This window comes from Rhodnius prolixus, unplaced genomic scaffold (assembly GCF_049639745.1).
Source record: "Rhodnius prolixus isolate KJV_2025 unplaced genomic scaffold, Rpr scaffold_5, whole genome shotgun sequence".
In the NCBI taxonomy this organism is placed as follows: Eukaryota; Metazoa; Arthropoda; class Insecta; order Hemiptera; family Reduviidae; genus Rhodnius; species Rhodnius prolixus.
In genome coordinates this window covers 36,917,104-38,070,536 of record NW_027411624.1, presented here as the reverse complement: position 1 = coordinate 38,070,536, position 1,153,433 = coordinate 36,917,104, and the positions used below count along the sequence as shown (strand labels likewise).

The 1,153,433-nt window shown below is 33.9% G+C and overlaps 26 protein-coding genes, 9 long non-coding RNA genes and 1 other non-coding gene across 119 annotated transcripts in view; 20 read left to right on the top strand and 16 right to left on the bottom strand.

The window, feature by feature from the left end:
• Positions 1 to 762, top strand: part of LOC141458413 (uncharacterized) — a 17,103-nt gene extending 16,341 nt beyond the window's left edge. For 5 of the 6 annotated variants that reach the window (XM_074136354.1, XM_074136358.1, XM_074136355.1 and 2 more), the window contains one exon: positions 1 to 762. This exon is cut by the window's left edge and continues 3,013 nt beyond it. The gene's annotated coding sequence lies outside the window, so the exon portion shown is untranslated. The other variant, XR_012460935.1, reaches the window with a different exon arrangement.
• Positions 763 to 6,878: 6,116 nt separating this feature from the next.
• LOC141458405 (uncharacterized) lies at positions 6,879 to 20,679 on the top strand. Of its 3 annotated transcripts, none has more exons than XM_074136350.1 (5): positions 6,879 to 7,421; positions 8,016 to 8,200; positions 9,613 to 9,744; positions 10,495 to 10,743; positions 12,095 to 20,679. In XM_074136350.1, the coding sequence occupies exon 5, from the start codon at positions 17,975 to 17,977 to the stop codon at positions 18,566 to 18,568; it is 594 nt and encodes a 197-aa protein (XP_073992451.1). In that variant the 5' UTR covers positions 6,879 to 7,421; positions 8,016 to 8,200; positions 9,613 to 9,744; positions 10,495 to 10,743; positions 12,095 to 17,974; the 3' UTR covers positions 18,569 to 20,679. The 3 variants fall into 3 exon arrangements, 2 of the variants coding, with proteins under 2 accessions (XP_073992451.1, XP_073992450.1); XR_012460916.1 differs by having other exon boundaries at positions 6,883 to 8,200; positions 12,095 to 12,241; positions 18,947 to 20,679; XM_074136349.1 differs by having other exon boundaries at positions 6,879 to 8,200.
• On the bottom strand, positions 19,911 to 22,299 carry LOC141458412 (uncharacterized). Its single transcript, XR_012460934.1, has 2 exons — positions 21,621 to 22,299; positions 19,911 to 20,550 (listed from the first exon to the last, which is right to left on the bottom strand). It is a non-coding gene; the product is annotated as an uncharacterized lncRNA (long non-coding RNA).
• Positions 22,300 to 26,668: 4,369 nt separating this feature from the next.
• Positions 26,669 to 45,673, bottom strand: dsh (Segment polarity protein dishevelled). Of its 7 annotated transcripts, none has more exons than XM_074136307.1 (16): positions 45,369 to 45,673; positions 45,093 to 45,162; positions 44,911 to 45,014; positions 41,282 to 41,355; positions 41,006 to 41,059; positions 40,120 to 40,404; positions 38,793 to 39,030; positions 38,578 to 38,706; positions 37,177 to 37,310; positions 36,868 to 37,083; positions 35,616 to 35,786; positions 33,537 to 33,860; positions 31,465 to 33,148; positions 27,005 to 30,856; positions 26,853 to 26,922; positions 26,669 to 26,773 (listed from the first exon to the last, which is right to left on the bottom strand). In XM_074136307.1, exons 1-13 carry the CDS (start codon positions 45,527 to 45,529, stop codon positions 32,883 to 32,885), a joined length of 2,226 nt encoding a protein of 741 aa, XP_073992408.1. In that variant the 5' UTR covers positions 45,530 to 45,673; the 3' UTR covers positions 26,669 to 26,773; positions 26,853 to 26,922; positions 27,005 to 30,856; positions 31,465 to 32,882. The 7 variants fall into 7 exon arrangements, with proteins under 7 accessions (XP_073992408.1, XP_073992410.1, XP_073992412.1 ...); XM_074136309.1 differs by having other exon boundaries at positions 27,005 to 31,664; positions 32,909 to 33,148; XM_074136311.1 differs by having other exon boundaries at positions 32,909 to 33,148.
• Positions 45,674 to 45,760: 87 nt separating this feature from the next.
• Positions 45,761 to 50,661, top strand: LOC141458396 (chitinase-3-like protein 1). 4 transcript variants are annotated; one of them, XM_074136317.1, is made up of 8 exons: positions 45,761 to 46,054; positions 46,130 to 46,248; positions 46,534 to 46,811; positions 46,888 to 47,012; positions 47,372 to 47,471; positions 47,696 to 47,907; positions 48,492 to 48,705; positions 48,803 to 50,661. In XM_074136317.1, exons 1-8 carry the CDS (start codon positions 45,918 to 45,920, stop codon positions 48,935 to 48,937), a joined length of 1,320 nt encoding a protein of 439 aa, XP_073992418.1. In that variant the 5' UTR covers positions 45,761 to 45,917; the 3' UTR covers positions 48,938 to 50,661. The 4 variants fall into 4 exon arrangements, with proteins under 4 accessions (XP_073992418.1, XP_073992416.1, XP_073992417.1 ...); XM_074136315.1 differs by having other exon boundaries at positions 45,763 to 46,054; positions 47,372 to 47,620; positions 47,692 to 47,907; XM_074136316.1 differs by having other exon boundaries at positions 45,764 to 46,054; positions 46,130 to 46,242; positions 47,372 to 47,620; positions 47,692 to 47,907.
• A 2,611-nt stretch (positions 50,662 to 53,272) lies between these two features.
• On the top strand, positions 53,273 to 55,362 carry LOC141458411 (uncharacterized). The gene is made up of 2 exons (XR_012460933.1): positions 53,273 to 55,242; positions 55,321 to 55,362. It is a non-coding gene; the product is annotated as an uncharacterized lncRNA (long non-coding RNA).
• On the bottom strand, positions 54,873 to 61,426 carry LOC141458397 (ubiquitin carboxyl-terminal hydrolase MINDY-3 homolog). 2 transcript variants are annotated; one of them, XM_074136320.1, is made up of 9 exons: positions 61,077 to 61,426; positions 60,864 to 61,014; positions 60,585 to 60,793; positions 59,660 to 59,774; positions 59,100 to 59,253; positions 58,834 to 58,971; positions 58,031 to 58,190; positions 57,180 to 57,339; positions 54,873 to 56,387 (listed from the first exon to the last, which is right to left on the bottom strand). In XM_074136320.1, exons 1-9 carry the CDS (start codon positions 61,085 to 61,087, stop codon positions 56,241 to 56,243), a joined length of 1,245 nt encoding a protein of 414 aa, XP_073992421.1. In that variant the 5' UTR covers positions 61,088 to 61,426; the 3' UTR covers positions 54,873 to 56,240. The 2 variants fall into 2 exon arrangements, with proteins under 2 accessions (XP_073992421.1, XP_073992420.1); XM_074136319.1 differs by having other exon boundaries at positions 60,864 to 61,003; positions 61,077 to 61,397.
• A 140-nt stretch (positions 61,427 to 61,566) lies between these two features.
• ATPsynbeta (ATP synthase, beta subunit) lies at positions 61,567 to 64,828 on the top strand. Its single transcript, XM_074136314.1, has 8 exons — positions 61,567 to 61,775; positions 62,581 to 62,751; positions 62,861 to 62,995; positions 63,077 to 63,423; positions 63,505 to 63,889; positions 63,972 to 64,081; positions 64,177 to 64,356; positions 64,442 to 64,828. The coding sequence occupies exons 1-8, from the start codon at positions 61,658 to 61,660 to the stop codon at positions 64,559 to 64,561; spliced, it is 1,566 nt and encodes a 521-aa protein (XP_073992415.1). The 5' UTR covers positions 61,567 to 61,657; the 3' UTR covers positions 64,562 to 64,828.
• A 280-nt stretch (positions 64,829 to 65,108) lies between these two features.
• On the bottom strand, positions 65,109 to 70,391 carry LOC141458400 (venom acid phosphatase Acph-1). The gene is made up of 7 exons (XM_074136326.1): positions 70,232 to 70,391; positions 70,052 to 70,150; positions 68,064 to 68,303; positions 67,797 to 67,979; positions 67,506 to 67,629; positions 66,993 to 67,201; positions 65,109 to 65,475 (listed from the first exon to the last, which is right to left on the bottom strand). Exons 1-7 carry the CDS (start codon positions 70,313 to 70,315, stop codon positions 65,296 to 65,298), a joined length of 1,119 nt encoding a protein of 372 aa, XP_073992427.1. The 5' UTR covers positions 70,316 to 70,391; the 3' UTR covers positions 65,109 to 65,295.
• A 29-nt stretch (positions 70,392 to 70,420) lies between these two features.
• LOC141458404 (plasma membrane ascorbate-dependent reductase CYBRD1-like) lies at positions 70,421 to 94,064 on the bottom strand. 5 transcript variants are annotated; one of them, XM_074136346.1, is made up of 8 exons: positions 93,661 to 94,064; positions 88,455 to 88,659; positions 87,682 to 87,865; positions 85,701 to 85,891; positions 82,763 to 82,905; positions 76,525 to 76,590; positions 71,876 to 72,005; positions 70,421 to 70,566 (listed from the first exon to the last, which is right to left on the bottom strand). In XM_074136346.1, exons 2-7 carry the CDS (start codon positions 88,503 to 88,505, stop codon positions 71,984 to 71,986), a joined length of 657 nt encoding a protein of 218 aa, XP_073992447.1. In that variant the 5' UTR covers positions 88,506 to 88,659; positions 93,661 to 94,064; the 3' UTR covers positions 70,421 to 70,566; positions 71,876 to 71,983. The 5 variants fall into 5 exon arrangements, with proteins under 5 accessions (XP_073992447.1, XP_073992448.1, XP_073992445.1 ...); XM_074136344.1 differs by lacking the exons at positions 70,421 to 70,566; positions 71,876 to 72,005; positions 76,525 to 76,590 and adding an exon at positions 79,409 to 79,640; XM_074136348.1 differs by lacking the exons at positions 70,421 to 70,566; positions 71,876 to 72,005; positions 76,525 to 76,590 and adding an exon at positions 79,409 to 79,640 and having other exon boundaries at positions 87,682 to 87,813.
• Positions 72,001 to 77,410, top strand: fest (wurstfest). Of its 2 annotated transcripts, XM_074136327.1 has the most exons (8): positions 72,001 to 72,095; positions 72,262 to 72,418; positions 72,923 to 73,067; positions 73,140 to 73,310; positions 73,399 to 73,527; positions 75,303 to 75,427; positions 75,693 to 75,977; positions 76,859 to 77,410. In XM_074136327.1, exons 3-8 carry the CDS (start codon positions 72,969 to 72,971, stop codon positions 77,082 to 77,084), a joined length of 1,035 nt encoding a protein of 344 aa, XP_073992428.1. In that variant the 5' UTR covers positions 72,001 to 72,095; positions 72,262 to 72,418; positions 72,923 to 72,968; the 3' UTR covers positions 77,085 to 77,410. The 2 variants fall into 2 exon arrangements, with proteins under 2 accessions (XP_073992428.1, XP_073992429.1); XM_074136328.1 differs by lacking the exons at positions 72,001 to 72,095; positions 72,262 to 72,418 and having other exon boundaries at positions 72,684 to 73,067.
• A 146-nt stretch (positions 94,065 to 94,210) lies between the features above and the next one.
• Positions 94,211 to 101,138, bottom strand: LOC141458403 (transmembrane ascorbate-dependent reductase CYB561-like). Its single transcript, XM_074136343.1, has 4 exons — positions 100,434 to 101,138; positions 98,522 to 98,724; positions 98,191 to 98,336; positions 94,211 to 97,249 (listed from the first exon to the last, which is right to left on the bottom strand). Exons 1-4 carry the CDS (start codon positions 100,606 to 100,608, stop codon positions 97,081 to 97,083), a joined length of 693 nt encoding a protein of 230 aa, XP_073992444.1. The 5' UTR covers positions 100,609 to 101,138; the 3' UTR covers positions 94,211 to 97,080.
• Positions 101,139 to 101,744: 606 nt separating this feature from the next.
• Positions 101,745 to 149,620, bottom strand: LOC141458402 (plasma membrane ascorbate-dependent reductase CYBRD1). Of its 12 annotated transcripts, XM_074136329.1 has the most exons (9): positions 149,453 to 149,612; positions 142,812 to 142,980; positions 132,770 to 132,875; positions 131,839 to 131,952; positions 122,419 to 122,509; positions 106,721 to 106,948; positions 106,013 to 106,221; positions 104,876 to 105,033; positions 101,745 to 103,663 (listed from the first exon to the last, which is right to left on the bottom strand). In XM_074136329.1, exons 4-9 carry the CDS (start codon positions 131,875 to 131,877, stop codon positions 103,501 to 103,503), a joined length of 888 nt encoding a protein of 295 aa, XP_073992430.1. In that variant the 5' UTR covers positions 131,878 to 131,952; positions 132,770 to 132,875; positions 142,812 to 142,980; positions 149,453 to 149,612; the 3' UTR covers positions 101,745 to 103,500. The 12 variants fall into 12 exon arrangements, with proteins under 12 accessions (XP_073992430.1, XP_073992435.1, XP_073992431.1 ...); XM_074136334.1 differs by lacking the exon at positions 131,839 to 131,952 and having other exon boundaries at positions 149,453 to 149,620; XM_074136330.1 differs by lacking the exon at positions 142,812 to 142,980 and having other exon boundaries at positions 149,453 to 149,600.
• On the top strand, positions 103,563 to 125,119 carry LOC141458408 (uncharacterized). Of its 2 annotated transcripts, XR_012460921.1 has the most exons (4): positions 103,568 to 103,698; positions 105,576 to 105,637; positions 123,495 to 123,603; positions 123,722 to 125,119. It is a non-coding gene; the product is annotated as an uncharacterized lncRNA (long non-coding RNA). The 2 variants fall into 2 exon arrangements; XR_012460920.1 differs by lacking the exon at positions 105,576 to 105,637 and having other exon boundaries at positions 103,563 to 103,698; positions 123,722 to 125,118.
• Positions 111,571 to 111,644, top strand: TRNAI-AAU (transfer RNA isoleucine (anticodon AAU)). Its single transcript has one exon. It is a non-coding gene; the product is annotated as a tRNA-Ile (tRNA).
• Positions 130,139 to 145,880, top strand: LOC141458406 (pancreas transcription factor 1 subunit alpha-like). Its single transcript, XM_074136352.1, has 3 exons — positions 130,139 to 130,245; positions 138,732 to 138,974; positions 144,874 to 145,880. Exons 2-3 carry the CDS (start codon positions 138,847 to 138,849, stop codon positions 145,274 to 145,276), a joined length of 531 nt encoding a protein of 176 aa, XP_073992453.1. The 5' UTR covers positions 130,139 to 130,245; positions 138,732 to 138,846; the 3' UTR covers positions 145,277 to 145,880.
• Positions 140,378 to 142,966, bottom strand: Atac2 (Ada2a-containing complex component 2). The gene has a single exon (XM_074135640.1). It carries the CDS (start codon positions 142,964 to 142,966, stop codon positions 142,034 to 142,036), a length of 933 nt encoding a protein of 310 aa, XP_073991741.1. The 3' UTR covers positions 140,378 to 142,033.
• A 73-nt stretch (positions 149,621 to 149,693) lies between the features above and the next one.
• Positions 149,694 to 161,678, top strand: LOC141458398 (prostatic acid phosphatase-like). Of its 3 annotated transcripts, none has more exons than XM_074136322.1 (7): positions 149,694 to 150,242; positions 150,325 to 150,663; positions 150,919 to 151,104; positions 152,279 to 152,402; positions 152,601 to 152,809; positions 153,210 to 153,399; positions 157,921 to 161,678. In XM_074136322.1, the coding sequence occupies exons 1-7, from the start codon at positions 150,129 to 150,131 to the stop codon at positions 158,031 to 158,033; spliced, it is 1,275 nt and encodes a 424-aa protein (XP_073992423.1). In that variant the 5' UTR covers positions 149,694 to 150,128; the 3' UTR covers positions 158,034 to 161,678. The 3 variants fall into 3 exon arrangements, with proteins under 3 accessions (XP_073992423.1, XP_073992425.1, XP_073992422.1); XM_074136324.1 differs by having other exon boundaries at positions 149,695 to 150,242; positions 158,072 to 161,678; XM_074136321.1 differs by lacking the exon at positions 157,921 to 161,678 and adding an exon at positions 154,234 to 156,066 and having other exon boundaries at positions 149,695 to 150,242.
• Positions 161,679 to 163,930: 2,252 nt separating this feature from the next.
• LOC141458409 (uncharacterized) lies at positions 163,931 to 253,146 on the top strand. Of its 9 annotated transcripts, none has more exons than XR_012460924.1 (7): positions 163,931 to 164,302; positions 166,750 to 166,871; positions 247,796 to 247,940; positions 248,123 to 248,311; positions 248,490 to 248,747; positions 249,224 to 250,123; positions 251,389 to 253,143. It is a non-coding gene; the product is annotated as an uncharacterized lncRNA (long non-coding RNA). The 9 variants fall into 9 exon arrangements; XR_012460930.1 differs by lacking the exons at positions 163,931 to 164,302; positions 166,750 to 166,871 and adding an exon at positions 242,382 to 242,792 and having other exon boundaries at positions 249,224 to 249,462; positions 249,931 to 250,123; positions 252,734 to 253,140; XR_012460923.1 differs by lacking the exons at positions 163,931 to 164,302; positions 166,750 to 166,871 and adding an exon at positions 242,395 to 242,792 and having other exon boundaries at positions 249,224 to 249,462; positions 249,931 to 250,123; positions 251,389 to 253,137.
• LOC141458407 (uncharacterized) lies at positions 239,487 to 246,962 on the bottom strand. 3 transcript variants are annotated; one of them, XR_012460919.1, is made up of 6 exons: positions 246,859 to 246,962; positions 245,638 to 245,685; positions 245,394 to 245,499; positions 245,102 to 245,164; positions 244,839 to 244,940; positions 239,487 to 239,864 (listed from the first exon to the last, which is right to left on the bottom strand). It is a non-coding gene; the product is annotated as an uncharacterized lncRNA (long non-coding RNA). The 3 variants fall into 3 exon arrangements; XR_012460918.1 differs by lacking the exon at positions 239,487 to 239,864 and adding an exon at positions 243,915 to 244,158; XR_012460917.1 differs by lacking the exon at positions 239,487 to 239,864 and having other exon boundaries at positions 244,276 to 244,940.
• Positions 253,147 to 258,322: 5,176 nt separating the features above from the next.
• On the bottom strand, positions 258,323 to 272,100 carry Mvl (solute carrier family member malvolio). Of its 5 annotated transcripts, none has more exons than XR_012460974.1 (14): positions 271,548 to 271,693; positions 270,731 to 270,853; positions 267,303 to 267,425; positions 266,209 to 266,435; positions 265,553 to 265,691; positions 265,268 to 265,423; positions 263,806 to 263,964; positions 263,686 to 263,733; positions 263,428 to 263,592; positions 262,564 to 262,787; positions 261,793 to 262,003; positions 261,636 to 261,712; positions 260,490 to 260,576; positions 258,323 to 258,988 (listed from the first exon to the last, which is right to left on the bottom strand). XR_012460974.1 is itself a non-coding variant. In XM_074136413.1 (14 exons), the coding sequence occupies exons 2-14, from the start codon at positions 271,572 to 271,574 to the stop codon at positions 258,937 to 258,939; spliced, it is 1,731 nt and encodes a 576-aa protein (XP_073992514.1). In that variant the 5' UTR covers positions 271,575 to 271,593; positions 271,966 to 271,981; the 3' UTR covers positions 258,323 to 258,936. The 5 variants fall into 5 exon arrangements, 4 of the variants coding, with proteins under 4 accessions (XP_073992514.1, XP_073992516.1, XP_073992518.1 ...); XM_074136413.1 differs by lacking the exon at positions 260,490 to 260,576 and adding an exon at positions 271,966 to 271,981 and having other exon boundaries at positions 271,548 to 271,593; XM_074136415.1 differs by lacking the exons at positions 260,490 to 260,576; positions 271,548 to 271,693 and adding an exon at positions 271,966 to 272,100.
• Positions 270,901 to 284,031, top strand: LOC141458449 (cytochrome b5 domain-containing protein 1). 6 transcript variants are annotated; one of them, XM_074136425.1, is made up of 5 exons: positions 270,901 to 271,149; positions 271,230 to 271,369; positions 275,196 to 275,423; positions 280,740 to 280,961; positions 282,176 to 284,031. In XM_074136425.1, the coding sequence occupies exons 3-5, from the start codon at positions 275,196 to 275,198 to the stop codon at positions 282,407 to 282,409; spliced, it is 684 nt and encodes a 227-aa protein (XP_073992526.1). In that variant the 5' UTR covers positions 270,901 to 271,149; positions 271,230 to 271,369; the 3' UTR covers positions 282,410 to 284,031. The 6 variants fall into 6 exon arrangements, with proteins under 6 accessions (XP_073992526.1, XP_073992524.1, XP_073992528.1 ...); XM_074136423.1 differs by having other exon boundaries at positions 270,901 to 271,369; XM_074136427.1 differs by lacking the exons at positions 270,901 to 271,149; positions 271,230 to 271,369 and adding an exon at positions 271,617 to 271,759.
• LOC141458447 (clavesin-2-like) lies at positions 283,269 to 291,633 on the bottom strand. 2 transcript variants are annotated; one of them, XR_012460975.1, is made up of 8 exons: positions 291,395 to 291,633; positions 291,114 to 291,297; positions 290,770 to 290,974; positions 290,513 to 290,687; positions 289,242 to 289,403; positions 288,425 to 288,550; positions 286,511 to 286,603; positions 283,269 to 283,507 (listed from the first exon to the last, which is right to left on the bottom strand). XR_012460975.1 is itself a non-coding variant. In XM_074136418.1 (7 exons), exons 1-7 carry the CDS (start codon positions 291,413 to 291,415, stop codon positions 286,598 to 286,600), a joined length of 879 nt encoding a protein of 292 aa, XP_073992519.1. In that variant the 5' UTR covers positions 291,416 to 291,633; the 3' UTR covers positions 286,376 to 286,597. The 2 variants fall into 2 exon arrangements, 1 of the variants encoding a protein (XP_073992519.1); XM_074136418.1 differs by lacking the exon at positions 283,269 to 283,507 and having other exon boundaries at positions 286,376 to 286,603.
• A 215-nt stretch (positions 291,634 to 291,848) lies between these two features.
• AQP (aquaporin) lies at positions 291,849 to 327,186 on the top strand. Of its 8 annotated transcripts, XM_074136412.1 has the most exons (9): positions 291,849 to 292,069; positions 292,150 to 292,312; positions 293,130 to 293,274; positions 293,426 to 293,694; positions 295,651 to 295,836; positions 296,759 to 296,951; positions 299,712 to 299,793; positions 319,290 to 319,428; positions 326,822 to 327,186. In XM_074136412.1, the coding sequence occupies exons 5-9, from the start codon at positions 295,656 to 295,658 to the stop codon at positions 327,016 to 327,018; spliced, it is 792 nt and encodes a 263-aa protein (XP_073992513.1). In that variant the 5' UTR covers positions 291,849 to 292,069; positions 292,150 to 292,312; positions 293,130 to 293,274; positions 293,426 to 293,694; positions 295,651 to 295,655; the 3' UTR covers positions 327,019 to 327,186. The 8 variants fall into 8 exon arrangements, 2 of the variants coding, with proteins under 2 accessions (XP_073992513.1, XP_073992512.1); XM_074136411.1 differs by lacking the exons at positions 291,849 to 292,069; positions 292,150 to 292,312; positions 293,130 to 293,274; positions 293,426 to 293,694 and adding an exon at positions 294,059 to 294,202; XR_012460969.1 differs by lacking the exons at positions 291,849 to 292,069; positions 292,150 to 292,312; positions 293,130 to 293,274; ... (3 more) ...; positions 299,712 to 299,793; positions 326,822 to 327,186 and adding exons at positions 302,468 to 307,861; positions 310,435 to 310,677; positions 310,784 to 313,539 and having other exon boundaries at positions 319,290 to 319,426.
• Positions 327,187 to 330,404: 3,218 nt separating this feature from the next.
• On the top strand, positions 330,405 to 343,435 carry LOC141458448 (androgen-dependent TFPI-regulating protein-like). 4 transcript variants are annotated; one of them, XR_012460976.1, is made up of 7 exons: positions 330,406 to 330,752; positions 330,842 to 330,979; positions 331,055 to 331,272; positions 332,878 to 333,029; positions 334,350 to 334,395; positions 334,946 to 335,000; positions 338,345 to 343,435. XR_012460976.1 is itself a non-coding variant. In XM_074136419.1 (6 exons), the coding sequence occupies exons 1-5, from the start codon at positions 330,564 to 330,566 to the stop codon at positions 334,993 to 334,995; spliced, it is 747 nt and encodes a 248-aa protein (XP_073992520.1). In that variant the 5' UTR covers positions 330,405 to 330,563; the 3' UTR covers positions 334,996 to 335,000; positions 338,345 to 343,435. The 4 variants fall into 4 exon arrangements, 3 of the variants coding, with proteins under 3 accessions (XP_073992520.1, XP_073992522.1, XP_073992521.1); XM_074136419.1 differs by lacking the exon at positions 334,350 to 334,395 and having other exon boundaries at positions 330,405 to 330,752; XM_074136421.1 differs by lacking the exon at positions 334,946 to 335,000.
• Positions 343,436 to 345,491: 2,056 nt separating this feature from the next.
• LOC141458450 (uncharacterized) lies at positions 345,492 to 350,184 on the bottom strand. Of its 2 annotated transcripts, XR_012460978.1 has the most exons (3): positions 348,974 to 349,562; positions 348,551 to 348,877; positions 345,492 to 345,691 (listed from the first exon to the last, which is right to left on the bottom strand). It is a non-coding gene; the product is annotated as an uncharacterized lncRNA (long non-coding RNA). The 2 variants fall into 2 exon arrangements; XR_012460977.1 differs by having other exon boundaries at positions 348,551 to 350,184.
• A 13,655-nt stretch (positions 350,185 to 363,839) lies between these two features.
• LOC141457665 (uncharacterized) lies at positions 363,840 to 367,629 on the bottom strand. 3 transcript variants are annotated; one of them, XR_012460434.1, is made up of 2 exons: positions 365,970 to 367,629; positions 363,840 to 365,777 (listed from the first exon to the last, which is right to left on the bottom strand). It is a non-coding gene; the product is annotated as an uncharacterized lncRNA (long non-coding RNA). The 3 variants fall into 3 exon arrangements; XR_012460433.1 differs by having other exon boundaries at positions 365,142 to 365,777; positions 366,036 to 367,629; XR_012460435.1 differs by having other exon boundaries at positions 365,142 to 365,777; positions 366,728 to 367,629.
• A 26,553-nt stretch (positions 367,630 to 394,182) lies between these two features.
• LOC141457905 (uncharacterized) lies at positions 394,183 to 397,000 on the top strand. Its single transcript, XR_012460610.1, has 3 exons — positions 394,183 to 394,590; positions 396,229 to 396,294; positions 396,759 to 397,000. It is a non-coding gene; the product is annotated as an uncharacterized lncRNA (long non-coding RNA).
• Positions 397,001 to 398,797: 1,797 nt separating this feature from the next.
• Positions 398,798 to 405,944, bottom strand: LOC141457705 (uncharacterized). Its single transcript, XM_074134916.1, has 4 exons — positions 405,664 to 405,944; positions 405,042 to 405,193; positions 404,354 to 404,530; positions 398,798 to 400,923 (listed from the first exon to the last, which is right to left on the bottom strand). The coding sequence occupies exons 1-4, from the start codon at positions 405,847 to 405,849 to the stop codon at positions 400,818 to 400,820; spliced, it is 621 nt and encodes a 206-aa protein (XP_073991017.1). The 5' UTR covers positions 405,850 to 405,944; the 3' UTR covers positions 398,798 to 400,817.
• A 3,831-nt stretch (positions 405,945 to 409,775) lies between these two features.
• LOC141458410 (uncharacterized) lies at positions 409,776 to 515,123 on the bottom strand. Of its 2 annotated transcripts, XR_012460932.1 has the most exons (8): positions 514,907 to 515,123; positions 514,477 to 514,705; positions 514,201 to 514,402; positions 513,457 to 513,523; positions 513,085 to 513,312; positions 456,522 to 456,634; positions 411,320 to 411,558; positions 409,776 to 410,286 (listed from the first exon to the last, which is right to left on the bottom strand). It is a non-coding gene; the product is annotated as an uncharacterized lncRNA (long non-coding RNA). The 2 variants fall into 2 exon arrangements; XR_012460931.1 differs by having other exon boundaries at positions 514,477 to 515,123.
• Positions 412,833 to 507,117, top strand: Cdk5alpha (Cdk5 activator-like protein). Its single transcript, XM_074136325.1, has 2 exons — positions 412,833 to 413,995; positions 495,806 to 507,117. Exons 1-2 carry the CDS (start codon positions 413,210 to 413,212, stop codon positions 496,151 to 496,153), a joined length of 1,134 nt encoding a protein of 377 aa, XP_073992426.1. The 5' UTR covers positions 412,833 to 413,209; the 3' UTR covers positions 496,154 to 507,117.
• A 7,567-nt stretch (positions 515,124 to 522,690) lies between the features above and the next one.
• E23 (ABC transporter G family member E23) lies at positions 522,691 to 829,233 on the bottom strand. Of its 2 annotated transcripts, none has more exons than XM_074136302.1 (13): positions 828,031 to 829,233; positions 563,977 to 564,146; positions 556,446 to 556,615; positions 552,512 to 552,617; positions 552,318 to 552,418; positions 543,147 to 543,402; positions 540,416 to 540,577; positions 540,031 to 540,183; positions 538,785 to 538,906; positions 535,857 to 536,064; positions 532,650 to 532,864; positions 532,349 to 532,557; positions 522,691 to 531,939 (listed from the first exon to the last, which is right to left on the bottom strand). In XM_074136302.1, the coding sequence occupies exons 1-13, from the start codon at positions 828,135 to 828,137 to the stop codon at positions 531,756 to 531,758; spliced, it is 2,163 nt and encodes a 720-aa protein (XP_073992403.1). In that variant the 5' UTR covers positions 828,138 to 829,233; the 3' UTR covers positions 522,691 to 531,755. The 2 variants fall into 2 exon arrangements, with proteins under 2 accessions (XP_073992403.1, XP_073992404.1); XM_074136303.1 differs by lacking the exon at positions 828,031 to 829,233 and adding an exon at positions 636,512 to 636,556.
• Positions 536,436 to 847,638, top strand: LOC141458393 (uncharacterized). 2 transcript variants are annotated; one of them, XM_074136305.1, is made up of 18 exons: positions 536,436 to 536,562; positions 541,926 to 541,972; positions 581,643 to 581,706; positions 657,349 to 657,387; positions 704,072 to 704,113; positions 833,960 to 834,047; positions 840,839 to 841,027; positions 842,098 to 842,240; positions 843,060 to 843,167; positions 843,650 to 843,757; positions 844,481 to 844,577; positions 845,035 to 845,092; positions 845,436 to 845,542; positions 845,882 to 845,978; positions 846,318 to 846,424; positions 846,590 to 846,686; positions 847,026 to 847,132; positions 847,472 to 847,638. In XM_074136305.1, the coding sequence occupies exons 11-18, from the start codon at positions 844,530 to 844,532 to the stop codon at positions 847,526 to 847,528; spliced, it is 678 nt and encodes a 225-aa protein (XP_073992406.1). In that variant the 5' UTR covers positions 536,436 to 536,562; positions 541,926 to 541,972; positions 581,643 to 581,706; positions 657,349 to 657,387; positions 704,072 to 704,113; positions 833,960 to 834,047; positions 840,839 to 841,027; positions 842,098 to 842,240; positions 843,060 to 843,167; positions 843,650 to 843,757; positions 844,481 to 844,529; the 3' UTR covers positions 847,529 to 847,638. The 2 variants fall into 2 exon arrangements, 1 of the variants encoding a protein (XP_073992406.1); XR_012460915.1 differs by lacking the exons at positions 840,839 to 841,027; positions 842,098 to 842,240; positions 843,060 to 843,167; ... (7 more) ...; positions 847,026 to 847,132; positions 847,472 to 847,638 and adding an exon at positions 836,446 to 838,901.
• A 282-nt stretch (positions 847,639 to 847,920) lies between these two features.
• On the top strand, positions 847,921 to 853,698 carry LOC141458390 (uncharacterized). 5 transcript variants are annotated; one of them, XM_074136298.1, is made up of 8 exons: positions 847,921 to 848,028; positions 848,368 to 848,474; positions 848,814 to 848,910; positions 849,250 to 849,357; positions 849,698 to 849,795; positions 850,276 to 850,383; positions 851,066 to 851,123; positions 851,654 to 852,275. In XM_074136298.1, the coding sequence occupies exons 1-5, from the start codon at positions 847,971 to 847,973 to the stop codon at positions 849,742 to 849,744; spliced, it is 417 nt and encodes a 138-aa protein (XP_073992399.1). In that variant the 5' UTR covers positions 847,921 to 847,970; the 3' UTR covers positions 849,745 to 849,795; positions 850,276 to 850,383; positions 851,066 to 851,123; positions 851,654 to 852,275. The 5 variants fall into 5 exon arrangements, with proteins under 5 accessions (XP_073992399.1, XP_073992401.1, XP_073992402.1 ...); XM_074136300.1 differs by lacking the exons at positions 847,921 to 848,028; positions 848,368 to 848,474; positions 848,814 to 848,910 and adding exons at positions 852,283 to 852,390; positions 853,592 to 853,698 and having other exon boundaries at positions 849,231 to 849,357; positions 851,017 to 851,123; positions 851,654 to 851,701; XM_074136301.1 differs by lacking the exons at positions 847,921 to 848,028; positions 848,368 to 848,474; positions 848,814 to 848,910 and adding an exon at positions 852,283 to 853,585 and having other exon boundaries at positions 849,231 to 849,357; positions 851,017 to 851,123; positions 851,654 to 851,701.
• LOC141458389 (uncharacterized) lies at positions 853,592 to 866,924 on the top strand. The gene is made up of 9 exons (XM_074136296.1): positions 853,592 to 853,698; positions 854,180 to 854,287; positions 854,970 to 855,027; positions 855,509 to 855,616; positions 858,094 to 858,201; positions 858,835 to 858,942; positions 859,423 to 859,530; positions 865,995 to 866,102; positions 866,739 to 866,924. Exons 2-9 carry the CDS (start codon positions 854,240 to 854,242, stop codon positions 866,741 to 866,743), a joined length of 651 nt encoding a protein of 216 aa, XP_073992397.1. The 5' UTR covers positions 853,592 to 853,698; positions 854,180 to 854,239; the 3' UTR covers positions 866,744 to 866,924.
• Positions 866,925 to 898,210: 31,286 nt separating this feature from the next.
• Positions 898,211 to 1,153,128, top strand: m (zona pellucida domain-containing protein miniature). 8 transcript variants are annotated; one of them, XM_074136292.1, is made up of 10 exons: positions 898,211 to 898,828; positions 1,075,411 to 1,075,476; positions 1,091,163 to 1,091,271; positions 1,103,753 to 1,103,824; positions 1,144,156 to 1,144,431; positions 1,145,526 to 1,145,673; positions 1,146,274 to 1,146,396; positions 1,146,619 to 1,146,830; positions 1,147,347 to 1,147,724; positions 1,149,330 to 1,153,128. In XM_074136292.1, the coding sequence occupies exons 4-10, from the start codon at positions 1,103,768 to 1,103,770 to the stop codon at positions 1,149,888 to 1,149,890; spliced, it is 1,755 nt and encodes a 584-aa protein (XP_073992393.1). In that variant the 5' UTR covers positions 898,211 to 898,828; positions 1,075,411 to 1,075,476; positions 1,091,163 to 1,091,271; positions 1,103,753 to 1,103,767; the 3' UTR covers positions 1,149,891 to 1,153,128. The 8 variants fall into 8 exon arrangements, with proteins under 8 accessions (XP_073992393.1, XP_073992390.1, XP_073992392.1 ...); XM_074136289.1 differs by having other exon boundaries at positions 898,212 to 898,828; positions 1,146,616 to 1,146,830; XM_074136291.1 differs by lacking the exon at positions 1,091,163 to 1,091,271 and having other exon boundaries at positions 898,212 to 898,828; positions 1,146,616 to 1,146,830.
• The last annotated feature ends 305 nt before the right edge of the window (positions 1,153,129 to 1,153,433 follow it).

Below are 1,153,433 nucleotides of genomic sequence, written 5' to 3'. Positions count from 1 at the left end.
CAAGCTGAGCTTTCTTTTTATAGAGAACGTACTTTGAAGCTAGAAATTTAACTTAACCCAGATCTTAGATTCAGCAATGATGGCAACCATATCAAAAAAACTTTATGGTGATTTAAATTTATTGATTGGTGAGTTTGAAAAATTTTATCTATTGGTTCGTTCAGGAATTTATTCTAAATCAAAAGAGAATTTACTGTATATACTACAATCAATTCGCTTCAGAATTGATGAGCGTTATCTAAATAAATTTTTGCGAACAAGTGTTACGATCAAGTAAATTTAGTTATTCAGTTTTCAAGGGACATATTTGTTTTCGATAAATGTTTTTACGAATCGGCAACAGTAGTGTGCGATGAAAATCAATGGTTTAATGGATTTCAAATAATGGATGCATGGTACCAAATATACCTTTATTTAAGGTAGCATGGTTAAGTGACAAACGAAAAGGGTGTAACAAGTTAAATATTGATGTAACTTATTCTATAACTTGTATGTATTCTTGATTTTAGTTTTGAGTTTTTCTTTCATTTTTGCAGCAGTAAATAAAATAAGACTAAACTCAGGATTTTCTTGTCCACAATGGTACTAAATTTTTTTTTATTTTTAGGAGTCATAACAGCTCAATGTGGGTTGATGAACGGTGTTGAAATTTTTATTTCATCAGTACATGTCTGAATGTGCTTGACGATTTAAGTGTTCTCGTAACGGTTGATGAGCGTTATCTTATTTTAAGTTATAAATAAAAACTAAATTCAATTTGTATTTATTGCATTACTTGAATCATTACAGACAACTGTCCAAATAAAGTGAACTCTAAGAAGCTCCTAGGAAGAGAAAGTCTAAACTTTCATTCAGGCAGCTGAATTATCGACAGGTGGTTTTAAATGAAATTATAAAATGAATGTATGGTCCAGCAGTCTTATTGAAAGAGGATGCCATTGCTATCTAGCAGTGATGGTTAGAATGAATAAGATTTTATTTTGTGAATAAATTTCTGCGAACAAGTGTTACGATCAAGTAAATTTAGTTATTCAGTTTTCAAGGGACATATTTGTTTTCGATAAATGTTTTTACGAATCGGCAAGTGTAGTGTGCGATGAAAATCAATAATGAAAATTCATAGAAAGTTCAATTTTGTTTATTTAATAACGTACTTTCATTAGATCATTATGATCTAGAGTCTAGAGCTTCTATTGAAATGTTTTTCTGTCGCTTCTGTTCGCTTCCTTAAGCTGAACCTTGGTGATTGCCCTGGATATTACAAAGATGTCCGGACGTGAAAAGAGTAAGAAATCAGAGTTTGCGAAGTATGGATCAAGGACAACTTGAATCAATCATGATTTGCCTAATCCTATACATTCTCCGTACGAGCTGGCGTTTCTCAAGACTCAGTTCTCGGTCCGCTTTTATTTATTATTATTCCGCAATGCCCTTAGATTAGATTAGACTAGGGCGGCCTCAAGGCCTACGCCACTGCGACCCCTTTGGATCTATTGTGGCTCCCCTCACTTTAAAGCTCACCCTCAAGACCTGTCCTTTTGATCAGACTCTTCATGCTGGAGAGTGACTCCATATTCTCCCACTCATTCACATAACTGTTTCTCGACTCTTTAGTTCGAAGGAAACAAACTCGGTAGACGCTAAAAACTCTGTAATCAATAAGAGACTACTACTGAAGCTGCTGCTCGTGGAGCAATCGGTACTTATGACAGAAATCATGGGATACTACTTTTCCAATCGTCAGTGAATCCCAGTCTCCCTAATCAAAAATCTTTAGGATAATAGTTTTTCGGTTCGCATTGATCTTACCATACATAGTAACCTCCATATCCATTACCTAGCGAACTCCTTTTTTTCTCGATTTTATGGTTTCATATCATTTTATAATACTTAACATGTATTGAAGAATTACTTCACATTATATTTTAGTAATAAAAATAGTGTATTAAAGTAAATTGGGAATAGAAAAAAAAGTAGACATATTAAGATCATGGCCAGTGCTATCTAGCGGCAATAGCTTGAACTAGTAAGATGTTACATAGAAACTAGTTCCAGTGATCACCGCTAGGTAGCATGAACATGTACTTTGACACTATTAAAATAAACATTAAATAACCTCCCAAACGTTTATTTTTAATACATCAATTTTTTTTCCATTCCTAATTTTAATGTAAGAACAAGATGTATAGAATTTCTAATAAGGATGTTTAGACTGTTTATTACTTTTTTAATATGGTTAAATCCGCTATTGTTAACCCATTTCATTATTTTGAAGGATCCTTCCATATTTTCAGCAAGTACGACCTTATTTATTAGGTAATTCGCATTCTCTTTTGATTCTAAATAGATTCTCTAACTGTGGAACTGTTCTTCAAGTATTCTTTTCTATTATTTACTACGTTCAGAGTAATACTACAAAAAATAAAACTTTTTTCATATTAATTTTCATCTTTGTAGGTGAAAAAAAGTTTTAATTTTTTGAAAGAAGGTTTTAATTTGATTAAATTTCTCTTATATTTTCTAATCACAGAACTATTTCTGTTCTATATCAAAAAATAATAATAATAATAATTAAAAAATTAGAATATTAATATTAGTAGCATGTTTGTTGTTGTATTGGTCAATCAGAGTAATCTTTTTGATAAATAATAATGTTTTTTGAAAATATATTTCATTTTATTTGAAAGAAAGGGTTAGGTTCTTTTAAAAATGATTTAAACTTTCATATCAATGCTTTAGTTTTATTGCAGTTACATTTATTTAATTTTTATGAATACATAATCAATTATTGTAAATGTTTTCTTTTTTTCCTATGTTCTTAATTCAAGCTAAACTCAGTAAAAACAAATTATTTAAAGTACATAAATATTGTTGATTGCACATAATGTTTATTTTCAGATTAAATACCTCTGATACTGGAGTACTGCCTGCAAAACTGTTCATCAATAGATGCTCAAGTGAAATAAACGTAAATCATCTATCCTAGGAAATTTTTGTAAAGAATCAATTAATAAAGCAAGTATTATGTAGTTACTATATGTAATATGTACGTTAATTTCACAGTCTAATATTATAATTTTTACTTCAAATTGCATGTTCTATGTTTTTAATAAAATGTTTAATTTGTTTGCTTCATAAAAAAACAAAAAAAACACTATAAATTTAAAAAAAGAATAATGAATAATTAGTTTAAGAAATAACCAGAAGGTAGCAGCACTTACTGGACCTGTTAACTATATAAACACATTTTAGTTTACATATTTACCACCAGGTAGCACTAAAACTGTATTTACAACTGTCAAGATTTCTCTTCAGTACGACTTGAGTGTTGAAGGAGGGTATATCGCTCTGTCGCTCGTCACCATAAACATACATATCTTACTTTAGTCTCACATCATCAAATGTGAAAGGTATCATAACATATTATGTCTGTCTGGTCAAAAATAAAGAATTATAATGTAAAATATTCCAATCAAATACGAAAAAGGTATGATAACTTATGTCTGTCTAGTCTAAAAATCAGTATCATAAACATACGTGAAAGTTCTTCTATAATTATGAAAAAAATGTTCCAAACATCAAATTACAGACATATTTAGTAAAAATAATTATTATTCTGAAGTATAATTTAAGAAATAACCAGAAGGTAGCAGCACTTACTGGACTTGTTAACTATATAAACACATTTTAGTTTACATATCTACCACCAGGTAGCACTAAAACTGTATTTACAACTGTCAAGATTTCTCTTCAGTACGACTTGAGTGTTGAAGGAAGGTATATCGCTCTGTCGCTCGTCACCATAAACATACATATCTTACTTTAGTCTCACATCATCAAATGTGAAAGGTATCATAACATATTATGTCTGTCTGGTCAAAAATAAAGAATTATAATGTAAAATATTCCAATCAAATACGAAAAAGGTATGATTAACTTATGTCTGTCTAGTCTAAAAATCAGTATCATAAACATACGTGAAAGTTCTTCTATAATTATGAAAAAAATGTTCCAAACATCAAATTACAGACATATTTAGTAAAAATAATTATTATTCTGAAGTATAATTTAAGAAATAACCAGAAGGTAGCAGCACTTACTGGACTTGTTAACTATATAAACACATTTTAGTTTACATATCTACCACCAGGTAGCACTAAAACTGTATTTACAACTGTCAAGATTTTCAAATCTTCTATAATTATTAAAAAATGGTCCAAACATTAAATAGACATATTTAGCAAAAATGATTATTATTCTGAAGTATAATCGCCCCACCCTCCCACCCTGAGAAAAATCACTTACTTATATAGTCTGGCAGTACTATTGCACACTCGACAAGCAAAAAACATTTTATGCATTTCTCTCAGCATAAACCAATTTCTTTTAGCTTACTTCCGGTATCAATAATTAACTCATTCATAATGCCAACCAACTGTATATTTTGTAATTAATGAAAAAGCTTGAGCTACATAATAATTAATATAAACTATTCAGTTAATAACGAATGAACTGCAGTTTGTACTGACACTCCTAGGTAGCAGAGTAATCAATGTTTTAACGATTAGATTTCTCTTTCTTGACTTTGGAGGCCTTTTTTAACTATTTTTTTGTTTTCTTTTTTCAATTTTTTTTTAATCATTTTTAATTTCTTATTATTTAAGGGATTAAAATGAAAAATAAATACAATATTATTAATATTTTTTATTATTTAAAAATAAGTTATAAACTTTTTTACAATAAGTTTAATAAAATCTTTACAGAGTTTGGGAAAACTTCATTCGACTGGTGACTCACGAGACTTATATGGGACCTCCCTTCACTCACATTTAACCAATTAAGTGCAATAATTGTGAGTGAAAGGAAGTCCTATTTAATTAAATTGCATTGCTTTTAAATTTTACCTTGAATTAAGGAAAACACCTATAATAATTGATAAAGTACTGAAACCTTTTCATTCAATAAATGAAATAAATTTCCAAAAAATACACTTGCTGTTTATTAATAAAATTAATTTGATTGAAAATACAATACAAAAAAATAAAAATAATTTCACTGAGATGCAGCAACTTCGTATTTGATAATTAATAATAAGGTCAATGCTAAATTACAAAAGAAGGGTCGATCTATTTTAAAAAATAAAAAGCATAATTCAGTAGAAAAAGTTGAATTCATTTCTTTATTTCACATGAATCCAGCTGTTTCCGTGTTTGATAAGCCATTGCAAGATTGTGCAAATTATCTTGTTCTATTTTGAAAAACAAGAAGCAAAAGCCATTGGAAAATGTGGTAATCGTCTTCCAATTTCACAGTAATGCTGTTGTTTCTGCATTAGATAATTAATATTCAAGGCAATGCTAGATTGTACATGTTGGGTCGATCTATTTTAAAATACAATTAAAGACCATTGGAAAAAGTGGAAATCGTCTTCTAATTTCACTCGAAAACCCCTGTTTCGTGTTCGATAGTCAATATTAAAGCAGATATATGAATGTAAATGTAGGTACGATCTTTTTTTAACAGTAAGACGTAAAAATCATTGGGCAAAGTGGAAATCGTCTTCTAATTTCACTCGAACACTTCTGTTTCTATATTTGATTGTTAATAATAAGATCAATTCCAGGTGGTAAATTTTTGATTGACATGTTTTGAAAAACAAGAAATAATAACCATTGGCAAATGTGGAAATAGTCTCTTAATTTCACTGTAATGCTGCTGTTTCTGCATTCCATAGTTAATATTAAAGGTAATCCAAGATTGTATCTGTTGGATCGATCTGTTTTGAAAATCAAGAAGTAAAAAGCATTGGAAAAAGTAGAAATCGTCTTCTACTTTCACTCGAACACTCCTGTTTTGTATTTGATAGTCACTATTTAGTATCTGTAAACGATAGTTAATAATATGGCCATTGCCATAGCATTCTACAGGAGTGATGCTGCTCCTGTATTTAATACTTAATATTAAGGCTAATGCTAGATTGTGCATATTGGGTCGATAAATTTCGAAAGACAAGAAGTAAATACCATTGAATTTAGGAGAAACTGCCCCCAGCAAGACTGCTGATCCACTTTTTCCAATGGTTTTTCTTTCTTGTTTCTTAAAATTAATTGACCTAGCTTACATAATCTACCCTTGGTCTTAAAATTAACTGTCAAATACGGAAACAAGTATTCCAATGAAATTACGAGAAATCTTCCACCTTTACCTATTGTTTTTACTTCTGGCTTTTCAAAATAGATCGGCACAATATGCACATTAGCCTTAATATTAACTAATAAACACAGGAGCAGTATCATTCCTGTACAGTTGGGTGAAAAGATCTACTTATTCCAATCGTTTTTCTTTTTTGATTCTCGAAATACATAGATTGACCTAGCGTATACAATCTAGCATTGCCCTTATTAGTATCTACCTTATACGGAAACATGAGTTATTCTAGTGAAATTATGAGTAATGTTCATCTTTTCTAATCGTTTTTACATCAGGTTTTTAAAATAGATCAAACTAGCTTACACAATCTAGCCCTGGTCTTAATAATTACGATCAAATACAAAAACTGGAGCGTTGAAGTGTAATTAGGAGAAAAATGAAAGATATTACTCATTTCGCATTTTTGAAATGATTTGACTAACCTGTATCATAATTCATCCATATTTTATTTAATAATTATTATTTCGTAGTGAAAATGCCATATTTTAAATTTCGTCCCCCCTCCCCGCATAAAATACATTTCAAAATTTTCAGTTCAAAAATATTGCTAGTAAAGAGTTAAAAAAAAAGAAAAAATTAAACGTGTAGAACCTTTAAACAAGTACTAGATTTTAATTATTTTAATTCACAATTTTTACATATGTATGTTTGACAATTTGTTAATATTTTGGATAACACCATGTAACCTCTCTATTGTTTGCTCAGTCGGGAAGTGTAGTGCCGCACGAGAGCGTAAGATAATGCGAAATCCCTACCTCTTAGCTTAGAAGGTTGAAAAACCGAAACCGGTAAAGGATAAATAAATACATCCTACTGCGGACAAAATTACAAATATTATTTTATACTACGGACGTAACCTGATCCACATCAGATTAGTAAATTCTTAAGCCTTTACGAAGACCTGTAAAAAGTAAAGTTCGAGAAATGTTAGCAGTAACGAAAACCACAAGTCAAGATTCTAGACGAGGAAGATGAGTATGATAAGCTTAATTCGTGTGTAGAACGAGTTAGACCTGAACATGACATTGACTACTTATATTACATTAACAGTATAACCGAGAGGTCATTAAAACAACAGATTTGGATTTAATAAAAAGAAACCTTATTTAATAATATTAAGTAATCTACCTCAATCTTTCCAGTCAAACTAGACGAGAATTCCTAATTTATCCATTAATTCTGGTACGTAACTTCTAATTAAAGGCAACTCTGTGAGTATTTTTCACATCTGGCTATTTATTCTTAGACTTAAGCAGAAATCTCAAACTTTCCAGTTAAACTAGAAGAGAATTCCTAATTTTCCATTAATTCTGGAACGTAACTTCTAATTAAAGTCTACACTAGGTGTACGATCCAACTATGTCTTAGTTATTACTATAGTGAATCAGAAATCAAATAGGGTTGTTCAAAACTAGACAAGAATTTCATGTTTTTCAATTATTTTGTAATCGATACATTTCACGTCTAGATTAGTTATTAAAACACTAAAGCAGAAATCTCATTAAGCGCAAGAATTAAAAGAAAAATATTTTTCTTTTTAACTTGTACTAGATTTCAATTATTTTTATTCATAATTTTTACATATGTTTGACGATTTGTTAATATTTTGGATAACACCACGTAACCTCCCTTATTCAGTCTGCTCATTTGTGTGTTCGGCCCTAGGAGAGCTGTGAAGTTGAAATCCTTACCCTCATCTTGTCATTCTTCGTGTACATGAAATTGACTACTATTATTACATTAACAGTATAACTGAGTATAACGAAACTTTTGTATTTATACATGATGGTGATTTCGGAATTCAGATGAAAATTAAATGGCTTCATAGATAGGACTGATAAGAAGTTACTAGCTCTGTGTTTTGCTGGTAATGTACTATTTCGTAACAAGAATGAAGAGGGTAGTAGTGCCTAAAGCAAGAGTAGAATGAGAAGTATTTGCTGGAGCAAGTGTGTGAACAAGACCTTTCCTTCTGTATCGGCTTCATAAGGTATTTTGCTTATCTTTATCACTTGGCCCTTTAATTTTTCACCTTTATATTAATATCCACCAAGCACTCGTTACAATTCAATTACTTTTTCTTGCCTATAATAATTACATGGTGTTACGATCAAGTAGAATGTGATTCAGTTTTAATCGGATATATTTGTTTTCGATAAATGTTTTTACGAATCGTCAAGTTTCGTGAGTAATGAAAATCAATTACGGAAAATTCAAATATTTATATTTAGTTACTTTTGGCCATCTAACTACAAATTTACTGAATCTGATTTTTCGTATTTTCTCTTGAACAGCATTTACGATTTCCTGTAAACAACGTACTTTCATTATGTTATTATGATTATTATGTATTGAAACATTTCTCTCAAAAAATTGATAAAAACTAAAAACTCTCTGTAATAAATAAAAGACTGCTATAGCAGCTGGTATGGAGCAATCTGTACTTTTACAGAAATCATGGGTACTTACTACCTTTACAATTGTCATCGAATTCAGTCTCCCTAATCAAATATCTTTAGGACAATAGTAAATGCTCTTCGGTTTGCATTGATCTTGCCATTCATATTGACCTCGAAATCTTTTATCCTCCATCTAGCAAAATCCTTATCCCCGATTTTTTATTATTGTTTTGAGGAAGCTCTTACACTTCTCTTAAAATACTTATAATATTTAACATGTATAATATTGAAGAATTACTTCATTATTATGTTTAAGGAAAAGTTTTATATTTAAAGAAAATTACAATACGTATGTTGTGACGAGAATTCGTGAATGCTCTCAACAGAATTTGTTAGTGTAGCTCATTAATGCATGGAGTAAACTTCGTAATGAATGTTATTTTCGAAGTTTGATTAAGTGTTTAGATTGTGTAGGCCTTTAATCGATCTTGTAGGTTACACCGAGTATTTTTTTTTTTAGTTTTATTTCCGCTTAAAGTTGATTAAACATTTTTTACGTATGTTTTTTACATATCATTAAATAATTGGGCAACTTATTCGGTGTAGCGAACCCTTAGTGTCAAATTTCTACCTATTTTCACCATTTCAATTCTACCTATCTATTTTCAGACAGCAATGTTTTTTTAATATTTTTGAGCTGTTATTTGCAAATTTTATTTCTATAATAATTTTTTGTCAGTATTGTGGTCAAGTTCAGAGTTTGGTAAAACGTAATCGCGATTCACGACTAATTTAGTCACAAACAGATAAACGTCCAATGAAAAGATTTAGGTTTTTAAAAAAAGATCAATTCTTTAGTTTAATCGTAGCCTTTATTTAATTTTCATAATATACATTAATTGTTAAATAATCACGAGATGTTTTTCTCGTGATTCTTAATCCTAGGTAAAACTCACTACACATTTTAATTATTTTAATTACAATAAATAATGTTGATTTTCAGGATTAAATACTGGGGTTTTCAGAGTACTGCCTATAAAACTGTCCATCAATGGAAGCCCAAGTGAAAAAGACGTAAAACATCAATCCAGCGTGAATATTCCTCCAAATTTGGATAGGAATCTATTTAAAAAAGGTTTGTAGTTATTATACGTAATATGCATGATTTTATCACTATTAGCTGGTTTGCCTTTGGGCTAGCAAAAGCTAAAATTTTGTTTATTGCATGTTTAAAAAAATATAAGTTTGTTTCTGATTAAAAAAAGTCTTAAAAAATTATTTTATTTAGTTTTCAATTTAATCTGTTAATTATTATGAAAAAGTAAAAATAAAACGAAAAAATGAATAATACTTTATTAATATTTCAAAATGACAAAAAGAAAAGTTAATGTTTAATTTAAATGTATAACATTAAACGTACATGTGAATGCATGATTTTTAATCAAATGAAACTCTTATACAGCCAGATTAAACTTTTTTTCAATAATAATAATTTCTTTATTGAATTCTAACTTTTTGTTAACTTAAATTTCGTGGAAAAAGTTATTTTATTTAAAAAAAGGTATTTTTCTTAAGACAAATAAACCTAATTGACAATAAAATAAAGGAATTATGAAGATTTAAATTGATTTCATTGGTATAAAAAAAGTAAATTCTTAAAATTCTGTTTATTAAAACATGTCAACTCTAGGTTTATTTCGTCCCAGTTCATTTATTTTGTAACAGAAGTATGTGATACTTCGTTACTAAGTCGTACCATTTTCTGGAATAAACGCATTGTGAATATTATAAAATTTTATTTTAAGCAAGTGAAGAGAATATTTTCCAAATATTTTTTTGAAATTCGTATTACTCCTACTTATGTTTAATGTAATATTTTTTTCAGTTCATGCAGTGCTACCATCAATGGGCTTGTCAACTTGCAGTCCCGTTAAGCTCAGCTTTTACCTGAGATGAACTTTTAAGGGTCCTTCTGTACTTACCGTTCATTATTTTTGGTGACTGAATCATAGTTTCAACAGGATGAAAAATTAATGCCAGTTTCAGTCATGATAAACTTCCAGCAGCACCTTCCAGAGTCCTTCTGTACTTCCAGCAGCACGACCATTATTAATATGAGGTTATTCGCATCCAGGTGAGTCTTATCTTATTATTTATTATGTTGAGGGTGATACAACAAGAACCAAAACTTTTTTTCATACAAATTATTCTTTTTTTTCTTTTCTATTTGAAAGAAGTTTTAATTTTTGTTGATTGGAGGTAGCAGTAATTTAATTGAAAAATTCAACATCAAGCATGCATGTGTATTCTGCATCAATTTCCAAACATATAAAACTATTTTTATTCGAGCTTACAATTTTTTAACTCATTTTCATACAAATAATTTCATCATAATAATGGTAGTAGATTGTGTGAGTTATATTTTTCCAATCAAATTACTTTTTTTCCTAAGAAATAAATGTGTATTTTAGAAATATTTTTCATTATCATTGAATGAAAAAGTTTAGGATTAAAAAAAAAACCATTCTTGAGTTCAATTACAGTATTCTTTATTTAATCTATATAATATACATAAATTGTTATAGATGTTTTACTTTAAACCAACCCCACCTGTACGATATACTAGTAGCTTAGAAATAAATAAGGACATAAGAACATTCACTATTCTTGGCCAAAGTAAATGTAGTTTCCTATTTTAAATTTAATTTTCTTCACTGGTAGTTCCAAAACAGGCCAACCCTACCTGTACGATAAACTAGAGGCTTAGAAATAGATAAGGAGGTAAGAACATCATTATTCATGGCCAAAGTAAATGTAGTTTCCCATTTTAAATTAAATTTTCTTCACTGGTAGTTCCAAAGCAGGCCAACCCTGCTTCTGTTCTGATAATCTGTTCAAGAAATAATTTATTTTGGATCTTAATGATCCAAAATAAATCGTAAGTTCAAGATTGTAAGGCTTACAATCGTAAGTTCCACAATTATTAATGGAGCGTAGCATTTTGAGTTTGTTACTAAGAACTATTTAAATAGAAGCCTCCTCTTAGAAAGTACAAGGTTCATTAGTTCAAAGATTAGAAGTGGCATTCTAAGGTTAAACTAGGTACCTTTTAAATTAGGTACAAATAATCTATACTCCCTTTGTCTTTTAAATGACGTAGGATGGTTGCATGTACGCGCTATGGTGATATTAAAAGTAAATAGTTTAATAAAAAAAAAATGTATTGGTTGAAGAAATGATAAATCTTGTCAATGGAGCTGACTAGATCGCGTTGATAAATTATGTAGAGGCTTACCAGCTTCGAGAGAAGTTGTTAAATGTACACGTATAATGACTAATTTGTCTGCTATACATTATATTAGACTGATGTAAAACGATCAGGCAACATTTCAGAGTCTAAATTGCAAAAAACGGTTTACAATAATCAATTAAAAACCTGTTTATTTATCCGTGTGGTTTTTATAATAGAGCTCAATTTTTTCTAGATCCAGTTCTCTTCGCTGATTCGAAGATACCATGGTGACCATTTATCACAGGACGTCTCACATGAGTTGAAGTAATTCGCACTCCTTACTGCGTTATATTCAATTAAGGAAACTATTATTACGTTATCTTATGGACCTGTTCTTCAGGTAAATTTATCTATTATTTAATTTTGGCTACACTCGACACTTACATACGACTACCTTACACTCACATTTAACGATGCTGGCGACTCTCTAGACATCTATATAGGACTACTTTGCACTCGCAATTAACCATGCTGGCGACTCTCATGACTTATATAGGACGCCTTGCACTCCCGTTTAACCATGTTGGTGACTCACTAGACCTACACTGCCGCTCAAAAGTTTAAGACCACCTGTTATTTATATTAATTAATAAGTTTTAATCACTCAAAACCCTAATTACACCCACGATAGGCATACGTACAATGGCGGTGCTTCAAAAGACGTGTATAAGATTGTAACTGACGACGAATCATGGATATATGCGTACGAGCCGAAAACTAGACAGCAGTCGACTGTATGGGTGTTTCAAGATGAACCAAATCCAACAAAAGTTGTTCGCGCTCGAAGCACTTCGAAACAAACGGTCGCCTGTTTTTTCGGAAAAACTGGTCATGTGACAACAGTGCCTTAAGAGCAGCGGTTCTCAACCTGTCGGTCGCGACCCCGGCGGGGGTCGAACGACCAAAACACAGCGGTCGCCTAAAGCCATCGGAAAATACATATTTCCGATGGCTTTAGCCGCTGAGAAGCCGCGCTACCGTCTGCAGCAGCACTATTCAGCTGTAAAGCACGCCGTTATAGCCGTTAATGTTATTTATTGGAATTAGTAATCAATATTTCTCAATATATAATTTAAATATTGTTTTTTTGATTAATCTCTATGTTTAAATTATGTTTGATTTGTAGCAATGAGAATACATAATGGATATCAGGTATTTACATTCCGAATCGTAACTGTAGCAAAATTACTGTTATGAAGTAGCCACCAAAATTATTTTTTGGTTTGGGGTCTCCGCAACATAAGGAACTGTATTGCGGGGTCACGGCGTTAGAAAGGTTGAAAACCACTGCTTTAGAGGAACGTAGAACGGTCAATTCTAAATGGTACACAACCATTTGTTTGCCGGAAGTCTTCTATGAAATAAGGAAAACAAACAAGCGCCGTCGGATCATTCTTCATCAAGACAATGCCAGCTGTCTGTCACACATCTCGTCTAACAACTGACTATTTGAGCACTCAAAAAATCGAATTAATGGGTCATCCGCCGTTCAGTCCTGATTTGGCACCAAATGACTTCTTTTATTTTCCGAAAGTCAAGAATAAATTACGTGGACAACGATTTTCGTCGGCAGAAGAAGCCGTTGATGCATTCAAAAACCATGTTTTGGAGGTGTCTCAAGCGGAATGAAAGGATGCTTTGACAAGTGGTTCGAACGTATGCAGAAGTGTACGAGTATAGATCATAAAGGAGAATATTTTGAAAAACAATAAAGTCATTAAAACTGTCCGGTAGGACAGTTGTATAAGGGTTGACCATCAAAAACTGCACGAAAAAGTGTAACGTTGAAAAACACCCAACTTTGACAATTTTTTTCTATTTTTCTATAAAAGATAAAATTCCCAAATTTTCTTTAAATCTTACTCCAAATTCTCCTTTATAACTATAATTTTTTTGCAACCACCCAGATCTAATAGGTTTCGAGAAAAAAGTTGCCGAAAATGAGCAAAAACGGCTTTTTCAAAAAATGTTCTTGTTCTTGTTCTTCTTCTTCTTGTTGTTCTTGTTGTTACCTTTTTTGTAAACAACGTAGCGCCTAAACGCGTGAACCGATTTTCATGAATGAGGTGTCATTCGATTCGGAACTTTATGTAGATGTGCCTTTTGGGGGTCTCGGCCCTGTACATCGAATGGGAGAGGAGTTAGCCCCCTTTATGTAAGGCCCCCTCCAAAATTATTATTACTAATTACTCTGTAAATCTTGGCCCTATTTTGATAAAATTTGGTAGGATGATAGGGTTAGGGCTCCCCTACCTAACAATAAAGCGACGATCTGCTCTTACACTTGTTAAGGGGAAGTATAGCAATCGTTTCAAATTATCGACACGTGAACCGATTTTCATTTTCAATGACAAATTACTGTTTTTTTATTATTAGGCTCAAAATATAAATAGTGCCCCTCGTATATTGAACTGTGTACTTCTGTTAACATATATTAAAGCTTCATTGTTGAAAAACAATGTTAGTTTGTGTTATTTATTCCAAAATATATCGAATATTCTCAAAAAATTGAGGTGGTCCTAAACTTTTGACCGGCAGTGTACATACGACTACCTTACACTCACATTTAACCATGCTGGCGACTCTCCAGACATCTATATAGGACTACCTTACACTCACATTTAACGATGTTGGCGACTCTCTAGACATCTATATAGGACTACATTGCACTTACAATTAACCTTGCTGGTGACTCTCAGGACTTATATAGGACCGCCTTGCACTCACATTTAACCATGTGGTGACTCTCTAGAGCTACATAGAACTACCTTACACTCACATACTTAACCATACTGGTGACTCTCTAGACCTATATAGAGACTAACTTACACTTATCTTTTACCATGATGACGACTCACAAGACTTATTTAGGATTGCTGTACAATCACAATTAACCATGATAATGACTCTCAAGACCTAAATAGAATTACGTTTGACTTACATTTAATCATGCTGGTAAGATATATAAATCTACGTTATACCATTTAAATTATTAAATTATTTAAATTATTTTTCATCGTGTCAAATGTAACCTATTTATGTATTGGCTCACATTTTTATTAATTTATCTACTATACACCACTTTAAGTATCAATTAATAACTTATTGTCTACCTTTGCGAATTAAATATATTATAAACACAATGAAAAAAGCAAACAATATATATTCTGATGAATATATATTTATATATTTTGGAATTCAGTTCCCAGTCTCTACCAAGGTTAAGTGTTTGTAAGGCAGCCCTATAAAGGTCTCGACAGTCACCAGCATGGTAAAATGTGTGCGCGAGTTAGGAATATATGTCATGAGAGTCATCAGCATGGTAAAATGTGTGTGCGAGTTAGGAATATATGTCATGAGAGTCACCAGCATGGTAAAATGTGTGTGCGAGTTAGGAATATATGTCATGAGAGTCACCAGCATGGTGAAATATGTGTGCGAGTTAGGAATATATAAGTCATGAGAGTCACCAGCATGGGAATATATAAGTCATGAGAGTCACCAGCATGGGAATATATAAGTCATGAGAGTCATCAGCATGGTGAAATATGTGTGCGAGTTAGGAATATATGTCATGAGAGTCACCAGCATGGTAAAATATGTGTGCGAGTTAGGAATATATGTCATGAGAGTCGCAAGCATAGTTAAATGTGAAGAAGTCATGAGAGCCGTTAGCATTAGATATGAGTGCAAGGTCGTACATATGTCATGTGAGTCGCCAGCATGCTTAAATGTTTGTGCAAGTTAGGAATATATAAGTCAAGTGAGTCGCCAGTTGGTTAAATCTGAGGAAATCATGAGAGTTGTTAGCATGGTTAAATGTTTGGAAATCATGAGAGTCGTTAGCATGGTTATATATGAATGCAAGGTGGTATATATGTCATGAGAGGCGCCAGCATGGTTAAATGTTTGGAAGTCATGTGAATCGTTAGCATAGTTAGATATGAATGCAAGGTCGTGTATATGTCATGAGAGTGGTTGGCATGGTTAAATGTTTGGAAGTCATGTGAGTCGTTGGCATGGTTAGATATGAATGCAAGGTCGTGTATATGTCATGAGAGTGGTTGGCATGGTTAAATATGAAGAAGTCATGAGAGTTGTTAGCATAGTTGAATGTTTGAAAGTCATGAGAGTGGTTAGCATGGTTAAATGTTTGGAAGTCATGTGAGTCGTTAGCATGGTAAAACAGGGCATGGGAGCGATCTAGCGGCAGTTTGCTGAATGTTTCTTGGTTGCCATGGTGATGGGACGCGTTGCTATGGTGATATGTGTTCCAGAGGGTATATAAGAAAGTTCGTCGCGGGGGTGGGGTAGGGCGGGGAGAATAGTTGCTTTCTGACCGCCGAAGCGACAACATCTTCATAACCATTACACTAACCATCATGATTCTTTGGGAGAGAGGTGTCGACAAGAATATCGATGTTTTTGGAGTGACGAGCGAGAGCGATACCCCCCTTCATCACTCAAGTCGTACTGAAGAAAATTTGTTTATGTGTACGTATATATACTACAGGTAACAGCTGTGCTACCTGGTGGTCATTTTTAGAACTACTAACTGTCAAAGTTGTTTACATATGTAAACAAACTACCAAACTTACCTGTTTAGTGGCGCCTGTCCTAGCGGATTTTTTTAGAACTAATTTTTATTAACTTTTTTGATGTTTTGCGAACTCTTACGCATTTTTTTAGTACTAATTTTTAATTTTTTATCTTTTTCGATATTTAGCGTCCTCTGCCGGATTTTTCTTGAACTAATTTTTTATTTTTGTTTTTTGTTCCATTTTTCCTTGTTTTTAGTTTTTTACTTTTTTAGCACTTCTTTTTGCTTTTTTAATAATTTTTCTTTGTACAATATTAGAATATAAAATTAAGACTATGTAAAATAATATTAAGTCTATGTAAAAAATAGGTATTCAAATAAATAGATTTTTTTAAAAATTAAAGTGTTTTCTTTATTCTCAACCAAGATGTACATTATCTTTACAAAAGTACAAGTTTCATATAATTAATTATATTGTGACATAAACTTACATAGTGTAACGAAGTTGACCTGGGCATAGAAGAAAGGCCTAGATTGTTCTAGGGGTTGAGCGATCAAAGTCAGTAACAGGCCGCCACTGCATAAACAAAAGGGCGGTATCTACCTGTGGTAGAGAAGAAAGGCCTAGATTGTTCTAGGGGTTAAGCGACCAAAGTCGGTATCAGGCCACCACTGTGTAGACAAAAGGGCCGGTCTTTACCTGAACTAGAAAGGAAAGGGCTAGATTGTTCAAGGAGTTAGTGACAGGTAGGAGCGAGACAGAGAGTAGGAAGAGGGCGGCCCCAGCTGAGGTGGTGGCAGTATGTGTTTTCCAGCCAATGAGCGTCAGGAGGGCGTGGAAACCTATGCTCAGAGAGTTGGAGGAGGGCAGTCCTAGTTGGAGGGAGGCACGCAGTTAAAAGGAGGCAGACACAGCTGGAGGGTGAGTTTTTAAGAAGAGTTCTTAGTCAGCTGTAATCAAGTGCAGTTAGTTATTAGAGTTCTAGAGTTTAGAGTTTTTAGTCAAGTTGTGGAGAGACACTTTGGAAGGGATAGTTTTTGAGAGAATCAGTGTTGCGGAGTGCTTCAGTGGTAGCTAGTTGGGCAATTAGTCAGTTGATGAGTAAAGCTGTGTTAGTGCAGCTGAGACTAGTGCAATTCGGTGCAGTGCGGACCAGTGGTCAGTCGGGGAACAGTTTTGTGGCGTTACGTAGTGAGTAAGTAACAGTAAACTGTTGTGACTGTTGTAAATGGTGACTGTAATGAATAGCGTTAGTTGCTAGTAAATGTTAATGTGAGTAAAGGTAATGTGTTAATAAATCAGGTTATTACTTACAACTTTAGCAAGTTTTATTATTAATCAAACCCACATATTATTTAATAACTAGTGGCAGGCACTAGTTGTGTAAGTAAAGTTCTTTCTTAGTAAAAGGACAAGAAAAACTTTACATTGGTGTCCAGAAGTGGGATATAGTAAAACCGCTAGACGAGTAAGTGTTGATTTTATTAGATCGGGTAAATTGCTGGAAGTTCTAGAAAACCGACGAGTGTTGTATGCCCGTGAGTACTAAGGAGCCCAGCATGGAAGAGTTAATAGCAATGATGAAGGAGATAAAAGAAGATCATAGGAAGTGGAAAGACGAAATGATAGAAGATATGAGAAACTGGCGGAACGAGATGAAAACAGGCCATGACGGAATAAAAGGTGAAATAAAAAGAGAAGTAAACGACATACCTGAAGGAATGAAGGCCGGACCAAACAAGGGCCAAGAAGCAAAGAACATACAAGAGGAACATGAAGGCAGCAAGGATGATGCAGATAGCAGGTCAGACTTAGAAGGTGACCAGTTTAAAGGAGGACGTAGCCATGTAGAAGTTCAGAAAGCTGCGTGGGAAGAAGAAAGAATAGAAAACTGCAGCGAAAAGGAAGACAAAGATCAAGGTAAGAGAACCATTGTTCAAGCAGGAGTGGAATGGAGCCCTGAAGCGACCAGGGAGGGACCACTTCTGGGTGAGGACACGGGGTCTGTGCTCAAGTGTCAGGGAGAACCGGTCCGGAAAGAGCTTGCACCCAGCAGTAGGGACGTACAGAGCTACTGTGCCCAGCGGAATTCGCTCGCCATCGAAGTGGACATTTTCAGAATGTAAAATAAAGTATATGTACTATTTTCTCACCTGTCTGATAAGTGGCGCCCTCTGGCGGATTTTTTGGAACTAATTTTTATTTAATTTTTTTTTACCTTCATTCCTTTACTATTTTTAGTTTTTCTGTTACTTTTTAACGTTTTTCAGCAATTCTTTTTGTATTTTATTGATGTATATGTGATATCTTTCGCATAATAGAATGTAAACTATGAAGTCTATGTAAAAACAAAATAGGTATGCAAATAAATGATTTTATTTTTTCAAATTAAAGGTTTTTACTTATTTTCCTACTAAATAATACTTTTTTTTTCTTGTTAACATGCTTTAGAAATAATAAATAATGGTTAAGATTACCTAAAATAGAATTCCACAAATTAACAGGATAGGTTTTAATTCAAATTTGGGAGTGCTGCTGGATGTAAGGAAGGACCATGCTCAAGAATAGCCAGCAAAGGGCAGAAAGGGTCTGATCAAAGGCACTGGATGAAGAGAAATACATATTACATTTTAAAACACATAACTTTTATATTGAAACCTTTTTAATGCAATCTTGATATTGAAACATAAGATGAAGTTGAGTCATGGCCTCTAAAACAGTCCACTATATGGGACCCAAGACTTCAAAATAAACAATTACATTGCAACAGAATAACTAATTTTGTAGATATATTTATGACATAGAAGTAAAGGAGATTTAATCATCTGAGTGAGCTTCATAATCAAACACATAATTAATATTACGTTACAGGTTGGTATTACATAAGCCAGGACAAAAGTAATTTATCACACTTCTCTTGAGCATATATAAGACAAACCAAACATATTATCACTTTTATATATAATAATTTTAATAGCATTATCTGATAATTTATCAAATACCTATGGGGAAAAATTGTTTTAAAGATCTTAATTTTTCTGTGAAATAATAATTAATTAAACTTAAAGACTGCAGAGGAAGGGGAGCAAAATGAAGAGTAAAAAGTAGGAGCTAAAAGGGACTTATCATTTATAAGCGTTGAAATATGGCGTACAGAGAACCAATGAACTTTGAGGTGTCCCAGCCATGCAAATGCTATTTTATGTAAGATTAAGAACTTACTTGTCTTTTAACCAATTTTGCACTTAGTTTCCTTATTTTTGTAGAATATTAGCTTCATTATTCTGTCTCAGATAGTGTCTTTGGAAGTAAGGAATAACTGCGTATTCTTTGACCCAACGTTAGTTACTACTTATTTTACTGTGACTGCAGTTTACCTCTCTAACCTAGACAATAGTTGCTATCCGACCAACGAAGCGACCACATCTCCCTAACCATTACCCAACATCATGATTTTTTGGAAGACACGTGATGAGTGTTAGACTAGATTAGATAACATTGTTAGGAGCGACGAGCGATCTGTCCCCTTGCATTATTCAAGTCGTACTGACGAGAATTTTTTTTTTGCTGGCGTATATATAGAGGAAGGTTACAGCACTGGTGTCTGATAGCTACTTCTGGAACTATTTTTCATCTAATAAATGGCCTTCTGACGGATTTTTTTTGGAACTTATTTTTTATTTTTTTACCTTAATTTCTTAATTATTTTAAGTTTCTCGTGATATTTTTAAACGTTTTTAGCAATTCTTTTTGTATTGTATTGATTTAAATGTATATCTTTCGCATAATAGAATGTGAAGTCTATGTAAAAACAAAATAGGAATGCAAATAAATAATTATTTTTTTTCAAATTAAAGGTTGTTATTTATTCTCCTACTAAATAATACTTTTTATGTTCACTTTAAGTCAAAAAATCATCAAATAAGATTGTGATACAAACATGCAATTTACCTATACCTAAATAATACATTTTTTAAGTAATTGATTCATAAGAAAAATTGTTTGTACATACTCATTTGATCGATGTTTTCTCAGCGACTTTTTCATTTCCACTTCAGATGATGAACTGTTTTACAGTTATTGGCTCACAGTATTGGCTGTTTTCAATCTGAAAATCATTATTCAATGAAATAAACAGTTTATAGATTTATTCTTAAATTAAAAGCATTCAATTCAATGATACTACAACATAAAACGCAACCATTTGTTCAAGATAAATTTGTATCTTTCAAAAATTTAAGAAATAAATAAAATATGAATGCTGATATTTTAGTTTAAATATTTTAAACGGATCAATCTTTTGGAACGTATTCGTAGCATTGTAAAACATTAAATTATTTTAACATAAATTACGTTGCGATTTATGCACTTGTACTACTAAACTTGTTTAAGTCAAGCTGCCATAAATTTAAATCATTAGTTTATTAGATTTGTCAACCAAAATAAACGATCTTTCAAGTTCAATTTTGTTCATTTAATTCATAAAAGCTAAAGAAACACATTTAATATCTATAACTATCATGAAATATTATTCATATAATGAAATAAATGTGTATGCAAATAACAATAATTTTGCCAAGAAAGGATTTTGCTAGATGGAGGATAAAAGATTTTGAGGTCATTATGAATGTTAAGATCAAACCGAAGAGCATTTACTATTTTTCAAAAGATATTTAATTGGGGAGACTGCATTCGTTGACAATTGGAAAGGTAGTACCCCACGATTTCTGTCAAATTTCAGATTGGCAATCTCTGAAGATTGCTCCATTCTAGATGCTATAGCCGACTTATTTATTACAGAGAGTTTTTAGTTTTTATCAATTTTTCAAGAGAAATTTTTCAATACATGCGCTAGATCATAATAATATAATGACAGTATGTTGTTTACAGGAAATCGTAAATGTTATTAAAGAGAAAATACGAAAAATCAGAGTCAGTAAATTTTTAGTTAGGATGAAAGATTTTCGCCAAAAGGAGCCATTAAACTAAGTATAAAAACAAATGATTTATTATTTATTTTCATCACACACGAAACTTCGACTATTAGTAAAAACATTTATCGAAAACAAATAATCCCCTTGAAAACTGAATAACATTCTACTTGATATTCACACCTTGTAATTATTGTGGGTAAGAAAAAGTAATTAAAGGGCCAAGAGATAAAGATAAGCAAAATACCTTATGAAGCAGGTACAAAAGGAAAGGTCTTGTTCACACACACTTGCTCCAGCAAGTACTTCTCATTCTACTTCTGCTTCTAGGCACTACTACCCTCTTCATTCTTTCTGTTGAGAGCATTCACGAATTCTCGTCACAACACACGTATTGAAATTTTCTTTAAATATAAAAACTTTTCCTTAAACGTAATAATGAAGCAATTCTTTATTATTATACATACATGTTAAGTATTTTAAGATAACCCACAAAACAATAATGAAAAATCAGGGAAAAAGGATTGTGCTAGATGGAGGATAAAAGATTTATAGGTCAATATGATTTTTATCGAAGAGCATTTACTATTATCCTAAAGATATTTGATTAGGGAGACTGAATTCGATGACAATGTAATAAATACCCCATGATTTCTGTAAAAGTACAGATTGCTCCATACCAGCTGCTATAGCAGTCTTTTATTTATAACAGAGTTTTTCGTTTTTATCAATTTTTCAAGAGAAATGTTTCAATACATGCTCTAGATCATAATATAATGAAAGTACTCTGTTTACAGGAAATCGTAAATGCTGTTCAAGAGAAAATACGAAAAATCAGATTCAGTAAATTTGTAGTTAGGTGGCCAAAAGTAACTAAATATAAATATTTTAATTTTCCCTTATTGATTTTCATTACACACGAAACTTGACGATTCGTCAAAACATTTATCAAAAACAAATATATCCCTTTAAAACTGAATAACATTGCAATTAAACTGTTGTACTAAACTTGTTTAAGTCAAGCTGCCATAAATTTAAATCCTTAGTTCATTAGGTTTGTCAACCAAAATAAACGATTTATCTAGTTCAATTTTGCTAAAGAAAGACGATTACCACATTTTCCAATGGCTTTTGCTTCTTGTTTTTCAAAATAGAACAAGATAATTTGCACAATCTTGCAATGGCTTATCAAACACGGAAACAGCTGGATTCATGTGAAATAAAGAAATGAATTCAACTTTTTCTACTGAATTATGCTTTTTATTTTTTAAAATAGATCGACCCTTCTTTTGTAATTTAGCATTGACCTTATTATTAATTATCAAATACGAAGTTGCTGCATCTCAGTGAAATTATTTTTATTTTTTTGTATTGTATTTTCAATCAAATTAATTTTATTAATAAACAGCAAGTGTATTTTTTGGAAATTTATTTCATTTATTGAATGAAAAGGTTTCAGTACTTTATCAATTATTATAGGTGTTTTCCTTAATTCAAGGTAAAATTTAAAAGCAATGCAATTTAATTAAATAGGACTTCCTTTCACTCACAATTATTGCACTTAATTGGTTAAATGTGAGTGAAGGGAGGTCCCATATAAGTCTCGTGAGTCACCAGTCGAATGAAGTTTTCCCAAACTCTGTAAAGATTTTATTAAACTTATTGTAAAAAAGTTTATAACTTATTTTTAAATAATAAAAAAAATTAATAATATTGTATTTATTTTTCCTTTTAATCCCTTAAATAATAAGAAATTAAAAATGATTAAAAAAAAAAAATTGAAAAAAGAAAACAAAAAAAATAGTTAAAAAAGGCCTCCAAAGTCGAGAAAGAGAAATCTAATCGTTAAAACATTGATTACTCTGCTACCTAGGAGTGTCAGTACAAACTGCAGTTCATTCGTTATTAACTGAATAGTTTATATTAATTATTATGTAGCTCAAGCTTTTTCATTAATTACAAAATATACAGTTGGTTGGCATTATGAATGAGTTAATTATTGATACCGGAAGTAAGCTAAAAGAAATTGGTTTATGCTGAGAGAAATGCATAAAATGTTTTTTGCTTGTCGAGTGTGCAATAGTACTGCCAGACTATATAAGTAAGTGATTTTTCCAGGGTGGGAGGGTGGGGCGATTATACTTCAGAATAATAATCATTTTTGCTAAATATGTCTGTAATTTGATGTTTGGAACATTTTTTAATAATTATAGAAGATTTGAAAATCTTGACAGTTGTAAATACAGTTTTAGTGCTACCTGGTGGTAGATATGTAAACTAAAATGTGTTTATATAGTTAACAAGTCCAGTAAGTGCTGCTACCTTCTGGTTATTTCTTAAATTATACTTCAGAATAATAATTATTTTTACTAAATATGTCTGTAATTTGATGTTTGGAACATTTTTTTCATAATTATAGAAGAACTTTCACGTATGTTTATGATACTGATTTTTAGACTAGACAGACATAAGTTATCATACCTTTTTCGTATTTGATTGGAATATTTTACATTATAATTCTTTATTTTTGACCAGACAGACATAATATGTTATGATACCTTTCACATTTGATGATGTGAGACTAAAGTAAGATATGTATGTTTATGGTGACGAGCGACAGAGCGATATACCCTCCTTCAACACTCAAGTCGTACTGAAGAGAAATCTTGACAGTTGTAAATACAGTTTTAGTGCTACCTGGTGGTAAATATGTAAACTAAAATGTGTTTATATAGTTAACAGGTCCAGTAAGTGCTGCTACCTTCTGGTTATTTCTTAAACTAATTATTCATTTTTTATTTTCAACTTTTTCCAATGGTTTATACTTCTTGATTTTCAAAACAAAAATTACAGTAAAATTAAGAGACTATTTTCATTTTTCCAAATGTTTTTTTATTTAACAGTGTTATTTAAATTTTAATGTATTTAAAAGCGTTTATTTAACAATAAATCTGTACAAACATGTTAATAAAACATCTTGTCTGTTCGCTATCGAAGATTTTTAAATTTTTCTTCTTTTTTTTTTCCTGAGATGAAAAGGAGAATAAATAAGATTCTTTTTTTAAATTTATAGTGTTTTTTTTGTTTTTTTATGAAGCAAACAAATTAAACATTTTATTAAAAACATAGAACATGCAATTTGAAGTAAAAATTATAATATTAGACTGTGAAATTAACGTACATATTACATATAGTAACTACATAATACTTGCTTTATTAATTGATTCTTTACAAAAATTTCCTAGGATAGATGATTTACGTTTATTTCACTTGAGCATCTATTGATGAACAGTTTTGCAGGCAGTACTCCAGTATTAGAGGTATTTAATCTGAAAATAAACATTATGTGCAATCAACAATATTTATGTACTTTAAATAATTTGTTTTTACTGAGTTTAGCTTGAATTAAGAACATAGGAAAAAAGAAAACATTTACAATAATTGATTATGTATTCATAAAAATTAAATAAATGTAACTGCAATAAAACTAAAGCATTGATATGAAAGTTTAAATCATTTTTAAAAGAACCTAACCCTTTCTTTCAAATAAAATGAAATATATTTTCAAAAAACATAATTATTATTTATCAAAAAGATTACTCTGATTGACCAATACAACAACAAACATGCTACTAATATTAATATTCTAATTTTTTAATTATTATTATTATTATTTTTTGATATAGAACAGAAATAGTTCTGTGATTAGAAAATATAAGAGAAATTTAATCAAATTAAAACCTTCTTTTCAGCTACAAAGATGAAAATTAATATGAAAAAAGTTTTATTTTTTGTAGTATTACTCTGAACGTAGTAAATAATAGAAAAGAATACTTGAAGAACAGTTCCACAGTTAGAGAATCTATTTAGAATCAAAAGAGAATGCGAATTACCTAATAAATAAGGTCGTACTTGCTGAAAATATGGAAGGATCCTTCAAAATAATGAAATGGGTTAACAATAGCGGATTTAACCATATTAAAAAAGTAATAAACAGTCTAAACATCCTTATTAGAAATTCTATACATCTTGTTCTTACATTAAAATTAGGAATGGAAAAAAAATTGATGTATTAAAAATAAACGTTTGGGAGGTTATTTAATGTTTATTTTAAGTGTCAAAGTACATGTTCATACTACCTAGCGGTGATCACTGGAACTAGTTTCTATGTAACATCTTACTAGTTCAAGCTATTGCCGCTAGATAGCACTGGCCATGATCTTAATATGTCTACTTTCTTTTCTATTCCCAATTTACTTTAATACACTATTTTTATTACTAAAATATAATATGAAGTAATTCTTCAATACATGTTAAGTATTATAAAATGATATGAAACCATAAAATCGAGAAAAAAAGGAGTTCGCTAGGTAATGGATATGGAGGTTACTATGTATGGTAAGATCAATGCGAACCGAAAAACTATTATCCTAAAGATTTTTGATTAGGGAGACTGGGATTCACTGACGATTGGAAAAGTAGTATCCCATGATTTCTGTCATAACTACTGATTGCTCCACGAGCAGCAGCTACAGCAGTAGCAAAAGGCTTAAAAGAAGTTAAATGCAGAGTTTGTTTCCTTCGAACTAAAGAGTCGAGAAACAGTTATGTGAATGAGTGGGAGAATATGGAGTCACTCTCCAGCATGAAGAGTCTGATCAAAAGGACAGGTCTTGAGGGTGAGCTTTAAAGTGAGGGGAACCACAACAGATCCAAAGGGGTCGCAGTGGCGCAGGCCTTGAGGCCGCCCTAGTCTAATCTAATCTAAGGGCATTGCGGAATAATAATAAATAAAAGGGGACCGAGAACTGAGTCTGAGGAACGCCAGCTCGTACGGAGAATGTATAGGATTAGGCAAATCATGATTGATTCAAGTTGTCCATGATCCATACTTCGCAAACTCTGATTTCTTACTCTTTTCACGTCCGGACATCTTTGTAATATCCAGGGCAATCACCAAGGTTCAGCTTAAGGAAGCGAACAGAAGCGACAGAAAAACATTTCAATAGAAGCTCTAGATCATAATGATTTAATGAAAGTACGTTATTAAATAAACAAAATTGAACTTTCTATGAATTTTCATTATTGATTTTCATCGCACACTACACTTGTCGATTTGTAAAAACATTTATCGAAAACAAATATGTCCCTTGAAAACTGAATAACTAAATTTACTTGATCGTAACACTTTGTTATTAATATGGGTAAGAAAAGTTAATTGAATTGTAACGAGTGCTTGGTGGATATTAAAGTAAATATGAGAAAAGGGACAAGTGAGAAAGATAAGCAAAATACCTTATGAAGCCGATGAAAATGGAAAGGTCTTGTTCACATAACACTTGCTCCTGCAAGTAATTCTCATTCTACTCCTGCTCGTTGGCACTAATACCATATTCATTCCTATTATAATATAGACAATAACTATTAGCAGCGAAATACAGAACTAGTAACTTCATATCAGGCCTATGTATCTACGAACCCATCCGATCCAATATTTCAACTGAAGTGCCGAAATCACCAACATGTATAACAACTTTTTTTTTCAAGTCCTAAAATTTATAATATATACATACATTTTCTTATATTGGCAATATTATAAATTATGTATGTTACTTAGTTTAATTAACTTACTTTGCTATGAACTTTATTAAGTCCAAATTTATGCAGTTTAATTTGATTTTAGTAAACAAAATTACGCAGAAATTCATTAAAACTTAATGCAGAGTGTACGTTTATAGTAAGATTTCATAATTATTATATTGAATGTTCATCTTATTTTATTCTGTGTCCTACTACGTATTATTTCTAACAATTTTTTTTACAGGTCTTAGTACAGCCTTAAGTTTTACGACTTTCATCTATCTCAGAGGTAGGATTACCAGATTACAGTAGAGACCTCAACTTCACTGATCTCATTGCACCGCACTACACTTACTGACTGAACAGACTGAGTAAGGAAGGTTACATGTTGTTATCCAAAATATTAATGAATTAAACAGTTTTGTAAAAATTATGAAATAAAATTATTGAAACCTAGTATTTGTTTAAAACGTCTGTTCAATTTTTTGTTTTTCATTCTGTGCATGTTTTTAGAGCTGAAAAGTTAGGAATGTATTTTATAAGAGGGAGGCGCGAGAATTTAAGTTTAAAACTCGGACATTGTTGCATTGTCACTGCGAAATAATCATTGATAAGTAAAATTTGAATGAATATGCGTTTCTAATCATTTATAAAATGCGTACATTAGTAAAATCTTTAAAGGAAAACTTTTAATCAGCACAGAACATGCAATATGCTGGTATATTCAAGCTTTCTGTTTGTATATTTCTAATACTTACATTTCTATGCCTAGCAGAAACACTTCAAGTGTTATAAGACAGAAACTAAACGATTTAAATGCACAACAGCACATTGACCAAGTAATAGCTCTGAGTGAAAGTACCTGTCAAACAAAACTACTTCAGATTATACATACATACATATATTGATTTACGCGTTTAGGTGCTACGTTGTTTACAAAAAAGTTAACACATGGAGACTCACTAGACTTATAAAGGACCACCTTGCACTCACATTTAACCTTGTTGGTGACTCACTAGACTTATATAGGACTACCTAGCATTAATATTTAACTAAGGTGACCAATTTTTTTAACTATGAAGGACGAAAACATTTAAGAAAATAATACTAAAATAAATGAAACATTTGGTTTATTCGAACAAAAATGCACTAATTATGCTTACATCTCTTTTAATTAGTTAATTAAATTAGTATTTTTCGTTTGAATGAATATTTTGTGTTAAAATATCATTTTCTAACTATTCTTTATAACTAAGAAATATCCTTCATATGACGTGTAATAGTTTGATGCGGTTTCTCTGAATACAGAGATTAACAGATTAGTTTTAAAATATCGAAAAGGAGGACATTGATCAAGGAAGGACAGAACCTACAAAAGGACTGTCCTACCTAAAGGACGATTGATCACTTTAATTTAACCATGTTGGCGACTCACTAGACCTATATTAGGTAAGGGCCACCTTAATCTCAGGTTCAAGCTTTCGCTGCTATCTAGCTTTCCTGCATGAGAGCCTTCGTTTCCCCACTTTACCCGTCGGAACAGTTCAAAATGGATAATTTCATAAAATGTTTGTCCTGTAAAATATCATTTGTGATACAGTCAACAATCCCTAAAGTTTAGTATAAAAACCATCTCAGAGGTGTTCACAGCATGCACATTTGAAAATTGCTGGAATTAAAACTAAAATAAAACAAAAGGTTTTTAAAAAATTATTATTACATAATTTTATTTACAATAATACAAATTGAAATTAAAAACTGTAATCAGCAGAACATTTAAATTTTTGTTCATTTGTCTGCACAGAACAGATAAAAATAAAAAGTAAAAAATTGTTTAAATTTTGACAGAAACTACATTTACTAACCACACGTTACAAGCATTAAAGAGATTATTAGTGAGAGAAGTAATGTAGACTGCCCTATTTTTATACATAGGAATTTCATTATTTCTAATAATAAAAAAAAAGTTTGGAGACGTTTGAACATAATTTCCAAAATTAACAAAAAAAAAAGAAAAAAGTCAATATAAAAACACTTGATTGCCAACAATTAAAAAAAAAAATCACATTAACCATGAAATAGCAGGTGCAATCTTTTTTTTTTACATAGGAACAAAAACATCAACAACAACAATAATAATAATGGTAATAACATAAACATAATTGGCACAAACTTGAAATTTTTTTAAAGCATTTATTTGTTTTATATTAAATAAAAAATTAAGATGAAAAAAAACATTTATAAGCGGAATTGTGTGTTAACGCAAAAAAAGTAAACAAAAAAAATGTATTATAATGTGCCCACGTTAAAAGACAAGAATTTGCATAGTAAAGGCAAAAAGTCTAATTTTTTTAATTTTCTATAAAAATAATGGTCACTCCTTTTTTCAAGAAATGTAAGAAGCGCACTTTTTTCAGTCTTCTATTAAAAAAAAAGAAAATAAGAGTACTGATTCTGATTTCTACACATCAACCAAGAGGAGAAGGCATTGCCTTTTTAATGCAATGACCGGAGAATTTTTAATTCTTATTAACAAAAAATAGCGTCAGAAAACCATTTTGTTAGATAATAGTTGTTTCTTTACCCAGTCAGTGTTGGAGAGCAAAAGATCATTCTGAGTTACCAAAATCCAAACAAGGCTATTAAAAAAAAAAATGTAATTTCCTAAAAAATGGAAGGTGCCCAGAAGAATTGATTTTTTTTGAACTATCAGGCTGCGGGATAACGTCAGGATTACAACTAAACCGAAAAATCAAAAGTTTTTGAGGACAACACAACGGAACAAGAGTTCCTACACTGAAGAAATTCGTTAAGATTAGCGCAAATCCCACGCAGCATAAAAAAAGCATTGAAGTTACTTAGCCCTGATAAGTTGTTGGACAAAAGCTGTTAAGTACAGTACAGTGTATTAGGAGGATCTGATCCTTCATAAGGCGTACCTCCGAACAGTACATTAATAATGCTTCACACATCTCTGCTGGTCATCAACAAGAAAAAAATAAAAACCTTCCCCTCAGTTACTTCTTTTCTTTGTTTGGTTAAAAAAACCTAAAAATTTCCTTGGCAATCATTAAAACAATGTATTACGAAATGAAACACAAAAAATAAATTTAAAAAAAATATAACAGAAAAATTATAAAACATTCACAAAAAATTAAAGCCATGGTTTTTTTTGAAAAATAAACCATATTACACGACAAATATATCTTTTTTAAATATATTTCATTTTTATTATTTTCTTTACATTATTTATCTATCTTAATAAAATATAATGATACAAATTGTACAGAGGACAAATCTTATTTACAAACGTTAATTTATTACTCAAAATTTCCATTTTTTTTAATGTATTGAATGTGAAATTTTCGTTCGACGGAAATTTTTGAGGGAAAAAGACGTTATTTTTTCACTCAAATTAATTGTTAATAAAATTTGAATATTTTTTCTTGTTTTTTGCATTTATATATATATATTTATGTATATCATTCCAAAATATTTATATTATGTATATTATATTCTATCTATATATAAAAGATTTTTATAAAATATATTTACAAATAAAATGAATTTTAATTACAGTATACATGGTACCCTCCTAGCATTATAACATGGTCACTGGGGTTTATCTTTTCTTTTATTTATAAACTAATTCTATAACTTCTTTTTTTTACATATATTTATACGCCATATTTAATGTATGGTTTTACGTAAGAGAAATATTTGGGGGGGGGGGGGAGCATGGTCTATTTAATGAAGTTAAGCCGTGTCTTCCCAGATTTTTTTTTTTTTTTAAAGGAGGTTCTTGAGCGAAATTAATTTACAAAATTCAGCCTTCTCTTATAATGTTTACTCATAAATCCTTTCTTATTTTTTTTCTCTCAAAATTCCTTCATTGACAAATTCCTGGACACACAAATCCTTTGATTAGATTATTAACGAAATTTATATATTAATAGACAATTAGTAAATTATTTTTAAATACAAAAAATAAAATATTGTTTTTGTAAGGTGTGGAGAAGAATTGATAAAAATAAGAATAACAGTATTATATAGCCAGAAAAGGTAGTTATGAAACCTCAGGGAGCGGTGCTAAAATGCTTCACTCTCAAGCCTAGCAGACTTGATAGCGAAGCTTAAGCAATAAGATGTCGTATCTAACTAAACAGACTATGAAAGTAATAAATAAAAACAAAACAAACAAAAAAGAGGAAAGCGAAGACACAGCTCTAACTCCAAAATAATGAAATTATAAAAATTAAATATTATAAAAAATACAGATAAAGAAAAATAGAAAAATTAAAAATGGAATGCTTAAGAAATTAAAACAAATTATAAAAAAAAAAATGTAAAAGCAAAATTAAATAATCGTATATCATTATGGTGAATTAAATATTTGTTTAGACAATTTAAAAACATTAAATGTTTATAATAAAATTAAAATATTCAACTGAAATATTAAATTTTAAAACAAATACTTAAATTGAAAAACAGAAAAAAAAACTACGCGTTACTTAATCATGAGTGCCAGAGATGTTTGTTAGCAGCATCGACGGTAAGACGGGCCGGAATCCTTGGTGAGGGAAGAGACAGCGAAGCCCACACATCAGGCCAGAACCAGGAGCGAGTTGGATGATGCCAACAAGTGACTGAGGCTTCACAGGCTCAAGCAAAAATAGGCTGCTTGACAGGATACCCAAAACTCAGGGAGCACCTGAAAGAAGCTGGGCTTAATATCTGATGGCTGTATATCCAGAAATTTGCTAGTTTCTAGTATTCCTTAGGGGATTAATGCCTTAGTCACCGCAACAGCAGGAAGGGATCCTAATCTCTCGTGGTAGCATTCAATCTCAAGAGATATAAATTTGTTTTCAAGGCCACCCTTAAATAGGTTAACTCTTATTTCGAGGAGCTAGAGATAAGTTAGCTGCGAAGCATCATTGAGCGATTTGCTCACAATATATCGATTTTTTTTTTAAATAGTTTGGTTTTTGTTGATCAAACATTCAATAAGATTTCAATAACAAAGCAATCTAGTAGAATTCAAATTTCATGTTTAAAATGATCAATGTTGGGTGGAGACTTCTAAATTAGTCAAAATAATGTACGGAAAAGGGACCCCAAGTTATCTCGATTAATACAGCTTACAGGAAGTAACAAGAAAATGTTGAAAATTAAATTATAACCGTTTCAAACTAACATAATCACCTTAAAATCTAAATAAACTTGCAACCGATAATTAGTGGAAAACTCAAAACGCAGAGAGCAGATTCCTGAAAACTCCAAAAAAATATTCAGTACTCTCTCTAAGGAGCTTAAGAACCTAGGAAGTGCATCCTCTTCCAAAGAAGAAGGCAAAAGTTCTGGATATGGGCCCGTTTTTAGAATTCAAGTTGCATGAAGTGCTGCAGATTAGCTTTAATTTCATACAAGAGGAGGACGCTTAAAAAAAGTGAAGTAAACAGATAGATTCTTAACTTTTCCAAAAATAGAAACTTCAAAGTTAATAAAGGGACATCAGGATCTGTAGCAATTTCCATGATTAAGATTTTTTGAAGGGGAGAGGGAGCGATCTCGCTAATACTTCTTTGGGTTTTAAATTTTTAGCTTCCCGTGCAAAGATATTAAAATATTTCGATAGGTACTATAGGACTAAAGTATTCTTCTAATTAGATTACGATCTAGCTTTTTTAAAAATTCCTTTTATAGTTAGTTGATGTTATCATTCATATGTTAATTAATTTTCTAATTATATTTACGTAATGCATAAACTAAAAGAGTTAATATGCGCGTTAAACACCAAAGCTTCGAATATTCTTACTTTAAAATGAAGTATTTTTAAAATTCAATTTCATTACAAAAAAAAAAAGAAAAAAGAAAAAAAAGAGATTCATTGAAACTAAACAATGGCAGAGATTTTCAATCCAAACATCTACATAACATCAACAAACAACTCACAAGGATTTGCCATTGCTATCCTGAAGGACTGCCGGCTACCAGTAATGTCTGCGTCAGATGGTAGAGTAGCTCCTCCTCCGCTTCCACCACCGCCTCCTGGAGGTGTGGCCGTGGCCGCTGAAGAAGAGCCACTAGATCTAGAGTTAGATCTAACTTGAGTAGCCCGATCTGAACTACCAGAACTTTTCTGACCAGTTGTCTGACCTCTTGTCCGCGAACCATCACTCCCAGAACTTCCACCTGTGAAATTAAAAACACACTTTATCTAATCCCTAGACCAAATTTATGATTTAGGATATTTCTTGCTATAAGCAGTGCCGAACAAGGGAATGGCTCAGGATGGCTGTGTTGAGAACAGAGCCTTTGAAGCGTCTAGCACCTTTTCGGAATACGTAGCCTTTCATGTTGTAAGTGGTCTAACCGTAGCGTTGAGTACTTTCCTAATAAGCCTGCGCAGGTAACCACATGTTAGAGGAAAATATGTAATTCCTTGGGGAAACGGACCATTTTTATGAAAAATGAGATTTGCTCACAGTCTGATGAAAGTGCTCCGCTTAGCATTGAGAAACTATCATTTAAATAAAGATGCTGACATTTTACAAGAGCATAAAGCAAAAAGTTTACACACCTGAAACGGCACTATGAACTGTATTGTCGTCTGCAATTGTGGCTACGTTCCTGTGACCTTGTGGCAAGGGTGGTGGTGGAGGAGGAGGAGGTGGTGCTGCATATCCTCCGTACACTGAAGGTTCGTTATTTGTGTAACACTGTGAGTAGGAGAGTGGTGCGTATGGTAGGAAGGTGGTTGCGTAAGGATGTGGACCCGCCTGAGAACCTGACCAGCCCATTGGTGCTCCAGGATGGAGTAGGCCACCTGCACCGGCGATTGGAGGTGGTAACGGTCCTACTGTGTCATGGTCTATATCGCCATCCAATTTAAGACTGCATAGATCTAAAACACACAATTGTTTTTTTGTCACTTCTTGCATAATCTAACTTAAGTTTTTTTTTTTATTTATTTGTTTTTTTTAAAGCTTAATATTTACATTAGTGCACCAACCAAAAAGCTATTTCTTTATAAAATGTATAAGTTTTGAATCGATAAGATCAGAATTTAATCTCACTCAGTTTAGCAAAATCTGCACTGTAATTCGTAGCAATAGTTTCATTCGGCCAGAGAGATAAATATCGTATTGTTTGTTATAGAATAATGTATAATAACAAAATTAGATCGTTGTATAGCAGGTATGATTGCATAATGTGCAATATAAATTCATATTCACAAGTTTCGAAACATATTTCAAATAATATCCAACTTTCTATTGTTAATATATTCGCATTATGTATTCGGACTAGTAAGTGAAAGATCTCCCTAGCTCGAGCGGTCAGTAACTACGAGATGTGTTCAAAAAAATAACCGAAATTTTCGTTTTTTGGAAAGAATTTTATTTATTCGTCCACAACAATGTTATCTCCTTCAAAATAGTCACCATCATTATACACTTATGTCAGCGCTTTTTCCAATTCCTCGAAACACTTCTTAAAACTCGTTCTTTGAGATAGCTTTTAGTTCTCTCAGCGATGCGTTTTTTATCTCATCTACGCTTGCAAAATTACGTCCCTTTAAGGTTCTCTTAATATTAGGAATAGAAATGTACGGAGCCATACGGAGGCTGGGCTTCATTGCAGTGCAGCCAAAAAATTACTAATAAGCAATTCTCTTAGTGACTCCTAAACAACTTTCATTCGCCGCTGTTTTCGTTTGAAATTCAACAATTTTGCAACAAATTTTGTTGTCACACACTAGAAACCCACAAAACCCCCCCAAAAATTCATTACATGAGCGCATTGATTGCCAATATTATTAGGTTCTTCTCTGATTGTGATTTGGCGATCATTCATAATCATTTTTTCCACATTTTCATCAGTTTTTGGAGTCCAGGATACTCGACAACTTCAACTTCTACAAGGCAACGCTTATACCACTCGTAAACCCTTGTTTTACTCATAGAAGAGTCATCAAAAGGAATATTTAATATTTTTAAAATTTGTTGCACTTTATTCCATTCTTACAGCAAAATGTAATACAAATTCTCTGATCCATTTTTCAAATCGCTGATCCTACGAAAACGTTTAATTTCATCGAAATAAGCAACCTTATAGCATTAGCCCATCTTAGCGAACAAGAAAAGGTCGATTTATTCCATCACCGTAAAAAAATGACTCAAGATTTAAGGTATTCGACGAATGCCTTTTTTTGCCTGTTCTTAAGTGGTATGTACTACACAGTAACTCTGGATGAAAATTTAATAGCGACAAGTCTGGAAAGTATGCTCCAGTAAGGCAGAACTTAGATAAATTTGCATAAATATAACCTTATACATATGTATATCCTTTTAGACACCTGACAATAGACTGAATACCCAATATGGGGTAACACAGAACAGCAACTATTTAGTCAAGTTTGCCAACACAACAACGAAATCACGCCAGACAAAAACATATGTTATACTAATAAAGCGCGAAATTACAAAATTCCGGAATATCTTTTGAACACACCTCGTAATTATTATTTAATTGTTTAAGTGATAATGTAAAGTATGAGCTGCCTACTCTTGTCCACGACAACTACCTAATTTGGTAGTTGGACTTAAACGCCAACTGAAAAAGTGGGTGATTATCTTTTAATAAAGGAATAGAAAATTACCTGCTGCTAATAAATCGCCAAAAATATAATAACACTGTTCAGAGAATGTTATCTTATTCACTGTATGTTTGATATATCCAGCTTTGAGCATTTGTGAGGCATACTTCCTGGCGTCTCGCTTGTCAGAAAGTCCTTCAACATGTGCTTCCAGCCAGTCAACAACGTCAGCACCTGTAATATATAACCTTACCTTGAAGACAAAAAGTGCAATGGTTTATGAAATAATGTACGATTAAAAATCCAGTGTGAGATACATACGACTTTCTCTGAAGACAATTATTGCAATTTTAAATTTAGAAGTTTCTTAAAAGTAACGTAAAAGTGAACATCACATAATTTGGGGATTGAAGATACTGACCAGAGATATATGATAGATGCCAGATTTGGTATATTTCGAGGACCCCTGCTTCTTTCATTCCTTGATCTTATCAACTAACCTACTCTCAAATTTCCTAAAAAAACTTTAAAAAGCTTTTCAATTTTCACATCCTCACACAATCTTGTAAGAACTCATCTCATTTTTTTTTTTTTAGCGCATCAACAGCTGAGGTTATTAGCGCTCGGAGCTTTTTTCAGTGCAGTGCCGGCCTCCGGACAGTGTTCTCTCGTTACAGGCAACACTGTCCATCACCGGACAGTGAGCTGTAAGAAGCTCCTAGGAAGAGAAAATCTAAGGGTCAGCAGCTGGATTCGAACCCGGGACCTCCGCGTGGGAATCGAGTACGCTAACCACATAGCTAATCCCTTCCCCCTTTTTTTTTGTTTTGATTAGGGGGGAATGAAAAAATATTCCGTGAAAACTACTTTAATTCGAAAATTTGACACAATTGCAAAACTTCCTCTTACTGAAGCGTAAGAAAAAGGAAAACACCTTTCATGATGGCACCTACATTGGTTATCGGGCTTGTGAGTGTTACATTCAAAAGCATTTTCCAATTTGGCGAGATGCAGTTACGTCGATTTTTGTTTTGTTGATCAGCTCCCCGAAAACCGCGAAGATATAAGTGCCGAGTTATGTAAATATTCCTATCGTTAAAGTGATACCATAACGCATAGAAACAGTACTTGCTTTAGGATTGTTCTTCGAAGCCATGGGTGCTCAAATTTGTAACCGAATATATTTCCATTTATGTATTTTGACGTACTTCGGGTTTGGCGGAACTTGAAACGCCGTAAGGCTCGCGATATATACTATTGTAGTTAGTATTCATCTATATCTTGGAACCTATTTAATTTAGAATTCCTAACTTACCAATGAAAGCATTTGGAATGGTGATTTTCAACCATAAACGATCCCTAACTTCCAAGCCAGAATCTGGCCTTGCCATCGCCCTTACAATAACAGACATATCCATATTGATTGATAATCTCATTTCATCAATGCCTAAATCAGGAATGGAAGAAGTTACAGATGAACTATTTGAATCTAACGTTGAAATTGATGGTGGTCTCAATGGATAAGGTTCACCTGTAAAATAAAAAAAAAAGTATTATAAAAATTAAAAATTTCTTTTTTTAGTTATCTCGAAAATGTGAAGAATGATGGATAGATGCGTCATACCAATACCTCTAATAGCAGCAGTATGAGCCACCCAAGCTCCTGGATCTATTGGTCTCACTGGTTCTGTCCTTGGTATTGTGAAATATCCTTTAGGATTGGGGTCCCAACATTTGGCAACTACTAATTTTATAGGCCTGCAACATTTAAATTTAATCAAGCAAATGAAATTATAAATAAAAGATTAATGAAGAAATCGGAAATCCATCGCAAAATACTAAGGTGGTTTGGTTTTAGATCGAATAGGTCTGTGACAGACTATATTTTCAGTTAGGTATTTTTTGAGAAATGTCATGAGCAGAATATGGAGATGCATAATCTCTTCACAGATTTTAAAATGGCAAATGACCGAGTTAATCGAGAAGGCCTATTTAAATGTTTGATAGAACTTGGTTTCCCGGAGAAACTAATAAGACTGGTGGCTATGTGCTTGAGGGGAAGTTTTGGAAAAGCCATGGTCAAGCACAAAACTTCTAAAGAATTTGAGATCAACTCGGGCACCAGACAATGACACAATATTTAATATTGTTTTAGAGGGGATTATAAGAAGGCTATCGATCAGTCTGGGTTGCCATTTGTCACTAGGATGGTATAAATAAGTGTTAGCCTATGCTGATGACGAGACTTTATTGGCATGAACTAAGCAGAGTTAAAATTGACCTTCTTAGGAATGGAGACAGCGGCCAAATTTATGTTGAGGCTAGATAGTAAAAAGATATTTCTGAACGTAAGAGTGGGGGTTACACTATTAAAGGTGTCAAAGATTTCAAATATTTGGGCACAGTGTTAACCTACAAAAACAATGTAATAAAAGAAATCTGAGGACGGAAGGCTGCTGGAAATAGTTGCTTGTAGGCTCTTCAAACGTGATTAGGAATAAAAATGTATCGAGAGTAACGAAAATAAGACTTAATAAGATATTGCTGAAATCGTAGTCACCTACAGCTCAAAAGCGAAGGTTTTGGCACAAGCGGATGAGCAAAGGTTACGCAGGTGGGAAAGAAAACTCTAAAGGAGAATATTTCAACTAGCAAGGAGAGAAAAAAACTTGAAGATCAAGACGAACCTAGAATTGGCTGAACTGATTGAGGAATCTGTTGTTGTGTCTTCTATAAAAGACGGCGATGACTGAGACACATTCACAAGATGGAGGATGTATGGAGTCCAAAAAAAAGCATTCTGGTAGGAGAAGGACTCGAAGGCCGAGCATGGATGGGATGGCTGAGGATGAAAGATTGTAGTGGCTCATGCTCAGGCCCTTCACCGGCTGAGATGGTCAGAGAGTAATTAAGTGGTATCCCCCACTCGTAGGTTGTGCAATTTTATATCTAGGTAAACCTTTTTTACCTAATACAGTCAAGCCAAATAAATGTTACCAATTTATTGAAGTAATCGTATTCTCACCCTGGTTTCTGCACCACTTCCCTAAGCACTCGCACTGCTTCGTCGTTGGACATATCTTCAAAATTTATATCATTCACTTGTAATATCATGTCACCTGGTTCTATTCTACCATCTAATGCTACAGCACCACTGTAATTAGGGTTTTATTGTTATTCGTTCAATATGTTAGAATTACATATAAATATATCAAAATTTGAAAAATAAATAAAACCTACCCCTTCATGATGGATCCAACATAAATACCACCATCCCCACCTTTATTACTTTGACCTACAATAGAGATGCCAAGGAAATTCACTGTGTCCATGTTTAATGTAACCGTTATAATATTTAATGACATCGTTGAATCGGTTATGCTAGAATAACTGGAAGTCCTAGACATGGGAGCCCGATGTCTTCTTCTTCTTTGTGGACGGCGACGGCCTACGGGTCGTGACATTACACTTCCGCTTTCTAAATTTAAAAGAGAAATAATAATTTTAATAAAAATAAATATCAATTATAAATAATAATTTGGATTTATCCGGAAAAAATTGGTAATTATACTTTTTGTTCAGTTAGTTGGTAACTTCTTATTCATTGAAATTAATATTGCATAAATTTATTAAGTCTTTCTAATAATGAAAATTCTATTCAAACGAAATTTTATATGCATGAGATACTTTAGGCAAGCCGGCACAAATGTAAAGTCACCATATACAAATTAATTCAATAAATATTTACGACTATTAACGTTATATGCAGCATAACAATAATGCAGTTTCGAACATTCAGCACTTAATGCGTGTAGTGTAGAAATAACCTACTGTTTAATTCAAAAATGAAAGTAAATTGCCAAACAGGTAAGTCAGTAAGACGTGTTATTTGGCCACCAATCAGTCTGTGGTATCAATTCAAGATCAGTACTGAACATTAAACTTAAGTAAAGAATTCATACATATTGAAAAAATAATAATAACAATGAACGATTTCAAATTCAAAGACTTTAAATTATATGAGGGAAAGAAGGATCTTTAGCAATGGTCAGGTAGGGAAACTGCTAAGAAAAGACGCCTTGAAAGAACCTTTTGTGGGTTATATAACTAACCTTTTGGGAAGGCCCCCAAAAAAAGGAAGAAGAAGAAATTATTTTTTGGAAAACTTTTCCAGGATTAAAACACATACTTAACTTTTGCTCTATTATTATTTAAAAAAAAAAAAATTAAAAAAAGATCAAGATGAAAAAATATGAAAAGCACCCAAAACGTTGTATAACAAATAAGGATAAGAACACAAAAATCTTTTGTCCATTGTCGAAGCACCATTAGCTAACGTTAGGAAGGTTTACTTTCAATTTCCCCATAAACAGAAGGCATATGGACAACATAGTGCCCTTAACCTAAAATTAGCAAAAAAAAAAAAAGACTACATCTTGTTTGTTATATAATCGAAAAGTTAATATTCTTACCATCGTCTTCTGTAGCGTGCAAAAAAATAATTTTCTGTTAATAAAAAAAAAATGCATTTTAATAGAATTATTTTAATTTAAAATTATGAAAGTACCTAAAGTAGCTCGATCTACAGATAGGTTTGTAGCTCTACCCGTGGTTGTTGTAATCCTACTGGAGGCATCATCGTCTTCCAAATCTTCTTCTTCTTCTTCATCACTTTCTAAAAAGGAAGTAGTTTCAATTTCGGAAGATAATATAGAGGAAGACTCATAGTGGTGATGATGATGGCCGTGAGAAGGAGGTGGTCCTCGATGGTGGTGACCTGACCCAACATGACCGTGGTGGGTTACGCCTCCTAGAACGGCATGGTTTTTACCATGGCCGTTTACCTTTACGCCTGCAAATTATTTCAGAAAGTTTGTAGACAATTGTAAATAATGTTACCTCACCCTTTGCTCTTTTGTAACTAGGAAATCTAATTGATTCTACCTAGATATTTAAAAGCAGCTTTGAACTTAAAGGATTCAATGCGCGAAAATTTTATAATTTTGTAGAACAGGATCGTTTGCCGTCATGATAATATTAAATCACTGAAAATCTTAGGAGTAACTGGATTAATTGCAATATGGCGGAGTACAACTATATTACCCTCAGGTTTGGAAACACATTCAATATCCTCAGGAATTTCAAAACAAAATTACTGCCAAAACTGTAGCATGCTATAAATAATACCGAAAATAATCCTGAATGTATGCTTTTGAACTCAAAACCATATTTATTTCATGGAATAAACAGTACCAACTGTTCCAATGAAACATGTAAACATGTGGGTTGTTTTTTGGCAAAAAGTGAAATTATTAAAAATTAAAAAATAATTATACGTAAAATTTGAAAACAGATAATCTCTTTTTTGGACGAATTAATTTTTTCAAAATAACTAAAAATATAAATAAAAATAAAGTGAATAAAAAACAAAAATACAAAAAATACTAACTAACCATTAAATTTGAGATATTTGTCATGGCCCCTGGCCTCATGATGACCATGATGGGCTGAAATATAAGCACGAATAAATAATGGTCTAAATAAAACAAAAAACACAAGGCATAAATAACTAAAACAAAAAGAAGTAGAAGAAGAAAAGAAAAAACTAACAAAAAAGCGCAACTAAACGCGATTTGTTAACCTAAAGAAACGGGGAAAAAAACAGATACATTTACAAAAAGTCTCTTGACACAAAATAATCTTATTACGATTTTTTTTGTACTACTTACCGCCAGGTCTAGAACTAATAACTGATTCAGTTTCAGTGTACGCAAGATCTTCCGGATGTCCATGAACTCCGTGGCTGCAACAAAGAAATATTTATCAACAACTAAATGATTTTATACGGCCCAAATTATTTTCTAGCAAGCGATGATAACCAGCTACTCGCTATGCTTATTTCTTAGCTCTTCTGATTCATTTAACGCCATTTTAAGTTTAGTTCTTGCTATTGTCGAATAATTAACAAAAGTTTTGACTTTTTTCCCTAAACTGCCGTCAGAACATTAAAGAAATCTACCTTGTTGATTCCAGAGTCGTTCCTAATAATAAATAGATGAAGAACTGATTTTTTTTTTCTTTTTTGCCAATTACAGTACAAATTTAAAGATAACCCTTCAAATTTTCCACAATATTATCTTCAAAATATACAATTTAAGATTTATAGATTAAAGAAAATATAGATTTTCTGTGTTTATTGAGTTCTTACTTTCCAAAAAATCATTTTTATGGGTATACCATATTGATTGGAAACTTTTAATATATAATTAATTTTTCATCAATTTCATTCATAAACGATATTCACTACTTTAGTTCGTATTTACGAATACTTACATACTTAAATTAACTTCGCGGGTTTAGAACATTTGCAAGTAGCCAGTCATTAGATAGTTAGGCCTGATTCAGATATAATCACTTATTCAACCCTAAAATTTTACAGCTCTCTGATTTAAATTTTTTTGAATAAATGATCTTTAATCGCGGAAAGCAAGAAAGAAGAGGATCTATAATGCAACATTAAATTAGCGATGCTATAGTAAACAAGTAGTTCCAAAACAACCCTAAACCTTGCAAAGATAAGCCTAATATTTAAAAAGGTACTCAAAATTAATAAAATTAAAAAAAAATTGAAACCGATGTTTAACCATTTGAAGGCAAAAGAAACAAAACTTTCAAAATATGTCGCACTTAAAAGCGAAACTATCTTCCGTTAAGGGATTATAAATAAAGCTCCTTCGATCAAAAAGCTTTTGTTCGCTCAATCTATCTCCAACACAAGCATTAAATAAACAAGTTTGTTAATTATAAAATTTCCTTTTTGAGGGGGTCTTTGAGTGCATTTAGCAGTTCATGCTGCAGTGCAGTAGGTAACGGATAGTAATAACTATTCAATGTTAACGATAAAAATGACACTTTTATAATTAAGAGTGTAAATTTAATTTTATTCTAAACTGATGAAGCAAAATATTAGTCTGCAGTAAACCTTCGCGATGAGTTTTACGAGGGTCGTTTGAAAAGTGCGTGCAAAAATAAAAACTACTTAATTTTTTGGGGTGACCCTTTTTTATTTTTCAACATAGTCTTCTTTTAGGCTTATACACTTCTTCCAACGCTGCTCTAGTTTGTTGATCCCTTCCGAATAATAGGATTTGTCCAAGTCTGAAAAATAGCCATTCGATTCTGCAATCACCTCCTCGTTTGAATAAAATCTTTTTCCCGCCAGCTATTTCTTCATATTGGGGAACAAATAGTAGTCCGAGGGAGCCAAGTCTGGAGAATAGGGGGTATGTGAAACGAGTTGGAACCCTATTTCCATTAATTTAGCGACCACAACTGCTGAGGTGTGAGCTGGTGCGTTGTCGTGATGGAAAAGGACTTTTTTGTGGGCCAAACGTGGGCGTTTTTCTAGCAGCTCGGTTTTCAAACGGTCCAATAACGATGAATAATATGCACCTGTAATAGTTTTACCCTTTTCCAGATAGTCGATGAGGATTATTCCTTGCGAATCCCAAAAGACAGTCGCCATAATCTTTCCGGCCGAAGGAACGGTCTTCGCCTTTTTTGGCGCAGATTCCCCCTTGGTAACCCATTGTTTAAATTGTTCTTTGGTCTCAGGAGTGTAGTGATGTATCCATGTTTCATCCACAGTGACGAAACGACGCTTAAAGTCCTGCGTATTCTTCTGGAACAGCTGCAAACCGTCCTTGCAACGCTTCACACGATTTCGTTTTTGGTCAAGCGTGAGCAATCGCGGCACCCATCTTGCGGATAGCTTTGTCATTTCCAAATGTTGATGCAAAATATTATATACCCGTTCATTCGAGATGCCCACAGCACTAGCAATCTCATGCACCTTCACTCTTCTGTCATCCATCACCATATCATGGATTTTATCAATGATTTCTGGAGTAGTAACCTCAACAGGGCGTCCAGAACGTTCAGCGTCACTTGTGCCCATATGGCCACTCCGAAAATTTTGAAACCACTTATAAACTGTTCTAATCGAAGGTGCAGAGTCACCATAATGTTTATCAAGCTTCTCTTTAGTCTCCTGAGGCGTTTTGCCTTTCATAAAGTAGTGTTTAATCAACAGACGAAATTCTTTTTCGTCCATTTTTTGAAAATCACTAGACTTCCTCGATTCAAACGAATGCCAAATACAAAGAAATAGACCGATCTGGCTGAAACTTGTTGTGTGTTCTTCCAAGAGATGCTACTAACTAAACATAACCTCGATACGCGCCAGTAGTGCTATCTCTCTGACTTTGCACGGACTTTTCAAACGACCCTCGTAAATTAATTTGATGATATACCATGTAAATTCTAAGTAAGACCGTAAAGTTCACAAATATCTTTAGTTATATTAAATTATAAGCCAAAAACATTAAAACATTCGTGGAGAATAAACTAATTTTCGTTTCGATTACGATAATTAAAGGTACGGTTTCCTTCCTTCTTGCGTTGACTGAGGGATGTTAGTTTTTTATTGTGATCAGAAATAGAAAAATATAGTTTCCTTCTTCTCTCATGAGAGAGTTGATATTTCCTCTCTTAAGCTTCTTATATCCTATAACAATTCTTATGTCGTACGTGTTGGCGACTTGAATGTTAGATTTATTCCCGCTTTCGTTAAATATTCGTTAAAATATAAAGTCACACGTATGTATGTTTGTAACATAGATAGATGTAAAGCATTATAGGGCGAAAGTCATAGGCAAATCTTTTTACAGCAACATGCAACGCTACATATCTTATCCTAGAGTCCTGTTTTTTTCTCTTTAGAATCTATAGCAAAGCATTGCCAAATTAATTGCGGCACTCAACTCATTAGTTTTGAAGAACAGATTGAACCTTAAAATATTAGGATTTTCGTCTGTACATTAAATTTATAGGTTGCCATATAATATGATTTTCTTTCCGGAGTTCTTCACGCGATTTATCGTTCGGACACATGACCTAGGGCAAATGCCTCATTCTAGATTGTTCCCAATTTATTTTTAATTGTCCCTTATGTACATCTTGCTTCATATTCCAATAATATTTGTGGTTAATCGTCCACTTTACTATAGCACTTTTTTTTTTTACTTTATATAACAAAGTAATGAAGATAGCAATACATGCAATTTTCAAAATAACTTTCACAATCAAAACTTTACAAAAACACTGAGGAAACCACAATAAAACAAGAAAATAGTTAAGAGCTCGTTAAAACTGTCCGACACTTGTACAAGGGTTGATAGGACTTTATAGCCTTATAAGTTTTAAAGAATACATAATAATTAAAAAAAAAAAAAAATTGTATTAATTACAAAAGTTGACTTTATAGAGTTTACGAAAGGAAAAAAAGTAAGTAACTTACTGATCTTTATGCCTTTCTGATGGATTTTTTCCATCAGAGTGGCTAGCGCTTTCCGTGCACTGCGAGGTACCGTCAGAAACATTGCTACCTTCCGCAGACACCAGCTGAAATTTGAAATGATCAAATGAAACTTGTGATTGGATGTATTTATTATTACTGAATTTGAATCTTCCTAGACTCACCCAAGAAACAACTCTTCCATTGAAACAAGGCAAATGTGCATCGTCATCTACTATCTCTTCTTTAACAACCCTTAAATTAGTAAGATTAAAATTAAACATTAAATATTAATGTTTAGATTAGAAACATTAATTTCTACTTCAAAAATGATTTTTAGTGGATAAACAACAGAAGATAATTAATTGGTTTGATGAATTCCTTAATAATAGTAGCTCCTTAATTTCAAAACCTTTAGACGTGATTTCTTTTATAATATCTATAAAACACTTTTAACTTACCCAAAATCATCGTCCATCGATTTAAAGAAGTACTTGTAGTTCGGCCTATTGAGGACATTTTTAAAATCAGCTAATGTAACTTTTTCGGGGGCTATTGCTAGTTTCACTAAATATGGAGTTTCTTCATCATCTATATGATAAATTACTTTAGTTTCATCCATTATAAAATACAAGCAATTAGAAAATAAGTGAAATGAATCTTAACGCATTTCACTGTTTTCAATATGGACGTCCATCACTGTAAAATCACTTAACTTTAATAATAGTCATTGTTGCCAACCAGTTAAGTTTTACCTAAACTTGAAACTAATTTATGGGCTTGGTTAAACAGTGTAGCCATCGTTGTAATTTATAGCATTAAAGAAGGTTTCTTGTTTATTAACATAATTACTACATTAGTTTCCCACTACAAAAATTGGAATTGTGCAAGGGAAATGACATAAATTACGCCGTGTATTCTAGTTCTATCGTTCCAAGAGGAAGCAACTTTGATTATGTTTTTGCCTTTGCCAATCTTATCATGCTTAGATAACACTGTTATTAAATTGCATGTTACGGATAAACGTTTCTTTTGACGAATTAAAATTTTTAAAAACAATAATTTTTATTGATTTGTCTGTAATGGTTTTAAAATATTCTGAAACTCAAGGCAACTACAATGAACTGCTTGTCACGTCAGATGTTAAGTACGTATTCAAATTTTATTTATTACCCTAAATTTGTATCATACAATTAATATTTGCTTTTCCGCTCTTTTCTAGAAAATCAGGATTTATTTTTGTTGGTCTCTTGATTTTCGTAACTGTGTGGTTCCTGAGTAATAGTATTTTTTGGACTTATCTTAAGCTAGAACGCAGGGAGGCCTTTAAGGATGGTTCGTGTTGGTGATTATTTCTTCTATAACATAAAAATCATTTTTGACAATTTCTAATTAACATTCAAATATAAGTTATTGCATGTGATCCCTCATCTACCAAAATTATTTTACCTTTGTGATTATTTTGTTACGATTTAAATTTGCCAAACATGTTTTTACTTCACAGCATGATTAGTTTTTAGGATGTATATACTCCGTTGTTATTTGTTTGCTTGCGATTCTGTAATTTATTCTCTTGCTACAACGTTTACTACAAATAAAATTTTATAATTAATAATGTTTTATCAGTTCTGTGGCATAACAATTATGACGAACTTCAAAAAATCTACAAAGAACGTTTATCAAAAAATTTAACCTGGAGTTCAGGTCATGGAGTGAACAGTGATCAAAATGTTATGGCTAATCCATTTCGTATTGTATGCTATTATGTCACGCCATCTAATTTAACAAGATCTAGAGATTTGCCACCTAATTCTGTAGATCCTTATTTATGCACACACATAATAATTGGGTTCGCTATTATTCAAAATGCTACAATCCAAACTAGATCGCCTACTGATATTCAGGTAAAGTAAGAATGTTTTGTTTATTGTTTTGGAACAGAATTTTATTTTTTTTCTGAATAATTTTTGAATGTTTTAGATTTATAAAACTATAGTAAATTTAAAAAATGTAAATCCACAATTGAAAGTACTAATATCTGTCGAAGATTTTTCAAGTGATGGTGAATTTGCGAAAATGGTTTCTTCTGATGAATTAAGAACAAAGTAAGTCCTTAATATAAAGGAATTTTCAGGAGAACTTCTGACCAATTCTTATTTTTTGTTCTCTTTTCTCCATTCTATGGTTTTCATTTATAAGTTAAAACCATAACAAGTACCTTAAAAAAAAAAATGGTAGACCTAAAAAAAAAGTTTTTGAGACATTCTTCGAGGAAAGAAGGAGGCTAAGTGCTATCATGAATGCCTTCACTTATTTAGATTGATCCAACGTTGATAAATATTATTATATTTATTTAAAACAAAATTCAATTAGAACTGAAACTTTCAAAGGTACAAAATTACTCAATTAAGCCTTTTACCCCCCAAAACTTTTAACTAATCCACTGTATCAATTTTATGATCAGATTCGCAACTAACACCCTCATCTTTCTAAATTCTACTGGCTTTGATGGAGTGGATTTGGATTGGGAATTTCCATCATGGCCAAATGCAGATTTGATTCAAGTGAGAAATTATACACTTCTTCTAAAAAAATTTCGCCATTTAATAAACAATAGTTATATGAGTAGCAATAAAGATTTCGTATTATCCGTGGCAGTAGCAGCTCCGGAGTTAATTATGAGGCAGTCATACGAAATACAACAAATGTCGGAGTAAGAATATCTTTTAAATATTCATACATTCTTTCACTACTATTTTCAAACCTTTTTTTTTTTCTTTCTAGACAGGTTGAGTTTGTGAATTTGATGTCGTATGATTATCACCTGTACAGTCAGTATCTTCCCTTAACTGGACCAAACGCGCCTCTTTACCAACGAAATGCTGAAGAAGGATACATGGAAACACTTAATACTAACTGGTCGGCAACACATTGGGTCGAATGGGGAATGCCTTGGACTAAAATCAATGTTGGCATCCCTACATTTGGTCATTCGTTCAGGTGAGTAAATAATCATTCGTTCCTGTATTTGTGGTAATTCACGTTTATCAAATTGACCAAATAAGTCCGCTAGTGTTGCTGTGAAAATATCTGGCGATATGCCATTTATCATTTCTGATGCAGGCTAATGCTAATTTTCTAAGCTTGGACTTTACCTTCAGTTGCCTTACAGTCCTTGAAAATATAGCTTTTTGGTTAAAACACCTTTGCCATCTTAAGGAATCGCTAATGTCCTGAAGGACTCCAAATCTACTTGGCAGACAACAGTATAGAAGACTTCAAAACGAAGGAGAGCTTTTAGTATCTCATCTGTCCAATCTGATAAGGAATCTGGAAGTAAAGGTGTTAGTATCTTTAAGGAGTATTTCATTTCTTTTCTACTTGTCTCCATCCGGCTTTGATAAGCAAATAATTTTTATGTTGACTTATTCACTTATGGGGCAGGTGATGGTCCAGTGGTTATTTTATATTTGTTAGAAAAAATGTATAGAAAAGTATGTTCTGCTTCCGTTCCACAACTGATTGGTAGCTGAAATTAAGCCTCGCCTGAAAAAATAGATTACTCTACTTTACTTTACTTATAGACTTATTAACGAGGATAATAATGGTTGGAATGCACCAGCATCTGGAATTGGAAAAGAGGGCAAAGGCGATGGTTTCGTGTCCTACCCTGAAGCTTGTAAATTTATACAAAACCCAAGTACTACCCATGTATTTGATGAAGAATATGAAGTACCCTATGCTTACAATGGAAAGGAATGGATATCTTATGATAGTCCTGTTAGTGTAGAATTAAAAGTAAGTTTCTTTCCAATTTGATCTTATTTGTATCTTATCTCTATTCGTTTTTGTTTAAGTTTTCTACCATTATCTTTCATTATTACCGCCATTTCAGGCTAGATATGTTAAAAACAATAAATTTGGAGGAGCCATGATATACTCATTGAATTGTGATGATTTTGAAGGTGTATGTTCATCGATAAAATTTCCCCTTACAAGAATAGTTAGTAATATTTTGATGAAAGATTAACTTTTGCAACATAAAAGTGCTCAAGATATGATTATGAAATGAAAAACTGGAAAAAAAAATTATAGCAATTTCGGTAGGTAAAATTGTTTGATCATCTTTCGAAGAACCAAGCACTTTCAACAATAATTACGTTTTTACTTTGCGAACAATATTGTACATCAAACCTTTATTAAATTAAGAGAAAAGTTATTGATTTTGAAAGAAGAAAGAATATTGTCTATTTCAGTCCTTAGTTTTTATTTTTTACCAAACTTTCGTCTTTAGAACTAGTTAGATCTTCAGGGCTTACGCTATTAACAAATATAATATCATTTACATTGTTATATCTAAGATTGGTGTTCTTTTGTCCTGTCTGTTTATTTATGTACTGTTGCGTCGTATGGCTCTCGTCTTACATTGTAGAGTATTGTTCATCGTTTTTGGTGACTGATTTATTAATTAAATTAACAATTACATAAACAAACAGGACAGGTCAGAAGACATATCATCTTTAGATGTAACAATGTAGAATATATTATATTGTTTATAGCGTAAGCCCTGAAGTAGTCTTCGGTCGAAAGCTTTACAATAATCATAATAATAATAATAATAATAATAATAATAGCGCTAATAACCTCAGCTGTTGATACGCCAAAAAAAAAAAATAATAATAATAATGACTAAAATTGGCCATATTCTTTTTTCCTTTTGTAGGTTTATATAGTTTATTATATTTATATCGATCTCAGTATTTCTTTTTGTGGACCATACAAATTGCAACACACTAAATTACATAAGTTTAAAAACCTACGTAGGTTAAAAATCTATTATTATAAAGTAATTATTGAACACCTTTTTCTTTTCAATCAGTTCAATCAATTCACTTTAATTACCTTGTAACCCGAAAAATTTCTTCAACAATTTCCCCAAGACCAAATACGAAACTAAAAAAAAAATTGCATCATAACCATTTTAGTATTTTTTATAATAATAAATATAGAAATATTTCGATTCCTAAGTATATAGTATTCGTTAATAAAAATGCTCAACTATTTTATATTGGTTAGTTGTTATATGCCCATTCCTAGTACAATAGAAGTCAAGTAATGTTAACCATTTTAAATATTATTTTTCTAGTCATTAGAAGCAATATTTTATATACATATTATTTTAATGCCCGAGTAGAACTGGAGGTTTCTAATGTCTTTTAAGAGAATCGTTTTGCCAACGAACTTTTAAGGCGTTCAATTTGTTTGTTAAAGAACGCGCTTAAAACATGCTTCATTGAAAGAAAAAAAAAAGTCAATGATATAATTGAAATGTTTAAAAATCGGTTTACAATAGTTTAGCCAGAGCTTTTATACTGTTTCTACTTCACATTCACTTCTATCATAGGGGGCAAACATAGGTTTGTATGAGCCTTCAACTAAAACTATAGAAGCACTAGTTTTTTTTTAGCAACTCGTTTACATTGTTTAAAAAGACATATAATTACTTTAATTTATTTTATAATATATTAAACTAAATTTTTATTTATTAATTTAATTCATATAATAATTAATTTACAGTAATTAAAATGTGATTTAATTGTAACTAAAAGGTATTATACTTGTTAAAGATGTGCCAGAAGACATTTTAAATAATCCGGCACATTTATCTAATGTAGAGAATGCAAATAATGCTTCAAGATGTTTTACATTGTTAAACAAAAATAAAAAATTATATATATTATTTATTACTGAAGATTCAAAAGAGTTGCTTTTACTATCCTATCAGTTATTTATAACGCCACTGTCAACCTCTATGAAAATTATTATCAGAGTATCCAAGAATTTCAAGGTTCAACATTAGCAATTTTTAATCGTCTTAACTGTAGAAAATCATAGAATTTGATTGCGGAACTGTTGCCAAGTAAAATGAATCAACAGCATTATTTCACAAGGTCATTTTGTGAAATTTATTAAGAAGGTAATAAAGGCTATATAATATACAATAAGATACGCGATTGGTAATAAGATATTGCAAGTTTAGATCATCTGTTAACGTTCTATTGTTTTTTTATTTTTCTTGGGACTGGTATGTTCTTATTTGATTCATAAAGTTTAGAATCATTAATGACCTCCTGCCTTCCCCCAAATAAATCTTAGAACCAAAGTGATTTAGGCAGGTTAAGTGATTAAGCTAACTGTGATGTAAGAGAAAATTAAAAAGTGATCGTTAAGAGCCTTTTACAAGATTATCGCAACGTTCAGGAGGTGGGGGAATTTAGATGTCACATGCTTCAGTTGACTAATAACGATCGTAATCTCGGTTTTGAAAGCAAGGAAAAATAAGTTTCAATTTCTAGCTTTTTCAAGGTTCTTGTTCCCTCCGACAATTGCGCTAGACTTTTACGAACACTGGATTCCTTAAAACGATACTCAATGCTTCCTCTTATGGGTACTAGGCGAGAAGAAAAGCGGTATCTGGACAGCTCGCAAATTAATGTTCAAAAATGTGAATAAAGCCTAAATAATGCAAGAAGTTCTTTTTTTATGCGTCACTTTAAACCTATTTAATATTTTTTATATTTCACTTTTTAAAGTTTGTTAATATTAATGATTTAGCAGCAACATAGAAGAATCAATAATCAACGGCTTTAACTAATTATAATTGGTTTATGTTAATACTCCTTTTATAGATCAATTTAAAAACTTGCATTTGTCATTTTATCCATCATTGCTACGGTGTTTTTCTTTAACATAACGTTTAGAATTTTTCCCCATGATTACAATGACATTTGTTTTACTAAATCGTATAGTGAAGAAGTTTACTTCCACATTTATAGTAACTATCAGGTTCTCGGGACAGAACTTGAAAAGAGAACGTTCAAGTCTCCTTGTCAACTAAGATTAAGCTAACTATGATGATGGTAGAGAACCTGCATTGCAGATATAATAATTTAAATTGAATAATTTTGAGAAAGAAGTCCAAGAAGAGGACCAAATGGTTCATTTCGAGGCCGCATCTCGGCGATAAATAGTTCTCAGATCATATTTCGCAATTTGCTTATCCTGAATTTGCTTATCCTTATATGCGTAAGAATGTAATACATAAGAATGTAAAATGTTGGATCAAGGAATTTCCGTAGCAACAGATGGTTCATTTTTAAAGTTTCTACGTAAAAAAGTGCATTCACTTAAAAAGATATCCTAGATTTTAACAGATAAGTATAGCATAGCTGTCTTATTTCTAACATGTTTACTAAACCTCTAAAGATAGTACATTAGGATTCTGTCAGATACTGTAAGTGGAAGTTTGCTGCCTAATGAACAAGAACCTAAATCTGTGGCTTGGTGCAAGAAGTGCCAATGTCAAAAAAGGACTACGAGTGTACGTCCTCTTTGGTTTACCTGGAGGGAGGGAAATATTGAAGCTAAATTTTGACATTGGCACTAGTACGTTTTAGTGACTCAGTTACTACTTTGAAATTGAAGTCGGCATTCCTTGCAATAAAAATTTGGATGGTTAATATATCAAAACAGATTTTTTACTCATTTTTACCAAAATCTGACATTGGCACTTCTTGCACCAAGCCACAGAAATAATTTATGAAGATGGAGGAAAACAAGTTTTTGTTTTCATTTATTTATTTTCGTCGCGTCAACACATGAGCTCACTAGCCTTTTTTAGTGCACTGCTAGCCTCTGAATAGTGTTTTACCGTTAAGGACAATCCTATTCGTCACCGGACAATAAGCTGTAAGAGGATTGCAGGAAGGGAAAATCTAATTTTTAATTTCTTCCAGACAATAAAGCAAGAAATTAATCCTTTTTGATCCTTTAAGAATTGTACGTAAATGAAGAAATGATATTTAAATATGAATAAAAATTAAGAATCTTACCTAACTTAGTCTCAAAAAAAGAATAGGGAAATTAACTATCATGTTGCAAAAAAACAGTGATCTTCAAGGTATGAGAAAGCTCCAGAGTAGAAAGGTCTGCCGTACAGAAGGCGATAACAGATTCTGTCAAAGAATTTGCTCTAGCACAGGTCTACGTTCATACATACTTTCCAAAACTTGTTTTCTCTTTTTTAAATTTGGATAACAGTTATTTGTAGTGTTGTCTTCCAGTCGTTTCCTTCGCAATCTATAACGATTATTATTTCCGTTGATAACATAAATCTAGCATATACTTTTGCCATGTATTAAGATCACTTAAAAGCTTAAGAACTTTCAAAAATTATGACTAACCATTCATATTAAGTAGTAATATTTTATTTTCAAAAATGAATTTTAAAATTACAACAATTTCTTTTACTTCTTAAAAAAAATCCATTTTGACTTTTCTTTTTGCTATATATAGAGTACCATTTCGGTTTTATGAACAATGAATTCTGTTTTAATAAAAAATATAATTAAAAAAGCAAATAGTACAAATAAATATAACTAAATAGTATATACATACCAGAATACATGGATATATTCATTTAATTTATTTATTTTCAACTGAATAATTGTGTCACTTTTTTTTAATTGGATCAACAATATAATTGATTTCTCCCTTCTTTTATTCCTATTAATTCATTACAATCTGCCTAAATGTAAAAAGAAAAAGTAAGCAACAAAAATTATTTTGCATTTGCTGATATTGTGTTGTAATTTAACCCAAATTGGTTAAATAAAAAACAAACAAAAAACTGAACAATTAATAGCGTGCTAAAATGGAATTATAATTCAATTTTTAATTTGTATTGTAAATAAAAAATAGAACAATGTCTTTTTTTAAATAAAGAGTTTTTTTTTATAATATAAACCAAAAATTTATGTTCATGTTTAAAAGAAGATTAAATTTTATTTATTTTCTGAATAAGAAAATAAACGGTCCGCAGATGAAGGCCGGAGACGGAGTACAGTATTTCTAAAGAAAACAGTATTGGTTGGGAGAACGAGTTATAAAATAGAGTAAATAAATGTAATGCTTTTTGTGTGATGTGTGCAATTCAAAATCTGAATCTTTAAAGAAAATTGGGAAAAGATCAACATTAAATATTTTTTTAATTTCTACTCAGGTAGCCATTATACATATACCGATCACAAAACACAACTTTGTAATCCAACGTTAAAACCCAAGATAACGATCCAGAACTATCCAAATCCAAGACTGGGAATCGAAGTTAAGCTTTTACACTCATAGACCACGGCGTTTTAATATACAATTTTTCCAACAAATCATAGGAAACTATAAATTCTTTGTGAATGAACTGATGAATTTTGCTATGGGTTTAAAAACTACTTTCTCTAGTCTCTGGTTTCGTGCGAGTAAATGTTTTTCGTAGCTTTGAAATAAACATAATTTTTAAACAGAAAATAGCGTTATGAAAAAATTTCGGGGGCGCTCATCACTTTCAATACATATATTAATTTTTTAATCCATTTTGTAATCATATCTTATGCATCAATAAACTGCACTTGCGGTTGACAAGTCTCGAATGTGTTATTTTTTAGAAATCTAGCAGTACGTTTTCATGCAGCTTATAAATCAATTAATAAACTTTTACGACTTTAGAGGTTACTCACTATAAATAGTTTTCATGTAATATTCCTCTGGAACATCCTTCAAAAGTTGAGGAAGTCTCTGGTAAAGCTTGTCAATGAAGCTAATCCTAATAACTCTGCAGTTCTTAATTTAAACAGTTTTGATAAAAATGTGATTTAGTTTTTGTTATTACTAGGTTTACATTTTGGTCCCAGTATCTCCAGTAAAATGTCTTCATAAGACCTAACCCCATTTTAATGTTCGTGTCTCTGGATCATTAGCTTAATTGTACGAGTCTCGCCCAATTCAAATGCATCTGCTTAACAGTCTACAAATACTTAAAGAAACTAAATTGCAAGAATGCTATGGTTTAGCGTACCTATGAGAAAACAGAATTAACAGATGAATACCTTCAATGAAAAAACATGTCACTTAAGTAGATTTTATATTTTATTTTATTTAGTAGTAAATAGATGCCACTTAAGCCCAGGTAGATTTTTTTTGTATTGCAATCGGCTTCACAACCACTTTCTTTAACTCTCTATATCTTGTGTAATTATAGTGCAGAGCGATCGTTATGTAAGCTATTAATACATATAAAAGAGAAACAACTGTGAAAACTGTTATCTGGAAAATTTGACTTCAAACGCACAAAATTTTCTTCAAAAAGGCTGACTTCATAATTTAAGGCTTTTAAATAAAAGCCATCATCTAACCCTGCGGATCCAACAACAACAACAAATTCACCAAAGAAAACATATTTTACACATTTTTAAATTTAGAAAAGAATTTTTTTTTTTACCTAAGGCAAACAAATAGAAGAAATATGCTAAGAAACCCTATTTTAAACTTTTTTAAATTTAAAAAATAATTTCTTTTCCTAAGGCAAACAAATTACTAAAGAAATAAGCCAAAAATATTAATTACCACCATTAATTGTAAAATTCAGGAACCATTATTACATATATATGTTTTTTAAACTTTTTCAGACCTAAGTTATATGTACAGTGGAAACAGTAGAAGCGAACATTACTTCAACCTTTAAAGAGATTACTTCTCAAAAAATAAAAAATAAAATTAAAAAATAAAGATTAACTTCTGTTTACAATACAAAAAAAAAACAAAAAAAAAAAACGAGATAATTCATTGATATATTCATTATACATATTTCAAATAATCTGAAAATTATCACTTTTATATATTTTACTTTATTTTCTTAAATTTTCTATATCTTATTTGCTTGTTATTTTGTTTTTATACTTGCAAGTAAATCTATGGAATACTGGTATGCGAAAAGTACGCATGTATTAAATGCACAACTTAACGTGAGCTCTTTCTTTTTTCACCCTACGTACATTAGTTCACTTTTGATTTTTCATTTAAGGCATAGATTTGTTTTTTGATATTTATATCTTACTTTCTTTTTTTTTAACTGGTGCGTAATTGTACATTTATTTTTTTATAAAATAAAATGCAAATCAAAGTTGTGGCACTTAAAGGTAACAATTTTTGTGAAGATTCTTTTAATGCATACAAAAAATCTTGGAGAAATGCCACGTTTTGTGAAGTTATTTATAATTAGTCGCTTGAGTTTTACTTTCTAAAGCGTAACTTTTGGTTTCTTAATGTTTTATACTTCTTTTTAATGCTAGTAAAACAAATTAAGAATAATAGATTAAAAAGAATATATATACATATATAAATGTATATCGAATTGTGGCGAATGTTTCATTACAAAATACAATTAATAAAAGTGATTGTCCAAGTTTTCTCTCTCTCTCTCTCTCTCTGCGATAAGTCACAATCTAATTAAGAGAAGGTGTGTAACCGGATAACCATTGAAGTTCTATACTTGGCCATTTTGTCTGAAGGCAAGTTAACATTCCGTTGCTTTCCATCACTGACGACATGTGGGTTTCCAATAGCACAGCATTACCTTCCTGGTAGAGCACCTTTAATAGCAGGAATAAAACAAATAAAAAATAAAAAAGCTAAAATAAATTACTTAAGATGTGCCATTTTTCCTGCGACAAAAAGTATACAAAAATCTTGGAATAGTCCCTTTCATGAGTGAAGAGTGAACTTTGTTCTGAACATGTGTAAGGGAAACTAATGAGGACATTTCAACACTCTCTTCAGGAAACTATCGCAGTGAATCTACTTTGGACAGTTACTGAATCGGTGTTGCCGTAATTTCATTGTCTTGTGCTCCGTGTTAGGAGATGTTATTGTCCACCTTAACGTGGGACCTGATCTTCAAGGAAATATATGAACATTTGAGGAACCGGATGCTTATGCGAGGAAGGCGAAGTTAAACCGGGCTGAATGATCGCGCAACGCCGAAGCAACCACTGGCATAAGGGAAATAGTGTTTTCCGCATAGCCACCCAAAAATTCACTCCTTTCAGGACAAATGAGCCTCCAAGTACTTCCATTATCTTCTTTGTTGGTACTCTTCTGATCAAATGAAATGGACCTCTTAATTTTTTCAATAAATTGTTTGGCATACATATCTTATGTACATTCCTCCGCGTATAAATAAGTAATTGTACTAAAAATGAAATTCAGACTACCCACTGCCCAGCTCAAACCCTGAATTTTTTGAGCTTTCTAGGTACCAGTTATCCGATACAGGAATTCTGAAAACGAATATGTCCGGGAAAAAAGTAAAAAAAGGTCACAAAAGGTAGTACTACTGAAAGAAAAATTAAAAAATTAATACTAAATTTGAAATATTAACGTACCTTATTATTTGGACAAGATCTCATAAGACCGTTGTAATGATAAACGGTAAAAGTATCTGGAATTGTAACAGTCTCTTCTGGAAAGAATTCTTCCATGAATGAAGAAAGAAGTATAATACCTAGATTTTCAGAATCCAGCTTTTTCCTCATAATGTCTACACTGAAAAAAAGAAGTAAAAACAATTTTCACAGTAGCAGATAATCATTGAGGAATAAGAATAAAAATTAGTACACTCTCTTGAGTATCATTCATTAGTTTGAGTGTTAAAAATAAATTAGCCCAACCTCTGCGAGTATTTGAAAATTTCTTAAACTAAAAATAGCGTGAGATCACACAAGAAAGAAAATTTATAGTAATATCGGTGGATAGTTTAAATTACGACCTTTTTTTAATAAAAAAAAAAAATTTTAAACGTCAGTTTTCGAAAGCTCTGGTAATAAAAAGTAAGATTATCTTGCTCAATGTGCCTTATCTTTAAAGAAAAATGTTCTCATCTCTAAATATATACAGATTTTTCACTCTTATTTATGTATTTTTAATACATCTTGCATGATGTTACGATCGTAGCTGAAAATATTGCAACTAACTTATTTTTTATTCTATTTATTTTTTGTCACAGTAAATGCGACATATATTTCAAATCTTACATCATGGACTAATTTGCCACAAAACAAAACCTTTTTAATTATTTTGTAGCGTGGATTTACGTATGGTCAGTTTTTATAGACTGGCCAAAATCGTGCTTCATTGCATTACTTCCGAACGAATTTTTCAAACACCTATTTTGAAGGTATTTGTAGGACGTTTTAAAAGTTATTTAACAAAATAAAAATTTCAAGAGTATACTCACTACTCTGGTTCTGAAACAAGGTCCAACATTGTCATAACATCTTGCAACAGATCAGCGGCAATAAAATTGTTACCCTCTGGATCAAAACTTTTAAATATTCTTCTAGCAACCTCACTTGGTGTTTCGGCACTCACTAGCCTCTTTTCGAATGAGAATAATACTGTAATTTATTTATCAAACAAAAAAATACATTTTATCCATAAATAAATCATAGTTTTAATTGTTAATCAGCTAGCAGCCGTTGATGCTAAAAAAAATATTACAAAAAAAAAACAACATAAATTTAAAAGAAAATTTACAAAATATTTGATTGAAATTTGAACTGGATTTGTTACTCTAGATAACAGAACACCTCTGTGTTTAACAATACAAGTGTTAAACAAGTTCTTTACGTTAATTAAACAATTGTTGATTTAAAAAAGTGAGTGATTATCAAACTGAATCTACTGTGACCTAAAAAAGTGAATGAGGCTCCCTTAAAGTTAGGGTTTGAGAATGAAGGCGACATTCTAGTGTAAAAATGGGTTCTTGAGTAAGTGAATTAGAGCGAGGTATGATGGGCCTGGAGTTTGCTTTTAGTTCGCTAACCAAAAATAGTTCACACAATACCTATTTCGAAGAGTGATGTAAATTTCTTGTATCTTTTGGAAGGAGTTCAAATTGTTGAAATAATATTAAATTCTCTTTTATTATTGTCATTTATTATCAACAAATCAAGAGGCAATGAAACAATGAGAGTCTAATTATATTTAATCATAGTAATTCATAATAAAACGTAACTTTATTAATAACAAATTACTAACCTGTAAGATGGGTTTCACTACCAAGAACCCAAACTGGACTAATGGGATTCTTCAGGAATGAGCCAACTTCACAGTATCTCAAATGCTCAAGTAATGTTAAAAATCCTACTTTACTCTGTTGATTTATTCCTTTCAATTCTGTAACATTATATATTGTTCCATTGGAATATATGTATAGTTAAACATTACAAAACTTTGCTAGTATTTCAATAAAGTAAAAACCATGAAGACTAAGAATCACAGATTTTTAAACAAAATATGCTCACTAAGCCCACAGATGTCTTGATCGTAGTTCCAGACATGAGCCACGGCACGTCCAGTAATCATTAAATTTATGAGGCACTGACTGCCGTAACCATATTCGCCATCGACGAATGGCTCGGTAGGATCTGTCACTTCACAATGTAAAGCTTCAACACCCTATTAAGGAAACAAAAAAAATTCTAAATAAATTATTGTACTTATTTTAAAATCAAAAACCTAACATATAAAGCTAAAAATTAACCATCAATAATCAATAATGTTTAAAAGAAGAAAATGAACTATACCAACTCAGAAAATATTTGAGGAAATTTTAGCTATTAAAATACTATTTATGTATTGTTACTATGAATAAAATATCTAGCTAAAATTTTGTGTTGAAAACGATCACAAGTCCGAGGAAACCTAGTGTTTCACACTACATTTTTTACTTTCATTTAATTAAATAATCACTCCTCAAACATTGAACACTACAAATACCCCCCCCCGCAAAAAAAAATTCAAGAAATAGTGGCTAATGCAACACTAACATCATGTTTTCTTATACATAGATAGATCACCTTACTTTTGTACACAGCACCGAATATAGGAACAATAATACTCCAAAAGTCTCCCTCAACATATCTATCCTTTCGAGGTAATATGCTTCTACTTCTTCTGAACTCTCGAAACTGAGGGTTCTAAAAAATCATAACACTGCTCATTAATATTATCTATAGTATTGTAATATAATTACATAATTTTAAAAATATTAAATATATATCTATAATATATATAGCAAAATACATTTTATATATATATAAAAGACTACCCAAGTTTTTAACCCAAATCGCCTAACATTTTAAAAGCTTTTCTTTGTAAAAATTAGAAATTTAATAGAGGTCTACGATACTCTTGCTACCTCCAAAAATACTTTTACGGTTAGATTTACTAGAGTCTTTTAAAGAAATCTCATAAGTGCAAGCAAAGCTAATGAACAGGATTAAGCAATTAAATACTTAAACTGTAATCGTACGTCAAACTCTTAATAGACTTCAAAATAAAATGAAACCAAAGTAGTGAACAATTTCTATCAAAACAAAAAATTATTAAAGCAAATCATTTTCTTTCTTTTACAAATTTAGTCGTGTAAACTTCGTGACATACACTTAATTCCGCTTCCAATCATATTTTTCAACTATCACTTATAAGAATGTTTAAGTAAAGTAACATTTCATTTAATCTCTCGTTCCCAAATTAGAAAACTTGTTTAAAGAACGAAAAACGATTTATAGTTTCATTTTTACTCACTAATGTAAAACAAATAGTAATAAAGGGATAATGACTCGTAGTTATTAGAAACTATCCCCTAACAAATGATTTCGGAAAGATATGCTATTTCGAGACAGTAGACAATTGTACTCTAAGAATGCATTTTTAATGACCAACTTCAATTAATCTTTCAGCTTACATGACAAAGAAAACTGAAGAATATAAAAAATTATACAGACCTCAATTGTGAATGGAAATATAAATGATCACTAGAAGGCTGATTTTCAGGATGAAAATCCTGATCTCTAGTTAGGTTTGACATTGCACCTTGAGCTAACACTTCACTTTCTTTCAGTTGTACAAGTATGAATTTATTCCCAGCATATGCTTGAGACAAGATCTCACACAAGGCACGGATTAACAATTTACTTACTAATTCACTTTCCAGCTAGAAAAAAAGTTGAATAATTAACGTAAATTTTCGGTTTCCTGTTGATGTAAAAATACAAGAATAATACCTCATGCCAATTTAAAGCTTTTTTGCTAGTATCATTAATAAGTGATTTCAAAATATAGGCTTGTACAGGTGCAATAACAGCACATGGGCCTCCTTCATTCTGAATTAGGGCAGTTGGTTCGTCACTACTAAACCGAAATCCTAGAAAAAAACTAAAAACTTATTTGCATAATAATTGAATATAAATAACTAAATAAACCTGAACATCACCAACCTTGTTTCCATCTTTGAAATACATCTTCTTTTACTTCATTTCCCCACATGATTTTAATAATTTCGTCAAAATCAGTATTGGAGACTGGGCTAGCAGAAGTCGCCGCCATCTCAAAGTATACAAAATTGTTTTATTTTAACTGATACTTTCATGTCAAATTCAATGACCCATTTCTCTTTTCAAAACATAACTCTTATAGAGTCTAACCTAACTTCAAGTGTACGCCTTGTTTGTTCGATATCTATATTTTAAGAATTTCAACACTTATCTAAAAACAGCTGTTAAGAGCGACGCCTTTCTGATCAGAATGGAAGGCACCACATTTTTCCTGAAGAGCCACATGTTTTATTCCACTACAAAAGTGCCGTAGAGCTTACATTTCCAATTTTTCTCCTACACTGGCTAAATAAAAATAAATCCATTATTTTACGATAGCAATTATTATGTAATAAATAAATTTCAAAACTGGATAGGAGCCAGTATATTTTTAGACGTGGCAGTGAATTTTGTGAATATCCTATGCGCAGTCTCGATCTGGGAGTAGGTGTAGTTAATTCCTATTTTTTGTTCACTCTACCACCATGTTAACGGCGATCGGTAGAGCGGCCTCCGGGGCCTTAAAATTAGGAAAATCCGCCATAAACCCTCAACTACTTCAAAATGAGGCTCTCAGGACAGCAGGAGCACTTTCTGCTACATGTAAGCATCCATAATACCTTATTTTTATAATTGCACTTCTCCTTGAAATCAGATGCCTCCTCCATAATGGAGGCCATCATTTTTTACCTCTGAAAATTTTATTGAAATAAAACCAGCAGATTCTGGTCTTTCTTACTTATAATATAATTATAGAATTTCTCAGTATCAGAGATCGGGTATTTTATGTTTAAAATAAATCAATTGAAAAAATAGTTATCGAGATTATTTTAAATTTCTACGAATAATGATAAAGCCGTTTTTCATTTGTATTTATTCTTTTAGAACCTCAAAAAATGCCGTAAAAATGAATTAAACTAATTTTGAGAAAGCTGTTACGTTTTTATTTGCTTTAAAAATTAGGTCATTTGTCCTTAGCACTGAACTAGCAATTGAAAAATAATAGAATAAATGTGACTGAATATATGTATATATTTAGAAAGGTAAGTTTATACTCTTATATTTTATACTCTTAAGAAAGGTAAAGATTGTTATTAGGATCTTAGGTTCGTAATTTTCTCTTATGAGTAAAAGTTTCGTTTCAGAGCAATTGGGCCGGCTAAAGCAATTGTTAAGAAAAACTAATTGGGAATTTCAGTATCTTGGCCTTTTCTCTTACATTATAGCTATTTTTAAAGAGTTTTGTGTAACGCGTTTTCTTTTTTTATTAACCATGATTTTTTTATTTTCCAATAATCCCCGGCAACATCCCATTGATTCTATGGTTCTAATTTGCAAGCAGTTAGTAGTTAGACAACAGGCCTTGAATATTTATTGTGAAGTTCTAAATTCATTCTGATTTTATTAGCTTACGCAACTGCCCCTCAAACCAAAGGAAAAGGTGCCCCAGGAAAGGTAGTGGCAGTTATTGGTGCCGTAGTAGATGTTCAATTTGACGATAACCTTCCTCCAATTCTGAATGCTTTGGAAGTTCAGAACAGGAAGCCTAGACTTGTACTAGAAGTTGCCCAACATCTTGGTAATTAAATTTATTTCCTTTTATGATCTGTAGTTGTTGGATGTAAAAAATGAGTTAGTAATTAAAATTATCAATTGTCAACTTAGCAGAAACATTATTATTAATCTAGGTGAGAATACCGTCAGAACAATTGCTATGGATGGTACGGAAGGTTTAGTAAGAGGTCAGGATGTCTTCGATACAGGTTTTCCAATTAGGATTCCTGTAGGTGCTGAAACATTGGGAAGAATTATCAATGTGATTGGTTCGTACTGCTCATTCGTTAAGCTCATGTACTGTTAATAAAAAAATATTTGTTAGTAAAATGCTATCAATTGTACTTTAGGTGAACCTATCGATGAGAGAGGGCCTATTAATACCGATAAATACTCATCGATTCATGCTGATGCACCTGAATTCGTTGAAATGTCCGTCGAACAGGAGATTTTGGTAACAGGCATTAAAGTTGTAGACCTTCTAGCCCCCTATGCAAAAGGTGGTAAAATTGGCCTGTTTGGTGGAGCTGGCGTGGGCAAAACTGTATTAATTATGGAACTGATTAACAATGTGGCTAAAGCCCATGGTGGTTATTCTGTATTTGCCGGTGTAGGTGAAAGAACTAGAGAAGGCAATGATTTATATCATGAAATGATTGAATCTGGCGTAATTTCACTTAAGGATAAAACATCAAAGGTTGGTCTTGAATATTCAGTTTCTTTCATTCTTTTTATTGTTTTTTAATTTTTGTAATTTGTGGATAATAATATATTACAGGTGGCTCTGGTGTACGGACAAATGAATGAACCACCAGGAGCTCGTGCTAGAGTAGCTCTTACAGGATTGACTGTCGCTGAATATTTTAGAGATCAAGAAGGGCAGGATGTACTATTGTTTATTGACAACATTTTCAGATTTACCCAGGCCGGTTCTGAGGTATCAGCTTTGTTGGGTCGTATCCCTTCAGCTGTAGGTTACCAACCAACTTTGGCCACTGACATGGGTACCATGCAGGAGCGAATTACAACTACTAAAAAAGGATCCATCACATCAGTACAGGCTATTTATGTGCCAGCTGATGATTTAACTGACCCTGCTCCTGCAACAACTTTTGCTCATTTGGACGCTACAACTGTGTTATCCAGAGCCATTGCTGAATTGGGTAAGCATTAATAGGCCAATTTTTTAAAAATTCATTGGTCTATAATCTTTGAATTTGATCACAATCTCATGAATTTTTCCAGGTATTTATCCAGCTGTAGATCCTTTAGATTCAACATCTCGTATTATGGACCCAAATATTATTGGCGCTGAGCACTACAACGTTGCTCGTGGCGTGCAGAAAATCCTCCAGGTAAAAAAAAAGAGGCTACTATAGCTAGTATACTACAGAAGCACCTATAGCTTCAAGTTAATTATTTGCAAATGATAACCTTTTATTTGTTACAGGATTACAAATCTTTACAAGATATCATTGCCATCTTGGGTATGGATGAATTATCAGAAGAAGATAAATTAACTGTAGCTAGAGCTAGAAAGATTCAGAGGTTCCTTTCTCAACCTTTCCAAGTAGCGGAAGTATTCACGGGACATGCTGGAAAGCTCGTCCCCTTGGAAGATACAATTAAAGTAATTTGAATAATCTGATTGAAAACAAAGTAATTTTAAATAGTAATTGATGTCGAGAAATTAATTTTTTTTTCCATTTTTAAAGGGATTCTCCCAGATTCTTAAGGGAGAGTATGACCATTTGCCAGAGGTAGCATTCTACATGGTTGGTCCGATTGAAGAAGTTGTACAAAAGGCTGAAACCCTAGCTAAACAAACTTCGTAAAAGTAAAAAATCAACGCTAATTTCATTCCCATATTAGTATAACATTAAATTAACGTAGGATCAAATTTTTCCTCATCGATACTGCCAAGGACACTTACCAAAAGAAGAATTAGTTGCAGTTTTTATTTTAACACACGTCACTCTCTGTAAAGAAAGCATTTGTATTATATTCCCAGCTATGTTCATATATCTATCATAGCATCTTTTCTTAATAAAAGTTTGTTATGTGGCGAAGTAAATAAAATGTATTTGTTGATCCACATTTTATCACGTGTGTTGTGTTTATTCGTTGGATTTTTCCTTTGATAAATTTTAAAAAAATTGAATTATAATAAATAAAAAACAGTAATAATTTAATCATAACCTTGTTCGAATCCAGCTGCTTGCCCTTGTACACTTCCTCTTCATAGGAGCTCTTAATCTCTGTCCAGTGATGGACAATATAGTCTAAAACGAGATCACTATTTCCGGAGACCACAGTGCACTGATTAGAGCTTCGGGTATCAATATCAGATGCTGAGGCGCCATACATTAAAAAAAAAGAAAGTAATTTTAAAATAGTTATATTTGTAAAAAAGTATCATCGTTTATTTGATATCAGGAAATTTTTCATTTACAATTCTTGAATTAATTCCATATGACATGAAAATCAGCTTTCCAATAAACATTTACAAACATAAAAATTTATTAAGTTTATATTACACTAAACGTAGTGCTATTATAATGCTAAAATTTCATGGTGCTGAATCTGTGGGAGGCATATAATGTACATCAGTTGATTTGCATGTAGTTTCCAAATTGTCTGGAAGCACATCGGCGGACAACTTGGTGAGTTCTGTCAAGGGACATGGATAGTCATCACATCCAGGCACCCGGAGTTCATACAGTCTCTCTGTAGAGTTGCGAATAAATACCTAGGGAGGTGAAAGAAAAAAATGTCATTTTTAGAAAACCAGTATTTATTTGCAATTGTTAACACAGGTTATCAGTTAATTCACTGTCAATCCAGCTGACATTTTTTAATAAACCTTGGTTACATTCCAATTTGCTATTTGTGGAAACTTATGGTACCTGAGAAACCTACATTCTAGGGTGTTTAATCTGCCAAAGAACTTTCACTGATAAAAAGAAAAGTACAAAATCAAAAGTAGGTACAGATCCACAAAAGAAGGAGCTTATTCTCCAATAAAATTCTTAGTTTTTGAATTCTTCAAGAGTTTAGTTATCGTGCTGCTTTGTATATACTTCAACATAATGCGATTTCCGCGTAAACCTTTTTTATTAATTAATTAAAGGTATTAATAGGACTGTCCAATAAAATCGAATGAGTTGAATAAAAGAGAATTTTGTCCCAGGTAACATTTCTGTGTTGGGCTTAGGAAGTCATTTTATTTACAATAAACATGAGAATGAAAATTTCTGTCTTCAGAAAGGTTCAGCTACAATATGTTGGTATCGATAAAATACTAAGAGATAGAAATAATTCTTATTAAGTTAAAAAAGTCTGCATCAATTAATTTGCTGCAAAATGACAAGAAAATTCTTTATGCTCTGAAATCATGCTTTCATTAAATTAAAATAACTATGTGGAATACCCATTTGTACACAATGATATTAACAACCACATCCATCTGTGATTAGCTCTACATCCATAAAGTATCTGGGCTAATTCTACAATCCTATTACATCCTACCCTATCTTGCACTTCTCTCTACCACTTACCACTCACACCCTTCACTAGCTTTTCATCATGTAGTCTTTCTGGACTTATGCTTTTTCGACACTTTTCTGATTCTATCATCTCTACTTATAGTAATCATCCCAATTATCTATCTAAGTGTCTTATTAAGCCACTCTGGCTACAAAGCTCTGTTTGGTCAGCAATCTTGGGGCTAGCCGTTTATCCGAATGAACTACAGATATCTTGCATATACCTATATTATGAAAAAGGTTTCGCTTGTTTAGCAACGACCCGTCAATAATTTTTAAACGTTACTAGAAATATTATATAGTCTGGTGCGTGGACTTTGCATTTTGTAGAGAGAGTCTATTAAAAGAGAAACTTGAAAAACAAAATGTTTACTTTTTTTGCTGCTACTGCAGTAAAATTGTTCTTAGATGCTTAGGTATGATCAAAAAGTGATGGTCTACATTTCGACCTTATGTCTATCGCGACGTTCTCAGATACATTTTGTTAATGTGCTTCCACGGCTGTTTGTTTCTACTTCAAATTTAACAAGAGTGCTTGTGAGACCAGATAACAATTTATTAGCTCCTTAATGTAATAAACAATCAAGAATTTGTTCTATCTTAGGCTTTGATACTGTTTAGTCTAAAGAGAATTCTTGAAAGAGATTCTTGCGTGAAAAATCTCAGGAAGAACGAACAGATAAGTTTTTTAATAAGTAAAGCAGAAATAAAAAATGTTTACCTTTACACCAAATTTGTCTTCAACTTGGTGAAGTTCCATGATTGCCAATATATTGTAGACAGGAATCTGTTTCTCCCAAACATTTAATGCTGACAGAAGATTGACAACCGTTGAATCATGGCCTGCGTAAACGTAGAGTTTTCTTCCTTCAGGAAGTTTGCCTTCGACTAATGCATTCATGTCATTTAAGATTTTCTTTAGAAGTGGACCTATTAAATTATAAATATAATAGTTACATAGTTACATTAAAGTAAACACTCCACGGTGTAGGTTTACTGGTAAAAAATAAATTTGCAAATCAGATAGATACTCGGCCAAACTTTTTCTAAAATAGGGAAATTTGTAAGGCAATTAATAATGATGGATGATATGGAGATTTTCAGATCTGTAACAATTAATAATGATGGATGATATGAACAGAGATTTTCAGATTTGTAACATCTCTTAAATTATAAGGAAACGGCAAGTTTTCTATTTCAGCTGATGTGAAAATAATATTAGTATCTAAACCACCTCCTTTAATCTTCTTTAATTCCTTGTTCCATACATTTAACTGGAAACTCCAGGCAGTGATGTCACGCAATTTATCTGGGTATACTTCCTTAGTCCATTCTGGAAGTGTTAGATTAAATTCTTCCTGAAAATTATTTAAAAGTATACAAAATTAGTCTGAATTTCTTTTTTTTTTGTGGGAGGGGAATTTTATTTTTTAAAACGAAAAAATGTATAATTGGTCAAAGCGGAAATTAAAAAAAAAAAAAAAATAGACATCCTAAACAAGGTTAAATAAAAAAAAGATTTAACCTCCGCTTTTAAAGTGCTGTAGATATCCTCAACACCCCAAGGATCTTTCACTTCTACACCTGCATGTTCCGACAGATATTTGTATATTTCTTGTTGCTCGTCTATTTTTTTCTTCACATCCTCTTCATTCAAAACTTCATTGAGCGCCTCCGAAAAACGTGGACAACCTCTGACTAACAATAGCTTAAATAAAAAAAAAGTTTTAATAATTTCTCATTAAAATATTAAGCGAATTTTTAAGTGATTTAAAAAAGGAATAAAACATACTGTGTCCTCTGAGAGTTTTTGATGACTGGTTGGTATTGGATGCCAATGAAGGTTCTCATTCCATACTTGATCCCCTTCAGGCGGCAATAATCCGGCAAACATTAAAGCGGTGCTCATTTTTGTTCTATCGACGTCTGTAGTTAATGCCTCTAACAGATTATTTGTGTATTTGGAACCCAAAAAGTGACTGTATCTTTCTCGCAACCATTTTCCTTGTTCATATTGCTGATTTTTTCCTTCCTATTAGAATTTAAAAAGTTAGCATAAATTAGAATTAAGCAAATGGGCAATAATTTCCTAGAATAGTCTTTCTAATCTTTTTCTATAAGCAATTCCTTGCAAAGCATTCCCTGCAACTTTCCATAATAAACCACCATCAGAAATAAAAGTTCTATTCCCGTAACCGTTGGTTCTTCTTTTTCTAATACTTATACTTGGAACTAAGGCGTTTTTTCTAGATTACTACAACAGCTCACAAAATGAATTCAAAATGGCAAAAAATTTGTTGGCAAATTTCCTTTTTAAATTGTAATTTCGTCCTCAACTTTCATATCACTCACTACAAATGCTGAGCGCCAATATAAGTTGAAGCAATGGTACTTGGGGCTTTGAGATTTTAGTTTACTGTTTCCAGCTCACTTTAGAAATATAACATGATATTAGTTGTTCGTAGATAGTGCGAGCCACATCGAAAATAAATTTCTTCAGAAGTTATTTAACTGAAAAGATGCCAAAGAGTGGCTTCTAGACGAGTTGTTAATTTATATTTTTCCATCAAGAATTCTCAGAGAGCTAATCATGGCACAATTAGGTTTTGATCAAAGTTGGTAAACTAATTCACTTTAATGAATGAATATACTTTACATTTTATAGGATTTTCTCAAAAACGGGTCCCCGATTTTCCTTAAGCTTTGTGTGCGGATTGCTGTACATTAGATCGATAAATTTTATTTGAACCATTTTTTTAAGAAAATTCAATCAGAAGACAATAATTCAATTAGAGAGGAGATGGTTAGACTTCTCTTTCAACCCCACAGAACTGTTTTAAATATTGGGAAAATCTTATGAATTTTCTTTTTTCTTAAATTTAATTATTTAATTACTTTTTCTTGCAATTTAGGTATTTTTGTGCAAAAATAACGACAAAAAATTACAAAAAAATTAACTATATGAAATTAGAAGATAAATAAAGTGGCTTCTGTTGTAGTGAACAAGTTTCAAGGACAGTTTTTTTTTTTTAATCAGAATATTATATTTTATAATTTAATTTTAATGTTTGATAATCTGATTTATCTTATATTCAAAGGTTCTAAATTTATCTCAACTAGCGAAAGGTCATTTGCAATTTATAATCTCGAAAAAAAGTTTCCAAAAACTATATGGAAATTTCTTCTATTCAGTTCAAATAAATGGTATAGGTGCCCGTAACTACGATAGAGATAGACGAAGGATTCCCTCTCACAATAACTGCTAAAGTTTGGAAACATTATTTCTGGAAGTGGCAGAATAATCAGGACTACCTCATATCCTAACTTATTTAATTAATAAATATAGTGATTTATCTTTTTCAATCGAAAGTATCACTTTACACAATAGTTTCTTGTTTTTTTCGCATACTTAAAGTGCAGCTTGTAGTTGTACAGCTGTTTGTATTTGGATTTGATATAATTTTGTAGGAGACAGATTGAGACCCTCTCAACTGCTAAGTACTGTCCGATAACTTAAAAATAATATTAAGAAAGAGTAAATGAGCTCCTAAAAACAAAAACTTTTGTATTTAATTTAGAGTAAATTAATATTGTATTAGCTTTTAGTGTTTTCGACCGAATTCTCGCTATTTCAATCCTAAATATAAATAGGGTGACCACTGAATTTCACTTAAAAACCAAAATAAAGAAGAGAACTAGCTTCTCAAATATTAATAACAAAAGTTCAAAAAAATAATATTCTTTAGTATTAATTACAGTATGAGTTTTAAAGTTACTGACGTTAGTAAGCTGTCCCCATCCATAAGGGGCGAATGTATCGTTAATATGAGGATCGGTGGGGTAGGTACTAGCCGGAGTTCGTTGTCCGTGCCGGAATACCTGTACACCAAACAAAAATAAACATTAAAATAAACAACTTCTGAATACATTCAAATAACAGCTGAATATCTAAAAACTTACTAAATTCACAAGTTTTAAGGTACTATGATGTGCAAAGGCTAAATTTGCCACGATTAAAAGGGGAAGATATTTAAATAGCGTCATACTATCAAACCAGAAAATTGCACTATAGTTTACTTAAGCTAGCTACATGTTAGCTTGAGATCAGTAGAACCTTGTGTAAATTCCCCCTCTTTAATTTTTTTTTTTTGTTATTTAATGAACTGGTTTTTCAATGTCGTTTTGCGTACGCTTTTGAGGAAACTATTATTCTTTAGCAATATGCAAATGTACTTTCCTCCATTTTTATTGCAAGAAAAAAAATACGCGCTGCCACTTTTATAACTTAATTAATCCTGCTAACAAGCAAATTTATAGTAGCATTATTTTTTTAATTCACTAAATTAAAAAAATAAATAGTAAATTTACATTAATAAGTTTAGATATAGTAGAAGAGGCCTAGTACTTTTTTTTTAGAGATCTTGGCGTATCAGTGGGTGAATCACGTGAAGATTTTATGTACATTTACTAAATAAAATATATAAATAGATAGTAGACGCCACGATTGCGAGCGGATAAAGACAAGGCATGCAAAGCTAAGATGTACGTAATGTGATGTATTGTTCGACACCCCAGTGTAGGACTTGGATTTTATTTAATGGTTAACAAAGGAAATTTATAGTTGCTAGTTGGACACAAAGCCCGCCTAAAAAAGTTATTAGGCGTAAACATGCAACTATTTGAGGTTGCAAGAATCCCTGTGGTTAAAAAATAGTCAAATCTACTTCAAACCTGAAAGAAATGGATTTTAAGAGAAAAAAAAATGTACCTAATGGCACAAATAAAGTTAATTATTGAGGGTTTTAATGCAAATGGTACATAATGTGCGTATATATGTGATAAAGAGCCAAATTGGTTGGGCAACAAATTCACTTTTCCGAATGAGAAAATGGTTGTTATAATGATAATTAAAAAAAAAAACATAGTATTGTTTACTCACACATTTGTTTAGTCATGATATATTTTAATTCTTTCCATTTTAATTAAATGTTTATCTAGGTTTCAAGATTGTCTAGGTTTACTATTTATTTGAGAGAAGGTCATGTTCCAGCTATCCCGGAATCACTTTAAACCAGTAAAAATCTGTAGGTTGCTGCACATAAAAGCGAAGTTGGTGTACCCAAAAATTTTTCCGTCACCACGGATGTCATCTCCAATACGCCCATTGCAACTGGGTGCCAGGATTTCTAGGACATCTGGGCAACTACAAGACGGGCGAATTAAAAGGGAAGGCCCAATCAACTTTTCATGGGTCTGAAATGCTTCTAGTCAGGATCAACGCAGGGGAGAGGAACAACAGATTAGATCAATTTAACTGTCGCCAGAGATATTGCTTTTACAAGAACTCCTTTAGATTAGTACAATCTTTTCTTGACTGATTTCTAAACTGTAAATGTACATACCTATTAACTAGGAGCTCAAATATCAATTATGAAACCAAACAAACGACTAAGAAACAGAGAACTCATAGAAACTGAGAGCAAATAATAGGTGCTGGAGCGATGTATACTCTCCTTCGTACCGTTGCAAATTTTAAATTTTGGAAGTCATTATTAGAATATCTGGGGAGAAATGCATTGTCATCAGGAAATAGTTATCACTTACGCGGCTTCTCATTCAAGAACTTCCCAGGAAAGCATGTAAAAAAAATTGTCATTCTTTCTGAATGACAGAATCGAGAATCACCAGTCAGTACAATCAGCAATCAGAAAATCACCATTCAGACATATCTTGGCTACAAATGAAAAATAAAAATTAATCATCTGATTAATTAAAACATGTTTAAATGAAATAAATACTTTTCTCCTGGTTATCATAGGATTTTGTGAGTAGTATTTTTTGTTTTAACTTTTGCTTTTTGTACACATAATTATACATTTTTTTGTATATACACTTTTAAATAATTCGTATATATAAAAAAATTTAACAAAAGTGAATTTTTACATTATTATTTAAGAAATAATAACAATAACATATTTTTGTTTCCTTAGTTATATAAAAGTAGTGGATTCAAATAAACATGCAAAAGACTTCATCAAACGTTCCATTTTAAGATTTCGCAAATAATGAATTAAGAATTTTTTTTTTTAATTTCCATATTATTTTCATAAGATCAACAAACCAATTTAAATAATTATACTGAAGAAGGTATGTATCAAGTTGAAAATATTTTGTATTTCTTGCAATTTACATGAATATTTCTCAACAGATCTAATCATTTATTTATTGGTACTAACTTAACAAATTTCTCTAATAGGATAGATAGGATATGAGCTACGTGATTTAAGTGATAATTAGCTTTTTTTGATTATTGTTACTTTTTTTTATCTGTTAAAAATATCTTATTTCCCATATGATTTAACATCTGATACATTTTTAACTTTTTAAATATGATTTCATTAATTTTGATTCTCTTAATAATTGATTTTCCCCCTTGTAAGAAAACTATTTTTAAGGCTTGTAGATGACTGTTCCTGAAAAGTACAGGAAAATGTCTTTCACCTAGTAAAAATAAGTCTTTTAATCTCTTTTTTTTCCGAAAAAAAGATTTAATTCGATTAATTATTCATATTTTTTTTTTTTAAGTTAATGATCTAGTCTTCCGTGAGCTGAGATTTTTTATATTTATGAAAAACCCTATGTTTTTTTAAGTGATTGTCTTCAATTGAGCCCCAATACTCGCGATAAATTGTTAAATATGTCAAATTCCACTGACTCGAGGAAAGAACCAATCCTGAGGAATAGAAATTCGTTCACAAATCACAATGCACACAATCCTATGGATGAGAATGTTCAGGTAGTTTTATTAATTGTTTTCAAAGCTGTACAATTTTTTATAGGTAAAGATAATTATAAAAATTATTTACAGCCGCTGTATGATGCTCCACCTTTAGAAGGGTGGTCTACAGCTAATATGTACAACATCCCTGGTTCGTCACTTTTTACACCAAGTGCAATATTAAATGCTCCATATTTAAGATATCCAAGAATACCAAAGTATTTTCCTTATTATGCAATGGACGAATCTTGCTTATATCAGGTAATTACTGCATTATTGTTATAAAAATTTCGTAGTATTCCAGTTCTTTATACGGCTGATTATAAGTCTTTAACCTAATTAATTTTAGTATGATGATCAAGACGCAATTCCCGGGTCAGCTGTGGCTACACCTCATGGTACTATCTCACTAAGGCTAAACCATAAAATGCGAGTGGACCTGACAATAGATAAAGCTATTCGAATAATTAATTTGAAAGTAATGTAATTTATTTCATTAATAACTTTAATTCAAGTTTTAATATGATTATTGTTCCCTTCATAATTAAAAATCATAAATTTAACGATCATTGAGAGCATTTACTAACACAATAGAACTGAAAAATGCTCTGAGATGTTTATGCGCCTTAAAATAGAAGAAAAAACCAAAACCGACATTTTTGGAAATGCTAAAATAAATTTGATGAAAATAATAATTAAAACTGTCCGGTGGGACAGTATAAGGGTTTAAATTAGTGTATATATACATATGTACATTGTGTTGCTTTGAAGAAAAAGCTTGTAGGGTTTCTAAAAGAAATCACATATGTAAAACGATTTTCCATTTTAATGTTTTATGAACTGAAATCTGTCACAATTAAATGTAGATTTAATTACTCTTGAATTTACTATTAAAGTAAATACGCAATTTTTTCAAAAGCCAGAATTGGTATTCTTCAAAAAAACTTGTTTAAGACAATTATGATAAAAAAGCACTCTTTGAAAGAAAACGAGTTGACTCAATTGTTTGAATTGCATCTTTTTTTGTTTTAAGAGATCCGTAATTATTGTTGAATTAATTAATAACAAAATACTTAGTGGTCGATTCTCGCTTTTTCTTACCGCTATTAGTAATAATTAAATTCTCTTGAAACTTTACATTTCTATTAAAAATGTAGTTTATTTCAATATTTTACATCTTAATTGAATCATTTTAGAAAGGAAAAAAAACGCAATAACTAATGAATTATTTAGTAAAGCGGCATTTTCTGAGAGCACCGATTAACTTCAAATTTAAAATTGTTATCCTTATTAATTACCTATCCTAATAAATACTTATTGGAATATTGTTTAATGATTATTTCAAATTGAAATAGACATTAAAAGGAATGCTAAACAATCTCTTTTGAACCAAACAGTTACTGTGCTACCTGTGCGCCATAAGAATATCTAGATAAAGATAAAAAAGCCATAGAAGTTGTTTTAAAGGAAATCTAAAGTGCATCTATTCATCAGAATGGTGCTTTCGACTGACCTAATTCGATCAAAACCTTATTGTGGCATCCCTTACTCGTCTAACAGAAATATAAAATCCAATTTTTTTATAAAATTTTTCGTTTTTTTTGTTACAAAAACACCACGCGCACAGAACAACTAGTAAAAAACCACTCTTTCGCACTCAGGAGATCGTAAAATGGATATTTCTGTTGAAAATTAAAAATCTGCACAATGACTAGTAATTTCTTCTTAACATGGAGAATATGAAAATAAAAAGAAGATTTAAAATACTATTTTCATTTTCTGAAAAAATTCTGCAATTTCTCTTTCTACAGCTGTAGCCCAATTTTCAATGGTGTGAAATGCTAAACACGTCTTTTTTTTTTTTTTTTTTTTTGTGATTTAAGGCGCGTCAACATCTAAGGTTATTGGCGCCCGGAGCTTTTTTCAGTGCACTGCCGGCCTCCGGGCAGTGTTCTCTAGTTACAAACAACACTGTCCATCACCGGACAGTGAGCTGTAAGAAGCTCCTAGGAAGAAAAAATCTAAGGGTCAGCAGCTGGATTCGAACCCGGGACCTCTGCGTGGGAATCCAATACGCTAACCGCATAGCTAATCCCTTCCCTGCATAGTTATTATTTTTTAAACTTAGGATTTCTTGTAAAAACCCTTTTTTACCCGTCTTTTCTTGAAAATCATTTTTAGCGTTGTATCCCACTTCCTTCTAATTTCTTTTATATCTAAATCAACTAATTTTTAACTAAGCAAATGTTGCAGAATAATATCGTAATAGCAATGAGTTCCACTGGCTCGACTTGTGCTCTATTACATCCAAATGGCAGAGTACATCAGTATGGAAGTAGAGTAGAAATAATGGCCTACGACCCAAGAGGTAGTCACAAGTAAGTAAACAATATAATTGTACCAACCAATTCAATAATTGTTGAAAATAAAATGCAAAATTTTCTTAGCTATTTTGCTAAAAATAATTATTCAAATATAATAATGAAATCATAAATAAACGAAGCAAAACTTTATTATTTGAACACAATTTATTGTAGAACATAACTTTCAAAATTTTTGTTAACCATAAGCTAAACCAAACTATCTATTCTTAAGGTCCATAAATAAAAGTTGATACTAAATTTTAATTTTTTTAATATATAGGTACGCTAAAATGTGGTATAAAGGTGTTAGTTTTACTTCAGAGAATTGTGCTCTAGTATATTTGGTAGATTCTGCAGGAACACGTACAACAACTGACAATTTCTCTGATCTCACTGTGGATTTCTCGTTGTCAGTATTTTATAATGAATCGCGCCATGGGGCCACTTTTATTCCTGAAGCTGCTACATTCATTGAATCAGCACAATATTGGGTCACCGACGAAATGGTTGAAAATTGGATCATTAATAGTATCAGAATATCTCAAGCGCCCGATGGATTGGTTAGGTAAGTTTGGAATATTTTACAATAAAAAATGGTTTGTTTTCCAAGTCGAGTCATGTGTTTTTGACTTATCCTTCAAGATTAACCGTTTTATTCTGCCTAAAATGCTTCAACTAAACTACAAAAATTACTGCCTGCAATTATAAAATTTAATTGGCGATTGGAAAAAGTATTTAGCACGCCATTAATTTAACTGGCTCTAGACATGATTCATAGTTACTGCTGTTTTACAAAGTAAATATGAATTTTAAATCACATTACTTTTAACTCCCCGTCACAGTGATTAGTCATGTAATTAAGATTACTCAGAAATCAGTTAAAAGAACATAAAGAGCTCTTTTTTTTTTAGCTTTCAACACTCACAAAATAAATCTAGAGGCCACTTAAATAAGGAGATGATTGCTACTGTTTAGATACAGCTTATCCATTAGCAATCCATAACTAACTACCAAAAACATTTGCTATGTGAAGGCGGGAAGGGCATATTGGTGCTTTGCCATCGTAGAGCTTGTTCTACATATAGAATAATTATTACAATATAATAATTCACCAGTCCATCTTCTCTGTTTGGATATCCTTGAATTTCCAGTAAATCATCGCCTTAGGATGTCGCCATCTGTGACAATATTACAAAATTATAATTTACATATAGATAGATCCGATAGTTTTTTTTTTTTTTTTTTTTTAAATTAAAAACAATCTGGGGAAATAAACTAATGGAACTACAGCAAGAGAACACTATAAGAAGGCCGGCATTAAACTGAAAAAGTACTAGGCGCCAATGACCGCAGATTTTAACGCGCCTTAAATTAAAAACAATATTTTTACTTATTTTCACTGTATTTCTCAATACATATACCTCTTCCTTTTTCTTTTATTTACAGGGTGGCAAGAAACAGTAATAAGTATCATTTAAGGACTTCAGCTAGTAATGGTACAGCTTCTATTACAACTCCATTCTTACACTGTACAGCAAGCATGGGTTCAACGTCGCATTTATTTGTACGCAGAGGTGAGCGCAGGATGCACTATGATGGATCAAGTTTTATAGTGAGGAACGCAGGACACTCTGCCGGTTTTGATGAAAAAACTCAGTTAAAAGTATTTTAACAAATGCTCGGCATTAAGAGAAAGAAAAAGAAAAAAAAACATATGAAGTTGTTATTATATTATTACTTTTTTCTTTTAATTTTTAAAAAAAATGTTAGGCAATATTGAGTGTATATCGACCATTTATCAATGTCGAAAGAGATAGAGAATAATCTATATTATATTTGTGCAAACTCAGGACAAACTTCCCGTCGATCCTGTAGCTCCGGATATAACTGAATGCAACTTTTTTTTCTTTTTGTGTATTGTGATTGTGTTTTTCATCATCTCAGGCGGAGAGATCTGATCTCTATAGGATATAGGATTAAAAGCTGTCATTTGATATACGTTATGCGTTTTTTTCTATTATTTTATTTATTTATATTTAAATAAGTCTCTAAAGTGCCTATCATAAAACTGAACGCTTTTATAAAATTAAGCAATACAATTTTTAAAAATGTTAATTCATTTATTGCACTTTCTTTTTACTTATGTTTCCATAGTACATCTAAATTAAAAGTACAAAGCAATAAATAGCCTAGAATCTCTACCGAATAAAATGAAAATATGCACGTTAGAAGTAAATACAAATACAGTACATACAGGGAACACTAATATGAAAATGAGACATAAAAAGAAATTAATATTTTTACTAAACTTGTGGGAATTAGAAACTGAAATGATGTAAAAACTAAAGTCTGCAGTGTCAGAAATCTGTGACCTTGTCGCTCATAATTGAGACGAGCCAGGCAAGGTAAATGAGTAGTGAAGTAAATTAATGTAAATAATCTAGCCAAAATCCACAACGCTGGATAATGCAGGTGATTTCTGAACCGTTAAAGCCCACGTGTTTTCCATATAATCTAAACGGTTTCGGACATCCATTATCACATGTGGATTAATTGGAAGTTTTATACTTTGACGTCCCACTTACAAAGCTTCTACCACAAACTAGAGCTGAAGTTTGGGTACCGGTGAAATAATTGAAAAAAAGGGAACGTGGAACATCTCATTATAACTTACAAGAATACGAAGAACTCCAGCAACTTATCATTGCTTTTGAATGAAATGATTTTTTTAAATAGAAACATTCACTAATTTAGCATTCCGTTATCATCATTCCATGTTCTAAATTATTTTGTATAAGAGAATGGGCACTATTACAAAGATGCGCTCTTCTCTACAGTACAGGCACAAAAATTTAAATTTTCTTTTAAAGTTGAGATTACTAATTGTTTTTCCTACTTGTGTTAGATGAAACCAAACTTAGGAAATTGTTTTGTTCAAGTTTAATTTTGTTCAAGGTAAATTTTTTAATTACGAGTGGGATCTTAAATATGATAGCACTAGAAGTAAGTATGTAAAGTTGCCAACAATTTGAATTTATGCAAAGTAGAAGTATTAAATCTTGTAAATCATAACATCACGACTAAATTAATTTTATGTAAAGCTAATGAAGGAGTTGTAGAGAGCTTCATAAATGCAATGTGCCACTATATATTTTTTTCTTAGAACGCTGAATATTTTCAATCAAATATTTTAAAAAATACGAAGTCTACTTTTTTAGCATTCAATTACCATTGCTTCAGAGCAGTTACAGGTTAGATGCTTGTGGTTTCTGTTTAAACATCATAGTTGAATTTCTACTGTTGTTCATATCGTAGGTATTTCCGCAGGGACGCGCAGAGCCGTGAAGTGACTACTAGTCACTATGGATTTAGCAGGGTTGTTCTCATATCTTACAATAACCCACAAATAGATTCATAATAAGAAAACTTAAAGGCAATATAGTTCCGATTCGAGTTCATAGAATATTAAGTCCGATTTAGAAATATATTACTGTTGTTTATGAAAACTGAGAAATAAAGCAAAGCAAATACATTACAATTGACTTGAAAAGTATAAATAGACATTTGTAAAGGCAGAACATCGACTAAAATGTAGGAATCGTGCCCATAGTTGTCAAGCTGAAGCAACTGCGCTGTAATCGTGTCTCTTCAGTTGTTTTTGATTTGATGGATTTATTTCTGGTTATTTCTAATTTTCTTCTCTCGAAAGTGTGAGATATTTTGATATATCACAAAGTATTTTTACAGCATGGATGTGAATTCTTGTTTTTGCAGTTAGTAATCTTACTAGTAAATGGCGAAGAAATAAATATTTTACACACAGAACTGAGTAATCGAGTTGTAGAAATCCTAGACTTTCTTTACATCTGTTGGGGTTTTCTAAAAGAAGATTATCCGTAATTTAACGAAAAACAAGGCAAAAACTTTTAATGATAATCACACGTTCTTAAAAATGATACAAATAATGATACAAAAATAGAAGCATATATTTAAATGAATATATAACAAACAACTGGTTTTTATACTTATATATTTTCACTTCGAATGTTTAAAAATACGAAGATTCTACTTTTTTAGCATTCAATTAGCAATGCTTCAGAGTTTAATCAGAAACTGACCTCAATTGCCGCTTCCTTCTACCATAAGTACATATGTTACTATAGTTATAAATAAGAATATTACCAAGCCGGTTAAGTTAATTATTGTTATCTCATTATAATTATGAGTTCTGAAAAAATAAAAATAATCTAAGGATCTTAAAACGTTATTTAAAATATTCGTCATGTGACTATGGTTTTTGTAATATAAAATTACATATAGCTAAATAAATACGTGTAAATATCTTTTTGATTAATTGAAATTGATCTGTTACAATTATCCTTTCCTATGCTAAAGTAAAATTTCCACAAATTACATAAAAGTTATGGTACACACAGACAAAGATACCAACTTTAATGCAACTTAAAGGAAGTAGTATTAAACGAAGCGTTCTTGGACTAAATATAAACTGTCACTATTAATGATTAGTAATATACGAGGGTCGTTTGAAAAGTCCGTGCAAAGTCAGAGAGATAGCACTACTGGCGCGTATCGAGGTTATGTTTACTTAGTAGCATCTCTTGGAAGAATACACACCAAGTTTCAGCCAGATCGGTCTATTTCTTTGTGTTTGGCATTCGTTTGAATCGAGGAAGTCGAGTGATTTTCAATAAATTGACGAAAAAAAATTTCGTGTGTTGATTAAACACTACTTTATGAAAGGCAAAACGCCTCAAGAGACTAAAGAGAAGCTTGATAAACATTATGGTGACTCTGCACCTTCGATTAGAACAGTTTATAAGTGGTTTCAAAATTTTCGGAGTGGCCATATGGGCACAAGTGACGCTGAACGTTCTGGACGCCCTGTTGAGGTTACTACTCCAGAAATCATTGATAAAATCCATGATATGGTGATTGATGACAGAAGAGTGAAGGTGCGTGAGATTGCTAGTGCTGTGGGCATCTCGAATGAACGGGTACAAAATATTTTACATCAACATTTGGACATGACAAAGCTATCCGCAAGATGGGTGCCGCGATTGCTCACGCTTGACCAAAAACGAAATCGTGTGAAGTGTTGCAAGGACGGTTTGCAGCTGTTCCAGAAGAATCCGCAGGACTTTAAGCGTCGTTTCGTCACTGTGCATGAAACATGGATACATCGCTACACTCCTGACACCAAAGAACAATCTAAACAATGGGTTACCAAGGGGGAATCTGCGCCCAAAAAGGCGAAGACCGTTCCTTCGGCCGGAAAGATTATGGCGACTATCTTTTGGGATTCGCAAGGAATAATCCTCATCGACTATCTGGAAAAGGGTAAAACTATTACAGGTGCATATTATTCATCGTTATTGGACCGTTTGAAAACCGAGCTGCAAGAAAAACGCCCACGATTGGCCCACAAAAAAGTCCTTTTCCATCACGACAACGCACCAGCTCACACCTCAGCAGTTGTGGTCGCAAAATTAATGGAAATAGGGTTCCAACTCGTTTCACATCCCCCCTATTCTCCAGACTTGGCTCCCTCGGACTACTATTTGTTCCCCAATATGAAGAAATGGCTGGCGGGAAAAAGATTTTATTCAAACGAGGAGGTGATTGCAGAAACGAATGGCTATTTTTCAGACTTGGACAAATCCTATTATTCGGAAGGGACCAACAAACTAGAGCAGCGTTGGACGAAGTGTATAAGCCTAAAAGGAGACTATGTTGAAAAATAAGAAAGGTTTACCCCAAAAAATTAAGTAGTTTTTATTTTTGCACGGACTTTTCAAACGACCCTCGTACAGTACGTATTTTCTTAGTAACATAGAGTAAATCTCGTACAAGAATATTCTGGGCTCTGAAAGGTTAAAATTAATTAAACGAAATAAACACAAGAAAAATTTACTCCTGAAGCTATACATCCGAATGATTTATTAACCACGCACTCTTTCTATCCAAAAAAGATATTCATTACTTGAAAGCTAGGTACCTTTTCTTTTCCATAAACTTTTGATATTAGCTAAAAAAAAACAAACTCTCTTTCACAAAACTATAATATGGCCAGTTTTAGAGCTACTTATCATAATTCTAGAGAACCCAATACATAAATTAAACGAACACCAGTCATTCATTCAAAATAAGAATTTTACACTCGCCCTTTCAAGAAATAGTCTTTTGAAAACATACTTTACTCAATGACCTAAATATTCCATTCATAGAAACGAAATTGTAGCAACTTTGCCTAAGATGGCTCATTCTAGACACACACAACACCCCTATTTCATCAACACATTCCTGGAATCTCCGCCAGATATTTGCAACCTTTGACCAGACACCTCCTATCACAAGAAGAGTATTTCTACCTACCTAGCATTTTGGACATTGCACTTCATTCATACATGTGCCAGGCATTTTGAGCACTCTTATTTATTATGTTAATTAACAAAAGCAGTAAATCTGTGTTTAAAACAAAAACTACTAATTTATTATTTTCGTTCCAACTTGAAATTTGACAAGCTACTGTCATAAATTGTCGAAAAGTCCGCAGGGTTGAATAAAATATCATAATACTTTATTGCCAATAAATTTGCCTGTTTCGATGGATAAAATCAAAGAAGTTGTCATAAATATTATATAATTGGTACTAATTTCTAACACAGTGATTCTCAACCACTGTGCCGCGGAAAGTTTTGAAGTGTGCCGCCAAATTTTAGAAATGCATATAATAAAAATTATATATTAAATGTAGAAGACGATATGAGAGTAGCATTATCATTTATACGACCAAATATAAACGAAATTATCAAAAAACATCAAGCTCTAATTTCTCATTAAAAGTATTCTTATTATTAACTTGCAATTAATCCCTTAATAAACAATGGTTTTGTAGTCCATATTATTTTATTTTATATTGAAAATAAACATAAACTATTTTACACAGTGTATTACGGATTAGTAAAATACTTTTAAACTTATCTTATTGTTAGTGAATCGCCAAATTTTGAAATTGTTAAAAGTGTACCGCGACAAAAAAAAGGTTGAGAATCACTGAATCTAACAGAACTTAGAGTTCAAAATTCTAATCGTTCAAAAATTGTTAACTAAACATTTTGTAAAAGAACTTAATCAACTTAATGTTTTAGATATCTATTCTGAAAACAAAAACATCAAATATTAAATCTTTCTAAAATGAAGTAATACCGTGTTATTGATTAAAACATCAGCGCGGATTTTCTGCCCAATTCCTCCGATTAAGACGAATTTAAAAGCAAAACAATTATCTAAAATCAAACACAAAAACAACGAGTATATAAATTCACTTACAGTATATGACCTTGGAAACCTGTAAGGCTTACAGCAAGTGAAAGGAGTAATATTACAAAGGTACTTTTTATGTGCCATTTCATCAATTTGGATCGCGAATCCTTTGAAATATTAAATCCAAACACTATTAAGAAAACTGGCACCTGAAACAAAGTGACTATTATAAAAATCTTATATTATTCAGATAGAAGAGGATTCTTAAACATTAGTATTGTACCTTTTCCTGAACGAACAGCTGAAGGTTCAAAAAGAATTTCCCTAGAAAAATTATAAAAATAAAACCAACTGCTTAGTATATTGGTGTGTATGGATGAAGATTACATAAAATCTTAAGGGCACGATTTAAAAATAATCTCAAGCGAAAAATCTATACAAAATGGTAATTCTGAGGGAGTAATTCTCTTCCAACTTCTTTAACAACTAACTTGAACCACCTTTCTTCAAGCAAGCAGTATTATTATTTAGGCGAGTATGCACAAGTGGCATTAAACAATTCAGACCCTTCACGGCGCTGGTCAAAGGATAGACGCTGTGTAGAGGATATTCTATTGCTGCCCGATTTGCATGCCTGCAGTTTTAACAGTTCGCCTTTTTTTAGAGCGAGGGGGAGGGGGAATGAAATGTTATAAGATAACTTATTTATATAAATATTTTATGTTTATATACTTAACATGACGGCATTTTATTTGCTATTCTGCATAGCGTGTGATGCTAAAATGTAAAATTATGTTAATACTTTTATTGTTTATTTGGGATATTAACTTTTTAAATACCTCAGTTGTAGACAAATTAAAAAAATGTATATAAATTAAAACTGTCCGGTAGGACAAAAACTTAAAAAGTCCACGAAAAAGCGCACAGTTTATAACAAGTAAATTATTCAACAATACTTATTTATTTTTCTACTGTAATTTATCTAGTTCCTATAATTGAGTACTTACTCAATTATAGGAACTATTCTACAATATAGAATATTGTACTACACTACAAGTGTAGTAAAATACTTAATATTTATTGGCTGTCCTAAAAATATGCATATTTTAAACTACTTTATATTACATATATAAACATTGTGGGGACAACACCTACATTAAGGATATAGTTGAAGAAAACTAAATTATTTAATATTAAACAAGATTAATTATTACCTATTATTATTAACGCTTGACTACTACATTTATGTAGTAACAACTTTAGTAACAATCACTTTAATCGAAGAATGAACTTGATCCGAACTTTTATAAAAAATAAATGAATAAAACAAAATCATTGATGTATGTTGGTGTAAACCTTGGTATCACTTTCGATCAAAACCTCTCCTGGAAAAACCATGTTTCCCAAATCTCTCGTCGTTCCATCCATATCCTTAAACAGTTTAATAGTTCCCGTCACCTTTTTCCAATTAAGACCCGGCAACTCCTTGTTTCCTCTCTTATATTCCCCCATTTCGACTATGGTTGTTTAGTGTATGGCGGTCTTTCTGGTGATATTGAAGCTAAGCTCAAGCGCCTCATGAACTGCTTCATAAGATTTATTTTCAGCATTTCGCACTGCTACTATGAGTTGAAGTGGCTTTTTCCTGTCTATCGCCGCCAATATTTTTTAGCTTCTTTCCTTTTTCAAGTCATCCAGTCTCAAAGGTCTTCCTATATTTTTCAACTCCTTAAGTTTAAATCCTCGATACATTCCCGTAATACCAGATCTCGCTCATCTGATCTCTATATTCCTTCTCACCGTACCTCATCCTTTGACAAATCCTTCCTTATAAAAGCTACCTCTCTCTGGAACTCCTTGCCATCATCTGTCCGCCATGCTCCTACCCTATCTATCTTTAAATCCCGTCTATTCAGTTATCTCCTTTCTATTCAGCTTCCTCCGAAATTCTAATTGTTTTTATTTATTTCCTTCATTTCTGCTGTTATTTTTATTTTCATTTTTTGTAATAATAATAATAAACTGTCTTTATTTATAAATATAAATAAGGACAGATGTGACCCTTGGTATAAAACCATCAGGGGAGAGGGGTAATTTTCTAGAAAACAGAAAAATATAAACAAATTTTTTCCTTTAAAATAACTTAAAATCATTTTCTAATATAACATTAGGCTACAATAACTAACAAGAACTAAATAGAAACTTAAATAAAATTAAATTCAGCCACAAGTTGTTGCCTATACTTAAGAGCCATCCTACAATATTTCAATACTAAATCCCACTTCTTTCCGTTTAAGTATTCCTCTAATTGGGCCATTGACAAAAAATCCTCATTGAAATAAATTCTTCTGAATTCTTTCAATATAGGACACGTCGCCATAAAATGAAATACAGACTCTAATTCTTTTTTATTACACATTGAACATATTTGTAGAATCTCACTATTGTACCTTTTATAATTTAAATTTAATAACTCGGCTCTTATCACTTTTTGTAAATACTTATTTATTTATTTATTTTCTGTTTAATCACAGGCCAAACTGTCAAGGCCTCTATTTGTTCCTGTATTTATTCTTAGGGGACAATTGTCCCAGAATAATAAATTTCTTTTCTATTTCTAAATATTTTTAAGAAATTTTTTTAATTTCTAAGCCTCATAATTTTTAGATTTTTTTATAACGTTTTTCTTTTTAATCTGTGATTAATAGTTTGATTATTATGCATTAATAATTACAGTCAATCTAACTTAAATAGTTTGCTACTTGAAAAAATCTTTTGTATATGAAAATAGCCAGCATTAGGGTCTGGTCGTCTAATAAATTCTAAAAAATATTAATGAAAAGTTAATTCAGTAAAATTACTCAATTGATATTAATCAAATCTTAGGTGCTTGCTGATTTGTGTACCTTTTAGCGTTTAATCAACACTTATACATAATTTTTTAAACTGTAGGTTTTTGTTAAAGAGTATATGTATATATAAAAAAAAATGAATATTAATTTACCTCTATGATAATAATTACAGAAAAGATTAGACCCAACCATCCATGTAGAGTCGAAAAGTGGTGACCCTTCACGAAATCTACGACGATAGCGAATGCAACTACGAGGCAAACTAACACAACCACCATGAAAATGAGATGCATAATTTTTAGTGAATTTTCACTGCCCGGCCACAAACGGTGCGTGGAAAGAGCTGAAACACAAATATTCATCAAAACTAAAATATTTTAGATATAATATGTATGTTGCTTACTTTTTGACCTTTATTATATATATATATATATATATATATAAAAGTCAAATTCATATAACATATGGAGTTCATTTTAAGACGGCTCAAATGCATTTCATGCTTAAACGGTTGATCTGAGCAAAAAATGGTAGAGGAAAAATTTGTTGCCCGTCACCTCTACTAGTTTCAAAATATGTGACTTGACTTTAGATTTAAGATCGCATACGCGGGTCCAGAAGTAAGGGTTTGTAGTTGTCCACCATTTTCACATACACACTTTGATAGAGTACAGAAAGTTATGAAAGGAACCAAACCGGAAACCTCATTCGACATCTTTAAGTTAAAGGTGCTTGGCCATTTCAAAATCTGGTATTTATTAATCATATGCATTTCAATTTTTTAACTTGTTATCAAAGAGAAAGAAGAGCACGCGATAGGTCATTTTTATGTATTTTTTCATCCCCTTTCTTCTGAAAATATTGCCAAGGCAGAAAAGCTAATATTTTTCTTAATATCGGGTAATAAGTAGTTTTCCGAGTGATTTTCTAAGAAAATTTTTGCTCAGATCAACCGTTTAAGCATTTACTGCATTTGAGCCGTCTTAAAATGAACACCCTGTACATATATATATCTTTAAATTCTTGATTTGTTGAATTTAGGTCAAGAAAAAATGTTTTTTAGTGCGAAACACATCAACATGAGAAACACAGTTTTCAAGTTAAGTTTTATCTTTTTGTAATATCTAGTCTAATGTATCAAATTAAAAAAAATTAGCTGGAATTGATAAAATATTATAATAATAATGATTAATTCAAATCAAGCTACTTTCTTCATACTAGACTTGTAATCATATTGATATAGATTAATGTGTTATAAAAATATTTGCATAAGCCAGTGTAATCAAATTTGGCTTCTAGTAAAAGCAGTCAGTAGCATGTTCTTCACTATTTTTTCCAAATTGAAGACGTAAGTTTTTAATTATTTTTTTATATTAATTCTATGATGCGAGTATACTTATTGATGTTATAAGTCCATTTTCATTAATTAACATTCCTAATTTATGAACTCAAAGCGCGGCCAGTTTTGCAACTGAAAAACGGTTGAATTTTTACTCTTATCAATTTACGGTTGATTATGAAAACTTATCAAAAGAATTAAATTTAAATTCCTGTCTTTCCGCATCTTTGCTGCTTTGCAAAACATGACATAAGCTTTTATAACATACTTATTGTCCTTATAGACAGTTATGAACTTTCATATCCCGAATTCTAACACAAGAAGAAATAATCTATACTCCATAAAATTTTATGTTAGAAATTATTCTTATCAATCCTTTATTCTGAAAAGCCTAAAATTTCCAGACAATGTAAAAGGAGTTGTAGATTTATTCTAGGTCTGGTGCTGAATATAAATTTAAAATAATTTCACGGTAGCCGAGCGGTTAGAGGCGAGACCTGCGAAGCTAATATGTATTGTGGTACTGGGTTCGATTCCCGGTCTTAGGCCTTGGATTTTATTTAATGATTAATGTGAGAAATTTATATCAAAGAATATTTGCTAGTCGCCTCCGTCCACGACACCTAATTGGAAGTAGGACGTTAAGCCCCGCTTGAAAAAATAGGCGATTACTTTACTTAATGAAACTATAAAGGTAGTATGAGAAAGTACTTCCGAAATCTTTTAGTGGAATTTTAACAATTTGGTACTCAACAATACTAATTACAGAAAGTATATTATTACTCTAAACTCACCAACTCCTAATAAATATACAAGTCCAAGTACCATTAAAGGTGGATGCCAGCTGAATCTTTCTGGACCATCCCAGTGAAGGCCTGTATACTTTGCAATCCAATAGAAAGTCAATGCCGTTGCGGTTATACCCACTACATGGATGACAATGAACAATGTGATTTTTACACCAGATTTGAAAGATCTCTATAAAAAAATAAATAAAAACAAGAAACGACTTTCTTGTTACTTCTTGATTAAAAAAAAACTAGGAAAACCTGAATTTTCATCATAAACAAAACATTTATAACTGATTAAAATATTTTACTACAAAATAAACCCGAATCTTACTATGCCTAGTCGGCAAATAACCTTAATCTAATTTTGTATAAGGTATATTATTCACACTAATAGAGATAATACAAAGTACTATTATCCGTTTAGGCTTTCTTTTGTTTAATGGACCAGTTTTGGATTTGCAACCATCGTCGGAGTTATTAGTCTAGCTTTTTGTGTAGAATATGACTTATAAGTTAGTTAGAAATTTTAAGCATGTTGTTTATAATTTGAAAAATCGGTTTTCAATATTCCTTAAATAATATATTTCAAACTCAATGAAGCACATATAAATTTTTGTGAACTATATATTTTTAAAAAAATTGTTATTTTTAGTGGTTGTGTAAATGATTTCTTGACTTCTTACTCCTTTTGCGACGATTGCCTACAAAGAGGAAACTTAACTCACATTTTTACTTAACTTTCTTAAGGTTTTTGTAAGAATTAATAGGTTTCTTACTATTTTCATACAAATCCGACTGTTGCCCCTCAACAGAACTTTTCTGGTCATTTATCTTTGATTTCGAACTCAGACAAACTCAAAAACGATTTTTCCTTCGTGGCTCTCGCATAACACTCCTTACTCGGTCAGACCCTTCAGAAATGTCCATTTCTTATTTTTTTCGTCACTCTCTCCCTTCTGACTTTTCTTGTCTATAAAGCTTCTAAAACAAAAAAGATCCATCTCCACTAATTCAATGTTCTTTTGAAGCTTCGTCCGTCGCCTTTGTGCCGGTCTCAGCCGAAATAAAAACCTCTTAACTATAGACAAGATTACTACTTTATTCGTTCTAGATTAGTCGGTATACAAATTGCAAACACCCCGATGTACCAATAGAAAATATTGTTTTCCTTAATATGGCTTCTTGCAACCCTTGATCAGTACCTCTATTATAATAAAAAATGACAATAAAATGCAATTAGCGCTTAAAAAAAAGAAGGTAATTGTTTAGATTAACTGGCTGACATGACATATTAGACTACATTTTATGCTATTTGATTGGTGTCAAAAACTTGCTTTTACTAAACATTAGTACGGTTAGAGTTCTTTTGCGCATTTAGTCTCTATTTCCAATAAAACGAATGACAAATTCCTTACCTCGAGAAAAGTTCCGCCATTTAATTTATTACCTTCTAAGAACCAATATGTTAATTCCTTCTTAGAGCAGGTTATTTCCACAATAAAACTCGATTTCGGATTGGGTTGTAACTTTCGAAACATTACGTATTCATATTTCGAACAATGTCTAACTTCTGAGTTAAACTCTGGTTGGGCAAAACTTCAATCACGACGAACGACTAATCCATGACTAAATTAGTCACAGACCGATTACGACTAACGACAAAAGATTAGTTTTAGTCGTGGAATTTATCACGACTAACAATAATTCAGATTAGTCACCATATGAATGACGACTAATTGAGATTAGTCGTGACAAGAGCCACGACTAAATAACAGTCGTCCTAAAATTGGTGACTAATTTAATTAGTCGCGTCAACAGCAACGACTAAATTAGTCGTTTTTTGTTGTTGTTTAAGTTAATCGTTAGCCTTAGTCGAGAATTATTCATTTATTTATTCTTGTTGGCGACTCACTAGACTTGTGTAGGACCACCTTACACTCACATTTGACTATGTTTACCACTCACAAGTCATACATATAGGACCTCCTTACACTCAGATTTAACCATGTTGACGACTCACAAGACTTATTGTAGGACCACCTTACACTCACACTTACCGGTGCTGGCGACTCACTAGAATGAAATAGGCCATCCATATTTAACTATATTTGTGTATAATTAGACTAGTATAGAACTGCTTTACATTCAACTTCAACTTATTTTTTACTGCCTCACATGTACAATATTTTTCATTTTTTTTTTTTCAATCTATCTACACAGCTGTAAGAACACATGGACAGTGAGTTACAAGAAACTCCTTCTAATTGCCAGCAGTTCGATTCGTACCCGGGACTTCCGCATAGGAATCCAATTTGCTACTCGCAACGCTAATCCTTCCCTCACGCATGTTTATTGTATACAAAACCGGATTCGGACATTTTTCAATTATTATAGGAACATAATTCAGATTGTTGTAGCTAATAAAGAAATCTAGAATTTCCCAATTATTGATCTGAAGTTGAACTATTTACCAAAATTAGTCTAAAGGGAACAAATAAATGTAAGATTGGAAAACAATTAATATTTAAGGGTAATAGAGTCTTATGTCTCTTTTCTTCATCCTTAATGTAAAATAAATATACACACAAACAAAAACGTATTACAATACACAAAAACTCACACACCAATATATATAAATACATATTTTTATGTAAATATACAAATATGTATGTATATATATAGTTAGTTTGTGCGTATGTGCTTGGAGTATATTAATTGGTCAAATATAAAAAGTAAGCTATGGGCATAATAAATAAAGCAATGAGTAGTCGACAGATCGAGGGAAAAAAAAGGAAAAGGTACATGTGACGCGGTAAAAAATAAGATTAACGTAAATGTAAAGCAGTTCTACATATGTCTACTGAGTCACCAACATGGTTAAATATAACTCGAAGGAGGACCTACATATATAAGTCTTGTGAGTCGTAAACATGGTTAAATGTGAGTACAAAGTGGTCCTGTACTCTCTAGACTTATCTAGAGAGTTGCTGTGGTGGTTTAACTTTAAAGTGCTTGCATTCTCAAGTTCCACAAATTACAGATAAGTGTACTAAGTACATAGATATATGCTTTCAGCAAGAGTAATCATGGTGATGACTAAGACTAATGACTTGTGATTGAAAAAATTAGTCACGACTAATATTAACTATGATTATTTTATTTAGTCGCTCTTACGACTAATTTAATCATGTTTAAATGTGACCACGATTGAATTACGAGGGTCGTTTGAAAAGTCCGTGCAAAAATAAAAACTACTTAATTTTTTGGGGTAAACCTTTTTTATTCTTCAACATAGTCTCCTTTTAGGCTTATACACTTCGTCCAACGCTGCTCTAGTTTGTTGATCCCTTCCGAATAATAGGATTTGTCCAAGTCTGAAAAATAGCCATTCGTTTCTGCAATCACCTCCTCGTTTGAATAAAATCTTTTTCCCGCCAGCCATTTCTTCATATTGGGGAAGAAATAGTAGTCCGAGGGAGCCAAGTCTGGAGAATAGGGGGGATGTGAAACGAGTTGGAACCCTATTTCCATTAATTTTGCGACCACAACTGCTGAGGTGTGAGCTGGTGCGTTGGCGTGATGGAAAAGGACTTTTTTGTGGGCCAATCGTGGGCGTTTTTCTTGCAGCTCGGTTTTCAAACGGTCCAATAACGATGAATAATATGCACCTGTAATAGTTTTACCCTTTTCCAGATAGTCGATGAGGATTATTCCTTGCGAATCCCAAAAGACAGTCGCCATAATCTTTCCGGCCGAAGGAACGGTCTTCGCCTTTTTTGGCGCAGATTCCCCCTTGGTAACCCATTGTTTGGATTGTTCTTTGGTCTCAGGAGTGTAGTGATGTATCCATGTTTCATCCACAGTGACGAAATGACGCTTAAAGTCCTGCGGATTCTTCTGGAACAGCTGCAAACCGTCCTTGCAACACTTCATACGATTTCGTTTTTGGTCAAGCGTGAGCAATCGCGGCACCCATCTTGCGGATAGCTTTGTCATGTCCAAATGTTGATGCAAAATATTATGTACCCGTTCATTCGAGATGCCCACAGCACTAGCAATCTCATGCACCTTCACTCTTCTGTCATCCATCACCATATCATGGATTTTATCAATGATTTCTGGAGTAGTAACCTCAACAGGGCGTCCAGTCCAGAACGTTCAGCGTCACTTGTGCCCATATGGCCACTCCGAAAATTTTGAAACCACTTATAAACTGTTCTAATCGAAGGTGCAGAGTTACCATAATGTTTATCAAACTTCTCTTTAGTCTCCTGAGGCGTTTTGCCTTTCATAAAGTAGTGTTTAATCAACACACGAAATTCTTTTTCGTCCATTTTTTGAAAATCACTCGACTTCCTCGATTCAAACGAATGCCAAACACATAGAAATAGACCGATCTGGCTGAAACTTGGTGTGTGTTCTTCCAAGAGATGCTACTAACTAAACATAACCTCGATACGCGCCAGTAGTGCTATCTCTCTGACTTTGCACGGACTTTTCAAACGACCCTCGTAGTTCTGAATAATTAGGCGTGAATAATTTTTTAATCGCAATTTTAGTCATGACTAAAAATTTTGCCCAACTCTGGTCTATCTACATAAACCAACAAAATTCCAGGTAGTTCGAAAGTATGTGTTCCGCCAAAACGTCAGCACACAGGTAGTAGACCAGATAAACAAGGAAAAACATTTTTCACAATTTTTTTTTTAATGATTTAAGGTGCGTCAACATCTAAGGATATTGGCGCCCGGAGCTTTTTTCAGTGCACTGCCGGCCTCCTGACAGTGTTCACTCGTTACAGACAACACTGTCCATCACCGGACAGTGAGCTGTAAGAAGCTCCTAGGAAGAAAAAATCTAAGGGTCAGCAGCTGGATTCGAACCCGGGACCTCCGCGTGGGAGTCCAGTATGCTAACCTCATAGCTAATCCCTTCCCTTCACAGTTACTGTTAACTACATCAAGCACAGTTATTGTTAACTACATTTTTGAATTTTTATTTTATTTACTTATTGTTTCTCCTTATAATACAATTGTAGCAAGGGGTTGACCCCAACATTTACAGCTATAATACAAAACAAGTATAAAAAAGAGAAGAAAGACAAATAAATTCACTTCTACACATGAATAAACTATTATATCAATAAAAACAAACTTCTTATTTTTATAGAATTGAATACAAAGTGAAATGCATGCATTTCACTTTGTATACCGTGTCGAAACATAACAGTTCTCCAACAAAATTTCAGGTTGTATAGACGAAGAAGTGTTTATATTATACAGTAAATACTTGGATCTTTAAACACCTAACATCAGACAGATAATTAGGAAATGAAATAAATCTTTACTGTTCCCACTTAGCGGGCATGGGGGATCAGTTTCAGAATTAAATTTAGTGATACGTTCAGTCTAATAAATGGAACTGTACGAATTGATAAAAATAGATTAAAAAAAAATTTGCGTTTAACATTATAACCTTAAACCCTCTTTCGTCCAAAATGTTTTTTAATGAAACAAAACGGTACATTTTTAATGTTTTCCTAATTTTATACTATATTGGGGACTTAATCTCCAGATTGCCACTACTAGTCACTTCCTATCCCGGGCGCTCCGATCATTTACGAGTTGATGGCCAAATAAGAGCACTCCTTAGTGTGTCACAACAGGATGTGTCTGTTGTAACAATTTCAGTCAGATAATCTAAACAATTATACCAGTGATGTTTCGAACACGAAAACAGTTAGCCCCTTTCTAAATTTATCTATAAGAACTTTGACACTTCATGAACGGTTTTCTAGTTATTCCACCCTAATGACATTTACAGTAACTCCGCAACCCTCACTAAATTTACACACTATCTGCAAAAATTGAAGATGTGGGAATGCACTCTTTCATTCAAAGAGCAAAAACAGGCACATCAAGGGCTACAATAAGCAATTTGACTCATACGAATATAATATGTGATCTATTAACAAGTACCTACATATATTTTACAAAATATTGTTTTCAATTGCACGCTTCGCTCTCACCTGGCCACCTATTGTTTTTAACTTCAATGAAAACTTAAGAACTGCTAAACAAAAAAAAAAAGTATATTGTTTGACAATATTCTGAATTGGCACATTCCTTTTCAGCATGCTGGACATTTTACATTATACTTATAAACATGGAAATTCTTAATATATTCCAGTAAATCATCTGATTAAAAAAAAACAAAAGAAAAAACTGTGAAATTGTAAAATTCACATTAGTCACGCTAGAACAACTGATTTTAACAGTTTCATAAACTTTCCTAAAAATGGAAATATACAAATTTGGATCTTTAGTCAGGGCAACCTTTAAATTGAAAAAGATTGATTTTTAATTTAATTGTATGGAAGTATTTACAATAACTATTGCAAAATAATATTGAAAACTGCATTTAGAGAGGGTTCTACGTTTACAGAAACGTTCTTAGAATAGTGAATATTTGCAGAAAGAGAATGTAAATTTTAAATATGTAACAACCAAAAGGAAATAAATAATAAATACACCACACTTAATGAATTTATTTGGCAACCAATATAAAAAAAAAAAACAATTACTCAGTAATATCGGGTTGGCAAATAAGTTCGTTCGGTTTTTATTTTGGTACAGATTCATTATGATTTTCTTTTTTTATTCTCGGCGCAAGCGCACAACTCGACTGTTCATTTGAAAGATAATGTTAGGCTTAACCTTTCTATGGATTTCGGTTTAACAAACATTACTATTGTGCTTGCTACGTAGCTGTAAAGATGGAAGAGAAAATAAAGTGCCTTTTCGTCACATTTTGCTCTATTATTTTAAAAAGGGCAAACGAGCTGCAGAGGCTCATAAAAAGATGTGTTGTGTTTATGGTGATGATGCCTTAACGGAACGCGTGTGCCAAAAGTGATTTGCCAAATTCCGTTCTGGAGATTTTGACATTAATGATGCGCCCCGCTCCGGTCGCCCGACTGAGACTAATTCAGATGATGTCAAGAGCGTATTCGATAAAGATCCATGCGAATCAGTGAGAGAGAGATAGCAATAGCACTTAACATATCATATACGAGCTCCAAAAATCATTTGCGCCGGCTGGGATACGTTTCTCGGCTCAATGTTTGGTACTGCATGAATTAACCGAGGCCAATTTAGCCACTCGCACATCCATTTATTTACGATTCGCTGCGGAAACGTCAAGAAAACGACCCATTTTTAAAGCGGATGGTAACGAGAGATGAAAAATGGATCGTCTACGATAATGTAGTGCGTGAAAGATCATGGAAGCACTGCAGTGAGCCGCTGCAAACAAGCTCGAAGGCGGAATTGCATCTCGAAGAAGATCATGCTCTCCGTATGGTGGGATTATAAAGGTAACATCTATTACGAGCTGTTACCGTCAGGCAAAACAATTGATTCAACTGCATAATGCTAGCAGTTAACCAAATTGGACCTTGCAATCCGCGCAAAACGTCCAGAATTGGCTAATCGCAAAGGTGTCGTCTCCCACCACGACAAGGCCAGACCGCATACGTCATTGACCACTCGGAATAAACTGCTGAGATGTTTAGCCTCATCCTGATAGTTGCAGAACTCCATGAACGGAAAAACTTTTGATAATGAGAAGACTGTCAAAAAACATTTTGATTGATTTTTCGACGATAAGCCACAGACGTTCTACGAACGTGGTATAATGAAGTTGGTGGAAAGATGGCAAGAAGTTATCAATAAGAATGGTCAATATATAATAGTTTAAAATGTATTCTGTGTATCAAAAAAATTGCTATTTATTTCACTCTCAAAATTCGAACGAACTTATTTGCCAACCCATTAAATACATAATTTTAAAATAATCGTTGAATAGGTACAAAATAAATACATAAAAGATAAATGTATTCTTAGTTATAGCTTTCACTATCGAATAACAATTAAAAAGCTAATTTTGTTGTGATGTTGGATTACGGAAATCCTACCATTGGTTGTGTATAATTAAAGCCCTAACTACTTATCAGCTAATTTATGTCTTAAAGAGTTCTTAATTGCTGAAAAAAAAAAATAAATTAATGCAACAAACCAGAGTTAATATTTTATAAAATGGATACGATTAAGGGTACGTAGCACTTACAGAAGCTTTCAAAAAACAAAGGCCTCGTCCGCCTCCTGAGCAACGAAAACTGGAAAAGAACTATTCAGGATAGTATTTAGGAATTTAAGCAATACAATTTCAAGTAAACAATTATTATTTTCGCAGTAGTTTACACAATAATAATAATTATTAGTCAAGGGAAAAAATAATATTCGAAAATAAAGATTTCTGGTGCGTAAAAAGTAATAACTGCAAAAAATTCATCAAATATAATTTTTATTTTGTCCACTGTCAATAAATGGTAATTATCTATTTTAATGACAGTATTTAATTAACATACATCGACATTGGATCCATGTGCTATGGATGCTGGAATCTATTTGTGTTGTCTATTAGTTTACGTAAACCAGTAAACTTGATTTAGTTAGTTTTGTACAATTTCTTGGGAAATGTTGTGTTTTCTGGCGTTCTATTGAGAATTGAGTAACTGAAGTTATTTAAGAGTACAAGATAGTCCAACAGGTGGTATACCAGTTTGTAAGTAAGGCATCATGTAGGTGATAAATTGTCTAGATTCAAGAGTTTTAGTCCAGTATCTTGCGATTCACAAGACACAAATTCTTGCTTTCAAAAATGTTTTTTTTTTAATAGGAAATCAACGATCAGAGTGCTGTCACTTGCTTTGATGGTGTCTCCAAATGTGAATCACACACTCAATTGCTAACTTGAATGAGTGTTGGGCCTTATTCGATAGGAAATACAAGAAGTATATTGTGAACCGGTAAGACATTTTCTTCCTAGAAATCTCTTATATCTCACGGTCATTCATAACCTGAAACACACTGTGAAAAAGAAAACTATTCTGAGAGCAGAAGAACTCTGAAAAAGGCAGATGACCTCAGAGATTGTCGCACTATAATTCTTTCTTAAAAAGTACCCAATCTAATTTGTTAAATTAGTTTATCTCTTAGCTGGCAGTCTAATAACTGAAGTCTGGTGAAAGTCAGTTACTTCATAACGAACCACGAATGATAGATTTCTTAATGGAAAAAGACAGGAAATCTTGTTTAAAATTTAACACAAACTGCATTCCAGAACAAGAATAAATAGAAATCCCCAAATTAATAAATAAAAATCGATTACGATGATACATCTCATTACAATCAAAGTCCATTCTCACCTCTAATAGTCATGTAACACTCAATATCTGCAACTTCAACACGATTTTTTTTAAGCACAACCCAACTACATTTTTTTTTATTATTATTAAAAAAAGCGCTTCATTTTTAAACCTCGTGATTGTTTTCTTCTTTTTTAACCGTAGACAGCACCTTCAGATTCTTCGTCTTGATCTTCATCAAGTGGTTGCCTTCTAAAATCCTCCTTTAATACCATATAGGCTACAAGAAGAACGTTTATTATGAAAAAGAAGCCAGAGAAATTCAGCAACACTCCTTCTGTACTCAGCGGCCCAGCGACATTTCTAGAAAAAGAGAGAAAACGTTAATTATCCACTGACCATGGCTGTAGATGATATCAAGTGTATTAGAGAATTCAAATGAGATATCTTAAGTGTATGAATAGTGAAACATTCAAAATGTGTCCAGAGTTAGGAACCTTGGTTTATGAATAAGGTACCAACACAAAACAAAGCTTTTTTCTCAGTGGTGCTTCGTGACGTTTTCAAAAGGGGTTTGCTTCATTAGTAAAAAAACTGTCAAAATTCCACTCATTTAGTCAATAATAAATTCAAATGGATATTTAAATGATACTTTCAGTCTGAAAGTTTCAGATATGCAAAAACATGATTTCTCAAATAATGAATTCAAAATCAATTCTTTGATTTCAGTTTCACAAAAGTTTTGATTAACATTTTTAATAAAATTAATTAATTAAAAAAATCATGATTTTGACTTTCTTATATAGCCTTATATACACATCAATTAGTCGGTTTTCTGAATTTCTCAAATATAATTTTACTCTTTTTAAGAGTGTATGTATAAACGAAATATGTCAAAAATGAAAAATCGCTGTGGGCTCATTTGTATTTGTAAGTTTACTTCCACGGGTTCCACCAACTCCCGGAGGAGCCATTTTACATAAAATACATAATTCATCTTAACATGAATTCTTCGTATGGAAAAATCTATGGAAGGCCAGAACTAGGACGCGAAGAAGTTGGTGGTTTAAAACCTGCAGCGTTAGTTTGGGAGAGTAAACCATTATTTGGAAATGCCACGAATAATTTTTTTTTTTTTTAGTAATCAATAAACTGAGAAGAGATCTTCATTGTAAATGTAACTTTTCAAATCTCTTTCATAACTTATTAGTCACCTTAAATAAAATAATATGTGTGAGAGGGAAAATGCTGAAATAGTATGGAACAAAAAGTAATAAATAAAATATTTAAACATCAACACTTACTGGTTGTACTGATTGATTCCAGTTATAATTGTACATATTGATACCAAATACAGAACCAATCCAACAATTACATGATGTGGTGTTAACATTGCTCTTAACAATCCTGGTCCTTTGGGATAAATGAAAAGCACGAAACTGAGCACCCACTAAAATAATAAATAACACTAATATACTAATAATATAAAAGAAAAATGGAAACAAACTTAGAACTAAAGCCAAATCTTAGAAACAAAATCTCATTACTTTAAAATGTAAAAACCAACGAAAAATAAATAAGATAAATTATTGAATGAATTTTTATTACTACATAATAATAGAATTTAGAACTAACCTGCATACAAAAGAATATCATAGTAATCATGCCCATTAAACCATGCATATTTCTTAGATGTGGTAGTCCAGTGGCATAGTGCAAATCAAAAGATGTTACAAATCCTCCGATTGCAAAAGCGATTAAACAAACATGTAAAGTTGCATGAAGTCTTATTAAATGTACTTTTTTAATAAGCCTAAGCACTCTAAATATTGTAATAGCTAAAAGAAAAAAAAAAATCAAATAATTAATTATTAAACAAATACAGGGGTGTTCATTTTAAGACGGCTCAAATACATTTCATGCTTAAACGGTTAATCTGAGCAAAAAATGGTAGAGGAAAAATTTGTTGCACCTCTAGTTTCAGAATATGTGACTTGATTTTAGATTCCTGCCCGCATACGCGGCTGACGTGCGACCAAAAGTGAGGGTTCGCAGTTGACCCCCATTTTCATATACATAGTTTTCGAGTATAAAATGTTATGAAAGAAACCGGAAACCGCAGTACGATGTCTTCAAAATTAAAGGTGCTAGGCCATTTCAAAATCTGGTATTTATTATTCATATTTCAATTTTTGAACTTGTTATCAAAGAGAAAGAAGAGCACGCGATAGATAAATGCTGCAAAAGCTGCATAATTTGATAAATTAAGAGTTGCGTTTAATTACCAAAAATATTGGAATCGTCCTGCCACATATTTAAGTGATCAATATCTTTCATTTAAAGGATCAAACTTATTCCTTAATTGATCAAATTATGCAGCTTTTGCAGCATTTATCTATCGCGTGCTCTTCTTTCTCTTTGATATCAAGTTTAAAAATTGAAGTATGATTAATAAATACCAGATTTTGAAATGGCCTAGCACCTTTAATTTTGAAGATATCTAATTGTGGTTCCCGGTTTCTTTCATAACTGTTTATACTCTTTAAAACTGTGTACATGAAAATGGGGGTCAACTGCGAACCCTCACTTTTGGTTGCGCGTCAGCCGCGTATGCAGACAGGAATCTAAAATCAAGTCACATATCCTGAAACTAGAGGTGACGGGCAACAAATTTTTCCATTACCATTTTTTGCTCAGATTAACCGTTTAAGAATGAAAAATTGCATTTGAGCCGTCTTAAAATGAACACCCCGTTGTATACCTTACCATATACTTATAAAGATTTTTTCAACATTTCTTCAGTAAGTCACATTTTTACTCTCTCACTCCTTAGAAAGAGGAAATACTTTTTTGTTTTAGTAAATATTTAAAGACTCATAAATACACAGGTATCACACTTCTGCCAAGCCCTGTTTAACAACCAACTCACTTGAAAAGCAAAAACAAAATCAGGAATAAATGAGGCGGATTAAAGGAACCCTTTTCTTTGAAAATACATTTACACTTTTTTGTTTCGATTTTCATTGTGAATAGAAGAAAAATTGTATTAATTTGACATGCGCACTACCCTTAATTGTGCATCTGTTGCATTTCAATTTTGGTAGATTTTGCCTTTCTGTGGTTATTATATCCTTTAATAGTGCTCATTTTTAAAACATGGATCAATTATACTGAAAAATGTTGAAGATTTTGTTACAAAAATTCTATTGTAATAAAACGATATAAAAGAACCAATTTGCGGAGCTACTTTCATTTTTTTCCAGTTTTTCTTGATCAAAACATCTTCGGGTATCTGTGCGAACCAATTTTCTAAAAACCATTTAAAGATGGTCTAAAATGTGCAACGTTTAGGAAATCATGTTAAGTTTAACAGAAATAAAAACATATATATTGAAGTAAGAGAAAATCGAATATGAGTTGAACAATTGCTTAATTTTTATATTTATGAAAGCCATAACTCTAATGGATTAGCAACACATGATTAAATAAGCAGATAGATTAAATAAAAATACATAACACAATAAAAATATATAATGACGGTACCCACATGTACCATAAAGGTAGCCGAATGAAAGTGCCATGAGTACAGGATGCCATAAAAATTCTCTAGACAATGGTATTACAGCTTGATTTCTTCGCAGTAAAACTACCGCTAACACAAAAATCACTCCAAGAATGCCAAAAACTTGTGATGTGAAAAAACATATCAAAAACTGCTTCATGTTTATTAATATTAATTTATGATAAACATAAATTTTTTGTAATATTGACTCTAAACAGATCAAAATAAAGATTACACGGAAACTTGTGTTCTACTTCTCCCCTCCACTACTAAATAGCGTTATATCTTATCTTCCTTATACATCTGATAAAGAGAAGAGTAAATAAAAGCTAATGAGAAGATACTCCAGTTACCTTGGGTAAAGTTACACACAAAAAAAATCAATAGAAAAATTAATTGATATTTTAAACATCTAACAATAAATGGTTATCTGTAGCTCTGAAAACGAAAATGGTTTGAGTGCAAGGTGCGTAGTGAACAGATTATCACAAATACCAAAACTTGCAAATCATCCGCAAATGACTCCATTGGTTTTCTATCAGGTATATTCTCTACACTAAACTTTAATTTAAATGATTTTTGTTTTTTTTCGACCGTTGTTGATACGATGATTTTTTGGGGAATATCGAGGTGCGGTCTTGAATAAAAACAACTTTTTTGCTTTATACCAACGTTTCGGTAATTTTTACTACCTTCTTCAGGGTCTGTACAAAAGGAATATTACACTAATATAGATAAAATTGAAAAAATGAAAAATAAATAAATAAATATTATTTCTAAAACACAAAATTAAATAGATAGATAAATATAATTTGGAAAGACTTGGAAAATTATATTTATCTATCTATTTAATTTTGTGTTTTAGAAATAATATTTATTTATTTAATTTTATTTTTTCAATTTTATCTATATTAGTGTAATATTCCTTTTGTACAGACCCTGAAGAAGGTAGTAAAAATTACCGAAACGTTGGTATAAAGCAAAAAAGTTGTTTTTATTCAAGACCGCACCTCGATATTCACCAAAAATCATTTAATTTAAATAATGATTTCTTGACATCTTTTATAAGGCCGTTTTATAATGGCTTCCTTCTAGAGAGCTATTTGTGTAAGGTACGGTGCTAACGTTTATTTACTTATTAACGCATGTTCTAATTCCTTAGGGAGGCAGCTAAGCAACTAACCATTCCCAGACACAAGCCTGTTATGTAGATCTAATATAATCCATGTCTAAAAATATGACACCACTAAAGAAAGGAACGTAAAAGATCCAGAAACCAATAACTACAAAAAACAATAGTAAGTAATTAGATTTTATTATTGTAAACTGTTTACTAACAGTAGAGTATATACTTAAACTTATAGACAGATCTTTGGTCGCAAAAAGCACCAAACGTAAAAAAAGTTGCTATATACTAACTAAAAAACAATAGTAAGTACTTTCTTAGGCAATTATTTATAAAAAAAAAAAAATATATTTTCTCTCTCATAAGAGCATTTTTATATATTTTATATAAATCAGATAAAAGTCAGTCTTGCAAATTTAAACAAAAATATACATATATATTTAAAAAAGACTTCTTATTTCTGGGAAAAATAGATTCTTTTAAAATATAGTGCGAAATATTAATACAACAAATATATTATGTATTCATTTACTCTTTCATATAAGCTTTGGAAAGTTTCATTTATTTAGCACCACTTTTTTTTTTTGGTAAATAAAGCTTGAAAAGCTTACATTTGTTAGGGAGAACCCCCATATAATATACGTATAATTATCTACAACATACATTTACTAAATATTTTTTTGTTCTTCATAATAAAGATATATTTTTTGTAATTTATTTTTTTGAACAATAGTACTCGGCATTATCCTCTGCGAATAATAATGTAGAAGCGACTTAAGCATTTTTTTTCCATTACTTTCAATTGTGCTGTACAAAAACTTCATTATAAGGAAAGTTCCTTTTAAAATAAATCCTTTAAATTATGACAATAATGAAAATATTCTTTTATTTAATAATATCAGCTGCATTTTTTTGTTAGATAGACTAAAGTGTGACCCATTTTCATTTCGGAGGGCTGGGAGGTAAAATTAATGATATAAACAGAGTTATAGACATTATTAGAAAGTGAGCCACAATAAGTGGACAGAATAGCCAGATTGTTAATAAGATTATCTTAGGACAGAAGAACAATATAGGGCGCGTGTCTAAAAAAGAGGAACGTCAAGCTGAATATGAACATATCGCTGGAGTAAAGAAATCCTTTATGCCGATTTATGAACAAAAAAGTGCCGATGGGAGTTCGTGATATTTGAAAGCAGATAGAGCTTTTGTTCTTTACTATAATATTTCTTGATTTTTTTCCTGAAAGTTTCTAGATGTCACAGTAGGAAACAGTAATTCAAACAACACGAAAAAACTTGCTCAAGACATGCTTACCTTCTGGACAGTAAAAAATAGAGGAAGAACATCAACTGTCTTAGATTTTTTTTTTTTCTAAGCACTCGTTGGCCCTTCGGTAAATTTACTTAAATAAGATACATATATATATATATATATATATATATATATCTTTTTAAATTACAAGTTCACTGTATATTTTGTGTTTGGGCTGACCGTGGAGTATTGAAACTTCTCAAACCAGGGTGGATTATTGAAAAGGAACAGGGCTGGAGCGAGAGTATTTACCGGGAAGTCAAGAGGATGCAATGAAGTCTCTGATTGCTCTGGAAAACTACAAGCAATTATTGAGGTAAATGAGCATTGTTATATATTAAAAAAAAAAAAAAAACTAATATTTTAAATATTAGTTTCTAAATAAATATCCCTGCTCCCCCCTTAAATCTGTAAATTTACCAAATTTTATAAGAACAATTATACGAATAATTACTTATATATTATAAACCACATCGTAGCATACATGTTAATTGCATGCTAAAATGCTCAATTGCATTGTAAATAAAAAAGGCTTTTGAGGATTAAAGAACTATGACCCAAGTTGTTTTGGGCAATGAGTACAAATTTTTTTAAAAAAAGTTAAAAACATGGTTATTCAGTTGGTGAACTTTGCAATAAAGCTCCATCTTCAGGTCTTGGATGCCTTTTGTACTTCTGTTCCGTTACTAAATACACCACCATAAAAGCGAAGCATATAAAACATAATCCAATTACGTTTATCAGGACACCTTCTGCTGGTAGTTCACCATAATTTCTGGAAGAGAAATTTAATTATCTTTCTTAACATGCGTAGGTATAATTTTATTTCAGTTATTAATTTGTGTTTTTTCTTCTAACTAGCCCTCTTCTAAGATAATAACAGAACTTGCAATGTTTTAACAAATAGCGTGTGTGTGTGTGTGTGTGTGTGTGTGTTATTTATTAACATTTGTCCTCAAACTGTAATATGACTGAAGACAAATTTTCATCTCACTGAAAAATTAACGTGAACGTTTTTAGTGAATTGTATACATTTTTTTTGAATAATCCTTGAATTTCTTCAATAACTCTCTTTTAATGATAACGCAATAAATATTTACTTTCATAAGAAACACTAGCAAGTTAATCTTATGGTCATATGGCCCATAACCAGATTGTACAATAACCTAAGATGCTAGAATTGGCCAGAGTGAACTATATTTGATCTTCTTCAATTGTTCATCCTTATTACAAACTTTTCCCGCAAAACGATAACAAATATTAATGATATTTTGTATAAAAAATTAGTTTTACAACTATTTACGAATAATATTTAATATATTTCTATGCACTTGTATTTTTTTTCTTTCTTCTATAAAGGACGTTTAAACAAACAAAAACGTTTGCAATAAAAGAAACTAGACTTTCTTTAACTGAAGATTTAGGTAGCATCTAATGCCCGTGGAGTATGGAGGTAGGAAAGAAATTGACGCCATTGAAGCAATAATAGAAACATTCACTTCAGGCTCTTTGTTCCAACAAACATTTGTGAATTATCAGAAATCATTCTGCTAAAATTTCGGAAAACCAGGATCGTAAAATATTCTATTCTAACTTGTGTATGCATCAACACCTTTTCTTTCTTTACATACCTAAAATTGCGAACTTCTAGCGTTACTTCGTTTTCGGATAGGTTTTTGAGAGTGAATATTTAAATTAGTAGGAAGCTTCCAGGATTGAGATCCATAATATTTCTAGGCTATCGTGAATACACAGGCTAGCAGCCTGTATGTCCCAAAACCCTGGACAGCTTACTTATATATCTTAATGGTCAAAGTAATGTGGGGCTAGTAAATATGTATCTGTATAGTTGTGATTGTGGTTTACAGAGTAAGTATCCTTTTAGTTGCTATTTACGGAGAACAGGAAATAATGTTTTAACATTAAACAAAAAGATTAATATAGTGTAAAGTAATCAGCTTATACTTAATGTTAAAAATAAAATTACCTCACTGAAAATATTGCCTTTTCTAATAAACCAGAGAGGGCAGCAGCTGTGGCCAACACGAAAGCTCCAAGTCCAAAGAAGACATGCCAAGGCATGCACATAGCACGTAGAGCTAATGAACCTCCAGGGTACAGGAATATAACTAAACCAGATAACCACTGTAACAAAAAAATAATGATATGATAAACATTTTAAACTTTTTGTGCTATCTTAGACCCAGTACTGGTTTACCATAAATAGTGCTAATACATGTAATAAAATTGATTTGCTATTTGAAGAAATAAAAACAAAACAAAACAAAAGAGAGTTGGGGTAATTCTGAACATTATGTAGGAATCAAGTTTAGTTCAACCAGTCGCTTGTCATAAGCTAGCAAAGACTGCCTAGTGTGTCCATCATTCTTATTTGATGTGAAATGAATAGAAAAATGAAGGCATATATAAGGTTCTCAGCATTTCAAGTGAATCACATAAAAATTAGATTTCATTCGACTAAGAAAAATCGAAAGATAAATTAATATCACTTTCTTTGGTAGCGACAACATATTTCATAGATTTTCACCAAAAAGAAATATCCTACAAAACAAAATATGAGTGATACCTTTTTTGTAGATCTACTTACAACCTTTCTTTGTTAATTAATTTTTCTGATATTGGAAAAAAACTATAGAAATCGTCATTGATTCAGTCAAATATTTCAGGATTTTTGCTGAAATGTCAAGCACACGTTTTACTTCAATGATTCGTTAGTATTAAAATTAAGGTAATTAAAGTAAAAGCAACTTGTTTTATTTCTTTCCTTATTATATTTTAATGCTCAAAAATTTGCAAGTTTTTGAGTTTGTTGCGCACGAAAATCATCTGATGAAATAAGTTCCGCAATCCTAAAAAGATTGAGAATCACTATCGTAGATAACGAAAAATTAAAAAAAGGATTTTGTCAACAAAAAGGATTAATCATGTTAAGGTTTCAAAAATTCTTAAGTTGCCTTTCCAATAAAGATTTCATTATAGACAATGCACCTTCTATGATCAATTTAACTGTCTTACGAAAATGATTCTCTTTTTCATTTAAAACCCCAATCTCATAATATTTCCTGAACTACAAAAAAACATTTAAATTATAATCACTACGTACCTGTAAGAGAAATATAATAATAGCTGTAAGGCCGATCCAACTGTGCAGAGTATAAAGATTCGGTATTGGCGGGCTGGCGAAATTATGCGAATCAAATACAGTAACCTGAGCTATGATTATACAAATCACCACAATGCTGTGTATAGAAGCGTGTATAATTTTTAATTTCTGTTTACGCATGGTTCTTAGAGCTCGATAAATCATAATTGCTGGAAGAAAAAAAAAGAAGAAGAAAATAGGTTATAAAATTAATGTTTGAATAATATAATAACAATAATTATTATTGTTATTATATTATTAGAGTGCTTGATGGTCGGAAATTAGAAGGAACGTAAAAAACATTTAAGTAAGTGAATTTAAATGACCTGCGGTGCATTTTTGATAATAAAGAAGTTAAGAGTAAAAGAGGAAGAGGCTCCCTTAAAAGCAGATTAAAATGGCGAGGGTGGACTTAATGAGATGATGCTTTTAAAAAGGCAAGGATGGATGGTATAGAATAAAGACTATCCACTTGGTGAGACCAATTCAGGAGGATAAAAACCAAGGAATGGCCAAGGATGAATCTACTGGAGGAATTCAGCAGACAGCGAAAGGAGAGGAAAAACCTCTATTCCCTTGGTTCTGCAAGTAACTCTTGAAGGGAGAAAAACTATGCCAATCTAAATTAAAATATACGTACATTATTTAATTAAATAAGATAATACTTACAGCTTCCAAACAGATAAATAAAACCGATAGTCATAAAAAGTGGATGCCAATTAAATTCTAAAGATGGTTCCGATCGACCAGCAAATCCTCCTCTAAAATGTGATGTCCATATAGCCACCAGGATTACGGCCAATATTCCAATACCTTGTGTCACTCCGAACAGAATGTTGAAGTATTTCACATCAGCATCCATTTCTTGCGTTGATAATGCCGTAGGCTTTGGTTTCTCTGCAACAAGTTATACATTTATGAAAAATAACCAGAAGATGACTAAATAAATATACATTATCTGACATTTAAAAAATAAATAAATATATATATAAAATGAATGTCAATTAGATATGTGCTAGCTGATTCAATGGAGGCTGGAGGTTAAAGAAGATCTAGTTAATTCGCTCTTTTGGGCTAATCAATGGACTGAATCCTCTCCAATCGACTGCTCTCCAATTTAAGTTTGAGTTGTAAGCTGCTTCTTATCTTTTAACAGGGAAGGGATTAGCTATGAGGTTAGCATACTGGACTCCCACGCGGAGGTCCCGGGTTCGAATCCAGCAGCTGACCCTTAGATTTTCTCTTCCTAGGAGCTTCTTACAGCTCACTGTCCGGTGATGGACAGTGTTGTCTGTAACGAGAGAACACTGTCCGGAGGCCGGCAGTGCACTGGAAAAAGCTCCGGGCGCTAATGACCTCAGCTGTTGATGCCCCAAAAAAATAAATAAAATAATTATCTTTTAAGAAATTCTGTGAATAGTCTTGTCACTCCTAATGATTGAGCTAATCCCTTCGTTCAAAATAGCACTTCTATATTACAATAAAATAAAAAGTAAATTCATTACAACTTCAAGAACTGACAAAAAATTATCAGTACATTTTAATAAGCAAGCGTTAAAAAAGCTTGTTTTTGTAGTTAATTTTAGATTCCTTTGTTTTGACACTTATTTTAAGGAAACTTTTAATAATGTTGGTATGGCAGAGAATTACATAGAATTCAATAGTTATGAGCACCGATGAAGATGATTAATATTACCGAAACGTCTGCATAAAACTTACTATTAACTCGTGACTAATGTTTCCAAGAATACGAAGAATTGAGCCTTTAAGAAACTGCTTTTCGTAACATGGACCCCCTTCTGAATCTTCTAAATCTGGACTAGCCCAGACTTTTATGATTTTCCTTCACTTCCGATTATTACCTTGCTATTTCTTACGATATTTTTGCCACAGTCAGCTTTTTATCATATCATACGTAGTAATTTATTATTATTTGTTAAATAAACCCTTGAATGACATGGCAGAAAAGAATCGCAAATAGTAAAAAGAAGTATATTTCAATAATTGAAAAAGGAGAATATTTTCCTCTTAAGCGTTTGACCTTTTATGGGTTTTCCCCTTACCTGATCCCTAATCAAATTATTATTATTTTCTTTTTGGCAGAATATGTAATAGCGAAATTATCAGATAAATTAATAAGGAAAATAATCATTTACGATAACGATAAATTAAATAACAAGGATGTAAATTCAATTCCATTTTTACAAAATTAAAACAGAAAAAATGAAACTATTTATTATTTACACTTTCAATACTTCCATTCAAATTATTATAACAAATTAATAACTATATGAAGTCGCTGGGGAAACACTTGTTGATTCTTTCACAATAAAAAATGTGTTGAATTGTTATGCTACATGTTACAAATGAATTTAAAGCCTGTTAATAGTATTTTTTCAATTATTTTTATTGTTAATAACTGCAATAGGTAAAGCCCAACTTTCATACAGTAATAAGATAAATCTTCTTCAATGTTTTGTTTTAAATATATGAATAAAATATTCACAACTTCCAAATCATAAAACATATGGGATATGAATGGGTAACTACTGAAGCAATGAATCAATCAATTTGAATTAAAGAACTATTTTAATTTGAAAAACAACTTTGAAAAAAATACAGGAAAAATAAGGTACCTGATTGGTTAAGTGGATGAGTATCCAGGTAAAAATAAACAGTAACAATAGCAACAGCTGGCTGTAACCTGTTCACCAACCAAAGTTGCAGAGGAGCTGTGTGTGTCGTGTGTACAGAAATATCAACACAATCGATCTGCCCGACAACTCGACAGACTCTGGCCCCCACTACTTCTACTTTACAACATGATAGCTAACAGTACATAATCTCTGCTTTCCTTTCGCTCGGATTAGTTCATATATTTTTCCATTATATCAATACAAGGGTATAGAAATATTATCGGTTATGAATCCGATCTTACACATTATTTTCACTTTATAGTAAAAAGTTTACTATGTTATTGGGACGGTGGAATATGCCCTAAATTTTATTCAGATACAAATAAGTCGTATTAGGTTACTCTGATTCCAGAAGAGATGCCTCCGGCACATCCTGGAAGTGTTGTACACTTTTTATTTTTAAGAAAAATAAAAAAAAGATATTAATTTACAAGTCACTCTCCTCGTCTAAGTAGTCTCCAGCTCCTTGACAGCCTTGTATTTAATTTTTCAGAAACTCATTCATCTATTTTCCACTAAACTATCTCTCCAACCCCACAGTTCATTTATTTTTACCCAACAAAGACGTCTGCTCAGTTCATCACATGAACCAACGCTAGGTTACTATCCTGCGGTTCCTTACGTTCTCAGGGAACCATTTTTGCATCCTTTTTCCAGATTCAAATTCTGAGGGCATGATAAGAAATATATAACAAAGCCTAAATGAAAATCATCCGCAGAAATGTCAAGAATGTTACAATATCGTTAGCATTAATTCCAATGGTAGTTGTACACCAAAAAAAATATAAAGTTCTATTCATTCGGCACTCTAATGAAGATGAAGAAAGTAGCTAAAGCTCTTAATGAATCACATGCTCTATATAGAAGACAATTATTATATTGTTCTGCAGAGAAGATGTCTGCAATAGTAAATGATGAAATTACAAATTAATGATGATCTTTAATAGTTTTAATTATTATTATAATTACAAAAATGGGATAAAGACCGTTAAATGAATGTTTTCTAGGCGTTAAGGAAAAATATTTGTATTTTCGAAGCGAAGCTGTAAATAATATTTAAAAAAATTAAACTGGCCGCGGGTAAATTAATATTAAAATAATTGATTGAAAAATGAAAAATTATTTTAAAAAATACGGATAAATTTAGCATTTCTTTCGTTTTGATATTGAATAATTTTTTTAAATTTAAAAAACAAAACTAGTCTAAAAAAAGCCACAAAAGCATTTTGCTAACAGATTATTGCTCACACGTTAATGAAATTTAAATATACGATATTGGGTAAATGGAAATTTTTATATTTTCTTAAAATATAAAATCTATATGGTCGCAATACTCTCTCTAACGACAGACAATATTAGTTAAAAACTATGACAAATCTAAGCAGACATAACTTGCCCAGTGATATTTATTGAAATTAACTGAAACAAAAAAAAGAATTAAATATGACAAAAGGAGAGCGTGAATCTTCACTCCCCAAACTAATTAAATGTAAATCTGTTATTGAAAAAGGAGCAGAGAGAGAGAGAGAGGGTAAGCGTTGCACCCTACATGCGTATTTATTAAAAAGAGCAACAGAAATGAAAGCTCTAAAAGGATAGTTAAACTGAACAACAGCAAGAAGTCACGAGTTTTATAGGGGAGTGTGATAGAAACGAGCTTTAGAAAACTTATGCTTGATATAACCGCAAGGGTGCAGCAATAAGTTGGAGCAAATCTATTACTAATTCGACAGGAGGCAGGGCAAGAAGTGGATGAAGAGAGAGAAAGTGAAAACAGCAACGGATATGACAAATTGATGAAGGGCAAAAACCGTATCCAATATAGTACGTTTCAAAATTGTGTTGAACCCAATCTGTTACATAGCACTATATCATTTCAATTAGATCACTCCTTTAATTAAATAAAATTTACTATAAACACAAAATATTAACAATAACATCAAATGGATGATCCGCCCCCAATCAGCACAAATATTGAACGCTTATCAAAAATGATTATTCCATATTAAAAGACATTTATCTTCTTAACAATACACAACGTTTTGTTTTCACTAGATTTGGTAAATTTTAAATTAAAAATCTGATATGGACAATTTACAAGACTAATCCATTAGTTGTAGATGACATAAATAAGATGGATATTTATATAAATTCATTTTAATATAATCTTACAACACATTCAGAGCAACCTATTCTAAGTTTTTATCAATCAAGTTAACGCCGTGGCAACAACAGTTTACAACCAGCATCGCTTTAATGAAATGTAGTTTAGCCTATTGAAACGTGGTTAAGGAGTAAAAGCCATAAAATTATTTTGTTCTCCTTTGTAGAAAATATAATATATAATGTCTTACTTAAACTCATAAGATAATTAATAATAAATAGAAAGATTTTTGATCACTAAATTAATAATTTAATTTTACCTCATCGAATTTCCAATAAGAATCTCAAACTCTAAATGGCCATTTTAAAATATCAATTACATAATTGTCTACTTTCAATTCACTAGGAAATAAACAATTTTAATGAACTGTTTGTTAATACAAAAATAAATCCTTGGTGAATGAATAACCGAACACTAGAGCAACATGATTCAAGATTAGAAAGACAGTGCAAAAAAAACAACACAAAAGCGGCTTTAATATATGTACCTAACATAATAAAAATTATTTATAAATAAATATAATAAATAATAATGCCTAGTATAATTACAAAGGAAAAGAAATTAAAATTTAATTTTTAATGAAAAAACCAATTTAGCTAAATCAGATTAACAGTAAGAAAGTATCATACTATACACATCTCTGAGAAGCGTGTGCAACTGGCCCATTAGCTCAGTTGGTTAGAGCGTCGTGCTAATAACGCGAAGGTCGCGGGTTCGATCCCCTCATGGGCCAAGTATTTTTTTTTCTCCCCTAAATAATTTTTTTTTCTAATTAATTTTCCTTTTGGCGATTTTCTGACTATCACTAAGTGATGTAAGAGAATATAGGAGCGTTTCAGATAATAATTTTCACGCAAAATAAACAGTTAACAATCACCTCACTATATTTTTTCTGGCAAATTGTTGAGAGAGGGGGTGGACAAAAAAATGGAAACACTTGACTTTTGGCATCATAATGTTTGAACATGTTCAAATCAATCAAAACTTGACATATTTTAATGTTTTTTTTTTAAATTCTGTTATTTGATATGGTTTTTTAACCTACCTTTTTTAAAAAAAAAAACAAAAGAAATTTAAGGAAATTGTTTATAACCTTCTAGAATCGGCAGACCTCTCAGACTTTCAAAGAGGCCAAATTGTTGGTGCTCGAATGGCAGTGTAACAGAATGTGCCCGAATATTTGGCATTTCAAGAGGTAATGTCTCAAAAGTAATGACTGCTTTTGAAAGAGAAGGGAAAACGTCCTCAGCCAAGCACAGGTCTGGTCGAAAGTCGAAGCTGTCTGAGAGAGACCGTCGGACTCTAAAGCGAATTGTTAGAGCTGATCGCAAGACCACAGCTCCTAAAATCACTATTGAGCTCAATAGACATGTACAGAACTCAGTTTCCACAAAAGTATTTTGATGATTTTTCAAGGTGTTTCCATTTTTTTGTCCACCCCCGTAGAGCTACAGCTTGACTCAAAAAGTAGACATTTTTCACAAGAGAATTGCTATGAGCACAATTATACAATAATTAATATATTCCGGGTAAATTTTTTTATAACTCATCAATCGTACATAAAAATCGATTCAACTAAGAAGTATGAAGAGAGGTTTTTTTGTTTTTATTGTTGCCGATTTCTGACAAAAAAGCATATTTCTGCACGGTATTTGCTTATTATTATTTTCAGTCAATTTATTTAAAATATTTTTCAAGATACATTGATTTTAGAAGTGTTCTTTCTGTAATAGATAAAATAGATGTATATTTTGAGTTGAATCTATAATGCTCGGGTCGATGGTGGAACTGCGGAGTACCAAGATTGTATACACACTCATTTAACTGAATGTTAATTTTTGTTTTCCTGGGTGGATCTTCACTTACACACTCACTCACACTGATCAATTAGTAAAACAGTTCTCAAATATGTATATTTCAGGTGAAAACTTAAAATTCACTTGAAACATTTATTGTGAAAATTAATACTAAGAGATCCATTATTAATAATTTTAATCCATTATTAAATTCATGGGTAAAATTTCAAGTATGCAGAAAATATGAAGTGCCTTTGTCACAACCTCGTAGTAAAAGGAGTGTTTAACATTAACTTTCTCTCATTACTCAAGAGACCTTAGAAGTACAACTACATCAATTACAGCGCCTCTCAACAATTATATATTTTAAAAAAAAAATAAGATAAAAGAGAAAATAAATTACGAGATAAAAACAATATTCAAGAGAATATGAGTGAAGTCCACATGTTTATAGTGCGTATACCAATAGGGGGAATGCAATGCTGGCTCACACTGGAGAGCCATGAAGTCGGGCATATTGTGTCGCTGTTACTGCCCTTTTAGACTTCAATCAGCCCAATAATTTCCACGTCCGGCCCTATCACAACAAACCTCCCCTTTATCCTTTAATTTTAATCAAAACATATGGCACACTAAACAAAATATGTTCCGCAATTCAATCGGATCGCCTTATTATAATGAAAACTTAATAAGCTGGATCATACTTATCGCATGAACAAAACTAAATAAAATCATAAAATAAACGAAGCGTTTAAAATTCTTATAAATGCTATGCATTTCATTATATGGCTTCTTAGACAATGATTTTTTTTCCAACCAGTTTCATTAAAAATATTTTCAAATTTATGGATTGCATTTGCATTTATCTTCCATGACACATCTAATGCTAGTGTTGTTCATATCTAAACTTAGAACAGCCTTATTAGAAAAGGATGGATGTAATTTCCCGAAGAAATGTCAGGTTTACCGCCAATGAGATGTTGAACGCTCCTCTCCGAAAGCTGAGTTGTCAGTCAGGAAGATAGTTTACACTACTGATCTACAGGTCTGTTGACGATAAGGACTTTCAACTTTGCTCCTAGTACAAAACAGTTAATTGTAATAGATATCTGAAAATGTAACATTTACTTAAATCAGTACGAGACAAGTCTAGTATAAATATATTAGAATATGGCGGTAGCTACTTTTTATATGTTAAAAAAATTAATAGAGAAATATGACACAGAATTTGGCAGCTGAACGTTAAGCCCCGACCAAAATAGGTGATTCCATTTACATTTTTTACTTATTTTCAGAAAGTTAATTAATTATTATCATACATTCAAATCAATAAACACAATAATCTTCGCTCTTTATAAGAGGTACTAGAAGTACAATTAAATAGCAAAGTACGCAACAAAAAAATACTTTACTATGAAGCAAAAATTGTACGCTATGACAACACTCGAAGAAATAGCACTATAGAAATAAATAAATACAGAAATATGACGCCACAACCATAACCGCACGATAACAGTGTTTCGTTAACCAGAATTATTTCCACCACCAGTACCACAACAGTAACAATATCCTTGAGAGATTATGCTTGCAAGAGCATTAAAAACAAAAAAAACAAAAACTATGTAATTTCACGATGGCAGCTTTTTTCATTTCAACATTAAGACTTTTTTTTTAGTAAAAATATAACAAATGATAAAACAATAAGAGATAAGGATTTCTCTTTAAGAGCAAACCACTTAAACAAATATAATTTGAATTTTATAACCAGATTAATGTAAGAAAAATTACAAGAAAAGAAAAAAAGGGAAATAAGTTAAGATTACACTTGAAAAGAAAATTTTTTAAAAAAAGGGAAAATTGATGAAGATTGAAATGATGCTTTTATTTTTCTGTACCTCAATGAATATAAACACCTTGCCATCTGCTAATTACATAATTGTGATGTTTTGGTGTTTTTAGAATATAGATAATGTAAATCCTTAAGACAGGTTACGTGACTAATCTGGATCGTATTAGTGTAAGAAATTTAGCACTCAATCGCTGGCTGTTTCAATTTAAAACTCTGTATTCCGAGCGAAATACATTTTTTATATAAAAATTATCAAAATGCAACACTTAGTAAATGTGATTAGTAAAATCCTAGATACTCATTTCTGAAATTAATTATTTGAGACTACCGTCATCAGGGGATTGTTAAGAGTTCAGCAGGCATTCATTAGGCAACTATCCGAAATGTAGGGTGCCACGGTAGCCGAGCGGTTAGAAGCGAGACCTGCAAAGCTTGTATGCATTGTGGTCTTGGATTCGATTCCCCGGTCTTAGGCCTTGGATTTTATTTAATAGTAAATAAAAGAAATTTACAGTAAAGTATGTTTGCTAGTCGCCTCCGTCCATGACACCTAATAATTGGTAGTTGGACGTTAAGCCCCGCCTGAAAAAATAGGCAATTACTTCACTTGACTTGACTTGACTATCCGAAATGTTCTCTGCGAATAATAATATAGAAGCGACTTAAGCATTTTTTTTCCATTACTTTCAATTGTGCTGTACAAAAACTTCATTATAAGGAAAGTTCCTTTTAAAATAAATCCTTTAAATTACGATAATAATGAAAATATTCTTTTATTTAATAATATCAGCTGCATTTTTTTGTTAGATAGACTAAAGTGTGACCCATTTTCATTTCGGAGGGATGGGAGGTAAAATTGATGTTATAAACAGAGTTATAGACATTATTAGAAAGTGAGCCACAATAAGTGGACAGAATAGCCAGATTGTTAATAAGATTATCTTAGGACAGAAGAACAATATAGGGCGCGTGTCTAAAAAAGAGGAACGTCAAGGTGGTTCGAAATGTTCTCGCCAGTTGGTTACAAGTTGTAGTTGTAAATAAAAGCAATTCGAATTTTATTTCGAGAGGATTTCAATCTCTCAAAAGTACCCTTTTTTTTCGAATTTTTCTAGAAAATATTTCGAATAAAAGCTATCTATACGCGACTTATTCACCATGTCTAGAGAAAATCTTAATAAAACTGGAAAAATGATTCAGTAAAGCGATACTTTTGGTTCACATAAAGTTTGTTTGCATTCCTCCGGCCCCTAAGCTAAAAATTAGATTTGCAATTTTCTGTAATTGATATATAGGTTTTTAACTTCAAATTAAAGTTTTTTTATTTCAAATTAAAGTTTATGAAATATGATATGATAACGCAAAAATGATGCGCTAAATTTTTCACAAAATGCTCCACAAACACATGAGAAAATAATTTTTATTGATGAATCCGGTTTCAACTATCATCTTCGCAGAAATAAAGCTCGATCGAGGATAAATACTTCAGCCCATGTAATAGTTCCAACAAGAGGAAGAAACGTTTCATTAATTTTAGCCATGAATTTAAATGGTATTATACATTCTCAAGTAATTTCTAACTCAACAGTAAATTCAAATGTTTTTATTACATTTCTTGATGGATTATTTAATAAACTTGCTGAAAGTAACATCGTAGAAGCATGGTTGGTTCTGGACAATGCCAGAATCCATAAAACTCGGGAAGTGCGCGAAAAGATTAGTGAGACTAATCATACGTTAATTTTTCTATCACCATATTCCCCCATGTTAAATCCTATAGAAAAGGTATTTTCAAAAATAAAATTGTCTGCACGAAATTTGCTGGCCGATCCACAAAATAATCAAAATTTGGTTCAGATTATTGAAGAATCAGTGACCACTGTTACTTCTACTGAATGCAACAATTATTACGTTGACATGTCTAGGAAACTACCGCTGGCTGTAGCAGAACAACCGTTGCATTTAAATGCTTTGTCCAAATTGCTTTATTTAACTTTTCTTGATTCTTATTCTTGTTAGTATTCATTTTTTATTGTAAATATTCAATATTACATTAATAAACTTTAATTTGAAATAAAAAAACTTTAATTTGCTTTTTAAAAAGTTTAATTTGAAATAAAAAAACTTTAATTTGAATTTAAAAACATTTAATTTGAAATTAAAAAACTTTAATTTTAAGTTAAAAACCTATAAATAAATACACCCGCACAAACCCATCCTTACATGCAAAATAATTTTTAAAAATCACCTTTTCAGTCTCAGTAAACTTCATACCGGATATTTCTGGTGAGAAATTAAAAATACGAAAATCAGCACGATTAAAAAAGCTCTTATTAGACTAGAAAAAGAGAAAGTCAGTTGAGTGTGCATCAGATCATTATTTAAATATTTTATTACAATCACTTTGGATTGTTAAAACTTTCAATTTATTAATTATTGTTTTACATAAATATTTATGACTATCTTGATTGCTATCCCGACAATAAAATCTTCATAACTAAGTAATTAATTATACATAAAAGTACAATATTTAAAAGGATATTAATTGGAATAGTATTTTTATTAACAACTTATTATTTCCTCTCTTAGATTTCTAAAAATAATTAAAATACTAATGTACTTGCGATTAGAATGTACAGTACGTGACTCATTTTCTGCACACATTATGTGAAAATTGCGTCTTTAGCATTAGCATGTCTTATAAAAAAGAATAAAAACAAAAAATAGCACCACGAGAATGGTGTGTATAGAGTGCATAAGCTTTTAACTGCACTCTCCAACAATAAAGTAATTGGCAAAAAGATAAATATATACCATATTTTTTTCCTTTTTTTCCCCCCATAAAACTGATTTGATTTTCTCTTTCCTAAAAAATATCGATGAATTTCTTTGAAAAATAGCGTTTTTTTTATTAATCGTCTTAACTTAATCGTGATGAAGTGCATGTAGTTTGAGAGCAAGCGTATTATGTTACTATTTTTTTATTTTTTTTTTGTAAGACTGTTTGTTCTTTAAACAAGTAATGCAGCCCATTAATCAAAGTACTACTATGGTTTATCGTACCATCAGTCATCATCAGTAATCGCCAAATGTCTTCAAGCAGCAAGGTTAGGCGGCCCGCACAATGAACCTCTACTACGATCAGTGCATTAATTTACTTTATTACACCTGCTAAATAAGCAACACTATCTCTTCATGTAATTGACCTTTCTCTTTCTCCCATAAGTGGGCGTTTTTGTCGTAATTTTGATATAGCTGGTGTAGTTTATCTTCATACTCATTCTAATCTCATCATTCACTTATTTTACAGTTCACCGTCACTATGTCCATAAAAAAAAATAGTCCATTCGCTACATAATGTTTTGATTCAAAATAGTATAAAATGAATAAACATAAAATATTTTACTTTGTAGAATATTGCCAGTAAATTATGCTAAATTATCATTCAACTTTACAAATATTATCTTCAAGTGTTTTCAACTTGGCAGAGAGACAAAGAAACGCAATCAATCTATTACAGCATTTAAATACTTACTAAAAACGATCTTACCTTTATAGTAAAATAAAATAAACTGCTAATATTATTTACAAAGAGAATCACAAAAATAAACCAAACTCACAGAAGGACCGTTCACTAAAATTTCTACAGACAGCAGTGTTAGGCGGTCCGCACAATGAACTCTTAAGTAAAGCGCACTAACTAATTACTTTATTATACCAGTAGAGTTCGCAACACTATCTCGTCATGCTCCACATTGTACTGTTTGTTAGCCGGAAAGCGAGTTATAACCTAGAGTAAGGGAAAAAGTTTTTTTTAAAAGAAGGGGAGATATAATTTGGTCGATTAACTATTACAGAGCTTACAATAAGTCTTACAAGGAAGTATTTTAATTGATACTTAACGACGACTAGTATACAAAGTCAAAGAATCACTTTCTATAACAGCAAGTTCCCATTTATATAGTTTTTTGAAACCCGGAATTAGATCATTCTGTTTAACCATTGTTTAAAAGATTTAAAATACTGTACAATCTGAAATGGTAGAAACAACTCTAACAGAAACGCCTTTGATCGAATTCACTTGAAAAAATATTACAAATAAGAGTTGTAGATCAATATGAATACAAAGTGAAAAAAAATATTGGAATTTTAAAAAAATCACAAAAAGTAAAAAATTCATTTAGTAAAGTGATTTAAAGTAGTTTTTATTTAAGTGTTCTGTAGGTTGAGCAATTTTAATTGGTAAGATATAGTCGGAGTCGGATAGAGTTCCCTGGGCCGACGAAATCAAAATATAAAATTTCAGCTTCCAATGATTTTTCGTTTTTGAATTACTGGGGTTTCAAAAAAAATCATTTAAAAAAAAACATTTTCGGACTTGCAGGCCCTTAAAACGGACATTTCCTTACCAAAGGGTTAAAAATCTTCGTTAAAACATTCAAATCACATTCTTTTAACGTTTAAATTATAGAAGGCCAAAGTAAGATACCTTATTAAACAGGAAATGATTTAAATCAAATTTATGTCCCATTTGTAACAACAGCTCTTGAAGTTGGATAAAGCATACCAAGTCTTTCTACAGCTTCCATCGGTCTGGATCAATAAACTATACGCTGAAACGCAGTATCCCTTCGCTTCACAAAAACAATAACTGTAGAAACATGATACATTAAGATGCATACACATTTTTTTTGTCAGCATATATATTATTTTAGCTTCTAAGGATGGCCCAAATATACCAGGTAATAAGAAAAAAAATAAAATGAAAATAGACAAAAGTCATGTATCTCCTAGCCAATTGCAAAAGCTAGCAGCATTCTATGATCCTAAACTTGAAAAAGTCCAAATGAATCTGTTTATCACATTCGAAATGTGACCAATTTTGGAAGTCTCAAGCTTACGAGACTAGAACAGTGTTTTGCACAATGTGGTTGCCGTCTCCAGGTAACTAAGAAATCGCATATCTAATAAATAAAAATAATAAACTGAACAGACAAAGAATGCGCATCATATTCTAATAAGTACGTACAAGTTTGATTCAATAATTTTGAACTTCCTTCAGTACTACAAAGGCTTATTCGAATAATACTTTGAAAAGGAGAAACCTAAAACTTCTGGAGGAAAATTGGCAGATAGCAAGCTGAAATATCAAGAAAATAAACCTGGATTATCCAGTGTTAATTGTTGTCGCTGCAAGCGATCTTGATAAGTCTGCATTGATACGCCTATGTTTACTTGTTTATTTTATGTACGGTTTAATCTAATAACCTTTCAACTGTCCTAAATGAAGGTGGAGAGCAAACATCACTTGCTACAAATTTCTCTCATTACCAACTAAATAAAATACAACGCCAATTATCGGGAATGCAATCCAGGTCCACAATGCAGCAATTAGACAACAGCGCTTCTAAAACGCTTAGTTTTCAATGTCAAATAAAGTTGCATTTTATTCGTAGTAGTTTTTAAAAGCAATCTACAAATAAAAAAATCACTGATAAATGATAAACATTGGAAGGTCAATCACTGAAATGTTTTACAAACAATAATTTAATAAATTAATTTTTCTTAAAAAGCAATTAAATATATAATTACCAAAAAAAGAGAAGTTTTATATTTAGTATAAAAAGCGAAAGAATTTCAATTTCAACCTTGAAGAAATTCAGGGTCGTCATTTTTTTAGTCCCCTCTCTTTGAATTGTGATTGCAGTTTAATATTATAAAATATAAAAATTTTGTTAACTTTCACATAATGGCTCTAATATAACGAACAGTGTCGCTAAATTCTTCCAAATTAATCATTATAAAGGTGATATACTCCTCGAATAAATAAATAAATAAAATAAAAAATTATAATAATAAAAAAAAACAGATAGGGCTGATTCATACATATGATAGGATTCTTTTGAGGGATACTTATGATGACACTTCCCTAAAAAAGCAATTTTCCAAGGAAAATTTCAAATTAAAGTGACGGACCTTTACAAGTACTTAGTGAATCCACACACCAAAACAGCTGATGCGCAAAATTAATTTTTTGTGAAATTAAAAAAAAAAATAAAACCTTTAAGCAAAACTGATGTGCCTTTACTTAAATTAGGTAGCCCCAAATCAAAATATCAAATAATAACATCAAATGTTTTAGTTATGCTGGTTCAAAACCATATCTCCAATGAATGCACAAAAACAAAAATTTGTACGATCACTTAACTTCCTTTTGCGGAGATAAAGGAAAGAAAAAAATATAAATAGCAGGAAGCTATTAACTTCAATTAGTTTTTGAATTATTTTGTTGGTGTTTATTTAAAAGTTTGTCAGTTACATGTCTCATTATCGAGTAAGAGGAGTACTTACTATAATCTTTTAAAAATATTAAAAACAAATTAATGCATATCAATTGTCCCTTCTTTCTTCTTTTTGTATTTTTGATCCTAATTAGAATAATTGATAAAAATATATAGAATAGCAGTGACTTTGACAATATATCCATGATAGTGTAAATCACACCATCAGTCAGAAAAGTGCATAATGCAATAGTAAGACTTGTACAATAGTGCACCTGCTCCGTCTATATAAAAGGGACGACAGAAAATTGGGGTAGAGAATACAATATTGTACAGAATTTCATAGCATAGTCAGTCAGTCGATCTTGCAGTTACACACCCTGGATAATTCTTGATAATACCTACGGATTACTTTCATACGTCTGGACACTGAAAACAGTTGTTACTTACTGCCTCTAATTCTAATATTTCTACAACATATGTGTAAAAGTAGCTGACAATAATTGTACCATGTGTAAAGGCTGGATATAAAACTGAGCGAACCTTTTGTTTACAGATTAACGTAAAAACTTCTTCAAAATGTTTACTGGAATTGGAACGATCAACTTATCAAATCTAATGAGGGGATGACTTCCAATAGCAACAATTCTAACTTTTTTACTTCAAATCTTGAAATCAATAAGATTTTTCTTTAGTTACATTTCAACACACAATTAATTTAATCTTTGTCTATCCTAATTTTAGATGTTTGTAAAATTAACACCACCGTTTCATTGGTATTATAACAATTTACACCTTAAAGGATTCTTTCTGAAGACTCTTACAAAGTTGTAACTGAAAGAAATTAAAGATGAAAAATTATTGCCAGTTTCAGTCATTATAAACTTTATTCTGCCGAGCTTTCGACGTATAGACTAGGTCATCTTCAAGGACTGATTGTCTGCCACATATAGTCTATCACATGTGATAGACATTCAGTCCATAAACAGACAAGACAGAAGACACCCAACCCTCTAATGATGTAAAACAGTATACTGTAAATTAGCCCTGAAGATGACCTAGTCCCTAGGTCGAAAGCTCGGCAGAATAAAGTTTATAACGACTGAAACTGGCTGTTATTGTTTCATCCTATTGAAACTATGATTCAGTCACCAAAAATAATGAACAGTAATTACAAGAAAGAAATTATTACACAAATAGTTTCTTAGCACTTTCTGTACCAAATTGTACACCAACTTTCAGTACCAAGGAACTAGCCCAAGTGTACATAGATCTTCAATGGGTTTGAGAACTTTCTCAATACTTCTAAGGAATGGGAATTCATTTTGAAGAAATCCAGTAAGTCCAAAAGTGTAAAAAAATTAAGCATTTTCGATAATTACAGTAGAGTTAAACCAAAATTTTCAATGAAAAAATATAAAATTAATAATCAACGAAGTAATAAAAATCAGTATTAATAGAACACTCTTGAAATACAAAAGCTTGAAGTACCATGCTTAAATAAAATAGCTCTCATAAAGCTTAAAAATAGCCACTTGTTTCAAATTTTGTGCACATTTGACAAGAAACAAACAAAATTACCTTTAACTTCTAAACTTGATGCACCCTGGTTATCACCACTTCCGTTTTGAGGTGAGACAGAAGCCATTCTTCTGTTCAATAAATTACTATCCTGGAAATTTAATTTCAAAAATTATATCAAGCAAATAATAATAACACATTTAAAAACAGAATTAATGCATATTTAAAAAATAGTTTTCAAGATAATAGAATCAGTTGTTCAATTGAGATTTGATGTCTTTGAGAAGACCCCTGCCTAATAACATTTCATTTAATTTAAAATATTATTAACAAGATACAATGTTTCAATGCGAACAATACTGCATTACCTTTTCGATATTCATAATATTCGATTGCAGTTATGGTAGCTCATTAACAATGTCATACTCGTCATGGTTGCTTAATTAGTTTAACAGGAAAAAACAAATATGGAAATTCAGGAATGTTCCTTTATTTGAGTAGCACACGAAGTGAATGAACTGATAACACTTCTTCGATTTGATAACAAAAGGAAAAGTTCTGAAACGTTATCAACTGATAAGTTCTTGATTAAGTTCTATTCATAAGTGTAATAATGAAAAATGATTATTTCTTACAATACATGAAAGAAAGCACCATAAAATGAGAACAAAAGCTAATCTATTATCTTCAAATGTTAAAATCTATCCAAAAGAAAAAAACTTACTAGCGTTAACATCAGAATTGCAGAAAACTATTGCGTTGATTAAACAATTGTCTTGTTTCCATATAGACTGTCTGAGATGCATTTTATCAACTGTTTTTGAACTTCAAAATACATTATAAAATAAAACAACGAATAATCTAAGGAGGTTAAACTCTCTTTTAAACCGCCATCACATTTGCAACAGCTGACTGATTTAAATCTTTGAAATGGTGCTATCTACTGCCTGATTTGGAAAACGAACGAAAATAGGCAAATTATATTTTAAAGTAATAAATGAATAATTTTCTGTAATAGAATTTTTTTTGTGACTTTTTAATAGATCACCGATTTTTAACTTTTCTTGGTTAACTAGGAAGCGAAAAAGAACGTCATTTATTCATTTGTAGCTTTATATATTTTTATATACTTTCAGTTGGAATGCTAGAGGGAAATTTATTCCACAGTATTGCCTGGTTCTTAGTCTGAGTTGAAACAAGGGTATAAAAAAATAAAAAGAAAAAAAAATTACTCGAACACACAAGGTAACACATAAGTCAATATATTAATATTTGTACCCTTTATGGTGTTCCTACTCGTATTATTTCTCTTTAAAATAGTTGAAGTATGAGCCTGTGTCTAATAGTGTATTAATTGTTTTAGGTCGCTACTGTGTTAAACGCTAAACAACTGCTAAGCGTGTTCCAGTTGAAAATCGAAGGGAAGGACGTCCTTATTAGCAAACGGCCTAGACATTGCTTCCATACAATTTACGGGGTTGATGTCTATAGTGGGAAAGTCATATTTAGTGCGGCATCCACTTGACTTTAATACGGCTTTATGTAGTAATATCGAGTCAAATCAAACGCAAGCCCTGGTGCTTTTGGGGCAAAACTGGCAGCCGGCCTCCCTGTATATGAAGAAGACTGAACGGAAATTAAAGCAAATACAGTACTCAACTGACCGCCAGAAAAATTAATGCTTAACAACTTCTTTTTCAAAAAAAAATCCACTCAATAATTGTTTTTAGAGCAGGGTAGTGACATGAAGAAGTGCACTTAACTAGCAATATCCAGGAACAGGTTAAGATCAATGGTTGGATACAAGTCAACGACAATTGCGGTTGGTGCAAAATAGGAAAAAGTCCTTGCTAAGAGTTTTTTTGGAAAATTACAGCCAGAATCCCGGCATTTACTGTAGATGATATGGATCAGCTTTATTCTGCATTGGTCAATAGCAAACAGATCGGTATTAGAGATTACGTTCAGCACCTTCAAATAGACTAAAAAAAAAGAAAAGTTGAAGAAGAATGAACGAGAGACTGATTTTTCCAAATTTGGAGTTAGACCGTAAATCACACGGCCAAGGTACTTAAGATGAAAGGCCCCACTGAAAGGCCTCTACCCTGAAAACCCCTTACATGAATTTTATTCGAAGAAAGTTTTGATTTACATGTGTTTGAGATTAATGTAATTAATGTGGGTTTTGGAGAAAACCGTTGAGGTGCATTAGAGAAATATTCACGAGATACTTGAAAATCTAATTGAGTAATTTTTGTACAAAATCTTAAAGTTGGATTCAATCGTTATACGTAAGCCAAATATCAAATTTTAATTTTAAGCAGTTGTATTGTCTTTCACATTTCACTGACACATTTTGTAAAAACCATTTCTCTTAGAAGAGTAATGACACGATAGTAATGTATTGTATCTAGCTAGTTAAGACAGATAAAGTAAAAGATAAGGTGTTCTCAAATTTCAATTAAATATGTAAGATCTTGAAATAAGTTTGTAATTCAACACTGATTGTATTTACGTATTCCTTAGTTAGATAAAAATACTTCGGTAATATTTTTAATGTAACTTTATATTTTAATAATATTGTACAATGAACTATTTATTTTTGTATCTATCTGATTATTAATGAAATAATAACTTTGTAACCTTTCAATAAATAAAACGATATGAATAAACTTAACAGAAACCTGGAGTTTATCATACCTATTTCCAGTAATAAGGTGCATTAAATCTGCTGGATATGCACAAAATAGCATCGAAACATGGTCATCTACATCAATTAAAAATAATTTTTGCAGGAATAATTTACTCAATAAACATTTTGAACATTTGTGTAGGGAAGGAGCATGTAACCTATGTTTAATAAAAACTCGCTGAAACATAATCAAGTGTTCTCTTAGTAGTAGCCAAAATTGAGAGTAGGTTTTCTCTGTACATCAAAAACATAATTTTCTTTGAAAAAAGGATGAGAATTATATGAGTAACTCTTTCCAAAAGCAAAAAATAAAAGTGCAGACAAATGACTAACTAAAAAACAAATCATCACTAAAAATCTTGGGAAAAATGAACACGGAAATAGAATAAAATAACAAATGATATTAGACAGCACATACCACGAAGTTTAATCATTTCTCACGATATCAAGGTTAGTGGATGGTTACTGGTTTCTGTGTGAAGAGAATAAGTAATTTTATTTATTTATCGAGTGTAAAATATAGCAGATATCATAATAAATTGAAAGTATCAAAAGGGAGAGAAATAATAAGGATAAAAAGTAGAGGCAGTTAACATTCAAATTAAGAAACTTGGATGGAACTCAAACGACCTTTTTTTTTTTTACTGCACTTAACAAATTAATTTTTACTGAATCTTGAACTCTCTATCAAGATCTTTGAAGAACTCCGTTAGGAATAAGTAACATGCGTAAAGCTCCAAGTAAGCTGGCCCATAATTCATTTGTATATAAAATATAGCTTCTGCACCAAAAATGTTGTACGATTTAACATTATACATGTCCACGTAAAATGACTCTTTTGCAGTAGACATAGGGGTCACCAGCTTCCCCAAAATCTCACTACAGCTTTTGTCCATTGAAAAAAAGATTCAAAACTAAGTGACATGCCAAAAATATGTAATGAACAAGTTCAATTGGAAACCCTTTAGCGACAATGTACACAAATAGATGATAAAACCGTGCAATAAGTGGTTCTTTACAAGAGATTATAAACCTCTTTCCTCTCTTTTCTTTAACGGAGTATAACTCTGCGACAGCTACAGTCGCTGCAAAATGTAAATTCAATGCAAGTAAGTCTGCAAACATTGACGAATTGGAAGTAAGAGTTATTTGAATATTTTCTTTAATAATTGCAGAATACTGGTAAGAACATTTTCTCATTTTCCTAACACGAAAACTACTGGACATAATTTTCAATTAAAATAGAAAAATTTGATAGGAATCAAAGAAACATAATTTTTTTCCTAATTTAATAATAACTCACTTTAGATTTAATGAATACAACAAAAAAAAAAGGCAAAATATTTAAAAGATCAGTTCTATTTGATTTGTAATCATTGTTTGCTAAGACAAAAAACTTAAAAATAGAGGCCAAAGTCATTACTATTTTTATCACTTTCTTGTAAGTACTAGAGCATGAGGGCACAGTCAGTTACATACATAAAATTCATTTATCTGTGGTTTGTTTTGTTCTATTATTTCTCTAACACGAATCTTAAAATACTGCGAATATCGCAAAAACAAAAGATTACAAGAAACTTTATAAACCTAAAAATTGCTTTCAGTTAAACAATAAACAAAACCGAAAACACTATTCTGTAAATTGGCACTTCCAGATAACTGATTTAGTACATAAGCTTTTTTACAGATCCTATTGAGGCACCTGATACAAATATTAAAATATGAATTTTCATTTTAGATATGCTGGCTTTAGTCTAAAACTTTTTCACGTTCAGCAAACCTGAAATCTTAAAATGATTTTCTAGAACTAAAAATATAAAACCTGTATGATTTACGAATAATTATAAATGAAAAACGTTTTTGGTTTTCTGAAAAATTATGCTTGAAAGGCGAGTATTAGCAAGAAAATCGAAGATAAGTAGCTTGGCGAAATAACTAAATTAAATAGGAAATTCAGCGTCCTCATATCCAGCAATATGTATGTAAATAATTAGTATTCAAGTGAAATATTTATTAGGAAAATAGAAATCTTGAAAGTTATTCTAGTTTTCAGTGAATCTGTACAGGATATCCTACAGAAAGTTAGATTTCTTTCCTAATAAATCCATCCTCTTAAAACTTTCATTCACCTCTTTATACTGCCATTAGAGACAATAGTTTATTTTATTAGTTTATTAGTTCGGTTTTAAATTGATTTTTATTCAAATCTTTATGAAGTCATTATTTCACTGATGTTCCTTAACCGTGAATAAATTTTTTAAAATTACATTGTAAGGGCAGATTTATAAGGCACCCCTTAGGGGGAATTGAACCCAGCCACTTCCTCAGAAAACTTGGCGCCCCAATTCTGACACTACTTCAGCATTCACACAATACCAAAGAAGCTGCAGAGGTAGATGATGCTTACAACCAATTGGGTTTAGTAACTATAGCTCATCACACACCCTCATATATTTAGACACAATACATATTCCTACTCTCTGACAAACAATGACACTTAAGGAACCACAATAAAAAAAAAAAGGTTGTAGTGGATTTGGCTTTATTAAACCATTCGCTCTAAAGCTACAAATCAAAAAGGTTCACTTAGCAGTCCCGCTGTTAACTGTTCACAGTTCTTAACCCAGAATATGTAGTTAGATCACAAAGCTGCAATTTTTTTAAAAAAAGGACCCTTCAGACTCAGAAAAAATCTGCGCAGGATATCCCACGGTAGATAGGTACTACAATTACCATTATTAGAGGAAATGAATTTCGTAGATCTCGTCTCATTGCGATATGAGAGCTCTCGTACTGGCAAATTGATGGAAATACCCTACAATTTGCCAAAGTTGAAAGTTGTTCATATTAAAACTTTAAGAGAATAAGCTTCTTTTGGCTGCAGAACCTGGGTACCAGAACCTGCCCCATATCCTAATCTATGCTTCACTAATCTACACTGACAGTCTCAAAGAATTCACAATATGCCCTAAGAACTGTAACAGAGTAGTGAGATCTATAATTTCGATAGAAAAAACTGAATTAAATGGAATAAGAATTTAGTAAAGCACAGCAATATTTTTCAAAAGATCTGAATCTACAAACCTACTATCGTAAAACACTAACTTATATTTTAAAGCCCACTTTTCATTAAAATCGCAAACTCACAGTGAATAGTTTCTATTTTCTTTTAATAAGAAAATAATATATTTTTCAATGCTGGTTAAAGCCAACATGTAAAATGAAAACATTTGGGGGAAAAATAACACCATTACACCCTAAGTATTTAAATGAAATTCCAGAAATTATAAGCACAATGTATGAAGGAATGAATAATTCCAAACTTCATGAATTCCAACTTTTACAAAATAAGGTTTTAAACAATATTATACCTTAATAGATAGCGAATGGAACCTATATTCCAGAATACAACTCCAGCGAGAACACTTAACTGACTGTTGTTTAGTAAATAAAAACTCTTCTATGTTGAAAGCAAAGTGGAGGGAGATGAATAAGGTCAGTAGATTACCTTTGTTGCTGTTACTTTTTATCTTCTGTAGACCTATTGTTTTTACTTTGTCTTACATCATTATTATTATTTTTTTTATTGCTAGTACTTATTAATAGTTAAGAATACTTACAATTTTATTGCTATAATGATGTGCTAATTACAAATCAATAAAGCTGATATGAACACTTATACTCTTATCGCAGTTTACATATTCAAATTTTCTAGAAAGTCACAATTTGCTTTAAAAAGACAGTTAGTTTCAACATGTCTTCTTTAATAGAATTACACTGTTGAAGAAAGCGAGACAGCCCTCCACAGATCACCACAAAATCAATATTCTTTGAGAAAACATTTCAAATCAAAATGATAAGATTCATTCGTGGGAGTCGGGAAATGGAGGATCACAAGTCAGCAAGTTAGATAGTCGGCTTCCAGTAGATACCGAGCATTGAAGTATATAGAGAAATAAGAAAGACGAACGGTAAGCTTCCGGAAAAATGTGACCATACAACTTGTTGAAGTTTGTTAACAGCCAGGAGGTTGCTTCCAACGAAATTGGAAGAAGAAGTGACTTGAGATTGTGGAAAAAAAACTGAGATTAGGGAACTTGATAGTTTCAAACCCTCTAGCTTGTCCCGAATCGGTGGCATGCTTCAGAATAGCCAAAAGCATGAATTTCTATAGATCCTCTTGTATCGAACTGTGGCGGATGACGCATTTGAAAAGCTTAATGACGATAGTAACTAACATGACAAAAAACATGAAAAAAAGTAGTTTTTTGTTTTCTTTTTTTGGCATTGGCTTCCGCCATACAGCCAGCATCGTCTGGGTGCTTATCACTAGAATATCACTCACTCTCCATTCTTACTTATATATACATTCGCTTCACTCATTCATCCCTCTACTTTATATATACAACTATTTACATAAACTACAACTAATGGATGGATCAGTACTCTATATTCCTGCCATCCTTATAGCTTAACCGAAATTAAAATCACGTAATCCTTCTGTAAAAAAGGAGTTCGAGACTACATTTCTCATGATCAAAAAAGAAGAATAAAACTATGGATTTCAATTTATCTCAAGAGTTCTGCCACAAGATTAAAGTTACTTTTAGTGAATATAATTTTTAAGGAAGCGCTTTTCACAGATAAATAAGAATAAAGACATAGATTTGTATGTTCAACCTAATTTAGAGAATACTGCAGACAGTTCTAATTGAATATATAATGCATGGATATTATAATGTTTTCTCTCAATTCGATAAAGTTATCTTGGACTTGTCTTGGAGAGTTACTCATAAATGGACAGTAGAATTATTTTTCGCAATAACAAACTTGAAAAAACAAATAATATAAAATAAACAAAGAGAAAATAACTTTTTATTTATGGGTGTTGTTTTCTTTTTAAAATTCTTCGTCTGTAATATACTATCCAGGTTTGGGGAATGGATCGAAAATTTACACAGCGGGTGGACACCGTAACTAAGGGTGGAGTTACTGTTGCTAGTAAGTATGGCCGGCAGGTAGAGAATGTTTGCGATTGGATGTATAGGGTGTAGCACCCTCAATTTGAAGGCAGCCAATAGCGAGTACCCTATTTCGGGGGTGGTAACTTGAACAACCCCTGGTTGTGGACGCCAGAAGGCGGCAGTATGAACATGACTGGCGACTTGGCTCTCTGGGATCTACCACAGGCTAACGTAAGTTCAATTTGTTTGATTTTTTTTAAATTTTTTAAAGTTCACTTAAATATTCACTGTATCTTAAAAACTTATTAAAATAACTTGATTGCTATGAAGTTTGATTACTATGAAGGATTATAGCATAAAATTATATTAAAATTTAATTTTTAATTATTTTTTTGTCTAACTTTCTTTATAACAGAATTCAGTAAACTGAACGTTTACTTTCACGCAATTTCCTTACAAATTACTTCCACAATAACTTTTTAAAGGAGAAATTTTAATGCTCCTTAAAATTGTTTATAAATCTGGGTAACTTTTGGGCTAAATCAATAGAGAGTTAAGAAGGGAGGAGCAAGAGGGATAGGCGGGATCAGAACGGGATGATGGTGAAGGGTTTCGTTTTAACAGCAAAAATATCTTTTAGGTTTTACCATAACTGCGATGTAAACCGTTCTGTATTACACAAGCATTTTGTTGTAAAAATCAAACATGTCCAATAACAACAATCAAAAACTAATTTTTGGAGAAAACTACTTAAGAATTTTACTATCGTTTAAATATAATTAGAGAACTTTTTTAATGAAATGAGTCTGTGAAGTTTAAAGAATATTGTTAGATGCTATTTTCGAGCTAAGTAATGTCAACAAAGTGAATAATTCATTTATGGATAATGGGGCAGTAGCCCTTAAACAGACAGAAGCTAGTTAAATTTGTTTGTAAATTAACTTCATATTTTTTAAAAGAGAAAAGAGACAATAAAAGATTTTTTTCACATTCTTTCATTAAAATCTCCTAAAAGAAGACTCGAAAAAATAAGTTAGTTCTTATTTGTATTTTTCCAAAATTTTGGCTTTAAACTAACTCAGCTTTGAAAAACTAGTCTTCAATTAAAACTTATTGTTTTTAGTTATCGAGAACCACCAGTTACTAATTTCTGTTTTATGGACTCTTAAAAATTTCCAAACTTAAGAAACCTTGAATATACTAAAAATGTTCTTGACTTTTAAAATAAAATTTAAAAAAATACAAAATAATGTTTTCAAAATAAATAAAAAAAAATAACTCTAGTTACAATAAAAATAAACACTTGAACACATCAAGTAATTAGTTCTGTAATATCAAACATTGCATAGGGACAGATATGGTAGAATGTTCGAAGACTCATAAATGATACATAAAGGTGTGTCCAGCCATACTGGCTGTTTGGCTGCAGAAATCAGATTGCAGCATTCCCTTACATAAACACTGTTTAGTGTTATTGCAGCGGAATAACAATAAATAAAATAAAGCGGTAGGTGTACAGACAATAATTTTCGGCGGAGCATTTTCTGCTCTCACAACGTTCATGAAAACCACGAACTATTACTAACTTTGAATAACTTTTGAGAATATAGTTGGACGGGAGATTTTAAAAATGAACACTACGTTTTGAGGGTAACTATTTTAGCCTAGTTTCATTGCTGTCATCGTACGGTTTATCTTGGCATCATTTTCAAGCCTGATTATATATATAAAAAAAAAAAAAAAGATAAGAACAACTTGTTTTGCAAAATCTTGTCCCCGTGACTTCGATGGGAAGAGTATGTACGAGCCTTGGGAAAAACTTACCTTAAAATTAAGGCAGTGGTTCTCTCGTTGCTTCAACATTCAAAAAACTTTTTTAATCATTCAACGATCACTGCGGATGTAAAGCTTTCAGAGACTCAGAGAAGTATAATCGAACTGAAAATAGCGTTTCTATAATTGGGTTGAACAAAGTAAAAGTAGCCTAAGTATTTCTGAGTAACAACCAAGGCGAGCAGAAAAATCAGGTATCAATTCCACCACTTCAACAGAGTAATGCCATTCGTACACAAGAAGACAGGACGAGTTGTGAAAGAATAAGCTGTTGGTAGAGGGTCAGAAAGGGTCTCAAAGCAAAAAAATTTTAACGCAAGGTGAAGTGACAAGTCTGCATCTGAAATTCAAAACAAACAGAATCTAAGCGAGGAAAAGTTTAAAAGAAAATTATTTTTGGCCCAATTTTCAGTGTTGAAAACTCTAAGGCTCGGGAAATTTACCAACCATTTTACCAGCCCAGACCTTCCGTCACCAAATTTCTCCTTGTTTGGTCCAAATCAAGAATTTATTTTATTGCATTAAATTCAGTAGCGATAATAAAACGAGTAACGTTTTACTGACAGCATAAACTACCGAAAATACGGGACTAATGTTGAACTGTATTACGGGACGTGATGAAAATTAGGGTAATTTAATACTACAAAAATCTAATAGCAACCTAAATTTTTCTGTTTAGTCACTGAAGGACTCTTAAATATTTTAAATTTATGTTAAACAAAATTAACATTAAATAGTTTTTTTAAAAAACAAACTTGTTGATAAATGACAAATTTATATAAGCGACAAATTTCACAAAAACCCAATCAAAATAAGCAAATAGTTTCATTAGGTTAGTCACACCAAAGCAAACTATAACTCTATTAACAACTCACAATACAAATATTGCATACAGTGGGACTAAATTAAAATTTATTCTTACCATTTTCTTTGGATAAGAAGACACAGTTTTAAGATTTTCTTGCTAATTGAAATTAACACCCTTGGGTTAGATCTGAGTTCTATTTTAAAAGAAATTTAACGTCCAACTGAAAAATAAAAATAGAAGACTAAAATAATTTGTTTTAAAAACAAAATAAAAAATAAGGATATACAAAAAATTAAGATAAAATTGATGAGATAAAGAATGGTCTCATTTATGTTTAATCTTAAATATTTATTTATTTTTTTCTAAATATGCAATTGTTCTCTTTTAATTTTCAAATATGTAACTTAATGAATTGAAACCTTATTAATTTTACTATAGTAAGAAGTTTTTCGATCGTAATATATTTGCGCATGAAATACAAGATTTGAGATATATATTATATAGTAATTAATTCTAGAGTAAACATTTTCTCAAGTCAACTAGACGATCTTAAGTGTCCTATCACGTCCGTTGAAGTCTTTTCAAGACTTATTTGAGTTCCTGACGAGTCAAAACAAACTGCGGGTAAATCCTTTAAAAGAGCCTATGGAATCTTCCAAGAACCCGAAATTTTGGTAAAATATCTCTCAAGAACTGTCATAAACATATGGGTACACAATGAGTGGCATGGATAATGGATGTGTGGCGAGTTCGCTTCCAATAAAAGGGAAAAGGTGACCAACAGATCCATATTTTCTCTTATTTTCTAAAACATTCATATGGCTTGGTACCCAGACAAGTACAAACCCAACATTCCGACACCAATTTCAAGATGAAAAAAAAAATAATAATAATAAGAATTTAGTACTTCCATAGCAGCTTTCTGCTACCCTAAAGCTCTTTAAAATCTGAGTTTCGTACCCACTCATCCGAAATGTAACCAAAAATACCCCTAGTCCTCTGATTGGAAAACAGTTACCCACCCAACAGGCAACTCGGCCACGTGCTCTCTAGTCTGAAAATAGACCATTTTTCTAAACCTTCCGACCATTCTAAAAACCATTAGTCCAACACTTGAAGTAATTATTAGTTATCACATAAGATGGGCTCAACTTTAAAAAGTCCTTCCTAAGATTTTTGATAAAAATTGATGTCATTCTGTGAAGTGAATTTTCAGTTAGTTTCACCATCTCTACAATGATTATTGCCATTCCAGAATATTACCGTCCAATTAATTTTAATCTGTTTAAGAGTCCGGATAACCTACGACTAAATTTAAGCCAATATACAATGGCCATGAATGTATAACCAAAAATATGAAATTGTTTTGCGATTTATGGTATTTCGCACACAGGTATTTCTTATAATCAAGGAGATAACCGTGGCCAGATACGCAGTTTATTGCCACAATGATGACTTTCATGCATTTATGGGGTTTATTTAAGAATACCTTAGGTAACCAACAGAATTTATGACTGGGGGATTTAGTGCCTCTTTTCCCCAATAATGCCCATAATTCCAAAATGGAATATTATTCGTAACTGATTATACTATTAAAAAAGATCATGATTATGAAAGGAATTAAGCAGATTTGTTATCTTTTTTGACAACTGTTATAGTATTCATCTCTTCTTATATCAAGCGAATTTTTCAATTTTTAGCTTTTACTTCGACGGTTTTTGAAGAAGATAAAGAACCCACAGGGTTTAGGCGTAACTTTTACTCTGTGTCACGTTTTCTTAATAAGATTTTCTTCTCCTCACGTGGAATGCCCCAACGAAGTTTCGAGGCAGCAGTTGCAGAAGCTCTGGGCGCTCAGTTAGCTACTACGATGGAAATTCCATTTAGAAAATTTTTTACAATCGAGATACTTTCTCTTAATAATAATAATAGTAAAACAAGTAAAATCATTAATAACAAAATAAACATTTCTAGTTAAAACAAAATTGGAAAATAAAGTTCTATTGAACGGCTAATAATGATATTACCTTGGCACAGTAACCATAATGATGTGTCCGTCTAGCTAATGTACAGCCATCAGAACGAGTTAACACTTTTAAACCATAGAAATTCTCACGTCCTAGACATAATTTTGGTGTTTCTAACATTTATCTGTTAGAAAAGATAAAACCACCACCAGAACTCCCACATAGTAAATGATAACCGAACATTAGTTATTGTTCTAGGCAACCAGTTATAGATTAACTTGAAATTTTTTTTTCTCTCTCTGTATTAACGATTCATTCACCCTTTGAGGCATTTTTCTTTAACTCCGTTTTCCCACACTATTCAACTCTAATGAAAGTAATTTTGTGTGAAACCCGACTTTCCCTTACTGAAATTATTTAAATAGATAAATGTTTTAGACTCCTTAATAGTCGAGCAGTTAAGAGGCCAGGACAGCAAATCGAAAATGTATGTGGCACTGGGGGTTCGATTTTCGATCTAGGACTGTTTTTATTTAAATTGTTAATATAAGGAACCCATAGTAAACTACCACAGCAGAACTGGTCTTTATTAAATCCTCAAAAAATGAAAAGCCTTCTGAAATTTATACTAAAGGTTTCACCGCAAGTGCAATATTACAGTATAAAAGATTATAAAAGTAAATATAACATAATATCCATGTATTACGCTAATATTGTACTGTAAAAGGATTCCACCATCTTCTTTTCAAGATAGAAATGTGCTAAATTTAAGTTCTGGGTGCTTAAAGTTATAGATTATTAATCAACATGAGTACAATCGGAATAACCGTTTTTCGAGAAAATACAGGGTGACCCAGTGAAAATGATCACATTTCTTTTTTTAATAACTGTGGTGGTAACACTGCTACAGGGACGAACGCGCGCTCTATTGTTAGTAGAGACCTGGGAGATTCCTGTTATCAACATTTTAGTAATCATGGAACGTTACACTGCAAAAGAACGAGCATTTTGTGAAGAAGCGTATTTTCGAGATAAATCGGTTGTGAAAGTTCATAGAGCGTTTCGTAAACAGTTCAAAGTTAAAAGTAATGAATCTGTTCCTACGCGAAAATCGATCCTCAGGTGGGTTGAAAACTTCCGTGAAAGTGGCAAGACGACTGATAAGATTCATCCAGGAGCCAAAAGAACAGTTCGTACACCGGAAAACATCGGAAAAGTTTGCCAAGCAATAAAAATTAGTCCAACTCGTTTCGCTCGCCGTCACGCAGCTTCTTTAAAGTTATCAAGGGAATCTGTGCGTCGAATTCTAACCTCAGACTTGAACCACCATCCATATAAGTTGATGATCACTCAAGAGTTGAAAGAAACTGATTACCGACAGAGATTACTTTTCGCCGAAAACACGTTAAAGAAATTGGACGATGGTGAGATTGATTTAAATAATCTTTTAATGAGCGATGAAGCTCATTTCGAACTCTCTGGATCGGTAAATAAACAAAACTTTCGGTACTGGGCAAGTGGTAATCCCCAATTCATTCCAGAAAAACCGTTACATAGCCAACGAGTTACAGTATGGGCCGGTGTAGCGTCGTCGGGAATTATCGGACCGTATTTTTTCGACGGAACCGTCAATGGAGAGAGGTACAGGGAGATGTTAAACTTGTTCCTCATCCCCCAACTCCGCCGCAAACGTCGTTTGAATCGAACCTGGTTCCAGCAAGACGGGGCAACTTGTCACACCGCCGCTCTTACACTTGCGTTGTTGAAAGAAACGTTTGGAATTCGTTTATTGTCACGTTCTTCAGATTTCGCTTGGCCGCCTCGCTCGTCAGATTTGACGGTTCCAGATTTTTTTCTGTGGGGGTATTTGAAAAGTTGTGTTTATGAAACCAAGCCCCGTGATCTAGAGGATTTAAAATCGAGGATTAGAGCCGAATTCGTAAAAATTTCGGCTTCCATGCTGAAGAAAGTATTCAAAAACTTCGTTAAACGATTGGAAGAATGTAAAGCCCAGAACGGTCATCATTTGAAGGATGTAATATTCCACAAATAATCTCCCATGTTTCTACTTTTCTAAGATTTTTTTGTTACTTTTATATCTATAATACTTTTGTTGTTATTAAAGAAATAAATGTGGTCATTTTCACTGGGTCACCCTTTATAAAAAAAGAGCCTGTAAAGTCGATTCAGTAAGAACAAAATATATTTTTTCAAAACCCGGTAACTGGAAACTTATTTACGACGAAATAAATTTAGAAAAAATATATTAGAAACAAAAATGGTAGCTAAAAAGGAAGTTATCTCACAGCCAGAAGGTAATCTTTAACTTGAAATTATACGGCAAAAAAACTGAAATACTTAGTTTCACATTAAACTTTAACACTTCGAAGAAAGCATATCAGTCTGAAATTTAATGCCCTTACTAGTCATTTGAATAAGGTTGAATTTAAATTTTTTGAGACTAAAGGAGATTTAGTTAAAAAATGAACAATTAGTTAGAAACTTCTAGGCATTTTCACAAGGAAGAATACATTTTCGGAAGATTCATTATGTTACTTGAATTGAAGGTATTCATTAAAGCTAACACATAAGTATATCTTTAAAATTGATACTTTTGTAAGAAAATTACATTACAATTTCGTTACATTAACTGCTGAAATTTGCTGTTGAAAACAAATTCTCAAAACCCTTTCTACAGCTTTTACTTTTGAATTTTGAATTTAAGCTGCAAATTGCTACTTCAAAACATTAGTAACGGTGAATTTCTGTTTATTAAAGTGTTAGTTCAGCAGACATGAAGTTACAATTTCTTTAGAGTTCGACAGAATAAACAAATAATTTTAATGACCAGAAAGCTGAAGTGATAAAAAATTCAGTAAAAAAACTAAGATTAATGCTGACAATAAGAAAAGAGGAAAGTAAAAAAAAAAAAAATCAAAATAATTTCGAAAAATTGGAATTAATAAATTGCAAAACGATTATCACAAACCAGTAATTACATAAATTTCCGCTAGATATCGGAACTATTACCAATTGGAGGAGGTTTTTATAAAAGCTGTACCAGCCAGTTAGGTAATTAAAGCTATAATTATTTATTATTTTCATCATGATCCCACCTATTTGTTTAAAGCTAAAAAAATTAGCATACCTCCTCAAAAAAGAGTCGAAGTAGACTCTTAACCATTGCCAGTACTAATATTGGACATTTAAACATTTTATTTAGAATTTACATCAAGCAATCAGGCTGAAGTTTTAGTCGACAGAACAGTATATATTTTAGATTTCATTCCAGAGCGGAAACTGATTCCCTTTTGATGTATACGTTCAATCCAAGGGCGAGCAGTTTAGGGTGAGGCCCACAAAGCTATTATGTATTGTAATTGGTTCGATTCCCGGTCTAGGCCTTGGATTTTATTTAATAATGATTAAATATTGAATTTAAATTGAAGTAAGTTTGCTAGTCTTCGTCCAAGACAATTAACTTGGTAAAGCCCGCCTAAGAAAAAAGGCATACTTTACTTCTTCTTTTTTTTGACCATCTGATGCTGCCCAAAAAAGTACTTTCTTTAGTTTCCTCGTAGAAATGTAAGCAAAAGTGCTTTCTTTAATAAAAAAGAAAAAAAACCGCCAGCTACTGTCCAAATAAATCTGAACCATTTTTAGATATGGGTTCCTCGACTGCAGGGCAGTTAAAGAACGCTTGAACCAAGATCTTCGTTATCTATGATGATATTCATAGGAATCAGATGTTCTTGAAGGATCAACTGATGCAATTGTAATTTTCGTTAAGCTTTTATACTATACTAATTATTATACTTTTTACAACTCGTTACGGTTTACACCAAAATCTCAGGATAAAACTTTGTGTTTTTACGCATCTTTTGTTCAGCTTATAAGGTGTTAAACTGAATAATATTTTATAAATGATTAATTTAATATTTAAAAAAAATGTTTGAATTCTCTCAGTAAAAACGATATGTACTAAATAAACTTTAAATAAAATATTCTTTATTCAGTTGAGAGTTGGAAGGATTCAAACCAAAAAGTACTTAGAAAAACACATACCCCCTAAATTGAGGCTAGGATGTGTGTCTCTTTTGTTCATTTAGGGTGTGTGTGATAAGTCTGATTAGTGTGCATGCCCCTACTGGGCTGACTACCACTTCCTCAAATTACTTCACCATAACCTGAAGCCGGTGGCCGTAGGGTTGCGGAGAAAGTGATATGTACTGTGGGCCGGCCAATCAGACCACCACTGGAGGACTGTGGTCACACACTGGATATCCAGGACTTGGCTGTCCAACTGAACTCTGGCATCCACCGGCTAGTCATACAGCTCTACTGCATCATAGGTAATCATAGTCATTTAAATACTTTTTAATAATTATAAAGCGTGTCAAGAAACTGAGAACTGCGAAAGACCTTTAATTAGTTGTGAACGTGAACTTACAAAATAAAATCTGAGATGGTTGGCACTCGGTGCCCCTGCACATACCCGTCCACCAGACTGTGATCTCTCGTTGGAAAAAAGGTCCTGTAAGGTCTGACCAGAAAAAGGTGAATAGTTAGTGCATGTGGTGGCCTCTACTATTCTGAACCACTCCTTCAGGTTTAGAGATAAAAGTGTGGTAAAGGACTCTTAAGTAAATCTGGAGGGCTTGTTTTTTCGACGAACGCATAGCCCTTCAAATTTGACACAATACCTAAACAGCTGCTATCTTTACTTACCTACAAAATTGGCCCAGGCTATCCGATGTCAGGTCTTGCGATGCGAGTACTCCCTCAGCCTTCAATAGCCCGAAAATGGACTCATGATAATATAAACGGCCGCATGGCCTTGCTATACTAATTCCGTACTAAACCTAGACGAATAAATAATAATGACCTTACAGACCAACCCTGACCTAGGATTTTTTTTTTACTTTTTCTCGAAAGTTAAGGAAAGTACTGCGATAATGACACATTTTCAAAATCCAGTTTTTCCAGGATATTTAGTTTTTAAAGAACCCAGTGTCCGGAAAAAAATGGTATCTGTGTGTGTTTACAAAATATCTTAAAAACGGAAAATTGCAGGAACCTGAAACTTTACGATTCAATTTAATCCTAAAAGGGAACCTTAATATATCGTGGAGGTCCAAATCCTCTTTACCTGTTACTCCTTTACTTCATTTAATTTTTAAAGATTTATTTAAAAAATGGCTCCAAACGATGTCTTTTAAACTAAGCATATTTATTGTTCGTGCCCATGCTGGTCGAAAACTTATTGGAAACATTTTCTCAAGAAAATTGAATTGGGGGAGGGGTTAATTATCATCTAAAGTGCTATTTCAGTAAAATGTACAGTCCCTAACTCTTATATGTTGTGAAGGAAGATTAAATGGGTTTCCAGGTGATTAAAAGAAGTTCTATGAAAACCCCTTAACCAAAAGTGCCCCTTTTTTAGCTTTTTCATTTTTTAAACATTTTTCCTCAACCACAAAATTTAAGCTCTGTAACTTTCATCCAAACAATTTCTGTAATAGAATTACTTTTGGGACAGTCAAGTCGAAGATTGTCACAGACATTGGCTTAACATTGTATTTTAGTTAACATATCTACCTTACGGCACCTACTTTGGTAGTCACAAAAACTTATTAGCTTTCACTTAAGCAATTCAACATTTTTTCTTTAATAAGAATTTTATTGATTGCAAACTATAATCAAATACAAATTAAACTCTTCTAAGATAGAAATTCATCTAATCTAAACAAAAAAGTAGTTTAAACACTTTTCTCTTGCCTTTTATTAAAACTATATTTCAAGTATATTTGGACAAGATAAAAATACTAATAAAAATAAACAAATTATTAATGTAGATAAACTTTAATTTTAATTTAGGCATGACAGTTTCATTGAGCCCCTTATAAAATGAGTTACTTTACAGACAAGGCAATAAAATAATTACAAATAAATAATAATATGATGGTACTAGTATGAATTTGAATAACTGAGAAAAAGAAAATCTTTCAATGAGTTCGTTTCAAATGAAGAAATCAATATTTATATTAATATCATATTTAGAGTATTAAATAATTTTGATTGCACAGATTTCAAGAATTTTCTTAATCAGTAGACCTGAGATGGCCAAAAACATTTCTCAACATTTATCAAACATACGATACTTGAAAAATATCTTCAAACAAAAAATGTACTGAATACAATTTTCACTTCCTCCTCAGATAATAAATAAAAAATTTTGGGCCACTTTTTGTGTTACTTAAATGTAAGCTGGCAACTGAGTTTGGAGTTTGAGAAATATCTAAATTGATTTTTTATTTTATTTATTTATTTATTTTTTAATCAACCGAAGACTAAGAGACAATTTTACCAAATTAACGAATGATATCAGTTTATCAAAAGGAAAGCTCGTAACATCCTTACAACCCAAAAGGAGTAAGGTTTGAAATAGAGACCCCCGCAAAAAAAAACTCTATGCGAGCAGAAGATTAAACCGAACCCAATATTAAGCAACGCGGTGTTAATGCAAATAGATTTGTTGTACCAAGGGGAGATCTTCAGCACACCCAGATGAAGAAACAACTCGTCCAGGATTTCTAGGAAAGCTATGGGAAGAGAGTGGATCAACATACAGGAATAAACTGCACCCTCAACTTTAGGATAATAATCAATAATTGTAAATATATAGCTGTGGTATTTAAATACAATCATTATTCATTTCACTGGCAGTTCTTTTATAAGGGATAATTAGAAGTATGTGCATATTTTCAAAAACATCGTTCTACAAAACGAACAGAGCTTTTAAGACTTCTACGAATTTTAATTTTCAATTCAGCTTCCTGATTTGAAGTATTTAACTTTATGCAATTTTTAAATTTTCCTACAAAACGTTTTCAATCAGGATTAATAAGATATTTTTAATTTGAGAATGTTCGCTTACATTTTTATCAAAAATCGCGAACTGTAACATTTCATGCTTGATCTCACAAGGAACTATTACACAGTAAGAACTGTGAAAGAAGTATCTGGAACATTAATTACCTTCTTACGCAGTATCTGCTCTGCAGAGTAAATGGAAACCAGCGAAGATTAAAAAAAAAGCACCTAAAAGTGATGATTAACAGAAAAATACCACTCTTGCAAACAAATGTACAATTTAAAAAAAAACTCGCTTATCTTCCGTTCCTAAGGTTGAGAAAACACATTGCAACGAAGCTTAGGACCTCTTAGATCAATTCTGGAGTACTCGAACGACCATTACAAGAGAGGTAATCAAGATGCAAAGTGTCCCCTACTGTTGAATCAAGGCCCAAATGAGGTGTACCGATCTCTAAAATGGTACAGATTCGCCGCTAAAAGAGATCTCCCAATAGTTGATGTTTTCCAACGACATTACCATAGTTTAGCAATTCATTCAAGAATGTCGATCAAGTTTCATGTAAAGAGCATGTTTGGATTGATTTGAAAGAGCTGGAGTGTATTTATCGTAAAAATTACGCAGCAGCAAATGACTTTTAAAACCAAATTTTTGATAAAGTAAGATAGATTCATTTGTAGGTGATACATGAAGCGTTATGTTCCACGTCATACAAGTCTGAGTTAAATGGTACAAGATAAATGTAGCAATGCCACACCTGCGCCAGCCTGGCCTAACCAACAAATAACTAATGTAAGCATCGTTTAGATGTTCCCCAGGACTCATCAGGCCAAAGCCGACAATAATTTTTTTATAAGTTACTATACAAGAAAATTCGGGAAATTCCAAAGCACTGGACAGATCAATATCTGGCCAAAAATGTAGTTCAGCTAAGGCTTTCAGAGCTTCCAGATGATCGTGATGTATGTAGACAAAATTAATAGGGTGTTTTCTTTTGGAAGTCAATTTTAAATTCAAATGAGGATAATTATCTTGAACTTTTTTAAATAATTCTTCTTGCATACGTATATAAGGAGGTTTCATTTCGAAATTTTGATAAATAATCGGCTTCAGAGTTCTATCAGTAAATTTGCATTGTATAAAACTATCATATTTAATAGTTTTCACTATGCCAACACAGGCTTCACTGTTATATTTAACAGCGGTCTGCTCTTCAATTTCCTTCATACTTTTCCATAGTAATTTTCTACGTAATCTTCTCAATTTTGGCGATAATAAATCTTTTTTAGCATTTAGTAATTTTACTAATTCTAACCTTTGATGTTTATTGGCCGGCTCTAGACATTCTTCGTCAGGAAAATTGATTATGTTCCAATACGGTCTTTCCACTTGTCTACCAGTGAATTCTTCAATGAATTTCTCTCTTGGCCGTAACTTTTTTATTTGAGCCAGTTTGGTTTGTTCATTCATGATAATTTTCCTCCCTAAAATGTTAATTTATCAAAAAAAATAAAACAAATTAATAATAATAACAAACACATTAAATAAACTTCAAGTTTTAAGTGTAGAGGAGAACACCAATCAAAATCACATTAAATGAATAAATGAAGAATCTATTCACCCTAATTAGCTAAATATATAAATTTATTTAATCATCCATGATGAGCAAAATCATTGATAATTACAATTCTGTCAAATAAATTATCTTTCCAAGCGGATGACAAAAACAATGAATTTTTTAAAATAATTAATTATGCCTCTCAGAAAAAAGCAATACATCAAAAATAAAACAAAAGAGATTCACGTTTATCTACCAATAAGATACTCAATCAATTAGCAATTATTCAAATGTAAGTGATTCAGAGCTATTTTTAAAAAAACAGTAACTCTTGTTCAAATAAAATGTATGTCTGATAACAGTTTTCTTTGACCTAAAGTAATAACATTAACTTATTATTTTTTTACGCCAAATAAAAATTAAGCAATTAAGATGATTAAGGAAAGCTAATAAGCCAGAGCAAGGTGACAGAACAGTGTATTACTGTAATACCCAAAGATATAGTGGTATATATCTTACTAATTTGATTTCTCTATACATTATTTAAGAAAAGTTACTTTACTATACAGGGTGATCCATTTAAAACGCACCAATCGCTAATTACTTTTTAGCAAAGCGGAATTTCGAAAAACCCACGAAGTAAACTATATGTTTTATTTTTTTGGTCTAGTTTTCAAATTTTCCACTCCCGATGCTGTATCTTCATTTTTGGCGGAGATACGGCCAAAAACCCGATTGGGGTTTCATAAGGACCTCTGGTTTTGACAAGATTATGAAAACTAAATAAGAAACTGTGGAAAATGACGTTGATCCCGTTTCGATTTCCGAAGTATTTGTCGAGATATTTAAGATCAAAGTAACAATTTTTCCTATTCGTGAACGGTTTGCAATATTAACTTTCCACCAGAAATACACGTTTTGGGAGGTCATCTGATTGCAAAAAATGTTATTTCCGACGCAAAGTAAAAAAATAATAATAATTGAAGATTTTAAAACATGTAGTGTCATGTAATGGTTGTGGGTGAATCAGGATGAAAGGCTTTTATCATCAAATAAAAGCAATCATCACATCATTTTAATGCACCCAGTATGCAAGACTTCTTGACCTATGATTACGGTAAGAATATCTTGCTAGGAATGGGCGGGTGTTGGTCTAGTGGTCAAGAGCGTGGCTTTGTAAGTGGGAGATCCCCAATTCGAATCCCGCGTATGACTACATTTCATTTAAAAAAGTATTATGGTTTTTTAAGTAATAAGAATGACTGCAATAAGAATAATAAACGTGTATTTCTGGTGGAAAGTTAATATTACAAACCGTTCACGAATAGGAAAAATTGTAACTTTGATCTTAAATATCTCGACAAATACTTCGGAAATCGAAACGGTATCAACGTCATTTTCCACAGTTTCTTATTTAGTTTTCATAATCATTGTCAAAACCAGAAGTCCTTATGAAACCCCAATCGGGTTTTTGGCCGTAACTCTGTCAAAAATAAAGATACAGCATCAGGGGTGGAAAATTTGTAAACTAGACCAAAAAAAACATAGTTTACTTCGTGGGTTTTTTCGAAATTCCGCTTTCCTAAAAAGTGCGATTGGTGCGTTTTAAATGGATCACCCTGTATATTTGCCTTGCCTACAGTATAATTTACGCTTGTCCTAAAAAAATATGCGTGTCAAATTTGATCAAAATTGGTCATCAATAAGAGGTTGACCTGATGTTAATTAGGTACACATTCAAGCAACTGATTTATTGATTGCATTGCAAATCTCTATTACAAGAAAATAAAGTTTCATTAATAAAGTACCAAATTTATAGGATGTTACGAGGAGGCGGAGGAGGATCAGTAACTCACAATGGAAATCTCTCTGGAAGTGGAAGTATAAGCAGTGGAAGTCCAAACAGCATTGGTGGAAGTACTGGAGGCAGTTCTAGGAAGCCACGTAGACGTGTGGCCACCATAGCTCAAAGAAGAGCAGCCAATATACGTGAACGTCGGCGTATGTTTAATTTAAATGAAGCTTTTGACAAACTACGACGAAAAGTGCCAACGTTTGCTTATGAGAAACGATTATCACGCATTGAGACTTTACGTCTTGCCATAACTTACATATCATTTATGAGTGAACTGTTAAATGGCACTCATAAAGATATAGTTGGCCCTGCTTCTCCAATTTATCCTTCTCATAGAGATTATATTCCATACTCTATTATTTCTTAAACTATTCAACCAGGTAGTTATTTTGAATTATATCCATTTCTCAGGTTAAACTCAAAATAATTCTTTAGCTGTGATTGGCCATTAAGAAGACAGAATGAAATACTTTTTAAGAACTCGCCAATAATAAATAGTTTTGTTTTGTGAAACAAAACTATTTATTCGTTTTATAATTTTTGTATGAAAAGTATTTGTGATTCCTAAGTGAAATTTAAGTGTACATGATATTAGCCAAAACAGATGGCCAAATTTATTATTTATTGTAGAGTATTGTTCATTGTTTTTGGTGACTAATTTATTAATACTGAAGAAAGAAAAAGTACTGCCTATTTCAGTCATGATTTTTATTTTTGCCAAGACTAGGTCATCTTCAGGGCTATGAAACATATTTTACAGCCAAATTATAATGTACATTAATTTGATGTAAAAATTAGTTCACAAAAAATAAATACCTTATGCCGTAGACAAAAATAAAAAATTACAACTGAATTTAGCAATATTCTTTCTTCCTTCTATAAAAATTTATTGTTAGAGTAGTATGTAGATAAGATGTAATTTATTTATGTGTTCATACTGTACAGTGAAAATAAATTCCTTCCTTCCTTCTTAAAAATAATTGCAATTTCACCTCGATCCTTCAGAGCCTGACCTCGAAGGTTTCTATGGCGTAAAATCTAAATGCATCCAGAAATTTTAGATTATATAAGAACAGAGCTCGGCATCTAGATAGGTTTCCTCAGCTGCCATTATTTGAAAAAAATTATCTATGCCTTTTTTTTTACTCAAGTAAAAAGTGACTTCAAGATGAAACAAAGAACCTTTGTAAAAACGACTGTCATATGGAAGAAGTTAGGCACTGAATGATGGATAACCATCAAATGTTAGTAGGAAAATAATTTTTACTATCAGTTAAATCTCAGTGAAGTTGTAATCGTTTAAACTGTCAATTTTAATGTTTATATCGCAAATAATCTGTATTGAATTTGTCTATTTTTTTAAAATTTGGACTGTGAATGTGTCTATCAGTTCTTGAACTGCATAACTCAAAAATCGAAAAATTACAGACACTTCTAATTTGATGTTTTGTTCAGGTGATCACCAGAGACGATGTAATTAAGTTTGGGCAGGGGCGGGTGTTGCAGATTGGTTATACAAATAGATTTTAAGTAAAAAATAAAAACCAGTTCGAATCCTGTACCATGTAGGCAATTTTAATTTGTAAGAAAAGATGTTATTCGTAAAGCAAGCGTTTCTACTCCAGGCAAGACCCCTAATTGGTAGCAGTACGTTAAGCACCAATTGGAAAAAAAAGTTGGACAAGAAATTTTACCAAATATTTACGTATTTACAACATTTAGGCTTATTATAGAGAGTTGCTGTCAATTTCAAGAATAGATACATTGAAAAATAATACGTATGTCATATGAGTATAATAAAAAAGAATTATATATCAAATAATTATAATTAAGGTTATTATCTATTTTTATGTACTCGCATCGGACATAGAGAATTCAAAATAAAATAAGAAATTCCATCTTTCTATGACCTGAACTGTTTTGGGTAACACTGCGAAAATACATATGTACATACACATTGTCCGTTACAGTAGGAAACCTCAAATCATATATTTCGTTTAAATATTCATTCGCTGACATGAGAACAATATGTGATAAATAAAAAGTTAGAAATTACTTTAAAAATACATAAACGTTGCTTTTCAACTGATTTAAATGCACAGAATTGGAAATCAATTGATGAGAAACACTCACAAACCTTTAACTCATTGGGTGAATATCAGGTTTTCTGCAAACAACTACATTCATCTAAAATGACTCTTCAAAGAGAAACGTAATTCTTAGGCTATTAGATAATTTTAATAAGAACCCAGATTATCAAATTTTAAGCCGTGCAAAAAGATTAAGTTGGGGGAGCAGAATGTTCTCAAATCAGATATAAATGATTAATGTATACTTATGGTGGAAAGAATCGTTCTTTAAATAACATTCTATAGTATAAAAGCTTGTTATAAAGATCATGATTGTACACAGGGGCGGCTTAACCTATTGTGCAGGGTGTGCAATGCACACGGGCGCCGCCGTCTCAGGGGGCGCCGCGGTGCTCCCTGAGACAGCTAAGAGCATCGTCTTGGACCATCATGGTACAACAATGATATGACAGAAGCGGCCAGCCAGCGCGGTGGCGGCAGTTATCAAACGCGATAACTTAGTTAATAGTTATAGCCCGGGGGGGGGGGGTTCAGGCCTAGGGGGCGCCAGGGTTTCATTGCACACGGGCGCTACACGAGCTAGAGCCGCCCCTGATTGTACACTCACAAGACTTCTTATTACCACAATGTAAGTAATTAAATCTTCTAGAAACAATTAGAAAAAAATCGTTCCATATTCTCCACTTCATCTCATTTCTAAATCGACTTTTGTTTATCAATAATTACTGACAAATTACTACATCTAAAAATCTCTCTATGAAATAAAACGTGAATCTCGTAAATAACACTAAAAGATATTAAGAAATATTCTAGTAGATATTAGCGAAAAACAAGATACTAGTACCAAATTAGAGATAAAAGTACCAGAAAGTCTTGCCTTCAGCGCAGCTTGATTATCTGATCTGATACAAAACTCTTTTATGGCTGTGTTCCGATAAATCAAACAAAATGAACATCAATCTCTTAAAGGTATCTCAACAAAGAATAGCAGACTCCCTAGACCGACAGACTTCTAAATACACCATGAGATACAATAAATGTGTATTTGATGTTTAAAGTGATATTAGATATCAATAAGTTATAATGATAATGGGCAAAATTTAAGCAAAAACAAAAATAAAAATCAAACGGTTTTATTATCAATATTCGAAGGAACCCTAACTCCAGTACCAGTGGCTACAGATTATATTACAACTAATAAAACTAATAAAGTGTAAGTACGCGGTTCCAATTACTGTATAGATTAAGTAGAAGTATTACCAATTACTTCAATAAGCGTTGCATTTTAGTATAGAATCAGTGCAGAATAAGAACTTTAATGAAATCTATGTATATTTGCTGATGATGATTATTTGATGATGCCTTATTAGGCTGAAACGTCCATTGACAAAATTTAAATTAACAGTTTTCATTTATTAATGCATAAGCAAAGAATTCCTACAAATCTCACAAATAAATAATTTACATGGTATAATTACAACGCTATAAATGTTTAAAAAACAAATTCAGCGTAAAGCAATTAAATTAATAACAATACCGAAACAATAAATAGGTAATTAAAGTTTAGTTTACTGTTGGAATAAAGTATTGATAAATTATCACTAGTATCGGCCATCCGGTCAAATTGACTAGTATCATAATTTAGCTTTAATTATTCCTGCAATTAATTTTTTCCCGCTATTTTCTTCGATCTTATCTGAAGAAAACAAATCTATTTTACAACTAATTTTTTGTTTTCAATTATTAACAATTTGTGCAAGTAATATGTCACTTGCAAAATAATACAATACTTGCAATCTAATAGTTGTCAAAATGACTAGTTTAGGGAAAGATTTACGATGAATACATCGCAGTAAAATAAAAAAAGTGATAATATATTAGAAAAAAAATGAATGACATAAGAGCGAAGATGGAAACTAGTCTATTCGGCGATATTAACATGATAAATCAGAGTAGCCAAGTGCAATTAATGGTAGAATGTTTGCTCGGGGTGATCAGAAAGTAGTTCAAAAACATCTTTAAAATAAAGATTAACAAAATAGGTCTACAAATGTTTTAAAATAAGTTTTTAGCAAAAAATATTAACTAATAATAAAATAAAGAAATAAAAACTGCGATGCCACTTTGAAAAGTCAATTTTAATTAATTGCACTTAATAGTGGTAATTACAATTCTTACTCTTTAAAGTTTACAAAGTTAAGAGAAAGGGTTGATTAAACGACAAGAGATAGACAAAACATCAGGGACCCAACGTTTCATTCATACTTCAGCTCGTAATTTCAGCTATTTAGAAACGTTCGAAGAAGCTTATTTGTATTGCTCAAAATTTATATCAATTATATCATTTAAGTAATTTTATTGCATAAAATTTTCACTAATATTGTTTAGAATAAAGGCCACAGACCTTTATATTCTAGATTCATATTCCGCTGTAAACTAATTTATAATTTTACCTTGTCTTTGTGTTATAACAGGTTTATCCTTCTATTAGTAATTTCTAAAATTGTAACTCAACCCAAATTAACTATTCATTTAAAATACAACAGAACTGTCTGTACTGTAGTTACAACTAACTGGTACCTCACAACCTAGTAACCATAACCAAGCACCCAAACACTCCAAACAGTCAACCGAAACATTAAGCAGTAGCCTTAAATGTAACCTTTTACATCAGCTGATGCTAAAAAAATTAAATTTTCTGAAACAAAATTAAACATTTAATTAAATACATTTATTAAAAAGGAATCTTCTGTAAAAAAACAAACATCTCTTTTGTGTACTCTAGGTTACTGTGTGTAAAAGTGGCGTGAGTTTGAATAAGGTGGTAGCCGTGTTGGGGGACTCAGCACACGGCATTACGGCAATACACAATAGGCAACAGTAGTGACTGAGTGTTGTTGTTGTTTACGTGTGGCTGACGGTTATTAAAAGAGAGTGTTGGACACGAAGAATTGTTTGAGTGATTGGGTTTGGAATACGGTATCTATTGCACGTAATTTCGGATTATGCAACAACCACTTGTACCCCACTTTTCTCGTTCAGTAATGATTTTTGATCAACCATTTAAATTTTGCTACATAAGTTGCTGAAATTCATTTGTGATCTAGTTGAGCTTGTCCGTGCAGTGAAATGTTTAAGAAAATTTGTATATTTTTCTCCTTTCTCCTTACCGTGCAAATCTGTTCAGGTAGAAGCTTAATGCATTTGGATAATGAATTTGGGGAAGTGATTTTTGTTAACATAGTAAGTAACCGTATGTGTACTTTGCTGCTTTAGCTTGAACTTTCTGACTTATTTCTTACCGAGCAAATATTACCTGTTTCAGTTGTACAGACATGGAGAAAGAACTCCGCTTGATCCTTATCCAAATGATCCTTACAAAAATTTGTCGTATTGGCCCTGCGACTGGGGTCAGTTAACAAATACTGGAAAACTACACCATTATGTGTTAGGCACCTGGCTGCGCTCCAGATATGCGAATTTGTTGCCCGAAGGGAAGTATAATAACAGAGCAATATACGTACTAAGTACGAACACTGACAGAACTTTGATGAGTGCAGAATCCAATTTAGCTGGTATGTTTCCACCTGCCCCTGCCGAAAAATGGGGTGCTCTTAATTGGCAACCTATTCCAGTCCATTCTTTTTCAGAAGATGATGACAAGGTTTTTATTTTATTAATTCATATTAAAACAACAATCATAAGATTTTTTTAAGAAAAATCAGATGCTCAGTATCAATTCATAATATTTCAAAAAGATGTTGATTTTGAATAATATTACAACAATTACGATTAGAATCTTTTATAAAGCGTTTAAATAATAACAAGCCCAATATTATTATAGTATTATTTATTTTTAACTAGCTTTATAAACCCCTTTATTAAGAAATAGTTTTACAATTTATGTCAACTGTTACAGCTTCTAGCAATGAATGCACCTTGTAAAAGATACGAAGTAGAATACGAACGTGCCATGTCTTCCCCTGAAATGGTGAAGATAAATGAAAAATATAAACCACTCTATGAATATTTAACGATACATTCTGGTAAAGAAGTGGATAAGATACATGTGGTTGAATACTTTTATAGTACTCTATATATTGAGGTAATAAATTGGTTGGTATATTCATGTTGGTTAATAATTATTGTTTTCTAGTTCATTATTACAAATGAAGTTTTAAAGATTTCTAATTCTATTGATAGAAAAAATTTATAAAAGAGAGTGATTATTTAAAAATTTATTTATTACATAATGCAACCCCTAATTGTTGTTAATTTTTTTGCCTGTAAGCAATTAATAATTCATTATCTTTTCCTTAAGTAATTGACATTATATAACTCTGTCGTAAAAAAAAAATGTATGCTTATAAACCCAACTAGAAGAAAACTTATTTCACCTGCTTTTTCAGTCAGTTTTTGTATGTTTTTTTTTTCACCATTCTGCAATTAAGCTTCAGTTATTTAACAACTAACTATATTTTCTTTACTTTTCCTACATTTACCTCGCGGGCCATTTAAGCTAAACTACATTAACAATTTGTATATTATTGTTTGGTATTTTGTAACTTGCATGAAATAAATCACGTAAAGTATTAGATGAGTGCAAATTCCAAGTCCTGAACCCTACTGTTCGGTACTTTTATTATTAATTAATAATGTCTTTACAAAATCGAAAATTAAGTCTTCAATAAGTGACTTGTGTCTCAAAACTTTTTTGGGGTTTGCGAGAAGATTAAAGGCAAAATTAGTTCAGAGAGTTCAAGAAGAACAGATTGGATTCATTGGAATAGTAAACAGTATTTTTTCGCTGTTTAGCTATTCTTTACCATCCGGATAATTACTTATGGCGAAATCCAACATTCACATTTTTTTTTAACTTTCCGGACACTCTTCAATGGTTAATGTTAAAGCAAAACCTGACAAAAAATAAATAAATTCTTTAATTTCTGGTCTTATATAATTATGGTATGATATGTTCAGTATTCACATTGAATCAGCGTTTTGAATTAATTATTTAAAATTCTCTTTCAAAATTCCTTATAGTTACTTTTTAGGAGTTCGGTATTCACGAGGAATTCTCTTTTTACTTTTATGTAGGTATTACAGATCGGAAAACAACTCAAAATAGTCTTTATTTGTGCAAATACAAAATTAAGCTCTAGTTTAATAAGTAGTTATTGTATTGGGTTCAGAGCAGTATAATATTCTAGAAATATGTATGTTATTTATTCATTGCCTTTCTCTGAGAATGATTGCCATCAAATAAATTGTTTTTACAGTCACTTGCCAATCTGACATTACCGGATTGGACAAAAAAAGTATTTCCTGATCAATTGAAGGAAGTGGCTGGGTTAAGTTTCGTGACACCTACTTTTACCTCCGAGTTAAAACGTCTTAAAGGAGGTAGGTCGACTTCTGTTTTTTTTTTTTAAATTACGGACAAATTGTAAACATTGTTATTAAAATTCGGATGGCATTGTTATTTCCAAATGTCTTCTAGAATATAGAAATTCACTGATACTTTGAAAATAGATAAAAAAAAAGAAAGTCTTTGAAGATGTTTCTTTCCTTTGTTTTAATAAAATTGTTCATCTGTTTCAGGTCCTTTAGTTAAGGACATGCTAGAACATATGACCGAAAAGATAGAAGGTAAATTAGAGAGAAATATTTCAGTTTATTCTGCTCATGATACCACTGTCTCAAACCTCTTGAATACTCTTGGAGTTTTTAACAAACTTCCACCACCATTCGCTGCTACTGTTCTTGTGGAATTGAGACGCAATCTAAAAAATAATGAACATTATGTGACGGTAAGTTGTTGCTTTGTTCATCTGTTATATTGAAATCGACATAGAAAGGGTAAACGGCACAAATGTTACTATAGGAGGATAGAGAAGTCTTACGTAATTAGTGATGATCGTTATCGAATGATTTTTGAACTATTGCTTTAAGAAATCAGATATGTAATCGTTACAGATCAGGTTGTAAAAGTGAAAAGATTCCAGGATTATATCCATCTTAGATTTTTATAAGCGGTTTCTGATGCAACTGTACTGTTGCGCTTCAGAGTTCTTGTTTTTAGTGCCATTGAACCAATCCTCAAGAATTCTTTTACAAATAAAAATTAATATCTTGCCCAAAAACAGTCATAACTATTTAGTATTAAATTTTGATTATATTCATTTTTATTTAAAAAAAAAATTCATTTAGGTACTCTATAAGAATACGACTGGTGATCCGCACGTTCTTACAATACCCGGTTGCACAGAAGCTTGCCCATTGCACAAACTAAAAGCACTACTGTTCGACGTCATTCCAATCGATTGGGATACTGAATGTCATGCACATGATCTATTCGACTTATCAAGTGGACAACCATATCATTCGCTTGCCATCTTTGGTTAGTATTATTATTTATTAAAACCTCTTATGCAGATATGAAAAAGATGACAAAATATAACCGTAAAGAACGAATTTTATGGAGTAATTTTAAAATTAATGCCTAAGTTCTTTTTTTAAATGGAAAATTCTCCCTTAAAAAATAATTCTCTTTTCATTTCACTTTCTAGAATTGGTTAATATTTTTTGAGCCTGTGATCTACTTCAGTAAGATTTCAGTTTAATTAAATAAAATAAGCGTAGAACTTTTATTTTTAATTTTTTTAAAATAATTATTTTTAATTGAGAATAATAATTTAGCTTATAAATCATAACAAATACAGGCAAAAAGAGTGGCAATGTTAATAGCAACCTACCAAATCATATTTTGTAACACAAGTCTGCCTTGACCCGATCCCACTTCGGTTCTAAAACTTTTTATCTACTAATGTTATAAATAAATTAATATTCGCAAAAGGAAAGTTAAGTTGTCGTGAAAAAAAAAAATGTTTAAAATAATTAAATTTGATTTCATTTAAGTAAAATATGAAACCTTGTTTTAAAAACTATTTACTTCACTTTTAATAGTCAAAAGAATCGTTCATTCCTGATTGCAATTTTGTCTAAGTGTTTCACGTTAGAAATGTTTAGATCGGTAGCGTTAATTAGACCCAATAAGTATCTGTAAATTTAGCCTATTTGTTTTAAAAAGTAAATTAATTAGAATGAATTCTTCAAAATATTTAGAAGAAAAACAATTAAACATTTCTTTGAACTCCAATGTTTTTGATAATTGCAGTTACCAACTTGTTTCTATTATCATTAATTCACATTTGTTTTATATTAAATTTTACAGGTGATCTAAACCAAAATAAAGATAATACTCCTTTTTTGTATCAGGTAGTTTAAGAGAGCAAACTATGGAGGAATTTAAATAAATTATAAATGATGGTACAGTTTGAAAAATAAAAAAATTATTTCCTTAGGGATTTTTATTTTCTTGTTGCTTTTGTTTTCTGTCTGGAGGCATAAATAAGAAAGATACTGTATTAAAATGCTAGTTTAATTCAAAGCAACAAGATTGATAATCATATTCGTAGCGCTTGGTCCCGTTGTGTTGTCTTGAATTGTGTTATGTTGAATACGTTTTACATGATGATTCACAGAGTGTCAAGTGAACTTGAGTTGTGTTCAGTTAACCTATCAATTTTGAAGTTGAGGAAGTTATATGTGTATTTCTTTATGTTCGATATGTAATTGGCATTTTGTTGCATAATGTTTAGTGTTGTTTGTTGTTTGATATCCTGTAGATCGCCTAATTTCTCGAATAGTTGGAAGGAAAAGAAAATGATGCTGATAGTAAGTAGTGAATCGAGAAGTCATAGTTTTCACAATAATCTAAAAACATCCTTGTTCAATTGCTGGCAAAGGCTCCATAAGAATTTTACAATTTTTTGGTTATTGCCATCATTAAATTATTTTTATAAAACCATATTCGACATTAAAAATAAACAAAAAAATGTTAGAACTGCTGAAAGGCTATACATCTAAAATAGTTAAAGGAAAAATTGAAATACTTATATAACAAGAACATCATCCTAAAAAGTGAGTATGGGGAAAATGTAAAGGTTGAGTAAGAACAAGAGACGTATCCTTGAAAAGCAGAAAAGTCTTTGGAAAAGCACGGTATTGTTTTTTTTTTCAGAAAAACGCTTTCAAAATTACATATGTCAAATCCCATAAAACATTCCATACTACCAGATACAACAACCTGTAATTAGGGCTTTAATAAAAAGTTCATTATCTGATATTCGCAAAAGATTAATGAAACCATAGCTCACACCATTTTAACTATTATACTTTGAATTATGAACACCACAGATCTTAATGTCGCTGTGAATTTGACTTTTAACCAATCTTTAAACTTCAGCTCTTCTGACTTTACTTCTTTTTCTACACCGTTCTCAGAGTAGATTAGCAAATTCTGTAGATATTTTGCAACATTTTAATTCTTGAGATGAACTCCTTATCTGGTTCTTATAAAAAGTAGATTAGCAAATTCTATAAAAATTTTGCATCATTTTAATTCTTGAGATAAACTCCTTATCTGGTTTTTATAAAAAAAATTAGATTACTTAATCCAATAAATTTATTTTTCTGCTTTTATCTTCCACTCCTTTCTTTGAATATGTAATCAAGCGTTAAGTTAGCTCAAGCTAGGATGCAGAATTTGAAGGCCTTTCTAGCTAATTTTCTGGAACCTGTTCAATGATAGTTCGTCTTGTCTGATAGGAGGGATCACTGTCCTGAGGCCCGGCGGTGCATTGAGAAGGCGCCTGGGGCTAATCTCAGATGTTGCACCTCAATAATAATAATAATAAATACGCTGATATTGAGTTAGTATTATATATCCCATTCATAAGGCCACTATTGGAAGTAAGAATTGTGAAATCTGAATTACGAAAGAATGTTGACATCAACCGGACAGTTCTTATCAGATTGATGGATGGTAATCAAAAACAATAAGTGTAGATAGAGGAAGAATAAATCTCTTGAACAGTCTATAATGACAAGGAACAATTTGAAAATCTTTTACAGTTTTCTTTGATAGTTTTAGTTTGACTAATTTTACTGGATATTTAAAGATTCATTAGAATAGAATCATGGAAAATTGATTTCATTGGATGACCTGGGGACAAAAATGAAATATCGAAGAAAGGTTTACTTGAAATTAGAGTTTGCCAATTTTTTTTTGAAAAAATATATTGAGTGAAATGTCACTTTGAATGATTTTTTTCTGTTTTCTCAATTTTCTCGAAAACAACTCCAAACATTTCTTAAAATATAGTATAACTTGCAAATTTTTTGTAGGTTGTCTTTAGATTGTTTTCTTTTCAGTAGCTCATACAATTTAAAATGTTGGATTACCTAAGCAGTAGTTTTTATTTCTTTTGCTGTTCATAAAAAAACAAAACATTGTTAGGCCGTATGTATCACGTATTCAATATTCTTGTCACGTATTCAACTTATTTCTTACCATAGCTCAATGGATAAAAGAATGAAGAATATTTTTGTGAGATTGGCTGATTTGATTGGGTCTGAAGAATACCACATTTTGGTTTTCTAATATTGTTAAAGAAGTGTGTGACATTAAATATATATATATATATATATATATATTTAATGTTCAAAGTTATTAGATTTTTTACTGACTGCTCAAAAGGCTTACAAAACTTGTGGGCTAACATGAAATATAACTGTCTATAGTCAGAGGCAATGTTTGTGCTATTATTAGTTGTGGTAGGTCCAGTTATCCAGTTATTAGATAGAATGGAAAAAACTCCTTTGAATAGAGATACTCATATACAGCCTTTGGAATCTTTGTGGTCTACTCCATTTTTTTTTTTTTAATTATCGCCCAAACAGCTAAGTAGTAAACCAGAGATTTATTTTTTCAACCATTAAAGGTTAAAACTAGTGTAAATATAAGTTTTACTAGTATATCAATTAATATATCGAGTTTTTTAACTTATAATTTTGGTAAATCCTTTGCCCTAGAATAATATAGACACTAGCCAGAAACCTCTGAATCAATTAATCACTCTCAAGGTTTTTTAACCAGTTAGGATATCGCAGATCTTACAACATGATTATTCCTTCAAAAGCAGTTAGGTGCTTCTAATAGCGGATCAGTTTATATAGTGGCTTTAATAAAGTTTAATGAAGACAGCAATTCAGTTTGTTGGAGATTATTCAGCAGCAATTTATTTTCAAACTAGTTTTGAGATTAAATACTACCATCCCCCACTTTAGTACTAACAGTTAAATATTAAACACCTACTTATATATTCAAATAATTGTTGAATTTACAAATACAGCTACATTAAACTTAGTAGTAATAGGCGTTTGACTGATTACATGGTTATTACCTACTGTTCTGGGTTCCTGAATTTTATATGTATGTATTTTATATACATATACTACGTATACATACATTAAATTAAAACATTACCCCTAAATTAAGTAATCTAAAGTTATGAAAACATTATACAATAAGTCGACTCACTCCAAGGTTGAGAAGACCTGTTTTCAACCGCAAGGTGAGATATGCTCTTTTTTTGAAAATGAAAGTATTTGATACTTTTCTTTTTGGAATTGGCAATTTTTATTTGAAATTTTTATAATAATATAAAAATCAATTAATAATTGTAGTCAAATTATCTGAAAATAAATTGCTGCTGCAAATGTCCGCAAAAATGTGAAGTGGTCTTTTCAGTTATTTGTTAAAAGGTGTTTGTTGAAGAAAAGACAAAATTGTAAAACGTTGGCAACGTATCGCCTGCTATTGATAGTGCTTCCTCTATTTCACATAGAAAAACGAATCACAACGGAATAATCATGTTGCTACAACTTTGGTAATAGAATTGAAAGTCAATTTTACGAATAATTAATGCCGCCATTACATCCGATAGCAGAAGATTAAAAAAAATATAGTTAAAACGCTTTTTCTTTTAAAATTAAAATTTGTACTCTATGTATACAGCAATGGTGACATCAACTTTGGTTGTCTTCCTCGTCCTAGCTTCAGCTTCTGTATACTGGAATAAGCAAAAACCAACCCATCTATATAGAAAATTAAAAATAGAAACACTTTAAATGTTAAAATCTTTTTTTTTTTAATCCATACTTTGCAGACACTTTACTTTGGAATGCTTTGGGTCTGAAATAAAAAACTGGAAATATTTCAAAATAATATTGTCATTGTTTTCACTTATATTATTGGATTACTGGTTTCGTAAAAGAATATATAAATACAAAAAATAAATATATGGGAAAAATGACTAATGAAAAAATATTTTTGCACTATACATTATTATTCAGTATTTATATATGTAAATTATTGCATTTATAATGAAAGTGAAAGAGAAGATTACAACTAAATGAAAGACTGTATTCTAATAAAGACTCGTTTAAAAAAATAAATTCAGATTTTTAGAAATAAAAATTAATTAATTAAGGAAAAGAAAAAAGAAGATATTCCAATTGTACTTAATTTAAGACAAGTAATTTTCTTTTTTTCATGATAACTTTTTTTTTTAAATGTTTAATATAGAAGATAATGTTTACTATGATTGATCTTTTAATTTGTACTAATTTGTTTTTTAATAAGACAAGAATATTTTTAGCTTTAAACTGTGCTGTTAAAGAAAAAATTGCATTTAATTTATTACTGAGGTGTGTTTGTTTTCATTGGGAGTAGTATTTGGTCCAAATAAACGCTTTTTTATATATATATAAACATATATTATCTTTAAGGAACAAAATTGGTTTTAGGCTAGTAAAGTTTATTTGGTGAGTAAAATTGGTATTATTACAATAGTGTATGGAGTTCACTTTGGTAAAATGAAATATAGAATTACAATAACAATTTTACTCACACTTTCTAATATTTTCCGCAGCAATTTATTATATGAAAAAGTTGTGATAACAAAGTAGGGGATGTAAGGTTACAGATGTAAGGTAAGGGGATGCAAGAATTAAAGTAAAGTAATTGCCTATTTTTTCAGGCGGGGCTTAACGTCCAACTACCAATTAGGTGTAGTGGGCAAGAATGTTTTCGCCCATTTAATGAAAAAAAAGAGGAGGGTTTTGCCTAAAATCTCATACAAGTAGTAAGTCCCTATGTTAATTAAAATTATTTTCAAGAGATCAGATAGTCGATCAGTAGGTCCCAGGATTCGTATTCAGTTCTTGGTGCATTAAGTTTTCCCTCTTTGAAAAGCTCCAATGCTGAAGATTTACTATATTTGTCTGTTAACTTAAAAAGACTTCTAGTAAATGCTGTGAAAAAAATGATCAGGGTGCAACGACCAAAATGTAACGGATATCGAACAAGTTTCATATATCTTTGTTGGCCTATTCCTGTGAGCAATTACTGAGAGACACCGTGCACAAAAAAGTTCCATGCACACTGTTTCATTCCGAAAGAGAAAAGTGCGATTTTTTCCTTAAATTAATTAAATGTATATTTTATTTAATATAACACTGTTACCGAAACAAAACAAAAAAATGTATAATCGACTAATTGATCTGTTCACTAAAGTAATGATTGCAATTTTTATTAATTATGTATGACGCTTGCCATCTTTTTGATTAAGACACATACAAGATATTTTTATTATTAAGAAACTATAGGTTTCTTCATTTAACAAGTGGTTTACTTTGTAAATTTTTATTCTTTTTATATTATTTATTTTTATTAATATTTTTTTAAACAAATAAAAATAATTAGTTCAATTTTGAAGGTTTAACAGTAAAACATTTTTTTAATGAAATCATTTGTACATTTGATAAATACGTTGCTATTTTGTATTTACAAAGTAAAAATATGTATTTTTATAAACTTTCAATATGGGATAATAGTATGTTGTATCTAATGTTTTTAGATGACGTTTGCCATCTGTGCATTGGGGAACAATAGTGACATATTTTGAATTTTCTCTCATGCATTGATAGGATTTGTGATAAAAGGTCCTGTGCTACGATTATAGTTAGTATTGCATTTTTTCGTAATAATCACCAATTGAAAAATAGTGTGTTACTCCTGCTTCTAGTCCTTTGTATGTTGGAAGAGTTGGTCGCATAAACCCCGTATTACCAAATAATAAACAAAGCCAAACAAAGCTAATTTTAGACGGCCCAATTAGCAATTTGTATTCCCATGAATGCCCCGCCGAGCCATGTGAATTTGTATACATTCAAGCTTGCCTGTATTAATGCTAAAGCGAAAGCTGGTTCCTAGTAAGTTAAGTCAATAAGATCTCAAACAATACGAGTTAGTTTTTATTAGTGAAGGTCAAGTTAAATTATAGTTACCAAATGGTGTAAAGAGAAAGTAAGATTAGATATATTTAAATAATTTGCACAAAGTGATAAGTTTTTGCACTGCCTTCATGTTACAAGAGGGGAGAGCGTTCGATTAAAAAGGAAAATGCACTATTTATTTAAATGAAAATTTACCTTTTCACAAAAAAATGACAAAAAGAATACAAAAATCCTATTTCAAAATTTGTGAACTCTCATGAACAGATTTGAAATGTAGATTTTTTTCCTGGTCTGAGCACTCCTCTGGAATCTGACTAGGTACCTAAAGAAGGAAAACAGTTGTTTAATAACTTCAATAGTAACAAAAGTTATCGCTAATTATAAAATAATAACATTAAAGTAGCAACAACTTAGGAACAAAAAAAATATGATTCTGCAATATATCTAAAGGTTTGTCTGGCTAAGAAAAACGTGGATGGCCAGAATAACTACGAAAAAAAATGCTTAACCCGTTTCTAATGTATTGAAAAGTGTACATCTATTCTGGGTGCCAAGTTATCTAGTAATTTCAGGAATTGAGGAGATAATATTAGACTGATTAGCTAAATTAAAAGCATCTCTCCCCAAATTTACACTGTTAGTGTATATCAGGATTCATGATTGTCTAGCTATCAGGATAGTTTTGCTATAAGACATTCATTGTCTTGAATGAGCTCAGTGGGTTGTCGGCAATCTAAAATGCTGATGAGGGGCTTAGAAAAAAGCCCTGATGATTCTAAAATCTCTTCAGAACATGATAGGTTTTTCAAGAATATCTTGTTGGTTGAATGAGATATAATTATATAATTAGTCTCTTGTCAAATTCATTTTGTATTTTTTTTTTTGAGATAAAGGAGGAAACCTCATTCATTTCATTGTTTTAGCTTATGAGAATTTTCTTTTTGAATTTTGGTTTCAACAGATTGAATGTGGATGAGTTCAAACTGTTTCCCCTTAAGATTTCTGTCCCATTTCTTTCTCCCACAAATCACAGACAAGTAATACAAATAAAATAGACTACATATAATAAACGTTGGTTGCATTTAAGTTGTAAACAAATATAGTCGCGATTCATTTCTTGGTATCGCTTAAGTCCCACGCCAGATGAATCTTATTAATTAAATGTGAAACGCCATATCACTGCCTATAATTTTCATTCTACACTTAGTAGTGTCGGTCTAATAGTTCAAATATTATTGAACATTCCTTCATTTACCAAAAAATATAATACACCATACAAGTCTCAATTTAAAACCAAATCATGTAATTCAATTTTTATTTAATTTTTGTTGTACAAACATTAGTTTTAAGATTTTAACTGCCATTGGATTTATTTATTTTGTTTATAGCAAATTCCAAAAATTTTAAAGCAACTATAAAGATCATTTTGGTTTAAGAGAGAAAGTGACAGTTTGAGCAAAGTTGTTGTGGCTTAATCCTACAATTCCCCTACGATCTCTAATACTATTAACTTCTACTATTAAGTCATTGCACAATTCTATTGATCTAATACAATTTATTTTGATTGAAACAAAAATAATTGTAAAGTCAAACTAAAATTAACTTTGTTCCACAATCTTATTTAGGATACTTTCTAAGATTTATTTATGTAATACTGTATTTTTGTAAGTGTTTATACACAAATTTATTGTATTTAGTTTTCTTTTTTAACTAAATTTGAAATTTTGTGCTTCCTATTGTAATTGGTTAAACAAAAACTATATAATATATTCATTATGATTAAAATTTGAAAAAAAAGTCTTTATTATTTTCTCCTAGTTTTTTATTTTTATTATTATTTTTTTTTTTTTAATGTTTAAGGCGCGTCAACATCTAAGGTTATTGGCGCCCGGAGCTTTTTTTTAGTGCACTGCCGGCCTCCGGACAGTGTTCTCTCGTTACAGGCAACACTGTCCATCACCGGACAGTGAGCTGTAAGTAGCTCCTAGGAAGAGAAAATCTAAGGGTCAGCAGCTGGATTCGAATCCGGGACCTCCGCGTGGAAGTCCAGTACTCTAACCGCATAGCTAATCCCTTCCCTTATTTTTATTATTATTGTTTTAAATTTTTTCAGGAAATTCTTGTTCCCAAGAATAATTCCAATTTTGTTTTATTAACTTAATTATTTCTGAGGAATCTTAAGTTTTGGTCAGTGTATTAATAAAAATTCTTTATGCAAATGATTATTATCTTTATAATAAATCTTTTCCCCAAAACCACTGCACATAATATTATCTGTATATATTTAGCTATTGCATTGCAAAAAGAGATCTCTCTCTCTCTTTGCAAAAGCTAATACAATAAAATCCAAGAACATGCAATGCAATAAAAAATAGCACTAAAAATATCAGAAAATGCTCTTTCTCGAATTTTCTGTGGGGGAGGGGAGGAAATAAGCCCCTTAATAACAGTTCTTCATCGAAATGTGTGCAATTAGCACGGAAATGCACCCCGGTATAGTAAAATTCAGGAGATTGTGGTTAAAGCATTTTTTAAGAAAATCACAATAATCTCCCTTTATAACTATTATTGTAATCTGTCTGCCATTTTTGTATTGCACAAGCAGCACTACAAAAATGGCCGACAGATTACAATAATGGTGATAAAGGTAGATTCTATAAAACTATGGTAGATCAGTTACCTAGACAACCATGGTTTATAAGGGAACTGTCACTAATAAATGGGTGGTTACGACAGTAAGTAGGTACGATGCGGTGAGCGGATCGTATCTACACAGGATCAACAAAAGGTCCTCTCCTCTTTGCCGTAGATTGCAATGAGGAGGAGGATTTCAAACATATAATAATGATATGTCCACGTTACATGGTAGAAAGGAAACGAATGTTTGACGACATTTACAGGTATTTAGATTCACCATTTCGCTACGAAGACATTATATTCTCCACCAACATATATGTGCTTAAGTCTGTAGCAGAGCTAGCAATGAAATAGGAATGTATTTAAAAGTTATAGCTGCTTAGAATGAATGCAAGAAAATGATTAGAGAAGGATTACGGTGACTTTAATTTCTGTTAAGCTATAAGGATGGCAGAAGCACAGAGTACTGCTCCATCCATTAGCTGTAGTTTATGTAAATAGTTGTATATAATAGGGGGATGAATGTGTGAAGGGAATGTATTTATAAGTAAGAATGAAGAGTGAGTGATATTCTAGTGATTAGCTCCTAGACGATGCTGGCTGTATGGCGAAAGCCAATGCCAAAAAAAAAAAGCAAAAAGAAAAAGAAAATCATAAAATAATAAAGCCTGGTTTTTGTTGCATACTTCTGTATTTCCTCAACAACTACATCTTACTGCAACAATCAAGGAATAAAATCAATGCTATATCGCGGCGAAAGTAAAACTAATGTTCTTGTTTCGTAATTGCTTAAAAAAAATTATAACAAATTTTTATCACACACAAGACTACTCACAGTGTCTTTAAGAACTGTGAATAGGCTTGTGTGCAATTTGTAAAACGTGACACGTCTTATATCTTTATAAGTAAACTGAAAGCAATAAAAAAAAAGAAAAGAAAAATTAATATTTATTTCTTTAATAGTCAATAAAATTTTTATATCTAATGCAGGGTTTAATGTGTTTTGTTCAAGAACAATAAAATTACGGTTATAAATCTAGTTAATATTGCATTTTATCCATTAAACTGTCAATATTATTAAATAATATTTTTTTTGGTCTAATACGATGATTATATTTCATTAAAAAAAGTAAAAATTGCCATTTGTGTTTTCACAGGAAATATTCTTTGAGGTCCCCTTAGTACGAAAAAGTGATTTTTACAAATTTATCTGTTTAAATAAGATTAGTGTGAGAATCCTGCTGTTAAATTAAATTCAGAAAATCGTACAAAATTAGAATCCAAAATTCAAATTAGAAGAATATTGGTTTAACTCACAGTTACCCACTTAACATTTCCGGTATCTCTCAGGCATTCTACAAATATTTACTTGTTCTACTCATTCGCCGTTTAAACTAATTACTATTCTAGATGATTATCCTCATCATTTTGGAATTAGCTGGATTTAAAATCAAAAAGCAGAGGTAATTTTTTTTTTTGTTCATACTTTAGTTCGCTTTACTCATGACCATGTCTACGTTTAAAATAAATAACAAGGGACTTAGACTGCACCCTTGGAGAATGCCTTTGGTCATTTCAAATTCATTCGGAGAGTTGTCCGCAAATCAACATTCAATTTTTATGCAAGGGCTAGATAATAAAAAAAATAGGTCAGCTAAATTTTCGTATGAGAGAATCTGAAAAAGGGAAAAGTTCAAAAATAATTACTAGGTATACTAAACTATAGTATATTTTCAACTTACAGAATTCGATTCTAATGCCAGAGCTTGATCATAATCATTGCGTGTTAATTTTTTTTTTGGACGTGCAAGTTCAAAAAAAAGGAAAACATGGAAAATCATTTGTCGTTTTACTAAAAGTTAATTAGAATTGCACATTGTCTAGAAAGAGAATTTTAAAATATGAAAATGCGGAAATAACATCAAAACCACTGAAGATTTTCAATTTTTTCCCTTTTTTTGAACTTGCACATCTAAAAGAATGTCGACCTAATGTGTAGATGTGCCTTTTGGGGGTCTCGACGCTTTACATCGAATGGATGAGGAGTTAGCCTCATATACTGGATGTAGATATACAGGGTGTATACGGGAGGAGAGGTTGAAACTTCGGGAGGTGATTCACCAGCTCAAATGCAACAAAAAATATTCTATTCACTTTGGCCTGATTTGCAATAGTGTCCAAGATATATGCATTCTTAACTTTTCCGTCGATATTCGCGTTTTTCACCATAAAAAATGGCCATAACTTTACTATTCTTTATCATACAACAAATCTTGAAATAAGCAGGTCTGTAACGAAAGAGCATTAATTAAACCTGCTTAATCCAGAGCTTGGGGCAAAACAAATTTCTTAAAAAACAAAGAAATGTTTACGGTAAAGTAAAACATATTCGTTCTCGATGACTTCTGTTTAAATTTTCAACTATATTTTTTCATTTATTAATGAATCAAGGAGTCACATAATTTCAGAAAAAGTTGCGCATTTATTGTGCTTCAAGACCATATGGTTTTTTTTTGGTTTTCAATAAAACCCTACCCCGAACAGAGGGGAGTAAATGCAGAAAATTGCAATGTTTTGCTGACATCAAATTTTAAAAGATCTCTTCAATGGTTATTTGGCACCGTATCACATTATAATGAAAGTATTGCTTATTCCAAATGTTATGAAAATGGAGTAATGCAGGTATGTAAATATACAAACTGACAAAAAGAAAAATCTATCCAAAAGGTACAAAAATCTCTTTAACAAAAACCTACAGTTCAAAAAGTTAAGAATAAAGATTGATTAAAGCACAAAAGGTAAACAAATCAGCTAGTGCCCATCATTTCATTCATTCTTCAGCTCGTAATTTCAGCCATTTAGAAAAATTCGACAAAGCATGTGCTTAATGGAATTATTATAACAATTGATATCATTTAGGTAATTTTACTGCAATAACTTTTCATTAATATTTTTTAGAATGTATTAGATGTCACAAACCCTTATGTTGGCCAGTTTATTCATAATAATTTTTTGTTGAAATTATGATAAAATGTATATTACAACCCCGTAAATAAATAGAAACTTTATTTTGATTCTATTCCAAATTATTCTACTGATTTATCTTTATTATGCCATTTATTCTGAGTAATAGATATTACAAACAATCTAAGTTAAATGGTGAGCTAGTTAAATAAATATTTTGTATAGGAACATGGCCATAATAAAAAAAATGGCATAATAAAGATAAATCAGTAGCTGCCGACACCTTCGAGGACCCTTCTTTACATCCAGCACAAATTCAGGTCTCCCAGTTTATCTTGTGAAGCTGTTCTTCCAGATAGTTATCCTCTAATATGTAAAGCATTTAATGAATGAAATGAGAAAAGTTTCAATTTGTTGAAAGAATTCTTTAATTTGATTAAAAAATACAGTGTCAGTGATGGTTCGCGTGAATTCAGGAGCAGCTTTCAAATAAATAATAAAAAAAATATTTTTTAATCAAACTAAACTTATTTTTTATTTAATGTTGTGGAAAAAGGTTCAATTTTATTTGAAAATATAAATATTCAAAGTTTATCAAAATGATATTGCATTTTTCTTACAAATTAACCCAAATTTCATAAATTATATATGTAATTCTTGTATCTTTATTCCAATCTCATTTGCCAAAAGATTATTCTTTAAATTATCATTTAAGTTGAAATATTGCTCATAGTTTTTGGAGACTGAAATGATACAAAAGGAAGAAAAACTATTTTTTTTTAAAACTGTGTAGTGATTTATGTCTGAGACTGGTAAATAGTTTTTCTTCATATTATAATTGATGTTAATTTTTTATAATTATAATAAATAATAATTTCTATTATATCAAAGATTTGATTCTAAATAATGGCCTAATTAATGCATTTCATTATATTTTAAATTGCAGGCACATTGAAACACAGAAAATTCAAGTAAAGCAGCAAAAACAACAGTTATAAGCGCTCTACCGGCTAGGTCGTTAACTACTCAGCCATCTGTAGTTCTTAAGTCATTCACTAGATCGCATAGGTGTGTTAATGGCTTTAGTTTCATGTATGACATTTACTTCATCAAATCACATTAAAACTGTCAAGTAGGACAGTTGTATAAGGGTTGGCCGTCATGAAGTGCATAACGTTGAAAAACACCCGACTTTAACAATTTTTTTCTTATTTTCGATAAAAAGGACTGAAGATATATTTTTAATTTGGGTTTAAACTTGTAGTATCACTGAAAATACCATATTAAACTCAGTTAACTCTGTATTTTATGGAATAATATTTGTATTGCAGGTTAAAAACACTAGAGTTGTGGAGTACTACCTTTTTGTTAAATTAAAAAAAAATTCGATCATAGTGGAATTATAAAATTCATTATGATTCAATATTTTAATTTATTTTATTATGAATTAATTATTTTTAAAAAATTAATAATCAATTTCATTATTTAGTTAATTGTAAGATTTATGCTAGAAAGTTGCAAATTTCGTCAAACATTTTTCTATTAATTTACCTATATTAATTTGGTATTTTTATTAAATTCGTGAAAAAAATAGTAGGTAAGGGATTTATTTTAATTTAAAAATAAAAACTGTCGTTGAAGCTCAAAAATAGTACTTTTCAAGAACAGGTTCTGCTTTCTGGTAGACAATTACAAACTAATACTGTTTTGTGAAATTTAGTATCATCCTGCAGGTGATACACAAACATTATATCTAAACGCTTAATACTGGCAGTATAAAAGTGTTCTATCTATCCATTGGTGATACACAATAAAAATATCTAATCGCGTAACACTGGCAGTATAAAAGTGTTGTGTTTGGTGCATGGTGTGCTGAGCTGTGGTACCCGTGGGGTCGCTACTCCCCAAGCGCCAAGCGGAGTAATTTTATAGGTATTTACAAAAATAGAAGTAGCATCCAATTATAAAATAATATCACTTTCTTCCAAAATAGTATGAAGTAGGATAGACAGTACTTGAGCGAGAGAATTAACGTGTCACTCTCACATTAAGTCTTGGAATGTAACTTTAATGTCGGTTATTTAAGAGATCTAATCCTCAATGGATCAACGAATTCAATTCTGCAGACCACAAAATGATTAATTAGCATTTATCAATTCACTCAGGTACCCTAGTAAAAAAAAATTTAATAATCCAGTAGGTGATGATAATGTGTTTCACTGAGTTATAGCTGTCTTCCAGTTTTTAATATAGCATAATCCTAACAAGTTAATTTAACGTATAAGCGAATTTTGCTGAGAATATCTGACAGCCCACTAAAGATGGAACCAACTCGAATTGCTGCAATTGAAAACATCAACAACTTGAATTAACGAAAAAAAATGTAAAGACTTTACAATCCTAAAAAAGATTTTGGTTCTATTATCAGATGTGGCACAATTCGAGTAAGACCGACGCTAAGTGAGTTGAATAATGTTGAAGACGACAAAAAACGGCTACTGGGAATGTAGCATAATCCTGACGAAGTTTCTTTAACGTATAAGCGAATTTTGCTGAGAAGATTTGACTGCTCACTCGAGATGGAGCCAACTTTAATTGCTGTACCTACTGGTGATACACTAACATTATATCTAAACGCGAAATACTGACAGCAAAAGAGAGTTGCATCATTTTGCTGGCGATACACTATTATTATATCTAATCGCGAAATACTGGCAGAAGTAAAGAGCTGTATCAACCTACTGGTGATACACTAACATTATTTCTGAACGCGTATTGCTGGCAGAAGTAAAGAGCTGTATCAACCTGTTGGTGATACACTAACATTATATCTAAACGCGAAAAACTGGGAGAAACAGGTTGGAATGGTGGCTGGAGTCAAAAGGTTTACTTCCGAATAGCCAATGCGGGTTTAGGAAAGGCAGATCGGTACAGGATAGTCAGACTGAGCTCGTTACCGACATTCAGTTGGGTTTCACGACCAATAAAATAACATTAGCATTGTTTTTAGATTTTACCGCTGCTTATGACTCGGTTCAAATACCTATACTAGCAAAAAAGTTAGAAAAATTTAAATTGCCGGGTAAATTTATTAGGAATATTATCGAACTAATATCAAACAGACAGATCTTCTTAAAAATAAACAACCTTCTGGAAGGCCCCCAGCTGACCCAGATAGGCTTACCGCAAGGAAGCATTTTAAGCCCAATCCTGTACTCTATGTATGTAGCGGATATAGAGACAGTGTTGGTCGAAAATGTTAAAATGCTACAATACGCCGACGACGTGTGCATCTACACAACACAAAAAACTTCTGAGGATTGCAAAAAAGCGCTTGAAGAAGTTATGGTAAACCTAAAATCCTGGACACTTCTGAACGGGCTGTCGCTGTCAGAACCAAAATCAGTTCTCTGCCCATTTACTAGAAAGAGGAGATTGGGCCTCTCCGGTGAGATGGTACTGGCAAACTGGAAATTTCCATGCCAAATGTCCGCAAAATTCTTAGGGTTGACAATGGAAAAAGTACTTAATTGGAAAAAACACATCGAAACCGTGGAACTAAAAATAGAAAAGTACTTCAACACATTACGAGCCTTTTCCCATAGGAAGTGGGGGGCGGACCCGGAGGTGTCCCTAATGTTCTACAGGGCCACAATAAGAGCGGTACTGGATTACGGGTGTTTTCTGTACGGTCAGGCCTGCAAGTATGTTATGCGACCCCTTCACGTATTACAAAATAAATGTATCAGATTGTGTCTCGGATTCTTGAACAGCACACCTGTGGACGTAATGTACGCAGAGGCTGGCGAATTACCGCTCGCTTATAGAATAGAAGTACTGTCCGATCGATATGTCTTAAAAAAATTAGCCACGAACCGAATAATTTATAACAAAATAAGCCAATTAAATACCGAAGTCCTCACTCACAAATATTGGACAAAAAAGAAAGGCCCCATTTACACAGAAAGTTTTATTAGAATCTCTACCTTTAGAGATAAGGTATATTCGAATAATAAGTTAGATGTGTACAACTTAAAATACGAACATTTATTGAGCGAATTAAGTGTTAACACTTCCTTCGACTTGATAAAGGTACCGGAAAAGATGAGAACTGCGGCCTTCGAAGATTACATTTCTTCCCATTATCCGGGCTCATATCGTTTATTTACAGATGGGTCCAAAATCAATAATAAAGTCGGAAGTGCTGTGTATGATCCGGTTCGGAACTATTTTACGATAATTAAATTAGAAGATGAAGCGTCCATCTATACAGCGGAGCTAATTGCTATTTTAACGGCTTTAAAATATATTTATTCGTTGTCGGAGAAAAAATATACCATTATTAGTGACAGCCAGAGTGCGTTGTGTAAATTATCACATATACACAACCAGTCTGCAGGAATGAATCACATTATCGCAGAGATTGTAGAAACTATTGCCATTTTTAAAGAGAAGGGAGTCTGCATTAATTTTTTGTGGGTAAGAGGTCATTGTGGTATAAAAGAGAATGAAATTGTTGATACACTTGCAAAGGAAGCCACCAATAGTGGGGAAATGGCTAATTATAAATTACCACACACCGATATCAAGGGTATAATTGCAAAAGCAGCACTACAAAAATGGCAGACAGATTACAATAATGGTGATAAAGGTAGATTCTATAAAACTATGGCAGATCAGTTACCTAGACAACCATGGTTTAAGGGAACTGGCACTAATAAATGGGTTGTTACGACAATAAGCAGGCTGAGAGCGAACCACGCGGTGTGCGGATCGTATCTACACAGGATCAACAAAAGGTCCTCTCCTCTTTGCGTAGATTGCAATGAGGAGGAAGATTTCAAACATGTAATAATGATATGTCCACGTTATGTGGTAGAAAGGAAACGAATGTTTGACGATATATACAGGTATTTAGATGCACCATTTCGCTACGAAGACATTATATTCTCCACCAACATTTATGTGCTTAAGTCGATAGCAGAGCTAGCAATGAAATATGAATGTATTTAGAAGCTATAGCCGAATTAGAATGAATGGAACAAAATGCTTAGAGAAGGATTACGTGATTTTAATTTTGGTTAAGCGAGAAGGATGGCAGGAGCACAGAGTGCTGCTCCATCCATTAGCAGTAGTTATGTAAATAGTTGGATATAGTAGAATGATGAATGTGTGAAGCGAATGTATTTATAAGTAAGAATGGAGAGTGAGTGATATTCTAGTGATAAGCACCTAGACGATGCTGGCTGTATGGCGGAAGCCAATGCCAAAAAAAGAAAACAAAAAAAAAAAAAACTGGGAGAAGTAAAGTGGTGCATTAACCTGATTGTGATATTTTAACATTATATCTAAAAGCGAAATACAGACAGAAGTAAAGTGTTGTATCCACCTGCTGGTGATACCTTAACATTATATCTAAACGCGAAATACTGGCAGAAGAAAGTGTTGTATCGACCTTCTGGCGATACACTAACATTATATCTAAACGCGAAATACTGGCAGAAGTAAAGTGTTGTATCAACCTGCTGGTGATACTCTAACATTATATCTTAACGCGAAATACAGGCAGAAGTAAAGAGCTGTATCAACCTGCTGGTGATACACTAACATTATATCTAAACGCGAAATACTGACAGCAAAAGAGAGTTGCATCATTTTCCTGGCGATACACTAACATTATATCTAAACGCGAAATACTGACAGCAAAAGAGAGTTGCATCATTTTCCTGGTGATACACTAACATTATATCTAAACGCGAAAAACTGGGAGAAGTAAAGTGGTGCATTAACGTGATGGTGATATTTTAACATTATATCTAAAAGCGAAATACAGACAGAAGTAAAGTGTTGTATCAACCTGCTGGTGATACCTTAACATTATATCTAAACGCGAAATACTGGCAGAAGAAAGTGTTGTATCGACCTTCTGGCGATACACTAACATTATATCTAACCGCGAAATACTGGGAGAAGTAAAGAGCTGTATCAACCTACTGGTGATACACTAACATTATTTCTGAACGCGTATTGCTGGCAGAAGTAAAGAGCTGTATCAACCTGCTGGTGATACACTAACAATATATCTAAACGCGAAAAACTGGGAGAAGTAAAGTGGTGCATTAACCTGATGGTGATATTTTAACATTATATCTAAAAGCGAAATACAGACAGAAGTAAAGTGTTGTATCCACCTGCTGGTGATACCTTAACATTATATCTAAACGCGAAATACTGGGAGAAGTAAAGTGGTGCATTAACCTGATGGTGATATTTTAACATTATATCAAAAAGCGAAATACAGACAGAAGTAAAGTGTTGTATCCACCTGCTGGTGATACCTTAACATTATATCTAACCGCGAAATACTGGGAGAAGTAAAGTGGTGCATTAACCTGATGGTGATATTTTAACATCATATCTAAAAGCGAAATACAGACAGAAGTAAAGTGTTGTATCAACCTGCTGGTGATACCTTAACATTATATCTAAACGCGAAATACTGGGAGAAGTAAAGTGGTGCATTAACCTCATGGTGATACACTAACATTATTTCTGAACGCGTATTGCTGGCAGAACTAAAGAGCTGTATCAACCTGCTGGTGATACACTAACATTATATCTAAACGCGAAAAACTGTAAAGAAGTAAAGTGGTGTATCAACCTGCTGGTGATACTCTAACATTATATCTTAACTCGAAATACAGGCAGAAGTAAAGAGCTGTATCAACCTACTGGTGATACACTAACATTATTTCTGAACGCGTATTGCTGGCAGAAGTAAAGAGCTGTATCAACCTGCTGGTGATACACTAACATTATATCTAAACGCGAAAAACTGGGAGAAGTAAAGTGGTGCATTAACCTGATGGTGATATTTTAACATTATATCTAAAAGCGAAATACAGACAGAAGTAAAGTGTTGTATCCACCTGCTGGTGATACCTTAACATTATATCTAAACGCGAAATACTGGCAGAAGAAAGTGTTGTATCGACCTTCTGGCGATACACTAACATTATATCTAAACGCGAAATACTGGCAGAAGTAAAGTGGTGTATCAACCTGCTGGTGATACTCTAACATTATATCTTAACGCGAAATACAGGCAGAAGTAAAGAGCTGTATCAACCTACTGGTAATACACTAACATTATTTCTGAACGCGTATTGCTGGCAGAAGTAAAGAGCTGTATCAACCTGCTGGTGATACACTAACATTATATCTAAACGCGAAATACAGACAGAAGTAAAGTGTTGTATCCACCTGCTGGTGATACCTTAACATTATATCTAAACGCGAAATACTGGCAGAAGAAAGTGTTGTATCGACCTTCTGGCGATACACTAACATTATATCTAAACGCGAAATACTGGCAGAAGTAAAGTGTTGTATCAACCTGCTGGTGATACTCTAACATTATATCTTAACGCGAAATACTGGCAGAAGTAAAGAGCTGTATCAACCTGCTGGTGATACACTAACATTATATCTAAACGCGAAAAACTGGGAGAAGTAAAGTGGTGCATTATTCTGCTAATATGCACTAATGTTACAATAATGTGCACTAATGATCTTATAAAGAGGAAGAATGTTCCATTAAAGTGCACTGAAATTTCTTTAATATGCACTAATAGTCCACTTAATTAACGTGGTTATCATTAAAGTGCACTAAAGTTACATTAATGTGCTCTAGAATTTTACTAAGATGCACTAATGTTACAATAATGTGCACTAAAGATTTCGAAAAAAGTACCTATGATACATTAATGTGCACTAATATTTCACATATTAGCACTAGTATTATCTAATGTGCACTACTGTTGCATTAATATGCACTAATATTCCACTTAAGATCCTATCATGATTTATAACCTTAAAGCTAATCGATTCAACAAAGTCCAGCAGCAATATTAACAGAACTCTTTCAGAGGCAATCCATGAGCCAATCGTTTTCATCATGACACTGTTTCACTCCAAAACTAACCAGACACCTTATGAACCACTCAAGTACATAAAGTAGATAAAAAAATATAACATCCGTTCATTCAATCAATCTAGCAGGATATTACTAATCAACATTAAAGTAAATATTGAAAGAACTGCAAAGAAAGCACTAACATTGCACCTAAACGCGAAATACTGGCAGAACTAAAGTGATGTATTAACCTGCTGGTGATATCTTAACAATATATCTAAACGCGTAATACTGGCAGCAAACGAGAGTTGTATCAACATGCTGGGGATACACAAACTTTATATCTAACGCGAAATACTGGCATTAAATGATAGTTGTATCTTCCTGCTGCCGAAACACTAACATTATATCTAAAGGCGAAATACTGGCTGAAGTAAAGAGCTGTATCAACCTACAGGTGATACACCAGCATTATTTCTAAACGCGTAATACTGGCAGCCAAAGAGAGTTGTATCAACATGCTAGTGATACACTAACATTATATCTAAACGCGAAATACTGGCATTAAATGAGATGTCGAAAAAAGCACCTATGATCCATTAATGTGCACATATATTCCACATATTAGAACTAGTATTATCTAATGTGCACTACTGTTGCACTAATATGCACTAATATTCCACAGTAAGATGCTTTAATGATTCATAAACATTAAGCGATCGATTCAACAAAGTCCAGCAGCAATATTAACAGAACTCATTCAGAGGCAATCCATGAGCCAATCGCCATAATCACGGCACTGTTTCATTCCAAAACTAACCAGAAACCCTATATACCACTCAAGTACATAAAGTTGATAAAAAGATATAACATCCTTTCATTCAATCTATCTAGCAGGATATTACTGATCTACTTTAGGGGGCAAGTTAAAAGAAAAATACATAGAAATAATTATCATCCGGACTTAATCTAACCTCCTAGAACTTACTTAGGTAAGGACGCAATCTAAAACCACCTCAATTCTAGTATCGAATGATCCTGATAATGATACCCGTAAAAAACCAACTGTATTAACATTATGGTGACACCCTAACATGAGAAAACTGCCCTGGTGAACCTAATTACTAAACGCATCATATTTATTAAGGAACAAATGTTGCATCAACCTGATGCCTATACACTAAACTTACAAAACTAAATGCCTAAAAGCCAGTAAAAGAATAAATTTTATCAACCTGATAGAGATAACTAAACCTAAGTACTAAACGCGTCATATTTATTAGGAATAAATGTTGTATCAACCTGATGGCGATGCTCTAAAATTACAAAACTAAATGTCTAAAAGCCAGTACAAGAATAAATTGTATCAACCTGATGGTGATACCCTGTACCTAATTACTATACGCGTCATATTTATTACCGACAAAATGTTGTATCAATTTAATGGTGATATTTTAAACTTACAAAGCTAAATGCCTAAAAGGCAGTAAGAAAGATATAGTTGTATCAACCTAACTGCAATACCCTAAACTTAATTACTATACGCGTCTTATTTATTAACGAGTGAATGTTGTATCAACCTGATAGTGATATTTTAAATTTACAAAAGTAAATGCGTAAAAGCCAGTAACAGAGATAGTTGTATGAACCAGATAGTGATACCTAAACCTAAGTACTAAACGCATCATATTTATTAAGAATAAATGTTGTATCAACCTGATGGCGATGCTCTAAACTTACAAACTAAATGCCTAAAAGCCAGTAAAAGAATAAATTGTATCAACCTGATGGTGATACTTAAACCTAAGTACTAAACGCGTCATATTTATTAAGAATAAATGTTGTATCAACCTGATGGCAATGCTCAAAAATTACAAAACTAAATGTCTAAAAGCCAGTAAAAGAATAAATTGTATCAACCTGATGGTGATACTTAAACCTAAGTACTAAACGCGTCATATTTATTAAGAATAAATGTTGTATCAACCTGATGGCGATGCTGTAAACTTACAAAACTAAATGCCTATAAGCCAGTAAAAGAATATATTGTATCAACCTGATGGTGATACTTAAACCTAAGTACTAAACGCGTCATATTTATTAAGAATAAATTTTGTATCAACCTGATGGCAATGCTCTAAAATTACAAAACTAAATGCCTAAAAGCCAGTAAATGAATAAATTGTATCAACCTGATGGTGATACTTAAACCTAAGTACTAAACGCGTCATATTTATTAAGAATAAATGTTGTATCAACCTGATGGGGATGCTCTAAAATTACAAAACTAAATGCCTAATAGCCAGTAAATGAATAAATTTTATCAATTTGATAGGGATACCCTAAACTTAATTACTAAACCCGTCATATTTATTAAGGAATAAATGTTGTATCAACCTGATGGTGATACCTTAAACTTAATTACTAATCGCGTTATATTTTTTAAGGAAAAATGTTTATAACTTCATGGAGATACCGTAAACTTACAAAACTAAATGCGTAAAAGCCAGTAACAGACATAGTTGTAACAACCTCATACCTAAACCTAATTACAAAACGCGTCATATTTATTAAGGAATAAATGTTTTATCAACCTGATGGCTATACTCTAAAATTACAAAACTAAATGCCTAAAAGCCAGTAAAAGAATAAATTTTATCAATTTGATAGTGATACCCTGTACCTAATTACTATACGCGTCTTATTTATTAACGAGTGAATGTTGTATCAACCTGATAATGATATTTTAAATTTACAAATGTAAATGCGTAAAAGCCAGTAACAGACATAGTTGTATCAACCTGATAGAGATACCTAAACCTAATTACTAAACGCATCATATTTATTAATGAATAAATGTTGCATCAACATGATGGCTATACTCTAAACTTATAAAACTAAATGCCTAAAAGCCAGTAAAAGAATAAATTGTATTAACCTGATGGTGATACCATAAACTTAAATTCCAATCGCGTTATCTTTTCAAGGAAAAATTTTTTATAGTTTTTCAAGGAAAAAATTTCTACAACATCAAGGTGATACCGTAAACTTACAAAACTAAATGCGTAAAAGCGAGTAACAGACAAAGTTGTATCAACCTGATAGTGATACCTAAACCCAATTACTAAACGCGTCATATTTATTAAGGAATAAATGTTGTATCAAACTGATGGTGATACCCTAAACTTAATTACCAATCGCGTTATATTTTTTAGGAAAAAATGTTTATAACATAAAGGTGATATCGTAAACTTACAAAACTAAATGCGTAAAAGCCACTAACAGACATAGTTTTATCAATCTGATAGTGATACTTAAACCTAATTACTGAACGCGTCATTTTTTTTGGCGAATAAATGTTGTATCAACCTGATGGCTGTACTCTAAACTTACAAAAATAAATGCCTAAAGGCCAGTAAAAGAATAAATTGTATCAAACTGATAGTGATACCTAAACCTAATTACTAATCGCATCATATTTATTAAGGAACAAATGTTGCATCAACCTGATGGCGATGCTCTAAAATTACAAAACTAAATGTCTAAAAGCCAGTACAAGAATAAATTGTATCAACCTGATGGTGATACCTAAACCTAAGTACTAAACGCGTCATATTTATTAGGAATAAATGTTGTATCAACCTGATGGCGATGCTCTAAAATTACAAAACTAAATGTCTAAAAGCCAGTACAAGAATAAATTGTATCAACCTGATGGTGATACCCTGTACCTAATTACTATACGCGTCATATTTATTACCGACAAAATGTTGTATCAATTTAATGGTGATATTTTAAACTTACAAAGCTAAATGCCTAAAAGGCAGTAAGAAAGATATAGTTGTATCAACCTAACTGCAATACCCTAAACTTAATTACTATACGCGTCTTATTTATTAACGAGTGAATGTTGTATCAACCTGATAGTGATATTTTAAATTTACAAAAGTAAATGCGTAAAAGCCAGTAACAGAGATAGTTGTATGAACCAGATAGTGATACCTAAACCTAAGTACTAAACGCATCATATTTATTAAGAATAAATGTTGTATCAACCTGATGGCGATGCTCTAAACTTACAAACTAAATGCCTAAAAGCCAGTAAAAGAATAAATTGTATCAACCTGATGGTGATACTTAAACCTAAGTACTAAACGCGTCATATTTATTAAGAATAAATGTTGTATCAACCTGATGGCAATGCTCAAAAATTACAAAACTAAATGTCTAAAAGCCAGTAAAAGAATAAATTGTATCAACCTGATGGTGATACTTAAACCTAAGTACTAAACGCGTCATATTTATTAAGAATAAATGTTGTATCAACCTGATGGCGATGCTGTAAACTTACAAAACTAAATGCCTATAAGCCAGTAAAAGAATATATTGTATCAACCTGATGGTGATACTTAAACCTAAGTACTAAACGCGTCATATTTATTAAGAATAAATTTTGTATCAACCTGATGGCAATGCTCTAAAATTACAAAACTAAATGCCTAAAAGCCAGTAAATGAATAAATTGTATCAACCTGATGGTGATACTTAAACCTAAGTACTAAACGCGTCATATTTATTAAGAATAAATGTTGTATCAACCTGATGGGGATGCTCTAAAATTACAAAACTAAATGCCTAATAGCCAGTAAATGAATAAATTTTATCAATTTGATAGGGATACCCTAAACTTAATTACTAAACCCGTCATATTTATTAAGGAATAAATGTTGTATCAACCTGATGGTGATACCTTAAACTTAATTACTAATCGCGTTATATTTTTTAAGGAAAAATGTTTATAACTTCATGGAGATACCGTAAACTTACAAAACTAAATGCGCAAAAGCCAGTAACAGACATAGTTGTAACAACCTCATACCTAAACCTAATTACAAAACGCGTCATATTTATTAAGGAATAAATGTTTTATCAACCTGATGGCTATACTCTAAAATTACAAAACTAAATGCCTAAAAGCCAGTAAAAGAATAAATTTTATCAATTTGATAGTGATACCCTGTACCTAATTACTATACGCGTCTTATTTATTAACGAGTGAATGTTGTATCAACCTGATAATGATATTTTAAATTTACAAATGTAAATGCGTAAAAGCCAGTAACAGACATAGTTGTATCAACCTGATAGAGATACCTAAACCTAATTACTAAACGCATCATATTTATTAATGAATAAATGTTGCATCAACATGATGGCTATACTCTAAACTTATAAAACTAAATGCCTAAAAGCCAGTAAAAGAATAAATTGTATTAACCTGATGGTGATACCATAAACTTAAATTCCAATCGCGTTATCTTTTCAAGGAAAAATTTTTTATAGTTTTTCAAGGAAAAAATTTCTACAACATCAAGGTGATACCGTAAACTTACAAAACTAAATGCGTAAAAGCGAGTAACAGACAAAGTTGTATCAACCTGATAGTGATACCTAAACCCAATTACTAAACGCGTCATATTTATTAAGGAATAAATGTTGTATCAAACTGATGGTGATACCCTAAACTTAATTACCAATCGCGTTATATTTTTTAGGAAAAAATGTTTATAACATAAAGGTGATATCGTAAACTTACAAAACTAAATGCGTAAAAGCCACTAACAGACATAGTTTTATCAATCTGATAGTGATACTTAAACCTAATTACTGAACGCGTCATTTTTTTTGGCGAATAAATGTTGTATCAACCTGATGGCTGTACTCTAAACTTACAAAAATAAATGCCTAATGGCCAGTAAAAGAATAAATTGTATCAAACTGATAGTGATACCTAAACCTAATTACTAATCGCATCATATTTATTAAGGAACAAATGTTGCATCAACCTGATGGCGATGCTCTAAAATTACAAAACTAAATGTCTAAAAGCCAGTACAAGAATAAATTGTATCAACCTGATGGTGATACCTAAACCTAAGTACTAAACGCGTCATATTTATTAGGAATAAATGTTGTATCAACCTGATGGCGATGCTCTAAAATTACAAAACTAAATGTCTAAAAGCCAGTACAAGAATAAATTGTATCAACCTGATGGTGATACCCTGTACCTAATTACTATACGCGTCATATTTATTACCGACAAAATGTTGTATCAATTTAATGGTGATATTTTAAACTTACAAAGCTAAATGCCTAAAAGGCAGTAAGAAAGATATAGTTGTATCAACCTAACTGCAATACCCTAAACTTAATTACTATACGCGTCTTATTTATTAACGAGTGAATGTTGTATCAACCTGATAGTGATATTTTAAATTTACAAAAGTAAATGCGTAAAAGCCAGTAACAGAGATAGTTGTATGAACCAGATAGTGATACCTAAACCTAAGTACTAAACGCATCATATTTATTAAGAATAAATGTTGTATCAACCTGATGGCGATGCTCTAAACTTACAAACTAAATGCCTAAAAGCCAGTAAAAGAATAAATTGTATCAACCTGATGGTGATACTTAAACCTAAGTACTAAACGCGTCATATTTATTAAGAATAAATGTTGTATCAACCTGATGGCAATGCTCAAAAATTACAAAACTAAATGTCTAAAAGCCAGTAAAAGAATAAATTGTATCAACCTGATGGTGATACTTAAACCTAAGTACTAAACGCGTCATATTTATTAAGAATAAATGTTGTATCAACCTGATGGCGATGCTGTAAACTTACAAAACTAAATGCCTATAAGCCAGTAAAAGAATATATTGTATCAACCTGATGGTGATACTTAAACCTAAGTACTAAACGCGTCATATTTATTAAGAATAAATTTTGTATCAACCTGATGGCAATGCTCTAAAATTACAAAACTAAATGCCTAAAAGCCAGTAAATGAATAAATTGTATCAACCTGATGGTGATACTTAAACCTAAGTACTAAACGCGTCATATTTATTAAGAATAAATGTTGTATCAACCTGATGGGGATGCTCTAAAATTACAAAACTAAATGCCTAATAGCCAGTAAATGAATAAATTTTATCAATTTGATAGGGATACCCTAAACTTAATTACTAAACCCGTCATATTTATTAAGGAATAAATGTTGTATCAACCTGATGGTGATACCTTAAACTTAATTACTAATCGCGTTATATTTTTTAAGGAAAAATGTTTATAACTTCATGGAGATACCGTAAACTTACAAAACTAAATGCGTAAAAGCCAGTAACAGACATAGTTGTAACAACCTCATACCTAAACCTAATTACAAAACGCGTCATATTTATTAAGGAATAAATGTTTTATCAACCTGATGGCTATACTCTAAAATTACAAAACTAAATGCCTAAAAGCCAGTAAAAGAATAAATTTTATCAATTTGATAGTGATACCCTGTACCTAATTACTATACGCGTCTTATTTATTAACGAGTGAATGTTGTATCAACCTGATAATGATATTTTAAATTTACAAATGTAAATGCGTAAAAGCCAGTAACAGACATAGTTGTATCAACCTGATAGAGATACCTAAACCTAATTACTAAACGCATCATATTTATTAATGAATAAATGTTGCATCAACATGATGGCTATACTCTAAACTTATAAAACTAAATGCCTAAAAGCCAGTAAAAGAATAAATTGTATTAACCTGATGGTGATACCATAAACTTAAATTCCAATCGCGTTATCTTTTCAAGGAAAAATTTTTTATAGTTTTTCAAGGAAAAAATTTCTACAACATCAAGGTGATACCGTAAACTTACAAAACTAAATGCGTAAAAGCGAGTAACAGACAAAGTTGTATCAACCTGATAGTGATACCTAAACCCAATTACTAAACGCGTCATATTTATTAAGGAATAAATGTTGTATCAAACTGATGGTGATACCCTAAACTTAATTACCAATCGCGTTATATTTTTTAGGAAAAAATGTTTATAACATAAAGGTGATATCGTAAACTTACAAAACTAAATGCGTAAAAGCCACTAACAGACATAGTTTTATCAATCTGATAGTGATACTTAAACCTAATTACTGAACGCGTCATTTTTTTTGGCGAATAAATGTTGTATCAACCTGATGGCTGTACTCTAAACTTACAAAAATAAATGCCTAAAGGCCAGTAAAAGAATAAATTGTATCAAACTGATAGTGATACCTAAACCTAATTACTAATCGCATCATATTTATTAAGGAACAAATGTTGCATCAACCTGATGGCGATGCTCTAAAATTACAAAACTAAATGTCTAAAAGCCAGTACAAGAATAAATTGTATCAACCTGATGGTGATACCTAAACCTAAGTACTAAACGCGTCATATTTATTAAGGAATAAATGTTGTATCAACCTGATGGCGATACTCTAAACTTACAATACTAAATGCGTAAAAGCCAGTAACAGACATAGTTGTATCAACCTGATAGAGATACCTAAACCTAATTACTAAACGCATCATATTTATTAAGGAATAAATGTTGCATCAACATGATGGCTATACTCTAAACTTATAAAACTAAATGCCTAAAAGTCAGTAAAAGAATAAATTGTATTAACCTGATGGTGATACCATAATCTTAAATTCCAATCGCGTTATATTTTAAAGGAAAAATTTTTTATATATTTTCAAGGAAAAAATTTTTTATAACATCAAGGTGATACCGTAAACTTACAAAACTAAATGCGTAAAAGCCAGTAACAGACATAGTTGTATCGACCTGATAGTGATACCTAAACCTAATTACTAAACGCGTCATATTTATTATGGAATATATGTTGTATCAAACTGATGGTGATACCCTAAACTTAATTACCAATCACGTTATATTTTTAAGGAAAAAATGTTTATAACATGAAGGTGATATCGTAAACTTACAAAACTAAATGCGTAAAAGCCACTAACAGACATAGTTTTATCAACCTGATAGTGATACTTAAACCTAATTACTGAACGCCTCATTTTTGTTTTGGCGCATAAATGTTGTTTCAACCTGATGGCTGTACTCTAAACTTACAAAAATAAATGCCTAAAAGCCAGCAAAAGATTAAATTGTATCAAACTGATAGTGATACCTAAACCTAAGTACTAAACGCGTCATATTTATTAAGGATAAATGTTGTATCAACCTGATGGCGATGCTCTAAAATTACAAAACTAAATGCCAAAAAGCCAGTACAAGAATAACTTTTATTATCCTAATAGTGATACCCTAAACTTAATTACTAAAAGCGTCATATTTATTAACGAATGAATGTTGTGTAAATCTGATGCCTATACTCTAAACTTACAAAACTAAATGCCTAAAAGCCAGTAAAAGAATAAATTGTATCAACCTGATAGTGATACCTAAACCTAATTACTAAACGCGTCATATTTATTAAGAATAAATGTTGTATCAACCTGATGGCGATGCTCTAAAATTACAAAACTAAATGCCTAATAGCCAGTAAAAGAATAAATTTTATCAATTTGATAGTGATACCCTATAGTTAATTACTATACGCGTGTTATTTATTAGCGAGTGAATGTTGTATCAACCTGATGGTGATATTTTAAATTTACAAAAGTAAATGCGTAAAAGCCAGTAACAGACATAGTTGTGTGAACCAGATAGTGATACCTAAACCTAAGTACTAATCGCGTCATATTTATTTAGGATAAATGTTGTATCAACCTGATGGCGATGCTCTAAAATTACAAAACTAAATGCCTAAAAGCCAGTAAAAGAATAAATTTTATCAATTTGATAGTGATACCCTAAACTTAATTACTAAACGCGTCATATTTATTAAGGAATAAATGTTGTATCAACCTGATGGTGATACCCTAAACTTAATTACTAATCGCGTTATATTTTTTAAGGAAAAATGTTTATAACTTCATGGTGATACCGTAAATTTACAAAACTAAATGCGTAAAAGCCAGTAACAGACATAGTTGTATCAACCTGATACCTAAACCTAATTACAAAACGCGTCATATATATTAACAAATAAATGTATCAACCTGATGGTGATAGCTTAAACTTAATTACAATTCGAGTTATTTTTTTTAAGGAAAAAGTGTTTATAATCTCATGGTGATACCGTAAACTAAACGCGTAATAGTCTGTAACCAAAAATAGTTGTATTAACCAAATCGTAACTAAGCACTTAAAATTGAGTAAAAGAAAAGTGTTCCTCTCGGTGATTCACTAATCTACTAATAGTGTAATTCACTAAATAAAGTAAATCAGATAACCTAACTTAGGAGAAAGCGAACAAACGGAGTGGTACCTAAAGTTGCTAGTTATTTAGGGAGTTATACAAGGCTATGGTGCGAATGATTGAGGGCCCTTACTCATAAATTATCTCGGAAAATGTCCTGTATAATTTATTGTTGGTAAAGTTTAAAACCAATCTAGAAGTCGCATTTTACAGTGATATATTAAAGCATAAATGCTCCACTGATGTGCACTAAACATTAACTAGTTTGCACTAATGATCACATTAACTACCCGAAGCGTCAAAAAAGTGCACTAAAGTTCCACTAATGGGCACTAATATTCTGCTAATATGCACTAATGTTACAATAATGTGCACTAATGATCTTATAAAGAGCAAGAATGTTCCATTAATGTGCACTGAAATTTCTTTAATATGCACTAATAGTCCATTTAAATAACGTGGTTATCATTAAAGTGCACTAGAGTTCCATTAATGTGCAAAAGTACTCTACTAACATGCACTAATGTTACAACAATGTGCACTAATGATCTCTTAAACAGCAAGTATGTTCTATTAATGTGCACTGAAATTTCGTATATGCACTAATATTACATTCAACTACCCTTATTATCATTAAAGTGCACTAAAGTTCCATTAATGTGCTCTAGAATTTTACTAAGATGCACTAATGTTACAATAATGTGCACTAAAGATGTCGAAAAAAGTACCTATGATACATTAATGTGCACTAATATTTCACATATTAGCACTAGTATTATCTAATGTGCACTACTTTTGCATTAATATGCACTAATATTCCACTTAAGATCCAATCATGATTTATAAACTTAAAGCTAATCGATTCAACAAAGTCCAGCAGCAATATTAACAGAACTCTTTCAGAGGCAATCCATGAGCCAATCGTTTTCATCATGACACTGTTTCACTCCAAAACTAACCAGACACCTCATGAACCACTCAAGTACATAAAGTAGATAAAAAAATATAACATCCGTTCATTCAATCAATCTAGCAGGATATTACTAATCAACTTTAAAGTAAATATTGAAAGAACTGTAAAGAAACTCGTTTTATTATGAAGTCAATCACCTGCAACGGAAAGTCAGCCACCATATTATAAGGGGGCATGTATTAATAGAAAAATTATTACCAGACCCATAACACCCATATAAAGTTTACAAAGATAGCTACATTCACCACAACACTATTTCCACATAAATTAAGATGTTGTATAAACCTGCTGGTGATACACCAAAATTATAACTTTACGCGTAATATTGGCAGCAAAAGAGGGTTGTATCAACCGGCTGGTGTTGCACTAACATCGTACCTAAACGCGAAATACTGGCAGAACTAAAGTGATGTATTAACCTGCTGGTGATACCTTAATATTATATCTAATCTCGAAATACTGACAGAAGTAAAGTGTTGCATCAACCTTCTGGTGATACCCTAACATTTTATTAAAACGAGAAATTCGGGTAGAAGGAAAGTGGATTTTCAACCTGCTGGTGATACCCTAACATTATATGTAAACGCGAAATACTGGCAGAAGTAAAGTGGAGTATCAACCTGCTGATGTTAAAGTAAAATTATATTTAAACGCGCAATACTGGCAGAAATAGAGACCTGTATCAACCTACTGGTGATACACTAACAATATATCTAAACGCGAAATACTGGCATTAAATGAGAGTTGTATATTCCTGCTGGCGATATACTAACATTATATCTAAAGGCGAAATACTGGCTGAAGTAATGAGCTGTATCAACCTACAGGTGATACACTAGCATTATTTCTAAACGCGTAATACTGGCAGCCAAAGAGAGTTTTATCAACATGCTAGTGATACACTAACATTATATCTATACGCGAAATACTGGCAGAAGTAAAGAGCTGTATCATCCTGCTGGTGATACCTTAATATTATATCTAATCGCGAAATACTGACAGAAGTAAAGTTGAGTGTCAACCTGCTGGTGATACCCTAAAATTATATGTAAACGCGAAATACTGGCAGAAGTAAAGTGTTGTATCAACCTTCTGGTGATACACAACATTACGAGTATATCTAAACGTGAAATACTGGCTGCAAAATAGAGTTGTATTATCCTGCTGGCGGTACACTAACATTATTTCTAAACGCAGTATACTGGCAGCAGAAGAGAATTGTATCAACCTGCTAGTGATACACTAACATCATAACTATACGAGAAATACTGGCAGAAGTAAAGAGATGTATCAACCTACTGGTGAAACACTAAGATTATTTCTAAACGCGTAATACTGGCTGCAAAAGAGAGTTTTATCAATCAACTGCTGACACACTAACATATCTAAACGCGAAATACTGGCAGCATAAGCGTGTTTATCATCCTGCTGGCGGTGCACTAACATCATTTCTAAACGCGTAATGCTGGCTGCAAAAGAGAGTTGTATCATCCTGCTCGCGATACACTAACATTAATTCTAAAGGCGTAATACTGGCTGCAAAAGATAGTTGTATCAACCTCCTGGTGATACACTAACATTATATCAATACGCGAAATACTGGCAGAAGTAAAGAGCTGTATCAACCTACTGGCGGTACACTAACATTATATCTAAATGCGAAACACTGGGAGAAGTAAAGTGGTGTATCAACCTTCTGGTGATACCCTAACATTTTATTTAAACCCGAAATACGGGTAGAAGGAAAGTGGAGTTTCAACCTGCTGGTGATACCCTAACATAATATCTAAATGCGAAACACTGGCAGAAGTAAAGTGGTGTATCAACCTGTTGGTGATACCCTAACATTACATCTAAACGCGAAATACTGGCAGAAGTTAAGTGAAGTATTAACCTATGGTTATACCCTAACATTTTATCTAAACGCGAAATACAGGCAGAAGTAAAGTAATGCATCAACCTGTTGGTCATACATTAACATTATATCTAATCGCGTAATACTGGCAGAAGTAAAAAGTTGTATCAGTCTGCTGGTGATACACTAACATTATATCTGAACGCGAAATACTGGCAGAAGTAAAGATCTGTATCAACATACTGGAGATATACTAACACTATATCTAAACGCGAAATACTGGCGTCAAAAGAGAGTTGTATCATCCTGCTGGCGATACACTAACATTATTTCTAAACGCGTAATATTGGCTGCAAAAGAGAATTGTATCAACCTGCTGGTGAAACACTAACATTACATCTATACGCGAAATACTGGCAGAAGTAAAGAGCTGTATCAACCTTCTGGTGATACCTTAATATTATATCTAATCTCTAAATACTGACAGAAGTAAAGTGTTGTATCAACCTTCTGGTGATACCCTAACATTTTATTAAAACGCAAAATACGGGTAGAAGGAAAGTGGAGTTTCAACCTGCTGGTGATACCCTAACATTATATGTAAACGCGAAATACTGGCAGAAGTAAAGTGTTGTATCAACCTTCTGGTGATACACAACATTACGAGTATATCTAAACGTGAAATACTGGCTGCAAAATAGAGTTGTATTATCCTGCTGGCGGTACACTAACATTATTTCTAAACGCGGTATACTGGCAGCAAAGAGAATTGTATCAACCTGCTAGTGATACACTAACATCATAACTATACGAGAAATACTGGCAGAAGTAAAGAGCTGTATCAACCTACTGGCGATAGACTAACATTATATCTAAATGCGAAAAACTGGGAGAAGTAAAGTGGTGTATCAACCTTCTGGTGATACTCTAACATTTTATTTAAACCCGAAATACGGGTAGAAGGAAAGTGGAAATTCAACCTGCTGGTGATACCCTAACATAATATCTAAATGCGAAACACTGGCAGAAGTAAAGTGGTGTATCAACCTGTTGGTGATACCCTAACATTACATCTAAACGCGAAATACTGGCAGAAGTTAAATGAAGTATCAACCTATGGTTATACCCTAACATTATATCTAAACGCGAAATACAGGCAGAAGTAAAGTAATGCATCAACCAAATACTGGCAGAAGTACAAAGGTGTATCAACCTACTGATGATACACTAACATTATCTCTAAACGCGTAATACTGGCAGTAAGTGAGATTTTATCAACCTACTGGTAATACTCTAACTTTATATCTATACGTGTAACACCTCGCAGAAAGAGAAAGTTGTATTAACCTACTTGTGATAAACTAACATTATATCTAAACGCGAAATACTGACAGCAAAAGAGAGTTGCATCATTTTGCTGGCGATACACTATTATTATATCTAATCGCGAAATACTGGCAGAAGTAAAGAGCTGTATCAACCTACTGATGATACACTAACATTATTTCTGAACGCGTATTGTGGCAGAAGTAAAGAGCTGTATCAACCTGCTGGTGATACACTAACATTATATCTAAACGCGAAATACTGGCAAAAGAAAGTGTTGTATCGACCTGCTGGTCGATACACTAACATTATATCTATACGCGAAATACTGGCAGAAGTAAAGTGGTGTATCAACCTGCTGGTGATACTCTAACATTATATCTAAATGCTTATCATTGGCTGTATGAATGTGTTTTTTTGGGTGCATGGTGTAATGAGCTGTGGTACCCGCGGGGTCGCTACTCCCCAAGCGACTGCATGCATCAGTCACTCCGTGCGGGGTAATTTTATAAGTACATATTTTCAGAAATAGAAGTGTCATTCTATTGTGAAATAATGGAATATTCTTCCAAAATTGTATCAAACACTGTGGGCAGTACTTGAGCGTGAGAATTATGGTGTCGCTTCCACGTGAAGTCTTGGAATGTCACTTATCTGACGATTAGTTTGGAGATATTCAATTATATTGGCGACAACATGAATAAGTAGTATTTAACAATTCACTTACAAAAAATAATTTAGTATTGCAGTAGCTGATAAGGTGTTGCACTGAACTATAGATGTATTTCACTTCTGAATATAGAATAATCCAAACCAAGGTACGTATTTACGACTTGGCCTAGAACATCTGACTGCTCGCCGTGGATGGAACCAACTCCAGTTGCTGCAGAAATTGATAGCTTCAACTATTATAATTAACGAAAAAAAACGTAATGACTTTATTACAATCCTAATAAAGATTTGGGTTTGAGGACAGCCCTAATCAGATGACGAAAAATTGTATCTGGGATACCTAACTACTGCGGATTACACTTAGCTACATCAAGGCGGCTGAAGGTTTATATCGGTACTATAGTATTTCAGAAATGGTGTGCGCAGACAGACTTGCGCAAATATCAGAATACTCAACAATCTATTGGACTACTACTAATTTGAGTCTTCATTCTCAAGGAATGTCCACTCAGTATACCTATAGGAAGTGGTACTGGCTCTGTTAGCCTGCTCCAGGGAGCAGTTATCCGGGGGGCACCTCGTGGAGGTAGAGCTCAGATTTTTGCCCCCCAAAAATGCCATCCTTCCTTTATTATCGTATTCCAACTGGTTTTCATCCTCTATTAAACAGGCGAAATAGCAATTCTCATTTACAATAGAGATGCATTACCTGCGATGTACAGAAAGGGAGAGAGAAAACCAGCTTGGGACCCGTTAAGGAATACGATTATACGGAGTTTGGATAGGGTAATGGACGAATAGCAGGAATGGCAGAATACAGGATACGCTATTTGTGAGGTACAGCGCTTCGGAAAAATTGATTTAGGGGGAACTGGAGATCGTCCAAGCAATAGACAACAAACAATGGATAAATAAGAAATACTAAACTACCAACAAAGTAATACACTAAATAAAGTAATTCAGATAACCTGACTTAGGAGAAAGTGAACAAACGGAGTGGTACCTAAAGTTGCTAGTTAGTTAGGGAGTTATACAGGGCTATGACGCGAACGATTGAGGGCCCTTACTCATAAATTATCTCGGAAAATGTCCTGTATAATTTATTGTTGGTAAAGTTTAAAACCAATCTAGAAGTCGCATTTTACAGTGAAATATTAAAGCATAAATGCTCCACTGATATGCACTAAACATTAACTAGTTTGCACTAATGTTCACATTAACTACTCTAATCTTAATAAAAGTGCACTAAAGTTCCACTAATGTGCACTAACGATCTTATAAAGAGCAAGAATGTTCCATTAATGTGCACTGAAATTTCGTATATACACTAATATTACATTCAATTACCCTTATTATCATTAAAGTGCACTAAAGTTCCACTGATGTGCTCTAGAATTTTACTAAGATGCACTAATGTTACAATAATGCGCACTAAAGATGTCGAAAAAAGCACCTATGATCCATTAATGTGCACTAATATTCCATATATTAGAACTAGTATTATCTAATGTGCACTACTGTTGCACTAATATGCACTAATATTCCACAGTAAGATGCTTTAATAATTCATAAACATTAAGCGATCGATTCAACAAAGTCCAGCAGCAATATTAACAGAACTCATTCAGAGGCAATCCATGAGCCAATCGCCATAATCACGGCACTGTTTCATTCCAAAACTAACCAGAAACCCTATATACCACTCAAGTACATAAAGTTGATAAAAAGATATAACATCCTTTCATTCAATCTATCTAGCAGGATATTACTGATCTACTTTAGGGGGCAAGTTAAAAGAAAAATACATAGAAATAATTATCATCCGGACTTAATCTAACCTCCTAGAACTTACTTAGGTAAGGTCGCAATCTAAAACCACCTCAATTCTAGTATCGAATGATCCTGATAATGATACCCGTAAAAAACCAACTGTATTAACATTATGGTGACACCCTAACATGAGAAAACTGCCCTGGTGAACATAAGGCGAAGTTGTAACAACCTGTTAGTAAGAGAAAAAGCTAAAACAACCATAACCAAATTCAGAAAAATGTTGTACGAATCTAATGGTGAAACCCTAAATTAAATTTATAAACGAGTCATATTTTTTACCGACAAAATGTTGTATCAACCAGATAGCGATACTCTAAACTTACAAAACTAAATGCCTAAAAACCAGTAAAAGAATAAATTGTATCAACCGGATGGTGATACCCCAAACTTAATTACAAATCGCGTTATATTTTTTAAGAAAAAAATGTTGCATCAACCTGATGGTGATATTTCAAACTTACAAAACTAAATGCGTAAAAGCCAGTAAAAGACATAGTTGTATCAACCTAATAGTGATACCTAAACCTAATTACTACACACGTCATATTTATTAAGGAATAAATGTTGTATCAACCTGATGGTGATCCTCTAAACATAATTACTAAACGCGTCATTTTTATTGACGAATAAATGTTGTATCAACCTGCTGGTGATACCGTCAACTTATAAAACTAAACGCGTAAAAGCCAGTAACAGAAATAGTTGTATTAACCTGATGGTAATTCCGTAATCTTAATTACTATACGTGTCTTATTTATTAACGAATAAATGTTGTAACATATCAACCTGATAGTGATACCTAAACCTAATTACTAAACGCGTCATATTTATAAACGAATAAATGTATCAACCAGATGGTGATATTTTAAACTTACGTAACTAAATGCGCAAAAGCAAGTAACAGAAGTAGTTGTATCAACCTGATGGTGATCCTCTAAACATAATCACAAAACGCGTCATTTTTTTTGGCGAATAAATGTTGTATCAACCTGATAGTGATATTTTAAATTTACAAAACTAATTGCCTAAAAGCCAGCAAAAGGAACAGTTGTTTCATCCTGATGGTGATACCCGACACTAATTACTAAACGCGTCATATTTATTAAGAATAAAGGTTGTATCAACCTGATGGCGATGCAATAAAATTACAAAATTAAATGCCTAAAAGCCAGTAAAAGAATAGATTGTATCAACCTGATGGTGATACCTAAACCTAAGTACTAAACGCGTCATATTTATTAAGGAATAAATGTTCTATCAACCTGATGGCTTTACTCTAAACTTACAATACTAAATGCGTAAAAGCCAGTAAAAGAATAAATTGTATCAACCTGATGGTGATACCTAAACCTAAGTACTAAACGCGTCATATTTATTAAGGAATAAATGTTGTATCAACCTGATGGCGATACTCTAAACTTACAATACTAAATGCGTAAAAGCCAGTTAAAGAGTAAATTGTATCAACCTGATGGTGATACCTAAACCTAAGTACTAAACGCGTCATATTTATTAAGGAATAAATGTTGTATCAACCTGATGGCGATACTCTAAACTTACAATACTAAATGCGTAAAAGCCAGTAACAGACATAGTTGTATCAACCTGATAGAGATACCTAAACCTAATTACTAAACGCGTCATATTTATTAAGAATAAATGTTGTATCAACCTGAAGGCGATGCTCTAAAATTACAAAACTAAATGCCTAAAAGGCAGTAAAAGAATAAATTTTATCAACCTGATATTGATACCTAAACCGAAGTACTAAACGCGTCATATTTATTAAGGAATAAATGTTGTATCAACCTGATGGCGATACTCTAAACTTACAATACTAAATGCGTAAAAGCCAGTAACAGACATAGTTGTATCAACCTGATAGTGATACCTAAACCTAATTACTAAACGCGTCATATTTATTAAGGAATAAATGTTGTATCAAACTGATGGTGATACCCTAAACTTAATTACCAATCGCGTTATATTTTTAAGGAAAAAATGTTTATAACATAAAGGTGATATCGTAAACTTACAAAACTAAATGTGTAAAAGCCACTAACAGACATAGTTTTATCAACCTGATAATGATACTTAAACCTAATTACTGAACGCGTCATATTTATTAAGAATAAATGTTGTATCAACCTGATGGCGATGCTCTAAAATTACAAAACTAAATGCCTAAAAGCCAGTAAATGAATAAATTGTATCAACCTGATGGTGATACTTAAACCTAAGTACTAAACGCGTCATATTTATTAAGGAACAGATGTTGCATCAACCAGATGCCTATACACTAAACTTACAAAACTAAATGCCTAAAAGCCAGTAAAAGAATAAATTTTATCAACCTAATAGTGATACCTTAAACTTAATTACTAAAAGCGTCATATTTATTAAGGAATAAATGTTGTATGAACCAAATGGTGATCCTCTAAACATAATTACTAAACGCACCATTTTTATTGACGAATAAATGTTGTATCAACCTGCTGGTGATACCGTCAACTTATAAAACTAAAGGCGTAAAAGCCAGTAACAGAAATAGTTGTATCAACCTGATGGTAATTCCGTAATCTTAATTACTATACGTGTCTTATTTATTAACGAATAAATGTAGTAACATATCAACCTGATAGTGATACCTAAACCTAATTACTAAACGCGTCATATTTATAAACAAATAAATGTATCAACCAGATGGTGATATTTTAAACTTACGTAACTAAATGCGCAAAAGCAAGTAACAGAAGTAGTTGTATCATCTTGATGGTGATACTCTAAACTTACAAAACTAATTGCCTAAATGCCGGTAAAAGAAATAGTTGTATCAACCTGATGGTGATCCTCTAACCATAATCACAAAACGCGTCATTTTTTTTGGCGAATAAAGGTTGTATCAACCTGATGGCGATGCTCTAAAATTACAAAATTAAATGCCTAAAAGCCAGTAAAAGAATAAATTGTATCAACCTGATGGTGATACCTAAACCTAAGTACTAATCGCGTCATATTTATTAAGGAATAAATGTTGTATCAACCTGATGGCGATACTCTAAACATACAATACTAAATGCGTAAAAGCCAGTAACAGACATAGTTGTATCAACCTGATAGAGATACCTAAACCTAATTACTAAACGCGTCATATTTATTAAGAATAAATGTTGTATCAACCTGATGGCGATGCTCTAAAATTACAAAATTAAATGCCTAAAAGCCAGTAAAAGAATAAATTGTATCAACCTGATGGTGATACCTAAACCTAAGTACTAAACGCGTCATATTTATTAAGGAATAAATGTTGTATCAACCTGATGGCGATACTCTAAACATACAATACTAAATGCGTAAAAGCCAGTAACAGACATAGTTGTATCAACCTGATAGAGATACCTAAACCTAATTACTAAACGCGTCATATTTATTAAGAATAAATGTTGTATCAACCTGATGGCGATGCTCTAAATTTGCAAAACTAAATGCCTAAAAGCCAGTAAAAGAATAAATTGTATCAACCTGATGGTGATACCTAAACCTAAGTACTAATACCTAAACGCGTCATATTTATTAAGGAATAAATGTTGTATCAAACTGATGGTGATACCCTAAACTTAATTACCAATCGCGTTATATTTTTAAGGAAAAAATGTTTATAACATAAAGGTGATATCGTAAACTTACAAAACTAAATGTGTAAAAGCCACTAACAGACATAGTTTTATCAACCTGATAATGATAATTAAACCTAACTACTGAACGCGTCATTTTTTTTTGGCGAATAAATGTTGTATCAACCTGATTGCTGTACTCTAAACTTACAAAAATAAATGCCTAAAAACCAGTAAAAGAATAAATTGTATCAACCTGATAGTGATACCTAAACCTAATTACTTAACGCGTCATATTTATTACCGACAAAATGCTGTATCAACCTAATGGTGATATTTTAAACTTACAAAGCTAAATGCCTAAAAGCCAGTAAGAAAGATATAGTTGTATCAACCTAACTGCAATACCCTAAACTTAATTACTATACGCGTCTTATTTATTAACGAGTGAATGTTGTATCAACCTGATAGTGATATTTTAAATTTACAAAAGTAAATGCGTAAAAGCCAGTAACAGAGATAGTTGTATGAACCAGATAGTGATACCTAAACCTAATTACTAAACGCGTCATATTTATTAAGGAACAAATGTTGCATCAACCTGATGGCTATACTCTAAAATTAGAAAATTAAATGCCTAAAAGCCAGTAAAAGAATAAATTGTATCAACCTGATGGTGATACCTAAACCTAAGTACTAAACGCGTCATATTTATTATGGAATAAATGTTGTATCAACCTGATGGCGATACTCTAAACATACAATACTAAATGCGTAAAAGCCAGTAACAGACATAGTTGTATCAACCTGATAGAGATACCTAAACCTAATTACTAAACGCGTCATATTTATTAAGAATAAATGTTGTATCAACCTGATGGCGATGCTCTAAAATTACAAAATTAAATGCCTAAAAGCCAGTAAAAGAATAAATTGTATCAACCTGATGGTGATACCTAAACCTAAGTACTAAACGCGTCATATTTATTACCGACAAAATGTTGTATCAACCTAATGGTGATATTTTAAACTTACAAAGCTAAATGCCTAAAAGCCAGTAAGAAAGATATAGTTGTATCAACCTAACCGCAATACCCTAAACTTAATTACTATACGCGTCTTATTTATTAACGAGTGAATGTTGTATCAACCTGATAGTGATATTTTAAATTTACAAAAGTAAATGCGTAAAAGCCAATAACAGAGATAGTTGTATGAACCAGATAGTGATACCTAAACCTAATTACTAAACGCGTCATATTTATTAAGGAACAAATGTTGCATCAACCTGATGGCTATACTCTAAACTTACAAAACTAAATGCCTAAAAGCCAGTAAAAGAATAAATTGTATCAACCTGATGGTGATACTTAAACATAAGTACTAAACGCGTCATATTTATTAAGAATAAATGTTGTATCAACCTGATGGCGATGCTCTAAACTTACAAACTAAATGCCTAAAAGCCAGTAAAAGAATAAATTGTATCAACCAGATGGTGATACCTAAACCTAAGTACTAAACGCGTCATATTTATTAAGGAATAAATGTTGTATCAACCTGATGGCGATGCTCTAAAATTACAAAACTAAATGCCTAAAAGGCAGTAACAGACATAGTTGTAACAACCTCATACCTAAACCTAATTACAAAACGCGTCATATTTATTAAGGAATAAATGTTTTATCAACCTGATGGCTATACTCTAACATTACAAAACTAAATGCCTAAAAGCCAGTAAAAGAATAAATTTTATCAATTTGATAGTGATACCCTGTACCTAATTACTATACGCGTCTTATTTATTAACGAGTGAATGTTGTATCAACCTGATGGTGACATTTTAAATTTACAAATGTAAATGCGTAAAAGCCAGTAACAGACATAGTTGTATGAACCAGATAGTGATACCTAAACCTAATTACTAAACGCGTCATATTTATTAAGGAACAAATGTTGCATCAACCTGATGGCTATACTCTAAACTTACCAAACTAAATGCCTAAAAGCCAGTAAAAGAATAAATTGTGTCAACCTGATGGTGATACTTAATCCTAAGTACTAAACGCGTCATATTTATTAAGAATAAATGTTGTATCAACCTGATGGCGATGCTCTAAACTTACAAAACTAAATGCCTAAAAGCCAGTAAATGAATAAATTGTATTAACCTGATGGTGATACCTTAAACTTAATTACTAATCGCGTTATATTTTTTAAGGAAAAATGTTTATAACTACATGGTGATACCGTAATCTTACAAAACTAAATGCGTAAAAGCCAGTAACAGATATAGTTGTATCAACCTGATACCTAAACCTAATTACAAAACGCGTCATATTTATTAAGGAATAAATGTTTTATCAACCTGATGGCTATACTTTAAACTTACAAAACTAAATGCTTAAAAGCCAGTAAAAGAATAAATTGTATCAACCTGATGGTGATATCTAAACCTAATTACTAAACGGGTCATATTTTTTAAGGAATAAATGTTTTATCAGCCTGATGGCAATACTCTAAACTTACAAAACTAAATGCTTAAAAGCCAGTAAAACAATAAATTGTATCAACCTGATGGTGATATCTAAACCTAATTGCTAAACGCGTCATATTTTTTAAGGAATAAATGTTTTATCAGCCTGATAGCAATACTCTAAACTTACAAAACTAAATGCTTAAAAGCCAGTTAAAGAATAAATTGTATCAACCTGATGGTGATATCTAAACTTAATTACTAATCGCGTTATATTTTTTAAGGAAAAATGTTTATAACTTCATGGTGATACCGTAAACTTACAAAACTAAATGCGTAAAAGCCAGTAACAGACATAGTTGTATGAACCTGATACCTAAACCTAATTACAAAACGCGTCATATATATTAACAAATAAATGTATCAACCTGATGGTGATACCTTAAACCTAATTACAATTCGAGTTATTTTTTTAAGGAAAAAATGTTTATAATCTCATGGTGATACCGTAAATTAAACGCGTAATAGTCTGTAACCAAAAATAGTTGCATTAACCAAATCGTAACTAAGCACATAAAATTGAGTAAAAGAAAAGTGTTCCTCTCGGTGATTCACTAATCTACTAATAGTGTAATTCACTAAATAAAGTAATTCAGATAACCTGACTTAGGAGAAAGCGAACAAACGGAGTGGTACCTAAAGTTGCTAGTTATTTAGGGAGTTATACAAGGCTATGATGCGAATGATTGAGGGCCCTTACTCATAAATTATCTCGGAAAATGTCCTGTATAATTTATTGTTGGTAAAGTTTAAAACCAATCTAGAAGTCCCATTTTACAGTGATATATTAAAGCATAAATGCTCCACTGATATGCACTAAACATTAACTAGTTTGCACTAATGTTCACATTAACTACTCTAATCTTAATAAAAGTGCACTAAAGTTCCACTAATGTGCACTAACGATCTTATAAAGAGCAAGAATGTTCCATTAATGTGCACTGAAATTTCTTTAATATGCACTAATAGTCCATTTAATTAACGTGGTTATCATTCAAGTGCACTAGAGTTCCATTAATGTGCAAAAGTACTCTACTAACATGCACTATTGTTACAACAATGTGCACTAATGATCTCTTAAACAGCAAGTATGTTCTATTAATGTTCACTGAAATTTCGTATATGCACTAATATTACATTCAATTACCCTTATTATCATTAAAGTGCACTAAAGTTCCATTAATGTGCTCCAGAATTTTACTAAGATGCACTAATGTTACAATAATGTGCACTAAAGATGTCGAAAAAAGTACCTATGATACATTAATGTGCACTAATATTTCACATATTAGCACTAGTATTATCTAATGTGCACTACAGTTGCATTAATATGCACTAATATTCCACTTAAGATCCTGTCATGATTTATAACCTTAAAGCTAATCGATTCAACAAAGTCCAGCAGCAATATTAACAGAACTCTTTCAGAGGCAATCCATGAGCTAATCGTTTTCATCATGACACTGTTTCACTCCAAAACTAACCTGACACCTTATGAACCACTCAAGTACATAAAGTAGATAAAAAAATATAACATCCGTTCATTCAATCAATCTAGCAGGATATTACTAATCAACTTTAAAGTAAATATTGAAAGAATTGCAAAGAAACTCGTTATATAAACTCGCGAAAAAATTATAACTTTACGCGTAATATTGGCAGCAAAAGTGGGTTGTATCAACCGGCTGGTGTTGCACTAACATTGTACCTAAACCCTAAATACTGGCAGAACTAAAGTGATGTATTAACCTGCTGGTGACACCTTAGCACTATATATAAACGCGAAATACTGACAGAAGTAATGTGTTGTATTAACCTTCTGGCCATACACTAACATTACATCTAAACGCGAAATACTGGTAGAAATTAAATAATGTATGAAAATACTGGTGATATCTTAACAATATATCTAAACGCGTAATACTGGCAGCAAACGAGAGTTGTATCAACATGCTGGGGATACACAAACTTTATATCTAACGCGAAATACTGGCATTAAATGAGAGTTGTATCTTCCTGCTGGCGATACACTAACATTATATCTAAAGGCGAAATACTGGCTGAAGTAAAGAGATGTATCATCCTGCTGGTGATACCTTAATGTTATATCTAATCTCGAAATACTGACAGAAATAAAGTGTTGTATCAACCTTCTGGTGATACCCTAACATTTTATTAAAACGCGAAATACGAGTAGAAGGAAAGTGGAGTTTCAACCTGCTAGTGATACCCTAACATTATATGTAAACGCGAAATACTGGCAGAAATAAAGACCTGTACCAACCTATTGATGATACACAACATTACGAGTATATCTAGACGTGAAATACTGGCTGCAAAATAGAGTTGTATTATCCTGCTGGCCGTACACTATCATTATTTCTAAAGGCGTTATACTGGCAGCAAAAGAGAATTGTATCAACCTGCTAGAGATACACTAACATCATAACTATACGAGAAATACTGGTAGAAGTAAAGAGATGTATCAACCTACTGGTGAAACACTAAAATTATTTCTAAACGCGTAATACTGGTTGCAAAAGAGAGTTTTATCAATCTACTGCTGACACACTAACATATCTAAACGCGAAATACTGGAAGCATAAGCGTGTTGTATCATCCTGCTGGCGGTGCACTAACATCATTTCTAAACGCGTAATGCTGTCTGCAAAAGAGAGTTGTATCATCCTGCTGGCGATACACTAACATTTATTCTAAAGGCGTAATCCTGGCTGCAAAAGATAGTTGTATCAACCTCCTGGTGATACACTAACATTATATCAATACGCGAAAAACTGGCAGAAGTAAAGAGCTGTATCAACCTACTGGCGATACACTAACATTATATGTAAATGCGAAACACTGGGAGAAGTAAAGTGGTGTATCAACCTTCTGGTGATACCCTAACATTTTATTTAAACCCGAAATACGGGTAGAAGGAAAGTAGATTTTCAACCTGCTGGTGATACCCTAACATAATATCTAAATGCGAAACACTGGCAGAAGTAAAGTGGTGTATCAACCGATTGGTGATACCCTAACATTACATCTAAACGCGAAATACTGGCAGAAGTTAAGTGAAGTATCAACCTATGGTTATACCGTAACATTATATCTAAACGCGAAATACAGGCAGAAGTAAAGTAATGCATCAACCTGTTGGTGATACTTTTACATTATATCTAAACGCGAAATACAGGGAGAAGAAAGTGTTGTATCGACCTTCTGGTCATACATTAACATTATATCTAATCGCGTAATACTGGTAGAAGTAAAAAGTTGTATCAGTCTGCTGGTGATACACTAACATTATATCCGAACGCGAAATACTGGCAGAAGTAAAGAGCTGTATCAACCTACTGGAGATATACTAACATTATTTCTAAACGCGTAATATGGGCAACAAAAGAGAGTTGTATCATCCTGCTGGCGATACACAAACCTTATTTCTAATCGCGTAATACTGGCTGCAAAAGAGAGTTGTATCAACCAGCTGGTGATACACTAGCGTTATATCTATACGCTTAATACTGGCAGAAGTAAAGGGCTGTATCAACCTACTGGTGATACACTAACATTATATCTAAACACGAAATACTGGCGTCAAAAGAGAGTTGTGTCATCCTGCTGGCGATACACTAACATTATTTCTAAACGCGTAATATTGGCTGCAAAAGGGAATTGTATCAACCTGCTGGTGAAACACTAACATTATATCTATACGCGAAATACTGGCAGAAGTAAAGAGCTGTATCAACCTACTGGTGATACACTAACATTATATCTAAACGCGAAATACTGCCAGCAAAAGAGAGTTGTATCATCCTGCTGGTGATACACTAACATTATATCTATACCCGAAATACTGGCAGAAGTAAAGAGCTGTAACAACCTACTGGTGATAAACTAACATTATATCTAAACGCGTAATACTGGTTGCAAAAGAGAGTTTTATCAATCTATTGCTGACACTCTAACATATCTAAACGCGAAATTCTGGCAGCATAAGCGTGTTGTATCATCCTGCTGGCGATGCACTAACATCATTTCTAAACGCGTAATGCTGTCTGCAAAAGAGAGTTGTATCATCCTGCTGGCGATACACTAACATTAATTCTAAAGGCGTAATACTGGCTGCAAAAGATAGTTGTATCAACCTCCTGGTGATACACTAACATTATATCAATACGCGAAATACTGGCAGAAGTAAAGAGCTATATCAACCTACTGGCGATACACTAACATTATATCTAAATGCGAAACACTGGGAGAAGTAAAGTGGTGTATCAACCTTCTGGTGACACCCTAACATTTTATTTAAACCCGAAATACGGGTAGAAGGAAAGTGGAGTTTCAACCTGCTGGTGATACCCTAACATAATATCTAAATGCGAAACACTGGCAGAAGTAAAGTGGTGTATCAACCTGTTGGTGATACCCTAACATTATATCTAAACGCGAAATACTGGCAGAAGTTAAGTGAAGTATCAACCTATGGTTAAACCGTAAAATTATATCTAAACGCGAAATACAGGCAGAAGTAAAGTAATGCATCAACCTGTTGGTGATACCTTAACATTATATCTAAACCCGAAATACAGGTAGAAGAAAGTGTTGTATGGACCTTCTGGTCATACACTAGCATTATATCTATACGCTTAATACTGGCAGAAGTAAAGGGCTGTATCAAACTACTGGTGATACACTAACATTATATCTAAACGCGAAATACTGGCGTCAAAAGAGAAATGTATCATCCTGCTGGCGATACACTAACATTATTTCTAAACGCGTAATATTGGCTGCAAAAGAGAATTGTATCAATGTGCTGGTGAAACACTAACATTATATCTATACGCTAAATACTGGCAGAAGTAAAGAGCTGTATCATCCTGCTGGTGATACCATAATATTATATCTAATCTCGAAATACTGACAGAAGTAAAGTGTTGTATCAACCTTCTGGTGATACCCTAACATTTTATTAAAACGCGAAATACGGGTAGAAGGAAAGTGGAGTTTCAACCTGCTTGTGATACCCTAACATTATATGTAAATGCGAAATACTGGCAGATATAAAGTGTTGTATCAACCTTCTGGTGATACCCTAACATTTTATTTAAACGCGAAATACGGGTAGAAGGAAAGTGGAGAATGAACCTGCTGGTGGTAAAGTAACATTATATTTAAACGCGAAATACTGGCAGAAATAAAGACCTGTACCAACCTACTGGTGATACACAACATTACGAGTATATCTAAACGTGAAATACTGGCTGCAAAATAGAGTTGTATTATCCTGCTGGCGGTACACTATTATTATTTCTAAACGCGTTATACTGGCAGCAAAAGAGAATTGTATCAACCTGCTAGTGATACACTAACATCATAACTATACGAGAAATACTGGCAGAAGTAAAGAGATGTATGAACCTACTGGTGAAACACTAAGATTATTTCTAAACGCGTAATGCTGGCTGCAAAAGAGAGTTTTATCAATCTACTGCTGACACACTAACATATCTAAACGCGAAATACTGGCGGCATAAGCGTGTTGTATCATCCTGCTGGCGGTGCACTAATATCATTTCTAAGCGCGTAATGCTGGCTGCAAAAGAGAGTTGTATCATCCTGCTGGCGATACACTAACATTAATTCTAAAGGCGTAATACTGGCTGCAAAAGATAGTTGTATCAACCTCCTGGTGATACAATAACATTATATCAATACGTGAAATACTGGCAGAAGTAAAGAGCTGTATCAACCTACTGGCGATACACTAACATTATATCTAAATGCGAAACACTGGGAGAAGTAAAGTGGTGTATCAACCTTCTGGTGATACCCTAACATTTTATTTAAACCCGAAATACGGGTAGAAGGAAAGTGGAATTTCAACCTGCAGGTGTTAAAGTAACATTATATTTAAACGCGAAATACTGGCAGAAATAAAGACCTGTATCAACCTACTAGTGATACACTAACAATATATCTAAACGCGAAATACTAGCATTAAATAAAAGTTGTATATTCCTGCTGGCGATACACTAACATTATATCTAAAGGCGAAATACTGGCTAAAGTAAAGAGCTGTATCAACCTACTGGTGATACACCAGCATTATTACTATACGCGTAATACTGGCAGCATGAGAGAGTTGTATCAACATGCTAGTGATACACTAACATTATATCTATACGCGAAATACTGGCGGTAGTATAGAGCTGTATCATCTTGCTGGTGATTCCTTAATATTATATCTAATCGCGAAATACAGACAGAAGTAAAGTGATGTATCAACCTTCTGGTGATACCCTAACATTTTATTTAAACGCGAAATACGTTTAGAAGGAAAGTGGAGTTTCATTCTGCTGGTGATACCGTAACATTATATGTAAACGCGAAATACTGGCAAAAGTAAAGTGGAGTATCAACATGCTAGTGTTAAAGTAACATTATATTTAAACGCGAAATACTGGCAGAAATAAAGACCTGTACCAACCTACTGGTGATACACAACATTTCGAGTGTATCTAAACGCGTAATGCTGGCTGCAAAAGAGAGTTGTATCATCCTGCTGGCGATACACTAACATTAATTCTATAGGCGTAATACTGGCTGCAAAAGATAGTTGAATCAACCTCCTGGTTATACACTAACATTATATCAATACGCGAAATACTGGCAGAAGTAAAGAGCTGTATGAACCTACTGGCGATACACTAACCTTATATCTAAATGCGAAACACTGGCAGAAGTTAAGAGAAGTATCAACCTGTGGTTATACCCTAACATTATATCTAAACGCGAAATACAGGCAGAAGTAAAGTAATGCATCAACCTGTTGGTGATACCTTAACATTATATCTAAACGCGAAATACAGTGAGAAGAAAGTGTTGTATCGACTTTCTGGTCATACATTAACATTATTTCTAAACGCGTAATACTGGCAACAAAAGAGAGTTGTATCATCCTGCTGGCGATACACTATCATTATTTCTAATCGCGTAATACTGGCTGCAAAAGAGAGTTGTATCAACCAGCTAGTGATACACTAGCATTATATCTATACGCTTAATACTGGCAGAAGTAAAGAGCTGTATCAACCTACTGGTGATACAGTAACATTATATCTAAACACGAAATACTGGCGTCAAAAGAGAGTTGTACCATCCTGCTGGCGATACACTAACATTATTTCTAAACGCGTAATATTGGCTGCAAAAGGGAATTGTATCAACCTGCTGGTGAAACACTAACATTATATCTATACGCGAAATACTGGCAGAAGTAAAGAGCTATATCAACCTACTGGCGATACACTAACATTATATCTAAATGCGAAACACTGGGAGAAGTAAAGTGGTGTATCAACCTTCTGGTGACACCCTAACATTTTATTTAAACCCGAAATACGGGTAGAAGGAAAGTGGAGTTTCAACCTGCTGGTGATACCCTAACATAATATCTAAATGCGAAACACTGGCAGAAGTAAAGTGGTGTATCAACCTGTTGGTGATACCCTAACATTATATCTAAACGCGAAATACTGGCAGAAGTTAAGTGAAGTATCAACCTATGGTTAAACCGTAAAATTATATCTAAACGCGAAATACAGGCAGAAGTAAAGTAATGCATCAACCTGTTGGTGATACCTTAACATTATATCTAAACCCGAAATACAGGGAGAAGAAAGTGTTGTATGGACCTTCTGGTCATACACTAGCATTATATCTATACGCTTAATACTGGCAGAAGTAAAGGGCTGTATCAAACTACTGGTGATACACTAACATTATATCTAAACGCGAAATACTGGCGTCAAAAGAGAAATGTATCATCCTGCTGGCGATACACTAACATTATTTCTAAACGCGTAATATTGGCTGCAAAAGAGAATTGTATCAATGTGCTGGTGAAACACTAACATTATATCTATACGCTAAATACTGGCAGAAGTAAAGAGCTGTATCATCCTGCTGGTGATACCATAATATTATATCTAATCTCGAAATACTGACAGAAGTAAAGTGTTGTATCAACCTTCTGGTGATACCCTAACATTTTATTAAAACGCGAAATACGGGTAGAAGGAAAGTGGAGTTTCAACCTGCTTGTGATACCCTAACATTATATGTAAATGCGAAATACTGGCAGATATAAAGTGTTGTATCAACCTTCTGGTGATACCCTAACATTTTATTTAAACGCGAAATACGGGTAGAAGGAAAGAGGAGAATGAACCTGCTGGTGGTAAAGTAACATTATATTTAAACGCGAAATACTGGCAGAAATAAAGACCTGTACCAACCTACTGGTGATACACAACATTACGTGTATATCTAAACGTGAAATACTGGCTGCAAAATAGAGTTGTATTATCCTGCTGGCGGTACACTATTATTATTTCTAAACGCGTTATACTGGCAGCAAAAGAGAATTGTATCAACCTGCTAGTGATACACTAACATCATAACTATACGAGAAATACTGGCAGAAGTAAAGAGATGTATGAACCTACTGGTGAAACACTAAGATTATTTCTAAACGCGTAATGCTGGCTGCAAAAGAGAGTTTTATCAATCTACTGCTGACACACTAACATATCTAAACGCGAAATACTGGCGGCATAAGCGTGTTGTATCATCCTGCTGGCGGTGCACTAATATCATTTCAAAGCGCGTAATGCTGGCTGCAAAAGAGAGTTGTATCATCCTGCTGGCGATACACTAACATTAATTCTAAAGGCGTAATACTGGCTGCAAAAGATAGTTGTATCAACCTCCTGGTGATACAATAACATTATATCAATACGTGAAATACTGGCAGAAGTAAAGAGCTGTATCAACCTACTGGCGATACACTAACATTATATCTAAATGCGAAACACTGGGAGAAGTAAAGTGGTGTATCAACCTTCTGGTGATACCCTAACATTTTATTTAAACTCGAAATACGGGTAGAAGGAAAGTGGAATTTCAACCTGCAGGTGTTAAAGTAACATTATATTTAAACGCGAAATACTGGCAGAAATAAAGACCTGTATCAACCTACTAGTGATACACTAACAATATATCTAAACGCGAAACACTAGCATTAAATAAAAGTTGTATATTCCTGCTGGCGATACACTAACATTATATCTAAAGGCGAAATACTGGCTAAAGTAAAGAGCTGTATCAACCTACTGGTGATACACCAGCATTATTACTATACGCGTAATACTGGCAGCAAGAGAGAGTTGTATCAACATGCTAGTGATACACTAACATTATATCTATACGCGAAATACTGGCGGTAGTATAGAGCTGTATCATCTTGCTGGTGATTCCTTAATATTATATCTAATCGCGAAATACAGACAGAAGTAAAGTGATGTATCAACCTTCTGGTGATACCCTAACATTTTATTTAAACGCGAAATACGTTTAGAAGGAAAGTGGAGTTTCATTCTGCTGGTGATACCGTAACATTATATGTAAACGCGAAATACTGGCAAAAGTAAAGTGGAGTATCAACATGCTAGTGTTAAAGTAACATTATATTTAAACGCGAAATACTGGCAGAAATAAAGACCTGTACCAACCTACTGGTGATACACAACATTTCGAGTGTATCTAAACGCGTAATGCTGGCTGCAAAAGAGAGTTGTATCATCCTGCTGGCGATACACTAACATTAATTCTATAGGCGTAATACTGGCTTCAAAAGATAGTTGAATCAACCTCCTGGTTATACACTAACATTATATCAATACGCGAAATACTGGCAGAAGTAAAGAGCTGTATGAACCTACTGGCGATACACTAACCTTATATCTAAATGCGAAACACTGGCAGAAGTTAAGAGAAGTATCAACCTGTGGTTATACCCTAACATTATATCTAAACGCGAAATACAGGCAGAAGTAAAGTAATGCATCAACCTGTTGGTGATACCTTAACATTATATCTAAACGCGAAATACAGTGAGAAGAAAGTGTTGTATCGACTTTCTGGTCATACATTAACATTATTTCTAAACGCGTAATACTGGCAACAAAAGAGAGTTGTATCATCCTGCTGGCGATACACTATCATTATTTCTAATCGCGTAATACTGGCTGCAAAAGAGAGTTGTATCAACCAGCTAGTGATACACTAGCATTATATCTATACGCTTAATACTGGCAGAAGTAAAGAGCTGTATCAACCTACTGGTGATACAGTAACATTATATCTAAACACGAAATACTGGCGTCAAAAGAGAGTTGTACCATCCTGCTGGCGATACACTAACATTATTTCTAAACGCCTAATATTGGCTGCAAAAGGGAATTGTATCAACCTGCTGGTGAAACACTAACATTATATCTATACGCGAAATACTGGCAGAAGTAAAGAGCTGTATCAACCTACTGGTGATACACTAACATTATATCTAAACGCGAAATACTGGCAGCAAAAGAGAGTTGTATCATCCTGCTGGCAATACACTAACATTAATTCTAAACGCGTAATGCTTGCTGCAAAAGAGAGTTGTATCAACCTGCTGGTGATACACTAACATTATATCTATACGTGAAATACTGGCAGAAGTACAAAGGTGTATCAACCTACTGGTGATACACTAACATTATATCCATACGCGTAATACTAGCTGCAAATGAGAGTTGTATCATCCTGCTAGCGATAAGTATAAGCTAGTATTATATCTAAACGCGACATACTGGGAGAAGTAAAGTGGTGCATTAACCTGATATAGATAACTTAATATTATATCTAAACGCGAAATACTGGCTGCAAAAGAGAGTGGTATAAACCTGCTGGTGATACACTAGCATTATATCTATACGCGAAATACTGGCAGAAGTATGGACCTGTATCAACCTACTGGTGATACACTAACATTATATCTAAACGGGAAATACTGGCAGCAAAAGAGAGTTGTATCATCCTGCTGGCGATACAATAACATTATTTCTAAACGCGTAATACTGGCTGCAAAAGAGAATTCTATCAACCTTCTGGTGATACACTAACATTATATCTATACGCGAAATACTGACAGAAGTAAAGAGCTGTATCAACATACTGGTGATACACTAACATTATATCTAAACGCGAAATACCGGCAGCAAAAGAGAGTTGTATCACCCTGCTGGCGATACACTAACATTATTTCTAAAGGCGTAATACTGGCTGTAAAAGAGAGTTGTATAAACCTGCTGGTGATACACTAACATTATATCTATACCCGAAATACTAGCTGCAAAAGAGAGTTGTATCATCCTGCTGGCGATGAGTATAAGCTAGTATTATATCTAAACGCGAATTACTGGGAGAAGTAAAGCGGTGCATTAACCTGATAATGATACCTTAACATTATATCTAAACACGAAATACAGGCAGAAGTAAAGTGTTGTATCAACCTACTGGTGGTACGCTAACATTATATCTAAACGCGAAATACTAACAGCAAAAGAGAGTTGTATCATCCTGCTGGCGATACACTAACATTATTTCTAAACGCGTAATGCTTGCTGCAAAAGAGAGTTGTATCAACCTGCTGGTGATACACTAACATTATATCTATACGTGAAATACTGGCAGAAGTATAAAAGTGTATCAACCTACTGGTGATACACTAAAATTATATCTAAACGGGAAATACTGGTAGCAAAAGTGAGGTGTATCATTCTGCTGGCGATACACAAACAGTATTTCTGAAGGCGTAATACTGGCTGCAAAAAAGAGACAACCTGCTGGTGATACACTAACATTATATCTATACGCGTAATACTGGTAGAAGTAAAGAGCTGTATAAGCCTACTGGTGATTCACTAACATTATATCTAAACGCGAAATACTGACAGTAAAAGAGAGTTGCATCATTTTCCTGGCGATACACTATCATTATATCTAAACGCGAAATACTGGCAGAAGTAAAGAGTTGTATCAACCTACTGGTGGTACACTTACATTATTTCTGAACGCGAAATACTGACAGCAAAAGAGAGTTGCATCATTTTCCTGGCGATACACTATCATTTCATCTAAACGCGAAATACTGGCAGAAGTAAAGAGCTGTATCAACCTACTGGTGATACACTTACATTATTTCTGAACGCGTAATGTTGGCAGAAGTAAGGAGCTGTATCAACCTGCTGGTGATACACTAACATTATATCTAAACGCGAAATACTGGCAGAAGAAAGTGTTGTATCGGCCTTCTGGCGGTACACTAACATTATATCTAAACGCGAAATACTGGCAGAAGTAAAGAGCTGTATCAACCTACTGGTGATACACTAACATTATATCTAAACGCGATATACTGACAGCAAAAGGGAGTTGTATCATCCTGCTGGCAATACACTAACATTATTTCTAAACGCGTAATGCTTGCTGCAAAAGAGAGTTGTATCAACCTGCTGGTGATACACTAACATTATATCTATACGTGAAATACTGGCAGAAGTACAAAGGTGTATCAACCTACTGGTGATACACTAACATTATATCCATACGCGTAATACTTGCTGCAAATGAGAGTTGTATCATCCTGCTAGCGATAAGTATAAGCTAGTATTATATCTAAACGCGACATACTGGGAGAAGTAAAGTGGTGCATTAACCTGATATAGATATCCATACGCGTAATTCTTGCTGCAAATGAGAGTTGTATCATCCTGCTAGCGATAAGTATAAGTTAGTATTATATCTAAACGCGACATACTGGGAGAAGTAAAGTGGTGCATTAACCTGATATAGATACCTTAATATTATATCTAAACGCGAAATACTGGCTGCAAAAGAGAGTGGTGTAAACCTGCTGGTGATACACTAACATTATATCTAAACGGGAAATACTGGCAGCAAAAGAGAGTTGTATCATCCTGCTGGCGATACAATTACATTATTTCTAAACGCGTAATACTGGCTTCAAAAGAGAATTGTATCAACCTCCTGGTGATACACTAACATTATATCTATACGCGAAATACTGACAGAAGTAAAGAGCTGTATCAACATACTGCTGATTCACTAACATTATATCTAAACGCGAAATACCGGCAGCAAAAGAGAGTTGTATCATCCTGCTGGCGATACAATAACATTATTTCTAAACGCGTAATACTGGCTGCAAAAGAGAATTGTATCAACCTCCTGGTGATACACTAACATTATATCTATACCCGAAATACTGGCTGAAAAAGAGAGTTGTATCATCCGGCTGGCGATGAGTATAAGCTAGTATTATATCTAAACGCGAATTACTGGGAGAAGTAAAGCGGTGCATTATCCTGATAATGATACCTTAACATTATATCTAAACGCGAAATACAGGCAGAAGTAAAGAGTTGTATCAACCTACTGGTGGTACACTAACATTATATCTATACGCGAAATGCTGGTAGAAGTAAAGAGCTGTATCATCCTACTGGTGATACGCTAATATTATATCTAAACGCGAAATACTAACAGCAAAAGAAAGTTGTATCATCCTGCTGGCGATACACTAACATTATTTCTAAACGCGTAATGCTTGCTGCAAATGAGTTGTATCAACCTGCTGGTGATACACTAACATTATATCTATACGTGAAATACTGGCAGAAGTACAAAAGTGTATCAACCTGCTGGTGATACACTAAAATTATATCTAAACGCGAAGTACTGACAGCAAAAGTGAGCTGTATCATTCTGTTGGCGATACACTAACAGTATTTCTGAAGGCGTAATACTGGCTGCAAAAGAGAGACAACCTGCTGGTGATACACTAACATTATATCTATACGCGTAATACTGGCAGAAGTAAAGAGCTGTATCAACCTACTGGTGATACACTAACATTATATCTTAACGCGAAATACTGACAGCAAAAGAGAGTTGCATCATTTTCCTGGCGATACACTATCATTATATCTAAACGCGAAATACTGGCAGAAGTAAAGAGCTGTATCAACCTACTGGTGATACATTTACATTATTTCTGAACGCGTAATGTTGGCAGAAGTAAAGAGCTGTATCAACCTGCTGGTGATACACTAAAATTATATCTAAACGCGAAATACTGGCAGAAGAAAGTGTTGTATCGGTCTTCTGGCGGTACACTAACATTATATCTAAACGCGAAATACTGGCAGAAGTAAAGAGCTGTATCAACCTACTGGTGATACACTAACATTATATCTAAACGCGAAATACTGACAGCAAAAGAGAGTTGCATCATTTTCCTGGCGATACACTATCATTATATCTAAACGCGAAATACTGGCAGAAGTAAAGAGCTGTATCAACCTACTGGTGATATATTTACATTATTTGTGAACGCGTAATGTTGGCAGAAGTAAAGAGCTGTATCAACCTGCTGGTGATACACTAAAATTATATCTAAACGCGAAATACTGCAGAAGAAAGTGTTGTATCGGCCTTCTGGCGGTACACTAACATTATATCTAAACGCGAAATACTGGCAGAAGTAAAGAGCTGTATCAACCTACTGGTGATACACTAACATTATATCTAAACGCGAAATACTGACAGCAAAAGAGAGTTGCATCATTTTCCTGGCGATACACTATCATTATATCTAAACGCGAAATACTGGCAGAAGTAAAGAGCTGTATCAACCTACTGGTGATACATTTACATTATTTCTGAACGCGTAATGTTGGCAGAAGTAAAGAGCTGTATCAACCTGCTGGTGATACACTAAAATTATATCTAAACGCGAAATACTGGCAGAAGAAAGTGTTGTATCGGTCTTCTGGCGGTACACTAACATTATATCTAAACGCGAAATACTGGCAGAAGTAAAGAGCTGTATCAACCTACTGGTGATACACTAACATTATATCTAAACGCGAAATACTGACAGCAAAAGAGAGTTGCATCATTTTCCTGGCGATACACTATCATTATATCTAAACGCGAAATACTGGCAAAAGTAAAGAGCTGTATCAACCTACTGGTGATACACTTACATTATTACTGAACGCGTAATGTTGGCAGAAGTAAAGAGCTGTATCAACCTGCTGGTGATACACTAACATTATATCTAAACGCGTGATACTAGCTGCAAATGAGAGTTGTATCATCCTGCTGGCGATACACTAACATTAATTCTATAGGCGTAATACTGGCTGCAAAAGATAGTTGAATCAACCTCCTGGTGATACACTAACATTATATCAATACGCGAAATACTGGCAGAAGTAAAGAGCTGTATGAACCTACTGGCGATACACTAACCTTATATCTAAATGCGAAAAACTGGCAGAAGTTAAGAGAAGTATCAACCTGTGGTTATACCCTAACATTATATCTAAACGCGAAATACAGTCAGAAGTAAAGTAATGCATCAACCTGTTGGTGATACCTTAACATTATATCTAAACGCGAAATACAGTGAGAAGAAAGTGTTGTATCGACTTTCTGGTCATACATTAACATTATATCTAATCGCGTAATACTGGCAGAAGTAAAAAGTTATATCAGTCTGCTGATGATATACTAACAATATATCTGAACGCGAAATACTGGGAGAAGAAAGCGTAGTATCGACCTCTGGTCATACATTAACATTATTTCTAAACGCGTAATACTGGCAACAAAAGAGAGTTGTATCATCCTGCTGGCGATACACTATCATTATTTCTAATCGCGTAATACTGGCTGCAAAAGAGAGTTGTAACAACCAGCTAGTGATACACTAGCATTATATCTATACGCTTAATACTGGCAGAAGTAAAGAGCTGTATCAACCTACTGGTGATACAGTAACATTATATCTAAACACGAAATACTGGCGTCAAAAGAGAGTTGTACCATCCTGCTGGCGATACACTAACATTATTTCTAAACGCGTAATATTGGCTGCAAAAGGTAATTGTATCAACCTGCTGGTGAAACACTAACATTATATCTATACGCGAAATACTGGCAGAAGTAAAGAGCTGTATCAACCTACTGGTGATACACTAACATTATATCTAAACGCGAAATACTGGCAGCAAAAGAGAGTTGTATCATCCTGCTGGCAATACACTAACATTAATTCTAAACGCGTAATGCTTGCTGCAAAAGAGAGTTGTATCAACCTGCTGGTGATACACTAACATTATATCTATACGTGAAATACTGGCAGAAGTACAAAGGTGTATCAACCTACTGGTGATACACTAACATTATATCCATACGCGTAATACTAGCTGCAAATGAGAGTTGTATCATCCTGCTAGCGATAAGTATAAGCTAGTATTATATCTAAACGCGACATACTGGGAGAAGTAAAGTGGTGCATTAACCTGATATAGATACCTTAATATTATATCTAAACGCGAAATACTGGCTGCAAAAGAGAGTGGTATAAACCTGCTGGTGATACACTAGCATTATATCTATACGCGAAATACTGGCAGAAGTATGGACCTGTATCAACCTACTGGTGATACACTAACATTATATCTAAACGGGAAATACTGGCAGCAAAAGAGAGTTGTATCATCCTGCTGGCGATACAATAACATTATTTCTAAACGCGTAATACTGGCTGCAAAAGAGAATTCTATCAACCTTCTGGTGATACACTAACATTATATCTATACGCGAAATACTGACAGAAGTAAAGAGCTGTATCAACATACTGGTGATACACTAACATTATATCTAAACGCGAAATACCGGCAGCAAAAGAGAGTTGTATCACCCTGCTGGCGATACACTAACATTATTTCTAAAGGCGTAATACTGGCTGTAAAAGAGAGTTGTATAAACCTGCTGGTGATACACTAACATTATATCTATACCCGAAATACTAGCTGCAAAAGAGAGTTGTATCATCCTGCTGGCGATGAGTATAAGCTAGTATTATATCTAAACGCGAATTACTGGGAGAAGTAAAGCGGTGCATTAACCTGATAATGATACCTTAACATTATATCTAAACACGAAATACAGGCAGAAGTAAAGTGTTGTATCAACCTACTGGTGGTACGCTAACATTATATCTAAACGCGAAATACTAACAGCAAAAGAGAGTTGTATCATCCTGCTGGCGATACACTAACATTATTTCTAAACGCGTAATGCTTGCTGCAAAAGAGAGTTGTATCAACCTGCTGGTGATACACTAACATTATATCTATACGCGTAATACTGGTAGAAGTAAAGAGCTGTATAAGCCTACTGGTGATTCACTAACATTATATCTAAACGCGAAATACTGACAGTAAAAGAGAGTTGCATCATTTTCCTGGCGATACACTATCATTATATCTAAACGCGAAATACTGGCAGAAGTAAAGAGTTGTATCAACCTACTGGTGGTACACTTACATTATTTCTGAACGCGAAATACTGACAGCAAAAGAGAGTTGCATCATTTTCCTGGCGATACACTATCATTTAATCTAAACGCGAAATACTGGCAGAAGTAAAGAGCTGTATCAACCTACTGGTGATACACTTACATTATTTCTGAACGCGTAATGTTGGCAGAAGTAAAGAGCTGTATCAACCTGCTGGTGATACACTAACATTATATCTAAACGCGAAATACTGGCAGAAGAAAGTGTTGTATCGGCCTTCTGGCGGTACACTAACATTATATCTAAACGCGAAATACTGGCAGAAGTAAAGAGCTGTATCAACCTACTGGTGATACACTAACATTATATCTATACGCGATATACTGACAGCAAAAGGGAGTTGTATCATCCTGCTGGCAATACACTAACATTATTTCTAAACGCGTAATGCTTGCTGCAAAAGAGAGTTGTATCAACCTGCTGGTGATACACTAACATTATATCTATACGTGAAATACTGGCAGAAGTACAAAGGTGTATCAACCTACTGGTGATACACTAACATTATATCCATACGCGTAATACTTGCTGCAAATGAGAGTTGTATCATCCTGCTAGCGATAAGTATAAGCTAGTATTATATCTAAACGCGACATACTGGGAGAAGTAAAGTGGTGCATTAACCTGATATAGATATCCATTCGCGTAATACTTGCTGCAAATGAGAGTTGTATCATCCTGCTAGCGATAAGTATAAGTTAGTATTATATCTAAACGCGACATACTGGGAGAAGTAAAGTGGTGCATTAACCTGATATAGATACCTTAATATTATATCTAAACGCGAAATACTGGCTGCAAAAGAGAGTGGTGTAAACCTGCTGGTGATACACTAACATTACATCTAAACGGGAAATACTGGCAGCAAAAGAGAGTTGTATCATCCTGCTGGCGATACAATTACATTATTTCTAAACGCGTAATACTGGCTTCAAAAGAGAATTGTATCAACCTCCTGGTGATACACTAACATTATATCTATACGCGAAATACTGACAGAAGTAAAGAGCTGTATCAACATACTGCTGATACACTAACATTATATCTAAACGCGAAATACCGGCAGCAAAAGAGAGTTGTATCATCCTGCTGGCGATACAATAACATTATTTCTAAACGCGTAATACTGGCTGCAAAAGAGAATTGTATCAACCTCCTGGTGATACACTAACATTATATCTATACCCGAAATACTGGCTGAAAAAGAGAGTTGTATCATCCGGCTGGCGATGAGTATAAGCTAGTATTATATCTAAACGCGAATTACTGGGAGAAGTAAAGCGGTGCATTATCCTGATAATGATACTATAACATTATATCTAAACGCGAAATACAGGCAGAAGTAAAGAGCTGTATCAACATACTGCTGATACACTAACATTATATCTAAACGCGAAATACCGGCAGCAAAAGAGAGTTGTATCATCCTGCTGGCGATACACTAACATTATTTCTAAACGCGTAATGCTTGCTGCAAATGAGTTGTATCAACCTGCTGGTGATACACTAACATTATATCTATACGTGAAATACTGGCAGAAGTACAAAAGTGTATCAACCTGCTGGTGATACACTAAAATTATATCTAAACGCGAAGTACTGACAGCAAAAGTGAGCTGTATCATTCTGTTGGCGATACACTAACAGTATTTCTGAAGGCGTAATACTGGCTGCAAAAGAGAGACAACCTGCTGGTGATACACTAACATTATATCTATACGCGTAATACTGGCAGAAGTAAAGAGCTGTATCAACCTACTGGTGATACACTAACATTATATCTTAACGCGAAATACTGACAGCAAAAGAGAGTTGCATCATTTTCCTGGCGATACACTATCATTATATCTAAACGCGAAATACTGGCAGAAGTAAAGAGCTGTATCAACCTACTGGTGATACACTTACATTATTTCTGAACGCAAAATACTGACAGCAAAAGAGAGTTGCATCATTTTTCTGGCGATACACTATCATTATATCTAAACGCAAAATACTGGCAGAAGTAAAGAGCTGTATCAACCTACTGGTGATATATTTACATTATTTGTGAACGCGTAATGTTGGCAGAAGTAAAGAGCTGTATCAACCTGCTGGTGATACACTAAAATTATATCTAAACGCGAAATACTGCAGAAGAAAGTGTTGTATCGGCCTTCTGGCGGTACACTAACATTATATCTAAACGCGAAATACTGGCAGAAGTAAAGAGCTGTATCAACCTACTGGTGATACACTAACATTATATCTAAACGCGAAATACTGACAGCAAAAGAGAGTTGCATCATTTTCCTGGCGATACACTATCATTATATCTAAACGCGAAATACTGGCAGAAGTAAAGAGCTGTATCAACCTACTGGTGATACATTTACATTATTTCTGAACGCGTAATGTTGGCAGAAGTAAAGAGCTGTATCAACCTGCTGGTGATACACTAAAATTATATCTAAACGCGAAATACTGGCAGAAGAAAGTGTTGTATCGGTCTTCTGGCGGTACACTAACATTATATCTAAACGCGAAATACTGGCAGAAGTAAAGAGCTGTATCAACCTACTGGTGATACACTAACATTATATCTAAACGCGAAATACTGACAGCAAAAGAGAGTTGCATCATTTTCCTGGCGATACACTATCATTATATCTAAACGCGAAATACTGGCAAAAGTAAAGAGCTGTATCAACCTACTGGTGATACACTTACATTATTACTGAACGCGTAATGTTGGCAGAAGTAAAGAGCTGTATCAACCGGCTGGTGATACACTAACATTATATCTAAACGCGTGATACTAGCTGCAAATGAGAGTTGTATCATCCTGCTGGCGATAAGTATAAGCTAGTATTATATCTAAACATCAAATACTGGGAGAAGTAAAGTGGTGTATTAACCTGATGGTGATACCTTAACATTTTATCTAAACGCGAAATACTGGCAGAAGAAGAGAACTTTATCAACCTACTGGTGATACACTAATGTTATATCTAAACGCGTAATACTGGCAGCAAAGGAGAGTTGTATCATCCTGTTGGCTATACACTAGCATTATATCTAAATGCGAAATTCTGGCAGAAGTAAAGAGCTGTATCAACCTACTGGCGATACACTACTATTTTATCTAAACGCGAAATACTGGCAGCAAAAGAGAGTTGTATCATCCTGCTGGCGATACACTAACATTATTTCTAAACGCGTAATACGGCTGCAAAAGTGAATTGTATCAACTTGCTGGTGATATACTAACATTATTTCTATACGCGTAATACTAGCTGCAAAAGGGAGTTGTATTAACCTGCTGGTGATACACTAACATTATCTCTATACGCGTAATACTGGCAGTAAGTGAGATTTTATAAACCTGCTGGTAATACTCTAACTTTATATCTATACGCGTAACACCTCGCTGAAAGAGAAAGTTGTATCAACCTACTTGTGATACACTAACATTATATCTAAACGCGAAATACTGACAGCAAAAGAGAGTTGCATCATTTTGCTGGCGATACACTATTATTATATCTAATCGCGAAATACTGGCAGAAGTAAAGAGCTGTATCAACCTGCTGGTGATACCTTAACATTATATCTAAACGCGAAATACTGACAGCAAAAGAGAGTTGCATCATTTTCCTGGCGATACACTATCATTATATCTAAACGCGAAATACTGGCAGAAGTAAAGAGCTGTATCAACCTACTGGTGATACACTTACATCATTTCTGAACGCGTAATGTTGGCAGAAGTAAAGAGCTGTATCAACCTGCTGGTGATACACTAACATTATATCTAAACGCGAAATACTGGCAGAAGAAAGTGTTGTATCGGCCTTCTGGCGGTACACTAACATCATATCTAAACGCCAAATACAGACAGAAGTAAAGAGCTGTATCAACCTGCTGGTGATACCTTAACATTATATCTAAACGCGAAATACTGACAGCAAAAGAGAGTTGCATCATTTTGCTGGCGATACACTATTATAATATCTAATCGCGTAATACTGGCAGAAGTAAAGAGCTGTATCAACCTACTGGTGATGCACTAACATTATTTCTGAACGCGTATTGCTGGTAGAAGTAAAGAGCTGTATCAACCTGCTGGTGATACACTAACATTATATCTAACCGCGAAATAGTGGGAGAAGTAAAGTGGTGCATTAACCTGATGGTGATATTTTAACATTATATCTAAACGTGAAATTCAGACAGAAGTAAAGTGTTGTATCAACCTGCTGGTGATACCTTAACATTATATCTAAACGCGAAATACTGGCAGAAGAAAGTGTTGTATCGACCTTCTGACGATACACTAACATTATATCTAAACGCGAAATACTGGCAGAAGTAAAGTGGTTTATCAACCTGCTGGTGATACTCTAACATTATATCTTAACGCGAAATACAGGTAGAAGAAGTAAAGTGATGCATCAACCTGCTGGTGATACGCTAACATTATATCTAAATGCTTATCATTGGCTGTATGAATGTGTTTTTTTGGGTGCATGGTGTAATGAGCTGTGGTACCCGTGGGGTCGCTACTCCCCAAGCGACTGCATGCATCAGTCACTCCGTGCGGGGTAATTTTATAAGTACATATTTTCAGAAATAGAAGTATCATTCTATTGTGAAATAATGGAATATTCTTCCAAAATTGTATCAAGCACTGTGGGCAGTACTTGAGCGTGAGAATTATGGTGTCGCTTCCACGTGAAGTCTTGGAATGTCACTTATCTGACTATTAGTTTGGAGATATTCAATTATATGGGCGACAAGATGAATAAGTAGTATTTATCAATTCACTTACAAAAAATAATTTAGTATTGCAGTAGGTGATAAGGTGTTGCACTGAACCATAGATGTATTTCACTTCTGAATATAGAATAATCCTAACGAAGGTACGTATATACGACTAGAACATCTGACTGCTCGCCGTGGATGGAACCAACTCCAGTTGCTGCAGAAATTGATAGCTTCAACTATTTTAATTAACGAAAGAAAACGTAAAGACTTTGTTACAATCCTAATAAAGATTTGGGTTTGAGGACCACCCTAATCAGATGACAAAAATGGTAACTGGGATACCTAACTACTGCGGATTACACTTAGCTACATCAATGCAGCTGAAGGTTTATAGCAGTACTATAGTGTTTCAGAAATTTTGTGCGCATACAGACGCGCTGATATCAGAATACTCTAAAATCTATTGGACTACCAATAATCTGAGACTTCATTCTCAAGGAATGTCCACTCAGGATACCTATAGGAAGTGATACTGGCTCTGTTAGCCTGCTCCAGGGAGCAGTTGTCCGGGGGGCACCTCGTGGAGGTAGAGCTCAGATTTTTGCCCCCCAAAAATGCCATCCTGCCTTTATTATCGTATTCCAACTGGTTTTCATCCTCTAATAAGCAGGTGAAGTAGCAAATCTCATTCACAATGGAGATGCATTACCTGCGATGTACAGAGGGGGTGAGAGAAAACCAGCTTGGGACCCGTTAAGGAATACGAATTTACGGAGTTTGGGTAGGGTATTGGGCGAATAGCAGGAATGGCAGAATACAGGATACGATATTTGTGAAGAACCGCGCTTAGGAAAAATTGATTTAGGGGGAACTGGGGCTCGTTCAAGCAATAGGCAACAAAACAAGCGATAAATAGGAAATAGCAAAGAAAATATGAACCCTGAATAAAGAAGAAAAGTGCAACTGTCTAAAGAACCAATTTGAAGAAACAACAGCACAATGAATAACAACAACAATAGAAATAAGAAACAACGTTGAATGTGAACACGAAGTGATTGCAATTTGGTATCTTAAATACCAAAACTTGCCTTAGAACTATAAAAATAAATTTCCTGTAAACATAAAAACATACATTTTGAATTAATATAAATTATTTAAAAAGAAAAAGTAAGCATGCAGAAATTAACTGTCCTACCTTTCTACTGCTCAACTTGGACTTGAAGTTCCGAAGAAGGATATTAACAGTGGCCATATAAATGTTTTCAATAATTATAATTCCCTTTATTTTTCTAAAATGACTAGTGCCATTTTTTTTCATGCAAGCAAAATAATTGGAACTATAATTATTATAGAAGAGAGAGTTATTATTTAGAGGATAGATCTGTGGAAGGAGTGGTTAGCCATTGCAAAGAATGACACTTAAAAGAGTAGAGAGTCATAAATATGGACCACATAATTAATTCCTCGCCCTACCTGATTTAGCTGTGGGCTGGGATATGCACCAATCACTTGCAGTAACATATCCATCGATGTCTTCTGCAGCTCGTCAACACTGGACACTGGACACAGTTTAAAAGATTTCAACGAAAATGAAATTATGACTATTTACTATCTTTTGAAGGAATTTTGAAAATACTCGAATTTTTTTTTAAATTTTTTATTTTCTATTTTTAAGCGCACAGGTTAAAAATAATCACTCCAACTTAATAAAAGATAATCAAGCACTCCCGACAATAAGCACTCCCGGGGATTTTAACACTCCCGCACTCCCTGTAACAAAAAAAAAGTATTACTTTTCGGTAAATACTGCAATATATTAGTTACTTAAATTAACTGTGGTTCTGTCAATAATAATAATTTTTGTACAGATATAATTATATATTTACATTTACCTACGGTGCTGATGTGATTTCCATCATAGAAAGTTAACGTACTCATAGAGTAAGATTAACATGATAAAAGTAAACAATTTTATATAGAACTCATAAGTTATTAGTACGATTTACTTTGGAATAATTTTCTTCCATCAAAGAAAATCTAAAAAAAGGGATCTCAAAAAGGATATTACCAGGAAAAGTTTAATTTTGAAAATGCAATAAATACTTCCTGGGACGTAATAAGAGAAACTACCAGCCAATATCCGATCTTTATTTGGGCACAAGTACCAGAATGCTCAAAAAGGACAAGTTTTTAATGCTTTGTCAGTGGTTGGAACCAAACATATGATTGTACTTTAGAAATGACCAAATTTTAGTACCCGGAAAAATGTACAAAACAAATATTCTTGAGAAAAGCAATAAGAAGACAAAGATAAAGCTAAATATATGGAGAAGAAAGTCAGTGGGAACGGAACAGGGTAGGTATATTAAAAGAAAACCTAATCCAGCCTAATGAATGAACAAGTGAAAAGTAAAACCAAGATAGAAAGAGACAGACTTCATCCTCTCAATGACATAGAGTGACCTGCTTGCTCAAACATAAGAGGCGCTAAGATCATAGAGAATGCTCCAAAAGAAAACGCTTTACTACAGAAAAGGATGGAAGGAAACAAACATGTTGGTTTCAAGTCATGGTTAAGGTTATGTTCAGCAAGAAGTAACAGAGAACAGGAAAGAATTGAACACGAAAGTAATCACATTGCATTATAACATGTTACGAACTAATATTTGCGCTTAAAACTAATTATACTATACTAACAAATAGTAACTATTGGAATAGTACTATAGTGTAGCAAGTATAATATATTATTGAGCGAAAACTACATACATGGAGTAATTAACTCACCGAACACGCTATTCAAAGACGCCTCCATCACCACCTCATCATGACACTTAAGACGGCACAATTAAAAAAAGAGATTAAATGCAAAAAAAATAACTGTGACGCAATAAAGTGACGATTTTCTTTGAAACACTAAACAAAAATTCATGCTTAACACATAATTAATCAATTATATTGTTTTAAAAAACTTAAACCACTCGCGTAAAAACACTCCCGGAAGTTTAACCCTCACGGAAGTTTAACACTACCGAAAATTCAACACTCCCAGAACAGCTGAAAAAGAAATAATTGATAATTAGATTTTTCGTATATTAAAAAAATACAAAATATTGTAATGTTCGTGTGAATACCCCACCTAAAATTTGAAATGTGAGAGTGTAGTGAAAATGTGGAAGGTGCATGGTGTACACAGAGCTGAAGAACCAGCGAGGTCTCAACACATAAGACAAGTGCATCAATCGCTTATATCTTAATCTTAATAACTAAACGCGTATTAGCCCGAAGCAGAAAAATGTTATATCAACCTGATGGTCATACCCTAATCTTAGTTACTAAAAGCGTCATATTTAATATAGTTAGAGTGTTGTATCTACCTGACGGTTATACCCTAATTTTCATTAATAAATGCATAATAGCCAGCAACAGACAAATGTATTAACCTGAATGAGATACCCTAAACTTAATTACTAAACGCGTCATATTTAATATAGGTATAGGGTTGTATCTACCTGCCGGTGATACCCCAATATTAATACCAAAATGCATAATAGCCAGCAACAGACAAATGTATCAACCTGATGGTGATACCCTAATCCTAATTACTAAACGCGTCATATTTAATATAGGTAAAGTGTTGTATCTATCTGACGGTGATACCCTAGTCTTAATAACTAAATGTATAGTAGCCAGCAACAGACAAATAAATCAATCTGATGGTGATTCCCTAATCTTAATAACTAAACGCGTCATACTTAATATAGGTAAAGGGTTGTATCTACCTGACGGTGATACGATAATCTTAATAACTAAATGCATAATAGCCAGCAACAGAGAAATGTATCAACCTGATGGAGCTTCCCTAATCTTAATAAATGAACGCGTCATATTTATTAAAGGTAAAGTGTTTTATCTACCTGACGGTGATACCCTAGTCTTAATAACTAAATGCATAATAGCCAGAAACAGAGAAATGAATCAACCTGATGGTGATACCCTAATCCTAATTACTAAACGCGTCATATTTAATATAGGTAAAGTGTTGTATCTACCAGACGGTGATACCCTAGTCTAAATAACTAAATGCATAATAGCCAGCAACAGACAAAAAAATCAATCTGATGGTGATTCCCTAATCTTAATAACTAAACGCGTCATATTTAATATAGGTAAAGGGTTGTATCTAACTGACGGTGATACGATAATCTTAATAACCAAATGCATAATAGCCAGCAACATAAAAATGTATCAACCTGATGGTGATTCCCTAATCTTAATAACTGAACGCGTCATATTTAATATAGGTAAAGGGTTGTATCTACCTGACGGTGATACCATAATTTTAATAACTAAATCCATAATAGCCAGCTACAGAGAAATGTATTAAACTGACGGTCATTCCCTAATCTTAATAACTAAACGCGTCATACTTAATATAGGTAAAGGGTTGTATCTACCTGACGGTGATACGATAATCTTAATAACTAAATGCATAATAGCCAGCAACATAAAAATGTATTAAACTGCCGGTGATACCCCAATATTAATACCAAAATGCATAATAGCCAGCAACAGACAAATGTATCAACCCTAATCCTAATTACTAAACGCGTCATATTTAATATAGGTAAAGAGTTGTATCTACCTGACGGTGATACCCTAGTCTTAATAACTAAATGCATAGTAGCCAGCAACAGACAAATAAATCAATCTGATGGTGATTCCCTAATCTTAATAACTAAACGCGTCATACTTAATATAGGTAAAGGGTTGTATCTACCTGACGGTATTGCACTGAATTTAATAACTAAATGCATAGTAGCCAGCAAAAGACAAATGAATCAATCTGATTGTGATTCCCTAATCTTAATAACTATACGCGTCATATTTAATATAGGTAAAGAGTTGTATCTACCTTACGGTGATACCCTAGTCTTAATAACTAAATGCATATTAGCCAGCAACCGACAAATAAATCAATCTGATGGTGATACCCTAATCCTAATTACTAAACGCGTCATATTTAATATAAGTAAAGTGTTGTATCTACCTGACGGTGATACCCTAGTCTTAATAACTAAATGCATAATAGCCAGCAACGGACAAAAAAATCAATCTGATGGTGATTCCCTAATCTTAATAACTAAACGCGTAATATTTAATATAGGTAAAGGGTTGTATCTACCTGACGGTGATACCATAATTTTAATAACTAAATCCATAATAGCCAGCAACAGGGAAATGTATTAAACTGACGGTGATACCCTAATCTTAATAACTAAATGCGTCATATTTAATATAGGTAAAGGGTTGTATCTACCTGACGGTGATACCATAATTTTAATAACTAAATCCATAATAGCCAGCTACAGAGAAATGTATTAAACTGACGGTGATACCCTAATCATAATAACTAAATGCGTAATAGCCAGCAACAGACAAATGTATCAACCTAATGATGATACCCTAATCCTAATTACTAAACGCGCCATAGTTAATATAGGTAAAGTTATCTACCTGATGGGGATACGATAATCTTAACAACTAAATGCCTAATAGCCAGCAACATACAAATGTATCTATCTGATGGTGATTCCCTAATCTTAACAACTGAACGCGTCATATTTAATATGAGTAAAGTGTTGTATCTACCTGATGGTGATACCCTAGTCTTAATAACTAAATGCATAATAGCCAGCAACAGACAAATGAATCAATCTGATGGTGATTCTCTAATCTTAATAACTAAACGCGTCACACTTAATATAGGTAAAGTGTTGTATCTACCTGATGGGGATACCCTAATCTTAGTAACTAAATGCATAACAGACAGCAGCAGACAAATGTATCATCCTGATAGTGATTCCCTAAGCTTAATTACTTATCGCAGAGTTAATGGAATGTACCACTGTATTTATCGGGCAACACACTAATCTATAATCGAAGATAAATATTTCTTTGTGTTCGGAATTTTTAATAATCATTAATAATAAATAAATAAACGAACTTCGGAATTTCACGTGAAATAGGTGTGTTTATTTTTGGAGTTTAACAGAGCAATGACGCGAACGATGGAGGGTCCTTACTCATTAATTGCTTCGGAACATAACCTCAATAAATCGTTGCTGGAAAAATTTATAACAAATCTAGTAATTATATATCATAGTAAAATATTAGTGTAATAATGCTCTACTCATGTGCACTAAAATTCAACTAGGTTTAACTAATGTTACCATTAATTACTCTATTCTTCATTAATGTGCACTAATTCTCTACTTTTATGCACTAACGATCTGTTATAGAGGATGATTATTCCATTACTGTACAATGAAATATCTTCAATATGCAGTAATGATCTATTTAATTACCCTAAAAACCGTTAAAGTGTACTAAAGTTCAATTAATGTGCATCAGTATTCTACTAAGGTGCACTAATGTTACAATATTGTGCACTAACGATCTCTTATAGAGTAAGAATGTTCCATTAATGTGCAATGAAATTTCTATAATATGCACTAATGATCCATTTAATTATTCTAATAACCGTTAAAGTGCACTACAGTTCCATTAATGTGCATTATTGCTCTACTAAGTTGCACAAATGTTACAATAATGTGCACTAACGATTTCTTATAGAGCAAGATTGTTCCATTAATATGCAATAAACATTCATCAATATGCACTAATGATCTATCAATGTGCACTAATAACCGTTAAAGTGCACTAAAGTTCCATTAATGTGCAATAGTACACAACTAAGATGCACTAATGTTATAATAAGTGTGCACTAACGATTTCTTATAGAGCAAGATTGTTCCATTAATGTGCAATAAACATTCATCAATATGCACTAATGATCCATCCATGTGCACTAATAACCGTTAAAGTACACTAATGTTCCATTAATGTGCATCAGTGCTCTACTAAGTTGCACAAATGTTACAATAATATGCACTAACGATTTCTTATAGAGCAAGATAATTCCATTAATGTGCAATAAAAATTCATCAATATGCACTAGTGATCCATTTAATTACTCTAAAGACGGTTAAAGTGCACTAAAGTTCCATTATTGTGCAACAGTACTCTACTAAGATGCACAAATGTTATAATAATATGCACTAATGATCTCTCATAGAGGAAGAATGTTCCATTAATGTGCTGTGAAATTCCACTTATTAGAACTTATTAGAACATCAAATGTGCACTAATGTTGCACTAATATGCACTAATGTCCCACTGTAAGGTGCATTCATGATTCATTAACATAAAGCTAATCGATTCAACTAAGTCCAGCAGCAATATTAACAGAACTCATTCGGAGGCAATCCATAAGCCAATCGTCCTCATCACGACACTGTTTTACTCTAAAACTAACACGACCACTCAAGAAAATAAGGTTATTAAAAAAATAAAACATCCGTTCATTGCATTTATACACTGGCATTATATCTCAACGCGTAACGCTGGCGGTAAGAGAGAGTTGTATCAACCTGCTGCTGACACACTAATACCACATCTAAACGCGTAATACTGGGAGAAGTAATGAATTGTATCTACCTGCTGGCGATACACAAACTTTATATCTAAACGCGTAATACTGGCAGTGAAGTAGAGTTATATCAAGCTGCTGAAGATGCAGCAACATTATGTGTAAACGCGTAACGCTGGCAGAGGAAAAGAGTTGTATCAACCTGCTGTAGAAATACTAATATTATATCTAAACGCGAAATGCTGGCAGTAAAATAAGAGCTGTATCAACCTGGTGGAGATACTCTAATACTATACCTAAACGCGTAACTGTGGCACAAAATGAGAGCTCTATCAACCTGCTGGGGATACTCTAACATTATATCTATACGCGTAATACTGGCAGTAAGTGAGATTTGTATCAACCTACTGGTGATATTCTAACTTTATATCTAAACGCGTAACACCTCGCAGAAAGAGAGAGTTGTATCAACCTTCTGGTGATACTCTAACAATATATCTAAACGCATAACACTTGTAGAAAGAGAGAGAGTTGTATCAACCTGCTGGCGATACACTAACATTATATCTAAACGCGTAATACTAGCAGTGAAAAAGGGTTGTATCAACCTGCTGGTGATACACTAACATTATATCTAATCGCGTAATAGTGGCAGAAGTAATGAGTTGTATCTACCTGCTGGTGATAAACTAACATCATATTTAAACGCGTAATACTGGTAGAAGTAAATTGCTGTATCAACCTGCTGTTGATACACTAATACTACTTCTAAAGACGTAACGCTGGCAAAAATAAAATAATGTATACCTGCTGTGATTCACTAAAATTATATTAAAACGCGTTACACTCCTAAAAAAAAGAGTTGTATCTACCTGCTGGCGATATACTGGCATTATATCTAAACGCGTAACGCTGGCGGTAAGAGAGAGTTGTATCAACCTGCCGGTGATTCACTAATACAACATCTAAACGTGTAATACTGGTAGTGAAGAAAAGTTGTATCAACCTGCTGGTGATACACTAACATTATATCTAAACGCGTAATACTTGCAGGGGGAAAGTGGTGTATCAACCTGCTGGTGATACACTAACATTATATCTAAACGCGTAATACTGGCAGAAGCAAAGAGTTGTATCAACCTGCTGGTGATACACTAATACTACATCTGAACGCGTAATACTGGCAGTGAAGAAGAGTTGTATCAACCTCCTGGTGATACACTAATACTAGATCTAAACGCGTAATACTGGCAATGAGGAAGAGTTGTATCATCTTGCTGCTGATAAACTAACATTATATCTAAACGCGTAATACTGGCAGTGTAGAAGAGTTGTATCAACCTCCTGGTGATACACTAATACTACATCTATACGCGTAATACTGGCAATGAGGAAGAGTTGTATCATCCTGCTGGTGATACACTAACATTATCTCTAAACGCGTAATACTGGCAGTAAGTGAGATTTGTATCAACCTGCTGGTGATACTCTAACTTTATATCTAAACGCGTAACACCTTGCAGAAAGAGAGAGTTGTATCAACCTTCTGGAGATACTCTAACATTATATCTAAACGCGTAACACTCGTAGAAAGAGAGAGTAGTATCAACCTGCTGGCGATACACTAAAATTATATCTAAACGCGTAATACTAGCAGTTAAAAAGGGTTGTATCAACCAGCTGGTGATAAACTAATACTACATCTACACGCGTAATACTGGTAGTGAAGAAAATTTGTATCAATCTGCTGGTGATACACTATATTTATACGCGTAATACTGGCAGAAGTAAAGTTTTGTATCAACCTGCTAGCGATACACTGGTATTATATCTAAACGCGTAATACTAGTAGTGAAGAAAAGTTGTATTAACCTGCTGGCGATACACTAACATTATATCTAATCGCTTAATACTGGCAGAAGTTAAGAGTTGTATCAACCTGTTGGTGATACACTACCATTATATTCAAACGCGTAACACTCGCAGAAAAAGAGAGTTGTATCAACTTGCTGGTTCTACTACTCCAGTGACCATCATAAGTAATTCAGCTCGAGAATCCTGTATTGTTGAGGCTGTTTTTCATTTTTTCGTTCCACTTGAAGTGAAAATTAACATCCTGTGCTAGCCAATGAATGGTATGTTGTTTTTATAATTAGAATATGTATGTTGTGGTAGTATTTTACTTGTGTTGGGTGCATGGTGTACTGAGCTGTGGTACCCGTGGGGTCGCTACTCCCCAAGCGACTGCATGCATCAATCACTCCATGCGGGGTAATAAGTATTTTTAATACTGGTGCAGGCCTTCAAACATTACATCATATCGCTTCCTTTAAAAGTAGGAAGTGGGTTGGGACGGAATATATATGCTTGAACGCGAGAACTAAGGTGTCCGTCTTAACGTCAACTTAACTGACGGTTAGTTAAAAGAACTAACCTATAATGGATCTGAATATTCAATCATACTGACAGAAAAATCATTAAATAAAATTAAACACTTATGTTGGTACCGTAGATAACTAAAAATTGAATAATCCGGAAGGTGATGATAATGTGGTATACAGAGCATTATGGGATACTCTATACTTTTTTGAGTTTGTAATACTGAATTGACCAAACAGAGAAATAACTACCAATCATTTAAAACCGTCAATATGCATATAAAATAGGAAATCAAGTGAACTAACACGCCAAATCGAAATATTTTAAAATAAATTGTATCTTGACGGTGTTACTCTAGCTTAAAATAAAATTCACTAAAGCGATAGACAATGTTGAGTATGGAATATTGAATAACCCTAACGGAGATACATCAAGTACCCACCAGCTTTCACAAATCTCATAAGTCCAATATGATGCTAAAGTACCAGATGTTCGGAATACAGAACTACTTATTCCCGAGCAAGTTACATGACATATATACGACTAAGAAGTAAAACCATACCTATTCACAAAATTGTAAAAACCTGATAGTGTTTCATTAATGTACGTGCTACCGAACCGAAAATGTTTATATTCAGAGCGAATAATAGAAACCACAAATGATTAAAAAAATAACATTAAAAACACCAGTTAGAGATGCAATAATTGCGAGTCAGCAACATACAGAAGAATGTATCAACCTGATGGTGATACCCTAATCTTAATAACTAAACACGTAATATTTAATATAGGTAAAATGATCTAGCTCCCTAACCGTGATATTCTAATCTTAATAACAAAATTCGTAATAGCCTGCAACAGACACATGTATCAACCTGATGGTGATACCCTAATCTTATAATTAATAACTAAACACGTCATATTTAATATAGGTAAAATGATGTAGCTACCTGACAGTAATATTCTAATCTTAATAACTAAATCCATAATAGCCTGCAACTGACACATGTATCAACATGATGGTGATATCCTAATCTTAATAATTATACGCGCCAAATTTAATGTAGCTAAAGTGCTGTATTTACCTGACGGTGATACACTGATTTTAATAACTAAATGCGTAATAGCAATGAAAAGACTCATGTATCAACCTGATGATGATACCCTAATCTTATTAACTAGAGGCGTAATATTTAATATAAGTAAAGTGTTGTATCTACCTGACGGTGAAACCCTAATCTTAATGACTAAATGCGTAATAGTCAGCCACAGAAAAATGTATCATCCAGATGATGTACATAATTTTAATTACTAAACGCGTCATATTTTACAACAGTCAAGGGTAGTATCAACCTGACAGTAATACTCTAATCTTTATTACTAAATGCGGAATAGCCAACAAAAGACAAATGCACCAATCTGACGGTGATACCATAAACTTAATAACTACACACGTATATTTAATAACAGTAAAGTGTTAAATCTACCTAATAGTGATAACTAATATTAATAACTAAATACGTCATATTTAATATAAAGTGTTGTATCTATATGACGGTGATACCCTAATCTTAATAACTGAAAGCGTAATAGCCAGCAACAGACAAATGTATCAACCTGATGGTGATACCATAAACTTAATAACTACACAAGTATATTTAATAACAGTAAACTGTTAAATCTACCTAATAGTGATAACTAATATTAATAACTAAATACGTCATATTTAATATAGATAAAGTGTTGTATCTACATGACGGTGATACCCTAATCTTAATAACTGAAAGCGTAATAGCCAGCAACAGACAAATGTATCAACCTGATGGTGATACCCTAATCTTAATAAATAAACGCGTCATATTTAATATAGGTAAAGGGTTGTATCTACTTGACGGTGATACCCTAATCTTAGTAACTAAATGCATAATAGCCAGCAATAGAAAAATGAATCAACCCGATGGTGATTGCCTAATTTTATTAACTAAATGCGTAATAGCCAGCAACGGACAAAATATTAACCTAAATGAGATACCCTAAACTTAATTACTAAACGCGTCATATTTAATGTAGGTATAGGGTTGTATATACCTGCCGTTGATACCCTAATCTTAATACCTAAATGCGTAATAGCACGCAACAGACAAATGTATCAACCTGATGGTGATAGCTTAATATTAATAACTAAACGCGTCATACTTAATTTAGGTAAAGGTTTGTATCTACTTTACAGTGGTACCCTAGTCTTAATAACTAAACGCGTCATATTTGATATAGGTAAAAAGATGTATTTACCTGACGGTGATACCATAGTCTTCATTAATAAGTGCATAATAACCAGAAATAGACAAATGTATCAACCTGTTGGGGATACGATAATCTTAATAACTAAATGCATAATAGCCAGCAACATACAAATATATCAACCTGATGGTGATTACATAATTTTAATAACTAAACGCGTCATATTTAATATAGGTAAATTGTTGTATCTACCTGACGGTGATACCATAGTCTTCATTAATAAATGCATAATAACCAGAAATAGACAAATGTATCAACCTAATGGCGATACCTTAATCTTAATAACTAAACGCGTCATATTTGATACAGGTAAAAAGATGTATTTACCTGACGGTGATACCCTAATCTTAATAACTAAATGCGTAATAGGTAGCAACATACAAATGTATCAACCTGATGGTGATATTTTAATCTTAATAACTAAACGCGTCATACTTAATATAGGTATAGTGTTGCATCTACCTGACGGTGATACCCTAGTCTTAATAACTGAATGCATAATAGCCAGCAACATACAAATGTAGGAACCTGATGGTGATTCCCTAATCATAATAACTTAACGCGTCATACTTAATATAGGAAAAGTGTTATATCTACCTGACGGTGATACCTTAATCTTAATAACTAAATGCGTAATAGCCAACAAAAGACAAATGTATTAACCTGAATGAGATGCCCTAAACTTAATTACTAAACGCGTCATACTTAATATAGGTAAAGTGTTGTAACTACCTGATGGTGATACGATAATCCTAATAACTAAATGCATAATAACCAGCAAAATATAAATGTATCAACCTGATGGTGATTCCCTAATTTTAATAAATAACGCGTCACATTTAATATAGGTAAAGTGTTGTAGCTACCTGACGGTGATACCATAGTCTTCATTAATAAATGCATAATAACCAGTAACATACAAATGTATGAACACACTAATCTATAATCGAAGATAAATATTTCTTTGTGTTCGGAATTTTTAATAATCTATAATAATAAATAAATAAACGAACTACGGAATTTCACGTGAAATAGGTGTGTTTATTTTTGGAGTTTAACAGAGCAATGACGCGAACGATGGAGGGTCCTTACTCATTAATTGCTTCGGAACATAACCTCTATAAATCGTTGCTGGAAAAATTTAAGACAAATCTAGTAATTATATATCATAGTGAAATATTAGTGTAATAATGCTTTACTGATGTGCACTAAAATTCAACTAGGTTGCACTAATGTTACCATTAATTACTCTAATCTTCATTAATGTGTACTAAAGTTCCATTAATGTGCACTAATTCTCTACTTTTATGCGCTAATGTTACAATAATGTGCACTAACGATTTCTTATAGAGCAAGATTGTTCCATTAATGTGCAATAAACATTCATCAATATGCACTAATGATCCATCAATGTGCACTAATAACCGTTAATGTGCACTAAAGTTCCATTATTGTGCAACAGTACTCTACTAATATGCACAAATGTTATAATAATATGCACTAATGATCTCTTATAGAGGAAGAATGTTCCATTAATGTGCTGTGAAATTCCACTTATTACAACTAGTATCATCAAATGTGCACTAATGTTACACTAATATGCACTAATGTTCTACTGTAAGGTGCTTTCATGATTCATTAACATAATGCTAATCGATGCAACAGCAGCAATATTAACAGAACTCATTCGGAGGCAATTCATGAGCCAATCGTCCTCATCACGACACTGTTTTACTCCAAAACTAACACGACACCATATGGACCACTCAAGAAAATAAGGTTATTAAAAAATAAAACATCCATTTATTGCATTTATATACTAACATTATATCTGAACGCGAATCGCTGGCACAAAATGACAGCTGTATCAACCTGCTGGTGATACTCTAATACTATACCTAATCGCGTAACTGTGGCATAAAAAGAGAGCTGTATCAACCTACTGGTGATATACTAATACTATACCTAAACGCGTAACTGTGGCATAGAAAGATAATTGTATTATCCTGCTGGAGATACACTAACATCATATCTAAACGCGTAACGCTGACAGTTAAAAATAGGTGTGTCAACCTGCTGGTGATACACTAACATCATATCTAAACGCGTAACGCTGGCAGTAAAAAAGAGCTGTGACAACCCGCTGGTCACAAACCAATGCTATATTTAAACGCGAAACGCTGGCAGTAAATAAGGGTTGTATCAACCTGCTGGTGATATACTAATACTATACCTAAACGCGTAACTGTGGCAAAGAGAGAGTTGTATCAACCTACTGCTGAAACACTAACATCATATCTAAACGCATAACGCTGACAGTAAAAAAGAGGTGTGTCAACCTGCTGGTGATACACTAACATCATATCTAAACGCGAAACGCTGGCAGTAAATAAGGGTTGTATCAACCTGTTGGAGTTACAGTAACATTATATCTAAACGCGTAACACTGGCAGTAAAGTAGAGTTATATCATTCTGCAGGAGATGCACTAACATTATATTTAAACGCGAAATACTGGCATGAAGAGCGATTTGTATCAACCTCCTGGTGATACACTAACATTATATCTAACGCGTAATGCTGGCATAAAATGAGAGTTGTATCATCCTGCTGGAGATACACTAATTTTATACCTAAACGCTTAATTGTGGCAGTAAGTGAGAGTTGTATCAACCTGCTGCTGATATACTAATACTATACCTAAACGCGTAACTGTGGCAAAGAGAGAGTTGTATCAACCTGCTGGTGATACACTAACATTATATCTAAACGCGAAAGGCTGGCATAATATGAGAGCTGTATCAAGCTGCTGATGATACACTAACATCATATCTAAACGCTTAACTCTGACAGTAAAAAAGAGGTGTGTCAACCTGCTGGTGATACACTAACATCATATCTAAACGCGTAACGTTGGCAGTAAAAAAGAGCTGTGACAACCCGCTGGTGACAAACCAATGCTATATTTAAACGCGAAACGCTGGCAGTAAATAAGGGTTGTATCAACCTGTTGGAGTTACAGTAACATTATATCTAAACGCGTAACACTGGCAGTGAAGCAGAGTTATATCATTCTGCAGGAGATGCACTAACATTATATTTAAACGCGAAATACTGGCATGAAGAGCGATTTGTATCAACCTGTTGGTGATACACTAACATTATATCTAATCGCCTAACGCTGGCAGTGAAGCAAAGTTTTATCAAACTGCTGAAGATGCACTAACATTATATCTAAACGCGTAACGCTGGCAGAGAAGAAGAGTTGTATCAACCTGCTGGTGATACACTAACATTATATCTAACGCGTAATGCTGGCATAAAATGAGAGTTGTATCATCCTGCTGGAGATACACTAATATTATACCTAAACGCGTAACTGTGGCAGTAAGTGAGAGTTGTATCAACCTGCTGGTGATACATTAACATTATATCTAAACGCGTAACGCTGCCAGTGATGCAAAGTTTTATCATACTGCTGAAGATGCACTAACATTATATCTAAACGCGTAACGCTGGCAGTAAAAAAGAGGTGTGTCAACCTGCTGGTGACACACTAACATCATATCTAAACGCGTAACGCTGGCAGTAAAAAAGAGGTGTGTCAACCTACTGGTGACACACTAACATCATATCTAAACGCGTAACGCTGGCAGTAAAAAAGAGCTGTGACTAACCGCCGGTGACAAACCAATGCTATATTTAAACGCGAAACGCAGGCAGTAAATAAGGGTTGTATCAACCTGTTGGAGTTACAGTAACATTATATCTAAACGCGTAACACTGGCAGTGAAGCAGAGTTATATCATTCTGCAGGAGATACACTAATATTATACATAAACGCGTAACTGTGGCAGTAAGAGCGAGTTGTATCATCCTGCTGTTGATACACTAACATTATATCTAATCGCGTAACGCTGGCAGTGAAGCAAAGTTTTATCAAACTGCTGAAGATGCACTAACATTATATCTAAACGCGTAACGCTGGCAGTGGAGAAGAGTTGTATCAACCTGCTGGTGATACACTAACATTATATCAAAACGCGAATCGCTGGCATAAAATGAGAGCTGTATCATCCTGCTGGAGATACACTAGTATTATACCCAATCGCGTAACTGTAGCAGTAAGAGACAGTTGTATCAACCTGCTGCTGATATACTAATACTATACCTAAACGCGTAACTGTGGCAAAGAGAGAGTTGTATCATCCTGCTGGTGATACACTAACATTATATCTAAACGCGAAAGGCTGGCATAATATGAGAGCTGTATCAAGCTGCTGATTATACACTAACATTATATCTAAACGCTTAACTCTGACAGTAAAAAAGAGGTGTGTCAACCTGCTGGTGATACACTAACATCATATCTAAACGCGTAACGCTGGCAGTAAAAAAGAGCTGTGACAACCCGCTGGACACAAACCAATGCTATATTTAAACGCGAAACGCTGGCAGTAAATAAGGGTTGTATCAACCTGCTGGTGATATACTAATACTATACCTAAACGCGTAACTGTGGCAAAGAGAGAGTTGTATCAACCTACTGGTGAAACACTAACATCATATCTAAACGCGTAACGCTGACAGTAAAAAAGAGGTGTGTCAACCTGCTGGTGATACACTAACATCATATCTAAACGCGAAACGCTGGCAGTAAATAAGGGTTGTATCAACCTGTTGGAGTTACAGTAACATTATATCTAAACGCGTAACACTGGCAGTAAAGTAGAGTTATATCATTCTGCAGGAGATGCACTAACATTATATTTAAACGCGAAATACTGGCATGAAGAGCGATTTGTATCAACCTGCTGGTGATACACTAACATTATATCTAACGCGTAATGCTGGCATAAAATGAGAGTTGTATCATCCTGCTGGAGATACACTAATATTATACCTAAACGCGTAACTGTGGCAGTAAGTGAGAGTTGTATCAACCTGCTGGTGATACACTAACATTATATCTAAACGCGTAACGCTGCCAGTGATACAAAGTTTTATCATACTGCTGAAGATGCACTAACATTATATCCTAACGCGTAACGCTAGCAGTGGAGAAGAGTTGTATCAACCTGCTGGTGATACACTAACATTATATCTAAACGAGAAAGACTGGCATAATATGAGAGCTGTATCAAGCTGCTGATGATACACTAACATCATATCTAAACGCTTAACTCTGACAGTAAAAAAGAGGTGTGTGAACCTGCTGGTGATACACTAACATCATATCTAAACGCGTAACGCTGGCAGTAAAAAAGAGCTGTGTCTACCCGCTGGTGACAAACCAATGCTATATTTAAACGCGAAACGCTGGCAGTAAATAAGCGTTTTATCAACCTGTTGGAGTTACACTAACATTATATCTAACGCGTAATGCTCGCATAAAATGAGAGTTGTATCATCCAATTGGAGATACACTAATATTATACCTAAACGCGTACCTGTGGCAGTAAGAGAGAGTTGTATCAACCTGCTGGTGATACACTAACATTATGTCTAAACTCGTAACGCTGGCAGTGAAGCAAAGTTTTATCAAACTGCTGAAGATGCACTAACATTAAATCTAAACGCGTAACGCTGGCAGTGGAGAAGAGTTGTATCAACCTGCTGGTGATACACTAACATTATATCAAAACGCGAATCGCTGGCATAAAATGAGTGCTGTATCATCCTGCTGGAGATACACTAATATTATACCTAATCGCGTAACTGTGGCAGTAAGAGAGAGTTGTATCAACCTGCTGGTGATTTACTAATACTATACCTAAACACGTAAATGTGGCAGTAAGAGAGAGTTGTATCAACCTGCTGGTGATACTCTAATACTATACCTAAACGCTTAACTGTGGCATAAAAAGGGAGCTGTATTAAACTGCTGGTGATATACTCATACTATACCTATACGCGTAACTGTGGCATAAAAATTGAATTGTATCATCCTGCTGGAAATATACTAACATTATAACTAAACGCGAAAGGTTGGCATAAAATGAGAGCTGCATCAACTTGCTGGTGATACACTAACATCATATCTAAATGCGTAACGCTGACAGTAAAACAGAGCTGTGTCTACCCGCTGGTGACACACCAATGCTATATTTAAACGCGAAACGCTGGCAGTAAATAAGAGTTGTATCAACCTGTTGGTGATATTCTGATATTATATGTTTACGTGAAACGCTGGCATAAAAAGAGTGTTTTATCAACCTTCTGGTGATACACCAACATTATTTCTAAACGCGTCACGCTGGCAGAAGCAAAGAGTTGTATCATATTGTAGGAGATGCACTAACATCATATCTAAACGCGTAATTGAGGCATAAAAGGAGAGCTGTATCAACCTGCTGGTGATACACAAACATTATAACTAAACGCGAAACAATGGCAGTGAAGCAGAATTATATAAACCTGCTGAAGATGCACTAACATTATATCTAAACGCGTAACGTTGGCAGAAGCAAAGAGTTGTATCATATTGCTGGAGATACACGAACATGATATCTAATCGCGAAATACTGGCATGAAGAGTGAGTTGTATCAACCTGGTAGAGATACACTAAGATCATATCTATACGCGAAATACTGGCATGAAGAGCGAGTTGTATCAACCTGCTGGTGATACACTAACATTTTATCTATTTATTCCAGGAATATTCAGTTTATCGTAAAGAATGTATATCAATCTGACGGTTTGTCCCTTCAATATTATCATACTAATAACTTAATGCGTGAATACTAGTTCGTTGAATTTTCTTCACGGTTGTGCAACTTTGTTGAACATAATCTCGGAATAGCCGCTTACTTTAATGAATCTGTGTTAAAATTGACGGTTTTCCCAACAACATTGTTCAAATTATTTTTTATTGTGTGTAAGCTGTTACTTTGTATCACCCTTAGGGTTATTCTTTAACTAAGAAGGGTTCTTATGTACTAGTTTTCGTATTAAAAATGTTTTTCATTCCGACGTAAGTACATATATTAAACTGGTGGTGTTACATTAATTTTGAATCAAAGAAGTACAATAGTTGTCCTAACATAGTTTCATTCTAGTGTGTAATCTCGATTTAGAAGTTTCGAACATGTTTCTGTTTAAAATACATAACATGATTCAAAATTGTACAATGGCTCTTTTTACAATTGAATCTACCGATATGTTGATTGTACGGAAATTTTAAAAGAAAATTATTTGTTTACTTATTGTATTATGAACAAATTTTATTTGTCTTTCTAGTTGTAGGTTTGTGAACTGCTTGTGTTGTTATGTGGGTGTAAATCATTAAACTTGGCATTTATATAATTGTGCATACAATATTTAAAAAGCTAATAATACACATAAAATATATATATAAATAAATAAAACATTGATTATTTGTCACCGGTTTGTCCTCTGAGTTTCTTTAAGTTCATAAATAGGATATATAAATTTACTAAAATCGCCTTTTTTGTCACATCTAAATTTGTAACAATTATGGCAAAGTGGAGAGGTTAAGGTGGTTGGTGGAGGGGTCACCTTCACAAAATGAGTGTAAAGGGAATCCCTCTAAAAGTCTATGTTGGACACCCAGGAGGTGGAAGAGGTCGGCCAAGGTTACGGTTGGCTGTAGGATGTGCAGATGATGGGTGGTCAGACAGTGGTGAATCAAAGCCACGGATAGAGATGTTTGAGACTTCCTGCTACAGGAGGCCAAAGCCCTGCAAGGGCTGTAGCGCCAAAGGAAGAAAAAGAAGAAGAAGATGGCCAAGACAAACAGACCGTTAACGCACAAAAACAAAAAATCCATCGAAAGTTGGTGATTTTTTGTTTAAATTGTGTTTAACTGGTCTGCGGAGGGTGTGGCTGTAATTCCTATTCCTAGGGGAATGATGGGGCAAAACTGTGGTCCCCATTTTGGTGAAATTTCCATGCAAAGGGTAAAAAGAAAAAGAAATGGAAAAAAACAAATGCAATTTGAAGTGCAAATTATTTGTATACTTCATTCCCCTGATTCCAAATCTGATGTCATTTTTTGGGAATCGGTGACTCAGAGGACCTTTTATATTCTTTTGAATGCACTATCCTAATTTTCCTGCATATTAATAACAAAATAAATAAATTAAGTAAAGGAAAAAGTACTTATCTTTTACTTTATCTGCTTCACTCGAACTTGAAGTTCCGAAGAAGGATGTTAATAGTGGCCATATAAATGTATTAATTTAAATAATTATAATTCCAAAAAATATTATAAATAATTAATAAAAATTATCATGCACATAGAAATTATTATATTCGATTGGACTATAGATAAAAGTTATTAAACGTTTTGTTGATTTTTATCGGTAATGGTCGATTAAGAAATCTCGAAGACCGTTAAAAGTATAAACGATATTTGATTCGAAACGATGCCATTTTTCGAAAGCTCCCAAAAACAATAACCTATATTGAAAATATTAAACGACAGAAAACATTAAAGTCCTGTGGGGAAAAAATTATATTAAACAAACAAATAAATAAAGCGAATTGGAATTATAATTTTTGTAGTATTTTTACTTTATTATAATTTTTTTTTTTTTAATATCTCATTTAAGAGAACTGCCACATATATATGGAACCACTATCAACTCCTTATCACTCTTGAAGGCAGGAATGTCAGGTTACTGGATTGATGTCTTCATATCCTCATCATTGCTGGACACTTGACACAGTTTAAAAAGATATATGAACGCAAAAATACTGTAACGCTTTTCGTTTCTTTTTTTGTGACGGAATTTAGAAAAACCGGAATACATTCTTTGTTTTTACTATTATTTTTATGAACGCACTATTTAAAAAAAAAATTATTTGTTGAAACCAGAAAATATTCACGTGGCAATCACTTCCGAAAATTTAACACTACCGCACTTGCTGAAATAAAAAAAATATTTATTTATAATAAAATGCATAATTAAATTGCTTTTTCAGAAATAATAAAATATTTTAAATAAAAATTTACTAAAAAAGAAATTATTTTTGAATTTTGGGTAGAAGATTAGCCGTGGTCTTAACATGAACATTTAATTTCAACGCAAGCATTTGGGGGAGAAAAAAATGCCCTCATAAATTTGTATATTTAAAATGCCCTGTCCAACAAGTTCTCAAAAAATTTTACATTTATCATAAGATCATCCAACATGGAGGAGGAATTTGCTAAGTGATCAGCGTAGCAGAACCCATTGCCAGAATACATCTCAAGTGGGAAATAAACAGATGTATAAATAACTTGCAAACCCTTCTCTTAGGTAGGAAGACATGCTTTGCTATTTCCTGGTAGTTTGACTAGGTATTACGGACCCTTGGGTCTTATAGTTTCGTTATATGGCGCTGTTAAGGAGAGCGGAAATTGGGAGAGAGGTAATACCGGACGACGATGTAAAGACCTATTTAAACGTTTCTCGGTATATGTTGTTAGTGTGATGTATGCTCAACTTACAAAATGTACACTCTCTCTCTCTCTCTCCAGAGCGTTATTCTGGAGCTAGTCTCGCTAAAACGAAACCCAAAGCTTCTACAATGACCATGTAATCCAACAATAATGAAATCAAAGCTCCATGGAAAAGAAATTAAATTATTTTATATCGCATGCTGTCATGTTAATCAAGTTGATTTTATAGATTTTGAGATTCCATTTAAAGAAAATCTGTTTTGAGTTCTCATATATTCGAAATTAGAAAGTAAATTCAAAATTTGACATAAGTCAAATGGCACCTAAGTGCCGTCATCTTAGGTGTCAATTTAATAACCTCTTTGGCTGCAGTGCCCTGAGGAACAGAACCTGCCACCGAGTTTCAATAATAATAATAATTACCATTGCGGGAGTGACAATAAGATTTTGCTATTACAGGATTACTCTATTAAGGATTTTTTTTTAGGGCGAAGGAGATTTGTTGGGCCCCCAACCAAACTTTCAAGTAAAAAAAATGATTACCTAATAAATAATAATAAAGAAGAATGCGAACTAAAGATATACTCGAAAATTAAGTTGGAAAAATCGTGATGAAAAATAAAAAGACTATTGTCGAATCTGAAGAAGAGAAGTGAAAGGGCTAATGTGGAGAGTCACGCAGATATCTAGCGGAAGGAATTGTCTGTCAACCCAATGTTGTAATATTCTATTAATCTGGTCACATCATCTATCATTAAAGAGAGAAACCCAGAATTACTTTCTCTTACCATTAGAAAGAGAAAAAAAACAAACACTGAGAGAAAATTCACTTCTTTTTTTAGAGTGATAGGAGTCCATCAAATTCCCAGTGAAAATCGATATCCAAAATTAGACACGATTGCAATATGAAAAAAAAAATTGAGCTATATTTGCGAAATAAAACATTTGGTGTAAACACTCCTTTAACTTTTTCATACTGTGCTCCTTGAATTTCAAACTTTTGCGTTAAAACTTTAAAATATACTTATCATTATCTAGATTCTGAAAAAAATAAGAATGTACCACCAATCCTTTATAAAAATGACGTAAAGAGCAATGCGCCAAAAAATTATTCAACTAGAAGTTTCCTCATCTTCATCAGCCAATTATCATACCAACTGTAGTCAAAATACGCTACCTTGGACTGTAGCTAGACAAAATGGTTGACCTGGTATCCCCCCCCATTCAACACTGAAGAGGCAAGAAACTAACCATCATACTCAACCTAAATAACAAAAGACTTGTACCTACTTCTTTAACACCGCCCTATTTTTGGTAAAACGGCGCTGTAAGTATGGTGATCGACCAAATGTTCCAATTCTCAAAGCAACCAGTTATTGACAGTCAAAAAAATACCATTTTATGTATCTAATCACACAAAGCCATAATGACCTCAAAATCCCTTTCACTCAAAGATCTGGAGAAAACTCATTTTTTTCAAAATTACATTACTCAACAGCAGCTCATCCTAAATCTTTTACAACGAACACCTATCCATTTCCGCCTTTACCAGGTAATGCTCCAAGGAGATTGATGTGAAGATGGCATCGCGATCTACTTTTATCATGATATCAGTAAAGATATAAGTTCATGATAATGAATTGACACAACTGGGTGACGTCTCCATGAAAAATAATTCTGACATAGTGCTATCATGTGCCGAACACACTTGTAACAATTGTTGCAGTTGTAAATTTCAGTAAATGATTACAAAATAAATAAAATAAGTTATTGATCTGAATGTATGTAAATTATAACTTTACAGTTGGAGGTATTTTCCAAAATTTAACATAGAAAAGTTAGAAGGTTGAATTATACCAGCAGACAGTATGTATTTTATTTTAATTATAAAGTCTGTAGTTCCCTTATTTCTTATTACTAACAGAAAGGATGTTATTAATTTGGTTTACTAAGAAGGACTTAGGTCAAAAGATAGAGAAATAAACATGTTTTTAACCAATGACATACGACTAAACACTTTATAACTGTTTGGAGTGGGGATATTATTTTCGCAGTTGTCTGACTTTTTACTTAGCTGATTGGGTAGACCAAGTCAAAAGTTAGTTAAAGTTCTGTTAATTCTATATGTTAAGTTTTTTAAAAATTATTCGCTTCGTAGATGGTGATTTTTATTATTATTGGTGGAATTCAGTCTTTTTACTATCCTAAGTGTTGGGAGAGGTCTTTTATTCTAGTGTGATGCTGGTGAGGTTATGCAAATCTGTGTATTCAGTGAATTAGTGATTTCCAATTGCAGTTTTAGTGATTTTTACAAAATTTGAAACATTTATGGATATGGCTGTGGAATCAACAAATTCAAAATTTATTCTAATTCAAGTATTTGGAAGTAGTCACAAAGGAAAATTATTCATGTAAGTTTATTTTTTGTATTTTCAATATTTAGTTTTCACTGGAAGTACAGTATATTTTTAGGGTTTTCTGTGTCGGAAAAGTTGATTTTTAAAAAATGTGTAACTATAAAGAAATCTCGAGACTGTTAATTACGTGTCCGGTTACCTCACAATAGGACTTTTAACTGGTTTCAGCGAAATCTCATAATTGGAAGTAAACTTGGGAAAGCCCTGTAATTGTTCTTACTGCAATTTTAGTATTATCCCATATAAATTGAATTTAAAAATGTTTATAACTTATTACGTATAAAAAAGTACACTTCATCTTCAAATGCGTGTGTCATAGAAATTATAATAAAATCCCCAAAATCAAAAGTGAAAGCAATTCAGATTCTGTAGTTTACCAGTTTTGCTCTGTCATTCCATCAGCAGCTGTCTGCTCTAAGTTCTTCATTTTTCCTATTAATTTTTTGGAAAATGGCATGTTGGAGGATTTTGATTTGAGGCCACCCTTCCTTATTATCCTTAATTTCTAAACGTTCATAATCCTGGTTTTCTATATAATTTTCCTTGTTATTTGAGAATAAAAATTCCTCACTGTACTATTCGATAATGCTTTTCTGCAGTAATTTCTTTTTCTTTTGATTCTTTTTATTGTAGTTTTTAACTTGTTTTTTTAAATAAATTTCCCTTCATGGAAAAGATAATCCCACTAGTGCCCTGTATTCCAGGTTGTTTTTTCCCCCACTAGGAGTCTTGGTTGTTTAAATCCATTTTTTTTTTGGGTTCCATGCATTCCCATAGATTATTTAACTCAGACTTCGGAAGGAAAAAAATGAAAACAACTTCGAATATTGGGCACAAACGGGACGCACCTTACCATGTAGGGAATTAATACAGAATAGAAAACTCTATACATTAAAAAGTGACAAAAAAAAAGAACTGAATATTGTACCAAAGGATTTTCAAATAGAGGAGAATATTAATTTTAAAAAATAAGTTATTTTAGAAAAATATGACTAAGAAATTAACTTTGCTTGAAAACAAGCAAAAAATCTAAGCTAAGTTGTTCCAAGTAGGTGTCGAAATATTGCAAATTCAAGTATAATTAAATAATAAAAGTATAATAAATAAATAAATAAATAATGTGTACTTATATTTTTTTTTATATTTATTTATTTAAAAAAACAGTCAAAAAATAAAAACCATTATTAAAAATAAACTATAATTCCAGACTCTTAAGAAGTATTTCCAAAGGTTCCGGTCGCATCACTCTACTCCCCCCCCCCCCCCATGAAATAAATTTATTTGCCGACAGATCTTGACCATCTGGGCTACCTATGTTCAGATTGCTCTGGATAAATCAGTACGTTATTCCAGAACAATCCTGTGTGAATGAATGGCTATCATTGGGAAAAGTAGATGTTGGGAGGTCCCGAGGTAACCAACCACAAAATGTATTTAAAAAAAAATAGGTACATAGTAATAAAAGAAACCTCGAGAATCAGCCAATAAAAAAAAGTATATTTCTTTTTGTTGCCAACGTTTCAATTAGTGTTTCCTGGCTTTGTAGCAAAAGTTATGGAAAACTTTCCACTTAAAATGAGATGGTAATATATTTTGGATTTTCCAATTTGGAAATGAAAATACATCACTAACTCTATTTTTGTTTAAATGCAAGGAAATTTGTTCTTGAAACGATAGAATCAAGGAATAGAAAAATATTCTTCTTTTTACAGATCCTTGGCAAGTCAAATTTAGACTAATTGATATATATATTTTATTATTTCTATTTTTTTCTTATTTCTTTATATATCCATTTTCAAAATTAATGATTGTTTTTTAAGTTTACAAAATTCATCTTATTTTAGGCCATAACAGTTAGGAATTGAACTTAACAATCAAACCAAACATGCACAGACCTAAAATTTCAATTATTGCAACACTATCAGACAATCTAACGGTCTAGAAAGAAAAACGTTTTAATTCTGAAAATTCTATATAAACAAAATGTTTTTAAAAAAAATAGAAATAATATAAATCTATCAAATAGTTTTTTCCTCTTACTTTGATACATTTTTTTTGAGACCATTTTGTGGGATGAATCAGGATCATATTCTCCATGTTGAATCAGTTCACCAAAGTGTTGCAATAGAAAAATTCTCCCATCTGAAATTAGAATTAAATATTAATAAAAACTGCAAAATATATATACATAATTATCTTTTATTTTATTATGCTGAAATGTATTAAATATTGTTAAACATAATTTTAAAAATTTAAATTTTCTGAAAATACGTAAAAAGTACATTTTTTTTTTTTTATCTTACCTTTGGCTTTTCTTCTGAGGAAAAACTTAATTTTTGTTTTCTTCTTCTATGCTCCTACCTTTTCTGAAATTATAAAAATAATTAGAAAACACAAAAAATATTAAAAAGATTGAGTAATAACACTTTTAAATGGATTATTGAAGAATTAGTGAGACAAAATCTAAACTTAACAATTTTAATATGGACAGACCTAAGATTTCAATTATTGCAATACTAATAGACAATGTAAGGGTCTAAAAAATGAACACTAATTCTGAAAATTAATTAAAAAAAAATAGTTTTTTCTACTTACTTTGATTTATTTTTATTTTTTGGTGACCATTTTGTGGGATGAATCAGATCATATTCTCCATGTCGAATAAATTAACCAAAGTGTTGCAATAGAAAAATGCTCTCATCTGAAATTAGAATTAAATATTAATAAAACTGCATCAATTTATGTAAATATAAAAAAATTCGTAAATTTATTAAACACTGCAAAAAATTTAAATTTTTAAAAACTACATAAAAAGTGTTTTTTTTTTGTTGGGCCTTACCTTGGGCTTTTCTTCTTAGGAATTTTTTTTTTCCTGCTCCTATTTTTTCTGAAATAATTTGACATTTTTATATTAATAAAAAGAATAAATTAATATTTTCTAATTGGATTTTTAAATAATTAGGGAGAGAAAGTAAACTACAAAAAATTCTATAAATCACGGGAATTAGCGTGAGGGACCAATTTTAGATTTTGGAATAAAAACTTATTAATTCTTGCAAATTACAGTAAAATATTAATAAAAAGGTGAAATATTACCATTTTTTAGTTGGATTATTAAAAAAAAAGTTATAATAAATTAGTGACAAAAAAAATTATTTTACTGAAAATTGCGTGATAGGTCTGATTTCCTTTTTTTGAAAGAAAATTTTATTAATCCATTAGGTTATAGTAAAATATTAATAGGAGAAGAAAGTATTAACACTTTTTGGTTGGATTATTAAGGAAAAAGAAGAAATAAATTATTAAAAAAAAAAAATTATTTTACGGAAAATCGCGTGATGGGTCAGATTTTCTTTTTGTAAAGAAAATTGAATAAATTCATAAAATTATAGCAAAATATTTATAAAAGGATAAAGGATTAACATTTTTTAGTTGGATTATTAAAGAATTTGCAAAGGAAAATGGGGAAAAAAAATTAAATTTAAAAAATTATAAATCACGGACGATTGCGCAATAGGTCCGATTTTCACTTTTTTAAATAAAAGAAGAAAATTAATAAAAAAAATATTTTAAATAGTTAATATTGAATGGATTAAACATTTTGGGAAAGTTTTTGAGATTGGAAATTGTGAAAACAAGTTTAAAAATCAATTTAAAAAAAATGAAATTCAATTCCATTTGGCTGGCCATATTGGATTCTCTCTCTCAGTCAAATTGAATTTTCTTTTAACACATTTTTCCAATATGAATCAATGGTAAAATGTGCAAAATTATATATCACTTTGAAGCTTATAACACAATAAACAAGTTTTAAATAAAATTAGATGGAAATTGGGAAATTTTTTCTATTAATTAATTTATTCAATTTGGCTGGCCATATTGGATTCTCTCTCAGTCAAATTGAATTTTCTTTAAACACATTTTTCTAATATCAATCAATGGGAAAATATGGAAAATTATATATCACTTTGAAGCTTATAACACAATAAACAAGTTTTAAGTAAAATTAGATGGAAATTGGGAAATTTTTCCTATTAATTAATTTAAAAAAACGACTTACAGCAGGGCTGATCTTCACAGGTCCAGAGCAGGTAGGAGAAGGGGGCTTTGCACTTGCTGCGACAGCCTCTTGTCTTAGCTTATACTTTAAAAAAAATAGTTTTTAAACTAGAAAATTTATACACATTCTATTGTAAAAAAATGAAAAAGAATTTCTGATATGGTCTTTTTTAAAAATTATGCATTAATAAACTCAATATTCAGGGATTATTTTTTTGTATTGTCACTTGAAGTTGAAGTTTTATGTGGATGTATATTACATACATACGTGGACCAATCAGAATTGATCTTTTAATTAGAAAGAATTAAGTAAAGAAGAGGAAGCTTTTAGATTTATTTTGTGACGTAATAGATTTATAAAGGCTGTGTTTTTGTCTTAAATACAAGCAAAGGGAAAAATAAATGGCTGCCTTAAAACTTAAACCTGAATTTTAAATTATAATTTAATTATGTCCTTTCTAAAGATGAAAGAAATGATTAGCTATTATTTAAATTGGGTCAAATTTATTCATTTAAAAAGTATAAAAATATTGAACTAAATAGAACAAGGATTCTAATTATTATTTATAATCATTAAACAAAAATGAAATTATTAAATTTAATTACGTAAGTAAAATATTTTATTTCAATTTTTTTTAACAATTTATTCTTAATTTCTCATTTTATTTATATTCAAATTTTACAAAATTAAAGGGTTGGTGAGGAAAAGGTTGAATTAAAAAAAAAATTCATTAAATGAAGGCTGAGCAAATTAAAATGATTTTTTTTATTTTTTGCAAACATAAATTAACATTTTACAGTGATAAATTGAAATAAGATAATTATATCAGTATAAAATAATTATTATTAATTCAAAACCTGTGCTTGCTCGCCCATTTAATTTTTTTGTCCAACAGAGACACATTTTTTTCTCAATTTATTTTTTTGTCACCTTACAGAGGAGAAAACTTATTACATGTAATTCAAGATTAAACAATCTGAAAATTATTTTCCTGACAAAAAGTATATATATATTGGCATTGGCTTTTTATTATGCATTTATATTGAAATGAAAAATTGAACATCCAACAAAGATGAATATAGGTAACTTTTTTAATTATTATTTTCTTTATTAATTATTTCACGTTATTTTGGAGATTTTTTTTAATTAATAAAATTAATTAGTTCTAGTATAATGTAGTTCCAGTGAAAACTCTGTGAAAATTTAAATTAATAGTAAAACGTAAATTGAATGAAAATTTGAATATAATTATTACTAATTACAGCAATTGACTTTTGGAGCACAGACTCTGCTCGGTAAGACCAAAGCCTGAAAATTTTAGTTTCAAGCTGTGAAGAATGATCCTGTGTAACATTGATTCTGCTCAGATAGAAGCTACCTCTACCTTGCAATTGGTTTATCTCTTGACCTGAAGCTGAACACAAAAGAACCGGATATCTATAAACTGTTTCAGGTAGTTTCCTTTTTAGCTTCTCGGGTTTATTCCTTTTAACAGAATGAGGAGTGGGAAATTTAAAATTGTCTTGATTAAATTGAAATTAATATCTATTCATTATTATTGGTGAATTTTGATTTGAGCAATGGGAGCATTTTTGTTCCTATTAGCTTCACAAATGCAATTCTGTTGCTAGGAGTTGGCTTTTGGACCCTGCTTTGGATACAGTATCTTGGAGTGGTGAGATCCAATTCTAGAGAATGGCCCTGCGGACCAGTGAGCTGTAATAGGGGTATTTTGGAGCTAGTTCAACCCAGCCTTGTAAATTGACCCTTTGAGCTTACTGCAGGGCTTCAGGACAGTGGAGTTCTTTTTCAAGCCAGATCTATGAACTACAGAGACAGTTTCTTGTTAGTCAACGGAAGGAAGCTTAACTGATCAAAAATAAATAAATGTGAGAAGTGTAAAATTGTTACTTTTTATTTTTGAAATTGTTGATGAATTTTGATTAAAGCAATGGGACCTTTTTTGCTCCTATCAGCTCCAAAAATGGAATTCTGTTACCAGAAATTTGCTTTTGGACTATTATTACAACTTGGGATTGGTTTGCCATTCCTGAAGAAGATTGGCCTTTTGGGTTTTTCTACTGAACAGTAGACTACGACTTAACAGCCCAGCTCATTGAACCAATAACCTCATCTATTGTTTAGGAATGAGTTCTAAATTAGTTTTATGCTTGCATTTCTATGATAATCAATTATTTTTTTTTGTTCTTACTTAGTTGTACAATATTTCACATGTTACCCAGATAAGAATAATTTTTCCATTCTTGTAATTAAAATAAGTTAAGGAAGCTGTACGTATGTAGAGCAGAAAACCACACAAAAGTTCCGGTTTGCCCAGAAAAATAATACTTACACTTTTGTTTAGGATTGGGAAACAATTATTTGGCAAAGCAGTTTCCAGATGTTTGGGTTTGGACGTGTAGAGAGCGCCGTTGGAGAGGTTCACAAGAGAGCTGCTAGCTGAATAACCCGGAAGGTATCAGCAAGGTGACCGCTACTTAAAGGGAGAACTCGCGGCTTAGGAGTAAGCATGTAAAGCCGAAAAAGGAGTCGAATTTAGGAAAAACTAGGAGTCCTGCTTCTAACGACTATTGCCTCAGTTCAGTTAAGTGAAAAGAAATACAAATTCTTAAAAGTATTGTAGGATATGGGCAGAATCTTCCCTAACACTTATTAAGAATAATCCAGCAATTACAGTAACCAATGATGGGCTTAAAATTTATGATATTTATCTATATATGATAAAATTATCGTCTAATTTACAGCAAAACTATCTCATCTACGTGAAGAACTTAATCGAAAACGGAAACTGACAAAGAAGAAGTCAGCAGAAATGTTACAGAACTTTAAGTTTTTAAGTTGCATTAATTAACTACACATTAATTCTGAAAATATATAGACATTTACTTCTATAAGAACTAAAATGAATCATAAAAAATATATTAATTATGAATATTTAATATTTATTTTTTCTTTTTTAATTTTTATAAATTTTTTATTTTATTCTTGAGATTTCTGGATGCTATTTCTGAAGTCTTTTTGCCCAATTTTTATACATATTTATTAAAATAGGAATTTGGTGAGCTGAATGAGGTGAGATGGCGTGCAAAATGGATGCTGGAAAGGTTTTTTTATTGTTTCTTCACATCTTAGTGAAGCGTGGATGATCCCACATCACAGACTGCTTTTTGATATATGCTGGAATCTCGTGGTTATTTTTGGTCATAACTCTGTAGCTGGAGATTATTTCAGTTAAAATTTCAAAGTATGTAACATATATTTTTTTCTAATTATGATACAATGTTCTTAAGTTAAAAAATAAAAATAAATTAGCCTTTGTACAAATGAAAGAACCTAGGTTTAGATTATGTGTAGTGTCAAGCGTACCTATGTCACCACAAATCCTCTAGATTCTGTAGTGGTAGATTTGTAATCCAGTCTGGCACATTTAGAGTCTGAAAGAGAAAATATCTTGATAATTTAGGTAATCAGTTTAAAGATTGAAAACAAATCGTGTAAGTCCTCAACAATGAGCATATAACACGTTAAGATCATGGTGTAAATTCAATTTCACTATTGCTTCAAAAGGATCAAACGGTTTCACATATCATACTCTATGGATATAGTTGAAACTGGTATATTTCAAGTTAACATGAATTTATTCCAGAATATGGACTGGTTGATTAAATTAAAGTAAAGAATGTCGAAGGGGTGGATGTTGGTCTTGAGTTCAAGAGCATGGCTTTGTAAGTGGGAAATTCCCCCAGTTCGAATCCCGCGTATGATTACTTTTTGTTTGAAAAAATTATTTATAGTAAAATATGAGCTTCTGCCCCCGTCGACTATACCTAATTGGTAGTTGGACGTTAAGCCTCGCCTAGAAAAATAGGTGATTACTTTTAGTGTTAATTAATATAACCTTCAACAAGTTTTCTTACATAATCTAGAATACTTCGTGTTTTTGTCCTGCAGATGGCATAACAATTTTAGTGCAATTAAGAGAGAACTGATTAAATCCTTTAAAAATATTCAGAGTAGTGGCGATTCTGGTGGCTAGGTTTAATATCCACTACCGGCTTTTTAGCTCGCTTAAGTTTTGTGAAAATCGGATTAGCTGATTGACAAAATATTTCCTTTTTTTATGATATAATCTTAGTAGACACCACTTCTATACCCGATAAAGACTGAATTGTTTAGCACTTATGGTTGGATGACTCATATCACTTTCCGTTTCTCTTTTACCACTTACAATACATTTAGAGGTCATTATATATTTAAATGTGTTTCAACTATTACATCGCTTTCCCAGATAGATAAAAAAAAATTTATGTTAAAGATCAATAGTGGCAAATTAAATGATCTCATTTAATGTCTTAACTACTTCTAATTTTTCTTTTTTAAAAAGTGTTTTAAAAAAAAAAAATCTGTGCATGAAAAGACAATTTTTCGCCCCGAACAATTTGGTTGGTTAAATAAAATTACTGCATTCTTTTTAAACTGCACTATCTAACTTGTTTATTTGGTTATTAGATAATCTACAACTGCTGATTAAGAGGCTTATGTCGAGTTATCACTTAAGGTGCCCCCTCTTTAACGGAGGTGATGAGAAGTACATCTCTAAGCTGGAAGATACGTTTAAGGAAGTTCGGAGATTGTGAACAGTGACCAGGCATTTGACATCCATATTAGCCTTTCATATAACACTGGGCAAACTATTTAACCGTTAAGATTGATTTTCCTGCGGACATAAAAACAAAAAAGTGTCAAATTTGAAAATATTTGTACTTAATGCCAGCAAAGAATATAATTGCCTGTTACGAATCTAGGGATTATGTTGCCTGATCTGGCCGATTTGTTGATCTTTCAATTATTTATTCGCATATGCAAATATGCAATTGATGTTTATAAATGCTAATGATACTTCATCCATTTTTTTAAAGGATATTTTCTTCTAATTTCTTCCTTTTAGATGTAGTGGATATTTAGAAAAGCGGGAAGGGGCATTTTTTTTGTATTTTCTGGGAAGTTCTTAGGGTATTCCAACCATAAATATCCCTGATGTGCAACTATTGAAAAATACGTTTTACAACCATAAGTATACCTTAAGAGCAACTTTTTGTTTCTTCAGTTTCCATGCCCAATCATTGACAATGGTGTTAGCAGATAATTTTGTATTCCGTGGCAACTCCTCTAGATTGACGTCAATACTTATTTAACAAAAGACACTACTATTCTGACTGATAGTCTCGGCGTGATTGAAGTTCGGATTTCAAGATATTTTTAGTCTGTCTGTCACTACGATTGAAAGGATAGCTTCCCCTTCAAGTCTAATAATATCCGAAATGAAACATTGTTGTTAATTTTCTAATGAACTAAGAATAGATAATTATATTTTTTAATTTTTAATGGTTCCACCAAATACAATATTTAGCAGACACACAATATTAACGCTTGGTGGAGAACATCTTAAATTTGATTGTCTCACCTTCACCGATGATAGGGGGCGCTGGCACACGATACTCTTCTCTCTCGCTTTAATACTCATTCCTCGCTCTCTTTCACGCCAGTTCTTTAAAAACTGCTTAAATTTTTTTTTGAAAATATATTTCGACTTTTATTTCGATTAAATTCATTAATAAACTGACTTAAACTTGCTTCTTTTTCACTTTAAAGGTATTCTTCCCCCTTTTTAAAAAAAATTGCACCTTATCTATTGAATATTTAACATTTGTTTCAGTTCTGTTTAAATTCTGGAGACCTTTTCTTGTTATTAGCTTTATAAGTCGAAGATTACTTTTCTTTAGAATTGAAGGATAGGTTAAGGTGTTTTTCTTTTGTTATTTTTTAGAATTTCTCACTTTCATTTATTTTCCAGGAGATGTCCCTGGACCATGCTCAGTTATATACAAGAATATAATAGTATTTCATAATAATAATGTGTATAATATATTGTTCTTTTTCTTCATTATTATTGTTGATGTTTGACTTTGATTGTTTTTTTTGGACAGTATTCTAGTTCTCTATTTTCTCTATTTTTAAAATTGTTTTCACTTTTCTTTCTCTTTCTATAATACGAGGTTTCCTTTTTAGTTTCATTATTTATTGTAAATTTTAATTCTTTTTATACTATGAATTTAAAATATAAATTTTTGTTATTTTCTTTCTTTTACTATATTTTTAAGAAATGTATTTTTATTTTAAAGTCTAATTATTGTATTTTGTGAACTTTGTAATGTTTTGTATAAAGTTAAATACAGATAATAAAATAAATGCATGGTGATTTGATTAGTGGAATGAATAACTTCGTATTTATTCCTCTGACTTTCAGTTTTCAAATTAATATTTTGCTATCAAATATGAGGAATAATGATAGTGAGATTCCTGAAGGAACTTGGAATAATTTTCTTCACGTTCCACCAAATGAGTAATCTCCAAGAGATTTTGCCTTTTTTTAAAGTGTAGAATAATAAAGCTTCTAAAAATTAATTGAGTATCGATGGTTGTTTAAAATTAGAGGATAGTTACTCATATTTAATTCTCTTTTTATTCCTGAGGTATAGTTTTTTTCTATTATTTCCGGTAGGTTTTTACTTTCTCATTCTATGAAAGAAAAATGCTGTGTTCATTCTAAATTTTCTATTGTATGTAAAGAGAAAACACTATATGGAGGCCGGCAGTAACATCAGATGTTGGCAGGCCTTTAGTTAAACAAGAGAAGTGTAGGTTGCTAAACATGCTGATTTTAGATTTTGCGGTTTTACTGGAAAGGTCCAATTTCCAGTCTCCCTAAGTCCGAAAAATGGTTTTAACAAATTAATTTGTTTTTCCAAATACACCGACCCAAGATGCACAATCTAGCTTCGGCCTTATTATTAACTGACAAGGACTTAAACAGCATTATTCAAGTGGAATTAGGTGTAAAGTGCTTCATTTTCCAATAGTTTTTACTTCTAGTTCTTCAAAATATATTGACTCAAGATGCATAATCTAGCGTAGGTCTTATTATTAACTGTACAGAATCAGCAGTTTTCCAGTGAACTAAGGAGTAAAGTTCTGCTTTTTCCAATGGTTTTTACTTATGGTTTTTCAAAATAGATCGACCCAAGATTCACAATTAAGCGTTGGCCTTAATATTTTCAAATAAAAAAAAAAAAATAGAGGCTTTCAGTGAATTTTAGCGAAAAGTTCCCTTTTTTTCCAATGGTTGTATTTTTAAAAATAGATACACCCAACCTAGACAATATAGCATTCGTCTTATTATTAACTACCAATTACATACTATGGAATTTAGGAGACTATTTCCGCTTTTTCCATAGGCTTTTATTTCTGGTTCTTCAAAATATATCGACCAAAAATGCACAATTAAGCATTTGCCTTAATATTAACTATCAAATACAAAATCAGCAGTTTTCCAGTGGAATTAGGAGTAAAGTTCTGCTTTTTCTAATAGTTTTTTACTAATCGTTTTCAGAATTGATCGACGCAACATGTACAATCTAGCATTAGCCTTGTTATTAACTACCAAATGCAAAATCAGCAGTTTTCCAGTGGAATGAAGAGTAAAGTTCTGCTTTTTCCAACATTTTTTTACTTATCTATTCCAAAGTAGATCGACCCAAGATGCACAATTAAGCCTTAATATTAACAATCAAACTTGAAAACAGCAGCATTCCTGACAAATAATAGACTTTTTCCACATTTCTCAACGGCTTTTATTACTTGTTTTTCAAAATAGATCGACGCAACATGTACAATCTAGCATTGGCCTTAATATCAACTATGAAATACAGAAACAGCTGCATTACTGACAAAATAAGAGACTATTTCCACATTTTCCAAAGGCTTTTACTTTTTGTTTTACAAAATAGAACGACCTATCGTGAACAGTTTAGACTTGGCCTTATTGTTAATTGTGAAGAACAGAAACAGCACCTTTTTTCGAAGTTGCGCTTCCAAAAACAAATTGTATTTACCTAATGGTTACAATAAGGGCCTAGCATGAAAAGAGTATTTTCGAACGAAAGAATAGGCATATTGCAATAAAACCAGCCAAGATTCTATTTCATTCATTTTTATGAATTCGCCCCTCCAAAACAAGGCGACCGGAAATAAACGTACTAGTCAAAGCATAACATAGAAAGAGAACTTTAGAAAGAGATGATGTGGAGCTTTTAGTAAAAATGGACAAATTTTTCCGATTCCTTCCTTTTATTTACTATTTCCAAAATTGCAAAAACCCCTTTTATCTTGATAGTACAAGTTCGAAAAAAAGGAAAAAATGAAAATCTTTAGTAGTTTTGGTGTTAGTTCCGTACTTTTTCATTTTTACATTCAATTTTTATGCCAGGGCTTGATCATACACATTAGGTCAACATTCCTTTAGATGTGCAAGTTCGAAAAAAGGGAAAAATTGAAAATCTTTGGTAGTTTTTGAGTTAGTTTCGTACTTTTTCATTTTAACATTCAATTTTGATGCCAGGGCTTGATCATACACATTAGGTCGACATTCCTTTGGATGTGCAAGTTCGAAAAAAGGGAAAATTGAAAATCTTTGGTAGTTTTTGAGTTAGTTCCGTATTTTTTCATTTTAACATTCAATTTTGATGCCAGGGCTTGATCATACACATTAGGTCGACATTCCTTTAGATGTGCAAGTTCGAAAAAAGGGAGAAAATTGAAAATCTTTGGTACTTTTTGAGTTAGTTCCGTACTTTTTCATTTTTACATTCAATTTTTATGCCAGGACTTCATCATACACATTAGGTCGACTTTCATTTAGATGTGCAAGTTCGAAAAAAGGGAAAAATTGAAAATCTTTGGTAGTTTTTGAGTTAGTTTCGTACTTTTTCATTTTAACATTCAATTTTGATGCCAGGGCCTGATCATACACATTAGGTCGACATTCCTTTAGATGTGCAAGTTCGAAAAAAGGGAGAAAATTGAAAATCTTTAGTAGTTTTTGAGTTAGTTTTGTATTTTTTCATTTTAACATTCAATTTTGATGCCAGGGCTTGATCATACACATTAGGTCGACTTTCCTTTAGATGTGCAAGTTCGAAAAAAGGGAAAAATTGAAAATCTTTGGTAGTTTTGGTGTTATTTCCGCATTTTGTTGTTTTAATAATCAATTTTTATGCCAGCGCTTGATCATACACATTAGGTCGACATTCCTTTAGATGTGCAAGTTCAAAAAAAGGGAAAAAATTGAAAATCTTTGGTAGTTTTGGTGTTAGTTCCGCATTTTGTTGTTTTAACATTCAATTTTTATGCCAGGGCTTGATCATACACATTTGGTCGACATTCCTTTAGATGTGCAAGTTCGAAAAAAAGGAAAAATTGAAAATCTTTGGTAGTTTTGGTGTTATTTCCGCATATTGTTGTTTTAACATTCAATTTTGATGCCAGGGCTTGATCATACACATTAGGTCGACATTCCTTTAGATGTGCAAGTTCGAAAAAAAGGAAAAATTGAAAATCTTTGGTAGTTTTGGTGTTATTTCCGCATATTGTTGTTTTAACATTCAATTTTGTTGCCATGGCTTGATCATACACATTAGGTCGACATTCCTTTAGATGTGCAAGTTCAAAAAAAGGGAAAAATTAAAAATCTTTGGTAGTTTTGGTGTTATTTCAGCATATTGTTGTTTTAACATTCAATTTTGATGCCATGGCTTGATCATACACATTAGGTCGACATTCCTTTAGATGTGCAAGTTCGAAAAAAGGGAAAAATTGAAAATCTTTGGTAGTTTTGGTGTTATTTCCGCATTTTGTTGTTTTAACATTCAATTTTGATGCCAGGGCTGGATCATACACATTAGGTCGACATTCCTTTAGATGTGCAAGTTCGAAAAAAGGGAGAAAATTGAAAATCTTTGGTAGTTTTTGAGTTAGTTTTGTATTTTTTCATTTTAACATTCAATTTTTATGCCAGCGCATGATTCCACTTTCCTTTAGAAGTGCAAGTTCCAAAAAAAGGGAAAAAATGAAAATCTTTGGTAGTTTTTGAGTTAGTTCCGTACTTTTTCATTTTAACATTCAATTTTGATGCCAGGGCTTGATCATACACATTAGGTCGACATTCCTTTAGATGTGCAAGTTCGAAAAAAGGGAGAAAATTGAAAATCTTTGGTAGTTTTTGAGTTAGTTTTGTATTTTTTCATTTTAACATTCAATTTTTATGCCAGCGCATGATTCCACTTTCCTTTAGAAGTGCAAGTTCCAAAAAAAGGGAAAAAATGAAAATCTTTGGTAGTTTTTGAGTTAGTTCCGTACTTTTTCATTTTAACATTCAATTTTTATGCCAGGGCTTGATCATACACATTAGGTCGACTTTCCTTTAGATGTGCAAGTTCGAAAAAAAGGAAAAATTGAAAATCTTTGGTAGTTTTTGAGTTAGTTTCGTATTTTTTCATTTTAACATTCAATTTTGATGCCAGGGCTAGATCATACACATTTGGGCGACATTCCTTTAGATTTGCAAGTTCAAAAAAAGGGAAAAAATTGTAAATCTTTGGTAGTTTTGGTGTTATTTCCGCATATTGTTGTTTTAACGTTCAATTTTGATGCCAGGGCTTGATCATACACATTAGGTCGACATTCCTTTAGATGTGCAAGTTCAAAAAAAGGGAAAAATTGTAAATCTTTGGTAGTTTTGGTGTTATTTCCGCATATTGTTGTTTTAACGTTCAATTTTGATGCCAGGGCTTGATCATACACATTAGGTCGACATTCCTTTAGATGTGCAAGTTCAAAAAAAGGGAAAAAATTGTAAATCTTTGGTAGTTTTGGTGTTATTTCCGCATATTGTTGTTTTAACATTCAATTTTGATGCCAGGGCTTGATCATACACATTAGGTCGACATTCCTTTACATGTGCAAGTTCGAAAAAAGGGGAAAAATTGAAAATCTTTGGTAGTTTTGGTGGTAGTTCCGCATTTTGTTGTTTTAACATTCATTTTTTTATGCCAGGGCCCTGATCATATTACATTACGTTGACTTTACTTTTGTTGTTTTAGTAATTGTAGTGTTATTTGTCAAAATGTAATGTAATGTTGTTTAACCCTTTCCAGCTCGATGATGCCATATAGCACCACTTGTTTTTAATTGTATTATTTCATGCTTAATTTTGGTGATACAATTGGCATCGTTTTAGTTTTCTTTCATGTCTCTTGATTCAATTTTTACAGTAGAACGACGTTCTAGTACCACTGCACCGATATATATATATATAAACGGCAAAATACAGCTGTTATACTGGAGACTAAGAGACGTAAATCTAGAGCTAGAGTGATTTGTTGTCGCTTTTAATGAAAGTTTTCTCTTCACGTTTCCATCAGTTGCGCTACTTACTTCGCAAGTAGTAGAGGAACGTAGTTTCCATCCTGTTGGCAAATGGCCTTAATAAAAAGTTAAAAAAAAAAACAAAAGTTCAGGTATCATGAAATTAATAAAAATAAAGCTATCATGTTTATTGCGTATATTTATATATTCAAAGTCACTGATATCAACTTTTTTCACTGACAGGAAAATTATTTGACTTATTTATATTGTTTTAAAAGTTGTTAAAATTTTAAACTGGCCCACGTATTTTGTCATTAACATAATGTAGGAATAATTTATAAAAATACAGTATTGCACCAAATATTGGCTATTTTTAGCAAGAAAAAAAAAATCAAACAGCAATATTTTAAGGCACGATTATTGAATATACGTACATTATAAATACAATATTTATAATCACAAATGATATTTAATAAATAAATTATTTAAATGAATGAAACTAAAAAATAATCATCTAATAATAATTTAAAATATAAATATATTTATGACATCACAGATATATTTCTTTTAGAAGATTATTAGTGGAAAACATCCACAAAAATTAATTTAAAATCGTGTAGGTTACCTTTTTTTTTGGTTACCTTTTTTATGGCGATGTTATTTATTTATTTATTTCGTCAACTCTGTTTTTAAAGTTAAAATGATTAAATTATTTCTCTTTATACATAACTTACTTTAGAAAGAAAATAATTACAATATTTACAATAATAAAAAGAAACAAGGCTTTTTTTTTCTTTACATAGGTACATAGTCTTCTTCTCCTTTCAGTACGTATTTAGATGGAAACCTGAATAAAAATTAATAAATTAATGCAATTTAAGTAGATATAAATATATTAATATATGTAAATATATTCTTTTTAAAATTAAAGTAAAATAACTAAAACTCAATTACTCTTTCATTTCCAGATATAATGCTGAAATTGTTTAAACATTATCATCTTCACATTTGCAAAAAGTTAGTTATTTAAGGCTTTTTAAGGAATTAGTGCTGAACTGAGAAAGAAAGCGGGGCTTATTTTAAGACATAGATGTAACCACGAACCTTGCTAAGCGTAAGTTAATCAGATGAAAACAATGAAATTTATATATGTACTAAGATATGAACTGAGAGATTATATATATAATATATAGTTGATTTTATTTATCTATCAAAGTTTCTGATAGGTTTCGGATTATTGTCAAACATTTTAGATTGATTTTTCTGTAAATACAATTTGACTCGCATTTATGATGTCGTTTGTACCACATACTACACTCGCTGACACAAATACTCGTAATTAGCTAGTTTGCCCTATGAGCTCGCTAAACCTAGAAAGTCGAAACATCAACCATCTCTGCAGAACTAACTTTTTTTGTGGGGTATTTTTCGTGTTGAACAGAAAGCTTGTTAAGTGAAAAATCTCTGTTCTGTAAGCGTTAAAAAGTAGATTTCTTGATTACTTATTATATACGTTAACTATACACTTGGTTAAAGAAAATACACTCCTACTGGTTAATCATTTATTCGTTATTTCTCACTCAATAATTTATCTCTGCTTCTTAAACATGAACATTCGTGTTTAGCGAACCCACAGGCAAAATCTACAGCTAATTTAGTTGAGCCAGCAAGAATAGTGAATGACAGAAACATTATTAGAAGAAGATAAATTGTCTACACCGGAAACGTTCTGAAATAAATATGAAAAACAAGTGAGCTAACACAGATAAAAATTAATTAGAATAGTTAATCCTTTAAATTAATTTTACTTCAAAAAAAAAGTTTATCAAAACAAAGCAAGAAAAGAGGTGGCTGGGCTTTGGGCCCAGTATACCACAATATAAGGATTTGAGGCAACAGACAAACCTAGAGTTTGGGGATTTTAATCAACAAAATTTCTTAAGCCTTTTAACTAAAATTAATTTCAAAATAGTTATAACTTACAGCAGATATAAACAAAAAATTTGTAAATCTATTTATGAACTGTAATGAAGTGGAAACAAATCGACGAAGACGGTTAATATACCGACATTATAAAACATTTATAGATTAAACAGAAAAAGAAAGCATTTATCTCATAGTAATTCATAGATTAAAGCAAATTCACAAAAGTGTTGTAACTCATGAAATCATTAAATAAAAAGATACACAAAGAAGTGCTTGACTCAAAAATCATTAAAAAAAGAACATAAAGAAGAGCCCGCTGCTCACATGTCTCTTAAATAAAAGATATTAATTGTACAAGACAAAACAGTTTGAAAGAAAATAAAAGAATTGAACAAACAAAAATCACAATTAAATAAATATACCTTGAACTTTTGATTTGCATAAAATTTGTTATTTAAAGTTGTGAAGTTATCCTTTTTTTTTTACTCCATTATCGCTCTTCCTCATTACTTTAAGCACCCAAGTAAAAACAAAGCATAGTTGTTAGACAATATGTTACATTTAAAGAGTACTTATAAAATAGAAAACAAGTAAGTAGTGTTGAAATAAATTATTAACATGCCAAAGTATCTTTGGTCTTACACAGAGTATTTATAAAACATAAATAAGAAATAGTATTCAAATGAAATTTAAGGAGAGAAGCATTAGTGTTAAAAGTTAAATAAAATGTTAATTTAGCTTTAAGTAAGATTAAGATATTCATGCAGTCAGTGAATAAAAAAGCATTGGATAGAATATTAATTAGCCTACATAAAATTGCAGTAATATCTAATCAAGAATGAAGAGAACGAATAAATTTAACATTAACGGCTGGACTCACACGTTGAATGAGATAACAAAATTGAGATTGATTGAAATATTTAGATCAATACTCTTATAAATGGGCTAAATTTCTGATTAATGGAAAAAATAACCATTTATTCTTTAAATAAAATTTTTCATATATTCCTTTTCTTGTAAATGAACGAATGTCTGTTATCCTATCATGAAATGGGAAACTAAGAATAACGCCAAGTAAATGCTTCTTTTTTTTTCAGGCGGGGCTTAACACCAAACTACTCAAAAGGTGTTGTGGAGGGGGAGGAAGCACATACTTTACTATTAACATTTCAACAAATAAAAAAAAATAGCTGCACTTTATGAGTAATGAGGATCTCCCATTTATAAGCGCTTTCTAATCGCTGCACCAAACTTGTTCCCCACCTGGTATAATCTAAGTATTCAATAGTGAAATTGAAATATTTGCTATCGCTGATAGACTTGCCAGAGAGGTGCTGCGTTGTAAATCCAGTTACATGCATTAAACTAAAATAATATCTCTAAAGGGAAAGGGGATTAGTTCAGTGATCGATACACTGGATTCCCAAGCAGAAATTCCGGGTTCGAATTCAGCTCAGATTTTCTTTACCTAGGAGCCTCTAAGGCTCCAGAATCACTGGGAAAGGGTCCGCTTTAGAAAGTGACGCCCCTTAAATTGAATTAATGATAATAATAAACTAATATATTACCTCGACGAAGAAGTATCAAAAGTATGATCTAAATTGAATTCATTTCCAGGAGGGCTCATTATATACTTCCTTACAAGCTGTAAAATTATTAATTTTATAAAAATTGTATAATATAGATAAATTTTAAATAATTTAAAAAAACATAAATAGTAATTACCGCATGAGTATTTAAAAAGCCGTCTGGAGATGACATGCTAGCAGCAGTATGTAAAATCAGATACAGGCACATAATTATATATAATACACAATAAATTGAGAGGCCCACAATCTGCCACCATGTCTCAATTGAAACGATCTTGAACGCAACAGCTACTAAATTAATTGTAATTACGGTGATACTAAGCAGTGATGCAATAATTTTGTTACCTCTGTAAATAAAAGAAAACGAATTCTTAATTTTTATATAAAATGTTTAAGATTATCTTCAAAATTAATAAATTCACAAATTTAAATAAGGTCCAGGACACTCAACAGTTTGTACATAAAATAAAAAGAAATTTACAAATTGTCATATTTGGTTAAAAAGAAATGATTTTCAACAAAGCTACCGGTAAAAGAGGGGGTTTTTTATTCATCAGGATATGTTGGATCGCTATGTGAACTGTGAATGGTTGTGAAATGAATTTCCGTTGAAAATGTTAATGGTTCTATGTGCAGGATAATATCCTAGATTTTACCCGTCGTGGCTTTCATTTTTATGTTCCTGACGGTTTAGGTTTTTCATCTATCATCAGAGATTGAATGAATCGTCAGTTTTGTGTAGAGACTTAGACTTTCAAATATAGTCTCAACACCAAATGAAAATCTTCAACAGTTCAAGAATATAAAAACATTGATACTATTGTACAATGGATAAAATCAACTATGATAAATTTCCATTTATTTGAACCCAAAATACTAACGGACATATGTTAGATATAATACTTACATTCCATTGGCAAAATCACCCATAATGCGAGGATTACTAGTGAAAGCTATTGTAGGTAATGTTGCAAATGGTAACTGCAACGTCATCACAGCGTTGAGATCATCGTTCATATCACTGAGATCGGTGATTTCACTAAAAAATGCTACGTAAAATGTTGGAACGATCGCTACTAAACGTGTAAACATTACTCGTTTCCATCTAGCCCATTGTAGATTTAAAAATCCCTGAAAAAAAAAAAAGATTTATAAATCCTTCGAAAAGAGAAGCCTTTAACAATGAGAAAGTTCTTTACTTTCCTTGATAAATATTGCATCAAAATCTGTACCTTTTTTTTATCAAGAAAGGCCTTCTAAATACTTCAAACCGTTTCCCCGCCATCAAAAACAATAGAGTAGTATACGTACATGATTAAAAATTCTCTGTCCACATCAGATATAATAAAGTAAGGTGGAATGTAATTTGGTGGAAGAATCAGCACGAATTTATGCTTTACCCCAATACAGCTTTTAGCTAGGCCGCAATGGATTTGTCTTTATACGCAAACCCTGCCTCTTCTTTCAACTTGAGCGCATTGAATCCGAAATAAAGGAGTTTTGATAAATTGGTTTTCATGATTGGCTTTTGTCAATTAATGGAATCAAAACTAAAAAAACAAGACAAAAAACTAGGAAAACTTGTTCTGGATTATTTCTGAATCTGGTTTAAAGCTTTGATAACTTTAAATAACTTCTTTTTTTTTTAATATAAGAGGGTGTTGCTTTCTCAAGAATATCGAAACAGTCTCGGCTGCAATATATTCAAATAAACAACCAAGTTATAAAACACCGTTAAATATACGTAACTTTGTAAAAACAATAAAATTACCTCCATCGCATATTGTCCAGCATAACAACCAGTCATTGTTGAACTCTGACCTGCGGCTAAAATACCGACTGCCCATATATACATGGCGGCCAAACCAAATTCACAACCGAGGAACACGCCTCCAGAATAAATGTGAATATCTGGCCAAACTGGAGACGTTGTATTCTTTAAAAAATAAAATAGAGTATTTTTAATTAAGAAGAACTATATTATAATACAATAAAGAAAAATATCATAATGAACATTAAAAAATACTACCGAAAATATATTTGCATGTTCATTTCCATTCGCTACACAAACATCATGCTGAAAGTATGCAATGATTAATAAATGTTCCATTAAACAAAATGTATAAACATCAAATTTTGCAATACTTACCACATCTTTATTGGTTTTATTAAAAAGTCCATGAGCAAAAACGGCCACAACAAATACATTAATGACGAACGAAACAAAAAGTGCTACACAAGCTTCCACAAAGAAATAATAATTTGCATCTTTCACTTTATCTCTTTTAGTACGATCTACGTCTCTGGACTGAAACAATCATTCTGTAAAGAAGCTTTTACAATTATGTTATTAGCAACTAAAGAAGAAAGTAATTGATAAAAAATGTGTGTATCATTTTTTTAAAAAAATCACGGAATTTTAGTCTATTGTATTTCAATTACCCAGAACAACAACGCAATAACAACGATTTTTGATGAACATAAATTAATTAAGAATATGATAACGGATCCAGGTTCAGGCTAGTTGACATTATTAAGCTATCCCTTGAAGGATGATTCCAGATAGAGAGCAGAATTGTGATATTTTCAAGAGACTACTAGATGTTTATAGAAGTTCGAATCGCAGAAAGCATCGACGAACGATGGATTCTTTTTTTGACAAGATTACTTGGAGTAGACGGAAAATCGTTCCTTTTCCAACCAGGAATTTCTTTCTTCATTTTCTAGTCACGAAAAAGATAGCTGGAACTCATTTTCAGTGTACTTCTAATACAGCTACGAGAAGTCAGCACAATGACTTTTTGGTGCTATGAATGTGGAGGATCAGGATTATTTCTATGAGCGAATGATTGTAATAAATGTATCATAAATTCGGAGAGCTCAAGAAGTCCGAGAAAACTTATCTTTTCCGTGGAATAGTGCTGATAATCTTCCACTAAACTGCGCAATCAAATAAAATTAGGAAGGAGAATAGCTTTGTGGTTAGTGAATTGGATTGATTTCCACGCGGAGAATCCAATCTGCCTGCCTTTAGAAAACAATCTCTTCCTAGAAGAAGTCTCTTAAAGCTACCCTTGATGAATGAAATGTATCATAAATTCGGAGAGCTCAAGAAGTCCGAGAAAACTTATCTTTTCCGTGGAATAGTGCTGATAATCTTCCACTAAACTGCGCAATCAAATAAAATTAGGAAGGAGAATAGCTTTGTGGTTAGTGAATTGGATTTCCACGCGGAGAATCCAATCCGCCTGCCTTTAGAAAACAATCTCTTCCTAGAAGAAGTCTCTTAAAGCTACCCTTGATAAATGATCATTGTCCTGAGACCAACAGTGCACTGAAGAATTCTGCGGGCACCAATGACTTCTAGATGTTGAGATGCAGTCAATTAAAAACTGAGTTAAACACAAAAATTTGTCAAAAATCCTTAATCTTCTAGGAAGATATATATTGTTAAACATTAACATACTGCGAGACATTTGTAATCTTTATTTTTTTTCTAAGTTTTCAAAACCCCTAAACTTACCATTTTACTAATTTTTTGTTTTTTTTAAATTATGTAAAAGCAAAATCTTATTTTAAACAAAAAAATAACTTCGACAATAAATATTGACCTTGACTAATCCTGAATGTAGATAAAGATTATGTGGCATGATAACAGCACCGACAATCCCAACGGCTAAGCCAAGAATATTACGATCACAACCTTCACACCAGGGTATGGCCAAACCTTCTAGCATTTCAACAATATTTGGTTTAACTGTGAAAAACTGAAAATTATTAAATGTTTAGATCATATAATGTAGGGCTTTAAGTCGTGCTAAACGCAAAATAAACATAAACGTCAGCTTAATAAAAATTACTTGAGTAAAGTTATGAAAAAGACGCAATCAATTTACCTCATAGCCAAAAGTAAACGCCATAACTGTGATTAGAAATCCAAAGAGTAATTCAAGTTTTCGAAGACCATATTTGTCCAAAAGTAGAAAAGTAAATGTATCTATGATTGTTATTAATACTCCAGCCCAAAGTGGAATTCTATAAAACAAAGATGTCTCATATGATACAATAGCTTTCAATAGATAAGTTAACGAACATTCCATAATCTATTCAACAAACAATCTACAATTTTTTACTTTCTCTTAAACCTCGTTCAGAATTACTATTTGAATTTTTTTACCGGGATGGGAATTACTGCAACTTTTCTCTTAGAACCACTTTGCAAGACGGGTTCGTATCCGTTAACAAAATTTAAATAAGCTCTCTCAACTGTATTTTGATGTAATATCTACCTGAATTCACTTCCATACTTTTTTAGGTTGAAAGTATACACATCCCTTCCAAGAAAAAATTTTAAATAACAATTTGAAAAAATACTTTTTTTAATTTTTACTGGAAATACAATATTACAAATAGGAAATATCATCAACCAAGCCATGAATAAATAATACTGAAATCCGCTATACATTCCCAAATTTTGCATATTATTATATCCTAATTACTGAAAGAAATTACTATAAATAATACAGAATTTCAGAAGATAAATAATACTAACGCTTTATTTGACAACAAGTAAAGCGCTATAGCTGTACCAATAACTTCTTGCATATCAGATCCAATGATGGCAACTTCCATCATCAGCCATAGGAACAATCTAGGTATTGTCTTGTATTGTCTGTAGCACATTTCCGCTAGATGAAGACCAGTTACAACGCCCAACCTGGCTGAAAGTCGTTGCATTACTAAGCCCAACACTGTGGACCACATTAACACCCATAGTAACTAAATAAAATAAAAATACAAAGTAATAGCATTAATTTATGTTCAAAAATTAAAAGTAGATACATTACAAAAAAAAAATTCAATACATAATATATATTTTATTTGATTTTGAATCTATATTTCATTTTATATAATTTATATTTATTTCAGCGACTGAACATCTGCATAATTGCCAAAGTGAATCTTATATTCCTAGAGCTAAGGACATAAGTGCTATACAAAGAGAAGAGATGTGATTCTCAAGAGTTAAAGGCTGCATCAATTGAGATCATCCAAGTAGTCTTTCTACATATGTGAAGAAAATAAAATTGGATATATCATATCATAATTGTAAAATATAGGCGCCACGTTAGCCGAGCGGTTAGAGGCGAGACCTAACAAAGCTAATATATATTGTGGTACTGGGTTCGAGTTCTGATCTTGAGCCTTGGATTTTATTTAATGGTTAATAATAGAAATTTACAATAAAGTATGTTTGCTAGTCGCCTCCGTACACGACACCTAATTGGTAGTTGGACGTAAAGCCCGCCTGAAAAAATAGGCAATTACTTTACTTTACTTTAATTGTAAAATACGACAAGAATACCGGTTATGATCGATAAAAACCTGTTTTGGGGTATACGAGACATAGAATGACCATTAAAATGTTATAGATAAAGAACTGTGAAGGACATATGACCATGTTATTGAACTCCTATTGAAAAATGCTATTTTTCCAAAACTAACCATTCGCTTATACTAAATTTATTATATACATATTCCATTTAAACATTTCATAAAACCATAACTCTTTTTAATTACACTTATATGGTTAACAATTTATTTTTATTTTTTTTAAATAATATGAATAGGTTGTTTATTACTTACCCTATACTTAGCTGTTGTGCCAGACTTCAAATCAGACTCTATGTTTCCTGGATCGAGGTAGGCTATGCTCATTAAAAATCCTGGCCCCGTAAATGCCCATAATTTTCGAAAACTGAATCCTGTCTGTAGAAATAAATACAATGAATAAAAAAATATAATTAAATAAAACAAACAATCAAAATAGAAAACATTAAAATAGTATATAAAATAGATAATATTAAATTACCATGTTTAATTTAAGCAAAACAAGAATGACCTACTATTATTGGATTACTGAAAGTAGAACTGTTTTCATAATAAAAACAAACTTAAGATTGAAATTGTTAATTAATGATCATGCTTTTCATGAAATTATAACTATTAATGATCATAATTATTGTTCCTAAATAAATGTTTTCACTATTAAATAAATTACTTCACGTTACAAACAAAATTCAGAGATAATTAAAATTTGATCTATTTCAAAACCATCTGTGTGATTTAAAATGGCCAACAATGATAATCCATACTATTCGATATGTGGGCAGACCTTAGAGAAACTATGGAAACGTCGGAGTTCTAGTCGAAGAATACTTAAAATAGCTCAGGACGACCGTTTTCGTTCTCTTGCAATTGTATGAAATAGATTTCTTACAGCTACAGAGTGATAATTGCTGAGTAGAAGGGATAACTAATGAGAAAATTAAGTAAATTATATGTTCAACTATTCTCTCTTCGTCCACGACATCACTGTACGTAAAACCTTTTAAAAAAGTAGACATAACTGTGCTTTAGTTGTACTAAAAACATATAATTAAAAATATCGACTTGAAATATACACGTTAATGATTCTCTAATAGTATAAACCAGAAATCGCGATAATAAGTTTATTTCACTGATAAATATATTATTGCTATAATTAACATGTCTTAATGAGAAACGATCAAAGTCATGGGGACAGGTGAAAGATAAACAATGTCCATGAAGAAAAATAACTCTTAAGAAAAACTACAATTTATCACACAATATTTTGTTTGCAATTATTTAAATATTTAAATGTACGATTCAAGGTTGAATATTTCTTCAAAATTTAATAGACAATAAATAATTAATATAAAATAAACAAACAACAGTAAAAAAAAAAGAGCAACATTATTTGAGTCAAAAACAATTAAAAAATAAAAATAAAATGAAGTAATAAAAAAAATAAAAACAATTTCATCTGATTCAATAAAATTGAATTAATACATTCGAGAATTCTGTTGTTATCTTAAACGGAAAATTCTGGTGTGAAAACCCACAATACTTTCTCTTGATGCAACAATTCGAACTCTTATTTTAATTTCTCTTACAGATGATCAGAAAAGATAGTTTTTAGAAAATTGTCTTTATAAATTTTTCTTATAACAATTATTTTATTACTTGAACTTTTGTTTTCTTTCTGAGTTGTCAAATTAGCCATGGGAGGTATACATCAGCAAAGAATTTAAAGAAATAGTAGTTATTTAAACGCACTGTTTACAATGCACTTATCAACGAACTGGAATGTGATAGCAATGAGATTAATTGGATAAACGAAAATATGGTCCTGGACGATAACGTAATTAATATTTCGAATTATTATTATGGCATATTAACATCAGCTCTGGTGGCCAACACTATTATATCGTTACAAACTACTCATCTTTGAACTGTAAAAAGCTCATAAGGAAAAGAATCTAAGGGCAGACATCCTGATTAAAACTCAGAATCTACATAGGGGCGTCGGAGTCTAATACATTAATCTGTAAACTATTATAAACATGATAAAAGTAAATAACTATTGTTCTTTCATTAAGGCAATTATATTGCTATAAATAATAAATATAAAAAGTACCCAAACAAAGTATTTTTTATACATATTTTACAACGAAAATCTTTTTTTGTATTTGCTTTGATCGGTAAAATGTTTTTGGTGCTTGTAGTTGTGTGGATGAGCTGAAAATAATAACTAGAAAACATGGAATCGCAGGAAGCTCAATGCTGTTGTTGATTTCAATAATTTCAGAAGGAATGTGTCAACCAAAAATGATTCCTTTAAAAATAGATTTTATCAAATAATTTTTTAATATATAGTATCTTTAGTATGCAACATATTATCCTATTACTTTTATTTGAAACTTTATCAGAGAATTTTTGCTGACGAAGAAGCTCAAAGCGTATTTCAGAGACAATAACTAGCACACTATTTTGTCTGCTTGTGGGTGATATATTGTAAATCTGACGTTTAACCTTGACACAGGAATTTCCCATTATATACTTCGTGTCGCTGTGTTCATAGACAGACAAGACACACTACTCTAAATTGTGTGAGTCAAAATTTTAAAATGGTGGGGCAAAACAATAAAACTAATTAATGGATTTTTAATCATTTAAAAAAATAAATAAAGACGGATCTATTTTTCCATTGCCATTGAGTAAATGATCTAAGATATTCGTCTTATGAATCTAGACAAACGCGCAGCATTTTCTGCAGTTTTGTCAAATTAGCCATGGAAGGTATGTTATATATCAGCAAGGAATTTAAAGAAATGGTAGTTATTAAAACGCACTGTTTACAATGCACTTATCAACGAACTGGAATGTGATAGCGATGAGATTAATTTTAAATTTTTTGTTTGGATAAACGAAAATATGGTCCTGGACGATAACGTAATTAATAACAGTTTCATCAAAATTAGAAATTCTTGGGCGAAAGTTTAATTTAGAAAAGCTGAATTAGAAAAAGTTTAATTTAGGGCTCTCTAAAATAACATTATTAGAAACCGAAACTGTTCTCGATTGTAGAAAAATGTAATTTAAATTTAATGTTCGGCATTCCTGTATCATTTTAATTAAAATTAAATTTGTTTACTTAAACGGAGTTTAAAGAAAACTTAAATTCTTGAGAAGGGTAATAAAAGAGTATGAGTGTTCAAATCAAATAAATTATTTTTAAAGAATCTTCTACAATAATAACAAATTCAACCCTCGGCTTTTAGAGCTATAGCAAATATTTTGTTCACAAAAAAACAAAGTAAATAACAGAAACATATTAACTACAAAAGAAGGATAATTTATGCAAAAGCGTAACGTGCCATGAATCATTATTAGTAGTTACCCCCTCTTAACATTTTTAAGAAAAAAATAGAAAGAAAGAACGAATAGAAAATTACTCTGAAATTGAAAATTTACTTCAAAGGTACAACATTGTAGCGGAACATATGAGTTTTAACTACATATTTTATTTATTTTTCTTCAGCAAGACGAAATTGAAGCGAAACAATCATCACTGACAAATTAAACAAATTTTACAAGCCTAAATTTAATTTAGGCAATATATTTTTCAAAAATTAAATATGTAACTTTTGAAAAACTTACTGTAGGACTTTGAATATGTAACTTTGAGTGAAAAACTTAACAATACTTACTGTTGGTATATCAGGTATTGAAATTTTGGATTCCGAATTGGTATTTCGAGCCAAACTTGTTGATTCTGATGCAGAATTGTTTTGTTTGTTTCCGCCTTCTCCATCTGGGAAGTCCATCATTGGCTGTAAAATTAAAAAACATTCTTCCTTTTATTTTTTTTAAAGAATATGCAAATGCTTTGTGCCTGCACTATTTTTGAAAGGAGCGATCAACATTTAAAAAAACAAAAAAAACTATAAAATTTAAATTCCCTTCCCACATGTACAGCTAACACATGTAGATGAACGTTAAAATGATTCATGAAATCTCTTTAAGTTAATAAATAAACGTTCTAAGAATGTGTTAATATTCTCAGAGATAATCTTAATTAATTCTAATACAATTTCTATGCATCACACGAAATTAAAAGCTGTAAATGGTAAATAGGGAACAATTTACCATTTAAGGCTGATCAAATGACTTTAAATTTAAAAAAAAAAAAAGTGAATGTGTTTTCAGATGAAATACTGAAATTTAATCCCAAAAACCCAGAAAGAATTCTTTGTAAAACAGATAACTGTCATAGAATTCATCAATTGAAGTTATTTTACTGAAGATTACTGATCAAATATTTGAAATTTGATAACTAATTAGATAAGGTAAGTATTTCTAATAATTATAATGTAACAAAGCTAACTTGTTAGATTCTAAATAACTGATCTAGTTGGAAGAGAATTAGATTTCAGTGAGGTTTAAACAGAGGAATTCTAAATCTACACATGAACTAATTTTACTATCTAATCGACTTAACATCACAAAACTGAAGGATTTACTCACCAAAAGCATATATTGCACGGAAGACATTACTAATTTCACAACGCATCTGTTAAAATTTAATTGGTTAAGCAGAAAAACAACTAAATCTCTAGAAAATTAGTACAAAAAAAAAAAAATCAAATAATAATCAACACAACTAGTTGGTGAAGCTTTAGCTAGTGATTCATTACAAAGTCTGTGAAGTGCACAAACACCGGAATAGAAATAGGAATGTAAGCATAAGAAAACAATTTTTCTAATTCATCACTAAAGAATAAGTCACATGCCATTAGTAACTGAAAAACCATTCAGGTAATAATAATATAAGGACGGATTTTAATTTTAACACAATCACTCTTAAAACTGGGAATTATTTGTTAAAAACTTAAAGCAAACAATGATAAAGTGTAATGAAAAACATGGCAATATAATATAGAACCTTTTATCTATTTAACCTGCCCCTTCTGCTCAGCTGAACGAACCTCTATGAGCGAGGAACTGTTACAGGCAAGACTTTAGAGGTATCTACCGGCTGTTACTATAACTAAATAACATTACTTCTAAGAAGTGAAAGGTTTACCCAGAACAGATGAGGGATTCCCGTTTAGATGTATAAATTAATATTACACAATATAATATGTGTGCAAACTAGAGGTGAGTGTTTTACCTGAGTTCTGTACAATAGTAGTATAAATTAAACACCTATTAATTCTTCACAGGGAGTGAAAAACAATTACAAAATGCCGACTACGAACTTCTTAGCCGAATGTTAAGTTTCAAAAAGAGTTGTTCTCGGATTAATGATGGTCAAGCCAAAACCGCAACTAAAATGAATTTCTCTTCAGAAAAAGCCTTAGACCAATGTATTGGACTAACAAGAGTTATAAATGATAGCTTTTGAGTTATTTTAGAAAATTACAGTCTGTAATTCTTCCAACTCGAAATTCCTGGAAAACATCTTATAGTCATAAACACGACGGAAGTTTTAGAACTGTTCAATACTCTAGAGGAAACCTTAATTTAACTCCAAAAGAACCGCTTATATAGAATCCTCAGGAGTAAAGTATCAAACATGATAAAACCACGTATCCAACAAAAATATCTTCTGTTAATCCACTGTATCTTCCCCCTCCCACCACCCAAAAAGAACTAACGAAGCAAAGAGGATCCTTGTATTATTCAGTTCTGCAAATATCAAGTTCATGTTACTTAATCTTTTCTCCGAAATATCATGCAGTTTTGCATTATTGCACTCTTAGTCAAACAATATTTCACATTCTTTCCGAATCGATTACCAGTTCGCAGGAAAAATTTGTAATTTTGAACAAGTGGGTCGCCTACCACTGAAATAAGTTAGGGTTGCTGCCACAGATCGCCTTAAATATTAAAAGGGTAGGTTTAATATTGCTTAATGTAACTAGATCTTCTTCAAGGCGTTGGACAGGTAATGCTAACAGCCTCGATATCATGTTCTTAAATCACCCTCGTTCTCAGGGTGTTTCAAATAAAAGTAGTAGAACTTTATGTGTATAACAAATGCGCGTTTACAAACTTTAGAGAAAATCGTAAAAACTATTTACAAAAATAAATGTAAAATTCTTTCGAAAAATTATTTTTCTGGTTAAAGGACTTTGTTCCTGTCATATTTTTACATTTAAATAGAAATAGTTTAGCAGAAGTGGTCATCGAAATAAAAGTTTCAGTAGAAGACATACGAAATTAGTATTATTGGACATCATATTCTAATTGAAATTCGAGCAATAATATTTATTTAACGTTAACTTTATACAGATGGTAGTACATTTCACCAAAGTGACTGTTTTTTGGAGTTACATCTTAATCCTTTTAATAGAAATCCTTTAAATGATTTACTTAGAAAAATGTTTTAAATCAACGTTAAGTTTATCAAACTCTTAAGTTTGCAATAAATGTAGATGTTTAAAAAAAATTGTGCGGTTGGTTTTTAAAAAAGACGCCACTCAGAGAAAACAAACGCGAATAAATACGTGGTACGAAAGGGAAAACTGAACCATATTAATGGCGTAAATTTGTGAGAAACTCTTACAAATAAAAAATAGTGTAGAATTATAGCCTTTTAACAGTTTTTAATAAGCTGAATTTAGTAAATACGTCTGCATTTAATGCATCATTATTTTCCAGATGTACAGTATTCAATTGATATCTCTCTGAAAATAAAAACAGATGCAATTATATTATATACGTCATATTCAAAATATAAAGTTACTACCTAGTTTCTGTTATTTGGAAACACTCAGAAAGCGTGGTCCATATAGGATGTAGGTCTGTATAGTTATACGAGTTTTCTACAAATCTCAGCCACTGGTAGGGAACTAAATTTTGTAGGTCTTTTAGTTAGCAAGAATGAGGATATGCAGCACAGGTTCGCGGCAGGAAATATCCAATCAATTGATGTTAAGAATCAAAACCCTTTGCAATAAAACCAAAATCAGCAGCATTAATCTAATTGAATTCATCGTACTGAATCCGTACTGTGACGTCTGCTGATAAAGTGCATTAGAAGAAGTTTAGAAAGCGTATAAAGTCGTACCGATTTTGAAGATCATTACTAAAAGAATATACAAAAAAGAAAATTTGATCACGCTGGCTGGGTCAAGTCTTTTGGGTAGACAAAATTGGATTCTAATAGATAAGATAATACACTTATTGTGCTTGCAAAGGAAAATTTTTAGCTCTCTTGGTTGTTGGAAGTAAAGGTCACGTGATAAAATAGTCGTTACTTTATTTTATATAATACCGGCTCTCTGTTAACCCTATCACAGTCTTTATATTTAATCTGTAATTACGAGTATAGCAAATCGGATTTTTGACATCTTTGCAACTATACTGCAATTACAAATCCACATGTGCACTTGTTTTATTATTATGCTAAGGGTAAATCTGGAAAATAGATCAACGTCAAAAAAAAAAGGAAAATATGTTTTCACAAACAAAATTAAATATCTCATTTTAAGAAAATATTAATAATAATAATGAAAATTTGATTGGCTCCACAAATCTAAATAACACTCCTGATTGTATCCATTATAGCGCTCATATTTTTCTTATTTTCTGATCGATTTCAGATATTTCAGAAGTTGATTCATCAATTTGTTGTAGACAATGACAGCAATAGTGCTGTTGGATAAAATTTATGATACTGTTCAGATTAATTAAAAATGACTGCAACATAATAAAGAAATAAGTAGAGATAAAAAAAACAAATGATACTTTTTTTACTTTATCTATTAAGCTACTATCATAACTAAATTAGGGTAAAAGAAGTTTCATATATAAATATCTTTCGACAAAGACTCATTTCGTAAGTTACCTATTCACTGCGATCTTTTGAGAGCAATTTGTTCCGCTAGAATAACTTGTCAAAATGCAATTCTAACGTTAGCTAAATATCTTCCACTATTTTTCTTTAAACTCCGTGTACAAATATATAGGCCTCCTACTTATTTGAAACATTCTTGCAGAATTTTTTAATTGTAGGTTTTTCAATATTAAGCATCTTTTTAAAATCTTGCACAAAATCACTTTAAATGTTCGTATAATATGTTTTAAAACATCAATCAAATTTAGTTCAATGAATGACAAACTAATATTACTACAATAAAATATTTAGATAGAATAATATTTTTCTAGATGTGGAACAGAAAGTTACGTTTGGAAAAGTGGGAATGGGAGAAAAAGTATTGGAAACCTGCGGATGTGGCCCTTCACAATAGACCCGAAGATTGTTGGGTTTCATTTAATGGAATTGTAATGGATTTAACTCCATTAGTTCAAGAATATCGTAATCGACCAGAAATATTACCATTATTGGCTGAAGCTGGCAAAGATATTAGTCATTGGTTTGATATAGATGGAAAGGTAATAACTTTTTATTATTATTTTACGCTATAAATTAGCTAGTAAAAAATTATTTGCATTGTGAAAAATTAATTGTGGCAAAATGTAAATTTAAAATTAATGCTATTTATCATATTTTGCAATGAGCTTAATCGAAATGGGCTGACCATCTTTTTTGTATTGAAAGATTTAATTCTTTAATATTTTATATTAGTTTCTTTCAATTTGTAGACTAAATTTTTTTTTTAGATATTAGAATGGCACGCTGTAACAATGCAGTAGCCAAAGTGCCGTCTAAATTCCCTTTCTGTGAACTTGTAATTTAATTAATTAAAGACAAGTAATTAAATAATTTTCTTGAAAAAAGTTTAAAATAAAATGTACGAATATGTAAGCAGTAAATTATAATTCCAAGATTAAAAAGAAATCAATGCTTTCGTTTCATGTAAATTCTAAAACTCAAATTCAGGGAGAAAATACTTACATTCTCCATCTGATAAATATAGTAAAAGCATTCATAAAAAATTAATCATTTGGAAAACTATAATAGAGAGCAATTAACAGCATGAGTGACTTTATTATTGATAATAATTTAAGTTTAAGCTGCCTTCAGTAAGTACATTCGGATTATACTTGGTCATTTGGACAACTTAGAAAATCAGTTTCAAAAATATTTAAATTCAGATAACGAATCCAGATTCATTGAAACCATTCCTGATAGAAATGGATCAAGTGCAACATTTATCACTCTAAAGGTACAGGAAGAATTTGCAGAACTTTCTGCTGATGCTGGACTTAAACTTGAATTTCCCAAGAAAAGTTTAACAACTTTATGGACTTGAGTTAAAAAAGAATAACCAACAATCTCTGACGAAGCATTGAAAGTTCTTTTGCCACCGCATACTTATGTGAATCATCATTTTCAACTTTATCGTCAATAAAAACAAAGTACTGTTCCAATATTAAAAATATTGAAAATGGTATGAGACCTTCAATAACAAATATTTATCCCAGATTTAATTTATTGTGAGAAGGTAGACAAGCACATCATTCTCATTAAATATAATTAAATGATTTTAATTCGAAACAGTTTTTTATGGTTATCTAGTTTTACAATAAAAGTTTATTGATGATAATTTAAAATACAATTTATAGGTATTTATGTTTTTTATTTTTAAAAAGTGTTTTTATTGATTTGATGTTTTAATTGCTTTTATCATTATCAACATTTTTCTAAATATATAAGCCTAAAATGTATATTCGGTTTTCTTGTTTTTAAAAACTAGTTTTTTCCTGTTTTAAAAAAAAAATGTAGGATAAATTTAGCGGTGTTACAGCTTGATGTTTTCATATATAAGCTTATACGTATGTACAATCACTTCCAAATATGCCCTTAAATCGACTTATAGCCTAATCATTAGGTGTTAAGCCATAAAGAGGCCGGCAAGAAATTTTTACTTTAAAAAGGGATTACTGTCGCCAAAAGTTTAAGAAGCGCTGATTTAAGATACGAGTAAACAGTCCGTAATGATTCATATATTACTAAATTACTGATTACACTTTGCTACCGTAACTATTGTATTAACTACTGCAACTGTAACTATTATTATATATATTTATATATATATAAATTCCTTTTATTGCTCTTTTAAGACTAAACATTGAGCTAATGTTTTCTTAACTAGAGTTAAATGTTGTGAGGTCACCCAAGCATAATTTTAGCAAGTGGTCTGACTATATATGTCTACATATTACGTTGGGCTGATTAGCAAAAAACCAGATAGTAAGTAGTATACTAATATATTCAAAATATTAAAGAAATAAAATATTTTTAATTTTTGTTAGGGCTGCTGCTACATACTCTTGCCCCTCAAAGAGAAGTATTCAAAAAGTTGAGTTTTTGAATGGAAATAGCGTAAAAAAGAATAAAGAGGAAGTGTTGGAAACATCTAGTTTAGATATTTCTTCGGATATTTGTTTTGTGGATTTTTGAATACGAAAAAAGTTTTCCTTTTACTGCCAGTCTATCTATTTGTTGTCAGAATAAGTAAAGCCTAGAAAATGGTATAAGGTTGTAATTTGATTAAAATTTAATTTATAAAATAGATTAGTTGTTTTTGGAGATTTTCTCCAACACTGCTAGAAGGATTTTTTTTAAAACTTAGAACAATCACAGTAAAATTTAGACATAGTCCTACTATAATCGGGATTAATGGGAGATAATTATTTGGTTTATGCTCAACAAAAGACAAAATCCTCATAAACGAAATACAGGTTTGGTTGTTATGCTTATTTTTAGATCTTGATCTCACAAAACAGAATAAAAAGGTAGACAGAATATCACCAACTACTTGGTATGTTTAGGTCTACTATTTTGGTTTGAACTTTTTTTTTTTTTTGTATGCAGAGGACTTTGATTTTAGTGAGATTCTGGGAGAGCTGGGACATCTGTTAATCAGTAAAGTTTAATATAATGAACACTTTTTATTATACAAAAATATTAACAATATTTTGAAGCCAACTAGCCTTTTTCGTAAAACCGTTAATTTTAAGAAAATTTGACTATGTAAAATACGGTAAGGGAAAGTGGTATAGATGTTTTCACAATTATTTATAAATTAACTTTCTTAAATGAAATTACTCGCTATCAACACTATTTTGAAGCAACCTACTTTCACGTTAATCATAGATGATAATTCGCAATTCACCGAGAAACTATTTTAATGAATTAATCACGAAGTTATGTTACGTACTTCCTAGAATTTTTGAATTGAAAGTATAATATAATTTGCTATTATGGTTTTACGTCGTGTTTGTCAAATATCAATGTGTTTCCCAGGAGAGATTGTCAATTACATAATGAGTGTTTGAACATTTTCTGTACGTCTGAAGGACACAATGAACAAAAGTACCATCTAACAGTGAGGAGGGGAATAATGCATTCGCTTCAGAAGTGAACACCCGTAATGTGGGCCAGGGCTAACCCCCCTGTCTTTTTATTACTATTGGTAAAATTAAGATTAAAAAAAAAAAAAAAAGATTAATATAAATAAGTTAACAACTATTAAAAAATTATTCTGATTACAACAAAACATCATTAAAGTAATAATTTATAGGACAGAGTGAAAATATCGTTTACCATTTAAATTATGTAACTTCAGTTCTTTCTTTTTTTAAAAAAAACCTCTCAACTCATTAAGTGTCAAGTATTATAGTCTGTAAAAGCCATCTTTTCCGGTAATATCATTTTTAATGACGCATGCTATTTACAGACAGTAATTACGTGATGATAAGAATAAGTTTTTTTCATATTCCATTACAGGTTTTAATTATTAGTTGATGCTCAGTCTATATATACTTTAAGATATGACTAAAAATACTTAACAAAGTAAGATGTCCATTTAAAAGGGCGTTGTTTTAAACTTTTTTCAAGAAAAATTTATTTTATGAAAAAATTCATAAAATCGTAGACTTACATTTAATGTGCCATTTTCACTGATTAGTTTAGATTTAAAAATAGATAACTGTAAAATCTGTAATCTATGATATTTATTTTATAAACATGGCAGATAGATCGCAGAAAGGAGCATAAATGCTGACAAGTAATAAAATAATCGTTATTTCTTTCCTTATAATTGTTTTTTCTCTTCACTTTTTTATTTTATTTTATTACTTTGTCTTTTTGATTTATTAATCATTATTACAAATGGGAATTGTAATGGCCTGATAAAATGATGATAAATTTAATATAAATGATAGCGAAGAAACTGTTTCCAATAACACCAATAAATTCTATTTAAAAACACGAAGTAAAATTAAATATAATGGTCCTTTAAAAAATGTTATGGTTAAGGACTATTAAAATTTTGTCCAAAGTAAAATTTATTAAAAAATGAAATCAATTTGTGTTAAAAAATATATAGTCATAAAATTATTTTGTATTTATATTCTTAATTCCATACGGATTAGTCATTAGCATATCAATAATAGCTTACATTACAATATCAAATATTTAAATTGAATTTACACTATCGTGAATCTGTTGAAAATAATAAACTGCTAAAGGTTTTAATAATAAAACACTATTTGCTTGATAAAGATATATTTAAATCAAAAACTCTTACAGTTTTTTTTTCACATAACAGAAGTTTAATGTTTTAGATCTTCTAGTATACTCTTTTTGACATAAAGTATTTAAGACGATAACAAAAAAAGATAACATTGAAAATTTATCCATTGCATCATTTTCAGTTTGTTTTTGAGCTCAGACCCATAGTTCAATATATAGAGGCTCCTAATTGTCTAAAACCATTAATAGCATGTTCGTCAGTAATTCTAATCAAATTCCTACAGGATTGTTTTCAATCTTCCTGAATGCATTTGAGTTCTACACTTTCGTGCTGAAGTGAGGTTCTCCCACTTCAGTCCAATGTGAGTTCAAGAAAACAAAGAGAATTTGATCTGTATTAATGCAAATCAAATTATTTAATTAAAACCTTTACAAAATTGTTCAAACTTTTCTTTAAGTACTTTTTAGACATGTAGAAAATCTCACTTCAGTAACAATTAATCAAATTGAGGAATGGTTATTTCTATTTAAAGCAATAAAAACTAAGTAGATATTGTCTTACTTCCAACAATTGTTTACTTTCGTTTAACTCTCAAGAGCAGAACTGTTGTAAACGTGCAGTTCCCACTGGAAACCTTAAACACAATTTGATTTCTTCTGAGTTCGAAAAGAGGTTTTTTAAAATTGTTCTCTGCATGTGAACAGAAGAGTCTGGCCAAATGAAAAATCACCAAAAGCTTACATTCAATTGGTTTAGTTGAAGTTAAGCTCTCATCTACAGGGCTGTTTCAGTATAATGTGAATGGTTTTAACATCACATAACATTTATGAGTCCGAAACGTCAACCCCAAATGCTGTGTTGGAAGATCATCACTCTGAGGAAATACGTCAGTACAGAACGGATTTGAAGTTTTTCCGTAATTTGCTGGCAATTTCCTTTAAACTTGACACAATGTTTAAAACTTTTTCTCGAAGAATATTGATTTTAGTGTGGTTCTTAGGGAGCTGTGACGTTTACTTTCTTTACAGAATCATTTTACTGTGGTGAACGTGTTTAGAATTGTAGCCAAGTAACGGTTCAGTACTAATTCTAAGTTTAAACACAATTCAATTACTTAATATCGGTGCTGCAAGAGTAAGTCGAAGGACAGTTTTATTTAAACCAGATTTTTATTTAATTTTCGAAGTTTACATCTCGATATTACGAAAATTAAAAATCTTAATAAAGTAAATCTTCAAAATGATGGATTTTTTTAATTTATTTTCAGCTTCGCACATTCACACATCCAGTACTAGGCACTAAAGTACCTTACCTGCCACATGGTCCAATACCGCATCTGCACGATTACAATCTACCGACAACTGCATGGGAGCCAGAGCCACTCAATTCATGGTGGAGAGATCCAAAGTATGTCATTGGGAAGCTTACTAAAAGTGCTCGGCCGGTTAGAATCTACAATAATCTGACTAAAATGGAAATTACTCTGACGGTAAGTTATGTAGTAATTATAATTGTTAAAAAAAAAACAGATAATTTACTGTTTGAAAATATTTGAATTTGAAGCGGTTAAACTCTTCTATATTTCAATAAAACTTTCCATTTCATATTGTTATTTAACTAGCAAGTCCGCCTCGGTCTGGATTAATATTATTAACTTCATCTTTAAATGATTTTCACTATCCGCAATGCTTTTTCTTAACTACGCCTTAATAAGATTACTGAGGGGCAGGTCCGGATTTAGATGAAAAGAGGCCCTAGGCTATTCCACTTATGAGGCCCTTTCACCTCCCATTTTTAAGTTTATAAATTATATGAGAGATAATAAAATACATCACTACAGTGATATACAGGGTGAACCAGTAAGTATTGTCCATAGGCCTACTGTGTGTAGTACATCTGAAATGGACTTCAAAGACGTATTGGCCAACTTTTTTTTTTTTCTAAAATCATTACTTTTTTGCAATAAAAATGTTATTACTCAGAAAGTTTTAGTCCGAATTCGATTCTGATGATACGGTTAGAAAGACAGATAAATTTCCTAAAAATTGACACCATTTCGAAGCATAAGTATTCTCTAAACAGCCTCAATCTTCTTCCGAATATTGGAAAAATAAAAGTAATCGAAATTTTTAAGAAAACTCATTAGGCCCTTATGTGATCATTATCAGACCTAGGTGCTGGCACTTTTTAGTAAAAGTTCCCTTGCCTAATGTGGGCTTTCTAACGCGGTATATCATTTTCCAGGATTCCTTTTTGAGAAATTACGTTTGTTTTTGCAAGAAAACGTGTTCACGAGCACCTCAACAGTGTTAGTTTATCAAGTTGTTTAATTCATTGAAAACTCTTTTAGATGAACCAGTAGTCAATTTTTAAAGTAGATTGTCTTAAAATAAGGAAGCTAAAGGTTACAAATTGCACTTTAAAAATTTTCTACTCTGAAATATTTGAGAAAATGTTAGGAAATATTTTAAACAAGTACTGTTTTTATAATCGAAGGTATATAGGTTCACCCTGTATATCAATATGTTAAATGTTAATATAATATAATATGTTATGTTTTTAGAATAGTGTAATTTTAATTTTGCTAACCATTTGATTGCAGGCCCCTCTTGATCTTGAAGCCTAGTTAGCCTATAGGAAAATCCGGCCCTGACTGTGGGTCTTCTTTACTTCATTATATAACAACAGTGTATCATATTTTAGGTTTGTGCAGAAGAGACAATAAATCAAATTCTTGAAAGATATTTACCCTACAATCAAAAAGCACGCAGTTATTTGTGGAAATATGAAGGTAATGTACTAGACATGAATAAGACACTGGAAGAGAATGGAATTCGAGATCGTAAAGCAGAACTTCGTCGTCTAGGTATACCTGAAGATATTTACATACCAGCTATTAAGCTTTATTTCAAAGATGATTTCAATTTCACAACATAAAGGCTAAATTTTTTGATTTCTTTTTTTAAATAAAACATTTTTTTCTTAAAAGTTAAACTTTAACATCTTATTTCATGCATGCAATACTGGAATATTTATATTTCGTGCAGTTTTTGACGATTAACCGGCAGTTTTAATTCTTCCTCTATTAAGTGGAGCTTTAATAAGCGCTTTGTTTAGATTTTGATTTTGTTTCAGTCGTCTTCTATGGAACAATTGTGAACATCCATTTTTTTACTTGAATCGATTTGTTCTTGTATTTCTTTGTGACTTGTAGAAACAGTGAACCACTTTTTTGTTTCGTTTATTTTTTAAAAAAATGATGTCCAGACATAAAGTATAAACATTACCCGAATTTTGTTTAAAACTCAGAAAGAATATATATCGCTGAGTTGTAGAGCTAGATTGTTGGTCGTTGTGTGAAACACTAGATTCCCTGACTGTCGGAGCTCTACCATAACGCCAATATTAGCAGAAAAAGATAGTTTATTTTCAGTTAAGGGATTAGACTTATTGGAATTAAAAAAAGAACACACTATTTCTGAGAAAGTGTTAAAAATATTGTATATTTTTATTAACTTACACCAGAAATACTTTTAAACACAATTGGACATATACATTTAAAAATTTAAAATAATATATTACTAGACAATTTTGGAAATACTGACAAAGTTTTAATGTGCACTTTCTAAAAGTGCTGATCCCCTAAAATGCTTAAAGCTCGTTAAAAAACCCTTCTCACAAGCGCACAAAACATCAATCATAATTTTTATAAATTACAAATTTAATTATATAAGACTAAAATTATTGTAATTAATAAATAACATTGCACGCATTTTTTTTTCTTTTTTTTTTCTGGGCACATAAAATGATTAAGGATTCTAGGAAATTAAATTACGTCATAAAATTTCATGATTACTCATAATCAACTGGATTAAAATTTTGATTATTGAAGGAATTTAATTGACAGAAAATTTATAAAAATTGGTATTATATATATTTAGTAAAAATAGAAAGCTTACAATAAAAACTCTCAACAGATTTTCCAGCCAATAGTTGGCTAATTTCCCTGTCCGTCCATTAACAAATTTTCATTCTCTGAAATATTTTTGTGCATGAATTACTTTTAATAATACTTTTTTAAAGAGCATGTGGACATAGAATGTTACAATAATTTTCAGCACAATAATCTAATTTAGTTTTCTGAATTTTCAATTGAAGAAAACTTTAAATTCAAACAAAACAAAAAAATCAATTCTAACAATAACGAAAACAAATATTTGCAAACAGAAAATAATTGCGAAAATTTCAGCGATTGGACGGATTATTCAAAATTAGGTGTCATCTGTGTATTGCTTACTTCTTAACATCACGTGTAACTAAGGCATTGCTTTTGGTTAAAATTTGTCAACCCTCGAAATAATGTATTTGGCTAAATCATGGATGCAATGCCTCATGAAGATCGCCAATTAATATGTTCGTACCTTAAGCATACATAGCGCTTTCCGACCTGATTCGCGACAACAATGGCACGACTTAATTGAGATTTTTTTTTTTGTATTTCACTTAACTGCTCCCGATGGTCGAATTTTAATCGTATTAATTTAAAAAAAAAAACTAAATATTAGAAAATAAAGAACTTTACTGGAATTCATGCAGTTGCGTAATACCCAACTCGATTTGGTGTAGCAAGGTCAGTATGTTTTTGTCCATCGGTTGATTAGTCAAAGTTGTAACGCTTTAATTTCAACTTAAAGGTTCTTTAAATCGATTCAAAAGTTTTATTTGCATTCCACAGCACAAAAACAGTCCGCCATAGAGTAAACTGCTTATGAACAATTTGTATTTTGAATTTCTAATTAATAAAATAGATACACATTTATGTGAAGACATAGCCTACATATCTAAACGAGCACAGGTTACGGTTTTTAATAATTACATAGCCAGTTACTGGACTTAATCATATATACGTACGGAAGAAGTGTAAGGTGTGATCCTGAAAGCCGATTCTGTGAATTAGCTTAATAGATGGAAAGGAATTAGAAGGTCCCCAAAACGAATATGTTTTAAAGGGTGTTCGATTAGTAAGCATGAAGTGGCTGTGATAAGAAGGTTAAGGTTTGACCGTGCTGTCTGTGGACAGAATCGATCAGAGGACGTCACCTAATTGCACAAAATATAAAGTAGAGGAGAACTTCAATCAATATCTATGAACTGTTTAGTATACAATAAAGAAAGAAATATATTCTAAACATTGTGCCACTATCAAGAGACACCTTTCCGCGTTTGAAGATATTTTATATTCTAACAAAGTTAAGGTATTACTCTGTTCGAATTCATTAGGAACTGCGAGTGTGCAAAGCATGAATGGAAAGTATGGGTTATACGTTATTTAATGGTAAATAAGTTTGTTTATAGGTTACATATCCCATATAGAGTTTAGGTTTAGAATCAGTTCCTAGAGTTCCACCTCATTTAGTAGGTAAATTTAACGATTTAATGTGGGTAGAAGTTTAAATGAGAGATTTAGAAGAGTGTAGTAGAATTATTTTTAAAAATTGTTACAGGGCACTTCCTGAAGAGATGTTAGGGTAGGCTTCCCCAGTAAAGTTACATTTTAGGGTATAAAACGGTATTAAAAACTATATAATTTTGGTAATAATTAAATATTTGGAATGTGGAGACAATTTATATCTTAGGATATTCAGGAAGGAGGAGAAAGTCATGTTCTTACCAGATTTTTTTTTCTAGATGAATTCCAAACTTATGACAATTTTCATTAATATTTATGGTACGGTTTATCGACTAACTGGTTCGCGGAGGCAAGAAATTTGACTAACACTTAACTAGCTTATGTTGGAAACCATATCAATAGAGGAAGAATATTTTCAATTACTTGTGTTGAAGCATGCTGCCTTAGAAAAAGATTTTAGAGCTTATTACCTGTAACAGTAGTTGTGGCGGATGCTAAACTTAGATGAGAATTGTTTATTTACTTCAAACTCAAATTTACCAAAACAATGATTCCAGTTGTAATTCTGAAATTCCGAAATATTTGTTAGTCCGGATATTTTTTTCTGTATTCTATAAAAATTTCACAATCTGATCTTTATTTCTAATCCTTTTCCTCAGGCAGTATGCGACAAATCAAATAGTTGAAAATATTCTTCTTTTTTACACGTTAATGTGGATAAGTATGAATTGAATTAATTGTTAACTGTTGAATGATTTCACAGTTCTAAATTCAACCAATCCTTAACTTGATTACTCGTAACATGTTATGCATAAAGAATAATTCAATAATAATATATAGGCGCTAATGACCGTAGACGTCAATGCGCCGGAAAAAAAATAATAATGACCAAAATAACAATTCAGATCATCTTAATCTTAAAAGAGACAATTGTTCACCCGCCGGCAATGAAAACAGCTTCGGATGCTAATAACATTAAAGATTAAATACATTAAAATTATTATTCTAAACTTATATCATTCCTATGTCCTCATACTCTTTCAATACTTATTGGCAATAAATTAGTTTCCCAACTCTTCATAATTCATTTACTACAACAAATAGTTTTATTCAAAAAACAAATATGGGAACACATCATTTGAAGGAATGTTGCTTTATTAATATAAACCCCTCAACATATGGTAGTAAAATTATTATTATAATAAATTATTATTATTATAAATTCATCACAAAAAGAAATAAATTTAAAAAAATTATAAACTAGGGTTTTTTTTATGTTTATTCACATAAGGAAGCCCATCTTATTATAATTTATTAAAATTATTTTTTTGTTAACATTGTGCCAGCAAATTCTTTTTTAATTATTACAGCAAACTGCTTTTTAATAAATTTATTATTTTTGAGATTAGAAAAAGTCTTAGCTTTCAGTATAAATAACCTCCCTGAGGCATTATTATAAGTATTTATTTAAATAAATAAGAAAGCAACATCACTTACAATTTATTAAAGATTCTTTTATTACGTTTTCATTAAAAACTTTTTTTTTCTTTGGTAAGATCACAAAAGAATAGTTATCACAGGCGATATATAATTAATGGTATTATAAAAATTAATTAAACCATAAATACCAAATTTTATATCGAAGGAATCTTGAGGTCTAATTCTTCCAGAGCTTTTGAAGGCATTACTGGTGAATTTAACTGTTAGCGTTGTAATTAGGACTTGAAACAGAAAAATATATCATTATTGCACATTTCTGAGAAACAAAATTAATTCTAGTTCATTAAACTTCTTTGTGGCTAAACTGTAAAGCTATAAATCTTTTATAGTTCAACTGAATTGTCATTTGCTGTTTATGCTATCTAAGCATAAGGTTAAGTAGTCACAGCCAGAACCCTGAATCTATTGAAAGAGTGGCCCCGATATCTAATGTGGACTACACTGTATTTGAAACAGAATGGTAACTATCGAAAGAAGAGAAACAGTAAGAAAAACGAGGTTCTGAGAGGTCTCAACAAAATTAAAACTGAAATAGATGGCCCCTTGCCACGATGAAAAATCGTAAACTCTAGCCTGTTACCGATTACTAAATTGTTACGATTTCCTAAGATATTATACGTGGGAAATTAGAAAATAAATATATAGTTTGCAGGGAATTATGACGTGAGCGTCTTCGACCACGAATTTATTACGTTTGAGTTTTTTTATTGGTTTATTTATTTGGAGTTTTTTCGCTGATGGCTAACCCATCAACGACCTACATTGCACCCCCACGAATTTATTAATGTGCTGCAATACAACTCGATAATATTAAAATCGCCACCCAGAATTTGATTTATCACAAAATTAAACTCCAAAAATTAGCAATAATGGGATATTCAAAGTGTTAAATATTAAGCTTCCAAAAAACTGACAACCACGATGAAGATTTTCTTCTAAAAAATTGTAAAATTAATTAGAATATATCTTGCCGACGTATAGTGTGTGCTTGGTTTGACATGGTACTATTTAAGAAGGTTGATTTCTTCGCGGTTTGTACAAAGTATGGTCCAATTCTCAACAGTTTGAGAAAACTATCTTTTTTATAATTTACGATTCTCAGTGATCCATGCACCAAGCTTAATATAGTGTTCGTCGTTATAGCCAATATGGCCCATCAATGACAATTGTATGGATCAAGATGAGATCAAAGGACATCACGCTGGAGACCCCCTTAAGTATGAGAAAAACAAGAACACATCAAAATTTAGTATGTATGCATATTCCATTTTTCTAAAGAAGTCCCGATTTTAGATTAGGATAGAAGAGATTTGACAGCTTATTGTTCGCAAAGGAACTTACTTAGATAGTGGAGCTATGAATTTAGTTTCAATTTTGTGAATCGTTAATTGTTTCTCCAAAATATCATCTCTTATTAGTAATAATATATTAAGGATTCAAATTGGCGAGGAATCGGACCATATAAAAACAACAACTCGTCTTCTTGCCAACGTTACGACAAATATATATTGCCTTCTTCAGATCGTAGCTATGCGAGTTGGTTGAGTTACAGAAAACTGTTTCCGTATATTTGTCGAAACGTTGGCAAAAAGACGAGATGTAGTTTTTATTTGGACCGATTCCTCGCCAATTTGAATCCTTAATATAAGATTTTTACGGTCACTAAAGCCAATATAAATTAATATTAATAATAATGATACATAAAATAAAATTTCATCAAATTAAGGACAATGTAACTAAATTGCTTCAGATCTAATTCCCTAGAAATTAAGTCAGTTTTTACGGAAAAAAGTCATGCAGCATTAAAACGTGTTTTTTTTCGAAAATGCATTAGAACAGGATAGTTTATTTTAATATTTTTATTGCAAATCAATTGGTGTGAAACCAATTTCCTCAAGCACAGCTACCTGCGGTAGAACCTAGACGGTTCAAATAGAATTCGAAATAAATATAACTATTTATAATTCTGGGAGCTATAGGATTTTAAAAAATCAATCTTTATGCTTTGCAATGCATTTCCTCAAACTGACAATTGGCTTTACCTGGATAATAGTATGAGCCCATGGCGTAGGACTATATGAAGGACCCTCTCCACCGAGTTCTGCTGGAAGAATGTCAATACTAACATGGTCATGTAGAGTACTCATATTGTTACCATGAACATAAATCTGAAAATAATTATTATTTTTATTTATTTATTTTGTGAATATAAAGTTACAACAAAAGAAAATTTACAACAAAAATAATACAAAAAATAAAACAAATCAAACTTCTATTCACGTCTATGCACATAGACAATGGATAAAATCCGTCTGTCAAGTCTGTATTTTAAAGAAAGTGTTTTTAAATAAATAACCATGTAAAAATAATAATTAATTAATTACTTAATAACTATTAATTAATTAACTTAAATTAAATAATAAATGTGTAACACATTTTAAATAAAAAAAATAAAATCTGAAAATAATAATTCTTAACAAGCGACTGAGGATTTTATGTATATGTGTATGTGTATAAATAAATAGTACTGAGATATCAAAAGATGTTCTTGACAATTCATTTAACGCAGTCTACATTTAAAAAAAAAAATTAATTCATTAGAAAGTACTTATAGATAATTTGTAATCCACTTAAAGGCTTTCAAAATAACTTCAGTTCATTAAAAGTATTTCATGATTAAATACTCTTTTACATTGTAATATTGAAAATATTATTAATTGGAAGTGTTAAACTAGTTTTTTTAATTTATCATTTGATCTAAATACTTCAAAAAAAAAAAATACAAAAGAACCTCTTTTTCCAAATTGAACAATTAGTGACCAAACAGTCTCTAATATAATACAGAAATAGATTGTTCACCTTCTTTTTAGTCTTTTCCTTCAGGAATGCTTTAAGTATGCCTATAATTGGATCTATGTACCATGGTTGATTGATAAAATGAATCCCTTTGAAGCGAGCTGGAAAACAATCCTGTAATCCTTCAACCATCAATCGTAATGTTTTTGGAGTTAAACTAGTTACCTTCAAAGAAACATTAATTTGAGAAATACGAATGATTTAAATGGTTTTATAAAATACTATTTCATTAACTTATGTTCATAAAGCATTGAATGAAACTAGTAAGATTTAATTAAATCTGACTGCACAATTCGTTCAAACCAACAGTGCTGTCCAAAAATATTTACATTGAGCGGAACTGGGTTACATTTTAGGGTTTTAATCTAACATACACGTTAGTAACTCTGTTACTAGCTGAACAAAAAGGCAATATCTCAAAATAAAGCAGGTAATCACTTCTTTACTAGGACACTCGGCGCCGAATAACCAACTTGCCAAGGGTGGGCACTGAATAAGGTTGGCCAAATTAGACATCTTCATTAATGGAAATGGCACAACAATCCTGTTTGGGCATACGTCGCCTAGCTTTCAGATATATGAGGTTTCGCAGCATTTATTGAAAAGGCATTGGGGGTTGCAAGCAGACTTCTGGTTGCATTCCTAAAAAACCGCTGAATGTGACGAATGTGTGCTTAACTGGACACCTCTTTAGCATAATTCTTAGAGTAGGGAAAGAAACATCCACATATATACAACTGATAGATTGTGCTTGATAGAACGGAAATAAGATCCAGAATCTTCGGTTGTAATAGAACACATTATCACGTTAGAAGACGATGGACTGTTCGGTTTGTTCTAACCTAATCAATCGTAAGTTTACTTCGAATTGGTGTCTGGATTTTTATGGGTTTAAGAAGTTATTTTATTTCCTGGCTAGATATTTAGGTCCACTGGCCTTAAGAAAAGGAAAGAAGACTTAAGCAAAGATACCTCTTCTGAGGCACCTTCTTATACTTCAGAAATTTAAATTTTGCCTAGCGTGAATGCTATAATTAAATTCGTTCTTTAGAATAGATCGTAATGAAATTTATCTAGCCAACAGAGTACTTTAGAACTTAATAAGAAAAAGTGTAGTAAACGATGTTTACTTTTCATTTCATTGATTCTAATCAAGCACTATAGAAACCCGGCCAAAACAAGTTTCATTTCATTTCTAACATTTCACAATCAACTAAAATTGATTCTCACATTTAAATATTAAAAGGTAATAATAATATCTAAATAAATAATACCTGTCTAAGGGACATATCTGTCCAATCTACAATAATAACAAAACCATTCAACTGATTCTGAACATCGGCAATTAAAAGTTCAAGGGATAATAATAAAGATCTATAAATAACTTCCAATGGGTAGTTAACCTGGTCCCAATTATTACAGAAAAATACTAGGACACATCTTCCTTTCCTTAAAAACAATATATTTTTTTTAAAATATCAGATATGTATGAAAAAAATGGAGTTGTCAATTATAATTTAACTAAACGCACCTATCTTTTTGGGTAAGGACACCTGGAAATCCATCGTATAATGCCTGTTTAATGAGGGGATCATCAGTAGTCATGTTGTCAAAAAGATCCTTGTTTCGTTTTCGATAGAGGAAATAATTGCACAGCAGTTGATAACTATCAGCAACATTCATTTTTCTAGCGTGAAGGAACCTTAGAAGAAAATCATCATCCCTCGTTTTTATATCTAGTAAAAACAATTAAGAAATAAATTTAGATAAGCAATCAGAGTGGGAGTGGAGATAAGTGAGAGCATATAAATATCTCGTATGTTTATTGAAAAATCAAACAAAATGCATGTGTTAAGGACATTATGATAAACTCACCTGCATTATCTTCAGCATCAATAAGATCTTTTAGAGCTTTTAGGGCATTTTCTTTGTTTACAAGTACTTTTCGTGGAGATTGATTTGTCACGTTTTCTGTACCAAGTGTTGCTCTGTAATTACTATAAAGATCTACCCCAGAATATTCAGCCATCTCTGAATCAGCCAAGGTTAATTTTACATCCTAGTATTAAAAATTAAAATTACACTAAAAATTAATAATTTAGAAAAACATTAAGACAAGACATAATTGGAAGCAATAAAGAAGGTTACTATTTAACCTTATGACAGATGATATCCATTGGCTCAGGTGGTGAACGGTATTATAATTGGGTATTCTTGTAAATTGATTGAAGGCAAAAGATGCGTGGTTTAAAATAATCAAATATAGCCCATATGTAATATATACACAACTGGCTGTGACAACTAACAGTACGATACATGCGAGTAACAAGGTTCAATACCTAATAGGACAGACTTTTGAGTCATCCTTCCTACATATACCAAGGATAAACTCATTAATCAATGATATGTATGATCAAACACATGTGATTAAATATGTCATTTTATCTTCCATTCAACTGTGAAAATGATTTATTCATTTTCCTAAACAAATCAAATCTTTGTTCCGTATTTTTATAATAAAATTTAACTCTTAAGTATTTTAGATTCATTACGAATTTGTCAAAATAATAGATTTTGTAATTTGGTTGGTAAACCCCGCGCTGTGAGTACAACTCATACGCTGAAGACCCCCTAACACTATCAACTAAAAGTAAATTTGAAATATTACATACTTCGTTTTAATGAGTAAAGATAATAAATAGTTAATTGTATATCCTTCAACTCCTACTATCACATTTTAATAGCTGAATGTAATAAATAATGGTAATGCTCGAAAAAAAATTCAGTGTAATTCGTGCTAGGTGTCAAATTTCAACAAATATTTTCTAAAGGTAAGCGCTCATACATATCCTTTACAAGTTGTTTCTAGTTTATAAAAATAAAAATCAATTTATTTATGTGTTCATTACAGATAAATAATAATCAGAAAGTGGTCAGAGAGAAGAAAAATTAACCATGCAAGGATATTTGATGCTACTTGTTTGATATTTTTTTTTTTCTTGGATTACATCTAACAATGAAACTATGAAATTTCCGTGCAGAGTAGTTTGGCAATTAAAGAAAAATCAATAAAGGTAATTTCGTTATTTTATTTTTTATAATTGAAATTAAAACTAATGCACAAATTTTTAGACTTTTTAAAACAAAAGAGCATTTCTCTACGTATCAAATAGTACTAGGACAGCTACCTAGCGGGTAGTGAATAAACTAGAAAAACATGTAGTTCTTGACGTTGCCATTAAATTATGTAGGCATGTCAATTCTTTATAGATCTATTGTTTTAAACCTTTTTAAATTTTAAAATTATGAACTTGTTAATTTTAATAATGACTCTGTTTTAATGACAAAACATTTTTTTCAGTAAGTATTAATAATTATACATTTATAAAACAAAGAAATTCTTTTCACTGTTAATAAATGAGAGTACAGTATATGTATTATCTGTCTCCGTTAGGAATTAGGAAAAATGACAAAAGAAGTGAATATTGCTAGCCATAAATAAGGATATCCTTAAATACCTTTTCACTATTGAAGAAAGTACTGGTTCGTGCGAAAAGATCTTGAGAATGCAGTTACATTCGTTGATTTAGAGATGGTGAAATGATAGCCTCTTGAGTAAAACAAACCTTATTGGAGTTTTTGTTGTTACCAGAGATTCTATAAATTTTTAGTAAATACTTTCTATAGACTTGTTTTTTTATTGATTGCTTAATGGAATATATTTTAATTTGCTCCCTCTTTTGTAGTCACATAAACTATTACACTTTTGGGTTATTGGTCTTGAAATATAAATATTTAGATTATTTTCTCTAAATATAAGATATTGCAGAGCTGAGATTACTCATAAAATATTTTTGTTTGAAACTTAGGACTAACAAATTTTATTTTCAGGCTTTTTCAGTAACCTTCATTCTCGATAACTTTAATTATGCTAATAAGTAGCATAACAAAGTTTACTACAAGACAAAGAAACTGCTGGATGAATATTCCTGATTGTTGTAGGGGTGAAAATTCAAGATGATCTTGTGGTTGACAGGTACGATATAAATAAATATCTTTTAATATGTTTGCACTTATGAATGAAGTGCTGGTTCGTTTAAAAGAAGTGAAGCTAAGATGGTTCAGAAGGTGATTGCTTTTCTTTGCTACATTTTAAAAAACTGAAAAAAAAAAATCTTTTTTAATAGGACAGTTGCTATAAACTCAATATGCGACATGGACCGATAAATGGAGTGGTGAGTAAAATACTGGTGCCCCAAAGAGATGGAACATTGGAGGAGAGCTGAAGTATGTTCCAATGTGAATCGAATATCATTATTGAAGTGAGATAACAGATTGGACACAAAATATATTTTTCTTCTAAATAATGAAAAAAGCTGCTGTGAAATGGTCACTTGATTTCAAAGAATGAGTAATGAATCCTGAATTTAGTAACAAGGAGGCTGGAAAAGAAAATGTAAGTTATGTCCAGAATTTATTTCTTTACCTTTCAGAATCTATTAGTATCGTTCAGATTTAAAGAATAAAAGAACAAGCTGAAAAAAAAGTATTTGAATTGATTTTCTTACAATTAGACATTACTTTTTTTTAATAGAAATATTTGCTAACCAAAAATTAAGAGAAGTCGTTTTGTTATCAAGCTAAAACTTAGGGAAAATGAAAGCTCATATATTTACGATTTGCCTCCATAATTATTGTGTATTATTTCTAGATGTTATTTCATTTTTTATTTAGAACAAATCATGACAAAGAAAAAAAACGTGGTATTTATTTTGATTACAATGTTAATGATTGTCACAAGAGTTATTTTTATATTGTGAACCCTATGGTTGTATACTAATACTATTCTAATATTAGTTTGGTGGGCTCCTATCCCAATCTAACATAAAACGGCCTTGCTTTAAAACGATTGAATAGGGAAGTTATAATATGTCTACTTAACCTTTTTTTTTAAAAAAAAAAAGGTATGTACCCAATATATTTAAGTACTTTCATTATATTAACTACATATATATAGCTATACCATCGTATACCTAGCATGTATAATTAGTTATCTTGTAAAATTTCAACAAATACTTATTAGATTAAATTTTAAGTTAACATTAAGCTTTTCAATAAATATCAGCGCAAAACTTTGTCATTTTTAAACTAAATTAAATTAAATTTAAATTAAATGTTTTAATACTTTGCTTTTTGAATTGCAAGTTTACAGTTGACCTCCTAATTCTAACAAAAATTAGAGAACAATTTCTTTAAAGTCCAGTCAATACTTATATTTCCCTTATTTTGACTGAAACGGATTATTTATGAATTATTATTTGCTTTCTCTTATTACTATTATCAAGGTTTTAAATTCATTTTTTTTTTTAATTTTGAACAATTGAGACATATTAAATTAACTCATTAAACAGTTTTATTGAAAATTACACTGTACATCACACTGAAATTGTAAATTTACTGGGAAGTAAATGTATGCTTCGTAAATAAGTAGTTTGCAGACAATACAATTTTGAGAAAATCTCGATGAACAACTCATTACATAAAGACGTCCTTCCTATTGAATAATTTACTTAAAAGTCACAATAAATTTAACCGTCCTTAATACAGTAGAGTTGTACACTTATGATGCCCATTACTTTAGAGGATAGCTACTGATTCCTTTTCTCATAAGTACCCTTTAATTGAATTTTTTCTAGGCAAATTAAATAAAAGTTTATATTTTTGAAATAATATGTCTCAATAAAATAGTAGGAGTCGTTTTTTTTTTTTTTTTTTTGCAAATCTCAATCCATTAAAGATGGCATTTCGGTCAGCCAGTTGTCAATAAAATTAAAAATTTTATCTTTCACCTAATTCTTATTACCATTGTAAAGGCTGCGAGATATTTCAACAAACAGTAATGGCACTTGAAAAACTAACCACTAACCATTGCCTTAATTGCTTTAATCGAATTTTTTGAGAAAATGTTTCTGGTGAAAGTTACAGATCTTAATGTTTTTAATTAGTTAAATTAGTTTTAATTAGTTCAAGGAAATCTTGAAAAATTGATACTTGAGTTAGATTATATACTTTCAGTTGACTAAAACTGTATTGTGACGTCCTTTGTTGGCAACCAACTGAAATATCAAATTTGATACTTACGCAATTTTTAAGTATTTGAATATTTGAGTTGCGGAGGATACATACATACACAAAATGAGAACCATTTTTTTGAAAAATTACTTTTTCAGAATCAGGGAACCTCAAAAATCTGGGGAAAACTTAAACTGAAAATTTTCGCGATTACAAACCTTATCATTTTTAATAGAATAAGTTAAAGTAAAATATGTTCAATAGGTTTAATACTTGTATTTATTTTCTTCTCTTAGAAAAATTTAATAGTAAGTTACTTATATTTTTTTTTCTTATACAGGGATCATGGCCAGCATATTTGGACTTATAGTTTCCACAGCTTATATAGGACTGACCGGTTTAATTGCTTGGTGGGCTAGAAAACTTGTTGACAAAATCTGTCTAAAACTAACTGTCAGGAAAATATTATTATTAGAAGCAATTGCCACATGGGAACTTTGTGCTTCTTGTTTTGAACTTATTATAGGTATTGTATATTAATGTTTCATTTTTTAAAACTTGTAATCTTTGTAATATAATTAATAAGTACGTCTATTTAAAAATTATAAAACTAGGCTCATGACCACCTAAGATCATCAGCGCCCTCAATGTTTATTAAAATATTTTAGGATATATCTTTAATGTAAATGTAATATAATCTATAATTCAACTAATTAGTCGTTACTATTTTAATGAATAAAAATTTGAATTCATAAATTGTATCCCCAACCTTAATTTTAAGTTATGTGAATATGATATATGTATGAATTTAAATTAATATCATTAATTAATCTTAAAATCTATTTTATGTCAATGCTAATTTTGGTTCATATCAATCATCAATACTTTTTTACGGTTCCAGACGTTCTTCTAATTTTTTTATTATTACCAAAACCTCTTGAGAGTAATGAAAAATAATATCTTTTCCAAGAAGCTTTCTGCAGTTCACTGTTGTTGGCTTCTATAGTTCTCTGTAACCAGAGTAACTAGCGAACCCTGAAAACACAATGTGGAGGCCAGCAGTGCCATGAAAAAAATCAGGGCGGCAATGACCTTTGCTAGTAATGCGCCTATTATTTAATTTGATACTTTTATTTCTGGCGCAAATCACTGTGCAATGCATTAGTTTTTTTTAAACTTTTTAAGTTTTACGTACCAAAGTTTAGTGAGATGTTTTCTTTTACTTTTTGTCTTGTTCATTTCAAAATTGCTTATGTTTTTTAACAAATATTTCAAGATAGATGTTCCTCTTGTACGAAGACATTTAAAGTTTTAAAACTTATTAAGTGCAGAATAAGCCCAAGTTAACAACAATGGTACATAGCTTATTTTAATGCAAAGTTTTAACTTTTATTGCATTTATGTTATTATTGTTTGAATTAACATTTCTTGCTTTCAAATTGTTATAGTTGCGGACAATTACGGTGTAACTACCTATGCGCTTTATTTATTTCTTTTGACTATATGGTGGTCCCGAAATTGGGGCGATGCAACTGCCTGTCCTTATACTCATGTTGAAGAGCTGGTAGAAGGTAAAACTTGGATCAGCCATGCTATTGTTAAAATACTGAGTCAACTAGCAGGGGGACTTCTTACCTACAGGTAAGAGGAAAGAGAAGATTTAAGTATTTTATAAATATGTAAGAAGAAAATTTAATCCTACGATTCAGAGTATAATTATTAATAATTATGAAACACTATAGAAAATAGGGCGCCACGATAGCCGAACGGTTAGAGGCGAGACCTGCGAAGCTGATATGTATTGTGGTGCTGGGTTCGATTCCCGGTCTTAGGCCTTGGATTTTATTTAATGGTTAATAAAAGAAATTTACAGTAAAGTATGTTTGCTAGTCGCCTCCGTCCACGACACCTAATTGGTAGTTGGACGTTAAGCTCCGCCTGATTACTTTTTTTTTTACTATAGAAAATGTAATATGTTCACCCGTTCACAATGGTCAAGAAATGCTCATAATTACGTAATCAAAGAAATTACTTCATATCCACCGACTGTAAATTATAACTTAAACTTTTTTTTGATGCGTTAAATAGAAACTTTTACAAATTACAGTAAACACGTGTCGTTTTTAATAATCAGCTTTTGTAAACATTGAAGTTATTTAGATTTCTTCATAACTAGTTAAACTTTATAATTGTAGTGTTTCATATTAATGGGTGAACACAATGTAATTTGTGGAGTATATGATATATATAATTAGTCGGTTTTGTAAGAAACCATTGTAGTAACGCATTACAAGTATAGTTCCTAAATGTCAGCCATGTAGCCTATGCAATTTTAATATCCACACGCTCACTTTTTATCTGGTTGAATAAGTATAAAAATGTTCCATAGGATATATTTAAATGGAAATAAGATTAGGCTAGTGCTAACGAATAAAAATCTTTTGTTTTTCAAGGTTTAACAGTTTAACGTTTATCTCTTAACATGGTTACACTCCAGCAAAAAATCAAAATTTCTACGATATTGGAATAATCATTTCATCCATTCAGACATTGGTATTCAGAGCCCAAAAGACTGAGATGATTAGGACTTGCTGCGAATGGATCCTTCCAAGTCGACATTTTATCTGCAAGATGCCAGTTGTAGAAAAAAGTGGCGTGCAAGACCCAATTGGGAGAGGATGAGATGAAAGAAACATTTAGGAAAAGAGGACGGGCTCGCATAACCGAGCTCGCGCAAAATAAGAATAGTTGATAAAGCTCTATTGGCTAGGAACTCACATCTCTTAGAATAAAATTATTTGAATAATGTCTTGTACTTAACCGTCACCATCATTATAACTTGGCACCCCCTACTGTGGCGTTCTGGAATCACTATAACTTCTGCATGCACCCCAAGTCTTTGGTCTTTCGTTGAAGACAGCATTTTATAGGGTTAAAGAAAATACTGCTTCTTTGGGGGCGTTAATTTGAATTGCATTAGGGTAATTAGGGATCTCAAGTTATCTTTTATTGGTGCTTATATTTACCAGATCATCAGCAAGGTACGACACTTGGCAAAATATGGTGACTTCTGCAACCATGTACTTTTTAAAACAAAGTTGGCCGTTCAAAAAATTAGAAAACATTATTTATTCAAATCGCCATTTTTAATTTTATTTTGAGATTTCCATTTTCTCCGAACGTTAAACCTGTTTTTTACGTAATGATTATTTATCTAATTCAAAAAAAACTCTTGTACATTACAAAATTATTACTTACGTATATAACTTTTACCTATTTACCTATAAAATAACTTTTGCAAAGAAATTATGCAATTTTTTTTAATGAAATTGCTTTTATTCCAAATATGCTCAATTGTAACTGTAATAATAAATACGTTGGCTCACTCGAACTTAAATAAGTCTACAATTTCATTTAATTAAAGAAACGGAGTGATGTAATTGTGCGTCCATCAGTTGCACAATATATTAATATACAAATGTGACATTCATTGTACTAGGTTAGTTGCTAAATCTGTTTAAGACTGGATTACTGCCAATATATTGATTTGCAATCAATCAAGTTACACAAACAAATGATAATAACAAACTGTTACTTTTTGTATGGTACATAATATCATTTAACTTACAATAGAAAGTGAAATACAAAGAGAATATTTATTGCTGATATTAATAGAAATTTATAAAGAGTTGAAGGGTCACGATCATAGATTTACACTGTGTGAACATTTGTTGTTAGCATTCGTCTAATGTTTCGTTTATGGCAAAAGTCTTTACTAGTATTAGAGATCAATTAATTGTACCTCAGGAAAAGAGAAAGAAGTACATGTTTTAAATTTGCAAGCTTCATGCATTATCATGAAGACGAAAGAGTATGTTTCTTAGTTATATAAGTTGCTACTCTTTTAATTTAAATTGAGTTCGAATGCCTAATCTGAAAAAGAACTTGGTGAAAGTCGTAAAAATTAGTAAAACCCCAGACTGGAGGATGAAAAATAATGGAACTAGAAAGAAGTTAGCGTGAGGTATCCAGCTGTTTAATAGTCTACACATGTATCATCAAAACATGCATCATCAAGACATTAAGGTGTCCAGAAGAACTGAGTTTCGGCTTGCTTTAGGTTACTGATCAGCTACGAATATCTACAGGCTCATCTTTGGAGCAGGAATCTTGAATCACCCATTTGTGTGCTTTATCGAAAGATGGACGCCAGTCACGTCCAGCCTCAAAGACTGGCAAAATTATGAAATAAATAAATAAGAAAATGATTTCTTAAAAACAAATGTAATTAGATCTAATATAAGTATGTTTTCTTGTATTAAACTGAATGCACTTTTAAAACTGACACTTTTAATAAGTACATTCTCTGATTTTACTAACTTGAGCTTGTTTTTGATTTAGGTACATACTCTACCTATGGAGTTTAGAAGTTAGTCCAAATCACAGAGGCAGGGCTTACGAAGCATGTACAGCAGATTTACAAGTATGTCTTTTAAAACTATAAGCAAATGAATCATTTCTTATTTCAAATCTTAATTGAATTTGTTTATGAGACTTTTTTTACTTGTTAATTTGTTATTGCCATATACGAAGTTTATTCTGAAAAACATAAGCAATAAAGAAGTTTTTTTGGTCAAACGATTTCGACTAAAACTTGAGTAAGAAACGAAAATAGTGTGATTCGAACCTAAAGTTTTATTCTTTTTTCTTTTTAGATATTCTACTAATACCCAATCACACATATTCACGCGAAAAAATCATTTCTGGGGTCCTTAAAGCATTTTTATTTTAAAAATATCTAAAATTTTGTACGATTCAATACTTCCTCCAATTTATTATTTTTATATTATTGTAGCGTTTTAAGAGATTAAGCGTTTTAATATGCCAATATAGGCCCATCTAATAATAATATTGTTCGAAGTAAGTGTTAAGGTGTAAACCAAATTAAAAGATTGGTAAACTTTTTTAAAACACTGCTTGTGAAACATAGTGTTACTTAAAAAACTTCTTCACGGCAGAAAGCACTCTAAATTGCTTTAAAACTAGTTATATTCTTACTGAATGGTAACAAAAAACTAATAATTTTTTTAGTGAAAACACATATAATACGTAGTACATATTTATTACACTATCTTGATTTAATGGGTGCTTATCGTCTTTAACAGAAAACATGTTACCGACACCCTATTCTTAAACAAGTTAAGTAGAGTGTATAGTCCGTTACAATACTAAAATATAATTTATTTGTTAGTTAATAAATTAATAAGGTCTTTAAAGCACTTTTTTTTTAAAAATATTTTACACATAGATTCTTTGGTTCATTTATTTTTTATTAATTTTGGTATTGAGTGACAGAATGTTGGCGATTAATTTTTTATTATAAAAGACCCTTTTATTTTTAAGTGTGAAAAGTGTCAATCACTACTTCCTTTTGAAATTTTTATCCGGAAAATTTTATTTTAGGCTAGTAAGGGGGGGAAATAACAGATGAAAATCTAAAATTTTAAACGAATCTTACCGACTTGGGTACAGTAGCACAATGGAAAAATTGATTATAATTTACTATGCTTTAATAGTTCTTTAATTTTTTTCCTAAAAATGTAATCTCTGAAATTAAGAATTTATTAGATGTCACATACCCTTATGCTGGCCAGTTCATTCATAATAGTTATAATTGTGATAAAATGTATATTATATCTTCGTATAAATAGGTACTTTATTTTAACTCTATTCCAAATTATTCTTCTGATTTCTCTTTAATGTGCCCTTTATTCTGAAGTTGTCACATATACATGCATGTTAAATTAGAAAAAGACAAATTTTGAGTCGGCTACTGTTTAAATTTGAATCACGGAGGATTTAAAACAATATTTCAGTCTTGAATTCGTCTTACCGAAATATTCGTGAGGACAAATAACACACAGTTAATAACAAGTAGATTATTCAACATTATTTATTCTTTTCTCAATTGTAATTTAATTTAGTTCCCCTAATTTTACTTATGGTAAAATACTGGAATAATTAGCTGTCCTAAAAATATGCATATCTTATTTATTTTATATTACATATACACAACATTGTGGGAAGAACACCTAGATGGAGAATGTAATTGAAGAAAACTATATTATTTACGATAAAGCCAGATTGACTACTACATAAAATAACAATTACTTTAATCGAAGAATGAACTTAAACCGACGATTTTTATTTAAAAATAAAAATAAATAAATAAAATCATTGATGTATGTTGGTGTAAGCAATTTTTAAAAAATTTTATGAATTTTTTAGCCTCATATTTTTTTATTTTTTATAACGTTTTCTTTTTCACCTGTAATCAATAGTTTGATTATTCTAGATAAATAGATATTACAGTCAATCTAAGTTAAATGGTGTGCTACTTAAACAAATATTTTGTAGATGAAAATGGCCAGCATAAGGGTATGTGACATCTAATAAATTCTTAAAAAATATTAATGAAAATTAATGCGGTAAAATTACTTAAATAATATCAATGAAGTATTAATGAAATGTTGGGTACTTGCTGATTTGTGTACCTTTTGGCGTTTAATCAACCCTTATACTTAACTTTTTAAACTGTAAGTTTTTGTTAAGGAGATCTCTGAAAAGCTATGGTGCTTGGCTTCCACTTCTAAAATGTTTTTGTTAGAATTAGTTTGTTTCAATCATGAAGAAAAAGAAGCGACGATTCTTTTATTTCTGTCAACCAATTCTACTTATTTGTGGATACTTTAATTCTAAATGTTATTTCCAAAAATGTTTTTCATTTAGGAAATATAACATTTGACTTTTTAGGTTGCTGTTTCAATTTGTTGTCCGATTTATGTTCAGATTTAATATTAAGGAAAATAAGAAAACTGTAGCAGAATCATTTTATTTGACTAAAGTATTTTAAAACTATCAAAGCCATAGTTGCTGACTTCCTCCATAGATCGTGTTAACAACTCTTTTTCGTCTTCTATTACATAATGACCTTTTGATTTATTTTATTTGAAAAATGTATCTTCAAATAATAAAATTACATTTCTTCAAATTCAAGATAAAAAATCTCCTTATTATGATATTGGATTAAAGTAACTGATAAGTTTAATCAGTACTGGTTCACCATTACTTCATCTTCAGAATTGCAATCGGTTTTTAAAAGCAGTTGTATTATAAACATTTGGGGCGAGCTAGTGGTGGAATGCTGTGTGGTATAAAACGTTCTAAGAATAATTTTTACTACTCTACATTGGGAGGACGTACTGTGGTTTGTATCAGGCAAAAAGGTGAACTGATATTTGTAATTCCGGTATACCTAAACTGTAATGACTGGGATAATGACTTCACTAACCTTTGTGAGTCTATAGAGTTGTGTCCGTCTGGAAAATTAATCTTGTTGGGTGATTTTAACGTTAGGATTGGATTGTCCCAGATTCTCCCAGACGACTTACTTCCCAACAATCCTAAATGTTCTCCTGTCAGGTCATCTAAAGATACTGTTTTAAATAAGGTCGGTTCACGATTTCTAGTGTTTTGTGATAATAATGATCTGATAATTCTGAATGGCCGTTTTGAAGATGATAGGGAGGGTGCATTCACTTTCATTGGTTCTATGGGCTGCTCGGTGAATGATTTAGGCTGTGTATCATTCGACTGTCTACCGTTTATTGATCATTTTGCCGTTCTTAGTGAAACTTACTCGGACCACTTGCCTTTATCGCTCTCTATACGTTTAGAACAGGTAATATGCAATAATACGTTGCCACTTCTTCCTCAGCTTATCTGGAGAGAAAAAGATAGAGATATTTATAGGCAGAATTTAGATAATGAAATAAATGGCGTTTCTCATTTTCCTGATGATCCTCAACAATTTGCCGACATTTTGACGGTCTGCATCAAGCACTCATGTCCTTCTCCTGCTTCTTTATCCTCATATCTTAATTCCTACCAAAAAAATCCTTGGTTTGACTATAGTTGCCTCCAAGCAAGAAAAAGGGCCTTTAGGCTCTTGAACCTATTTCGGAAAACTAACTCTATCTTAGTGAAAAACGTTTATCGTGAAGAAAATAAAAAGTATTTTTTGCTCTGTACCAGCCTTAAAAGAAAATATTACTCCTCCTTATGCGATAAACTTAAAGCTGCTTGCGACTCTAAACAGTTTTGGTATTTAGTGAATAGTTTTCGTCGAAAGCATTTTATCTGTGGTAACAATATCTCTATGGACACTCTCGTGTCTCATTTCAAAACTTTACTCAATCCCCCTTTAGTTTCCTCAATTTCTTATGCAGATCCATTTATTGTTTCGCATGAACTGGATTCTCCTTTTTCACTTGATGAGCTTCTTCATGTTCTCTCTCTCCTTAAAAACAATAAAGCACCAGGGCCTGATGGTATAACTTATGAATTTTACAAAAATGCAACTTCTACCTTTATTGACAGTCTCTTAGCCTTTTTTAATTACATTTATGAAAGCGGCAATCCTCCTTTATCATTTAGTAAATCTATAATATTTCCTCTTTATAAACAAGGAAATATCAATGAGGTTTCCAACTACAGGGGCATTTCATGTTTAAACTCTCTAGCTAAAATATTTACATCTTTGTTGCTCCGTAGGTTGGAACATTTTGTGTTACAAAATAATTTGTTGAGCGAATGCCAGGCAGGGTTTAGGCGCGGTTATTCCGCTGTCGATAATATTTTCATTTTAACTGGTTTAATAAACCTTAAACTTTCTGAAAGAGGCAAGAAAATTTATTGTTTTTTTGTAGATTTGAAGTCGGCCTTCGATACCGTAGATCATTCTTCTCTTTTTTTAAAATTGTTCAACCTGGGTATTTCCTCTAAATTTCTGATATGTTTAAAGAAATTATATTTCTCAGCCTTATCCTCAGTCCGTGGTAGAGATGGAATCTCTGAATATTTCCGGGTGGGTTCAGGAGTTAGACAGGGATGTCTTTTAAGCCCTATTCTCTTTTCTCTGTTTGTAGACGACCTTCCGTCTATCCTAGAAGGTGGCATTATAGTAGGAGGCACTAAGATCAAAATATTGCTTTATGCGGATGATCTTGTTCTCATAACCGATAACCCAGTCAGTCTCCAAAGAAATATTAATATCTTAGCAAATTATTGTGACCAATGGAATTTACAAGTAAATCTTAAGAAGTCAAAGATAATGATTTTTCGTAAGGGAGGCAGACTTGCGGCATCTGAGAAGTGGTTTTACAAAGGCGAAAGAATTGAGATTGTAAACCGGTACAAGTACCTTGGTGTAATGTTAACTCCCCGCCTTTCCTTTATACCCCATCTTGAAGAGAGAGTCTCCTCGGCTAAACTTGGTCTAAACAGGGTCTGGTCCAAATTTATTTCAAATAACAACATCCCATTAAATGCTAAAATACAAGTTTTTAAGAGTGTCTCACGCGCAGTAGTCTGCTATGGCTCCCAAGTTTGGGGCTTTCAATCTTATGAAATCTTAGAAAAATTTCAAAGATTTTTTATAAAGAAGTTGTATGGTTTACCATTAGTTGCACCTTCATACATGTTAGCCATAGAGACTGAGTTGCCTCCTTTTGAATCCCATACCCTTCATTTGCACATAAAATATTTAATTAAAGTTCTTTCTTTACCTGATCACCGCCTATCTAAAATTGTTGCCCTCCAGATTATTAATAATAAGGTCTATTGGTTTAAACATTGGCTCACTCTCTCCAGGTGTTACCAATATGATTTTCATTTCTCTTTGGTTGACCCTTCTGATTGTCCTAAACAACTTCTGCAACTTCCAGATGCTATTAATAAGTCTCGTCTGGTGGAGTCTGTAAATCGTGCAGTAGCATCCGACCGGTTTTTATTGTATAGAGTCTTGATTTCGGACCATCGGGAAAAGGTTACGGTCTCTTTCTCCGAGAATCTAAGCCACTCTGAACTTCGCTGGCTATTTAAGCTGAGGGGAGAGCTACTATATTTAAATGGTAGACCTTGGCTTGAGAGAGATTCCGACCTTGAAATGTGTTCTCTTTGTAACTTCAATACCCGCGAAGAGATATATCATTTTCTGGGTGAGTGTCCTCTATTGGCGGAATTTCGAGTTCTTTATTTCAATAAGCGAACTCTTGCAAGGGATGAAATTATTGCTTATTTATCCGGCCAAGTAAATCCACGCCCATTGATCCGCTATGCTCGTCATGCTTGGAGAGTTCGGTATATCTGGATTGTGGATTCTTCTTAGAATTTCTTTTTATGTACATTTCATTTATTTTTTGTATTATTTATTTTGAACTTTTTTTCGTTTTTGTACTTTCTTATTTAATTTGTTATAAATGTTGGTCTCTTCTTTTTGTTCTGTAGCAGTTCACTATTATTATTTTATGTTTATACTTTTTATTTATTTACTTTATTCATTTTTATTTCATGTCTTTTTAGGTCTAGCTTTCTTTGTTTTATTGAGAAAGAGTATTTTCATTTAAACATTAGTAAACTCTGGCAGACGGCTGCATGTAGCCATGCCTATTATACTTTTGTACTAAAAATTTAATGTACTTATATACTTTTTAAAAATAAAGTATTATTATTATTATTATTATTATTATTATTATTATTATTATAAACATTTGCAAAAGTAATTTTTTAAAATCAGATTAAGATAAACCCTTAAACTTATTCACGTGAAACTATATTCTATTGGTTAAAAATCATTTATATTACCAAAAAAGATCTTGGTTTACTAGAGAAAAAAATAAATAAAATAAACGTTCAATTATAAATATTTTCGTTTTTCTATTAAGGATAATATTACTAACTTTGAAGAGTCATTAGATCTACATATCTAAAAGAGTGATAACCTTGGGTAATACTCAAGTGTTAAGGTCATTTGGGAAAGGTCATTTTTTTTTTATTTCTTGAGAAATGAATGTTGGCTCTCTTGTAATTCTTTTTTCTTTCAAATTAGTTCTCAAGAAATGGAAAGCGCTGTTTTCTTTTTTCATTTTAAATTTTCTGCTTAATTAAAAAAATAAAAGAAATGAAGTTATTTTACTTCATTTCCAGCAAATGGGTTTTGTCTTCCGATTCCAACACATCTTCCTCGCGCAAGCCATTGACCGTTCTTTTACTGCAAAGTAAGTTATCTCTGCAAATGAGTCAAGCTCGGTCTTCTTCTGCCCTCAATAAGCAGATTCCTATTCTGCTCTCTTCATATCATAGGAATTTCAGTTGACGATACTTCATCTTCTAACGCACAGTTAATTTTCAAGTTATTTTTTATTCTAGGATTATATTACATCACCAGGATTATTAATTTAATGATTCTTGTAATTTCTTCTCTTTTCCACCCTCTCCTAACCCAACCATATGAACTTCCCACGCTTATTATTATTATCATCATTGGGAAGGAAAACTTTTCGCTTTCAAAGTCACTCTGGCCTCATGCTCTTCTTATGATTAACCTTGCATCTAAGTAATTTTCTGCTCTCTGTATAATTCCAATTAATAAGGTTCTGTTTTTATTATAACATGCGAGTTCAATTAATAATAATAATAATGTCTTTACTTATTTTATAACAGAATATATTGTTATAGAATTCTAATCAAATACAATCATTATAATGTGGCCACGTAATATCTTAACAAAAACGACTGTTAACAAAGTTGTTTCAACAAAACGCTTGTATCTGCCGGAAACTGATAAAAACCGGGTTTTTTTTTTGTACGATACTAAATTTCTCAAATTCTCATGGGGGGGTTCTCCTTTCTCCAAAATTAATAATTATACGTTTAAATGTATTGACACAATTAATAAGAAATTATAATCTAAATCAGTTAAAAGTCTTTTGAGCTTAAACTCCTTCGTTTTTTTAAAAAAGAAAGTTCTTCATAAAGTTTACTGATCTGTGTGGGTACCATTGTCTGAACTCAATTGTATTGAGGTACATCCCGTTTAACAACTGTAAATTTAAATTAAGTAGTATGCAATAAATCATCTTGAGGCATTGTATGCATATTATTTGGGCACGATAATTAGTTTTTTTCATGCTTCCTCTTGAGTTGTTCTATTGTTTCATTTGGTAACAAATTGAAGTTTGCTATTTGTTAGACCACACCTAAAGAGAATGAGTAGGAAAGGAATTTAAATTGGGAGTGAAATTCCCATTTAATAGTAAAAAAACCTCAACAGGGAACTTCACCATGCGTTAAGTTATTGTCAGGTACCATGAGGTATCCTTAAAGAAGTATAAATTCTGTGTTTTCCATGATTTTACATTTTTGAGCTGTAAACGCACAAAGTCTTTTTTTTGTGAAGTCTACTTTTTTTTTGGACACAGGAGATTTCAAAACGGATTTCTTCCAGAATCCAGAATATTAGCCAAGTATTCAATTTTCATGAACACTATCTTATGGAATGCCGAACTAACAGAAAATAATTTTAATTTTTTTAGCCTAAAAAGGAAAAACATTGTGCCAGCGTAGAACCAGAACACCAAACATAAAATTAAAGGAGAGAAAGAAAATATTGGAAATAAATTTAGAATTTAGATTTGTAAAGATAAAAATAAGTGAGTGCCAAGCATACCTTAAACACTATAAAACGTTAACACTAAAAAATACAATAACTATAAATTTTTAAAACTGATTTTTTACGCTCAACTTCTCAAATTCAAATTAAACAATTTTATTCAAACTACTGTGAGTGCTCAGACGTATGCATTTTGTTCGTTCACCCATTTCTATGGTCTAGGACAATTCAATTAAAAAGAATGTTGCTATTTATAACGCACTCCAAATATTTTAATAAATAGCTTTTATTCTCTGAAACTTTTGAGAAAGTGAGATAGGTGCCAAAAAATCTGCAAGGTGCCAAAGTTTTATAATGGCACTGGAATACTAATGGTTGATTGTTAAAATTACGAGTTTGGGCAAAACTCCTTGGCCAGAACTAATTCCTTAGAAATAAATTATTTACTTTTTAAATTTATCTCGAAAATAGCTCCTTCCCTAGGGTTCTTAACATCTAATTAATAGTATTTTTATTTTATTAAATTTAACTTCATTTAGAGGGTCTATGTTTTAAATAGATGTTTTCTAAGAAAATAATTTATGCTTAGATTCTAATTAACACTAAACCTACCACGACCAGTCAATTGACTGTTTTTTAAATTTGATTTAAATTTTCTAATTACAGCGTTATCATACCGCCATTAAACTTCACGACTTTTCCTAAAATATGTATACAATTGGTTTTTTAATATTCACTTCTTTTCCTAATATTTGATTTTTGAAAAAAATTTGTAGTCTGTCTTAACTACCGCGACCGGTCATTTGACCGGCTGAATATTTTCATTTTATTTACTTATTATTTAATATTTTATTTTATTTATTTATTTATTTTTGTAACAGAATTCTCTCAAAAACTCAATTTGATAATGCATTTATCGGATTATTGTTTGCATGTGGTGCTTATGAGGCGAAAAATGTACGATATTGCCCTTTTCACTGGAACAAAAATAGGGACGAGCATTCTTCTCAAACACTGTGAGCAGAAATGTATAGACGGAAGTTTTGAGGTTTATTCGAGTGGATCAAAGAAATATTCGTTTACAGACCGGTAAATTTGCTTTTTTTTTTTTTTTTTTGGCATTGGCTTCCGCCATACAGCCAGCATCGTCTAGGTGCTTATCACTAGAATATCACTCACTCTCCATTCTTACCTACAAATACATTCGCTTCACACATTCATCATTCTACTATATACTGCTATTTACATAAACTACTGCTAATGGATGGAGCAGCACTCTGTGCTCCTGCCATCCTTATAGCTTAACCAAAATTAAAATCACGTAATCCTTCTCTAAGCATTTTCTTCCATTCATTCTAATTCGGCTATAGCTTTTAAATACATTCATATTTCATTGCTAGCTCTGCTATCGACTTAAGCACATAAATGTTGGTGGAGAATATAATGTCTTCGTAGCTTAATTTGCTTTGATTTCTAAATTTTGGAACAAATTCGTAGAGAACAGTCAAAACTGTTCTAACCAAGAGCATATACAAGGACATTTGTTCCCAACAAAGTCAAGATGCAGATTTACTCAGTACTTGCCAAATAAAACGGACAAATTTGGTATCAAATCTTGGCTAGCGTTCGATGCAATAAAAGGCTTTCCATTTTTGGGAAAACGTGAAAGCAGAGAACCTATAGTTCCGCTTGGGGAGTTTGTCGCTCTGAAATTAGCAGAAATGTATACAGCTCGTGGAAGAAATATAACCGTGGAAAATGTCGGAGATGGTCTCAACTATTGTTTTCAATATCCTAGATTTAGCCCCGGGATAAATCCATGGATTTTGTATAAAAAACTACCGGAAGTGAAATTTCAAGGCAAAATTTGTGTTACCATTGCAAAAGCATGACAAATATTAGTACACGAACAAATGGTCGGAAAATAGCCAAATAAGATACTGCAAAGGCAATAAGACTAAAAAATGCTGTCTAAATTGTAAAAAGTAAGTATGCGGGAAATTTGCAATTGAGAAGCCTGTAATTATAAAAAAATGATGCATAAAAGAGTAAAATCTACGAGATTTATTTTTAATCAATAGAAACTATGCTTTTTCGTAGTTAAATAATTATTATCTTTATTCTAAAATAAGAAATTTAAGTGATTTTAAAGTGCGGTCATTTGACCGGTCACGGTGGGAATAGTTATGCATAAATGTCGGTAGGTTTAGTGTTAATTAATGAATTAATCAGAAAGTGGCAAAAAAGGATTCGAGAACTTAACTTTCTCATTGTTTATTACCTAGGCCCATCAATAAGGTAAAAAATTGTTGTAACTGCCTGCAGTCGGCTTGTTTTCGACCATAACAACTATTATTAGAAATTTCAAATTTGGTTTAGGTAAAGCCTTGAATCCAAGTAATAAACTTTTCGAAAATTAGCAAACTGATTATTTCATTTTTCAGAATCAACGATTTTCTTTTCTTTTCTTTTTTCTTTTAGTATTTGAAGCAACCAAGTTTTCAAAACAATCACAAATGATTTTCTTTGTAATGTAATAAATTTTTTTTGCAAATATTCAGATCCATGACTTTCACTTTAAACATTTTCTCAGAAAAGTAATTTTTCTTTCAGCATTTTCTTGTGAAGTGTAATCCCTTGGACAAAATTTTGAAAATTAGAACTTCCAGAATTGCCGTAAGAGTGTATCGTGTGAATAGCAAATATACCCTGGCTTAAACAAGAAATTGAAACATTCAATCCGAGATTGCTAGATTTAAAAGAATATTATCAAATCACTCTACAGCTAGGAAGGGAATGACTTTTTACACTTTAATGTTGACTTATAATTATACAGATAAATATTCACTCTCCAAGGTGAAGGTGTTTATATAAGGAGAAGAAATACTCATTTCCTTTAATGTGTATAATTAATTTTTTATTCAACTAATAACTTTTTTAATTGAAAATGTTTTTCTTATAGATAGTTTTTATCTATCAGTTACCTCATTTATCGATGCATTGTATCCCTTACAGTACTTTGCTTTTTATTACTTTGAAGGAAGTAGTTAATACTGAATTTAAATTGCAACTTTAATTTACTCGAGGGAAACTTCAAATTTTCTGCTGCCTTTGGATCCATCCTTTCAGCTACCAAAATCTGCAAAAGGCTCCGTTTTTTTTTAAAAAGAGAGACATCGCAATAGACTTTCTAAACGCATGTGCCCTTGAAAGTTCTATTTCATTAAAAATTGTCGATGTCCATACACCAGTAGGTAATTTATCAATTATTTTTAAAAAAATTATTGCATAAAGAGTTGGTGTCATTTAAACATAATTTTCCGATGAAAAAATGAGAAACGAAGGCAGAAATAATAAAAAAATAAATAATAAAAATAATAATTACAAAATAAAATAGTGATAAATAACACAATGACAGATTAATCCAGTGTTCAGCAATCAGAGTGAGATTTATGAGCTTGTCAATCGTTTTGCAGTTTATCTTTATCTCGGCACTATTCACAAATTTATTCTCTTTGCCTTCATTTGAACTTGATCACTTTCATGGCTGGAAATCAAGTTTCAAATGATCGGAAGTGCAAAAAAGAATTAGAATAGGTAATGTCTTTTTAATAATTCATGATATTCTGTTCCTTAAGGAGCACACAAATTCGGAAAATGTTGCAGATATCTTCAATAAGTTGTATAACGAAAGATTAATTAGCTGTTCTTCTTCTGATGAGAAAATTTAATGGACGATCATAGATGAATGAACGGATTCCAGATAGTTGTGATCAGTGACATTGAGAAAGTATTCAAAGAGGAAATAAAACATTGTATTATTTATCATACAATTGCGTATAAAGTGCTCAGCGTGGATATGTTACGATATTCATGGTATGTCATGTAATTGTTTAACTAATGGGACCTCATTTATCTAAATGAGGAAAGCAATATGTTCGTTCAATAAAATTTACTTATGCGGAAATAAGTATAGGAGTTTTCTCCTATTCATTACATGTTACTCAATTTTAGGAAGCTCTCGCGCCCCATTGATGCAGTAAGAGTTAGTTTTATTAAACATAATTTACTGATATTCAGAAACCCTTCTATTTTACTTCACCCTGGTTTGAACTATCATCCGATTTTCTTAAGTTTCTTACTAAAGGAAAAGTTCTTTAAACTTCACATTTTTACCAAACATTTGTTCGCTTTAATACTGGGTTTACTACAATTACAACCTTAGAAAGAACATAACTTCTTCTTTTTTTTGGACAAAATTTAGATAACTCTAAAACAGATAATGCTTTGGATTTGATGATGACACCAATTCCCATTCAGTATAATTAATTGTAAACAAGTAATTTGCCAAAATAAGGAAACTACGTTATGGTGAGTGTGTTCCTGTTAGTATTATAATTTTTTAAAAAAATTTTGATCGCATAAATTAAAAACATTATTTTTTTTGCTCTCCTGCAAGTATTTCCAATATGATCAAAATTACGTAAAATTTGACTAACTGCCATACTTTAGGAGAAAGTGAGCAATAAAAATTACGAACAGATTATTTACAATATTTAATAGTAAAAACATGCATATCTGCCCATAAGGAGAGAGATAATCCTTTTTAGTCATTAAATAAGTATCAAAGTCAAGTACATAATTTAATATTGAACTATTTAAAGGAGATTTAAAGATAATATAGTTGAAGTATTATAGACAAACACGGAGGGTCCTTTCACACCTGAAAGGATTTCTTACCTAAAATCAATGACCTCAATTTGAGTGAATTCATCATTGCTGAAGCGTAAAATTTTATCATCAATTTAATTAATTTATTCGTTCATTCATATTCAGACTATTATGCATCTTATGAATAACATACTTGCCTTTAGAAAAAACTACGATATAGTAGAAACAAGCACGTAGACTATAAACTTGCCAATAAAAGACTGGTTGTAAACTATTTTAGTAAGTACGATAAAATTTCACATTATTTTCAAATCAAATAATTAAGATATAACCACTTCCTGCTAAATTATTTATCAAATTCCGGGCTGTTTATATTCTAAATATTGCAAAAAAATTAATTTCCAAATAATATTTAAAATAACTAGGTCATATTGTGGTGTGTATTCCTTTAAATAAAATCTGGTGCGATCACAGACGATTTTTCTCTTAATTATTTCTTATTAAATAAATAAACTTTAGGGTTCTGGCCAACACCAGCTCTTGCGACTTTTTTTCCACATGGAGTAGCCACCACCTCCATTTCTTGAAAACAGATTTCGCTGTATTACTACAAATCTCATTTGGCCGGAATCGCCTTGTCCTTCAGACACAAAATGGATAATAAATATTCCCAAGTACTTTCTTCTATCCTGTACAACGAGCAAAGCTTTTGCTACTCCAGTCTCGGCATAAAAAAAAATTGTTCGACTTATAAAAGACTGATTTTGCCGCTGGTCACAAGTTTTTAAACCTGAGTGTCTTCTGTAGCGATTTTTTTTTTTTTTTTCTATTTTAATCTAAATTTTTTTGTTTGTATCATGTTTCAAGTGAAATCACGATCTCATCTGGAATTGACAGATAAAAGAAAGTCACCCTGGAACAATGCTTTGCTATAAATTACTTACACAAATTGAATACCACAGTTAACTGCAGGTCTCCTAGTGTGCGCCAAGATGCGATTTGGAAGCTTTCCAACATCGAGTACACTAACTTAACTTAGGTGATTGGGTTAGTTCGCTATAAATTCTATGTGATTTACAGTTTTAAAATATTTTTTACGCTTATTCACATGTTATTCAACCAGAATGAATCATTGTTAACTTTTTAAAGAAAATTGCAAAAGGTGAAATCAAAATTAGGTCACAGTTTTGTTGACTTTTTTTTATAAAACCTTAGTACCAGTGCCCTACGATACGAAAACCCAGTTTGATTTGATCCATACAATGTACTCCTTATGAATTTCGTGATTAGAGAAATACAAAACATTTATTTCCGGGTTAAACCCATTTTTTAAAAAAATAATTATAACTCAAATGTAATCGTAGTACTTCCACTTTTTTACTAATAAGAGAAAGTGAAGGAATAATTTCAAGGAAATGGTTTTTTTAAGTGTGTATGAGCAGAAATAAAAAAATTTCATCCCACAATATTTATTCTATGAATTGTGTACAATGAGAAAGCGACTCACACATTATACTTGTCATATCCGTTCTTGTTACATAAGGGGAATTTACATGTGTACTACGAGTGGGCCCCACAATTGTGTGTAATCGTTTGTTTATTCACAATAGTGAGCCTAATAGAGTGGATAGGTTGTTAACAAAACATTCAAAACACACGCAGACTTGCATTGTCTATTTGACAGGACGTTGAACGAGTAGGTAATATACAAAGTTCTGGAGATACAGATGTTCGAATAATATTATCTAATCAATTATTTATCTAATCAATTATTACATATGTAAAGACATGGAATTATCAGATAACTGTATATACGACTCTTCACTTTGATTGGAGAACACTGATCTAGTCAAGAAAATGTAAAAAAATCTACAGTGCTAAGAGTTTTAACTAAATATTTATTGGCTTTAACAGGTTTACTAAAAAAATAGGGCTTTTATGGGAAGTAATCCTCCCTAGTATTTACGCTTAAAGTCGAAATTCAGTATCGAAATTAAATAAGTAACTAAACGAAATTTTGAAATGAGATTGTAATTATTTCCTCAAAATATTTATATCTATTAAAACTAAAAATGAAAAATCCGCACGCTACAATTCTTTCTGTTATGAAGCCTATTGCTTAGACTGACAGAGACTATAATAGGGATGGATTGTGTGTTTCATGCTGGCCATAAGTAATTATATCTCCAACTCTAAACCTGTCAAATAATATATTCTGTTAGAAAAATGTTTTGTGAGATGCATTGTGGGGATTAGCTTGTCGAATCTCACGCTCGATACCTAAACCGGTTCATAATTTGGGCTAAGTTAGACGAGTAAATAGATAAAATAGTTATTTAAATTAAAATTAAGTACAAGTAAATAAAATTAATTAAACGTAATTAGGTAAAAAATTAAGTTTAATTTAAATATGAGCTATTCCTATAAGATTGGCAACAATAAAATAAAATTGTGGTATGGTCCACAGTGCTAAATAATAAGTTCATTCATCGTGGCTAGCATGTTTTCCTTATTTCTGATCGAATTCGGATTTTAATCTATATTCAGAGGTTGGTTCAGTTGCTGTAGTTGACTTCTACATAGGTACAATTGCGCTATATAAGGGAATACACATCTAAAAACTTGTCTTACCTACGTGCATATTCGTAATTCATAACTAGCGAAAAAGTGTTATTTGATGATTTTAAAATAGAAAAATATTCATATGACATATTCAAGTTTATGGATATTTGAAAGGTTTATGAGAGCGATATTTCCTACAAGATACTGATTTGGTGTCAAAAATTATCTTAAAAATAGGACAGTTACAAAAAAAAAAATTTTTTTTAACAGCTCCGTAATTTTTGTTTTATAAACTATAATTTAGAGCTGACATGCTAACAGGTCAATTATGTAAACCTTAACTAAGTTGTTTGCTAGAGTAACGCCAATTTAAACAGAAACTATTCTAAAATTTTAACAGCCCATCGTATGTTTTTTTAACGTTCTCTTACCCGCAATATTGTGATTGCGTAGATTTTCTATTTTTAGTTTAGCCATATCTGTTTCCATAGCAGTACCTACCTAATAATAATTTAATCAGTCTACTGTAATAAGTCGATTTTTCAGTTTTAAGGCTTTTTCTTAAAACCCCTCCCATATTTTACTTATAATACTCGTATAATAATTGAATACGTGCTGTAATAATTGCTAATAACATTGATTTGAAGTATTTTTTCAGGGAAATTCATTAAAGGGCTTCTTTGGGGAAACTGGAGGTAGGGTCTTTTTGGTGTACCTCACCTATTATATATACCTACGAAGTATTGTACTGGGTTCGATTCCCTGACTAGATCTTGGGTTTTATTTAATGGTTAACATGAGAATTTAATAGTAAAGTATGCATTCTGGTCGACTCCATCTACAACTCCTCATTTGGTAGTTGGACGTAAAGCTCGCTTACAAAAATGGGCTTTACTTTACTTTATTTTTACATTTTTGTTTATTTTTTATACGTTTAATATGTCAGTGAACTTTTATATTTAAAGAAATCAATAGATAGAAAGATTTGGTTTATTAAATTGATTTTTTTTTAGATTTTACCGAAGTTACTACTCATAATTATTTTTACTAGAGGAAACTTTATTTGGATGGGGTTCTTAATGAGGAGAGAAAGATAGCTTCCTCTGAACTCTTTTCAGGCTGTAACATCTTTTATGTACTTTTTTTAAAAATGTTGTAACGTCTGCATAATAATCGTGAATAAAATATCGAACCAAAAATTCCGATTTGGAGAAATTTCAGTCGTTAGTTTTGACTATTCAGTAAGCATCGATATTTAGTAATTGTTTCGGCAGTAGCCATTAGCCAAAAGGTTTCATTGAATTTAGAGGTAACATTTATAGTATATGGATCATTTCTTGGGGCAGATAAAAGAATTTTTGTGGATTCTGTGGAGGCTGTGACGTCTTCCATCTTTCAGTAAATCATTTTCTTTTAGTGGACTTGAATAATATTGAATTTCTAGTACAAATTCGAAATTTCAAGAAAATTTATTCTGTAAACTGCTGTGGGAGAAGTTGGTGAACAGTGTTCTAACCACATTTTTATGAGTTAGTACTTTTTCTGTTAAATAAAAAATAAGGGTTGTTTTAACAAGGTTTCGATTTATGATATTGATTCTTATTTGCACCTTGAATTGAATGTGAGAAATAAATATGTGCTGAAAGACAAAAACGTTGGGCAGAAGGAGGTCGTAAAATATTACTTCAGAGAGTAAGAAAATAAATTATTCAAATAGAAATCAATTCTGTTATAATAAATGATTTCATTTGATTGATATATCTTCTTGAAAAAGTAACCCACCAAGTTATGCACAAAAACTCTTAAGTTCGGAAGTATAAGGCAGATAATAGTCCCTGATTATTTAGGTGTGGATTAAAAGTGCAAGGGGAGTAGTTACTCCCTCTCAAAGCATTATGGGATTTTATAATATTACTTTTAAAACCAAATGTTCTATCAACAATCCTACTCAATTGTGAGTAATATTTTGTATGACGGGATAATAGTTAATAGGTTCCGAATTGAATTGGTATTCTATGACCTCGTTATCTTTTATGGCGTTTAACTCTGTTAGCCAACCGTTTCGGCAAGGATTTCTGACTCTGAGGAGGTTTGTAAAAAGAAACGAGAAGGATCTGTTCGGAGATAATACTCTAAGGTAGTTAAATTCAGAAAAGTGCATTCGCGTTCTTTTATGTGCTATAATAATTTGGTTGGTTATTTATATCTGACACTAATTAATTGAAATAGGATCTTTGTCTGTGAAATCTTTCACATATCGTTGTATTTGTTTTTTTCTTTGTTCATAATACTAGTATTTCTTTTCTTTTATCTGTTTAACTCTTGATATCCTAATTCTGCGGTCTTTTTTGTATACTTGGTTGTGCAGACGTAGCTGTTTTTTTTATTACGTTAGTCTGTTTGCTGTTTGGGGTCCAATCTTTGATTCTCATATACTATGAAAACTATTAAAGGTCTTGGAATCGAAAAAAAGTATGCGAGGACCTCGACCAGTTAAGTGCTATTTATCCATGATGTAATAAATTCGGATTTCACTAATTTTAATTAAAATGATTTCTTATGATTACTGAAAAAAATTTAAACTACCCGCAATTGTCGTTCTTGTTTGATTAAATATTATTTATATTTTCAAGGTGGTAGTAGAACCTATGCTGTAGATAGGCCCCAATTCATGAATAATATTTTTAAAAAATGCTAATTTTCATGTAAACACTAGATTATTTGAAAATAGTTTAACCAAGTGTAAGGTAAAGATTTCAATGCGTATTCAAACAAAGCATAAATAAGTTGTGTACATAATTTTGAATACAAAATTATTTGTACAAATATTGATGAAATACTTTAACAATTTTCACTATTTGTTTTTACCAGATTCAAGTAGAAAAATCAATATTTCATCAAAAGAACTAATGAAACTAGTAAATTGTGCTACCGTTTTTTGTGGGTTTAGAAATTCTTATTAGTACATATTTCCTCAACAATCAATAATAAATTGTTTCAATAAGTAAAATCAGTTTTATTGATTCAATCAAAAGAGAAGGTTTAGGTTTTGCATTGGTATTTCGTTTAAGTACTGTAGAGAAAAAAAAAATGTTCAAAATTATTACAAACTACTCTAGCTGCAGTTTTGGCTTCAGGTCCTACTTCTACCTTCTATCTTCTTGTAGTTCTACATTCCATGTAACAGTACTATCTGCTTTTAGATGACTAACTCATTTAAAAAACTTTTTTTCTGGATTCAGGGAGCCTCCCAAAGGCGAACATAATCAAAACGTATTTGCAAAGTAAATTTATTGGTTCGTGATGTCATAGAACTTTGTCTCAGAACCGTTTGATCGCATTTCGTCTGAGTAAAAGGTTTCAGTAAAATGTATTTAAATGTAATGTTTTGATGATAAGTTATGCGAAAAGCTACAATTTGCCAGTGGTTTCGCTAAATCCTAGTAGCTCCCACGTCATGTACGTCTACAGGCAAAGTTATGTTTGAATTCTAATTATTAAGGTTGCTTTTGGTGTATGGATTGTAATGCAGTATCATTGTCAATTGGTGGACATTCTATTTTATTCCAAAGAATCGACAATCGGATTTTATCTTAAATTTTAATGATCTTAGATTTATCGGCAATAGCAGTAAAGATTTTTTTGGAAACCAATTTCCTTTATTGCATCTCTACGTTTTGGGACCACCCCAAATACCTTTCATCACTCGTTAGAATTTGTCAACTAAAACTAACTGTGTAATTGATACATATTTTAAACTTATTTCTTCTAGGATGTATATTTGTTACATATAAATTGTGAGCATATCTCTTTTACTAGTGAAGTTGATCTGATGCTGCAGCACACGCAGTGGAAGCTGCATAAAAAAAAATGAACCGTCGTGCATATTCTATCCTCTAAGTTGTGTACGTTATGTTGTCGGTAATTATTATCTTAGGTTGCTGTATTTTCGAGTACTTTATCTAGCATTCATTCTAAAATATTTCTTTTTAAATGTCATTGGTGTGTTTGATTGAAAATAATTTATTGTTCTTTCATCTAAAAAGCTGTTTCATTGTACATTGTACATTTTCATGACTTTGATAGTGTGCATTTAAAAATAGCACGAAATACTCATCAGTTAAAATTCTTGCCAAGTGAAAGTTTTTTGTAATTTTATCTACAACTTAAACATTTAATTTATTTTTATTCTATTTTTTTGCGATTGCCAAACTAAATCATTCCATTATATGTAGGTATCAGCTGTGGTGGGAGCAATCATTGAAGGATGTGCCACTTGCATTTGTCGGACGTTATCACGAGCACTAGCAGAAGTTGAAACTAAATTTGGCTCTGAATTCGAAGCATTTGTTGGCACAACCCTTGTAGTTGCTGGTAAGTACGGCACTATTAATTACTGTCCGCGCAGCACCGTTAGAAATATTTTAATGATTGACAACTATAGATTTTTTATGTTCTTATCACTCAATTTTTTCACCTTTACAAACAACAAAACAAAAATAATTTAAAAAAAAAAAAATTGAAGTTTGAGTGGAAACTTGTTTTGAAACATGACAAACGGAAATGAATGGAGCTCCCGGCTACACCAACCCATCTCTCAGTTCCAACTTTGCTGGCGATGAGGGTGAATGAACATTTCCTATCTATGACAGTATAATCTGTTTTCATTCTTGCCATCAAACCGTGAGGGGTTAGTTGAAGGAAGCGGTTTGCCTATGCAAGTGTTATTTACATTTTTTTTTATACACAGAGAAAACCTTTATTTTGCGTATATTAGATAATATAATATAAATATGCGACACTCGTTAACATGATTTCCTCAGCAAGCAAACAACATACAATGTTGCTGGCATGTCTTCTAAGTCTGAAAAGAGAAAGCAGTAAACATCGATCACTATATCTGCATGGATTAAAGAATATAAAATGCGTCACTATATTGATGTAAAAGTTAAGTCTATTATTGGTTACCATTGAATCTTTAACTTCTTCGTTTTTTTTTTTGTTTTTTTTTAAATATAAAGCAAAATTAACTAAAAATGTCTACCCTATCATTTTCTTATTTCTCAATGATGCAATTTTATTTTTGGCAAGAAGGTAATTTTTATTTATAAGACATCCATAAATAAACTAAATGAGAACAAACATCATTTGAATAGTTCATTAGTAAATGTAGTTTAACTTCTATTTCTCTCTCTCTCTCCGCTAAATGTGAGAAATAAAATTAGCCATTTCTAACAAATTAATTTATACTGCAACTGGAAATTAGAGCAGGGACGTATCGAATGAACAGTTCGTGATCAGTGTAAATAAAGTTAAAGCTATTTTGAGCTAGTGTTAAAAAGTTTAAAAAAAGCAACTGGAGAAGAATTCAGACATTTATTAACGCTTTCTATTGAAAATTACGTCGTGATATTTATAGCCAATTCGTAGCTCGCTTTTGTAAACGCCTCCGTATAAAATAGACCATTAAAGCAAGGAGGCAGCAAGCCTCCGTACTCTGTACTCTCCTTTATGTTCATTCATTTTTTTACGCTCTTCTTTTTTCTGAAGAGAGAGAGAGCTTTTAAATTATTAAAAAAATAATTACAATTATTAATTATCATATAATTATTACAATAAATAAATTCATTTTTTGAACTAAAACATTAAATGCAGGTAGTAGTGCGTATGTTTATTGTACATAAGAATGTGGCCATTTAGAGAAACAAGTTATATTTGATTTCACTTGCATAAAGATAGTGGTGTAATCAGAAAAGCGCATAAAGTTAACATTTTCTATATATATATATATAAACAAATTTATAAGCAATTACAGTTTACTAGATTGTAAAGAAGGTTGTACAATTACTTATACTTAACGTTAATTTCATCAATAATGAAACAGTAAAAAAAAGAAAAAGTAATCTTTACGATAACTTCATTAGTCATCTTTATTAAAAAAAAATTTTTTATACTCAGTGTGTCGTGACCTTTACTTGTTATCTTCTCTCTACTGAACACGTAATAATCTCGAGAACTTTCTATTTTATTTATTTATTTATCAATTTATTCTTTGAACTTGAAACTGTTTTTCATTGTTAAAAGTAGTTTCTCTTTGAGGTGGATATTTTTTTGTTTTATTTAATATCACATATCGGCTTGGTGATGATGGCAAATCTATTTCCTTTCCACATTTCAAGGCTGGAAATATTAATGATAACAAACGATAAAGGTTATCATGCTTGTATTCACTGTCCAAAATTGTTTCCCATCTTTCTTACCGCCACCATTTAGATAAATTTATTTTGTGATCCAATAGCTCTACAGATATAACCGCCAAGGATAGATCCAGATTGCGTTGAGTATGTGCACACATAAATGGTTATTCTTGAAGAATGTGTGCACTTTTGAGCAGTTTCCTGAAATGTCTTGGCTCTAGCCCTGAATAACAACGTCAAGGTTAACATATTCGTTTGGTTGGTGAAAGTTTGATGAGAACGTGGTTGTCCATTTCAAGCAGCATTTTTTTCGGAAGTTTGAAAAAAGAAAATAAGAACTAATATCTTTGAAAGTTTAGGGTAGAAGTTTTAGTGAAAGTGTGGACATTGATTTAGTTATACATCTCGCTAAAAACTGCTTAAACTTTAGAGAAAATTAAACTTAAAAGAAATTATTAAGACCTACCTGAATAAACTGTAAACTTAACCTGCGAAGTTGAACAGCTACTGAAATCTTGCCAATCAGTATTCATGAATACCCCATTCAAAAAATTTACAAATAAATACTAAATAAAACCTACATCAAATAATTGGAATTGATTTTAGTACAATGAAGAAATGAGGTTGAGGTTTATTAGGTGAGACCAGTGTTTCCTATATGTGTGTGAATCAGCAGATAGGATTAGACAACTTGCTGGGAAAAAAATTATAATAAAATAAAAGACGATGAAAAATATTTGTGAGAGGATAAAAAAATGTTAGGCAGCAAGCAAAGCGGTAGGGTTGAAACTTTAGTTTTACTCTGTGTACGAAAGAATATTAAAAACCAAGTTTAAGCTAGAAGTTGTATCAATTCACGCTGTAATCAGTCTGAAATTGAACGAGACCAACAAAAAATTCAGGAATCAGTAAGAAATTATTTGTTTTATGATAGTATGCATTTTTATAATTTTCACATGACTTGGAAAAATAATATTCGCCCCCATTTTTATCTGGAAAAATAATATTCGCCCCCATTTTTATCCAGAAATCAATTACTACTCTTAGCTTTTACAGAAATTTGAAAAATAAGTTTGCTTCACTATACAGTAAGACGGTTAGAGGACATGTTGTAGACTTAAGAAAGAGAGGAACTCTCTTATCTCTTTTTACAGAATTACTTCAACATTATTACTAAGTGACATTTTTAAAATTGAGTAACATTAATGTTAGTATTTTGTACAAAATTGACTCTTCTATTCTCTAGCAAACAATGGAAAAAGGTTATACGTCATTGCCTACACACGCAAATACTTTTATATAAGTATTGCAAATAATAAATCTATTGTTAGAAGAATAAATTAAACTCTAAGAGGTTTTCAATATTCTCTCATGGTTGTGGCATATTATATTTGTGTATGAATTTCTATATACCTTTTGCGCCCAATCGTAAGACCATTTTTCGAGGCCAAAAATAATAATTTTAGGAAATAGGTCTTTGTGTTTAAATCCAACTAAGAGAGTGCAGGAATATATTAGTTCTAATAATTAGAGAAAGAAAATTTTGAATCCAATTATAAAAGTTTTCCCAAAATAAGGAGATTTTTGTCAGTAATTATCAGAAAACAAATTGTGCAAAAAATCTTTGTTCTGTTCTGTGCACTAACCATTGGTGAGGTTTATCAGGATTTTCTTTAAAGGGATCAAGCAGAGTACGTTACCAACCTCCAAGTCAGGGAAGACGCCACCTCTAACAAGCTCTAATGCGCCTACTAAATCAGTCTAGTGCAATACCATAACGGGGTTAAACTTGCATAGCGGGTCTTCTTCCGCTCAATTCAAAAACTACGTAGTCAGTTGTTCTTTAACCCACAACTATTACGATTCCAACCTTAAATTGCGAGCAGGTTCAGTCGTAAAATTGAACTTACGCTACCTATTGGATTTTAGTCCATTACCTGAAGGAATAGTGTACCATGTTCCAGAAATACTGTCGTAATAAGAAATAACAGGGATTGGATGCAAATTCCCTAAACCTGGAGCGCCAGAGCACGGCGTACCCATTTAAAGCGATCACCTAATCTGGGCAGACATTGTATTATTTGAATAAGTAAAAAAATGTATGTGAAACAACTTGAGACGAACATGAATAATAGAGAATTAAAAACAGCCCAAGGAGTTAGCGTAACTAGCCTCCTCCCCACCAATCAATTCTAGAATTATAGGCAAAAATAATTGCTAAAAGAAAAAAACATGTCAGAGATGATGCCACAGAGGTTCCTAACTTAATTAATTCTCGAAAAAATTCAAACAATAGTCAACAAAGACATAATTTAAAATTCAATTAAGTATATAGCAACCAGTGAAGACACCTGATTAGAAAGAGAGTATAACCTTCCCACCTCTTTTTATATCTCAAAGTCAACTAACAAGGTCTAACGGTACCGAAATGTTTGGCATTTTTTGGAAAGTTCTAAATTCAACAAACAAACAGTACGAATTTCAAAAGTAGAAAAAGAGAAGGTCAGCAAATAAATAACGCGCATAATAGTAGAATTAAAAAAACACTTATTAGGATAATTTGATGTATTTGTCAGTTGCAGGGTGGAAGTGTGCAACGTTGTCTGTAAAATATGTAAATCCTAAGTTAGAGGAACTATTTTACTTGGTATGTAAAATATTGGTGTATGCAGTGCTAACAATACACCAAAGATATTGTCGTATGGGTGATTTAAATTAAACGATGGAAGAAAACCGGTCATGTAATTGAAGTGAAAGTTGACAGAGGGTATTGCAGCGTTTATTTAAATACATATATTTACTATATATAATATTGTTCAATATGAAGCTGTAATTATATAATAAGTATTGTAACATTTCCAATTAAAATGTAGAAAAACATACTCAAGATATCTTGCAATTCTCAAAGAAGAGAGGTAGACAAATGACAGATACACTTTAAAAATATTTTTTGGTAAAATAAATTGTTCCCTTAAGATTACGTCGTACTTTGCCAGGTGTAAACTTCTTAAAATAAATTAGAAGTAATTTGGTTAATAATTGGAATTTTCGCAAATTTTGTAATTCTCAATTAGTATTGATACATCAATTATGAATTGATACATGTAGTGAATTTGCAATGTACGAGAAAATTCTAAAATAAATCCTTCTAGAACCTTCCTTTTAAGCAATTGTCACGTCAAAATTTCTAAAGAAAAGTATGTATTTATTTTAGGAGTTAGCGCAAGTTAGCGAAAAGGAGCATTTTTAAAACAATTATTTGTCTGTTTTGGGTGCACCTTGGAAACATGAACCAACTTATCAACGGTCTAACACCGTATGCTGGCCATGACCTGGCGGCGTCGATACATACATAGTGAGATTGTTGGCCGACCAAAGCAGCTTTGATGAAGTTGAGTATATTGTGATGGTCTTGCTGGCCATTTATACTAGTATGGATGCTGACGAGATCCACTACAATCTACTGTGGTAGACGCCAGATTGGAAACAATGAATTAGCAGGAACATCTAGAGTTCCGTAGATCCATAATAAGAGAGATGTTGCGCCAGACAAGAAGAAGAAGTTAAGCATAACAAGTTTTCAAGATTCTAATGTCTGGTTTTCGACAAAATATCGCAAAAAATACATAATGTATTTAAAGTTAAATGGGACTATGGGAACAAAGTCGAACTTCATCCCTAACTAAAAAATGGATTTTCCTAGTAAGAAGGAATCATCTCTTTATCAGTCCATTCCCATCAATTTATTCACACATCTAACAGCCACTCATGCTCTCACATAAACAGAGACACTGTCTTGTTCTTTAATATGAAAAAGTAAAATTAGATCAATAATTTAATTAAGATTATTGATATATTAAAATTAAAAGTAACAAAGTTACATCTCCATCAGATTGATCTTCAGTAATAATAATACAATTTTCACAATTAATACATGTTACTTGATTTCGACATAGTTAAATATGTAAATATTCAACAATTTTTATATATTATAATGTTAATGAGGACTGTTCTTCATTAAAAATTACTGGCATTCAATAAAAGGATAACCAGGTAGTTAAATATCTCATGAATTCTGCCACTGACAGCGTGATAACTTGTCAGCCTAAAATATCATATCCACCCTACATTCAAAAACATGTTTTCCAATCAAGCTTATGTTAATAATACATCACTTAACACGCCCTTTCTGTACCTGCATATTAATTATTTAATGTCGAAATTATGATTTGAATTTGTTCATGTGAAAAAATAAACTAGACAATACAAATTTATAAATGTTTATTCACTTTTTTCTTTTTATTAATTTATTTTTTACCGTCCGTCAATATTTTACATGAATTACTTACTGATAACGGTCGATGAGACTACTTTGTTATTAATAACAGTATTATCACTCAATTTTACAAACTCATACCACAAAAACATCTTGCTAAAGAACAAAGGTTTCTAATATAAAAATTTGCAAGTCATATTTTGTAAAAGTATATGAGGACTCTGTTTGATAACATATTGAATTATAATCAAATTAATTCATAAAATTGCAGTAAAAGTCACTATACACTCTTTTAATCAGCTTTCTAATTAGTTGCCGTATTTTTAACCCCTTAGTTGCACCTACGTAAGTTATATGTTATATATAAATATAACAATAACATATTAAAATATGTTGAAAGAAATTTAAAGAGAATAGTATTGAAACAGAAATTGTTGAATTTATTTTTTTTTAAACTCTTAATGTTGTCTTTTTTATCACTGATTAAATAACATAATGAAATAAAGATAAAAATTTATTGAGCTTGTCTTTTAGATCTTTTCTATAAACGTCTGAAATTTTAGTGCAACCAAATATCAAATTATAAAACCAATATTTGAAGCTAATACTCAATTTATGAAGTAAATAATAGATTTATTTTAGTATCTACATTTTACAAATTGACAGGAGTAGGAAAGACAGGTGGAATTTTCTTATATAAAGCCAAATTTCCTTTCCTATGACAAAAGTTCTTGTTTGAAAAAATATTGCTAGAAAACATCTTACACTTTTTTTAAGATTTCCTTTTCTCAAGTTAATAACAATCAATCAGCTCCTTTTTTTTAAATTTTATTATTTCTTTTGATTATATCATTTTCTTTTGAGAATCGATGTTGTTGGTCGTTAAACTTACCTCTCTTTAAAATTAGTGGGCTATCGGCCGTTTTAAGTTATAAAAACATCTGTTTTCCTGATATTTTGACAATCTTTGCCGGCCATCTTCACTAAATGAAGCTGGAATCGACAATTAATTCCTAAGTAGAATTTATTCAAGTCTTCTTTTACTCAATTAAAATTTATTTTTGCTTTTTCTTACTTACACCCACTAAGAAGAAAGAGTCCTGACAAATTTTTTGAAATTGAGTCAACACCAAAAATACATATCCTCTCTGAATATCCTCTTAATACGAAAATTACAAAACCACTTAAATAAAACTCATCTTTTAAGAAAATAAAGTATTAGGCGCTAAGGACCCCATAGACGTCGATGTGCCGAAAAAAAAATAAACTAATGCTTTTATTGTTTTTTTTTCAGCATTCAATTATTCAGGCGGATATTTCAATCCAGCTTTGGCTACCTCACTGAAATACGGTTGTGCTGGACACTCAGTGCCTGAACATATATTCGTCTACTGGATTGGATCTTCAGCCGGTGCTGTAGCATCTATTTATATGTTTGAATTACCCAGCATTAAATCAATGGTGGCTAAATATAAAATTAAGCCTGAATAACAAAAATTACTGTACTATCTTCTGCAGAATCTGTAAGTTAATAAAACCAAATAACTTTTCCAAAATGAAAATGGATAACCTATTTAGAAAACTGCCATATTATTTTCCTATTTTTTTTGGACATTTACATCAATTGTAAGCTATGAAAATATAAATTTGTTGCCTGTTTTAATGTTACTTTACTTCTTTAATTTTTATTATGTAATGTTCGTGAAGAAACATTGACTTTAATTAAAACAAGAGACGGTTGTGTTCCCCTGGCACCACAGTCAAAAGAGGCTAATAAGGCTAACAACTGCTTGCAGGAAACCCAACTCATGAGCCCTAATAGAGGGAGCAGGATCTCAGCCTAGAGAAGTATTTCTAAAAAACAAATCTCTGCACTTCTTCGTAAAACCACCACAATCACGGAAATAAAAGGAGGAATTCGTGTATGGAGAGGCTCTTGCTTCCCTTCGCCTGGTATTGACCATTTCAAGTACATAAATGTTAGAATCCGAAACTTAACTTAATTAATTAGCGCTTACCAAAAATTAAATTTTCTTCTAAATAACAAAATGAAAATCGGTAAACAGTGACCTTATATTGTATTGAGAAAAAAAAAACTCCTGTATTTAGTTATATAAAATTTCTGTTTTTATTTTCATACGCAATAATTGAATTGATGTTCCAACATGTTTTAAAATCAAAGATAAATGATGCAAGGCCACGACGACAAAATATTAGTCATGTTTTCGCTATTCGTTGAGTTCACATCGTTCGACCTTGTGCCACGTTAAGCAGTCTTAATATTAAATAGAGATTGCTTATATAAAGTTGTTAATTACTGGTGGTGTTTCGTAACAAATAGCGGTACTTAATTGAACATTCTTTAAAATTAGAATTTTTTTTGATACGTTACCTCACACATAAGAATTTCTTCTATCATACTGAAGCAATCAACATTATTCTAGACCATGTACGAAGAGTACATTGATGCAAATAAATACCCTATAGATTTTCATTGTCTGTTGTACTAATAACTTTTGAAATAAATTGTCTAGAATATAGATTTTTTTTGTATTGGAGGTAATGAACAAGAATAATGCAACTTAACTTCTACCTTACTGACCTAGCATTAAATGTGGTAACTTCATAATTCAATTCGCTCTTTAATTGCAACAGATTGAGAAAAAAAAGAGCGAACATTCTTCAAAGAAAGTATAAGAATGAATTGGAAAAAGCTGATGAGTCATTATGGAGGACTGGATGCAAATTTTATTGGTATAGTTGTAGACAATTAAAAGCTAAGGTATTCACATAAATATCTAGTTTTGGTTAAATTCTGGTTTAAGAGGCCCTTATGTGTAGGTTCCATGGGCTATCAGAGTATTATTAATAATAATCTTACAGGGCACTCAGTTTATTAGTAACTTTTCAAAATTAAGTGCTTGTGCATGAAGTGAGATAAAGGGAAATAATTCTCCTTCAAAGAAATGTTTTAAATCATTCAATTTTACGAAAAAAACATTAAGAAACGAGTAAAAAATTCTTAACTTCCGTGTGATTAACCATCCGAAACTGCGTTCCCTTTTTTTATTAAGTCTGTCAGGAAATGTCACGTAATCCTCTGATGGACAACATACATGGACGATTTGTTATTATGGTTATTATTTTTTAGGTGTATCGTACGAAGTTTTTGTTATAATTATAGATACCGTAATCACTATAGTAATAAAGGAAATTATCAAATCAGTAAGTTTAGGATCATTATTCCAAATATGTAGCAATGTGCTTTAAATCATTGCGATTAAGGTAAGCTTAAAATAGCAACATTTTTGGCTAATATATCTAAATCATTTACCTAACAGCATTTTTGTTTACTTAATTTTTTCTTAAACCAAAGAAGTATTGAATATAAGCGCTCAATAAATTATTAAAGTCTACTATTTAATATTTAAGTGTTAAGCAGTTTAGTGGATCTATTTAGGGTAATTATAACAATAAATTGCCTTATATTAATGTCAATGACTTTTTTTTTTCAGTCACTTAAATAAATTACATAAATAGAAAAGTTCATAGTTCAATGTTCAATTTGTAATGTTCAATTCAGTAATTCGATTTATTCACGCACTGATTAAATCCATTTGATTGAACAATGTTAAAATGTCTGAACGTAGGAAAGAGTTTGAACGAAAGTAGCAAGCTGAATAAATTCCTGTAAAATTTTTAAATTCTCATTGCCATTTCACTTGATTAAACCTTCGTGCTGCCAAGTTGGGAACATGAAAGATCTATTTCTAGGTAGCGTATGTAATACATTTTATGTTCATGGACCTTACAAAATTTAGTATATTATCACGCAAAAGTTGTCAGGTATTTATCGATATATTGTTTTATAAAGTTTTAGACATGAAGAAAATAACTTCAAGCAATGATAAAAACTAGAAATAATTGAATAAAAAGGTAATGATTATAATTGAAAAAAAAAAATGTCTCGGGATTATAATTATTCTTGCTAATATCAATTGGTAATGGGCATACAAGATTTTTAGATTTATAATTTTTAAATTTTGTTAACGTTTTGTAGAAGATTTGTACATTGTACGAGTGCTCTTGGTCCGATGATATAGTAAACCTCCAGAAGTAGCTGAAAACTTCTATGGAGATGCTTTCTAAAATTTAAAGTTTGAAAGAAATCTCTTGACATGAAGTGTGAATTCATTAAAGATTTTTTTTTTTTTTGCTTTTGTATACCTCCTTGTCAGATAAAGATCTCTCGGTGTTTATTGAAATTATTTTATGTTCGTTTTAAACTCGATTTGGGTTATTAAGGCTGACATGCCCTTTTCAAAAGTTATTTCGTTTTAATGAATTTGTATATCGCTATATTAGAATTAGTTTTGGTCGAAGTTAAAGAAAACTTAGAAAATCATCGTGAGAAAGATGTGATAGTTTGTACCATATTTTGTATCATTGTTCTACCCTCAGCAAAACTAGAAACTGCTAAACATGTATTTAGTATCATTTTTTGTGCTTGAGTTCTTCATAAAGTTGGATAAGTCTGTAATTTTAGGTGATATATTGCGTATTTTAGATGTCAGCTTATTGCCAAGAGATTCGTAGAATAAGCATGTTCATTTTTATTATTATTATCCTTACCTAGAGCTGAAAAGTTAGTGCTGTTAAATTGTATCGTTTTTTAAAAAAAAGAAGGGGAGTTTTTAAATGCCTATTAAAAAAATCTTTTAATATTCGATATTTAAGTCCAATCTGCTATAGAAAATGACCACAGAATCATATACACATAGTAAAACCCCTCCTTATCAGTGTGTACGCATGAATGGTTATCAGTTAATTTACTAGAATGGACAGCCGTTACTACTATATCTATCAGCTGATGGTGGGAGAAAGCGCTCAGATTGCAGTAGCAAATACTACGCTAGTATTATTTTAGAACCCGGCTTGTCTGGTCGTGCCCAGTGGAAGCCCAGTGTTCGATGCAGCATACCCAATTGATTTTTAGCAAACTGTAGTACTTCTTTTACCTTACTTATTCGTTTGGTATGGAATCTTTAGAACGAAAAAATCGGAAAATTTTTAAAATATTAAGTGTTTCTGTGCATGCAGTTGGTGCAGTTCATTTTATTTTCGGATGTTATTACGATTGGGTTCATGTAAACATTCCACCAGAAGTTTCACCAATTTTCGAAGCTTTTGGCTATAAACTTAAATTCCTCACATATTGGAATGGAGTAAGTTACTATTTATTAACAGCGAGAGTTATAAAGGATATGAATTGTCGACTGTGAAGCTGGTAATTTATTTATTTTTATTGTTACAGTTATTACAAGCCCTGTATTACTCGGTTTGTTTAATTAATGATATATTAGGACCAAAAGATGCAGAGACAGGAAATACTACGACTCTTAATAGAGTAAAAGATTTTATGGAAGCTTCAATTGCATTTCCAATAGCTATGGTAAAATTTTCATTTTCTCAATATTTTGAATTAAAATAAGTCTTTCGAAGGTTATATTCTAAAAGGTTAGTACAGTTTGTAGGATCAACATTTTGGGGTCTAATGGCAATTGATCGAGAATTAGTGCTACCAAAAGCGCTTGATCCATATTTTCCAGTTTGGTTGAATCATGTGATGCACACAAATATTGTTGTTTTTCAAATATTAGAGACATTAACATCAAGTCGTGAATATCCACAAAGGAAGTACTCAATTTCGGCTTTGTTCTTATTCCAGACTTGTTATCTCTCTTGGTAAGTGCAAATTATTTTACTAGCTTTATATGTATGCTCTAAACGAATACGTTTGTTGTACATTATTTGTGACATGTCTTGGAAATATTTCTTCAGTTTATCATAGTATTGTGAATTAGTTGTGTGAATTAGCTTATTGTGCCATCTTTAAATAATTGTTCACATTATTTCTTAATTCTACTTTTATTACTTCTTACTTCTATATTAAACACTACAAATATGAATGAAAGAGATCTTTTATGAGGATCTCATAAATCATAATAAAAATGTATTCTCCCATAGAGACTCCTGAAAATGTACATATAATTATTTTAGAATCTATCTTAGTAATTTTATTTTAAATTCTTAAATATTTTATTCATATATTTATTTGTCTAATTGTACGTATAATCAGCCTTTTTTAATGTTATGAATTTAATCAGTATGGGATAAAATTATATTCACTTATTTTAACATCAAAAGAAAAAAGTAGGCTTTTAAGGAGTTCTATTATTCCAGGTGAGTTAACATTTCCAAAAAACACTTGTAGTTTACAAATATTTGGTAAGATAGTTGAAGTATTTTTTATATAAAAACGTTTAATACATATATTGGCTGATTAGAGAATAAGTGTGATTAAAAAATGTTTGAAGATAACTAATATTTGCAACAATAAGTAACAGTTATCAGGTTCTTATTTTAGATCCTTCAAGAATTCTTTAAGAATAATTAATAATTAATTGCAAATGACAATATTATTATTGGATTATTAATATATTCATAATAGTAAAGAATATTAATAATAATAAAGAATATTATTTTGCGTAAGTAATTTTATGAGTAATTATAAAACTAATTAACAATAATGATAATTACGGCCCAGAAATATTTGTTTATTCGATGTAGGAGCTTTACTTTTAAGATGTGGCTAATGTTTAGTAACTTTTTCATTTAGTAGCCGTAATTTTTATTATTAGAGAATTTTATCGTGTTAATTTCAGAAAATGTGAGTTCTTATATGAGTTTAATTTGATGGGTGTCTCTTAAAAATAAATTAGTTGAGTCTCCTCTAGTCTGTAAATTAATGTTTGTTGAAATTCGAAAGTAAAAAAATCACTTATAAAATATCCGCGGTTAAACTTTACACAGAGCTCTTTTGTATTGCATGCCAAGAAATTCTGTAATGGAAAAGCCAGATTGTCGGTTGAATGAGTAGTTTCTTTATTGCTAGCAGCAAGGATGGAGTACCGCGTACGAATCCGTCTTAATCTACCTTAAGATATTCTGTTTTTAGATGTTTTCTTTCAGCTTCTACATGATGTGACTGACAAAGAAGGCAGTGCATCTAGAGGCTGGCAGTGCACTTGTTATGATAACGTGTAAAGCTTATGCCAAATTACATTTTTTAATCTCTTATTTTTAAACGCTATAAAGAAACTGTTTTATGCAATTTTCATGACTGAAAAGAAAACATGGTCTTGTAATAATATATGCGAATTACAGAAATGGCCCTAAGAAGAAATTTACTTTGCTACCAACCAATTACAGTTTTATGAATTCTAATCTTTAAACTGTTTATGACATTATTATTTTGTAAATATGTTATATTTTTTTATTAATTTCCAGGATGCACGTTGTCTACATGAAGAGTGGTCTATGGGTATATCCAATATTCAATGTTCTCAACATACCTCAACGAATCGTGTTCTTTGCATGCAGTTATGCTACTGGATTTCTATTCTATTTTCTTGGTGAAAGAATTAACTATTACCTTTGGGGTAAGTATTACAAGTAAATATTAAATAGTATTTAATAATATTTATGTATTCGTAATTCTTGTTCATTTAGCATGATATTTGTGATTTCTTGACATCTTTTCTATTTCATTTGTCTTTGTTTTACCAATATTTTGTTTTCTTCTATGCTATACCAAAAGACGCCGATAAAAAAAAAAAAAAAATCAACCTGAATGAATGAGTGAATCAAAAGTAAAAGCTGTGCTTTTTCATTTGTTTAAGTAGTAAATTTGGTTGTAGTTCGGTAGAATTTATTCAGTAGATTTATTTTATTAAAATTGCGTACAAATTTTGCTTCAATAAGCAATTTTTGTCTAATAATTTGTAAAAAAGCAGTGAAATTATTAGCTTTAGTAGTTCTATTTATTTTGTATAATGCACACTGCTTAAGTATTTAAATTAGTATTTTAAAATTTAAAAATAAATCCATTAATTTCAAGGGCATTTGTAACTTATTTCGTATTAATAGAAATGGATATTATTTTTAATTTTAAACTTAAATCTAAATTAAAATAATATATGTATTTTGTTGTATTTCTATCGATATACTCTTTAATAATCCAGTGATATATATATATATATATATATATATATATATATATCTTTGTCAAGTTTATTTTGATTATGCAAAGCAAAGAGAAAAATAAAAACGCTGAGTATGTGTTGTTTTCAAATGGCCCAAGGTATCGACTTTGCGAAGGTAAGAGAAAACTGAGTTTTCAGCACAAGCTTTTTGTCATTTTACATTAATTTTTTACCATTGTACAAATAAACTCAGTTTCTCGGTTTTTTGATTTTTTTAAACTTAGAATCAAACGCGTTGAATTTATGACTTATTCAGTTTCATATAGCTAACTTTATGAAGTAGAAAGTTTTGACAAATTTTCGCTAGCTAGGCATGAAAATCAAGTTCCCTGAAATCAGTGTTCCTATGCTTGTCTGAAATTTGTCAGAGCTATTTTCTCTCGGCGATCAGCTGTTCTCTCTCTATATATATAAACGAAATATATTAATTTCGAACTTTGTTAACTATTTAGCCTGTACTTAGTTCGGCCAGTTAGTTTACCAGGCTTTGACCCTATGTTGGATCATCTGCTTATTTTTCGTCGTAGTTTCTTACATTGAGCTTTCTTTTAGGATGGGATTTATTTAGAGCTACAAACAAACTTATTCTGAAAGTAAAATATCTCTGATATTTCTCAAATAAGTTTAATCCTTCCTTAAATAAACAACAAAAAAAATATTGTACTTTTTGTTTTTTGTTTTCTTACTTGATCGTTGCATACAGTTATTATTTGATAGGAAAGTCCAGTTAATACCCAAGTTCATCGTAGCAGTCTCTCTATGTGTAAGTAGTGTCAAGTGAGAAAAAAAAATACATTACAAAAAGGCCGAGAATGCTAAACCTGCTTTTAGTTTTTTTTTTTTTTTTATATAAATAATAATTATATTTATTTAAAAATTTGCATGTATTTATTTATTATTAAAAATAGCATACGCACATCATAATCTCGATTTATTATGTAGAAACTAATTAGGAAGTGGACCTATAACCCATTGTTTTAATTTAATTTATTTATTTGTTTTTTCTCTTTTTTTTTTTTACAAAATTTTAGTACTTGAATTATTAATTTTATTTACGCTTCGAATTTTTATTTTATTTTTTTGAACCTTAAAATTATTTGCATAACATTTCTACTGTTTTATATTGATTTAATTATAATTTTATTTGAAAGTTTCAATTGTTAACTCTTCAGTGTGTTCTTTACAAATTGATTTTTTAATTTTGTTAGAGCTAGGCCCATTTTTTTCCTATTTCGAAGCAATTTCAAATTAGCCGTTTAATATTTTCATAGAAAACAAAAAATTAATATATTACATAATAAACATGTTTACAGAAATGAGAAAGAAGTCGATACAACATCCCAATGTAAAATATAGTAATTAAGCATGGTGAGTAATGCGTGTAAAGAAAAAAATATATTAAAAAAAAGACAATAAAATTTGCATGCATGTTGTTAAATGCATGAAATCGCCTTGTAGATACAGTGCACTTTTTCAAGAATTAAGATGCACTGTTTTGTTTTATCTTAAGTTTAGTTTTCCAACTAAACTCTGCATGTGTTGGTTTTATTGAATTATTATGTTTTTCAAGTTTTACTGTGCCTGTCTACTTAATGACAAAAAATTGTGTCATTAATTATTATTTCTTAATTTAATCGAGTTTTGTGAATAGCCAAAACGAAATTATAATATATATAAAAATATAATGGTATAATAAAAAATTATACAGGGTGACCAAAGTTATATGCTCCACCTACTTTTTTTTTAACGGCGGGAAATTTCGAAAAAATAAAAAACACGTATTTAATCATTTTTAGTCTAGTTTATTTTCAGTGATTGACCCATTTTTTTAAACCCTTATCTCGAGATACAGCATCCAACTTTTGTTTTTCAAATGGAACGTTATATTTTTTGTTGCATATTTTTGTAGTATTTGAGCTCCTAAACAACAACACGCCTTACTTAAAAATTACTTTTCTATACGTTTGCCATTATAATTTATAATGGTCATTAAAATTGTACAGCTCCCTGAAGCGAGAGGTACGCGGCTCTGTTCCTAAAGAAAGGTGTCTAAATAATCGCTTATATTCATTTAAAAAAATTAACGATTCGTAAAATGTAACCTTGCAGGAATAATAGATAATTTATAAATTGTGTAAATGCAAGAAGAAAAATCTTGTTGTTGAATCACACAAGTATTTTTAAATTTTTGTCGTCATTCTGATAGTTGAAGATTCTACCATGGTTCATCTCACAAGACATTCATTCTAAACTGATTTCATTGTGTATAGATAATTTTTCGAACTAGACTATCTACTTAAACCCATTAATTAATGATAGTGATAATTTCTTTAAAGTATCTCAACATTTCGTTATTAGTTTTTTTCTTTATTTTTTTTTGACAGCCTTAAAAACTCATTTAGTATTATCATTTATTGGATTATTAACTAACAAAGTAAGTTGTAAGTTTTTTTTTTTTATTCCTAATAATTACTACATTAATTTTGTATACTGAAATTACGTTTTAGATGAATTTCACTTCTCATTAAAATCACGGATAAAATAATCACAAAAAAAAAATGAAACGTCATCAATAGCCACAAGACTATTTCACATAGTACCATATCTACATCATTCATTAACCCTCCGGTGCTCGTAATAATTTTTCTTAGTTACGTATCAAAATATTTTCAAATTTTGTTTTAAAAGCCCTTAGTTAAAAACTTTTTCGTGTCAAAGATTTTAACTCGTGTGTATTTGTCGGTTTTTATGTGTAGTTATAGCATTATTCAAAAATGAAAAATCAGGGACATTTGTTATTTAGTTTAGTTATTTAGAATGAAACGCGACTATAAACTTTTCGATAATCCACCCAATTACCAATTAGAGCCACTTTATGAATAGATATATTAGTTTTTCTTCTAAAACGGCTCCATATTTATTTTATTTTTATTTTTATTTTGTTGACATTGTTATCTAATTGCTAGAATGTTATTTTTATTTGAAAGGGTGGTATGAGTATTATGTACATTCATTACCTACCTTATTGGTAGTAATTCAATGTTTAAATACTTAGTCCAGATTTTAGTCAGTTAACCCACACATGTGTAAGTAAAAATTCTTAATTTGGAAGAAATGGTTGAGTTTGAAGTACCATTTAGTAAAATGGTACTTCAAACTCAACCATTTCTCAAACTCAAATTTTTCTAAGTTTCATTTAATTTTCAATACATAAATTGCCGAAAGAGAAATTCAGGTGAGTTATATTTGAGGACCAAACAAATAAAAATTTTAAATTAATTAAATTTGAATAGATAATCTTTTTTTTTTTTTAAAAAAAAAAAACAGGTTTCTTTGAGCTGATTTTAGCGACCTCTAAAATTTGGAGCTCAGGGTAGCTGCCCCCTACTCGCCGTTCCCATTGCACGACTCTTAGTTGCATATTTGCCTGAGTGTTAAGTGTTTTATAGTATTTGTTTGTCTTTTAATTAATTTCTAATTAGAACAAGTAGCAGTTCTTATACCCTAGGAAGTGTAACCAAGAGAGGCATTTTAGTTGACACCTTGTTGGTATAGAGGAGAAACCTCTCCTTTTCACTATCTCAGGGTGAGCCCCCAAACTTATCTGCTTATTTTCACCTCTGGTCTCCAAAAGCCAGAAGCCTCAAATTGGGCCTTAGGTGGGAGGGCTGTCACGTCGTAGCCATTGGATAATACATAGATTACTCAACAACCGCATTGTCAGTCAGAACATAGGAAACAGGCTTTATAGAACCTATTTTTAAATATTGCCTATCCTGTCATATCGTATATCGAATAATATAAGTATTATTGAATTGTGAGTTATATAAATTGTAATTTCAAATCAATACTAATCTCATTTTGTATCTTAAATAACATCTCAATTTTATTTTTACAATGTAAACTTGACTATATATAAGAATTTATTTATTTCTTATAAACGTTGTTGTTTAGAAAATATTCTCTGCAAAAATTTGATATTCTTCACCAAAATTTCGCCACTTCAGTCTTTAGAATGAAAAATAGTTATACCAATATTTTCAATTATTAGAAAGGAATCTTCAATTGGTTAAAAGGACATCAGCCCAAGAAATGAAATGTTTGATAAATCATCAAAAACTGTTTTTTATTAATTGTTTTATTAAAAATTTTCTTACACCATAAAACACATAAAAGTAGGTAGTGATGATTTTATACAGAATACAAAATCTTATGTAAAAACTAAAAAAACTAAAAAAGTATTTCCAAATTCAAATGTATTCGTTGCCATTTTGCAAATTTCCTTCTATTAAATAAAATCGGTAATATACATAGTATAAATGTGTAGGTATTCCTTTCTTTGCATGGCATTTTAGTAATTTATTAATTAATTTATTTTAATTGTTCATGTGTAACTCGATTATAAGTTAAAAAATAAAGATATTAGTTTAAGCCTCCCAACAAATAATTTTGCTTACTTTTTGAATTTTCTTTCTTGGTGTGTGGGATCAATACAGTTATCTTTTTTTTTTAATTTCTTTTAATATTCTATATTTATTTTATTTTTTTAAATGAAAACTTTCGAAGGGCACATGATAATATTGCATTAAAAAATCATTGGAATTACAATCCTTCTTCAAGGTTAAACTATATTTATCCTTTATCAGTTTTTAACTGATACATAGATTTTTAGAATCATATTTATTTCAAAATATGTATTTATTATTTTTTAGGAATGGCTTCAAAAAGTAAGAAGAAAGAAGGATAAAAAAGAAAAGAAACATGACTGCAATAAGAAAAATATTGGCAAGAGAAAGTGGAAGTATACTAGTCCGATTTTAAAAATAGGAATAATAAAAAAAGGAAATATTTGGATTAGTTAGTGTTCTCCACAGTTAATTTCTATTTATTTTGTAAGAAAATATTTATATATATTTAAGAAACTTACTTAAAAACTGGGGTAGGTGGTCTTAATTTTATAGAACTTAGTTCAGAAAGAATTTTTATTTAAATTATAAGCGCACTACAAATTCTGTTTTACATTTTCATTAACTAGATTTACTTTTAATTTTTGTTATTTATAGAAACAAAATCTAGATGGCCTTATAGATAGTGTTAGAATCATTAGAGCTTATAAGGAAGAAAACGTGTGTATCTATACTCCTTTTTTTCTTCCTGTTGTTAATTAGTTGTTGTCTTTTGTGGCCTTCTTAGAGAAAAAAAGAGATGACTCAAAGTAATTTCGTGAGGTTCCTATACTCAGAATTTTGCCTCTTTCTCTAGCAAAACTTGAGCAAGTCTGCTGGTAAATTTTGCGAAACTCTACTGGTAAACTGTGCGTCTTTTTTCTCCCCCATCTTTTAAGGGTGATTGTAGTGGAGTGCAACCATTATAGGCCTGTTGTGCCTCTACTTGGGTCTCACGAGACCATTATCACTACGGTAATCGCTCCAAATTGAGAGAGCTCATTGTCTGAAAGGGTCCCAAGGAGAGGAACCTTCTACCCCCTGGCACTACTCAGGCATCCAAAATATCGTAGGATGAAGAATCACTGTCCGTTTCGAACGATCTTCACCATCTCCAAACAGGTTTTACATTCACATTTAAGATATAACGTTTTTCAGTAGTCCTACGAATCGAAAATGCCCCCATTTTTGCTCTTAAAAAAGGTGTATATATCCCTTCCGGTTATATTTGCGTATTCCTTCGTTAGTTTGAATAACCACAGATCTCTGTTGACTTCCTCTTCTTTCTTTCTGTCAACAGAAACCTTCATGAGTTTGCCAAGTCATTCCTAAACCATTTTTGAACTAATATGGAGTTAATACTTCATTGAGAGTCTGACCATCAATTAGGTTTAATATATTCTGTTTCCGATAAATCTTGTCGAGGTTAAATATAAGTATCAACATCGATGAGAGTGGAAACAATAGTTTTCCATTTATGAAGCCATCAAGGAGCACATCACGTTCTCGAGTTCATTCTTCTTTCAATGAGGGCCACTAACAAAGCAAGCTTGCTTTTCAAGAGGCTTGTATTTAATTTTCGCTTCTAATAGATGTGATCTCTCATCCAGGTTGTGAAAATAAAATTTAAAAAACCAAAATAAAATCTATTTTCTAGTTAACAGAATTAATCAAACTAAATTTTTAATTTGTGATTTTAATTACTTGGGTTTTTTATTATTTTATTTTCAATTAAGAGGTGAGAAAATATATTGGAATAGTATTTGAATCATTAGTCCAAATTTTTTATTGCTACGCGTAGCATTCAAGTCCAAAAATATTGGTGACCTATATTCTGTAACTGAAAAGTTACAAAATCATTTAAACATGTTAATTACCTCTATTAAAACTGAACCTAGTTTATTAGAAATTATATTATTTAAATAAGTTGCTTTCTAGTTTATCAATCTAGTAAATTTCAGATACAATAGTGTTGTTTCTACATTCACAAAGAAAACAATTGTAAAATCTTACCTCACATGCAAGATACTATGAGTATATTCGAGTACTGATTCCAATTTAAATGGAATCGTGTCCATTACAAGTGACGAGTAGCAGAATTAATGTATAATAGACGGCAACTGAATAGGATTTGCTACTGATAAGTCACTTTTAAGCGTAGTCCTTATCTTCATGTAGTTTCAATTTTAATTCCACAATATTCTAAGATCTACTTGCCAAAATTCAGAAAGAAGTAATTTTGCCTCCTTACAAAAATAACATGTGTACCTGAATGTTTTTTCCTACCGGCTATGAAAAAAGGAATGTGAAAAAAAAGATGTTAGATATTTTTTGTGGATTCCGTTGTACCACCCAAAATCCATCTTCTTTTACGTTTTAGCATAGGGTGTCTATTCAGATAGAGCTCTCGAAGTACTCTTAGGGTGCATTCTGTAAAATAGCTTTCTCTTAACGCTTGTACTTAGATATTGATGTGATCTCTAATTGACAGTCGTGCCACGTCTCACTTCAGTAGTGGGCCCCAATCGGCGTAGTCGCAACTCGCTTGTTATCTTGTGAATTTGTTGGAAGGTAAAGGCTTATTATAATTTGTATTGATGAAAACATTGGATTTTATAAATTATTTATATATTACGTGATTCTAAGTGCTTAGCATACGGAAGTGGTCGGGTGCTTTTGTGGCTAAATTCTTCGGGGGGGACTCAGAAAGGAGTTTGAAAACGAGACTTACGACGTTATCACGAAACTGAAAAAGTTTCATTAATGTTTCAGTCATTACTAAAATTTTACAGTCGTTGAAACTGCTGAAAGCTTTCCTCTGGGAACATTGTATGCCTGGAAGGCATCTAAACAAACTAAGCTTAGTACATGATGCTTCTTGTTCATGGCGAAATCGATACTTCTGATGATCTTTAAGGCAGTTATTCAAGGAGACATTTAAAAACATATTTCTCTTTGTGAAATGCGGAAACATTTTCATCATCCCAGTTCCAGGATTTAATAGAAACTATTATAGTGCCTTATTTATTAAAAATATTTCATACCAGAGTTTCTTTTTAAATTGTAGATAAAATAATAATTTCAGTCAATTCCGTCCATATAATGAAAGTACTTAATAGGAAGTTGTTAAAAAAAATGTAGATTTAGTAATTAATGTTCTATCTTAAATCATAAAATTATCCCATTTTGAAAATTAAAATTGGAGTTCGTTTTCCTAAAATAAAATTTAAGAAATATATTCTTTAAATAATGATGAAAAATATATTTCTTTTCAAAATTTTCAGACTAAAGTTAATAGTAATAACAGTTTGATTAAAAATTGTAGGAATCCTTTATTTTTGGACTTGGACAAAGTTGTTGGTTTTTATGTCATTATTAATTGTTATTATTACTATGGAGAATATGTTTTCGAATTGAAACATGTGAATTTTTTAGGCTAAACTTTACGGAAGTACTTTCTTGTTTCTAATGACATTTAAAAAAATAATAAGAAAGAAATGAGCCTTCCTTGATAATCATTTTCATCTGAAGTACTTTTTGTTACGTATAAGATTTGAATGTATCTTTTTCCTCATCACTATAGGTTTTTTCGTAGATTGACAGTTGGACATGTGAAAAAACGCTGTTTTTTTAAATTATACTTTATCAATTTTTTTTTTAATCAATAGCTTCCTTTGCTTCAGCTCAATTAATACTAATATTATTTAAATTGGAGGTTACACTCGATATCTACTAAGACGAGGAGTTCTGAAAAATAAAATAATACATCTTGTACCTTTCAAACTTTTATTGTTCCAATAGACGTAACAACATATCCACAGAATTTTCGATTAACACCTCATCAATAAAATGAAGAGGTACGTACAGTTGGTTACAGATAAAATTAAAATAAAATTACAGATTTAATTAAAGTAAATAATATTGATTAAATATTAAATAATGAAGTATTAAAAACAAATATTTAATGAAAATAGAACAAAAATTAATTAATTTTTTGAAAAAAAGTTGATATTGATGGATTGGATTTAATATTTAGCGATACAGTTTTAAATTATTCATATTTATGTTTCTTACTTGGAGTAGTTATGAAAATGTTTTTAACACAGACGTCTCCAAAACGTGTGTATTATTCTTCAAAACTTTGCGGACCTTCCTTTTGCTTAATTTTGAGTAGAAAGTAAAAAAAATCGATATTGTTTGAACTTTCTACTTAGATGTAAAAGAAATCCATCCCTAAAGTTTGGCCGTTTTTCACGCTTGGACTTTTTTTTTTTTTTATGAAAATTTCCTTCCATTTCTAAAATTTACATCAACAGGTATAAACTACTCTAGAATTCCCTTTCCATTAATTAAGCTTTACCATATTAACATATTTATTGTGATTTTAATAAAAAAAAAACACAATAAAAACTAGATAATGGCCTAATCTAATATCTAACACTCTTTGGAGTTTTAATTGTTAAAGCCCTAATTAAACATTTAGAAAACTCCTTAACATATCCGTGTTAGATGAAACTACTTACTGTATTAGATACATATCCATTGTGCGAAAATTTGCACAAAAGTGTTTCTAGTTATTAGAAAGCATGGTGTCTTAACTGGTTGATGTTTTTATATTTCTAAAGTTAAAAAAAAAATATATATTTTTTAAATAAAATAGTTTGTGACAATAAAAGAAAAAAATGATTTTTAATAGTCCAATTTATTTTAATTTTTGGTTTCTTTACTTTTAAAATAACACTTTTCACAAAGTGTAAGTAAAATCAAAAGATAACTAAAAAATTGAATTTACAAAATGCTTGAATGTTGTGATATAGAATTTAAATAGCTGCCAATCCAATAAGTGTATTTGTATTTTTGCTTGTATTAAGCTAAAGCTGAATAAAAATTTATTATTAAATGATTTTTTTTTAAATTGATTTTTTGTTGTTTTTGTTATCTCATAATTCTGTTATTGTGCTTTATGTAATTACTTATTAATAAGTGTTGTGTACTTAGGCAATCAATACCAATTTTCGTAAATAATAGTAACTGTATTATTAAAACAACACTATTCCTGAAAATTCTGATAAATAGATATTGATGATTATTAATTATTAAGGAAAAAGATAATTATGACAATCGGGAAATTTATGATTTATCACATATAATTATAATTATATAATACCTAAAATTTAATAAATGTACTATAATTTTGTTGTAGTTATAGAAATAATTAAAATAACAAAAAAGGTAATTTTCTTAGTGCTAATAGAAATTTCTTTTTTTTATTTATTTTAAGATAGCAACAGGCCTAGCTAGAAAATTGTAGTATATAAAAAGAAGACAGTTTTAATTATAACTGTTTTTATACTTTAATGATCTTATTTATTATTATTAATAATCAAAGATTTACTCTTCGTGATTAACACTTGTGAATCCTTGGATGATTCTTCTCCCTTGATGAAGAAACCGAAAACTCTCCTTGTGTTCCCTGTTTCACTTTCGGTGAATTAATTCCATTTTCTTCAGCAAAGAGTTGTGCATTTGACAAAAACTATTGGTGGTCGGACAGAGCTACGTTTGTAGAGTGTAGAGTAAATAAAAAAATACGTATATATATATATATACACTGCCGGTCAAAAGTTTAGGACCACCTCAATTTTTTGAGAATATTCGATATATTTTGGAATAAATAACACAAACTAACATTGTTTTTCAACAATGAAGCTTTAATATATGTTAACAGAAGTACACAGTTCAATATACGAGGGGCACTATTTATAATTTGAGCCTAATAATAAAAAAACAGTAATTTGTCATTGAAAATGACTTTATTGTTTTTCAAAATATTCTCCTTTATGATCTATACTCGTACACTTCTGCATGCGTTCGAAACACCTGTCAAAGCATTTTTTCATTCCGCTTGAGACACCTCCAAAACATAGTTTTTGAATGCATCAACGGCTTCTTCTACCGACGAAAATCGTTGTCCACGTAATTTATTCTTGACGTTCGGAAAATAAAAGAAGTCATTAATGCCAAATCAGGACTGAACGGCGGATGACCCATTAATTCGATTTTTTGAGTGCTCAAATAGCCGGTTGTTAGACGAGATGTGTGACAGGATGAAGAATGATCCGACGGCGCTTGTTTGTTTTCCTTATTTCATCGAAGACTTCCGGCAAACAAATGGTTGTGTACCATTCAGAATTAACCGTTCTACGTTCCTCTAAAGCAGTGGTTCTCAACCCTTCTAATGCCGTGACCCCGCAATACAGTTCCTCATGTTGCGGTGACCCCAAGCCAAAAAATAATTTTGGTGGCTACTTCATAACTGTAATTTTGCTACAGTTATGATTCGGAATGTAAATACCTGATATCCATTATGTATTCTCATTGCTACAAATCAAACATAATTTAAACATAGAGATTAATCACAAAAACAATATTTAATTTTATATTGAGAAATATTTATTACTAATTCCAATAAATAACATTAACGGCCATAACAGCGCGCGTTCCACCTGAATAGCGCTGCTGCAGACAGTAGCGCGGCTTCTCAGCGGCTAAAGCCATCGGAAATATGTATTTTCCGATGGCTTTAGACGACCCCTGTGTTTTGGTCGTTCGACCCCGCCGGGGTCGCGACCGAAAGGTTGAGAACCGCTGCTCTAAAGGCACTGTTGCCACATGACCAGTTTTTCCGAAAAAACAGGCGACCGTTTATTTCGAAGTGCTTCGAGCGCGAACAACTTTTGTTGGATTTGGTTCATCTTGAAACACCCATACTGCTGTCTATTTTTCCGGCTCATACGCATATATCTATGATTCGTCGTCACCTGTTACAATCTTATACATGTCTTTTAAAGCACCGCCATTGTACGTACGCCTACCGTAAGTGTTAGTGGGTTTTGAGTGATTAAAACTTATTAATTAATATAAATAACAGGTGGTCTTAAACTTTTGAGCGGCAGTGTATATATACATATATGTCTGTGTATGTGTGAGTGTTAGCGGGTGTGTGAGGAGGAGAGAAGACTTAAACTTGAGAGCGGAAAATCATCAAAAGCTAACACTATATATTTGGCGTGGTGACCCAACCATCTACACCTGATGTCGAAGAAAGTCCGTAACTAAAAGATTGCATTGACATAGTTCTAGAATTTACTTAAAACATATTTTCAGCAAAATTCTATTAGGGGAGGTTCTGGCCAAATGGATGGCGACTAAACTTACATTTCAACATTTTTAAGTAATAAAATTTGTGATATTGCACAAAGTATCAAACTTCGATAATAAATATTTAGTTAAAAGTATATTAAAGTACATAAAATAAAAATTATAAGTTCGATTACAATTTGTTGTTATTCAAGCTTAATAAAAGTTATATTTTGTAGACAAACAAGCTACCTGGTAAATTAATAAAACAAGGTTTAAGTTCTTAAAAACATTTATTTAAAAGTAAAGTACATGTCAACGCTGTAACATTATTTTAACTGAGTTCATTTATATTGATGAAAAGATGTATTGATGCTAGGTTCGATTTTATTTATTAGTTAATGTAAGAAATTTCTTGTAAAGTATGTTTGCTAAGTCGCCTCCGCCCTAATTTGGTTGTTATGTAAAGCCCAGCTGAAAAAAAAAGGCATTACTATACTGTACTGTATCTATCACTAAATTACATGTGATTAGTGAAGGATTTTCTAATTGTAGTTCTCTCTTTTACTTCTTTTTGGCTTTTTGAACTAATGCAAATTAGCCTTCATTCTCTAATCTTAATAAAAGTTAATCATCTTATACAAAAATTACATTTTTTTCAATAAAACAATATTCAATGGTTTATTTAGGTAGCCACGGGGACTGTGGGAGGGTCTTGATAAGTGATTTAGTTAAACAGAAAAATGCTCCGATTTTCATAATCTTACACTAGGTGTGAATTAAATAATAATTATTGATGTAATATAATTTTCCATTATCCAGTGCTTTCATCCATGGAGCTTTCCAGCGTTAGACCAGCTTGGGCACAGTAACGCTCATCTTTCATCTGAAATGATTACCTCTATTGTCCCTTCATTACATGCAGTAGCATTTCGATTCTCATCCATTCTATTACGGAATATTAAGAAGTCAAGGATTAACTACCAACCATTCTATCTGTGGAACTGTTGTTTGTTCAGGTTGTCTTACCTATTATTTCGTATCTAACTGTATTAAACATTTTTTATCAGGTAAATTAATCTTTTCCCTTTGAATTTGAAAAAAGTGTTTTATTTATTGTTGGTTGTAGGTTTAAATTTGATTGAAAAATTCAACTTCAAACGTGCATGTGAATTCTGATTATTTTTTCAGTCGAATCGCACTATTTTTTTTAACTAATCGAGCTAAACATTTTTCAATTAATTTTCATGAAAAAGTTAGAAGATAGAAGAATTAGAAATTACAATGATAATATTAGAAGATTATGAATGAGGCGCTTACTTTTCAATGAGATTAATCCTAATGATAATCGTTTCTGTATTTTTTGGAAATATATGTATATCGCATATATAATATCATTTTCATTTAATAAACAGATTTAGCTTTTTAAAAAAATTATTTTAACGTCATATCTAAGCTTTAGTTATGTAGTCACATTTATTTATTTATTTATTTTATATAAATAATACTTCATAATAGTTTCTTTACATCTCTGTAGCTTTTATAATTAAAATAAAATAATTCTGGTCAAAATTGAAACTTCTCATGGAAATTAAACGAAAAGTGGTTTATTTTGTTAGTAACTTGACTAGAAGTGTAGGTTCAAAAGTAAAATTGCATCATAGAAGTTATCAGGTTTAAATAATTTAATTGTCACAATGTTTTACAATGCGAGTTCATTCTTAAAGACTGATCCGTTTAAATGATTTAAACATTAGATTTTATTTACAATTTTTTTAAATTTATTTCTTGAATTCCTGTAGGATAAAAATGTGACTTTAAAAACGTTGAGTTTTAAATTGTACGTTTTTTTATTCAAGATAAACTCTTATAAATATTTTATTGAATAATGATGATTTTCAGGTCAAAAGCAGCTAATCCTCTTCAATGACTATTTCAGTTACAGATGCAGTGATGTTCAACTTCTCTATAAAAGTCAATGTCTTTTGTTATACTTAATACAAACATTGAACAAGCATTATATTTGCTTGAAAACATTTCCATTTTCCGCTGTTCAGCTAGTTAAAATTAATTATCATAATGTAGATTAAAAATTAAATCGTTTTGGTGGCTATGTATTGCTTTATTCAACGGATCGCAAACACTGAGATGCGACCCAATTTTGGGTCGTGAGAGTTTAAAAATGGATCGTGATTTGTGGCCAATTATGCACATGAAAAGCCATTGCATTCGTAACTAAATTTTACTGAAACAAGCTACAGATTATTAAAACCTTTATAACTACAATAAAATAAATCACTTTGAAGAGTAGGTGGAAGGCTCTGCATTGCTTTGCAAGAAGCAAGAATAGACAAATTGGTGAAGGAGAATCAAGAACAGAAGAGCCATTAGTAGTAAATACGGTAATAATTGTCATATGTTGGTAAAATTAAACACTGTCCTGCACTTGTATAATTTTTTTCCAACGCCTTATAATTTTGTTCTTATTTTTTGGGTCGATAGACCCGAAAGGTTGCGGAACGCTGTAAATTAAATGCTACCAATTGTATGGGGCTTGGAATATACTCGTAAGTGGAAATTAGGTAAACAGTAAAAACTTAGTTGAAGTTGAATTCTACACCAAACTGATTGATTTCAGGAGATGGATGAAACTGTGAATACGGTCAGGAATGCAAAAAACATGCATGCCACCGTCGTCATAAGATAAATGAATGTTTTTAGTTCTATCTCAAAAAAACGATATTTTACATAAGTTTTAGAGAGATGCATAACTAGTTCGTGAGGCACACCTTTCTTAAAATGAATAAAGCTTCCTTTAATCAACAATTAATCACATAAGTAAACTAGAACAAAATTGAAAAATCAAACTAAAGATAAATATTAGCTCGAACACTGAAAGAAAATACACAATTTTAAAGTTAACTCTTACGTCACTTATGAAGTTAAAATGATTTTTAAAAGGAAATTATTTAAAATAAAGATGTCTGTATCAAATAACTGACGAGTCTTTAACAAAATAAAAGTGAAAAACTTCTAAAATTACTAATTTTTATAATACTTGGAAAACAAAACACCAACGTATAATTAAAAAAGAAGGTCTACAGAACATAATAAACTATGTAAAACCTACTATTAAATGAACTATGTAAAAGGTGATTGCAGAAACAATGACGATTCTTGAAGTTAAAATAAAGAACTCCTAAAACTTTAATTCCTAATAAAAAGCTTCTGAAGATCAGAGGCCAAGGTCGAAACTTAAGGCAATGTAAGAAAGGAAAATAAGGAAATAAAAGAAAAGAGATCTGTATGGAAAACAAAATAAACTTAGGATACCTTATTCTAATCTGATCAAAATTTTCCATGGAGCAGAAGTTGATGTAGTTTTCAAATGCAACCACGTTCTCTCTTTATTTTAACTCTCCTGACTTAGCATCATTCCTCAATGTCAATATTCCATCCCTCAAATCGCTTTTAAACCTTTACTTTTCACTTTAGTTCACATGTTCTCATATAAACACTCCAAGGGCTGGTTTATCTAGGATGATATAGATTTCGCTCTTGATATTTTTTATTATATTGTAATAAATAGAACATAATTCTTGCTACGATATTGCAATTATAAGAAAAGCCTTGTGTGTGAATATCACCAGATTTGTTTTTCTACGCAAGAAAGAAGAGCAAAAGAAACACTTCTTTAGCTTAACGATTCTACTATTAAATAAAGAACTGAGAGAGACAAAATAAAATTATACATACATCAAAAATTCAACTTCTACCACAAGAAATTTATGGTTATGATGATACTTGCAAGATTATTAAATAGAACACTGTCTGTTTATAACCTTTATGTAGAACGCTCATTTCAATCAAAAGGTATTTTCTTCTGTAGTAATTCGTTGTATGTAATAATAAAGTATTATAATGCCTGTATAATACATGCATATTGTTAATTCAAGTGTTGGTAACTTTGAAATTAATGTAAGTTTGTATTACGTGTTAATGTCCTTCATCATGAAAGGATTTATAAAACCCTGTGCATCACTTGTGTATTTATTATTGTTGTTTTCAAAAGATAATTTGATGGAAAAGTGGAAAGCCTCTCTGAGAAAAGACATGTTAAGTTTATTAAAGGGTGCTCACTGTTAGCCCTGATAGATGTACATAAGAGCTTTGATTTTATTGTACAAAGTGGTATTTAGCAGAATGTAATATACGAAGGTCCTGTTATTGCTGGAATTTACAGATGTATAAAACAAAAAGTAACTGTAATTTATTTTATGTATTTGAATGTGATCATTTTCCAATAAAATGTTTTTGAGTTAGCAAGTGAAAAAACTTTTTAAATTTTAAGATATTCATAAACAATAAATGAGTTATTTATTTCTTGAAATTAATTTTAAAGTTTACTTTTGCTGCATTACAATTACATACTTCTGTACATATGTATATTCAACCATTCTTGAATCTTAGAACTTTTGCTAAACTTAATATAAATTATATATCCAGTCAGTCATAAACATAAATTGGTGATTTTAGGTTGCCCTATTTTCTTAAGGCTTACATATTTTATTAAATACTTTAATTCTGAAAGTTTTGGCTTTATACATAATCTATAAAAACCTAGTTTTGTAAAGTATATCGCAAAAAACGAAATAAACTTTGTCCTTACGTTATGTATTAGACTAAACGACTTTTTAGCAATAGTTTTATAGGTTTCAGCCTTATATGATAAAACGGGTACTCAAATTCGTTTTTAAAGTTATTATGAAACCTAAATGGAAATTGATTGAAGGAACTTATTTACGATATGTTTCTGGAAGGATCCTGATTATCTTATTTAAACAAAAACTCTCTTGAAACTTATATATTGTTCGTTTCGTAGGTATATAGCCTTTAAATTCATACTAAAAGTTTGATTTTGATGAACAGAATCTATTGATGCAGCAGAAGAAATTAATTAAATTGAATGAACGTACCGGACATTTATTTTTTACAGGTGAACTGTTGGAAGATCTCTATGAATTTAAAAAAAAATTCTAACTTAATTGCGTAAATTTTCTATCTAACGTATGTTTAAACGATGCACCATTAAATACCTACTAAAATTGCAACCCTGATCTCTTTTGGTTGATGGATACGAAGGTTTGTTTTATGATTTCTCGAAAACGACTTCACGAATTTGTTTGAAACTTTCTACAATTACTGAACATATCATAACCTATTGTTTTTATTGAAAACTATTTTCTGAGATATGATTTTAAAGAGGTTTTTGGAGTGCAAGTCCAACTCCAGGACCTTCACTCTTACCTGCCTCTACTAGTTAAAGATTTTCTAAACATTTTTTAGAAATGTTTTGTCTTATTGCGTAAATTTGCTATCCAAGGTACCATTTAACGATGCATCATTAAATACCTACTAAAATTTCAACCCTGATCTTGTTTGGTTGATGGATACCAAAGTTGTCTGGTTTGTTTTATGGTTTCAAAGAAAACGACTTCACCAATTTGTTTAAAACTTTGCACAATTACTGAACATATCATATTTTATTATTTTTATTGAAAACTATATTCTGAGATATGATTTCAAAGAGGTTTTTGGAGTGCAAGTCCAACTTTGCACCTTCACCCTTAGCTACTTAAGATGCAGACCTATTCTCATTAACTTATTTTATGGTTCATCCTCTGATTAAATATTAAAGATAGTTTATTACTTAACCCAAATTTCAATTTTAAAGGAAATCTATCAAGCCGATTTTCAAGATTCGTCAAAATGAAGTCGTATGTAATAGCTTTCTATTTTCGTCTTTAAAACTTGAATTACTTTTAAAAACTCAATTCCAAACATTAATTAGACAAACTACTTTAATTGAAGTAAAAAATAATACAAAAAATTGTTAATTAGTTGGAATTATTTTGTTATCAAAAGTACCGCATCGTCGCCATCCGCATGTGACGTCATAAAGTAGTTCCTAATAAATTAGTTAAAAAATATTTTAAGTTTAAAAAAACCTTTTTTATTAGACATATTTTCATGAAATTCAATATAATTGATTAAATAATTTTTAATATAACAGCTTATAAGTAGAACCTCATGTAAGTAACGGCCATTTTGCCAGTTTTACTCGTGCTCTCAGCCAGGCAACATCGTAGTTGCAAAGTAAATTCATTTTCTTAATGAAAATTGAAAATATTCCATCAAATTTTTATTATTATTAATATGATAATACAAAAGCAATAAAATTATATAAAATTTTATTATTTTACAAAATTTTATTTTATTAAAATCGAAAAAAAGAGCTGGCTGCTTAAGCGGCTTGTTTCAACAGGCACGAATTTCTATTTCTTGAAATTAATTAGAGTTTTTTCTTTAACTATCAAACTTTTAACTTCTATTTGATTATTAATATTAACATTTTAGGATAATTTAGTTTTTATAATATAAATTAGATGGAAATATATATAGGTATATTTTTTCAAATCTATAAAACAATTTTTTGCGCACTTATTTGTTATAAAGCGTGATGAAAAATCTAATGTGCATATGTAGCTTAAATTGAACCAAATTTATAACTGAAATTGACCCAAATTTATAACTGAAATTGACCCAAATTTATAACTGAAATTGACCCAAATTTATAACTGAAATTGACCCAATTTCTTTTATTTATGATAAAGGTGGTCCTAAAATTTATTTTAATTGAATACAGTTTGGAAGAAGGTTATTTGAATGTAAATGAGTAAATTTATAGATTTGACTGAATTTTTTTCTTTTTAAATTATTTAAATAAAGTCAGCTTTCGCATATTAGTTGTCTACTAAATCTGAAGTAGGTATTAATGTGAATTTAGAATGAGTCGGTATCAATAAATAAGATTAGTTTTTGTTAATTAGAAAATTAGAAAATAATATAGCATGATATATAATTGTTAAGTATCTTTAATCCTTCAAACTAATTTTCATTAATATATGAGTTATCTTATTGTTGCAGTTACCGAGTTCGGGAGTGTTAAAATCCCCGGGAGTGATTGCTCGCGATTGTTTCAACTCTTTATTAAGATGAACAGCCAGTGCGTTTTAAATATACAAAAAAAAAATTACGGTATCTTCCGAATTCCGTTACAGCCATGCATTATGAAGTGTTAGATGCGTTATACGTCATTTTGATCATGGTCAAGTAACCAAGGCTACTCCTCTACAGACAACTGACCAGACCTCCATCCCCACTCCATCTAACAACCTGGACGTCGCAGCAGACCACATCGATGGATATGTAACTGCAAAATATTGTTACATATCCCAACCTACAGCAGTATAAGGTAGACTGGGGAATTCTTAGTGGCATATTGATGACGCGTCGGGCGCGATTTGTGTGTCACTCGCCTAGAGCGAGCGAGTGGCACACTAAAATCTCCTTTTTCATAATCTTAATATTCTAAATTAAGATTCTCCGAAATGTCGTCTCCGATGTAAATAAAGTTAAGTATTGAGTATTATTTTACTGACTTTACGTCCAACTGCCGATTTAGATAACAAATAATTATAATTCCAGTTATTAGGGCATATTCGTTTTTTGTGCATGATTTTTTTACAGGTATTTACACAACGACATATTTAAAAATATTAGAAACTTCAAGAGGAAGGAAATGGACAACGTATATATTAGTTAGTTTTAAAGTAATATCAAAATTAAAGTTCAGAATTTGCTTTTCAGTTAGGGTTTTCAGGTGGACATCATATTAGTTTGTTTTAAATTAATACAAAATTTAAGTTTATAGTTTGCTTTTTAGTTAGGGTTTTCAGGTACCAATCAACCAGCTACTTTGGAAATAGACAACATATTAGTTAGTTTTAAAGTAATATCAAAATTAAAGTTCAGAATTTGCTTTTCAGTTAGGGTTTTCAGGTGGACATCATATTAGTTTGTTTTAAATTAATACAAAATTTAAGTTTATAGTTTGCTTTTTAGTTAGAGTTTTCAGGTACACCAAACCAGCTACTTTGGAAATGGACAACATATTAGTTAGTTTTTAAAGTAATATCAAAATTAAAGTTCAGAATTTGCTTTTCAGTAAGGGTTTTCAGGTGGACATCATATTAGTCAGTTTTAAATTAATACAAAATTAAAGTTTATAGTTTGCTTTTTAGTTAGAGTTTTCAGGTACACCAAACCAGCTACTTTGGAAATGGACAACATATTAGTTAGTTTTAAAGTAATATCAAAATTAAAGTTTAGAATTTGTTTTTCAGTTAGGGTTTTCAGGTGGATATCATATTAGTTAGCTTTTAAATCAATATCAAAATTAAAGTTTAAACTTTGCTTTTTAGTTAGGGTTTTCAGGTACGAATAAACCAGCAACATCATCAACATCATCATTATATTTAGTGCATGATATTATTAGTGAATGACAAAATGACACTAGTCATTTTATTAAAGTAACTGGAATTATAATTATATTGATCGTTAATATGACCACTATTAATATCCTTCTTCGGAACTTCAAGTCCAAGTAGAGCAGAGTCGGTCAGTCCATTCTGCATGTTACTAAGCATCTTCGCTTTTTCTGCATGTTTTTTTTTTTTTACAGGTATTTACACAAGGACTTATTTGAAAATATTAGTTAAATTTTTAAAGTAAAATCAAAATTAAAGTTTAGAATTTGCTTTTCAGTTAGGGTTTTCAGGTGGACATCATATTAGTTAGATTTTAAATGTATACAAAATTAAAGGTTAGAGTTTGCTTTTTATTTAGGGTTTTCAGGTACACTCAACCAGCTCCTTTGGAAATAGACAACATATTAGTTAGTTTTTAAATTAATATCAAAATTAAAGTTTAGAATTTGCTTTTCAGTTAGGGTTTTCAGGTGGACATCATATTAGTTAGATTTTAAATGTACAAAAAATTAAAGGTTAGAGTTTGCTTTTTAGTTAGGGTTTTCAGGTACACTCAACCAGCTCCTTTGGAAATAGACAACATATTAGTTAGTTAGTTTTTAAAGTAATATCAAAATTAAAGTTTAGAATTGGCTTTTTCAGTTAGGGTTTTCAGGTGGACATCATATTAGTTAGATTTTAAATGAATACAAAATTAATGGTTAGAGTTTGCTTTTTAGTTAGGGTTTTCAGGTACACTCAACCAGCTCCTTTGGAAATAGACAACATATTAGTTAGTTTTTAAATTAATATCAAAATTAAAGTTTAGAATTTGCTTTTCAGTTAGGGTTTTCAGGTGGACATCATATTAGTTAGATTTTAAATGTACAAAAAATTAAAGGTTAGAGTTTGCTTTTTAGTTAGGGTTTTCAGGTACACTCAACCAGCTCCTTTGGAAATAGACAACATATTAGTTAGTTAGTTTTTAAAGTAATATCAAAATTAAAGTTTAGAATTGGCTTTTTCAGTTAGGGTTTTCAGGTGGACATCATATTAGTTAGATTTTAAATGAATACAAAATTAATGGTTAGAGTTTGCTTTTTAGTTAGGGTTTTCAGGTACACTCAACCAGCTCCTTTGGAAATAGACAACATATTAGTTAGTTAGTTTTTAAAGTAATATCAAAATTAAAGTTTAGAATTGGCTTTTTCAGTTAGGGTTTTCAGGTGGACATCATATTAGTTAGATTTTAAATGAATACAAAATTAAAGGTTAGAGTTTGCTTTGTAGTTACGGTTTTACTGTTAATTACACAAACAACACTATTACACTGACACCATATCAGTCATCAACAATCACATAATGTAAGAACATGATACATAACTACATTCTAAGATAAAATCACTTTACACTTAAATAGTTCGATGGCATTTGATTTTTTAGTATTTGATGGCATTTGAAAAATCAAAAAGTTTTATATAATGATTCTTGAATAGTACCATTTTTTATTACTAAACTGTGGTACAGTTGGTTTGAAGCAGTTATATTTTTGATGGTATCAAGAGGAACAAGTCAACAAACAGGATGACATATTTGATGAGGTACCATACTGCCCAAGGAAATTATTCCCCAAATTTATAAAGCAAGAACCGGACCAAAGAAAATGACAATATAGATCTAATTAGAAGTGTTGGAGTGTTGAAAAAATTATATCTATTACCATTTACTACTTTGCAATTTTGGTACTCAAATCGAAATAACTAGAGTTTAGGTGTTAAGTTATTCAACTTTAAGTTTGAAATTAGAATCGAGCTACAGACTTTGGTATTAATGGAACATGCCATCACAAAGCTGCGATAAAATGGTACATTTAAAAAGTTTTTCTCTTTATTTTGTTATGGAGAAGGTTTGAATTAATTATTTACAGAACTCAGTTTCAAAAGTTTGGGTTCAACAGAAGGATAACTGATTTGAATTCTTTGGGTGGATTTAGCTTTTTGTAATTTTTAAATAGGCTTACAACTTAGTTATGACTCCTTAGAGGCTTCATCCTCAAGGAGACAGATGCATCTGAGGTGTCATAACTAAGTTGTAGAACTATACTTATGTTATTCTAATGATTTTAATCTAAGATATCTGAGCGAATTATCTAAATATTAAACAAACAATGAAAAAAAAGAGAAAAAGTGGAGTCTTACGAAGGCAGTTTGGCGGATATAGGAATTCATTTTGAAGCTCCTAATGTACCTTCTGAAGTCAATAATCAACTAATTGATATATAAGAAAACAGAACAAACGATTCGACGATTTCTTGTTCTCCAAATACCGAAAAAAAGAACGAATTGTAAATCACCAACCATCTTCAATGGTAAGCATTTCTTAGGGCTCTTATAGGAAGAAAAAAATCGACCTTTTATAAACAACTCCTATAGCTCTACAAATAGCCTCGACTAGTAAACAGCATCAGTAACATGATCTAAATCATTTTGAAGTATTCTTCTCCTATCAGGTCAGAGCTAATTTTGACTTTGATAATCTTCGCTAACAATTTCCTCTGTCGCCAAAAAAAACAAATCAATCATCGAACCTATTTTCTCCTTGTCTGGAGAGGCTCTCATCGCTGGCCAGGGATAATTCAAGTTTGATGTTTTTACATAAATCTCCATTAGTAATAAAACTTCGATTTTTCTTCAATAATTTAGGATCGTTTAACATGTTCTGTTTCTGAACCTCACCTTCAAAACAATGCTTTTAATGTGTTCTGAGATTTGTTTCAAAATTAATGCTTTACTTTAGGATCTGTAATTCAAAGTGTATTTTTAAAAAAATCAAAATTAACTATAGCAACACTCGATTGCACTGAACATTAGTCTGCTTGAACTGCAGATAAGGTGCTCTTCCCCCATTAACCCCCAATCTTAGTGCAGTTTATTATAAGTGGTAAATTGTGAAAGTATAAATGATTATTCCGATACTCATGCACATACAGGGGGGGGGGCTAGAATGGTAGATACTAGAATTTGAGCATTATCAAAGTTTCCTTTGAGCAGAACTTAAAACGAACTTTCACAAAAAACAAAATGGTTATTTAGAAATCAAAATGGTTAAGCTTGGATAAAACTAAATCTCCAAACCTTGTACTCAGTCTTATTATGTACACAATATGTTAAAAAACAAAACGTTCAACTTGTTAGTTGGGACCGTTATTAATATATAGATCAGATAGCTTGTTTTGTATGGCTTGTTCTAAGTGAATGTGTTTAAATTTCTAAGTTCTGAATAGGCTTTACAATACATGAAATGTAGGATGTGATCTTTTTCAGCATTAAACCAAACTTATAATTGCTTTTAGAGTAAAATTTCAATCTTTTCTTTTAAATATAAAACGGTACAGCATTTTTTTTCTATTTGTCATCTTAAATTGGAGGGAGAAGTCTTAAATTTCATTTATCATTTATCAATCTGATAATGGTTCATTGACTTATGGGAACTAATAGAACGGTACTTTAGCCATTTCTTACCCCGCATTCCTGAGCAGGAACCAAGGTATGTAAAAGATTTGCTCAATTTCAAACCCAGTTCTATGATATCGAGCCAGCTATAAGTCCAATTATTTTTAAACAGCTCAATTGAGTAAGTGTGATTCCATCTCTCATCATTCGACTTTAGAGCTTTGTATCCATCGCTGTCTGAACGTAACAAATTGCTCATGAGTAAATTAAGATCTATTTCTATAATATCGAAGTTAATAATTAATTACTAGCAATTTAATCCGATAACTTTCGATAGATAAAAGAAAATAATTTAAATTGTTAAGATGTTTAGTTCCTTGAAGAAGTAAAATACAATATTCCAGAATTGTTAGATAAAAAAAAAGATAACGGCGTGACTATGACTCCTTGTAGCACTCCAAGGAGTGTTGAACTCCAGTTGTAATGAAGAATTAAATCGTTTTGTAGATCACTGGCGGCAGAAAGGTGCTCAGATAATTTCAGAAATCTCATTGTTTTACACTCTCCATCAAACAAACGTTGTCAGGCTGAGGATTCAAAATCTTTTCCATTAATTCTAAAACATGATTCCATTTTTTATTTTATTTTTTGCGTGGTTAAATGAATTGCAAAAGCAAAATTGTGGTGACCTTTATATATATTACTTTTTAATAATATGTATTATGTGTTGCCTTCGTATTATTACCTAAAAAGGTTGTAAGTAAATACACTATTCTTAAACTACACTGAAACAGCAATCTTCCTCATTTCAAAGTCTAGGCTATGAAATTCCGATAGCATTTTTTAAGCTTCTAACAGAACAACAGACCTGTACTGAGGTAACTGCAGTAGTTGGACTGCAGCCAGCCTGAGTCACCTCATTACAGGGTCTTTAAGTTTGTTAGAAGTAAAAAAAAGTGGATGTTGGATTATTAGCTGAAAGACAGAATTAGTGGTTATTTGTTGTTGTTAGTAATTTAGAAAAATAATTATGTATTCGATTCAAGACCTTAAGAAATTAAATTTGGAATCGTATTTGTTGATTTAGTGGAAGATTTTGAATCCGAAGTACTAATTGATCCAGTTTGGTGGTGAGAGTAAAATATAATTGAAAATATCAGTGCTTTTTTTTTTTTGCTGTCTGCGTTCTCCGAAAATTATCTGATAATCGGATAACTTGAATCTATGAGAAGTTATAGTCACCATTCTTAACTTTTTTTTTAATCGACCTTTTTTGGAATACTGTTGGGTGTATTCATTTTTCAAGGAACTTTAAATTATTTAATTATATGCGGTTACTGTAGCTCAATCATGGGCTGATGACCAAGCAAATCTAGTTTCTTTGCAAATATTGATTTTGACTTGAAGCCTTCTTTTATCTATCCGGCAATTTAACAGAATCAATTGAAATTCCCCAAAATAGATCTATATTTATTTGTTTGCGTTTGTTACTGTGGTAGCGGGTAGGATACTAAATAAGTTTTGCAAGCTTTATTGAGAAATATGTTGAGAGATTAATCATCTTGCTTCAATGCTGTGCAAAAATGAGAAATTGGATTTATGCAGACTCTATTTGAGAAATGAAGTAAACTGGGTTTCTAAATTGAGAAATCTTTTGTTTAACTTTGGTTTTTCTCAAAGGTGGTTTAAGAATGAAGCGTTAACAGTAATGATAAGTTTACAAAAACGAAGGTTTCTGATTTACCGTTTTATAACTCCTGATAAGTTGGGTGAACCTTGTCTGTGATTGAATATAAAAGAATGAAACTAAGAAGTCTCTCTAAAACTGGGTCTTCTGGGAAAACGGCGGTTCCCTATCGTTCGAATAGTTACTGTCGGTTTCGATATCGTCGTGACGCTTCTAATAATTTAGAATACGTTTATCGTCGGTGTTTTTGTCGATCGTATATTGCAAAAAAAAGTAAACTGGTAACACCGTTCTGCGATCATCCGTTCCGTATTCCGCGTAAGTTCGTGTTCTTATAGACCCGGCGTAAGAAGGCATATAGGGAAAAATGCTGTTAACTTTTTATTTAAAAGAATTGGTACTGCTTCAGTCTGATTGTGATTATCGATTTTGGTTTTAGTAAGTAAAAAAAGATCTCTCCTAATATTTTTATGTTAGATTGGCCCTTTTATTCAGTCTAGAAATTCCAACTGAAAGCCTCCACGAGCACACACTCGCAAGACTAGCTGTTCCAGAAATTAGCAATACGTAATTGTTGTTTTCTCTTGAAGTGTATATAATTTAATAATGTGATTAGGTTTGGAATTCGAGGGTATAAAATATTTTTCTTTAATGGTTTCTGTATTGCGTGCATTTATTGTGAAAGTTCATATTTGGTTCTACTTAAAGAAAGCTTTTTTAATGCCCAAATTCAAGGCTGCAGATTTACATCCCTGTTAGCTAAATATTGCTCTCTAACTGCGTCTTATATTGGGATAATCGTTTCACAGTTTAATGATTTGTCACTTCCTTTAAGTCTCCTAATGAAGTATGCAACCATTGGGTGTTATTGGGTATTAGAGATATTTGGGAGTCATAGACAAAACTCAGTGCAATTGTAGAAGCGACATTTAGTTTTGAATTTTTTTCAATGCATATTGAATTCCACCTCAGTGAGTTAGTATGTAATATTGAAGCAGACATTTAGATACACATTACATTGCATTAATTTAAATTTGAGGTTTGAACATTAGAACATGTTAATCAGCATCGGATTATTGAATAAAAATACTCAAGAGTGATTTATTGCCGCTAATGCATATTAGCATATCTCATTATTGGATAGCTAAATTGAGATAAAGTTTAAGACAGAAAAAAGATGTAAGGGAATACATTAATTGGCATAGCGAAAAGTCATGGGATTGATAACTTGGATTAGAGGGATGGATGACCTGGATTAGAGGGATTGATGACCTGGATTAGAGGGATTGATGATTTGGATAAGAGCGATAGATAATGGGTGAATGAACTGAATTGATGAGAGATAAATGACTAGTATTAGGGGAATAGATGATCTGGATTGATAATGGATATATGATTTGGATTGATAATGCTTATATGATTTGGATTTGAGGGATAGATTGTGGATAGACGTACTGGATTTGATGACTGGTTTTTATTATAGTCTCGTAAATTAGTATAATTTAACAGTTCGCTCTTTTATCTAGTTTAATGTTATATAAACATCATATGTAGTATATTGTATGATTACAATTAGCCTAATTCTATTCCGTTATGAATTAAGTCATTTTGTCTGATATTGAGCTCAACTCTAGATGAAACTGAAGTCTAAATAGCTCATCCATACTTTCTACACTAAAATACTGAGCAACATCTTTTTATTGTTCTGTTTTACTTCATTTTGTGATAGCCTTGGTGATTTATTATCAAATTGCTCTTAATAGCCCTTCTTATTTCAAGCTAAGACTGAATAGGGGAAAATTAAACCTTTTTATGTTCGATTTGATTCCTAAATCGCTATTAAGTATATTTATTTGGCCTGGTACTGGCCGATTTTCCTGACCTGGAAGTTTACCTGGGCTGCCAAGAACACTTTAGAGGTTTCCATGCTCTTTCACTCACTATACTGTTTCGAACCAACTTTTGCCAACCATGTCGATAAAAAATAATTATACTTCATTTATCAATATTTCGTTTATACCCAAAAACCTTTTAATCCGGTAATTATTGGTCATAATTCCGGTAATATAATCTAGGACTGATGCATGCAGTCACCTGGTGAGTAGCGACCCCACGGATACCCCAGCTCAGTAGACCATGCACACTGCATAACAGTAGAACTTCACACATACAGACACAACACAAACCACTTCCTCCCCCCATTGGGGAGCATTTTGTTAACTTTTTGTGTTTTCAGGTCGGAAGTGTTAAAGTTCCGGGAGTGATTGCTCGGAAATGTTTTTAATATTTCTTTTCCTATTGGTAAGTTTTCCAAATTCCGCCATTTCATGCAATAAAAACTTTTGCGTTTATCTCCACTCTTATGTGGAGCTCAAGAAGAAGCGCTGTCCTTCTGATGCGGTGCAGAAGACTGTCAACTGACCAGACCTCCACTCCACTCCACCTATCTATCGTTCTGATGCGGTGCAGAAGAAGACTGTCTACTGACCAGACCTCCACTCCACCTATCAACCTGGACGTCGCAGGCCACATCGATGGATATGTAACTGCAAGATATTGTTACATATCCCAACCTACAGCAGTATAAGGTAGACTGGGGAATTCTTAGTGGCATATTGATGACGCGTCGGACGCGATTAGTGTGTCACTCGCCTAGAGCGAGCGGCACACTAAAATCTCCTTTTTCATAATCTTAATATTCTAAATTTTGATCAGACTACGCTTCAAAATTAATATTTTCCGAAATCTTGTCTCCGATCTAAATATAGTTAAGTATTGTATATCATTTCCGGCTAACTTTACGTCCAACTACCGATTTAAATAATAAATAATTATAATTCCAATTATTAGGGCATGTTAGGGACTTCAAGAGGGAGGAAGAGGACAACGTATATATTAGTTAGTTTTTAAGTAATATCAGAAATAAGTTTAGAATTTGCTTTTCAGTTAGGGTTTTCAGGAGGACATCATATTAGTTAGACATTAAAGTAATATCAAAATTCAAGTTTAATGTTTGCTTTTCAGTTAGGGTTTTCAGGTACCAATCAACCAGCTACATCATCTACATCGTCAAGATCAGTGCATGATATTATTAGTGCATGACAAAATGACACTAGTCATTTTATTAAAGTAACTGGAATTATAATTATATTGATCGTTAATATGACCACTATTAATATCCTTCTTCGGAACTTCAAGTCCAAGTAGAGCAGAGTCGGTCAGTCCATTCTGCATGTTACTAAGCATCTTTATTTTCCTGCATGATTATCTCAAATATCTTTTTATATTTATAGTATGTATATTTATATTATGTATATTTATATATTATGTATGTATTTTAAACTTTTCAGGTGCTGTTTTATTCTTTTGTTGTTTTTGTTTCAGTTGTTGTTGTTGTGTTTTGTTGATTTGTCTTTTCAGTAGTTTGTTGGTTGAATTCTTGGTTGTTGTTGTCCTCCCTTTCTATAAATTCCCAAACGCGACTTATTCTTATTCCGCCATTCATGCCAAAATCTAGGCAAGAATGGTTTATTTTTTGGGGGGCTGAAATCTGAGCTCTACCTCCTCGTGGTGCCCCCTGGTAAACTGCTCTTATGAGCAGGCTAACAGAGCCAGTACCGAATAACCTTATATTTTAGCGTTTTCAGCCCTTGGTTCTGGAAACAGTCCAATGGGTTCGTAATGCACTGAGAAATTAATAACTATTTAAGAACCCCTCCGTCAGTAGTGGTTTAGCTGCTTCTTGGCAGATTGTCAAAATCATCCCCAAAAATTGTTGTAACATCTATAAAACCATTTTTGTCTGTCCTTGATTCCAATTTAATTGTGTGTGCTAAATGCAATGAAAGTAATCAATAAACGCAAGAGTTTTACTTGAAAGATTTCATCAATGAAAACTAACGTACTTAAGTTCCCTAGTCCAATCTGTTGTTACATTTCCCGATCCCCAATTAAAAAAATGTTTTGTTTGCCCTTTCCGACTCTAAGTAGTAGAGTTTTGATTAGGGTCTGGTTGCTCAAGCCATAAACTAGTATTTTGAGAAGCTGATTTCTGTAGACTTGACCATTACAAGGTCAAGGGTGTTATAGACCGACAGGGAGTTTTATATCTATTAAATATATTCAGTTTAAATTATTCTTTTATTTTCTCTTACAAGGAACTTCTTCTTCTTACTTCTTTATAAGGAAAGTATTTAGATCATGCGGAAATGGGGTAAACCAGAAAAATTGGCCATGATAACAAATTATCTCAAAAATGAAAACAACGGAACAAAACGAAACTTAACATTACGATTTGATTCAGTCAGGTGAACTTAGCGATCAAAATGGATTGTAACGGAAGTATCCTTCACCAAATAGGTTTTTCTCTTTTTTTACGTTTCCTTGGACATATCTCAATGTTTCTCTTTAAAGTATCTAAGTAGCTACGGCTTCAGTTGATATACAATGTATATATGAAACGAACTCTCAACAGTGTTAGTTTATCAAGTTGTTTAGTTCATTGAAAACTCTTTTAGATGGACCAGTAGTCAATTTTTAAAGTAGGCTGTCTTAAAAATAAGGAAGGCAAAGGTTACAAATTGCACTTTAAACATTTACTTCTGATCTCTCTGAAATACTTGAAAAACTGTTAGGAAATATTTTAAACAAGTATTTTAAGTACTTAAACAAAAATTCATATTGATTATATTTACTCCAAATTACAATTTCACCCTCAACTTCACTGTTGAAAAAGATAAGAATGTGAATAAGCCTTAACAACCCTTTGAACCCACAAACAGATAATCCTTATATCGGAATTAGGTATTAATCAATACAACTAGGTGCCTTACAAATAAACTTCCCTTATCTGTTAGACTTGGTCTTTCAAAATTTTCTATTGTGCACTATTTGAAACTAAGAAAATTAACCTTCGATTATAAAAATAGCACTTGATTAAAATATTTCCTAACATTTTCCTTTGCAAATATCTCGTTTTCTATCCTAGATACCTATATTAAATTTTTGGTCAGTTAAAGAAGTCTTCAAACGGTGTGTCAAATAGAAACATTGAATGTACAATAGCGACGGAAATAGAGGATGTTAAAAATTAAGGAACAAACAAAACACCCAAATTTCGAATTGCAATATCTTGTATTTTATTGTTCAGATCAGTACGTAATTTTGCACAGTTAAATACATTTTCAAACCTTACAACTGTGTCCAATAGAAACATTGAATGAATATGAGCTTGAAAGCCAGCTACCTCAACTTTTTTTATTTATGTGTGAAAATATTGTAAGTTATAATAAAGTGTTTTTTTACTCAAACAGAAATTATTTTATAAACATTCACCCTTTCAAGATAATTTTACAATACAAGGGAGTTATTCGTTTCTTACGAACGTTATCAAATAACGATAATGGCAACAAAATAAGGTGTCCAATCGAGCAACCTTTCAGAGAAATTGAGCCTATATGTTATTGTGCAAGGGTCCTTTGATGATATTTATGGTCTCCTTGAGGTTGGAATTACAATTCAGGGTACTACGATTAAAGGTTTGGGATAAGCACACTTAGTGTTATTGCCATCGAACGGGTATTCTCTCCAAAAAATGATAAATTCCCTATCTACGATAAGTGGAACACAGTCGTCGTTAATTTTTTAAAAAAATTGAAAATTATAGTCTTCAGGAGCAGGAAAAGGCAAGCCAGAAGAGAGAAGTGGCATTATAAAAAAGAAAAATTAACCGGGTTGTCATTGAAATCATATTCTTCGAAAAGAAATTCATTTTAAATAACAATTACATGAACTTATGTATTATATGTCTTACTTCAACATTAACATACATTACATTGAACCTCCATTATTAAAGGTTCATCAGTTTGGTGTAGCGAATTCGACTTTAACTATGTTTCCGTCTCAGCCTACACTTGCTGGCTGTGAGAGGGAGGTGTGTTATTAACATTAAAATGTTAATGATCTGCGACAAGAAGATTATGAATCTTGAAAAATCAAGAATAGCAAAATTCCTCTTGGCCATCCCACTTACTCGAAAAGACAACAAATTAGAATAATGCAATGTTCAATCCAAAGAAAGCCCCCATGTTCATTAACACTATTCCTGCTTAATATAAACTAGTCACCCTCTGGCACCTGACAAACTGATTGAAAAGTATACCTCTTGCACCGACCGACTATAAGCGAGAACTGGACACCGTTTGAATAATATTCACAAATATCGATCACAATACCAACATCGTTAAAACTAAACTAAGTAAAAACTAACATTGCCAAAACTAATAAAATATCCAACGTACTCTTTACAAAGGTAGGCCTCAAAACCGCGTTTATGATCGACAAAAAACTAAGAAACAGGATACTTCCTTTAAAATATAAATCTCTGGACCCTCTGAGTGCAATAAACAACTAATAAAAAAGTTTTTAATAATTTATTTCTCTATTCACACATTTGTGGTACACAAATAGAACTTTAAGGTAACAACTCTTCAATTATGGTTATCAACATACTACCTTTCACTTTAAATGAAAATTAGAGTTTATACAATCCCATTAAGATTTCTAACATCTTCCCACCTTAACGTTTGGAGAATTGTAAACATTAATACGAACACAATCAAAATACTTGAAAACTGATCTAGCATTTAACAATGAAACATGAAATTAATAAGTAAAGTAAAACTGGACTAAGTCAAAATGAATCTACATATGGCCCAACAATGAATTTAAAAAATGTTGAGGAACTTTGATGGTTCAACTCCTTTTAGACATCTTTTTCTCCTCAGGAATCTTTTGATCTCTGGGGTGCGTTAAGGGAGCGTTTGTTTTCGCTCGTACCAAATTTATATTAACTTCATTGTTATTAGAAACGCTTCTTAAATAAACTACAGCTGCATAACCAGATTTACTTGCATCTGTGAATATACGAATACTGTCCTCAACAGATTTGTGTTTTCTAAGCCATCGAGGTATTTGAATATCTGAGATATGATGTAATCCTCAACCAGCTTTTAATTCGATTCATCCCAACTTAATTTTATTTTCCAAAGCTCCTGTAACAGCAATTTAGAAATTAGTGTAACTAGGCGAGTAAAAATTATAGGATCAAATATTTTGTAAAATATGAAATTGTTTTTTAGTTTCTATATTTATGTTATGTTCTGAAATAAATGAGTTAATAGAAAGGGTGTCGCTTCTTGTTTCTCCAAATGATTGATAAAACATTTGTAACACACTTGGTTTACCTGCACTTCTTTTTAAGATCGTGCCCAACCTCTCAATTTAAGCATTCCCTCATCCATTATACTCACATCGGGGATAAGTAGATTCCTCAGTATTAACTCTTTTGACACAGTTGACAGACGTAGAAGCTGTGAAGTAGCTCTGTTTCGTTACCGGCGACTCCACGCAACGCCAAAACCCACCTTACAATGTCTATAGCGTTTCATTTTTTATTCTTCACATTTCCACAGAAATCACAAGTAGTCTCGTTGCTTTTTTGCAATGAAATGTGTAAGAAAAAGCACGTTTTATGTCAGAAATTTTACCAATTTTATTTAATCTAAAACGCCACAAAATAGATAGGATCTGAGAAACAAAATTTAAACCCTTCCCTATGCACTTATTTAAAGATAGGTAACCCATTAGATGGGATGATGGAGAAGTAAATAATGGCTTGTTTCTTATCTATTTTCATCGAATTCTTTGTTCTTCGTGGGTAGCTTGTATTGCACCCAAAAACCAATCCACTCTTTTATATCTGCACTTTTATTCAACTCTAATTTCGATAAAAAAACGCTTCTTTTTTTTTATTCGCAGAGCTAAAACGACTTCCAGCCAATTGATCTGATTTTTAACCTGAATCCTTCTTTCTTAGCTATTCTTTTTCAAGTATATTTTTTAAACTTACAAGTCCATTCTGATAAATTTCTACAGTATCTAATTCCACTGTTATTTGTTCAGTATCAGTAATTTCACTTTCAGCAAATAAAATTTTGTTTACCTTATTATCTATTGTAAAAAACTCATTAGCTTTATTCTCTAATTTCTTCAATTCCAATTGCAAACGTTCATCGTCTTTTTTGTTATAAAATTTTTCAATTTCATTGCTGACCTTGTGAACAGCCTTCTCAATTGAGAACTTTCTTTGTTGATATTAAAAAGTGTGCCCCCATTTTCCTGTTTTCCCCTCAAGGGATTCCAAAAATGTTAAATATAGAACTTTGGAACACAATGAATGCAATAAACAACTAATAAAAATGCTTTTAATAATTTATTTCTCTATTACCCTGCATGGTACACAAAAAGAATAAACATGAAAGGAAATAACTCTTCAATAATGGTTATCAACATACAGATTGCACACTGTTCACTTTAAATGAAAATAAACGAAAATTAAAGTTTATGCAAACCAATTAAGACGTCTAACACTTGCACATACCAAAACAGAAACTCTCATGACAACAACGGTGTTTACAAAATCATCTGTCCAGGCTGTGATATCTATATACTGCCTAAACCGGGAAAAAATTTACAGATACAAAGAACATATTCGCTGGTGAAAATATTGAAATGTACAAACACAAAGGTATTCATATTAACATTAAGAACGATCAAAGTTAAATATAACTCGGACATACTATTTAAAGTCATTTTGTTTCAAACACACACTCATTTGAGCAGATTTTCCGAAACTGATATAAAAAAAATTAAACATAACGCGTGATTATATATGCAAGTTCGTTGCTTGTTCTTTAAAGTTTCTTCAGAATTTTACTATTTACGCATTATTTGTTAAGTGAATTTAATTACATGTTTATCATTGTTTTATAATAATGATTTTTATAATTATCTCCAGTACAATTGAGTTTGGTATCATTCGGTGTTTTCTGCTTGCTAAAGACGTGCCCCCTCAAGTAAAATAAATTTCAAAACATTATCTATCTAATAGAAATACAGAAGACTTAAATACATGCTAGGTTTCATTAATTTTTATTTTATTTTATTTTATTTTTTTGGCGCATCGACGATTATGGTCATTAGCGCCGGTTTCATTAATTAATTTTATTTCACTTTTCAGAAAAAAAGTATTAATTTTTTAAATATCACACACAGTGTGATATCTTGTTATACGTATGTAACCTCTCGCCCTCTTCTGTGAGTTGGGAGCATTAAGTAGATTTAACCAACCAAAATGTAAATATATATACCGAATAATCATCGTCTGGATTGTACGAAAGTCCAAAACCTGTAAGGGTTACAACAAACAGTGTACTACGATGAACAAAATCAGCTATACATTTTACATTCAGGTAATAAAAAATGTTAATGCTTAGAGATATTCAATGTAACCATGTTTTAAAATAGTATTCAAAAATAATACTTTCTTTAATTACAAATTCTTCAAAATGAAAGAGGGGTTTTAGTGAAGTTAACTTTTTTTTAAATTGGTGTAGGGATTATACCTAGATGTACACTTTTTCTAGGATTTCCATTATTTTGGTCGCAAAGATAGGTTACATGTTTTATAAATTGTGAATCTCAAAATATCTTGTATTATCTTATTGCACAAAGCATCAAACTTCGTTAATGAATATTTATTTTAGTATACTAAAATACCTTAAAGTAAGAACTACAAGTTTGATTGTATTTTGTTGTTCAATAGCCTGCTGAAATGAACATAGTCCTAAAAACTGCTGTCAGGAGGAGCGTTCTATCTATTCCTAGTGCTTTTCAACATTTGGCCTGTTTGCAGCTTAGTAATGTTCAGTATTCATCTGGAAATAATTACCTTTATGGATCCTTTACATCCAGCAGCACACCGAAAATATTAGGTGACACTTATCAAGTCTGTATTGGAGTATAAAGAAGTTAAGGAAATCTAATTACCACTCTCCCTTAGTAGGACTGTTCTTCAGGTAATCTTATCTTTTATTTTATACGTTGTAATATTACAATATAAACTAAAACCTTTTTTCTGATAATTACTTTCCCTTTGCCTAATTCATTTGCTTTCCCTTTTAATCTGAGTCAGTCATGTTTTAATTTTTGTAAAGTTTGATTGCAATATTGATGAATGCTGTATATTTTGATTTATTTTATTTTTTTAATTTTAAGTTAATTTGGTGGTTATGTAAATCCTAGCTGAAAAAAATAGGTATTACTATTCTTCTAAGTACATCGATAAGAAAATTACACTTGATTAGTGAAGGTTTTTCCATTCGTAGTTTTCCTTTTTCTTCTCCTTACTAGCTTTTTGTAGTAATGCAAATTACATTATGCATGAATGCATATGCATTCATTTTATAATCTTGAAAAAAGTTAATCATCTTAACAAAGAGTACATTATCTTCAAGAAAACTGAATATTCAGTGGTCTGGAACTGCGTGATAACTGATTTAGTTTAACAGAAAAATGCTCCGATTTCCATAATCTTACACTTGGTGTGAATTAAATAATAATTATTGATGTAATATAATTTTCCATTATCCAGTGCTTTCATCCATGGGTCTTCCAATGCTGGACCATGTTGAGCACAGTAACACTCATCTTTCATCTGAAATGATTACCTCTATTCATTTCATGCAGCAGCATTTCGATTTTCATCCATTCTATTTCGGAATATAATGAAGTCAAGGATATCTACCTACCATTCTGCCTGTGGAACTGTTCTTCGGGTTTTCCTACCTATCATTTCTTATCTAACTATATTACAAAATATTTATCAGGTAAGTAATTTTTTCACATTGAATCTGAAAAAGATATTTTAATTTTTGTTGGAAGTAGGGTTTAATTTGATTAAATCTAAACTCCACTTCTAACGTGCATGTGAATTCTGGATATTTTTCCAATCAGATCGCCCTATTTTTAACTAATGGAGCTAAACATATTTCAATTCATTTTCATGAAAAAGTTAGAAGATAATAGAATTAGAAATTAGAATGATAATACTAGAAGATTATAAATGTGGCGCTAATTTTTCAATGAAATTAATCATAATGATCATCGTTTTGCGTATTTTTTGAAAGTATTTGTATTTTATTTCCATTGAAACAACAGATTTAGGTTCTTTAAAAATTTCTTTTAATGTACTGATCAAAAGCTTTAGTTAAATACAGTCAGTCACATTTATTTATAAATAATACTTCATCAATAGTTTGTCATAAACATCTCTGCAGCTTTTATTATTAAAGTCTAAATGATTTTGGACAAAATTGAAACTTTTCTCATGGAAATGAAATTAAAAGTTGTTTATTTTGTTGGTAACTTGACTAGAAGAAGTGTAAATTGCAACATAAAAGTAATTGATGTTTAAATGATTCACTATCACAATATTTTATAATCCTAACAGTTTATTCTAAAAGTCTGATTCGTTTAAAAGATTTAAACTTATTTTTTCTTTCGATTTTTCAAATTTATTCTTTGAATTCCTGTAGGATAAAAATGTAACTTTAGAAACGTTGAGTTTAAATTGTATACCATTGAATAGATCGCTTTTCTATTCAAGATTTGCTTTTATAAACACTATTTCATTAAATAATGATGATTTACAGATTGAAAACAGCCAGTACTGGGAGAACTTCCTGCGTAACTGTCCATCAAATCAAGATAAAATGAAACTGACGTTGAGAAAACATCCAATGTGAATATACAAACAACTGATGCTATAAAACAATTACTAAAAAATGTATTATTTAGTTGTAATATGTAATGTGCATGCTGTTAATATCACAATCTAAATAATTACTCGAATTTTGTACTGCTGTAAAAATGTATTATTTAGGAGCAGAATAAAGAAAAACCATTAATTAGTTTAAAAAAGTCTTTTTATTGGCATACCTATTTATTACATACATTAACATTCTATTACAGGATACATAAATCCATATATTATTTAATAAAATGCAAAAAAATGTTTAAAACAAGGAAAAACAACAAAAATTAAAGAAATTAGGAAGAAAAACGTAAAAATAGAAAATTAGTTCCAAAAAAATCCGTCAGAGAGCGCCACTTAACAGATAAGTAAAAATCTAGTTCCAAGATTCGTCAATAGATAGCACTGCTGTCTGTATGTAAACAAATTGCAGCTTTCACTTAACAGGTAAACGAAGAATTAGTTCCAAAATTCGCCACCAGGTAGCACTGCTAGTCCTCTATATATACGTATACATAAACAAATTCTCTTCAGTACGACTTGAGTGATGTAGGGGGGTATATCGCTCGTCGCTCCAAACATATCTCATCTAGTTTTACATCTGTCACTTCGCTCCCAAAAAATCATAATGTAGTGTAATGGTTATGGAGATGTTGTCGCTTCGACGGTCGGAAGGCAAATATTCGCCCCACCCGGCCCGGCCCCCGCGGCGAACTTACTTATATACCCTCTGGAGGCAAGATGGCGGCGCGTCGTATCTCCATGACAACGACCACAGTACAATGCCACTCCCATATCACTATGACAACGGCAAATGGCACTCCCACTAGATGGCAAACGTTGCTGTTCGTGCACACTCTCATGACTCTGCCGACAATTTTTTACTTATTTTTTATCTTCTACTTGCACACTCACATGACTCTGCCGACCATTTTTACTTATTTTTAATCTTCTACTTGCACACTCTCATGACTACTCTGCCGACTATTTTTACTCATTTCTTTCACATGCACACTCTCATGACTCTGCTGACCATGTATACATATTTCACCCACTTGCACACTCTCATGACTCTGCCGACCATTTTTACTGATAATTAATCTTTTACATGCACACTCTCATGACTCTTGCAACATTTTTACTTATTTTTAATCTTTCACACGCACACTCTCATGACTCTGCTGACCATTTTTACTGAACTTTAATCTTTCATATGCACACCCTCAAGACTCTGTCGACCATTTTTACTGAATTTTAATCTTTCATATGCACACTCTCATGACTCTCGCGACCATTTTTACTGAGTTTCAATCTTTCACACGCACACTCTCAAGACTCTGCCGACCATTTTTACTCATTTCTTCTACAAGCACCCTCTCACGACTTTGCCGACCATTTTTACTTGATAGTGCAATAAATATGCATATTATATACAACAAATAAATACTTGTTTTATTAATTGATTCCTATGAAAATTGATTTGCATATTTTCACTGGATAAACGATTGAACGTCTATTTCTCTTGGGCTTGCATTGATGAACTGTTTTGTGGCCTGTATTCTAGTATCTGCGGAATTTATTCTGGAAATCAATATTTTTTAATGTAATTAAAATATAATGTTGAAGGAGAATTATCTTGAATTTAGAAAATCAAAGAAAAACATCTATAAATGTTAAATGTGACGGCAATTAAACTTAAGTATTATATTAATATGTTAATTTAAATAATTTTTTCAGAACTTAAAACTTTTTATTAACGAAAATAATATATATTTTCAATAATTACACTTATTATTTATCAGTGAGACAATAAACACTTAAATTATTAATCTCTTTTAATTACTTTTATGAAAAAGAATTAAAAAATTATTAGCTCGACTAAAAATAGTTTTATGTGATTAGAAAATTATAGAGAATTAATTTGCACGTTTGATGTTAAATTTTTAATTCAAATGAAAACCTTCATTCAGCAAAAATATAGAACTTTACTTTTTCAGATACGGAGATATAAATTGTATTTAAAAAAAATAAGTTTTTTGTTTCATTACTTTCAAAGTATTTAATAATGTATAAGAATACCTGAAGAACAGTTCCACAAACGGCGTATTGGTAGATTCCTTTGTTTAGTTTACTATCAGAATTAGAATGGATGCGTATCACCTCATATTTACGGTCGTGTTGCTGGAAGTATAGATGGACCCTTAAAAATAATCCTTCCAGGTGAAAGCTGAGCTTAACGGCACTGTAAGTTGACAATAGATCGAAAAATCTAAATTAAATCATTTAAACCTCCTTGAAAAATGAATACACCTTACAGTATTCCGAAAAGAGTTGAATAAAAATAAAATTAAGAAAAGTGACTATAACTTCTCATAGATTCCAGTTATCCGATTATCAGATAATTTTCGGAGAACGCAGACAGCAAAAAAAAGCATTGATATTTTCAATTATATTTCCCTCTCACCACCAAACTGGATCAATTAGTACATCGGATTCAAAATCTTCCACTAAATCAACAAATACGATTCCAAATTTAATTTCTTGAGGTCTTGAATCGAATACATAATCTTTTTTCTAAATTCGAAACAACCTGTAATGAGGTGATTCAGGCACCACGCAAAAAGATAAAATAAAAGTGGAATCATATTTTCGAATTAATGGTTTAAAAAGTGTACTGTCTCTGTTAGCCTACTCCCGGGAGTAGTTGCCCGGGGAGCACCTCGAGGAGGTAGAGATCAGTTTTCGCTCCCCAAAGAACGCCTTTCTACCCACATCCGCATTCTACATGGTCTATTAAGCAGACACAGGGTTATGTAGAACACCAAACAATGGAGTTTGTAAAAATGGGTTTGGGGAAAATTGGAGGATAAGGTAAAAGGGTAAATAAATAGTTTAGTGACTGAGGGAAATACAGGGAGATCTGCCTGCATAAACCAGAGACTAGAATGACGTAAACCTAGATTTCTAGGTTACGTAAAAGATAGGGCAATTAGGGAAAAAGGGGGATAATCAGAAGGGCGTTCGGAATAGAAGGGTTATTGGACTAGTGGGTAACTGGCCTTACAAAAAGGTACAGACTAGAAGAAAAATCAGTCTGCAAAACAAATAAGGAAAACGAAATTCAAGAAACAACTAGAAGTCAATTAAACTAAACAACTAAAACCTCCGCCTGAAATGAAACAAATAAACATAGAAACGACAAATTAAAAAAAACCTAATCGTGTAATGTGTTAAATCGGAGCGTGTTTTTTTGTCACGAGGTGTTGTGCAAAATGTGTATATGAAATAAATCTAATACAATATTATATTAGTCTGTATAATTGATTCACAGTTTGCCTTAAAAAGCCGAAGAAAAACATTAATAGTCACCACTAAAATGTTTTAAATAATTATAATTCCAAGTATTCATTTAAGTGTTTAGAGTACATGCAATTAGTGAAATGATTGAATTTTTTCATGCATCATGCTGTTAATTACACCATATTAATAGAATATGAAAAGGTAAAATAAGTGGAATTATAATTTTTATTGAAACGCAAGATTATGATAGAAGTTTGTAAAAGTAAGTGAATCAATTATTAATAATAAAACCCCAAAAGAGTTCCGACAGACTACGAAGCAAATTATTGCAGAAACAATCAGATTCCTGAGAACTACTTGTTGCTAGGGAAAGCTATGCTCTCTAAAGAATCAGGGCCTGAAGGATAAAAAGAAAATATCCTGTCATCAGAATGGCAGGGGCATACTGTCCAACTAAATACTTAAGGCATCCATTGAGATTCCTAAGATATGGTTTCTTCTGATATTTCATAGGCATACTGCGCTTCTAATTACTTAAGGCATCCAGTAAAATTCCTATGATGTGGTTTCTTCTGATGTAGCAAGGGCACACTGCCCAACTTATAACTAAGCTAACATATAACCTAAGTACTTATATACTAAATACTTTAACACTAAATACTTAAGCGATCCATTGAGATTCCAAAGATGTGGTTCGTCTTAATAATTATTATTGTTCTATTTACACGCAAGGTCAATGTTTACACGAAAAGAAAATATTACATTTCTTTATGCATTGTTGTCGACTAACTGTTAGTACAAGTACATGAGTTTCTAAATGTTTGATTAGTAATTGATTTGAAATTTACATAAAACATTAGAAAAAAAAAATACTTTTATCTTACTTCACACGTTTTGAATTTAAAAAAAGGATTTTATCTATTGAGAGATTAACCCCTATGGATTGTTAATCTACTGCAGCGAAAACAAATCCATGAACATTAAACTCTCAACAGAAAGAAAATATATCCCAAAATATTAAATTCAAGAACGTTGAACATAATAAATAAAAGTACAAAGTAAATTTAGAAATTATGTAAAATTTAAATTCATTTCTCATAAAGAATATAAGAACATATAACGTTTCTATTTTGCATTGGAACTTACGACATAAGAAAGCCTATCTGACCAATCATGAATAAGGAATTGTTCTTACATGGTGCAAGGTGTACTGCTCAAAAATTACCACGCTATTTCTTATTGTCAACATAAACTGTAAAATATAGGAACGAATTCGAAGCAAGACAAGCAATTTCACTAAATTAGAACTCTTTACTTGCTCTGTGCCCAGTTCTGCTTAGCAGATTAATAACAGCTAACTAATTGTTCGGTCATATGTCGTATCTAATTGTTCTAGAGATCACATACTATCGAAAAACACCGGTAACCGATTTAGTTCCGTTTGCCACACCGTTTTACTTCCCAAACTTGCACCGCGCCGAATTTTCTTTTAAGCTCTTTAAAATAAAACATTAACTGGGACGGTGGATATTTAATATCGAATTATTTTAACGTTCTCGGATTATCAAAATACACGGATATCCGTTTTTATCGTTGTCTAAAAGTCCCGCCAATACTAATATCACCAGTACACGCTCCGTTTTATTCTTCACAGACATTTCTTAAATTATCTAGTTGCCCGGATGTTAGTAGTATGGTACCATACTGTTAAAATATACCGTATTAGTGAACCCTAGAAGAATTAAGTCTCACATTTAAGCTAGCAAATATTTTTTTATTAACATGCAAAGAAGCGTAAGGCGCAGATAGTTTTAGAGCAATAAAAAAGTAAAATTGCATGTCTGGAAGTTAGCATCAAATTCACTTATCTGAGATATAAATTTGTTATAAGACTATTTTAATGTCAATCTCATGACGGAAACCAAATTTAAGGCACCCCTTCATTATTTGCATAAGAGAGCTATGCTCTCTAAACAATCAGGGCCTATCCTGAAGCTTAAAAAGAAAATATCCCGTCATTAGAATAGCAGGGGCATACTGTCCTACTAAATACTTAAGACATCCAGTAAAATTCCTATGATATGGTTTCTTCTAATGTAACAAGGGCACATAGACGAACTTAAAACTATGCTAACTTATAAACTAAATACTTAATACTAAATACTTAATACTAAATATTTAATACTAAATACTTAATACTAAATACTAAATACTTAATACTAAATACTTAATTCTAAATACTTAATACTAAATACTTAATACTAAATACTTAATACTAAATACTTAATACTAAATATTTTATACTAAATACTTATATACTCAATACATAAATACTAAATACGTAAGCGATCCATTGTGATTCCTAAAACATGGTTTCTTCTTATATCTCAGATGCATCCTGCCGAACTAACTACTTAAGGCATATATTGTGATTCCTATGATATGGTTTCCTTTGATATGACTGGTGTATATTTCTCATCTAATTACTTAATGCATCCAGTGAGATTCATAAGATAAGTTTCTTCTGATGTTGCAGGGGCATACTGCCCAACTTACAACTATGCTAATTTATAAACTAAATACTTATATACTTAATACTAAATACTTAAATACTAAATACTGAAGCGATCCATTGAGATTCCTAAGATAGGTTTCTTCTGATGTAGCAGGGGCATACTGCCCAACTTACAACTATGCTAACTTATAAACTAAATACTTATATACTTAATACTAAATACTGAAGCGATCCATTGAGATTCCTAAGATAGGTTTCTTCTGATGTAGCAGAGGCATACTGCCCAACTTACAACTATGCTACCTTATAAACTAAATATTTACACACTTAATACTAATTACTTAAATACTAAATACTGAAGCGATCCATTGAGATTCCTAAGATAGGTTTCTTCTGATGTAGAAGAGGCATACTGCCCAACTTACAACTATGCTACCTTATAAACTAAATACATACACACTTAATACTAAATACCTAAATAATAAATACTAAAGGCATCCATACTTAAATACTAAATACTAATGCGATCCATTGAGACTCCTAAGATAAGTTTCTTCTGATGTAGCAGGGGCATACTGCCCAACTTACAACTATGCTACCTTATAAACTAAATACTTACAAACTTAATACTAAATACCTAAATAATAAATACTAAAGGCATCCATACTTAAATACTAAATACTAATGCGATCCATTGAGATTCCTAAGATAAGTTTCTTCTGATGTAGCAGGGGCATACTGCCCAACTTACAACTATGCTAACTTATAAACTAAATACTTATATACTTAATACTAAATACTTAAATACTAAATACTGAAGCGATCCATTGAGATTCCTAAGATAGGTTTCTTCTGATGTAGCAGGGGCATACTGCCCAACTTACAACTATGCTACCTTATAAACCAAATACTTACACACTTAATACTAAATACCTAAATAATAAATGCTAAAGGCATCCATACTTAAATACTAAATACTGAAGCGATCCATTGTGATTCCTAAGATAGGTTTCTTCTGATGTAGCGGGGGCATACTGCCCAACTTAGAACTATGCTAACTTATTAACTAAATACTTATATACTAAATACTGAAGCGATCAATTGAGATTCCTAAGATAAGTTTCTTCTGATGTAGCGGGGGCATACTGCCCAACTTAGAACTATGCTAACTTATAAACTAAATCCTTATATACTTAATACTTAATACATAAATACTAAATACTGATGCGATCTATTGAGATTCCTAAGATAAGTTTCTTCTGATGTAGTAGGGGCATACAGCCCAACTTACAACTATGCTAACTTATAAACTAAATACTTATATACTAAATACTTAAATACTAAATGCTGAAGCGATCCATTGAGATTCCTAAGATAAGTTTCTTCTGATGTAGCAGGGGCATACTGCCCAACTTACAACTAAGCTACCTTATAAACTAATTACTTACACACTTAATACTAAATAGCTCAATAATAAATACTAAAGGCATCCATTCATAAATACTAAATACTGAAGCGATCCATTGTGATTCCAAAGATAAGTTTCTTCTGATGTAGCAGAGGCAAACTGTCCAACTTACAACTAAGCTAACTTATAAACTAAATACTTATATACTAAATACTAAAGCGTTCCATTGTGATTCCTAAGATAGTTTCTTCTGATGTAGCAGGGGCAAACTGCCCAACTTACAACTAAGCTAACTTATAAACTAATTACTTATATACTAAATACTGAAGCGTTCCATTGTGATTCCTAAGATAGTTTCTTCTGATGTAGCAGGGGCAAACTGCCCAACTTACAACTATGCTACCTTATAAACTAATTACTTAACCACTTAATACTAATAGCTCAATAATAAATACTAAAGGCACCCATACTTAAATACTAAATACTGAAGCGATCCATTGAGATTCCTAAGATAGGTTTCTTCTGATGTAGCAGGGGCAAAATGCCCAAATTAAAACTAAGCTAACTAAACTAAACACTTATGTACTAAATACCTAAATATTAAGTACTGAATCGATCTATTGAGATTCCTAAGATAAGTTTCTTCTGATGTAGCAGAGGCAAAATGCCCAACTTACAACTATGCTAACTTATAAACTAAATACTTATATACAAAATACTTAAATACTAAATACTGAAGCGATCCATTGAAATTCCTAAGATAAGTTTCTTCTGATGTAGCAGGGGCATACTGCCCAATTTACAACTATGCTAACTTATAAAGTAAATACTTATATACTTAATACTAAATACATAAATACTAAATACTGAAGCGATCCATTGAGATTCCTAAGATAGGTTTCTTTTGATGTGGCAGGGGCATACTGCCCAACTTACAACTATGCTACCTTATAAACTAAATACTTACGTACTTAATACTAAATACTTAAATGCTAAATACTTAAGGCATCTATTGAGATTCCCATGATAGGTTTCTTCTGATGTAGCAAGGGCAAACTGCCCAACTTACAATTATGCTATCTTATAAACTAAATACTTATATACCTTATACTAAATACTTAAATACTAAATACTGAAGCGATCCATTGAGATTCCTAAGATAGGTTTCTTCTGATGTAGCAGGAGCAAAATGCCCAAATTAAAACAAAGCTACCTTATAAACTAAACACTTATGTACTAAATACTTAAATATTAAGTACTGAATCGATCTATTGAGATTCCTAAGATAAGTTTCTTCTGATGTAGCAGAGGCAAAATGCCCAACTTACAACTATGCTAACTTATAAACTAAATACTTATATACTTAAATACTAAATACTGAAGCGATCCATTGAAATTCCTAAGATAAGATTCTTCTGATTTAGCAGGGGCATACTGCCCAACTTACAACTATGCTAACTTATAAACTAAATACTTATATACTTAATACTAAATACTGAAGCGATCCATTGAGATTCCTAATATAGGTTTCTTCTGATGTAGCAAGGGCATACTGCCCAACTTACAACTATACCAACTTATAAACTAAATAATTACACACTTAATACTAAATACCTAAATAATAAATACTAAAGGCATCCATACTTAAATACTAAATACTAATGCGATCCATTGAGATTCCTAAGATAAGTTTCTTCTGATGTAGTAGGGGCATACAGTCCATCTTACAACTATGCTAACTTATAAACTAAATACTTATATACTAAATACTTAAATACTAAATGCTGAAGCGATCCATTGAGATTCCTAAGATAGGTTTCTTCTGATGTAGCGGGGGCATACTGCCCAACTTAGAACTATGCTAACTTATTAACTAAATACTTATATACTAAATACTGAAGCGATCAATTGAGATTCCTAAGATAAGTTTCTTCTGATGTAGCGGGGGCATACTGCCCAACTTAGAACTATGCTAACTTATAAACTAAATCCTTATATACTTAATACTTAATACATAAATACTAAATACTGATGCGATCTATTGAGATTCCTAAGATAAGTTTCTTCTGATGTAGTAGGGGCATACAGCCCAACTTACAACTATGCTAACTTATAAACTAAATACTTATATACTAAATACTTAAATACTAAATGCTGAAGCGATCCATTGAGATTCCTAAGATAAGTTTCTTCTGATGTAGCAGGGGCATACTGCCCAACTTACAACTAAGCTACCTTATAAACTAATTACTTACACACTTAATACTAAATAGCTCAATAATAAATACTAAAGGCATCCATTCATAAATACTAAATACTGAAGCGATCCATTGTGATTCCAAAGATAAGTTTCTTCTGATGTAGCAGAGGCAAACTGTCCAACTTACAACTAAGCTAACTTATAAACTAAATACTTATATACTAAATACTAAAGCGTTCCATTGTGATTCCTAAGATAGTTTCTTCTGATGTAGCAGGGGCAAACTGCCCAACTTACAACTAAGCTAACTTATAAACTAAATACTTATATACTAAATACTGAAGCGTTCCATTGTGATTCCTAAGATAGTTTCTTCTGATGTAGCAGGGGCAAACTGCCCAACTTACAACTATGCTACCTTATAAACTAATTACTTAACCACTTAATACTAATAGCTCAATAATAAATACTAAAGGCACCCATACTTAAATACTAAATACTGAAGCGATCCATTGAGATTCCTAAGATAGGTTTCTTCTGATGTAGCAGGGGCAAAATGCCCAAATTAAAACTAAGCTAACTAAACTAAACACTTATGTACTAAATACCTAAATATTAAGTACTGAATCGATCTATTGAGATTCCTAAGATAAGTTTCTTCTGATGTAGCAGAGGCAAAATGCCCAACTTACAACTATGCTAACTTATAAACTAAATACTTATATACAAAATACTTAAATACTAAATACTGAAGCGATCCATTGTGATTTCTAAGATAGTTTCTTCTGATGTAGCAGGGGCAAACTGCCCAACTTGAAACTGAGCTAACTTATAAACTAAATACTTATATACTTAATACTAAATACTTAAATACTAAATACTGAAGCGATCTATTGAAATTCCTAAGATAAGTTTCTTCTGATGTTGCAGGGGCATACTGCCCAACTTACAACTGAGCTAACTTATAAACTAAATACTTATATACTTAATACTAAATACTTAAATAATAAATACTGAAGCGATCCATTGAGATTCCTAAGATAAGTTTCTTCTGATTTAGCAGGGGCATACTGCCCAACTTACAACTATGCTAACTTATAAACTAAATACTTATATACTTAATACTAAATACTGAAGCGATCCATTGAGATTCCTAATATAGGTTTCTTCTGATGTAGCAGGGGCATACTGTCCAACTTACAACTATGCTAACTTATAAACTAAATACTTATATACTTAATACTAAATACTTAAATAATAAATACTGAAGCGATCCATTGAGATTCCTAAGATAAGTTTCTTCTGATTTAGCAGGGGCATACTGCCCAACTTACAACTATGCTAACTTATAAACTAAATACTTATATACTTAATACTAAATACTGAAGCGATCCATTGAGATTCCTAATATAGGTTTCTTCTGATGTAGCAGGGGCATACTGCCCAACTTACAACTATGCTACCTAATAAACTAAATAATTACACACTTAATACTAAATACCTAAATAATAAATACTAAAGGCATCCATACTTAAATACTAAATACTAATGCGATCCATTGAGATTCCTAAGATAAGTTTCTTCTGATGTAGTAGGGGCATACAGTCCATCTTACAACTATGCTAACTTATAAACTAAATACTTATATACTAAATACTTAAATACTAAATGCTGATGCGATCCATTGAGATTCCTATGATAGGTTTCTTCTGACGTAGCAGGAGCAAACTGCCCAACTTATAACTAATCTAACTTATAAACTAAATACTTATATACTAAATACTAAATACTGAAGCGATCCTTTGAGATTCCTAAAATAGGTTTCTTTTGATGTAGCAGGGGCATACTGCCCAACTTACAACTATGCTAACTTATAAACTAAATTCTTATATACTTAATACTAAATACTTAAATACTAAATACTAAAGGCATCCATACTTAAATACTAAATACTGAAGCGATCCATTGTGATTCCGAAGATAGGTTTCTTCTGATGTAGCAGGGGAAAACTGCCCAACTTACAACTAAGCTAACTTATAAACTAAATACTTATGTACTTGATACTAAATACTTAAATACTAAATACTGAAGCAGTCCATTGTGATCCTTAAGACAAGTTTCTTCTTATATAGCAAGGGCTTACGGCCCAACTTACAACTAAGCTAACTTATTAACTAAATACTTAGATATTTGAAACTAAATACATAAATACTAAATACTGAAGCAGTCCGTTGTGATCCCTAAGATAAATTTCTTCTGATATTGCAGCTGCATACTGCCCAACTTACAACTAAGCTAACTTATAAACTAAATAATTATATACTTAATACTAAATACTTAATACTATATACGTAAATAGAAAATACTTATATACTAAATATTTGAATACTCGGTATTGATGCGATCCAATAAGATTCCCACGAAATGATTTCTTCTTATACGGCAGATGCATCCTGTGAATTAATTACTCGAGGGGCATATAATGTCCTTCCTATTATTTAGTTTCCTTTGAGATGACTGGTGTATATTTCCCATGTAGTTACTTAAAGCATCCATTGAGATTCCAAAGATGTGGTTCTTCTTACTAATTATTATTAGTGTTCTATTTACACTCAAAGTCAATGTATACACAAAAAGAAAATATGACAGTTATTTATGCGTTGTTGTCGACTATCTGTTGGTAGTAGTACATGTGCTTCTAAATATTTGATCAGTAATTCATTCAAAATTTACATAAACTATTAGAAAAATTATATAAAAAAATACTTTTTTCTTACTTCAGACGTTTTGCATCTTAAAAAATGGATTTCATCTATTGAGAGATTAAGCTCTATGGATAGTTGATCTCTGCAGCGATAACAAGTCCATGAACATTAAACTCTCAAAAAAAATATATTTATGTATCCCAAAACATTAAATTCAAAAACGTTGAACATAATAAATAAAAGCACATTTGGAAATTATGTAAAATGTAAATTCATTTCTCATAAAGAATATAAGAACTGAAACTCTTTACTTGCTCTTAACTTGATGGCGTTAATTGTACTTAAAACTATATCAACTTCCATATCAAATTCTTAAAACTATACCTTCTTTTATAACTAATTCTTAAAGCTACCTAGTTTTATAACTAATTCATAAAAGTATACCTACTTCTATATCTAATTCCTAAAATTATACCTACTTCTATATCGAATCCTAAAAACTATACATATTTCTACAACTAATTCTTAAAACTATACCTATTTTATAACAAACTATTAAAACTACCTATTTTTATAACTAATTCTTAAAACTATACTTATTTCTACAACTAATTCTTAAAACTATACCTATTTTATAACTAACTCTAAAAACTACCTTTTTTTATAACTAATTCTTAAAACTATACTTATTTTTATATCTAATTCTTTAAAATACCTACTTTTATAACTAGTTCTTAAAACTATACCAATTTCTACAACTAATTCTTATAACTATATTTATTTTTATAACTAATTCTTAAAACTACTTACTTCTATAACTAATTCTTAAAACTATATCTACTTCTATATCTAATTCTTAAAGGTATACTTACTTCTATATCTAATACTTAAATCTCTACTTACTTTTATAACTAGTTCATAAAACTATATCTACTTCTACATCTAATTCTTTAGCATAACTAATTATTAAAACTACCTACTTGTATAAGTAATTCTTAAAACTATACCTATTTCTACAACTAATTCTTATAACTACATTTATTTTTATAATTAATTCTTAAATCTACTTACTTCTATAACTAATTCTTAAAACTATACCTACTTCTATATCTAATTCTTAAAGCTATACCTACTTCTATATCTAATATTTAAATCTATACCCACTTTTATAATTAATTCTTAAGGATAACTAATTCATAAAAGTATTCCTACTTCTATATCTAATTCCTAAAATTATACCTACTTCTATATCTAATCCTTAAAACTATACCTATTTCTACAACTAATACTTAATACTATACCTATTTTATAACTAGTTCTTAAAACTATACCTACTTCTAAATATAATACTTAAATCTATACCTACTTTTATAACTAATTCTTAAAACTACCTACTTTTATAACTAATTCTTAAAATAATACCTACATTTATATCTAATTCTTAAAGCTACACTTATTTTTATAAGTAATTCTTAGAAATACTTACTTCTATAACTAATTCTTAAAACTATACCTATTTAAACATCTAATTCTTAAAACTACCTACTTTTATAACTAATTCTTAAAACTATACCTATTTCTACAACTAATCTAATAACTATATTTATTTTTATAACTAATTCTTAAAAGTACTTACTTCTATAATAAATTCTTAAACCTATACCTACTTCTATATCTAATTCTGAAAACCATACCAATAACTAATTCTTAAAACTACCTACTTTTATAACTAGTTCATAAAACTATATCTAATTCTTTAGTATAACTAATTCTTAAATCTACCTACTTTTATACCTAATTCTTAAAACTATTTACTTTTATATCTAATTCTTAAAACTATACCTACTATTATATCTAATTCTTAAAACTACCTAGTCTTATAAGTAATTCTAAAAACTATAACGACTTCTATATCTAATTCTTCAAACTATACCTATTTCTATATCTAATACTTAAACCTATACCTACTTTTATAACTAGTTCTTAAAACTATTTACTTTTATAACTAATTCTTTAAACTATACCCACTACTATATCTAATTCCTTAAATTATACCTATTTCTACAACTAATACTTAATTCTTTATCTACTCTAAAAGTAATGCATTACTTAAACTAAACTACAACCAATACTGTAACTAAAACTAGGGCCATCTATCAGTTTTCATTGACACTTATGATAGAGTCAATTCTTAAATCTACTTTTTTTCTTCAAGGATGAGAATTTGTTAATAAAAGAATATCGTAGTACTTATTTTGGATAGTTTTGATATAGATATCTCAAACGTTCGCGATACTGCACCAGATAACACTTTTATCTTCTGCAGCTTTCAATTAAATTTGGAAAGAAATTTAATTTATTAGATTGGAAAAGTGTACTGTCTCTGTTAGCCTACTCCCGGGAGTAGTTGCCCAGGGAGCACCTCGAGGAGGTAGAGATCAGTTTTCGCTCCCCAAAGAACGCCTTTCTACCCACATCCACATTCTACATGGTCTATTAAGCAGACACAGGGTTATGTAGAACTCCAAACAATGGAGTTTGTAATAATGGGTTTGGGGAAAATTGGAGGATAAGGTAAAAGGGTAAATAAATAGTTTAGTGACTGAGGGAAATACAGGGAGATCTGCCTGCATAAACCAGAGACTAGAATGACGTAAACCTAGATTTCTAGGTTACGTAAAAGATAGGGCAATTAGGGAAAAAGGGGGATAATCAGAAGGGCGTTCGGAATAGAAGGGTTATTGGACTAGTGGGTAACTGGCCTTACAAAAAGGTACAGACTAGAAGAAAAATCAGTCTGCAAAACAAATAAGGAAAACGAAATTCAAGAAATACCTAGAAGTCAATTAAACTAAACAACTAAAACCTCAGCCTGAAATGAAACAAATAAACATAGAAACGACAAATTAAAAAAAACCTAATCGTGTAATGTGTTAAATCGGAGCGTGTTTTTTTGTCACGAGGTGTTGTGCAAAATGTGTATATGAAATAAATCTAATACAATATTATATTAGTCTGTATAATTGATTCACAGTTTGCCTTAAAAAGCCGAAGAAAAACATTAATAGTCACCACTAAAATGTTTTAAATAATTATAATTCCAAGTATTCATTTAAGTGATTAGAGTACATGCAATTAGTGAAATGATTGAATTTTTTCATGCATCATGCTGTTAATTACACCATATTAATAGAATATGAAAAGGTAAAATAAGTGGAATTATAATTATTATTGAAACGCAAGATTATGATAGAAGTTTGTAAAAGTAAGTGAATCAATTATTAATAATAAAACCCCAAAAGAGTTCCGACAGACTACGAAGCAAATTATTGCAGAAACAATCAGATTCCTGAGAACTACTTGTTGCTAGGGAAAGCTATGCTCTCTAAAGAATCAGGGCCTGAAGGATAAAAAGAAAATATCCTGTCATCAGAATGGCAGGGGCATACTGTCCAACTAAATACTTAAGGCATCCATTGAGATTCCTAAGATAGGTTTCTTCTGATGTAGCAGGGGCAAACTGCCCAACTTATAACTAAGCTAACTTATAAACTAAATATTTATATACTAAATAATTAAATACTAAATACTGAAGAGATCCATTGAGATTCCTAAGAGATGGTTTCTTCTGATGTAGCAGGGGCATACTGCCCAACTAACAACTATGCTAATGTATAAATTAAATACTTACACACTTAATACTAAATACCTAAATAATAAATACTAAAGGCATCCATACTTAAATACTGAAGCGATCCATTGCGATTCCTAAGATAGGTTTTTTCTGTTGTAGCAGAGGCAAACTGCCCAACTTACAACTAAGCAAACTTACAAACTAAATACTTATATACTAAATACTGAAGCGATCCATTGTGATTCCTAAGATAGTTTCTTCAGATGTAGCAGGGGCATACTGCCCAACTTACAACTAAGCTACCTTATAAACTAATTACTTACACACTTAATACTAAATAGCTCAATAATAAATACTAAAGGCATCCATACTTAAATACTAAATACTGAATCGATCTATTGAGATTCCTAAGATAAGTTTCTTCTGATGTAGCAGAGGCAAAATGCCCAACTTACAACTATGCTAACTTATAAACTAAATATTTATATACAAAATACTTAAATACTAAATACTGAAGCGATCCATTGAAATTCCTAAGATAAGTTTCTTCTGATGTAGCAGGGGCATACTGCCCAACTTACAACTATGCTAACTTATAAACTAAATACTTATATACCTAATACTAAATACATAAATACTAAATACTGAAGCGACCCATTGAGATTCCTAAGATTGGTTTCTTTTGATGTAGCAGGGGCATACTGCCCAACTTACAACTATGCTACCTTATAAACTAAATACTTACATACTTAATACTAAATACCTAAATGCTAAATACTTAAGGCATCCATTGAGATTCCCAAGATAGGTTTCTTCTGATGTAGTAGGGGCAAACTGCCCAACTTACAAGTATGCTATCTTATAAACTAAATACTTATAAACCTTATACTAAATACTTAAATACTAAATACTGAAGCGATCCATTGAGATTCCTAAGATAAGTTTCTTCTGATTTAGTAGGGGCATACTGCCCAACTTACAACTATGCTAACTTATAAACTAAATACTTATATACTTAATACTAAATACTGGAGCGATCCATTGAGATTCCTAATATAGGTTTCTTCTGATGTAGCAGGGGCATACTGCCCAACTTACAACTATGCTACCTTATAAACTAAATACATACACACTTAATACTAAATACCTAAATAATAAATACTAAAGGCATCCATACTTAAATACTAAATAATAATGCGATCCATTGAGATTCCTAAGATAAGTTTCTTCTGATGTAGTAGGGGCATACAGTCCAACTTACAACTATGCTACCTTATAAACTAAATACATACACACTTAATACTAAATACCTAAATAATAAATACTAAAGGCATCCATACTTAAATACTAAATAATAATGCGATCCATTGAGATTCCTAACATAAGTTTCTTCTGATGTAGTAGGGGCATACAGTCCAACTTACAACTATGCTAACTTATAAACTAAATACTTATATACTAAATATTTAAATACTAAATACTGAAGAGATCCATTGAGATTCCTAAGAGATGGTTTCTTCTGATGTAGCGAGGGCAAACTGCCCAACTTAAAACTAAGCAAACTTACAAATTAAATACTTATATACTAAATACTGAAGCGATCTATTGTGATTTCTAAGATAGTTTCTTCTGATGTAGCAGGGGCAAACTGCCCAACTTAAAACTAAGCTAACTTATAAACTAAATACTTATATACTAAATACTAAATACTGAAGCGATCCTTTGAGATTCCTAAGATAGCTTTCTTCTGATGTAGCTGGGGCATACTGCCCAACTTACAACTATGCTAACTTATAAACTAAATACTTATATACTTAATACTAAATACTTAAATACTAAATACTGAAGCGATCCATTGTGATTCCTAAGATAGTTTCTTCTAATGTAGCCGGGGCAAACTGCCCAACTTAAAACTAAGCTAACTTATAAACTAAATGCTTATATACTAAATACAGAAGCAATCCATTGAGATTCCTAAGATAAGTTTCTTCTGATATAGCAGGGGCATACTGCCCAACTTACAACTATGCTACCTTATAAACTAATTACTTACACACTTAATACTATATAGCTCAATAATAAATACTAAAGTCATCCATACTTAATTACTAAACACTGAAGCGATCCATTGTGATTCCAAAGATAGGTTTCTTCTGATGTAGCAGGGGAAAACTGCCCAACTTACAACTAAGCTAACTTATATACTAAATACTTATGTACTTAATACTAAATACTTAAATACTAAATACTGAAGCGATCCATTGAGATTCCTGAGTTTCTTCTGATGTAGCAGGGGTATATTGCCCAACTTACAACTGTGCTAACTTATAAACTAAATACTTATGTACTTAATACTAAATATTTAAATACTAAATACTGAAGCGATCCATTAAGATTCCTAAGATAGGTTTCTTCTGATGTAGCAAGGGCTTACGGCCGAACTTACAACTAAGCTAACTTATAAACTAAGTACTTAAGTACTAAATACTGAAGCGATCCATTGAGGTTCCTAAGATATGGTCTCTTCTTATATCGCAGAGTCATACAGCCCAACTTAAAACTAAGCTAACTTATAAACTAAATACTTATGTACTTGATACTAAATACTTAAATACTAAATACTGAAGCAGTCCATTGTGATCCCTAAGACAAGTTTCTTCTGATATAGCAAGGGCTTACGGCCCAACTTACAACTAAGCTAACTTATAAACTAAGTACTTAAATACTAAACACTGAAGCGATCCATTGAGGTTCCTAAGATATGGCTTCTTCTTATATCGCAGGGACATACAGCCCAACTTACAACTAAGCTAACTTATTAACTAAATACTTAGATACTTGAAACTAAATACATAAATACTAAATACTGAAGCAGTCCGTTGTGATCCCTAAGATAAATTTCTTCTGATATTGCAGCTGCATATTGCCCAACTTACAACTAAGCTAACTTATAAACTAAATAATTATATACTTAATACTAAATACTTAATACTATATACGTAAATAGAAAATACTTGTATACTAAATATTTGAATACTCGGTATTGATGCGATCCAATAAGATTCCCAAGAAATGATTTCTTCTTATACGGCAGATGCATCCTGTGAATTAATTAGTCGAGGGGCATATAATGTCCTTCCTATTATTTAGCTTCCTTTGAGATGACTGGTGTATATTTCCCATGTAGTTACTTAAAGCATCCATTGAGATTCCAATGATGTGGTTCTTCATACTAATTATTATTAGTGTTCTATTTACACTCAAAGTCAATGTATACACAAAAAGAAAATATGACATTTCTTTATGCGTTGTTGTCGACTATCTGTTGTTAGAAGTACATGTGCTTCTAAATATTTGATCAGTAATTCATTCAAAATTTACATAAACTATTAGAAATATTATATAAAAAAATACTTTTTTCTTACTTCAGACGTTTTGCATCTTAATAAATGGTTGTCATCTATTGAGAGATTAAGCTCTATGGATAGTTGATCTCTGCAGCGATAACAAGTCCATGAACATTAAACTCTCAAAAAAAATTTATATATGTATCCCAAAACATTAAATTCAAAAACGTTGAACATAATAAATAAAAGCACATTTGGAAATTATGTAAAATGTAAATTCATTTCTCATAAAGAATATAAGAACTGAAATTATTTACTTGCTCTTAACTTGATGGCGTTAATTGTACTTAAAACTATATCAACTTCCATATCAAATTCTTAAAACTATACCTTCTTTTATAACTAATTCTTAAAACTACCTAGTTTTATAACTAATTCATAAAAGTATACCTACTTCTATATCTAATTCCTAAAATTATACCTACTTCTATATCGAATCCTAAAAACTATACATATTTCTACAACTAATTCTTAAAACTATACCTATTTTATAACTAACTCTAAAAACTACCTATTTTTATAACTAATTCTTAAAACTATACTTATTTTTATAACTAATTCTTTAAAATACCTACTTTTATAACTAGTTCTTAAAACTATACCTATTTCTACAACTAATTCTTATAACTATATTTATTTTTATAACTAATTCTTAAAACTACTTACTTCCATAACTAATTCTTAAAACTATATCTACTTCTATATCTAATTCTTAAAGGTATACCTACTTCTATATCTAATACTTAAATCTATACTTACTTTTATAACTAGTTCATAAAACTATATCTACTTCTATATCTAATTCTTTAGCATAACTAATTATTAAAACTACCTACTTGTATAAGTAATTCTTAAAACTATACCTATTTCTACAACTAATTCTTATAACTATATTTATTTTTATAATTAATTCTTAAATCTACTTACTTCTATAACTAATTCTTAAAACTATACCTACTTCTATATCTAATTCTTAAAGCTATACCTACTTCTATATCTAATATTTAAATCTATACCCACTTTTATAATTAATTCTTAAGGATAACTAATTCATAAAAGTATTCCTACTTCTATATCTAATTCCTAAAATTATACCTACTTCTATATCTAATCCTTAAAACTATACCTATTTCTACAACTAATACTTAATACTATACCTATTTTATAACTAGTTCTTAAAACTATACCTACTTCTAAATATAATACTTAAATCTATACCTACTTTTATAACTAATTCTTAAAACTACCTACTTTTATAACTAATTCTTAAAATAATACCTACATCTATATCTAATTCTTAAAACTATACTTATTTCTACAACTAATTCTTAAAACTATACTTATTTTTATAAGTAATTCTTAGAAATACTTACTTCTATAACTAATTCTTAAAACTATACCTATTTAAACAACTAATTCTTAAAACTACCTACTTTTATAACTAATTCTTAAAACTATACCTATTTCTACAACTAATCTAATAACTATATTTATTTTTATAACTAATTCTTAAAAGTACTTACTTCTATAATAAATTCTTAAAACTATACCTACTTCTATATCTAATTCTGAAAACCATACCAATAACTAATTCTTAAAACTACCTACTTTTATAACTAATTCTTAAAACTACCTACTTTTATAACTAGTTCATAAAACTATATCTAATTCTTTAGCATAACTAATTCTTAAATCTACCTACTTTTATACCTAATTCTTAAAACTATTTACTTTTATATCTAATTCTTAAAACTATACCTACTATTATATCTAATTCTTAAAACTACCTAGTCTTATAAGTAATTCTAAAAGCTATAACGACTTCTATATCTAATTCTTCAAACTATACCTATTTCTATATCTAATACTTAAACCTATACCTACTTTTATAACTAGTTCTTAAAACCATACCAATAACTAATTCTTAAAACTACCTACTTTTATAACTAGTTCATAAAACTATATCTAATTCTTTAGCATAACTAATTGTTAAATCTACCTACTTTTATACCTAATTCTTAAAACTATTTACTTTTATATCTAATTCTTAAAACTATACCTACTATTATATCTAATTCTTAAAACTACCTAGTCTTATAAGTAATTCTAAAAACTATAACGACTTCTATATCTAATTCTTCAAACTATACCTATTTCTATATCTAATACTGAAACCTATACCTACTTTTATAACTAGTACTTAAAACTATTTACTTTTATAACTAATTCTTTAAACTATACCCACTACTATATCTAATTCCTTAAATTATACCTATTTCTACAACTAATACTTAATTCTTTATCTACTCTAAAAGTAATGCATTACTTAAACTAAACTACAACCAATACTGTAACTAAAACTAGGGCCATCTATCAGTTTTCATTGCCACTTATGATAGAGTCAATTCTTAAATCTACTTTTTTTCTTCATGGATGAGAATTTGTTAATAAAAGAATATCGTAGTACTTATTTTGTATAGTTTTGATATAGATATCTCAAACGTTCGCGATACTGCACCAGATAATACTTTTATCTTCTGCAGCTTTCAATTCAATTTGGAAAAAAATTTAATTTAATAGATTGGAAAAGTGTACTGTCTCTGTTAGCCTACTCCCGGGAGTAGTTGCCCAGGGAGCACCTCGTGGAGGTAGAGATCAGATTTCGCTCCCCAAAAACCTCTATCTACCGAATTTCGTAATAACAATAAGTTATAGGAAATCTTTCCTTATTATTAATGCAATGTACTAACTGAAAATTTCGATATTGTTTTTAAACAATGACTTTAAAGATGATTGTTTTAGATCAACTTTTGGAAGTAATTAACTTACCCATTTCTCATATAAATCTTATAAATTCACTTAGTATATTTTAAATCAAAGAACTTTATATCTTTCTTTTTATTCATTACTTAACTCCAAAGTGAAGGTTGTCTTTCATATTGTGCGCCTTAAAATTATTTCAAAATCCAATGAATTGTAGATTGTAGCATGTTTCATTTGAATCCTTAATTGATTTCATTAATTCATTTTATTTTAAACTATTTGAATTTCTATTAAAAAGTTTTAATTGAAATTCTTATTGAATAAAATAATAAATATTAGCTACTTACTTGTTTTTTTCCAAAATTTACTTAATCCCTGCGTATTCAGTTCAAGGTAGGTAAAGACAATCGCCAGTTCGGGGTGACTTGCTTCACAATTTGGATTATTGATTGTTTTAGTGAAGTGGTTAAGAAATGTTCCAAGGTAAGAAGCTATTTCAAGAGTGCAGTTACAAAAAATAAAAATAAATTAATTTAAAAATATTAATTTAAATGTTCTTAAGTATCTGAAATGAATTTTAGAAATTGCCACAGATTATAAAAAAAAATTAAATAATAAAAATTAATTTAAAGTTAAAATGTAAAAATTAATAAAGTGAAATATAAAAATAATTAAAGAAATACGAATCACTGCTTGTTCAGGCATGCAAGATTCATTGGTCAACCACGTGCTAATTCAATTTTTTAATAAAAAATATCTAAAACTCCGTAAATTTAATATAGTTGTATCACTAATTTATATTTCTATTAATTTTAATAAAAATTTGATTGAATTTAATTAAAAAAATAATAAAATCTTACTTACATGAACAACATAGATGTTCACTGGTCAGGAGCCAAATAGCAACTGACTGCAAAATCCGTTAGTCGGCCATATTTGAACTTGGATTTTTTATAAAATAAAATTTAAACATAATTTCGTTTAAAATGGATTAATAACAAGTTAATTTAAATATAAAAATGATTTTCCCACCCTATTAATAGGTTTAAAGTCTTTTTTTTTAATAATTAATTTGGGACTACTTTATGACGTCACGCCTAAGCACATGGTTTTGCGGAAGAATACAAAAAGTAGTTCCAATTAAAAATTAATAATACTAATTTTTTCTTTTAAAAAATGAAAGAATATTAAATTATCAAGTTGAATTAAGTAGCTAAAAATTGATTTTCCACTAGAAATAGTTTTTTAAGGCCAAAATTAGCACCTATACTTCGGACCTTCTTTGGCTAATTCTTGAAAATCTGCTCGATATATTTTCTTCAAATTTGGAATTTTTATTAAATAATAGATAATGTTTAATAATAAATTAGTGGTAAAACTTAAAATTTTATTTAAATGCTAGTTTACGATTTTGACCTAGGGCTGAAGTTCTACTCCAAAAATGGTCTCAAGATAAGATTTCAAAAAACGGTTTTCAATATAATTTATGTAATATTGCCTTAATAAGAAGCACACAAAGTTTGAACAAAATCTTTGAAGGAGTTTTTAAGAAAATCCGTAATAACTACCTAACCTATTACCTACCTTTATACATGGCGAATTTCCATGAACCTACGAAATAATTTTATATTTTAAGTTAATATTTGTACAAAATCTTCATTGCCTATAATTCTACATTAGTGGTAAGATCTTAATCTTGCATTGAAATTGTTTCATATGTAAGCCTTAGAGTGGAAAACCTAGTTACGTCAATGTTCTTTCATAATGAAATTTAAGCTCGCAATTACTGATCGTTTACGCATTATAATTGAATTTTACATCATATTGAAGAATAATAGTTAAGTTTAGACGGAAACTTTTACCTGTGAGCCATTTTTTAAACTCAGATCAGCCTTTACCCATTCTTCCTTTTACCTGCAAGTGCACTCAATCAGTTTCTTTTCTATTGGTTAATATTAATTAAAAAAACTAAATTTAGGTTTTACTTTTGTGATGTACATGGTTTATACATGTTATATTAAGATTGAGAACAATTAAGACCCTAAATGTGATGTTCAGTTCACTAAGATAGCTCAAAAACCAATACTCAATACATATGTTCAATATTTACTTTTCTGATTGATCAATGTAGCAATTTTAGAGCAAATTAATTATAATTAATAATAATATAATATACCACCTAGAATCCTGAATATTAATATACCTATAAATTGAGAATCTGGGATCTCATTTCGTTCAAATACCTTCCAATTATGTGATCTACCATCATCTGCAAGAATAGTAAGCAGTCTAATATCTAATAAAATTTCATAATAGTTACGAATTCTAAGTAAATTTGTTATTTTTTATTTATACTTGAAAAGTTTGGTGTAAAAGAGGTAGACAGTGTTCTACCGCTCAACTCTGGTTCATCTTTTTAACCAAAATAGCCACAATTAGATGGTTCATCATCAAACTGAGCTTAAAAGCAAAGATGAATTTGTGAATTATATTTGTAACAATAGTAAAAAAAAAGGCTATTATTGTTCTAAGATTGAATCATTTCTTTTTATTCGTATTTAACGACAAATTCTAAACTTTACCAAAATCTTCTTATTGTAAGTTCTACAGGGTTAAATATGTTCTAAACATATTTAAATAAAAATCGTGAATTTTAAATAAATATCGATTTATTTAATCCTATGTGAGAGGTATGCCTAAAACGTCAATTCTCTGAACGTTTTCAATAAAAATGAATGTTCTATTTGATAGAATAGTTATATTTAATAAAATCTGGAGTTACACAGTATAGAGTCATCTCCCTAAATGTTTTATTAGATTTGAAAAAAGAATTCTTGTAGATCCAAATGTTCTGGAACGCATCTAGTTTACAATATTTTACCACCTTGTTTATTTACTGATTTTTTAAGGGCAACAAAAGCTTTAATAAAACTTCTGAGTTATCAAGAAGATTTGCCTTACCTTCTTTCTCTAATTTCTTTTAATATCTCATCCCATACTACACGACATTCTTCTCCATTCAATGTATCGTACTGCAAACATAATTACGTTTTTTACTCCCCTATCTTTCGTATGATGCGGACTGCCAATCATTTTAACTTAGATTTCTTTGGCACTGATATACAAAGTTTTCTAATTAAAGCCAGATGTCAACTATTTCTGTTATATAGATTTGTATAAAAACCTCTAAAAGGAAAATAAAATGCTAATGCCTAATTATAAACCTAAATTATAGACTGAAAACTATTTTTATTATTTATATTATTATTATTGTTTCTGTAAATTGGATTATTGATCCCTTTTTTATTTAAAATAAAATAAAAATACAACTGTAGTAGCCAGGTTCGCTTCCTGGTTTAGGGAGAAATTCACTGAACGAACAACAAAAGGCGTTTATCACGGTCTTCACAGCCAATTGAATTATAATATTAACTACCTGAGTTCAAATTTAAAATTAAAAGGTATCATTATTGTAATGAAGTGTAGGGACGAACTAGTGAATTTGAATAGTAAGAGATTATCTGGTAAATAAAGAATATAGGTGCTCTCTGTGTGATTTAAACCAGAATGAAGAAACAAACCACTTCATAGCAAGCTGCCCGCTGTTGAATGAATTTAGAAAGTCCGTTTTCAATAAGACTAACCAGACACAAGAAGTAGTAATTCAAATTGTAAATGATAAAGAATGGGAAACTTGTAAAATTGCGGAGAATTATGGGAAGTTTGTAGTGCCATTTCAAATATTAACTAATTTCTGTTTCTTTCTTTTTCATCTCCTCATAAGAGTTTTTCATTGCATTTATGTTCCTTAGAAATGATACAGCTTTTGTTTTGTTAGCTTTATGGTAGGTATAGTTATTTTTATTTGTTATTAATTTATTTCTTAGTTAATTAAAGAGATGTAATTTTACTTTTCAGCAAATTTTCCTGGCAGACCGAGGTATCCATGTGAGAAAAATGCATAATTCATAAATTATAATTATTGTGAGTACTTTCAGAAATAATGCCATTAATCAATCGTACCTATCTATCCAGAAGATTTGTCAAATTATGGTTGTAAAACTTTTAGAAGTGGGAGAAAGTGGATTTTTAGTTGTTGAATTCTAAACCTAAACACACTCAATGTCATCTGTTTGTCTACCTTCTGCATTTAAGGTTACTTCAAGGAAAATTCAAGCTTCTAATTTTTCAGAGTTTTTATAATAATTGCTGATAAATTGCAATATTTACATTTAAGCGGATGTTCTTAGTGGTCTGCAATGAATTCAGGTTGTCTTTAAATAAAATGTTGCATTAAAAGAGTACAGGAAACGCTAAAAATTACATCCTGCGATTGTTAATAATTTCTATGAAAGGATATTAAATGGAACTCCTGTTTTAGTTATTAAAAGCTTCCTCTGTTATGATAACGAAATAAAATAATTATATTTTTGGTAATCTCTTTCCAGGATTTTATTACAACATTGACAGGACAAGACACAACTAATAGATGAAATATGGTAAAATGTAACATAAACATATTATTTAGACATATTCAAATAATAAGTGGAATTTCTGTTTATTTTTCATCATCTTAATATATTTTTTGAGGGAAAAACCAATCTGATGTGAGATAACCATTTTTGTCACTAGCAAATTTAAGTCAAAAGTTATATTATTACTAAATAATTAATTAATACTAAATACAGATCCATTGAGATTCCTAAGATAAGTTTCTTCTGATGAGCAGGAGCAAACTGCCCAACTTACAACCAAGTTATGTAACTTATAAATTAAATACTTACTTACTTCATCGGTAACTGTAGTAATTTTTCATAAAAGTTAAACAAACAGCCTACCTAATGGATATTAACATATATCTTAAATACCATATGGTGCATTAGTTACCAAACTTTGATTTGCTTATTTATGTACGTAGCAATTATAGAACGAAAAAACCTATCTGTTCATTTAATTAATCCAAAAAACTTTCGTTTAATCAGAAATTTTATTGAGAAATCTTCATCTTCAAGATTTAATAAAGTTGATGGCCTGTAGCAAGAGAAAGATATATGATTTGTCACATTCCATGATTTCGCTTTTTCAAAGCTCAGCATCAATTAGTTAATAAATAACTATGAATGATTATTTGTACTGTATCCTGTATACACAGTCCCTACCCGCATATAAGAAGTATTGTAGACTACAACTTAAATTCACTTAGTTATAAAAAAATATAAGAACAAAAGGCTAAAAAATATCCTGCTATAATTTAACTCTATGTAGTAAGGTTTTTTTGCCTTTTATTAAGTTTGGACTATTTATCAAAGCAAAAATCATGGTTGTGGTGAGTATATAGACACTGCAGCCTGGAACCTCCTTTTGTATATATATTTGTACAACTGTTTTTAAATTGTAAAATTTTTTTGGCTTTAGCTTTCGCCATACAGCCAGCATCGTCTAGGTGCTTATCACTAGAATATCACTCACTCTCCATTCTTACTTATAAATACATTCGCTTCACACATTCATCCCTCTACTGTATTCAACTGTTTACATAAACCTTACAACTAATGGATGGATCAGTACTCTATATTCCTGCCATCCTTATAGCTTAACCGAAATTAAAATCACCGTAATCCTTCTCTAATCATTTTCTTCCATTCATTCAAATCGGCTAGAACTTTTTAAATACATTCATATATCATTGCTAGCTCTGCTACAGATTTAAGCACATAGATGTTGCTGGAGAATATTATGTCTTTGTAGCGAAATGGTGCATCTAAATACCTGTATAAGTCGTCAAACATTCGTTTCCTTTCTACTACATAACGTGGACATATCATTATTATATGTTTGAAATCCTCCTCCTCATTGCAATCTACGAAATTGTAAATAAACTCTTCAATTTCAAAATATAAATGAATACTTCCATCTATTACTAAGGAAGTGCAACTGTCTTTCGAATGTGTTTCAGTTCCACAAAGATAACGTCAACAGAGGGCAAAATAATACACCTAGTGAATTAAGGGTCTGAGGCCTGAGGACACCAGGCACTTTCAGCCGCTTGTAGTATCCCAAGTACAAAAAGGGCAACCTGGAATTTGGTGAAGGGGAACAAAATAACAAAATATAAATCCATTTAATCTCAACCATTCATATAATACAAAATGAAATAAATACTCATAAAGAAATATATATATATATATTTAAAAAAAAGATTCAGACTCACAAAATAATAATAAAATAATTTCTTTTGTTTAAATATATCACAGTAAGAAATAACATTTACAAATGAAAACTAGCTTAAAATAAACACTAAAAATAAATAATACAACTATTTTTGTGACTATTTATTTATTTTTTGTGAGTAAAACAAGATGTGGATATAAAATGTTAACATTTTATTAATTCTTCTTCTATTTACAATTGTAAAACACATTCAATTACTAATGTAATCATAATTTCAATAAATTTTAAGGAAAGTCTTTAAAATACATGCGTGCTATGACAGATAATAAACTAAACCTCTTTTTTTACTTTCAGCTTAAGCTTTTATCAGATAACGAAAATATCGATGCAATCTGAAAAATGGTCAAGTTGAATCTAAATCTAGGATCGACTTTGTGTCCCCTACTTTTATAAAGGAGAAACACATAATTAGTAAAAGAGGAGATTTTGTGAGAGGTCGAATATGAATGATTAAACAATGAAGATAACAAGCAATTAAGAGTTAAGAGTTCGGCACTTTTGAGAACAAAACACTTGCCTTTAAGCTCAGGAATCAGTTATGACGCCACCCAACCTTTCTCTGAAAATAAAAAGAGGATATGCCCTTTTCTTGAGGATAAATAATCTATGATTAACTATCATAGTTATTATTATGTAAATATGCATTAATCTAAAGTATAAAATACTTACTACCTGAGATTATTGGCATCTATGCGATACCTAATATAAAAGGGCAATTCAAATATTGTAAACAAGCATTATTCATAAGTCAGTATTGTTAGAATCATTAGTTGTTAGGAATCTGTAAGTAAATGGTTCTCAATCTGTATAAAATATAAATATAAGTTTTTTAGTAATTTTAAAGTAGCGTTTTCTTTACTTATCCCTTTCCAGACTCTTTGTTTAGAATAAAGGCCCGATTTAATCTTGTCATAGAATCCCACACAATAATGTATAAAATGTAGTAAAATTACATATTTATAGGATATTATGCATTTTTTTTCCATAATTGGTTCTTTTATTGTGGAGAAAAAAAAGTAACTGCATGTATATTTTATACACAAAAGAATTTTTATATAAGAAGGAGATCTCGATAAAGTCAAAACTGAAAGTACGTACATACTCGTATATGTTCCATTCCCAACACTGTTCCTTCAAAAAGTAGGAAAATAAATTATATAAGAATATATTTAAGTAGTTTACTTGAGGAACAATACCATGATACAATTAATTTTTATAAATGCAAACCAGTAAACAACGGTTGACTTCTTAAGCAAAAGAAGTTAGCCTGACAATGTAAACACTAAAAATGAAAGGTAAGGGCAAAATGGGTAAGTTTAGAAAAGGAGTCAGCTGGTGTGGCATTTTAATGAAGGATATTCATTAAGAACACATGCCAGAATCAAGCCCAATAATAAAGAACATCTTACCAGCTTTTTGCTCGCCTCTTCACTATGTGTTAGAAGAAAAGGTAGACTTCTATTTCTTCAGTGTGTTGCAATATGTTCAGTACATTGTTGATAAAGTACTAGCTCTGAATTAAAAGTATAAGAAGTTATACCCAAAACTTCTATGTCATAATATGAGCATGATTAGAAACCTATAAATGAGCAAGTATTTCCATTGCTCTGAAACAATCAGAAAACAAGAATCGAACTCAGAAGTACATGAAAAAGTTTCCGAAAATCGATACAAAGATCTGTCTTCTGATACTCAAGCCTGAGAAAATTAGCTGTTAGGCTGCAATAATTTCTTTTAGCATCTAACCAATTCCGTATTTACTTCACCTAATAAAAATTATTTAGTACATGAAAAGCATTACAGAAATTCAACTTTACTCATCGCTTTTGCATTTTAATTTAACAAGTTCTTGCTTCCCTTATTAACTAAGGAAATATCTTCTTTTAAAACTACTGATGAAGATTACATTAGTATTCAAAAATGGCATTTCAATATTTTTGTAGTAATTAAATTTGAAACGCGGAACATTTACTGAAAGTATTTCTAATTTGTTTAGACAAATATATATATCTATTATTATAGTTTATTTTTTTTTTATGAGGAATCCAAAATTCTAAACAAAAACCAAATTCAATACTCCTGAACTGTGTGTATGATAAAATAAAAAAGACCAAATCATTCATTAAGTCTATTAAATTACATTATTCAGCACTCAAATCAGGTCCTCTTAGAATTTTTTCCTTTTTTTTAAAAGGATTAAATTGTTCGTAAAAAAAGGATCAATAGTGCTAACTTTTCTTTTTGACTTTCCAAAAAAAGTTAGAAAGACTATAGTGTTACACAGGTAATGTTTTTGAAACTGAACTTGCTACTGCTGATGAAAACAATTTGGTAAAGAACAGTAGTCCAGTATGTCCTCCAGGAATATAGCTGACCAGAAACCTGTAACAATAAATATAATTATTAATTTCTGTTTATTAACAAACATCGATACTGAGCTTATTATTAATGAATGAATGAATGAATGAATAAATGCTTTTATTCGCAAATTACATAAATAAAATTGCTTTTACAAAAAAGAAGCGTATAAGACAATGGCTTTTGCCGTCTGTCGAGTTGCCTACTTTAATTTTTTTTTTTTAAATTTAATTCATTCTTACCTTCTAATTACAGAATTTATTATCATACATATATTAATTTAATTGCTATATTGGAAATGCTCAACCAGGAACTTCCGATATTTTATAACCGTGTTTAAATATTTGGCGAGTGTTACCCAGTTAGTACCATTCAATAAATTGACCACCTCCTCTTGACTTAATTTAGTTTTACCAAAATGTGCCTTTCTAAATTCCCCTAGAATTGGGCATATTCCTAGGAAGTGAACAGTATCTTCAGGGACATTTAGATTGCACAAGGAACACATAAACACCCTATTCTTATTCCATGGTTGGTAGTTCAGGTCTAACAGTTCGCCTCTAGCTTTTAATATGAGAGATTTACTATATAAATTTATTGCGTCATTGTGGATATAAAATTCTGCTTGGTGTGGATCTAATTTTGAATATAATTTGTGAAACTCACTTTTATCAGCTCTGGTTAGCATTTCCATTTTACTATTTAGTTCAAGTTTATTTATTAGGTTTTCAGGATGGAATGTTTTGAGAATTTCTTTGTTAATTTCTATTTGAAACTGATCACCTAAATCTTTAATGTGCTTATACCAGGATATTTTCTTTTCTATTATTACATTGGCTAAAAAATTAGTGAGTCTGTTTGGTGGTTGATTTAGTACTTTACGGATGTAGTCTATGTGCATTTTAAGAGTGTAGCCATACAATGGTGGGATTGAAGTTTCCAGGTATAGGACATAATCGGGTGTGTTTGGAGGCAGATAAAATAACCTCTTTAGGAAGTATTTCTGTAGCTTCTCAACTTCTTGTAAATTTAAGTAGCCCCAAACCTGTGCGCCATAGCATAATACCGCTCTTATTGCACTATTAAAGACTTTAATTTTGTTATTTAATGTGATATTTTTATTCATGATTACTTTACGCCAAACACTATTCACAGCAGATTTAGCTTTGGCTACTTTTTCTTTACTGTTTTGTTTGAAATTAAATGATGGATTAACTATAATACCCAAATATTTATAGGAATTAACACACTGTAGTCTGTCTCCCTCAAAGAACCACTTCTCATTTTGTTTCAATCTCCCCCCCGCCTTCCTGCAGACCATGATCTGGGATTTATCTAAGTTTACTTTTAAATTCCATTTCTTACAGTGGTCTTCCAAATCCCCTATCATGATCCTCAGAGAAGCAGGAGAAGAGGCAAGCAGCACAATATCATCGGCAAACATCAAAGTTTTTATTTTACACCCATCTATAATCACACCCCCAGTTAGATCATCCTCCAGGTCGTTTAGAAAAATCGAGAAGAGTATAGGGCTGAGCAAACATCCCTGTTTAACCCCCATTTGGGAAGCAAAGGCAGTTGAAAGTCCATTTTTGGTCCATATTTTTGTGTAAGAATCTTCATAATAACTTTTCAATATTTTAATTATTTTTGTCGAAATGCCGTTAACAGATAATTTATAAAATAAGGCTCTCCTATCTATGCTATCAAAGGCCGCATGAAAATCCACAAAAAATAAATACACTTTCTCTTGTTGGCTAAATTTGATATTAACTATATTATATAAATTAAAAATGTTATCTATTGTGCTATAACCTTCTCTGAATCCCGCTTGAGTTTCTTTTATGATACCACGTTGCATTACCCAATTTTTTATTCTCTGCATAATCACCCCTGCATACAATTTAGCAACCGTGTTGATGAGGGATATGCCTCTATAGTTCTTGACCTCTTTCGGGTCGCCCTTCTTATATATTGGAAAAATAATACTCTCCTTAAAGGCTCTAGGCACTTCCCCTCTTTCCCATATCTTATTAAAAATATCCTGCAGTAACGCAACAAACTCCTCCGGTAGATTTTTTAGAAATTCGAAAGGTATTCTGTCCTGACCCGGGGCCTTATTATTTTTACTTTTATTTATTACACTCCTAATTTCTCCAAAACTAATTCTACCATCCAAAGCTTCGTCCTGAACGTATGGTTCTGCATATTGCACTGGATTTGACAGGAGAGGTGGATTCAGAAGTTGTTTAAAATGGCACACCCAGTCATTAATAAGCAATTCGGGGCTACACATGTACTTTTTCTGCTTTAATATGTTAATACTTTCCCAAAAATCTTTGGTATCTTTTGCCCCCTCTATTCTGGTTATAGTACCTTCATAAAAAGCTTCCTTTTTAATTAAACACATATTTTTGTAACTTCTATTAGCTGTTATGTACCAACTTTTAATCCCTTCCTTATTATTAATATTAATTTATCTTTAAAACCTCCTTGAGTACAAAACAAATCGGGCATGAACCCTATCTTTCTTCATATTATTAGCTGAATTTTTAAACTAGCTAAATACAGCCAAAGGCTTGGTAAATACTGATGAATGAAACAATTCCTGGCATATTATTTTAAAAAATAATTTCCCGCACACCATCCTTATAACTTTTTACAGATATTTGTTTAAAATAGGAAATATAACAATTTGTTATTGCCTGCATAATAGAGAAAGAATGCTGAAATCTTAATTGATGTCATTACTGTTCATTGTTTTTGGTGACTGATTCATAGTTTCAATAGGATGAAACTATAGTTGCCAGTTTCAGTCATGATATATTTATTATGCCGAGCTTTCGACGTAGGGACTAGATTAACTTCAGGGCTAATTTACAAAGTAAGATTTTACAACATTACAGGGTTGTCAAGACAGGGCGTGTCTTCTGTCTTGTCTGTTCATGGACTGAACAGACAACCCTGTAATGTTGTAAAATCTTACTTTGTAAATTAGCCCTGAAGATGACCTAGTCCCTAGGTCGAAAGCTCGGCATAATAAATATATCATGACTGAAGCTGGCAACTATTTTTTCATCCTATTAATTGATGTCATTTCTTACTAGTAATTAGGGGCAATGAGGTAATGAGCTACCGATAGTTTACATTAGGTAATAATTTGATAATAATTCAGTTGTTACAATGAAGAAAAGAATGAAAAGGTTTATATGTAGCTGCTTTTATAGATCTAAGGGCGGCTTTTGACTCTATTATTTATAAAACTTTATATTACAATCTTCGAGTTTTGATAAATTGATAAAAATTATCGAAGCGTCACACGAACAAACATGCATTTGTACCACTGAAAGACGATATTTCAGTCTCATTTAGTACACTTCTCTGGTCTTCTCTATTATCCTTCTACTTTTTATCTTTTTTTAATACTTTCTAAAAATAAATAAATAATACGGACCACAGCAATGCTATAACTTGGGCTACTGCAGAAACCAGAGTTAGTGGAGAACTTTTCTGGTAGAGTGCAAAGTATAACGTCAACGCCAGACTGCTAAAGTACGATAAGGTAAAACATAGTCTTTCCTTGGAAAAGAGATGCCTTAGATGGTGTAGAGGTCCCCATAAAAATGAAAAACTGAAAATGAAAAAACTAAGGTTAATATGTATAAATACATGATACAATAAAAACCCGCACGAGGAATATTTTTCCAAAATCAAGCTTTATAGCTAAAACGTAGCTGAAAAGGATTCTATTTTACGATATTTGGACCCACAAATCCAGATTGATTAGTCTAGTTGTTACTTCTGTAAATTCGATGCTATAGTTCAGTTAGAAACTTTGGTATTACTAAGAAATTATCAGAAAATGGAATGATTTAAACCAGTAACATGTGAAAATGAAACAGGCGAGATATTTCACTAAAATTGTAACTCGTTATATTTACTATCAAAATATTTACATTAAAGATGTTAAATATTTTTTTACAAACCAAAAATATACTTTTATGCCAGGTCTGCAGATTATTGAAGGTTAGAAATAAATGCTTCTTATTTAAATTTATCGTTTTTTATTTTTAGCCTAGATTTTTACATATACATGCATTCTAAATACAGCATGAACAAAATAAAAGTTAAATAATACATACCTGCAAATCATAAATAGACTACCAGTAGTATAGAGTAATGCAAATTTTCTTGCTTTCAACAACAAAACTGGTATGTACATTCCAGCAAGGCAGAAACATATTATGCCCAACGAGATACAAACACAAAAGCCAATAATCCTTTGCAGTCTAGTCTAAAAATGATTTGAATTTTAGTTTGTAAAAAAGTGCCGATACGAAGTTAATGAAAAGAGCAGCAAACGTAGGCTTCAATGATCTGATTATCATGTACAAATAAGTGTAATACCCAAAATGAGCTCATTATCTCTAATATTTCACAAAGCTTTATTCACATGTACACAAAGTTTTCCTTATCTAAAAAGTCTAAGTCGTAAGTTGAACACAAAGAGTTGGGAGTCTTTGAAAACGTCTCCTCAAAATCGAGTTTGGATAAATAACTTTGAGCTCCTCAAGTATACATTTGCGAAACTAAATATAGCACCAATAAATAATTTAAGAACAAAAATAAGAAAATGTATCAAATAAATATAACCTGAATTACGATGTTTACTCTTCACGATAGCAATTAATAATTATTATCTATGAATGATTTATATATGCTTTGATTCTACAATAAACAAAGAGCAAATTAATCTGTACCTACCAAAGTTGGACAACAATCTTTCTGTGCTCCTGCAAACCAACTTTCAGCTTCATCACTTGCCTCATTTTTTTTAAACCAGGAACCTACTTTTGGTAAAGACACCGATGGAATTCCATTTAATAACGGTTTTGTATCACTATTGTTTCGCGAAAGATATTCATCTAATTCACTTTTTAAATTTGCCATAACAGATTGTATTTATGTGGCCAAGCCACCTAACAAACAAATAATAACATACACGCTTAACACTAACTCCACTTCCTCACACGAGAGTGCTCTACGATGTAATTTCATGAATCATATGTTTTTTTGGAATATCTCCCCTCTTCATAAATCTCTTTAATTTATACTATTAATCAATAATAAGGATAAGGTACAATTAATAACTGATATGATTATATATGTGACTATTTAAAATAGATAATGTTATTAGTAACTTCAGTGCGCATTTTAAAGCTTCTTACTGTATGAGGGGGGGGGGACCAGAATTGTACAAAATTCTAAAATGACTAAGTGGTGACGAAGTTCACCACTCTTCCAGAATTTCTCTGAAATAGATTTTCATAGAAAACTGTAGGACTTAATTAGTAAAGTAAAAAATTGCCTGATAATACCCGCAAGTCAAAAATCTATTAATGTTAATGAACTGTTAACATAAGCTAATTCTTCAGTTTTTAAGAGATATATTTAATTAAAAATTACAATATCTGATCATTTACTGTTCGGCATAATTCATAAACTAAAGACAGTTCAGCGAAGAGTATAGATTTCGAGAAAAAGTTAAAGTTTAAATAATAGATGATCACTAGATGTACACTGGGCCAAAAAAGTCTGTGAACACTAACCTAAATTTTATTACTTTTATTATTATCTTATTAGAAACTTCTTTTATTTTCAAATGAAATATACTATTCGATAGAGAGAAACCAGAGTTTTCATTTTATATTCAATCTTTTATTTTTGTTCAACAGGAATATCACAATTACATGTTTAACAAAACTACCCCACACACGAATGCAAAAAAAGTCTGTGAACAGCTGAATAAATGTGTAAAAACATTAAGATAACAAACAAAAAAATGATTGAATAAAGTTTCAAAGTTCTCTATTGTATTGTAGAAACCACTACAGTCAGTTTTGTGAATAAATAATCTAATTAGTATACATTTAACCACTAATATGGAAGTTCCCAGACCAATTCGTGAACTTATTGTGAGGTTGCGAAATGAAAGAAAAAGTATTCGAGAAATAGGGAAGATAGTTCAAAAAAACCCTTCAACGGTGCATAATATAATTAAAAAGTACGGAAATGTGATTAGTAGGCCACGCAGTGGACGGCCACCAAAACTTAATTCCTTTCATAAACTGCAAATTCTGAAGTCTGTTCGAGAAGAACCCAGGACAAGCGCTCAAAAAATCAGTCAAGAATTATCAAGTGATTATGGTGTAAGCGTAACACCTCAGACAATTAGAAATAAATTACATGAATACGATTATTGCGGTCGAGTCCCAAGGAAAAAACCTTTAATCAATAAAATAAATCGTAAGCGTCGATTGGATTTCGCGAAAGAATATGTTTCTAAGCCTTCTAGTTTCTGGGGAACCGTAATCTTTTCAGATGAGTCGAAATTCAATGTTTGTGGGTCTGATGGACGACAAAAAGTGTGGCGAAAACGAAATGAAGCTATGAAAATGAAAAATATAAAGCCAACTTTTAAGCATGGGGGAAGCAACATTCTGGTGTGGGGTGCATGAGTGCTAAAGGAGTGGGCAAGTTAGATCTAATTAATGGTATGATGGACCAATATGTGTATGTGGATATATTAAGACGCAATTTAAGAGAAAGTTCAAAAAAATTAGGTTTGGAGGGAAAGTTTGTCTTCCAACAAGACAATGACCCGAAACATACCGCACTAAAAACTCGGGAATGGCTTTTATATAATACACCCCGGCGCCTAAACGCCCCTCCACAATCGACCTTAACCCAATTGAACATTTATGGGATGAAATCAGCCGCCAAATAAATAAAAGAGAAATAAGAAACCGTGAACAACTAAAAAACGCTATTCTAGAAGAATGGAATAAAATTCCAACATTGACGACCACAAAATTAGTAGGATCGATGAAAGCTCGCTTGTTGGAAGTGATTAGGAACAAAGGAGGTCCTACAAGTTTTTAAAATTTATAATACACGTACAATGTGTAAGAATGATTTATTTCTGCAAAGTGTTCACAGACTTTTTTTGCATTCGTGTGTGGGGTTGTTTTGTTAAACATGTAATTGTGATATTCCTGTTGAACAAAAATAAAAGATTGAATATAAAATGAAAACTCTGGTTTCTCTCTATCGAATAGTATATTTCATTTGGAAATAAAAGAAGTTTCTACTAAGATAATAATAAAAGTAATAAAATTTAGGTTAGTGTTCACAGACTTTTTTGGCCCAGTGTATGTATGTATAAATAACACAAATTAAAGCAATGTTCAAGCAATCCATAAAGTACAGCTACATATTTTACTAACAGTAGAAACAAAGAATTTTATAAAACAAACTGATGTGTTGCAACGTTTAAATACTTAACAAGGTGTATTTAGAGATGGCACGTGGCAAATGTTCACGTGCATCCACGTAAGCCCATTTGAAGGCTTTATTATAAATTGGTGCCGCGTTTATACTCGATAATTTGCTCGAATTTATTTATGTTTTAAGCGTGGGAGTGAGAATGATTTAATCATTTTATTTTGCTAATTGAATACTTCATTAAAAAAAAGAAGTGCTTATCTAAGTTACTTAGGCTTCAGGTTTAAGTCGTAGTTACCGATGTGTTACACCTGGAGCTATCTATGTGCAGTATCAATTAATTAAATCTTACCTGAATACTTCCAAAAGTAACTTCTGAATTTAATTTGTAGAAGAAAAAACCGGGAACTCACTAATTTATGGTACACTTATTGAATTGAATCCACTTTCGATTTAGTCACTAATTCGATATATCTAATGTACCCTCTTGGATGTCCCTTGGATCGATAATCTCTTCCCTGCCATGAATAAACCTGTCAGTTTATGGAATTTTTGTTTTACTTAAGCCAAGGCACGATTAGATCTGTACGCCGATGTAGTACATTAAAAATGGAGGATTTCACAGTGCAGTTGCTGGCAGCCATATACAATCAAACTTACAAAATGGCGTATCCATTAAATTATCTTTGTCTACTTCAATAAAACATTTGAAAATTCTATTATTATCATTTCATTTAAAGAATTGGAACCAAAAAAAAAAAATTATGCAAATAAAATTTCTAATTTTGCAATTTTAATGGCAAAATGTTTTTATTGCATAATATTATAATTCGCCAAATACCTATGGAGGAAAAAGTAGTAAAAGAATTTTAAATTGAATTTTTCATAGATATAATTAGTAATAAAAAAATTGACCAATCACAGAGATTTGAAGTAGAAATGTAGGCGGTGTGTTTAGGCTAATGAAAAGACGACTACAACCACGCCTACATCAAGCAGACCACGCCTACATCAAGCAGACCACGCCTACATCAACGGACCACGCCTACAGCCACTAGACACGCCTACATCAACTAGGCCAACTCTACATTTTAATTTTACTTTAATTTAGTTTTCATTTCATACGAATATATTCAAATAAATCTCCAAGAGGGAGAAATAATATATTTATTTAATTATATTTATTTTTGTATTATCAGTTAACGAGTTAAACAGCAATTACCTGAGATTGGAGTTTAATCAGAGACTGTAAGGGACTTACCCGCAGACGAACTTTGCAAGGACATTGAAAAAGAGCTATTGATATGATTAGCCTCAAAATACATCGAAATAATTCTCCAGGAGTCTGTTACTTTTTTTTATTTATTTTAAAACTACGAAAATAGACAATGCAGTTTCGCTACCTAATCGATTCCTATAACAAAACTACTATTGTACGATAATCAAACTCATGGTAGAGTAATTCTCTTGGTGACAAACTCCATTAGTTTCCCACATCCTATACACTATTACAATATTATGGGCTGACTCATCGATTGTTAATATTTTAATTTAGGATATTTATCGATAAAACATGTCACATATTAGTTCATAAATTATAGTTTTAATCTTTGTTGTCGCTTACATGTGCGCACATGGTGTTGATGAGATAGAACAGGTGTACAAAAGTTAAATGATTTACATACATTCCAGTGCCATTGAATATATTATTTCAAGGATGATTTACTCTTGTTTTCTAATGAGAAAATAAAACAAGATGATTACATGTACTAAATTGTATTTTACTGCAAATGAAATGAAACTATTAAGCTCTTACTTATGGAATTACTTCTGCAAAATGCCCTAAAATCAGTCCTTTTAGAGATCCAATTATTTATATCTAAAATTATCTAGGATATCACGAAGTATGGAGAATATCGTAGAAATATGTTTCCAAAAAAAGACAGAAAATTTAAGAAAAATCCCGATGATGGAAGTAATATTCCACAATAGGCCAGACTGTCCAACTTCTTGTTACATCCCGGAATGACTTCTCTAATTCCCAGTCTCCTTCTGTGCCTTCATCTCTGTCTGGCTTTCCCCCAAAATGCTGATCATCTGAAACTGAACAAAGAATAACATGAAACATCAGCTTGGAAAATGAGTGATCCACTCCCCCGAAGGAGTAACACCTAGTGATCCCCCAATCACCCAGATCTTGCACCAATTCTGAGACCATCTGTGCAAACATCGCAAATATTTAGATTTATGAATTTCATTTGAAAAACTTATTCTTTTTTTTTTTTCAAATTAAAGAAGACTTGTGGGAGAGATTGGGGTACGTAGGCTTTGCTCTAGAGTCCTATTTCAGTACAATGTACAGTCCTGTGTCTTTTATGTTATGTTACAAAGGAAATGGTTAAATGTGTGCCGGAAAATTTTAGAGTTTAAAGGAAAAACTGTCTTTTTTGGAGGGAGAAGAGGGAGAACATCGGCTTTGACTAACCAATCAGCGATATTTACTAATATCTTGAACACCTAACATGAATAATGTAACCTTAATTCTATCACATCCATGAGTTAAGCACGTCTATTCGTATCTACTCATTCTAACAACTCAGAAAGTACCCATCTTTTTGCCACTGGTGGTACCACAAGATCATCTTTCCTTCATGATAGATTTAAGAACACCCGTATTTATCAGTTAACTCTACCACGGAAGTACATAATAACTATTACTGAAGAAGGTAATGTCCCTTTACAGAAAGAGTACCACTAAATACTTGTATAAAATATGGAGCATTTCCCTTCCTTCTGTTGTTCAGGTCGGCATAGTATTCATTGCACTCTGCATATACCGGTGAAGTTCTCTTACAGATTCCGTTGAGCCACTAACTGTGTGATTAGATCTCAATCTCCATATTGTCGTAACAACACTTTTACTCATAGCCTGTCCTTTGATTCATGATAGTTCGAGTAATTCGGGCATTATTGTCTTAAGAAATATACACCCTTCCCCTCGTTATTGTAGTCTTAAAAGTCAAAGCTTACTTTGTGATCTTAGCGCATACATAGCTTACCATTTTGTTGACAGGCTTCTCAAACTTTTCAGAGACTGTGCCGCCCGCGATTTCAAGTAAACATTACTTCCACTTACTTAATTACGACGTCCTCAACTCGTGGCGAGTCTTGTCCTCCCTGATGAGCATCCGCCATCCTGGTCTATCTTGTGCGGCTGCTTTCCAGCTAGGAAATTCCCAAAAGTTTTTGCGTCAGCCGCCCACTCCATTTAGCCCACCTCAGCCTCGGCCTTCCCCAGCCTTTCTTGTTCGGTGAACAGTCTCTTCAATCACTTTCCTTGTGATCTCAGATTCCTCCATTCTCTAGCTAAGTGGCCTGCCCAGATCAGAACCAAACATTACTTCCATGTACATTTATATTTCTTATTAATATATTTTTTGATATAAAATATATTTTTTTTTATAGTTTTTTTTCCCCGCAACCAACTGTATCTATGCGAAACGGTTTTTAATGAGCATTAGTGTTCAGTCGTACACTAAAATAGAAAATAAGCTATTCTTTTATCTTTCCCGCCATCGTGCTACTTATCTTCCTGTGTTTTATCTTTACTGTCACGCATCTACCCACAGGCTAACAAAGTTTGCAAAGAGAAGATATAAACGCGGGATGATACGTGGCGGGAAAGATAACACGCAGGAAGATGAGTAGCGCGATGGCGGGAAAGATAAAAGAACCGCCAGGAGAAAGTTGTATACGACTGAATAATTAGTTTGTTGAAACGGAATAAATATTTGTTTTCGATTATATGTATTATTTATTTATATAATATTTATTTTTTATACATAATTTATTTTTATTTTATCATTACTTTAAATTTCAATTGTGGTAGGGGCAGATTCATAGGCTAGTCAATCCTACAAACATAATCATGACTAGGGCGGAGTTTTATCTACTGTTCACGAACTTATTCACCCAGATTATCTACGCTGAATACGATTCTATTGTATAGATTTACAGTGATGTAGCTCTCTGAGAGACTTCTAAGTGAGTATGTATGAATGAAATCAAACGTGAATCATTTCTTATTGAAATCATTTTAGTTATGGTCAGTTTTGCAAATACAGAACGAATCTATGCTGAGCATAAGGAGTGGGGTGTGTGGCAGCAACACGTGCCGATATCACCAGAGTGTAGACAAATTATAAGGTATCGGTTTGCAATTTCTAGCAGTGGGGATAATCATGATAATGAAGGAAGGGCAGGAAATAAAAAAAAAAGTGGCGCAAAAAAAACTTCAAGCGGGAATTTCTACTACATCCTGGCGCGTGGAAGAATTGGTGGGGGAGTTTCATGATGTTGAAGGGGTGGTTATTTCAAGGTTTTTGTTTTGTACGTCTTTATTATTTTGGGATTTGCTTGTTTATTCCTAGAGAATAAATGGATTTTTTTTTTTTGACTATGGTCAGGTGAAATAGGACAACAGGGTTAAAACAAAAAAAAAAAGAAGAAAAAGCTAAAGGACAGAATATAGGGATGGAAATGAGAGGGTGAAGGGTGCGAGAAATAGAGTCTAACAGTGGAGTATCGACCCCTAACTCAACGCATCCCCACCATGAACCACTGAGAACACCCCCTGTATGTAGTCATGGCGACCTCCAGGCCAGAACCTCGCCAGTAACAGTGTCTCAGTACCGGACATCCTGCGCGGGACGGGAGTAGTACCCCCAGAGAGTAACTTTGTAGTGCGAAACTCTCTATAATCCCTCAAAAAAAAAAAAAAAAAAAAAAAAAATCAAATCTAGTTACGATTTTGGCGGTCTTTAATAGTTTCAAAGTAGTCATTTATTCTTGGATGTGTCTAAAAGAAGAGTAGTTTCGAGGAACAAATTTCTTATTTTGGCGAAGAAATTAAATTTTCAAGAAACTTTGTAAAAAAAGAAAAAAAAACAACAGCCGAATTGCGGACGGGCGAAGTGAGATGTGGTGGCAAGGTGATTTCTAGCCGTTTCTGGACGGAACACAAAAAATGGGAACCGTGCTCAGTTTCTCGCCGCGAGAAAGACGGCCAGTTTATACAACCACCACCACAACGACTACGACAACCAATTCTGGATCAACAACACCCGGCGAGTTCACACTCAACAATCTATCCTACGAACAGCTGAACAACGCAAAGAATCGAGAAGCTATGGCGGGAAGACTGACCGGAGCTCCACCTCTACAACCACAAGCGAACAACGAAAATACAAGAATCATTTCGGAGAAAAATGCATTGGAGAAATCATTGAAAAAGCATTCACTGTTCATAAACGCCCTGTCATGGAAAAGATTTTCCACTACGAATAATTCCAAGAAGAAGCTGGAGAACAAGAACAAAAATCTGACAACCGCCTATCGGCCGCCGCTTGTGGACAACATCAATCCGATAGTCGTGGATAAGAATAAGAACATCCAGAAAACCTCTCTATGCTATTATCCGGCTATGGTGAAATCCGCTACCACAACCTCCATACCGACGGCAGCAGCAAACGGTAGCGCTTTGGATGTTATCCGAGCTAACAATACCAATAACAATACTACGTGCAGTGAGAAATTGGTACCAAAATCTGTATTATTGGCCGCACCATTACAGCAAAGCCAACCGACAATTCCGGCCAAGAAAACGGTCATACAGGCTTCCACTTCTGAACTGCTCAAGTGTCTCGGGATATACTTGCACACTAAATGCTATCGTCTGAAAGAATTCCAAGCTGGCGATGCTGTCATGTGGTTGAGAACGGTAGATCGCAGTCTTCTATTACAAGGATGGCAGGTGCTTATCATTTTTCTACCATCTATACTAATATTTTAAAATTATTTGAAGATTTTGGATAACTAGCTTCTGAGACGTACCATTTCTTTAGGAAGTCCTCCGCACCAGAATGTTCCAAACAACTCTCTTCCTGTTCCGGATTCTCATATCCGGGTTCTCTTCAACTTGATCCCCATTATTGTTTTTGGTTCCTTCCAAACTGTAAGGTTCCTTCCATTTTATATCCAGTCAATAATCAACACTTGGTCTCCATTTCTGCTTCTAAACTATTCCTCCACCTCTCCTTCTTCAAGCTACATAATCCAACAGTTCTTTTGACCAAAATTTGGACTAACGCCTTAATAATAGACCCTCAATGGTTCTCTGTTCCACTTTAATTCTTCCTTATTTCCTCATTTTAAACTCTAACCAAACAAGTTTTCCTCACGTATATTCTCCATTTCTACTGCCCCTTTTCATTTGTCTTGTTTACTAGGAGGATCCTCCAGGTTTCTGCGTTGTATATGAGGTTATTTATCAACGATTGAGTTAGTAGATTTTAAGTATCTTTGGAGATTAATGAACTGCAAAATTCTTAGCCTTTCCACCAAATTCTCTTTATTTCCGTTTTGGTTATTTTCTTGGTATTTCCCATGGTTCATCATTTCTCAATCTAATAGCTTAAATTAATCAACGATTCCAGTATGGATGTCAGAGAATTCATAAAAGCAACGGAATCATACATCATTTTTTATAATCGCTGGCTCCCATTTACATAAAATATAAATTATTATAAACCTCTATAATTTTAGTTAATTAAAGAAATTTTGTATCCCTTTTCCAAAACACCATTTTGAAATTTTTAAAAAAACATCACCTCCAATCAAATCATAGTTCTACTATCAGCTGAGATATCATGAATAAAACAAAACAAAATGCAGATATCCCCCCCATTTCAGCAGATAGAGTACACATACATTCAGAGATAAAATCCGCCATTATCGACACTCTCAACATTGGCAGCTTCTATCTTTTGATACTCTATAATTTGATTGCTTTTCAATTTTTGTTATTAAAAAATTATTTAGTTTTATTATTACATATCATTAACCAAAAATCTTTTTTTAATGACTAGCTTTATAGAAGGGAATATCGTAGTTAATTTTTATGCCAAATAAGGTCCGCCATCTTTGTTTGCGCATTAGCGACAATGAGATATTGAAACCTACCAATGGTGGTCAATTCGTTTTTTTATCTACATCAAATTATACATTTTCTTTCTCTCGTTAAGTGTTCAATATTTTGCAGTAAAATGAAAAGTTCTTCAGTAGAATGATGAAGAAAGATCATAAATCAAACGACGTCATTTAAATAATGAGGAAATTTCGAGCTCTTTTTATGTGACACATCTTTGAAGACTTCAGAACTTTTAACACAAATTTAGTTGCCTTCAAAATGCAATCAAAGTTTGGTCATAAGTTAATTAACTAGCCTCAATAAAACCTAACTGATCTAGACTTCCTTTTGAAGGATAACTTTCAAATAAATACGATCTAAGTGCAGTTAGTAGCAAACTTATAGTAGATGGATAGAGATATTAATGGCCAGATTAATCGTGGTTGCTGCTAAGACAGTCTGCTAATCAGTTTAAGATGTCTAGAGTCAATCTAATAAACGCGAGAGAGTTGGCCATCCAGCTAACCGAAAATAAGACACCTACAAGTTCTCTCTCTAAGTCCAGTAGTTAGATCTCAAGGCAATATCTGAGAATATCACTGATTGAGATCTTTCCTTGATGTAAGATCCACTAATCAGTACCAAATATTCTGTAGGAACAGTACCATTTGGAGGCACTCAGCCAGATATTAACTAGTGTGCTGCACTTCTTGATTTCCACAAGAATTCCAAGAAGTCCTTGGATTTCCTCAATCCCAAATGAAGCTGAAAAAAGTAACCATTTTTATCGGCTTAGAATTTGTTTGCCACTTACAAAGAACCTATAATATCAGTGGAAGGTTACACTCATAGAACAGCTGACAAAAAGATAATTCCTTATGGAGTCGAGTCATCTTCTGTTCTAGCAGGAACAGCAACTCCTTTTCATTAAGTCTAGAGGTTTTTTTATATATATAAATATTTCCACCATTTCCTTTGTCATAATATTTTTTAAAATGCAATCATACAGGACAGAAGCCATTTCCTCAAATCTCTTGGACATGATCTTTGAATCGACTCCCCTCCCTCCATTCTAAGGAGTTAATTTTTGGGCCTTCCATGGTCATGGACTCAAAGCCAGACCGAGTCTACTCGGGCACTCAGACTCAGATCGGGGTAAAGTCTCGCAGCCAGTTACGGTAACGAGACTGGCCTTGAGGGTGCCTTTTGTCTTGTCTGACAGTGGGACTTATAAGTCACAAGATGGAGCCAAGTAACTACTTCTCCTTCTAAATCATTTCAATAAATGGGGGCCCAAAATTGAGGACAATATTAGAATTAAATACTACTAGAACATCATTGTAATTCAACAGCACTTTTCTCAAACAATGAATTTAAAGGTTAAAAGATCCGTTTTCCCGATAAAAGAATTAATAATATAAGATTTGCATATTATTGCGACCTTGAAGGTAGAACGGGAGTCGTTCGCAGCATCGATTTATTCTAACGATATCATATACAACCTTCGCATTTATTATATCTTGAAACATCAAGACGTTAATAGCCATTTTTTGTCCTTTTTTTTGGTTTTATTTCTCTCTCACACATTTCAGGTTTAGAAGAGTATTTCAGTAAAAATATACAGGCGGGAATTCATTCCTAATCAATATTTTGGCAACATATTCAACACTTCTTTCTTTATAATGTGTAAGACACAGTAGGTAAGATTCTAGTAGGGCGGCCCTTAAGGCCTACGCCACTGCAACCCCTTTGGATCTATTGTGACTCCCCCACTCTAAAGTTCGCCCTGGCCTTCCCTGGCCAATAAATCTGCCGCTTCGTTTCCCTTATGTCCTGAATGACGACCAGGCACCCACACCAGAAAGATCTTATTTTGGTCACTAATTTCCTTCAGGGCACCCAGACAGTCCCTTTACGAACCTTGGAATTGACCTGGTATGAACCGATAGCTCGCAATGCCGCCTGGCTGTTCGAGAAAATCACGACCTTAGAATTAGTTATTCCTCGGCCAACAATCTCGGCATAGTAGGTAGCGCACATTATAGTGAAATATTAGAGAGAAATCTCCCCAATCCTCGCGTAAAGATGTCCTTAATTAAAGTACCCTATATTTTTCTTTAAAAATGCAAAATGTGCGAACCAGTATAAGTGTAATATAATTACGACGTTGAAAGAAAGTAGTCGGAGCCAATTCCTAGAAATGCTAAAAAGAAAGGAAAAATCCATTCAGGAAATAATTTGGCACTTCCGCTTTCCCTAAATTAATCCCCTAGTAGACCATATCAAAATAAAAAGTTATACCTTCCGGAAATTTTTGGTTTTGAGATATTTTATAAATTACGCACGTAAAGACTGATCATTTTTTTTTAAAAAAATGCACTTTTTCGGTCTGATGGAACCTCAAAAAACGTATATTTCCGGTAAAAATTGTAATTTCCGAAAATTGGGCATGATCAAAATAAGTTTCCAGTAAAGGAAAGTCGAAATTAAAGAAAATGGAAAACTATTTTCAGCTGGATGAAAACAACTGAATCGAGGTGTTTATATATATATAGTGGCCTACAATCGAGATGAATGAAGCGAACAGCTATTAGCTATTTTAAAAAGACCACCCTCAGTGCGCTTGATCAATGCTTCTAATAACGAGATAGAAGCTATTAATAGAGCGTTTCGATCGAAGAAAGAATTTGTGAACAATAAATGAGTTATAATTACTAAAATAAATGGCGATGAGAACTGACCTCGATTCCCCCCTCACAACAGCAGCATGGAGCCTCAATTTATGGATCATTATGGATTTTCTATTCTGTTCTCTAGTGGCGGGAAGCCCAAGGAAGATGCGCTTAGAATAATCTCTAACTCACAGCTGCGGAAGTAATTGTCCCGTTTGCTAAAAAACATATTCAATTTCATTGAATCCTCGACAGAGAATAAAGCGTTGTAATTGGTTAGATTTTGGGTTCTGTCCGGAAATCCCCCTTTTTTTTTTGAATTTGAAAAACTCTTATAAAGATCAAATTTGATTCTTGATACAAAATGGTAAAAATTGGTCCCGCGGAAGTCATCTATTTAATTTAATGATTTAAAGGCACGTCAAGTGGTTATTGGTTCCCGGAGCTTTTTTTTACAGTACACTGCCAGCCTCCGGTCAGTGGTCCCTCGTTACAGACAACCATGGACCATCACTTGTCTATAAGAAGTTCCCTTGAAAGAGAAAAATCTAAGTGTCAGCAGCTGGATTCGAACTCGGGAACTCCTCGTGGGAAAACCATTAAGCTAACCGCACCAGCTAATCCCTTCCCTGTAATTCACCTAAATTATTCCTGTCCGGTATTTTGATTCCGGAAACTAAAATGCGAATTTCTGATAACCTTGGTATTCTTAATGGCAGATAAGAAGATTCTATTATCTTTATCGCTCATTTTATTCGTCGCAACAAGAATGTTTATTGGTATCATTGGTAACCCTGACCGGCTTCGTACTTTCACTCATCATTAGGGGATGATTAAAACTAGTTTAGTGTAGAGATTTCGACTACAACCATTTTCCGACTTTGACACTTCATCCGCTGACTCAGAAATTCTAAAAAAATCCAAGATAAGACGGATTAAATCAGCGGCTATGTCCAACATTGCTGACCTAATTACATTTTCTATCTACTTAAATTTGTAACATTTCCCAGGCCAAATTCGATTAAGGGAAAAATGCCCTTTTATCTGTGTGAAATTTATCGTTTTTCCGAGTGGTATTGCAGTTTTTCCCACTGAACTCTTTGTTGGGTTCCATTTATGAATATGGTGGCTCTTTGTTGGGTGGAGGATTTGCGGGGGATTATTAACATTTTATAGCGCTTATTAGATTCCTGGTCAATCCTTACTTACTATTTACAAACGGATTCAAAATCAGAGGAGTTTCTGCCATGCTGGGAACCACTAGCAGCAGTAGGTTGTTTTCATTTTACAGGATTCCCAAATACTTTGGGCATTTACTGTGTTTAAATGTAGCTAGGGTAGTTTTGGTGGAACAAATGCATAAACCACAACCGTGATTTCCAATGATTCTGGAAGAGTACTTTAAAAAAAAAAATGAAACGACTTGGTGATCTGTTGAACTCTATTTAAACGGAAACAACAACTCTTTAGGTATTCGTAGGGTGTAACCGCCAGTGAAAAATGGCCAACATAAAGTCCATCTTAACTTAGAAGATTTCAAGAGCGGTTGGAGGAAACTTTGCGTCAACGTTTGGCAAGAGTTGTATGAACAGCAAATAGGAGAATAAGAATGCGCCCAATGCTAGGATGCAGTCTCCATTCCCCGGCATAAGGAAATCTAGGGCCATATTTCCTCTTCTTAGAATAGCAAGAGACAGTGGGTGATTGGTTCAAGGCGCTAACTACAACACAAACTATACTACCTCGCATGATGGTACTGCTGCTAAGTACAAGAAAACAAGATAAGCGCAGTAAATACGTCCATTCTACTGTAGCTGACACAATTTATAGCGGGCCTACTTCATCAATTCAGATATGAAGGACAACTAAACCAAATAAAGGAAGTTACCGTCCACTTGATAATAAGAGATTGGAGTTTTCACTTCCAATATTATTTCATTATAAACTCCGCTATGAGAAAATAAAGAAAACAATATTGATTCAGTGCTGTCTATAAATAGAATGTTGAAAAACAAATTTCCTTCGCTGAGGTATTTAAGAGGAAGTTAAGGCTAAAAGTGGAACAAAGTAGGTGGTGGCCATTGTGAAGCCTTGCTGTGAAGCCTAACCTGCTATTGGCGGCCTTCTCTGGATGCTTAATAGTTTAATCCAATTGAATGAGATTATTTATGAACAAAAGCTCAGTTAAATATATTAATAACAATATATTCTAAATATCTAACAATAATAACAATATTCTCTTAGAAATATTCCATTTTAATCATTCAACACGTGGTCAAAATAATACAAGATATTAAAAAAACTGAACTATTAGTCTACTCTCTTCACTAAAGAGGAGATCACGAGGCCACTGTCTTTTAAGACGTCTTGTCCGGATTATCAGGAAGAGTTCTAGAAGAAAGATTTTGAGCTAGTCGGTTTATACGAGATTGCAGGCTGAAGTGGAGTTTCCTGTATCAGTTTTGGCAACTTGGGTGATAAAAGGAATGTTAAGATCAGTATGTATTGTAGAGATTGAATTCTTTGGAGATTGGTACGTTTGGTTGAACCATCACAGCTCTATCCCATGCGCCCAGACTGGTTTTAAAATAGTCTTTTGTTGTGTACAGAGTGAGTTTTAGATCTATCGTCTAAGAGCCTTTTAAGTTGTCAATAGTTTCTGTTTAGTTCTGTTCTTTTAAGCCTAATATATCGAAATAATGTCATGAAGCTATGAAGCATTATTGTTTTCCCTTTCCAAGTAAATACTGCTATCATGACCAAATTTTTTGATAAAGATCTTTTTTTGCACCGAAAATATCCAAACTAAGGACCACTCAGCTTCTGCAAGTGTGAACAAAATAAACCAAAAAAAGAACGGGAACTTACAGGAAGCTGGAACTAATTAGAATTTGATCCTGTTCCAGGACACAGGATTTTAACAGTTATTGATTGATTTTAAGGAGAGTTTCATCTAAACTTCTTATATTTTAATGAACTTATGATGAAGCTAAATTATTATTTAAAAAAAAAGAAGAAAAATCGAAGTTGGGAGTGAGAAATTACTAAGAAATGAATTCTTGTTTCCTATTCAGTGTTTTCTTGAAGATAAGAAAAAAGAAGATCGAAGAAAGGGCACGAAGAAGTAAAGAACGATTAACAAGCGACCCTTCGCCCTAAGCGTAAGACAGTAATGAAACGATGGCCAGTCGACCTTGCCCTTTTAGCGAAGAATAACGGCTTCAAGTAAATGTTGTTGCTGTCTGAATAGAGATTTCTCTTTCCCTGTTTCTCTAGCGCCTTCTTTTATCTTGTTTTTCCATGAATATACCACAGTATCTCTAACTTCTTGAGAATATCTCTTCTTCTTTTCTTCAAGTATTTAATGAGCTAACTTAAATTAGACTTTAGAAACTTTATTCTTGGAATCAATCTCTATTAATGTTGAGAGCTTTATTAATTCAGTCCAATTGCAGGGTTCCGAGATCCAGTAAAGTGAGCTTTAAAGTTAAGTTAACCATTGGATGCTAGAACAGCGTAGAAGATTCGTTCCTTAGTTTTTTGTTCGTGTTCCCTCACCAAACCACGGTTTGAACATTTTCAAGTAAAACGCCAAAAAACCACAAAGAAAAAGGAGAAACTGGGTATTCCCTTTTTCAACGCAAAGCATATTCTTCGTCAAAGTGGATTCATTAATGAGGATGCATGTTGCTTTATTGCTTGCATCATTGCTATACAGGATGAACCAGTAAGTATTGTCCATAGGCCTACTGAGTATAATACATCTAAAGGTGGAGTTCAATGACGTATTGGCCAACTTCATATTTTATACTGTTCTTGAGTGACGTCACTTTAATTTTTTTTTTCTCTAAAATCCTTACTTTTTTCAAAAAAAAAATGTTATTTCTCAGAAAGTTTTAGTCCGAATTCGGTTCTGATGACACGGTTAGAAAGACAGATAAATTTTCTAAAAATTGACACCATTTCGAAGCATAAGTTATTCTCCAAACGGCCTCAATCTTCCTCCTGGATGCTGGGAAAAATAAAAGTAATCGAAATTTTTAAGAAAACTCATTAGGCTCTTATGTAATCATTATCCAGACCTAGGTGCTGGCACTTTTTATAAAAGTTTCCTTGTTTAATTAGCTTTCAAACGGTATATCATTTTCCAGGATTCCTTTTATTTTCGTATGAGAAATTACGTTTGTTTTACAAGAAAACGTGTTCACGAGCACTCAACAGTGTTAGTTTATCAAGTTGTTTAATTCATTGAAATCTCTTTTAGATGGACCAATAGTCAATTTTTAAAGTAGGCTTTCTTAAAATAAGGAAGTCAAAGGTTACAAATTGCACCAGAAAAAAAAAAAATTCTAAAATCTCAGAAATATTTGAGAAAATGTTAGGAAATATTTTTCGAACAAGTGCTATTTTTATAATCGAAGGTTAATTTGCTTAGTTTCAAATATGGCACAATAGAAAATTTGTTCTGTTGAAAACTTATCTGTTAGATAAGGTTTCAAAATTTCACATTTGTGTTCCATGTGTAACCAGTCGGTTATTGAAGATACTTTTCTTTATGTAAGTCCTGTACTATCTGAATTCAGAGTAAGATGGCTTGGAAAAAAAGTGTTATCTGAATCAGAGTGTATAGAATATTTAAATGGTCGTGACTGGGATAAGCTATATACGAGGGTCGTTTGAAAAGTCCGTGCAAAAATAAAAACTACTTAATTTTTTGGGGTAAACCTTTTTTATTTTTCAACATAGTCTCCTTTTAGGCTTATACACTTCGTCCAACGCTGCTCTAGTTTGTTGATCCCTTCCGAATAATAGGATTTGTCCAAGTCTGAAAAATAGCCATTCGTTTCTGCAATCACCTCCTCGTTTGAATAAAATCTTTTTCCCGCCAGCCATTTCTTCATATTGGGGAACAAATAGTAGTCCGAGGAAGCCAAGTCTGGAGAATAGGGGGGATGTGAAACGAGTTGGAACCCTATTTCCATCAATTTTGCGACCACAACTGCTGAGGTGTGAGCTGGTGCGTTGTCGTGATGGAAAAGGACTTTTTTGTGGGCCAATCGTGGGCGTTTTTCTTGCAACTCGGTTTTCAAACGGTCCAATAACGATGAATAATATGCACCTGTAATAGTTTTACCCTTTTCCAGAAAGTCGATGAGGATTATTCCTTGCGAATCCCAAAAGAGAGTCGCCATAAGCTTTCCGGCCGAAGGAACGGTCTTCGCCTTTTTTGGCGCTGATTCCCCCTTGTTAACCCATTGTTTAGATTGTTCTTTGGTCTCAGGAGTGTAGTGATGTATCAATGTTTCATCCACAGTGACGAAACGACGCTTAAAGTCCTGCGGATTCTTCTGGAACAGCTGCAAACCGTCCTTGCAACACTTCACACGATTTCGGTTTTGGTCAAGCGTGAGCAATCGCGGCACCCATCTTGCGGATAGCTTTGTCATGTCCAAATGTTGATGCAAAATATTATGTACACGTTCATTCGAGATGCCCACAGCACTAGCAATCTCACGCACCTTCACTCTTCTGTCATCCATCACCATATCATGGATTTTATCAATGATTTCTGTAGTAGTAACCTCAACAGGGCGTCCAGAACGTTCAGCGTCACTTGTGCCCATATGGCCACACCGAAAATTTTGAAACCACTTATAAACTGTTCTAATCGAAGGTGCAGAGTCACCATAATGTTTATCAAGCTTCTCTTTAGTCCCCTGAGGCGTTTTGCCTTTCATAAAGTAGTGTTTAATCAACACACGAAATTCTTTTTCGTCCATTTTTTGAAAATCACTCGACTTCCTCGATTCAAACGAATGCCAAACACAAAGAAATAGACCGATCTGGCTGAAACTTGGTGTGTGTTCTTCCAAGAGATGCTACTAACTAAACATAACCTCGATACGCGCCAGTAGTGCTATCTCTCTGACTTTGCACGGACTTTTCTAACGACCCTCGTATTAAAGGTTTAATGGTTATATATTAATATATTAATTAAAAATAAAACAATTTATTATTATTATTGCATGCATGAGGAATAAAAACAGTGCCGTTACCCCCAGCGAAGTTCGTGTGAGAAAGAATTGATTGGTACATCCCAAGTAGTAACTTCATGAGATTTTCCATTTTTAAGTAATTACTTTAAAAAGAAAACAATTTTTTCGGACTCAAGGGATATTTTCTTTGAAAAAAAAAAAACCGTCAATTTGAAATTACTTAATATTAGTATCCTTAGTTAGTACAATAGTTAAGTGAAAGTAAAAAATAATCGATAGGTAATGAAAAGAGATACGATATTCTTTTAAAGTCCTACCCCAAAACAGATCGATATGTTGTAAAGAAAGCACTTGCCTATTGAGCCTAAAATACAAGACTACCGCCTACACACTCCACCAAACTGAAGGGGTGAATGACCGTTCCTTTTCCCCTCTAAGTAGTAGGGTATCTCGACCGAGAGGGGTGTTGCAGCACTTGAACAGGTCTGTTCGTCTGTACGTTCACGCGCCACTAACTAAAATAACAAAAGGAGAGCAAAAAAAAAAAATAAAATCAACATTAGTCATCGGACGTTTTGTTTTGTGTTTAAGGGGGGGCCGTTCTGCAGTTTGGGGGCGGCGGAGGGCAAAACGGACATTAGAATGCATTGTTTACAAAACAATGTTGTGGCTTCCTTCTTGCTCTTTCAATTCGCCTAATATTTTAATCATGCTCCACAGCTATTGATTATTTTGGCTCCGGTAGAATTGGATTTCACCTCGCTCCCCCTTTTTTTACAAACCCCTTTCATCTGGAGGCGGCGATAAGTGGATTGTGATTAATGAGCGTCCTCTGCCATTGAATACAACCTTCAAGTAGATCTTTTGGAAGATTTTTCCATTTCCTTACTTTCTCCAGATTGTATTTTCCAGCATGTCTTATCCAGTTTACTGATGGATTAGTTTTCTTCTCTTATGAACTCTGCGTTTATCAGTTTGATGAGATTTCCCTCTATATCATGTTATTGTTATTCAACTTTTAGACGAACGGACAAATGTGAGGAAGAATTGATTACATTTTAAAAATTCTCTTTTGAAAAGAAAAAAAAAACAATTTAATTTGAAACTAGGACATCTTGTGCAAAGCTTAACAGAAAAAATATTGTCTTATGATTGTCTACCAAATAGAGTAAGGTTGCTCAAGTCGTGCCCCTTTATCAAAAGTACCCAGAAATCAGAGAATATATTAGTAAATACATAATTATGGGTACCATTGGAAACCTTAGGAAACCCTGCTCTTATTTATGGCAACAAAATTAAATAGTCTGCGCAAATTTTCCTTAAAATCATAAAATTAAATAAAAATTAAATCGGTACGACTAAAACTAAACCAGTACCTTAAGTCGTACCACCTACTGCTTAAGTCGTACCTCAAGCTAATGTTAAATAAATATATGGTTTATTTTCAAATAAACTCCTTAACAAAAACTTACAGTTTAAAAAGTTAAGTATAAGGGTTGATTAAACGCCAAAAGGTACACAAATCAGCAAGTACCCAACATTTCATTAATACTTCATTGATATTATTTAAGTAATTTTACCGCATTAATTTTCATTAATATTTTTTAAGAATTTATTAGATGTCACATACCCTTATGCTGGCCATTTTCATCTACAAAATATTTGTTCAAGTAGCACACCATTTAACTTAGATTGACTGTAATATCTATTTATCTATAATAATCAAACTATTAATTACAGGTGAAAAAGAAAACGTTATAAAAATAAAAAAATATGAGGCTTAAAAATTCAAAAAAATTTTTAAAAAATGCTTACACCAACATACATCAATGATTTTGTTTATTTATTTTTATTTTTAAATAAAAATCGTCGGTTTAAGTTCATTCTTCGATTAAAGTAATTGTTATTTTATGTAGTAGTCAATCTGGCTTTATCGTAAATAATATAGTTGTCTTCAATTACATTCTCCATCTAGGTGTTCTTCCCACAATGTTGTGTATATGTAATATAAAGTAAATAAGATATGCATATTTTTAGGACAGCTAATTATTCCAGTATTTTACTATAAGTAAAATTAGGGGAACTAAATTAAATTACAATTGAGAAATGAATAAATAATTTTGAATAATCTACTTGTTATTAACTGTGTGTAATTGTGCTCACGAATATTTCGGTAAGACGAATTCAAGACTGAAATATTGTTTTAAATTCTCCGTGATTCAAATTTAAACAGTAGCCGACTCTAAATTTGTCTTTTTCTAATTTAACATGCATGTATATGTGACAACTTCAGAATAAAGGGCACATTAAAGAGAAATCAGAAGAATAATTTGGAATAGAGTTAAAATAAAGTACCTATTTATACGAAGATATAATATACATTTTATCACAATTATAACTATTATGAATGAACTGGCCAGCATAAGGGTATGTGACATCTAATAAATTCTTAAAAAATATTAATGAAAATTAATGCGGTAAAATTACTTAAATAATATCAATGAAGTATTAATGAAATGTTGGGTACTTGCTGATTTGTGTACCTTTTGGCGTTTAATCAACCCTTATACTTAACTTTTTAAACTGTAAGTTTTTGTTAAGGAGATTTTTGTACCTTTTGGATAGATTTTCCTTTTTGTCTATTAGCAAAGTTACGCCTGCTTTACAGATTTTTTTAAAATTTGGAATAAGCTATTCTATCATTATAACCTGATAAGGAGTTAAATCGGAACCGTAATTACCACTAGAGAGATCTTTTTAAAGAATGGTTATAGTTGCGGTCCCCAAACCATCCTCAATAACCATTTTTTTGAGAAAGCGTTTTGAATAAAATAGGAAGGTATTTGTACGTAAATAGCAAAATTAAACTGCGATTTCAGTACTTCCTTTTAAGAGGAGCAAGAAAAATAAACTGCGATTACAGTACTTCTCCCTAAAAGGCAAAGATTTTGAATCGAACGACAATTCATTGATGTAAATCGGTTCACTCATTGATAATTTTAACGATTGCAGTACTTCCTCTTAGTAGGTGTAAGAGCATGATGGCACTTCACAGCCACGTAGAGGAGCTTTAATCACTTCTTCGTGCTAAATTTTATCAAAATCGGACTAAGCTTTGTAGAAATATTGGTAATAATAGTTTTAGAAAGGGCCTTATTTGGGTGGGGCGAACTCCCCTCCTTATGAGGCATAGCGTCGAGACTTTTAAAGTACAAATCTGTACAAAATTTCGATTCGAATGACACTTCATTCATGAAAATCGGTTCACGTGTCGATAATTTGAAACGATTGCTATACTTCCCCTTAACAAGTGTAAGAGCAGATCGTCGCTTTATTGTTAGGTAGGGGAGCCCTAACCCTATCATCCTACCAAATTTTATCAAAATCGGGCCAAGATTTACAGAGTAATTAGTAATAATAATTTTGGAGGGGGCCTTACATAAAGGGGGCTAACTCCTCTCCCATTCGATGCACAGGGCCGAGACCCCCAAAAGGCACATCTACATAAAATTCCCAATCGAATGACACCTCATTCATGAAAATCGGTTCACGCGTTTAGGCGCTACGTTTTTTACAAAAAAGGTAACAACAAGAACAAGAACAACAAGAAGAAGAAGAAGAACAAGAACAAGAACATTTTTTGAAAAAGCGGTTTTTGCTCATTTTCGGCAACTTTTTTCTCGAAACCTATTAGATCTGGGTGGTTGCAAAAAAATTACAGTTATGAAGGAGGGTTTGGAGTAAGATTTAAAGAAAATTTGGGAATTTTATCTTTTATAGAAAAAGAGAAAAAAATTGTCAAAGTTGGGTGTTTTTCAACGTTACGCTTTTTCGTGCAGTTTTTGATGGTCAACCCTTATACAACTGTCCTACCGGACAGTTTTAATATATCAGTACCTCGGAGGTATACGAGGGTCGTTTGAAAAGTCCGTGCAAAGTCAGAGAGGTTATGTTTAGTTAGTAGCATCTCTTGGAAGAACACACACCAAGTTTCAGCCAGATCGGTCTATTTCTTTGTGTTTGGCATTCGTTTGAATCGAGGAAGTCGAGTGATTTTCAAAAAATGGACGAAAAAGAATTTCGTGTGTTGATTAAACACTACTTTATGAAAGGTAAAACGCCTCAGGAGACTAAAGAGAAGCTTGATAAACTTTATGGTGACTCTGCACCTTCGATTAGAACAGTTTATAAGTGGTTTAAAAATTTTCGGAGTGGCCATATGGGCACAAGTGACGCTGAACATTCTGGACGCCCTGTTGAGGTTACTACCCCAGAAATCATTGATAAAATCCAGGATATGGTGATGGATGACAGAAGAGTGAAGGTGCGTGGGATTGCTAGTGCTGTGGGCATCTCGAATGAACGTGTACATAATATTTTGCATCAACATTTGGACATGACAAAGCCATCTGCAAGATGGGTGCCGCGATTGCTCACGCTTGACCAAAAACGAAATCGTGTGAAGTGTTGCAAGGACGGTTTGCAGCTGTTCCAGAAGAATCCGCAGGACTTTAAGCGTCGTTTCGTCACTGTGGATGAAACATGGATACATCACTACACTCCTGAGACCAAAGAACAATCTAAACAATGGGTTACCAAGGGGGAATCTGCGCCAAAAAAGGCGAAGACCGTTCCTTCGGCCGGAAAGATTATGGCGACTGTCTTTTGGGATTCGCAAGGAATAATCCTCATCGACTATCTGGAAAAGGGTAAAACTATTACAGGTGCATATTATTCATCGTTATTGGACCGTTTGAAAACCGAGCTGCAAGAAAAACGCCCACGATTGGCCCACAAAAAAGTCCTTTTCCATCACGACAACGCACCAGCTCACACCTCAGCAGTTGTGGTCGCAAAATTAATGGAAATAGGGTTCCAACTCGTTTCACATCCCCCCTATTCTCCAGACTTGGCTCCCTCGGACTACTATTTGTTCCCCAATATGAAGAAATGGCTAGCGGGAAAAAGATTTTATTCAAACGAGGAGGTGATTGCAGAAACGAATGGCTATTTTTCAGACTTGGACAAATCCTATTATTCGGAAGGGATCAACAAACTAGAGCAGCGTTGGACGAAGTGTATAAGCCTAAAAGGAGACTATGTTGAAAAATAAAAAAGGTTTACCCCAAAAAATTAAGTAGTTTTTATTTTTGCACGGACTTTTCAAACGACCCTCGTACAGTCCTAGTCCAGTTTTTCAAAATTCCTTTTTTTAATGTTTCTAATTCAAAATTATTGTTTTTTAATTACACAACCATCTGTTAACGTGCTACTAAATATGTTACTTATTACCCACCAAAGATTTAAGTAAAATAACTCCCGTGGGCTTATAAGTAAGAAAAAACTCTGTCATTTGCTCTCTTGTAAAAAATTAAAAATGTGACATAGTGTTGTGCAACTCCGGGGTACAGATATTTGGACGTGGAGCAGGAGCCAGCAAATTGCGCAAATTCAAATTTGTCTTTTGTTTCTCTCGAAGTATGACGTGATAGGGTAGGAGACGGAATCCGAGACAGTAATATCGACAGCAAGAATTTTTTGTATTTGTCACGACTTGTGTAGGTGTTGGTCTTAGAGGTCGAAGGAAGCGGGATCGGCTGGTAGACTTTCAGTTTCTATCTTCAGCTCCAATATTCTCTCTTCTGGAGTTGGTTTGGAGAATGAGTCCTCATTATTTATCATTGAAGCAGAGATATTCTTGATTCCCCAGGAAAACGTGTCCATTACATGACCCACAATCTTGTAGATTTAAAGCCGTTTATGGCGATAATCCTTAAGGATCAGAATTTGGTTATGCTTTATACGTACCCAATAACTCCATTTAATACAGATTAGGTTTTCCGTGGTCGGTAGAAGATACTTTACCATTAAACAATTTTTTTTCTAACCAATAAAAAGTAGCTACACCCAAGATTCGAACTGAAGATCTCCCACTTCACACTTCATAACCACTACACCGAAATCCACTCTTTATTGATCGGGTAAAGTAAGTTCACTTCTTCAGGGTGGTAGAATTTCTCTGTCACACTTTTTTGTTACTCGCCTTTGAAAATTGATACCTTTGGGTACTTCACGCAATGGTAAAGTTATGATCAGGTATAACGAAAAATGAATTACTAAGTAGTATTCTAACAACAAATTAGTTTCTCTTTTGTTTATTGCAAGAACAAGACCTAAGAAAAAACTGTAAACATAAAAATTACCTTTATAAAGAAAAGTTTTTGGTATTTCCTTTTTACAGGAGCGAGTAAATGTTTTATTCTGCTAGCGTCTGGGAGCAAAAATTGGTGAACCCTGAGGGTTATTCACCCTTATTTCCTCCCTTAAAGTCAACAAGAAAAAGGAAAACTTATCCGCAGTACATTTCGTATTCTAAATGGAACTGCAAGTCTTGTCACTCGGTTATTGAGGGCCCTTTGCCGACAAAGTCTTGTACTTCACGTAGTCCCTTTACACACGCAACAATTTCCGGTAAAGGCAGTTTGCTTCCCTTTCCGCTTGGTATTGCTTGGTAAGCACGTACTAGAGTTCTTCTACGTTCGCTACTAATTCACAATTATTTTTTCCCTATATAGTAAGACAGGGAGGAGGTTTTGTGAAAGACATGGACTAATAAGATACCGTTGGGAATTCTTCTGGGTTAATCTTGTGGTAATTTTGGGTATTAAAGGGTGCGAAGGGATCACAGGAAGAGGGGCTTCTCGAGTTTGGCCTTTATTAAAGGGGCGAAGATGCTATAGAACATGTCCTTAACTTAATCTAACATTTTTCTGTGGTATTTACTCTTTTTTTAGTTTTTAAATTTGGCTAACTAGGACAGACTACACGTAGAACTAACTGTGACAGACTACACGTAGAACTAACTGTGACAAACTACACGTAGAACTAACTATGACAGACTAAACGTGGAACTAACTAACTGTGACAGACTACACGTAGTACTATGACCTACTCGTAGAACTAACTGTGACAGACTAAACGTAGAACTAACTAACTGTGACAGACTAAACGTAGAACTAACTAACTGTGACAGACTACACGTAGAACTAACTGTGACAGACTACACGTAGTACTAACTAACTGTGACAGACTACACGTACAACTAACTGTGACAGACTACACGTACAACTAACTGTGACAGACTTCACGTAGAACTAACTATGACAGACTACACGAAGTACTATGACCTACTCGTAGAACTAACTGTGACAAACTACATGTAGAACTAACTATGACAGACTAAACGTAGAACTAACTAACTGTGACAGACTACACGTACAACTAACTATGACAGATTACACGTAGTACTATGACCTACTCGTAGAACTAACTGTGACAGACTAAACGTAGAACTAACTAACTGTGACAGACTACACGTACAACTAACTGTGACAGACTACACGTACAACTAACTGTGACAGACTACACGTACAACTAACTATGACAGACTACACGTAGAATAACTGTGACAGATTACACTTAGAACTGACTGTGACAGACTACACGTACAACTAACTGTGACAGACTACACGTACAACTAACTGTGACAGACTACACGTAGAACTAACTGTGACAGACTACACGTAGAACTAACTGTGACAGATTACACGTAGAACTAAGATAAGATAAGATAGTAGATGGGACGGGACCTATACCCCAAGGCACCGCAGCCACAGAAGACTTATTGTGCCAGTCCCTTCTTAGTTCTAGTAGGCGAACCCTCCCCTCCTAAAGAGGTCAAGGACTTTCCCTACTAGTTGTTTTTGCGCTACTATCTCCTTCGGCCTCAACGTTCCAAAGGTTTCATAGCGCAAACTTTCGATTGCAACGCAATCGAACAACAGGTGAGAGGCCGTTTCCTCCTCCTCCTGACATAATCTGCACAACGGCTCCGAGCTGATAAGCCCCACCTTGCGCAGATGCTTCTTGAACCTACCGTGCCCCGTGAATAGGCCTGTAATCAGAGTAATCTGATTTCTGCCCAAACACAGGGTCTCTTTGGATCTTTGCTTACACAGCCAAGGCATCAAGGTCTTGCTGTGTTTAACCCCAGGACACATCACCCAGTTCTTTTCGTGCTCCCTCCAGATCCAATCTCTGAGAGCCGCGCGAACGTACTATGACCTACTCGTAGAACTAACTGTGACAGACTAAACGTAGAACTAACTAACTGTGACAGACTACACGTACAACTAACTGTGACAAACTACACGTACAACTAACTGTGACAGACTACACTTAGAACTAAGTGTGACAGATTAAACGTAGAACTAACTGTGACAGACTACACGTAGAATAACTGTGATAGATTACACGTAGAACTGACTGTGGCAGACTACTTGTAGCACTAACTGTGGCAGACTAGACGTACAACTAACTGTGACAGACTACACGTAGAACTAACTGTGACAGACTACACCTAGAACAATTTTTTTGTTTACTAAAAGAGAAACTTACATTTTTAAATCAGTTAAAAACACAGAATGACAAATCATCGTTTACAATAATTCCCATCAAGAACGCAATCAGGTAGTAACAAATGAAAACTGATGGTCAAGTTACAATCATTCAGACATTTCTTGAAAGTTAAAAATTAAAACTATTATTGGTCATCTGCTTTCTTTACAATATCTGTTAGGCTAATTTTGTTTTATCTGATTACAGAACGCTTAGACTAGCCAAGAGTAAATTTTATTTGATTTTCAAGATTCTAGTTAACAGAATTACAGTTAGTTATATTATATTCTAAAGGCTAATGGCGTCTAGCCTTGGTAAATGAGTTGCGCAAGTTCATACATGTCGCTGAAATACTGTTTTCAGTATAACGAAACTCCAAATATCTTTTAATGAATAATGAGTACCATATTTGCAGCAGTGTCATATTTTTATTTCAGTAATGAACTTCATCAAACACTACCATGAACTCGAATGGGAAATGAACAAATCAAATGAATAACTTATTTCGATGGCTATCGATGGCACTATCCGTTGCAACGCTTAAAAAAAAAAAAAAATCATTGTTCAACAATTGACCAGTAATTAAAAATCGATTGCAAAACTCAATTTATTTCACATTTGCTCGCAGTTAACTGTTTTGTAATATCGATTAAATATAATTTAATTCTGTAATTAATTACGTAAATATATATTAATGGAGAATTGTGATAAACGACCTTACGCAAAGTCAAACAATTAACAAAATTATAACCCACTTTCAATCTCCTAGATTTAGGGAGATATATAGGTGTGTTATCGTGTAAAACAGTGAAGGCACCCTCACACACATACACAGGCTAATAAAATGAATGTTAAATATGGCGGTATTGTGGTTTACCGCGATAAAGGTAATTTAAATACGATGAATACGCTTTGTTTTCATAGTAATTTAAATTTTCCACCTGTTTAATTTATTTCCTGTATATTAAAGGGAAAAATTAATGTTTACCATAATTTTCAAAATACTCGTAGTGAGGTGAAAAATTTGGAACTAATAATAATACATATATTTTGGTTGCAATAGGATGGAAAAATAAATGCCAGTTTCAGCAATGATAAACTTTATTCTGCCGAGCTTTCGACCTAGGGACTAGGTCATCTTCAGGGCTAATTTACAATATACTGTTTTACATCATTAAAGGGTTGGTGTGTCTTCTGTCTTGTCCATGAACCGTCCATGAAGTCCATGAACAGACAAGACAGAAGACACACCAAACCTCTTTAAAACAGTATATATTGTAAAATTTTTCCCAAAATAAAAAAAACTTTACTTTCACAACTAATGCCTGCCACTAGTTATTAAATATGTGGGTTTGATTAAATAATAAAACTCGCTAAAGTTTGTAAGTAATAACCTGATTTATTCACACATTAACATTAACTAACATTAACATTTACTAGCAACTAACGCTATTCATTACAGTCACCATTTACAACAGTCACAACAGTTTACTGTTACTTACTCACTTCGTAACGCCACAAAACTGTTCCCCGACTGACCACTGGTCCGCACTGCACCGAATTGCACTAGTCTCAGCTGCACTAAAACAGCTCTACTCATCAACTGACTAATTTCCCAACTAGCTACCACTGAAGCACTCCACAACACTGACTCTCTCTAACTATGTCTCAACACTGACTCTCCAAGACTAACTCCAAAACTAACTGATTAATAACTCGTTAAGAACTCCTTAAAACTTGATTAAAAACTTGATTGAAACTGCTTAAAAACTGACTTCTCCAGCTATGTCTGCCTCCTTTTAACTGCGTGCCTCCCTCCAACTGGGACTGCCCTCCTCCAACTCTCTGAGCATAAGTTTCCACGCCCTCCTGACGTTCATTGGCTGGAGAAAACATACTGCCACCACCTCAGCTGTGAGCCGCCTCCTCCCATTCTCCGTCTCTCTCCAACTCCGTCTGTCTCACTCTCACCTGTCAATCACTGGCTGGGAAACACATATGCCACCACCCCAACTGAGGCCTTTCTCTTAGCTGGCTTTTACACAGGTCACTAACTCCTTGAACAATCTAGCCCTTTTCTTTCTAGTTAAAGTAAAGACCGGCCCTTTTGTCTACACAGTGGTGGCCTGTTACCGGCTTTAGTCGCTTAACCCCTAGAACAATCTAGGCCTTTCTTTTCTGCCACAAGTAGATACCGCCCCTTTTGTTTATGCAGTGGCGGCCTGTTACTGACTTTGGTCGTTCAACCTCTAGAACAATCCAGGCCTTTCTTCTCCGCCCAGGTCAACTTCGTTACAATATTGTAAATTAGCCCTGAAGATGGACCTAGTCCCTAGGTCGAAAGCTCGGCATAATGAAGTTTATAATGACTGAAACTGGCATTTATTTTTTCATCCTACTGTAAACTATGAATCAGTCACCAAAAATAATGAACAGTATAATTATATTTGGTTACTTTATTTTAATGATTGAAGACGCGACAAAATCAAAGGTTATTGGCACCTACGGCTTTTTCCAGTGCACTGCCGACCTCCGGACAGTGTTCTCTCGTTGCAGACAACATCTGCCCATCACCGGACAGTGAGCTGTAAGAAGCTCCTAGGTAGAGAAAATCTAAGGGTCAGCAGCTGGATTCGAACCCCTAGACCTCCGCGTGGGAGTCCAGTAAGCTAACCGCATAACTAATCCCTTCCCTTTGTTATTATTATTTACTTTGTCAAATTTTCGAAATTTTGTGAAGCTAGAAATATCCGTTTGAGGTCCCCTGAGTTTAAAAAAAAAAAAAATTATTTCAAAACTGAAACTATGCAGTAAGAACGAACTTGGTGATCAAATCCCCTCAACAAAAATTTCCAAGATTTTCAATAAATTTTAGAATTTTATATTATACAAACACTTAGATGTGTAACTTCTATTTTTAGAACTCGTCAAGAGGTTTTAGGTCAGTACTTTGGGGGCAGGTAATCATAGCAAAATGGACAGAAAATATGAGGTTACCATCAATAACTATAGTGTAAATTACTTATTGATGGATCTCCTTAAATAGATTCAGATAATTTGGTGAATTGTACGATTCTACAATCTCTTAGTCTGCAAAAGCTTTGGTAAGATAAGATTTGAGGATTGGAAAAATGACTATAAAATTATTAAACGAACCAAATGTGTTACTGAATGCCAAATTTTGCTGACAATATCGTTCACTACAACTGTTGTTTCCCAGTTTGCCACTTAATGTCTAGTACAATTTGAACGAATCATCGCTTCATCGAAGAAATTATAAAAGAACAACAAACTCTATACTAGAGAGTTAAGCCACCAAGTTATACTCAGTTCTATGAAGTAGCTACAATTAATTTAAATTGCTATTGTTCTTGCTCAGTTCTTTACTGAGCTACTATTTTGAATTACCTTCATCATTATCAACATCCCCTTTTACAAGCATCAGATGATTTTTTTTTTTTTGTGTAGATGCAATTTAAATGTAGGAGAACATTATTAAAACTGCATCCGGAAATAGATTATAAAGTTAAAACAATCTAGGTAATTTTAGACCTCGGATGTTAAGTATTACTGCTTGATAAAGTGAAAGTTCAAATCTAATATTACACAGCTAGCCTACTTATCATCTCTCTAGAACTGCCCTTCCGCTATCCACTTAAAAGAACCTTGGCCCTTTATACCCTTTAAACAACAAATATAGGTCTTCACTTGGAATCCTCTTTAATTAAAAGTGTGATTCATACGGTTTGTTTTTTTTGTAAGACTTCATTTTGTATAAAGTACATATAAACATCCCTGGAATATTTCTTTGATCTCGTATCATAATTCAACAGGAATTCTGGCTGAAATTACTTTCAGGCCGAGAATATTAGAGAGAGAGAGAGAGAGAGAGAGAGAGAGAGAGAGAGAGAGAGAGAGAGAGAGAGAGAGAATTGGCTCTTCTCTTGCATGAACAAATCATCACCGGATATCTTGTAATTTTCTTTCTGACTGCAGTTCTTATTAATTTATTAGATTTGACAATTTTTTGTTCCCCTCTAATCTTAGTATTTTAATTAAATGTTCTCAGTATTTCAGTTCCTTACTTTTTATGCAAGCCATCTCCTTGACATGTTCGTTTACAAGTTGCGAATCTGTTCTTCGGGTTTCTTTATACAAGAATTCAACCTGCTGTAGAATAATTTTTGACTTTTTGATCTCTGACTATTGATTGTGCCAGATATCTTCAAATTTCTCTTTATGGAATTCTGGGATGTAAACATGGTATAGACATTTTGCCCAATAGTGAACAATCTTATTGTCCGATTCTGAACACACCCTCAATACCCAAAGCAATCTTTAAATATATAAATATCTGTATATTAATAAATATCTAAATAATATTTATAAATATAAATATCATTATAATATAAATATATAAAAAGAAACAATATTCAGGACATTGTTCATCGTTTTTTATTGACTGATCCATTAATCCAAAAAGAAGAAAGATTATCACCAATTTCGAGGCGCCACAGTAAAGTATGTTTGCTAGTCGCCTCCGTCCACGACACCTAATTGGTAGTCGGACGTTAAGCCCCACCTGAAAAAATAGGCGATTACTTACTTACTTATCATCATATTCAGACACCATTTTCTATTTGACCAAAAGACTAGGTCATCTTCAGGGCTGTGAGAACATATTTTACAGTAACAGAATTATAATGTACCTTAATTTGATATAAAAAACACAGTTTAAAAACATTATTTACCTTATATTCATTAACAACGATAATATTAATTACATTGGTAACATCTAAGGTACACAACACAAAAAACTTCTGAGGATTGCAAAAAAGCGTTTGAAGAAGTTATGGTAAACCTAAAATCCTGGACACTTCTGAACGGGCTGTCGCTGTCAGAACCAAAATCAGTTCTCTGCCCTTTTACAAGAAAGAGGAGAGATGGTACTGGCGAACTGGAAATTTCCATGACAAATGTCCGCAAAATTCTTAGGGTTGACAATGGACAAAGTACTTAATTGGAAAAAACACATCGAAACCGTGGAACTAAAAATAGAAAAGTACTTCAACACACTACGAGCCTTTTCCCACAGGAAGTGGGGGGCGGACCCGGAGGTGTCCCTAATGTTCTACAGGGCCACAATAAGAGCGGTACTGGATTACGGGTGTTTTCTGTATGGTCAGGCCTGCAAGTATGTTATGCTATCCCTTCACGTATTACAAAATAAATGTATCAGATTGTGTCTCGGATTCTTGAACAGCACACCTGTGGACGTAATGTACGCAGAGGCTGGCGAATTACCGCTCGCTTATAGAATAGAAGTACTGTCCGATCGATATGTCTTAAAAAAATTAGCCACGAACCGAATAATTTATAACAAAATAAGCCAATTAAATACCGAAGTCCTCACTCACAAATATTGGACAAAAAAGAAAGGCCCCATTTACACAGAAAGTTTTATTAGAATCTCTACCTTTAGAGATAAGGTATATTCTAATAATAAGTTAGATGTGTACAACTTAAAATACGAACATTTATTGAGCGAATTAAGTGTTAACACTTCCTTCGACTTGATAAAGGTACCGGAAAAGATGAGAACCGCGGCCTTCGAAGATTACATTTCTTCCCATTATCCGGGCTCATAAGGTGTTCTCGTACTGTCTCTTGTCAAGTCTGCTTCTTTACGGAGACCACTGAGTGCAGTAGGTTACAAATGTTCTGGTTATGAACAGGTCAGTGTTGCCAATAATAAAAAAAGAATATTATAATCGTCAAATAGCATAAGGTATTTAAATTTTTACAACAAATTTATGTACATACATTATAATGGTCACTAAAAAATATGTTCCACAGCCCTGTAGATGACCGAAGTCCCTAGGTCGAAAGTTTGGCAAAAAATAATGACTGAAATTGGCAATATTCTTACTTTTTATTTTTTTTTGGAGCTTCAGAATTTATCTAAATAGTTGAGGAGAAAATATAAAGGAGAATAGACTCAACCGATGGCTGAATAAAATGTTTTCATCGCCTGGAATCGCGTTTTGAACAGTTTTTTTTGGGGGGGAATTTATAACATAAATTACCCCCAACAGTACAACGTATTGTTTCATTACCTAAATTACTTGAATTCAATTGTTAGAAATCCAAATTGGGCGGAAATCCGATCAGAAGACATTATTTTAACAGAAAAGGTAACCAAATTTTTCTAATTTATTGTGGTTAAGAACCAACCAAAATGCGGGCTATAAACAAAAACAGATATAACCTGTATAGATTACATATATTTCCTGAGCCCAGCAAATTTGAGACGGAGGAGACTAAAGATACAAGTAGAAATTTGCCTTGCGAGAATAATGCGACAACTTCTACCGCAACTTGGAGAGGATATTTCGATCTAGTACTTTGGAGAAGACTTAATTAGCATAATTAATGGTTATCCGGATATCCGAAACTAAACCAACCAATAACAAAATCCCAGAAATAGACTTAAATAAATATAAACACTTTTAGACGAGAACTTGTATCTAGTAAATAAAGCCCTAGACGTTAACTTTCTTGTTCAGTCAAAGATTTCGTGTTCAGTTCATTGTATTTTCAAGTCCTCGATCTCTTTCATTCATGCTATTTTCTTGATGTGTCACGAAGCTGGCTCATTTTCTACTGAATTTACTCGTTCGTGACAAGATCCAAGATATATTTATGTACATGATTTCTACCTGACAAAAAATATGACTTTCTCAGTTCTATTTACTAAGTAGTTACGTTTATTGTAAAGTAAAAAGAAAAAAATAGAAAATATGAAATACAGAAAATGATATTGACTCCATGTTTTTGCTTGTTGATATTTGAAGATAAAGAAATCTTAAATTTACTAGTGATTATGCACAATTATTTAACATAATATAAACTCCTGACTTCTTGTTAGAACTTAGGTAGATAACTTTCTCTCAGTGAGTTGCAGAGACTTGTAAGACTCTGTGGTTAAAAAGACCACAGTCTGCAGAAGTTTAGAAATCTAATCAAGAGAGGACCTGACCTTCTTTCAGATGAACGAACTTTCAGCCAAAATGGCAGTGGTGTTAACAAAGCATTTAGACTTTCGGCTCACTGCTGTTTCCAATTCATCCCTTGACTAAGAGTATAGGAACTACTTGGTGTTCAAAAGTCACTCTTGAATGTAAGCCAGGTCAGAACTATCAGCATCGGGTAAGTTGAGTTTAGGTTACATCTCAACTCGTTTCTTTAAGGAATTATAAAGTGATGGAATAGATATACAACCAAAAACTAAGCATCATTAAACAAAAATTAGAGAGAAATTAGAGATCAATCAGAAAGAACTGGACACAATCGTAAACTTAAATACAATCAGTAACATGATTAAAAATGGCGATTTCACTATTTTTAAGCCTGTTCTGACATGTTTAATCAATTTTCTTGTACATTATGATTGAAGTGGAAAGATATTTAATAGCAGGACCTCATTTAATCAAATATTGTCGAAGAAAACAAAGAAATGGAAGCATGATGACCGAAATTCAAAAGCTGGAGTGTTTAAACTTTGGAAGAACGAGGCTTAACACTGCTGCATTGATCTTACCGGTTAAGAGGTCAAAGCTGGACCAGTCTAAAAGTTGAATATTGCAATTTTACTCACCGGTACTGCAGGAAAAGTATCTTAAGATAATTATGCAATTAAAACTTCTTTTTTTTTTAAGCATTTTTTTCTCAACCTTGAGGTTTCCTCAGACCAATTTTCCTACTTTAAAGCCTACACTTCACACATATACCAATAACGTAATGCACTGCAGCAGTTACTCTATTCAATGTATACTAGTTCTCCAGTGCACTATATCCATCGCGTCTTGCTAGCACAGCCCTCGTCCAGCCATTAGCTCTTCGATGCCATTTTGCCACCAGTTCCTAGGTCTGCTTCTTTTCCGCGTACCTGGCGGGCTCCATTGCATGAACAGTCTTCGGCATTCTACTTTCTGGCATCCTTTAACACGTGGCCGAATCATATCAGGGTTTCTTCTTTTCCATTTCTTCCGTCACTGTGCTATGCTTCTCCACTATTTTTCTTATATCCGCATTCCTCCTCCTCTCTCTGCGAGATATTCTCGCGGAACGCCTCCAGAAATCCATTTCAGTAGTCTCTATCTTTTTCTGCATTTTCTTGCTGACTGTCCATGTTTCTGATGCGTAGAGCAAGATGCTTTGAACCAACGCATCATAAATATGCCTCTTGGTGCTGATCTGGATATTGCTGCTCCATAATACAGAATTCAGCATTCTAATCGCCTTCCTTGTGCAAAGTCAGTCTCTTTTCCATATCCATTTCGGATGTTCCGTCTACTTGAAGGTAGGAGCCCAGGTAATTAAAACTGCTTGACTTTATTTAATTTTCGGCCATTAATTACACATTCATTGTGTGGAGGATGCAGTAATGTGTTCCGCTTTTTCAGTATTTATTTCTAATCCCCACTTCCTGTATTCTTCTGCCAGCTTTCTGACCCGTATAATTGATGCCCTCTTCATCATTTGCGATCAGGACTTGGTCGTCAGCGAATAGGAGACTGTGAAGTCCCCGACCTGTACGCACATCTTGCAGAATTTCCTGGTCCATTCCTTCAAAGCTTACATCCAGATAGATCTTAAATAAGACCTGCGATTTACAGCACCCTTGCAGAAGGCCTTTGCTAGTTCGGAATTCCTCGGAGAGTCTTGAGCCTATCTCTTTATCCTGCACTTATTTTCATTATACAATTAAAACTATAAAAATGTAATTCAAAATATCCATTACTTCTCCTAACGGAAGTTATAACTAGAACGTTGTTAAATAGACTAACAAGTTTTTGGAACTACGTCAGCAGTATGTAAGTTCTAGTAAGTTTATCTTCATTTTAAATGTTTCAAAGAAGCAAAATATTGTTCATTAGCTGGTTATTAAAAGTTTCATAATGAAGTACATCAGCACTTTTCCTAATTAAAATGAACACAGGGGTACAGTGTATACGTGTGATTGTACTTAGGGGATAATTTAGATCTGTAATTACTAAGGGTTTTGTTTACAAAGGATGGATGTTATTGGCAGATGTGGAGGTCCATAATTAGATCGTGACCTATATAGATTGTTTAATCAATAAGCTAGGAGCTAATATTTAGTAAATCGCAATTGCTAATCACGTCGCATTTCCAGTGAATTCAGTAGATCACAATTTAAAATTTTGAAAATTGGACTCAAATAGTGCCTCAAAGATTTCTTTGAGGTCATTTGGTTGTGGCTGATCAATGAATCTCTAAATAGAACCTACTTTACATATCAAATTTGAATATTCAATGATTTTATTCTGAGTTTTAGAGTTATTTTGACCGCCGCAACTTCAAAAAATACAAAGTCTAATTTTTCGAATTCAAGGAAGTTATAATAAATAAAAAGATTCAAGTGAGAACTCATTTTTTTTAAAAATCTGAGCGTCCATACTTAACTTACTAAATAGAATAAGAGAAAATTGAAAAAAAAAATAGACCTGAAAACTGAGACGATTTTCTTTACTATAATTTTTAAAATTCTCACATTTACGTTTTCTTTTACATACAAAGAAGAAAACATATTTGAAAACTGTTTATCATTGTATTTTTTGTTTTTACTGGAAACAGAAAAATCATTTCGATATTATATGTGCTTTTCAGCAGGCGCCACGGTAGCCGAGCGGTTAGAGGCGATAGACCTGTAAAGCTAAGATGTATTGTTGGTTAGTGGGTTCGATTCCCCCGGTCTAGGCCTTGGATTTTATTTAATGGTTTATAAAAGAAATTTACAGTAAAGTATGTTTGCTAGTCGCCTCTGTCCACGACACCTAATTTGGTAGTTGGACGTAAAGTGCGCCTGAAAAAATAGGCAATTATTTTTCTATTCACTTTTCAGAAGAAGTTTTTCCGTATACCAATTGGAGAATCATCAACCTACTCACATAAAATACCACGCTACGTAACTCTCTCTCCCCCTTTACTAAGAATTAACTTAAAACAATTTGACCCAAAATTAACCAAATATAGATAGGGCAAAAAAGGCTTATGATGCAAGCCAATTGTTTAATTGGTTGAAAGGAAATCGACTCTAAATAGGCAACTAATTTTACTCGTATAACTTGTACAAAAGCCGCCAAAAAAAGAAAGTGCAGATAAGCCTGAAGCGAGATAAACATTCTGTGTACGGAGAATGCTTGTCTCGACCAAAGCTGGTGATCCATAAATGCGGAAAGATATGATACTAAAATGTTCTTGTATACAGGAAAACAAATATAGTGCGTGATATATCTATATTTATACGTATATATAGATGGCACAAAATACTGTTTGTGGGGCGGCTGTAGCGGGGGCAGTGCGGTGATGAGTCAGCGCCGAGTGAAAGAGGAGGGGACTCGGTCGCCGTCGGGCTTGTTCAGATATCGACCGCTATACACACCGGGGAGTGCTATGACGTCACTCTTGGAGGCGGGACTCCACCACTGGCCGGTCCGGGGGCCGGAGGCGGTGGAAGCACAGGCTATATTCACGTTTTACGTTTATAGCCTGTGCCAGGTTTATTATTGTATTTTTTACTAGTCAGAGTGTGTGTACATGAGATTTCCAATTTTTTTTGTGTTTTTCTTTATTTTTTCCTTTGTCAATTGTTTTTCTTTGTTATTAAGTCGATTTTTCCACATTTTGAACAATGATGTCCCTCTTTTCATTTTCTCATACTGGTTAGAGAAAGTATTGCAATCTGATTTTCGATTTTGGATAGGAAATGAACGATAGCAGTTTAAGTAATCATGTTTACTATAATTTCGGATAAAAAAAATAAGCGAAAAACTATAGTAATCTAATTAATGATTAGATACCAGGATACTAATGATAGTCGGCTGAATGTCTTAGCAACCAGACTAGTTTTAGACAATACTACGGACGAGAATTTTTTTAAATGGGCAGCACAACTTAAGTTAGTCCATTTTGTCAGATGAGTCGAATAGTTTGACTTCTTCAATCACCAGATGAAAGTAAAAGAGCCTAGCTTACTGCGCAATGAGTGAAGAAGGCGAATTACGAGACTAATCGTAAAGATTAGGGCATTCTAATGAGCGAACTCGAGCTGAGCTTCAACGCTCAGATGAGAAGAATGAAGGCTTCTCTGAGTTCAATAGAGCTTCGTTTCACTTCTTTTTTTTTTTGGAGTTCTAGTTGATCTTACTCATAGTTGATCACAACACCTACACTAGGGAAGGGATTAGCTATGCGGTCAGCGTACTGGACTCCCACGCGGAGGTCCCAGGTTCGAATCCAGCTGCTGACCCTTAGATTTTCTCTTCCTAGGAGCTTCTTACAGCTCACTGTCTTCTTACACCTATACTAAGAAATAATTTTGAATTTTGGTCGCCCTTTTGCGAATAAGTTCTCTTCCAAATAGACTAATATTTTGTAATTCCTGTTTATTTATAAACACTGATGGCACTCAATTTAGGCCTCTTAGTTCGTAAAAGATTTCACTTCTAAGACATTTCCTTTTTACCACCACCTAGCAGCCAATTTCCCATTTCCCTAAATAACACAATTTACCAACGAGTTACGAATTGACATTAACCTAATTTTAGAAATAAAAGTTATTTTTAACCCCTATCTTATTTCCTAGAATGCCCATCAGTATTATGCCGTAAATATAATCTATGGCAGAAACCTACGCTACTAAAAGTATTATCAGTTTTATTATCAGAGACTGATTGATATAGTGGAGTGCGTAAAATTACTTTACATATTTAAAGTAAAGCGGCTTACACGCACCAAAGATTATGACGTCATAGTGCGTGACGTTAATTTGACCAGTTTTTTTTTGTTTTTACTACATATAGATCGCCTTATTTAAGATGATATTACAGTTCACCCTGATAGTATGCGGTTCCATTATTAAAGCATTATGGATTCCACTTTTTTTATGACGCGCTTCAGCGTTTAAAAATTAAATGTCTCACTAAATAGCCGGTCATGTGTTGAAGTAGAAAAGAATGAGTCATCCGGGAGCAAGGAATAAGCTGAGTGGTTAGCGTACAGGTATCCCAAGCGGAAATCTCGAGTTCGGACCCAGCTGTTGGCCCTTAGCGCTTCCTTTTCAGCACACTGCCTAATGAAGGACAATGTTGTCTCTAAAGAAAATAGACTGGAGGTTGGCCATCACTGAGTATAGCCTCGTAATCCATAATCCTGAATCCGTTCACTTGGTATATAGATTTTCAGTATAAAGAGAATATTTAAATAAAATATTTTCCAGCTAATTGTTAGAAAAAAATACAAGAAAAAAAGTGGGTAACCTATTGCGTCAAGTTGCGCTTAGGGTTTTTTTTTTAGGGGCATTTTAGGTTTTGGTCGAGTTTCCCCATTTGGGGCTTAATCAAAACTTGGAGGATGATTTTCCCAGTTTTATTGAGGTGGTGATTTGCCAAACATATGTATTTTAGACCATTTTTCTAAATAATAATTCTTTTGTTTCATTAAAAAGGATATTTCCTTTGAAGACACTAAAATAGAAAAATTTTCACGATTATTTATGAAATTTTACCCAAAATTGAGTAAAAATAAAAGAGAACAATTTAGTTTTGTACAACATCATTTCATCTTCCGTTTTCAAGACAATTTTAAAAAAATTTTAACTTAGAAAATCAATCGATTCTGTAAAATTTCAGCATCCTTTATTCAGATTTGTCTCTGAAATGTGAAAAACAAGTAATATACAGTCGACTCTCGATAAATCGAAATTTAAGGGACTACAAGAAAAATTCGAATTATCGAGACTTCGAATTATCAAGAAGTTTGAATTATCAAGAAGGGGGGAAAAAATTAGAATTATTAAGAGTTATTATTATGTATATTATTATGTATATATGTGTGTACATACGTATATTGAAAATACGTATGAGCTTACCTAAGTTTTAGACATATATAGCCTCAAGTAAAAAAGTAAAAATAATGAAAACGACAAAAAAGAACAAAAAAATTACATATGTATTAACATTTCAATAAATAATAATATACATATGTACCTAATTAAAAAAATGAAGAACAGTTTTTTGTTTCAATGTGGCTAGACTAAGTCAAGTGACTTAGAATTGTAGAAAGCGTTGATGGTGGAATATTGAAAGTTTTGGCGATATCTTCTTTTTTTCGAACCACTTTTCACGGCCGCGATACTGTTTTCTTTGTCGGACACAGTAAGGGAGACGTACTTCTCATCGTGACAAACTTAGAAAGAGAATTGGAAAGTTAAACTGGGCTGAAAGGGGGGAAACATTACGCAGGAAATGAACAATAAGCGGAAAATGAGAAGTAAACATTACTAGGGAAAATTCGAATTATAAAGAGGGGAAGCGGCCTCGTTCGAATTATAGAGCGTTCTCACCCCCTGTTGTTAAGAAAAGGATTTCGAGTTATCGAGCGTATCTAAATACACTGCATTTTTTCGATTTACCGAAGTTAGCAGCTGTAGAGTTCGAATTATCGAGAGTCGACTGTACTGTATTACTAACCAGCAATATACTATATTAGTAACCAGCAATATACTGTATTAGTAACCAGTAATATAATGTATTAGTAAACCAGTAATATACTGTATTAGTAAGCAGTAATAAACTGTATTATAAATATCACAGGAAGTTTGGAACAATTTAAATAATAACTACAAAACCCTTAACGTAGGGTTTAGTAGGTTTCTCTTTTGCGAGTTCCACTTTAGACGTTTTCTAAGCTCTGGAACTGTACTTGCAAAGAAGTGCATAAGTTTGCGTTTATAGGATTCGATATTTCTGGCTTTGAAATTTAAAAGATACGACCTACTTGGAAGTATTATAAATCCGTCTTTAGGAGAAAAGAACAAAGGACGAATCAAAGCACGGCAATATTCCGAACAGATTATCAGGCACCAGTCGGTTTTTATAATTCTAGATAATATTAAGCAGTCTAATAATTGTATATGCCCATTCAAAAAACTACAATAATACATAATTACTAAATTAAGCAAAACTTTAAATTTAAATTAAACTAACCAATTAGTTTATTCCATGAATTCTAATTAAACCTACAGCTTAACGAATTAAGCTAATTACAAATAATAATCACTACAAATAAGTACAGATAATCTTATTCATACCTGCTTAGCAACACGGTCATCAACTGTTAAGGCCACCAATGGAAGCCCTTCTAAGTCACGTGACCATCTCATTAGCTTTGCCGCGTGATCTCACAGACACACGTGCCTTCACTCCTACCGCCCCTCACCACGTTTAGCACCCCTGGAAGGAAGCGGATTACATATATCCTATCAATACAGTCTGCGCTAATTTTAGACATATGGTTTATGTTTAAATTTCTTTTTTAATATTTTCTTTAAAGCCTGCAAGGAAAAAGTAAAGTAATGCCTATTTTTTCAGGCTGGCTTTACGTCCAACTACCAAAGTAGATGTCGTGGACGGTCGCGATTAGCTAACATAGTGTACTGTACATTTCTCATATTAAACATTAAATGAACCCCAAAGCGTAGACAGGAGAATCGAACCCTCTACACCAGTGCTTCTTAAACTATGGGTCCGACCATATTTTTGACCGAATTTTTGGAAATATATTGTGAACTGATAAATTAATTCACTCAATTATATTTTAGTAACTAGTAAATAGAAAATACAAGTCCTTTTTGGTTTACTGCAGTAACTCGCGAACAGTTCATCAAGCAGTGGGGATATATGTTGTAGTGATCCTATCAAAGATACCATGCAAATGAAGTATACGAGGGTCGTTTGAAAAGTCCGTGCAAAAATTAAAACTACTTAATTTTTTGGGGTAAACCTTTTTTATTTTTCAACATAGTCTCCTTTTAGGCTTATACACTTCGTCCAACGCTGCTCTAGTTTGTTGATCCCTTCCGAATAATAGGATTTGTCCAAGCTCTGAAAAATAGCCATTCGTTTCTGCAATCACCTCCTCGTTTGAATAAAATCTTTTTTCCCGCCAGCCATTTCTTCATATTGGGGAACAAATAGTAGTCCGAGGGAGCCAAGTCTGGAGAATAGGGGGGGATGTGAAACGAGTTGGAACCCTATTTCCATTAATTTTGCGACCACAACTACTGAGGTGTGAGCTGGTGCGTTGTCGTGATGGAAAAGGACTTTTTTGTGGGCCAATCGTGGGCGTTTTTCTTGCAGCTCGGTTTTCAAACGGTCCAATAACGATGAATAATATGCACCTGTAATAGTTTTACCCTTTTCCAGATAGTCGATGAGGATTATTCCTTGCGAATCCCAAAAAAGACAGTCGCCATAATCTTTCCGGCCGAAGGAACGGTCTTCGCCTTTTTTGGCGCAGATTCCCCCCTTGGTAACCCATTGTTTAGATTGTTCTTTGGTCTCAGGAGTGTAGTGATGTATCCATGTTTCATCCACAGTGACGAAACGACGCTTAAAGTCCTGCGGATTCTTCTGGAACAGCTGCAAACCGTCCTTGCAACACTTAACACGATTTCGTTTTTGGTCAAGCGTGAGCAATCGCGGCACCCATCTTGCGGATAGCTTTGTCATGTCCAAATGTTGATGCAAAATATTATGTATTCGAGATGCCCACAGCACTAGCAATCTCACGCACCTTCACTCTTCTGTCATCCATCACCATATCATGGATGAATCAATGATTTCTGGAGTAGTAACTAGACGCAACAGGGCGTCCAGAACGTTCAGCGTCACTTGTGCCCATATGGCCACTCCGAAAATTTTGAAACCACTTATAAGCTGTTCTAATCGAAGGTGCAGAGTCACCATAATGTTTATCAAGCTTCTCTTTAGTCTCCTGAGGCGTTTTGCCTTTCATAAAGTTGTGTTTAATCAACACACGAAATTCTTTTTCGTCCATCTTTTGAAAATCACTCGACTTCCTCGATTCAAACGAATGCCAAACACAAAGAAATTGACCGATCTGGCTGAAACTTGGTGTGTGTTCTTCCAAGAGATGCTACTAACTAAACAAAACCTCGATACGCGCCAGTAGTGCTATCTCTCTGACTTTGCACGGACTTTTCAAACGACCCTCGTAAGTTCGTTGTTCTGTTTAGGTTTCGCCCAATAGCACAGTGTCTATTAATCTTTCAAATACATGGTAAATGCTAATGGCTATAAAGTTCTACGTTTCATACAATTTGAAAACAACCTTACTAATTTACGATTTATTTTAGTTGAATTTGTGCTCTAAAATGGATAAGTGGCTAAATCAAACCAAGAAATTGTGAATCCGAAAAAGAAGAAACCAAAGTGACTTCGAGTACATCGGCAAATAGGTCGAAAATACAAGAAAAGAGCCAGATTCATAACAGACAATGAATCATATCTGCAATACAGGGTTTACTTTTAATAATTATCACGATAAACAGCATCCGCTTTGTTTAATCTGCAACGAAACTTTGGGCTGATGCAAGCATGAAGTCCACAAAATTAAAAAGACATTTTGAAACGATGCATCCTTACCCATGGAAATAAAACAGTGGAATATTTTGAAAGGCTTTTGAGAGATTCAAAAAAAGAAAAACTATGTTTTGATAAATATGCTACGGTTCAGGAAAAATACTTATTAGCATCCTACTAAACATCGTTTTCAACAGCAAAAGCGAAAAGACCTTTTACAATTGGTGAGGAATTTGTATTTGCTCGTAGCAGTTAAAGCTACTGAGATGATTCATGGGAAAAAGTGTGCAGATGAACTGCATGATATTCCATTATCAAATGATACAGTTTGGTAAAAGGATTACAGAAATTGCTGAGGACTTCTATCAGCAATTAATGGAAAGAATTAAACAAAGCCCAAAATTCTATACAACTTGATGAGTCATTCAAGATTCAGCACAATTATCATGAAAATAATGTATACGAAGACTTGCTATTTTGCTGGGCATTGGAAGATCATACAACAGAGAAAGACATATTCTTAAAAGTGGATGATTTTTTTTTAAACAGGAGGGATTGGAATAGGGTAACTCCATTGGTGTTTGTACTGATGGTAGTGAAGCCATGGCAGGATGAAATGTTGGATTTGGAGAAAGACTTAAAGCAGAAACTAATAACCACATTAATTAGGTCATAAAGTATCAACTTATTTAGTAAATTTTTCACTATAAAAATTAATTAAATAATTAACTTAACGGTTTTATTCCGACAAAATTCTACAATCAAATCAAAATTAGGCCACAGCTAATTGAAATAAGCCATATTCTGCAATCATTCATGAACGCTAATTGATGGTGAACGGTAATATAAATCTCCAAAATAATTTATTTTTATTTTTGCATAATTTCATTCTTTATTAAATACCTACGGAAGAAAAAATAGTGAAAAAATTCTAAAGAACATTTTTGTGCCTCTAAATTAGTGTAAAAAGTCGTAATGGTGGAACGTAGTAGAGGTAGGTAGGCGTGTCATTGAGCGTGGAGTACCCCCACTCTACATACGGTTCTATTGGCCAGTATACACGCCCACACGGTGCTTGTTCGTTCCGCCATGAGGATTTTTAATGCTTGTTTTTTTATATTAAAACAATAGTTTAGAATTTTTTTACTATTTTTTCCTCCGTAGGTATTTCATAGAGAATCAAACTATGCAATAAAAATTTTCACTATAAAAATTAATTAAATAATTAACTTAACGGTTTTATTCCGACAAAATTCTACAATCAAATCAAAATTAGGCCACAGCTAATTGAAATAAGCCATATTCTGCAATCATTCATGAACGGTAATTGATTGTGAACCATAATATAAATCTTCAAAATAATTTATTTTTATTTTTGCATAATTTCATTCTTTATTAAATACCTACGGAGGAAAAAATAGTGAAAAAATTCTAAAGAACATTTTTGTGCCTCTAAATTAGTGTAAAAAGTCGTAATGGTGGAACGTAGTAGAGGTAGGTAGGCGTGTCATTGAGCGTGGAGTACCCCCACTCTACATACGGTTCTATTGGCCAATATACATGCCCACACGGTGCTTGTTCGATCCGCCATTAACATTTTTAATGCTTGTTTTTTATATTAAAACAATAGTTTAGAATTTTTTTACTATTTTTTCCTCCGTAGGTATTTCATAGAGAATCAAATTATGCAATAAAAATTTTCACTATAAAAATTAATTAAATAATTAACTTAACGGTTTTATTCCGACAAAATTATACGATCAAATCAAAATTAGGCCACAGCTAATTGAAATAAGCCATATTCTGCAATCATTCATGAACGGTAATTGATTGTGAACGGTAATATAAATCTTCAAAATAATTTATTTTTATTTTTGCATAATTTCATTCTTTGTTAAATACCTACGGAGGGAAAAATAGTGAAAAAATTCTAAAGAACATTTTTGTGCCTCTAAATTAATGTAAAAAGTCGTAATGGTGGAACGTAGTAGAGGTAGGTAGGCGTGTCATTGAGCGTGGAGTACCCCCACTCTACATACGGTTCTATTGGCCAATATACACGCCCACACGGTGCTTGTTCGTTCCGCCATGAGGATTTTTAATGCTTGTTTTTTTATATTAAAACAATAGTTTAGAATTTTTTTACTATTTTTTCCTCCGTAGGTATTTCATAGAGAATCAAACTATGCAATAAAAATTTTCACTATAAAAATTAATTAAATAATTAACTTAACGGTTTTATTCCGACAAAATTCTACAATCAAATCAAAATTAGGCCACAGCTAATTGAAATAAGCCATATTCTGCAATCATTCATGAACGGTAATTGATTGTGAACCATAATATAAATCTTCAAAATAATTTATTTTTATTTTTGCATAATTTCATTCTTTATTAAATACCTACGGAGGAAAAAATAGTGAAAAAATTCTAAAGAACATTTTTGTGCCTCTAAATTAGTGTAAAAAGTCGTAATGGTGGAACGTAGTAGAGGTAGGTAGGCGTGTCATTGAGCGTGGAGTACCCCCACTCTACATACGGTTCTATTGGCCAATATACATGCCCACACGGTGCTTGTTCGATCCGCCATTAACATTTTTAATGCTTGTTTTTTATATTAAAACAATAGTTTAGAATTTTTTTACTTTTTTTTCCTCCGTAGGTATTTCATAGAGAATCAAATTATGCAATAAAAATTTTCACTATAAAAATTAATTAAATAATTAACTTAACGGTTTTATTCCGACAAAATTCTACAATCAAATCAAAATTAGGCCACAGCTAATTGAAATAAGCCATATTCTGCAATCATTCATGAACGGTAATTGATTGTGAACGGTAATATAAATCTTCAAAATAATTTATTTTTATTTTTGCATAATTTCATTCTTTATTAAATACCTACGGAGGAAAAAATAGTGAAAAAATTCTAAAGAACATTTTTGTGCCTCTAAATTAGTGTAAAAAGTCGTAATGGTGGAACGTAGTAGAGGTAGGTAGGCGTGTCATTGAGCGTGGAGTACCCCCACTCTACATACGGTTCTATTGGCCAATATACATGCCCACACGGTGCTTGTTCGATCCGCCATTAACATTTTTAATGCTTGTTTTTTATATTAAAACAATAGTTTAGAATTTTTTTACTTTTTTTTCCTCCGTAGGTATTTCATAGAGAATCAAATTATGCAATAAAAATTTTCACTATAAAAATTAATTAAATAATTAACTTAACGGTTTTATTCCGACAAAATTCTACAATCAAATCAAAATTAGGCCACAGCTAATTGAAATAAGCCATATTCTGCAATCATTCATGAACGGTAATTGATTGTGAACCATAATATAAATCTTCAAAATAATTTATTTTTATTTTTGCATAATTTCATTCTTTATTAAATACCTACGGAGGAAAAAATAGTGAAAAAATTCTAAAGAACATTTTTGTGCCTCTAAATTAGTGTAAAAAGTCGTAATGGTGGAACGTAGTAGAGGTAGGTAGGCGTGTCATTGAGCGTGGAGTACCCCCACTCTACATACGGTTCTATTGGCCAATATACATGCCCACACGGTGCTTGTTCGATCCGCCATTAACATTTTTAATGCTTGTTTTTTATATTAAAACAATAGTTTAGAATTTTTTTACTTTTTTTTCCTCCGTAGGTATTTCATAGAGAATCAAATTATGCAATAAAAATTTTCACTATAAAAATTAATTAAATAATTAACTTAACGGTTTTATTCCGACAAAATTCTACAATCAAATCAAAATTAGGCCACAGCTAATTGAAATAAGCCATATTCTGCAATCATTCATGAACGGTAATTGATTGTGAACGGTAATATAAATCTTCAAAATAATTTATTTTTATTTTTGCATAATTTCATTCTTTGTTAAATACCTACGGAGGGAAAAATAGAGAAAAAATTCTAAAGAACATTTTTGTGCCTCTAAATTAGTGTAAAAAGTCGTAATGGTGGAACGTAGTAGAGGTAGGTAGGCGTGTCATTGAGTGTGGTGTACCCCCACTCTACGTACGGTTCTATTGGCCAGTATACACGCCCACAAGGTGCTTGTTCGTTCCGCCATGAGGATTTTTAATGCTTGTTTTTTATATTAAAACAATAGTTTAGAATTTTTTTACTATTTTTTCCTCCGTAGGTATTTCATAGAGAATCAAATTAAGCAATAAAAATTTTCACTATAAAAATTAATTAAATAATTAACTTAACGGTTTTATTCCGACAAAATTATACGATCAAATCAAAATTAGGCCACAGCTAATTGAAATAAACCATATTCTGCAATCATTCATGAACCGTAATTGATGCTTCCAACTTCCTTGTTTAAAAGCTCTCATTCTCTCTTTCGTTTAATTTGTTGCAAACTCTCTCTCTTTTTTGGGGATAATTGTAACTTAATTATTATTTGAACAGGGTTAATTGCACAGAATGTGGTAACATATCTGCAAATGTATTTTGAATATAAGTTGCTATGTAGTGTTAAGGACTAGAGCTAGTGCGGTTCAGCCAAACCTACAAACATACGTACAGTACAAGACATTTCGGTCTAAACTCCTCCGACAGATAGTTGACGCTCCTTTCTACGGTGACTAACCTATACTCTTCACAACGACCTCAACTTTCCCTTTATAGACTAACTTGCCAAGACGAAATATCAAAAAGTCCCATACTGCTCTCTCTACTTGCTCCAATCCTCTTTTACAGTCTCTCGTCTCCTCTGACATTCCTAACAATACTCCTTGCCGACTTAATCGCCAGTGGCCCCGCGACTTCCTGGCAGTCTGTAGACCATATACACCATTAATATCCTGTAAGAGAGTGCTACTACTTGGTAGTTCCTCTCCTCCTGCCTCTCACGCATCCATTTATCTTTCATTCTTCCTATTTACTTATTGTATATATGTATATACAGATTGTAAATAACGAAATGAATAAAAAAAAAAAAAAGTATAGTGACGTATCTATTTCTTTTTTTAAAATAAATAATTAGCGTCGAAATTTTTGTAACATTGAGTCTTCATAATTTTATTATTTATAAAATAAACTTTTTTATGGCGCTTGTTTCTCTAGTTTTATGAAGAAAAATGAAAGCGTTTAAAGCTCTGATTTTTTTTTATTAAACTACTGAAAAAGTCGTAAAAGATTTCCAGACTTTTTAGTTACACGAGACTACCCCTGGAGGCTACACAAGCTTGTCTGTGGTTAATAAAATTCTTACAAGTTTATTATTATGATTTACGACTAGCCCATCTGTGTTTGATATAAATGCATAATTTTTTTTTAACTAGTAGTTGCTAACGCAAGGCAAAAATATAATTTTTTGTGAAATAGCAACTAAATAAATATAGATTATAATCAAAATTAAAAAGCATCAGATAATCTAATATTGGTTTATATTCTCACCGTGGGTATTTCACTAAATTGCAACCGCCATTAAAATTAATACACAAATAACTGTAAGTTCAATCCATAAATGACTATTTGGTTTTTAACTGCTTCAGATGTTCAAATAGAACATATTGTTGTTATTTTTATTGATTTATTGAAGGAAAATACAAGGTTTTCATGCGCGTTTTTCATTCAAAGGAAAAGACCAATCAACGTCAGAGAACAGCTGGTTAAAGATAAAGTAAAGTTCAAAAAGTTCCATTAATATACTTTAGCTTCTCACTCTTCAGCGTGCTTTTTACCAGCTTATCTACTTAGGTCATCTTTTATCTGTGAATTGGGTCATTTGGAAAGTTACTCGGGGGTTTCTCTTTTCTAGAACAGATTCCTTACATTTGTGTTCTGTCAGCCGTTATCGTTTTGTTTTAACTAACAGATCAATCTTAACTTGTTTTTAATTTTTATTACACTTTTTAAAATATAGTAACATTTTACTAGTTACTTTCGCAAAGTAGAGATCACTTTATAAATAAAACCAAGTATAAAATTGTAATGAATGCTTCAGAATCCAAAAATTTGAGATTTTAGTTTCGAATTATTTAAAGAAATTTCTGAATACGTTTCTCAATACAAGGAGTTGGTAAACTCGAATTAAAATAGTCAAAAAAAATGGGACTGAACAAACGCAAATTGGTTATTTACATCATAATCGTGGTTAGTTCTAGATTTATAGATTTTTTTAGATTTTTACACGGCGGGACGAGACCCATGCCCCACGGCACTGCAGCCACCAAGAGGCTTATTCTTATTGTGCTTTCCCTTAAGTCTAGTAGGTGAAACCTCCCCTTCTAAGAAGGTTGAGGGCTTTCCCTACCAGTTCCTTTTGCGCTACAATCTCTTTTGGTCTCAAGGTACCAAAAAGATATCGTAGCACAGTCTCTCGATTGCTTAGCAATCGAACAGCAGGTGAGAGGCCGTTTCTTCCTCTTCCTAGCCCAATCTGCACAACGGTTCCGACCTGATAAGTCCCCCCCCCCCACCTTGGTCAGGTGCTTTCTGAACCTTCCGTGCCCTGTGAATAGGCCTGTAATCAGAGTGATCTGATTTCTGCCCAAGCACAAGAGTCTCTTTAGTTCTTTGTTTGCATAGACCCTCTTGCTGTGTTTGACCCCCAGGAAGCATCACCCAGTTATTTTCATGTTCTCTCTCCAGATCCAATCTCTGAGAGCCTCATGAACTGCACTCCTAGTGGTTGGTTCTACGAGTTTATCCAAATCAAGCAACATTAATATCTATCTACTCCTGTCTAAATCCTAGTATAATAATAAATGATTTGTTTTGACGTCTTCCGCAGTTTTGACAAAGTACTCTGTAGATATGTAACTTCGATAATTGAAAAAAAACAGAAAATCGATGGTAGCTAATGTTACGATATTTTGAAAGATAAATAAACCTCTTCCTTTGACCCTAACATATGAGGTATCCTTCAATCTTGTACATCATTCTGGCAAGGATATGTTTACCAAAAAAAAAAAATACCATTTCTCTGCACTGGAAGTGAGTATCTTTTACGAACCTTAGCGTTTGTAAAAGCCGTCAGCTAAAGACTTATTATCTTTGTTTTGTAAATGCTTTGTAAACAGCAAGGTATTCTAAAAAGATATTATGGGACGCCATTTCTTCTCAAAAGCCCTATTATTATGATTACCCTTCTTGAAGCTGCCAAAAAAACATTTAGTATGCATTCCAAATTTGAAAAGACCACTTTGAGGACTTAGGAAGAGAAATTCCATTGAGTATTTATACCAGAATTAGTAAAATTAAAACAATCTGCCGTAAAAGTCCTTTGCTGAATCCAAATTCCAAATTAAATATTTATATTTTTATTAAAAGAAAAAAAAAAACTTTATCGAATTGAAAAACCTAATTGAAATTTATTTAATACATAAAACTACTTTTATGTATGAAGAGTATAAATAGAGCTGACAGTTTGACCTGAAACTAGTATAGTCTTGAATTTTATATCGGCTATGGCCTCGGCTTATTGGAAATTCTAAGCATTCACTTGGCCTGAAATTATGTTAGCAAAGTTGCAGCGGTTCTCTCTCGTTTTGACCTGGACTTAAAGTAGCTGATATCTGCACCAGTTTACCTCTCTATGTAATATTTATTTCTTAAACTTATTCGTTTATTTATTGTAATTGAACTAGGTCAGAAATAAAAAATTGTGGGAGGGCCATTTAATTTTTTAACAGGATCTTTAATTTTTTTTTTTTTTTTTTAAGCGTGGGATGGATTTTTTGGGGTCTGTCGAAGGAAGTACTTTTTCTTAAAAAAAAATAAAAATCTTTAAAAGAAAACCATTTACCTGTAAATTATTTTCACAGCCTCCACAGTGTGGATCAATCTTCGATCAGAGATAAAAAGTAGAATTCCCAAGATGCTTTAACCCCTCTGCTACTAATTGGAAGGTCGCTTGGTCTGTACAAAAGAAAAAGCACAAATTAATCAACTTTCTTTTGCAAGGGAAAGAAGAAGTGTTCATTTTCTTGGGGGGATAACATGTAAATTATTTGAATTTCTTAAAATATGTAATATAAAGATACTATATATAGTCTGAGATTATGACTTGACGGAAGAGTTCAAAGTTGAATAAAATCTTAACAATAAGAGATCAAGTTTAATTAGGTATAATGAACCGATAAGTTTTTTTTAATGAAATATCACCTGTCAATACTTCATTAAAAGCCAAGAAAATACTAGCATAAAGTTAGGTATAATAATCCATTCAAAAACTTGAATGTTTTGTTTATATTTCATTAATAAAAATTGGGAATAACAAGGATTCTCTGGAAATATTGGAAAAAATAATAAAAGAATTTTTAAGGATATTTTTCTGTTATCCTTTTTTTTTTTAGACATCTATTTTGGTATTAATTTTTAAAAGGATGAAGGAGAAAAAAATATTTTTATTCCCGAGAAATTTCTTAACATGGAAAACAAAATTAATTAAATTTAAACAGGAAGGGAACGGGGTTAAACAGACAAAACGGAAAGGGTTTAACAAAAGAAAAAAAAAAACAAAATCAAAGCGTCTATTTTGAGTAGGTGCACCCCCACTCGAAAAATTAAATTAAAAGAATCTTGTGAGAAGATTTTTTTTTTCAATAAACATGGAGTTTTTATAATTAGTTAGTGCAGCATTAATTATTAATTCATTGTTCTTTTCTATTAATTGGGAAATTACACTTCCGTGTGGCTGCATAATTTTATTTACCTAGGCACGCAGGTGAACTCCGACAATAATGTGCACAGCGAATCTAATAGAAGAATACTGCTGGCTAACAGGACGTACTTGGGCTTCCAAGATCATTTTAAAAGTTAGTTAATCTCCAGGTCGTCTAAGATAAGACTTTACAACGCCCTTATCCGACCTGTCTTAACATTATGCCACAGAGTGCTGGGAGTCACCATCAAAAAATGACAAGCTTGTTCTTCTTCGATTCGAAAGAAAACGAAAATTCTTCGAAGGATCTGTGGAGCCATTTATGGATGGTAAAACATGGAGACGGAGAAGTAAAGCGGAAGTAAGGAGTTTGTACATGGAACGTCGACGTCACCACGTTTAATAAAGCTTGGGACGCCTTCGTTGAGCAGAACATGTAGGCAGAATGAATCCTGAGGAAATACCATATAAGGTAATTACAGAAAATATATATGGCACCGCGACGAGTGGGCAGACCGAGGTCGCGATGGAGTGATGGTGTTTCAAAGGATGCCAAAAACTCCTACTTGGTGTCCGAAGCAGGATGGTCTTGGCATTGGACCGGAACAACTGGCAAACTTTGATAGAGGAGGCCAAGATTCGCGCAAGCGAGTTGTAACGTCAATTAGAAAGGGGTTAGTTTAGCCATAATGATAACAGAAACGTGACATTCATACTTTCCGAGAACGTTTTTAACATCAATTTTAATGAAACTTTAGAAACTAAAGAACTCTCTCAAAAACCCTAAACCGTTGATACCTTACACAAACCTTCTTTTTAATTGGACCAAACATCACACTAAATTAAAAGGAAACTCAAACCAGCCTTTTTCGTTACCCCATAGCTGCTCCAAAAAGAAAAATTTGCCTCGAAAATGTTTCAAAGAAAGATTATATGTTATAAATGAACGAAAATCGAATCATTGGTTTAAATCAAGGAATTTAAAGAATCAAATCTTTCCAGTTTCACCTTCATATTATCCTTCGTCATATGGTGTACGCTCTTTAATATGGCTCTAATCTAGCCCACCAAAAAGACTTCAATATATCATCTATTACTGAACTACAACTACTCCCTGGCCATCACAGCCCATGAAGGGCCTGGGACCTCAGCCACGACAGCCGTCCACCGTTCACGGTCCCTCGCAGCCGTTCTCCAACCTTGCAGGCCGACTGCCTTAAGTCGTCCTCCACGTTCCTCAGCTATCTCAGCCTTGGTCTGCCTCGGGGGCCTTCTCCCGCTATACAATGCCTTATAAGAGCTCTTTGGAGCCCTTATATCCTCCATGTGTCCCAACCATCGCAGAGTTCTTCCTGCCTTTTATGCAAGACACAATATCAGGTCTCACCAAACAGTTCAGCCACTTCTTGGCACGTCTGAAGCCTTCCTCTGTCGCTCACAGGTCCAAATATTCTCCTTAATATTTTCCTTTCTCACCTGCGTATCATTTGCTCATCTGCTCGTGGGTCGAAACCCACGTTTCTAAGCCATAGGTGACCATCGGCCTTAGCACTGTCTTAAGAAGCCTTATTTTTGGCTGCTCTTCGCACATCTTTACCTTCTAAACACTGTTTGTAAAGTAGTAGTAAAGTAAAGTGATCGCCTATTTTTTCAGGCGGGGCTTAACGTCCAACTACCAATTAGGTGTCGTGGACGGAGGCGACTAGCAAACATACTTTACTGTAAATTTCTTTTATTAACCTTTAAATAAAATACAAGGCCTAAAGACCGGGTATCGAACCTAGTACCACAATGCATAATAGCTTTGCAGGTCTCGCCTCTAACCGCTCGTCTACCTTGGCGCCTCTAAACACCGTTTGAAGAGCCCATAAGCAAATATTTCCAGCAGCCATTCGTCCAGCAATAACTTCTGTTACATCGTTTTTAGAGGTTAACACTGAACCCAAATATTTGAACTCTCCTTACTCCTTTAAAGGTATATTCCCCCACCCGTAGGTTCCCAAATATCCTCCTCTTTCTTGTCACAAGCCGAGCTAATCCATAACAATTCACAACAAAACAATTTGTGGACATGTGTTTGGCATTCGTTTGAATCGAGGAAGTCGAGTGATTTTCAAAAAAATGGACGAAAAAGAATTTCGTGTGTTGATTAAACACTACTTTATGAAAGGCAAAACGCCTCAGGAGACTAAAGAGAAGCTTGATAAACATTATGGTGACTCTGCACCTTCGATTAGAACAGTTTATAAGTGGTTTCAAAATTTTCGGAGTGGCCATATGGGCACAAGTGACGCTGAACGTTCTGGACGCCCTGTTGAGGTTACTACTCCAGAAATCATTGATAAAATCCATGATATGGTGATGGATGGACAGAAGAGTGAAGGTGCGTGAGATTGCTAGTGCTGTGGGCGTCTCGAATGAACGGGTACATAATATTTTGCATCAACATTTGGACATGACAAAGCTATCCGCAAGATGGGTGCCGCGATTGCTCACGCTTGACCAAAAACGAAATCGTGTGAAGTGTTGCAAGGACGGTTTGCAGCTGTTCCAGAAGAATCCGCAGGACTTTAAGCGTCGTTTCGTCACTGTGCATGAAACATGGATACATCACTACACTCCTGAGACCAAAGAAAAATCTAAACAATTGGTTAACAAGGGGGAATCTGCGCCAAAAAAGGCGAACACCGTTCCTTCGGCCGGAAAGATTATGGCGACTGCCTTTTGGGATTCGCAAGGAATAATCCTCATCGACTATCTGGAAAAGGGTAAAACAGGTGCATATTATTCATCGTTATTGGACCGTTTGAAAACCGAGCTGCAAGAAAAACGCCCACGATTGGCCCACAAAAAAAGTCCTTTTCCATCACGACAACGCACCAGCTCACACCTCAGCAGTTGTGGTCGCAAAATTAATGGAAATAGGGTTCCAACTCGTTTCACAACCCCCCCTATTCTCCAGACTTGGCTCCCTCGGACTACTAATTTGTTCCCCAATATGAAGAAATGGCTGGCGGGAAAAAGATTTTATTCAAACGAGCAGGTGATTGCAGAAACGAATGGCTATTTTTCAGACTTGGACAAATCCTATTATTCGGAAGGGATCAACAAACTAGAGCAGCGTTGGACGAATTGTATAAGCCTAAAAGGAGACTATGTTGAAAAATAAAAAAGGTTTACCCCAAAAAATTAAGTAGTTTTTATTTTTGCACGGACTTTTCAAACGACCGTCGTAAGTAAAAGCAAAAAATAAAATAAATATTCTGATCATTAAGATATGTAGTTTAAAACAATAATTTAAATCTAAAAAAATAACGAATAACTAAAATTCCAATTACAGAAAACTACTTTTCATTATAATGGAAAAATGACCAATCGTTTCCAGCAACTATATTTCCAGCTAGACTGGAAATACAACTAGGTTAGCATGCCGCAGCTGGTACAAAGTTGCAATCCTAAATCTTTTATTAAAATAATAAAACTGCAACATATGTTCATTAAAGGAGACATAAATCAGACACCATTTTATGGACATGAATTAAAACGTTCGTAATATAGTTATGTACTTAACCAAAGTTTAGCCCAAAGTTTTAAATAAATAAAAGAACTTTCTAATTAAGGAAAATTTCCCAGAAAGATAAATATTTTTCCATTTTCAATTTAATTCAAAAGAAATAAACTTTCAGAAAACCTCTATGATTTTGATGAGTTCATTCTGGCATTCTGTTTCAAATTGAACTTTTTAGGCAATATACAATTTAAAAGCAACCGTGACAGTGGGCACCTAAAAAGCTTTTGATTTAAAGTGCTGTAAGTTTGAAAGTAGCATAGAAGTGCCTTTATCAAGTTCAAAGGTTTTTGGACAATGTTTAATAAAGTTACCGCGAGTTTTGGTGGACTGATGCATGTTTGCAAGGGTTGGTCACTTAGGTAAGAAGTGGAGCAATATTCCCTCCTATTTAGGACCAAAATTCGGAAGTAATAAAACAGAAATGTTCGTGAAAACGCTCACACGACTTAATGCAATAATTATAATTTTAAAATTAAAATTTTCTTTAATTAAAACAATGCAAAAGTGAACGCCATATTACAATGAACTCGCTGAGATTTATGGCGGCAAGGGATTTTTCACGGTTGGAAAAAGAAAAAATTAAAAGTAAAAATTTCTCAGATTTAAAGAAAACAGTTGCAACAATTTTTAGAGAAAACAGCTGGATCTCTTTCCCCCTTCTTTTTCACCTAGAATTGACTTAAACATAATTTCCCAGCGGAAGAATAAAAGTGATAGGCCTACGATTGTGATTACAATTGCGGGTGGGAACCTACGCTCCGCGGCACCGCAGACAAAAGAGGCTTATTGTGCCCTCCCCTTCTTTAGATCTAGAAGACGAAAACTTTCCTACTAAGGCTGGAAACATAGTGGAGCGGCGAGCAAAGCGGCGATGATAGCTGCTTCAAATCAAAGAGAGCGACGAGCAGCGAGCAAAGATTCGCATGCACATAGTGACGAATTTAGTCGCGTTCTCCTTTCGACAAAACAAGATGGAGGAACTATTTTTATATGAAAATTCTTCGTTGAAACTTTGGTATTAGCAGCAGCTTAGTAGTAGGAGCTGCAGTGTACATGACATAAATAAGTCTAGAAATGAACTTGGTGAATTTCATCACTTGTACCAACAACTTCGGGAGCATCCTGGCAGGTTTCATGCGTATTTTCGAATGTCTTTATCAACATTTGATTACATACTAGCCCAGTGTAACCCCATTAATCAAAATCAAATTTTATTGTTTTTTAGTAATACAACTCATAACAAGAGTTAGGCACAATATAGAAAAATTAACTATGTAGGTTATTAACTAAATACAAATCTGTGTAACCCCATTAATCCTAGCAGTTACTTTAAGATAAGAAAATCAAAATAAATAAAAATAAAATAGAAATATATGCAGATAAAAAGAAATTAGTCAATTAAAAAAACACAATAATTTTATTAAATCACTACACCATGATTTGTCGTAAATTAATGTTGTTCATCTGAAAAACTGGAGTAGTACGACGCTACAGAAGAAGGATTGGAGAATTCGTCCTGATCAGAAGTAGTAGGACGTGAAAATGTAATTTAATTTTGCCTAGTATTTAGATGAAAGTTAGCATTAAGGGATTGAGAGCCAAATTAAATGTAGCAAAAATTACCTGAATTCTCCATTAACTACTAATTGTTAATTAATTTAAACTATTAATTATTAAAAACTATTGTAGCTTCACAAATACTATGGCCCCATAGAGGTTTCTTTAAACAAACAACCAATAATGTATCAATATCCATAACCTTTGAAAAATAACCTTTACAAATTGAGCGCGATGAGAGCGAAGAAATCAAACATGTCATAACGCTTCGCTCTACTCTTTATAGATAGCGTTGCTCTATCTTTGCTTTGCTCGCCACTATGCGCGGTCCCATATGTTTACTTGTGTTTGATTTCGCCGCTTTGCTCTTCGCTATCATCGCCGCTTTGCTCGCCGCTCCACTATGTTTCCAGCCTAAGGAGGTCGAGGACTTCTCCTACTAGTTCTTTTTGCGCTATTATCTCCTTTGGTTTCAAAGAACCAAAGGTTTCATAGCGCAACCGCTCGATTGCAATGCAATCGAACAGCAGGTGAGAGGCCGTCTCCTCCTCTTCCTGACACAATCTGCCCAACAGTTCCGAGCTAATAAGCCCTCACCTTGTACAGATGCTTCCTGAACCTACCATGCCCTGTGAATAGGCCTGTGATCAGAGTAATCTCTTCAGTTCTTTAATTACACAGCCAAGGCATCATACTCTTACTGTGTTTAACCTCAGGACACATCACCCAGTTCTTTTCATGCTCTCTTCAGATCCAATCTCAGGAGAGTTACACGAACCTACAACCTGGGTGATTCCCAGGTCAGGTTCATTGGCCAGTTGATCGGCTCTTTCATTCCCATTGATCCCCACATGACCCGGCACCCATTCCAGCCGAACTTTATTGCCTTTTTACATTCCCAGTTTCTTCCCAGCTGCTGGTTTCTTCAGCAAGTGTGAATCGAGTCACAACCACCTATGTAGACTTATAGGGGACTATAGTTTGGACACGGTGCACAGGCACAGAAGAGTTAGGGACTCCCTGAAATAAAAGCTTTCCTTAAAGGCTGAGGGTTTTTAATTGTTTTTCCCCTCAATATTTATTTGTGCTTTTTATTTTTTATTTGATTTTGTAATAATAGATTGGAGGTTATAGTATTTACTGGAACTCCTTATGTACACATGTATATACTTAAAATGTTAATAAAGTTTATTCTATTCTATTCTATTCTACATTCCCAAACCAGGGAAGAGGTAATTCTGAAGAAAGTAAGTGCCTTCAGTGGAGCTTGGATGTCCCGAAAATATGAAAATCTCCATATTTCTAAGATCTATTTACAGGTTTTAAGAAAAATCAGAAGAAGAGTTTCGAAAATTACTTTTTAAATGAAACGTCTAGGAGGGCATTTAAAAATAATTCGACTTCAGATAGAGTATTTTCGGCGACAACTTAAAATATAAAATCTGCACGTTTGTATTGTAATTCATTGGAATTAGGGAGGGGATAATAACAATAATTTGTGGTATTAATAGAAACTAGCTGAACCAATGACTTCAAGCTTTTATATCAGCAAATTAAAATTTACATTTAAGCACTAACCAAAAAAAGATATTGTTAACAATGTAATGGAATGTTTTAAACGAAAGAAGAAATATTCTCTACGTCATACTGATGAACTACATCCCGCCCCCGCACAAAAAACTAAGATGAAACAGATTGTTGATGACAAAGCAATGACGTCATGGTTTGCGTGCAATAATAGCATGGCGTGATCACTGACTTTATCACCGAAGTCGTAGTAATAAACACCATGTCTTTAGTTTTTTTGTTAACCGCTATCTATCTATAGCTGCCTCTACGATGTACGCTTTATAGAACATATCCGATGTTAGATCCAATCTAGAAGTTTAATACCAGAGAACTTCTAATTTACCCACCAAAAATACTAAATAATAATAATAATACCTAATTTATTACTATAAATTATAGAACAGAACAACATTATGTTTATGCGTAATATCTATACTTGTTTGAAGGCAATAATGTTTTATGTGACTGCAGACAGACAGACAAATTAGAACCAAAATTGTCGACAGGATCCGGTGATTATGAATTATAATATTAATATCTAAATCGAAGGAATTGAATCAATGGAATCTTCACGCAACGTCGAAGACCATAGACGAACATTCACTTCGAATTTCTGGCATAGACAAGGGAGTAGTTAGCAATCATTCAGGCTTAACCAAGGAATCATCAAGACAGACCACTTGCTCGATGAAATCATTGCAATTGGAAGCAGTTGAAGGGTATTAAACGCTGGATAGAGAGGGATGTATTATTCCCACGTAAATCTCGTAGATTCCACCCAAAAATTTTACTTGAATCAAAAAATAAGTAAACTTGAATAAAAAAAGTTCTCATTCATTGAACAGAATCAGCATCCGATCATTGGAAGATAAATTAAAAAAATAAAATAAAATATACATATTTATGAGAACGGTTATGTACAAAAACTAATGAAATATTTATGTTTTTCTTAAATAAGTAGATGAAGTGATGGTAATATGGAACCCTTCTTTGTTTTTGACTTACCAATGCTAGACTGTCCAAAGAATTGTATTTCTTTCTCTGGTGATTATTAGCTTTATATATTAGTCTTGCACTATTGTCTTCAAATTTACTCTACTCCAACCACCAGATGAGCAACAACCTTCAATTTTATGGAAAAAGTGGAAAGTGGTGCCTCTGGCTTGAGGTGCAGGTAATCTGGAACAACACCTTAGTATTTTTATTGCAAGTCGCCGTAGAGTGGGTTTAGGTACAATGAATATTTTTGCAGCTTTTTTTTTTAGCCCCATTTTAGATTCTTCTTCATTTTTTCCCCAGAAATATAAATGATTTGCTTGAAATGCTTGCAACCCCATGAAATTTTTCTACTGCGAGTGTAGAACAGGGTTCCATTTTATACCCATGGGGTTCCATATAGCAAGCAACCGCTATCTTGGATTTGATATGTCACCAAACAAAATTGGGAGACATAAGAACTGATTCACAAATGAAAATCGCTGCAATACATCCCTTTGAACAAATATATAGTGCGGATAACTACCACTATTTTGATAACAAAACATAAAATAACAGTTCGAACTTGCCTTCTTAAAGTTTTCAAGAATCGATACAAACAAAATTGGAAATTTCAAAATGAACATACAGTAGCAACTGAACCAACCACCTGCTTTGCACACTACCGTTATCTAGCTACAGTTTGAGCCAGATACTGTTAACACAAGATCACTTGTCGCCAAAATATTATAGGGTTCCATAATACCAGCAGGGTTCCATGTTACCAACACTTCCTTCATTATTTACTCCTTACACAACTAAACAAGGATATCCTTATATTATTTGAAAAGCAAAAGATAATTCATTATTTTTTGGGTGGGAATATGATTGCTTTAGGTTGTAAGAAGTCTTTTTTCGTTTTCTAATCACGACAGGAAGTGGAACCAACAAGTTTCGAAACTTTTACCACTTTAAGTATATGCAAATAGTTTTAAGTCAGCCCATTCTATTCCAAGACAAACTATTCCATTATAAAGATCTTCCGGTAGGGCCTAATCTTAAACAATGATCTTATCTTTGTTCTGCAGAAGGATGATTTGAAACTCTGGAATCTTCACATCACTAAATCTTCCAAGTGAAATGGAAATTTTCCTGATAAAGCTGGGGGGTGGAATCATTCAATCACTGGCAGAGCAGTAGCAGTCAGCCTAGGGATATAGGGGGTCGTAGAAGTGCTTGGTGGCGAGGAGTTGGTAAGAGTGAGACTTGTACACGTGGCGGCTCTTTGCCGCCCCTAGGGGCATATGTTCCTTGTCACCAACTCTTTATAGAACATCTCCAATCCATTATTCTTTCTTGTCACTGTGTGTTTGTATGTCGAGCCAAAGACATCCTATTTACATCTACTTATCATCATGCTCTTGCATCATTGAATTTTGTCCCATCAAAATCATAACATTATCATTTCAGTTAACGCAGTGCCTAAATACCTTAAATTTGCAATCATTCATAATGCATAATACATCATAATACTCTCTTTTAATAAAATGTAATCATGCGCGGGATTCAAACTTCCACTTACAAAGCCACGCTCTTGACCACTAGACTAACACCCGCCCATCCCTGGCAAGATATCCTTACCGTAATCAAAGGTGAAGAAGTCTTGCATACTGGGTACATTAAAATGATCTGATGATTGCTTTTATTTGATGATAAAACAAATTTATCCCTGATTCACCTACAACCATTAAATTACACTACATGTTTTAAAATCTTCAATTATTATTACTTTTGTTCTTTGCGTCACTAATAACATTTTTTGCAGTCAGAGGACCTCCCAAAACGTGTATTTCTGGTGGAAAATTAATATTGAAAACCGTTCGCGAATAGATAAAATGGTAACTTTGATCTTAAATACTCGTATCTCGACAAAGTAAGTAAGTAAGTAATCGCCTATTTTTTCAGGCGGGGCTTAACGTCCAACTACCATTTACTAGGTGTCGTGGACGGAGGTGACTAGCAAACGTACTTTACTATTTCTCATATTAACCATTAAATAAAATCCAAGGCCAAGACCGGGAATCGAACCCAGTACCACAAAGCATATTAGCTTTGCAGGTCTCGCCTCTTAACCGTGGATTAACCATGATCATGAAGGTGGTTCCCTCGGAGTGAGACTTTACAATTGATCTCTGTATCTCGACAAATATTAGGAATACTGAAACGGGGTCAACGTCATTTTTCACAAAAATTTGTATGTAGTTTTCATAATCATAGTCAAAACCAGTGGTCCTTATCAAACCTCGATCAGATTTTTGGCCGTAACTCCGCCGAAAATGAAGATATACAGCATTGGGACTGGAAAATTTGAAAGCTAGACCAAAAAGAAAACATTTATAGTTTATTTAATAAGGTTTTTCCGAATTTCCGCTTTCCTAAAAAGTTATTAGCAATTATTTAAGGGTGCGTTGATCACCCTTAAAGGAACTATTTTATAAAAATTCTTATCAAAAAGGAAAAAGAGGATTCGGGATTCTGTAGGATGATTTTGCCTGAAATCTTATTCTTGAATCCCTAAAACACAAATTTGAATTTCACAAAATCACTTTTTTAAACTCAAGAGGCCTTTACCAAAAAAAAAAAGAGAAAACATTGTAGTTCAGGTTTCGAAAAACTCTATTACAGAAAATTGATCAATATCACCAAGTTTTCCTTTTTCAAGATGGCGGGAAAAAAGGCAACAATTTATAATATTTGATAAAAGAAAATGCAATCAGAAGTTTTATGAACCCTATCGGTTTTTGAAGGAAAGGGGAAAGGAGCCCTAATCAAGGGCTAGCACCCTCTCAACCCTACACTGCCTCCCTTGAGGGCATCCCTCTTCCTCTATCAGCTTCCCCCTTCAAGTTTCTGTCCTTTTTCCTCTATTTCCGGTTCCCTAAAGAATACTTTCAACCGAAAATTTAGCTTTGAAGTCATTGATTCTCTATCAAGCACTGAGAGTTTTAATTGATGTTTTTCTTTCTTTGGTCTACTGGTATTGCTGATTATGAATATGTACTCGTATTTAGTTTAGCTCAAATCTCTTTTCATCCAAGAAATTTAATTAAAGATTCTTTCAACAATATCTTCAGAAATTTCAGCACTATTAACCATCAACATTGAGAAGACTTCAAGCAAGAGAATACTCATTTCAGCACGAGTAAATCGAATTATTTCTCTTACTTTAAGAAAGTAAGTGATGCCATTCTAAGTACTCCCATTTCGAATTTTCATAAAAGTAAGCTTTAAAATTGAAAAAGTAAAAGTGTAGTTTAAAATTTAGGAGTCTTCATTAAGTACTTATTAAAAGGTTCCGGTCTAAATGGTTCAACCGGAAGTCTCCCTTGACATAAAACGAATTTTCACAATTTGAAAATGATTTCTCCAACGACTTCCTCTAAATTGCTATAACCGTGTTACAAACTTACAGAACTACAATTTTTATTTGAAACCGAAACCATTTTTCAGCAGAAAATCTACGAGGCTCGTTTGAAAAGTCCGTGCAAAAATAAAAACTACTTAATTTTGGGGGGTAAACCTTTTTTATTTTTCAACAAAGTCTCCTTTTAGGCTTATACACTTCGTCCAACGCTGCTCTAGTTTGTTGATCCCTTCCGAATAATAGGATTTGTCCAAGTCTGAAAAATAGCCATTCGTTTCTGCAATCACCTGCTCGTTTGAATAAAATCTTTTTCCCGCCAGCCATTTCTTCATATTGGGGAACAAATAGTAGTCCGAGGGAGCCAAGTCTGGAGAATAGGGAGGGGATGTGAAACGAGTTGGAACCCTATTTCCATTAATTTTGCGACCACAACTGCTGAGGTGTGAGCTGGTGCGTTGTCGAGATGGAAAAGGACTTTTTTTGTGGGCCAATCGTGGGCGTTTTTCTTGCAGCTCGGTCTTCAAACGGTCCAATAACGATGAATAATATGCACCTGTAATAGTTTTACCCTTTTCCAGATAGTCGATGAGGATTATTCCTTGCGAATCCCAAAAGACAGTCGCCATAATCTTTCCGGCCGAAGGAACGGTGTTCGCCTTTTTTGGCGCAGATTCCCCCTTTGGTAACCCATTGTTTAGATTGTTCTTTGGTCTCAGGAGTGTAGTGATGTATCCATGTTTCATCCACAGTGACGAAACGACGCTTAAAGTCCTGCGGATTCTTCTGGAACAGCTGCAAACCGTCCTTGCAACACTTCACACGATTTCGTTTTTCGTCAAGCGTAAGCAATCGCGGCACACCCATCTTGCGGATAGCTTTGTCATGGCCCAAATGTTGATGCAAAATATTATGTACCCGTTCATTCGAGATGCCCACAGCACTAGCAATCTCATGCACCTTCACTCTTCTGTCCATCCATCACCATATCATGGATTTTATCAATGATTTCTGGAGTAGTAACCTCAACAGGGCGTCCAGAACGTTCAGCGTCACTTGTGCCCATATGGCCACTCCGAAAATTTTGAAACCACTTATAAACTGTTCTAATCGAAGGTGCAGAGTCACCATAATGTTTATCAAGCTTCTCTTTAGTCTCCTGAGGCGTTTTGCCTTTCATAAAGTAGTGTTTAATCAACACACGCAATTCTTTTTCGTCCATTTTTTGAAAATCACTCGACTTCCTCGATTCAAACGAATGCCAAACACAAAGAAATAGACCGATCTGGCTGAAACTTGGTGTGTGTTCTTCCAAGAGATGCTACTAACTAAACATAACCTCGATACGCGCCAGTGGTGCTATCTCTCTGACTTTGCACGGACTTTTCAAACGACCCTCGTATTTTAAAACACTTCTAGAAATGAGGCACTAGTTTTGCTAGCCACTAAAGTGCCCGATCACTTACTTTGGACATTACATAGATTAAAGAAACCACTAAAATTACGAGTTTGTCAACAAAAAAACAAAAAAAGTCACCGTAACGGAAGTGTAAATTTCTGTGAGATTCTGTGTTTGAGGGGTTGTCAGTGTACATATTGCTCGTTAAGGCTGGGATACCCGCAACTTACCTTAAGACCAGTTGTCCCTTGGGGCTATCCGCTAGCGTACTTGTGCTTAAAAAAAAAAAAAAAAAAAAAAACGAAGTATCTACGCAAATTTTCTGTACAAAGTTTAGCTTGAAATGTTAGTTGATTACTTTTTCAAAATTGTTTATTTATTATAGCAAAAGAAAATTAGTTATTTTCTTCTAGTTTTGGAAAAACAACGGAAACATTCAACAGAAATTGGCTAAGAAAACCGACAAGTTGGAAAACATGCAATACGCTTGGTTCATATCCAAATATAAGACTTACAACTTTAACAATTTTGTACGAACAAGAAGGCAGAGACTTCTCCCCAAAGAGTTCTATTTTTAAGGATAAGAAAGATTCCCCCCCCCCCTCCGCCTTGAAAGGAACCTAGCAAGACTTAACTCTTTCTACCACCCTCTTACAAGCACAGTAACACTAAATCCTTGAAGTAAAAGGATTGGTCCTTCTTCAGGGAAAGAGGATTAGGAATTCCTCTGGACCAAAACTGTTCACATCTTTTATACACCCTGTCTGGTTCTTATGTCTTTAACTTTACTTCAATTCAATTACAACTTTCTACCCTCTTGGTGAAGCCGTTCTAATGGTTTCTACTCATAAACTTAAATGAAGAAGTTTTCTGTGACTAGGTCATCTTTCCATTTACCTCAGATTTAACCTAATTATTACAAATTATGGAGGCGCCATGGTAGCCGAGCGGTTAAAAGACTAGACCCGCAAAGCTAAGATGTATTGTTGGTATAGTGGGTTCGATTTTCGGTAAAAGTAAAGTATGTTCGCTAGACGCCTCCGTCCGCGACACCTAATTTGGTTGTTGGTCCTAAAGTCTGCCTCAAAAATTAGGCATTACTTTACTTTACTTTTTTTCCCCCTACTTTACTACAAATTATGCAAAGTTTTAGTAAAATTATTTATAAATCTTTAATATTAGATCTACGTTATTACGAAAAATTACTATTATAAAAGAGGATTTGCCCTATATTTTAAAGAAAATTTGGGAATTTTATCTTTTATAGAAAAAGAGAAAAAAAATTGTCAAAGTTGGGTGTTTTTTAAAAAGTTACGCTTTTTCGTGCAGTTTTTGACGATCAACCCTTATAATATACAACCGTCCTACCTGGACAGTTTTAATTTTTGGAGAAGTTTGAATTAATAAGTAGCTTCTAAAGGGGAATGTTTTTAACAGGTTTTCCCTACATTTGAATACTTCAGAACTTACTTCGCTTTTAAGCTTGCTTGGGGAAGTGGTTAGATCTTGTAAACTATCCTATCAGAGCGTGCTAAAAGATTTTATAAGGATACAACCACCAAGTCCACTGTCTTAGAGTAGAAGAAATAGTAGGTCCAGTATTTACGTTCATCTCTCATCTTAAGGGGAAACAGCTTGGAAGATTTTGGAAACCATCTGAGGATACTTATTTACGAATAGACTCTCACGATTGGCTAGTTCAGCACGATTCAACGATTTTTGAACTTTTGGGATTCAGTTATCCTAGCGTTCACATCTCTGGACCATTCTGTTTGGATAATATAAATAATGTAGGTAAATAATTAATTATTAGATTAGGTTCTGTAAAGGGCTCTCGATGTACATTAAAATAATGAAAGGTTTAGAAGGGAGGAAATGATGATAAGGACAAAAGGGTGGGCTTACAAAAGAAATAATTATCTACAGCTGACACCCTCTAGGGCTGAACTGGCACTTCTACTAGTTATTACTTTAGACTTATCACGTAATTCAATTTCTCATTTCTCTTATAAGTTTAATGTTCTAATTGAATTAAAATGGATTGTTTAAAACTTACAACTTACAATTTAACTCTCTACTTTATAAATTGCTTTCTGAATGGTGTATTTAAAAAAAATCAAATTCTTTAGTTAATATCTAATATTAAACATACATTAAACAGTTAAGTACTGGCGTTTATTCAAATCAAATATAAAGATGAACTTGAAAAAGCTCATGTGTATCCTCTCACATATATATATATATATATATTTTTAACCAAAGCTCGCGTGACGTGAAAACGGAATACTTGATCTGAAGCCGCTTTAATTTATTAAAAAACTAAAAAGGGCAGGTCCAATAGAATACTTAATCTGTATAAACCACAGGTGTTTGGTTAGTGACGTACTAGCTGCGTTAACCAATGGTGTGAGTGCTGTAGGAGATATCGCTATCGTAATAGATTCTAGCCGGAACATTCGTGAAAATTAGAGTACTGAAAAATGAAGCGTAACTTTTCAGTAAGCCTATCTAAAATCAATTTTCGTATCGTTTTTTTGTATCGTTTCGAAACATTCAAACTACCGATCAAGCTAGTCTCTTCAATTTCTGGTAAATACCATACAATTCCGGAAGTAGCACATAAATTTTTTATTTATTTATTTATTTATTTTCTGTTACAACCTCAAAGGTATACAGAGAGTGAGTTGACCTGAACTCCATACAGATAATACAAAATAAAGAGATTGCTTGATCACTTAAAACAAATAAAAATTAAAAAAAAAAAACAGTAAAAACGAGGAAAAAAAATTACAAACATATATATAAATGAAATAACTGTGCAAAATGACAATAAATTAAAGCTCGGCTCTTTCAAAATAATAAGATTTAAAAAAAAATTAACTTAAAATATTTCTTACTTTAAATATATTTACACAAAAAATGAAGATTTCATTTAGTTTACTGATATGGCTTGTCTCCGTGAACTTCAGTAAATTAGTTAATATCTCATCACTATTACTTGAGGGTAAGTTGTGTTTATTGAAGAATTTTGTTCTGTAGGAAGAAAAGGCAGGACAGTTAATAATACAGTGAGCGATACTATCAGGTTCATTTACAGAGCAAAGCTTGCACATTCGGTCAACATTAAATTCATACTTCCTCTTATCTATAAAAATGGTACATTTCTTTTTATAAGACAACCTTAATTGGGCTATAAGTCTTAGTTTAGAGATATGAACATTGCAAGACAGGTAAAATTCTTTTTCCATTGAAAGACTACTCATATGTCTATACAACAAGTTATAACGGCTATCCAAAATGAGCTCTATATCTCTTGAAAATAAATTATTTTTAAATGAATCCAGCAAGCCTTGGGAATTCTCTTTTACTACCTGAGTATTCTGTGAAAACCAAACTTCCTCCGCACCAATAGAGACCAAATACCCCTTAAGCGCAAGTATCCAGTTATAAGGCATGTCGTAAGAGTCACTTAATTTCATCCATCTCAGATAACACGCTTTTGGAATACGGTCCTCCGGCATCTCGAGTAAGACAGACCACCAATTCAGCATTCTTTTAAATATTTGTAGCACATAAATGAAAATCCACTCTTATAGCGGAACTACCCTAAAAGAAAATTAATTGTTCTATAAACAAAACTATAGCCTTTTTATAAGTACGGATTTTGAAGAAATCAGCTAAAACTATTTTAGATAGGTGAAAATTTAAGGAAAACTAAAAGAATCATTTGGGAAATTTGTATTTCTGGAAAAGCAATTTTCTTCAATCTTTACCATGTTCTTTTTGTAAATGCATCTAATTCTAGTAAGGATTTTTGTAAGTTATTGGTTTTTTTATGATGCACTATATCGGCACGTTAGAGTGAAACCTACATTCGTCTCTCTCTCTCTCTCTCTCTCTCTCTTCTTGTTTGTAAAAAAAAGTGTTTGGAATAAAAAGCAATAGATTTGCATGAAAAATCATGTCGAAAATTAAAAGAATTAATAAAAGAGTTCTGTAAAGACGATTATTTATTCTAACTGCGGTTATGTGTCTCTGCGGTTAAGTGTCACAGCGATCGCATTCAGTAATTAAATACTTTTCAAATTTTAAGATAGAGGCACTTCCTAGAAAGCAACATTTTTTTTCGGAGGGCGGGAGACTCAAGAAATCCCCCCCCAAAAAACGTTTTCTTTTTGTGGAAACTCATTTCCTGGATATTTGTCAGATTACAATACAATTATCTCTTAGGGTACGTTTACAACGGAGCTGTGAGTATAGATGATAGCAGAGATGATAACTGATAGAGTAAAATATAATCACTGATTAGTGTGCACAACGGAGCTGTGATACATGCAACATGCACGAGTAGTGAAGAAGAGTTTTTATGTTCAGCAGCAACAAAAAGGTATATTTTAAAGAAAAAACGCTTTAGAAAATATCATGTACATCCCATAAATAAAAAACGAAGTACTTTGGGTGAATTTCACTATTTATATAAGGAACTTAGAAATTATCCGGATCGTTTTTTTGAATATGTGAGGAAGGGTCCACCCACATTCGACTATATTTTAGAAAAAATAAGGGTCAAAATTAAGAAAACGGAAAAATTGTCATGGAAATCCTATAACCACAGAAGAAAAACTAGTGATTACTCTGGTAAGTAATGGTTTTATTGAGAAAAAAACAAATAAATACACATGAAAATAAATGTAAGCACGATTTAAAAAACAAAATATTGTTTAAAAGTAAATAATAAAATAATAACCAAAAATAATGAGTAAAGACAGCACTAATTAATTTTTCGACGTCCATTTTGAAGCTCCGATACTGGAGTTCAGCTAGCAGAAAAATGAAAAATTCAATTCTATTATCTATGCTCGTTTGTAGCAGCGCGTATGAGCCACTAGTCGAAGCTTCGTTGTGCACGCTCACATTTGAATGTATTAGGTTTTTCTTTAAGCGCTGATGCCTCACTGCTACCATCTCCGCTATCATCTTTGCTCACAGCTCCGTTGTAAACGTACCCTTATGAGGGTTCAAAAAAATGGGGGGAAAATGCTGGAAGTGTAAGACGCCGAGCGGTTAAGAGACTAGACCCACAATGCTAAGATGAATTGTTGGTTTAGTGGGTTCGATTCCAGCTCTAGGCCTATTTAATGGTTAATATGATAAATGATTTAGTATGTTAGGCGGTTATAGGCTAGACCCGCAAAGCTAAGATGTATTGCTGGTTTAGTGGGTTCGATTCCCCCGGTCTAGGCCTTGCATTTTATTTAATGTTTAATAAAAGAAATTTACAGTAAAGTATGTTTGCTAGTCGCCTTCGTCCTAATTGGTAGTTGGACGTTAAGCCCCGCCTGAAAAAATAGGCGATTACTTTATTTTTTCTTTTTTGGCTGGAAGTGATCCCGGTGAGTATTATTGGAGAAATGCCATCTGAATACGATATACTGCACTCCAGGCTGTGCTCTTACGTAATGCCACGTGAAACACGATCAGTAACGTAACACCAAAGTTCTACAGCTTGGTATTTCTCACCTCTTTACATATTTATGACTCTGAGCACAAAGAAAAGAAAAAGAAAATATTTTATTAGGAAAAACGTTTTCCAACAACAAAAAACCAGAAATCTAAAGGAATTATGGGTAAGTTAGCTGAGTATTTTGTATTCACAACAGCTGGTATAGACTATAAATTAATATTCTATAAATACTATACCCAGTTAGGGAGGCATTGGGTTAGGGAGGTACAAATAAAAGTAAAATAGCCAAAAAAACTCAATCCTAGCATCCCTCATTTCGCTGTTTCGTAAGTAGTTAATACAAAATAATATCGTGGCTTACAAAAAACATTTATTCTATTTATTTATTTATTAAGTCCTATTTGTGTGATCGTTATTTTCAAATTCAAATCGGTACATCGTATTCAGCTAAACATCATATTGAAGCGGGGTGTTCCTCAAGGAAGCATCTTAGGGCCTATCCTATACGTTATATACACAGCAAACATACCGATCCATCCTGAAACTGGTCCTCCTAACTTATGCAGATGATATCTCTATACTTTCTCCTCACATTGATCCGGTAAGACAGAAACCTTCAAACTCATCTCTTTTCTCTTGAGGAATGGTTCAAGAAAATGGAAAATGCAAGTAAAATGAAACAAAATCTCAAAATATTACTTTTACTCAGTATCTAGGGATTATAAAAAATTATGTAGAGCTAAAAGAAAGGATTTTCTTGAAAATACAATTGATAAATTTAAAAGTGTTCGAGATTCAAAAGAATTTTGGAATCTGACCCGCGTATTTAGAACCAATAGCTTTAAATTTGATAAAAATATTCTACCTTCAGAATGGTTTCAGTATTTTAAAAACCTATTAAATCCTCCCTTGAGCCCAGACAGAATAAATTATGCCGAACCATATATAATAAATGATTTTCTTGATGCAGAATTTGATTTCTCAGAATTGTTATGTGTTCTTCAAAATTCTAAAAATAATAAGGCACCCGGTTTAGATCGTATTCCATATGAATATTTTAAAAATACCCCTGAGATTTATTTAAAAAAAGTATTATCAGTTTTTAATAAGATTTTTGAAAAGGGAAGTGTACCTGAATGTTTTAAAAGCTCTATTATTTTTCCCCTTTTTAAAAAAGGTAACATGCAGGAGGTTAGTAATTACCGGGGAATATCTTTCGCAAATACGATCGGAAAAATTTTTACAGGACTTCTGTTAAATAGATTAACAGCTTGGGCGGAAGTGAATAATGTCATAGGGGAATTTCAGGCAGGTTTCCGTAGGTCGTATTCCACCATAGATAATATCATGAATTTGATGAGCATAATCAGCATCAGGTTAAACATAAAAAGAAAAAAAGTCTATGCGTTTTTCATTGACTTGTCTGCAGCTTTTGACAGTATTGATCGTCATGCATTATTCTATAAATTATTAGAAATGGGTATGTCTAGTAAAGTTATACGGGTGTTAAGAAGTTTGTATACAGATACGAAAGCAGCAGTATGGTGTCGAAATGGCCTAACTGAATGTTTTGAAACTCATATGGGTGTAAAGCAGGGTTGCCTGCTTAGTCCCCTTTTATTTTCTCTTTTTATAGCTGATTTGGAAAATTATATTGAAGGCGGCGTGCAGGTTAAGAATACTGTGGTCAAGTTGTTGGCTTACGCGGATGACCTCGTTTTACTTGCTACTGATAAAATTGCATTACAGCAAATGATTGATTCTTTTAGTAAATATTGTCAGCAATGGAATCTGAAAGTAAACTTAGGCAAATCAAAAATAATGGTATTTAGAAATGGGGGTAGACCAGCAGGGAATGAAATATGGCATTATAATAATACAAAAATTGAAATTGTGAATTCTTATAGGTATCTGGGTATCACGCTCACTCCTAGGTTATCTTTGGTTAAGCATTTTAATGACAGAATTCCGAAGGCCAAATATGCGCTTAACTCTTTTAATAATTTAATATTTAATAAAGATGTACCTTTTTCCTCAAAGTTGCAAATTTATAATTCGGTGAGTAGAGCTGTAGTTTGCTATGGGGCACAGGTGTGGGGGTCGGCTTGGTACAATGAGGTGGAAATATTGTTGAAATTTTTTATTAAAAGAACGTTTAATTTGCCAGTAAATACACCTGACTATATTCTATATCTTGAGACTAGAGTGATGCCCACATTTCTGTATACCTTGAAACTGCACATGAAATACCTACGGAGGTGTTTGTCATTACCGGAAGATAGATGGCCCAATCTATTTTTGAGAGAAGTTATTGAAAAAAAAGTGTTTATTTACAAAGATTGGGAAAAAATGTGTAATACGTTCGATATCTCTCTTTCGGATTTTATAAGCAGTAAGATAGAAACAAATGTAATTTTGGGGAAAATTAGAAATGTATTAATGAATAGGTACAAAGAGTTAGCGCAGAATAGTCAGACTCATATTTTATATAATATGTTAAATTCTGAAATTAATGTTATAAGTAATAATAAATTAAACATGAATTTTGTTGGCTGGATTATTAAACTTAGGGGCGAACTGCTTTATCTTAATAAATACAGGTATGGGAATGAAAGTAAACTTTGTTCTATGTGTAACTTAGAGGATAGAGAAGAAAGTATCTATCATTTTGTGGCCATATGCCCTATACTAGCTGAATTTAGGTTAAAGTATTTTAATAAAGCTAAATTAGTTAAAAATGAATTTATAGACCACTTAAATGGTAAATGCTGGAATAGCCTTGTGAATTTCGCTAAAGAAGCCTGGAAATATAGATTTGAGCTAATTAGCGAATTTAATTATTAATTAATTATTTTGGTTATATTTTTATTTTTATTTTATTTTATCTTATTTTTTCAAAAAAGGAAAAAATGTTTTTATTTTATTCAGACAACCCCTCTGACGGTCGTATGACCAAGAGTATGGTCTGTCAGTTGTTTATATTTTTTTGTATGTATTATTATTGTATTTTTTCTTTTATAAATAAAGGCCTATTATTATTATTATTATTATTATTATTACTTTTACTCTCCGCTGGATCACTCTTCCTCCGGAACTTCTATGACTCAATTCCAATTCCTGCTGCTGCCAATGTTGTCCGTTATCTTGGGCTTTATTTAGACAAAAGACCTGGACTTGGAACCCACCACACACGACTTAAACGAACTGAAGTTAACAGACCTTATCGACTACTTAAAGGACTACTAGACTAACGATCTAATCTTTCTCTTAATTGACAAACGACTTGCTTATGCTCCCAAACTAAAACCTACCTGGTATTGAACTGTGGGGTTCAACGAAACGCTCCAATCTTCAACGAATTCAATCTCTTCAGTCTAAAATTCTCCGCATTATCGTTAACGTTCCATTTTACGTTTCAAATCTAACTATCCACACAGAACCTGGAAATTCCGTTTGTAGGTCCAGGTTGCACGAACTCGCTATAAAAGTTTTCATCAGAACTTGCAATTCTCATTCCATTCCTCTTGTCCGCCATTTTATCATCTCATCACCTTCATCATCCTCCCAGACGATTGAAACGTCAGTGGCCTAGCGATTTTCTCTCTTCTGAAGAGAGTAGCTAATCCAGGGAGACGACTTAGGGAGTGTTATCTCTGGGGTAACTTCTCTCCTCAATTAGTGAGTTTGTAGTGGTGTCAGTTATTGTCATTGTTACTTATGGCGTATCTAGACGCTGGCGTAACTTAACTAATAAATTAAAAAAAAAAAAATATTTATTTTATTTTTTGTAAAATAATTTTAATTTGACTATTAAGAGAGATTTATATAAAGCTCAACTTTATAGCGATACGTCCAATAGTTTGACCCGACACTTGCTTGACCTATTTATGGATTTTACACTTTGTACATGAGTTCAAGGGTACCCACTGCCTGACTGATCGAACAAACTACGTTTAGATTCAATTTACAATTTAATGTTTCAACTCATTATAATGAAGTTTTAAAACTTTAAATAATAATTAACTTGCTTTTTTTTTTGTCTTGAAAAATCGAAGTTGAAATTTGATTTTCTTTTGCGAAGTTTCCAAAAAAAGGAACACCTACATAACTTTTGATTCAAAGCGCAAGTTGTGTCTAAATTGATAGCCGGCTGATTAGGGGTCCAAACAATAGGCTGAAAATACAACTAAATCAATGTTACAGCCAATCACAGACCACTCCTTGGAATTAAATCAAAAATGGCCGCCTAGAACAAACTAACTTCATACAAAACCCTACCTTGGACTATTTCCCCCAAGCATTGAACTTTAGGGCTTCACTAAAACAATGCATTCTATATCTTTCCAATTCAAGTAGTCTTAATCGGAATCATATAAATGATTTCCTTTCTACATCAACTAACTTTTACAAATAACCTTAATATACCCTGAACGTAAACTTCCCAAATCATTCTAATCAAGCACGTGACCCAACTCTCTTGACAGTCCCTTCAACGCCCATCCCTAGAGAGCGCCAGAGTTGGCAGATTCATCCTTCACAGGAGATTGGTCCACTGGCTGGCTGTGCCCATCCATGTTTCTCTTCATTGGGCCAAGTGGGTCATATTGCAGGAAACAAATGAATTGAAGTGAAAAAAAAAAAAAATTAATTCAGGCTCAAAGAAAACAGGAAATCAACAGAGTCTATCTTGAAACAGAAACCTAATCCAACTTCTCTTAAGCTGAAATTTACCAGGTTAAGTTCAAAAAGCTCATGATTTAAGGAACCCTGAAGGAAACTAAGGAAGAAGTTTTGAGCCCATAAATGTGTATGGGTCAGTTTTTTTAAGAGAATATCTTAACAATACAAAAAGTCCCAAAAGTTGAAATTTGGTACTCCTGTATTGGGTACCATGACCACCAAAAAGAAATAAGCCTTCAACTGAAATCAGCAAAAATTAGGTCAACCAGAAATGAGAATTCTCCGAAGCAATTCTTCAGTTATATTACCAATTCTCTAGAAAACGGTCAGAACGATTTTCTTTAAATTTTAAATGGCTACCACTTTTTAAGCTAAACTTTGTGCTGATAAAACGAATTTCATGTTCCGGAAGTGAGATTTACTGTATATAATTTCAAGTTTTTGTGTGATTTTAGTATGAAAGATGCTGCGCCGCTTTTTTTTTTAATCTAAATTTGAGAGAACAACTAATTGTGAATAGATTCGCAGGAATCACTTTTTCTTTTTTTTTTTAATTTATTTTGTTATTTACAATCTGTATACTGTATACAATAAGTAAATATGAAGACTGAGTATGATGAACTGGTGCGGGAGGAGAGCAGGAGGAGAGAAGCTACCCAGTGGTAGCACTCTCTATAGGAGAGAGGACAATATGGGAGGACAATGTGAGGAGGAGATACGAGGAGGAGAGAGGAGAGTAATAATTTAGGTCATCAGCCTACAAGGAAGTCGTGGGGCCACTGGCGATTCAGTCGGCGAGGAGTATTAGGCTGGAAACATAGTGGAGCGGCGAGCAAAGCGGCGATGATAGCGAAGAGCAAAGCGGCGAAATCAAACACAAGTTAACATATGGGACCGCTCATAGTGGAGAGCAAAGCGAAGATAGAGCAACGCTATCTATAGAGAGTGGAGCAACGCGTTATGACATGTTTGATTTCTTCGCTCTCATCGCGCTCAATTTATTTTCTATGAAAGGTTATTTTTCAAAGGTTATGGATATTGATACATTATTGGTTTAGTTTGTTTAAAGAAACCTCTGTGGGGCCATAGTATTTGTGAAACTACAATAGTTTTTAATAATTAATAGTTTAAATTAATTAACAAATTAGTAGTTAATGGAGAATTCAGGTAATTTTTGCTACATTTAATCTGGTTCTCAATCCCTTAATGCTAACTTTCATCTAAATACTAGGCAAAATTAAATTACATTTTCACGTCCTACTACTTCTGATCAGGACGAATTCTCCAATCCTTCTTCTGTAGCGTCCTACTACTCCAGTTTTTCAGATGAACAACATTAATTTACGACAAATCATGGTGTAGTGATTTAATAAAATTATTGTGTTTTTTTAATTGACTAATTTCTTTTTATCTGCATATATTTCTATTTTATTTTTATTTATTTTGATTTTCTTATCTTAAAGTAACTGCTAGGATTAATGGGGTTACACAGATTTGTATTTAGTTAATAACCTACATAGTTAATTTTTCTATATTGTGCCTAACTCATGTTATGAGCTGTATTACTCAAAAACAATATTTGATTTTGATTAATGGGGTTACACTGGGCTAGTATGTAATCAAATGTTGATATAGACATTCGAAAATACGCATGAAACTTGCCAGGATGCTCCCGAAGTTGTTGGTACAAGTGATGAAATTCACCAAGTTTATTTCTAAACTTATTTATGTCATGTACACAGCAGCTCCTACTACTAAGCTGCTGCAAATATCAAAGTTTCAACGAAGACTTTTCATATAAAAATAGTTCCTCCATCTTGTTTTGTCAAAAGGAGAACGCGACTAAACTCGTCACTATGTGCATGCGAATCTTTGCTCGCTGCTCGTCGCTCTCTTTGATTTGAAGCAGCTATCATCGCCGCTTTGCTCGCCGCGCCACTATGTTTCCAGCCTTAGGGATGTCAGAGGAGGCGAGAGACTGTACAAGAGGATTAGAGCTAGTCGAGAGAGCAGTATGGAATTTTTGATATTTCGTCTTGGTGAGTTGGTCTATGAAGGGAATGTTGAGGTGGTCGGTGTGAAGGGTGAGGTTAGTCACGTAGAAAGGAGCGTCAGCTATCTGTCGGAGGAGTTTTGACTGTAATGTCTGTACAGTCTGTATGTTTGTAGGTTTGGCTGAACCCCACAGCTCTAGTCCGTAAGTTCACATAGGTTTGAAAATAGTAATTAATCGTTTGAGTCTAAGGGCAATTTGGAGTGTCAACCAAGTAATCTGTAAAGAAGTTTCGCACGTTTTATCATTGCTTGCCTTTTAAGTCTAGTATGTGGGTTCCACGTGAGTCGTTTGTCTATGTAGAGCCCAAGGTAGCGCACCAGATCTGTACAAGGAAGTGGATTGCTGTTTGAAGAGGACAGGTGGACCGGAGCCCCGCCGGAGAGTAAACGTGGCATGCTGTGGCATTTCTGTGGGTTCATCTTAATCCGCCACTTCTTTGCCCAGGATTCTATTTTATGTAAGGTGTGTCTGTAACTTGTATGAAGCTGATGAAGGATGTGTACTTGTAGCTAGTACGGTTGTATCGTCCGCATATGTACAGAGTAGTGTAGAGGGTTGTCTGATGTGTATACTGTGTAGAGAACGGAGCCATGTATACTCCCCTGCGGCAATCCCTCCCCCACTGTGGAGAATTGTTCTGAATTAATTATTTTTTTGGGGCGAGTACTGGGGAATCTGAGGTGCTCCATTTTGTTTGTCTGTCGTACAAGATCAAAAAGGCGAAAAAAGCACTTGCAACTTCGAACACTTAAATTTTACCCAATAATTATTAACTAATATACCTACGTGGATTATTTCATCTCCTAAAAATAGAGATAAATTTTAACATAAAAAAAAAGCATCAATTTTTAAGCTGTTGCTTCAAAGATTACTTTGCAATTCACGAGTACACTCATTATTTTTTTGATCATTCATAGAATTGATTCAATTGAATAAGACAAAACAATAAAGAGCACGATACAAATAACAAATCATTCGTACAAATACAATATTGTCACGCTAGTGGCTAATGTAGGGCCACTAGGGTCACTGATATGATTGGAGCAAGCCAAAAGGGATGTCTCTCTTTCTCTCTCTCTGAAAACAATCATTCAATCTTCGTTCGACCTTTAACTCGACATCTGTCCTATGAGTTCTGCAAAAGTTAGACTAAAAAAAAAAAATTATGTTAAGTACCAGGGTTTGACCTTTATTTTGAATTGGCTGTGGGAGGTTCCCTTAATGATAACGGCAATTGGATTATAGGGAGATTTATTTTTAGGAGTGTGCCATTTTATAAATAAATTAAGGAAATATTTTAGGAAATGATGGAATCAGTTGTGGATAAGCATCATGCTAGGAGCTATGGTAAGTGTCATATCCAAGAGTTATTACGTTCAGTTTGCAGAATAATGGGGACACTGCGAAATATGGTCCTCTAATCCTCCCAACCAACAGAACACAAGTTGTTCTTAAGCTACTTTATGTTACGCCATTAGTAATTTCGATTTTTTACAGTTAATAAACTTATTTTTTTTTTACTCAATATTAAATTTAAGACGTGACAAAACCATCTCAGATCAATGGCAATCAATGAGCCTTCATTGTGTACTGCTGTTGCCCGGAAAGTGTTCTTGAATAGGTGCCTAGGAAGAGACAATCTAGGTGCCAGCTGATGGGCACAAATCGTGGATCTCCGCGTGGAAATCCCGTGCTCTTTGTATGTTTATTTGGCGCATCTATGTCTCAGATCATTAGCGGCCCATAATATATTTCTCGCACGAGCTAGAAGGGAATTCATTCTACGTTAGCAACATCATCTAACACTATGCATATTATAGTTTATATGAAACACTTAGCCAAAATCTTCCAAGCTCGTCCACTGGGATAAACGCTACTGCGATTTCCGTGCCTCTAAGTTGTTCATATGCTAGTTAAATTTCCAAAAAAGAAAAAGAAAATCCCATGGCTTTGGCTACAAAGGAATAATTGGAACAAAACCTTTCGACCGTGTTCTGGAAGAATTGTCGATTGAAAAAACTACAAAGTCAAAGCGGCTACAAAGTGACGAGGTACAAGTGTAGGGTTACTATGCTTTATCGTTTCTCAGATGTTTTTGTTCACAATCTCTATTCGCTAAAAATCCTTATTTTTTCTTTTCTGTTCTCATACAAAATTACTTTAGTAATATTTTCTAAAACTTGGCCCTCTGCTGTTTAAAATTTAACTGGTTCTCTTCTCTTCAAAGCTTCTCTATAAATTTCCCTTTTACAAATAATGAAGGTAGATAATTGAGAGTTCAAAACGTTACTTTACTTCAAAGAGAATCTCTCAATGATGTTGGTCACGAAGCGGAACAGCATTTCATAAAGGATGAATCTCTTTCAGCGAAATGATTTCCGCCAAATTAGTCGCATCATTTAGCTTTTTATTTACTTCTTAATCATCCTTTGATCACGAAAACATTAATTTTTGTCCAATGAAAAATTACAAAGAGACTTTTATTTGAAAAGCGAATCATTTAACAAATCCGAAATGAATCCGCCCAAAAATATCTTATTCAAATTACTGTGCTCTTTAAAAAAAGTATCGGAGAATTCTGCAGAGGATTGTGGGCTAAACGGTGCACATCTTAGTTCCGTCACTCCGTACTGCTTGGGTTAATTTCGCAAACTAGCTCGCCATTATTCTGGACAACTAATTTTGTTTCGTACGAACAAACAGAACTCAAAAAATGTCTTTCTTTCAAGACTTCTATTTACTTTCACACGATTAGATGAACTTGAACCACTTCATATCGTGGTTGTCACCAGATTTCACTTGTACGCGAGTATCCAGGAGTTTGGACTGTAGCAGTAATATTAAGTCATTCCAGAGAACTCAGTATCCATTACTAATAATTACGAGTGACTATACTATCAATTACCTCCACGAAAAGTCTTCTACAGTCTCAGTGTACTCTTTCATCCAAATCCGACTCCTATCCGCACTAATGATCCATCCTAACCAACTCTGCCGCAAAACAGCCTTCAACTTCCCATCGTATAGTTTTAACCAGTTAAGCGTGTTTGACGTGTATCCCCGTTAAACCAATTCTCTATTTCGGTGCGTTTGACGTGTATACTCGTCGTGAAAAATATAAAATTGCTATTATCTATAAAAACTCGAAATTTTAATAAAATACAATAAGAATATTATTTGGTGGGATGTTTCCTTTATCTTACCCAATAGAACTACGGTGGGAGTCAGCCAAATGATAAGTGGTTGGTACTTGTTTGGTCTCCGCATTAGAGAGATTGGGAATTAGGCACACACAAATAGAAGCACCCTTGTGCAATGCCCGTATTTTATCTCTTAGAGATTCAGGACCTCAGTACGAGCATGATTTCATTTTGCACAGAATTCAAAAAGCTCTTTTCTTCCTTGTGCAAAGCTCTTGGTGTCCCTAGTTAACTAGGAGCAATGCATACGTGAAGTGGTGCAAGATTTTTTGAATGAGCAAAGAATGCTCTGGTAATCTCAAGCCCCAGAGAGAGATTGCAGAAAAAGTCGCTTGCAGTGACTATTATGACGTTGTTAACTTTTGGCTGTTTTGCCCAGTGCGTTCGACGTGTATATACACGTCATTGTCTGATTTTAATTCCGCACACTGTGGGTTCTTTTTTTTTTTTTTAAAAAAAAAACTAAGTTCCACGCTTAACTGGGTAAAAGATTAAAACTTCTCTAACATTCCATTCAATGGCAGTTTTGAGTCCCCTTCATGAATGCAGTTTTGGATCCTATTTATCTCTAAACAATCTCGTTAAGATAGATGTATTGTATCAATACTACCTATATAATGTTTAATATTTTTAAGAATGAAATGCTTACTGTTCATGACTTACAAAGAAAGTAGAAAAAACAAGGAGAATCTCTTTGCTTTCTGTCATTGGGCTCCTTGCTGTTCCCAATTTGGACACTATTATGAATGAAACAATTAAAAAATGGGTTAAATTGGCAAACTATTTAGGCAGTAACTGTACAATTTTGTAAAAAAATGGTAGCTTTTCAAACCCAAAACATTACGAGAAACAAATGTTTAAAAAAAATCCACTTTTCGAACTGCCAGAACTCAAAATTTCAATAATTTTTTATCCAATCGCAATATACAGATAATACTAATGATGTCACGAACGATATCATACGTATTTTAGTTATGCTCTAGTTGTAATATACACCCATAACGTGACCTATATTTTGCAAGAGAGGGGGAGAAGTATACTAGTCAGGCGTCAGAACATTATAATACTAAATTATCATGAAACCATGGTTCTCCATAATCTAGAAACATGCCTCCGATCGACATCAAACTACATGCCCAAAATTATGTCGATATTGATAATAAATCTTATTTTATACAAAAAAAAATATCCAAAAGACAACAAATTGTGCTTAAAGTTTAGTATAATTTATTAAAGCATTCGTTAGACAAGTTCATTAAAAAATGAACTTCCTTTTTGGCATCGTTTGGCAGCACCGTTTCGAAATATCAAAATTCGAGATCTAAAGAAAAGAATTTCCGTATTTTCAGTTATGCTGTTCACACTCACAAAAATACACACACGCACTCATATTTCAGCCGTAGATACAGACACACCTTAAAAACCATTTTTTTTTTTCAGTCTCATGGCAGATGAAAACGGATGTTTCCATTAAAAGTAAAAATTAGGAAATTTGCATTATATTACGGAAAACCTTCGTAGAGGTATAAGGAGTAATAAATTAGATAAATTTATCACAATTTTCATAGCAATTTCAGTTTTTTTTTAAAATAAACTGCATTTAACATATTGGATATAATGTTCGACGACAGTCGAACGGTTTATAGGCTATACCCGCAAAGCTAAGATGTATTGCTGGTTTAGTGGGTTCTATTCCCTGATCTCAAGGCCTTGGATTTTATTTAATGGTTAATATGAGAAATTTATAGTAAAGTATGTCAGGCGGTTATAGGCTAGACCCGCAAGGCTAAGGTGTATTGCTGGTTTAGTGGGTTCGATTCTCTGGTCTAGGCGTGGATTTTATTTAATGGTTAATATGAGAACTTTGTAGTAATGTTAGGCAGTTATAGGCTAGACCCGCAAAGCTAAGATGTATTGCTGGTTTAGTGGGTTCGATTCTCTGGTCTAGGCGTGGATTTTATTTAATGGTTAATATGAGAACTTTGTAGTAATGTTAGGCAGTTATAGGCTAGACCCGCAAAGCTAAGATGTATTGCTGGTTTAGTGGGTTCGATTCCCTGGGTCTAGGGCCTTGGATTTTATTAATAGTTAATACGACAAATTTACAGTAAAGTATGTTAGGCAGTTTATAGGCTAGACCCGCAAAGCTAAGATGTATTGCTGGTTTAGTGGGTTCGATTTCCGGTCTCTAAGCCTTGGATATTATTTAATATTTTTACTACGAGGGATTTATAATAAAGTATATTTGCCAGTCCGCATCGTCCACGGCACCTAATTTAGTATTTGGCCTGACAGGACTTGAAGGAAGTTACTATCCGAGAAAAGTAAAACAGAAATAAGTAATTGGATTTAGTACTAGATGGAATAAATTGTTTTCTGGCCAGATAAAATAGAGGTCTGCTAGAATAAATATTTGCATTTTCTGAAAAAGTTAAGGAGCTCCTTAATATTATAATATTTATGTATTGGTGGATGTTAGAAAATATGATCCAGTAAAGATAACCCCCATTAAGGAAATTGACAAACAATAATATCATCGCACGAAGGCTCTTTGTGATCTCATAATGCTTTTAGTGTGACGTGAATGATTACTTTTACTCATCCCTCGTGAAAGGGAACTTAGCGATCGTGCTTTCTTTTATTTTTCTCAGTGCTGAATTTTTAACGGTTTGCCTGAATGTGTGACTAAAAATTTAAAAACGGTAAAATCCTGAAAAATTTCCTCTTTGGTATATTTAATTTAGGGACCAAAATACAATGTTTAAGCTCTAGGTGAACCTCTTTTACATCTGTAGCAGACTGCACTGCTTTGCGTAGAAACTTCATGATATCTCGGGCTCTACATTGACGGAGAATCTGCCCAAAAGATACAAGAGAAGAACTCAAAAGAAATCTTACCTTTATACTAGCTCAACTTCTAAACCAATGACCAAAACATTAAATAACAATGTATTTATTTACCACGTACTCCCTGAATCCGATCTGGATTTAAAGACTCGAACTGTAAGAGTCAGTCAAACATTCTAATGTCCTCTTATTCAATCTAATCAATCTTTGCAGTATTAAATTATATATCGATCAAAAGATAACCTTCATCTCAATCTGCAACTACCAAAAAAAAAAGCCTCCCCTTCTGTTCACACATATCCTCTATTCTTTATTTCCTTTTCAGCAACCTAATTCGTCGACTGAAATGACACTGGTCACGCGATCTTATTGGTGGTGGAGGTCAGTAAATAAAAAACTGTTTTTGGAGAGCCATCACCGGGTGTTCTTTCATCACTCATGGACACACTATTTACTTGTTGCGAGAGATCTTCTTTGCTGTAGTCAAAGAAAAAAAAAAGATCAAAATCTAAGTTCGGAGAAAAATGTCAGTCAACCGGAAGTAGAATTGTTTTTTTTTTTTTTTTCTGAGTTGTATGCAATTTTCTGCAAATAATTCAAAAAAAGTTTATTTTAATCTTGGTCATGAGTTGTTAGCTTTAGATGAGGTTGATGTCCATGGTTACCGCCACGAAAAGGAGATTTAAGTAGCCATTAATTTATAGGCATGAGCGGAGTACTGTGATTTGATTAGGAAGGAAGAACATTAACACTAACTTAGGAACGAGCGGAAGTTACAATAACTAACTGGGGTAAACTGAATGTAAACTATTACTAAAAGGATTGGGTTAAACTGAATGACGAGTAGAGTAAGGTCGTGAAGAGAGTGTAAGAATGAATCCTCAGTGAGTGAATGCAATGTCTGAATGCGAATGAGTGTCCCGAGCGGTGGTCTGGCGTCCTTATATACTCTGATGGCTTTGGGCAACTTCTACTGTTCTCTGAGCCTACCTGGGCATTAACCCTTCTAAAAAGAATTGGTCTAAACTGGATGACGAGTAGAGTAAGATCGTGAAGAGAGTGTAAGAATGAATCCTCAGTGAGTGAATGCAATGCCCTGAATGCGACTGAGTGTCCCGAGCGGTGGTCTGGCGTCCTTACTACTCAGATGCTTGGGCAGCTTCTTATATTGTTCTGTGTTAATTATAATTGCTACAAGCAAAAGTCGAAAGAGGTTTTACACCTGTTTCTTTTTTTCGTTAATTATTTTTTGAACTCAAAGTAAAGTGAGTTCACCAAAGTAAAGAGCTCTAGCCTGGTTTGCGGCAGCCAATGCGTCTACTAGACGGAAGTAGGGCGGCTAAGAGAGAGAGAGAGACAGAGAGATTCACGACTAGGCGTACAACTCTGTAAGAATACAGGGCCGAAGGGTTGATGGGAAATTAGGACGAGGAAAGGAGCGGGCTGGTTGAACCTTCGCAGTGTGTACAGCGCAGAGACGGCGTTTTCCAGTTCGGCTAGTCTGCCGTTAGAAGATCAATAGCGCTAGTGTTCCTCACGCTCTGTATAAGAGATATGTTGTCCTGGACGAATCCATTTTAGGGTGTATCCACCTTAAAATACACCAAATTTTGGGAGTCCCTTTTTTCCCACTCCCCCCAAAAAAACCAAAGTTTTAATTTCTCTCAAAATTAATTAAATAAATCTACAAAAGGAGATCCTGGAGTTACTCGTCTTCCACCAACCGCCCCTTTACCAATTCTCTCTTACCAACAAACATTCTCTGACCTCGACCCACTTAACATCATTCTCTCCCACTCACTTCTGCCCCCAAAAGGGAATTTGTTTGATTTTTTGATTGTTTTTTCTTTGTTGACGTCTACAACAAGAACTGTAGACTCTAAATCAACATGTGTTTACTCTAGAACTAATGAGCAATAATTAGTCAAATTACTCAACAACTATTAGTGTCAGGCGAAATTCTAGCTAAAGTTTGAATCACGAGCAAACTTTTTGCTTAATTTGAGATGAAATTGTATTGCCGTATTTTTCCACTGCACCGGAAATAAACTTATTGTTAGCCCCCTTGAACAAATGCTGAATGGAAGGTGGAAAAGAAGGGCAAAAAATAAATAAAGATTGATATTCTCGGTGAAATGAATTTCAATAATAATGTTGCATTGAAGACCCACATGGTTTTCTAAATCTTTGAGCCCATAGTTTAATAGATTCGGTCGTTCTCGATCTACCTGTGGCCTTCACCCGGGCAACTGCTTCTAAGAAGAGGCCAACAGAGTCAGTTGAGAGGATTTGCCCTACAGCAGGGATTGAGGTAAATCCTTGAATCCCCTCACACCCTCTTCTGTGTGGAAAGTGCAAGTTACGCTTTATGGAAATGGTGGCACTACCTATTGGTGTCTGGCTACTCGAAGTTTTGGAGCAGAATATCTTCTCTGTGGAGAAGGATTAGGAGCGGAAACTGGAGCTAGGAAGTAATTTACTCTAATCTACCAGCTCCTTGATCCTAAAGACTCCCTTGAAGAGCCAGGAGGCGGTTACCAGAGTAGGGAAGGGGTAAAAATCTTTCGAAGAACACTTTCCTGGTAATCTGGGGGGGGGGGCTAATTTATTATTTATTTATTTATTGTTACTTGCTTATAATACATTGTAGCAAGGGGTTGACCCGTGCCTTTACATGAATAAAATACCGAAGATACATGAAAAAAGAAAGAGAAAGAGAAAACAAAAATAGATTCACTTTACGGATAAAAAAAAAAAAAAAAAAAAAAAAAAATAATAATAATAATAAACAGGGAAGGGATTAGCTATGAGGTTAGCATACTGGACTCCCACGCGGAGGTCCCGGGTTCGAATCCAGCAGCTGACCCTTAGATTTTCTCTTCCTAGGAGCTTCTTACAGCTCACTGTCCGGTGATGGACAGTGTTGTCTGTAAAGAGAGAACACTGTCCGGAGGCCGGCAGTGCACTGGAAAAAGCTCCGTGCGCTAATAACCTCAGCTGTTGATGCGCCAAAAAAAAAAAAAAAATAATAATAATAATAAACTATAAAGAAAAAACTTATTAAATTAATGAGAAAAAATTTCTAATTTTTATTGAGTTAATTATAAAAAAGTACATATATTTAACTTTGTTTACTGAGTCGAAACATAAGAGATTCTCCAACATAATTTTAGGCTTAATACTGGAAGAAAAGTTAATGTGTTGCGCATGCAAATACTTGGCTCTTAAGACATCAAATATCGGGCAGATAATTAAGAAATGAATTAAGTCATCTTGATCTTTTCCACATAATGGGCAGGGGGAACCAGTATTAAATTTATAAACCCTACCAAGGATATACAGTTGAGGCTTCTTCTCAGACATTAATCTTAGTTGTCTGGCAACTCTGATCATATCGATGTCACATTTAAAGTGAATGTATTGTTCACCTAAACCAAAACTGCTAATATTCCTAAGGAAAGAGTTAAACCTGGCGTTTAACAGAGATTCAACATCCTTACTAATTAGATTATTGTTGAACCTTGCCATGATATCCGTCAGTTTACCCTCAGGTATATACTGTTTTTCCCAGACATCATCGGAGCCAATAATCTTAAATTGCTTTCGCAAATCAGCGGTCCAGTTAAAAGGGATGCTAGGGCTATCGATGTTGTCAAGCAACGCGGCATAACAAATACGAGGCAATCTATTTTCGGGCATGGCTAAGATTTTCTGCCATAAAAAGACTGTACGTTTAAAAATTTTTTGAAATTATGTGAGTGTGGCCAACCTCCAACCTGACAAATGCATCTGGGGTATTCCTGGATAATTTTAGCAAAATTTTAGAGGTATTCTCTCGGCAATATCGGCATATTTGAAGCCCCATAGTTCAGATGAATATAGGAGAACACTGGATACTAGAGAGTTAAATAAATAATTTTTAACTTCCCAAGAGTCACATTTCATTTTGGCTAAAATAGAGAGAACCGAAGAGACAGCCAACATACCCTTAGTTTTAAAAAATTGAGCAGCTTGTAAGAATTTACCGGAAGTAAAAATTTTTCGAAGAACACTTTCCTGGTAATCTGGGGGGGGGGGGCTAATCGTCCAAGAATAACTGGAAAAGGCTTTACGGAGAGCGATGCCTGTGATGCCAGAAGTCTTATATCGGCTTTCCATTCTTCCTAGAACGTCTCTAGAGAGATTATGGGGGCTTACTTTTCTTTGGAAGACCTTGCAACACCTGGAGGAAGACGGTGCCATGGATGGAGAACCGGAGGGCTAAATACAAGGTTTTAAAGAGGATTGTACTCTACCAAAATATTGATTTCTACCCTGGCACAGCTCTTCTAACAAACCTCTCCAGCAAAGAATCTTCCCAAGGTGGGTAGTATTGTTCCCAAAACACTCTTTATAACAACGTTTCAAGTAATTCAATGGAAAACCCCAAGGATTCGAAGAAAATTTATTTTCAATCCCTTCAAGAGCAAACCAAAAATAGGAAATGAAGATTGTACTCGACAATCTTCAATAATAAGATGCTTTAGTTTCAGACTGACGAGTTTTTTTATTCATCAATTCTTCCCGAACTTAATTCTGTATATAATTTTCAATGAAGAAGAATAAATGTCATTAAAGGAAACGTTAGTTTTGCGGAAATAAATAGATAAATAGCGGTAGGGTTGTACTATTGTGCTGCCATCTAATGGAGTAATGAACTACTGTATTTTTTTTTTTTAATTTCTTTAAGGCACCTCTAGATCTGAGGCACCCCGGAGCCTTTCCCAGTGCGCTGCCGGCCACTGGACTCGCTATACACAACGCGCTCTCCATCACTGGATAGTGAGCTGAAAGAAGCTCCTAGGAAGAGAAAAATCTATCCTGCTAGCTGTTGGATTCGAACCCGGGATCTCCGCACAGCGTGCTAACCATTGTACTAATTCTTCCCCTAATTATTGTATTGTAGAGGAAGAAAAAGGAACTTGACGATCTTTCTGGGCACAAAAAAATTAGGGAATAAAATGAAATTTCTTAAAAGAAAGTTCTGAATTCATAAAGATAAGCGACCCTGTTCTATTCTTTTTAAATTTAACATTCAAGAGATGGAATATTAAGAGATATAAATGGACGTTTAGAAATAGGGCAAGCTAAGAGAAAGCGGACTCAATGGAACGGATTAACCCCGCCAAACCACAGAAACTCCATTAGAAGTTATTCCAGAATCCAAACCACTCCAATCCATCTAACTGCACGATGATTCCTAGCTCCACTCAACCGAGGATAATCCAACCATTAATAATAAATAAGTGTGGTTTTTATTATTTAAATTGTTCTTTAATGTTTGCACCATTTTCTATGACATTAAATAATTTTTTTATTTTATCTTTGACTGTTTAAAATCAGGTTTTCTTTGATTAAAGGGAAAAGAAATTAATCAAAAAATTATTTACATAAAATTTCCATTCTTTCCACCTTTGCTGACGATACTGCAATCTTATCTCCTCATTTCGATCCTCTTATCGCTACACGAACTCTACAAACACACATCAACCACTTACAGAACTGGCTTTTCATATGGAGAATCAAAACTAACGTTACAAAAATCAAAGTTTATATTATTTACTCTCAGACGGAAAATCCTACCTCCCATCATCTTGAACCAAACTCCTGTACCAACAGTGGACAAAGTACGCTATCTTGCAGTGTACCTAGACCAAACGGTTGACATGGAATCCCCGTACTAGACTGAAAAGACAAGCAACTAACCCAACGCTACAAAACTTCTCGCCAGACTACTTGACAAACGTTCGAAACTTAACCTACATAACAAAAGACTTTTATATCTACTGTTACTGCGACCTATTTGGTCATATGGCATTGAACTATGTGGGTATCGACTAAGCGTTCCAACTCACTACGCCTCCAGACATTACAGTCCAAAAATACTTCGAAAACTTCTTAACGCTCCGTTCTATGTATCTAACCTCACTATCCATAATGACCTCAAAATTCCTTTCATTCAAGATCTTGCTAACACTCGTTTCTTCAAATTTCATTCCTCTACAGCAGCTCATCCTAACTCCTCTCATAGAACACCCATCTTCCTCCACATTACCAGAGTAATCCTCTAAGGAGATTGAAGAGAAGATGGCCTCGTGATCTTCTCTTATCGTGAGAGCAAAGCACGTTACTGGCGTGGCACCACTGGGTGCCTTCCCCCACTCATGATTTTCCAATAAAAGATTAAAAAAAAGAAAGAAAAAAAACGCATGAAATTACATTTTAGACTAAATTCTTCTTCTTCTTCTTCCTCTGGCTCTACGGTCCTCGAAGGACCTTGGCCTCCTCTAACACCTTTCCCCACTCCTCTCTTACTAAGGCAACTCTCCTCCATGTTCTCACTCCCAAACTCCGAACATCTTCCTCTACATCATCCAGCCACCTAATCCTCGGCCTTCCTCTTTTTCTCGCCCCCCCCCCTGGGTGTCCATTCATTATCTTCCTGGGAATTCGGGAATCTTCCATTCTTACCAAATTGCCTAGCCATCTCAATCTTCCCCTCTTAATGAAACCTACCAAATCCTGCTCCTGGTACAGCTTTCTTATTTCTTCGTTTTTCCTGATTCTGTACCTTTCCCCTTCTTTCACGGGGCCAAAAATTTTCCTCAGAATCTTCCTCTCCCAGGAATTAATCAATTTTCCATCCTCCTTGGTCAACACCCACGTTTCACTGGCATACATAGACTAAATTACAGAGACAAACTAGTTTTATGCCTGGGATTATCCATCTTTTAATAGCTAAATTTTTCATTTCCTAAACGAGGATTAAAATGTTTCCGTACATTTGTTTAAGTAGTTCTTTGAAACAAAACTGGTAAAACTTAAATCATTTTGGTTTTTAACGAAAAAATGGCTATTAAAAATTAATTAGTAATTAAATCTATTAAATTATTATTAAATTAACCTATCATTGCTTTAATTTAGTCAAAATTTCGCTCTTCGAAATCTGGAGTCTTCAATTTTTTCGGATCATAGCGGAATAACTACGCTGTGACGTAGGAAGAGTATCTGGCAAGGCGAGACACATCGCCAATCCTCTACCGATGGATAAAAAAAAACAGTAAGTGAGTGAGGACGAATATAGCAATCCTGGAGGAGTGGAGGTATAAGGATTCTCTAAGGAGTAATCGATGGTCCAAAAATAATTGTTTGTCGCAGGCAATGAGAGAATCCTAGAAAGAATTATCTGAAATAGCAATTTAAAAGGAGATCAGTCAATCGCCTGTACCCAGTTCCCTCCTGCAAAGGACTTACGTTGGGATAAAATTTCAAATAAAAGTAATAGAACTGATAGGGAGTATACAAAGTCTAAGAGGACCGGAATTCCAGGACTATGATGGGCACATTGGGGAAGATGTAGTACTAAAGCGAGTGCCAATACTTAATTTAGGGTATTCGGCGATGACGTATCCTCAGGAAAAAACGGGATATTTGGAGCCCAGGGATATCAGTGGCCAGACTGGAGGACTTTTTATGGGGATGGGCCCTGAAGTAAACAGCATGAAGCGATCATAGCCAATTGAGACTCTAGTCTTGTGCCACACAGAATTTAGGCAATAAAAATATTGCTAGCATAAGTTTATAAAAATGTTCACCCTTTTTTAAGTATTTAAAAAATTAAGTGTTTTTTTTGTTCTTTCTGTTTCAGGATGTAGCCTTCATAAATCCAGCAAACGTTGTCTTCGTCTACATGCTAGTAAGAGAGCTGGTCCACGGTGACGAAGTAGAGTCTGAGCCACAATTACAGGCCGTCGTATTAACCTGTTTATATCTATCATACTCATATATGGGTAATGAAATCTCATATCCGTTGAAACCATTTCTAGTCGAAGAATCGAAAGAACGTTTTTGGGATCGTTGTTTGCTCATTGTAAACTCCTTATCTAGAAGTATGTTAAGGATAAATTCAGAGCCAGCATTTTTTACTGAAATATTCACCGAATTAAAAGCTTGCGGAAGTAACGGTGCTAATCTACCGCCAACTTCGGCTGCCTGACCCCCTTATCCGCCACCGCCTCAACAACAGCACCTCCATCAACAACAGCAACAACCACAACAACAACAGCAACAGCAACAGCAGCAACAACAGCAAGCATCACTTATGGTCAGACTAACATTGGGCCAACAATCTTCGAGGCCTACCGTCCTATGAACTGTTTTCCTGTTACTCTCAAGCCGATAGCCGTGGGCCGCGGGCTTTCGATGAGTTCAAAAAAAATTTAGCAAACTTTTCTGACATAACTTAATACTACTGTACTTTTTTTTTGTCATTTTTGCAAAGAATAATGTTAAAGCGTAAATACTTGATGGTTAAATTTGCATTTTCTTCGTTGATAATTAATCACTTAGCCAATAATTTTTTTTTTCTTCGATTAGAATGATCACGAAGATAATCGATCTTTATTCAAATCAAGAAAATCGTCTTCCGTTACGTTTCAGTCTGAACATCTATTCCCTCAGTGCCTTCCTACTGTGGGCATTTATGCAGTTTCCCTTCTATCTCCTCCCTTGTTTTAAATTTATCTTTTTCCACATAAAGACGTAAAACGCTTTCATGCACAAGATAATTTATCGAACTTTTCTTGGGATAATTTGGAGGTAAATTTTTTAAAGATACCTATTTTCTTTTGTTTGACCGCTCACTACGAATTCAAAGGTCTATTGTCACTCCTTACTAGTACTTGGGCGGGTTCCTACACTCCTTCCAGGCCCAGATGTAGACAAAAATTCCAGGAACTGAGAGAGTGCGTAATTCCTATCACAGCACCGGCTAGTTTCCCAAGGAGATGCATTGTAGTTTTCAAAATCTGCCATCATGCACTAAACCCAGTCTTTTCAGACACCCTCTGAAGAAGATCTGTTCAAAGCCAGAAAGATTGGCGCGCAGAGTGGACCTCCGCATAGAACTATTCCTCCTTCTTCAACTACTTACAGAGATGGCCCGATGTATGGCCAGAAAATCGATCATCACGTTCCCCACCATGACGGCCATTCCCATGCCACCCAGAACAAGTGGGTAATTGTCTCTGTCCCGGAGTAACTTTTACCAGACAACTTCTCATGGATTCCGCAAGTCTGGTAATCGTCATACTTTGGTTCAATAAATTCATGGAGGCGCTAACTTTATACTAATCTACGAGATCTCGTAAAAAGATCACACTGAGTTACCACAAGAATCTAGTCAGTCATTGTAGGGTGTCGAGTGTAGGGATGAGATAGAATTCTGTCAGAAGGCCGCTAAGCCAATTAAATCTCGAGGCTTCTCAATAACGGAGTCTTGTAGCCAAGGAGCTTGGATTTTGGGTTAAGCCAGTGCACCAAATCTTGATCATATTTGCATATAGACCGCCGAAGTGAACACATCTCCTCTTTCAGCGTTTACCTCCAGGCTTGACACATTATCATGATTCTTAGGGAGAGAAAAGTGATGTCATACTAGACAAGATATGTTTAGAGTGTCTAGCTACAGAGGAGGATAGACTAGACCACCCAGCATCTCCTTAAGTCTTACTGAAGAGAATTTTTCAGACATTATCTTGCACATTACCTTAAGAACAATTTTAAGTCTCAATATTAATAGCTATTAAGATTTGCCAGCAATTCTAAACTCGTGAAAAAGAGAGGAGAGATGAATTTTAATAATAAAATTTTGAACATGGTACTTATACGTGATTTCATTTTTTTCTCCAAAGATCATTTATTTTAATAATCCATAATCATAACTTTCATTCTATAATAACAGTAAATATTTACGCATAACTAAAGTAAATAAAAGAGTATTTGTAGTTAAGTGTTGGTTTAACTGTGTGTATGTGTCCCATGTCTTCCCATTTTTTTGTTATGGGATACTTAGACAGGAAAATTAAGAAAATTCAATTTTAACTGAATTTAGAAATGGTGATATTAAATTTTTAAAAAAACTGTCCTGCCATACCCACACATTATAGACACACAAATATTTATAGATTCAAAATTTAACACGACAGGAAGTGAAAAAGAGAGGAAATATTTCAAGAAAATTTAAATTTTCTGATTTTTTTTTAAATGCAAATTTAACTAATCATCTATTTTACCAAATTTTTAAAAGTTTCAGGATTTTTTTACACAAAAAGAAAAATTAACAACTTTAAATTAGTTAACTAAAACGTAATATCGTGTTTTCTTCTTTTTTGCGTGGCGAAAAATTTTTAATCACGAATACGTTTTGAAAGTTAAAGTAACTTTTTTGAAAGAAAAATTTGGTTCTTTTTAAAAAAATGAAATTTTTTTTTTTGGGGGGGGGGGGAGAATTCTTACGATAGAATAATTGCAGCGAATTTTTCCTGAACACATTGACAAATAAAAATATCGATTTTTCACGATTATTACTGTGTTTTTTTTATTGCTATTAAATATTTTCATTGTATAATCTTAACACATTATAGCAGCGTTTCCCAAACTTTTTTGACCGCGGCCCGGTACGAGATTTTAAATTTTTTCGCGACCCACCTTATAAAAAAGTTATTTGTTTGTTTATTTCATACACAAAAATTGCAAAATAATTATATAACAAAAACATAAGTAATTAAAGACAATCCATTATCTTCACTTAAAACTTGAAGGTAAATTTTGTTTTACATATTTTGACCTTAGTGCGAAGGATATATTGGAAAAGTTTTATGAGCTAAATGTGGATACTCACTCGCTCTTTGTAGATTTTAAAATGGCTTATGATCGGATTAGTAGAGCTGGTTTGTTTCGATGTATGAAAGAACTGGGATACCCGAAGAAATTGATTCGGCTCGTCAGAATGTGCTTGGCCGGCAACTATGGGCAGGTAGCAATCCAAGGGAAAACCTCCAGAGAGTTTAGGATAAACTCAGGTCTGAGACAAGGGGACCCAATGTCACCGACACTGTTCAATATAGTGTTGGAAACTATTGTGAGGAGGTTGACAAATCAATTTGAGTGGCAATCTTTACAATAGAATGGTGCAAATAGTAGCTTATGCCGATGATGAGGCAATACTGGGCAAGGTCGCAGCAGGAGCTGAAATTAGCTTTTCTGGAGCTGGATGTGGCTGCGAAGGAATTCGGTTTAGAGGTTAATAGCGCAAAAACCAAGTATATGGTCAATACGAGAAGAAGAAGAATATTCCGGAACCTACGGGTGGGGGAAATATTCTTTTGAAGGGGTTAAAGAATTTAAATACTTGGGGGCAGTTTTAACCTCTAATAACAGTGTTAGAGAAGATATTTGCAAGAGAATCGCAGCCGGTAACAGATGTCTCTGGGCGCTGCAGCCAGTTTTCAAAAGGAAATGCTTGTCCCGAGCCATAAAGTTAAGAATATACCAGACTACCCTGTGTCCAATCGTTACCTCGCGGTTCGGAAGCGTGGGTATTAACCAAAGCGGACGAACAAAGGTTGTGCAGGTGGGAAAGAAAAGTGTTAAGAAGGATTTTCGGACCTGTAAGGACGCAGGATGGCTATAGATTCAGGACGAATCGAGAAGTCGTTGAACTATTCGGTAAGCCTGATATAGTAGCCACTATAAAGTCTGGTAGACTACGATGGCTGGGACATTTGCACCGAATGGAGGAGACGAGAGGTCCCAGGAAAGCTTTATATGGACACCCTGGTGGAAAAAGGCCGAGGGGTAGGCCTCGACTAGGATGGTTGACCGACGTGCAGGAAGATTTGGAAGCCCTTGGTCATCAGAGATGGAGGACGTCGGTAAGAAATAGAGAGAGGTGGAGAGCTATAGTGGCTGAGGCTCGGGTCCTTCATGGACCGTTATAGCCCTTGAGTGAGTGAGTGAGTGAGTGCGAAGGATGATGTTGTTTATCATCACATAGTAATTTCAAATTAGGACTTGATGATGTTAATTTTATTCTCAAATTAGGTTCGACATCCAATCTGTTTCGATACCTTATTTTTTAAGTACACCAAGGCTGAGAACGCAGTTTCACACGTATAAGTGGTGACAAAAGGCATTAAAAATTGTATCGCTTTTTCGCTTACGCTTGGATATTCCTTTTGACAGCGCAACCAAAAATTAATTAGTGGTACAGTTTCAAACACTTTTTTAAGATCGGTGTCGCATGAAATTTCAATTAAATTATCAACTTCTTGTTCACTAAGATTAAGCATTTCTTCCTTTTCAATATCGACAGGAAGGCACTGAATGCTGAATCGAAATCAGCCAATCAGAGCATCCGAATTTAAATGGTCCGGTAGGAAACGGTGGTAAAGGATTGTCACCTGCAGTACTTGAAAAAGTTTCGAAAAATATAAATAATTTAGAGCAAAATGTTAATAGATTATTTTGTGTTTTTACAATTTTTGCCACGACCCAGCTGAATTTTTCTGCGACCCGGTGCCATACTTTGGGAAACGCTGCATTATAGACTAAAAAGATAATAAGACCCCGGAAACTGGTTGTTTAAAACCTTAAATTGTTATAAGCTGCTTTTGTTTGTTTTTTAATTTTATATAAGTGTATTATATAATTCTTTAATCAAAATTTAATTTCTTTAATAGCTGAAGAACTTTTAAGCGATTCAGGGCAGAAAAAAGATCAGCAATTTCAGTCATTCTTTTACTGAAATTGCTAATTAAAGGTAAAATAATAAAAAAAATTAAATATTTCCAGAAATTGATATTTGTTTTGGTTTTCTACTTCTAGAAGAAAGAAAAATTGAGTATATTACAGATTTTAAAAACAAAATCTATGAATTTTATAGATTAGATTGTATAGTTATGGAGTTGAAATTGCAAAATTTTATTATTAAAATTAATTTAAACTAAAAAGAAATATAAAGTGTGAAGTTATTAAAATAAGGAATTTTGAAAAGAAAAAAGTATTTTGTGTTTTTGGTTAAAAGTCTTGGCAACAGTGAAGTGTTTTTCTTTTTTTCTTGAAAATATCGCTTTTGTAATCTATATTAATCAATCTGATCTATAAGCTTTAAGCTGTGTTCTAAATTTTTTTTATTTATTTTTTAAATTAAATTAAAGTTTGTAGTTATTAGATTTTCTTTTTTTTTTCTTTTTTCATGTAATGAAAAATCATTTTCAATTTAGAAAAGTCAAAAAGATTAATTAGCAAAACAAAAAGAAAGAAAAGGTGAACTACATGTAGCTAAAAAGACGAAATTAAAAGATTAATGAAAATCAAAATAATAAAAAAACTAAAAATCCCGATGTTCAAAAGTACTTTTGAAAAAATAAAACGAAAAGATTTTAAAGAAATAAATAAAATAGTGCCTAAATAGTAAAACCATTTTCCCCTGGAAAAATCTATTTCTCATAGATTATTCTAAAAAATATTTTGAGACAGAGAGAGAGAGAAAAAAATGCGATTAAAATGTTTTAGTTTTTTGTGATTTGTAGTTTGATTTATAGTTGTGTTTTCTTTGTTATTTACTTTTAATTATCTATTTTAATATATATATCTGTTTGTTCATCATTTTGGTTAGATTAATTCGTTTAAGGAAAAGGTGTCATTTCTGTAGGATAATGCGATCATACTAGGACTATTCTCGAAGTCCAAGGTATTTGTTCGGTCGTGACCGGCCAGTTTGGCTAGCGTCCGCCTCTCGCGAGTCAGCCTCGCGCCCGCGCGCGTACTAATGTACACATCCGCCTTAATTTCCTTCTTTCTACATATTTCTTATCGCTCATTATTATGTTATTATTTTACACCTTTTTTATCCTCTCAAACTTTCTATATTAACTTGTTGTTTCCGCTTCTATTTCCTTTATTTGTTTTTCTATATTCTAAACCCTTTGCCCCACTACTTCCTTTGAACCATGTGGTCACCTTTCTAGTCTGGGCAGTTCCCTGCTAGTCCTTGCTCAAGACGCCTCTCGGCTCACGCTTTAGCAACTCTTAACGCATCTCAGCCCGCTTCACTTCCGCTGACACCTAACAGTACGCATCATCCGCATCTAAACGCCTCTCCAGAATATCGCGTCACGCATATTCCACCGCTTATAGTGCACTTATTGCACTATTCCCCCTTTACTCTTCCGCTTACCTCATTTCCACTTCCGCTACGCCTCTCTGAGCCTGAGCCCAAATATTGCCTCCCTTTCTCAGAGCTCAACACACACACACTTACATAAACATATACACCCGCTTCCGCTCCACAGCTTCCTTTCCTCTCATCGCTTCTCAGGCAGCTTATCAACATACCTCACGCACATCGCTCCTTGCAAAGGGTAAGTACCTTCCCCTTTTTCTTTTATTTCTCTTTATTTTTTCTATTCTTCTTTGTCTACTATTATTTCGTACAGCGCCCACTTGGGCACCTTAGCATTTGGGTGTAGGCGGCCACGCGCGCCTACAGTATTCTCAAGGAATGGTAATAAAGCCCTTGAAATATCTATCTTTAAAATCAGTCCCTGACCTAATCATGAATCTCGTAGAATTTATTTTGTATGGCAACGACTAAAATAGATCCTAGAGACTCGTAGAATTCCCCTCTAACACCCTGGTACTTACCCAGACGAACAAGAGTGGACCCGCCCCCCCTCGGGAAGTGAGGAGAGCCGGCATATGGGGCTGTACTCCCTAGAGCTTTGCCTCCTCTGCCAGAGATCTATATCCTCCTTCAACACAAACAAAAATTTTTAGAAAAGAATGGAAGCCGGCCATCAGGGTTATAAATTAAGCATTTCCTAGCACCAAAACTGCGTCCCCCCCCCCTACTAAAAAAGCTCCAGGAATAATATATCACTCTCCAACTCCTGGGTAGTTTACCCAGGCTATCAAGAGAGGCCCTCGGAAAGTGAGGAGTAACAACAAGCACCTCGATAGATGGCCAATTAGCACTCCTGACGAAATCCCTTAATTCTGCTTCGAGTAAGTAGAAACTTAGGGGTGCCCATGCTGCAATATTTTTTGTTAACATTTTATCTAGGCGAGACAGTAATCATCAATGCTCTTTCTTAAATTCCTGGCAAATAAAAGTTACTTCGTGGAAGTAACCGCTGCCTATGATGCTGCTACTACCATAACTATTATCCGCTTCAATTTTAATGAATATTGAAGCTTTGGCTGAGTCCAAAAACAAAAATTGAAGGAAACGTTGCTTTGTCTAGTAAACCTTACAAACCAGGAAGGTAGGTCTGTCCTTAATTGTTCGAATATGGATAGTGTAGCGGGAAACGGGGTACCACTATTTAGATCAATGTGTCTAGGTTTAGTGCGTTCTCTCAAGAGGTGCGGAGCTCAGGGATAGGTTGGAATCAGGAAAGCTAAGTGTCCCACAAAAGCCCCACGGTCCCGCTCCAGCAATACATAATGTGTACAAAATTTGGTCCTTCCAGTCTCAATCAAGTCCAACGACTTGTTTACTCTTCTTCCCATTCATGTCCTGCACCATGACCTCCTTGTTCCCCACCGACTCTAAAGTTGTACCATCTCCCGTTATGCCACAACTCCTCTCAAACTCCTTCCTCTAGTCAACTTCTTACCGCAATTATTAATAAAATAAATCGAAACTTCCAGCCACCAATCCCACACGAACTTTCAATGACCTCTAAAGAGAAAAGAAGATCGATTGCTTTTATTCTTTGTGTACCACCAAGAGAGCCCGATGAATGTGAAATATTTTCAGGCAATTTTGCATATAGAATAATTTTTTTTGTATTTTCTTTCAAAAAAAAAGGGAACTGTGATTATTTTAGTTTGCGTATTTATTTTATTTGAATATTCATGTTTGAAAACTAAAGGAAAAGTTAAACGGAAAAACTCTAAAAAGAAATGAAACCAAAAAAAGGGTAGAACTTTAAAAAACTATGATTTACATTATAACAGATGAAAATCAAATTAAGTAGTCATACTTATAAACAAAAACGATGTTTATATGTATAAAATATATATAGTATAAAAACAAATGTGTAAATATTGTTAAAAATAAAAAAGTAAAAAAAATTAAATAATTATTAATAAATTAAAAAAGAAAAATTGTTACCATATAATAAAGTAAATAAATTTTTAGTCGAAATATTTGTAGATTTATAATAAATGAAGAAAAAAGTAGCTATTTCTTCTTTAATAAAGAAAAACTAAATTTGAAAAATAACATGTAAAGTTTTTCAAAAAAGAAAAAAGAAAATGACATTATAATAAAATATTGAAAATTGAACAAATGAAAAACTGACTTTGAACTAGATATATGAGGAAATATCTTGAATAAATATAAATATATATTCCGTAAATACCATGGTACGTACATATAATAAATTATATTTACTTTTATCATAATATATATTATATGTAAAAAAAAACAGATATGTATTTGTTTACTATTATGATTAATTTTCATCTTTTCTCATAGTTATTTTGTTCTTAATTTTAAATTAATGGAATAAGGCTGGAATTGTGCAATATTTGGGTAAAATTAAATATAAATTTCCACATAGTTTAGGTTATATGTTTAGTATACTTATATTATTACAAAAATATTCAAATGAGTGAACTATCTAGTCAGCCGAGAACTGCCCATATATCCACTAATATCGAGTGTTAAAATATAGAAGGCAGTGAAGGCCAAAGAAAATAATTTAATTTTTATGCGTTAACATATTACGTATAAATAAATTATAGTTAATAATTTTAGGGGGCTTGTTATTAAACGTTATTTAAGAGTGTTCTATACGTTTTTGTTCCCTTTGTTTTACTATACGTCTTTGATCGGAAGTTTAATGCTTTAATTTTTGTTTTAAAAAATAAAGGAATAAATAAATCTTTATTTTACAAGGTTTATGCCATCAAACGATCGCGAATTGGTTTGTGATTTGTAAGAGATTTGCATCCACAAAGTGAGGCCGATTCTAACCTTAAAACGATTTCTAACTGATAGTCTGCTAGTATTAACTGAACTCTAATCTAGTTTTATACTTACATGGAACCCGCACACTAGACTGAAAAGACAAGAACACAATAGACGATACGGACAACTACGAAGACTGCTAGGGCGGAGATCAACCATGAACGTACAGAACAAACTGACTCTATACAAGACACTACTAAGACCCATCTGGACCTACGGAGCTGAGCTGTGGGGCTCTGCGAAACCTTCCAACATTCAAAGAATCCAATCCTTTCAATCTAAAGTCCTTCGGCATAACCATACATCCTAATCCCATCGCACAAGCCTTATCCACAGCAACCCATCCCGACAGTCCTCCACGACGCCTGAAACGACGTTGGCCCCGTGACCTTTTACCTATTTCCTAAACTTCCTTCCAACCCCTAGAGAGTTCCAGTATTGGCTGGCCCCTCTCAGCATGCCTTCCCGATTGTGGCGCTGGGTCCTCGGATGCAGCCTACAATCTGTGCATAACTAAATTATGACCTCATTTACTGGATGTATATGTATACAGGTTGTAAATAAATAAATATATACAATAATAAAAAAAAAAAAAAAGTTTTATACTAGCTTGAACTATTATGAACGATCAGAGCTGGGTGAAGAACCATAATGTAATAATACAACTTAGATATGGTCACTTCAGACAGTTACAGCATTGCCCACAAATCTACTACTTTTGAGGAAGATGTCACCTACCTCCAGCCCGTGGTCTTTAGCACTGCACTAAAATCCAAACTTATGCAATAGATCATCCACTGTTAAAGGTTACCAATTGTTATAAATATTATTAATAAGAAATAATGTTTACCCAAAGCAATTTTGTAGATCCATTTTTGAATAACCATTTTTTAATATGTAAATGCGCTGATAAAGTCACCGAGAACTAAGAAATCGTACGAGAAAACTTCAAAAAAAAATAAATAAATAAAGCACCTATTCTCGAAGAAAACCTTACAGTGATTACCTAAACCAGTGATGGGCAAAGTACGGCCCGCGGGCCAACTCCGGCCCGCGAAAGTATTTAATCCGGCCCGCCGAGGGTCCATCGACATGGATCTCAATCATAAACCATTATTATTTTATCAAATCTAAACCTCACTAACCAATGCAAACCACTGCAGGCCCCAGAAAACACATGCATCGCATGGGGCCTGGCAGATGATAGCCTGTTGTAGGTTCTGTCAGGAGGAGGAAGAGGAGGAAACGGCACTGCACTGGTGTTGTGTCAGTGTGAGGGGCTTGTCTGGGCTAAGGATGTTACTTCTCGGAAAAAGAAAAACCAAGGCCTGAGGAGCTTTACCCAAGAGCCGCTCTCCAGCATTAAGAGTCTGATTAAAAGGACGGGTCTGGAGGGTGAGCTTTAGAGTGAGGGGAGCCACAATAGATCCAAAGGGGTCGCAGTGGCGTAGGCCTTAAGGGCCGCCCTATTGGAATCTCATCTTATCTTAACCAATTCAAAAATAATAAAAATATCAAATTAATTAAAGTTTCAACCATCCGATCAAATTTAATTGTCGACCCAAATAATTTAACTTAATAAAAGAATCTCTTAAATGAAATAAATGTTCATTACCGGTTTGTCCCTTCGTTATGTCACCTGATCACTTTTTTTTTAAGTATAAAAATGTAAATAATATAAATATTATAGTGTAATATTAATTAATTAAAAGTGTCATTAATTAATTTATTGTTCTTAATTAAAAAAAATTATCTTTTAATTAAAATAATGTAATTATTAATTTTAAAAAAAAACATTTGAAATTAAAAGTAAATTAATTTGTGATAATTGTAATTAATTTAAAAAATAGTTTCAGTAAGTTTGTTTGTCAAATATTTAATTAAAAAACTTTTTTAATAATTATTTATTTTTTAATTAAAAAAAAAAAAAATTGTATTCTTCCATTAACAAAAATAAATAAATATTTGTTCAAAAAAATAAAAATAAATTGCAAAAAAAATAAATACAAAAGAAAAAAGAAAATTGGGCCTTCAGATTTTCCCACTGTGGTGATTCAAAATCTGTGATGTTATTAACAGTGGTTTTTGGATTTAAGTTGTAAAATACAAATTAATATCTAACTTTAAAAATAAAAGATGGATTGATGTCAGATTTATGTTTCCTTAAGGTAACTGCAACAAAGTAAATGAGAAAGAAACTTGAAAAAAATTGATAATTAAAGCTCAAATGAACTTATTTTGGATATACTGATGATATTAATGTATGTAATATGTATGAGATATAATATGGACAAAAAGTATGTATTATTAAATAAAAAGCAAAACATATAAGATACGATGAGTTATGTGTTTAGTTGATAATATTTACTTGGTAGAGTGCAGTTAAGATAATTTTATTAAAACATATATATTATAGTAAATATATATATAAAATAAATAAATAAGACCGTGTAATATATTATAAATACATATTAGGATTATGATGTTATTAAACATGATTTTTTTGTCAAAAGAAAAATTTGGAAAAACAAAAAATTAATGGAAAACTGATTATATTAGAAAATTAAATATGGCGGCTTCCTCTTCATGTTTTTATTAAATAAAAAGAAAACCAAAAAAAAAAAAAAGAAAAAGAAAACCTGTTTTAAATAATTTTCTACTGTCTTTATTTTTCCTTGAATTTTCTTTATTTTATTTCTAGCACTTGGAACTGTCCAGGATGCTAAAAGATCCTGAAGGATGTTTTCAAGTATAGGCGCATCTAAAGACCATTTAAAGAATGAACTCCTTTTGAAAATGCTATAGAAATTGTCAATTAAAAGAGCTCGAACTCAAAAAGGAGTTATCTACATTTTTTTGCAGAAAATGTTTTTAGTGGCGCCCCCTATTGTACGGTTCAATTCTAAATCTTTTGGTGCATAAACGAGTCTTTATGCAGGCTCCTTTATTATTACTTATTCTCTAACCTAGGTTAGATTTGGAGCAAAAAAATGAGTTTTCTACTGCAGATAACTTTCTTTTGCTCCAAACAGAAAAGATGACGCAATCAAATTTTTCATTAGGTTTATTTAATATTTATATTAGGTAGATATTATTATATTTCTTTTCGACAGGCATAATAATATATCTAACATTCACTTCGACAAGACACAAAATGCCACTTAAAAGCTCAAAAACAAGAAATCCCGTTGACTAAAGTACTTAATATGTACTCGAAGTTTTACTGAAAATTATGATTTTGGTGCAAAAAAAGAGTTAGCTGCCCTAGAAAGGAAAGAGTAAAACATGCCCTAGAAAGTTCAAATTGAGCCCAAAAGGACCCCATCACAATATCCTTACTAATCCTTACAGCAGACACAACATAAGGAATACATCTTAAAGCATATTTAGTTTTTTCTCCTTACTAAAAATTTTTAAAAACTGTAGATAACTCTTTATTGCACCAAGCTCTTCAATTGTAAAGTAGAATTCAATCTCTAAGTCAAGATTTAATGGCCTTAACTCTCCAACATCTGTATAAAGCATGAATCTATCTAACAATCCAGTTAAAATTCTCTAATCTTAATTTATTCATGAACACCTTAGTATTGGCCAGCCCAACCTAAGGCTCCGCAGCCCAGAGGATCTGGTGAGGCACCCTAAAGTTGTACTATTTCTAATGTTAACTACAGAAACAAGGACATCTTTGCACGATATTTATGATATGAGTCTCCAAATACCCAACTCTCAGCCATAAACGGTCTGCGTACTAAACAATAACATTCAATCCATTGTAGAACCATTTCTCCTTTTTCCTACTAAAAAAAACAACCCTTGTGAAATATTGTCAAGAGAACTAAGATCATCCGAATGTCCAATCGGCTTTGTTGCAGTAAACTCCCGCGAATGGCTAACAAAGAACTATTTCCGTCTACCTCTAGCCTGTAGTTCCACCTTCTTTTTTTTGGGGGGGGGGATACAACTATTAGTGCCCACGTTGGATGTATTCCTGCGGCATTAAACTAGGCCGTAAATAGTTTAGATCCCATTGAGAGTACTATAGGATCCCTTCCAAACTGGGCAGATTGTCAACTCATTGCGCTTTTGTCCTAAAACTTAAATTGGTCCATTCATTCAAACATTTACTATCGTCTTGTTGCGTTAAATTGATTGTAAACATTCATTAGAAAATGGAAAGCTTTACACCATTAATTAAAGAGGAAAAGTAATAGATAGAAAATAGGGAACGGTTTCCACCGTCTGTCTATACGTGAGGCGTTGGAGGTTTATAAAAGCCAACAGGAATTCGGATTGGCTAAATGTTCTTTATCCACTCCTTATTATTCTGTACAAAAACCTAGATTGTCAAAATTTCTTCCCTAAAAACGTTTATAATCTAATTCATGAAGCTTTCAAAAGAACAATTCAATACAGGCTTACAGTTAAGCCTTTTGACAGACAATAGTATTTCTAAAACCATAATCATACATCATTTTAATTCATTATGATCATTTTACAACAATATATTGGGCTAACTTTAGTTATAAGGAATAACTTTTCAGTTTTTCATGACTTAAAGATGTCACTAGCTTTTATTTTACTTAGAATAATAATATAATTACTTTATTTTAAATATAGACTAATATGAAACACATCCGTCTGCTAGAGATCAAAAGAAAAACAAGAATTACATTGAAAAATATGTAAAACAGAAGTTGAAAAAAAGAGTCGAAGAAAATTATAATAAAGAACAGAATAGTAAAACAAGAGTTCTAAACGAATTCTCGACTAAAACAAACATAAACACATTTACCGAATAAATAACAGTTAACTTACTTCAGAAAATGGTGTTTAAGCTATTACTAATCGTCAAAAAGATCAACTAATTCTTTTCGATTAATCCCTGCATATGTTTAATTTTAAATTGATCAAAGCCGATCAAAGAAACTCAAATACCTACATCACTCAATCACGAAAGAAAATCGAGATTCGCACGATGTATTTCAGATAGTAGAATATTAAGCATTTGGCCATGAAGTGGATATTGTCCTCTCTTACCCAACAACACAGAGGGAACAGCTCAAGCTCATAAACCAAAACAAGATTATAATTCCAAGCAAATAACACAACTCTTTACCTTAATTAACGATGGCAAATTCAATTCATTCACAAACCTGAAACGTTTCTGTTCGTGGCGATTCCTAATTCAAGATGAAAAGTACTCGTACAATTCTAAAAAGATTATTCCACATGTTTAACAGCTAAGTAGAGATGTATCCATTCTTCAAAGTCGAAAGATCAGGAATGACCAGTTATTTCAACTGATTAAACCACCAATTGATTACCTCAAGAGCGACAATTCAAAGTAATCTACTTCTAAGTTGATTAAAAGAAGTACTTTTCAACAAAGTAAAGCATAAAATTTTTTAATCAATTCCTAACTTTGTATCACATGTATTGCACCATGAAATAAACTTTATAAGATGGAGGTTTTTCCAACCGTAACATCTGACGAATGTCACCTAGAGATTACAGCAATGAACTAGGGATCAGGACTAACCTGTAGCTTTAGAACCTCGAATTGGTAAAAATGTAATACCTCTTGGATAACATGAATGTTTAATCTAAAAAATTTGTATTTATTTAAGCCCGTCAACATCTAAAGTCATTGGCGCCCGAAGATTTTACCAGTGCACTGCCTGTCATTTTACAGGGTACTATTGTTGCAGATAAATACCGTCTAACACAGATCAGTGAGCTGCAAAAGGCACCTAGGAAGAAAACAAAATCAAAGGGCCAACAGCTGTTCCGACCACAATCTCCGCGTTGGGGTCCAGTATACGATAACCACTAAATAGACCACTTCTCTGTCCAATAATTCATAAACATTTCATTCAGAAACTTACAATGGTGGTTATACTGTAGTCGCTAACTACAAACGGAATAGTAAACGATAGTAAAGGAGAGAGAATTCTCAATTAGATGTCAAACAAAAGCAAAACACTTACAATAGCTATTTTCTAAACTTGTACTTCCAAAACTGGCCAATCATAATATCATTAACAACCAATGGCCTATAAAACTAATGTAGAAGAAAGAAAATCGCTATTGGTAGTCAAACTACAACAAATTACTTATTTTAAATCCTTTATTCAGAACTTCTACTTCCAAAAATAGCAAACGTTACTTGTACTAACTACCTACGGCTAAGAAATCGAATTTACTAGAGAGAAATATCACTATTCCTGCCCAAAGTAAAGAGAATTTTCTAATTCAGATGTTTCATACTGAACTTGTACTTCCAAAAGTGGCTAACTTTACTTGTATTAAGTACCTGTGGCCTAAAAATAGAATGAAAAAGAGAGAAAATTCACTATTCGTGCTGAAAGTACCGAGAATTTGTTATTATGAATGCTTTTTCCGAACGTATACTTCTAAAACTGGCCAACCTTACTCGTATGAACTAACTGCGGCTAAGAAATAGAACGCAGTGGAGAAAAAATAGCAATTCGTAGTTAAACTAACAGAAAATTCCTATTTTAAAAGTTTTCTTTTGGACTTGTACTTCCATAACTGGCGAACCTCACACGTATGAAGTACCAGTGGTTTAAAAATAGAATTTACTAGAGAGAAAGATCACTATTATTGCCCAAAGTAAAGGGAATTACCTATTTAAAACCCTTTACAATGAATTGTGTATAAACCCAATTCAATTACGTCCTAGCTATTACGTCCCTCACATGTATGAAGTACCAACAGCCTAAAAAGTAGAATATAGAAAGAGAAAATTCACTATTCGTGGTCAAAGAAAAGGGAATTTTCTATTTTAAATGCTTCTTTGTGAATTTGTACTCCCAAAAGTGGCCAACCACACTTGTACAAACTACCAGCGGCCTAGAAATAGAATTTACTAGAAAGAAAGATGATAATTCTAGCCCAAAGTAAAGGGAATTGCCTGTTTAAAATCATTTATTCCGAACAAGTATTTCCATAACTGGGCCAACCTCACTTGTATGATCTAACTGCGGCCAAGAAATAGAATGTAGTAGAGTGAAAATACCCAATTCGTGGTTAAACTCTTATTTAAAATGCTTTTATCTGGACTTGCACTTCAAACACTGGCCTACCTCACTCCTATGAACTAACAGCTGCCTCGGAATAGAACATAAAAGGAAGAGAATTAATTTTTTGAAGTCAAACTAAAGGAAATTTCTTTTTTTAAATGCTTCTTTGTGAACTTGTACTTTCTAAACTGGCCAAGCACAGTTGTACGAACTACCAGCGGCCTAGAAATAGAATTAACTAGAGAGAAAGATTCGTGCACAAAGTAAATGTAATTGTTTCTTTCGGTAATTATACTTTCAAAACTGGCCAACCTCACATCTAGTATGAACTACCTGCTACTTGCGGCGAAGAAATAGAGTGCGGAAGAGAGTAAATTCAATATTCTTGGTCAGGCTAAACAAAATTGCCTATTTAAATTCCTTTATTCCGAGACAAATACTTCCAAATCTGGCCAACCTCAACCTTGTGATCAACCTGCGTCCATAGTACAAAATGTAGTAGAGAGAAAATTCACAATTCGTGCTCAAAGTAAAAGGGATTTCCTTATTCAAATACTTCTTTTTGAACTTTTACTTCCAAAACTGGCCATCGTTACTTTTACTATTTACCAGTGGCCTAAACATAGAATGTTGAAGGGATAAAATTCATTATTTTTGGTCAAACTGAAGGAAATTTCCTAATCCAAAGGTTTTTCTTGAAATTTTGCTTCCGAGACTGGCCACTTCACTTGTATTATCTACTAGCGGACAAGAAATAGAATGCAGTGGAGAGAAAATCTACAAATTGTTATTAACTAAAGAAAATTTCCTATTTTAAATGCTTTTTTGAACTTGTACTTCCAAATCTGGCCGACTTTTCATTGACTAAGTACAAGGGGGACTTGAAATGGAATGTAGAGTATAAAAATATCACAATTCCTAAAGAAACTAAAGGAAATTTCCCATTTTAAAAGTTTTCTCATTTTCCCTAATTATTTTACACTTAAACCTGTAGTTTTTCAAACTTGTGAAACAGATTATTGAAATCAGAATTTAGTTTATAAAAAATTAAAATTGACATACCTTACAATCTTGGGCGTTCAACGATTATTTTAAATTCAAAATATGTTTTTTTCAAATAACACTGCACTAAACTCGGTTAATAAAATGATTTTATTATTATTGCATAAAAATTGTAACAATAATTAATGATAATAACTATTCCGGATGAAAAGAATACACTTTTAAATGACGGGTTTTAAAAAAATCACCAATTTCAGAATAAAGATGGCTCCTCTAAGACGGAAAGTCCTGAAATAGAGTATACAAAATATTAATTGTAATTCATTTATTTAGTTTGTTAGACATAAAATAATAAATTAAAATAAATAATAATATTAAAAAATATAATCATATACAAATAAATATTTAATTTTTACGAAAGAATAATTTTACAGTTTCTTTCCGGATTGTGTGATCATATTTGCAGTGAACCCCTGAGTTGATCGTGAACCGTGGCGAGCTGAAATTAAATTTGATTTTATGTAAGTACATTTAATCTATTATAATGCCTTAAAAGTTATGTTAACTAAAAAAAAAAGATGTAGTTATAAATGTCTTAACGTGAAATATAAATATTTAACATAGGATATGTTTATGATGTTCAATAAAATGGATTTTAAGTGAATTTAAATGGGGTTCTAAAGATTCAAGATGGCCAAACAAAAATTGCCATCAGTATTTTTTGAAATTTAAATAGAATCTCAGTTAGGGCAGTAAAAAAACATTAGTAATTCTAAATTAAAATAAAATTTGATTATTTTATCAATGATTTTCTTTAATGAATTGCCCCAAATTAATAGAATTTTTGTTCCTCAAAATTCTAAAAGTTGCGCTTTAGACCGTTCAATATGATTCTGTATCTAAATAAGAAATTTACTTTATTTAGACAAACAATAACATTAATTGACCAAAAATATTAACTTCTAAGTCATAATTGAGATGATTTATGATACCATTAACTGTAAGTATAAATTATTATTAAATTCTATTGAACATTAATTATGGAATGACGTCACTAATTGTTAGATCTCAGTTAGAGAGAAGATATCCATTTTCTTGCATACATTGGAATTAATTTGAAGCATCTAGGGCAATTAAACCCTGAGTAATTTGTGGATCATTAATTATCAAACATACCTGGTTCAGCTTGACGGGGTTAATAAATGCCAGAAATGGTTGTTAACTGGAGAAAATTCCTATTTACAGATTTGGTTTCTAGTTTTGTGGAAACGAATTGTTGTAGCTGAAAGACATTCTTGATTTAATCCAGTAAAAATTTACTTCGAATGTGTTTTATTTGATAATTTTCCATTGTCACATCATTTCAATAAAATGCCTCCTTACATAAAAATGGTATAATCAACAAATAATGATTTATTACATAAAGACGTTATTAGAATTTTTACAACTTACCTTGCTTTCTATTAATTTTACAACAAAAGCTTGACTTAAAAGAAATCTCTTACTGAGTTCATTTCTTTTTTAATGTGCTTACAACTTCTTTAATTAATAAATTATTGTTCACAGTTTGCCGCGAGTGTTGTAAGTGCAGTGTATTTTGGTGGAATTGTTGGTGAGCTGCATTCTAACCTCTTCCAGAAATATGTGGTAAGTACCTCTTTACAAGAAATAACCTAGAAGGCTAAGATAAAAAAAAAAAATCGTTTCACATTTTTAACTACACTTTACACTATCAACTATGAGAATGAATCCCCTAAGAATAGCTTTTAATCACTTCAACACTAGTTAATTTAAGCAATTTGTTCTTGAATATTTTAAATCATTATTACAAAGAGTAATTCCTAATTAACATGTGATAACACGAAATCCTCTAAAAGGTTACCTCGTCCACCATGAAAATGATCAAGTCTCACTCAAGTGAGAGGTAGATATCGCCTCCACTCTGTTAACTTCAAATAATTTAATTAAACTATTTCATACTTTTTAGGAACAAACTTTTTATAACTAAAATCTGATTGTATGATTTTTGTACAAATAATTTTGAAAATCTTTTGTATTTCTCTTTTTTTGTGTGTGTGTGTAAAGTTTGCATAATTTTAAAAATTGAGGTTGCAAAGAGTTGAAATCAGCTGAAGTTTATTAATTGTTTATGTTAGTTGGAACCGAAGTATTTGTATTGTTCTTATTAGTGATGGGCAGAACGAGTCCGTCTTTGGACTCGTTGGATTTGAATCAGTTCCAGGGTTGGAATCGATTCCAACAACTCGTTCACCGATTCCGGTCTCTGTACTTACCCTATGCATTAGTAAAAATGTCACGCAATTTATTAAAAAATATCATTAAATGTTAGCTTTCCCAGTTAATAACAAAACTACATTTCTTTAACACACATTGAGTACTATCCCTAATTTCCAATTGCACTGATAAATATAAAATTAACAACGTAACACAAAAATTAACATAAAAATAGACTAGTCAATTATAAAAATTAAAGCAATGCTGTTTAGTCATTATCTAGCTTGACCACTGGAAGACTGGAGTTAACGTGCTTCAAGAGGATCCAAGGTAGAGAAACGGAAATGGGTAGGAAATTATTCCCATAAAAAAAATTCTAACCCTTCAAGCAAAATGATAATTACTCATAAATAAAGAAATATTTATTTACTAGGACTTGTATATCAAGCTTTAAAAATATTATCTTATTATCTTACGAAAAGAAAAAGCTGTGTGCTTAATCTTTAACATAGCGCTGGACACTCTTATTCTTATCTTCATTGGGTAAGTTTAACCGTGTACATGACCGTGAGACAGTCAAAGTAACACTGAGCCAAAATTTAGTATTACCTAATTGGTTTACTTAGTGTAGTATCCCTCCCACTCTATCACCAATTTCACAAACATTCATCGATTGGAAATAATTTTTAGTTAAATATTCGTTTTATTTGAATACAAAAAACATTATAACGCTTTCTTAAGATGATTTTAATTTTTAAAATTTGTTTTTGTCCATTACTCTTATATAATACGAAGAATTTCAAATAAAATATAATATACAAACACAATGATCTAGTATGCAGGTGGAGTCAGTCCTCGTTACCATAGCAATGGAACCGTTAAACAACTCCGGTTCCAGCTCCAGCAATTTCTATTGGCTAGATTCAGTGAACGAAAAAATGGAACGAGTCCGGTTTCAAAAGGATTTAAATCACTCCGGATTCGACTCCACCAACTCCAGTGGATTTAACCAATGAAAATGCTAGAGCTGGGCCGGAGTCGTTTAACGGTTCCGTTGTCATGGTAACTACGACTGACTCCACCTGCACACTAGATCATTCTGTGTTTGTATATTATATTTTATTTGAAATTCTTCGTATTTTATAAGAGTAATGGACAAAAACAAATTTTAAAAATTCAAATCATCTTAAGAAAGCGTTATAATGTTTTTTGTATTCCAATGAAACGAATATTTAACTAAAAAATATTTTCAATCGATGAATGTTTGTGAAATAGGTGATAGAGTGGGAGGGATACTACACTAAGTAAACCAGTTAGGTAATAATAAATTTTGGCCCAGTTTTACTTTGACCGTCTAGCTGACATGTACACGTTCAAGCTTACGCCAATGAAGATGAGAGTAAGAGTGTCCAGCGCTAAGTTTAAGATTAAGCACACAGCTTTTTCTTTTTGTAAAACAATAAGATAATATTTTAAAAGCTTGATATTCAATTCTTAGTTAATAAATATTATGAGTAATTATAATTTTGAAGGGTTAGAATTTTTATGGAATAATTTCCTACCCATTTCCGTTTCTCTACCTTGAATACTCTTGAAGTAAGTTAACTCCAGTCTTCTAGTGGTCAAGCTAGATAATGACAAAACTGCATTGCTTTAATTTATATTTGACTAGCCTATTTTTGTGTTAATATTTGTATTACGTTGTTAATTTTATATTTATCAGAGCAATTGGAAATTAGGGATAGTACTCAATGTGTGTTAAAGAAATATAGTTTTGTTATTAACTGGGAAAGCTAACATTTAATGATATAATAATATAATAAATTGCGTGACATTTGTTCTTATGTTTAATCGTTCCAAACCTTCTGCTGCCTCATTTTCATTTTTATTTGCCTAAATTTTTTGGGGCGGGGCGGAATCACTTTTTTTAAAAATAGGGATTTGAATCAACTCGTTCCACCATCGGACTCGTTCCAATGGAACGAGTCCGCTCAAATAGCCCATCACTAGTTCTTATGATGAACTTTTCAATTCAATGATTCTCAATGTTTTCTTGAGTTCAGTAAAATACCCGAAAGATTTTCAAGGATTGGTCTAGAAGTAATATAAGTTATTATTTATTTTAAATTCATCTAACAGAAAATAAAATTGAAGGAGTAATTTGACTTCTTCTTTTTCTACGTCTCCTTGAATGGCCTTTAGATTGAAATAATTTTTTTTATTAATTCCAATCTGTGAATTTTCTTTTTCACCACACATTTGCTAAGACAGACAATTCAGCCTAAGTTGTCTTCTTGATCTTTGGATTTCCTCATCCATCTTTCTCGAGAGTTGTACAGGAGTTCATATCGCAAAGCTAAGTATAATCTGTTGGGATGTTGGGCTCGAAATAAGCCTTAGATTTTGTTTAATGTTTTAATTTGAGACCTTTAAAGAATGTATGCTAATCTGCTCCTGTTATGTCATCTATTTGGTAAAGCCCATCTGGTAAATAGGACTTCTTTACTTTCTTTATTATTATATTTGTTGTTTTAGAATAATAATCGCCCATTTCCGATTTTTACACTGGCGGTTCCTGTCCACCTATATTCCCCTTCGAGTCAATATTTTCCAAAGTTCTAGGACTCACCAGGTTGCTGAGATCTCGTGTCAGATAAGCTTCTTCTCAATTTCATAATCCTAAGGAGATGCCGTTGTAGGATTATCCTCTAACCTAATTTCATTCTTTTCAAAAAGCTCTACCTCACCTTTTTCTTCTTTGCTTCATGTCTCTTCATTTGGTGAAATATCTTTATTACCTTATTCTTTCTATTCTTCTTCTTCTTTTTATCAAACCTCCTTCAATAATCCATTTACACTTGCCCCTCTTATGTTAGTAGCAAGAGACTTCGTGATGACTTTAGGTTTCTTCTCCATGAGTCAGCAAGATTAGATTAGATTAGATTAAATTAGGGTGGCCTCAAGGCCTGCGCCACCGCGACCCCTATGGATTTATTGTGGCTCCCCGGCTTTAGAGCTCACCCACCAGACCCGTCCGCTTAATCAGACTCTTAATTCTGGAGAGTGGCTCCTGGGTAAAGCTCACAGGCCTTGGTTTTTCCTCCCCGAGAAGTAACATCCTTAGCCATACGAGCCCCTCACACTGACACAACACGTGCAGTGCCGTTTCCTCTTCCTCTTGACAGAACCTACTAAGGCTGTCTTCTGCCAGGCCCATGCGATGCATGTGTTTTCTGGGGCCTGCAGTGGCCAGTTATTAGGCCTACAATTATCCTTATAGCCCCACGGCCTTGACGGATTAATTCTGCGGTCAGCCTAGTCAGCAAGATACCTACCTACCTTTGTCTAAAAAATGAAATTCGTTATTTACTTTTAAAGAAATCGTTTTATGCCAGAGAACAGTATGAAATATTCACACTGCACCTCGCGCCCGGTCACATTTACTTCGAATTTATCTGGTGCATCCTCATTTCTTAACAAACAGCAACTCCTAGGTATTGCAGGAAAAAAATAATAAGTAGAAATGTAGGCAGGCTTATGGTATTTACAGCCTTGTATGCACTTCAACCATATATTGTTCAAAAAGGCTTAAGCCATAGATTTTTATTGTATGTGCTTCCATGTAAACTTTCTTTTAGTTTTTATTTTTCAATTTTTTGCTTTTCAAGAACTTAACGGGTCAGAGAGGGAAGCCTTCCACTTTACCTTCTGCACTTACCTCCCTCCTCGCTTAAATTCCTTGACTATTTATAGATACTTAGTAAAGCAAAGCCTGTAAGCCCCTCCCGCAAGTTGCGTTACAAGGAAGAATCAAATTATTTCCTTAACACTCTACGATACCAACGCATTCTTACGAAAAGTATTTTTAACAGCATAATTACAAAACTAAATTCAGATAATAAATAGTAATTTCTAACCAATATAGCTTACATTCTACTTTAAACTCATTAGAATTTTTTTTCATGACTATAATTATATCTTAACAAGTACTGATTCACAAATTTTTTTTATAAAAAGCCATGAATTCACTGTTCATTCCAGATATTTGACCTGTATGTACCTAATGCTTGCAAATAAGTGCTATTTTAAGCATTACCTACCATCTAGTGGTGATCTGAAGAACTATAAAACTAAACGTGAATCACTCTGAATTACCTTTAAAGAATTTTGATATGGAAAACGTTAAGCCAACTTAACAACTAAGTTTAGCTTACACAAAATAGTACAATATTGATTTAAACTGCAGTTTACAATTTATATTTGTGGCTCCCCTGTACTTTTCTTGTTATATAATACAAAGGTAGACAATTGCATTTTTACAAGTGCTATTTATGGAATCTTTTCTGCAACAATGGACTGTTTTAGAGTAATTTTTCCCCATATGGTCAGACCATTTCTGTGGTTAAGTAGTTATTTGTGTGGTTTGAAGGTGTCCTTTAGCAGATTATGTAAGAAACTGGTACAGGTCAACGTTTTGTACCTAACTGGATCATCTTTGACCGATCATCTTTTTTAATGTCATCTTCTGAGAGAGGGAAGCTGCTTAGCTTAGTCCCTCACTAATTACATTTTAAAAACCTTTTGAGTTCCTCCAGTTCTTCTCTATAACGCCAATTTTTAAATTCTCTCATATTAAATTGCTTGTTAACTACAACCGGTGAACTAGAATCATAGAATGATGTTTAGAATCCAAGCTTAGGAAAAATTGTCCTCACTCCATGATGTCTACACAGCTTGTCCAGGAACCCAGAAGAACTACTGATACTTTTCTGAATTTGACACCCACTTCTCATACTTTCATCAAACTAATTTCAGTATATCAACAAGTCCTAGCTGCCCTTGCCTGAAAAGATGAAAATATTGACCATCTTCAACAAGAAAAGGCATCATTCAATCAACCCAATCATCCTCAGCCTCGCAAATACCATCATTTCACCCTTAAGAGCTCCAGATTATTCCTTTTTGTTTAAACCACTATCCAATCCCCAATTGTAGATACTTACTTTCATCTTGTACGATAACGTCAGGTGGTTGTGCCAATATTCTCCTGCAATTTTGAAATTTCTATGATTTCCTGGTTTCTTTGTTTTTTTGCTAACATTGACCAAGTTTTTCTTCGTTTCATTGAACTAATCTTTATTTAATGAATTACCAAATCAATCTCAAAAATTATGATGAGTTAGTAAAAGAAAGAAACAGTATTTAGAATTCGGTTTAAAAATTGAGTGCATCAAATAATTTCTGATTTGTTTTCTTAGATAAGTAACTACTTAATTTCAAAACATAACTTTGTAACAAGTTGAAAAACTACGGTCTTTAGAGTCGAATGAAGGCTTAAATAATTAAAGTGAAACCTTTCTTACTCTATCATTCTGTCTCTCTCTTATTCTCTTGAAAGTTATTTAAATAATGAAACCAAAAAATTTCGAAATACAAACTATCCAAGACTTAAGGTTCGAGACGATCCAAATAACGTTTTTAAGATTGGTGCAAATAACTGTAGAATATGCAGAAACTGTACCTATTTACTACAATAAAAGAATTTGCGCGATTGCAGACTAAATTTTTGAAACCATAAAATGAATTCTTTCATCGTTTATTTAGCAACCCAGTTAAGCGTAAATCCCTTATTAGGCCAGTTGTCACGTAGGGCGCAGAAACATGGTATTTATCACAGAACGACTGCCGCAAGTTGACTGTATTTGAAAGAAAAGTAGTAAGAAGAATCTGTGGTGCGACGTTTGTGAATGGCCGATGGAAGTGCAAAACAAATGAAGAAGTTGATGCCCTTTTAAAAAAAGAAACAATTATTAATTTTGTAAAAACAAGTAGATTGAGATGGGCTGGTCATGTGGCACGAATGGAAAGGGAAAGAATGCAAAATAGGGTACTAGAACTGGTGTTATGCGGGAAAAGAAGAAGAGGAAGACCCAGAGGCAGATGGAAGGATGAAATTGATAGGGACGCCAGGAAGTTGGGAATAAGGAATTGGAAGCGTGAGGCTCAGGATAGAGATAGATGGAGAGAATTAATTCGGCAGGCCAAGGGTCAGACAGACCTGTAGTGCCAGGGAGTTAGTTAGTTAAGCGTAGAATTTAGTTTTAAAAACCACCCCACAATGTGTGGAATTAAAATCAAGACAATGGCGTGTATACACGTTGAATGCAGGAAAAAACAACCATAAGTTTTAAAACGTCGTTAATAGTCACTGCAAGCGTATTTTTCTGCAATCTCTCTCTCTGTGGGGCTTGAGATTACCAGAGCATTTTGTGCTCAATCAAAATCCTGCACCACTTCACGTATGCATTGCTCCTAGTTAACTAGGGGACGCAAGAGCTTTTTGAATTCTGTGCAAAATGAAATCATGCTAGTACTGTGAGGTCTGAATCTCTATCTAAAAGGTAAAAACGGGCATTGCACAAGGGTTTGAGAGCTTTTATTTGTGTGAGGTAATTCCCCAATCTCTCTAATGCGGAGACCAAACATGTACCAACCACTTATCATTTGGCTGTCTCCTACCGCAGTACTATTGGTTAAGATAAAGGAAACATCCCATCAAATAATATTCTTATTGTATTCTTATTAAAATTTCGAATTTTTTTATAGTTAATGGCAATTTTACATTTTTCACGACGAGTATACACGTCAAACGCACCGAAATAGAGAATTGGTTTGACGGGTATACAAGTCAAACACGCTTAACTGGTTAAAACTATACGATGGGAAGTTGAAGGCTGTTTTGCGGCAGAGTTGGTTAGGATGGATCATTAGTGCGGATAGGAGTCGGATTTGGATGAAAGAGTACACTGAGACTGTAGAAGACTTTCGTGGAGGTAATTGATAGTATAGTCACTCGTAATTATTAGGAATGGATACTGAGTTCTCTGGAATGACTTAATATTACTGCTAAAGTCCTAACTCCTGGATACTCGCGTGCAAGTGAAATCCGGTGACAACCACGATATGAAGGAGTCAAGTTCATCTAATCGTGTGAAAGTAAATAGAAGTCTTGAAAGAAAGACATTTTTTGAGTTTTGTTTGTTCGTACGAAACAAAATTAGTTGTGTCCAGAATAATGGCGAGCTAGTTGACGAAATTAATCCAAGCAGTACGGAGTGGCAATTTTATAGTTTTCACAACGAGTATACAAGTCGAACGCACCGTAATAGAGATTTGGTTTGACCATGTACGAGACGTCAAACCACGCTTAACTGGTTAAATATTGTCCAGAAATTATTTGTTGCTATCAAGGCATGTTTAAGAAGATGAATTCTAAATACAAATAAAATCAATCAACAAAAATTATAAATAATGGAATATGCTTTTATTTTGTATTTATTTATTTATTTTTAACGTGCACTTAGTTTTTCCACTTTTCATTTTTTTTTTCCGACACTAAATAAAGGTTAAACAAAATAATCAGTTTTCTCAATAAAATAATCTATTATATACAAATAGTAATGTCCAACAGTATCTTTTTTTTTTTATCATTTATCAAATTCATAGTACACGTACTTTACTTTTTACACGGACAAAAAGAAAAAGGGTACAAATTAGGTGATGTAACATAAACTAAAGTAAAATAAACACTTACAAAAGAAACTAAGACAAAAATAAAATAAAAAGATTTTTTTATATATAAATTAACAAGTCTTATAATACAAGAGTTTATAAAATAATATTTTTCTGACTTCCTCCATGTAACGAAATAAAAATTACTATTTTCGTTAATTTTTGCAGCGAGTAAAAAATTAAAAATAAGGTCTCTCTTTTGAGATCTAGACCATGATTTGGTTTGTATTTATTTATTTATTTTTTTAATTTTTAAATTTCTTAAACAATTTTTCCAATAGAAAACCTTATAATTAAAAACAAGAAAAGAAAATTCTTTTAGTTTCAAAATATAAAAGGACTAGGGGGGCCGGCTAACGATTTAAAAAAAAAAAAAAAAAAGTATTTTTCAAGTTATAAAACAAATCCTACAAAAAAGTATTTAGAAATAACATTACGTATACAAAATTAAAAGGAAAAAAAAATGCTGCTTTATTTTGACTTTTTCATTCAAAATATAAATGTATATTTTAATTTTTTAGTTTCTTTAAGACAGGTAATATTTATGGTTATGACCCGTTTAAGGCGTTATTATTATTTTTAAGAAAGGGGTGTACAACTTTGTCTTTAAATGTGATGTCTAAATTCGAAAATAATTTTTAAGCCTTTGCCTTTTTTTTTTTTTTTTTTTTTTTTTTTTAAAAAAATCCTGTTTGAAACTTTGGAATTAATATCTCAACTAATTTTATTTTATTTTTTTACACTAGTTTTTCTCGAAAATTATTATGGAAAATTATTATTTCTGTCTTTTCTTTTGCTAAAAAAAAAAGAAAAGTGATATTTTTTGATTCGGTAGGTTATTATTTCTTTGGATAATGATTTGCGTAATAAAAGATTAATTAAATGGGTTAGGATGGAAAAAAAAATAAATAACTGCCAGTTTCAGTCATGATTTTTCCTATTATTTAGCCGAGCTTTCGACCTAGGGGTCTTTCACAGGTCATCCTCAGGGCTGCGGAACATATGTTTACAATGTAGTTTTACAAATAATTGTATTAAATTAAAATGAATTTGTATAAAATAATGTAATAAAATTATTGTAACTACATTGTAAAATATGTTCCACAGTTCTGAAGAATACCTGTGAAGTCCCCCGTAGGCCGAAAGCTCGACACTATAATAATAATAAAAAAATAACATGACTGAAATTGGCAATACTCTTTCTAATTAATTGTATTAATGAATCAGTCACCAAAAAAAAAAACAATGAACAATAAAATGGATTAATTTAAACAGTAATCTCTAAATTAAAAGACAATATCGATAATCGTTTTTACTGATGGTTCAAACGCTGAAAATAGAAAACCTAAAAAAAGAAGGCGCATATTAAAATTTTCACTTGGGAAAAATATACATTCGAGAAAAACATTACTAAATTTATCTTTGATATTTTCATTCTCATTGATAGATATTATAAAATATTGCATTATGTTTTCTTAATAATAAAATTGCATTTTGATATGGATTCACTTTGGCCATAAGCAATAAATTTTTTACAAAAACAAAAAAAATGCTAAGAAATAACTAGATTCCATTTGTACAAAAGAACTCAAATTAATTAAAATCTTCAGTCTTCCTTTTATTTCATTGTTCTTATTTCAGTGATGTATTATTGAGAACAAGAACAAGTCGAAAGTCTGTTCTAAAATGTGTAAAAAAATCATTTTTACAAGTTATATATATATATAAAAAAAAATACATATTACATTTTCAAAAAAGATAAATAAATAAACTTAATTTAAAAAGCTCTATTTCTAGAAAATAATAATTTTTACAAACGTTTCTTTCAGTACTTAATGTTTGGGAAATTAAAAGTTTTGAAAAAAGAGCTTTCAATGAAGGGCCTAAATTTTAAATTGATTTTGTCTAGTACTCCTGGCCGAAAATAGCATTTAATCAATTATATTTTATTTAAATAATTTGACAAAAAGATTTAAAATAAACTAATAACGCAATAATCAATTGATTTATGGGTAACTATGCTGAAATATATATTACTTTTTTTTAATTTATTTTGCAATTAAAATGAGTAAATTATTGCTTTTATTATTATTGCTTAAATACTTCTATTTAAATGAAAGCAATTTGAATAATATAGGCAGTGACAGTCTAAGCTGCTTCTTGTATTAAAATTGCTAGTAATTACTTGATCTAAGTATTTCTATGACACAATTTATTTCACAACGTTTCCAAATTGATAATTAAATCGCTCTAAAATATTATTAGAATAGTGTAATAGAAATAGAAGATGGTCGTCTTGTTTATTTGAGAGAAATCTTAAGATGTTCAGTTGGAGGAGGAAAAAAACGTAAGAGCTTAGACTATTCCCGCTTGATAAGGTATTTAATTGGAGTAGACTAGCTAGATAGTCTTGTTTATTTGAGAGAAATCTTAAGATGTTCAGTTGGAGGGGGAAAAAAACGTAAGAGCTTAGATTATTCCCGTTTGATAAGGTATTTAATTGGAGTAGAATTACTGGCTAGATAGAATAACTGAGCCTCCAATCTCAGCCTCGGACAGTTCTCTCCAATGATATGAGTACCAGACAGCTAATTTTTTTTTTTTAACGAAAAAGAGCTTCGAATCTGATATCTTCTAACGTCTTGAGATTTATAAATGCAAGAACTAGAAAAGTATACAAGAACGTGGACAGAAAACAAAAAACAATGATTGATCATGAAACATGGGGTTTATTCAAAAGAGAAACGAACCTGACAGAAAACCTCCCTTTGCAGGATTGGTTGTAAAAGAAGAAGAAGAAGGATACGTTCTTCCAGATGAACAAGAGCAATTGACGGGTTTTCGATAAAGCAGTTTTTTTAAGGGAAACTTGCCTAGCTCAATGCTGGTTCTAACGCTGTCTTCTTTGTTGCAATAGATCCAATTTTGATTCAATTAGTGGCAGAATAAGTGCATTTTTAAAATAACGTCTCTTGAAGTATGCGTCAACATTTCTCTGAAGTTTTTTGCACCTTAGTAGATTTAGTTTTGATTTAGGATACCCCAAAAATGTTCAGAATTTGAGCCACTCATTTTCACTTTTAAGATTTATGATGCCCGCAGCAAATCCAATTTTTTTTAGCCTATTTTGCGCAAAGAAATTACCAAAAGCTAGACTCAAAGTAGGTGTTCTACAACTGCATCTTAGAAATCCTTAAAAATGTAGCTAACCCTCTTCCACATTGGAATATTGGGTCGATTGGTACAAAAATCTTGAGACCTCTAATCTCTCTAATTGTTTTAAATGTTTCTTTTGACTGCAAGTAACAGAAAATCTATTAAAAACGGAATTATAGTTTTAATCCTCCAAACTCAAGTTTTTAAAGTTTGAAATCTCAGTTGTAGGCCTTAAGTTGTACACCCCTATACCATTTTGAGTTTTTTTTTCTTTTATTTCATCATGATATATAAATTCATGTTTTCTTTATTAATATTATATTATCTATTATACTTAATATATTATTTTATTTATATATATATATATATTAATAATTATTTATTTCATTTCTCTTTACATGCTTATTTGGTTTATAACACAGTAACTTTAAAAAACAAACAAAGAATAAGTAAAACAGAATTAACAAATTGGTTGATATTTACGTGCAAATTTCTTTCATTTTTATCTCCTGAGGATTAACGATTGTCGGTTGATATAAAAGTTTTGAACAAATAATGTTTTCTCTTTTATTTTATTTTTTTAAATATTAATTTAATAAAAAGTAATAATTAATAATAATAAAATTACAAAAAGAAAAGAATTACTAAAAATTGATGCTCTCTCTCTCTTTTCCTGTAATAATAAGAACAAATTAATTACAAATGACTTTCTTTTTTATAATTTATTGTAATTTCTAACATACTAGAGATTACATACTGTGAATATATATATATGTGTTTAATATATATGTATATATTAAAGGTATTTAGTATATACCAGTGTTTTAATTTTCTCAATTTTTCTTTTTAATATGACTGGCACATTTACAAGCTATACAATTTTACATATTATAATACAAAGTGAATTCATTTTTCTTTTGGACCTGTTTTATATATATATTTATATATTTATAAAGGTATATATTATAATTTAATATAATATGTAAAAATTATTATTTAAAACTATAAACAAATCGTTTATTAACACAATTATTATTGATTTTTTTATTTTTTTTTTTTTTATCTTTTTACCTGAATCATATATATTTTCTCCTACGTTCATTATTTTATTCAAGTTTTATGTTGTTTACTTTTCAAATTTTACTGCTTAAAAAAACAGAAGAAAATCCCATTTCCACAATCTCAGGTATCACCACCGTACAAATAATAATATGGAAGAAAATAATAATAATAAAAAATTATACATATAGTTGATCACAATGAAGCCATTTATCATACTTAAAGATAGAGATAAAAGATAGATAAACGTTCCTAGGGTTCTAAATTAATGTAAAAAAGAAAAAAAATTAAATAAAATGAAAAATAAAAAGTGGTTCTCACATTATTATTATTATATATACATATTTAAAGATCAAAAGATTTACTAAGAAAGAAATTAAACTGGTTCAGAAAAGGGCAAACAAAAATGGCAACCTACTCTCTCTAGAAACGGCTCAGTTTTTCTGAAGGTTCGTTACTTAAGGGTTAACTGGTTAAATAATAATTTTTAGATATGTTAAATCCGACATAGATGTGAATTGGAACCACTAACCTGCCTCGGTTCGCGGCCACAATCAATTCACAAAACCGCGGCACAGTACAGGTTTTTTGTACTTATCAATTCCTTCGAGAAGTCAATTTGATTGAACAGGGCTATTTAATATGGGGACAAGTTATTTCGTTTGCTATTCTTTGAATAAATAAAAAAAAAAAACTCTTATCGTGATTTGAAGAAGCAATCAAGGAAAGCATTCGTGATGATCAATAACTGATAAACTACTTATTGATGTAAAAAAAAAAAAAATCTATACACAAAATTGTCACCTGAAATTGGTTGAAATGAGCGGGCATTGGCAGAAGGTGGTACATAAATTGGGGATTGACCAGGAAAAAATTGCTAGAATTCTTGTTGGCAAGTTTACCATATGGATGAAGGAAATGAAGGCAAAGAATCACTAGGACTTGGTGGGTGATTGATACGATTGTTGCCAGTACTAAGATGTAGTAAAATAATGGAAACCACGAAGTAACTCAAGTTATAAGTCGAATGATAAGTCTAATCTATTGCGCAACATGATCGTTAAATGACTATGATGGTGGTAGCTGCTATCCCACAGGAATAGAATAATGAAAGAGCTTTCAGGGAACCCAAATTTGGGGGGGGGGGAAATGAAGAGTAATACATTCTTCTACAAGAAAAAGAAATGGATGAACAGATATGATCTTTTTTGATGAATGATTGTGGAAAAAAAAAAACTTTAGCTGCATTCTCAATTGGAATACGAGACGAGAAAAAAAAAAAAAAGGCTAAGAGGCGTGTCTAGAATTAGAAGGATATCGGATATCGAAGTAGAGAATGGATTTCCCAGTGAGGAAAGTTGTTCTGGGCAAAGAGTCCCTTTAAAAAAGAAAAAGAACATCACACAGAAATTTTCGTCGAGGAATCCAAAAAAAAAATGTGGCGACACAAATGAGGCAACTTGGAGCTCGCTTCGTTCCTAAACAGGAATAAACTCCATAGATGTTACTCTCCTTCAGAACTACCAATTTTCCACCTCCAGTTTGAACCTTTCATATCCCTTAAGATCTATATTCTTAATTTCTTGATTTAGAGAAAAAACAAAATTACATGTTTTCACACAATTCAAATCTTCATTTTCAAATATCCGCATGATACATTATGATTTCTTTCCGGGTTTTTGTCGATATAAAGGATTATTTTTTCCTTCAATTCATTTTTGACTAACATGAGGTGGGTAAATCATTTTTTTTGAAGTACGAGGTGTGTTCAAAAAGTAACGGGAATTTTTAAATTTCGCGGGTTTGGAGAGTCTGATTGTAAAATTTTTTTTTTTATTATGTTGGTAAACATGCCCCTGAAGTACGATAAAATTTTCAGTAATATTCATTGTTTACTTCTTAAGTGGCAGCCGTTAAGGTTAGACGTGTTTTTCGAGCTTGGCGATTTTTGTTTGTTAAAAAAAATGGATCAAAGAATTTGTATTAAATTTTGCGTAAAAAATGAAATAAAGTGTGTGAAATGTTAATAAAGGCATATGGTGAGTCTGCTATGAGTAAAACAAGGATTTACGAGTGGTATAAGCGTTTCCAAGATGGCCGCGAAAACGTTGAAGATGACGAACGACCTGGACGTCCAAGCACATCAACAACCGATGAAAACGTGAAAAAAGTGAAAGAAATGGTTATGAACGATCGCCGAATCACTATCAGAGAAGTCGCTGATGATGTTGCCATATCAATTGGCTCATGCCATGAAATTTTTTTCGGATGTTTTGGGTATGAAACGTGTGGCAGCAAAATTTGTTCCAAAATTGTTGAATTTCGAACAAAAACAGCGGAGAATGGAAGTTGCTCAAGAGTCACTCAATGAAGTCGACAACGATGCGGATCTACTGAAACGTGTTATAACAGGTGACGAAACATGGGTTTACGGATATGATGTCGAAACTAAGGCTCAATCGTCCCAGTGGAGGCATTCTGGATCGCCAAGACCGAAAAAGGCTCGACAAGTGCGGTCGATTGTGAAGGTTATGCTCACTGTGTTCTTCGATTTTAATGGCATAGTGCATCATGAATTCTTGCCACAAGGTCAAACAATCAATAAGGAGTACTACCTACAAGTTCAACGCCGTTTGCGTGAAGCAATCCGAAAAAAACGCCCGGATTTGTGGCAAAACAATTCATGGATTTTGCACCACGATAATGCACCTGCTCACACTTCATTGCTTGTTCGTGAATTTTTGGCCAAAAACAAAACTTTAACGATGCCCCAGCCTCCATATTCGCCAGACATGGCTCCATGTGACTTTTTTCTATTTCCAAACATAAAGAGAACATTAAAAGGCCGTCGTTTTACAAGCATAGATGACATTAAAAGCGAATCGCTGAAAGAGCTGAAAGCTATCACAAAGATCGAGTTTCAGAAGTGTTTCGAGGATTGGAAAAAGCGCTGGCACAAGTGTATTGTATGCGAAGGGGACTACTTTGAAGGCGACAATATTAATGTAGATGAATAAATAAATATTTTTTTCTAAAAACGAAAATTCCCATTACTTTTTGAACACACCTCGTAGAAAATCTTTTTTTTTTAAGCTTTTATAAAATATACACATAATTATATATATTTATAATATAGTTACTAAACTCGAGAACACATAAGGAGTGTTTTTCATTTCACTTCTTTTTTCTTTTTTATTTTTGGAATTGGCACAGATTGATCTGTCAAAAAGGCACTCTTTAAATTTTTTTTTGAAGGCCTAATTTTTTGATGATTTCTTTTTTCCGGTTTTCAAGTGACGTAAACTTAATGGCTAATTTATTTTTTTTAAAAAATAATTATTATCGAAAGATAAATAAAATGATCGATATTGAGAGAGTAACTAACAACAATTACAGGAATAATTATATTATTTTGTTTATTAAAATTTATCTTATTCGAGACGGGGCTATTTTCTTTTTGTTTTTTTGTTAGTGAATCTAATTTTTAATTTTCTTCAATTTATGGAAATACTTTTGAGAAAATATAAAGAAAAACTGGAAAAATAGAATTCTTGGGAATTGTGAATAGAAACGCAGAGCCGTATAGTATTCTAGCATAGATTTTTACGCTAGTTTTGTTTCAAATAGTTTTTAGTACTATTAATTGAAGTACCTGTCAGATGTTCTAAATAAATGCAGCAGTCTTCTTTATTGTGTGGTTTTGGCAAACAATAAATGTGGTGTTTTTTTTTAAAGGAACAATCAAAGAAATTTGATTTATGCCAACATTCTGACCGAATTCCATGTCTTTAATAAAACTTTATTTTATTCTCTTTATTGCAAATCAAAAGTTAATAATTTTTTTAATAGTATTCAAGATTTTACTTGCTTTTTCTGTACGAATAATCTTCAAGTTATATTGCGTAACACTGAGACACCGTCATTATTCATAATTCGACCCCAGTACCAATATATGGTCTGCAGCACCCTTCGGGGACATCCCGAGGAAAAGCTATCTTATTTCAATCTCTTCCCAGTCAGTGAAAAGGCGAAGCATTATTATTTTATTTTATTTTTTAAACCGATCCTCAAAAAAAAAAAGGGGCACGTTATTTCAATTAACTTTAAAGGTTCACATTGAAATTTCAATCCAAGTTAAATGTACATTCGAAATCATATTTTAAATCTTCTGCTACAGAAAACTCTGTTAAGACTGTTTTGTCAAAAAAAATTATCAAAATCCCTTCTATTTTTCCAGTATTTCTTTTTTATGCCTTAGGACCTTTCAAATTCTGCATTATTTCTCAGAATAAATTAATTTTCGAAAATTTTAAGATAAGAATCCACAAAAATATAAACTTCTTTTTCCGCTTTAAACGCCATAGTTCTGTTAGAGTCACAAGAAAACTGCCTCTCACTCACACTAATCACACACTGGGACTTTTCTCAACTTTTCTTCTTCTACCCAACTTTTCCTAATCGTGAAGGAGTAGTTCTTTTTTTTTTTTTAATATTATTAAATAATAAGGAAACATTAGCCCAACACTGGAGAGTATATCAAATTATACAATATGTTACGCTGATAAAGTAATAAAATTAATAAAATATTATAGCATTAAGAAATGACACAGCCTAATTGGTTTATAATGCAGTGATGCAGGTAGTTTCATTTATATAAAAGATTGTTTTCTTTTTCTTCTTCTTCGACTTTTAACCATTAAAAAATTCCTTCACTTGGGTCGCCGAAAGTAACGCAAAACAATATAGCCTAATAACCTAAATATAAATAAAAATAATATCAGTACAACTGTGTTAGCCCATAAGGGCAGGCTAGCTCCTTGTGATTCAAGTATTTCCGCTACTGGGATATATTTTGAATTTTGACATCCTTCAAATTTAGATTGTGGTGAACACCTGTAAGATAAAGAAAAGATTAGAAGAGATCAGGAAGAAAAGGAAGACTGGAAAAAGCTGGAGGACCTTCTCAGCATCCCCTCGTCAAGCTTAAGAGAGACACAATCAGGGGGATGAAGGCGCCTTAGCTACAGAACGTGGAAGGATAAGGATTTCGGAAGTTATAGGGATGGCTGGCAATGTTTGTCTGTAGCTAAGATCTTTGGACCGAAGACAATGAGCAGAAGATGATGGATTGGAGATGTACATCTCTGCATTGCAAATGCATTATTATAATTTTAGAAAGATGCAAGTACTGAGAAACGATTTAGTCTCTTCATTGTCAGTCATTTTTATAAGAGCTGCAACTTAGGACGTAACTTCAATTTAAATTAAAAGTACCTATATACATAATGAATTAAATACTTACTCTATTTTAGCGCCTTCACTGAATTCTACAATCTGCATATTTTGGTACGCATAATGCACCATGCTTAGATATTGCATCCATTTTAACCATGGCGGTATATTTGTAGCTAGATATCCGCCAAAAAGTTGTGTGGCTAATGTATACAATGCACTTATCGTTATGGACACTTGCATATCCATACAACATGCACCAACAAAGAAACCAACGCTCTAGTCAAAGGAAAACAAAAAAGTAATTTACTTTTAATGAGGTGACTGCAATTATAGTGGGAATATGTAAGAAAAAAAAGTATTTCCCTTACCTGTGCTACAATTGTATTCAAAAGTAGGAAACCTAAAAGCGTTATGAAGACTGTGGGACTGTGCAGGCCCAACATTGGATATGAAATGATATGATACACGGCTGGCAGAGTGACGGTCAACGGGAGTTCACCGACCATCTTGGCAAGATAGTAGGCTGACAGTCGATACGCTCCGGACTGTCTTTCTTTGTTTATAACTTCTCGTTCCGGGGGAACTGAAACAATAAAAAATAAATACAATAAGTGATTTGAGCTATAAGCTCCAAAAATAATACTAAGCTTATAACATCATCGACAAAAGGACGGTAAGATTAAGATTCTTAGAGGGCCTACGCCAGACAGCCTTTAAGGCCTACGCCACTGCGACCCCTTTGGATCTATTGAGGCTCCTCTACTCTAGAGATCGTCCTCCAAACCGTCCGTTTAATCAGAGTCTTAATGCTGTAGAGCGACTCCTGGGTAAAGCTCACAGGCCTTGGTTTTTCCTCCCCGGAGAAGTAACAACCTTAGCCAGAGACAAGCCCCTCACACTGACAGAACACGTGCAGTGCCGTTTCCTCCTCTTCCTGACAGAGCCTACAAAGGCTATCATCTGCCAGGCCCATGCGATGCATGTGTTTTCTGAGCCTGCAGTGGCCGGTTAATAGGCCTACAATTATCCTTATAGCCCCACAGCCTTGACTGATTAATTCTCAGCCTCGGCGAATAGCCCTTTATGAACTCCTTCGCCTGTCTCTGCCCTGCGGTGGCAAGCCACCACTCCTGAGACCTATTCCGCACCCATAGTTTAATGGCCGCAGTTTTAAGACACTTGTAGACCCCAAAATAGGGCTTCGGGACAACGAAGTGTCCCGTAGAGCCTTCTCGGACCAATAAATCTGCCGCTTCGTTTCCTTTATGACCTGAATGACCAGGTACCCAAACTAGAAAGACCTTATTGTAGTCACTAATTTCCTTCAGGGAACCCAGACAGTCCCAAACCAGCCTTGAATTGACCCTGGTAGGAACTAATAGCTCGTAGAGCAGCCTGACTGTCCGAGAAAATCACGACCTTAAAATTAATAATTCCTTGTCCAACAATCTCGGCAGCACAGAACCTTATTGCAACTAGCTCAGCCTGAAAAACCGTAGCTAGTTTTCCCAGGCTAACCGAAAAGCTAAATTTCGGCTTCACCCCGTACACTCCCGCTCCCACCCGTTCCTCTGTTCTGGAGCCGTTCGTGTACCACACTGAGTCCCCCACAACTGGAGGACCGCGTCTCCAAGCCTCCCGGTCCCAAATACAGACTTTGAAAGGCTTGTCGAAGCTATATTTGGGGGTCATACAAAAGGATGGTAGCTTTCCTGGGAATGGAAATTTTGTGATTTGTCTGAAGCTATTTAATGAACAACTCTTAAATAGCTCGCTTAAAATGTTTAATTATCTTCACTGCCAATCCTACTGAAAAACCAAAATGTCGCTGAATAATCCTTCAAAAGGGCAACCAATGAAAAAAACTTCCAATAAGAACTTAGTATTAACATTCTACCATCAAACTTTGTGGTAGTGCAGCTTTTAAGTTTTGAGCTTAAATTCGAAAATACATTTTTTTGTGAATCTTAAATATGAAAAAGTTTTTTTTTGGTACAAAGTTAGCTTGTACACAGAATAGCATAATAACTCAATAAACAAAAATTTTGAACTTTGGGAATGTCCCTTTATATTGTTTAGGCCTATCATTTTTATTTTCCTTGTAATCTCCTTGTTTCAAGACAAAGTTAAACATTCCTGTAAAATGTTATTTTAATAGTACGCCGGATCTTGATAGTGTGTAACCAATATGAAGTTGTCAAATTGTTGTATAAATTCCAAATTTATAGGAAAATCTTCAAAGCAGAAGGACGATTGATTGACTTCTTTTTTTTGGGAGTTATTTTACAATTTTCTCAAAAAGAATAATAGTTTTCTTAAACTATAGTAATTTTTTGGGGGGAAAAATCATCAATTAAACTACCAATCAAAAATCTAGTTGAATCAATTAAACAAATTTCCAGATGTTACCTTTATTCATACCAAGGTACAATGATCTTCAGCAGTAAACAGTCCATCTGTTGTCCCATTCTTCGGGCCTTCTACTTCTTCAATCACTTTACATCAATTTGCCTTTTCCATAACCTCTACTCTAGGCTACACATTCCCAAAAAAGCACTACTCTTCAAACCAAAATGTAACCTTCCCCTCTTCCACTTCTTTTTTGGATTGTCACTCTCCCTTCCCACCATAATACGTCGACAGCCTTTTCGATATATTACACTATGTGCCTAAATTCATGTCTATAACAATTTTTTTTTTTCGAACGAATGGTTTTTCGAACGAATGGTTTTTCGAATGAATGGTTTTTCGAATGGTTTTGCTGATGAAAGTGCTATTCTAATACTCAGCCAACAATTAAACAAAAAGTCGGTGACAAAAAAAAGAAGAAATAGTTACACGGTCTTGTGGGGGATTTTCTCTGTGATTTTGGATCACAACTTTATTTAAAGTTAGTGGAGATTGTGATGACCCAGTACTATGTTACCGAACTGAAAGCAAGAAGTGGGAATGTTTCCATTTGATTCCCCTATCTTGGCTCATGGATTCCTCCTTTGTCTTAACAGTATACTTGCCTTTCAGCCTGTCTTCTGATTTTTAGTGTCTTCATTTTATAAAATAGTGTAAAGAAATATTGAAGCATTCCAGAAAAAAAAAAAATCAATGGCTACTGGGGTTTGTTTGTAAACAGAATGATCTACAAGAGCGTTTACGAGGTTTCAGTCATTTTAAATTTAATCGGTACCTTAATCGAAAATAATAGATGGTTCTACGGATCTATAGTGGTAATCGGAGAGCTGTTTTTAGACTTGAAATGTTAAGATCTTTAGATGAATTACCTGTTCTATCTCTTCCAAGTTAGAGGTTAGTTGTAGCGCACAAATAACTGTGGGATGTTCTATATAGTTCATTAGCACATTCATTTTATTCTATTAAAATGGTTCTTACTCGTTTTAAGAAGCATCTTAGCACAGTAATGGGGGAAGTTTGTTACCGTAGCTCAATTTGTCTTTGAGTGCATTAAACTTTTAAAGCTCTAGCCTGGGATAAACTTAGCAGCGTCCAAATTTCCATACGAATTAAAATATTTAATTTGTATTTTTTAAAAATAATAATAATTTAAAAAAAAACCATACATGAGGACAGAGCTCCAAAATGGGCGAACAACATCCAATATGTCGTGGAGAAGAACATCCATCCTTGAATGTCATGTAAAGCTTCTTCTGTTCTTTTTAAACGAAACCATAACAAACCAGCCATAATGCCTAAAGCTATTGTTTGTACCCAATTCAATGTTGATAACATTCTTGGTCTAGCTTCTTGGAAATTCCGTTGGCTTAGTACCTAAAATATTTTAGAAGTTATAGTTATCAAATAAAATTTACAAAAAAAAAAGTCAATTTACAACAAATAATGTGATTCAAAATTTCTTTTTTGATCATAGGACTTATACTCGTACAGTGGACATTTAATTACAAATTTTAAAAAGCCCAGGTGTGAAAACTTTTAGAAAATTCAGATTTTCAGTGTGGGGGCCGTTAGCAAAAGCTGTAAACACTGTTGGTCGCAATGAAATCTTATTTACAATCATTTTTTTTTACACCTAAAAACAGATATTTCTTTTCTTTTTTTGGGGGGTTTATTTATTTCACCAAAAAAAAATGAATCAGAATTGAAATAATTTTCGTGGTTAAATTGTAACAGTTATTGTCGAAGTGATCGTTTGGGTTATCAATGCAAATTTTTATGACTACCTTTTTGTCGCTTAGTTATGCAATAAAATTAACAAATGTCATTTAATGATTCTTATGGAAATATTTAGAAATATTATTTATAAAATGAGTGAGTATTGTTTAATAGTAAATCAATTTTTAATAAACGTTGAGTGAATCTATATTTTATTAGCTGCTAACCTAACCTATGAGCTGTGTTATATTTGCACTCTGCAGCATCCAATGTGTTTCACACTTAACAATGGGTACCTTGCACTAATAATTTTACTAATTAATCATAAAATAACATACTTAAAAGGAAAGAAAATATATATTTTTGCAGAACATTTAACGGAAACTAATAACATCAAATTTAAGATACTGTACACTGTGAAGAGATTTTGCTTAAAAATTTGCTTAATTAATTTTTACTAATTCTTAATTTGACTTGTATTTACTCAAATTTGTTTTACTACTTCGGTTAGTTTTCATTCAAAAAAATTTACTTCAATTAATTTACTAAAATAACGCAATTTTTAATCTTTAAAAGAATTAATATTCTATAACATTTTTAGAGCCATGAATTTGTTCAACTTTTTGATTTAATAACTCCATAGAAATCATTTATTAAAATTAGAAAAAATAGGAATTTAACTTGGAAGCTTAGAAAATCAAAGAATTTTGATTTTTTAAAGCTTTTTTAAGTGTAGCTTCTCTTCTTTGATGTTTTTTTAATTTATTTTTGATTATGGTTGTTGTCAAAGTATTTGGTTTTGCACTATTATTCTTGCAAATATATATCTTGAACTTTTTTATTGATTTTAATAGATTATTTTTTTTTTTCTGATTAATTAATTAATGTTAATTGATATGGTATGGAATCACTTCGCAAGGTTTCTTACATTGAAGAAATTCTTTGATGATTTCAATAAGGCTGGAAACATTGTGGCGCGGCGAGCAAAGCGGCGATGATAGCTGCTTCAAATCAAAGAGAGCGACGAGCAGCGAGCAAAGATTCGCATGCACATAGTGACGAGTTTAGACGCGTTTCTCCTTTCGACGAAACAAGATGGAGGAACTATTTTTATATGAAAATTCTTCGTTGAAACTTTGGTATTTGCAGCAGCTTAGTAGTAGGAGCTGCAGTGTACATGACATAAATAAGTCTAGAAATGAACTTGGTGAATTTCATCACTTGTACCAACAACTTCGGGAACATCCTGGCAAGTTTCATGCGTATTTTCGAATGTCTATATCAACATTTGATTACATACTAGCCCAGTGTAACCCCATTAATCAAAATCAAATATTGTTTTTGAGTAATACAGCTCATAACATGAGTTAGGCACAATATAGAAAAATTAACTATGTAGGTTATTAACTAAATACAAATCTGTGTAACCCCATTAATCCTAGCAGTTACTTTAAGATAAGAAAATCAAAAGAAATAAAAATAAAATAGAAATATATGCAGATAAAAAGAAATTAGTCAATTAAAAAAACACAATAATTTTAATAAATCACTACACCATGATTTGTCGTAAATTAATGTTGTTCATCTGAAAAACTGGAGTAGTACGACGCTACAGAAGAAGGATTGGAGAATTCGTCCTGATCAGAAGTAGTAGGACGTGAAAATGTAATTTAATTTTGCCTAGTATTTAGATGAAAGTTAGCATTAAGGGATTGAGAACCAAATTAAATGTAGCAAAAATTACCTGAATTCTCCATTAACTACTAATTGTTAATTAATTTAAACTATTAATTATTAAAAACTATTGTAGCTTCACAAATACTATGGCCCCACAGAGGTTTCTTTAAACAAACTAAACCAATAAATGTATCAACATCCATAACCTTTGAAAAATAACCTTTACAAATTGAGCGCGATGAGAGCGAAGAAATCAAACATGTCATAACGCTTCGCTCTACTCTCTAGAGATAGCGTTGCTCTATCTTCGCTTTGCTCGCCACTATGCGCGGTCCCATATGTTTACTTGTGTTTGATTTCGCCGCTTTGCTCTTCGCTATCATCGCCGCTCCACTATGTTTCCAGCCTAACTGCAATTTTATGAACGTTTCGAATCGCTTTTATAAATTAATTTATGGGTTCTAATAGATTGTCTTGGTAGGATATTTAATGAATTTTGTTCAGCATTTAGAGGTACAGAAAAAAGAAGTTATTCTTAGTACCTTAATCAAAGATATCATTAGAACTGCAAGTACCTAGTGAGAATGAATATCTCTGAACCTACTCTCATCTTCTTACGTTTATGTGGCGGATATAATAAATTTCATCCTACATAGAAATTTGGTCTATAACTAATAACTAGTGTAAGATATATTATTTACTTTAAATTGGGTCCAAAATGTGGTCGGCCATTGCCAACTGACGTCATCATCACTACTGCTTACCGATGATGACGCATGACTTTGGTTGTCCATCCATAGATTTTTACCTTCTTCCTCTTTTACTGAAAATAAACAAGAGTTTTAGTTAGTTTTTTTTTTTTTTTCTGATTCGAAATCCTGGAATAAATTTGTAATATTCCTGATTCGCCTCCAGAACAGAAAGGATGGGGGAATTGCAGTTATAGATTAAAGGAGGGGGGTTGCTTTTTTTAAATTTTTGGGCATTTTTGTTTACCTATTGCATTTTTTTTTTGGCGACTGCTATGTGCATAGCTAGATCACCTATCTGATTAGTTCTAGGACAAAATGGGATAAGTAGTTCTTCCCTTCCAGTAGGCGGCAGCCCTAAACAAGCTCAGCTTGTCCTGCATCCGTGACAGAGCTGGGATACTATTAGCAAGCAGTTCGTATCAAATGGAGGTTTGGTGGAATAATTCAAGGAATTTAATTGAGATCAATCAATAAGACAGAGATTTAGAGATTCATTAACTATGAGCTTTGAGGCTTTATCAAATATTTTTAATGGCCCACCAACCGGGCTTACTTGATTTAGACCATTGGGGATCTTAGCAGGTTTTGCTTGTCCAAGTTACTAATGTTCTCTCTACCTTTGTTGGCAATACACATATTAGGCTTGGATCTATCGTGGTGTATACAAAAAAAAAGAAAAAGTAAAGTAATTGCCAATTTTTTCAGGCGGGCTTTACGTTCAACTAGTGTCGTAGACGGAGGCGACTAGCAAACATAATTTACTGTAAATTTCTTGTTATTAACCAGTTAAATAAAATCCAAGGCCTTTGGACCGGGAATCGAACCCACTAAACCAACAATACATATTAGCTTTACAGGTCAAGCCTCTAACCCGCTCGGCTACCGTGGCGCCTATATATGTATATATGTGCAGTACATATATGTAGGGCATTTTGGGCAAAGACCTGTGATTGTTAACTTACTGATACGTTCTCAAAACATTATTTGGGTCGTGTTGATTGTGGGGCTTAAGGTGTGAATTCTAATTTTGAATTCAAAGACTTATTGGAGGCACAAGATGTTCTCTAATACTTCTTTTTGTTTTCCCCAAGGAGACATTATCTGGTTAGAGATTTACTTGTAACATTAGTTTTCAATTTGTTTAAAAATAAGGAGAAACAAAATGTCATTATTAAGGAGCCACCTGAAGACTCACCTGCAATCGTAGTGTAGACATGTCCTTGAGATTCAGTCGTTTCTTCCAGATTTACCGATACGCAAACAGAATCTTGATTGTTTTGTGTATTACCATTTCTAGTCCATTGTTCTTGCTGTTGGGCACAATGACATCTACCACCACCAACCTGGCCTATTTTAGGAAAACAAAAAAAAAAAGAAAAAAATGTAGCCTATTATTTCCTAGATTCATAGATTAAATGGTTCTCCAGATATCTGTTGGTGGTCAACAGGTGTTGGTGCCATATTTCCCAGGGAAGGAAAACCCAATTAATTGCCTTTGTTTGGAAAATTTTTACTGAAAATAGATTTTCTTTTCTTTTTTTTTTTTTAAACAAAACACTCAAATAAAGAAAACCATTTACCGTTAGATTGAACTTGTGGTTCATTATAATTGTTTAGATATTTATCGACGATAATATTTGTTTGGTAATCCGGAAGTAGATCCTGCGAACAGCTGAATCTCGCCTGTTTACTTGCCTTTATTATTTTTTCTTTCATTTCGTCACTTCCTTTTACTTGTTCCACTGAAAAAAAAGTAAAAAAGTAATTAATTTTTTTTAAATCTGTTACAAGAACTATCAAAAAATGTTCAGTCTCAAATGCTGAGCAGTTCATGCCCAGTAAAATTTGGATTTGTTGCCAAATTAGGCACTTCATCTCTTGTAGGTCATCTTAAAGGGTCCTTATTGTTCAAGGATCATTGACTAGACAAAATCCTGATGCTGTAATAGGCAAAAGTTCAGTTGAAAAGAAGGAGAAAACAATAGGCAAACCGATTGATGTAAAAACAAAAAATTGATGCAAATACAAAATAGATTCCTAGATAACCTTAAAACTGCATGGGTGCAATTTGAGTTAATGATGCAAATGGTTTTTACAATATAAATGGGGGTGACCACCTGATGCCTAATCAAAATGAGGCTCAAAATAGGAGGTTTCTCCTAATAGAAGGCTCAATAAGCCTGTTTTGGCTACTGTCCAGCTCTATTTTCTAAACTAATTTAGCCTAAGATCAAGTTAAGTGTATAAAAGTGAATCTTTTTTTTATTTGTCTGATTGAAACCAACCAATCAATTTATTTTTTTAATCAATTTGATAAATAATCATTAATTTAAAATAAAAAATGCCAACAGATTATATTCACCTTACGTAAACAAACTTGCCCCCCACTTCTCATACACAAAAGAGAAATACCGGCTTCCTAGGACTGTCAACTTACATGGAACCCACCACACTAGACTGAAAAGATAAGAACTCAATAAACGAAACGGACAACTACGAAGACTGTTTAGGGCGGAGATCAGCCATGAACTTATAGAATAAACTGACTCTATACAAGACACAAGTAAGACCCATCTGGACCTGCGGAGCTGAGCTGTGGGGCTCTGCGAAACCATCCAACATCCAGAGAATCCAATCCTTTCAATCTAAAGTCCTTCGGCATATCGTCAACGCTCCTTATTATTTATCCAATTTAACCCTCCATATAGACCTCAATATCCCCTTTTGTCAATGACCTAATACATTCTCGGCTTCCTTAATTTCCATAATAGCCTAACCAAACATCCTAATCCCCAAAGCACAAGCCTTATTCACAGCAACCCATCCCGACAGTCCTCCACGACGCCTAAACTAAACACCGATTTCCTAAACTTCGTTCCAACTTCTAGAGAGTTCCAGCATTGGCTGGTGGCCCCTCTCAGCATGCTTTCCCGATTGTGGCGCTGGATCCTCCAGGATTCAGCCTACAATCTGTGCATAGCTCAATTAAACACACATTTACTTGATGTATATGTATATGTACAGGTTGTAAAAAAATAAATGAAATTAAAATAAATAAACTTAAGTACAATTTTGTTTTATTTATTACAGAGAGGCCATGCTGTTGTAAGCGATCACCAATCAAACCTTAGAATTAGGTAAGATTAACTTATTGACTTTATTTATTTTATTTTTTAGTTAATTTTGATTCTCATGATTAATCGTCATGATTAATGCTAATCAGAACATAATAATAATACACTACACGTGACGTTTCACGTGTTTCTCATCTCTTTTTCATTATATTTATGATAGAAGCATTACAGGAATGTCATTGAATGCCATAGATCAGCGTTTCCCAAAGTGTAGGTCGCGACCCGGCACCGGGTCGCAGAAAAATCCAGCTGGGTCGTGGAAAAAATTGCAAAAACACAAAATATCTATAACATTTTGCTCTAAATTATTAATATTTTTCGAAACTTTTATAAGTACTGCAGGTGACAACCCTTTACTACCGTTTCCTACCGGACCATTTAAATTCGGATGCTCTGATTGGCTGATTTCGATTCAGCATTCAGTGTCTTCCTGTCGATGTTGAAAAGGAAGAAATGCTTAATCTTAGTGAACAAGAAGTTGATAATTTAATTGAAATTTCATGCGACACCGAACTTAAAAAAGTGTTTGAAACTGTACCACTAATTAATTTTTGGTTGCGCTGCCAAAAGGAATATCCAAGCGTAAGCGAAAAAGCGATTTTTAATGCCTTTTGTCACCACTTATACGTGTAAAACTGCGTTCTCAGCCTTGGTGTACTTAAAAAATAAGTATCGAAACAGATTGGATGTCGAACCTAATTTGAGAATAAAATTAACTTCATCAAGTCCTAATTTGAGATCACTATGTGATGAAAAACAACATCATCCTTCGCACTAAGGTCAAAATATGTAAAACAAAATTTACTTTCATGTTTTAAGTGAAGATAATGGATTGTCTTTAATTACTTATGTTTTTGTTATATAATTATTTTGCAATTTTTGTGTATGAAGTAAACAAACAAATGACTTTTTTTATAAGGTGGGTCGCGAAAAAATTTAAAATCTCGTACCGGGAAAAAAGTTTGGGAAACGTTGCCATATATCATTACGTATTGCTCTGAATTCAAAGAAATTTGGCAAAAATACTTTAAAAAAAAATCTGAGGAGATTGGAACATTTCTTTGAGAGGGGAGGTGATTTTCTAGATGTTCAGGCGTCTTAAATACCAAAAAAAGGGCTCAAAAACCCTTAAAAATTGATGTGCGCTTCCCCCCATCACCACCCCAAAAATACTTACGTATAAAATCAGCGGGATTATAATGAGGTACAACTTGTAGTCCAATGGCGTTGAAAAAGTCCAAAACACGATGTGTATCGCCAAAATATGCAGTCTGTCCGTTACACAATAATAATAATTTATCAAACATATGGAATATCTGGGAAGATGGTTGGTGCACAGTAACTACGACAGTTTTTCCTTCTTTTTCCGCATATTTCTTCAAACAGCACATCAAAGAATAGGCAGAATGTGAGTCTAAACCGGACGTTGGTTCCTGTAGGAACAGAAAACAAAATTATATATAATATACTAAATTAAAATTGTCCAGGAAGGACAGTTGTATAAGGGTTGATCGTCAAAAATTGCACGAAAAAGCGTAACGTTGAAAAACACCCAACTTTCAATAATTTTTTTCTCTTTTTCTATAAAAGATAAAATTCCCAAATTTTCTTTATAATGTAGGGTAAATCCTCCTTTATGACTGTAATTTTTTTTGCAACAACACACATCTCATAGATTTAGAAAAAAAAAAAGTTGCTGAAAATGAGCAAAAACGGCATTTTCCAAAAATTTTTCTTGTTCTTAATTGTTAAGATTAAATAATATATAACAGAAATTTCTGCTCTGCGACAGTGTCAGCCAAAAAAAAATGCGCAACTTCAATGTTGGGATATTGTAGAATGACTCCTGTACGTTTGAGCCTCCTCACGTGTTTGCAGACGATATCGTCGTGTTTGCAAATAATAATGATACAGACTTTACAATACAATATGAATATATTGCAGGAAGAATTAAGGAAAATTCACCTGAAGATTAACGTCCATAAATCTAAAACTATGGAGATTAGCCGTTGCAGCAGAGATGGACCGCTAAATGTTAACATCAGGAATGTTATGTTGGAGCAAATATTTGGGAGTAAATATTAATGAACAGGGCCGAATCCAGGGGGAAAACGGAAGAGTGGCTACGGCAGGTAGAATGTTCAATGCCCTTAAGAAAGGATTTATTACTAAAAGAGAAGTAACGAAGGGCACGAAAATAACGGTTTTAAAAAAATACCTATCTCTCAATTTTAAACCTAAGGCAGCAAATCGTGGGCTCTAACTTCCAAACACAGCAGTCAGGTACAGGCAGCCGAAATGCGTTTCCTCCGAAAAATAGAGGGAAAGACGAGGAGAGATAGAATAAGAAATTCTACTATAAGGTCTAATCTCGACGTCAGGCCGGTGGAAGAGCTGCTGAGAGAACACCAGGCTAAGATGGCTTGGACACATGATGAGGATGGACCCAAGCCGTATAGCAAGATGCAGGGTGAAAGAGGCAGGGGTAGACCGCGCACAACATGGATAGTGGGAGAGGATTTCAGAAAGAGGAACTTGGATTGGAGAAGAAATAGAAATTTGACCTCAGTACATCCTCAGATAGGGATAGTTGGAAAGTTTTAGTGAAGGCACCTCGACACTGAAAGGTAAACGAGGAATGATTAAGACGAAGAAAATGAAGAAATTTCTGGATCATTAAAACGCCGTTACCAACTTTCCTAGCATTTTCTAAGTTGGTACTCCTGATATTCATACATTTCCTACACATAATTACGGATATTTATAGCAAACTAATATAAATAAATATTCTTTATGAAACAGTAATTCATTGATTGCCAAGGCCATCTTAGTTTACATATGAGAAAATTATCTATCTCAATAACTATAATTATCTTTGTAGCTAAATTGTGGTCATAGAGCCATTTGTAAAAAAAAATTGTACGTCTGTCAAGTTTTGAATAATGGCGTTGTATTGTTTGTAGGGTTATTATATGTGGGAACATTTGTGATGTTTTTTTTTTTTTTTTTTTAAATAACTTTTTTTTGTTTTGTTTGTAGAGATAATTTATTGGATTTTAATTAATTTATTAAGATCATTATGGAAGCTGTGTCACAACCAATTTTGTCGGTATTCATTTTTGAAAAATAATTATTTCATTTAGGCGGTTAGTTATTTTTTTGTTTTTGTTTTTGGCACGTTAAGTGAAAGAATCGTTTTATGTTTGGGATGCAACATTTTTTGACGTGAATACGTCTTTAAATTTGCTATCATATGGAAGCAATCCAAAAAACCTAATGATAACAAAATCGGGGGATACAGTTTGGCGTTATAGTTTCGAATCTATTGTCTACATCCAAAATTAAATTTGACCACTGGATAGCTTAAGGATCAAAGAATTCATTATGATAAGCGAGGACTGTGACGCTTCGCGCTCGGTGGAGGGGAAAGCGCCGCCATTTTGCTGCGTATCGAGATTTGCAATTAGTATAACTTTTGACTCGGAGAAGCTACGATGTTCGTGTAAGTTTTAATCGTCAGCAGTCGTCACAATCTATCGATTGTATATAAAACATTAGTGTAAAATAGTGACAGGGAATATAATAAGGTGTTAGAATAAAAAAATATTATCAAAAATATATAATGTCGGCCTATACGCGTCGAAAAATGAATGCGGACGAGCGGATCAACGACGGTGTCAGTACATCTGCAGCTGGGGCGGTTGAAATTTAGCAAGTGGATGATTAATCGCATAGATTGTGTTCGATCGTCGATTATGAAGACACATTGGGCAGCAGCTAGTGCACGTTTCACTACGACGTTTGTCAACAATCCATTCGGACATAAGTGAGATGTGTGTGATCGTCTATGGGTTCTGCGCTCATTGAAGCTAACAAAAGAAATACACTTACCGCTGCTTAATAATATAAAAAATATAACCCGTTACGTAAACGTATTCACGTACAACACACGGCCGTGTCCATGACACTGCCACAGATTTTTTTTTTGTAAAATTAACTTGACTTGAAAAAATTATTTAACGTGAAACAAAAACAGAAATAATAAGTTTAACAATAAGTTTGTGAAGACGAAATAAATTCTGACTTTAACACGACTTTTTTTTATTATAAGCCCTAAGTTCTTTAAATTTAATTCAAATTGGGAATTTTAAAATTAATTCTTCTGAAAAAAGTATCCCAATAAAATTAATGATTCTATGGGAATGAAATTTGAGAGAAAAATCTCAAAAAATGTACTTCTTCCGCTTGCGATATTTTCTTGAAATTCTCGTTATTTTAGTAACTCATTTAAACCGTCTTATTATTGCGTAAAAATTAGTATCATACATTCTATTTAATCAGTACTTTAGAGATAACATAAAGAATCGAATTTCCTTTTTGAAAATATTTAAAATCAAAACGATAAAGCTATAAGCGTTTTATACAGCAAATCGTTGAGAGCTATCCTTGAATAAATAGCGGTGTGGTTATAGGCTAGACCTGCAAAGCTGAGATGTATTGCGGTACTAGTATAGCCCTTGGATTGTATATTTAAGGTTTTAAATATACAGGGTGTATGCGAAGGAGTGGTCGAAACTTCGGGAGGTGATTCAGCAGCTCTACTTTATTTTTTACTTCCGTTTTATTAAATAATAATTATTAAAAACTAAAATGGTTACTTTTCTTTTTGTTCCTTCTCCAAAAATTGACATTTGAATAAATTAGTAGTGAAAAGTCGGTTACGCAAAATACCAGTTAACTGCATTTACACCCCCTCTGTTCGGGGTAGGGTGTAATTAAAAACCGAAAAAATCCATATGATCTTGAAGCTCAATAAATGCGCAACTTTTTCTGAAATTATGTGACCTCCTAGATTCATTAATCATTGAAAAAAATACAGTTAACAATTTTAACAAAAATCAACGAGAACGAATTATTTTTAGACATTAAAGTAACAATTTCAAGAAAGTTTTGAGGCTCTGTTTCAAGCAGATTTATAGGAAATTTAATGCTCTTTCGTTTGGAATAAGTAGATTTGTTGTAGGATAAAGGATAGAAAAGTTACGGCCGATTTTATGGGCGAAAAACGCGAATATCGACGGAAAAGTTAAAAATGCAAATATCTTGGACACTATTGAGAATCGGGCCAAAGTGAAGAGAATATTTTTTGCGGCATTTGAGCTGCTGAATCACCTACCGAAGTTTCGACCACTCCTCCACACAAACACCCTGTATAGTAAAGTGTGATTGCTAATCGCTTCCGTTTGCGTCACCTAATTGTGGTAGTTGGACGTAAAGCCTGCCTGAAAAAAAATAGGCGATTACTTTACTTTTAATTTTTATTCCCGATAAAATCACAGAAAATCTTAAATTAGTAATTCTGGTTACGAACTTTAATCGCTAGCTTACGATACGATTTCTTATTTAGGAGCAAAATTAAAATGTCGGAAGTTTTGATCTTCTAGCGATTTTTTAAAAATACACAAAGACGGCGTTTTTTTTTTAAACTACTTTTTTTGGTGACTTAAGGACCTTAGTTTCTCAGTAAGAGAAAGTAAAAATATGACGTATTAATACAAAATAAATAAATAGTGGAAATATTTATGTAACAGACATACGAGGGTCGTTTGAAAAGTCCGTGCAAAAATAAAAACTACTTAACTTTTTGGGGTAAACCTTTTTTATTTTTCAACATAGTCTCCTTTTAGGCTTATACACTTCGTCCAACGCTGCTCTAGTTTGTTGATCCCTTCCGAATAATAGGATTTGTCCAAGTCTGAAAAATAGCCATTCGTTTCTGCAATCACCTCCTCGTTTGAATAAAATCTTTTTCCCGCCAGCCATTTCTTCATATTGGGGAAGAAATAGTAGTCCGAGGGAGCCAAGTCTGGAGAATAGGGGGGATGTGAAACGAGTTGAAACCCTATTTCCAATAATTTTGCGACCACAACTGCTGAGGTGTGAGCTGGTGCGTTGTCGTGATGGAAAAGGACTTTTTTGTGGGCCAATCGTGGGCGTTTTTCTTGCAGCTCGGTTTTCAAACGGTCCAATAACGATGAATAATATGCACCTGTAATAGTTTTACCCTTTTCCAAATAGTCGATGAGGATTATTCCTTGCGAAACCCAAAAGACAGTCGCCATAATCTTTCCGGCCGAAGGAACGGTCTTCACCTTTTTTGGGCTCAGATTCCCCCTTGGTAACCCATTGTTTAGATTGTTCTTTGGTCTCAGGAGTGTAGTGATGTATCCATGTTTCATCCACAGTGACGAAACGACGCTTAAAGCCCTGCGGATTCTTCTGGAACAGCTGCAAACCGTCCTTGCAACACTTCACACGATTTCGTTTTTGGTCAAGCGTGAGCAATCGCGGCACCCATCTTGCGGATAGCTTTGTCATGTCCAAATGTTGATGCAAAATATTATGTACCCGTTCATTCGAGATGCCCACCAGCACTAGCAATCTCACGCACCTTCACTCTTCTGTCATCCATCACCATATCATGGATTTTATCAATGATTTCTGGAGTAGTAACCTCAACAGGGCGTCCAGAACGTTCACCGTCACTTGTGCCCATATGGCCACGCCGAAAATTTTGAAACCACTTATAAACTGCTCTAATCGAAGGTGCAGAGTCACCATAATGTTTATCAAGCTTCTCTTTAGTCTCCTGAGGCGTTTTGCCTTTCATAAAGTAGTGTTTAATCAACACACGAAATTCTTTTTCGTCCATTTTTTGAAAATCACTCGACTTCCTCGATTCAAACGAATGCCAAACACAAAGAAATAGACCGATCTGGCTGAAACTTGGTGTGTGTTCTTCCAAGAGATGCTACTAACTAAACATAACCTCGATACGCGCCAGTGGTGCTATCTCTCTGACTTTGCACGTACTTTTCAAACGACCCTCGTATAGACCAATATTGCAATACATAAATTTATTAAATATGTATTTTTAAAAAAAAATATATATATAATATGGCTAAACTACTTTCGTATGTATTTGAATTATTACATACATTGGTGCGTTCTTGTTTTTATATTTGTGTCGTACATTATTATATTGCTGAGGCGGACCTAGAATCTATTTTGAATAATGTCCAAAGATGAAAAATCACTTTATGGAAAAATAAAAATAAACGTACGGGAAACGAAACTATAAGTTGGGAGTTTATTTTTAGCAAACAATAGACCAACCATTTGTACACATATGATTATTTTTTTTGGTTTTAATGTAAGTTAGATGAATAATGACGTGTCTTCTCCCCTTTTTGGAGGGTTGGGTGGGAGATTTTTTTTATTTTTTTAATATTTTATTGTGTGCCTATTTGGAGGCCATATGGTGGGCGAAATAAAGGTCAAGCAAGGTCAGTAGGCAGTTTCTACTTTTGGTTATGGCGCTTATTTTTTTTGGTTTTTAATTAATTATTTTTTATTTTTTACTTTATTTCGCTGGGCAAATAAGTGAACATTAATAGACATATTTTACAATTAGGCAATGAGTACGTTATACTTAATTTCTTTAAAATTCTATTTATTATCCGGTTATACAGGGAGGAAGTTAGTTATCATGACGTAGTCGACAACTTTCTTCTATATTCTTCCTTTTAAGCTAGAAAAATAAAGTTACGACATCTCCTGAGGTCAAGGTGGTGTTGCGCCCAATCATAATTAAAAATAAAATAAAATTTGATATTTTTTAAGCTATCAGACCGCGTCATACATAGGAAGATGTTCAGCCATAATCTATCCATCGGAAATCCCCCTTTTCATAGGGAAAACAAATTTTCTCCTGGATAATTTAATTAAGAAAACTCCTTTGGGAAGGGGGGAAAGGATGTAGCTTTCCTGTAAAGTTCCATTTTTCCCTTTTATCCTGTACATTATAAATGAGAGATAGATAGATAGATAGATTAGACTAGGCCTACGCCACTGCGACCTACTTTGGATCTATTGTGGCTCCCCTCACTCTAAAGCTCACCCTCCAGACCTGTCCTTTTAATCAGACTCTTAATGCTGGAGAGCGACTCTTGGGTAAAGATCTCGGACCTTGGTTTTTTCCTCCCCCGAGAAGTAACATCCCTAGCCACACGAGCTCCTCACACTGACACAACACCAGTGCAGTGCCCTTTTTCTCCTCCTCCTCCTCCTCCTGCACAGGACCTACAAAGGCTATCATCTGCCAGGCCCATGCGATGCTTGTGTTTCCTCAGCCTGCAGTGGCCAGTAAATAGGCCTACAAATAAATGTGAGATAACTCTGTGTACTATCCTGAAAATTTTGAGTTTTAATGAAAAATCCCTCAACAGAAAGTACCATTTTTCCCTCTTTATTAATTTCATTTTCCCCATTTTTTTGTTTTGAAATATTTTTTAAAATTTCGAGTATACAAAGTGCAACAATAACTTAATTGAATTTACAATTTGAAGGGGATGGACAGTTTTACAGTCAAGATAATGACAGATTATGGCCAATTTCAGTAATAATATTCTCCTTTTATTTATTATTTATTAAGAGAAATTTATTAACTAATAAATTTATAAGTAATAATTTATTCGAAGTGAAATAGTTCTTTATGAATATTAATGACCGAATATTGTAATGGCCATTCCATGGTGAAGAACCTCAAATGAAGAAGATTCCTTTGCCTACGAGTGTAATAAATCATACTAAATATGCGGAGCTAGCGGTGGTGGTGGGGGAGTAAGAAAAATCTGAAGTCTTCTGGAGTGAGAAAGATAATACTAATGATGATCTCGCTGCGGATGCTGCAAAAGTAATTACGGTGTGATAATATTTTGGCACCAATTAACTTCGTTACTGAAAATGTGGTTTAGGTCGACCAGAGCTGAGATTTAATATCTTTGATTTTATCCGTCAATTATTATTATTATTATTATTATTTTTTTTTTTTTTTTTGCATCCCTGACCGGTTTCGAACATTCATCCATTATCAGAGGTAGTTTAATCAAGTTTTGCAGTTATATTTAAATGCAATAACCGTTTCGTTCATTTTAACAATTTTCACACTAATTTCTGTTCAATTTTAAAGCTACTCGGGAATTTTTTTTTTTAAAAGTAATAATTCTTGGCTAGAGTGTAACAATATGGAGGTATTTTTAAATAGTTAGAAAAAAAATTATTAGAACCGTTTAGAAGAAATCACTAGACCAGAGTGGGGACAAAATCTGATTTCCGATTGGTCGTTTCTTTTGACTAAAAACCTTGAAACAGTTACAATTTCCTTGTGCTGTAAAGGTTTAATTCAGGTTAACCAATGGTTTGATTATTGAAACGGTGTTTAACCAGAGCGTGACCAGAGAATAACCAAGTTTAAAGTATCTGGTGAGAACTTATACGACTCTTACTAATATCTCATCAATTTATTTTTCGAACTTGGCATGTTTAAATCAAAATTTGAACCTTTATAAACATTTTTTTTAAGTTTTAAAAGCCGTACGTTACACTGGAAATGTCCTGAGTACTGACGTAATTTTTTTTTTATAGAAAAATGATGAAAACACCTGAGTCTATGTAATGGTTAAAGCTGAAAGTGGGTGGATCCTGGTAGCCCATGAAATAGAAGGGCTTCAGTGAGGTTTTTCAGGGATAAGGTGGTTCAAGAGACAGTTGAATTCATTAGGTATTTGTTTTTTTTTTTTTTTTGTTGAATAGTTTCTGTCCGCGATCAGGAGAGATCCTGATCCGAGATCAGTTGACTGAGGTAGAAATTAAATAAGAGGTAGTAAGTAAGTAAAGTAAAGTAATCGCCTATTTTTTCAGGCGGGGCTTAACGTCCAACTACCGAATTAGGTGTCGTGGACGAAGGCAACTTGCAAACATACAATACTTTACTGAAATTTCTTTTATTAACCATTAAATAAAATCCAAGGCCTAAGACCGGGAATCGAACCCAGTACCACAATATTAGCTTCGCAGGTCCCAAATAAGAGGTATCTCTCCCCAAAATTTTGATAGGCGATAGTGGGTGGGAAAGAATAGGACATAATGGAAACCAAGTGGAAGGTTAACTTCCTCAAACACTGTAAAATTGCAGAGTATTATGCACTTCTGCTGCTCTTGGAAAAAATTGCAGCTTAAATACCAACTGGTGCAGTAGCCGATATCGCTTTTTGCCTCGCATCAGGGCCAGTTCTGCACTCCTAATTCTCCCTCGTTTTGAAGGAGCTTGTAGAGATAGCCTGCACTCTTTGCCTTAAGACAACCAGAAGATCCTCCATGGTAAAATTTCAGCGCAACTGAATTCTACGCCACCAATTCCATCCACTCCAACCTTGGCTATTTCCTCAACTAGTCCATTGCTAAGACTTTCATATCATAAACACATAATGAAATTTAGGGTACTTACGTCAAGAAGCATTAGGGCAGGATTGGTTAACAGTTCGCAAGCAATATTTGCTCTCTTTTTCTCGCCTCCGGACAGTCCTCTTTTTATATAATCTCCGATTACTGTGAATAAAATCAATAAATTGAGAAATAAAAGAAAAAAAAATCATCAGTCAATATCATCAATCTATAATAATCATCATAAATTAATATTACTTGTATCTTGGCAGTTATTGAGATCAAGAACATCAATAATATGGTCCACATATTGCATTTTTTGGGAATAGGATAAACTATCTGGCAGTCTCAAAAGGGCTGAATACTGGAAAAAAAAAATCACAAATTATTGTAGAAATTAAAATTAATGTGTTGAAAACCTTATTTTAACTGATGGTCTTAAAATCTAATGTGAGTTACAAGGTTTCCGCGTCTGTAGGAATTCAGCCCAATCTTAAGATGATTTCCATTGTTGCGTGCACGCTGTATCTAGCTAAAATGTTTCCAATTTTCAAGGCTGTACTGGCCTTGAAATTAACGTTTTGTTTAACTGAGTTCACGATCTTGCAGCAGCAAAGAAAATTTTTATAGATTTTCACGTACAATGAGCTGCCATTTTGGCCATTTTCATTAGATTCTATTTATTTTCATTATTTTTTTCTTTATTAAAATAAGAACATGATGCATTAGTTTCATAATTCTGTCTTGCTGAATTCGTAAAAAAGGATAACCTTCTTTTAGTAACCTTGTCAAGTGTTATAGTGTTTTATTCTTTTCAACGAGTTTAGTCGTAGAAATAAAATTTCGTGGTAATAAAGTTTTCGTAATCTATGCCCAAAAAATAAGTTAAGGAAATTTGAAATTTGACTAAATTTTGTAAATCTGTAAAGGAAATTACTTTTCTTTCTTTTGATATGGGGAAAATGCTATCAAATACTTAAAGAGTCACTTTGCGTTCTTCATTGTGGGAACGATTGTGAGATATTCTTTTTCACCTCGCAAGCACAATATGTTAGTATAATGTACGGTCCTGAGACTAGTATGTGATACAAGAAAGGTTTAAGGTGTTGCTGTAATTACTTTGTTTGTACAGTGTGACCCAGTGAAAATGACCACATTTCTTTTTTGAATAACTCTGGTGGTAACACTGCTATAGGGACGAACGCGCGCTTTATGGTTAGTAGAGACCTGGGAGATTTCTGCTATCAACATTTTAGTAATCATGGAACGTTACACTGCAAAAGAATGAGCATTTTGTGTAGAAGCGTATTTTCGAGATAAATCAGTTGTGAAAGTTCATAGAGCGTTTCGTAAACAGTTCAAAGTTAAAAGTAATGAATCTGTTCCTACGCGAAAATCGATCCTCAGGTGGGTTGAAAACTTCCGTGAAAGTGGCAAGACGACTGATAAGATTCATCCAGGTGCCAAAAGAACAGTTCGTTCACCGGAAAACATCGGAAAAGTTTGCCAAGCAATAAAAATTAGTCCAACTCGTTCCGCTCGCCGTCACGCAGATTCTTTAAAGTTATCAAGGGAATCTGTGCGTCGAATTCTAACCTCAGACTTGAACCACCATCCATATAAGTTGATGATCACTCAAGAGTTGAAAGAAACTGATTACCGACAGAGATTACTTTTCGCCGAAAAACTTGTTAAAGAAATTGGACGATGGTGAGATTGATTTAAATAATCTTTTAATGAGCGATGAAGCTCATTTCGAACTCTCTGGATCGGTAAATAAACAAAACTTTCGGTTCTGGGCAAGTGGTAATCCCCAATTCATTCCAGAAAAAACCGTTACATAGCCAACGAGTTACAGTATGGGCCGGTGTAGCGTCGTGGGGGATTATCGGACCGTATTTTTTCGACGGAACCGTCAGTGGAGAGAGGTACAGGGAGATGTTAAACTTGTTCCTCATCCCCCAACTCCGCCGCAAACGTCGTTTGAATCGAACCTGGTTCCAGCAAGACGGGGCAACTTGTCACACCGCCGCTCTTACACTTGCGTTGTTGAAAGAAACGTTTGGAATTCGTTTATTGTCACGTTCTTCAGATTTCGCTTGGCCGCCTCGCTCGCCAGATTTGACGGTTCCAGATTTTTTTCTGTGGGGGTATTTGAAAAGTCGTGTTTGTGAAACCAAGCCCCGTGATCTAGAGGATTTAAAATCGAGGATTAGAGCCGAATTCGCAAAAATTTCGGCTTCCATGCTGAAGAAAGTATTCAAAAACTTCGTTAAACGATTGGAAGAATGTAAAGCCCAGAACGGTCATCATTTGAAGGATGTAATATTCTATAAATAATCTCCCATGTTTCTACTTTTCAAAGATTTTTTTGTTACTTTTATATCTGTAATACTTTTGTTGTTATTAAAGAAATAAATGTGGTCATTTTCACTGGGTCACCCTGTAGTTCACATTCGGAAGTTTCATTTTACTGAAAAATTTTTCTCCTTTCCTGTAATTTTTGTTTTTCAAAACGAAGGAGACAGGTCGAAACTTCGAGAGGTGATTCAGCAGCTCAAATGCAACAAAAAGTATTCTATTCACTTTGGACTGATTCTCAATAGTGTCCAAGATATTTGTATTTTTAAGTTTTCCACCATAAAAACGGCAGTAACTTTTCTGTCCTTAAATACTCGTAAATATAAGTAAGAATTTCATTGTTTATGTGAAACGTTTTGAGAGGCTCTGGGTTAAGCACATTTATAACCAAATTTAATGCTCTTTCTTGTGGAATAAGCAGATTTGTTATAGGATAAAGGATAGAAACGTTACGGCCGTTTTTATGGTGAAAAACGCGAATATCGACGGAAAAGTTAAAAAAGGCAAATATATTTATTACTTGTTACAACTAGCAGTTTTACAAGAGAGTTGGGACTTCACAAAATATAGTAAAAATATAATATACATTACGAGAAAATAGAAAATTACACCTATAAAAAACAACTAACAGTGCAGCACGATGTATAAGAAAGATATCCTCTGGACACGATCATAAAAAAGGGCAAATATCTTGGACACTATTGAGAATCAGTCCAAAGTGAATAGAACGTTTTTCTGTTGCATTTGAGCTGCTGAATCACCTCCCGAAGTTTCGCTGCTCTCCTCCGTGTATAGATCACTCTATACATCCTGTATAGATCTATTATTTTGATATGAACAATTGGACAATTATTCATTGTAAGACATTCTGAGCAGGGTAGTTTCCCGTCTAACATTTCATTTCGATGTAATGTTGCAGTTTTGAAATCTTGTTAATCTTAACATAAAATAAACTAAGGATTCAAGATTGGCGAGGAATCGATCAAATAAAAACAACAACTTGCCTTTTTGCCAACGTTTCGACAAATATATTGTCTTCAACAGGGCCATACATGTATTTGTAATATCCAGGCCCTGAAGAAGGCAATATATTTGTCGAAACGTTGGCAAAAAGGCGTGTTGTTTTATTTGACCGATTCCTCGCCAATCTTAAGTCGTTAGTTTACTAATTTACGGTCACGAAGCCTATATATTCACTTAATAAAATAATTAAATGTAGTCTCGAGTTTAGTTTCTATTTAAGGAACGCACCCAATTTAAGTGAAATAGTTATACTAATTTTTATTTCTCTATTTTAATAAAAAAGATAATGGGACAGCTCCCCCCAAAATAAATTCGAAAACGTTATCAAAAAAAATATTAATAACTATTAAAATATTAGTTTAAAAAAAAAAAATCATATAATACAATTTGATTGGCTATAAAAACCTTCCTACACAACAAAATGTCTCCCGAGTTTATTATCACTAACCTAACATAGTATGGTGTCTTGTTTACAGTGAAATAACCTTCTTATATTAATAACCTGATATTGTTTTTGTTAGCTTTTTTTTTTGTTTAAAAAATTAAATATGGGTTTATTGTTCTTAAATTTATTACTCATAAAAATATTTTTATTACAAATTATTTTATTATATAAAATAATAATTTATTATTATTTTATATACACAGCTGCACACTAAATCTTGGCTAGGTTGGTAGTTAAAAAGGATCGCAGATCGCCGAAGTATATTCCTCTAAGCATAATCTTTTTTTTTTCCAAATCCATTTCCTGTTTATCCTGATGATGGTACAAAAAACGAAAACAAAAACAAAAAAATTAATCGCTTACCTCTAATGTTTGCCTTAAGGTAAGATCTGGAAAGAAAACATCCTGTTGTAATACGTAACATATCCTTCGTTTCCATCGTTTGTTCATACGTTCTCTGTTTAGCCTTATCGTCCCGGAATCCATTTTTACTCTACCGGATAAACAATTTAATAATGTTGTCTTTCCACAACCTGCAAAGAAATTATAGTTTAAAAATATTTAGTTATTTACCTGTAAGGTTAAAATCAATTACACAGGTCTACAAAATGAAACTTTTTGAGAGCTGTTTTACTTCTGAAAAGTGATTATATACAATTGAGTACAGCCATTTTCAAAAATAACCCCCCTTTTCTCCTACCACATCAGGTTTTTTTACAAATCGAGAATGAAAAATTCAATGTTAATTGCAAAAAATGCACATTTCTTTTCAAATGTTGATGCAGTTTTGATTAAAATGCTGGTTGTATTGCTTGGAAATGCGCAATGTTGATTCACTAGAATGTTATTTAATCAATAATAACGTTTTCGTTTGCCTTCCAGTGATCTTTTCTTATGACCTGCTGCAGAGTCTTCTCTTTGTGAAGCGTCCAGCAGTAATCCGCTATCATTGATATACTCCATCGTCCTTGGTACCGTCGTTCCATCTCCCGGATGTGCTGATGGAAGCGTTCGCCTTGTCCCTCGCTCACCGTCCCCAGATTCTCAGGAAATACATCCAATTGCGAAAATAGAAAGTGCACCTTAAGACTCATGTTGCATCCGAGAATTCTGAATATCTCAAGCATTGTGGCTACTAATTTTGCGTAGTAAGGATCTTTGGTGTTTCCTAAAAAACTTCTTGGTTACATCTACGAGGGTCGTTTGAAAAGTCCGTGCAAAGTCAGAGAGATAGCACCACTGGCGCGTATCGAGGTTATGTTTAGTTAGTAGCATCTCTTGGAAGAACACACACCAAGTTTCAGCCAGATCGGTCTATTTCTTTGTGTTTGGCATTCGTTTGAATCGAGGAAGTCGAGTGATTTTCAAAAAATGGACGAAAAAGAATTTCGTGTGTTGATTAAACACTACTTTATGAAAGGCAAAACGCCTCAGGAGACTAAAGAGAAGCTTGATAAACATTATGGTGACTCTGCACCTTCGATTAGAACAGTTTATAAGTGGTTTCAAAATTTTCGGAGTGGCCATATGGGCACAAGTGACGCTGAACGTTCTGGACGGCCCTGTTGAGATTACTACTCCAGAAATCATTGATAAAATCCATGATATGGTGATGGATGACAGAAGAGTGAAGGTGCGTGAGATTGCTAGTGCTGTGGGCATCTCGAATGAACGGGTACATAATATTTTGCATCAACATTTGAACATGACAAAGCTATCCGCAAGATGGGTGCCGCGATTGCTCACGCTTGACCAAAAACGAAATCGTGTGAAGTGTTGCAAGGACGGTTTGCAGCTGTTCCAGAAGAATCCGCAGGACTTTAAGCGTCGTTTCGTCACTGTGGATGAAACATGGATACATCACTACAAACAATCTAAACAATGGGTTACCAAGGGGGAATCTGCGCCAAAAAAGGCGAAGACCGTTCCTTCGGCCGGAAAGATTATGGCGACTGTCTTTTGGGATTCGCAAGGAATAATCCTCATCGACTATCTGGAAAAGGGTAAAACTATTACAGGTGCATATTATTCATCGTTATTGGACCGTTTGAAAACCGAGCTGCAAGAAAAACGCCCACGATTGGCCCACAAAAAAGTCCTTTTCCATCACGACAACGCACCAGCTCACACCTCAGCAGTTGTGATCGCAAAATTAATGGAAATAGGGTTCCAACTCGTTTCACATCCCCCATATTCTCCAGACTTGGCTCCCTCGGACTACTATTTGTGCCCCAATATGAAGAAATGGCTGGCGGGAAAAAGATTTTATTCAAACGAGGAGGTGATTGCAAAAACGAATGGCTATTTTTCAGACTTGGACAAATCCTATTATTCGGAAGGGATCAACAAACTAGAGCAGCGTTGGACGAAGTGTATAAGCCTAAAAGGAGACTGTGTTGAAAAATAAAATAGGTTTACCCCATAAAATTAAGTAGTTTTTATTTTTGCACGGACTTTTCAAACAACCCTCGTATAAAGGCTTGTCAGGCTCCTCAGGTCAACTTCGTTACAATATTAAAAATAAAAGATAGTGTGAAGTATGCAATAACGCTACTAAGACTAACAAATTAAGACTAAGACTAAAAAAAAAATGGTATGTGATACAAGTAAACGGGTATCATGCTTGGTATCAGGACATGCATATTACTTCAAAATGACTCAAAAACTCAAAACAGCAAAATCACTGTAGACCTGTGTTATCTATTTATCCATATATGTATCTGATTTATTTCTATTACTAAATCTAATACATAAGAAATACAGAACCCTTAAAAGCTGCTAAGTCATTTTTAAACAAATCACTGTCTTTTTTTTTGGCGTTTTACGTAGATTTTTGGACGTTATTTTCTGTTTTTCTAAGCAGCATTAAAGTATGAAAAAAAAAATTGATGCATAACATTCTTATAATATTTTTCGATCGATAAAAGACTCGATAAAATTTGTGGAATAAATGGTTAAAAAAGTCCAGCTAATTATACAAAGAAAATATAAATTTTTCCGGATCCAAGATGCCGACTGCGTCCATCAAATGACCCTTAAAATTAAAATATTTCTGGCCATTACAATATTCAGTTTCTATTTATCCTGCAATGAATCGTGGGAAATTCAATAAAATAAAAATTATTTCCTCTTGAGAAGGAAATAAAATAAGTATTTCAAAAGACGGAAACATATCTCTGGAATAACCCCGATAATAAACACATTGGTGGTGTCAATAAAATTTTGGTGAAAGTGAAAAAAGTCGAAGTTAAACTTCGACAATCTGATCTCTAGCTTTACCAAGCGTTTTATTAAGTATTCTCTTTTATATTTAACTTTATTGTATTAATGTATAATAAATGTACTTAAATTATATACAGGGTGTTCATTTTAAGGCGGCTCAAATGCATTTCAAGCTTAAACGGTTGATCTGAGCCAAAAAAATGGTAGAGGAAAAATTTGTTGCCCGTCACCTCTAGTTTCAGAATATGTGACTTGATTTTAGTTTCCAGCCCGCACACGCGGGTGACGCGCGACCAAAAGTGAGGTTTTGCAGTTGACCCCTATTTTCCATATAGTTTTAAAGAGTATAAAAAGTAATGAAAGAAACCAGAAACCGCAATTCGATATCTTCAAAATTAAAGGTGCTAGGCCATTTCAAAATCTGGTATTTATTAATCATATTTCAATTTTTTAACTTGTTATCAAAGAGAAAGAAGAGCACGCGATAGGTCATTTTTATGTATTTTTTCATCCGCTTTCTACTAAAAATATTGCCAAGGCACTAAAGCTAGTATTTTCTCAATATCGGGAAATACGAGGGTCGTTTGAAAAGTCCGTGCAAAAATAAAAACTACTTAATTTTTTGGGGTAAACCTTTTTTATTTTTCAACATAGTCTCCTTTTAGGCTTATACACTTCGCCCAACGCTGCTCTAGTTTGTTGATCTCTTCCGAATAATAGGATTTGTCCAAGTCTGAAAAATAGCCATTCGTTTCTGCAATCACCTCCTCGTTTGAATAAAATCTTTTTCCCGCCAGCCATTTCTTCATATTGGGGAACAAATAGTAGTCCGAGGGAGCCAAGTCTGGAGAATAGCGGGGATGCGAAACGAGTTGGAACCCTATTTCCATTAATTTTGCGACCACAACTACTGAGGTGTGAGCTGGTGCGTTGTCGTGATGGAAAAGGACTTTTTTGTGGGCCAATCGTGGGCGTTTTTCTTGTAGCTAGGTTTTCAAACGGTCCAATAACGATGAATAATATGCACCTGTAATAGTTTTACCCTTTTCCAGATAGTCGATGAGGATTATTCCTTGCGAATCCCAAAAGACAGTCGCCATAATCTTTCCAGCCGAAGGAACGGTCTTCGCCTTTTAAGGCGCAGATTCCCCCTTGGTAACCCATTGTTTAGATTGTTCTTTGGTCTCAGGAGTGTAGTGATGTATCCATGTTTCATCCACAGTGACGAAACGACGCTTAAAGTCCTGCGGATTCTTCTGGAACAGCTGCAAACCGTCCTTGCAACACTTCACACGATTTCGTTTTTGGTCAAGCGTGAGCAATCGCGGCACCCATCTTTGCGGATAGCTTTATCATGTCCAAATGTTGATGCAAAATATTATGTACCTGTTCATTCGAGATGCCCACAGCACTAGCAATCTCACGCACCTTCACTCTTCTGTCATCCATCACCATATCATGGATTTTATCAATGATTTCTGGAGTAGTAACCTCAACAGGGCGTCCAGAACGTTCAGCGTCACTTGTGCCCATATGGCCACACCGAAAATTTTGAAACCACTTATAAACTGTTCTAATCGAAGGTGCAGAGTCACCATAATGTTTATCAAGCTTCTCTTTAGTCTCCTCAGGCGTTTTGCCTTTCGTAGTGTTTATTCAACACACGAAATTCTTTTTCGTCCATTTTTTGAAAATCACTCAATTCAAAGGAATGCCAAACACAATGAAATAGACCGATCTGGCTGAAACTTGGTGTATGTTCTTCCAAGAGATGCTACTAACTAAACATAACCTCGATACGTGCCAGTAGTGCTATCTCTCTGACTTTGCACGGACTTTTCAAACGACCCTCGTAAGTAGTTTTCCGAGTGATTTTTCTAAGAAAAATCAGATGTTAAGAGCTTTAGATGTTCACAAGTATACACAAAATGGTTAAAAATTAATTTTACATCTATTACAAACAAGAAGGATTAATAATTATTTGGTAATTTTAGGGAGAGTTGCGTTTAATTACCAAAGAAATTGGAAACCTCCTGCTACATATTTAAGTGATCAATAACGTTCATGTAAAGGATCAAACTTATTCCTTAATTAAACAAATAATGCACTTTGCTCAACTTGTGAAGCATGTACTGTACCTTCAAAGGTGCCTCCTCAGATACAGAAAGCAGTTGATAACCTCCTGGCTAACCTGGCTTGCGAGCAATTTTTCCTCTACCATTTTTTTTCGCTCAGATCAACCGTTTAAGCATGAAATACATTTGAACCGTCTTAAAATGAACACCCTGTGTATCAAGTACATTATCACTAGTGACAATTTGACTTTTCCTTTTTCTTTTTTTTCCCTGCCCCATCTTTTTTTTTTAGCAACAAACTTTGCTGCATAAAAAACTTTATATTGACTTTTTACATAATGCAAAACATGTTCAAACATGTCTAACAGTAATATTCTTATTTTATTCAACTTTTAAATTTAAGAGTTGATAGAATTGAATAAAAAATAAAATGAACAATACGTCTTTTTTTTGTAGGAGTATTCTCTCTCTCTCTCTGACTCTGTCTCTGTGTGTTGAGTGTGTGTATAGGGGGGGGGACAAAATGCAGTTGTTATGCAATAATGTTTGAAAGGTCCTTTGGTAAAATTAAGGATACAATAAAAATGTATAGGTGCAGCAAAATAAGGATATAGGACAGTTTATAAACTTTAAAAAGCCCTATTTACAACATCCGGCGACCCATATTCGTTCCTGCTTTGAAACAGGCAAAAAGAACTGCAATGATTATGCATTTCGGTATGCATTTTTTTTCTTGCAGTAAAAGTTAAAATAGGATTTTTGAAACAAGAGTGTTCTTTTTCAAAAGCTGTAAACTAAATTTAGGACATCCAGCCAATTGAAAGAAAGGAGATTAGAGAAAATGTAACTCTGTGTGTGTGTGTGTGTGTGTTTCATTTTTTATTTCAATTGACACAGTGTGTGCATTAGTGTCGTCCGTGTGACTGTGGGTGAATGTGTTAGTATTGGGTGCGCGCGCAGTGGGTTTTGTTTTATTTTATTTTCAACAGACACAGCATCAAGTTTTAGGCTGGCTAAATGTGCAGGCCGGGTCAATGAACTGTCTGCAAAGCTCCTCTGATTCTCTCCTCCGCTCAAAACTAAACAAAGTTTTAGTTGGCTTCCACTTCACTTCTTCTGCAAAGTCTGCTCATATAAACTTCCAAGACGGAAGACGGAGGAAATAACATCTATAAACGACGTAGGGGACTTTTAGTTCTATTTTGCAACGTGCTGAATTTTTTTTTTTTTTTTTTTTGTACAGACCTAAACATTTATTTTTATCTTTATTTTTTTGTATTGCCATAACTAATTACTTTCTGGTTCATTTAGTTTTTGGTTTAGGATAACTTCCTGTTTTATAGTCCAATAAGGGCAGTATTAACCAATTAGCCTTAGACTTATTGTTTTGTCTGCCAAAAAAATTTATGTTAGCGTAATAAAAATTTTATTATTAAAAGTTTATGTGAGAGCATGTTCATTAGCGTTAACATATTTTTTTTTTTAACCAATTCGGACATGTAAAGTAATCGCCCATTTTTTTTTATTGAGGCGGGGCTTAACGTCCAACTACCAATTAGGTGTCGCTGGACGGGAGCGGAAGCTTATACTTTACTACAAACAATTTTTACTAACAAATAAAAATTAGTCATACGCGGGATTCGAACTGCGTATCTCCTAATTATAAAGCCACGCTCTTGACCACTAGATCAACAACTGCCCCCCTCTTTTCGGACAGAAATAATTTTTTTTTTTTTTTTTTTTCAACTGTCCGGTAGGGCCAGTTGTATAAGGGTTGAGATCGTCAAAAACTGCACCAGAAAAAGCAGTAACGTTGAAAAACACCCCAACTTTGATAATTTTTTTTCTCTTTTTTCCTATAAAAGATAAAATTCCCAAATTTTCTTTAAAAATATAGGGCAAATTTTGCCAAAACCCAGACCTAATAGATTTCGTGAAAAAAAAGTTGCTGAAAATGAGCAAAAACGGCATTTTCAGAAAATGTTCTTGTTACCTTTTTTTTTTTTTTGTAAACAAGGTAGCGCCTAAACGCGTGAACCGATTTTCATGAATGTGGTGTCATTCGATTTGGAATTTTATGTAGATGTTCCTTTTGGGGGTCTCGATGCTGTACATGGAATGGGAGAGGAGTTAGCCCCATATATGTGAGGCCTCTTCCAAAATTAGTTTTTATGTGTGGGATAATTTGACAGAATTACACGGTATAGGATAAATTTTGGGCCTCTAATCGTAGGTAAGCTTCGTCCCCCTCCCCCCATTGGGCTACATTTTGTTATCTGAGCTCTTTTTTTCATCGTTTAACTTAAGAAAGTGATTCTCTGCTGCTGATTTCTGTGTCTTTTCCTAAAAAAAAGGTATGGCTGACGATAAATGGCGTGCATTTCACTTCTTCCTCTTTGGAAGAGCTGGTTGTTTCCATTGCAACCCCACTCCCAGAGCTTTGGGCTGAAATTTCAGCCCAAAACCTTTCTTGTCCACACACTGTGCTCAAGAAGACAATATTCCGTTTTGTTTCTTTCCTCGAATTGGAGATGAAAATCTCGAGAGAGAAAAAAAAAAAAAAACATGAATCAATAAAATACTCAGTGAAATCTTACCAGATGGTCCCATAACGGCCAACAGTTGTCCAGGTTTAACAAATCCGGAAACATCCTTTAATATTTGCCTTTTTTCTACGGATACAGTAAGACCGGTGAAGACCAGCTCCAGAGGTCGGTGCGGAGTGTGAGGCTGTGGACCGAGACATGGTGTGTGCCCTATATCACTCCTGAAATGCAAAAAAAAAAAAAAAAAAATGCAAATTATTGTACTATGCCATAATTAGTCTATATTCATAAAGATAATCAAATAAAATCAGCACTTTTGCTGAACAATATCGGTAGATTTTCAGCTCTACAGAAGAAAAATGCTTTATTTATTTATTTTTTTTTAATTTAAGGCGCATCGGCATCTGAAGTCATTGGAGCTTTTTTTCAGTGCACTGGGTGTTCTCTCGTTACAGATAGAAAGCATTGTCTATCACCTGTTAGTAGCTCCCAGAAAGAGATAAACTAAGAGCTATTAGCTGGATTTAAACCCAGAATCTCCTCGAGAGAACCCAGAATGCTGCCTAATTAGCCAATCCCTTCCTTATAGGCTTGTATCATTTGAATTTTGATTATTTCTTTTTTTTTTTATGTAAATTTAAAACTCAATATTCCCCCTAAAACTACAATAAAATCAATTATTGTGTGACAGCACTTGAAATTTGTTGCAAGAATCAACAGATTTTTAAAACCCACCCAAAACAAAAGAAAATCAGCGAAGTTCAAAGCTTTGATTCCGACTTTTGATAAGTTCATTATTTTCCAAAAACTTAATATTTTTAAAATCCAAGTTAGTTCCCATCAATATTTAATAGAACTTTCTCCCGAAATCTCCAAACATCATTTTGTTTTTGCACCCTAAAATCATTTTTATACAACTTTTGGAGGAACCTCAAAAATAGGGGAAATACTATTTATTCTTCCTCACATAGTTCCTTTGAATCCAGCGGTAAGTTAGAACGCGCTAAACATTGTTCCACAGAATAATTTTCTTTTCTCAATTAGAAGCGTAATTATAATGTAATTGTATAAAAAGAGAATCGATAATCGTGTAATTGAGAAGACAATAACGCTAAAGTTATGTAGATTTCAGAGGGAAAGTAAAGGGAGGCGTTACCCCCTGCTCTGACGAACGATAACGCACGATAACACGTTATTTACAATTTTTTTTTGGGGGGGGTTCCCTTTTCCCTCCTCTTTACAGCTGTACTTTACGATTGTCTCTTATTTTCTGATGTGTAGGTATGTCTGTGTGTATAAATGTATAATAATGGATTCCACTGTTTATACCATTTTGTTTCAGATACATCTCCAAAGATGTTTAGTGTATTATACTCGTATATGTTAGTATGTAGTCGCCACCATGGTTTGTCTGGCAGAACTTTTTGGCCATTGATTATTTTCTATGCAATAAACAATGTTGGAATGCGCTAAATTGTAAACAAATCAAATAAAATTTCTGCTCTGTCTACTCACACGACTTTCTGTAGGGTTCTCTAAGTTGTAAAACACAAATTTCCTTCAAAATCTGAACGTTTTACTCCTGAACTAAAACTTATCACTTGACAAATACACGGTGTGTTCTAAGGGGAAAAAAAGTAATAAAAGTAAAGCCTACTTTTTCAAGTGAGCCTCACGTCCAACTACCAAATTAGATGTCGTGGACGGAGGCGACTAGCAAACATACTTAAATGTTAATTTCTCATATTTACTATTAAATAAAATGCAAGGGCTAGACTAGTACCGCAATACATCTTAGCTTTGCGGGTCTAGCCTATATCCGCCTAACATACTTTACTATAAATTTCTCTTATTAACCATTAAATAAAATCCAAGGCCTAGACTGGGGGAATCGAACCCACTAAACCAACAATACATCTTAGCTTTGCGGGTCTAGCCTATAACCGCCTAACATACTTTACTATAAATTTCTCATATTAACCATTAAATAAAATACAAGGTCTAGACCAGGGAATCGAACCCACTAAACCAACAATACATCTTAGCTTTGCGGGTCTAGCCTATAAACACCTAACACTTTACTGTAAATTTCTCATATTAACCATTAAATAAAATCCATGGCCTAGACTGGGGGAATCGAACCCACTAAACCAACAATACATCTTAGCTTTGCGGGTCTAGCCTATAAACACCTAACACTTTACTGTAAATTTCTCATATTAACCATTAAATAAAAATCTAAGGCCTAGACCGGGTGAATCGAACCCAGTACCACAATACATATTAGCTTTACAGGTCTCGTCTCTAACCACTCGGCTACCGTGGCGCCTCTTACGAAAATAGTTGCACCGCAATTAGTTTTTTTTTTGTAGCCAAAACCTAGTGGCTCCAAACAGTTATGAAATAAGTCAGTGTTCTTAACTTAGATCTTGCGTTTCTTGTCCCAGCATCGTTCAGCTTCATCCTAAGCAGCTTCTTCAGCACGTTTTAAAACACTACGACCATTTTTGGTAACCAGAATCAGGGTGTTGATTACTCTTTTCAGAAGAAATCGCATCGGTAACTTCGTAATTCTCTTGTTCAAAGCTATGAAGTGTTTTTCGGAGGAGGAATTAGTGCAATGCCTTCATTATTTTCGCTGGTCAGATATCCAATCAATATTGTTCCATGTCGTGTATATGTTTTTTACGAAGTGAAGCTTGGAGTAAACAAAATTGTTGCATGTGTACTGACTTTAATTACAGCCATCTAAATATATATGAATTTATTAATTATAAATGACCAATGACTAGAGATATGTGTAGTAGATAGGAGAACAGGTTGCTAAGAGTGAGAGTTTGTTATGGAGGATCTGGCCAGAAAGGGACAGTGCACATAGCCAGCTTGTGTTGTGTTTGTATTGATCAGAGTCTGCCCCTCCTCGCGCTGGCTGTGAGTTAGGTTCTGTTCAGCTCCTGAGCCTGGAGGTTGCTGTTGTTAGTAGCCGGCCGGGTTCAATGAACTCACTACCATGTTTACTCCTCCTCCTCATTGTAAAATCGTCCGTAGTAGTTCTACTGTTATGCGCACAGTAGCAACGGCGCACATACATACACACAGATATCCTTCAACTAGTCTTTACTTGTAATATGCAGTGAACACAACTACTAAAAAACAAAATTAGGTAGTTTACCCACTTCCTTGGACCTCCATCATCTTCTGCTTCGTTCGTCCTTTGATATCAAAATTAAATAATAATAACAATATATTCCATAAAGTTGTTTGAATAAAGGTGGAATAAAATAACGTTATTCCAGATCGTGTTTATTCTCCTTTCACTTTCAAACAACTGACGTCAAATTATCTTTTAAACATTATATAAAGTAACGTACTCTGTCTTTGTTTTATCATTTCACGGAAATATTCGGATTTAACTCTTCACAGGCATTGTCCATCACCTTGGAGTGAGCCGTAAAAAGCTTCTAGGTTTCGAACCCCGGAATTGTCGCTTGGGAATCCTAACCTCTCAGCTAATCACTTTCTCAAAAAATCTCTTTTATCCAAAACTTGTTTTTGGTGCTTTTGGTAGGGTAAAATTGGTGTAGAATACGAACAAATAATGGGGAAAGGCGACTAAAATGTCCAAAAGTCTCCGCAAGACAAATGGATCTTGCAACAGATTTAAACGTTAAAAAGCATACATCTGAATTTTATTGTCACGTTCCTACGAGTTACGCGTTAGCATTACTGGGCAGATTGCTGAAACCTGGCTCATTGGTTACAGACCTAATCAGTAGTGCTTGAACACGTTTAATAAAATTTAGTATCTGTAGAAAATTTGGTTAATACCAATTACTTTGGTTCTTACCAGATATTTTGCTTTTTCCTTTTTTTAAGCCTATCCAAAAAAATGTTAACACTACATTGGAGGCGTAAAGCTTACTGACCCGAAACACAAAGTTGAAACATGGACATAAAGTTGGTGCCCCTATTTTTTAACAATCTCCAAGCGAGTCTCTAAATTTTTACTGGAATTCTGGCTTCAGAATTTCTAAATGCAGAAAAATTAAAACGTTGCCGTGAACAGTTTTTTTTTTGCAATTTTTCAAGTTCATTAATTGGCTGTTGATTTTGTGGAAAATTTTTCAGAATTTGAGATCACGGTTTTCTTTATTGCTACGCCGAGTAGCTAGAAGCTTTGAATCTGGTTTTTCCAGGGAAAAAATGTTTCTTAAATTTTCGAAAAAATCAACAATATTTTGTTTTTCTTTACTCAAAATTTGGATTCAAGGAATTTTCATGGCAGAAAGAGAAAAATCGGGGACCCTCTACACTAAATTTTTGGATTTGTTTTCTAATTATACTTCAATAAGATTATACAAACTCGTAAATAATTTATATATTTCGAATTTAGGTGGAAATATAAATAGTAATTTTGGTTCTATATTATTTTAAGGGGGTTTATAAAAAGAGCCGGATCACTGCACACAACTTGATTTAACTCCAATAAAGCCAAAAAAGTGGAGAAATGCGATGAAATAATGTACATTGTTTTTTAATAATTCTGTTTATAATATAAATTCGAATAAATTTACCGTCAACATTCAGCGGCTGCAACTGATACATTCTGAAGCTGATACATTCAACATGATACATAGTATAAATACGAGGGTCGTTTGAAAAGTCCGTGCAAAGTCAGAGAGATAGCACTACTGGCGCGTATCGAGGTTATGTTTAGTTAGTAGCATCTCTTGGAAGAACACACACCAAGTTTCAGCCAGATCGGTCTATTTCTTTGTGTTTGGCATTCGTTTGAATCGAGGAAGTCGAGTGATTTTCAAAAAATGGACGAAAAAGAATTTCGTGTGTTGATTAAACACTACTTTATGAAAGGCAAAACGCCTCAGGAGACTAAAGAGAAGCTTGATAAACATTAACACACCAAGTTTCAGCCAGATCGGTCTATTTCTTTGTGTTTGGCATTCGTTTGAATCGAGGAAGTCGAGTGATTTTCAAAAAATGGACGAAAAAGAATTTCGTGTGTTGATTAAACACTACTTTATGAAAGGCAAAACGCCTGAGGAGACTAAAGAGAAGCTTGATAAACATTATGGTGACTCTGCACCTTCGATTAGAACAGTTTATAAGTGGTTTCAAAATTTTCGGAGTGGCCATATGGGCACAAGTGACGGTGAACGTTCTGGACGTCCTGTTGAGGTTACTACTCCAGAAATCATTGATAAAATCCATGATATGGTGATGGATGACAGAAGCCCACAAAAAAGTCCTTTTCCATCACGACAACGCACCAGCTCACACCTCAGCAGTTGTGGTCGCAAAATTAATGGAAATAGGGTTCCAACTCGTTTCACATCCCCCCTATTCTCCAGACTTGGCTCCCTCGGACTACTATTTGTTCCCCAATATGAAGAAATGGCTGGCGGGAAAAAGATTTTATTCAAACGAGAAGGTGATTGCAGAAACGAATGGCTATTTTTCAGACTTGGACAAATCCTATTATGGATGGGTGTTCTATGAGAGGGTTAAGATGAGCTGCTGTAGAATGGAACGAAATTTGAGGAAACAAGTTTTAGCTAGTTAACGAAAGAGATTTTGAGATTACGAGGGTCGTTTGAAAAGTCCGTGCAAAGTCAGAGAGATAGCACTACTGGCGCGTATCGAGGTTATGTTTAGTTAGTAGCATCTCTTGGAAGAACACACACACCAAGTTTCAGCCTGATCGGTCTATTTCTTTGTGTTTGGCATTCGTTTGAATCGAGGAAGTCGAGTGATTTTCAAATCGTGTGAAGTGTTGCAAGGACGGATTGCAGCTGTTCCAGAAGAATCCGCAGGACTTTAAGCGTCGTTTCGTCACTGTGGATGAAACATGGATACATCACTACACTCCTGAGACCAAAGAACAATCTACGAGTAAACAATGGGTTACCAAGGGGGAATCTGCGCCAAAAAAGGCGAAGACCGTTCCTTCGGCCGGAAAGATTATGGCGACTGTCTTTTGGGATTCGCAAGGAATAATCCTCATCGACTATCTGGAAAAGGGTAAAACTATTACAGGTGCATATTATTCATCGTTATTGGACCGTTTGAAAACCGAGCTGCAAGAAAAACGCCCACGATTGGCCCACAAAAAAGTCCTTTTCCATCACGACAACGCACCAGCTCACACCTCAGCAGTTGTGGTCGCAAAATTAATGGAAATAGGGTTCCAACTCGTTTCACATCCCCCCCTATTCTCCAGACTTGGCTCCCTCGGACTACTATTTGTTCCCCAATATGAAGAAATGGCTGGCGGGAAAAAGATTTTATTCAAACGAGGAGGTGATTGCAGAAACTATTTTTCAGACTTGGACAAATCCTATTATTCGGAAGGGATCAACAAACTAGAGCAGCGTTGGACGAAGTGTATAAGCCTAAAAGGAGACTATGTTGAAAAATAAAAAAGGTTTGCCCCAAAAAATTAAGTAGTTTTTATTTTTGCACGGACTTTTCAAACGACCCTCGTATATGAATAGCATGAGGGAATGAATTCACCCATTGGTGAAACTCCCAAAGAGGTTCACTATTGTCGTCTGGGTTTACTTACTTCATTTAGAAGATCGCGTGGCCCCCACCTGCGCTTCAACTGTCTTAAGAGTATTTCCAGACAATGCAGTAAGTTAGGAATACTAGTGGATTAGGATGTGAGATGATTGATGTGTGGAATTTAAATGTAACAGGATCTTGTAGCTTCTGGAACATAAGGGGGACAAGGAAATCTCCGGTGCAAGATATAATTAGAAACAAAGTAAGGAGCTTTAGCGATTCGACGGAGTGTTTTTTGACTGGAAGGATTGGATTTTGTAGATATGGGAAGCTTTAGCTGAGCCCCTTGAGTTCCATTCCATAAGTCCAGGCAGGTTTTACTACTGAATTTAAGTTGAATTATTGCAACGATTTACAATTAGAGCATGGAGTTGATCAAAATGGCTTCTGAAATAAATTATTTATTATTTAATGGCTAACAAAAATTTTTGTCGTTTAATGGTGGCTAATCTTTATTATTTGGGAAATTTATTATAAATTAAAAAAGCTATGACTTTTTCTTAAATTTAAGATATTTCAAAAAAAGTGGAGTTAATCGATTTGTGCAGTGAACGGCTCTTTGTAATGAATACAAAACTAATTTTCAAAAAAAACAGATGAATTCATAAAACATAATTTATTTGGTTGAACAAATTGCATGAATAACCAATCAAATTTCCCTTTTTATTTCAAATTGAAAATATTATATCCCATACTTGTTCCAGAGTATGGATTATTCCTTTTTTGGGGGGGTTATGGGTAGGGGTAGATCCATAGTTTGAATTTACAAGTGTAGACAGGAATGCATACGGATATTGTCGTGGGTTAACTGAGAGGGTATTGCCCCCAAATAGAGGGAGAAGGAGGCAGTGAAAGATTACAACTGACAATGAGGAGGGTTGCGTAACAGCATTGCCGGTTGTCATAGTAACATATACTCGTCCTGCCTCAATCTACAATCCAGTTGAACTATACTATACGTCCCTGAAAATCAAACCCCTCTTCTCCTCCTCCTCCTCCTAATCATCATCATCAACCACTGAAACCTTCTCCCCCCCCACCTTTGCACAAAATATACCTCCCCCTCTCTACTTAAATTAAAAAAAAACCATTCATTATCCAACAACTTCACTTTTTTTTAACCTTCAACTCAACTGCAACAAAACAATTAACATGCAATAAAGTGCATTAACCTCACAGTAAATAATCTTAATCATACGATTAAAAAAAAACGAAAAACTAAAAGCGGAAACTTTATTTGTACACTCTCACGACTTCCGTTATCGCAGTCTACTAGCCTCCAAAAATTATTTCCATTTTTTTTATTTTATTTTTAAAGTTAGCAATTGAAAACAAAGAAAAGTTATGAAGGCCGTGGAAAAATTTATACAGTAAAATGGCAGTTTTTGTTACCCAATTTCCTGCAAATTAAAACGTTTTAGTACTGCTATAATTCTTATTAATATTTAATATGTAATACAGTAATTAATTTTATTGAATTGGCATTTTGTTAACATAACGGCCTTAATTAAATATTTCGTCGAACTAACTATACGAATAAGTGGTACCAAGTTATAAAAATGGATGGCTGATCGACTGACCAGGAATGGAGCCTGTACTCCTTTCATTGGCCCGCAGCCAGTCCTGGGAATCACACTAAGGGTGCAGTTTATGTGGCTTTCAGAGATTGGATCTGGAGAGAGAACATGAAAAGAACTGGGTGAAGTGTTCCTGGGGTTAAACATATTAAGAGTGTGATGCCTTGGCTGTGTAGACAAAGAGCTGAAGTGACTCTGGGCTTAGGAAGAAATCAGATTACTCTTCAGGAAGCACCTATACAAGGCACATTTAAAATACGAATAAAATTGGAAAAGCGTGAATTTTTGATATAATTATTTGTAAAAGAAAAACTTTATCCTAGAGTTTCCCTTAAATGTTTATCGAGAAAAATTGAACCAATAGAGATCAAAATTTTCTAGACGACAATTTTCCCCTTAATTATTCTCATTTTTTTTAGGTAAAGTGCACAACAAAATGATGTGAACATTCTCTTAGGATTTAGACTATTCAGGATTTCTTCAAAATGTTCTTTGCCTTCAGTGATAATAAATGGGCCCTTTTAAGAGATTTTCGAAGTCAAATAAACATTTTTTAACATTAATTTCTCCTTTAGAACTACCTCTTCCCTGGTTTGGGAATGTAAATAAGGCCTTGGAAGAACTGGCTCGGCACAGTAAAGTTCGGCTGGAATGGGCGCTGGGTCATGTGGGGATTAAAGGGAATGAAATAGCTGATTAACTGGCCAGGAACCTGGGGATCACCCAAGGATGCAGTTTGGGCGGCTCTCAGTGATTGGATCTGGAGAGAGAACATGAAAAGAACTGGTTGATGTGTCCTGTGGGGTTTAAACACAGTAAGACTATGATGCCTTGGCTGTGTAAACAAAGTGCTGAACTGACTCTGTGCTTGGGCAGAAATCAGATTACTCTGATTACAGGCCTATTCACGAGGTATGGTAGGTTCAGGAAGCGTCTGTACAAGGTGGGGGACTTATTAGTACGGAACTGTTGTGCAGTTTGTGTCAGGAAGAGGAGGAAACGACCTCTTAATTGTTGTTTGACTGCGTTGCAATCGAGTGGTATGAAACCTTTGGTTCTTTGAGACCAAAGGAGATAGTAGCGCACTAAATAACTAGGAGGGAAAGTCCTTAAACTTTTTAAAAAGGGTGGTTTCGTCTACTAGATCTAAAAAAGGGAAAGGCACAATAAACTTCTTGTGGCTGCGGTGCCGTGGGGCGTAGCCCCCGTCCTGCTTTTTATAAAACGGAAAACTTGATATTCACAGATTTGTGGCGATTACAATATTTCCTTTTACCAAGTATATAGTAAGAGAAATTGTAAAACAAAAAAAAATTGATAAAGATTTGTGGTATCTATCTTCAACTAAATATACAGAATACTGGGCACAGAAATAGAAGACAATGTGAATCACTTATTAGATAACGTGTATATATTATTCGAGTATATAGAGAGAATTACACTCAAGAGAATTAAAATGGTCATTGTGCCCGGAAATATCGAATTATCTTAGATATCAGTGACCTCTCTCTCTTTTCCATTTCTCTTTCTTCATTCTCATAATTCTCTTAGTCATTTTTATTACAAAATTTATCATTATTTATTTATTTTTTTGCCAAAATCTTTCCTCATTATTTATAATATTTGTGATTTTTTTTTGTTTTATTCGTATAAAAAATGATTTAGTGCCTAATATTGCCGTTAATACTTTCTCGACGACAATCAGGCGCCTTTATACACACATTTATCTAACATCTGTCCTGTTTTCATTCTTTATTACGCGATTCATAATATTTAAATTGACATTAATTGTTATTTATGGAGTTTTACTAGTTTTAACATTGTTTTATTTGCATAGAATAGATGTTCATTCGTTTTTAAAAGAATCTCATTAACTCTGAAATTGCCCAATCTCGATACACTCAAAACTCCACTCAAAACTCCACTCAAATCTAGACAGTCATTACAACCCTCTGATCCCACAACATGTCCACCAGAACACTTCCTTCAAATCTACAGCGCAGACTGAAGCGGCGGTAGCCACGCGATCATCTCAATATATAACGCGCCGATCTTCTATGTATTTTTTCATCCCCTTTCTACTAAAAATATTGCCAAGGCAGTAAAGCTAGTATTTTTCTTAATATCGAGAAATAAGTATTCTTGAGAAGGAAATAAAATAAGTATTTCATAAAACGGAAATATATCTCTTGAATAACCCCGATAGTAAACACATTGGTGGTGTACAAAACATTTTGGTGAAAGTGAAAAAAGTCGAAACGAAGTTAAACTTCGACAATCTGATCTCTAGCTTTACCAAGCGTTTTATTAAGTATTCTCTTTATTGTACTAATTTAGACTTTATTGTATTAATGTATAATAAATGTACTTAAATTATATACAGGGTGTTCATTTTAAGGCGGCTCAAATGCATTTCAAGCTTAAACGGTTGATCTGAGCCAAAAAAATGGTAGAGGAAAAATTTGTTGCCCGTCACATCTAGTTTCAGAATATGTGACTTGATTTTAGTTTCCTGCCCGCATACACGGCTGACGCGCGACCAAAAGTGAGGTTTTGCAGTTGACCCCTATTTTCCATATACACAGTTTTAAAGAGTATAAAAAGTAATGAAAGCAACCGGAAACCGCAATTCGATATCTTCAAAATTAAAGGTGCTAGCCCCATTTCAAAATCTGGTATTTATTAATCATATTTCAATTTTTGTAACTTGTTATCAAAGAGAAAGAAGTGCACGCGATAGGTCATTTTTATGTATTTTTTCATCCCCATTCTACTAAAAAATATTGCCAAGGCAGTAAAGCTAGTATTTTTCTTAATATCGGGAAATAAGTCGTTTTCCGAGTGATTTTTCTAAGAAAAATCAAATGTTAAGAGCTTTAGATGTTCACAAGTATACAGAAAATGGCTAAAAAATAATTTTACATCTGTTACAAACAAGAAGGTTTAATAATTATTTGGTAATTTTGGGAGAGTTGCGTTTAATTACCAAAAAAAATAAATTGGAAACCTCCTGCCACATATTTAAGTGATCAATATCTTTCATGTAAAGGATCTAACTTATTCTTTAATTTATCAAATAATGCACTTTACTCAACTTGTGAAGCATGTACTGTGCCTTCAAAGGTGCCTCCTCAGATGCAGAGAGCAGTTGATAACCTCCTGGCTAACCTGGCTTGCGAGCCAGAAGAAGCACCTTTGAAGGCACACTGTGTATATGGAAAATAGAGGGGTCAACTGCAAACCCTCACATTTGGTCGCGCGTCAGCCGCGTATGCGGGCAGGAATCTAAAATCAAGTCACATATTCTGAAACTAGAGGTGACGGGCAACAAATTTTTCCTCTACCATTTTTTGCTCAGATCAAACCGTTTAAGCATGAAATGCATTTGAGCCGTCTTAAAATGAACACCCTGTATATACAGGGTGCATGCGGAGGAGAGAGCTCGAAACTTCGGGAGGTGATTCAGCAGCTCAAATGCAAAAAAAAAATATTCTCTTCACTTTGGCCCGATTCTCAATAGTGTCCAAGATATTTGCATTTTTAACTTTTCCGTCGATATTCGCGTTTTTCACCATAAAAACGGTCGTAACTTTTCTATCCTTTATCCTACAACAAATCTGATTATTCCAAACAAAAGAGCATTAAATTTCCTATAAATCTGCTCAATACCGAGCCTCAAAACGTTTCTTATAACGTTTTATTGCTACTTTACTTTTTACTTCCGTTTTATTAAATAATAGTCGTTAAAAACTAAAATGGTTACTTCTCTTTTTGTTCCTCCTCCAAAAATTGACATTTGAGTAAATTAGTAGTGAAAAGTCAGTTCGCAAAATCCCAGTTTTCTGCATTTACACCCCCTCTGTTCGGGGTAGGGTGTTATTAAAAACCTTTCGACACTATTTAGAATCGGGCTAAAGTGAAGAGAATATTTTTTGTTGCATTTGAGCTGCTGAATCACCTCCCGAAGTTTCGACCACTCCTCCGCATACACCCTGTATACGTGCATGAGCATTTGCGCCATCCCTTATCTCTCATCTCTTTTGCTTATTGTACCAGGATACAGTTGCAAAATAAATAAACGAAATCATCAAATTAATTCGTAGCGGAATCCTAAGATATTTTTTGGCCTCTTGTATTGAGCAAATCAGCCATTTAAATGTTAACTCAATAATTTTAGTAAGAATAATACTTTTAAAAATATTCTTAATTCGAATACGGCTTTATGGGTTTCGAACCCAAGCAGAGTTGTGGTAATGAAATGAAATCATACGAGTGTGTAGGCCGGCCTAAAAGCAAGCAAATATGGTGGATTCATTTTGTCAGTTGAAAGAGGAAGAAGTGGGGTCAGAGAGAGGGGCTGGGGGGGGGAGAGATGTTAGAAATATAACAAAAAAATATTGAGCAGTAGGTCGTCAGGCCGCAACTCGACAGCTGTTGTGGTGGCCCCACTGCCAAACTTATAGACGAGTTCATTCACCTTTCTTCCCTCTCTGTCACACACACACACACTATCTTTGTCCGTTTTTTTTCTCTGATATTGTGGGGGGGGGGTCTTCCAGAGGAGAGAGGTGGGGTGGCATTGTGGGGAATTGGTAACATTGTCAATCTTCATTTTTATGTACCACAATTTGGAATTAATTTTTAATATGTGAACTAGTTGGACGATTATTATTAGATCGTTGGGAAAAATAAATAATTTTTTTGTTCTGCCTTCAGCTGTTTATAACAGTCATCTAGCGCTGGACCGTATCTTTTTATAACTTCTTAACTAGGGAAGAAGGGCGGGAGATATCATTATCTATTATTACCCAATCAACAGTAAAATAGATCCTTTTATAACTAATTATTAGCTAGCAAACAAAACGGAAAATACAATAATCATGTCTTATAACTGCCTTACAGTTTCCGGTTTCAATCATTTACTTTTTAGCTTCTTATTTTCTTGGTAACGTAGCATTTGTTTTCTGCCTCTTTTTTTGCTGTTTTTGTATGCCTAATTTTTGAAATTGGATTGCTATTCAAGAGGGAGTGCCCTAAGCGGCTAGGCTGCCCGATAGATAATCCCTTCACGTTTAATCTTCACAGTCTCACGATAAATTATTTTCTCTAACCTTAATACCTCAAGCTTTATAAAGTTATCCCTCTAAATCAGCGTTTCCCAACCTATTTTTTTTTGGCTCGTGTACCACTTGATAGCACACCACATCTTGCTAAATTGTACCACTTCGTAAAAATGATTGTATTTCGTGAAATTGTTTATTCTTTAATAAATTATTATCTTTATTTGTATAGTGATTCAATTGTATCCGTTACAAAGGAGTTTTAAGTTCATGTTCACTTTATAAACTTTGCAAAGTGTAAGATCTTAATTTTAAAACTTATTTTTAAATTAAATTTAATGTTGCTTGGCTAAACAAACGATACAAACTTCTAGCTAGACTACTCGACAAACGCTCCAAAACTCTCACTACAGAACAAACGACGACTCTATACAGCTCTTCACACCACCATTATGGACTCGAACTTTACGGAACAGCTAAAAAAATAGGTCTGCAAACATCAATAATCTCTGCAAACACTTCAATCCAAAATACTCCGCCGCATAGTAGACGCTCCTTTCTCGTATGTTAGCAACCACACAATCCATACAGATCTCCAAATTCCACTCGATCTCCGAACTTGCCCAAATTCCGATATAAAAATTTTCATCAAAAACTCTCATTTCATCCCCTAACCCTTTGGCTGCAAACTTGTCTTCAACTACGCTACTCTCCAATCCTCGAAGACGGCTGAGGCGCTGTTGGCCCCGTGACCATCACTGGATGACCCTCATTCACGTCTGCCACGCTATCTATTTATACACTTATCGCATTTACTTATTGTACCCTGTAGGTACAGGTGTAAATTTCAATAAAAGGATAAATAGAAAAATAAAAAATGTTGCTTGGATAGAGCTTACTCATTACAATCCAGTCTCTTTAAGCAGATTTTTACATAGTTATCATTTAAGTTCTGTCACATGATAATTCTATTAAATTTTCTTTATCTTTTATTGGTAAAGATGTAGCTTTTCCTAAATTTTCTTTATAGAAGGGGTTTGAAATCCAGTTATCATTTGTGTTTTCGGGTTTTGGAAAAATACTCCATGAAAGACAATTTTAATCCTCGTTAAATGTGCTATTATTATATTTTCTCGTATATCTTGAGAAAAGACTAACCTTATTAGATAGATAAGATAGATAAATGTTCTGTATTTAGTGTTTAAATATACACATTACAGGGGTTCTATGCTATAATTTTCCAATACAATGAAATAAAAATCAATATAAACTGCGTGCAATACGTAAACTTAATTAAACTAATTTATATATATGTACAAGTATATTAAACTGAAATATTAACTAAAATTTAATAACAGAAAATAATACCTATTCGTTAAGGCAAAATGATCTTATCTTTAATGCTTCTATTGTAAACAAATATATTCTATTTAGATGGTCCTTATTTTCAATACATAGAAATTTATTAAGAGCATTTCCGTTGACAAACTCTGATAGATGGTGGCGCCTAATTGGTTGATAAATGGGGCATTCTATTAGAAGGTGTTCTAGAGTTTCGTACTTATTCAAATTACATATTGTGCAGACCGATTGGGTATCTATAGAGTGGTAGCCTCCACTTTTAAACCAGACTTTTATACTTTTATCGCTTACTACTCGTAGCTGGCTCACAACTCTAATTTTATCGATCGCACAATTGAATTTAACGTACTCCTCTATCATACCTAGCCCACTAATATGCCTGTAAACCGAACTATAGCTTGAGTTAATCGCTCTTTGAATATCCATAGACCTCACATGATTTGTCCACTTCTCTATAAGATCCGGAATATTTTTCTTAATTATGTCGACTTCTGTTTCAAAAATAACATTTGGCTCTCCGATAACAGTTAGCCATCGCCGCAACTGACTGAACCAATTCCTGTCTGCTCCTCCTGTACCTACTGTTTCTAACTGTTTGAGCTTGTTAAAACACAATTTTGGCAATCTACTCTCTTCCATTGCCAGAACCCTAGTCCAATAGGACAAAATTTTCTTAAAAACGGTGACGCTTAACGGTACCCTTCCAGTTTCTAACCGAACTATATAATCGGGGGTACATTTGGGCCAACAATTTTCTTTATAGAAGGGGTTTGAAATCCAGTTATCATTTGTGTTTTCGGGTTTTGGAAAAATACTCCATGAAAGACAATTTTAATCCTCGTTAAATGTGCTATTATTATATTTTCTCGTATATCTTGAGAAAAGACTAACCTTATTACTGTACATATTAACAACTTTACTTTAAAATTACCATTATTGATTACTTTTTCGCGTACCACCAACCAGCAACTCGCGTACCACAGGTTGGGAAACGCTGGTCTAAATTAATCTCAACTCTAATTACCTTCAATCAGCATACGGCCCTTAACTTTAAAATTTTAAAAGTAGCGGTTAAATATGTTGCTAATATTGGTATTAATATGAGTAATTGGTTCTAATTTGAAGGAAATATCCTACTTTTCAGGGTCTTTTCTTAAAAAATGGCTCCTACGTATTTACAATATAAAAGTCTTTCCCAAACTTTGATTTTAAAACTTTATTTCCCGGATTTTCTTGTTTTTTTTTAAGTTCTCTAATTCAATTCGGTGTTTGAGAAAAAGTATAAGTTAGAAGCAAGCGAATGTCCTGAAATCCATCTTAGCCTTGATTTCAACGGCGCCACTGTTGCCTGGCCAGTTTGGCTATATCAATATATGGTTTTGTCTAGAACTGTACGTACATGTGTGCGTAAAAGTCGAAGCAGCAGGTGTGTTTTTGTTTTCTTTTTTAAATTCGTTTGGGTGACCTCAATTTGTTTTGGAGAAGTAAGATACCTCTTTCTTCCTACTCTATTCTTCTTCTTTTCCAGCTTCCAGGTTCATAAAATGGTTTTTCTATATACAAAAGTATAACTTCTATTAACTCCCACGCAATTCTTCTCCGGGAAGGGAACAAAGGGCAAAATACGAAAACGGACACCATACTTCCACATTAAAACTGTTCGATAGGCCAGTTGTATAAAGGATGATTGCCAAAAAGTTGAAAAACACCCAAATTTAACAATTTTTGTTCACTTTTTTCTCAAAAAGGAAAAAATTCCCAAATTTCCTTTAAAATGTAGGGCAATCCCTCCTTTATGACTTTTTTTTTTTTTTGCACCACAGATTGAGCAGTTTTTGAGGAAAACGTTGCAGAAAATGAGCAAAAACAGCATTTTTATAAATTATTGTTACTTTTTTTTTGTAAACCACGTAGCGCCTAAACGCGCGAATCGATTTTCATAAATAAAGTGTCTTTCGAATCGAAATTTTGTATAGATTTGCATTTTAGATGTCGTATATCGATGTAGGAAATTTGCGATGCTAAATAGCAATGTTTTAGTGATAATAGTTTAAAAGATATAGAAGGTTAAATTCTAGAGGCTTTGCAAATCATTCAAATTTCAATCCTCTATATGTTATCTCTCTTCATATTGTTCCGATTTTGATGAATTCTTTACCGAATTGTAGAGAAAACTGTGCTCTATAACTGATATAAATAGCAATGTTTCAGTGATACTACTTAATGAGATATAGAAGGTTAAATTTTGGAGATTTTGCAAATCGTTCAAATTTCCAACCTCTTTCTACGTATTGTTCCGATTTTAATGAATTAATTACCAAATTGTAGAGAATAATTTGCTCTATAACTGATATAAACTGCCACTGCAGGCTCAGAAAACACATGCATCGCATGGGCCTGGCAAATGATAGCCTTTCTAGGTTCTGACAAGGAAGAAGGGGGAACGGCACTGCACTAGTGTCAGTGTGAAAGGCTCGTCTGGCTAAGGATGTTACTTCTCGGGGAGGAAAAACCAAGGCCCGAGAGCTTTACCTAGGAGTCACTCTCCAGAATTAAGAGTCTGATTAAGCGGACGGGTCTGGAAGGCGAGCTCTAAAGTCGGGAAGCCACAATAGATCCAAAGGGGTCGCAGTGGTGTAGGCCTTGAGGCCGCCCTAATTTAATCTATTCTATACTAACTTATATAAACAGCAATGTTTTTGTGATAATAGTTATTGAGATATAGAAGGTTAAATTTTGGAGGTTTTGTAAATCGTTCTGATTTCAAAATTTTTTATATCTCTTTTCGTATTTTGTGTATTTAAATTAGTGGCTGTTTACAAGGAAGTACATTTTGCTGACTCCACTGTTGGTCTGCGGTCACTATTCTCTCGTTAGACTGTCCATCATGAGCTAGAGAGCTGTAGGGATGCTTTCTAGGTTGAGAAAATCGTAAGCGCCGGCCAAAAAGCGAGAGAACATTGTGGTTCTCTTTTAATCTTACTGCTTGCAAGAATTTTGATTTGACTTTTATAGATTTTTCTTTTTATTTCTGAATAATCCTTCTTTTATCTTGTTCCTAATCTTGTTCCAAAAGAAATCATTACACACTACGTTTGTTTACAATTTTTTCTATTATTGATTTTTCTGGTTCCAGGTTCCAGGTTTGGTGTAACTTACGAAAGCAGCAATGGTTTAGGTAAAGATTTGGCGTTCATAAGGTAAGTCAAATGTATTTTATTTGCTAATTATTATTTTATTAATACCAAAATTTATGTTAACAATAGTTTTATTATAATAGCACCATTTAGCCGAGCGGTTAGAGATACTGGGTTCGAATCCCGGTCTATGCTTTGCATTTTATTTAAATGGTTTATTTCAGAAATTTGAAATAAAATATTTACATGTGAAACCTTCCTGACAAAAATAGGCATTCAGTGATTTTAATTATACATTATACTTTTTATATTATACATTTTAATTTTGTTCTCTTTTTTTTAAAATTTTTCATTTTTTTGCCCTTCAACTTTTTGAAAAATACTTTTCAAGTGTTGTTTGCTTTTTTTTTGTCTATCAAACGACCACTCTCTGATGAGTGTAACAACAATTTAAAAAGCACAACTTTCGTCTCTGGTTGGAATGTCCTTATCTTGAAAAAATTCAATCAATTCAGTAACTCTGAATTCGATGCTGCATCCAGGGGATATTCCTGGGTGATCATTCTCTTCTTCTCGTCGATTTCATTTCCTTCTTCCGGCTTCGTCTTCTCGGATGTTCTGGACGATTTCTTCAGGACTAAGGCATGCAAACTGTGGAGCATCTCTTCTATCACAATCGTCTACCATTATGTTACATCGGAAGACAAAAAATTTATCCTGTCGCCACCGAAAATTAACTTTTGTTTCGGCACCGATCTTAGGTGTTCTTATGATGACTCAACATGATCCGAATCCCGGTTAACCGAGGTTGTATTGCATCAATTTTGGATAATACAATTTTGTTGTATAACTTTGGCGTCTAGCTAATCGAGCATCGTTTCTGTCACTCAGCAATCGATTCATTTAAATCTTTAGAACCATTTCATAGATTAATTATAACCCATATTCAGTTATTAATTTAAAAGAGAAATTCTAATATTTTGGTACACAGCCACAGAAAGTAGAAGATTAATTTATTCAAGAGGCTGTGTTTAGAGAAATGATGTAGGTTAGAAGAGATGTTTGCCACACCTAATGTATATACATCCGACCGAACCACCATTCAACCATTTCTTCCTCATAAATTAGTCATGAGACTATTTTGAAACTTAATTATTATCTATTTTGTATCATTAACAGGCCTCCAATATATTAGTTGGCTAAGATTTGATAGCTTTACCGGAAACACAATAGCCTCTACTTTTAACAGGAAACTAGGACATACGAGATATAAATGCGGTTTCTCCATTATATGTAAGTTATGTGCAGTATATGAGTTATAATGACGTTAAATCTATTCTAGCTTCGAAATGAAAGGTTTATTATTTGGGAGTGGATAAATTGCTGCTAACCCAATCATTGCCATCAATACTTTACTCTGATGCTTCCGCGATTCCAGCTTAAAATTAATTTTATCCGTACTTTCTCTTATTCTTAAAATTAGAAAAATAATTTTTTGATTTGCTATTTTACCCTAAAAATGAAAAATTATAAATTTGTTATTTCGAATCGGAGCCATAATGGGAATCGGTAATAAGTTTGTTTTTTTAGATAGAAATCAGCGAAAAGGAAATATCACTTTACAGAATCGATTTTACAGATTTTTTTCAATTTTCTCTTAAATGTTGATCTAAACGTTTTTATTTGAAATTTTTTTTTCCCTGAAATTAATTGATGATTGATCTAATTTATCTGTGTAATTAAAACGGTCCGATAAGACAGTTGTTTAAGGGTTGATCGTCAAAAACTGCACGAATAACCAGAACTTTAAAAGAACACTAAAGTTTGAAAATGTTTTCCTCTTTACCAATTAAAGTTAAAATGCCCAAATTTTCTTTTCTTTTTTTTTTAAATTTGTAACTTTTGCTTTCCTTATTTTTAAGACAATCTACTTTAAAAATTGACTACTGGTCCATCTAAAACAACTTGATAAACTAACACTGTTGAGTGCTCGTGAACACGTTTTCTTGCTAAAAACAAACGTAATTTCTCTTACAAAGATAAAAGGAATCCTAGAAAATGATATACCGTTTGAAAGCCCATTAGAAAAGGAATCTTTTGTAAAAAGTGCCAGCACCTAGGTCTGATAATGATCACATAAGAGCCTAATGAGTTTTCTTAAAAAGTTCGATTATTTTTATTTTTTCAGCATTCGGAGGAAGATTGAGGTGGTATGGAGAATAATTTATGCTTCAAAATGGTATAATTTTTAGAAAATTTATCTGTCTTTCTAACCGTGTCATCAGAATCGAATTCGGACTAAAACTTTCTGAGTAATAACATTTTTATTGGAAAAAAGTAATGATTTTAGAAAAAAAAATTAAAGTGACGTCACTCAAAAACAGTGGAAAATATGAAGTTGGCCAATACGTCATTGAACTCCACTTTAGATGTACTACACACGGTAGGCCTATGGACAATACTTACTGGTTCACCCTGTATATATATATTTTGCAATAACGTAGCTTAAATTAGTTTTAGAGAAAAACGATGCCAAAAATGGGCAAAAACGGCATGTTCAAAAATTGTTCTTGTTCTTGTTCTTTTTGTTACCTTTTTTTTTTTTTGTAAACAACGTAGCGCCTAAACACGCAAACCGATTTTCATGAATGAGGTGTCATTCGATTCAGGATTTTCATGTAGATGTTCGTTTTGGGGGTCCGGATGATGTATTTCCTGCGAAAGAGGAGTTAGCCCCATTAAATATACGAATATAGCCCCCTTTTTTTTTCTTTTTTTTTATATTTATCATGAATAACTCTGCAAATCTTATCCCCGGTTTTGATACAATTTATGGCAGGTTGTGTTGAAAATTGAATTAATAGAAAATATATAGTACAAAATTTATAAAATCAAAAATTTTTTTAATCAACCCCAAAGCTGTTCATCTATTTGACTGTATTATGGAAACACAAAATGATAACCAAAAATTTTGTCCAGTTAACTTTGTGGTGAATGGTTACAAAGAAAAAAGGTAACCAAAGTTACTAAGGAACAAAAATCTAGTTTAAAATGCACACAAAATCAAAACAAATTCTTAGGTAACACAAAATGTTTATATGTATAAGGGGAAGGAGATGGACTTACAAACTTGCTCTCCTCTCCTTGACCTTTACAAACTAATCGATATATTCAATGTTTTGTATGTTTATATGTCTATGTACATATACTATGTAGCGAGTAGTTATATACCATGTGATAACATCTATTCACTATATCCCTTTTTTAGCTTCTACTCAGGCCTTGCGTTCGCTCTCTAAAACTTTAGAATGGCCACATCACGCGATTTCAAAAAAAAAAATTTTTTGTTTTTTTAAATTCTATTCATACGAGGAGTGAACAAAAGAGACGATTATTCCACTATTGATATTATTACTCGCATGCATTATTTATTATTTTATTTATCTCACTTATTTACTCGTATACAGCTTTCAGTGAAAAGTTAAATCTTGTTAAATTTACAACTTAAATTTGAGGGAGATTTTTTTTTAATACCAAAAATACTTTGAAAACTTCTTAACGCTCCGATCTATGTATCTAACCTCACACCATCCATAATACGAGGGTGGTTTGAAAAGTCCGTGGAAAAATAAAAACTACTTAATTTTTGGGGGTAAACCTTTTTTATTCTTCAACATAGTCTCCTTTTAGGCTTATACACTTCGTCCAACGCTGCTCTAGTTTGTTCATCCCTTCCGAATAATAGGATTTGTCCAAGTCTGAAAAATAGCCATTCGTTTCTGCAATCACCTCCTCGTTTGAATAAAATCTTTTTCCCGCCAGCCATTTCTTCATATTGGGGAACAAATAGTAGTCCGTGGGAGCCAAGTCTGGAGAATAAGGGGGGATGTGAAACGAGTTGGAACCCTATTTCCATTAATTTTGCGACCACAACTGCTGAGGTGTGAGCTGGTGCGTTGTCGTGATGGAAAAGGACTTTTTTGTGGGCCAATCGTGGGCGTTTTTCTTGCAGCTCGGTTTTCAAACGGTCCAATAACGATGAATAATATGCACCTGTAATAGTTTTACCCTTTTCCAGATAGTCGATGAGGATTATTTCTTGCGAATCCCAAAAGACAGTCGCCGTAATCTTTCCGGCCGAAGGAACGGTCTTCGCCCTTTTTTTTGGCGCAGATTCCCCCTTGGTAACCCATTGTTTAGATTGTTCTTTGGTCTCAGGAGTGTAGTGATGTATCCATGTTTCATCCACAGAGACGAAACGACGCTTAAAGTCCTGCGGATTCTTCTGGAACAGCTGCAATCCGTCCTTGCAACACTTCACACGATTTGAAAATCACTCGACTTTCTCGATTCAAACGAATGCCAAACACAAAGAAATAGACCGATCTGGCTGAAACTTGGTGTGTGTTCTTCCAAGAGATGCTACTAACTAAACATAACCTCGATACGCGCCAGTGGTGCTATCTCTCTGACTTTGCACGGACTTTTCAAACGACCCTCGTAATCTCAAAATCTCTTTCGTTAACTAGCTAAAACTTGTTTCCTCAAATTTCGTTCCACTTTACAGCGGCTCATCCTAACCCTCTCATAGAACACCTATCTTCCTCCACATTACCAGGTGGATCCAGATTGAAGAGAAGATGGCCTCTCGTGATCTACTCTTATCGTGAGAGTAGTATAGCAAGAGCACGTTACTGGAGTGACACCACTGGGTGCCTTCTCCCACTCGTGATTTTCACCTATTTTTTTTAATCAGGTACCACATTTGCTTGTTGCAACAATCGTTGCAGTGGTAAATTCCAATAAAAGATTTTAAAAGAAATAGTTATTTGGAATTAACTTCAATTTAGAATTAAAACAATTTTTGCCGTTTCTTATTGAGATTTCTGGTAAAAAAAGATACAGTCGACTCTCGATAATTCGAACCTCGATAATTTGAATTTTTCGATAATTCAAACTCTACAGCTGCTAACTTCGGTAAATCGAAAAAATTCAGTGTATTTAAATACGCTCGATAACTCGAACTCCTTTTCTTAACAACAGGGGGTGAGAACGCTCTACAATTCGAACGAGGCCGCTTCCCCTCTTTATAATTCGAATTTTCCCTAGTAATGTTTACTTCTCATTTTCCGCTTTTTGTTCATTTCCTGCGTAATGTTTCTCTCCTTTCCTGTCCAGTTTAACTTTCCAATTCTCTTTCTTAGTTTGTCACGATGGGGAAGTACATCTCCCTTACTATGTCCGACAAAGAAAAATTATCGCTGCCGTGAAAAGTGGTTCGAAACAAAAGATGTCGCCAAAACTTTCAATATTCCACCATCAACGCTTTCTACAACTCTAAGTCACTTAACTAAGTCAAGCCACATTGAAACAAAAACTGTTCTTCATTTTTTTAATTAGGTACATATGTATATTGTTATTTATTGAAATGTATATACATAAGTAATTTTTTTGTCGTTTTCATTATTTTTACTTTTTTACTTGAGGCTATATATGTCTAAAACTTAGGTAAGCTCATACGTATTTTCAATATACGTATGTACATACATATATACATAATAAAAACTCTTAATGATTCGAATTTTTTTCCCCCTTCTTGATAATTCAAACTTCTTGATAATTCGAAGTCTCGATAATTCGAATTTTTCTTGTAGTCCCTTGGATTTCGATTTATCGAGAGTCGACTGTACTTGGTTTTATTAATTAATTCATTTTTGGTTCAAAAATGCATTTTCTTTTGTATGCAATCCTCTTCTAGAGCAATGCACTTTTCTAAAGAATAAATTTCACCCAAAAATGGCGATTTCTGATTTTTAAAATGCCCAACTATATCTTTTCACTTGAATCGAAACTTATTTTTTTTTTTTTGACACAAATTTCTTTAGATTTGGGAACTGATGGATTTTTCAGTTCAAAGTGAATTTCCATCAAAATTTAAATTAAAAAAAAAAGAAGAAAATCTATTTAAATCTTCTTTAATAAAATTTAAAATTTAGAATTGTACATTATCCGGAAAAATGACTACTCCAGTGCCTGGTTGTAAAAGGGGCCACAATCTTGGAGCGTGGTTTTAGCAGAGAAACATCTCTTTGGAGCCATTTTTAAAAAGAATCTCAAAAAACGAGAAAAAAAAGAAGAACAATCGAGTAAAGTAGTAGTACTTCCGTTTAAGAGTTTTTTTGATGGATATTTGGGTCTCTTTTTGGGGTCAAATTAAAAAATTACGGCTCGACATTTTTTGTTTTGTTTAAATATTTTGATCTCAGGCGCTCCTCCCCATTTCCCCCCCCCAAATATTTTTTTGTTTACCAACTTCAGGAGACCCCCCCCCCAAAACAAACAAACTGATATTTAGCATCATGTTTCCCGTAACTTGGTAAGACGACAACGTTTAAAGCTATGGGGAACAGTTCATAATGTTCAGACAGGTTACTTTTGTATACTATGAACGCAATACACCAGTGTTATGTGGGTTTAGTATACCTGAATTATATCTAATATTTTAATTGTTTTGAATTGATTTTTGTTCCGATTACTGTTCTATTCATCAATTTTTAGAATTAATCCACAATTACACGACTGTAATTTACAGCAAATTATAATGAAATTTTCTCAATTTATTATAATGAAATTGCATTTTTTTTGAAACAAATTTTCTTCAAAATTTAAATCTTAATATTGAATACCAATAAATATTGTACTGGTAATGAGCTCGCACAATTATGCTTTAATGATATTTAAGAAAAGACGCTTAAGCTCACTTTTTTATATACTTACTTAAAATAATTATAAAGTGGAAGTAAAAAAAAAAAGTTGGTTAATAATAAAAAAAAAAAAAATATGTTAACACTTTATTTATTGTTTTATTGGCTATAAGCGGAAGTACGTCCGGCAGTGATCGTCATGTTCCGGTCGGCCCAGTTTCGAGGTCGATGACCCTTCTTTCTAAACTTTCCTAACGGCTGCAGCACATTTTAAGAAACTAGGCCCCCCAAAAAATATCGACCATCGCTTTAAATACAGCCTCTCTCCTCTCTTCTATCTTTTAAACGACAGTTTCACGCATGCTGTTTTCTTTCTCTGAATCTCTGATACCTTCTTTTAATTTCGGTGTCTCTTTGTTAATCTTTTTATATTTTATCTTTTATTAATATCTTTTTTTTTTTACATTCTGATGACCCACAATACTTGTTTACAGTATAAATATAAAACTATATAATTATTTACTTCCTTGTTTATCACGATCAGAATCATTAAAAACTAGCTCAACTCTCAGTTCATGTCGGCTCAGATATAAGTTCTGATTCTGAGCCAGTTTACTGTTCGGTTAACAGGCTAGTTCCTTGTGCTATCTTGATTATCATCTAAAGGAATATTTGGGCAGTCTTTGTCATTCCATAATTCTGGTCAAGATTATCCAATCAATCCTCTCTTTTTTGTTCTAAATATTTTATCACTATTAAGGCGGCGTCCTGGGCCAGGAGATTCCTTAAGAAGATATAGTTTGGTAATTAAACTAGTTCTTACGAGGGCAACTTCTTCAGGTGATCTTGATGGACGAAATTCCGGTTTTCTACACTCTTTAAATCAAATTTGAACGTGTCTTCTTAATAGGATGAAAAAACAAATGCCAATTTCAGTAATGATATTTATTTATTGTTTCTAGCTTTCCACCTGGGGACTAGGTCTTCTTCAGGGCTTACTGTCTATGATATGATATTTTTATGTTAAGTTGGTGTATCTTCTGTCTTGTCTTGTTGAACTCAGAGTTCATAAACAGTAGAAAAAGTAGTTAAAATCAGAGCTTCATGCTTCGATAAATCTAAACTACAAAAACTTGGATTAATGAATATTTGATTATGGCCCCGCAATACTTGATAATATCTTTGATATTATCAGATTATCATAATTATCGACACGCAAGTTTATTGTTTCTCTAACCGTTTTCGAACTTAAATCCACCATCAGTCAGTTTTATTTGTACGTGAATTCGACTTCACTTATGTTTCCATCTCACACTACACAGTCAGCAAGTGTAGCGTTTACGACCGAAGATGCTGGTTTTCTAGAAAGTGATGGCACCTGCACAAAAAGAGATAGGTTTAGGGCCTACGAGGGACCCCATGGTAGCTTCTTAAGCCCATTAGGATATCCAAACAGATTGGGGCAGATGTTGGTCCAGAGGTGAAGAGCATGGCTTTGTAAGTGGGAGATCCCCAGTTCAAATCTCATGTATGACTACTTTTTCATCGTTAGAAAAAATGGTTTATAGTAAAGTACGAGCCTCCGCCACCATCCAGGGCACCTAATTGGTAGTTAGACGTTAAGCCCCGCCTAAAAAATTAGGCGATTACTTTACCACTTACTTTCCAAACAGTATTTGGTAAAAAAAGCTGTTCTGATCCATGGCTTTTTGATAAAAAAAAATTAAAAACACTAAAATTTGGACATGGGAAACGGGTCTTTAAATTTTTGAAAGTCCCAGATATTTTTCACAATTCCCTTGATAGATAATAAAGTTGTCTGGAACTTAGTTCTTAATTTATTATAATAAAAACTCAAAACATTATGATGGACTTTTTACAGAATAAAATTTAACTACCATATTAAACAGTAATATAGGTCAACCTTAAATTTTGTACTCCATTTTTTGGAAAGCATTTTTATGACGCCATAAATCCCCCCCACCAATCTGTTTTATTAGTTCATAAAATTTAAGAAATTTATTGTATCAGAATCACTATAACGCATCATTTACAACATAAGTTCTCTTATAACAGTTACTAGTACATAATAAATAGAAACAAATATTTCTACATAATCAATTTCATTAAATCATTGAAAAAAAGGTTTATCTTTTTTCATTTTTTCTTTTTTTAAAGTTTCCTAAGGTCAAAATAAAGAAATGGAATACAAAAGTATTTAAAATATAAAATATATATTTTTATGCATAATATCTAGTAGTAAATCTAAAACATGTCAAAACCTGAATACAAAATTGTAAAATATATCCACATGTTTGGAGATAAATTAGATTCTATGTTACGATTTAAACTGTCATGAGGCTGGGCTGATTCTTTGTGTTTTTTAAAAATCTTTTTTATTGACATTAAAAATTTATATACTTATTTTATATTTATCTTCTTTTTTTTTTATCAATAAATTGAAAGAAAGAATCCCTTTGTTTCAAAAATTAAGATTTTTTTTGGGGGGGGCGTTTATTTTTGGATAATAATTTCGAAGTTGAATACAGCAGTTTTCCAAAGATTTTTTGCCACAATTTGAGCCAAATTACTCTTTTTTTCGAATCCATCCTGAAGCTTAATGCGAGGATGGCCTCACAATTTACTCGTAGAACAGTGACCATCCTTCGTATTCACTCGGCATCCTGTGACAGCCGACTCGTGATGGCCCTCGTTCAATTCCTTCTATTTATTTATATAATCGTATTTATTTTTACCAATAGGAATAAATGAATTATTGATGCTTTATTATTTAAAAAAAATTGAAATACAATATAAAAAAATTATATAATATTTCAAACATCTATCTGACATGTTCCATAGACTGTCGGACAGAGTTTACACAAAATATATAATTATAAATTCCTACTAAATATAATCCTGATAAAATAAATATATATATTTATTTAAAAATTAAATTCTGCCACTAACATGTCTCGGCTGAACATTAATGCCGTATTTTGTAAACAATGCCAAATTCAACTAATTACCTCCATTCAACATAACAAAGAATTCTTCTTGCGACAATGAAATTTTATTTAGAAAACCAGGAACTATAGTTATTAATAGATGGGCCATTCGGCAATAAAATTAAAAGTAGTGTAAAGTAATTGCCTATTTTTTTTCAGGCGAGCTTTACGTCCAACTACCAATTAGGTGTCGGTGGACGGAGGCGACTAGCAAACATACTTTACTGTAAATTTCTCATATTAACCATTAAATAAAATCCAAGGCCTAGAGATAGGGAATCGAACCCACTAAACCAACAATACATCTTAGCTTTGCTGGTCTAGCCTATAACCGCCTGACATACTTTACTGCAAATTTCTCATATTAACCATTAAATAAAATCCAAGGCCTAGAGATAGGGAATCGAATCCACTAAACCAACAATACATCCTAGCTGTGCGGGTCTAGCCTATAACCGCCTAACATACTTTACTGCAAATTTCTCATATTAACCATTAAATAAAATCCAAGCTCTAGACCGGGGGAATCGAACCCACTAAACCAGCAATACATCTTAGCTGTGCGGGTCTAGCCTATAAACGCCTAACATACTTTACTGCAAATTTCTCATATTAACCATTAAATAAAATCCAATGCCTAGAGACCAGGAATCGAACCCAGTACCATAATACAAATTAGCTCTAACCGCTCGGCTACCGTGGCGCCTTAAAATAAAATGTATTTTTTCTATTTTATTTAAATTACACAGTTAGCATGTATAATTTGATCCAGTAAGCCGTGGCTTGTAATTTGGGATCAACATTTCTCCAATTTTAGCCAATAGCAAGTTGCAAATTAAATAAAACAAGTTAAAACAAAAAATATATATTTTTAGGGTTATTTTTTTCTTCATTCAGCATGAAAAAATGATGATGCATCTTAAATCCTTGAAGGTTTTTATCCAGAGAACTTGGTGAATGATGATTTTTTTTTTTTTTTTACCTCAAATCATCGCCAACATCTCTTCTTTATTAACCAGATGATTTCCTGTCTCAGTGTTTTGGGAGTTTCAGCTGATGATTGTGCGCATGTGAATAGAAACCCTTGTGACCCAATTTGTGACACAGGCCTTAGATAGGGTCCTCTCCCCACCACACATACGTAATACACACAGCTGTTTGTTGTATCTGTTGTATATACCGTTATTCCTGTTCCAACTATTGCGTCCTCCAATACAATGTTTTTGTTGTGGAAGTGTATTAGTGATGTGTTAGTGTCTGTGTGGGTGTTAAACACATCAGGTCATTTACCGTTCCTTTGACACACTTTTTCCCTACTATACATTAGAGGATTAGCTATACATAAATAAATGTGTATATTAATTTACCACATGTGTGTGTATAAAATTTTTCTATAGCATTATGCGCATTTAAACATCATTAGATGTTCATATCTTTAATGGTGCATCAAAATGGGATAGGATTTATAATTTAAACTTAGGATCTATCCGTCCTTTTTTTTAGCTCCCCATTCGTTTCCATCAACTCCCACTACAATCCTTCTTTGCTCCCTCCACATATTATTATCTATTCATTAATGAGTCATTGAATGAAACCTACCACACTTAATAATAACCTGTTCTGAGCTGCGCTTTCTAAGAAATCTAAACTGAACAAAATAAACACCGGCGGTGTTTGCTAACCTTGTTCTTGGTGAGCTGATTAATTGCAACCCTAATTGAATTAGAACAAAATTAAACAATGTAGAACAATAAGCCCTAATTAATTACTTGATGGAAAGTAATGAAAGTGATTTGTTTACTGTTTGTTTAAAAATAAAATACGATTTTCGAGAAAGTTTCTTTGTTTTAAATTTCAAATTTTGTGTTTCAAGATGGACTAAATTGAATTTTGAACTATTTACATTTCTCTTTTGATTTTTTGCTGCACAAGTACATACGCATACTCACAGACAAACAGACCAATTCGCTAAAAAAACTCTCTGGTTACCTTAAAACGGATGCTGACGGTCTGTACTCGGATTCGGAAATCAGCAAGATAAATTCTTCATTATTAGAGAAACTTAAAAAAAAGATGCAAACTAAAATATATTGATATCTTTAATTAAATCAAGATACATAAAATTATTTGCACTTTCTGCCTTAACAAAATATAGATAAATATAATACATAAGTGCATGCGCGTTTACTTTATGTAAACAGCATTCTACTGGATCCTAATTTAGCATTTTGACTGTTTTTTAAAGTTTATTTTATTGATGGAATTAACTCAGCAGAGGACCCATTTTGGACTACTTTTTGAAGTTAATTCTATTGAAGGAATTAACTAAACAGAGGCCCATTTTTGACTGTTTTTGAAGTTAATTCTATTGAAGGAATTAACCAAACAGAGGCCCATTTTTGACTGTTTTTGAAGTTAATTCTATTGAAGGAATTAACTAAACAGAGGCCCATTTTTGACTGTTTTTGAAGTTAATTCTATTGAAGGAATTAACTAAACAGAGGCCCATTTTTGACTGTTTTTGAAGTTAATTCTATTGAAGGAATTAACTAAGCAGAGGCCCATTTTTGACTGTTTTTGAAGTTAATTCTATTGAAGGAATTAACTAAACAGAGGCCCATTTTTGACTGTTTTTGAAGTTAATTCTATTGAAGGAATTAACTAAGCAGAGAGACAATCATATTTCATCTAGTTTTTTCCAACCCTTCCTGCTGGAATTGAGATCGAGTTAATTTTGGTTTTTCGATTCTCTCCTTTAGACTGATGGATTTCCTTAAAATAGATTTTTAATTAAGGCTAAAATTCCAATCATGTTTCTTTCAGTTTAAGATATACAGGGTGAACCAGTAAGTAATGTCCATAGTCCTGCTGTGTATAGTACATCTAAAGCGGAGTTCAATGACGTATTGGCCAACTTCATATTTTCCACTGTTCTTGAGTGACGTCACTTTAATTTTTTTTTCTAAAATCATTACTTTTTTTTTGCAATAAAAATGTTATTACTCAGAAACTTTTAGTCCGAATTTGATTCTGATGACACGGTTAGAAAGACACGATAAATTTTCTAAAAACTGATAACATTTTGAGGCTAAACAGCCTCAATCTTCCTCCTGGATACTGGAAAAATAAAAAAGTAATCGAAATTTTTAAGAAAACTCATTAGGCCCTTATGGGGGATCATTATCCAGACCTAGGTGCTGGCACTTTTTATAAAAGTTTGCTTGTCTAATATGGGCTTTCAAACGATATGTCATTTTCCAGGATTCCTTTTATCTTCGTACGAGAAATTACGTAAGAAAACGTGTTCACGAGCACGTAACAGTGTTAGTTTATCAAGTCATTGAAAACTCTTTTAGATGGACCAGTAGTCAATTTTTAAAGTAGGCTGTCTTAAAAATAAGGAAGGCAAAGGTTACAAATTTCACTTTAAACATTTACTTCTGATCTCCCTGAAATACTTGAGAAAATGTTAGGAAATATTTTAAACATGCAGGAAATTAAAATTCCCCAATAATTAATCAATATAATTTTTGAATTTATGAAAATCAAATAAAAATTGATTTGGAACGATGAAAAACGATCACTTTTTCTAGTTTTCTATTACTAAACTAGAAAATTCTATTCCAAGGACTATGAAATATTAAGACTTTTTAACGCTTGAGTGCTACGTTTCGCTCTTCTCCGAGGTCCTTCAGCCTCTTGTCATTTTATTATTATTATTATTGCAGAATCATTAAAATTATTCATGTTTATTGTAGAAATATTATCTTAGTCAGTTATTAATTTGATTATTAGCTATAATTTTCCAGACTTAGATATTTTTGGAAATTTGTAGAATACTGGACTTTGTAATTTAGGTAATTTAAATAATAGAAATAGAAAAATCTAAATATTTGATTAATAAATCTTGTCAAAATATTTAATTATATCTATATAAGAATTTAAGTTCCAATTATAATCTAGATACGTAGATTATAACAATTAAAATAGATAAAATAATAAATCAATAAAATAAATAATTAAAAATGATCTTTGTATGAAATGAATTGGTTTAGGTAGTTTATTTCCTATTATTTTTCTAATAATAGATATTTTTATTGATAATAAAACAACCTTTATTATTGTGTTTATTGTATTCTATTTTCATTTTAATGACTTTTATTATTTACATAAGATATTTTTTTAATAGGTTAGAGCAATAAATTATCAAGTGCCAACTGAATACAATTATTATTATTTATTGACAATTTTTTCTTTAAAAAAAACAGAGATCTATCGTGTACACAGGGTGTCCCAAGCTATATGGATAACGACTTTTTCTCGGAAACTAAGATAGCTAGAAAAAAACTAAAAAATACGTGTTCCCTTAGTTTTTTGATAGAAATCCAAATTTACTTTGTAAATTTTGTTCGGTGCTTCCAGAAGCGAGATACAGGCACCAACTTCATTTTTTCAAATGGGGAGGTGGGGTTTTTATTTCAGAAATAGATTCCTCTATTTTTTTAAAGAAAAATTTACTTGAACGGTTTTTTTCTGTGAGCGATATTTTAGAAGTTATGAATGAAAACATGATTCTTATAAGAAATTTCAAAATGATAATATTATAACGGTTTTTTGATAGAATAAGAGGAAAAGTACTATTTTATTATAAATTTTAATCCTCATTAATATTACAGATCATGCTCGAAATGGACCCCACCATTAGAGATACATAGACATGCTCTTTCCTGCCCTTACTGCCAAAGAATTAGATTCGGCTTTAACCGACTTACAGGTATCTATTATTCTCTGCTTTAGTTCATCTACAGATGCAATCCCGACTTGATTCTGATACACCTAGATTTAGAAATGCTTTTAGATAAGCAGAAAGAAAAAAGTTATGAATAATCACCTTGTTTTTCAGGTATCCCCAAAGGAAATAGTCCATAGGTATCAAGCCCGGTGAGAGAGGTGGCTACTGAATCGCCACCCGTGTCGATATAACACCATCAGGCGTGTAAAGAGATATCTCGATAGGCAATTTGATGGGCGTGTTATATCGACACGGGTGGCGATTCAGTAGCTATCTTAGTTTCCGAGAAAAAGTCGTTATCCATATAGCTTGGGACACTCTGTATATGGTTAATTAAGCCCTGCCGGTATCCTGGGTAAAATGTGTTCTTTTAATGGCCAATAAGTTGCAGGTGTTCCTTTAGTAAAGGAAAATCTTAGGGAAGCTAAGGAATAATTGATCCTGACTTCTCTTGCGTTTAAGGCCAAGCACTAACTTGAGCTCAAAGCCCTTATCCTGGAGTATTTTTATTTGGATTTGGATATGTTCATCCTTTATAGAATGTTGGTATTTTTGTTAGGTGGTGAAGGATTGACGGGATAAATGGGTTAATCTCTAGATGATATCTTCTTCTATGTTGGAGGAGATAGCAAGAAGTTTGTTCGTCAGCTTCCCACAAGAAATTGGCTGTCGCTTTTATTCAGCCTCCTGCGATTGCGCAGTTCTTCAACTGCTTGATCCGAAAGCTAGCCACTAGAACGGAAACAGTTCAAATGCTCTGTTATTGTCCAGACCGGACAGGAATATCCCTGCTTTCTTAATGGGTTCCGAGTACTTTTATTTTTGTCTTGTTTTTCGGTTTTTCAGTATATGGAAGATGTAGTCCAAGTGGAAAACTGAAGTTATTACTTAATAAATAATTATATGTATTTATATTTGACGGAGATTATAGCTTTAATTGAAAACTAAAACTTAAAAGATGCTTTAATAGAATCTAAGTAACCTTGATGAGAACTTCATCTCCTAAATCAGATTCCAATATTACCTGGGATTTTTTGCTTTTTTTTTTTGGCATTGGCTTTCGCCATACAGCCAGCATCGTCTAGGTGCTTATCACTAGAATATCACTCACTCTCCATTCTTACTTATAAATACATTCGCTTCACTCATTCATCCCTCTACTATATACAACTATTTACATACAAACTTACAACTAATGGATGGATCAGTACTTTATATTCCTGCCATCCTTATAGCTTAACCTGAATTAAAATCACGTAATCCTCTAATCATTTTCTTCCATTCATTCTAATCGGCTATAACTTTTAAATATATTCATATTTCTTAACTAGCTCTGCTACAGATTTAAGCATGTAGATGTTGGTGGAGAATATTATGTCTTCGTAGCGAAAGGGTGCATCTACATACCTGTATAGTCGTCAAACATTCGTTTCCTTTCTACCACATAACGTGGACATATCCATTATTATATGTTTGAAATCTTTCTCCTCATTGCAATCTACGCACAGAGGAGAGGACCTTTTGTTGATCCTGTGTAGATATGATCCGCTCACCTGGGAATTATTGTAGAACCAAATCCTGTAATTACTTTTAAGTAATTCCTATAGATTATTATTTAGAATTATATGTTGAATTAAAAATTTTAGAGCAAGTTCCATTACAGTTAGAAAATCTCTTAATACAATTAAAGATTCCCTCCGGGCTGCAGCCTTCTAGATAACTATTAACACCCTAAGCTACTGAAATTATAAGTTAATATTTACTAGTTAAAAGTAACTAAAGCTACTATCACTAGTTGATGTCATTGCCCGCGGAACAGTAACACGATCTGAAGCGCCACTTTTGGGGGTTTAATTCAGCATATTTTTGAGACAATTCCTTTTATCTCAAAACCACAACAAACAAATTTTGTTAAAAGCATTTATTTAATCATTTTTTAGCGTTTAACCAAAACTATTAAAGTATTTATCTTATTTCAAACTCATTTGGTGCTTAATATTTGACTCTAAAGGCTTTTAGTGTGAACGTACTCTTGTTAAGTATTGATATCACGTCTGAATGGGCTAAGATCCTGGGGGGGCTTGACGTTGTACTTCAGGTGTGTGAGGTGGAATGTAGCATCAGGTTAACTGATGACTTCTTTTACTTTTAAGATTAAACATTCTATCCAGTATTTGCCAATTAAATAGATTTGTTCTTAGTTATTTTTATTCACTGAATACATATCTTTAGACTATGAATGATAAATTTCAGACACAGAAAATTCAGATTGATTCATGGCTCTTAAGAAATGGGACTTTTTTTCCAACATAAATTAAGTTCTCAGTAATATGTGGAGAGATAAGAGCTAATCAGGAGCCCAAACTTTAAGGCAACCCAATAATAATGGTGCCAATAATTAAAATGATTAATTAGAATAGAACAGAAATTTATTATTTTGGGACAATTGTCCCCTAAGAATAAATACAGGAACAATTAGAGGCCTTAATAGTTTGGCCTGTGATTAAAAAGAAAATAAATAAATAAATAAGTATTTACAAAAAGTGAAAATAAAAATAACAGCAGAAATTGAGGAAATAAATTAAAACAATTAGAATTTCGGAGGAAGCTGGATAGAAAGGAGATAACTGAATAGACGGGATTTAAAGATAGATAGGGTAGGAGCATGGCGGACAGATGATGGCAAGGAGTTCCAGAGAGAGGTAGCACGTATTAGGATTTGTCAAAGGATGAGGTACGGTGAGAGGGAATATAGAGATCGGATGAGCGAGATGTGGTATTACGGGAATGTATCGAGGATTTCAACTTAAGGAGTTGGAAAATATAGGAAGGCCTTTGAGACTGGATGACTTGAAAAAGGAAAGAAGCCAAAAAATATAGCATTTATTAATAAAATAATTGAGAAAATGGATTAACTCTGTGATTTTCTGCGTTTGAATCCAGCAGCCTGCCCTTAGGATTTGTTTTTTTTTTTTTTCTTTTCAAAGCACAATGGCTGGCCGTCGGTGATGCGATAATGTTGGCTGTAAAGAGGGATCATTATCCAGAGGACCGGCAGTTTACTGGGTGAAAAGTGCGGGCGTTAAATTATTTTTGTCCCCATTTTATTTGATTTGCCTTCAAAATTGGTACTTTTTTTATAATTCCAGTGTTTATGGAATTGAATCCTTCGATTCCGTTTCCGTTTCAACACTACTCTACTCAGCGATATTTTCCAGCACTTTTGGCCTAAATACTTTTTCAAAAAGTATTATTTTTAATCATTAATTCGAAGAAAATTTGATAAATTTTATTTTGTTTATATTCTTCTTTCAAATGGCATACGAGGGTCGTTTGAAAAGTCCGTGCAAAAATAAAAACTACTTAATTTTGGGGGGTAAACCTTTTTTATTTTTCAACATAGTCTCCTTTTAGGCTTATACACTTCGTCCAACGCTGCTCTAGTTTGTTGATCCCTTCCGAATAATAGGATTTGTCCAAGTCTGAAAACTAGCCATTCGTTTCTGCAATCACCTCCTCGTTTGAATAAAATCTTTTTCCCGCCAGCCATTTCTTCATATTGGGGAACAAATAGTAGTCCGAGGGAGCCAAGTCTGGAGAATAGGGGGGATGTGAAACGAGTTGGAACCCTATTTCCATTAATTTTGCGACCACAACTGCTGAGGTGTGAGCTGGTGCGTTGTCGTGATGGAAAAGGACTTTTTTGTGGGCCAATCGTGGGCGTTTTTCTTGCAGCTCGGTTTTCAAACGGTCCAATAACGATGAATAATATGCACCTGTAATAGTTTTACCCTTTTCCAGATAGTCGATGAGGATTATTGCTTGCGAATCCCAAAAGACAGTCGCCATAATCTTTCCGGCCGAAGGAACGGTCTTCGCCTTTTTTGGCGCAGATTCCCCCTTGGTAACCAATTGTTTAGATTGTTCTTTGGTCTCAGGAGTGTAGTGATGTATCCATGTTTCATGCACAGTGACGAAACGACGCTTAAAGTCCTGCGGATTCTTCTGGAACAGCTGCAAACCGTTCTTGCAACACTTCACACGATTTGGTTTTTGGTCAAGCGTGAACAATCGCGGCACCCATCTTGCGGATAGCTTTGTCATGTCCAAATGTTGATGCAAAATATTATGTACCCGTTCATTCGAAATGCCCACAGCACTAGCAATCTCACGCACCTTCACTCTTCTGTCATCCATCACCATATCTTGGATTTTATCAATTATTTCTGGAGTAGTAACCTCAACAGGGCCGTCCAGAACGTTCAGCGTCACTTGTGCCCATATGGCCACTCCGAAAATTTTGAAACCACTTTTAAACTGTTCTAATCGAAGGTGCAGAGTCGCCATAATGTTTATCAAGCTTCTCTTTAGTCTCCTGAGGCGTTTTGCCTTTCATAAAGTAGTGTTTAATCAACACACGAAATTCTTTTTCGTCCATTTTTTGAAAATCACTCGACTTCCTCGATTCAAACGAATGCCAAACACAAAGAAATAGACCGATCTGACTGAAACTTGGTGTGTGTTCTTCCAAGAGATGCTACTAACTAAACATAACCTCGATACGCGCCAGTGGTGCTATCTCTCTGACTTTGCACGGACTTTTCAAACGACCCTCGTATTTGGTCCTACTTTCTTCCTGTTTTTATTAAGGAATTTTTACCTTTTTTTTGTGGCTTGAAAATAATAATAATTAGGCCTTGCAATAATTAAGACCCATTCTGGGTTTACTCAAGTGATGATTCTTCGATCAGAACATTATTCTGGGTAGACATTAAATTTTGAAAGAATTCACTTAGATCAAATAATTGAACAATTGAATCCAAAGGCTTCTGGAACGAACTAACGAAATCTAGAATTTCCAGGAAGTTATTTGTATCAAAATAACCAAAACCTTCTTGATCTTCTGCTATTTATTGATCCAGTAATCAATTAAAGAAATTTTATTTTAAGTATGCGTAGATTATTTGAGGAAGTGACTCTATTAAACAAATTTTATGAATAAGGTCAAATTGTCTTCTCTCTCTTAAAGTAAATTTAAGATTAACTGTTGAAATTGAGGAAGAGTCAATGCTCCTTAAAAGTTGATATTATAATTTGAATGTCTGTCGTTTCGTATGTACTGTACAGAAGGAGGAAGGGAAGCCATGTTGCCGGTCTCATTAAGCAGATAATAAACAAACCATACGAAATTACCATTCACTTGGTTGCTTTTTTAGTTCCGGGGTCGAAGATCTACCCTAATTTTCCAATCTACGCAGCCTTCTATTCTCTTTTCATCTCTTTAAATTACAAAAAAAAAATTGTTTTAGATTCATTCAATATGCTCTAATTTGGTGCTTACCCCAAATTAAATAGCTTTTGATTATTCTCTTATTCTCATTCTTGTTATTCTTACATGATCCTAGTTGTGACAGACTTCAGGATCAGGGGGTGTTAAACTCAATTAAAACCACGGGCCACTTTGGTGCAACAGCCAAGATTCACGCGGGCCACAACATATTTACAAAATTTTCTTAGTTTTCCGAAATCTGGATTAACAGAGACTGAGAACAGACTTCATTAAGGCAGATAGATGTTTATCCAGTCAATCTTGATCAGTATGCAGTTTTATTTTAATTTTATAGACGGAAATAGGTGCTCACACAAAAATGGACTCCAAAAATAATCAGCAAAATTTGTACAGCAAAATTTTTGGGTATTTCTCACCTAAATAAGAACATATTTTAGGAATTCCTACTTCGTCTTTTTAAAACCGAATCATTCTTGGATTCCACTGAGGATGGTAGACATACCGCTTCCAAACGTCTCTGAAACTAAGTCAGCGCGTTTATACATGCCAAGGGCCAAGTGTATACTCCGTCTTCAGTAGATAACGGAAACTGGGAATGGTGTGTTACGATATTGTCTCGATCCTCCCCTAAGCGCTATTTTCTTTATAAGATTTTAATAGGGCGGCCCTTAAGGCCTACGTCACTGCGACCCCTTTGGATCTATGTGGCTCCCACTACAATAGAGCTCGCCCTCCAGACCTGTCCTTTTAATCAGACTCTTAATTCTGGAGAGCGACTCTTGGGTAAAGCTCACAGATCACAGACATTGGTTTTTTCCCCCCGAGAAGTAACATCCTTAGCCACACAAGCCCCTCACATTGACACAACACGTGCAGTGCCGTTTCCTCCTCCTCCTCATAGAAGCTACAAAGGCTGTAATGGTGTTTGAGGAGATGTTGGTTGTAGATGTTGATGGATAAATAACACTTTTAGTATCGGTATAAGATTTTATATATTTATCTGACTGACTGCCAAGGACTGTATACTTTACACTACAAGAACAGAACAGACTGACTGACGTGGCTAAACGATGTGTACAACTCAAGTGTAAGACTTTGAACAGAATTCCTCCTTTGACTTTTCCCTCGTTTTTATATACATTCCCGAGCCTCCCCTCTCTGTGTGCCAAGGGGGCTGTCTCTCTCTCTCTGGCTAGAGTGGATGAGTGGTGGGGTTCACTACCCCTACGCTAGAGTGGATGAGTTGTGGGGGTTCACTACCCCTACAAAGGCTATCATCTGCCAGGCCCATGCGATGCATGTGTTTTCTGATCCTGTAGTGGCCTGTTAAGTTTTTATATTTTCATTTTATTTCAGAACATTGTGGGCCATAAGAAATTACCTCAGGGGGCGCCAGTTTGACACCCCTGCTTTAGATCTAAAATTGAGAAATTTAAGTGTCAACTTGAGAATAGTGTAGTTTAAATATAATACACTTATTTTTTTTGTACATATCATTAAAGCCTCAGTTTCGCAGCTCTGGTACAGATACTTAGCCCTCAATTTCATAGTCATCTGCAGGGTACCAATTTGGTTTTTAAGATGCAATATTTGGTCCATTGGTAGATTGAATGCAAATAAAGGAAATGGCGCCAAATTCTTTGCCTTTAGTATCCTGTACCAATCACTTCTAGAAAGTCCTCTAAATCAAAATCTATCCTATAGGTTCATAACAATAATTGATAAAATTTAGCGATATTCTTTTCCCACTCTACATTATGTAAAATATACCCCGTGCACGGCATGTTGCATACAGAAAATAATACTCTTTATCTCTAGCATTAATCTTTCTTTTTTTTTAATTTAATATTTTTAAATTAATGCTGACGACATAATTAAAATAAGAGGACAATGTCCTGTAATGGCGCGGAAAAAAAAACAGCTGTATATTTAACCCTTTCACAGGTTATGTGAGTTTACACTTCCAAATTCACATTATTTCGCGCTCTTAAAGCGCCAAATGACGATATATTCTCTTCAGTGGAAATAGGTTGCAACGTACGTATTAATTGCAACTATTTGTTCAGTAAAAGGAAACTGAACTTAGCCATTGATGATCTATACAAAATATTGTATTATACAGTTTTCTTTCTCTCTTATTTCCGGCTAAAACATTTCCCTTAATTTAGATTTAGTGTTTTTTATTTAATTTAAATCGTAAGAATTCTGTTTTATCACCATATCTTTGAGCAGCTCATTTTTACGATAATACTTGAGATAATTTGTGCCTTTTTTAATAATTGTAAACGTTGTTGAGAAAAGAGGAAGTTACATGATTTTCCCAACATTTTCCAATTTTCGGTTTATTAATAATGTTTAATACTTTGTTACAGGTGAGTTTCCCGATCAGTACTTCAAAGTGCATGGCTATTTTGATGGTATGTTCAAGGAAATTATAATTTGTTGATTTTTCTTTTATTTTTGACTTTTCAATTTTAGTTTTTATTAAGCTTAAACGTCTACTTTGTGAAAACTATCGTCTAAAGAATTTTACAATAGCTCTTAAAATTTATAAATGCAAACGTTTATTCTAAAACTTATTCGTAAAAAGTTAATCTAAAAAATAATTTAAGGAACACTACGTAACTCTATAAAAATAACTAACTATTTCCCTGCTGAAATGCTGGGTTCGAATTTAGATGCTTATCCTTAGATTTGTTTTAGCTGATTTAGCTTTTAATTACAAACAAGGACAAAAGAGTGCACCGGTGAAGCTTTTACTATAATTTTTTTTATTACATCCGAACTCTTAGTGGAGTTTTAGAATTTTAAGGAGCTTTTTGAGGCGCTAGAGTTTTAAAAGGAATGTTTAACAAAATTACGTCATTTTTCTTTACTCCCAAATTCATTGTCCAAAAAAATTGAATGAGCTGGAGGTAGAATGTCTAGCTCTTCCACAATATTCCCGACGTTTCTCGCCCACGAATTATCACCTATTGGAAGCTGTTGGCTACATTTCTTACTGATAGAAATTCACTTTTTGAGAAACAGGCTAAAGTGGTCCAATTTACACAATCATGGGTTAAATCTTTTTAATTTAATTTTTCTTGTTGGCTAAGTCGTGCTGATGTTGCTTATCTCAGTTTAAATTGTACAAGTATTGTTGTATAATGATCTTAAGTTCTTTTCCAGTCTAATTTCTAGTATTATGCTAAAAAAAATTTGACTTCCTTCCTCTTTCTGTAGTAAGTAAAAGTAACTCATTATACAGAAACTAAACAATCTGTCGGCGTTTTACTTGAACCAGTTAAGCGTGTTTGACGTTTATAAACGTCAAACCAAATCTCTATTACGGTGCGTTTGACGTGTATAACTCGTTGTGAAAACTATAAAATTACCATTATCTATAAAAACTTAAAATTCTAATAAAATACAATAAGAATATTATTTGGTGGGATGTTTCCCTTAATCTTACCAATAGAACTGCGGTGGGAGCCAGCCAAATGATAAGTGGTTGGTACATGTTTGGTCTCCGCATTAGAGATTGGGAATTAGGCACACAAATAGAAGCTCTCAAACCCTTATGCAATGCCCGTTTTTACCTTTTAGGTAGAGATTCATGACCCCAGTACGAACATGATTTAATTTTGCACAGAATTCAAAAAACTCTTTTCTTCCTTTGTAAAAGCTCTTGCGTCCCCTAGTTAACTAGAGCAATACATACGTGAAGCGGTGCAAGGTTTTTTGAATGAGCACAGAATGCTCTGGTAGTTTCAAGCCCCAGAGATTGCTTGCAATGACTCTTATTACGACTATCGTACTAAAAACTTTTGGTTGTTTTGCCCCCTGCGTTCGACGTGTATACACGTCATGATCTGATTTTAATTCCGCATTCTGTGGTTTTTTTTTTTTTTTTTTTTTAACTGGTTAAGAGTGGCATCTAAACAAACTGCAGTTAGACATTCAGTGAAAGATATATGGGATAGGTAATGTTAATTGCATAAATCCCGTGTTTAATCCAAATTTATCAATTGGATAAACAATGCACTAAGTGAAAAGTCATTGTGTGCCCTAGTTTCGCCCTGGAATGTCTCGCGTAAATTAGCAGCTTAAACGAGCCCAATTAGCTTGCAAATGTACATAGATTAGAGACATGCATACAACTGCATTTCTATCTAAGATTATCTTCTAAGTACTAATTTAAGAGAATCAATGTTGGTGAATTATTCTTTAAAAAAGAACCCCCTCTTCATACGATTGGTCGGGCAAACGCTTGTAAGTAGGAAATATTTTGTTCGTACCACCATATAAAGTCGTAGATAGTACGGTATTGTCCGGAGGCGGTGGCTGGGGGCAGGAGGATATTGTATATATATATATACGACGATAAGAAGTGCGAGAGGTCCTAAACCCCGGAAGCTAGTCGCTTTAAATTAATGTCATATCAATTCATCCACCTACCCCCCCACTTGATTCTAGGTTTTTCTTCCTTCCGCCAAATATTGATCGTTGGTGGGGGCGGGGAAATATATATACCTATACCAACTATTATAGCTTTATTTTCGGCGAGAGTGGGGGGAAATGAGGACACTATTATTTGGTTTGGTATATCTATGTATATACAATAAATACATTTTGCATGACGTATCGTATAAATACACGCAAATTTTTGTAAACAGATAGTTTTTGTTTATATATTTGGTATTTACTTTCGTTTCTATCAGTTTAACTATTCAGATTTTGGAATTTTTTATTCGGAATTACGGAAAGCCTTTGTTATTTATTTTTTTAAAGAAAATTTTCTCTTTTTTTCAAATCTTTTTATCAAATTTTAGTTTAATATTTTTTCTTTATTTTCTCTTACTCTACTAAGTCGTATTGTAATCGTGCAGTACTTAGATTTTAACTTCACACCGGAAATATGCTCCACGAAGTTCCCTTATTTAAATAAGTTTGTGAGGGATGTGTGTTGGCAGCCATGAATCACTTTGAAAACGATTTCATTCTTATCTTTCGCTATCCGATTATTCAGTTATTCGATATTATTATCCGATAAATACATATCGAATCATCTATTTGAAGCAAACTAATGTTTTAGTAAAGATCTCAGCTTGGAGACGACAACCTTTAGCGTTATAGTAACAGGACATTCGTGTGAAAGTTCATATAAGATTTATTTTTAAAAGCAATGATACCAACATAATAGAAAAGAAGTATGTTATTGAACTCCTCCTCTGCCTCAGATTTCTTATAACCTTTCAGAAAAAAGATGGTGGCTGTGAAAACAACGTTACTTGAATAATTTAAGAATAGAAATAATCTGTGTACACCATGATGGACCCAAAAAAAAAAAAAAATAATAAAAATGTTCTATCCTATTGTTTGAAGTTATAAATGGTGGGCCAAACAATGTTCGACCAAATAAAATATATGAATCGTGACCAAACTGATCTTCGAACTCTTAGTCTTTGGTAACTAACTATTCGAATTACTTAGAAGTGGTTTAGGTACTTCTTCGCCGCATGATTATAAAGTAATCATATTTAAAGCAAAAAACAAAACATTCCAGTTATTTAAGGCTTCGTTAAGTTTGCTCAACACCTGATGTAAGCTATTTATAGAACGGCCAACAACGCAAAGGTTCTATTGGCTAATCTTTTCTACTATTACTTCTTACAACTTCATCGACCATTCTTTTAAATTATTACATCCTTCATTCCATCTTTGTTTACCTTATTGTTTTTTTTTCTCACGTTATGTAGATATCATCTGGTATCCAGTAAAGAGAGGATTTAGGGCAAATTCGTTTGTCAGTGGATGACGTTTTCTTTTCTATTGTGATTTAAACGATTTTCTTGGCATTTCTGTTATTTCTATCGTATTGTTATTGGAAGCATTTAGTTTTAGTTATTTATCCAGTGGATTTGTCTTGATGTTCCCGAAGAACCTGTCTAAAAATTAAACAATTTTAAACAAGTAGGGGTAGGCTTTTGAGTGATTGAACTGTATACAAAGATAAAAGAAATCTATTGGTTTCACTTCTGGTAGACAGAATCTTTATTAATAACACACAAGGCAACAGCAAGAGAATTAGCTGAGTGTTTAGCTAATTATGTATTTTAAACGCGGAGATCATAGATTCAAATCTGGCTGAATTCAACTTCTTTTCCTAGGAGCCTCTTTCAGCTTTCTGTTGTTTGTATCGAGAGAACACACTGTCCAGAGGCCGGCCATACACTGGAGAAAGCTCATAGCTCCAATAACCTTAGATGTTGATGCGCCTTAAATAAAAATAAAAATCACTCAGGGCTACAATTGTGGGACTTATTTTAGCAACTTCTTTAAGGTAGTCCCCAGTAGATAAATACTCCCATTTTTTATTATAGATCTAGGATCTCCCCTAGCAGTAAGTTTGCAAAATGATTTCAGGCCGTAGATAGCCAAATATCTCTTACTTCGCGATGTAAATGCAATCAAAAAGGATATAAATAGCCTCTTTTTATTGGGCGCCTTCTTGCAGAGTCTACACAGAGCTTCCGAGTTAATTAACCTGTGAAAATTTTTGCCTGAACCTACCGCACCAGTCACCCAGATTAATCAGGGTCCTACTTAACTTTAGGCAGGATCTTCTCGTCCCTAATATTTACCCAAATCGGTCATAAATTTTTTGGATTTTTTTTTTGTTTTTTGCTTCCTGAAACAATCTTTTAGAATTCACCACGTGCTTCTTCCAAAAACCATTGCTCTTGAGGATATTAATTTTAGGGATAGCAGTAAAGATTTGTAATTGCCTAGATGATCAGAAAATTCACCATTCCTGATGACAGCATGCCCCTGGACATTCATTCAATGGCCTCTGTTACTCTGGGAAAACCTTCTCAGGTATATTAGCTACATTCCCAAAACAAGGGACGAGGTTGTTTTAACTGTTAACGCTTTTAATGCAGCCTGGATAAATGTCTGAAGATCTCTTCTCTGGTGGCCAGAAACTTAGTACATTAAACTATAGTAGAAACCAAAATGGGATATCTGCGAATAAAGAGCTGTAGGCTCAGACTTAACGGGCTTTTAAGCTGTATATGATTGTGAAAATAAACTATATTTCTGATATTCAGGGTTGTTTGAAGAGAATTTTCGTACTAGAAGCATGAATTTTATTAAGAACTTGAAAAGGCAATAGTTCATTTCTTTTTTTGGGGGGGGAAGTCCGATTAGCGCGCAGTTGCAGACAAAGTAGTGACGCCAATGTAAGCTTTAGATCCTTTCTTTTTAAAAATGGTTTGTGGGAGCAAGGAGGTGGGGGTGGTGGTACAACACTATTCACAGCAGCACTGGTTGACCCAATTCTTTGGCTCGAGGATTCGATGAACCCAGCCCATGTTGTTTACATACTGCCCGGTCCACGGCCTGCATACTGTCCACATTCCCTCTCTACTACGCGTGCCCGTGTGCGTGTGTATGTGTGTGGTTACCCTCTCTCTAAGAGTATATCCGCACCAATATATACTCTTTAATAATTCTTTAGCTACTGATTACTTACTTTACCTAAACTTACTGCAGTAATCAATGAAAACTGTTTTAAATCTATGCAATAAAACAAGAAGTGAAGTTCGGGAAACCGGATATTGTTAGAAGTTCCTTTGTAGTAGATAGGGTCGAAAGTTTCGGTCCAAAAAAGTGCCCAAACTGCAACGTTAAATGGATATATATATATATAAAAGGGCACATTTAGATTGAACTGGCCCATTATAAAGAAGCAAAACTGGGCCCTTCAGCATATATTCTTGAAGTTTATATTGAACATGTTCCAATTCAACAACAGTTTATTAAGAGAAAGCGGCCATTTTTATTAATTTTTCATTTTTTTCTTAGTACGTAAGGAAAGAATTGTGTTCATGTAAGAATTATTCCGATCTTTCGACCTGAAATATCCGTTTGGTGGTCACCCCAGTGTCAGGAAAAATGGGGGACTGAGGGTATGTTGAACAAGATATCCCCTCCACATAAAGCTAAAAACAGTAGGCATTTGGAAACTTTAGATTGGACCCTACAAAGGGCCTTATTTTCGGGTCTACATCTTTCCCTCTCCCTAACTAACAGTAAAGAGAAAATAGGATGGACTTATATCTTGTCCATTTTATTTTTTTTGGTTTTTCTAGAAATTCAGTTTCTCATAAATGTTTTCTCCTTGAATAAGAAAAAAACAGCATCCAATGTGTTTTAGCCTAAAAACCCTCCATCTTGGAAATGCAATTCTATTCAGATCCCCCCCCCCCCACCAAACTCATCTAGGCATAATTAAAAATATATTACAGTCAAAAGTTTATAAAACATTTGAAATTTGAACGAAATTTGGAAAACCTCCAAAATTTAACCTTCTATATCTCATTAAATGTTTTGCAACTAGAACATCAAAGTTTATACAGGCTAACTTTACTCTAAAATTTTGATAAAGAATTTATTAAAATCTAAACAATACGAAAGAGATATAAAGCTTTGAAATTCGAACGAAATTTGTAAAACCTCCAAAATTTAAACCTTCTATATCTCATTAACTGTTTTGCAATTAGAACATCACAGTTTATACAGGCTAACTTTACTCCAAAATTTGGTAAAGAATTCATTAAAATCTAAACAATACGAAGAAAGATATAAAGCTTTGAAATTTGAACGAAATTTGGAAAACCTCCAAAATTTAAACCTTCTATATTTCATTAACTGTTTGCAACTAGAACATCACAATTTATACCAGTTATACAGGCTAACTTTACTCCAAAATTTGGTAAAGAATTCATTAAAATCTAAACAATACGAAGAAAGATATAAAGCTTTGAAATTCGAATGAATTTCATTTAAAACATTTGATACTTTACTTAAACAATGAAAGTGCATTTTTGTCCACTTTAAAATTAATAATCACTTTTTTGAAACCTACGAACAAAACAACCCATTAGAAATCATTTAAAACTATTATTATGGTCAAAATAAAGTAAAAAACTATTAGTGAAAGGTAGATTTAGAATTAAGTAAGAATAGGTATTCCTTTTTAAGGGAACGGTAATTTAAATAAGAATGTGTTCTACCCAGATACCTAGCTGAGTCCCTCTGCTGCTCATTAGTTATTATTCTATTTTGTTTTATATATTCTCCAAATTATCTTGAATCTTTTTCTTGTTGACTGTTTAAAGAGCACTTTCTAAAACTCTCACTTGGGTAAATTCAGGATTAATCTTTATGGAAAGATAAATATGTTGATAATTAGTTTTTTAAGTTGTGATGAATTCTTTTTTGTCTTAAAAAAAAAGAATAGAATAATTAATAATTCAAAATAATAAGTACAGGGAAAGGGAAGAAATTAGCTGGATTACCACACGAAGATTCTGGGTTCGAGCCTTTAGATTTTCTTTACCTAGGACAGTGATGGGTGAACCTTTTGAGCTCGGCGGTGTGTCAAAATTTTGTGAAAAATCGAAACATAATTTTCCTGGCGTGTCATCACACATCACAGAAGTAAAGACTAAATTATTATCAATTACATTTAGAGATCTGTTTTATTATATTTCATTGATATTTAACATAGAAAATCAAGTAATATACAGGGTGTTCATTTTAAGACGGCTCAAATGCATTTCAAGCTTAAACGGTTGAACTGAGCGAAAAATGGTAGAGGAAAAATTTGTTGCCCATCACCTCTAGTTTCAGAATATGTGACTTGATTTTAGATTCCTGCCCGCATACGCGGCTGACGCGCGACCAAATGTGAGGGTTTGCAGTTGACCCCCGTTTTCATGTACACAGTTTTAAAGAGTATAAAAAGTTGTGAAAGAAACAGGGAACCTCAATTCGAAATCTTTAAAATTAAAGGTGCTAGGCCATTTCAAAATCTGGTATTTATTAATCATATTTCAATTTTTTAACTTGTTATCAAAGAGAAAGAAGAGCACGCGATAGGTCATTTTTATGTATTTTTTCATCCCCTTTCTACTAAAAATATTACCAAGGCAGTAAAGCTAGTATTTTTCTTAATATCGGGAAATAAGTCGTTTTCCGAGTGATTTTTCTAAGAAAAATCAAATGTTAAGAGCTTTAGATGTTCTCAAGCGTACACAAAATGGCTAAAAAATTAATTTTACATCTGTTACAAACAAGAAGGTTTAATAATTATTTGGTAATTTTGGGAGAGTTGCGTTTAATTACCAAAAAAAAATGTAGAAACCTCCTGCCACATATTTAAGTGATCAATATCTTTCATGTAAAGAATCAAACTTATTCCTTAATTTATCAAATATTTGAATTATGAATTTTTTTTATCTTTGAAGATGCGTGTCACCCAAAATTGAAGCTTGCGTGTCAGCACTGATCCGCGTGTTATAGGTTCGCCATCACTGTCCTAGAAGCTACTCACTACCAAACAATCTATGCAATCCTTCCAGTCCTTTCGCAGAATCCTTACTAAGTTCTCGAAACCGTCATGATCTTAGTAGCTCCTCTTTCGTCAAAAAAAAAAAGAAGAAAAAAGTAAAAGTAATCCCCCATAAACTCGATTCTTAAATTTCCACCTTAATCTAGAAACAGATCACGCGAACCCACTCGTTCAATATCCTTTCTCCCATATACAAGAAAGGATATTCGTACTCCCCATCTTGACAAATCTTCCATTTCCGTTACTAAACAACGTTGGGCACCACGATCTCCTTCCTCCTCGCTTCCCAGCCTAATTCTTCAACACCTAGAGAGTGCGCCAAAGTTGGCTCGTTTTACACAACATATGTTATGTCGTCGTACACCTTGTATAAACACAATAAAATCGAAATTTTGTTAGAAATTTGAAAAACAAAAAGAAAAAGGGAAATTCAATATTATTTCTTTGGCACCACAGTTATGTTCAGATATGTTTGTCATTTCCATATGTCTAAATGTTTGCACACAGGGAGAAAGGTTCTAGAAAGAGGTCGACTTGCGGCTGCGCACTAACTAGCTAATAATTTAGAAAACTATAGCTACATATACTCGTATAATTTTACACCTTTTTATATAAATCTGTTGTTGCATTTTGCTTAAATGCATGCAATAAACATAGGCTTGCACATTTATGATCTTTTAATTAAAGTAATTTTCTTTTTATTAATTTGTTATATTTGTTACTTTGTTATAATATTTATCTTAACTATATATTTTAGTATTCAGTTTCGATGATCGTAGTATTTTTTTGTAATCTAGTATTTATGGCATGTTTGTTGGTAGTTTAAATAAATAATACTTCCGGTAAAGGGAGGCTTTTTTTTACTAGGCCGCATTGCGTGCAATTTTTTGTTATTCTCTACATAACATAATATAACATAAAAAGGAATTGACCTAATAAAATGTTATTGAATAAACTGGCTGGTTTGTAGGCCGTTATAATAAGATCTATATAATCTATAATTATTGAATGTTTACTAGCTAACTAGGAAACAAGTGCATTGTCATTGTGGTAAGAACTAAAATTGTGACCCTTCTAGTATGCATCACAGTTATTGTGAAATCTGTAATCTTTGAAGTTTTAAATGTAGGAAATGAAATATAAAATGAATAAATAAGTAAATAAAAATTTTCTACTCAGAAAATGCGTGACTTCGCAGGACACTAGTTTGCTGGATAAGGATACCTCGGTCTAACTTTGGGAAGCTCAAGGGGAGTTCTTCCATCAAACTTACTGATATGATCTTCAATTCATAACTATCTTACTGTTATACTATTGAACTATATAGAAGGTTAAATTTTGGAGGTTTTCAACTTCGTTCGAATTTCAAACCTTTGTATCTCTTTTCGAATATTTTTTTTTTAGATTTTAATGAATTCTTTACCGAATTGCAGAGAAAAGTTAGCTGTATAACTGGTATAAATTACAATGTTCTAGTGATATTAGTTAATGAGATTTAGAAGGTTAAATTTTAGAGGTTTTCGCTCAGGTCCACCATCATCTAGATCAGTGATGGCGAACCTATGACACGCAAGCTTCATTTTTAGTGACACGCATCTTCAAGGATAAAAAAATTTTATAATTCAAATATTTGTCTCTCATAATGGCCAGAGTTGGTTATTAATAATAAATATTAATGTAAGTCTCTAAATGTAAAATCATTGGTTTCATAATTTTGGTTTTTTGTATTTTAAATGGCATTAAACAAATAATTAACTTTAAAAAAATTATAAATATTTCTATTTTTTTTTTTTAGTCTTTATTTTTGTGATGTGTGGACATGCCACGAATGTTTTCAAAATTTTGACACACCGAGCTCAAAAAGTTCGCCATCACTGATCTAGATCCATCTTTTATTCCCGAAATTCGCTGTCATACCCCAGGAAAGTGTCCTAGTTCTTTTTGTTTTAAACTGCAGATACTTCTACTGATCTGAGAAATGGTTCTGCCCTGGTACGCTATTAAATGTAATTCTGGGACGAATTGTCCCCATTATTCGTGGTTTTTTGTTTCTGTAGTTGCAGGTTTCAGCCTGACGAAAATTCCAAATAAATGTTTACCCTTTCTTTTAAATTGTAGGTAAAATTCAATAAAAAATGAAATTGCAATTAAATAAATTAAGATTTAATTGAAGGGGTATTTTATCTGTTAATTTCACTGACTCAATAAAGAGAGGGTTTTGCTAAAAAATAAAGTAAATAAATTAGAGACAAGGAGGGAGATAGGCATGCTTGCACATCTGCCGTGAGTATTGCTGAATATGTGCATTAGTGTGCATGTGTGGTGGTGTTGGGAAGAGCGCTAATATTCTCTTGCTCTCTCTTGTATGGGGATATGTAGATGTTTGTTTTGGCCAGATGCAGTTTGATGTTGGAAAGAGATAGTAGGATATTAGTGGAGGGGTAGAGAGATGGTTAGATTATAACGAGAGCTCTGTATATACACGGACATGATGACAGAGGTATGAAGAGCGAGAGATACCGAGAGAGACAGAGAGAGAGGCTAGAGCGGGTATGCAGATAGAAGTGTGCCGAAGGGTGACTGAACCCAAACTAGGACTGTTATATCCCCGCCTCCACATAGCCGCTCTATGCGCACCCCCTCGTGCGCATATTCACCTCCTCCTCACTTCCCCGCCAACCCCCTTTTTTGAACACAGATCCCGCCGTAAATACTTCTACAACAGGCACACACATTACACACAGCTCGGGAACACTCCTCTATTTGGTGCAGGTTGTCGACCCTGGTTCCCCTCCAAGTCCTACCTCGTCCATCCCCTCCCACCAAACACATTTGATAAAAAAAAATAAAAAATAAAAATATATACATAGTATAAGATCCTCAGGGAGCGGGACTCCACATCACGTTCTCGCAACTCAGGTATTAAAAAACTTCTTTTTTTGGGGGAAAGGAGATGATGAAAAAGAAGGAAGTATGGAAGGATCAACGAAGAGAGGACGATGCACGTGGGATAGAAGCGGCAGGGGTAGGGGGGGGAATAAAGGGGCGCTTAGGCCGCTCCAGCTGCTAGTCAACAACTTTCACCAACATGAAGCGCATGCGCCACCACACCGCTAACCTCGTTTCCTCGGGTCTGTGTCAGTCGAAAGATATCTCTTTTATAGGTTCTTTGTCTTGTTGCTTGGCACAGACTTTCCCAAAGGCTCAACATTTTTTTGTTTAGAAACATTAATACATACTTTAGCTAGACGGGGTTGGCCAAGAATCACAAAATTCTTTTTGAGATTATTGGTTCGTCGTTTCGGATGTAAATGAAGTTTTAGAAAGTATCAAGCAGATCAGTATAGTAACATTAATTGTACAAAGGCGCCGCGGTAGCCGATCGGTTAGAGGCGAGACCTGCGAAGCTAATATGTATTGTGGTACTGGGTTCGATTCTCGGTCTTAGGCCTTTGATTTTATTTAATGGTTAATATGAGAAATTTATAGTAAAGTATGTTTGCTAGTCGCCTCCGTCCACGACACCTAATTAGTAGTTGGACGTTAAGCACCGCCTGAAAAAATAGGCGCTTACTTTACTTTACTTTACATTAATTGTACAAGATATAGCCTAGGTAAGGTTGAATAGCGAACTTACCTAACAAAACATCATTCAAAACACCGAAATGGAATACAGAGCAGAATAATGAGGCTCCACCAAACCCTCGTAACATAAACCCTTATACAGCCCTTCCAAACCAGTTATTCCAATTGTTATCTATTCTGTTTCCCTAAATTGTCTTCACCAACCTCTCGACACAAGGCTATAACCCTCCTGGACCCTCTCTCCCGATTTCAACAGCCGATTTCAACGACACAGAATATCTAGTAATGAAAATACTACTTTCGGTTGATGGCTTTTGATCCTGGAGTCGGTTCGAAGACAAACTGAATACTATTTGATCTTCCTTGATCTTTAATTTCCTCTTTAATTCACATACACCCACATTATGAGAAAGCATGAGAGAAAACGAGATAATTGTTTAGAAATTAGATCATTTATTTAGACTCTAAAGATTCCAAAACTGAATCAAAGTGTTCAATGCAGATAATTTAGTGATGATTAACATTAAATAATCAAAGTAAGAGAAAATTACAATTCTTAGTGACAAATTTGGAACACCCACTCGGAACTAACAGATCCTAGAGCAAAACAAGGTGGCAAATCCAGTTGAATATCCAGAAATGCCATGGTCACAAGCACTTTCTGGCAGGTCTACTGTTTCCCTAAGACTTCTTTAATAACAACAATCCTCTTCCTTGCACTGGGTGCCCTACTTAAGGCTCTTCAAAGACAAATCAATCAATCTAAACGTGCTAAACTAACTTAAGCTACTTCTCAGAAGGTGTTCTAAAATTATTGAACTAAGGCAGACTAAATACCCTGAAGTCAATCCAATTTTGGACTTATAGACTTGAGCAGCTGCTGGATTAGGCTAGCCATTCGACCCATTCAGACATTCAGATTTGAGTGCCTCATCCTCAGAGGTCGGTGATGCTCTTGTTTAACGTGACAAATTTAACTCTTCATATCTATTCTTAAGTACAACTCGCCGAGACAAAATATTATAAGTACAGGACTCTTTTAACTACTTATTCCTTCCATTACAATCTCCTGCTTCTAGAACCATTCCTTGCAATCCAACTCGCCGACAGGACGCCAGTGGCGCCACCAGCATTTCCTACGGCACTGAACTCTCCTATTCTCCAAGTCTTACACTAAACATTTACTCATTATAAAATACTGTTTTACAAATAATATATTTCTAAAAAAAAAAAGAAAAACAACTCACAAGAGAAATTCTATTTATCCAACTGAATAAATACATTGCAACATTATAGTTGTCCTTAGAGGTGGTGATATATCCAATAAATAAAAAAACGCATATCAAAACTGAACAAACCAAAGTATATTTCTTTAAATTAAAGGATGACGCCAGCTGGGTAACAAGTTATATAAACCAAAAATAAATTAAAATAATAAAACAAAGTTTCCCTTAAAATACAAAATTTAAATAATTAAGTTAATTAAGATTTAAAATTAATGAGCTCAAAATAAAATATTTTACCAATTGGTCTTCGGGCCCTGGCGGATGGTAGGTGACTGTCCCCTCCTTACTTTTCTACAACTAACTCCCCTCTTCTTCCCTTTTGGGCGGCGGGTCCCTTAGACTCCCACCACTCAACACACTATGTTACATTATGCCCACCGACGAAAAGACATTTCTTCGTAAGGAGAAATGGATGAAGCTTCCTTAATTTGCGAATCTGCCTGTCTTCCTTCATCTAATAGTAAATCTCCCCAACTTTTTGTTAAAATACTAATATAAACATTATCTTCTATTGAATGACCATTACTTGAATATTGAATATTGTTGTCCGCAGTGTCGGTAACGTTTGAACTTCTTTCTCTATAAGAATTCTGTTCACTAATCCTTGAATTCTGCTCTTTGCTATTTTTAAGCCAGTTAGTGTTATAAAAAACTCTTTGATATTTGCCGTTATCCTTTTTAAAAAACTCAGTTTGTATCTTATTCTTATTTTGTGATTTTCTTTCAAAATTGATATTTCTATAATTATATCCTTTTAGGAATTTATTTTTTATTTTTGTTTGCTGAAAACAAAGTTGTTTCTGATTTTCCATCCAAACTTTGTAATTACTATTTGGCCTAAATTTCCTTTTCATTTGTGTCGAATACCTTTTATCGCGATTATTCTTCCGTAAGTGACAATTTTGGTGGTATTCGACAGAATTTACTCGTTTTTTGAACCTTTAGCTCCTTCGGCGTTATCTGATGGTAGCCATTGTGGGTTGTGTCTTGAATACTGTTGATTGCTGTTTTGCTGATATCTTGGATTTGATGTTCGTTCATTAAATGGTTTAAACTCTGACCTCCTGCACTCTCGATGTATAGTTTCAAGCGGAAATCCATTCAAAACTTTTAGAAAAATTTCGAAATTCTGTATACCTTGTACAACCACTGCTTGTGCGAAAGTATTTCCAAAATGTTTAGCTATTAATTGTAACATTTTAGTCTCTGAGATTGGAAATTTATCCACATTCTTGCACATTTGATAAACAATCATTGCGTATTCATCTGCTTTACGAGCATCAGAAACATCGAATCTTCCAGTTTGAAGCAATTCGACTGCCTTGCCCTGTTCAACATCGTCCCAAAAATAGTTGATAAATTTTTGCTTTAATTCGTCAAAGGTTTTTATTTTATCGACTACCAACTGAAACCAAGCCATACCTCTTCCGTCTAGATGTTGTTCGAAAATTTCAATCTTAATCTTATCACTTAGTGATTTATATTTTCGCTCAAACTCCTTCAAGAATTCTATCGGGTTTTGTTTCTGTGTATCCACAAACCTAACTCGGCATTTTATGTTACACAGGTCCATTGCTCCACCACCTTGCACACTCGGCAGTTCTCGCATTTCTATTCTGTTGATTCTCTGTTCGATGTCTTCTAACTTCCCATCACATTCTTTCGTCCATTCATTTCGGCTATCTTCAATCACGGCAATGTGGTTTTGAATTTTTGTTAAAATGTTGTTGCTTAACTCTTCAGTTTGGTTCTTGATGTAATGTTTCTGTTCTTCTACTGATGTTTTCATATTCATGTATAACATATCGAAACTTTTCTCCCTCTTCTTCCTTTCAACTGCTAACTCTTGTTCTAGATCTTCTACCACTTTTGTCACTTTTATTATCTGATCCGTATTACCCCGCACCATGTCATTATTTTCTGTAAGAGTATCTTTCATACTCAATACCTCATAATTCACCCTTTCAAAATTCTGGTTTAATAAATTCATTTGTTTTGCTTGGTCTGTTGCCATTTGTTTTATCAGAGATTCTAAACTCGAAAACTTTTCCGCTGATTCCATTTCGTTACTTCCATCCCTTTTTTCTCTTTTCTTTGACATTTTTACTATTCGGGCGCCAATCAATTTATTTTATACAAAATCGTTAATTAATAACGCAGAGGGTCTCCTGTTGGTTCGTACAAGCAATTTTCTTGAGTCCCTGGAGCGGGTGCCAAATGCAACATTATAGTTGTCCTTAGAGGTGGTGATATATCCAATAAATAAAAAAACGCATATCAAAACTGAACAAACCAAAGTATATTTCTTTAAATTAAAGGATGACGCCAGCTGGGTAACAAGTTATATAAACCAAAAATAAATTAAAATAATAAAACAAAGTTTCCCTTAAAATACAAAATTTAAATAATTAAGTTAATTAAGATTTAAAATTAATGAGCTCAAAATAAAATATTTTACCAATTGGTCTTCGGGCCCTGGCGGATGGTAGGTGACTGTCCCCTCCTTACTTTTCTACAACTAACTCCCCTCTTCTTCCCTTTTGGGCGGCGGGTCCCTTAGACTCCCACCACTCAACACACTATGTTACAACATTGCGTTATTTCAGACACTTAGCCAGCTTTTATTGCATTTCAAATTAAAATAACAATAACTAATGTTCATGCATAATATATGTAGGTTAATTGTATTCATTAATACTGTTCATTTTAAACAAAAAGACTTGCATTTAATGCAGCTATTACAAAAAAAGAGAAAAATAGGCAACTTGTCATTTACAAAAACTTAATTACAGATTTATATTTGTCAAGTATTTGTGCGTATAAAACTGTTATCTATTTGTTATCTATGTCCTGTTCTTCGTGAATTAGCTGTAATTAAGCCGAATTTTGGATTACCATAAAACATTTTGTAATATAAAATAATGAAATTAAAATTAGTGCATTCTAGTGCATTGGTTAAGGATTCTGCATGTTTAGTGTATGTGCAATGTTTTAGAATTAGTAAAGTTGGTGTTAATACTCTTTAAGTAAGAGACCGGAAACATACGCGAAGTCGAAATTCCTGCTCCAAACTGATAAATCTTCTCCTTCCTGAAAAACCAATGAGGAGTACAATAATCATGCTTCGACCAATCAAATCAAAGATATTATCCTGTACTAAGAAGCTAACCATATTTCGGTCTGTGATTCAATTTCTTAAGATTAGTTTTATAAAAGTGGAGAGCCAAATTTAATACTCGAAAAGTGCGAACAGATAACTTTTACTCTGCGTCGTAATTCTTGTCCCTCTATAAGTTTTAACTCAATTTCTTTTCCTTCTGCTAATTTAGTTCGCCACCTTGGGATGTACATCGACAAAAGACTAACGTGGAATCCGCACACTAAAACTTGAAAAGACTTGAACTCAACCGACGAAACAAATTACTACTGCGACTATTTGGCAGACAATCCAAACTACCACTGGAACATAAAAGACTAATATACAACTGCGTACTTAAACCGATCTGGACTTACGGACTTGAGCTCTGGAGTTCAACCAAACTTTTCAATTCACAAAAGATCCAGTCCTTCCAATCCAAAATAATCCGTCAGATTACGAATTCTCCATTTTATGTCTCTAACTCCACCCTCCTTAACGACCTCAAGATCTCGTATGTAACTGACGAATCTAAATCTAAATATAGAAAATTCTTTGACTCTCTTCCATTCTGTACCAATCCTCTTGTACAAAAATCTTGCCTCTAAAACGATTCCAGATCGTCCTCCACGACGATTGAAACGCTGTTGGCCTCGTGACCAGCTTCAATAGTACAAGAAACTCCAGCAAGAGTATTGCCGGTGGGCAGCTTCTCTCCTCAAGCTGATCCTGTCATGAAGTGTTCTTTTATCGTATTCACTTATTACATTTTATTCTTTTTGTGGATTGTTAATAGCAAATAAATTAATAAAGAAAAAGTTTTATAAATAAATAAAGTGTTGCCAATTTGTTGTTCTTATGGATTCAATTTAAATTTTTTTGGGACCAAAACGCGGTGAACTGAATGTCTGTTAACGGGTAAATCGGGATATTGGTAGATTTTCTCTTGCTAACAGTTAGTGAGTCAGCTATTATCTCCCTTTATTTTGTAATAAGGATAAATCTGGGATGGAATTTCTTTTTGGGGAGGGGAAAAGGGAAAGGAGGCACACACTGCTCTCTTTTATACAGACAGACTCCTCACACAACCAACATCCAAAATGTATTTGAACCATGATTGTATAAATATTTACTCCACTATGTATATAGTTTTGTTAGTTTTTGATGTGCGTTGTTAGTTTTGTATATAATACGCACCCTAAAAATAGATTTTGCAATCAATGAACTCTCCTTTTATTTGTGAAGTATTTGTGTTTGTAAATTCTGTCGGAAGTTTTTTTCTTCTTCCTTTAAGATGGTTGAGAAAGATAAAAGATTGTACAAAGGGAAAGATTTATATGATTTTCTATTTCCTTTTTACCCTAATTTATTATTTACTTCTACCTTATGATCATAAATTTGGCAGACGATCTTCTTTTATGTTCATACCCAATATTAAATTTTTAATGTCTTATACTAGATTACTACTTAGGCAATTCTAATGAGTATTTACTTATAATTCGTCATTACTTCACTGTCATCATTATACGTTCAAAGAATTTTAAATTATACCTGCTAAAATTTTAATTGCACTGCCCAGTTGGCGCATACTAAATAACTTTTTATTTTATTATATTCCCCCATTTCGACTATGGTTGCTCCAGTGTATGGCGCGGTCTTTCTGGTGATATTGAAGCTAAGCTCAAGCGCCTCATGAACTGCTTCATAAGATTTATTTTCAGCATTTCCAGAGACTCTCGCATTTCGCACTGCTACGATGAGTTTAAGTGGCTTTTTCCTGTCTATCGCCGCCAATATTTTTTGGCTTCTTTCCTTTTTCCAAGTTATCCAGTCTCAAAGGTCTTCCTATATTTTTCAACTCCTTAAGTTTAAATCCTCCATCCATTCCCGTAACAATAGATCTCGCTCATCTGATCTCTATATTCCCTCTCACCGTACCTCATCCTTTGACAAGTCCTTCCTAATACGTGCTACCTCTCTCTGGAACTCCTTGCCATCATCTGTCCGCCATGCTCCTACCCTATCTACCTTTAAATCCCGTCTATTCAGTTATCTCCTTTCTATCCAGCTTCCTCCGAAATTCTAATTGTTTTAATTTATTTCCTTAATTTCTGCTGTTATTTTTATTTTCACTTTTTGTAAATACTTATTTATTTTCTTTTAAACACAGGCCAAACTGTTAAGGCCTCTATTTGTTCCTGTATTTATTCTTAGGGGACAATTGTCCCAGAATAATAAATTTCTTTTCTATTTCTATTTCTATTTCTATTGATAAAATAATTATTTAATATGAAATATTAACCTAAGGATTCAAGATTGGCGAGGAATCGGTCAAATAAAAAACAACTCGTCTTTTTCCCAACGTTTCGACAAATATATTGTCCTCTTCAGGGCCTGGATATTACAAATACAAAAATACAAACAATTTAGAGAATCAGTAATACAGAAAATAAGTAAAAAAAAACAGTAATATAAAAATAAAGTAAATTAAAAAAATAATATACAATAATTATAAAGAATTTACTTTATTTTTATATTACTGTTTTTTTACTGATTTTATATATTACTGATTCTCTAAATTGTTTGTATTTGTGTATTTGTAATATCCAGGCCCTGAAGAGGACAATATATTTGTCGAAACGTTGGCAAAAAGACGAGTTGTTTTTTTATTTGGACCAATTCCTCGCCAATCTTGAATCCTTAGTGTAATAATTTACGGTCACGAAGCCAATATATTCTCATATTTGAAATATTAACAAAATTTTGGCGCTCGCAAAACTTCTCAGCAGCCCTGCCGGCCACAGACAATGTTCTCTCGCTAGTCTACCGTATACCCCATTAACGGACCTGTTGAGCTGTAGAGTATTAACTATTAGGTGGAGAAGATCTACAGGAACCTGAATAAGATCTTATTTAAACTTGGGAACTTCGCGCTTGGTACCAAATAAGCGAATCCTTAAAGTGTTCTATCGATACAGACAACTCTGTCGATCAGCGTACAGTGAGCTGTAAAAAAGCTCCTTACTAGAAAAAAAAATAAATCTAAGAGCCGGCTCAGGTTAGGTACCAACTAATTACCTAAAAATTTATTATTAAATATTTTCAACCGCATTAATGCGCGCATTTAAGTAAATACAATTGAAAGTATGGGTGAATGACGTGAGTTGAGTAAATGGTGAATGACGCTTTTCCCATCATTAATCAACCAGTTGTTTGCAAACGATTCATCATTAATCAACCAGTTGACTGCCTCAACCGTTTTGTACTCAAGAAATCTGGTTTGTGGATAGTTTTGTTGCTCGAGGATTCAGGCGTGAGCACATGTTTTGGTGGAATTTGGGTTTAGATTCGATATTTTTATGGAAAATGCAGATATGAATGAAATTTTAGAAGCTATATGAATGGTTAAATTGCTGTCCTAAAACTGGGAGCGTTCATAATATGACGTGGTGCTAATAATATGTTCGCTTTGCATCTCCGTCTAGATCGAAAACAACAATCGAGTATAAGACTATATCAGTGCGAAGTGCGACGAAATACATCCTCGTTTATTCTGCACATGTTGAACTATCAGTGTCAGTACATCTGAAAGAGGGTGTATTTGTGCGCCCTGCAATAACTAGGGACATCGAAGATACGGTCCATTTTGTGGGAACTTCTCTCCTGTTCTGAGAGGAGTTCCGTGTCAGATGGCTAGGAAAGGTCTCCCATTCAGTCGGAGGGAGGTTATTAACCACCTGAGAATGGGCAGTGCGGTTGGCGGAGTATTCACAGATACACTCTTGAAGCTGGGCGTTACCGAGCATTTCTAATACAACAATTTAATTATGATCCTTAATCTTTTGTAATTAGTAATCTTTATAAACAGTCTTCATAAAGAAAGCATAATTTACGTTTTATTATCTAAATTTGTAGAAGTAGAGTAATAGCAAACTCCTGGCAGACGGCTAATAGCCAGGCATTATTTTGCTTTAATTCAAACTGTAAATATTGTATTCAAAATAGTGTAATATGAATAAAGCGTTTATTATTATTATTATTATTATGTTGGTCTAAAGAGCGTTAGTCAAGTGGTGCAAAACTCTAGGGTACCTCATGTTTGTGCTTACGTTTGTGCTACTATCGATAAATAAAACACGACACATCGATTATTTTTTTTTAGTTTCGAAGCGAATCGATTTATAATGGAAATGGAAAACTGCACCCATTTAATGCACACATATTTTGTGGCTGCTTTTCCAACTTTTTGGGATGAAAACAAAGTACCCAAAGCTTTATTTTACTAACTTTTCCCTGAGTATTAAGTTGTTTTTTTTTAAACCAAAAAATTGAAGATCTAAAACGATTCTATAGCCGCAAAATCGTTTCATTTATTTATAGTCACATCGTTTCTAAGATGAAAAACGGTCTACTAAAGGAAGCAAAGACAAAAAAAATAGAATATTCTGGTTCATATTTCTAACGATATCTTTTATTTTCCAATAAGCACTCTCGTTAGGTATCCAATTGCAGTTTTCGTGGTTACCCTAGAAACGATCTTACTTCCAAAATGCCTTCAATTTTTCTGTACATTCAATTGTCACAATATTAATAACCAAATATACTCGTAAATAAGAGTGTTGACTTGGAACATCTTCTTACTTCAAAATTTCATTTTATGTCTTCAAATAAAGAAAGTAAAAAACAACAATTTGCCCAAAATTAAAAAAAACATGAGGTCAAAGACCCGGAACAAAGATTAAAAGTCAATTTACAGCGAGAAGAGGCCTGTATTTTATCAACTGTTGTTTACATAAAATTCAATAAATATTATTTGGGCTAAATATTTTCCAAATATATTTTTTCCATTAACATCCTCTCTCACTCACTCACTCCCTGATCATCACAACCCATGAAGGGCCTGGACCTCAGCCACAACAGCTTTCCACCTTTCACTGTCCCTCACAGCCGTTCTCCAACCTTGCAGGCCGACCGCCTCAATATCATCCTCCACGTCCCTCAGCCATCTCAGCCGTGGTCTGCCACGGGGCCTTCTCCCGCCAGGATGCCCATACAACGCTCTTTTTGGAGCCCTGGTATCCTCCATTCGGTGTATGTGTCCCAACCATCGCAGTCTTTCTCAGTTCAGCCACTTCTTGGTTCGTCCTGATTCTGAAGCCTTCCTCTGTCCTCGCAGGTCCAAATATTCTCCTTAATATTTTTCTTTCCCACCTGCGTTTCCTGCTCGGGTCAAAACCCACGTTTCCGAGCCATAGGTGACGATCGGCCTCAGCACTATCTTAAAAAGCCTTATTTTTGCTGCTCTTGACACATTTTTTACTTTTCAACACCGTTTGAAGAGCCCATAAGCAACTATTTCCAGCAGCCATTCTTGCAGCAATATCTTCTGTTATTTCGTTTTTAGAGGTAACATCCTCTCTATAGATTAGAAATATATGACGATCATGCCAAAAATTGGTTTCCGTTTTCCACCAAAATAATTCACCAACTCAAAAATTACGTAAACATGGAACATTATATTTCGGTTTAATACCACCAGGGGGCTAAGATAAGATTAAGATTCTAATAGGGCGGCCCTTAAGGCCTACGCCACTGCGACCCCTTTGGATCTATTGTGACTCCCCTTCTCTAGAGCTCGCCCTCCAGACCCTTCCGTTTAATCGGACTCTTAATTCTGGAGAGTGGCTCCTGGGGTAAAGCTCACATAGGCCATGGTTTTTCCTCCCCGAGAAGTAACATCCTTAGCCATACAAGCCCCTTCGCACTGACACAACACGTGCAGTGCCGTTTCCTCTTCTTCCTGGCAGAACCTACAAAGGCTGTCATCTGCCAGGCGCCCGTGCGATGCATGTGTTTTCCGAGTCTGCAGTGGCCAGTTAATAGGCCTACAATCAACGGAATAATTCTGCAGTCATCCTCGGTGAATAGTACTTTAATAAACTCCTTCGCCTGTCTCTGCCCAGTGGTGGCCAAGCCACACACTTCTGAGACCTATTCTGCACGCATAGTTTAATGGCCGCAGTCTTAAGACACTTGGAGACCCCCAAAACAGGGCTCCTGGCCAACGAAGTGTCCAGCAGAGCTTTCCCGGGCCAATAAATCTGCCACTTTGTTTCCATTTACGTCCTGAATGACCAGGTACCCAAACCAGAAAGACCTTATTCTGGTCACTAATTTCCTTCAGGGCACCCAGACAGTCTCCAAACCAGTCTTGAGTTGACCTGGTCAGGAACTAATAGCTCGTAGAGCAGCCCTGACTGTCCGAGAAAATCACGACCTTAGAATTAATAATTCCTCGCCCGCTAATCACGGCAGCACAGAACCTAATTGCAGCTAGCTCAGCCTGAAAAACTGTAGCTAGTTTTCCCTAGGCTAACCGAAAACCTCCCGCTCCCACTTCTTCCTTAGTTCTGGAGCCGTCCGTGTATCACACCAGGTGGCTATAAAACTTTATGATTTAAATTCCAAAACCGGAAGCAACCCCCTACTTTGATGAATAAATTTTCCATTTTCTTTTTATTTGTTATAGATTTTTTCTTTAAAATGAGACAAATCAATTTTCTTTTAACTTTGTAAAAACATTACGACTCGTAATGTTCAAAAAGTATTATTAAAAAAAAAAAAAAATCCTTAAGTAAAATTGGTTTAAGGGCTTTTCCTCTAATGTACCATTTTAGTAAAGTGTCTTAATTACGGTCGCTAAACTGCTGAATTTTAAGGAAATTCCCCTATCGATAGAACCCCCCTTTACAGAATGGACTTCTAAAAAAAATTTGTATAGTTAGAAGCACGTAAAACTTGTACACAAGGAGTTCAGTTCAGATTTTTATCAAATATTATTTAGTATTTAGATATTATTTAAAATTAAAGTGAATGTATAAGAGTTTTGTTTGGTATCCTTTATAAAAACATGAAAGTATCAAGAAGGCGGTTGGTCCTTTTACAAAGTGAAAATGCAGAAATCACGCGCAGCTGTAATTCTGGCTGGCCTAAATCTTCCTTATGCCCGCATTCCTGTATAGATGTCAGCACTGTTGTTTCGCTATAGTAGTCTGCTTTTATTTAATATTATCAACTGTATTCAGTTTTATTTCTTTTTATTTTATTTTATTTTTTTTTAATTCTTAAAGAAGAAATTAAACAAATATTCTGGTATGAAATGAAATATTCGCGTATTACTTACGTAATTAAATGCACTTGAAACTTTCAGCGTTAACTTAGTAATAAATGATTGGAGCTATTTTATTCAACACACCAGACTAAAAAGGCGATTAAAGACTAATAGACGATGTTATGAAGACTAACTGACAAACTTATTTTGTGTAAAAACATTGCTGAGACCCATATGGGGTCCTCCTTTTGATTAGGGGGTTTAGGGTTCTGCTAAGCATTCCAAACTTTATCAAATCCCAAAATCCTTCCAAAAAAAAAAAAAAATCAACCAATCCTCCTTTTATTACGGGTCTCTAATAAAATTCTACATACTTATCTAATTACATTTTCCCTTTATGGCCAATCTGATTAAATTCTACTATTAAATGTTATCACTACTCCTCATATCCAATCACCACAATAGCTCTTGTAGCTTTCAAAGCCTAACTTTATCCAATACATTCTTTGAAGCGCCGCCAGTGGCCTCGTTATTTTATAACTTCACTGAATTCCATGAAGTGCTACCCACTGGGTAACTTCTTCAAATCTCATTTATGTAATTTTTGCTTTCTAGTATCACAATTTGCTTGTTTTAAATTTACATTTTTGCAAATAAATAAATGGATTATTTTAAAAATAAGAAAAGAGGTCGTTTTTAAAAAAAATTGAAAAATTCAATGAGTAATTTAGTAGATAGATTAGACTAGTGCGGCCTCAAGGCCTACGCCACCGCGACCCTTTTGGATCTATTGTGGCTCCCCTCACTCTAAAGCTCATCCTCCAGACCCGTCCTTTTAATCAGACTCTCAATTCTGGAGAGCTATCCTTGGGGTAAAGCGCACAGGCCTTGGTTTTTCCTCCCCCGAAGAAGTAACATCCTTAGCCAAGACAAGCCCCATCGCACTGACACAACACGTGTAGCAGTGCCGTTTCCTCTTCTTCCTGACAGAACCTAAAGAGGCTAGCCATCTGCCAGGCGCCCATGCGATGCATGCGTTTTCTGAGCCTGCAGTGGCCAGCTAATAGGCCTACAATCAACAGATTAATTCTGCAGTCAGTCTCGGCGAATAGCCTCTAATAAACTCCTTCGCTTGTCTCTGCCCAGTCCTGGAGACCTATTCTGCACCTATAAGTTAATGGTCGCAGTCTTAACACACTTCGGAACCCCAAAACAGGGCTCCGGGCCAACGAAGTGTCCCGCTCACAGCCTTCCCGGGCCAATCAATCTGCCGCTTCGTTTCCCTTATGTCCTGAACGGCCAGGTCCAGAAAGACCTTATTTTGGTCACTAATTTCCTTCAGGGCACCCAAACAGTCCCGAATAAAGTAGTACGCCCGGTTGATTGATTTTAAGGGGGAAAAAACTTTACAGTGCTGCCCTCTGTTAGTAAAGGAAAAAAAGTAAAGTAAAGTAATGCCTATTTTTTGGAGGCGAGAGCTTGAAGTCCAACCACCTAATTAGGTGTCGTTAACGAAGGCGACTAACTTTACTGCGAAGTTCTCATATAATGTATCCATCAAATAACAACCAAGGCATAGACTATACCGCAATACATCTCAGCTTTGCAGGTCTAGCCCTATAAACCGCTCGACTACCTCTGTTAGTACTGAACTGAATATCAGGATATCATGTTTTTTGAATTACACTAGACAAATAAAACGTGTTATTTCCGCTTAAAACTAAAAAAAAAAAAAAATCGAAAAAATCTTTACGATAACAACACTTTCTCTTATAATAATGGTAGAGTAAGAGAAAGAGAAAGTAATTAATATAGAATTTATTGGAAAAATAATGTAGCTGAGCTTCTTTTATAGAAGTATGTAGATTAAGGTATTTTGAATTAAAAATTATGCTTTTTTTTTCCCCCCCTTAAAAACTTACTTTTAATGTTATTTACATTTTGGTACCTAGAAAAGGGATTGCTTAGATTATGATGGCAGAGAAATAGAAGTAAGCTAAATAGTTAAGGGACAAAAATAACTAATTAAATTAAAATCTATTTTGTTTTTCGAGTTAAAGTATTTTTTTGGGGGGCTTAATTCGATATAAAATTTTGTTTTGTGCTATGTATGTATGTATGTTCACTCTTCAGAACACAGAATAGATCGTTTTATACCTGGGTGTTCATTTTAAGACGGCTCAAATGCATTTCATGCTTAAACGGATAATCTGAGCAAAAAATGGTACAGGAAAAATGTTTTGCCCGTCACCTCTAGTTTCAGAATATGTGACTTGATTTTAGATTCCTGCCCGCATACGCGGCTGACGCGCCACTAAAAGTGAAGGTTTGCAGTTGACCCCCATTTTCATATACACAGTTTTAAAGAGTATAAAAAGTTATGAAAGAAACCGGAAACCGCAATGCGATATCATAAAAATTAAAGGTGCTAGGCCATTTCAAAATCTGGTATTTATTAATCATATTTAATTTTTTTTAACTTGTTATCAAAGAGAAAGAAGAGCACGCGATAGGCCATTTTTATGTATTTTTTCATCCCCTTTCTACTAAAAATATTACCAAGGCAGTAAAGCTAGTATTTTTCTTATTATCGAGAAATAAGTCGTTTTCCGAGTGATTTTTCTAAGAAAAATCAAATGTTAAGAGCTATAGATGTTCTCAAAGCATACACAAAATTGCTAAAAATTAAATTTTACATCTGTTACAAACAAGAAGGTTTAATAATTATTTAGTAATTTTTTAGGAGAGTTGCGTTTAATTACCAAAAAAATTGGAAACCTCCTGCCACATATTTAATAATGCATTTACTCAACTTGTGAAGCATGTACTGTGCCTCCAAAGGTGCCTCCTTAGATACAGAGAGCAGTTGATAACCTCCTGGCTAATCTAGCTTGCGAACCAAAGGAGGCACCTTTGAAGGCGCACTGTTTATGAAAATAGGGGTCAACTGCGAACCCTCACTTTTGGTCGCGCGTCTGCCACGTATGCGGGCAGGAATCTAAAATCAAGTCACATATTCTGAAAGTAGAGGTGACTGGGAACAAATTTTTCCTCTACCATTTTTCGCTCAGATTAATCGTTTAAACATGAAATGCATTTGAGCCGTCTTAAAATGAACACTCTGTATATATCAACTATGGGAATGTAAAAAAAACAAAAAAAAAACGGTAAGTTAGTTGTATTTATAGAACTAACTTTGTAAAAAACGTTACCTTTTTTGTGGGGGGGGGGGGGAATCGGTGAAGGGTTAAAAAAAAAAAGAGGTTATGTTTACTAAGAAAGCGTGTAATCTAAGGAAAAGTAGGGGGTACAACGAAGGGTGAACGACCTGAGTGGTAATAAATATGGAGGGTGGTGGTAGACTCGACGTTTCACTTGATATGAAAGTTGTAACCATACTTTGTGTGTATATATATGTATGTTTGTGTATAAATAAAACTGTCCTTGAACATCGCCAAGGAGTGCATTCTGTTTTTATATATATTAGATTGGACATTATATCTGGTATAAGTTCTAATAAATTTCTATTTGAATGGTGAATGACGTTTAGATAAAAAATGCAGGGAAAAAGAACGAATTGCGACAGTATCACATATGCTCTAAATATGCAGTTTGCAGGGAATATATAAGCTTTGAGAATGTTCTCTCATTTAAAAAAAAAAAAACAACACATTTTTTAGCTAATAGCATATTCGTACATGTACATAGTCTAGGAGGTGGGTGTTGGTCTAGTGGTCAAGATAATGGCTTTGTGAGTTGGAGGTCACCGGTTCGAATCCCGCGTATGAGACTACTTTTTATTTGTTGAAAAAAAAAAAAAATTGTTTATAGTAAACTGTGAGCTTCCGCCGTCCCCGTTCATGACAAGTAATTGGTAGTTAGACGTTAAGTCCCGCCTGAAAAAACAAAATTTGCGATTACTTTACTTTTACTTATACTTAAATATTCTGCACATAAGTTTGGGTCGACTGGTACAATCAATTACAATAAAAAATACAGGGGTCGACAACCCGCGGCTCGCGAGCCGCATGCGGCTCTTTTATCCAAATTTTGTGGCTCTTCAGACTGACCAAAACAAATTGTATATTTCAATTTTATTGAAACAAATGAAAATTTCATTTATTAAAGGTATTTTTTTAAAAAGAATTTTAAATGTGATAGGTTTGAAATTGAATAGAATTACGGGTATATTAAAGTACGTAATTATACAATACTTTCGATCAAAGACATGTTTAGTTATTATTTATTTGTTTATTTACTTTGCAATATGTAAAAATAAATATATAAAACATTTAAATATTATTGAATATCATGAAATAATAATTTGTGAATACAAACGCTCTACAGAGTTTTTTACACTATCATCCTTGCGGCTCTTGGTAAGATTTATTAAAATTATTTAAGGAGAAATGGCTCTCTACTTAAAATAGGTTGCCCGATCCCTGAGTTAGGATAATAATTTGCTGGGGAGAAATAAAACGATAGAAAAGGGGGTCATTTTGGTGACATCTGCAGTTTAGACATCTGGACGATGATAGAATAGAACAAGAGATGGGACGGGACCTATAACCCCACGGCACCGCAGCCAAAAGAGGCTTATTGTGTAGACGAACCTTCCCCCTACTAGTTCTTTTTTGCTCTACTATCTCCTTTGGTCTCAAAGAGCCAAAAGTTTTCATACCGCTCGATTGCGACACAATCGAACAACAGGCTACAGGTCGTTTCCTCTTCTACCTGACCTCAATCTGCACAACGGTTTCGTGCTAATAAGCCCCCCTACCTTGTACAGATGCTTCCTGAACCTACCATGGCCCGTGAATAGGCCTGTAATCAGAATGATCTGATTTCAACCCAAACACAGGGTTGGACGATGATAGTCATGATTAAATATGCTTTTAATGAAGTATATCTCGAGATTGGTTGTCAGAGGAAGTCTTGAGAGTTGTTAGACCAGATTTTTTTTTTTTTTGGAGGGAACAATTATTTAACCAAAAATATTTATTGTGAAAAAAGGATGGAACAAAGAGAGAGGAATGAAACAGGAATTTTTTTGGACAATAAATCAAAGAATGTACAGTTAGAAGAAGTGCTAGGAACGATTACGGTTTGAAAAGTAAACTTTTCATTTTGGAGCTTGGAGGAGGTTTAAGAAAAAAAGAGTTTGGAAAAATGGTGGACACTCCAAATATATAACCTCACCCTCCCTGGGGGTGGAGTCCTGCCCATCCCCTTCTGATTTGTGAATAAAGGAAGTAAAGGAAGGGATACAAGAAGGAACCTGCCTAATTAAATAAGGAAGAAAGAGAGGTGGTTTGAGGACCACGAGAAGGCAGTGACTTCTTATTTCCAGAAGGAGGTCAGTGAAGGCAAGCCACCAACTACGTGCTGACGGCCACGTGTTGAAGCGCGCATAACGGATCTGTCTTTCCCACCGTTAGCGAGTAAAAACTTTTATTTTATTATTTTCTTTCTTTCCACCATCATTGGACACCTCTTATTCTTCGCAGCTTCTCTGTACAATAACTTACTCTTAAGACTTTTGTCTTCCACAGAGGCACATACTCCATACTACTAAGAGAATGGTCTTTAGTATGCTGACTAGTCCCATGAATGCTAGAAAAAAATTAAGAAAAGTTTGGCGAGATGCAGCATTCCATCCATATGTAAATAACTTAGCTGAAATTTCTCTTGCAAAAAAAATTCTCTTAATCTTTCGTAATTAACTCATTTTGACCACTACTTGTCGCCCAGATTTATCAGCTCAGTCAAAACTCAACTAGCATTTTAGTGTGCCAACAATCCAATGAGCCTCTTTCTTACAAGGAAGAAATACTGTAAAGTTGAAGTTATTCCTAGAAACCAAAGACTAGCTAACATCAGGGTTTTTTGGAAGTAATTAAGAGAGGATAAACGCTTAATTTGGACAATCTGTTTTAACTACTCATATCCACTTGACTCTTCCAAAATCCTGAAACAAAGCGGCACCAATTTTGTGGTGCTATGACGCAAGAAAAGGCTTGCTGGAACTTAAAAAAAAAGTCAAGCTTCAGGACGCTGAATGATGAATCACAGAATCCAAGGCAAAAAAAAAGAGAGCTGAACACCAAGAATATACGAGTAGTTGGCTCTCAATTGCTTGACAGTATAATTTCTTCTTCTAATCAACACCATTAAGAAGTTGCAGTTACTAAAGTAATCGTAAAATATTTTAATTAAATGAAACATTATTGTTAGGAGGACATTGCAAAAATTAATTTGTTTAGAGCGAGAGAGAGAGTGAGGAGTTCTTAGGGAAGAAGTTGCTATCTGAGGGTGTAAAAGCAGGATAGAGGATAGGGGAAAAAAAGAGAAGGAGATAGGATGGTAATTGGATAGAAATGAAACAGTGGAAGTGGTGGGAGAGCCAAGTGACCTTGACATCGTCCGCGTTGAGTAGGGGGAAACCTCAGGTCGCTGACCCCCAACTCCAGTTGAAATAGAAAGTGATTCTACTTATCAGTATCGAGGCAAGATAGCGACATCTGGCTCTTCTATTCTCATGTGAATTCCGCAAATAAAAGGAAACAATAAACCTCTTCAGCCTCCAAAAATAAACATTGTGTCATTTAATTGTGAATTATTTATTGATAGTTTATAATTAGACTTCCTCAATTAAAAGCTAAAAACTTCTCACAATTTAAAGGTCATAAATTATTTGCTAATTTTAATTATTGTCACTTTAATTGTCCCAAAAAATAGAATCAAATTAGCCAATCCAAAAGAATTATAAGCTGAAGTGGGACATTGAAGCAAAGCTCGAAAGCTGGACAAAGGGGGTCCCAAAAATTTTGTGTTTTACTTGTACACGTCAGAAATAAATATCTATTTTTTCAGATTCTTTTCCATTTTTCAGATTAAGGAGGCGTGTTGATAAATTCCCAACTTGTATATTCATATTTTTGGATCCTGGCCAGCCATAAACCATATTTATTATGGCTGCTGTCATCACGAAGCCATAATTAATTATTCAAATTTTTGTCTTTTTTGAATATCTAATGCATGATTAATTCCCTGAAATAAATTCTCACATCAAATTTAGTTCTGTTTCTATGGTAATGGTGACGAATTTTCTACCATGATTTTTTTTATCTTAAACAGGGAAATACCTGTTTTTATTATGGGTTCCCGTTTGTGTGTCTGAGAAAATGGGGCTCCTATTTAAAGGTAGCTCAAAAATAAATATTCTCCAGGTGCTCAAGCTTTAAATCTCCTTTGAAACACCCCCAACTAAAAAATCATTTAAATGAAAATTACCCCCTTGAACTATTTCCATTTTTGTTTTAAATATCTGGTAATTGGTTATATAAATCTCACAAATACGAGATCTGCAACATTTATTTTGGTACAATTTTCCTGAAAATATTTTAAGAACACAAATGGAAGTAGTGAAGTGATAGGGTTTTCCTCTTGAAGGACATTGGTTAAAACCAAACACGGTAATCGAACGCTGATTTCTGAATTAAGTTTCATTACTTGCATTCGATCAGATTTTTTATAATATTATTCAATGCAATTCCTCGCACTTCGACTAGATTCGAAAAGCGCCCCTTTTTCATCGTCTAATTACATTTTAAAAGGATGTTTTTATTTCTTAATAATCCCTTAAATCACCAATAGGATGAAAAAATAAATGTCAGTTTCAGTCATGACAAACTATATTATGCCGAGCTTTCGACCTAGTGGACTAGATCATCTTCAGGGCTAATTTACAAAGTTTACAATGTTTTACATCATTGGTTGATAGGTCTTCTGTCTTGTCTGGTTTTTCCCCCTTTTTTTGGCATTGGCTTTCGCCATACAGCCAGCATCGTCTAGGTGCTTATCACTAGAATATCACTCTCCATTCTTACTTATAAATACATTCGCTTCACACATTCATCCCTCTACTGTATTCAACTGTTTACATAAACCTTACAACTAATGGATGGATCAGTACTCTATATTCCTGCCATCCTTATAGCTTAACCGAAATTAAAATCACCGTAATCCTTCTCTAATCATTTTCTTCCATTCATTCAAATCGGCTAGAACTTTTTAAATACATTCATATATCATTACTAGCTCTGCTACAGATTTAAGCACATAGATGTTGGTGGAGAATATTATGTCTTCGTAGCGAAATGGTGCATCTAAATACCTGTATATGTCGTCAAACATTCGTTTCCTTTCTACCACATAACGTGGACATATCCATTATTATATGTTTGAAATCCTCCTCCTTATTGCAATCTACGCAAAGAGGAGAGAGAGGACCTTTTTGTTGATCCTGTGAAGAAGATACGGATCCACACACAGCGTGGTTAGCTCCTCTCAGCCTGTTTATTGTCGTAACAACCCATTTATTCAGTGACATGGTTGTCTAGGTAACTGATCTGCAAGTCAAAGTCTGTTCATGAAATCTAATGATGAAAACAGTACATTGTAAATTAGTTCTGAAGATGATCTTAGTCCCTAGGTCGAAAGCTCGGCATAATAAAGTTTATCATGACTGAAACTGGCTGTTATTGTTTCATCCTGTTGAAACTATGATTCAGTCACCAAAAATAATGAACAGTAATTAAATCACCAAGTTCAGGAGCTTTTCTTATAGCTCACTGTTCAGTAAATGGACAACGTCGAACTATAACGAGAGAACACTGTACTAAGGCCGGATGTGTACTGGAAAAAAAAGCTCCAGGCGTCAATAACCTCAGATTTTGACGCGCCTTTAAAAATATATATATATATATTTATACACAATATATTGAAAACTATTCTCTCATAGTTATTAGATACAAGTAATATGCAAATCTAGAACTTACTATCAACCAAAAAATGACGTAATAAAATGGAAATAAATAAAACATCTCTCTCTCACTTCCCCTCCTCACTAACTCTCTCTCTCACTCACTATGAGGTTTTCTAGTTGTTGGGCAATATTAAAGATTATTTCTAGCGATATTTTGCCATATTTTTACACGATTATCAACATGTTGTAACTTGTTTATATATATAGCCATAATTACTATTTATAGTGAATGAATAGGAAAAAAAAGCGAAACTTGTATTTACAATAGTGTTTCGAATAAATAATAGTGTATTGTAAAGGAGGAAGATTGCATTATTTCTGTCGTTGAATTTTTAATCTTTATCTAAAAAAAAGAAATTATGAAAATGTCGTTTAGGTTGGCAGTGCTGGAGAATATCTTTAACTTTTTGTTGCCTTAGCTTGAATTTTTATTGTATACTTAACCTGTTTCGTACTTAATGTTATTGTCTCGTACAGAATAGGAAATGCAGTGCGAGATGGTAACGTAAAGTTCGAAATCGGTTAGGTAGAAAATTTGAGCTAAGGCAACAAAAAGCCAAAGATATTCTCCAGTACTGCCAACCTAATCACATTTTCACCATTTTTTTTATTTTTTAGATGAATATTAAAACATTCTTCGAGAGAAATTATGCAATCTTCCTCCATTTCAATACACTATTATTTATACGAAACACTATTGTAAATACAAATAAATAAAGTATCTTACCAACTGCGGAAATAAGCGCTGACATTACTGAGTGCTCACCTGAAACAAATAAAAAAATTTAACGCTGATTTATATAAAAACAGCTGTGATAATATCAAGATAACTCCCCCGATGAGCAGAATTAAGCAGTGAATTGGCTTTTCACGATTCAATTAAGATGCAATGGTGTATTTTGAACTGGGAATAACCGGATTCTTGGAGAAGTATTTCTAGATTAAAATGAAACTTAGTTGTTTACGTCATATTGATGACGAATGAGAAAAAGAGGGTAAAAAAAATCAAAAAATTGAATAAATGTAAAGTAAAGTAGTAAAGTAATCGCCTATTTTTTCAGGCGGGGCTTAACGTCCAACTACCAATTAGGTGTCGCGGACGGAGGCGACTAGCAAACATACTTTACTGTAAATTTCTTTTATTAACCATTAAATAAAATCCAAGGCCTAAGACCGGGGAAATCGAACCCACTAAACCAACAATACATCTCAGTTTTGCGGGTCTAGCTTATAACCTCCTAACATACTTTACTATAAATTTCTCATATTAACCATTAAATAAAATACAAGGCCAAGACCGGGAATCGAACCCACTAAACCAACAATACATCTTAGCGTTGCAGGTCTCGCCTATAACCGCTCGGCTACCGTGGCGCCTAAAATTGAATAAATGATGTACTAATCAAACCAACAGAATGCTGTTAAGTAGAAAACAATACGAAAATTCATCTGTTAGCGTTGAATAAACGCTAAATTTCGAAAAAATAATTGCTTAATTAAAAGGATAAGATGACAATACACCATAAAGACTAAATAGAAAATAAATAATCAAAACTTCTAGAAATAAGCAAATAAATAAAGTATATTTATAATATACTATATATTCAATAGAATAAATAATAAAAGATAGAATAACTAATAGAATAAAGAATACTTCATTTTACTAAATTCTATGTGTATATGTATATTTACAGAGTGTGGCGACCCGCACTAGTAGTGTATATAGCCCTGATCCTGGGGCCGAACATAAATACATAATAAATACAAATAGATTCAAGTGAACTCAGGTCAGAATATATTTACTTACAGAAATATACCTATCTATACATATATATACTTACTTGTTGACCGGCTAGCCCCAACATATATACATCTACTATGACCTATTCAAAACATTGTTCTTACTAAAATATATATTAGAGATTTCTTGTTTTATATTGCTTTTCATTTTAAATAAATAATTTAATTTAATAAATAGGAAATCAATTTGGTATTTGAATTAATACGCAATTGGTTTCAGCTAGACTTTTTTAAAGATTTTATACAACTTCTAAGTATTTGATTATTAAATTTCTAACCAAACTTCCAAGAAGAAAGAAAATCAATACACCAGAAGTACAATTTTAAAGAAAGGCTTTTCCTGTAATTTACTGTGAATTTGCCGAACAGATTCATTTGAAGCTGATCTAATGGCGTACTTAAACCTTAAATGTCAGTTTGGCTTTTAATTTTTTCTTAATTAATAGTTTGGATCAGAGGGAATGTGTCGCATCCCATCAACATTATTATTAAATTGATCTTTTTACTCTTTTTTAAATGCAATACTAAGTTACAATAACATTCAATTATATTCGTAAATTCCGGTAAGAAAAAGTCATGTGAGTGTTCATACGAGATTCTTTTCATGAAAAAGTAAAATGAAACTGCCGAATATCAGCAAAAACTATTCGAAAACCTACGAAAAATTTATTGAAAATTTAGAATCATTTTTTTCCCCCTAATATTTTGTAAGCATTATTTCTCAATATCTAAATAAGATTATTATCATTATTAAAATAAACCAAAAAAGTTAATAAAATATGAGAAACTAATAGAATATTTAGTAAAATAAGTGAAAAGTATTGAAGCGCCATTGTTAAAACAGTTGTGATCAGCCCATAACTGGTTTCTATTGGACTGGGCGTGGCTACACTAGAGGTGGGCATGACCCGCCCACCGTCTGCAACCGTACTGCCTTGTGATTGGCTACTGCTTTAAAATCAATGAAATAACTAATTTAAAATTTTTTTCTCCACATTTCTCCCATAGGTATTTGATAAACTATCGATTAAAGCAAGAAAAAAAAAATATCTGTAAAAGTACGATAAATAATATTTCTTTTGGAATAATATTTCCTCTTTTACGCAATTATCGTTAACAGAAACAAAAAACTTCAAAATTTGTTTCGTTTAATCAAGAAATAGATAATAGAGTAATAGGCATGAGAGCCGCCATTAAATAGGCTGTAAGCTAACTTTACACTCCATCCGGTGGAGAACTCTTGCGGCGATTTCTGTAAACATAAATGCAAATTCTACAACCACATTTAACCATGCTGACGACTCACTAGACTTGTATAGGACTATCTTACACTCTTGTTTAACCATGTTACTGACTCACTAGACTTGTATAGGACTATCTTATACTTATGTTAACCATGTTACTGACTCACTAGACTTATATAGGACTATCTTAATTTCATAATTAACCATGTTGATACTCACTAGACTCATACAGGTCCACAGTCATATTCAATTTATTTTTTACCGCATTATATGTAACCTATTTATTGCAAGGCACATCTCCATGTTGGTGAAGTAAGTAGTTTCAGCTACTTCTTTTTACTTTTGCTATTCCTGGAGGAACCTCGTTTTGTAGGATGTTTCTGGATTAGAAAGATTCCATATAAGGCTATATTGCTCAATTAATTTTTTGAGTACACAAGCATACATTACGGTAAATCTCATTTTAGGTTACAACTGAACCAATCTTTGGATTGACTTGCCACTTATAATACTAGGCAAATGCTACTTTGATGTAACGCTTCTTTTTCATCTTTTTGAATCGACTTGGTTATTCAATGCGGTTAGAGAGGATGTGTTTTATTCCTTATTTATGAGTGTTTTCCGTGAGCTATCAACACTTTGTAAGTAAAGGTAATTACTTTTTACTCCTTTAGTAAACTATCTATTATCGCTATTTGTTTTACTACTGATTTCAATGACAAACTTCTTATTGATCATGGTGTCCCTGTCACAAACAATAGCTCTTTAAAAATAATTTAATTTTCATCTTAATATTTTATTTATGGTTAAAAATTTTAATGGATTAAATTATTTATTTATTTTTTTAATTTGTTTATTTATTTTGCAACTGTATCCTGGTACAATAAGCAAAAGTGATGAGAGATAAGGTATGGCGCAAATACACATGCACGCGTATATATGTGTGTACATACATACACGTGCATATGGATGTGCGCCAAGAAGTGTGAGTGGAGTGAACGACGACCATCTAGTGATGGAAGCCGTTAGTTCGCCAGATTGGCACGCTTACACAGCAACCATCCTAGGAGATCGGCGTTAAATGTTGGGATGATCGTGTGGCCACCGCCGCTTCAGTCTGCGCTGCGGATTTGTAGGAAGTAGTATACATGTTATGAATCAGAGGGTTGTAATGATTGCGTAGATTTGAGTGGAGTTTTGTGTAACGAGATTGGGCTATTTCCAGAAACGAGAGGAATATTTAGATCAGAGTGTATAGTATGATTGGAGACGTAGAAGGGAGCGTTAACTATTGTTCTTAGAATTTTTGATTGTAAGGTCTGAAGTTGGTTGATGTTCGATTTTGGTTCAGAGTTGGTAGAGTCCATATTGGGGCAAGTAGAGCGGTATATACGAGGGTCGTTTGAAAAGTCCGTGCAAAAATAAAAACTACTTAATTTTTTGGGGTAAACCTTTTTTATTTTTCAACATAGTCTCCTTTTAGGCTTATACACTTCGTCCAACGCTGCTCTAGTTTGTTGATCCCTTCCGAATAATAGGATTTGTCCAAGACTGAAAAATAGCCATTCGTTTCTGCAATCACCTCCTCGTTTGAATAAAATCTTTTTCCCGCCAGCCATTTCTTCATATTGGGGAACAAATAGTAGTCCGAGGGAGCCAAGTCTGGAGAATAGGGGGGATGTGAAACGAGTTGGAACCCTATTTCCATTAATTTTGCGACCACAACTGCTGAGGTGTGAGCTGGTGCGTTGTCGTGATGGAAAAGGACTTTTTTGTGGGCCAATCGTGGGCGTTTTTCTTGCAGCTCGGTTTTCAAACGGTCCAATAACGATGAATAATATGCACCTGTAATAGTTTTACCCTTTTCCAGATAGTCGATGAGGATTATTCCTTGCGAATCCCAAAAGACAGTCGCCATAATCTTACCGGCCGAAGGAACGGTCTTCGCCTTTTTTGGCGCATATTCCCCCTTGGTAACTCATTGTTTAGATTGTTCTTTGGTCTCAGGAGTGTATTGATGTATCCATGTTTCATCCACAGTGACGAAACGACGCTTAAAGTCCTGCGGATTCTTCTGGAAAAGCTGCAAACCGTCCTTGCAACACTTCACACGATTTCGTTTTTGGTCAAGCGTGAGCAATCGCGGCACCCATCTTGCGGATAGCTTTGTCATGTCCAAATGTTGATGCAAAATATTATGTACCCGTTCATTCGAGATGCCCAAAGCACTAGCAATCTCACGCACCTTCACTCTTCTATCATCCATCACCCTATCATGGATTTTATCAATGATTTCTGGAGTAGTAACCTCAACAGGGCGTCCAGAACGTTCAGCGTCACTTGTGCTCATACGGCCACTCCGAAAATTTTGAAACCACTTATAAACTGTTCTAATCGAAGGTGCAGAGTCACCATAATGTTTATCAAGCTTCTCCTGAGGCGTTTTGCCTTTCATAAAGTAGTGTTTAATCAACACACGAAATTCTTTTTCGTCAATTTTTTGAAAATCACTCGACTTCCTCGATTCAAACGAATGCCAAACACAAAGAAATAGACCGATCTGGCTGAAACTTGGTGTGTGTTCTTCCAAGAGATGCTACTAACTAAACATAACCTCGTTACGCGCCAGTGGTGCTATCTCTCTGACTTTGCACGGACTTTTCAAACGACCCTCGTAGTGTTTGTTTGTTTGTCAGGGTCAGTTTTGATCGTTTGTCGAGTAGTCTTTTCAACATTTTGTACCTCAGATTGAGGTCAGTTCGTTTGTGTCTCGTGTGAGGGTTCCATGTTAGTCGTTTGTCAAGATGTAGTCCGAGATATCGTACTTGGTTGGTAATTGGTATAGAAGTATTGTGGAAGGAGAGAGGAGGGAGAGTTTTCTTGTTAAGAGTGAATACTATGTATTTAGATTTCAATTCATACACACTCTTGCAGCCAAGGCTAGAGAAGATTTAGGTGTGATTGGAGTTTGATGATAATCCCACAGCAGAAGTTCCACTTTACTGAATATATGTTCCGTTTAGACCAATAACTTTTGCCAGGAAATGGGTCGTCAATCAGGTGAGGGGGGAGTGATTAGGCAAAATGTTTAGATTATGGCAGAATAAGAAACAAGTTTAAACATGTTTGGACACATAACTCAGAATGTAGGCGGCGTTCAACATAAATCTGATTTATTACCATTCGGTCGATTATTTACAAAAGAATGTTTATGGAAAGAGATTGGTTCAAAGAAATTTTTGTTTTATTCTTTAGACAAAGATATCTGAAGAAGAGTTTTACAAGATATTTGGCGGCAGTTGGCTCTTTCCTGCTCCTCCTCCCGCCCATCTCGGATATCTCTTTCCCCCCTCTCTGCATAATGTATGCATACATTACTAGCAGTATGAGCATAATGTATGCAGAATAAATCAAGAGGTCAAATCCTATACAAATGTACCGTTATGTATTCACAAATATTATTCCACTCACTGCCATATCATCAGTATACCTTTGGCGACATTTGTCTTCTTCTTTTCTGGTCTATTTCCTTTTTTTTTATCCCAATAGATTATCGCTGTGACAGTTCAAAGTTCAATGTTAGTATGAATGTATTCATTTGGATAATTTATTTTTAGTTAGTTATTTATTTATTTTTTAATATTAGACTTTAAAGAGAGGGAAGGTATTAGCTGTGCGGTTATTGGATTCCCACGCAGAGCTCCTGGGTTCGAATCCAGCTGCTGACCCATAGATTTTTCTCTTCCTAGGAGCTTCTTACAGCTCACTGTCTGGTGATGGCCAGTGTTGTCTGTAACAACAGCTAACACTGTCCTGCAGCCGGCAGTGCACTGAAAAAAGCTCCGGGCACCAATAACCTCAGATGTTGATGCACCTTAAATCATCAAAAAAATAAAATTAAACTTTAAAAATGAAAAATTAATTTGATGTTCAGGTAACTATTCGAAAAAATTATTTGCGTTGCTTCGAAGGTTTAACATTTCTTTTGCTTTAAAACTAAATATTTTTTTTTCAGTAAAGTAGTAAACTAAAAGTAATCGCCTATTTTTGAAGGCAAAGCTTTACGTCCAACTACCAATTAGGTGTCGTAGACGAAGGCGATTAGCAAACATACTTTCCTGTAAATTTCTTTTATTAACCTCTAAATAAAATCCAATGCCTCTGGACCGGGGAATCGAACCCACTAAACCAACAATACATCTTAGCTTTGCGGGTCTAGCCTATAACCGCGCTCGGCTACTGTGGTACCTTATAACTAGTATTCAATTTCACTATTAAATTGTTAATAACCATTGACCCAAATTATCGCAAGATTTGACCAATCTTGGCTAGCTCTTCCCATAGTTCAGTATCATGTCCTGATCTAGGTAATGTCAGAAACCGAAAAGATGCTGCAGTTAAGTAGGAATTAGATTTAGTGCAGATTTTTTAATAAGGCACCGACAGATTCAAGAACAAAAATCTTGAGCGAATAACTAGACTCGAAACAAGAGAAACTGTGCGCGTGAACGTTGCACTTAATGTTGCACATTATGCAGCTTACAGTAAACAGTTTTAAAGAGTTACGATTATGAAAGGAGTGGTTCATAAACAAATCGAAATCTACTGCGTCCTAACAAGGTTTATTGTGGCTCCACATGGTTTTTAAATTAGTGAATGTTAAATTGTAAATCTGTAGTGAGTGGGCACTCTGTAGTGCATTTCAAATAAAGAACAAGTTAATTTAAATCAACAAACTGCCCAGAATTTCTGTGGGAATTATGGAACAGCTTTTGGCTAATGAGATGGTCAATGTCCGGTTTAGTTATAGTGCTTTGCCTTTCTTCCTACTTCTGGCTGTTATTTTACACTGTTTTCCGGAGCCATGACGCGTGCATCCCGCGTCATCGGAAGTAGTACTGTACATGAGCGACGCAGCGCTTTGCGGCACCGCCACATATAGGGCTCCTATCTCACTGACCACCAATGAAGGAGATGCCCCGTTCCGGAAGTGCGGCGGGGGCCGGATAAATGCCCTCAGAGGGCCGCATGTGGCCCGCGGGCCGGAGTTTGGGGACCCCTGAGCCAGAGTTTGCCTGTGGGTTCGCTAAACCCAAGTAGTGGCACACATCAAACTACCTCTGCAGCTTCTACGTTTATAAAGTCTCGCCTCTAACCGCTTGGCTACCGTGGCGCCTATTTTATATATGTATATATACGAGTATTTATTCGACTTTTTTTTTTTTTTACATTTGTACGTAAGTTGGGTGGATACTGCATAAGAAGTTACAGTTAGCTTTACCAATTAAAGGAAACGTCTTTATATATAAAAGATAAAAGTCTGTCATTAACAGATCGGAAGTACAGAGTATACTAAGCACGTTCAACACTCTAGTATTGCGTTATGTGTTAAGACGCTGCTGCAGTAAACGTTTGCTATATTCACAGTGACTATCAGAGTTAATATATGTAAGGAAGGGAGTTTTGATTGGTGCCAGGAGGATTGGTGACTGTCTGGTCAGTGAATGTATCGGTATACAGAGAGAGATATGATCACGGAAGTTTCCATCCAGTGCTCATTATACCGGATATATGCTTAGTATAAATACAGAACATACTATATATTATAAATATAGGACACGAAGTTCTGTGGGGACCTACTTTCTCTTGGTTTGATTTAACCTTCTTTACTAATTTAAATTCATTTAGTAAGGCAATTTATTTAAATATTATTCAGAGAACATTATATTGCTTAGTTTTTTATTTTCAATTATCTATTTGGTAATTATAGAATGTTTTTTTTATCCTTGCTTATATTAAAACTGTCCGGTAGGACAGTTGTATAAGGGTTGATCGTCAAAAAATGCACGAAAAAGCTGTAACGTTGAAAAACACCCAACTTTGACAATTTTTTTTCTCTTTTGACGTGAATACGTCTTTAAATTTGCTATCATATGGAGGCAATCCAAAAAACCTAATGATAACAAAATCGGGGGATACAGTTTGGCATTATAGTTTCGAATCTATCGTCTACATCCAAAATTAAATTAGACCACTGAATAGCTAAAGGATCAAAGAATGCATTACGATAAACAAGGACTGTGACACATGGCGCGCGGTGGAGGGGGAAGCGCCACCATTTTGAGATCATTTTGCTGCGTATCGAGATTTGCAATTAGTATAACTTTTGACTCGGAGAAGCTACGATGTTCGTTTAAGTTTTAATCGTCAGCAGTCGTCACAATCTATCGATTGTATATAAAACACTAGTGTAAAATAGTGATAGTAAATAAAATAAAGGTTAGAATAAAAAAATATTATCAAAAATATATAATGTTGGCCTTTGCGCGTCGAAAAGCCAAAACCAAATACCAAGAGATCGTATACGGTTGGAAAGGGTTTCTCAAGAACAATCGAATGGTAATAATAAAACAACATATGACCGAGTCAAGCTGTGCCCGGGAACGTAAAAGAATGAATACGGCCGAGCGGATCAACGACGGTGTCGCAGTACATCTGCAGCTGGGGCGGTTGAAATTTAGCAAGTGGATGATGAAATCGCTTCTGGCAACGACAACAGACTGTATAGGCATAGATTGTGTTCGATCGTCGATTTGTTTCCTTGATTTCATCCTAAATACATAAATAAAAATATTTTATATAAAAAATGTAACCCGTTACGTTAACGTATTCACGTACAACACACGGCCGTGTCCATAACACAGCCACACGTTTTTTCTTAAAAATTCCCAAATTTTCTTTAAAATATGGGAAAATCCTCCTTTTTAACTGTAATTTTTTTGCAACAAACTTTATTAAAAAATAAATTGAATGCAAATACTGTTATTTCTCTACTATGTAAAGCAATGCAACATTGGATTATTCTTCTTAATGTGATACAAGGAATCAAAGTCGCTCAATTCAGACCAAAGAGATATAATTTCTCTCTAATCAAATCAAATCTTGGTACAGCCTCCGGAATCTTATTATACAAAACCATTTACTCCTTTTTTTTTTCCTACATTGCACCCTCCATTTTTGGGCTTTTATGTTCTTATGGAACTTACGAGGGTCGTTTGAAAAGTCCGTCCAAAAATAAAAACTACTTAATTTTTTGGGGTAAACCTTTTTTATTTTTCAACATAGTCTCCTTTTAGGCTTATACACTTCGTCCAACGCTGCTCTAGTTTGTTGATCCCTTCCGAATAATAGGATTTGTCCAAGTCTGAAAAATAGCCATTCGTTTCTGCAATCACCTCCTCGTTTGAATAAAATCTTTTTCCCGCCAGCCATTTCTTCATATTGGGGAACAAATAGTAGTCCGAGGGAGCCAAGTCTGGAGAATAGGGGGGATGGGAAACGAGTTGGAACCCTATTTCCATTAATTTTGCGACCACAACTGCTGAGGTGTGAGCTGGTGCGTTGTCGTGACGGAAAAGGACTTTTTTGTGGGCCAATCGTGGGCGTTTTTCTTGCAGCTCGGTTTTCAAACGGTCCAATAACGATGAATAATATGCACCTGTAATAGTTTTACCCTTTTCCAGATAGTCCATGAGGATTATTCCTTGCGAATCCCAAAAGACAGTCGCCATAATCTTACCGGCCGAAGGAACGGTCTTCGCCTTTTTTGGCGCAGATTCCCCCTTGGTAACCCATTGTTTAGATTGTTCTTTGGTCTCAGGAGTGTAGTGATGTATCCATGTTCATCCACAGTGACGAAACGACGCTTAAAGTCCTGCGGATTCTTCTGGAACAGCTGCAAACCGTCCTTGCAACACTTCACACGATTTCGTTTTTGGTCAAGCGTGGGCAATCGCGGCACCCATCTTGCGGATAGCTTTGTCATGTCCAAATGTTGATGCAAAATATTATGTACCCGTTCATTCGAGATGCCCACAGCACTAGCAATCTCACGCACCTTCACTCTTCTGTCATCCATCACCATATCATGGATTCTATCAATGATTTCTGGAGTAGTAACCTCAACAGGGCGTCCAGAACAGGGGTCACTTGTGCCCATATGGCCACTCCGAAAATTTTGAAACCACTTATAAACTGTTCTAATCGAAGGTGCAGAGTCACCATAATGTTTATCAAGCTTCTCTTTAGTCTCCTCAGGCGTTTTGCCTTTCATAAAGTAGTGTTTAATCAACACACGAAATTCTTTTTCGTCCATTTTTTGAAAATCACTCGACTTCCTCGATTCAAACGAATGCCAAACACAAAGAAATAGACCGATCTGGCTGAAACTTGGTGTGTGTTCTTCCAAGAGATGCTACTAACTAAACATAACCTCGATACGCCCCAGTAATGCTATCTCTCTGACTTTGCACGGACTTTTCAAACGACCCTCGTATTTGTCGAAACGTTGGCAAAAGAGACGAGTTGTTTTATTTGACCGATTCCTCGCAAATCTTCCATCCTAAGTATATTTTACTGTTACGAACTGTTTACTGAAGTAAGAGAAGTTTGCTTGAGTTTATTATTATTTTTGTTTAATAATCGAAGTATTATCTCGAGTTTTAGCTCAAAAAAAATAAATGATAAAATAAAATAGCAATCGAACAGGTTTAGATAATAATTATTGACCGACAAGTTTTTTTTATCGACAGTATTGTAATATGACAAGTGAATCGATAATGCACATCGAATTCATTATTTTCATTTCTATTGCGACAATTTTAAATCATACTCTCCCTCTCTGTCACATAAAAAATAAATAAATAAATAAAAAGCTACCTGTAGCTCGCTTATAAATGGTGCATTTTAAGCTTATAAAGGTAAAAAATAATAAATAAAAAAATATATTATTAAAAAATTGTGGTAAGCTTCTTTTTGATTCAATAAAAATAAATTTAATAAATTATTTCTCTTTTACTTTATTTTTTTCTAGAAATTTAAATATGCACTTTATTTAATTGAATGAAAATTACTACAAGAAGTTTGGTGAATAATTCATTTCGACAACTCGGTGTGTATGCACGCGATGTTGTTGTGTTTATTTTTAATGTTATAAATGTAAAGTGCAAGGTTAACTGCAAAAGGGTTAACGATCTTTTGGCATTTTTTCTTTACTCTTTTGTATGATTATTCGTGGGATGATTATTCTTCCATTACACTTACTAGAGTAAGAGTATTAACTGTGATTATTAATAATGAATATTTGCAGATTTATGTAAATAATGAATTATCGGAGCTGATTTTTTACAGGTTAGGGCTTAAGTTAATGTTGCCTAAAATAGTAATTTATTGGAATAAATTAAGTAACTGCTTTAAGAGAGGAAAAACTAGATATTTGGAGACTAAGCCCTCCCCCCCCAAATTGGCTGAATTTTTTACACCAACTTATTACTTATTCTCAAAGGTGACGCTAACATTAAATTTGAAATTTCTGTAAATTTCCGTTTATTAAAACCATTAACCTGTTAAATGAGTTTGACGTGTATACAAGTCAAACCAAATCTCTACTACGGTGTGTTCGAAGTTACTCCGCCCACGAATTATTACATATTGGAAGCTGTTGGCTACATTTCTTACTGATAGAAATTCATTTTTTTGAGAAACAGGTAAAAATGGTCCAATTTCCACAATTATGGGTTAAATCTTTTTAATTTTTTAATTTAATTTTTCTTATTGGCTAAGTCGTGCTGATGTTGCTTATCTCAGTTAAAATTGTGCAAGTCTTGTTGTATAATGATCTTAAGTTCTTTTCCAGTCTAATTTCTAGTATTATGCTAAAAAAATTTTGACTTCCTTCCTCTTTCTGTAGTAAGTAAAAGTAACTCATTATACAGAAACTGAACAATGTGTCGGCTTTTTACTTGAACCAGTTAAGCGTGTTTGACGTTTATAAACGTCAAACCAAATCTCTATTACGATGCCGTTCGACGTGTATACCTCGTTGTGAAAACTATAAAATTGCCCTTTAACTATAAAAACTCGAAATTCTAATAAAATACAATAAGAATATTATTTGGTGGGATGTTTCCTTTATCTTACCCAATAGAACTGCGGTAGGAGTCAGCCAAATGATAAGTGGTTGGTACATGTTTGGTCTCAGCATTAGAGATTGGGGAATTAAGCACACAAATAGAAGCTCACAAACCCTTGTGCAATGCCCGTTTTTTTTTCCTCTTAGATAGAGAGATTCAGGACCTCAGTACGAGCATGATGTTCATTTTGCGCAGAATTCAAAAAGCTCTTTTCTTCCTTTGTAAAAGCTCTTTTGCGTCCCTAGTTAACTATAGAGCAATGCATACTTGAAGCGGTGCAAGATTTTTGAATGAGCACCGAAAGTGCTCTGGTAATCTCCAAGCCCCAGAGAGTGATTGCAGAAAACGTCGCTTGCAGTGACTATTATGACTATTGTAAACTTTTGGTTGTTTTTGCCCTGCTGCGTTCGACGTGTATACAAAACGTCATTGTCTGATTTTGATTTCGCACACTGCGGGGAAAGGGGAGGTTTTTAAAACTAAATTCCACGCTTAACTGGTTTACGGAACATTAAATTTGAAATTTCTGTTAATTTCCGTTTATTAAATCATTAGGGATGACGAAATAAATAAATAAAATACGTTTAGTGCAAATATTTTACGTCCTTAATTAAGTTGTGGTTTGGACCAGTATGCCTAAAAGACTACGCCAAACCAATATTTAGGTTTAAAAAAATGAGAAAGAATAGAGAGGAGATTGGAGGGGAAAGAACAAAAAAAACCTTGACCTTGAGATAAGGATCCCTCTTTAGTGGGCCTCCCCCTCTCCTCATCCCAAAAAAAGGTTTAATCGAGCGAGTTAATAGGTGATAAATTAGCAAATGGTGTGCTTGTGTGCGTGTATAAATATGGTAACTGATAATGTCACTTGTTATAATAAAAAGAAGTTAGGGCACTTTTTCGGCTAAATAAAATAAGAAAAAGAAAAAGCAGAAATTTATGGGCGGACGTATATAAAGGTTATAGATGTGAGTGGCTGGACTTTTTTTTGGGGGGGGGGCACTGACCGATAAAATGATTCAATGGTTGGGTGACCAACCATTCTCGTAGGCTCTGTAAGTACATTCTTGTTCGATAGGGGTTAGCTAGTGTAGAGGTCACGGGCGTCATACATCCTCCAAGCTCTGGATATTCCCGGCAGTCACGGCAACGTATTCCTTTTACCGCCTCCACACGCCCCTGGCACGCACCTATTTCAACGGCCTCCAAGGCCGGCCTTCGCTAACATCAAGAGGTCTTTCAACTTTCGTTTTTTTTTTTTTTTTATCTTTGTTACCAGAAAAATCCTTTTTTCTTATCTTCTTTTGCATCTTCTTTTATTGTATCCTTTATATTTCTCCTAAATATTACGTATTTCAAAAAAATAGATATTTACAATGTGATCTTTAAAAGTTTTATTGTGTTTAAACTAGCCTGGCAATTTTCAGTGAAATTAAAAAAAAAAAAAAAAAATGGTAAGATTGCCATTGTCTTTCGTTATCCCTTGCTTCGTCAAGGGTAGTGGTGAAAAGAGATAGCTGACTCTCAGGAATTCCCAGTTCAACTTAGGACTAAGACATGGGATCCCACTTTTCCTGGTTCTCAGATAATTTCCTTTTAAAACCCAAAATACACTGTAGGTTTATTAATTTCACGTAATAAACTTCTTCTTTTTTTTTTACTGGATGTCCCATTAAGCAGAGTTCTAATTTATGGATGATGCTAGACTCTCCTTTGTCCCTGTCGTACGGGAAATTACTGGATGTCCCATTAAGCAGAGTTCTAATTTAGGGATGATGCTAGACTCTTCTTTATCCCTGTCGTAGGAAAATTACTGGATGTCCCATTAAGCAGAGTTCTAATTTAGGGATGATGCTAGACTCTCCTTTGTCCCTGTCGTACGGGAAATTACTGGATGTCCCATTAAGCAGAGTTCTAATTTAGGGATGATGCTAGACTCTCCTTTGTCCCTGTCGTACGGGAAATTACTGGATGTCCCATTAAGCAGAGTTCTAATTTAGGGATGATGCTAGACTCTTCTTTATCCCTGTCGTAGGGAAATTACTGGATGTCCCATTAAGCAGAGTTCTAATTTAGGGATGATGCTAGACTCTCCTTTGTCCCTGTCGTACGGGAAATTACTGGATGTCCCATTAAGCAGAGTTCTAATTTAGGGATGATGCTAGACTCTCCTTTGTCCCTGTCGTACGGGAAATTACTGGATGTCCCATTAAGCAGAGTTCTAATTTAGGGATGATGCTAGACTCTCCTTTGTCCCTGTCGTACGGGAAATTACTGGATGTCCCATTAAGCAGAGTTCTAATTTAGGGATGATGCTAGACTCTTCTTTATCCCTGTCGTAGGGAAATTACTGGATGTCCCATTAAGCAGAGTTCTAATTTAGGGATGATGCTAGACTCTCCTTTGTTCCTGTCGTACGGGAAATTACTGGATGTCCCAAGTATGTTAGGCGGTTATAGGCTAGACCCGCAATGCGAAGATGTATTGTTGGTTTAGTGGGTTCGATTCCCTCGGTCTAGGCCTTGTATTTTATTTAATGGTTAATATTAGAAATTTATAGTAAAGTATGTTAGGCGGTTATAGGCTAGACCCGCAATGCTAAGATGTATTGTTGGTTTAGTGAGTTCGATTCCCCTGGTCTAGGCCTTGTATTTTATTTAATGGTTAATATTAGAAATTTATATCAAAGTATGTTAGGCAGTTATAGGCTAGACCCGCAATGCTAAGATGTATTGTTGGTTTAGTGGGTTCGATTCCCCCGGTCTAGGCCTTGGATTTTATTTAATGGTTAATATGAGAAATTTATAGTAAAGTATGTTAGGCAGTTATAGGCTAGACCCGCAATGCTAAGATGTATTGTTGGTTTAGTGGGTTCGATTCCCCCGGTCTGGGCCTTGTATTTTATTTAATAGTTAATATTAGAAATTTATATCAAAGTATGTTAGGCAGTTATAGGCTAGACCCGCAATGCTAAGATGTATTGTTGGTTTAGTGGGTTCGATTCCCCCGGTCTAGGCCTTGTATTTTATTTAATGGTTAATATGAGAAATTTATAGTAAAGTATGTTAGGAGGTTATAGGCTAGACCCGCAATGCTAAGATGTATTTTTGGTTTAGTGGGTTCGATTCCCCCCGTCTAGGCCTTGTATTTTATTTAATGGTTAATAAAAGAAATTTACAGTGAAGTATATTTGTTAGTCGCCCCCTTCCACGTCCCCTAATTTGGTAGTTAGACGTAAAGCCCGTCTGAGAAAATAGGCATTACATTACTTTACTAGTTATTAATAAAGAAGCTCGGTCAAGCTAGTATTAAGTTCACTTTCAGTATTACTAGGAGGAAGTAGGCCTACTAATGAACCGGAATGAACAAAAATAATAATATGAAGTTATTAAAGGCAGTAGGTGGCAGTGGGGGCCAAAATGCCCGCCCTCTCAATCACTGTCTCTCTCTTACACACTCCCAGTTAATAATCGATGAGCTATTATACGAAAATTGATGTATTCACAAGTGATCATTATATAATTATGTGCAATATAAATGAATTATCGATCAAAACTGTCTCGATTTATTTTTATAATATGCTGTTTAAATTGAATAATATATTTTCTTCTTCATTTTTTGCGAGGATTTATTGGTTATTCTAAATACATTTTATGGTGTGGCTTTAATGTGATTCAATTTTTAAATAATTAGTCTACCATTTGAGAGATTAGTTGTCTTATTACTTTCTTTTTTTAAAGGATGATTTAAAAAACTTTCTATGAGAAAACATCATCAAAATCATCACGATGTTTAGAAAAAGAAAAAGAAAGCCTGATCATAAATGATAACAAAGTAAAGAAGTTAGAAAGAAAATAATTTTTCAATTTTTACATAACATACTGTACGACCACATCCTAATTACAAATCTTCTGGTGTCTGGGATCTATTAAATGTTACGAGATTTCTCTAAATACATTTAAAGCTACATGTTACAAAGAATATATTAGACTCCGTGAGCAATGTATCTGGAAGAATATATAACTTACTAGAACATATATTATTACGTTCTAGTGAAAGAATAGTTATTACAGAGAGAAATCGTGACCTATCTGCTACAATTGACCCCTCAACTTTTGCCTACAAGTAAGTAGATATGCTGCAGCAGTGTGGGTAGTATTTATACAAAAAAAAAACCCGGTAGCGTCATTAATATACAATAGAAGGTATATTATACATACAATTTATTGTTGGTAACTACTTTTAATATTATCCACTTTCATAAGTATGAATTGATTTCGCGACTTAAAAATAATTTCTTAAAATGTTAAAGTTCACATTATACTTTGTCCTTTTTTATTTAACGACAATATTGTAACATTAATTTTTATCTCAACGTGAAAGTAGTTCTAGGTATAGTTTTTATTTAGGTATTATATTAGTTCTATTTTGTATTTAATAAATGGTGAAAAACAAAATTATTTAGTCTGAGCTTAGTATCTTTGTTCAAGATGGGGGCTTATTAGCTCTCGGAACTGTTGTGCAGATTGTGTCAGGAAGAGGAGGAGATGGCCTCTCACCTGTTATTCGGCTGCGTTGCGATAGATGAATTCTTTGGCTCTTTGAGGCAAAGGGAGATTGTAGCGCAAAAAGAACTATTAAGAAAAGTCCTCAACCTCTTTTTAGTAGGGGAAGTTTCGTCTACTATTGTAGATCTAAAGAGACTCTGGGCTTCGACAGAAATCACATTACTCTGGTCCTCAACCTCTTTAATAGGGGAAGTTTCGTCTACTAGATCCAAAGGGGATGGCACAATAAGCCTCTTGTGGCTGCGGTGCCGTGGAGCATAGGTCCCCGGTCCCGCTATTACAATCTAATTGTAATGTAGTCTGAGCATACAACTAGCTGCCAAAGCTTGTCCTACAGTGGTAGGAATCGCCAGCCGAACATGGGGATTGTTAAGGCAAAACTAGGTGTTAATAGACTTGAGTTAATCAGATTAGACAAGGGTTTTAGGAAGTAGGTTATGGACAAATGTTATAGAAATCCATAACAGGTCAATAAAGCCAAAATAAGAAAATTAGTTCAGTTATTTTTTCCAATTTTTTATTTATATTTTCATAACTGAACTACAATATCTTATAAGTCAAACTTATTGGAAGAAAAAAAGAGACATGTCACGAGAATAACCGCGACGAAGGGTGCACCCGTTGATGAAGATTCCTTAAAGAAGAGCTCTTAGATTAGATTAGACTAGGGCGGCCTCAAGGCCTATGCCACTGCGACCCCTTTGGATCTATTGTGGCTCCCCTCACTTTAAAGCTCACCCTCCAGACCTGTCCTTTTAATCTGGAGAGCGGCTCTTGGGTAAAGCTCCTCAGGCCTTGGTTTTTTCTCCCCGGAGAAGTAACATCCTTAGCCCAGACAAGTCCCTCATACTGACACAACACGTGTACGTAGTGCCGTTTCCTCCTCTTCCTGGCAGAACCTACAGAAACTATCATCTGCCAAGCCCATGCGATGCATGTGTTTTCCGAGTCTGCAGTGGCCAGTTAATAGGCCTACAATCATCCTTATAACCCCACGCGGCCCTGACGGATTAATTCTGCAGTCAGCCACGGTGAATAGTACTTTAAAAAACTCCTTCGCCTGTCTCTGCCCAGTGGTGGCAAGCTCCTGAGACCTACTACTCTGCACCCATAAGTTAACGGTCGCAGTCTTAACACACTTCGGAACCCCAAAACAAGGCTCCGGGGCCAACGAAGTGTCCCGCAGAGCCTTCCCAAGAATCGCTATTTCTTTCAACGGATAGACGTTTCTTGTAAAAGGAACGTCTAAGGGCAGCAAACTGCACTTGAAAACTCGGATGTCCATTTCCTGTATGCCGTTTACATTCTTGAGCTAATCACGTCACTTGTAGCGTGTAATTTCTGGTATTTCTAGTATAGGTTAGGATTAAGCTTCCCTTTAACTGTAAGTTATGTATAATTTTTAACACAACACTTGTGTAATACTAATTAGTAATCGATGTGTACATAAAATTGAAAATTTAAGAAAATCGATTGAACGGAAGTACCATATTAATACAGTTTTCATTTCCTAGTTTTTGCTTTTTATTTTGCAAAAACTGTAAAAAAGAAAAACAAAATTTCTTCACGTAAATTGCGATGAGAGAAAAATCACGTGAATGATGCTTTTCAGATACTGTAGCTTCTCAAGAGATTATTATTTATTATCGGAAACAGCTGTTTTTCTTTTGCAAAGATCGATGTTTTAAAAAAAGATCACGAAGGTTTGAAACGATGAAAGTGATAGTAATTTTGGTGTGATTTTAGTTTATTTTCGTTTGTTTGCTTTTAAACGTGTGAAAATTAGCATATTTGTTTTTTTTTACTACAAGGACATAGAATTTTTTTAGAAAATTAGAAAAAAAAAGATAGATAAAAAAATAAAAAATGATGGCTAGTTTGAGTCAGGGTGCTAAGAACTCTTAAGAACTATAATGGCAGAAAAGAGAGCGTGTATGTGAGAGATAGAGAGAGATTGATGAACGGAGAGAGAAGGTCATGCGCAGAACATACACCATGATTTGTATGTGAGTATGTTTGTTTGTAGTAAAATTAAAAAAAAAACAAAGGATGTCTTTGTAACTGATTTTTAAACTTGAATAAAAAATAAATAAAAGATACGTCCTTGGTGAAATTTTGCAACAGTGCATTTTGCTGCAAAAGAAAATCTAATTTTGGATATAGTTTTTTTGCAAGTTATTTGAAAGAAATAGATAAATATTCAATGGCAAAATAAAGTAACAATACGTACTTATTATCATAACAATTTTCCCCGTTTATCTGCACAAGAATAGCACTAAAATGTTTGCACAATGGTTTGGAAGAACAAAATGGCGGTAGAAGATTTCAATCTTAAACCTTTATTATAATACAAGTTCGCAATTGTGAAATTCTGATTCTTTAATTTCTTGTACTCCAGCTGAGAGAATACAGGGTGTTCATTTTAAGACGGCTCAAATGCATTTGATGCTTAAAACGGTTAATCTGAACAAAAAATGTGGTAGAGGAAAAATTTGTTGCCCGTCGCCTCTAGTTTCAGAATATGTGACTTGATTTTAGGATTCCTACCCGCACACGCGGCTGACGCGCGTCCAAAATTAAGGTTTTGCAGATGACCCCCACGTACACAGTTTTAAAGAGTATAAAAAGTTATGAAAGAAACCGGAAACCGCAATTCGATATCTTTAAAGGTGCTAGGCCGTTTCAAAATCTGGTATTTATTAATCATATTTCAATTTTTTTAACTTGTTATCAAAGAGAAAGAAAAGCACGTGATTGGTCATTTTTATGTATTTTTTCATCCCCATTCTACTAAAAAATATTGCCAAGGCAGTAAAGCTAGTATTTTTCTTAATATCGGGTAATAAGTCGTTTTCCGAGTGATTTTTCTAAGGAAAATCCAATGTTAAGAGCTTTAGATGTTCTCAAGCATACACAAAATGGCTAAAAATTAATTTTACATCTGTTACAAACAAGAAGGATTAATAATTATTTGGTAATTTTGGGGAGAGTTGCGTTTAATTACCAAAAAGAAATTGGAAACCTCCTGCCACATATTTAAGTGATCAATATCTTTCATGTAAAGGATCAAACTTATTCCTTAATTTATCAAATAATGCACTTTACACAACTTCTGAAGCATGTATTGTGCCTTCAAAGGAGCCTACTCTGGCTCGCAAGCCAGGTTAGCCTGGAGGTTATCAACTGCTCTCTGTATCTGAGGAGCCACCTTTGAAGGCACAGCTAATGCTTCACAAGTTGCGTAAAGTGCATTATTTGATAAATTAAGGAATAAGTTTGATCCTTTACATGAAAGATATTGGACAGTTAAATATGTGGCAGGAGGTTTCCAATGTTTTTGGTAATTAAACGCAACTCTCCCAAAATTACCAAATAATTATTAAACCTTCTTGTTTGTAACAGATGGTACAGATCTACCATTTTTTGCTCAGATCAACCGTTTAAGCATGAAATGCATTTGAGCCGTCTTAAAATGAACACCCTGTATAAAGAAAGAAATAGCGGTAGAAATGTCTCCAAGTTCTTAGATAAAAGAAAAATAGAAGATTTACTTTTAGTAGATCAAGAGCATCCTAGACTGAGTCCAAGCTGTTCTATCTTTTATAGTTTTTATCAGATTTCCATGAATTCTGCACCAAAATGTAGAGAACAGTTTTCTGTTTAATTGGTATAAATGGCATTTTTTCTAGCTATAATAGTAAACGAAATATAGAAGGTTAAATTTTCGATGTTTTCGATCTACGATTTAAAACTCGTTCAAAATTCAAACGAATATATCTCTTTTCGTAGTGTTCGGATTTCAATGGAATCTTTACCGAATTTTAGAGAAAAGATAAAAAGAGAAAATCTAAGGGCTGGCAGCTGGGGATTCGTACCCGGGATCTCCGCCTTAGAATTCAGCTAGTTCCATTTTTTTAAAAAAATTTAAATATTTTTTATTAATTATTAAGGGTAATTAACTTTTTGTTTTTTCCTTTTTAGGTCATCAAGCTGTCAGAGTATCACCAGTGCTTCATCCAGGTAAGTGAAATAAATTTTATTACATTATGAGCTGATGTTTACGTAAAATGTAAGTCAGAACTGATCAGGAGAATAATTTCATTTAATGTCTAATATTCATAATCCGATATTATGAATTTGAATTTCACCATTGAAGTCATGTTTTTTAAAAAAAATCAATGAGAGAATGTTGCTTGAATTGGATACCAAAAGAGAAAAGAAAAAGAGATTGGATATCTAACACCTAGGGGAGGTTAGATGATGTTCTAGAACTTGTAAAGTGTGAGTCAAAAGACAAGATTAAGCGAGAGGTAACAAAAACATCTACTGACTTTCAAAAAAACAACTAGGAGTAGGGCTGACCCTGATCTTAGCCGCCCAGAAACCGGAAGTTTTTGTTTCTTGTGCTATTTTGTGGACTTGGCGGGAGGGCGGGAGGTGATATCGTGTATGAATCAAACCGGAAATCTCCTTTCTGCAAGATTTACAATATAAAAATTATCCCGTTTTATTTTTAAGAATGGTGGGCGTCTTATAAGGGGGCACAGTTATCTTTGAACAAAACAGATATATTTATTTTTTTACCTCAAACTATTTATACAATACAAGGATGAGTGGGTACCTTGAATGGGAACAATCTAGAAGTGCAAGACTTTCATGCACCCAGAACTTCTTACTTATCTATTTATTTTTATTTATTTATTAGCACTATTTACAGTTAATATACAGAAATCGAGGACTGACATAAACATTAATACCGTTACAATTATATTAATAATATTCTTCTGGTTTTTCGGGTTATAAATTCTTGTGCCCTTTTTTAAATACCTTGTATTTATGCATTATACAAACTCTTTTTTTTTATATTATATACTTCTTTTGGTTAACTATAACCATTTTGAGTCAAAATGGCGCCGTCTTGTTCAATTAACATATCTAAAGGAGACTAACTTTTTATGGTTATTTTATTCAATTTTATAAAACTTTAGGAGATATTTTTGTTTTAAATGTATCAATTTCATCTTAAGAGCAATTAGAAATTTTATTCGTATTTATTATAAAATTATAGGTCAGAGGCGCCACGGTAGCCGGAGCGGTTATAGGCTAGACCCGCAAAGCTGGGATGTATTGTTGGTTTATTGGGTTCGATTCCCTGTCTTAGGCCTTGGTTTTTATTTAATGGTCAATAAAAGAAGTTTACAGTAAAGTATGTTAGGCGGTTATAGGCTAGACCCGCAAAGCTGGGATGTATTGTTGGTTTAGTAGGTTCGATTCTCCTGGACTAGGTCTTGGATTTTATTTAATGGTTAATATGAGAAATTTATAGTAAAGTATGTTTGGCGGTTATAGGCTAGACCCGCAATGCTGGGATGTATTGCGGTACTAGGCTATATTCCCAGACTATACCTTTAATGGTTAATAAGAGACATTTATAGTAAAGTATGTTTGGTAGTCGCCTCCGTCCACTACTCCTAATTGGTAGTTGGACGTAAAGCCTGCCTGAAAAAATAGCCATTCTTTACTTTACTTTAAAAATTAGATCAGAAATTATTTAAAGAATAGTTGAGAGTAGTTAGTCTAATTCTGATAATCCGATATCTTGATGTATTCTGAGCTAGAGGAAGGCTCATTACCCCGGATCTCAATTAATTTTTTTTATTATCAATTATTTTTCCCATTCTGGATAAAGAATTGTTCCATTCGAGTCCCAGTATTTCTTCCTGTATTTATTATTTTAAAATGTAGAATAAATAATCAATATTTTGTAGTTTAGAATCGAATCTCGTCTCTTACGGAAAACGGTGAAAGAAACAAAATTTGAAACAGTTTGCGAGTGTTGTGCATTTACACCTTCGACCACTCGATGGCCACTCGTGGGACTCGTCCCGGAAAAGCAAAAAATTTTAATAAATAATTATTATTAATTGTTAGAATTTAGTTTATCCTGATAAAAGTTTTATTTGTCAATTGAGGGCAAACATTATTTGTGAGTAGAGGGGGAAAAGGAACTTGTGCCAATTTGGCAAACAAATTGTAAACAATAGTTATTCTACTTCTGAACTATTTACTATTTCCTGCGCAACAAAAACTATAAAGTCATAACTAGCAAGAATTTAAAGAAGAATAAAACAAAAGTTAATTGAATATTATTGACTAAGTTTTGTAAAATGGTGATTAGACCATTTTAATAATAGCTTTAAAAATTAACGTCTGGCAAATATCTAATCTGAAGAGATTTCCACTAAAACGATTAAAGGTTTGAGGTGGGCTTAAGGTAGTTGAAAAGGCTTCGAAATATGTGAAGAGAAGTTCCGAGTTGGTGGATAATAATAAAGTTGATTTACGAGGATAATTTGATTGCCTTTTTGATAAGGATAATTGAAAATACGCTAAAATCTGTAAAAAAATATACCCAATTTCGTAGATTCGCCGAAATAATGAAATAAGTAATTATTAAAAGAACCAAACATTTTGTTCAAATTATCTTTTAGCTAGATAATAAAATGAAAATAAAATAATAACTCTTTGAATTTGCCATATATCTCGTCAGTTTCCTCTCTCTCCCACCCACCTTAGTGGTAACATTTGAATGGCGTTCGTATAGTTAACAACTGGGTGAAGAGGGAGGAATGTACGAATACGTGGGAGGACTCCCACAAGTCAATTCACTCACCCAAGGACTTAAGAGTATCTTGAACCGGGCACTTCTGTCAATGTGTCATTTGGCTTCCACGAGGGGTCAATTAGCAAAATCCAAGGACAGTGCGCTTTCTTGGGTCTCACTTCAGGCTTCTAAGTCGTCAAAAAAGAAAATAATAAATACAAAAAAAAAAAAAAGGAAGTGTTGTACTCAAGTTTCGTGTACAAAGAGAAAAGGAAAATAGAAATACTGGAATGAAAGAAATAGAGAACTAGCTACAAAAAGAAGTGATTGGGTGTCTAAGAAAGAGGAGAGAGGGTGGCTGCAAGAAGTCAACGACAATTGAATAAAAAAAGAATGATTGTATTGGTTTGAAAATCGATTGGCCACAACTTGGTCCAGCTTGTTAAGATACAGATTCCATTTTTTTTTTTATTGCTTGGAAAATTGAAAATGAAAATATATTACTGAGCAATCTTTTCTAAACAACTGTTTCTGACGTTACGAATTGCCTGTTACTGTTCTACAATTTAAGATAATTTGTACATTAAACAGACAAACAAACAAAATGTGTCGTAAATAGACAGTACTGTTCTCGAGTTGTTGAACAAAATATAGGAGGGTTGGCTGAAAAGTAATGCACACATGCTTGCCGAGCGCGAACGAAGAGCTTCAAAAAGCGCGCGAGGTGGCATTTGGAAGTTACATTTCCCCTTATTACGTATGCGCAGTTTGAACTCGCTGCGTTCAGCCAGTGTATTTTTAGACGTGTACTGGTGCTATGTCACAGCGTGCTGTTACCGACTTTCTTTTAGAATATTGTGACAGGGAACGAATCCATGGGTCCATCATTACGACACCCAGAAGAGAAAAGGCAGAGCAGCACTGAATATATCGATATGCGCCTTCACCTAGGCCGAAAAAGTTCAACACACAACCGTCCGCGAAAATATTCTACTGACTGTGTTTTGGGATGCTCACCAAGTTTATGTGACCTGGATTTTCCTGGATCCAGGGGGTAACGGTAAATTCTTCTTGGTACGTACAGACTCTAAGAAACGTTCGACGTCTATGTTTGTCATGTTAGAGACTGGTTGGCACCAATAATCTTGCAACACGACAACGCTCGTCCTCACATCTCGCAGAGGCTCTGGAAAAACTGAAGTTTGAACCAATTCCACACCCTCCTTATTCCCTGGATCTTGCCCCCTGCGATTTTTATTTGTTTCCTCTACTCAAGAGAGACCTCAAGGGTAATCACTACTCCTCAGACAATGAGGTGAAGGCAGCTGACAAGTCCTGGATTCAAGAAAAGTCAAAAGAATTCTTCAGTGACGGAATGGAAAAACTTGTTTCACGTTGGGAGAAATGTATTAGCGTTAATGGTGACTACATTGAAAAGTAATACATAATTGTGAAGCTTAAGAATTGCACTTTAGTATACTTTCTGTCCGAACTTGAACTTGTACTTTCCTTTCCCCCTCTCCTAGCATGTGTGCATTACTTTTCAGCCAACCCTCGTAGAAACATTTTAACAAAACCCCAAAATGATAGAACATTTTGGAAAAGAAAGATTCTAAGTAGAGTTTTTTTTGGTTGACCCAGTAAGAGAAGGAAACTCCTTGGCGACTGTGGACCAACCAGGATGTGAGGGAGCTTTATGGGAAACAGCTATGATGAAAACGTGGGATGCTTTAATTTGGCTGTTGGTGGGGAGGGGGTGATACTTACAAAAAATAGAAGAAGAACAGAATAACCAGGAAGCTTTTCACCGGCTATCCTTGGAGGACAGAAGGAAAAGAGTCGCTCCTCCCATTTATGTGGACGTGGAAGAGGAACTGAGGGTATTTTGGGTGTGAGAAGACAGAAAGTCCAGAGAAACAGAAAGAAAGGAGGTTGCGGAGGCCTAACCAACAAGAAGAACCACGGTATATGCCACTTTCTGAAAACCAACTTATTCCGACTCAAAAGAATTTCTTTCTCTCTAACCTCTGGCTGGACGGTCCTCGATGGATCTTTGGTCTCCTCTAACATCTTTCCCCACTCCTCTCTCACCAAGGCAGTTACTTCTCCATGTCCCTTACTCCCAGATCTCTAATATCCTCTTCTACATTATCCAGCCCACCTAATCCTCGGTCTTCCTTTTTTTCTCGCCCCTCCCCTGGCTGTCCATTCATTATCTTCCTAGGAAATCTGGAATCTTCTCTCCTCACTAAATGCCAGCTCTAACTTCCCCTCTTAATCCAACCTACTAAATCCTGCTCCTGGTACAGCTCCTCTTATTTCTCTAATTTTCCTCATTCTGTATCTTTCTCCTTCTTTCACTGGGCCAAAAATTTTCCTTAGAATCTTTCTCTCCCAGGCAATCTTTCAAAGAACCTCAAATCAGGTAATTTGATGTGATTGCAATACCTACAATTAAAACACCCTACAATTTAAAACTTAGTATTTGTACAAAAAAGGACAATTTGGCTTCATGAATAGAGCCATTTTTATTATAAAATAATCTCCACCTAAAAATCCAGAGAACTAAACAACCAGCTAGTCTCTTCCCTATAATTAATTTATTAATTAATGGGTTTATTATTTTTGATTAATTTATCCAAAGAGATTTTAGAATAGATTATAACAAAACAAAAAAATGTTCTCGAATTGAAGTATTTATGCGCTACTTTGTTCGAGGTTAATTTCCATACAGCAGTTCTTGGCCAACTGGTTATAGGCTTCATTTCTAAGAATTTCTCTCGCTTACGTTTCTCAGCATGGAGGTGGTTCTTGCTTGCAGTCACTCAACCTTTCAAGTTGTTCTTAGCTAGTAGTGTTTCGTTTTAGTAATTTTGAAATAAAAGGGAAAAGTAATATATAAGAAGAACACAAATTTCAAATTGTAGCGTCTTCTTCGCTTAGTATTTGATGAATTGCGATTCCTTATCGTGGAATTGCTAAGAGAAATCCAACCACTCTATTATATTGAAGAGCCTTGTATACTTGTACAGATAGAGTCGAACTGCGAGTTAAAATATCGCGCTACAAGAATCACGAGCTCTGTTCAAAAGTGCCATCATTAGTGACTAATCATCCTTGAAATAAAGATTGGAACCAGGAGGGAAAGTATTAAGAAGGATTGAGAAATTCTAGCATGGGGAAATCATCCTGCATGTTCTATATCTGGAATTGTAAGATTACCTGTAGAATAGAATAGATTCAATTATGGCGGCCTCAAGGCCTATGCCACTGCGACCCCTTTGGACATATTGTGGCTCCCCGACTTTAGAGCTCACCCACCAGACCCGTCCGTTTAATCAGACCCTTAATTCTGGAGAGTGACTCCTGGGTAAAGCTCCTCAGGCCTTGGTTTTTTTCCTCCCCTGAGAAGTAACATCCTTAGCCCTAGACAAGCCCCTCACACTGACACAACATGTGCAGTGCAGTTTCCTCTTCTTCCTGGCAGAACCTACAAAGGCTATCATCTGCCAGGCCCATGCGATGCATGTGTTTTCTGAGCCTGCAGTGGCCAGTTAATAAGCCTACAATTATCCTTATAGCCCCACGGCCTTGACGGATTAATTATGCAGTCTCTGATGAACTCTTTCGCCTGTCTCTGTCCAGTGGTGGCGAGCCACCCCACTCTTGAAGATTACCTGTAAAGCCCATTCATTCAGTATCAGGGTAGTTCGTTCCCCCTTCTCTGACCGCATTTAGAAGAGGCGGTATCGTGGATGAAAGTGATCAGATGCTTCACTCCTGACGGGAAAACATTCTGCATAGTTCGAATTATGTGTTATTTAGATTAGAAAGTAATAATAATAATAAAACCTCCCATGCGGAGGTCCCGGGTTCGAATCCAGCTGCTGACCCTTAGATTTTCTCTATCTAGGGGAGCTTCTTACAGCTCACTGTCCGGTGATGTCTGTAACAAGAGAACACTGTCTGAAGGCTGTTATTGCACTAAAAAAAGCTCCGGGCGTCAATAACCTCAGATGTTGATGCGCCTTAAAATATTAAATAATAATTATTATAATTGGGGTACTTCATGGACCTTTGCTAGCCAAAGAAACGTGACTTAGTCGGGATCTTTTTAAAAAAAAAAGATTTTAAAATATAACTCGACATTTACTCTTCATCCAAAATTTGACTTTATTCACCTTTAAACTTAAGAGAGTTTGTTGCATGGCGCCATATGTAGATCTAATATGGGTAGGCACCTCTGAGGCATTTGACTTTGCGACCTCCTGCAATCAAAAGGTTATAAAAACTGATCTTGCCTTTTCTGTTTTTGAAAAAAGAAAGTTTATTTTAAGGAATTAGCCATAGTAAGAACTATAGTGCGCAGGAACTCAAAATTTTGAGTCCAGAGGTCCATCAGAGGTCTTCGAGGTCGATGTCCGTTCATCTTCAGTATCTAAGCCAATTTTTCTTTTTCACCTTTTTTTTGTTTTTCTTTTTGGATGCCTTACAACATTCAAATTAATCATTTTCATGCTTATATATTTATGCACGCTTCTCACATACTTAACGCTTTTGAAAATGTATTTACTCATCAAAGCATAGTTGAATACACACATATTTGTCAGACTTAATGCAACTGCATAAATGAATAAATAAACACGAAGAGACAGAGAGAGAGACAAAGAAAGAAAGAAGGTGTTGTGTAAATAAAGCAAAGATGAACAAACGGTTATTTTCCCTTTCTGTTCTTGTTGTTGTTGTTGTTGTTGTTGTTGTTTTGTATGATTTTTTTTAAAAAGCGTTAAATAGAAATAAAAGTGAAATTATTAAGTGAGAGTGGCACCTCTCGGGTAGATGAACCACTCCTCTTACAAGCCTTTCTTAGATACAAGAAATAAGATGAGTAATGGTCTTGCCTTCAGGGTAAAAACCACCACGACCTAGGTGTGTCTATGTGTTTGAAAGAGTGTGCCCAAGAAGTAGAAGTAGATGTTGAGGTCGTTGTAAGTTTTTGGGGTCAGCGTACCCCCAGTTCGGAGAAATCTCTACAGCTTCAGGTATATAAGTATATCCCCCAAGCTGGTAAATATGACCTGGGTTGCGGCTTTTATAGATACGGCTTTTTTTTCTTTCTTTTTAATCCATTTCTTTCGAGAATCTTATTAAATAACAATAACCCCAAAAAACAGGACCTCTTTTTTTATATTATTCACTTTCCTTTTTATCCCAGTCGTATCCTTAATAATTATTATAATGATAGTATTTTGTTAATAGTCTATTTTGGTTTTTTACCTGAATAGAGGAGGGTCATTCACTTGGTAGGATTGTTAACAGCTGTGGGGAGTTTCCGTTCATCAAACAGCTTCCGCACAGTTTATTTTTTATTTTTGTTTTAAATTATTATAAAATATACAAAAAAAAAAAAAAAATCAGGTGCAAATCCTGACATTGACTTTTTCTTATCACAATAACAAATCAGTGAACAGGATTAGCTAACAGTGGTTACCTGGATTACCACGCAGAGATCCTGGGTTCAAATCCATGTAGATGGTGACTTAGATTTTTTTTTTTTTCCTTACAGCTCACTGTACAATAAAGTCCGATTGGAATGGGTGCCAGGCCATGTGGGAATTAAGGGGAATGAAATAGCTGATCAGTTGGCCAGGAATGGAGCTAGTACTTCCTTCATTGGCCCGGACCCAGTCCTGGGGTTCACTAAGGGTGCAGTTCGTGAGGCTCTGAGATTGGATCTGGAGAGAGAACATGAAAAAAAACTGGGTGATGCTTCCTGGGGGGATCAAACACAGCAAGAGGGTGATGCCCTTGGATGTGTAAACAAAAGAGCCAAAGAGACTCTGGGCTTGGGCAGGAATCAGATTACTCTGATTACAGGCCTATTCACAGAGCATGGAAGGTTCAGAAAGCAGTTCTGCACAAGGTGGGGGCTTATAAGCTCCGGAACCGTTGTACAGATTGTGCCAGGAAGAGGTAGAAACGGCCTCTCTCACCTGTTATTCGATTGCGTTGCAATCGAGCGGCTGCGCTACCGATATGTTTGGTACCTTGAGACCAAAGGAGATTATAGCGCAGAAGGAACTGGTAGGGAAAGCCCTCAACCTTCTTAGAAGGGGAGGTTTCATCTACTAGACTTAAAGGGGAAGGCACAATAAGCCTCTTGGTGGCTGCGGTGCCATCTCGCCGTTCAAATCTAAATCTACAGCTCACTGTCCTGCAGTACATCTTTCTTTCTTTTTTTAAATAATTTTTCAAAAATTGGAAATTATTTCTGGATAAAAAGGACGAGTAACTGATAGAATGGTTCTGATTAGAGAAAATACTTTATAATTCTAAGACTTTTATTTAAGCAAACACTACTTTACACATAAAGGCACACAATACAATACGGAACGTGTTACAACTTTTACATTTTGGTTAAGACTCCATGTTGCTGACGCTATCTTTTGGCGCCAATAACTAAAATTTCCCTCCAACATTAAAGTTTCCTTTTAACAGTAACCAAAGATTTAACGATGATTTTTTTTTGGGAGAATATTGAGGTGCGGCCAATCAATAAATTCAAAACACAAATTTTTTGTTTCATCTCACCAACGTTTCGGTAAATCTATTACTATCTTCAGGCTCTGTACAAAAGAATATTACACTAATGTGGATACAAATTGATTAACATAAAAATTATACCATTTTTATTTTGTTTTTTTAAATATTTTATGGAAATTTGCGACTGCAACGGTTGTTGCAACAAGCAAATGCGATGTAATATAGTGTCTTGAATGAAGATAGGAGAAGGCACCCAGTGGGTGACACTCCATTAACGTGAACAGATGCACTATACTGCTCTTATGAGGAGAGTAGGTCGCGAGGGCCATCTCCACTTCAATCTGGTTGAAGGATTACCTGGTAATGTGGAAGAAGATAAGTGTTCAATTATAGGATTAGGATGAGCTGCTGTAAAGGAATGAAATTTAAAGTAAGGTCGTTAATGAAAGGGAGATTTTGAGATCATTGTGAATGGTGAGGTTAGAAATGTAGAATGGAGCGTCAAGCAGTTTTCGAAGTATTTTTGGACTGTAAAGTCCTGGATGCGTAAAGAATTGGAACGTTTGGTCGATCCACATCCTTTTTTAAATTTTTAAACGATTTTTTTAATTATCTATTCCATGATCTTGAACCAAACTCCTGTACCAACTGTGGACAAAGTACGCTACCTTGCAGTGTACCTAGACAAACGGTTGACATGGAATCCCCAGACTAGACTGAAAAGACAATGCTACAAAACTTCTAGCCAGACTAGTTACTTGAAAAACGATCTAAACTTAACCTACATAACAAAAGACTCTTATACCTACTGCGACCTATTTGGTCATAAGGCATCCAAGTATGGGGGATCGACTAAGCGTTCCAACTCTCTACGCCACCCAGACATTACAGTCCAATAATACTTCAGAAAACTTCTTAACGCTCCGTTCTATGTATCTAACCTCACACTATCCATAATGACCTCAAAATCCCTTTCATTCAAAATCTTGCTAACACTTGTTTCTACAAATTTCGTTCCACTCTACAGCGGCTCATCCTAACCCTCTCATAGAACACCTATCTTCCTCCACATTACCAGGTAATCAGTCTAAGGAGATTTGAAGAGAAGATGGCCTCTCGAGATCTACTCTTATCGTGAGAGCAGTATAGCAAGAGCCCGTTACTGGAGTGACACCACTGGGTGCCTTCTCCACTCGTGATTTTCACGTATTTTTTAATCAGGTACCACATTTGCTTGTTGCAACAATCGTTGCAGTAGTAAATTCCAAAAAAAGATTTAAAAAAAAAATATCCAGAAATAAAAATAAAAAACATTTAAAATGTAGCTTCAAGTTAAACTCCACAAATTTTACACCACCCTGAAGATGGTAATAGATTTACCGAAACGTTGGTGAGATGAAACAAAAATTTGTGTTTTGAATTTGTTGATTTGACCGCACATCGATTACTCCCAAAATACGAGGGTCGTTTGAAAAGTCCGTGCAAAAATAAAAACTACTTAATTTTTTGGGGTAAACCTTTTTTATTTTTCAACATAGTCTCCTTTTAGGCTTATACACTTCGTCCAACGCTGCTCTAGTTTGTTGATCCCTTCCGAATAATAGGATTTGTCCAAGCTCTGAAAAAATAGCCATTCGTTTCTGCAATCACCACCTCGTTTGAATAAAATCTTTTTCCCGCCAGCCATTTCTTCATATTGGGGAACAAATAGTAGTCCGAGGGAGCCAAGTCTGGAGAATAGGGGGGATGTGAAACGAGTTGGAACCCTATTTCCATTAATTTTGCGACCACAACTGCTGAGGTGTGAGCTGGTGCGTTGTCGTGATGGAAAAGGACTTTTTTGTGGGCCAATCGTGGGCGTTTTTCTGGCAGCTCGGTTTTCAAACGGTCCAATAACGATGAATAATATGCACCTGTAATAGTTTTACCCTTTTCCAGATAGTCCATGAGGATTATTCCTTGCGAATCCCAAGGAACCGGCCGAAGGAACGGTCTTCGCCTTTTTTGGCGGAGATTCCCCCTTGGTAACCCATTGTTTAGATTGTTCTTTGGTCTCAGGAGTGTAGTGATGTATCCATGTTTCATCCACAGTGACGAAACGACGCTTAAAGTCCTGCGGATTATTCTGGAACAGCTGCAAACCGTCCTTGCAACACTTCACACGATTTGGTTTTTGGTCAAGCGTGAGCAATCGCGGCACCCATCTTGCGGATAGCTTTTTCATGTCCAAATGTTGATGCAAAATATTGTGTACCCGTTCATTCGAGATGCCCACAGCACTAGCAATCTCACGCACCTTCACTCTTCTGTCATCCATCACCCTATCATGGATTTTATCAATGATTTCTGGAGTAGTAACCTCAACAGGGCGTCCAGAACGTTCAGCGTCACTTGTGCCCATATGGCCACTCCGAAAATTTTGAAACCACTTATAAACAGTTCTAATCGAAGGTGCAGAGTCACCATAATGTTTAATCAAGCTTCTCTTTAGTCTCCTCAGGCGTTTTGCCTTTCATAAAGTAGTGTTTAAGCAACACACGAAATTCTTTTTCGTCCATTTTTTGAAAATCACTCCACTTCCTCGATTCAAACGAATGCCAAGCACAAAGAAATAGTCCGATCTGGCTGAAACTTGGTGTGTGTTCTTCCAAGAGATGCTACTAACTAAACATAACCTCGATATGCGCCAGTAGTGCTATCTCTCTGACTTTGCACGGACTTTTCAAACGACCCTCGTACATCAATTAACAATAGTCGAAAACCAAAACTATCATTCAAAGATTTAACTTAAAAAACAAAAAAATAATTAATTAGAAATATTAACAAAAGGAAGATCACGTCTAGAGATGTAGTCAACATTAGACCAGTCGATATTGTATCACACGCCCCTAAAAGCTGAAAAGCAGTGTAACCGGTTAGTAAATTCGACTTTCTAGAAGCCAACAGCTCAAGCTCTAAAACTCTAAAAGGTGGTGGGGATGTAAAAGAAATAGAACAAAATTATTTTAATTAAAAGAACAAAAAAATACAAAAATAAATAAATGAAGATGGATTCTGGATATTTCAAATTAAATTTTTACCAATTTAATATTGGCTTATCTTAAACCCGGGATGTTTGTATTCGTTTTGGTTTAAAACCTAGACTCTGTGGTTTTTTTAAAATGTGATTTATGTTGGTTGTTAATTATGGAGGCAGCAGGAATTAGGTTTCGAGCTTTACTATTTATAGATTTATGATACACAAGCGAGGTGAAGTGTTCCATCTTCTTCTTATTTTGGTGTCTGATTCATTGGTCCAAGGAAAAGGAAGATGATTGCCACTTTTATACTTAATTGTTTTGTTAAATTGCCAAGATTTCTTCCCTAGGGAGTAGGCCATCTTCAGGGTTTATAGTTATTAATCATATTTCAGCAGTATTTAATACAAAAAACTTATCTTTTTTTAAAATACTTTACAAGAGTATTTTGATTTGAGTGCACATAAGTGTGTATATCTGTACATATTTATTATATACACGGATGGATACTTTGTAATGATGAATTATGGCGAAGATTGGTAAAGAAACCTTCAAGGCATATGAGGCCTTAAATAACTCCTCGGCTGGTTTGAATAGAATTGACGATGAACAAGCAACTAGCTTTGTCCGTCTTCGACAAATTACTTTTTTCATCAAAGTCAACTACAGAGCGGCGGCCATCTCGATTATATATGTACTCATTATTAACAGCCTCTGTTATAGGACAATTCTAAGCGCTTTACAGACACAGTTGGCACTACTGGTAGATTTCCTTCCACCCTTTTAATCTGCTATAAATATTTTTTTTTTTTTTTTGTATATTTAAATTACTTTGCAAACAAATGGCCGGTTTAGTAATGACAGGATTATCTTAATAGAACTATGACAAATAAAACTTAGTAATAAAAGATATTAAATATAATGTAGGTCGACGCAATTAATGTAACAATACATAATGCATTGTCGATCATTTCTTTCAATTACTATTTGTTCCGTAATTAAAAATGTAATTCTGCACATTATTTCATAATTGATTTAAACAACTCTAAGAACTTACTTATTTATTATTACTTTTAATTTTTTTCGGATATTTTTTAGTACATCTCATTTTGTTGTGAAAATCTCGATTATTTTTTGATTAAAACGAAAAAAAAATCGATTCTATGAAACTGCCGCTTGAGAATTTTATTCCCCCAAAGCTTTTTATGACGTCATATATTGGGCACCGAAGGGAAATCTTCTTTTTTTGGGGGGGGGGGAGGGGCAATACAGATGATTTTTTTCTGATAGAAATTCCCAATTGAAATTTGGCAGCTCTCAAAGAATCTAGTTAAAAATTTAATTCATTAAGTCCACAGTACTGGATAATATCTTCAATTTTATTCGTCGTTTAAAGCGCGCATGTTTATACATGCAAACCTGGACCGGTTTCGTGCATTCATCCATTATCAGAGGTAGATTATTCAGTTTGGTGTAAAGATTTCAACTTCTGTACACGTTACAGTCTCGCATTTACACTTCTTGACTAAGTGAGAGTGGTTATACGATGGTGTGTGTATTTTTCCACTATTTTTGAAATATGTGACGGGCACACCAGTCGAAGAAGTCGAAAACTTTACACCAAACTGATTAATCAGTTAATCATTTCGACCTTGTTGGTGGAAAATCTATCCCCTACGTGCGCCTGTACAAAAATAAGCGATGACGAATATATTCGATCAAACCCTAGAGTATGTTTGATATCTGAATTTGGGTAGCTGCAATTATCCCGAGTAGGTCTCCGTAACATTACAGACCTGGTATTTTGTGCAAATGAATCCATGGACCAGTTGATAAAATACCAACAATAATGCAGGGAAATATCTTGGCAGGTTAGGAGCCCCGCGACTCAGCAATTTGGATGATCGCTAAATCTTGTAACCCCGAACATGAGCCAAAAGCTCCGCCTCTTGAATACACAGGTAAATAGGGAACAAAAGGATCCTCATCCCGTTTTTTTTTATTACCAGGCGCGCCACTTACTGCATAGTCTAACCCAGTGGTGAGCAAACTTTTTTAATGGGGGGGGCCACAAAGTTTAAGAAATTCTAGAGGAGGGCCAGAATGATAGAAAAAATGCATTTTGTGTTAAAGCTTTTAATCATAATATTATAAAAACATTACATCATTACACACTTGTGTAACTACGCGGCTAGTTTAGCTTCACCTATAGGTTATGCATCTATTATTCTACTAAGTAGAATCTACTTTATACTTCTCGACCGTCAAAACGTAATTATAGCGGGCCATATACTATCCATGTCGATGGACCCTCGGCGGGCCGGATTAAATACTTTCGCGGGCCGGAAGTGGCCCGCGGGCCGTACTTTGCCCATCACTGGTCTAGCCTAACACAATATATGAATTCGTTATTTGATTCAGTGATGACTAATAAAAGACAAAGATACATTTACTAAGACTAATTCACACTATATCCTATCTATTAGTTCTTTTTATCTCGAGATGGCCTCAAAATATTCCAAACTTCATGGCCGTTTACAAATATATTTTAGTTTTAACTAAAATTGTAAACTTAAACTGCCGATGGTCACTACTGAAAAATGTATGACGAATATACTCGTCATAGCACAAAATTTTACACTTTTTTCCAGGACGACTATCTTCGTCATAAATAGTTAACTGGTTAATCTACCTGGTTAATCATGAAACCGGGCTGGGATACAAACAGAATGCGATAAAATCAAACATATTAACCACTTGATGCGGTTTTAACAATAATTTAGTTAAAAAAATGCGAAATTATTAAATTAAATTCATTAATTCCTTAAACTAATCTAGCGGAAATCGTTAGTTTGCAGGATGTTGCAATATTGAACCCTTTTTTGTTCCTAAACGATTTTGTAAATAAAAAAAAAGTGAATTTCTTTTTATTCTAATGGCAGTGGAATTGTTTAGTCAGTATTTCTAATTCACCCGGAAGCAGTTCGACTGTACATCATTCGAAATACAATATAAATAATTTACAGCTTCTTTGAATATGTTAATAGAATTCCAAGTGTGTCGTCCATTTTGGTTTTCTACGGTCTAATTTTAAAATATTTTATCTTCCGTGTTTTTATTTTTTTTTATATATTTTTTACATTCTCGAATTATAAAAGTGAAATATTGGGATCAGATCAAATCACCGGATATCGTATCAATTTTGCGGTCTCTTAGTCAGAAAAAGTGGTTTAAATGTTGTACACAGATTGAACTAGGTAAATAATAATTTTTTAATAAATTGGGGCGGGTGTTGGTCTAGTGGTCAAGAGCTTGGCTTCGTAACTGGGAGATCCCCGGATCGAAACCCGCGTATGACTAGCTTTTATTTGTCAGAAAAAAGTGTTTACAGTAAAGTAAAAGCTTCCGCCTCCGTCCACGACACCTAATTGGTAGTTTGATGTTAAGCCTCGCCTGAAAAATTAGGCGATTACTTTACTTCACTAATAAATAAATTAATAAATAAGAATAGATATAGCTATATACATATTGTGCGAATTACTTAACTCTAGTCAAAGAAAAAGAAGTGATTATCCAATCATATTAAAGGAACTATAAATAATATAGTGTTAACAAATTGACTAAATGCACTTTTATCATTTGTTGCAATTGTTCAAATTGAGTTGTTCATTAAAATACGCTTTTAACAATATTATTGAGCAATACAAACATTTCAAGATAGAGTTCTGTGCGGTGCTAGTATTAACGTGGGAACTATTATTATAATAGTTATTATTTATCTATGTATTTATATTTAATAAAGCACCCGCGTGGTCTAGTGGATAGAATACTGGGCTTTGGTGCAAGAATTCTGGGGTTAGATTCTTGGGAGGTTCCTTTAGAAAGAATGTAAAACATTATTGTCTTAATTTACCTCCATTTGGAATAACTAGTTTCGAGCCCTTGTACCATGAGAGATAATGTCCGCGTGGTAGGAATTTCAGTGGAGGAATTGATATTTTAAAGAAAAATTTAAAAGTTAGAATGAGAATTGATGTAACAGAAAGACTTGAATTTGATTTTGAAATAAGAAGAATCCCTAAAATGAATTTCCGCACTGTAATGGCATCAATCAATCAAATAACAAAATCATTTGAACTTGATCATCAAATAGTTAATTTAGTGCTAAAGTTTTCCATTTAGTTAATATGAAATCTGAGAAGTTAATATGAATAAATAAACATATAAATAGAAAATGAGCACATTAATAATAAATGTACATGTCGCATATGATTAATGACGTCAGTAGAGTTGGTGGTCGATGAACGGTTGATGCGTAGATGAAGCAAGGTCAGGGAACATCCACAAGTGAGCCTCAATGAAAGTATATATTTTGCAATAATAGTTCTTATTATAGTTGGGGGATGCGCGGAGGTCCAACAGCTTCTTGTTCTAAACTGTTGGAGAAGAGAGTAACTCAGTGATAGTGGCAAGAGAAAGAGAAGGCTAGAGCTAGCAATATCATTGGCTGATGCTGACCAAAAAGGCCAAATCAACTCTCTGGCGTTTAATAGAGAGTAATTGCGTTGAGAAACGGATTCTCACTTAGTAATGGCTAGCAAATAAATGAAAGATAGTTTTATCAAATTGAAAATGCCGAACACGTGCGCCAAATTTAATGCTAACGACCCTTTTATTCCTTTCATATATAATTGTGTCCTTCCTTAAGGGCAATCCGAGGACAATGTTACAAGGACAAAACGGTGCATTAAAGGCAAATTATCCTAAATTTTCATGTTGGCGCTAGTTGACGGGGCGTTTAGTAAACGATTAGACGTTTAAGTTTTAATAAAAGAAGGAAGTGATCAATTCAAATAAATTTAATTATTTTTTTTTTTAAATCTCTCACACACTACTTCCGGTTTCCGCAATTTCTGTAATTAAAATTCCCTTCAAACTATCTGTGCATTTCCTGTAAACAAACTAACATACTTCCAACACCGGAATTTTACTAACAATACTAATATAAGCTTAAATATTATACAGGTAATGGAACCTTGCAATATTAAACTTAAACGGTACATTAGGGAGAGTTTAACTTCATCATTTCCTGATAAACCCCCTTAAAGTTCCCGCCAGAAAAATTCCCACCAAAAATGACAGATGTTTATTGTGTGCAGTGTGTATCCCAATTAATCAAAATATTGGAACGTTCTTCAGGCAGTGGCTAACTTTAGAACCAAACATAATATCTTAATATCCGGCTACCAGAGTAGGGATTTCGGTAACGTTATAGGGCAAAGTCGGGTGAGATGGCCACCATTTTATTTGGAGGGTGCCTGCAAAATTTTGGTAAGGGCTAGGCTTACTTTATTATTATTTTTGGAAACCTCATACGCTTACAAACATAAGATAAGGAAAAAATTTCAGATATTCAAATTTCAAATGCTAACTGGGTTGGGTGAGTTGGCCAGTGTAACTTGGGAGAGATGGCCACATATTGTAAATGAAATCGCACTAGTAAAACGTAAAAATAACTGGAAAAATGAATGGTTACTTAATATTTACTTATTCTTCTTCTTTTTAAATGCGCTTTTACTACAATTTTGGCAAGCGTATGCAAAAGAAGAGCAATTTTCGTGGAACCACTTCCGGCATATTATGCATTCCACCCAATCTTTTTTTCCTGGTCTTGTTGTAGCTTTTCCCATATCCTGTACATTCAGTTTCATCGATTTCTAAAATGGCATTACTTTCTTCTTCAAATTCGATTCCTGTTTCGTCCTCTTCATCGGAACTTGGGGAAGGTGAGCGTTTTCTTTTTCGGACAATCCTTTCTTTCAGAATTGTCTCTTTGGGGATGGTATTTCTTTTTGGTTTGGATTTCTTTGCAACTCTGTTTTTCACAATAGCAATGTGCTCGGGTGAAGTTAATAAAGTGGCAACAGACTTGGCTCGTTTTCTTGCAGAGACGACAGTTTGGGTGTGGGGTTAATACGATCTCAAATTTTTTGCCGTATAATTGAACCAAACTATAACAAAATAAAAAAGTAAAAATAATTGGCCATCTATCCCTGCTGTTTGATGGTCATCTGTGCTGAATGCTAGAGAGAGATGGCCATCATGATAAACATAACTCAACGCATAATTTTTGACAGTTTTAGAGGATAGGATTCATTGATGTATTTTGTATTTACCTAATAAGTATATATTTGTAATATATAGAAAACAACTCTAAATTTCGACACATACATTCCACTGCAGCACGCAGTATGTAACTATCATAAAATTTTTTGTTGAGGCGATAATGTTTTTATTCTCTGAGTTAATTAATAACGCTTTGACACAGGCCAAAATGAACTCACTGTAGTCAGTCATGAAGGTTCATCACTGGAGAGGTCACGCAGCGCCGTCGGACGACATTTCGGTTAAATTTCGGCTGTTGGCCATCTCTCCCGATTGGCCATCTCACCCGACTTTACCCTATTTAATTCCTATTAATATTTACTAGGTGGTAAGCCCCTTAACGTGCACTGAAATAACACTTTAGAAGTATGCCCAACCTCCCTTTTTCCCCTCAAAGTGACCTGAATTGAACTTTCCCTGAAAAAAAAAAGGGTTTCAAAATTGGGTTAGTTTTATAACTGGTTTTGAACAGCAAAAGCACCAAGTTAAGATGAAAATCTGTGGTCAGCATTACCAAAAAAAAAAACAAAAAAAAAACGAACTATTTTGAGGTGGTTCAAATTTAACTTGGTATATTTGATAGGGATCACTAGTTCTAAAAGTATTATTTAAGTTAAATATTCAAGCTTAATCAAAATTTTAATTGTTTACGAAGAATTAATTAAGTTATCCAGGAAAAAGTCGTGTGAGTGTGAGCACAGCAGAACCCTAATTAGGATTTCTACATGGCGACTATAAAATATTGCCAGTCCTTGTATTTTTATAGGCGATAATAAAAGAAAAGGTTAAATATGACCCCTGTGCAGAAGTTAAAAGAAATTAAGGGACTAAGCCAGTTCAAACGAAAAGTTATATTATTTGTTCGTTTGTATTATTTGTTATTATTTACACTATTACATATAATTTAATTATTCAAATTAAGTTGGTCACACTGCTTATTTAGTTACTCTTTGTACCAAGCTGGCCAGTTACCGGCGGCCATCTTTTTGCTCGTTCGTTATCTCTTTTTTATTAACGTGATTATTTTAGTGAATATTAATTAGTTTTAAAGTGATTTTATTGTTATATAAATTGTGTTTAATGTTATACTTAGTGCGTGATATACAGTTTTAATGCGAATAGTGTTGTGAATTATTTTAAATTGTGTCAAGTGTCAAGTGATACTGGACTGGTGATCTATTGGGATGCTGATAAATTTGGATATTCTTTAAACAAGGTAAGAGTTCATTATAATGCACTAATTGATTAGTAAAATTCCAATTTAATTTTCGTAATTCTTGCATGAAATTATTGATCTACGAGTATTACTTACGTTTTTATAATATAGTGCTACAATGTTCATCAGTTACTTGGCTGTTTTCAAACATAATTTGTTACATACTTTATTTAATAACATCACAAAAGATTTATAAACATTGTAAAGAATTTTATTAAATTTAATATTTTCTTTTTTAATTGTTTGAAATTCCAAAATTAGTATTTTTAGTGTACCAAAGTTGTTTTAAATTGTAATTTCAGTTAAATAACGCTTCTGTTTCTCTTGGTTACCGACAGGAGCGCTTCGTGTCTCCAAATTTCTAGTACAGTGTTGTCTTTAACTTAATAGGAACTACTCTAGTCAAGTTGCGGATTTTCTATTTTTAATCTTTAAAGGAAATATACCTTCTTTTTTTCCCCCAATTCCACAAATAGTTCCGTTCGTATGTATGTTTTTTGGTTGAGTATATTCTCAAAAATGAAAAATTGTAAGTATGTAGTTCTTTTTATATTCTGTGTAGTTTCCATCATTTTGAATTAATTATTTACTGCTTCATACTTTCCCAAAAACGATTCTAATTATACTTGGTCCATTGCTTGCAACCCATGTACGAGTATATCTACAACTTCTTTTTTTGACAGTTTCCCATTAAATTCGTTTTTTAGAGTATTTCCAGGCAAATAATTGTTACTGATCTAAAATACCATTCTAGTGGGATTATTGATCTTCTATTTATTTAATATTATTCTCTAAATTGTTGAAAACACAAGTGGTATATCCATTATGTTTTTTTTTCGTCTAGTTTTTCCAGCTCGTTTTATGGAATTATCCGATTTGGTTTTGAAACTTGTTTTGTGGTAGTCTATAACGAATTATTGGCTTCCATTTATAGTTTTGTTCCTAGGAATTCAGCAGTTTTACTATCTTGTTAATATGAATTAAATAATGTTGTTAAAAATACTGAGATAAATAGATATTATAGAGAGTATCGTTGATTATACAAAAATTATTATTTTTTTATTATTTTCACTTTAATAAAGAACAAATTTGGAATACGTTCAAATTAAGGGTACTTTCAACTGTATATCTCAAAGTAGCTTCCGTATGGTTTTAGTTGCAAATGAAGTTGGATGAAACGTAGAAAATTTTCGGTTAGGGGTTTTTAGAATCACACAATTTTTAATTGCAGATCTTATAATTGCTTGTCATTAAACTTACTATTTTTTATCCCTGTAAAACATAACACGACAAAACGGTCTAGACTCTTTAGAACTCGACAAAGATGCTCTTAGATTTATACTAGTTCCTAAATACTAACTTTGAAGTTAAGCTATTCCGCTACTCATCCATAATGTTGGTATCCCAGGATGCCACACCTGTCTGGACGGCTTACCTCTAGACAAGGAACACACCCGAACTGCATTCCTTCGGCTTACATTTATATAACTTCGCATGCATATTATAAAAATCTGATAACATACTTAAATACTTAAATATTAACTTGTTTTTTGATGCCAATAAGCATAATATCCATTGCTTAACAACTTATTTCTTACATAATCTTTATTTTGAATATACTTTAATGTTCCCTGATTAGTCTAATTCGGCACAATTTTTATTAACACAATAATTTAAAATTGATATTGAAGACAAACTTTTGACAAGTTATTAAATTTTTAAAAAATAGAATTTATACCATTTTTTGGTTTAGTTTTTTTTTTAATACAAATTTTCAAAAATTTGTTAGCACCGGAAGTAAATATTTCGACACACTTAAACTGGGTTTTTTTTTGGAGGGGGGAAGGTAATTATTTGCTCCTTCCTGCCTATAAGAGTACCAGTTTTTCAAAGAAAGCATTGATATTTCAATCCCTCCATAATGTCAACATATAACGAAACACAAAGCTGTCTTTTTCAATAATAACTTATTATTCGAAAATAACATCAATGATAAATTATTTACGAAGATTATGTAACTATCCATTAATAAATGAATGTTTTATAGCTTCTAAATTGACTGGCTTTTTTTTTAAAAAAAAACAATTTGTAGGCCATGTTATTAATGTTTTTAGTGTATGACTGTGAAAAAATTAGATTTGAATAGATAATTCATGAATTGCGGTCATTTTTCTCAGTCATTCTTAGACCAATCAATAATGAATAGAGAGTTTTTATTCATTTATTTTCTTTCTAATAAAATATTTTTGATTAAAATACAATATTTAGCTGTTATAAGATGATAAGGTTATATTGGTATCGGTAATAATCAATGAAAGGTTAATTTCTGACTGGGTCAAAGAGAGACAAGCATTTATAATTTATTTTTGGATGCTTATTGTAAGAATTTTAGCTGAAATTAAAGATCTTGATTGATTGAAGGAATGTCATACGAGGGTCGTTTGAAAAGTCCGTGCAAAGTCAGAGAGATAGCACTACTGGCGCGTATCGAGGTTATGTTTAGTTAGTAGCATCTCTTGGAAGAACACACACCAAGTTTCAGCCAGATCGGTCTATTTCTTTGTGTTTGGCATTCGTTTGAATCGAGGAAGTCGAGTGATTTTCAAAAAAATGGACGAAAAAGAATTTCGTGTGTTGATTAAACACTACTTTATGAAAGGCAAAACGCCTGAGGAGACTAAAGAGAAGCTTGATTAAACATTATGGTGACTCTGTACCTTCGATTAGAACAGTTTATAAGTGGTTTCAAAATTTTCGGAGTGGCCATATGGGCACAAGTGACGCTGAACGTTCTGGACGCCCTGTTGAGGTTACTACTCCAGAAATCATTAATAAAATCCATGATATGGTGATGGATGACAGAAGAGTGAAGGTGCGTGAGATTGCTAGTGCTGGTGGGCATCTCGAATGAACGGGTACAATAATATTTTGCATCAACATTTGGACATGACAAAGCTATCCGCAAGATACATGTCTATCGGTATTTTAAGCCATTTAAGGGCGATTTTAAGTAAGCATGGTTGATTGTATAGACCTTCTTATGGGATTTATCGCTTATTATGAGTACTGAAGCAGTTCTAATGAGCTGAACAGCAATTTAAAGATTCCGTTGTGACAAATATCAGCTTAAAAGCAAACCATAACGACTGACTTTGTCCAGACTCTAGGATTCTAGGCGCCACGGTAGCCGAGCGGTTAGAGGCGAGACCTGCGAAGCTAACATGTATTGTGGTACCGGGTTCGATTCCCCGGTCTTTAGGCCTTGGATTTTATTTAATAGTTAATAAAAGAAATTTACAGTAAAGTATGTTTGCTAGTCGCCTCCGGTCCACAACACCTAATTGGTAGTTGGACGTTAGGCCCCGTCTGAAAAAATAGGCAATTACTTTACTTTTTTTACTTGACAGACTCTAGGAGTCTTTCACATAACTTGCCTTTTTCCTCGGCTACAACTTCTAGGGCCTGGACAGTTTTTCGTTTTCCTTCTTCAAGCGACTAATGCAGGCCACCGGAAATAGTTGAAGATTTATTGCCAAAGATGAAAAATCAGATATTAGTGTCTTGCAATACCCACAATGGTTCTCCAGAACAAATCAGATCAATTTTAGGCATAAATCACCTTTTCTTATTGGTTGAAACAGTGTGAATCTGGTCTAGCGAAGGTTAAACATAGTTAAGTTGTGATTTTAGAATTAATTAAGATAAAAATTAGAAAGACTTTTCGCCGTTTCCCCTCATTTTCCATCAGTTTTCTTTCGCAAGTATCATTTTATAGGTTTCTTTTTTCTCCTCCCACTGCTAAAAGATTTTCCGGAAGTATGATTCTATGAATGAGTCTTATGAATATGCTTGAATTTCCCCCTAGTGCTATTTCAAGGTTATTGTCGTTTGAAGAGCTTGAAATCAGATGGCGGCCATCTGGTTCACGCATATGGTGAATGCAGAATGACTCTTATGATTCCTTTTTTTGCTGTTGTTGTTGCCCAAAATGACTTGTAACACATTGCAGTCATGGTTCGCCAAAGTTTGTTTTGCTTAACTCGCCTTATATTATATGTTTAGACTTGTATTTTATTCAATTTTTGATTTCTTTATTTTCGTTGAATGCGAGGTTGTTGGAATATGTGACTAGGATTGTAATTTCCCTCATTTTGTACCCTTATTTGTCAAATGTACCCCCATATTGCCTGCATAGGTGATTAAGCTGAGATACAGCGACTTTCGTATTTCTTACATGATGTCTCTTAACTAATTCAGATCACCTGATTATAATTCGTTTTCTTACATAAACATTGATTTACATCGAAATAATGAAAGAGTAGTAACGATGTTTTTAATGGGATTCTTTTACAGATGAATTTATTCAAATTAAAAATTGGTACTGCTTTTTTCAATGAAATAAGTGAACGTTATGTTTTTTTAATGAAGGCTCAGAGCGATGCCCAAATAAATGAACTAATTTGTGTTAGTCCCTTGCATAAGTTAGTATAGTTCTATCGTTTACACTCTCTACATGGAATATTAAAACTATTTCGTTTTTATGTAGCCCCTTAATCATTACAAAAGTATAACAGACAGTGCTTAGATTTGAATCTCAATAAGAAATCTGGAATTAAACCATTCGTGCTCGAGATTCGAAATCAAATCATTCGCAAATACTAATTTGTATTGAATAAAATTGAATGAATAAATAGTTATTTATTTAACAAGTGCGGAAAGTAGTACTTTTCCTAAAGCGAGGCAGGGTTTGCACGCACGAGCGAGCGAAGCGAGGCGAGTGCAAGTGCAAATTGCCGAGTGTGAGGAAAATACTGTAAAGTTTTTCTACCTTTTACTAAAAAAAACTTCACAACTACAACTAGTGCCTGCCACTAGTTATATTAAATAATATGTGGGTTTGATAAATAATAAAACTCGCTAAAGTTGTAAGTAATAACCTGATTTATTAGCACATTAACATTAACTAACATTAACATTTACTAGCAACTAACGCTATTCATTACAGTTACCATTTACAACAGTTTACTGTTACTTACTCACTACGTAACGCCACAAAACTGTTCCACGACCGACCACTGGTCCGCACTGCACCGAATTGCGCTAGACTCAACCGCACTAACAAAGCTCTACTCACGAACTGACTACCTGCCCAACTGGCTAACACTGAAGCACTCAGTAACACTGACTCTCTCAAAAACTGTCATTTCCAAAGTGTCTCTCCAAACTAACTTTCTAAGACTGACTTCCACGACTAACTCAAAACTTACTCAAAGCTTACTCAACACTTCACTAAAAACTCTGTCTAAAAACTTGATTAAAACTGACTTCTCCAGCTGTGTCTGCCTCCTTTTAACGGCGACTGCCCCACTCCGTCTGTGTCACGCCCACCGGCCGGTCACTGGCTGAGGAAAACACATGCTGCCACCACCCCAACTGGGGCCGCTCTCCTCTAACCTTCTGTCTTACTCCAACACCGTCTGTCTTGCTCCCACCTGCCGCTCATTGGCTGGAGAACACATACTGCCACCACCCCAACTGGGGCCGCCTCCTCCAATTGTTTGTCTCACTCCTATCTGTCAATCACTGGCTGGGAAAACACATATGCCTTTCTCTTAGCTGGCTTTTACACAGCGGTGGACCGTTACAGGCTACGGTCACTAAACTCATACAACAATCTAGCCCTTTTCTTTTCTGGCTCAGGTAGAGACCGGCCTTTTGTTTACCTAGTGTCGGCCTGTTACCGACTTTGGTCGCTTAACTCCTAGAACAATCTAGGCCTTTCTTTTTCGGCTCAGGTAGAGACCGGCCTTTTGTTCACACAGTGGCGGCATGTTACCGACTTTGGTCGCTCAACCCCTAGAACAATCTAGGCCTTTCTTCTCTGCCCAGGTCAACTTCGTTACAATACTTTACACTGGAGTTAAATATTATATTTTTTTCTGCAACCATTAGGGTTATTAACTAAAAAAAAAAAAATAAACAGGAATCACTAGAAACCATTTTAAATTTCTATAAGGTAACACTATAACCTTTTTAACTGTTATAATTAAAAATATCTAATTATTTATTAAAATATTATTTTTATTTCTATATTCCTTTCAATTTTTATTTTATTTTTTTAATATTCGTTTTTTAATTATTTAGATAAAATAAATTTAAATAAGCTTATTAAAGTTTTACAGAAAATATTTAATAACAAAACTTCTTATATCAAGGAAACACAATAAAGTTTTTCCACTCACTAGTGAGGAAAGTGACACTAATGGGAATTTTTCCCCACTAGTGTGGGAATTTGGGCATTACACAGCTGATTTTAATTGAGTAATGAGAACATTCCTAAATGGTTGCAGAAAAATGTATTTAGTATTTTCCTTTATCATTCTTTCTAATATTTACTCTTTCATATATTGACATTCATATTCTCTCAGCCTAACACAGCCGACGATAAAAAAAAAATGTGCAAAAAATGAACACATGACAATTCTTATTAAATTGTGAATTAATTATAATATTAACACTTGAATTGATTTATCAGTAATCAATCGAAAATGATATCGAAACAAAAAATGTTCCTAAAGAAAAAAAGAAGAATTAAATGTTAACGTTTATTGAACAAAATTGGACGGCCAACAAACATTATTTGAAGAAGGTCATTGGCGAGTTTGTTTTATTTAAAAAAAGAGATAAAAATCGTTATCATTTCCGCAAAGTAATTGTGACAAATACATTTTTATGAAACTATATTATTATTTAGGAGGCATTCTCCGTTTAAGAATAATAATAATAATAAAATTCTCATAACTGATTCACTCAAATGAGTTTCAGTCTGTTAAGTACACAAAGTTTTCAGCGTTGAATTTTACATACGAGTAAAGTAAAGAAATCGCCTATCCTTTCAGATAGGGCTTAACGTACAACTACCAAATTAGGTGTCGTGGACGGAGGCGACTAACAAACATACTATTAAGTTCTCATATTAACCATTAAAGGCCTAGAGACCAGGGAATCGAACCCACTAAACCAACAATACCTCTTAGCTTTGCGGGTCTAGCCTATAACCGCTCGGCTACCATGGCGCCTTAAATACGAGTATAAAATATTAGTATTTTGTTTGAAAAAGAGACAGATTTGAATGTTTGTTGTGTTGAGTGTTCCTGCTCCGTTTCATCATTTCCAGCCGTTTAAGTTGAATTATGAGAATTCAAGTTAAGCTTCTTGTCAAAGTACATTCCCCAATGATATCCTCACCCAATAATCTGTGGAAGTAACTGGGTAAGGGCCTCTCCTTCAGCTAGGATGGCCTCCCTTTTGCCCAAGGAAGTTGTAGTATTTCTGTAGATTAAGAGAGGAATTTGACAGCGTCTGAATAACCAAAAAAAAAAAAAGATGATAATACTGTCATCAAGAAGTAAGGATAGTGATTTGAGAATAATTGGGGGAATATACTCATATTTCTGGTAAAGGATGTGGAACACCAGTGAGAAGGCTGGACTCACTCACATTGAAATACTTGTTGTTAAAGGCGCCGCGGTAGCCGAGCGGTTAGAGGGCGAGACCTGCTAAGCTAATATGCATTTTGGTACTGGGTTCGATTCCCGGTCTTAGGCCTTGGATTTTATTTAATGTTTAATAAAAGAAATTTACAGTAAAGTATGTTTGCTAGTCGCCTCCGTCCACGGAGCTGCAAAGGGTTAGGTAGTTTTTTCAAGAGAAGATATTCTTGAGAACTGCAGCAGAGAGCTGGGTTTCAGATCTTGTGGTAAGGCTAATGCCACTTCTAGCAACGGGGTTCCGGTATAGTACAATTCGAAGACATCGTTGAATAGTTAAATGATATTGAAACAGAATTTTTACGGGATATAAGGAAATTTTAACTTATCTTCATTGTTTTTCTTCATCCTCGCGAAACCTCTCTACATCTACTTAGGATTCTGTGTTAATTACAGTTTTACAGAAATATGCTTGTAATTATTTTCAAAATACTTACTTTTTGGCGGGCACAATAATGAAAGTACAGTACTCCTTGCTTGGCACTCACCTGTAACAATAAGAGGAAGGAAATTCTTACTAGGTTTTTCCATAAAATAAAAAATAAAAACCTATAGAAAGGGTTGGAAAAGTGTTAGCTCAGCTGTTTCCCGTTGGACTTGTAAGCCGGAAGTACAGGGTTAAAATCCAGACCGTTTTACCGTAAGATTTTCTTTTTTGGGAAGTCTCTGGAATTCCCTGTTTTACTATCAAGGCTTCAATGATCTCAGATTTTTTTACTTTTTCAAGTATTTTTCCTTCTCTTGGATAGCCATTTCCATTCTCCTAATTATTATTAGGAATTAATTAAAATTTCGTTTTTTTCCTTAACAATTATGTTTTAACAAATGATTTACAATTTTTTCTTTTTGGAGATCTTGATAAATATTTTCAATTATCAGCTCTTTTGTCAAGGACTCCGCTTGAATGGCCTGTTCTTATCTACTCAGATCCATTTCCCAATTTTTACCAAGTGGTCGTTGCCTATATTCCCTTCTTTACCTACCCTCTACAAAGTAGAAAATAGGGACCTCCCTTGATTTTTTTGTTTTTTTTGTTTTTTTTTGGCATTGGCTTTCGCCATACAGCCAGCATCGTCTAGGTGCTTATCACTAGAATATCACCCACTCTCCATTCTTACTTATAAATTCGATTCGCTTCACACATTCATCCCTCTACTGTATACAACTATTTACATAAACTACAGCTAATGGATGGAGCAGTACTCTATATTCCTGCCATCCTTATAGCTTAACCGAAATTAAAATCACCGTAATCCTTATCTAATCATTTTCTTCCATTCATTCTAATTCGGCTATAGCTTTTAAATACATTCATATTTCATTGCTAGCTCTGCTATCGACTTAAGCACATAAATGTTGGTGGAGAATATAATGTCTTCGTAGCGAAATGGTGCATCTAAATACCTGTATATATCGTCAAACATTCGTTTCCTTTCTACCACATAACGTGGACATATCATTATTACATGTTTGAAATCCTCCTCCTCATTGCAATCTACGCAAAGAGGAGAGAGGACATTTTTGTTGATCCTGTGAAGATAAGATCCGCACATCGCGTGGTTCGCTCCTCTCAGCCTGCTTACCTCCCTTGATCATTAGTCTCGAATTGATTACTTGCTTCTAGCATTTATGGTGAAACCATGGTTACAGTATTATTATACTTATAATCTTTATCATTATTAATTATCCTAGATAAATTATTGATTTAAATATTGTAAACGATTTTTTTTTTTTTTTTCACACTGACGTTTCGGTAAATTTATTAACTTCTTTAAGGTATTATAAAATTAATGAAATTTAATGTTGAAAACTACATCATCACAAACCAGTAACAACGTTACCATAATCATCAGTAATATTAATGCCAAAAATAATTTTTATTGCCATTTTTTACCAACTTAGGCGCTCCAACTGGCTTTTTCTCTGTCTACCGCTGCCAATATTTTTTTGGGCTTTATTTCTTTTACCAAGTTATCTAAAATCTCAAAGTGACCATCTTATATTTTCCAACTGTTCAAGTTCAAATCCTCGATCCATTCTCGCAGTACTAGATCTCGTTCCTCTGTTCTCTATATCCCCTCACATCGTACTTCATCCTTTGACAAATATTTCTTAATTCGCGCATTTTCATCGTGTATATCTGGCTATCGAGATGTTTACAAGCAGCTGAACAAACGATTCAAGACTATCTTATGTTTTCCAACTCTTCAAGTTCAAATCCTCGATCCATTCTCGCAGTACTAGATCTCGTTCCTCTGATCTCTTTGTTCCCTCACATCGTACTTCATCCTTTGACAAATCCTTTCTAATACACGCTACCTCTCTCTGGAACTCCTTACCTTCATCTGTCCGCCATGCTCCTACCCTTTTCATCTTTAAATCCCTTCTGTTCGATTAACTACTTTCTACTCAGCTTCTTCCGGAATAATAATTGCATTCATTTATTTCTTTAATTTTAATTCTTATTTTTGTAAATATAATACTTGCCTATTTTTTGGTATATAAATATCTAGAATACAGGCCAAACCAATAGGGCCTCCAATTGTAAATGTTTTTATTCTAAGGGGACAACAATCCCAGGATAATAAATTGATTTTCTTCATCCTCTTTCTTTCTTCTCCATGCCATATTCTTGGGATGCCCCCACACTATGTGGGATGTCCCACATAAAGTGCCTGCGACTTTTTTTCCCCGTTATTCTTTACCCACATTTCTATCCCTGTGAAGTGAAAACAAAAAAAACGTGGGAAAAGTTATTTTGGCACCGATTTTTCTTGTGCAGCAGCTCTTTTTTTTTAAATTCTTAAAAAATAAAATCTACCATTTTTAAAGCGATCAAAATAGCCTATTTAACTACATTAAATTGTAGTCTTTAGACAATCATAAATCCATTCAAATTGACGATCTTTTTCCCTCGTAGAACAGAATCTTGACTAGCTTTAACAAAAAAGGAAAAATTTTAACGCACTTTTTACTTGATTAGCATTACATAAACTTCAATTTTGATCCTTGTTTCGTAATGTTGTTTGTGTTCAAAAAAAAACAAATAACGCGTACATATAGTTCAACAATTAACATAATTGTTCAATTAAGGTATGTTTAAGTATGTATTAATTTACGTTTTTTAAAGGTTCTTGATCTTTTAAGAGTGAAAAATTATAATTGGATAACACTTAAACATAATTATCTTCTGTTCTTATTTTTAATCTTTTAAGTTTTCTTCTTCTTCTTTTGGGTAAGCTCTTGTTAATTTGAAAAGAATATTGCAAAAGTAGAAATTACTTAAGTTGCATGTGGAAAAACAGTCATTAAGTTCATTTCCTTGCCACAACTGCCATCCTTGACAAGAAGCATACTACATAATTGTTTTGCATGCAATGTGCAACAATGGGGCTACATTTCCTTGATGGGGCTTCTTCACCTTTACCTTACACATGTATGTGAGGAACACCTGCTTGAATTGCCTGTCTATCCCCTATATATATTCCTCATACTCTATCATACAACTGTCTGAAATTAAGTGAGAATGAACATGACGTCACTATTCTTTGTATCATCTCCATTTTTTTTTTTTGCCACGTCACCTGTTTAATTGGAATGAATTTGGGAATTTCTATCCCAACCTATTTTTTTTTTTTAGAAAAAGAGGTCATCCACATCTATTCCAGGAAATATTTTCTTGGCTTGGGAATAAACTTTCTCATTGGTGCGTAATTTAAATAATGACAATGTTACGCAGAAATGAATCTTCAACTTATAATTTCACGGGTACTTAACTAAGTTAGTTCTTATTCTAAGTCCTAATTTATCAAGTTTTCTGAGAACTTAGAAGATATAATTTTCCTGAATTTAAGATTGTATCGGAGTTCCTTACTTTTATCAAGTCTCTTTGTTTTTTAACGTTTCGTTTTATAATTTAAGCAAGCGTGGACGGACTGCAGAGTACGTATTTTCGGCGAGAACTGTGAATCGCTTAATAGATCAAAGTTGTTGATATCTGAGCAGTTTGTAGACAAAAAATAGAATTCAACTGTTAAGGATCTCTCGACTAGCTCTAATCCTTTTGTACTGTCTCTCGCTTCCTCTGTCATCCCTAATACTTCTCGCCGACTGAATCACCAGTGGCCCCGCGACTTCCTTGTAGGCTGAAGACCTAAACGTCATTACTCTCCTATCTCTCCTCTCTCCTACTCGTATTCTCCTCCTCACATTCTCCTCTCTCCTATAGAGAGTGCTACCGTTGGGTAGCTTCTCTCCTTCTGCTCTCTCCCGCACCAGTTCATCACTCTATCCATATTTACTGATTTTATACAACTGTATGCAGTTTGTAAATTACAAAATAAATTTTTTAAAAAAAAAAAACTGTTAAGGATTCCGCGTATTGATGGATATGACGTAATAGAGTTAACCCATTACTGGAGGTTATTTGAAGGTTTGTGACCACATCTTTGGGGGGGACTGATGGCCACAAAACTAGCCGAGTACTAACCTTCAATATTCACAGGAGATCAGGCGGAGAAAGTATGGCTGTTTCGACATGTTCTTGATTTCATTTATTACGAATTTTGTTGTTGCTGTTTGAAATTTTCAATATAAATAACATTAAACCCCATATTACGCAAAAAAACAACAGCAACATTCAAGTTCCTCCCTCAACCCCTTCGCCCCTCGTTCACTAGATTCAATTAGAAAAGAGAAAAGTATAAATGTCAGAGTAACTCGTTTTTAACAAACAATTTTTTTTATTTTAAAGTTCCCTCATAAATTTTACTGCATTTGATATTATGAGGGGTGAAGCACACGGTTTATTAGGAGAGATTGGGAGAAGGAAATGATATAAACACTTCGATCTAGAATACTTACTCTAAGGAAATGAGACAAACACTACGATCTAGAATACTTACTCAAAGGAAATGAGACAAACACTACGATCTAGAATACTTACTCAAAGGAAATGAGACAAACACTTCGATCTAGAATACTTACTCAAAGGAAATGAGACAAACACTACGATCTAGAATACTTACTCAAAGGAAATGAGACAAACACTACGATCTAGAATACTTACTCAAAGGAAATGAGACAAAAACCCTTCGATCTAGAATACTTACTCAAAGGAAATGAGACAAACACTACGATCTAGAATACTTACTCAAAGGAAATGAGACAAACACTACGATCTAGAATACTTACTCAAAGGAAATGAGACAAACACTTCGACCTAAAATACTTTAATTTTTTTTTAAATCAACGCTAAGCGCTAAGTTATTCAATCTTCTACACAATAAGAGAGAAGATAATGTATGCTTCCTTAACTTGTAATTTTGGGTATTAAATTTTAATTCTTTTTTTGATATTATAATGGCATTGACACCAAGTACGAGTAGATTCATTAAGTATTGTCAATGGATAATTCCATGTTATACAAGTTGCTTGCTCAAGGAATTATTAATAAAAATATTAATAAAAAATATGATTGTGAGATAAATTATAGCAACATATCTAATACAGTTAATTTATTGGATAAAACTAAACAAGAATTGTCAAAAGCAAATGGTTCTGATTATCATAGTATACACAAAGATTTGTCATTTAATTTACAAAATCCTTATAATTCCCGATGATAATAACTTTATTTTGATGAGAAATGCATTCTAAGGTTAGAGGGACAGCTCTTAGGATTGAATTTTAGAGTTTAGGAGAAATGGGCGATCTAGAGTCAAGTAGAGGGATGTTTATCGCTAATATTGCCGTTTGTCAAGTTTTAGGAGAGTTTAGAATTACGATCTTTTGGGACAAAAAAGTTAAGTAGAACCCCAACTTTTTTGAGTATCTGAATGGTTTGGGATTGGACACAGTCAATATGTTTTTGTCTTTGCGCAGATAGATACCGGAAGTTTATGGTTGATGAGTTTATTATTAGTTTCTTTTTTTTAAATTAACTTTATTATTTGTTCTGTATCTCAAGTTGGAAATTTTTAGTTAGGTGCTACTCTGATTTATGTTCTTTCGTATTGTAATTTTTTCATTGCTGTTTATATATTCATTTGAAAAATAAAATATTACTAATACTATTATCATTAAGTAAGTAAAGTAATAGCCTATTTTTTCAGGCGGACTTTACGTCCAAATTAGGTGCCGAGGACGGAGGCGACTAACAAACGTTCTTTATTAACCTTTAAATAAAATCCTAAGACCGGGAATCGAACCCACTAAACCAACAATACATCTTAGCATTGCGGGTCTAGCCAATAACCACCTAACATACTTTACTGTAAAGTTCTCATATTAACCACATTAAATAAAATCCAAGGCCTAGACTCCGGCAATCGAACCCACTAAACCAACAATACATCTTAGCTTTGCGGGTCTAGCTTCTATAACCTTCTAACATACTTTACTATAAAGTTCTCATATTAACCACATTAAATAAAATCCAAGGCTTAAGACCGGGAATCGAACCCACTAAACCAACAATACATCTTAGCTTTGCGGGTCTAGCCTATATAACCGCCTAACATACATTACTGTAAATTTCTCATATTAACCATTAAATACAATCCAAGGCCTAAGACCGGGAATCGAACCCACTAAACCAACAATACATCTTAGCTTTGCGGGTCTAGCCTATAACCGCCTGACATACTTTACTGTAAATTTCTCATTTTAACCATTAAATAAAATCCAAGGCCTAAGACCGGGAATCGAACCCACTAAACCAACAATACATCTTAGCTTTGCGGGTCGGGTCTAGCCTATAGCCGCCTGACATACTTTACTGTAAATTTCTCATTTTAACCATTAAATAAAATCCAAAGCCTAAGACCGGGAATCGAACCCACTAAACCAACAATATATCTTAGCTTTGCTGGTCTATCCTATAACCGCCTAACATACTTTACTGTAAATTTCCTTTATTAAACCATTAAATAATATCCAAGACCTATGGGCAGGGGAATCGAACCCACTAAACCAACAATACATCTTAGCTTTGCGGGTCTAGTATCTTAACCGCTCGGCTACCGTGGCGCCTTATTATTATTATTATTATTATTATTAATGACGTCCGACACAATAGAATGCACTGAAGTTTGTAAAAAATAGCGAAAAACGAAAGTAAAAAACAAAATCATACTGATTTAACTGAATACACCAAATAGCAAAATGAACACCATGTAGAAGGCAATAAAATTTTGTGAAAAACAATGGCGACAAATTAATTTAAAATATTTGTTTTTATATCCGATTGTTTGTGGATTTCCGTTGTAAAGTTGTGGTTGGTTCCTTACCCCAGCTAGTCTCTCGACACATAGAATTTTTTTAAAAATAATCCTTTTTCATGCTCACATTAAACAAAGAAAACTTGGGAAATCAAAACATTTTGAGTAACAATCATGCACACAATGTAACCTTCCTAAATGAGCAAATATCGTGTGAGAAAGTGAGTGAAATTGCCATCTTTCTTCACCCAATTGATATCAACCATTATATTATCCACTGATAATGGATGAAAGTGTGAAATGGGACAGAGACACTATTATAACGAATAAAATCAAAGATCATATAATTTACCTTCTCTTTTCTCTTTTTTATTATTAATAATTTGATCGCTTTTAAACTTTTTTTTTTTTCTTTTTATTAATCAAGAAGAAATACTACAAGTCATAATGCCATTATGTATCAACAAAATGTGCATTTGACATTTAGTTTTAGAGGGACAGAATTTTTATAAGTGAGAAATTACAGAAATAGGGTGGCAATATGGTGTGTTGTAACCGGCTATTGACCCCCCCCCCCACCCCCACCCCTGCCTCTATAAAAACTGTCGTACGTACGAGCACATTATTGAGAATATATCTGGCGCAATACGTAAACCTCTCAAAAAATGATTAGTTTATTTTTATCTCGTTTTTTTATTTTTATTGTATTTATTATATTTGTATTTTCTTTTATATTTACTTTAGATCTTATAAGAGAAGGCAGATAGATTTATTTTTTAATTGCAATTTTCATCGGCAAATACCGATTTTTTTTAGGCTCCAAGAATTCGAAAAAAAGTGATTCATAAAAATTGATAATTTGTAAAATTCAAAATTTTTATATTTTATTATGTGCAACAGAATAAATAAAAATTATGACGAAACGTCAGGCCGAAACCAGAAGTGTCAGTATTATTGGTTATATTGTTGCATATTTTGAGAGATTCTCGTAAATGGCTTCAATTTTTAACTTTGTTTTTTAAATTTAACTTTAAAACATTCATTGCATAAAGGCGCGCCACGGTAGCCGAGCGGGTTAGATAGGCTAAACCCGCAATGCTAAGATGTATTGTTGGTTTAGTGGGTTCGATTCCCCGGTCTCTAGGTCTTGGATTTTATTTATTGGTTAATAAAAGAAATTTACAGTAATAGCCTCCGTCCACGACACCTAATTTGGTAGTTGGACGTTAAGCCCCGCCTGAAAAAAATAGGCGATTACTTTACTTTACTTTTTACATTCATTGCATATTTCTCAAGTCAAGTGTATAGTGTGGTCTTCCTAAGCTGCAGTCCAAGCTCTTGAATCTTGTACATTTACATATTTCTCAAGTCAAGTGTAATTCTATAGCGTAAAGTGTGGTCCTCCTAAGCTACAGTCCAAGCTCTTGAATCTTGTATATTTACATATTTCTCAAGTCAAGTGTAATTCTATAGCGTAAAGTGTGGTCTTCCTAAGCTACAGTCCAAGCTCTTGAATCTTGTATATTTACATATTTCTCAAGTCAAGTGTAATTCTATAGCGTAAAGTGTGGTCTTCCTAAGCTACAGCTCAAACTCTAGAATCTTGCACAATTACATATTTCTCTGTCAAGTGTAATTCTATAGCGCAAAGTGTGGTCTTCCTAAGCTACAGTCCAAACTCTAGAATCAAAGAAAAGCTGGCCAAATCGTAAAAGCTTCGTAAATCTTTGGTTAATGATTTTCCTTGGGGGGGTTTATCAGCAAGTTTTTTGTTTTATTTTTCTTTTTTGGATATACCATGGGGTGAAGTTATGTTCTTTTTCTGAGGGGGGGACTGCTAGGTTATCGATCAAACTAAAGGAAGAATATTCACAACTGGCTGTATCTTCGAATATCTCAATCGATTTGGCCTCAAAGTTGGGCCAAATTGAAAAGAATAACGCTGGCATTGATCTCGATCTTTTTTTAAAAAAAAATAAAATAAAATAAAAGACCAATAGTTCATTGGGTCTTATCTGTTCTCAGTTTCATGGTTTCACTCTAAGCTCACATCAAATAACGAAGTCACATTCAGAGACCATTGTGTTGTTCTAGGAAGGAATGTCAGTACGCAGCGCTCAAGATATCCTTATCTCATGGAAGCCACGACGCAGAATGTAGTAGAAGAGTGGCTGGCATGACGAAGAAAGAAGGGAAAGAGGCTGCGCTATTCCTCAAATTGAATATTGGAAAAGATAGGGCTGGTTTTTTTCCACCAACATATTGGTAAATTAAGGCATTCGAAGCCAACTGTAATTGTTCATACCAATATGTTGGTTTTTTCCAGCCCTCATATAAAGTAATTGGTTAATGTGCAAACAAGACCACAAATACAATAAATAAATAAATAAAAGAAGACTTCGCAAGCTAATCGTGGGTCAATTATTTCATTTTGTTAACATCCTGGGTACCTGCACTTTGTGGTAATGCTAAGTCTATTCCTTCGCACAGTCCATATTGTTCTTCACCTATAAATTCTATCTTCACGAACTCATCCTGTTTTCAAGCTTCAAGCAGGGATAATTTCCCTTATAATTTTGTTTTAATTATTACTTCCCTTTCCTCCCTCCCATTACTAGGTCCACACAGAAAGGTTGAATTTAGTTCATCATCAGCTTTATTTTCCTAGAATTATTTTGAAATTGAATTTCAAATCATTCCTGAGGAATAAATTAATGAAACTAACAGTTGCCGTAAATTTATATGATCAATAAATTATTGCTGTCCAATAATACTCTATAATTATTGTTATTCCAAAGAAAGAATGGTAATTATTGGCTGGGAATCTCAGCTTAATGCTATTGGCCGCTGTATTGGACATTATTGGCTCTATTTTTGATTTATTTTAGGAGTTTTTATAACAAAAAAAAAAAAAATATGGCGTATTGAAGGAGGTTGGAAGTAGAAAACTTATTGGAGGATCCTGTTGTTTCGTCAGTAGAGGATAGAGGAGAAGTTGGAATGAACATATGATCTGCTCCTGAAGGACATCCTGATATAGACAGTCATGTCACGTTAGCTTATCAACCTTCCCAGCATTTTGATGCGGCTCCCAAAGATGCATAAGAGGACAATGCCCCTTTTTTTTAATTTTATTATTATATTTTCTTGTTGCATTTAATTCTTATTAATAACTTGATTGATGATTGAATCATAAATAAACTTTGAATTATATTCAATCTGGCGGAGGATTGTTTGCAATGCACATCTCTACAATTTCATTTCTTCATTTTTATTTTTTTTGTAATCATGATGGAACGCCCAGTATGTCTTGGGTATTGGATGGTAAAGATATTATACAGTTTGGTGATAATTCATGCTGCGGTTTCTTTGTTATACGTGCATGAATTGGATGTAAAGCTACATCTACTGCTACGCAAAAAGATTCCCTTAAATTTTCTAAATGTTCTGTTGATCTGGAAAGGCGCCTGGTACAGTTGGTACTTGCAGTTCTTTTGAGCTTTGAGCTACAATTTATGGATTTTTATAAATCCACAAGTCTGCTTCCTTCTTGGGTATTTTTTGGGTGCTTGTAGGAAGATTTTGGTTATAGATTTAGATTTTAAAAGGCGGGATGGTACACATGCCCCACGACAACGCAGCCACCAAGAGGCTTATTGTGCCTTCCCTTGACCCTAGTAGATGAAACCTCCCCTTCTAAGAAGGTTGAGGGCTTTTCCTACCAGTTCCTTCTGCGCTATAATCTCCTTTGGCTTCAAGGTACCAAAGATATCTGTAGCGCATTCACTCGAATGCGTAACGCGATTCGAATAACAGGTGAGAGGCCGTTTCTTCCTCTTCCTGCTTCCTGGCACAATCTGCTGCACAACGGTTCCGAGCTAATAAGCCCTAACTTATGCAGGTGCTTTCTGAATTTGCTGTGCCCTGTGAATAGGCCTGTAACTCCAGAGTGATCTGATTTCTAGCCAAGCACAAGAGTCTCTTTGGTTCTTTGTTTGCAAAGCAAGGGCATAACCCTCTTCCCGTGTTTGACCCCCAGGAAGCATCACCCAGTTCTTTTCATGTTCTCTCTCCAGTTCCAATTTCTGAGAGCCTCACGCTCCCTTAGTGATCCTCAGGACAGGCTCCAGGCCAATGAAAGGAGTGTTAGCTCCATTCCTGGGCCAGTAGATCAGCTGTCTCATCCCCCTTAATCCCCTACATGACCCGGCACCTATTTTAACCATTAAGTTATAAGTAAAGTATTTCTTATCCATTAGATTCGAATACTCGTTGTGACGCCAAGATACTCCAAGAGTTCATTCCTCTCGCCCTTAGAAGTAATTGTTATTGTGGTAATCTATAGCTCAATTTCTGCCATATTTCCTCTTCATTCTTCCCCTTAAAGTATCCTGGTTCTCACACAGGAAACTACACCTTTCAGATTTCAAGCTTGAAATTAATTGATACTTTAGTTACTATCTTGGCACTACTAATAGTTATTTGGAATATCAGTCTCTGATTTTTTTTATCTGTCTTGGCAGCCATGTTTATTGTATTTCTGACTGGTTTTAGACCTTCGTCCATTATCAGAGATAGATGATTCATTTTGGAGTAGTTTTTCAGAAATGTTCTTGTTTAGAAACCAAGCTAACAACATATGATCTGAACAAATAAAATGACTTAATTTTTTATTTGAAAAATAAAGATAAAGGCTTAAATATATATTTACTTAAAGAATGATGTATTGGACTTATTTATTTTTTCCATCTAAATATTGACTCGAGAGATCAGGTTGTCATAAAACTGGGCCATGATTGAATTTAATTATTCATTTTTAATGTCTAGTTCAGTTAAAATATATTATATAGTTGAATCACTTATACTACTTTCCCTCATCGCAACTTACGTAATTAAATTTCCTGTAAATTTAAAATTAGTAGTGAAAAATAGTTTTCTTCACTACTATAGCTTTTCCTTGTTAAAGATACAATCTTAGGGGGGGGGGAACAGTGGTCAAAATTATGAAAATCTATGCAGTAATTGGTACTTTCGGTTTTACTAGATCTTCAACGCCATTGTCACTTAGTAGCACTTAATACGAGGGTCGTTTGAAAAGTCCGTGCAAAAATAAAAACTACTTAATTTTTGGGGGTAAACCTTATTTATTTTTCAACATAGTCTCCTTTTAGGCTTATACACTTCGTCCAACGCTGCTCTAGTTTGTTGATCCCTTCCGAATAATAGGATTTGTCCAAGTCTGAAAAATAGCCATTCGTTTCTGCAATCACCACCTCGTTTGAATAAAATCTTTTTCCCGCCAGCCATTTCTTCATATTGGGGAACAAATAGTAGTCCGAGGGAGCCAAGTCTGGAGAATAGGGGGGATGTGAAACGAGTTGGAACCCTATTTCCATTAATTTTGCGACCACAACTGCTGAGGTGCGAGCTGGTGCGTTGTCGTGATGGAAAAGGACTTTTTTGTGGGCCAATCGTGGGCGTTTTTCTTGCAGCTCGGTTTTCAAACGGTCCAATAACGATGAATAATATGCACCTGTAATAGTTTTACCCTTTTCCAGATAGTCCATGAGGATTATTCCTTGCGAATCCCAAGGAACCGGCCGAAGGAACGGTCTTCGCCTTTTTTGGCGGAGATTCCCCCTTGGTAACCCATTGTTTAGATTGTTCTTTGGTCTCAGGAGTGTAGTGATGTATCCATGTTTCATCCACAGTGACGAAACGACGCTTAAAGTCCTGCGGATTATTCTGGAACAGCTGCAAACCGTCCTTGCAACACTTCACACGATTTGGTTTTTGGTCAAGCGTGAGCAATCGCGGCACCCATCTTGCGGATAGCTTTTTCATGTCCAAATGTTGATGCAAAATATTGTGTACCCGTTCATTCGAGATGCCCACAGCACTAGCAATCTCACGCACCTTCACTCTTCTGTCATCCATCACCATATCATGGATTTTATCAATGATTTCTGGAGTAGTAACCTCAACAGGGCGTCCAGATCGTTCAGCGTCACTCGTGCCCATATGGCCACTCCGAAAATTTTGAAACCACTTATAAACTGTTCTAATCGAAGGTGCAGAGTCACCATAATGTTTATCCAGCTTCTCTTTAGTCTCCTGAGGCGTTTTGCCTTTCATAAAGTAGTGTTTAATCAACACACGAAATTCTTTTTCGTCCATTTTTTGAAAATCACTCGACTTCCTCGATTCAAACGAATGCCAAACACAAAGAAATAGACCGATCTGGCTGAAACTTGGTGTGTGTTCTTCCAAGAGATGCTACTAACTAAACATAACCTCGATACGCGCCAGTAGTGCTATCTCTCTGACTTTGCACGGACTTTTCAAACGACCCTCGTACAAATACCAAAATTTGAACACTCTGAGATTCTTCTCCTTTGTGTGTGTGTGTGTGTGTGTGTGTGTGTGTGTGTGTAATTTTGAATTATCCATGTAACTTGGAGATTTTACTTTGTTCATGCTCAATAGAGGAACAAAACTTGCATTTTCGGCGAATTCCTATAGGATAAGACGTGGGTAAAAATAAAAATAAAACCAAAAAATAAGATATGACATCCATTGGAGATGAAATGTTATATGCCCAGTTTAAAAAACGAACAAAAAGACAGATGCAGATGTAAATTTTTATTTGTATGCGATCAGTAAATTGTTGGTATAGTAATTATATTGGAAATATATTTAAATTTAAAATATTCAACACTTGTTTACTATGGGCATATAATCACCGAGGAGGTGGTTAAGAAAATAAAGACACAAAAACCATCGAGGTTCTTCTTTTTTGTCTTTACTTTCATTAGTCTTTTTTGTTTTTTTTTTAAGAATTATTTATTTTATTTTGCGTATTCCACTTGCAAGCAATTACATACGAGTTTAACGCCCTTCTTTTATTGACTTAATGCCAAGGTCATGTTCAAAAGAATTATATACATATACATATATACTTAGTGTGAATCATTTAACATTTATTTATAACTTTATTAGATTTTATTATATGTATTTTTTTGTGAATTATTTTTTATAGCCCTTAATTTTACTGCAAGTATTATAAAGGCTCCAAGGGGAGGGGATAAAAAAACTTTGAAATAATGTAGTTTGACCTTGATTGGGTGTGTTTCTTGATGGTGCATGTTTGGTGTTAATTTACTTTCTGATGGTGCTGAACATTGAAGAGAGGTCTTGACTGTTTGAATGTCTCTGAAAAGAATTATTTAAATAATAATATAAAAGGATAAAGTACCTTACATAGCGGTGCCACGATAGCCGAGCGGTTAGAGAGACTAGACCCGCAAAGCTCGGGTGTATTGTTGGTTTAGTAGGTTCGATTCCCGGACTCTGTAAGTCTTGGATTTTTATTTAATTTAAAAAATGAACGGGTTAAAGCCTGCCTGAATAAAAGTATGGCATTCCTCTACATCTGATACTACAGTCTTCTCCTGTTTTTAAATAATATTTGACAACTCTTTTTTCAAAGTCTTTTAAGTTGTGTATACCCAGAAGACAAGTATTTTTTTTAAAAAAAAAACCTAGCAAGGTACTAGGGTCATGAACAGCCTTTGCAGGCGCTGAGAGTTTAAGTTCACAGGACAGAATCGCGTACTTAAAAAAAAATAATCAACATGATTGTGATGTACTTAAGTCACTCACTACTAATGGTCTAAATTAAGTTTATTTTTGAGCTTAAAAAGTTAAGCGATTCTGTAAGGAAAGTACACGTCTGTTTTGAAGCTTCCGACTAGCCTCGTTTTGATATCTTCTCGCATCGTTTAAGCTAATTAGTTTTGTGGAGCTAATCTCAATAATAATTATTATTGGCTATAGTTATTTTTCTTGGGTTGCCCAAGCATTACTGCGCAAATGCGTAAACGTGAACGTTCGATTTACTCCACCTTGGGCTGTGAGCATTTTCAGCAGAGCATGAAGTGGTGGAAGATCACGAGGCTAGAGAGAATTCCTTTAGTTATTAGAGGGATGGTCAGCTGAGAACCAATTGGCCTGAGACAGACATGAAAAGCTGACTAGCCCTTGCTTGAAGAGGATCTGAATTGGGTTTTGTCAGTATGAAGTGGAAATAGCCAACGCGTTCGTACAGTTCAGCTCATCTAAGAAGAAGAAGCTGATGGACTCGAAAGCTTCACTCAAGTTTAAGCAGACCGATTTAGCTTGATAGGGTGATGTGATGACGTAAGAATGCTTATTGGCCACCCCTCGCTGAAACTATGACCTAATATTGCCTAAAATTACTTCTTGTCTCATTTTGGGCCCTTATACATTATTCTAGAAGGGATGATTGTAAAAACAATAACTCTAATCAATAAAAAGTAATCAAAAGAAATCAAAATATGGCAAGAAAAGAAATGGTTATCCAACTTCTTGCGCGCATCTGATAAAAGTCAGAACTATGTTCGTTCAAAGCGAACTGAAGGCGAACGAGCGACAAACCTGTAGGGAAAGTTGTTTTCATTTGGTTCGACCATTAAAACATAACCGCCATGTCAATTTTCTCCTTTAACGGTTTCTTTTATTATATTCTTTTTTAATTCATTAATTAAATAATAACCAATCAATTAATATTGAATTTTAGGATATAAACTCATGTGCCTCTTCTCAAAAATAATGTTCCTTCAAAATTTTTACTATCGTCCAGCCAAATCCTCTCTTTATGTCTTGCATCTACTTTCTTACGTCCTCTCTGTATCAACTTTTTGTTTTTCTCAGACTTCCTGTCTTTCTTCGTTCTTCGGGTAAGAGCCTTTTTGGCCAATCAATCATCGTTAACATTTCCAGAAATAGTGCAAAACTGAAGTTGACAGCTTCCTGTGGAGGATATTTTCTTATCTTAGAACGTAAGGTTCTAGGATATATCCAGCTCCTTAAGGGCCCCAATAAAGTAGGGTATATGGGTATGATGCAGCCTTTTTCTGATGGGATTAAGTTGTTTTTTAAAGAGCAAACTTATCCTTATTTTTCTAATTTTTTAATCTCTTCTTTTCCTTCCTGTATCTTATTTTGAGACTCTTACATTAGGCCTACTTTGCAGCTGGAAGTGTCTATGATCATGATCTCCAGAAATCCAGCTTGGAGGCTCCCAATGTGTTTTTTTTAAATATAAATTTGAACTTCACGTCTATAGATCGAGAGATTTTACCTTTAAAATTAAGAAATACCAAATTCAGTTCTTTTTTTTTCTCTTCGGTTAGCCTTATAATTAGTGAATTTGTGTTCAATTTCCATTTTGACATCCTGTGACGAGGAATATCTCTTTGCTGATATCTCTGACCCAAATAAGGAGGTTCAAAATGGGGCTTCAAAAGTTTTCTCTTGAAGGAAATATTTTTGAAATTTGAATTTAAGTTATGAAGGGCTGAATAACGGTTTCTCCGCACCCAAATTAAGACTCAAGAAAACAGATGACTCTCGGATAAGCGAGGTGATAGGAGACTTTTTTACAAGAACGTGATTGTACAGAATACAGTAATGGCGTTTAGTATATGTATAAGAAAGTGTTTCTTATTATATTTTATTTTGAGAATAAAGAGTTTATTAGATGGAGCTGGCATGACGTAGGTGTCTTTAAAATTGCATATTTGGTGCATTGGTGCACGCGCGCGCGCATGTTAGTAAGTGGGAGATCCGGGTAAGTGGGTTAGGTGCCAAGCAAAAATTATGTCTTGCACATAATTGTTGGAAGGGAGAGGTAGTATTTTTATTATTTTTTTTTTTTAAAGAGCTAGCCTGCTTTCTGAACTCGGAACGATTCTCTCTCTTCAGCGAACGACCTTAGGAGATCTCTCCCCGAGTGAAAGCTACAGCGGTTTCACCCGCCTACGCTTTTAGCACTAAAAAAAAAGAGATTAACAACAACAACAACAAGCAAAGCAGCCAAGAGATTGTTGTATGCAGTTTCACCAGTCTGTGTGTCTAACTGTACCCTCTTGTACCAACCCACCACTCTTTAAGATTACAAAAACTGCATTTACAGCCAGCCTTTAAGAGAAAGCTTAAAGAACATAAACACCACGGTGAACGTACGCACATCGGGCCAGGGTGACAACGGCCGGCCCAGTTTATAAAAACCAAGAACTGGCTTCAACCACTCCTCGTTCCAATAATAAACTCCTCCGATATTCTGTGTTACTCTCTTTTTTTTTCTCAAGAGATTCCATTTCCACCACCACCACCACCACACAGACACACACACACCTTCTTATTGACGCCCTCGTAAACAAGACGCGGAACAACATATTCCAGGGCGCCGCCACCTTCTAATTTCTCCATCTGGAATATTTCTATATGGAAACTGTAGGGCACACGGTTTTGTAGTTATTTTATTTATTTTTACCGTTTTAACGCGCACACTCTGGGGGCCGAAGTCTAGTATTGGCCATGTCACTAGTGAGTTATTGTATTTCTCCCTGATTTCGCCTACTTGCATATTTATTTACTTTGCCATTTATCTAATGCTTAAAGACAATGTTTCCGTATTGAAATGTGGTTTAGATTTAATGCTCTGTTCTTGTTATGACATTCAGCTTGAATTTAAAAAGTATCTATCCTTTTTATTCTTTCTAAAAAAAAACCATCTGGAAGTTTTTCTCTTTTTTTATGGGCGCATCAATTGCAATGATCATTAGCGTCCAGCTTCCACAACTGATTTACTGCTTTCTCATCCAATCACAGGGGTGCCTCAGGTTCAGCAGGATTCTGCCACTAATCAGCGTAATCGACGCACGGGAAGTGTGGTTGCAGTTTGTGCAACCCTTTAACCATCAAACTGGATGGCACCTCGGTCTTCTTTGACCTCGCCTCTAACCTCTTGGCTATCGTGACCCCTAAATGTACCCTTTTATATAATATATATTACTTATAAAAGTCTCTGTTAGATTTCTACAAGCTACACAAATAAGTTGGCCGTGCAATATGCAATGGAATGCACCTACTGCATGTTTACTCTACCTGTAAACATCTCTTTGATTGGAAATTTATTTTATAGTTTTACAAGACCCCCAGTGTAGTATTCGCCATTTGTTTTTGTCCCTAGACAAACATGGAGAATAAAATTTCAAATGATATTATGATGGGCATGAATATCATACGAGTATTTTTCTCCTCTCCTCCTAACTAATAAAATGAAGGTTTTGACAACAGTCTAACCTTGATGTGATTAAATAAGATGGATGCTGTATATTTAATCATGGTCACATTCTTTTAGACGCCTTCTTCGCTAATTTCTTCCATCATGCGATAAATGATGTTTCTATAATCAGTACTTAATCATAATAATATCCGGCTGGTTTTTTAGTTGAGTTTGACAACAATTATCTAAGGAGTAATTGTTTGTGCAGAATTTATTCTCAAGTATTGTTTTCAATTCTTTGTTCTTATTCATTATTTTAAATATTAATTGGGTATTATTGAAGTCCCTAAGTTATAGGTACTTATTATTCCAATGGCTCCTTCACCAAGGAAGTCGTGAAGGAGTTATAAAGTGCACCAAGTAGTGCATTCTTGGCTGCCCTCCAAGAAGTACTACAGAATTTTTGTTAATTAAACTTACTTGATTAAGTCTTTACAGATGAAATCGTAGATATTGTCGTATTAGACGGTAAAACGGAGACTTTACGTTCAAGCACATCACAGCCAAAATAGAGTTATTGTGCTGACTTTGTTGTAGTTCTAGAGTGGAAAATAGTCTAGGGTTGTCCTAAAGCAGTCGTTTTTTACTGAATCTAAGAGTTTTCCAGGGGTGAAAAGTCTCAAAATTAGAAACTAGCCAATTAGACAGGATGTGAGTGGCCATTTCTTCGGCAACTGACGTCACAGACGCTCAATAAAAAACTTTTCTTGTTTTTCCCCCGCTTTATAAAAATTTATTAAATCCTTAAATGATTCCAAGTGTCAAAGGCTCGAACAAATTAATCAGGATATAAGATAAGGGCTACTATATCTACAGCGTTTTTACCATTTTGATAGGGGTTTTGCTAGAGCCCTATCGTGCCCTATAAGATTAAGTCGTCTTGAACCCGCATACTGGTCTCCAAGTCTCCACCTGCGTTAATCACGTGACCTGTTGGAGCTGTGCTGAGTAAGCCTTGAAAAGAAAAGACTAGAATGTTGTTATCCTGGCTCTAAGTTACTACCCCTTCTTCAGTCTAGAAGCTCCGGAAATCTTCATATCAGACGCTAGTACTAGAGAGAGAGACTATCTAAAAGATCCTTTACATTTGTCATAGGCGTCCCTAACTCAAAAACTAGTCCATCAAAATGCTACCCAATTCACGAGATCTACCTTTTCCTCAGTTATCCCATGAAATGCAAACTTTAAATATATGCATGATTACATTATACATATTAATTAATTTATTTTCTTTCAGATGCTGCAGATTGCAGAAGTAATGAAATAAGAAATTTATAAGGTAAGTTTTTATTTTTTTGCAAATGAAACCATTTTAATTGATTAAATATTAAAAATTAATCATTTTTTGTCTTTATTTTAAATTTATATGCGGGTAAATAGCGCGATAAAAGCTATTAATCAGATAAAGTTAAAAAGAAAAAAAAAGTAAAAGTAAAGTAATGCCAATAATTTCAGGCGGGGCTTTACGTCCAACTACCAATTAGGTGTCGTGGACGGAGGCGACTAGCAAACATACTTTACTGTAAACTTCTTTTATTAACCATTAAATAAAATCCAAGGCCTAGACCCCGGGCATCGAACCCACTAAACCAACAATACATATTAGCTTCGCAGGTCTCGCCTCTAACCGCTCGGCTACCGTGGCGCCTAAGTTAAAAAGAAAAGCTTAATTAAAATGAAATTAAAAGAAAACTAACTGCATCCTTGACCTGATATAGTGCCCAACTTTTATAAGGGTGTAATGATATTAACATCGACCTTTTTCCCTCCCGCTGAACCGCCTATCTTATGAGTGGTGAGTAGAAGTCCAGACTCGAAGAAGCTTATTCCCTTAAAAAATTAAATTTCCTACAGGCATTGTCCAAACTAGAGCCTTTCCCACCCCAGTCTCGCCGAGACTGAAGAAACTTGAGTAAAAGAGAAATGGAAACGGTTCTGCACGTATCTTAAGTAAAGAACTAGGATGACCTAAAAGAGAAACTCAAATGTCTCCATTGTTCGCCCTTGTAGCCCTTCAACAGGACTTACTAAACAAACAGTACTGAGTGTATACCCAAAATAGACCTACAGGGATTCGCACTTCAATAGCCTTTCTGGCCAATCACCACGGATTAGCTAATTTTAAAAATAAATAAATTTTTAGGCCTCGGATCAAGCAAATATATAACACACTGATGTAAAAAGAAACTTTACAGGAAACAGGAAAACGTTTCAAGATAGAAGAGAATTAAACTTCCTGTGACGTATAGGACATGGATATGAAATAATGTCCTCAGTTTCTATCCGTTCAACTGTAAACGTAATAAGACAATAACTCAAGAAGAATAATAAAAGACTTCTTTTTAGCTAAAGACAAGAAGACTTTTGCTCGTCTCTGTCGCGAAGAGGAAAGCAAAGGAAGAAAGAGGATAGCGCTAGTTTCTTAGAAAAAAATTAATTTTATCACTATTCTCGGTCTAACTATAACTATAGTAACTACTTAGATCTCTTTTCTGTCTATAAGGCCGCCTTATATTAAAGCAAATGTAATATAAGTTTTTATAAACTATGCAAATATTTTGTTTGGATACATTGAGTGGTACTTACATGTTTTGTTTCCGTTGAGATTATTCATCTTCTCCAGGTAGTTTATTTTTATATATATAAATTGCTTTGAGGGTTTATTATTAATACTATTACCTTGCTTACAGCATGAAATAATGATGAACATTGATGCATCATGTTCTTATTTTACTGCGGAGATAATATCGGATAGAAATGATCAAATATGACTTAAATTGTACCTTTAAACGGATCCAGGAAGTGTAAAGTAAGTAAAGTGAAGTAATCGCCTATTTTTTCAGGCGGGGGCTTAACTTCCAACTACTAATTAGGGTTTCGTGGACGGAGGCGACTAACAAACATACTTTACTGTAAATTTCTTTTATTAACCATTAAATAAAAATCCAAGTCCTAGACCAGGGGAATCGAACCCAGTACATATTAGGCTTTACAGGTCTCGCCACTAACCGCTCGGCTACCGTGGCGCCTTCAGGAAGTGTATAAGACCGGAAATTGATCTGATATTGAATCAGAAATTAAAATAAAATCTCAGTCCCCTTAACATGTTCACTTCTCTACGTAACGAATTTATTTAAGATCCTCTCATTAGAGTCAGTTGTCAGTCGTCCATCTACGTTTTGCGCTGTTAATAATTTGTCAAATTTAATTGAAATTCTTAACGAAGCTTCTAAATTACTGAAAGAGACAAGAATAAACGGTGGAAACATCAACTTTTAATTTATTTTTTAACTGAAACTTGCTAATATATTTTTACGCCTAATACAAGAAAAGATAAAGGGGCGAGGAGAAACGTATGTAAAATAACAACTTTTTGTTTTTGTATAATGAATTGGCAGACAGATTGTTCTGTAAAAAAAAATAAATAACGAAGTGAAAAGAACTTCGACTCTGTAATTAGAGAATAATGGGCCCCAGGTTTTACGCTGCGTTTTCTGAAAAAGCAAGGCCGATTCATTTGGCCAACTGAGAGCAGCATATATACTTTTTACGCTCTGCCAAAACACTGACCTACCACAAAACATATGTAGTGCCATCTATGATCTTATCATCTTCCACTTAATAACGGGCCATTTACCCCTCGTAAGTATATACTTAAGTAATATCTCTAAGTACTGTCATAATGATAAACCGAATAATTATGCACTTTTTTGTTTATTTTTTTATTTTTTTTTTACATTTTTACAACACTTTACTTTTATAATACTTAATTGGAAGCTTAATCGTGCAAAAATGGGCGAATTGGTGTGTTCAATAGTAAATTTTCCCGTTTTTAGGTCCTCTGAAGTTGAAAAAAATGTTTCGTATGTTGTCTTCTGTGTTTGTGAGTATTTGCGTTAGCAGGAAGTCTAATAAAAAACATGAATCGTAATGGCAAAAGGATGGTACATGGAATTCCGTTTTAGTTCTATGGCTACTTCCAATTGGTAGGATTTAAACAGAATCAATTCTACAGGAAGTGAGATATTATTGATGTGGTCTTTTCTTTTTTTTTCAAATTTTGCGAGAGATTCTCCTTAATGACGCGTAACGATTTATTTTATTTTATTTTATTTTTTTAACTTCATGAAGTCCTTCTCATCCTGATTGCCTATCAATTTTTTTGGTGCGGCGTTTTTCTGGGTTAATTGATTTTTCCTTTAAACTGTAGGCTAGACCCGTGAAAACAATGTGTGTTGTTGGTTTAGTGGGTCCGATTCTCGGTCTCTAGGCCTTGGATTTTATTTAATGGTTAATATGGGAAATTTATAGTAAGGTATGTTAGGCGGTTATAGGCTAGACCCGCAATGCTGAGATGTATTGCGGTACTAGGCTATATTCCCAGACTATACCTTTAATGGTTAATATGAGAAATTTATAGTAAAGTAAGTTAGGCGGTTATATGCTAGACCCGCAATGCTGAGATGTATTGTTGGTTTAGTGGGTTCGATTCCCAATCTAGGCCTTTGATTTTATTTAATGGGTAATATTAGAACTTTGTAGTAAAGTATGTTAGGCGGTTATAGGCTAGACCCGCAAAGCTAAGATGTATTGTTGGTTTAGTGGGTTCGATTCCCAGTCTAGAGGCCTTGGATTTTATTTAATGGGTAATATTAGAACTTTGTAGTAAAGTATGTTTGCTAGTCGCCTCCGTCCACGACACCTAATTGGTAGTTGTACGTTAAGCCCTGTCTGAAAGGATAGGCGATTTCTTTACTTTACTTTACCTACTCACTCTAGGCTTATTACAATAGTTTTTTAAATGTAGAATTCGATATTAGAAAGTTTGGGCTATGAAAAAGAATAAAATGTATTTTTTTCCATCCTCGAAATCGATGCATCTGAAATACGTACGAGTAGCAAAGTAGATTTTATCTGCCGGAAAATTCGTCATTATTTATACTGCAATAACTTGTGATTGCTGCAGAAGACATCTCAGCCAATTTAATCCAAAAAATTCGTCCGAATTAGCTTGGATTACAGTTTTTTTTAAAAAAAACAAAATCCGAGAGAAAGCAACTACCCACAAAGTTGTTTTGTCATTTGGGTAAACTAAGAAATTTGCAGTACAAATTTTTGGGATAGTTCCACCCTAGATACCAGACACTTGGTACCTACCCACTTGGCTTCCACCTATTTCACAAATTTAGGGCATTTTCCATTATTTTGGAAAAAAATAAGAATAAATTAACATGGAAGATGGTGGAAGAATATATTAAATTTTGCACAGCTTCCTAAATCAAGCAAGCAATTCAAAGGATGGAATCAATTTAATATTGGTAAAAACCTTAAAGTGCATTGAACTTGAAAGACGAATATGCAGAAAACTAAATGCATTTTTTGTTGTTTTTTTTTTTAACTTACAAAGAAAAGACTCTTTAATCGTCTAGAAGAACGTTCCATCTATCTGAGTGTGTCAAGTTCATTCTAGAATCTTCCAGTAGTAAAACATTTTAATCTAAGTTATTATTATGGTTAGTTAGTGCAATTAAACTCTGTTCCTAGTTGTTAACAAAGATTGGCTTCTCATTCTCGTTTCCCATTCTTTATTTTTATTTGTTAATTTACCGGAATTAATAAATTAAGAAAACTAATAACATTTTAATTATACTTGATAATAAAAGCAAATTATGCAATTAATGTAATATATATATGTATAGTAAAACTAGTAATTAAATGCATGGAAAGATCCATCTTGTCGTGTGACTGCATTTTATTATAATTTTAACGAATAGACCGCTAATTTTCTACTACTTTTTTAATTTTTTTATTATCTTATTTTTTTCTCGTATATCTGGGCAATAATTATAATTTTGGTTAAAAATTTTGGAAATTTTTATCTAAGGGATCTAGACAAGTGTTGACCTTGTTAGGCTATTATCGCCTCTTTGTTCTATCTCTTTTGTGTCTGTAATCTACGTCATTGCCTTCCTCTAAGAGTGTTTGGTTTTCTTTTTTTCTTTTTTTCTTTTTAGTTTTTTAATTGAGAAAATGTTAATTTTGTCTTTGGAAGGGTGATGAATTGTAAGATGGTACTGCTTTTAGAAACAATATTGTTCATGGGTATATCTGCGCTTGGAGCAATCAATATGATTCTCATTGCTCTGTTTTTGGACGAGAAAGAATTACTTTATTAAGCTCTAAAATGTTCTCCAGAATCAAACTTCATGCTATACTTTGTTTTGTTTCGGATGTGCGAACTCGACAACTCACAGGGGTTTTCTTCCTGCTGCTTCGAAGGCACTGAGCTTTTGGGTTTGCTCTTTCGGACTGTTTTTTTTTGTTTTTGAAAGTTTCAAGAGCCTGAAGAGCTACCGGCTATTGATGATGCCATCTCTTGGTAGAGATCTCGGGTAATGAGCAGGTTTGGACAAGCTGTCCATATTGGTTGTCTTTCTTCTCGTCATCAGTCTCAAATCAGTTGTTATTGTGTCATTTCGTACGAGATGTCAGGCTTTTAGGTATGAACATCCTCGCAGCATTATCTTTTTCAAAGTAAGAAAGAAGAAAATATATTTATTACCCTGGGACTATTGTCCCCTAATCATAAAAACGTGTACAATTGGAGGCCCTATTGGTGTTGGTGTGGCCTGTATTTTAGATATTTATAAACCAAAAAATAGGCAAGTATTTACAAAAATAAGAATTAAAATTAAGGAAATAAATGAACTCATTTTGGTGGAAGCTGGCTAGTTAAGGAAATAATTGATCAGAAGGGATTTAAAGATAGAAAGGGTAGGAGCATGGCGGACAGATGATGGTAAGGAGCTCCAGAAAGAGGTAGGGCGTATTAGGAAGGATTTGTCGAAGAATGAAGTACGGTGTGAGGGAACAAATGTATAGTGATCAGAGGAACGATATCTAGTATTAAGAGAATGGATTTGGTGACTGTCCAAAATGTTGTTTCAAGATTCGTCTCTAGAGTCGTTAGAGGTGAGATGATGTGAGGTCTTTCGCGATTCTTTCTAGGCATTTGGATGATCCCCCCCTTACTCGGGTCATTGTAACTTAAGTGGACATCTCTAAATAATCTGTGGCTCCTTTTCTATAGAATTTGTGTGAGAGAAACACCCATCCATCTTATTACTGAATGTATTTAATATGCGAGGAGGACAGGTTTAAGGATCTTTGGTCGGAGTAGATGGTAGAGGAGCTTGGCCTGTTTCTTAGCTATTGATCTACCTTAGACCCTCAAACTCTGGCTGTCGCTAGTATTTAATGCTGTTAAAATTTCTCTTACCCTTTATTCGAGACTGGAATATAGGCTAAAAGTCCTAGAAAACCTGAGAAAAGATTGTAGTAGTTAGGTAATTTTCATTGTTTATATTGGCAGACTGCATTACAGGCAATTTGTCGGATTCTAAATTATCTCATCACTTGTCTGATATTGCTGAAACACCTTAAAGCGGCTTTAGATTGCGCTTAAGCTGGGGCTTCGGCATTAATTAAGTAAAAAAAATCAGTCTTAGGTTATAACCAAGGGCTTCATTAAGTTTGTGACTTAGGTGAGAGCAAAACAGTAACTTTGGTAGATAAACAATTAAAATAGGGACTAACCCCAATACTTAGTAAAACCTGGACCTGCCCAGGATCCTTGAGTTGATGATTTGTCTTCGCATAGGTACAGGAAACAGTGTTTGATCGCGTTGTAATCGCTAGATTTTTGATCTTTGTGATTTTTTTTTTTGGTCATTTTAGCAAAAACAACTATCGATTAAAAACCTGGTCATTATAAGAAGCGATGGGAGAGGTTTCGTCTTCTAAGACTTCGAAGATTCCAAAAAAAGGCACAGCATACAGCCATTATGGACACAATGCGCCAAGTTTGCAAAATCCACTAATTTTGTTTTAATCCAATCTAATCTTGCTTTCCCCCCACTTAGAATGAAAGTGATTGATCCAACGGCTCCAGGATATTTTATTTTTTAACTAATTCACGATCAGAATCCATTTATGAAAAAAGGTTTTTGGTTTTATTTCCCCCTTATTAATCTGAATATGTATGACAACTGGTTTTTTGATGACGTCATCGTATATGACTAGAAAGAAAGAAGTTTGCCTATTAGTTCGTATATATATATATATACAGCAAGTCGGTATAAATAGTTTGGCAAGGTCAGAAGAAGCCCGTCTCTAGGCTTACCGCCAAGCAATCACCGCCATCTCGAAACTATATATTAACGTTCACCATGGTTAATATTTTAATTTACACATCCTGTAATTTTCCATTTTTAATTAATTATTATTTTTTAATTAAAATAAACTATTAATTAAAATTAATAGAAATTCAGAAGTTCAAATAACTTTTAAGAAAGATCAAAATTATTACAAATTAGATTGGCATTACTGGTTGTGCCTCACGTTAAAATAACTTTCATACCACGTCAAAATAGCTACCTTTAATAATATGTATTTCCGGCGCGAGTTGGGCAAAAATTTTTTCTACCAAAATAGTTGCTGTTTATTTATTTATTTTTTCTTTTTGCTATTAATGATGTCACGAAATGTCTGTGCGTAGTAATTTTTCACTGCAATGTCTTTTTTTTTAGCAACGACTGTTCAACTTAGATGGCGTCATTTAGTGGCTGGTTTATCGTTCAATTTAATCTCTCTCTGGTTCAGAAGATTTGAACGTCATTATGGGGGGGTTGTTGAAATCTTAAAGTCGATTATTATTCTTTAAGATGTCGAATAAAATTTTTTTTTCCTACTTTGCTTGAAATTTTTTGAAAAATCTTAGATTTCTGTCGTTAAATTTTTTTTTTTTAATTGCATTTCAGAGATTAATTTGAGAGGGGATACAGGAAATTCTAGATTATCTTGAAATCATCAGCGGGGGCTAGAGAGGAGGAAAAATAAATAAATGAGCTCATCATAACATTTTTTTTGTTGTTTTTTTTCCAACACTTTCATTGGTTTTTATGTAAGTGTGTTTGTTAACTCTCTCTTTCATCATTTGCTCAAACATTTACTCACTTCCTTTATGACGTCATAATATAGTGTACAAGCGGCTGGCACATTTATCTGGAACTGTAAAACTTTATAGATCTTCTTTGAACTTGACAATGACTCATATTTGTGAGGAATTTTGTTTTTTTTTTGTTTTGATGAGTGAACTTGGAGAATAGTTCTATGGAAAATGATTTGGATCCAGACTAACAAAAATAGAGTTGACGTATCCTGTATATGGAATACATTATATAGTTGTATGCAAATTTGTATTATTATTGGTAGTTTCTCACTCAGAAATTAAGTTAAACAAGTCTTGCAAATATTCTATCCATTGAAAAACAAAATCTTCAGCAGACAAAATTACAAAAAGTTGATTTACAATCTTACTTGTCCGACAGATACTTCCGAGTGCAAATAGGATCTTCTTTCTTCCCAACTGAAACCTATCGACGCTGGAGTTCCACAGGGCAGCATTCTGGGTCCTATTCTCTACTCCATTTACACTTCAGACATACCAACTGATCCTAACACTACACTTCTCCACATACGCAGACGACACCGCCTTACTGTCCACTAATCATGATCCTGTAATAGCTCACAGAAATCTATAATCTCATCTCTCCTCCTTAGAACAATGGTTCAAGAGATGGGCTATAAAGCTTAATGAAACCAAGTCGCAAAACATCACCTTCACTCTTCGTCGCATTACTTTTCCTCCAGTCTTCTATAACCTAACACCTCTACCAGTAGTGAACGTTACCCGGCTACCTTGGGCTTTACTTAGACCGAAGACTTTCTTGCAACCCCCCACACTAGACTTAAAAGAACAGAACTAAACAGACGCTATCGACTGCTTAAAAGACTCTTAGACGATAGATCAAAACTCTCTCTGGACAACAAAAGACTGATTTATACATCTATTTTGAAACCCATCTGGGCGTGAGGAACAGAGCTGTGGGGTTCAACCAAACGCTACAATCTAAAATACTTCGAACTATCGTAAACGCTCCATTTTATGTCTCCCAACCTGGACTATACACACTGACCTTTAACCATTCCTTTTGTCACCCAAGTTGCTGAAAACACGATACAGAAAACTCCACTTCAGCCTGCAATCTCTTATTAATCCTCTAGCTCAAAATCTTTCTTCTAGAACTCTTCCTGACAATCCGGGAACAAGACGTCTTAAACGACAGTGGCCTCGTGATCTCCTCTCTAGTGAAGAGAGTACGCAAAAAAAAAAAAAAAAGTTGATTTACATTACTTTCACTCTCCGCCGCAACACTCTTCCTCCGATCTTCTATGACTCAATTCCAATTCCTCCTGCCAATGTTGTCCGTTATCTTGGGCTGTATTTGGACAAAAGACCTGGACTTGGAACAACAGGCGTTATCGACTACTTAAAAGACTACTAGACCAACGTTCAAATCTTTCCACTTAATGACAAACGAATGATTTACGATTCCATACTAAAACCCGCCTGGATTGAACTGTGGGGTTCAACAAAAATGCTCCAATCTTCAACGAATTCAAACTCTTCAGTCTAAAATTCTCCGCACTATCGTTAAACGGCTCCATTTTACGTTTCAAATCTAACCATCCACACAGAGCGTGGAAATTCCGTTTGTAGGTCCCAAGTTGGCACGAACTCGCTATAAAAGTTTTCATCCAGAACTTGTACTCTAATTCCAATTCTCTTGTCCGCCATTTATCATCTCATCACCATCCAGATCATCCTCCCAGACGATTAAAACCAGCCAGTGGCCTAGCGATTTTCTCTCTTCTGAGGAGAGTAGCTAATCCTGGGAGACGACTTAGGGAGTGGTTATCACTGGGTAACTTCTCCCCCATCAATTAGTGGAGTTTGTAGTGGTGTCAGTTATTGTCATTGTTACTTATAGCGTATCTAGCGCTGATGTAACTTAACAAGTAAATTTTAAAAAAAAGAAAAAGTCGATTACTTCATAATGTTGCAAAAAGGCAAACAAAAATTGCATATAAAGTAAAAAAATTTCTATAAACTGCCCGTGAGGTGATTGTCTCTCCATCATGAACAGCAACAGCACCTACTGGTAGACTGCATTCTGCCAATCGAACTTCAGTCTTCTTCAGTTTCAGTAAACGGGGTAAACGTTCTAGAAATTAGTAGTTCTTTTTCTATGAGTCACGCAATGCAGAAAACTTTCCATCTTTTTATAAAACGCTTCTTTTTATTTATTTTTTATCTTGAGGAACATTTTGCTTCCCACTTTATTGCCAGTCTGCTTTTTTAAATTGCATAGCCACCTGTGAGATTTTTGCCCCCCTCTCTCCACCTCAGAAACATTCTATTGAATAAATAATGTTGTATAGTTTTGTGCACTAAACAATGGGTTATTTATTTAAATAAATAAATAAATAAAGATAAATGCTTTAAAAAAGTTTATCTATTTTGGAGAATCTTGTCGACAATTACCATTTCTTCTCGATCAATGTATTTAAATTCATGAAAATTGGTTCACGCGTTTAGGCGTTTTTTGTTTGTTTTTTTTTAAACAACAATTTCTGAAAATGCTGTTTTTACTCATTATCGGCAACGTTTTTCTCCAAAAATCTATTTGATCTGCGGTTCTTTCCAAAAACTTTCTTTTGTAAACGGGGGATTTGTTGTTGACGATCAACCTTTATACAACTGTTTCCTACCGGGCTGTTTAAATCATTTTTTTTTTTTTAAATCCATTTTATGGATTTTGATTGTGATCAAATGTCATTGATATATGTCTTAAAAAAATTAGCCACGAACCGGATAATTTATAATAAAATAAGCCAATTAAATACCCAAGTCCTCACTCACAAATATTGGACAAAAAAGAAAGGCCCCATTTACACAGAAAGTCTTATTAGAATCTCTACCTTTAGAGATAAGGTATATTCTAATAATAAGTTAGATGTGTACAACTTAAAATACGAACATTTATTGAGCGAATTAAGTGTTAACACTTCCTTCGACTTGATAAAGGTACCGGAAAAGATGAGAACCGCGGCCTTCGAAGATTACATTTCTTCCCATTATCCGGGCTCATATCGTTTATTTACAGATGGGTCCAAAATCAATAATAAAGTCGGAAGTGCTGTGTATGAACCGGTTCGGAACTATTTTACGATAATTAAATTAGAAGATGAGGCGTACATCTATACAGCGGAGCTAATTGCTATTTTAACGGCTTTAAAATATATTTATTCGTTGTCGGAGAAAAAATATACCATTATTAGTGACAGCCAGAGTGCGTTGTGTAAATTATCACATATACACAACCAGTCTGCAGGAATGAATCACATTATCGCAGAGATTGTAGAAACTATTGCCATTTTTAAAGAGAAGGGAGTCTGCATTAATTTTTTGTGGGTAAGGGGTCATTGTGGTATAAAAGAGAATGAAATTGTTGATACACTTGCAAAGGAAGCCACCAATAGTGGGGAAATGGCTAATTATAAATTACCACACACCGATATCAAGGGTATAATTGCAAAAGCAGCACTACAAAAATGGCAGACAGATTACAATAATGGTGATAAAGGTAGATTCTATAAAACTATGGCAGATCAGTTACCTAGACAACCATGGTTTAAGGGAACTGTCACTAATAAATGGTAAGCAGGCTGAGAGCGAACCACGCGGTGTGCGGATCGTATCTACACAGGATCAACAGAAGGTCCTCTCTCCTCTTTGCGTAGATTACAATGAGGAGGAGGATTTCAAACATGTAATAATGATATGTCCACGTTATGTGGTAGAAAGGAAACGAATGTTTGACGATATATACAGGTATTTAGATGCACCATTTCGCTACGAAGACATTATATTCTCCACCAACATTTATGTGCTTAAGTCGATAGCAGAGCTAGCAATGAAAGATGAATGTATTTAAAAGCTATATCTTAATAACCAAGGAATTTTGGTTAAGCTATAAGGATGGCAGGAGCACAGAGTGCTGCTCCATCCATTAGCAGTAGTTTATGTAAATAGTTGTATATAGTAGAGGGATGAATGTGTGAAGCGAATGTATTTATAAGTAAGAATGGAGAGTGAGTGATATTTTAGTGATAAGCACCTAGACGATGCTGGCTGTATGGCGGAAGCCAATGCCAAAAAAAAAAAAAAAAAATGTCATTGATTTCTATTGTTATTGTTTTGTCAGTCTGTTTAAAATCAACTTATTATACAGTCAGCCATTTGATGGTTTGGGTTGGGATCCACCAATACAGACTAGGGCGGCATTCTATCCCCCTCAATCTTAATCCCATAAAACCTGATTGTCCGGCCATCTGAACGAAAAAATCTTCAGTTTTGCGTAAACAATTGTTAGCTTTAAACAACTAGCACGAACAATCATCTACAGTTCTAAGTATCCGCTGATCAAACCATGAGAAAGATTAGCAAGAAAGGATGGTTACGTACCATTATCCATCTGTATTTTTATCTAATCGTACTATCAGTTCTTTGTAGAGGACGATGTTTTGTGGTTAAAATGTTTCCCTTACAGAAGAATAGATAGGAATGCCTTTAGTATTTACGTTCTTTGCTTTATTCGTTTCTATCTACTTTAGGTTCTTAGATTTATTTAGAAAAATCCCAAATTATAGATGTCTTCAGGTAGCTGAGCGTTTTAGAGCTGTAACGATATTTTGCGGTTCTGGGTTCGTTTTCTTGTTCTTGTTCTAGGGTTTTAAGACCAATCAGAAGAGCCATTTACTGACTGACACTGCCCTTCTTCCGCCCTAATGAATTGGACATTAAAACTATTCCTCTTTTTTAAACCTGTTTCTTGTAAAACACCATCTTAACCTAGGTACTAATCTTTTGCACGTTTTAGAAACATCTGATTTTGTAAAAAAAAAAATCAGGCCACCATGATTGTACGATGATGTAATAAATCTAGTTTACAACAAAAAATGATTTAGCATCATCAAAATATAATCAAGTTTCTATTTTTAGCTTGCCGTCTTCTAATTTTATTTCTATTCTTTTCCTTTTGCTTCACTCTTCATTCATATCTTTGATTATTTCTTGATGATGATGATTTCTTGATTATTTCTTATCATTAAAAAAATGTAAAATAAACTCCATTACTTAAAAGAATAAAAAAAAAAAACGGCGTTTCTTTAAAGTTTAATGAACTCTGTTATCAAATTGTCAGAAATATTTAAGTGGACGTAGAAAACAAAGACAAAAAATAAATGTCTGACACTCATTACTTTATTATCAGTTACTAGTATTTTATAAATTTTATTGATAGAAATAATAAATATATTATAAATTATATATAAGTAATAAACACGTGAAGAAAATGAAGGGAAATACATACATATATTTCGCTAATTTAGCCATCGTTAATATTACAAAATTATGGTTTTATTATTTAATATGGTGCCCAAAAGATCTCCAGTTTGACCTCTTTCCGCCAAGGTCGCTTCGCCACCGGAAACAACCTTCTGGTTTGCCTCTAAAATCGTGTGAAATCCCTGGAATTTTCCATATCATTCTATTGAGAGTTCAATGGAAAAACTTTCAAAACGGAAGTAACGTTGCAGCAAACAAAACCATTTATATTGCATCCTTCTAAATATTAGGTACTTTAGGTCACTTTGCTTAAAAAGACCTTTGGAAGAAATAGGTTAGCCACTTCTTCAGTGATCTCTTAGCTTCCTTTTTGGCTTGTCTGGAGCATGTAGTTGCTGAGGAGTTAGATCACAGCTCTCCCTACTCAATCTTTACTATAGTTATCCCAAACTTTAGGTCTAAATCATCCCTTCCACCGTGTTTAAACTTAATGACCAGAACCTGGATGAACGAAATAATAAAACCACACACATGAAGAATCATAATTAGAGAGATTTACCCCCAGTACCTTTAGCTACAATTCCATCTTCTTGGAGAATTTACAAAAAATACTTTGGTAAAGATTTCACAGCACAGTTGGATCTTTGCCAAGTAGAGAAAAAACAAAACACATTCTTACTGTGATGGATTTGGGGGTCCAATGAGAGGTAATAGGTCAACAGGGCCTTGGGTTCAAGCCTTTGAGTCCTTCTATTTGGATATTAGTTGCAATAAATCAACTCCCTTTGGGGTAACAAGTCAGTCCCTCCTTATTCGGTTAGTAAAACTGCATTATTTGTCCCACATTTCTACTTCTACTTCTTGGAGTATGTTTAAGTCAGTCTGGTTTAGACATGTGCCAAGTGGTTACATCAAAGGAAATGTAGCCATTAAAATTTCAGACTTTTATGATCATTTTTCAATTAAATTAGTAAAATTCTTTCTAGATTAAATAGATGACGCTACTACGGAATGTCTCAAATAAAAGTTTTTTTGAAAAAGGTTCTTCAACTTCTTGTCGTAACGTCTTGTTTCGAAATACAAAGTATAAAAACAGGTTTTTCGATTAACAATGTCGTAATTTTTTTATTTTACTTGAAGTAATTAAAAATATATTTATATATAAATCCCTGGCGCATGCGTAGAAATCCAGGAAAGGGGTACTTATCAAAGGGAGATAGAAGTTCCTCCCTGGCACAGCATCCAGTGATGTGTGCAGAGTCTGCCATTAATCATCTCAGGTCAAGGTCTCTCTCTCTCTCCCTCAGCTGCACATCTTGCCCCTCCTTGACACCCCTTCTCTTCAACAGCCATGTATTCGTATATATATATATATGTATATATTTCTGAATATATATATACTAACAGGAGTAGATTATCCCACTGGATGAACCGGTTTGCTTAAAAGCTATAATTTTCAAATGAATAATATAAACAACACTAATTCTCATCGGGGTTTATATTTAAAGTTTTATTTGCTAGTAGCCTCCGTCCAAGTCCATCTAATTCGGTGGTAGTTGGACATAAATCGCGCCTAAGAAAAGTAGGCCTATTTTTTTGTTTTACTTACATAAACTAGCGATTGCAACGCAGGCAGAATATAGGAGACCGTACCCTCTTTGCCTGTTACAGCCTTCTCGCAAGTAAATTTCATACACTGTGAAAATATTTTCTGAGATTATCAAAGTCAGAAGACCCAGATAAGTGGCGCTCCTATTCCTCCAGGTTCTCCTTGTCCGGAAACCCAAGAACCCAATTTTCCTTGACCAGCAGTGGTAAGTTACCACTTTTACCTCCGTAAAACCTCGTAACAAGCTATTCCCTCTAAACTAAACTGTGCCCCCAGTGGTCTCCGCTACTGGGTGCCAGTGAATGCATCTACAAGATGCTAGTCAGTGCTGAGTTCATTTTGACGTCTATTTGAACCTCTTAGGGGTTTGAATAGCGAGGGAGCTTGGTTGCTTCACATGTTAATATGTCTTTTTAACCAGATTTCTGTTCCAAACACGATAGGCCTTCATTTCCGTTAAATTGGTGGAATAAAAGAGAGTTTACATGATATCTATTTTTTTTAAAAAATTTAAAAAGGGAGGAGCTTTAATATTGAATTAATTATAATAAAACACTTAAACCCTATAATTTTAATGCCATATAATTATTGAAAGACCAATTTTTAAGCATTCATTTACAATGACCATTATTACTGTGTTGGTAAATAATGAAAAGGAGAAGAACGAATTTCTTTGTAACTCTGTCTAGAACGTGTATCGACTTGAGATAATGTTGCAGATTGGTCATTAATTATACGTCAGACGGTTGGCGAAGGTCAGTTATGTATTCAACTTTTTTATTAACGTTCATTGTGTACTACGGGTCTTCATAAAAAAAAAAAAAAAGCTAGACACCCCAAACAATTACCTTTTTTGGTGTGTACGTACGTCTGTGATAAAATAAATTTCTCGCAAACTGCGGATATTGATTGAGATACGGTTCTACGGTTTTGGTAGTGGCTGTGGCTTTTGGCGAAGTTTGTCCGGGAAAATGCCTAGAGAATACTTCTGAACGCTTTGATGAGACATATGAATTTGAAAAGATACATTTTCTTCTTCTTCTTCTTCTTTGTATCCTAGTTTATTGGTTGGCGTTGTCAGTGACAATGTAATTTGAGGATTCAGTTGGCTTCAAAACATTAAGAGGGTGTATCATGGGATAAACGGGGGCCCTGCCACTCAGGTGGCTCACTTAATATCGGTAGATACCTCGTTTTACTTTTGATCTAAATCTCCCAGCAGCAATTGTAAAGTTTAATCCCGACTGAACGCTCTCTTTCGCCAGGATATTAAAATCTTCTGCTTCTATCATAATCCCAAAGATGGATTGAACACCGCTCTAATGGTATTCTGAAGAGAATTAGGTTAACGTAAAAACCTAAGGCCCGTACTTGGCACTGAAGGCCCTCTCTTCCTTCAGAACTAACTCTTCCCTGGTCTGGGAATGTAAAAAGGCTTAGATCAACTGGCTCGGCACAATAAAGTCCAACTTGAATGGGTGCCGGGCCATATGGGGATTAAGGGGAATGAAATAGCTGATTAGTTGGCCAGGAATGGAGCTAGTACTCCTTTCATTGGCTCGGAACCAGACCTGGCGATCACTAGGGGTGCAGTTCGTGAGGCTCTCAAAGATTGGATCTGGAGAGAACATGAAAGGTACTGGGTGATGCTTCCTGGGGTCAAACACGCCATTATACCCTTGCTGTGTGGGCAAAGAACCAAAGTGACTCTAGGTTTGGGCAGGAATCAGATCACTCTGATTACAGGCCTATTCACAAGGCACGGAAGGTTCAGAAAACACCTGCACAAGGTGGGGGCTTATTAGCTCTGGAACCGATGTGCAGATTGTGCTAGGAAGAGGAAGAAACGGCCTCTCACCTGTTATTCGATCTCGAAGCTTTGCAATCGAGAGACTGCGCTACGAAATCTTTGGTACCTTGAAACCAGAGGAGATTATAGCGCAGAAGGAACTGGTAGGGAAAGCTCTCAACCTTTTTAGAAGGGGAGGTTTCATCTAATAGACTTAAGGGAAGGCACAATAAGCCTCTTGGTGGCTGCGGAGCCGTGGGGCACCGGGTCCCGTCCCGCCTTTAAAAATCTAAAAAAAAAAAAGGCCCGTCTATGAAGACATGACCTTTTGGGTCGTAGTCACAATGGGCGATTTATAAGCATTAGAACTTAGATTAAATCTGGATAGTTCCTAGACAAACAAGCAAGGTCAAGCAAGAAGGTCAAGAAGTAGACGGAGTATGGAACAAGTTTATGTTCCAATCAAATGGTTGGAATGAGTCCTGCTCTCTTTGGAAACGAACAGAAGCTAGTCGCAGGAAATGACGTTTTCTCATAAAAAATATAAAGACAAGATTTGTACACATCCAATCAGAAACACAGAGATAATCTGGACAATGACATCTCTTGGTCAATTAATTCTTTAGAAGTACTTCCTTGGAGTTAAGGAAAAACAGAATTTAAAGGATTTCTTGGAGGACATTTCTTGATAATAACTGACAGAATCGAATCAATGAAGGCCACAAGAATCAGAGCGCTCAAGAATTGATTCTCAAAAAAAAAAAAAAAAGAAAAAGAAAAACACCCGAATTTTCCAGCTACGATTGGCTAAGGAGGATCTACTGCGTAAATATGCAAATATTTATTTTAAAAAATACTTAAGTATGCATAATTAAATGCTTGTCTACGTCATATTTTCCTTGTGGGAAAATTACTGTGTGAGAAAAGCTACTAAACTTCTCGTCAAAAAAGGAAAAGAAAAAGAAAAATTGTTCTCTAAAAATTAAATTTCATTTTGAACTAATTAATATTAATATGAATAATAAAATTTTAATTAATTATGCATTAAACACCATAAATAATGAAGTTATCTGGATATATAATTATGTTGGTGGCCTTGAAAATTTAACTCTGCCAGTTATAGGAGTTGCTCCCTTATTATTTTAGCCTCATACAAACTCGAAATTTAACTAGCATTAAAATACGGTCTGGCCGATATTCTGTTCTTTTTTTTTGATCCTCTAATTTTGGAGAATCTTTATTGATTTTTTTATTCCTGTGAAAAGATGGACTGTTTGGAAAATACTGTTAAGGTATTTAAATATTAATTAGGGCCATTAGAATATCTTCTAAACAGAAGGGGAATTTCCCCAAAGTTACTAATCACCCTCTTATCACTTCTTGCTTCTTTTTCTTGTCAATTATTGGGGGCTACCTTTTAATTTGTCTTAAATAGAGAATAAATAAATTTATTTAATAATAAAATTTTCCAATGCAATAAATGTTTAAAAAAGAAAAGTTTCAATTTTTGTTGTTAAAATTTTCTGCCGCAAAAAAAACATCTCGGAGATCGTAGGTTCAAATCTAGCTGTCAGCCCTTAGATTTTTTTTTTTTTCCTCTTTCTGACTGTCCAGAGATGGGACAGTGTTCACAGTAACGAGAGAACCGAGATAAAACTGCTACACGAAATAATAGTGTCAATCACCGTATTAGGTAAAGTCTGAGCTTTTTGACAACTAAAAACCCAATATCAGTTATATTCCAGCTGCACTGAATTATTTCATTTTCTCTGAACACTGCTAAACTGTGTTTTATTTTTAACTTTGGTCTGTTTTACTTCTGTGATTGGTACGGAATAGGATCTTTCTTGTTCATTAGCAATTTTTGCCTAAAATGATCTTTTCCAACAAGAGTTTTAAATTTCAAAAATCTTTCGATATATGTAGGTCATCCTATAATTATCACCACCCTATAATGTGTTGTCCCAATGGAAAAGGAAGGTCTCTGGGTATGGGGTATCCCTATTGATGATGCATGTTTGGCTTCCCTACATTTCGCAGACGATCAAGTAGTAATAGACCAGGATAGTGATGATATAATCTTTATGGTCAAAAATTTAGCAAAGGAATATAGGTCCTGGGAAGCTAGAAATCAATTTCGACAAGTCAGAATATATGGTAGTGAGAGGATCAGGCAACGAGAAAGATCTCCAATTACCAGATGGATCCACAATTAGGAATGTGAAAAGCATTAAATATTTGAGTAGGATGGCCTTTCAGATAAAGATATAGAATCCCGAATTCAAAGTGGACGAAAAGCCTTAAGAATGTTGAATTCCGCATTGTGGAATCCACACATATCAGTTGGGGTGAAAAAGCAAATTTATACGTCCATTGTGGAGAGTATATTGCTGTATGGAAGCGAGACCTGGACTCTCACGAAAAAACAAATGCAAAAGCTTAGAGCTGTCAGAATGGACTTCTGGAGAAGCTCACGAGCACAACGGGTGAAGTCAGAAGCAATAAGAAGGCTCATGGAAATGGAAAACGACGTAATAGTCCGGATATACCAAAGAGGTTTAGCTTGGTATGGTCACTTACAGAGAATGGGAGACGACGGATGGCCCGGGAGATGTTTAAGGTGGCAACCACCCTTTAATAGAACCAGAGGCGGGACTGGCAGCAGTGCATCCAGGAGGTTATGGCCGCGGCTGGGGACTGCGGGACAGTGATTGCCAGGATAGAATGGTTTGGAGAGATAAGATCCGTGCAGGCAACCTACGGGAGACTCCTGAGTAAATAATAAATAGGAAGTCTTGAGTTTCAGAAAAAATGAGAAAATTAATACGATGGACGCAACATACCGACTGACAAAAGATTGTCAAACATTTCGAAATTATGGTTAGCACTGAAAGCCCCCCCGTGGTTTGCTAGGAACACACGATTACACAGAGAATTGTGACTCACATGACCAAACTAAAAGACAATTTGTTCCTCAGCCCCATCATACACTGCCATCCAAATCTCATTACCACCTTGGCAAGACTACAGCCTCTGGAAAGCAAAAAAAAAAAAAAAGGCCTGTTTTAAGACTTAATGTGAAGGAGATGAACTTCTTTTAAAATACGTATATCACTGTATGTAAACCACTTAGTGAGTTGGCCCAAATTTGATTTAGATCTGGGTAACAATTTTTTGTTTAAATTTTCTGTTGCATGTGGTTTTCGAACGTTTTTCTGCAACGCTGATTCCAAATTTGAAATCAGTTTTTTTTTGGGCGGGGGCAAGCTCTAGTTTTCATTTTGATTTCTTTTTGTTTACAAGTTAATGGCATGCATTGGTTTTTATTAAATTGGTGTTAAACGGCAACCACTATTGGATTAAACATAACCACAAGGCAATTTATGTTTTTACAAACATCTCTTTTATTTATTTGGTTTTAAAATTGAATCATTATTAATTATTTTAATAATTCTACTTCGAGTCAGCGTAAATGTTAAGCCCTAGTTAGTCATGACACCTCGAATTCACCAAACTTCATCTATAAAGGTGTACACACACCTCTCTGGTATATCTATATATATATTTATGTATATACAGGATGGAACCGGATAAGTGACAAAACATTTTTTCTGTTAAACTACATTCAAAATGTAGTACAACGCCGCCTGAACGAGTGTCCTATCTCTATCAGTTAGAAAGTTATGATTTTTTCAGGTTTATTTCGACTAAACCCGACCTTACGTCATAAAAACACTATTTCTCAACTAGTGCCTCACTTATTTACATTTTTCACCTCATTTTCGGATTCAGCATTAAATTTCCTATAATAATAGATCAATTTCGTAGTTATTTAACTTTAATCAGATTCATTTATTATACAATAAGAACGTTAATTTTTTTAGGAATTTAGAATTTTCATGAATTTTCAAAAATTAGCCTCTTCGACAAAATTGGTCTTTGAGGCTGTCGAATTTCTCAAAAACTGCTCCTTTTAATACTCTTTCCAATGGTCTAATAATCAGTTTCAATAATAGCTGTTTTCTTTGGTCTATTACTGAGAAAGTGCTGAAAAACACGGCGTTAGCGAAGGAAGCAAAGGGGACTGGATGAAGCGTACTCGCATATCAAAATTATTATTTATTAACAAAATCATTTCTTTAAGCAAGTAAAATAATTAAAAAGCATAATTACTTTGTAATTATTGATGTATCATGTTCTCAAAATGCCGACCTCGATTCCTGACGCATTAGATTAGATTAGACTAGGGCGGCCTCAGGGCCTACGCCACTGCGACCCCTTTGGGTCTATTGTGGCTGTGGCTCCCCTAACTTTAAAGCTCACCCTCCAGACCTGTCCTTTTAATTAGACTCTTAATGCTGGAGAGCGACTCTTGGGTAAAGCTCTCAGGCCTTGGTTTTTCCTCCCCGAGAAGTAACATCCTTAGCCACACGAGCCCCTCACACTGACACAACACATGTAGTGCCGTTTCCTCCTCTTCCTGACAGAACCTACAGAGGCTATCATCTGCCAGGCCCATGCGATGCATGTGTTTTCTGAGTCTTCAGTGGCCAGTTAATAGGCCTACAATCATCCTGATAGCCCCACGGCCTTGACGGATTAATTCTGCAGTCAGCCTCGGCGAATAGACTTTAATAAACTCCTTCGCCTGTCTCTGCCCAGTGGTGGCAAGCCACCACTCCTGAGACCTACTCTGCACCCATAAATTAATGGTCGCAGTCTTAACACACTTCGGAACCCCAAAACAGGGCTCCGGGCCAACGAAGTATCTCGCAGAGCCTTCCCGGGCCAATAAATCTGCCGCTTCGTTACCCTTATATTCCTGACGCATAACCGAGCGCGTTTTCGCATTGCTCCCACTGTTGTTGAATCTTCCTCACAACGTTAGCAGAAATTTAATTTATCAAAAAAACGGAGCTCCACCTCATTATTCATGTCAGAACGTCAGAAGATGGTTGTCGCGACGTTTTCCTGAGTGGATAGGGCGAGATGGAACTACCGCGTGGCCACCAAGATCTTCTGACCACAACCCTATGGGGTTTTCTTAAGAGTGAGGTCCACAAGGTTGAGGTTAATAGTGAGTCAAGAGGTGAGAAGACGGGTAATTGCTGCTTCAGAAAAACTGAAAGAACGATTATCATTTTCAGCAACAGTGGGAGCAATGCGAAAAGTTATAGTTTTGGTGCAAAAAAAAAAAAAAAAAAGAATGACGATAGTGGGAACCAGTCGTGCGGGGAAATAGAAACAAGAGACCGATCTTGAAGGGTAATTGATGACGACGTAGCTTTATAAAGAAATAAGAGTGTGATGTAGGCAGTTTGGGCACAATAGGAGCAAAAAGCCAAATCGGTGGCTCCTCTACAGCTCAAGTATTGGTTGGCAGTAGTAGGGGAAGTGATCTTCCTCCCCACCACTTTTTGGCCATTGTATTGTCGAAACTCCAGTGCTAGTGTATTTCTACAGTAAAATAATAAAAAAACTATCGTGAATAGTGGAACAAGTATCATTATATGACCTTGTTACTAAAAACCAAGGTGAATTTATTTATTTTTTTTCAGTTAATTTTTTTGTTTTTATTTTTGGTATAGTAATAAAATAGTGGGGGGTAAGTGTAATTACAGGAGGGGCGCTTGGAGGGGTAGAGGAGTAAGATAGTGCAAAATAGGAGAGGGGGATATTGAATGGAGGGGATAGTTATGAGGGTTTGTGTGCTATCCTAACCTAGGCCAAACTTCATCTATAAAGGTGTACACTCACCTCTCTGGTATATCTATATATATTTATATATATATATATAATAAAGTGTCTACGAGGTGGTCCATTACCTATCCCAATATAAAGCTCCTAGTCTGAGTCCTCATATGATTGAGTACACTGTGCAAGACAACATCCTGGTCTGGAAATCACCTTGCCTTGCTTAGTCTTGGTAACGCGTAGATATCCTTCTTAATCCTTGGAACGGGATCTCCTATTGTCTGGCAACACTAGCTGAATTCCCATCTAGTAACTACAATCTTTTTTTTTATTCCTGTTTTCTTGACAACCTGTATCCCCTGTAAACTACTCTACTTTTAAGTCTTTTTTTTTTTTCTTTTATAGAACCAAACTTTCCGTAATATTGTAACAATACAATGCAGGAATGGCAGTAGTAATGGCTGTCATTATAAGGAAAATATATTTTTTAAAAAATCCTGTGCATCCATATTTTTGTGTTACTATAACCCAAGGAAAAGAGTGCTACGTCGTCATCAATTACCCTTCAAGATCGGTCTCTTGTTTCTATTTCCCCGCACGACTGGTTCCCACTATCGTCATTCTTTTTTTTTTGCACCAAAACTATAACTTTTCGCATTGCTTCCACTGTTGCTGAAAATGATAATCGTTCTTTCAGTTTTTCTGAAGCAGCAATTACCCGTTATGTGTCATTTTCGTGAAATTTTTGGCGCTGTCTCTTTTGAAGAAGGTTTCAAATATTGATCCTTTTTTACCTGTCCAAGAATTAATAGTTCGCATACATTTATGGAATTTTGTTCATTGTTTATTGGTGATTGATTCAGTAATCCAATAGGCGCAACGGTAGTAGCTGAGTGGTTATAGGCTAGACCCGCAATGCTGAGATGTATTGTTGGTTTAGTAGGTTCGATTCCCCCGGTCTAGGCCTTGGATTTTATTTAATGGTTAATAAAAGAAATTTATATTAAAGTATGTTTGCTGGTCGCCTCCGTCCACGACACCTAATTTGGTAGTTTGACGTAAAGCCTGTCTGAAAAAATAGGCGATTACTTTACTACTTTACTTCAGTAAACCAATAGGAAAACAAGAATAATGCCAATTTCAGTCATGATTTCCTGTGAAATTGACTGATTGATTTCCGAGTCATGACTGAAATTAGCATTATTCTTTTCTTTCTTTGTTCTTCAGGACTATATTTTTAATAATTATAGCAAAAATTATAGCAATTAATCTCGTCAGTTTCTTTTTCTTTTTTCTTTTTGTAAAAAATAGGGCCTTTAATCAATATAGGTTGTATTAATTGTTACTACCTCTTAGCAGGGGGGTCCTTCAACCTTTTCCACTTTTAGGAACCCTTGTAGCTCATGGTCTTTCTTGGAGGAACCTCATGTTTAAGAAGTAGATAAAATAGTTTATCGAAGCTTTTTTTCTACACAAATTTGCAAAATTATTATTGTATCTTTATTTAATATTAATATTAAACATCTTAATAAGACAATTATATAGTTATGTAGCGTATCAGGTTTTATTTTATTTATTTTTCGATAGTACATTTTATCTGTGACTTGGTGCAAGAAGTGCAAATGTCAAATAAAGGATTACGAGTAAACGTCCTCTTTGGTTTACCAGGAGAGGGGAGAAATATTGATGCTAAATATTGGCATTGGCACTAGTAAGTTTTAGTATAACTCAGTTACTACTTTGAAATTGACTTCGCACTCCTTGCAAGAAAAATTTTGATCGTTAATACTATATCAAAACAGATTTTTTACTCATTTTTACCAAAATCTGATATTAGCAGTTCTTGCACCAAGCCACAGTTATGAACTTTTAAGTTTTATAATAATTAATGCGTCTTGATTGGTGTATTTGAAGCATGTGACTTTTACCAAATTTTAAGATTTTATTTCATCATCCATAAAAAATTTATTTTTTTTACAATCAACTGCCTTTTTATATCCAATTTATATTAATATTGTTATTTTTTTACTTAAATTATATTAATTTGATATTTTAATAAGACAGTCCTCTAACCCGTTTTTACATAAAAAATTCTTTGTATAGATGATTACCAATTTTACATGCGTTTTGGCTGAACAAAATAGTGATCACTTTGCGGAACCTCTTACAACTTCCAAGGAGCTTTAGGGTTCTGCGGAACCCAGGATGAAGACCCCCCCCCCCCCCACTAGCTCTATAGTAAAGGGAACTTATTGTAATTGGGCAGATTTCTTTACTGGAGGTTTCTATGAATTGGTCTTCTGTAAAAACATCGCAGCCAATTCTCTACGTAGTTGTTTCGCTAAAGTGCCAATAATAGTTCAGTACTTCTTTATTACCGTTTATTAACTATTTCTATGAAGTTTTTGAACTGAAAGTGCCACTTTGCCGAATAAGGTTTTCAGTATATTCGAGATTTTCCCCTCAAAAAATAATTTATTGAAGTAATTTGAGAGAAAGGATTGGTTAGATTATCTCTAATGTGTCATTTTCGTGAAATTTTTGGCGCTGTCTCTTTTGAAGAAGGTTTCAAATGTGGTTCTATTAAGGAAGGTTTCAAAGCAGTTATTGGAATCCCGCAACCGGAAGTAACCTCTTTACTCAAAGAGTTGTTCATTTTTTTTAAAATTACTTTCAAGGAAAATGACCTAATTTATATACGAGTTAAACATTAATTCCCACCTGTTACTTTTCTATTCATACAAAATAAGAGTTGAAATTCAGTTTAATAATTCAGTATCATATTTATCTCTTCCCTCCTCCACTCGCAAATCTCGGAATGATGCTGCATCTTTAACTACCTCTAATAAAGAATCTTGTACTATCAAGGTCGCCACCATGAACCATAATCAGGCAGCCTCAAGTTCAACAACATTTACCTAATCGCAATTAAAAACAAACTTAACACAATAACGGTTATATTTTTGCTTGTTCTATGTTATTAAGTTGTTTCATTATTATCTAATAACTTAGTATACTTAGAAATTGTTAGCCATAGATAGACTATTATTATATAGAACTCTTTTATATACAAGAAATAATTTTAACTCGCTTCTATAAACTTGCAAGGACGTTCACTCTATAGTGGATTTTTATTACGTAAATATATATTTATACTTGTAGATATAGAACAATTTAAATGGTGTTTCTTATCTGAAAGTACAATGAACTTTGTGGTCTTAGCCAATTACTTTTTAGCTTATTTTGTCGTAAAAGTTAAATTAATGGACAATTAAACAAAATTCTGATAAGAAATATAACACATTAGATCGTCTTTAATTGACTTCTCTGATGCAGATTGGACTCCTGATCCATAACAATGTCGTAAATCGCGGAACTCAATTTCAGCCAATAGAGGTGGTCACTTCATGCCTCTCCTGATCCATAACAATGTCGTAAATCGCGGAACTCAAGTTCAGCCACTAGAGTTGGTCACTTCCTGCCAGAACAGATTCTTCACCAGATCAACTATCCACTTCTTTTATCGGTTAAGCCCTCGTTCATCTTTATTTGGACATTTTGCTTCCAGGCTGTTGTTCTAAATGGCCTTGCCAGCTAATACTTCTACATTTAACGGAGCTATAATCTTTCTAATTCTTATTCATGCAATAAACCAAAAATCTCTTTGAGTATTAGGTCGTTCAGAAACCCGTCAAATAAGTTAAGATAAGATTCAGCTAGGGCGGCCCTGAAGGCCTACGCCACTACGACCCCTTTGGATCTCGTATTGTGGCTCCCCTTCTCTAGAGATCGCCCTCCAGACCTGTCCTTTTAATCACACTCTTAATTCCGAAGAGCGACTCCTGTGTAAAGCTCTCACAGGCCTTGGTTTTTCCTCCCCTAGAAGTAACATCCTCAGCCCAGACAAGCCCCTCACACTGACACAACCATTTCCGTTTCCTCCTCTTCCTGTCAGAACCTACAGAGGCTAGCCATCTGCCAGGCCCATGCGATGCGTGTGTTTTCTGAGCCTGCAGTGGCCCAGTTAATAGGCCTACAACCATCCTTATAGCCCCCACGGCCTTGGCGGATTAATTCTGCAGTCAGCCAATTCTGCCAAATAATGAACAATTTTTCTCTCAACGATTTATAAAGTTTCTGTTTTGTTTCGTTTGGTTAGAAGATTTTCAACATTTTATGTTTATTTTAGACTCTACCCATATCCGCCATAATACTTTTCCTAAGTTTATCGCTTTTCTTTTTTTATCGCATGAAAATTAGTTAGCTACAGTGAAAAAACTAACAAAAAATTTGTATCACGAAGTCATAAAATATTTATTTAGGACAGCTTAGTTAATTGATTAGAGGTTCTGTACTTTTGGGTACAATTTGCAGTTTCACAGGATTTCTCTACTGCTCTCAAGAGATAAGGCTCTGATAAGGGGACTGTTCTGATTATTTAGAAATTTGGGACCAATAGATATCCGTGGAGAAACCACACACATACACTTTCTCGTGCTGATGATCAAAAACTTAGGTACTACTTTGCAATCGAATTGTAAGTAAGTTGCAATAAACTTTGAATCTTTTTTAATACTTAAGTAGAATATCCAAATCCCAAGTCTTTCATTATTCCTCAGCTATAGTGTAGCGCTGTTAATTTATTTGGGTAGACTCAGCCTTAAAGCTATGCCCCCCCCCCCAGTAAAATAATTGCGGTAGAGATAGTGTCGTGAACCGACCACATTTTTGTTCTAAATTTATTATTTATATTTCATTTATTCTTTAAAAGATAATTTTTTGTAAAAAAACTATATCAAACCGTTGATAATTTATATGATCAATTTGATTCGGTTTTTCGACCTAGTTGAAGCAAGTCCAGATCTACTTGAGGTATTTTTTCCGGAGAAGCTTTTTAATTATAAATTACACCTAGTTCTAATTCAAATGCAGTAGCTTCCGGGAAATTAAATGAACACCTGTTCATAAAAAAATAAATAAATAAATATTATTTTGAACGCAAAATATAAGATTCCAAAACGTTTACAAATATAATTATTAATTGCGCAAAAAGGAAAGAACTTGCAAAACAACAAGTAGAAAGCGACCAAAAATCTTGGACTAGAGTCAATTGTGCACAAGTGGTAGCATATTTAACTTCAATGCACTAAAACATATATTTGTTACTGTGTCAAATGATGCAAATGAAGAAAATTGCATCCTGGCCCCACACAACATCATCTACGAGTGTCATATTAAATAGTGTGTGGGTCTGCAAGTAAATATAGTTGCAAATAGAATAACTTTATGATCTATTTTTTGTTTACTACAAAAAAGGCGTGACGTTTATTTTGTTTAATGTGATGTAGCTAATTTATTTATTTACATAGTGAAGAAATTAACTATTAACTATGAACTTGAATCGTCATAAATCAACTTTTTGTAAGCACTATAACTCTAGAAAGTTTAGAAAAAATGACGAATTTCCCTCTTAAATGGAAGTAGGTCCATACAAAAAAATAAAATAAAATAAAAATATCCCACCTTATCAGCACTATAATTAGCAAACTCTAGCTCACTAGCTAGCTAGATTTTAGAAAAGATCAGTAGCTATATTTTTATGTTCTGGGACAGAAAAAAAAAAAAAAATTATTAAGCTTTATCAGCTATTCTGCGTAGTTAAGAATTTAATTTTATGTATAATTTGCCCCGTCTTTAAATTTCAGTATGCTTGACACGCACAGTATTGGTGTATTCATGTAGAGCATGCCCTATTCTACAGCTGTAGCTATTATATTAAGCTCCTTAGAATTCTGGTTTCCTTAACATTTATAGGAGCTTTGTATTTATTTAGGTTTTCTTAACATTTATAGGAGCTTTGAATTTAGTATTTTGTACTTTTTTTTTTTTTACTTTCTGTTACTAGGTACAGTCGACTCTCGATAATTCGAAACTCGATAATTCGAATTTTTCGATAATTCGAAACTCTACAGCTGCTAACTTCGGTAAATCGAAAAAATTCAGTGTATTTAGATACGCTCGATAACTCGAAATCCTTTTCTTAACAACAGGGAGAGAGAAGGCTCTATAATTCGAACGAGGCCGCTTCCCCTCTTTATAATTCGAATTTTCCCTAGTAATGTTTACTTCTCATTTTCCGCTTATTGTTCATTTCCTGCGTAATGTTTCCCTCCTTTCCTGTCCAGTTTAACTTTCCAAATTCTCTTTCTTAGTTTTGTCACGATGGGGAAGTACGTCTCCCTTACTGTGTCCGACAAAGAAAACAGTATCGCGGCCGTGGAAAGTGGTTCGAAACAAAAAGATATCGCCAAAACTTTCAATATTCCTCCATCAACGCTTTCTAGAATTCTAAGTCACTGACTAAGTCAAGCCACATTGTAACAAAAAACTGTTCTTCATTTTTTTAATTAGGTACATATGTATATTGTTATTTATTGAAATGTTAATACATATGTAATTTTTTTGTTCTTTTTTGTCGTTTTCATTATTTTTACTTTTTTACTTGAGGCTATATATGTCTAAAACTTAGGTAAGCTCACAAGTATTTTCAATATACGTATGTACATACATATATACATAATAAAAACTCTTAATAATTCGAATTTTTTTTCCCTTCTTGATAATTCGAAGTCTCGATAATTCGAATTTTTCTTGTAGTCCCTTGGATTTCGATTTATCGAGAGTCGACTGAGATTTTTAAAATTGATTTTTTTTCCATCGGGAATATCCAAATTACATTCCATTATATCAGAGAAGTTGTTTTTTCCAGAAAATGGGCTATACCAAAACAAATAATCGCAATGACCTGAATAATTATATTTCCATCTACCAGGAAAGTAACTATCCGAATGATTTTTCTTTTTTCACTATTCTTCAGAGACTTTCCCCAAAAATTAGTTCCATCGATTTTCTTACCTAGTTTTTATTCCTATTTATATTGAATTTTTTTCTAGGAATGTTGGAATCAAAGAGACTTCCATTTTGAAACAATATACGGTCCTGTGTCTTACATATTACAATAGTGGCTAAGTGTCTTTTGTAATTTTTTTTTTTTTTTAATTGAATAGATTAACAACTATAATTACAATAGTTAACTTTATCAAAACAAACAAAATGGACAATCTAAATTACGATTTTAAAATACTAAAAACAAACAATTGACTTTCCGTTTTTAATTAATTAATTTAGAATTGTTGAAACCTTATTTATTATTATTAGATCCTTTTAGTTAATTGTTAAAACATGCAGTGGTGCATTCTTAAGTAAACATGCACTTACAGTTTAAAACTAATCGCTTTATATTGGTACCTAATTCTATTTATACGTACACGAACTTGTATTTCAAAGAACATTTTGTTTAACCAATTAAAAATAATAATAAACAACGGGGTCTTGTTTTACAATTAACCAATGTTTACTTCTAATTTATAACCATGTTTGGAAAGGTTTTATACATTTCTAGATGCAATAATTTAAACAATTTAATTTCATTTGATTGGTTTGTTAATTTAATGTATAAAATAAGGGATAAAACTATTATTTATCTTTAATAGAAGAGTTCATTGTGGTTATTTTAGTGTGCCATCGTTCAATGTTGCATTCTGAGTGCAGTTAAAGCACGCAAGGTTTTTCCATTATGCCATACAATGCAACTTCACTTAGCAGGTTAACCGCTACCTTCATTTTCAGTGCCTTGTCTAAACCGCTAACTGATTCAACTCTATTCTAAGCGCTCCCATTGGCTGGAGCCATACTCCTTGATTATAAGTGCATTATAATGAAACAATTTTTATTGTTAGAAGTAAAATTGTTAGCTTTTTTCTTTTTTAATTAAAATTTGCGGCTATTTTTCTGAATGGAAGGTTTTTTTTTTTTAGGTGAACCAAATGGTCAAAATTTTAGATGAATTGGTTAATTTTTATTATTTTTGGCAGCATTGTTTTTAAATTGCCGTACTTCCGCCATTTTTTCCCCCTACCTTATTAGCTTTTACGATATTTCTACTGTTTAAGCTTTTTATTTTTTATTTTTATTTAAAATAGCTTATTTACAATTTTTTTTTAGGTTAAATTTATTAATATTAGGCTAGCCATTTCATTCTAGCATCCTGGCAAGGTTTTTGCCTTTTTAGGGTGTTACTTTGTTTCCGTAGTTTTCTGATCAGGAGTTGTCCAGCACTTAGGGGCTCCACCATAAGTACCCTACATCATTAGATTTCACTCCTGCTTGAGACTCGAAGCTATCTTTTAACTTTGTATCGAAGAATACTTCTTTCTTGTATTTGAGTTCTTCACAGCTTCGCCTACAATACAAGGCAATACAATATAAGCGGCACTTTCATTTCCAAGTCAAGTCCTTCAAGCTCATCTTGTTCTTGTACTCACCACCAAAAAAAAAAAAAAATACTATATCTAATCCACATCGCCTCGGTTCAGAACTGTTTATTGGATAAAACTTATTAAGCAGCGAGCTTACATATCTGCAGAGAGTTCCACTATCGTGGTCCACCTTTCCCTGGGGAGTTAATCCTTAAAAATAAATCTTCTCCATCACTTTACCATAATTTTATCCAAAAAAACTAGGAAGATATTCATTTTTTTGCCGTATTATGAGGGGAAAAATGGTATTTGATGAAATTATAATCTAAGAACATGTCCTGTAACGTTAGTTTTAGCATTCTTGCCTACAAAATCGAAGTACGTTAATACTAAAAATGACATTATACGAGGGTCGTTTGAAAAGTCCGTGCAAAAATAAAAACTACTTAATTTTTTGGGGTTAACCTTTTTTATTTTTCAACATAGTCTCCTTTTAGGCTTATACACTTCGTCCAACGCTGCTCTAGTTTGTTGATCCCTTCCGAATAATAGGATTTGTCCAAGCTCTGAAAAATAGCCATTCGTTTCTGCAATCACCTCCTCGTTTGAATAAAATCTTTTTCCCGCCAGCCATTTCTTCATATTGGGGAACAAATAGTAGTCCGAGGGAGTCAAGTCTGGAGAATAGGGGGGATGTGAAACGAGTTGGAACCCTATTTCCATTAATTTTGCGACCACAACTGCTGAGGTGTGAGCTGGTGCGTTGTCGTGATGGAAAAGGACTTTTTTGTGGGCCAATCGTGGGCGTTTTTCTTGCAGCTCGGTTTTGAAACGGTCCAATAACGATGAATAATATGCACCTGTAATAGTTTTACCCTTTTCCAGATAGTCGATGAGGATTATTCCTTGCGAATCCCAAAAGACAGTCACCATAATCTTTCCGGCCGAAGGAACGGTCTTCGCCTTTTTTGGCGCAGATTCCCCCCTTGGTAACCCATTGTTTAGATTGTTCTTTGGTCTCAGGAGTGTAGTGATGTATCCATGTTTCATCCACAGTGACGAAAAGACGCTTAAAGTCCTGCGGATTCTTCAGGAACAGCTGCAAACCGTCCTTGCAACACTTCACACGATTTCGTTTTTGGTCAAGCGTGAGCAATCGCGGCACCCATCTTGCGGATAGCTTTGTCATGTCCAAATGTTGATGCAAAATATTATGTACCCGTTCATTCGAGATGCCCACAGCACTAGCAATCTCACGCACCTTCACTCTTCTGTCATCCATCACCATATCATGGATTTTATCAATGATTTCTCCGAAAATTTTGAAACCACTTATAAACTGTTCTAATCGAAGGTGCAGAGTCACCATAATGTCTATCAAACTTCTCTTTAGTCTCCTGAGGCGTTTTGCCTTTCATAAAGTAGTGTTTAATCAACACACGAAATTCTTTTTCGTCCATTTTTTGAAAATCACTCGACTTCCTCGATTCAAACGAATGCCAAACACAAAGAAATAGACCGATCTGGCTGAAACTTGGTGTGTGTCCTTCCAAGAGATGCTACTAACTAAACATAACCTCGATACGCGCCAGTAGTGCTCTCTCTCTGACTTTGCACGGACTTTTCAAACGACCCTCGTAGATGAAAGAAAGATGACTAAACGTTGCAGGATTCAAACATTTCTTCAAAAATACTGAGTCTCGAAACCCGATCGCAAAATCTGGACTTTGGAGTATATTAATAATAAGAATTTTTTTGGTGTGACTGTTTTACAATTTTTTTTTTTATAGTGATTATAATCTTACAATTTATTTGATAAAGATTTCTTGATTTTGCTGGAATAACAAGGGGGTGGAAAAAAATAAACTACATGAAAATAAATTATAAATTGACGGCATCCAAAAATAAATCTTCGAAATTTCTTCACTATTTGAGCGTAGAAGTTCCTCGCAAGTTTTACTTTTGAATATATTTCCAAGATAAACCTTGACAATGAGCCCTCTCTTTCTACTGCCATCAACCCGCTTCACTTGAAGTTATGTATTTGATGCAGCCACACTATCTGTCTGTCTCTCTCTGTTCTACACACACATATACACTCCATCCCTCTCTTTCTACATAGTTAACCTTGTTGTTACTGACAGGTTTCATCAAGGTTACACGTCATGTATGTCTACAAAAGTTATACGTTGCCAAACTTATTTTGAATTATTTATTTTTTTTAGATATCTATATATTTTTTTGAACAATTTAAAAATTATTTGTAAAAAAATGAAGATTTAGTCTTACAAATTAGGAGATAAACTTTACCATTCCAAAAAGACCTTAAAATTCACCAAAAATATAAAAATATGAACTTCATTACTAAATTCTACAGAAAGCTTAAAAAGCAAAACGCCTCTAACCCGCCTAAAAAAAATCGCTCTAGGATAGATTGCAATGAAAAGTAATGGACTTTACCTTTATTTATTAGGATAGATTTAAATCAGGATAGTTTAGGATTTTTTGTCTTTATAAGGAGAGAAAATTGGACGAACAAAACAGGAGTGAATGATTATATCAGGGGAGATTTATTAGCAAAAATGTAATTATTACTGGATAGGGGTTGCCTTTCGATTCACAATAGGCTTTCTGTCTTCACGAATTGAGAAAAATCAATAACTCAAAAAGATCTACTTTAAAATCAAATACAATCTTCAAATTCTAGAGTAAAAGCAACATTAGAAAGATAAATAACAAAATTTATTGAACTCAGCCTATAATTATCACCATTTTTTCTTCTTTTTTTTTGTCAACTATTTCCATTATTTTAAATAATGACACTAATAATTTATTTAAATGAACCAACACTAAGTGTAATAAATGTTATTTACTCATGTTTCAAATACACATATTTATGAATAAATATATCCATGTAAGTTACCTATTTTACAATGTCCTCCTTAGATGACCTCTTAAAATAAGTGAATAGAAAAATTAGCGTCCTTCAACCCTTCAGAGCTGAACATTATCTCGTAACATTAGTTATCTTCTTAACTAATTACTCTTTACACTTTTATCAAATCATTTTTACTTTAACTGTATATAATACACGGTAATTTAATGCAAGAAAAAAATAGAGCTACTAATTGTTAATAAGAACTGGAATGTAGTTTGCATTAAGATCGGGCGGTTATATGTTAGGCTAGACTCGCAAAGCTAAGATGTATTGTTGGTTTAGTGGGTTCGATTCCCCTGGTCTAGGCCTTGGATTTTATTTAATGGTTAATATGAGAACTTTATATCAAAGTATGTTAGGCGATTATAGGCTAGACCCGCAAAGCTAAGATGTATTGTTGGTTTAGTGGGTTCGATTCCCCCGGTCTAGGCCTTGGATTTTATTTAATGGTTAATATGAGAACTTTATATCAAAGTATGTTAGGCGATTATAGGCTAGACCCGCAAAGCTAAGCTGTATTGTTGGTTACTGGGTTCGATTACCGGTGCCTAGGATTTGGATTTTATTTAATGGTTAATATTATTGTAGAAATTTATATCAAAGTACGATATGTTAGCCGGTTCTAGGTTAGACCCGCAAAGCTAAGCTGTATTGTTGGTTAGTGGGTCCGATTCCCAGGTCTAGTACAGTAAAGTATGTTTGTTAGTTGCCTCCGTCCACGACACCTAATTTAATACTTGGACATAAAGCTCTGCCTGAAAAATTAGGCATTACTTTACTTTTTCTTTTTTTGCTTTTTCTTATAGTAATTCAAAAAAATCTGCCAAGCTTTCGATTTAGGGGCTACCATTTTCAGGGCTGCCATAATAGTAATCGCCATATTTTTTTTTTTTTTTTTTTGTAAGGCGGGGCTTAAGGTTTAACTACCAATTAGGTGTCGTGGTTAGTGGCGGAAACGCCATATTTTACTGTTAACAATTTTTCTAATAAAAAGTAGCTACAAAAAGGATTCGAACTTATAAAAGCACTGGGGATCTCCTACTTATAAAAGCCATATTATAATATTCTAAGCTAATTCTGCAATATAATGAAAATAAGAATTAAATTCTGATTTCTAAGTTTAAACAAAAAAATATTTGCATCGATCTTTGCAGTAAGGGAGTCGAGTGAGTGGTGCACACCAGATAATTATGGTCGTCTTGCAATGCAGTAAAAATTTTTGAAATAAAAGCTGAATTATATATTTTTTTTTGTATATTTAAAATATTATAAAGAGAAGTAATATACATGGAATGTAAAATGGAAGTTTGAAATATTAAGACTAAAAATAACAATAGATCTGTTTTATAAGAAAGCGGTTATAAGGCGGAAAGAAGGGAGAGGATGTCACGAAACGGAAGTCTGACTGGTTCCAAATATATTCAATTCCCGCCCTTGGTGTCCTTTACTAAAATAAAACCTTCATTCAATATTTATCCATATCAATGTAGAAGTATATTTCTGTAATAATTAATTCTTCAAAGTTATAATTATAATAAAATAGAAAGTTTTTATTGGATATATTAATTTTGTAAAGCGTGGTCGAGTATTCGGAGTCGATGATGAGTCGTCGAGAGCATATGTCTCGGTTTCTAGAGACAACGTGGGGGGTCAACAGTTCAACTGAGTAGGTCTGCCGGGCATATAAATTTGAATTGCGATCTGTATTCAGTAATACTTATACTTCCGTTCGTGACACCTAATTTTGGTAGTTGGACGTAAAGGCTGCCTGCAAACAAAAATATGCATAATTTTATTTCATTTTTTTACTTTATTTAATGCATCAAGTCCAACAAAATTTTTATATTTCTAACTTTTTCTTGTCCTAAAAGTTCTCGGGTAAGAACTATTTGCTTTCCCGCTAAAAGTGCCACTTCCTGAGTATTCTACGAATATTTTTAGGGTATTTCCTGTTTACTAGGTAGGCAGCAGCCGAGCGGGTAGAGAGACCATGGGTCGCAAAGCTAAGGAGTATTTCAGTAATAGGTTTGATTCACGGTCTTAGTATTGCATTTTATTTTGAGAAATTTACAGTTAGATGTCATTAACTATATGAGCCGTTTAACAAAGTCAATTATCTCTACCTTTTTTGAAATATTATCTTAAATTTAAGTGTCTCAAAGCACTTGGTGCTGTCTCAGTTTTTTTATATTTACAAATAAATTTCCCCAAATAATGAAGATTAGCCACCATTAAACGTACCAAAATTATTTTGGCTATTAAATAATAAATAATTTATTTCAAAAGCCATTTTGATTAACTCTCTTCTCTTAACTGGCGCTACAACTCGCTTGCGCGAATCTTGGCCTCCTCTATCAAAGTTTGCCAGTTGTCCCGGTCCAATGCCGGCCACCATCCAGTTTCGGACACCAAGGAGGAGTTTTTGCATCCTTAGAAACACCATCACTCCATCGCAACCTCGGTGTACCCACTCGTCGCGTACCATATCTATTTTCTTTTATTATCTTGTATGATATTTCCTCGGGATTCATTCTGCCTACGTGTCCTGTCAAACGAAGGCGTCCAAGCTTCACCACACTCACCACGTCGACGTCCCTGTACAAACTCCTTAGTTCTGCATTACTTCTCCGTCTCCATGTTTCGCCATCCAAAATGGCTCAATAGATCCTTGGAAGATGTTTTCTTTCGAACCTAATGAGGATGGAGCTCGTCATTTTTGGTGGTGATCCATCACTCTTGAGGCGTACGTTAAGACGGGTCGGATAAGGATCTTATAAAGCCTTATCTTAGTTGACCTAGAGAGTAACTGACTTCTAAAATGATCTTGCAAACCAAAGTATGTCCTGTTAGCCAGCAGTATTCTTCTATTAATCTCACTGTGCACGTTGTTGTCGGAGCTCACCTGCGTGCCAAGATAAATAAAATTATCCACCCACTCGAAGGCGTAATTTCCGAATTGCACAGTATCCTGTTTCTGCTCCGCTCCAGAAGTGTACATATACTTTGTTTTGGCTTGATTAACCTCAAGACCTATTTTGATTAACTCCGTGCTCTAATTGGAAATCGTTGCAATAATTCAAACTCAAATTCAGTAGCAGGCGCTGAATGATTGCAGTAAATTTATTTGCATTTATATTAGTAGTAATCGCCTATTTTTTCAGGCAGGGTTTTACGTCCAACTATCACAAATTAGGTGTTGTGGACGGAGGCGACTAGCAAACATAGTTTTCTTTTATTAACCATAAATAAAATCCAAGGCCTAAGACCTGTGAATCGAACCCAGTACCACAATACATATTAGCTTTACAGGTCTCGCCTCTAACTCGCTCGGCTACCGTGGCGCCTGAATTTATATTATAAACAGGAATTTTGAAAAACAATCTACATTATTTCATTGAATTTCTCCAATTTTTTGTTTTATTGGTGTCAAATCAAGTTGTGCAGTGAACGGCTCATATGACTCGGCGACCCCGGTATCTCATTGGTGTCGAACTTAAAGCACGCTTGAAAAAATAATACTTTACTTTGACTTTAAAGAAATATTTAATTATTTACCAAGAGTTCTTTAATTAAAATGAATTCTTGAAAATCATCATAAATATTCATATTGTGTTCCCCCCAAATTTAACCACACATCTGTTCTCCCGCCATTTTTATTTCACTACTTACGTATGATTTATTAATAAGATATTTAAATGAAAAATTACGATGGAAAAGAAAATATAATGTAAATACAAAATAAATAATATCTTTTGCGCTTTATTTTTATTTGGAAATTAAATATACATAAGCATACAAATATAATTTCGTATTCAAATAGGTAACTTAAAATTCAAGGTCTTTGAAATGTGGCAAGAAGTCTAGTGGTCGAATGTTATTTAGCCAGTGGGGCGGAGCACCGTCCGTTTTTTTTTTTTTTTTGTCTTATTTCCTTTTATTTATTTATTTATATAAAGCCAAAGCTGGATGGATTTAAGAGTGGAAGTATATGGTGATAAGTCGGGAGTTATGGGCTCCCCTGAAGAGGAATTCCTTGCAGAAGCTGACCGTCAGGGGGTGTATTGGCAAACCACTGACGCTATCAGTTCACCCCTCTCTCACTGTAAACTACCCTCTCTCTTGGACATAATCCTGGTTCTACAGTATCTAATTTTACACTGATGCATATACAAGATACAGATTAATATTCGTGCTGCAGCCCAAGGAATTCAAGGTTGGTCTTACGGGTGAATTGAACGAGGTCATTGTCTCTCTCTTCCTCTGCCTTAGACTGAGAGTTTTCTTCATGGAAATAGGGGAGCCATTATAAGGTATCTCAACCAGGACATCAAAAAACTATGTCCTGTCTGACATAGAAACTGACTATATATTATTTGGGAAATACTGTAGATTCGCAGTGCTGGATAATATCTTGGATTTTATCCGAAGCAGCACGTATGCCTATTGTTTCCCAGTCCGGTTGTCAGATTTCCATCTATCATCAGAGGTATACTAGTCAATTTGGTGAAGAGACTCCGTTTTTTTTAGTGCGAGACAGATGAATGCTTGAAATTTTTTTTAGAACACTGAAAAGTCAGGAAAACACAATAAACTGAAACTTCGGAAAATATATAACCATTATAGCACACTTGAGACTGTTTGCGGATGAGTTGATACACAGATTACTGTAGAATTCGACTTTTATTTATAAAATTTTGTTAGAAAAGGTCAAGAGAGGGAATAGTTAGGATTTCTGCTAAGAAAACCTCTAATTTTGATGTTCTAAATCACTTAAATAGTAAATTTCACTGAATGACAACTGGTTAAGTCATTGTTACAGTCAATCAAGAGGCCCACAATGTTCTAAATGAATTTCAATTTACGCCTATCATGGTAATCATTTAGGCATTTCACTTTTCGGAACCCACGAGGCTAACATTTAGTTCCAAATTTTAGAAGACATTTGGGAAGGGGGGGGCCTAACGTAAATTAATAGTTTGGGCAGAGCGTCTGTGCATTCTGTGCAGATATTTTCCCTTATAAGTCTCATGAATTGCCTCTCATTAATTGTACTTGCATTACGAGTATACAGTGTAATTATCAACTAATACGTTACACCCTACCTTCATCTAATAGACTTATACCTCTTTCTTACGCATCTTTATTTCGGCTATAAGTCTTAAGACAACTTCTGTGTATTGCTGAATCCACCATACTTATACCTACCACAGTATTCAAGAAGAATATATTGTTGAAACGTTTATATTTATTTATTGACATACAAGAATAAAAATACTTTGAGAAGTTCCTACATTTAATTTTATTTTTTTCTAGCGGCTTCTTCCAACCTTAAGTATAATCAGTGCCTCCATATTGTAAAAATTTAATTTAAAGAATAATTTTACTGTCCATTTCCACGATTTATTAATTCTTGTTCTCGTTACTTTGTTTACTGTAAACAACGTTCATGAACCGATTTTTATGAATGAGATTGTCATTTGATTCGGAATTTATAAAAAAAAAAAAAAGAAGGTAAATTCAATGCTGACGTAAATTTATTATTAATAAATTATAAAACGAATAAAGAATAAATAATTTATATAAATAATAATAAATTAAACTAGAAAAAAATTAAAATAAAATTATATCATTTAATGATAAACTAGCTAGGTATTAGGCGATCTTTTACACAAAGAAAAGAAATCATAGCTAGTAAAGAATTCCGAATGGAGATGAGTATGAGTAAAATCTGTATAAATAGCAAATGGTCCGGGAGAGGAAGAGGCTGGGGTGTAGAGAGGGATATACGGTCAAAGTCCTCGAGTTGGCACACCGGCTTGCCAAAATATGCCTAATTATCTCGGTATTATATTTTGATAAAATTATATATTTTTTAATACCTACTTGAATAATCGCTTTTGTAATAATTTTAATATAGCAGGATCAAATTCAGAGGTGTGAAAATATCGTACATCTCTTCGAGGTCGTTCTCAGATTCCCAACATTATCAAATTATCTAGCTCAAAAGGGGAACTTTTGGCGCTTTAAGCGGTGTTCGAGAGATTGGGGCCGCTATAAAGGCTTGCCAGATGGTGATTTTATTTTAGTTAACATTTTATAGTCAACAGCATTTTTGCTTTTGTTTTAAAGCCTAAGCAATTATTAAGTTACAACTTAACCATCGATTTAAGAAATGGCTTTCCAGGGTTCTTCATCTAGGAAATAGAAAGAAACAGGAACAACCACACAGCTTTTGACTTTGCTTTGATTACCATGAAGAGCAAGAGTGAGAGAAAGAGGTCGATGAACTTCCACCATTTCTAGGTATTCCATTAGCAGCCCGAACTAAATGGTTTCCCCAAGACAAAGCGCGTGGCCAACATTCTTAGAAATGATGATACTTTACAAATAATCTAGGAGCAATGCATTTTGCTTAATGGAGCGCCCGCAAAAGGTCACAGTGGAAATCACTTATTTCGTTCTAAGACGAACTTTCAATCATAATTGATGTATCGTCTTCAAAATTTTGTAGAACCTTTTTGGGATGTTCATTTGTGAATCCTAAAATGGGAAGGCTGCTTAATAATTGGGACAGTTTAAGCGGTTTAAGCACTTTCTTTGCTTTATCATACTCTCCGTGATATCATCTCCAGACAGATAAAAATAAAACTTGTTTAAAAAATGCTTATCCATAATTGTCCAGACAATCCTCCCGATTGTTAGAATTGAAAAAAAAAATCATTTTTTTATTTTTTTTTGGAATTCCAAGTGGCTTATTTCACGCAATATGGATGACATAACTAGAACATATTCAAGATAAAGAATGTTTCATATCTTCTGTCAATAATAAAACGACTGCATTATATTTTAGTGTGGTAGACACACCTTCGATTCGACCCTCAAAACTTGTAGGCCTAGCAAAAAGAGAAATTTTTAATATTTTTATTAATTCAAAATACAGCTCACTATGTTCCTCCCATCTTTCATGTATTTCGTGGGATTGGCGCACAGAATTCTTTGAAAACCAGCTAAATTTTGTATTTGCTTATACAATTTTTACGATCAATACTGTTCTAGAGGACAGTATCTTTTAGCCCAATGAATGGCCTGTTCTTATCTACCCAGATCCATTTCCCAATTTTTACCAAGTGGACGTTGCCTATATTCCCTTCTTTACCTACCCTCTACAAAGTAGAAAATAGGGACCTCCCTTGATTTTTTTTTTGTTTTTTTTTGGCATTGGCTTTCGCCATACAGCCAGCATCGTCTAGGTGCTTATCACTAGAATATCACTCACTCTCCATTCTTACTTATAAATACATTCGCTTCACACATTCATCCCTCTACTGTATACAACTATTTACCTACAAACTTACAACTAATGGATGGATCAGTACTCTATATTCCTGCCATCCTTATAGCCTAACCGAAATTAAAATCACCGTAATCCTTCTCTAATCATTTTCTTCCATTCATTCTAATCAGCTATAACTTTTAAATACATTCACATTTCATTGCTAGCTCTGCTACAGATTTAAGCGCATAGATGTTGGTGGGGAATATTATGTCTTTGTAGCGAAATGGTGCTGTATATGTCGTCAAACATTCGTTTCCTTTCTACCACATAACGTGGACATATCCATTATTATATGTTTGAAATTCTCCTCTTCATTGCAATGTATGCAAAGAGGAGAGAGGACTTTTTTGTTGATCCTGTGAAGATACGATCTACACACCGCGTGGTTCGCTCTCAACCCATTTATTCAGTGACATTGAATAATAATATTATTCAATGCAATTCCTCGCACTTCGACTAGATTCGAAAAGCGCCCCTTTTTCATCGTCTAATTACATTTTAAAAGGATGTTTTTATTTCTTAATAATCCCTTAAATCACCAAAAGGATGAAAAAATAAATGTCAGTTTCAGTCATGACAAACTATATTATGCCGAGCTTTCGACCTAGTGGACTAGGTCATCTTCAGGGCTAATTTACAAAGTTTACAATGTTTTACATCATTGGTCTTCTGTCTTGTCTGTTTTTTTTCCTTTTTTTGGCATTGGCTTCCGCCATACAGCCAGCATCGTCTAGGTGCTTATCACTAGAATATCACTCACTCTCCATTCTTACTTATAAATACATACGCTTCACACATTCATCCCTCTACTATATACAACTATTTACATACAAACTTACAACTATTGGATGGATCACTACACTATATTTCTGCCATCCTTATAGCTTAACCGAAATTAAAATCACCGAAATCCTTCTCTAATCATTTTCTTGCATTCATTCTAATCGGCTATAATTTTTAAATACATTCATATTTCTTAGCTAGCTCTGCTACAGATTTAAGCACATAGATGTTGGTGGAGAATATTATGTCTTCGTAGCGAAATGGTGCTGTATATGTCGTCAAACGTTCGTTTCCTTTCTACCACATAACGTGGACATATCCATTATTATATGTTTGAAATCCTCCTCTTCATTGCAATGTACGCAAAGAAGAGAGAGAGGACTTTTTTGTTGATCCTGTGAACATACGATCCACACACCGCGTGGTGCGCTCCTCTCAGCCTACTTATTGTCGTAACAACCCATTTATTAGTGACAGTTCCCCTTAAACCATGGTTGTCTAGGTAACTGATCACGGTTTAGGACGATCACGGCCTAAAAATAGTTCTGTTAGTAATAGTGTTGATTCTCTATTTTGTGACTTGTATAAAGCAACTTCTTCAAAAAAAAAAATCCATCAACCAAATGGTGTGGAATGAAAGTTTGTACCCCCCGCACAACGGCGGTTATTCCATGACTTCCATGACTTCCAGACTTCAGCAATACCATGTTATTAAATAAAACTGTGGAAAAAAAAGACCTAACATGTCTAAAACAGTTTAGTGCCATGCAAAGCATTCAAAGAGTTCGCACACAACAGAACGCACGAATTTCCGTTCCTTGCACTTTGGACTTCCACCGACAGCGTATTATAACATCCTTTTTAACAAAAAGAAGAAGAAGAAGAAGCAGAAGCAGAAAAAAGAAAAGAAATGAAAGTAACAGAGCGAAATATATATTTGTATAAAATGAACTATGCAAGCCGGCCGTTGGTGATTATTTTCAAAAATTGCAGCGAAGGTGGAGTTGAACATGTACCTTGAGAAGAAGAACGAAACGCCGGCCGCCACTTCTAAAGAGTTGGTCGTGAATGACGGACAGAGTAAACGTTCGTTATTTAGCCAGGGAGGGCTACATGTCTCAACTATTCTGACAAGAAATTAAACAGTCTGCATGAAGATGAGTTAAAAATTGGTGTTCTTTTTGTTGCTTTTTCTTTTCTAATGTTCTTAAACGATGGAATCTTGTTGCAGCTTACAATAATTGAAGTAAAAATAATTTTAGTTTTCTTTTAACTCTCGTAAAATGAAATAGAAAGTCTGGAAAATTATTATTATTATTATTTTTAATCATTTATTTAGTTATAATCAACGCATTTTGCGTTATAAGCAACAAGGGTAACGATAAGCAACATATCAGAGTGGAGAAGTTACCCAGAGATAACACTCCAAAAAACATTCTAAATTCTACTGACTCTCTTCATCAGAGAGGAGATCGCGAGGCCACCACTGTCTTTTAATACTGTCCTAGAAGTGTTGTCTGGGAAATGTTCTGGGTTGTGATGTGTTTTCAGCAACTTGTGTTGCACGAAAGGAATGTTCAAGTCTGTGTGAATGGTTTAATTGGTGACGTAGAAAGGAGCGTCAAACTATAGAGCGAAGAGTTTTAGATTGCAAGGACTGGGATCATTTGCAGATTTGAGCGTATTGGTTGAACCTCATAGTTTGAGGCCATCAGCCCAGACTGGGCTTTAATATACTTACATATCTAAGTCTTTTGTTGTCCAGATTAGAGTTTTGTTCTGTGGTCTAATAGTCTTTTCAGTTGTCGGAAGCGTCTGTTGAGTTCTGTTCTCTTAAGTCGAGTATGAGGATTCCATTTAGTAAGTCTTCTGTCAAGGTAAAGCCCAAAGTAGCGGACTACGGGAAAATTATTAAAACGATTTTTCGAGAATTGCTCAGGTAAAGAAAATTGGGCTTAACTTTTTCAAGAAGAATTTCAATGAATTATTACTGGGGTTTTTCCTTTCAACTTAAAGTACCAAATAGAATTAGATCTACTGTTAGAGGCTATCTATTGTCCTTAAATTTCTTTGTTTTTTTTCCAATACTTTTATTCTTGTTTTGCCGTATGATGTATAAAGATGACTAGAAACAGTAGCTGGTTGACTTACAAAATAGTTTGGTGCGTTTGCGTTGGTATAAATGGTAAACTTGAGAAGGCAGTGCGTCCAAATATGGTAATGAGGAAATGGGGGTCAAGACTCCTATCTGTGAACCTGTGAACCACTTTGACTACATAATGGACCACAAACTGGACACCTGGACTTCACCAGGACTCAAGCTTAATCAAATATTTATATAAAATATATTATATTTACTTTATTGTGCGCAAACATATGCTAGTATTTTATTATGTTTACCATATCGAATAACAATATCGATATATCCAAGGAAAGTGTTTTAAAAGAGTTTAAGAAAAAGTTATGTAAAATATATTTACCATCTTCACCAAGTAATGAACTCCTTACCTGAAACAAACAACAGAACTTTTAACAAATTTCGTGTGGGTTACCATTAAAAAAAATATATTTATATCGGGTGAAGAACGGTAATCCGGGAAGTGGTTACTTGAAGTGAAATACGCGGTCAGTCGAAAGAAAGAGAGGTTTCCTTGATTGCAGGTTTCAAGATTTTGTTAGGACATAGATATCGTTCCGAAAAAATAACCCACTGATAATAAAGTTCACGGGTAAAAAACCATTCCTGCTTGAGGGACTTAAAACAAAACCCCTGGCGATCGCCTAAAACAGGACACACCAAAATGGGTGGGAAAAAGGTTACCAGATTGGAAACAGGTAATTGTCGGACGGGAATACTGTCTTGGTAAGGGAGTGTTTATGCTGGAGCATGCTGGACAGGTACCAAAGAAGCCGAATTTCCTTGGGGAAGATGTGTAGGAGATACAGAACAAGATACTTCACATTATTCACCAATGATTAACCTAATGCAGGCGATCTCTGATCAATGATCCAGTGATGAAGTTCCGAAGAATTATCCGGCTAGATACCCATGTCACGCTGACTGCAGAATTAATCCGCCAAGGCCATGGGGCCTATAAGGATAATTGTAGGCTTATTAACTAGGCCACTGCAGGCTCAGAAAACACATGCATCGCATGGGCCTGGCCTCTGTAGGTTCTGTCTGGAAGAAGAGGAGGAAACAGCACTGCTACACGTGTTGTGTCAGTGTGAGGGGCTTGTCTGGGCTAAGGATGTTACTTCTCGGGGGAGGAAAAACCAAGGCGTTGAGAGCTTTACCCAAGAGTCGCTCTCCAGCATTAAGAGTCTGATTAAAAGGACAGGTCTGGAGGGTGAGCTTTAGAGTGAGGGGAGCCACAATAGATCCAAAGGGGTCGCACTGGCGTAGGCCTTGAGGCCGTCTTAATTTAATCTACCCAAGTCACCCAACTACCTTTGGAAGATCAGAGTGATAGCCATCCACACAAATGGCACACCTTCCAAGTCCTTTTACAGGTAACTTATTCGCAGAATTCGAACCTGACCAAGCATGCCATCAAGATATGTGTCCTTTAGGATCTGAGAACCTCCTAAATAAAGATAAATCAGATTGTAACTGGTGGAAGTAGAAGAGAAAAACAGCCTCTTATATTCTCATGTTGTTGCAATCTTTGAGAACCTGGGACATAATTTTTGGACATAGCCATTTTGAAACAGCGCCGCTAGACATTACAATAATAATCATGAGCCATTTACAGTCAACAAATCAAACTCTTAACTACCTGTTTGGCACTTCTAATTGACAGGTTTCTAACATAACCCTATAGAAGACCTGGAAGTGACCAATAAGTTTCAAACACTTGTATTCACTTTCATGTTAACTAAATTTCAAAACTTGGTCACGTTTACAATAAATAAATCCTCTAAATCAGAGGATCAGATAAATTTATCCACCAAATTAGTAAAAAATTTACTTTGCAATTTCATTTTTCAAGAATAAAATTTACTACTGCAATGAAATTCAAGAACGTATTACGTAATACTAAGATTATTGCGCATAACTCGCAACTTCCCGCGTATTTCTCTGTTAAAATTTATTTACTTTAATTAAAAAAATTAATTGCCCGCATCTTTTTGCTATTTTTATTATATTTCTGGTGAAATGATATTCAATTTTTTTTAAAAAAAACCTTCACCTTATTGCTAATTTTATGAAAACAGTTTTTTCTGAAATTTATTACTCGCATTTCAAAATAATGTTGTATTTTGATTAGTAATTTACTGTTAGCCAACGAAAATAGATACGAGGGTCGTTTGAAAAGTCCGTGCAAAAATAAAAATTACTTAATTTTTTGGGGTAAACCTTTTTTATTTTTCAACATAGTCTCCTTTTAGGCTTATACACTTCGTCCAACGCTGCTCTAGTTTGTTGATCCCTTCCGAATAATAGGATTTGTCCAAGTCTGAAAAATAGCCATTCGTTTCTGCAATCACCTCCTCGTTTGAATAAAATCTTTTTCCCGCCAGCCATTTCTTCATATTGGGGAACAAATAGTAGTCCGAGGGAGCCAAGTCTGGTGAATAGGGGGGATGTGAAACGAGTTGGAACCCTATTTCCATTAATTTTGCGACCACAACTGCTGAGGTGTGAGCTGGTGCGTTGTCGTGATGGAAAAGGACTTTTTTTGTGGGCCAATCGTGGGCGTTTTTCTTGCAGCTCGGTTTTCAAACGGTCCAATAACGATGAATAATATGCACCTGTAATAGTTTTACCCTTTTCCAGATAGTCGATGAGGATTATTCCTTGCGAATACCAAAAGACAGTCGCCATAATCTTTCCGGCCGAAGGAACGGTCTTCGCCTTTTTTTGGCGCAGATTCCCCCCTTGGTAACCCATTGTTTAGATTGTTCTTTGGTTTCAGGTGTGTAGTGATGTATCCATGTTTCATCTACAGTGACGAAACGACGCTTAAAGTCCTGCGGATTCTTCTGGAACAGCTGCAAACCGTCCTTGCAACACTTCACACGATTTCGTTTTTGGTCAAGCGTGAGCAATCGCGGCACCCATCTTGCGGATAGCTTTTTCATGTCCAAATGTTGATGCAAAATATTATGTACCCGTTCATTCGAGATGCCCACAGCACTAGCAATCTCACGCACCTTCACTCTTCTGTCATCCATCACCATATCATGGATTTGATCAATGATTTCTGGAGTAGTAACCTCAACAGGGCGTCCAGAACGTTCAGCGTCACTTGTGCCCATATGGCCACTCCGAAAATTTTGAAAACCACTTATAAACTGTTCTAATCGAAGGTGCAGAGTCACCATAATGTTTATCAAACTTCTCTTTAGTCTCCTGAGGCGTTTTGCCTTTTCATAAAGTAGTGTTTAATCAACACACGAAATTCTTTTTCGTCCATTTTTTGAAAATCACTCGACTTTCTCGATTCAAACGAATGCCAAACACAAAGAAATAGACCGATCTGGCTGAAACTTGGTGTGTGTTCTTCCAAGAGATGCTACTAACTAAACATAACCTCGATACGCGCCAGTGGTGCTATCTCTCTGACTTTGCACGGACTTTTCAAACGATCCTCGTATATCTGTTTCATTTTTGTGACTTTAAAAAAATTGATGAATTAAAACAAAAAAATAGATACTAACTCGTAATTTGTCGAAAAAATTTTCTTTGCTGGCGAGCAGATTGAAAGAATGAGGATCTTATTCTCGAATAATATTAATAATAATAAAGGCAACTGTAACCCACAGCTTTATATATACGAGCAGCCAATATTGTGTTTAACCCTAAATTTCCTCAGAATAGCATTTAAGGTATTATGTACTTTGATTGGAACGCCTTTTTTTTTTTCTTTTTCTTTTTTTTTTCTAACCGTGATACAGTTCAAAGCAGCCATACAGATGTCACCTAGTGTCGTCAGTAAGCCTGTTAACTCCTCAGGTGATAGAATTAACTGAGCTCTTATTTTCTGTAAGGAAGTCTTTTTGGGTAGGTCAACAAAACTAATCACTGTCACAAAATCCATGTTCATCCATCAAATATTGTGAAGAAGATTTCTCCAAAATTGAAAGTAATTTTGTAGGAGGTTCCTGTAAAGGTTCTATTCCATTTCCCATTGTCTGCTAAATAATAAAGCTCTACAGGGAAGCCTCAGGATGGGAGGGGGGCGGGGGGAAATAAGTAAAATTTGAATTTTGTATTAGCTTTTAGGGGCCATAAAAATTTATATTAAGGAGGCCCAATTAGTGAGGAATCGGTCCAGAACAAAAGCACAAAAAACGACTCCGTCTTTTGCCAAAAATGGTGTTGTTTTTTTTTTTTTTTTTGTTCTGGACCGATTCCTCGCTAATTGAGTCCTTAAAGTAACAGTAGTAGTAATCGCCTAATTTTTCAGGCGGGGCTTAACGTCCAACTACCATTTACAGTAAAAGCTGTAATATCCGGCACCCTCGGGGTTGGCATGTTGCCGGATATCGAAAATCTCCGGATAATAGAACGCTAATTTCGGCGCACGTAAATTAGATGTAAAATATGATTCTTTAACATTTCTCAGTGAAATACAGAACTGTACATGGCTTTTATGTTCTAATAAAGTAGGCCCTACCATATTGTTAGATACAGTACTACATTAAAATTGAGTGTACAAGAAATTAATATAAATTAATTAAATATAACAGTACATTAAGAGTTATGTTTTAATGATTTTTAAAATAATCGCGGATATCTGACTGTTTGTTACGCGATGATCGTTTTTCAACAAATTTTGAATGAAGCATATGCAATTACTATATGACAAAAGCCATTTCAACACATTACGTAGCTAGTTGAAAATTTGCCGGTTAATAGAACGTTCCGGATGTTGGAATGCCGTTTTAAAAGAGCTTTTACTGTACTAGGTGTCGTGTGGACGGAGGCGACTAGCAAACATACTTTACTATTTCTCATTTTAACCATTAAATAAAATCCAAGGCCAAGACCGGGAATCGAACCCAGTACCACAATGCAAATTAGCTTTGCAGGTCTCCCTTAAAGTAATATTATATGATATATAATTCCCGCTTCCTGCGTTTATTTTGTGTTTCGAGTTAAAAAAAAAAAAAACACATGTAGATCATTTTCTAAAACAACTTTTTTCTAAGTCTTCTTGGACGGCCCTTGAAGAGCTTTGGCTTGCGCAAACAAGTTTACTTCACTGCTCTGCCTTCAACCTCTCACACACAGTACCCTGAGTTCCTCTTCCACGTCATCCACCCAATATAAATGGGTAGGTATTTTTTCTTTTTCGTTCTGTTCTCCTGGTGAAAGAAAAAAAATCTTCCTGGATATTCTGTCTTCCTCCATTCTTTTGTAAGAGACCCAGCTATCTTAGCCTCAACGCCACCATGTTCTGCTCTCTAAAGAGCTCCTTCAGGTTACAGGTTACAGCTTAGGCACCATGGACTTTCCTTCACTTAATGGGCCGAAAAACCTTTCTGAGCATCTTTCTTATCCCAATTTTTCAACAGGTTTTCTTCATCCTTTAGAATTTAGATCGATCTCAAAACCAGTTTTTTTTAAAGCAAAATTTTGAAAATTTAAAATGGTCCTAATATCTAGCAATAGGAATTCAACTCGCTGGAGAAAACTTGCCGACTCTTTCATTTTGAATAAAAAAATTAGCAACACTGAATATTGCCGGAACTCAGTACACTGTAATGGCCCGCAAGTAGGAGCAAAGGTGACATTTAATTTTATTAACTTGTCCTTCGGTGTAATTATAGACGAGTGGTGTTAAAATTTAAAAAAAATATAAAATAAAATAGCTTTTACGAAATCACTAAGCAAGAAGTTCGATGAATCTCACTAAAATTAAATATTAGATAATAAAAATAAACTAGCGCAATTAGTTACCCTGCCTGAATTAAGGCTGCAATATCTAATAATAATAAAAATAATAATAACAATAATAATAATAATAATAATAATAATGATAATAATAATACACTTTCCACTGTTATTGAAGGACACACAATACTTTACATACAAGTAATTACACACTAGGCAGTAATGTTTACTTTCGTAACTACAAACAGGGCCGCCATTATTTGCCTAATTATCTCAGAACTTCACTCAGAGTTGATATTAGTTAAACAGAACAGAAAATACCAAGAGATATTAGTATTTATTTAGTAATTAATTATTCTCAATTACCATAAAGGGAAATGTTTTTAATTACGATAAATTTTCTACAACAGAGTTTTTCTTTCACCTGTAAGACCTCAAAAAAGAAAAAGTAATTTTTAATAAATTTCCATGGAGTATTTGGTCTTCAAATTTTGATATTTATAGCTTTGGGTTTCATTGTCGAAACGGAAAATAAGTTTACTCGTATTTTATTAAATATTTTTTTAGAAATTTACGTGACTAGCTAGTATGCCCATCCGCTCAAATGATCTACGAACTGTTCAAAATACTGATCATGTTTTCTTAAAAAGACAAATTATTGCGTGACAAAAAAAATTTCTCTATTGCGTGTCATCATGGCTTTGAAAAATAAATTTAGAGATTATAATATACGTACAGGGTGTTCATTTTAAGACGGCTCAAATGCATTTCATGCTTAAACGGCTCACAAGCCAGGTTAGCCAGGAGGTTATCAAGATGCTCTCTGTATCTGAGGAGGTACCTTTGAAGGCACAGTACATGCTACACAAGTTGAGTAAAGTGTATTATTTGATGAATCAAGGAATAAGTTTGATCCTTTACATGAAAGATATTGGACAGTTAAATATGTGGCAGGAGGTTTCCAAATTTTTTTTGGTAATTAAACGCAACTCTCCCAAAATTATCAAATAATTATTAAATCTTCTTTTTTGTAACAGATGTAAAATTAATTTTTAGCCATTTTGTGTATACTTGAGAACATCTAAAGCTCTTAACATTTGATTTCTCTTAGAAAAAATCACACGGAAAACGACTTATTTCCCGATATTAAGAAAAATACTAGCTTTACCGCCTTGGCAATATTTTTAGCAGAAAGGGGATGAAAAAATACATAAAAATGACCTATCGCGTGCTCTTCTTTCTCTTTGATAATAAGTTAAAAAAAATTGAAATATGATTAAAAATACCAGATTTTGAAATGGCCTAGCACCTTTAAAGATATCGAATTGCGGTTTCCGGTTTCTTTCATAACTTTTTCTACTCTTTAAAACTGTATATATATGGAAAATAGGGGTCAACTGCAAACCCCCACACTTTTGGTCGCGCATCAGCCGCGTATGTATGCTGGAATCTAAAATCAAGTCACATATTCTGTAACTAGAGGTGACGGGCAACAAATTTTTTTGCTCAGATCAACGGTTTAAGCATGAAATGCATTTAAGCCGTCTTAAAAAATGAACACCCTGTATATAATTTTTATAAAATTGACATAAGCAAAAAGAGCGACCTGTTGGTGCCAATTTTTACAAACCGCTTAAAGCGAATTTTTAACACATCGATTTAGTGAGCACTAGTTTTTTAGTGTATATATATTGGTGGTGTGCTAAGGGAATCGTCGAAGCGTAACTTCTCTGCCTTCACTATAAAATGCTATTAATAATACGCTCAGTGTAGTAATGTGTTGTATTTGGCATCGCCAGGTGTGGGTGAATAAGTTTGTTTGTACGTTATACCAAACATTGCACATATACACACCTTTCATTATTATTATGTATACTAACGTGTTAATACATGTTCTTTTTTTGTATTAACCATAACATAACCTTCAAACTATTTAGGGTTGTTTTTCCCATTTAGGCCTCTAAATAATTTCTCTTCTTTTTTGTTTTTTGTGGAGTTCAACAGTCTCTCTTGGTACTCACCTTTAATTCTCTTGGCAATATTCTCTTTGAGGAATGCCTGGCATTACTCGCGTCTTTTTCTCTTTCGAAACTTTTTACTCAATTCTTTTTTATTTTTGCAGTTTATTTGTCGGCTCCATCAACCCCCCCCCACCGCCAAAAAACACACTTTCCCCCACTACAAAGGCCCACTCCAAAGGCCAGCTGGGAAGAAATAAAATATCCTTCTTTTTTTTCTCTTCTTCAAGAAAGGGCGGGTCTTTTTACTTCCTTTTTTTCTCGTCCTCTCTCTCACTCTCTCTCTCTCTCTCACTCTCTCTGTTCCTTCCACATTCCCCCCCAATCACCTCCTTGGCCAGCCATTTTGGGCGCTAACTTTTAAAACTTGACCTGGCAACAATGCTACTTCTACAACACTGTCTAAATCTTTCTTAAGACGTAAAATATTTGCGAATATGACGTTTTTCCATTTTAGTGATTAAATTTTCACGTAGAAAATTTTTGATGTATTTTAAAATGAAATTTTTTTGGAAACTAAAAGTGATTGACATAATAGCTAACTTTATTTGGCTAGCTGTTCATTATTTTTGGTAACTTGATTCATAGTTTACAGCAGGATGCAAAAATAAATGCCAGTTTTCAGTCCGTGATACATTTATTCTGCCGAGCTTTCGACCTATAGGGACTAGGTCATTTTCAGGGCTAGTTTACAAAGTAATATTTTTCATTACAGGGTTGGTGTGTCCATGAACAGACAAGGCAGAAGACACACCAACCCTGTAAAGTAAAATATTACTTTGTAAACTAGCCCTGAAGATAACCTAGTCCCCTAGAATAAATGTATCACGGACTGAAAACTGGCATTTATTTTATCTGGCTACATTTTACAGAAAAGGAAATCCACTAAAACAACTACCAAATCATTTAAAGCAGGAAGGGTGACAAACTGGTAGCCCCCTCAGAGATAATTTTTTTGTAGCCCACAATGTTCTGAAATAAAGAATTTGTTATGAAGAAAATATCAGGGAAGGGATCAGCTATGCGGTTAGCGTATTGGATTCCCACGCGGAGATCCCTGGTTCTCGAATCCAGCTGCTGACCCTTAGATTTTTTTTTTTCTTCCTAGGAGCTTCTTACAGCTCACTGTCCGGGTGATGTCTGTAACGAGAGAACACTGTCCGGAGGCCGTAATGTGCACTGAAAAAAGCTCCGGGCGCCAATAACCTTAGATGTTGAAGCGCCTTAAATTATTAAACAAAAAAATATCGCTTAGGGGTCATCAAGGCAATACCGTGCCGCACAATTCCCTCCCTCGTTTAACCCTTCAACTACTGAAGACGAGTATACACTTGGCCCAGGGCCTTACCTGGAGTTCTGCTGCGGGCGTGTATAAACATGCTGACTCAGTTCCTGGCGACGGTTTGGAAGCGATATGTCTTCCACTATAAATGGAATTCCGGAATGATTCATTTTTTAAAAGACAAAAAGAAGTAGGTTTTCCTCAAAATATATTCTTACTTTCTCACGTCTTTGAATCCATATATTGGAAAAATAGTACGAGGAAAGCACTGGCAAGATTCGAGAGAAAAAAGTACAATTATAATAACACTATATTACAGTATTATTACAATTATCCTATCCATATTCTTGAATCCTCACTTCAGAATATAGATTTAACAAGATTTGTAAATGTTATGTGGCCCGCGTGAATCTTGTCTGTAGCACCAAAAGTTGGCCCGTGCCTTAATTGAGTTTAAAGAAAATGCATTTCCGGTAACTTAAGGTTGCTACCAAAATCCCATCAATCAGAAAAGCGGCCCGTGATGATGTCATAAGAAGAAGTATTTTCTTTTTCTGTAATTATGTGAGACCACGTATTAATTTTTTTCCAAGGTCTCATTGTCTGTATTCAAAGCTTTTTAATAATTTATGCGCATGACTAGCTCCATACTCGTTATCTCCAATTATCCACTAAACCCTTCATCAAGTCTTTATGCTTCTTCATTTCGTAATCATCATCATCATCACCATTTAGTCTACCGCAAGCTGAAGGCGTTAAAGTATTGATTTTTTTATTTGTATTTTTTAATATTTTTTTTATATAGTATATATTTATAAGCGTGAAAAATCTTATAATTTGTATCTTCAATATTAAATGACAGATGTAGACTGCAGCAAATGAATCTGGTTTTAATCAGAGATCGATAATTTAGTTGCACCCTATATTTTGCCAGTCTCCGACTTCTTTTTATTAATAAAAATAATTTTTTGTTATTTTTACGGAGGAGGGAAATATGCATACGTGGGGCTCTTGCCCACTAAAAAAACCCACCTCCCATAAGAGCACAGAAACCCATCCTGAAACTACTTACGCATTACTTCAAGGTGGTGCCTCGTAATAGCCCAACCGGCCTTCATTCGAGTCGGAATTTTATGTAGATGTGCCTTTTGGAGGGTCTCGACGCTGTACATCAAATGGGAGAGGAGTTAGCCCCCTTTATGTAAGGCCCCCTCCAAAATATAAATTAGAAATACAAAATCTGAAACTGTAACTAAATATCTAACCTACCTAACTTTAATTTAAAAAAAAAAAAATTATACTTTTACCATATATATTCAGGGTTATATTGTCTCGGTAAATTCTATCCAAAACTTAATTATTAAGCCCCTCAGATGGGGCGCACTTAATTCGAATAAAAAAAAGTAAAGTTTTTTTTTTTTTTTTTTTTTTATTGTATATATTTATTTATTTACAACCTGTATACATATAACATACATCAAGTAAATGCGTTCATCAATTTGTTAGGCACAGGTTGTAGGCTGAACCCGAGGATCCAGCGCCACAATCGGGAAGGCATGGTGAGAGGGGCCAGCCAATGCTGGAACTCTCTAGGGGTTGGAAGGAAGTTTAGGAAATAGGTAAAAGGTCACGGGGCCAACGTCGTTTCAGGCGTCGTGGAGGACTGTCGGGATGGGTTGTTGTGGATAAGGCTTGTGCTGTGGGATTAGGATGTATGGTTAGGCTATTATGGAAATTAAGGAAGCGAGAATGGATTAGGTCATTGACAAAAGGGATATTGAGGTCTGTGTGGAGGGTTAAATTGGATACATTAAATAAAATCCAAGGGCTTGACCGGGGGAATCGAACCCACTAAACCAACAATACATCTCAGCTTTGCGGGTTTAGCCTATAACCGCCTAACATACTTTACTATAAATTTCTCATATTAACTATTGAATAAAATCCTAGACCTAGACCGGGGGAATCGAACCCACTAAACCAACAATACATCTTAGCTTTGCGGGTTTAACCGGCTACCGTGGCGCCTAAAACTTAATTCGAATATTAAACTTAAATTTTCTACGATTTTCTATTATCTGAGTTTACTTTTTCAAACTCAGGGTCCTCCAAAAATGAATATTTCGGGTCAAGACCTTAAACAATTTTTAAAAAAAATCTTTTGCAAGAAGTAAAAGATGATGATTATTTTAGATTCTGGTGTTTTTGTTAAATGATTTCAACTATTTTACCTTGAAAAGAAATACTAGGGCAATTTACTGTGCTAGCTGGTTCTGGAGTCTGGAGTGAAAGTGAATTATTTTTCGCTTTTAATAACAGCATCTGTTGTAAAAAAAATTTGTCTTAACAACGGTGACTTCTTTTCTTATTTTACGAGTTCTGAAATGTAAATGTATTTTTCTTTTCTTTTTATTCAAAAAGAAAAAAGTAAAACCGATAAAACCTGATTCTTTGAGTGGTCCTAAAAAAAAAAAATAAAGAGTTGAAAAATGTGGGATGATTTTAGGCAAAACTGCGGTTAAGATATATGTTACAGAGTTAAGGAGGATAGATGGCGTCCAAGCGGGATGTCGCCGTATGTCTGTTAGTTTGTGCGTGTGTATGTATGTATGTGTGGTTGTGGTGATCTGTATAGTTTTGTAGAGTGAGCTGGTATAGAACAACCATGGTGGGAGGGGGGCGTTCAAAATATATATATATATATACTAAGTGCAATAAACTCCGTTTGCGTTAACACAGCGCGCCATACCTATGTCTACGTGTGTCTTAGTCTTTGTAGGTAATAACGACCAGTTTCTACCCGAGTGTGAGTGTTGTGCACACCTTGCCCTGTTCAACTCCCCACCCCGTAGTTCGTACTACCATCGCACACTACAGTTCGCATGTACGCACACTGGTAAACATATGTATATATATATACACGCAACCTACAACACCAAAGTAGCCTCGCTCATCACTTGATGGGTTCCAATGGGGGGTACCTTCGGCAAGAAATTATTCATTTTTTGAGGTTTCTACAAATTTCTACCATTGATACAAGTCTCTGATGAACTTCAACCTACCAGCAGCTAACTGCTGGGCCTCCTGGAGCTTACTGGGCAAACAAAAAAGGTTGGCCTCTTTAGGTAAAGAAAGGGGGACTTCATCTTTGTGTATGATTTTTGGGGAATATCTTTGGTGCGGTCATCAATAAATACAACCTTTTTGCTTTATACCAACGTTTCCGGTAATTTTTACTATATTATAAAAATTTTATAAAAATGCAGGGTATTATAAAAATTTTTTGTGAAGTTTAATGATGAGCTATAACCATAATAACTGTTGATAATAATCATAATACTTTTTTTTAATAAAGTGTATTAATATGCGGGATTCGAACTGGGGACCTCCCACTTACAAAACCACGCTCTTGACCACTAGACCAATACCCGCTCCTCCCTGGCAATATATTTTTACCGTAATCATAGGTCAAGAAGTCTTGCATAATGGTTGCATTAAAATGATGTGCTGATTGCTTTTATTTGATGATAAAACAAATTTATCCTGACTCACCCACAACCATTATTACATTACAGTACATGTTTTAAAATCTTCAACTACCAATTTTTTTTGTTCTTAGCGTCACAAATAACATTTTTTCGCAGACCGAGGACCTCCCAAAACGTGTATTTCTGGAGGAAAATTAATATCGAAAACCGATCACGAATAGATAAAATTGTAACTTTGATCTTAAATATCTCGACTAATATTAGGGATATCGAAACGGGGTCAACGTCATTTTTCACAGTTTTTTATGTAGTTTTCATAATCATTGTCAAAACCAGTGGTCTTTATGAAACCCCAAACAGGTTTTTAGCCGAAACTCTGCCAAAAATGAAGATACAGCATCAGGGGTAAAAAATTTGAAAACTGGACTAAAAAAAACATATAGTTTACTTCGTGGGTTTTTCCGGAATTCTACTTACCTAAAAAGTTATTAGCGATTGGTGCGTTTTAAATAGATCACCCTGTATAAGAGTTGATAGTCAAAAACCGCACGAAAAAGCTGTAACGTTGAAAAGCACCCAACTTTGACAATTTTTTTCTCTTTTTCTATAAAAGATAAAATTCCCAAATTTTCTTCATAATATAGGGCAAATCCTGCTTTATAACTGTAATTTTTTTGCAACAACCCAGATCTAATAGATTTCGAGAAAATTTACCAAAAATTGGAGGGGGCCAGACTTTATTTCAGAAATGTTTTTAGTTTTCTCCTAGTTATTTTAGTTGTTAGAAATTCTAAATAAAATCTCTCTATCGAACACTCGAACACATTTTACATAGGATATTATATAAAACAAAATAAATAAATAATTAAAAACGAAATAAATAATAAAACGGGGTTGGGTCAGTGTGGAATGCAGAGCTAGGTAACCATTGGCTTGCTTTATCACCACCTCTTATAAGATTGTTTACAGAAAGTTTTAGCCTGTTAATTATGGTAACCAAAGTGAAAGTGGTAACCGATAGATTCAGCACTCTGGCGACTCTTAAACAAACATAAATACTTCTCTTTAAATATGTTTTTTGTCTTTCTATGACTTTAGAACCGGTGTTTTTTTTTAGGTTTTAAATTTGTCCAAGTTTATTTTTTTTTTATCTCAAATTTAAAAGGAGGAATGATTGCAATTAATATTTATTATTGTTTCGTATTTTTCTCCCTCAAATTAAGGCCATCTTAGAGGTTTATTATAATTATTATATTTGTCTATGATGAGAGATTGAACTGTGCTAAGAACTGTGATGTTATCTTACTCGGCTCTGGAGTTAAGTCGCCATATAAGTGTTGATATAACCAGAAGACAGCATGCTTCATCAATTCCACTAAAGCTTTTTTGGCCAATGTAGAAATAACTGACCGAAAAATGATTAAAAGAATGTCTGAGAAAAGAAATAGCTAGCTTGGCGTTGCAGCGTCGTGCCTCTTTTCACTGCCAAAAGCGCCAGAATGGATCCATTTGGCACTTTGTGCAAGGATTTACTTGTAAGAAAGCCGGGTTATGAGGTTCTTATCTATTTCGAGTTTTTAGTATAGGTTAAAGTCATTTTGACCTAAATGTCTCTAATCATACCCTCTTTTCGGATGCTAATCGTCTGAACAATGAGTAGGCTATCCTAACCAAGATCTTCAATGGTAAACCAGCAACTAGATGCACATCAGAATCACTCTGCAGACTTTCGCCTAGCTTTGTCTCTGGCCAGCCATAATTCAACATCTTCTCAAACCAAATAGATGCCCTTGGAAAATCTGAAGCTGTTTAGTACAAGAGTTGCTGGGATGGTACCGCAAGGACGATAAGTTCGCTGAGAAATGGCTGGCCTTCTATTTCCTTCTAAGAGATTCAATAGTCCATATAAATGTAGAATTATAGACGAGCAGATAGATATTTTTCCCAAAATCTATTGTGAAAACTTTCAACGACTTTTTCTTATTGCTATTTCCCAAATTTTCCACAGATTCTTTATATTTAAGACATATTTAATTTTCACTTTTCATTTTTTTTTATGGTTTTGTACACGATGATTTTAGTACACACTCTAGACAAACTCTAGATGTTAAAAAAACATCTATTTTTCTCGCCACAATTCAACTGTTGATGTCTTTTTTTTTTCTTTTTGACTCTGTTGTTCAGTAATTCGCTAGCAAAAATGATATGAAATGACGAAACATTTCCTTTTCCGGCGCCGAGTTGCACACTCTAAGTAATAGATGCTCTGCTTAAGAGTGTTGTATGTTTTTGCTCGTGACAGTGCAGAAGTACGAGTTACGATTTTTGTTTTATGTATCCTATAGCTTCATCTTATTTTTATTAATTTCACCAAAATTCAAATGAAACGCGATACAAATATATTATATATTTATTGGAGGTAATTATGTGAATTTGTGAATGAACGTAGAAAATGAAATTTAATAATTTAAATAAAATTATTAAAAAAATCCGAATATATATATATATATATATTTTAGTTTTAATTATGTAAATGTTCACATTTATGACCCTGGACAAGAACAGCATTTCATGAAGGTCATCCGGGTCCAAAAAATCTTGATTTTTAGACCAATTTTTGGTGGTGGGGGGTGTTAGGTCAACTCTTAGGAAGTGGTTTTTTTATATTTTTATTTTTGTTTTTGTCTCAAAAAATTTTCATTTTTTTTAAATATTTTTTTTTTTAAATTCGCCTAAAAATTTAGGAGGCCATGGTTATAATAATAATTTATGTCATAGAGTCAATTTAATTCTATTTAACTTAAGTATTTTTTTTTCAGAAATTTTGCAAAGTAATTCTGACTGATGTGTGGTCCATCTGATCTTTTATTTTGGGATGAGAACAGTGCCAATCTTTTGTTTTTTTTTTAATTACTTTTTACTAATTTATTGGATTTTCTAAGACGCTCGTCTATGCCAGCCATGTTTGATGGTAAAGTGGATAAGGCAATCATCGGCAATATTTAAGCATTTTGAAAAGTTTTGACGTGAATACGTCTTTAAATTTGAATCATATGGTGGCAATCCAAAAAATCTAATGATAACAAAATCGGGGGATACAGTTTGGCATTATAGTTTCGAATCTATCGTCTACATCCAAAATTAAATTAGACCACTGGATAGCTAAAGGATCAAAGAATTCATTACGATAAGCGAGGACTGTGACACATCGCGCACGGTGGAGGGGGAAGCGCCGCCATTTTGAGATCATTTTGCTGCGTATCGAGATTTGTAATGAGTATAACTTTTGACTCGAAGAAGCTACGATGTTCGTGTAAGTTTTAATCGTCAGCTATCGATTGTATATAAAAAATTAGTGTAAAATAGTGACAGTGAATAAAATAAAGGTGTTAGAATGAAAAAATATTATCAAAAATATATAATGTTGGCCTATACGCGTCGAAAAGTCAAAACCGAATGGTAATAATAAAACACCATATGACGGAGTCAAGCTGTGCCCGGGAACGTAAAAGAATGAATGCGGTCGAGCGAATCAACGACGGTGTTACAGTACATCTGCAGCTGGGGCGGTTGAAATTATGGAAGTAGATGATGAAATCGCTTCTACATCGACTTTCGGACTGTATAGGCATAGATTGTGTTCGATCGTCGATTATGAAGATACATTGTTTCATCCTAAATACACAAATAAAAATATTTTATATAAAAAATATAACCCGTTACGTAAACGTATTCACGTACAACACACGGCCGTGTCCATAACACAGCCACACGTTAATTTTTTTTCCCTATCCAAGGTTTCCGGTTGAATTCCACCTGAACTGCGACGGGGGGTCGTTCATGTTTCCGTTTTACTCTTTGTTTTTCATTCACAGCTAGTAACACAACAGTAGACCAAAATTTGACGCAATGCGTTGTGTACTCCGTTTTGTCACATAAATATCAAGAATTTGTAAAAAAAAAAAAATGGTACTTCTGCCCCCCCTCATCAAAAACAGAATTCTAATTTGTGTATTTATAAAACCACATCCAGAATGTATTTCTTTCAAATTGTGTTCCCCCATTCTGGATAAATTGATGCCAGCTAATTTTTATGATCTCAAATTTTAACGAAACTTAAATTTAGTGCTTGAAATAAAACTAAACATACGATAAATTGTTTCTGGAACTAAATCCTTAAAATTGAATCTTTTTTTGAAAAATATAGTTTTTTAAATCCTTGAATAAAATTTATTATTTATTTTTAGTTTTAATTAAAAATTTACTTTAATAACTAGAAAGACGTTGCCAAATTTTTCTTATCAGTTTTCTAAATTACCTAGGTCATTTATTTTTTAATATTTGTGTCGTATATCTCGGTTGCATTATATAAGATTATTTTAATGAATACATTATCTTAAAAATATATATATATATATATATATATATATATATATATATATAATTGGCATGATTTTGAGGGGAGAGGGGGTATTTTGTTTTGAAGAAGCTGTTGTGGAAATAGCAATGTGTAACGGTTAGTTTTCTGCAGCATTGGGCTGAAATTGTACAACTTTGGTAAAAATGAAGAGAAAAAAGTTAATTGAATTCAGCTATCTCTTTGTACAGCTTGTGGGAGCTGAAGAGATGCAGTCTTCAGCTGGATACTGCTGGATTTTGTATTTTTTTTCTCCCCAAACGTTTTCACATATAGCTGCTTTCCGGTGATAGATTCAGGAAGTGGTGGTAATATCATAAGATTTTACAATAACCAGCTATTCTGGCTCGGCAGATTTATCTTCACATTCTTGGTCCTTACAATGCTTAGAGATGGCCCTGTAAACTCTAGACAAGCTAAGTCTCGAGAGCCTTTTCCAAAACTGCAGCACACACCTGCTGCACTTCGTCCTTATTCTCTCTCTATCTCTCTTTTCCCGCCATTTTTTGGTTCCTTAATATTTTACCTGCATAAAAGATCACAGAATGTCCCGCCCAAAAAATATTTGTAAGCACATTTTTTTTTTTTTTTTTAAATTTATTATTTATAAGGCGCGTCACAACAGCTAAGGTTGTTGGCGCCCGAAGCCCATTTTTCAGTGCACTGGCCACTTCCGGACAGTGTTCTCTCGTCAAGAGACAACACTGTCCTTTACCGAGTAGTGAGCTGTAAAGAAGCTCCTAGGGTGAGATAATCTTGAAAGGTCAGCAGCTAGATTCAAACTCGGGACCCAATACGCTAACCGCACAGCTAATTCCTTCCCATTTGTAAGTAAATACAGTCAAGCCTCCCATAAAGGACACTCTCACTAGCGACCACCACCATTTACGAACAGTTTTTGGATTTCCCCGTTTTTGACCCCTATAACACTTGTCTCTATAAAAGAACCTCCGTCTAACGGACACTATATAGAGACCGCGGACATTGATTTTGGGGAACGGATTAAATGTTTCACCTCCCACCAACGACCACCTTATTATTAAAAATTCGTTTGACGAGGTGATCAAAATAATTATCCCCTCTCAAGTTTTTTTTTTTTTTTCCTGGTTTTTCCTAAAGTTTCCTATATAAGCTCCTTGTACCATTTTAATCATTTTTCAATATTACTTTGGACGAACAATATTATTTTTTCTGCAACCATGTAGGAATGTTCTCATTACTCAATTAAAATCAGCTGTGTAGTGCCCAACATTACCTCACTAATGGGGAAAAATTCCCATTAGTGTCACTTTCCTCACTAGTGAGTGGAAAAACTTTATTGTGCTTCCTTGATATAAGAAGTTTTGTTATTAAATATTTTCTGTAAAACTTTAATAAGCTTATTTAAATTTATTTTATCTAATTAATTAAAAAACGAATATTAAAAAAATAAAATAAAAATTGAAAGGAATATAGAAATAAAAATAATATTTTAATAAATAATTAGATATTTTTAATTATAACAGTTAAAAAGGTTATAGTGTTACCTTATAGAAATTTAAAATGGATTCTAGTGATTCCTGTTTAGTTTTTTTTTTTTTTAGTTAATAACCCTAATGGTTGCAGAAAAAATATAATATTTAACTCGAGTGTAAAGTATTTTCCTCACACTCGGCAATTTGCACTTGCACTAGGCTCGCTTCGCTCGCTCGTGCGTGCAAACCCTGCCTCGTGTGAGGAAAAGTACTACTTTCCACACTTGTTAAATAAATAACTATTTTCCGATATGTCTCTCAAATGAAAGTGGTTAACTCCTAGAAGAGAAAATAAATGTGTTAGAAGATTTTGCAAAAACCAAATCGAGCCATCGTTAACTTGCCGAAAGGTTTGTTCTATTTTTCTAATAATAGATGATAGTATGATGATAATTTTGCCATAAATTATTATTGTTAGGAATAAATGTGATGATTATTATAAAAATTGTTATAAAAAATTATTAATTAAGTCAATAATATGTAGTTTTTTGATAAATTTTTTGGATAATTAAGAAAAACTTGATGCATATCATATAGCTGCAATAATTATGCAATTATGTAAGTTTTTAAATCTATTAATAATAAACAATTTTTAAACAGATGTTTGGGGGGAAAAAAACCCATATTTTTTCATTATGAAACTTGCCTGCACTCCTTCTAATGACCACCTCCAAATAGCGGCCACTTTGCTTTCCCCCGCCAGTGTCCGTTATTGAAAAGGTTCGACTGTATTTCTATTTAATATTGGGAATTAAAGGGGAAGATAGTCCCAAAGTTATCCCTACGTCGAAAGCTCAGGAATAAAACAAATTTAAAAATAATTTTGACTGAAATTTTTTAATAATCTTTCCCCTTACCCTTGGATTAAATGAATTAATCACCCCCCATCCCCCCCAAAAAAACAACAAGTGAACAATACTCTATAATTAGGAATTAAATATGAAATGTCATGTTGAAGAGGGACAATACAGTGATGATTACGTAGTTACTCATCTTCTTTTTTTTTTAAATGATGTTTTATTATTTAATATTTTATTAAACTTTGATAAGGTAATCTTGGGGAATTATTATCGTTAACTCACCGACACCCACTCCTCATATATTTATTTCCCTCATATATGTTACTCTTAATAACAAATTTCAGTGTCAACGAACCCGGTTTTTGTTGACCTTATGATTTTTTTATCATTTATATTTTTCTTTTTTTTGTAATTTTTATACTTCCCTATTTGCTAATTGTAACGTGTTAAAAAAAATAAATAAATATTATAAAAACTACTTATATATTTTTTCTTTTTTTTATTTAATTTTTTTTTTTTTTCAAGAGGTAGGTGCCATTAATCATAATTTATTTGTATTTTTAGGGTTCAGTAACTTTAGTTTAACTGATATTTTTTTCCCCTTAAAATATTTGAAGGTTAAATAAATTTTTTTAATAAAATTTTGAAATTTTGTAGTTACTAGTCCTTAATAGTCTATTCAGTTATTATTATGTCCATTTCTTTATTATTTATTTTTTGTAAAATGTTTTATCTTTTTATTGGAAATTAATTTTCCATTTTTCTTTAATTGAAATACGTGTTTTCTTGTAACAGTAAAGAATTGTTCTCTACTTTATAAACGTCAAAATAAGAAGTTGTTTAACTTTTTGGCAGTGTTGTCCAAATGAAAGACCCAAATAACATATCTGCCTGCTGTAACAAGTCGATTCGTGAAATAAAAATTGCACCTCCCAACAAACTTCCCGCTCCATTAGTTATGGCTGTTGGTGAAGATAAAGAATCTGGTGATTCACCTTTTGACGACGACGAAGACTGCATCAATATTTTTGCACCATTTGCTCAAAAATCAGCAAATATCACCGAAGCATGGAAGACAGAAATAATTAATTACACCAAATTAGACCAAGCACCAGTAGACGTTGACATTTTAGAATGGTGGAAAACACTTGAGAATTCCTTCAAAAATTTGTCTAGAATGGCGAAAGATATTTTTAGTATCTGTGCAACTTCAGTGCCATCGGAAAGATTATTTTCGCAAGCTGCGATGATAATGACCAATAGAAGATCTACTCTAACTTCTGACTCAGTAAAAGCTCTTTTATGTATCAATGCTTGGGCAAAGTGTATCTTAAAAACGAAAATTTGTGGCAATATTTTTTAGGTGCATAGATAGTCTTTTTTTTCAAATTCATTAATTCACTAATTCTAAAATATAATTCAAATAATATTTAAGTTCAAAGTATTAGATTATTAATAGTGAAATTTATGAAATTGAATGAATGAATGATATGAATAGTGAAATTTAGTGAATTTATGTAAAAATTATGTAATTCGAAGGGAGCCGCCACGGTAGTTGAGCGGTGCGAGACCTGCGAAGCTAATGTGTATTGTGGTACTGCGTTTCGATTCCCGGTCTTAGGCCTTGGATTTTATTTAATGGCCCCACCTGAAAAAATATGCGATTACTCTACTTTGCTTACTTTACTTATGTAATTCGAAGTCAAATAGATGTAGTAATATTGAACATATATAATAAAATCGTATCTTTTAATAATTAATTCAATACCCGTAATGATTATTTATTAATAAAGAACACAATTTTATAATTTTGTAGCTAAAAATTAATATTTGAAAAACCGAGACGAGACCGAGATTTCTCGACGAGATATATATCATGTCTCGATCTCGGTCTCGGTCTCGGTTGCTCAAGTCTCGTCTCGGTCTCGGTCTCGGTCTCGATTTGTCTCGTTTCTCGTGCAGCACTAGGATGGGATGAGATGGGACAGCACTGTATTTCCCATGGTAGTCGATACTTGATATTGTAAAATAAATTTAGGCTGAAATTTGCATTTGCGTAAGTGCAACAAAATAGAATTCATTCATCATCTATGCAACTGCATGGTGCTATGAGAAGGATTTCGAGTCTAAAGAATAATTCAGGTTTTCCTCGATTTTTTAAAGGCTCTGTCTAGGTTTTCTCAATTTAACGAGCGAATGAGAGTGCTGAATGAGCAGAGTGACTCAGAAATAGAATAAGAGTGTCAGAATGATACTGAATTGTCATACTTAGATTATACTTTTGGGTGTTAAAGTTAATAAAGTTAATAAATTTAGTCGTTTTGCATGTCTCTTTGTACATGTAGTCCTATTTAGTAGACACTAAACGTAAACTTTCGTAAATTTAATAATTTTATTAAATTATGGAACTGTATTCCATATTAATATTATAATGGGAATCCCGTGGGATGGGACAGGCATAAATTGCTATGGGATGGGATGGGACAGAAAAATATGTCCCATGGACAAGCCTGCTTTTTGGACCAATAAACCTACAAATCAATCTAAAATTCTCTTTTGGTTTGTTACAGGTAAGATGGATGTTTTATACAGTTATGAGCCAGTTTCTTTTTGCGTAAGTAACACAATTTAATCTTAATTTCTTTGAGACTTTTTGTTTTTTAAAATATTTTTTGCGTAATTGATAAAAAGCCAGCGCGATATCCAGTTTTTTTTTTTTAAGGTTTTTCTCAATAATGGCCCCTACTTTTTTTCCTTAGTTTATCCTTCTTCACGCCTAAATACCTACACCACTTCACTCACATTGATTTTTCTTAAGTTTTCCCTAAAATAGATTTTTCTTTTGAGAGAGAGGAAGAGAGAGAGAGTGAGAGTGAGAGTGAAATAAGATTTTTAATGTCCTGGGCCATTAGTCCCTTAAGGACAACAAAAATTTAATAAAACAAATATCACTCCTCTGAGTTGCTGCTAAAATAAATGCAATATATACAGGGTGTTCATTTTAAGACGGCTCAAATGCATTTCATGCTTAAACGGTTGTTCTGAGCAAAAAAATGGTAGAGGAAAAATTTGTTGCCCGTCATCTCTAGTTTCAGAATATGTGACTTGATTTTAGATTCCTGCCCGCATACGCGGCAGACGCGCGACCAAAAGTGAGGGTTTGCAGTTGACCCCCATTTTCATGTACACACTTTTAAAGAGTATAAAAAGTAATGAAAGAAACCGGAAACCTCAATTCGATATTTTCAAAATTAAAGGTGCTAGGCCATTTCAAAATCTGGTATTTATTAATCATATTTCAATTTTTTAACTTGTTATCAAAGAGAAAGAAGAGCTCATTTTTATGTATTTTTTCATCCCCATTCTACTAAAAAATATTGCCAAGGCCGTAAAGCTAGTATTTTTCTTAATATCGGGAAATAAGTCGTTTTCCGAGTGATTTTACTAAGAAAAATCAAATGTTAAGAGCTTTAGAAGTTCTCAAGCATACACAAAATGGCTAAAAATTGATTTTACATCTGTTACAAACAAGAAGGTTTAATAATTATTTGGTAATTTTGGGAGAGTTGCGTTTAATTACCAAAAAGAAATTGGAAACCTCCTGCCACATATTTAAGTGATCAATATCTTTCATGTAAAGGATCAAACTTATTCCTTAATTTACCAAATAATGCACTTAACTTAACTTGTGAAGCATGTACTGTGCCTTCAAAGGTGCCTCCTCAGATTGAGAGAGCAGTTGATAACCTCCTGGCTAACCTGGCTTGCGAGTCTGAGGAGGCACCTTTCAAGAAACAGTTCATGCTGCAAAAGTGCATTATTTATTCGCTTTCGAGCTAAGAACTAGGTCATCTTTAGAGCTGTGGAACATGTTTCAGATTGTTAACAATGATTCTATTAAAATGAATATGTATAATATATGATATTAGAAATGATATACATATCTAAGACAGAAAACAGTTTAAATTTCAAAACAGACACGAACAATTTAAACAATATATACGGTCAACTTACTACAAAAATACTTGACAATTGGCAACATTGACTTCCACACAACCAAACACATATCACACACAGACCGATCACACTCAGTCCATGAACAGACAAGACAGAAGACACACCAACCCTGTAATGTAAAAATATTACTTTCTAAACTAGGTAAATAATTTTTGTAAATTTTGTTATATTATACATATTCATTTTAATAGAATCATTGTTAACAATCTCTGGAAACATGTTCCACAGCCCTGAAGATGACCTAGTCCCTAGGTGGAAAGCTCGGCAGAATAAATGTATCACGACTGAAATGGCAATTATTTTTTCATCCTATTGATGGTAATAATGTTAAAAAAAATAATAATCATCTGAGCATACTGGACTCCCACGCGGAGGTCCCGGGTTCGAATCCAGCTGCGGACCCTAGATTTTCTCTCTCTAGGAGCTTCTTACAGCTCACTGTCCGGTGATGGACAGTGTTGTCTGTAACGAGAGAGGTCCGTAGGCACTGAAAAAAGCTCCGGGCGCTAATAACCTTAGATGTTGACGCACCTTAAATCCTTTTTAGAAAAATAATAATAATAACCTGTTTGTGGTGGATCTTGATCGACGTCGATTGAAACGTTGTACGCCTCATGACCATCTACGGCCAGTAATATTTAGAAACTCGGTGGGGGGGAAATCGTAAAATCATTGAGAAACCATTTCCGGTAGGCCGATCTTACCAAAACTTTATTGTTACGTTAAAATATCATATTTTGATCATATCTGCGATCTCTCTTTTTTTTTGGAGTTCTTGTTAAATTATGTTCATAAAAAAATAACACTTTCGTCTTTACACGTAAAATCGGGGATTACTCTTAAACAGAAATCTTTAAACGGATTACAAGTCTTACAATTTGAGTAAGATAGGATTGAGTATAAATGACACACTACTACTAAAGCCTTATAAATAATAAATTTCAAATTTACTTTTCAAACAAAACTTCCTAAATTCATTAAATTTGACACACCGTTATCTAAATTATCTAAATTGGTATTCCAAGCGCGTTGATAAACAGCGAGTTTTCCTAGAAATTCCGAAATGGTAGTTTTTCTAAGTGAATAGCATTTACAAAATTAGCTACAAATTTGGCAGACATCATCAGTTTTGGCCATTATAAATTTTAAAAGTTCTCTGGACTCTGATAAACAATCCCATTAACAGGGTTGATTGTTTCGAAAAGTTGGCTATTAAAACAAGAACATTTCTAAATTTTATTTTTATTAGATTTTGGAGGCACTGTAAATTATATCTTATCCGTAATAAATCACGTTATGGACGACGAATAAATTTCCTTCAGCTGTTAATTATTTATTTTTAATTTTTCCTCTTGATCACCTGAATATTGAAGTGAAATTTGTGTTTATCATTTAATATTCCCGATAATAATGTGATTAGTGCAGGATTTCCTATCTTCAGCTCAGTCTGACTGTCCGAGCAGATAAAGATCTCTCTCCCTTTAGTATCTTTAATCTCTCATCCGTTTCCAAATATACAGGGTGAACCAGTAAGTATTGTCCATAGGCCTTCTGTGTGTAGTACATCTGAAGTGAAGTTCAATGACGTATTGGCCACTTCATATTTTCCACTGTTCTTGAGTGACGTCACTTTAAAGTTTTTTTCTAAAATCATTACTTTTTTCCAATAAAAATGTTATTACTCAGAAAGTTTTAGTCCGAATTTGATTCTGATGACACGGTTAGAAAGACAGATAAATTTCCTAAAAATTGATACCATTTCGAAGCATAAGTTTTTCTCCAATCAGCCTCAATCTTCCTCCGAATGCTGGAAAAATAAAAGTTATCGGTGTCTTACAAATAAACTTCCCTTATCTGTTAGACTTGGTTTCAAAATTTTCTATTGTACCATAACACTGTTGAGTGCTCGTGAACACGTTTTCTTGCTAAAACAAACGTAATTTCTCATACGAAGATAAAAGGAATCCTGGAAAATGATATACCGTTTGAAAGCCCATTAAACAAGGAAACTTTTATAAAAAGTGCCAGCACCTGGGTCTGATAATGATCACGTAAGGGCCTAATGAGTTTTCTTAAAAATTGCGATAACTTTTATTTTTCCAGCATTCGGAGGAAGATTGAGGCTGATTGGAGTAAAATCTTAACGATTTTAGGTGGGCGGTATGTTTCGTCTCAGTTTTAACCCCTTTCTGTCCCCCAATGTATGCTAATCGCATCGCACGCATCGACCTCGGCAGTTGTCGTACTTACGACAACCTCCGACGGCTCATTGCTCCGTTTTAACTTTCAGTTCAAGTTTGTCGTACACCGCAGTCTGTTCGTAACGTTTGTTCTCTGGCACTCGTACGGAAGTGTTTTCCGTTTTCCGCTATTCTCGCTACACCGCACGTTCACCGCTAGTGTACGAGTGTTCAGTTTACTACTCTTCCTGTTACACCGCAATTTCAAGTGTTAACCCGTGTTCACTTCTATTCGTTACACCGCATGTTCACGGGTACGCAGTTTTCCGCTATTCTCGCTATACCGCATGTTCACCGCTATAAAAGAATATTTACGCCTATTTGGCCTTCAATCAGCTCGCCTATAGTCAAGAGGACATAATCTACGCTCATAAAGATATCTGGGGCCAGGGGGTGGGGGAGTCGACTCTCTTTTCCCTTTGGGGTTTCCATTTCCTTAGAGCTTTGTCACGCCACTGTCCACATCTTGGAAGGTAAGCTTTATTATTTCATTTTATTTGTATAATTTCATTTGATTGCCCGCATTAAGAACTACACCCTATTCTATACAGTCCACTTACCGCGTTTGTTTGCAAAGATCAAACAAATTTTGGTCTTCAGCCTTATGAATTTGGCGTGACAAAGCTCTAAGGAAATGGAAACCCCAAAGGGAAAAGAGAGTCGACTCCCCCACCCCCTGGCCCCAGATACCTTTATGAGCGTAGATTATGTCCTCTTGGACACGGGATTTGCTTCGAAATGGTATCAATTTTTAGGAAATTTATCTGTCTTTCTAACCGTGTCATCAGAATCGAATTCGGACTAAAACTTTCTTGAGTAATAACATTTTTATTGGAAAAAAGTAATGATTTTAGAAAAAAACTTTAAAGTGACGTCACTCAAGAACAAAGGAAAATATGAAGTTGGCCAATACGTCATTGAACTCCACTTTAGATGTACTTCACACAGTAGGCCTATGGACAATACTTACTGGTTCACCCTGTATAAGGACTTTGGGGGCTCGCTAAGTGACTTTCCAAGTGGCTTGGAGCACATTTCCGGTCTCACTAGTTTGTTTCATTTAGAAATGTTGTTGCATTCCACACTCTTAAGCTAATTCTTCTTAAGAAATACCCCATGGGACTGTCGCCATCCCAAAGGAGGTACTTCAGAGTTAATCTCCTTGTAGAACCCCAGATTTTTTTTCTCCTTCTAATTAATGCTTATACTTATTGTTACTTCATCTAGAAGCATGACTGTTAACAATTGCTTTATGTCCACTTTTTATTATGGCATACTGCAGTATAGCCCCTACTTAGTCATTTACTAGCACCATTACTAAAGCTCATACCTTTTGTACGTATTACACAAACGTCTTGTCTACCTTCTTGGATATTAACTCTTTTTTTCTAATTAAACTTTTATATTCTTTAAATAATTGATTCGTTGTGCTTTTCATCATTGCTTAGAGAGCTTAAACCAGCGAAGTCTGCCGACTAGTTTCAGCATTGCGCGTACTAGTTTTTCTGCTCTAACCTATATAAAAAAAAAATAAAAAAAAAGTGTTATAGAGCCTTAACTTTGCAATGATTCTACCAACTTTAAAGTAATTTGTACGAGCATTTTACTAGAAAGCCTCAAAATGCTTTTTAAAAAAACAAAAATTTATAAACAGTTTAGATTATAATAATTTAGACCATGGATCACAATCCTGGATTTTGAAGATTGAGGGCCAAAATTTGTACCCAGCATCCTTTTTTTTTTTTTTTTTTGAGCAAGGAACCAACCTTTCACTTTATTATGCACGCTTTATAAAAGTAAAGTAGTCGCCTATTTTGTCAGGCGGGGCTTAACGTCCAACTACCAATTAGGTGTCGTGGTCGGAGGTAGCTAGCAAACATACTTTACTGTAAATTTCTCATATTAACCATTAAATAAAATCCAAGACCTAGAGACCGGGGAATCGAACCCACTAAACCAACAATACATCCCAGCTTTGCGGGTCTAGCCTATAACCGCTCCGGCTACCGTGGCGCCTTATGCACTCTTTATCTCGCTTTATCTTCGGATGGCAGCTCAGACTCTCAAGTTTTGACAAATAAAATCAGAAGTCTTCAAAAACCAAGAAGAGTGCAATGTACTCAATGTTTTCAATCTTCTATTTCTTTTGAAAAACCTAGCTACTCAGCTGATGATTCTGCTAATTAGGATCCTTTTCAATCATCAATCTTATCAAAGGTTTTGCAAAATTATTAAAAGAGGCATATCATTTTTGGTTTTGGCAAGATTCTGCGGTTATATCTATTGTGATTTACTGGAGCGAAACGTGGGCTCTTTTACTAAGGAGGCTGAACGGTATCTCAGTGTGCCTGAGAGAGAAAAGTTTTGAGAAGAATATATGGCCCCATTCTGGAAGGGGACAGATGGAGGATAAGGACCGACAAGGAAGTCAGAGATCTTTATGCTGATCAGGACCTAGTTGGCCTTATCAAAGAAGGAAGAATTAGAAGGATAGATCACTTGGATCGAATGGGAGAGGAAATAATAGCCAGGAAACTATTTCTTGGACATCCAGGAGGGGCTAGAAGGAGAGGGAGGCCCCGGGTGAGATGGCTGGACAGTGTTTGAGCAGAATTTAAGAGATTTGGGCGTAAGAAGATGGAGAAGAGCGGCTTCAGAGACGAATGGTACCAAGATTATTGAGGCGGCTAAGGTCCTTCATGGACTGTAGTGCCAAGCAAGAAGAAGAAGAAGAGTATTCTACGGTTATAGATTCAACAGCTTCTGTCATATTCTTAGAGCTTTATTTTCCTGATGTTGTTCTTCTGAACACTATTAGATGATTAGGTTACTTGGATCGAATGGGAGGGAGGAAAGAATAGCCAGGAAACTCTTTCTTGGAAATCCAGGAGGGGTTAGAAGGAGAGAGAGGCCCCGGGTGTGATGGCTGGACAGTGTTATAGCAGAATTTAAGAGATTTGGGCGTAAAAAGTTAGAGAAGAGCGGCTTCAGAGACGAATGGTACCAAGATTATTGAGGCGGCCAAGTTCCTTCGTGGACTGTAGTGCCAAGCAAGAAGAAGAAGAAGAATATTCTGCGGTTACAGATTCAACAGCTTCTGTCAACATTCTTAGCGCTTTATTTTCCTGCCATTGTTCTTCTGAACACTATTAGATGATGCTGTTCCCTCGTTCTCAATCAGGAATATCAAAACATGCACTTCCCTTGTTTGCCACATACAGAAAATTCAACCTCATTACTTCCTCTTATACCAGAATCGAGATAAAGTAAAAGAATTTAAAGATACAAAAAAATAAATAAATAAATAAAGAAGTTGGTAAGGAAATCATTAACAAGAAACATAATATCTTGTGTAGAGCAGATGGCCTTTTAAACCAAGATATATAGTGAAGCAAACCGGATGAAGGTCTTCTCACACTATGCATGGCGGCTGAAGAAGGTACCCCACACGGCTACGAAACTTCAAACCAAGCACCAACAGTGGACAAGAGTTGCACAATTCGATTAATCATGACAAAAGGTTGTAGACCTTTTTTTCTATCTTCTATTTCATTCAGTTTGTCTTTAAAGCAGAATATATATACAACGTTGCTGGTTTCGAAATAACGAGTTAATTTAAAGCGGGAAAAAAAGTGTCAAACTCGCCTTAATTTACAACTAATTAGATTTAAATTACTGATTACCCAATCAACGTCTGAAAAAATAAAAATTGGTCATTATCTTCCGCTGCATAATGGGCGCTATAAATTTGGCGAAGGAAGCTAAAATTTCAAGCAATAACTTATTTTAATTAATTTACTTTAATATATTATTATTAAATTTAGACCAAATAAATTTAATTTTAAATTATTTCAGGCGGGGCTTAACGTCCAACTACCAATTAGGTGTCGTGGACGGAGGCGACTAGCAAACATACTTTACTGTAAATTTCTTTTATTATCCATTAAATAAAATCCAAGGCCCAGAGACAGGGAATCGAACCCAGTACCACAATACATATTAGCTTTGCGGGTCTAGCCTATAACCACTCGGCTATCGTGGCGCCATAAATTTTAAATTATACAATAAACTATAAATTTATTGTACAATACAAAAATTTAGATACTATATTGTGTAACCCAAGAGAAACCTCCCTACATATTGATCGGTGACTACTTTCACGCAATAGTGATGGATATTTTGCTGGAAATTGCTGCTCCTAAATGAAGTCAATTGCAGATAAATTATCATAAGATAAACTATACTTGAAACTAATTAATCTAGTTACTACCAACTAATCGACTGCAAAAATGAGATGCCCTGCCAGTTACTATAGAAACAACTTCAAATAGAAATCAAATTTATACTTCTACGAGCACGAGGCAGGTGTTGGTTTCAGTGGTCAAGAGCGTGGCTTTGTTAGAAGGGAGATCCCTAGTTCTAATCCCTTGTAAGACTACTTTTTATTTGTTAGAAAAAGAGCTTCCGTTCGCACCTATTGGTAGTTGGACGTTAAGCCTCGCCTTAAAAAAATAGGCGATTACTTTACTTCTCCTACGAGCAGCCAAACAGTTACGAATCATTTGTGCCATTTTGTTTTTCAAATAAAAAATTCAAAATTTGATGATAAAATAGACATTTTTCTATTATAATAAATTTGCTATTTTAGGGATAAAGCAATTTAAAAAGGAAACCTATAACAATAATATAAGAAAGGATAAAGAGGGATTTAGGAGTGATCCTACGAGTTCTAAAGCAGAACTCTACCAGGAGAAGCAGGGTGAAATGGGGAAGTGTCGCAGAGGAGTAAAAAGTAATCACGTGGTCTTTACGGGAGGGTGTGAGTGGTGGTGGGAGAAAGAAGGTTCACGTGTGGCGCACGTGTAGGGTAGAAAGGTGAACCACCTCCGAGAGTTGGTGTTGGCGGGCGGTAGTACCCACCCTGCTGGCCCAGGACTCCCGCTGTCCTGTCCTCTCAGACCCCGTTCTTTAATTAAATTACATAGCCAGGCACTTGTTCCTGTATATACTGTTCGTAATGATTATTATCTCCTTAAGAAGATAATCATTTTGTAACAAAAGATGCTTAATCGCCTGTGAACTTTAGAAAAGAAAATTAATTATAAACATTTCGTAATCGCCGAAGCAACGAGCTGTTTACTTGTGGCCCTCTTTAGGAAGCCTATCGATAGTTTCTCTTAAGTTCGGGGGGGGGGGAACATTACGTAGAAACGAATCGTGAAGATTCCATCTACCCCAATTTTTCATCAATTTCCGGTTTTGTAAAAAATGAAATGTCAATTTAGTGCAAAGCCTCGTCTAAACGGATAACTGCCATGAAAAATGAATTTTCTTAGAGTAAAAATAAATAAAATAGTTGTAGAATTTCATGCAATTTAAAAAACAAACTTCCTAAAATGGGTACTTCCGCATTGCGGCGACCCTATAATGTGTCCATTGTGTCGTCTAGTATCTAGGAGCACATCCTACATTTCATGCAATTTAAAAAACAAACTTCCTAAAATGGGTACTTCCGCATTGCGGCTACCCTATAATGTGTCCATTGTGTCGTCTAGTATCTAGGAGCACATCCTACATTTCATGCAATTTAAAAAACAAACTTCCTAAAATGGGTACTTCCGCATTGCGGCGACCCTATAATGTGTCCATTGTGTCGTCTAGTATCTAGGAGCACATCCTACAGTGTGCTCAAATTAATTTACCACCTGCCAGATGATTATTTTAAATGATTTCTTTTTGAATTTTACTGTTTTGAATTTAAATATTGTATATAAATTTAAAAAAAAAAAAACACGTACTTGAACTGGCTAACCACTCCAGAATATCAACACCGCATCCGTCCATTTAAAAAAAAAAAAAGCCTTCCCCTAATTTTCTGCAAAAAAAGGATATTTCCCTTACAATACTCGGGCATTACCTACGCCAAAGTGGTCTATATAGACCCCCAGGGGTCTAGATCTGAGCCAGGGGGTCGATTGGGGGTCGAAGGACAAACAATTTTGGAACCCAATATAGCGAACCTTGCAAAGAAACACCAGGCACACCCATTTCATTAATTAAGAAGCAATACTGTAATTACTTTACTTACTTTGACTTATTTGTTATTACTTATTTAATAAATATTAAGGAATTTAGTTTTAAAATACCCCCCACAGTGTGCGGATTTAAAATCAGACAATGACGCTTATACTCGTCGAACGCAGGGCAAAAACAACCAAACGTTTACAACGTCATAATACGAGTCACTGCAAGCGACTTTTTCTGCAATCTCTCTCTGGGGCTTGAGATTACCAGAGCATTCTGTGCTCTTTCAAAAAATCTTGCACCGCTTCACGTATGCATTGCTCCTAGTTAACTAGGGCTTTTACAAAGAAGAAAAGAGAGCTTTTTGAATTCTGTGCAAAATGAACATCATGCTCGTACTGAGGTCCTGAATCTCTATCTAAAAGGTAAAAACGGGCATTGCACAAGGGTTTGAGAGCTTCTATTTGTGTGTGTGATTCCCCAATCTCTAATGGCGGAGACCACTTATCATTTGGCTGGCTCCCACCGCAGTTCTATTGGTAAGATTAAGGGAAACATCCCACCAAATAATATTCTTATTGTATATTTTATTAAAATTTCGAGTTTTTATAGTTAATGGCAAATTTTATATTTTTCACAACGAGTTATACACGTCGAACGCACCGTAATAGAGATTTGGTTTGACGTGTATACACGTCAAACACGCTTAACTGGTTAAATTTCAAACAAGATATTTTTCTTAAAACTATTTGTTACACAATGTAAAAATTACTTTAATAAATGTTTAAAAATCATAAAATAAATGTACAAACACAGTCAACCTAATAGATAGTTTTATTTTTAATTAACCGAAAATTACTTTCATGGGGGGGGGGGTCGATGGAGATTTCGAGAAATTATATTGGGAGGGGTTCCTTGATCAAAAAAAAGTTTGGCGACCGCTGGCACCTATAGCCTTTCCAGGGTAACCGCATGAATTAAGAGCAAGTCGACAGTCAGCGGTATCCCATTCCTGGTGGCAATGTGGCAATATACGAGGTGTGTTCAAAAAGTAACGGGAATTTTTAAATTTCGCGGGTTTGGAGAGTCTGATTGTAAAATTTTTTTTTTTATTATGTTGGTACACATGCCCCTGAAGTACGATAAAATTTTCAGTAATATTCATTGTTTACTTCTTAAGTGGCAGCCGTTAAGGTTAGACGTGTTTTTCGAGCTTGGCGATTTTTGTTTGTTAAAAAAAATGGATCAAAGAATTTGTATTTAATTTTGCGTAAAAAATGAAATAAAGTGTGTGAAATGTTAATAAAGGCATATGGTGAGTCTGCTATGAGTAAAACAAGGATTTACGAGTGGTATAAGCGTTTCCAAGATGGCCGCGAAAACGTTGAAGATGACGAACGACCTGGACGTCCAAGCACATCAACAACCGATGAAAACGTGAAAAAAGTGAAAGAAATGGTTATGAACGATCGCCGAATCACAATCAGAGAAGTCGCTGATGATGTTGCCATATCAATTGGCTCATGCCATGAAATTTTTTCGGATGTTTTGGGTATGAAACGTGTGGCAGCAAAATTTGTTCCAAAATTGTTGAATTTCGAACAAAAACAGCGGAGAATGGAAGTTGCTCAAGAGTCACTCAATGAAGTCGACAACGATGCGGATCTACTGAAACGTGTTATAACAGGTGACGAAACATGGGTTTACGGATATGATGTCGAAACTAAGGATCAATCGTCCCAGTGGAGGCATTCTGGATCGCCAAGACCGAAAAAGGCTCGACAAGTGCGGTCGAATGTGAAGGTTATAAGATAAGATAAGATTAAATAAGGGCGGCCACAAGGCCTACGCCACTGCGACCCCTTTGGATCTATTGTGGCTCCCCGACTTTTAGAGCTCACCCTCCAAACCCGTCCGTTTAATTAGACTCTTAATTCTGGAGAGTGACTCCTGGGTAAAGCTCTCAGGCCTTGGTTTTTCCTCCCCGAGAAGTAACATCCTTAGCCATACAAGCCCCTCACACTGACACAACACGTGCAGTGCAGTTTCCTCTTCTTCCTGGCAGAACCTACAAAGGCTGTCATCTGCCAGGCCCATGCGATGCATGTGTTTTCTGAGTCTGCAGTGGCCAGTTAATAGGCCTACAATCATCCTGATAGCCCCACGGCCTTGACGGATTAATTCTGCAGTCAGCCTCGGCGAATAGCTTTTTATAAACTCCTTCGCCTGTCTCTGTCCAGTGGTGGCGAGCCACCACTCCTGAGACCTACTCTGCACCCACAAATTAATGGCCGCAGTCTTGACACACTTCGAAACCCCAAAACAGGGCTCCGGGCCAACGAAGTGTCCCGCAGAATGTGAAGGTTATGCTCACTGTGTTCTTCGATTTTAATGGCATAATGCATCATGAATTCTTGCCACAAGGTCAAACAATCAATAAGGAGTACTACCTACAAGTTCAACGCCGTTTGCGTGAAGCAATCCGAAAAAAACGCCCGGATTTGTGGCAAAACAATTCATGGATTTTGCACCACGATAATGCACCTGCTCACACTTCATTGCTTGTTCGTGAATTTTTGGCCCAAAACAAAACTTTAACGATGCCCCAGCCTCCATATTCGCCAGACATGGCTCCATGTGACTTTTTTCTATTTCCAAACATAAAGAGAACATTAAAAGGCTGTCGTTTTACAAGCATAGATGACATTAAAAGCGAATCGCTGAAAGAGCTGAAAGCTATCACAAAGATCGAGTTTCAGAAGTGTTTCGAGGATTGGAAAAAGCGCTGGCAAAAGTGTATTGTATGCGAAGGGGACTACTTTGAAGGCGACAATATTAATGTAGATGAATAAATAAATATTTTTTTCAAAAAACGAATATTCCCGTTACTTTTTGAACACACCTCGTATAGCTCTTCGCCTGCAATATTCTGAGGATAGTTCATCCCAAATCTGGGGAAAGCTCTAGGGAGGTTAATAAAAGTTTGTTTTTTTTTAATTAAGGTTAGGGGCATAAACGTGATGTAATAAATATTGTAATAGTCAGCCAATCATTAACTGGTTCAAAATTGTAGGCCAATATTGATTCCTGTTTTCGGGCTAAATTTTGCACAAATTAATTGACATTATTTAAAAAATAAGTAAATTTACAGGGAAATTTTTTGATTTAAATGAGTAAATTTAAAAAAAAAAAAACATTCTAAAGCAGGCACCAAACTGCCTGAATTGATTTTCTCTGACCAACTGACCTGCTCGTTTCGCTCTGTTTGTTCCGCCAATTGGAATACATTATAACGGAGTTTTGGCAAATGGTAACTCCCCTCTTTTCTACTCTCTTTGTGTTTGTGTTTTTTGTTTTTGTTTTTTTACTTATTCAGTTAAATTTAAAAAAAAAATGTTTGAAATTACCATCAGGCTGATGGCTAAATATATTCTGGTTACCAAAAAATCGCCCTGAAGGTTTCTTGTACAGTTTGAAAGTGTCGCCTCATTTATCTACGTATGTTAAAATATAACCTAACAATTAGTCTTTTAAATAATTAGCAAATACGTTTTTTTAACCAGTTCTACTAAAGTTAACGTTGACCATAACGGATCTTATAATTAGCTGAACTAGTCGGCATTTTTTAAAAAAAAAAAAAAACGCCTAATTATTGGTATCATTAAGTTGGCAAATCTGGGTCCTTTAGGCATAGATAGGCGAGCACAAAAAAGTTTTGAGCCTACGAAGTACTATGCATGTGCCAAATCCTAACGACCGACAGCTGTGCACAGCGTAAAGCCTTCTCTTTCGATTGCAGCGGTCTCACGTGTTTGTAGAGAAATCTGTCTGACCGGAAACATCGTTTGTGTAAGAGGTGTTAGTTTCGTATTACCGAAAACATGGTACTACACATGTAGTAGAGCAACGAATTGTCGTGAAATTTCACATGAAACTTGGTAAAAACCGCTACTGAAACTTGATCTTTTATAGCGATGAATGTTGTATCAAGTGCGCGAGTTTTTTTTGAGTGGTGCAAGCGTTTCCCAAAGATGGCCGAGAAGACGTCGGAGCCCGGGTCCATCGCCCTTCCACGTCCAAAACGGATGAAAATATCGATTATAATTAAATCAACATTACTACCGGTGAGGTGCTTGCTTAACTCCATGAAAAAAGTAAGGAAAAAAAACGACTGGATTTGTGGAAGAATAAGTCACGGGGTTCTCCAACAAGACAACGCGCCGGCTCACACTGTATTGTCTGTCGCAAGACGTTTCTAGCCAATTACAACATCCTACAGTTTTTAGGCCATCCGCCTTATGGGGCCTGACCTGGCCCCTTGTGACTTTGGGATCTGTTCCCCAAAGTCAGATCTGCATTAAAAAAGGAACACGATTTCAGTCCGTTGAAGCTGTGAAAGAAAAAGCGGCACGCGTCATGCTGGAGCTGACTGAAAAAGACTTCCAGCACTGTTTCTGAACAATGGTAAATTCGCATGGAGCGTTGTAGGGGATAGGGGAGGGGTGTATATTGAAGGTGATAATAACTAAATATGTTTAAATTTAAAATAAAATGTTTTACAGCATCAGTCTCGTTATTTAATAGCCACGCCTCGCATTGTGGCCATTCAGCTGTTCAGCGCACAATTAATAATTTTGCTAATTTCCAAAATATTCCTGTTTTGGGCAGGATCATTACAAAGAAATAATTTTTTTTTGCCTCGCCGTACAGGCACCCCCACTCCAAACTAAATGTATTTGACACTTCCTGTACTCTACGATTGTATCTTGCAATGAAATTTCGATATCAAATAAACCGGCAACAATAATCGTAACCTTCCTGAAAGCTAATAGGTTTCCTTTCCTGTTACAAATGATGGAAATAATTTAAAACAGAACACAGCCAGCCCCATATGTTGCACCATTGATTTACACTTTATGGTAAATATTCCTTCCCCTCCACCTCATCTTCCCACTTCTCCTCCTCACACCACCTATCTCTTGATATTTTGCCTGTATCTATCTAGAAAGCTGTGCTAGAGCTATGTGGGCTGTCTTCACTGGCCAAGAAATCATCTCCAGTCCATGTGAGAGACCTTCCTCAAGGCTATTATAGCCCGCTCTTTGCTGTTCTAGCATCATCATTGCTTGCCAATATTGTATTAACTATATCGGCCAGCGTTTATAATGCCAACATTTTGATTATTTCATTTTTATTCTAACCATCCCATCTTTTATTAATATTGAAATTTTTGCTTGATGAAATATTTGGGTTTTTTTGAGAACACACATTCCCAATAAATATTCAAAATTAAAAACAAAAAAAATCTAAAAACAAATGTAATAAATAATTCCTACGAGAGAATAAAAAAATAAAGACAATTACTAAAATGCGTGAAATTCAATCAAATAAAATGTGTAATATTTCCTGCGTTCAATGCTTATCTTGAAATGAAATATATGTCAGCATACATTAAAAGTTGAGTATATGACAAAATTAACATGTGTGAAAGTCGTTAGCCTAAATGGTCCATCTAAAGATGACTGTTCAGTCAACTACAAGCATGAAGAGTTAAGTTTGTTTTTTCTATTAGATCAATCTGTTGCAATTAGCTAGCATAAGAATATCATTGTCTCTCTCTTTTTAATGTCCTAGGTTAACTATATGCGTGTTACTTCGGAATATATGTTAAGAACAAGTTAAAGTAGGCTGTAGCCTGTTCATGAACATGGAAATTTATTTTAATTGTTTAATAATAATATTAAGATCTACTCAACTTGTTCCCGATTTGTAACTGCAAGTCGCCAGGATCAGATAGGATCATAGAGGGATCTATGAAGAGAGGTACTCTCTGTAACTCCGTGTTATAAAATTGTGTCAATCATGCAAAACAGGTTTTGATTGGTATAAAAACAAACGATGATGTCTGCAAGACTAGGAAAAGATTTACATTCAGAGTTAGGTTTGCATCATAAACCTCTTTATTAATAAAGGATACGCTGCAGTACTGTAGTCTACTGAGGAGTGATTAAGGACGCCAATGACTTAGCGGATCTTATGGAAAAAACTAACAAGAAAGTGGCCAATGAAGAATAGCTCAACTGAAAGTGAAGAATAGCTCTAGCTAGGCTCTAGTAGTACGCAAACATTTCGCTGGAGGTCCCAGTAAACAAACGCGAAACTGGGTTTCACGGTGAAACCGGGTTTAAAAGTATCAGGCTCTGGAGAGTACCTATCGCTAGGGGTATTGGGGCTAGGGTTCCAGCAATTTTTGGAACTGAACTGGAAGAGTGAGTCGGGATTACATACTCCGTCCCAGGCCAGACGTTCTTGAAAGACGCAGTGCTGACTTCAATTATTTTAGGAGTATTTAGAGGGAAGAAGTTAGTTAGCTCACTCACTCAAGGGCTATAACGGGTCCATGAAGGACCCGAGCCTCAGCCACTACAGCTCTCCACCTCTCTCTATTTCTTGCCGACGTCCTCCATCTCTGATGACCAAGGGCTTCCAAATCTTCCTGCACGTCGGCCAACCATCCTAGTCGAGGCCTACCCCTCGGCCTTTTTCCACCAGGGTGTCCATATAAAGCTTTCCTGGGACCTCTCGTCTCCTCCATTCGGTGCAAATGTCCCAGCCATCGTAGTCTACCAGACTTTATAGTGGCTACTATATCAGGCTCACCGAACAGTTCAACGACTTCTCGATTCGTCCTGATTCTATAGCCATCCTGCGTCCTTACAGGTCCGAAAATCCTTCTTAACACTTTTCTTTCCCACCTGCACAACCTTTGTTCGTCCGAATTAAGTTAGCTCATTGGTTCAAAATCAGTAAAATTAATTTTTCAAAATTTCAACTAAAATAGTTTTCAATTTATTTTAAGTTTCTTGGGCTCTGCATAGACAAAAGACTCACGTGGAACCCCACACACTAGACTTAAAAGACAAGCAATGACGAAACGTGCGAAACTGCTTTACAGGACTACTTGGACGACGCTCCAAATTGCCCTTAGAACTCAAACGTTTAATATACAGTACTATCCTCAAACCTATGTGGACTTACAGGACTAGAGCTGTGGGGTTCAGCCAAACCAACAAACGTACGGACGGTACAAATATTTCAATCAAAACTCCTCCGAAAGATAACTGACGCTCCTTTCTACGGTGACTAACCTCACCCTTCACACCGACCTCAACATTCCCATTCGTACAACCAACTCCCCAAGACTAAATATCAAAAATTCCATACTACTCTCTCTACTAGCTCAAATTTTCTTGTACAGTCTCTTGCCTCCTCTGACATCCCTAATACTCCTCTCCGACTGAATCGCCAGTGGTCCCGCGACTTCCTTGAGGTCTGAAGAACTAAATTATTACTCTCCTCTCACCTCCTCGTATATCCTCCTCACATTCTCCTCTCTCCTGTAGAGAGTGCTACCGCTGGGTAGTTTCTCTCCTCCTGTTCTTCCCGCTCCAGTTCATCTCATTCACCTCCTATTTACTTATTGTATATACCTATACTGATTGTAAATTACTAAATAGATTTAGAAAAATAAATAAATAAATTTTGATACTAAGCGCAGCTCTAGAGGAGGCGGTACTTTATGGGTTCTTAAAAAAAAAAAGCCTTAAAAATTAGGCTAGTTTAAAGGTAATTAAATGCCTTTAAATGAAGAAAATTAAGCCTTAAACGTTCCAATTAAAGATAACGTTACTAGCACCCTTAATTTTTTTTTTTTTTACTCTAAACCATTCAACTAGGTACTATGCCTTTGAAATTTTCGTATACTCTTTTAAATAAAACTAAAGAATCGTTAAAATAGCTCAATTTAAAATACTGCAGCAAAATTGTTTAAAATACTGCATGATAGTAAAACTACGAAAAAAGTTAACCAATAATGCAGAAATGCAATTTAATTGCCTGCAATATGACTGGTAATTGTCGAATGCAACAAATTGCGAGAGCTACCAAAAAATTGGTAAAAAATGTGTGACGCAAATTGTTGAATTTAATGTCAACCGACCTACGTAAAAGATACTGAAGTTTTTTTAAAAAAAAAAAAGACTAAAAAATACTAAATGCAACAAAACTGAATAGCATTAAAGACTTAATCCAATAATAATACTGTTATTACAAGGGACCACTTAGTAGATTAATTGACATTGTACCTTGTAAACTGTAAATAACAAAATTACACAAACAAAAAAGAAACTGAAAAACAAAAGAAAAGAGAAAACTGAACTGCACAAAACGTTTTAAAAAGAATGAATTGCAGTTGCAAGTTATTTATTTTATTCTTTTTAAGTGTGGGTCTTTCTATGCAAAACATTTACATGTAATATGCACACTGCACTTTATAAACATATGTAAAAGATTGGCTGCAATTTACTTACGGGCGATTTATCTGGCTTAATTCTTGCATCTTTTTGCCTTTTTTAATCTTCTAATTAATTATTTTGTTACTGAAGCGTTTAATAATTCTATTATGCTACGTCCTAATACTAACAGATTGTTTTCTAACTTTGATGGTTAAAAAAACGAAATCAATTATTTTTGTACCGAAAATAAATAATGAGGATTTTCAATTTTTGATTATAATTAATTAATTAATAATTAATTATAATTAATAATTATTTTGGCTCAAATAACATTTAACAACTAACTCAAAACGAAATTACACAAAGATAATGACGTTCTCGGATTAACTCGAATTGCAATTAACCAGTTGAAATTTAATTCTAATTAGGAGAAATAAAAAGAACATTCTCATTGGTTATTTATTAATTTTATTCTAATTTTTATTCTAGATTAAATTAAACCGGCTGAGATGGACAGGCCATGTGGGCGAGGCTGTGTGCCGATGAGATTCCCTCCAAACTGCTGCGCGAGACCCCGGATAGGAGACGGAGGGTAGGTAGACGTAGACTTGCTTTGGACTGATGGGAGTTACCCAGGACGCGAGGAATATCCTCGGACTGCGTAACTACGAGGGTCGTTTGAAAAGTCCGTGCAAAAATAAAAACTACTTAATTTTTTTTGGGGTAAACCTTTTTTATTTTTCAACATAGTTTCCTTTTAGGCTTATACACTTCGTCCAACGCTGCTCTAGTTTGTTGATCCCTTTCGAATAATAGGATTTGTCCAAGCTCTGAAAAATAGCCATTCGTTTCTGCAATCACCTCCTCGTTTGAATAAAATCTTTTTCCCGCCAGCCATTTCTTCATATTGGGGAACAAATAGTAGTCCGAAGGAGCCAAATCTGGAGAATAGGGGGGGATGTGAAACGAGTTGGAACACTATTTCCATTAATTTTGCGACCACAACTGCTAAGGTGTGAGCTGGTGCGTTGTCGTGATGGAAAAGGACTTTTTTTGTGGGCCAATCGTGGGCGTTTTTCTTGCAGCTCGGTTTTCAAACGGTCCAATAACGATGAATAATATGCACCCGTAATAGTTTTACCCTTTTCCAGATAGTCGATGAGGATTATTCCTTGCGAATCCCAAAAGACAGTCGCCATAATCTTTCCGGCCGAAGGAACGGTCTTCGCCTTTTTTGGCGCAGATTCCCCCTTGGTAACCCATTGTTTAGATTGTTCTTTGGTCTCAGGAGTGTAGTGATGTATCCATGTTTCATCCACAGTGACGAAACCACGCTTAAAGTCCTGCGGATTCTTCTGGAACAGCTGCAAACCGTCCTTGCAACACTTCAAACGATTTCGTTTTTGGTCAAGCGTGAGCAAAAAGCGGCACCCATCTTGCGGATAGCTTTGTCATGTCCATATGTTGATGCAAAATATTATGTACCCGTTCATTCGAGATGCCCACAGCACTAGCAATCTCACGCACCTTCACTCTTCTGTCATCCATCACCATATCATCGATTTTATCAATGATTTCTGGAGTAGTAACCTCAACAGGGCGTCCAGAACGTTCAGCGTCACTTGTGCCCATATGGCCACTCCGAAAATTTTGAAACCGCTTATAAACTGTTCTAATCGAAGGTGCAGAGTCACCATAATGTTTATCAAGCTTCTCTTTAGTCTCCTCAGGCGTTTTGCCTTTCATAAAGTAGTGTTTAATCAACACACGAAATTCTTTTTTGTCCATTTTTTGAAAATCACTCGACTTCCTCGATTCAAACGAATGCCAAACACAAAGAAATAGACCGATCTGGCTGAAACTTGGTGTGTGTTCTTCCAAGAGATGCTACTAACTAAACATAACCTCGATACGCGCCAGTGGTGCTGTCTCTTTGACTTTGCTCGGACTTTTCAAACGACCCTCGTAGATGGCGGCAGCTAGAGATAGAGACGACTGGCGGAAGCATATTGTGGAGGCCAAGACCCACATCACTGGGTTTGTAGAGCTAGGAAAGAAGAAGAAGAAGAAGAAGAAGAAGATTTGAATTTTTATTAATTTTGGAGACTAAAAAGTTTTTTTAAATACCAAATTTAAATTTTTGTGTGAGTTTACAAATATTGCAACTTCTTCTTGTAGCTCTACAGCCCGGTGTGGGTCTTTGGCTTCTCTAATAATATCACTCCAGATATTCCTATCTCTTGCTTTTCCTCTCCAGTCATCTACTCCAACGTTCTTTAGATCTTCCTCAACTTCCTGGAGCCAATGCCTACGTGGCATCTTCCAACTCTTTTTTTGCCGATCTGCGGGGCATTCTGTTTCTCCAGTCATCCTTTCCACATGACCCAGCCACTCCATTCGTCCGGACTCTTATAAAGTGCATAACGCAGACGTCTTTATATACAAATCATAGAGCTAGCAGTTCTTTCGAATTCTCTCCAATTATTACTTTCATTGTCATAAACCGTATCGAATATTTTCCATAATATCTTAAAAGTTCGTATATCTTGAGACTGTTGTCCAACGCCAGTAGTAAGGGTCCAAGTTTCGGCGCCTTTAGGCCGTATTAGGGTTTTGTATAACCTTTACCTTTGTGATCCTCGACAAAGGTAGTTGAAGTTTTAAATAACTTGTAATTGGCAAAATATGCCCCAGTTAGCTGCCATTTCAATTCACCTGATATTTTGTTTTCATCATTTAATTCCGATCCCAGGTAAACAAAGCTTATGACGCTGATGGAAGGTATAGCCCTGAATATTGCAATATGGAATTTATAAAAATGCAGCAATAACAGTACGATATATAGTATAAAAATCTTAAAAAGTGTGACGTAACGCATTGAGCTTTCACATGTGATCTAATTAAACTGGTTAACTGCATAAGCGTTTTCTTTTTTTAGCGCTTTAAGGCTAAAATTTAAATTATAGGTCGCGCATATCGCTTTTTTTTTTGTCTTTTAGCTAAGTTAGTTTTCGAATAAATGCTTCAAGTCCTTCCAATCGTAGGCTAGTTGGGGATTTTTGGGACCGTCTTTTATGTTTTGCTTGAAAATTTATGTCCAGCTTTCTTTCATGTTGCTATAAAAACCCAAATTAGTAATGTCGGAATTCTTTGAATTTATCCATCGAAGCACACCCGTTTCATTGTATCGCTGATCTGTTTTGAGTTTTCATCCATCACCAGAAGCATAATCAGTTTGGTGTAGAGATTTAGATTTCACTTTTATAACCGCTCTTGCACTACATTTGCTGACTTGATTGTAGCTGACTAGTGCGAGATGGTGATTTTAGTGAAATCTAAATCACACAAACTAATTATTCTTTCTCTGATGATGGATAAAGGCCGTAAAACGTTTTCAAATGTCGCAGAGTTAAGCCAATTTTACCTTATTCAGGAAGTAAGTCTTTAGTCTAACAAGAAGTAAGTCTTTAGAGCTCTAGTCTATTTATAATTGATTTTTTATATTGTCTCGCTAGACAAGAAAAGTAAAGCAATCAAAAAGGTCCCCTGGGCCTGAAAAAATAAGGTTTTTTTAGGCAATAGCCTAAAACTGGCTGGGTGGAGAAATGCATAAAGATATGTATGCACATTTTTATTCAATGAACAATGCTTTTATAGGTATTTTTCGAGGGCACAGAGTGCCTTCATTTTCCTGCAATTTTTGCCTATTATTATTAAGAAATTTAGTAATTACTGTTCATTATTTCTTGATGACTGAATCATAGTTTACAATAGGATGAAAAATTAATGCCAGTTTTCAGTCATTATAAACTTCATTATGCCGAGCTTTCGACCTAGAGTGCTAGAAATTATATACATAGTATCTAAGACAGAAAACAGTCTAAATTTCACTAACTGACCCCAACAATTTATAAATAACATATACACCAACTTACTACAAAAATACTTGGCAATTGGCAACTCTGTGCGGATCGTATCTACACAGGATCAACGAAAGATCCTCTCCTCTTTGCGTAGATTGCAATGAGGAGGAGGATTTCAAACATGTAATAATGATATGTCCACGTTATGGGGTAGAAAGGAAACGAATGTTTGACGGTATATACAGGTATTTAGATGCACCATTTCGCTACGAAGACATTATATCCTCCACCAACATATATGTGCTTTAGTCTATAGCAGAGCTAGCTAAGAAATATGAATGTATTTAAAAGTTATAGCCGATTAGAATGAATGGAAGAAAATGATTAGAGAAGGATTACGGCGATTTTAATTCAGGTTAAGCTATAAGAATGGCAGAAATATAGAGTACTGGTCAATCCATTAGTTGTAAGTTTGTATGTAAATAGTTGTATATAGTAGAGAGATGAATGTGTGAAGGGAATGTATTTATAAGTAAGAATGGAGAGTGAGTGATATTCTAGTGATAAGCACCTAGACGATGCTGGCTGTTTGGCGAAAGCCAATGCCAAAAAAAGGCAAAAAAAAAAACACTGACTTCCTTATAACCAAACACAAATCACCCACAGACCGATCACATTCAGTCCATGATGTCTGTTCAGACAGAAGACACACCAACTCTCTAATGTTGTAAAACAGTGTTATTGTAAATTGGGTAAATATTTTTGTAAATTTTCCTTACATTATACATATTCAATGTAATATAGTTATTGTTAACACACTGTAAAAATATGTTCCACAGCCCTGCAGATGACCCTAGACCCTAGGTCGAAAGCTCGGCATAATACAGTTTATAATGACTGAAATTGACATTCATTTTTCATCCTATTGAAATTTAGTATATTTGCAAATTTAGAAAATTCTAATTTGTTTTACGTCAAAAAAAGTTTAAAGGTTTTTTTAAAATAAATAAATAAATTAATTAATATTTTCTTCAATTTTTAATTTTGTGAAGACAGAAGTTTTTAAATAAATAAGAATTTAGATAGCGAGTCTGAAAGAGAGTATTTGTGAAGATACGTCAGAAAGTGGTGATGTAATAGAAGTGTGTAGGGAACGGCGCGGAGATGTGTGTGTGTGTTTGGGAGGAAGCAGAACCAGGAGAGTGAGGATAGAGGAGGCTGTAGATGTGGAAGACCAAGTTAGGCCGTGTAGTCGGCCTTGGGTTGTGATTCCAAAGCGCACACTTGGCTTAGAAGCTAGCCACTAACTTGATCGCAGGGATGTGGGCTTCCTTTCAGGGGTACTTATCAGCCTTGTCTGCAGTACTTAAGTATACTTTTTTCAGCAAGCAGCTGGCCACTTAATTTCCGTTTCTTTTTCAGATAGGCGTCTTTTTTTTTTTTTGCATATTAATTGCAATTTTACTTGTTTTAATTGCAAGCATTAACAGACTGTACTCTTCAACGTTAGTTTTAATTACAGTTTTATGTTACCTAAAAAATAACTTTAAATATAAACTAAGTGCACGCCAACTATTTTATGTTTAAATTTAATTGCTATCTCGTAATGGGAAGAATCTGTGGTCATTGGTTTCACACATGTTACGGTCTTGTACCCTTTTAATCCAATCAGAAAAATCGGTGGTTAAAAGAAGGCTACCAGCACAATGAAGCGACGGCGAGCGAGGCGGCTAAAAGGAGGACATATCCTAACCATCGTCGCTATGGTCAGTCCACATTGTCCATGGCCATGGTCAGTTAAGTTCCGGCATTCTTTGTACGCAACATTCTAAATCCATACTTAACTCAAAATGGGCTTTTAATTTTCTATTGCAAAAAGAGCATCAAATAGTGGTAAATTCAGTGTAGTGAGGCAATCTTGCATGATTTTAATCTTGGGGGAGAATCTTTATTTAATCAGATTAATCAAGATTTCATTCCTTGTCATCCCCAAACATGATCACCAAAGTATCGGGAGCCTGATGGTTTCTCGAATTGTCCATGAAAGCGTCAAAGCAATGATTTAGTTATCTTGCCCTGCTAATGGCAAATGGCTTTAGGAATGTAAATGAGTCGCTTAAAGAAGCCGTGATAAGCTGCTTCAGAGGTTTAAAGGATTCCCTTTTTCTTTTTTTGTAATTTTCGGATGTAACGCTGCAGTGCGAGGGGCTAGTCAGGCTAAGGATGTTACTCCTCGGGGAGGAGAAAAAAAAAACCAAGGCCTGAGAGCTGTACCCAGGAGCAGCTCTCCAGAATTAGGAGTCTGATTAAACGGACGGGGTCTGGAGGGAGCCACAATAGATCCATGGGGTCGCGGTGGCGTAGGGCTTTTAAGGACACTCTGCTAGAATCTATCTATTTATCTAATTCCGGATGTCGGAACCAGTAACTTATAGCTCGACACGTTCCAGATCATCCTCCTAGGCGATTGCTAGCGTAACTTCTCCGTTTTAGTTATATTTACTTATCACAAAATTAGTGGTGCTGAAGCCTTGGATTTTATTTACTATTTTAAATGGTCAGTTTTTTAAAATTGCATAGATCTTTTTATGATCGAAAGAAAAACAGAAAGTAAAGTTATAAAATAAATATTAAACACAAACAAGTGCCAGTTTAGATTTCTTTTTTAAAAAAAGATGAAACTTTAAACAAAACGCTCAGATCTCTGTATTGAAACCCAAAGTAATTAAGTTGTAAAAGTTTTATGTCTCAAAAAGAAAAGGCATTCCACATTTTTTTTTTGGTTCAAAATGTATCAAAAAAGAAAATAAAGAAAAGAAAATTTAAAAATTGATGAAGTAATCTTGAAAAATAAAATATGAAAGCTTCGGTACAAGTCCTTGGGGCAGGACGAATGTACGAGCAGGTGCAATTGAGTTGTCCTCCTCAAAGCTAACCAACCACCAAGTTTTCTGCATTTTTATTGCATTTAAAATGTTACATATTTTTATTAGCGTTAGTTTTATATTTATGTAACTAAATTCCTGTATAAAATACTATAAATAGTATAAAAAAACTATTAGAATAATTATAATAATTCATTAGGCTGAATTAAATATATAAATTCTTGATGAATGCCCAAAAATTAGCTGCAAAATTAAGAGCATTAACACAGCTTACAAATTTGGGGCTCAAAATGTCTTTGAAGTCTTATCATTTGCCCTTCCCCCCTCGGACGTTTACCTTGAGCATGCCATTAAATTGGTCGTTAACCCAGAGCTAAGAGTTATATTCACCTTTTTATATAAAAAGTTCATTTTAAAATTTTGTACGATAAATTTTTCCTTCTTCTCATTTTTCTTCTTTGATAAGACCCCTTCCTCACTGCCGCCCTCCACCCAAAAACGAAAACCAAAAAAAAAAAAAAAACATGGACACGCAAACTATAGATATGACGTCATTTGACTTAAGTTACTTAAAACTTGGAATAGCAACAGTATGGTGAGAGTACTTGAGTATTATTATAATTTAAGGAGTCGATTACCAGCAGAGTTGCAACCTTGACAGTATACCAAGGTCATACTAATACTTCTTCGCTTTTTACAATAACCGCTTACAAATACACGCCCAAGTGTTTACATAGTTGTTCACTTATCGGGAGACTTTTTTCTTTTTTTTTATTGGTAAGTCCCTAAGTATTTTTATTTTTTATTTTTAGATTTGGCGAAATTTGGCTAAGTTAATGTTTGGCATGCCCATTATGATTCTCAAGATTTTGAAATTGAGCTTCTACCGCAAGTATAAGATCTCTCGAGTAAAAGAAAATTCAAAAAAAAAAAAAAAAAGACCGTACACTTCTCAGATCCTAAGTTACTTCAAACTCCTCCAAATTTTTTAACCAATTTAATTCTTAATAATTGTATTCAGATGGTAAAAAATTGAGAAATTAAACATCCATACCTCGTAGGAATGCCCACAATACTGTTACATACAAAATTTAGATAAGGCATTTACCCTAAAGAGTTCTAGAAAAGTAAAAAATTCCATACAGTAATCGCAAGTTTTCCAATTTTAGATTTGTTATTCAATCTTGGTTTATAGCCAACACTTTTTCCACTTATTATTAGTATGAAAAGACACAAGACCGTACATTGTACTAAAAAAAATCTTACTTTAGAGGAAACGCTCTTCCTCCTCCTCCATTTGTCCTATCCTAGCAGGAGTCCCTCAAGGAAGTATTCTCGCTCCACTTCTCTATAGTACACGGCAGATCTTCCGCTCCATCCGAACACTACAATTTATTTGTATGCCGATGATACGGCCATCCTATCCCATAATTCAGATCCAGTGAACGCAATCCGATCCATCCAGTCTCATCATCATATCCTCAAACCATGGTTTCGCAAATGGAGAATAAAGGTCAACGAGTCTAAATCCCCATTACATAACCTTTACCCTCAATCACAAGGTACTCCCACCAATCTACCTGAACCATGTTCCTCCAGCAGATAAGGTGCGTTATCTTGGACTTTTTCTCGACAAGCGCCTTACTTGGAACCCCCCCCCCATACTCGACTCAAGCGACAGGAACTTTACTTACTTTACCAAATGACCAAAAGACTCTTCGACAAACCGCATCCAATCCCTTCAATCGAAAATCCTACGCACAATCCTAAAACGCTCCTTTCTACGTTAGCAATCACACCATCTACACTGACTTAAAAAAAATCCCATTTGTCCTTGACCCAGCCAAATCTCGTTACACCGAATTTCATTCTAAACTTTCCCAACACTTCATAACCCGTTCATAAACAATCTATCCCAAACTACGCTTTAAATCCTCGCCGAAGACAGAAGCGTCGATGGCTTCGCGATCACCCTGATCGCATGATAAAAAGGGGCATCCTTCGAATTCACTTCAACGGCATCCTGTGTTAGCTGACTCATGATGGTTATCGTTGGATGGCCTTCATTCAAATCTTTCCAGCCATTTTTATCTACGTATTTAATCCGATTCACTTGTTGCCAATAGGCAGTTGTAAATTAAATAGAGTTAAAAAAAAACCTTTAGAGGAAGGTTATAACCTGTTTATCCTTTTCTTTTTGCCGCAGAACCCATTAAATGTTCAGATCAAACTAAGTAAAATAAGCACCGAAGTTATATCATGTAAATCTTGCTAAGAACTTTTCCATAATTTGGAAATTTTGGGGGGGGGGAATAATTACCATAGAAAAACCACCCGTGTTATTCCAGTCGATTGTTGCTCAATTTATTGTTTTGTTCCCAAAATTAGAATCAAGTTTTGGGTAAACCTCTGATGGCACCAATAATAGGGCAAAACACAATGGCAGTCCAATCTCAGACAGTTTAAAAACACTTTTTTTTATTCTTCTAACATTTCTATTCCCATATCGACCTACATACATACATAATCACATACATCCTGGAGTATAATTCAGAACACATGATTAGTAGGCATTAATTTTAAATAGGCAATTAAAATAAGAACAAAACACTAAAATGCTAATGGCTAAATGTTCCCGTATAATAAGAGTTAGTTAGCCATAATTAAATGCGGGTTTTAAAATTTATTTTTTCCTTAAATAGCAATCATTAATAATTTTGCTAGCATTCAAACAAAAAATAATAAGTTTATAATTCGATTTTTATTATTGTTAGCTCCTGGTTCTATCGTTTAAAAGCAGCTCTTCGTAACAGGTTAGTTTTCCTGCTTAGGATTTCATTCATTGCTTTGGATTCTGGAAAAGGTTTTTCTCCATAAAAAAAAAAACTTTAAAAACAGTGTAAAGGATTTTCTCTTGATTTTTCATTTTCCAATTCTAATTTTAAACATTTTTATCCTTAATAGCCAGACAGGAAATCGTATACCCGTAATCCAATCTCGTGCTTATATCCTCCAGGATACCAATTTGATATTAGCCCCTACAATGTATTGGAAAGACATTACGATTTTATTAGATTCCTTTTCCATTATTGGATACACTGGTAGTTTTCTTCTCATAGTCCATCTCATAAAAAATAGTTTTCTCTACAGACCTATGCTTTACCATGCTATGGTTTAGCGATAGTTACCGAGTTCAATGTAGTTTTATCAGCCTTTAAAACAAGAAACAGCTGCCCATTTTACCATTCAAAAGTAGCTCCCTTTTAGCACGCCTTAGGGTACGTTTACAACGGAGCTGTGAGTATAGATGATAGCAGAGATGATAACTGATACAGTAAAATATAATCGCTGATTAGTGTGCACAACGGAGCTGTGATACATGCAACATGCCCGAGTAGTGAAGAAGAGTTTTTATGTTCAGCAGCAACGAAATGGTATATTTTAAAGTAAAAAACGCTTTAGAAAATATCATGTACAGCCCCTTAAATAAAAAACGAAGTACTTTGGGTGAATTTCACCATTTATATAAGGAACTTAGAAATTATCCGGATCGTTTTTTTTTAATATGTGAGGATGGGTCCACCCACATTCGACTATATTTTAGAAAAAATAAGGTCAAAATTAAGAAAACTTTGGAAAAATTGTCATGGAAATCCTATAACCATAGAAGAAAAACTAGTGATTACTCTTAGGTTAGTAATGATTTTATTGAAAAAAAAAAAAAACAAATAAATACACATGAAAATAAATGTAAGCACGATTTAAAAAACAAAATATTGTTTAAAAGTAAATAATAAAATAATAACCAAAAATAATGAGTAAAGACAGCACTAATTAATTTTTCGACGTCCATTTTGAAGCTCCGATACTGGAGTTCAGCTAGCAGAAAAATGAAAAATTCAATTCTATCATCTATGCTCGTATATAGCAGCGAGTATGAGCCACTAGTCGAAGCTTCGTTGTGCACGCTCACATAAGAATGTACTAGGTTATTCTATAAGCGCTGTTGCATCACTGCTATCATCTCCGCTATCATCTATGCTCACAGCTCCGTTGTGAACGTACCCTTATACTCATGTGCGAAACTAATTATATATACTAGAATGAGAAGTACTATTACTAGAATGGTCACGTACACACAGGGTGTTGGCTAGGGGAGATTGAGATTGAGCTCTGAATGTTGACTGACAGGAAAAATCCCAAGACGGATTTGGGAGAAAGCTGGAAGCAGTAGGAGTTGAAGTAACTGAAGATCTCGTGGTTTTCTATCAGTAGAGGACTTTAAGTGTTGTGGAAGATATGGAAACGATCAGCATGGCCTTAAGGGGTTATAGGCAGTCAGAGGCGCCAAAAAAGTCATTTGGGGGGGGGGGGGGAACGTGTTTACTTTTTAATTCGGGAACTTTTGCGTCATATCAGTCCATGTTTAAAGAACTTATTGTAATTTTTTCGTTACAAATTAATAATAATTGTACTAATGGCGAATATTTTAATGCAACACGTCAAAAAAATGCAACCCTCTCGTGGACATGATATCTTGAGACTGGGTCATCTGAAATCAAAATTTCGAAAAGATTTCGTTAGTAGATGACTTTATCTCGTACTTGAACGAAGGATTTAGAAAAAAATTGAATTTTTAATTTTTGGGACAACTTTAAAGTTTGAGTCACGATTTTCACTAAAAAAATTGACCACTTTATGTTTGTAAAACAAGTTCTATTCATTGAAAAAAAAATTCCTTCGTCCAAGTACGGTTTTAATATGTGTAAAAGAAATACGTAAAATTGCAAAAAGATCGGTGCAGTAGATTTTGAGATATCGTGTCCACCGTGACTTTGAAAACGTAGTTTTGAGAAAAAATGCGTTTAAAGTTTTCAGCGGTTAAAGGTTTGCGAATAAAACTTGGATAATTTTTTTTTCAACTTACACAGAGTCATCGATTCCCAGGCCCATAAAATAAGTCCTCCATCTCTTCCAAAATGTCGCAAGTTTTCCGATTTCTGCTGTCTACATAGGATTCTTGCCTCCCGCGTAGCAAGTTGAGCTCTGTGCTCAGCGATGGTAATTCGAACGGTCGGGGCTTGTAAACACTTTCACTCTTACAATTTTGCTCGGATCGACTTGAAATTTTAGGACAACATTCCTGAGATACTATACTTTAATATATATATATTAAATTTGTAAAATGATGCCAAAATCTGAAAATCGAAAAAAATATATATATCTGTACCTCGGAAGGAAAAGGCACCATGTCCATTTTTTTCGATTTTCAGATTTTGGCATCATTTTACAAATTTTTTGTTGCTCTTTCTACAGGTGTAAAGCACTATGTCCCATGTTTACTATTAAGCGATTTATGTATATTTAAAAAGCGCTCTGATACTTCATTGCTTAAGGGTAAAAGGCACTACATGGGCATATATTTTTGTACAATGGAGATCAAAATAAAATATTTTAAAATATGGAAGGTTAAGTGGCCATACCAACTGTAATAATTATGGTGAGAAGTACAGGAAAGAGTATAACCGGAAAAGTGGAACAAAAAATGAATATGGAAAAATATCTTCATTTGGCTCCCCTGTAAAATTTACTTTTTGTGTCATGGTGCCTTTTCCCTCCGAGGTACAGATTATATACGAGGGTCGTTTGAAAAGTTCGTGCAAAAATAAAAACTACTTAATTTTTTGGGGTAAACCTTTTTTATTTTTCAACATAGTCTCCTTTTAGGCTTATACACTTCGTCCAACGCTGCTCTAGTTTGTTGATCCCTTCCGAATAATAGGATTTGTCCAAGTCTGAAAATAGTCATTCGTTTCTGCAATCACCTCCTCGTTTGAATAAAATCTTTTTCCCGCCAGCCATTTCTTCATATTGGGGAACAAATAGTAGTCCGAGGGAGCCAAGTCTGGTGAATAGGGGGGATGTGAAACGAGTTGGAACCCTATTTCCATTAATATTGCGACCACAACTGCTGAGGTGTGAGCTGGTGCGTTGTCGTGATGGAAAAGGACTTTTTTGTGGGCCAATCGTGGGCGTTTGTCTTGCAGCTCGGTTTTCAAACGGTCCAATAACGATGAATAATATGCACCTGTAATAGTTTTACCCTTTTCCAGATAGTCGATGAGAATTATTCCTTGCGAATCCCAAAAGACAGGCGCCATAATCTTTCCGGCCGAAGGAACGGTCTTCGCCTTTTTTGGAGCAGATTCCCCCTTGGTAACTCATTGTTTAGATTGTTCTATGGTCTCAGGAGTGTAGTGATGTATCCATGTTTCATCCACAGTGACGAAACGACGCTTAAAGTCCTGCGGATTCTTCTGGAACAGCTGCAAACCGTCCTTGCAACACTTCACACGATTTCGTTTTTGGTCAAGCGTGAGCAATCGCGGCACCCATCTTGCGGATAGCTTTGTCATGTCCAAATGTTGATGCAAAATATTATGTACCCGTTCATTCGAGATGCCCACAGCACTAGCAATCTCACGCACCTTCACTCTTCTGTCATCCATCACCATATCATCGATTTTATCAATGATTTCTGGAGTAGTAACCTCAACAGGGCGTCCAGAACGTTCAACGTCACTTGTGCCCATATGGCCACTCCGAAAATTTTGAAACCACTTATAAACTGTTCTAATCGAAGGTGCAGAGTCACCTTAATGTTTATCAAGCTTCTCTTTAGTCTCCTGAGGCGTTTTGCCTATCATAAAGTAGTGTTTAATCAACACACGAAATTCTTTTTCGTCCATTTTTTGAAAATCACTCGACTTCCTCGATTCAAACGAATGCCAAACACAAAGAAATAGACCGATCTGGCTGAAACTTGGTGTGTGTTCTTCCAAGAGATGCTATTAACTAAACATAACCTCGATACGCGCCAGTGGTGCTATCTCTCTGACTTTGCACGGACTTTTCAAACGACCCTCGTATATATAAAAAATCGATTTTTTCAAATTTCTGACTGCCTATAACCCCTTTAAGACTAATAGCTTTAGGCCACCTTTCGAGGGCCGGCATCCCTCGAAGAAGGGTGATTCATTTCAGACGATGCCCTAAGGCTGATGATCGAGATCGAGCTTATAGTGCTCTAGCACTCAATACAGAGAGTTAATTTAACAATTACCATTCCCGGGAACAAAAAGGGACAATGGGCCTACTCTTATCCAGCTTCTCCACATTTCTTCTCGATCATCAGCCTTAGAGCATCATCATCTTCCCTCACTTCTTCATCAAGCCACCTCATCGATATCATTTATTGAAAGTTTCTTTTACTTAAAATTATTCCTACGAACTCTGGGACATAACTAACTAATTTTCACTTTTAAAAGTAATAAAATCTCTTCTAAGAGCAAGCAATAAAAACTCTTAACCTACAGCGTACACGCAATAAAATTATGGTAATAAAAAATTTTAATATTCATTAGTAATTAGAATTACTATTCTATTATCCTCATTGTGTGACCCGTTACTTCAACTCAGTCAATATTCAAAATTTAAAAAAATAGTGAATTTAAAAGTTATTTTTTCTGCATTCACAGTAATTTTTTTTTATTTTCTTGCATTTACCTTTAATGAAATTAATGTAAATTTAGTCAAAACATTTTTATTTTATCAGAAAATTGAATTTTGGAGGGTTTTTGGAGCTGCTAATCTAAATTATTCCTCTACAACCAAGGCTGTAGTCGAGAGTTTATTGGCATGGACCCAAAGCTGTGTTGTGGGTTCGATTCTCGGTCTAACACTTAATTTTTTTTTCTTTTTTAATAGTTAATATACGAGGGTCGTTTGAAAAGTCCGTGCAAAAATAAAAACTACTTAATTTTTTGGGGTAAACCTTTTTTATTTTTCAACATAGTCTCCTTTTAGGCTTATACACTTCGTCCGACGCTGCTCTAGTTTGTTGATCCCTTCCGAATAATAGGATTTGTCCAAGCTCTGAAAAATAGCCATTCGTTTCTGCAATCACTTCCTCGTTTGAATAAAATCTTTTTCCCGCCAGCCATTTCTTCATATTGGGGAACAAATAGTAGTCCGAGGGAGCCAAGTCTGGAGAATAGGGGGGGATGTGAAACGAGTTGGAACCCTGTTTCCATTAATTTTGCGACCACAACTGCTGAGGTGTGAGCTGGTGCGTTGTCGTGATGGAAAAGGACTTTTTTGTGAGCCAATCGTGGGCGTTTTTCTTGCAGCTCGGTTTTCAAACGGTCCAATAACGATGAATAATATGCACCTGTAATAGTTTTACCCTTTTCCAGATAGTCGATGAGGATTATTCCTTGCGAATCCCAAAAGACAGTCGCCATAATCTGTCCGGCCGAAGGAACGGTCTTCGCCCTTTTTTTGGCGCAGATTCCCCCTTGGTAACCCATTGTTTAGATTGTTCTTTGGTCTCAGGAGTGTAGTGATGTATCCATGTTTCATCCACAGTGACGAAACGACGCTTAAAGTCCTGCGGATTCTTCTGGAACAGCAGCAAACCGTCCTTGCACGATTTCGTTTTTGGTCAAGCGTGAGCAATCGCGGCACCCATCTTGCGGATAGCTTTGTCATGTCCAAATGTTGATGCAAAATATTATGTACCCGTTCATTCGAGATGCCCACAGCACTAGCAATCTCACGCACCTTTACTCTTCTGTCATCCATCACCATATCATCGATTTTATCAATGATTTCTGGAGTAGTAACCTCAACAGGGCGTCCAGAACGTTCAGCGTCACTTGTGCCCGTATGGCCACTCCGAAAATTTTGAAACCACTTATAAACTGTTCTAATCGAAGGTGCAGAGTCACCATAATGTTTATCAAGCTTCTCTTTAGTCTCCTCAGGCGTTTTGCCTTTCATAAAGTAGTGTTTAATCAACACACGAAATTCTTTTTCGTCCATTTTTTGAAAATCACTCTACTTCCTCGATTCAAACGAATGCCAAACACAAAGAAATAGACCGATCTGGCTGAAACTTGGTGTGTGTTCTTCCAAGAGATGCTACTAACTAAACATAACCTCGATACGCGCCAGTGGTGCTATCTCTCTTACTTTGCACGGACTTTTCAAACGACCCTCGTAATAATTTATTCGCCTCTGGCCACGTCATCTTATCACGCACGGGTAGTTAGACTTAAAATCCACCTGCAAAAATTAAGGCATCACTTTTTACTTAATTTTATTTTATTTACTTAATTGTTCATTGCCGCCATCTTTATTGTATTTAGCAACATCAAAAACATTTTACTTTTTTTTAAAAGTAACTTTTTTTTTTCAAATCTGTTAACCGACGACACCGGAAGTGATGCGACAATTATTCCAAATTTATAGTTTATAACGAAATCTTTTTTTTAGGTTTAGGCAAATAAGTTTTAGCCAAGTTTAATGAATATATTTCTAAACTAAACAGAAACAATATCTAAAAATCTTCGAAACATCTTGTGTAAAACTTGTCGAGTAGAACTAAAAGGGAAACTATTTGGGTATGGTGGAAGGTGAATCAAGATGAATCAGAACATTAGAGCTAGGACCAGTAAGAGAGAACATTTTAATGAAACGTAGTGTCCTTCAAAATATATTTATTTTTTCTTTTCTCTGATTTAAATTTATAATGGGACATTTGCCCAAAGTTGTGACGTTATAATGTTCGTCATAGAATTTAATTACGTAAAAGAAACAAAAAAAAAATGGCGTCGAATAAAATTTCTATAGGTTTAATTAATGTTGGGCATTAATGCTACAAGATTGGCGATTATGCTGATGCCCATTTTCTTACTTTTGAAAGCGAATAAAAAAGTTAAATTGAAAGCATTTCCGGTTTCGAAAATTGAAAGCTCGTTTTATTTTTATAACTTTAGAAAGAAAGTAATAAATTAGAGAAATTATAACAGCAATAAAAATAATAATCATCATCAAAAAAAAGATCCATAATAGAATAAATAGATGCTGTACTATTATAGGAATGGTACAGAGATTGAAGGAAGCTGGGCAGTGAGATGCTGCAACCATAGGGACGGACATTCAGCCAATTGGTGTTCATTGATTCCATTAATCCATTCTAGGCTGCTGATTTCACTTAGTTATTTTGCCCTTCTAATAAAACCCACATTGTTAATTCTTTAGCTATTCTAGATTCATCTATACAGTTTTTATTATTATTATTCTGTAGATTGAATTCAATATTCTTTTAGGATTTCTAGAATTTTGCATTAAAATTGTCATTTAACTTTTAATGAGTAGTTTTTTTAGATGCTTCCATATTAACTGTTCTAACTTTTATTTAATAATAATGGGTAGCTTAATAATTTATTATAATCTTTTTATTTGGATTATATTGGACTTTGTTTTTATAACAATCTTTATAATAATCATCACATTTATTCCTAACAATAATAATTTATGGTAAAAATTATCATCATACTATCATCTATTATTAGAAAAATAGAACAAACCGATATGGCTCGATTTGGTTCTTGCAAAATCTTCCAACACATTTATTTTCTCTGCTCGAGTTAACCACTTTCGTTTGAGAGACATATCGGAAAAAATAATATTGTTCGTCCAAAGTAATATTGAAAAATGATTAAAATGGTACAAGATGTATGGAGCTTGTATAGGAAACTTTAGGAAAAACCAGGAAAAAAAAAAAAAAAAAAACTTGAAAGGGGATAATTGTTTTGATCACCGCGTCAAACGAACTTTTAATAATAAAGTGGTCATTGGTGGGAGGAGAAACATATAATCCCTTTCCCAAAATCAATGTCCGCGGTCGTTATGTAGAGTGTCCGTTAGACGGCGGTGGTCTTTTATATAGACAAGTGTTATAGGGGTCAAAAACGGGGAAATCCAAAAACTGGCCCGTAAATGGAGGTGGTCACTAGTGAGAGTGTCCTTTATGGGAGGCTCTGTACTGTATATCTTCTGGCCTGACTGTTCATTGCCTGTATTGCCTGAAATTGTCAATAATCTTTTAATGAATCAGCCATCAAAAAAACGTGAATAATACCCTTCAAAAATTCAACAGGGTACATCCTCTTGATGAGAGTAAAAGTAAATAGAAACCATAACAACCCAATATTTAAGATGACAATAATAAGTTTTATTTTGTGTAACCGTTATAAGTATATTATTTATTTTTGGAATAGATTAAATTAAGTATTATTTATATTTAAATAACTTTTAGTAAAGTTTATATACGGGAGAGATGGGTACGAGGCTTGCAAATCAGGGCACCAACAGGTCGTGTCCTAAATTAGCCACGGCCGTAAAGCAAACTAGCCATACCGCGGCCATTTAGTGTCACACTGTCACGTTCAGCTTCTCTTATATAATTAAATATATTTATTACAGATTTCTGTCTTGTCGCTTTCCCTGATCGGTCTCAGCAACTATCTCTAAATATAGTTCATGCTTTTCTATCATTCCTTTCCTTTTTTTAAGCCTTTACTGGGAAATATTGGGAAGTGAAGTGTCAGCATTTTGCGATAGAGGTGTTTTTTTCTCCCCATCTCCCGGAAATAACAAGTTTTGAATAAAAACTCTTAAAAACAAGTAACAGGAAATTGTAAACTTCGTGTTTTCTTTATAGATTAGATTAGATGAGCTCCTAAAAGCAGAAAAAGCTTTTGATCTTCACAAGATCGCCAAATAATTAGGCACAAAACCGTAGGTTTATGTCACATCGCTCTCCCCAGCACTTCAATTGTCTTCTTTTTTTTTTCTTTTTTTTTTTTTTTTTTAAAAAGCCTCATATCGCGATTCAAAAAGACAAGATCAATGTAAGAGATCATAATGGATATCTCCACCTTATTGACTACTTCTTTCACCTCAAAATTTGCGCCTTCGATGTCTCCTATCTGCGATCTGGCTTGCTTGATCAGCCCATGTCTGGTATAGGACTGAACAGACAAAACTCAGAAAGAGAGCGGTTTATAGGCTAGACCCGCAAAGCTGAGATGTATTGCGGTACTGGTCTAAGCCTTGGTTGTTATTTAATGTTCAATATGAGAACTTTATAGTAAACTATGTTTGCTAGTCGCTTCCGTTTGCGTCACCTATTTCGGTAACTAGACGTAAAGCCCGCCTGCAAAAAGTAGGTATTACTTTACTTTTTTATCCTAGTTCAATTTCAAGAAAAAAATTTACCTTCTTGTTATCTAATCATTGATAGAATATTTGTGTTGAATAAAAAATGATATTAATATTCATAATGAGTTCATTTTATTCAGCATGGCTGAATTTAGTTAGCTGTTTAATATATTTCGCACGTAGAGTTATTTTTTGCTTACGATGAAACAATCACCTAACTTCCTCGTAATCAACATGGCGCTGGCATCTATCCGAATAGTTATTAGTTCCAAGAGAAATACTCTATCAAAATTAGTTAGAGATACTTATAAGTTGCTCTGAGTATATGAGCTTCTTTGCGAACACAATTGAAGTGTTAATCCCCCAGCTGCAGCATAAATTAGGGAAAATGTTCGAAAAGGGGCTCTTTGTGTTGTGGCTTCAAAATTGTGGAGAAGGAGCTCTGAAAAAGTGGAGGACGTCAAAAATTGTGGTAAAAAGTAAACGAATGGTAAGGAAAAGAATTGGGAGACATTGTTCAGGCAAGAACAAAGGCTCTTCAAGGATCACAAAAGCCAGAAGAAGTAGATAGATTGGATGAAACGGCGCCTTAAACGTCTTCATAGATTTCTAGCCCTGTTCTTGGGCAACCTTCAAAAGAAAGGGCAGCTTTACATCATTCGTTCTAAGAGCTCCCCTACCTACTTTCATTAGATTGCGGTACCCGAGGGATAAGATATTGATGAGACAAACAGTTACAGGAAGAATCTGCTTGTAGTTTTCTAGAAATAGTGTTTATGAAACGCGTATAGCTCAGGGAGACCTTTAGAACGCCAGGGCTGTCCTTGAGCCTCTGCCTGTTTAATCTTAAGGTTATTGCCCTGATTTGTGCGGCATGCAATGAGTCAGATCCGGGACTGGATTTTTTTTTTTGTTCTAGCATTGGCTTCTGCTTTAGTTTATAAGTAGATATCTGGATCTAAAATTAGGGTATCCCTATTTTCGTTCAGAACTTCTCAACGACTGATGACATTGGTGGTAAAACTTCCAGAATTAGTTACGTCTTTCATTAAAATTAAATGGCAGTTCGACTATTAATGGCTACAAATTTAGCAGGTGGGAGAGGTCGAAAATTGGATAATTGAATGCCATAAAAACGAACTGAAAAAAAATGAAACGTTACGTGCTTTTAATGATACGTTTCCGTACTCTTGCTTGAAATAATATGTAATGACTTACAGACAGATCGACACTCAGTTATATCCGCCGATGTGTACGGCGGTCAAGGTTAGCTGAATGAAAATTTTGTGGGCAATAAAAAAGAAGAAGCTATTTTATTAACGTTAATCATTTATTAGTTAGTGTAGGTTACTGTTCTAGTCATTGTGACTTTGCATATGTTTGTTATAGTTAAGCCATTTTCTGTTAAACGCGTGATTTTTGTTTTTTGTACTGATATGATAGAATGAAGACAGACAACATCTGGACAGGTCTTCAGTGTTACAAATCCAAAAAAACAATTCAGTCCTTGAAGTATTCGCAAAGTAAAATCAAGAACAAATCTTTGTTTGTACAGTCACACTCCAAGGGGTAAATAGAATGGTTGGTTACGCTTCATTTGTCGTAGAAATAAACTGAACGGACAAAATAATCATTCTGGCAAATATGTTCACTAGATAACTGGTGACAAAAAATTCTAAGGTTATTTAATTATTATAGTTTACACAAGATTGTTCAAAAAGTTAGTACTTTTTTATCATTTTGAATTGCGAGACGTGTAAATAGTTTTATGTAGAATCAAGGGTGGCCTACCCTTGCGTGGGACCAGTTATTTAAGAATCATGACAAAAGGAAAAGAAATATCTCTTTTACTTTGCCACATTTGGCATTTAGTTTCCATGAAAACGACTGGCTGGGAAACCCTAAATCTTGTTAAAGAAAGAGCCGAGGACCTTCCTACCAGAACAACAAGCAGTGTCCAGCACAATAGGCCCATTGGATGGAATAGAGTTGATTAAACTGGAGCTCCTAAGCAGACTAAAGCCACAAAGAAGAGGAAACTTGCCTCTCATGTCTTGCAATCGCTAGACGGCGGTATCAATGATCTTTATCACCCCCTAAAAACCAGAGGAGATCATGTTCGCAAAAAGGATTAATGGTTAACCCTGGATTCGTGAATAGGAAAGCCAAAGAGATGGTTCTAAAACGATTTGCGTCAGCTTTCAAGGAACAAAACTAAATTTGACCCAGCAGCTTAAATCGTTTATGGAAATCGCGTACAAATACTGCCTTCTTAAATGGTAAAGTTGTCTAAGTAAAGTGTACTCAATAAGAAAGGACATCCGATAGAATAGAATTTTGAATTTAATGTGCACATTATCCCCCAGACTAGACTTAAAAGTACAGAACTAAGCAGACGCTATCGACAACTTAAAAGACTCCTAGACGATAGATCTAAACTGTCTCTGGACACTCAGAAGACTAATTTTGAGCTGTATAGTTCAATCAAACGCACCAATCTCTAATGAATTCAGTCACTACAATCTAAAATACTTGGATCCTATAGTAAACGCTCCACTTTAGGCCTCTAACCGCGGGACTATACACACTGATCTTAACATTCCTTGTATCTCCCAAGTCGCCAAAAAAAACCAGATACAGGAAACTCCACTTCAGCCTGCATTCCTCTAGCTCAAAATCTTGCTTCTAAAACTCTTCCTGAAAACCCAACAAGACTCCATAAAAGACAATGGCCTCATTCTCTTCACTCTAGTCAAGAGAAAAGACTAATAGTTCAGTATTTTGGAGTGTTACCATTGGGTAACTTCTCTACTACTGTGTTAGTGTTATCATTGTTATTATTTATTAAGACGTCACCAATTTCATGAAACATCGCTTTAAAGCTTCAACTTGTAGAATTACAGCAAGCGCGATAGTTGTCAAATATACTCTCTTTAATTATTTCAACATCTATCGTAGCAACTAAGATATTCTGTAGTTGCTACACAGAATTGAAATTCTTATCTTTCAAGTTGTTCGATAAGATGGAGTTTTAAAATTTACGGTGAAAGTTCTGCCAAAAAAATAAATATCAATTCAATTTCTTTTTTAAAAAAAAGAATCTTTTTCCTAGCAAAGAAGAAATTGAATTAGCATTTTAAATGCAGCGAAGAACCAATGGAAATTCACTTTTCTTTCTCTTTACCATTGTAATTTAATTTTTTAAGGCAGTAATCCAATTCTTAAGTGGGAAAACTTTAGCAGAAATTGTCTTCAGTAGTAACTTTAGAGGAACAATACTTTCATCTAAGATTTAGAAAAAATACTATTCTATTATACTATTATATTCTATTATTTCTATTATACTATTATATTATATAAAAATACTATTATATTTTTATTGCAATTTTACTTTTAAAATTCTATTCTTGCAATTCTTCTAGAATTGCAATGGCCCCCACTGTTATAAAACTAAATTTAGTGAAATCAAATTTCAATCACAGCTTTGTACCTTAATTATTGTAATAAATCTTATTAATTTGCTTAATTATTAACTTTTAATTTTTATATTTAATAATAAAAATAGAATAATGCATTATTATAAATTTTTTAATAGTTTTTAAATTCGAAGAAACAAATTGGCAATACCTTGTAAATATTTAGACAACACTGTTCTGAAACCTAAGAGAAACCTTCTTACTGGCCTTGTACATATCGCCCGATGATGTGTGTCTAGTTTCAATGCGTTCATTTTTTGTTAATAAATTTGTGCACCAAAAATTTGAAGTTGTAGCAGTAATAACTTATTGAAAACTTACTAGTATAATAGTGGCAAATGTTCAACAGCAATGTTACCTTCCTCTAATATTTATGGGAATACGTATAATTGTAAGTACAGTATTTATACTCGTAAATTGTGTTATTGTGCATCCATATGTTATTTTGTTGTGATATTTTTCTTTAAAACAAATTTCTGGAAGTATAAGTTAAATAAATTTTCTAAATACAATAATTTACCTAACTTTCATTGTGTGGGTTTTTCATTAAAAATTTTGGGGTTTCTCTTTTGAATTATTGAAACGGTTGCAGTAAAAAGGATCTGATTTAAAAACTTAAGGGTTGTTTAAAAACTTGCATTATATCTAAGTAATGCTTATTTTTTCATACGAACTTTTTAGATCCAACTACCAAAGTTAAGTGCCACTAACAAGTATACTTTACTATGAATTTCTAGCAATTAAACTTTTAAAAATAAAATCCAATCGGCCTAAACCGATAATATTATAGTTATTATTACAAATAAATTCTCTAAAAGAAAAAAAAAAAGTTAGGAGAAATGAGTGAGTGCATTTTTTGCAATCTAGGGTCAAGTAGAGGGGTGTTTATCGCTAATATTGCCGTTTGTCAAGTTTTAGGAGAGTTTAGAATTAGATGTTTTGGGATGAAGCAGTTAAGTAGAACCCCAACTTTTTTGAATGGTTTGGGATTGGACACAGCTCAATATGTTTTTCTCTTTGCGCAGGCAGATATCGGAAGTTTATGGTTGATGAGTTTATTATTAGTTTCTTTTTTTAAAATTAACTTTATTATTTGTTCTGAATCTCAAGTTGGAAATTTTTAGTTAGGGGCTACTCTGCTGATGGACCATTGTCCATGCATTTGTGTTCTATATTGTAATTTTTCTTCATTGTGTGTTTATTATAAATGAAAAATATACACTTATTTTAATTTTTTTCAAATTTAAGGGGCGTCAAACCTTTTTTTGGGTTATTGGAGGGGGGGCATAGCTTTAATTTTTTAGTGCTCTACACTTCCTCCGGACAGGAATCTATCGTTACAGACTACGCTGTCCATTATCTGGAGCTTTAGGAAGCTGCTAGGGAGAGGAAAATCTAAGGGGGCCTGCGCAGCTGAATTTGAAACAGAAATTAGCTAAACCGTTTAGCTTAATCTATTCCTTTACAGTTAATATTAGTTCTAATAAGAAGTTTAGAATTTCTCAACGGACATTATAGGCTCGTGTTTTATGAAGTGGCTGTGAAGGGTTCAAAATTAGGCCGTTTCAGACTATTTTTTTCTATTTAATCTTCAATATAGTGTTGTAAATCTAATAGAAATCAACCATTTAACTTAAAATATATTAAATTTACTATTTAATTCTGCGTTGAATCCATATTTCCATTACAGTTGAACAAATACTAGTGAGCGAGAAGGTAATATATTTTATAAGAGATAGCGAGAGTGTGTACTATTGTGACTTGGTCTGTATTAGTGAAGGGGGATACAGTGGCGTAGCCTAGGGAATGGGCACAGGTCCAAATGTCTAACGAGATAATAGCGGGTTGTTAACCTTGGTCTCGGCCATCTTCGGCTCGTTTCGCCATTTTATATTCGGCTTTAAAAAAAAAAGACACTCAGCTCTCACTTCAGGACTGGTTTCTGGTGCTACAGCGTGCTGGCTATGGTTTGCTTACTACCACGAGTAGATAACGAGTGTCTACTGTTCCTTTACATGATAACAGCTCAGAAAAATAAGGAAATTATACTTATAGAAAGGGGAAAAATGGTGCAACTCATATCAAAGTGCATTTTACTTTCAAACACTTTTATTTATTGTAAAAAGAAACTTACGGTAATCGTGAAGCATTTATACATTATCACCGGATGTATTCGTTTCGAATTCTACTCTGTACAGGAAATAGTGTTTTCTGTGTGTATATTTGTGTTTTGTGTATAACTCAAAAACGATAAATCGTCGAAAATTTAAACTTGATATCCCGTTTAGCTTGAACACTCCTTATTCAAAGAGAAAATAGTTTAACCCCTTATTCAACCCCACCCTAGTGAGAATATAAAAACTAAGAAGTCAATTAAGGGCTAAACATTTTAATAAATAAATTGCTCATCATTTTATGCTAGACTACTTGCTTTTATTTTTTTAAGGTTAATCTTCAGCCTTAATTGTAACACTAGCCTATCCTTTAGGATATATTTTATTAGCCAATAAATATCTTTTTTAACTACAGCAAGATCCTTGAACAAGATATTGCTCTGTGTCCTTTCCTAACCATAAATCCGAACCAATAACAGCAATCATTAATAAAACATTGTGATTATACCCCCTCCATCGTTATTCTGGACAAACTTAAAGTTAACTTATGACTTTTTCTTACCCACAATTCCTGAAGTTCTAGTGTATATAGTTTTTTTCAAAATGGCAACTTCAAAACCATTAGAGTTGAGCTCTGATCTTAGACAGGCTGTCTCATTTGTAACAATAAAATAATTTTCTTTGAGTTCCACAGTATCTCAAAACTTATCTATCCGGGCGAAAACCTCGAAACACAATGGCCAGGTACTTTTAAAAGAATAATTTGAAATTTATTATATACGAGGTGTGTTCAAAAAGTAACGGGAATTTTCGTTTTTTGAAAAAAATATTTATTTATTCATCTACATTAATATTGTCGCCTTCAAAGTAGTCCCCTTCGCATACAATACACTTGTGCCAGCGCTTTTTCCAATCCTCGAAACACTTCTGAAACTCGATCTTTGTGATAGCTTTCAGCTCTTTCAGCGATTCGCTTTTAATGTCATCTATGCTTGTAAAACGACGGCCTTTTAATGTTCTCTTTATGTTTGGAAATAGAAAAAAGTCACATGGAGCCATGTCTGGCGAATATGGAGGCTGGGGCATCGTTAAAGTTTTGTTTTTGGCCAAAAATTCACGAACAAGCAATGAAGTGTGAGCAGGTGCATTATCGTGGTGCAAAATCCATGAATTGTTTTTCCACAAATCCGGGCGTTTTTTTCGGATTGCTTCACGCAAACGGCGTTGAACTTGTAGGTAGTACTCCTTATTGATTGTTTGACCTTGTGGCAAGAATTCATGATGCACTATGCCATTAAAATCGAAGAACACAGTGAGCATAACCTTCACATTCGACCGCACTTGTCGAGCCTTTTTCGGTCTTGGCGATCCAGAATGCCTCCACTGGGACGATTGAGCCTTAGTTTCGACATCATATCCGTAAACCCATGTTTCGTCACCTGTTATAACACGTTTCAGTAGATCCGCATCGTTGTCGACTTCATTGAGTGACTCTTGAGCAACTTCCATTCTCCGCTGTTTTTGTTCGAAATTCAACAATTTTGGAACAAATTTTGCTGCCACACGTTTCATACCCAAAACATCCGAAAAAATTTCATGGCATGAGCCAATTGATATGGCAACATCATCAGCGACTTCTCTGATAGTGATTCGGCGATCGTTCATAACCATTTCTTTCACTTTTTTCACGTTTTCATCGGTTGTTGATGTGCTTGGACGTCCAGGTCGTTCGTCATCTTCAACGTTTTCGCGGCCATCTTGGAAACGCTTATACCACTCGTAAATCCTTGTTTTACTCATAGCAGACTCACCATATGCCTTTATTAACATTTCACACACTTTATTTCATTTTTTACGCAAAATTTAATACAAATTCTTTGATCCATTTTTTTTAACAAACAAAAATCGCCAAGCTCGAAAAACACGTCTAACCTTAACGGCTGCCACTTAAGAAGTAAACAATGAATATTACTGAAAATTTTATCGTACTTCAGGGGCATGTGTACCAACATAATAATAAAAAAAAAAAATTACAATCAGACTCTCCAAACCCGCGAAATTTAAAAATTCCCGTTACTTTTTGAACACACCTCGTATGTAAATTAAAAAGATCCGGACAAATGTGCATTTCTTTTCAATCTAGCCGATTTTATATTTCAATACAATCTTCAAAAATCAGATTTATATAGAAAACAGAACATATTTTAACTCTTATATTATATTATTTATTTTCAAAACTTTCATAAAACTATAGCTGTGATCAGGGCCGGATTTTCCTATAGGCTAACTAGGCTTCAGTCTAGGACCTCAAGATCAAGAGGGGCCTACATTCAAATTGCTAGCAAAATTAAAATTACGCTATTCTAAAAACAGTACCAATAACAACATGTTTCATTTAACATATTGATATATATATCACCAGGCTTGTCCATGGGACATATCTTTTCTGTCCCATCCCATCCCATGGCAATTTATGCCTGTCCCATCCCATCCCATTTTAATATTAATATGGAATACAGTTCAAATAAAATTATTAAATTTATGAAAGTTTACGTTTAGTGTCTACTAAATAGGACTACATGTACAAAGAGACATGCAAAACGACTAAATTTATTAACTTTATCACTCAAAAGTATAATCTAAGTATGACAATTCAGTATCATTCTGACACTCTCATTCTATTTATGAGTCACTCTGCTCATTCAGCACACTATCAATTTCCTGCTCATCGACCGTTTCTAATAATTCAGTTAATCCAGGTAATCCCTGAACCATTTCCACAATTTTCATCTTACATGCAAATCTGATATACACAGAGTTTATAACGACAGCTGGTGACATCCGTTTTCGTAACTTACTCAACAACAATCCAGTCGCACGAAATAAGCACTCTACTGCAAATTTCAGCCTAAATTTATTTTACAATATCACAAGTATCGACTACCATGGGAAATACAAATGTGTGCTGTCCCATCCCATGGGACGTTTCCCATGGGAATAACATTCCCATGGACAACACTGTATATCACAGTAGTGATGTATTTTATTATCTCTCATGCAATTTACAAACTTTAAAATGGGAGATGAAAGGGCCTCCCAAGTGGAATAGCCTAGGCTAGGGCCTCTTTTCATCTAAATCCGGCCCTGCCTATGATTCTCGAAACATTAAAAAAAAAAAAAAAAAATAAACCAACTCTAGTCTCTTTCACTGTATCATGTAAAATCTGAGATTAATTACAAAAAAAGAAAAAAAAGTAGTTTAAAATAATACTAATCAAAACTAGCCACTTCAGTTAGATAACAGTAGATAGGCCAGTTCTCGTAGCCACTTGAATATTGCCATGAGTGAATATACTTACAAGCTTTTTTTACAAACCTCTTTGGCACTTTAAAGAAACCTTACAGTTTTAGGTGGTTCAGTATTGTCTTATTTCCTATTCTTAAATATAGGGTAGATAGATAGATAGATTAAATTAGGGCACCCTCAAGGCCTACGCCACTGCGACCTACTTTGGATCTATTGTGGCTCCCCTCACTCTAAAGCTCACCCTCCAGTGACCTGTCCTTTTAATCAGACTCTCAGGAGAGCGACTCCTGGGTAAAGCTCTCACAGGCCTTGGTCTTTTCCTCCCCGAGAAGTAACATCCTTAGCCAATATAGGTTACTGGTTCGCATTTTTTTTTTTGCCTCTTTGATTATTATGATTTTTTTTTTTAAATGTACCATTCAAATTGCCAAAATAGGTATGCTGGGGGGGGGGGGTTTGGCCTATTTAGGCCCTATTTCTTGATCTAATTACTCTTTAACATTCACCTTCGTGATGATAATTGATCAGTAAAGGATTCCTTGTAATTAATGAGGAGTAGTTTATTTCTTTCCTTAAACTTTCTAATTTAAATTGGTGCTTTTTGTCCTCCTTAAATTTCTCTTAGGAGGAAATAGTGATTGGTTTATCTGTTTTCAAAATGGAATCAATTTGAAAATTCACAAACATTTTTATTTTCTTTTCTTTTCTTTTTGGGTTTACGAATGTTTATAGAAAATCTATTAACCTTTGAAATGAGCTATGTTCATTTCCCCTGTACGAGGGTCGTTTGAAAAGTCCGTGCAAAGTCAGAGAGATAGCACCACTGGCGCGTATCGAGGTTATGTTTAGTTAGTAGCATCTCTTGGAAGAGCACACACCAAGTTTCAGCCAGATCGGTCTATTTCTTTGTGTTTGGCATTCGTTTGAATTGAGGAAGTCGTGTGATTTTCAAAAAATGGACGAAAAAGAATTTCGTGTGTTGATTAAACACTACTTTATGAAAGGCAAAACGCCTCAGGAGACTAAAGAGAAGCTTGATAAACATTAAGGTGACTCTGCACCTTCGATTAGAACAGTTTATAAGTGGTTTCAAAATTTTCGGAGTGGCCATATGGGCACAAGTGACGTTGAACGTTCTGGACGCCCTGTTGAGGTTACTACTCCAGAAATCATTGATAAAATCGATGATATGGTGATGGATGACAGAAGAGTGAAGGTGCGTGAGATTGCTAGTGCTGTGGGCATCTCGAATGAACGGGTACATAATATTTTGCATCAACATGGGTGCCGCGATTGCTCACGCTTGACCAAAAACGAAATCGTGTGAAGTGTTGCAAGGACGGTTTGCAGCTGTTCCAGAAGAATCCGCAGGACTTTAAGCGTGGTTTCGTCACTGTGGATGAAACATGGATACATCACTACACTCCTGAGACCAAAGAACAATCTAAACAATGGGTTACCAAGGGGGAATCTGCGCCAAAAAAGGCGAAGACCGTTCCTTCGGCCGGAAAGATTATGGCGACTGTCTTTTGGGATTCGCAAGGAATAATCCTCATCGACTATCTGGAAAAGGGTAAAATTATTACAGGTGCATATTATTCATCGTTATTGGACCGATTGAAAACCGAGCTGCAAGAAAAACGCCCACGATTGGCCCACAAAAAAAGTCTTTTTCCATCACGACAACGCACCAGCTCACACCTCAGCAGTTGTGGTCGCAAAATTAATGGAAATAGGGTTCCAACTCGTTTCACATCCCCCCCTATTCACCAGACTTGGCTCCTTCGGACTACTATTTGTTCCACAATATGAAGAAATGGCTGGCGGGAAAAAGATTTTATTCAAACGAGGAGGTGATTGCAGAAACGAATGGCTATTTTTCAGACTTGGACAAATCCTATTATTCGGAAGGGATCAACAAACTAGAGCAGCGTTGGACGAAGTGTATAAGCCTAAAAGGAGACTATGTTGAAAAATAAAAAAGGTTTACCCCAAAAAATTAAGTAGTTTTTATTTTTGCACGGACTTTTCAAACGACCATCGTAAGTGTAACTTCACAATGTTACCTTTTAATATTTAAAATAAACTAAATCATTTAAAGGCTACTTTTATGGTATTCTAAAGTTTTCAAAAACTAGAATCGCATATAAAAAATATCAACTCTTTGATTGAAGTATTCTAATATTTAGTAAATCTTCACTGGATCACAATTCACGCTTATGGAAACTATTTAAATGCAACACGACGTTGATGACCCCCCCCCCCCCCAAACACCTTAAAAACATTCTTATTTTAGCAGAAAGCTGATGGTGAGGGAAACCCCCTGCTTTTCTGACTCAGGGGACCTTAAAATGGGGTCATTTCCGGTAAAGTACGATCACTGTACTCTTCCTCTTTGTAATGGAATAAGGGAAAGTTAAAAAATGTAAATATTTTAATAAATATCAGAAGAAAGAGAAAAAAAAGAGAGAGATATTTAGGTCGTTCACCGCCATTACTGATAAAATGAGAGTGTAAATAATAAAAATAAACATTTTTTACTCGCAGAAAATAAAATAAATAAATATATTTGAATTTTACATTAAGTTATTATTTATTTATGTTTTTTAATAGAAGTTATAAAACAATTAAGATATTTATTATAACCTTTAGTTTAACCTTCTTTTAAAAAGTTTGATAATTTTTATATTTTTTTAAAATGTATTTTTAAGAAAAAAAAAATACGGATGTTCCAATTTAAAGGGAATAAAAATAGGGATGTTCCAATTTAAGGGGAATAAAAATAGGGATGTTCCAATTTGAGGGGAATAAAAATAGGGATGTTCCAATTTAAGGGGAATAAAAATAGGGATGTTCCAATTTGAGGGGAATAAAAATAGGGATGTTCCAATTTAAGGGGAATAAAAATAGGGATGTTCCAATTTAAGGGGAATAAAAATAGGGATGTTCCAATTTAAGGGGAATAAAAATAGGGATGTTCCAATTTGAGGGGAATAAAAATAGGGATGTTCCAATTTGAGGGGAATAAAAATAGGGATGTTCCAATTTAAGGGGAATAAAAATAGGGATGTTCCAATTTAAGGGGAATAAAAATAGGGATGTTCCAATTTAAGGGGAATAAAAATAGGGATGTTCCAATTTAAGGGGAATAAAAATAAAACCCAAAAAACATTGAGAATACTTTTTGGGAGTTAGAAATGGTGACGGAGAGTTTGGTTAAAAATTCCATCAACTGGTTAACCTTCGGGTTGGCTGGATAACACTACTGGAGAGGAGTTGTTCTGTAACTTCATGGGGTAAGGGGGGGCCTTTCATCCACCATGTCTACTGTTGTTGGCACACTATCTTCTCAAAAAATTTTTTTGTAAACATAATTTTTTCCTCCCCTTAATTCACAATTTTTTTTGGGTGAGGGGTTATAAAAATTTCATTTTTTTTTTATAGTTGGGATAAAATCTTAGAAAAATACCTTAGACAGTTATTGTAGAGCTCAGTTCTAATTATAGCTACACAATTTGAAGCGTAATTAGTAGGTCTCAGTTTGTCCCACATTCCTTGTTCAGAACTACTTTCAGGGGTAAGCTATAGATTGGTTTACTTTGCCGGGAAATCTTTTGAACAAGGAACTGTGAATAGTTTACACTACCACTTCACAATGGCGTCGCAGAATAGCCGTTTTGTTGCGTAAAAATTTGAGTACTGTACCAATATTATTATTTATGTCCACTGTTATATACAGAATTGTATCGGAGCAGTGTTTAATAAATAAATAAATAAAATAAATTATTATTTATTTATTATTTTTATTTGTTAAATCATTTATTTAGTTACAATCAACGCATTTTGTGTTATAAGCAACAATGATAACAATAAGCAACATTCACACATATCAGAGTGGAGAAGTTACCCAGCGGTAACACTCCAAAAACATTTTACTTTCTACTGACTCTCTTCATCAGAGAGGAGATCGCGAGGCCACACTGTCTTATAAGACTGTCCTAGAAGTGTTGTCTGGAAATGTTCTTGAAGATAGATGTTGTACAAGTGGGATTGTGATGAGATTGAAGGTTAAGATGGAATTTTCTGTATCGTGTTTTCAGCAACTTGTGTTGCACGAAAGGAATGTTCAAGTCTGTGTGAATGGTTTGGATTGGTTGGAAAGGAGCGTTTAACTGTAGAGCGAAGAATTTTTAGATTGCAAGAGAACTGGGATCCTTTGGAGAGATTTGAGCGTTTGATTGAACCTCCACAGTTCCGATGCCATAAGCCCAGACTGGCTGTTGTCCAGAGTGAGTTTTGATCTGTTGTCTTTTCAGTTGTCGGAAGCGACTGTTGAGCTATTAAGTCGAGTATGAGGGTTCAATTTAGTAAGTCTTCTGTCAAGGTAAAGCCCAAGGTAGCGGACTACTGGTAAAGGAATTTGTAAAAGACAGGAGTGAAAGTAATGTTTTGAGATTTTGTTTCGTTCAGTTTGATAGCCCTATTTTTTGAACCATTTTTCTAAGGAGGTGAGATGAGACTGAAGGTTTCTGTGAGCTACTAATGGATCTTTGTTAGTAGATAAGATGGCAGTATCGTCAGCATAGGTGAGAAGAGTAGTTTGAGGATGAGTAGGTTTGTCTGAGGAGTAGATTGTGTACAGAATGGGGCCTAGTATGCTGCCTTGCGGAACTCCAGCGAATGGAGAAAGAATAGTTCCTACCTTCACTCTAAAATGTCTGTCAGTCAAGTATGATTTCAAAATGAGGAAATATGTGGCTGGAAGGATGGTCATGAGCTTCCAGAGAAGTCCAGTATGCCACATCCGATCGAATTTATTAATTTTAATTTTATTTTTTTATTGGATCAATAATAAGCAAATGTTCATTACATATTCAAGGTTTGTTCGACTAGATTTTGCAAATTTCTTGCCTCAATGTATGCATATAAAGTAAAGTAATTGCCTATTTTTTCTGGCGGGCTTTACGTCCAATTACCAAGTAGGTGTCGTAGAGAGAGGCGACTAGCAAACATACTTTACTGTAAATTTCTTTTATTAACCATTATATAAAATCCAAGGCCTATCGAACCCAGTATATGTACTGTGGTACTGGGTTTTGACTTTCAGCATCAATTACATTTAGCGATAGAAATATTTGGTTCCCATATCTGCTGAGTTCCTGTGGTCCTTGAGCTATTTTCTTTCCATGCACTTCACTACAGATCATTGGCTAAAATTGTACCTATTATTTTGCGAATTTCCCGTTAAAAGACAAACATGTCTTTGCGGAAAACGTTTTAGAAAAAAAAAATATTTCGGTTTTAGAGATAAATGGTATTGGACAGCTCCCAAACTTACCTCGAAAAAAACAAAAACTTACCGGAACAGAGATTAAAAAACCGGAATTGTGTTGGCCAATTGTGGAAACGTTTGTTCACCCTATGCATGAAATATCTTTCGTTTCTACGATTAATAGAAATTGTTAAAATAATTGTTATGATTAATAACGTAAGTATTATCCATCCACTTTGTAAATTGGGTGAAATTTTTAAATATTTTTCCACTTAAAATTATACAATTCAATTTTTGCACATTTATTCTATTTGTCCTTGTAAGTTCGTTGTTTTATTGCCAGCATATTTTGCATGATTTATTACTATAATATAATGTCAAGGTTACTTTGAAGACACGCCAAAGACAGCAGCTTAACTTAACACCACGGCGGGTCAGGTGTATCGTTCTGAATGCATTTTCTTTGTCTATGCAGACAGTGTGGCGCTTTTTTTTTTTCCAATAAGTGAATACATACTGATGCATACATGGACTAGTTGATGGCATTGCATGGCAACCTAAAAAATTACGCTGTACGTAATAATGTGACTGTGGTGGTTATAAAAATTATGTTTTACGTAATAATGTGACTCTGGTGGTAATAAACATTAAGCTTTCCGTAATAATGTGACTGTGGTGGTTATAAAAATTATGTTTTACGTAATAATGTGACTCTGGTGGTAATAAACATTAAGCTTTCCGTAATAATGTGACTGTGTGGTGGTTATAAAAATTGTGTTTTACGTAATAGTGTGACTCTGGTGGTAATAAACATTTAGCTTTCCGTAATAATGTGACTGTGTGGTGGTTATAAAAATTGTGTTTTACGTAATAGTGTGGCTCTGGTGGTAATAAACATTAAGCTTTCCGTAATAATGTGACTGTGTGGTGGTTATAAAAATTGTGTTTTACGTAATAGTGTGGCTCTGGTGGTAATAAACATTAAGCTTTCCGTAATAATGTGACTGTGTGGTGGTTATAAAAATTGTGTTTTACGTAATAGTGTGGCTCTGCTCTGGTGGTAATAAACATTAAGCTTTCCGTAATAATGTGACTGTGGTGCTGCTATGGTACTATACATGTACATACAAAAAAAATTATCTGTTTTACAAAATTGTATAAATTATAACGGATTATTAAGATAAGAAATTCTAGTAGGTTTGAGAAGAACAAGTACCTTTTGTCCTTCTACATAAGACGTCTTGTTTACAGTGCTATTATGCTACTGAAGATGGTAGTATATACTTGGACAAAGGTTTTCTTGCTCAGGTGTAGGAGTTAGACTTGTAGAGTTAAGACTTCATATATACAAAACAAGATTTGCTGTATTAGTGTTAACTAAATATAAATAAAATCAAGGTTATTGCAAAAATAAACACCTGGATGTTGCCCAGACTGACGAAGGAGTTACCGGTCGTCCATGTTACCTTTACAATCGGTACGTCATGCGTCATGAGGTTATAGGCCTCATTATCTTCTAGTTTTAGTCAAATAATTAGCCTTAGAAGATAATTTTATCAATTCGTCAACAATCCGGTGTTAAACTTAAACTTAGGGCCTTTTCTTTTGAACAGTGTTTGCTCAGCTTAGAATGTTTCTCGTTAATTTTGAGTAGCTTAAACGACCATCTTGCCGAATTGATAACAATGCAAGTGGTAATAATCTAGTTAAAATTAACGACGAATTTTAATTAAACAAATCGATACTTATCATTACAACATTTTTTATGTGCACTTTAAATAATTGTAAATATTTAGTTACTAAAATTATAGCTGGTAGGATTATAACCTAACAGTAATAGCTGATTAGTGGGAATGCTGTACTGTAATTGTGCAAATGATGGACAATTCTGCGTTATCATTGGTTGAAATAATTGAAATTGCGCAAACGAATTAGTGGTTAAGTTTGTGAATGAAATTGTCACAGACGTAAATCACGTAGCATTTACCCACGTTGTATGTGCTTAGTACCGGATAATATTACTAATTTGATCCATTTTTGGTGTCTTTTTCGTTTTTTTTATTGACTGGCTTCCAATTTCTGTTCCATTATCAGAGATTGGTTAAACAGTTTGGTGTAAAGAATTTTGACGTCAACTAAGTTTCTATCTCAAGCTATACTGGGTTACTGTTGTCTTCTGGAAGGTTTGTTGGTATTGTTGCAGTATATTGGTTAAAAAAACTTAACATTTTTGTAAAATTCAGAAAAATTAATGGTAAATCGATCTTGCTTACAACACACGATTTTTTCTTAATGTAAATGTTTGTAATTGTAATTGCTCAGGTATGTGAGAAATCTAAATCTTCCAATTTTGAGCTGGAAAATTCTATTTTTGTTCCCCTCTAATGTACTATTTCAGTTTAATGTACGATCCTACATTATAGTTATATACTTTAAGCGAGACTAATTTTGAATGACCTAAAACCGTAAGATCCCGATTGAAATTCTTAATTTTTAATCTAATTCTCATTCAGTGTTTATTCTGATAATCTTCAACCCTGTCAGGCTCGATGGTCTAGTGGTCAAGAGCGTAGTTTTGTAAGTGGAAGATCCCCAGTTCGAATCCCGCGTTCAGCTACTTTTTATTTGTTAGAAAAAGTGTTTACGTAAAAGTATATACTTCAGTTTGATGGTTCATCAATTAATGCGTGCTCTTACTCTGCCTATTGTGAGCGGTAGGTAAATTTAAAGAGATGTTATTGTGTGAAATTTAGTGTCAGTTTCTGTTTTAAATTTTTGTTAAGTAATAGTTTACGGTCAAGTTTCGAGATTAATCTGTTAACTGGCGATTGTTCTACCAACATATATAGGGTAGTAAAAGTCTTAAGTGGGCGTGGACTTAAACTAGGTTTTACACGGGTTACACTTTAAGGCTTCACTTGAACATGTGTCTGGATCTTTTTCTATTTCTCTGTAAAACAATCCTCTTTTTTTTATTTTTTTTAAGTTAACTAGACCCTCTTAGGGCGTCTTATCTTCTGGCAATTGTAAGAGATAATCTTCCAAATATAGGGCACTTCTCTAATTCTTCTTCTAACTACATAGCTTCTAACTGTTAGAGCTTTAGAGTCTCTCTCTGCTGTTTCTCTGCAAGTAATCCGCCTCCATCAACCCCCATAGCTTTCCTGTAAGGAGACCTGTACTTTCGGTCTCCATATAGAAGCACATTCTCAGCTAGTAGTTGTTACACCAGCCTCTTGCCTTTTGATTTTCGTAAATGCCTCCATTTAATAAGTGAGTTAAAGCTCTCCTCTATCATCTTGCTCTTCTCTAATATCATCTATTAGTACGTTCCTTTATTTGTAAAATACAGTTCTGAGCTCTTTATAAAATAAGACTGTTTAAAACACCGATGGTATGATATGAATATTAATAAAATCGGTTCAGGAGGTCTACAGTTTGTACAGATTACAAATTATTATGGTTATTTTATACATTTTTTCCTCTAATTATCTCAAAAAGTGTCTCCAATCATTACAATAAACTGTAGAAAGTTTTCGCTGAGCCCAAAACTTAGGATGAGATGTAAATTTTCTTTACTTTAACAACTTCTTGCTGAAGAACCGAGTACTATGGCGGACATATTCCAAGATTCTAAATTCTAATCACTACTCTAGAGTACGACAGACGAACTGGCAGTCGTTTGCTAATTTTTCTTACATACAGACGAACAAGAAATCTGCTTTGTTCAGCCAATTAAAAAAAGAATCTACTTTTCTTTTCTTTTTTCTATTTAAATATTTCTGAAAATGTTTCAAGAATAATACAAATTCTTTGAGAATTTAGTATTTTAATTAAATAAAAAGTTCTCTAAAGATGAACTTGATGGCCAAGTACATCTTGCCAATGATGGAGAGTACCTTTCAATTAATAACAAATCATATTCCTTGCTTTTTGACAGTTTAATGACAGAATATTAATTTGCAAAGATTTAATATTATTATTTAAAAAATAATAAGTGAATGAATAAAACTGAATTAATTAGTTTGAATTTAAACGAGTGAAAAACCCGTGTAACCAGTTTAAGTTTACAATTTAAGCTACAGACTTTGGATTAAACAAATACTTATATACTTAAAATAACAAAGTCAATCAGACTCTTTTTATTAACTTGATTTAACAAAATGGAAGTTTGTACATGTGTATTTCATCAGTGGTTCAACCGCTGTGTTAGTTTCCATCTAATTAAGCACATAAATGCTTAAGAATTAAAGTAGAATTGCGAAGCGCTATTGGTGTCTGACTGGAAGATATAACTCTAGAAGCAATTATGCAGAAGCGCATACTTCTACAAGATCTTTGCAAGGAGGAGCTAGCTACTAAGTAACAAGTAGGACAAACAGGAATTCCTGTGTCTAAAAAATTACTTACAAAATATCCTTGAAAGGGAACTTAAGGACTACGGCAGCTTTTGCCGAATTTTAAAGGAGGATTTGCAGAATTTAGGATGAAAAATATCGGTATAAGTGAATAAATAACCTTTAAAATAACCTTTCTAGAATTCTCTGATAAAAGATTCTCAAAGTTCCTGAACTATGGGACACGACCCTAATAAAAATTATTTTACAATCTTTTTTTTTGGGGGGGGGGATGGAATCGAAACTTTACTTTTTACTATTCAGCTAAAAATAACCAGTGGAATTGAATAGACTTTATTCAGTGAAATCCATGATTGAACAGTTTAAGATTGGTAACAAGGGGCTGAATCAGGTGAATACCTTAAATGATGATTCATCACACACAGGGAATGAGTTGAGTCTCTGGGTCCCATTATTCAGCATCAAACTTCACCTGTTTTCATTCTGATCTTACGAAGGTGATGATGAATTCTGGTCATCAAAATATTTAAATAGTAAGTCACGAACCAATATAATATGTGCTTAAGTCTATAGCAGAGCTAGCAATGAAATATGAATGTATTTGAAAAGTTAAAGCTGATTAGAATGAATGGAAGAAAATGATTAGAGAAGGATTACGGTGATTTTAATTTCGGTTAAGCTATAAGGATGGCAGGAATATAGAGTACTGATCCATCCATTAGTTGGTAAGTTTGTATGTAAATACAGTCGACTCTCGATAATTCGAAACTCGATAATTCGAACTCTACAGCTGCTAACTTCGGTAAATCGAAAAAAATGCAGTGTATTTAGATACGCTCGATAACTCGAAATCCTTTTCTTAACAACAGGGAGAGAGAAGGCTCTACAATTCGAACGAGGCCACCTTCCCCTCTTTATAATTCGAATTTTCCCTAGTAATGTTTACTTCTCATTTTCCGCTTATTGTTCATTTCCTGCGTAATGTTTCCCTCCTTTCCTGTCCAGTTTAACTTTCCAATTCTCTTTCTTAGTTTGTCACGATGGGAAGCACGTCTCCCTTACTGGGTCCGACAAAGAAAAATTATCGCGGCCGTGAAAAGTGGTTCGAAACAAAAAGATATCGCCAAAACTTTCAATATTCCACCATCAACGCTTTCTACAATTCTAAGTCACTTGACTAAGTCAAGCCACATTGTAACAAAAACTGTTCTTCATTTTTTAAATTAGGTACATATGTATATTATTATTTATTGAAATGTTAATACATATGTAATTTTTTGTTCTTTTTTGTCGTTTTCATTATTTTTACTTTTTTACTTGAGGCTATATATGTCTAAAACTTAGGTAAGCTCATACGTATTTTCAATATACGTATCTACATACATATATACATAATAATAACTCTTAATTCGAATTTTTTTTCCCCTTCTTGATAATTCGAAGTCTCGATAATTCGAATTTTTCTTGTAGTCCCTTGGATTTCGATTTATCGAGAATTGACTGTAGTTGTATACAGTAGAGGGATGAATGTGTGAAGTGAATGTATTTATAAGTAAGAATGGAGAGTGAGTGATATTCTAGTGATAAGCACCTAGACGATGCTGGCTGTATGGCGGAAGCCAATGCCAAAAAAAAGGGTCACGAACCAGTAATTTGCTTACGATGTTTTTTGGTTTATTTCGACCGTTGTTGATGGATGATTTTTTTTTTTTTTGAGGAATATCGGAAGTTGCGGTCACAAATAAATACCGAAATTTTTTTGCTTTATACCAACGTTTCGGTGGTAATTTTTACTACCTTCTGCAGGGTATTTGTAACCTTCTTCGCAGACTTTTTTATAAATACCCTGCAGAAGGTAGTAAAAATTACCACCGAAACGTTGGTATAAAAAGCAACAAATTTTGTAATTTAATTGTGACCGCACCTCAATATTCTTCGGGAAAAAGGTAATTCGTTTGTTTGTAAATAATTCACTTAATATCGCCTGTATTAAAAAACTTCTTTGGCACTCCCAAGTATGCTAGTTAGATCTTTTGTGAGATATAATTTATATTTTACTCACTATCGTGACGATGCGTAATGTGTGTATTAAATGAAACCCATATCTTTTTCTCAAGAGACTCTTAATAGAAAGTGACAATCGTGGTAGAATGCAAACAAACTAACTAAAAAAAAAACAAAGAGTGAGACTAGTTAAGACGACGCTAAGCGGGGGACGACGAGGAAAGTAATACGAGGCAAAAGTGGAAGAGAACTGGACGGAATGTGAAAATGTGCTAGCAGAGTCAATGTGCAAGAAGAGAAGACGCAAGAGGATGGAGGAATAAGTAAGTGGTAGAGAAGCAGTCGGATGAAGGTGTGCGAAATGGAGTGAAAGGACGACGGTGGTTATGGGTGGGGAGTGAGGAGGGGTAATAGGTAAAAAGGAAGGTAGCGGACACTGTTACCTAGTATAACATAACCTTAACCACTTTCCATTGTTCGCCACAGTGACTGACTGGCCTCGCACAGGAAACTGGTGCTACTTATTTCCTTCTATTAGTTATCAGTTTTGATTCACAAATAGTATTCTATTTTTTTGGTTTAAATAAATATTAAAATTTTAAGAGGTGGAATTATAAAATTAATTAAAAAAAAAAAAACTGATACTAGAGACACAATGATTGGAGGGACACCAGAGCAAAGGGGGGGACCACTAAAAAAGTAAGAAAATGAAAATGAAATCGGGGGGGTTATGTAACGGCCATAAAGCGCCGGCCTGGGGGTTCCTTGACCCCAGATGCAATGAGCCTACTGTAGGAGAGGGGAGTAACAAACAAATACTGTATGTGGAGGAGGGGCATTAGAGGGGCAGTTGGCCCCCCCTACACACAATAAAACAAAAACTATTTTTAATATTATTATGATTATTTTTTCATCAAGATTTTTAAACATCTTTCCAATTCTCTTTTAAATCAACTTCATTTTGCTATTTAATCTTCTTTCCATCACTTTCACTAAACCTAATTCTCTATTAACAGGAATCTAGGTAAACAAAATCGTTTTTTTTTGGAATCTTAAATAAATTATAAATTACAAAAGACAAGACAAAAAAATAGTAATAATAATAATTATTATTTTTTTGTTTTTGTTGTTACCTTGTATTTTTTGTAGTCGTGGGACGTACCATATTCCTTTTTTCGTCCTTTGGCAGGCGCAGATAGTCCTGGTCACCGAGCAGGAACAAGTCCTTTGAAATAATCATAATTTTGGACGAATATGATGGCTTTCTTCTTTCGATTCACACTCACTTTGAGAAAATTTTTTTGTATTATCTATTTTTAATGAATTTTTTTTTTTGGAAAATACAATTTTCTTTTTTGAATGATTGTAAAAAAAAATAGTGGGGGGAAAAAGAATATAATGATAACTTTAAATTGAATGCCTTTTTTGGTCGCCTTATTTTTACGCGTTTTATTTTTATTATTTTACACAATTTAAAAAAAAATAAAAAATAGTGCTTTTTTGGCTGGCGAAATTGCCCTCCTATTTAGCCCGGATCTGCTACATAATACTTCGGATTGGTCCGAAATTTTTCTTTTACAGAAATTAAATAAAAAAAATATCTTCTACTTAAATATAAAAATATATTAACTTTCTCAAATAAAATATAAACATGAACATATATATTAAAAAAAAAAGAAAAAGTAAAGGTCGTCGTCACGATATAAAATAAAACTTAGTTTCCAAAAATTTTTTCTTTATGACTTTTTACTTAAAATCCCAAAAAAAAAAAAAAAAAAAAAAAAAAACCAAAACCCCCAAAAAAAAGAAAAATGAAAAACGGCCCCCTGATACTTTCTGTGTTTTATGGCCGAACGCACTAAGACACGCACTGTCCGAGGCAGTCGATAGACTGACAGTTCAGTTTTAATAGCGGATGGAGTCTGGCACCAATTTCTATTTAGCAAGAGTGGGGGCAAAACAAATGCTTATCACGGAGCGCACGATTGTTGCGCCTCTAACGGGCTTTTATATAAACTATCATTAGCGCCCTCTTTTATTCCTTTTTTTTTTTTTTTTTTTACTTTCTATTGGATTAGATTAGAGAGCAGATGTTGCGGATCAGTTTCCAAAATTTTTGTTGAAGAGTTTTGATCGTAAAAGCATTATTTTTAAAGATTTTCCGAGAACATTGTGTAATTTAAACTTTTTAAATTTTGTGTGAACAAAGTCTGTACGAGTATAATATTTCCCGCGATGGTAAAAACCATAAGTCTGGTGAGGAATGCAATTAGGATTAGCCGGGTTAGTATTTTAGTATGGTATTTACCTGCTACGAGCGCTTCTTAACACTTCTGTTGGCCCAACAACTGATGAACAATTTGCTTTTCTTAAGACTCTTCCCAGAACTCCAGAATTGTTGAAAGACGTTACACAAAAAAAAACTTTCCACCCAAAAAAAAATCAGATACTGATATGATTCTGTTCGAACTGTGGAGGATGCCTTTGCACCCATTTTTGACATTGAGAGTCCTTCACTTCATGCGCCATCGTTTAAAATGCACCTTAAAAAAAAAAGAAACTTCTACAATCATATAATACAGTCGCACTTCTCAATAAAGGACACCGGCGGGGGAAAGCAAAGTGGCCGCTATTTGGAGGTGGTCGTTAGAAGGAGGTAGGCAAGTTTCATAATGAAAAAATATGGTTTTTTTTCCCCAAACATCTATTTAAAAATTATTTATTATTAATATATTTAAAAACGTGCATAATTGCATAATTATTGCAGCTATATGATATGCATCAAATTTTTTTATTAAAATTTATCAAAAACTACCATATTATTGACAATTAATAATTTTTATAATAATCATCACATTTATTCATAACAATAATAATTTATGGTAAAATTAAAATTATCATCTATTATTAGAAAAATAGAACAAACCTTTCGGCAAGTTGACTATATGGCTCGATTTGATTTTTGCAAAATCTTCGCAACACATTTATTTTCTCTGCTCGAGTTAACCACTTTCGTTTGAGAGACATATCGGAAAAAATAATATTGTTCGTCCAAAGTTATATTGAAAAATGATTAAAATGGTACAAGTTGTATGGAGCTTATATAGGAAACTTTAGAAAAAACCAGAAAAAAAAAAAAAAAAACTTGAGAGGGGATAATTATTTTGATCACCTCGTCAAACGAACTTTTAATAATAAGGTGGTCGTTAGTGGGAGGTGAAACATGAATCCGTTCCCCAAAATCAATGTCCGCGGTCGTTATGTAGAGTGTCCGTTAGGAATTTTTTATTACATATAGACAAGGGTTATAGGGGTCAAAAACGGGGAAATCCAAAAACTGGTTCGTAAATGGAGGTGGTCGCTAGTGAGTGTCCTTTATGGGAGGCTCGACTGTATCTCGAATAGACAGTCTGTAAACCATCTAAACTAGACTTGTACCGGACTCATATCCAATCTCACCCCCAGATGTTACTCTAGATTCCCATTTACATCAACTTTCTAAACCCATATCATATCAAACATTGACCCCAAAAACGTTGATATCGTAGTTTCATAACCCCTCATTCAGGAATAATCGACATAATTACTCAGTTTAGCAATAGAAAAACTGACATACTTAAGGAAAAACTCAGACAAATGGAAAGACCTATTCAGTAAAATGAAATAAAAGTTCTTTCTTCTACGCCTGATTCTTGTTGTACGCTTAGTTCCTTGTTTTATGCCTTATTCTTTCTTCCCCAAATTCTTTTCCTCATGCCTAATTCTTTCTTCTATGTATAATTCTTTCTTCTACGCCTGATTCTTGTTCTACGCTTAGTTCCTTGTTTTACGCCTTAATCTTTCTTCCCCAAATTCTTTTCCTCATGCCTAATTCTTTCTTCTATGTCTAATTCTTTCTTCTACGCCGAATTCCTTGTTCTACGCCTAATTCCTTGTTCTACGCTTAGTTCCTTGTTTTATGCCTTAATCTTTCTTCCCCAAATTCTTTTCCTCATGCCTAATTCTTTCTTCTATGTCTAATTCTTTCTTCTACGCCTGATTCTTGTTCTACGCTTAGTTCCTTGATTTACGCCTTAATCTTTCTTCCCCAAATTCTTTTCCTCATGCCTAATTCTTTCTCCTAAGCCTGATTCGTTCACCTACGCCTAATTCTTTCTTCTATCCAGATTCTTTCCTCTACACCAAATTCTTTCTTCTACGCCTAATTCCTTGTTCTACGCTTAATTCCTTGTGTTACGCCTAATTCTTTCTTCCCCAAATTCTTTTCCTCATGCTTAATTCTTTCTCCTAAGCCTGATTCGTTCACCTACGCCTAATTCTCTGTGGCAATGTTCTCATTTTAAACGAAAGAGTATTTAATCGTAATATTTCATTTTTTAAATCTTTTATGTTCACACAACACATAGATAATTTTCTTTAATAAAAATTAAAAAACGCACATTATCTGGTGGACTCACTAGACCCCAAAGCAGATATTTCTGGTAAAAATTCGATCTGATTGCTGACACTTTGTTAACCTAGTTAGAGAAAATAATAAATGTAGACAATATATTTTGTGTAAAGCTAAATCGGAGCATTGTACAGTTGAAATTGGGCAAATAACGGGAGATAATACCTTCCTTCCCCGTTAACCCACTTATGGTAATTGTAAACATTATCCTTTTAAATATACATATATAAACAAATTCAATGCATCAGGGCTAACTTTTAACAATGAGATTATTGTCAGCTATTTATACTACTTTAGTTTAATAATGGTGGAGCGATCGCATTATTTCAGCTAATCTAGCTGAAAGTGTATTTCCTTGCTTTTCAACAGGATCATTAAGAATTAAGCTGTTCCTATTTCAAGAAATGGGCGTAGAAGTTAGTTTGTTTTTAAATTTTCAGCTTCCTCTTAGGCCTAATTCTTTCCTCTACGCATAATTCTTTCTTCTAGCTTGATTCTTTCTGCTATCCTGATTTTTTCCTCTACGCCTAATACCTTGTTGTACGCTTAATTCCTTGTTCTTCGCTTAATTCTTTGTTTTACGCCTAATTCTTTTCCTCATGTCTAATTCTTTCTCCTAAGCCTGATTCGTTCACCTACACCTAATTCTTTCTTCTACGTCTAATACCTTTAATTTGAAGTCTTCCCAACTAGTTCTTTTTACGCTAGTATCTCCTTTGGTCTCAAATTTCCAAGTTCTACGTCTAGTACGCTTAATTCCTTCTTTTACGCCTAATTTTTTCTTCCCCTAATTCTTTTCCTCGTACCTAATTCTTCCTTCTATGCTTAATTCTTTCTCTTAAGCCTGATTCGTTCACCTACACCTATTTCTTTCTTCTACGTCTAATACCTTTAATTTGAAGTCTTCCCAACTAGTTCTTTTTACGCTAGTATCTCCTTTGGTCTCAAAGTTCCAAGTTCTACGTCTAGTACGCTTAATTCCTTCTTTTACGCCTAATTCTTTCTTCCCCTAGTTCTTTTCCTCATGCCTAATTCTTTTCCTCATGCCTAATTCTTTCTCCTAAGCCTGATTCGTTCACCCACGCCCAATTCTTTCTTCTATCCAGATTCTTTCCTTTACACCAGATTCTTTCTTCTACGCTTAATTCCTTGTTCTACGCCTAATTCTTTTCCTCATGTCTAATTCTTTCTCCTAAGCCTGATTCGTTCACCCACGCCTAATTCTTTCTACTACGCCTGATTCTCTGTGGCAGTGTTCTCATTTTAAACGAAAAGTAGTTTATTGTTAATTAATATTTACGAACAAAAAAAAAAAATAGAAAAATATTTATTCTGAGATTTTATCTTCTTTTGAAGGGCTGTAGCTGCTGCCCAGCTTGACAGTACAATGACTATTTGAACTGGCGATGCACGCTCATTGTCGTGAATTGAATACTCTTTTCCAAGTAAAAGTTCAAAAAAAAAAGTTATAATAGAAAATAGACTGCTATCAGCTCTCTGTGTTCACACGGCATTCTCGGTTTTACTGGGAATTTCGATTTTGAAACAATGCAACAATGAGGAACATAGAAAAAATAAAATAGCCACTTTATTGATTTGCCCTTGAATTAATATTTTTTTTAAAATCAATATTTCCATCGAAAAAGAGTTGAACCACCTCAATGGCGACTTTGGATAATCGATAGCAGACATAGTTTCTGGAAAGGTAAATATTTGATAAGAATCGAAAGTATTTGGTTGTATTGGGTAAGGTCAAGGTGACCGAGTTACACTCCACACAATAAATCAATCTTCCAGTTAAGGGACAAGTCCAGTAGATAGATTTGGGATGTTCAGAAGGAATTGGGAGCGCGACAGATGCCTACCATATCCAAAGCTCTAACAGCCTCTCCTACCGGATATCCCAGAGTATGGTATTAGAATTAGAAATGGGACGGGATCTACGCCCCACGGCACCGCAGCCACAAGAGGCTGACGAAACCTCCCCTACTAAAGAGGTTGAGGATTTTCCCTACTAGTTCTTTTAGCGCTACTATCTCCTTTGGTCTCAAACATCCAGAGGTTTCATATCGCAATCACTCGATTGCGACACAATCGAACAACAGGCGAGAGGCCGTCTCCTTCTCTTCCTGACCTCAACCTGCCCAATGGTTCCAAGTTAATAAGCCCCCACCTTGTACAGAACTGCTTCCTGAACCTACCATGCACCGTGAAAAGGCCTGTAATCAGAGTAATCTGATTTCTACCCACGCACAGAGTCACTCTTTGTTTACACAGCCAAGGTATCATAGTCTTGCTGTGTTTAACCCCAGGACACATCACCCAGTTCTTTTCATGTTCTCTCGAGATCCAATCAGAGTATGGTACAATAGTATGTGTGTGCGAAGAACAGCTAAAGTTTGGCCGTAGAATCGCTAAATCTAAATTATCAACTACCTCTACGAGCCTGCAACAATGATTCTAGCGACGGAGCTCTCATTGTTAGGCTGGGGTATCCTCAGAGATGCTAAGTTCCCTGAAAAGTATCTGTCTGAAGTATCCTGTCTGGATTTCCTTTGATAAAAATCCATGCATTCTTTGTATAACTTCAGTTTTCTTTCTTTTTTTTGTAGGGACTTTTGTTTGCCGAGATGCTGCGGGTACCGCATGAATTAAGACAATTTTGACATCCAAAATTTCATCTTCTGTTGAAAAACTAAGGTAAGTCACTTGATAAATGTTTATCCTTAATTTTTTTTTAATTTTGCGCCAGTTTTAGGCAGCAACTCGGTATCATAATAGCCCAGCACGGATTTGTCCTACTGCTTTCGGATTTTCCTCCATCTTCAGAAATTTTTTATCAGTTTTGTGTAGAAAAATTTAACTCTAGTTCCCAATTTTTAAAATTAATCTCCCAGGTACCCAAACGAAAAAAATGTGTAGAATGTTCGTGTAAAAACATACCTATATTTACATTTTCATTAGTATAATGAGGAATGATTGGGGGCCACGAGATTAACACGATCAGATCAGCGTTTTACGCAAATTGAGCTTAATGCGAGTTAGGCCAACAACCGAAATTGGAATTGGAAGCCCATTGCTAAGAGCTTAACAAGAAAAAATTCGTTCTTAAGTAACTTCTGTCATGATTCATTATGATCTTCAGTAAAGCTGGAGGTGGTAAATATGCTCATAAACCCTAATAAAAACATAGAGTTTTGAGAACTAGGGAGCCTAGGGATTGCCAGAGCCGATAAGAAAGAGAGAGAGAGAGAGAGAGGGAATGACACTGCTTCCAGAAGATGTAAGTAGGGGGATGCTAAAGGACGCGCCTGGATTGGTGGAAGAGAAACGAGCTTGTCCCAGGATCGTCCTCCATAACACTGTTGATGACGTTAAAATTGAAATGGAGTACGGAGATGAATTCAATCCTCCTATTAAGCTAACGATCCGTGAATAGTCCAAAGCAGGGGTCCCCAAACTACGGCCCGCGGGCCACATGCGCCCCCCTGAAGACATTTATCTGGCCCTCGCCGCCCTTCCGGGCATCTCTTATTGGTGGTCAGTGAGAGGAGTGCCACTACGAGGGTCGTTTGAAAAGTCCGTGCAAAGTCAGAGAGATAGCACCACTGGCGCGTATCGAGGTTATGTTTAGTTAGTAGCATCTCTTGGAAGAACACACACCAAGTTTCAGCCAGATCGGTCTATTTCTTTGTGTTTGGCATTCGTTTGAATCGAGGAAGTCGAGTGATTTTCAAAAAATGGACGAAAAAGAATTTCGTGTGTTGATTAAACACTACTTTATGAAAGGTAAAATGCCTCAGGAGACTAAAGAGAAGCTTGATAAACATTATGGTGACTCTGCACCTTCGATTAGAACAGATTATAAGTGGTTTCAAAATTTTCGGAGTGGCCATATGGGCACAAGTGACGCTGAACATTCTGGACGCCCTGTTGAGGTTACTACTCCAGAAATCATTGATAAAATCCATGATATGGTGATGGATGACAGAAGAGTGAAGGTGCGTGAGATTGCTAGTGCTGTGGGCATCTCGAATGAACGGGTACATAATATTTTGCATCAACATTTGGACATGACAAAGCTATCCGCAAGATAGTTGCCGCGATTGCTCACGCTTGACCAAAAACGAAATTGTGTGAAGTGTTGCAAGGACGGTTTGCAGCTGTTCCAGAAGAATCCGCAGGACTTTAAGCGTCGTTTCGTCAGTGTGGATGAAACATGGATACATCACTACACTCCTGAGACCAAAGAACAATCTAAACAATGGGTTACCAAGGGGGAATCTGCGCCAAAAAAGGCGAAGACCGTTCCTTCGGCCGGAAAGATTATGGTGACTGTCTTTTGGGATTCGCAAGGAATAATCCTCATCGACTATCTGGAAAAGTGTAAAACTATTACAGGTGCATATTATTCATCGTTATTGGACCGTTTGAAAACCGAGCTGCAAGAAAAACGCCCACGATTGGCCCACAAAAAAGTCCTTTTCCATCACCACAACGCACCAGCTCACACCTCAGCAGTTTTGGTCGCAAAATTAATGGAAATAGGGTTCCAACTCGTTTCACATCCCCCCTATTCTCCAGACTTGGCTCCCTCGGACTACTATTTGTTCCCCAATATGAAGAAATGGCTGGCGGGAAAAAGATTTTATTCAAACGAGGAGGTGATTGCAGAAACGAATGGCTATTTTTCAAACTTGGACAAATCCTATTATTCGGAAGGGATCAACAAACTAGAGCAGCGTTGGACGAAGTGTATAAGCCTAAAAGGAGACTATGTTGAAAAATAAAAAAGGTTTACCCCAAAAAATTAAGTAGTTTTTATTTTTGCACGGACTTTTCAAACGACCCTCGTATATGTGGCGGCGTCGCTCATGTACAGTACTACTTCCGGCGTCACGGCTCCGAAAAATAACAGCAGAAGTAGGAAGAAAGGCAAAGCACTATAACTAAACCGGACATTGGACCATCTCATTAGCCAATAGCAGGCCCATAGTTCCCACAGAAATACTGATTTTAAATTTACTTGTTCTTTATTTTAAATATTGAATTTGTTCCCGTTTTGTTTTGTTTTACTTTAAAATAGTTTGTTTTATAGTCTGAGGGACAGTGAACTGTGGCCTCCTGTGTAAAAAGTTTGGGGATCCCTGGTCCAAAGCATAAGGCTTAGAAAGATCCTAGATTCTCCAGGAAATCCTTACATTTTCTAGTGGAGCTTAGCTATAACTAGAATTAGAAAACAAAGGAAAACAAGTTTCAACTTATCTCTATTTACGACTAAATTATTAGAGGAGAAATATCATTGGACATTAATACAAACATAAACAAAATTATCAGGTAACCTATTGTTATCCATTGTGTAAATTTCAACTCTTATTTAACTTCGATAAAACTGTGTAGCCGGATTTATTTCTAAGAGAAATAATTGAAATCACAACAGTCTTGAATAGTATAAACACTGAAAACAAATAAAATATAAAAGAATCATATAGAATGTTTGTCTCTGTGTCTGTGTGGGTGTTGAAATCAACTGTTCTTGTTTATTACGTAGAATATGGACGATAAGTTTGGCTAAAGTATATAGATGAAAAGAATTCAAGTGCCAAAGTTAGTTGTAGTGTTACAAAAGTTTTTTTTTACATAGGTCAGTTACGTCCTGAAATATAGATTAAGTTGTTGGAAGATAAATCAATAGGTTACGGGAGGCTAAATGTAAATTCAATCACGCGAAAAGTTTTTAACACGAAAAATTTCGATATCAGGTATCGATAGAAATAATCAAGTTTAATAATAATAAATAAAAATTATTACTTTTATGTTCACTGTTTTCAAGAAAAATAGAGCAAATGATCAATCCTATGTTCTTGAAAAATTAAAGTAAGAAGCTTGAATTACTGTTCATCATTTTTGGTGATTGGCGAAACATCACAGTGGCAAAAAAAAAGACTGTAGCAACACTCTTACGACACAAAACTAAAGAAGAACAGCACAGCACTTTCCTTACACAGCACAGAAAACCATCACACTTTCGATTTCCCAAACACAAAGATACTTAAATCAGAAACCAACACACAAAAAAGGAAATGATGGACATATCTAAGACAGAAAACAGTCTAAATTTCAAAACTGACACCAACAATTTATAAATAACATATACGGCCAACTTACTACAAAAATACTTGACAATTGGCAACACTGACTTCCTTACAACCAAACACATATCACACACAGACCGATCACATTCAGTCCCATGAACAGACAAGATAGAATACACACCAACCCTCTAATAATGTAAAATAGTACATTGTAAATTAGCCCTGAAGATTGACCTAGTCCCTAGTACGAAAGCTCGGCATAATAAAGTTTATAATGACTGAAACTGCCATTAATGTTTTCATCCTATTGATTAAAGAAGCTTTCAAGTTATTATACCAATAATAGTAATGTTCGTTTAGGTATATACAGTCGACTCTCGATAATTCGAACTCTACAGCTGCTAACTTCGGTAAATCGAAAAAATGCAGTGTATCTAGATACGCTCGATAATTCGAACTCCTTTTCTTAACAACAGGGGGAGAGAAGGCTCTATAATTCGAACGAGGCAGCTTCCCCTCTTTATAATTCGAATTTTCCCTAGTAATGTTTACTTCTCATTTTCCGCTGATTGTTCATTTCCTGCGTAATGTTTCCCTCCTTTCCTGTCCAGTTTAACTTTCCAATTCTCTTTCCTAGTTTGTCACGAAGGGAAGCACGTCTCCCTTACTGGGTCTGACAAAGTAAAATTATCGCGGCCGTGAAAAGTGGTTCGAAACAAAAAGATATCGCCAAAACTTTCAATATTCCACCATCAACGCTTTCTACAATTCTAAGTCACTTGACTAAGTCAAGCCACATTGTAACAAAAAACTGTTCATTTTTTTAATTAGGTACATATGTATATTATTATTTATTGAAATGTTAATACATATGTAATTTTTTTGTCGTTTTCATTATTTTTACTATTTTACTTGAGGCTATATATGTCTAAAACTTAGGTAAGCTCATACGTATTTTCAATAACGTATGTACATACATATATACAAAATAAAAACTCTTAATAATTCGAATTTTTTCCCCCTTCTTGATAATTCAAACTTCTTGATAATTCGAAGTCTCGATAATTCGAATTTTTCTTGTAGTCCCTTGGATTTCGATTTATCGAGAGTCGACTGTACCATTAAGGTTGCTGCCAAAAATCTGACATACCACAATTCTCATATTTTTGAACCGAATTTTCACATTTAGTTTACGATTTTCTGTAAAAACGACTTGATCTTTTCATTTTTTCTTACTATATTTATCAAATTTTGGATTTTCCTTTGGAAAATCCCCGCATCCTTGATTTTTTTTTTAAAGAAAAAAGATTTTCTTTAGGCTTCCACACAAAATAGTTCTACAATGTTTTGAAACATTTACCCAGGGAAGTAGATTGGTTAGGCTTTTCACTAAAATAGCGTACCATCTATTCAATTTTAATTATTCTTAAATATGTAACCGAAGTGTCGCAATTGAATAAAATTGGCCCACTTCAATTGCTATTTCAATAAAAAAAAAATTATATTTTCAGCAACTTTTTTCTTTTATTTGTTAATGATAACTTTATCAGAACTTTATTGATAAAGTGGAATTATTTAATTTTGAAGTCGAACTAAATTTTTACTACAAATTGTAAGTTTCCAAAAAACTGACTACCTCCTGTGCGGTAAGAAAAAGTCATGCGAGTAGTCATACCTCTTTTTCCCCTACGGCTTGGTCTCATTTTTGCATGATACTTCGTTTTCTTAATGTCCTCTTGAAATTGTATCTTAAGTCTAGCTATAAAAATTTATTTAAATTCAGGAGATGTATGTCTTTTAATTGATTGTTATGGGTTTAGAAATTGGTTATTTTTTCAAGAAACAAGATAGTGTAATTTAAAAAATATATTTTTTTTAAAAATATTTTAAAAATTCTACATCCTTAATAATAATATACAATAATTCTTGACATCCCAAAATGAGAGTAGTGAGGTGTGCAGCCTGTACAATCAGCTGTTAAACCATTCCACCACATTACCTGGTTGAGAGCTTAGTGGCAAGGAGTGTTATCTACGTCAGAGCTCCTTTGGTTTTGTTATCAATGAAACATTTCATTTGCTTGCTAAAGAAGCTGCCGGAGATGGTGATGATCGAAATTAATTGTGGGTAGGATATTTACAGGACTAAGTTAAATGTAAGTCTCATTAGACTTCATATTACTATTTTAAAAATATAGTAAATAGTGTACATACAGTTCACTACAAATTAATTCACAACCAGTTCAACAAATGAATATTAGTATTATAAGAATTAGTACAACATAAAATCTAGTAAAGAACTTCACAACTGTTTCTTAAAGTCTAACATTAGTATTTGTATAATGTATTTGAGCATAAAGACTACAAAATTTTAATTCTTATCCATTTTGGATTTGATCCATAAAGAACCATAGATCACCAAATTCTTTAAAAACCAAACTCAAAGGCCAATTCAAAGATGAGAGAAACCAGTAACTAACCTGAAATATTTCGCGCCTTAATGAAACAACTTAAAGAAAAATAGAGTAGAATGCGCTAGGTTTTAGAGTTCTAAATTAAAGACAAAACAAAAAGATTGTAAACGTCACAATTGAAACAGCTCTTTACCTTTCGTATTAACATAACCTACATATAAACCTATTCATAGTTCTCAAATCAAGCAATTTGATGAAGTTATTTACCACTCTGTTCGAAATATCTTTGGTTTATACATTCCTTTAAATTGTTAGGAGTGTTATAATTGCATACTTGTAAGGTAAGACCAATAGTATTGCATGTTATTCTATCCAGTGGTCTTTAGCCGTGATGATTCTTCCAATTACCATACAACTTTTAATGCACTTCTCTAAATATCGGACCCATCAAAATAGTATTTTTCGGTTGCCGATTAAAGCCATAATATCTGAATAATCCAGAAGGTTTGGAGCTGAATTTTATAAGTTGTTTCTATTTTCCAAGGAATCTATAAACAAGACAAAACTTTAAAAAGGTTTTAATCTTTAAAAAAAACAGTGTTTGATTTCGGTCATCAGTACTTTAAAGTTGGCTTTTTGAAATCGTAGTTTAGACACCAGTTGGCCAGTTAGTGTGTCATCATTCGAATGACCAACGATTAAAAAGTTAGTAAATATTTCAGTTCTTAAAATGCATTTTCAATTTTTGTAAGAATCCCCTTAAGTTTGCCCCCGAAATTAACGAAGCAAGTTTCCTCTTCTATGAAAAAGATAACAGAGCATATTTTCATTTCTAGGCCACAGTATAATATGCTTGTGTTGTAATTTATAGTCTTAGTTCGCGAATAGTGTTTGTTTTTAAAGGGAGCATTATGCAGAATTATGCCTCAAACTAAACTGTACATGATGTATGGTGCACCCTAGAAAATGTATTCTTGTTTTAGGATAGATCCTGTGGATGATTTATTTGGGCACGTTGACTACATGAACGAGTGTGTCTTTCTTTCTTCCTGGCCAACCCTCCGGGTTGAAGAGTTCTTCTTAAACATGGAATATTATGTGGATAAATATAATGGAATAAAGGATTATAAAGTGAATAATATAGACTTCATGCCAGATTTTTGGTTCAGCAGGTATGTGCCATTTATTTTAGACTTTCTGTGAGGCTTAGGTTTGTTACGTTCTAGGCAAATTTCAAATTCATTACTTTAGTAACAAAAATCGCATGTGTTTTATGCACTTGCTTTCCTTTGCTTCTATATGCAAGGTTTTTCTGGCTCCTACACTTTTTCGAATTCAAATATTTCGAAGACTAACAAATTCTTCCTAACATTATTCATTTTATAACATCTCACTTACATCAAAGTGATACATTACTAGAAAGTTTAAAATTTGACTTGATTGTAATGTTACAAAATGTGGTAGCTATGATTTTCTCTGAACATAACTTTTATTTTAATTGTCATCTATACTAAAGGATCATTATCCAGAATTTTTGTTGATTTATTTATTTTTAGTTACGTTACTTGTAAATAAAAAAGTATGAATGCATATTTTTATCGAATTTGCCTATCATCTAACAAAATTATTGCCCCTTAATTATTTAAATTATTTCGTAAGATAGCAATACATATCTTCTGAAGTGTGTGGAATTTATTAGTGTATTGATATTTGCAAGTTGAATAGAAAAAAACATATCCAAAATTTAAGAACTCATCAGTATTTGAGGAAATAACCAAGATTATTACAAAATAAGAACAAAATCTTCCACAATACAAATTTAAAAATATGTAAAACATTGCCATTAAATTAAAAAGTAGCTTGTAAAAAGAGCATGCAAATGCTATCTAGCGACAGCTGCTGGAACTAATTCTATTAATTGCACCAGAAGTAGTTTCAGTCATTGCCGCTAGGTAGCATGGTAAGTACTTTTGACACCTATTAAATACAGTAAATAACCTCACCATTCCTTGTTTTATAAGGTTTAGTGTTTATTCTGCTTAGTGGAATTGTAAATTCTATTAATTAAGTGTCACAGAAGTGCTTTATATGCTTTATTTTATTGCTAAATGTTCTTTCTTATGGTAAAAAACATTCTATGCTTTACATCGAAATGTTACTATTTTTAGGAAATTGTTTTCCTCTGGTTGATTCTTAATTATATATTTTTTCTATATAATTGGTTTTACCCAATCATTTAAAGATGATGCTGCAGTAACCAGGTCAATGACTATTTTAAATGCCATTAAAAAGTAATTGCGGATATCTGCATTAGCCTACAACTAGTTTGGAAGTTAATAAAAATTGAAGTATTTGCATCATTTCTACTCTCAAGACATCTTGCAGGTAAGCAACTCATAATATTTGCTTTAGTTTTTTAATTAAGAGATGTGATTTCAAATGTTTATGAAGTTGACATATTTCCGTAGTCAAGAGTAGATATATTTTTTAATGTAAACGTGTTATTTAAAAAGAATCTGTCGCCATTACTTTGTTTCATATAAAAAGTTTTAACGGTTCCTTAGTTTATAATCAGTCATCATATTCATGTTATGAACCGCTGATACAGTAACTGTTTCATTTTGAGTTTATTTGTTGTTTTTAAATTGCTGCACTACATTTCATCCGTTTGCCATCCTTACTGCTATAAAAGTAAATGATTAATTACGATTTTATATTTTGAAAATTGTGAACTTTTACCTAAATATTTAACATTTCTCTCATATGAGGGTGAACAAATCAATTAAATGAACTTTAATGTTCTAGACAAGAATTATAGTCTCCTGCCAATAGTGAGAGACTATTGAAGGGCAGTTTTCTAATATACAATTATTTACAAATCCATGAAATTTGTTATTTGCTCTTAATTTGAAAATGTGAATGAATATTTCCTTTACATTCATTGTTCTAACTTGTCAAAAATCAAACAATCGTAATTGCAACTTCTATAAAAATATGTTTTAAATGTTTTAAACATCTTTTCGTAAACAATTTAAATTATAAGGAAATGTTAATATATACAATGTATAATTTGAATTAAGGCACAACCGTTGTATGAATCTTACCAGTGGTTTTAAGTTATAATTATAATTTGAATACATTTTTAATATTAGTAAGCTACAATGAAAACTATTTATTGTTAATAACTTTTCTTTATTTTCACAGCATTCATTTGGCATTCTAATTGTAATTCTGTACTATTTCATTCCATCAGATGGCTGAAGGATCGCTTTGATGACGCATCTATTCAATTCAACACATACAGAGATAATAGTAAGTACATGTTTTCAGTTTTAAGCATGTTATTTATCAATAATAGTTAAAAGATAGCAAAAGTATACATCTATGAATTAGATACCTACCTAATAGATTGATTGATTTGTCTAAAATCAAAGTATTCAACACGTACAGCTAACAGAATTACATGATTTCACTTTTCAGTATGTTATTTATCATTAATAATTTATGATAATAAAAAGATATGTGTATGGATTAGATACCTATATAATAGGTTGAATGATTTGTTTAAATTCAAACTATTCTTGCAACTTCCATAAAAATATGTTTTAAACATCATTCCGTAAACAATTTAAATTATAAGAAGATATAATATATACAATAAATAGTTTGAATTACCACAAAATTGTTGCATGAATCGAACCTGTTGTTTTAAGTTGTAATTTGAATACATTCTTAATATTAGTAAGCTAGAATGAAAACTATTCATCGTTAATAACTTTTCATTCTTTTCTCAGCCTTCATTTGCCAATCTAATTGTAATTCTGTACTATTCCATTCAATCAGATGGCTGAAAGATGGCATTGATGAAGCATCCATTCAATACAACACGTACAGAGATAATAGTAAGTACATGTTTTCAGTTTTAAGCATGTTATTAATCAGTAATAGTTAAAGTTAGCAAAAGTATACGTCTATGAATTATATGAAAATTGAAAATGAAAGTAATTGGTTACCATGAGAATTAGAGTTTCATCTTTAGATTGCCTTTTTACATATAAACAGTTAGTAATTGTATGGATTAGATACCTACCTAGTAGGTTGAATGTTTTGTCTAAATTAAAACTATTCAACTCTTACTGCTTACAATACGTACATGTTTTCACTTTTCAGTATGTTATTTATCATTATAGTTTATGATAATAAAAAGATATGTGTATGGATTAGATACCTATATAATAGATTTAATGATTCGGCTAAATTGAAACTATTCAACACGTACAGCTAACAGAAGTACATGTTTCAGTTTTAGGGATGTTATTTATCAGTATTAGTGTAAGATAATAATAGTATACGTGTATGGATTAGATACCTACCTAATAGGTTGATTGATCTGTCAAAATTTAAACTATTCTTGCAACTTTCATAAAAATATGTTTTCAACATCCTTTCTTAAACAATTTAAATTATAAGAAGATATTAATATATACAATATATAGTTTGAATTACCACAAAATTGTTGCATGAATCGTACCAGCTGTTTTAAGTTATAATGTGAATATATTTTTAATATTAGTAAGCTACAATGAAAACAATTTATTGTTAATAACTTTTCATTCTTTTCTCAGCATTCATTTGCCAATCTAATTGTAATTCTGTACTATTCAATTCAATCAAATGACTTTGATGACGCATCCATTCAATTCAACACGTTCAGAGACAATAGTAAGTACATGTTTTCAGTTTTCAGTATGTTATTTATCATTAATGGTTTATGATAATAAAAACATATTTGTACATGTTTCAGTTTTAAGCATGATTTTTATCAGTAGTAGTGAAAGATATTAAAAGTACACATGCATGAATTAGATACCTACTTAATACGTTGATTGATCTGTCTAAATTTAAACTATTCTTGCAACATCCTTAAAAATATATTTTAAACATCTTTTCGTAAACAATTTAAATTATAAGAAGATGTTAATATATATAATAAATATATAATTTGAATTAAGACAAAATCGTTGCATGAATCGTACCAGTAGTTTTAAGTCATAATTTTAATACATTTTCAATATTAGTAACCTACAATGAAAACTATTTATTGTTAATAACTTTTCTTTATATTCTCAGCATTCAGTTGCCAATCTAATTGTAATTCTGTACTATTCCATTCAATCAGATGGCTGAAGGAGGCATTGATGAAGCATCCATTCAATTCAACACTTACAGAGATAATAGTAAGTACATGTTTCAGTTTTAAGCATGTTATTTATCAATAATAGTTAAAGATAGCAAAAGTATACCTGTATGGATTAGATACCTACCTAATAGGTTAATTGATCTGTCTAAATTTAAACTATTCTTGCAACATTAATAAAAATATGTTTTACACATCCTTTCGTAAACAATTTAAATTATAAGAAGATGTTAATATATATAATAAATATATAATTTGAATTAAGACAAAATCGTTGCATGAATCGTACCAGTAGTTTTAAGTCATAATTTTAATACATTTTCAATATTAGTAAGCTACAATGAAAACTATTTATTGTTAATAACTTTTCTTTATATTCTCAGCATTCAGTTGCCAATCTAATTGTAATTCTGTACTATTCCATTCAATCAGATGGCTGAAGGAGGCATTGATGAAGCATCCATTCAATTCAACACTTACAGAGATAATAGTAAGTACATGTTTCAGTTTTAAGCATGTTATTTATCAATAATAGTTAAAGATAGCAAAAGTATACCTGTATGGATTAGATACCTACCTAATAGGTTGATTGATCTGTCTAAATTTAAACTATTCTTGCAACATTAATAAAAATATGTTTTAAACATCCTTTCGTAAACAATTTAAATTATAAGAAGATGTTAATATATACAATATATAGTTTGAATTACAACAAAATTGTTGCATGAATCGTATCAGTTTTTTTAAGTTATAATTTGAATACATTTGTATTATTAGTAAGCTACAATGAAAACTATTTATTGTTAATAACTTTTCTTTATTTTCTCAGCATTCATTTGGCATTCTAATTGTAATTCTGTACTATTTCATTCAATCAGATGGCTTTGATGAGGCATCCATTCAATTCAACACTTACAGAGATAATAGTAAGTACATGTTTCAGTTTTAAGCATGTTATTTATCAATCATAGTTAAAGATAGCAAAAGTATACCTGTATGGATTAGATACCTACCTAATAGGTTAATTGATCTGTCTAAATTTAAACTATTCTTGCAACATTAATAAAAATATGTTTTAAACATCCTTTCGTAAACAATTTAAATTATAAGAAGATGTTAATATATACAATATATAGTTTGAATTACAACAAAATTGTTGCATGAATCGTATCAGTTTTTTTAAGTTATAATTTGAATACATTTGTATTATTAGTAAGCTACAATGAAAACTATTTATTGTTAATAACTTTTCTTTATTTTCTCAGCATTCATTTGGCATTCTAATTGTAATTCTGTACTATTCCATTCAATCAGATGGCTGAAGGAGGCATTGATGAAGCATCCATTCAATTCAACACTTACAGAGATAATAGTAAGTACATGTTTCAGTTTTAAGCATGTTATTTATCAATAATAGTTAAAGATAGCAAAAGTATACCTGTATGGATTAGATACCTACCTAATAGGTTGATTGATCTGTCTAAATTTAAACTATTCTTGCAACATTAATAAAAATAACTTTTCTTTATTTTCTCAGCATTCATTTGGCATTCTAATTGTAATTCTGTACTATTTCATTCAATCAGATGGCTTTGATGAGGCATCCATTCAATTCAACACTTACAGAGATAATAGTAAGTACATGTTTCAGTTTTAAGCATGTTATTTATCAATCATAGTTAAAGATAGCAAAAGTATACCTGTATGGATTAGATACCTACCTAATAGGTTAATTGATCTGTCTAAATTTAAACTATTCTTGCAACATTAATAAAAATATGTTTTAAACATCCTTTCGTAAACAATTTAAATTATAAGAAGATGTTAATATATACAATATATAGTTTGAAATACAATAAAATTGTTGCATGAATCGTATCAGTTTTTTTAAGTTATAATTTGAATACATTTGTATTATTAGTAAGCTACAATGAAAACTATTTATTGTTAATAACTTTTCTTTATTTTCTCAGCATTCATTTGGCATTCTAATTGTAATTCTGTACTATTCCATTCAATCAGATGGCTGAAGGAGGCATTGATGAAGCATCCATTCAATTCAACACTTACAGAGATAATAGTAAGTACATGTTTCAGTTTTAAGCATGTTATTTATCAATAATAGTTAAAGATAGCAAAAGTATACCTGTATGGATTAGATACCTACCTAATAGGTTGATTGATCTGTCTAAATTTAAACTATTCTTGCAACATTAATAAAAATATGTTTTAAACATCCTTTCGTAAACAATTTAAATTATAAGAAGATGTTAATATATACAATATATAGTTTGAATTACAACAAAATTGTTGCATGAATCGTATCAGTTTTTTTAAGTTATAATTTGAATACATTTGTATTATTAGTAAGCTACAATGAAAACTATTTATTGTTAATAACTTTTCTTTATTTTCTCAGCATTCATTTGGCATTCTAATTGTAATTCTGTACTATTCCATTCAATCAGATGGCTGAAGGAGGCATTGATGAAGCATCCATTCAATTCAACACTTACAGAGATAATAGTAAGTACATGTTTCAGTTTTAAGCATGTTATTTATCAATAATAGTTAAAGATAGCAAAAGTATACCTGTATGGATTAGATACCTACCTAATAGGTTGATTGATCTGTCTAAATTTAAACTATTCTTGCAACATTAATAAAAATATGTTTTACACATCCTTTCGTAAACAATTTAAATTATAAGAAGATGTTAATATATATAATAAATATATAATTTGAATTAAGACAAAATCGTTGCATGAATCGTACCAGTAGTTTTAAGTCATAATTTTAATACATTTTCAATATTAGTAAGCTACAATGAAAACTATTTATTGTTAATAACTTTTCTTTATATTCTCAGCATTCAGTTGCCAATCTAATTGTAATTCTGTACTATTCCATTCAATCAGATGGCTGAAGGAGGCATTGATGAAGCATCCATTCAATTCAACACTTACAGAGATAATAGTAAGTACATGTTTCAGTTTTAAGCATGTTATTTATCAATAATAGTTAAAGATAGCAAAAGTATACCTGTATGGATTAGATACCTACCTAATAGGTTGATTGATCTGTCTAAATTTAAACTATTCTTGCAACATTAATAAAAATATGTTTTAAACATCCTTTCGTAAACAATTTAAATTATAAGAAGATGTTAATATATACAATATATAGTTTGAATTACAACAAAATTGTTGCATGAATCGTATCAGTTTTTTTAAGTTATAATTTGAATACATTTGTATTACTAGTAAGCTACAATGAAAACTATTTATTGTTAATAACTTTTCTTTATTTTCTCAGCATTCATTTGGCATTCTAATTGTAATTCTGTACTATTTCATTCAATCAGATGGCTGAAGGAGGCATTGATGAAGCATCCATTCAATTCAACACTTACAGAGATAATAGTAAGTACATGTTTCAGTTTTAAGCATGTTATTTATCAATAATAGTTAAAGATAGCAAAAGTATACCTGTATGGATTAGATACCTACCTAATAGGTTGATTGATCTGTCTAAATTTAAACTATTCTTGCAACATTAATAAAAATATGTTTTAAACATCCTTTCGTAAACAATTTAAATTATAAGAAGATGTTAATATATACAATATATAGTTTGAATTACAACAAAATTGTTGCATGAATCGTATCAGTTTTTTTAAGTTATAATTTGAATACATTTGTATTATTAGTAAGCTACAATGAAAACTATTTATTGTTAATAACTTTTCTTTATTTTCTCAGCATTCATTTGGCATTCTAATTGTAATTCTGTACTATTTCATTCAATCAGATGGCTTTGATGAGGCATCCATTCAATTCAACACTTACAGAGATAATAGTAAGTACATGTTTCAGTTTTAAGCATATTATTTATCAATCATAGTTAAAGATAGCAAAAGTATACCTGTATGGATTAGATACCTACCTAATAGGTTAATTGATCTGTCTAAATTTAAACTATTCTTGCAACATTAATAAAAATATGTTTTAAACATCCTTTCGTAAACAATTTAAATTATAAGAAGATGTTAATATATACAATATATAGTTTGAATTACAACAAAATTGTTGCATGAATCGTATCAGTTTTTTTAAGTTATAATTTGAATACATTTGTATTATTAGTAAGCTACAATGAAAACTATTTATTGTTAATAACTTTTCTTTATTTTCTCAGCATTCATTTGGCATTCTAATTGTAATTCTGTACTATTTCATTCAATCAGATGGCTGAAGGATGGCATTGATGAACCATCCATTCAATTTAACACATATAGAGATAATAGTAAGTACATGTTTTCAGTTTTAAGCATGTTATTTATCAATAATAGTTAATGATAATAAAAGTAAACCTGTATGGATTAGATACCTACCCAATAGGTTGATTGATCTGTCTAAATTTAAACTATTCTTGCAACTTCCATAAAAATATGTTTTAAACATCCTTTCGTAAACAATTTAAATTATAAGAAGATATTAATATATACAATATATAGTTTGAATTACCACAAAATTGTTGCATGAATCGAACCAGTTGTTTTAAGTTACTATTTGGATATATTTTCAATATTAGTAAGCTACAATGAAAACTATTTATTGTTAATAACTTTTCATTCTTTTCTTAGCATTCATTTGCCAATCTAATTGCAATTCTGTACTATCAGATAGCTGAAGGATGGCATTGATGAAGCATCCATTCAATTCAACATGTACAGCGATAATAGTAAGTACATGTTTCAGTTTTAAGCATGTTATTTATCAGTATTAGTGAAAGATAATAAAAGTACACCTGTATGGATTAGATACCTACCTAGTAGGTTGAATGATTTGACTAAATTCAAACTATTCAACAAGTATAGCTAACAGAATTAAATTTTTTAGTTTTAATCATTTTATTTATCAGTATTAGTGTAAGATAATAAAAGTATACGTGTATGTATTAGATACCTACCTAATAGGTTGATTGATCTGTCAAAATTTAAACTATTCTTGCAACTTTCATAAAAATATGTTTTTAACATCCTTTCTTAAACAATTTAAATTATAAGAACATATTAATATATACAATATATAGTTTGAATTACCACAAAATTGTTGCATGAATCGAACCAGTTGTTTTAAGCTACAATTAAGATATATTTTCAATATTAGTAAGCTACAATGAAAACTATTTATTGTTAATAACTTTTCATTCTTTTCTCAGCATTCATTTGCCAATCTAATTGTAACTCTGTACTATTCCATTCAATCAGATGGCTGAAGGATGGCATTGATGAACCATCCATTCAATTTAACACATATAGAGATAATAGTAAGTATATGTTTTCAGTTTTAAGCATGTTATTTATCAATAATAGTTAATGATAATAAAAGTAAACCTGTATGGATTAGATACCTACCTAATAGGTTGAATGATTTGTCTAAATTCAAACTATTCTACTCTTACTGCTGAATGTAAGTACATTTTTTCACTTTTCCGTATGTTATTTATCATTAATGGTTTATGATAATAAAAAGATATGTGTATGGATTAGATACTATGTAATAGGTTTAATGATTCGGCTAAATTGAAACTATTCAACATGGTACAGCTAACAGAAGTACATGTTTCAGTTTTAAGTATGTTATTTATCAGTAATAGTTAAAGATAGCAAAAGTATACGTGTATGGATTAGATACCTACCTAATAGGTTGATTGATTTGTGTAAATTTAAATTATTCTTGCAAGTTCCATAAAAATATGTTTTAAAAGTTTTAAACATCTTTTCGAAAACAATTTAAATTATAAGAAGATGTTAATATATACAATATATAGTTTGAATTACTACAAAATTGTTGCATGAATCGTACCAGTAGTTTTAAGTCATAATTTTAATACATTTTCAATATTAGTAAGCTACAATGAAAACTATTTATTGTTAATAACTTTTCATTCTTTTCTCAGCATTCATTTGCCAATCTAATTGCAATTCTGTACTATTCCATTCAATCAGATGGCTGAAGGAGGCATTGATGAAGCATCCATTCAATTCAACACTTACAGAGATAATAGTAAGTACATGTTTCAGTTTTAAGCATGTTATTTATCAATAATAGTTAAAGATAGCAAAGGTATACGTGTATGGATTAGATACCTACCTAATAGGTTGAATGATTTGTCTAAATTCAAACTATTCAGCACGTATAGCTAACAGAATTACATTTTTTCAGTTTTAAGCATCTTATTTATCAGTATTAGTGTAAGATAATAAAAGTATACGTGTATGTATTAGATACCTACCTAATAGGTTGATTGATTTGTCTAAATTTAAACTATTCTTGCAACTTTCATAAAAATATGTTTTCAACATCCTTTCTTAAACAATTTAAATTATAAGAAGATGTTAATATATACAATATATAGTTTGAATTACCACAAAATTGTTGCATGAATCGTACCAGCTGTTTTAAGTTATAATGTGAATACATTTTTAATATTAGTAAGCTACAATGAAAACAATTTATTGTTAATAACTTGTCTTTATTTTCTCAGCATTCATTTGGCATTCTAATTGTAATTCTGTACTATTTCATTCAATCAGATGGCTTTGATGACGCATCCTTTCAATTCATCACGTACAGAGATAATAGTAAGTACATGTTTTCAGTTTTAAGCATGTTATTTATCAGTAATAGTTAATGATAGCAAAAGTATACGTCTATGAATTATATGAAAATTGAATATGAAAGTAATTGCATACCATGAGAATTAGAGTTTCATCTTTAGATTACATTTTTACATATAAACAGTTAGTTATTGTATGGATTAGATACCTACCTAGTAGGTTGAATGATTTGACTAAATTCAAACTATTCAACACGTACAGCTAACAGAATTAATTTTTTTAGTTTTAATCATCTTATTTATCTGTATTAGTGAAAGATAATAAAAGTATACGTGTATGGATTAGATACCTACCCAATAGGTTGATTGATCTGTCTAAATTTAAACTATTCTTGTAACTTCCATAAAAATATGTTTTAAACATCCTTTCGTAAACAATTTAAATTATAAGAAGATATTAATATATACAATATATAGTTTGAATTACCACAAAATTGTTGCATGAATCGAACCAGTTGTTTTAAGCTACAATTAGGATATATTTTCAATATTAGTAAGCTACAATGAAAACTATTTATTGTTAATAACTTTTCATTCTTTTCTCAGCATTCATTTGCCAATCTAATTGTAACTCTGTACTATTCCATTCAATCAGATGGCTGAAGGATGGCATTGATGAAGCATCCATTCAATTTAACACATATAGAGATAATAGTAAGTACATGTTTTCAGTTTTAAGCATGTTATTTATCAATAATAGTTAATGATAATAAAAGTAAACCTGTATGGATTAGATACCTACCTAATAGGTTGAATGATTTGTCTAAATTCAAACTATTCTACTCTTACTGCTGAATGTAAGTACATTTTTTCACTTTTCCGTATGTTATTTATCATTAATGGTTTATGATAATAAAAAGATATGTGTATGGATTAGATACTATGTAATAGGTTTAATGATTCGGCTAAATTAAAACTATTCAACATGGTACAGCTAACAGAAGTACATGTTTCAGTTTTAAGTATGTTATTTATCAGTAATAGTTAAAGATAGCAAAAGTATACGTGTATGGATTAGATACCTACCTAATAGGTTGAATGATCTGTCTAAATTCAAACTATTCTACTCTTACTGCTGAAAGTAAGTACATTTTTTCACTTTTCCGTATGTTATTTATCATTAATGGTTTATGATAATAAAAAGATATGTGTATGGATTAGATACTATGTAATAGGTTTAATGATTCGGCTAAATTAAAACTATTCAACATGGTACAGCTAACAGAAGTACATGTTTCAGTTTTAAGTATGTTATTTATCAGTAATAGTTAAAGATAGCAAAAGTATACGTGTATGGATTAGATACCTACCTAATAGGTTGAATGATTTGTCTAAATTCAAACTATTCTACTCTTACTGCTGAAAGTAAGTACATTTTTTCACTTTTCCGTATGTTATTTATCATTAATGGTTTATGATAATAAAAAGATATGTGTATGGATTAGATACTATGTAATAGGTTTAATGATTCGGCTAAATTAAAACTATTCAACATGGTACAGCAAACAGAAGTACATGTTTCAGTTTTAAGTATGTTATTTATCAGTAATAGTTAAGGATAGCAAAAGTATACGTGTATGGATTAGATACCTACCTAATAGGTTGATTGATTTGTGTAAATTTAAATTATTCTTGCAAGTTCCATAAAAATATGTTTTAAAAGTTTTAAACATCTTTTCGAAAACAATTTAAATTATAAGAAGATGTTAATATATACAATATATAGTTTGAATTACTACAAAATTGTTGCATGAATCGTACCAGTAGTTTTAAGTCATAATTTTAATACATTTTCAATATTAGTAAGCTACAATGAAAACTATTTATTGTTAATAACTTTTCATTCTTTTCTCAGCATTCACTTGCCAATCTAATTGCAATTCTGTACTATTCCATTCAATCAGATGGCTGAAGGAGGCATTGATGAAGCATCCATTCAATTCAACACTTACAGAGATAATAGTAAGTACATGTTTCAGTTTTAAGCATGTTATTTATCAATAATAGTTAAAGTTAGCAAAGGTATACGTGTATGGATTAGATACCTACCTAATAGGTTGAATGATTTGTCTAAATTCAAACTATTCAACACGTTTGGCTAACAGAATTACATTTTTTCAGTTTTAAGCATCTTATTTATCAGTATTAGTGTAAGATAATAAAAGTATACGTGTATGTATTAGATACCTACCTAATAGGTTGATTGATCTGTCAAAATTTAAACTATTCTTGCAACTTTCATAAAAATATGTTTTCAACATCCTTTCTTAAACAATTTAAATTATAAGAAGATATTAATATATACAATATATAGTTTGAATTACCACAAAATTGTTGCATGAATCGAACCAGTTGTTTTAAGCTACAATTAGGATATATTTTCAATATTAGTAAGCTACAATGAAAACTATTTATTGTTAATAACTTTTCATTCTTTTCTCAGCATTCATTTGCCAATCTAATTGTAACTCTGTACTATTCCATTCAATCAGATGGCTGAAGGATGGCATTGATGAACCATCCATTCAATTTAACACATATAGAGATAATAGTAAGTACATGTTTTCAGTTTTAAGCATGTTATTTATCAATAATAGTTAATGATAATAAAAGTAAACCTGTATGGATTAGATACCTACCTAATAGGTTGAATGATTTGTCTAAATTCAAACTATTCTACTCTTACTGCTGAAAGTAAGTACATTTTTTCACTTTTCCGTATGTTATTTATCATTAATGGTTTATGATAATAAAAAGATATGTGTATGGATTAGATACTATGTAATAGGTTTAATGGTTCGGCTAAACTGAAACTATTCAACATGGTACAGCTAACAGAAGTACATGTTTCAGTTTTAAGTATGTTATTTATCAGTAATAGTTAAAGATAGCAAAAGTATACGTGTATGGATTAGATACCTACCTAATAGGTTGATTGATTTGTGTAAATTTAAATTATTCTTGCAAGTTCCATAAAAATATGTTTTAAAAGTTTTAAACATCTTTTCGAAAACAATTTAAATTATAAGAAGATGTTAATATATACAATATATAGTTTGAATTACTACAAAATTGTTGCATGAATCGTACCAGTAGTTTTAAGTCATAATTTTAATACATTTTCAATATTAGTAAGCTACAATGAAAACTATTTATTGTTAATAACTTTTCATTCTTTTCTCAGCATTCATTTGCCAATCTAATTGTAATTCTGTACTATTCCATTCAATCAGATGGCTGAAGGAGGCATTGATGAAGCATCCATTCAATTCAACACTTACAGAGATAATAGTAAGTACATGTTTCAGTTTTAAGCATGTTATTTATCAATAATAGTTAAAGTTAGCAAAGGTATACGTGTATGGATTAGATACCTACCTAATAGGTTGAATCATTTGTCTAAATTCAAACTATTCAACACGTATAGCTAACAGAATTACATTTTTTCAGTTTTAATCATCTGATTTATCAGTATTAGTGTAAGATAATAAAAGTATACGTGTATGGATTAGATACCTACCCAATAGGTTGATTGATCTGTCTAAATTTAAACTATTCTTGCAACTTTCATAAAAATATGTTTTCAACATCGTTTCTTAAACAATTTAAATTATAAGAAGATATTAATATATACAATATATAGTTTGAATTACCACAAAATTGTTGCATGAATCGAACCAGTTGTTTTAAGCTACAATTAGGATATATTTTCAATATTAGTAAGCTACAATGAAAACTATTTATTGTTAATAACTTTTCATTCTTTTCTCAGCATTCATTTGCCAATCTAATTGTAACTCTGTACTATTCCATTCAATCAGATGGCTGAAGGATGGCATTGATGAACCATCCATTCAATTTAACACATATAGAGATAATAGTAAGTACATGTTTTCAGTTTTAAGCATGTTATTTATCAATAATAGTTAATGATAATAAAAGTAAACCTGTATGGATTAGATACCTACCTAATAGGTTGAATGATTTGTCTAAATTCAAACTATTCTACTCTTACTGCTGAAAGTAAGTACATTTTTTCACTTTTCCGTATGTTATTTATCATTAATGGTTTATGATAATAAAAAGATATGTGTATGGATTAGATACTATGTAATAGGTTTAATGGTTCGGCTAAACTGAAACTATTCAACATGGTACAGCTAACAGAAGTACATGTTTCAGTTTTAAGTATGTTATTTATCAGTAATAGTTAAAGATAGCAAAAGTATACGTGTATGGATTAGATACCTACCTAATAGGTTGATTGATTTGTGTAAATTTAAATTATTCTTGCAAGTTCCATAAAAATATGTTTTAAAAGTTTTAAACATCTTTTCGAAAACAATTTAAATTATAAGAAGATGTTAATATATACAATATATAGTTTGAATTACTACAAAATTGTTGCATGAATCGTACCAGTAGTTTTAAGTCATAATTTTAATACATTTTCAATATTAGTAAGCTACAATGAAAACTATTTATTGTTAATAACTTTTCATTCTTTTCTCAGCATTCATTTGCCAATCTAATTGCAATTCTGTACTATTCCATTCAATCAGATGGCTGAAGGAGGCATTGATGAAGCATCCATTCAATTCAACACTTACAGAGATAATAGTAAGTACATGTTTCAGTTTTAAGCATGTTATTTATCAATAATAGTTAAAGATAGCAAAGGTATACGTGTATGGATTAGATACCTACCTAATAGGTTGAATGATTTGTCTAAATTCAAACTATTCAGCACGTATAGCTAACAGAATTACATTTTTTCAGTTTTAAGCATCTTATTTATCAGTATTAGTGTAAGATAATAAAAGTATACGTGTATGTATTAGATACCTACCTAATAGGTTGATTGATTTGTCTAAATTTAAACTATTCTTGCAACTTTCATAAAAATATGTTTTCAACATCCTTTCTTAAACAATTTAAATTATAAGAAGATGTTAATATATACAATATATAGTTTGAATTACCACAAAATTGTTGCATGAATCGTACCAGCTGTTTTAAGTTATAATGTGAATACATTTTTAATATTAGTAAGCTACAATGAAAACAATTTTTTGTTAATAACTTGTCTTTATTTTCTCAGCATTCATTTGGCATTCTAATTGTAATTCTGTACTATTTCATTCAATCAGATGGCTTTGATGACGCATCCTTTCAATTCATCACGTACAGAGATAATAGTAAGTACATGTTTTCAGTTTTAAGCATGTTATTTATCAGTAATAGTTAATGATAGCAAAAGTATACGTCTATGAATTATATGAAAATTGAATATGAAAGTAATTGCATACCATGAGAATTAGAGTTTCATCTTTAGATTACATTTTTACATATAAACAGTTAGTTATTGTATGGATTAGATACCTACCTAGTAGGTTGAATGATTTGACTAAATTCAAACTATTCAACACGTACAGCTAACAGAATTAATTTTTTTAGTTTTAATCATCTTATTTATCTGTATTAGTGAAAGATAATAAAAGTATACGTGTATGGATTAGATACCTACCCAATAGGTTGATTGATCTGTCTAAATTTAAACTATTCTTGTAACTTCCATAAAAATATGTTTTAAACATCCTTTCGTAAACAATTTAAATTATAAGAAGATATTAATATATACAATATATAGTTTTAATTACCACAAAATTGTTGCATGAATCGAACCAGTTGTTTTAAGCTACAATTAGGATATATTTTCAATATTAGTAAGCTACAATGAAAACTATTTATTGTTAATAACTTTTCATTCTTTTCTCAGCATTCATTTGCCAATCTAATTGCAATTCTGTACTATCAGATAGCTGAAGGATGGCATTCATGAAGCATCCATACAATTCAACACGTACAGAGATAACAGTAAGCACATATTTCAGTTTTGAGCATGTTATTTAACAGTATTAGTGAAAGATAATAAATGTACACCTGTATGGATTAGATACCTACCTAGTAGGTTGAATGATTTGACTAAATTCAAACTATTCAACACGTACAGCTAACAGAATTAATTTTTTTAGTTTTAATCATCTGATTTATCAGTATTAGTGTAAGATAATAAAAGTATACGTGTATGTATTAGATACCTACCTAATAGGTTGATTGATCTGTCAAAATTTAAACTATTCTTGCAACTTACATAAAAAGATGTTTTCAACATCCTTTCTTAAACAATTTAAATTATAAGAAGATATTAATATATACAATATATAGTTTTAATTACCACAAAATTGTTGCATGAATCGAACCAGTTGTTTTAAGCTACAATTAGGATATATTTTCAATATTAGTAAGCTACAATGAAAACTGTTTATTGTTAATAACTTTTCGTTCTTTTCTCAGCCTTCATTTGCCAATCTAATTGTAATTCTGTACTATTCCATTCAATCAGATGGCTGAAGGATGGCATTGATGAAGCATCCATTCAATTTAACACATATAGAGATAATAGTAAGTACATGTTTTCAGTTTTAAGCATGTTATTTATCAATAATAGTTAATGATAATAAAAGTAAACCTGTATGGATTAGATACCTACCTAATAGGTTGAATGATTTGTCTAAATTCAAACTATTCTACTCTTACTGCTGAAAGTAAGTACATTTTTTCACTTTTCCGTATGTTATTTATCATTAATGGTTTATGATAATAAAAAGATATGTGTATGGATTAGATACTATGTAATAGGTTTAATGATTCGGCTAAATTAAAACTATTCAACATGGTACAGCTAACAGAAGTACATGTTTCAGTTTTAAGTATGTTATTTATCAGTAATAGTTAAAGATAGCAAAAGTATACGTGTATGGATTAGATACCTACCTAATAGGTTGATTGATTTGTGTAAATTTAAATTATTCTTGCAAGTTCCATAAAAATATGTTTTAAAAGTTTTAAACATCTTTTCGAAAACAATTTAAATTATAAGAAGATGTTAATATATACAATATATAGTTTGAATTACTACAAAATTGTTGCATGAATCGTACCAGTAGTTTTAAGTCATAATTTTAATACATTTTCAATATTAGTAAGCTACAATGAAAACTATTTATTGTTAATAACTTTTCATTCTTTTCTCAGCCTTCATTTGCCAATCTAATTGTAATTCTGTACTATTCCATTCAATCAGATGGCTGAAGGATGGCATTGATGAAGCACCCATTCAATTCAACATGTACAGCGATAATAGTAAGTACATGTTTCAGTTTTAAGCATGTCATTTATCAGTATTAGTGAAAGATAATAAAAGTACACCTGTATGGATTAGATACCTACCTAGTAGGTTGAATGATTTGACTAAATTCAAACTATTCAACACGTATAGCTAACAGAATTAAATTTTTTAGTTTTAATCACTTTATTTATCAGTATTAGTGTAAGATAATAAAAGTATACGTGTATGTATTAGATACCTACCTAATAGGTTGATTGATCTGTCAAAATTTAAACTATTCTTGCAACTTTCATAAAAATATGTTTTCAACATCGTTTCTTAAACAATTTAAATTATAAGAAGATATTAATATATACAATATATAGTTTGAATTACCACAAAATTGTTGCATGAATCGAACCAGTTGTTTTAAGCTACAATTAGGATATATTTTCAATATTAGTAAGCTACAATGAAAACTATTTATTGTTAATAACTTTTCATTCTTTTCTCAGCATTCATTTGCCAATCTAATTGTAACTCTGTACTATTCCATTCAATCAGATGGCTGAAGGATGGCATTGATGAAGCATCCATTCAATTTAACACATATAGAGATAATAGTAAGTACATGTTTTCAGTTTTAAGCATGTTATTTATCAATAATAGTTAATGATAATAAAAGTAAACCTGTATGGATTAGATACCTACCTAATAGGTTGAATGATTTGTCTAAATTCAAACTATTCTACTCTTACTGCTGAAAGTAAGTACATTTTTTCACTTTTCCGTATGTTATTTATCATTAATGGTTTATGATAATAAAAAGATATGTGTATGGATTAGATACTATGTAATAGGTTTAATGATTCGGCTAAATTAAAACTATTCAACATGGTACAGCTAACAGAAGTACATGTTTCAGTTTTAAGTATGTTATTTATCAGTAATAGTTAAGGATAGCAAAAGTATACGTGTATGGATTAGATACCTACCTAATAGGTTGATTGATTTGTGTAAATTTAAATTATTCTTGCAAGTTCCATAAAAATATGTTTTAAAAGTTTTAAACATCTTTTCGAAAACAATTTAAATTATAAGAAGATGTTAATATATACAATATATAGTTTGAATTACTACAAAATTGTTGCATGAATCGTACCAGTAGTTTTAAGTCATAATTTTAATACATTTTCAATATTAGTAAGCTACAATGAAAACTATTTATTGTTAATAACTTTTCATTCTTTTCTCAGCATTCATTTGCCAATCTAATTGCAATTCTGTACTATTCCATTCAATCAGATGGCTGAAGGAGGCATTGATGAAGCATCCATTCAATTCAACACTTACAGAGATAATAGTAAGTACATGTTTCAGTTTTAAGCATGTTATTTATCAATAATAGTTAAAGTTAGCAAAGGTATACGTGTATGGATTAGATACCTACCTAATAGGTTGAATGATTTGTCTAAATTCAAACTATTCAACACGTTTGGCTAACAGAATTACATTTTTTCAGTTTTAAGCATCTTATTTATCAGTATTAGTGTAAGATAATAAAAGTATACGTGTATGTATTAGATACCTACCTAATAGGTTGATTGATCTGTCAAAATTTAAACTATTCTTGCAACTTTCATAAAAATATGTTTTCAACATCCTTTCTTAAACAATTTAAATTATAAGAAGATATTAATATATACAATATATAGTTTGAATTACCACAAAATTGTTGCATGAATCGAACCAGTTGTTTTAAGCTACAATTAGGATATATTTTCAATATTAGTAAGCTACAATGAAAACTATTTATTGTTAATAACTTTTCATTCTTTTCTCAGCATTCATTTGCCAATCTAATTGTAACTGTGTACTATTCCATTCAATCAGATGGCTGAAGGATGGCATTGATGAACCATCCATTCAATTTAACACATATAGAGATAATAGTAAGTACATGTTTTCAGTTTTAAGCATGTTATTTATCAATAATAGTTAATGATAATAAAAGTAAACCTGTATGGATTAGATACCTACCTAATAGGTTGAATGATTTGTCTAAATTCAAACTATTCTACTCTTACTGCTGAAAGTAAGTACATTTTTTCACTTTTCCGTATGTTATTTATCATTAATGGTTTATGATAATAAAAAGATATGTGTATGGATTAGATACTATGTAATAGGTTTAATGGTTCGGCTAAACTGAAACTATTCAACATGGTACAGCTAACAGAAGTACATGTTTCAGTTTTAAGTATGTTATTTATCAGTAATAGTTAAAGATAGCAAAAGTATACGTGTATGGATTAGATACCTACCTAATAGGTTGATTGATTTGTGTAAATTTAAATTATTCTTGCAAGTTCCATAAAAATATGTTTTAAAAGTTTTAAACATCTTTTCGAAAACAATTTAAATTATAAGAAGATGTTAATATATACAATATATAGTTTGAATTACTACAAAATTGTTGCATGAATCGTACCAGTAGTTTTAAGTCATAATTTTAATACATTTTCAATATTAGTAAGCTACAATGAAAACTATTTATTGTTAATAACTTTTCATTCTTTTCTCAGCATTCATTTGCCAATCTAATTGCAATTCTGTACTATTCCATTCAATCAGATGGCTGAAGGAGGCATTGATGAAGCATCCATTCAATTCAACACTTACAGAGATAATAGTAAGTACATGTTTCAGTTTTAAGCATGTTATTTATCAATAATAGTTAAAGTTAGCAAAGGTATACGTGTATGGATTAGATACCTACCTAATAGGTTGAATGATTTGTCTAAATTCAAACTATTCAACACGTTTGGCTAACAGAATTACATTTTTTCAGTTTTAAGCATCTTATTTATCAGTATTAGTGTAAGATAATAAAAGTATACGTGTATGTATTAGATACCTACCTAATAGGTTGATTGATCTGTCAAAATTTAAACTATTCTTGCAACTTTCATAAAAATATGTTTTCAACATCCTTTCTTAAACAATTTAAATTATAAGAAGATATTAATATATACAATATATAGTTTGAATTACCACAAAATTGTTGCATGAATCGAACCAGTTGTTTTAAGCTACAATTAGGATATATTTTCAATATTAGTAAGCTACAATGAAAACTATTTATTGTTAATAACTTTTCATTCTTTTCTCAGCATTCATTTGCCAATCTAATTGTAACTGTGTACTATTCCATTCAATCAGATGGCTGAAGGATGGCATTGATGAACCATCCATTCAATTTAACACATATAGAGATAATAGTAAGTACATGTTTTCAGTTTTAAGCATGTTATTTATCAATAATAGTTAATGATAATAAAAGTAAACCTGTATGGATTAGATACCTACCTAATAGGTTGAATGATTTGTCTAAATTCAAACTATTCTACTCTTACTGCTGAAAGTAAGTACATTTTTTCACTTTTCCGTATGTTATTTATCATTAATGGTTTATGATAATAAAAAGATATGTGTATGGATTAGATACTATGTAATAGGTTTAATGGTTCGGCTAAACTGAAACTATTCAACATGGTACAGCTAACAGAAGTACATGTTTCAGTTTTAAGTATGTTATTTATCAGTAATAGTTAAAGATAGCAAAAGTATACGTGTATGGATTAGATACCTACCTAATAGGTTGATTGATTTGTGTAAATTTAAATTATTCTTGCAAGTTCCATAAAAATATGTTTTAAAAGTTTTAAACATCTTTTCGAAAACAATTTAAATTATAAGAAGATGTTAATATATACAATATATAGTTTGAATTACTACAAAATTGTTGCATGAATCGTACCAGTAGTTTTAAGTCATAATTTTAATACATTTTCAATATTAGTAAGCTACAATGAAAACTATTTATTGTTAATAACTTTTCATTCTTTTCTCAGCATTCATTTGCCAATCTAATTGTAATTCTGTACTATTCCATTCAATCAGATGGCTGAAGGAGGCATTGATGAAGCATCCATTCAATTCAACACTTACACAGATAATAGTAAGTACATGTTTCAGTTTTAAGCATGTTATTTATCAATAATAGTTAAAGTTAGCAAAGGTATACGTGTATGGATTAGATACCTACCTAATAGGTTGAATCATTTGTCTAAATTCAAACTATTCAACACGTATAGCTAACAGAATTACATTTTTTCAGTTTTAATCATCTGATTTATCAGTATTAGTGTAAGATAATAAAAGTATACGTGTATGGATTAGATACCTACCCAATAGGTTGATTGATCTGTCTAAATTTAAACTATTCTTGCAACTTTCATAAAAATATGTTTTCAACATCGTTTCTTAAACAATTTAAATTATAAGAAGATATTAATATATACAATATATAGTTTGAATTACCACAAAATTGTTGCATGAATCGAACCAGTTGTTTTAAGCTACAATTGGGATATATTTTCAATATTAGTAAGCTACAATGAAAACTATTTATTGTTAATAACTTTTCATTCTTTTCTCAGCATTCATTTGCCAATCTAATTGTAACTCTGTACTATTCCATTCAATCAGATGGCTGAAGGATGGCATTGATGAACCATCCATTCAATTTAACACATATAGAGATAATAGTAAGTACATGTTTTCAGTTTTAAGCATGTTATTTATCAATAATAGTTAATGATAATAAAAGTAAACCTGTATGGATTAGATACCTACCTAATAGGTTGAATGATTTGTCTAAATTCAAACTATTCTACTCTTACTGCTGAAAGTAAGTACATTTTTTCACTTTTCCGTATGTTATTTATCATTAATGGTTTATGATAATAAAAAGATATGTGTATGGATTAGATACTATGTAATAGGTTTAATGGTTCGGCTAAACTGAAACTATTCAACATGGTACAGCTAACAGAAGTACATGTTTCAGTTTTAAGTATGTTATTTATCAGTAATAGTTAAAGATAGCAAAAGTATACGTGTATGGATTAGATACCTACCTAATAGGTTGATTGATTTGTGTAAATTTAAATTATTCTTGCATGTTCCATAAAAATATGTTTTAAAAGTTTTAAACATCTTTTCGAAAACAATTTAAATTATAAGAAGATGTTAATATATACAATATATAGTTTGAATTACTACAAAATTGTTGCATGAATCGTACCAGTAGTTTTAAGTCATAATTTTAATACATTTTCAATATTAGTAAGCTACAATGAAAACTATTTATTGTTAATAACTTTTCATTCTTTTCTCAGCATTCATTTGCCAATCTAATTGTAATTCTGTACTATTCCATTCAATCAGATGGCTGAAGGAGGCATTGATGAAGCATCCATTCAATTCAACACTTACAGAGATAATAGTAAGTACATGTTTCAGTTTTAAGCATGTTATTTATCAATAATAGTTAAAGTTAGCAAAGGTATACGTGTATGGATTAGATACCTACCTAATAGGTTGAATCATTTGTCTAAATTCAAACTATTCAACACGTATAGCTAACAGAATTACATTTTTTCAGTTTTAATCATCTGATTTATCAGTATTAGTGTAAGATAATAAAAGTATACGTGTATGGATTAGATACCTACCCAATAGGTTGATTGATCTGTCTAAATTTAAACTATTCTTGCAACTTTCATAAAAATATGTTTTCAACATCCTTTCTTAAACAATTTAAATTATAAGAAGATATTAATATATACAATATATAGTTTGAATTACCACAAAATTGTTGCATGAATCGAACCAGTTGTTTTAAGCTACAATTAGGATATATTTTCAATATTAGTAAGCTACAGTGAAAACAATTTATTGTTAATAACTTTTCTTTATTTTCTCAGCATTCATTTGGCATTCTAATTGTAATTCTGTACTATTTCATTCAATCAGATGGCTTTGATGACGCATCCTTTCAATTCATCACGTACAGAGATAATAGTAAGTACATGTTTTCAGTTTTAAGCATGTTATTTATCAGTAATAGTTAATGATAGCAAAAGTATACGTCTATGAATTATATGAAAATTGAATATGAAAGTAATTGCATACCATGAGAATTAGAGTTTCATCTTTAGATTACATTTTTACATATAAACAGTTAGTTATTGTATGGATTAGATCCCTACCTAGTAGGTTGAATGATTTGACTAAATTCAAACTATTCAACACGTACAGCTAACAGAATTAATTTTTTTAGTTTTAATCATCTTATTTATCTGTATTAGTGAAAGATAATAAAAGTATACGTGTATGGATTAGATACCTACCCAATAGGTTGATTGATCTGTCTAAATTTAAACTATTCTTGCAACTTCCATAAAAATATGTTTTAAACATCCTTTCGTAAACAATTTAAATTATAAGAAGATATTAATATATACAATATATAGTTTGAATTACCACAAAATTGTTGCATGAATCGAACCAGTTGTTTTAAGTTACTATTTGGATATATTTTCAATATTAGTAAGCTACAATGAAAACTATTTATTGTTAATAACTTTTCATTTTTTTCTTAGCATTCATTTGCCAATCTAATTGCAATTCTGTACTATCAGATAGCTGAAGGATGGCATTCATGAAGCATCCATTCAATTCTACACGTACAGAGATAACAGTAAGCACATATTTCAGTTTTAAGCATGTTATTTATCAGTATTAGTGAAAGATAATAAATGTACACCTGTATGGATTAGATACCTACCTAATAGGTTGAATGATTTGACTAAATTCAAACTATTCAACACGTACAGCTAACAGAATTAAATTTTTTAGTTTTAATCATCTGATTTATCAGTATTAGTGTAAGATAATAAAAGTATACGTGTATGTATTAGATACCTACCTAATAGGTTGATTGATCTGTCAAAATTTAAACTATTCTTGCAACTTTCATAAAAATATGTTTTCAACATCCTTTCTTAAACAATTTAAATTATAAGAAGATATTAATATATACAATATATAGTTTGAATTACCACAAAATTGTTGCATGAATCGAACCAGTTGTTTTAAGCTACAATTAGGATATATTTTCAATATTAGTAAGCTACAATGAAAACTATTTATTGTTAATAACTTTTCATTCTTTTCTCAGCCTTCATTTGCCAATCTAATTGTAATTCTGTACTATTCCATTCAATCAGATGGCTGAAAGATGGCATTGATGAAGCATCCATTCAATTTAACACATATAGAGATAATAGTAAGTACATGTTTTCAGTTTTAAGCATGTTATTTATCAATAATAGTTAATGATAATAAAAGTAAACGTGTATGGATTAGATTGCCTTTTTACATATAAACAGTTAGTTATTGTATGGATTAGATACCTACCTAGTAGGTTGAATGTTTTGTCTAAATTAAAACTATTCAACTCTTACTGCTTACAATACGTACATGTTTTCACTTTTCAGTATGTTATTTATCATTATAGTTTATGATAATAAAAAGATATGTGTTTGGATTAGATACCTATATAATAGATTTAATGATTCGTCTAAATTGAAACTATTCAACATGTACAGCTGGCAGTAAGTTTATGTTTTCACTTTTCAGTACGTTATTTTTCATTAATAGTTAAAGATAATGAAAAGATATGTGTATAAAATAAAATTAAACGTATTAGGTATGTACCTAATAGGTTTAATGATTTGTCTAAAATCAAACTACCCAGTGGTAGGTCATTAACGTAGATCTGTTTATTTTGTCTTAGAAAAGAATGTGTATATTTTTATTGAAGTGTTTGTTATAAATAAAATTTAATGAAACTCAAAATAATTCATGTTTTATTCATTTCTCTATAAAATAAAAAATTACAATTAATAATATTGATTTTTAGACTGAAAATAGCTAATACTGGGAATACTACCTGCCAAATCCTGGACATCAAATGAAGATAAGATGGATAATATGTTGGGATACATAAAATAAAAATGTATTAATAACTTTTATTATAAATCAATTACTAAAAAAATGTATTTATTTAGGAGCTGAATAAAGAAAAACCATTAATTTGTTTAAAAAAGTCTATTTATTGACATCCTATTTTTTACATATATTAATATTTTATTAGAATTCATAAATACATAGATTAATTAAATAAAATTAAGAAAGACGTAAAAATAGTTCAAAGAAAAGCAGTCAGAGGGCGCAAAAATAAGTAAAAATGGTCGGAAGAGTCATGAGAGTGTGCATGTAAAAAAAAAATGGTTGGCAGAGTCATGAGAGTGTGCATACGAAAGTTTGAAAGTACATAGTTCTAAAAATGACCACTAGGAAGCACTGCTAGTTGTTTACGTATGTAAACATAAACAAATTTGACAGGTGTAACCTCTCCCAAACATAAACAAAATAGTTCTAAAATTTGCCACCAGGTAGCACTGCTAGTCCTCTATATATACGGGAACATAAACAAATTTTCTTCAGTACGACTTGAGTTATGCAGGGGGGTATATCGCTCGTCGCTCCAAACATATCTTGTCTAGTTTGCTACTGTCACTTCTCTTCCAAAAATCTTAATGTAGTGTAATGGTTATGGAGATGTTGTCGCTTCGACGGTCGAAAGGCAAATATTCGCCCCACCCGGCCCGGCCCGCGCAGCGAACTTTCTTATATACCCTCTGCAGGCAAGATGGCGGCGCATCATATCACCATGACAACGACCCCAGTAGAATGCCACTCCCATATCACCATGACAACGGCTACAAAGTTCAATGCCACTCCCACTAGATGACAAGCGTTGCTTTTCTTGCAAACTCTCATGACTCTGCCGACCACTTTTACTTATTTTTAATCTTTCTCAAGCACACTCTCATGACTTTCCCGACCATTGTTACTTATTTCTTTTACATGCACACTCTCATGACTCAGCTGACCATTTTTACTTGATTTTAATCTTTCTCATACACACTCTCATGACTCTACCGACCATTTTTACTTATTTTTAATCTTCCACTTGCACACTCTCATGACTCTCACGACCATTTTTACTTAATTTTATTCTTCCACTTGCACACTCTCATGACTCTCGCGACCATTTTTACTTACTTTTATTCTTTCCCATAAGCACTCTCACGACCATTTTTACTTAATTCTATTCTTCCACTTGCACACTCTCATGACTCTCGCGACCATTTTTACTTAATTTTATTCTTCCACTTGCACACTCTCATGACTCTCACGACCATTTTTACTTAATTTTATTCTTCCACTTGCACACTCTCATGACTCTCGCGACCATTTTTACTTACTTTTATTCTTTCCCATAAGCACTCTCACGACCATTTTTACTTAATTCTATTCTTCCACTTGCACACTCTCATGACTCTCGCGACCACTTTTACTTAATTTCATTTTTCCACTTGCACACTCTCATGACTCTCGCGACCACTTTTACTTAATTTCATTTTTCCACTTGCACACTCTCATGACTCTCGCGACCATTTTTACTTAATTATTATTAGACTTACATATGTGCTCCTTGCTCTCCTATTTAACTATGTTGGAGACTAGACTTATATAGGTCCTCCTGGCACTCACATTTAACCATGTTGGGGACTCAATAGACTTATCTAGGGGTCCTTCTTGCACTCACTTTAAATAAATGTGATTGTAATTAAACTAAGGCATTAATATGTACATTTTAATCAGTTTTTAAAGAACCAAACTATTTCATTCTATGAGAATTAAATAAATATGGAAAAAGTTCCACTTATTTAATCTATAGGATTTTGATAAATAAATCAACTTAATATTATTGTTGAATTTATTTAACATACAGTTTATAATTTGTAAGGTTATATATGGATATTGGAGATTTAAGACTGAGCGACATAATCTAATCTAGTTATATACATGTTGATATTAAGTAATGTAAAAATACGAATATACATATTTCAATTTATCAAAGTCTAATCCTTCAAAGGTTTTAATTAATTGAATCGTAATTATACGTTTAAGGAATAAATCTTCAATAAACTAATTGAGCCAATATTAATGAATAACTACCAATTAGGAATTGTACAATTGTGGAACAATCAGGAGTCATATATTAGATTTTAAAAAAGGAAAAGTATCCGAAGCACTTATTTTTATAATTCTAAATAAGTAAAATGTCTTTCAAGGAAAGTTTTAGAAAGCAATAGTTGCGATTATATGAATAAATTCACTTTTAAACAATAACTATTTCAATATTACAATTCTTTTTTTACCAATCTATAATATCTATAATTCAAAACCTTATTTGCGCACTTATCAAGCATACTCAAAGTAGATAACAAAAAGAATGGAAATAATTACATGTTTCGTATGAAATTAAAAACAAATTCTACATACCCACGCGATCTAACGAAGAAATGAGTACTAATTGCTAAGTAGTTATCGATCTTGCCAGTAGAGCGCTCGTAAAACCAGTTTTTGTTCGTTTTTTAAGTGAGAATCGTCCATTTATTCATATAACTGTAATTTAAAATGTAATTAATTATATTTACTTCATGCAAAATTTATATTAATAAGGGCTTTAGCCATAACACAGTTCATAATAAACAATTGCTTTTATAAAATAATAATAGAATATAAATAAATTCAGTGATTATTTGAAGAATATGCAAGGTTAAAATTTGTTATATAGCTGCAAAGAAAGTAAAAAATGAAGGATATTGATTTAATAAACAACTTGAGCTTAAAAAATAGAATAATCACAGAAAGAAAAAACAAATACTGAATGAATGAACTTGATTTTTTAACTTAATAAATTTGATAGCAAAATGGAGCACATACATATAATCAACCAATATTCTTATTTTACAATTGTTTTTATGAAAATGAATTAAAAAATTATTAGCTGTAATACTATGTGATTGGAAAAATGATAGAATTAACATGCACGTACGATGTTGATTTATCTTTTTTAAGAAAAAAATTACTGGTAATGATGTACTTGTTAAATTAAGCATAATAAATTATTATAAATCAAACTTTATAGTCTATTTATTATTGCGTAAAAACCGTTCTGTAGCCCACAATAACTTTTAGAGAACTCAAATACTTTCATTACACAATAGAATCATGTGTGATTAATTACTAAATAATAAAAAATATATAAACTTATTCTGGATTAAGGTTTGTGGTCCCTGAAGATTGTCCACAGCATCCAATCAGATCTATTGATGACCACATTTCCGAGTTGTAGATTACAGTCGGCATCGTCAGGCAAATCTTTGATTTGGCATTAGTTTTCAGCTCTGAAAAACAGATTTTTTAAAAATTATTATTTAATACTGAAGTAAAGTACAACTGAAAGAAGACTTGAACAGAAAAGATTGATTTTTTTTTTTTTTTTTGTAATGCAGTAACCTTTTTCCAATTAAGACCCGGCAACTCCTAGTTTCCTCTCTTATATTCCCCCATTTTGACTATGGTTGTTTAGTGTATGGCGGTCTTTCTGGTGATGTTGAAGCTAAGCTTAAGCGCCTCATGAACTGCTTCATAAGATTTATTTTCAGCATTTCCAGAGACTCTCTGCATTTCGCACTGCTACGATGGGTTGAAGTGGCTTTTTCCTGTCTATCGCCGCCAATATTTTTTGGCTTCTTTCCTATTTCAAGTCATCCAGTCTCAAAGGCCTTCCTATATTTTTCAACTCCTTAAGTTTAAATCCTCCATCCATTCCCGTAACACTAGATCTCGCTCATCTGATCTCTATATTCCCTCTCACCGTACCTCATCCTTTGACAAGTCCTTCCTAATACGTGCTACCTCTCTCTGGAACTCCTTGCCATCATCTGTCCGCCATGCTCCTACCCTATCCATCTTTAAATCCCGTCTATTCAGTTATCTAGTTTCTATTCAGCTTCCTCCGAAATTCTAATTGTTTTAATTTATTTCCTTAATTTCTGCTGTTTTATTATTTTATTTTTACTTTCATTTTCACTTATTATATTTTCACTTTTGTAAATACTTATTTATTTATTTAATTTCTGTATAATCACAGGCCAAACTGTTAAGGCCTCTATTCGTTCCTGTATTTATTTTTAGGGGACAATTGTCCCAGAATAATAAATTTCTTTTCTATTTCTATTTCTAACTATAAATTATTTTTTGATATGAAAATACTAGTTATTTAAGCAACAAAGTACGAATAACAGTTTTTTATCAGAAAAGTTAGGCAAATGATGGGAGAGAATGTGAAAATGGAAAAAGTGCTTTGTTCAAAATGCTGGACTAAATACACCAAAAATATAGAACTAACAGGTTTGCCCAGAAAAAATTTGATTACCACTTAAATTTTCACATTTCTTTAGTCTCGAGTCTGTCTTTCCTCAAATCTGGATGGAAATCGGTAACAATATTTCTAGCTTAATTTGAATTCAAAACTTTTTAGCACCAATACCTATTTCTTGTATCTGTGCAAGATTTTATTCAGCCCGGGACGTGTTTTCCGCCAAAATACACTGTAGCTAATAAACCGGAAGAAAGGTTTGATGAAAAACCCTAGAAAAAAGCTGTACCGGAAATTCTTAGGCCTAGATACTTCTGTGTTACACCAAAATACACTATACTAGAATAGTGAAGAAGTGGTTCGAGATACAAAGCAGAATTGCGCACATACACACACATACATATATATATATACATAAAATAAATAAGCGATTGAGCCATGTAAATAAATAAATAAATTTCTACCTAATTTCAAATTCAAGTGGTGTACCCTATTAAGAGGACAAACAGTTACGAGAAGTACAAACTAGGAGCGCTGCGTGAAGTCCCACATAGTGGCTCCGTCTATTCTCTACTTGGTACATTCAGAGCAAATATAATTCTCCTATACTACAGTCCATTGTCTATTCATACTTCCAAGGAGATATAATCACAACAGTATAATAATCTAATAATGATACACAATATGTAACTAGTTGGAAATTAACTCTATGGTAAGACGCCATATTGTGCACGACTTTTCTGTACTCTTAGCAACTATAGAAATTATGTTTTTCACTGTAAATACATGTTTCAAGGTCGTTGAACGTTTTACAAATATTCTTAACACATGTTTCTTGTTTATATTGTAAGTAAAAAAAAAAAATTATTTCTGGTTGTCTTTACGTTCAACTAAAGATCAAATACCTAAGAAAGCAGGAATGGTAATTATTCGGATAAGTTTTTTTAAAACTCAAATGATAGGAGCACAGAAAATAGTAACTAAATTAAACATATGCCCCATCTAAGAGACCATGATCGGAAATTGAAATCATGGCCAACCTTAAAACTAAAAAAAAAATTCTCTCAGAATTAGATGCCAAAATAGCAATGGATTATATTAACATTAAACTCCTTAAGTCACAGTATGAACTAAAGCAGCACTGGTTTGGTGGTACACGAAAAATAATCTACAATGGCGGACATACCAAATAAAATAAAATTAAATCATAAAAATATCATAGAAACGTTTTTTCCTATAATTCATAAAAATTATTTTAATTAATAATATTATACAGTAAAGTTGTTAATATGTACAGTAATAAGGTTAGTCTGGCTCAAGATATATGTACGAGAAAATAAGCACATTTAGCAGGATTAAAATTGTCTTTCATGGAATATTTTTCAAAACCCGAAAATATCAATGATAATTGAATAAACCTCCTTCTAGAATTAGAATTGCCCATTAGAATGCTTATATTACAAACCTAATATTTCTATAATAAAACAGGGAACATTTGCAGTTAACTGATTTTTTTTTTTAAAAAAGTAAATAACATTATGTTTAATATATTTTGGAATTCTCAAAATTTATTACAAGATGTTGGTCAACAATATTTAGATAAATTCATTTCTTTTCAAGTTATAAGAATTCTTTATGAAATAAGATTGGGTGGCCCTTATGTTATTAAATTTAAACTCAATAATGTAATTTATAAAATTAAACCCAAAGATCATTGTTTAATGTGTAATAAGAACGAGCCGGAAACATTAATTGTCTATCAGCTGCCCAGTCTATGAAAGTTTTAGAATCCCACTCCATATAAAAAAATATAATATCTTAAAGAACTTTGTCAATTAATTGATAATTTTTGAAGAGAAAAATATGTGCGCAATTTTGAATTATTTAAAAAAAGTTTTAAAACTAAGATCTTACACTTTACAAAGTTTATAAAGTGAACATGAACTTGGAACTCCTTTGTAACAGATACATCTCTATACAAATAAAGATAATAAAATTACACACTCAGAATAATAAATTTCACGAAATACAATCATTTTTACGAAGTGGTACAATTTAGCATGATGAACTGCACTACCAAGTGGTAAGCGAGCCAAAAAGAGGTTGGTGGGAAACGCTGGTCTAAAGCATCTATTGTGGCTTCCTAGGTGGTGTCTATAAAAAATAAGATGATGAAGTACAATTGTGGCAGGCCTAAAACAGCACTAGCTGAATTTGAAGCAAGATCCTATCTAAGCAATAAGCGATTATAACGGTAAGGAACAGTCTGGAGTAGATCCACATAAAGTGTTCACTTAACGTACTGAACGATAAAAATTGTTTAAAAAAAAGAAAAAAGTTCCTTGAAATTACAACTGATGTGTCCCAGGAAATGAAATGCTATAAAACTCTAGATACTAGGCGTGTGACTTCGTTCAGACTAACACAATTAGAGCTAAATGGCAGCGAAACACAAAAGGAGCATAATGACGACAATAAAACTAATTGAAGAAGAAGTTAAGAGACACTAATGAATGCGAGGCAGATGAGTTTGGGGCCGCTGGAGGGAGCTCCTCATCACGCCCTCATTGTCAAGGAGGGCCACTAGGCCAACGTTCTGGTCTGTAGCCCGTTCTGGTCTCTACTTGCAGTCTAATATTATATTACACACACCCCCGTTGCAAGCAATCAATTTAATCATTTAAAGCACCACTAACAACAATCTGGTGCAATAGTTCCTTTACTCCAACTAGAAACTAACAACATCTTACACGCAATCACTTATAGTCCATCACCATACATAATTTTTTTTTTTTTTTGAGGGGTGAAATGCGTTTACGCACGCAGAGGCCCTGCTGTGCCGCACTCCCAAAATAGACTACCGGCTAAAACACCCCCCCGCTGCTAGGCCTAGCCTGGATTCACTGGCGACCAGCATTACTTCAGAACTAGGCCTCTGTCTTTACTCATTGGAGTATTTCCCTCGGTGTTACCCTACTTGGCAGTCGTCCAGGTCCTGCTTCTTCTGCTGAAGAAGGTCCCTGGCGTACCTAGCTGCAGTCTGCCAGTTGGCCTCACTGGCCAGCATAGTTTCGGCTATAGTGTCTGGAGTCTGTTGCCCAATCACTGCCTCGAAGTGACCTCTGAGCCGCTCCCACCGACCGCAGGAGAAAAACGTGTGGGAAGCATCGTCTTTACTGCCGGGGCAGTAAAGGCATTCCTCATCCTCTACCTTTCCCACCTTTTTCAGGTATGCCCTGAAATAGCCATGCCCACTCAGGAGTTGTGTGAGGTAATAGTCCACTTCCCCATGTGGTCTCTTCGTCCATGGCTTTACCTCCTTTATTAACCTAGCGGTCCATCGACCCCGCAGATCATCTTCCCAGGAAGCCTGCCACCTCCGGAAAGTCCCATCCCTCTCCTCCCTGGAGAGAGCCTCCTTACTCCCCTGTGCCCTCCTTTCGTGGAGGATCTTGCGTTCCCTAGCAAGGAGTGCAATCGGGATCACTCCGGCAATCACGAGAACCGCTGGCTCAGACACCGTGCGATATGCAGAGGCAATCCTCAGCGCACCAAGTCGCTGCACACGAGCCATTCTCTTCCTGTAGACCTCCTTGTTAAGAGCATCTGCCCACACCTCAGCTCCGTAAAGGAGTATCGAATGTGTCACACTCATCAACACTCGGCGTGTGCTGCCCCGGGGGCCACCAACGTTCGCCATCAGCCTACTGAGGGACGCGACACTCTTTGCGGCCTTATCCGCTGCGCTCTGAATTTGCTTACCGAAGCTCAGCTTGCCATCAATCATCAAACCCAGATACTTGGCAGTGCTCTTCGAGGTCACAACTTCTTCCCCAACAAGCCATGATATGCTCGTGGGGATCCTCTTTTTGGTCAGGAGCACAATCTCTGTTTTGGACAGTGCTAACGATAGTCCATGCTCCGTCATTCATCGATTGACGATACGCATCACCCTACTCAATTTTAGTTGGGCTTTCTCGACATCACGTGCGGCAACAAGTGCTGCCACGTCGTCTGCGTATCCAACCAAAACTGTCTCTTCTGGCATTTCCTGTCTGAGCAGGCTATCATACGCCACATTCCAGAGATCCGGGCCCAGGATCGATCCCTGCGCTGCACCTGCCGTAACTGCGGATGCTCTTGGCCCTCTCGAGGTCTGGTAAATAACTGTTCGGTTCCGCAGGTAATCACTTATTACTCGCAGAAGGTACTTCGGGACTTGAAACGTTTCCTCCAGCGCTCTCAGCACATCTACCCAACTAATTGAGTTGAAGGCGTTTTTTACGTCAAGCGTGACCAGAAGGACCACCCGACGAGAATGATGATTGTGATCCTCCGCCCTGCGTACCGCCTCAATTACTTCTTGGACCGCGCCTACTGTGGAGCGCCCAGACCTGAAACCATATTGTCTCGGCGATAGGTCTCCTGCCGCTTGCACCGCCAACACTAGTCTTTCCCTGAGGAGCTTCTCGTATAATTTGCCCGCTGTATCCAACATACATAGAGGCCGGAAGGACGACGGAAGTTCCGGTTCCCCCTTTCCCTTGCTAATGAGGACCAGCCGCGCTATCTTCCAACGGGTACTAAAAACCCCAGCTTTCAGGCAGGCATTATACATTCTCAGTAACAGACCAGGACTCTGCATTGCGACCAACTTAAGCACCTCATTAGGGATGACGTCTGGGCCGGGCGCTTTCTTGCTTTTGAGAGAGCATACGGCTTTCTCAAGGTCCCTGTTGGTGAAAAGATGAAAATCCCCTACATCACCAAAGTCCCTATCACTCCGAACTGGGTGGGAAGGAAAGAGCGCCTCCACGACTTTTTCCATGGTGGGCACATCCATGACTAATGGAGTTCTAAATGCCCCGAGTTTTTGGGATACTATCTTATACGCCAGTCCCCATGTATCTACATCCACATCCTCTTTCAATTTTACCCAGCAGCGCATCTTGCTTCTGCAGATAGCTCGCCTTAGTTCCCTCTTCACTGTTTTATACTCAATCAAGCGAAGATTTGCGTCTTTTACATCACCATACATAATACTTCCAACAACTCGAATAATAATAGTAACAGCTAAACTTAAAAAATGTTCGTGATGCATTAATATCGCTCTAAGAATGCCAAGTTTAAAAAAATAACATTGAAAAATTAGGAATATATCAATTATTCGTTACACAGCTAATCGCTACGTACTTATTCATCGAAAAAACTTGCTAACACCAGAAAAAAGATTAACAACCGAAGTTTAGAAACACTGAATAACATTATAAATTAATGATGAGCCGGTAAATTACACTGAAATAACAATTTAGAAATTACTACACTTCACCTTTCCACGTAAAATTCAATAACAATAATCAAAACATGGTAAAAGTTCATTATCGCCTGCCCCAATAAATCAATATTCTACTAAAACTACCAAATAATGCAAGTTCCAACAGGTGATCGCACAAATTGCGCATTATTTATAGATAACTCCCCATGCAGATTGTGTAAATCTGCTGAATATATATATATATTTTTTTTCAAGATTTATCTCACATTTTAGTAAAATACAACTTCCAGACTAATCAGCTATGGGCACTGAAACTCATACCAGCTTACACCAAACGTTTATACAATTGGCGAATTCCTTTTAACAAATGAATAGGGAACAACCAAGAAGTTATTGTTAAAAACAATAAATAAATTATACTCACGTAAATGGTATTTTTTTATCTAAATACCATCCGGTAGCCGATAGGTACATTTATAAAATGTGACTCGGACAATATAAAAGATTGTGAGAACATTTCTCTTAAGTGTTTAGTAATAATATTTTTCTGCCAAAGTTACAATAATTTAGAAAATAAACTTTAAACTGAAGATATGAAGGTTACCCACTGAAGGTTAGATAAGTTATTGAATTAAGAATAATTGTATTCACTTTGAGCTTTTGGAAGTTAAAAAGAATTAAGAAATGAATTTAAAATTGCTAAATTATAACTGAATTTAATTATTTACGCATTATTTTTCTTATATTGATGTTAACTGCACTTACAATTTTTTGGTAACTAGTAGGTAATTTTGATGATTGGTTATAACAATTATAAACAGTTTTAAATAAGCACGATATCTATTAGTTTTCTACAATTGATTTTATTTTGAAGAAGTATTTGAAAGAAAACTATTATTACGACTTCTTTCAGACACGAGTTGTAACCATACTAGTAAGAAGGAAGGTTTCTCTTAGGTTACAGAACAGGGCTGCCTTTATTATTTACAATAGATAATTTTAATAAAATCATTTTAATTTTAAATTATATTGTTTATTACTAAATTTAAATCTATGGAAATATATAATATTATTATAATAATTTGTTTTCTATTTAATAAATATTTAAAAAATATATATATATCGGGGGGGCTTTACAATTTTCTCGTTTTTGTTCAAATCGACCAAACTGAAATTTTAAATTTTTATTCTTTACTTTAATGACAGTTTATTGAAATCTATTAGAAAATGGTCCCTCAATCATTTTTATTTAAACTTGGGTATACTGTATCATGTATACTGTATCATGTATACTGAATCATGTATACTGTATCATGTATACTGTATCATGTATACTGTATCATGTATACTGTATCATGTATACTGTATCATGTATACTGTATCATGTATACTGTATCATGTATACTGTATCATGTATACTGTATCATGTATACTGTATCATGTATACTGTATGTTTAACTGCTAAATGAAATATATTTACCATACAGGCAATTTCATTTAGAAGAAAGAGACTTTTAATTTATATATGGATGTATATAACTTTGACAATAATGTATAAAATTAAATGATTTGCTATAGTTCGAAGTTTGACACTAAATCTTCTTTGTAAACAATAATCGCTTCAAGTTGATTCTTTGAAACATAGTTTGTAAATAACTTTATTCCAGTTTCACTATAGAATAGAACTGGAGAAGAGGGGTGCACTATTTAGCTTCTCTCTAACGTGCCATTTTACTGAATGATTTTGTAAAGTACTACCATTTATGCTGTATTAGTACGAGTAAAATATAGAGCATAATTCCTTGTGTCAAGTGTAGTATTTGATTATTTTAATGTGCTTAGACTGCAGTCTGTAAAATGTTTCCTAAACAGCTCCATATTCAGGTGACGTCAACTGATGGAAGGTGCCTGACAGGGATTCACTGTTATTTTTATTTATTTATTTTTTAACCAGGGAATCTAAATAATCTTTTTTTTATTAGTTGATCTTTAGAACTACTCTTTCTTTTTGGTAGTGAATGTAAAGACCTTTGCTACATCATATATTTTTTTAATAACTCTAATAAATTTTGGGCTTACACCACACCTGAGCAACTTAAGGTATAATAGCTGGTGGGAGACAGAGTCGAAAGCCTTCATGAAATCAACAAAAATCACCCAGACTTGACTGTTAGGCGCCCTCAGTTGGATATTAATAGCTGAATTCAAAAGGAAAACAGCGTCCACACAGCTTCTGCCGGCTCTAAAACCAAACTGCTCATCAGGGAGTATCCTGTTAGATTCAGCCCAAGTAGAAAGCCGGGTACACAGAATTTTGGTAAAGATCATTGTGATACAGTTCACAAGCGCGATTCCCCTATAATTTGTTGGTACCGTAGGGTCCCCCTTTTTGAAAATAGGTATCAGTTTGATAAGACCCCAGTTGATAGGAAACGTTTCGTGGGCCCAAACAGTGTTCAATAGGTTTTTTATTAGTTGATCTTTAGAACTACTCTTTCTTTTTGGTAGTGAATGTAAAAAAGGCGAAGATTCAAATTATTACCAAAATCTATCATAAAAATAAGTAAGTTTTCAAAAAAAAAAAAAAAAGGAATTAAGGCACTGGGATAAATGGATATTTATTTAAATTTAATAAAAGTTTTTCGGTATTAAATTGAAAATGTGACAATGCGCGAAAACGCCCGAAGTTAGCCGAAAGACAAGACTTGGATCTTCCAATATTATCAAAACCATAATTATAATAGAGAACTGCGCAAGTGCAGTACGCTATGAGAATCGCGTGGTAAAAACCTTTTTGATTTTAAGTTCTTAAACCTTTTAAGTTTTGTTTTTATTCGTAGAGAGCACTAATTAATAATAATTATTTTCTTAATTTACAAAGCTGTAGGCTGAAATACAAGGTATTTCATTAATATTTTAGGCTAAGCCTATAGTGAATATTTCTAGTAAAGGTAGTGATTAGATTTGTCGCAAGGCTTCAGGGCTTTCTTTTTTACTTTCATAAAAAGAAATACAAGTTCTTATAACAATGAATCGAAGAAATTTACTACTAAAAAACACAAAAGGTTTGAAATTGTGAAGCAAAGGAGTTAAACTAAAAGAGCCTATTAAAGGAAATAGAATGAGCAAACTTGTTTACGAAGAGTAGTAGAGTGTAGGGAATTCTGGACTGTAGAACACTGCCGGACGGAGATAGACTGGAGAACCGCGCCAGCCCGCTAGTGGTCAACAGGTTGACAGTTATTTCCACAGAAGAGCTCCACTTCTTCATTACTAAAGGGCGTGCCCTACATTACCTCTCTACCATTTGTCCACCACATTCTTCTACTTTATCACCACATTATTCACTATTCAACTTTAATTTTGATCCTTTGCTTTATTCTACCTGACTACCGACTGCTTATTACTTATTTGTACTTCGAAATATCTAACATATAAATATTAAGATTTCAGGCTTACTAAGTCAGCGGTTTCCAAGCATTTTTATTACTTTTAATGCAATTCTTATCTCACAATTAACTTAATTAATAAATACTTTATACTTTGTAAAGTTCTTAAAAGAGAAATAAAGTTTTTTTTTTTTTTTACTTTATTTGTATATTTACAACTGCAACAATTGTTGCATCAAGTAAATTTGATCTTATTGGTTCAGTTCACTTGTAATATCATGGTTAGAGCAATCACCCACTGGTGAAACTCTTTCACAATAGATCTCTAGGCCACTTCCGCTTCAAACGACGAGGAAAATTGTCGGGAAGGTGAGGAGAGGAGAGTTGTTGGACATGAGGATTAGGATGAAGAGAGCTAGGAGGCTGTGAAAGTTGCGGTAGCGAGACTTTATTAGGTCAGAGGCATAGGGGATGTGAAGGTCAGTGTGAATGGTAAGGTCAGAGATGTAGTATAGAGCATTCAGGATTTTCCGTAGGATTTTAGACTGTAGTGTCTGCAGGCGTTTTGGTGTTAAAGGGGTTTGGTTGAGCCCCACACTTCTGATCTTAAGAGTGTCTTGTAAATTGTCAGTTTGTGATTTAAGTCGAGTTTGGATCTACGGTCAAGTAGTCTAGTAAGTAGCTTGTAGCGTCTGTTCATGTCTTGTCGTTTCAGTGGAGTATGTGGGTTCCACCAATGTGTGAGTCTCTTGTCCAATGTACAGACCTACGTCAGCAGGAGGAATCGTTACACCGTTCAGTTGAACTGGTGCACTCGCAGATTTTCGTAATGTAAAAGTAATGTGCACTGATTTTTGTTCATTAATTTTTATTTTCCATTTTCGGAAAGTTTTTATTATTATTATAATGTAACAAGTTAATGGAGTTTATTTAAAATAATCTTTACGAAAAAATAATACTTGTGAACGTTTGTAGAAATAACGACTAAATAGTGACATATGAAGAGGTACGCGCTACCAAAGTTATAGGCAAGCGAATTTCTCGAACTATTTCCTATACTTCTCAACGTTCTTTGCTTGTTTTTTTGACCTAATCAGGCATCTTACGTAACATTTATACTTCTGTGACTTACTTGTATTTCAAAAATAATAATAAGGTTGAGCATTTCACTTGCGATTGTATCCCATAATTTGGAAAGATGCGAATATAAAAGCCATTACTACTATAAAATAAAATGGCAAAATGTGTAGTTCTCAGTCATGCGTATAGATAGCGTTGTTATCAATGATAGCGCGTTGATTCCAGTTATGTGTATCATAATAACGTACCCAGCCCAAATAGTCAAACTGGATTAGTCACATTAATACTTACTACTACTAATATTATACCACGAGCTTTTTAAAATATCTTTGCTATCAAAGAAATTCTTTCTTCGCGGTTTACGCCATATGAAAATGTGGTAGTTTTTTCTGGTGTACAGAGGATGGTGTTCATGTGAAACACCATCAAACCATAGAGGGGAAAACATAGAAAACAGATGGAACCATCTGTTTGGTCCAGAGAGCTTACAAAAGATTCAGTTATCAGCATACTTTACAAGAATAAGAGAGAGAAACTTGGTGCAGAATGAATGATTCAACCGAAAGTACATTTGTGGTTATAATCAGGTTACTGTAATGGCGACCGTTGCCACTGCCTTTTTGATTAGAATTTTATTTATGTGGTCCTGTATTTTTTTTTTTTTTTTTTTTTCTACGAACTATTCAAGTAGGATCTTTGTCTTTAAAAGAGTATTATCTATAATACGTATATTTCTTTTGTTTTTGTCACTTCCTTTGTCGATGGCACGGGAGTTGTTGATGAGAAACGTATGTTTTATCTCTGTAACATGAGAAGTGATAAGGCTGTGCTTTGTGTTCTTGTTATTTATGCACTTCCGTTATCTGCATTTACATTCTTTTTTCTCTAAATGTACAGAAATCTGTCCAGTATTCGAGCAGCTAATCGCGTTACTTTAAAACGAAAAAGTCTTCATCTTTGCTGTATCTTTTAATGCGACAGAAGGTAATGGTTGCAGCCATGATAAAGAGCCTAAAAAAAAGACAAAGGTTCGAACATAAAAAAGTGAACTCAAACCACACCGAAAACAAATGACTATTTCAGAAAATAATGGCAAATGCATTAAAAGCTGCATTAGATTTGCATCAAGCTTATGGCCACCAGTAAATGCGCTGCATATACTTGCCATTTTACAACAAATAACCTTTTTTAGTACATTTTTTATTTTCGAAGCATTAGGAGATTTATTCGATATGAATTCTTTTTCGACTTTATACTATTCACTTCCTAGGAATATGCCCAATTCTAGGGGAATTTAGAAAGGCATATTTTGGTAAAATAAAATTAACTCAAGAGGAGTTGGTGAATTTATTATTAAATGGTACCAATTGGACAACACTTGCTAAATTCTTAAATAAAGTTATAAAATAGCGGAAGTTTCTGGTTGAGCATTACCAACATAATAACAATTAAAGTAATTGATGTAAGAGATTATAAAATGCGAAAATATCATTTGTATTTAATATTAAATATTAAATTTACTTTGTTTTGTATTCCAAATTGAAATGTATGAAAACATTTTTGATTTACTCGCAAGATTATTTAAAAAGCTTCAAAAAATAGAATGCTTTCAATCAAAATCAGGGACAAGGCCACAACCCCTCATTATTTTTGGGGGTGCTCAATATCATGAGATTTGAGTCTGGGATGTTTATCACCTCCACCCCCCCCCAAAAAAAACCCTGAGTCCTCCCAGAAGCGCTCTCCCAGTCAGCGTACAATAGCGTAAAAAATCTGTTGTTTCTATAGGATGTCTATACAGGAAATCCGATATCCTAGATGGATGAAAACGTTCACTTGTTTTATTACTCGTCCGAGCACCATTTATCTTGGATCTCATGGGGATGATATCCACGAATTCCATTGAATAATGCCATTAAATTTGGTTTTGGCAGACTGTGATCCAAAATTTGACAGTCGCCTTCAATTGTTTAAACTTCAAAAGTTGCGAAGAAAGTCTCTCAAGTTCCAAGCATTGCCTGCTGCTATACTCGTAGAAATGTATTCAAATAAAGATCAAGTTGAAGTTCCGGCAGAACTCTCTGGTAAGCCGTGAATATTCAACTTGGATGTCACAAAATATTCTGAACATTACCACTGTCTTTTTTTCATCTTAACCTCTTCATCGATGTCTCTGAATGTAAAAGGCAGCAGCTCTCTCTCAATTACACTAATGTGAGGAACCAGCCTTTCTCAAGACCCGAGGCCACAACATTGTAATACGTAGAAGAATGTTAAAGGCATAAGATTTTTTGTTTACTTAAGGAGCGGAAACATACAAAGACATGATTAATTAATCTTAATTTCAGGCTGCAGCTTTGCACCTACATATTTAGATCAGCAAAACTGACAACAAGTGTTTAAAATAAAATAAATTGAATGTAAAGAGAAGTATTTAGTGTTAAATGTAGATGTATAAGTGTTAGTGTGTAAAACCGGATGACCCGGAGAGGGGAGGCCGGCGACCTTTAAGGAACGCCAATCATCCGTCAGCCTGGGTACCTTCCTGCAACGGCTGCTGCTTGCACCCAGCCTTGCTGACCGCGCAGTCTGACATTCAAACAGTATGAACACACAAATCTTCTTTAGTAATGTAAACAGCCAACAACAACCTAAATCGTTCATATACCCTGTAAGATGTACAGCTACTACAGTGCAGTTGCACATGGCCACTATTAAATTACTGCATCAATGAAGAATCTGCAACCGATAAAGAATTTTCTTTCAAATTTAATTAGCCCTAAGGAGGTGACTGGAAGGAATTCCAATTATGGTTTTTATCCTTTGCAAGAGAATTAATTACTACGAAGGAATAACCATTTGCATCCAAGAAATCCACCTAGTCTTTGACCTTCCCGGGCAGGTGCAATCTACTTCGCCTTTTTTTGCTGCCGATCCACCTAGCTGTTTCCATCCATTGTTTGCACAGCCATCTGTATCAGTTTTTCCCATAATTCATTCTTATAGTAAAGAATTTCCCCACGTGAAATGCTTACAGCGTCAACGCCGTTCACCATATGGTCCAATACGCTAACTGTGAAGCTTATCGTTGATTTTCAACTATGCTTTTCAATTTTTGGGTCATTCTTCACGTGGTTCATTCTTAAAATTAGAATGACCCACATTTGTATTAGGTCGACCTTTTTTTTTTTTTTTTTATTGAATTTGAAGGAACATCGCCCTTTACCAAATTTTGGTTAATATTCCTAATCTTAACCTAATTCCAGACATAATACTAATTAAAACAGTTTTTTATTTTAAGAATACTTTCCTCCACACTAGACTTAAAAGAACAGAACTAAACGACTACTTAAAAGACTCTTAGGCGATAGATCAAAACTCTCTCTAGACAACAAAAGATTGATTTATACTTCTATTTTGAAACCCATCTGGGCGTATGGAATAGAGCTGTGGGGTTCAATCAAAAGCTCCAATCTCCAAAGGATTCAATTCTCTTCAATCAAAAATACTTCGAACTATTGTAAACGCTCTATTTTATTGTCTCCAACCTGGACTATACACACTGACCTTAACCATTCCTTTTGTCACCGAAGTCGCTGAAAACACGATACAGAAAACTCCACTTCAGCCTGCAATCTCATATAAATCTCTCTTGCTCAAAATCTTTCTTCTAGAAATCTTCCTGATAACCCGGACAAGACGCCTTAAGAGACAGTTTGGCCTCGTGATTTCCTCTCCAGTGAAGAGAGTGACTAACCATCTAACGTTTGGGAGTGTTACCTACTCTGTTATCACTGTTACTCAAAACGCAAAAAAAAAAAAAAAAAATAAGAAGAATATTTTGCGAATATTCAATTTACATGTGCAAAAAGTAAAGTAATTGCCTATTTTTTCAGGCGAGCTTTACGTTCAACTACCAAATTAGGTGTCGTGGACGGAGGCGACTAGCAAACATACTTTACTATAAATTTCTCGTATTAACCATTAAATAAAATCCAAGGTCTAAAGACCGGGAATCGAACCCACTAAACCAACAATACATCTTAGCTGTGCGGGTCTAGCCTATAACCGCCTAACATACTTTACTATAAATTTCTCATATTAACCATTAAATAAAATCCAAGGCCTAGAGACCGGGGAATCGAACCCACTAAACCAACAATACAACTTAGCTTTGCGGGTCTAGCCTATAACCGCCTAACATACTTTACTATAAATTTCTCATATTAACCATTAAATAAAATCCAAGGCCTAGAGACCGGGGAATCGAACCCACTAAACCAACAATACATCTTAGCTGTGCGGGTCTAGCCTATAATCGCCTAACATACTTTACTGAAGATTTCTTTTATTAACCATTAAATAAAATCCAAGGCCTAAAGACCGGGAATCGAACCCACTAAACCAACAATACATCTTAGCTTTGCGGGTCTAGCCTCTTAACCGCTCGGCTACCGTGGCTCCTAATTTACATTTGTATACATATATGAACATTCGAACTTTTAATTATTTTAATTTAATTTTCCTCTATTGGAATAAAAGAAAGTTATTAGTTTTACCCGATTGAATACCCGGCTTATAACCCAATTGATTTACTCAATTGTTGATTTTCATCCTTCAAAACGGAATAAATGGTCGAAATATTAATCATTAAAGCAAATATACGATTCAAATATCGTATTCAAGTCACCCAAGTTATCTACTGACCCAGCAAAATTAAATTCATTTCAATAATTATAACTTTAAAATGAATATTTCGATTTTCAAATTTTATTTTATATTTAGAATGTTAAAAATGAATATAACAGAAAAATAAATAAAAAAGTTAATTGAATCCTAAACGTTATTCTTTTTTTAATTAATAAAACTCTACCCTATTCTGGAATCTGTGACTATAATTCCAACACATCAGTTTGGCTTCCGACAACAGCACAGCACTATTCACCAGTGTCACAGAGTAGTAGACGCCATATCTTCCTCTCTGGAGCGGAAACAATATTGCTGTGGGGCCTTTCTCGACGTGGCTCAGGCCTTTGATCGAGTCTGGCACCCAGGACTATTGTGGAAGTTAAAGAGTGCTCTTCCATCAACTTATTACTTAATTCTACTATCATTTCTTACCGACCGCTTCTTTAAGATAAGTTGTGGATCTGCCTCTTCCGACTACTCTCTGGCACGGGCTGGTGTACCTCAAGGTAGTATTCTCGGACCGCTCCTCTATACTGTGTACACATCCGACCTACCAACTGACTCAAACACACTGCTCTGCACTTACGCTGACGATACTGCTATTCTCTCTTCTAACTCAGACGCCACTACCGCTTCCTCTCATCTACAATCTCATATACACAAACTAGAACCCTGGGCCAAAAAGTGGAGAGTCAAATTCAATCCTCAAAAGTGCGAACAGATAACTTTTACTTTGCGTCGTAATTCTTGTCCCTCTATAAGTCTTAACTCAATTCCTCTTCCTTCTGCTAATTTAGTTCGCTACCTTGGGATGTACATCGACAAAAGACTAACGTGGAATCCGCACACTAAACTCAAAAGACTTGAACTCAACCGACGAAACAAATTACTACTGCGACTAATTGGCAGACAATCCAAACTACCACTGGAACATAAACGACTAATATACAACAGCATACTCAAACCGATCTGGACTTACGGACTCGAATTGTGGGGTTCAGCCAAACTTTCTAATTCACAAAAAATACAGTCCTTCCAATCAAAAATTCTCCGTCAGATTACGAATTCTCCATTTTATGTCTCTAACTCCACCCTCCATAACGATCTCAAAATCTCATACGTAACTGACGAATCTAAATCTAAATATAGAAAATTCTTTGACTCTCTTCCATTCTGTACCAATCCTCTTATTCAAAATCTTGCCTCCACAACGATTCCAGATTGTCCTCCACGTCGATTGAAACGCTGTTGGCCTCGTGACCAGCTCCAGTAATGTAAGGAACTCCAGCGAGAGTGTTGCCGGAGGGCAGCTTCTCTCCTCAAGCTGATCCAGCCATAAAGTCTTCTTTCATCATATTCACTGATTGCATTTTATTCTATTGTAGATTGTGAATAGCAAATAAATTACAAAAAAAAAAAAAAAAATTAATAAAACTTTTAATTGCAGCTAACTAATTAAATTAACGGGGGAATCTTGTATCAGTTTTTTTTAATTTATTTTTTGTAGTTTTGTAATAAATGTGAGAAAATTAATTTCAAAACTTGGAAAATAACAAAGTCTCATTTTCTTCTTGATTTAATATTTTGAAAAGAAAGACGCGCGGCATCAGTAATTTCTTGTCCGTGAGAGCCTCCATGTTGTTCTTTTTTTCCACTTTTCTATGTGCCTTCTGAATATTCTGGACTACGCAAGGTGCATAATTCTCTATTGTTCTAAAAACGAATGGAATTTACCTGTTGCTACTTTTATTTTTCTTCTCTTATTTCCTGTAGTTACAATTTTCTTCGCTGGAAAAAAGGAAGTTTTTCTTTTTTAAAACTTTCCAAGAAAAGTTAATGTTTAAAGCTGCATGTTTTTTTTTTCTTTATCCGTTTTCTTTCTAATTTTGGGTCATATTTTCTTCCGATTTTGAATTTCCACCAATGTTTATTGCTCGCTGGTTTTTAGAGAATGTGTCTGTGTCAATGGGAAAGTGAAAAAAAAAAAAAAAACCCGGAATATCCTAGCTAGGTGATATTTCATATAATCAGAAGTCATCAGGAAGTGAAAGAGGATGGAGAATGATGGGAAAAGAGAGCGAAGAAACAAGCACATTCCATCAAGTGTACAAAAGTTACAATGCACATCTGATTCCGTAGGTATTGATGCACAGACCAATGAGGTTGTAGCAATGTTTATGGTCTTTGTCAAGAAAACAAAGAACCATTCCTTGACTCGAATATTTTCCCGATGTAAAAACTCAAAACCCTAAATCTGTACGATTTACTTTCTTACGATTTAAGGGCAGGTAAAAAAAATTAACCAAGTAAAGCTACCTGTTTGTTAATTAGTTCTGTTAATTACAGGTATACCTCAATTAATAATTAGCAATTATTTTTGGCTGTAATTAACATTATATTTCGATTGCCCAATTAAAACAGGTAAGAATGTAGGAGCTACATGCATAATTCTTAAGTTACGTTTCCCACCACAGGTCGGCCCTTTGATTTACATCCCATATCTAAGATTCAACTAACCAACAAGAGAGACAGAGAGAGAAAACTGCATAATGGAAATCTAAGAACCAAGCGCTAATAATCGACACAATACGAGTATTTCTCACCCCAAAATTGCATCAGTCTCCACGAAGAATAATAATTCTTTCTCATAATATTTTCAAAACCCCAAGAAGTGATTTGAGTCGTATTGTAATCAGAATTTAGTAAATGCAAAACAATATTGATAAATGTTCGAAGGGATATGAAGGAAGCTTATTTTTTAATCGAATGATTAGGATAACCGAATATTTCGGACTGTACTCAAGGAAAGCAAGAACAAATGCTTAGGTGATGGAGAGCCAGGGCGAACGATAATATTCTAAAGAAAGAGAACCATTTAAAGCAGGGTAGACGCATTCAAATTGTTCGGCAACTTAACTGCAAAGGTAAGAAGAAGGAATTTGGTCCCAATCAAGTACTTCTGCAAAATAAACGGTAGGATTCATCGAAAGGATTGGTATTCTCACGTTGGACTGAAAAAAATACTAAAAACTGTCCTCTATAGTATAAGATCTGGCCAGTGAGTTGTCCTTCAATTGGAGGAAAGAGGCTTCAAGCGTCAAATGAAGTTTTACGGTGTAACTATCGTTTTTTAAAAGAGAGGAACCTGAAGATAAAGAACTAATCAGGAGTTAGTACACCACTTCCAAGGAGTGGACCTAGCAAGAGTACAAAAGCTTGGAGGATTAAGATTAAAGCATTGACTCTGCAACCAGGAGAACTTACCAATCTCGTGATCTTATATCACAAACCAGCGACTGAAAACCAACAGGGCACATTCCACAGATCATTTTCTGCATGGGGGGCCATAGACTGTGTACAGAGAGGCGGGCTACGAGTCTATTATCCCCTTGCTTTATAGACAGAAGCTTGCTGAAACTACAGTGGTATGGTTTTTACCAAGTTGATGCAGTCTAGAATGCCAGAGAAAGGAGTTGTCTAAGAAGTGGTGGTTAGGGAAGAAATAGTTCTGAAAGAGAGCAATGAGAAGGCCTAATGGCTGTAGAAACAAAAACGGATGCCAGAAATCTGCTGGATGCAAGGAATGATGCTGCAGCAGGAAGTGGATTGAGGCCAGGACTCAAGTAGTGCCTGCAGAAAACAGTTATTTACAAAATACTTAATTCAAACGTTTCGAAGAAAGCCTAGATAACTTCTGAGGTGTGAAGAGAACTGAGCTGTTGGACTATGCAGAGAAGAACAGTAACTATATTACCACAGATGGTTTCCAAATTAGGTACCCGATAAGAACCAAAATTTTGGAAAAGAAACCATGGCTAGCCAGATTATAGTTAGTCAAAGTGATGCTGCTATAAATACAGGGTGTCCCAAGCTATATGGATAACGACTTTTTCTCGGAAACTAAGATAGCTAGAAAAAAACTAAAAAATACGTGTTCCCTTAGTTTTTTGTTAGGAATCCAAATTTACTTTGTAATTTTTTTTCGGTGCTTCCAGAAACGAGATACAGGCACCAACTTCATTTTTTCAAATGGGAAGGTGCGGTTTTTATTTCAGAAATAGATTCCTCTATTTTTTTAAAGAAAAATTTACTTGAACGGTTTTTTTCTGTGAGCGATATTTTAGAAGTTATGAATGAAAACATGATTCTTGTAAGAAATTTCAAAATGATAATATTATAACGGTTTTTTGATTGAATAAGAAGAAAAGTACTATTTTATTATAAATTTTACTCCTCATTAATATTACAGATCATGCTCGAATTGGCCTCCACCATTAGAGATGCATAGACATGCTCTTTCCTGCCAATTATCCCTTACTGCCAAAGAAATAGATTCGGCTTTAACCGACTTACACGTATCTATTATTCTTTGCTTAATTCATCTACAGATGCCAACCCGGCTTGATTCTGAAAGACCTAGATTTAGAAATGCTTTTAGGTAAGCAGAAATAAGGAAAGAAAGAAAAAAGTTATGAATAATCACCTTGTTTTTCAGGGATACCCAAAGGAAATAGTCCATAGGTGTCAAGTCCGGTGAACGAGGTGGCCACTGAATAGCCCCCCGTGTCGATATAACACCATCAGGCATGTAAAGAGATATCTCGGTAGACAATTTGATGGGCGTGTTATATCGACACGGGGGGAATTCAGTGACACCTCGTTCACCGGACTTGACACCTATGGACTATTTCCTTTGGGTATCCCTGAAAAACAAGGTGATTATTCATAACTTTTTTCTTTCTTTCCTTATTTCTGCTTACCTAAAAGCATTTCTAAATCTAGGTCTTTCAGAATCAAGCCGGGTTGGCATCTGTAGATGAATTAAGCAAAGAATAATAGATACGAGTAAGTCGGTTAAAGCCGAATCTATTTCTTTGGCAGTAAGGGATAATTGGCAGGAAAGAGCATGTCTATGCATCTCTAATGGTGGAGGCCAATTCGAGCATGATCTGTAATATTAATGAGGAGTAAAATTTATAATAAAATAGTACTTTTCTTCTTATTCAATCAAAATACCGTTATAATATTATCATTTTGAAATTTCTTATAAGAATCATGTTTTCATTCATAACTTGTAAAATATCGCTCACAGAAAAAAACCGTTCAAGTAAATTTTTCTTTAAAAAAATAGAGGAATCTATTTCTGAAATAAAAACCGCACCTTCCCATTTGAAAAAATGAAGTTGGTGCCCGTATCTCGCTTCTGGAAGCACCGAAAAAAAATTACAAAGTAAATTTGGATTCCTAACAAAAAACTAAGGGAACACGTATTTTTTAGTTTTTTTCTAGCTATCTTAGTTTCCGAGAAAAAGTCGTTATCCATATAGCTTGGGACACCCTGTATATCTTGTGAAGGAAAACATCTGTGCAGCCGGCAATACGCAACAGGTAACCCCATCTTCCTTCTTGAAAGCCACCACCTCCTTGGAAGGCTTTACATTCGGACTTGACAAAGATATAAAACTTTTATTTCATAAACAAGTTGTAGATTTTGCACCTTTCCGGCCCATACCTGTAAGAGTCCTCGTCGGTATTTTTTCTTATCTAATCTTCAATTTTGTACTTGCAGTAATTTTCACATTATTATCTTGTAATTGTTCACATTTTATTACTCATCTTTTAATTTTCTATACTTTGTTCATTTTTATTATTATTATTATTTTTTAATGGTACTTTTTTTTTTCATTAGGCTCTCCTGTGTAAAAGATAAAAATACAAGCAATAAAAATAATGACCGGTAATCTTTACATAACGACTTATTTTCATTTATTTTAGCTGTTAAAGCCTATTTAAAGTAAGAAAATTGCTGTAAAATTGAAGGGTATTTATTTTTTTTTAATTTTCTAAGGTATATAATTAAAAATTTCACACCTGTAAGTACTTTGCCACCAAGATCCACGGTAAAATCATTGGGTGCTTCTTCTTAATCATTAAGCCACAACATGTCTTTAACTTGCTGGGACTTCCTGAAGACACCATTCAAAAAAAAGGCGGGCCAAATTTATTTTGAACAACCATCTGGGATAAGTTATTTTGGTAGATAATTTGGATTACATAACTAGGAGGTTTTTGTCGATTTAATAAGTATCGCAAGTTTTCTGTTAGTTCATACAGGGTGGTGACCAAAGTTATAAGCTCCACCCACTTTTTTTTTTAACGGCGGGAAATTTCGAAAAAATAAAAAACACGTATTTAATCATTTTTAGTCTACTTTATTTTCAGTGATAGACCCATTTTTTTAAACCCCTGTATCTCGAGATACAGCATCCAACTTTTGTTTTTCAAATGGAACGTTATATTTTTTGTTGCATATTTTTGTAGTATTTGAGCTCCTAAAAACAACAAAAAAAATTTTTTTGAAATCGGTTAGGTTTTTCAAAAGTTATGGTAATTTAAAATATGAAAAACAAATTTCAGTTTACTGTCAAAGTTATGTTATTTTTTTTTTAAAGAATCTGCTCAAACTGGGTACAACCAACGGATAGGCAAGCCAAAACTCTGGACTCCCACGCTTTGCTTGTAGCAGCACTTATGGTGGCGAAGTCAAGATCTAGGCAGGCTAGAAGTATTCGACGTTCAGGTTGCTTTTTCTACAAACGTTTAGGTGGAGTTATAGGAAATCAACTAATCGGCCCATACTTCTACAGAGAGAACTTAACTGGTGAAAGGTAGGTATCCAACTTTTTTTTCAGAGACATTTTGCCAGTTCCGTTTGAAGATGTTCATCTACAACGTCGGCTAGATATGTATTTTCAACAAGATGGTTGCCCGGCGAGAGTGGTTCGAGGTTAGCTGGGCAGAAATTTCCATTAAAAGTGCTTAAGGACTCATTGTCCCATCCAATGGCCACCTCGATCTCCGGACTTGACCCAAATGAACTATATTTTGTGAGGATACCTAAAAAAATAAAGTGTAAAGTATCCTTAATCCCGTGGCTTCAGTCAATGATCTGAAACGTCGAATTACTCTAGCCTGCCTAGATCTTGACTTCGCCACGATAAGTGCTGCTACAAGCAAAGCGTGGGAGTCCAGAGTTTTGGCTTGCCTATCCGTTGGTTGTGCCCAGTTTGAACAGATTCTTTAAAAAAAATAACGTAATTTTGACAGTAAACGGAAATTTGTTTTTCATATTTTAAATTACCATAACTTTTTAAAAACCTAACCGATTTCAAAAAAATTTTTTTTGTTGTTTTTAGGAGCTCAAATACTACAAAAATATGCAACAAAAAATATAACGTTCCATTTGAAAAACAAAAGTTGAATGCTGTATCTCGAGATACAGGGGTTTAAAAAAAATGGGTCAATCACTGAAAATAAAGTAGACTAAAAATGATTAAATACGTGTTTTTTATTTTTTCGAAATTTCCCGCCGTTAAAAAAAAAAGTGGGTGGAGCATATAACTTTGGTCACCCTGTATATCACTTCCGATTGTACCGCCTCTTCTCAGACAAACGGCGGGGCAGCTGCTGGGGGTGTTACACCTCCTGAGACCCTACCCTTGTGTTGAGTACATTTGTACAAAATATTAACAACACTAAAGTGTTCTGTCTTCACAGTCAAATAAAGTACAGAAAAGTAAAGATACTTTTAAGTGTATTAAAACATGGCAACTTTTAAGTTCAAAATGGAAAAACATTAAGTTCAGTTATTTCATTTTGTGTTTTCAAAGCCAACATCCGTTTTGGTGTTACCTGAAATTAGTTTCAGTGTACAGAGATCAGTCAATTAACACTTAAATAAGACGACTAATTCATTCACGTTAAATAGTTTTCATTGAATAAAAAGCAATACGATGAGTTCAGCCCTAAACTGAAGGCTCCAAAGCAATGGCAGAACTTATCGAATCTATTGATACATATTAACCAGAACTGGTATACTATAATGCCATTTAAGAAACACTGAAAAATGAACAGTGTTTACTAGATATCGGCTCTGATATTGGAAATATCAATTTAGTAAGCAATGTTAATTCTAGCACAAAACGAGGCAGTCATGTCAAATTTGACCCTTAAATAAATTGCTTTTAGCCCTTAAGTTCATTACGTGAAAGCTGCGATAATATAACAAACAGTACTCCTCCAGAAATAACATCAATTGCAGAAAAATGTAACCTTAAATAAATGAAATACAGTAAAAGATTTTAAGAGTGATCTACAAAAATAGAAAAAAAAATAGAACAATGTCTAAGAGTTCAGTATTTTGTAATTAAGATAATTTGACTCACAAACTGTACCATTTTAATGGATTCAAACCAATAAGGGAACGCATTACTTCGCTAAATTCAGGATCGTGCTGTAACCTATAGTAACCTCGCCTGTTCACGTTAACCAGCTGATCCTAATGTCAGGTTAACACTACCATATCAGCTGTAATTTTTGGCAGTAAGTAACTTACAATTTAATTGTTAATATTATTGTAATTATTTTACTTACTAAAAAAATATATATATTAATTAAAATGAATAAAATAAATCTTACTAACTTGAAAACTATCTTTCATTATTTTTGTGGACCGATTCATTAACGCAGAAGGAAGAGTGAATATTGCCAATTTCAGTCATTATTTTTTTTTTTAAATTTTTGCCAAGCTTTCGTCCTAGGGGTCCAGACTATTTATGCTAAATGGGAATCATTCTCAGTCAAAGAAGCCACGAAGATGGGATTTTTCAAACAAAAATATCGCAACATTTTGAATCGAAAAGCCAACAAAAAACGAGATGTTTCCAAAAAAAAAGAAAAGAGGAAGTTAAGTCTACAGGACTCGATAATATCTTCGGTTTTTATTACGTCATAGCACGTAATTGTGCCTATTGAACGGTTTTAAAATTTCATCCATTATCAGAGGTTAATTTGGTGTAGAGAATTTGGCTTCAACTATCTTTGCGTAGCTCACTTCTCTCTGGCTAGCACACAGCAAGTGTACTGTGGATACGGAAAGATAGTTAAAAGTAGAATTCTTTACAACAGGAGTTTGATTATTGAGTCACTGACTTAGGATTAATACCCAGGGAAACCGGTCAGAGATACAAATAAACATGCATAATATGATGGATACAAATCTCTAATTACAGAAATAATACAATTACAGCGTTCATGTGGGCAATTGCTAAAACCCCACATGTGAAACGACTCTTCCCCTTATTTAAGTCGAAATATTCAACGTGTATAGAGACGAAAATGAAGAAGATCTGAGCTACTGAGAGAGACTGAGACTTGGAGATGGGAGGGTTTAGGAGGGGAATGCAGTGAGGAACTGGCAGTGCACATTAATATTGCATCCAACAGCGAGCCAAGTGGCTGCATTTCCTGGAACTCTGGAGACTAGCTCGGTGACATCCTCCAACCACACTTCACTGCACTTCTCGCGCTGCACTGCAGTATTATACCTTTATATTAATTAACTGCTACAGTTTTCTTAACTCTCAATTATCTAACACATTTAATAAGAAAAATCTGGCCAAAACTATCGCAATTATTTTTCCTTTTTCCCCAATTTTTCTTTAAAAAAAAAAAAAACTAGAACTAAACATAGTTTTCTAGCTTCTATATTATACAAGTACGAAAATAAAATGTTGCTTTTAGAGAATGCGTGACGTCACAGCTTTCTCACAACCTCATTCATATCAATATTCCATGAGAAATAGTTAAAAAAAAAAAAACAAAGTGATAGGCCTGACACACGTATAAATGAAAACGTTTAGTCGAATGCCTGGAAAATTCCAAAAAAATAAATTAGTCACCCCAAACTTAGTACTAAAGGTTCCAGTTGACTTGATATCATACCCAAATCTGGATTTTAATTTCTAAACTCCATACCTATTCTGGATCGTGGGACTGGATTGTTTTGCCCAAGACATGGTTTATGGTCCATCCCGATGAATCCCCGGATGGCTACAAACTATAGCCTAGTTTCAGGATCGCTCCCCCACAAAACAGTGTGATTGAAATACTAAATTGATCAGATTTTAGGTAAATCTCTCTCTCTACAGTAATTTTACCACTCATTATTTGGGATAAAACTGAAACATAGTTGCGTTTCCTTACAAAAAAAAAAAAACATCTGAACTATATGGAAGAAGTAGAAGAAAAAGTGCACCACTATTTATAGTAATGATAGTTTTATAAGACTAATAAAAAGCCATTCTATTAATATTGATGTTCGCAGAATAAATAGCTCGATAAAATTATATAAAACTTGGCCATAAAAATGACTAATAATTTGTCATTATTACGGCCATTTCATAAATGTATATAAGTAGATATACTCGTACGTGGCAGAAATGAGGTCTGAGTCGGACTGGAATGGACACATTAATCTTGAAATGGAAAACTAGATATTAAAATGTGGAGTCTAATTCTAGCCTCTGACTATTAATACTATTAAAGGCAAATATTTAAGGCAAACCAGTTGTATTAGCTAAGTAGATTCTAGCTCCTAATTCTCTGAAATCCTACTTAAACGCTGGATCTTGTGTGTATGTATATTTAATATGCTTCTAAATGTGTGAGCCTTTATTTGTGTGACTCTGCTAAATTTGTGAATATTAACACGTTTTCGCATTTTTGCACGCCCATTTGCATTTCTTATGGTTAATAATTTTTATATTATTTTTATTTCCGTGTTCCCTAAAAATAACAAAAAATGTTAGTAATTTTTTTTAATGATTTACTATTTTTTTTTGTCTATGGGCCTAGAAAATCTAATTTTGACTTTTTTTAATTTTTTTAAATAATTTTTACAGTTTATTTGGTCTTCTTTCAAGTTTTAACTCGCAGGTTCTAGAACTTAGATGCTCTTTATCATTCATTTACTCGAATCAATTCGTGAATGCAAATGGGAACGGATAGATCGTAGATTGTTTTCAGGAATTGGTTCAAAGCCAAATGCTCATCATGATCGGTAGGGGTTTCTTTAAGTATGTGTGAGACAGAGACGGACGGAAGTTTCCCTAAGGGAACCCTAAACCCAATTAGTCCCAGAAAATAACTAAGGATTTTTAGCTAGCTAGTGTTCCCTTTTAATTACAATCATTACGCAGGATTGTGTGAGTCAACTCTCTAGATTTTCGACTCCGTGCTACAGACTACTAACCTTAGTGGTCGAAACCTAGCAACTAGATATCTCTTTAGGAGTGTACTGGTAGAAATGCTAAAGAAATCTGACATCCCAGTTGGCTATACATTATCTTTTCAATAACGTAAGATGTAAGTTGTAGTCTACCCAGCTTTTATTCGCAGTGTTGCCTGCATAATCCCTGAATAATGCTTATAGTCAACAGAGGATAATACAGTAGGGTGATTCTTTGCTTACTCTAACACCACTGATTGGAACTCTTACTGCGTGCTTCTGCTCCAAGAAGTCACTTCCAAATAGGTCCTTCATTTTCTTAAATAGAATTTGCGATGTAGCAAATCTAAAAGCCAGCAGCTGGCTTAAAACCTGGAACTCCGCGCTGGAATATAACTAACTATTGCACTAATCCTTTCCTTACCCCGGTATTAAACCCAACAAGAATTCTGCTCCCAGGTACTAATCATATCCATTACCAAAGACCAAAAACTCTCTGCACTTGCAATTGTGTAATAACTTCTGGTATAAAGGTATTTACCACACATATGGTAGCTTCAACTTTAAAAATGGATAATCTACAAACAATTGGTGGATCTATTTTTCAAACATCTTGCATGTTGAAGTATCTTTGAAAGATTAATTATTGTTCAGACAGAATGTGTAAGTAAAATGGAATGGAAAGCAAAGTTGTCACGGACGGAAGAGGCGACAAGCAAAGAAACTTAACTATTAAAACTCCTTTTATTAAACTACTAAATAAAAATCCAACGCAAAGGAGACCAGGAATCGAACCTACTAAACCAGCAATACATTAAAGCATTGCGGACCTGTTCACTAACCCACTCGGCTACTGTGGCCCAATATACAATGTGATTACTTAGTTTAATGTAATTTAATGTTTCGGCTATAAATCATCTTCAGTAAACAGAACTTTCTGTTAGTATTTTTTTTTTGTTTTTTTAACTTTTGAGGTGGTGTAAGAGGGGGGGTGACACAAATTCTATAGAAAATCAAATATTGAAACTTGGACCCACGATCTTCCAAAACGTCCTCTACTTCTTCTTCTAACAAGCGAATAAGGAAGAAAGATGACGAGGAGGAGGAGGAGGAGGAGGAGGAGGAGGAGGGGGTAAGAAATTCTTATTTACCTCGGTGGGCACTCTCAGTGCGTGCGGTTTTTTGTTGTTTTTTTTGTGCGCACGCGCATTTAACTGGCCAGACATAGATCTCTCCGAAATCATTATTGGAGGAGGAGTAAAAGGAGAGGATTCACCCCCCCTTTTATCTAACTATCTTTTTCTATCATACAACATAACATATCTATCTATCTTTATCCAACTTTTATAACTCTGTCTTTATTTTTATTTTATTTTTTCCTCTTCTCTTTCTCTCTCTCTCTCTCTCTCTGTCTCACACACATACACACACACACACATTCTCTGTCTCACTTTTACCCACACAACTGCACAGTACTATCTCACTCACTCAGTTCTGGGCACACACAAGGAGTCGATGGCCTAATCCCCACTACTAGTGCTTGATTTTTCAAACCATACATATAATACCCCCACTACTACAGGCATCATCCTGAAGAAAACTGCCACCTGTAGCTTCGTCCTCCCTCTCTGTCTGTACAGCAAGAGAGAGAGAGAGAGTGAGAGAGTATTCTCTCGGACCTCCGTCACACACACACATACGTGCACGCCCCTCTACGCCGCCGGCAGATGCCCTTCCCCATTACTCACAAATACATACACAGAGAAACAAGACAGCTAAAATACTTTCAGTCAGTTTAAGAACAGACTCGCCGCAGTTAGCAGGTAGCTTAAACTTTCAATTTACGTAGCGGAAAAAAAAATAAAATATAATTTAAAATAAAATAGATTTTATTTTTAATTTAATTTTTTAAGACTATAATTTTTTATATAAATAAAAAAAATAAAGAATTCAAAATTTAGTGGAGGTCATTTTTTTTTTATTTTAAAGCAAAATAATTAATTTTACTTCTTTTTTTTTATTTATTTTTTTTTTAAATTTTGGCGCGTACGGTTTAATTATTTATTTACTAAATTCTCCACTATATCGGCCACTTGTGTCATGTGCCCAGCTTAAAAGCAACTCCTCGCTTCCAAAAGGCTATAAACACACATCCTCAGCCATTTCAACGGAAACAAAGGATCTTTTTAACACGTTGTTGTCACTGCAGGTAAATTATGTTTGTATATGATTTTTATAAGCTTACAAATAATAAGCATGCTTTTTTTTTGGGGGGGGGGGTAAATACATTGATAAGACCATCCTTTTTTTTTGGTTCTTGAAGAACACCAATCTCGTCAAGTGGAACTCCACCTCCCCCCCCCCGCAACAATCATAAAATTAAAAGCAAAAATCTGTTGGTCCAGACACGGTACACATAGTAGAATTCCGTTCCAGGTTTCCTATCTCGTCACCAAACCCGTTCTACATGTTCCTCACACACACACACACACACACACATCCTTCTACACAGGACTTACCACATCATCCCTCCAATCTATATATCCTTTTTTAACATCATCCTCCACTACTACCTCCCATCATCCATATCTTCTAATCACACACTCACATACTTGCTCACACAATATACTCTTATACCCGATCATCGTCCCAAAATTAAAAAATAAAAAAACCCTTAATGGCATTTTTTAATTTTATAGCAAAATGTTTTTTTTTAAATTTTATTTTTGACCGTTACTTTTTTATATGCATTATTCATTATGCGCCACTTTTGGCCCCAGGCTCACCGACAATTACATAATTAACGTTTCTCCCTCCATTACCTTCTTCATTATCGTCGTCATGGATATGTCTATGTTATAATAATTTTTTTTTTTTTTTAAAAAATGTTTACATTCTACAACTTTTTATGGAATATCTAGATTTTGTCCCGACAAAAAAAAAGGTAATTTTTTTCCTGAACTTTTAAATATCTACCATTAACACCCCGGTAGAGTATGGAATCTTTTAATTTCCAGCTTAGTAACTAAATAACCATAACTCTTTGGCGCCTACAACTCATTACTAGCTCCTGGCCTGCCCAATATCTCTCTAGCTGTAATCCACCAATTTCTAGACACTATTCCCCAGGCTCATTCGCGAAACTATCCAGTTACCCTTCTTCTTTTTCTTTTTTTTGTCAGCCTGCCCAATCATTCTTTTCCCACCTGGAACGCAGAACAGGTGAACCTCTTCTGGGCATGAAAATTTCTACCAATACTTACAAACGTGGCCGTTCCCCATTACATTAGCTCTGCATATGTCTTAAACAACCAATATCTACTACCTAAAATTTTCTCATCGTGACATATCCCATCAGCGTTCTAGATCTCCCATACATCTTTCCCAAAAACCCCTTCATTCAAAGACGGAATTACTTTTTTGCTTTAACACGGTCCAAATTTTTTGTTTCAGCTCCATTTGTTTGCATCAACATTTTGTTCAAATTACTGTACATTTGGGGGGGGGGGGTCCTAGATAAAATTTCTGAATTTTTAACCAAGCTAGGGGTCTTAAGTTACATTATAAAATTCAACAAATTGCGTAAAACGCTATTTAAAGTTTCTATTATCGTTTTAAAATAAACCTAAAACGGGTTACTACTTTTATGTAATCTTTAGTTATCATATTCTCTCAGAAAAATGTCAATATATATCATTTTTCTGCACGCATTTTCGGTACTCTGAAGATAAATAAATATAAGAACATAAAATTTTCTAGATTGTATCATTTTTTTAGTCTGTTTTTATATAAAATGGCAATTTGTTTAAATTAATAAAACATAGTGGTTGGCGGTTATTATTATTTATTTTATTATTTTTGGTAACTCATCTCTAAAATTTTGATGAATTTAGCTTTATTATTATTATATTTGTCTTATTTTAACTGATATTTAAATTCAAAATTTAAAATTGTTAACAAATCTTGTCAGCACAGCCTGTTACAACTTACTTTATTAGTAACAGACATTTGATAAAATTATACGACTGCCTTAAATCAGTAAGGCACCGCAGGAAGTAATAACAAAATATCACGCTTATCTTCCGGTTATATATTAAAGTAAATATAATTCCAATGTTACCTCGGTCGTACTATGTCCACTTTGGAATAAATACATCCAACTTTATAGACGTCGTCCTATTTGTGACGCAATTTTGTTTGTAATACGACTTACATCTTGGAGAAAAAATGAATCTTGGACACCCCGCTTTTCTACTACTACCCTTGCTTATATTACCACCACGCCACGAACATGGAGAAGATGTTGAGATCATTTCGGGGGGGGGGGCAAATGGATGTAAGTCAAAAAAGAGTTGTATAGAGCAAGTATCTATCCGCAAACCAGCCGTAACAGTATGCTATATCACGAGATACAGGGGTTTAAAAAAATGAGTCAATCTCTGAAAATAAACTGGACTAAAAATGATTAAGTACGTGTTTTTTCTTTTTTCAAAATTTTCCGGCCGTTTAAAAAAAAAGTGGGTGGAGCATATAACTCTGGTCACCCTGTATACAATAGAAAATGAAATGCTAGATTCAAGCCTTTAGGAGTAAATCTTGGATGATTTAACTCTGAAATATCATCACTGAGATGAAGAGTAGATCTTAACAGCATTGATATCAAAGGATAATTAATATTTCTACAAGAATAGCGCTCGTAAATATGGGCAAACAGAGAAGATATCTTTGTTTGTTTTAAATAGCTCTTTATTCTGTAGGACATTATTCAATAATAAATATTATTTTTCTATATAAAACAAAGAAAATTGAATAAAAAATCTGAGCAATGAAAGAAAAGAGAATGGAAAAACATTAATAAATAAAAAATAAAACGTTTACACGGTCAACACTGGAAAATTGTTAACAGAAGCTTTAGAAATGGAGACGTAATTATATTGGACAACTGTGGGAAATTTTTGACAAGTTAACACTTTTTACAGAAAAAGGAAAGCATTTAAGGCTGAATTAATATTTTTTTTTAAAACTTCTTACCAAATTTTAAATACAATATCTCATTGATTGGTTTCGAATTTTCAGTAATCATCAGAGTTTCGTTTATTAGCCGGATGTAAAGAATTTGATTTCCTAATTTTAAATTCTGAACTGGTTCCGATATGAGAACATATCTAGCAATGGATGGAAATTCTAAATTGTACGAAAATAAGAATAAACTACGCACATACGAGGGTCGTTTGAAAAGTCCGTGCGAAGTCAGAGAGATAGCACCACTGGCGCGTATCGAGGTTATATTTAGTTAGTAGCATCTCTTGGAAGAGCACACACCAAGTTTCAGCCAGATCGGTCAATTTCTTTGTGTTTGGCATTCGTTTGAATCGAGGAAGTCGAGTGGTTTCAAAATTTTCGGAGTGGCCATATGGGCACAAGTGACGCTGAACGTTCTGGACGCCCTGTTGAGGTTACTACTCCAGAAATCATTGATAAAATCCATGATATGGTGATGGATGACAGAAGAGTGAAGGTGCGTGAGATTGCTAGTGCTGTGGGCATCTCGAATGAACGGGTACATAATATTTTGCATCAACATTTGGACATGACAAAGCTATCCGCAAGATGGGTGCCGCGATTGCTCACGCTTGACCAAAAAACGAAATCGTGTGAAGTGTTGCAAGGACGGTTTGCAGCTGTTCCAGAAGAATCCGCAGGACTTTAAGCGTCGTTTCGTCACTGTGCATGAAACATGGATACATCACTACACTCCTGAGACCAAAGAACAATCTAAACAATGGGTTACCAAGGGGGAATCTGCGCCAAAAGAGGCGGAAAGATTATGGCGACTGTCTTTTGGGATTCGCAAGGAATAATCCTCATCGACTATCTGGAAAAGGGTAAAACTATTACAGGTGCATATTATTCATCGTTATTGGAACGTTTGAAAACCGAGCTGCAAGAAAAACGCCCACGATTGGCCCACAAAAAAGTCCTGTTCCATCACGACAACGCACCAGCTCACACCTCAGCAGTTGTGGTCGCAAAATTAATGGAAATAGGGTTCCAACTCGTTTCACATCCCCCCTATTCTCCAGACTTGGCTCCCTCGGACTACTATTTGTTCCCCAATATGAAGAAATGGCTGGCGGGAAAAAGATTTTATTCAAACGAGGAGGTGATTGCAGAAACGAATGGCTATTTTTCAGTCTTGGACAAATCCTATTATTCGGAAGGGATCAACAAACTAGAGCAGCGTTGGACGAAGTGTATAAGCCTAAAAGGAGACTAGGTTGAAAAATAAAAAAGGTTTACCCCAAAAAATTAAGTAGTTTTTATTTTTGCACGGACTTTTCAAACGACCCTCGTATAATTACCGATAAAATCAAGAGGATTCATTTCCTTTAAATATTTTGGATGAGTATCTTTTCAAAATTATAGCAGGGGAATAGACTCTCAACAGTGCTAAACAAACGTACGTCTCCTATGTTTTTTTTTTAAAATGGCATATGTTACACGGTGATTTAGCAAAGCCAAGCTTGCTTCTAAGCACACACGGCTAAAGCTTTCCGAAAACATTTATTAATAAGAAAGATTATTGCCAATTTCGGTAAACTGTCGACCTAAGAGAACAGATCATTTTTCAGTACTGTGGAACATATTTCACAAATATTGGATTACAATTTAAATTTAAATTTTTCCCAAAAAAAAATCACCCAAAAAGATGTACAGTACACTACAAAAATAATAAATGTAATATTTCTAAAAATGATACCAAACATTTATGGGTAAATCTCAATAATAATGATAAAGGGATAAACAATAAGTTACTGGATATGGATTTTTACCTGAAGCTATAGAAGTTAAAGTGGAGTTAGTGGCTAATCACGGTGTTAATTAGTTTAAAACCAATAAGATTTAGCTAAAGTAATTGCATCTGTTTTCAATTATCGATTTAATTTTTGGGGAAAGTACTATTTTTACGAAAACTATAGAACACTAACGCATATAATCACAGAGCCAGCAACGTAATGTTAGACCAGCATGTAGGAAGGTTATTCTTAGGTTACGGAACGGCTGTCAAAAAAACCTTTACAAAATTTGAAAGGGTTAAATTTTGAAGCTTAAAATTTGAAATTATATTTATTATTAATGAATTTAACAATCTAATAAAATTTATGTTAAATTATTTATAAGTTACGAATGTACAGTACGTAATGTACAAATGCAACTTCACTAATTAAGCATAGAGAGCATTTAGAACTCTAAGGTTGGTTGAAAACAGTTCTGTTAAAGCAATAAAACCGGATATAAGAAAATGCAACAAGAAATAAGATTTGATAGCGCTTCTTTCTCTACCATCTAGCTCAGATTTGTCCAACCATTTTTAACCGAAAAAGGGTCATATTCAATTTATATTTGTAACCATTCACAAAGCTGCAAATGCAAATTAATTAAAAAAAAAAAACAACTCACAATTCCTTCTACTTCGCAACTAATTGTTTAAGTACCTTGAAATGCGATACCAGATGGCCAAAAAAATAATAAGTAAATATTTCCTCGATATATTAAGGCTTAACTCATCTTAAGCAACCCGTTAAATGCCACTTCATTCTGCAAAAAAGGTTTGGATAGATTATAGGCTCTACTTGCTGTTGATTAATAAAAGAAAAGAACATTGTGAGTGTTGTGGTTGTGGTTGTTCCTCCAATGAATTATGAATTCTACCAGAACTTCAGTCGGGAACGAAAGATTCATAAATGCATGCCCAGGATCAAATAATCTGTATCTTTACTTCTTTTTAGCGTCAATGATTTGCTTCAAATTCATGTCGCTTTCAGTTTTATGTTCTTAAAAGTTTATTTTATTTATTTTATGATTTTTAATATTAAAACTGTCCGATTGGTCGTCAATAACTGCACGAAAGAACGTTTTGTTGAAAAAATAAACACCCAACTTTAACAATATTTTTCTCTTTTCCAATAAAAGATAAAATTCCTAAATTTTCTATAAAATAAAGTGCGTTATTTGTTAACACAGATTAAATAGGTACTCCTTAAATGTATAGATAATTTTCAGCAGTTGTTTGTAAAGAGATAACATTGCACTAAGAAAAAAAAAAGCTTCTTGCATTTTTTGGACAAGCCTTAAAGACTTTCATGGGATGCGCCTTAAATTAATTAATTAATTAATTAATAATAAATAATAATAATAAAAAGCAGCGGATACATTAAGTTTGACTTGTAACACCTAAGCATCGATACTTAAGATACTTATTTAAGAAAAGTCTAAACTGAAAATAAATCCAAAAGTACTTAGCATTGTATTTTTGCGTTAGTCGAATGCATGAAACAATCTTCAATCGATTATAACCCGGAATTATCGGACACATTTACTTTTACCGAAATACACAAGAGATGGAGAGATGAATAGGCTTTGAACAGCTATCTTCGAAACTAGGCAGCAGTCATAGAATAATAATAGAGATTTTATTTCATAAAATGTGGCTAAATGATTTAAACAAATTATTTAAGCATACGTTTGGTTGGTAAAGTTCGTAACTGCAGGCAAAAGCTGTTTGAGGATCTGTTGTTCGTCAGCAAAGAAAGGTTTCCTGACCTGGTAGTTCTGAGTGTGTCTTGTGATGAAGTCTACAAAGTGAAGATGATAAGCAGGTGCATTCTAGAGTGTATATGCTCGCCGCAGTAAATAACGCGAATGGATTGATTTCTACCATGTTCTCTCTGCACATTCTGTTTCCACTCTGTTCGAAACTTGTTAAAAACCAAAAAAATCCTCCAATAGATTGATATGGAAATATATCAGTAGATTGTGAAGGAAATGGCTTTAAGTCAAATCCACTAAATGATCTATTATGGCTTCTTAATTGCGACTAAGTTAATGATATTGCTAAGATTTGCACAAATCAACTTATTTCTGTAGCGCTCTTAGTGTATAGTCTGGATTATTTAGGATGACGGTCATGGATAACCCGCAGAAACTCTCAAGATTCCTGCGACGAAATCACTTCGACCTCTTCCCCCTCTCCTTTACAAGGAAAATATCCCAAAATACTAACAGTAAGAGAAAGTAAGGTTACACTTATTTCTTTTTAATTGAATAAGATCAGGCTATTTTTACTTACAACTCACAGACTTTGTTAATTAGATTATACTTAATGACAGATAAACTGACAGACGTATTCATTATAAAAATAATTAGAACTCACAAATAAAACATATATTAGTTAGCGGTAGTATCAAAATTTAATCCACAATATATATATAATAAATAGGCAGCAGCAGCTACAGGCGGAAGTCAAGACACATATCCTGATTATTAAGCAGTACATTACCGTTACGCTGTTATAATTACCTTCATTAAACAGCCAATTAAATGAAAGAAATCTTTATTTTTTTTAATTAAAAACAATAAATTAAGGAAAGAAATAATTTTTATAAATTGTCAGTTTTAAATGGACTGATTTTTTTTTTGACATTTTTCACTTGATTTTAATTAGATTAATCAACTGTGGATTAATTTGTGGAAACCTTAAAAACATGATTTAAGTGGCTACATGATTCATTTGGGGGGGCGTGTCCATCCTGCAGAAATTGGGGGCGGGGAAATAACAAACAGGAAGTTGTAAAAAATTATACACATTCGATTTTCCACGATAATTCTTCCGTTATTATTTGACTTATTTTCAGAGGAACAACTGATATGTTTCGCTACTTGTAGACAGTAATTCTCTATGAACAATCAACAAAGGTGATTTTTAAAAGTGTTTAAGCAAAATTGTTAATTAAGTAATTTTATATTAATTCGTTTACGTACATAATAAAGTGTTACTCATTAGTTAAACTCTTTAGGTTATTTGTTAGGATCCTAATTCGACTTCTGTCCAATGAGAATGGTGAAAACTGCTCTCATCACTATCTCTTGCCTTAATTATTACAATTATTTTTTTTTAAATAATTTAATAATTAATAATTTTTAAATAACGAGCCTGATGCTGTTATAAAAGAACTATGCACGCGCCAAAACCTAACGACCGACAGCTGTGCAGCGTAAAGCCTACTCTTTCGATTGCAGCGTCTCACGTGTTTGTAGAGAAATCTGTCTGACCGGAACCGTCGCGTTTGTGTAAGAGCTGTTAGTTTCGTTTTGCCGAAAACATGATACTACACATGTACTAGAGCAACGAATTGTGAAATTTCACATGAAATTTGGTGAAACCGCTACTGAAACTTGATCTTTTATTAAAAGTAGTTTATGGTGATGAATTTTAATCACGTGCGCAAGTTTTTGAGTGGTTCAAGCGTTTCCAAGATGGCCGAGAAGACGTTGGAGATGATGTCCGCCCGGGTCGCCTTTCCACGTCCAAAACGGATGAAAGTATCGATTATAATTAAATCAACATTACTACCGGTGAGGTGCTTGCTCAACTCCGTGAAAGAGTAAGGAAAAAACGATTCCCCAATTTGTGGAAGAACAAGTCACGGGGTTCTCCAACAAGACACACTGCATTGTCTGTCAAAAGACGTTTCTAGCCAAGTACAACATCCCAGTTTTTTGGGCCATCCGCCTTATGGGACGGACCAGGTCAATAAGGAGAACCACCTTATTCGCGGTGACCTGGCCCCGTGTGTGACTTTTATCTGATCCCCCAAAGTCAAATCTGCATTAAAAGGAACACGATTACAGTGCGTTGAAGCTGTGAAAGAAAAAGCGGCACGCGTCATGCAAGTGCTCACAGAAAAAGACTTCCAGCACTGTTTCTGAACAATGGTAAATTCGCATGGAGCGTTTTAGGGATAGGGAAGAGGTGTATTTTGAAGGTGATAATAACTAAAATATGTATAAATTTAAAATAAAATGTTTTACAGCATCAGTCTCGTTATTTAATAGCCACTCCTCGTATTGCCTCAGAAAACAAACTGGTCAGGGCGAAGCATACCATGGAGATGTTAATGTTTAAAGGAAGGTGTTACTCCTAGATCTTAGCTTTTCTAGATTAATTTCCTCAACTCTTTCGCGAAGAACATCTAGTGCTGTGGGCATCTCGAATGAACGGGTACATAATATTTTGCATCAACATTTGGACATGACAAAGCTATCCGCAAGATGGGTGCCGCGATTGCTCACGCTTGACCAAAAACGAAATCGTGTGAAGTGTTGCAAGGACGGTTTGCAGCTGTTCCAGAAGAATCCGCAGGACTTTAAGCGTCGTTTCGTCACTGTGGATGAAACATGGATACATCACTACACTCCTGAGACCAAAGAACAATCTAAACAATGGGTTACCAAGGGGGAATCTGCGCCAAAAAAAGGGCGAAGACCGTTCCTTCGGCCGGAAAGATTATGGCGACTGTCTTTTGGGATTCGCAAGGAATAATCCTCATCGACTATCTGGAAATGGGTAAAACTATTACAGGTGCATATTATTCATCGTTATTGGACCGTTTGAAAACCGAGCTGTAAGAAAAACGCCCACAATTGGCCCACAAAAAAGTCCTTTTCCATCACGACAACGCACCAGCTCACAACTCAGCAGTTGTGATCGCAAAATTAATGGAAATAGGGTTCCAACTCGTTTCACATACCCCCCTATTCTCCAGACTTGGCTCCCTCGGACTACTATTTGTTCCCCAATATGAAGAAATGGCTGGCGGGAAAAAGATTTTATTCAAACGAGGAGGTGATTGCAGAAACGAATGGCTATTTTTCAGAGCTTGGACAAATCCTATTATTCGGAAGGGATGAACAAACTAGAGCAGCGTTGGACGAAGTGTATAAGCCTAAAAGGAGACTATGTTGAAAAATAAAAAAGGTTTACCCCCAAAAATTAAGTAGTTTTTATTTTTGCACGGACTTTTCAAACGACCCTCGTATAGTAACATTAAAAAGTAAGAATTACCATTTTATTCCAACAGAGCCGTTCTAGATCAATGATTTTTATTGGTTAATTAACATTTATTACGCAATTAAATAAAACGTGGCCATATTTTTTTTTTCAAAATTTGTTCTCCCTTCCAAAATTCAGAAATATTTTATGTTACGCTTAAATAAATATTCTGGATAAAAATAATAATAATCTACCGCTGAACTAAAAGACAAATATAATAATTACATCCATGGCAGAATTAATTACTTTAAAAAACTTGGAAAATATTAATCTTAGTATATTTTTCATTAAATTCAACTTTTTTATTTTATTTTTTTATTTTTTTAGTTAAAAAAATAAAAATATTGGACAGGAAATTCCACGGCTGGTTGAAGAATTCATTTGAATTCTAGAATATTATGAGAAACTAACGGAATTTTGCCTAATTTATGCTATTTCCCTCCAGCCAGCCCGCTAAAAGAGTGAAGTTCTCTATATAATACAGATATAAACAAATAGGATTATGAATACGTAATTCTTGTTTCATTTTTTGCTTTTTATATTTTTGATTCCAATTAAAATATTTCGTAAATTTAAAAAAAAAAATAATTAAAATTCTTCATAGATTTGCTTGATGATAAGGAAGTTGAGTTTTGAATTTAACAATTCTATGTTATACTATCAAACAGCTGATTAATTTTTTGGATTAACTTCACCCCCACCCATCTAGCGATCATTGGTCACCCCCCCCACAGCCTTGGGCTTCGCCATTTTTCACGATAACGTGTTACTAAGTGTCTACTGGGAAATTCATCTATACCACCTCCTAGAGATTTTGGATGCAACCGCGTTAACTGTTTCGTAAAAAAAAAAGAGAGCTCATTTTCACACTGAAAGGTTATAGCTGGGCAGGTTATAAGAAGAAGAAAGAAAACGGTTTGAAACTGAGGCCATTCTGTTTCACTGAGCGCAACACCTTCCCCCCCTCTATGCATTAACACAGTGGCAATATTTAGTGATGGGGCCCCCCTATGATTTTATATAAACTTTTTATTGTACCCCCTATGATTTTATATAAACTTTTTATTGTACCCCCTATGATTTTATATAAACTTTTTATTGTACGCCCTATGATTTTATATAAACTTTTTATTGTACCCCCTATGATTTTATATAAACTTTTTATTGTACCCCCTATGATTTTATATAAACTTTTTATTGTACCCCTATGATTTTATATAAACTTTTTATTGTACCCCCTATGATTTTATATAAACTTTTTATTGTACGCCCTATGATTTTATATAAACTTTTTATTGTACCCCCTATGATTTTATATAAACTTTTTATTGTACCCCCTATGATTTTATATAAACTTTTTATTGTACCCCCTATGATTTTATATAAACTTTTTATTGTACCCCTATGATTTTATATAAACTTTTTATTGTACCCCTATGATTTTATATAAACTTTTTATTGTACCCCCTATGATTTTATATAAACTTTTTATTGTACCCCCTATGATTTTATATAAACTTTTTATTGTACCCCCTATGATTTTATATAAACTTTTTATTGTACCCCTATGATTTTATATAAACTTTTTATTGTACCCCCTATGATTTTATATAAACTTTTTATTGTAACCCTATGATTTTATATAAACTTTTTATTGTACCCCCTATGATTTTATATAAACTTTTTATTGTACGCCCTATGATTTTATATAAACTTTTTATTGTACCCCCTATGATTTTATATAAACTTTTTATTGCACCCCTATGATTTTATATAAACTTTTTATTGTACCCCCTATGATTTTATATAAACTTTTTATTGTACCCCCTATGATTTTATATAAACTTTTTATTGTAAACTTTTTATTATAAACTTTTTATTATAAACTTTTAATTACTACGTTCATAAATTTAATACTTTAATTTAGGAAAACTTTCCCGAAATTTCCATTAAGGTTGTTACTTCTTTTTAGAGGGTAGGTTATAGATTCTTTCTAAAGTGATAAGAATAAAATATAATGGAAATCTTCAGGAGATTGAGGAAAATTTGTGAATTAGGATTTTGAATTTGATACTGAGAGACAGTCTAATGTAGAATTGTTTCATTTGTTTGTTGGTTTACACGTACGATTTTATACAAGCCTCGATTATTTATTAAAAAAATCGATTTATTAAAAAAAAAAAAGTTTTATAAATAATTTATTGAGATCAAACAGAACGGAAATAACTTTCTGGATGCGTTCGGCAAGAAAATGCTAATTAGAAAACTAATAAAGAACTGGGAAAAAGTTGAATTGACGCGAGAAAGAGCACAGTTGTGGAAGAAGTTAAAAACTTAGTGTTAAGAAAAGGAATGTCAGACAATTGAAAGGGATGTCTCTGGAAGACGATAAAGTGGGCGAGTCCTGGGTACAACTGGGAAACGGTACGGAGATGATGATGGCTGATAAAGAAGGTCTGGGCGGCGTTGAGCAAGACGCAAGACAGGGGCTATGATGAAACAATACTGTTGCAGGTGTCGCTTAGAAGGTTCGAAACTTAGCCCGCAAAGTTAGAATGTATTGCGGTACTGGTAGACCTCAATGTCGCTTTTTAGAATAGAATAAACCTTTATTACAATAAATATGTACAAATAAATAAATAAATGTATTAAGTATCAATGTACAAAACATAGTAAACCTTTATAACAAGTGAGAATAACAAGAAAGGTTAAAATGTAGCAATAAGAATGCAGGAAAAAAGGAAGGAAAAACCTGCAGCTAGGGTAGAAAGTTAGAGTTGATTCTTTTGTGTCCTGTAGGGAAATAGAAGGATCTGTAGGAGGCTATGCAGCAAGCTTATCTCCCGCAGCAAGAAAATTCAAATATATAAGACGATGATCCGGCCAGTGCTTATGTACGGCTCCGAAGCATGGACCATGTCAAAAGTAGATGAGAAGTCCTTGACGGTATTCGAGCGGAAGGTTCTCCGTAGAATTTATGGCCCTGTACGTGATGGACAGAACTGGAGGATCAGGAAAAACCGGGAGGTATATGCTTTGTTCGAGGAGCCGGATATCGTCAAAATTGTAAAACCCGGAAGACTGCGTTTGGGCAGGGCACGTGGCAAGGATGGGGGATGAAGAAATACCCAAAAAAATTATGGATAGTAGCGTACAAGGTCCCAGGAGGCTAGGTAGACCAAGAACGCGATGGCAGGACTGTGTGGCAAGAGATGCTTTTGCATTGCTTGGATTCCGTAACTGGAGACGCCTGGCGGGCACGTATTGAGGAGGCCAAGACTCTTCATGAGTTGTTGCGCCATTTAAGAAGAAGAAGTAGGAGGCTATGTCGCGGCAGAGTGGATTAGGATGATAGTCTAGAGTAGGGAAAAGGCCTCCACTGCATCGTGGAGAGTCAGTCGCTAGTCTCAGAAAGTAGTTCTGTGTTGCCCTGGAGTTTCTTGATGTTACTGCTACAAGTGTCAGGCTCCAGGCAGAGCAGGCGTTGAGCAACATCGGCCTAATGACCACTTTGTAGAGGAGGAGTTTGTTGGTCACAGTCATTTTGGAGTCACCTGAGAGAAGAGGAAATAACAGTCGTGTAGTCCAGTTTGCCTGAGTTTACTTTTGTCCTGAACGTGCGTAGAGAAAGTCAGTTTGTTGTCCAAAGTTAGGCCTAGGTACTTAACGTGGGTAGACCACGGTATCAGAGAATTATTATGGTCTAATCTGTCGATTAAAAGAGGGTCTACGTTTGGTGAAGAGTATAGCGTTAGTCTTATCGTGCAGTAATTTGGTTAGTCTGTCGGTAGCAAGTGTAGATAGCAAGTGTATAAAGCCACGTCATTAGCGTACAAGGCAAGGTTAACATGAGGAGATTTGGGGAGAGGATTCATGTAGGTGATAAACAGGATTAGAACCTAGCCATTGTTTTATATTATCCGTGTGTTCCCTCAAAAGATTGTTTTAAAGTTTAAAGATGATCAACTGTTTAATATTGAACTATAAAACTGGACAGTTTAGCCCCATAACAGTTAGAACAGATGGTACACCAACCTACAGTTTCTGTAAAACATATGTTCCATAGCCATAAGGATGACCTAGTCGAAATCATGGCAAAACATGGGAAATTAATAAAAACATTTGTTACCGAAACTGGCAATAATATCGCCTAACTTGTAATTATTTACCACTTAAATTAAGATGAATTCCAAAAATGAAATAAAACCAAAACCAGAAGGAGATTCGCGCTTACAGCATCCAAAGGACGTAATCTGCTAATTTTTTACTAAGAGGAACGACAATTTTTTTTTTTTTTTTTTTTAAGACTCTGCATTTTTAAACAATATAAAATTTGTCGCTATCTCTTTAATCACATCTGCTAAAGCGGCCAAAGAGATTAGGTTATCTCTTTAGCTTGGATTCGAACTTCTAAGATATCTTCCCCCTTCATGGTCCTCCTATCGACTTAAGAGGAAACAAATGATGAATATATCAGCTAGAGAGGTATTAAAGAAGTATCCTCCCTAAGAGGAGGAGGATAGGTGCTGCGAATAGAAAGGCTGATTAGGTCTGTTCCTTTCCAAGATATCTTCAACACCCGTACAGACAAACGGACACCATTTTTACAAAGTTATTACCACAAATCCGTTCAGTTAAACTTAATGGCTCTATTAATTTGTGAAGAGAACTTTTTCTTTTTTTTTATTTGTATAAAGTTATGGACAAAGATGTTGTGAAAGGGGAGATAGTTACTTAACGTCATCTTAATATTATTTATTAAACTCCACGTCTAAAATGCATTTTTTTTATTAATTTTTTTTTACACTACAAAGTAAATTTTATGGAACTTATCTATGTAACTTAAGTTTGTTTTTAGTTAGAACTCATAATTTATCATTATGATGGTTCTTTGGGATTATTCTGGACCCCCTTTTCTTGAATATATAAGATAAACTACGGAAAACCTCTAGTTAGAGTTGTTGATGGCAAGTAACTTGAGTAGTTTAGGACTTCCAGTCGGAAGTTGTCCAAAGAATTGAAAAGTTGTCCGAACCTACTAAACCAACAATACATCTTAGCTTTGCGGGTCTAGCCTACAACCGCCTGACATACTTTACTATAAACTTAAATTAACCATTAAATAAAATCAAAGGCCTAGACCGGGGGAATCGAACCCACTAAACCAACAATACATCTTAGCTATGCGGGTCTAGTTTCTTAACCGCTCGGCTACCGTGGCGCCACCGTTTTATTATTGTAAATTGGTTAAATTTGTCAGTTAAATTGTCACAATAGAAGTTAGCAACTCGAAGCGTTTTGGGGAGCCGAACTGTATGATTTTTAACAGAAATTTAAGGTGTGCCCCAAGAATATGAATACCTAATTTTGGAAATATGACAAAAAACGCAAATTTAGCAATGGTGACAACAGTAAGTGCAAAATAAAAAAACGCTTAATGTACAAAGAATTAAATTCCAGCAATTAATAAAGTAAATTAGCCCTAATGTCCACCGTAAATTTATTGTTTTTTAAATAGAAGTTAGGTGTAACCAAGTACATGGGGATAATACGTAAGTGTAAATAAATTCAATAAAAGAAAGTACTTAAATACATTACGTGTACTTAATTCGCTAGAGTTAGAAAGTGCTGAAAGAGTTGTGGATATTATTTAAGAAGTGAGTAGTAGGAAACCCGAGCAGTGTCTGGTGCTTCAGAAAGCCGGACGGTGGCCCCGTTCTGGAATTCCTCGACATCCTGACTCACATGTTAGGTATCCGGGCCGAGCCACTCTCATATCAACACGCACACTCCAACTCTTATATCTATTTTTTATATTTATATTTAATTATTTATTTGCATTCATACATATGTATTCATGTACGAGATATATGCAGCATTTCTCCTACTCATCTATTTGTGCTGTTGGACTTTTTTTTTTATTTTCTTTTCAATTCTATATCCTTTTGACTTTCCCTAATTTGGTTATATTGGGATTTTCTGCCTTTTACCGGAAATTAGGTCCCCCTGAGTACAAAAATTATAAATAGCGGAAAGATCAAATTTGACAACTATTTACACGGCAATACTACGAAGTTTTGGTTGGCCACAATGAGACCAAAAACCGTTAATGCAAATACCGCATTAGTAAGAGCAAATTTGCAACTATAAATGCTGCGCTAAATTTAAAATATTTTCAAAAATGTCCTTAAAAATAAATCTATTTTAAGATAAAGATATATTTACTCGACGATTTTTCTTTTAGCTAATAATAAATATATAAATAAAACCATAAAATCTCTTGGCAAAATTTTGGAAATAACCCTGACATATGCAAAACTGTCAGTAAACTATGACCACCAGCCAAGGGCATCCACTTTTGTTTTTTGCCAAAATTTATCTTCAGAAAATTATAATAAAAGGCCAAGACATCTGTTGAAGAGGATTTTACTTTACTTCTTTTATTTATTTATTTTCATTGTTTAGTTAAAGATGTTATGGATGTTCTTATGCTTGTTTGTCCAAAACTATGGCGCTAATAAATCTGTTCAAGAAAATGGATGAAGACTGTTTATAGAATGGACACCACCGGTTGAGAAGGATACAGAGAAAGAGTCAAAGATCACTTTGAAGCATTAAAGATAAGCAGGATTAAGGGCAGATATCGACAAGAATGTATCCATAAGATATATGGGAACATAAGATAGATCGTTGCAAATTATAAAAAGCCACAAAAACTATAAGCCTTAAAAGAAGATACCTTCAAATATAAAAGTTCAACATTTGAAATCAACAAAAGTTTCAAAACAAATATTTCGATCAAAAACTTATTCCTGTCAACTGCTGGGCCATGATTTTGTAGAATAAGTTTTGTTCCCTCAGTTTTCAGCAAAGATTTGAAACTAGACGTGGGAACTAAAGTGAAAATGGAAAAAGAAAAGAGAGATAAGCAATTTTTTTTTTCTGAAGAGAAAATTGCGGTTAGTAACAGGATACTACTGATTTAATTGGAAGTAGCGGATCATCCGGAACTCGTAGATAATTTTCTTTACCTTTGCAGTGAGCACGAGATCATCGATCCTTCGTTGATCTCCAGTTGGGAATTTGACCAAGTATAAGTGTTTCTCGGCAGCTACAATAATAATGTCGCTTTAATCGCTTGAAAGCAATTGGCCACATCCAGTTAACCTATGGAAGGATTCAGCAGTTCCATATATCGACGGCTTTAACTAGAATGGTGGGGAAAAAAAAGGGAAGCTGAGTAGGATGATCTCACTGTAATGATGCTGGTTACCAGCCTAAGGCTCAGGTGTTATTTTAGTGGTTCTTTCTAGAATTTGGGGTTCACGGAAAGTGCTTATTATTATTAGAAAGGAATTTCCGCATTTATTGTGACTAGCCTAAGGTGAAGATCGTCTTGTATTTTTATTCGTTGGTAAGTTTTGCAAGTGACATCTGTAAGAAGAACTTCACCAAAATGGAAGTACAAGTTTACGATGGCGCCCGGGACCATCCCTTCAAAGGAGAAAAATTAATCTTTAAGATACAGAAATAGAAAACCAAAGTACCTTCTACGTTTCACTCTCAGCAGAAAAAAACGTTACAAAAATGCTACTAAATTGAGAGTAATACTTTTAAATAACAACTTAGACCAAAACTTGGGATAAAAACTAGGTTTTGAGCTGGCCAAAAAGTACGAAAACGTTTTACATAATAGTTTATACCTGTATTTAAAAAGCAAACAAATTTGTTAATTTTGTTCATATACAGGTAGTCCTCGGGTTACGACGGTCTCGAGTTACGACGTTTCGTGCTTACGACTCCCATTTACAGTACTATACAGTACTATGAAAAGCCTGCGAACTACTGTACGTGTTTTGGTGTGCAGTACTGTACAGTAGTATGAAATTTTTATTACAGTACACTACTGTTTTTTATTACTGTTTCATTTCATTATTAAACGAACTGTACAGTATTTTATATGTGTTTTTTTGATAATTATTACTGTATTAGGATAGGCTAAGAGCTTACAGTACTGTACTGTTATTATGGTAATACAGTACGGTACTGTACTTATATGGTACAGTTTACGTATGTTCCGACTTACGTCGAAAAAACGGTTTACGACGCCGCCTAGGAACGGATCAACGTCGTAAGTCGAGGACTACCTGTATTTTATTATTGATAAAAATAGATGCACTCACCAAATTCAGCTGCAGTGGATTGCTGCTTTTTCTGCAAAGAAAAAGCAAAAAAAAACAAAATTAGAAATAAAAATATTATTGAAAATTATCACTTAATTGAATAAATTTTCTTGTTTTCTTCTGATTTTCCCCAATTAATTTCGAGAAAATTTTTATTACGTAAATTATACTTTACTTATTTTATTTATTTACTTTATTTTATTACGTAAACAATACTGACCTACCGACTTCCACACAGGTTCGTTATCTAGGGCTCTACCTAGACAGCCGTCTAATCTGGGAACCCTCACACAAATCTTAAAAAGACAAGAACTGAACAGACGTTACGGGACTACTAAGAAGACTCCTTGGACCGAAATCCTCCATGAACGTACAAAACAAAGTTAACACTTTACAAAACACTATTACGACCAATATGGGACATATGGAGCAGAATTGTGGGGGCACCGCCAAACCATCCATCATCCAATCCATCCAATCTTTCCAAGTCTAAAGTCCTCCGCCGAATCGTTAACGCACCATTCTATGTCTCCAACCGCCGCACCCTCCATCATGATCTCAATATTCCGTATGTAGTAAATCCACACCCGGATTCCTAAATTTCCACAGCAAACTCTCTGTGACCACCCAAATCCTCTGGCTCAATCACTATCCACATCCTGACAATTCTCCACGTCACTCTTAAAACGGCGTAGGCCACGTGACCTTATTGCTTCCTAAACCCCCAATAAGTTCCTAGAGAGTTCCAGCGCTGGCTGGTTTCTCTCATCCCGCATCTTGGTTGTGGCACTGAGCCAACTCTGTGGTACAATCAAATGTTTCTTTGTACTACACTTTTGCTAGATGTATATTTTGTACAGTTGCAAATAAATAAATAGTTCTCGAAATTGGCTTTTTCCACATATATTGTATTCAGAGATTTTTTTTTTCCAGTATATATTTATTTATAATCTTTTAAAAAAATACATAACTTGAATTTTTGCTCATGCAATTGGGTAGTTTTTTTTTATAAGGTTGCAGGAGATAAGATGCTAGTAATGCAACTATTCCAGTAAAAAATAAAGACAAATAATATTGCATCTAGTCAGGAAATGAATCGATGTTTACAAGTCACGTACATATATATGTGCATTTTGAATTATTCAAACTTACAACATTTATGCGTTCGAACAGTTTGCTTTTCTCTTCTATCCTATACAATAAAACATTTTTTTTTGAAAGATATACATTCATGCATGTTATCGCTTAGGTATTACATCGTTTACATGTTAAAATACCACAAATCGTTGGAAAGGAATAAAATATCAAAATCAAAAGAAAATACACGCATTTTTGTGAAACTTATTCATCTCTCTCTACCTTTTTGATCTTTATCAGCAGGTTGTGCAAATGGTTTATCTATTAGATTTTTCTGTAGATTTTCCCTTACAACTTGGAAGTTACTTTACTTTACTTTTTTTTTTACAAAGAGTATCCCGGAAATACATTAGAAATAATTTGGTTTCAAATAATTGTTAATTTTTAACACCAAAATTAAGCAACTGAAATGCACCCATATAATGTGGCTTTATATAACTTCCTTCCCCTCCTACCATTTCTCCAAAAATGGGTTTCAACTTAACTCAACTCAACTGTGGCACTACGGCCCGTGTAGGACCTTGGCCTCCGCCAGTATCTGACCCCAAGCCCCTCTATCCAAAGCCTTCCTTCTCACCACTGTCTTACATCTAGTTCCCGGAGAGATCCTCTTCCACATCGCACATCCAACGCAGCCTAGGTCTCCCCACTCGGTCTACTACCTCCAGGGTGACCATCGAGCGCTCTTCGTGGTGCTCTCTCACTCTCCATCCTCTATGCACATGTCCCACCCAACGCAACCTTCCCTACTTGATGACGGACACTAAATTCTCTTCTCCGTACAACTCACTTAATTCCGCGTTTTTTTTTTTAGCACCACACTGGTGCTATACCTTTCTTACCCAGCGGTTCAATTTCGATTCGACTACATGCCACAACGTCCACGTTCCTAGCCGTACGTTTCAACGGGTCTAAGGACTGACTTGTAGATCGTCAATTTGGACTTTCTTGAAAGGGATCTATTATAGAATGTCCTCCTTAGCGCTCCCAGACACCTATTTCCGGCCACTATTCTACTTTCTATATCTCGGCTTACCACATTTTTGTTAGTGAGAACCCGATCAAAATAAAAGAAAAGTTTTATAACCCGCTAGCTTGGATAACCACTTCAGTTCAGTAAACATTCAGTGATAATGTGATAATGGAACATGCTTCATCCTAATTGAGAATGTTACGACTTTTAAAGTCCGTTCTAACGGAAAGGAGGCCATAACTTAGCAGACAAAGTGCAGAATAAGAACTTCTTAATATGCACTCAACATTTAACCGTAAAGAATAAAAAATGCAACCCATCGAATCGATTGGAAGTCTTTTCGTAGAAACTCTGAGGAATTCGTTCCAACTTTGCACACACACACACTAATGCACAATTACGAGTATTACAAACGCGTACGCATATTTGACTTGGAAATTGTCTTCTAAAACGGGATAGTTTTTATTTTGTCCCGTTTCTTTTATTTCCAGAAACGAATAAAAAGCGTTATTCCTTTTTCGAGTTCTTGATATTTTTAATTATCATAGTACCGCTATCATATTGTGACTTTTCTTTTTGTAAAACACTGTGAGAAAATTCTCTGTCTAGGTGCATTTCTTTTTTCCCAAGAAGTTAAGTTCAACGCACCGATGAATAGATTGCATTCCTGAAGGAAGGTTCTGGAAAATGAGCCATGTTTTCCAGCAATAGATTCCTTTAGTTCAGGGGGATTAGATTCGGGAATAACTTGAAGTTACTTGTGACACAGACTTTGGATATTTTTGGAAGTTGGGAAAAAGTGGCTTTGAAAGGTTTAAAGGGATTAAAGCCCAGGTAGGACTCAGAACAATAGAAGCTGATGATAGGGATCATCACGGCATATAAGAACTCCAGACCACCGCTCGGAACACACAGTCGCATTCAGGGCATTGCATTCACTCACTGAGGATTCATTCTTACACTCTCTTCACGTTCGTTACTCTACTCGTCATCCAGTTTAGACCAATTTTTTTTAGAAGGGTTAAATCACAGGTAGGCTCAGAGAACAGTAGAAGTAGTCCAAAGCCATCAGAGTATATAAGGACGCCAGGCCATCGCTCGGGACACTCAATCGCATTCAGGGCATTGCATTCACTCACTGAGGATTCATTCTTACACTCTCTTCACGACATTATTCTTTTAGTTTAGCCCATTCTTTTACCCTAGTTAGTTATGGTAATTCATAGTCGTTCCTAAGGTTACAGTTAACTTAGTCAGTAATTTTATCTTTTATTCTATTTAGCTCTTCATTCTTCCTAATCACTGATTTTCTGCTAGAGCCTATAAATTAATAGGTACTTGATTCTCCTATTCGTGGCGGTACTCATTGATATGGCGATTAAGGCAGTTGCCCACACAATTCTTACTTCAAATTCTTCATTTTTCCGCGCGAGTACACCATCCAACCCAGGTCATCTTATCCGACAAAGAGTGACCAGACCAACAGTTCTCTTTCATGAATACTAGGAATTGAAAATGTTGCTGGAGCTAAATGCAACAAATTATGACACTTGAAGTGCTTAGTAAAAGAATGGTAAAGAAAAGAAATGCGGTCTTGTTTGACTCCCAATCAAATATCAAATAATAGCCAAAAGAAACTTTGCTTATAAGAAGAAGCTACTCTGAGAAGGATGGTAACCTACCAATGGATACCTAGTCCTTGAGGAACAAAAGAAAATGAAAAGGCAAACAGGATGTCCAAAAGAAAAGAAGCTCACTGTGAAAAGAGTCCTTGAAACCATGCGCATTCGAGGTGCTCCAATGAATTGCACTACCGACAGGCAAAAGAGGAAAACCTCCGCCACTTTGCTGCAACAGGATACTCCCTGGAAGAGTATTCCACAGTGAATTTTAGACCATGACTATCTCAATGAGGTTTTAGGACCTCAAATTGGTATTTAAAGAAATGCTGTTTGCACTAAGTGCAATAATGACACATTAAAAGCGTAACACCCAGCAATTTGGCCTAGCATGTAAAGGCAGTACGGCGCTAAGACGATATAGAACTAAATCATAACTTAGCAAACATATAAACTAGGTTGCCAGAAACGAGATTGATGCATTTGAAAAATCTGGAAAAAAAAAGAAAATGGTCAATCAATGGGGAAATCAATTTTAACTTCGACAATAATTTTGAAAATACTTACAGCAACGCAAAAGAAGGTTTTTTCACATTAAGGTAAAGCTCAGGCTTTTTGTATTAATGCCCTTAAATGTACTTGAATTTTTATAGAGTGAAACCAGTAATCTCTTTGTATAATCCCTTCATACATCTCTAATTGACGACATTACCGTAAAAACACAGTCTATTGCAGGTATTCATACCCTTAGAACTATGAAGGGCGGTAATGACCGCAGCAGTCGATGGGCCCGGTAAATAGCAAATATAATGTAAATATCCGGTAGTAATGGGAATTAGTGAACAGTGTCATCGGACGATGATTCAAAAACATGATCGTTTAAACTCATTTTAAAAAAAAGGGCATAGATTGCCTTTCCTTGCAAATCATAATAACTTTGCATGTGAATGCTTTCGTGGTCACATTAAAAGATTTCATGTAAAGTTCCACCACAGATGCAATCATTAAAACACATACTTCATTCATACATGCATTTCTCGTTCTAATGATTTTTACCCCCCCTCCTTCGCACCAGACGTTTTATTAATTAATTAAAACCGTAACAGGTCACACAGCACCTGAGTTCCTTGTGCTTACTGCGGAACACTGGCCAAAATATTTTATTATTAACAACTTTAAATACAATTTCTAAAAAATAATTATACCTACATAATGTAGGTTAAAAACAGTAATAAACTTCAACTAATTGAAGTAATACGTATTTTAAGACGAGCTTTACGTCCAAATACCTAATTCGGTGTCTTGGACGGAGGCGGCTAGCAAACATACGAGTACTTTACTATACCAAAAGTTCTCATATTAACCATTAAATAAAATCCAAGGCCTAGAGACGGGGAATCGAACCCACTAAACCAACAATACATCTCAGCTGAGTCTAGTCACTTAACCGCTCGGCTACCGTGATGGGAATGAAAAGTGAATACAGTCAAGCCTCCCCACAAAGGACACTCTCACTAGCGACCACCACCATTTACGAACAGTTTTTGGATTTCCCCGTTTTTACCCCTATAAACTTGTCTATATAAAAAGAACCTCCGTCTAACGGACACTCTACATAGCGACCGCGGACATTGATTTTGGGGAACGGATTATAATGTTTCACCTCCCACCAACGACCACCTTATTATTAAAAGTTCGTTTGACGCGGTGATTAAAATAATTATCCCCTCTCAAGTTTTTCTTTTTTCTAAAGTTGATGCACATCATATAGCTGCAATAATTATGCAATTGTGCACGTTTTTAAATCTATTTATAATAAACAATTTTTAAATAGATGTTTGGAAAAAAAACCCATATTTTTTCATTATGAAACTTGCCTACCTCCTTCTAACGGCCACCTCCAAACAGCGGCCACTTTACTTTCCCCCGCCAGTGTCCGTTATTGAGAGGTTCGACTGTATATGAAAATCTGAATGATAGCAGTACTTCTCTTTTTTGAGTGGTACGAAAATACTAAAAATACTTTCGTTATAATTACGTTTTAGTAGGAGGCAAGAGTCTACGTCATTCTAATGTGCCCATTTCCATTTCTAAAATTGTATATTTCTGTATATTACTTCTGTTTCAAAAAAGGAGATGAAATAAGCTCTATTATGGGAGTAAGAATACAGATGGCCGTACAGCGGAAAGGCTAAAGGAGATCATCATTAAAAGAGAAGATATTGCAAAATTGTTAAGGTTCAGATCTGGCTTAAATCGTGAAACTCTTCCAAATCTCTACACTCATTACTTGGTTTCAATCTATGTCTTGAAAGAGAGTTTAGATAACAGAAATTCGTATCAGTAAAGTTGTGATAAAAGAGTATTTGTTGTAGAGCAAAGACTAGAATTGCTTGGAGCGATTTGACCCATTTGCAAAAATATTTGATGTTCATAATTGTAAATAGCAATTAGATTAAGTTTGCTTCAACTCGGCACTTTCTATCTTAGATTTTACTAGATAATTATTCACAATCTAGAAAGATTGTTATATAAATATGAAGGAAGAGGGACGATTGGGAGAGGGGGTATGTGTGAGCTAATAAAAGGTAAGCGAAGGTTAGTAAAGCGATGTGGACGTAACAGGTGATGTGTTGGACAAGCGAGAGATGGACCTGAGGTAAGGTGGGAATGCCAGCCGAAGAAGAAGAAGAAGAAGCTGGACTGACTTGGACCGGGGACGAAGCAGTCGGTATAGTCTGGAATGGAAACGAGCAAAGCAATGGGCAAGCACTCTCTTAACGGGACTATCCCCTCCTCGCATAACTCCTTAATAGGGGGAGCCAATAGCGCAATAACATTCACACATCATAGATTACAACTCTAAATTTTCTTTTTTTTTTTTTAATTGATTCACTAACTATTCAATGTGACCAACTGTTTAGAGAGAAAAAACCCTAAACAATATACCACCGAAATGTTTGTGATTCCATTTTAGTTTCATCTACTACACCGGACTCCAGAGATGAAATGATCTGGATAGGATTCATTTGATCTTTATCTCTAGCGTTCCAGATATACAGTGATTCAAGAACAGGTACCTTTTTACAGAAAATACAAAATATCTTGGATTGATTGACCAATTTTTGGATCAAAATAATTTAATTTCCATCTCAGCCTAAGTAAACAATGATCAAGTTATATTGATATGCATTCACATTTACCACAATATTATTTAGGGTTCCCTTTGGGCATACGGATGCCAGATTTAGGGTTTCGAACTCCTGCAAGTCAACAGTACTGAGAGAAATTACCAGCGCCTCATTCTATATATCCAAAACTTAACCCTTCTAAACTAAACTGGCCTAAATATTCCTCTTGTGCAAATGCGATTTTATTTAATCCACCCGCTCATTCTCAGACCAATCCTCCGAGGATGGCTCTCCGAGGATCATCCACCTTAAAAGGACCAGTAATCTGAAGTTTCCTCCACGTTTCCAAGACCATATTTCACGATCTGATTGCCATATTTTTTTTTTTTTTTGGATATAGTGTGAATATCTAAATAAAAAGAAAATTAAAAATTAATTAGAACGTCAAGACGCGAACCTGACCTCAGAACCATCCTACCAAAATTCCAGTAAAAGAAAAATAAAAAACCAAGTCATCTAAAAGATCAGTGTCTGGCCGGCCTCAATACAATATCTAAGAATATCACTGACCTTTTAGCTGGTGACCTAGTTCTTCCCTTAATATCTTGGCCACTGCCCAATATTCTATTCCGGGCTTTCAGAAAGCAAGGAAATAGGGCCATTTTTTTTTTGGTACACCATGTACAGAATGGCGTCGTGGGTCTCATTCCGATGGTGTTCTGGTGACATGTTTTTTTTTTTTTTTCCAGGAGTAAGTCTGCCAAAAAGGAATCCTTAACTTAAATGATTCCTTCCACGATCGAACATGCTTTGGATCAATTAGGTGCTTCGTTTTTTTCCACCTTTATGTTGCACAACCTAGCATATTGTACTTCATTTAAGAAGACTGTGATGCAATGTGTTCTAATTTTATTAATTGTATTACAAAAAGAAATTTAAAAAAGACACTATCAGTACGATCACAAAATAACTAACAAATATTTGATTAAAGATGAAATTAAACATCGCTCAGAAGCTGAATTAAAGCAACCCAATTATTTATTTCCTTAACCAGCATTACTACATTTAATCTATTGTGGCTCGGTCAAATAAGTGATTTATGAAAAAGATATTTAGTACTAACTAATGTTTTGACAAATAAGTTTACTGCATTTTTAAAAAGGAGACAATTCTGAACGGAACAGTCTTTATTGTCTAAGTTGGGACATCACTGGTACCAAGAGCTTTTTAAAGATTAGAAAGTTGAATGCGCTTTATCATATTCAGCTTACAGGATAAGTGCTTCTTCTCCAAATAATGTTGAACATGTGACAAATTACAAGGCGCTTCACCACGACGTTTGACCAATAGACTTATAAAAAGAAATTAAATTTTCTATATTGCCTATGCGATTACCAACTATTTGAATAAAAAAGGAATAAATTAAAATAATAATAATAATAATAACGAAAGAGAGAGGGGAGGGATTAGCTATGTGGTTAGCGTACTCGATTCCCACGCGGAGGTCCCGGGTTCGAATCCAGCTGCTAACCCTTAGATTTTCTCTTCCTAGGAGCTTCTTACAGCTCACTGTCTGGTGATGGACAGTGTTGTCTGTAACGAGAGAACACTGTCCGGAGGCCGGCAGTGCACTGAAAAAAGCTCCGAGCGCTAATAACCTCAGCTGTTGATGCGCTAAAAAAAAAAAAAATGAAAGAGATTTGAACGTTTAGAGAGACAGAGACTTTAACGGGAGATAACATGAACGCATCAAACTTACTTGATCTGCGATTTCACTTAGAGAACCGGGGCTCCACATTCTTTTCTTTATGTATAATAAATTAATTATTACTTGGGATGATTTCATCCGTCTTAGAGTGCCTTTTTTTTGTGTATCTCTCTCTCTCTCTCTCTGTCCATCTCTTTTTTTTAAAAAATCAATTTCGGAATTTCACTCATTTTCAGAGATTGCGCAAGACTTTGCGCCGAAAATTTGATTTCAAATTAAATATTTTCCCCCCCTTAATTGTCACCCACCACTATCTGACCTCCATGGTTAACGTACTGGATTCCCACGCGGAGATCCCCCATCCTTACTCGCTTTTCACTAGAAGATTTCTTACATCTTAGTATGTTTGTTTTTTTTTTTTTCTCTCTGAAACGGAAGAATACTGTTTGTTCCAAAGGACGGCTGTGCTTGGGAAAAAGCTCTGATTGCTAATGATCTCAGATGTTGACGCGCATTATATATTCATAATGTTAGATAAAACTTTAAATTCGAACAAGATATCAGTTAATTGCGGCCCGATAGATCGAAAACCATCCAATCAGACCATGTAAAGAAAATAGCTAAGTTATACTGCTATGATAGAACCACCAACTCCGTAACTGCACATTTGCTATACTGCGACCTGCTAATCTTACTCATCGAGACATAATTTCAAACTAAAAAGTTCGATTGAATAAGAAATTTGATATAAAATTCGGTTAAATTTTTTTTATTATATTCAGTTAAAGTAAAGAATAATCTCGAGTAAGCAGTTGATGGACTAGAAATCACTGAATAGACTGAAATTCAATTATTAAATTAAAGTTGTTCTTGACGAGATGAAAAAACAATTATTTGATATGTAATTAAAGATAGAAAATTTAATCTATTCTCGGAGACACTATTCTCTCTTTTTTCCATGAAGATATTTTTATTTTTAACTCAGAGTAACGCTAAATACTTCTCGATCAATAACTACCACTAAAATATTTGGACAGTTATATATATGTACGTCTAATATATTACAGCCACTTCCACTGGAAAGTAAAACAATAATTATAATAATAATAAAAAAATAGCACAGACAGACAAATGTAAAGATTAATTAAAGATGAAACTAAGATTAACGGTTTGGTACTTGCTCTGATTATTTACGCAGATAAGATTGTTCGCTCCGATAACCAAGTTGATTATGTGATCGCTAATAATAGTGTAATAATTGACCAATTATAGCACGCCATATTTACTAGTTGCCCTTAATTCATTGTGTACGCTTGTCGTTTTTGCGTTTTATTTACTGATAGATTTTGTTATTTTTCTCTTGTTTCGTCTCTGCACTTTGTTCAGAGTTCATATTCATGCCCTGGTCCAGCAGTCTGTTTAATTACTACTTCTGTGTGGCAATAACAAAATATAAAACATTGCTGTCCAGCTGAAACCCAATTTTGGAGTAAAAGAAAACAAACAAAATAAATTGTTGGTAGATGTAATAAAACTGTAATTAAGTTCATTCCCCCTAAAGATTTGATTTTTCCAGATAGAATAGTTTTATCATTAAAGTGATTCAAGTTTGGAATGTGTATTGGAACCGGGAATCACATGGTTGTCCATAGGAATGTTATTCCCATGGGAAACGTCCCAAGGAATGGGACAGCACTGTATTTTCCATGGTAGTCGATACTTGATATTGTAAAATAAATTTAGGCTGAAATTTGCAGTTGCGTACGAGGGTCGTTTGAAAAGTCCGTGCAAAGTCAGAAAGATAGCACCACTGGCGCGTATCGAGGTTATGTTTAGTTAGTAGCATCTCTTGGAAGAACACACACCAAGTTTCAGCCAGATCGGTCTATTTCTTTGTATTTGGCATTCGTTTGAATCGAGGAAGTCGAGTGATTTTCAAAAAATGGACGAAAAAGAATTTCGTGTGTTGATTAAACACTACTTTATGAAAGGCAAAACGCCTCAGGAGACTAAAGAGAAGCTTGATAAACAATATGGTGACTCTGCACCTTCGATTAGAACAGTTTATAAGTGGTTTCAAAATTTTCGAAGTGGCCATATGGGCACAAGTGACGCTGAACGTTCTGGACGCCCTGTTGAGGTTACTACTCCAGAAATCATTGATAAAATCCATGATATGGTGATGGATGACAGAAGAGTGAAGGTGCGTGAGATTGCTAGTGCTGTGGGCATCTCGAATGAACGGGTACATAATATTTTGCATCAACATTTGGACATGACAAAGCTATCCGCAAGATGGGTGCCGCGATTGCTCACATTTTGACCAAAAACGAAATCGTGTGAAGTGTTGCAAGGACGGTTTGCAGCTGTTCCAGAAGAATCTGCAGGACTTTAAGCGTCGTTTCATCACTGTGGATGAAACATGGATACATCACTACACTCCTGAGACCAAAGAACAATCTAAACAATGGGTTACCAAGGGGGAATCTGCGCCAAAAAAAGGCGAAGACCGTTCCTTCGGCCGGAAAGATTATGGCGACTGTCTTTTGGGATTCGCAAGGAATAATCCTCATCGACTATCTGGAAAAGGGTAAAACTATTACAGGTGCATATTATTCATCGTTATTGGAACGTTTGAAAACCGAGCTGCAAGAAAAACGCCCACAAAAAAGTCCTTTTCCATCACGACAACGCACCAGCTCACACCTCAGCAGTTGTGGTCGCAAAATTAATGGAAATAGGGTTCCAACTCGTTTCGCATCCCCCTATTCTCCAGACTTGGCTCCCTCGGACTACTATTTGTTCCCCAATAGGAAGAAAAGGCTGGCGGGAAAAAGATTTTATTCAAACGAGGAGGGATTGCAGAAACGAATGGCTATTTTTCAGACTAGGACAAATCCTATTATTCGGAAGGGATCAACAAACTAGAGCAGCGTTGGACGAAGTGTATAAGCCTAAAAGGAGACTATGTTGAAAAATAAAAAAGGTTTACCCCAAAAAATTAGGTAGTTTTTATTTTTGCACGGACTTTTCAAAAGACCCTCGTAAGTGCAACAAAATATAATTCATTCATCATCTATGTAACTGGATGGTGCTATGAGAAGGATTTCGAGTCTAAAGAATAATTCAGGATTTCCTAGATTTTTTTAAAGGCTCTGTCTAGGTTTTCTCAATTTAACGAGCGAATGAGAGTGCTGAATGAGCAGAGTGACTCAGAAATAGAATGAGAGTGTCAGAATGATACTGAATTGTCATACTTAGATTATACTTTTGAGTGATAAAGTTAATAAATTTAGTCGTTTTGCATGACTCTTTGTACATGTAGTCCTATTTAGTAGACACTAAACGTAAACTTTCATAAATTTAATAATTTTATTTGAACTGTATTCCATATTAATATTATAATGGGAATCCCGTGGGATGGGATGGGATGGGACAGGCATAAATTGCCATGGGATGGGATGCGATGGGACAGAAAAATATGTCCCATGGACAAGCCTGGGGAATCACATTTGGCCACTTCATTTTTATCTGAATCTACAAATTCATAGACATTTTTCACTTGCATTTGAAAATATTGTAAGAATTTTAATGTGGGGAGCAAGTTTTTTTTTAACAACAAAATTACTTCTAATACCGCCCGTTAATGTCTCTCGCAAAAATTAATTTAATTTTTTTAAATTTTAATTTAACTTCTGATTATGTTAGCCTTTTTTCCTCCTCACCTCCCCCCACCCCCCAGCTTCCGCTTGTTTAATTTTAAACTTTAGTGTCTTTAGGAAAACTTTAGGAAATTTTAATGTAGGAAAACAAGAATTGGAAAAAATGGAAAGGAAAAAAGACGATGAAACTAGTAACTTAAAGGAGGAAAACAGCCGTTGAATGTACCATCTGCTCTTAACATTCTGGAAGAACTTTTGTGGCACAGATCGTGTACTGTGTCACAAAGCTGGTGGAGGCTACACAATCAAAAGTTTCCGATAGTTAACATATGAACTGGGACTGTACCAAACTACTTTAAATAGAAAAAACAAAAAAATTTTTTTTTAGATAGATCCTTCATTAGATGGCTCCAGCGCAAAAAAGCTGGCCAATTAGGGAAAGATTATGATGATTGTCTATTGGGAGGGGCAAAAAAGGGAGTCTATCATCAGATTTCAGTGGCAAGTGGTTAAGTTGAAGCTAGTCACCTAAGCCCTTCGAAAATATGATTCTTTTTTTATTAACCCCATAGAAATCATTATCCATTATAGATTTATCACCCAGCCAAAACCTTGATTCAATTCCCTACCGTGAACAGTTGGATCGTATAAGCGTTTGCCCGGTATTTCCCGGCTTTGAAGCGAAAACTCTTTCCCCCCCCAAAAAAAGACCGAAAGTATACTCTGAAAACCATTAGAACAGGGATGGCGAACCTTTTTGAGACGTGGGTCAAATTTTGTTCATTTTTTTTCAGTACTAGCTCTTGGGTCCATTAATGCCCATTTGCACAAGAGTTAAGTTTAAAGATTTTAAACTGAATATTTTTAAAACTAAACGTCTTTAAAATTCAGTTGGGTTAACTGGGTAAAACGGGACGAAATAAGTGGCTATGGAAGTCTCTTTTTTACAAACATAACTGAACAAAACCTGAACAAAAGTGTGTTTTATCTGAAGAAACATCTAAATATGGTTATTTGCTTTGGGTTGTCGATTTTTTTAACAAACAAAATCTGAGTAAAATTATACATTTTATTTGATATTTTGTAAACACTTTTGCTTTATTTCAAATACTACAAAAGCATTTGTCGTCATTTGCGTTTTAGAACTGTAATGATCAAACTAAAGGTTATAGACAGCATTTAAATTGCTTTTGTGTCAATGTGTGATTGGAAAAAAAAAATACAGATGGAATATAAATTATCGCAAACAATTAGAAAATCTAAATGGACCCGCTTAAACAAACAAATGGTTGCCTAGCAATTGTGGTGGGTCAGTGAAAAAGCTTGCGTGGGTCCAGTGTCTGATCTGCGGGTCATAGGTTCACCATCACGGTATTAGAATATCATTGTTTCCATCAGATAGATACCAATTTTCTTTGGCACCGGAGATTCAATAATTGAGACAATTGAGAATCAACAGGAGATTGCCCGAAAGTTGCAGCTGCTGTTTTGAGAAGTATATAATTAACTGCTCACAGACCCAAGGAATGTGTTGACATGGAATTTAAATGCTGAATGTTTGGATCAGCTGCAGAACTGATTAGACTATATTTTGAACATGACTTTTGAAAAAAAAAAAAAATAATAAGAACAATTTTTGTTGTAATGTTTCCCAAGTGGGGAAAACAGTGAAAATTGGAAAATTTGATTTTTGTGTTATACAAATACACAAATTGTAATTACATTTTTTAAAAAAAAAAAAGAAAAAAAAAAGCCAGTTGTGAAAGATAGCAAGAGCTATGTATAGAATGCCGGAGGCAACTATTTGACCGTAGGACCGGTAAGGTATCGGTGACCCTGCGTACACAGGCTATAGGACGGGGCCACTTGTTATGGTAAATAATTACTTGGGCAGAGAAGTTGCGCACGCACAATGTCCTGGCACTGAGAGAGACAGAGAGACTCGTGACACACCCTGGTCGGCCGGACGGGCGCGTCCAGGCGCGCACATACTGGCTGGAGTAACGGGACGGCCGCCGGGAAACTTGCCTCTGTTCCCATCGCTCTCTGCCCTCCCCCCCCCGGACATGAAGGGGTAATCCCTGTCATCGGCACATTTCTACTATTCTATCGCCCCATACCATTGCCTCTTTAAATTAGTATTTATTATAATGTTCCAATTAATTTACTACCTAGTTGGTTAGCTTGACAAGTTTGTAAAGATTGTGTTTTTATGCGAGTTGGCTGTGCGCGTGTCGAGCGGCAGAACCGCAATGCTATGGTGAACGTGGCAATATAAGATCAGAATAAGAATTCGACCCTAAGAATTAAACATAGCTTATCCTGGAGATGGATTCTGTACCAGGATGATACGTGCCACAATGCAACGTGAAATCTGAACAGTGTATCACACCGCAGGAGCTAGCATGTCACTGGCACAACGTTTTATACAGCGTTAAATCTATATTGTGTCTACGCAGTGAAGATGAAAAAGCAATTACTGTTCATTATTTTTGGTGACTGATTCATAGTTGCAATATGATGAAAAAAATAATTGCCATTTCAGTTGTGATACATTTATTCTGCCGAGCTTTCGACCTAGGAGATTAGGTCATCTTCAGGGCTAGTTTACAAAGTAATATTTTACATTACAGGGTTGGTGTGTCTTCTGTCTTGTCTGTTCATGAACACACTCAGTCTATGAACAGTCAAGACAGAAGACACACCAACCCTGTAATGTAAAATATTACTTTGTAAACTAGCCCTGAAGATGACCTAATCTCCTAGGTCGAAAGCTCGGCAGAATAAATGTATCACAACTGAAATGGCAATTATTTTTTCATCCAATGAAAAAGCAAGCAAATTGAGTACCAACTTATGGAAGAAAAGATGCTCTATATGTAGAACCTGAGCGCTAAAATGGAGCTAGTGGAAATACAAAACTCCATTCTCCAAACTCCAGAATAAGAGCAAAAATTCCGTTTTTTCCAAATTGACACAGCAGCATCAAAACACCCTCACTGATTTATGAGCTCCTGGAAGCAGAAACTGAACAGATTTATAATCTGCAGAAATGCATATAAATCGTTCCTTCAGCTATACATGTCTACCATCTGCTTCTTTCAGCCAAAGAATCTCGGTGTCACACGTTGAAGTGATTTTGATCTAAGCAAAAGTCTTTACATTCTCACTTATAAAGTAATCATATTTCTTAGAATAAATTAGATTATGCTGGCCATATTCATGCATAAAGTCTTTATTCAATAACGAGTTGCACCCATTAAATTTAGATTGTAATAGGAGGTATTAAACTATTCATGCACAGGTTTAAACAAAAAAGGTTAATGAAAAATATAATTGTTTTGACGTTAAAATTAAAAATGGAAATACAACGTACATACCGAATTTATTTTGTTATTGTTTTTAACATCTGATTTAGGCGGATGTTAAGCGCAGCAGAAGGAAGTAAAAATCGTCGATTTAAGTTCATTGTTCAATTAAACTGATTGATACTTTATGCAATAGTTAAGCATTAATAATAATATGCAATTAATAATTAATCTAGTTTGTTAATATTAAATGTTAATAAATTTTCTTCAATTACATTGTTAATCTAGGTGTTCACTTACGTTCACAATGTTATATATGTATATGTAATATAAAATAGACATGCATATTTTTAGTTGGTTATAAAACTTCTTAACAACAAGTACTCAATTAAAGGACTACATTAAATTAAAGTTTGATAATGAATGATTTATAATTACAAATATTATTGATTTGTTATAAACTATGTAATTTGTGCATAAGTAAAACGAATTCAAGACTGAAATTTCGTTTTATCTCCGTGATTCAACAGTGAAAGACCAACTCCGACTTTCCCTTTTTCTTCTTTAATGTGCGAGTGAATGTGATGATTATTCAGAATAAAGATAAATCACAAGAATAATATGGAATAGAGTAAAAATGAAATGCCTTTTTAATACTAACTATGATGATGAGATACATCTATTAGTAATCAAATAGAAAAACATTTACGGGTGATAAAAGGCCAGCACAAGGGTCTGTGACATCTAATACATTCTAAAAAATATGATACTAGAAGTATGAATGAAATGTTGGGTACTCGCTTTTAGGCCTTTAATCAACCCTTATACTTAACTTTTTAAACTGTAAGTTTTTGTTAAGGAGTAAAGTAATCGTATTGAATGCACTTCTAGCATTGCCACTTAGTTTGTTAAGCCAGTGTATGATAAGATTAAAAGTTTAAGTGGCTTGGTTATACCCATACTTTGAATGATTTAATCAGACATCAGGCAACAGCTGAAGTCAAAGCGGAAAAGAAGATAATAATAACCGATAAAAGGGACCAGTGCACTCGATTCTATCCAGATATCCCGGATTTCGAATACAGCTCCTGCCCTTCAAACGTTCACTTCCTACAAAACCTCTTACAGCTAACAGAAGGAACTCCTAGGAAATGTAAATTCTATGGCTAGCAACTGGATTCGAACCCTGCTCCTCTACATGGAAATCTAGTATCCTAATTATTAAGCTATTCCCGCCCCCATGTTTGTTTGTGACTCCGAAATTATGGCTTCAGGGGGAAGATTGCTCAAGTCGTACCGGTGCTTAAGTCGTACCTCAGTGATTTTGACAAAACTGTTTTACACTACACAACTGGTAACATTGAATTTATATAGTGGTAGACCATACCTAGCGCGTGTTCAATCGTGATCTACCGCAGAATAAAGGTAGAGAGCTATTTTCATTGTAAATTCGTTTTGCGACTTCATTCTTCTTACTTTTATCCAAGTATTTGTAATCTTCTTTGGACAAGTACAAATTGAATGTTAAATTTATATTATACAGTCGACTCTCGATAATTCGAACTCTACAGCTGCTAACTTCGGTAAATCGAAAAAATGCAGTGTATTTTGATACGCTCGATAACTCGAAATCATTTTCTTAACAACAGGGGGTGAGAACGCTCTATAATTCGAAGGAGGTCGCTTCCCCTCTTTATAATTCGAATTTCCCCTAGTAATGTTTACTTCTCATTTTCCGCTTATTGTTCATTTCCTGCGTAATGTTTCCCTCCTTTCCTGTCCAGTTTAACTTTCCAGTTCTCTTTCTTAGTTTGTCACGATGGGAAGTACGTCTCCCTTACTGGAAAGTGGTTCGAAAAAAAAAGATGTCGCCAAAACTTTCAATATTCCACCATCAACGCTTTCTACAACTCTAAGTCACTTGACTTAGTCAAGCCACATTGAAACAAAAAACTGTTCTTCATTTTTTAAATTAGGTACATATGTATATTATTATTTATTGAAATGTTAATACATATGTAGTTTTTTTGTTCTTTTTTGTCGTTTTCATTATTTTTACTTTTTTACTTGAGGCTATATATGTCTAAAACTTAGGTAAGCTCACAAGTATTTTCAATATACGTATGTACATACATATATACATAATAAAAACTCTTAATAATTCGAATTTTTTTTCCCTTCTTGATAATTCGAAGTCTCGATAATTCGAATTTTTCTTGTAGTCCCTTGGATTTCGATTTATCGAGAGTCGACTGTACATCTATCAGTGCATCATGGATTTTGTAAAAGCTTAATACAGCATTATTTTGGGGTCCATATGAAGCAGATATAACCTTGAATCTTAAGTCGTACTACCATATATTTCCTAAGTCGTACCGGTGTTACGATTTAAGCATCCGTACATTATATTGGCATTATTTTTACAGATCTACCCGCGCTTCAATGAGAAATCGCGCACACGCACTACATAAACTAAAAGAATTATAACTGCTTCTCTCTCGAAATGATGAATGATCTCGAAAATAATGAGAAAAAAAAAGCAAGACCAAGTCAAGCTGTGCCCGGGAACGTAAAAGAATGAATGCGGCCGAGAGGATCAATGACGGTATCCAGTACATTTGCAGCTGGAGCGGTTGAAATTATGCAAATGGATGATGAAATCGCTTCTACATCGACAACGGACTGTACAAGCATAGATTGTGTTCGATCGTCGATTTGTTTCCTGGATTTCATCCTAAATACATAAATAGAAATATTTTATATTAAAAAAAAATTTAACCCGTTACGTAAACGTATTCACGTACAACACACGGCCGTGTCCATGACACTGCCACAGTTTCTTTTTTGTAAATATACTTAATGTATACTGCTGTTCCCAATAAAAATTAGGAACCTATGTGTTTACGAACAAATTCTTCTGTTTTTGACCAATTTTTCTTTGGAAGTACGACTTAAGCAACCTTCCCCTAATTGAAAGTTTAACCTTGAAGATAGATAAGAAATGCAACGTTAGTTCCAAAAGAAATCCTATTGTATATTCCTTCTAGGAAACATATAAACTGGTACTTTGATATAGGCGATAATCAGAAATATCCTTAAAAGAAAATTATGGACATTTGCTGGGCTACTGGAAGTAAAAGAAAGTCAAAATCTGTAGGAGTGTGTGTATGAGATCCACAAAATAAAAGATTTTGTAAAATGTTAATGATCTCTAAAAAAGAGAACGTCCCTGAGCAGTCGATTCTTGGAAGGAGAGGGCACCAGTATTAAAAGAATAAATAAATTATTTAAGAAAAATAAAAAAAAGAACAAGTCGGCAAGTTCAAGGCGAATGTTCGAGGCGAACGTTCGGCCAAATTCAATGCTAATGATTTCTATTCGGTGATTTATTTGGAAAACAAATAAAAGAGAGAGACCTGTATCGGAGAGCTACTTCATTATTCTCCTCGCTCTCTTTCTCTTTCTCTCAGCCGCCCTCTCCGCTAATATTTTGATTTTTTTTTAATTACAATCCATTATTCCATAAATATTAAACAGAAAGTGTTCGTCTGGAGAGTTCGGAAATTGATGCCATTTGTTATTCGCTGAGATTTAGCGGGATTTATGACTCAAAATTTCGTAAAACCCCCAATATTAATTTCAATAAGACTTCTAATAACCGTTTACGCAAAAAAAAAAATTCGGCTCTAAGATTTTTTTCTCTTTCTAGGAGCTTCCGGAAGCCAATAACTTAAGATTAAAAACAAAACAAAAAAAGTAAAAAATAAAATAGGGACCTCTGTAACTGTGATTTGAAGGAGAAATTTTTCAGCAAGTTGTTTGACACCAAATGAACGCACTCTATCGAAAACCTGGAGCGTAATTGAACCGCTTCACACGCCTTTATACTTTGCCAATTATTCGAATATTAAATCGAAAGTTAGTGCAGTCACAGGCTATTCGCCGAGGCTGACTGCAGAATTAATTTATCAAGGCCCGCGTGGAGCTATAAGGATAATTGTAAGCTTATTAACTGGCCACTGCATCGCATGGGCCTGACAGATGGCTGGCCTTTGTAGGTTCTGTCAGGAAGTGGAGGAGGAAACGGCATTGTACTGGTGTAGTGTCAGTGTGAAGGGCTTGACTGGCTAAGGATGTTACTTCTCTGTGAGAGCTTTACCCAAGAGCCGCTCTCCAGCATAAAGAGTCTGATTAAAAGGACAGGTCTGGAGGGTGAGCTTTAGAGTGAGGAGGACCACAATAGATCCAAAGTAGGTCGCAGTGGCGTAGGCCTTGAGGCCACCCTACTCTAATCTAATCTAATCTAGTGCAGCTCCGTTTTTTTAGAGATTTAAAGGCATGTCAAACCTTAGATTGCAAAAGACTGCCATCGCCAAACGCTTAGAACTAGAAGGTGAGTTGTTGGGTCTTAGCAGAGAGTAGAACAACAAGAAAAAAGAATTAACACGTTGGTAGCTCGAGTAAAATCATAGAAAACCCAATTTTCTCAAGAAAATTTCAGCAATAAATGAATACTTTACTTGCCCAAATCGATTAACTCCACTTTCTCAATTTTATTAAAATTTTCCGGTCTGAACACTTTATTGGCTCCCAACTGTACAATAATCAAAACAAATTTCGACTGATGATAAGTACTAACACTACCAAATTTTATGTTTTTTTGGCGCATCAACAGCTGAGGTTATTAGAGCCCGGAGCTTTTTTTCAGTGCACAGCCAGCCTCCAGACAGTGTTCTCTCGTTATAGACAACACTGTCCTTCACAGGACGAGAAAATCTAAGAGGTCAGCAGCTGAATTACACTACCAAATGACAAAAAATGTCTTTAGCCATTGAATAATGAATAATTTTATTTTTGAAGCCAATCCTGATTAACAACTCCATTCTCTAATCTCTAAATTGTAATAAAAATTTAGTAAAATCACCTTATACGAGGGTCGTTTGAAAAGTCCGTGCAAAAATAAAAACTACTTAATTTTTTGGGGTAAACCTTTTTTATTTTTCAACCTAGTCTCCTTTTAAGCTTATACACTTCGTCCAACGCTGCTCTAGTTTGTTGATCCCTTCCGAATAATAGGATTTGTCCAAGCTCTGAAAAATAGCCATTCGTTTCTGCAATCACCTCCTCGTTTGAATAAAATCTTTTTCCCGCCAGCCATTTCTTCATATTGGGGAACAAATAGTAGTCCGAGGGAGCCAAGTCTGGAGAATAGGGGGGATGTGAAACGAGTTGGAACCCTATTTCCATTAATTTTGCGACCACAACTGCTGAGGTGTGAGCTGGTGCGTTGTCGTGATGGAAAAGGACTTTTTTTGTGGGCCAATCGTGGGCGTTTTTCTTGCAGCTCGGTTTTCAAACGGTCCAATAACGATGAATAATATGCACCTGTAATAGTTTTAACCTTTTCCAGATAGTCGATGAGGATTATTCCTTGCGAATCCCAAAAGACAGTCGCCATAATCTTTCCGGCCGAAGGAACGGTCTTCGCCTATTTTGGCGCAGGTTCCCCCCTTGGTAACCCATTGTTTAGATTGTTCTTTGGTCTCAGGAGTGTAGTGATGTATCCATGTTTCATCCACAGTGACGAAACGATGCTTAAAGTCCTGCGGATTCTTCTGGAACAGCTGCAAAACGTTCTTGCAACACTTCACACGATTTCGTTTTTTGGTCAAGCGTCAGCAATCGCGGCACCCATCTTGCGGATAGCTTTATCATGTCCAAATGTTGATGCAAAATATTATGTACCCGTTCATTCGAGATGCCCACCAGCACTAGCAATCTCACGCACCTTCACTCTTCTATCATCCATCACCATATCATGGATTTTATCAATGATTTCTGGAGTAGTAACCTCAACAGGGCGTCCAGAACGTTCAGCGTCACTTGTGCCCATATGGCCACTCCGAAAATTTTCAAACCACTTATAAACTGTTCTAATCGAAGGTGCAGAGTCACCATAATGTTTATCAAGCTTCTCTTTAGTCTCCTGAGGCGTTTTGCCTTTCATAAAGTAGTGTTTAATCAACACACGAAATCCTTTTTCGTCCATTTTTTGAAAATCACTCGACTTCCTCGATTCAAACGAATGCCAAACACAAAGAAATAGACCGATCTGGCTGAAACTTGGTGTGTGTTCTTCCAAGAGATGCTACTAACTACACATAACCTTGATACGCGCCAGTGATGCTATCTCTCTGACTTTGCACGGACTTTTCAAACGACCCTCGTACAACGCAACTGACCGATTTCTTAAACTTCTATTAAACATGATTATTATAAAAAATTTAAGGACAAATCAACATGACGGGAGCTCAAGTACACCTAACGAAGAAGACACCATTTATATTGTTGAAGAATCAATTTAAACTAAGTAGTGATACTTGTAGTATTTGTAACAAAACAGTTATTACTAATTCTTGCCAAAATTTTTCAATAAAAAATGTATATAATGAAGTTTTTCTTTAATAGAAATATAAATTTAAGACTGAATTTGAATTAATCATTTTCTTTCACTTGCCAAATCGATTAGCTTCCTTAATCACGGTAAAAATTGTCGTTATAGTATCGATATATTCCATCTTATACTTTTAATATGTCGTTACATAGAAGACATATCTGAAGTAATAAAGTCTACATCGTTTATTTGAATCTATTGTTTAACAAGAATTTAAAAAAAAAACAATATATACTAGTTTCTCATTTATCTCAACATTTTGTTTGATGGAGTTAATCGATTTGGCAAATAAAGCATCATTAAGCAGAAGGAGAAGTACGAAGTTAAATTAAAATCGTTACCAGCGTTTTAGAAAAATCAGGGTAATTTCTAAGGAAACCTCCCCCGTGTAAGGATGGGTGAATAAAAATAAATTATTTGGTCACCATTAATATGGTATAAATCAGAGCGAGTTTAAGAGCATAAAAACAATATTAATTTTATTCAAATCAAATAAGATGGGAATGTGTAAATTATTGTGGGGGGTAGCGGGGAGAATAGCCCGCAGGTGCGAACTGATAGTGTGTGTAGAAGAAGAAGAAACTGTATTCTCTAAGTAGATCATTTCTGTTCTTAAATGCGTACTAGTGTTCTAGATGGGCCTACATCTAGGTAGACTGGTAGAGTGGTAAAAATATTGAGGAATGTCTGGGAGAGAGAATGGAGAGGTACCCCTCCAAGGTATATGTCAGACTTCTATACCTGCGCTGCCAGGTACTCTTGTTGCATACTAAAGATGATGATACCTACCATCCGCTCCATAGGGTGCCCCAAAGTTATTCCGACCACCCTCAGTTAATTCAGGAGCCACACTCCCATCTAACTCTTTCTTATATCTTATAATCAGCTTTTCTGGGAAGAATTTCTAAAATATGACTCATAATTCTGTTTATTATTTTTAATATTCCCTCTCTTTTAATAAAATCTAACATTTTACTATTTAATGAACGTTCCCAAGGGTGCCTGTAAACTTTTTTTAAAGACGAGACCTACTATAAAAACTGTGGTGACCCAAAAAGTACACAAGGCACAATAAAAATTGAAGATATAGAATTTGTGAAGATCGTTAAACATCTTCATAGAATAATATTTTAGATGTCTCTAGGGAAGTGATGATTCACTTTTGCGTGCCGCGAAAGTTTTGAAGTGTGCCGCCAAATTTTAGAAATGCATACAATAAAAATTATATATTAAATTGTAGAAGACGATATGAGAGTAGCATTATCATTTTTTATACGACCAAATATGAGGTCTGTCTAAAAAGTAGCCGACCTTTATTTTTCCCTCGCAAAATAAAGACGATAGCGCGGCGCCACTCAGTAAAAGAAGACACCTTCATGTGCATGTGTGAATTTTGTCACCGCCTTCCAGCGCGTCAGTCGCTGCCTATGTTCGTCGCTGAGTGAGGTGCTACCCAACGTGTTCGTCGCATTACCGATTCTCTCAAGATAACTGAAACATGAAATTCTGTCAAAAGATTGGTGATTCTCAAAGCGAAACAATTCGTAAGATTCGGCAGGTGTTTGGAGACGAAGCGATGGGTGTAACACAAATTTAGGAGTGGTTCAACCGTTTCAAAAATGGCCGCACATCAGCGGTGAGTGACCAGCGTTCTAGCAGGCCCCAGACTGCTAGGAGTGCACTGCCGTTGTTGAGATTGTGCGAAATTTGGTGATGGCAGATCGTCCGCTTGACCGTGCGGGAGATTGCCCAAGAGGCTGGAATTGGTGCAACTTCAAAACGGAGGTCCTTTCGTTCCGGCGACAACAACGTGGTCACTCTCCGCTGATGTGCGGCCATTTTTGAAACGGTTGAACCACTCCTAGATTTGTGTTACACCCATCGCTTCGTCTCCAAACACCTGCTGAATCTTACGAATTGTTTCGCTTTGAGAATCACCAAGCTTTTGACAAAATTTCATGTTTCAGTTATCTTGAGAGAATCGGTAATGCGACGAACACCTTGGGGAGCACCTCACTCAGCGACCCCATAGGCAGCGACTGACGCGCTGGAAGGCGGTGACAAAATTCACACATGCACATGAAGGTGTCTTCTTTTACTGAGTACAGTGGCGCCGCGCTATCGTCTTTATTTTGCGAGGGAAAAATAAAGGTCGGCTACTTTTTAGACAGACCTCGTATAAACGAAATTATCAAAAAACATTAAGCTCAAATTGCTCATTAAAAGTATTATTATTATTAACTTGTAATTAATCCCTTAATAAACATATACTGTTGTTTTTGTAGTACATATTATTTTTTTTTATATTGAAAATAAACAAACTATTTTGCACACAGTGTATTATGGATAAGTAAAATACTTAAACTTATCTTACTGTTAGTTTACCGCCTAATTTTGAAATTATTAAGTGTGCCGTGACAAAAAAAAAAAAAAAAGGTTGAGAGTCACTGGTCTAGGGTAATCTTCATATCCGCATCACAAGCAAACCATCTTGAGCCATATCCGGACTCCAAAATATTCCTTACTCCTCCAAAATTTCTTATTTCTTGTTTTCTATCCTTTGAAACATTCACAGCAGATCTAGTCCACATTTCTGTCGCTAAGGAAACCTTAGAGTGCCCTAGATAGGTTGTTGTTTTGTTAATGTTCCTCCTATAAAGTCTTAAAGTCTTCTCTAATTCTTGCAGCATCCTTTTCTTAGATTCTTACGCTGAACAGGGTCTCTTGGCAAGTGGTTAAAAGTAATTACACTGAAAAAAGGGGGTTATTCTCGAAATTTTTTAATCTTTTTCTCACAATTATTATTATTATGTAGCAAAAAAAAAAAAAATTACAGTTATAAAGGAGGATTTGCCCTATATTTTAAAGAAAATTTGAGAATTTTATCTTTTATAGAAAAAGAGAAAAAAATTGTCAAAGTTGGGTGTTTTTCAACGTTACGCTTTTTCGTACACTTTTTGACTATCAACCCTTATACAATTGTCCTACCTGGACAATTTTAATTATTTTTTGTTAAAAAGGGGAACTTGCAAGTACGTCTCCAGGATTCATTCTCAGAAACTAGGAAGGTGGCTGTTTAAATAGTGAAGCAAAAACAGAGTTAATATTGAATGAGCTAACTAGAACAACGTTGAATGGGATAACTTTATTTTAGAACAGGTAATAGTATTGAAATATTTTGCAATATTGAAGAGGATGAAGTATTTTTGTGGAGTGGGGAGGGGGGGGATGAGATGGAGAGGAGGATTAGCTCTGGGACGACGCTGATCTACAGGTAGTTATGTGGTCGGTGTATGAGTTGGTGTCAATAATTATGTAAATGCGATGTTGGAACGCAGCAGCAGCTCCAGCTCCAGTGTCTGTCCAGTGTATGTGTATTTGGTCTCGCTGGAAATATGTGGAACCACCTTCTCTACCACTACTACCATCAGTTACCACTAGCATACACAGACACTGAGGAACTGAAGGGAATGTAGCACTACAGTGGACAGCTTAGCACCACACTGCCGCCTATGTGTGCACAGCAGCCTTCTGGGTCTTTGATGACTTCTACAGATTCTTTTGGTTACTTCACCTAAAATCTCTCCCCCTCTCACAGTATGTCTGACCTACTGTTTTTATCAAAAACATTGACCACAGTCTTGATTATTGATTTTTTTGGGGGGTTATACTCACTGCATTCCACGATGTTTTATCTACGGAAATATAAGTTTCAAAATCATGTGAGCAACAAAGTGTCTTGTTTTTTTTGGAGTTAATACTGAAAATTGTTTCCCTTTTTCTCACGTTTTCTTTTTTGGTAAAAAGAATCCTAAAGTAATTTTTTCAGGCGGGGCTTTACGTCCAACTGCCAAATTAGGTGTAGTAGGCGGAGGTGACTAGCAAACATACTTTTACTATAAATTTCTTTTATTAACCATTAAATAAAATCCGAGGCCTAAGACCAGGAATTGAAACCAGCTCCACAAACACATCTTAGCTTTACAGGTCTCGCCTCTAACCGCTTGGTTACCAAAAGAATCATTCGATTTCTTTAAATAATACCCTCGTCTACATCTACACAGCCATAAAGTACAGATAATATTTTTTTTTTTTCAGTAAAACTTCTCTTAAAAAAACGGAAGGTGTGCGGATCGTATCTTCTTCACAGGATCAACAAAAATGTCCTCTCTCCTCTTTGCGTAGATTGCAATGAGGAGGAGGATTTCAAACATATAATAATGGATATGTCCACGTTATGTAGTAGAAAGGAAACGAATGTTTTGATGACTTATACAGATATTTTTAGATGCACGACTCCAACAACATCTCTATGTGCTTAAATCTTTAGCAGAGCTAGCAAAGAAATATGAGTGTATTTAAAAGTTATAGCCGATTAGAATGAATGGAAGAAAATGATCAAGAGAAGGATTACGGTGATTTTAATTTCGGTTAAGCTATAAGGATGGCAGGAATATAGAGTACTGATCCATCCATTGGTTGTAAGTTTGTATGTAAATAGTTGTAAATAGTGGAGGGATGAATGTGTGAAGCGAATGTATTTATAAGTAAGAATGGAGAGTGAGTGATATTCTAGTGATAAGCAGACCTAGACGATGCTGGCTGTATGGCCAAAGCCAATGCCAAAAAAAAAAAAGAATCGGAATTATATGTATCATGATTATAAAATTTAGGCGTCACGAGAAAATGTTGCGAGACCCCTCGCAGTAATTTTAATTTAGTAGAGAAATCTAAATAAAATTGTTAAATTATACGTACTCTCGTAAATTACATACGAAACTGTTGACGGAAATGACGTATAGATTTCCCATCACATTACGAGTAGATATTGTTAGAACCATTCTCTCTCTCTTTCTCCCTCCCTCCGAACACTCCCAAAGTTAGCCGAAATCCTCAACATCAAGAAGTAATCCTACAACTAGAATGGAGAACAGTGCCCCATGTATGCAATGGGGACAATCTTCACGTGATTCATAATGTTATTAGAGCTGAAATTTTCATGCTAAACTACAGTTTAGCTTTAAACGTCACTAAAATTAAATATTAATTTTTTTATTATTTTTGTTTCAAAATATTTTGGAGGGCTCAGCCTTAGAGCGGAAAGGGAAGCTACGCCGCTACTGGTTATAAAGAATAGAATAGAAAATAAATTTATTATCCTGGGACTATTGTCCCCCTTAGAATAAACACGTGTACAGTTTGGAGGCCCTTATTAGTTTGGCCTCTATTTTAGATAGTAATAAATAAAAAATAAATAAGTATTTACAAAAATAAGAATTAAAGTTAAGGAAATAAATGAATTCATTTCGGAGGAAGCTGTGTAGTTAAGGAAATAATTGAACAGAAGGGATTTAAAGATGTAAGTAAATATTTGTAAGTTCTTACTCGGAGACTATCTTTCGAACTTGTCTTAATTCTTCAATGAGCATTTAAAAGAAAAAAAGTACAGAAACCGAACAATGATATGGTCATCTACGAGGGTCGTTTGAAAAGTCCGTGCAAAGTCAGAGAGATAGCACCACTGGCGCGTATCGAGGTTATGTTTAGTTAGTAGCATCTCTTGGAAGAACACACACCAAGTTTCAGCCAGATCGGCCTATTTCTTTGTGTTTGGCATTCGTTTGAATCGAGGAAGTCGAGTGATTTTCAAAAAATGGACGAAAAAGAATTTCGTGTGTTGATTAAACACTACTTTATGAAAGGCAAAACGCCTCAGGAGACTAAAGAGAAGCTTGATAAACATTATGGTGACTCTGCACCTTCGATTAGAACAGTTTATAAGTGGTTTCAAAATTTTCGGAGTGGCCATATGGGCACAAGTGACGCCGAACGTTCTGGACGCCCTGTTGAGGTTACTACTCCAGAAATCATTGATAATTCATGGTGATGGATGACAGAAGAGTGAAGGTGCGTGAGATTGCTAGTGCTGTGGGCATCTCGAATGAACGGGTACATAATATTTTGCATCAACATTTGGACATGACAAAGCTATCCGCAAGATGGGTGCCGCGATTGCTCACGCTTGACCAAAAACGAAATCGTGTGAAGTGTTGCAAGGACGGTTTGCAGCTGTTCCAGAAGAATCCGCAGGACTTTAAGCGTCGTTTCGTCACTGTGCATGAAACATGGATACATCACTACACTCCTGAGACCAAAGAACAATCTAAACAATGGGTTACCAAGGGGGAATCTGCGCCAAAAAAGGCGAAGACCGTTCCTTCGGCCGGAAAGATTATGGCGACTGTCTTTTGGGATTCGCAAGGAATAATCCTCATCGACTATCTGGAAAAGGGTAAAACTATTACAGGTGCATATTATTCATCGTTATTGGACCGTTTGAAAACCGAGCTGCAAGAAAAACGCCCACGATTGGCCCACAAAAAAGTCCTTTTCCATCACGACAACGCACCAGCTCACACCTCAGCAGTTGTGGTCGCAAAATTAATGGAAAGAGGGTTCCAACTCGTTTCACATCCCCCCTATTCTCCAGACTTGGCTCCCTCGGACTACTATTTGTTCCACAATATGAAGAAATGGCTGGCGGGAAAAAGATTTTATTCAAACGAGGAGGTGATTGTAGAAACGAATGGCTATTTTTCAGACTTGGACAAATCCTATTATTCGGAAGGGATCAACAAACTAGAGCAGCGTTGGACGAAGTGTATAAGCCTAAAAGGAGACTATGTTGAAAAATAAAAAAGGTTTACCCCCAAAAATTAAGTAGTTTTTATTTTTGCACGGACTTTTCAAACGACCCTCGTAGCATTGGGATTCTGGAATGTTCATTGAAACACTTTTTAAAATTGTATACAACTGAAATTTTGAAAACTAAAGATACAATATATTATTGAGAAAACTAAAGATACAATATATTATTGAGAAAACTAAAGATACAATATATTATTGAGAAAACTAAAGATACAATATATTATTGAGAAAACTAAAGATACAATATATTATTGAGAAAACTAAAGATACAATATATTATTGAGAAAACTAAAGATACAATATATTATTGAGAAAACTAAAGATACAATATATTATTGAGAAAACTAAAGATACAATATATTATTGAGAAAACTAAAGATACAATATATTATTGAGAAAACTAAAGATACAATATATTATTGAGAAAACTAAAGATACAATATATTATTGAGAAAACTAAAGATACAATATATTATTGAGAAAACTAAAACTTGGCTTTACTCAGTAAATTTCACCAATACCAGATTTTTCTTCCACACCATTTTGAAATTGTTTATAAAGTTTTGTTTCTACAAAAAGAACAAGTTTTAAGATTCTGTGCCTTTGTTGTAAATCGGTTTGAAAATCCGTCCAGTTGTTACGATTTATGAAATAAATTCAAGTAAAGTCAAACTATTACAGACTGTAACGGGAATTTGACGGTGGATTTTTTTTTTTGAGGGGGGAGGGGAAACAGTTTCCAAAAAGCTGGAAACTTCATCTGTAGCATTTGTGTTACTAATCATCATTTAAAGAATCCAGAATCAAATCATTTCAAAAATGGAAACCGGATGTTTTTGTTTTTTTTATCATTACAAACACGAAACTTATAACGCGATGATTATTTGCATAATTTCTCTTAACCAATTAACAATTACATCTGTGTAAATGATTTTTTTATGGTTAACTATGGTGGCTAACATTTAGTATAATCAGTAATATTTTGTTTCTATGCGGGCAGTCCCACTAAAATTATTCCTTATTGTCATTTACACGAAGCTATAAACACCAATACCTTTTGTTTCTTCTTATTATTACTGTAATTTTTGTAAAAGATGATTGTTAACACCTGTAACTAATTTTATAGTTTTACCAACAAACCAAAGAGAACTACTGTTTTCCTAGTGCTCAATAAACTAGTTGATGGATATAATTTCAATGTTTATGCTTTAAATAAAAGTTCTCTCATTAAAAAATAAATCTTTACGGTTACTTTGAATATTTAATGCAAAATGTGTGCTTGTTTTGAATAATATGTAATTGTTTACTTAGAAAAATATGCACTTAGTACTTAAAAAACAATGGTATCAACCGCTACTTCATTTAGAAGGAAATTTATATGCATCTTCTTTCGTTTTTTTCCTCATTCTGTGGAAATTCTCCGTTATTTTAAGATGATATTCAAAAGGTGAACAAAACTCTTTAATCATCACATCGAATTTCCCACCGAAACTTTCTTCCAATAAAGCGGGAACTTATCTTTGTTGGGGGGAGAAAGAAATACTCCTTAAAAATCATGCACCGGAGACTAAATACGAGGGTCGTTTGAAAAGTCCGTGCAAAAATAAAAACTACTTAATTTTTTGGGGTAAACCTTTTTTATTTTTCAACATAGTCTCCTTTTAGGCTTATACACTTCGTCCAACGCTGCTCTAGTTTGTTGATCCCTTCCGAATAATAGGATTTGTCCAAGTCTGAAAAATAGCCAATCGTTTCTGCAATCACCTCCTCGTTTGAATAAAATCTTTTTCCCGCCAGCCATTTCTTCATATTGGGGAACAAATAGTAGTCCGAGGGAGCAAAGTCTGGAGAATAGGAGGGATGTGAAACGAGTTGGAACCCTCTTTCCATTAATTTTGCGACCACAACTGCTGAGGTGTGAGCTGGTGCGTTGTCGTGATGGAAAAGGACTTTTTTGTGGGCCAATCGTGGGCGTTTTTCTTGCAGCTCGGTTTTCAAACGGTCCAATAACGATGAATAATATGCACCTGTAATAGTTTTACCCTTTTCCAGATAGTCGATGAGGATTATTCCTTGCGAATCCCAAAAGACAGTCGCCATAATCTTTCCGGCCGAAGGAACGGTCTTCGCCTTTTTTGGCGCAGATTCCCCCTTGGTAACCCATTGTTTAGATTGTTCTTTGGTCTCAGGAGTGTAGTGATGTATCCATGTTTCATGCACAGTGACGAAACGACGCTTAAAGTCCTGCGGATTCTTCTGGAACAGCTGCAAACCGTCCTTGCAACACTTCACACGATTTCGTTTTTGGTCAAGCGTGAGCAATCGCGGCACCCATCTTGCGGATAGCTTTGTCATGTCCAAATGTTGATGCAAAATATTATGTACCCGTTCATTCGAGATGCCCACAGCACTAGCAATCTCACGCACCTTCACTCTTCTGTCATCCATCACCATATCATGGATTTTATCAATGATTTCTGGAGTAGTAACCTCAACAGGGCGTCCAGAACGTTCAGCGTCACTTGTGCCCATATAGCCACTCCGAAAATTTTGAAACCACTTATAAACTTTTCTAATCGAAGGTGCAGAGTCACCATAATGTTTATCAAGCTTCTCTTTAGTCTCCTCAGGCGTTTTGCCTTTCATAAAGTAGTGTTTAATCAACACACGAAATTCTTTTTCGTCCATTTTTTGAAAAGTCACTCGACTTCCTCGATTCTAACGAATGCCAAACACAAAGAAATAGACCGATCTGGCTGAAACTTGGTGTGTGTTCTTCCAAGAGATGCTACTAACTAAACATAACCTCGATACGCGCCAGTAGTGCTATCTCTCTGACTTTGCACGGACTTTTCAAACGACCCTCGTATCATCCACAGTTATTGATTTCTCAATCTCCATCCTCTACTGAGCGAAATCTGTGTAGCTACAATGCTCTGTCCGACATTCCTCAAGCAATTAGATCGTGTTTAACGTCTGGGTTTATCACCAATCAAGCTTAAACCAACTCTTTCTCTAACTAATATCTTATTTTCATGTAGTACCTTTCCAAAAGATACTTCTTAGTTGATAAAGGCTCTCTAATTACCCTTACTTAAATCCTGATTGAGAAGGGATTCCTCGAAAGCCGTATTCTACAATTTATACAGATTAGGTCTTTCCTCAACGTGTTAAATTTCTTCTCAATGCATAAGATATAAGCTTCTCAATAATTTTCTTGGTCGAAATTGAAATTAGGAGAAAAAAAAAAATCGAAAATGTCTCCGCTCTATTCAAATAATTATAATAAACGATTCCTAAATTAATTTATGAAACCGCGAAAAACATTTAAGACTAGTCTATCTTGAATAGCATGTACTACAAGGAACTTTGGCGAAGTAACTGTTAATGGTAAGGTTACTTATTTATAACCTTCACTGCCTTTGCAAGTCAATGCTTACAAGTTACTTGGAGTGATTAAATAATTTGATAAAAGAATTACTTATTGTCCAAAAAAGTATTAATAAAGAATCAAAATAAATATAAAAAAAATTGTGTTTCACATCAAATGATAAGCACAATGAAAAAAATTAAATTCAAGATTTTAAGATGGCCCCACACCGAGTGCATTTATAGACAATTTTATTACATTTTTCTATGAAAATATTACACTTATTAAGAAAAACTTTAAAGTTTACACCACCAAAATGATGAGAGCACCAAATTTAAAAATAAAATAAGCCAGCCATTTTTTAACAATTTTAGAAATAAGAAAATGAAAATTGGAAAATTGCTTGAATTACAAAAGGAACTTCCGTTTGGGCGAATTTTAATGCTAAGGTTAAAGAGGAAATCCAAAATGTTTCAACTTCCTGTAAATTTCGTTTCTGAAAACACCCAAATTTAATTTGTATCTTTTTATAAAAGATACAAATTTTTAAATTGTATTTAAAATAAACGCTACATCCTCTTTTATAACTGTGATTTTTTAATAGATTTGGAGAACAACTGGTTCTTCTTCTTGTTCTTGTTGTTATCTTCTTTTTTATAAATAAAGTAGCGCCAAAACGCGTGATCCGATTTCCATGAATGAGAGGAATCAATTTATACCGAATCTTATGTAGATATAGCATTATGGGCTCTCGGGATTATAATACAGGTTATAGGAGAGAATTGAGCTCAGCGTAAGTGACTCCTACCTCTAAAATTATTTTTATTACTAATAACTGTAGATGTAGGGTGGGGATTAGCTATGCGGTTAGCGTATTAGAGATCCCCGGGTTCGAATCCTGCTGCGCCCCTAAGGCTGGAAACATAGTGGAGCGGCGACGAGCAAAGCGGCGATGATAACTGCTGCAGATCAAACGAGACCGACGAGCAGCGAGCAAAGAGTCGCATGCACATAGTGACGAGTTTAGACGCGTTTCTCCTTTCGACGAAACAAGATGGAGGAACTATTTCTATATGAAAATTCTTCGTTGAAACTTTGGTATTTGCAGCAGCTTAGTAGTAGGAGCTGCAATGTGCATGATATAAATAAGTCTAGAAATGAACTTGGTGAATTTCATTACTTGTACCAACAACTTCGGGAGCATCCTGGCAAGTTGCATGCGTATTTTCGAATGTCTATATCAACATTTGATTACATACTAGCCCAGTGTAACCCCATCAATCAAAATCAAATTTTATTGTTTTTTAGTAATACAGCTCACAACAAAAGTTAGGCACAATACAAAAAATTAACTAAATTATTAACTAAATATAAATATTGGCCCGGGAAGGCTCTGCGAGATACTTCGTTGGCCCGGAGCCCTGTTTTGGGGTTCCGAAGTGTATTAAGACTGCGACCATTGACTTATGGGTGCAGAGTAGGTCTCAGGAGTGGTGGTCTGCCACCACTGGACAGAGACAGGCGAAGGAGTTTATTAAAGGCTATTCGCCGAGGCTGACTGCAGAATTAATCCGCCAAGGCGGTGAGGCTATCAGGATGATTGTAGGTCTATTAACTGGCCACTGCAGACTCAGAAAACACATGCATCGCATGGGCCTGGCAGATGATAGCCTCTGTAGGTTCTGTCAGGAAGAGGAGGAAACAGCACTGCACGTGTTGTGCCAGTGCGAGGGGCTTGTTTGGCTAAGGATGTTACTTCTCGGGGAGGAAAAACCAAGGCCTGTGAGCTTTACCCAAGAGTCGCTCTCCAGCATTAAGAGTCTAATTAAAAGGACAGGTCTGGAGGGTGAGCTTTAAAGTTAGGGGAGCCACAATAGACCCAAAGGGGTCGCAGTGGCGTAGGCCCTGAGGCCGCCCTAGTCCAATCTAATCTAACTAAATATAAATCTAACCCCATTAATCCTAGCAGTTACTTTAAGATAAGAAAATCAAAATAAATAAAAATAAAATAGAAATATATGCAGATAAAAAGAAATTAGTCCATTAAAAAAACACAATAATTTTATTAAATCACTACACCATGATTTGTCGTAAATTAATGTTGTTCATCTGAAAAACTGGAGTAGTAGGACGCTACAGAAGAAGGATTGGAGAATTCGTCCTGATCAGAAGTAGTAGGACGTGAAAATGTAATTTAATTTTGCCTAGTATTTAGATGAAAGTTAGCATTAAGGGATTGAGAACCAAATTAAATGTAGCAAAAATTACCTGAATTCTCCATTAACTACTAATTGTTAATTAATTTTAACTATTAATTATTAATTGTTAAAAACTGTTGTAGTTTAGCAAATACTATGGCCCCACAGAGGTTTCTTTAAACAAACTACACCAATAAATGTATCAATATCCATAACCTATGAGTAACCTTTAAAAATTGAGCGCAATGAGAGCGAAGAAATCAAACATGTCATAACGCTTTGCTCTACTCTCTATAGATAGCGTTGCTCTATCTTCGCTTTGCTCGCCACTATGCGCGGTCCCATATGTTTACTTGTGTTTGATTTCGCCGCTCCACTATGGTTCCAGCCTTAGGAGAAGCTTACAGCTCCACTGTCCGGTAATATAGAGCACTGTCTTGAGGCCGATAGTGCACTAAAAAAAAAAAGCTCCGGGTTCCAATAAACCTCAGACTTTGAGGCGCCTTAAATCATAAATAAACATAAAAGTAAGCCCAATTTTCTATAAAATTTGGTAGGAATGCAACATTGAGGTGCCATCCTACTTTTACACCTACCAAGGGGAAGTTTCGCAATCGTTTCAAATTGATTTATCAATCAACAGAAATAAGTTAAAACACTTAAAAGTAAATTGTATCAATAGCACATTACAGATTAACCTGATCACAAATACTTCTGACCGTGGAAACAGTATTGTGAGCGAGCTTAAGATGAAATCAAGACGTTGGAATCTGTTATAATATTGTCGCATCGTCTGATATTGATACAGGGTAATACTATAGAATCAAGAAGACTAGTTTCAGCTAGCAAGAAAAAAGAAGGTCTCCAATTGAGCACCCCTAGAAGTAAGGCTCATCTATAGAGTCAGCCGTATTTATTAAGTCCAGGTAAGCATTATCCCTTATACTACGTATACCCTCCTTATACAGCATTTAAAGGCACCGCTTCTCTCTATAGTCCTTTATTTTTTAACCCCCCCCCCCACACTAACTTTGGCTGGCCAGCATCATGTTGGATTTTTGGACAAAAGATCAAAGGAGCTGGCCCGTAACGTCACACTTTCTTTGATTTATGGTTTTACACACATTAGACACCATACTCCGGCGGCCAGAATATTTACACGCATTCTGTAGGTTGGTTGTTAGCTTGTTATAAAACTTTTGAATTGCTTTGAATTATAATATATATATATATATATACACAAAGATGACTTTTATGATCTTTACGTAATTATAAATGTCTGAAACATCTGAATAGTGATAAATTATCAAACCGGACATAAGTAGTTATGCTGTTTTTTTGTGTGTGTAGAAAAAAAATAACAGTTCTGTAACCTCTTATTACAGCTGAAAACAAATTTAAGTTAAAATATATTAACCATTTTATTCATTTTTAAATCTCATTTTGTTTTTGAGTTTAACGCTTGAGGCTACTTTTTGAGACCTTCCGTTTTGTAAAGTACGATATTAAGTTTGATACTTCTTTTTATGTAGACTTTATAAGACTTTAAGCAGACTATTTTGCATTAAAAGATCAGAAATCAACAATCAAAAGTACAAAATTTATTTTTTTGTCGTCAGAATATTTATTTCAATTAAGAAATTGAAATACCAGAAATACCCAATAGTGAAATTAGAGTAATATCAATAATATTGGGCAGGCTTTTCGTTTAATTACCCATCAGATGAGGCTAGAGGCAGATAGCTAAACGGACTTTACAGTAAACTACTTATTTAAATACATTAAATTGCAAGGCTGAGATCGCGAATCGAACTCCATGCGGGCCTTGTCTCTACAGCTCGAATCTTCTTGCTATTAACTGTCAGTGAAGTTAATTAAAATTTGCCAACACAAACAGTGCGTAGTAGACATTCACTACCAAAATTAGGTAATGGGGGGGAATCTTTACATCCGTTTTATCGTCCCCTAGAATCATTTCTTCTACTTAACTGCAGTGCCCCAAGAGAGATAGAGAGAGAGAGAGGTTTGCCGAAATTCCTAGTTCAAAAGTCGAAATGCAGTGGTCCACTTCAAAACCATTATCAAAGAACCTAAAAATTATGGTTGAACAAACTAACTCCAGCTTTAAGTTGACCGACTGTGCCGAATTCTCGAATATAGTCTTGCAGTAACTCCTAGACGTAGCCAATGTCCACAGTTCCTAGTTTCGAATCTCATTCTTAATGATGACTGAAGAGAATCCAATGTTGTCTCTCTGTACGATTTGATCCGTGTCCTCCTTAAGAAAATTTAGTTTAAGCCATCAAGCTTATTGTAATCCACATTAGAAAGAAAACCATTCTCATCACAGATCATCCAAGAACACTGAGACGTGGACTCCAGATTGCGGATGCCAAACAATAGGTAAGATTGGAGAGCATTTTATGTTTAATGCTCTCCCGTAGGAGAATGGTAGAATTTCATGTTTGGTGAACACATTTTTTTTTACCACAGACAATCACTCTTTGTGATCAGAACAAATCCTGCTTATCTCAACTTTTGTTCTATTAAGGAGAGGTATTTACTTAGGGCTTCCACTGGGGAAATCTTGAAGCACCTCATCTCTGATATATACTTCTCCAAAGAGAAAGAGTCCCCTGTAAATCATCTTTCAAATGGCTCCATAAGCAGTTTTATACAAAATGCCGGTAATTAGCAATGTTTCTCTCCATTTTCCTTCACAAGCTTAGTTAGGAAAATAAGTCTGTAACGTTTTACTTGCTGCCAAGGAGTGATTCTTTGGCTAAGAAAATTACTCTCGCGCGCGCGGTAAAAACTAAAGAAAAGAACTGAAGTGAAATTTTGAATATTAAACTTTATTAAATCCTTAATATGACCTCCTTTAACAATTTTCGTCTTAACATTCATTCTAAAATATCGTTAACTTCATCAGCATACAGATCGTATAGAAGGAATTCCCTATTAAAGTCCTTGTTTCTTGAGAAAAAGTTCCTGTCCTGCGGGAGCCACTTCTAATATGTTTAAGATCAAATAAACCGCTTAGAATTGTCATATTATATCTTTTAAAAGTTACTTCAAATGGACCGAACTGTAAATTTTGGTTTTATTGTCATAAATTACCAAGATATTTAGACCGGTATCTCCATAGAATACGGTAAGTACTATGAAGAAGAGCTTAAGTTAATAAAAATCTTCTAAGTTGCGGTATCTAGGGGAGTCGGCCTCTTGCCACAGACAATAATAATCTCATCTTTCTCTCTCTGTAGGAACTCAGATTGCTGGTTCCAAATAAAAGTAATAGGCCTAAATGTATGGGGTATGCATATAAACAGTTTACAGAATTTCATTTCCGATTGTCTTTCTTCCTGTTTCTTATCAAATTCCAATAAAATGTTACAAGATAGCGAGGCTGTACTGAGGAAGCACTTTAGAGATAAAACCTGCCCAAAATTTCCACCCTGAACTTTAATCAAGATGGATTTTCCCCGACGGAAATTGTTTCCAAATAAAAATTAAAGATGTACACGTAAGCAACAAACTTTGAAGAATACAGGTGCCCGTTTACAGGTACTGTTAGATTCAGAAATGTGGTGGCAAAACAAATATGGCTGATTTTACGCCATCCTCCCTAAAAATACTATTTGGTCCCGTACAGGTGGCTAACTCACCGCACAGACCAATATTTCCAAAAACTGCTTTTCCTGGACTCATGGAAATATCTGAAAACGGATATGGAAAAATCAAAATCTGTACGATAACAATACTTTCCTGTTAGGAAAGTTAAAAGATATTAAACAAGTTCTAGTAATAAATTATAGGAAAAAATTGAGTCTATATTTTTTGTTCAGGTTAATTGTGATGTTACTGGGTTATTACCTACAATTTTCTGAAGGAAGAGATGTTTCCCCCTCCACTACCAAAAATGGGAGTATAGTTAGCTGATGAAAGCTTGTAAAGATTTATATTCTAGTTACAATAACTATGATCATGTTGTACGCAGCATATTGGTCATGTAACATACGTTCTGTCTGGATAGCTGGGGCTATGGACTCTATAGTGATGGACTATAGTTAACACAAGGCTTTGTAAATAGTATTTTTACAAAGGATAGTGGGAGGTAAAATGAAAGAGGAAGGTAATAAAAAGAGGACATGGTTATCTGGAGTAGAGGAAGGTTATACAAACAATAGATTTCGGTGCTAGCTCTTTATATAGTTTGATTGTTGAGGGGCAAAAGGCCTGGTTTTGTGTGGTGGCTGGACGGACTATGGTGGTATAGAGCCGAAGTGTTTGGCCAAGTATTCTTTGGAGCAGCCTCTGCTAGGATCCTGTAGTTCTTCACCGCTCTATCATTAGGCTATATAAATCAGAAGGATGCTGGCTGGCTCCCCCCCTCTATTCTAGACTACCTCCACTCCTCCTACTAGCCGAAGAGAGCTCATTCTGTCTCACTTACTCCTTCCAAACTACCAAAACCACCTACCGGCTGCCACAGTTAATAGCTCTGCCGAAAATTTCTAACCCCCACCATGTTTGCTCCATCTCAGTACACACACTAGACAAACTATATACGAGTTTGGGGCCCCCCTCTTCCAGGCAATGTTGTTTTTTTTTTGGAGACGACATCTGAATCACTCATATTTTTTTTTAAAAAAAATATAGTACCTGTATTAAGCAGGTACATTTTCAAATTCTTTAACTCTTCTAAATTTTAAACTATTCTTCCACTTCTCTGGATTTGATGATTTGTTCTTCTCGATTCAAAACTGCTACAAACTAACAACTTAGGTTTAGCTGTTCCTTACAAGTTAATATTAGATTAGATTAGTCTAGGGCGGCCTCAAAGCCTACGCCACTGCGACCCCTTTGGATATATTGTGGCTCCCCTCACTCTAAAGCTCACCCTCCAGTGACCTCTTTTTTTAATCAGACTCTTAATGCTGGAAAGCGACTCCTGGGTAAAGCTCACAGGACTTGGTTTTACTTCCCCGGAGAAGTAACATCCTTAGCCACACGAGCCCCTCACGCTGACACAACACGCGCAGTGCCGTTTCCTCCTCTTCCTGGCAGAACCTACAGAGGCTAGCCATCTGCCAGGCCCATGCGATGCATGTGTTTTCTGAGCCTGCAGTGGCCAGTTAATAGGCCTACTTTCCTTTTTCAAGTCATCCACTCTCAGAGACCTTCCTATATTTTTCAACTCCTTAAGTTTAAATTCTCCATCCATTCCCGTAACACTAGATCTCGCTCATCTGATCTCTATATTCCCTCTCACCGCACCTCATCCTTTGACAAGTCCTTCCTAATACGTGCTACCTCTCTCTGGAACTCCTTGCCTTCATCTGTCCGCCATGCTCCTACCCTATCTACCTTTAAATCCCGTCTATTCAGTTATCTCCTTTCTATTCAGCTTCCTCCGAAATTCTAATTGTTTTAATTTATTTCCTTAATTTCTGCTGTTATTTTTATTTTCACTTTTTGTAAATACTCATTTATTTATTTATTTTCTTTTAATCACAGGCCAAACTATTAAGGCCTCTATTTGTACCTGTGTTTATTCTTAAGGGACAATTGTCCCAGAATAATAAATTTCTTTTCTATTCTATTCTATTCTAAAATCATCCTTATATCCCCACGGCCTTGACGGATTAATTCCGCAGGTCAGCCTCGGCGAATAGTACTTTCATAAACTCCTTCACCTGTCTCCACCACTCCTGAGACCTATTCTGCACCCATAAGTTAATGGCCGCAGTCTTCACACACTTCGGAACCTAATACAGGACTCCGGGTCAACGAAGTGTCCCGCAGAGCCTTCCCTGGCCAATAAATCTGCCGCTTCGTTTCCCTTGTGTCCTGCTGAATGACCAGGCACCCATACTAGAAATACCTTACATATAGCCTGACTATCCGAGAAAATTACGACCTTAGAATTGATAATTCCTCGCCCGCTAATCTCGGTAGCAAGTTAATATTAAGGGCAGAAGGATATGGAAATAAGAATTACAATAGAACCGACAATTCACTCAGGCTTCCTCTGGCAACAGAGTGGTACAACACGATAAAGAATGCTTCCCTAGAAAGACGAAACTCAGAATCTGAAACGAACTCTCTCTCTGGTTAACGTGAAACATGAAACCAGCGTAGGTCATCTATTCAGTGAAGAAGTACGTATTGTAAAACTGAGTTCGCCTAACAGACCGTATCCGCGATCTTTGCACAATAACAATGGATTACCACAATGGATTACCACAATGGCTTTACGGCTTATTTCAATCAGACCACACACAACTAGGTTATGGTAACCATAATTCTCTTTTGCATGTAATAATTTAAGCCAATTTATTTCTATTTCAATGTAATAAAGTTACTTTGTGAGGAATGTTGCACAAGTACAGGTTAGCAATTTGTGGGCTTAGATTTCAGAAACGTCAACTACATACTTTTTAAAAGTAAGAATTTTTTAGCATGGTGTATTAGCCGAAGGTCCTGGATTCAAATCCAGGCGTGCTATCCACACACTTCCTCTTCCTGGGAATCCCAATTACTTGGTACAGAAGACTTACATAGTAGAATCAATTCTTACAAGATATGCGTGTAAGTCTTACATAGAAGATTTAGGCCTCGGGCACACAGAAACCGGTCTGTCGCGGGGCTGGCCACGATCTCCGACCGAGGAGGTCAGGCGGTCTAGTTGTAATACACAATGTTGCATCATCTTTGTCAAACAGAACGCGGTCTACCGCCGCGGGCTTGCAATGACAAGCGATCTGGTAAAGTACAAAATTACAGATTTCAACGTGACCGTCTAGCCACCTAATGTTAAGATTCCAATGTTAAGAACCTATCTCCATGTGACTCCAGTTCAATACATAAGCGCGGTGGTATTCCCCTAATTGTTCACTCTTCTTATTCATTTCATGCACCCAACTTCGTCTTTTCTTCTTTTTGCTTTGCAAAGCTAATAGCAGAAGGAGGTTGTTCTTCGTCCGAGCTCATAATCAATATGTAAAAATTAAAACAAAGAACAAGAAAACGCACTACTACTTCTCAAATGAAGAAAGCTACCAAACTGGGCGACTCTAACAAAGATATCGCGTCCTGTGTGACGTCCCCATATAGCAGACCGCCCGCCGCGACAGACCGCTTTCTGTATGCCCAAGGTCTTAATTCTAAAAGATATGCGCCTGAAGTCTTATATAGTAAACTCAATGCTGAAACATATGTGCCTGAAATCTTCCTTAGTCGACTCAATTCTGAAAGATTGTGAAGTCTTTATTGAATGAAAAGCTTGTTGGTATTTCAAAAAACGAAAACAAAAAACTCCTTTGCGGTAACTAATGTGGTGCCCCCTCCCCTTGAGGAAGCCAAGTCACGACAGGTGGATAGGTCATGGAAGCCACCTATGCTTAATCATCAAGGTATCTCCTATTTATTATTTAACTATGAGAAGCACCAAATGAAGCTCGTACACACACAGTTACTTTGCTGCTAATAAAATCCGAAAACAATATATCTTTATGACTGCTACGATTGGCTAGTGTCAGTCAAGCTTGCATACTGTCTCAAGGAGCTATTCTTGTGAGTCTTAATATTTCTTTTATTAAAAAAAATAAATAAATAAGATTTCGTAACGTTACATCATTGGTAAATAGTCATAAATTCAAAACAATTTGATCTGTTGTACGAACTAAAATAGTTTTTCTCAAAGCTGTTAACAATAATTTTTTTTAAAAAAAAGTAAATTGAAGCTTCAAGATATGTGAATACAAATTTCGAAATGCGCAATGTTGTCAATTTTTTGAAACCACTTTAGAAACTATTGGTAGGGACAATTATATGCTTTTTTTAAAATAATAAATAAATAAGAAATGAAGGGAAAAAGCAATAACTATTGTAATTTAACTATAATTATTATTAGAAGCAATAAAATTAACTATATAATTATATATTGTTTTAATAGTTAACTTTAAACAATTATAGATGTGTGTAATTATTCTCATAATTAATATCATTAATATATTTATGGAAATTATAGCTTTTGAAAGCGTTTATTTGTTGCTAGGTACTTTATTTATGGTATTTGTATCTTTTTCTTTTTTCTTTACCTGTAATATTATTAAAAGAAATATCTTTAATTAATTAATTAATAATGCTAATTTAGATAAACTTAAGCAAAATATTTTTTTATATTTTTATAAAACGTAGGTAAATAAAAATTATATTTAAACTAAAATGTGGTAAAAACACTAATATACCACAGTTTATAGTAACCAGAAATTTTCAGAAAAACCTCAACAAATTTGTACAAGAGACTTCAATATTAAACGTTTTCACTTTAATGAAACCATTTCACAGAAAGAAAAATTACTTTGAAAATGAACCCCCAAGGAAGAAAGCAAACCAGCGAAATCGTTACTTTCACAATTGCCATTAAAAATTAATAATAAATTAATTAATTAAAGCCTAATTTTTATGGCTGGCTTTACCATCCAACTATGTACTTAGACGGAGGCGACTAGCAAACATACTTTACTATAAATTTCTCATATTATCCATTAAATAAAATCCAAGACCTAAAGACCGGGGAATCGAACCCACTAAACCAACAATACATCTTAGCTTTGCGGGTCTGGCCTATTATAACCGCCTAACATACTCTACTATAAACTATTTCTCATATAACCCATTAAAATCCAAGACAATAGGATGAAAAATTAATGCCAGTTTCAGTCAGTATAAACTTTATTATGCCGAGCTTTCGTACTAGGGACTAGGTCATCTTCAGGGCTAATTTACAATGTACTGTTTTACATCATTAAAGGGATGGGCTGTCTTCTGCCTTGTCTGTTCATGGGCTTGTAGTCCATGGACTTGTAGCCCATGAACAGACAAGACAGAAGACAGCCCATCCCTCTAATGATGTAAAACAGTACATTGTAAATTAGCCCTGAAGATGACCTAGCCTCTAGTACGAAAGCTCGGCATAATAAAGTTTATAATGACTGAAACCCGGCATTAATTTTTCATCCTATTGAAACTATGATTCAGTCATCAAGAAATAATGAACAGTAAAATCCAAGACCATCACCAGGAATTGAACCCACCTAACCAACAATACATTTTAGCATTGCAGGTCTAGCCTACAACCACTCGGCTACCGTAGCGCCTAACTCTGGTCATAAAATGAATATCATCAGAAACATTTTTGGAAGAAAATTTAATGTATATCTTATTTAGGTAGTTAAAAGAAAATTCTATAAGTCGTCATCCAGAAAATAAAAGAAAAAAAAATCATCATTCATCAGGTTCAAATGCACTTGCCAGGAAAAGTGCTTCGGCTACTGGGAAAAACTGATGGATTTGTGAATCCCTCTAATTCATCACTAAAATTTAGCACCCACTGATGGAGAAGTAATTTAAATTATTGTTCTCTGGACTTGAGTAGCGTAGTACCAGAGTTCAATCCGATTTGGACACCATTTGGCGTTCAAAATCACCCATAAAGGGTAACAAATCCGGAGCTTGATTTTCAGATTGGGAAGTATCCATACAGGACTCGCACTTTAAAGATGTAATCTATTCGGTGGTGGTGGAGAGAAAAAAAACTTCAGACAAAAGTGCATTGAACTCTCCAGGAGGGAAACTTTACATGAGAGAATAGATGCATTTTCTTCTTTAAAAGAAAACAACACAGGCTTTCACGGCAAAGCCGAGGGCTTCTCACCATGCTCTTGTAATAACAATGATGGAACATATATTAGCAAGGAAAAAAGTACGAATAAATTAAGCTCGTATAAAGGCACAATAGATTTCTTTTATATAATAATTAAACTAAATAAAATTATAAACCACAGGAAGACGATTTTAAGTTGGAAAAAAGAGCACACAATAAACATTCCAGAACTACTAGGAGCACAAACAATATAATTAGAAAAAGTAGCATTAATAAACGTTGATGAAGGATGCGTAGAATGTGAAAAAAATGGCAAATGTGTACCTTTTCTTTTAAATTAAAAAATAATAATAATTATGGATTAAACATTTTTATAAATAAATGATTGCCAACAGATCCATGAATCCTAGATTTACGAAAATAGTAAGGATAAAACGTAGTGCTTTATGCAGTCTCGATCTCGGTCGCTCAAGTCTCGGTCTCGTCGAGATATCTCGGTCTCGGTTTTTTTGAATTTTTGTTTAAATATTAAAAGCGGTTTGCTATTAATAATCTTTTCAAAAAATGTTATTATTTTCTAATAATTATTTTAATTTATATATTGGTAATGAAAATGTGTGTAAAAGAAGACAACTACTTACACTTCAATGCATCATATGTTACTATTTCTGTTATATATCTTTATATAATTTCAAAAAGATGTTAAAAACGCGCCAAATGAAAGACCCAAATAACATATCTGCCTGCTATAACAAGTTGATTCGTGAAATAAAAAATACACCTCCCAACAAACTTCCCGCTCCATTAGTTATGGCTGTTGGTGAAGATAAAGAATCTGGTGATTCACCTTTTGACGACGACGAAGACTGCATCAATATTTTTGCACCATTTGCTCAAAAATCAGCAAATATCACCGAAGCATGGAAGACAGAAATAATTAATTATACCAAATTAGACCAAGCACCAGTAGACGTTGACATTTTAGAATGGTGGAAAACACTTGAGAATTCCTTCAAAAATTTGTCTAGAATGGCGAAAGATATTTTTAGTATCTGTGCAACTTCAGTGCCATCGGAAAGATTATTTTCGCAAGCTGCGATGATAATGACCAATAGAAGATCTTCTCTAACTTCTGACTCAGTAAAAGCTCTTATATGTATTAATGCTTGGGCAAAGTGTAACTTAAAAACGAAAATTTGTGGCAATATTTTTTAGGTGCATAGATGGTCTTTTTTTTCAAATTCATTAATTCTAAAATTCTAAAATATAATTCAAATAATATCTAAGTTCAAAGTATTAGATTATTAATAGTGAAATTTATGAAATTGAATGAATGAATGATATGAATAGTGAAATTTAGTGAATTTATGTAAAAATTAGGTAATTCGAAGGGGGCCGCCACGGTAGCCGTGCGGTGCGAGACCTGCGAAGCTAATGTGTATTGTGGTACTGGGTTCGATTTCCGGTCTTAGGCCTTGGATTTTATTTAATGGTTAATATGAGAAATTTACAGTAAAGTATGTTTGCTAGTCGCCTCCGTCCGGGACACCTAATTGGTAGTTGGACGTTAAGCCCCGCCTGAAAAAATAGTCGATTACTTTACTTTGCTTACTTTACTTATGTAATTCGAAGTCAAATAGATGTAGTAATATTGAACATATATAATAAAATCGTATCTTTTAATAATTAATTCAATACCCGTAATGATTATTTATTAATAAAGAACACAATTTTATAATTCTGTAGCTAAAAATTAATATTTGAAAAACCGAGACGAGACCGAGATTTGTCTCGTTTCTCGTGCAGCACTAATAAAACGCTATATTTTGATTAGTGCCCACATAGAAACAGAAGCCTAACGTTCACAATTTGGGCAACACCGTATTGATCTAAACCAGGGATCGAACTTTTTTGATCATGGACCCCCCCCCTATATAATTTTTCGAAATCTCCATCGACCCCCATAAAAGTAATTTTCAGTTAATTAAAATAAAAAAACTATCTATTAGAAATTAGGTACTGTGTTTTGTATAATTAATTTTATGAATTTAAACATTTATTAAAGTAATTTTACATTGGGGCCCCTAGACATTTCAGTCAAAAATACTTCGCTCCTCTTCAATGCATCAAACCTCCACCATCCATAATGACCTCAACATCCCTTTCGTTAAAGATCTTGCTAACACTCGTTTTCTCAAATTCATCATTCCATTCTACAGCAGCTCATCCTAACCCTCTCATAGAATACCTATCTTCCTCCACATTATCAAGTAATCCCCTAAGGCGATTAAAGAGAAGATGGCCTCGTGATCTACTCTTATTCAAAGCGCTACCACTGGGTGCCTTCTCCACTCGTGATTTTCACGTATTTTTTATCAGGTACCATATTTGCTTGTTGCAACAACCGTTGCAGTGGTAAATTCCAATAAAAGATTTAAAAAAAAAAAACATTTGTGTAACAATAGTTTAATGAAAAATATCTTAATGTTGAAATTTAAATACCTTAATATTTATTAAATAATAAGTATTATAAATAAGACCCCCAAATCAACCCCATGGCTCAGATCGACCCCTACTTTTGTTAAATAGACCCCCTGGAGGTCTTTATAGACCACTTTGATAGGCGCCACGCTAGCCGAGCAGTTAAGAGGCGAGACCTGCAAAGCTAATATGTATTGTGGTACTGGGTTCGATTCCCGGTCTTAGGCCTTGGATTTTATTTTAAGGGTTAATAAAAGAATTTTACAGTAAAGTATGTTTGCTAGTCGCCTCCGTCCACGACACCTAAATTGGTAGTTGGACGTTAAGCCTGCCTGCAAAAAATAGGCAACTACTTTAGACCACTTTGGCGACCTCTTTTCTAAACTGTCCTTAAAATTGAAGATGCTAAAGATCAAACAGATTAGCCGTAATCGTCGATAATAATTAAGAGGATAATAAAACGATACAAATGCACTAACGTTAATATTGCAGGTGGTTGCATTCTTGCGGAGACTGAAGAGTGAATTAAGAGTACATCAGTGCCCATTGGAGGGTCATCTAGTAAACTGCAACTCTTTGATGATCTTTAACTCATCGCATAAATTCTTGGCAATCTTTTTTTTCTTTAATGCAACTTTCTTTAGCTCTAAATTCTTCCAAATAATTTTCGTAATTACTTGCAATAAGAATGCAAAAAAAAGATCAATCAATATTTTATGAATTACTCACAAAGAAACGTCAGATAAACCAAAGAGTTACTGTTTTTTGCTCTAATTTTGTTATTAGATTAGATTAGATTAGGGCAGCCTCAAGGCCTACGCCACTGCGACCCCTTTGGATCTACGAGTATTGTGGCTCCCCTCACTCTAAAGTTCGCCCTCCAGACCCGTCCTTTTAATCAGACTCCTAATACTGGAGAGCGGCTCTTGGGTAAAGCTCCCTCAGGCTTTGATTTTTCCTCCCCGAGAAGTAACATCCTTAGCCATACGAGCTCCTCGCAATGACACAACACGTGCGGTGCCGTTTGATTTTGTTTCTAAGTAATGAGTGTCATTAAAATTAGGGAAATTTTGATGAAACATGGCCAAAAAACCGAGAGCAATAGGCAAACCTCGTTAATATCGTTTTTACAATATAATAATTCTCAAACCGATATTACGTTAAACAAAAATAATTTTCGACCTTACAAACGCACAACTCATCCCTGTATAATGAACGAGTTACTAAATTCAACTACAGTATGCGTGAATATAGTCACAGATAGAACAAAAAAAACAAAACAAAAAACTGAAATAAGGGAACCATCAGTTCAAAGATTATCCTGGATGTTTAGACTCAAGAGAACAGGCAAGGGCCCTCCGCTGACTAGTTACCCACAGAGGTTGAAGCTGAGAGAAGATAAAAGCGTAGAACCAGGGAGGGAAAGGAGGCTCTCTTACAAGAGGGATGGTAGATGGTCCCAGATCGGTTGAATGGGGCCGAACTGATAGAGGGCGTTACGTCACGATCTCCCGCCCACCTAAACAAATCTACTCTTCTTCTTCTTCTTGTGCTCCCTATAACCAACAAGTTGCCTCTTTAAAACACATTTACACACATTAGTGTTACGTCACCTGTGCTGGATCCAATAAAACAGCGCCTCAAAGACGATTCTCTTTGCCATTGGCTGTTTAAAAATTATATATATATATATAATTTTTTTTTTTAAACAAAAGAAAATAGAATTTATATTTGAAGAAGCAGATAGATCATAACGTCTTATCCAACTTTTTACGTTTCAATTTCATACACTTAATTACGGATTTTTTAAACAAACAAAAAGTGCTGCGATTTAGTCAAACTTTTCAATATCAAATTACCGCCGGTAAAATACATGTTTTGAGGTGCCGAGATTTCCATGAAAGTGTTTTTCTTTCTTTATTTTTTGGCACGTCATCTATCATTAGAGGTAATTAATCAATGAGCAATAAGGTTTCGACTACACTTATGTTTCCTTCTCCCACTAGTTAGTAAGATGCATTAAGCAATACGAGAAATAAAACCTCGCAGCGATACAATAAAGCCATGCGTGCTACAGAAATCGGAAGTTATTATTAACCAGCACCTAAAGACCTAAAATTTCCAATAACTATATTAAATTTAATGTTTGGCCTATTAATAATTGACTCAGACAGGATAGAAATAGAATAGAAAATAAATTTATTATTCTGGGACAATTGTCCCCTAAGAATAAATACAGGAACCAATAGAGGCCTTAACAGTTTGGCCTGTGATTAAACAGAAAATAAATAAATAAATAAATAAGTATTCACAAAAGTGAAAATATAATAAGTGAAAATGAAAGTAAAATAAAATAATAAAACAGCAGAAATTAAGGAAATAAATTAAAACAATTAGAATTTCGGAGGAAGCGGAATAGAAAGGAGATAACTGAATAGAAGGGATTTAAAGATAGATAGGGTAGGAGCATGGCGGACAGATGATGGCAAGGAATTCCAGAGAGAGGTAGCACGTATTAGGAAGGACTTGTCAAAGGATGAGGTACGGTGAGAGGGAATATAGAGATCAGTTGAGCGAGATCTAGTGTTACGGGAATGGATGGAGGATTTAAACTTAAGGAGTTGAAAAATATAGGAAGGCCTTTGAGACTGGGATGACTTGAAAAAGGAAAGAAGCCAAAAAATATTGGCGGCGATAGACAGGAAAAAGCCACTTCAACTCGATCGCAGCAGTGCGAAATGCGAGAGTCTCTGGGAATGCTGGAAATAAATCTTATAAAGCATTTCATGGAGGCGCTTAAGCATAGTGCGAAACGGAAACATCCAGTGAAGTTGAAATGTCTACACCAAACTGTTTAATCTATCACTGAAAACAGATGAATGTCTGAAATCGATCAGAGATACAATAAATAATGATGGATAAAATCATCGATTAAATACGCGTATTAGTACAAGTACCAGTTGTTGCTGCAAAAAATTACCTTTATAAAGAAGGATTTGCCTAATATTTTAAAGAAAATTTGGGAATTTTATCTTTTATAGAAAAAGAGAGAAAAAAAAAAAAAATTGTCAAAGTTGGGTGTTTTTCAACGTTACAGCTTTTTCGTGCAGTTTTTCACTATCAACCCTTATACAACTGTCCTACCTGGTAGGACAGTGGAACTTTCAAATCCCACTTTGCTAAGTTTATTTTCGACTGAGTTCAATTCAACTTTTCAGTATTGGTATACTTGGATTTACTGATAATAACGTTTCGAAAAAACCAAGAAATTGACCCAAAAAAATCCGTTCACCAGACAAAAGCAAGGTTTTGGTCAAAGGTTATGCTATATTATTCAAGATAGTTTGTATTTATTTATTTAATTTTATTATATTAATTATTATTATTACTTGAAAATGACTCTAACGATTTTATTTTAAACTATTTCAAGCTCTTTTTTTTCTAATAAATAAATAAAAAAAATCTATAATTTATAAACAATTCTCTAATTTATTATTTATATCATAAAGTGCTGAACATTTCTCTCCGCCTTTTATTAAAAAAGAATAAGAAAAATGTGTTAAACCAAGCACTCCCACAATTATACAAAACTAACAACCCCAAATCAGGGGAGCCAACTTACGCTTTGAGAGAAACTAAGTCAATATTAACAGCAAAATCTTTTGGTAGATGAAATTACTGTAAAAGAGCCGTGCTAAATCGAATCATTTTCTAGTAAATAGAAATGTTAAACTTTTTTTTCTCTCTTTAAACCATATTAAACCGTCACCGTGTAGAACGTGAGTTAACCGTGTAAACTCGGTTTTACTTTGAGAGCTAACTTTACTATATATATATTATATACCTATAGTAAAAATGGAGCAGTAAAGTGAATCGACCTTGTCACTATGAGCTTCCAAATAGCTTTAAATTTTTTAAATTGAAACAGATACCAAAAAAAAAAAAATTAACTAAAATAGGATTAGCCAATGGTTTTGGTTACTTAGGGAGGAAGCCTCAGTTAATAAAAGGCCCATAATTCAACGACTTCGCACCGAATACATTTTATCTAAGAAGAGACAAACACGTCCTGTAAAATTAAGTAAAGTAATGCCTGATATTTACGTATAACATCAGATCAAATGGTCATCATCAGGAAACGAATAGCTAATATATTTATTTATTTATAAGTAAATATCTAATAGGATGAAAAAAATAATGCCAATTTCAGTCATGATATAATTTTATTATAGCTTTCCACCTAGGGGTCGACTAGGTCATCTTCAGGGCTGTGCAACATAATGTTTACAATGTAGTTACAATAATTGTATGGTTGGCTGAAAAGTAATGCACACTTGCTAGCCGAGCGCGAACGAAGAGCTTCAAAAAGCGCGCGAGGTGGCATTTGGAAGTCACATTTCCCCTTATTACGTTGCGTTCAGCCAGTGTATTTTTAGACGCCGAAGTATGGACAAGTGTACTTGTGCTATGTCACAGCGTGCTGTTATCGACTTTCTTTTGAATATTGTGATAGGGGACGAATCATGGGTCCATCATTACGACACCCAGAAGAGAAAAGGCAGAGCAGCACTGAATATCGGACATGCGTCTTCACTTCGGCCGCAAAAAGTTCAAAACACAATCGCCCGCAAAAAAAAATTCTTCTGACTGTGTTTTGGGGATGCTCACCAAGTTTATGTGACCGATTTTCTTCTGGAACCAGGGGCAACGGTAAATTCTTCTCGGTACGTACAGACTCTTAAGAAACCTCCGTCGTCGAGTTTGTCGTGTTAGAGGCAGCTTGGCACCGATAATCTTGTAACATGAAAAACGCTCGTCCTCACACCTCGCGCGGCGAAACTGTCAGAGGCTCTAGAAAAACTGAAGTTTGAACCAATTCCACACCCTCCTTATTCCCCGGATCTGCCCCCCCCGCGATTTTTATTTGTTTCCTCTACTCAAGAAAGACCTCAAGGGTAATCACTACTCCTCAGACGATGAGGTGAAGGTAGCTGTCAAGTCCTGGATTCAAGAAAAGTCAAAAGAATCTTCAGTGACGGAATGGAAAAACTTGTTTTACGTTGGGAGAAATATATTAGCGTTAATGGTGACTACATTGAAAAGTAATACATACGAGGGTCGTTTGAAAAGTCCGTGCAAAAATAAAAACTACTTAATTTTTTGAGGTAAACCTTTTTTATTTTTCAACATAGTCTCCTTTTAGGCTTATACACTTCGTCCAACGCTGCTCTAGTTTGTTCATCCCTTCCGAATAATAGGATTTGTCCAAGTCTGAAAAATAGCCATTCGTTTCTGCAATCACTTCCTCGTTTGAATAAAATCTTTTTCCCGCCAGCCATTTCTTCATATTGGGGAACAAATAGTAGTCCGAGGGAGCCAAGTCTGGAGAATAGAGGGGATGTGAAACGAGTTGGAACCCTATTTCCATTAATTTTGCGATCATAACTGCTGAGGTGTGAGCTGGTGCGTTGTTGTGATGGAAAAGGGGCTTTTTTGTGGGCCAATCGTGGGCGTTTTTCTTGCAGCTCGGTTTTCAAACGGTCCAATAACGATTAATAATATGCACCTGTAATAGTTTTACCCTTTTCCAGATAGTCGATGAGGATTATTCCTTGCGAATCCCAAAAGACAGTCGCCATAATCTTTCCGGCCGAAGGAACGGTCTTCGCCTATTTTGGCGCAGATTCCCCCTTGGTAACCCATTGTTTAGATTGTTCTTTGGTCTCAGGAGTGTAGTGATGTATCCATGTTTCATCCACAGTGACGAAACGACGCTTAAAGTCCTGCGGATTCTTCTGGAACAGCTGCAAACCGTCCTTGCAACACTTCAAACGATTTTGTTTTTGGTCAAGCGTGAGCAATCCCGGCACCCATCTTGCGGATAGCTTTGTCATGTCCAAATCTTGATGCAAAATATTATGTACCCGTTCATTCGAGATGCCCACAGCACTAGCAATCTCACGCACCTTCACTATTCTGTCATCCATCACCATATCATGGATTTTATCAATGATTTCTGGAGTAGTAACCTCAACAGGGCGTCCAGAACGTTCAGTGTCACTTGTGCCCATATGGCCAATCCGAAAATTTTGAAACCACTTATAAACTGTTCTAATCGAAGGTGCAGAGTCACCATAATGTTTATCAAGCTTCTCTTTAGTCTCCTGAGGCGTTTTGCCTTTCATAAAGTAGTGTTTAATCAACACACGAAATTCTTTTTCGTCCATTTTTTGAAAATCACTCGACTTCCTCGATTCAAACGAATGCCAAACACAAAGAAATAGACCGATCTGGCTGAAACTTGGTGTGTGTTCTTCCAAGAGATGCTACTAACTAAACATAACCTCGATACGCGCCAGTGGTGCTATCTCTCTGACTTTGCACGGACTTTTCAAACGACCCTCGTAATTGTGAAGCTTAAGAATTGTACTTTAATATACTTTCTGTCCGAACTTGATAACTCTTTTCTATCCCCCTCTCCTAGCATGTGTATTACTTTTCAGCCAACCCTTGTATAATGAATTGGTATAAAGGTAAATCATTCTGTAAACTACATTACATTATACAAATTCACTTTAATACAATTATTGTAACTATAATACATTGTAAAATATGTTTCACATACGTGAAGATGACCTAGTCGCTAGATCGAAAACTCGGCAAAATAATAAAAATAATCATGTCTGAAATTGGTATTACATATTCTTTTTCTTGCTATCGGATTAATGAATCCGAAAACAATGAACAATAAAGATCTAATATAAATAAAATTGCAACGCGGAGATCCTGGCTTTGAATCCAGTTGCTGGCTCCTAGAATTTTCTCTACCTATGGAGCTTCTCTTACAGACCTACGACTGTCCGGTCACACAATAATGTTGGCCTGTAACGAGAGAACACTGCCTGGAGATTAAATGAAATCAAGCTACGGGTGTGCCAATTAACCTTCAGATGTTGGATGCGCTTTAAATTAATTTAACAAATAAATTAAATAAAAACCCACGACATCTAGACCGGAAATAGAACCTAATCATAGCTTTGGGTGCTTGTAACAGTTTTTGACTACCCTAGAAATATTTCTTTTTCAAAACAATGTACGAGTTCTTGCGACTAAATATTTTACCAATACCGTTTTGGTTTGGCTTTTATTTCATTTAAAGAGCCTGAACGTACTCAAAAAATATGAGCACAGCCAGAAGAAAAGAAAAGAAAAATATTATAGTAGTGTTTTAAGTCAAGATTTTTCTTTTTGTTTTTATATTCTCTCCTTTTTAGTTTCTAAAAGACTAAAAGACCTTCAACAAAGGCAAAAGCAAAAAAATACCACCTGTGTACGCACATATAGAACCAAATATGAATGTTAACCCTGAAACTCTAAACACACACACGCATAGACAGCTTGGAGGAGAACTGCAGACAGCATGGTGTCAGATGTCCTTGTACATTCCACCAGAGATATTGGGCCTGGGCATGGTCTTGGTCCAGATCTATGTTCGATGTTTGGGTGTTAGTTTACTTCTTACTACTTCTTCTTCTTGTTGTATTTATTGTCGGCCGCCCAAGTTTTATCTTACACAACTCTCACGCGTTTACTTGTCCGAATTTTTATTTATATATTTATTTTTTGTTTTGCGTATGTTTCAAGGTGTGTCCTGGCTGTTTTACATCATTGTGTACAGAATCTTGTGGTTAGCTCACCGCTATTTACGGATTACACCCCTTCCCATAATCCTAATGTCTTCAAACTCTTCGTTTTATTTTAATTCCTTTTCCACATCTTTTTATTAATTTCAATCCTCCACAAGATACGTTCCTTCGATCTACCTTACTCTCTTCAAGACTTCATTGTCTCCCCTACACTAATTGTCATAAGCCAATTTTTGGTGTTTGTAAGTAAATAATCGCCTATGGCGGGGCTTAACGTACAACTACCATTTACTAGGTGTCATGGACGGAGGCGACTAGTAAACGTACATACTTTACAATTTCTCATTTAACCATTAAATAAAATCCAAGGCCAAGAATGGGAATGGAACCCAGTACCACAATGCATATTATAGACCAGCTCGGCTACCGTGGCGCCTTGGTTTTTGTAATTTTCCGCAATTTTCTCAGAAATAGAAATGCGATAATGTGATTTAGTGAACCGTCACCATTGACTTGAAGGTTTGTCTGGTAAACAAAAAGAGAAATAGAAAGCTCCCTGTGGATTGGATCTACAAGAATCTTTACGTCAGTAAATAGTAAAAAAAAAGTAAAGTAATCGCCTATTTTTTTTAGGCGGGGCTTAACGTCCAACTACCAAATTAGGTGTCGTGGACGGAGGCGACTAGCAAACATACTTTACTACAAATTTCTCGTATTAACCACTAAATAAAATCCAAGGCCTAGACCTGGGGAATCGAACCCACTAAACCAACAATTCATCTTAGCATTGCGGGTCTAGCCTATAACCGCCTAACATACTTTACTATAAATTTCTCATATTAACTATTAAATAAAATCCAAGGCCTAGAGACCGGGAATCGAACCCACCAAACCAACAATACATCTTAGCATTGCGGGGCTAGACACTTAACCGCCTAACATATTTTACTGTAAATTTCTTTTAATAACCATTAAATAAAATCTATGGCCTAAGACCGGGGGAATCGAACCCAGTACTACAATACATATTAGCTTCGCAGGTCTCGCCTCTAACCGCTCGGCTACCGTGGTGCCCACTTGTTAGGGACTTAATAAAAGAGCATTGAAGTTATGACTTTGGGTCTTACAGCGTACGGTTTGGGTTCGGATTGTAGATAAATATGCTGAAAAGGAAAAAAACTCTAAATTAAAAAAAGAAGAAGATTTTTACGAAACAATTAGCACAAACTAGCGGACATAAAACTGTTATCGTTACATTGAACCATTGGTTTGGTACATGGAGCGTATTTCTTCCAAACCCTGAAATTATTTTTACTACAATTAATAATTTACAACTTTTTTCGGTTCATCTGATAATACTTTTAGTAGACACAGGAAATAAGAATGAATTAGTAAAGTTGTAGTAGTATTTTTACCTTTAGTAATATAGTGCTTGCGTAATTAATGTGAGTGTGTGAGTGAAAGAGAACGAGAGGAGGGGGCCGTATAGTTGAAGAGCTGCTAAAATATCAGGTTGGCCACCCAACTTGGTTAAAAAAAAAATACCCCAAAACAGAACAAATAATCTAAACATCAAATTAGGACTTAGCATGGGTGCAATTAAAAGCTATCTCTATGGCAATCGGGGCCATTAATTGAAGAAATAAGTTCAAACCAGTCGTCTTATCACATTCCTTCTTTTTCATTTTCTTTTTTTCAAAATAGAAAAAACTTTACTTCTACATTCTTCCTGGACTAGCTGATAGTGGCCAAATGAAATGTACGTGACTATCTGATGATAGAAACGGTAAGATATCGGTACAAAAATGTGCACTGAAATAGCGCACAACTACAAACTACTTCTTAGATAATAGAAATCCTTTTGATGTTCTTTTATAATTGAATGACGCACTTCCGGTACTTTAAAACCTGGAAGTCATCCCCCCCCCAACAAAAAAAAAAAACGTCTAAATTAAAGAAAACACGATTTTCTCTTATTACAATTCCGAACGTTTTGAGTTATTGTAATATTTAATTCTTATCAGGCGGAAATGGCATATAGAGTCTCCAAGTCAAATCGATGTAGTTTCTTTTGGAGTGACTCCAACTTCACGTTTGACAGTGACGCTGACCCCTATGTGTGTACTGAATGTAAGTCCGTTCTACTAAAAGCAATATGCAAGCGGCTGACTTACTTCGTCTTGACTTTAACCTTCCTAGACAGTTTTTTTTTTTTGCTTCCGTGAGAATCGACCTCAATATTTCGATTACATTTAACGAAATGCGTCCCTTTTTTTTCTGCAGATCCTTTCTTTGAGGGAAATCTCTTTATGCAGGCCGCTTTACAGCAATAGTACCCATTAAAAATGATAGCTATCTCTTCTTTTCTTAAAAATCTTAATGAACTTAACATAAAAAATTAACAAAAGTTTATTAAAAAAACTGAGTACACTGAGACACGGTTTGAAGGCTTAAAAAATGAAGTACCAAAATGTGCCAAATTAAAAGAAAAAGTTAGCTACTTAACTAGGAAATTAGTTCAAATTAAATTTTATAACAAATTATTTGGATTAAATACTAAATATTATATACTTATAATACTTATTATATACTTATTTTGGAAATTTGACGTCAGTCAAAATTTATAGTTCTAATTTTCCAAGCATTTTCCCTTCAGGAAATCTCCTACAGGAAATCGTTACTTCCGCTTCAGAAAGAATGCGTCAGTATCTATGATAGAACGGAAAATATAATACGAGGTATGGCTATTAAATAACGAGACTAATGCTACTACAAAAGAACTGCATGTGCCAAATCTTAACGACCAACAGCTGTGCAGCGTAAAGCCTACCTCTTTCGATTGCAGCGTCTCACGTGTTTGTAGAGAAATCAGTATGACCGTAACCGTCGTTTGTGTAAGAAGTGTTAGTTTCGTTTTGTCCGAAAACATCATACTACACATGTAATAGAGCAACGAATTGTCGTGAAATTTCACATGAAACTTTGTAAACCCGCTACTGAAACTTGATCTTTTATTAAAAGAAGTTTATGGCGATGAATGTTTATCACGTGCGCAAGTTTTTGAGTGGTTCAAGCATTTTCAAGATGGCCGAGAAATCGTCGGAGATGATGACCGGCCCGGGTCGCCGCCCTTCCATGTCCAAAACGGATGAAAATATCGATTATAATTAATCAACATTACTACCTTGAGGTGCTTCATCAACTCAACTCCGTGAAAAGAGTAAGGGAGGGGGGAAAAAAACGACCCGATTGGTGGAAGAACCAGTCATGGGGTTCTCCATCAAGACACACTGCATTATTTGTCAAGACGTTTCTAGGCCAAGTAAAACATCCCAGTTTTAGGCCATCCGCCTTATTCGCCTGACAAATCTGCATTAAAGGGAGCACGATTTCTTGTGCTTTTTTTTCTTGTACGATTGCTTGTGGAACTACTTGCGATTTTCCTTTTATGCGAATTCCGTTTTCACACTAAAATAATCACGGACTATTATTTTTTCGAAAAACCTAAAAAAACAAAAGGATATCTACTACGAAAACTTGAAAAAATAGTAAATTTAACAAGGAATACTTGCTTGTTACCCTAGCCAGGAAGAGTGTGTAAAAACAAAATAATAATAATAATAATAATAACGGGGACCGACTGGCGACAACAAACCGGAAATCCCATCCTAGAGATAGATCTCTAGATTAGCGCTAGTAATCATCATCTTAATTTGTCGTCTGCAACGGGGATACGACTTGGTTTCTTGGCAGTTTTGTTTGGGTCCCAGTATTGGTGCGCTGGTAGAACACGACGCAGAGGATAAAAGGCTTATGTTAGCTATAATTTGGACAGAATATAAACAACAAAATTGACAGTACGAACATTACCAAAAAAAAAGAATAAATAATAATCGATAATTAATAGAAAAAGAATTTAATAAAAAAAAAAATTACATCAAGTTAAATTAGAGGGACGTTTATATACATTATTATATAGCATGGGCCGTGGAGATTATGTCATCAGTGAATGTGCGCGCGCATATATTCCACATTTTGTTCTCATCATCCAAAAGCCCAGGTATAATGTCTTGATTTTGAAGGCATATCCATCATTCTACATGCGGACCACCCAGGCAAGTCATCTTTTACCATACACATACACAGATACACACTACCTATTTTATATATATACATCTAAGTTGATAGAAAAGATCTTATATATAATAAACAGATAATAATTATACTACAGATTTTGATATTAATTTTAAGTGAATGACTTTAATATTTTTTTTAAAAAAGAGGACATTTTGGTTTTGCTATTTCGAGAGCATTCCTTCAATCAGTAATATTTTAGTTTGGATCTGGAGAAAAATTTAGGTTCATTAAACTAATTTTTGGTTTCAAAACAGACAACCTGAAAGAAGCTGATTTATTTTATTTCTTAAATTTTTTACTGTTAAATTGAAACCGGGTCGAAAGAACAAAAAACGCACTCGAATGAGACAATCTCCTAGAATCTGGAGGCTGTTAACAAAATTGAATAAACAGTAAATCGAATTTAATGAGAACAATTTCAAAACTACTATTATTTGGATTTAGGAATTTCATCAACAATTCAAGAATGAAACCGGCCGTTGTTTTTATACCCCTCTTGTTCGAATTTCGGATGAGCGATGTCTCGCTATTTCTAGTAAACTGGGGTTTTAAGAGGAGTTTGCCCATCTTTGTTCAAATAATCGGAATGTTGCTGTACGGGGATTTGGAAGAGCTGGATGTTATTAAAGATGTTCTTCTTGTTTTAATGCTGAATTTTTGATCCAAAACTCGGTCTCTAGTTATAATTGTTTTTACAACGTTAGGGAGTAGCGAGCGGTTAGAAGCGAGATCTATCGGGTTGGCAAATAAGTTCGTTCGGTTTTTATTTTGGTACAGATTCATTATGATTTTCTTTTTTTATTCTCGGCGCAAGCGCACAACTCGACTGTTCATTTGAAAGATTATGTTAGGCTTAACCTTTCTATGAATTTCGGTTTAACAAACATTACTATTGTGCTTGCTGCGTAGCTGTAAAGATGGAAGAAAATAAAATGCATTTTCGTCATATTTTGCTCTATTATTTGAAAAAGGGCAAACGAGCTGCAGAGGCTCATAAAAAGATTGTGTATATGGTGATGATGCCTTAACAGAACGCGTGTGCCAAAAGTGGTTTGCCAAATTCCGTTCTGGAGATTTTGACATTAATGATGCGCCCCGCTCCGGTCGCCCGACTGAGACTAATTCAGATGATGTCAAGAGCGTATTCGATAAAGATCCATGCGAATCAGTGAGAGAGAGATAGCAATAGCACTTAACATATCATATACGAGCTCCAAAAATCATTTGCGCCGGCTGGGATACGTTTCTCGGCTCAATGTTTGGTACTGCATGAATTAACCGAGGCCAACTTAGCCACTCGCACATCCATTTATTTACGATTCGCTGCTGAAACGTCAAGAAAACGACCCATTTTTAAAGCGGATGGTAACGAGAGATGAAAAATGGATCGTCTACGATAATGTAGTGCGTGAAAGATCATGGAAGCACTGCAGTGAGCCGCTGCAAACAAGCTCGAAGGCGGAATTGCATCTCGAAGAAGATTATGCTCTCCGTATGGTGGGATTATAAAGGTAACATCTATTACGAGCTGTTACCGTCAGGCAAAACAATTGACTAAATCGCATACTGCTTGCAGTTAACCAAATTGGACCATGCAATCCGCGCAAAACGTCCAGAATTGGCTAATCGCAAAGGTGTCGTCTCCCACCACGACAAGGCCAGACCGCATACGTCACTGACCACTCGGAATAAACTGCTGAGATGTTTAACCTCATCTTCGGAATTCACCGGATCTGGAACCTTCTGATTATCATTTATTCTGATAGTTGCAGAACTCCATGAACGGAAAAACTTTTGATAATGAGAAGACTGTCAAAAAACATTTTGATTAGTTTTTCGACTATAAGCCACATACGTCCTACGAACGTGGTATAATGAAGTTGGTGGAAAGATGGCAAGAAGTTATCAATAAGAATGGTCAATATATAATAGTTTAAAATGTATTCTGTGTATCAAAAAAATTGCTATTTATTCCACTTTCAAAAACCGAACGAACTTATTTGCCAACCCATTATAATGCTCATATGTATTGTGGTACTGGGTTCAATTCCCTCGGTCTTAGGCCTTGGATTTTATTTAATGGTTAATAAAAGAGATTTACAATAAAGATTGTTTGCTAGCCGCCTCCGTCCACGACACCTAATTGGTAGTTGGACGTAAAGCACCGCCTGAAAAAATAGGCGATTACTTTACTTTACTTTTTACAACGTTAGGGAAGCCACAATGAGTCCAGAGTGGCCGGCTTTGGATTGTGCTTGGTTTGCCAAACCCATTGACAAATAATAATACAAAACTCCAGACTTCAGAGAATGTTTGGGTTAGAGGGGTGAGGAGAAAAACACAAGAAAGGAACAGGTGCACCGAGAAAAAGGAGCATTGTGAGTTTGGTACTGATAGAAGCACCCTATTCTGCATCTTTACGACGTAGAACTGCATTGATTTCTTTTTTATAACTGGAGAATTCCTAAACCTTAGAATAGTGTGAGGTCCTGTCTAGCTTGAGTAAAATGCCTGTCTATCCAAGCGTTCTTAATTGTGTCCTCTACAGGAGAAACCTGGAGCCTTCTAGGATCCCTTCTATATACACCTTTAAACTGATGTCAACCTCCTGTGCTCTCCTGTCTGTGCTCTTCTCTCTTAATTAATGGATTAATATCCATTAATCTCCAATTCAAAAGTGAAAGGCAACCCGCCGTCTTGTATCCATCCAGCCAGATAAGTATCGCGAAGATTCCAGCCTTAGCCAATCGTTGGTCTCAAGAAATATTATAAAATAAAATTCATTAAATAATTTACATATAAATTAGCGAAAGTCAAGTTCTCATAAATGTTTGTCCTTTCTAGAACCATCAGCTTTGCTTTCAACATGCTGCTGGAGCAAAAATGTTCTTAAGGAGAAGAAACTAAGGAGAACAATGAAAAAAGAAAAAAAGAGGAGAGATTAAATAATCTAAAACCAAAAATTTAAAGAAACAAAAAAAAATTTGCAGAACCAAAATGGCGATCAATTATCGGCTTGTGAGTAATGGCGCCCAAGTAATTTGTATACAAAAAACTGAACAGATATAATACCAGAATTGGGGGAAAAACAAGGAGGTTGAAATTGATGGCCATTAGTAATAATAAGAAGAATAGCTGTATTAGTAGTAATTAGCGGAAATGAAGTTAGAGTGGTGGGGAATGGAGTTGAAGAGCTTGCAGAAGAAGAAGAAGAAGAGGTGGCCACCAGAGAGATCTGGGTGTGAATTGGTTGGTTGGGGGGACCCAGTTTGGGGCACTATAATGGGGACAATTAGAGCAACAAGTTGACTGGCAGCCTCAAACTACGCGTTGATCTTCCCCCCATTGGTAATGATAGTAACACACGGGTAATAGCCGCCCACTAGAATACCACACTATTACCACTGGATATAAATAATAGTTTGGGCAACTAGTTATACACACGCCAGTTCCCTAAACTATTACCGTATTAAATTAATTGGCCGGCCCAATTTATTGTATGTACAACTAACAGCTGTTACATCTTTCTTCTTACTTTGATTTGATTACTTTCATTTTGCAGTTATTTATTTTTATTAAGGAAATGCACTCATTATGAAGTTTAACACCCAAAGCTTTCTTTATTCTGCGATAGATTTTAATCAGTTTAGCAATGTTAGTTAAATTAATCAACGACAAAAAAATAAAATGACAATCGAATCAAGTCTTTTGTTAATCAATAACCGTAGATTCTCAGCGCATGAGCAGTAATCCATGGAGCATTCCTAATGAAAGTAAACTATAACCAATAACGTATCAGGAAGTTGAAAGAACAATGACATCCGGTTACAACACTATCACGACTTTTTCACAAGTAAATGTGGTAAATATCAGGAATATGGATAGGAGAAGACATCCCAGTGGTGTCACTACATTATTGGGAATACAGTGGTACCTCGGTTTTCGAACGTCTTGACTTTCGAACAAATCGATATTCGACCAAGAAATTCGAGAAAATATTGTCCTGAAATCCGAACAAACATTTGGGGAACTCGAACACCCGAGATGAGCCGAGTTGTTTTTTATATTTACACTTTTAGATCTTATTTCTTGTTTAGATACATGTTTTTGCATAAAATATAAAAAATTAGGCCAGTAAGACGGCCTAATATTTCTGGGGCTTAGAAACGAAATAAACTACATAGTTTCAATAGGATGAAAGAATAAATGCCAGTTTTCAGTCGTGATACATTTATTCTGCCGAGCTTTCGACCTATAGGGACTAGGTCATCTTCAGGGCTAGTTTACAAAGTAATATTTTACATTACAGGGTTGGTGTGTCTTCTGTCTTGTCTGTTTGTTTCAGTTCTCGACCGCACTTCCTGAACGAATTGTGGTCGAGAACCGAGGTACCACTGTATATACAATACTCTCATGTGATGAAAGTAGATCGGCGAGGCTATCTTCTCATCAATCTCCTAGGAGGATAACCAGGTATTGCGGAAGAAGATAAGAAAAACGAGTTATCGCAAGAACTTTAACGAAAGCGAGATTTCTAAGAGATTATTACGGATGGTGAGGTTACAAACATAAAACGGAGCGTTTTAAGAAGTTTTCATAGTATTTTTGACTGCAGTGACTGGATGCACAAAGATTTGAAACGTTAAATCGATGCCAATGCATGACCAAATAGGTCGCAGTAACAGAAGGTATAAGAGTCCTTTGTTTTATAGGTTGAGTTTAGATCGTTTGTCAAGTAGTCTGGCAGAGGCGTTTTGTAGCATTGGGTTAGTTTCTTGTCTTTTCCAGTCTAGTATGGGGATTCCATGTCAACCGTTTGTCTAGGTATTGTCCAAGGTACTGTGCTTTGTCTACAGTTTGGTTGATGAAGATGGGAGATTTTTTGTCTAAGAGTAAATACTATATATCTTAATTTGGAAACGTTAGCTTTGATTCGCCATTTGTTAATCCAGATCTGTAAGGGGTTGATTATGCATTTTTCAGTTTTTCTTGATTTTTCCGAAAAAGTCCTATTAATTTTACTTGTAGCCAGAGTGGTTCTCTAACCTACAGAGGCTAGACCTGCTAAACCTGTATTGTTGGTTTAGTGGGTTCTATTCCCAGTCTCTAGGCCTTGCATTTTATTTAATGGTTAATATGAGCAATTTATAGTAAAGTATGTTAGGCGGTTATAGGCTAGACCCGCAAAGCTAAGATGTATTGTTGGTTTAGTAGGTTCGATTCCCTCGGTCTAGTCGCCTTGCATTTTATTTAATGGTTAATATGAGAAATTTACAGTAAAGTATGTTAGGCGGTTATAGGCTAGACCCGCAAAGCTAAGATGTATTGTTGGTTTAGTGGGTTCGATCCCCGGTCTAGAGGCCTTGGATTTTATTTAATGGTTAATATGAGAAATTTATAGTAAAGTATGTTAGGCGGTTATAGGCTAGACCCGCAAAGCTAAGATGTATTGTTGGTTTAGTGGGTTCGATTCCCCGGTCTAGGCCTTGGATTTTATTTAATGGTTAATATGAGAAATTTGCAGTAAAGTATGTTAGGCGGTTATAGGCTGGACCCGCAAAGCTAAGATGTATTGTTGGTTTAGTGGGTTCGATTTCCCCGGTCTTAGGCCTTGGATTTTATTTAATGGTTAATATGAGAAATTTACAGTAAAGTATGTTAGGCGGTTATAGGCTAGACCCGCAAAGCTAAGATGTATTGTTGGTTTAGTGGGTTCGATCCCCGGTCTAGAGGCCTTGGATTTTATTTAATGGTTGATATGAGAAATTTATAGTAAAGTATGTTAGGCGGTTATAGGCTAGACCCGCAAAGCTAAGATGTATTGTTGGTTTAGTGGGTTCGATTCCCCGGTCTAGGCCTTGGATTTTATTTAATGGTTAATATGAGAAATTTGCAGTAAAGTATGTTAGGCGGTTATAGGCTGGACCCGCAAAGCTAAGATGTATTGTTGGTTTAGTGGGTTCGATTTCCCCGGTCTTAGGCCTTGGATTTTATTTAATGGTTAATATGAGAAATTTACAGTAAAGTATGTTAGGCGGTTATAGGCTAGACCCGCAAAGCTAAGATGTATTGTTGGTTTAGTGGGTTCGATTTCCCCGGTCTTAGGCCTTGGATTTTATTTAATGGTTAATATGAGAAATTTACAGTAAAATATGTTTGCTAGTGGCCTCCTCATTGGGCAATTAAAACACGTTCAACCCGTTCAATGAAATTCAGTAATTAAACCATTTTACAGCGATAAGAGAAAGAGGTATGTGTTACACCATACCCCAGATTGACCAATCACGATTAAAGGAATATCTGGACACACCATACACATTAGCAGGATATTTAAATGGAGGAGGAGGTGGTGAGTGATTTTTAGGAGAGAGGGGGAACGTGAGTTTCAAAACTTGAGATCAAAGTGGTGAAGAGATGATTACCGGCTGGCCACCAAATGGAAATCAATAATCGTTTAGGGAGCCTCTAGCCGCTACTACGCTGCCCAATCACCGGCGATCTTATCTCACGCAGAAGCCTAACGATATAAAGTGATTCCATGAAGTGCTAATGGATTACAAGAAGATGGCTGCTGTCAGAGTTTTTGGAATGTGTTAACGTCCATTTACCATTTTGTATTTTTTGTTTTTTTTTACTTTATTTCATTTATATATTTACTTATTTTTATTCTGAAAGTTGAATATTGCTACACCATATTACAGTTATCTGAGGCACATAAATTCAGATATATTTATATATGTATATTTTTAATGCATCAATATATTTCTGAAAAGTGAATATATAGTAGGCTTCGTGACCGTAAATTATTACACTAAGGATTCAAGATTGGCGAGGAATCGGTCAAATAAAAAACAACTCGTCTTTTTGCCAACATTGCGACAAATATACTGCCTTCAACAGGGCCTGGATATTACAAATACAAAAATACAATCAATTTAGAGAATCAGTAATATATAAAATCAGTAATATAAAAACAGTAATATAAAAATAAAGTAAATTAAAAAAATAATATACAATAATTATAAAGAATTTATTTTATTTTTATATTACTGTTTTTATATTACTGATTTTATATATTACTGATTCTCTAAATTGTTTGTATTTTTGTATTTGTAATATCCAGACCCTGTTGAAGACAATATATTTGTCGCAACGTTGGCAAAAAGACGAGTTTGTTTTTTATTTGACCGATTCCTCGCCAATCTATGAATCCTTACTTTCTGAAAAGTTGTTAACAGTTCTAAGAGAAGTGACTCCATTAAGTCATTACCAAGAATCCCATTTCTTTTCAATGAAACATCAATCGCGCTTATTATCTACGCAGTGATTGAAAAAAAGACGTAACCAGTGAGACTGCGGGCGCGCGCGCAGTGTTTTCTAAGTCAGTTCAGGTGTTTTGGCTAAGCTTTTCTTTTGCATCTTAGTAAAATCTGCAAACAGTCACGACAGAAATGGTAAAGTTGCAATGGAATTGTTACCTTGCAACAATTATTGCGTATTAACCGGTGTTGCAGATATAACCGCGTTTTCCAATCAATACCAGTTTTTTGTACTCGGACTAGGTCCTAAAAAACGAACCTAAAATTCAAAGAAAAAAGCATAAATCACTAGCATTTCAAACATCTCAAAATTACATACAGGCACTTTAAAAAAAACGCACACCTGACACATTCAAAATATACGCACATATGTACGTATAAATATACACTCGTATATATTTCTTTGTAGTAATATTTCAAATTACATTTTGTGATATATTTAGGCCACTTAACTGGATTAAAAGAGGCGGATTCTAAGATCTACTTTCAAAGTATAAAAAGTAATTTTTTCTCAAGGCCCATTTTTGGGGGGTGGCTGGACGGAGGGGGAGGGAGGTCAAACCCTCATCTTAAAGGTCAATTGTGAAGTAACACCTGTGTTTGTGAGATTTCCTTGTTTTTACAAGGCTACCTTATTTCTGTGTTCCTTACTTCTTTGGTTTTTTTTTTAAGGAGAAGTATTTTTGGAGATTGTTAACTGTCTTGATATTTATCAGTCATAAGTTCTATATAATTTCTTTTAAATCAATCTTAAAAAGATTCTCTTTTTTTATTTTATTTTTTTAAATATATATTTGTTAAGTTACACCAGCGCTATGTATACACTATTAGTGACAATGACAACAATATTAACTGCACTACAAACTCACTAACTGAGGGGAGAAGTTACTCGGTGGTAACACTCCCTAAGTTGTCTCCAAGATTAGCTACTCTCTTCAGAAGAGAGAAAATCGCGAGGCCACTGGCTGATTTTAATCGTCTGAGAGGATGATCTGGAAGATGATGGAGATTATAAATGGCGGACAAGAGGATTGGAATGAGACTGAAAGTTCTGTTGAAAAATTTCTTATAGAGTGCTAAACTACCAGAGAACTTACATCTAAGTCTTTGTGAATGGTTTAGATCTCACAACTTAAAATGAAGCGAAAACGAAAAAAGAGAATTTTCGATTGAAGATTGGAAGCGTTTCCATTGAACCTCACACAGTTCAGTGCCATCCTTAAAAGCTCCGGATGCTAGAAAAATATTTCTAACAGTTTCCTATCTTCAAAAAAGAGTCATTGTTTCCCGATTGGTGGTGAAAAACCTTACGATCTTGTTTTTACGTAAACCAAGAACTCCCTTTAAAAGCCGACCTAAGAAATAAGAACAAAAATTACCTTACTTTTGAGTTTCAACTCCAAAATTAGGTCTTTTAGAAAAATCCAAACTTACCTGAAACAAAAAAAAAGGGAAAACAAATTAATATTTCTGTAATTAATTAATAAGAACAAGAACAAGAACAAGTTTTTTGAAAATGTTATTTTTAGCAACTTTTTTTTCTCGAAATCTAATTAATCTAAGTAGTTGCAAAAAAAAGTGTTCTATTGATATCTAAATACTTCACATCTTCAAAGATGGGAGGCTTGTGCAGATTTTTGCAGCGCTGAAGCGGGCCTCACGACCGGACAGACCGTACGTTTTTTAAAAGCTCCTAAAAATGAGAAAGTAAATATTTCAGGCAGGGCTTAACGTCCAACTACCAATTAGGTGTCCGTGGACGGAGGCGACTAGCAAACATACTTTACTGTAAATTTCTTTTATTAACCATTAAATAAAATCCAAGGCCTAGAGACCAGGAGAATCGAACCCACTAAACCAACAATTCATTTTAGCTTCGCAGGTCTCACCTCTAACCGCTACCGTGAAGGCCGTAGAAGGTAAATAAAATGGAGTAGACATTGATGATTTAATGAAGGGCACTTCAACCGTTTCGGAGAATTTCCTAGACATGCAGTAAGTTGGTAAATTAGAGGAATTTGAGAAGTGGAATTAGAACATTAGCGGGATTTTGCAACTCCAGAAACATAGAGGAACAAGATAATTTTTAAGATAAGTCTTTGATCATCAGATAAGTCTCATCTCGCCATGACGAGAAGTTAGAAAACCACAAACACTAAATATCCGGAAGCTGGAAGATATATGACAAGCCTCTTGTGGTATTTAACTGAAGAGATTTGGCAAACGATGAAGTTCAAAGTTAAAGTTCAGAAGGTCAAAACTTTACATGGATTAACAAGGAGTTGAACTTTACCACAACAAAAATAAAGAAGAAATTGCGTCATTAAATTTTTTAAAAATATTTACTGGTTAAAGATTGTCTTAACTTTGTTATAATCTACTGACTGAAAATCATCCATTATTTGTTCAGAAGATCAGATAGAAATCTTTTATTACATATTTAAAAATATCAACAGCATAAATTTGTGGAGATTTATCTGTTGTGTCTTCTTTTTTATTTTTAAGATTAACTACAAACAGCTGTAAATAAAGAGAAATGTTCTTCGCAAGCATGGAAGTCAAAATAACTGTAGGAGGTAACCTCCAGACAGAAAAGAAGAATAACAAAAATGTTAAGTTTAACCTTAAAAGAAAAAAAAAGCCAAGTGCAATAAACCATAGGATGTTTCGAGTAGGAACAGGTTTCAAGTAAAATGCCGCCCCCTATCTTATCTCCAAGGTACAAAAAATATATTTCCTGTTGTTTCAGTTATTTATTACGAAATACAAAAATCTGAGGATGTGTATACACGATAGTATCTTAAAATTTAAGATTTTAAAGCAACTATCTTATTTAAATGCGAATTATTTCATTCAGATGAATCTCAACTCAATCTCGGAGGCCACACCCCCCCCTGACCAAATGAGAACATAGAGCTAACCACTAAATGAAATAGTGGTTGAATACTTTAATTTTTCATATTCAAAAAGTTTACATTACTTAAGGGGTTATAGGCAGTCAGAAATTTGAAAAAATCGATTTTTTTTATATATATTAAAGTATAGTATCTCAGGAATGTTGTCCTAAAATTTCAAGTCGATCCGAGCAAAATTGTAAGAGTGAAAGTGTTTACAAGCCCCGACCGTTCGAATTACCATCGCTGAGCACAGAGCTCAACTTGCTACGCGGGTGGCAAGAATCCTATGTAGACAGCAGAAATCGGAAAACTTGGACATTTTGAAAGACATGGAGGACTTATTTTATGGGCCTGGGAATCGATGACACTGTGTAAGTTGAAAAAAAGATTATCCAGGTTTTATTCGCAATCCTTTTAACCGCTGAAAACTTTAAACGCATTTTTTCTCAAAACTACGTTTTCAAAGTCGGTGGACACGATATCTCAAAATCTACTGCACCGATCTTTTTGAAATTTTACGTATTTCTTTTACACATATTAAAATCGTACTTGGACGAAGGATTTTTTTTTTTTTTTTTCAATGAATAGAACTTGTTTTACAAACATAAAATGGTCAATTTTTTTAGTGAAAATCGTGAATCAAACTTTAAAGTTGTCCCAAAAATTAAAAATTCAATTTTTTTCTAAATCCTTCGGTCAAGTACGAGATAAAGTCATCTACTAACGAAATCTTTTCGAAATTTTGATTTCAGATGATCCAGTCTCAAGATATCATGTCCACGAGAGGGTTGCATTTTTTTTGACGTTTTGCATTAAAATATTCGCCATTAGTACAATTATTATTAATTTGTAACGAAAAAATTACAATAAGTTCTTTAAACATGGACTGATATGACGCAAAAGTTCCCGAATAAAAAAGTAAACACGTTTATCCCCCCCAAAAAAATTTGAAAAAATGACTTTTTTGGCGCCTCTTACTGCCTATAACCCCTTAAGGAAATTATTCAGCAGCAATAATTAAGGACTCCTATACCGGGCGTTTTGGAAAGTGCTAGCTTCAATTTAGTGAATTCAAACTTTTAAGTAAATTATTATAATGTTTTTATTAGATTATTATGATTATTTTTTTATGTCCTTTTTATTGAAATTCACACCTGTACCTACAGGGTACAATAAATTAATGAGATAAGTGTATATAAATGACGGCCATCCAGTGATGGCTGCCATTAGTCACCCAGTTGGGTCAACGGCTCCTCAGCCGTCTTCGAGGATTGGAGGGTAGCGTAGCTGAAGACACGATTGCAGCTAAAGGGTTAGGGGATGAAATGAGAGTTTTTGATGAAAATTTTTTTAAATCGAATTTTGGCAAGTTCGGAGATGAGTGGAATTTGGAGAACTGTATGGATTGTAGGGTTGCTAACATACGAGAATGGAGCGTCTACTATGAGGCGGAGTATTTTGGATTGGAGTGTTTGCAGTCTATTGATGTTGGATTTTTTTTTAGCTGTTCCGTAAAGTTCCGAGTCCGTAAGTCCATATTGGTGGTGTGAAGAGCTGTATAGAGTCGTCGTTTGTACTGTAGTGAGAGTTTTGAGCGTTTGTCAAGTAGTCTGGCTAGAAGTTTTGTATCGTTTGTTTAGTTCGGTACGTTTAAGTCTCGTATGGGGGTTCCAGGTAAGTCTCTTTTCTAGGAACATTCCAAGGTATCCCGCACATGGTAGGCTGGTGGGATAGGTGTATGATGTAAGAAGACAGGTGGTAGAGTTTGTCGTTTGAGTGTGAAGACTATGTATTTAGACTTAGTTGGGTTAATTTTTATACGCCATTATAATTGATTTTTGTTTTTTTTTTTTTGTTACAGGTAAGAAATAATTCAACTCTAAAAATAAGGTAACTTAACCCAAATATTGGACTTTTCATGATAATTTAGTAAGGATTAAAATAATATAGCGGGACTGGACCGCAGCCAAAAGAGACATATTGTGCCTTCCCCTTTTTAGATCTAGCAGAAGAAAGCTCCCCTACTAAAGAGGTTGAGGGCTTTCCCTACTAGTTCTTTTTGCGCTACTAACTCCTTTGGTCTCTATAAGTTCCAAAGGTTTCATAGCACAACCGCTCGAACAACAAGTAAGATGCCGTTTCCTCCTCTTCCTGACACAAGTCAATAAGTCCTACCTTGTGTAGGTGCTTCTGACCCTGCCGTGCCCTGTGAATAGGCCTTTAACTCCAGAGTAATCTGATTTCTGCCCAAGCACAAGAGTCTCTCTTGTGATTGCCCTTGTCATGCAAGGGAATGACACTCTTGCTGTGTTTGACCCCAGGAATCATCACCCAGTTCTTTTCATGCTCTCTCTCTCTCCAGCTCCACCCGGACAGCACCCATGGTGATTGATTCCCAGGCAATAATTTTGTAAAGTTAGAATGGTTAATTTGGAATTTTTCTACAAAATGCCCTCTCCCAAAAAAAAGAAATGTTCACTTTTTCAAAAAATTGCACCTTTATTTCACCCACTTCGATGCTGTGCACCTTGACGTAAAGAGTCAAGATTAAATCAAGAAAGCTTGATGGACAAGACCTGGGTTGTAGGTTGTAAGATGGATTTCTTTTTCAGTGGTTTAAAACCTAATCTAGCATAACCTTAGAGTATAGTTAGCCTAATATAATCTCATATTATTCTTTAACATCTGATTCAAGGTCCTGAATAGCAGGAGGACATCTGCAAGGTGTGCAATAGTTATACATAGTTTTTGCTTTAGAGAAAGAACTTGTTATTCGGCCCAGTTGCCCATAGAGGTGTCCTATCTCTTTGGGTATGTTATATCCACCGAACATTCTAAAACGATAATCGTAGAAAGTTCAAACTTATTCTAAGCCACTTATTCTAAGAAAAACGGCCCAATTAGTTTCTCATTGGACTGTAGAGACTGAAACAGTTTAAAGGTGTATTCGTGTTACTTTATCGCAGGCGATTAAACAGTTTAATCACAGAAAAGATTCTAAGGCGTAACACCGGTAATTAATTCACTATGTACAGAATTGAGGTCGTTGAACTATCTCAAGGAGATTTTTAATTTTGATTGGAACAGCTGGTGGCATTGTAAGAATTGTTAGCTTTATCATAATGTCAGATTGAGAAAAAGAGAAGTTCTGTAATCAACACTGTGACGTAAACATGAAAGTGGTACTGCATTTTAATTGATTTCCGGTCACCATTTGACCAGATTGATCTGGAGGATAGTGCTTCTTAAATTAATTGTTTTGTGTACTACCAATACTAAATCAAGGACGAAGAAGGACTCAAAGAATGACTTCTGAATGAGAAGACGGTTAAGGATTGGGGCTATGCCCTTCCAGAGTCCCCATTTTGTTCTTTAGTAAATAAAGACCCAAAAATCAAAGATAGATGGACTGAACGCGGGATATATAAGACAACCCCTAATTATACAAGAATATCTTTCGACTTAGTTTAAGTGATAAAGTGAGAAAAACTGTCAACTGTATAAATGTCAAGGTGAGAAAGTGTAAACAGAGCTACGTAAGAAGGCAAAGAGTAAAGTGGGTCACTTAGTACAGTTAAATACACTCTGTATTAAATAGGCCTAATGTATTAAAGACCCCAATATTTATTGTTAAGTGCAGTTCTATGGAATCTCCACGTTTCTGTAATTTGTGTCAGTGTGTGTGTGTGTGTGTGTGTGTGTGTGTGTGTGTGTGTGATAAAGAGAGAGTGAGAGAGAGAAAGAAGAGAAGAGTCTTCAGACAGCTGTAAATAACTGGGACTCCAGTCCACTAATGATGAGAGAGGAGAAGGGAAACACAAACCCAGGAAGGTGCCCTGCAGGTGTTTAATGCCAACTGTGGGAATATAATATGGGTAGAAACGTTACTTAATATTAACTCATCCAGAAATGCACTAATGTCACGCCTTAGGCTGTGATCTTGCAAAATCCACTTCACACTGTATTTTTTTTTTTTTTTTTTTTATCAATCCTGTACTTAACAAGACCGAGCTCTTCATCATTCACCTGTGTATGCTGATTATTCTACTCTTTCTTCCATCCACTTAGTACAAGAGAATATAGTATGTGGGATTCTCTCCTTATAAACTTGCCAATCTAATAAATTATACGAGCACATCTGACAGAAAATTAAACTAGTTTTTTTTTACAGAGCTAGTAAGATCAATTTCACACTTACTACGGTCTGTAATGTAAACAGCTGCTACTGTGGGCAAAGCATGGCATAGTTTTGTGGTAGGTACAAGAGATTCGGAAAGTTTCAAGAACAATGACATCTCTTGAAGTTGTGATAGAAAACACCCAGCATTCGCCTCATTACCTCATAAAAAAAAAAGTTAGCTATCTTATATACGGAATTCATTATCCACTGATAGGAAGCCAGAACTGAAATGTAGAGTTCTCCTTGTCGCGGCTAAGATGCCGTCTTCAAATCAACAGCTGACGGACAAATATTTATTTATTTTATTTATTTATTTATTGCTACATAGCTTATTCCTTAAGTCCTATAATTTCATTTTTAACAGCTACATACTCGTATACATGCACAAAGATAAAAGAAATTATCTTAAAAAACTATCCTCAACATAGCAGCATAATGAACATGAGACAAACCAAGTTCTGAGATACAAAAGATACAAATACTGATACTGAAAACAAACCAACAGAAAATATATAAATATTCTTAATAAGTATTGTTATTAATGTGATGCGAGGAATATCAAGTACTCCATCACAAATAGCAATTAGTTTTAGTAAATTTAGAGAGAGTGAACGAGAAAATGCATTTTAGGTATGATTTATTGTGTGTGATTGCATTTATTTGGTTGAAAGTATTAAAATGCATGTGTCTCGTTTTTGTACTAGAATGAGTGTTTTAGAAATATCTGAAAGATTTTATTGATTTCCCCTTTTAGTGTAATAAAGGGAACTATTCCTCTTTCGTAAAGGGCTATTATAAGGTAGTGTAAGGTATAAGGATAGTGGATTCCTCAGGCCAGTAGATGGCTATAAGCGTTCCGTTATTGCGGGACTGACTCGTGTAGGGTCATTCAGAAGCATTATCAGGTGCGAAGGACCTTAGATGTTGAGCACCTTTAAAAAAGACACAAAAAAATAAATAACTATTGAAAAAAGAAGAAAGAAAAAACAAATATCAATCTCCTAAAACAAAACTTCAAATTTTGGCAGCCTGTTTACAGAAATTAAATATGGAATTTAACTGTTCTTTTTGTATTTTTGTAAAAAAAATGCTCAAATTGCTGCGAGTTTGAATAAGAGGTTGTACAACAATATTTGGTAATGAAAAAGAGACCTAATCGGTAAAAAACGTTTTACACTCAAACCTAGAAATGCAGTATGGAATCGCTGCCTAAAGTTTTACAAACTAGACATATATTATTGCTGTCAAAAATGTATGTACGAGGGTCGTTTGAAAAGTCCGTGCAAAAATAAAAACTACTTAATTTTTTGGGGTAAACCTTTATTTTTCAACATAGTCTCCTTTTAGGCTTATACACTTCGTCCAACGCTGCTCTAGTTTGTTGATCCCTTCCGAATAATAGGATTTGTCCAAGTCTGAAAAATAGCCATTCGTTTCTGCAATCACCTCCTCGTTTGAATAAAATCTTTTTCCCGCCAGCCATTTCTTCATATTGGGGAACAAATAGTAGTCCGAGGGAGCCAAGTCTGGAGAATAGGGGGGATGTGAAACGAGTTGGAACCCTATTTCCATTAATTTTGTGACCACAACTGCTGAGGTGTGAGCTGGTGCGTTGTCGTGATGGAAAAGGACTTTTTTGTGGGCCAATCGTGGGCGTTTTTCTTGCAGCTCGGTTTTCAAACGGTCCAATAACGATGAATAATATGCACCTGTAATAGTTTTACCCTTTTCCAGATAGTCGATGAGGATTATTCCTTGCGAATCCCAAAAGACAGTCGCCATAATCTTTCCGGCCGAAGGAACGGTGCAAACCGTCCTTGCAACACTTCACACGATTTCGTTTTTGGTCAAGCGTGAGCAATCGCGGCACCCATCTTGCGGATAGCTTTGTCATGTCCAAATGTTGATGGAAAATATTATGTACCCGTTCATTCGAGATGCCCACAGCACTAGCAATCTCACGCACCTTCACTCTTCTGTCATCCATCACCATATCATGGATTTTATCAATGATTTCTGGAGTAGTAACCTCAACAGGGCGTCCAGAACGATCAGCGTCACTTGTGCCCATATGGCCACTCCGAAAATTTTGAAACCACTTATAAACTGTTCTAATCGAAGGTGCAGAGTCACCATAATGTTTATCAAGCTTCTCTTTAGTCTCCTGAGGCGTTTTGCCTTTCATAAAGTAGTGTTTAATCAACAACACACGAAATTCTTTTTCGTCCATTTTTTGAAAATCACTCGACTTCCTCGATTCAAACGAATGCCAAACACAAAGAAATAGACCGATCTGGCTGAAACTTGGTGTGTGTTCTTCCAAGAGATGCTACTAACTAAACATAACCTCGATACGCGCCAGTAGTGCTATCTCTCTGACTTTGCACGGACTTTTCAAACGACCCTCGTATGTATGAACATCAATATAGAGTTTCGCTATTTTTACTCTGCAGAGACGGATCTAAGTTACAATTCTTAATTTTGTTTTACTGTAGCCCAAATTTACACTGAATATTTCCAAAATTAGAGGACTAGTCTACATAGATCATTTTACTTGCAGTTAAATTACATTCTCAACATCTTCGGAAACATATTTATTCGTAACTTTTATTACTACAGATTTTCTTTCAGTTTTCAGTTAAGAAAATATCAAGGCAATCCAATAGAAGCCATTGTTTCCTCCCTTATAAACGATATCCAATCATGAGGGTTATTCCTTTAAACTGACTTACACTTGGAAAGAATATTGTAGCATATACGTGGAAATCGCGAAGTGTCCACTTCAAGTAATTTAACCAGAAGAATATACATAGCTTTGAATATATTCACTTTGAAAGGTACACCTCCAAAATTCTATACAGACAAGTGAGCTGGGTGTAGAACGGTCAAATAAGACTGTAAGTCTAAATGTTAAGAGTTACAGTCGTTCAGATCTACAAATAAAGAGTATTTTACGCAACAATTATGGAGGTAAGGTTTTTACCTCTTGAAATTTATTGCTGTCGAGCGGTTGCGCTATCAAATCTTTAGATCTTTGAGACCTAAGGAGATAGCGCAAAAAGAACTAATAGGGAAACTCCTCAATCTCTTTAGTAAGGGAGGTTTCGTCTACTAGATCCTAACGGGAAGGCACAATAAGCCTCTGGTGGCTGCGGTGCCGTGGGGTGTAGGTCCCCGTCCCGTTTCTAAAATCTAAAAAAATCTACCTTTTGAAATCCTGTAGCTATTCCTCAATCTAAGGTTTGAATTTTAATTTTAACAGGGTTTCGAGAAACAATCGCAGTCAGCTCTGAACTCAAAATAAATGAAAGTTAAATAATGGAAAAAACAAAAAAAAACAATGGCGTTTGTGATTATGAATTGAACGCAACGGAAGAAAGAGATATTTTTTTTAAAAAAAGAAGAGCTTGAAGGGAAATCACTTTTAAAAACGGTGAAGTAACTCCGTTAGTTTGATGGGCGGCGCGCTATTATCGCGAAGATACGTCACAGGATATTACTCACTTGGAGGTTCCGTTCTACCTTTTATCGGTTAGCGTGCCAATTGAAATTAATTTTATTCAATTAAATGTTTATTGCGGCCAATCACATTCACTAAATAGATATATACGCGTATAGTAGTTAGCAATATTGGTGTATTCACTATTATATCAGCAGATGCATACAGTTAACCATAAAACTAATACAGCCAATTATCTACTTAATTTGATTAGCTACTTGCCAATACTGAATTAAATTCAATTTTATAAGTGTTATAATGATTTGTCAATGGACCACCTGCGTCTCATCTACAGAACATACTTGTATCTTTAAAAAACCAAAATCCAATCCTTTCAATCTAAAGTCCTTCGGCATATCGTCAACGCTCCTTATTATGCATCCAATTTAACCCTCCACACAGACCTCAATATCCCGTTTGTCAATGACCTAATACATTCTCGGCTTCCTTAATTTCCATAATAGCCTAACCAAACATCCTAATCCCAACAGCACAAGCCTTATCTACAACAATCCATCCTGACAGAGTCCTCCAGGTTGGCCCCACGACCTTTTCATCACATTCCCTAACCTTTCATACAACCTCCAGAGTGTTCCAGCATTGGCTGGTGCCTTAACAATCTGTTCAGTTACTAGCCAAACAGGTTTCCTTAATAAAATGGGGAAAAGGCCGGCCTGGGACATGCATTTACGGGGACTCAGACTCGGATGACGCCCTGGTACACACTTTTTTTTTATAATAATAATAATTACAGGTAGTACGGCGGAAGAGTAAATAAGAAGGGAAGCCAAGTATACGAGGCGCCATCCCGATATACTCGTAATGCTGTTTGGCGGTTCCGGGATGGACATTTTTACGCCCGAAGGGGAGGGTCTGTTTTTTTGTGGGTTGAGCCCCATACACCCGAAGGAAGGTGCCTTTGGCATTTTTCTCCCTCGCAAAAAAATAAATTAAAATAACATAAAAACTGCCTGGCTCGTTTTGCATGTTGTAGATATGTACACTGTACAGATTATAAATAAATAATAATAATAAAATAAATAAATAGATAATAATAAACAACATTAAATCCCATTGGATGCATGTTTAGTGTATCCCTAACCAGATTCAGAGTTGCATCTATTACCAGGGCTACATTTATCAGTTTGTTGCAGGAATATCGACTTCCCATATGTTTCCGGTCTCTTACTTACGAAGTATAACACCAACTTTACTAATTCTAAAACATTGCACATGCACTAAACATGCAGAATCCTTAACTAATGCACTAACTTTTATTTCATTATTTTATATTACAAAATGATCTTACGATTAATTAACATTTTGAAAAACACACACACGTTACGAGGGTCTTTTGAAAAGTCCGTGCAAAGTCAGAGAGATAGCACCACTGGCGCGTATCGAGGTTATGTTTAGTTAGTAGCATCTCTTGGAAGAACACACACCAAGTTGCAGCCAGATCGGTCTATTTCTTTGTGTTTGGCATTCGTTTGAATCGAGGAAGTCGAGTGATTTTCAAAAAAATGGACGAAAAAGAATTTCGTGTGTTGATTAAACACTACTTTATGAAAGGCAAAACGCCTCAGGAGACTAAAGAGAAGCTTGATAAACATTATGGTGACTCTGCACCTTCGATTAGAACCGTTTATAAGTGGTTTCAAAATTTTCGCAGTGGCCATATGGGCACAAGTGACGCTGAACGTTCTGGACGCCCTGTTGAGGTTACTACTCCAGAAATCATTGATAAAATCTATGATATGGTGATGGATGACAGAAGAGTGAAGGTGCGTGAGATTGCTAGTGCTGTGGGCATCTCGAATGTACGGGTACATAATATTTTGCATCAACATTTGGACATGACAAAGCTATCCGCAAGATGGGTGCCGCGATTGCTCACGCTTGACCAAAAACGAAATCGTGTGAAGTGTTGCAAGGACGGTTTGCAGCTGTTCCAGAAGAATCCACAGGACTTTAAGCGTCGTTTCGTCACTGTGGATGAAACATGGATACATCACTACACTCCTGAGACCATAGAACAATCTAAACAATGGGTTACCAAGGGGGGAATCTGCGCCAAAAAAGACGAAGACCGTTCCTTCGGCCGGAAAGATTATGGCGACTGTCTTTTGGGATTCGCAAGGAATAATCCTCATCGACTATCTGGAAAAGGGTAAAACTATTACAGGTGCATATTATTCATCGTTATTGGACCGTTTGAAAACCGAGCTGCAAGAAAAACGCCCACGATTGGCCCACAAAAAAGTCCTTTTCCATCACGACAACGCACCAGCTCACACCTCAGCAGTTATGGTCGCAAAATTAATGGAAATAGGGTTCCAACTCGTTTCACATCCCCCCTATTCTCCAGACTTGGCTCCCTCGGACTACTATTTGTTCCCCAATATGAAGAAATGGCTGGCGGGAAAAATATTTTATTCAAACGAGGAGTTGATTGCAGAAACGAATGGCTATTTTTCAGACTTGGACAAATCCTATTATTCGGAAGGGAGCAACAAACTAGAGCAGCGTAGGACGAAGTGTATAAGCCTAAAAGGAGACTATGTTGAAAAATAAAAAAGGTTTACCTCAAAAAATTAAGTAGTTTTTATTTTTGCACGGACTTTTCAAACGACCCTCGTATATACCCTCTCTCTTTCTCAGTCAGCAAGAGTAGTGCGAGATGAAAACATATGTGAAGTCGAAATCTCTATAATAGACTGATTGGGTCAATCTCTGATGATGGGCGAAGGTTCGTAATCGCGGTCAAAAATACAATAAACATGCCTGCTACGTGGAATCATTGTAGACCTTACCACATATCTGTGGCTAAATATGTTATTATTCACTTTGTAAACTCAGTAAATTATCTCATTAGTACGAATTAGGCAGGAATTTTAGCTTATTAGTAGTTAACTGGAGTATACGAGGGTGCTTATTCCTCGAATGTAGGATGGCAACGAACAAAAAGATCTTCTAGTATTCGATGGACACCACATTTATCCCCCTCTTGAATGGGTAATTGAGAGGTTTTAAGAAGAGCAAGAGCTCTACAGTACGGATAAAGACTGGGGAATCGTTCCAAGAAGAAAGAACTGTCCAGACTTGGTAGATTTACAGAAGATTTTACTGGCTTCAAATCGTCCTGCGCGTTTTGATGGGTCTCCCAGCGATGGCAATATTTCAAGAATAGAATGGAAAGCCAGACGGTATTAGTTAAAGAGAGGTACCTAGAACTACTAAATTGCAAGAAGGAACCAATTATTAACTCGAAAAATAGGATGAATTTAAACAGGTCTAAACGGAAGTTAAGGCGATCCTCTTTCATAAACAACTGCAAAATGGTTGGTTACTGGTAGTCACAGATTAGAGATGCATCTATAAAAAAATTTAGTTTACACTTTACACAACTATAACTGTACAAGGAAGAAGTGGTATATTTACTTTGTGCTATAGTGTAGAGTATATTTACTAATTCTTCAAGTATGTTTGCCTCACGACATCAGATCGGCAGTCGGATATATCAATACCACAGCGGTCCAAGATTAAAGAACCAACCTGCTTGCGCGATGACTTCTATTTCTTACATTACTTATACTACGTATTTAGGGGGTCTCTCGTTGATAAATCGTTCGGCTATCGTGGCGCCCCAATAAGTATAATTTAAAACTAAATACTACTTAAGTTATGATTTCAGTTTTTATAAATTACAGTTTATTGTCTCTATAAGTTGATTTATTGACGATATTGTAATGTTAACATCTCTTTTTGAAGAAATATTTCATTTATTCTATCCTCTTCATATAGAATTGTTTGGAATCTTGTACCAAAAAAATAAATATATAAAAATAAATATATTTAAATGTCACTAAGCTAATGTGACTATTTATATCCCGTTGGAGAATATAGGATCCGGTTACTTTTTATATATTTTGTTTAAATCTTATAAAGATAACAGCTTGTATTTTGTTTATATATCTGGAGATATTCCCTCTTTTTTTTATAGGACAGCACATTCTTCATTCAACTCATTCAAAGATTAAGCTTTTAATGAACCCCGCCTAAAAATAAATATGGGAACTATTTGGGATCTGTTCCCCTGCGCTTGTTGGGTCGTTTTTTTTATATATCGCTTTGTTTTATTTAATAGATATATTCTTAGATTTTAAATGATATATGTACAAATAATAACATTATCTCTTTAAAAAGGGAAGGGATTAGCTATGATGTTAGCATACTGGACTCCCACGCGGAGGTCCCGGGTTAGAATCCAGCAGCTGACCCTTAGATTTACTCTTCCTAGGAGCTTCTTACAGCTCACTGTCCGGTGATGGACAGTGTTGTCTGTAACGAGAGAACACTGTCCGGAGGCCGGCAGTGCACTGGAAAAAGCTCCGGGCGCTAATAACCTCAGCTGTTGATGCGCCAAAAAAAAAAATTATCTCTTTAAATTAGTGAAAATAACAGATCCAGTGTAAAAATAAAAAAATGGAAACGCGTAAAAAAATAAACCAAATATTACTAATAATAATAAGGAAGGGAACCAACACAGGTTCGAATCCAGGTGCTGGCCTTTAAAGCTCTTTAGCTGCTGGTATTTAGATGTTGAGGCGCTCTTATAGAAAAAGAGAGAACCCTCCATGATCAGAATATGGCTGGAAGATATGGTTAAAGGTGCAATATCTTGCAAGGATAAAGAGTGCCATTGGGCATGGATGCAAAGTTATACATTAAGTCCTTATCACTTAGTTGCAGGACAGCGCTAAGAAAAATAATCTTGAAGAAGGACACAATAGCATGGTTAAAAGTAGATTAAGGTTCAACCCGATCTGCTATCATAAGGTGGAAAGTGGAATTTCCAAACTGACATCTGCTGACACTGGTTCGTTGACCAAGGAAGTATCACCGACATAGAGTATCCAGTGTAGAAGGTGGTGTCCTTCAATGTTTACCACCGTGTTTGGGCCTAGGATCTCTGTCAGTGTAAGTGATAAGTTACGATTAAGAAAAAGCCTGGGTTGATGAAACGCGTCCAGTCTTCCAGAAGTATTGCGCTCAGGTAAAAGAGGGTCAGATCACTTGGCCTATTTTGCGAACGCCATAATGCGCATGTGTTACGACTGCATTTGTATCTACCAGTAAAATCGCTTTTCCGATTAACCTGGGTTCCCTCAAATTCGGAGAATAAAAAAAAAGAAATCCTTGACTAATTTTAAAGTAATTGCCCACGTTTTTCAGGAGGAGCTTAACGCCTAACTACCGATTAGGTGTCGTGGACGGAAGCACATACTTTACTAATAATCAACTTGTCGAACTTGGGATCAGTCACTGGAAAATCCAACACGTTCATGACCACCCACCCCATTGAATTCTTTAAAGATCGACGGACAGAAACTTATCATCAATAGGTCCTTAATAGAAATGGTTAGGATTTTAAAATTGACTAAAGTTACGTCTTCATTTAACAGAAATTTTCAAAAGAAAAACGGATATTACCCATGGAAATCCACGAATAGCGTAATGGGATCCAGTTTACGAACCAGGAAACATGTTTGATTAATTCCAAAGAGATTACACTTAAATAAGCAAGATCTAAAGGCGGTTATGAATTTATAGAATACAATTAAAACACATAAAAAAATAAATAAATATATATTAAAGAAAATAAAATAAGAATAGATAATGCAGAGGTCGTGTTAAGTTAGCGGTAAATAGTTTAGCCCAATAGCAGGGTATAAACTAATGTTATATATGTAAGAGAGATAAGGAGGGCCTTGCTAGCCGCCACCAGCTCTGAGATGAGATGCTGCAGAAGACAAAGGAGAGAATAAAGCGATGCCCAGGGGGTAAGCACGCCCTTCTAGATCTACACTGACTCAATATCACACACAGCCTCCCTTCGCCCACACTTTGCTTTAAATTCCGCGTCCCCATTCATTCAATCGCTCTAGCATACATTTTAGAATCTATTCTACAGAATGACATCATTCCTTTCTCTATACACCACACTCTTCATTATTAGAAACTAGAATGTTGCCACTATTTAGCGGCTCCAGTTCCTCTAAAAAGGCAACCATCAAGATTTTATTGTACGTTTGGTGATTAAAATGGAAGTAGATGTTCCGGAGTCAGCTGAGCAAAAGATTTTTACGAATTTAAAAACGTTACTAACAAAATCGAAGAAAGTTCAAATTTGGTACCTTATTGCGGAGATACTTATAGAACCAGATACTAAAGTAATTAGTAAAATTGATCTAAGGGAAGTAGACACTATTTTTACCCCGGTGCATCGACGTCAATGATCATCAGTGCCTGCACTACATCGAATCGACGTTTCAGCATTTCTGACAGCCTTCATTCAGGGGCAGGTTGTTTTGCTTTTAGCATGACTTAAACGCTAGGGGAAAAGCACTTCTTAGTGCTACAGATAATGCTTAAAGTATCAAAGTACCAATTCTGTACGCTTTAGTATAATTTCAATCTAAACAGCCACTTCAGTATAAGCTACGACTTTATCAAAATTTTATGAGGAAATGGGGATAGAAGTTTGAAAATGTCAGGAAGCAGTACAATAACCTGACGTGGTCTTTTAAGGGAGGTTGCAGAAATTTCTATGAAAACGGTAATTTAACAATAGAATAGAATAGAAAAGAAATTTATTATTCTGGGACAATTGTCCCCTAAGAATAAACACAGGAACAAATAGGGCCTTAACAGTTTCGCCTGTGATTAAACAGTAAATAAATAAATAAATAAGTATTTACAATACGAATGGTAATAAAGGTAGATTCTATAAAACTATGGCAGATCAGTTACCTAGACAACCATGGTTTAAGGGAACTGTCACTAATAAATGGGTTGTTACGACAATAAGCAGGCTGAGAGCGAACCACGCGCTGTGCGGATCGTATCTTCACAGGATCAACAAAAGGTCCTCTCCTCTTTGCGTAGATTGCAATGAGGAGGAGGATTTCAAACATGTAATAATGATATGTCCACGTTATGTGGTAGAAAGGAAACGAATGTTTGACGATATATACAGGTATTTAGATGCACCATTTCGCTACGAAGACATTATATTCTCCACCAACATTTATGTGCTTAAGTCGATAGCAGAGCTAGCAATGAAATATGAATGTATTTAAAAGCTATAGCCGAATTAGAATGAATGGAAGAAAATGCTTAGAGAAGGATTACGTGATTTTAATTTTGGTTAAGCTATAAGGATGGCAGGAGCACAGAGTGCTGCTCCATCCATTAGCAGTAGTTTATGTAAATAGTTGTATATAGTAGAGGGATGAATGTGTGAAGCGAATGTATTTATAAGTAAGAATGGAGAGTGAGTGATATTCTAGTGATAAGCACCTAGACGATGCTGGCTGTATGGCGAAAGCCAATGCCAAAAAAATGTAACAAAAAAAAAAAGTATTTACAAAAAGTGAAAATAAAAATAACAGCAGAAATTAAGAAAATAGGTAGCACTTAAAAGGAAGGATTTGTCAAAGGATGAGGGTACGGCGTGAGGGAATATAGAGAACAGATGAGCGAGCGATACTGGAACTAAACTTGATAACATTCACTGATGGCCTTTCCAGACAAATTAGCGTTTACGGGACACGGCGATACCGGGTGAAGAAGATCCAGCTGCTGGCCCATAAAAGTTCTCTTCCTAGGAAGCTTCTTACAGCTCCACTGTTCGGTGGTGGATAGTCTTCTCTGAAACGAAAGACAACTTCCTCCCAGAGACTGGTAGTGCACTATAAGCAGCTGTGGGCGCTAATGTCCACCAACATTGTGTGACACACCTTAAATTGGGGTTAAAAAGAATAAGATTGAATCCTCCTCCACTCACGTAATTCATCAAGAACATAGGGGAGATGCTTAGATCAAGAAGACATTGAAGGAATCTTGATGATTCATACAGCAAAACGCATTAATTGTCAATAAACATCTTAGTTCCTTACCTTCTTCATCTCCTGAACTCTACCAAAATAATTTCCTGTTATACTTTCTATTTTGATTACTATTTATTAGCCATAGTTTTGGGTAAAAATAAGTTAGAATGACTTATTTATTATTAAAAAAAAAAAATGTATGCTAATACATAAAAATTCTCTATCTCCCATACATTCAGAGTATTCTAATAATACGTTATCTTTTGTTGGGATCATGTTACGAATTCTTTCTGGCTGGAACTTGTCATTCAACTCTATAATCTTCTAGATAGACACAAACATTCTGAAGAACTAAATATTTATTTATTTATCTTCTGTAAGATTTCTCAAAAAAAAAAAACCCAATAAACTATTTGGTTTTGTTCACTCACATGACATTTACTTATTGCTTTTAAGGGCAAAGCTTTGGTATCTTCCTCCTCAAAAAAAAAATAAAAAACGTATTCTCTTTTAACTGCAGTTACTTATTTCACTTCTATTTGGAACAGTTTACCCGTAAAACTTCTTTAAAAGGGAATTTTGGAAAAGAAGGATTGGGAACGCTTCTCTTGAAAGTGTTAATTCAGTATAATCAACTTACGTAATGATTAGAATGATATTTTTAGAAAATTCACAACTTGCAGAAAATGTATTTCGAGCGTTTTCACTAGTTTTTTTTTTTTTTTTTTTTTTTTTTTTTTTTTTTTTTTTTTTTTTTTTTTTGCGCATCAACAGCTGAGGTTATTAGCGCCCGGAGCTTTTTCCAGTGCACTGCCGGCCTCCGGACAGTGTTCTCTCGTTACAGACAACATTGTCCATCACCGGACAGTGAGCTGTAAGAAGCTCCTAGGAAGAGTAAATCTAAGGGTCAGCTGCTGGATTCGAACCCGGGACCACCGCGTGGGAGTCCAGTATGCTAACCGCATAGCTAATCCCTTCCCTCGTTTTCACTAGTATTTTTTTTTTTATTCTGGGGTCCCAAAAAGTTTTGACAGTTTTTCACGGTCGTGATCATTCCTCTAAGGTGTAAGAGGAACTGAAGTTTTTTTTATTCCCTCAGCTTCAAAATGCATGCATTGGCTTTGCAAAAAAACTGTATTGTTTTTCCATTTATTAGGCTTAACAATGCAAAAAAAAAAACGTTTTTTACCTGAAAAATTAAAAAAAAAAATCCGCAACGCAAACCGATTTGGTTTTCAGTGGATTTTGGTTAGTTTTGACCCAAATAATAAGGAGAAAGAAAATTTTTCATATTGGTGAACTTTTTAATTAAAATCGTTCTAGGCGAACCGTGATATAGTAATTGCCTATTTTTTCAGGCAGGCTTTACGTCCAACTACCAATTAGGTGTCGTGGACGAAGGCGACTAGCAAACATACTTTACTGTAAATTACTCATATTAACCATTAAATAAAATACAAGACCTAGACCGGGGGAATCGAACCCACTAAACCAACAATACATCTTAGCTTTGCGGGTCTAGCCTATAGCCGTCTAACATACTTTACTATAAATTTCACATATTAACCATTTAATAAAATACAAGACCTAGACCGGGGGAATCGAACCCACTAAACCAGCAATACATCTTAGCTTTGCGGGTCTAGCCTATAGCCGTCTAACATACTTTACTATAAATTTCACATATTAACCATTTAATAAAATACAAGACCTAGACCGGGGGAATCGAACCCACTAAACCAGCAATACATCTTAGCTTTGCGGGTCTAGCCTATAGCCGTCTAACATACTTTACTATAAATTTCACATATTAACCATTTAATAAAATACAAGACCTAGACCGGGGGAATCGAACCCACTAAACCAGCAATACATCTTAGCTTTGCGGGTCTAGCCTATAGCCGTCTAACATACTTTACTATAAATTTCACATATTAACCATTTAATAAAATACAAGACCTAGACCGGGGGAATCGAACCCACTAAACCAGCAATACATCTTAGCTATGCGGGTCTAGCCTATAACCGCCTTACATACTTTACTGTAAATTTTTTTTATTAACTATTAAATAAAATCCATGGCCTAAGACCGGGGTACTCGAACCCACTAGACCAACAAATACACCTTAGTCTAGTATCTTAACCGCTCGGCTATCGTGGCGCCTTTCTTCACTTAAACTATACACTATAACTAATCCCTTATTACACTATTACTATTTAATATCCAATCAAATTTATTAAAGTGCTGAAAGTTAATTATGCCATGGAATAAGTTCCATATTTAGAGATCCACTCATAAGAGAGTTTAATGCGCTAAAAGCTTGGTCATGATTTGGGTTTTCTTCGGCCATAATGTTACGATTAGACTGGACACCAAGGGGCTTCTCCTAGTCAAAAACCACCTGTGGAGTTCTCTAACTGACTGACACAAAACTCGATCCATTCTTAACAGGTAATCACCTAAACTCCATATTTTTAACAGGATAATTGGGCCTCACCAAAATCCGCTAGCCCGGTTACTACAGTCTAATTAATCTAGCAACAATTTATACCTATACCGGTCATTATCTTTAAAAATTGTTTAGGTGTAGTTATTTTACCTTTTATTATTATTATTTTTTTTTTTTTTAATTTTGTGCTCTAATTTAAATGCTACTAATTTATTTATTTCAAGGTTTGCACGATTTCGTTCGGTGTCAATTAAATCCGAGTCTTATCCAAGCTCTTATTAATTCGCCCGAGTGGAATAGCAACTACGTACATCAGAATTCAACAGAGTGGTTTGGAAAATGTGCTCTGAGTAAATTTAATGTGATAAATTTGGACATTACGTACATCAGAATTCAACAGAGTGGTTTGGAAAATGTGCTCTGAGTAAATTTAATGTGATAAATTTGGACATTACGTACATCAGAATTCAACAGAGTGGTTTGGAAAATGTGCTCTGAGTAAATTTAATGTGATAAATTTGGACATTTACAGAATTTCTTTAGGATGAGATGTTTTTAACCAAAAATTTAGTTTATCATTACTGCTTTTTGTAAGAGAAATATTGAGAGATGTATAAATTATTTATATCTTACTTTACAAAAACTTCTTAAAAAGTTTAAGCATGAGGGTTGATTAAACGACAAGATGTACACAAATCAATTGGAAGCAGAAAGATTTGAACTAGGCATATCATGGAAGAAGCTGGAAGATGACGATGATGAGACGGCATCCTCATCTATTTTGGATGTAAAAGGACTTACGTAGAGTGAAGATGGGATGTGAAGCACTTTTCAAGAATTGGAAGGTTCTGGAAGTAGAAGGACCCGTTTCGGTCGGTTTTATGGGACACAATGTCCGAGGTTTGTGTTGTCTGGATCTTTGTCGGCTCTGTAGCAGGAGTTTGCAGCTAGTGGTAGTGAAGGGAATACGATCGTAATTTCCGCAATAAATTCAGTCCATAAATGCTAGCATTACGAAAGCAACTTACGTTTTAATCAAATTTTAATGCTTGTAGAAAAATACTTTATGCTAGCGCAAGTTGTTTCCCAGCATGGAAATAGATTAATTAGATGTGAGGAATTAGATAAGCAATGAAGATTATTATTTTTCATAATAAAAATAAGTTATTATACTCGGTAGGGGAACGAGTTGGTGGCAGTGCAGTGCAGTGCGAGTTGAGTGCACTGAATGCATGCAGTATATAGGGAAGCTATGTGCGCTTCACGGCCGGAAGAAGCTCCGTCTGCCGTGACAGAGTGGCGCTCTTCAACTGTATCATAGTTATAAGGGGCGCTTCCTCCCCCCCTAACCCAGGCAGTTGGGGTCGCCGAACTACCTTTGCACTACTTTAGCAGTACTCCATTTCATGGCTAATGCACACAATTTTTATTCCAATTTTTGTTTCCTGTAATATCTCTTTCCGATGCTTAAAGGTAAGTGGTCAATAGCCACTTTCGGGGGGAAAAACCTGATCCCTACTGAGGGCAACCAATATGAACAAGTCGAGGAAATGAATGGGAAAACTGGATAACCACAACAAAGGGAACCCAGAAGGACATACCAACAGGTAAAAGATCAGGAAGAATTCCTAACATTTTTAAAATTAACAAGAAACTGGCGCAGGCACTGTCTGACTCAAAGAAATTTACGATTATGGGGTGTGACCCCCCCGAAAAAGTTAATTAATGAGGAATTAGAGCAACAATTTGGTGAGCCGGATATATGTAGTTGTTCATATAAATAGGGGAATGATTTTGATGGTACCGATCATGTGTTGGAGAGAGATTGCCTTAGAGCTGGATCCCGAAAAAACTTTTCTCTATGGATTGAGTGGATATGAGGGTGCTTTTGGTATTTGGACGATATAAGAGGAAGAAGATCTTCCTCGGACTCGTGTAAGAAGATGGCGCATCAAGGCTGAAGACCGTCTAAGAGTTATTGAGGAGAATAGTACAATAATTACTAACTTTCAGTTCATAACTTCCACAATAGTTTTTGATTATATTTAATCAAAAGAACCGGTGGAGTACCCATTTATGAACCTATCCCATTGATGCCTTTATTTATTCAAACACTTTATATAAATAATATCTTTTAATATCTTAGTCAAGAATGGAAAGATCTTGGGCCAGAAATGACTGAGATTAAATAAATCGTTTGAAATTCAAAGATTAGATAATCAACAACTTGTGCTGGTCATCACTTCCTGTCAGATATTTTCCCCCCCTCTTTATTAGACATATTTACAACTACAACAAAAGACCGTGGAACTAACATATAAGGATAATTGTAGGCCTATTAACTGGCCACTGCAGGCTCAGAAAACACATGCATCGCATGGGCCTGGCAGATGATAGCCTTCTGTAGGTTCTGTCAGGAGCAAGAGGAGGAGGAAACGGCACTGCATGTGTTGTGTCAGTGTGAGCGGCTCGTATGGCTAAGGATGTTACTTCTCGGGAAGGAAACACCAAGGCCTGGAGCTTTACCCAAGAGTCGCTCTTCGGAATTAAGAGTGTGATTAAAAGGACAGGTCTGGAGGGTGAGCTTTAGAGTGGGGGGGAGCCACAATAGATCCAAAGGGGTCGCAGTGGCGTAGGCCTTGAGGCCGCCCTTGCTGAATCTTAATCTCTTATCAAATGTATAAAGTAAATATGATCATACTGGTTCAGTTCACTTGTAATGTCATAGAGCAATCACCGACTGGTGAAACTCTTTTTTCAGTGGATTACACTCACATCTCTAGGCTACTTCCGCCTTAAGCGACGAGAAGGATTGTTTGGAAGGTGAGGAGAGGAGACTATATTAGATCGGTTACAAAAGAGATGTGAAGGTCCAGTGTGGTAAGGTTAGAAATGTAGTATGGAGCATTCAGGATTTTCCGTAGGATTTTTGACTGTAGTGACTGCAGGCGTTTTGGAGTTAGAGGGTTTGGTTGAGCCCCACACCTCTGCTCCGTATGTCCATATGGGTTTTAACAGTGTCTTGTAGATTGTCAGTTTGTGATTCAAGTCGAGTTTGGATCTACGGTCAAGTAGTCTAGTAGCGTCTGTTCACGTCTTGTCGTTTCAGTCGAATATGTGGGGTTCCACGTGAGTCTCTTGTCAATGTACAGTCCTAAGTATCGTACTACGTCAGCTAGAGGAATAGTTACACCGTTCAGTTGAACTGGTGGACTCGCAGATTTTCGTAAAGTAAAAGTAATGTGCACTGATTTTTGCTCATTAAGTTAGATATTAAAAAGTTCAACTTTACTCTACTTCAGGTTGAATAAAACTGACATTATTCTATGGCGGCAGGAAAAAAATTATGAGTATTTTCAATAGTTTTCAAATAATTTTCTGTGGTGGTATACCTGTTCATGTGAAATGTTACAATAAATGCGCTCAGAGTCACCTATATTTTAACGAGCAGATATGAATTTTTTTTGTTTTATATACACACATGTATATAAAAATATGTGCGCGCATGTAAGAGCGAGGTGTATTTATGTGCGCGCGCGTTTGCATATTGACGGCGGTGATTGTTAAACATGTATTGTCCCTGTGGATGGAATGTTCTCTTCATAACGGTACGGCCGGACACCAGAAGGATGGTTTAATAGGCAGGCGGCAGGAGTAGTAGTAGTAGTATTTGTAATAGTAGTAGTAGTGGTAGTAGTCGTCGTCGTAGTAGTTCTTGGTCGTGGTGTGGTTTTAGTTTGGTAAAGGGGTGGGGCAGCCACAGAGATAGTATTTGAACTGGTTATGGTGGGGGGGTGATGTTGCTGCAGTGCATGTCTGTACTGGTATATATGTACATTGTCTGTGCATGTCTGTACTGGTATATAATATGTACATCGCCTCACTAATGGGGTCACACATATACATACACACACACACAATTCACAAACAACCCATACTAAAACACAGATTACAACGCTAACTTCTTGAATGAATCCCCCGAACTTGTATGTGTATGGAAAGAAGTATACATACTTCACTACAGCATATGTAACAGGTGGGCAACGTATGAAATTATTTTTTTGTTTTTTCCGCATTTTATATACGGGAACGTACATGTATATATCGCTACATAAAAGAAAATATTTATTATTTATTATTTATATAAATCTGGTTCACCAATTAGTATCCGATTATTTCACAAAGGAACATCATTACAACATTCTTAACACTTAGAACTTTTATATTTTAAACCAGATACATGATGTTCGCTCTTTTTAACATTCTATAAGTCATTTTAATAAAAATCGATAATGATTATTAAACATAATGTATTTACTGGTCTAAGGTCGTGTGCTGGGAGTCGAAAATAATTATTTTCCCAAGATTTATGGATGCAAGAGATTATCTTAGCTACATTAATAGTAAATGCATTTTAATTATATTTATAAGAATGGAATTCGCCAAAACAAAATTGCAAGCTACATAATTTTTACCTCCCTGATTATATATAATTTACAACTGCCTATTGGCAACAAGTAAATACAATTACATAAAATACTGTTCATCGTTTTAGATGACGTAAGTGATGTACATTATAATCTATTAATGTAAAACATGTTTCACGCCCTGAAGATGACCTAAGTCTCTAGGGTGGAAAGCTTGGCACAAATAAAGATAATAACTGAAATTGACATTATTTTTTGTTCTTCCTTTTGCAACTAAATTTTTAAATCAAGAATTGCAAAGAAAAATAAAATAAAAAATGAATGGAACAAATAGAATTGGGACAGATATTTAAGTTTTCTGCAATATTACACTTAATTAAGGGGAATGGAACCCACTAAACCAACAATACATCTTAGCTTTGCGGGTCTAGCCTACAACTCCCTAGCACACTTTACTATAAATTTCTCATATTAACCATTAAATAAAATACAAGACCTAGACCGGGGGTATGGAACCCACTAAACCAATAATATATCTTAGCATTGCGGGTCTAGCCTATAACCGCTTAACATACTTTACTATAAATTTCTCTTATTAACCATTAAATAAAATCCAAGGGCTAGAGACAGAGAATTGAACCCACTAAACCAATAATATATCTTAGCATTGCGGGTCTAGCCTATAACCGCTTAACATACTTTACTATAAATTTCTCTTATTAACCATTAAATAAAATCCAAGGGCTAGAGACAGAGAATTGAACCCACTAAACCAACAATATATCTTAGCATTGCGGGTCTAGCCTTTATATAAAATTAAGATCTAAAACATTCAGAAGTTACTAAATAAATAAATCATTCTAAAACATTATTATTTTTATTATTTATTCTTTTGTATACGTAGAACAATTGATTAAAGTCCCAATCCACTTTAGAAACACTTCTAAAGTGCTATTTAAGTGTTAAGTACGGCTTCAATATCTTTTAAAATTCAACTAGTAATCAAAACTTCAAGACGAGAAGAACATCGGTTAAGCAGAAATGACGTTTAACTGTATAAATTTTGCCCTTTATTATTTATTTATTTTTATTCAAATTCTATTCAAAATATTTTATTATGTAAATAACGATAAAAGAGAGTCGTTTTAAATTGAACTAAATTCTTTAAATTGTTGAACAGTTGAATGAGTAATTGTTGCACTTAAATGCAAATGGGAACATGCAGCCGTGTTTAATATTCCTACAAAAAGGATTATCATTTCCGTTTTTTAATTAAGATTCACCAAGCAGTTAAAATATTTAATTCATTTTTTTTGAACTTTCCATTGTATCCTTAAATGCAGTTGTATAAATTTTAATGATGTCCTATTTAGAAAAACAATAACACTAACTGTTATTAACACCCAATTTGGGACTCTCCTTTCATTGCGCACACTTTCTAGGTACATTCCATTGGCACTACTCTGCGGTCATTATACTAATTGGTTTTAGGTTTTTAGTTTGAAGTCAAGTTAGGTGTTAGATTGCTTGTTCAAACTTTACCAGAAATCCTATCAACTGAGGATCCCTGAAAAAGGAAATCAGTGGGGATCTTAACGTTGGGGCAATTGTCACCAAAAATATCCTTATTGGATGATCTGATAGTCAAGTCACTCTAATAAAAGCCCGTCCTGCAATTCTGAGCTAGTCGGAGAGTGCAGAAAGAGCCTTTTTCACTATCTGGCTTCAGAGGATGGTTGTTAAGACTTTTCTGGTTTCGGAGATCGGAGATTGGTGAGTCTGGGAAGGCTAGCTACGGTCTTTCAGGCGGAGCTAGTCGCGATTACTATCTGCGCTACCGAAATAAGAAGGCGGGGAGTGTATAACTCCAGAGTTGCCATTTATTCGGACAGCCAGGCTGCTCTGCGGGCAATTGACTCGTGGGAGATCAGCTCAAGGCTGGTGTGGGACTGCCTAGGTGCACTGAAGGAAATCAGTAGCCATAATAAGGTCTTCCTGGTTTGGGTACCTGGGCACTCGGGTCACAGAGGCAATGAGGCGGCGGACCGCCTGGCCCGGGAGGGTTCAATGAGAGCGCTTATCGGGCCGGAGCCGTTCTGCGGTGTCTCAAGATGCCTCAGGAGCACATCCATTAAGCTATGGATGCGGGACCGATCAAGGGAATGGTGGGTCAAAACTCCAGGCCAGAGACAGGCGAAAAAGTTTATCCATAGCTACTCGCCCAAGCTAACTGCAGAACTACTCCAACTAGGCCGGGCGGCCATAAGGATAGCAGTTGGCATTCTCACTGGCCATTGTAGACTAAATAAGCACATGCATCGCATGGGCCTGGCAACGGATAGCCTGTGTAGGTTTTGTCAGGAAGAAGAGGAGACGGCACTGCATGTGGTATGTCAGTGCGAGGGGCTGGTCTGGCTAAGGTACCGCCTCTTTGGCAAAGAGAAGCTGGTGCCAACAAGCCTCAGCCAGGGCCCCCTCTCGGACCTATTAAGGCTTATAAGGCAAGCAGAACTCGAGAGGGTGCTCTGATGGCAGGTGCTCTGATCGACCACCTGGGAGCCCCCCCCCCCAATTCCACAGTTTGGTTAAGGACAGGATAGGGAGGGGGTCTTCAACTAGGGGGATGCCACAATAGATCCTTGGGGTGTCGCGGTGGCGTAGGCTGAATAGCCAATTCCCCCGATGGAATCTAATCTAATCTAATCTAACGTTGGGGCAATTGTCACCAAAAATATCCTTATTGGATGATCTGATAGTCAAGTCACTCTAATAAAAGCCCGTCCTGCAATTCTGAGCTAGTCGGAGAGTGCAGAAAGAGCCTTTTTCACTATCTGGCTTCAGAGGATGGTTGTTAAGACTTTTCTGGTTTCGGAGATTGACATGATTTGGGGATTGAAGGCCAGTTGAACCAACAAAGGAAGGGTCTAAGCACATTATTCTGAGAATCTGAAACTGCCTTGACAATTTTGAAGTGATATAGCAACGGGTTAATAGGCAATGGTGGCTGAACAAATTGGAGAGGTTCTGGATGGAGGTGAAAAGCAACCGGTACGATGACATTTATATGCGGGAAATCAGTTTGGATACAACTAATTGGATATGGGATGGGAGTATTTAGGATACTGGTGGCGATGATGTTCGGGCATCCTTCTGTGGCTGGGTCACGTGAATAGCTACAGCAGGAAGAACAACAACGCCATATGTACATTGTGTGAAGACAGAGAGCAATAAATACTATTTGGCAATGTATCCTCGCTAGCAGAAGCTTTGGAATTTGGCACTGGACAGATATTAAGGGAAGAACTAGGTCGGTTAAAGGTCACTGATAAGAAGAGGCTGGCAGACCAATCTTGGAGGCAACTTTGAGGGATAAAAGCCTTTGGAAGCTCAAGTCCTCCACCTTTTGCAGTCCTATTCATTGATTCATATAATAATTGTAAAAAAAATCCAAAATGTATACATTTAAACTTACAAATTTCATTTATATTTATACGCAAATCAATTTATCTTAAGGGGCACTGATCGGAGTTAGCCGACAGGCGCCTTAACGACAACGTGCTGTACGAAATGAGGAAATAAGGCATAAGCGTGATGCCCGTGCTAGAGAAAGAGAGAGAGAATGAAGGTCACAGACTGTGGTTAGAGGTCAAGGGCGTGCACTACACTCCTTCAGTTAAAAAGAGACATCGCCTCTTTATTCCAGAAAATATTGGCATGGAGAACATTTAATCGTTTTCAAAATTATTTATTACGTAATATCGCAATTCGTACCAGCTGTTCACTTTCTCTTACTGCACCTTAGAGAGGGAGAGAGAAAGAAAGAGAAAGATCGAGAGAGTCCAAAAATTTATTTGGCATTACATAAATATTTATTTATTTTAATTTAAGGCGCGCGTAAAATCTAAGATCATTGGCGCCGGGAGTTTTTTTCAGGGCACTTCCGGTGTACTGTTTAAGAAGCGTAAGATTTTGGATTGAAGGGACTGGATGCTGGTAAAAGTTCGAGTGTTCGGCTGTATTTCTGTTCCGTATGTCCATAGAGGGGCTAGAACTGAGTGGTACAGCTTATCTTATGAGGATGCAGCGTATGAGGGTGCCAGGTTAAACGATTTTCGAGGTGATATCTGAGGTAACGATCTTACGTAAACATAAGAAGGGTAATACGGTCAAAATGAATGGAAAAGAAGGTTCCCGGTCTAATGTGAAAACTAAGCGTCCGGATTTCTGTTCTGACGAAGCCCCAGGATTCTAGGAGGGTGAGATACGATTGAAGATGGCGAGTTGCTAAGACAGAAGCACAATAAAAATGGCCCGTACCGTCAGCGTAGATAAATGTGGCAGCGTTTAGATGCAATTGCAGGGTAAAGTTGAAGGTAGGATGCCTTTGAGCTAGAAAAAAAATTAAAAAATAGGTAAATAATTGAATATAAATTAAGATTAATCTAGGCGCCACGGTAGCCGAGTGGTTATAGGCTAGACCCGCAAAGCTAAGATGTATTGCTGGTTTAGTGGGTTCGATTCCCCCGGTCTAGGCCTTGGATTTTATTTAATGGTTAATAAAAGAAATTTGCTATAAAGTATGTTTGCTAGTCACCTCCGTCCTCGCCACCTAATTTGGTAGTTGGTCGTAAAGCCAGCCTATAAAAATAGGCATTTCTTTAATTTTAAAGATCAATCTGTAATTCAAGTAAACTTATTTCGCCACTAAAATGAGATAGAAGATGTACTATAGACATAAAAGAATGGCGTGACAGTCAATGTGTCTTCACAAACCAAATTAAAACGTTGCTCCAGTACTCTTCACATGCTAGGTTACCATTAAAGAGTAAAGGTTTAAAGAGGTGGCGGGCAGATAACCTGGACAACTAACTACACGTATAAACACTCAGGTGAAACACCTTAATCACCAGCACGGAGGGCAACCACTTGCACCTAGCCTAATCCAAACCAATCAAAACTACTAACAATAACGTTTTACTTATAAACCAGTTTCAGGCGCTGGTTAACTGGAATCCGGCCACACTCATTCATGGAAAAACTATGATGAAAATAATGTTTTTTTTAACTATTTTTGTAATTAAAACTATTTATTTAAACAGATATTTTGTAAATTTATTGATTTTTTATGTATGTATTTCTAAAGTCCCCGATCTATGTCAAAGTGATACTAAACTTAATTACCATGTTTAATTAAGCTTAATTTTAAAGCAGTATTAACTTAAGTGAAGCATTTAAGTACCCATCTTAGATGTGCACACTAAAATTAGTTACTTCAATAGCCAATTATTCCATTAGTGCGTGATTTCTAAAACGTTAAAAAGCGTTTTATTTTTAGCTAGCCGGAGATTAGCCTAATAGTGGAGAAATTAAGATCTGTAAAGGAAACGCAGGCTTGAAATATTCATTATTTTTTTAAATTTAGGATTTTTTTTTTAAATTTAGTTTACGCTGGAAGTATTTTTACTCAAATTTGAGTAAATAACTAAAAACAAAAGAAATTAGGATTTCTCTCTCTTTGTTCCCTAGGAGCTTTCTTACAGCTCACTGTCCGATGAACTGTGTTGTCTGTAACGTGAGCACACTGTCCGGAGAGTGGCAGTGCACAGAGAGAAAAAAACTCAACTATTTATGCTTCTTAAATTGAGCTGTTCATCGCACAACTCGATTAACTCCAATAAAACAAAAAAAAAGCTCTGCTGTGGCTATGTCATGGACACGGCCGTGTGTTGTACGTGAATACGTTTACGCAGCGGGTTATATTTTTTATATAAAATATTTTTATTTATGTATTTAGGATGAAATCAAGGAAACAAATAATTACTGTGTTACAATATAACTTTCTTAATTATAGGTCTGCTATATGAAAAGTAAGACAGAAATGGCATACAAGATACATCGAGATTTCTGGTAAACGTTAAATCAATATAGGTATTACCTAACGTTCTTGGAGAAGTTTCAATATAAGACAAATTGAACTCGCTGAGCATGAAGTCGGGCTATTCGATAGATTGTGACGACAGCTGACGATTAAAACTTAAACGAACATCGTAGCTTCTCCGAGTCAAAAGTTATACTAATTGCAAATCTCGATACGCAGCAAAATTATCTCAAAATGGCGGCGCTTCCCCCTCCACCGCGCGCAATGTTTCACAATCCTCGCTTATCGTAATGAATTCTTTGATCCTTTAGCTATCCAGTGGTCTAATTTAATTTTGGATGTAGACAATAGATTCGAAACTATAATGCCAAACTGTATCCCCCGATTTTGTTATCATTAGGTTTTTTTGGATTACCACCATATGATTCAAATTTAAAGACCTATTCACGTCAAAAATGGAGAAATGCGATGAAATAATGTACATTGTTTTTTAATAATTCTGTTTACAATATAAATTCAAATTAATTTACCGTCAACATTCAGCGGCTGCAACTGAATTTGAGTTGAATTATTGCAATGATTTATATTAGAGCACGGAGTTGCTGCATCAAAATGGCTTCTGAAATAAATTATTTATTATTCAATGGCCAAAAAATGTTTGTAGTTTAATGGTGTTAATCTTTATTATTTGGAGAAATTTATTATAAATACAAAAAAGCTGTGACTGAACCAAGTTCTTTGACAACTTAAATTTAAGATATTTCAAAAAAGTGGAGTAAATCGATTTGTGCAGTGAACGGCTCAATTTAAAAAAAAAAAAAAAAAAATACAAATCTTGATTTCCATAAAAATGAGTACAAAATTTAGTTCAAAACTATTGCCAGTTTATTCCTGTCTATTGCTAGAATGGCATGAAAGAAAGCCGCTATGGATTCAGCTTAGTAACCAGCTGAAAACATAATCTCAACGAATCAATCCACAAAAAATAGTACGCCCCCCAAAAAAATTCTCCAGTTTCCACCAGTTACGCCAAACTAATCACCCAATCTTTAGTCTATAAATTCCGTTTTTGTACACAAATCCGTTTTGCACCCCTTTTGAAAGCAGGATATACAAAAACTAGAACAAATTGAACATTGTGAAATTCATAACATAATAAAAACTAAGAAAAATAATATTAACTGTAATGAATGCGCCAGATGTATATAGTTCTAATACTAAATTATTATATACTATGGTCAGTTTATACATATTATATACTTATATAGTCTGTCACGGATATATATATATCTTAGCTACATAACGTTCTATGCAGTTATTAGCAATAAAAATATAAATATATGCTTATGTATAAAATAAGATCGTTTATATTATTTGTAATCATTATTTACTTAAAGCGGGTATATAGGTTCTTTTTTTACCTTATTAATGTAAATATGTGTAGAGAACGTATGTGTAAATCACAATATATTTACAAATGGAAAATGTGCTGCTGTTGTGGTTAGTCTTTATATGTTTATTACCATAGATTAACAGTTAGTTTTATTGTGCTTGGCTACAATTGCTAAATACTTTTATTTGCAACTAACTCAATAAGTTCCATGTTTAACTGTATACATTATATTTATGTATAAATATACGAGGGTCGTTTGAAAAGTCCGTGCAAAGTCAGAGAGATAGCACTACTGGCGCGTATCGAGGTTATGTTTAGTTAGTAGCATCTCTTGGAAGAACACACACCAAGTTTCAGCCAGATCGGTCTATTTCTTTGTGTTTGGCATTCGTTTGAATCGAAGAAGTCGAGTGATTTTCAAAAAAGATGGACGAAAAAGAATTTCGTGTGTTGATTAAACACTACTTTATGAAAGGCAAAACGCCTCAGGAGACTAAAGAGAAGCTTGATAAACATTATGGTGACTCTGCACCTTCGATTAAAACAGTTTATATGTGGTTTTAAAATTTTCGGAGCGCCCATATGGGCACAAGTGACGCTGAACGTTCTGGACGCCCTGTTGAGGTTACTACTCCAGAAATCATTGATAAAATCCATGACATGGTGATGGATGACAGAAGAGTGAAGGTGCGTGAGATTGCTAGTGCTGTGGGCATCTCGAATGAACGGGTACATAATATTTTGCATCAACATTTGGACATGACAAAGCTATCCGCAAGATGGGTGCCGCGATTGCTCACACTTTGACCAAAAAAAGGAAATCGTGTGAAGTGTTGCAAGGACGGTTTGCAGCTGTTCCAGAAGAATCCGCAGGACTTTAAGCGTCGTTTCGTCACTGTGGATGAAACATGGATACATCACTACACTCCTGAGGACTAAAGAACAATCTAAACAATGGGTTACCAAGAGGGAATCTGCGCCAAAAAAAGGGCGAAGACCGTTCCTTCGGCCGGAAAGATTATGGCGACTGTCTTTTGGGATTCGCAAGGAATAATCCTCATCGACTATCTGGAAAAGGGTAAAACTATTACAGGTGCATATTATTCATCGTTATTGGACCGTTTGAAAACCGAGCTGCAAGAAAAACGCCCACGATTGGCCCTATACACGCTTTTTTAAAAGAAGTGGGGAGAAAAATAGTGTTTAAATTTTTAAAGGTCTAACGGAAGTAGGATTTTTTTTAAGGACATGGACAAAATTATTTTAAAATTCCAGAGTAACAGCGTTAGTGGAATTTCAAAAATTTATTGTTTAATTTTTTTTAAATTTAATACTGGTATTAATTGTCAAATTAATTATAAAAGTTGATTTTTAATAATTAAATAATTTAAAGTGAAAGATAAAAGAACTAAAATCCCAAATAATAAAGCTCACCCATCCTTCTTACTTATCTTTTGTAGAATGACGGTTTTTTTAATCAAAAAGAAACTTCTATCACCAGATCTATTAAATAGAATGATAACAATCCATTATTACAACCTAAATCACAAGTTAAATATTTTTTTGATACTTTTGACAAAGATATCTCCACGGTCCTGCCACTTAAGATTATATGTTGATTAATTTTTGTTTTATGATTATGATGTATTGCCTTTAGCAAAGTCTCGAATAGCTAAGATTAAAGTAATCGCCTATTTTTTCAGGCGGGGCTTAACGTCCAACTACCAATTAGGTGTCGTGGACGGAGGCGACTAGCAAACATACTTTACTGTAAATTTCTTTTATTGACCATTAAATAAAATCCAAGGCCTAAGACCGGGGAATCGAACCCAGTTCCACAATACATATTAGAACAGCTAAGATAAAGCATCATGATAAAGAAGAACTATGAGATTATTTAATAACTTCAAAAAAAATTAAGAGATATCTAAAAATGTCTATTGTTCTAAAAACAACAATCTAGCATCATCTTCACTTGTTCTTAACATCTGTAGTTCACAATATGTACTACAAGGAGATGTAAGAGCAGGATGACATCATGTAGGGAAGCCCTAGCCAAAGGGTGTCAAACTCAATTAAAACCACGGGCCAATTGGTGCTGCAGGCAAGATTCACGCAGGATACATCACATTTACAAATTTTGTATAAGTTATATTCTGAATTAAGGATTTAAACCACTATCTAATAGCAATTATTTAAACATTTTTCTAGTTAATGTATTCATGAAACTAAAATTATCTTTTTTTACCTCGAAACTTGGCCAGCGATTTCCTCGTACAAGTTTTTGCTATATCTGGGATTCAAAGACTGAGAACGTAAGAATACGTATATTTCAGGGAATTCCTACTTCTTTTTTGTCTCTTAAAACCGAATCATTTTGAAATTCCATTTAGAGTGGCAGACATATGGCTTCCACACGTCGCCCGAATTGAGTCAGCGTGTTTATCCTTGCACGAAGTTATCCAGGTAAGGCACTGGGGCCACGTGTATGTATACTCGTCTTCAGTGGCTAAAGTATTGGTTCTGTTTGTAAACTTTGTACACATTGTTGCAATCTTAAACGAGTCTTTTTCAGACACGGTGTCAAAGTTAAAAAAATAACAAGGCGACTCAGGAGACGTTTAAGGGCTATTACGTAGTTATTGGGAGACAATTGTGGTGGGTATTGAGTTGGGAGACATTGAATGCAGCTTGATCATACTTTATAAAAAAAATGGTATCCAAATCTCTTACTGACCTTAGAAGAATTACTACTTTTGAATGAAGAAACAGCTTGCTTACCTGGAAAATAAAATATGCAATTAAAATATTTCTTCACCAATCAAATCAATATTTGAATGCAATTCAAAAAGAGATAAAGTTAATTATTATATTAAGGTCAATTTTGTTTCAGTTGAAACAAAACTTTGAAATATCGGGTCATTCTTTTTTCGGCTAAGTTTTCTCATAAGATTAGCTAAATTGTTTAGAACATTATTTTCTTCTAAGACGACAGGAAAAAGACTAACATCTCCACGAGTTACTCTAAACTTGACAATCTATCATAAGTCTTTATAGAAGGAAGAATGAAGTGAATGCAAGGAAATTTATTGTTATGCCCCCGTTGATTAACCAGAAAACTGCATTAAAGGCGACATTCTAGCGCAAGTGCGTTATGGGAGGGAATGAGGCTGAGGTAGAGCCCCTCAAAATCCATAGAATACGGTCAAAAAGAAACCTTAGGATGCTCTTAGAACACACAAAACAAAAATTATTATTTTTCTTCATTAATTCAAAGCATTTCACAACTGAACAACTTCAAGTTGTACAAGTAGCTATTTTTTTAATATTGAATGCCAATTATTTCTTGAAAACTAAAGATAAATTGACGCAGTTTCTGCGTCGTTAGATTGTAGAATTCATTACTTTTATAAGATTTATTTTCAGTTGAAATTGTTCGCAGAGGAATCCAAGAAAGATAATAGTTAAGACAGCCAGCCCCCTTTTGCATTTGATTGATGGGAAAAATTGCATTTCTGATTGATGAATGGACGGACTTCCAAAGAGTTTTGCCATTTTAATTTCATTAATAATTTATTCATTCACTTTAACACTGAGATCTTTTTTTTGATTGACAACCTGTTGAAAATATTTTTAATCTTCAATGGATTTCCGGTCTGTGCTCAATTTTGAGATTTATTACGATTGCAATATCTCATTTTTTTAACTGAAATTAGATTTTGAAAAAAAAATTTACTCAAGAAATAATTTACTCTAGTTACGGACAAAGTGAATCTAATTTTAATGGCATGTGTATGATACATATATATAATATATGGCGGCATAAAAGATAGAAACAGTGAATGGCAGATGAAAAAATAATATAAATATAAAGGAGGCGGTGCTCTAATTACATTCCAGACAGGCTTAACCTTTTACTATTCCATTATTAGTTCCTACTAACATCCTGCGGTAAATTAAACTATATATCCAGTTCCTAATTGAATTATTGAACATGTGTGTTCGATGGTGTTAATATAGAAATGGTTTCAGTACATAAGAAAGGTAATTAACTGTGTTTGAAAGTCACAATCCAATACAATCCAGTGTTTGTTGAAAGCTAGTGGACGAGTGTGAAATTATCCGGGGATTTCGTGGGATGCTGTAAACTATTTGAAGGGGAGGTATAGGAAGTTATCTATATGTTTTACTCGCAAGTCCATAATCGTAACCGATTTCTAAATGGGTTTTTTATTCGTTGGAATTCATTCAAAAGCCCATGATAGAGTAGTGCCACAGAATTAGGATATGCTAAAGGTGGCTGTGAAAGGTTTACAGGGTTTAAGCCCAGGTAGGGCAGAACAACAGAAGCTACCCAAGCATCAGAATGTATAAGGACGCCAGACCATCGCACGGGATACTCAGTAGCAATCAGGGCATGGCATTCACTCTCTTCACGATCTTACTCCACTCGTCATTCAGTCCAACCAATTCTTTTTAGAAGGGTTAAAGCCCAGGTAGGCTCAGAGAACAGTAGAAGTTGCCCAAAGCCATCAGGGGACGCCAGACCATCGCTCGGGATATTCAGGGTATCGCATTCAAGGCATTGCATTCACTCACTGAGGATTCATTCTTACACTCTCTTCACGACATTATTCTACACGCTCTTCACTTCAGTCCATTCTTTTACCCCAGTTAGTTATAGTAATTTACCCTCGATCCTAAGTTAGTGTTAATTCCAGCCATTAACCTCGTAACCGGTAATATTACCTTTTATTCTATTTAGCCCTTCCGCCTTCCTCTACTCAATCAACTCTAATATTCCGCACGTACCTATTTAAATAAGTAGCTACTTAATTCTCCTTTTTGTGGCTGTACTTATCGAATCAAACTCATCTACGGCTTAAAGCACAATGATAATTAGAAGTTCTAATTAAAGATGGACCCCTGCAAAAATCTAACTCCTTCCCACCATTCTAGCTCAGCCAACAATTCAAAATGTGATCTTTGTTTATCGTCTTTCTCACCAGAAACTCCTTCCCACCATTCTAGCTCAGCCAACAATTCAAAAAGTTATCTTTGTTTATCGGGTTTCTCACCAGAAACTCCTTCCCACCATTCTAGCTCAGCCAACAATTCAAAAAGTGATCTTTGTTTATCGTCTTTCTCACCAGAAACTCCTTCCCACCATTCTAGCTCAGCCAGCAATTCAAAAAGTGATCTTTGTTTATCGGGTTTCTCACCAGAAACTCCTTCCCACCATTCTAGCTCAGCCAACAATTCAAAAAGTTATCTTTGTTTATCGGGTTTCTCACCAGAAACTCCTTCCCACCATTCTAGCTCAGCCAACAATTCAAAAAAAAAAAAAAGAATACAAAATGAGGCTATATACATTTAATTAGGTTGGAGCGAGGCAGTTTTTGTTTCTCTTTTGTCTTCCTTTGTGCACAGTATTTCTTGTTGCTGGCCACAATAGCACGCATTAGAATTCTTATAGTGTATAGAACAGACATGACCCTGTTGTACAAGTTTTGAATAGAGATGTTTTACGTGAAAGTTTGAATACACAAGATTGGAAATAGCTAAAAAAAAAAAAAAAAAGACACACTAAGACAGAAATATGACAGCGGCAATTATTTGCTTTGGAGGGCGAGGAAATAAACTTATAATTTGTGTGTTGTGAATTTAGTATTTATTACAATTTGGTCTTACAATAGATAGTAAGGGTAATGAATATTCTGTCAATGCAAGACTGAAATATAGTAATTACCCAAATATTTGATTGGCCTAGATTATTTGTATATCGTGAGAGGGGTGTGTTACAGCTATATGTTTAAACAATGTTCTAAAGGCGTCTAACGGGACACAAACAAATATAATTTGCTAATTTGATTTAATTCTCCATTCATTTCACATCACATACAGCACATCAAGTATATATCCCCTCTAAATTACACTCTACCCATTCATTGACATTTCAAGCAACGAACATTCCATTCATCGTATCTTTTAAATAATCAAAACTTCGACTGTTTTATTACTAACAGTCATTCGTGGCTGTTTAAAGTTGCTTTCATACTTTTAAATCAATAATTTGTTTTTTTGTAAACAAAATATGACGCAATGTTACTTCCCTTTAATACGCGATAGAAATAATATGTGTAACAGTTGCACTTAAAAGTGGAACGATACAAAGAAATTAGAATGGCCCCGGCGTAACGGAGGGCACCACGATAGCCGAGCGGTTATAGGCTATTTACCTCCAAACAGCTAATATGCGACCCGATTGGTGGAAGAACAAGTCACGGGGTTCTCCATCAAGACAACCGGCGCCGGCTCACACTGCATTGTCTGTCACAAGACAACGTTTCTAGTCTAGTACAGCATCCCAGTTTTTGGGCCATCCGCCTTATTCGCGGTGACCTGGCCCCATATGACTTTTATCACTGTTCCTCAAAGTCAAATCTACATTAAAAGGAACACGATTTCAGTCCGATGAAGCTGTGAAAGAAAAAGCTGCACGCGTCATGCAGGAGCTCACAGAAAAAGATTTCCAGCACTATTTCTGAACAATGGTAAATTCGCATGGAGCGTTGTAGGGGTTAGAGGAGGGGTGTATATTGAAGTTGATAATAACTAAATATGTATAAATTTAAAATAAAATGTTTTACAGCAATAGTCTCGTTATTTAATAGCCACACCTTGTGTATATTGTGGTACTGGGTACGATTCTTGGTTTATACAGGGTGACCCAGTGAAAATGACCACATTTTTTTTTTGAATAACTGAGGTGGTAACACTGCTACAGGGACGAACGCGCGCTCTATGGTTAGTAGAGACCTGGGAGATTCCTGTTATCAACATTTTAGTAATCATGGAACGTTACACTGCAAAAGAACGAGCATTTTGTGTAGAAGCGTATTTTCGAGATAAATCGGTTGTGAAAGTTCATCGAGCGTTTCGTAAACAGTTCAAAGTTAAAAGTAATGAATCTGTTCCTACGCGAAAATCGATCCTCAGGTGGGTTGAAAACTTCCGTGAAAATGGCAAGACGACTGATAAGATTCATCCAGGTGCCAAAAGAACAGTTCGTACACCGGAAAACATCGGAAAAGTTTGCCAAGCAATAAAAATTAGTCCAACTCGTTCCGCTCGCCGTCACGCAGCTTCTTTAAAGTTATCAAGGGAATCTGTGCGTCGAATTCTAACCTCAGACTTGAACCACCATCCATATAAGTTGATGATCACTCAAGAGTTGAAAGAAACTGATTACCGACAGAGATTCGCCGAAAAACTTGTTAAAGAAATTGGACGATGGTGAGATTGATTTAAATAATCTTTTAATGAGCGATGAAGCTCATTTCGAACTCTCTGGATCGGTAAATAAACAAAACTTTCGGTACTGGGCAAGTGGTAATCCCCAATTCATTCCAGAAAAACCGTTACATAGCCAACGAGTTACAGTATGGGCCGGTTTAGCGTCGTGGGGAATTATCGGACCGTATTTTTTCGACGGTACCGTCAGTGGAGAGAGGTACAGGGAGATGTTAAACTCGTTCCTCATCCCCCAACTCCGCCGCAAACGTCGTTTGAATCGAGCCTGGTTCCAGCAAGACGGGGCAACTTGTCACACCGCCGCTCTTACACTTGCGTTGTTGAAAGAAACGTTTGGAATTCGTTTATTGTCACGTTCTTCAGATTTCGCTTGGCCGCCTCGCTCGCCAGATTTGACGGTTCCAGATTTTTTTCTGTGGGGGTATTTGAAAAGTCGTGTTTATGAAACCAAGCCCCGTGATCTAGAGGATTTAAAATCGAGGATTAGAGCCGAATTCGCAAAAATTTCGGCTTCCATGCTGAAGAAAGTATTCAAAAACTTCGTTAAACGATTGGAAGAATGTAAAGCCCAGAACGGTCATCATTTGAAGGATGTAATATTCCACAAATAATCTCCCATGTTTCTACTTTTCTAAGATTTTTTGTTACTTTTATATCTGTAATACTTTTGTTGTTATTAAAGAAATAAATGTGGTCATTTTCACTGGGTCATCCTGGTTTTAATATGAGAACTTTATAGTAAAGTATGTCTTTGTTAGTCGCCTCTTTCCGCGACACCTAATTGGTAGTTAGTTGGACGTAAAGGCCGCCTGAAAAAATTGGCGATTACTTTACATCAATATGTGTTACAGCTTATAAAAACGACTTTATGAAATCTCCTTCCGTACTTTCATTTAAATAAATCCATTTAATTTTAATAACTCATCAAAAGTATCCTAATTATAAATATATATAAAGTTTAAATGATGAAGCAAACTTAAACTGTGGCTGTATCCACAATGCTGACAATATTAAAGATCTTTAAACGACATAATATTGGGCAGTTTCTGACCGTTCCAGACTTGTATTAACACTCCTTTGACGTCATATTTTTTTTTTTGTCAGGAAACCTTGGAACATTAAAGACACTTGTGTCTCTAAACAGCTGTGTAATTCTCATCCATTCCAGCAGGCTAACTTATTCCAGTGAATCGCTATGCAGCAACTTTTTAGAGTGTCTTTAATCATAGTATTCTTCAAAGGATAACTTCTAGTTTACCTCAATTCCTTTCTTAAGTTAACCATTGTTTTGCGTTGGCTTCTTCTTCTTGTTCTTCTTCATCTTTTAGTCCAATAACTTGCCATTAAAAAGTTTCTTTTCATTTATAAAAGAGTCATTTCTTCAAAGTCTTTTCTTTACCCTTTGCTGCATTTCTAGGTCGGCATGCCGATATGCCCTCGCTCAGATATTCTGTAGCAGCTGGAACACATATACAATTCCAGTTCTCTTCACACATTAATCGCACCATTTTTCCAGCAGCATTACTCGTTTCGCTTTCCTTGTTTGATCTTATCTTTCTCTCCAAGTTTTTGTCTTTTTAAATCCATTTAAATAAGTGACTCAGTTTTCACACTCAAAAAAAAACAAAACACAAAGTTATGTGTTTTTTTCACCTTAAGCAGGCAATGATGCCTAATACTCAATTCTGTCAGCTGGATACGAAGCCAATATTACTACTTGCAGGAAAAACAGAAATTGCATAAAAATTATAATAATAATGAAATTCAACTCCTGTTGGGTCCTATTTCCTAGATGGACTGAGATTCCCTAGAGATCCGGTTTAAAAACATAATTACAGGATAGAAATAATTAGAAAAATTATATAAAATAATAAATATTAAAATTAACAGTAATTAGACATAATTTATATAATTCCATTCATATAATAATTACAAAAGTTAATTCAACCAGTAATATTAATAATAATACAAAATAATTAATGGTGAAGCAATGGTAAGATCATTAATATAAGACAGAGATGGGCACTGATTAATTAGAATTTAATCAGCGATTTAATCAAATCGATTTAATCATTCACTATTAGACTTTACAACTAATGGTTTGGACCACGTTTTGGCGAGGCCACCTTTTTGAGTATTTCAACAAAAATTTTTCGATTATTTCTTTCAGATAAGATAGGTCCATCCTAACACTCACATTTAACCGTGTTGGTGACTCACTAGACCTATATAGGACCATCTTATACTTTCATTTTACAAGGAAGCAAAATAAGGTTTCCTAAAATTCCATTTGTAGATATTTTAAGGTTTAACTACCTCTAAGTATTTAATATATTAAATTTCTAACCAAACTTCCAAGAATAAAGAAAAACAATACTCCGGAAGTGCAATTTTAAAGAAAGGCTTTTCCTGTAATTTACTGTGAATTTGCCGAACGGATTCATTTAAAACTGATCTTAATAGCGTACTTAAGCTTAAATGTCAGTTTGGCTTGTAATTTTTTGTTAATTAATAGTTTGGATCAGAGGGAAGGTGTCCTCATTCTATGAACATTATTATTAAATTGATCTTTTTACTCTTTTTTAAAAGCAATTCTAAGTTCCAATAACAAATTATGGTAAGAAAAAGTCATGTGAGTGTTCATACGAGATTCTTTTCATGAGAAAGTAAAGTGAAACTATTTAATATTAGCGAAAACTATCTTAACTTAATGAAAAATTACTTGTAAATTGAGTATAATATTTTTTTCGAATAATTTGTAAGCATTTTTTCTCCAACATCTACGTAAGATTAATATTATTTCTAAAAAATAACCAAAAAAAGTTAATAAAATATGAGAAAACAATAGAATATTTAGAAAAATAAGTGAAAAGTATTGCAACACCATTGTTAGTATGCTGTGACCAGCCCATAACTGGTTTCTATTGGACGGGGCGTGGCTACACTAGAGGTGGGCATGACCCGCCCACCGTCTGCAACCGTACTGCCTTGTGATTGGCTACTACTTTAAAATCAATGAAATAATTAATTTAAAAATTTTTTCTCCACATTTCTCCCATAGGTATTCGATAAACTATCGATTAAAGCAAGAAAAAAAAATCCCTGTAAAAATACGATAAATAATATTTCTTTTGGGATAATACTTCCTCTTTTACGCAATTATCGTCAACAGAAACAAAATACTTCAAAATTTGTTTCGTTTAATCAAGAAATAGATAATAGAGAAATAGGCATGAGAGCCGCCATTAAATAGGCTGTAAGCTAACTTTACACTCCATCCGGTGGAGAACTCTAGTGGCAATTTCTGTAAACATAAATGCAAATTCTACACTTACAATTATCCATGTTTACAACTCACTAGACTTGTGTAGGACTATCTTATACTTATGTTAACCATGTTGGCGACTCACTAGACTTATATAGAACAATCTTAGACTCCTATTTAACCATGTTGATGACGACACACTAGACTTATATAGAACAATCTTAGACTCCTATTTAACCATGTTGACGACACACTAGACTTATTATATTGGACCATACTACACTCATATTTAACCATGTTGACGACACACTAGACTTATATAGAACAATCTTACACTCCTATTTAACCACGTTGACGACTCACTAGACTTATATAGAACCACTTTACACTCATATTTAACCATGCTGACGACTCACTAGACTTTCTTACGACTGCTATTTAACCATGTTGACGACACACTAGACTTATATAGGACCATCCTACACTCATATTTAACCATGCTGACGACTCTATCATTGACTTGCCACTTATAATATTAGACGAATACTACTTTGATGTAACGCTTCTTCTTTCAACTTTTTGAACCGATTTGGTTACTCAAAGCGGATGGAGAGGATGTGTTTTATTCCTTATTTATCGGGTGTTTTCCGTGAGTTGGTAACACTTTGCAAGTTAAAAGTATTACTTGTAACACCTCCAATAAACTATCTATTGTTTTATTACAGATTTCAATGACAAAAAACCTATTTATTGATCATGGTGCCCTCAACGAACAATTGCCCTTTAAAAATAATTTAATGTTCATCTTAATTTTTGTTTATGACTAAAACATTTAATTGATTAAATTAAATTCTAATTAAATTAAAAGTGAATTTAATTTCAATCAACTAATTTTGGTCGATTAAATTTTTCTTTAATTGATTTGAAAAATAATTCATTAAATTTTTGCCCATCTCTGATAAAAGAAAAGAGCTAAGTCCCATGGTATTTATTAATTCTGTAATTTATACAAAGACTAGGAGTAATAGCAATTTTCTCGCTCCAATCCCCACCCTATTGCCTACGGGTGATATGAATGATAACTGTGGCTGATTGTTGAATTTAAATACATTAAAATGAATAGTTATTTTATTAATGTAATATTTTAAATTCTGTCGCATTTAACTTAACTGTTGCAGTGGTTACTAGTGTGACTGCATTCTTTCTTTACTATTAATTGTATACATATTTTAAATGCTATTATCTGCTATGAATATTTATTATTTAATTTTCGATCATCAATAAAGAAAATACTATATAGGTATATACTTTTTTTTAAATATAACATATGATATTAGTTGGAAAGAATAAATTCAGTGTTCAGAACATTAATAAAAATTATTTTATGTTGACAAGTTGAAATAAAAAAAACACAATCTGGAGTGAACACACACAGACACCCACAAACACACACGACCAGAAACTTAGAAGTGGGCGTGGCCAAATCTATGGCGATTAAAATGATTACGGTTTAGGCTAAACGCGCAACAAGATGCGTCAAAACGCGACTAGATACTAAGCTCATTTATGCTATTCCTTTATTAATTGTGTAGCTGTGTTTTTCACACGCAAATACTTTTTCAAGCGATCGTGTGATTCGTATAATCAACTAGAGGCTGATTAGAATTCACTTAAAGCTTGCTACAGTTGGTTGAAATGAAGGATTTGCCTAGAAAACTTACTATTATTTTGGACCGGTTTCGAAACTTTCTTTTACTATCACGAGGTGGATTTATTCAGTTCAGTGTAGAGAGTTCTACGTCATTAATGTTTCCGTCCCACACGTACTGGTTGTGAAGTCTGTCATGAGAAAAGTTTGAAACTTGCCAGCCACGATGGGTAAAATCAACTATATTGTCCAGCACTGGAGTTCTCATCTATTTTTCAATTGAAGTGCGTATCATTAGAAGGCATTGGTGTCAGAAATCTTTTTCAAAGCACTTCCGCTCTCCGGACAGTGGCATCTCGTCAAAGTCCACCACCGGGCAATGAGCTTAAAGTTCAATTATTGTGTATGATTTAATATTTTTTATATACATTATATTTGTTAATTATTATTTACAACTTCAGCACCCCGCCCCCACCAACGGAGGCGTTTTCAGCACCACCAGTCCGCGATCTGATTGTTAGCATATCGATCAAAAATCTCGTTAAACTGAACTAATATTTTATCGACCTCCCAGATCCACCATATTCATATCTGAACTTTCCCAAAAAAAACATCGCCAATCTTCAAACAGCAAATCTATGCAGAACCATACTTTAGATCAATTCCCTATTCGGCTGTCATGGACGGATGTTACTCATTTCTAGATGACAATCATTCACGCGTTGACATCCGTAATCACTCATTATATTTGTTTGTTTATTGCAGATTAACAGAGTCGTAAATACTCAATATTATTACAAGTTTAAAAGTAAGTCTAGAAATATGTATAAGTTGTTTGAGATCCGTTGGTATCGCCATTCCATTTGATATTATGATTTGGGAGGTAATTTGGAAACGTGCATTTTTTACATATATATATACGAAGGTCGTTTGAAAAGTCCGTGCAAAAATAAAAACTACTTAATTTTTTGGGGGTAAACCTTTTTTATTTTTCAACATAGTCTCCTTTTAGGCTTATACACTTCGTCCAACGCTGCTCTAGTTTGTTGATCCCTTCCGAATAATAGGATTTGTCCAAGCTCTGAAAAATAGCCATTCGTTTCAGCAATCACCTCCTCGTTTGAATAAAATCTTTTTCCCGCCAGCCATTTCTTCATATTGGGGAACAAATAGTAGTCCGAGGGAGCCAAGTCTGGAGAATAGGGAGGATGTGAAACGAGTTGGAACCCTATTTCCATTAATTTTGCGACCACAACTGCTGAGGTGTGAGCTGGTGTGTTGTCGTGTTGGAAAAGGACTTTTTTGTGGGCCAATCTGGGCGTTTTTCTTGCAGCTCGGTTTTCAAACGGTCCAATAACGATGAATAATATGCACCTGTAATAGTTTTACTCTTTTCCAGATAGTCGATGTGGATTATTCCTTGCGAATCTCAAAAGACAGTCGGCAAAATCTTTCCGGCCGAAGGAACGGTCTTCGCCTTTTTTGGCGCAGATTCCCCCTTGGTAACCCATTGTTTAGATTGTTCTTTGGTCTCAGAAGTTTGATCCACAGTGACGAAACGACGCTTAAAGTCCTGCGGATTCTTCTGGAACAGCTGCAAACCGTCCTTGCAACACTCACACGATTTCGTTTTTGGTCAAGCGTGAGCAATCGCGGCACCCATCTTGCGGATAGCTTTGTCATGTCCAAATGTTGATGCAAAATATTATGTACCCGTTCATTCGAGATGCCCACAGCACTAGCAATCTCACGCACCTTCACTCTTCTGTCATCCATCACCATATCATGGATTTTTTCAATGATTTCTGGAGTAGTAACCTCAACAGGGCCGTCCAGAACGTTCAGCGTCACTTGTGCCCATATGGCCACTCCGAAAATTTTTATGAAAATTATTAACTGTTCTAATCGAAGGTGCAGAGTCACCATAATGTTTATCAAGCTTCTCTTTAGTCTCCTGAGGCGTTTTGCCATTCATAAAGTATTGTTTAATCAACACACGAAATTCTTTTTCGTCCATTTTTTGAAAATCACTCGACTTCCTCGATTCAAACGAATGCCAAACACAAAGAAATAGACCGATCTGGCTGAAACTTGGTGTGTGTACTTCCAAGAGATGCTACTAACTAAACATAACCTCGATAGCGCCAGTGTTGCTATCTCTCTGACTTTGCACGGACTTTTCAAACGACCCTCGTATATATTGTGAAAGAAAGAGAGAGAGCTAAATAAAATGAATTTGTTACCCTCAGCGATTCCAAAATTTAGTTTTAGGCAAAAGCATTTTTAGAAACTTTAAAAAGTGCCTTCTTCACTTTTTTACGCGAATGAGGAAGTCTAAAAATTAAGAAGATATATATATACATTTTGTAGTAATACACCTGTAACTTTTTCATAGACTAATTTTCGTTTTTATATTTTACAGGTAAAAGTTATTTGATAATTGTTAAGCGTTAATGGAGGTGACACGGTTCTGTAATCGAGCTTTTTTTCTACAAGACCTGAATCTGACACACTTACCACGCGCGTGTTCCTAATTCTTTTTCATCACTTGTTTTACTTTTTACTTTTGTAATTCTTTAAGAACTGTTGTACTATTTGTTTTTTCTAAATATTTTGGACAGTATTTCCGTTTCCGTTCGCTTTCAGTCTTATTAGTTAAAAGTCAAGAAAAAAATTAATGCCCATTTCTTCGAGCGAGTTTTTACCGGATCAATAGACTAGGTGGTAAATTCATATATCATATTAAATAAAATCCAATACCAAGACAGGAAATTGAAACCAGTAAAGTAAGTAATCGCCTATTGTTTCAGGCGGGCTTAACGTCCAACTGCCAATTAGGTGTCGTGGACGGAAGCGAACAACAAACATACTTTACTATAAACTTCTCATATTAACCATTAAATAAAATCCAAGGCCTAGACCGGGGAAATCGAACCCATTAAAACAACAATACATCTTAGCTTTGCTGGTCTAGCCTATAACCGCCTAATATACTTTACTACTTTCTTTTATTAACCATTAAATAAAATCCAAGACCTAAGACCGGGGAAATCGAACCCACTAAACCAACAATACATCTTAGCTTTGCGAGTCTAGCCTATAACCGCCTAATATACTTTACTACTTTCTTTTATTAACCATTAAATAAAATCCAAGACCTAAGACCGGGGAAATCGAACCCACTAAACCAACAATACATCTTAGCTTTGCGAGTCTAGCCTATAACCGTCTAACATACTTTACTACAAATTTCTTTTATTAACCATTAAATAAAATCCAAGACCTAAGACCGGGAATCGAACCCAGTACACAATACATGTTACATATTACAATACGTATTAGCAATACATACGAGGTCTCGCCTCTAACCGCTCGGCTACCGTGGCGCCTCTGGTCTCTCTTCAAAACGAATTGAAACCAGTATTGCAATATATATTTGCTTTTTGGATCGCGTACAATTTTTATAGTTTTTGTAATTTGAAACTTCCGAAAAAATGTTATCTGCCGTTGCACCAATAGCCACCATTAAAAATAGATTATTTAGTTTGGCGTAAAGAATTTGACTTCAACTATACTTCTGTCTCGCATCTAAATCTTGTTGAGTTAGCAAAAATATGTATAATTTTAGGCTTATCATAGTTATAATTTAAATAACTCGAATTTTCGGGTTACTCATTTGAATGTAACCCGTTTTCAAGTTTTTAAACAGTAACAATAAATATGAGTCCAAAAAACCCAGATCATAATTGTCCACTCCTCTTATTGTACAAGTCCCCCAGGAGAGTCAACAATTTGTAACAATTACGGAGGAGGTAGGCTCTTGAAAGACCTATAAAAAAAGTAAAGTAATGCCTATTTTTTCAGGCGGGCTTTACGTCTAGTCTAACTACCAAATTAGGTGTCGTGGACGGAGACGACTAGCAAACATACTTAACTGTAAATTTCTTTTATTAACCATTAAATAAAATCCAAGGCCTAAGACCGGGGGAATCGAACCCACTAAACCAACATTACATCTTAGCTTTACAGGTCTCTCCTCTTAACCGCTCGGCTACCGTGGCGCCTTTAAAAGACCTATAACACCCTTTATAAACTCTGGAGATGGTAAAAAAATATTCATTTAGGTCGGTCTCAAACTTCCTTTTTACAAAACACTAAGAGTATTTGCCGATATTGGAAATCGCGTTTTAAAGACTGCTGATAAGGTAAAGACACTTGTGCCGGCTGTGGTGAGCACTTTGTAGAGGTGTGTCCAGTTTATTCTAAAACTAGATTTCTTGTCTTCGGTAGGCAAATGTTTCCCTACCGGAGATTGTGGCATCTGGTAATCTTAACGAACTTTCTAGGTTTATTCAGAGCACTGGGCGATTGAGTCGTCACGTTCCCTAGTGTCCTGTTACTATTTTATTAGTTTATTATATTAGCAACTGGCAACCATTAGCCGGATTTGTTGTTTTAAAGCCCCGGTATCTCTGATTAGACGAGGGTTGGGCGGGGAACAATAGGCATTTGGATTGCCAGCGTTCCTTCCCCTTTCTGGTGGAACCGCCCGCCTAAAGCAATCTAATCTAATCTAAGGAAAAGACACTGGAAAAGAACTAGAATCAAAATGAATGAGATTATTGTATCCAATAGAATTTATTGGGATTTATTTGGATAACAGGGATTTTTTTTTTCTTAAATCAATTTTGAAAATTGCTGAACAAGCCTGGTATTGCGAACCAACAGCTTCCATTCCTTCAAGTTATGGATAATCCAATAAAAATAATAATAATAATAATTAAAAAAGGGATTAACTTTGTGATTAGCACAAAATTGGATTCCCCCGCAGAGATTTTGGGTTCGAATCCAGTTGCTAGCCCTTAGATCTTCTCTATCCGATAATGGACAGTGTTAATTGTAAGAAGGGAACATTGTCCGGAGGCTGGCAGAGCGCTGTCAACAAAAAAAAAGTCTCAGAGCGCCAATAAGCTCAGATGTTGGCGTGCCTTAAGATTCAAAAACAAAATAGCTAAATAAAACTAATAATAACTGACAAGGAAGTCCATGAGTGTGTATATAAACAAACGGAAACTGCTCCATTATGTGGCCACAATATGGAGAAGAAAGCATATTAAATTATCTAGCGTAGAAGAACCGCAATACCTAGTGGCCAGCAAACCGGAAACTAGGAAATAGAGCTTGTCGCTGGATGTATCCTAACACATATGGTGGGATATAACAGGAATCTTGTAGCATGCTCTCTACGTGCGTTTCCAATCTCTTTGGCTTTATCTTCTCTGTTACAATAATTTTTCATTATAATCATAATTAGTCCCAAATTAGTGTGGATATCTGATACAAAATGAGCGATTACATTAGCCAACTGTTTGCATTATACAGGATGCATCAGTAAGTAATGTCCATTTGCCTACTGTGTGAAACACGATCGTACATCTAAAGTGGAGTTCAATGACGTATTGGCCAACTTCATATTTTCCACTGTTCTTGAGTGGAAGTCATTTTAATTTTTTTTTTTTTTTAATCATTACTTTTTTCCAATAAAAATGTTATTACTCAGAAAGTTTTAGTCCGAATTCGATTCTGATGACACGGTTAGAAAGATAGATAAATTTTCTAAAAATTATACCATTTTGAAGCATAAGTTATTCTCCAAACAGCCTTAATCTTCCTCCTGGATGCTGGAAAAAATAAAATAGTAATCGAATTTTTTTAAGAAAACTCATTAGGCCCATTATCAGACCTAGGTGCTGGCACTTTTTTATAAAAGTTTCCTTGTCTAATGTGGGCTTTCTAACGCGGTATGTGTATCATTTTCCAAGGATTCCTTTTATCTTCGTACGAGAAATTACGTAAGAAAACGTGTTCACGAGCACGTAACAGTGTTAGTTTATCAAGTCATTGAAAACTCTTTTAGATGGACCAGTAGTCAATTTTTAAAGTAGACTGTCTTAAAAATAAGGAAGGCAAAGGTTACAAATTGCACAATTAAAAATTTTCTTCTTATCTCTCTGAAATATTTGAGAAAATGTTAGAAAATTTATCTGTCTTTCTAACCGTGTCATCAGAATCGAATTCGGACTAAAACTTTCTGAGTAATAACATTTTTATTGCAAAAAGAAGTAATGTTTTTAGGGGAAAAAAAATTAAGTGACGTCACTCAAGAACAGTGAAAAATATGAAATTGGCCAATACGACATTGAACTCCACTTTAGATGTACTACACACAGTGGGCCTATGGACATTAGTTACTGGTTCACCCTGTGTTCACATAGTCACTGCATCAGTAAGCTATACAACTTGGGAGGATTTGGCTCCAAAAAAGGCTCCTTCATTCCCAAAAATCTTTTAGTTTAGAATCAAATTAGGAAATAAGATAAAGTTTTATCACGGATTATGTCTCTTGAAAATAAATAAATAATAATACATATATATATTTTGAAGGAGACAATATTGAAGCGGGACGGCTCCCTGACAATGCAAGCTACTGCGGCAGCTAAACCTAGTTTGAATACAATAGAATTGTTAGACAGGTGACAACAATGGGGACCCATATATTCTACCGTGACAATAACACCCATGTGTTTGTTGGTGTCACATTGTTGGGAGGTCCTTCTACAGTCTTTACCCAGTTAATCATCAGAGAGTCTTTCTATAAGCGCGTCTTTAAGACAGCCAGCCAGCCAAACCCACAACAAAATGTACACAACCAACCAACACACACACACACACACACACACACACACACACACGCACACACCTGTTTTGTTGTTTTCTAAATGCATACAGGAAATAGCCTGCATTCATGGCGCACATAGAAGTTACAAATGATACAAGACACTAGGTCTGACACCTTCTTCTTTTCAATGCTAATCCTGGAGTGAAGTTGGGCGGGAATAGCTCAGAAGACCTTCTTCTCTTCCTTTGGTTTGAGGCAGGTCTAATTATTCCTTGTATTACTAGAAATTTCCCGCTATACTCATTTTCCGCAAGTTTCCTTTACCCTTAACGTGCATTCTAGCTGTAAGTGAATTTTGTCTAGAACTTCTCACCAACTAAAAATTAATAAAATGGCTAAGAAACCCTTTTGATGACTATTATAAACACTCAAACTTTGATTATTTCTTAGAATCAGGTGGGCCACAGATTTTTTTGCGGTTGATGGAGACTTGTTTCCTAAGAAGGGAATCCCAGTCAGCTAGCCTATCATTTTGGATAATTCCTAACAATATGTTCTTTGTGTCGGTTTAACTAAATAGAGGATGATATCTATTTAATAATCGGTATACAATTCTTAATGAATTAATAAAGTATTTCTTTTTTATTTTTTGGTCAATTTTTCTTCGAAGGGTTTGTAGCAAATACAAGAGGAAATCGCAGCAGTTCGAAGTTTCTACTAACTCAGTCCTATAATCAGTCATTCTGAATAGGCTATTTTTGTGAAGTTAACTATCTCAATTAGCATTAAATTTTGGTATGATTAAGTTTAGTTTAGTTCTTTTTCTTAACCCATCTACCCCCGCCGATTGCAGTTTGGTGCCTTTGCAATGCAGTCTATTCTTCGCTACTTCCTTCCAAGCCTTTCCGTATGATCAGTGTAGATGAAGGAGTAGTCAAAACATCGGGAGGTGATTCAGCCGCTCAAATGCAACAAAAAATATTCTATTCACTTTGGCCCGTTTCTCAATAGTGTCCCAAGATATTTGCATTTTTAACTTTTCCGTCGATATTTGCGTTTTCCACCATATAAAAACGGCCGCAACTTTTCTACCATTTATCCTACAACAAATCTACTTATTCCAAACGAAAGAGCATTAAATTTCCTATAAATATGGTTAACTCAGAGCCTCAAAATGTTTCTAAACGAAAGAAATGAAAACCCAGAAAAGCGATATCAATTTATCATTAAGAAACGCATACTGCGAACTGCTAAGAAGAGAAACTGACGAAAGCAGTAAGTGAACTGTTATCAAAGGAAATAATGTCTTACAAAGCTGTTTACCGCTCAAGGATATTAACTACTAATATTAAGTCGGGGTAAGAGAATTACTATGACGTCCATAAAGGAAATGACTCTGTCTACATTAAATGACTGCACTTAATAATGTGAAGAGACTGTTGAAATTAAAACTGTCCGGTAGGACAGTTGTATAAGGGTTGATCATCAAAAACTGCAAGAAAAAGCGTAACGTTGAAAAACACCCAACTTTGACAATTTTTTTCTCTTTTTCTATAAAAGATAAAATTCCCAAATTTTCTTTAAATCTTACTCCAAACCCTCCTTTATAACTGTAATTTTTTTGCAACCACCCAGATCTAATAGGTTTCGAGAAAAAAGTTGCCGAAAATGAGCAAAAACGGCTTTTTCAAAAAATGTTCTTGTTCTTGTTGTTGTTACCTTTTTTGTAAACAACGTAGCGCCTAAACGCGTGAACCGATTTTCATGAATATGAAGATGAATCGATAGCATCGATAAGAATAATTGAAGTGAAAGCGATGATATGAAAATTTTAAAAAAAAGAAAACTTAAGAAACAAAAAGAATTAACCATGAGCAAACGAATCAAAGACAAATGGAAAGTGAAATTGGGTAGGGTAAAGTCGGGTGAGATGGCCAATCGGGAGAGATGGCCAACAGCCGAAATTTAACCGAAATCTCGTCCGACGGCGCTGACCTCTCAAGTGATGAACCGTCATGTCTGACTACAGTGAGTTCATTTTGGTCAGCGTCAAAGCGTTATTAATTAACTCAGAGAATAAAAACATTATCGTCTCAACAAAAATTTTATGATAGTTACATACTGCGTGCTGCAGCGAATGTATGTGTCGAAATTTTAATGTTGTTTTCTACATATTAGGAAAGAACAATATACATTAATGAATCCTAACTTCTAAAACTGTCAAAAAGTGTGCGTTGAGTTATGTTTATCATGTTGGCCATCTCTCTCTCTAGCAGTGGGGTCAGATGGCCATCAAACAGTAGAGATAGATGGCCAATTATTTTTACTTTTTTTCTGTTATAGTTTGGCTCAGTTTCCAATTCATTGCAGAAAAATGCCAACTCAGCATAAAAGACAGAACACCATCTGTGGAAATTATACTGAAGAAAATTTGAGATCGTATTAACCCCACACTCAAACGGTCGTCTCTGCAAGAAAGCGAGCCAAGTCTGTTGCCACTTTATTAACTTATTTCGAGCACATTGCTGTTGTGAAAAACAGAGTAGCAAAGAAATCCAAACCAACAAGAAATACCATCCCCAAAGAGACAATTCTGAAAGAAAGGATTGTGCAAAAAGAAAACGCTCACCTTCCCCAAGTTCCGATGAAGAGGACAAAAACAGGAATCGAATTTGAAGAGGAAAGTGATGCCATTTTAGAAATCGATGAAACTGAATGTACAGGATATGGGGAAAGCTACAACAAGACCAGAAACCTTACAAAAGCCCCAAAACAAAATACTGCTGTCATCATTCTTACAAGATTCTCTCTTCTTTCGTCATTCGCATCACAAACGGAACCAATCTGAGATGCACAAAGAGAACACAAATTGCTAGAATTTTTGTAAACAAGCACAGTTGCAATTGGATTCCCATTCAGAAAGCCTCTAGTTAGGTACCAGATACTGTCAATGAAGAAATTATATATTTTTTTACTAGTTGAGCTTCTATTGATCAGGAGGCTTTGTTAAAGAGACTTATTGTTTAGCTGGAGAAGATTTGAAGTCGCCGAGGTCAACTACAAAAGTGAGCGCTAAGCGATTATTATAGTACCGATAACAGGAAACAAAAAGAAAAGATATCCGCCATGCCAGTTGACGATACCCACGTACTAGAAAGAGGGCTAGGCAATAGTCCGTTAGAGTTCAAGGGTCAAACGACAATACTCATCGCCTCTAAGGAAATGGTTTGCCTATGCATTTCTCTCTATGTGGAGGGGGGAGGGCTTGTTGGTATGAGAACGCCTGCGAGCAAAGTGTTACATGCAAATAGGTAAGTGTTGCATTATATTAGAAAAATGTCGCCACGCTTCTCAAGAGCCCCACCTCAGAATGACATCCAAGGCAATTAATGGCCTTTAGCGGCAAGACATAAGTAATTTGTTCTGGGGTGCTTAGCAATATGTCGTCGGCAGAGTGACAGCCGCATACCTCACTCTTCAGCCCTCTCATCCGCTTCATTACTAAATCTTTTCCACACTTAACAACTATTTCTCTTTGGCTCATTCATTGTTCGCATTTCATTTCTTCATTTTCTCGCCACAGCCTCTTAGATAATTTATTTCTCCTTTCATTTAGTTTGGAATTTATATTTTCCATTCTTAAGAATAGGAACAATGAAATAACTCTTGCAAAAGTTGAATTCATTTTCATTTTCCCACAAGCGTGGAAGAACTTTTAGACCAATTTGTGGTAAATGAGATTATTAGAAAAGCTCTAAAGTTATTAATTAAAATAGAAAAGTAGCTTTAAATTCTAAAAGTAATGAAGGAAAATATTAATTCCCTATTTAAAATTTATTCATCAAGTTCTAATGTATCAAAAATTACAATCTACAACAAACAAAACAATTTTAGTCAAGATTTCGACTTCACTTAACGTTACCGTCTCGCACTACACTTTGAAGAAAATCAATTTATTATCCTGGGATTATTGTCTCCTAATAATAAAAACATGTACAATTGGAGGCCCTATTGGTTTGGCCTGTATTTTAAATATTTATGTTCAAAAAGTAGGCAAATATTTACAAAAATAAGAAAAAAAATCAAGGAAATAAATGAAATTAATTATTATTCCGGAGGAAGCTGGGTAGAAAGGAGATAATTGAACAGAAGGGATTTAAAGATGGATAGAGTAGGAGCATGGCGTACAGATGAAGGTAAGGAGTTCCAGAAAGAGGTAGCGCGAATTAGGAAGGATTTGTCGAAGGATGAAGTACGGTGTGAGAGAATATAGAGATTAGAGGAAGACGAGATCTAGTATTACGGGAATGGATCTAGGATTTGAACTTGAAGAGTTGGAAAATATTGTATAAGATGGCCTTTGAAATTGGATGACTTGGAAAAGGAATGAAGCCCAAAAAATACTGGCGGCGGTAGACAGCAGGAAAAAGTCACTTCAACTCATCGCATTAGTGCGAAATGCGAGAATCTCTGGGAATGCTGAAAATAAATCGTATGAAGCAGTTGATGGAGACGCTTGAGCTTATTTTCGATATCACCAGAAAGACCGCGTCATACACTAAGCTGCCATAGTCGAAACGGGGGGAAAATAAGAGAGGAAACTAGGAGTTGCCGGGGTCTTAATTGGGAAAAAGGTGTCAGGGAACTATTAAACTACTTTAGGATATGGATGGAGCGGCGGAAAATTCGGAAAACATGTTTTTTTCCAAGATAAGTTTTTGGTCATAAGTGATACCAAGGTTTTTCACAGAGGAACAATATTCTCAGCGAAATTACGAATAATGGCACTCCTAGACATTAACAGTTTCCCAAAACAATAATTGCTTCAAATCTTCAGCTGAACTTCTTAACACATATTAAATAAATAAATTTACCAGTAACAAGTTAGCCCCCGGAAATAAGAGCAATCTAAAAGGAAGCGAACTAATTGAAATAATTGGAACCCTACGCAGGCGGAACTTAAAAAGATGCAGTGACGCGAGGAGAACCAAGAGGGGGGAATTCGAACTGTGCGGTGCCGGCTGTGACCCATCTGTAATATTTTCTTTAAGTATACCTTTGTAAGATTGCCGTGAACCGATTGTTCAATTTCAGTAATTAACACCTCCATTCGTCCTTCCTCGTGCCAGTACTCACTTTGCCTGTTCTAATCTCAAACAATCATTTCTTTTATACACAGTAATTATAAGTACATATGTAGTATTTTATAGTTAATTATTGCAGAATAACTAATAACTTTTCGTGTTCAAGAAATATTATGGTCGGTGAAATACAAAATTTTGACGTGTTCTGAAGAAGAGGGAAGGTTATGTTTTACGTAAATATTAATGGATCAGCTGACTGACTCTCGTTGCATGGTTGCCAACTAACATCTACAAAAGTTTTAATTTTTTTATTGAATGACCCTCGCGAAAACTTGATTGTCACGCAACCTTGACAATGAATACTTTCTTTCAATGAATAGTGACCAAAATTCTTTCTGGTTTGGAATTTATTAGAGGAAATAACATCTGTTCAGTTCGCGTGGTGCTAAATCCAGAAATATATTCATTGAAAGAATAGAACAGATTAGACTAGGGCGGCCTCAAGGCCTACGCCACTGCGACCCTTTTGGATCTATTGTGGCTCCCCTCACTCTAAAGCTCACCCTCCAGTGACCTGTCCTTTTAATCAGATTCTTAATGCTGGAGAGCGACTCTTGGGTAAAGCTCTCGGGCCTTGGTTTTTCCTTCTCCGAGAAGTAACATCCTTAGCCATACGAGCCCTTCGCACTGACACAACCCCAGTGCAGTGCCGTTTCCTCCTCCTCTTCCTCCTGACAGAACCAGCAAAGGCTAGCCATCTGCCAGGCGCCCATGCGATGCAGTGGCCAGTTAATAAGCCTACAATTATCCTTATAGCCCAACGCGGCCTTGACGGATTAATTCTGCAGTCAGCCTCGGCGAATTTATTTAGGATATAAGGGAAACGAAGTGGCAGGTTTATTGGCCCGAGAAGGCTCTGCGGGACACTTCGTTGGCGCACAGAGCCCTGTTTTGGGGTTTCGTAGTGTGTTAAGACTGCGGCCATTAATTTGTGGGTGCAGAGTAGGTCTCAGAAGTGGTGGAGACAGGCGAAGGAGTTCATCAGAGGCTATTCGCCGAGGCTGACTGCAGAATTAAAAGGCCGCGTGGGGCTATAAGGATAATTGTAGGCTTATTAACTGGCCACTGCAGGCCCCAGAAAACACATGCATCGCATGGGCTTGGCAGATGACAGCCTTTGTAGATTCTGTCATGAGGAGGAGGAAACGGCACTGCACGTGTTATGTCAGTGCGATGGGGCTTGTGTGGCTAAGGATGTTACTTCTCGGGGGAGGAAAAACCAAGGCCTGTGAGCTTTACCCAGGAGTCGCTGTCCGGAATTAAGAGTCTGATTAAAAGGACAGGTCTGGAGGGTGAGCTTTAGAATGAGGGGAGCCACAATAGATCCAAAAGGGTCGCCGTGGCGTAGGCCTTGAGGCCGCCCTAATTTAATCTATTCTATTCTTTCAATGAATATATTTCTGGGTTTAGCACCATGCGAACTGAACAGATGTTATTTCCTCTAAGTTGGCCATGAGTACACTTCCCGATCGGCTACAGTATCCTAGACAGATGTAAAAATGTTCCAATTTGAGCTTGAACTCAAGGGATCCCACTAGAAGAGGAAAACCAGCTGAGTCGAGATGTTACCTCTAACAGAATCTCAAACTGTAGGGGGAGCACTTAATTATAGATAAGTCTTCTAAGTAATTATTAACAATCAACCACACATTTCTATTTCACTTCAGGTTCTCTGCCTCTCTCTCATCTCATTTCATTTCTTTTCTAACCATTAATCAACTCTACTTATATGATATCTGGCTGACAACGCATTGAATAACGAACATTAATGAATTCGTGTCTAATATGAGGTTATACCAACTAAATCTTATCTTCAAAACTCACTAGTCAGGTGTTGAAAGATTAAAAATTCTTACTGTTATTATTTCAATTATAAAACATAACTTTTTCCCAGCAAACTATAAACAAATAGTGATAAAAAGAACAAAAAAAACATAGTGTAATAATGTAACTAACAGCCAGTGAGAATTTAGTGACTGGATAGTTATTTTAAAGTAATTAATAGTTAGCTCTTTTTAAACTAACAGTCAGTTTTCTGCAATTAACCAGTCGAGAATATGATCATTTAAATCGATTATTAGATAAATGGTCACGCGAAGATTTTTTTTTTTTACTTCTTAATGAAAGTTAATTTAATATTGATTTATTGCAGTAATGAAAGCTGCAAAATTAGAAACCGGAACTTTGCAGAAAGAAATGCGTAATATTTTACGTTAATTACACAGACATTTATGTGTAAAAGTACGTATAGCCTTCTTTAAGTGTGTACAGTGGACGAAATGTTGGTAGAATTTAAATAGGCTTTAGATAGTCTTGGCTAAATGAAACAGGATATACCAAGAACAACAAAGTTCGTAGAAATATTGGTGGTAACTTGGTAACAGCCTGTTTGGAAGCGAGGTACCAAAATCATGGGTTACCGTAGTGATTTTGGCAATCAAAATAACGACGACAAATGCAAAGTAGAATTTATATACTACCAAATCAAACCCTACTCAATGTCATCAAATCTCTTGAAGATAAAAAACTGAATTTTTCACTTAAAGATAACACAGGTCTACAGTGATTTTGCTGTTTTGAGTTTTTGAGTCATTTTGAAGTAATATGCATGTCCTGATACCAAGTATGATACCCGTTTACTTGTATCGCATACCATTTTTTTTTTAGTCATAGTCTTAATTTTTTAGTCTTAGTAGCGATCTTAAAGTAATCGGTATTTTGTTAGGTCAGCAACAGGGATATACTACTAAATTTCCGTGTCACTTGTGTGAATAGGATAGCCGGGGGCAAGAGATAAGCATTGGTCAGAAAAAATTCTCGGATGCAACATGAGTCTTAAGGTGCACTTTCTATTTTCGCATTTGGATGTACGAGGGTCGTTTGAAAAGTCCGTGCAAAAATAAAAACTACTTAATTTTTTGGGGTAAACCTTTTTTATTTTTCAACATAGTCTCCTTTTAGGCTTATACACTTCGTCCAACGCTGCTCTAGTTTGTTGATCCCTTCCGAATAATAGGATTTGTCCAAGTCTGAAAAATAGCCATTCGTTTCTGCAATCACCTCCTCGTTTGAATAAAATCTTTTTCCCGCCAGCCATTTCTTCATTTTGGGGAACAAATAGTAGTCCGAGGGAGCCAAGTCTGGAGAATAGGGGGGATGTGAAACGAGTTGGAACCCTATTTCCATTAATTTTGCGACCACAACTGCTGAGGTGTAAGCTGGAGCGTTGTCGTGATGGAAAAGGACTTTTTTGTGGGCCAATCGTGGGCGTTTTTCTTGCAGCTCGGTTTTCAAACGGTCCAATAACGATGAATAATATGCACCTATAATAGTTTTACCCTTTTCCAGATAGTCGATGAGGATTATTCCTTGCGAATCCCAAAAGACAGTCGCCATAATCTTTCAGGCCGAAGGAACGGTCTTCGCCCATATGGCCACTCCGAAAATTTTGAAACCACTTATAAACTGTTCTAATCGAAGGTGCAGAGTCACCATAATGTTTATCAAGCTTCTCTTTAGTCTCCTGAGGCGTTTTGCCTTTCATAAAGTAGTGTTTAATCAACACACGAAATTTTTTTTCGTCCATTTTTTGAAAATCACTCGACTTCCTCGATTCAAACGAATGCCAAACACAAAGAAATAGACCGATCTGGCTGAAACTTGGTGTGTGTTCTTCCAAGAGATGCTACTAACTAAACATAACCTCGATACGCGCCAGTAGTGCTATCTCTCTGACTTTGCACGGACTTTTCAAACGACCCTTGTATTTCCTGAGAATCTGGGGGCGGTGAGCGAGGAACAAGGCGAACGCTTCCATCAGGACATCTGGGAGATGGAACGACGGTACCAAGGACGATGGAGTATATCAATGATAGCGGATTACTGCTGGATGCTTCAAAGAGAAGACTCTGCAGCAGGTCATAAGAAAAGATCACTGGAAGGCAAACGAAAACGTTATTATTGATTAAATAACGTTCTAGTGAATCAACATTGCGCATTTCCAAGTAATACAACCAGCATTTTAATCAAAACTGTATCAACATTTGAAAAGAAATGTGCATTTTTTGCAATTAACGCTGAATTTATCATTCTCGATTTGTAAAAAAACCTGATGTGGTAGGAGAAAAGGGGGGTTATTTTTGAAAATGGCTGTACTCAATTGTATATAATCACTTTTCAGAAGTAAAACAGCTCTCAAAAAGTTTCATTTTGTAGACCTGTGTCCAGATAAAATTAAACCAGATCAGTAAGAGAAACATCTAATGGAAGAGAAGTTTTAAAATAACGAATTTAATGGTTGGGCTATTTAAAAGGTGGACATTAGGGGTGCTCCAGAATTGGGTTCCTGGAGGAAAGGCCTTGATGGAGGTGGCTGAAGGAAGCGTAGGACGATCTGTTGATAGATTTCGAGACGTCCGGTCGAATATACTCTGCTGACCGAAAACCAAGGCTCGTTTAGGATCGAAGAGCCTAATTAGCAGTAATAATATATTTAGGCAGTCTTGAAAAAGACCATTTTCTTATATGAATAAGATGAGAGTCACATAAAGCTAAGTACCACCTGACCGTCAGAGCACCCAAAAACCATTAACCAGTTAAGCGTAGAATTTAGTTTAAAAAAAAAAAAAAACCCACAGTGTACGGGAATTAAAATCAGACAATGACGTGTATACACGTAGAATGCAGGGCAAAAACAACCAAAAGTTTACAATAGTCGTAATAGCAAGCACTTTTCCTGCAATTTCTGGGGCTTGAGACTACCAGAGCATTCTGTGCTCATTCAAAATCCTGCACCACTTCACGTATGCATTGCTCTAGTTAACTAGAGACGCAAGAGCTTTTACAAAGGAAGAAAAGAGCTTTGAATTCTTGTGCAAAATGAACATCATGCTCGTACTGAGGTCTGAATCTCTATCCAAGAGATAAAAACGGGCATTGCACAAGGGTTGAGAGCTTCTATTTGTGTGCCTAATTCCCCAATCTCTAATGCGGAGACCAAACATGTACCAACCAATTATCATTTGGCTGGCTCCCACCGCAGTTCTATTGGTAAGATAAAGGAAACACACCCATCAAATAATATTCTTATTGTATTTTATTAAAATTTCGAATTTTTATCGTTAATGGCAATTTTATATTTTTCACAACCGAGTATACACGTCGAACGCACACAATTAACTACAATTAAAAATTAGTACAGTAAAAGCTCCTTATTCGCGCTTCCTTCATTCGCGTTTTCACTATTCGCGGATTAAAAAAATGCGACCCAATTCCTATATTCGCGGAAGTACACTATGATAATAAAAGGATTCCAATAGGTATCCAACCCAATATCCTTTGTAAATGCCGTCAAATGGACTAATAAAAAAAGTAAAACAGATCTTAGTATTACAACTTTGCCTAAAGTATGTTGTTAAATGATATCGCCGAGGACTTTGACATAAGCCGCCTTCGCCGCGATCGGTGTTTTTGAGAATGTAAACGCACAGAATGAAAGCAATTGTTCGTGATCCAGCAATAGAAAAAAATGGAAGTGGCGTTGTCATTATGGATCGAAGACCGCATCCAAAAAAAGGGTGCCCCTGAGTGGTCCAATGGTCCGGGAGAAGGCAAAGTATCTTTACGCTCATTTTAAAGAACCTGATGGTAGTTGTAGTGGCAAGTTCAAACTTTGACTGCAAACAAAAGCTTTTAAAAACTGCCAAGCGAGAGAAAATTACAAAATTCTTCAAACCATTGCCTAAGCCTTAAGATAATTAATCAAAATGTTCAAAAACTTCAATTAAATTGATTTTTTTATATATTAGTTTTTTTTTTTTTTTTGTCAGCTAGGAACGTATCCCCTATAATCCCATATAAATTACCATTCCGTATTCACGGTTTCTGTATTCGCGGCATATTTATGGAACATATACCCCGCGAATAAAGAGCTTTTACTGTATACTATTTATATAGAAAGCTAATGTATTTATTATCCACAACAGTTACGGAATACATCATAAAATTACTTCGTGGAAGCTGACGGACCTCCTAGATTTCCGAAACACAGCTTGCCTAGTCCACTTTTATGTTTAAATAAAATTTAAAGGAGCAAAACACTTAAAAATGAATATATCTTGATAAAAGTGATTAACATTACTAAAACTGTAAAATAATCTGTACACAATATACCACACACGAAAAATAGATAATTTGAAAATGTTAAAATGTTTAATTATTTTACGAAATATTTTGCTTGCTTGAATATAATAAATTTTACGCAATAAAAGGTAATTAAATTTTGCCACAAAAATTAAAAAAAAAAAAAAGGCTGTTTCAGAGTAATAAAAACCTGTTTTAATTTAATTACTGCATCATAAAATAACTTTATCTGAAGATAATATTAAGTAATCTAATAATCTCTGGAATATGTTCATTGCAATATCGCAGATGTTTTGCCGCTATGTTTGATCATTTCCGGACGGCTTAACATTGGATTTGTCTTTCAACAATTTTGTACGCAATTTAATCGTGAACAGGGCGCCCCACGATTGTAGATTGTATTAAAAAGGGCGGTTCCACCAAGAAGGGGAAAGGAACGCAGGCAATCAGAAATGCCCATTGTTCCCCGCCCACCCCTCATCTTTTAAGAGATACCGGGGTTTAAAACAACAAATCCGGCTGAAAGTTGCCAGATGCTAATATAATAAACTAATAAAGTAGTAACAGGACACTAGGGAGCATGGGGACTCAATCGTCCAGTGCACTGAATAAACCTAGAAAGTTCATTAAGATTACCAGATGCTACAATCTCCGATAGAGAAACATTTGATCTTCCGAAGACGAGAAATCTAGTTTTAGAATAAACAGGGCACACCTCCACAAAGTGCCGCACAGTCTCATTGGACCCACCACAGCCAGCGCAAATTGGCGACTGGGTAAGGCCACATTTGGATAGATGATACGCTAAATTCGCATGTCCACTCAACACCTGAACCAACTGGCGAATCCGGGACCTACTATAACCAACTATAGCCGTTTTTGACAGGCCAAGAATTTCTTTAGCCTGACGGCAGTCAGCTCGGGATCTCCACCGTTTCCGATGTTCCTTTAAAATCCACTGCTCCACCTCTGTTCTACAACGTCGATAGGAAACAGGGATAATCGGCTGAGGAGTCATTGTTATCATTGCCGCTCCTTCCTTTGCTGTTTCATCAGCAAGTTCGTTACCCGGAATCCCAGAGTGACCAGGGGACCAAGCAACCGAAACAGTATTCAAAGCTCCCAACAAATTGAGAGCAGCATGGCAAGAATTGACCGAAATTTGGTTCTTACTAGGAGAGGTCAGAGCTTTAATTGCAGCCTGGCTATCCGTGAAGAACCTAATATCAGTATCGGCAAATCCCTTCCAGCGGAGTAAAGTAGCCGCCATCTCAATGGCGGCCAACTCCGCCTGAAAAACAGATGCATAATTACCAAGATCTAGGCAGATGCGTTCCCATCTGAACCCAAACTGGGGTCCCCAGATGCAGAGACCAGCACCTGCCCTATCCATCAATGAACCATCCGTAAAAACAGAGATGGCGTTTATTGGCAACTCGACAGCCGAAGCACAAGCCTCCTCCCTTGCTAGTATCTGAACCCCATAATTCCTACGGAAATCCAGAGTCGCAGGGAGGAAATCCCCCGGCATGGAAAGCACTGCAATTTGCTTTTTATCTTCCCGAACCAGATCGGCATGACTAGTAAGCCTGCCTTTCCGACCGAGAAAGTTCGTAGATGCCCACGTGCCGACACTCTCAAGTCTACGCGCGGCCATCAAAGCCTCTCCCCTCAGAAAAATATCCAAAGGAGGAAGCCGTAACATAAATTCCAGGGCGGCAGTAGGAGTGCTCTGCAATGCTCCGGTAATCAATAAACATGCTAGCCGCTGGACGCGCTGTAAAACATTACAAAGCGTCTTCTGCCGAGTAGCATTCAACCAGACAATACAGCCATAGGCTAAAATAGGTCGCACTACGGCCGTATACATCCAATACATGAGCTTAGGGGAAATTCCCCATCTCTTGCCAACCACCCTGCGACACTGCATGAGTGCAGAGGTGGCCTTATTCGCACGTTCCTTGACATGCGGAGTCCAAGATAATCTAGAATCCAGGATCACACCAAGATATTTCACTCTTGAGCAAAACTGGATTTCCTCTCCATAAAGCGTAAGACAACGCTGCGGGCGTTTTCGATTCCAGGTGAATAATACCACCTGGGTCTTAGAAACACTGAATCTCAGCCCATTTCCCTCAGCCCATCGCGCCACAAAGCAAAGGCTCTGCTGCGAAAGGTCGAGAAGCGTACTGAGATCCTTTCCTACATGGAGCACCACCAGATCATCTGCATATGCCTGAGCATAACCCGGACGGCCAGCAAGGCCACTAAGAAGGCCATTCATTACAAGATTCCACAAAAAGGGGGATAAAATCCCACCCTGAGGACAACCCTTGAACAACCTTCGTTCCCGGACCACACCAAGGCACTCGACAGACAATAATCTTCCGAACGCCATATGACATATCCAGTTCACCACCGCAGTTGCTGCGCCAGAATTAAGCAAAGCATCTCTAATGGACACCAAGGAGACATTATCAAATGCACCCTCTATATCCAAAAAGAGTCCCATTGCATATTCACCATTCATGATGGTCTTTTCAAGCCTGGTCACCAACTGGTGCAGCGCCGCATCCGTGGAGCCCCCGACCCTAAAACCAAACTGATTAGGTAGGAGACGTCCGTCCGGCGCAGGCAGCTCCAGAAGATACCATAGCACCAACCTTTCCATCAACTTAAGCAGGAAAGAAGTCAAAGAAATTATCCTAAAAGAGGATGGCTTCTGATAAGTATCTTTAGCAGGTTTGGGGATAAAAACACCCTTCACCTTGCGCCAAGATATAGGGATATAACCCTGCAGGAAGGAATTCTTAAACACTCCAAGAAGAGGTTCAATCAAAACCTCCTTTCCTTGCTGAAGCATGATGGGATATATTCCATCTGCCCCAGGGGACTTATATGGTTCAAACATCCCCAGCGCATGACACGCGCGACCCCGTTCGAATACCCGGTCCGCTAAATCTACGGCGGCCAGGCGGTCAACGGGAAGATCGCACGGAAAAGACGCCGATGATGAATCCTCCCGAGACACCATGCTAGTAAGCATGGCTTCAAGAGTCTCAGCCGGTGAGGAGGTAAACCGACCAGGACTTATTTCAATCGGTCCCAAAGAGGAGCACGAGTCCTTTTTTAGAATTCGCTGAAGCTTAGCCAATGGCTGGTTGCCTTCCAATGAACTGCAAAAATTTTTCCAGGAGAGCTGCTTGGCTCTTCTGATCTCAGATTTAAATAGCCTCTGGGCGCTTCTGTAGATATCCCAGGCAGTCGAAGATTGGGAACGCATTGCTCGACTCTGCGCACGCCTTGCTTGGCCACGCAATTGAGCGAGCCGAGGCGACCACCAAGCACAAGTGCGCTTAGTACTAAAACCAACCCGCAAAGGGCAAGCGCTGTGAAACGCTTCTATTACAGCTTCAGTGATACTCTGGCAGCCCGATTCAATTACATCAGTCCGGACCCCAGTGCCCACTTCCACCTGCAAGTCACCAATAATAGAGGCAAGACTCAACCTAAAACTTTCCCAATTGGTCTGTTTGATGGGCCTCACCTCGGGTAACTCAACCTCCCCACGAAGGAAAAATTTTATTAAACAATGGTCTGACAAGGAGGGAAGGTCAGAGACCTCCCACCCAGTAACCAAGTCAGTAATATCAGAAGAGACCAAGGTCAAATCTAAGACCTCCCGTCTGCTCCTGGTAACAAAGGTGGGCTTATGTCCACGATTGCACCATACCAAGTTGGTGCTCATGAGATACTCTAAAAGAGTTTCACCTCTAGAATTAACGTCAGAACTACCCCATGCTGTGTGATGCGCATTTGCATCGCAACCCAAAACAAGGGGCAACCTACGATCATTACAATACTCAATAAGTCTTCTAGCCACCAAGGGAGGAGACTCATCGTCATGAGGAAAATACACAGACGCTACAACAACACTAAAACTAGTTGAAGAGGAACTATGTAAGTTATTCACCAAAACCGCGGCTGAATCCTCCGAAGAAAACTCAGCCAAGTGCCAAACATTCAAACCACGTGACACAATAACTGCCGCACGCGGTCGTACATCAACTCCATATGCCGCAAAAACCCTGGCGCCGGCCGGTTTACCCAGCACCTTCCCTTCTCTAGTCCAGGGCTCCTGCAACATAGCAATAAACGGACTCGCACCGCCCAGAGCCGACGCCAGATTATATGTAGGGCGCCCCACGATAGCCGAGTGGTTAGAGGCGAGACCTGTAAAGCTAATATGTATTGTATGGTACTGGGTTCGATTCCCGCTCTTAGGCCTCGTATTTTATTTAATGGTTAATAAAAGAAATTTACAGTAAAGTATGTTTGCTAGTCGCCTCTGTCCAGGACACCTAATTTGGTAGTTGGACGTTAAGCCCCACCTGGAAAAATAGGCGATTTCTTTACTTTACTTTTAATCATGAATAACTCTTTTTTTCATACCATTATTAATTATTATTTTTGCTTATTACGAAAAGAAATATGGAATTCCTATATAATCGACTCTAGTAACATGAATTCAAGTTATGGAATGATCAATCTTGAGCGCCCCTAGTCTTAACAGCATCCAGTTTCACCAATCGAAAATCCTTAGCAACATTATACAATGCAACTTCCTAGGATATCAATCGCAAGACCTTTTTCTTAGTTAATAAATCCCGCGTGACACCAAATTTCATCCCAAACTTTCCCACCAAAACATAACCTGCTCCCCAAAAACTACTCTTCCCACGAATTCTTCCCAAAGACGTCGATAGCCTCGCATGTTAGTAAAGTGTAGAACAGATCCTTTAAATTCAACTCAGTATTCTTGAGTTAGCCGACTCATGTTGGTAATCGTTGGATGGCCCTCAATCAATTCTTTCAATTTATTTTGTTTACATATTATACGCAATCATATTCACTTCTTGCCAATGGGCAGTTAATAAATTAAAATAAAGAGATTTTAAGAAAAGAAAAAGTATTTAATTATTGAATTTTTCTAACCTTAACATCTCTATACACCTTCGCTGACGACACTGCCATTCTCTCCACACACTCTGACCCTATCCTCGCAGTGCGCTCACTACAGTCCCACCTTCACTCAATAGAACCTTGGTTAGAAAACTGGCGTATAAAAATTAACCCAACTAAGTCTAAATAAATAGTCTTCACACTCAAACGAGAAACTCCACCACCTGTCTTCTTATGTTACATCGTACACCTATCCCACCAGCCGACCATGTGCGGTACCTTGGAATGTACCTAGACAAGAGACTTACCTGGAACCCCCATACGAGACTTAAACGTAACGAACTAAACAAACGATACAAAACTTCTAGCCAGACTACTCGACAAACGCTCAAAACTCTCACTACAGAACAAACGACGATTCTATAGAGCTCTTCACACCACCAATATGGACTTACGGACTCGGAACTTTACGGAACAGCTAGAAAATCCAACATCAATAGACTGCAAAAACACTCCAATCCAAAATACTCCGCCGCATAGTAGACGCTCCATTCTTATGTTAGCAACCACACAATCCATACAAGATCTCCAAATTCCACTCGATCTCCGAACTTGCCAAAATTCGATATAAAAATTTTCACCAAAAACTCACACTCCATCCCAGCCCTTTAGCTGCAAACTTGGTCTTCATCTGCGCTACCCTCCAATCCTCGAAGACGGCTGAGGCGCCGTTGGCCCCGTGACCAACTGGATGACCGTCATTCACGTCTGCCACGTTATTTATTTATACATTTAACGTACCCTGTAGGTACAGGTGTAAATTTCAATAAAAGGATATTAAAAAAAAAATAGAAAATTATTTAATTTTTAGTTTTGACAAATATTAGTTTTACAAATGTAATTAAATGTCGCGAAAGAACAAAAAGAACATCATGGTAATAAAAGTTGCAATATAATTACTATTTTACAACTTTATCTAATCGTAAAATAGTCATTCGACTTTTTTTTATTCTTTTTTTTAAATTTGAACACTATTAAACTTCTATGTACTTACATGAGGCATAAAAACAATGTTTCCGCTTCAATGTATTAACTACATCCAAATTACATAGGTTTTGGGGGGGGGGTCTTTATTCTTTGGAGAGATTCTAGAAGACAGAACGATCCATCTAGTTATCAAAGTGTTTAACTATAACTCAAGCAAACCGTTGAATAATTTATATTAATTTGAGTTTTCACTGTTCCTTAATTCCCAATAGTTATTACCGCAGGAGACAGGATAATACTCGCTCTCTCTCCTGGACATCCCCACATTTCGTTCCAAGGTTATGACAATCTTCCAACGTCTTTTTCTAAGTCTAAGTAATTCACGTATCAGTCATAAGGTCTTAAGGTGAACTGTCATATTTCGTTGCAGTGGTGGCCCGTGTAGCGAATGACAGAAACATTAAAAGTGAAAGAAAAATTCTCTTGACCAAATTGAAGGGATCTCAAATTCCGATGAAGAATGAAGATTTGAACCCAGTCAGGGTTGATAAAATTAACTTTATACATAATATGGAATACACGGTTCGCCTAGAACGATTTTAATTGAAAAGTTCACCAACATTAAAAAAAAAAATTTCTCCTTATTATTTGGGTCAAAACTAACCAAAATCTACCGAAAACCAAATCGGTTTACGTTGCGGATTTTTTTTTTTTTTTAATTTTTTAGGTCAAAAACTGGCTTTTTTTTTTGCATTGTTAAGCCTAATAAATGGAAAAACAATACAGTTTTTTGCAAAACCAATGGATGCATTTTGAAGCTGAGGGAATTTCCGACAGATTGATGTATTTTATAAATGATAAAAATGAAATTTCGACATTTAAAATCAATAAAAAAGAAATTTTTGAGCAAAATAAGGCAAAAACAAGGTGTTTCTCGCATTTCAAAGCTTACTTAACAAATAAATCGTTTTTTTTTGTGGAAGGGAATGGGACTTTTCAAAAATGAGAAAAATTCCTGCAAAATACAATATTTATACACCGGGAAAAGGGAAATTTTCCAATTCAAATTCATTTAATGAAACTTTTTGGATTAAATGCCTAGAGATTGATTGACAACAACAGATGTCTCTGCTTGCAGAAACAATGTGTTACAACTTAAAGTGCATTAACATTTTTTCTTTACATCATCGATCTAGTGTATCTCTTGGATACGTGTGAAAGTATCGATACTTAGTCCAAAAAATATTCACACCTCTAGACCGGAAATGATATCACACGAAAGATAGATGGAAAAGCCAACAACCCCTAAATGGCACGGGTAATTAAAACCAAAACAATATCTTTTAGGAGTTTAACTTGAAAATAGGGCCCAGTTATTCATTTTCCATTCATAACCCTACATTTCCAGTTATTTATTATTATCAAACGAACGAGGGTCGTTTGAAAAGTCCGTGCAAAGTCAGAGAGATAGCACCACTGGCGCGTATCGAGGTTATGTTTAGTTAGTAGCATCTCTTGGAAGTACACACACCAAGTTTCAGCCAGATCGGTCTATTTCTTTGTGTTTGGCATTCCTTTGAATCGAGGAAGTCGAGTGATTTTCAAAAAATGGACGAAAAAGAATTTCGTGTGTTCATTAAACCATACTTTATGAATGGCAAAACGCCTCAGGAGACTAAAGAGAAGCTTGATAAACATTATGGTGACTCTGCACCTTCGATTAGAACAGTTTATAAGTGGTTTCAAAATTTTCGGAGTGGCCATATGGGCACAAGTGACGCTGAACGTTCTGGACGGCCCTGTTGAGATTACTACTCCAGAAATCATTGATAAAATCCATGATATGGTGATGGATGACAGAAGAGTGAAGGTGCGTGAGATTGCTAGTGCTGTGGGCATCTCGAATGAACGGGTACATAATATTTTGCATAAACATTTGGACATGACAAAGCTATCCGCAAGATGGGTGCCGCGATTGCTCACGCTTGACCAAAAACGAAATCGTGTGAAGTGTTGCAAGGACGGTTTGCAGCTGTTCCAGAAGAATCCGCAGGACTTTAAGCGTCGTTTCGTCACTGTGGATGAAACATGGATACATCACTACACTCCTGAGACCAAAGAACAATCTAAACAATGGGTTACCAAGGGGGAATCTGCGCCAAAAAAAAAGGGCGAAGACCGTTCCTTCGGCCGGAAAGATTATAGCGACTGTCTTTTGGGATTCGCAAGGAATAATCCTCATCGACTATCTGGAAAAGGGTAAAACTATTACAGGTGCATATTATTCATCGTTATTGGGCCGTTTGAAAACCGAGCTGCAAGAAAAACGCCCACGATTAGCCCACAAAAAAGGTCCTTTTCCATCACGACAACGCACCAGCTCACACCTCAGCAGTTGTGGTCGCAAAATTAATGGAAATAGGGTTCCAACTCGTTTCACATCCCCCCCTATTCTCCAGACTTGGCTCCCTCGGACTACTATTTGTTCCCCAATATGAAGAAATGGCTGGCGGGAAAAAGATTTTATTCAAACGAGAAGGTGATTGCAGAAACGAATGGCTATTTTTCAGAGCTTGGACAAATCCTATTATTCGGAAGGGATCAACAAACTAGAGCAGCGTTGGACGAAGTGTATAAGCCTAAAAGGAGACTACGTTGAAAAATAAAAAAGGTTTACCCCAAAAAATTAAGTAGATTTTATTTTTGCACGGACTTTTCAAACGACCCTCGTATTACCAAAACAAAATTTAGAAATTTTGAAGAAGGAGTTTGCCTGGGGCCAAAAAAGTTGTTTCAGTTCAGCTTCTGTGTACCTTATAAGATCGTGTGGCGTTTCAGGTACTCCAAGAGAAGTATTCTAAATCGGTATTGCATCGAGATTATTAGAACAATCTTTCCTCGACAAAGAACAAAAATTATATAAACTATTCATAGAGGTAAAAACACACTTTTAACCTTATTCTTGTGCGAAAATGATAAGAAATATCTGTTTAATTCGTCTCATTTCATCGTTATAAAACGATAGGTTAGAATTAATTAAAAATTAATTAGACTGGGAAATAATTCAAGAGAAATTCAACTTCCAGTTCCTCGGCCAACTTATTTCAACTTATTTAATCCAATTTTTTTTTTTTCTTACAAAAGGACTTCTTTTTTTTTATTTTAAAGAGCAAGTGGCGCTTTCGTTGAAAATGGTGGCCCTAGACGTTCTCTAAATTGTATTTGATTCGACAAAAACTGTTACTGATTCTTCTTAATAATTTTAAATTGACTGAAATCATTTCCATCCGGGAGATAAAGGAAACGCTGTCCGGAGTTGAACACGAAAAAAGGCGGTAATAATGGTTCAACAAAAAAAAATAATAATAACGTACAAAAAAAATGGATAGAACAGCGAGGAATTGCCAGAATTGTGCATAAAAAATGTTTACGTAACTACTAATTTATAAAGAAGAAGAAGAAGAAGAAGAAGAAGAAGAAGAAGAAGATGGAGGAGAGGACTTCCTCACGGGCGACCTACTTTAATGCGTGGCCACCAGTCTTGCCGGGAGACAGATCGAGCGAGAGATGCAAGTGCAGTCAGGCGGCAGGCGGTGTACGATCATCATGAACTTGACTTTCTTTCTTGACTTTGGGGGTCGTTCATTGCCAAGGCCTTGCGCTACCCACCCTCGTTCAGGGTGATCAACTATTCCCATTTTTTACAACTACCACGTTTATTAGTAGTTTGATGCAACTTTACACTTTTTTTTTTCTAGTTACATTTACGTACGCACAACTTTCTTTTCATTACTTCCTCTTGTTAATCCAACTTCCGCAATTCTATCTATTTTTTTTACCAAACAATATTTGTCGCTACATTATTTATAGTTTTCACTGTTCCTTAATTCCCATTGGTTATTACCGCAGGAGACAGGATAATACTCGCTCTATCTCCTGGACATCCCCACATTTCGTTCCAAGGTTATGACATTCTTCCAACTTCCTTTCCTAAGTCTTAAGTAATTCACGTATCAGTCATAAGATCTTAAGAAGAACTGTCATATTCGTTACAATGGTGGCCCGTGTAGCGAATGACAGAAACATTAAAAGTGAAAGAGAAATTCTCTTGACCAAACTGAAGGGATCTCAAATTCCGATGAAGATTTGAACCCAGTCAGGGTTGATAAAATTAACTTTATACATAATATGGAATAATCAATATATTAAAAGAAATTTGGGATTAAACTGATAGCCGTGAGTGAGTCTGAAAACGGATTGGTATGCTGTTCTCCAGTGTTGTCCATAGGAATGTTATTCCCATGGGAAACGTCCCATGGGACAGCACACATTTGTATTTCCCATGGTAGTCGATACTTGATACTGTAAAATAAATTTAGGCTGAAATTTGCAGTTGCGTAAGTGCAACAAAATTGATAGGGAATTGATAGTGTGCTGAATGAGCAGAGTGACTCAGAAATAGAATGAGAGTGTCAGAATGATACTGAATTGTCATACTTAGATTATACTTTTCAGTGTTAAAGTTAACAAATTTAGTCGTTTTGCATGTCTCTTTGTACATGTAGTCCTATTTAAGTAGACACTAAACGTAAACTTTCATAAATTTAATAATTTTATTTGAACTGTATTCCATATTAATATTATAATGGGAATCCCGTGGGATGGGATGGGATGGGACAGGCATAAATTGCCATGGGATGGGATGCGATGGGACAGAAAAATATGTCCCATGGACAAGCCTGCTGTTCTCAGCCGATCAAGGATGACTTTGTGATTCCGGGGATAAGTATGATTCTCAGTTATCTGCAATCATGCAGACTTAATTAGTCTTCCTACCTTATCATGAGATCTCTTTTACTGAAAGAACAATTTCTGGAGTTTTTGCTCTATTTTGGGGCAATGTTTTACTAATAGCAATCTACTTGATCTGCGTTGTTGCAAAAAAAATTTACACCTCATAAACGAGAAAATGCTCTTTATTTTAAAGAAAATTTTGTAGTCCTTGGTTCAGTTTTTTTTTTGACGACCAATCTACCAGAAAAGTCCATATTCATTACTGCAAAAGTTCTATTTTGCCAATGCTAGCAGGCAACAACAACAACAACAACAACAACAACAATATATGGCTTAATTCATACTTCCGGTTTTGTCGAACTAGAATGCCTTCATCAAATTTACGAAGTAACGTAAATAAAGTTACGTAAGTAACAACCATATTCGCAATACCTACATGGTAAGGTATGCTAAAAGAGCGAGTTAGTGTGGAGATTGAGTATGCCTGAACGGTGATTGTGTAGCCGACATCAATCAGAATGGCGTAAAAATGGCCATTCCACGCATGCCTTATTCCCACGCTTTTAAATAACCTAATTCTATTTTACGTCTTAATTAAATATGCAAAATTTGCTCTCTAGTCTAACCATATTCATGCATTCCTAATTTCTAATGCTTTCTTTCCACCAAATAATCTGAGCATGAAATACAAAAAAAAAAAAAAGACACCGACCTTTTTTTTATATATAAATATATATATTATATATTATTTACATTTAATTATCAAACTATTTAGACAATCTGAGTCGCAATGAGATCACAAACAGTACCTGGTTGGAAGATCATATTGGGATTAGAGTCCAAATTTGTTGGCAACATAGATGAGGCAAGAATAAGGATAATCTGAGAATTAAAGTTGTCCGTTAGGACAGTTGTACAAGGGTTTATCGTCAAAAAGTGCACGAAAAAGCTGTAACGTTGAAAAACACCCAACTTTCATAATTTTTTTCTCTTTTTCCATAAAAGATAAAATTCCCAAATTTTCTTTATAATATAGGGCAAATCCTCCTTTATAACTGTAATTTTTTTTTGCAACAACCCAGATCTGATAGATTTTTTTAATTAAAGGATTTCATTATCGTTCCTTGGCCATAAGCGCTTTGCAATCATCTCAAGACAATCCGAGTCCTACTTCCTTCCTGCCTGCAGGAAGCAGAATTATTACTTTACAGGAATTACTTCCGAGACATGAATTTAGAAGAATTAATTTACTGTCCGAGTGGAAAACGTTTTCTATTTCACCAACGGAAACCGGATGTTCATGAACTTGAAACTGTTACGATTTTTTCTCTAATTATTGACGTTTACAAAGTGAATTGTTTTTTTTCAATTTTCTTAAAACAAGCGGATGATTATTCAAAAATAGTTTACGAGATCTTAACTTCTCAAAAATTATGGATGCATTATGGATTTGCAATTAGTATACAAGGGGTTTTAAAAAATAATTTATATAAAAATAAATACTTCACACTTTGTTAAGTAGAATGGTATAATTCCGGTCAAAGCTAATTTATTCAAATGAAAATTTTGCCTACAGTTTTTTATTTTTCAGATGATTTGACGACGTAGCACGTGTGATGATGGCTTTTCTATTTGTGGTTTCGAAATCGGCGAGTAAGTGAGAATCATAGTTGGAAGATAAATTCTCTATCCTAAATGATCAACCAACTTCTGAGGTTATAGTTTGGAAGCCATATACTGCTGCGGTGGTTAACTTTTCGCTGCTGCACATTTGTATAAATAATTATTTAAATTTTTTTAAAAATATTTATGAAGCAATTGATTATTTTGAGGTTCGCTCTTTGCACAGACTGAGGCTGTTCAAGGCCCCTAGACTGAGAATCGAACCCACTAAACCAACAATACATCTTCGCTTTGCGGGTCTCGCCTCTAACCGCTCGGCTATCGTGGCGCCTATAAAGCGGGACATAATAAATAAAGCTGACGTAGGCAGAAGAGGTTTTTAGGGAGAGAGAATTCGTAAAATAAAAACTTTTCCCGACGCAACCCTTATCTCTTAGAAGGAAAAACCCAAGCCTTTTTACCACCAAGTCCAGGTTTACCTATCGGATTCCAAGTGGTAACTAGCCAGAGATCTCTTAGTCAACTACCGACAGACGCAATCTTTCCACTAATACACGATTCGTTTCCATCCAAAAGATAGTTAACCAAAGTCTCTGGAATCATCCAACCAGGGCAAACAAGCCTCCTAGAGCGGCAGAGTAGGGGGAGAACATCACTTCTAACGACCAACTAGATCTTCTTAATCCTGAGACAGAATACTGCCCTCGCCAGGCTGGTAACCAAGAATAAACCAGCTAGCCAAACCAGAATAAAGAATAAAGGGTAACTAACTCTAAATCCTAATCCCTGTGTCACTTTCGTGGTCAAAGTAACAAAGTAAATAGGATGAAAAAATAATTGCCAGTTTCAGTCATTATAAACTTTATTAAGCCGAGCTTTCGACCTAGGGACTAGGTCCATCTTCAGGGCTAATTTACAATATATGTACTGTTTTACAGAGGCTTGGTGTGTCTTCTGTCTTGTCTGTACATGGGACTTCATGGACGGTTCATGGACGATGACAGAAGACACACCAACCCTCTAACGATGTAAAACAGTATATTGTAAATTAGCCCTGAAGATGGACCTAGTCCCTAGGTCGAAAGCTCGCGGCATAATAAAGGTTATAATGACTGAGACTTGCAATTATTTTTTCATCCTATTGAAACTATGATTCAGTCACCAAAAATAATGAACAGTAAGTAACTCTAGAAAGAGTAACCACACCTGAAAGAGTAACCATTCCCCACCAGGTAAGATAACAAATAAATCGTTTCGAATCATAACTTCGAAAAAAAAAATTGATTATTTAAAAATTGTTCCATATAATCGATAAAATGATGTAATCAATAAAGTACTGTTACCTTACGAATAGTTTAACAGCAGCTTGTAAAAAGCTATACCATACATTAGAATATCCAAAACTCTGATTACCGTAATAACATGCACGCCTTGAGCATGGCGAATGAAAAAAAAGCCTTCTTTAACTATTAGTATTCCACTGTTAATGCAAATATTTTCGCTACTGTAACCTAATCTTGTTACTAGATAACCTCGCATTTTGTTTGTAAATTTTCATTTTTTTTTTCTTTTTCAAGCTATAGTTTTGTCTCTTTCAAAAACTATTATGTAGTAAAAAACCAAGATGATGTATTCGGTATACCCACTATTTGAATACTTGAATAAAAAATTATACAAGCGAAAATAAGGTTTATGAATGGAAATATCAACCACTTTAGCAGAATTGTAAATATGTGGTAGTAAGAGTAACAAGATGCCGATCTCTGGGCGGCTATATTTTGAATAGCTAAGTTTGTTGGGCATGTAAATGTGATTCGGAAGCGAGAGCAGGACAGCCTACTCGTACGTCACCACAACCCGTGTTTCCTTTTTCCTGTAAGCTTGTTAAAAATAAGTTTCAAATTCAAAAAAGAAAATTCCCAATTACCGTATTTTCTTTTGCTTCCCTTGATTCAATTTTTTTTTTTTTTTTTTTGACATGAATACGTCTTTAAATTTGAATCATATGGTGGCAATCCAAAAAATCTAATGATAACAAAATCGGGGGATACAGTTTGGCATTATAATTTCCAAGCTATCGTCTACATCCAAAATTAAATTAGACCACTGGATAGCTAAAGGATCAAAGAATTCATTACGATAAGCGAGGACTGTGACATTACGGTGGAGGGGGAAGCGCCGCCATTTTGAGATCATTTTGCTGCGTAACGAGATTTGCAATTAGTATAACTTTTGACTCGGAGAAGCTACGATGTTCGTTTAAGTTTTAATCGTCAGCTGTCGTCACAATCTATCGCCTGTATATAAAACATTAGTGTAAAATAGTGACAGTAAATAAAATAAAGGTGTTAGAATAAAAAAATATTATCAAAAATATATAATGTCGGCCTATACGCGTCGAAAAGCCAAAATCAAATACCAAGAGATCGTATACGGTTGGAAAGGGCTTCTCAAGAACAATTGAATGGTAAAAATCGCAAAGCCGGTGGAGTCGCCATATTTCGCAACATCAATAGCTTCACTGATTGTAATAGAGTAAGTTGGAAATTTATTTGGAAATGAAAGACGCAAAAGCTGATGATGCCTGTCTAGTAAACGAAAAAGGCCAATGGCATCTTCAAATTCGTACTGGTGTGTGTGTATATCCATCCGGGCACAGCGTTAGCAGAAATTAAACTCTTTATGTTACGATCGTTGTTAAAATATTCCAAAATCATCGCTAAAATTATACCCGATTACGAGCCTGATCTTACTACACCAATTATGATGGTTGGAGACTTTAATTTTGATGTCTCACAAAACCGCTCATTGCCCAACTTCATGCTCAGCGAGTTCAATTTGTCTTATATTGAAACTTCTCCAACAACGTTAGGTAATACCTATATTGATTTAAAGTTTGCCAGAAATCTCGATGTATGCTTTTTTCTGTGCCGTACACTGTAGGCTTCCGGAAAGTATTCTAGTTACAGCCAGCACCACTCATAAGTGGACAGTGAGCTCCTAAGAAGAAGAGACTAAGAGAACAGGCAGCTGGATTCGAACCCGCGATATCCGCGTGGGAATCCCGTACCCGCTATTAGGAAATCTCCTGACGGGATCATTGTCACAGCATATGTCTTCTGAAGAAATCGAACAGGCTACTCCCCAACCCTCTATTGCTATTTTATTTCTTTAAATACTGGAAACTCCTCTCTCCTTCCACAATACTTCTATCCCAATCACTAACCAAGTACGATATCTCGGACTACATCTTGACAAACGACTAACGTGGAACCCCCACACGAGACTCAAACGAAGTGACCTCAATCTGAGGTATAAAATGTTGAAAAGACTACTTGACAAACGATCAAAACTGACCCTGACGAACAAACGAACACTATATACCGCTCTACTTGCCCCAATATGGACGTACGGAATACAGCTCTACGGAAGCGCCAAAAAATCTAACATCAACCGACTTCAAACCTTACAGTCTAAAATCCTGAGAACAATAGTTAACGCTCCCTTCTACGTCTCCAATCATACTATACACTCTGATCTCAACATTCCTCTCGTTTCTGAAATAGCCCAAACTCGATACACAAAACTCCATTCAAATCTACACGATCACTACAACCCTCTGATCCACAACATGTCTACCACAACACTTCCTTCTAATCCACAGCGCAGACTAAAGTATTTGTGCTATCCTATCATTCATCTCTTTTGCTTATTGTTCTACCTACAGTTGCAAAATAAATAAACTAATAAAAAAATACTGGAAAGATGTAAAATCATTTTTCTTTAACGTGGAAGAATGTTTTAACGTCGTACTCTTTGAGGGAAGTGAGGCAGGGGTCGCAAAACTTTTTTTGATCATGGAGCCCCCTATATTTATTTATTTATTTATTCAAATTTGTACAAAGGTAAAACCTGTTACAAATGGAGTTCTGCTACTTAGTACTATGACAAATATTCCTAATATAATATATTAATCACAACACAAAAAACCAAAAGCCGGAAACTTAAAATAAATTAAATAAAATTAAATAAACAGAAACTTAGACCATATCAAAAAGAAATTATAACTGATCACTCATTTAGAACAAAGGCTCTTAATTTCAATACATTTTCAAGAAACTTATAGATACGATATATTGTATGTTCAAAAGGAGTATTAAAAAACAGATTTGTAAATTCAGAACTGGCATCGTTTTCTGCAGTTATATTTAATTGCTTTCTAAATAGCTTGTATAACGGACACTTTATAAATATATGTGTTAAAGTTTCAGGTTCGTTTAAATTACATAAAAGGCAAAGGTTTTTTGGATTAATTTTATAGGTAATTTTATTAAGTGTAAGTTTGATAAAATAAGGGCCAGAAAGTCTTATTTGGGCGTAAATTTTGATAAATTTGAAAGGAATAGAGCTCTGAAGATATTTCTGAGTTTCATTCAACAATACTGCATTATTCCAAAATATATTAAAAGATGACTTTAAGACTCTTTCTAAATCGGCTTGAATTAAATAATTTTTGTATCTTTCTAAAGTTATTTTAATGTTTCTCTTAACTCTGACCAACTCCTGTGAAGGACCTAAATCGTCTATACTAATGCATTTCAGACATTCCTTGGCTTGTGAAAACCAATTATATTTGATCTCCCCTGGTTTAAGTACACTATAATTCACAAGGGTCGCAAAACAGAGATATAGAAAACTATTTTCGGCTGAATTGCTGATCTTAAACATCCAATGAAGAGTTGATTTTAAAATATTAAATGAAAGTTTTAACTGGTCAGTCTCCAATCTAATTAAGTGATTTGGTGTGGTCCGCGGGAGACACAGTAAACGTTTATAATAATTCATTTGTACTTTTTCCAATTGATCGCCATGCCTCAATGCCCATACAGGACAACAATATAGTAAACAGCTTTTCACTAAAGACTGAAATAAATACGTTCTAGACTTCCAGGAGTTAGATTTTCCCTTGCAAAGAATGTTTATCGCTGTTCCTGTTGCTGCATTCGCTTTGGCGATCGAGGAAGATACAGTATCGTTAAATTGCCCAGACCGAGAAAAAGTTATGCCTAAGTAGTCGAATTGTTTTACTTTTTCTATTTCTTGATTATTGAAATAAAATTTCCTTTGTTTTTTGGGTTCCCTTCCTAAACCTAATTTTAGAATTTTTGTTTTGTTAACATTCACCGTTAATTCGTTATTTATGCAATACAGATATAGTAGGTCCAGCTTCTTTTTTATGTCTGTATATGAGTCACCCATGATAACCAAATCATCAGCATATCCTAGTGAAATAATATCGTGGTTATTATCGATTTTTATTCCGGTGGCACCATTGCTTCTAAAATATTCCTCCATATTGCCAATGAATAGGTTGAAAAGTAACGGGCTTAAAATTTCCCCTTGAATTACGCCTCGGGAAATTTTCAGTTGAGAAGTCAGACTGTTGTTACTTCTAATTCTTGCCGTACACATGCTATAAATTTTTTGAATTATTCTGAACATTTTACCGAAAAATCCGAGTTGCTTTAGTTTAGTCCACAGAATATGGTGATTTAAGGAATCAAAGGCTTGCTTAAAGTCTATAAATAACAAATAGAGATTCTTTTTTCGTAGGCCAAAATGAATATTTATTATAGAGTTTAAAATAAAAACATCATCCAAGGACCCTCTATTCCTTCTGAACCCATTCTGACTTTCTGGTAAAAAGTTATTAATTTCCGATAACTCATACATACGGAAAAATATTATTAGTGTGAACAACTTAGCTATACAGTTAACTAAACCTATGCCTCTGTAATTTTCAACTAGTGACTTATCTCCTTTTTTATGCATCATAATCATAACAACTTCTGTCCATTTCTTAGGAATTATTTCTGTTTCCAAAACTTTATTAAACAAAACTTCTAAAAATAACAACCAGTTTTCAGGTAAGCATTTATAAAAATCATACGATATTTCATCTAGGCCTGCCGATTTCCCTGCTTTTGATTTCATAATCGACTGTAAGATTTCAGATTTAGAAATAGGTTGATCTAGAAAAGGATGACACACATCAAAATAATATTTAGTAGCTAAATTTTTAATTGGAAATTGTAAACGGAGATAATCGTCCCATTCTTTAATAGGAATTGTATTATTTCCATTTATATTTTTAAACTTTAATTTGTTTACCGTTTGCCAAAAAGACTTTATATTTGCACAGTTTGATAATTCTAAGGTAATCAAGTTATTATACTCTTGTTTTTTGGCTTTAAGTAAGTTTCTATAAGTATACTTTTCTTTAAGATACAAATGTAATATTTCAGTATCATATTTAGCTTTCTTAACATTTCTATACAATATTCTAAGATTTTTTCTACTATTAAAACAATCCAAATCAAACCAAGGCTTCTTAAATTTTCTATTATAGTTATTATTAACACAAACTGGTCTATTTTTAAACATATTCAGTGAGAAAGCAATATCTTTCATTGTTTTAATTAAATGATCGTTAATATCATTCGGATTTTTGTCTTCGAAGACATAAGCTATATTCCTAGATTTACTCATGGAATCATGAAACAATTTAGCAAGAGTGGGATTCCATTTGATTAACTTTTCAAAAATTTGAACTTCTGGTTTACTTTTTTGGGGTGATACCAAATGACAATTAAGTAACAAAGAACACTCAACCGGAAAGTGGTCAGAATTCGATATCGTCTCAAGTACTTTTAAATCTCGGATATATGGTAGACTATTAATGTCTGCCCAAACTAAATCAATGATTGATTTGCCAACTGATGCTACGTAGGTAAAGTGTGCGGGATGATCATTAACTGTTCTTCCGTTAAGCAAAATAAACGATTCTTCATCAAAAAAATTTAGTAATGTAGCACCCCTTTTTGAATGTACATGATCGAGGCTAATTCTATGTGTTAATACTTGGGAATGGTAAGTCCCCCCCTATATAATTTTTCGAACTCTCCATCGACCCCTATAAAATTTAATTTTCAGTTAATTAAAATAAAACTATCTATTACAAATTAGGTACTTTGTTTGAATATTTATTTTATGATATTAAACATTTATTAAAGTAATTTTACATTGTGTAACAATAGTTTTATAAAAAAATATCGTGAATGTTGAAATTTTAATGCCCTAAATTAAAACTGTCCGGTAGGACAGTTGTATAAGGGTTGATCGTCAAAAACTGCACGAAAAAGCTGTAACGTTGAAAAACACCAAACTTTGACAATTTTTTTCTCTTTTTCTATAAAAGATAAAATTCCCAAATTTTCTTTAAAATAAAGGGCAAACCCTCCTTTATAGCTGTAATTTTTTTGCAACAACCCAGATCTAATAGGTTTCGAGAAAAAAGTTTTTATTAGTAAAGTAATCGCCTATTTTTTCAGGCGGGGCTTTACGTCCAACTACCATTTACTAGGTGTCGTGGACGGAGGCGACTAGAAACATACTTCACTGTAAATTCCTCATATTAACCATTAAATAAAATCCAAGGCCTAAGACCGGGGGAATCGAACCCAGTACCACAATGCATATTAGCTTTGCAGGTCTCGCCTCTAACCGCTCGGCTACCGTAAATGCTTTAATATTTATTAAATGATAAGTAATTATGAATAAGACCCCCCATGGCTCAGATCGCCTTCCCTACTTTTGTTAAATAGACCCTTGGGGGTTTATATAGACCATTTTGGCGACCTCTGAAGTAAGGCAATGAACCAAAACTGTCGAATAATTTCAGTAATGGGAAGATGGAGCGAATTTCTTGCTATAGTTGTTCTTTATTTTTGGTGCAAAACGCGTTACGCCCCTTTTTCTTAGCAACCATCTTCTAATTCTTCTTCCCATGGTGCTACAGTCCTATAGTAGGACCTGGACCTCATTCAAGAGAGAGAGAGGGAGTGCCACTCTTCTAACACCCACCTTTTGCAGATCTCTTTCTACGTCATCTAGCCATCTTATCCTGGGACGACCAGTACGTCTTGCGCACCCCGGGTGTCCATATAATGCTTTGTTAGGAACTCGATGATGGGGCATCCGTTCAACATGGCCGATCCACTTCAGCCTGCTTTTTTTTTGATAGAAGAAACTATGTCGGGTTAGCAACCATCAGGAAGTAAAATAATCATGCTGGGAACGTCAACGCCCTAATAAACGCGAACTCCTCCCTTGCAGCCATCTTAAAACTATTTTAGGCTCTTACGTCACAACATTTCCTTCCTGTCACTCCCCCCTACCGCACCACACACACACAAACACACGACGTACACTTCCTATTCATGCAAAAAACATTTTACCTCTCACTCTACACGTTTGCAAAATATCTTAACTTGTTCGATAAAATAAAAATACATCCAATCACAACTGCAGAAGTGTTACCAGCCACCTATTTTTGTTGTTGTTGTTTTGTTACTTGTCACATAGCAAACATACATCGAACTGATAGTGCAATCGATAGTAACACCACTATACACACCATTAGACGACAGCTTACAATAATCTGATATATCTACTATAAAAGGTCTGTTATAATTTATATGATATGTAAACCAATGTTCACCATTAATGGTATGTCGCAGTTAGTAGAATGTTGTTATATCGATATAACTGAAAGGTCGATAAGATCTTGTTTAAAATGGAATATCATTTATAAAGTTTTCTCTTTTTTTGGTGTGAGAGAGAGATAGAGCATTACAATGACAGTTATCTAATATCTTGTGTAGAAAATAGGAGCAAAAAGTAATCCAAGCAAAAAAAAAGTAATATTCAAATTATGTCAGTTCTAATGAGCTTGAAATTATTAAATTTGCTACTATACAGAGAGAGAGCTCGAAAGAAATGGCTAGCCATAAACGGTTCGGCCATTAATCGTGCAAATGCTTCACGTTTTGAGCTTCAGGTGTAGAGTGAACAGTCTTTTCTGGTCGCAATCGGCGTTATACTTCAAATATCTTTTTGGTGATTGTCCATAGTCAGTACTAAACACTGACTTCCATTTCATGTGAATTAAAGGTTGAAAACTACCATTTGAATGTAATTATATTGGTTCTAGCGGTTAAATAAACTTAATCAAGATTAAATTAGTAATTAAAATCCCGATTTTTGAAGATAATGGCAACACTGGTAGCAATAAAATTTCCCCAATTTATTTGAAAATCCCCCCACAATTTTCGCGAAATCCACATAACCAGTTAAGCGTGGAATTTAGTTTTTTTTTAAAAAAAAAGAAAAGAAAAAAAAACCCTCACAGTGTGCGGAATTAAAATCAGACAATGACGTGTATACACGTCGAACACAGAGGGTAAGAACAACTAAAAGTTTACAATAGTCGTAATAGTCGCACTGCAAGCGACTTTTTCTGCAATCTCTCTCTGGGGCTTGGAGATTACCCGAGAGCCTTCTGTGCTCATTCAAAAAATCTTGCACCGCTTCACGAATGCATTGCTCTATAGTTTACCTAGGGACGCCAAGAGCTTTTACAAGAGGAAAAAAAGAGCTTTTGGAATTCTGTGCAAAATGAAATCATGCTCGTTCTGAGGTCCTGAACCTCTATTTAAGGTAAAAACGGACATTGCACAAGGGTTGAGAGCTTGACTTCTATTTGTGTGCCTAATTCCCCAATCTCTAATGCGGAGACCAAACATGTACCAACCACTTATCATTTGGCTGACTCCCACCGCAGTTCTATTGGTAAGATAAAGGAAACACACCCATCAAATAATATTCTTATTGTATTTTATTAAAATTTCGAATTTTTATCGTTAATGGCAATTTTATATTTTTCACAACGAATATACACGTCGAACGCACCGTAATAGAGATTTGGTTTGACGTGTATACACGTCCAACACGCTTAACTGGTTAAGCTAAGTTCATTAAAGTAAGTATTGTAACTTCATAAAAGATGAGACTATAACTTTTGTTAGTAATGTTTTCAGAGGCAAAAAATAAACATTTTGGACCACAACTTGAGGAAAAGAAAATGCTTTTCCCCATTAAACAGCTATTTTACAGTATTTTGTGGTTGTACCATCCAATTATAAATTCATCGAGAGTTAAAGTATGTTCTAAATATCCTGAGCTTGAAGAATTGAAAGTGTGTAACGTTGTATGATAACTTGCAATACATTTTCAGCATTAAAAATATTAATTTCATGAATATTGAGTTTAAGCGGGTGGAGTGGATTTTTAGGACGATCTATTTCTATCGAAAATCGCTCTTTAAATTTTAAACTCTTTAAAAAAAAAAATGCAATCATTGAGGCGCCACGATAGTCGAGCGGCTAAGAGATGAGGCCCGCAAAGCTTAGTTGTGCATTGTTGGTTTAGTGGGTTCGATTCCCTCGGTCTAGGTCTTGTATTTTATTTAATAGTTAATATGAGAAATTTATAATAAAGTACGTTAGGCGATTATAGGTTAGACCAGCAAAGCTGGGATGTATTGTTGGTTTAGTGGGTTCGATTCCCTGTCTCTAGGCCTTGAATTTTATTTAATGGTTAATACGAGAAATTTATAATAAAGTATGTTAGGCGATTATAGGTTAGACCAGCAAAGCTGGGATGTATTGTTGGTTTAATGGGTCCGATTCCCCCGGTCTAGGTCTTGTACTTCATTTAATGGTTAATAAGAGAAATTTATAATAAAGTACGTTAGGCGGTTATAGGCTAGACCCGCAATGCTGAGATGTATTGCTGGTTTAGTGGGTTCGATTCCCCCGGTCTTAGGCCTTGAATTTTATTTAATGGTTAATAAAAGAAATTTATATTAAAGTATGTTAGGCGGTTATAGGCTATACCCGCAATGCTGAGATGTATTGTTGGTTTAGTGGGTTCAATTCTCTGTCTCTAGGCCTTGAATTTTATTTAATGGTTAATAAAAGAAATTTATATTAAAGTATGTTAGGCGGTTATAGGCTAGACCCGCAAAGCTAAGATGTATTGTTGGTTTAGTGGGTTCGATTCCCTGTCTCAAGGCCTTGAATTTTATTTAATGGTTAATAAAAGAAATTTATATTAAAGTATGTTAGGCGGTTATAGGCTAGACCCGCAAAGCTAAGATGTATTGTTGGTTTAGTGGGTTCGATTCCCTGTCTCTAGGCCTTGAATTTTATTTAATGGTTAATAAAAGAAATTTATATTAAAGTATGTTAGGCGGTTATAGGCTAGACCCGCAAAGCTAAGATGTATTGTTGGTTTAGTGGGTTCGATTCCCTGTCTCTAGGCCTTGAATTTTATTTAATGGTTAATATGAGGAATTTACAGTAAAGTATGTTTGCTAGTCGCCTCCGTCCATGACATCTAATTTGGAAGTTGAACTTAAAGCCCCTTCTGAACCAGAAAGTAAGGCATCACTCTATAATTCACTCTCCTGCCATCATTGTCACTGCGCATGTTTTCACAAGAAACTGAACAGGTTGATCATCCTCTCCCCTCTATTACTGTTATTTGTTTACTAAAAAACATGAAAACTCACTTTTCTATATTTTTAACGTCACCCACTTTGTAAAGAAAGTACGGAGATGAGAACCAACTACAATACAATCACCTCGGCCTTGCCTTCGCACTGAGATTTGACCACCTCAGCCCCCCACCAAAAAGAAAAGGAGAATTCATATCTGAAGCCGGTCTTAAGATTTTAAAGAAATTTTTTTCAAAAAAGAATTTTAGTATCGACAAAAATAGAATAGACTAAAAAAAATATATATTATATAAAAAAAAAAAGACCTCACATATTCTAAATAATTCTAAAAACCGGATGTTCATAAAGATCAGTCCAACAGTTGTTGTCGTCGTTCGTTGAAAGAAACTTCCAAAAAATATTTAAATTATTTAAAAAAACCGGTTTAAAAGCAACATAATTGATCCATCGAAAAAGGAAACGAGTGTTAATAAAGTAAAGATTGGCTCTAAAATTTTCTACTTTTATATATTATATATATTTTTCAGCTTTATTTATTAAATAAATTTAAATAAAGTAAAAAATGGGTTAATTTAAACAAAATGTGTACATATATAATGAATAAGATAATTTATTAAAAAAATTGGAGACTGAATGGAACATTATTAAGGAACAAAAAATGGAGTTGGAGGAGAAATAGACGTGAAGAAAGGAGACTGAATAAAAAGTCCTTAGGAAGAACAAATGGAAAGAAAAATAAATAAATAAGACTTGGCATGAGACTAAGTATCTGGCAAAACCTGAATAGTCTTGATTTCCGTGAAATTGGCACTAAAAACTATCGTCCAAGACCTAGTCCGTCCATCTGTCTGTCTGTAAACACACAAGTCCCTGGGGAAGAGTAGGGAGAGGCAGTCAGGGTGAAGTGTCTCACGGGTCTCTTCACCTGATGGACACTGTGTACGGACAAACGGGGCTGCAGCAGCAATGCGCGCATCATCTCAAAGATTTAAATCTCGATCACATAAGACCAAAATACTACAGAAATCAATCTTTTTTTTTTTTTGTATTTGTTGGAACAGAACACAGAATGTGCACGGCTACCCAGTTGATAACCCAACGCTACCCAATCAATTGCTGATTGCTAATTGCTATCTCGGTCATCGATTTGAAAATCGCGTAGCTACTGGCGTTTCCTCCCTCTCCCACGCTCGCCTGAGAGCGTTGCTCATGAAATGGTACGGTAATGTAGGAGAGATGGTGGACCTAGCGATTAGAATGGGATTACAGCAATTGGTCGGATTTGCGTGATTCTTTTTTTTTTTTTGTACTTTCTAGGCGGAAATGTAACTTTACACAATCGATATCTGTTCACGAAAAATGCTAATAATATTTTCTAATAACGTGGTACCATTTATAGCGCCTCAGTTCTCAAAACATTGTTAAAATTGCAAAGTAAAATTCATTACGATGCTTGCGATGTTTAGGCTTACCTCTAAAAGTGAAATACCCATTTATCATCCTCCAAAAATATTAAACGAACAATACATAGCGTGGCAAAAACATCCAGCTTTGACGTAAATATCGTGTATCGTGAATTTTGTAAGATTACAAAAATACGACCCCAAAAAATGCATGAAAAAAAAATAAATTTTAGCCATAAAGAAATAGAATCTAACCAAATTACATTTTTCTGCAACCATGTAGGGAAGTTCTCATTACTCAATTAAAATCAGCTGTGAAATGCCCAACTTCCCACACTAGTGGGGGGAAATTCCCATTAGTGTCACTTTCCGCACAAGTGAGTGGAAAAACTTTATTGTGCTTCCTTGATATAAGGAGTTTTGTTATTAACATAAATATTTTCTGTAAAACTCTAATAAGCTTATTTAAATTTATTTTATCTAAATAATTAAAAAACGAATATTAAAAAATAAAATAAAAATTGAAAGGAATATAGAAATAAAAATAATACTTTAATAAATAATTAGATATTTTTAATTATAACAGTTAAAAAGGTTATAGTGTTACCTTATAGAAATTTAAAATGGATTCTAGTGATGCCTGTTTAGAAAACACTCCTCCATCAATAAAAGAAACAGCAGAAAATGTAATAAGTAATGTAAATACGTAAGTAATGTAAATAATTGTAATATAACAATAAATGTTTATAATAAATAAATTACTTTTTGTAGACTGTAAAAATGAAATTTTTAATTTTATTAGTTAATAAATGGTTGCAGAAAAAATATAATATTTAACTCTAGTGTAAAGTATTTTCCACACTTGTTAAATAAATAACTATTATATTTTTTAAAATACAAAAAAAAAAGCTATACGAACAGCTGATGTACTGACTGACATGTTGTTATAATGCAAATCAGTTCATTAAATCATTCTACTGTGGTGCCATCTCTAGTCTACTCATCTTAACGTTCTCATTTCTTGACAGGAATTATAGTATAAATAGGACCTATTTATCTTTTGGGAAAAATAAATAAATAAATAAAATAAATAACTTTACAAATTTTGTCTAACCTTTAGAAGAAACCAAAGTTACGTTCAAGTATTGACCGGTTATAACAAATGAGTTGTGATTTATAAACAAAAAAAGTTTAAGGTTGTTATATTTTGATTACTATGTCAAAATATAACCTTTGCCCTTCTTTATTTTGGTTTCCGGCTGGTAACGTTTCAAAATTATTCATTGTTTACTTTAAAACGTTTCCTGTACACCACTTTTTTTTTTAGCTGGATAACTCTCTCTTTTGGTAATACGTAATTTCGGAACATTCGATCTTTCCAACAATAGTTAAACGACCGTGGACTACTGGCAAGGTGTATTGTTTACAAAGTTTACAAAGCAAAAGGCCCTTATAATGCGCGTTTGATTGGATCCGTTGTAATAGAACGCATGTTTCATTAAGCCCCTGTCCTGGTTTAGAGCTTTAGATAAATCAGTTTGGTGCTGAGTTAAGAGCGAACCACGCTGTGTGTGGATCGTATCTTCACAGGATCAACAAAAAGGTCCTTTCTCCTCTTTGCCGTAGATTGCTGATGAAGAGGAGGATTTCAAACATATAATAATGGATATGTCCACGTTATGTCCAGTAGAAAGGAAACGAATGTTTGACGACTTAACATATACATGTATTTAGATGCACCATTTCGCTACGAATACATAATATTCTCTATGTGCTTAAATCTGTAGCAGAGCTAGCAATGAAATATGAATGTATTTGAAAAGTTATAGTCGATTAGAATGAATGGAAGAAAATGATTAGAGAAGGATTAGGTGATTTTTAATTTCGGTTAAGCTATAAGGATGGCAGGAATACAGAGTACTGATCCATCCATTAGTTGTAAGGTTTATGTAAACAGTTGAATACAGTAGAGGGATGAATGTGTGAAGCGAATGTATTTATAAGTAAGAATGGAGAGTAACATTCTAGTGATAAGCACCTAGACGATGCTGGCTGTATGGCGGAAGCCAATGCCAAAAAAAAGGCAAAAAAGTTTCCGTCCCGGGCTACACTTCCAGACTCTTAAAAGTATTTACTATTCCGCTGGATAGTTACAGACAGACGTATTGATCTATTTTTTTTCTAGCATTCATCCTTGGAACTCGTTTTGAAAATTGAACTGAACTAAGAAAACCAATAATCAGGAGGCAAGTTATTATTTTCTTTTATTTATTTATTATTCTATTATTTTCCCAAGCGATTGGCCAATCACTTTTACAAGGCAGACTTTAACACACCGCCAAACATCTGGGAGTATCAATTTATATAGGCGTTTCAGTTTGTAAAACCGTATTTAGATAAAACTATTGTCTTATACTAGTAAAAAAAACTGCTTACAATTCATCTTTTAAAGTAATAAACGTTTTTTATGGCAACATTAATCTATTTAATTGGAAAAAAAAGAAAAAAAATGGTATAAAAGAGAAACAAGTGGTTGTGGAGCGTTGGCCACAAATCAAAAGTATTGTCATCTTGTACAGGGTGGAGGGGGGTTGCTAACTATTCCGTCACGCATGTACTCCCGATATAACTTCCTTTTTGGTCTTGCACATGGACTCACGTACAAACTTAAGTTTGCTAAAGCAGAAAGTTAAAGAATTTTTACTTTGATTTATTTTTTATGTATCATCCACTAATTTTATATAGAAGAAAATTGTTTATTAATATAAACCTCCCATCATCTTGAACCAAACTCCTGTACCGACTCTGGACAAAGTACGCTATCTTGGACTGCACCTAGACAAACGGTTGACATGGAATCCCCCATACCAAACTGAAAAAGACAAGAAACTAACCAACGCTACAAAACTTCTCGCCAGACTATTTGACAAACCTTCGAAACTCAACCTACATAACAAAAGACTCTTATACCTACTGCGACCTATTTGGTCATACGGCATAGAAGTATGGGGATCGACTCCAATTCTTTACGCATCCAGACTTTACAATCCAAAAATACTACGAAAACTACTCGCACTTGACGCTCTATTCTACATTCCTAACCTCACCATTTCATAATGATCTCAAAATCTCCCTTTCATTAACGACCTTACAGCGGCTCATCCTAAATCCTTTAATCGAACCCCTATCTTCTTCCACATTACCAGGAAATCCTCTGAGGAGTTTGAAGAGAAGATGGCCCCCTGCGATCTACTCTCCTCATAACAGTATAGTGATCTGTTCACGTTAATGGAGTGTCGCCGCCACTGGGTGCCTTCTCCAATCTTCATTCAAGACACTATATTACATCGCATTTGCTTGTTGCAACAACCGTTGCAGTCGCAAATTTCCATAAAAGATTTTTTAAAAAATAGTTTTTATACTAAAGGAAAAAAAATAAAAATAGATTCAAACAAATAATTTTCTCTAACTACGATTTACTTTTTTAAAGTTTCATTGACAAATTAGAATTTGTCCTAAAACGGAAGTGGTGGCCGTCTATATTCACTTTAACAGGAACATTTTCAAAAAAAAAAAGTAAAAATCACTGAAAACTATTCAGAGCAGCACTTCCGGTATCTGATGGAGTCAATTTTTCCAACAATTAAAATTATTAATTTATTGAGATTAATTGGGAATAAAATGGGGGCGAGTTAACCGAGATCGCTGTTATTTTTTTAAAAAATAATTTTGGATTTTGTTCATGCTTAACTTTAATCAATAGATATTTCATTGAGATAAGGCAAAGGAAATTATCTTAGCGGTCAGAGAACTGAACTCGAGCTTTGCATCGAGTTCTACTCCAGAAGCTACTTTTCAACACTGTCTGAAAGCTGCAAAATATTGAGTAGTGTTTTTTTTTGTTTTGTCGATTAATCGAAATTATGATCAAATAGTCTTAAAAGCTAGGTCTAATCTTGGATTCTTTTTTTACAAGAATAAAAACAAAAAGAGCGTTTTGTTGTGAGAGTTAGAAAGTGAATCGCATCACGCTGAGATCGATTGGACAGATTCGATTCTTACAGACTACTGGTCTTGGATTTTATTTATTGTAATAAATACTTAAAATTATGTGGTAAAGCATGTATCTTACCTTCTTTTTCTCCGAGACACCTGATTGTCACTGGCCAACCTGCAACAATAATTATTAACATTACTTAACTGTAATAAAATAGAAACTTTTATGAAGCAGGTTTACTGAATGACGACGCTGAACAATTAAATTACAGCTTAACAGGATAGAAACGAAATCTCTCCTGTTAAGTTTTTATAGGGCCCAAACACTAAGATATCCTGAAGTACTACTCCTGAAGCCCAATCATGCTCGCTAGGGCTCAACGTGAGCCAAAACAAACACCAGAATTAAGTTCGATGATAAAGGATTATTTATTTTTTTTTTTGTTGCCTTTATTTGTGCTACAATCTATTAGTTAGCGCTATAAGTAACAATGATAGAAGTGAATGGTAGGTACAATCGAGTGTAAACGTTACCCCAATGGTAACACTACAAAACATTAGACTATTAGTCTCTACTCTCTTCACTAGAGAGGAGATCACGAGGCCAATGCCTTTTAAGACGTCTTGTCCGGGTTGCCAGGAAGAGTTCTAGAAGAAAGATTTTGAGCTAGAGGATTTATATGATGAGATTGCAGGTTGAAGTGGAGTTTTCTGTATCGTGTTTTAGCATCTTGGATGACAAAAGGAATGTTAAAGGTCAGTGTGTATAGAGTCCAGGTTGGAGACATGGAGCGTTAACGATAGTTCGAAGTATTTTAGATTGTAGAGATTGAATCCTTCGGAGATTGGAGCGTTTGGTTGAACCCCACAGCTCTATTCCATAGGGCCAGATGGGTTTTAAAATAGTAGTACAAATTAGTCTTTAATTGTCCAGAGAGAGTTTTGACCTATCGTCTAAGAGTCTTTTAAGTAGTCCATAGCGTCTGTTCAGTTCGTTCTTTTAAGTCTAGACTGGAGGGATCCAAGAAAGTCTTCGGTCTAAGTAAAGGATTATTAAATCTATCTAATCCACCCACAATTAGGGAGCCGCCTGTTTTAAAATAGCAATTATTTATTCCTCACTTTATATTCAGGTATTTCTTTTTGTAAAAATGTCCAAAAATAATATGGTTTTTCTTATAGAAAAATATGTATTTTCAGGTAGTGAAAGTGTAACACCTTTGGTAGAAGTTCCAGCCAACAGTGCCAAATGACAATTTGATCAAGGTAATTATAACAATTTAATTTGTTACTCTTAAATTTAATAACTACAATAATTAAGAGGGGATAAAATAAGACTCTAGTTCTTCTGTGAATCGCAGGGGGTCTTACATTCTGATGAGAAGGTCTGCAATGGCCTTATAAAGCTATCCCCCCCTAAGGAAGTGCCTGATGAAAGGCACGAAATTGTAATCAGTACTGAGACTGAATAGTAATAAAGAAAAGAATTAGACTCCAAAAAATAAAAAAGTTTTTCTGGCCAATGCAGATAAAAACTTCTTAACTTCATTATATAAATAAAAAAAAATGGACAATTCCAATGCCGGATATGCCAGAAAAACTCCATCCATTGCCGAATCCGGCATCCGGCAATGAAGCCAGAACCTTTCGTTTTCCCTAATGCAGCGTTTCCCAAAGTGTGGGTAGCGACAAAAATTTATCTGTAACACAATCTATCTGTAACATTTTGCTCTAAATTTAATATTTTTCGAAACCTTTTCAAGTACTGCAGGTGGCAACCCTTTACCACCGTTTCCTACCGGACCGTTTAAATCCGGATGCTCTGATTGGCTGATTTCCACTAATTAATTTTTGGTTGCGCTGTCAAAAAGAATATCCAAGCGTAAGCGAAAAAGCGATACAATTTTTAATGCCTTTTGTCACCACTTATACGTGTGAAACTGCGTTCCCAGCCTTGGTGTACTTAAAAAATAAGTATCGAAACAGATTGGATGTCGAACCTAATTTGAGAATAAAATTAACATCATCAAGTCCTAATTTGAAATTACCATGTGATGAAAAACAACATCATCCTTCGCACTGAGGTCAAAATATGTAAAACAAAATTTACTTTCAAGTTTTAAGTGAAGATAATGGATTGTCTTTAATTACTTATGTTTATGTTATATAATTATTTCGCAATTTTTGTGTATTAAATAAACAAACAAATAACTTGAATTTTGATTTTTATTAAAAAATAAAATTTGTTTTTTAAATAAATGTTTTTTTTATAAGGTGGGGCGCGAAAAAATTTAAAATCTCGTACCGGGCCGCCATCAAAAAAGTTTGGGAAACGCTGCCCAAATGGATCGTGGGCTGACCTTTACTCTCTCACATAAAGGACCAGAGTCAATAAAGGGTAAGGCAGCTATTCGGGTACTATTCCCCGCTGTTCTGCAGGGACTCGAAAACTGTCCCCAGAGAGAATAAACTCCTTCTGTACAAGATAGTGGTTAGGCCCATGCTGCTTTATGCTTGTACCACCTAGAGTCTGGCCATGTCGATCCAATACCGGCCTCGCTGTAGATCATGACAAAATAAATTCCTTAGGCTTGTGACAACTTCAGCCCGCTACACACCGTATTATAGACTTACACGCCAACACCAACATGGACTATGTAGAACACTACATCAAGTACCTCGCTACTGGTTTCTTCAGTAAGTGTGAATCAAGTCACAACCACCTCTGCAGACTAATAGGGGACTATACGAGGGGGTACCCAAAAAAAACCGGAATTATTTTTTAAAAGCTATTTATTTACAAATTTTTTACAGAACAACCTTATCCCCTTCAAAATACTCTCCATTACAACTAATACATTTGTCCCACCGGTGCTTCCACTGTTCGAAACATTTTTTGTAGTCATCTTTAGAAATGGCTGACAGCTCCTTCTTCGTTTTTTTCTTGACCTCTTCAATGTTGTCAAATCGGTGACCTTTCATGCCCTTTTTCATGCGTGGAAATAAGAAAAAGTCGCACGGAGCCAGGTCAGGCGAGTAAGGTGCGTGGGGCAGCGGAACCATGCCATTTTTAGCCAAAAACTGTGTAACAGAGATGGCTGTGTGTGCAGGTGCATTGTCGTGGTGGAAGAACCAGTCTCCTGTTTGCCACAGATCGGGTCTTTTTTGGCGAACACTATTGCGCAATCTTTTCAAAACTTCCAAATACAAGGTTTAATTGACGGTCTGACCTGGGGGGACAAACTCTGAATGGACTACGCCTTTGGCATCAAATAAGCAAATCAGCATTGTTTTGATGTTTGACTTGACTTGACGACATTTTTTTGGTCGGGGTGAAGATGACGTCTTCCATTGGCTCGACTGTTGCTTTGTTTCTGGGTCATAACCATAGCACCGTGACTCATCACCAGTAATGACCTTTGACAGAAGGTCTGGATCAGTTTCAAGCTGTTGTTTCAAAGCACGACATGTTTCAACTCGATGTTCTTTTTGATTGTCAGTCAGAACTCGAGGAACAAACTTGGCAGCAACCCTTTTCATCCCCAAATCTTCCGTTAAAATTCGCTGAACCGAGCTCCAAGATAACCCACTAATCTCTGACAGTTGATCAATTGTCTGTCGACGGTCTGTGAACACCAGCTCTCGAATTTTTTCAACATTTTCGTCGATTCGGGCAGTTGATGGACGTCCAGAACGAGGTTTGCCATCAATCGACATGTCGCCATTTTTAAACCGAGTAAACCACTCGTATACTTGAGTTTTTCCCATAGCGTCATCTTTGTAAGCTGTTTTCAACATTAAAACACTTTCAGCAGCATTTTTGCCGAGTAGAAAACAAAATTTCAGAGCTGCACGTTGTTCACTTAAACTTGCCATCATAAAAAACGAAAAAAGAACAAAACAGCGCTGGTAAAAACAATCACTGCAGATGAACAGAACAAGCCAGGCAGACAACACAGGCAGGACTGAACTGGCAAGGAATTGCGCTATACACGTCTAGCGGCAGAAATGCGTACTACATAAGCTCCATGCGCGGCAACGCAATTCCGGTTATTTTTGGGTACCCCCTCGTAGTTTGGACACGGTGCACAGGCACACAGGAGAGTTAAGGACTCCCTGAGATAAAACTTTCCTTGGAGGCTGAGGGTTTTTCATTGTTTTCCCCCTCATTACTTACTTTTATACTATAGTAACAATTTATGTAATTAGTTGGAGGTTATAGTATTTATACTGGCTCTCCTTATGTACATATGTATATACCTTCAATTATTACATAAAGTTTATTCTATTCTATTATTCATACGCTTGTATGAATAATGAATAAAACAAATTACTTGATGCCAATAAAATACTTTTTAGGACTGACTTTAAGTTTTATATTTGTAATTTTGTTATGATTTTAAAACAGCCAAAAAATTATTTTAGAAAATGCTTTATTAAAACAAATTAAATAAAATAAAATAAAAATCGAACGGCTTTTTCTTGCTGCTAGTCTCGAAAATTTCAACTCACAAAATTTTCTTCATACTTGAAACATTTAGAGTCATAATTTAATGTTTGACACTTAAAAGAGGAATCTAACCCCTACACATCCCTGTCCCACCGGGAGTACTCGGAGTTTATGAAGTAAAATTAAAATAAATAAATTGTAGGAGCCATATTCGAGAAGAATCCTGAAAAATTTGAAGAAAAAAAATCTATTTTTAATAAAGGTGATATTTCTGGTAGACTGATACTTCCGGTATACCGCTTTTTCAGACTCAGGGTTACCAAAAAAAAATGTATTTCCTCCAAAATTAGCTCGATATCTATCTCTTTAAACTGCAAATATACATTAAATGAGGCGTCCTATTCCCAAAAAATAAATAAATAAATAACCTTGCCCAAAATGTTTTTTGAAAAAAACAAAAACAAATGAGATACTGGTAACACTATTTTTATTGGTTATTGGTCCTATAAAATAAATGGTACCCAATCGAAATAAAAAATGAGTTACTGGCAATTTTCCTAATTAAAGTGTGCACACTTAAAGACTACTTAAAAACCATATTTTTTTAAGGGAGAAATACTGCTATTTCCGATGTCGAACTCGTAATCAAAAAGTTGATGTGATCGCGTAATACTTAGGCTGGAAACATAGTGGGGCGACGAGCAAAGCGGCGATGATAGCTGCTTCAGATCAAAGAGAGCGACTAGCAGCGAGCAAAGAGTCGCATGCACATAGTGACGAGTTTAGACGCCTTTCTCCTGCGGTGTATAAACATATTTAGACATGAACTTGGCGAATTCTATCATTTGTATCAACAACTTCGGGAGCATCCTGGCAAGATTCATTCGTATTTTAGAATATCTATTACAACATTTGATTACATACTAGCCCAGTGTAACCCCATTAATGCTAGCAGTTACTTTAAGGTAACAAAATAGAAATATATACAGATAAAAAGAAATTAGTCAATTAAAAAAACACAATAATTTTATTAAATCACTACACCATGATTTGTCGTAAATTAATGTTGTTCATCTGAAAAACTGGAGTAGTAGGACGCTACAGAAGAAGGATTGGAGAATTCGTTCTGATCAGAAGTAGTAGGACGTGAAAATGTAATTTAATTTTGCCTAGTATTTAGATGAAAGTTAGCATTAAGGGATTGAGAACCAAATTAAATGTAGCAAAAATTACCTGAATTCTCCATTAACTACTAATTGTTAATTAATTTTAACTATTAATTATTAAAAACTATTGTAGCCTATGGTCCCACAGAGGTTTCTTTAAACAAACTAAACCAATAAATGCAGCAATATTCATAACCTATGAGCAATAACCTTTAAAAATTGAGCGCGATGAGAGGGAAGAAATCAAACATGTCATAACGCTTTGCTCTACTCTCTATAGATAGCGTTGCTCTATCTTCGCTTTGCTCTCCACTATGCGCGGCCCCATATGTTAACTTGTGTTTGATTTCGCCGCTTTGCTCGCCGCTCCACTATGTTTCCAGCCTTAGCCTCCATTAAGAGGAAGTAAGCATTAAAGGAAACATTTAGGAATCTAAATGACGAGAATAAAAAGATGGGGCTAACTAATTAACGAAGGCCAAACAAAATACATGAGCACTAGCCCAGAGCGCAGCTGCGAGGAATTTGAAAGAGAAGGATTTACGTTGGAGCTTCACCTACCTGGGATCTGAACTAAACGAGGGAAATAGAATGGTAAGCGAAGTGAATGGGAGAATAATGTCCGAGCAAACCGAGCTTACTTTGCTAACATGAGATAGTTTAAGACCTCGAAGACAAGGCTTTATAGAGCCTTAATCAGGCCGGTGCTGAAAACATGGACGTTTACATCTGCCATGATAAATAGTCTAAATGTTTTTGATCTTAAGAAGGATGTATGGTCCAGTTTTCGACACTACTTCTCGCACATGGAGACTCAGAAAGAACTGTGAGCTTTATATACTCTGTATGGGGGATGAGAATGTGGTCGGTTTCATCAAGGCTCGACGATTGGAATGGTTTAGGGGCCACGTTGTAAGAATGCCGAGAAGACAGGATGCCGAGCAGACTGCTGCGCGGGGTACCCGTCATAGGCATGAAGAAGAGAGTTGGCCCGACCGCGAAGATGGTGGCTTGACGATATCGAGGAGGACTTGAGAATCCTTGAGAGTATCGGGATGGAAAGCAATAACAGCCAATAGAGATGTCTGGAGTGGAATTGTTAAGGAAGCCAAGGCCCACCCCGGGTAAGAGAAAATAAAGAAAGTAATCAAACAAATAGAAGGCTAGCTAGTCAAAGAAAATTATGTCAATATAAAGAGAGATACATTATGGCGAGTATAAAAAGAGATAAAATGAGAATTAATGCAATAAAATACTGGCTGCAGAAAGATCTGTGGATGCTGTATACTATGTACCGTTTCATCTCGTACACTAGTGTATAACGAAACACTTCTACTCCGTACAAATGACAGTACCCCTTCACCAGTCCTACTGACAGTTATGGGTGACCTGTCTAAAACATGTTATACTTTTCATTGGCATAATTTAGATAAAAAAAAAATTAAAATTTCTCTGCCAACTTGTACGAGGATGTAATTGCATTCAGGCTCATTTCCTGTTTAAAAGTTTCAACTGCAAAAAAAAGTTTCTTTTAAGATCCATTAATCTAAGATCTAGGTCAACGCCAGTGGTATCGGCAAAGTTCAAACAAGAAAAAAATTGCACTTATTGCCAACCCGTGAGTCCAAGAAGTGGCTTGAAAGGAAAACCAAAACAGCACATTTTCCAGCCTGAGGCACTTAGAATTCAGGTATCGATTGTGAGTCAATTAAAATGTTCATCTGTCCGAATAGATCGAATCAATCTATATGTGGCGTCAGCTCTATGCTCTTTCATGGACAATCTATGTTGACCATAGATCTTTAGCTTAATCTTCACACAGACCTTAAACGATTGCGTTATGAGAGGGGGAGTTATTGTTACCTCCTCAGTTTCCTCCTGTAAAGGGATCTAGTACATGCGGGGTCCTCTTAACGTCACTGACTGACACGGATCATCCATCTTACTACCCACCCTTGCCTGGGGACCCCATAATCAGCACTTTTAACTTCCGCCAATCCACCTATAAAGCCGGAAACTATCTTTTACCCTTACTAAGCCTCGCTAGTATGAATTATGAATAAAGGAAAATTACTTGAAGGCCAATACAATACTTTTTAGGATTGACTTGAAAGATGCCTACGTTTTTTCAGAATGGAGACTTGTTTACAACTATGTACTTTCCTCACGACGAATAATAAACTAAAAGGAAAAGAAAAATAAGCATTTTCCAGGACCGAATTAAGGTCCTCCAAGTGACTAAATAAACAAATGAGATTATAAAGAAAATTGAGCCGCTTTTCAGAACAAAAACCCCACAAATATCTTCATTTATTTATTTTAATTTTATTTTTTTAAGTGGAACCCAAGTTAGCAGCTGCTGTTGGCCAACAAGATCATTACCGGCACAAGATCATGCAAATGTCAACATAGAATTTTAAATTTCTATAAAGAAATAGAAAAGAAATTTATTATTCTGGGACAATTGTCTCCTAAGAATAAATACAGGAACAAATAGGGGCCTTAACAGTTTGGCCTGTGATTAAACAGAAAATAAATAAATAAATAAGTATTTACAAAGAGTGAAAATAAAAATAACAGCAGAAATTAAGAAAATAAATTAAAACAATTAGAATTTCGGATGAAGCGGAATAGAAAGGAGATAACTGAATAGACGGGATTTAAAGATAGATAGGGTAGGAGCATGGCGGACAGAAGAAGGTAAGGAGTTCCAGAGAGAGGTAGCGCGTATTAGGAAGGACTTGTCAAAGGATGAGGTACGGTGAGAGGGAATATAAGAGATCAGATGAGCGAGATCTAGTGTTACGGGAATGGATGGAGGATTTAAACTTAAGGAGTTGAAAAACTTTCAATAGTTTATTGAAAAGGGATAGCCCTAGCATCGCTTTTTAACTGGACCGCTGATTTGCGAAAACAATTTGAGATTATTGGTTCCGTATGATGTCTGGGGAAAAACAGCACTGATATCATGGTAAGATTTTTTAACAATAATCTTATTAGTAAGGATGTTGAATCTCTGTTAAACGCCAGATTTAACACTTTCCTTAGAAACGTTAGCAGCTTTAGATTGGGTGAACATTACGTTCACTTTACGAGTAAATGTCACATTGATATGATCAGAGTTGCCAGTCAATTTAAGATTAATGTCTGAGAAGAAGCATCAACTCTATATCCTCGGTAGGGTTTATAAATTTAATACTGATTCCCCCTGCCCGCTGTGTGGGAACAATAAAGATGATTTGATTCATTTCCTAATTATCTGCCCGATATTGGATGTTTTAAGATCCAAGTATCTACATATGCATAACATTCATGTGTTCAACCTAAAATTGTGTTGGAGAATCTCTTATGTTTCGACTCGGTGAACAAAGTAAATTTTTTTTTTTACTTTGTATATTTACTAGTAAATTTGATCTTACTGGCTCAGTTCACTAGTAATGTCATGGTTAGAGCAATCACCCACTGGTGAAACTCTTTCACAATGATTTAATCACAATAAATCTCTAGGCCACTTCCGCTTCAAACGACGAGGAGGATTGTCTGGAAGGTGAGGAGAGGAGAGTTGTTGTACAAGAGGATTAGGATTGAGAGAGCTAGGTGGCTGTGAAAGTTGCGGTAGCGAGACTTTATTAGGTCAGTGACGAAAGGGATGTGAAGGTACAGTGTGTATGGTAAGGTTAGAAATGTAGTAAGGAGCATTCAGGATTTTCCGTAGGATTTTAGACTGTAGTGTCTGCAGGCGTTTTGGTGTTAAAGGGGTTTGGTTGAGCCCCACACTTCTGCTCCGTGTGTCCATATAGGTTTTAACAGTCCCTTGTAGATTGTCAGTTTGTGATTGCGAGTTTGGATCTACGGTCAAGTAGTCTAGTAAGTAGCTTATAGCGTCTGTTCACGTCTTGTCGTTTCAGTCGAGTATGTGGGTTCCACGTGAGTCACTTGTCAATGTACGAGGGTCGTTTGAAAAGTCCGTACAAAGTCAGAGAGATAGCACCACTGGCGCGTATCGAGGTTATGTTTAGTTAGTAGCATCTCTTGGAAGAACACACACCAAGTTTCAGCCAGATCGGTCTATTTCTTTGTGTTTGGCATTCGTTTGAATCGAGAAAGTCGAGTGATTTTTAAAAAATGGACGAAAAAGAATTTCGTGTGTTGATTAAACACTACTTTATGAAAGGCAAAATGCCTCAGGAGACTAAAGAGAAGCTTGATAAACATTATGGTGACTCTGCACCTTCGATTAGAACAGTTTATAAGTGGTTTCAAAATTTTCGGAGTGGCCATATGAGCACAAGTGACGCTGAACGTTCTGGACGCCATGTTGAGGTTACTACTCCAGAAATCATTGATAAAATCCATGATATGGTGATGGATGACAGAAGAGTGAAGGTGCGTGAGATTGCTAGTGCTGTGGACATCTCGAATGAACGGGTACATAATATTTTGCATCAACATTTGGACATGACAAAGCTATCCGCAAGATGGGTGCCGCGATTGCTCACGCTTGACCAAAAACGAAATCGTGTGAAGTATTGCAAGGACGGTTTGCAGCGGTTCCAGAAGAATCCGCAGGACTTTAAGCATCGTTTCGTCACTGTGGATGAAACATCGATACATCACTACACTCCTGAGACCAAAGAACAATCTAAACAATGGGTTACCAAGGGGGAATCTGCGCCAAAAAAAAGGGCGAAGACCGTTCCTTCGGCCGGAAAGATTATGGCGACTGTCTTTTGGGATTCGCAAGGAATAATCCTCATCGACTATCTGGAAAAGGGTAAAACTATTACAGGTGCATATTATTCATCGTTATTGGACCGTTTGAAAACCGAGCTGCAAGAAAAACGCCCACGATTGGCCCACAAAAAAGTTCTTTTCCATCATGACAACGCACCAGCTCACACCTCAGCAGTTGTGGTCGCAAAATTAATGGAAATAGGGTTCCAACTCGTTTCACATCCCCCCTATTCTCCAGACTTGGCTCCCTCGGACTACTATTTGTTCCCCAATATGAAGAAATGGCTGGCGGGAAAAAAATTTTATTCAAACGAGGAGGTGATTGCAGAAACGAATGGCTATTTTTCAGAGCTTGGACAAATCCTATTATTCGGAAGGGATCAACAAACTAGAGCAGCGTTGGACGAAGTGTATAAGCCTAAAAGGAGACTATGTTGAAAAATAAAAAAGGTTTACCCCAAAAAATTAAGTAGTTTTTATTTTTGCACGACTTTTCAAACGACCCTCGTACAGTCCTAAGTATCGTACTACGTCAGCAAGTAAAATGTATGTACTTTTTTATAATTAACTCTATAAATTTTAGAAATTTGTTTTCATTAATTTAATAGCTTTTGTTTTATTTGGAAAAGAGAATCTATTTTTGGTTTTTTAGTTCCCTTTCTTTTCCTTTTTCCAAGTAAAAGTAAAGTAATCGCCTATTTTTTCAGGCGGGGCTTAACGTCCAACTACCATTTACTAGGTGTCGTGGACGGTTTTTCATGAATTTATCCGTGTAAATGCTCCCCTTACTAGAATTGTAAACATTATAAGCAAGTAACAATAAATAATAATAATATAGAACAATTTTTTGGACTCACGGGATCCTTAAAAGAAAAAAAAAATACAAACCCCCCCCCACACGTGTCGATAATGACCCTGCACTAAATTTAATGGGATAAAACTAAGTAGACTGACATTCCATCAACTTCAGCTACAGCAGACCTAAATGCACATTAGTTGCATACAGTATAGATTGTTGATTTTGCAACAATCAATCAATCGATCAGATCAAGCGGTGGGAAGGGGAGGAGGAAATCAATTAACTTGTGATCGAATATTAATAATGATGGTTTTCTTTTTAGCCTACTGAATGCGAACATATGGATTCCAAAAGCTAATTATATTTTTATATAATTATATTATTATAATATATTATATTATTATAAATTATATTTATATAATTTATATTTTTATATTTACATATGGATTCTATTTTTTCCATCTTAAATTTTTGTTTACATTCGAAGATTAATGTGTTATAAATGAGATCTAAAGGATTGGAGAACGAAATTACCATAAATCACGTGCTTAAATGTGCGTAAGACTAAGACCAGCGCGAGGAGAGGAATGAAGCCGAAGGTTTATAATAATATGGAACTTATCCAGTAATTATGTTTCCTTTCTATTTCTTCTTTAGTTTAGCTTAATACTTGAGTATCGGTTTATAACATACGATACTGAGTACCCATATAATGAGATAATAATCTGTTTGCACTTAAAAGACTATGCTTTATATGTATATATAATGTGTAGATGTGCTTATAATCAATCAATAGCTTATAATGATGAAACTGTATTCAATCTTATTCAACTTAAGACTTCATGATTTCTATTTATTAACTAACTGTAATTGCGCCTTATCCAACATTTACTTTAGATTTAATTTAGGGGAGTCATTCAATAATTATCGCAGAAAAAAAAGTAGATAATTAAAAATTGTCTATCAAATCAGCTGTTTCCGAGGTGTGGCTATTAAATAACGAGACTGATGCTGCTACAGAAAAACTATGCTTGCGCCAAATCTTAACGACCGACAGCTGTGCACAGCGTAAAGCCTTCTCTTTCGATTGCAGCGTTGCACGTGCCTTGTAGAGAAATCTGTCTGACCGGAACCTGACGTGTTTGTGTAAGAGGTGTTAGTTTCGTTTTGCCGAAAACATGATACTACACAAAATGTAGTATAGCAACGAATTGTCGTGTAATTTCACATCAAAACTTGATAAAACCCCTACTGAAACTTTATCTTTTATTAAAAGAAGTTTATGGCGATGAATGTTGATCACGTGCACGAGTTTTTGATGGGTTCAAGCGTTTCCTAGATGGCCGAGAAGTCGTCCGGAGATGATGACCGCCCGGGTCGCCGCCCTTCCACGTCCAAAACGGATGAAAATATCGATTATAATTGAATCAACGTTACTACCCTGAGGTGCTTGCTTAACTCCATGAAATAGTAAGGAAAAAACGACCCGATTTGTGGAAGAACAAGTCACGGGGTTCTCCATCAAGACAACGCGCCGGCTCACACTGCATTGTCTGTCAAGACGTCTGTTTTATTACTAACCGTCATTCATGGTTGTTAAAAGTTGCTTTCATACTTTTAAATCAATAATTTGTTTTTCTGTAAACAAAATATGACGCAATGTTTTAATACGCGATAGAAATAATATGTGTAACAGTTGCACTTAAAAGTGGAACGATACAAAGATTAGAATGGCCCCGGCGTAACGGAGGGCACCATGATAGCCGAGTGGTTATAGGCTATATACCTCCAAACAGCTAATATACGACCCGATTGGTGGAAGAACAAGTCATGGGTTCTCTATCAAGACAACGCGCTGGCTCACACTGCATTGTCTGTCCAAGACGACGTTTCTAGCCAAGAACAACACCCGCTGTTTTAGGCCATCCGCCTTATTCGCGGTGACCTGGCCCCATGTGACTTTTATCACTGTTCCTCAAAGTCAAATCTACATTAAAAGGAACAACGATTTCAGTCCGTTGAAGCTGTGAAAGAAAAAGTGGCATGCAGGAGCTCACAGAAAAAGATTTCCAGCACTGGAGCGATGTAGAGATAGAGGAGTGGTGTATATTGAAGGTGATAATAACTAAATATGTATAAAATGTTTTAAAGCAATAGTCTCGTTATTTAATAGCCACACCTCGTATTTTATTCGACTTAATTCTCCAGCAACTTCTATGGCGCTTGGTCCTATCTTTTTTTACCGAGTCTTATCACCCTCTCCAGCGAAGCAGTCGACCGCTAACAGTTACTTTACTGTTTAAAAATTATGGTGCCTACTTCTTAAACAAAAAAAAAAAAAAACCTTCACCAACTTTGGATGAATTTCCATAGAGAAAATTTTTTCGCTCGATCCAGAGTTGACCAACTGAACGTAATGTTACTGACAATAAAAACACCATTTATTGAAGTGAAGCCCCAGCCATTTCGTTAATAATAAATATTCATGATCATTTTCATATATAGAAATCCATTTTTTTACGTAGGCATCTATCTCCGATAAACAAATCGAAAACGAATCTTTACGCGATAAAAATACGTATTACATACGGCTATTCTTTGATATCTAACACTACAATGGTGGCCTGCAGAAATCGATTTAATTGTGCAAATTACAAAAAAAAAAAAAAAAATATAAAAGAGAGAGTTTCTGAGAGAGAGAGAGAGAGAGAATTCTCTGAGAGAAGAGTCTCCGGTAAAGGAGTCGCAGCGGTGACCTCTGCATTCCTTTCGTTCATGACCCTATCAAATCCCGTTATAAGAAATTTTTCAGTATCCATTCCGCTCATTCTAATCCTCCTGTTCGATAACTCTCTTTTGCATTCTATTTCCGGCAATCTAACCATACACTTCTTATCCCCCCTCCAATTTTATATATATACATATAATATTTTCAGTCAATACTTTATTTTTTTTTTTTTTGGATTTTCTTTTTTGGACGTCTCAATTTCTTGTTAACTCCCAATTTTTTTTGTTTCCAAATAATTTGATTACGTATCTTGATTAGCTTCCTTCCGTTTTTTATGTAAATTAATCACAAATTTATTACTAACAAAAGCAATACCAAATTCAGGTTACTAATTTAGTAAAATGTGAAAAAAATTCCATGTTCCGATTGGCGATAAAGGATCCAATTTACGAACAACCCAAATTGAATCACCATATTAAGGACTAAAGTAATTTCAAACGGTGCCAAATTATTTTTACACACTTTAGACGGAAAGATGTGACGTTAGATGTAAAAAGAGTATCGAGATTCTTTCTCTTCTTTACAAAATTCAATAAAATAGGTAAGTTCCTTTTCTCAATCCTGACGATTTAGTAAAGTGGTACTTTGTGTACTGGAAATTTTAGCCACCACATTTAAGCACTCCAGCAGAGCTGATTATAACCACACATTTATGCGGAAAGGAGAATGGTACATTATATACAGTAGACTCTCAGAAATCCGGAGTTCTGTGGCGAAAGGCCGGTCCGGATTTCGAAAAATCCGGATTTCCCGGAGGTTGTCATAACTGATGATTTCCGTCTTTATGGTAAACAATTATGACAATACTATATGTGTTAACGTTTATGTGCAAATATAAGAGTGAGTTTCCGAAATAAGTTACAGTATAATCTTTTCCTTTACAATATCCCAATAAAATATTGTTCCTCTGTGAAAAACCTTGGTAACACTTTTGACCAAAAACCTATCCTGGAAAAATCATGTTTCCCAAATCTCTCGTCGTTCCATCCATATCCTTAAAGCAGTTTAATAGTTCCCGTCACCTTTTTCTAATTAAGACCCAGCAACTCCTAGTTTCCTCTCTTATGTTCCCTCCATTTCGACTATGGTTGCTCCAGTGTATGGCGCGGTCTTTCTGGTGATATTGAAGCTAAGCTCAAGCGCCTCCATGAACTGCTTTATAAGATTTATTTTCAGCATTTCCAGAGACTCTCGCATTTCGCACTGCTACGATGAGTTGAAGTGGCTTTTTCCTGTCTATCGCCGCCAGTATTTTTTGGCTTCTTTCCTTTTTCAAGTTATCCAGTCTCAAAGGCCTTCCTATATTTTTCAACTCCTTAAGTTTAAATTCTCCATCCATTCCCGTAACACTAGATCTCGCTCATCTGATCTCTATTATTCCCTCTCACCGTACCTCATCCTTTGACAAGTCCTTCCTAATACGTGCTACCTCTCTCTGGAACTCCTTGCCATCATCTGTCCCCCATGCTCCTACCCTATCTATCTTTAAATCCCGTCTATTCAGTTATCTCCTTTCTATCCAGCTTCCTCCGGAATTCTAATTGTTTTAATTTATTTCCTTAATTTCTGCTGTTATTTTTATTTTCACTTTTTGTAAATACTTATTTATTTATTTATTTTCTGTTTAATCACAGGCCAAACTGTTAAGGCCTCTATTTGTTCCTGTATTTATTCTTAGGGGACAATTGTCCCAGAATAATAAATTTCTTTTCTATTTCTATAAACACTCCGTAATAATTAACAGTAAGCTGCTGTTCTGTATTATATTGTACACTAGTATTGTACTGTAATTAATAAAACACCGGAATGAATAATAATAGTAAAACACAGGAGTGAAAATAATAATTACTTAAAACTTATTTTATTGTTTTAAATTCAAGATCATCGATCCGGACTAGACCAGAGTCCGGACTAGGCCGATCCGGATTTCTCAGAGTCTACTGTATTGAAATGCTACTTTAGAAGGTAGTTTACCATCCCAGAACCTTCCAGAAGTGCTCTTTTTTATTTTTTTGGGGGGGGGCAAATAAACGTTGTTAATTAACGTGAAAACCAAAGATATCGAATGCTCAAAAGACTACTTGACAAACGGTCCAAAACTGGACTTGAACTATACGGAAAAGCTAAGCGTTCGAACCTAAACAGAATCCAAAAACCCTCCAGTCAAAAAAAAATCCTTCGAACCATCACTGACGCACCCTTCTACGTAAGCAACCATACCATCCACACCGACCTGCGAATCCCATCTGGTTGTTTCTGACCTTGACCAGCCCCCGCTGGCATCAAATTCCACTCCAGACTTTATCAACATCATAATCCCTTAATCAGCAACCTGTCCTGCAGTAACCTCCCGTCAAATCCTCCTTGCAGACTGAGTGGCCGATAGCCTCGCGATCACCTGGTCGAACGATAAAATGGTCAACCTTCGTATTCAATCCATTCGGTATTTTACTTTAACCGACTTATGATGGTCATCGTTGGATGGCCCTCATTCAAGCCTTTCCTGTGATTTTATTTTATTTACTTATTTATTTATTACTTTATCTTGTTTTTATTTATTTTATTTGTTGTTCTATATTTCACATTTATGACGTACTATACTATAGCTATCGTATTTGCTTGTTGCGTTTATGTAATACGCAGTTGCGAATTTATAATAAAGGAAAAGAAAAAATAACAAACAAATTTTTAAAGAAAATGGAACCAAATTGGAGACAATCTCCCCAAAAATAGGTGGGAATTCCATTTTGTGAACCGTTTTTCTCTCCAGGAGTGTTCAAATAAAATCCACCAAAAATCGCATTAAAGTCCCTCCTAACAGGATATGAACTGGAAGGACACAATCACACAGACCATTCATTAAAACTATATTTGGTGATGATTTCCGGTTAAACACGTGAGCGAAAATTTTGACTGATAGCAAGCTATATTGGAAAAGAACGTAGAATATTAATATATTATAAAAATTAATATTAAGTCGGTTAGATATTTGTTTAATATTTATTTTTTTTGCAGCAGGAGAAACATTAATGAGAATATGGGCGAATAAATGAGGGGTTATGGAGTGGGGCAACGTAATTCTATCTGGAACATACTATCATCAGGGGATTTAAAGACAAACTAGGTATGTGGTCTACTCTTAAAACTATTATTATGATGCTGAATTATTATTGTGAGGAAACAAGAATTATTCAATACGGTTTTTTGATTTTGAAAATAGCATATCAACCTGTCAGGATAGAGAACAGGAGATATCTTCTCCGGCTGTCCTAATTTTGCGGAAGTGCTTGACCTTACTTCCGGTAAGAAACTGTTGATATCTTACGTCTGACATCCATAAACCACAGTAATCACAATACTCACACGCGTTCAGTCATAGTAATGTCAGTGGAAGTGATGGGCAATTATTTGATCTTAAGAGGAACCCAGCTGTAAACTCTATTTACGAATAGGGCGGGGGCTGGGTTAAGACTCAGGTGGACTTTCAGCACGATCATAGTAGGAAATTTGCACGAGGTGTGGCTACTCCTGCATGACGCGTGCCGTTTTTTTCTTTCACAGCTTCAACGGACTGACATCGTGTTCCTTTTAAATGCAGATTTGACTTTGGAGAACAGATAAAAGTCACATGGAGCCAGGTCACCGCGAATAAGGCGGATGACCTAAAACAGCGGATGTTGTTCTTGGCTAGAAACGTCTTTACAGACAATGCAGTGTGAGCGTTGTCTTGATGGAGAACCCATGACTGGTTCTTCCACAAATCAGGTCGTTATTTTCCTTACTCTTTCACAGAGTTGAGCAAGCACCTCACCGGTAGTAATGTTGATTAATTATAATCGATATTTTCATCCGTTTTGGACATGGAAGGGCGACCCGGGCGGTCATCATCTCCGACATCTTCTCGGCCATCTTGGAAACGCTTGAACCACTCAAAAAACTAGCGCACGTGATTAACATTCATCGCCATAAACTTCTTTTGATAAACGATAAGTTTCAGTAGCGATTTTACCCAGTTTCATTTGAAATTTCACGACAATTCGTTGCTCTACTAACATGTGTAGTATCATGTTTTCGGCAAAACGAAACTAACACCTCTTACACAAACGACGATTCCGGTCAGACAGATTTCTCTACAATCACGTGAGACCGCTACAACCGAAAGAGAATGCTTTACGGTGTGCACAGCTGTCGGTCGTTAGGATTTGGTGCATTCATAGTTCTTCTGTAGCAGCATCAGTCTCGTTATTTAATCTCCACACCTCCTAATCTTATTAAAGAGTTAGCACGCTCATAACAGGAGAACTAGCAAGTCTGGCACAGATTTCACATTGCAATTAGAAAAAAAAAAAAAAAAAAAAAATGCTTTTAAATTGCATTGTACGTGCACAAGACATTGAAGCCCGGTACCGTGCAGCGTTGCTGGCAATTTAAACAGCCGAAAATGGACGTAGAATGCCGGAGATACATTGTACATTACCCTGAACTAGGTAGAATTCAAACCATAAATCGTAGCATGCACCATGAATGACATGTTGCACGCTTAAAAACCAGAAATATTTTCCAAAACTGTAAAAATCTTTAATACAAAACAGATAAAATCTATCGTATTTAGGCCAGAGACTCTCAACCTCTTTTTTGTCGCGGCACACAATTTTAACAAATACAAAATTTGGTCTACACTAACAATAAGATATGTTTAAAAGTATTTTACTTATCAATAAACACTGTGATTATTTTCAATATAAAATAAAATAATATTGTACTACAAAAACAACAGTATATGTTTATTAAGGGATTAATTACAAGTTAATAATAAGAATACTTTTAATGAGAAATTTGAGCTTGATGTTTTTTTGTTAATTTCGTTTATATTCAGGCGGGGCTTAACGTGTAACTACCAAATTAGGTGACCTGGACGGAGACGACTAGCAAACATACTTTACTGTAAATTTCTTTTATTAACCATTAAATAAAATCCAAGGCCTAAAGACCGGGAATCGAACCCAGTATCACAATACATATTAGCTTTACTGGTCTCGCCTCTAACCGCTCGGTTACCCGTGGTAATTTCGTTTACATTTGGTCGTATAAATTGATAATGCTACCTCTCATATCGTCTTCTACATTTAATATATAATTTTTATTGTATGCATTTCTAAAATTTGGCGGCACACTTAAAAACAGTGGTTGAGAATCACTGATTTAGGAAGTAAGTCTTGGCTGATACAGAATTGCTCTCATATTTCATCCAACTTTAGTAGTTTGATAACAAAAATTAGATTTTTTAAAAATAATCCAGTAAATAATTTTTGACGGAACTAAAAACTGCTTACAATTAATAAATTTAGCGAAGCATGTCTAATTAGAGCTAGAGCTACTCCTAAGGCGGCCAGTTTAATACGCTCCCTTTACTATGTAGACAGGTCAAACGGAAATATGCACTGCACCAGTTCTATAATCTAATATTACAATACGGTATGTTACAATATATTAAATTGTTAATACAATAAAAAAATTTTCTGTTCTTGTACTTCTTTGTTCTTTGCCTACTACAATTTGTCCCATTTTACTACCTCTTCTTGTGGACCCTTACAGCAAATTTTATTACAATAATCGAAAAGCCATTAAATATTTCCAAAGATTTTTTGGTTTTGGAGGAGCCTTTAGAAAAGATGGCATCCCCTTATAATGTGGCTCTTGTCTTATTTGAGTCAAGAAGCTGTTGACAAAAGATCTAACTAATCTCTAAAGATAAGTGAAAATTCCAAATCTGTTACGATAAAAAAGAAAAACTGGTTCATCGGGTAAAAATCAAAATAACTAGATGGCGGATCAAGAATTTTCTGTAAATTTCATATAAATTTAGCGTAGAACTGAAAAGATTTTAATCAATATTACAGTGATTAGCATCTTGGGCTACCAGTCCCCTTAGGTTTTTCTCTTCCTAGGAGCTTATCACAGCTCATTGTCCGGTGATAAGGTAATGTACTGCAACAAGATAAGTATGTCCGGAGGTGTGCAGTGCATTGGAGGAGGATTGGGGAGCTTCAGACACTAAAGACTCAGATATTGGCGCGTCTTAAATTAATATATAAAAAAATATATATAACACAGGTAGGGAAGGGATTAGCTATGAGGTTAGCATACTGGACTCCCACGCGGAGGCCCCGGGTTTGAATCCAGCAGCTGACCCTTAGATTTTCTCTTCCTAGGAGCCTCTTACAGCTCACTGTCCGGTGATGGACAGTGTTGTCTGTAACGAGAGAACACTGTCCGGATGCCGGCAGTGCACTGGAAAAAGCTCCGGGCGCTAATAACCTTGGATGTTGACGCGCCTTAAATCATTTAAAAAAAAAAAAAAACAGGCGTTAAAGTCTCCCATTTATTACTTAAATGTACTGAGATCGGAGTAACAGCGTCCGTAACTGAAGCCATAAATTTTCATTTTTAGAGCACTACATCCGCTCAAATGACTAAAATAAAGCAGCGCAACCCCCCCTCCCCCCCCCCAAAAAAAAGACAACCACTTCCTATTCTGACCGGAAATGGCTAATTAAAAACTGGATCAAACATATTTTAACATTTTTTTTTGAGGGAAAAATCAGTGATAAAGTATAGCGCAAAAATACTATTTAAAAATTCACTGCACTCGTTTTTTGAACAACCGGAAACCATCGCTCGAGTAGACAATAAGATTAATAAAAGGAAATAAAAAATGTTTTTTTGCCGATATCTTGGAAATAGTGTCAAATATTAGGGCGGAAATTTAAGTTACACGTGGATAGCCGATAAAGTACTGTCAGGGGGAAATAGTTATGTATAATATATACATATATATATAATATAAAAAACTGGAAACAGTTCTTTTTTATACCTGTTACCAGAAACATGTTTGGTTTGTCTTTAAAAATGCAAGAATTAGGGAAGGGGTCGGTAACCTGCTTCTGACACATATCTCGCAGCTTGAATGTGTATATATATATACATACTATAATTTATTACAACAACCAGTTGCAAATGTTTCTATTTATTAATGATAAAATATTTCCTTAGACTTGGTATTTTGTACTAACTAGCTGAAGTAGCCCGACGTTACCCGTGGGGAGAAGAGGGGACGATGGACGGTTTATGAAAAGGAACAAGAATTAAACTTTATTAATTTTGAACATATTTGGTTTTCTAAGCTATGTTCTGGTTGAGTAAAATAAATTTCGAGCTTTGAACGAGTTTCCGTTTAATGAGACGTTTTTAAAAGCACGTAACAATTTTTTTTTTTATTCATTCTTGAAAAAAAGGTTCAAGTATCGATAATTTGAAACGATTATTATACTTCCCCTTAAACAGTACATCGCTTTTATGTTACGAAGGGAAGCCCTAACCTTTTCATCCTGCCAAATTTTATCAAAATCGGGCTAAGATTTACAAAGTTATTAGTAATAATAATTTTGAAGAAGGCCTTACATAAATGGGGCTAACACCTCTCCCATTCAATGTACAACGTTGAGACCCCCAAAAGGCACATCTACATAAAATTCCGGATTGAATGACACCTCATTCATGAAAATCGGTTCCCGCGTTTAGGCGTATACTCAGTTTACAAAAAAAGGTAACAACACCAAGACCAATTTTTGAAAAAGCCGTTTTTGCTCATTTTCAGCCACTTTTTTCTCAAAATCTATCAGATCTGGGTTGATGGAAAAAAATTACAGTTATAAAGGAGGGTTTGCTCTACATTATAAAGAAAATTAGGGAATTTTATCTTTTATAGGAAAAGTAGAAAAAAAATTGTCAAAGTTTGGTGTTTTTCAACGTTACGCTTTTTCGTGCACTTTTTGACGATCAACCTTTATACAACTGTCCTACTGGGCAGTTTTAATAAAAATCGCTTCCCCTCTTTTTTCTAAGGGAGAGGGTGTCTAAAAGAGTGTATTTCTGTTAAAAAGTGTTATATCAAAACTTCGACACTATCACAAACTGTTAACAGGTTGTAGGAGAAAGAAATAAAAATGAGAAGAACAAAAGATCTAAAAACAAAGAAGGTACAACAAGTAGCTGGACGGCCATAGAGATAAATGAAATCATTTAACAAGACGGTTAAGTATTTAAAAACAAGGTAGGAAAATTGAGTAAGTCACGGCATCGTGATGTCACGTGATCTCTTACTCTAATCTTTAATGTTGTTAGCTAGGGTTGTTGAGCTAGAGTCTGAAATAGATATATAGAGAATGGACTCCTGAATGTGCATGTAAAACCTCTACATGTTGGTAATGTCGGCACTAAATCACGCCCACACTTATTATATCTACCTCAGTAACAACAACACACAATACTTGGCAACAGCTGGTTTCCTGTTGCATAGAATGAATGAAAGCGCCAAATTAATCATTCAATTATCCACTAAATTTCTGTTTTTTACTTAAAAAAAAGTGCCTATCACAGACACAGATCGGCAAGTTTTATACCCAATCAAAATCTATTGCTAATTAAGAGTTATTTGTGTGTGATTAGCGAAGGAAGTAATTATTGGCTTATCAGCGCGAGATATTCTGTCACAAGCCGAAGGCAGATAGATTTGTTTAAAATATAATTTGGTAATCTAGTGGTACCAAAAAAAAAGGCATTGGTACGCATGCGTAAAGTGAGTACAAAAATTAAGTGTTTTGCATACTGCTGAAAATAATTCAAAAATGCAGAACATACTTTCATTTTTTTCGGACAATAAGCTGTAAGAAGCTCCTAGGAAGAGAAAATCTAAGAGCTAACAGCTGGATTCGAACCTGAGGATCTCCGCGTAGGAATCCAGTATACGGTAACAACTTAACCCAATCACTTTCCTTTCTGTAGAATATAAATGCATCTATTTTAGGTAATTAGATCTGATTAACTTTCTCTGGACAACAAAAGACTAATTTATACCTACTACTATTTTAAAACCCATCTGGGCGTATGGAATAGAGCTGTGAGGTTCAACTAAAAGCTCCAATCTCCAAAGGATTCAGTCCCTTCAATCTAAAATACTTCGAACTATTGTAAACGCTCCGTTTTATGTCTCCAACCTGGACTATACACACTGACCTTATCATTCCTTTTGTCACCCAAGTCGCTGAAAACACGATACAGAAAACTCCAATTCAGCCAGCAATCTCATATAAATCCTCTAGCTCAAAATCTTTCTTCTAGAACTCTTCCTGATAACCCCGGACAAGGCGCCTCAAGAGACAATGGTGGCCTCGAGATCTCCTCTCAAGTGAAGAGAGCGACTAATAGTCTTAATTAATGTTTTGGAGTGTTACCACTGGGTAACTTCTCGACTCGTTTACTTTTAACTGCAATCATACGCAGCAAATCCTCTAGCTCAAAATCTTTCTTCTAGAACACTCCCTGACAAACAAACAAAACTGCCTTAAGAGACAATGGTGGCCTCGTGATCTCCTCTTAAGTGAAGAGATTCACTAACAGTCTAATGTTTTGGAGTGTTACCACTGCCGTAACTTGTCCACTCGTTTGCTTCATTTGTTACTCTGTTATCATTGTTACTTACGGCGCCAACGCGTTGATTGTAGCACAAATAAACGCAAAAAAAATAAAATAAAGTTCTTATTAAGTGCAAGTGCATTTAAGGTTGGCTGATCTTTTTGAGGGTTGTATTTAGTAAGATTCCTTTTGCTAAGGTGTACGCCACCGCGACCCAGATCGCGATCTATTGTGGCTCCAAACTACTCTAGAGCTCGCCCTCCAGACTCTTGATTCTGGAGAGCGGCTCCTGGGTAAAGCTCACAGGCCTTGTTTTTTTTTTTTCCTCCCCAGAGAAGTAACATCCTTGAGAGTTGTATTATGCAGTTACTTGTAAATAAGAGTTTTGTTGGGTCAGTGAGCTACTTGTAGAAAAGATGTGCTCACTAAATGAGAAGTTCCGTTACAACGAGAACTCATATTGTAAATTGGTCGCGGCCTAGTTGTCTTTAGCTTATATTAAAGACTTTTACCGCCTAACTATTCCTTTATATATATATATCGTATATATAATACACTATGATGAGGTATAGTACAAGGATAATGTATTTGTATGGCTCGTGCTATACTAGCCTGACTGGCCCCAAACTGGATGTCACGCTAAGACAAGCTTCACTGGCTTGTGTGCCAAGTGTACTCGTTCGCTATTTCTACAACTTGCTAACAACATGTCTCAGAAACAACTCTTTATTATCCCCTCCCTGCAACACTCAAATACCTCACACCCTTCCTATTCCTCTCCCCCCACAAACCACCATTCATAAAATATATTTCATTCTACAACCGACCAATATTAAGTTTGTATTTTACTCTACACCATGAACGGCTGGAAAATTCACGATATTTCTAGCATAATACAAACTACATGTTTCAATTACTTTATAATTACCAAAAATTAATATACTAATATGAACAGTCACATTACCTTCTCTTACAGTAATTAAAAAAGTAGTATTTCTAGTAGTAAAAGAAAAAATTCAAAAAAACAATAATCTATTGTGACCAATCACTCCGCAATTTGCTTAAAGATTACCTATTAATAATTAATAGTTACAACTATTTATTCTAAAATAAAAATCCCTCAATTCTACAATCAGTAAAACGATCAATTTCCTTCAAATTTGGAATTTGGTTACCATATTTAATTCTTACTTAACTTTTTGACAAATCCATAAAATAGGTTCTTTGGAGGAAACCGCCTCATCCGCCCGGAAGTAACCTTCATGGAGTTATTCTTGGCAAAAAGGTTTCAGATAAAAATTTGTACTTTCATAGCTAGCAATAAGGGAAAGTAAAGAAAAATGGAAACCGTACTTCCGGGTTTAAAATTTACGACGTTCTGCTCTGAGAAATCTAAAGCTACCAATTCCAACACAGTTACGCCCTGGAATGTCAGGAAAAATGTACTGCTTGAAAAACAATCAAGATTTAAGATTTAAAAGATTAAAACGGAGCGGGATGTGACCTATGCCCCACAGCTCAGAGACTTATTGTGCGCTCCCCTTAGAATCTTCTCTTAGCTCCCTTCTAAAAATGTTAAGGACTTTCCCTAATAGTACTTTTTGCGCAACTAACTCCTTTGGTCTCATAGAGTCAAAGGTTTCATACCACTCGATTGTAACGCAATCGAACAACAATTAAAAGGCCATTTCCTCCTCTTTCTGAACACAGTCTGCACCGAAATAAGCCTCATCTTGTACAGGATGCTTCCTGAACCTACCATACCATGTGAATAGGCCTGTAATCAGAGTAATCTGATTCCTGCCCAATCACAGAGTAACTTCAGTTCTTTGTTTACACAGCCAAGGCAGCACAGTCTTGCCGTGTTTGACCCAAGGACACATCACCCAGTTCTTTTCATGTTCTCTCTCCAGATCGAGTGTTGGAGAGCCGCACGAACTGCACCCTTCCTTGGTGATCCTCAGGACAGGTTCTCCGGGTCATTGAAAGGAGTGTTAGCTCCGTTCCTGGTCAACGACGAGGTGATCAGCTCGTTCATTCCCCTCGATCCCCCACATTACCCGGCACCCATTCCAGCCGAACTGTATTGTGCCGATCCAGTTGTCCCAGGGACTTTATAAATTCCTAAACCAAGGAAGAGGTAGTTCTGATGGAACGTTGTCCGAAAAGATGCTGATCTCCCTATTTTTAAGATCCCTTTGCAGGTTTTCCTCAGCATAAGTTTTAATTGCAAAGACCTTGGACTCGAAGACAGTGGAGTATCTCCCGAGAGATCTCTCAATGTGTATCTCAGCTCTAATCCCATACACTCCAGCCTTGGAAACAATGAAAGTAGGCTAAGGTTATCATTGTGCGTGTTTCAATTTGATATAGGCCCAAAATTGAAACCTTTTTTTTATTTGTATCTAGCCCACAACACGAAAAATTGAAGAGGAAATGATATTTGAATTTTTTTCCTTTAAAAAACACGTGCTCGACCCCCTTAGTAAACTTGTAAGCTATTTCTGTTTTTTCCTTCTTTTTTTATAAAACCATTTTAAACCAGTTTTTTTGTAGCAACAAACAAACGTAAAATACTGTTTTTTATTGGTATACTGTAAAATCTTTTTTTAAATATTTTTTTGCCGTAAGTTTGAATATTTTAAATATTTCTAGAAAAAAAAATAAATAAATAAGCTTTTTTAAAATAACTATTTCTTTGATTACTATTTCGTTTTTCCAGGGTGGTCTTCCTAGGAGACGAAAAATCAAATCATTAATGCTTGATCGACAGTTCGAATCCCGCGAATGACTACAGTTTACGAGGGTCGTTTGAATAGTCCGTGAAAAGTCAGAAAGATAGCACTACTGGCGCGTATCGAGGTTATGTTTAGATAGTAGCATCTCTTGGAAGAACACACACCAAGTTTCAGCCAGATCGATCTATTTCTTTGTGTTTGGCATTCGTTTGAATCGAGGAAGTCGAGTGATTTTCAAAAAATGGAAGAAAAAGAATTTCGTGTGTTGATTAAACACTACTTTATGAAAGGCAAAACGCCTCAGGAGACTAAAGAGAAGCTTGATAAACATTATGGTGACTCTTCGATTAGAACAGTTTGCAAGTGGTTTCAAAATTTTCGGAGTGGCCATATAGGCACAAGTGACGCTGAACGTTCTGGACGCCCTGTTGAGGTTACTACTCCAGAAATCATTGATAAAATCCATGATATGGTGATGGATGACAGAAGAGTGAAGGTGCGTGAGATTGCTAGTGCTGTGGGCATCTCGAATGAACGGGTACATAATATTTTGCATCAACATTTGGACATGACAAAGCTATCCGCAAGATGGGTGCCGCGATCGCTCACGCTTGACCTAAAACGAAATCGTGTGAAGTGTTGCAAGGACGGTTTGCAGCTGTTGCAGAAGAATCCGCAGGACTTTAAGCGTCGTTTCGTCACTGTGCATGAAACATGGATACATCACTACACTCCTGAGACCAAAGAACAATCTAGACAATGGGTTACCAAGGGGGAATCTGCGCCAAAAAAGGCGGAGACCGTTCCTTCAGCCGGAAAGATTATGGCGACTGTCTTTTGGGATTCGCAAGGAATAATCCTCATCGACTATCTGGAAAAGCGTAAAACTATTACAGGTGCATATTGTTCATCGTTATTGGACTGTTTGAAAACCGAGCTGCAAGAAAAACGCCCACGATTGGCCCACAAAAAAGTCCTTTTCCATCACGACAACGCACCAGCTCACACCTCAGCAGTTGTGGTCGCAAAATTAATGGAAATAGGGTTCCAACTCTTTTCACATCCCCCCTATTCTCCAGACTTGGCTCCCTCGGACTACTATTTGTTCCCAAATATGAAGAAATGGCTGGCGGGAAAAAGATTTTATTCAAACGAGGAGGTGATTGCAGAAACGAATGGCTATTTTTCAGACTTGGACAAATCCTATTATTCGGAAGGGATCAACAAACTAGAGCAGCGTTGGACGAAGTGTATAAGCCTAAAAGGAGACTATGTTGAAAAATAAAAAAGGTTTACCCCAAAAAATTAAGTAGTTTTTATTTTTGCACGGACTTTTCAAACGACCCTCGTATTTTGGAGAAAAAATTGTTTATAGTAAAGTATGAGCTTCCGCTCCCGTCCACGACACCTAATTGGTAGTTGGACGTTAAGCCCCGCCTGAAAAAATAGGCGATTAATTTACTTTACTTTTACAAGTGATACGGTATTTCCTTCTAAACATTTTTGGAAACCATGTAGACTAACTACCATGTTGGGTTAAAAATAAATAACGGTCATTTTCCGTTGATAAAAAGAACAATTTAAGATAAGATTCTAGAAGGTAAATGAAAGCACTTAAAAATATGCCGTTAATTCTTATCGAAGTCACCTTATCATCTGAGATTTGCTACTTAGGGCTTCCGGTAAACAGTACGCCAAATAATTAAAGTTTTTTTGTTCGAACTGTATCTCTTCTTTTTTTTTTTTGTTTTTTCTAACTCCCAGTTAAAAGAGGAGGTACTCTAGTACCGACTGCGAATTTTCAAATTTGAGTTTCCCTTAGTATTAAATAGTAGTTTACACACATAAACTGTAAAAATCATGGAAAGATCAAATTTGGTATTTAGATTCTGTGGCATCTTTAGGATGTGACAAGGTTTTGGAGAACCAATCGGCCCACAGAAACTACTGGGAAACTGATGCCAGTACACCATATTTCTTCCTCAGAAGGGGCGCCTTTAAATAAAATTTTCTACGACAAATGTTTCAAATAATAGATTAGAGATATATGTATTTCAAGAGATATATTTAATACAGGCGGAGGCAAGGGCCACTGCGTACAGACTGGCGAATAATGGGCATGGAGGTGGATATGAGTATAACAGATAAGGTCGACCCTGTGTCGGTTATCGGCAAGGCTGAGGACAGAGTCTGTCCAAGACACAATTCTGGGACTCCATTTCAGGTGTTTCTTAGATCGAAGACAGAATGGAGGGAGGTAAACTGGAAAAAATAGCGCCTGAAGGGAGGCATGTGGTGTCACCGATAGCTCCAAGATAGCCTGTGGGACTGGGGCTGGAGTTTAAGGGGTTAAACCTGAGAGATACTCGTTGAGAGATCTCTCGGGAGATACTCCACTGTCTGCCAGTCCGAAGGTCTTCGCTATTGAAAGAGGAAAAACCTGCGAATTGATCTTAGAAATATGGAGATATTTAAGGATATTTTCGGGACATCCTAGATGCACTGAAGCCCTCCCTTACTTCCTTCAGAACTACCTCGTCCACTGGTTTGGGAATGTAAAATAGGCCCTGTAACAACTGGCTCGGCACAATAAAGTTCGGCTGGAATGGGTGCTGGGTCATGTGGGTGGATCAAGAGGAATGAAACAGCCAATCAGCTGGCCAAGGAACGGAGCTAACAATCTAGTCATTGGCCCGGAACCTACCCTGGGAATCACCAAGGATGCATTTCGTGTGGCTCCCAGAGATTGGATTTAAAGAGACAGCAATCCGCCCCCTCTATTTAATCTTAATCTTATGAATTTCAAAGTTTAGTTGGAAATCATTTCAAAAAATTATTGTGAAAAGCACACAAATAAATGAAAAAGCACTTAGTAAAAAGTGATATTTACTTCCGCCTTGAAATCTGATCGCTTATTTACTAGGTCCAAACTGACGAATTTGATCGAAATATAACGATTGAGAATCTTAAGATTCTCATTTTTCGAGAAAAGTATTATCATAGATACAACAAAACATTTAGAGGGACACTTTTTTCGAATGCGGGGGGGGGGGGTCTTTGAAATGTGTACTCCACAAAGAATATTTACTAAGATCGAATTTTTACTTCCTATTTTAGAAATATTAAAAAATGAAAGCTACCTTTAAATAAAGAGAAATTCCGCTGAAAAATATTACTCAGATCATAAAACTAAAGTATAAACTGAAAATTACGTTTAAGACAATTTAACAGCACAATTTAGAGTACAACGATTAGATAATAAGACAATACATTGCTGTATTGCAGGTCTTGCATACTCCTTCTTCGCCTTATAATTTCCAATAACATTTTATTTATATAAATAATAAAAATGTTATTGCTATCATTTCTAAATAGGATTTATATTTTTTACAGGAGCGTCTGTTGAAGATGGAGTTACGGGATGGAACTCTTGTATTTATAGCAGGATTTATTATTTATTTAGTGGTAAGTAATTAATTTTAATTATTTATAATAATCTTCTGTAAAATTACAATTTAAAAGAACGAATTGAACGAAAACAAAAATTCTGAAATTCCTAATAATTGGATTTGATTTCAATAATCACCTTTATTTTTTTGCCAATTTTGAATTATTTACGTCTTTTCGTTTGAGTAAAATGGAGAACTCCGTTTCTAGTCTTAGACTTATTTATTACTTATAGTCATAAAATTTAAGAGTTGTCTTAAAGTTTCCCTCTCTGCATAAGAAAATGCGATAAGTATTAGAAAAATTAAAATGCAAATAACCCAAACACTGAACCCAATCATTAATACAGTTTTGTACTAATGGTGCAGTTTTTTTTTTTTGCAACAGCCAATCGATTTACTATAATTATCGTCTTTAATGAAGAGTTTTTCATTTTTAAAAAATAATTTGGGAACGTTACTAATTTGATTTACAAAATATTTAATCAACTAATTATCTTTTGAACGCTATCGGTGATTTTGTTTCGGGTAAATCAAAGAATATGGTAAACTTGAAGCATAATTTTGTAAGCCTGAACATAAAGCTGTGACTTTTTTGATGTTAGTACAACTCTTTTGATGCTTCCTTGTCACTGATTGGTACATTCATTCATTCATTTTTAGGCCGACCAAAAAAAATCTATTTTAAATCTAATTTTTCCTTGACGGGAAATCTTACAAAAAAAAAATAAAATGTTGCTATTCCTTGTAAATCCTGAAAGAATTTCCTTAATCCTGTGCACAGCAATAAATACGTAGAGAACCGTTATCCACCTATTACTAATTGAACTAAGAATCCTGACGGAGCTGTAGAAACAGCAACTATTTCGAATGTTCAGGTAAAGATTTATGGGATCTGGCATTTGTCTTCAATTCCACCACTACCCAGCTGAATCTCAAGATTAATGGGAATGGAATGATGGGTTTTGGGAGCTAGTATGCTGCGAGAGTGTGATCATAATCGATTAATCACCTGGGTTGCCACCAAATTTCGTGCTTGAACTCAACCACCTTCCTACAATCAGCTGCTGAGATAATCAAGAAGAAGAAGAAGTTTCAGATCAAAGAGTTCTTATCTCAATGGCCATTGAAGATTCAATAATTGCATAGACCTGGTGAAAGACAGCCACCTGGAGAGGTAGCTTCAGTTTCAAAGAAGATGAAAACAGCAAAGCACATTTTTAAGCTAGCCTGAGAAACTAACTAAGCCGAGGCTGACTGTAGAATTTAATCCGTCAAGACCGTGGGGCTATAAGGATAATTGTAGGACTATTAACTGGCCACTGCAGGATCAGAAAATACATGCATCGCATGGGCCTGGCAGAGGCTACAGCCTTTGCAGATTCTGTCAGGAAGAGGAGGAGAAAACGGCACTGCACGTGTTGTGTCAGTGTGAGGGGCTCGTATGGCCAAGGATGTTACTTCTCGGGGAGGTGAAAACCAAGGCCTGTGAGAGCTTTACCCAAAAGACGCTCTCCAGAATTAAGAGTCTGATCCAGGTTCTGGAGGGTGAGCTTTAGAGTGGCGGGGGAGCCACAATAGATCCAAAGGGGTCGCAATGGCGTAGGCATTGAGGCCACCCTAGTTTAATCTATCTATCTGAGAAAGAGGCCTAGATTCAGCCTATTTTCACGCCGGTCAAACTTTGCCCAGGATCCCCCCAGACTTCCTAAGAAGACTGGTCAAACAGGCAGATAGGAACTGCAGGTGGGTGCTCTGAACAAAGAGGCTGCTCCCTCTGATCGTAGTGTCGCGGGCATTCTGACTAACCCTTGCAGGAAGTAATGTACGAATGCACACAATGCGCCAATATGGAAATCAAAGTAACTAAAAAATCCATCTTAAGTCTTTCCCACCAAAAAATAAATAAATTATAATCATAAAAAAAAACCTTCAGAGCAAATAAAACCGTAATCTGAATACAATTTCCACATATCCTCCATATTTATTTATTCTTATTTGAATAATATGAATTGCTAAGGGTTACTTTCACACGGCAGATTGCAAAAATAGATTATATATGCAAAAAGGAAATCAACTTATAACCACCAAAAGGAAACACCATCATTTTCTGCATTGTTCTATATTTCCTGTTCATGAAATTTGTAAATAATTTGTTACTTTATTTTGAAGATCATTAATTTTGTTCGTCTTAAAATGAGAGAAGTAGAGATTGATGAATGAGGCTGAATACTTAGATTATGCATTACAGAATATCTCACATGAGATTAAAAATAATTTGTATTCATTCTCATATTATACAAGAGAGAGAGAGACAGAGAGAGAGTGAATGAAAATGGCGGCCACCTGTAAGAAAGCCAGCGTAGTGCTAGTGTGTATGTAGCTGTGTGTAGATAATACTCATTATATGTACCAAGTACAGGTAACCCAGGAAGACAATGGGTATATAGAGTTACTTATCAGATAAATTATACACTAATATAGATCAATTCACTTTGCTCCAAACAAACAGGACCGCTCCTTTATTTCTCTCCATTACTTTGTTCCAGCTCTCTCTATCTCTTACTCTTTCTTGTACAAACACAATTACAAACTCTTTCATTCAATTGCAGACCCCGGCCGCCCCTCCACAAACACACACACACACACACACACACACACGCACACTTACATTTACAACATACTTTAATGATGATGCTAATATCGTATAGTGTAAATGGCTATTTATTTTGTAGCACAATAATATGCACTAAATAAAATTAAAAGCTATTTTGTAAAGAACAAACAATTACATAAATTCTTATCAATGAATAAATTACAAACTAGAATAGATATTAATTTGTAATTGAATGTGCGTTCATTCATGAAAAATTTAACTCCTACGTGTAAATTGATTTATTTCTTTATGAAATAAATGTCATATGTAAATTACAAATAACCTAAATTACTAATAAAAGTAAATAATGATCTTTATAATTAAACAATAGTCATTCATCATTTCTAATTAGGAGTGCAATTAATCCTTAATCTTATTCTATTTTTCTTATTCTATTTTTTTTTAACCAATCAAAATTGCAAAAGCAGCACTACAAAAAATGGCAGATAGATTAACAGTAAATGGTAATAAAGCAGATCAGTTCGATATTAAGATTTCACCAGAAATAGCACCTAACAACATTTAACATAATCAATTTTCACGTAAAATTTCATTGGGTACCAGGGAAAACCAATCAGAATGCAGTGACTAAAGGGTGAAAAATATGGACGATTAGATAAGCCAATCAGAAAGCTAGATCTTTCAGACATACCAAAATAAATGCTTATATATTAATTAATTTACTAAATAAATAACAACTTACCATGTATCTGCGAAGATGGATTCAGAAGAACTGCGGCCTTCTTGAACACTCAAAAAAACAACACTCACGATTTTAAGAAAAAAATAATAATTGAGAAATTAAACTTAATTAATAAATACGCCAACAAAACAATATCACTGGTATTTGAAAACCCTGGAACACTAAAATTTATCTAATTAGAATTTAAAGTGAATTAAATTTGAAAAATATCGCACTGATTTTTTTTAACACTAATCGCACATTTCAAATGTTATCAAAGCGGAAACACTACACTTAACGATATCCCTCCAAAATTCCTGAAACAAAGAAAAGAACAGATCATTGTATTTTATTTTTAACAAAAATTGAAATTTAAGTGTTTTGAGAAGGAATACTCCTTTGAGTACTCGGAACTTAACGTAATTAGGTGAGATACAACTCTATTGAGTAAATCATCTAAGGATCTACCCTTGATAGGCAACCCACTAAACCAGCAATATATCTTAGCGTTGCGGGTCTAGCCTATAACCTCCTAACATACTTTACTACAAAGTTCTCATATTAACAATTAAATAAAATCCAAGGACTAGACCGGGGGAATCAAACCCACTAAACCAGCAATACCTCTCAGCATTGCGGGTCTAGCCTATAACCTCCTAACATACTTTACTACAAAGTTCTCATATTAACCATTAAATAAAATCCAAGGACTAGACCGGGGGAATCAAACCCACTAAACCAGCAATACCTCTCAGCATTGCGGGTCTAGCCTATAACATCCTAACATACTTTACTACAAAGTTCTCATATTAACCATTAAATAAAATCCAAGGACTAGACCGGGGGAATCAAACCCACTAAACTAGCAATACATCTTAGCTTTGCGGGTCTAGCCTATATTCGCCTAACATACTCGTACTTTACTGTAAATTTCTCATATTAACCATTAAATAAAATCCAAGGCCTAGACCAGGGGAATTGAACCCACTAAACCAACAATACATCTTAGCTTTGCGGGTCTAGCCTATAACCTCCTAACATACTTTACTACAAAGTTCTCATATTAACCATTAAATAAAATCCAAGGACTAGACCGGGGGAATCAAACCCACTAAACTAGCAATACATCTTACCTTTGCGGGTCTAGCCTATAACCGCCTAACATACTCGTACTTTACTGTAAATTTCTCATATTAACCATTAAATAAAATCCAAGGCCTAGACCAGGGGAATTGAACCCACTAAACCAACAATACATCTTAGCTTTGCGGGTCTAGCCTATAACCTCCTAACATACTTTACTACAAAGTTCTCATATTAACCATTAAATAAAATCCAAGGACTAGACCGGGGGAATCAAACCCACTAAACCAGCAATACATCTCAGCATTGCGGGTCTAGCCTATAACCTCCTAACATACTTTACTACAAAGTTCTCATATTAGCCATTAAATAAAATCCAAGGACTAGACCGGGGGAATCAAACCCACTAAACCAGCAATACATCTTAGCTTTGTGGGTCTAGCCTATAACCTCCTAACATACTTTACTACAAAGTTCTCATATTAACCATTAAATAAAATCCAAGGACTAGACCGGGGGAATCGAACCCACTAAACCAGCAATACATCTTAGCTTTGCGGGTCTAGCCTATAACCACCTAACATACTTTACTACAAAGTTCTCATATTAACCATTAAATAAAATCCAAGGACTAGACCGGGGGAATCAAACCCACTTAACCAGCAATACATCTTAGCTTTGCGGGTCTAGCCTATAACCTCCTAACATACTTTACTATAAAGTTCTCATATTACCCATTAAATAAACTGCAAGGCCTAGACCGGGGGAATCGAACCCATTAAACCAACAATACATCTTAGCTTTGCGGGTCTAGCCTACAATCGCTCGGCTATCGTGGCGCCTAAATAAGCAATAATAAGTAAGATCTATGAGAATATGTATTATCTGAGATTATTGGTATCTACTCTACGCGATAGTCTATATAAACTATAATTAATATGAAAGGACATGCAATTATAAACATGGGGATCATTATTATTACTATTATTATTATTTTTTTTTTTTTTTTAATGTTTAAGGCGCGTCAACATCTAAGGTTATTGGCACCCGGAGCTTTTTTCAGTGCACAGACGGCCTCCGGACAGTGTTCTCTCGTTACAGACAACACTGTCCATCACCGGACAGTGAGCTGTAAGAAGCTCCTTATGAGTATAAGTTCTGTATTCATAAGTCAGCATCGTTAGGAAGTAGTCTGTATTTAAATGTTCTTTTGTACATAAAATATAATTTTTTTTCTTTTTTTGTGATTCCAATAATCGCATTTCTTTAATTGGCCATGTGCGATACAATGTGGGGAGAAAACAAGGCAACTTTATGTAATTGTAAAGGTCATTTAGATTTCTAAAAGTAACCCCAAACACTTTAAAAAAGTGACAATGATGGCACAATATTTCTTTTCATTGCAGTAAATTGAAACGTTTCTTTAAAAGATAAAAGAGTTTTGGGACTCTTTCTTTACTCAAAAAAAAAAGAAAGCTGTAATCTTTTAGAATGAATTTCGAGATGCAGTCTCCTTTTAAACATTTCGTGAAAATTGGGAGATAGAAGAAAACTGTTAAATAATGTGGAAATGCAAATCAGTATTATTTTTTTCTTCTATAAATTTTTCGTCATAATAATTTAGAATTTATAAAATAAAAGAAATAGAGTCCCAAAAGATTACAAGTTAATTAAATTATATTGTTCCATGATATAATACCAAAGGCATTGTACGTGAATTATAAGTATAATACTGGTTATATATAAGGCTGTGGAATGGTGGTGTAAGATTATATAGTTTGTAACCGTGGGAAGGTAACACCGGTGCGAGAAGTAGAACTCTGCTGGAGTAGTATTGCTTATAATTCATAGAGAAAGGCCTGGATAAAGAGAGAGCTCCCCAGGTAAGACTTATGACATTAGCCTCTATCCATCTAATATGATTAACTATTCCACTATCTTCTCTTTTATGTTATGTAAGACCGGCCGCCTTATTTAGATATATTTTACTTATTTATTTATTATTTTAGCTTTTTTTTCCGTTTTATTTTTTATTTTTTTCCTTTCTTTGTATTAAACTCTTATACACATTGATATAGTGGCAGGTGGGTTCAAGTATGTGTCTAAAAACATATTTGACGTTTCTAAATGCTATTTGCTCGCACGTACATTGCAGGCTTATCTCCAAAGTTGAAGTACCCGCTTACCAGAAAACGCGCTCTAACTTGATAACTATTTCAACAGTTTACCTGAAGATACAAACGCAGTTTCAATAACTAAAAAAGAAAAGTAATTGCCTATTTTTGAAGGCCACCTTTACGTTCAACTAACAGATTAGGTGTCCGGAACGGAAGCGTCTAGCAAACATACTTTACTGTAAATTTCTAATATTAAACATTAAATAAAATCCAAGGCCTAGACCGGGGGAATCGAACCCACTAAACCAACAATACATCTTAGCAATGCGGGTCTAGCCTATGACCTCCTAACATACTTTACTGTAAATTCCTCATATTAACCATTAAATAAAATCCAAGGCCCTAGACCGGGGGAATCGAACCCACTAAACCAACAATACATCTTAGCATTGCGGGTCTAGCCTATAACTGCCTAACATACTTTACTATAAATTTCTCATATTAACCATTAAATAAAATCCAAGGCCCTAGACCGGGGGAATCGAACCCACTAAACCAACAATACATCTTAGCATTGCGGGTCTAGCCTATAACTGCCTAACATACTTTACTATAAATTTCTCATATTAACCATTAAATAAAATCCAAGGCCCTAGACTTGGGGAATCGAAACCACTAAACCAACAATACATCTTAGCATTGCGGGTCTAGCCTATAACTGCCTAACATACTTTACTATAAATTTCTCATATTAACCATTAAATAAAATCCAAGGCCCTAGACCGGGGGAATCGAACCCACTAAACCAACAATACATCTTAGCATTGCGGGTCTAGCCTATAACTGCCTAACATACTTTACTATAAATTTCTCATATTAACCATTAAATAAAATCCAAGGCCCTAGACTTGGGGAATCGAACCCACTAAACCAACAATACATCTTAGCATTGCGGGTCTAGCCTATAACTGCCTAACATACTTTACTATAAATTTCTCATATTAACCATTAAATAAAATCCAAGGCCCTAGACTTGGGGAATCGAACCCACTAAACTAACAATACATCTTAGCATTGCGGGTCTAGCCTATAACTGCCTAACATACTTTGATATAAATTTCTAATATTAACCATTAAATAAAATCCAAGGCCCTAGACCGGGGGAATCGAACCCACTAAACCAACAATACATCTTAGCATTGCGGGTCTAGCCTATAACTGCCTAACATACTTTGATATAAATTTCTAATATTAACCATTAAATAAAATCCAAGGCCCTAGACTTGGGGAATCGAACCCACTAAACTAACAATACATCTTAGCATTGCGGGTCTAGCCTATAACTGCCTAACATACTTTGATATAAATTTCTAATATTAACCTTTAAATAAAATCCAAGGCCCTAGACCGGGGGAATCGAACCCACTAAACCAACAATACATCTTAGCTTTGCGGGTCTAGCCTATAACTGCCTAACATACTTTACTATAAATTTCTCATATTAACCATTAAATAAAATCCAAGGCCCTAGACTTGGGGAATCGAACCCACTAAACCAACAATACATCTTAGCATTGCGGGTCTAGCCTATAACTGCCTAACATACTTTACTGTAAATTCCTCATATTAACCTTTAACCTTCCAGCGGGCGCGCCCAAAAAGTTACGAAAACGGGCGCGCATATCTTACAGATAAACTTTGGTATTATTAATTTTTTCCATCAATAGAAAAAATGAAATTAATTAAATAAAATCTATAATTATTAATAATGAAATAACAAATAAAAAAAGACTCAGAAAACGACAGTACTTTTTATTTTTTGAAAGCCAATAAGTGTAATTTTACAATCACCATGTTCAGCCACTAGACTGTCTGAAAGTGTTCGCAGTTATTTCCTCCTCGTATCTGAGATATACAATGTCTTTTTCTGTCAGTAGAAAACAATATTCTTATAAACAATGTTGAAAATAGTTCAATTTGATGAACACGTATAAAAGAAAAAATAAAAATAATTGGTAAGTCAGGAAACTTACTCGAATGGGCGCGAATTATGTCAGGCACGGATCGGCAATTGCAAAGAAATGTACAACTCCAAATAAGATAAGATTTTTACTGAAGGAAACTAGTCTTGAGGGTGGAGCATTGCTTAAAGGGCAGCATTCTCATATTAAACATTAAATAAAATCCAAGGCCTAGACCGGGGGAATCGAACCCACTAAACCAACGATACATCTCAGCATTGCGGGTTTAGCCTATAACCGCCTGACATACTTTACAGTTAAGTTCTCATATTAACCATTAAATAAAATCCAAGGCCTAGACCGGGGGAATCGAACCCACTAAACCAACGATACATCTCAGCATTGCGGGTTTAGCCTATAACCGCCTGACATACTTTACAGTTAAGTTCTCATATTAACCATTAAATAAAATCCAAGGCCTAGACCGGGGGAATCGAACCAACTAAACCAACAATACATCTCAGCATTGCGGGTCTAGCCTTATAATAGCTCGGTTATCATGGCGCCTCAATGATGGCAGGAGATTTTCTTATATTAAAAATAATAATAATAATAATAATACGGATTAAACACTCTCTCGAATTTATTATGCAATTATTCAACAAAATAAACCAAATGTACAATGCATTTATTGTATTATAAACCTAATGTGCATTTATCTCAAGCAAAAACCACAATCTTCAAACCGATTATATCGTGAAATTAAAATACAATACTGATGAAGATTTAACTTTTTTACGTAAATACTGTTCTAAAATTTATGTTAGCTGCATAAAGATAATAATTTTATTAATAACCGGATAATTATTCTAAATAAGTTATTTTGGTTTAAACTTAAATGAAGTTTTCAATTTAACTTTATAGGGAACAAAAAAACAAGAACAATTTTTTGAAAAATACTTTTTTTGGCTCATTTTCATTAGATTCTGGGGTGTTGGCATACAAAAAAAAAAAAAAAAAGTACAGTTATAATAGAAGATTTGCCCTATATTATACAGAGAGTTTGGGAATTTTATCTTTTAAAAAGAGAAAAAAAAATTATATAAGTTGGGTGTTTTTCAGCGTTACGCTTTTTCGTGCAGTTTTTTTGACGACCAACCCTTATACAACTGTCCTACTGGATAGTTTTAATAGCAGGTCGTTGTTTTAAGTTGTATTCCAGTGTAATACACAACAGTAATATTAATGAAAAGTTAATTATATTACTGAAATTTGATTTCGCCATAGTGAATATTCGCCATAGCTTTAACATTTAGTAGAAACTCCATGTTTGAAAAAAAAAATCTTGAGAACTAAATAGTAAGAGTGTATGTTATGTTCATTCCAGATTTTATACTTTCTTTCTCTCTAAGAACAATCACACGAATCTAAAAGTCGCTTGAACCCATAATTACTCCCTTGGACGTTCCTAGAGCAAGCCTAACTGTTAATATAAAGAATTAGTCGTAGAAGGTATTGTGAGTAGCTACTGAAGAAATAGAAGATGTAAAAGGGATTGGCAACTTGTGCTGCAGCTGTACGACGTCCCCAGTATGTGTATGTGTACGGAGAGGGGTGGAGGGGATTTCTGCTTAGTGATCTTCTTGCACTCCAATTCAGATCTTCTCAGAAGACATCATTCCTTTAGTGTTTAATTCCAGTAGAGTGGCGGCCAGGGAAGTACTAATTAGACATGTGGAGCACGTCTCAGAAGAAGTAAGTGGTAAACTGTAGTGTGTTGGTATAGGTAGTAAACTAGATAATTCTCACACACACTGGTGCATGTTCCAAGGGACAACATTCCCCCCCCCCCTACCGACACATTAATCGCTTAGTACTGGCCTCCCTAGGGAACAGATCACTGGAGGCGTCATATAGACCGAACTCCACCTCAATACTAGCCACCTGCCAACTCAATTTAATTTAATGGACTCAATTTTTTAAATCATGATTAAATCTTAATAAAATATTTCATCAGACGAGACTGCAATTTTTTTTTTTACCCCCTCTTAACGAACCAAACAGAGGCACTCAGGAATCTTTAGTTCCAACACAAGTCCTTAGAAGAATGGTTTAAAAAGTGGAAAATTCAGATTAATGGAGCCAAATCTCAGAATATTTTACTAATATTCCGTCGCATTCAAACTTAGTAACCCTGACACACAATACTAAAAAAATGGAACTCAACTGGTGTTACCAACCATTGAAAAGATTGCTTGTCTTAGGACCAGAGAATTCGGATATTTAAAAGATGGAAAATGTGGCTGAAAAAAGGTTTAAAGGGTTAAAGCCCAGGTTAGGGCTCAAAACAATAGTAGGTTACCCAAGGCAGCAGAGTATATAAGGGCGCCAGACCATCGTTCTGATCAGGACCTAGTTGCCCTTATCAAAGAAGGATGAATTAAGACGGTTAGGTCACTTGGAATGGATGGGGAAGGAAAGAATAGCCAAGAAACTCTTTCTTGGAAATCCAGGAGGGGCTAGAAGGAGAGGGAGGCCCCGGGTGAGTTGGCTGGACAGTGTGGAGCAGAATTTAAGAGATTTGGGCGTAAGAAGATAGAGAAGAGCGGCCCAAAGAGAAAGAAAGAGACGAATGGTACCAAGATTAATGAGGCGGCCAAGATCCTTCAGGGACCATAGTGCCAAACAAGAAGAAGAAGACCACCACCGTTCAGGGACACATTCAGACATTGCGTTCACTCACTGAGGATTCATTCTTACACTCTCTTCACGATCTTACTCTACTCGTCATCCAGTTTAGACCAATTCTTTTTAGAAGGGTTAAAGCCCAGGTAGGCTCAGAGAACAGTAGAAGTTGCCCAAAGCCATCAGAGGACGCCAGACCATCGCACGGAACATTCAGTCGCATTCAGGGCATTCTATTCACTCACTGAGGATTCATTCTTATACTCTCAGTTAAAAAAAAACTGACAAAGTTAGGTGTTTTACAACGTTACGCTTTTTGGTGCAGTTTTTGACGTTATAATAACGTTCAAACAACCCAGTGTTCCTCCCAATCAGCAGCCAAAACGTTAAGAAACAACTTTAAGTACATAAGAAAACACATGTTACCATAATAAATGTAGAGCAAAGGATTGTATTTAGGACCAAGGATTTATTATTTATTTTTTTTTTATAAAATCAAAAATTATTATTATTGAAAGAAAAAAAAAAATTGACTAAGCATAAGGTATAAACACTGTAATAAACTGTTTACGATGTGTGACTATAACCAAAATGAGAATATAGGAAGGAAAGGAGATATTTGATAATAAAACGGTGTATGAGAGTAGAAGAGGAGTATTTGCTGGTCAGAAGATACGGACAGTTGGAATTCGGCTCGGCCACGCACTCTGCATGGAGGAGATGTTCTGACTAATCACAGTGATCACGGCGGCGACTTGTGTGAATCATGCAGACTGAGAATCCACTGGCACCGACATACAGTCTCCCCATTCACCGCCAGTTAATCTTGCTGGTTGTTGTGGACGCGGTCGGCAATATTCAACGATAATTACTCCTCCGTCTCTTTGTGGGGGGTGTCCCTTCCAACGAGCGAGATCTGTCTCACTGGCGCTTTTCTCGTATTTTTACTCTCTTCTTCCCACTTATACTATTTGTGTTTGGAGTTTTCACCAAGAATACACATTTTGAGGCCCCCCCAAAAAGTGTGGAAAAGTGTTTTCTACGTATTGCTAGTATCCAGGATAACTCAAAAAACCAGAAAATTGCATAAGGTTCCAAATGAATTCAGAGAAAGAAGGTGAACAAGTCACATAATGAAATTACAGGACAATCTTAGCACTATTATTCTGCATTATTCTTAAAAAATGAAGACAACACGGGAAGAAAGGTTTTCAGTCCATTTTATAGATTTTTCAGGAGAGCAACTTTAAAGTTTGAAACTTTACAGTTTCAGTGTTAAATTGAAATATGCTTTTGTAATTTATACAGTGCATTGAATGGACCATTCTTTAGTATTCTTTGAAAATATCAAAACAAACATATTTTTAAAAATTGGGGCCTCTTTGTCTATTTGTCTGTATGTCTATTTTCCAATTTCTTAGTATAACCCTCGAATCAGATTGTGAAAATAAGAATACAATTAAGGATTCAAAATTGGCGAGTAATCGGTCCAAATAAAAACAACAACTCGTCTTTTTTGCCAACGTTTCTGGCAAATATATTGTCCTCTTCAGGGCGTGGCTAAGCGGGTTGGTTGAGTTACAAAAAAGGTTTGTAACCACATAGCCACGCCCTGAAGAGGACAATATATTTGTGGAAACGTTGGCAAAGAAGACAAAGGAGTTGGAATCATTTTGATGGCCATTTTACTTTCAAAGTTATGGATAATTTTAAATATTAAGAAAAATATACATTTTTTGAATAATTTCTATTAATTAACAGTTAAAATCACTTCATTTTTTATGTGTTTCGTACAAAATTTAAAAAACAAATAATTTTGGTTACTGAATTAGGGGATATTTTGCATTTATTGTTATAATTTGAAATTAATTTACTATAAATCAATAAATTTATTTAAACGAACTATATTCTTTCAAAAATTATAGTTTGCCTAGCTCTCGTTAAAAATAATGCCTTTTCAACTGAGAGCTATTCAATTTTAGAAGAAACAATTTACTCGTTAATCAACTTAGGGTTCAATAAGCCTCTTGTGGCTCAATTCTCGGATTAAAGTGAATCTATAACACCAAGCTTGCTTACAGTAAGACACCAAACTAGGCCATCTGTTTTCATTGGTTAGCAGGTCTGTAAATTCATCGCAATTCAATTCATATTTCTTAAAATGTACATGTCTCAGACCTTTTAAAATAGGGCACACACAGACAAAATGAAAAACATCCTCACATCTCTGTAAATTACACAAGGAGCATAATTTAATATCGTTATTAAATTTATAATTATTTAAGTACAATAGTTCCCCTCTACACTTAATAACCCAACTGATAGCCACTGAATCTAAATTACTATACACAGGAATTCTGCCACAACATAATACACTTTTATACAATTTGTGATAACAGCTTTTTTGTGCGTTCAACCTATACTGAATGATTAATTTTTTCAAGAATGTATTTATTTATTTTTCGTTTACTTTATTCTAAAATAAAGGAATCTCTATCTTTAATCTACATCTACCATAAAAAAAAAGGTAACCTAACTCTTATTAAGGTTAGATCTACAAAAATATCTTGTCTTTGTTATTTTTGGTAATCTTTATCTTAATTTAATTAAATCTAATCTACGAGGATCGTTTGAAAAGTTCGTGCAAAAATAAAAACTACTTAATTTTTTGGGGTAAACCTTTTTTATTTTTCAACATAGTCTCCTTTTAGGCTTATACACTTCGTCCAACGCTGCTCTAGTTTGTTGATCCCTTCCGAATAATAGGATTTGTCCATGCTCTGAAAAATAGCCATTCGTTTCTGCAATCACCTTCTCGTTTGAATAAAATCTTTTTCCCGCCAGCCATTTCTTCATATTGGGGAACACATAGTAGTCCGAGGGAGCCAAGTCTGGAGAATAGGGGGGGGGGATGTGAAACGAGTTGGAACCCTATTTCCATTAATTTTGCGACCACAACTGCTGAGGTGTGAGCTGGTGCGTTGTCGTGAAGGAAAAGGACTTTTTTTGTGGGCCAATCGTGGGCGTTTTTCTTGCAACTCGGTTTTCAAACGGTCCAATAACGATGAATAATATGCACCTGTAATAGTTTTACCCTTTTCCAGATAGTCGATGAGGATTATTCCTTGCGAATCCCAAAAGACAGTCGCCATAATCTTTCCGGCCGAAGGAACGGTCTTCGCCCTTTTTTTTGGCGCAGATTCCCCCTTGGAAACCCATTGTTTAGATTGTTCTTTGGTCTCAGGAGTGTAGTGATGTATCCATGTTTCATCCACAGTGACGAAACGACGCTTAAAGTCCTGCGGATTCTTCTGGAACAACTGCAAACCGTCCTAGCAACACTTCACACGATTTCGTTTTTGGTCAAGCGTGAGCAATCGCGGCACCCATCTTGCGGATAGCTTTGTCATGTCCAAATGTTGATGCAAAATATTATGTACCCGTTCATTCGAGATGCCCACAGCACAAGCAATCTCACGCATCTTCACTCTTCTGTCATCCATCACCATATCATGGATTTTATCAATGATTTCTGGAGTAGTAACCTCAACAGGGCGTCCAGAACGTTCAGCGTCACTTGTGCCCATATGTCCACTCCGAAAATTTTGAAACCACTTATAAACTGATCTAATCGAAGGTGCAGAGTCACCATAATGTTTATCAAGCTTCTCTTTAGTCTCCTGAGGGGTTTCGCCTTTCATAAAGTAGTGTTTAATCAACACACGAAATTCTTTTTCGTCCATTTTTTGAAAATCACTCGACTTCCTCGATTCAAACGAATGCCAAACACAAAGAAATAGACCGATCTGGCTGAAACTTGGTGTGTGTTCTTCCAAGAGATGCTACTAACTAAACATAACCTCGATACGCGCCAGTAGTGCTATCTCTCTGACTTTGCACGGACTTTTCAAACGACCCTCGTATTTTTATTAAACGTGTATGTGGGTGTGTTGAGTGGGGGTTAAAATGATGACTTGTTAAAGGCTAGAAACGGTTTGTACCCCTGTAAAGATAAATTACATCTAAAGAAGTAAAAACAAAATCAATTCTACCCAAGGAAGAACAAAAGAATTAATTAAAAGTATGCATTTTGTAGACACAGTTGAATATTACGAAATGCACCAATCAAATCACTTTAGTCTGCGACAGCCCCCGGAAGAGGCACGTATAAACTGGGGACTAAAAACAGTGTGACCTAGGTGTGAAGAAGGAACACAATACTGTTTCTCGCCATTCAGTACAGTCGTGCTATACAGAAATATTTAGACGTACCTAGTTAACCTAGACACAGTTCTCATTAACGTATGCACGTACATACATACATCCATGTTGACATAAATCGCAAATTATTTAACTAAACAAAAAAAATTGGGTCACTTTCTATTCCGGTACAGACTTTCTTGTTCCGGCCAATTTTTTATTCTATTTAATCTATTCATTGTCAAGGATATGATGCTAGTTTTATTGGAAAAAAATGACACTTCTAAAATAATGTCTCATTTATTTGACTTTCACTAAAATGTTACGCGATACAAAATAACGGTAAGACAAGCTTCAGAGGTTTATCTAATCAGTTTGGTATTTAGTGAATTTTAAATTCATATCCAACATTAAATTGATTGATCAATCAACTTAATGATGTTGATGAATGAAATTCTCGAAACGCGTATAACAACGTAAAAATCAGCTATATTAAAAGTATAGTGATGGTTTCGAACTTTAACAATTTTTATTTACTGAAATCGAAAGCTAGGTCATTTCTTATATGATACTCGTTAACAAAAACTTACAGTTTAAAATGTTAAGTATAAGGGTTGATTAAACGCCAAGATGTTTTTTTTTTGTCTATAACGTGATAAGGTGTTAAGTCGGAACCGTAACTACCACTGGCGAGATCCTTTTAAAGAATGATTATAGTTGCGGCCCCCAAACCATCCTCAATAACAATTTTTTTGAGAAAGCGTTTTGAATAAAATAGGAAGGTATTTGTGCTTAAATAGCAAAATTAAACTGCGATCTCAGTACTTCCTTTTAAGAAGAGCAAGAAAAATAAACTGCGATTACAGTAATTATCCCTAAAAGGTAAAGATTTTTAATCGAACAACAATTCATTGATGTAAATTGGTTCACTCATTGATAATTTTAACGATTGCAGCACTTCCTCTTAGTAGGTGTAAGAGCATGATGGCACTTCACAGCCACGTACAGGAGCTTTAATCACTTCTTCGTGCTAAATTTTATCAAAATCGGACTTAGCGTTATAGAAATATTGGTAATAATAGTTTTAGAAAGGGCCTTATTTGGATGGGGCGAACTCCCCTCCTTATAAGGCACAGCGTCGAGACTTTTAAAGTACAAATCTGACACAAAATTTCGATTCGAATGACACTTCATTCATGAAAATCGGTTCAAGTCTCGATAATTTGAAACAATTGCTATACTTCCTCTTAACAAGTGTAAGAGCTGATCGCCGCTTAGGGAAGCCCTAACCCTATTATCCTACCAAATTTTATCAAAATCGGGCCAAGATTTACAGAAAAATTAGAAATAATAATTTTGGAGGGGGCCTTACATAAAGGGGGCTAACTCCTCTCCCATTCGATGTACAGCGTCGAGACCCCCAAAAGGCACATCTACATAAAATTCCGAATCGAATGACACCTCATTCATGAAAATCGGTTCACGCGTTTAGGCGCTACGTAGTTTACAAAAAAGGTAACAACAACAAGAACGAGAACAACAACAATTTTTGAAAATGCCGTTTTTGTACATTTTCAGCAACTTTTTTCTCGAAATCTATTAGATCTATGTTGCTGCAAAAAAATTACAAGCATAAAGAAGGATTTGCCCTATATTTTAAAAGAAAATTTGGGAATTTTATCTTTTATAGAAAAAGAGAAAAATATTGTCAAAGTTGGGTGTTTTTCAACGTAACGATTTTTCGTGCAGTTTTCGACGATCAACCCTTATACAACTGTCCTACCGGACAGTTTTAATTTCTATACATACAGATTGCGCGACCTCTTTGGAAAAAGGATGATTTCCTTGAAAGAGTTCAGGACATAGCGGAGAGTGTTCCGTCCCTGAAAATTCTCTTTTTCTTAGAAGACTTAAACGGTAGAACAGGGAAAAGAGTAGGCTATACGGCAGTAGGAAGATTTGGCGAATTGACAATGGAAATCGTCTAGTACAGCGTTTCCCAACATGTGGTACGCGAGTTGCTGGTTGGTGCTACGCGAAAAATAATAAATAATGGTGGGCATAAAAATTAAAAAAAGTTAAATCATAAAAATATCTTAGAAACGTTTTTTCCTATAATTCTTATAAATTATTAAAAATTATCATATTATACAGTAAAGTTATTAATATGTACAGTTAGTCTGTTCTAATAATATTAGTCTGCCTCAAGATACACAAGGAAATATAAAAGCACATTTAACAGGATTAAAATTGACGGACTTTTTTCCAAAAACCGAAAACACAAATGATAATTGGATTTCAAACCCCCTCTATAAAGAAAATTTAGGAAAAGCTACAGCATTATCAATAAAAGATGAAGAAAATTTAATAGAATTATCATGTGTGACAGAACTTTTTTCTTTTTTTTTTTTAAATCTTTTATTGCAATTTACCACTGCAACAGTTGTTGCAACAAGCAAATACGGTGAAAGGGAAAAGAAATAACGGGAAATCATGATTGGAGAAGGCACCCAGTGGTGCCACTCCAGTAACGTGCTTAAGATAAGAGAAGATCACGAGGCCATCTTCTCTTCAATCTCCTTAGAGGATTACCTGGTAATGTGGAGGAAGATAGGTGATCTATGAGAGGGTTAGGATGAGCTGCTGTAGAGGAATGAAATTTGAAGAAGCGAGTGTTAGCAAGATCTGTAATGAAAGGAATTTTGAGGTCATTATGGATAGTGAGGTTAGATACATAGAACGGAGCGTTAAGAAGTTTTCGAAGTATTTTTGACTGTAATGTCTGGAGGCGTAGTGAGTTGGAACGCTTAGTCGATCCCCATACTTCGATGCCGTATGACCAAATGGGTCGCAGTAACATTAGATATAAGAATCTTTTGTTATGTAGGTTAAGTTTCGAACGTTTGTCAAGTAGTCTGGCGAGAAGTTTGTAGCGTTGGTTAGTTTCTTGTCTTTTCAGTCTAGTATGGGGATTCCATGTCAACCGTTTGTCTAGGTGCAGTCCAAGGTAACGTACTTTGTCCACAGCTGGTATAGGAGTTTGGTTCAAGATGACAGGAGGTAGGATTTTCCGTCTGAGAGTAAATACTATAAACTTAGACTTCGTAACGTTGGTTTTGATTCTCCATTTGAAAAGCCAGTCCTGTAAGTGGTTGATGTGTGTTTGTTGAGTTCGTGTAGCGATAAGAGGATCGGAATGTGGAGATAAGATAGCAGTATCGTCAGCAAAGGTGGAGAGGATAGTATTTGGATGTTGAGGTATGTCTGCTGTATACAAGGAGTAAAGAATAGGACCTAGGACACTGCCCTGAGGAACACCAGCTCGAGCTAGACGGATATCAGAGTCTGCTGCTCCACAGTTGACTCTGAAATATCGATCTTTTAGGTAAGATTTGAGGATGAGGTAGTAAGTATGAGGAAGAATCTCCCTCAGCTTAAACAGTAGTCCCTCGTGCCACACCCTGTCGAACGCCAGAGCGACGTCAAGGAAAACACTCGGGCAATACTGCTTTCGCTCGAGGGAGGTAGCAATAGTGCCTACAACGCGAAGCACCTGGTGAGAACTTAAATGATAACTATGTAAAGATCTGCTTAAAGAGACTGGATTGTAATCAGTAAGATCTATCCAAGTAACATTAAATTTAATTGGTACACTTACAGGTAGTTGAATGCTTAAAAGAAACTAATTTAGAAGATTTAGGCACAAATATAAGTAATCCTAAAGAAGAACTTCGTAAAATAATTCATAATTTTGAAGAGAAAAATATGTACGCAATTTTTAATTATTTAAAAGTTTTAAAACTAAGATCTTACACTTTACAAAGTTTATAAAGTGAACATGAACTTCTTTGTAACAGATACACTGTATCTCTATACAAATAAGGATAGTTATAGTACAATAATACACTAGGAATAACAAATTTCACGAAATACAATCATTTTTACGAAGTGGTACAATTTAGCATGATGTACTACCAAGTGGTAAGCGAGCCAAAAAAAGGTTTGGAAACGCCGATCTAGTAGAACTATGTGAGCAACTGGATGTGGTTATTCTATATGGGGTTTTCCCTCATAAAGATGTCCATAAATACACCTGGCAGCAGCTCAGGTCAATAATTGATTACCTGATAATAAAAAGGAACACTCGCGTGCGAACGCATGACGTGAAGAGTGAAGAGGAGTTTTGAATGTGGATCTGACCATTATCTACTCCAGGGAAAATTCCTTTCTAAACACTAGAGTGCCCCAAAAGGAGACAACAATCAAGCCCGAAGCTTCCGAGGAAATACACTATTCCCTTGAGAGCCTGCAACAGGAGTCTGTGGAGAAATTGTACCAAAACAGACTCGAAATAGAATAACCAATTTCAGCCATGACTGAATGTTTCAGGGATTAGTTCACATCCTAACTAGGACTTATTCCCACATATTTTTTGTTGTTGCAAAAGTAGGTTAAAAAAAATAAATAATTATCTTAACAGACTCATAGATCAGTAGAGTCTTCTAATAAATAGCAGGAAAGATGTGCAAAATCATTGCCAAAAACAGAAGATCTCCCCTCTCTCTCTCTCTCTCCCACACACGAACACAGAGATTCAGAATGGTCATAAAGGAAATTGATGTTTTAAGAAATGTTCCCGTTACTAAATGGCCAACGGAAATAGGGACTGTACAAGCGTAAAGGGGGAAAATACAAAAACATTTATTTGATTTTATAAATGGCCGCCATTATTAGTTTGAAAATCCACTTTGTTTATTCTCTCAGAGCAATTTTTACTGGAATGATACTGTTGAAGGAAGTGTGACGTCACAGTTCTCATCACTGTGCCAAAAAAAAAAAAAGTAGTCTATGACCGAGATAAAAATTGAATCCCATGATTCACTGCCGACTGAATTAATGGGAGAAAAAAGTCTATAAAAACCATATCTAATATTTCAGTCTCAAGTAACCCGTGAATTGATCTCTCCCAGGTACGTTTTACATCTGAACGAAGTAGAGCCCTGTTCGTTCTGTCCTTAAGAACGTTCTTGCTGTGTATGAACATGCCGTCAATACTAAACGACCAATTTTTCTATTTATACCAATTACTATACACAACTCCAATGTAATCGCCTTAAAGTCAGTTATCAAAATAAATAATATTAAAAATTAAAGCTAAAAAGATCTACTACGATGAAGCATATTATTTACTAAGTCAAGGGGGAAAAATCTGCCTCTTACGACACAGTTGGCACATTAGAGGAATGCCAAATACTGCTGATAAAGTGAATACAGGTAGTCCTCGACTTACGACGTTTATCCGTACCTACGCGGCGTCGTAAACCGTTTTTTCGACATAAGTCGGAACATACGTAAACTGTACCATATACAGTACAGTACTGTATTACCATAATAACAGTACAGTACTGTAAGCTCTTAGCCTATCCTAATACAGTAATAATTATCAAAAAAACACATATAAAATACTGTAAAGTTCGTTTAATAATGAAATGAAACAGTAATAAAAATCAGTAGTGTACTGTAATAAAAATTTCATACTACAGTACAGTACTGCACACCAAAACACGTACAGTACTGTACTGTAAATGGAAGTCATAACCACGAAACGTAGTAACTCGAGACCGTCGTAACCCCGAGGACTACCTGTATTCCTTGAAAAAGGTAGAAGTTATGGTCCTTCATTTTGCAGGGGCCAAGTTTAAAAAAAAATCTTAAAAGCTATTGTCGAGAAAATTTCAAAAAAGTAAAAAAAAAAAAAAAAAAGGTTATATCTATTTTGAGAATTTTTAATCGAGAACATCCCCCCGGTCATGGTATGAATATATCTTCTGTTCAGTTTAGAGTTAAAAAATTATTATAATTGTTCAAACAAGTATATAAAGCTCTGAAGATGACCTAGTCAAAATGTCGCAAGCTTGGCATTAATATAAATACGAGGGTCATTCAATAAGTAACGAGACAAATTACTACTGCTCAAAAACAGCTAAATTGATCCGTATGAAACTTTCAGGACATAAAGTTGGCAACCTTGCGATTACATCTGATCAGCTGTTCAATTATATTTTGTAAACATAACCTCAAATTTACTCAGTTAACGATGGCGAGTCCGCTCGAGAATTGCACCGTGGAAGAACAACGTGCCGTGAACAGATTTTTAGTCGCGGAAGGTGAGAAAGGTAGTAAAATCCACAAAGAATGTTAAAAGTGTACGGAGACAATTGTTTGAATCGTTCGAACGTTTACAAATGGGTAGAACAGTTTCAAAGTGGCCGTACAAAAGTTTCTGACGAGCAACGCAGTGGACGACCGATCGAAGTTGGGACTTCCTCTCTCGAATCTCGGATTGACGCGTTAATTCGGGACAATAGGCGTATCACCGTTGAACTGATAAGTGAAAAAGTAAACGCGAGTGTTGGAACTTTCCAATAACATTATTCACAACAAGCTGCAGTACAAGAAAACCTGTGCGAGATGGGTGCCCAGACAACTCACGGACGCTCACAAAGAAACCCGGCTTCAAATCAGTCAACAGTTGAAAAATCGATATTCGACTGAAGGAGAAGGTTTTTTCAAAAGAATTGTAACGTGTGATGAAACATAGATCCACCACTATGAGCCAGAGTCAAAATGACAGAGCCTTGAGTGGAAGCATACGACTTCTCCCATTCGGAAAAAATTCAGGACCCAGCCATCTGCCGGTAAAGTCATGCTTACAGTATTCTGGGATTTTCAGGGGCCAATTTACTGTGATTTTCTTGAAGGCCAAAGAACAATCAACAGCCAGTACTACAGTGACATGCTGGAAAACCAGATACGAGCTGCAATTCGAACGAAACGCCGTGGGCTCTTGACTGAAGGCGTGATTTTGCTTCATGACAACGCCCGTCCACATACGGCACAGCTGACGAAAGAAAAACTTCAGAAACTGGGATGGGAGATCCTTCCACATCCCCCCTACAGCCCCGACCTCGCCCCATCAGACTTCCATCTGTTTGGACCGCTTAAAGATGGACTACGAGGGATACATTTTCGATCCAATGAAGAGGTAAAAAATCAGGTGCAAAAGTGGCTTCGAGATCAAGCCAAAGAATTTTATGCCAAGGGCATTTACAAATTGGCAGAAAGATGGGACAAGTGTATAAGTGTTGCTGGGGACTATGTTGAAAAGTAACCAAAGTTTTGTACTGATTCAATAAACCGTTTTTGAGCAATAATAATTTGTCTCGTTACTTATTGAATGACCCTCGTACGAAAACATTGTGCCAGAAATTGTGAATAATCTTTCTTCCCCTTGAATCAATAAATCAGACACCAAATAAGATGCAACAATATTATTAAAAAACTAACAACTATTTCAAATTAAATTAAAATTATAGAAATTTGAAAGTCAACCTTTAAAGGCGTTCTGTTCAGTAAATACGAGGGTCGTTTGAAAAGTCCGTGCAAAGTCAGAGAGATAGCACTACTGGCGCGTATCGAGGTTATGTTTAGTTAGTAGCATCTCTTGGAAGAACACACACCAAGTTTCAGCCAGATCGGTCTATTTCTTTATGTTTGGCATTCGTTTGAATCGAGGAAGTCGAGTGATTTTCAAAAAATGGACGAAAAAGAATTTCGTGTGTAGATTAAACACTACTTTATGAAAGGCAAAACGCCTCAGGAGCCTAAAGAGAAGCTTGATAAACATTATGGTGACTCTGCACCTTCGATTAGAACAGTTTATAAGTGGTTTCAAAATTTTCGGAGTGGCCGTATGGGCACAAGTGACGCTGAACGTTCTGGACGCACCTTAATCTCAGTAACGTTGAGGTTACTACTCCAGAAATCATTGATAAAATCCATGATATGGTGATGGATGACAGAAGAGTGAAGGTGCGTGAGATTGCTAGTGCTGTGGGCATCTCGAATGAACGGGTACATAATATTTTGCATCAACATTTGGACATGACAAAGCTATCCGCAAGATGGGGGCCGCGATTGCTCACACTTTGACCAAAAAACGAAATCGTGTGAAGTGTTGCAAGGACGGTTTGCAGCTGTTCCAGAAGAATCCGCAGGACTTTATGCGTCGTTTCGTCACTGTGGATGAAACATGGATACATCACTACACTTCTGAGACCAAAGAACAATCTAAACAATGGGTTACCAAGGGGGAATCTGCGCCAAAAAAAGGGCGAAGACCGTTCCTTCGGCCGGAAAGATTATGGCGACTGTCTTATGGGATTCGCAAGGAATAATCCTCATCGACTATCTGGAAAAGGGTAAAACTATTACAGGTGTGGGCCGTTTGAAAACCGAGCTGCAAGAAAAACGCCCACGATTGGCCCACAAAAAAAGTCCTTTTCCATCACGACAACGCACCAGCTCACACCTCAGCAGTTGTGGTCGCAAAATTAATGGAAATAGGGTTCCAACTCGTTTCACATACCCCCCTATTCTCCAGACTTGGCTCCCTCGGACTACTATTTGTTCCCCAATATGAAGAAATGGCTGGCGGGAAAAAGATTTTATTCAAACGAGGAGGTGATTGCAGAAACGAATGGCTATTTTTCAGACTTGGACAAATCCTATTATTCGGAAGGGATCAACAAACTAGAGCAGCGTTGGACGAAGTGTATAAGCCTAAAAGGAGACTATGTTGAAAAATAAAAAAGGTTTACCCCAAAAAATTAAGTAGTTTTTATTTTTGCACGGACTTTTCAAACGACCCTCGTAGCTATAGGAGATACTACAATCAGGAAGAGCTTTCATTCCACAGAATCGTACATTACTACAGGCTAGAAGATCCAACCTAAGAACAGTTATCCTCCAACAGGTAAATAAAAAACAAAAAGCACAACAGGTAGAGATTTAATATCTATTAAACTTTATGGGATAATTAGTAAAAAATGTCAATCCAATCTATTCTCAGAATACAATAAAATGTTTATTAAATGAAAAAGAATTTAAGCAATGGCAATAAAAATAGTTGGGAGGAGGGAGATAGGGGGAGAAAGGACAATAAAAAGAATTGAAAACGGGCAGCAATTAAAAGGGAATATTTACAACGACTACGATATATAAAATTCCCACGTTCAATGTTCTATGGTTAAACATCTAAAGACAAATAATAAATACCGCGCATCTCTTCTAATCAAAGGAGGCAGCGCGATACATTCACATATTATGTGAACCATCTTTACCAGGTTCTAAAGGAATTTTATTACTGATTCATAATCTACATGGAATAATGTTATTGAGTGAATTTAAATATTTTTATGATAAAATAAAAATTATGGATTAAAATATTTCTATTTATAATGAATGGAAAAACTAGTTCTATTTTATATAGTTACTATGAGTATGTTTCTTTATAAGTATGTATGCATTTGCAAAATGCAGTCCTAAGACATTCCATACGAGCCACAGTTTCTTCTTATTCCACGTAAAATAGTATTGTGATATCGTATCCCAATTTTACGAATTCATAATTATGTGAAATGAATGAAATATAATTATCATCACACGCGTTAAGTGAATCTATTTTATCCATTACCAGAAGTCGATTAACCCAGCTCCCAGGTGTAGAAGAGGATTTTATTTCAACTAGACTAGTTGACTAAGTGAGGTTAGATGTGTGTAATTTGGATGTTGTTCAACAATTATAACATCTTTTTTTTTGGTCCCAAATTAGTAAAAAAAAACATGAAATTTACTAAATTTAATTATTTTTACAAAATTATTTCACAGTTTATTATAATTTAAGATAACACACACGTCGCCATTGTAACCTTCCTAACTTAGTCAGCAGGTATACGTAGTGTGTACTCCAGTCACAGACTGGATGAATCAACCTTTCTGTCATGAAAATGAAAATCCGCAACAGATAAGAAACATAAATCATATGACTGCGCACTGTGGACCCATATCCACATTTACAAGCAACTACTTGAAATTAATGATGAGATTAAAAATTAGAAATAAGAAAAAAATGTGCAAGCAAACTATCTTGGGGAGAAATATAGCTGAGAATTTGAGGATAAAATTTCGGCAAAAGGTGGGAATAACTTCATAAAAACAAACAGAGAGAGAGACTAGAAAGAGAGTTAAGCAAGTACCGAGAAAGTAAAGCAAGTACTGAGAGAGATAAGCAAGTGCTGTGAGAGTTAGGCAGGTACCAAGAGAGTTAAGCAAGTACCAAGAGAGTTAAGTAAGTACTGAGAGAGTTAAGCAAGTACTGAGAGAGTTAAGCAAGTACTGAGAGAGATAAGCAAGTACCGAGAGAGTTAAGCAAGTACCAAGAGTTAAGCAAGTACCGAGAGAGATAAGCAAGTACCAAGAGAGTTAAGGAAGTACTGAGAGAGATAAGCAAGTACCAAGAGAGTTAAGCAAGTACTGAGAGAGTTAAGCAAGTACTGAGAGAGATAAGCAAGTACCAAGAGAGTTAAGCAAGTACTGAGAGAGATAAGCAGCTATGTACATCAATAACAGTGATTATAAAGACTACATTCAAAGTTCTAAGGAGTTAATGCTATCTTTAAAGGTTATCTGATAAATCATTCCGGCCAAAATCTGCAAAAAATGTAGAACAGCTATTGTTTGCTCCATAAGATCATATTAAAGGAAAAAACAACAATCAAATATTCTGTAAAAACTAGATAACCCAACAAAAAAAAATGTTTTAAGTGACTGGCTCAATTGATCCATTGAGTGTAACTTAGGTAAATGTTTTGAAATTAAGAATCTACATGCCGATGGAAATTGTGTGGACTAAGAATGTATCTAAGCGAAACATAGGATACACTGATAAGAGACACAGATCTGGAAAAAAAACAAGATTTCAAGTGAGTAAAGAAGGAGATAAAAGATGTAACAAAGTTTTACCCATATCTACTTCGCATTTAAGAAGTTTAGGGGCTTCATATTATTGGTGAAACCAGTAGATAATGCCTTGGTAAACAATCATACTTATATACGTCAGACTTATTTGAAATACTTTTAATAAAAACCTTCTGCCTCTAAAAGTTACAAGAAAAATCTTCAACGTCTTCAGTGTGTGACTAAAAGTTCGTAACCTTTTTTGCAACTAGTAAGCTTTTAAGTACTACAAATAATAACTTCCCATCTACTTAGAAGGAAACTACAGTCTATTGAGGGAGCAAAAACAGAGGATTTTACATTCTCCGTATTATTCCAGGTCAGGTCATATTTTGTGGGCTCCTTGTTACAGCAGTTTGTCAGATGGCCACTGCAAGTACAAAGGTGTTTGAACAAGTATTTTTTATTTTTATTTTTTTGTACATTGTACAGCATCTTTTTGGGGGTTAAAATGACTAAGAACTGTACCCAGCAATAATCATACTAAACTGTACATGTTTGGAGGGGAAGATACAGTTTGTAAAAGATAACCCTTCTTAGGGATTCTCAGCAACCTAATATCTATAATTTTAAGGAAGCAGCTAAATGAGAATAGACTACTCACTCATTATCAAGTAGTTATTTCTGGCTAAGTGGTAAACTTAAATGGCGTACCCTAGAAGTTGATAGAACTAAAGAAAGTAAAACTTGAAACCATTGGAATCTTATACGTAAACATTTTAGAATCAAATCCTGAAAATAAAATAAAAAAACTGTTCTCAGAAACAGAAGCAAGATAGAGGCAGATTGAGCTACAATGAACTTTATCTTACAGCTTCCAACGCTGCTTCAATGTACTTAGGAACCAATATTATCACTAGAAAGATACTCTTTACAATCAAATATTGCCAGTGGTTTCTAAGTTTTGAAGCACTGATCCTACACTTGAACACAAAAACTCAATGTTCGACACTAAAATGGTGGGACCATTTTAATTCTCTACAAAGGAAATAAATAAATAATAAAAGATAGGAAATGAACAAGTTTTGACTTTTTCATAACGTTCATTCTGCCAGTGGCCAACGTATAACTTTGGATTTGCATAAAACTGGTATGCTAATGGATATTTTAGTACGAATTTTAATACCCAAAACAATTTTCTATCTTACTATTAATAACAATGTAATAACTAAACATATTTTTCCTCTGTAACTGTTAAAAGTTAATTAAGTTCTAATTTATTAATTTTATAAATTTCAGGAGACTATTTGTTAATTAAGTTTTTACTATTAAATGTTTATTTTCGGGCATTTTTATAACAGTTTCCAACAGTTTGATAACTATTTAGCTACACCATTATGAAAGAATACCATCTACACGGCTAAGATCGTTCAAATATGCTCCAATAATTCTAATTTTATTGTATATTCAACTCAGCTTCCTAAAGAATGTATCTACAACTCAAAAGTGGACAAAAAAACATGAAGGAACCTTATTAAAACAATAAAATTGTCTAAGCTTTAAGTATCTCACATCTTTTCAGTTATAATTCATGATTTACAATTACCATTTTTCATGAAACCAAAGTAAAAATTCTGTCAGTATAAGTGAATAAAGCAAACACAAGAATAACTAATTCAAAGAAAGATATTCCAACTAAATCTTTCCACCCGGTTGATGAACAAGGTGGTAGTAAATTTCAATCAAAAACTAAAATGAAATCCTTGACTCTCATAGAAAACATAAACTAAGTATTTTTTAAAAAAAAGAATATCATTTTAGAATAATTTAAATACAAGACTCAGGCTGGCTTTCAGACTGATGTAGGTTAAAAGTTAGAACACCCATGCAGACAAAAAAGTATTTAGAACTTATTATTTATGATCATACAACCGAACTAACATTTACTAAGTTGAATAAATAAGGTTTGAAGCTTCTATACAAAAAAGAATTGGACTTAACTATAGTTCAGTTCAATACTTTAAAAAAACTACTTCACTTTTGACCATTAAATGTAGAATAATCATGAAATTAAGATCTGAGATTCAATCGTAACAGTGCACTGGTAATAAAATAAGAAATTCAGTACTTAAAAATGTTAATCTTTTAAGATCGAATTAAGTACTGCGTTTAAAACGTTTACTCAATGAGAACATTAAAAAAATGTTACTTTGAAATCACTTTAAGGTTACAAACATAATCACTTAAGTCAAATATCATGTAAAACTTATCTTATCATTAGTTTAAAAATATGTCAAATGAAAATAATTTGTACCTTAAACTATAATAAAACGTAAATAAAGTTTTAAAACAACTTACTTGTAACATTATAGGTTAAATTGAAGTTGCACACCACATAAAACGTTTAATTCTTAATTTTTAAACTAAATTACTGAATTATGTAACACACTAAATTTAACTAAACTATTGAAAAAACATTAAAAAGGCAGTAATATACTTGAATAACTTAAATTTACTATAAAAACAAACTAAATATTTTTAAAAACATAACTCGAAAATTCAGTTTGAATCGCACACACGAAGTTGACTAAAGTGGCCGCTAGAAGCGCCACTACACTGGGACAAAAGTAGGTTTGGTGATGGTTTTCTTTTTAATTTTTTAAGTTAAACTGTTAGAAAAATTTAAATTTAAACATTTTAAGTTAGATAAAAATCTTTAATTCATGTAAATAGTCATTATTGGGCATTAATACAACATAAGTAGTTTAATTGTAATACACTTCCAATAATAGTACTCAACATAAATCTACTGTATTTTCTTCGGATATATTTATACATATATTTTTTGAAAATGTAATGTTCTAAGCTATAAATAAATTTCCTCATAAGATTTCCTAAAAAAACTAATATTTTCATTAGTTAATTTAGAAAAACGTGATGTTAGTAGCCCAAATCTCGGCTGAAACAATCTCACTTTAACAAACACCAATTTCTTATGAATCTGTAAACCATGATATTCATTTAAGAAGTTGGAATGTTAAGGAAAAAAAAGAAAATTTCATACAATAATACGTTTGATTTAAATTTCTTCTAACTGTCGTATAATTTTCATCTGTATACTATTTATTAAATGATTAGCTAACCAAGGTCTTTTTATTTCACTCGTAAAGAATTTAATTTTTTAACTTTATTACATTTTATACTCCTCAAATTGAGAACCTATCATTATTAACAAAACAAAAAGGAAGTTCAACAGTGTAACCGTTAATTAATTAATAAAACAAATAAATAAATTTAAAAAAAAAAACAGCTGACAGAAGGTCAGACAATATATTTGTAAATCTGTAACCGTCCTAAATTATATTACTTTCTGTGTCCTTGTAAAACACCTGTGATATTTATGTTGAATTACATAAATGGCTATTTTACACTTTCTGATTTATGTGAATATTTCTTTTAATATAGCTGAGTTATTTTCTTCTTTGCAACAAGAACAAAATATTTAGTATCGCCGGTACAGAACCTAAGTAGTGAACTACCAACTGGCTTTTTAAGCCTAGATGACCCAGTCCTGTGAATCCAAGATCTCCATTAGGCCCTCTCTCCTACCACAGCTCTCCAGGTTTGCCCTTCCACCAAACTCTTAAACATCGCACTAAACAATAACCCACAAACCCTGCTCTTTACGTCTTTACAAGTTCTATCCAGACACCCTGGAAAACTGCGTTCTACGAGCAACATTCCAGTGCTTTTTTCCTCCCCCACATGTTCCATCCACTTTAATGATGTTCACTTCACTTTAGAGTTCAATTACATTCTAAATCTTCGTTTTGATCCACATATACCACTGCTGCCCGCCGCGAATTCACCTAACAACTTTGCTTAACAAATACTCCAAGCCTGTCATGATTGTCGGCAATAAGACACCAAAACTCTACGCCATAATTCCAATAGATAATTATTGTTTTATAGAGCTACATTTTTGTGGGCTAGAAAGCAATTTTAATTGAAATAATTGAGGCGCTCAGAGCAATACTGGCCCAAACCCCACTGAAGTACTTATTGGGTAAAGTAGATTTTGAAAGTTTGATGAAAATCTGTATTTATTTATGGCAGTCATTTTTCAATAAGAAAATTCCAAAACTTTATCATATATTGCAGTGTAGTACCTAGTTTTCACTTTATGCATCAAATTGGTACATTAAAACAAACAATTCTTGCTAGTACATGTGGGTGGGGCCACTATTGCAATATCCGATTTTAGTTCATTTTGAGAAAATATGTGGGATAGGCTTATATTATAATGCTAAAAATCTGGTAATATGTGTCTTAAGAAGATAATACATTATATTCTTTATGAATACTTTTCACATCTTATCCACTTCCTTCTTCTTCATCAGAACTTCCCAATAATAAACCAGGGTCTTCTTTTGCTGCACTTCTTTTCTTTTAATGTGTCTGTTCTGACCTCCTCATTGATCACTGTACATCATAAGTTTGTTTACAAATGTCTTTATATAGTGCAAGGTGCAAGACCCTATTTCTTGAGGACCCCTTGAAGCCTTCATCCCAGACCATACATACAAGCATCCTGGTTATTGAGATTGTGAATCCCCAGACAATATGTCCAGAACTGTCTTTTATAATAGCACATACCCACAGTAGGCAAAGTTTTCATTAGATCAAACTCTATAACTGTGACATCATTTTTCTGGTTTGCCTACTTCCGTATCGGCCTTCATTCCAGCACGGGGCGGGCTCAGCTTTTCTGTTGTGATTTTTTTCTGTACAATAACACACTTTCCATATCATCTGTTGAGTAGACTTCGAAGGTGGGTTGGGCCAGTATTACACTCTAAGAGGCAGTGATTTCTTTCAATGAAATAACACACTTTTCTTGTCATCTGTTGAGTAGACTGTGAAGGAAAGGATTGGGCCAGTATTACACCCATAGATTAGCATATATGGTGAGTTCAAACATGTTGAATATCTTAGTTTTCAAATTTTTGTGGTATTAAGATTGGGCCACTATTGCGCTGAGCGTCTCAATTTACAATTGGCTTAGATCGCTCTACTGCCAGGCAGAATTCTTCTTGTTATTTTATCTAGCACATTTTTAGAACCTAAATAGGTTGAAGTAGGACACCTCCTGAAAACTTGTTCTTTTTGTTAAATTTAGAGATTCACATTGTTCAAAAAGCAAATAAGTGAATCCGAACAAAGGTTGAGGTCTCTCACTGGAGGAACTACAGATCCCTTTAAACTTGAATTTAAATGCGAACCGTCTGAAGGAAACATCTTCAGGTACTTGGTTTTATTTTCATATCTCTCTCTTTCTCACTTTTTCAATTATAGGCTCCTTAAAGTCCTATAATTGGCATGAAAAGTGACATATCAAGAGAAATTGGTGGATAACATTTACATAAATACTTTTCAGGCTTCAAGATAATCCCTAGAATTTATTTATTAAATTGTCTTAAGAGTATCTCTGTCAAACCCATAATGCCTTTTATAGCCTATTAATTCTAAGCAGACTGTAAATGTTTCTAGCCAAATACTAATTTTGTTTAGATTCCAAAACTTAGTATGGAGCATGTTTTTTTTTTTTTTTTTTTTCAGTAATTTCAACATAGTTAAAGTAAAAACTGTAAGTTGTTTTATTCATGATCAAAGTAACTAACGGTTGCTCTAAAAAAATAAATCTCATTGACAAATTCTACAGAGGATGATGCCAAAATGAAAGAAGTAAAACCAACAACAGTGAAGAAGAAAAGAAGATTTGTGACAAAACAAGAAAGAAAAAATAAAAAATAGAAATAAACCTGAACGAATGGGTAAACATTGAGTATGAATAGTAAAGTTTATGTTTGGATATTAATGGTAGAAGATGGAACAGAGAACTTGTGTGGAAGTGGAGTTCCATTAGCTACTATCAATATTGACTGGTTGTACTCGCCGGAGAGGAGTTCAGCGGAGAGTGTAAGTTTAACAGAGTGGTGATAATTACTTTGGTTCCCTTGAACCCGGAGGCTGCTGCATCAACCTTCTCAACAGCAAACAAAAAAAATACACATCTCTTCGTCGTTATACTCTTTCTTTTTATTCCTCTATTCTTAAATCTTCATTCAAGGCACAAAGTATAGTGTGTTTTTTCCTTTTTCTTTTCCTTTATTTCTATTCTTCTAGGAAAGGAGAAGGAATGCCATACATAACCGATTTAATATTCATAATCTTCAGTTGACAGTTTTATTTTATTTGTACTTAGTTGAAATATTAAATAATTTTGTTTGACTTAAAGATCTGAAGTTAGCATATTAATTAAATTTTATTAACAAAAATATTAAGTAAGTTAAAATTAAGTTTTTCTTTGAAGCACCCTTGGAAAAGAATAGTGTACATAGTTATTTATAAAATACTTTGGGGCTGAGATATTTCTTTCAAAATTTCATAATTAACCGAATTAAAGAGTAAAGATGAATATGGTCACAAGAAAAGCTAAAAAAGTATTAGATGAAAACTTATCTGGCACTATAGAATAATAAATACAGAATAAATAAAAACGTGCCTACGTTTTTCCAGAATGGAGACTTGATTACAACTATGTTCTTTCCTCACGACGAATAATAATAAACTAAAAGGAAAAGAAAAATAAGCATTTTTCCAGGACCGAATTAAGGTCCTCCAGGTGACTAAATAAACAAATGAGATTATAAAGAAAATTGAGCAGCTTTTCAGAACAAAAACTCACAAATATCTTCATTTATTTATTTTAATTTTATTTTTTTAAGTGGAACCCAAGTTAGCAGCTGCTATTGGCCAACAAGATCATTACCGGCACAAGATCATGCAAATGTCAACATAGAATTTTAAATTTCTATATAGAAATAGAAAAGAAATTTATTATTCTGGGACAATTTTCCCCTAAGAATAAATACAGGTATAAATAGAGGCCTTAATAGTTTGGCCTGTGATTAAACAAAAAATAAATAAATAAATAAGTATTTACAAAGAGTGAAAATAAAAATAACAGCAGAAATTAAGGAAATAAATTAAAACAATTAGAATTTCGGAGGAAGCTGAATAGAAAGGAGATAACTGAATAGACGGGATTTAAAGATGGATAGGGTAGGAGCATGGCGGACGGATGAAGGCAAGGAGTTCCAGAGAGAGGAAGCACGTATTAGGAAGGATTTGTCAAAGGATGAGGTACGGTGAGAGGGAATAATAGAGATCGGATGAGCGAGATCTAGTGTTACGGGAATGGATGGAGGATTTAAACTTAAGGAGTTGAAAAACTTTCAATAGTTTATTGAAAAGGGATCGCTTTTTAACTGGACCGCTGATTTGCGAAAACAATTTGAGATTATTGGTTCCGGATGATGTCTGGGGAAAAACACAGTACATACCAAATGGTAAACTGACTGATATCATGGCAAGATTTAACAATAATCTTATTAGTAAGAATGTTGAATCCCTGTTAAACGCCAGATTTTACACTTTGAGACTGGATGACTTGAAAAAGGGAAAGAAGCCCAAAAAAAAAAAAAAAAACTGGCGCCGATAGACAGGGAAAAGCCACTTCAACTCATCGTAGCAGTGCGAAATGCGAGAGTCTCTGGAAATGCTGAAAATAAATCTTATGAAGCAGTTCATGGAGGCGCTTGAGCTTAGCTTCAATATCACCAGAAAGACCGCGCCATACACTGGAGCAACCATAGTCGAAATGGGGGAATATAAGAGAGGAAACTAGGAGTTGCCGGGGTCTTAATTGGGAAAAAGGTGTCAGGGAACTATTAAACTGCTTTAAGGATATGGATGGAACGATATAGAGTGATAAATAAAGAGATCCGTGGTCATCTACCCTCTTTAATGGTGATAAGCAGGAGATTGTCCAAGTTTAAGAATAGGGCCACAAAAAAAAATAATAATAGCAATTAATGGTTTGGAAAAATGGTTTTGAAGTCTCAAAAATTATATAGTCGAAATGGTGACAATTATAAATTATGTAAAAAGAAGAAAAGAAAAGAAAATTGTTATTGTGATGCCCAAAAATTTGAGAATAAACATTAAGATTGGGTCATAAATCTTTAGGCATCCCAATCGAAAGAAGTTGAACGTACTTAGCTGTAAGAAACTGACGCTCCAAATATTGCAACTCAATAAAAAGACAGACAATTAATAGATAGCAGCCTTTCTTTTTTTAATAAAACGAAAAACTAAAAATATCAATGCTTCGGCGATACCTATACTAAAACTGAAACGACACTAAAGAATACTGATGGAATGTTTTTTGGTAAAACCAGATTACTAAGATACAAAAAACTAAACTTCTGTAAAATCTACTTTCATTTAATAGATCTAAGTTCAATCCTATACTAATTTAATGCAGCTAGAACTGTGGTGTACAATGACTTACTATAAGTATCCTATAGTGAAGACAATGGCCTTCAATTGCAAGAAGAAGAAGAAGAAGACGAAACAAAAAAGTTATGGTAAAACATTAAAGAAGAACTAAACCTTTCGACCTCGCTACCATATCTCTGAAAGTCCTTGACAATTTTTACAAGTTAGCTAGTTCAAGAGATGTTGACAAAGAAATTTATATTAAACTTTGTTCGAGAATGCGGCATTACAAACAAAACAATTTATAGAAACTCAATCAAGTATTTTTATTGGTAAAAATATTAATCGATAATGAAAAGTTAATCATTCAAATTGCAAATTACTCAACATACATTATCTTACAAAAAATATGCATGACTATTAAAAAATTTAATAGCTTATAAAGTCCCATAAGTAAATAAAAAATGGATTTTAAAAAGAAGTAAAAAGTCGAACTTTAATCAAGTTAGAATTTATTAGTTCTTGAAAGTAGCAAAAGCCTTTCTTATTTCAACAAACTTCATTACAGGCAAGTAAGCTGTCTGTAAACAGTAATTTTCTTGTCTTAGGTCAGAAAGAACTTTGTAAATCTAAAAAGCAGTGATGCATCAAATACTCATTATATTTACTTTTTCTATTATGACCGCATGTTTAGGAAAAATAAAATTATATTTAATAAAGGTTTATATATTTTTTTAAAAAAAATGTTCTCTTAACAATTTTTTGTTTGTTTAAATTAATTAAAAGATTATTAATAATTGGATCAACTTCAAAAAATAAAAATAAATAAAATAACTATCTAATGCAGATAACATTTAAGTCCAAAAGTCAGAAATGTCATCTACATCAAACGTTACCGATTCTTAAAAAACGTCTACACTTTTATTTTTTGTAAAAATGAAAACAAATATTTGAGTAGTTTTTCAGAGAATAATGAGTAAACGAATCTTCAAAAACTGTTCTACAAAAAGTTGTATTTGTAATTCACAGTTTTTCTTGAACGACTTAAAAGACTGATTGATTGATGCACCATGTTTTTCTTGAACTTGTGTGTGAGAGAGAGAGAACGGTATGAGGTGATGTGAGGTGAGCTAGAGGGGAACCAGCTGCTCAAGAGGATCCCAAAACTAGCCTGGCTCTATCTTGGGAAAGAACTTACCATTTTAGTTTAGTTTGAGTCTTAGTCCAGCTTTTTCAGCTGGAATCATTGGCTCTTGTAACCATTTAGGTGAATTCCTGTCTAGGGAGAGCCACCTACAGCGACAAAATCCATTGGAAACCCAAATTACTAGAGGCCTGGATCTGGAGACTCTATGATCTTATTTACTTTAATTGAGGCTCGTCAATCTCTAAAGAATTTGAAAGAAAAACACTTAGTTCCTTCAAGCATTCAATTGAGATATTCATTTAAAGATGCTACGATAATTTAATGAATACAATTAAATTAGGGACACTGCTCAATGATCGAACATGCAGCGATCGATACAGTTTTGGTACAGTCTTTGTGCGCACAGAATGAATACGTCTGTGATCTAATACAAACATTAATCAAATAAAAGCAAGATAAGTGAAAAGTATAATCATTGAAAGTGATCATATGATAACTTGATGATACAATAACGAGTTTGTAGTCGGTTTTAAATCCTCCATTCTCTTACCTTAATCGTGCTTAATCCCCTCCTCTCAAAACCACTACCTCAATCTTTGAGAATTAATAATTCAAATAAACACCTGTTAGCCAGAGAATTAAATTTCGCTTAAAATATAAAAACTTCATTCGAATACTAAAAAGTTATCACTGTCAAGCCAAAGATGGATTATTAAAATAAACATTGAGGTGTTACAACTAAGAATCAATCCTAGTCCAGATGGTGCTTTTCAATGTCAAATTTGTAAAATGCCAGAAAAGGAAGATATTTATCATTTTCTAAATGACTGCCCAAGGATTAGGGAAATTAGATTTTGAAAAAGGTTTGTTAAATTAAGATTAAGCCAGAATTAACAAACTTCAGAAGCTAGGAATTAGTAATAAATTATTGAAAAGAAGCGTTTGACTTCAGACGTTTTTTATGAAGTATCTAATTAATTTTTAAATAAAGAATTATTTGAGAGGAGCTTCTGGGCGAAGCCCGGGTCCTTTAGAACCCCTGGATAGATAGATTAAAAGTAAAGTAAGTAAAGTAAAGTAATCGCCTATTTTTTCAGGCGGGGCTTAACGTCCAACTACCAATTAAGTGTCGTGGACGGAGGCGACTAGCAAACATACTTTACTACAAATTTCTCGTATTAACCATTAAATAAAATCCAAGGCCTAAGCCCGGGAATCGAACCCAGTACCACAATACATATTAGCGTCGCAGGTCTCGCCTCTAACCCGCTCGGCTACCGTGGTAAATAGATAGATTATTTGGGAGGAAAAAGCGTTTCTTTTGCGCTATGTACTATTTACACTATTTCATTCGCATTCTTTTATCATCTTTTGCTGTATACAATTATTTATTGACAATTATTATTTATAAGCATTTACTTTATTCTAGAATAATTATTATTATCTTATTATACTTAGGATTCAAGATTGGCGAGGAATCGGTCAAATAAAAAACAAACTCTCCTTTTTGCCAACGTTTCGACAAATATATTGTCCACTTCAGGGCGTGGCTATGCCAAAAACTCAGTTTTTGGTAACTCAACCAACCCACATAGCCAATCTATGTGGGAACCAACATTAACAATGTTGTCTACCAAGCTAGTCTTCTCGGACGGCCTTCGGCATTGAGACTGTCTTTGGTAACAAATTAATATTTATGTAATTATGTAAATATGTATTCTTGAAAATGTATCTTCATTATCTTATATTACGAGAAAGCAAGATTATATCGACGGAAATCTGAGCTAGGTTTTTTTCCCCCTGAGACTCTACTACCTGAATTCATTTTCTTGCATACTTTTTAGTGGGTCAGAATTAGTTTCCAATAATTATTCAATCGACAAACTTGATCAAACAATTAACTGAATAAATAAATGTGATTACTATATAAAAAAATATTTATAAAAACGAAATTAATCAACGGCATCTCAACCTTTCAGGGTGATTTATTTTAGGATATAAATACCTATGGCTGTAGTCACTAAAATAAACTACTTTTTGCTGACCTTTAATGATATGCTAAAAATCTCTTACCTTTGTAAGAATTTCATTAATTTCCGTTCGGCACACATACCACATCCTACTTTAAGGGGCCTTTTTGTTCTAGTTTATTGCGACCCATCTTGAACATTCCTTGGGATAGAAACCGCATCTCTATAAAGAACAACATTTACCTTGATTGGTATAGTTTCAGAATAATAGAAATAGTGCTAATCAAAAACATTTACAGGAATAACAGTCACATTAAAAAAAAAAAAAGATGGTACAAAATGTCACTCTACTTTTTCGTTTCAATGTCAACCGTGAACGAATCAAAAGCATCAATACCTAAACAGCATTTGCGTTTTTACATTTTGTGTTATACTGTTTTAACGCTCCTATACCCACGTTCAAATAGACACAGCAGTAAAAAGAAAAAGCATTCTTATCTCCTGCATTTAGGCGATGGAAATTAGTGAAATCTCAATTGTACCAAGTTTTAGTACTTTGAAATTCATCCTCTTTACAAAAGGAAAAGAAAGAAAGTATAGTTTAAATGGTGCCACATTTTGCACTTTCTTTTCAACCTAATTTGATTATGTATTTCACTGCTACAGGACAAAAAAATATTTGAAGAAATTAACAATTTAGTTTATAACATGTAATTCATTTAATTGTTATTGTCAAAGATGTTAGTAATGATTATATTTTTTCAAAATAATAGCGTAATTATTAGATTATTTTAAAACATCAAAATTAATTAGCTAAAATGCTTTTCTTATATTTGTTGAAAATTTTTGAACATTTTGTCAGGGGTTATAAACAATATAATTACACCAGCGTAAAATGTTAATAACTAACACGATTCTTCCAAAACAACACACACAAAAAATAATGATTTTCACACGTTATAATTATGTCTGTTAGTAAGAGATATAATGGAGTCAAGGAACTTTTAGTAATATCACAATGTTACAAAATAACTTTTTAGGATTAAATTTGATTTCAACTTTATTGAATTGCTTCATACTTTAGGCGTTTAATCCGCACAATAATTCTTTCTTCATAAATTTTGAAAGACTTACAGCAAATAAATAAGATTGTATCTATTGAAAAACTTACGTTTCTATTTTCTTGCAATATCTAAAACCTGGTGCTATTTAGTACTATGGAAAGCTGGCCATTTAAGAATTCATTTTGAAACGATAATTGGTTTCACTACTGGTACACGATTAGTTAAATACGATTAAAGTTGTTTTGTTTAACTTCTCTCAAAATCAGAATTTTGATCACTTTAAAAATTGGTGCAAAAATATCAAATGCCTTCTGTAAAAATTGATTGCAGAGGGCCCAACTGTTGTACACAAGTTTTAGCAAACTCCAAATGTTCACGAAATTGCTTATTTTAATGTTTTTAAAAATATTAAGGACAATGAATTTGTGGATGTTACTCACGGTTTATTTGTTAAAATATTTTATTTATATCGATAAAACCATACAATATTACTAGCAAAATATTTCAACAAGTGATTCTACTTGTAACCCTTAGAAGGTTTTAGAAACAAAGATGGTTTCAATCTGTAGCAGTTCGTTTTGGTATTGAGAAACACATAAGTTTTGTGATGCTTCACGATTTTAAATGGGCAGGCTTTAAACGCTTTTTTTTCGGAGCGCCTTACTAAAAGAAGATATGGAAGAAGATCTGGATGGACGAAAGTTTTATGATTGGTGTGATGTTTTGCAGGAACAAGTTTTCAGCATTGCATTTTTTTTCTCTTAACTGCTGTATAAATTCGTCCGTGAAGAAGTCGGACTGCAACCTGAAAGTTTTTTCACATATCAACTCGGCAGGTGAGCAACAACATTTGGAAAGATTACAAGAGCGCAATCGAAATAAAATTAAAGGAAGTTTTTGTGACTAGTTGTTGGTCAGTAGGGCTTGCAGTGCTACTTTGCGAGATGCAATAGCCTCAGAATGGAATGAGTGATGGACTTTCGTCTATGAGGTTTCTAAAAATTTGCGATTAAATTGTAGTGTTCTGCTCTGGAGTTCCGAATCTAGTTATCCAGGTGGAGATAAGGGCTACACTAAACTAATCTGAGAGGTGTCTTATATAGGTATAAGTTCAGGCCAACTCGTTAACCGATAATGGTTAGCAAGACGTGGAAGATGATGAGGAAGGAGGAAGCAAGCCAACAATTTGAGGTTAATGTGAGTGAAACGGTTTTTTTACTTCCGGATAGTATTTAGGTTTTCTGCGGTTATGCTTAAGTGTCTTTAACTATTCGATAGAGTATATCATCCTTCAATCTTCCGAGTAATTGACTTTTTTTTATAAATATGCATGAATCAACTAAGAAGTAAAACCGCACAAAACAGCGAAGGAATCTCATGCGATTTCAGTGGCGACACGCATTCCAACGATATGGCGATGAAAAGTTGCAACTTGGTTTAACAGAATTTGCAATTTTGAAATTGCCCTCTCACTGGAATTCAGTCAGACTATAAAAAGCTATTGATGCTGGATTTCGAAGAATCACTAGACTACAAGGTGAAGGTTAAACTATTAACTGAATTTTAACTAGGGAATAAAAAAAAACCTACCACTGGTAAACTCGATTTTGCGTTAGTAGCTTTATTTATTTTTGTTATTTTACAGAAATCTACCTTAGGAGGTGATATCTGGCCGTTAGAAAGGCCGGAAGGTATGCCAGCCATTCAGTCTTTGGAAGTAATGTGCGGCAAAGATCATATGGATGTACATTTGAGTTTCACCCAACCGTTCGAGGGTATAGTTTCATCTAAAGGACAATACGCTGATCCACGTTGTGTATATGTACCACCGTCAACTGGAAAAACGTTCTTCTCATTCAGGATAGCCTACGCAAGATGCGGCACCAAGCCAGATCTTAATGGACAGTTTTATGAAAATACGGTAATTGATTTCTTTTTAGTATCTTTTTTTTTTATCTATAGTTTCAAATTCGTTTTCAGATAATATATTTGATCTAAATATAAGGTTATTTGTTGCAACAAAGAATTAAATGATTTTATTGTTGATCATAAGAAGCAAGAACAAGGTGGATTTTTAGCATCTAAAATGAAGTAAAATTTAAAGAACATATCTTTTCTTGGGGAGAGAAGCTTGGTTTTATTTAGGTAATAGTAAACCCAATCTGCTGGTCTTCTCTCTGTCTGAGGTCTAGGGAAGCTTTTTTCAGAGTATTTAGAGGGGAGGGCAATGAGGAAGGGTTGTGTTGGCTTCAAGGAAGTATTTATCTCTTTCTACTGACTCCGACTTCTACAACTTGTGTGAATTGTTTCATCACTAGGAGTGCCGCAGGGTCTCCACCCGCCTCTAGAGCAGCAAAGAAGATCTATAGAACATCTCGGGTTGGGAGGAAAGTCAAATTTAGTTCTTAAAAAATAGGGGGTAAAAATCCCTTCGGATAATCAGATGGTACAAGATAGCTTTTGCTATCGATAGGCCTGGAAAGAGATATTCAAATTAATTTGCGAAGTAATTAATCAACTCGTAAAAACTTAAATTTTTATTAATCATATGTAGTGATTTAAATTTTTTCAAATTTGAACAAACGAATTGATGGTGCGTACTCTTACAGATTGTTACAACCGAAATACGATTTTTGGTTGATACAAATCCAAGGACAAATTTTTTTTTCTACTATTTTTAACTTTCAAGTCTTACACCTGCGCTACCTCTTGTCGAATTGCACTATATTTAGAATATATTTTGTTTATTCTTGAGAAGTCAGTTCTTTGCAAAAGTCAAAATGTGGTAAATAAACTTTGATTTCCAATACAGTTACACAGATGAAAAACATAAGGAACAGGTTTGGTCAGTTTAGTATATTTGGTTCCTTTATTTGGTGAGTGAGTGTACATATATATTTGATATTTTAGAACGCAAAAACGAAAGAATTTTAGATTTAAACCATTGTTTTAATTTCGATGGCCATTCTTTATTTATTATTAGTTATTATTGTTTTAATAAATATTTGTTGATAGGTTGTGGTACAATATGATAAAGATCTGCTGGAAGTGTGGGATGAAGCTAAAAGATTACGTTGTGAATGGTACAATGATTATGAAAAGACAGCTTCCAAACCGCCAATGGTTATTGCAGATTTGGATGTCATTCAGTTAGATTTCAGAGGTTTGTAATTTTTTATTGATAAAATTAAATCAGTAGAAGGTTTAGAAATGATATAAAATCGGGGATAGGATTTAAGATTGCATTAATTGGGACGAATTGTGCCTTCAGGGGATTAAGCTCAATCTGGAAGACTATGACCACATCCCAAAGAGCCATAGAATTCCCTGTTCTATCACTGAACTAACTCCAGCCATCCCAGATTGCTCCTGCCTGGAACAATCAGCCGCAGACGGAGCTAATACCCTTTTTTTATTGATTCAAAAGAGAGAAATTAGTTGGTTTTCCTTAACTTATTTCAATTTTGACATGATCTCTTCTAAGATACTTTAGACCACGAATATCTCTACATATTCTACATAAAACTTGAAACTCTTCATTCAAGCATATGGAATGTCTTTTTTTTATTTACAACATTAGTTATTACTTTTGAATTATGTGATTACAAGATACATTTCGTTGCAATGTGAAAAAATGATAAGTTTTAATTAAGTACAACAGAAAGTAGAATAAATTTGAGAAAAGTTAATCCGTCATTGCGTATTATAAATTTCAAAAAGCATGTATTAAATTAATATTACAATAATTTTTTTTTATTTACAGGTGATAATGTTGATTGTTGGATGGAGATTCAACACGGTAAAGGACCATGGGCACCCCCTGTGAGCGGCATCGTTCCCCTGGGAAGTACTCTTACCTTGGTCGTTGCCATTAATGATAACAGAGGTGACTAGTTTATCAATTGGATTTAATATTTTCAGTTTTATTTTCAAATAACCTTAAAAACGAAAAGTAAGTTCCGTGAAAGAGTTTGCTTGAATCCGATTTAACACCGTCCAAACCTAGTAATTTTCCTAAATTAGGTATAAATGTTTAAAAAAAATATATAATTCTATATTCTATGTAATTGTCTCTAAAGATATAACGGAATACTGACTATTGCAGGAGAGTTTGATATGCGAGTCAAATCATGCGCTGCCTCTGACGGGGGCGGACATGTCATCCAACTGAGTGATGAATATGGATGTGTATTGAGACCGAAAATGATCAGTCGCTTCTTAAAAGCCAGGATAGTTGACGAAAGAGCGTCTGTTATTACGTATGCTTTTTTCCATGCGTTTAAGTTTCCAGATGCACTTAGCGTGCACATCAAGTGTAAGGTAAAAACATGTTTTATTCTTTTTATTTTTGTGATAATTTCATCAATGTCTAAGAGAATACTCGCGAAGTAGACCGAAGATAATTTTAAAAATTAAAAGTTCTCCTAGCCAGATTAAAATTTGTTTTGTACGCTTGGCGCCTACTGTATCGATTCGCTCTTAGCATTAACAATGTTCCTAAGAATGTGAAGAATTATCACGTTAGCGCATCAAAATTCTGTTTTTGCAACCAATTTCTTCACACACTGTTTTAGTTACTAGGATGCCCACTTCAGTATTACAAATGAAGATAAAATAGATAAAGGCAACAATGAATTAATGAATAGAATGTTAATTAGTCAATCATTGGTAACTAGAAATTCACGGACTGATACCTGCTGAACGGTCGACCGAGTCAATAAGTCAATCAAAATTATTTGATTTGTTAATTATAAAAATTAATTTCTCTCAAGCTCTAGGGAATAATATAAGATGAAAGTATTACGTCTTTTTTTTTAATATTCTTTAAATATTTAGGTTGAGATCTGCCGGCATGGTTGTCTGGATCACTGCCAATTAGCCGGCAGTGCTGCAGGAGTTGGATATGGGCCTCTAGAGCGACGAGATCCTCCGTCTTCCTCACCAGTATCTCCAGAACCTACAGAACCCCCAGCCCCATCTCGACCATCTCATCATGAAGATGATGAACTAATCTATGATGAGATGGTTGATCTTGGGAAAGATGTATTCGGTAGTGAACATGGAGAACGCCTAGTCAGTACGTCAATAGGAGGAAATAATGGTCCTCAAGCACAAGCGCAACATCATCCTCCAACACCTACGCAAGGTTCATCGGCCCATCAACCGCCGCCGCCTGTCAGGGAACATGTAGATGATATACCTCATCCATTTCAGGTAAATCATCAAGTTATCTACGATTAGAGAAAACGTTTTCAACTTTAAGTGACTTGAAGCACTTTTAACTTAATTGTAATCAACTTTAAAAACCAACGTGCTTATTATTAATTTTGAATTGCCTTGCTTGCCATCGTATAAAGTTGTAAAAGTTCTAGCTGAAGAAACTTCATCATTAACAGAGTGATATTGTTCAGCCTAAATCTGCATCTTTTTCCTCATATCATTTTTGAAATACAGTAAAAGTGAAATAAGTTTTATTGCAAGCAAATAAAAAAAAAACTTCAGAAAATTACGTAACATTCTGGATTCGTTATTTATTGGATTATCTTTCGAGCACAAGATAACCAAAGTCAACTGAGTTGAAAATGATGTTTTCAAATTTACGCTTAAGGGTACACTCAATACTAACTTAAAATGGAAAACTAAAATAAAAGTACGCTTATTAAAATTTGAAAGTGCAAGTAAATTAATCTTACTTGTTGTATGAAGTTTTAACTTAATGCTAGAAACAGACTGCATGCATGCAAATGCACATTTTAAATTTAAAAGTAAATTTAAGATGATAAATTTATGACTTACCAAAATATATGAAGATAAGTCGACAAACTCAGAAAGAAATTTCACAAAAACTAGCGACGATAATAACTAAATATCTCATTCAAATTCGGCGGTCGTTTAGAAGTTAACACTAGTGGAGGTTTGTCAAATGATGCAGCAAGCGGTATCTAGCGGATTTTTATGGAAGTAATCTATAAAATTACCCTAACGTGAAGTGCCTGCGTATAAAAAAGTATTGAATTTTTTAATTTTATGTGTAATCAAGACTAATGCTTCAAACAATCAACAAAGATAAATTTAATATGAATACATATATAATTCACATGATTAAACCAGAATTTAATTCAAATCAACTAAATAACTCGACGATAACAATTAATTTTTGGTTCGTTGTTTTGAAATTACTTATTCCTAGTGGTTTCCATTTTAAGATTTCTTTAATTTAATCTATACATAACCAACGACAAGAATACTGGTTTTGTAGTAATTTTTAGGATAAGATTGTTAAATATTAAAATTCAATGTTTGTTTTGGCAGCAGCATTCTTGCCTATTGAGATCTAATTACTATTTAATTTTATTGTTATTTCTACTGTTTATAACAGATTACAGAGCTATAATTTGGTAGTAACATAATTATAGATTGATTGAGATTAATATCAGACATTATTAATTTCATCATACAATAGCAGCAATTACTCTAAATCTTTTTACTCACAAGTAATCTCGTTAAAATAAACAAAAAGTGAAGTCGTAGTTGTGTACATAAAACATGGTTGCAAGTTTTAGCAGCTCAATCAATAGTTGTATTGAAAGTACCGATTTGAAAAATTTTGAAAATACCGTTTACAAACTTGTTTTATAGATGTTACAACTTTTATTTCAAACTAATTATGTTTGCACCTTAGAAATTATAAAATAATTTTTTTAATTTGGTAAAGTAGTGATACTTTTTCTTTTGAATTTTTGACTTAAAATTGTTGTATCCTACTTTGATGTTTGCATTTCTTTAACTTAAAAATAATTAAGCAATTTTTTTTGATAGGAAGCACCACTGAGATCTACTGGAGTGAGAGAAAATTCTCAAGAACGATTTCCGCACGGGCCAAGAAATTTAGAGACAGACACATTACCACTTGTAACTACACTGAATCAAAGGAAAAAACGTAGTGTAGTCGTTTCGGACCGTAAAACGCGTTCAGCCGACGTAGGTGTTAGCGGTCTTTATGAAGTGATATCCGAAGCAGATCTTGCTTTTACTCCGGACGCTAAAGGTGAAGCAGTCACCGTATTCCAAGGACGAATACGAGAAGAAGTTGTATATGGTATTTGTTTACCGGTGCCTGGTTTTTCCGCGCTATTCGTATTAGTGGCGGTATCAGCAGTTGTTTCTGCACTGGTTGCAGGCGCACTATTATATCGTTATCAAGTACAAAGAGAGACACAGGAAATAGTAGCCAGGCACCAACAACAAGCAAGGCTTCGGGCAAGACAACAGACAACTGCCCAATCTCCAACTTCTCCGGAAGCGGCTGCACCCACTTCAAATGCTTCTTGGATAGCGCTCAGGTTGCTTAGACCTCGTCAACCTCCACCAAACCGCTGATACCATCCAATCAACTCAGCCAAGTTATTATATTGTGCCAAAGAGGATATTTAGAAATATATATATATATATAAACTGTATATGACAATCATAATTTCTTGCTGAGAGATTCATAACAAGACAGAAATAATAATAAAAAATAAATAAATTATAAATGGTGTCACTTGGTGCTCCGAAATGTGTGAACTATTTTGTTTATTTCAAAACGAATGAAGTGTTTAAATGTAGTGGCATTTTTATATTTTATAAAAATTATATATATTTTATTTTATGTTCTTCTTGTACCTTCTATATTGTTCGTAAGGTCGCGCACCTACAGCATTGCTCAATGTATGTACACAGTGCCTTAATTAATAGATTTTAAGGATATTTATTTTTTCTAGGTATAGGCGTATTTTTATTATTTGTTATGGACATTGTGACGCTAGTCCTAACACCCATTTAAATACGGAAATAGGCACAAGTACCATAAATTTTATCCCATTAATCATTTAATTTTATTCTGTAAGTTCCATAAAGGCACATTCTTACTTTCTCTCTCTTTCTTGATTAGGCTAAGCGCTCATTTAGTCTGGCGTTGAAGTTCGCCTAGTAACTTGGTTAACTTCATCTGGAGATTAAATCAATTGGGCCCCATAAATGACTTTAATTCTGGGCACCTAAGAAGTTTTGTGTTTTGGTTCTGATTAAAATAAAGAAAAAGTCAATGTTGCTTTTGCAATTGTTGTCTTATTTTTCACCAAAGATATTCTCATTTCGAGACCGTTGGCCACAAGGGCAGGTATTCCCACATTCATCATATATAAAACTAGTTTCTCAAATCGCATAGTTTTTTTAGAATTTTTGATTTCAAAATAAATTTAGTTGTAAATCTTATTTCTGAAAACGGAAAATTTAACCATTTTGTTGGACGTATTTTACAGAATTAATCTAGGTCTTTCGGATTGGATCTTGGATCTGGTTTGGCTAGATGTTGCTAACTTTCTATCAAATCCTTGGCATCCATCAACTTTTGGACAACTAAAGCAATCTAATTGCTTCCGTTAATTTTATATATTTTAGAATTCTTTTTTAATTGTGAATTTGAGCACGACTTTGTACACTTTTGATATGTACTATAATGTGCGCTTAGCTTATTGCAATACACAATTCAGAAATTTATTTGTGCAGTTGGAATATTGGAACAATAGAAATCTCTGTGCCTTCTCAAATACAAAGTAAAAGATAAGGCTAATTTAAGAGAGAATATCCATTCGCTCGTAGTGGTGTAGAAAGTCTATTTATTTATTTATAATTTATTATTGGTTGGCATTTTTTTTTTTTTTATTATTTTTTTTGTTTCTTTTAAAACAATACTTTGGAAAGCTAAAAATCAATGTTCGAATATTTATGCAAAAATTTATTTTCTATTAATGGTAATTTTAACAGACATGTTTGCACATATATTATAAGTATATAAATGAATTGGAATTAACATCAGTCAGGTCAGTACAGATCATACAAGAAAATTTAAGAAAACAATAACAGCGAAAGTGCACATAAAATAAAAACTAAAAATATATAATAATAAAACTGTCTCGAGATTAACTAAGGTAGTTTAGTGGCAATGGACTCCCTCGCGGCAGTCCTGGTTTCATCAAGTTGTTTGTGCCCTTAAATAAATGGAATATGTATTCAAAAAAAAATTGAAATTTATTCACACCTTATTACCTCCAAGTCTATGAACTAAGTACACCATAAATTTAGGGATAACAGGTTTTTTGTTTTTAGGATAAAAAATTACTTACTTTTAAAAATAGCTTTTATATTTTCTGATATATTTCTGAAAAAAGTTTGTCAATTTTTTTTTTTTTGAATACATATTCCATTTATTTAAGGGCACAAACAACTTGATGAAACCAGGACAGACGCGCGGGAGTCCATTGCCACTAACTACCTTAGTTAATCTCGAGACAGTTTTATTATTATATATTTTTAGTTTTTATTTTATGTGTATTGTTTTAAAAAACCGAAAGTAATTTTCTTTTATTTAGTGTAAAGTGTTTATTATATTTATAGTATTTAAACAAAATCTTTTGTAAATAAATAATTGCCTGAACTTAAGTATTATTGATTCCAATTTTTTTTGTTTTCGTAATATACTTTTGTCCAGTAGATTTATTAATTTGTAAATTTTTTGTTTTTGTTTCGTTTCTTTGTTTTACTTTGTTTATTTTTTTTGTTTTTAACTTCTAATTGTAGAAGAGGACTTTTTGTTTGGTAAACTTTTTTTTGGTGAAGGTGTAATACATTACACTTATTAAAATTTAATATTGTATTAGTTCTTTAAGCTATAAAAGAATATATATATTTTTAGTAATGAACTATAAATATGTACATTATTATAGTAAAAGCAAGAGTTTGATTGTGTAAAGGCAGTTATAGCAATAAACAAACTGGGAAGCAAACCGTGACTTTTTATATATATATAATATAATATAATATATATATATATTTATTGTTTTACCCAGAATTATTATTTGTTTGATTTTAGTAGAATTCTATTTAAATTATAAAATGTATATTTTTTTGTTTTAAGAATTAGTTAAAATAAATAAAGCAAATGTTTATACTTTTCCACATCATGTTTCAAATCAAAAGAATAGAAAGAATATATTATTTATCCAAAAATTTAAATTATACAAGATACCTGACAATAATAAGTGTATTATAGTTATTAACATTTTCCATTAATATTATAATTTTTTTTAATATATAAATAAATTGTTATTTATTTGAATTATTTGTTTATACATTGAAATTTGTTTAAAAAGTGAAAATGTGACTCTTTATTTTATTTATTTTTATTTTTTATTACTGGAATACAGTTTAGAGAAATGGATTGTTTTTTGTTTAAAGATTATGAAGTTGCAAGGGGAAAAGTTCTTTTTATTTTATTCATTTGTTTTAAATTTATTTAAATTTTTATACTCTTTCTCTTATAAGTACAATGTTCTACATTTGTCTGTACGATTTACCTAGATCACATTAACTGCTCAAAAAAAAAAAAAAATCTAGCTATAATAAGAATGATAATGATTATTTTTATTTATGACCACATTTAGTAAATTGGAATCTCAAATTGATTTCCATTATATTTAAAGAATGATCCAAAATTGAAATGTTAATAATTTAACAAAGCAAAATTATGGTAGAATTGAATCATAGGAGTGGAAATAAAAAATAAAAAAATCTGGAATATTTATTTCTTATTAATAAACCTAGATGATTACAGTCGACTCTCGATAAATCGAAATCCAGGGGACTACAAGAAAAATTCGAATTATCGAGAGTTCGAATTATCGAGACTTCGAATTATCAAGAAGGGGAAAAAAAATTCGAATTATTAAGAGTTATTATTATGTATATATGTATGTACATACGTATATTGAAAATACCTATGAGCTTACCTAAGTTTTAGTCATATATAGACATATAAAAAAGAACAAAAAAAATTACATATGTACCTAATTTAAAAAATGAAGAACAGTTTTTTGTTACAAT

What these genes read in the sequence shown, in the direction of transcription:
- Cdk5alpha (XM_074136325.1), top strand. Translation starts at nt 413,210, where the DNA reads ATGGGAACCGTGCTCAGTTTCTCGCCGCGAGAAAGACGGCCAGTTTAT. An exon ending in TTCTATTACAAGGATGGCAG is followed by an intron (nt 413,996 to 495,805) that starts GTGCTTATCATT and finishes TTTCTGTTTCAG; the next exon opens with GATGTAGCCTTCATAAATCC.
- m (XM_074136286.1), top strand. Translation starts at nt 1,143,645, where the DNA reads ATGGTTAGCAAGACGTGGAAGATGATGAGGAAGGAGGAAGCAAGCCAA. An exon ending in GCGTGCACATCAAGTGTAAG is followed by an intron (nt 1,146,831 to 1,147,346) that starts GTAAAAACATGT and finishes TTAAATATTTAG; the next exon opens with GTTGAGATCTGCCGGCATGG. An exon ending in ATATACCTCATCCATTTCAG is followed by an intron (nt 1,147,725 to 1,149,329) that starts GTAAATCATCAA and finishes TTTTTTTGATAG; the next exon opens with GAAGCACCACTGAGATCTAC.
- LOC141458447 (XM_074136418.1), bottom strand. Translation starts at nt 291,415, where the DNA reads ATGGATATCATCTGTCATAAG. An exon ending in TGATGCTGAAGATAATGCAG is followed by an intron (nt 290,975 to 291,113) that starts GTGAGTTTATCA and finishes TGTTTTTACTAG; the next exon opens with ATATAAAAACGAGGGATGAT. An exon ending in GTCCTTACCCAAAAAGATAG is followed by an intron (nt 290,688 to 290,769) that starts GTGCGTTTAGTT and finishes ATTGTTTTTAAG; the next exon opens with GAAAGGAAGATGTGTCCTAG.
- LOC141458393 (XM_074136305.1), top strand. Translation starts at nt 844,530, where the DNA reads ATGACTTTGATGACGCATCCATTCAATTCAACACGTTCAGAGACAATA. An exon ending in CAACACTTACAGAGATAATA is followed by an intron (nt 845,093 to 845,435) that starts GTAAGTACATGT and finishes TTATATTCTCAG; the next exon opens with CATTCAGTTGCCAATCTAAT. An exon ending in CAACACTTACAGAGATAATA is followed by an intron (nt 846,687 to 847,025) that starts GTAAGTACATGT and finishes TTATTTTCTCAG; the next exon opens with CATTCATTTGGCATTCTAAT.
- LOC141458406 (XM_074136352.1), top strand. Translation starts at nt 138,847, where the DNA reads ATGTACTGTGGGCCGGCCAATCAGACCACCACTGGAGGACTGTGGTCA. An exon ending in ACAGCTCTACTGCATCATAG is followed by an intron (nt 138,975 to 144,873) that starts GTAATCATAGTC and finishes CCAAATTTATAG; the next exon opens with GATGTTACGAGGAGGCGGAG.
- LOC141458398 (XM_074136322.1), top strand. Translation starts at nt 150,129, where the DNA reads ATGTTTAAGAAAATTTGTATATTTTTCTCCTTTCTCCTTACCGTGCAA. An exon ending in TTTCAGAAGATGATGACAAG is followed by an intron (nt 150,664 to 150,918) that starts GTTTTTATTTTA and finishes CAACTGTTACAG; the next exon opens with CTTCTAGCAATGAATGCACC. An exon ending in ATAGTACTCTATATATTGAG is followed by an intron (nt 151,105 to 152,278) that starts GTAATAAATTGG and finishes TTGTTTTTACAG; the next exon opens with TCACTTGCCAATCTGACATT.
- LOC141458449 (XM_074136425.1), top strand. Translation starts at nt 275,196, where the DNA reads ATGTGGAACAGAAAGTTACGTTTGGAAAAGTGGGAATGGGAGAAAAAG. An exon ending in GGTTTGATATAGATGGAAAG is followed by an intron (nt 275,424 to 280,739) that starts GTAATAACTTTT and finishes ATTTATTTTCAG; the next exon opens with CTTCGCACATTCACACATCC. An exon ending in AAATGGAAATTACTCTGACG is followed by an intron (nt 280,962 to 282,175) that starts GTAAGTTATGTA and finishes ATCATATTTTAG; the next exon opens with GTTTGTGCAGAAGAGACAAT.
- dsh (XM_074136306.1), bottom strand. Translation starts at nt 45,529, where the DNA reads ATGGATGAAACTAAAGTAATTTATCATATAGATGATGAAGAAACTCCA. An exon ending in TGTAGATCGAGCTACTTTAG is followed by an intron (nt 39,031 to 40,119) that starts GTACTTTCATAA and finishes TTTTAAATTTAG; the next exon opens with AAAGCGGAAGTGTAATGTCA. An exon ending in GTTGGATCCATCATGAAGGG is followed by an intron (nt 38,707 to 38,792) that starts GTAGGTTTTATT and finishes CCCTAATTACAG; the next exon opens with TGGTGCTGTAGCATTAGATG.
- LOC141458397 (XM_074136319.1), bottom strand. Translation starts at nt 61,185, where the DNA reads ATGGCGGCGACTTCTGCTAGCCCAGTCTCCAATACTGATTTTGACGAA. An exon ending in ATTTCAAAGATGGAAACAAG is followed by an intron (nt 61,004 to 61,076) that starts GTTGGTGATGTT and finishes GTTTTTTTCTAG; the next exon opens with GATTTCGGTTTAGTAGTGAC. An exon ending in CTTGTTTCAGAACCAGAGTA is followed by an intron (nt 57,340 to 58,030) that starts GTGAGTATACTC and finishes TCTTTTTTTCAG; the next exon opens with TGTAGACATTATGAGGAAAA.
- LOC141458448 (XM_074136419.1), top strand. Translation starts at nt 330,564, where the DNA reads ATGGAATCTTTAGAACGAAAAAATCGGAAAATTTTTAAAATATTAAGT. An exon ending in TCCTCACATATTGGAATGGA is followed by an intron (nt 330,753 to 330,841) that starts GTAAGTTACTAT and finishes TTATTGTTACAG; the next exon opens with TTATTACAAGCCCTGTATTA. An exon ending in CAGACTTGTTATCTCTCTTG is followed by an intron (nt 331,273 to 332,877) that starts GTAAGTGCAAAT and finishes ATTAATTTCCAG; the next exon opens with GATGCACGTTGTCTACATGA.
- fest (XM_074136327.1), top strand. Translation starts at nt 72,969, where the DNA reads ATGTCAAATTCCACTGACTCGAGGAAAGAACCAATCCTGAGGAATAGA. An exon ending in ACGAATCTTGCTTATATCAG is followed by an intron (nt 73,311 to 73,398) that starts GTAATTACTGCA and finishes AATTAATTTTAG; the next exon opens with TATGATGATCAAGACGCAAT. An exon ending in GACCCAAGAGGTAGTCACAA is followed by an intron (nt 75,428 to 75,692) that starts GTAAGTAAACAA and finishes TTTAATATATAG; the next exon opens with GTACGCTAAAATGTGGTATA.
- LOC141458405 (XM_074136350.1), top strand. Translation starts at nt 17,975, where the DNA reads ATGCCCGTGAGTACTAAGGAGCCCAGCATGGAAGAGTTAATAGCAATG.
- LOC141458403 (XM_074136343.1), bottom strand. Translation starts at nt 100,608, where the DNA reads ATGAAGCAGTTTTTGATATGTTTTTTCACATCACAAGTTTTTGGCATT. An exon ending in CGGCTACCTTTATGGTACAT is followed by an intron (nt 98,725 to 100,433) that starts GTGGGTACCGTC and finishes TTTTTCTTTTAG; the next exon opens with CTATTACAATATTTAGAGTG. An exon ending in GGAATCAATCAGTACAACCA is followed by an intron (nt 97,250 to 98,190) that starts GTAAGTGTTGAT and finishes CTCTTTTTCTAG; the next exon opens with AAATGTCGCTGGGCCGCTGA.
- Atac2 (XM_074135640.1), bottom strand. Translation starts at nt 142,966, where the DNA reads ATGAATGAACAAACCAAACTGGCTCAAATAAAAAAGTTACGGCCAAGA.
- LOC141457705 (XM_074134916.1), bottom strand. Translation starts at nt 405,849, where the DNA reads ATGGCAAATTTAAAAAGTGAATTAGATGAATATCTTTCGCGAAACAAT. An exon ending in AAGATTGTTGTCCAACTTTG is followed by an intron (nt 405,194 to 405,663) that starts GTAGGTACAGAT and finishes AATCATTTTTAG; the next exon opens with ACTAGACTGCAAAGGATTAT. An exon ending in CAAGTTATAGCATTGCTGTG is followed by an intron (nt 400,924 to 404,353) that starts GTCCGTATTATT and finishes TTATTGTTACAG; the next exon opens with GTTTCTGGTCAGCTATATTC.
- LOC141458400 (XM_074136326.1), bottom strand. Translation starts at nt 70,315, where the DNA reads ATGACGCTATTTAAATATCTTCCCCTTTTAATCGTGGCAAATTTAGCC. An exon ending in ACAGCACTTTAAAAGCGGAG is followed by an intron (nt 67,630 to 67,796) that starts GTTAAATCTTTT and finishes AATAATTTTCAG; the next exon opens with GAAGAATTTAATCTAACACT. An exon ending in AAGACAAATTTGGTGTAAAG is followed by an intron (nt 65,476 to 66,992) that starts GTAAACATTTTT and finishes TCACCTCCCTAG; the next exon opens with GTATTTATTCGCAACTCTAC.
- LOC141458396 (XM_074136315.1), top strand. Translation starts at nt 45,918, where the DNA reads ATGTTACGGATAAACGTTTCTTTTGACGAATTAAAATTTTTAAAAACA. An exon ending in GGCCTTTAAGGATGGTTCGT is followed by an intron (nt 46,249 to 46,533) that starts GTTGGTGATTAT and finishes ATGTTTTATCAG; the next exon opens with TTCTGTGGCATAACAATTAT. An exon ending in GAAATACAACAAATGTCGGA is followed by an intron (nt 47,621 to 47,691) that starts GTAAGAATATCT and finishes TTTTCTTTCTAG; the next exon opens with ACAGGTTGAGTTTGTGAATT.
- E23 (XM_074136302.1), bottom strand. Translation starts at nt 828,137, where the DNA reads ATGATTATTTCAAAGGACTTGTTCCTGCTCGGTGACCAGGACTATCTG. An exon ending in CAATAACTGCCAAGATACAA is followed by an intron (nt 552,419 to 552,511) that starts GTAATATTAATT and finishes TTTTATTCACAG; the next exon opens with TAATCGGAGATTATATAAAA. An exon ending in TGAATACAATTGTAGCACAG is followed by an intron (nt 532,558 to 532,649) that starts GTAAGGGAAATA and finishes TCCTTTGACTAG; the next exon opens with AGCGTTGGTTTCTTTGTTGG.
- LOC141458402 (XM_074136329.1), bottom strand. Translation starts at nt 131,877, where the DNA reads ATGTTGAAGCAACGAGAGAACCACTGCCTTAATTTTAAG. An exon ending in TATTTATCTGTTTGGAAGCT is followed by an intron (nt 106,222 to 106,720) that starts GTAAGTATTATC and finishes TTTTTCTTCCAG; the next exon opens with CAATTATGATTTATCGAGCT. An exon ending in TTATTATATTTCTCTTACAG is followed by an intron (nt 105,034 to 106,012) that starts GTACGTAGTGAT and finishes TTTTTGTTACAG; the next exon opens with TGGTTATCTGGTTTAGTTAT.
- LOC141458390 (XM_074136297.1), top strand. An exon ending in TAACACATATAGAGATAATA is followed by an intron (nt 850,384 to 851,016) that starts GTAAGTATATGT and finishes TTCTTTTCTCAG; the next exon opens with CATTCATTTGCCAATCTAAT. An exon ending in CATCACGTACAGAGATAATA is followed by an intron (nt 851,702 to 852,282) that starts GTAAGTACATGT and finishes TTCTTTTCTCAG; the next exon opens with CATTCATTTGCCAATCTAAT.
- LOC141458404 (XM_074136344.1), bottom strand. Translation starts at nt 88,505, where the DNA reads ATGACCAGAAAAGTTCTGTTGAGGGGCAACAGTCGGATTTGTATGAAA. An exon ending in TGTATATTTATTAGGAGTTG is followed by an intron (nt 85,892 to 87,681) that starts GTGAGTTTAGAG and finishes TTTGTGTTTCAG; the next exon opens with CTCTTTCCACGCACCGTTTG. An exon ending in CTGTAATTATTATCATAGAG is followed by an intron (nt 82,906 to 85,700) that starts GTAAATTAATAT and finishes ACTTTGTTTCAG; the next exon opens with GTGCCAGTTTTCTTAATAGT.
- AQP (XM_074136412.1), top strand. Translation starts at nt 295,656, where the DNA reads ATGGCCAGCATATTTGGACTTATAGTTTCCACAGCTTATATAGGACTG. An exon ending in TTGTTTTGAACTTATTATAG is followed by an intron (nt 295,837 to 296,758) that starts GTATTGTATATT and finishes AAATTGTTATAG; the next exon opens with TTGCGGACAATTACGGTGTA. An exon ending in CATGTACAGCAGATTTACAA is followed by an intron (nt 299,794 to 319,289) that starts GTATGTCTTTTA and finishes CATTATATGTAG; the next exon opens with GTATCAGCTGTGGTGGGAGC.
- LOC141458389 (XM_074136296.1), top strand. Translation starts at nt 854,240, where the DNA reads ATGGCATTGATGAACCATCCATTCAATTTAACACATATAGAGATAATA. An exon ending in TAACACATATAGAGATAATA is followed by an intron (nt 858,202 to 858,834) that starts GTAAGTACATGT and finishes TTCTTTTCTCAG; the next exon opens with CCTTCATTTGCCAATCTAAT. An exon ending in TAACACATATAGAGATAATA is followed by an intron (nt 859,531 to 865,994) that starts GTAAGTACATGT and finishes TTCTTTTCTCAG; the next exon opens with CCTTCATTTGCCAATCTAAT.
- Mvl (XM_074136413.1), bottom strand. Translation starts at nt 271,574, where the DNA reads ATGTCTTCCGTGCAATATATGCTTTTG. An exon ending in CGTTTACTTTTGGCTATGAG is followed by an intron (nt 265,424 to 265,552) that starts GTAAATTGATTG and finishes AATAATTTTCAG; the next exon opens with TTTTTCACAGTTAAACCAAA. An exon ending in AACATGCAAATATATTTTCG is followed by an intron (nt 263,593 to 263,685) that starts GTAGTATTTTTT and finishes TATTTTTTAAAG; the next exon opens with AATACAACGTCTCCAGTTTG.
- ATPsynbeta (XM_074136314.1), top strand. Translation starts at nt 61,658, where the DNA reads ATGTTAACGGCGATCGGTAGAGCGGCCTCCGGGGCCTTAAAATTAGGA. An exon ending in AAGAATTATCAATGTGATTG is followed by an intron (nt 62,996 to 63,076) that starts GTTCGTACTGCT and finishes ATTGTACTTTAG; the next exon opens with GTGAACCTATCGATGAGAGA. An exon ending in CAGAGCCATTGCTGAATTGG is followed by an intron (nt 63,890 to 63,971) that starts GTAAGCATTAAT and finishes GAATTTTTCCAG; the next exon opens with GTATTTATCCAGCTGTAGAT.